General features: G+C 39.2%; 6 protein-coding genes and 1 long non-coding RNA gene across 18 annotated transcripts in view; 2 read left to right on the forward strand and 5 right to left on the reverse strand.

Moving 5' to 3' along the window:
- The first annotated feature begins 149211 nt into the window (after positions 1-149211).
- On the forward strand, positions 149212-184890 carry marchf7 (membrane-associated ring finger (C3HC4) 7). Of its 2 annotated transcripts, none has more exons than XM_039757474.1 (11): positions 149212-149345; positions 164692-164878; positions 168062-168211; positions 168700-168853; positions 172884-173048; positions 173165-174320; positions 174418-174587; positions 178505-178614; positions 179910-180023; positions 180746-180794; positions 183840-184890. In XM_039757474.1, exons 2-11 carry the CDS (start codon positions 164702-164704, stop codon positions 183920-183922), a joined length of 2328 nt encoding a protein of 775 aa, XP_039613408.1. In that variant the 5' UTR covers positions 149212-149345; positions 164692-164701; the 3' UTR covers positions 183923-184890. The 2 variants fall into 2 exon arrangements, with proteins under 2 accessions (XP_039613408.1, XP_039613407.1); XM_039757473.1 differs by lacking the exon at positions 149212-149345 and adding an exon at positions 149547-149638.
- Positions 184891-186406: 1516 nt separating this feature from the next.
- On the reverse strand, positions 186407-222242 carry cd302 (CD302 molecule). Its single transcript, XM_039757479.1, has 6 exons — positions 221988-222242; positions 195184-195303; positions 194681-194803; positions 192354-192536; positions 188452-188478; positions 186407-188182 (listed from the first exon to the last, which is right to left on the reverse strand). The coding sequence occupies exons 1-6, from the start codon at positions 222076-222078 to the stop codon at positions 187980-187982; spliced, it is 747 nt and encodes a 248-aa protein (XP_039613413.1). The 5' UTR covers positions 222079-222242; the 3' UTR covers positions 186407-187979.
- Positions 222243-230744: 8502 nt separating this feature from the next.
- Positions 230745-440694, reverse strand: ly75 (lymphocyte antigen 75). Its single transcript, XM_039757470.1, has 35 exons — positions 440473-440694; positions 411434-411805; positions 380184-380357; positions 371553-371717; positions 352509-352619; positions 346111-346248; positions 342614-342802; positions 341826-341983; positions 338796-338906; positions 337846-337934; positions 337562-337728; positions 337277-337473; positions 334687-334829; positions 332360-332441; positions 324181-324252; positions 317301-317430; positions 314593-314628; positions 314143-314309; positions 312459-312520; positions 289282-289364; positions 289032-289168; positions 285575-285680; positions 279654-279814; positions 274050-274188; positions 270796-271016; positions 270487-270655; positions 256766-256930; positions 251613-251735; positions 249842-250024; positions 248133-248356; positions 247028-247205; positions 241080-241253; positions 240706-240828; positions 237743-237916; positions 230745-234517 (listed from the first exon to the last, which is right to left on the reverse strand). The coding sequence occupies exons 1-35, from the start codon at positions 440552-440554 to the stop codon at positions 234333-234335; spliced, it is 5190 nt and encodes a 1729-aa protein (XP_039613404.1). The 5' UTR covers positions 440555-440694; the 3' UTR covers positions 230745-234332.
- Positions 440695-462038: 21344 nt separating this feature from the next.
- On the reverse strand, positions 462039-591520 carry pla2r1 (phospholipase A2 receptor 1). Of its 2 annotated transcripts, XR_005634155.1 has the most exons (31): positions 590989-591520; positions 572497-572880; positions 570919-571092; positions 570394-570558; positions 567262-567375; positions 566885-567031; positions 566568-566756; positions 563567-563727; positions 561145-561255; positions 556155-556267; positions 555734-555903; positions 536222-536427; positions 534593-534738; positions 533584-533665; positions 522330-522462; positions 520308-520343; positions 505261-505421; positions 504898-504962; positions 504707-504810; positions 502057-502193; positions 499452-499569; positions 496837-496976; positions 496187-496337; positions 491115-491353; positions 488695-488869; positions 483631-483762; positions 470940-471062; positions 470118-470294; positions 468345-468380; positions 463275-464830; positions 462039-462768 (listed from the first exon to the last, which is right to left on the reverse strand). XR_005634155.1 is itself a non-coding variant. In XM_039757472.1 (30 exons), exons 1-30 carry the CDS (start codon positions 591143-591145, stop codon positions 464613-464615), a joined length of 4464 nt encoding a protein of 1487 aa, XP_039613406.1. In that variant the 5' UTR covers positions 591146-591520; the 3' UTR covers positions 462039-464612. The 2 variants fall into 2 exon arrangements, 1 of the variants encoding a protein (XP_039613406.1); XM_039757472.1 differs by having other exon boundaries at positions 462039-464830.
- LOC120531769 lies at positions 591078-603512 on the forward strand. The gene is made up of 3 exons (XR_005634156.1): positions 591078-591166; positions 599610-599684; positions 603479-603512. It is a non-coding gene; the product is annotated as an uncharacterized LOC120531769 (long non-coding RNA).
- itgb6 (integrin, beta 6) lies at positions 597699-710416 on the reverse strand. 4 transcript variants are annotated; one of them, XM_039757475.1, is made up of 17 exons: positions 710231-710416; positions 696562-696654; positions 669958-670039; positions 669015-669094; positions 666115-666313; positions 665626-665872; positions 658670-658835; positions 654030-654191; positions 645477-645572; positions 637269-637358; positions 631192-631326; positions 629466-629883; positions 623804-624026; positions 619121-619218; positions 617261-617380; positions 599765-599931; positions 597699-599670 (listed from the first exon to the last, which is right to left on the reverse strand). In XM_039757475.1, the coding sequence occupies exons 3-17, from the start codon at positions 670016-670018 to the stop codon at positions 599569-599571; spliced, it is 2364 nt and encodes a 787-aa protein (XP_039613409.1). In that variant the 5' UTR covers positions 670019-670039; positions 696562-696654; positions 710231-710416; the 3' UTR covers positions 597699-599568. The 4 variants fall into 4 exon arrangements, with proteins under 4 accessions (XP_039613409.1, XP_039613411.1, XP_039613410.1 ...); XM_039757477.1 differs by lacking the exon at positions 696562-696654; XM_039757476.1 differs by lacking the exons at positions 696562-696654; positions 710231-710416 and adding an exon at positions 670198-670593.
- A 58458-nt stretch (positions 710417-768874) lies between these two features.
- Positions 768875-933963, reverse strand: part of rbms1a (RNA binding motif, single stranded interacting protein 1a) — a 493792-nt gene continuing 328703 nt past the window's right edge. For 6 of the 7 annotated variants that reach the window (XM_039757481.1, XM_039757480.1, XM_039757482.1 and 3 more), the window contains exons 2-14: positions 933829-933963; positions 871693-871751; positions 867874-867965; positions 838036-838193; positions 834055-834134; positions 830002-830117; positions 828070-828119; positions 827333-827417; positions 802182-802232; positions 787789-787899; positions 784702-784782; positions 771216-771294; positions 768875-770999 (exon numbers count right to left, since the gene is read on the reverse strand). The exon at positions 933829-933963 is cut by the window's right edge. In XM_039757481.1, coding sequence (XP_039613415.1) covers positions 771223-771294; positions 784702-784782; positions 787789-787899; positions 802182-802232; positions 827333-827417; positions 828070-828119; positions 830002-830117; positions 834055-834134; positions 838036-838193; positions 867874-867965; positions 871693-871751; positions 933829-933963 — 1090 coding nt within the window. In that variant the 3' untranslated portion in view covers positions 768875-770999; positions 771216-771222. The remainder of the gene's footprint in view (positions 771000-771215; positions 771295-784701; positions 784783-787788; positions 787900-802181; positions 802233-827332; positions 827418-828069; positions 828120-830001; positions 830118-834054; positions 834135-838035; positions 838194-867873; positions 867966-871692; positions 871752-933828) is intronic. The other variant, XM_039757486.1, reaches the window with a different exon arrangement.

The following is a 933963-nucleotide window of genomic DNA, read 5'->3' on the forward strand; positions in this document are numbered from 1 at the left end:
GACATGCCTTGTTGCATATCATCTCATCATTAATGCTGGAGATTGAATAAGATAACTTTAGTGTTCACATTACAACCTATAGCAGCTGGACCACACTGCCTGTTGTGGTTCTAGTAGATGCAGTGCTGATGCTAGATTAGCCATAAAAATGCAAGGTAATAAAGCAGTGGGGCTTTAAAAGGTATTTAGTTGTGCCAGAAGAAGTAACATTTCTTCTGGCCATTTATATTCTACTGACATCAAGTTGCTTCAAAAGTGACTAAGATTAAAGATTAAAATACAAGCTAAAAACCAATTTGCTTGTGTAAAAGCCTATACAGTACAGTCCAGTGAATGATTAGTCAGCAGAACTTTACATTAAAGGGCAGAACAAACTGTCACAATTAGGTATCACCAATGCAGAAGGTCATAGTAGTCTACAAGGAGCAGAAACTGTCATAGCCATCTGATGGCTTTAGTATTTGCAGAACAGACTCTGCTATGGAGAGTTCACTTCCCGGGTCCTCCCTGCGTGGAGTTTGCATGTTCTCCCCGTGTCTGCGTGGGTTTCCTCCGGGCGCTCCGGTTTCCTCCCACAATCCAAAGACATGCAGGTTAGGTGGATTGGCGATTCTAAATTGGCCCTAGTGTGTGCTTGGTGTGTGGGTGTGTTTGTGTGTGTCCTGCGGTGGGTTGGCACCCTGCCCAGGATTGGTTCCTGCCTTGTGCCTTGTGTTGGCTGGGATTGGCTCCGGCAGACCCCCGTGACCCTGTGTTCGGATTCAGCGGGTTAGAAAATGGATGGATGGATGGATGGACTCTGCTATTTCTGCCATGTCTGTTCCTACATCTGAATGTGGCACAAACTCCGCTATCACTATACAGGCTCTGTGATTTAGCAGCTAGGACGTGGCCATTAAGGTACAACCTGGCTATTCACATAACCTTGCAATTTTAAAATATTATGTGTAAATAATTGTAATGTATAAATGTATAGTGATCTTTAAATCAACTTGGATAAAAGCATCTGCCAAATTAATAAATAATAATTTCAGAGATAGCACCAAAAATAGTTTTACTGTTGACAGCATTATCACCATTAACGCTTTTAGAGCACCTCTTCTGCATTTTATTGACAGTAATTTCTAAAATACTTTTAATTTAGCTGCAGCTCAACTGCCCTGTCCCGAGTGGCACCAGTGCTCCCCTTAAAAACTGAATTAAGCGTCTTTGAGAGTGTTATGATGATACGAAACTGTCTGTTATGTAACTGAGCTGGAGTGGCAGTCATAGTGCTAGCGAGATGCAGCAGTGGCCTGGCAATTGGGCTTTTAGTCAATCAGACTGTTTTTTTTTTTTGTTTTCATTTTTTAAAAAGAGATGCTATTGTTATGCATCTTGTAGGTGTATGTGAGTGTGTGTGTGTGTGTGTGTGTGTGTTCAAAGGGCATCCATCTTGTTAAAGACTGGGCTTGCCATATTAAAAGGATACAAATGTGAATACAGTTGAATAAATCTATGGCACTGTGTGTCTGGCAAACCCTTCAATGGAGAGCGCTGGGTGGGCTGAATGATGGGGACTGACTACAAATTAAGGAGTCTCTGTCATAATTTTACAGATGGTAGCAGCAGATACAGAAACAGCAGATAAAAGAAAAACCAAAATATGAACTCCCTTGGGACTTTTTTCCTAGAGAAATAAAAAATAATGTAGAATGAAGAACTACCAAGGATACACTTCAGTCTAGGCAAATGTTTCAAAATTATAAAACAAAAAAGATTTGTATGGGTGTACGGTGAATCACTTCTAAAAATAGCTCTTGATTACTAAAAGTGGTGCTCGAGGGCTACAGCTCAGGAAGTGGACATAATAATCTATTACTCCATTTTCTTAACCTGTTTATCTCAAGAGAGTGTCTTAGAACACCAGTGCCCTTATTAACAGCATTGGGGGTGTGGTGGGATCATTTACAGGTGTGTGAGCCAACTTAGCATCGTCATGTAAATGAAGAAACTGGGCCAGACTTTTAACATAGGAAGACAGCAAAGCTAAACAGACCAGGCATAATAATTAAAAAAACGCAGATACATACGATTAAAACACATAACTTTGTCTTTTCCTATTCTAGTGTGTGTGTGTGAGTGTGTGCACGAGACTGTGCAGTGTATCCTATTTGTGAGCTTAGGCAAAAACAAGACATAATATGTTATGTTATAATATCTCAAACCCACTTAGTCCATGCCAGTGCCATATGGTGACTAAAGTCTATCCAGGAAGCATTGGGAGCAAGGCAGGAAACAGCCTTGCTTAGGTAAGTGACTTTTTTAAAATTAAGATACAATGTGTACTACTGCATATATCTGTGCTTGCCTATATACAGCATATCATGGAAACAATAAACTAAACTAAAAGCATTTATGCAGCCACACTAGAAAATTAACCTTTGCAACATTGCTTTTATTGTTTTTATTAGTTTCAAGGTCTACACAGCATCAGCAAAGCTAAAGTTGAAAATTGACAGAGGGTAATTTATTGAAATTTTCACACAGTCCTACAGCAGAGAAGGTCGGGCGATCACTAAGCTTTAATTCATATTAAAAATGCCATTCTTTTAATGCAAAATATTTATATGCATGAAATCTATCTATGCCTCGTAGTAAGGAGACCTGGGTTCACTTCCCGGGTCCTCCCAGCGTAGAGTTAGCATGTTCTCCCCGTGTCCTCGTAAGTTTCCTCCAGGTGCTCTGGTTTCCTCCCACAGTCCAAAGACATGCAGGTTAGGTGGATTGGCAATCCTAAATTGTCCCTAGTTTGTGGGTGTGTGTGCCCTGCGGTGGCCTGGCACCCTGCCCGGGGTTTCTTTCCTGCCTTGCGCCCTGTGTTGGCTGGGATTGGCTCTAGCAGACCCCCGTGACCCTGTAGTTAGGATATAGCGTGTTGGATAATGGATGGTTGGATGGAAATCTATCTATCTATCTATCTATCTATCTATCTATCTATCTATCTATCTATCTATCTATCTATCTTCATATAGTGCTATTCATGTCTATCTATTTATCTCAGTACATTAACGTTATATTATTAATCATTATACTTAACGTTGCAGAGTGCATAAATCTTGACTAAATCAGTTTCTTTTACACTTGTCACTTCTTTCATGGCTTATGATTTATTAATTGAAACAAAGAGTTTAGATATTGTATGACAAAATATTTGTCTTGTTGTTTAAGTAATACAATTTATTTCAGTTCATCAATACTTTTGTCAACAATCTGTATGGCTGGCTGCAAATCAATTACAGACAAACTCAAGTCACCAAGCAGAGAAACGTAACAAGAATGACTGTGAACTGTTTTGGCATTTGCAGCACACGTTTATAGAACACTATTTTTTTTTAGTTTTGTCTTGTTTTGAAAAAGATTACCTGTCGCATTTAGGTTTCATAGCTACAATATAAGCAATAAAGTAATGCCAAGTTACTTTAGACCAAAAAAACCTTGGCAAAAAATTTTAAAAAATCATATAGTAGTACTGATTGCATTTTCAATATTTTTGCAAATGAATGTTAGTTTCAGTGACTGATTATTTTTAATATAATTTAATATAATCCAGGTCTACTTAGTATATTATTTTTAAGTGTTTTTTTTTATTTCTTTTAATTCTCTCCCATTAAATCAGTGTAATTTTTTTAACCAATACAAATAAGAACAGTCATTCCACCATTCCCATCTATCTATCTATCTATCTATCTATCTATCTATCTATCTATTATATACTGCCTTTCATTTCTATCTATCTATCTATCTATCTATCTATCTATCTATCTATCTATCTATCTATCTATCTATCTATCTATTTGTATTTTCCACTGAGAGCTGGTGTCAAGGGCACATTAGCGTCCTGTCGAGGTTTAATTTCTTATTATTTTCTTATTTCTGCTTAGACTGAGGTGTGGCCCCCCATGACACTAATTGGGACATTGTACACTTGAAAATGAATGAAACTATTAGCGCTAAAATGAAATCTGTCTAAGTTAGATTACCCGAATGACACCCTCCTTGCTGTCCAACGACTTGCTTCATACCCTTGTTTTCTGGCACTGACTTTTGGACACTCCTTTTTCCAGGTTTATTTATGAATAACCTTTGCTCGTTGTCATCATTCAGACCCAAGTAGAAGGACCCAGCACTTCTTTATTACATTAACTTGCATTCTTCTATTTAGTTTGTGATACAGTTCATAATTTTCTCATTTTATTTTTTAATTCCGTCATAGATGTGCCACCCTGTTTGCAATATACAGTAACTGGTAATGTGCCAATACAAAATTCTGCTATGTGCATAATGATTTTGTAAATTGATATGTGTTGGGGGTGGCACGGTGGCGCAGTGGTAGCGCTGCTGCCTCGCAGTTAGGAGACCCGGGTTCGCTTCCCGGGTCCTCCCTGCGTGGAGTTTGCATGTTCTCCCGTGTCTGCGTGGGTTTCCTCCGGCGCTCGGTTTCCTCCCACAATCCAAAGACATGCAGGTTAGGTGGATTGGCGATTCTAAATTGGCCCTAGTGTGTGCTTGGTGTGTGGGTGTGTTTGTGTGTGTCCTGCGGTGGGTTGGCACCCTGCCCAGGATTGGTTCCTGCCTTGTGCCCTGTGTTGGCTGGGATTGGCTCCAGCAGACCCCCGTGACCCTGTATTCGGATTCAGCGGGTTAGAAAATGGATGGATGGATGGATATGTGTTGGACTTTTTTTTATTATTATTAGTTTTCATTATTAAGGATGCTGTCCACAATAAAACTGACCGTTTGTATGTTGACCTTGAAAGTTGACCTTTTTGTCGCTTTTCCACTTTATGGTATGTTCCATCCATCAATCCATTTTGTGAATCTACTTAGCCCAGAGTCTTGTGAGGATACAAGTGGAGTCAGAAATATGTGCAGAAAACCTGTGGGGATGGAGAGAACATGTCAGCTCCACACAGTGAGTGAGTTAGTCAGGAGCTGAAAGTCAGCATTAAAATGAACTTCTACAACAACATACAACTTCATTATGAAACATTTAAAATTCTGTAGCACCTGTTTTTATAGAATGCTGAAAAACATGAATACACCTTTTCACTTTTTGAAAAAATAATGAATGCATGTTCATCTGAGCGTAACTACCTCTCAGTTTCAAATATTTTATAAATTGATTATTTGACATACTGTGTGCTATTCCAGATTCCAGTATTGAAATCTGCATGTTCATAGAGAGCCTAAGTAAGCTTGTTAAAATAATGTTGTTTTTCTTAGAACAAATGCAGTATTTTTTGTTACCAAATGTTTGGATCCATGAATACACAACTGCTTTTATGAGCAATAGATTGAATGCATTTGCTATCTCTGCTTTTTCAGGTCATCTCTGTGAGCAAATTTACTTTTTTGTATTACTCCTTGTCCCTCAAAAAACAGACTTAATAAACAAAAGTGTTTTAAGTTAAATATGGGTTTGTCCAGTATAAGAGTGTCACATGTGCTTCCAGGGTTTGTTTCTGCCTCATATCTAATGGTGCCAAGTTAAGCCAAATCCTCCAGCAACCTTGAATTGAAATAAGCAGGTTTGGAAAATGGACAGACATATGAATGGTTGAAGTGAGGTCTGTGACTGGCTCAGAAGCATCATATGACCATGGATTCATGGTAGCACGGCACATTGGTGCTACCCACATAATGGACACTTCAGGACTGGACTGTCATTACTTTGGAACCTGTAAGTTAAATTTCTAACTGTGTTTTCCCCTACAAAACATGCTGCCTACTTTACTTAAGGCTTTGAAATGGACGAGTGTTGTGATGTACTGGATTACTGCCTTTCACCAATTGCGTCTGGCACCTCCTCAACCTGACGTGGAAAAATGAGGGATGACTGTAACCACGTCATAAACATAGCTGGCTGAAACTGGAACCTTCTGCAATCACTCAGTTATTACTAAGAGAAACAGGAACAAATGCTAAGGTCTCTCAACAGGTGAGGAGCTCAGAGGCTGCTTTAATAGTGTCATTACAGGCTCATAGGGTATTTATTGTCACATGTACAGGGTCCAGTGAAATTCTCATGTGCGTGTTCTAGTCAATATGGAGCACATAATCACACTCTGGCACCACAGGTGTTTGCATATCATTACCTTACCTTATCTCAAAATGTTGCTCTTCCTTATCTCGAAAATCTCAGAAGATATTTGTCATTACCAATGCAAGTTCATTTTAGTAGCCATCAGTGAATTTGGACTGATTTCTGAAAACTGATGAGGATTGTTACAACTCTGTCATTTTGACCATCTCTAACTTCTCTATCTAACCATGTGTTTGAAGGTGACATGTTATTCAGTGACATGTAATGGTTGGATGAGAGCTTGTGTACAAAACTACTATCACTGATTAAGGCTGATAATGACCTACTAATAATTGTTCAGTTTCTGATTTTTTAATTTCATTATAATCTGGTAATATAGAATTAATTCATATGTTGCCATGCATTTTCCCAACCCACTGTTTCCATTATAGCATCACAGTGACCGAAAGCTTGTCTTGTCAGCACCAAACACAGTCACAGGGCAACAAATCCATCACTGGGCACACTCAAACAAACACATACACTCACACACTCACTTATACTTAACCAATTGAGATTACTTTCTTTACTTGACCAGCATGTGTCTTGGATGTCAGAAGTTACCAGAGACTCCTGAGAAAACCCATGTGGTTACATAAGGAACATGCTAATTCTATATTAACAGTGGTCCAGGTCGTGGAATTATAAGTCAGCAGTACTAAGTATCTATCTATCTATCTATCTATCTATCTATCTATCTATCTATCTATCTATCTATCTATCTATCTATCTATCTATCTATCTATCTATCTATCTACCTATCTATCTATCTATCTATCTATCTATCTATCTATCTATCTAAGTTCTTGGTCTCCTTAGTACTGTCTTAGTACGGGGGTGATCAAGTTTTTCCTGCTGAGTGCCACCTAGGTGTCTGTGTAATGAAATTAGTATAAATAAGAAGTCACAGTAATTTATCTGATATAAAAACTCAAAGGGGGATGATTACTGGGAAAACACAAAGGTGTCACCACGGGCCAGACTAAACAGTCTGTTGGCAGGTGCAGTTCCTCCTGCTTTCCACCAGAGCTGGCATGTAAAGTGAGGAGACAAGGCAATGGCCTTAGGTGGCACTTTGGCCAGGGTGCCGTTTTCTTGCAAGGATATCTTTTTTACATTGTGAAATAATAACTCAAAAAATGAGATTTAAGTATGAACTACAAATATACACAGTGGCATGCAAAGGTTTGGGCCCCCTTGCTTAAAAATGTCTGTTACTGTAAGTAGCTGAAGGAGTAGAAAATGATCTGATTACCAAAAGGCATAAAGTTAGAGGTGGCACATTTCTTTTAATATTTTAAGCAAGGTCACATTTTTATTTCCATTATTCACAGGTACAAATAGCAAAAAAAAAAATGAAAAGGGCTTGTAGCAAAACCTTGGGTCCCCGACATGGCAGGACTTATTAAGACCCCCTATGGCAAGTATCACAGCTTGTAAACGTTTTATGTAGCCAGCTGACAGTCTTTCAGTTCTTACTTGGGGTATTTTCACCCATTTGTCCTTACAAAAGGCTTCCAGTTCTGTAAGATTCTTGGGCTGTCTTCCATGCCCTGCTCTTTTAAATTCTATCCACAGATTTTCAATGATGTTTAGATCTGGGGACTTTGAGTGCCATGGCAAAAACCTTCCGCTTGTGCCCCTTGAGTTATTCCAATGTAGATTTTAAGGTGTGTAGATTTTATCTTGTTGTAGGACCCATCCTCTTTTTAACTTCAACTTTTTTTTACAGATGGTGTGTCCAGAATTTGTCGGTATTTATTTGAATCCATTCTTGCCTCTATCCATGACATGTTCCCTGTGCCAATGGCTGCAACACAAGCCCAAAGCATGATCAATCCATGCCCGTGCTTAACAGTTGGAGACATGTTCTTCTCCTAGAATTCAAAACCCATTTTTCTCCAAATATACATTTACACATTGAGTTCTATTTTGACTTCATCAGTCCACAGGACTTGTTTCCAAAATACATTAGGCTTGTGTAGATGTTCATTTGCAAACTTCAGGTGCTGAATTTTGTGGCTAGGACACAGGAAAGGTTTTCTTCTGCCGACTCCTTAAACCTGATGGTCATATTTCTTCAGGTGTTTCTGCACAGTAGAACAGTGCACTAGCACTCCAAAGTCTGTTAAATCTTCCTGAAAGTCTTTACCTTTCTAGCAATCCAATGAGCAGTTCTTTCAAAAGATTTTCTTGGTCTTCCAGACCTCAAACTGACCTCCACCATTCCTGTTAACTGCCAATTCTTAAAAACATTATGAAATGAGGAAACAGCTACCTGAAAACACTTTGCTATCTTCTAGTAGCCTTCTCCTGCTTTGTGAAGTGAACATCAATTCTTTTATTTTTCAGCATGCTAGGCAGCTGCTTAGAGGAGCCCATGGCTGCAGATTTTTGAGACAAGGTTTGAGAAGTCAGAAATGTATACAATTTATACAATTTTGCACTTTGCATCACCTGGGGTTTCCTAATGATGACTGCGAACAAGTCATAGCCCCAACGAGCTAATGAAAGTCTGAGATCTTGGGAAAAGTTATCTGAGACCTTTAAATATCTTGAGGTGCCCAAACTTTTGCATGGTGTTCCTTTCCTTTAACTTGATGCCTTTTGTTGATCAGTTCATCTTCTGCAAGAGGGCCCAATTTTTGCATGCCACTGTATAGTATATATTTATATATATGCCACTTTATATGTAGGGTGGCACGGTGGTGCAGTGGTAGCGCTGCTTCCTTGCAGTTAGGAGACCTGGGTTTGCTTCCCGGGTCCTCCCCACGTGGAGTTTGCATGTTCTCCCCGCGTCTGCGTGGGTTTCCTCTGGGTGCTCCGAAGACATGCAGGTTAGGTGCATTGGCGATTCTAAATTGTGCTTGGTGTGTGGGTGTGTGTGCCCTGCGGTGGGCTGGCTCCCTGCCTGGGGTTTGTTCCAGCTTTGCACCCTGTGCTGACTGGGATTGGCTCCAGCAGACCCCTGTGGCCCTGTGTTAGTATATAGCGGGTTGGAAATGACTTTATATGTATATTATATATACACTGCCTTTAAAAATTGTCAGAAAGGTTTTCATTTTGAAAAGAACTGAATATCATCTCACCACAGAGACAGCATCCAAGCTTCAAAACAGGCAATGCACATTTCAAGGCTACACGTCAGTAACTGACATTAGCATTCATTTTCTTGATTTTCACTTGTTGTATTATGTAACTATATTGATTATATAATTGTGTTAATTTCTGGAATGTTATTAAGATGTCAGTCACAGGTACAATGTCTGTTAAATGTCTCTTAAAGTTAGTTGTAAAGGGCAGACGCAGGGCCAAATCTACTATTGGGGGCATTCTAGATGTGTGCACATGGGCCTGTGAGAGCAAGGTGCCCTTTTACCAATACTCTAAAGTTGATGAAATAATGGGAGTTTACGGGGTCTGAAACGATCAACTCAATGAGACGCTGCAGTATCCATGTGTCAAAATAATTAAGGGGAACCCTCCTCCCAAGCTTGATGAAACAATCCCTTATGTCTCACGGCAAAATGCCAAAATACCATATTTCATTAAATAACCGGGTGTCCATGTGCTGCATTGCTGAAATTACGATCAACTGTCTGTGAAGGAGCCAAGTCATCCAGGGGGCTGTGGGGTTCTTTTAGCTTATAGGACAGAGTTTTGAACCTGCCAAGGAATTTAGAGAAGTACCCAGGATGAGTGAAACTGACGAGCTTCGCATTCAGTACATTCAAAACAGTATATACAGTACTTGGGTCACACAGAAGGGCTGAACAATTTATACATTTGTATTGTGTTGTTTTTATGCTTATTGTGTGTGTTTTATTTATTTTTAATTCTTTTCATTTTTTCACAAAATGATAATATTTATTTATTGTTTTGCTTTTTGTTAGTTTTGTTAATAGTGCGAGTATTGTATTATGAACTCTGTATTATAATACTTATTTTATGTGGACTAAGTGAACCGACACCTTGCCTAAGGGGTCATTATTTAATGCACCGGCCCTGCCTTCTACCCTTCCTCGCATTTCCTAAGCAGCCTCCTTCTCGCCCTGTTCCCCCTCTTTTAATCTCCTATGGCCTCTTTTCCATGATTCCTGGGATCATTGCCCCCCCACACCACCTTACTCCACTCTAATCATGTAGTGGTGTTCTTCCAGTACCAGCATGTTTCTTTTTTTTCCTGTGGCCCATGGTTTGCCATTCCCCAATAAGGTGCTACCCTAGTGGCAGCTTTGTACTGGTAATCCCTTACTTGTCCTAACTGTGATATTATTATAACAGACCACCTGTATGTGGTCTGAATTTTTATTACAGTATTTCTTACTGGAAATAGTTTCACAAGTAATGACTGGAAGGAGAATGTGCAGCATCATTAAATGTTTTAGTAAGGGAATTGTTAAGAATAGTACAATGGAAACAAAATCAATTCATCCAGTTTTAAAACAGCTCCTCCAGTCTGTCACCGGGCATACTCACAATAATGGCCACAATCACCAATGCCAATTTAGAATCTTCAGTTAACCTCAGACACATCAAGTAAATACAAGTCAATTGAAAATGGTGGAATGGTGAATTTTAAGAAAGCGCACTCATGTCTGGCATCAGCCTATTTGTTCATTTAAGGGCTTTTTTGAACATTTAGTGAATAAAGAAATCATTTATGCAGATACTTCCATTTTTTTTTTAACTGAAAATGAATGCCCTTTATCTACACTTTCAACATCAGTGAGGAAAATTTAAAAATAAGCACTGTTTGACATTTAAATGATTTTGTACGCATCAACATTCTTATCGAAGCTGCGTTTTTACACTTTTTAATGTAGATTTTCTATGCTTCAAAACCTCAGAGGAAATTGATGTATATTAAAAAAAAATCTAGGTGGAATATCTCTTTATAAATAAAAACATAAAATGCAAATATTCTACGGTTTAAGAACAAAGTCATTCATGAATTATAGAAAAACAGATCGTTGTTCAGCTGTTGGAATATAAAACAGGTTTACTATCTAAAGCGTTCATTGATTTTTTTTTTCTTTTCCTTTTGAGTTGAGATGGGGGTCAATTCGACGAATCCAAACCAGTTTTACTGAGGACAGAAAAAAGAATTGGAAGATAGTCTTAAAAAAAAAAAAAAACATCAATTCTGGCCCAAAAAATATTTTGCCGTTTAGTGTTTTGTTTCTCTTGCAGCCAGGCACTGTGAGTTTAATTGTGTTGGGGAATCTTCATTAGTATTAACACACGGCAAGATGACACAAAGCTGCTTCATTAGAAAAAGCTTTTCAGCCCGGGCCTTTTTGCATGCAATGAGAATGTCAGCCTTACCTCGGTCATTTGTAACATAATAAGTGCAAGTACAATGACTGCAATGCAAGCACTTTGGGGGAAGGGCAAACAGTCTCTTTAATAAGGATTTTTAAAGAGTCTTGATTTTAAAGTATAATGAGATACAAAAAAGAAAAAAAAAACTTGTAAAGATCATCTCTCCAGAGACTGATAGAAAATACATTAATGTGGTGATTTAGTTTTAATTATTATTATTATTTTTTTTTTTTTTGTATTGCTTCATGGCAACCTTTACGATACACATCAAGCAGCAAAGCTGTGCTAGCAGTTATTGATTTTTGCCTGCCACATTCTGGGAATACAGATTTTAATCATCTCAATACACCACACTCTGTAATTCCATTAAAAACTGGAACCTTCCAGCTCCAGAAAAAAAAAAAGCTTTTCATTTCAGTGACACAAATTTCTCTCCTAGTAGAAGACAGTGAGCCTTCTGAAAAAGAAAGGCGATCAGTTTTTAGTTTCATTCCTTTTTGTACATTTGTTTCTCAGATATTGTTAAATAACCCGCTAATTAGGGTACAACACAGACAATATTTTTGTAGTATTGTATTATTAAACTATGAGAAAAGAACAGTTGATTAGGCCAAGTGTCTTCTCAAACGTTTTAATAAGCTCTGATATTGGGGCTAATGTCCCTTGTATCATAAGGACATCCCCTCTGTTTAAAACTCTTCATTTGTCCTCAGTTGAGGAAAGGTTAGCTTGCTAAAGGAATGCATTGTTCACAAAGAAATTCACATGCAAGCATTGATGGTGCTGCTGCTACTGCTGTTCCTATAGGTGAAACTGTTTAATGGGTTTGCCTTTTTACCAACAGGCTGGTGTTGTGCTTCATCACTCTAAAAGGCTCACGGCCTACAACTGGTTATCTTTCTTCCAATTAGTGAAATCTGTTTGTATTCTTGTCATTTAAAAGAGCATCAAAGAGATTTCTTCAAGATTTCCATATTAATGTTATGTACGCCCACACTACTACGTTTTTATTTAAATACAGTGTTTTTAACTATAAATGATCTGTCCACATCGTTTACAAAAGTGTCTTCTTCTACACCTGGATTGCTAAAAATGTATAGCCCAAAGACAACTTAATTATAGTGAATTTTCCCCAAAAAATAGCAAAATACCTAATGTGGACAAAATGACACACTGGAAGAGCTGGGGACAGTGTCAGAGTGAGAGGGTTAAGTAGGTATATACTATCAAAGCCCAAGGCGTTCCCCTTAGACATATTTCAGAATGACTAGGGGGCTCTGCCCTCTGCTCGCTTCACTCGCCCACTCCTGTGCTGGCCCTGCGTGCTAATCATTTCCCGGATCTGCCGCTTGCGATGAATTGTGCTTTGCTTTTGGATAAACACAAATATCAACTCTGTCTTTAATATCTCCGTCTTTCAAAACTATTATCGCTGACAATTCATCACATGTTGGTTTATTATATATGCGAGCATTATCTTTCAGTTTCATATAGAAATCCAATAAAACTTCTGTTTTTCAGATAAATTTCATGTAAAGTGTGATACTTTTGGATGTATGGATTTGTATCCATTATTGGCTGTAGAATTTCTAATACGTCTGATCGTTTAACTCTTTTGATTCTATGTTGCATCACTTCTCCGTGATCATAAATATAAACCTGACCGAATTGTGGTTTCTTTGAAATTAAACTTGTAGTAGCTTTAATTGTTGCAGGACCACATATTCTCATAGCCTATGGTCCTGAATCGTGTAAATCTATATTTTGAGCATTGAATGATGCAAATGCGAACAGATTATTGTAGCTTTGGATATTTTGCCGGTAGTGTTTGTGGATTTCACTTTCACCAAATAACATGTTTTAATTCTCGCGGATACGCCTCTTCATTGGGAAGAAACACTACTTTTCCCTGATGTTAACATGATTTAGATGATCTACAAGTCTCCGATTTAAACTTTAAAGCCGAACAATATCTACATACTTCTGTCATATCACCAATGTCCATGCATTCGATCTCTTTTCGCTGTTCCGTTATTTCACAGAGTAATAATTTCCATTTGTAAGTGCTAATGCAATTTTTACTATCAGTTTTTGAGACTTTCGAATTTTAGTTCTTTCGTAATCTCTAACCTGCTCTATATGTGTATCTAATCAACTTTTTTAAACCTCTTTACAACATTCTACTTTGTCTTCTACTCTTTGTGTTTTATTCCCGCCCCCGCTTGGACCTGTTAGGTTATCAGTTCCACTTGGTCCAGGCTGATTATAACTTTCCTTATTTTCCGAATTTGCACTTAGATTATTATTGTTCTTTTTTGAATTCTTTTCTCTCCAAAGCTTTTGGGCCTCTTTTCGACGCACTGCCCTTTCTTCTTCACTTAGTCGTTACGTTTCATCTAGAACGTATAAAATTATTGTCCAGAAACGGACTACAACGATTGAAACGAATAGATTGTATGTCTTGTATTAAAATGAAGAAAACGTAAAAATTTATAAGAGCTGAGAGCACTGGAACTGTGTCTGACAAAAACATTCACACAAATGAGAGATGAGTGGACCGTGGTCATGGTTAAATCTCTTGGCACAAAGTCTCATCTCGCGGGACTTGAAATTATCTCTCTGCAAAAGTCTCATCTCCCCCGTGGATTTTTTTATATAATAGAGAGATATGGGTATATACCATTACACAATATGGAGGAGGAGTCCCCCTCAAAGATTTTACAACATTAAAGAACACATACAAGTGCGAATATCAGGGAATGAAAAATATGATAAAAATGTGGTGGGGGGATGAAAAATAGCCTAAAATCCTGCATTGTTTTTCAAAAAGTAGCCAAAAAAAAGCAACCCACAAAAGCCCATTTTTTTCCAAGAGACACCGATGAAAAAGAGAGACACCCAGTTGTGTGAGAACACCCAGCAACACTGATCCACACCCTAAAATGACCAAAAACACATGCCGTAGATGTTTACCTACACTGGGTGTGCGCGTATTGACAGAAACCTCCCAGAAGGGAGGGGAGCACTGCCAGCTACAGGATTTATCTCAAAACTGCAAAGACCAGTAAATTATTTGCCCTTTGAAAGTGTACAGTATGTTGTATTCAAACTGTACAAAACACAATTTACCTGTACATGCTGTCACACACGTGCGCATGGGAGACAGTTTACAGGTTCAAATAGTGTTATTTGTCAGCCAGAACAGGGGTTGGCCCTCTCACTTGATCCTCTCCTCTCTTCTTCCTCTGCAGCCTAGCCGAAGACCCTGCATCTCAATGACATCACCATCGGTCCACTCACTGTTGACATCACATGCCAACCCTGATGACATAATTTCTGGCACCCAGAATCCCCCTTCTTGCCCCATCAGTTCCTCTTCCTGCTGCCCTGACTGCACCTCTTTCTCCTACCCACCATATTTAGAGAACAGACTCAACTCGTTAGTCAGTTCAGTTGTGAACTCCCTTTCCGTAAAGACATGTTTCTTTTCTTTGCTGATTTTCAGTATATGCGGTGTCCATCCTGAAATCTTTTTCTGTCTGCTGCCTAATTTTTTATCGCAATGCATACAGCTAAGTAACATAAAAAGAAAGCAACTCTTCTATGTCTGCTATGTTTTAGTATGGTTTTCTTCCATAGAGGGTGACCAGTCATGGAATGAGATGATGTAATAAACAGGATACAATCAGGTTAAGAGTTATGTAGTGTTGGTGAGCCAAATGTATAGTGGGCTATAAGATGGCTTACTGAGTCTCACATTTCTAAATCAATCAATGGCTCATGAAGATGATAATTTTGATCTGTGAAGCATAGTGGTGCTCTTGTTAATTTGGTCTGACAGACAGCAAGCTTCTAATTATGATAAACTGTACAGCCAAAAAGTCTCCTAAACAGGCCCCTCTGCGTGTGTACAGAGGACATCATGCATGTTAAAAATAAACATCATCTGTTGCAAGGGAAAAGCCTTTCTGTACACTCAGATTATACATTAGCATTTGACAACATCAAACGTGAACAATATGTTGTCTTTGCTGCTGTGTGCACTCTCTTTCGCACAGAGTTACGATGATAGTGTAGGACTTGACGTAGAATTGGGAGCTATGTTTATGAAAATATGAATTGCAAAATATGCATTCAAAGTACACAATGTGTCACACTCCATCAAAAGAACTGCCAATAGGGGAGCTAATAACAAAGAGCCTCAGGAGATGAAGATTTCAGTGCTCAAAACACTGGAATCAACACATCTGCCTAATGACACAAGTAGAAGAACGACAAGGTTGCACAGCATCCACCTTCTGACTGCACATATATAAGAAATACTTAACGTGAGTTAACATTACTGTCTAATTAGAAATACAAACATGCCATGCTGGAATATTACCACGGTATTCCAACACATGTATATACAGTGGTGTGAAAAACTATTTGACCCCTTCCTGATTTCTTATTCTTTTGCATGTTTGTCACACAAAATGTTTCTGATCATCAAACACATTAAACTATTAGTCAAATATAACACAAGTAAACACAAAATGCAGTTTTTAAATGATGGTTTTTATTATTTAGGGAGAAAAAAATCCCAACCTACATGGCCCTGTGTGAAAAAGTAATTGCCCCCTGAACCTAATAACTGGTTGGGCCACCCTTAGCAGCAATAACTGCAATCAAGCGTTTGCGATAACTTGCAATGAGTCTTTTACAGCGCTCTGGAGGAATTTTGGCCCACTCATCTTTGCAGAATTGTTGTAATTCAGCTTTATTTGAGGGTTTTCTAGCATGAACCGCCTTTTTAAGGTCATGCCATAGCATCTCAATTGGATTCAGGTCAGGACTTTGATTAGGCCACTCCAAAGTCTTCATTTTGTTTTTCTTCAGCCATTCAGAGGTGGATTTGCTGGTGTGTTTTGGGTCATTGTCCTGTTGCAGCACCCAAGATCGCTTCAGCTTGAGTTGCCGAACAGATGGCCGGACATTCTCCTTCAGGATTTTTTGGTAGACAGTAGAATTCATGGTTCCATCTATCACAGCAAGCCTTCCAGGTCCTGAAGCAGCAAAACAACCCCAGACCATCACACTACCACCACCATATTTTACTGTTGGTATGATGTTTATTTTCTGAAATGCTGTGTTCCTTTTACGCCAGATGTAACGGGACATTTGCCTTCCAAAAAGTTCAACTTTTGTCTCATCTGTCCACAAGGTATTTTCCCAAAAGTCTTGGCAACCATTGAGATGTTTCTTAGCAAAATTGAGACGAGCCCTAATGTTCTTTTTGCTTAACAGTGGTTTGTGTCTTGGAAATCTGCCATGCAGGCCGTTTTTGCCCAGTCTCTTTCTTATGGTGGAGTCGTGAACACTGACCTTAATTGAGGCAAGTGAGGCCTGCAGTTCTTTAGACGTTGTCCTGGGGTCTTTTGTGACCTCTCGGATGAGTCGTCTCTGCGCTCTTGGGGTAATTTTTGTCGGCCGGCCACTCCTGGGAAGGTTCACCACTGTTCCATGTTTTTGCCATTTGTGGATAATGGCTCTCACTGTGGTTCGGTGGAGTCCCAAAGCTTTAGAAATGGCTTTATAACCTTTACCAGACTGATAGATCTCAATGACTTCTGTTCTCATTTGTTTCTGAATTTCTTTGGATCTTGGCATGATGTCTAGCTTTTGATGTGCTTTTGGTCTACTTCTCTGTGTCAGGCAGCTCCTATTTAAGTGATTTCTTGATTGAAACAGGTGTGGCAGTAATCAGGCCTGGGGGTGGCTACGCAAATCGAACTCAGGTGTGATACACCACAGTTAGGTTATTTTTTAACAAGGGGGCAATTACTTTTTCACACAGGGCCATGTAGGTTTGGATTTTTATCTCCCTAAATAATAAAACCATCATTTAAAAACTGCATTTTGTGTTTACTTGTGTTATATTTGACTAATGGTTAAATGTGTTTGATGATCAGAAACATTTTGTGTGACAAACATGCAAAAGAATAAGAAATCAGGAAGGGGGCAAATAGTTTTTCACACCACTGTATATATATATATATCAACACTGTTCACTCTTAATGACACACAGTGATGCAATATTTAAAATAACAAAAAGATATCATAGCAGACAGAAGCACATCTCCAGCATGTGCTGCCAGGTAGCACTCACCTCTGTTGCAGCGCTCATTACAATGTGAAGATTATTAACCATTAGCTTTCAGTTAGCTCTTAAATGGATTTTAACTTTTTTTTTTTTTAACAGTTTTTACTTTTTATTTTCTCTCAGTGTCAAGTCTTTTCTTCAGTTTCTGTTGCTATCTTCCTGATTCTCCAGGTGGTGATATAAAACACATGGACTAAAGAAACTGAGAGAGGGAATTTCAGGAAGAAGCACTGTGAGTGTAACCTTTCCAATTCAGGATTTTGGTGTGTTGTTGAGTGTGGGAATGACCGGTCTTCAAGACAGAAAAAGAAAGTTGGGGCGCCAACCTGGTCATTCCCATTATTGTCCACAGACAATGAAAAAGCAAAAGAAAATAAATGATGCTCTTTGGCATGCATCCTGTATGCTGGAATTCACTAAACAAGAGGAGTTGATTGTAGTTACTTCTAGCCTCCTTCTGGGATACCTGCGATTTTATGGCGGCTGGACGGAGGTGGTGGCGTCAAATGGCTTCACCAGGCAGCTTTGAGTTGCTGTGGAGAAAGAAGGCGAAAGAGAAGGTTATCAGCAGCATCAACTCATCTTGATTGGTTACTACATACCTCGACTGAGCCTGTGAGGAGATCCTCCAATGTGCATGTGTGACAGCCGCTATTCACTGAACAGTTTTTAATGGGGTTTTCCCCAGACATGTAATCTTGTTCAAGATCAAACAAATCAGAGTGCGATTAGTGTCTGCATTTTCAAAAGTCTATGTTTTCACCCATCCACATTGCAACGCCAAGCTAGGGTTGCCAGAATAGAAAATGAGAAATACGGGACACTTTTAAAATCTCTATCTATATTATTATATATATAAATTTATACATGCCCCCTACACACCCAGACCAATATATTATACTAGCCAACCTGTGGCGTAGCATACGCCACATATAATTATTTATTGATGAGTGAACACTTCCTGAAAGACACAGTTGTCCAAATGGGGAGGGTTTGAGGATACAACTGTCAGTGAATGAAAAGATGGAACTCTGGAGAGAGCAACATACAATTGTCCATGAGTGAAAACAGATTTTGGCAGATACAGGCATATTTTTTTGAAAGTTTGTCCTTGTGCCTTATTAATAGTCATTGCCAATGGCAATCTAACAGGAAATTGTCTGCGTGTAAAAGTAAAAGGCAAATTAGAATCTGATCGGGTCAGGGAAATCCAGAGAATAAGGACAGTTTGTGAGGTAGCAGATGTGATAGTCTTACACTCCAGTACATTGCGGTGAATGCTGGTAACAGAAAGTCTAGTGCCATTACAGAGACCTTTTGCTGGAATGAGGTTCCTGAGAAGCATGATGACTGAACCAATTTTAATTTTGAGTTTATGCGGAGGCATGCAAATGGGAGTAAGACTATTAAGAAATTCTTCGGGCAATGCAAGTTGATCTGCAGGATTGTCTGTGACAATGGAGTCAACGCTGGTGAAAGTTACTTCGTCGTTAGGGAGAAGTTTCAGCACCTGTTCATTAAGGTGTAGTGAGTCTTCGTTGGTGATGCTTAATATAGCTTGCGTACTGAGTTGTTCCAGAGTGACAGTTGGGAAGTCGATGTCGCCATATAATTACCTTGAGAGTGATGTTGGAAGCCTGCGGAGGTTGAGAGTTGGCGGGCGAGGCCTTGTATTGCATTTCCCCATGACGAGGGAGGAGGGTTAGAGTGGGCGTTCGTGGCTCTTTCGTGTGTAACCCATGGGCGGGGCTTTGTTAGAGTTGGCAGGCGGGGCTCTCTGTCTTGCGTGCGGTGAAAAGTCAACGTGGCTCAGAGGTGCATGTGGACTTTTGCACAGACGAAAGCGACTGAGGCTGTGTCTGGTGAGTTGTTGCGTGTGGGCACATGAGCAGGCAGTGCACATGCCTCGAGTGCAACGCTGGATGCAGGAGGACAGTTACAGTTGACGTGTGTGGCTCTGTCGAGCGTATCCCATGGACTAAGAGTTGGCAGGCAGTGCACATGCCTCGAGTGCGACACTGGACGCAGGAGGACAGTTACAGTTGGCGTGTGTGGCTCTGTCGAGCGTATCCCATGGACTTAGAGTTGGCAGGCGGGGCTCTGTGTCTTGCTTGCGCTCACTGTCTTGCATGCCGTTAGTGAATTATACTGTATATATAGATAAAAGTAGAGACATAAGTTAAAAACATAAAGCAAGGATTTTAATGGGTTATGAGGAAAACAAAAGTAAAATCATTTGAAAATTATTTAATACAAGCTAAAAAAAATCTGTAAAAGTGAAATCATTTGAAAATATGTATTTGATGCAGACAAAAGAGAAATATTATTATTATTTAATACAGGCAGTTAGAAAAAAACGGGCCGTGGCGAGTAATAACAACACACCACACTTTGTTGACGCTGTATGTTGCAATGCTGATAAAGAACTGCACAGCAGCATGGCTGGAGAGCAAAACAGTAAGAGTGTCACTGTCCTCAGCCAACCATAGTAACTGAACAAGTTGCAAACAGGCAGCAAACACGAGTTTCCTCAGAACATTTGGGTTATTTTTATCAAGAGAATCTGAGAAAAGAAAGTATAATGACTTATAAAGTTACAACTAAGTACCGTAAGAAAGTAGTAAAAATGTATTTTTATTTTGAAATTTGGGTGCCCCTGAAAGGTCAGTACGCGACAGGGGACAAAATTATCAAATATGGGACATGTCCCGTATATAAGGGACGTCTGGCAACCCTACGCCAAGCCGGTGTTTTCTGAAATAAATGGCTCTGGAGAGCACTTTGAAAAGTCTTTGTTTTCTGGGATTGAAAACACTAGGGTAGTGTGGACAAAAGGCAAAAAATGGAGACAAATGTACAGTAGTAATGTAGACATAGCTTTACATATATTACATATTATTGATTAACTTTAATTCGGCCCTGTCATGAAATTACATATATTGTATGAAAAGGTTAATAACAAATAAAGATTATATTAGATTATACTTTAGGTGTCCCCAAGGGGAAATTAAAATTTTACAGAGGCTCCAAAATAAATAAATAAATACCGACATGTATACATAATGATAAAACAAACAACCAAAAAAATAAAACACAGTAAAAACGTTTGGCTTGGATAACAAAGAGTTGCTACTGTCAGTCAGGCTTGTAAGTGGCAGTAAAATAAGGTTAGACCAGCTTGGGTTGTGCCATGGGTTTATATTTAATGGCATTGGTATTTGGATAGAGCAGTGTCCATGAACGGAACATTGGCCTTGATTTCTTCTTTGAAGTCATCAGAATTAAGAATGATTCATCAAAAGGATGTTGGCACAGTGAATCATTTCTGTTGCTGACTTGGCCAGGATGATTTATCTTTTTTTCCCAGGGCAGTGACATGGATAGATTCAGTCTGCAATTCAATGCCTACATCAAACATTTCATTTTAAATATACTATGCTCACTTATTCATCACTGCACATTCACAAAAATCTATAGTCCTCCTACTGCTTTTTTCACTCAGTCTGATGAAACCCATCCAGCACTAAAATAGAGTCTGAAATAAGAGGTGTAAGCTGGTTTTCCGCAGTGCCCAAATGTCACAGTATCTGAGCGTGCCATAACTCTCTTACTTAATCTTCGCTCTCGATCTTTGCCTTTTCCATCTCCAGATGAGCCTGTAAACAGCTATCCCTGGTCCAGACATTCACTCCTTTGCCCCATTCATTCAGGGATGAGCAGGTATTGTGATGGGGCGTAACAGTGGGGCTCTTTAGGCATCTGTGATTGCAGTGCTACCAGGCAAATATGGAAATGTTTAAAAATATCGCACCTTATATTTTTTAACTTTGAGAAAATGCAAAACATCAAATCACAAAAAGTCTAAAGAATTTGTGGAAGAGATCTATCTGTCCATCTAACATCCAATCCCATGTTGTCCATTACAGTGTTGTGGGCAGTCAGAGTTTGTGACCAGAAGTGATTGGGGCATCGATTCCTTGCAGGCCACTGTCATGACTCAGCTAACAAAAAAGTAAAACACTTCTGTTGAAGTAGTAACGTGGAGACTCAAGAAAGAAAGCAGCTCATGATGCTAGAGCTGTGCACTGCTACGACCACAGTTAGGTTTCAAAAAGACCGGTGGATGGAGCCAAAAAAATGGTTCAAAAGTTCAGTCTTTAGAAAAATCAGCTAACAAAAGAGAGAAAAACAAAACGTTACACTAAAGTAATAAGACATATGAAATTTGACAAATGAGAGGAGACTGTTCAGTCGATCAAGCCCATTTGTTTGGCAAAACAGGTAAAAAGGATAATCGTAAAAAAATTCAAAAATCCAAGAAGTGTAGCAAATGTAGAAAGTATTCAGTAGGTTTGCCCACAAAACTGGACAATGATGGATTTGTGCCATCCTGGTAAATAGGCATTTTCTGGTGAGCTGCACGTGGACACCACATAACCGCTGCACCACGCTATCGCCATGGAAACGTGCAAATTGAACCTTACACAAACTGGCAGCAGAACACTGAAGAAAACAAAGATATAGAATGACAGCGTGAACATTGGTTAAATCAACATTATTATTCTGGATTCAGAACGAAACAAGAAAAGTGCAGAATACGCATGAAACCCTTGATTAATAGTTTTACTGTTGTAAAAATCGTAACAGGCTGTAGCTCTGCTCCCCTAATCCTTTCTGGCCTCTTACACCCTTGTCTAGTATTTTGCAGTACTAACTGCATGCCTGTCACATGATGGGAGGGACAGGGATATTAAAAAAGGGGCGCTCAGAGAGTGACATTTTTTTATTGTTGTGCACTTTTTGCCTTTGTGACATCCACCATTTTGGACCCACCTTATATTTAGTGCTTTGACTATTATGCTTGTGCCATTTTTTTTTCCTCTTTTGGATTTTGCTTTTCTCCTTCTTGTTATGATCAGGTCCCAGGCACTAAAGACCTCCCAAAAAAATGCCCACTAGATAAAGTGACTGTCAAAGATGGCTAATAACAACGGCAAATAAAGGCTCAATGTATAGAAATATTTATTCTTCGCAAGACAAAATGCTCTGTAATGCTGTGAATCTCCAAAGAGCACAAAATGCATACAATGGATGGTAAAGGGAAATCCAAAAGCAAACAAAGTCCTAATGCAATGGTTACAAAGAGTGGTCAAAAGACAGAGAAATAAGGTTAAAAAAAATCCAGAATATCGAAAATAGCACAGGCACAGCAGAACTACAAGAAACTCACCAACTCCCTAGTGCATTCAAAATGAACTGTTGGGAACTCTGCGAGACCCTCCAGAATTATAGGGTGAATGGCAGTCCTTGGTGGCTATTGACAGATCTCCACGCCTCTTGGTGGACCACCAGCAAAGCACATGGAACGTAGCCTACATTCATAGTCAAAGTTATAAACAAAGAATAATGCAGGCAATCAACAAAACATCAATATAAATAAAGGAATAAAGCATAAATAAAGCAGACATGACATGAGAATTTGAACCCCAGCCAGCTTTGGGGGATCCTGGCTGAAACAGAACATTTCTCTTTTTGGAAACTTTGGCCCAATTTTCCTGTCTTGTCTCTGTACCACCATCTGCCTGTTTTTTCACTGAATTTTTTTGGATAACAGACTTGTAAATAAACAATAATTATGTTATATTTACAGTGTGTTTTGTTAAAGCCAGGATTTTTCCCTGGCTTGTGTTTATTTTTAGTTTTTTATATTCTTGTTATTATTTTCTGTTTACTTATTGTTTAATCTTTGTGCTCTGTAATATTCCATTCCTTGTGTTTTGTGGGTGCAACACCAGAAGGTAGGGGCACCCTGATGTCACAGGTGCAGGTCCTCCCTCTGACTTTCTGTTGTGGTCCTATCAAGGGTTCATTGAGATTGTTCAGATTTTATTGTGAGTATTGTTTCTCTTTGATTTTTCTGGTTCTGAATTTCACTTCTGTTTTTGGATTTGGCTAATTAGATTTTATCTCAGATTTGGTTGCCCTGGTTTGCCTTTTTAGGCACACACTTTTTTGATTTTCCCAATAAAATTCTTAACTTATTCTGGTTGAGACTTGTCTCATCAAGCCAGAGGTTATACAGCTCCTCTCCTTGGAGGAGAGGTTTTGTATAGTTTAGGAATATTTAAACCATTTTCAATATTTACAGCAAGGTCCCCTTTTTAGGCCTGTCCAGGCCGAAGTCTGCCTCTGGTGGTTGGGTCCCGGCCAGGTTGGTGAGGGTCCTAGCATGCTTTCTGGGACTTTTAGTAGGCCATATATTCTTTTCACCACTTTTGTGACTCCATTATGCAACACAAGGTTCTTTTGATGCTAGTTTTTGTCCTGATCTGTACATCCTCAAATGTTTGCACTACCGGCACTGCTTTTTTGGAGTGGTTTGCTATGCTGCAGTTCATGCACCTGTCACAGGAATCTGCAGTCTCTCCAAGGAGTGTTATGTGAAAGGGACTAAGTCTAGAGATTCGGGTCGAGGAGGAGGCCTTGGAATAATTCATTGTAACAAAATGCAAATCACTTCTAAAAATGTAGACAACTTTACATCCTTTGAGGCATTCATTTTAAATATTAAAACAGATTCCAACACAATTATAGTGCTAGTCTACAGACTACCAGGGCCATATTCATTGTTCATGACTGAATTTAGCAACCTTCTATCTGATTTGGCTATAAATTATGATCACGTAGAACTGATGGGGGATTTTAATGTACACATTAGCCAAGTTTCCATCCAGTTTTTTGCGACGTTTTGTTATCGACAAACAGAATATACGTAAAAAAAATGTGCGAAATTTGCTGTCTCCAGCCTGTTTCCATCCAACTGGCTTTTTATCGTTAAAATGGTGTGCGTGATGACGTCATCACCTCCAAAATGAACTGTCGCATAAGTTTTGTTGTATCGCGAAAAAAAATCTGCCCTTGAGCCGTTTCCATACATAATTTTGTGTATGTCGCAAATTATCTACCTTTTGTTTTCCACGTTACATCCCCTCCACTAAACAAAGAAACAAAGAAATGGAAAGATTATTCAGACAGTTTTTTTTAAATTTGCCAGCTTACTGTTATTTCAGTTTCACAAATAATTGGAATTGTACATAATATCCGAAGACGACAGCAGAATGAAGCAGTTGCTTGTCTGATAGCCCTAGAGCTCGAAGAAAGTACCCCAGTGCGACGAAACCCACGGGTATGGGAGAGATGACGGAATAAGACCTTCTGGGAAGAGGTGGTGGGGAGACACTTCACAGAAAATCTCTGGCTGCAACATTTTAGAATGACACGGCCGACGTTTGAGATGTTGTGTGGATTCATCAGTCCTGATGTTGCGCCCATCACAGGTTGTCACCGACCACCGGTTCCAACCCCAAAGCAGATTGCCATCGCCCTTTACAAGCCAGTAGTTGGAGAAACTAACCGTCCATCGATGTGTATATGCTGTGTGCACCGCTATTAAAGAAAAATTAATGCAGTGTTATATCAGACTTCCGACTGTAGCGGAGGCCAATGAAATTGCATACCGCAATTCCTTGGTGCATCTTGTGCCACAGATTTACGATGCGCTGGATGGCACGCATGTGCCTATTCTTCCCCCGACGGAAGGCTACCGCGATTACATTAATCGCAAGGGTGGCCATCTATTGTTCTCCAGGCCCTTGTTGATGACAGGTGCATGAAACGAGACATTTCCGTTGGCACTCCTGGAAGTGCCCATGATGCAGCTGTGTTTGCAGTATCGGATCTGTACAGGTGAGCCTACCTTTCAACATCCCTTCTCAGTGCGATAACAACGGAATTAGTACTGTAACCTGCTTCCCTTAAGGTTTTTAATTAAAACTGAAATTTGAATTAATACAAAATAACAACGTTTAATCAAAAAAAACTAAAGTTAATATTAATGAGAGAATTTCTCATATATGCTAAAACATCTGCCATTTAATAATAAGAAAAAAATGTTTAGATAATGAAGCACACGGTTTATTAAATATTTTGACTGGCACAGTAAATTACCTTAGCGGTTTTTGTATTATTTAGACATCCTGAGAGACACCCCCAGGCTACAGTTGATGTGGAGGGAGTTCAGGTACCCCTTTTAGTAGCAGGAGACCCAGCCTATCCGCTACTGCATTCGCTCATCACGAGAAATAACAAGTGTCTTCATCAGACCATGCGAACCGCTCCGCTATTCTCATTTTGATTGCACGTGATGAAAATGTATCATGTGACACATTTATTTGCGTTAAAACCCTTTTTTTCCGACAAAAAGTGATTCCAATATAGTTTTTGAGACATCTGAAGTATGGAATTTATGCGCTAAAGTTAAATGGAAAAATATTATGTCGACATGTACAACATTTTATCGATAATTAGCATTTCCATCAGTTAAAATTTGAAGCGCTAAATATTTTTTCGCAAAAACTCCTTGGATGGAAACCTGGTTAATGATATGGGACACTTTTAGCAAATGTTGTACTTATTTGTTAAATTCAGTAGGATTTTGTCAGATTGTCAAAGATCCAACTCATAATCATAACCACACATTAGATTTAATTATAACTTACAAAGTTGAAATTCTAAATTTAAATATTACTCCATTAAATGAAGTTATTTCTGATCACTACTTAATTACATTTGATTTAGTCCTGCCCTTGCCAACGCACTCACAGATTAAAACAAAGACAGTGCGACATCTAGATTGTAATTCTGTTTCAAAATTTATAGATACTTTGAGTAAGTCGAGTGTAATTGTGGAAAACCATTTAGATCAATTAACATCAAATGTAAACGTGGAAAACAATTTAGATCAGCTAACATCACATTATTAAGTGACCTTGAGGGATGCTCTGGACACAGTGGCTCCCCTTAAAACAAAAGTGATCAAAGCACATAGAAACTCTCCCTGGTTTAATGAAAACACTTGAGCTCTTAAATTAGAGTGTCGAAAACTGTAGTGCAGATGGAGGACAACAAAGCTACATGTCTTTCAAATTGCATGGACAGAAAGTGTTAATAAATATAAAAAAGCCCTCTTTAAAGCTTGCTCAGAATACTATTCTACATTAATAAATACCAATAATAAAAATCCTCTGGTACTGTCTAGAACAGTGGCTAAATTAACAAATGGCAATTCAGATCAACAGTGCAAAATACCAACAGATATTAGCAGTACATACTTTGTGAACTTCTTCAATGAGAAAATCTATACTAATAAAAGGCAAAGCCCTCACTGACTGACTGACTGACTGACTGACTGACTGACTCACTCACTCACTCACTCACTCACTGACTCATCACTAATTCTCCAACTTCCCATGTAGGTAGAAAGCTGAAATTCCTTAGTTTACTTACAAAAGGTAAGCAGGTTTCATTTCGAAATTCTACACATAACGGTCATAACGGTCGATAACGGTCGACAACGTCCGCCATGTTGAACTTTCTTATTTATGGCCCCATCTTCACGAAATTTGGTAGGCAGCTTCCCTGCGCTAACAGAAACCGATGTACTTACTTATTTCGATGGTATGACGCCACTGTCGGCCGCCATATTGAACTTTCCAATGTCACCAATTTTCAAACTTCCTGTGTAGGTAGAAGGCTGACCCCATCTTCACGAAATTTGGTAGGTGGCTTCCCTGCGCTAACCAAAACCGATGTACGTACTTATTTCGGTGGTATGACGCCACTGTCGGCCGCCATATTGAACTTTTAACGGAAACCGATGTAGTACTTATTTCATTGGTATGATACCACTGTCGGCCGCCATATTGAACTTTCCAGCGTCACTAATTCTCCAACTTCCCGTGTAGGTAGAAGGTTGAAATTTGGCAGGCCCATTCCTTACAGCTTACTTACAAAAGTTAAGCAGGTTTCATTTCGAAATTCTACCCGTAACGATCATAACGGTCAACAACGTCTGCCATATTGAACTTTCTTATTCATGGCCCCATCTTCACGAAATTTGGTAGGTGGCTTCCGTGCGCTAACCGAAACCAATGTACATACTTATTTCGGTAGGTATGACGCCACTGTCAACCGCCATATTGAACTTTACAACGTCACTAATTCTCCAACTTCCCGTGTAGGTAGAAGGCTGAAATTTGGTACTTATTTCGGTGGTATGATGCCACTGTCGGCCGCCATATTGAACTTTTCAACGGTCTTTGTTACTTATGGGCCCATCTTCAACAAATTTGGTACACGGGTTCCCCATCCCAACGCCTCCCACGTTGTTGGCTGCCTGCCTATATAAGACCGTCTGTCACTCCGGTCTCTACATTCCCTTCCTTGCTTCGCCACGGGATTCACGTCTCCCTACTGATAACTACAGCTTTTTTGTTTAATCCACGGCTTCTCTGCTGTTTTATTGTTTGTTTATTACAATTATAGTTATTGTGTAGGTATTTTACACTTACTTTACATTGCTCAGGTACCCATTTCCTTTATCATTCCAACCCCCATTAAGATGTCTATCGAGGTGATCACTATTGATCAAAGAACTCTCACTTACCGAGTGGTTTCCATGCCCGGAGATGGCACCTACCTTTTCCATTCTTTTTGTTACATATTGCACGGCCATATCAGGCTCACTTTTGATATCCGGAGGAACATTGTGTCTTATGTATTGAATGACTGGGACAGGATCAAGGTGTGGACTGATGACGGTACAGGAGATAATTATACTACACAGGAGCACTATAAGAGTGAAATGCTTAAACCCTTCACCTATGCATCTGCATGTGAGTTGATGGCTGCCGCTGAATTGTTCGGTTGTTGCTTTCAAGTGTACCGAAATGGCCAAATATTTTACACCTTTGGACAACCGCCAATGCCTCTTAAACATCTTAGATTCACAGATGACGATTTCAGTAGTGGACACTTTGATGTTTATGAATGTTGAATCTCTCAAAAGCTGGATGTGATTTTATCGATGAAACCGGTTGTGTGCTTACAACGCTTGACAGATGCCAAATGTCACTTCAACACAACAAATCCTGCAAATACTGTCGTAATTGAAACAAACCATGAAACTCAAACCGATTATGACAGCAGCAATCCAAGATGTGAGATTTGAGACAAGATTACTGTTCACATGGCCAACTGTAAGTTACATGCTCAAGAGTAAGCTCAGTGCACAGCTTGGTCATATTACAACCGGAGGGCTGAACTCACAATGTGGTATACAAAGAGATCCTTAACAAATAATTATTGGCATATTTTCCCTCAGTTTAAAAAGGTTTAATTTTATTCTTAATAAAAATTTTAATGCAGTACTTTGTCGCTGCGAAGCGCGGGTATTTTGCTAGTATAAATATATATATATATGACAGCAACACTCATAACAGTAACAGAACAATTACATTGACAATCATGTTACGTTATTTTTAAAATGTTTCCTTTTCTTTTTCATAACTTCTTTGACACACTACTTCTCCGCTGCGAAGCTTGGGTATTTTGCTAGTATATATATATATTGTGACGGACAGCCGGGTCCCATGCCCGGCCGGGACGCCTCTGATGCATACGTCCCGGGGGAGTACTTTGCAATACCTCCCCCGGGGCGCTTGGGGGCACTCTCCCTGGCAGTGGATTCCTCCTCAATCTCCCCCGTGGCTCCATGGGACATGGAGTCCACCACAGCAGCCCGGTTGGGAGATGGGGTGGCCGCTAGGGGGTGCTGCAGAGAGTCAGCCACCACACTGGACGGTTTATCAGCCCCACCCGGAGGTGCAATTAAGACCCGCTGGTCAGGCACCTGGATCACTTCCGGGTGGGGTATAAAGGGCCTGCCTCCCAGCAATCGAGGCCAGAATCGGGAGGAAGAGGACGAGGTTGCCTGGGAGGAGTGGTGGAGCAGGAAAGTGTGGGTTTGTGTTGGTTTGGTGCTTGGGACTGTGTTGGGCCGGTGGGACACGGGGAAGACGTGTGCCCACGGCTGAAGAGCAACAAAAATAAATACCTGTGAGTGTGAACACGTGCCTCTGCGTATTCTGTGCCGGGTCGGGCGCTATATAGCGCCTTTATCACTATATATATATATATATATATATATACTAGCAAAATACCCGCGCTTCGCAGCGACAAAGTACTGCATTAAAATTTTTATTATATATTACGCCCCGATCTACATACTGTCAAATAAACGAAACACACGCCATGGTGCAACATGAGAGGCTTCGCCTCTAGCACTGACGTCCGAGGTTCGATTCCCTAGACGGGGTGCAGTCAGTGTGTACGCCTGATGAGCCCAGAATTAGGGCGAAACACGTCCCGCATATTGTTTGCATTATTTGACAGTAAAACTATTTCAGTATATTCAATATATATAAATCAGCGCTTCCCGATTCATTTTACCCTTGCACCCCCTTGGTTTGAGAAGAAGTATGAAAAAATATGAGGTTAACGCAGAAAAAAAGATCACCAATTGAAGCTTTATGAATAATGGATACTTTATTTGCCATCAATAATTATTTTAGTAAAGCCATACTCAATGTGATCCTCCTTCCATGTTCTATTTTTTTCGCGACTAGCCATGATTACATGAATGGTAAAAAAGTAAGAGCGAAGCGAGGGTGACATATCCAGTCAGGCAGGCAACAGCTCAATAGCTCGAATTTGGATATAAGTAGGTTCTATTTAGTCGACAGAAATATCTTTGGTCGGAATGTTAGTTGAATTTACTCTTTAAATTTCTATGGTGAAGAAAAATTTATGCAATGCTGACTAAATTTACCTTTCATTCCTACCAAACATATTTCTATGGACTAAATAAAAATGACTTATATTTAAAATTTAAATAGAACTTGAACAGATACAATACTTCATAATACCCACGCAGCACTACAGTAAGTGCACGTAAGAGCAGGAGTCATCCGTTTTTTTTTTTCAGTTTTCTTCTTCGATGGATTCTAGCAACCCCAGCAACAGCTGCTTGCACCCCAAAGGAGATAGATAGATAGATAGATAGATAGATAGATATGTAGATATAGATATATATATATAGAGATATATATAGATGACAGTGACAAAACTATTACATTCATTACAAAACAAGACTGAGGAAACAAAGGAAAAGGGGCAGGTTTTGAAGGGGGAGACAGGAAGTGAGGTCATATGGATCCGGCACGTGGTCTTCCACCATTGGTTCATAGCCGGACGTGACATCAGAGGGACTGGAGTGGTGTGGCCGACTTCCATTGGCTCAGTCCCGGAAGTGATGTCAGGAGAGCCAGGTGAAATCCCCCGGGAATGGTCTACAGGCAAGGGAGAAAAGAGTCAGTGCATTCTGCCACACCCGCATGCCTCCGAACTGCCTTCACTCAAGCCCTTTAGCTGCCTCCCATGCGCGTGTGTGATATATATATATATATATATATATATATATATATATATATATATATATGTGTATATATATATTGTGGAGGCGACCCGGACACAGACAGGCGGACATGTTGTTAATCAAACCACCACAAGTTTATTTTACAATATTTACAATAAGTTCAATGGTCACACAGACCCAAATAATGGTCACTAAGACCCAGTTGTGCACAAACCCCAAACACACAGTCCTGGCCACAAATGCCTTTCTTCGGGCCGCCTCCACTCTCTTCTGCCTTGTCCTCCTTCCACCCGACTCTAACCCTGAATGAATGGAGATGGCCCCTTTTAAACAATCCCCGGATGAGCCCCAGGTGTTCCCGGCATTCCTCCTCTGGCCACGCCCAGCGTGGAGGAAGTGCCGGCTGTCCTCCCGGCAGCTCTCCGGGCGCCGTCCTAATTCTTCCCCCCAGCACTTCCTGGTGTGGCGGAAGTGCTGGGGTAACAGGTCCCCAAGGCATTTGGGGTGCCTCCTGGCGGTATATATATGTATATATAATGTATGTGTGTGTGTATATATATACAGTATATTTATCTGTATGTATGTATATATGTATATGTGTGTGTATATATATGTATATATATGTAGATGTGTATTTGTATATATGTATATATATATATGTAGATGTGTATATGTATACTGTATATCTATAGATATGTGTATGTGTGGATATGTGTATATGTAGATATGTTTATATGTATATATCTCTATGCATAAATGTTTATATGTGTGTGTGTGTGTGTGTGTGTGTGTATGTAAGTATATATATATATATGACAGCAACACTCATATCAATGACAAAACAATTACATTAACAATCATGTTACGTTATTTTTAAAATTTTTCCTTTTCTTTTTCATAACTTTTTTAACACACTACTTCTCTGCTGCAAAGCGCGGGTATTCTGCTAGTTAAAAATATAACATCCCAGATCTCTGCATCACAGTACAAACCAAATACTAGCTTAGTAGGCCCTGTCTCATATTGCATTCAGCACTTTAGTAATTTTAATCCTGTAACTGAGCAGGAAGTCTTAACTTTAATTTCTAAAATGAAGCCCACTACTTGTTCCTTAGATCCAGTGCCAACAAAACTAGTAAAAAGTGCAATGGATGTTCTTGCAGCGCCTATTCTAAACATTATCAATAGTTCATTATTGCTTGGCACAGTACCTGATGCACTAAAAGTGTCAGTCATTAAACCATTACTTAAAAAGTCAGACCTAGACCCACACATACTAAATAATTATAGGCCTATTTCAAATTTACCGTTTCTTTCTAAAATACTAGAAAAAGTAGTCGCCAATCAGCTTCAGTCACACCTTACCATTACAATTTGAGAAATTCCAGTCTGGTTTTCGCACTGGTCATAGTACAGAAACTGCACTAACACGGGTTGTAAATGACATTCTGATATCCTCTGATGAAGGAAACTCCACTGTATTTATGTTGTTAGACTTAAGTGCAGCATTTGACACCATTGACCATTCTATTTTACTGCACAGGCCAGAAAACGATGTTGGTCTTACAGGCCCCATTCTCGCTTGGTTTAGTTCTTATTTATCAAATTGATTCCAATATGTTTAGAAATGTGCTGACGTACTCCATCATTATACACAGAAGTTCAATATGGTGTCCTGCAGGGCTCAGTACTGGGACCTTTACTGTTTTCACTTTACATGCTTCCACTGGGATCTCTCATTAGGAAACATAATGTAAATTTTCACTCGTATGCAGATGACACCCAGTTATACCTTTCATTTAAATCAAATGAAGTTTCTCAGATGTTGTCTTTAATTAGTTGTATTAGCAAATTAAAGGAGTGGATGAATGAGAACTACTTGTCTTTAAATACAGATAAAACAGAGATGTTAATTGTTGGAAGGAATGATGCTGGGCGGCACGGTGGCGCAGTGGTAGCGCTGCTGCCTTGCAGTTAGGAGACCCGGGTTCGCTTCCCGGGTCCTCCCTGCGTGGAGTTTGCATGTTCTCCCCGTGTCTGTGTGGGTTTCTTCCGGGCGCTCCAGTTTCCTCCCACCATCCAAAGACATGCAGGTTAGATGGATTGGTGATTCTAAATTGGCGTGGGTGTGTTTGTGTGTGTCCTGCAGTGGGTTGGCACCCTGCCCAGGATTGGTTCCTGTGTTGGCTGGGATTGGCTCCAGCAGACCCCCGTGACCCTGTATTCAGATTCAGTGGGTTGGAAAATGGATGGAATGATGCTGATCACAACAATATTCTGTCATCATTTAACTCAGTTGGAATCCCAATTAATTTTATTGAATCAGCCTACAATCTAGGAGTTATCTTTGATTCTAACATGTCATTTAAAGCGCATATTACAAAGTTGTCCAAAACATGTTTCTTCCATCTTAAAAATGTTAGGAAATTAAGGCGCTTTCTAAATAAACAGGATTCTGAGAAATTCATTCATGTATTTATCTCTAGTAGGATTGACTACTGCAATGCGGTGTTCACTGGATGTTCAAACTGTTCTTTATACAGCCTCCAGTTATTCCAAAATGCGGCTGCAAGAATTATTACAAGAACAAGAAAATACGAACACATAACTCCAGTTCTTAAATCCTTACACTGGCTCCTGGTTAAGTTTAGGGCAGATTTCAAAATCCTCCTTTTAACATATAAAGCATTTGTGAACGATAGGGGGCGCCCTCGCTCCCTTGAACCCCTGTCCACGACTCCAGACACCAGGTAAAAGTCCTCAAGTTGACTTTATTTTCTTGCCACAGTGTACAAAGCACACTCTCCTCCACAAAACTCATATAAATCACTAATAAACCACAATAATACACAAATAACCAATCCTCCAGCTCCCAGACGCGTTGCCACCCTTCCACCCAGCTCAGCTCGTTGTCTGGGAGTTCCCATAGTCCTTTTATACCTCCTGACCCGGAAGTGTTTCTGCCCAATAGTGCACAAGTCCTTATTCCTTCCGGGTCAGGGTAAATAGTCCCTTTCTTCAACCCGGAAGTCCATCGCTCTTCCTGTGACGAACCTCCGGGTCACAGGGCACGAAGAAGCCCTCGGTCCTCCCTGCAGCTCCCTCCTGTGGCCCCCACGGCATCCAGCAGGGCTTTGCATAAAAACTCCAATGTCCATGATGCCCTGCTGGTCTTCTGGGGACCTCCACGCTGCAAGGAGGGCTCCACCTGGCGGCTTGGGGGTATTGGCCGGGATAAATGGCCGGCCATCCATTACACATTAAATGGCCAAGGTCCGACTTACTTGTCTGAAATTATCAGACCAGAGCGTACATTAAGATCTCAAGATGCCGGTCTGCTTATGATTCCAAGGATTTATAAAATAACCGTGGGAGGTCGAGCTTTTAGTTACAGGCCCCCTAAACTGTGGGATAGTCTGCCTGCTACTATAAGAGATGCCCCTTCGGGCTCAGCCTTTAAATCCCGGCTCACTACTTCAGTTTAGCATATCCTGACTAGAACTGTTGATTAACTGTACATACTGCATCTCTGTTGTTAGTCATTAGCATTAAAACATAAGTAACATGACAGTTATAATTGAATACTAACCTACACCTATTCTGTTTCTCTTCTCGGTACTCAAATGTGGCACTCAGTGCCATGGCCCACCTGCCAAGTTGTTTTGCCTGCCTATGGTAAAGTCATCCCTGATGGAGGATCGCAGGAATCATGGGAAAGAGGGGTCCTGTCATCAGATTGGCTGGCCCAGCACTGTTTCAGCCGTGGAATGGCCAAATGGGGGAAGCAACTTGATGGATGAGGTCTCCAGGACTAAAAATATCCAAATCTTATTATGTGATAAGATTAAATTAAATTCTGCTCCATACTTCTAAAATTTTTATTTTTATGCTGTATTGAGGATTTGTTCTGTTCTGTGTATTGTATTGTATTGACCCCCTTCTTTTGACACCCACTGCACTCCCAACCTATCTGGAAAGGGGTCTCTCTTTGAACTGCCTTTCTTCCATTTTTCCCTGCAAGGATTTTTTGGGAGTTTTTCCTTGTTTTCTTAGAGAGTCAAGGCTGGGGGGCTGTCAAGAGACAGGGCCTGTTAAAGCCCATTGTGGCACTTCCTGTGTGATTTTGGGCTATACAAAAATAAACTGTATTGTATTGTATTGTACTTGAAGATGGTGAAAGTTAGTGTACGGCACCACAAAAGGGCATAATGCAGGCCAGAGCCTTTTCCTAGCCAGCCCAGAAATCTACCTGCAGCCTTCAACTTGAAAAGTCTTAGGTGTAACTGTTCAATACAACTGTAAACAGTCCCAAAATGGCCTAAAGGAACTTCCAGCTTGTGGCCAAAAGGCAACAAGTATGAGTAGTTAATGGGAATATTTTATTAAAGAGCCAAAATGGATTCAAAAGATGCCCAAGACAGCAATAAGGAGTTGCCTATAAAGCAATCTTCAAGCAAAAAAGACCTAAACACTGTTCGGAAAACAGAATCCAATAAACAGTGCAAAATGATAAAAAAATCAGCAAAATCCAGATACAGAAAGCATAACACCTGTTTCTCTGGGCTTAAATAGCCAGAGAGAGGGTCAGGCTTGGTGATGTTAGGGTGGCCCCGCCTCTTGGGGAACCACCCACAAGGAACAAGGAACATAGGTGCTTTTCAAATGACAGTATGTAATAATATAGAAAATAATAACACAAAACAACAATAAGATACATATATTTAGACTGAAACATTACAACGGGCATCATATTTAACCAAGGCACCAACTATGAATGGGAAGCCATTCCTTTACAAACTCAAACTCACATTCACTCATACATATCCAATTTGGACTCAGATGGAAAGCAGAGAAACACGAGTAAAACCCCGCTAACATGTGGTAACCTAACAATTCCACAGACAAAGTTACATCACAAGGAATCAAGTCCATGTCCATGGAGGTGTAAAACAATAGCAGTAACCACTATGCCACCATCCTACTAACCTTCAGTCATGATGACCACATCTCCACTCACCTTCATCCTTCTGGAGCAACAAACTTAGCCCAAAGTAAAATAACAAATTAAAAAAGAAGCTAATGGGTGCATTTAGCAAAAAATCACAAAACTAAAACTTAAATTAGAGAAGAAGATGACAGTAAAAAAATGAACTGATCTGAAAGTAGATTCGTAGAGTTAAGTTGACTGAATGTTATCATCTAGCAGAATATTAAAGTTCTTTCCAAAGACACATTCAATTTCTTAGCCTGATCTGAACACTATCCCAGGATTACTGGCACAAGGCAGGAGCAAGGCCTGAACAGGACGTAAGTCCATCATGTTCTCATGTAAGTAATTATCTGATGATTTCACTTACATGCAGCGTACATTGGTATAAGAAAAGCTCCAATATTTGTCAGTGTGTCTATAATATTGCTTGGAACAACATGTTTTATACATGTACCAGTAACGGCGTACTGCACGATAATATGCAGTGAATACACTTGACTACTTGACCATACTCCACGCCCGTAAGCATCTGCCGCATGGCTGTCTTGCTGCCCACCGCCGAGAGTTGATTCTACAATAAAATAAAATAAAAAATTAAAAGATTAATAATTCCAAAACTCTTCATTTTTAATACAAAGTTGTAGTGCAGAGTTTCAGCTTAGTATATGTGTACCACATTTCAAGCTACAGGTTATTTGATTTTTGACCTTGACCTTCCTGAGTTGATCTTTGACCTTGGAAGTCAATCATCAACGCAAAAGCGGACAGTAGACATCATGTAGTGTATGTGTACCAAATGTCAGGTTAATAGGTCAAACGGTTTGTGAGCTACAAGTCATTTAAAATCCTGGACAGACAAACGGACAGCCACGGTAGCGTATTATATAAGAAGATTGTGGTTTGCTGTATGGTTTTTACCACATTGACTTTTTTTTAGATTGTCTGATTATTTCAGTATGATTTGAAGGTTTTATTTTATTCCTGTTGCATTCCTTTGTTTGCATGACATAGTGGGATGTGTCACATGACTAGGCCCATTGCCTCAATAATAACATTGGATGTGATGCTATACATATGGTGAAAATCACATCTCACATGAATCCTAGGTGTCTAAAACTTCTTGAATTTCAAGTCTAATGTAGTTAGCTGCTTTAATAAGTACGCGTAGCATGACATCTTGTATTTGGTTTTTCACCTCCTATTTGACTTTGACTTTTGATTCTCATTTTGCGTGTGTGTTTTGTTTGCTTTATCATTTGTCTTTTTTGGCTCTGACCCGGTTTTCCTTTCTGTGATTTTTGCTTCATGTTACCATCTCCTGTTTTTTGTCACTATAACACCTGTGAGTCACAACACTGTTGATCCATTGATACGTATCAGGGGGCAGTTTAGCTTTTGACAAGATCAAGAGCAAATGGGCACCATATTTTGCTTATGGCATTTCAATAGGCGGTGCTGATTATTTTCAAGCATTAGATTACAGATGTCTGTATGGCATTCCAACAAGAGACTTTGAATGGTCTAATACTACATAGGCACATCATAAAATATGCAGGGAAATCATAAACATGGTGTATAAGTGGGGTTTGCATACAGAAAGTCCAATCAAACATTTTTTGCCTGATGTGATAGGATTTTGCAAATTAGCATGTTCCACTCTGTAAATCTCTGTTTAGAATTCCTAGCCAATACGTATTCTGTTCCACTAGTTAAATTCTGACACCATCATAAACAGGAAACCAAGGACACCCCTACACAGAGCAATGCTTTTTCAGGCACTTGTTCTGCTTTTGCTCTTTAATTTTATACACCACACTTCTGTGGCTTTATTTAGAGTCAGTTCATACTGTTACAGTTTGCATGGACAGAACAGCCCCTTTCTATATGCACATCTCACACTGATCAAAGGACTGATGGGTGAGAAAGGTGGAGCCGAAGGCCTCCACAGCTCCTCAAGAGCCAATTGAATGGAGCCCTGGAGCATGCAGCTAGACTCTATTGGGGTTATTGCTACTTCATGAATTTATCAAACTAATGTTGTTGACAGTCACTGTTAGAATTATTTTCTGTTAATGAGCCGAGAGATCAGTTCAAGTCAACACCAAGCAGGATTGCAGAAAAGAAAAACAATGAAAGCATGAAGAAGTAGCACATGCTGAACTTGCAGGTATGATCAGAAAACTAAATTTGTCCAACTTCCAGTAAACTAGCTAACGTTACATCAGTTACCACTATGATAAAGACAGCGGTTTACTGGAGTAATGGAGCAGCAATAGCATTACAGTATGTGCAATAGTTTGGATATCAAGGGTTTCACAGATACAGTATTATCTGATGTTACCAGTACCTACTTGACATGTGGTTGAGGATTATTTAGATAGATAGATAGATAGATAGATAGATAGATAGATAGATAGATAGATAGATAGATAGATAGATAGATAGATAGATAGATAGATAGATAGTGTGGTCTATGGCCGGCTTGTCATCCTGGCCAATACCCCCAGGCCGCCAGATGGAGCCCTTCCTGCAGCATGGAAGTGCCCCGAAGACCAGCAGGGAATCATGGACAAAGGAGTTTTCATCCACAGCCCTGCTGGATACCACAGGGGCCGCTAGATGGAGCTGCAGGGAGGAGCAAAGAATATGATTTGCCCTACGCCCCGGAGGTATGTCCGAGTCACATGGACAAGGGGAATGACGTGCTTCCGGGGTGAAGAAAAAGAAGAGTTTTGATCTGACCCAAGAGTGCTAAGAAGTCACATGGACTGAGGGTTCAGATGCACTTCCGGGTCACGGACTATAAAAGGACTGTGGCAGCTCCCAGACGGTCAGCTGAGCTGGGTGAAAGGGTGGCAATGCGTCTGGGAGTGGAGGAATTGTTTATTGAGTATTTGTATTGTGGATTTATGAGTATTGTGGAGAGAAGGGTGCTTTGTGCACTGTTGATTAATAAAAAGTCAACTATTTGGACTTTTATCTGGTGTCTGGCCAAGCGTTCAAGGGAGCGATACTGCCCACTATCTGTCGCAATAGATATTACCACCGTATAGGCCACAGGACCCTACATACTGTTAAAGACTGCTAACATTAGTTGACATATGAAGCACTCTGAGTGCTGTTGCACTGAGGACACGTTTCTAAATTTCACCGACACACGCACAGGCTGCTCTCCTGCTTACTACTTAGTTACTGACTGAATTGTGAAGAGATACAAAAAGTGCATTTAGCTCAGATTAACTTACATTTTTAGTTGGTTTTATTGGTAGCTAACATTACTGGTTCAAATAATTCCTTATTGCTATTTGCTGTCATAACTTTAGATAAATTCAAAAGTGTAGGTGATATAGTCAAATGTTAATTGTTTAAATATCTAAATATTCAGTTTCATTTTGACCCTGAATGTCCTGATTTTAATTAAGTTTAATAAGCACATTCAGTAGCAGTATCAGTAGTTTTTATTTTATTATTAGTAGTTGTATTTTAAATATTACTGTTAGTAGTGGTAGTGATAGTACAAGTCATATTGTAGATATATTGTTACTACTATTATTATTAGTAGTAGTAGCAGTAGCATTAACATTGTTTTTGTTGTTATTTTATTACATATCACAAGTGATACTGATGGCTATATCAAGTAACAAAAAGTAACAGCACATTGATACCCTGGACCATTATTGTTATTATTATTAGCAGTAGTAGTAGTAGTATTAGTATTAATATTAGTATTAGGAAAGGAAACAAATCAATTAGTACATCATTACCATTAAATACCACTGAAGTCCAAATCTATGGCATGTCCTCCAGATTGTAGCAGCTCTCTCAGTTACAGCTGTATCTGCTCAGCGAGGTTTCTCAAAACTTCAGCTCATCACAACATACTTGAAGTCACCCATGACACAACAACGTATAAGCAAATTGGCTATCAGCTCAGACCCCACACAGAATTTGTCGTGTGATGCCTTTATAGAGGACTTTGCCTCCAGAAAATGTTGATGTGTGCAGGAGGAGACTGAAGAAGCCCCTAAACAATCACTTTCAAATTTTAATTATTTTTAAAAAGTATTTGTATTTGACATAAAATGCTACAGTTAACTTTGTGGTGTGTACTTCTTTATTTATTACTAGCTGTCCCCCGCGGCTCCGCCCGTGTATTATTGAAACAGGACAAACATTAAACATCAATAAACAAACAGGTATCGCTCACTAAGCGGAGGCAAGGTACTCTCCAAAACGTGGCCAGAAGTAGAGCGACTCAAACGAAGGCTGACACATGAGTGAGGAGGGCCCCACTTGGCTCCCCACTCCTGTCGTCACGCTTCCCCTTTTCCTCGGCCTGCAGCCTCTGTCTCAGATTAGCACAAATATCTCACTCCTGCAAGCAAACTATGATGCTTAGCATGATGAGAGAAGTCACAAAATCAACAGGAATATTCAAGCAAGTAATTGAAAAAAACAATCTAAATCCGTTAAGTAGTTCTCTTGTGAAAAGTGGACAGACAGACAGACATTGGATTTTATATATGTAGAGACATATTTATTATTCAAATTAAAACTGTTACAAGATATACTAATGTAGTGGATTCAGAGAGGGGTGGGTTGAGGAGTTTGGTGGGCCCAAGAAGAAGACTCCACTTAGGGATCCTAAAATATGTTTTGTGATCACTGAATACAGTTTTGGTTTAGATAGGTTTTGAGATGATTCTTTATCATTTTCACAACCAAATTGTTAAGATGGTTCATTAATGATATGAAAGGTCAATCCCAGTAGCATCGAGCAAAAGGCAGGAGTCTAACTCTGGACAGAACACCACTTCAGGAAACATTTACACACTTTCATTCTCACACACTTTGTCTTTTCCAGAAGAACTTGCCGAAATCTTCACCATGTAGGGGATGCCAGTGTAACTACTGAGACCATAAAACTCTCTACAGACAGATGGTGGGCTAAAATTCAAATGCATGTCCATGATGTTAGTCACTGCTAGGAGTAATGCCCTTGTGAAAGCGCAAGAAATTATACCTTACACTTTTGTGCCTGACTTTAATATGAGTACCTTCAAAGCTACTGATATAGAAGAATCTCTTAAATTGTCATATTTCATTTAATTTTATTTTTGAGTCCCTTAACTGTTTTAGAATTGTTATTATAAGTTATAATATAATGGACTTGTATCAGGGCATGAACAATGATCTATTCTGCATCAGATGTTTGTATTGATTTGTATTTACAGCACATCCATCTGTTTGTGCTCATCAGAAATCCCTAGAAAAGAACAAATGAGCACAATCTTCAGACTGTAAAAACTCACTAATTCTTTGTGAAATTGCTTAGAAGATGAAATGAACTTAGAAGGGAATTTCGCAGTTGAACTGCAATAGGAAGACAGGAAGTTAAAGTAATCAAAGGCAGAGTGTACAAGTAGCTCCCTATTATGAGACTGGTTAGAGTGAAATCCAGCAGACTCAGAGCTCCTTCTGGACCATTCCTGGGAAACACCATTATAGATCAAAGATGAATAGCATTCATACATTGTTGTTAATGTATTACATGTATCATTTTAAACATTACAGAAAAAACTGCAAGAATATTAATATTGATTATTGAATCTCCAAAAATCTCTCAGGACTGTCATTTGGCATACTCAGGGAACTGAAACAATCAATCAATCAATCCATATGTATTTAGTTTATGTGTAGGATCATACATAATCAACCCTGGTACTAAAACTGAGACAATTAAAGCAAAAATCAATGCACAGAGAAGTAAGGTGAAAAAAATGCAGCAGTACATTAATATGTAATTACTTGTCATTAGTAAAGACGTTTGTGGAAAAGTAAAAGATTACAAAAGACAATTAAATATGAATGCTTAAAGATCAATGCCAATTTTAGAAAACAAAAGAAAAGTAGATGGCTTCTAAATTCTATCATACATTAAGCAGACATTAAGAAAGCAGGCTATATATCTGTTTTGAGGTAATTAGTCTTCTGTGTGTGTGTGTGTGTGTGTGTCCAGTAGTCAGCTCACATCCCATCCAGTACTGGTGCTTACTACTGCTGTAATAGGCTCTGTCTCTCCCCAAGTGCTTCTTGACAGATAGATAGAACTTTATTTTTCCCCAGAGGGAAATTGGCTTTTTACAGAAGCTCTTTAAATAAATAAATAAATAGATAGATAGATAGATAGATAGATAGATAGATAGATAGATAGATAGATAGATAGATAGATAGATAGATAGATAGTGTCACAAGAACGACAAAGAGTCATTGGAAAGGTTTGGGGCAGCCACCCATATAATATTTCCCAGCTGCAAAAACGATCAAAAAGAACAGACATGTTCACATGACTGAGTCTAAAACAGAACTGACTACTGCCTTAAATTGGCGGCCTTTAGAAGCAAGTAGAGGAAATGATGTCTTCCGGGCTGGAACCGGAGCTGATGTCATTGTCCGCACTGGAACCGGAAGTGACGTCATTGGTTGCCCCAGAACCGGGCGGGACTTCCCGAGAATGGTCTGCACGGAATCGAGAGAGAGAATCAATGCACTTTGCCGCCCTCTGGTTAGGCGTGGAATTACGTTTATTCAAGCTCTTTAGTTATCCCCTAATTGTGCATGTGTGACAATAGATAGATAGATAGATGGATAGATAGATAGATAGATAGATAGATAGATAGATAGATAGATAGATAGATAGATAGATAGATAGACATATCTACTGACTTTAAACTGTGTTTTTGGTTTAAAAATGTAGTCTTGTTTTATCCTGAGGTGTGTCACAGGGAAGCTGGAGCCTATCCTAGCAAGAATTGGGGGCACAGAGCAAGTACTGTCCTTGGAAAGGGTTCCAGTCTGTCACAGGGAGATGACAAAAAATATAATACTTATAAAAATTAACCACTGAGTGAACAATAAGTCTTCAGTGACAACAATGGCCATCTTATTTTGAAACACCACTAATGGATAAAGATTAGGAGATGTAAATTTATTTGGTGTTTATGACCAAATAGCATTGTAGTTCTAAGAAAAGCCAGATCTTTCGAAAAATGTATTCTATACTGTTTGAGAAAGACTTGATTTCACCCAACTATTATATAAATTTGATCAAATGATCATCGCATATCTCGGCAACAAGGACACACGCACACACACACATAGTCCACCTTATCCTCACAGGGTCTAGGAAGAGCAAATTGCAAGGAGGGAGCATTTCTGGTGCAAACCAAATAACCTAAGGGACTGGTCAAGGTGGACCCGGTCAGTTATCATCAGCCACCTTTTATCTCTTGAACTCACACCAATCTGTTTTTTTTTCTATAAGGGAAGATTAAAATTAAAGATTAAAAACAAACAGAAAGGCAAATTTGAAGCAGATAAGCTGATCTTGTCTGTGTCTGTGCAATAAAACAGGCCGTGCTGCAACAGCAATACTACTGTGAGCCATTGTGTCAGATCCACATATGTTGCAGTGTGCATTACAGCATATGTGATGAGAAATAATTAACCTTTGAATTACACCAATGATCTCTGGGGAGAAAACAGTGGCATGCTTGTGGGGGAAAAGTTTGTAATTAACTAAAGACCACAAGGCTATCTGATGCTCAGGAAACAAAAAGGACATTTACTCCTCCATTTGTTCGCTAGGGGCTTAGACTTTGGCTGCTACAACAACCATTTTAGCTTTTGGACTATTCCACATAAATGAAAGTGTGAACAAGACAGACACACCAATAGAAAGAAAGTTTTTTGTTTTTTTTAATAAGTAAACAGTACGTTCCATGTTGTTAAAATCATCTCCTAGTAAGCAGAATTTCTATCCTGGTCATTCACAGTGTTGGGCATGGCCTTTCAAATTATAACACTGATAAAGACCACTAATCCAAAAAGAAACTACTGATAATTTGTGTCAGACTCAAAAAATAAATGAAAACATTCATACTTCCATCTACTTTCTGAACCATTTCATTCCAATTCTGGACTCTTTGGAGGGTTGGGGTTGGTGCCTATTCTACCAGCAATATGAAGAAATTAAAAACCAGTACTGAAAGGGACATTGGTCCACTGTTGGTCACACTTATACAAGCATACCTGGCTGACATCAATAAATGTAAGAGTTAATGATAATAATAATAATAATAAATTTTATTTATATAGTGTCTTTTCCATGCTCAACGCACTTCAGAGAGTTTAAGAAAGAACAGCAGGGTATACAGTATATAGCATTGTACTAAACCAGATTTGTCTTTGGTTTGCAGAATGAAACCAAATTAGAGCCCACATGGACACAAGCTTGTGGTTACAATGTCTCTCAAGCATTAACTATACTAAAAATCGAACCTAGGGATCCTGGATCTTCAAGGAATTTGCATCTGTCATTACACCACCTTCTTGCCCCTCAATTAATCATCAATTAAGAGCAAATGAAATTTAATGTAAGTAAAGTGTTACATGTAGGAAGTAAAAATGTTGGGGTTGAATACACAATGGAAGGTCATAGTGGACTCTACGCTATCAACTGCCAGAGAGTGGTCAGAAACCATTAAGAAGGTTAATAGAACGTCAGGTTATATAGCACACTGATGAGTGAAGTACAAGTCCAAGGAGGTTACGCTCAAGCTTTATAACACACTAGTGAGGCCTCATCTGGAGTCCTGTGTGCAGTGTTCATCTCCAGGGTACAAAAAGGACAGAGCAGCACTAAAAAAGGTCCAGAGAAGAGTGACTAGGCTCATTCCTGGGCTACAGGGGATGAATTATGAAGACAGATTACAAGAGCTGAGCCTTTACAGTTTAAGCAAAAGAAGATTAAGAGGAGACATGACTGCAGTGTTTAAAATTATGAAGGGAATTAGTACAGGGATCGAGAATGTGACTTTAAAATGAGTTCAACAAGAATAAGAGGACACAATTGGAAACTTCTTAAAGGTAAATTTCACACGAACATTAGAAAGCTTTTCTTCACACAGAGAATCACAGACACTTGGAATAAGCTACCAAGTAGTGTGGTAGATAGTAGGACTTGAGGGACTTCAAAATTAGACTTGATCTTTTAGAAGAGTTAAGTAGATAGGACTGGTTAGCTTTGTTCGGCTGAATGGCCTGTTCTCGTCTCGATTAGTTCTAATATTCTAATCATCAATTAAACAATCAAATAAATGATGATATTAAATTAGTGGAAGAACAATGGTGACCCATTAGTATTACTATTTCACAGCTTTCAGACCATGGTTCATTTCATGGGCGGGCTGCCTTCTGCATGAGGCCCTCATGTTCACTTCATGTTTGTGGGGGTTCCCCCACTGTATAATGATATGCTTAAATTTGTTTTTGTCAGTGCCCCCCGCCCTTGTGAGTATGCACAGCAAGGTGATGAACTTGCATGTCATCTGAGGTTAGTTGTTGTCTCACATCTGTTGCTGGAATATTCTCTAGCCCCTCTAGGTCTTCTACTGAAAAATTAGATCCTGGTGTCCTGGAAGCAAAAAAAAAATGGAAGGATAAATTAAAATTGCAATAAAGTAAATAAACCGATAGTGAAGAAAGAGGTTATTGAAGCAGACTGGTTAGAGCTGCTGCTTCACCACTCCAAAGTCCTAGGATTAAAAGCATGACAAATTCACCTTGTGTTTCTACTAGCACATACATACATGCACAAGGCTGTAAGGCAGCAAGTTACTAGTTACACAAATATGATGCTTTTAGATAGGATCAATACGTGCAAAGAGACTGCAAACTGCTGGATCTGCCATTTAGGTGAACTAGTTGCTACTGCAGCAAATATTATGGGGGGTGTGACAGTTCTGTAAACAATACAGACCCTGACATTTGAAACACAATGATTTAATACAACTTCCTGACTCCTATTAACTCCATTATATTGTTTTCTATTGCTTTTGCATACTAGTGATGTTTGGTTTTAACATGTAATGACCTACAAAAGCATTTTACTGGTTGTAATCCTTATGATGAAATCTTTATTTTCTTCAATTGCATTCCATAGGTTTACATTTGATTTAGCACTGCTTTTTTGTTTTAGTTTCTACAATTATTTTCGGAGTACTATCCATTGTTGTTACGGTCAGTTTTAAGGGAATCATTTATGTGCTTGTTACATATTTAACTGCACCAGATGAGGAACAAAAATACTAACAGGCTGGATTTTTGCCTAATTGCTGAACTGTTCATCGTATACTTTACAACCCTGGCATTTCCTAAATTACACATTTAATACTCTGCATATTATGCATGTATTCTTTGGTAGCTCTACCAATTTTGATATGGGGTCAATATTTTTTGTCTAGACTTCTCCAATAGAGATTTTGGTGTGATTTTAATACCTCTCCTGAGGGCAACCCACCCCATTCATCCGGGCTTGTGACTGGGTCCAAAATGGATCCTGGGTTATAGTTCTATAATCATTATTATTATTATTACTAGAGGGCTCTGCCCCCTGTTCGCTTCGCTCACCAACCCCCACTTTGCATTTCTGCCGCTCGCGTATGTGGATTTCATTTTCACCAAACAACACATCTTTTAATTCTCGCAGATACGCCTCTTCATTGGGAAGAAACACTACTTTTCCCTGATGGCAACACGAATTAGACGATCTACAAGTCTCCAACTTAAATGTTTAAAGCCAAACAATAGCTACATACTTCTGTCATATCACCACTGTCCATATATTCGATCTCTTTTCGCTGTTTAGTTATTTCACCAAATAATAATTTACATTTGTTAGCGCTAATGCGATCTTTACTATCAGTTTTTTGAGACTTTAGAATTTTAGTACTTTCATAATCTCTAACCTGCTTTGCATGTGTATTGTGCCAATGTCTTTGAACCTCTTTACAACGTTCTACTTAGTCTTCTACTCTTTGTCTTTTTTTTCTGACACCGCTTGGAGCTGAGAGCAAAGGAACTGTCTGACAATAGCATTCACACAAATGAGAAGTGAGTGGATCGTGAGGTGTAAATGTTTGAGAGGAGGGCGGGACTTGTCAAAATCTCTTGGCAAAAAGTCTCGTCTCGCAGGACCTGAAATTATCTCTCGCAGGAGTTGAAATTATCTCAGAGAAAGTCTTGTCTCAGGATATCCTTTTATAATAGAGAGATTATTATTATTATTATTATTATTATTATTATTTTTATTATTATTATTATCTTATGTTAGTGAATAACTTCTGAAATTTGTGAAACATATCGAAAAAACATATCATAGAATGTAGCAGTTATTTGTGTGGTTTATATATAGAAGGCTATAAGTGGAGAGTGAGCTAGACCAAACAAGGGATTTTAAAGAAATTGTTGCTGAGTTTTCAAGATGAAGTCAAGAAAAACACAATTTTCAATTACAGTAATTTATAGTATATTTTTGTAATTGTAAGGAACATTAATTGACATATTGCTCCTATTTTCTTTTTACATTGTAAAATGAAACTACCATCAAGCAATTCATTTATTAATTATTATGTTATATTGTTATATTTATATCATTATACAGTATTTGTATTTGCAAAGTTTTAATTAATAATGCTTAGTTCTGAAATAGTAAGTCAAATTATATTAAACTAGCTATCTCCCGCGGCTCTGCCTATGCAGAAGTGAAACAGGACAACCTTAAATTACCAATAATAAACAGGAATCACTAGCTAAGTGGAGGCAAGGTACGCTACAACATATGGCAAGAGTAGAGACCGACTCAAACAGAGGCAGGCGCATGAGTGAGGATGGCCCACCCCCTACTCCTGAAGTCCCGCCTCCCTTTCCCCTCAGCCCGCAGTGTCTCTCTCGGATTCATGCAAATAAATCGGTACTGCAAGCAAACTATGAAACTTAGGACGATGAGTCGCAAATTCAACTGGAATGTTTAAGAAAATTATAGGAAAAAAAATGATCTAAATCTGTTAAGTATTTCTTTAATGAAAAGCGGACAGACATACAGACAGACAGACATTGGGTTTTATATATAGAGAGAGATTTAACTATTATCTGTAGTAAACTCCTGGTTTTATTTGACATCATTTAAATAGAATTATGAAATTCATTAAAACAAATGTGTAGTTTTAATCCAAATAAAATGCACCTCCATGTGAATATATAAATCAGTTCTTAATCCATTCAGACTAACAGATGTTATACTGTATATAGTAGATAATAATGTATCAAGGGGTAATAATCCTATACTTATTAAATTCTTTTTCCAGGCGCTCTGTAGTTACTTATTTGTTTAACTAGGGACTAATAAGGTAAAATAACCTATCTATCTATCTATCTATCTATCTATCTATCTATCTATCTATCTATCTATCTATCTATCTATCTATCTATCTATCTATCTATCTATCTATCTATCTATCTATCTATCTACAGTATCTATCTATCTATCTATCTATTCAAAATTCTTCTGTTAACGTTTAAGGTTATCCACACCTCGTCCCTCCATATCTGTCTGACCTCCTCCATGTTGCCATTCCCTCACGCACCCTTAGATCCTCTTCCTCCATCCACTTAACTGTCCCTTTCATCCATCTTACCACTATGGGGAGCAGACCATTCAGTTGTTCTGCTCTCCAGCTCTGGAACTCACTACAATCTGAGCTTAGAAATATTGAATCATTCTCACTTTTCAAATCTAAACTTAAAACTCATTTGTTTAAGACTGGTTTTTCTCTTTGAGTACAATTGTTCTGTCTGATTTTAAATTTTGTACTTTTAGTTTTGTTTATAATGTGTGTTTTATCTATTGCTTGGTGTCCTTGAGTGTTTAGAAAGTCACCGATGAATAAATAAAACGTATTGTTATTATTATCTATCTATTTATCTCTTATGTGATAGGAAGCATCCTACTGTTAGTCTGGGGCAGAGCCATTTCCATCTTCACCTAAGGCAGCAAAAATGCTGGTGATGCTAGCGCGGAGACTACAGTACAATGCTTAGTAGGGTAACAGTTTGAATGTAAGTACCTGTCAGAGTCAAGTTTTCTGTAAGCAGATCACCAGGGGTGTTTTAATTTGTAATCAGATACACAAATGGTAATGAAGAAGCACTGGTAGAATGAGAAATAAAGTGGCACGGCATGCAAAATGAGAGTATGAAAGAAGAATTTACATTGATGACTAAAGCCTAGGGTGGTCAGATGTTCCAGACCTCCACGGACTGTGCAGTATTCTAGCTCCAAAGTTGGTGTCTCAGCCTATTCTCAAAAATTCTCTGTTACTAATGAGTTTTGTCCTCACAGCAATTTATGCAGACATTGCACACTGTTGCCCACACAGCATCTTCGTAACTGTACATATCCATTGTATTATTTGTATTAGTAGCATTATCATTGTTGGTTTGATGTGAAAAATGTCTTGTATATAATGCACTAAAAATGAAGCCTGTGTGATTTGAATGGCAGTGCAGGGCCCCTTCTATTTCTGTGGGGTTGTCATGTGTCTGACTAATGTTAACGTGGGTGAAGATATTGGTGTGAAATCGTTTGCTTCAAATATATTACATGTGCTAGATTACTTGAATAGAAGAGCTGAAAGGGCATCTGGCAGCAAAGAAAGCAGACTTAAAGCACATGGTAATGGTGCTTCATGGATTACCCAGAAAACAGGCCCAGTTGTGGAAATCAGATATCTTGGCTACTGAAGGAGGTACAAAGTAAATTCTACTGTACGGCGCCTGTGATAGATTTGCACTGAGCCAACCCTGTGACCTTGTAATGAACAGAGTGGGGTCAAGAGGTGAATGAATGGATTGCATTTTTCTTTTTCACCGAATGTTTCATTATTTGTCTGCACTATACATTTCAACAGTATGCAAAGTATTACTTTGTTTTGCCCTTTCTTATATATCGCTGGTATACCCACTTTAATGTTTTGCTGCCTTTTTTAACCTGGGGAGCAGGTGTAAACAGGAATTCTACTCTTCTTTCTACATAAGGCAACCCAAACCTGAAGCTGAAACGAGCAGGAGGTACTGTGGCCAACTGAATGTAGACGTACGAGCATTTACTTTTCACATTATGTATTTCAGTTTTAGTAAAAAGGTAAGAAACATGGCATTGTAGATATAATAAGATGAGAATAACACAAATATGTTTTACATTTACAGTATTTTAAGAATGTTGGCTCTTTCTATTCAATTCCCAGATGATGCAAATTCTGTCATCAATGGGTGGCTGAGGAGGTGATTTAAGTGAGCTGAGTGTTTGCAGGTTTTCAGTTACAGACTCCCAGATATTTTGCCAGATTATGATGTCATAAAACTGCACACTGTATTTGGACGGTTATGATGGCTTCAACACTCTTATATAATTACAGCTGCCACATCATAATATTCTTTAAGTAACACTATATAAAGCACAAAGCAAAGTTAACATACAAAAAGTATAGCAAGGGTGGTTTCCAGAAATTATTTTAGGATCACACTTAGTCACGCTTTTTAATGTCTTTGGGCCAGTTTGTTAAGTAAGATATTTGAAGCGTTTCCTTCACAAAGAATAAGATTTATAAACACATTTACTTTAATATAATGCTTTGTTTAGCATTATTGTTCTTAAGTTCTTTGTGTTACTGTTGTTAATTTTTGGGATGAAAGGTTACTAAGTGAATTTGCACCCAGAAATATATACGCTAGTGTAGAATGTTTAGTGATGTTTCAGTTCTCTGATAGATTCATACGTGTACAATACATGGAAGGAGAAACAGAAACAAAGCGTAGGATACTCTTCTAGGAAGACCACGACTAAAAGCTCAAGGCTTACAGGTCTAACTTTGCAGTATATAAGGTTCATCTACTAAATACTGACAGGAATAAAGATTATAATAACAAGACATTTTATTTATGTAGCACCTTTCCCATGCACATTGGATACAAATAATGTCTGCATAAAACACAAAATGAACATAAATACAAGATAAGTACTGAAATATAATAGGAAACAATAGCCAAAGTACTACAAGGAGACCCTGAACAAATAATAAAATCTGTGGTGCAAACACAAGTCATCCTGATCATCTGGACAAAGATGGTAGGTAGAAAGTTGAGTCTGAATGTCAAGTTAAATGCCTTCAAGAACAAATGAATTTTAAGTTGTTTTTTTGAAAGAATGATTTGAATCAGCTGATCCCATTCATTTATGGAGGTCATTCCAAAGTCTGGGCGCTATAGAGATGAAGAGTCTGTCACCCACAGGGCGCAGGTTAGTTTGGAGTACGACGAGATTCCCAGACTCAGTGGACCTTAGTAAGTGGACAGGTGTGTTGGCCATTTAAATCTTTAGAGGTTTTTAATACAATTTTATACTCTATCATGTATAGTCAGTGAAGGTGGAGCAGGATGTACGGTATGCCAACTGTGATAACAGATTAGAAAGAGCTTCCAGTAGGGAGTTACAGTAGTCAGGACGTAATAAAAGTATAAACACGTTTATCAGCATTGGAAAAGGAAAGGAATGAGTGAATACAAAATATATTATGGAGGTGGAAGTAAGAAAGATTCTTAATGTGATGAATGTGGTAAGAATAAGAAAGAGCGGAATCAAAAATGACGCCAGGATTCATAGCAGAAGGAGAAGGTCTGATGAGATCATCACATAAAGATGATTGTGAAGGAGCTTGTGTTCTTAAGCTGAGCTTTAGTGCCAATTAGCATGGCTTCGGCTTTGTTACAGCTTCATTTTAAATATTGAAGGGGTGAATACCAATGGAGAATTTATGGTTAAACTGGAGGAGTCTGCTCACCTGACAGAGCAAAGAAGAACAGGGAGAAATGGCAGAGTCCAGGTGGGCAACGCTGATACACACAGGCTCAAGGCTGTCCTGGCTGCCAAAGGTGCATCTGCTACAAACTGACTTGAAGGGGTGAAGACCTATGTGATCAATTATTTTGTGTTTTATATTTGTAATTAATTTAGTCCACTTTGCAGTGATCTGTTTTCACTTTGGCATTAAAGGGACTTTTTCTGTTGATCAGCATCAAAAAAGACCAAATTAAATCCACTGTTACTCAATGTTGTACAACAATAAACTGTGAAAACATCCAAAGGGGACATCATATTTCATATTTCATAGCCAGATTTCAGTTTGTATGTACCTAACCTAACACAAGCAGGTCCACATTGTTCTGGGAGCGTATTCTGTGTTCATCCCTATCAGCAGTTCCCAAAATGAAGGTGCTTTTACTATGCAATATGTTTCTTTACAGAACGTCACGGTATTTAAAGAGCTTATTTATTGTAGTAATTGTTCGTAGAATGCCAGATTAAGGTTATGCCCATGGGCCTTGACTTAGTGCTGGACTATGCACTATCAAAATGGTTCAGAGCTTATCTCTTACCTAATGTGGTCACATTTAATTAAAATGTGACAGGCTAATGTTGGGTCATGTTGTCATATCTGCTAATGTGACATCCATTTTCCTAAATATCCGGAACAAGCTGGGCAACAAAGCAATTTGGGAGTCTCCTGGAAAGTGTGTTTATTAAAATCCTCTAGGCTTCCATTGGGAATTACATGTCTTAGCCAGACATTTCTGACCCTAAACCCTGGAGGGCCCCTTATCGAAAACATCACATACTGTGCACAGACAATTAAAATTAAATATGTTGTGTCAGACTGTCTGTCTTCTACATGACTAAACAGTTTGGTTCAGATTTACACCTGTTTAGAGAAAAAGCTCTGCCTTGCTTCCATCTTAATTTCCGCTAATTTCCTTGAGTATGTTACTCGATTACAGAGGGATTAAGTTTAGTAATGTGGCAACTCAAAATTTCAGATTTCTTTTCATCGGTTATATTTTTATAATCATTTCCATTGTGAAAGTCCTTATTAATAAATTAAGTGTGGCTGGCATGACCCTCATTTTTTGCTTCTTCATTCATTTACAACTTTTTTTCAAAGAGATTCAAGGCCATTTAATGTCGGGTTGCTTAGTTCAATAAATGAATGAAATTATAACTTTCGTGTATTATTTGTTTTATTGTGTTCTTTTTATCAATTGTTATGACTTTGGTAGGGTTGTCAGACGTCCCCTATATGTCCCCATATTTGATAATTTTGTCCCTGTCTCTTTCAGGGACACCCAAATGTCCCGTATTTAGTTCATTTTCAAATTTCATAATAAGAATATATTTTTACTACCTTCTTACGGTACTTAGTTGAAAATCTTTATAAGTAATTATACAGTACTTTCTTTTCTCAGACTCTCTTGATGAAAATAAACCAAATGTAACAAGGAAACAAGTGTTTGCTGCCTGTTCAGTTGCTATGGTTGGCTGAGGACAGCGACACTCTTACTGTTTTGCTCTCCAGCCGCGCTGCTGTGCAGTTCTGTATCAGCATTGCAACATACAGGGTCAGCAAAGTGCGGTGTGTTGTTACTACTTGCCACAGCCCACTTTTTTTCTAAATGCCTGTATTAATAATAATAATAATAATAATAATATTTCTCTGTTGTCTGTATTAAATAAATATTTTGAAATGATTTCACTTTTACAGATTTTTTTTAGCTTGTATTAAATAATTTTCAAATGATTTTACTTTTGTTTTCCTCATAACCCAATAAAATCCTTGCATTAAGTTTTTAACTTATGTCTCTACTTTTATCTATATAATTTACTAAGGCAAGACAACCACGGAAAGCACGCCGGAAGGGGCGTGGATTCACTAAGCCGCCGACAAGTGAGATACCTATGGCGCACGCAGGAAGGAGCCACGCCCACCAACTCCAAGGCCATTGGATACGACGACAACTCACAGAGCCACGCCCACCAACTTGGACGCGACGACACAGAAAAACCGGCGTCATTTATATTCGTCTGTCGTAGAGGTCACATGCAGGTCCGACCCACGTTGACTGGTCATAGAGGCATGTTTCTCGCGGAGGTGAATCGCCATATGTGGCGTGTAAAACTGTTTGCGAGGGGTATCCCATGGGATCCTTAAAACGTTCCTTTACAACTGAGGTTAAAACACAATGAAGTGAGCAGTCTTTAAAAAACGAATTTTGATTCGACCTTGCGACCACGTGCACTATAGCAAACTGTTTTACACGCTACATACAGCAATTCGCATCTGCGACAAACATGCGTCTTCTTAGATACTCCTGCACTTTGTACACACCCCCCTCCCACCGTGGTCGGGTGTCTTGGTGGATTATATATAGAAAGGCAGCCAAAACCGCACAGAGCAATGAAAAGTCTACGTGAGTCACAGGTGCATCTGGACTGTACAAAGACGACGCATGAGCAGGCAGTGTATACTGAACGAGAAATCAGCAGACTAGCATGACGGAGGGAGCGGAGTGGATGTCCTTCTCCTCTCCTCCCGTTCCACCCTGAGCGCCGCACGGACGATTGTGTGTTGGTTCGTTCCGTGCATTGGTTAAAACCCAATAAAGGAAGCAGTCTTTAAAAACCAATAAGCCCTGTGCCTCTGTTTCATTACCAATGCAGGCCCGGCAACAGGCAGCCAACCGGGTAACCAAAGTCTTTGGGTTCAGGGGGGAGTATGGTTACAAAGCTGAAACTTAAAGGAATTGACGGAAGGGCACCACCAGGTGTGGAGCCTTTCGCTTCATTTGACTCAACACAGGAAACCTCACTCGGCCCGGACACGAACAGGATTGACAGATTGATAGCTCTTTCTCGATTCTGTGGGTGGTGGTGCATGGCAGTTCTTAGTTGGTGGAGCGATTTGGATGCTTATTTCCAAAAATGAACGAGACTCCCCCCTGCTAAATAGTTACACGACCCAACAGCGGTCGGCGTCCAAATTCTTAGAGGGACAAGTGGCTTTCAGCCACGTGAGATTGAGCATTAACAGGTCTGTGATGCACTTGTATGTCCGGTACTGCACGTGCGCTACACTGAATGGATCAACGTGTGTCTACTCGGCGTGGGTAAGCTGTTGAACCCCATTCGTGATGGAGACCGTGGCTTCCAATTGTTCCCCCACGAACGAGAAATTCCCAGTACGTGTGGGTCATACGCTCGCACTGATTACGTCCCTGCCCTTTGTAAAGCCCCCCATGGTCAGGTGACTTGGTGGATTATATATAAAAAAAAGCAGCCGGAACCGCAAAGAACAATGAAAAATCAACGTGGAAACCAACTGAGGCGGTGTTTGGAAAATTAACAGTCAACGTGACTCACAGGTGCGTGTGGACTGTATACAGATGAAAGCGACTCAGGTAGGGAGTGGGGGGCGGGCACATAAGCGGGCAGTGCGTACTGAATGAGCGCCGTTCAACCCCATCCTTCGCTTTGGAAGGAGAAAGCGCGACGGCGCTCCTCCGGTTTTCAGTCACGGACAATTGTATGTTGGTTCGTAGCGTGCATTGTTGCAATGTTACTTTTCTTGGTGGTTTATTAAATTACGGATTTTTCAAATGTTTATTTTTTCCTCTGTGCTTAAAAATCATTTAAAAAGCGGCCTGATTATGTGGCGTAGCAGTATAATATATTGGTCTGGGTCTGTAGGGGGCATGTATAAATTTATTTATATAGTAATATAGAGCAAGTTTTTAAGCGTGTCCCGTATTTCTAATTTTCTAATCTGACAACCTTAGACTTAGGTGAACATACGATCACATTTCAGATCGAAATTATGCAGTTATTCCAAAACGTCTAAAGGGTTCACCAAGTTTCCTTCATTACTGTCAGTACAGTACTACCCGCATGTCTACATAATAATTAGGGCCAACAATTCTTTGATAAGAAGAAGTGATACCAGATATGAGACACTGCAGGGGGTGCACAGCTTCCCAACACTCAACACAGACACACAAGACTTTTACTGAGCTACGGGAAACGCTTCCCAAACAAAATGAAATAAGACACAGAGCAATTCCCTTTCTTTTCTCTATGTCTTCCTCCTCTCGGTCTTTGTCTCTCCTTCTGTATCCACTCCTCCTGGCAAGCATCACCCTCTCCCTTACCGACTCTGGCTCCTAGAGCAGTGGCAGCGGGCTTCTTCTATCCTGTACCCGGGAGTACTTCTGGTGGCCTATTAGCATTGTCCGGAAGCACTTCTGGGTGAGGCGGAACCCCAATAAAGTATGGCTCCACAGTTCCTGCAGCGCCCCCTGGTGGAACCTACAGAACTCAACCTCCAACTTCTATGAAGCCCTGGGGGAATCCGAGGCACAGCTGCAATCCAGGGAAGATAATGCCCTGTATATGTTCTCTCCCCCAGTCCTTCCATTAAAAAGGTGTCCCGGGCGGGCAAGGGTGCCAGCTGTCTACAACAATAGATAGAGCAATATACACAGCACATAATGGATGCCAACACGTTGATCATATGACTATAACTACTGTTGATGTTGTTGCAGCATTAGGGCTAACTTTTTTAAAAAGTAGTGCCACCGATTGAGCAAAACATCTCAATGAATAGAATTTGCCTTTAATCAACATTTTTAGAATGCACCATAAAAGTAAATTTTATTTAAGACTTCACACTAGGAGAAATCTGCAGTATTATTTTAATAGATAGATAGATAGATAGATAGATAGATAGATAGATAGATAGATAGATAGATAGATAGATAGATAGATAGATAGATAGATAGATAGATAGTGTAAACGACGCTATATAGCGCCCGACCTGGCACAGACTTAAACAGAGGCATGTGTAAAATAAACAGGCTTTTTATTTTTCTCTTCAGCCGTGGGGCACATCTTCCCCGTGTCCCACAGGCCCAACACAGTCCCAAAAGCACAAAACACCATCTAAACAACCTTTCCTGGCACCACCACTCCTCCCAGGCAACCTCTTCCTCCCGATTCTGGCTTCGAATGAAGGGAGGCTAGCCCGTTTTATAGCCCACCGGGAAGTGTTCCAGGTGCTTGACCAGCTGGCCCTGATTGCACCTCCGGGTGGGGCTGATAACTCGTCCAACCGGGTTGTTGGCTCTCGGCAGCACCCCTAGCGGCCACCCCATCTCCCAACCAGGCTGTGGAGGACTCCATGTCCCATGGAGCCATGTGGTAGACGGAGAAACGAATAACGGCCGGGGAAGCTGCCACCAAGTGTCCCGGGGAGGTATTGAGCTGTCCATGGTGGCTCCCCCGGAACATATTCAGCAGGGGCGTCCCGGCCAGGCATGGGACCCGGCTGTCCGTCATAATAGATAGATAGATAGATAGATAGATAGATAGATAGATAGATAGATAGATAGATAGATAGATAGATAGATACTTTATTAATCCCAAGGGGAAATTCACAGCAGCAGCATACTGATAAAGAACGATCTCCTCAGTCTGTCAGTGGAGCAGGACGGTAACAGCAGTCTGTTGCTGAAGCTGCTCCTCTGTCTGGTGATGATCCTGTTCAGTGGATGCAGTGGATTCTCCATGACTGACAGGAGCCTGCTCAGTGCCCGTTGCTCTGCCACAGATGTCAAACTGTCCAGCTGCCTACAATAGAGCCTGCCTTCCTCTCAAGTTTGTCCAGGTGTGAGGCATCCTTCTTCTTTATACTGCATCCCCAGCACACCACTGCGTAGAAGAGGGCACTCACCACAACCGTCTGATAGAATATCTGCAGCATCTTATTGCAGATGTTGAAGGACACCAGTCTTCTAAGGAAGTATAGTCGGCTCTGTTCTGTCTTGCACAGAGCATCAGTATTGGCAGTCCAGTCCAATTTATCATCCAGCTGCACTCCCAGGTATTTATAGGTCTGTACCCTCTGCACACAGTCGCCTCTAATAATCATGGGGTCCAGAAGGGGCCTGGGCCTCCTAAAATCCACCACCAGCTCCTTCGTTTTGCTGGTGTTTAGGTGTAAGTGGTTTGAGTCGCACCATTTAACAAAGTCCTTGATTAGTTTCCTATAATCCTCCTCCTGCCCACTCCTGATACAGCCCACAATAGCAGTGTCATCTGCAAACTTTTGCACGTTGCAGGACTCCGAGTTGTATTGGAAGTCTGATGTACAGTATATAGGCTGAACCAGAGAAAGTACAGTCCCCTGCGGCGCTCCTGTGTTGCTGACCACAATGTCAGACCTGCAGTTCCAGAGACACACATACCGAGGTCTGTCTGTAAGATAGTCCACGATCCATGCTACCAGGTATGAATCTGCTCCGATCTCTGTCAGCTTGTCCCTAAGGAGCAGAGATTGGATGGTGCTGAAGGCGCTAGAGAAGTCTTACAACACCACTGCCTCTGTCCAAGTGGGAGAGGGATCGGTGTAGCATATAGATGATGGCATTCTCCACTCCCACCTTCTCCTGGTATGCGAACTGCAGAGGGTCGAGGGCGTGGTGGACCTGTGGCCTCAGGTGGTGAAGCAGCAGCTGCTCCATGGTGTTCATCACATGTGATGTCAGAGTGACAGGCCGGAAGTCATTCAGCTCACTAGGACGTGACACCTTTGGGACTGGGGTTATACAAGATGTTTTCCAAAGCCTCGGGACTCTCCCCTGTTCCAGGCTCAGGTTGAAGATGTGCTGTAGAGGACTCCCCAGCTCCAACGCACAGGCCTTTAGCAGTCGTGGCGATACTCCATCTGGACCCACTGCTTTGCTGGCACAGTCTCCTCAGCTCTCTGCTTACCTGGGCTGCTGCAATTGTGGGTGGAGATGTCTCTCCTATACTGGTATCAGCAGAAGGATGGGTGGAGGGTGCAGTACTCTGAGGTGAGTGTGGGTTAGGGTGGTCAAACCTGTTGAAGAAGTTGTTCATCTGGTTTGCTCCCTCCACATCTCTCTCAATGGTGGCACCCCGCTTCGAGCTGCAGCCAGTGATGGTCTTCATCCCATCCCACACTTCCTTCATGCTGTTATAATATTATTAGAGTGTCCTAAAATTGAATAGTTTGAGGCATATTTTAGTTCTAAGGCAGCATCCGCACCGCACCACTGTACAGGTTTACTTTGCATTATGGTGATATTATTGTTAAGCTCAGTAGTTACACAGCCATATTCTTTGTTAATGCTTACCAAATCAGGCGTCTACAGCTTCCCATAACTTAAGGGGGTCACTGTACAGTAAATGTGGCCTGGAAAGAAGCCAAGTAAAATGGTCTAGTGGGTACAGCAAAAGCTCTCTGTGTGACCCTCAGCAAGTAACTTCACTTGCCTATACTTGTTAAAAACAAATCTATACAATTTTACTACCACAACTTGTAAAGGGCATAGTTATGACTTTCATATATTTATTTTATATACAGTGCCTATAAAAGTATTCACCCTTTTAGAAGTTCTCACATTTTTATTGTTATACAATATTAAGCCTCAGTGGATTTAATTTGGCTTTTTTAACGGTGATTAACAGAAAAGGACTATTTAATGTCAAAGTGAAAACAAATCACTTCAATGTGGCCTAAACTAATTCCAAATATAAAACCCAAAATAATCGATCACATAAATCTTCGAGTCGTTTTTTTTGCACCACTGGCAGCCATGACAGCACTGAGTCTGTGTGCTGTGGTCACTGTGTGTCAGTGTTGCCCATCTGGACTCTGCCATTTCTCCCCGTTCTTCTTTGCTCTGTCAGGTTACATGGGGACTGTGAGTGAACAGCCTTTTTAAAGTTCTCCAATCGATTGAGATTATTTTTCAGGTGTCTCAGAACTACACACTTATTTAACAATGAATGGTCCATGGCCGAACTTTCATAAGAATAACCTTCCCACTGTCACAGTCAAAGGAAAGGCCTTGTAAAGTAACAGTTATACTGAAGCTAACCACAGCGCTGTTTCTGAAGATGTACTCACTCTTCCAGTCTTCTTGACCATTTCCAACTGTGCCATGTCATGCCATGCCTCTCTCTCTCTCTCTCTCATGCCATGCCCCTCTTTCTCTGACTGTGCCATGCCATGCCTCTCTCTCTGTCTCTATCATGCCATGCCCCTCTTTCTCTCTCACTCTGCCATGCCATGCCCCCCTCTCTCTCCCTTATCTTCTGCAAGGCTCTATTTATCCAATGCTCTGGGAGTCTCTGCCTGCCTTCTTGAACCTTCAGTTTGCATCCATGACCACCTGTGTGTTGACACTGTGATTTTGGTTGTGATGTGCCAAATCATCGCTTTTGCAAAGCTGTATTTTACACATAACATGGCCAGGGAAAAGTGCATCTCCACGTAGATGGAGCAATCATGTAATGTACTCCCAAATCAGTACCTTTTTTATGAATTCATTGTTGTTGTGCCAATTTCTGGCAGAACACCATGTTTTGGCAGCTCCTAGCAGGTTACAACAGCTCACAAGTTCTCCTAAATTAGGGGTGCCCAATACGTCGATCGCGATTGGCCGGTAGATCACAAAGGGAGTGCAGGTAGATCGTACTGCAATCAAAAACATTTTTTTTAAATGTTAGTCTATCATATATCCTCCCTATGGCATTTGCCACTTGATTGACATACAGGACGGCCAGTCTGAGATCTCTTTTCTTCCAACACACTGGTCATCCCACATGCACTATCAAACGCGCGAGCTACTGCAAAACTCCGGCTATCTAAGTGATCTAGTTAGCCTTCCAATTTATATCGACTAAAGAAGGGATTTAAAAAAAATTGTTGGTTATGGGCTGGATGTGGAATTGGAAGAGAATTTGTTTCTTTCACAATGTCACAATCGAAGTGCGTTTGTCTGATCTGTCAATCTATCATTGCTATTCCAAAGAAGGAAAATGGAAAGGCACTTTCGAGTTGTTCATAAAAACTACGAAACTGACTTCCTTCCGAAAAGTGATCTGAGAAAGAGAAAGGAGAGGGAACTAAAATCGCAGTTAATTGGACAGCCGTCATTTTTCACTTGGCTGAATTCAAAAGCAAAGGCAGACACACCGAAGCATCGTTCCGGGTGAGTCACTCAATCATTGAGCATAAGAAGTCCTTCCAAGATGGAGAGATGATAAAAGATGCCTTCGTTGAGGCAGATGGCTAGGGAGAAATTGCTGCAGAAATTCCAAGACCCCTGGCCGGAGAAAACGGAGTTTCTCTTTGTCATTAAACATGAAGAATAAAAGCAACTTAATAACGATCAATGGCCGCTAGACTTGGCATTTTTTTCCTGATCTGACCAACATGTTGAATGAGCTTAATTTACAGCTGCAAGGAAAAGAGAAAACCGTGGTCAATATGATTAGTTCAATTAATGCTTTCAAGCGAAAAATGCAACATCTGTCCTCAAAGCTGCAGCGCCTTGATTTGTGGAACATCCAAAACCTCACATTAGAGCTGGAGACGCAACGTAAGGCGTGTGCGCAACTTGACAGCATACGCTACACAGAGCAGATTGAAAATTGTCTGTCAGATTTTATCTAATGGAAAAAGAGTAACGATTCGAGTGTTGCCCAATGTAGCGGAGTAAGAGTAGTGTTTCTTCTTCACAAATGTACTCAAGTAAAAGTAAAAAGTATGGCGCAGTAAAACTACTCTTAGAAGTACAATTTTTTTAAAAGTTACTCAAGTAAATGTAACGGAGTAAATGTAACTCGGCAGTACTCAACTCTGATACTCAGTATATATATATATATATATATATACAGTATATATATATATATATATATATATATATATATATATATATATATATTGTCACGCATGCGCGATTAGGAGACCGCGGATGGATCTTAAAACTCGTCGAAGGACATTCGCTGGCGGGGAATGGCGGGTGACTAACCTTGTTTCTTTGTTTTACAGAACTAAAGACACTCCGCCATAAAGACCTTGCCCGCAGTACGAACACTTCCGCCCTTCCTCCGCCAACTTCAATGACGTCACCAGTCCCATCATCCATCACGACTCCTTCCCAGCATTCCTGCACTTCCGGCTCCTCCCATATAAAAATGGCATGAAACTTGTTTTGTTTATGTATGATCGGTATTTTTCTTTGGAAAAAAGTCTGGAGTGTCGACAATATAAGGGGCCGGAAAACCCCAAACCTTTTTGTTGCCTGCTTTTGCATCTTTTACAATATATATAGCTAGCATTTTTAATGTAGGTAGATCATTTTGACCTGGTCATTTTAAAAGTAGCTCACAAGCCGAAAAAGTGTGGGCACCCCTGTCCTAAATCAAGGTAAAATTAGGAATTGTTTCCTAAATTAGGAAAACTGATAAAATGCTTTTACTCCTATTCTCAAGAGCAGGACAAAATTTGTGTCACTTTGAGCCAGATAGGACCGTTTTCCTTCTCTGAGAGACTTCACAACTATGGGCACTGGACTCTGCCCCTCCAGGACATTCGCATTGTTGGTTTGAAGCCATTCCTCTGTAACTTTGGACTTATGCTGGAACTCCTTGTCTTGCTGGAACACACATTCTCTCCCAATTTGTACGTTCCTTGCTGACTACATCAGGTTTCCCTCTAGGATTTCTTTGTATTTGGCCTGTTTCGTTTTACACTCCCAACCCTACCAAGGCCTGCTGTGGAGAAACATCCCCACCGCCTGATACGCATTAGCAACATGGCCACTGCATTTTGTACAGCTTGAAGAAGCGAAAGGGATGATTTGCCCAGGCCAGTAAACAACACAATATAAAAATCTAAGCACAAGGAAATAAATGCATGAACACTTTTTTCCAGCTCCAACACTGAAACTATAAATTGTAATTTTAAATGAAAGTAATAGGAACGATGCATAGATTTAACATCTAAGGTTTCGAACACTGGACTTAGCAGTCATGTAGAAAGATGCAAGTGCCTAATTAATCTTAGGATGGGCGCAGAGGCGGCCTTAGGGGCCTGGGTTTGACCAACGGCAAGCGGAGCCGGTTATGTTAATGCTGTTACCGATATGTGTGGACTGTATAAACTTGCACGCAAATTTAATAAAAGCAATGTTAACATACACCGGATTTTCTCATTACAGTATTCAGCTAAATTTTTGCAAGATAATACGGAGACTTTCTCAAAATATAACTGGAGAATATAACTTGACAAATCCGCTCGAATGGGACACGCGGACCACAAAAGGGGGGGCCCCCTTAGGCGCAGGGCCTGGGGTGGTCGCCCCACTTGCCACACCCAAACGCCACTCTAGGATGAGTGTCAGAGGAAGCCATAATCCTGGTTTTGGTTTGACTGTAATTTAAATATAAGTAACTGTAAGAGAGCCACTCTTTAATCCGTGAAACACAGTAATCTAGGGTGGACAATTTATCAAGTCTAGGTGGTTTTAAAAAAATATACAGCTGAATATCATTGGCATAAAATTGATAAGAGATGTCTTTGAAAGACTGAATGATCTCTGATAAAGGAAGAATGTAAAATGAAAATAACAATGGACCAAGGATTGAACCTTGAGGAAGCCCACAGTTTAGAGAAGCAGTGGCAGAAGAAGGTTTACTCGTACTAACAGACAAGCTCCTATGTGATAAGTAGGAAGAAAACCAGTCCAAGGCAGAAATACCAGCCAACTAAGCCTATAAAGTAAAATGTTACAATCTACAGATTTTGTGGTTTCTGGGGCTTTTTGTGACTTATTGGATTTGGACTCTTTTTGCTCTGTCTTTTTACCACTTTTTGATATCTACTGTATATTGAGAACATTTATGTATGCTTTAGATTGCCTTGTTGCTTTAGCCAATTCCAATTTTGCCTTTGTGCTCTTTTTATTTTTGTATAGATTTTATGTTTGCCTGTTTATCTACCCGGTGTTTAGCAGTATAGTCTCCTCTGGTGTGCATTATTGGCATTGCTTTTGCATCTTTTTGGGACTTACAGGCCTCGGGGCTCCAAATCATCATAATACTCTTTCTTTCTGGGGGTATCTAATAAGGGAACACAAGCTTATGATGAACACAATCCCTGCACACTTTAGTAGCATTCAATCAATTGAGCTCATGGCTTCTACGCAGTTAGCATCATGCCAATGATGGGGGTGGATGAGGCTAGTCTTTAGCAACAGGTGATTTGGGTGACCGATAGGGTTTAATAGAAGGGTGCCCACCAAAAGCTGAAGAGAAGGTGCCATTCATATCCAAATTAAACACATTTGTTTCTGATTTGCTTATACATTCTCATGCTAAATTGTGAGGCTCGGTAGTTAGCCGAATCAGAGTATGTCTGCTCTTCTTGTTGCTCTCTGTTGCCAGGCACATTAGTAGCCTTTTGATCATAAAAATCCCCAGAGGATTAACAAGGAATTGAGAATGCGTTAACCTTTGAACTCAGGACAAGCTCATCCATTCGGGGATACTACATTGTCAGAACGTTCTGGCAAATGTGACACCATAGATGTCCGTGATATTACTGCTCTTTAAAAACATAAAACAGTTTCAAACATTAGCAAATTCAATTTATGAGCTGTGCCTTCACACCCTCCTCCCACCCCACACTTTCTTCCAGTTAGTCCATGAGATAGGTCATACACAGTGGCTTTCATTAGATCTCAAAGAAAAGCTTTCTGAAACACAATTTAAATTTAAAATATTTGATGTGCCTGCACAAGCCAATGACATCAACATGCTGACATATTAAAAAAAAAAAAGGTCTGCTGGGAAATCTTCTATAACGGAGTCTGAAAGAAAAGGAATGATGACTATCACTTGACTAATTTCTTCAAAAGAAAACCTATTACACAATTAGATTATGACACTTTATAGCACAGAATTAAATATGCAGGAAATTCTTCTTTCCCAGAGACATACATATTTTAGAATAAGATACTAATACAGTTAGTGTCAGCAGTTATAGTTAGTGAACACACTTATAATTTACTACTTACATCAAGGGAAATAAAACATTTCCAACAACACTTAATTGAATGCCTGGAGAGTGTTTCTTATCAGTCACCATTCTCCTGTTATTATGGCATTAGAAAATGACTTCAAATCAGTGATTTATTCTAGACAAAATTAAATGACTGGCTAGGCTGTCTTGCACTTTGTTGTCTGAAAGGCTGCTTTTCAGGAAGCCTTTCTCTAAAATCTAATTCTAGATAAAACATAAAAGAAATGCAAAATTCAATGAAAATAATCTTATTAATAGAGTACAATGTGTAATGTGCAGAATAAAATCAGATTGATTCAAATGTCCCTAAAATATATGTTTTATATAGAAATATCAGGGCAATTTTGTCAAGGACTGATAGATAGATAGATAGATAGATAGATAGATAGATAGATAGATAGATAGATAGATAGATAGATAGATAGATAGGTTAAAGGCACTATATAATAGATAGATAGATAGTGTGGAACAGATTGACATGCAAAAAAAATATTTGGGGTGCCATCTGGGTAACCCCATTTAATTGCGATGCAACACAAATAATACTAGAGCTTCAAAGAAATATTCAGGCACACCAGGGGCTGTAGAACACAAATCTGTTGCTCTATCAGAAGGTCTGAATGGGATTGCTGTCATACTGAAGGCTCAGGTTTCAAGTGAGATGTCTCCTTCTGAGGACCCCAATTCTCATATACTTCAGACCATTAGGGGTGGGAGTGATGGGGACGTGGTCAGTTGGCCTCCTGGGGCATCTTTTCTGAGCTTTGGAGGGAAGAGACAAGACAGCTAGCGACAGTGCAATATTGCACCTCATAGTGATACAATATACCTGATCAGAGCCTTTAAGATGGTCCACAGACACGCATGCAAGACAAAAGATAGATAGCTGGGGTGCCAGATGGGTCACCCTGTTTAAATGCGAGACAACACAAATAATAGTAGAGCTTTAAAGAAATAAACAGGTGCATGGGGGCTACAAGAAGATAAATCATTTGCTCTATGAATAGGTCTAACTGGGAGCACCATCCTGCTTAAGGCTTGGGTCACAAGTGAGACACCGTCTTCTGGGAATGGCAATTTTTATGCATGTTAGACCGGAAGGGGTAGGACTTTTGGAAATGATAGGGGTGAGTTCAGTCAGCCTCCTGGGGAGCTGCAGAGGGAAGAGACAAAACAATTAGCAACAGCACCACCTCTCATCAATGGGTGGTACCGCACACCTGACCAGAGCCAGTATTTATTTATGTAAAGTCCTCTGTGCTGAAAAGTTGTGTCAGTTAAGCCTAACGTGTTCCTATACCAGTTATACAAGTCTTTCTTTCTTTCTTTCTTTCTTTCTTTCTTTCTTTCTAGATAGATAGATAGATAGATAGATAGATAGATAGATAGATAGATAGATAGATAGATAGATAGTTTTAAGAAAATGTTAAACCTTTAACATTTTATACCTAAATTCACTCAGATATAAATTATATGAATAATATGAATTATGACTTTATAATGAAGTTTGTTGATGGATTTCTCTATATTCAAAAGGAATCTTCAAAATAAAGACAAAAGATCAGTGCATGCAAGTCAACATTCCAATTACAGAGAAGCAAAAGGCTGAAGAAGGGTTAAAAATCCATTTCAAAGGGACTGAACTTTCCTTAGCACACAGTGCAGTTTATTGTACAGAAACAGAAGATATATTCAACTACTTTATAGCACCATCTGTAAAAACTACAGGGTATTTATGTCTCATGGAAGCTGCTGCATGGGCAGATGTAATTTGCAATGAGTTGCAAAAGTTAGTGTCTACAAATAAGGTCAACTTCATGCTCAAATTTATTTTTATGTATATACAATGAGAATTGACAATGTAATTCTTAGCTGCATGTCTCCCACAGACTAGTGACAGTGATACAATGCTAGCCACGGACAAACAGGACACAACTAGAGCCATTTTACTAGAAGGGATGTGCAAGTGTTGCTCATCACAATCTGTAAAGTATATTGAGAGTCATCCAAAAACATCAGACCTGCCAACGTTTTTTAAACAAAGTATCAGCCTTTATGATGAATGCTTCAAAACTGATGACAATTCAATTTGTACATGTATTGTTTTATTGTTTACCATTAGGAACACTAAGAAGCTGTACATGGAATTGCTGGAAGTCATGTAACTGATTAGCAGGCAAGACCTTATTCATTACTTAACCAATCAAATCGCTCCACATACCAAGAACTGCCACCCCAAAATGGAGAGGCTATCATGTCTTTCAGTGTTTTTTCTGTCCATGCCTGGTAACATTTACAATTTTGAGTAAAATTATGGCACATGCTGTACCAGTCATTTTGCTGCCCCTTTCTCCATTCGACAGTAGTTGGGATGAACTCCAGCTGCTGTGTGACTCATGGCTGGATGCAGGGGTGTTTTTGGTTTTCTTTTTTGGTAAGGGCCTTGTGCAAAAATTAAAACATAATAGACACCCCTGGTGATCTACTTACAGAATACTTGACCTTGAAAGGTACTGCAGACTTACATCCAAACTGTAACCCTACCAAGCACTGTACTGTAGTCTTGGGGCCATCTCCAGCATTTTTGCTGCCATAGGTGAGGATATAAATGGCACCACCCCAGACTAACAGTAGGACGCTTCCTATGACATGATAGATAGATAGATAGATAGATAGATAGATAGATAGATAGATAGATAGATAGATAGATAGATAGATAGATAGATATGTGAAAGGCACTATATAATAGATAGATAGATAGATAGATAGATAGATAGATAGATAGATAGATAGATAGATAGATAGATAGATAGATAGATAGATAGATAGATAGATAGGATTGAATTTTGCTAAATACCATCTGCTATGGTACCTTGTAAAGCAGAGAACTTAGATTTCCTATGTGTCTCGTGCAATATGTTATTTAAATCCTCTGGTGCTGAGTGGAAAAATAGGGGTCACAAAATCTGCTTTGGCAGGAGACTAATCCAGCTCTGGATAAGACTCTAAAGACTGTCAAAGACTGTTTTTCCAGTCGATATTTTTAAAGGACAGTGTTGGCAACATGCCATAGTTTGAATATATAATATGGTGGTGGAAATACTCAGCAGTAAAACAGGCCCTTTTAAAAAAAGGTGTTAAGTTTAAAACTGAGACCTAAGTCAAACTTGATAAATCTAATTTAGCAGCCTAAGTCAATTCTAGCAGCCAGAGTTGCCCCAAGGCAGCCCTAAGTGAAATCTGCTTGGGGCACATCAGTCCCATCCTGTTTCTATCTGAATCCACTACATTAGTATTTCTTATATCAGCTTTAATTTGAACAATAAATATATAGATAAATAATAAATAAACAAAAAGGAAAACACATCACACACATAACTATACCATCCATCCATTATCCAACCTGCTATATCCTAACTACAGGGTCACGGGGGTCTGCTGGAGCCAATCCCAGCCAACACAGGGTGCAAGGCAGGAAACAAACCCCAGGCAGGGAGCACACACCCACACACTAAGCACACACTAGGGGGACAATTTAGAATCGCCAATTCACCTAACCTGCATGTCTTTGGACTGTGGGAGGAAACCCACGCAGAAACTGGGAGAACATGCAAACTCCACGCAGGGCGGACCCGGAAAGCGAACCCAGGTCTCCTTACTGCAAGGCAGCAGCGCTACCACTGCGTCACCGTGCCGCCACATAACTATACCATTTCATGTCAAATACAAATTACTTTTTTAAAATAATCAAAACTCGAAAGTGAATGTTTAGGAATTTCTGTACTCTTAGTCTTTAACGGACATTTGAGCCTCTATTACGTCATTACACAACAACTTCGGAGGTCTGAGTGGATGATGGTGATAGCCAAGCTGCTTACATGTTCATGTGCCATGGATGACCTCAAGTGTGTCTTGATGAGCTAAAGTTTTGAAAACCAAGTAACTGGGTGGGTTGCTGCAACCAAGAGGACAACTTATAGATTTGGACTTCAATGATATTTAATGGCAATGATATACCAATTGATTTGTTCCCTTTATAAATGGAAGGCCTAATTAATAATAACAATTTTGATACTTCTGTTACTAAAACTATTACTACTACTACTACTTATAATAGAAATATAAAATATAACTACTACAACTACTACTACTATTACTACTACCGCTACTACTACTAATATTAGTAATATTAATAATAATAAAACAAAAAATACTAATACTACTACTGAACGTGCTTAATAAAACTACTTACTGCAGTAAATGCAGGGTCAAAATGAGGCTGAATATCTGGATATTTACAAAATGAACATGTGTACAACGTGTCATATCTCAGCCCGAGTTACCCTCCTGCCTGGGGTTCAAGTGCTCAAATTTCAGTCGTTTTTCCTTTATTTGTATGTGTTACATTTTCTTTATGTTTTATATCTTGGTATCTAAGCCTGTGTGATGTTTCGTGTGTTTTATGGGTAGTCCCCCAAGAGACAGGGCCCCCTGTCAGTCACCACCAAGATAACAGCCCTTAGCTCCATAAATCTGGAGGGCCTTCCACAGTTCCTGACAGGTCATTTCAGATGCATTTAGGAGTGGTGAGTTCTTGTGCTATGTGCTTTGTGATTTTGTACATTCAGCCTTGTGCTCTATGTTTTGACCTTGTTGTTGGAATCCATATGGGGACTTGTTCGATTTGGATTGCCTTTTTGTTACAGGCCATTCTGTTTTGCCTTTTTGTTCCATGGAACTTCATTGTTACTTCTTGTGAGGAATAAATCTTTCATTTTATAATGATTCTACAAGGCCCTTTTTGTGGATAGTCAAGGTTTTTGACAGAATTTCCACCTCTAGTGGGCATTTTTTTAGAAATGCCTTTGGGAGTTACGTACCTTGGGACTCCTGGTTCAAGACTCTTGTAGGTGAAGTTGCTTCATAGGGAATCACTCACAAAATGCAAAGAACATGGTAGAACAATCATAGACACATACCGTTTAAACTAAATAATACACAAAACTAATAAAAACACATATTAATACAAATGATAAGCATAACTAACGATATTTACATAAAGAAAGGAATCAAAAATGAACAAAAAGACATAAAAAGAGAATCTGAACCAGGAAAGAAACCTTGGCTGAAACATGACACATGGGGAGAATTTGTAGACTTCATATACAGTACAGCAGAAAGTGACCTGGCTGAGATTTACACACAGCTGTGAGGGAGAAGCACTAATAACTGCGCCACCTTACCACCCACATATATATTAGTAGCTTACAAAAACATAAAATACAGTCACCTAAGGCAATTATGGTCTGTCTATCTTAATCTGGCAGAAAAAAAGAATAGAGCTACCTGTCACTAATGTGCAGGAATGAACACTCATTTGTGTTGAAAGCCCAGTTTTAAAATCAAGACCCTGGCTTTCGGACCATGCTTGGATTCCTGGCTGTGGAGCAATTTGCTGTACAATCTGTCCTGCTGAAAACAGATCCTTACTTTTTCTTTCCCTCTCATGATTAACTCCTATTTGAGAGTCAAGCTGTTCTTCAGCTTGAAGACCCTGTTCCTACAACCTTATTAAAAGCTTCATTTTATTAAGGAGACCAGCAGCCATAAGGATGAGGAGGCAAAAACAAAGCAGAAAAAGGCCAGGTCAGTAGTTGATTCGTAAGAATAACCAAAAAAAACAGGCAGTGACATTTCAAAAACGCAGATGGCAGTGTAAAAATCCAAACAAATGTAAGGAAAAATATTAGAAAAAATGTATCTAAAGAAAGTAGAAACATCTGAAAAATAATTGTTGATATAAGGGAGTCCCTGGAAACAATGAATATGAGGGACTAATCGACTGAGCAAAGAGTGAAGGTTAAAGTCTGTTTACATAACCAACAGATGGGACAGATGGCTTCAGGTGACACCCAGATAATTGTAGCTGCCATATAACTGAAATTGAGAGGTGTGGCCAGAAGCAATTTGCATGTGGGGGCGGGATGATGGGTGTGGCCCATAACACAGCTTGAAAGGTACTTCAGCATGGAAACCTCCAGGGTTTGTATTGATGGACTCTGAGGATTCTGTTTCTGTGGTGCAAAAACATGTTAATTGGTGAATAACTGTATACTATAATGGACTAACATCCCATCCAGGGCTGGTACATGCCTGGGGTCCACTTTCCGGATGGATAGGCTTCATCTGCTGGCAACCATGACAAAAAGAAAGAAGGCATTAAAGATGGGTGGATGATGCACTGTGAATAGCGACTAATGTAATCCATACAGCGCATTGAGAGGTTAGGAGCACGCACTGATACAGCGCATGGCCGACACCCACCACATGACACATCAAGTCAGAATCCCATGCCACGGGTCTGATCCCTCTCCTGGCAGGAATGCCTATCCAGCCTGTGTAGCATCTACACCACATGGACATGGGCAGAACATGCAAAGCCCCTGCAGGGAGGACTCAGCAAGTGAACCTTGTTGCAAGGCAGCAGCATTACTACTGCACCACAGTGCCATCATGGAATGAAACCCAAAGTCACATATTCACCCCCACCACACCCGGTTGCACTGCATTTGTTTTAAACTGTTTTGTAATAATAATAAAAAGGCATTGGTAGTTTTGATTGATGTCGTGCAATTGAATGGTATTCATTTTGAATTGTAAGGTAGTTTCACTTGCTTTCTCCCCAGAACACACCCTCTTATGTCAGACTATAACAAGTCAGGGTGGCGGTACAGCAAGGGTCGGAATATAGGAAGCAACCCTGGACAGAGGTTAGGAGCATGCGCCCACCACATGACAAACCATCTCAGGATCCCAGATTAGGACCTGAGTGCAGCCCATGCCACGGGTTACACCTCAGCACCACACTCGTTCAGGTGGAGTGGAACCAGTGTGAGTTTTTTTTTATGGTGGCTGAAGCTCCAATTCTGCCACCAACCTCCAGGTTTCTCCCTGCAGGTTGCAGGGCTGGATGCAGGTTAACGTCATACCCAGGACAGAGCAATTGCAAGTTAAGGGCCTTGCTCAAGGGCCCAACGGAGTTTTGAATCCATACAGTCTAAATTTTATTTCTGTTGTTTGCTTTAATTTGACTTTTTAGTAAAAATGGAAACCTGTTCTCTGTTAATATATATTAATTCTCCTTGGGCTCAAACCATCAAAAAAGAGTTTTCTTTTGTGACAGAAGACAAATTCAAGAATAAAACAAGCGACTGCAGTTCTTCTATTAATGTGCATAATAACAAAATAAGAGAAAGTACTGTAAATATGTTTATAAATTCAAGTAATAAACAAGTATCATGTATATCCTAAATGAAAAACTGAGAATAATGGCAGTTCAGGCAAACAAAGACAGGCTTGGGTCTCTTTGTGTTACAAGCAGACAGGGTCTAAAACTCGAGACAATATCTTCCACACTTCTCATGTAAAACTGCAATGCTTCCAGTAATCTTTAGATCTGAGGTTTAGCGCCGCTTTATTTTAAACTGCTCTCATTTGCAATCTTGTCTGTGGTAAACGGAGGAGCTTAAATAGTGCTGTCTGATACACCAAATGGTCCCGTGAGCAGCCCGGGGTCAAGCTGGGATCGCCATGCTTATAATCCCCACCTTTAACTGACTGCCCCTAGACAGCCTTTCTCTGAATCTGCAGGCAGCTTCCAGTAACATACTTTCCGTGCAGCATACTGATGGGTCTAAATATTTTTCTTCCTTCTTGCAATCCAACCCTTAGTGGAGGTAAATGTTGACATTATTATGATCCCACTGAACGACTGTAGAATTTCCCGTTTACATATTTGAGAAAATGTCACAAGTAAAAGCAGCAAGAATGTGCTTAGGCACCTCCACCTATGAATGCTGATTTTTTTGTTTTTTTGCAATGATTTTAGGACTTATCAATAAAAAAAGACTAGGGCTGCTGCAGGCTTCTCATGTTATTCCTTTCCAGTTCAAAAAAGCTGCACCTCAGCCTCTGAGGACCTGGACAGATGAAACTATGGCATGTCGGTTCCTAGAGCACAATCCAATTTAAACGGCTTGTTTTTCCTATCCCAAACGTCAGCCCCATTACAGAACTGTTTTACCAGATGGTCTCCATTTAAGTTACTGACGGCAATATAAAATATCTTACACATGTTAAAGGGTTTGAGGAGTTTTTTATGCTTTTCCTGTTTTAGCAATAAACGTCTAGCCTGTTTCCATATACCCACATTCCATAATCCTTGATTTAATGGAGGCTTACTTCCACTGCATCACAGAAACCATACACTAAGAGAAGAAGGAGGCCTTACAGTCAGCTCAGGAGCATGTAACTAGCAAATCTTTGGCGTTAGTGTTTAATAAGCTTAAAAACAAAATAAAAAAAAAATCACCTATGTGGGATGTGTTGTGCACTGCCTGCATCATCACTATGCACATGCGTTTTTAATTTCTTTTACCAAGTTGCACGTGTAACTCGATCAGAACTATAAGATGTATGCAAAACCAGTCTGACATGCCAGACGCGTATGCACCACTTCTAATGGGACTATCAGGCTAATTGTTTGGGGTCTCATTCCTGTCTGCACCTTTGAATATAATATGAGCTTTTAAGAACAACAATCAGGCTTTTATTTTGTATGTTGCCTTTCATAGAGATGCTTTAAAAAGCACAAGAGAAATGAATCATAGCAGGAAAGCAGGGTGTAGTACAAGAAAATATTACTGCATTTGCATCATGTTTACTTCATTGTAAAGTAATAACACCAATTTAAGATCTTTTCATGGATTGCTTCATTCAGTTATTCTCGAAACCAGCTTATTTTAATATACATTGATTTAATAAGTGCTTAGGTCCCTTCACTTTCTGCACACTTTACTGTCTTGTAGATTTCATTTTAAATGGAGAAATATGTCATTTTTGCCCATCAATCTACAGTCAATAATCCATAATGACAAAGTAAAAACATGCATTCTGGAAGGTTTGCTTCTTCTTCTTTCCGCTGCTCCTGTTATGGGTTGCCACAGCGGATCATCTGTCTGCATATGGATTTGGCAAAATTTTACACCGGATGCCCTTCCTGACGTAACCCTCCCCATTTGCTAATGTATTAAAAATAAAAACTGAACTCTCTCATTCACATACGTATTCGGACACTTGGCTGTGGCACTCCAGATTGTGCTCAAGTGCACCTTATTTGCTTTCATTCTCCTTGGGATGTGTCTACTACTTGATCGGAGTCCTCCTGTGGCACATTGAATTGACTGGACTTCGCTTAGAAAGGCCCACAATTCATACTGCATGTCAGGACACAAACCAAGCCATGAAATCCAAGGAGCTCCCTTGTACAGTAGACCTCTGCAATTAGATTGTGGTGAGGCATAAATCGTGGCAAGGCTATAAAACCATTTTGAAAGCTATGAATGTTCCATTGGCCTTAGTAATTGTAAAATGGAAGAAATTTTGAACCACCAGGACTCTTCCAAGAGTTGTCTGTTGTCAGGCAAGAATGGCCCAGGTCAGGGTGGTGACTAAGAACACAAATGTCGCTTCAGCAGAGCTTCACAAATCGTCTGTGGGAGAACCTGTAGGAAGGACAGGACTCTCTGCATCACTCCATCAATCAGGCATTTATAGTAGAGTGCCAAAATGGAAGCCATTCTTGAATAAAAGGCATATGACAGTTTAAATGATTCTGAGAGCATGAGAAAAAAGATTCTCTGGTCTGATGAGATAAAAAATTGAACTCTTTGGACAGAATTCCAAGCACTGTTTCTGGTGAAGACCTGGTTACTGCTCATCACATGCCTAATAACATTCCTATGGTAAGGCATGGTGGTCTCAGCATCTTGTTGTTGTAATGTTTCTCACCAGCCAGGACAGGGTTACTGATCAGAATTGAGGGAAGGATGAATGCAGCCACTCGCAGAATGGTCCTTGCAGAACACCTGCTGCAGATCACACACTGCCTTTCAGCATGACGATGACTCAACGCATACAGACAACACAATCCAGGAGTGGCTTTGGGACAGGTCTCTGGGTGTCTTCGAGTGGCCCAGGCAAAGCCCAGTCTTAAATAGTATAAAACCTCTGAGGAGAGACCTGAAGATGGCAGTTTACAGAAGCTTCCCTTCAAATCTAATGAAGCTGTGGAGGACCAGTCAGCAAGATTGGGATAAACTGCCTAAGTTCATGTGTGCCAAGCTTGTAGAGACTTACCCAGGAAGCTGGAATTGCTGCCAAAGACGATTTTGCAAAGTATTGAATTGAGGGTTTGAATACTAACATGAGCAAGAAATTTCAGTTTTTGATTTTTAATAAACTGGGGGGCTTTGCCCCCTGCTCGCTTTGCCCACCAATCCCCAGGCCTGTGCTATACGCTAGCCTCTTTGCGCATCAGCTGCTCGCATATGGGGATGCAGATGTACAATTTAAACAGATTTTTATTTTCATGGGAATTTTTACGTATGCATCCATGCAATGTATAACTGTCCATGATTTAAATTAATTTTTTTCTCCCTATTAAATAAAATAATTTTTTCGAATGTTTGTCTCTGAGATTTGTTAATTGTCTTTGCAAAAGCTATTCTAACGGGAAACTGTTAACGTTTAATACAAAATATATATCAACATCTCCTTTGTTGTCTAATGTTATCTGTGGAAGATGTACTATACAGTATTACCTTTCATGGATACATCCTTCTTTCTACAGTAATTTGTGCGTTGTAAGACTGGATGGTGTTAACGGCTGTAGATATTCTTCATGATATTGTAAGTTGTTTTAATTTTCCGCACCATAACCAACAACTGTTTCAGCACAGTCTATTGATATGTGTTTAATCAATTTGCCATGTAACCTCCATTTTTGGCGTAAATCTATTTCACTTCCTCGTTTCTCAGTGCTACGATTGCCTGTGCACTCATTTTTTCTGTTGATAACCCTTCGTGATGAAATTCTTCAATAACATTTGGACATTAATTTGGAACTTAAAGTGAGGAAAACGCTAAGATGTATAAGATCTGAGAGTGCAGGAAATGTGTCTGTCAAAAGCATTCACACGAATGAGAGGTTAGAGGACCGTGGTCTTGTTTGAAAAGGTTTGAGAGGCGGGTGGGACTTGAAAAAATCTCAAGGCAAAAGTATTGTCTTGCAAGGTTTGAAAAAAATCTCTCTTCCAAAAAGTCTCGTCTCCAAAAAGTCTCATCGTGTCAAATGATTTTTTTTAGAGATTTGCAAACCTTTATGAAAATATAATTTCACTTTGTCATCATGAGTTAATGAATAAAGATTGATGGGCAAAAATGTCAGGTTTATCCATTTAAAACTAAATCTAAAACACTATAAAATATGTAGAAAGAGAAGGGCTCTGAATACATTCTAAATTCACTATAGCCAAAAAAACTAAATCTGAGCACCTCTCCAGTTTTACCGTCATTACACTAGTTACCCGTGTCATTTACAACTCACTTTAAAATACTACTAGTGGTGCATAAAGCCTTCAATAATCCTACTCCTTCCTATATTTTGAAGTGCCTGCCCCCCTACACACCAAGCTGTAACCTTAGATCTTCTAATGGTGGTTTGCTTATTATTCCAAAAGCCAGACATAAAAGAAGTGGTGAGATGGCATTTTGCTGTTATGAACCAAAAATCTGGAATACTTTACCAACAGAGATATGCCACTGTGGATCATTTTTAAAAACTCAGTTTTTGATTAGTTTTTTCCGTAGATACATTTTAGTTCTGCCCTTAAACTAGACATGCATAAAATTACAATACTCTTCAATGAGCCTACAATCTCTATTAGTCTTTACTTTTTTCAGTTTTCTTTTCCATTTCTGAACCACCACCACCTGATCAAAGTCCTGTGCAGCCTGTGCTGTTTGAATGTTTGAATAACAGCAGGTAACCTAACCTGCCATGAGACCCTTCAGCATTTACTCCTCTATGACAAAGCCCTGAAAAAATAACTACTTGAGAACATTTATGTTAGCCAAAATGCCCAGTGGGAGCTGGGTGTTCTTCTGGCCTTCAATCACTAAAGATTGAGATTTTTTACTCCAGTTTAACTGGAATTATATTTTTTCCTGTCCACCCCCTGGCTAACTGACTTTATCACTGGACCATCATCTACAGACTTAAATATAACAAATTCTATATTTAAAGACTGTATTTCTCTTAATTATATATATCTTATATATAAATGTATATATGCATGGAAGTGTATGTGTTTGTCCGGCCCGTAAGTGAGAGGTGGAGTCAGGCAAAGGGTTCCACCTCCAAGGAAACGCTAATACACAAGCGAGGCGAGCACATCAGCAAAATGAAACCTCCGAAGAAAGAGTCGCTCGCTTAGCGGCTAATACTGAAGCGAGGCAAGCACATTGGCAAAACGAAACCTCCAAAGAAAGACAAAGTTGCTTAGCCACTAAAGCACAAGTAATGTGAGCATGTTGTCAAAATGAAAACTCCTAGGAGAGAGACACCCAGAGTAGTTCCTTTCAATTACCAATTACCTGACACCTCTATATTTCAATTTTTTTTTCAGACGATTTCAGTAATTTCTAGAACCCTGTGCTTTTTACAGCTTGGGCTTACACAGTTAGTATATTATATATATATATATATATATATATATATATATATATATATATATATATATATATATATATATATATATATATATATATATATATATATATATATATACATACATACAGTGGTACCTCGGTATACCAAACAAATTTTTCCCATAAGAAATAAAGGGAAAATGATGAATCCATTCCCATAAAAAAAAATCCTATTGTTATTGGCATATTATACATTGATGGGATTGTATAAAATAATTTAAACATTGCTTAATACTAAAATACATAAATGCAAAAGCAATTAGATGAAATAAATGAAAATTGAACCTCACTTTTCTTTTTTAATAACGTCTTTGTTTTTCACGATCGTAGATACCGTCGTTCTCGGCATACGGTATGCAGCAGCCATGTCCGGGATACGTATGTCACCTTCATACTTTTCAACAATCAATTCAAATTACGTGAAAAAACACAAAATCATGTGAAAATTCACAGAGTACTGACGCTCGTGGGCAGTCGTGGCTTCATCTCGAGACAGGTAAACAAGGGTAGTTCGCGGTGTTCTAGCTCGTGAGTTGTATTCCAAAGAAAGGTTGTATACCAAGCAAACTTTTTCGCATCCAAAGAGGACGTATACCAAGTTGAACTTATTCCAAAGCGGACGTATACCAAGGTACCACTATATATATATTCATAGCATTCGTAGTCTGAGTCCCGATCTGATTGTATGGGTGGTTACCTACCAGGTAATGCATGTGGTTGGTCTGCCAGTCGGCAAACATCCACCACGGGCCTTCTCAGTTGCGAGAATCAGATCATAGAATGTTACATAGTTAACTGTCAAATGATGCAAAGAGTGCGCGACATGTGTTTCACCCTAATTTGGGCTCATCAGGCATACACACTCCACTGCACCCCTCATGGGAATCTAACCTCGGACATCAGCGGCGAAGCCTCTTTACGTTGCACCACAGCATGTGGTTCATTTATTTGACAGCATGGAGTAATTACATTCATAGCATTCATAGTCTGAGTCCTGAACCACACGTATATTTTTTTTGATGTGTGTGCATTTTTTATTTTTTGTATATAATTTATTAATTACCTAACTTAAATTTTTTTGTAAGTAACTATCGATTCATCCATCCATTATCCAACCCGCTATATCCTAACTACAGGGTCACGGGGGTCTGCTGGAGCCAATCCCAGCCAACACAGGACGCAAAGCAGGAAACAAACCCCGGGCAGGATGGCAGCCCACCACAGGGCACACACACCCCCTTCTTTGAAATCTTGTAAAGCAGTTTGAGCTACACTGTTTGTATGAAAATGTGCTTTAGAAATGAATGCTGTTATTTTTTTAGGATTGCAGAGAATAGAAACCTGTCCCATTGGCAACAAGTGTAATGCAGGAAGCAGGAAGTAACCCTGGATGGGGCACAGGACCCCTTAAACATACCCGGGTCAATTTAAAAATCAAACGAAGCTGGCCTGCACACCTTTGGGTACCAGAAGGGAAATCAGAGGGTCCAGATAGACACTGAGAGAAAATACAAACTAAACTAACGCAGACTGGGCTGGGATTTGAGGGCAGCACTCTGGACCTGCATGTAGTGATTCCACCAAACTACATACAGGTCGTACATTTCATATCACAATGTACAAGTTTTGATTTTGTACAGGGTGTTTTGTGTGGAATATCCACACAAGTGGATTTCATACTGCAATCATTCTGGTTGATTACAGCTCACCAAGATCTTCAGAAACCTCCACTCGACCTAAATAAAGTTTATTTTTAAAGATTCATGTAGGAGCTGTGGGCAAAATTGTGTATAGTATCATAACTCTCTTTGGATTTATTGTGATGTCCATTACTGCTGTTGCACGTATTGTTGTGCTGATATTATATATTGTATATTGTTCCATCAAATGTATGGCACAATTGATATATACAGTATAAGGCCGAACTTCCTACCTGCTATGCTGCTTATAAATATAGTTTAAGCTATTCATTCATTCAAAAACAGCATAGCAAAAAGAAGGTGTAATGCATGAACATTTAGTGACATTCTGTCATTGACATTTAATTTGTAACACGACAGTCTCTCTCTTTGATTCATTATTACTACTTCTTTGTAAAGTGATAACAGCAGTAATTTATTTTATTCATTTAGTGCTTTTCATCTCAAAATCAATTAATTTTTATTTTACCTGGCAACCTTCTAAGAGCTCATCTTTATAATGTACACAGAATTTATACAGCATACAAGAATGCATTTAAAATTGCACATGGTCAACAAATTACTTTATAAAGAAATTCAATTAATGGGCAAATCATGCAAACTACTGAGACATAGGAAAAGAGTCAAAAATAACCTAGCATCAAATCAGAATATATAAAATAATAAAGACTAGGAAAGAAGAACTGACAGGCAGCTCAGAGGAGTCAGCATCAGTCCAATAAGTACAAAGGAGAAAAGGAAAAAAAGAATAATAATGGAAGAGTGTGCGATGGAGTGGATTGAAGCACCACAAGCCATTCATTTACTTTTTTAATGCATGATAAGTCACACTTGTTAAATTGTTAACAAATTTAGGAAAATGTGTGTGTAACAATCAATCCATAAATACACAGGGAGACCATGTAAAATTCATGCAGATCACTGTGCTGTGAGGCAGGAATGACAGCTCTGCGATAACCTGGAAAAACCGACATAAAAGAAAGTGGCAGTGGCAGCAGCGGTGGATTGGGGTGGGGGTTCGGCAGTGGCACATGCAAATACAGCACTAAGTGAGTATTTGTACTGGGTGCTACAGCCCGTTGGCCCTGAAGCATTCCCACTAGTTTGGAGTTGGGGGAAAAAATGGCATATGGGTAGCCTCTGACCCTGTGTGAAAGGAGTGAGCCAGAGCTGGGAGGCATGCATGAGTGGGCAAATGGACAAAGTAACTGGGATCACATTTGGTAGAAACAGCAGGGAATATCCTTGTGAAATAATGAAATAAGCTTCAGTATAGTAAAAGAATATAAGCAATCATGTGACTTTATTAGTTATTATTCTGTCCAGAGAAGACAGACAACAATTAACATGTGACCATCAACATTCAATGCCAATAATGGTGTTTAGCAATGACTTTCCGAGATGAATCATCACCCCTGGTCCTGAAAGATGGCGCAGAGGAAGTCAAGCAGCAGAGTAAAGTGCACAGCCGGTCTCCTTTTAAAATGGCAGAATTTCACAACAATGTTTTGCTTTATGCTTCTTTTCCTTTTTCAAACAATATGTATGTAATTCAAGATGCAAATGAATACTCACTAATATTATGCCTTGAACAATGAACCTATTCGGTAAGGTTTAAGGCTTTTCTTAATAAATGGGCTGTAGTATCCTTCATCTCCATCATGAAAGGTAACTAATTTTTTAAAAATGTATAAGATATACCTAATTTTAGAATAAAATTTCATGTGGGGGCAGCATGGTGTCGCAGTGGTAGCGCTGCTGCCTTGCAGTTAGGAGACCTGGGTTCGCTTCCCGGGTCCTTCCTGTGTGGAGTTTGCATGTTCTCCCTGCGTCTGTGTGGGTTTCCTCCCACGGTCCAAAGACATGCAGGTTAGGTGTATTGGCGGTTCTAAATTGTCGTGGGTGTGTGTGCCCTGCGGTGGGCTAGGATTGGCTCCATTGGACCCCCGTGACCCTGTAGTTAGGACCTAGCGGGTTGGATAATGGATGATGGATAGAATTTCATGTTGAAAATGAATAAACTACTCAGATCTCAATGGGAAAAAAAGTTCTTCTGGATATCTCTACTGATATGGACTGAGTAATGTGTTAGGAATGAAAGGATGCCACATCTTTTGATGGAAATGAAAACAATCAACCAACAGAGAGCTGAATTCAAAGACACCCCGAAAATTAAAGGAAAAAAATGATGTGGCAGGCAGGCTAGTCCATTCTGCCGAAATTTCACTGCAGCAACTCCCAATCGTACTCAGTAGTTTGTATGGCCCCCACGTGCTTGTATGCATGTCTGACAACATCATGCTCCTAATGAGACAACGGATGGTGTCCTGGGCGATCTCCTCCCAGATCTGGACCAGGGCATCACTGAGCTCCTGGACTGTCTGAGGTGCAACTTGGCGGCGTCAGATGGACCGAAACATAATGTCTCACACAGAGGTGTTCTATTGGATTGAGGTCAGGCGGGTGAGCATGAGGGCCAGTCAATGGTATCAATTCCTACATCCTCCAGGAAGTGCCTGCATACTCTCACCACATGAGGCCGGGTATTGCCATGCAGCCGGAGGAACCCAGGACCCACTGCACCAGCATAGGGTCTGACAATGGGTACAAGGATGTCATCTCGATACTTCATGGCAGTCAAGGTGCCTCTAGCCTGTAGAGGTCTGTGCGTCCCTACATGGAAATGCATCCCTAGGCCATCACTGACCCCCCCACCAAACTGGTCATGCTGAACCATGTTACAGGCAGCATAATGTTCTCCACAGCTTCTCCATACCCTTTCATGTCTGTCACATGTGCTCAGGGTGAACCTGCTCTCATCTGTGAAAAGCACAGGGTGCCAGTGGTGGACCTGCCAATTCTGGTATTCTATGGCAAACAGAATGGAGCTGGGCACTGATCACAGGGCCCACTAGAGGACGTCGGGCCCTTGGTCCACCCTCATGAAGTCTGTTTCTGATTGTTTGGTGTGAGACATTCACACCAGTGGCCTGCTGGAGGTAATTTTGTAGGGCTCTGGCAGTGCTCATCCTGTTCCTCCTTACCCAATGAAGCAGATAACGGTCCTGCTGATGGGTTATGGACCTTCTACAGCCCTGTCCAGCTCTCCTAGAGTAAGTGCCTGTCTCCTGGAATCTCCTCCATGCCCTTGAGACTGTGCAGGGAGACACAGCAAACCTTCTGGTGATGGCACGTATTGATGTGCCATCCTGGAGAAGTTGGACTACCTGTGCCAGCTCTGTAAGGTCCAGGTATGGCCTCATGCTACCAGTAGTGACACAGACCGTAGCCAAAGACAAAACTAGAGAAAAAACAGATGAGGATGGAAAAATGTCAGTGGCCTCCGCCTGTTAAACCATTCCTGTTTTGGGGGTCATCTCATTGTTGCCCTCCTAGTGCACCAAAGCAGCTGAAACTGATTAACAGCCCCTCTGCTACTTAACTGACCAGATCAATAGCACAGAAGTTTCATTGACTTGATGCTATACTCTCATTTAAAAGTGTTTGCTTTAATTTTTTGAGCAGTATACTGTATAAACCATGATTGTGAAGAAAAAATGTTGACTTGAAAAACACCAAACTTATCGTTGAAACATAGACAGAGGACAAAAAGGGACTGAGGGTTAATTAGAGAAATTACAAAAATGAAAAAGAATAAAAACAGAACATTGTCACTTCTTTGCAAAACAGCTACATTTGAGTACTTTCTTAAGTGGAATTCTGTCCATGGGAAATGACCTACATGTCTATGATTTGTGTTTATATGTGGTTTTAAACTTTTAATCTTGGACAAATATTGTGGTATTTAATAAATAAAAAGACTATCATGAAGTGGCTGGGAAAAACAAAGGCAAGATCCATTAGGTAAAAACTGAGAAGGATTGAGAAAGCAAATGTCAGCTGTCAGGATTCTTGAAAACCTCAATGGTTACAAACTCAGTATGTGGCAGGAAGAACCTGGCAATCATGCTCTCATTTGACTAGGACTTGGACATTTGTCTGCTTTTCTGAAAAAAGAATGGGATGGTACAGAACAGGGTAAAGGAACTCACAAGACCTTCAAAGTAGCAGGAAAGCACAAACTGACATTGGTGACACTTCTCATTATGTCATTGTGGAAGAAAAGACATGGAGGTAATAGAAGGTAATAGCCCCTGTAAGTGTATTTAGGTGTCATGGAGGGTACAGAAAAGAGAAAGCTGTAATCAGGAAGGTTAACGTGCAATGTTCCTTTAAAACACTACAAGGCAGACAAACCTATTTCCAAGGATGCCTGGATATCCCTTTTAGATGAAAAGTGTGACGAAAAAGGACTGGGAAGTACGGTAGATTAAAGGTATCCTGACTAACAGAGGTCATACAAGATGTGTTCTGCTACAGTGAAAAGCTGCAATGCAAATAAGGCAAAATAAGGAAATGAATAACAGAACTCGTGAACCAAGAAACAAAAGGGGTCAAAATCCTGGAAAGTTAGTCACATCATTTCACCTGTTCTATCACATAATGTAGCTTGGTAGCAGAGGAACACCATTGCCAACAACAATACAGCCACTGCTAGGAAAAAAATAAATCATCATCTGCAAAAAACAAAATGGCATTGGGAAAATAACTATAAATATTAATAAAAATTTTAAAAAAAATCATAACACTGAAAACAAAATTAAATAGGAAAGTATGAAAAATACTGTTCAAATCGTTTGAAAAAGTCAAAATCATAACAAATTAAAGAGTAGGTTTCCTTTTAAGAAGAGCTGCCTTGGGGACATGGCTATTTTAAGGCAGCAGACGTTTCAAGGGTGCAACAACAACAACAACAACAACAACATTTATTTATATAGCACATTTTCATACAAACAGTAGCTCAAAGTGCTTTACATATTAAAGAATAGAAAAAAGACATAATTATAAAACAAAATAAATCAACATTAACATCGAATAAGAGTAAGGTTCAATGGCCGGGGGGGACAGAAAAAACAAAAAAACTCCAGATGGCTGGAGAAAAAATAAAATCTGTAGGGATTCCAGACCATGATAACCCCCAGTCCAGTGCAGTGTTCTTAGGGGCCTCTAGAGGACACTGTGATTTGGTGGCCCAATGACAATATAGCCTCACCTCTGATGCTGGATGCAATTCTGAGCTAAACAGAGTTGATTTAATTCTGGCAGAAACAACGTTTATTTATATAGCACATTTCCATACAAACAAAATAGCTTAAAGTGCTTTACAAGATAAAATTACAAGTAAAGAAAAATAAATAAGATTAGGCAATAATATTAAAGAATAAGTAACCAAATAAGTATATACGATCTTAAAAAAACTGATAACTATCAAGTAGAAGAGTAGTGTCGTTATATTTAATATCATGATGTATGTTTCTAAAGATGAGTTCGGTGATGAGGTCAGATAAAAAAATGCTGGGAGGACAGAAAAAAAAAATATCTCCAGTTAAGCTGGAGAAAAAAAAACAAAATCTGCAGGGGTTCCAAGGCCAAAAGACTACCTAGCCCCCAGTGGGCATTCTACCTAACATAAATGTGCTTAATTCATTGCTCTTCCAGGCTTCACACTGTCTTAAATGGGATCATAAATGGTATTTATTTTTGTGGAAGCTGTTACAAATCAAATATCTCAACACTCTTTTGTCTGCCTTGTAAAAGATGTGCTTAGTCTCAAAGTGACCTGATAGGTGATGTCTCATTTTACTGGGATGTTTTATTGACTAAAGCTTCTCAGACATTTAAGCTGTCCATCATATTTTGAACAGTGTTTTCTTTGGCCTTTTATTGTATACTAGCCAACCCGCGGCGTAGCATATGCCGCATAATTATGTATTGATGGGTGAACACCTCCTGACAGACACAGTTGTCCAAATGGGGTTGGTTTTGAGGATACGACTGTAGGTGAATGAAAAGATGTAACTCTGGAGAGGGCAACATGCAATACAGCGTTTTACACGCTGCATACAGTGATTTACATTCGCGACAAACTCTTTTACACACCGCATACAGCGATTCACATCCGCGACAAATATGATTCTTCTTAGATGGTGCTGTCGTGTCCACCCACACTCTCATAGCATACACACTGCCTGGTAATGTGCCCGCTCGCAAGAGCAACCAACAGAGACCCGCCCACCAGCTATAAGACCATGGGACACCCCTCTCAAACTGTTCCACACGCCGCATACAGTGACTCACATCTGCGACAAACAAACTGTTTTACACACTGCATACAGCAATTCACATCTGCGACATGATTTTTCCTAGATGGTCCTGTCTCATCCACCCTCGCACTCGAAGCATACACACTGCCTGGTCATGTGCCCGGTCGCATGCCGCGTCCACCCTCATTCTCGAAGCATACACACGGCCTGGTCATGTGCCCACTCGCAAGAGAAACTTCAAGGAGAGCTGCCCACCAGCTGCCTGTCTGTGTGCCTCTGTCTGTCTCTGGCGCTGCCTGTGTGTGTGCGTGGCTTTCTCTTGTGCTGCCTCTGTGTGAACCGGTCAGGCACAGAGAAGGTCAGCTGCTGAGAGAGCGTCTCGACTGTTGCAGGGCCTGCATTGGTGAAGCAGGTGAGACGGTAGTGAAACAGAGGCACAGGGCTTATTGGTTTTTAAAGACTGCTTCCTTCATTGTGTTTTAACCTCAGTTTTAAAGGATTGTTTTAAAGATCCCATGGGATACCCGTCGCAAACCGTTTTACACGCTGCATATAGCGATTCACTTCCGCAAGAAACATGCCACTATGAACAGTCAACATGGCTCAGAGTTGCATGTGGACTATATGACAGACGAACATAAATGACGCAGGTTTTCCTGTGTCATCGCATCCGAGTTGGTGGGCGTGGTTCTGCGAGTTGTCGTCGTATTCAATGGTCTTAGAGTTGATGGGCGTGGCTCCTTCCTGCGTGCGCCATAGGCGTCTTACTTGTCAGTGGCTTAGTGAATCCACGTCCCTTCCGGAGTGCTTTCCATGGGTGTCTTGCCTTAGTGAATTATATATATAGATATAGTTCATAGATGCATCTTACTTGAACTATACTGATTTGCATTTCTTTTTTAGAAACTTTATGAACTTTGCATTGACTGGGTTTGCTGCCTCGGGGACAAGTCTTATGAACCTTTCTTTGCACTGTGGCGATCTAGGAGCCGGAGATGGTCTATCCTCTTGATTATAATAGATATACTGGATTGCTCTCGATTACTTCCATACATGTTTAATGACTGAGAAATGATCTGATTTTACATCCACCTCTCTCGTGGCTCTGGGGCCATCACGCCTCTAATACCCAGCGTTACTGTATATGTATGTGGCTGTATATTGGAACCTCTGAATTCTGGTATCTTCACGTCCATCTTGCAATATCTCCTTCTATGCTTCTTCTGCTGTTTGCCCATATCATTCGTAACTGTGGACTGGGTTATCATTTTTAGCAGATCATATTCAACTCTTTTACAGTGTTAAGAGTGAAACTTCATCAGGGCTTTCTCAGCTCACATCTTGTCTCAGTAAAATTAAAACCTGGATGGAGCAGAATTCTTTAAAATTAAATTGCAACAAAACTGAACTCCTGAAAATTGGCACTAAAGCACAACTTAAGAAAATGAGCTCATTCTCAGTCACTCTTGAAGGTGATCTCATCAGACCTTCTGATACAAGGAATCTTGGTGTCATTTTTGATTCCTCTTTTTCTTATTCCGCCCACGTAAACCACATTAAGAATTTTTCTTGCTTTCACCTCCATAGCATATCCTATGTTTGCTCTTTCCTCTCCTTTTCTAATGCTGAGAAACTTGTCCGTACTTCTATCACCTCCTGCATTGATTATTGTAACTCCCTACTGGCAGGTGTCACTTCTAATCTTATATCACAGCTCCAGTTGATTAAAAACTCTGCTGCAAGACTCCTAACATGGACCAGAAACAGCGAGCACCTCCACTGGCTCCATGTATCTTACGTGATTGAATATGAAATTCTCTTATTAACTTACAAAGTTGTAAATGGCCTCACACCGGGCTCCATCAGTGACCTTGTCCATCACTCTGCTCCTGTTCGGCCTCTGAGGTCCTCTGATTCTGGCCCACACTAACCAGCATTCTGTGGGTGACAAGGCATTTAGCTGTATAGCACCCAGACTTTGGAATGACCTCCCGGAATTAATGAGATCAACTGACTCCATTCATTCTTTTTAAAAAACAGTTTAAAACTCATCTGTTCAGAATGGCTTTTAACTTAATCTGACATTCTGTCCATTCTTTAAGTTTACCTCTCTGTCCAGATGCTCAATATAATTTGAATTTGTGTTATATGACAAAGAATGCTTTTTGCTATACTTTTCTTTTATTATTTAATTAAGTATTTTACTCTGGTTTATTGTCTTTTATTCTGTTTAATGCTTTTGCATATCCTGTATCTATGTGTTTTAGTGTTCTATTCAGGAAGCATCTGTATCCAATGTTACATATTCCTGCTGCTTCTTTCTGAGACTCTGTGAAGCACCTTGAGCATGGGAAAGGTGCTATATAAATAAATTGTATTATTATTATTATTATTATTATTATTATTATTATTATTATTATTATTATTATTATTATTATTATTATTATTATATGATAGGATTTGAAGAAGTTGATCTCGTGGACAGCTGAGGCACCTGCCTTCATTCTAGTGTCACAGGTAGCTGCATGGTGCCTTGATCACGTGGTGGTGGCAGCTGATATAAAGTCCTCTCAGTCCAGTGGTTCTTCAAGAGGGTTGAGTTGGGGCAAGGACTATTTTGTGAGAAGAACAGAGAATGGAGAAATGAGAAATGAGAAGATTAAAATTTATTGATGGTAGTATTTTGTCATAATCTCCCTTGGGAGGCCTTGAACTTTTTGTGTACAATTGTCATATTTGCTTTTATTGCATATCCCTCTATTGTAAAAAAAATCTTGGAAGGAGACAAGGCGTGATTTTCTCGGAGAAACACTTATACGTTCCGCGAGAATGTTGACGTGATACACATGCAGAGCAGGTTAGAGATAATGGAAGTACGAAAATTCAAAAATCTCAAAAAAAGGATAGTTAAGATTGCATCTACATAAACAAATGGAAATTAATACTCGGTGAAATAACGGAACAGTGAAAAGCGATCAAATATATTGTTCAGATTTAAACTTTAAGTCAGGGACTTGTAGATTGTCTAATTTGTGTTGCCATCAGGGGAAAAAAGTAGTGTTTCTTCCCAATAAAGAGGTGTATCCGCGAGAATTAAAAGATTTCCAAAAATGGCGCGGTTCACATGCAGAGCAGGTTAGAGATAATGGAAGTACGAAAATTCGAAAGTCTCAAAAAAAAAAGGATAGTAAAGATTGCTTTAGCGCAAACAAACAGAAATTATTACTTGGTGAAATAACAGAACAGAAAAAAGAGTTTGAATATATTGTTCGGATTTCAACTTTAAGTTGGAGACTTGTAGATCGTCTAATTCATGTTGCCAGCAAGAATTAAAAGATTCCAAAAACATCGGAGCGGCATGAAGTCCCATAAGATGGAGCCTTTTAACATGAGATTCTTTCAAGTCACACCCTACTTACAACTATTTTCAAACAAGACCACGGTCATCTAACCTCAGTTGTGTGAATGCTTTTGTCAGACACAGTTCCTGTACTCTCAGCTTTTAGTCGTGTAAATGCTTTTGGCAGACACACTTCCAGCACTCTCAGTTTTTGTTTTATACGTTCTAGATGACATATCAACGACTAGCGAAGAAGAAAGGGTATGGACAAACATTCAAAAACGTTTTAAGAGAGGTTCAGACACGTGGATACTGAGGCAAGGTACTGAAGGTACACGTAGGCCAAGAGATATCAAATATTTTTACATTTATTTGTTACCTGACAGGTAACATGGCTAGTTACCATTATAAAAACAATTTGGATTACTAATGTGATACAATTTCATTTAGCATGGCACTACTATTTTTTGTGGTTATGACGTTGACAGCATTGTTTATTGTGGCCATGTTCAGTTGCTGATCGCATGACACACATCACATGTTTGGTTTCACCATTTGCAATGATTACTGAATCTAAGCCACTATAATTATCATTTATATTTAAGATTTTTCTGCTGTTATTAATTTTAATAATCATTTTGTCTGTGGTGTGTTTGACATGAAATTCAGGCAGGGCCACATAGACCTAGGAGAAGGATACTGTCATAAAGGGTGGAGGTATCCTGAGAAGCTGTGTATGTGAGAGGGAGTGAGTAAGTGTCATGAGCTAGGAGTCCCAACCACTCAAAGTTCCAAAAATTTCTAAAAGCACCCCTAAAGATGTCCACTGGGGGGATGTACTGTCAGATCCCAGCTGGTAATGAGGGCAAACACAGGGTCTTCATAAAAATAAAAAGTTTATTTTTAAAAAAATCACTGAAGCAAAAGCAAGCTAAGTAGTGCACAAAAGGTGAAGAAATTACCTGAAGCAATAAAGGCAATCCAAAGCAAACAAGTCCCAGTAAAGATAAAAAGAAAAGTCAAAAAATAGAATGAAGGTCAAAATTTCAAAGAATTACAAATCCTAACCGCAAAAGCACAAGAACTGACCTCTCATCAGCACAGGGAACCGTACAAGACCCTCTGGATTTAAAGGCTAGATGGCAGTTCCTGACAGTGATTGTCAGGTGACCCCGTCCCTGTTTGGACCACCCACAAAACACACCGAACTTAACACAAGCAACTTACGTTCTTGGGCAAAATCCAAAAAAAAGAATAACGCACATAAACAGCATAACTGAAAGAATGAAAAATGAACAAAAGAAACATAAAAGATGAATCTGAACCCCAAACAGGTGAACAAACCTTGGCTGAGACATGACAGTGAGAAAGAGAGACAAAAGGGACAAAGAGAGTACAAGAGATGATCAAGCATTTAAATAGCAGGACTTAATAAACCAGCTCTACTGTTGAAATCGATTATCCTGGGTATGTGGCCGCCAGTGATCTCAAGGGGGATCCTGGCTTGGATCAGCTCATGGAGCCGGGGAAATTGAAACTAAATCAAGTTGCCTCTGACCCCAAGTTATTTGATGGCTAGAGTGCAGCTTGTGGAGAATACATTTTCCATCTGCTTTAACTCTTTGTGGAGTGAATATTTTTACCAAAAAATGATGCTTTCACACAGGAATCAACATGAAACATCTGTTGCTGCATGCTGTGGCTGCCAGCTTGCCAAGAATGAGTGGCTGGCTTGCTGCCAGGCTGTCTTCACGTGGCTGGGACAGCAGCAACGGCGGTCGTGGTCACAGTGCATTACAATCTGATTTTTTACCTCTTATCATTGTCAGTAACATTGTCAGTACCATGTTCTAGCTGGGGACCGATCAGATGAAGCTGGAACCTCGTTTTCAATCAGTTGTATCAAAATCTGTGTCCGACAAGTCATAGTCCAGTTCAGAGATAATAGGCAAGACGTCATCCACGGATTATTTTGCTTTTCGAATTCGCTTTGATCTCTTGCCAGATGTCAGTGCCATTTTTGCTGTTGTGTGCACCTCGCTACTCACGTGAGCGCAGGGAATCTCGGTCAAACCAGTGAATCTAACTTTCCTTCTAGCAACGAGAGTCCAATGTAACGGTTGGTTTTGTCACAGTTTACAGTTGATTACCATCATCAACTCCCCCTTTTGACAAAATTCAACATCAGCCCTGAAAGAGTTAAAGATGAGATAAAAGAAATCTGTCAAAAAGGAATTATTATACTGTATTACTCATCCTTAAAGGTATGTCTACACATTAACTCTCTCATGCTGAGATAAATCCGGTAGATGTAACACTGTTAGTCCATTATTTGGGGGCAGAATCTAGCAAACATTTGTCATTACATACAGTACTAGTCTTTACTGCTCCATCTTTGTTAGTCCTTGCACTAAGAAAGGCAGACTGAGAAATGGGGATGACTAGGGGAAGAAACATAAATTGAAGCTAAAGTCGAAACCACAGATCTGTCCTTTCATTCGCAACTATCAAATCACTAAACAAAGAATAGTAGTAAGGAGACAAAGCAAACCATCAGAAACTTGGGAATCTAAAGCATTCGAACTACATTCAAAGCACATTAGATTGTTTTTGGAGGACATCCGTAAACTCAGATGATGACACATCTGATTCTGCTATTTATATTGTTGTGCCAATTGTGTCAATTGGTCTATAGCAACAAACAGTCGTGTCGCAAAAATGACAACTCAACATGGCAGTACCTTTTAAAAAAATAAAACTGTGACAAAAAAAAGATGAAAACAAAGATGAAAGAACCCGAACAAGCACTCAAGAATTATTAAACTACACAGAATCATAATCACAAAGAAAACAAAAATATTTTTGACTATCCGATTAAATAAGGGCCCTGTGGTGGGCTGGCGCCCTGTCCGGGGTTTGTTTCCTGCCTTACGCCCTGTGTTGGCTGGGATTGGCTCCAGCAGACCCCAATGACCCTTTAATTAGGATATAGCAGGTTGGATAATGGATGGATGGATGGATTAAATAAGGTATTACACTATTGTATGTGGCGCTTTTTCACATTTTCCTTCAAAAATGTGTAACGTGTTTCCAGATATCTTTCTTATTTGCAGTAGCACATAAACACAGACCCCTAACTGAAAACATTTTTGAAGTTATACTCATTTTATGTGCTTTATCCTACTGAAATGATGTGTCGGGGCATCTTTATTTTGTATTTTTAGCAAATGGAGGGATCATTAAACATTCATAAGGATCTTAAAGTTTAGGACTATTAGGCTGATTGCACTAAATCTGTGCATTTTTTCTCCCCAAATCTGTATTGTTTTAGTCAAGCTTGCTGCTGTGTTTGACATTCTGTTTAGTAATACTGAAAATGTACAAAAATATGGAGGTATTTCTGGCAAACAGCACAGGGAAAGCATATTGTACATACAGCATCATCACAAGATATTTTATTAAGCCACAAGAATGGTTAAAGCCAAGGTGGAAAAGGGGAGCTTATTCCAATAGCCATGACTGAAAGGGGTCCGCTCTGAAGGGTCTTCTCACAAGAGGGAATTTAAGTGAGGCTATTCTTAATAACCTTGGTTCTTGACCTCGGGTGCAAAGCTAAAAGTGTACATAAGTGACCCACCTACTTCGTACTGAAGATAAGATGAGCTAAGACTAGAGGGGGAATGAAAATGAAGGTAATTATAGAAAAACACAATTTCTTTTCAAGAATATCTGTTCAGCTTGATGACTGAATTAAAGAATAAGCAAACATGCCTCTTTATTAAATATTTTGTAATGTGTGTTTTGCAATGAATAAAAAATTGAGCTTATTGCCTATGAATAAATAATTATATTGCATTTTTGCCAACCTGGTCTTTAGAGGGAACACAGCTGTTGACTGTTAACACTTTTTCACTAAATGGCTTTGAACCCTAATGGCTTTGCGGCTTAATGATCAAGATGGTTGTCAGAACAACATCTAAATCCACTGTACCTCCAGTGTGGCAACATCAACTGAAGAGGAAACCGAGAAGCAGAAGTCAAACACATTCTGAAATGGAAAAAATGGACGGATGATTTACAGTTATTAGCAGACTACAATGTGAACAGGTCCATCACACCCACACAGATTTGAACCATAAAGTCAGCACAAATGCACCATTTTGCAGATACCAGTGAAGATGGGTATGGCACTGTCACATACCTTCTCATGACTAATGAAGAAGGCAAAAACATTGCTCATTCTTGACGGCTACGTCAAGAGTCACACCATTGACGCAGATCATAATTCCAAGATTGGAGCTGACAGCAGCTGTTGTATCAGCCAAAATGGACAAAATGCTAAAGGGTGAACTCCAAATACCCCTACAAGAATGAACATTTTGGAATGATAGCGCCTCAGTGCTAAAACACATTTCAAATGAAAACACTCGATTCAAGACCTTGTGAAGTCAACATGACAAGAGAAGAAGAGGGAACTGAGCCCATCAACAAACTAATCAACCACTTTTCGGAATGGCTACAACAACAATAACAATATTTATTTATATAGCACATTTTCATACAAATGATGTAGCTAAAAGTGCTTTACAGGATAAAACAAGAGACACAAAAAAAGACAAAATATAAAAATAGGCAATACTCCAGATGGCTGGAGAAAAAAACAAAATCTGCAGGGGTTCTGAGGTCACGAGACCACCCAGCCCCCTCTAGGCATTCTACCTAACATAAATAATCTCAATTAGTCCTCATGGTTTACAGGCTTCACGTGATTTGATGGTCATGTGGACCTCTGGCCTTCAATCCATCAATGTAGGGACAGCACGGTGCTTTGATCAGGTGGTGCTGGCACAGATCGCTACCACAGAAAAACAGAAGAAGAACAGCAGAGAAAGATGGGGTTAGTACGGATTGTGGAGCCATGAAGAAAATGATAATTCAATGCATATACAGAATATCAGGGTTACACTAAAATGAAGCCATGAGAAAGCCATGTTAAAGTAATGAGTTTTTTAATGCTCCACCGTATTAGCCTTATGAATATCTATCAATAAGCTATTCCAGATTTTAGGTGAATAACAGCAGAAGGCCGCCTCACCACTTCTTTTAAGTTTAGTTCTTGGAATTATAAGCAGACACTCATTTGAAGATGTAAGGTTATGATTTGGAGTGTAAGGCATTCTGAAATATAGGATGGAGCAGATTATTTAAGGTTTTGTAAACTATAAGCAGTATATTAAAGTTGATTCTAAATGGCAGGGGTAATGAATGTAGTGACATCAAAACTGGAGAGATGTGCTCGGATTTTCTTTTCCTAGTTAAGATTCTAGCAGCTCCATTCTGCACTTGTTGCAATCGATTGATATCTTTTCTTGGGTCGTCCTGAGAGGAGTGCATTACAGTAATCTAGCCGACTGAAAACAAAAGCATGAACTAATTTCTCAGCATCTTGCAAAGTTATAAGAGAATATAAGATAATTTTTCCTATATTCCTTATGTGAAAAAATGCTACCCTAGTAATTTGATTAATATCTACGCTTGAAGAAAGCAGTGGCTTGGCTCCTCAAGGGTAAAGACACACTGCTGCACTTAAAAATGAAAGAAAAATATTTCAACTTAAAGTCAGAAGTAATCCAGAAGAACAGAAAAAGCTCATCACAGAGCACATGAAAAAGTATAAACCGACTTTAAAACCAAGCCCAATTTCTCCAGAAGACTTGGCTAAAGCTGAATCAGAGTTCCTGCCTAAAAGGAACATGTTTTTGAGCATAGACCCACAGCAAAGAACTAAGCATAAGAGTAGGACACCAATTGTAATGTGTAATGAATGAGATGTCAGTCTGGTTTGTGGAACTCGATTAAAAGGAAAGAAATCAGTGAATTTAAAAACACTTAAACTACTTTCATAAAAAAATCTACAAAGGGGCTGAGGATGGTGATGTGATAAAAAACACAAGCTACCAAAGAAGGCAAAATGATAGGTCACATTTGCCAATAAATTTTATCTTTGTCTCTGCAGAAAGTGCTGTCTGGTCACCTCAGTCAATCAAACACAAACAGAGAGAAAGTGTGCTGGTGCAGTTATATATCAAATCATGAATGACACAACCCCTTACCCCTAAAGTGAGTTATTCAGAAGTGCAAAAATTAACCCTGGCACAGACTGGATGTAGAAGGTCACAATCAGACCCATCGCCCAAACCAAATCTTAAGGCAGGCATTTGCATTTATGTGGGTGAGCACTTGTCAATATGAGTTTACAATATAAAATTAATTCATTTTTAACTAAGTCATGGTTATGAGAACTATTTTAATAATGTGTTAATGCCAAAAGAATTGAAATTAACAACACACTGTTGTAATGAGCATAGCAACAGAAGAGACAGGTACACTTAAACAGAGACAAAGGAAGACCACGCAGGACATACAGGTTTGAACTCTCCAACATCCGGGTATTTTAATTGCTTAACACAGAACAGGCGGATCGCTAAATCCTAGCACACATATTTAAATATCCCCCCTGTCAGGTACCACATGGAATGCCATCAGAAGCAACAAGTGTGCTGCTAAACATTGGGACAAGTCACACCTCATCTCATTGTGTCCTCACTTCATGGACCCTCAAGATGATTCTGGGTCATTCTTCAGTGTGGCCAGCTCTTTACAATCCTGTTTCCTGCATGTGACTACTGCCTCCTCGTCAGTTTCATTGCATACCATACATTAGCTCCTCCATCTCACTCCTATCATCCACACATAGGTTAGGCCTCATCATTGCTTCTTGCCACCTGACATCTTGACTGCTGTGCTTCTCCTTTTCAAATAGCCACACTGCGAGATGCCCATCTCTAGACAGCACCTCCTACAAAGATGTGAAACAGACAGGATTTTTTCAGAGACATTGCTGTTATTCAGGGGATTCCACAGCTTCTTATAAATGATGTCCTCTTGTAGTAAACCTGCTGGTACTTGGCTCCATGCGATTGATAAGTGCTTCAGTGTACAGGCTGCTGTGCTATAATCAATGAAGCTCTAGACTAGGGGTCTCCAACCTTTTTTCCCCTGAGAGCTACTTTTACTAAATGAAAATGGCCAAGAGCTACTCATGTTTTCTAATGTTTATTCTCATACTTATTTCCACCCAAACAAACTGAATAAGCTTGTTTTGCCCTGAACATTTACAAAATGTTGGTGTCCACAACTCACATTTTGCATTAAAACACAAAAAATATTTAGTTCACCTGCAAATGCATTTTGTATGTCTGTATGCATTTTCTAGTGATCTCAAACTATTGAATTAAAACATGAGTGCTGTCAAAATAGAACAATGCAATTCCAAATACACAGATATTCCTTATTCATTTGTCATTTTGTTACATGTCACTGTTTCACTTCACAAGAGTATTCACATGTCCAGTTGCATGTGTGATGTGTTGTTTAGTTAGTGAGATGACTGGCACTGCATGGAGTCAACAAGAGACGTTTATGGTGGAGTGGAGCCACTTGGTTCACTCTTATGGAGTAATTTAAATGTTCGTCTGTCAGTCTTGTTCTGAACTTTGATTTCATGACATTTATGTCAGACTCACAGAGTATGGAGACCCAAACAAAGCAGACATTTTCAGAGCTGCTTGGTGAAAATTCTTATAGTTATCTGGCTCTGCTAAGCTCCAGAAATTTTGAGAATGCTGTTGAGAATTTAACCGCACATTATTTTAAAGGTTTACTAATACATCTCTATATATAATCTTCATTTGGATCTTGATCTTTGTTTGTCCGCGAATGAATTAGAAGAAGAAGCACTAGATGGCAGTAGAGAGACAGCTAAAACATAGGCATTGCATTAAGAATCTCCACCAGGCTTATACTACTGAAGACTGTAGTACTTCAGTCACACCTCAAAACACAGACATTCAAACTAAACAAATTGTTGTGCTTTAAATTAACTAAAGAGATCTTCATTTAGATCTTGGTCTTTGTCGGCGAATTCCACGCATGTGTAGACCACCATCCAGTTTAGTATGTTGTTGCTACTCACGCATGTCAACAATGTGCTGGAATAACGAAAGGGGTGGTGGATAGTGTTACGCTGGTTAGCTCCTGAGGCCTGGTTAGAGAATGAGATTGCCGAAGATAAAAGGTACATGCCTACGTAACATATGAATGAAAAAAAGACAGTGGGTAAAATGAATGACATGTAACAGCACGTTCCGGAAATTATTATTGTTACGTTGTAGCTGGCGAGTGCTGTGTGTCTCACAGTTGTACCGTGGCTTGCTTTCATGTCAGTGAAGTGATCCCTATTTATGCTTTAAAGAGCCTGGATACCTATGTGTCCCCCTTTTATAATCATTGCTCCGTGTATATTGCCTTACTCTTTGGATTGCCACAAAGAAACCTGCGAGATTGGAGAAAGGTTGAGAAGAGATCGTGAGAGGAAACGACAGCGTCGTGAAAACAAGACAGACTGTGAACGGACAGAAGCAGAAATACTCCTACACCACCACATAATTACGATTCGGACAGTGAGCCCGAGTAGCCGTTCCTATCGAATCAATTTCCAAGGGTTTTCTTTTGTAATTTTGCTTCCTTTATAAAAAATCATAATGCTGTGCGACGAAGGGCCCAGTTCACGACTGGCAGCCGCGTTTAAACAGGGAGCCCTTCACAGACAACTTTAACACGCGCAACATAGTTGGGCGCACATGTCTCTCTCTCTGTCTGTCTGTCCGTTTTTCACGAGAGAACTACTTAATGGATTTAGATCAGGTTTTTTTCTATAATTTGCTTGAACATTCCAGTTGATTTTGTGACTTCTGTCATTTCGCTATGTATCACAGTTCGCTTGCAGTGGCGATTTATTTACGCGAATCCGAGAAACATGCAGCAGGCCAAAGGGAGGGGCCTTCCTCACTCACTCTCCAGCTTCGGGGCGTGTACCTTAACTGTGTTTAGCTAGCGAATGAAAAAACAATTGAATTCAACTTTGTTTGATATTTAAAATGAAGTGTTACTTATGTTTCGATGAGTTTGAGTCCCGATATTCTCTTAAGTGTATGCCAAACTGAAAAGTCAATTCAGATTGTGGATCGTGATTTTGTGTTAAAAGGATCGTGATATGATTTTTTGGACAGCTTGCCCACCCTTAATTTGATTAATCAACTTTTCAAATTTATGTAGGATTCATTAACCCTTTGGCGAGGTACTTGGAAAGGGGTTGTGAGCTACTGGTAGCTGGCGAGCAACGTGTTTGAGACCCCTGCTCTGGACGGAAAAGTCAGTTTGTAAGAAGATGTCAATGCCATAACAGGCAGACATCTTACACACCAGCAAACAAACTAGCATTAACAGAATAGGTATTTTACCCAAAAGCTACTGTGAAATAAAGAGATGTAAAAAGAAAAAGGACTGCAGTTCCATGGGATACTCCATTTAATATTTAAGTTGAATAAATGAGAAAATGCAATGAATTCCTGGACCAGATTCAGGCCATAGATTACAGCTCCTTAGTCTGACAGAGTGCTTTGATATGAAAAGTTTTGTTTTCTTTGTAAGCAGTTTCCAATGTGAATCTTGACTTCCTGTTTGACCAGAGGCTTTAAAGTTAAGACAAGGAAGGTGTCGGACCAAAGGAGCGGAAATGACATCTCTAGTCTTCCAGGGTGTTCTCCTCTATTCAAAAGAAAATGGAAATTGATTTAGTGGTGGCATCACACCCAAAACCTTCCCCATATTTTTAGACAAAGTAAAACTCGTGAGGCCCCCTCTACATTCACATGTGTGACACTACAGTAGAGCTTGCCAAAGAAAAGCTCAATAATTCAACCAAACAATACACACATTTAACATTTTGAACAGCACTGTGGATATTGTAGGCATCCATCCATTATCCAACCCGCTATATCTTAACTACAGGGTCACGGGGGTCCACTGGAGCCAATTCCAGCCAACACATTGCGCAAGGCAGGAAACAAACCCTGGGCAGGCCGCCAGCCCACACACACACACACCAAGCACACACTATAGACAATTTAGAACCGCCAATACACCTAACCTGCATTCTTTGGACTGTGGGAGGAAACCGGAGCACCCAGAGAAAACCCACACAGGCACGGGAAGAACATGCAAACTCCACGCAGGAAAGTCCTGGGAAGTGAACCAGGGTCTCCTAACTGCGAGGCAGCAGCGCTACCCATTGCGCCACCATATTGTAGGCATTATAGAACTATGTACTATGTACTACTGTACTATGTGCTCACCACTAAAATAGAGCATCACCAAGACATACAAAACAAATACGTACAGGATAAGCAGTACAAACGCTGCTATGGGTTCAACACACACACACACACACACACACACACGCACACACTCAGCAAAGCAGAGATGGAAGAGCAATGACAATGATAACAGGTGGGGAGCTCCCTCAGTACAGTGCTGTTTCCTCTCTTGTCTGTAATAAAAGCTGAGGAAGTGACCTTATGTAGTTTCTAATGTCTTTATTGTACTTTTTGAAAAATGATGGTCTCTACTGCATAATTATCAAAGATCCACATTAGCGACTTTACATGTACGCACAGACTCCCGTCTAATGTAATGCTAAGATACTACCAGCATCGAACAAAACAATCTGGGCATGAAACAAAGTTATAGCTGGTAGAAAGGCTTCTTTTATTCAAAACAAAAAAAACCGAATTCACAAGTAAGTATGTGTATACTGTAAATAGTTTTAAATGCTGTTATGTAGTGTTATGTATTAAGTTTGATTCATTAAAATGTCAAGAGGTATCGTGTTATTCTTTACATAGTGAAGGCCATGGTTATGGGCTCATGTGTAATAAAAAAGGGAGGTGGGGTTCAGAGCAAAAAATGGTATGGAATGAGCGATAAGAAGACAAGTGTGTTAGAAAGACATATAAGTGTTTGTGGTTATTTCAGATTTGTTAAATTAAGCTTCCCTGTTGCTCATCACCATGTTGAACTGGTTGTATCTGGAAATGTAACAAAAGATAAGATGTGAAAAATACAAGACAGTCATTTTTCTCATAAAAAAATCATTAACAGATGGTCCTAGAATTCTGATAGGTTGGGTATTGCCCCCTGAAGTCCATTAAGAATGGTGGGTCTCGTCTAGTCAAGGTGTAGGTAATTTAGGTGTTAGGAAGAAGGACTTCTTCCTAAAAGGTATATTTGAGTAAATGCATTTCAAAGCTCTAGACCTATTTTTGATTCACAATTCTGTATAAATAAAAAATCAAGCAATTGAGTTTTAAGCCCTCATGGTATTTGTGTGTGTTTTCTCCACAACCTCTGGTTTCACTATGCAGTTCTTTAAAAACTGAGCTACGACATAAAAGTAGCAAATGATAGGGAAGGTCGAAACTAGCAGAGAAAAACTGTATTGGAAGGAGAAAGGGAGGTAGAGACAAGGAAAGAGATGGAGAAAAGACGTTTTCAGATGGGTAGCACACGCATTCAGAAATTATATGAGGAATGGTTTAGGTGACCAAATAATTAAAGTTAAAGTTACAGGAGAGGAGGAGGTTAGGAGCAGACATGGATACGGCACATTGCCACACCCCTCACATGACAAACCATCTCAGGATCCCAGATTAGGACGTGAGTGCAGCCGTGCAATAGGTGACACCTCCACACCACACTCGTTCAGATGGAATGGAGCAGTGGGAGGTTTTTTACGGTGGCTGGAGCTCCAATTCTGCCACAAACCCCCATATTTTCCTGTATGTTGGAGGGCCTACTTGCAGGGCTGGATGCAGGTTTAATGTCATACCCAGAATGGAGCAATTGCAGCTTAAGGGCCTTGCTCAAGGGCAGGAATTTGCTTATTTTTTGTTACAAATATAAACTGGAGCTTTACTTAGAAAGCAACCCATTTTAACACAAAGCTAACTGGTATGATACATTATGAGGTACCACGACTGTTGGGAGTAAGACAAACTGATGAACTGTGTAAGCGCTGTGTCTTAGGATCTGCACAAAATGGGCCTTCGGTGAAAGTTGGAGTTGGGAGGTGCAACGGACTTACCTGCAGCTGACTGTCAACTGGAGTTGAGCGTATCTTTAACATGACAATGGCCATACAGATCATCTTGTCCCCACTGTGGATGGTGAAGTTTCCTGTATGCTCTGCAGGGGGAAAAGGAGTCGTCTTTTTTTGCCTGCACCATTCGCAAGTGTCAACCAGGCCTGCAGTCTTTTATTTGTGGTACCATTTTCATTTCTGCTTTCTGTTTGCTGGTATAATTGAAAAATTGGGATTGGTTTACTTATTTATTTGTGTTTTGAAAGAAGGAATTTTTTTCATGTAATATGTGTAAATAACATTTGGGTCACATTTAATCACCCTCAAGGATTTTAATTTAATATTTCAATCTTACATTTGTATGTGCCATTGATATATATATACCATAAATACTAGCGAATAAGTCGGGTCTTCAAACCCATAAAATCGATTATAAAATCAGACTCTGACTTATACGCTCATTCAAAAATATGACACTTCATTTTTTTTTACATCTTTTTGCTTCCTCAAATCACTTACCAGTTTCTCAGACACATCGAATTTTCTTTCGCCACTTCAACAACTTTTCATTTAAAACCAGCTTTATATTTTCTTCTGATCGAACACTCCATCGTAGATAAGGGATGCTCTTACAATTAAGGGTGTATGAGGATGTGAGATCCAAAAAACACAAAACAGTACAAACGTCACTTCGGAATAGTTTGGGTATTACCATGTGGTCATGTGGGCACAATACATAGAAAAAAAGGCAGTGTGCTCCATGGTTACTCTCTCAGGTGGGCATTGGCATATTATAATCTCTTGGACCAATAGCATGAGTTTTCTGCATTCGACTTATACAATCGACATTATAAAATACCAGAAATTATACAGTAAAATCAAGCCCCGACTTATACGTGGGAGAACTTAAACGCGAATATATACGGTAATTGTGAATGTAGGTGTTATTAATACATATTAAAATATTTGTGATTAACACTTCATAATGATCAACTGAGTAATTGTGTGTTTTTCATATTAACAGGGTATAGACAAAAGAGGTGAATAGGGCATTGGTGTTTTGCTAAGGTGTCAGTAAATGTGTTTAGATTTAAAGATCATTGTACTTTCAACTCAAGTAAAAATAGATTAAACTAAAGTACTGAGAACTAAGTATATTGTCATGGACAGCACACCTGGGCTGGCATCCCTGTCAGAATGGGTCCCAGTCCTTTACCTGGCTGGGATGCCAGGAGAAAGGAAAGGCAGGAGACTTCCTATCTTTCATATGAGATTGGCCGAAAGGAGTGGAACAATTAGGGAGGAATCCACACCATAGATGGCAGCATCCCAAAATGGACACCTACAGAGCATGCTGAGAATTGAAGTGCCATGGAGCAACCCTGTTGGGTTCCCTGAGTGCCACCAGGGGGTGCTGCAGGGGCTTATGCTCCCTCCTTTCAGGAAGTTCCACTTGACCTGGAAGTACCGCAGCATTTTGAAGAAAAGGAGCCTCTCTGCCTTCCCCCGGTATGTTGGAGTTGGGTGAAAGAAGGACAAAGCTTGCCTGGGAGGTGTGGAGGAGAAGAGAGAAATAAGAAGAGAAAAACAGTAGTGTTGTGTTTGCTACTATTAAAAAGAAGGTAATCTTTTATAATAAACCATTAATTTGAACCCAGGACTTCTGTCTGGGGTTTTGGGGCACTGCAATGTCCCTAGTGGTCAGCACCCTCAGTAAATACCAAGGGGGCACTAAATGACATGGTCCAGAATCAATCCAGCTTTTGGTTAAGTGACATCACTAAGTAGCTCAGAGTGAGTAACCGCACTTACAGACACCCTGCAAAAGAGCATTCATTCCTTACTCTTATTTCTGTTAGGAAAGACTTCAGATCCCTGTGAAACTGACTAAGATAACACGTGTTTAGAAAGGAACTGTGAAGTGTTGACTTAGAGTTTCAATAATAATAATTAAACTATATGATGAGAGGTTGTCAAGCCACATTGGGCTGAATGACCACAATGGGCAGTGGGTTTAAGATGTTGAAGGTGGCGAGTTCAGTCTGGCTGCTCTTTTGAGTCTGCACAAACTGACTGTGATAAAATTATAAACATAACAATATGCATGTAAGTTTTGGCCATGTTTTGTACTTGATTAATTGCCTTGGGATAGTGTTTATCATAGAAAAGTTCATCCGTACATCATAATCACTTTGTTCAGTTCATGGAGACAGAGAACAGAGCCCATCCCAGCAGCATTGGGCACAATCCAGGAATCAAACCTGCACACAGTACCAGTTCATCATGAGATACACACAAGGAAATAGTAATATTCATATATGTAAGACCACTTTAGAGTTACCCCAAGATTCATGTTTTTGGGATGTCAGGAGGAAAACCAGAGTCACCAAAAAAAAACTCACTAAGACATTGAGACAGTGTGCAAATTCATCAAAGACAGTGACAAGGCCATGATTCAGACCTAGGACTAATATGTGTTTTGGGGTCAAGACAACATTGAATGTACCGTATGTGGCAGATGGCTGGGGACACCTGGCCCAGCTGGGACACCCTTGTGATGGAAGGACCAGGGGAGAGGGTACATTCAGGGCAATACTCCCTATGGGAGAAGGCAACCCCCCTGGCTCACAGCAGGGCCAAGGGTTTGGAGCTTAGAAGTTCAACTCTGCTGGGGCCTGTAGCCACCACCAGGGGGAGCCTGGACAGTTTCAGAGCCCTGGGTTGCAGCACTTCCACTACAACCGGAAGTGCTGCTGGAAGAGGATCTGGGAGCACCTGGAGCACTTCCTGGTCCCCTATAAAAGGGGCTTCCTCACTCCATTCGAGGAGCCAGAGTCGGGAGGAGGTGGACGAAGCTTGCTGGGAGAGGAATGGAGGTGGCAGAAGTCTACGTGACCATCATCAAGACCTTCCATGAGAACCCTAAATCCAAAGAGGACTGTTTCATTTATGTTAGGTAGAATGCCCAGAGGGGACTGGGCGGTCCAATGGTCTGGAATCCCTACAGATTTTATCGTCTGGAGTTTTTTTTTTTGTTTTTTCTGTCCCCCCTGGCCATTGGACCTTACTCTTATTCTATGTTAATTAATGTTGACTTGTTTTCTTATTGTGTTTTTTATTTTTCTATTCTTTATTATGTAAAAAACTTTGACCCAATGTTTGTATGAAAATGTGCTATATAAATAAATGTTGTTGTTGTTGTTGTTGGCAGAGAAAGAGAAAGGAAGAAAGGACTGTGTTGTGCTGCTGGTGTACTGTGCTGTGCTGTGTAGTGGGGAGCAAAGGGAAAGGGCTTCCCCATAGGAATAAACATGTGTGCTGGACTTGAACTTGTGTCTGCCTGTCTGTGTCATGTAGGGTGGCTGGCACATCCCCTTGGTGGTCCACAAGTAATAGTAACAGTTCAGCAGACAGCATTGTGGAGGTATGCCAGCACAGCTAGTTAGGGTACCCAAATGCCTGTATAGTCAAGGATGCAAGTGGCACATGCAGGAGGTGTTCTTGTTCTTTCTTTTACATGTGCTTGGTAGTGCAGTTGTCAAGGTATGTTTACAAATCATTCATCCATCCATTACTGAACCCCCTTATCCAAGACAGCCTATGTGAACGCTGGAGTGTGCCATGGCAGCAACGGTCACAAGGCAGGAGCACTGAAGGGCATGTTACTGTTTCTTTGCTTAGCAGACTCGGGTTCAAGTTAGGAATACCAACTAACCTAATTTACATGGATGTGGAATGTACAGAAATTGAAAAAAAATAAGTTATATATTGAAGCATTGTGTTAAAATACATGCCTCACAGCTTTTGTACCCTGGTTCAGGTTCTTAGTGAGATGCCCACTGCATCTGGTTTGCATATTCTTCTGGTGTTTGTATTGGTTCAAGGACATGTTACTAGGCTGACTGGCTACATTGACTAGCCTAGGATAAGTGAGAGTGAGAGTGAGAGTGAGAGTGAGAGTGAGAGTGAGAGTGAACAAGTCCTGTAGAAGACAGAGCTGATTCCTGCCCTCCACCCAAATCTGCACCAGGTGAGGTGGGTTCAGGATATTAAAAGATATTGTTTTCTAGGTAATCTACTCTCTATATATAAAATCCTAAGCCTAAAAGTGCAACGATTTTGTACAACGATTTTACATCATGTTTTTATGTCACCTTTTTTGTCACGCTTTAAAACCTACATATATGTTTGATATCATTCTTTTCACAATTTATCAAACTTTAATGTGACGTTGTTTGATTTTCAGATTCTTATTCTATTTTTTAAATTAAAAACTAAAAAATATCAAGAACTCACATCCCACAGGACTAGACTTTGTGCCAAGAGATTTAACCATACCCGGGGCCAGAAATAAAAAACAAAGAGTAGGATAGCTGCTGTACAGGCTTATAAATGTTCGAAGTGCTGCACGAGATGCAGATCACACGGCACGGGAGCAGCAGCAGCAAGCCAGCAGCTGATCGAGCAAAGAGGAGATTAAAAAAAAAACTATTTGTTTCCCATTGTATCACCGTTTAAGAAGGAGTTTCGGAGGAGCGACTGCGTCTCCTTGGGGTACGTTCAGCCCTCCTCTTCAGAACACGAGCAGCAGAGACACGAAGCAGCTGGCACATAGCACAGGCCATGGGGGTTGGCGAGTGAAGCGAGCAGGGGGTATGCCCCCTCGTTTATGTATATGTATTTTCTTTGTTATGCCTCCAGGTACATTGCCTCTTTAGCACTATTCATATTTCAAATAAATAAAGTAAATCTGAGATCATGACTGTAACTGCAGCAGATTAGGAAACTATTCAGACCCCCTTCAGTTTCTGCACACTTTATTATATTGCAGATTTCATTTTAAGTGGATACATTAATCTACATTCAATAACCCATAGTCACAAAGTAAAAACATGTTTTCAAAAATGTTTGCAAATTTATTAAAAATTAAAAAATATAAGTAGTCAGACCCTTAATTCAGTATTTTCTAGAAGCCTCTTTGAAAGCAATTACAGCTTCTAGTCTTCTTGGGTAAGTCTCTACGAGCTTTGCATATCTAATCAGCTTATCCCATTCTTCCTGGCAGAACATCTCAAAATATGTTAGATTGGATGGGAAGCGTCTGTAGACTTCCATCTTTATGTCTCTCCACAGATAATCTATGGGTTTAGTATGGGCTTTGGCTGGGCCACTCAAGGACACCCAGAGACGTTCAGCCACTCCAGCATTCTCTTGGCTGTATGCTTCAGGTCATTGTCATGCTGAAAGGAGAACCTTCTTCTCAGTCTGATATTTGTGTATCCTAGTGTAGGCTTTCTTCATTGACCTTTCTGTATTTAGCCTCATACATCCTTCCCTCTATTCTGACCAGTCTCCCTGTCCCTGCTGCTGAGAAGCACCCCATAGTATGATGCTGGTACCACTAGGCTTCAATGTAGGTACAGTCATATGAAAAGGTTTGGGAACCCCTCTCAGCCTGCATAATAATTTACTCTACTTTCAACAAAAAAAAAGACAACAGTGGTATGTCTTTCATTTCCTAGGAACATCTGAGTACTGGGGTGTTTTTAGTGAAGCAGTATTTAGTTGTATGAAATTAAATCAAATGTGATAAAATGGCTGTGCAAAAATTTGGGTCCCCTTGTAATTTTGCTGATTTGAATGCATGTAACTGCTCAATACGGATTACTTGCACCAAATTGGTTGGATTAGCTCGTTAAGCCTTGAACTTCATAGACAGGTGTGTAAAATCATGAGAAAAGGTATTTAAGGTCTGAAGCTCTGAAGAGTGGCAGAATGGGATCCTTAAAGCAACTCTCAAAAGATCTGAAATCAAAGATTGTTCAGTATCCTGGTTTAGGGGAAGGCTACAAAAAGCTCTACCTCCAGATCACCTCCAAAGACTTGCAAGAGCATCTCTTGCATATGGTGTATCTGTACATTGTTCTACAATTCAGCACAATTTGCTGACAGAACATCTGTATGGCAGGGTGATGAGAAAGAAGCCCTTTCTGCACTCGCGTCACAAATAGACTTGCTTGTTGTATGCAAATGCTCATTTAGACAAGTCTGATTCATTTTGGAACAAAGTTCTTTGGACTGATGAGACAAAAATGGATTTATTTCGTCATAACAAAAATCGCTTTGCATGGTGGAAGAAGAACACCGCATTCCAAGAAAAACACCTGCTACCTACTGTCAAATTTGGTGGAGGTTCCATCATGCTGTGGGGCTGTGTGGCTAGTTCAGGGATTGGGGCCCTTGTTAAAGTCGAGGGTCAGATGAATTCAACCCAGTATCATCAAATTCTTCAGGATAATGTTCAAGCATCAGTCACAAAGTTAAAATTACGCAGGGTTTGGATATTCCAATAAAACAATGACCGAAAACACAGTTGGAAATCTACAAAGGCATTTGCAGAGGGAGAAGTACAATGTTCTGGAATGGCCGTCACAGTCCCCTGACTTGAATATCATCAAAAATCTATGGGATGATTTGAAGCAAGCTGTCCACGCTCAGCAGTCATCAAATTTAACTGAACTGGAGAGATTTTGTATGGAAGAATGGTCAAAAATACCTCCATCCAGAATCCAGACACTCAAAGGCTCTAGGAGGACAGCGTCTAGAGGCTGTTATATTTGCAAAAGGAGGCTCAACTAAGTATTGATGTCATATCTCTGTTGGGTGACCAAATTTATGCACCTGTCTAATTTTGTTATGATGCATGTTGCATATTTTCTGTTAATCCAATAAACGTAATGTCAGTGCTGAAATACTACTGTTTCCATAAGGCATGTCATATATTAAAAGGAAGTTGCTACTTTGAAAGCTCAGCCAATGATAAACAAAAATCCAAAGAATTAAGAGGGGTTCCCAAACTTTTTCATATGACAGTATGATATTAGGTTGGTGATGAGCAGTGCCTGGTCTTTGCCAGACATAATAGTTGGAGTTCTACCCAAAGATTCCAATTTTTGTCTCATTGGACCAAAGAATCTTTTTGTTTAAGCTCTCTGAGCCCTGTAACTCCAAGCAAGAGTTAAACATCAGCCATAATCGATTGATGAAGTGATGCTGAGATGGTCGTCCTTGCAACAGATTCCCTCATCTCAGCAGAGGAATTCTGAAGCTCTGCTAGAGTGACCATTGGGTTCTCGGTCACCTCTCTGTCCAAGGCTGTTCTTTGGCTGGACAGTCAACTCCAGGCAGAGTCCTGGTGGTTTCAGTGTTTTCCATTTCACTATTATTGAGGCCACTGTGCTTCTGGAAACAATGAAAAGCTCTATAAATGGTTAAATACTCTTGCCCTGATTCATGCCACACATCAGTTGCATTGCAGAGGTCCACAGATGACATAGTTTGGTGTCTGTCCTGACATGCAATGAGAATCATGGGACCTTCTATGAACATCTTCCAGATTTTCTTGTCCTTCCTTGAAATGTTTATGCCACTCAAAAACTTGTGTAAGAGACAAACTGTTATCACCGTACACTGTTTTTATCATTTCATGCTTCTGTGGCTGTTTTGTTCAATTTTGCAAGAAATTTGATGTTGATTCGCTGTTCGATTTTTTTCACCCAATGTTATAGCAGTAACTCGTGTTGCGATTTTTGTGCAAATACTGATTGAGTTATATATACCTAGCTGGTTGGTGGTTTGAGAGAGTGTGTAGGAGGGGATATAGTTCTATGATTCACGTTCGGACGACCTCCAGACGTTTTTTCAGGAAAGCCACAAGCCCAGTCTGGTTATTTTTGTGTCTCACCTCGTATTGAGAGTGCGTGGACAGAAAATATCAGTACTTGAAGCAGATATGGATATTAGTGACTATTTTGTGATCATTCATAGTAACTGAACTCAAAATGTTCAATCACTCTATCTTAACCCTTACAGAAATTACATTTTTCAAATTAACAAAGTCAATTTTCACGTGCCCAGAGTATACCGGGTTGATTGCCATGGTATCTATGGGGGACTGTAAAAAAGGGTTAAAATAGTAATACTGAGTTCAGTACGTGCATAAAAGAAAAGGAAAATGAAAAATCAGGGACTTTGTGTTTTTACACCATTGCAGTGTACATTTCTCTCTTAGCACAGCAAAAATAAGCCTTTATTAAGTATTTGGGAAAGATTAGTTAGTATACATATGGCATTACTGGCATTCCTCATGGCTGGGGCCCAGGTCCTTCACAATAAACAATGGCACATTATTTAAAACATCTGCATAATCCAGAAGAATAACAATCCCATCATTCATGTTATTAGCTGCCGCCATTCATTTTCTTGTTCTTTTTCATCAAGGAAAGGTGTTCCTGCCAAAGCCTCCTAGATGCTCCCCACGTCTGGCAGCACTGCAGGATGTTAAGGGTGCCCTTGTGGGTAAGTGATCCCAAATCGTTCAGCTATAAGCTGGGTGTTCTCTTTGACTTAGAATCAAAAAAATAAAAGAGTAATAACAGCAAAGAAAAAAATGAATATGGCAAACACTTTAGAATAAGCTTTTTCTTGTCATTAAATGTGTAATAAATGATCCTACATTTGCAGTGACATGTTAGTTCCCTTAGTACTGTCTTCCTCACAATTATCTTGGCTGGATTTCAGCTATGCTGCTCTGAAAATGTGTCAGAAACAACTGTGCAGCAATGTTTTAGTCAAGTAAGAGATAATTATTAAAGAAATATAAACAGTAAAGTAGTGGCCTTCCATTCAGTATAGGCTTCTACATTGTAACTGATGCAAACGTATTGGCCTGACTACTCTTGACCCTGATCAAGTGGACAGAAAAATGAGATGAGTAAAACAAATAAGGCTGATATTATTAGTCTGCCCGTTGTGATCTGTAGTATGTGTCTTAGAGACACAAACGAACAGACACCAGCCCTGGCTTCAAAAGACCTTTCATTCAAAGGAACACTTTTACTGGTTTTGTTCCGAAACACAATTGTTACTCTCTTTCCTTCCTCCACTCCTTCTGAGTTGCCAAGTCCTACAAAAATTTCCAGCCCAATGACAACTGATAACCCGGCAAATGGTGCCCAATGAATTGAATATGTTCTCTGCAGAATATAATATATTACATTTACTAGAGAGGGGGGTTTGCCCCTTCAAGTTTTGGCAGCAATGACAAGTGGGGAAGTTCCTCCCCTAGGTATTTTGGGGGTTTAAAAAAAGCTCAAAAAAACACACACAACAATTTCAAAAATAGCCCAATATGGAGGAAAAACAAGACATCTGGGAACCCTGCTCCTAATTCCAACACAAAGACTGAGGTGAGGTGGCTCGTTTTATGCTAGACTTGGGAGAACTCCTGGTGTCAGAACACTGTACCCAGGAATCACTTCAGGGTCAGACAGAACTACCATAAAACAAAGGAATCCTTTCCTGACAGTGTCCTCTGTCAGCACTCTTCATTACTACACTTCCCATGCTGCCCTGTGTGTCCAAACTGGAGCTATGTCAGAGGAGCACTGCCAACTGTCATATGGGTTGGGGGGGGGCAACTGTTCTTGGCACTCAGTCTTCTCCAGTCTGTCCATTATATCTTCATCCCAAATAGGAAAGGGAATAGGAACCATCCCAGCCAGAATGCTCATCGCTCTGCATTGTCCTTCTATAATAGCCTCCTGGCCAGGTAAGGGACCACACTCCAATCCCAGTTGGGATGCTAATCCATCCTTTGCATATTTTTTCTTTCATTTGTAATTATTATACTGTGAAGTTGCATATACTAACTCTTCTTGCAGCATAAGAACTTTTTAACATTACATTTCTTAGCTTAATGAAAACTTCCAAGTCTGAACCAGGGTTCTTAACCAACGTGGTGTAACATGATTTGTGTAGCATAGCCAGTGAATCCCTCCAGGATTCAAAATCAATTTGAGCTAACAGTTGGTCAGCAAAATAGTTCACTTGGATTTCTACAATCAGTCATTGGAGGGCTTGTTGTTTACCAGCCTCTCGTTTTAGTCACTAGGCTATTCAGAACAAATGCCCTAGCTGCCCCATTAACACTTTTTTTAATATCAACACTTTTTGCCCTGTCACATTACACAACTTTCCCAGTGATTTTTTTTCACATAATCTTAGGAAGTTGAATGTGGTCATGACGTGTTCCTGTGACCTTCAGTCGTGTCATCTGTCATACCCAGCAACCCAGTCTAACCAGTCTGCCACTTGCTCTGACAAACAAGTCATAGGGGTAGGCTTGCGTATGTGCATAAAATGCACTTATGAGGAAAAAGGAACCTGGCAAACACAAGAGAGCTTGTCTGTCAATGTCTTCATGTTTTATGTACCACAACAGAATGAAAAAAAGAAAAAGGAAGGGCTAAAATTGTGGTTGAACTTGCCGTACCTGGAAAACATTTGTACAGCACTGGTTCTGCCAGGAAGGTATGGTCAGAACAGTGTTTCCTTTCAGTACATCTTGTCACTGAGCCTCATTATCCTGTCCCATGGCTCTCTTATCTGTGCTATGCCGATGATACTCAAGCCTCCCTCCAAAGGACCACATGGTATCAGCTAGAATTTCTACATGTCTCATTGATATTTTATCCTGGATGAAGGAACACCAACTTTAGCTTAGCCTGACAAAGGCAGACCTTCTTGTTATCCCAACCTGCCCATCTATTCAGCACTGTAGCTCTGTTCGGCTCAACTCATTATGACTACCACCTGCCAATGCTTGGGGTGGTGATCGATGACCAGCTGTCTCTCACTGACCATGTTGCAACTGTCTCTTGGTTTTACAGATTCACTCTGTGCATTATCTGCAAGATCAGACTATATCTGACAGAGTATGCAGCACAACTCCATTTCCAGGCTTTGGTCTTATCACATATGGACTACTGTAACTCTCTGCTGGCAGAAGCTCCCATATCTGGTGTTTAACCAGCTGAGTCAGGCATATGTCACTCTTCTTTTCAGATCACTATATTGGCTCCATGCAGCAGCAAGTATTAAGTTCAGATCCTTGATGCTTGCCTACAGAGTAGTCAATGGGTCAGCATCTATATATACTGTATGGAGACACCTGTGACATTCTGTGCTTCTTCTCGACCACTCAGGTCTGCTGAAGAACAGCATCTGGTGATGTCACCTCAGATCTCAACTTAGACTGTTTTCATATGTAGCACCTGACTGGTGGAACAACCTGGCCACCTCCATTTGTAATTCTGACTCCATTCACTGTGTTTGAAGACCCTCTTGTTTGGTGAATGTCTAACTGATATTAGCTGTTAGGTTTTTGCAGCCTAGGAATTGTAACTAACTTATGTTTAGCTCTGAGCTCAATCAATTTTGTTTCCCTGCTGTGTAACACTTGTACCAAAACAGTCCCTCAGACTAATGTTTACTCCATTATATTGTAAATTGCTTTGGATAAAAACTTCTGAACAGTAAACAAATGTAAATATAAAGACTGAATAGGATTTTACATAAACTGTCCCTGCTACTCATCTGAAATGGGTTGAAATCCAAGGTACATAGACTTCAAGTTCTTTCTTTGATACGCAGGTTGTCCATTTGGTCTAGTAAAATAATAGGCATGTGAACCCTTTCTCCCACAACGGCCCTTTCCTTTTCGCTTGTTTTCATCACTTCCTTACAGCATTTCTTGTTGAACTAATTTTACATTCAAAGTCTTCTTATATAATACGATACAGTGGCTGTTTGTTTGTCTGTCCAGGATTTTAAATCACCTGTAGATCGCAGGTGACCAATTGACCTGATATTTGGTACTTATATACTATGTGGCATTCACTGTCCACTTTCAGGGTGATGATTGACCTCCAAGGTTATTCCTCTTTTTATTTTATTTTATTGTACAATCAACTTTTAGTAGCGGCCAGCAGGGTGGCTGTGCAGCGTATGTATACGGGCGCCGTTCTCATCCCTCCCATCTTCGCCGTCACTTCCCCTACCCTTCATATCTTAAATCTTTCTTGAGGCAGATTGAAGACTTAAGTGCCAGTGAAAAATTAAAGAGAAATGTATTAAGCAATTGCAACACAAACACTGACTTAATCAGTTTTAATGTGAAAAGATGCCAACAAAAGAAGAGAAGAAGCGGGCCGCTAGGGTGGAGAAAAGAAGAGCTGCTCAGGAATCAGCAAGTGCATCAACCTCTGAGCAAACGAATGCTAAACGTACAGAGAAAGAGGATGAAAACTAGGAATGCTCAAGTCAAGTGTATTCACTGCACGTTATTGTGTAGTGCACCATTTCTGGTATTTTATAATCTTCTTATATAATGCGCTACCGTGGCTGTCTGTTTGTCTGTCCAGGATTTTAAATCACCTGTAGCTCGCAAACTGTTTGAACTATTGACCTGAAATTTGGTACACATATACTACATGGCATCTTCTATCCGCTTTCAGGGTGATGATTGACCTCCAAGGTTATTCCTCTTTTTATTTATATTTTATTTTATTGTAGATTCAACTCTTGGAAGCGGCCACCCTGGCACATGTGTATGGGCGCCGTTCTCATTCCCTACCACCTTCGCCGTCACTTCCCCTACCTCTTCATATCTTAAATCATTCTTGAGGCAGATTGAAGACTTAAGTGAAAAATTAAAGTAAGTAATTGCAACACAAACATTAACTTAATCAGTTTTGAGACGAAAAGATGCCGACAAAAGAAGAGAAGAAGCGGGCCGCTAGGGTGGAGAAAAGAAGAGCTGCTCAGGAAGCAGCAAGTGCATCAACCTCTGAGCAAATGAATGCTAAACAGAGACAGAGAAAGAAAGAGGATGAAAACTATGAGAGCTCAAGTCAAGTGTATTCACAGCACTTTATTGTGCAGTGCACCATTATTGGTAATAAAGGTACTCAAAGTGCTTTACACAGTGAGTAGGGAGCCACTTCAACCACCAGTAATGTGCAGCATCTACCTGGATGATGCGACAGCAGCCATTTTGCTTCAGTACACTCTCCACACATTAGCTGTTAGGTGGTGAAAGGGTGAGAGAGAGATAGCCAATCAGAGACAGGGAATGATTAGGGGGCCAGAATGACCAGGCCCTGGAGGACAGTTTAGCCAGGATACCAGGATACACCCTGCTCTTTACAAAGGATGACCAGGGATCTTTAATGACCAAGGAGAGTCAGGACTTTGGTTTTACGTCTCATCTGAAGGACGAACCCATTTTGACAGCACATCATTGCACTGGGGTATTGGGTTTTCGCATTCAGACCACAGGGTAGGTGCCCCCTGCTGACCTCAATAACACTTCTTCCAGCAGCAACCCAAGCTTTTTCCTGATTTTTCTCCCATCCAATTACTGCTGGAGCCCAAACATGCTTAGCTTCAGGTGGATGAACTTTTCTAAAGTGCAATGTGGTATGGCTACTGGAAAAATGCAGGTTAGGCGTTGCCTGCTTTAGCGACTCTAGCCTAGTTGAGCCAGGGCTTTAGTTTCCCAACGTGCACTTCAATATACTGTTATTTTCACTCATCCACTGCCCACCATGCAAAGTTATCAGTCATTAGCATTAAAGCTATAAACCTCATTCATGCGGCCCAAGCAGTTGCAAGACAATGACTACCACACTGCTGTTGCCAGCGCATAATATTAGATAACAGAATAAACCAATAAGGACAATTTTCCTATTTTTAGACACTTATCTGGTATTTTTATTATCAGTTTTGATTTTTTTTTTACCCTTCTTCTATAAGTTTTGCTTATTTAAAATTTTTCCTTTCAAACCCTAGACACACAGATACAGAGACACACTGACAGACATTTGTCCTTTTATTATATTTTATTATATTAGCTTTAAATTGTTATATTTTTTTACAGTTTTTTTTTAAACATTCATGTTGTATTATATAAGCAAACATTTGCTCATTTCACTGTATTAGGTAAACAATTTTTACTTCACATTTCCTTCTAATTTTGACACTTTTATTTTAACCTAGTTACATACTTGCTTTTTGGATTCATCATCATAATGCAAAGCCAGTCCTAAATCCCACCATCCCCTAATAGGCCTGTTAAATTATTGCATTTGTATCATCTTGCTCAAAAACCAGACTGTGGCATTCCAAGGTAATTTTAAGCTAAGTATAATAGGTTTTATTTGTTAAGCACTATTATTGCCTGTTACATGCGATGGTAAGGTACTAATTTTTGAGTTTATTTATTAAATTCTTTAAACTGTTTGTGCACAGTGTATTTATTTTAAACCTTAGAGCATTAACCCTATAACATTTATAAATATCACACGTCAGTTTTTTGTTAATTTCCTCTATTAAAGAACAAAAGAAACAGATTAGGATCAGCCTAGCAAGTAAACAAAGCGTGCCATTGAAGTGTAACAGTAACAAAATGAGTTAAACCTTGGTTTATGGCCCACCTAGTGGCCACATGTCTTATTTCTCACATGTAAATTGCACCTTCCTAGAGATGCGGCAGAAGGAGCCTTCAGTGGTGTGACTGAGATGATGTCACTTGTGTGCACATATGATAAACACTGCGTTTCCTTTGGCGTGGAGAGGACATGCTGCAGCTGCACAAAGGCCTGATCTTCCTGCTCTTCTCTGTTGCTGCAGTTTTGGCTCAGACAGCTTTAACAGGAAGCTACCTCTGCCTTATGTGCCTGTGCATGCCTTTAACAAGCAGAGTCAAACAACAAAGCCAAATGATACCTGTTTGATTACGTGCTGAAAGACAAAACAAAAGCAACTGCTCAGATGAGCAACGCAGAGCCAGCTGCCTCCTTGTGGTAAGCTGGCAAATAAAGCCAGTATGTGACAATAGGCAGAGAGAATCTTATCTTGCTTAGTTATCTGTGAACTTAAATGACACTTACTAATATGTGTGACCACATTTCATTAATAATATCACAAATAGCTTCTGTTTGTCTTGTCAGGACTAGTCTAAAATTTCAGTAATAGCTAACTTTAAAAATTTGACAGAAACAAATTAATAAGAGGTTGATACATGGCGACTTCTTAATATTGACAAGAAGACAAAACTGGAGCTGGTTGTGTTTTGGCTGAGAAACTTACAACCAAAAAGGCACTAAAAAACAGTTTTAGGACTAATACATTTTTAGGGCAGAGCAACGTGCAAGACATTTGAGAGTCAGTGGGGAAACAAAAGCAGAATGCATTCATTTCATTCATTAGACAAACAATTCTACTGTATATTGGCTGGCCTCCCTCACAAGCTTCTGCATAGGCTTCCGCTGCTTCAGAATTCTGTGGTTCCGAGTTATTACTGGAGACACTTCCATAGAACACATTACTCCAGCTCTTTGTGAACTTCACTGGCTCCCTGTTAAATACCAAATTAATTTCAAGATTCTGCTATTAACATTAAAAGTTCTTCAAAGCCTGGCACCTTCATATCTTTTGGATCTGTTACATATTTATACACTAGCTTTACTCTTAGATGTTCTTATTTAAATCTTTTGGCTATGCCCTCTGCTCGTTTATCTACTGTGGGGTCCAGGGGCCTCATGTAAAACGCCGTGCGTAGAATTCGCACTATAACATGGCGTAAGCACAAAAGTCGAAATGTGTTTACGCACAGAAAAATCCAGATGCAGGAATCTGTGCGTACTCCAACTTCCACGTACTTCCACTACATAAATCCCGATCAGCGTGAAAAGTAACGCTCGTGCACGCGCTTTATGTAACGCCCCAACTCCTCCCAGAATTACGCCTCTTTGAATATGCAAATCAATATAAATCACCCTTAAGCTCAGCCTTCTGTGAAAAGACAAAGGGAAAAGCACGGGGGAAAATATAAGAATTTCAGCGAATACCAAGTGGAGGCAAAGGAAAAACATACTATTTGTTTATTTAAACCGTGGTATAAACAACAAAAGGAAGCTGATCGAGTGACATAGCGTGTTGGAGAAACTTGAAAGCTCACGTTCACAAAATCGCACAGTGCTGGAAATAAAAAACAAGTCACATATCAAAGGCGAGTTGTAGCCCACCGTCTGAGTGTCATATGAAAGCTTATTAGGGTACAGAGAAAAAAAAAGGCACACAGTGGGGAAAAAGCACGAAATGTCAACTTCAATCTCGAAATTTCCGCTTTAATCATGTAGTTTATTTTCTCATTAAAGTAGAACATCATAAACTTCATCTTAAAATCGTTTAATTAACCAGTTTCTCAAATCACATCGTAATTAAAGTAGCACGTTAACTGCTTTGTTTTGTATGTGATCTTCTATGTGCTCTATGTGTGTGAATCACTACTTGCTTCTTAAACCGGCTCTCTTCCTCTGACTGGACACAGAATCCACTACATTCATGATATTACAGCTCTCTTAATAACTAAAATACTGAGATGTATACGTGATATCATTTTCATGATGATAGGAGTTAAAGCACGTTATTAGACATGGGTTTCACGGCGCAGTGATTGTGTGCGACCTTCGAGCTCAAGGCTCATGGTGGCCCTGGGCAGAGAAAGAATCGGTGCCCCCTTCACCCACTGATGTCAATATGGTATCTTATGCACAGTGGATGGCCATGTCCGTTGCGGATACTGCATAGCCGCATCGTACTCATGACACAAGCATTTAACTTTTGCCGAAATTTGTCGCTGCGTTTTTAGCTTTGTTGTTATTTTGTCTTTCTGTTTTATATTCAATATATATTGGCGTAGCCGCCCCTGCAGTCCTTGTTTTTCTTTCTCCAAGTAACCGATCGCCACACAATCAGCTCTGTAATAGACGTTAAGCCATCTGTAAGCTTAGAGCGCCGATTCTTCAAAACGTTTAAGGAACATTGAAATATCTACATGTTTAATTGCTCTATCCTTCATGCCAGTCCCAGTGAAGAATATAGACTATTTAAATGAAGTTAAAGTTTTATCTGTATAATATAATAAATATATTTTGCTGCATTTCATCTTAAAAATGATATTGTCATCATACGTAAATACGCGCTTTATAAAGTGGCTCAGGTTGTTCAATATTATAACTATAGTGCAAGTTTACAGTGGGGTGATTGTACTTATAAGTACAAACAGTTCTACAAGGTGCAATTGATTGAGTGCGTTCAAAGTTCTTGGGATGAAACTGTTTCTGAACCGCAAGGTCCGTACAGGAAAGGCTTTGAAACATTTTGCCATGGTTGAGGTAGCATGTGCTTGAAGCTGTATACTGATAATTCTCTTTCCGATCAGCTGCTGTGATTCCCACTCAGATACAGTGATATAAATACTCCGAGTGGTGCAGTGAGAGTAATATAGAAAAAGATGATCCGCTGTGGCAACTCTTAATGGGAGCAGCTGAAAGAAGAAGAAGAAGGTGCAGTGAGAGTAACAATGCTAAAGCAGTTATGGTATTTGGAATACTATGGCTGTTCCCTGGACCATTATATTGTTACAAGTTAATTACAATCAGAGGCATTACACTAATAAACAATTTGCGGTTAGTTTCAGTGTATTTATAAAGCCGTGTCAGGAAAATAAGGAGTAACCACATAGGAAAGTAGCATTGCTTTGACGCTGGGTGCTGCCAGTCTGCAAAACCGAGTGGAGAACTTGCGTACACCAGGACATGAGTTACCGTGGAAAATTGCGTGGCTTTATGCCAAGTGTAGGTTTTATACATCGCGATTTGAATGTGGAAATGGGAGTACGCAACATTTCTGTGCGTACGCACCGTTTATACATGAGGCCCCAGATCCCAGATCAGAACTTTATTGCTCTTCATTTTTGGAATTCCCTTCCTCAGGATATCTGCAACATTGATTCCCTTCCTTAACTTAAAGACTTAAAACTTATCTTTTTAAACTTGCCTACTCCCCTTGGTTTTGTCCCTTGATAGTACAGTTTAGTACTTTCATGATCATATATACACATACACATGTGCGAGTAGCAGGCAGCTAAAGGGCTGGAGTAATTGTAATTCTACACCAGGCAACGGGAGTGCGCTGACTGTCTCTCTCAGTTCCTTGCAGACCATTCTCTGGAAATCCCGTCCGTTTCCAGAGCCTCTGAAGACACCATTTACAGTCCCCAGTGCTCGTGATGACGTTACTTATGCTCTCGAGGACATCACTTCTGGTTCCGGCATTAATGATGTCACTTCCTCCACCGGCCTTTAAAGCCGCCATCTTACCTCCACATGTTCAGTTCTGTTTTGGATTTGTGAACAACTCTGTTAAACTTCAACCTTTTGCAGCCAGGGCATATTATATGGGTGTCTGCCCAAACCTTTACGATGTCTGTTGGTCATTTTTCTGACAATACATAAAGTTATTCTAATTGCATATTGTTATTTTTCACTGTGATGTTTTCTTTTTATTTATTGTTTATTTCTTTTAGTATTTATTAATTTAATTACTGTATATACTCACGGATAAGTTCTCCCATGGATAAGTCAGGAGTTAATTTTAGCGTATAATTTCTGATATTTTATAATGTCGGTCAAACAGGTCGAATGCGGAAAACTCACCCTATTGGTACAAGAAATTATGATATGCTAATGCCCACCTGAGAGAGTAAACATGGAGCACACTGTCTTGTTTCTATGTGAGTGCGGCAGTGCACTGTATCAGCATGCGATCCTAACCTCCCCCCTCTGTTGTGCCTACGTGACCACACGGTAATACCCAAACTATTCCAATGCAACGTTTGCACTGATTTGTGTTTTTCGTATCTCACACCCTCATACACCTTTATCATAAGAGCATCCCTTATTTAAGATAGAGTGATTGATCAGAAGAAAATATGAAGCTGGTTTTAAATGAAAAGTCATTTAAGTGGTGAAAGAAATTGGTAACTGCACTGCTGCAACAAATTTCAGTGTGCCTGAGAAACTGATGTGAGATTGGAGGAGGCAAGAAGATGTAAAAAAAAAGTTTAAGTGACGCATTTTTGAACGGGCATATAAGTCGGGTCTGATTTTATAATCGATTTTTCGTGTTCCAAGACCTGACTCGTGAGCATATATAGTTCTTTGTTTTGGTATATTTCTTTTATTTTTTTGTAAGGTGTCCTTGAAAGATGTCATAAAAAATGAATTATTATTATTGTTATTATTAATAATAATAATAATAATAATAATAATAGTAATAATAATTCAAAATAGAAGGAACTTGAATTTGTATAAAGGGGCTGACATGAAACAAAAAAATGACAGGTGAAAGCAAGCAATTTAGAAGTATTTTAGCTAAAGGACTGGGAAAACATGAAAGCAACACTCAAGAAAAACATGGCAAGAATAGCAAACCTGGACTGGTTTGAATCAGAAAAAGGTGAAAGCAGCAGAATTCATGGAATGCGTCTGGAGATTCCAGAAGCTGTAATGAGGTTGAAATAAAAGAAGTGCCTGAGTGGAGCTGGCGTATTCTCTCAGTGTCTCTGTGGGTTTTTTACTCCAGGTCTGCCCTCCACAAAATGCACAGGTAAGGTTGATTTGTAACTTTTAATTGGTCCAGTATGAGTGTGGACGTGTGAGTAGGGGTCAATGCTGTCCAGAGATGGCTGCTGCCTAGAGCTTAATGCTAGCAATGTAAGTTTCATAATCCTGAATTAGGATAAGTCCATCACAGATGGGTGGCTGGAGGATAAGGTAGAATGAGCTGGAAAAATTCCCAGAAGCCACAGTTGTACTTAAAAAAGGCAGGAGGAGATGGTTAAGCTACGTGTTCAAACTGATATCAATGAACCAGACATTCAAGGAGCTAAGATGAAAACAAAATTCATTCATCCATCCATTTTTAAACCCGCTTATACTGAGTGGTGTTGAAAGGAAGCTGGAACTTACACCAGTAAGTGTTGGGTGCAAGGCAGGAACAATCCCTGGACAGGGCACTAGCCCATCTAAGGGTGAACGAACCATAAAAGAGTACCCATAAGAGGTAGATAAAAGCTTACTGTGTGAACAATGTAATAAATTTATAACACCAGGACAGAAATACATCAAGATGGGAACTACATAAAGAAACAGTAAGCAACAGAACTGATGCACATACAGTGAATTCAAGAAGTACTCTGAGCCCTTCACTTTCTGCACACACTTTTATTGTTTTGTAGATTCCATTTTAAATGGATAAGTTTGCCATTTTCTCCCATCAGTCTACACTCAATAACCCATAATGACAAAGTGAACACGTGTTTTCAGAAAGGTTTGCAAATGTACTAACAATCAAAAACTCAAATCTCTCATTTATGTAAGTGTTCAGACCCTTTGCTGTGGCACTCCAAATTGTGGCCATCTGTCTCCTGTTTGCTTTAATTTTCCTTGAGATGTATACAGAACTTGATTAGAGTCCGCTGTGGCAAACTGAGTGGATTGGACATCATTTTGAAAGGCACACACCTGTGCATAGAAGGTTCTCAATTCACACTACGTCTTCAAGTTCAAGGAGCTCTCTGTAGACCTCTGTGATAAAATTGTGCTGAGGCATAGATCAGGACAAAGGGTATACCTGTAAAACCACTTCTAAAGCTTTGAGTGTTCTGAAGTGCACAGTGGCCTTGTGAAACGGAAGAAGTTTGGAACCACCAGGACTCTTCCGAGAAGTTTGAAACAACAGGGACTCCTCCTAGAGTTAGCCGTACGGCCAAAGTGAGTAATCAGGCAAGAAGAGCCCTGGTCATGAAGATGACTAAGAACCCAATGGTCACACTAACAGAGCTTCAGAACTTCACTGCTGAAATGGGAGAACTTGTTGGAAGGACAGCCATTTCAGCAGCACTTCATCAACCAGGCGCTTTATGGTACAGCGGCTAACTCCCACTTGAAGTTTACCAGATGGTATTAAAAGACATCTGTGAGCATGAGGGGAAAGATTCTCTCATCTGATGAGACAAAAAATTGAATTTTTTGGCAGAACTCCAAGCACTAAGTCTGGCAAAGACTTGGCATTATTCAGCACCTGCCTAATACTATCCCAAGGGTGGTGGCATCATACTAAGGGGGTGCTTCTCAGCAGCAGGGACAGGGAAACTGATGAGATTTGAGTGAAGAATGAATGCACCCAAATACAGAGAAGTCATTCAAGAAAACCTGCTCCAGAGCACACATTACCTCAGACTGGCTCAACACTTCGCATTTCAGCACGACAATAACCTGAAGCATAACCAAGGCGACACAGGAGTGGCTTTGGGATAAGTCTCTGACAATCCTTGAGCGGCCAAGTCAAAGACTTGGCTTGATCCCCACAGAAGACCTGTGGAGAGATCTGAAAATGGCAGTATACATACACTTCACATCCAGTTTAATGAAGATTGCGAGGATCTGCCATTCATTTCTTGTTTTATAGTCATTATGGTGAGTTCTATCTATCTATCTATCTATCTATCTATCTATCTATCTATCTGTCTGTCGGTCGGTCGGTCTGTCTGTCGGTCTGTCTGTCTGTCTGTCTGTCTAATGAGCTTATGTAAAATGTCATATTTCCCCCAGGAACAATTCTATCTATTGACACACACGTGCACATGGGGGACAGTGTACAGGCTCAAATAGTATTATTTGTCAGCCAGACTGGGGTTTGGCGCTCTCACCTGATCCTCCCTCCTCTTGTTCTTCTGCAGTTCAGCCAAAGGCCCTGCTTCTTAATGACATCACCACCAGTCCACTGACTGTTGATATTACTTCCAGCAAACCCTGATGACATAATTTCCAGTACCCAGAAACTACCTTCCTTCCAGATCAGTTCCTGTTCCAGCCACCCTGACTCCACCTCTTCCTCCTATCCACCATATTTATAGTGCAGACTTAAGTTACTCAGTTCAGTTGTGAACTCCACTTCTGTAAGGATGTGTTTCTTTCCTTTTGCTGATTTTTTAGTATACAGGGTGACCATTCCCAAACGTTTGCTGCCTAATTTTTTACCGCACAATCTAAGAATGGAATAAACTGCCCAAATTCAGGCGTGCAAAGCTTACAGAGACTCACCCAAGAAGACTTGAAGATGGAAATGCTGCCAAACGGGCTTCTACAAAGAAGTGAATTAAGGGTCTGAATACTTACACTTCTGCGGTGGGCTGGTGCCCTGCCCGGGATTTGTTTCCTGCCTTGTGCCCTGTGTTGACTGGTATTGGCTCCAGCAGACCCCCGTGACCCTGTAGTTAGGATATAGCGGGTTGGATAATGGATGGATGGAATACTTACGCTTAGAGATTTAAGTTTTTTAATTTAAATAAATTTACAAACCTTGAAAACATCACTTCAGGTTGTCATTATGGGTTATTGACTGTAGATTGATGGGCAAAAATTGCATATTTATTCACTTAAAATTAAATCTACAACACAAAAAAAGTGAAAAAAAAAACTGAAAGTGTTGTGAATCCACTGTAACCATGTCCTCTTTTGCCTTTTGAAATATCCAGTGTCCAGGCTCGTGACATACTGTACAGGCCTAAAGAGAAATATTGAATAAAAAAAGTGGGGTGGACACAAGTACTCACATTTGCAAAAACTCACAATGTTTTGGAAAATATACCGAACAGATCATAAAACCTGCAGCTAGATTTTACGTCTATTGAAGATAGTGCTCAAGATTCTGCTGAAAAGTTGCCAGAGAAGACTTAGCTATGCTGCTGGTAAAGCATCATTTTGATTTTAAAAATGTGAAAATGAAAGGAGCAGTAGCTATAGTGAGCACTTTGTGTGACAGTCTGCTGTGCAGCAGTTAAGTGGCTGCTTCAGAATTTCAAAAGCACTTGCCAATCCTTGTTATGTGTGGCTTTACTTCATCTCGACAGTCTGTGTACCAATGCATTTCCCCTTTGTCTATAGCAGCTACTATCTATTATTGTACCTACGCTCATTTCACATGTATACAGAACCAAACCTGGTGTGTTAATCTCCTGCTTACGTGTCAGCTTTTGTTGTATGAAATGGTAGACACACCACCGTGCTGGGTTTCCAAGCTGTGTTGTAACTAAGCTGACTTCTGTTTTGGAATCATTCTGGAGCTTACATCATGCTTTGGAAGGTAATGTCTGAGGTGGCAAACATGTATGGTCATGCCTTTAATTATTTAATGCATTAAGCAATTTCCTTTTGTATTAAAATTTGATTAGACTAAAATTTTACACTACATTTCATCTGTTCTATTAGAACTTCCATTATCTAGGAACCAGTCTTTTTCATCATTCAGTCTTGATCGTATGTAGAGCTAGGGGCAATCACCAACTCCAAGTGCTTTATAGAACCAACGACATTGCAATACAATATCATGAAATATATAAATTCATCAATACAGTAAAAATGACAACAGAGATGAAGAAAATTAAAAGGCAGTGCTGATAAATGCTACAACAGGGTTGAAGCGCACCAGACAACTGTAAACAGCAAGCATCTAAAGGAGCTCCATAAATAAAAAAAATGTTACCTTTAAGTACAAAGGCAAAAACAACAGACAAAAATAACCTGCTCAGTTTTGGTAATGCCTTCATAGCCAACCCCAAAATTAGTCCACTGAATACAGAGTGGTGGTACTAAAAAGTAAATGCCCAGTGAGCCACCTATCATTTTCCACATTTGCTCCATTAAATTTAGGACTACAGAGTTGGACAAGCAGAATCTGGCACAAGGTAGATGCCAGGCTCAGTCCATTAAATGGCACTCACTCACTCACACCAGGCTAGTTCAGTATTACCAGTCATTTCTCCTGCTTGTCTTTTGGAATGTGGGAAGAAAACCACCCAATCTACTTGGAAAAAGAAATGAATTTTAACAAAATAACAACAATGAGATGTTAAAATGTTGGGGACCTACCAGAACCTGTTAAATGTGAAAGAAACTTTGATGTGAAGAAATGTCCCAAATGACATCATGGATGTCCTTCAGTGATTCACTCAGGCTGAACTGAACTTGCTCTCTGTTGCAGCACATTGTTCTCTTTACGCTCAGCTTCAAAATGAATGCTAACTTCAAGAGAGAGAGATTGGACCTCCAGGGCAATACAGAAAGTGATGTCAGCATTCATTTTGGGACTTGTCCTCTGATCTGTAGGAGAAAAGGTAGAGGATGTCAGTAACTGCACTTTCTCGGTCGCTGGAGTCATCATGCTTATGTTAGTAGTTCAATACAGAGGCTCCTGATTCATGCACATGCTACAACATATAGATGGAGTTATAATTTCCTTTTAAGCATGTAAGTTTTTATCGTTATTTTTATAAATTAAAACAACACCACTTTGCTTGTTTTATTTTGAGCTTGAACGCGGTCATTTTGGGTGTTTTGGACATCTGCCATACTTTTGTTGTTGGAGACGACACCCTGTTGACATCACAAAATAACCAGAAATTACAACACGTAATACTGTCAGGCTACTGCTTTTTAAGATGGTGTAACGCTATAGTCAGTACCCAGGTTCTCTGAATTACATTAAGAAACTTTGACCGTTAGCCATTAAAAAACTATTTACGAAGTTCCAAAGTTTGATTTAGGTTTGCAATTGTTTGACATTTGAATGTTTTCAGGTTCATGCTGTCTTTCATTTTTCATTTTCTGGTCCTTGTGGCAATTATTCCCTTAGCTATTTACTTGATCTTGTACTCCTTGACATAGTATCATATTTCTTCCAAAATTCTCTTTAATTTCTTTATTTTTCCCCAGGTGTTTGCCGGATGGGCTGTCATAAAAATATTTAAAGAACTCAGGAATGAGCATTTTGGAGACAACAATTTGGAATTTCTGTCCCCCAGGGCTAGATGATGCAAAATGATAGCACATGTGGCTGAGTAGCATCAGTAGTATCCATTCAATTCTAACAAACAGGATAGAAATCTGTGAGTTTCAGCAACATTATTTAAGTCAAGCAATAGATGTGTCCACTAAGCCCTGAGCAAGGCCACAGTGACCTTCTTGGTCTCTTCAGAGATCCAGTACAACAAATCCAGAGCTATACATCGCTGCTCCCTTTTGAAAAAACACCTGGAAGGCAAATTCCTATTCCTAAGAACCTCCTGGTGAGACTGCAGAATGTCTTTGAGCTTTAGGAAAACCAGATTAGAGCACTGTGGTCTGTGTTGATGTACACCCACTCCATTTCTACTCACTAATGGAGTATTTGAACTCAGAATCCCACATTTTTTCAATGCATATGCTATTACTTTTCCCACACATATTTTCCAGCTCCATTAGGACAGACCAGGGACCAACATTACTTGCATCAGTGTCCATTTTGAAGGGGAACTGTAGATTAGGTCAGTCCAAAATGGTTCCTAAAGTTTCAGGTTTAGAGTGTCTACCAAATTAAGGCACTGCCTTCTTGATTAGATCATTTAATGGCGCAGCAGTGTTTGCTAACTGAGAAATAATTTACCAAATCTCTCACTGTCCCCAGAAAGAAGGGAAGACTGCTGAGGTTTGTAAGAATAGGGTTGTCACGAATGGAGGTGGTCTTCTTGGCTCCACCTGCACAACTCTGGCAGACACAACATGTCTAAGGATGATTACTTATTGTATGAGCTGACGCTTTTGGATGTTGAGGGTCAGATTGCCGTAACATACTTTTCAGAAGACAGTTTTCAGCTCCTTGAGATTATTTTGTTGATTCTGGGAGAACAGAGTGATGTTGTCTGTAATTGTTTTGAGGATTTTAACTCTGTGGTTTTAATTTGTGTACCTTATTTTATTAAATTTGATGTTACAATTTTTAACTCCAATTTGGTTATTCCTGTTGCCACAATTAAATCCTTTACAGGTAATCTCTTCAGGGTCTTCTCCATTAAAAGTTGAAATGCAGCTCCAGTGCTGACGAGGCCAAAAGGCACGACAAGGAGTTGGAAAAGACTACTAGGGTAACCATTGTGGTTCTGTACATTGCCTTCTCACATATACAGCTATCAAAATCCCAAGCACATTTCAAGCATTGAAAGCACTCTCAAATCATGAAGACACTTAAGAATGTCATCAACCAGATGCATGGAGAAGATGCCCAGCAGCATCTTGGCATTCTAAACTTAAAAGTCCACACAAACCCTATCCAAACCAACAGGCTTGAAAATGAAGTTGACAAGAGAGTCTGAAGGAAAAGATGTAGGGTTGAATATGTCCAACTGGAGCAACTTAAAGATGTTAATCTTCACTGGTGAGAATTCCGTTGTATAGTGTTACATACGTGCACATGGGAGGCAGCTAAAGGGCTTGAATGAAGGTAATTCCAAGCCAGACCGGTATGTAGCAGAGTGCACTGACTCTTTTTCTCGCTTTTCTACAGACCATTCATGGGAAATCCCGCCTGTTCCTGATGACGTCAAGCCTGCTTCCGACCCCTTTGATGTCACTTCTGGGTCCGAGCGTATAGAGGAAGACTCTTCCCGTTCCAGCCTCCCCAATGTCATTTCCTATATTGGCCTTTAAATGCCACCACTTTTCCCCTATCTCTTCACTTCTATTTTGGATTCAGAATCGTGCACTTCAGTGCACATTTTGCTCAGTTTTGCAGCCAGGAAACAATATACGGTTGGCTGCCCAAACCTTGCTATGGCTCTTGGTTGAGTTTGTAACAATAGTTAGTTCATTAATGGCATACATACAGCATTAATAGTTCATTGGTGGCATACATACAGCATTATGCATAACCACTTGCAGGTTTATCAGTCCACACTAATGGCCACCAACACAACAAAAGCCACATCACTTCAAGCTGTTGGTTTTGACTTCCTGTATAGCTAAAAGGTACTGTTCCAATGCCCAGCACACATTAGCATTGATATCTTCATTGCATATGTGAAATTTAATTCATGCATTAAGGTCACGGCAAGGTGCACACCATTCAGAACGTAGCATCTTTCTTCCATTGAGTGTGGTAGAGCTGACATGAGGGAAGAAAATGAATCCTTAAACATAAAGCTATGTATGTATGCATAATGTTTGTCATCTTCCAGGTAAAATTTGACAGAACTGGATCTAACAATTCTTCATCTGAACAATTCCTGGACTGGTAATTCCAAGAGAGCCGTCATTTTCAATGCTGTTATCAAACTCTGGAAAGTTTTGAAGTTCTGTTTGTCACTTGTTGGCCTCATGGTATGGAATTCTTGGCTACATGAGGTGAATGCCTGGAGCAGCATGCATGAGACAAATCCCCCCAGGTGAAGAACAAGAGATAGATACAGGACCCAAAGTACAGCATGAAATGGAGCAGATGAAAAGACAGAAGTTGAGAGCTCTGAGGAGTCACATGCAAGAGAGAGGACTATTTTCTCTCTGTCTTCCTCCGCTTCCACTCCTCTCCCGATAAACTTCATCCACCTCACCCCGACTCTGGTGTTACCTGGAATCATTCCCAATTGTGATGGAACTTCAAGGTAAGGCTCTGCAGCCCCCCCGGTGGTCCCCCAGGGTTCCAACAGGGTTGCACCCAACTCCATCTCCCATCGTGCATGACTTTCTTAGCAAGTGCTGAATAAAATTTAAAACTGCATGCATGTGCCATCTAGTGGCTGTGGTTGAGCGTGAGCAGAGCGGATTGCTCCATACGCACACACACACAGACACACCTACACACACACGCACACATAGGTCTGCTGTTTATATATATTTAATTGGCATAGTCTGTTCCATCTTGGTGAGGCTTGCAATCACGAGAAATTGATATTAAAAAGCATTAACAAAAACAACAACATTTATTCCTATAGCACATTTTCATACAGCAGTGTAGCCCAAAGTGCTTTACAAGATGACACAAAGTAACAAACAATTAAAAATAAGCAATAATATTAAAGAATAAAATAACAACACAACATGGTGAGGTCAAATGACCAGGAGGACATAAAAAGCAAAAAAAAAACAAAACACGTTAAGCTGGAGAAAAACAAAATCTGCAGGGGTTCCAAGGCCAATAGTCCACTCATTCCACACTTGGCATTCTACCTAACATAATTATTCCTAAATCAAACCTCATAGATTTCATGATTCACATGATGGTATTTGATGGAGTTGGTCTTGTGGGCAGCTGAGACACCTGCATTCATTCCATCATCTCAGGGGGCTGCAAGGTGCCTTGATCTGGAGGTGGTGTCACAGATCTCCACCACAGACGAACCAGAGAATAGTGGGAATTAGTACAGACTGCAGATCGCTGAAGAATAAAATTCTATGGCCATATATTCTATTAGGAATACAACTAAAAGTTAGCTATGAAAAATCTGTATTAAAATAATGCATTTTTAGCAGTTTTTTAAAAATGTTCCACAGAGTTAGCTTGATGAATTTCTGTAGATAAAGTATTCCAGATTTTAGGTGCATAACAACGAAAGGCTGCCTCCCACCTCTTTTAAGCCTGGCTCTAGGAATAATAAGCAGACCACCATTCAAGGATCTGAGGTTATGACTTGGAGTGTAGGAAGAGACAGGCATTTCAAAATATTGGACAAAGCAAAGTCATTTAAGGTTTTATAAACCTTATAAACCTTATAAACCATAGTATTTCAAAGGCAACCAATGCAAAGATGCTGTAACTGGTGAGATGTGCTCAAATTTAAATTTTCTGATTAAGATTCTTGCTGCTGCATTCTGCATTAATTGCAACGAATTAATGTCTTTCTTAAGTAATCCTGTTAGGAGAGCATCACAGTAATCTAGTTGACTAAAAACAAAAGCATGAACTAATTTTTCAGCGTCTTGTGAAGTTATTAGAGGTCTAACTTTTGCTATATTCTTTAAATGAAAGAAAGCAGTCCATGCAATCTGGTAAATGTTTGATTTAAAGTTTAGGTCAGAGTCAATGATTAACCCTAAATTCTTTACTTCTGACTTAATTTATAAGTTTAAGGGATCAAGTGTATTCTAATATCCTGGCTGTATCCATGTTTGCCAATCACTAAGATTTTTTGTTTTATCATTATTTTTTTGAGAAATTTACTACTCATCCAATTGGAAATACTGCTAAGACATTGAATCAGAAAGCCAAGAGAGTCAAGGTCACCAGATGCTAGTGATAATTAAAGCTGTGTGTCTGTATTATCTTTAGATGCAGAAAAAGCATTTGATATGGTTGAATTGCTCTATACTGTATATTCACCAAATTGCACACATTTGGGTTCGGCCCAAACATATGTGCATGGATCAAACTACTGTATACTAGTCCAGAAACTTTAGGTTGGTATTAACAACATTATTTCAGATAACTTCCAACTAGAACTACTCGACAAGGATGCCCCTTTCACTTTTGCTCTTATATTTTTGAAACACATCAGAGATAAAGGGGATTTTCAGAGAAGGACTTGAACAGAGAATATATGCAGATGATATGGTACTGTATATATTGGATCCACAAAAGTCTCTGCCAGCAGTCCTAAACTCATCAGATTTTCAAAAGATATCTGGTCTTAAAATAAATTTGAATAAAAGCATGCTTTTTCCAGTGAATTACCTAGCACGTAATATCACCTTCCAATTTATCTTAGTAAATCAGTTTAAATATCTACATTATGTGCAAAGCATTCAGTCATTCAACCTAAAATCTTTTATCAAGCACATTTATCTTGTTTCGAATTGTCCAAAATGTTTCCAGGGTAAGATTCAACCTGTGAACGTTGCAATTGAGCTTCAGCCTCACTGGGCCAATTGTTCTGGGCCTGCACCAAATTAACATCATTTTGGACCAAAATCTTTACATGCCTTTCAGACAGCGTTGGTGTCGCAATCCCTCATAATCCACTAACAGCTGTGTGTGGTGGGCTCACAGATGGGCTTAAAGTGGAGAAGGACAAACAGACTGTGATTGCCTTTGCTACACTATTGGCACATAGACTTGTCTTGCTCAACTGGAAGAATCCTATCTCATCTCTTTTAAGTCAGTGGGTAACTGATGTTCTATACTACTTGAAATTGGAAAAAATCAAATTCTCACTTAGAGAATCTGTACAAAACTTTTTTTTTAAATATGGCAAGATCTAATCAATAACATTTTGGAATAATCTTCCATTTTGGGAAAAAGAATACCCTTCTTTTTTTGCTGCTTTTATAGAGTAGCTTTGGCTGTTGGCTCTTCTCTCTTTCTCATGGGTTGGGGGTTGAATTTTGCTTTGGTTTGTTAAACTTGTTTTGACTATATGGAATGTTATCTGTTTCTAATTAAAATCAATAAAAATATTTTAAAAAATAAATAAATCTGTGTGTCATTAGTATAGCTGTGGTAGCTCACCTTGTGCTTTGTGATGATCTGACCTAATGGAAGCATACAGTATAGAAAAAAACAGCAGACCCAGTGTAGATCCTTGTGGTACATCATGTACAATATCATGTACAGCATAATCACCACAACTAACAAGAAATTTTCTACATTTACATATTCTACATTGACTGAAATCAATTTAAGACATTTCCAGATAGGCCCACCTATTGTCTAAGGCAATTTATCAGACTGCTGTGGTCTATGGTGTCAAATTCTGCACTCAATGGCCTCTGTCCGCATTAATTCACAAATCATTCACTACTTTAACTAGTGCAGTTTCTGTACTATAATTTATTCTAAATCCTGACTGGAACTTATCAAGAATAGAATGTTTTTGAGGTAATCATTGAGTTGCTTAATAACTGCCTTTTCTAGAATTTTACTTAAGAAAGGAAGATTAGAAATTGGTCTAAAATTGTCAAAGACAGATGAGTTGGGATTACCTTTGTTGAGAAGAGGTTTAACAACTCCAGTCCTTAGAAAGTCAGGAAAGACCCCCGGATCTAATGATGAGTTCACTATGTCGAGTACACTATCAATTAGGACATTAGAGACTTCTTTAAACAAGCCTGTTGGTATTGGATCAAGGACACCGGTGGAGGGTTTCAACTGAGAAATTATTTTAGACGTTTGGGTAGATTTATTCTGTTAAAAGAATTTAACTCACTTTGTAAATGTAATATAAGTTCATTCTCCTTTGTAAAAAATAAATAAATAAGTTAAGCCAATGATTAAGTTGGGTGGGCTTATGCCAACCTGGATCTGATGTAAGTGCTGCCTCTGTTTCGAAGTGCGTAATACGAGGCTCTCAGTGGTTTCCTGTCCTTGCACCATGCAAGCCTTATCTACTGTATGCTCGTTTTGCCTGTCCCTGTTTTATTAATTGTGCAATTGAGTCCATTTTTGTGTCTTTGGGAATTGTCATTTTGCAATTTATTTTGTTTCCAACCTGGGAATTTTCACCTTTTGGATTTTTATCAGACTTAGTTATAATTTCCCTTTTTCTTTCTTACTGAAGATTTTGGTTGGCACCCTCCATTATTTTCCTACTTTTTGTTTCTTCTAGTTTTAGAGTTATTATTCTTTAGTTAATAAATTGAACTACTTTGTTTCTGTTTTGGAAAGTTATTTATTTTATTTTGTGTATTTAACTGTTTTAAGACTGTTAATGTCTTGTTCATTACTTTTTTAGGTTTTAGAATTTTGGCTTTCCTATTTAGGAATATATTATAACACCAAATTATGCACTACCAACAAACCGGAACCACGGAGTTGAACTTCAGTCTAAACTGTACATTATATAGAAAAAGATTGAAAGTATACCGTACATAGTGTCAACCCGTTCAGGGTGCTGCAAGGCAACTGCCATCTGGGAACAGTTGCCAGACATGGCCATAAGATCAACAAAATAGATTTATTAACAAAATGACATGTCAAAGAGAGGATATAGAGGAACACTCAAGGTCAATATGTGTATGAATAAACCAACAAATGCAATGCCCTGTCGAGCTTTACTAGGCATATACTCCACTAACTATAGGAGGTATAGTCAGCCTACTCAAAAATTCTCCTGGTGTCTCATCCAGGGAAAACCTATGTTTTGATCTTCCATTTGGCTCTAAGCTTATATTATTGTGGGAGTGAGGGTCTTTTTAAAAGGTAATCTGATGACCCTTCTTGGGTCATACCTAGTCATCCAGCAAGTGGTCCCAGGTCATCTGTGATCCACTGAGAAGCATGCAGCTGTCTCCTTAAAAGACCAACAGTCTATGTTTGTGGACAAAGAACAGCAAAGCACAGACAATCTACAGGCCTGCCAATTAACTATCCAGTTTTCTGCCAATCAAGTAAGAAATATATGTGCAGAAATTCTTCCTAAAGAATTGACAACAAGTCATTTTCCACCACCAATTCAATCTCCTTACAAACACACAAATGAGCGCACAAACTATCTAATTAACTAACTAACTTGAGTTGTCCCAAGGGGGATATTTGGCTTTTCACATAAATAAGTACATACTTAATATAACAAGCAAATAAAGAGAAGAATTACTAAAAAACAAGAAAACCTGGCTAAAGATAAAAAGAGCTATAACAACCACAGAGAGACATTATAAAGGCATTCTACCATTTATTTTAAGGAGCGCCACTTCACTCCTTCTTCCACACTCCAGTTGAGTAATTTGTTGGCTGAAAGTCTTCACTCTATTGTAGCAGAGAATGTACAACATTGTTTATAACAGCCATCAGCTATGTCTTCATTCTCTCCTTCACTACTACATCCAGTGTGTCGAGAGTGCGTCCCATAACTGAACCTGCCTTCTAAACCAGCTTGTTAGTTTGGTGGGCCTCTCTTGATGATACCAGTCTAGCAAACCATACTGGTTCATCAAAGAATATGTAGAATATGTGAAGGATATCACTACCCACATTGAAGGAACAGAGTCTCCTAAGGAAGAAGAGCCTGCTCTGTTCTTTCTTATATAGTTCCTCTGTGTTATGAGACCAGTCCAACATGTCGTTAATGTGGAACCCCAAGTACTTTTAGGAGTGGACCACCTGAACATCCATTCCTTGAATTCTGGCCAGATATAGGGGATCTTTGGTTAATAATCAGTTTCATGGTTTTGCTGATGTAAGGTTGCAGACAATTCTTTCTGAGCCAAGAAACAAAGTTCTCCACCTGATGCCTATACTTTGTCTCATCCCCCTTTTCAATACACATCATAAGTGCAGCATCATCTGAGAAATCCTGCAAGTGACATGTAGTGCAGAGTGAAGAGAAAAGGTGACAGGGATGTTCCTTATGGTGCTCTATTGTTGCTCACATTCACATCAGAAACACAGTCCTTGAGTCTCACAAACAGCAGTCTGCCTGACAGATAGTCCATTATCCAAGACACCATAGGCTCATCCACCTGCATATCTCTGCGGTTGCCTCTTAACAGGGATGGTTGAATGGTACTGAGAAATTAACAAACATAATCCTCACAGTGCTGTCTTCTTGGTTCAGGTGAGAATAAGCCTTGTGGAGCAAAGAGATTATTATAACTTCCACACCAGTCTTTATAGGCAAACTGCAGTGAGTCCTAGAGGTCTTTCAGAAGAGATCTCATATAGTCCAGGACCAGTCTTCATGATGCCAGACTTAAGGGCCACTGATCTGAACTTACAAAGTGAAGAGGTACCTTTCCTTCTTTGAAACTGGAATAGTTCAGGATGCTGCTGTTTTGGCAGACTAAGTGACAGACTTAACAGGTGACAGAAGACACCACAAAGTTGACTTCATCTGATCCCATGGGTTTACCTGTGTGTAGCTTCCTCACTTGTCTACTCTCTTGGTCATCAGTTATGGACAGCCCATACTAGTTGAAGTGGTAGGACATGTTGATATAGTAGGGGGTGGTTTGGGGAAACTGGTCATTGGAAGAAGGTGGTGGTGGAAGAAGGTAAAATTTATTAAAAACTACTTCAGGATGCCAGTGTTTTCCACATTTCTTCTAGCACCTTAGCCCTGGATTGCTTGAGACCATCAATGATGCCCAGTCCATTCCAAACATCCTTCATGTTATTCAAAATGAGACATCATTCATTGTATATTGTTGTATACAAGACAGGCTAAATCACAGAAACAGACATTAAAATTAACCACATTTATGTAGCTTGTCTAATCTTATATAAGAACCTTTGTTAGACTTGCATAACAGAAAAACACAAAATCTAACTTTTCAGCAGAGCTTGGAAGATTACTAGAATTATGAATTAATTCCAAACTACATTTTTGGCTGAAGTTATCATGTGTAAATAAAGTTTTAAACTTCCTCTAAAACTCTAGACGGAATATATTGTTTCTTTCAAATTAATGATTTTTACATCACACGTTTGTTTTGTAAGGATAAATTAAAAAGCTGCTTACAATCATCTAATTTCTCACTGCAGTTAATATTCTCATTCTATGTACTAATGCAGAAATAGAAGCCAAATATATTTTTCTTCTCAGATATTACTTTTATGATCACTGTATGGTTCGTAAAACATATCATAAAAAACTATGACTTATTTTACTTTGTGTTTCTTTTTATGAAGCTGTAAACAGGAATTATTAGCTTTATAGATCAGATATAAAACAGTCTGAATAGAACAAAAAAAAAAAAACAGAAGGAACCAGTCCACTGGTCAAAACTAATCTGCCTAAAAGCTGTTAAAAATTTTTAAGACTCTGAGTGACTGTGCTTCTAACAAATGTGCAGGCATTATATTTATCCTCCAGTTATTTTTTTGCTGTTTCACTTATCATTTTTCATATATTTGTTTGGCTTTGTTTGCAAGAAATGACATGATCTGTGCCCGATTTTGGGTTTATACAATACCGTAGTCTTCTACAACACAATATTCAATTACATATTGTATTTACAGTACTGATATGGTACACTGTGAAGAAAATATTGGGTCTAGAATGTCATTGTCGGCCTGAATTCTAAAATAATATTACCATCTGAAGTTGATATGCCTTCAGATGTGTGTATGGCCAGTCTACAACATGCAATGTCAATACCGCGCTAAATCCTGTAAAGGGTCTCAGGAAGCTGGAGCCTGTCCTGGCTGCACAATTCACTCTCATGCACACACTCACACTCACAAAGGGCCACTTATTAATATAACTTGCATATCTTTGAAATGTAGGAGGAAACATTTGAGTACCCAGAAAATAATACAGAGAAGAAAATGAAGTAAGAATCCAAATCATAACATACAGTGTATTATTCTGAACATGCATTGGAGAATTAATTGTTTTGGAGTTATGGTATTGAAAATAACTAGGAGAAAAGACAAAATGAAACAAATGTCTAAACCAGTTGACTGAATGAATTTTAGTGCACAAACCATATATTGAAACTCTTAATCAAAAAATAAGCAAGGGTCTGAGGCAAACATTGCTTGAAATGAAAATAAATCTAAGCAAATAAGAAGGTAAATGTTGGTGTGTATCTGAAAAATGTGGAAGTGTGTCAAATGCTAACCTTTTAACCCATCACACATTAAGTGAAAGGGTCGTGAACCTGAGAAATTGCAGTGGTGTCTCAGCAAAATGGCAGCAAAAATGGCCTCAATTAAATTAAAAAAGGACTCCATGTTCCTTGACTTTGCAAAACGTCAGGGGCTGCTGATTGCTGGATCCTGGTTCCAGCACCCTGAGCCATATCGGACTTGGTACTCCAATACTGGTAGTACAGTGAAGGAGATTGATCACATCCTTATGGGCACATGCTGGAGGGTCCTACAGAACTGCAGAGTCTACAGAAGTGCCCAGTTTTTGAATTATGATTACAGACTTGTTGTTCTACTCTGACAATCCTGCTTAGGTCCAGTAAGCTACCACCTACTAGGTGAATGAGGCTGGACCAAGGCTGGAATGAGGTTTGCACCAAGTTTGTGTGAGGAACATGCAGACTTGGGTGTGACTGCTGATCCTAATGTGATGTGAGAGACTGAAGGTTGCTGAAGGTTGTGTTTGTGTTGCCGGTGTTCCCAGAAGGATTTGTTGCATCTTGCAGGGCACCCTGGATAACATCAAGACTCTGATCTCTACTTGGAACTGACAAGAACATCTGCAAGGGCTCTGAGGGTGGATAAGGAGGTGATTGGCCTAGTGAACCAGGTCCTGCTTACAGAGGAATCGAAGGATTACACATATCTTAATGTGTTCCTTGGAAAGTCACAGTCAGGGCGGGTGACGGAATGGTCCTTATGGATGACACTGCAGTTGTGACCAACTGGGCTGGCTACTTTCAGCAACTGTTTAAAGCTGATCCTCTTGTTAAAACGCTGGACATCCCTGGGTCCACGGTTCTTGAGGCTGATTCTCCAATAAGCTGTGAATCACCCAGTTTCACTAAAATTGCACAGGTGGTGAACCAGCTGAGGACAGGGGAGCCTGCAGTGATTTGTGGTATCCAGGGTGAACTTCTCTAGGCTGGTGGTAAGCTTGTCCAATTTGCATTGCAAACAATCTTTGCTTCCATTTGGGAGATGGGTGTCATTCCAACTGACTGGAAAACAGGACTTGTCATTCCTATCTAGAAAAGGAAGGGTGATTGCCTGGATTGCGGCAACTACAGAAGGATAAAACTGCTCTCAGTGCCGGGTAAGGCCCTTGCTAGGGTCATCCTCCATAGGATCTGTGATCACCTGCTCACCTACCAGCGACTGGAGCAGTCTGGTTTTAAGCTTAAGAAGTCTACCATCGATTGCATCCTGGCACTGTGGGTTCTCATGGAGCGCAAACGCGAATATCAGCAGAGTTTCTTTGCAGCCTTTCTTGATTTTCTTAATATGTTTGACTCAGTTGATTGAGCGGCCCTGTGGGACATCCTGAGACTTTACGGGATTCATTTGAATTTGCTGGATATTCAGTATCATAGCTGGCCTGTACACTGGTACTGTAAGTACTGTGCAGAGTGAAGGCAGAGCCTCTAAATATTTCCCAGTTGATTCTGGGGTTCGTCAGGGGTGTGTTTGTTCTGATATTCTGCTCAATGCTTGTATGGACTGGGTGTTGGGCATTGTTGTGTGGTCCAGCAGCTATGGGGCATACGTTGGTAAAGAAAGATTCACTGATCTTGAATTTGCCGATGATGCTGTGATCTTCGGGTAGTTAATGGAGGCTCTGATTGGGGCTCTCAAGGGACTGAGCGAGGAGTCTGAGTGGGCTTGTGAGTGTCCTGGATAAATACCAAGAGCCAAGCCTTTAATGACCTCTTAGGCACAGCCATCAGCAGTGCGTCTGTCTGCGGAGAGAGTGTCGACCTTGTCAAGAGGTTTACTTACTTCGGCAGTGACATTCATGTCTCTGGTGACTTCTCCTTTAAAGTCAGTAGACGGATTGGGAGGGCATATGGGGACATGAGGTCACTGAAAATGGGTGTGTGCCGCTCCCGATATCTTTGTAAAAGGATGAAGGTCCAAGTCTTTAGAGTCCTGGTGCTTCCTGTCTTGCTATATGGTTGTGAGACATGGACATAATCCAGTGACCAGAGGTGAAGACTGGACTCCTTAGGTACTGTGTCTCTTTGGAGAATCCTTGGGTACTGCTGGTTTGACTTTGTGTTCCTCACAGAGTCCCAAATGAGGCTTATTATGTGTTTTGTGAGGGAGCATCAGTTACGGCACTATGGTTATGTGGTGTGATTCCCAGAGGGTGATCCGGGTTACAGGATTCGCATTGCCCCCAGACCAAGGAGACAGTCATGTAACACCTGGCTGTGGCAAATACATAGTCATTTCCGGAGGGTGGGACTGGACTGTGTGTCTGCCTGGGCGATTGCCAACCAGGATCCGAGCTGTTTCATTTTGTGGTGGGTGCAGAAATGCTCCCCAACCTGACCTGACCTGTTTCTTGTATTCTGTGTATCCCAAAGAGATACAGTAGGTCCACTCTGATGTCACTATAGGGACTATCCTAATGGTTTAAATTGAGGATGAAGAGAGTGACTCAACAGAGCATCACTGCAAGTTATGTTTTTTTTTTGGTAGATTTAAGAGCAGATTGTAAGTGCTGTTTGGATTTTCTGGTTCATCAATTATTGCCTTTGTCTTTGAATTAAGTCTCTGGATTACAGTCTTCCTTTGACATTTTCCCTATTTTCTTTTTACCCTTTCCATATTTGTGCTTCTTTTTGTTTAAATAAAAAAATCTATATTTCTTCTGAGGTCTGAGGTTTGTAGTCATCCTCCCCCTTAAAGGTTTTTTTTTGCACATTTGGGACATTTAAAAGTATTTTGAACTTTTTTAGCCTGAACCCCATTTTGGATTTGTCCAGGCCTTGAAACCTGCCTTTTCAGTTTGGGGTAAGACTGTTTCTAAGGTTGGCCAGTGACATCTTGGTGAGGATTTTCTTTATTTTGAGACCTTGTTCATTCAATTTCTAACCACTTTGTGTTGCTGTTTCACTATGCCATAACAGTTTTCATTACATTCTAATTGATACAGCTTGACAATTTATTAAACTCTTTGAAAGAATAGGGGACAGTTGATGACAAAAGGGTTGGCTGGTACGTCCAGCTCTGTAAGCTGCAAGTGCAATCTTCAATAGAAAAAGCAAACTGCAATTATGACAATATTATTATTTCATTAAATATTTTATAACAAAGCAAATAGACAACATTCAGGTGTGCACATCAACCCAAAAAAGAAGGTTTGTGTGGAAAAAATCCAACAAATAAAAGTCATAGCTTTCTGTTTTCATACAAACAAGCTTTATTAAATATGCTGAATAGTCAAGTAAAAATTTTTCATTATGTAGTTGACAGATTTTGTAAAGTGACCTATGAATAGACTTCATGAGACTAAAAATGCTGCTGGTTAATTTGCTGTTGCTGTACAATACCACATCCACCTGAAGCTAAGCAAGTTCAGACCTGGCCAGTACTTGGATGGGAAAACAACCAGGAAAAGCTTGGGTTGTTGCTGGAAGATGTGTTGGTGAGGTCAGCAGGGGGCACTTGGATTCCAATGCCCCAGTGCAGTGAAGGGGACTCTGTGCTGTAAAAGTGGTGCCATAAAAGATCCCTGGGCATCCTTTGTAAAGAGCAGAGTGTATCCCAATGTCCTAGCTAAACTGGCCACCCTGGTCTAGTCATTCTAGCCCCCAATCATTCGTTCACCACCTAACAGCAAATGTTTGGTGAGCGTACTGGCGCAAAATGGCTGCCGTCACATCAGCCGGGTGGATGCTGCACATTACTTGTAGTTGAAGCGGCTTTTCACTCATTACGTAAAACGCTTTGAGTAGTGAGAAAAGTGCTATATAAATGTAAAGAATGAATAAATGAATAAATATATGAATGTACTTACAAAAGTAACTCAGCTTTTTTAAATTAATATGAACTATATAATATTACATTATTAGTCACATCATTTTTGGCCACCATTTGGTATTTTAATGATCATTGGCATTTTGGAAACCCATCATCAGCACACCATCCCGCATTGTCAAGGGCATTTGCTCAAAGGTTGTGACTCTCTGGTAATCGATGCAATGGGTAAAAAGGCTGGCAGAAAGTTCACTTCCTCAAGCTGTGTTCTGCTTAACATTTTGTTTGATTAAAACTTTGATTGCTGGAGTCTTTTGGTTCTAACCGTTTTGCAAACATACTTTTGATTTCAGTTTTTGTCTCATGTTTTGGCTTGCCGATTGAGTCTTTTGATCTCTTGGATTTTCCCCTTTTTGTCTGTAGTCTGTTTCATAGTTCTCATTAAAACTTCTTTGTCATGTCACTGACAGAACAGAGTTCACCCTTCTTGTGGGCCTGTTGTGCTTTCCTTTCTTCTATTTAATTTTTCTGGTCTCTAAACTGGTCTTTTTCTTTTGCAGAAGCCAAACAGTCCATTTTAGATTCATTCAGCAAAGCATGTTTTCATAAAAGAGACACACAAATCCAGCATTTCTCAGCACTTAGAGGGCACAGATCTGCTGCTATAGTCAAACAAACATCATGCTTAATAATTAAACTGCTTTCTGGAAATATAACTGCAAAGAGCCAACAGCTATATAAAGATATGCTATTTTTACTATCATTATTACTATCTGTGCTGCCATAATGGACAAATTAAAGCCAAATTTTAAAGATGCTTCTATCGAAAGAAAAAATATATTAAATACAGGTCTAAGCTTTTTTCGTTGCCTTAACATTTTATTTCTACTTGACTGAAAAGATATAAAGATTTATCTGTACATCTGTATATTATGACAGGATGCAGGATGGGCCAGTCTGTGAAAGGGTTAAAAGGAGCAGAAGGTAGGAAAAAAAAAAAAGTGGTATATCTCTTATGGTGCATACTTTGTTAAGAGAATGTACAATGTTCCTTTAGAAGGCTTTGTGCCCTGGAAATAATTATTCTGTAGACACTAGACTGCCTTTAATGCTGTGTCAGACAAGCAGGAAGTCAGGAGAGTTCACCCAAACTAACAGCACTGGCCCCCCTCCTCACCCTGTATTGAATAAGTTGGCCCCGCCATAGGTGATTGCCATCAGATAGATAGATAAAGACACTATATAACAGACAGATAGATATTTTTCATCAGTCATTGTCAAACCCACTTAGTACTGAACAGGGCCGTAGGGGGTGCTGCAGCCTATCCCAGCTTGCAAAGGGCGCAAGGCAGAAGCAAACCTTGGAGAGGGCGCACACACACACGCATACACACACACACACACACACACACACACACATATATCCACCCCAAGCTCACACTACCGCCAATTTAGTACTGTCAGCCCTCCTAACCTGCATGTGTGGAGTGTCTGGAGCAAACACCTTTAGACAAGGGGAGTACATACAGTAGAAATTCCACACAGGGAGGACCTGGGACACAAACCCTGGTCCTCTTTACTGTAAAGCAGCAACGTAACCATGCTGCATGTTAGGTAAATAGTTTTTTTTATTTTTAATATATCTTTATTATATCAAATAGTATATAGCATTGTTTAAAAAATCATAACAATTGGAATACAATAATCATGTCATTTACCAAAAAAATCACCTTAATAAAATGCAAAATACATTTTTCTTAAGCAATTTAAATAAGTGTCTAAAAAACAATTTTTAAGCTCCTTCCCTACTTGTCTGGACACCCCTTTAAACACTCAGCCCTCCATGCTTCACAATTCTCACTCCAATTTAACAGGTTGATATGAATCCAATATTGTGAAAGCTTTCAACAGTACATTGGCTTTTCTACTTTTATACAAAACAGTCAACCATTTTACTTAATTACAAATTAATTTTCAGTTGTCCTTTATCAATGTAGCACATAATCTCCTGCACCCCCCAAACACTTTTTCAGACTCTTCTATATTACACATTGTTTTATAATATGTAAATTCTAAATTTATTCTTGAGGTAACATACATTTTGAGAATGAACTTCACATTATCTGGTCGTGTATCAGTCTCTTTAATATTCTGACTTTTTACAGTTGCTAACTTTGCTTTACAAAATAAATCATTTTAAAAACTGAAATTTCAATTTAGAATTTTTATTATATTTTTACCAAAAAGAAAGCTTTGATAGTTAAAGTTAAGGGTCGGCACAGTGGTAGCGCTGCTGCCTCGCAGTTATGAGACCCGGGTTCGCTTCCCGGGTCCTCCCTGCGTGGAGTTTGCATGTTCTCCAGGTGTCTGCGTGGGTTTCCTCCCACAGTCCAAAGACATGCAAGTTAGGTGGATTGGTGATTCTAAATTGGCCCTGGTGTGTGTTTGTGTGTGTCCTTCGGTGGGTTGGCACCCTGCCCGGGATTGGTTCCTGCCTTGTGCCCTGTGTTTTGCTGGGATTGGCTCCAGCAGACCCCTGTGTTTGGATTCAGCGGGTTGGAAAATGAATGGATAGTTGAAGTTAACATTGATTTTATGCATAATTCATTAAAATAAGAGATCCGATTATTTAATCTTTCACAATGTACAAATAAATGGTAAACCATCTCTTTTCCCTATAGAAGGCAAATTTGTCTTTCAGTTCCCTTTGAATTTTACTTAAAAACACATTTGCTGCAGTGACCCCGTGTACAATTCACCACTGCAAATTGCTCACCTATTGTTATTTGGTGGTTATTAAAATTCTCTCCTCGCTGGCCTGACGTCCCCTGCCACCTGTAACCTTTCTGTCCAGGGTGTTAAAATTGCAATTTTTAGATTTGTAAAATGGGAAATTTTGATAACATATAAATGTAAATCTTTGTTATAAATCTAAAAACTGTCCTTTCCTTCTTTCAAACCTTAAAATGGACTGTTTCCTCACTCTATTACTACCCTCTTTATGTTCCATCTCCAGGATCAGACAATGAGGCCTTATTCTCTGTTTTTTTATTGTGAAAGTATTACATTTAAGTGAGTTCTGGTTAGTCTTACAAAGTCCTTCGACATAAAGGACAGAAAATAATTTACTGTTTTACTGATCTAATACACAGCATTTAGGCTAATACAACATCATCATTAAACCTCTGGTACTCTTCTTTCAATAATTGTGAACAGAGTACAATAACACTCGGTTTTAATCAACAGTTTTACAAAACTCACCCTTGGACATGTAAATAAAGAATTATACCTGTACATTACTGGTTCCTTCAGTAGCAAAGGGGATATGAATGGCACTGTTTGAAGAAATGAGCTCCAAATCAGTAAAAATCTTATATAAAATGTTTGTAGCAGACAGAGATCTCACTGGTTAGATCCATTACCAATAACTGTACATCAGATCCCAAATTTTCTATCAGATAAAAAGAATCTAATCTTCTAAATTTAGCTCCCTGAAGAGGAAAACAGGTACTTTAAAGCTTGTAACCTAAAACTTGCCACTTTACTGTAGGCATTAATAAGCCCCTGTCCTCCTCTCCTCGACAGGCAAATAGACAGCCTCCTTCTTGAGACAGTGGAGGCCATTCCAAAAGAAATCAATTAAGATTTTCTATATGAGTGTAACAGCCCTTGAGGTGGATTTACACACATCAGTTTTTGCCTCAGCATAGAGGCTACTTGATTATTAATAACCAATGCTTTGAAAAGAAAGTTTAGTCACAATCTGCTGACATTTCTGTGGCCTCAACTCAGTTTATTTTAATGGGCCCTTTCCCAGTTGTCTTTTCCGGTGCCCTCACCATCCAGAAAAACCCCCAGGTACCAAAATGATTCTTTATTTCATCCCAGTCTTGATAGTAAGACTGGTGGTGGACAATGTGCCCAGTCTTAGAAAGCATTCCCATTCTCAATTAATCTTAGTAGAAGAGGGTTCCTCAAACAATGTTAATCATTCACATACTTAACAATCATTTGCATCATCTTCACTGGAAATAACAAATGCAATGATGTCACCCGCATAAGCCAGAAATTTAAAACTTTGATTTTTACACAAAGGAACTGTGAATCTTTGAAGGCTTTTCCCAATCTGACAAAGAAAAGACTCAATAAATATGGAGTACAACATTCCAGACAAAGGACACCCTTGTCAAATTCCTCTGTTCACTGCAAAAGGCCTGCTTATCCCACCGTTGATTTTTAAAACCCCAAAGATATTCAAATATAACATTCTCATAAGATCCAAAAGATCTTATAAAAGTAAGCAGATATTTATGGTCCACTCAACCAAATGTCTTTTCCTGATCCAAAGATATAATCCCAAATCTAGGTTCAATGATTTTGACACTGAAGTGATGTCTCACAACATAAAAATGTTATCATGAATCTGTCTGTCCGGCACAAAGTGTGATCGGCATGGGTTGATGATGCTGCCCATAACATTCTCAGTCTTATTGAAATAATTTTATAGTCAGTGCAGAGTAGGCTTGTTGGCCACCAGTTTTCCAGGAGACATAGATACCCTCTTTGAGTAGTTATGTGATGACTGCTCTTGGACAGCTGACTGTCCGTCCCCAATAACAACCAGAACCATGTAGAACTCTACTAGACTAGTAGGCCATCTGTTCCTGGAGTCTTTCTAGTACTGAGTCATTCAAGTACTATTCTTGAAAAGTGAGATTGTTGTCCAAATACTGTGCTAAAAATGTGAGGCAGTTCATTGAGAAAAGTGGATGAAGTACAAATGATAAATCTGTTTATTTGCTAATAAAGTCTCATAATAAGACACAGTGAAGTGATGTCTTCAGGCTCTCTCAGTTACCCTCCAGTATCACCTTGTACAACATAAATTGGTTTTCCTTGGCTTTCTTTTATGTCCAATGTGAAGAAAGTTTTTCTTGGAGCGTCCAGACAATTAAATTACCAGAAACGTATGTGTGCTAATGCCCTATGTGCTCAAATAAATCCCTCAATATTTGTTTCTTTGTGTTTAAATTGTGTAGTAGATCCTCAGAGAAGCCATGAAGAAATGTCTTGTGTATCTCAGTGATCTTCTCATCTTTAAAACACAGGCTTTGGTATTAGAAAAAGCAAAAAGAGAGAGATGCAAGTGTTAATTATGAAATTGAATTGATGTTTGGGACTACAGAAGCAATCTAAGTGGACCATAGAAAGGTGCCCTTTGCTCCCTTTTAACCAAGTGAACTGTTCAGGAAAAAGGAAATTGAGTGTGTCATACATTGACCAAGTCATACATCTCTACAATTTCCTTGAGCACAATGACTGACCCCAGGTGCAGCTCTGCCCCATTCTTATCTAGGACACTGTCCTTGGTGCAGCTAAAATCCTTACCCAGTACAATGATCTCATCATCTGTGAGAAACCTTCCCAAAACCCATCTTAATAATTCAAAGAAATTCACTCTGTCAGTGTCATTACTGGGTGCATAAATATTGATAAAAAAAACAGTGTGGGCCATCTTCTACTTGCACCACTAAACGTCTGTCAGTCAAAACCTCAGTGACCTTTGTGACTCTTAACGAAGAGTTTTTTATTATCCGCACCACCACCAATGCACTCACAGTGGTGCCATGGCTAAAAAAAGCTGTCCCTCCCCAGTCCTGCACCCAGCCAGCCTGACTCTCTAAATCTGTTAGTTACTTGTAGGAAACTCATTTCTAAGTGTTTCTGTTGTAAAGAGTCAAAGATTTAATTTTTTTGTATGTTACTCTGACACCCATTTACATTTGTTTTGCCAACATGTACGTTTGCCATGATTAGATAATGAAAAAACCTGAAAACAACAGCAAAGACTCTTCACTCTTTCTAAACTCAAAAATAGTTGAAGATCAGATAAATAATCTTGGACTTGAATGCCCCTTTTCTCTGCTCTATAGTCTAGAAACTTTCTGACACTGTTAATGCTGTGACCTCCTTTTGGCTGTGAAACTGATACAGATATAGAGTCCTGTCTGAAATGTCTGAGTCGCTTCCCTTTCACCCTCCTCGATGTCACCACTGTTAAAAATATCCTTCTTTCTATCTTGTTTATTTTGTTCATTGAAGGAGCTGTCTGACATTAAAATCTTCTTTACGCCTACGTTGGACTTGGCTTCTTCTGTCCTTTTTCTAGTAGCCCTTTGTGAAGCTTCCTTACAACTACTTGATTTCAAACTCATATCCATCATATCCACCTCACTCACTGCTGCTTTCTTTGCTGCTTTCACTTCTATTCTGCTGCTACTTATGTTTTAAGTTCTGAAACCAAGCCAGAAGTTCCCTCATTTATATCTTCATTGGACATATAGGAGCATTTTGCTATATTAGAGAGCCATGTTGCACCACTTGGAGATGTACTGTACTATCTTCTGCTATATTATTATTACTCCTTTCACTTTGAAACAGGCTAATAGTCTTATCAGCTTAATCACTACAGACATCTGAAGCCACAATAGGGTATGCCTCACCAGTCTTAGCTGTTTGCCCTTCTTTAAGGACAGAGGCTTTTTTACATGGGACACTGAGCACAGGTACAAGAATATCATTAGTCTCATCCAGCACACATTCATTATTTCTTACTTGATCTTTTTAAAATTCTATTGCAGCAGTTATTTCTTCAGCAGGCTTAAATCGCTCCTCAGTTTCCTTATTACCCAGCTCATCTTCAATCTCCTTATCCTCTTCATTCTTTGCCTCACTCTTGGAATAGTTAAATTACTGTAAACTTACTGTAAATTTCTCAATGTACAGTAATAGCAATTGCACCATTTCAGCGAGTTAAAAATAAATCCAATTTTTGGCTGAAACAGCACAGTTCACCCACATTATGTGCCAAGTGGGAAACTTGACCAGAAACAGAAATTGAATCAATTTTGATCTCTAACCTGAAGATGTTCTTAATCTGTCTCTAGCTCACACCTACACTCATTCACAATAGCACTGACTCACTGATCGAACTATTAGCATAACTGTTAAGTGTGGGAAGAAAGCTGGGCACCTGGAACAATGCCATACACGTGCAAGGAAAACATGCAAATCCCACATAACACGAATCCAGGCCTCAGGTGGTACGAGGAAGCCATTATTGCATTATTTTCTTAGTACTATAGTGTCTTAAAAAAAATGTTTCTTGGAAAAACATTACTCATACCCATACCATTTTCAAAGCCTGTTTAATCCTAGGGAGTCTGGCACACTGCATCTGGTGTACTGTGTGCAGTTCTGGTTCACAACACTACAAAGAAAGACATAGCAGCACATGAAGCTGTGCAAAGGAGAACAACCAAGTGCATCCCAGTACTTAAGGATATGCCCTACTGTGATAGACTCAGACAATTAAATTTGTTTAGTCTTGAGCAGAGGAGACTGCATGGGGACCTAATCCAGGTTTATAAAATTCTTAAAGGCATTTATAGATGTAGATGTAGATGCAGAAGAATTCTTTCATCTTAATAGTGAACCACATAATCAAGGACACAAGTGGAAATTAAGCAGAAGAGCATTTGGGACTGAAGCCAAAAAGCACTTCTTTATGCAAAGAGTTGTGGGAATCTGGAACAAAACATCTCAACCCTAACAAACTTGAGGAAGTTTCAGGATAAAATATTGGGATATCTTAAATACTGACTTAACAAACAAGTATTATAGACTGAATGGTGTCCACTTGTTTGTCATATTTCTTATGCTTGTCCTTATGTAGTTTTCTCCTGTATTTCAGCAAGACAAAGGAGCGGGTTGTGGACTTTGAGTAAAAACAGCGACGGTACTACCACCCAACAGAATTATTAACACTCAGGTGGTGAGCGTGGGCACTTTCATATACTTCGTGTACTTGAACTGGTCCAAGCACATTTACACCTTCGTGAAGAAGGCACAACATTTTTACCACCCAAACGCCTCAGAGATTTTAGGCTGCCCTCCTATACACTAAAGAAAATTCTATATATCCATCGTTGAAAGTAGACTAACAAAAAGTGTTACTGCCTGGTCTGGAAACAGCACACAGCAGGACTGCACGGCTCTGCAGTGGGTTCAGCTGAACAGATCTCTGGTGTGCACTCTATACTTTCCAGGGCATCTATATTAAGCAATGTCAGATCAAGGCAGTAAAAACTTCAGAGATACCAGCCATTCCAACAATCGCCTCTCCTCTGTGCTGGGGTCAGGGAAATGCAATTGCTGCCTGAAGACCAGTTCAGAGAGACTAAAGAGTTGAATCTGTCTATAGTTCAGCTGCATCCTGTTGAGGACTAGGGCTACATGATGTCCTATTGTTTATTTTTAAAATATTAATATAATGCAAATACTGCTGTCATTGTAAATATTGATTTTTATTGATATTTCTAGAGTTGGCAATTCTAAATTGTCCCTAGTGTGTGATTGGTGTGTGTGTGTGCGCCCTGCAGTGGACTGGTGCCCCGCTTGGGGTTTGTTTCCTGCCTTGCGCCCTATGTTGGCTAGTATTGGCTCCAGCAGACCCCCGTTACCCTGTAGTTAGGAAATTGGAGAGTGCACACCGAGTGTTGTGTTCAGCTGACCGCACCATTCTCTGCTGAGCCTTGTGGTCCTGCTGCATGTTGTCTCCAAACCAGATGGTAATACTTCCTGTAAGGATATATTTCAAAGGTGGATATGTAGAAGCTCTTTAGTGTCTGGGAGGTCAGCCTAAAACTACTAAGGCATCTGAAGTGGTAAAGACAATGTTGTGCCTTGTTCACTGAGGTGTTGATGTGCTTAGCTCAAGTCACAGTCCATTGTGATGTGGACGCTGTATCTGAAACTGCACACCCCTTCACCTGAGTGTTGTTAATTCTGAGGGGATGGTAGTGCCTATGCTGTTTTCTCCCAAAGTCCACAATCAACTCCTTTGTCTTGCTGACATTCAGGAGCAGACTGCTGTCTGGACACCAGTACGACAAACTGTCCACTTCATTCAGGTAAACCTGCTCATTGCTGTTAAAGATCAGGCCCACCACAGCTGTCACGTGTATACAGGGACTACAGCAGAGGACTCCGAACACAGAACTGTGGAAACCCTGTGCTGAGAGTGAGGTAGTGGTGAATTGTGACATCCCACTTGGGATCTGCCTGATATTAATTGATCTTATTACTTATCAAATGTTGTACTATTCAATCAATTAAAATATACTTCAATGTCTTTATTGATTTGTTTGCACCGTAATTTTATCAGTGGGTATTCATAACATTATGCTCAGGCCTACTTATCTTCAGTGAAAGCCCATTAATCACAACCATTAAAAAATACTTAAAAACGTAAACTAAGACATTTCTAAAGGTAGCTCTTAATTTTTGGTTTGAGTGATGTTGCTAGTTCCTGTTCTCCGTATGTACTCATGTTCTGGTTTCAGGATTTAACTTTATATTCACGTGTATTTGTTTTTACTGGCACGGTCACGTTTTCAAGAAGCTTACATAACCAGCAGATAAAATTATAGTTACCGGAGGATGTCACTATTGGGACGTTAAAGTGAAAAGAAGCTGAAAGAGTTAAACTTGGGACTCGTCTGCAATAAATCACACGGTGAGCTAAATCTAGCACCGAGTCGAAATGAGAATTTTAGCAGATGGCATTCACTTTCAAGTAACGGGTCTCGGCAAGGACTTCCTTTCCACAATCAAGAAATACTGGCAAAAATAAAAACACACCGTGATGTACTGATAGTTTCTTTTCAAATTACAAAAACAAAATAATCAACAGTAAACGATAACCCAGCCTCCACCATTAGCAGGCAGATAAATGGCAAAAAGTGACCCTGCAACCTACCTACGGTGCTCAAGCTACCACGCTGTTGGCTGTAATTAATATCAGTCAGCGCAGGGGCGGACTCTGTGCGCGCCTCCGAGTGTCCGGTTACGCGTGAGTTGTCACGTGACACGTCCTATCAACATACCGTCGCCATTGTTGGCGTCGAAAAAGAGACTGGATTTGTACAGAAACGGTAAGTCTTCTTTATTTGATAGGATGTCCAAGAGAGAAGACGAATTAATACAGCCAATCTCATGTGGGTAGTCTGTATTCTGAACATGTTATCGGGGGCGGATAATACTTTAATTTTGATTAAATATGTGCTAACTGCGGAAGAGCTGGCGAATAGAATACACGGCCAGTGAAGAAATGGCTGAAGTGTTAGTTTAATGATTTCTAAAAAGTAACGGTGTACGAATTGACTTCCCTCTCGCTAACTACTATGGATGTGATCGGGTTATATCAGTTTCGCCATATGTCTTGCAGGTAGATATGAGATATTTCATTTAAAATACCTGCGCTTGCGACAAACAGCCGTGTCTTGCGTAATCTTAATAGACGCGTTAGCAGGGAAATCAAACGGATGTCCTGGAGAAATGAATTTGTTAAGCCGACGGTTAAATTACGGAATAAACAACAAACTTTTGCAGGTGATGTTGTAAAACGAAAGATTTCCGAAAGCTTTTTTTTTTTTCTCTTAGATTTTTAGTAGAGTTTTTAAATTCAGCCACGCCTCATCTTTGCATGAGAAGTGTAATGGCTCTCAATTTGCTGCTGGTGGTGGTTAAGAGGCATAGAGAAGTTTGTGAATGTAGTTTAGGTTAACTTAGTTTTTAGGTATTTGATTTTTCAGACTCCCAATGCACTGCTTAATAAAAACACGATGTAGGATACAAGTGACACGTAACATGCAAGAAGTGAATAAACTGTCGGCATACTTGAACAATTTCGGTTTTTTTTCCTATTAGTTGCCACATAAGCATCTGAAAGACACTGTGCTTACAGTGTTGTGCACGATCATATTTTTTTCAGCGCAGCTTTACCATAGAAATCTTTTTGTCGAATGTCCTCAAAAGGTGCATTTTATGTAAAGTAGCTTGCTGTCTGATTCTAATGCGGCCTTATGTTGAAACCTTGTGGTCCTGGGACGGTTCACACCTCCCCGACAGACGAACCTAAACCAAACCTGTTTCTCGACTAAACCCTATGATGAAGGTAGCATAATTTAAAAATGTGACCATATTCTGAGAAAGTTCACTGACTCTTAATGACTGAACATTCTCCCACACGCTTAATCCAATTCAGGGTCGTTGGTGTAGCCGGAGCCTGTCATTCCAATACAGTACAGCTTGGTGTTCATTTATTGGCACTACTGTAATATAGATTTTCCAATAATGTTGAATTATCTCAAAGGCTTTATGCTTTTACAATTTGCGTTTTGGTGTAATATCACAAAACATTATTTAAGGTCTTCGTCAGTTTAAAAATTTGGGTAGGACTCTTGACCAAAACATTGTAGGTTCTTTAAACAAGAATACGTTATTTTTCGTGGTACTGAGTTTATTTTGCTGAATTGTTTTCATCCAAAATGTACATTGTAATTCCGTTTTTACACAATTTGACATCTACTGGAAAATGCATCGTTTTGATTATTTAAATGAGCAACCTTGCAGTTTTACAGTAACATCACGTTAGTCTTTAAAGGAATACTCCATCAAATTGTTTTTTTAAGGCGTTACATACCCCATGTAGTTTGTAGTGAAAAAATTTTGATCGAATGCTGTCGTTGAGAAAAGAAATAAAATCAAAGAATCTGTGACATACAAGTACTACTTAATAAAGTACACGCCAGTAAAAAGGGTCCAGAAACTGGCCAGCAAACGGGACTGGAGATGCAAGTTTTCTTCGTGCAGTTACTTCGCACTGACTTCCATCCCTCAGCTATACAGAAAATGCAAAGATGAATTTGAATCGGACATATGAAATGTACATTGCAATTTAAACAACCACAAAACTGTAGTCGAGCAGGACAACCGAGTCTTGCATCAGCCTAACGTTACAGTAGATACGTGACAAATCTGAACTGAAAAGTCGCAGGTTGCAAACATCGTATTTTCCAAGAGATCTTACTAGTGAAATCATTGCTCTAGTCTTCAGAGAAGCATTGGATATGTGTGTAGTATCTAGTTGCTGTAACCAAAGACAACAATCTAACGTAGTCTAAAGAGTGAAGTTTAATCGATGAACCAGATCATACTTCTTTGCCCGAGACTTTACGTTTCAATTGGAAAGTTCGAATGCAATATGAATTCCGATATTTATACTAAATAACATCTGTGAACATTACTCATCTATGCCTTAAATTACACTGCAGTGTGATATCTATATATAATTGGTCACTTTAGGATTAGCACTGGTGTAGATGTTTATTATGCAGTGGCAACACATTCATTTTTATTATACAAACAAGATTTAACTTTAAAATGTACTTATTCATGTGGAATAGTTTCTTTACTCTGTCTCCTATTTACATAATTCTTTAAAAGTTGCTTTGAGAGTGTGGTAGGAATGTGTAAGATAATATTGGTTCACTTTTATTTATTTAAATTTTTACCTAAAAATTTTATTTTGGGTACTTTAGTACCTTTCATGTATTTATTATAAGATTAATATAGAAAATACAGCATATAAAGTAATTGGTGCTTGTTTGGCCCAGTGTGTTCAATAATTTAAGCTGTTTATTTTAAAACATTTTAGTTTATAAATCAATACTGGGAAATATCTTGTTGTGATCCTTTATGACATTATTTGCATTTAGCCTTGAAATTGCAATGCAAAACGATAACTTTAAAACTTGCATATCACAATTTAAATTACAGTCGCAATATGTGTCAAAATAATCGTGATATAATTTTTTGATTGAATTGTGCAGCACTGCTTTATACTGGTGTACCTTATTGGTCTGTTTCTTTCCTCTTGCAGAAACAGTAAGGACATATTTTACTCAAGCATGCATGAGTGTAGTGAGGAAAAGGAATTGTTGCAGCTTTTTATTTACACAATGAGAAAAGAGACTGTCAAACAATAAACCCTGAAATGCTTCTTTTTGTCAAAAAGAACCTGACTGTAATGCAAGTTCAGTTGGCATCATTCAATTTCAGTCTGATGTTTGATTTTACTTCAAAGCGTGCAAAGGATCGTTAACATTTTTTTTAATATTTGCTATAAAGTATGTCAATATATGTATAATGAATTTTTTAAATTATAGTAGTATTTAAATTACTGTACTAACCATTTTTTTGCATCATTTTAAGTAATCCCAAGCTATAGCTGTTGTCATCTGGGGCCTTATGCCAAAAGTAGGAAAACTTCATTTTGTCAGGGATGAGGATAGTTTAATGAAGACAACTACGTTTAATTGAGACTTGTTTAAGCAGCTTATTTTCATTTGCACAGTATTACAAGAACTCAAGATTATAAAATAGATTACAGGATAGAATTTTATTTGGTGACTGTTTAAGTAAATGAAGGATTTATCCTATAGCAACTCGCCATAAGTCTTTTGAAAATATCCTTGAATTTTATATTTCAACTGCTAATTAGGTGCTTTTAACTGTGAAAACATTTTGAGCAGTTGCTCAGTAAACTGAATTATAATGTCTTTATTTTCATGGGCTAGGTTTGAACAAACCACGTGAAACAAAGAATGGGTGTGCACATAGCTGGAACTCTGACATGTTAACTAATGACACTTTAAGATTCATTAAAGTAGCAGGTAAAACAAGTTGACATAATTACACATCATCTTAATTACTGTAAATATAGGCTGTTAAAAATGGCAACCATGTTTTTAGTTTTGGCAACCAAAACTTAATGCCGTTTGATATTTTTAAAATTTAGCACTTTAAGCACTAGTTTAAATTTTAAATGAATGACTTAGAACCTCTGGTTCTATTTCTTTTTTCCTTAATCTGCAGACAATAGATGTCCAGTTAAGTCGAGGATCTCAGTTCTTGGAGGGTTACCAGGTCCCTAATTAGAAGCCAGTTCTTGTTAATAAACTCCATTTTTTAATTTTCTTGTCTCTGTGTGCTCTCATTCTGCCTCGCCACACATTTCTAGAACTACTGATTTTCTGTATTCTGAGAGCACCACTCAAATCTCTTCTGAAATATTTGTTAGGTCATTACTTTTTTCTCACATTTTATTGAAATTTGAATAATGGATACATTCAATAGGCACAAATACAGTCATTTTGATTATATTTTCGGTTAGCCCAGAGGTGGCAGTTTTTGACTTAATTGATGGGAAGCGGGTATTGGTCTACTGTAGTTTACTCCAGTATAAGAGTTGACTGCTATGCAATTTTAGTCTGACACTTACCATGGCCAGAAACCTTAATACCATATCTGTTTGAAATCTCCCATGACTGCAGATTTGAAAAGAATAGTTTTCCTTGACATTCACCTTGCCCTGGCATTAACATTTTATTTATTTAAGTAATGCATTTTTGTGTTTATGCATTAAAAAAGTGGTTCTTGCTTTTTTCAGGATGTCTTAAACTTAATATTCTAAGCAGGCTTAATGTAAAGGCTTTTCATGGTGAAAGAAATTAAAAATATTACTATGTAACATTGTTACCTGAAAGATCACAAGTTGTTCCCCAGTTTGACCCTAATCAGTATTCCCTTAATAAAAGTTTTATAATGATATCACAATACAAGAATTTGTATTTAGTACCAATACCACTGAAATTTAACTATACCTGATACCTTTCGATACCACTGCAAAAACAGAAATCCCATTTAATGGTTTTTTATTAATGTTCCTCTATTACTGAAGTGTACAATATTGTGCCTTTATGTAATATAATGTAAAATATATAAACACTAACAGTAACAGCAGCTTTAAAATATTGATATATCTATGAAATAGTCATTATTAAGGTAAACCAGTATTGCCATTCAGAAATATGAAAATGTAGTGCAGTGCTTGAACTTGAATGTGTGGCAGAGAAAGAGATCTTCCTATTGTAACAACAAATGGGGTATTTATAATCGGGGTTCTGCATAGGGTTTATACAGAATGGTATCGTCAAACTACCCGAGTTATCTTGGCATGTGCACATTATAAATTTATTCTGGAATTTTCTGTCCAGTAACTGAAACATACTTCTTAAAATCCATACTTCTTTAAAAAATGTTTTTAATTTTTAAATTATGTATTGTTGAATTAGGAAATTCCAAGAGAAACCACACTGTTCCTCCTCAATCCGAGGTTTGACTATTCGACGGACCCTCCTCTCCAGAACCCCCGAATAGACTTTTCCAGGGAGGCTGAGGAGTGTGATTCCTCTGTAGTTGGAACACACTCTCCGGTCCCCCTTTTTAACCCCACCCCAGTCTGCCAATCCAGAGGCACTGTCCCCTATGTTCATACAATGTTGCAGAGACGTATCAACCAAGACGTTCCTACAACATCCAGAGCCTTGAGGAACTCCGGGCATATCTTGTCCACCCCCGGGGCCCTGCCACCAAGGACCTTTTTGACCACCTTGGTGACCTCAGCCCCAGAGATGGGGAGGCCCACTTCGGAGTCCCCAGGCTCTGCTTCCTCATTGGAAGGCATGTTAGTGGGTTTGAGGAGGTCTTTGAAGTACTCCCCCCACCGACCCACAACTTCCGGAGTCGAGGTCAGCAGCGCACCATCCCCACCATATACGGTGTTGATACTGCACTGCTTCCCCCTCCTGAGACGCCGGATGGTGGACCAGATTCTCCTCAAAGCTGTCCGAAAGTTGTTCTCCATGGCCTCCCCAAACTCCTCCCATGCCCGAGTTTTTGCCTCATCAACCACCAAAGCCGCATTCCGCTTGGCCTGTCGGTACCTATTAGCTGCCTCCAGAGTCCTACAGGACAAAAGGGTCCGGTAGGGCTCCTCCTTCAGCTTGACGGCATCCCTCACCGCCGGTGTCCACCAACGGGTTCAGGGATTGCAACCACGACGGGCACCGACCACCTTACGGCCACAGCTCCTTATGTAGAAGTGCTTATTATAATCAGTGAATGAATGCAGAGCCTCCATTAATTTATTGGGACTGTAAGGGACACTATTAAAAGTGATGAATCTTATCTTTGTCTCTTACAATACAAGTTAAACAGTTCCCTAATGAGGTGGCAGTACAATCTTTTTTTTTTTTTTTTTAAAGTACGATTCCTTCACTTGTGGGATGGCATTTTCTTGACATGATGACTTTTAAACGTGTGTTAATGCGGTACTATAAAATCACCATTTTTATATGTAGGTTTTACTCACGTTATTCTCCATGTTTTAATGTGTTGTGTGCTTTACGTCAACATAGCAAATATGCTACTATTCAAAAGTTTGGGGTCTTCTGGAAGTTTTCATGTTTTTGCTATGTACTGAAAAGTCAAGCAAAATGACACCTTTTATTGGCTAACTAAAAAGATTACAATATGCAAGCTTTTGAGGCAACTCAAGCCCCTTCTTCAGGCAAGATGTAATTTGTGTATTAATCTAGATACCATGTTTCTTGACATATTTCTTGAGAATACTGTTTAATTGTGGCCATTTTAAACCAAGAAACAGAACTTTAGGAATGCCAATACAGTCAACCCTTGTTTATCGGGATGAATCCGTTCCAGACTCTGCTGCGATAAATGAATTTCTGTGAAGTAGGATTCTTTATTTCTAAATCGAATATTTTCGGAGTTAGAACATAGAAAACCTGTTTACGACCTTCTAAATACATTATGTAACATTATTAGAGCCTTCTAGACATGAAATAACACCTTTTTAGTCAAAAGTTTAAACTGTGCTTCATGACAAGACAGAAATGACTGTTCCGTCTCACAATTAAAAGAATGCAAACATATCTTTCTCTTCAAAGGAGTGCTTGTCAGGAGCAGAGAATGTCAGAGAGAGAGCCAGCGAGAAAAACAATCAAAAATCAATAGGGCTGTTTGGGCTTATGAGTATGTGAGGCACCGCCAGACAAAGCAGCTACAAGGAAGGCAGCAATGTGAAGGTAGTCTTTCAGCATTTTTTAGAGGAGCGTCCGTATACTCTAGGCCAGTGTGCTCACACCCCCTCCGTCAGGAGCAGAGAATGTCAGAGAGAGACGGAGACAAGCAAACAATCAGAAATCAATACATGCTGTTTGGGCTTTCAAGTATGCGAAGCATCGCACAGGAAGCATATCGTATATCATTGAGGAGTTTTATTTAATATGTAATACATGCTCTGATTGGGTAGCTTCTCGGCCATCTGCCAATTGCGTCCCTTGTATGAAATCAACTGGACAAAGCAATTGAGGAATCGTGTACCATAAATTAAAAGACCCATTGTCTGCAGAAATCCGCGAACCAGCAAAAAATCCGTGATATATATTTAGATATGCTTACATTTAAAATCCGCGATAGAGTGAAACCGCAAAAGTCGAAGCGCAATATAGTGAGGGATCACTGTACCTTGTAACACAAGTGAACAAGTAACCAATTTCAGTGGAGTTAATGCAGTTACAACGGTTTCTCTAATAACCAGTTACCATTAACACATAACTAAGGATTAAGCTAAAGGAGTTTACCATTAGAACACTGAAGGAATTGCTGCTGAAAGTGGAGTTTTGCAGCTATATCTCTCTATTATAATAAAATCTTGGGTCGAGACGTGATCTTCTCGGAAGACACTTTGACGTCATGTGAGACAAAAGTACAGCTGCTGTACACGCTTTTAAATGACTGATGCAGAGCACGACGAGCATAACATGCAGCTCTGCAGCAGCAAACCAGCAGCAGATCTGACCGCATCTTCTTGGCGTGTGTTCAGCCCCCCTTCACAACGCCAGCAGCAGAGACGCGATGGGGCTGGCGCTTTGTTCTCCTTTTCGGTATTATAATCTTTTATTCTGATTTTGTCCACTGGCTATGTGTGCATTCTCTCTCTCTCTCAAGGCAGGGCAGGAACAAAGTGGCTTATGAAGTAACTGATTCTGCCAGCCTCTGTTAGTTTTTTAGCTATTTCGTCAATGTAAACTAAAAAGAAATTTGAATCGTGGACCAGGGTAAACATTCAGCTAGATATAACCCAGAATAAAGACAGTTCTTAGTTTACATGTGTAGTGCTTACCTCCAACAAATGCTATTAAGTAATTGTCCATCTTGCAAATATCAATAACACCTTTACTGGGGGGAATTCAACATTCTCTGAAATAGTTACTAAAATAACTGAAAGTCATGTCACTTGTCCAGTAGGAAAATGCACAATTAGCACCTTTAAAACATGCTTCCAGTGCTTAAAATGGTTAAAGCAACATGTGCTCACTGACATAAAAAACTGTCAGTTGTACTACGTATTGTACTTGACATATTGTGAATTTCTGACACTTTTGTCTTAGTATGAACAAACCTACTACATTAGTCAGTAACTCAGTCTCACTAAGGTATGCTTTCTCTGTAATTTCTTTAGTCTGCTGCTTGACTGTAGCTTCTCTGCTACTTTCTTACCTGTGTTACAAAAGATGCAATTGCCAGTAAGGGAGCACTAATTGAATAATTAGGTTCTGATCATATGCATCATTGGAGCATGCAAAATGGGGTGGATGAGCACGAAAGGGTTACCAGGATCTGTCAGAGATGGGTTTTTTGTACTCGATTTGATTTATTTGTGCAAATTGGATTTATAGAATTGAGTTGTGACAAGGAGGCAATGTTGATCCTTTGTTTTCTATGTAAAGCACACAATGATTGTAGGAGCGAATGGGGCTTAGGTACAGACTTGTGTGTGTGTTTTAATTTTTCTTTCCTGTTTTCAATCTTAAATTGGTTTCAGTGTTTTCACACATCCATAACTAGAGTTACATCTAATAAGCTTTTCTAAAAATGCTTCTGTCTCTTCTGCTTTGCAGTGCTATCATTCACACAGTGGAACACTTTGCGGTATACCTGGCTATTGTAAAAGTTGCTCCAAATATGAACAATAATAACCTGTCCACAAGCAAATCATGCATTACTGTTAACCATGCTAATCTGCCAACCATTGAAATGTAAATTGCATTGACACAAACTAGAAAAATCTGCTGATAAAATATTTTTGGTAATTTGTTTTTTCATAAAACAAGGAAATATATACTCCTTAATTTGTAATTTTGTTTCTGCAATTAATGAGTCTAAATAGTCGCCTAAATAGGTTCACCATTCTGTTAAGGTAAAAAATATTATTTTGTCAAGGTAAAAATATTTTTGGACATTTGCAAAGTGCTCCCCTGGATTGTAGCCAATGGGGCAGAAGTTCCCCCTTGAATTTAGTGTTTTTTTAAATTTCCCATCCTGTCTTCATCATGGTTGTTATTCTGGAGGGCCAATCTCCTGGCATTACAGTCCTTTACTTCCATGTGGTTGGTGATGTGAGCCAAAGTTTGGGAACTAAAAGTTGCTTTGATTGTTATTAATTGCTGCTTATGATTTTTAGTGTTTGTTTCTTCTTCTCTTTTGAAGTATTTTTGTCTGTGTGTGCTATTTACGTCACAACATAAGTGACTCAGTACGAGAGTGCCTACAAATATAAACAGAAGAGATCTAAAGTGTGGCAGCATCTTAATAAAAATGACAAATACAGCAAGTGAAGGTTATATTAAATCTAATAACGCGCAAGGGCAGTAGCCATGTTGATGATTAAACACCACATGACACATGGTGCATTGTTCTAGATTAACACTATCTTCAGTTTCTTTAGGCAGACACAACAAAAAGAAGTGGCAGCCTTTTATGTAGCTCTCTGTGAGTGAAAGGAAGTCAAAAAAGGTGTTTTGCTACTAATTAAATAATGGGCAGAATGAATCGTATAGCATGTTGAATAGTTGTGAAAACATTTTTTTTTTTTTCTGACTAGTCCTTTATGTAAAGTTTTGATAATACCAGAGCAGCTGTGTGATTTTAGTTCTCTCCTGAATAGTCATGTTTGTGACTTACTTTTTATTAACTGCTAATGTTCATTTTTGTAAAGATTGAGATCTTTTACTTTAGATCACATAAAATTAATAACGGGTTAAGGCAATTTCATGTGATTTGAAATGCTGGTAAACATTGTCATTTACTGTGTGAAAAGAATTATTTACCCCTCAATTTCTAATCCCCTGCAAATTGGTTGTGAACATTATAGACAATATAGCCATCCTTTGGTAATGATTATAATGTAGATACTTGTGAACATTTGCTATCCAGACTGAGCTTTAAGTAAACTAGTCTGAGCTCTGTAATGCATAAGCACGTTTGTAATTGGTTGCACATTAGGCACTCAAATCTAAAAATTGCACTATCCAGTGTGTGAAGGTAGGTTATAATGTTTTTTTTTTTTTTATTATATAAAGATATTGGCCATTAAAAACAAAACAAATAAAAAAACTTGCAGCTGCTGTGAGATGACTCCGTTCTCTTTGGCTGCAAACAGTCATCTGTGGAGTAATGAACACTACTACTTCTTGCAGGTCCGCCTTTAGTACATTAGAATGTTCACATCCATCCTAAGCGCTACATGGCATTTAAGATATCGTGATTACCACATGAGAGTCAACTGAAATGGAAAATGCCCTGTTTTTTTTATTTTTCTTCTGGATTTGCACATTTTTGAATCATTTCTTGAATGGAAAAAAAATGCTCTAAACAAGATCAGACTAGTGTTTGGTTTTGTGTTGATCAACTTACTTTTTTAAGCATAAACTCCAAACCACGATGGTGGGTGTTAGAGAAATGCCTGGAAAATCTTCAAAACAGAATCTATGATGGGGAGGACTGTAATAAGCAAAAATGTCCACATAAAACTTGAATTATTACTTGAGCGACACGCCACAATAAACAAGAATTATAATATATTTAATTAGGTGGCACGCTGAGTGCAGTTGGAGGTTGCCATGGCAGTGGTAACAATTATTAAAATGGACTGGAAGAAATTCTGTGTGCTACCCCACCATTCTTTCTTTGGAGGACTTGCAGTATTGGAGTTTATGAAAACTGTATGTGGAGTAGTATGCTTTAGGGGAGTGAGGATACCAGTTAAGGGGACCGCCATCACCTCACCTGAGGCACTGTCCTTCATGGCTCCAGGATATGGAGATCGTGTAGGATGCACCGGCTTTAAATAATCCATCAGTGATGTTTGCTTCAAGTACTGCTTCAGATCCTTAAGGGTATTAGGCCTCAGCAAATGAGTGCGTAGCATAGGCAAGGTGGTTGTTTAACCTTGAGCCTGCCATCAATTATGGGATGTCTCTAGCCAGCTGGTCAGTTATGCAAAGCCACTCTTTAAGGGTGCTTGGCAATCTTGGGTGCTTGTTGTTCATCATTGTATTTGTTGTCCTGAAGACATTTCCTAAACCATTGCATCCATCTCCTCATTCATCAGCTCCTGGTGTTGCTTCTGCATAATGTCAGGAACATCTTCCTCTCCTATATCCTTGAATGGTTTGCCTCCAATGGTGTATACTAGATGCCCAATTGCTTCAGCATTCTGCCTCACTGCTTTGTCTTCAAAATCCCAGTAAAAAGTGGGCCATACCTTTTTTTTTTTGTTTTTTTTAGCAGTTGTTCAAGGTAACCTGTAAAACATACAGTCAATGACCTGAAGCATTGTGACAGATTTCCAGCATCCGTCATGGTCATTTGTGTTAATTTTCCCCGTAGTTGTAGGCTTGGCAATATATATCCATGATATACTCTAATGTGCTTAAAGGCTTGTATGATACTCTGATCCACAGGCTGGATCAAAGGTGGCATAAAAACAAATTCTAAGTTGAATGCAAGGTTCCTGTCCCCAAGATATTGTTTTACTGCTGCAATGAAGCAGTTGTTGAAACAGTCACAGAAGATTTCTACAATCATCTGAGCTTCTCAATTCCAGCGCCAATACACTAGCATTGAGGTCTTTTTTTGTGTGAAAGCCCTGGGATTTTGAGCTCTATAGATGATTAGTGGCTTTCGCTTAAACTCACTGCTGGTCTTAGTGCACAAGAGTTGGGTTAAACAATCCTTTAAAGCCTTGTACCCACTGGCATAGACAATGACTTTTGTAATGTAGGTGCAGTTTCCTACCTGTTTCATCAGCATACTGGCCTCATCTGCATTAAACACTTGTTCTGTTAGGTAATCTTTTTTCAGCTTGTTTTCAAAGTCTGCAACAGCTGCTGCATCAGCTGAACCAGCTTCACCTGTAAGTTAAAGCCAACCATGTCTAGTTGCAAAGGGAATCACATTTTTTAGGTCTCATTATTACATGCTTATAAATTTATTGTACCTTCGTGGGGATGGTTACTGTTGTGAATATACATTTTTTTGTTCTTCCCTCTTATTCAACCACAAATGTAACCACTTTTACATTTTTTTTACAATTCCGTCATCACGCACTGGTGGTTACGTTAACACTTTCTGGACTGGATTCACAAATGCTTTTACGAGTACTTTCTGACACAAAGTTGATCACTCTTTATTTTCTCACAAACCTGCATCACTTTGTATACTTGGGCTCAGAGCCTGAATGACTGGCAAGTACACTGTGGTGGGCATTATTGCGTCATAAAACTTTGATTCTGGTATGCGAAATGATGAAAATATTCAACAAAAACATATGGAGTTCTTTATTCTTCAATGGTCGGGTAAACAATACTGGTGAAGTGCCTAATAGGACTGGCAGCTCCCCAAACTTGTGCACATTGTGCCATTCATTTTTTTTTTTTTTCTCTTCTGTACATAGTCATGAAGCCATCACAAAAGTATAAGTGGGATTAGTAATAAATTCTCATGAATGCTTGAAGTCACAAAAGTTAAATGCATTAATGTTGAGGATCGTTTCTCATCTAAAATTTAGTTAATAGTGCTTTGGCATGTTCAGTTAATTGAGGACAATGTTGGTAATTCTTAAAGCAATTGTTCCGAACTCTTGGGATTTTTTTTTTAGGTGTAATTATAGGTCATCTCTCAGTGATGCTTCTCCCTTGCAGAAGTTGCGTTTTCTACAGATTTTGCAAAAACTTAAACTGTAATTTTGACAACATAATTTCCACCATCCAAAGAGGCATTTAGACTTAAAATATCCAGAGGTGCTTGTCAAAAGTTTTATTGCACTGAACATGTCTTAGAAAAGGAATAAATAGTAAATATTTTTGTAAACCAACTACACTTTTTGTTAATGTTAACAATCTCTGTCCACTGACACATTAAAGTGACTTTTTAAGCAACTTTGCCATAATTAAACTGCATAATATTTAAACTTATAATTAATAACAATAAAATAAATAATAATATTATTGCTAATAGTTGCACTATTACTTCAAGACTTCAAGCCCAGGTGCATTACAAAGTATTCACCAAATTAAAAAAAATAAAACAAGTGCAACTTGGTGATGACATCTTTACCAACTGAACCATCATTTAGGCAAACTGCTTTAATATGGACTTTGCTTCAAGCTAAGTGATATACATAAATAATAAAACTGCAGCTTGCATTTATAATGCTATTTGTTGTATAGCCCTACGGAATCGTATTAGGGCCACGGTGAAGAAAAAAAAATACGACACAGGGAAGAATAAAACAAACTATGTTGAGAATAAAGTCGACATGTTGACTTTATTCTCGATATTTCCACTTTAATTTTGACACTTATGTCGAGATTAAAGGTGACATTTCCACTTTATTCTCGCCGTTTATTTTATAATTAAAGTAGAATGTCGTAAACTAAACTTCATCTTAAAATCAATGTTTACTAAATTTTCTCAAACCCTGTCATACGTTAATGCAGCACATTAAATGCTTTGTGTTAAGTGTCTCCCGACCCTGTTGTTAATCACTACGCTTCTTAAACTGACTTCCTCCGCACTAAGAGGCATGGGCAGTGATCACTGCACAGAATCCATTCGCTTTTTTGATATTCCTGCTCTCTGAAAATTCTAAATGCTAAGCTAAATACTTGATATCATTTTCATGATGAAATACATTAAAGCAGTTATTAAATATGCATGGTAGTGAGGTGGTAGTGCTGCTCCCTCGCAGCAAGGAGTCCCCAGGTGTAGAGAACTTGTGTGACGAGGCTCCAAAAAACTGGATGTATGAATGGGTATCGCAAAGGTTTAACTTAAATATTGTGTAAATGTTGGGTTTGTGATCTGGTGGTTGGAGACACGAACACAGAATTCAATGGATGTTCTTCTGAGCGGGCATTCTTTATTGCATGCGTGCTGTCTGTCTGACGTACCAGAACCCCAGTTCCTATCCTTCCTTTTTCTTTCTCCACATAACCAATCACCACAAGTTAAGTGTCTTTGTGAATTTAAAACTAGTTGGTCTCTCTGATTAGCGGTGTAGCAGTGAAGAAAGGTCCCCACTTGAACAGTTTCCCACTGAGCCATGTTCCGAACGTTGTTTAGGCAATTTAAACCGGTGTTGCGGTATAAGAAAAATCCATATCATAACAAAAATAAAAAATGGTTTTCAGTATGAACCGGCATACCGCCCAGCACTAGTTCAGACGGCAAAATCTATAACCTTGAATGTCAATGTAGTATACGTATGCAGTATGATGATCCTTTCATTGTATAAATCCTGGACCATTTCCTTCTGAAAGTGTTAGATCATGACAGAGCATATTAGAAATATGTTAGAGTGATTGATTGGGAGTTTGTAAATCTCTCTTAGGGCCCATTCAGACCTGAGTGTGTTTTCTAGTGTTTTAGCACTAGAACCGAGAACACCTAGGCCACTTGTAAAGTTCTGTACCATTATTTTCAGTGATACTATTCACACCTAAACATTTTAGCAGCACGTTTTTAGAAAACTCCTGCATGCAGCAGTTTTAGAGTGTTTTCAGACAAATGTTTGATCCATTGAAATAAATGGTAATAACAGTAGAACACTGGTTAAAAAAGAAAATAACAAACTTTTTTTTTTTTACAGGAAGTCACAGCCTCTTCCTGAATAAGACAGCATGAAACAGTTCTTTGAAACAAAAAAATATATGCGGGTGTCCTTGTGTATGCACATACTTTGGTCACCTACAGACAGCTATTGAAGGAGAGCTTGCATGCGCACGTAACTTACAATCATGTGACAAGTAATGAACAAAAAATATAGGTATCAATTTAGTTTCAATCAGGTTAAAGTTAAGTAAATATAGTACAGATGTTTTAACATTGACAGAGTGTTTGCGTAAAGTACATGACAAACACTTAAAAAATGCCAAGTGAACACTGGAAATTTAAATTTGAATGGACCGTTTCTGAATGATGTACATCTTTGCAACCATATAATGTGAAATTCTGATTTTACTGTGGCTAAAACTTCATTTGCAAGTCTCCATTGCTAGATTGATTGGGGAGAAAGGACATGTCTGCCTAGTATTACTTTATTAGACACATAATTAGCAGTTACGTCTGTGCAACTGAGATTAATTTTTTTTGGTTATTTATAAAGCAACAATTTTTTTTTTGGATGCCTGTTATTGAAGTGTGCATAATGTTTGCACTATCTTTCTGTAGGGAAATAACCATGGATTCAAAATCAAGATCTCCATTTGGTCAGTCCAGGTCTTCATCTCCACCCTCCAGTTTATCTTCCAGTACGTCCCCACTGGTGGCCAGCCGATTATATTCTACCCGTGGGAGTGTCCTTAATAATGACTGCTATTCAAGGAGCACCTCTGTGAAACTAGATTCAGATTATCAGGTATTTAATACTTCTGTATACTCCGATATACTATAATTATTTTACAGGTTTCAGAGTATGTGGATATGTGTTTGTGCTCATGATTATTCAATTTAATGATTAATCTGAGTTAGAGAATTTTTCAAGGAGAACTGTTAACTGGTTGAGAAATATAGTTTGTTGAATCTTTCTTGTTGTGTCTGCCATCACTGCCACCTGTTTTAGTTTGCTTTATTAAAAAAGCTTTCAGAAAGCATGGTTTATATGGCAGTTTGAAATCACTCTTAATAAAGAGTTATGGGAAACTAGAATTAAATCATAATTTATTTTTGTGCATGTGTTGAATTCCGTTTTTTAAAAAAACGTTTTTGGGGGTTCTGTAAACCATTTCAAAGCCATGCAAAAGAAATGACGTTTCTGCAACTCCATGATAACCAATTGACTTTGAAGTTGCAGTAAAAATAAAATTAACATGTTAATATTGTGGCTAAAGTTAACTCTCATGTGAATACATTTGAAATTTACAATTTTTTAATTACTAAAATGCAACAAGAAGTTTTAACACAGAATTTCTAACACTCCAGTCTTATTTGAGTGTGTGTATGTTTGTGTGCTTTTATTTATTTATTTATTTATTTAATGTCTTGTGTTCATTGCTTTATAGTTAGTTCTGTGTTTCTTATGATATCTTTCCTGGTTGTTTGTTGAGAAAAACAGACGAGCCACATGTACTTTTCTTCGTGATGCCCAGTGCTGCTTGTCCCAGCGACTATAAAGGATAAGCTGGTGTCTGCTTCGGTCTGGAACAGGTATAACTTAGAAGCTCAACTTACAGACGTGCATAAACTGAATAGCGGGTAGTCAAATACCTTACATGACAAATGTAAAAAGTTTAACAAAAAGTACAAGTTAAAGGATAAGTTCAGTATTTTTCAAGTGGAATTTATTTTTTTATAATCATGTTATATGGTAATTTTCCATCGAGAATTATGTTCTTATGGGAATTTTTATAAATTAAAAAAAAAATGTTCTTGTGGTTTAAAATGGGCTTTACTGGGCATCTGGAAAAAAAAAAAATGGCTCAAACATACCAAATATGTCTTTGTTGATATTAGTTTTCCTTATTACAACAAAAGGAAATTGGAAGTAATTTTACCTTATCATCTCATAGCAGCCTCCCTGGTGTGCATGCACAATCATGTTCCTCCCTGCCTTTCCACACTCTGTGTTCGTACAACAAACAGTTCTGTTTCAGAATTTCTAGTGTGTTGAAGTGTATAGTCTCCAGCGTGTAGAAGAAGCTGAGGGTGGGGTCTGGGGGTTTTGGGTCGCCTTTGAGTCTTCTCTGTGTCAAAGAATGGGTTTGGAGAGCAAGTGTAATAGCTGAGCAGGAGGTGCTTGATAAACTACTATTTACTTAAGGTACCAAAATGCTGGTACTGCACCATTTAACTACCAACATCCCCCCTCCGCCCTCCCCCTGTATTTTCAGTACTGGTATTCTGCACATGCATAACCCAGAAGTGTGTGGGTAAACATATACTGGTGAAAAAAATACAATATTCAATACACTATTGAGAACAATGAACAAACACAAAGTAAAGCAAATATGACAAAAAATAAGCTTAGATATACACTTTTAAGAATGACTCTTTAATACCACTGCATGCAGCTAACAAGGATACTGAAATAACACAGTTGATGCAGCATCTGCTGAATAATTTGCTAGAAAAACACTACACCATAGATAAAGTAATAGTGCACAAAGGCTGCTACATGATTTTGGTAGGTTTAAAATCAAACACATACCAAGTTATTGTAGTTGTTAACTAAACCACCGAATTTGCCAGTAGAATTTACTTTGTCTCTGAACTAAATTTCTGCAGCACTTGTGATTAGATTACCATTCCAATGCTATACACTTATGTTTGATTTTTTTTATTTTTTTTCCATATTTCACCAAAGAATTTTTGGTAATTAAGGCACATGCAATAAATTGTAAGAAATTCCGCTGAGAAAACACATTTATGGATAGGATTGTTTGGTCCATGCTGTCCTCCCATGGATCCAGCATTCACAAAAGCACTTGAATTATTCTTGGCAGAAATGGCAATTGTCGAACTAATAAAGCAAGCTGCAGAAAACCACACCCCAGGAGTGATAGGTTGTCATAATGGGAGACAGGCAGTGCGGCAACGTCTTTAAAGTGATAGACTGTTCCAAAAACAACATGGATATGCTCATGTAGCCTGTGCATGCAATCTTAAGAAGCAAATCAGTACTGTAGAACGCTGCTTTTTTAAAAAAACTTTTAAGGCCTTTTTCAGTGATGTAGACCAGGTTTTAAACCACAAAAATAGGCAAGGAAAAAGTTTAGACATTCAACAAATTAATATACACCATGTTTATGAAAAAAAGAACTTGAAATACATAACTTCTCTTTTAAAGTAGAAGTTAAGTCTTCAAATAAGTGGCGTTCTTATCTCTTGTGCTGCTGCAAGTTGTGTTGGGAAAGTGATCACTTTTTGTAGATACAGAGGTTTAAAAAAAAAAAAAAGTTGGATATGGTTTGTATTGCTGATTTTGTGGTGATTTCTTTGATGCACATTTGATATGTTTTATGCTTTTAAGTTATGTTTAGCTGAGGTATAAACTGCTATTTGACTGTACAATATGCATGCATATCAAAGTTGTTTATGTCTGCTGGGATAGGTTGTTGCTGGACTAGATTAAGTGTCATTTTACCACAGTGTTGTCCTCTATGTGAGCTAGTGAGGTGACCTCGGCGTAATTGGCTGTATATGCTTTTAACGTCATGAAAATAAATATTGCTTACTTTTAACTTTTGTAATGTGTGACAGGTGAGACTTCAAGACTGTATGTTTTTACATTTTAACAAAAGCAGCATTATTTACCATGTTTAAAGGGCACACATTTAGTTTGCACTGTAAAAGAAGCCTATGCACCTATACTTGCCTTTTACTGGTTTGAGTTTATATTATTCTTTGACTTTAGTTTTCACTTCAGTCCCAGAGTTGATGGGATCTTGAAGAGGTCCATTTTATTATCAGGAAAATGTGTTTTTCTGTGCTTTTAACTGAAGATCTTTAATATAAATATTACCTTAATATGATTCAGCCTGAAAGTAAATTACTTATATATTTCAATTTTATAAAAGTTGAGGGTATTTGTGTATCATTATAGGGCTCTAGGCTCCATAGATCTTCCAGAGATTGCACATTTCCAGAAACCTGTCATTCTAGTTGGAAACTGTCGTCCTCATCTTCAGCACTTTCCTCTGGATCACGCAATCACTCTTGGTCAGAGACTTCACCAGGGAGCAGAAGCAAACTGGTAATTTGATACTTGAGTAGTAGAATTGGGCACCAGGTATGAAAATCCAGAATGATAAAGGAATAAGAAACGTAAATAATTTTAAACATGGGGATATTACTGTTCATTGGTATTCATTGACTGTGATGCTGTTGTTCAATAGAGGAGTTTAAAGTGCAATATTAAGTTTACAAATGCTAAAACTGTTATCCCCTATTTTAATGAAGCAGAGGCAGTAAAATCTGTAAAAATTACAACTTTTTTGTGTTTTTTAAAAATTGGTATAAATATTGAATTTTGTTTATGGGTTCCATTACTTGCATTTTTAAAGTCTTTAGAGACATTACATTTTACGTCAGTGTCCAAATTTTTTCAAAATGGGGAAAAAGAACATGAGGGATGCAAAATATAAAGACATGTATTACAGACTTGTCTAATGGTAAGTCCATAACATTGAAGTGATGAGATTTGCATCGTAAATTAATATAATCTTTGTCTCCTCTTTTAAGGTTGATACTGAGAGGTATCCAGGGTCATACCATGGATTGCTTAGCCCATCACAGGATTGTGACTCTAAAAGACCAAAGCTGTCTTATGCAAGTACTTCATCCTACTTAAGGAGCCCATCTACCTCTGGTGTTAGCCCATGTGCTGGTATAAATGGTTAGCCTTATATTTTAATTTGAAGGTATTGATTGGATCTGTAGCTGTTGAAGTTTTTTACAAAATTTATTTGGTGCTTTTTTTTTTTTTCAGCAATAAAATATTTAAGCAACAGCTAATTCTTGCATTCTCGGCAATCAACTGTATATAAAATATGAGCGAATGACAAATATTGAATATAAAAGTCTAATTTTATGAGGTAAAACCAAAAGATGTAGACGAGGTACTTCCCTTATTCTGATGGGAGTTATGAATCAGTAACAAGCTAAGCAAGAGAGACATTGCTATCTCTAGGAATATTATTCAGCACCTTATTTGAAATTTTCTGCTTTTCACAGGAATATAAGGATAAAAAAATCTGCCAAGTTTTCCTGTGGTTTATGGAACATGACCTGTTTTGAATGGTTGTCTCACACAATTCTATATCTGAATCAGCAAAGATTCTTATATCCTATGAAATGCATAATTGTAGTTCTTTCCAAGTATGGCTAGAGTTGGCAGCATGTGCAGAAGAACGCCTAAGGATTACTGTATATTAAAGATTGTCGTTTATTATGCATACATTTTGGCAACTCTAGAAAGGTTGTGCTAGTCAGTATAAATTTCTGATGCCTTACTTTCAATTGGTATTTTCATATTGTTAGATAAACAAAGTGTTAAGTGAATTTTGGAGTGGAGTTTATAGATTAGTTAAAGCTAGTCTGCTTACTTTTAAGTCCGATTTAGGGTTGTCATGATAACAGAATTTTTATAGAGGATTCCAATAACGGTTAAACGTCATGATACTTGACAGTCAAAAGCAACCTGAGTGAACTTAAAAGAAAGCTATTCAGTCAACCCCCGAAATTTATGAATGTCAAGTATTGGATCTGATGTTGTCAGTGCTTTAGACCTTTCCTCCTTGCGGAAATTTTGCAGATCCTGCATAAATGTAGGTTTTATATTGTATTCTTGCTGATCTATTTAAAGGTTATGAACAAAGTAAATGTGCCGAGTCCTGTGATTTTGATGTAGAGGGTTGCTCTGCTTTTTTAAAAATATTTTATCAGAAGCAGAATATATCACCACAAGGCAGTGATATGTCATAATAACTATATTGTGCCTATATAGAAAAACTTTGATCCTGAAACCTTGTAACTATTTAGTCACTTGACTATAACGATCACCTTAAAAAGTCTTTGTAAAATTGAGGTTCTGTGTTATATCAGTACTGAAAAAGAACAGAACAACCCAATTTTTAAAAGGATATTGTACCAGCAGTTGGGTACTTTTTGGTACCTAAAGTAAACTGTTTAAATTTAGAAAGACTTTGTTCTTAGTACTTCATTCTTCAATGCACTGGAACTTGTTTCTTGGAGCCCCCATCTCACTTTCTTGCTGTTCCCTTTAATACGTGGTAAAATTCAAAAAGGGAATATACTGCAAGGCAGGGTTATGCACATTTTTAAGCGGCATAATACTGAAGCTTACAACTGGGCAGCACATTAGGGAATCTGGAGTGAGAAACGTGGGGTGGTCTGGGAGTATTATCTGTTATTTTCTTCATAACCGTTTTGGTGCATATATTTAGGTCCAAAAGTTGGTGGTGTTAGTGAAGAATAGAGAAAATTTTATTGTTGACCCAACTTGAGTGTATAATACTGCAAATTCTGTTGACTTATTTGAGAAAATTGCTAAGAAATCTGAAGATAATTACCATCAGCATATCACAAAAATACATGTTTAGGAAGACGCTGTAGTTAAAAGGTAATCTGTCACCTTAACCCTTAGTAGCAGATGACTTATTAAAATAAACAAACATACTTTCTAGATTGTTGAGATGGGTAGAAAAATGGTGCAGTGGGACTGATCGCCAGTTAAAGTTAACACCTAATTTGGTGAAGTGTTAATTTCTCCAAATTTTGTGAAGGGATGTGCCAATATGGTGTTCATTTTCATTGACTAACTGAAAAATGCCTTTGGTACGTGTTTATACCAACATTATGGGGAGGAGATAAGATGCTTTTGCAGTCATATTTTTACAAACTGTAAACTTATTTTAAACAGTTCAAGGAGCTTCACTATCAACAGTTAAATTGAAACAAGTAGTGGACATTTATATACAGGGTCAGCCAAAATGAAGTACCACATTTCTCAAGGTCATTGTGCGAGAGGCAGCCGAGTGGGTTGAGGGGGTGCAGGGGGTGACGTCCTTTGATGGGCGATCCCTTGTAGTTTTCAGTCGGCAATATGCCTTGATCTGTTGAAGCATTCTTCAAAAACAAGTCCATCATCACTTCACAACATGCCTACTGAATGCACTTCAGCATTCCTCCTAACGGTGACGCCCCAAGTTGAAAAACAATTCTTCAGTGGGTGGCTAAATTTAGACAGACGGGTACAACATTGAACATAAAATCTCCAGGTCGTCCTCGGACTGTACGAACACCTGAAAACATCCAAGCTGTAAGGGCATCAATGTTGCAGTCTCCCAGTCGTTCAGAGCACAAACATGCTTCTGTCTTCGGTATTTCCATCACGTCTTTGAGAAGGATTTTGCATGAGAGCCTTAATTTCCATCCATACAAAATGATGGTAGTACAGGATCTCACTGAGAGAGACTGGGAGAGCCGTAGAGAAGAGTTGTGTGCAAACATTCTGCAAACCATACATCGAGATGCCATCTTCATGGGGAGAAACGAGGCACATTTCCATTTGAATGGTTGTGTAAATAAGTAAAACGTCCGCTATTAGGCTGAAACCAACCCTCGTGAGCTTCATCAGAGACCCCTGCACAGTAAGCATGTTACAGTTTGGTGCACCATTACAGAATTTGGCATTCGGTCTTGGCAATAGGTCTTTACTTTTTTTATGGAGGGGGTAGCAACGGTCATCTTCACTTCAGAACATTACATTAAAATGCTAGAGAACGTTTTGTGGCCCCAACTGGAAGAGTTTTGTGGAAGATGTTTCTAGGGAAGCTGATCTCTCTGTGTACCCATGTCAGGTGGCCTTTACGTTCGCCTGGTCTCGCTTTGTACAATTTCTTCTTGTGGGACTTTTCAAGTTGAAGGACCTAAAAATCTTGAAGATCTCAAGGATGCTATTCACTACGAAATTGCCGCTGTTCCCCTTGAGATTGCAGAATGAGTCATGTGAGCATTCAGCAATCGTCTCGAAGAGTGTATCACTATTGATGGCCACCACCTTGAAGACGTTTTTAAAACACCGTGAACCAAATCTAATTTGTATAACCTTTCTTGTGTTGTAATGAGATGTATTTTATCTTGTACCGTTTTTGTAGTATAAACCTTTGAATATTTTTAATTCTTTTTGGCTCACCCTGTATAAACAAACGTCCCTGAATTTTAATGTGGATCTGTCTGGAGTGGCAGTGTTTCTAGCCATCCTGAACATGTGTAAGATCTAGTGGTGCAGGGTTTTTTGACAGCTCATAAAGACTATTTTTTTATTTCCCTACCATCTAAGAATTGGGTCCTGTGTTGCATTCAACCTCATTCTGTAAGTATTTTACAGGTTTGGGGTGCTCTTCTTTTCAGAAGAAATTTGGGAGAAGCTTGAATAGTCAGAGAAAATGCTGCTGTTGTACCTTCATCCTCGTTGTTTGGTTTCTAATCAATCCATCTTCAGATACACATTTTTGTTTTTCTTAACTGAGGTTACTAGCTGCATAACTAACTGGTCATTGACACCTATGGATTGTTTAGAATAGTAGTGTTTGTGATGTGAATGTGTAATACTTTTTATTACCTTGGTGAGCCTGTTGACAGTCTGCTGGCACAGACCTAGGGTGTCTGTATCCTGGATTCCACACATTTACAGATTTGAATGCACAAGTAATCCCCATCAGGATTGTGGGTGAACTCAAAATTGCCATTATTTACAAAGCACTTCCACGGAATAAGTAAAAGACTGTCTTGAAATGAAAGGGTTGTATTGATTTCTCCTCAAGTAATAAGCACTAATAGTGATTTACATAAACTGTGAACACTAGTATAGTAGGAATTACATATATATATTTGTTTTTCAGATTCATCATGGAGATACAACACAGTCCCAAAAATTGAATCTCAAAATGCTGATTTAGGCCGATCAAGGAGGGAGTTTGGTAAAAAGCTAGATCAGAGTTTCTCAGGCACTGGAGATTATACTCGCAGAAATGGTGTCTTATTGTCATCTACATCCACTGCTTCTGGTTAGTATAATTCTATTAGGTGTAAGTATTTGTCCTGATTATTTAACAATTATATTGGCTCTTTGGAAGTTGAAGAATGTTTGGAGTAATAGTATTTTCCTGTAAACACTTGTCAGGTTTTCAGGATAGAACAGTGGCTTCTTATGCACAAGGAGCAAGACCTAAAGAGTCATCGCTCACATCTGTTAGGGCAAATGCTTCCACTGGAAACTCCAGTTTATCATCGGACATTCAGTCTTCATTATACTCCAGGGAAATGACCAGAAGTTCCACAAGAGCTGTTAATTCTGCCTCAGGAAGAAATACAGAATTATCACAAAGAACACCTGTTTCAGATAGTAGATATGGTAGAACTTGTTCTTGGTACACTCCAGGTGGTGAAAGAAGTGCTTCCTCATCCTCATCTTCCTCCTCCTCCTCCTCCACTTCCCCTTCCTCCCCATTACCCATGGGACATCAGAGGCAGTTTAGAGAGTCAGCTGATCCTGATGGAAGGCGCACAACAAGGCAATTACTTTCTCGCCTAGCTTCAAGCATGTCTTCTACCTTCTTCTCAAGAAGATCAAGTCAGGACTCTTCAGCATCCAGGAGCACTTCATCTGTATCTGAAGATGCATCTGTTTCAAGAGTTCATGTTACTTCACCCAGCACGGAGCGCAGGAATAGTAGTCCTGACATATCTGAAAGAAGAACTTCAGATACCTCTCCCGGTCTCTCGTTTTTTAGACGCAACAGGCAAGGTTTATCCCCTGTTCATGAAACACTCAATTCAGTTTCCGATCCTGAAATTTTAACGTCAGCTTCTTCAGAAAACAGAAATTCTAATTCCTGGATATCCTCTTCACTCAGAAATCGATACACTCCTCTTTTTTCTAGAAGGAGGAGAGAGGGAAGAGATGAGACTGCACAAATGACTGGTGAATCATCTGACAGTTATGAAAGTCCTTTATATCGAGTGGGTAGGAGAGAGAGTTCTGAATACAAAGTTCCTGATGGAGAGGAAGACCCTGAATCAAATGGAGAAGCATCTTCTACTGCTCCAGCCTCTAGCACTACTGCCTCAAGTGAAGATGTTCCTAGAGTTGGAAGAAGTCTCAGGATTCCTGACTCATTCTTTCGACTAGCTATGCCATCAAACCTTGACAGTACTTTACCTGAAAATGTAATGATAACAGTGGACATTCTGGCTGGAAACAGACCTGAGGGCCAGTCACAAAATGAAAGTTCTATGGCATCAAGAGATCCAGAAAAATTAAAGAAGATTCAGGAGAGGTAAGTTTCTCTTTTAACTAAGTACATATTTTGTAGTAACATCGTTGTGAAAGAACATTTAATATTGCTTATTTTTTTTCCTTTTGTATTTTTAAAGTCTTCTGTTAGAAGATTCAGATGAAGAAGAAGGAGATCTATGCCGAATCTGTCAGATGGGTGTTGCTTCCCCGTCAAATCCTTTGATTGAGCCTTGCCGTTGCACTGGTAGTTTGCAGTATGTACATCAAGAATGCATGAAGAAATGGCTACAAGCCAAAATAAACTCAGGTAATCCTGATGTGTATGTAGTTGCTTTAGGAAGCAAGTTATTATTTGTGAATGTCTCCCTCCCTCCTCTATTCCGGTTCACACTATTTTTAAAATGAATTTCACAAGAAAAGGTCTATGAGGGGCCATTGGCTATTTATTACAAATATTGGAACTTTGCTAGATCTTATGCAGTTAACTGTTACAAAGATGCATTTTAAAGCTAAAGTTAGTGTCTTGATGGCTTTTGTGTACAGTCCTTAAACGAATACTACACAGACATAGGGTGTCCATCTCCTGAGCTGATGCACAAAAGATTGGTAATTCGACAACATGCGGCTCCTGGAAGCCAGATTTACAGATAGGTCCGTAAATATTTGGACAGAGACAACTTTTTTTCTAATTTTGGTTCTGTACATTACCACAATGAATTTTAAATGACACAACTCAGATGCAGTTGAAATGCAGACTTTCAGCTTTAATTCAGTGGGTTGAACAAAACGATTGCATAAAAATGTGAGGCAACTAAAGCATTTTTTTTTACACAATCCCTTCATTTCAGGGGCACAAAAGTAATTGGACAATTGACTCGAAGGCTATTTCATGGGCAGGTGTGTTCAAGTCCATCGTAATGTCCTTATCATTTAAGCAGATTTAAGGCCTGGAGTTGATTTGAGGTGTGGTGCTTGCATGTGGAAGATTTTGCTGTGAACAGACAACATGCAGTCAAAGGAGCTCTCCATGCAGCTGAAAGAAGTCATCCTTAAGCTGCGAAAACAGAAAAAACCCATCCGAGAAATTGCTACAATATTACGAGTGGCAAAATCTACAGTTTGGTACATCCTGAGAAAGAAAGCAACGCAAAAAAACTTGGACGTCCACGGAAGACAACAGTGGTGGATGATCGCAGAATCATTTTCATGGTGAAGAGAAACCCCTTCACAACAGCCAACCAAATGAACAACACTCTCTAGGGGGTCGGCGTATCGATATCCAAGTCTACCATAAAGAGAAGACTGCATGAAAGTAAATACAGAGAGTGCACTGCAAGGTGCAAGCCACTCATAGGCCTCAAGAATAGAAAGGCTAGATTGGACTTTGCTAAAGAACATCTAAAAAAAGCAAGCACAGTTCTGGAAAAACATTCATTGGACAGATGAAACCAAGATGAACCTCTACCAGAATGATGGCAAGAAGAAAGTATGGAGAAGGCGTGGAACAGCACATTATCCAAAGCATACCACATCATCTGTAAAACACGTGGAGTCAGGCAGTGTGATGGCTTGGGCGTGCATGGCTGCCAGTGGCACTGGGACACTAGTGTTTATTGATGATGTGACACAGGACAGAAGCAGCCGAATGAATTCTAAGATGTTCAGAGACATACTGTCTGCTCAAATCCAGTTAAATGCAGTCAAATTGATTGAGCGACGTTTCATGATCCAGATGGACAATGACCCAAAACATACAGCCAAAGCAACCCAGGAGTTTATTAAAGCAAAGAAGTGGAAAATTCTTGAATGGCCAAGTCAGTCACCTGATCTTAACCCAACTGAGCGTGCATTTCACTTGTTGAAGACTAAACTTCAGACAGAAAGGCCCACAAACAAACAGCAACTGAAAGTCGCTGCAGTAAAGGCCTGGCAGAGCATTAAAAAGGAGGAAACCCAGCATGTGGTGATGTCCGTGAGTTCAAGACTTCAGGCAGTCATTCCCAGCAAAGGGTTTTTAACCAAGTATTAGAAATGAATATTTTATTTCCAGATATTTAATTTGCCCAATTACTTTTGAGTCCCTGAAATAAAGGGATTGTGTTAAAAAAATGCTTTAGTTGCCTCACATTTTTATGTAATCGTTTTGTTCAACCCACTGAATTAAAGCTGAAAGTCTGCACTTCATCTGCATCTGAGTTGTTTCATTTAAAATCCATTGTGGTAACGTACAGAACCAAAATTAGAAAAAAGTTGTCTCTGTCCAAATATTTACGGACCTAACTGTATTTCAGGTCCCTTTTATTACTTTTTGTTAATTCTGTTTTATGAAGATATGCAGAGAGTTTAGTATTAAAGACAATGTTCCCTAAGATGACTCTCCATGTCCTGTCTATGCTGATAAAAAAAAAAAAAATGACAAGCTCATTAGGCAATCTGGCCATTTAGTGAAATAGGAGGGATTGGCAGCAGGATTGTTGCCTTTTAAGGACTGTTGCCATGAGCAAAAAAAAATTCAGTTACTGCACAACAGTAAGGTGTACTTAGAATAATGTATCTTTATGTAGTCATCAGAAATTTCTACACATTAATGAATACATTTTCGAGTGTGTCCTATAAAGTGGCATGCTTATTTAAATTATTCAGGTACATTCCTTTCATTCTTTCATGCAAAAAGTTACTCCGATAAAGTGTAAATTGCTCATAACTGGATTTTTTTTTTTTTCCGATTGTGTAGGCATTTGCATGGTTGCATTATTGTCTAAAATTGGAGTCACATTTTGAAATTGTTAAAGTGATTACTGGTCATAAAAATGTTTAATTTGTTAACAAATAATGCTGTCCTTCCTTAAATTCATTGATGATTAAATGAGCCTCACTCCGAGGCACCGGGTGCAAAGCAGAAATCAAAACCAGGCATACAGTTAGTTGTCAGAAAGATGAAAATAACAGAAGAAATTAAAGAGAAAAATTAAAATGCTACACCGCTGTTTCAAGAGTATGTTACAACCTTCAAAAAGAGAATGTCAGCAAGAAGAAGAGAATACTTAGGCTTCCCACCACTTTATGAGTTAAGGAGTTTGATTTGAATTGGATTGTGTGACTTGCGATTGATACAATACTGTAAAACGTTATGAATCCAAAACTTAAAAGTTGTGTTCATGTGCAGTTCCATTAGATCTTTGGCCAACAGCAGGCTACCAGCAATGGGTTTCCTTAAAAAATAGAGCATCTTCATTTCCACGCCTTTCATCTTATTTCTGTTTCTTTGTCTATGCAGTTTTAATTTCAGCTTTGCTTTCTTTTAACAAAATACTCATTTCAGTTTTCCATTAACAGTAACTTTTGTCAACTCGCACCATCTATAAAGCTGAATTTTTGTTTATTGAACTTTTTTTTTTTTTTCCAGCTTACAAACTCCACTGTTAATATTCAGAGTATAAAGAGTCTTCTTCTTTATCACTCCTTATTCATAGCTGCTCTCTCCTTGTATCACAGATGATAGCATTAATTCAAACTGTTTGACAGATCTTCAATGCATCGTATCAAAACTCTGCCTTCACTCTCCTTGCTTGTACTACCCTTCTGCCAAAATGTTAAGCAGTCCCTTTGAATACTCTAAATTATTGCCAATATCTTCTTAATGCTTAAGCTGAATTACTTGTGTGTGAACTGAACTGCAGATTGTTATTCATAAGTCGTTCTTCCAGATGAGACTTGTTTTATTTGAACTTGCTCTGCAGCGGGTAATAATCGTCGTCTTTGTTATTCAACCGCTTTTTTCTTGGGCCACTTCAGTCTGGGGAACAACAACAACTTTTTGATGAAATGATTGGATTTGGATCTGAGTTTTCTGTTTGGAGTAGAACTCTTTATTCCTCTTTTTCTGGTCTCCAAAGTCTTATCTCCTTCTGCTTTGGACTGCACAAGGGTGCCAGACAAGGCTGCCCACTACCCCCTCTGTTATTTAGTCTTGCTCAAGCCTTGAACTGAATATATCTTAACCAGTCTCAGCATAGCATAACTTGGTAGGCTCTCCATTTTTAACTTACAGTATTAAAGAACTAAGAATTTATAATGGACGGTGGTAATACACAGACTTTCATTGCTTTAAATTGCCCAGAATATGAAATGAATAGAAGTGAGTTAACCGTGTTGGGACAGCTCAGTCACTACACTGAAGATTATTAACAGCTGAAGTGTTTGCTTATACTTTTGTTTTTGAAGGGTCAAGCTTGGAAGCCATAACAACCTGTGAACTCTGTAAAGAGAAGCTCCATTTAAATATCGAAAACTTTGATATTGATGAACTGTACAGAACACGTGCAAATGAAAGGGTAGGCTCTTTTCCCCTTCATATCTCTATTTTGTGTCATTTTCGATGTAATGGTTATTTTATGATATTTGGTTTTGATGTTGTTCTCACTGTGTGTGTTTTTTTAATGGATATAAAGTATATTTTATAGATTTTCTTTTTTTATTCAAGTTGCATTACAAGCAAAAATGGAAGTTGTTAGGAAAACATTCCAGTAATTGTAACTAGGGAAGGACGATGTGACCTCAAACGGAGAACACGATAGTTTCTATAATCCCGATGATACTGGATTGTAGTATCAGATAAATAAGCCCTTCAAAGTTAATAAAAAATTACAGAAATAAACATGCTGAGACATTGCTTGCAGATTAAAAAATGTTATTGTGTAAATGCCTTTTGATGAACCTGAGATGGAACAGTATAAACATGACTCACAACTTCACCATATTTAAATTAAAAAGTCATTGGGTTGTTCTAAAAATCTAAATAATTACAGCTATACTTCTTGATTAGAAAATGTACAAAAAAATCTCTTTGAAAATAGTTGCTAATTTTAATGATTGCAGAACACTTAATTATAAATTGCCTTAAACACTGGAACATCTTCATTTTTTTTTAGTGTACAGCTTCAACCTGTTGTTTGTATATTTTACATACATCTATTAGGTTATGAAAATATCCAGTTTTCTTTTTAACTCTGGATTATTTATAAAATAATCTCTTTTTAAAAGACAGAATGTGGTTTCTGTCTGTGTTCTATATTTAATTCATTAATCATAAATGAAGCAATTCAAAGCATGTCCTATTTGGATGTTCGGTTAGACAACACATTTTGTGTGCATTGATTGAATTCTCTGCCGTGTGGAATATTGAGTTCTGTTTCTAACGAGCGTTTTTTTTTGGCCATTTAAATTTACCAATATCAATGTGTAGTCTCTGTCCAAAATGACCCGTGCGCTCCCATTTCTGCTTTTTCCTTACCTTATGATCCCGATGGGCATAAAATCCATTACTGCGAACAGCAATATTAGGAAAATGTTTAGTAGAATAGGGCTGATACCACCAGAGGAAAGTCTTGGTGGAATTCTTAAGTTTTGCTAAAAAAAAAATCTGTTTTCAGCCCTCAGTGCCACATCACCTCAGCGCTGTAAACTATTTGAAAATGTTTTATCCTGCTTCAGACAAACCATACAAAAAATGTGCATCAGAAAGGAAGGAGAAGAAAGTGTCATTGGACCCTAATGCTGCTTGCCGTTCAATCACTTGGAAGAAGGCGCGCTGTTAATGTCCGTACTCTTTCTCTCTCATGTTTTTTAGGCCGAGTATGAATTCATCAGCTGTGGGCTCTACCTTGTTGTCCTGCTTCATTTATGTGAGCAGCGGTTTTCAGACATGTTGGGAGCAGCCAATGAGGCAAGTGCTCATGCTGGGGTAAGGATTTGATTCTTTTCATTCTGTAATGTGCTGCTGCTATTTTAATGAATTTAAAGTTTGAAAAGACTTCCTCATTTAAAATGGACTTGTATCCCAATTTGGTCAGCATGCAGTATAAATAGTCCATTCAGAGAAAAACAAAGCTTTCTAGAACAATGCACAGCAGACATTTGGGGGGCAAAAAGCAAAGCAGACTTTGCTGCAGCAGGTGGCTCTGTGGTCCTTAATGTTCAGAGCAGCTCATCCAGAGTGGCATTGCTTTGTCAGGTCGATTTTCTTTTGTGCATAACCTGCCTTACAAGAAGGAGCTGCAAACCAGGCAGAGCGTTTGGCCTCACGGTCACCTTCTGCGTCCTGTCTGTCTGTCTGTCTAATTTCTTATATAAACATTGGCTCCCCCATTTAGTTTGTTGGTATGAGGATGAACTGTGGTAGACATGTTGGACGGAAGTACTAACATAATGATAACATAATGATGGTTTCAAATTAAGTAGAACGGGCACAGATTCAAAGATCAGTGCTAATAAATTATTTTTAATTTTTATAAATGTGTTTTTTGTCTAAATGTGCGAATTCTGTGAAATAGTTTAGTAGCGTTAGAGAAATAATTTCCCATAATTTGACATTGTGTTGACTGAAAAATGTCCTTATTTCAGATGAATGCTGTTTAGGCAAAGCATTTTGATATTTTGCTAAATTGTGCATTTTTCTTTACTTAGTTTATCAACCTCGCAAGGACTCTTCATGAGCACATGGATGATCTTGAAAGTATGTGCTTTATGTTAAGTGCTTTAATGTGTGGGACTGCTGGGGTGGAGGAGTTGAGCAGAAATGTGCCTGGTACTCGAGGATTAAAGCCACAAATTGTGCAGAATGTTGTAAATGTGGACAGTAAATGCTGGTCTTTATTTTAATGTCCTCGCAGGTTGTTGAGTTTTCTGCTTTAGGTTTTTTTTTTTTTTTTTAATTGCTCTAAATATTAGGTCCTTAATTCAGAAATGTGCTTTTGTGTGGGCAAATGTTAACTATGTATGTAATACTTTGGAATTCATGCACTGTAGACAAGTAATGATACAGTAATAAATTAAAGACAGACCCTCTAGTGGAGCATAAATCAAGACAGTTCAAGCTGCACAGCGAGTGCAGGCCTAAAATCAAATAAAACACTACTTTGTGTAATTGTTACAAAACATGAATGCACACTCATTGAGCAAATTATTGGAATTGCCTACTTACCCATGCAGTCGTGTGATCGGCCAAAGCTGTGGCAGCAGTGCAGTGCATAAAGTCGTACAGACACGGATCAGGAGCTTCAGGTAATCTTCACATCAACCACCAAAATGGGAATTAAATGAGTTCTCCGTCAAAATCGACCGTGCCAGACAAGCAGGTTGGAGGGTTTCTGTAACTATTGATCTTCTGAGATTTTTCACACACAAGAGTGTCTAATGTTTACACAAAATGGTGCAGAAACGCCCAAGGGAGTGGCAGTTCTGTGAACACACTCGCTAACGGTAACTCTGATAACCACCGTGATGAGCAGAAAAGCATCTCTGAATGAACAACCCGTTGAACCTTGAGGTTGATGGACTGCAATAGCAGAAATCCATGTCGGGTTGCCCTCCTGTCGGCTACGAGCAGAAAGCTGAAATATCCGTGAAGACACAGGCTGACCATAAGGGACCGTGGAACACTGGGAAAGAGTGGCCTGGTCTGCTGAGTCTGTCTGTGCTGAGGCACACCGATGGCACCGTAGGTCAGAGTTTGGCACCAACACCTGCCTTCTGTCAACAGTTGTGCCTTGTGGTGGTGTGCAGTAATGGGGTAGGGAATGTGTTCTTAGCATTCAGGGGGTCCTTTACTACACCACGGCCCTTCAAGGCTGTAATTTATCTGTCTCCCACCCAATGGCTACTTGTCACAAAGCCACAGTGACTGCAGATGTGTTTCATGAACAGGATAAACGCGGGGTTTTCAAACTGTGGCTTCAGGTTTTTGTTTCAACAGGGTTCATAATCGGTGACCCCTAATAACGCTGATCTCATTTACTTGGCTGCTATTGTTGTAGATTCTGAGAAGCACAGCAGCCTGATTTTTACATTTAAGACATTTACAAATACTTCTCTATTTTGCCCTTTCTCTGTGCAGTTTGCTCCCTTCATTGTATCTTAATGACAAAAAGGAGCATTGCAGACACCCAGGAAATGCTGAATAACGAAAGGCTGCAACTACTTTAGCGTCAGACCCACTAATTAGTAAATCATCGATTGATTAAACTATTGGAACACCTACAAAAGCAGGATGAAAATTAAGATGAAAATATTCTTAAAAAGAAAAAATACATTATTCCCATAACTGCTTAGTACATTTTAAGATTTTTTTTATTAAAATCACAACATTTCATACAAATCAATTTTTTACAAAAATAGGATCGAAAACAAATCAACCCCCACCTCTGAGAGAGAGAGAGAGAGCCTGGCCAGCAGAGTATAACTTAAAGTTAGTAACAATAAGTAAATAATGAATTAATAAGTGAATAAAGATAAATGAAGAAGAAAAGGAAAAAAAGGGAGAGAATCTGCTTCCTCAGAGCTTTAAAAGCTTTTTGTAAAATGTTATTGATCAGATCCTGCCCGGTTTTGAAAAAGTTCTGCACAGATCCTCTAAGTGAGAATTAGATTTTTTCCAAAAAAAGAGATGAGATTGAATTCTTCTAGTTGAGCAAGATAAGTCTTTGTGCCAGTAGTGTAGTAAAGGCAATCCGTTTGTTTGTCCTTCTCTGTTTTAAGCCCCTCTGTGAGCCCACCAAACACAGCTCTTCGTGGATTAGGAGGGATTGTGACACCAAGGCTGTCTGAAAGGCATTTAAAGATTTTGGTCCAGAATGATGAAGATTTGGTGCAGGCCCAGAACTTGTGACCCAGTGAGGCTGGAGCTCAGTTGCAACATTCGCAGGTTGGATCCTGCCCTGGAAACATCTTGAACAGTGTTTAGCAACACAGATGTGCTTGATATATCATTTTGAGTTGAATATTTGTATACTTTGTGCATGTGAAGCTCGAGTGAATTCTCTGCATTGCTACTTTCCTGAGATGTTGAGTGAGAGATCCTTTTCCCATTGCCCTCTTGGATCTTTGAAAGGGAGGGACTGTAAAATGTTTTTAAAAATTACAAAAATGCTGCCCGAGTCCTCAAGACTGATCAATATTTTTTCCGACATAGAGGTAGAGGTTTTTAATCAAACTTAGTTTTCTAATTTCTATATTGTTCCCAAAACACAGAATCTGGAAAATAATTCAGTTAACTAGCCCAGGATTTCAATTAAAAACAGAAGCTGGTTGGAGTAAAAACCTGCAGCCACAGGGGTCCTCAGGACTGAGTCAGAGAGCCCCTGTTGTGTTCAGTGACCAAATCCAAAGTTGCAGAAATTCTGTGATACAATTATGTCTGCACAGCTAGAATCTCAAAGGAGTGTTTCCAGCATCTAGCAGACCTTGCGCCACTTGAGGCCATTTTAAGAGCTGAAGGAGGCCTCTACACAGGTGACTACGGATTTGCTCAGTGACTGTGTGTTCATACAAGTGAAGGTTTGAGCAATGTCTTATCATATCTGCTTCACAGCACACACAAAGGGCCTGAGAAAATGATGATTGAAATGGCGGAATGTAAACCTGCAACCCCGAATTACAAAAGTTCAAAAATGAAATGCCACCCCACACCAGGCCTTGCTGTTATCACTGTCATGGTATGTGGACACTCTTACTGTTACAGGATGTTATTTTTCTTACCTGCTCCCTTTCCTAATTTTTAAAGGCTCTTATGAAGAATCGGAAGAGGAGGCTGACAGCCGACCATCTTTTGATTTTGACGAAGAGGAGGAAGAGGGAGAATACTGAAAGAAGTGATAAGATTTTCAACTCACCGTTACCTGCCAGTTTTCAACTAATTATGACAAAGCTATGTATCAAGTGTTAAATTGGCAACAGTGCTTTTTGTTTATTCAGATATTTTGATTTAAAATATTAATTTAAGATATTCTAACTTTTCTTCTTTTGACTAACTGCAGGACTGGTTTTTAAGCTAATGCTCCAAGGTATTTATCTTGAAAGCTGTTAGCGGATGATCGCCAGCAGTACTCATTTGAAACTCAGTTGCTTGTTAACTTTTTCTTTCTTTTGCTTTGCGAGCTTCAACTTTGTTTCATGTCAATTATGACGACTGCATTTTTTGATTCATTTGATTCTGTAATTTTGGGTTTTGCTTTGGAGCCGTTTTGTGCAATGAATGCTTCTGACGACTTGCACACTCTGGGCGTGAAGAGGCCGCTGCCTACTGCCCTTCTCTTGCTGTGCCTGGAGGGCTCACGTAATCCTACTGGTGCAGAGCAATCAAGCCTAGGAACGAACGAACGAACACACACGCGTATCTTTTTCAATGATTTCTAAAGAAAATGCCTTATTTACTAAAGGTATTGTTAAAGATGTAATTTGGCACTAGTGTACAACTTTTTTCCTAAGCTGCAAACCTTTAAAAGCAGTTTTAAACAAATTTGTTTTTTTTTTTTAAATATTTTTAAAATTGTATCCTGCATGGCCACTGACTGTACAAAACACGATTTTTTTGGTTTTTGTGTAGCTGGTTTAGAAAGATGCATTGTTGATGTACGATTATACTCATGTGCTGAAATATCCAAGGAGATAATGACCCCCCCACACGCTGCAGATGGGGTGCAATGGTGGGCTAAAGTGCTGCACCGATCTGAATTTAATGAGTCCGAGATACTAAGATGTTTGTATTTGGATTGATATTAAGATTTGATTTAAAATGTACCAAAATAATAAAATGTTGTTGAATAATTCTTGCATATTTTGAAGACTTGTGATTTTATTTTGATCATATAGATAGTTTACTGTCTAATGTCTGAGCCAATAGGACACTTCATATCCTCCTCTAGAAAGTGAACAGTAACTGTGTGGATCAAAGCGCCTCACAAAATGCAAAAGATGGCCTGTTGGGTAATCGTAGGGTAACAGCTGCCATATTCCTTTAAATGTGCCATACAGTACAAAGAACACTGTGCCAAGGTCCTGTGCTATGCACACAATATTATCTTTAAATCCAACAGCCTGTAGGCACAGAGTGTGTGTGTGTGTATATATATATATATATATATATAAATATATATATATAAATATAGTTGTGCTATACATTTTCATGAAGAACTTATTCAAGATCAACTGTAAAAGGTCTGATTGCATTTTTTGTCTTTAGATGTAATTGACATTCTTGAGCAAAGCCAAGGAGAGCTTGTTCAGTGCAGTTGAACTTTGTGAAGGTTTCATTCACACAAACTGGTAATCTTGGGACAAGTTTGCTTACTGTGTGGTTAGGTGGGCTACTTTTACGTATGTACTTGAGATGGCGTCAGCACTTGTAGTAGAGATGGAACGGGGGATCACTAAAATGAACAAAGTGTTGCCAGTGGCTTCCAAAGCACATTCATTGTGTAGTCCATGCAAGATGCTCAACAACTAATACCGTGTGGAATCCACTTTCTGGACAACAGAGTAGTTTAACACATAAACAAGGTAATGGAGGAAAAACGGGTTAACCATCAAAATGAATAATTTGAGCAACAGGAAGTGGTTTAGGCATCAGTCCATTATTATAATGTGTAGTTTGACATCCCAGATTATAACCAGCAGATGACCAGCGTGCCGTCCTGTTAGGTCTTTGCTGTAGATCACGTTTGGAACAATGGCTTGAAAATCAGTTGGGGGTCCCAAATTCATTTTGTATCACGGTGTGATATTTGCACAACAGAATGCACATCTTATTAGTTTGTTTTTGTCAGTTATTAAAATAAATCGCCTCCAAGTGTTATGCATGTTGAAAGTTGTCATTTCTCTTGAACCCTTTTAAGTGAGCAGCTCAGCCTAACTTAAGAATGAACGATAGTGCCCGCTGAATGTGCGAGTTGTGTGATGGGGAGTGACGAGACTGTGACACAGCTTACCTGAAGACAACGGCAAAGCAACAATCGATTGGACCAAAAGTAAACTTGCTTGAGGTCTGCTAATATTGAGCTGTTGATATTAAGGCTCCTAAGATGCGACCCCCCATTTATTTTCCCCAGAGCCGTAACCCTCGTAGCCCATGCCCACAGTACAGCGGCTCTGCCTCACTAGTCAGCTTCACAACTTTGGGATATGGGAGGAATTGGCAGTCCACAGAAAACTCCACATCCTGTCTGTGATGTAAACGCGGGATGCTGGAGCTGGTTGCCCTGCCCATTGTGTGGTGCCCACCCTGACCACCGTTCCTCTGCACACTTTATTTGCCCGTAAATCACATTATACAACAAGGAGGTGTAAAACTGGTCACACACATAATATATGCTTTAATTTCTCTTAACAGGAGAGCTCCCTGGCGCTTATTCATTTGGTTAATGTCTAAATGACAGACGTTTCAACAAGATGGTAGGTTAATTTTGGCAAAATCAGCAGAGAAAATCATTCCACACACTCAGATGTTTTAGTAGAGTATTTTAAAAACTTCTGAATTAAAAGCTACCTAATGTTTAAACAATATATACTTTTATTTACAGTATTATTCTGTAGACAATTGTTGGTATACTAAAACTATAACAAGCCAACAGTCCAATAATAAAAATACATTTTGCATTTATTAATTGTAGAAGTGTTCCAGGCTAATGTATACAACATAAAAAAAAAAAAAAAAAATTATACTTTGACAAAATAGGCACTTAACACTTGCAGTAAAATTTAGATAAATGCAATGCTGGAATACACTGGACATTACATTCAGAGATTTTGTTTCCTGAAAGCGACCGAGCGACAGCTTCAGATTGTCAGTGTCATGTCGGAGATCCCTCAGCGATGCTGACGTGTTACATTACTGCAGTTAAACTTGTGTAGAGAATTGGCTGATTTCTGGTTGTACTCCACATTTGATATTTCAGTGTCCAACAATAGTTAGCCAACATCGGTTGATTCCACTTGTCTTAATACGACTTTTCGATCATGGCAGTGTTCTTGTGAACACCAAGTTGGTAATTCGACTGCACAAAGATTAGCAGGGACGTCTCAAGTGTGACTCTGTGTGTGTCTGTCTGTCTGTCTGTCTGGATGTAGTTTGGTGCTCTGTCCTTGTCGAGAAAATTCTCAACATCCTTGACTGCCTTCCATGCAATATATGCACTCAGAATCACGACATGTCTGACTTGTGGACTAACAAAAATGTCTTCCTTAATCTTGACATCAGTTTTTCATGGAAACCTCTGTCTCAATTACTGAAATACTTCACCTTCCTTGTTCAGCAAGAGAGGGCAAAAATGTTTGTCAGGTTGGTTTATGTGCCACACATCTCTGCCCTGGCACCAAACGTTCATGGACTGGCCAGTTCTCATTAATGTAATGAGACCCTTTAACACAGCTGTCCCACTCATGGCAGTAGCTGTTTGACCCATTATTGTACTGTATGCATATGTAATATGAGAAGAAATCACAATAAAACATTATATGGCAAAAAAAAAAAAATGCAAACGTGATTTTTGTGATTAGCAGGCCAAAATCCTTAAGATGCACCCTCAAGTGTTCAGGAAGCAAAATCATAGCTGTCCCATATTAAAAGCAAATGGATAACAAGATAAGAATATAAATCAACAATTGTTTTAATTTGGAACACCAATTAATTCTCTGTCCATTACCTCCACCCAGGGTCAGACTGGCACCTCCTAGGAAGCAGTCTTGTGAATGTCACAACAACTTGGTGTACAGTGGGCTACTCGGACTCCGGCCCCCAACAAAGAGCACTTTGTTTAAGAAAAAGAAAAAAAAAAAAAAAAGAAGGTCAGACATCCCATTATAAAAATGCACTGAGGCCACAGAATTTTTAAGCTGTGTGGAAAAAAAGACTCAGCCTTGAATATCATCATGCAGAATACTCCTTTTCCTCGGCATCCACCAACACAGTTTCATCAGAATACGAAGGCGCCAGAGGTGGATGATACTCTATGGACGTGAAGAGAGTCCCTCCGTTGTGTTTTTTCTGATACAGGAACCAAACAACAGTGGAAAGAACTAGAATAGTGACCACACTCAGGATGACCAGAGCCGAAAATAGAACCTTGTTTTCTGAAAATGAAAGAATAGCACAATTAGAAATGCGCAGTGACTTTTTTTGTTTTACTGTTTATTTAACATACTGGATGGGTCAAGTTATGAATTAAGCCAGCAAACAAAATACAATTCCAGGAAGAATCTGTGAAGTTTCACATTTGGCTGGAATTGAAACAGCAGCACTAGCTCTAAAGACGGCCATTGTTTCAGAACGACACTCTTGAAAAGTATCTTAAAAGATTAAAGGAAAATGCAGCCATTGATGAGGAAACAACGCTACTTACTGCTGCCGGGCTTTTCTTCTACAAGTTCTGCAAAAACAAAAATACCACATTTATTGTGAAATGCCTTTTTAAACCTCATTTGTGTAGCACAAAAACTTGCATATACTGTTTTAATAAGGCGTATTCTTTGAGGTTACTAAAAAAAAAAAAAAAAGCATGGAAGTAGTCCATTTTATTTTTCACATTTTTGTTCAGAGTGAACACTGAAAGTGGTGCCGTGAACTGTGCGTGTAATTTAACCAAACCAGGTTTAAGAGTCAAAAGCCAGTGAGCACTAGAAGCACCAGCTCTCCATTTAAAAGATGGACAAGTAATAGAAATGACTTCAAGTATTTGGAATGGCTGCATGTTAATGATTGCTGGGATAGGCTCCTGCTGCCCTGCCCTGCGCTGGATGGATGGATAGATGGAGAAAACGGCCAGTTGGAGATGTTGAAATGTTAAAACAATTTTATAGACCGTGTGTCTATACCATACACATTGAAAAATGATTTAAAGGAGTCCAAGCAGTACTTACTGATAAAAGGTAAACGTCTCCAAGTGCATTTTGGATTCTGCAATGGGTGGGTTATCAACTGGCATCAACTCAACTCTATCACTGTACTGTACTTAAAGATTTGCACGTTTCATATGGAACAGTCAGCTTTTTTTCTGTAATATTTTTGTTCAAAGCTTACATGATGAACAGGACGAAGAGGGTCCATATTTAGACTTTGAAATCCCATCAGTCCATCCATTCATCATCTTGACCTGCTTATCCAGGCCTGGAGTCTGGCCCAGCAATCATAGGACACAAGTCCACTGCAGGGTCTCACACACACACAGGTCAGATTAGCACCAGCAGTTCTCCTAATCTGCGTGGCTTTGGACTGCGAATGGAAAGCAGATCATCTGAAGGACGTCCATGTGGACACGGAGCACCTCGCTGTAAACCCCTGTCAGCTTTGCTATTTCTACAGCCTTCATATGCCATTCCAATTCGAGAAGAAAATCGGAATGAGACAAGAGTACTCCATCTTTCCTGGGTTTTGTTACATACACACAACGTGCTTTTATGTTTTACAATTATAGATTTTTTTTTCTAATTTGGCTACTGGAAAAGTAAGTGCCAGGTATTTCATTTACAGCTGATTTACATTCTGTGAAGTCCTAGAATAAGCCTTTACTCTCCAAAATGGTCTCTGCCTTTGGAGTTGATGGGCCCAAACTTCTCATAAACCAAGAGTGAGCTACTTTTGGTTAAAAATAACTAAAATAGATAAATAAATAAAATAATCCTCAGCCGAGGTTCTTACAGCAAATATGGAAAACACATCTGCTGATAAAGAGTTTCCCTACTTAACGGCCAGTGCTAAAGGGGGGGCAAAAGAGAAGAAAAGAATGGAAGGTGTCACAGCACGGCCCACATAGTTCAACATCCAAACAGCAACTGAAAGCAGCGACACAAAAGGCTCCGACGAGGGCAAACAAACGGAGGCATCTATGGTATTAAAAAGGGCATCCAAATAAACTTAACAGCCACTTTAAACAAAGCTCTCCTGAAATGGGATGACGGGTACATTCAATCTGGTATGATTTTTGGTGGCAAAATTGTGCGTTTTGTGGTTCCCTACCTTTGATATTTTGGGAGGCCTTTCTTCTAGACGGTACATCAACCGCCGAGTTTATTAAATCAACCAAGGGAGAGAGGGGTACATGGAGGCAGACTGTACAGGTCTTGTATTCTTCAAGCTATTAAGATTTTCTCATGGAATGGCTGATATAATAAACGGAGTCCAAACAGGGACCTTTATAGTTGTGAACCACAGTGACAAACTCACAGCTAGTAAAGTTCCATGCAGGAAAGACCAAGATGGAGACAGCGCAGACTTCTCAGGGGACACTGGGAATGTAATCAGTTTCATTTACGAAACTCAAAGGAGAACCAAACATGTCGTTATAGACAATACATTCACAAATAATGGATGAAGGTAAAAACAATGCTCTAACTATCGTACACTTTTGAACAATGACGTATGGTATTTTTTTTTTAATGTTGAGAACATTACTATAGTAACAAGCAATTTATTGAAATAATGTTGATATTTATTCTTCTGCATATATTAACAGTGGATTCAAAAAGTACTGTATTTAGGCCTGTTCCCTTTATTCATATTTTGGCATATTGCTGCCTTGTGCTAAAATCATTTAAATTAATAAGAAGAAACTGGACTTTAGAAATTTTTTGCAAATTTATTGAAAATAAAAAACCTGAAATATCCCCTTGACACAAGTATTCAGCCCCTTTGCTCCGTATTTTGTTGTGGCAGTCTTGTGGGGTTTGACGTGAGAAGCGTCGCTCACCTGCGTTTGGGCATTTTCTGTCATTCTTCTCTGCAGATCCTTTCACACTCTGTCAGGCTGGACGGAGATCATCAGTGGACAGCGACTTTCAGGACTACCCAGAGATGTTCAGGTGGGTCCAAGTCTGGGCTCCTGTGGAGTCCCTCAAGAATACTGGCAGTGTTGTCCCTAAGCCATGCCTGTGTTGTCTCTGCTTTGTGCTTAGTGTCCTTGTTCTGCTGGAAGGTGAACCTTCAACCCAGTCTGAGGGTCCAGAGTGCTCTGGAACAGATGTTTATTAAGGACATCTCTGTACTTTGCTATTTTCAGCTTTCCCTTCTCCCTGCCGAGTAACACCCTCACCGCAGGATGCTGCTGCTGCTGCCACCACCATGTTTCCCTGTTAGAACGTGATGAGTGGTGCTTGGTTGCCTGATGCTAATTTTGGTTTCTTCAGACCACAGCATCGTCTCACAGAGAGTTTCCATGTGTCTTTAACCGAGATGCTTCTGTCCAACCAGACCACTATCATAAAGCCCACAACAGTGGACTGTTTGGAGAAACTTCCAGAAGGACAGCTATCACCACATCTCCAGACCGATATTCAAGAGCCCAGCCAGAGAGACCATTGGGTTCTTGGCCACCTTTCTTGCCAAGGTCCTTCTCCCATAATTGCTCAGTTTGGTAGAGCGGCCAGTTCTAGGAGGAGTTGTGGTTGTTCCAAACTTGTTCTAATTAATGATGGAGGGCACTGTGCTCTTGGGAGCCTTTGATGCTGCAGAGATTTTTTTTTATGTCCTCCTCAGAACTTTGCCTAAACATAGTGAACATATCGCTAAGCTCTGCAGGAAGCTTCCATCAACCTTGGGGCTTGGCTTTTACTCAGCTGGAGGACCATCTACAGACAGGCGTGTTTCTTTGCTAAACATGTGCTGTCAACTGAATTGACCACAGGTGGACTCCCAACAAGGAACATCTCGGCGATAATCCACAGAATGACGTGCACCTGAGCCAGATGTCAAGTGTCATGGCAAAGGGTCCGACTGCTTGTGTTATCAATGTGAGATTTCAGTTATTTGTAAATAAATTTGCAAACAAGTCTAAATTCCTGTTTTGTTCCTTGTCATTTTGGAGAATGGAGCATTGAGAATTTCTGAAGGCACTGCATGTTTAAAAAATGAAGTAACTAATGAAGACACATTTTAAAATACCCACCTTAAATTCTTAGGAGGCTACTTGTTACTTGCCAAGCTCAAAAGCATCATCTAGTGGATGTTCATCAGCCATCTCACTGTCCTAAGAAATTCAGCTAAAATGCTTCTTCACGGCAGGTCCCTTGGCCTGAATGTAATGGACATGTTTTGCCTTTGAGGTTTTCACTAGGACTTGGCCATGACGAGATGCTAACTACCCAAACCAGGAGGCTGATAGCGTAGAGTGTAACTCTCGATTTTCAGACTTCCCATTGTGTATCCAATTATAAAACAGTCCAAACGATATGATAAATCTGAACACGGCCCAGAGCAGCCAGTGTGTTATCACAGCTACAACGAGCACAAAGGAACAGCAGAGCAACTTACTGAGAGACGTTTCACAGACGACTCCGTTTTCCATAGTTTCTTCACACGTCACTTTGCCCCACTTTCCTGTTCCAGTGTGGAGCACAGCACACGTGTTCACGTTATCAGGCTCCATGCTGTACTCGCTGTGTTCCCAGTTGGTATACAGGACTTCATTACCATCAAACCATTTCAGAGAATCCGCTGACACAAAAAAGGGAACAAATCATTTAGAACTGTATAATTACTTACAATCTCGGTTTGACAGTTGTGCGTTAAAAATGACACCCCGCTCCTTGGAATCTTCTCACATGTTAGCAAAGAAAAAAAATAAAAGGAAAGAATGAAATGTGTGTAAGGCCTCTAGCGTGGAGCTTTGCACAGCTGTACTCTACTGCACATACACCTACTTTTAAACGTCACCCAAAATCCCCACTAATCTCTCAGTTACTTCGTCACGTAGTCGGTTTACTTGCACACACATAAAGCGGTCAAGGCAGAAACCAGCTTTCTTAAACCTTTGTGTTCATATGCACAAGTGATCTTCTGGAGTCCTCTTTTGTCAAAACGCTGCAATGTCATTGAACTGCACAAAAATAAAAAAGTTATTCGTCATCATTGGTCACCGTGAATATGACAATAAGCATGATGCCTGCGATATATTTATAAAACACTAAATTGTTTCGTCAACCTGACGCTCTTTATGGGATTGTTGCCTGACAGCACACTGTTTGTCTGTCTGTGTTGATTGAGCCCTGCAAAGGACCAACCCTTTGACTTGTTCTTCCCGCCTTACGGCCAGCACTGCTGAAGAAGAACAGTAGCAGCAGCAGCACCGGCACCACAGGTCCTGTTACTTCAGTAAGAGAAGTACTGGGTTAGGCGAGTCGTGTCTCTTACAAGGTAATCAGACTGCGTAACGTGCGTTCCTTTTACCGTGTTAACCTGCTCTTGAGGTTGTGCACTGCATGTTCAGCTCATCAACATAAATGTAGCAATTTCTGAACTATTGAGACACATTTATTCAACCAGAAGAAGGAATAACGTGATCGCCTGAACATTTACCACTAGAAATGTATTTACTGGAAGCTTCTCCCTGCACCTGCTACAAAATCCTTCAAGTAACCTGGTTGAGGGTTTACATGGCCTTATGTAGGGTTATTCGTGGAGAAATCTACCTCTGTTAATCAGGCTTCTCAGAGGCCAATAACCTGATTTTTCTAACCAAAGTAAGGGTTTACATGGCATTTTAGAAATCGAGTCTTAGTATAATAATAATAATAATCGGGTTACTGAAGTGCATGTAAACGTGCCTACTGTCTTGTAAGACCACAAGGCTGTGCAATGGGTTGATAAAACAAGTGTTTCTCAAACTCGGTCCTGGGGACCCCCTGTGGCTGCAGATTTTTGCTCCAACCAGCTTCTGTTTTTAATTGGACTCCTGGGCTAATTAAGTGCTGTGTTATTTCCCAAGTTCTGTGTTTTGGGAACAATATAGAAATTAGTAAACAAGCTTGGTAAAAAAAAAAAAAAATATTTAAAATGTGCCAAGCAGTTATATGGGTATAATGTATTTTTTTTTTTTGTTTTAACAGTGTTTTCCTCTTGATATTCATTCTACTTTTCTAGGTGTTCTAATTGTTTAATTAATCCATTATTTACTAATTAGTGGGTCTGACACTGAAGGAGTTGCAGCCTTTGATTATTCAGTGTTGTTTGCCAGCGTGTCTGCTCTGCTTGTTTTTAATTGTCATTAATAAGATAAAACAAAGGGGAAAACTACACAGAGAAAAGGCACAATTTGAGCATTTAAATCTACAGAAAAAGCAGAAATATTTCTAAATGTCTTATAAATGTAAAAACCATGCTGCTGTGCTTTTCTGAATGTCAAATAAAAGAAAAAAAAATCCCAGCCAATTAAAGGAGCTCAGCGTTATCAGGTGTTGTCACTGATTAGGAATCTCAAAAACCTGCAGCCACAGTGGACCCCCAGGCCCGAGTTTGGGAAACACTGAATAAAACAACCAACTGATAACTGGAGGAATACAGCCATCTCAACAGCATGCAGTGCTATGAAAAAGTATCTGGCCCTTCCTAATATCCTCAATATGTATCTACTGTCTAGAATTCTGATGCCTGTCATAGTAGCAAACTGGAAAACTTGACATACAAATGAAAACTAAGCAAAGTGAGTTGTCCCCCTCTCACTTGTTATCCACCGTCAGGGTTAATTTGGGGACAGGCTACATACATACAGTAAAATCACAGTTTGTATTTTAATCTAGAAATGCAGGAACGACAATTGCCCCCCAGTCACGTATGCTCTGCTACTTAAGGAAGTTACTTACTATCTGTATTCAGAAACAATCCAAGCCACATCTCCACACTGGTCTTCCAAACTCTGTGGCTGTAATCCGTAATAAATTTGTTTTCTTCATCACTATTTATACTTACAAGGTCACTGCCAAGTCCTAAGTTAAAAAGAAAACAAAAAAAACATTGCTGTTAAAAATATAGATTTTCTTACTTCAAAAAAAAAAGACTTTATTAACTAGTAGTTAAGGGCAAAATGACATATTTAGTAAATGAAAACGTGAAATCTTTGAATGTTTTAGTTGAAAAACTAACATTGTAATGTAGCTGAATTAATTAGGAGGTTTGTAGCACTCGGGTGTTTCATCTGTTAAGTAATAACACAAACTGAGGGTCTCAGAGGTAAGAGTCTACCCTGATCAAGGATTCCAGAAAAAATTAAATGATTGTACATTTGTCTCTTTTTTGAAGTGGGAGCACAAAGTAAAAAACATTGACTGGCTATTCATAGATCTGTAAATAATAAAAGTATAATCACCCTGGCAGAGATCTTTAGCACTCTCAAATCTGTACTTTTTTGAAAGATTGTCTTCATTGAACAAAAAATAATAGCAGCTGTTCCCGTACGTACTCCATACATGGCCATTTGAAGGACATTCTGCAAAATGAAGAAGGGAGGAAGAAATGTGTAAAAATCAGGCTTAAGTGGAAGAATGTAACTGCAGATTAGTAACTGGCTACTGTAGAAGCAATTTCCAGTTACCGCTAACATACACACACACACAAATTAGAAGAACATAAGCCACAGGGTTACAAACCAACAAATCCACAAACCTACTAACGCCCTTTGATTGTAATTAGATGACCATGATTTATATTCGAAGTATGTCATTATAAAAGAAGTGAAATTAAACCAGAGATACAAAATAGGAAAGTTCTGCAGCTTTTAACAAGTTTCTACTTAAAGCAACATTGCATACAATGACATTTCATTTTCACACCAGTGTATTTTAAAGTTGTATCATAACACGGTGCAAGCAGCATTTGGTATTTCGTTCACAGGCAGGTGAGATGCATCCATATTTTCATATTCAAATGTGTTCTAGACACTCTGCTCCTTTTCAGCCTTTCCACTTGGTCCCCAACCTCATCTCTAACCGCACGCTGCTCTGTTAGAAGTCTAAGCCAGTAGTTCTTTTGATTGAGGCACTTGAACTGCACAGAATAATAATCTTTAAGTTAAAAAGCACTACACTTGTGTAATGGACCAGTACCAATAGGCTTATATAAACATTGCAAGATGCAGCTAAATTAATTCACGCTTCTGTTTTCACTCCGAATTACGACAGACAATCAGTTGGAATTAATGCAGAATGCAGCAGGAAAAATCCGAACTAGAAAAAGAAATCTGAGCACATCTCTCCAATTTTAGCGTGTTTACATTGATAACGCACGTCCTTTAGAATTGACACTAAAATATTACTAATGGTATATAAAGCCTTAAATAATTTAGCTCCTTGCTTTATCTTAAGAAAGGTGCTATATAAATAAAATGTATTATTATTAATTGAACACTCCTCTCTCCCTACATTCTAAGTCATAACCTTAGATCTTCTAATAGTGGTCTGCTTACTGTATTATCTCAAGAGTTAAGCATAAAAGTAGCTGTGAGGCGACATTTTGCTTTTATGCACTAAAAATCTGAAATAACTTCCCAATAGAGATATGCCAGGGTAAGTAATACTGTGGATCATTTGGAAGAAAGCAAAACTAACTGCTAAAAATCCACGGTTTTAATTTGTCCTTTTCTTAGCTGCATTCCAGCTGTACTCTTAATAGACTATATAATCATAAAATGACCGCATTCTTCAGGGGTTTTGTAATCTTTGCTAATCTCTACTTTTCTCTGCTTTCTTTTCCGTTTCTTCTGTGGTGGCATTTTGCTCCACTGCCACCTTAAAGTCCTGTGATGCTCGAATGAAGGCGAATGGCCCTGCCGTCCCCGAGATTGACTGCACTGAATTCTCTGGGACCAAGCCTGGAAACAATGAGCAATGGTTTAAGCACAGTGTGGTACGGCAGGTTTTTTGGTTTCTGTTTTTCCCAGTTGATTCTGGGGTTCGTCAGGGGTGTCTTCTGCTCCTACTCTGTTCAATGCTTGTATGGACTGGGTGTTGGGCAGGGTCGTGGGGTCCAGTGGCTGTAGGGCATCTGTTGGTGAAGAAAGATTCATGGATCTTGACTTTGCTGACAATGCTGTGATCTTCGCAGAGTCGAATGGAGCGCTCGAGAGACTGAGCGAGGAGTCGGAGGGTCTGGGCTTGCGAGTGTCCTGGATAAAAACCAAGATGAAAGCCTTTAATGACCTCTTGGGCACAGCCATCAGCAGTGTGTCTGTTTGCAGAGAGAGTGTTGACCTTTTTGAGAGGTTTACTTACCTTAGCAGTGACATTCATGTCTCTGGTGGCTCTTCCTATGAAGTCAGTAGACGGATTGCGAGAGCATGGGGGGTCATGAGGTCGCTGGGTGTGTGGCGCTGCCGATATCTATACAAATGGACGAAGGTCCAAGTCTTTAGAGTCCTAGTGCTTCCTGTTTTGCTATATGGTTTCGATACGTGGATGCTATCCAGTAACCCGAGACCAAGACTGGACTCCTTCAGTACTGTGTCTCCTTGGAAAATCCTTGGGTACCATTGGTTTGACTTTGTGTTGAATGAGCGGTTGCTTACGGAATCCCGAATGAGGCGCATTACCTGCACTGTGAGGGAGAGTCAGTTATGGCACTACAGCCATGTGGTGCGACTCTCTGAGGGTGATCTGGCTAGCAGGATCCTCATTACTGAGGACCCAAATGGCTAGACCAGGCCAAGGGGACACCTACGTAACACCTGGCTGCGGCAGACAGATGGTCATGTCTGAATGGTGGGACTAGACCACTTGTCTGCCTGGGGGTTACCAACTAGGATCCTGATGTATTTTGTTTTTGGGGTGGGTGCGGTAACGTGCTGTACCAATGCATGCTCTTCAATCAGAACCTGACCTTACACTTGCTTGGTCTACCATCAATTTACAAGAGTAAACCAAATGTAGACGAATGTGCAATGAAGAATGGCTAAGAATGTTAGCAGTTATCAAAAATAGGCACATCTATGATCAGAGAGCTATTGTTTTGGACAGACTGGAACACTGAAATAATTCAAAAAGACCCTTAATACCATGAAACAGGCTTAGCCTTAATACTGACCTGTAAGCATTTGGGAATTATTTTCCTGTTTTTATGAACTGAAATCGTAAGTAATTTGTCAGTTATTTCTCACCTTGTTTTGATCTGAATTCATATATAACTGTACAATTTCATGGTTTCTAATTTTCATTCCATTTCAAAACTAGATAGATACCCAAAGGGAATTTGGCTACACTGATTTACTTACATTGCATTGCAATTTTCAATTAAAACATTTAATGCACATAAGAAAAATTATAACAAACTCCCACACAAAAAAATGTAATCCCTTGTCAAAAATTGCAAATGTAGTATTTGGGGGTTGAGTGCAAAGACATATTACTTTTAGTTGTGCCTAGTCAGAGTTTCGTATTTAAAAATTTAAGACTGAAAAAAGGGAGCACTTCAAATCATTTCAATTCTAAAATGTTGAGAACCCGTCAAATGCAACTGAAATTCTGCCCACTTTTGGAAAAAAAATGTATGCAGTTTAACTACTGAAATGTGGGATTTATGTTGAGACTCGTACACCAGAGGGTGCAATTTTTCCAAATATGAAAGACTGGCTTTAAGTAACATTTAATTTAATGCTTGGATCCATTAGCAAATGAGGGCAAAGAACACTGAATTGTGACGAGACCCTGGATAGCCTCTCATGCTATACAGTTTTTGGTTACCAAAAAAAAAAAATCTCTTCTTCTAAATATGTTTTGATCCTAAACAAACATGCTCCCACATAGTTCAGGAATGCAGGCATAGCAGCAAATATCATCGGACCTGAAAAGAGGAAAAAAAAAAAAAAGCTTCACAAGTTACATATACAATTATAAAAATCGTACGTCACTCTGATATTATGGAAAGGATGCAGTTTATTAGTAAGCCTTCGTGTACTTTGTAATTTGGGATGTGAAAGAGTGTTGTCAGTATTCAGTGTAGAGAATCAAGGCAGCACATATGACAAAACGTCAGATATGAAGTACAGTATGCAGGTTCCAAAAGACAACAGCGAAGATTAGTCAATAAAACAAGACACAGTATGAGGGATAACATATTGAGCAGGTTTAATAACAGCAGTAGACTCAGAAACTAATAAATGGAAATAGTGATAGCAACCAACACCCAGTTCTCACGCCTAAAAATATGAAGTGAAAATATCTGAACCCTTCTTTTCTGCATGTTTTAGTTCTACATTACTAATACTTTAAATAGACTGCTGGCTCTCTAGGGTTGGCTTCTGTAATGCACTTGATATTGCAAAGATATATTCCACCTTCCCAGCAGCCTTAAAACTGAACTAAGCAGGTACAGTATTTGGTTGGACAGATGCCTGCTTTTCATCTCCATGTCGACCTTTCCCTTACTGCACCAATATTGAAAGATCCTCATAACCTTAAGCTGTTCAAATTGACATGAAGAAGTCAAAACGTAAATAAGTTGAAGTCCCTTAGCATAATAAATGTGCTTGAAATTTATAAGGTAACTACACTGCTCAAACCGATCCAGGCTTTTAAAACCGTGTATTAAATGTTGTTAATGTCTCAATATGGTGTAACTTTTTTTTCAGATTTTTTAAAAAGTGCAACAGACCACCCTCTAAACAACAATAACCATGATCTATTTTAAACAATTTTAGACCCCCCTCTGAAGTACCCTTTTAGGATAAATTCAAGCAATAACAGGTCTTTCAAAAGCACAATGATTCCAGAAATAAAACTGTATTCAATGAAAGTACCATGTTTAAGATCGAATCGTAGCACTAAAAACCGCTGTGGCCAAAGTAATTAATGACTTACAGATCAATTCTGAAGCAAATAACATACCAGTACTTGCTCCCTTAGAATTGAGCATTGCTTTTTACAAAATAGATTACATAAGTGTCTTTAATCCCCTGAGACACTGGGTTGACCATTTTTGGATAAGTGCTTTATACTAGCTTCAATCGTACACGAAAGGAAAAAAAAAATCCTTGCAAAATTTTCTGACTACATGTCAAAAATTCACAGAATTACAAATGGTGTGGCCCTTTATTACATTCACAGCAAATGCTCACTTTAGGCCACAAGATCATTTCTAAATGTCAGAAAAACTACCAGAGGTCTGTACTGCAGATGACATACAGTAGTTTTACATATCTAGAACACCAGATAATTCTGAAGTGTTTCTATCTCCCAGGTGTTTCACTATCATAAGCAGCAATTTCCTTACGCTACAACAAAAAACTGAAGATTTTTGAGAAAAATCAAATCGTGCGGGTTTTAATAGTTTGATCATCAGAGGTGACTGTGCAGAGGGTGCAGACCTATAAATACCTGGGAGTGCAGCTGGATGACAAACGGGACTGAACTGCCAATACTGATGCGCTGTGTAAGAGAGGACAGAGCCAACTATACTTTCTGAGAAGGTTGGCGTCCTTCAACATCTGCAGTAAGATGCTGCAGATGTTCTACCAGACGGTTGTGGCGAGTGCCTCCTTCTACGCGGTGGTGTGCTGGGGAAGCAGCATAAAGATGAAGGATGCCTCACGTCTGGACGAACTTGTTAAGAAGGCAGGCTCAATTGTAGGAGTAAAGCCGGACAGTTTAACATCTGTGGCAGAACGACGGGCACTAAGCAAACTCCTGTCAATCATGAAGAATCCACTGCATCCACTGAACAGTGTCATCTCCAGACAGAGGAGTAGCTTCAGTGACAGACTGAGGAGAACGTTCCTCCCCCACACTATGCGACTCTTCAATTCCACCCAGGGGAGTAAATGCTAACATTACTCAAAGTTATTGTCTGCTTTTAAATTAATTTTATTACTATTTAATTTACTATTGTTTCTTTGTATCAGTATACTGCTGCTGGATTATGTGAATTTCCCCTTGGGATTAATAAAGTATCTTATCTATCTATCTATCATTGATATTACTAATATTATTAATCTGGCCCCACAGTCCTAAGTGTCTGGGCTTTATATTTTATCGCAGTGTCTTCTCTCAGATAGGTAAGCATGTGCCACTAGTGGTCACTAAATGTCACACTGTAAGAATGAACCAATCAAACATCTCCCACCTAAATATAACCTAAGTGGTGTACAAAAAAACAAAAACAAAAAAAAAACTTTGAATGAGGCCAGGATGCACCCAGGTCACCAAAGCCATGGGCCAGCTACGACTGCGGCCCTCTTGGAGTGCCTGTCTGAAGAGCAGTCACTTCATCCAAGTGCACTCTGATAGCCTTCTAGTTCTTCTCCCCGAGAGTAGCCATTGAAGGGTAAGAAGGCATATTCTTCACACAGCCTCAGGCATGGCACACTCTGCTCCTAATCTAATCATGCCGTTTTAGGTGCTGAAATAAATTGGATTAAATTAATTCATAAGTGTCACTCATCACATTTTTTGCATTAATGTTTTGACTGTATACATGTGACCAATTGATCAAACCAAAGTATTTGCTTGACTGCTTAACTAATATTTGGCTAAAAAAAAAAACCAACGTTTTTCATGTTTGAACATTGTTTTAAAGCATTAATTTGAATTAAGTGAATTCAAATTAGTTCAAATCAGGCCCTTTTTGAAACTTGAAATGGTTTAATTCACAGCAAATGGCTTTTTGTGGAATTGTTAAAGGATAACAGCAGCTATGGCAGTACCACAAGCCTATACTGTAGTAGACCGACAACAAAAAAGTCTGTAATTCGTCAGCAATCACTTGCTGAGCAGCACTTTTATTACTGGATGCCCCTAATGTAAAAACCAGCCTCAAAAACAAAGTGTGCATGTGGCTCAATCTATGGCAGGTCTTTCAAAACAAATAAATGTCTGTGCATTTCAGTATGAAGACGTTCCCTTAAGAGAGGAGCTTTAGAGGATTTAGTTTTAAAAGGTTAAGCAGTTCACTTTTTCATTCTAATGAGGACTTGCGCAACAGGAGGATATGAGCAAGTTTGAAATGAGACATGAGCAAACCACAGATTATAAACTGCCAAGCTAGTAAGTGGATGAGAACTTTGAATAATTGTAAAACGTGTTCATAAAAAAAAAAAAAATTAAATACTAAAATGAAGAGACAATCAACCTTACTAAATCTATACTAATAAAAGGCAAAGCCCTCACTGACTGACTGACCCACTGACTCACTCATCACTAATTCTCCAGCTTCCCATGTAGGTAGAAGGCTGAAATTTGGCAGGCTCATTCCTTACAGCTTACTTACAAAAATTAAGCAGGTTTCATTTCGAAATTCTAGACGTAATGGTCGACAACGTCCGCCATGTTGAACTTTCTTATTTGGTAGGCGGCTTCCCTGCGCAACCGAAACCGATGTATGTACTTATTTCGATGGTATGACGCCATACTGAACTTTCCAACGTCACTAATTCTCCAACTTCCCGTGTAGGTGGAAGGCTGGCCCCATCTTCACGAAATTTGGTAGGCGGCTTCCCTGAGCTAACCGAAACCGATGTACGTACTTATTTCGGTGGTATGATGCCACTGTCGGCCGCCATATTGAACTTTTCAACGGTCTTTGATACTTATGGGCCCATCTTCAACAAATTTGGTATGCGGGTCCCCAACGCTAACTGAATCCTACTTACAATTAGAACAATTAGAACAATCTAGACGAGAACAGGCCATTCAGCCCAACAAAGCTCGCCAGTCCTATTCACTTGCTTCCTCCAAGAAAACATCAAGTCGAGTTTTGAAAGTCCCTAACGTCTTACTGTCTACCACACTACTTGGTAACTTATTCCAAGTGTCTATCGTTCTTTGTGTAAAGAAAAACTTCCTAATGTTTGTGCGAAATTTACCCTTAACAAGTTTCCAACTGTGTCCCCGTGTTCTTGATGAGCTCATTTTAAAATACAAGTCTCGATCCACTGTACTAATTCCCTTCATAATTTTAAACACTTCAATCATGTCACCTCTTAATCTTCTTTTGCTTAAACTGTAAAGGCCCAGCTCTTTTAATCTTTCCTCATAATTCAACCCCTGTAGACCTGGAATCAGCCTAGTCGCTCTTCTCTGGACCTTTTCTAGTGCTGCTATGTCCTTTTTGTAGCCTGGAGACCAAAACTGCACACAGTACTCAAGATGAGGCCTCACCAGTGCATTATAAAGGTTGAGCATAACCTCCTTGGACTTGTACTCCACAGATCGTGCTATATAACCTAACATTCTGTTAGCCTTCTTAATGGCTTCTGAACACTGTTTGGAAGTTGATAGCTTGGAGTCCACTATGACTCCTAAATCCTTCTCATAAGGTGTACTCTCGATTTTTCGACCGCCCATTGTGTATTCAAACCTAATATTTTTACTTCCTATGTGTAATACTTTACATTTACTGACATTAAATTTCATCTGCCACAAATCTGCCCAAGCCTGTATGCTATCCAAGTCCTTCTGTAATGATATAACGGATTCCAAATTATCTGCTAATCCACCTATCTTGGTATCATCTGCAAACTTAACCAGCTTGTTACTTATATTCCTATCTAAATCATTTATATATATTAAAAATAGCAGCGGCCCTAGCACTGACCCCTGTGGAACACCACTCTTAACATCAGCCAGTTCTGATGAGGTTCCTCGCACCATCACCCTCTGCTTCCTGTGTCTGAGCCAATTCTGCACCCATCTAAAAACATCACCCTGAATTCCCACTTCTTTTAACTTGATGCCCAACCTCTCATGTGGCACCTTATCAAATGCTTTCTGAAAGTCCAGATAAATAATATCATAAGCTCCACTTTGATCGTATCCTTTTGTTGCCTCCTCATAGAATTCCAACATGTTAGTAAAACACGACCTCCCCTTCTGAACCCATGCTGACTGTTCAGAATAACTCCTGTCCTTGTCATGTGTTGCTCAATCTTATCCTTAATAATTCCTTCCATTAATTTTCCTGTGATGCTTGTTAAGCTTACTGGCCTATAGTTGCTTGGATCTGCCCTGTCACCCTTTTTATATAATGGGATGATATTTGCCATTTTCCAGTCCTTTGGAATCTCTCCAGTGCACAGTGACTTCCTAAAAATATGTGTCAAGGGTTTATATATGTACTCACTAGCCTCCTTAAGAACACGAGGATAAATATTATCTGGGCCTGGTGATTTGTTTGATTTCATCTTATTTAATCTGAGCAGCACTTCTCCCTCTACAATTTCCAAATCCCTCAGTACCTCCTTAGTAGTTGTGTTTACCTCTGGCAGGTTATCCACTTGCTCACTTGTAAACACCTCAGAAAAATGTAAGTTTAGGGCATCTGCTATTTCATTGTCTGTATCTTTTAATTCCCTTTACTATTCCTGATGAACTTGACCTCCTCCTTAACTGTTCTTTTACTACTAAAATACTGAAAGAATCTCTTGGGGTCTTCTTTGCCTTATCTGCTATATTCCTCTCCAACTGTCTTTTAGCCTCTCTGATATCCTTCTTAATGGTTGCCCTCATGTTCTCATACGCTACGGTTCTCTTTGCAGTCATTAGTCTTATATGCCTTATACAGCAGTTTTTTCCTTTGCAACTTCTTTTTTAAATCTTTATTAATCCATCGTGGAGATTTTTTAGTTTCCTATTACTTCCAAATTTAGGTATGTATCTGTCCTGCATTACATGTAAAACATTTTAAACCTGTTCCACTGCTCCTCGACTGTCTCCACATTTAAAAGCTTATCCCAGTCTATCCTACTTAGACTTTGTCGCATCTGCTCAAAATTAGCCCTACTAAAGTTCAACTTAACAATTTTAGTCTTTGCATCTGTACTCTTACAAAATACTGAGAATTGTATTACATTATGGTCACTTGACCCTAGTGGTTCAATCACCTCTACACCCTCAATTCTATCCTGATTATTACAGAATACTAAATCCAGATAGGCTTCACCCCTTGTTGGTGCTTTAACATGCTGTGTTAAAAACAGTCGCTGATTACTTCTAAAACTCCTGCTCTTGTGCTCCTCCATCTGTAAGGTTATCCCAGTTAATATTTGGATAATTAAAGTCCCCATGACTATAATATCCCCTGTAAACTTGCCTTTTGATATTACTAAAAGATGTGTGTTGAAATTACTGTCTGAATTGGGTGGTCTATAACACACTCCTAAAATGAGACCTTTTCCCTAATATTTTCCAGGCGAAGCCACATGTCCTCACTAAGATGGGGCTCATCATCCAACTGAAGATGACTTACATTTAATTCCTGTTTGGCATAAACAGCAACCCCACCTCCTTTTCTGTTCTGTCTATCCTTCCTAAAAATGTGTATCCCTCTATGTTACACTCATCCCCATCTTTGTTATTTAGCCAGGTTTCCGTTATTGCTATAATATCATAATTGTGCTCTGCTACATACAACTCCAACTCACTTACCTTATTTTTGATACTTCTAGCATTAAGGCAAGCTATTTTTAATGTGTTAATCCTTCTATCTTTACGTGTTTGCTTAAAATTTACATTACTATGCATTTTTATTTCTACACCATTGTTTGTTCTTCCATGTATAGATCTAAATCTGGCCTGTCCTAAACTCCCTGCCCCCCATTCCCTAGTTTAAACAATCCTCGACTAGCCTACACATACGCCTCCCCAATACATTGGTGCCCCTCCGGTTCAGATGTAACCCGTCACGGCGAACAGGTCCCATCTGTTCCAAAAGGAGTTCCAATGCCCCATAAACCTATACCCTTCTACCCTGCACCAAGATTTGAGCCACGTTAAGCCTTCTAATCTCCTCAATCTTATCTGGACTGGCGCGTGGCACAGGCAGAACTGGAGAAGACTACCTTGTCAGTTCTGCTCCTCAGCTTGGTACCTAACTCTTTGAATTTGGATCGCAGAACTGACAGACTACCCTTATGTATGTCATTTGTTCCAACGTGGACAATGACAACTGGATCCACCCCCGCTCTGGCCAAGAGCCTATCCACCCTTCCAGGAGGTCTCCCACCTGTGCTCCCGGAAGGCAACACACCGTCACGAGACTCTCTCTCTCTGGAGCACACCTGCGCTTCAATCCCCCTAATGATTGAGTCCCCAACTATCACTACCTCTCTCTTTTTGGGAACTGGTTTTGAGGTGGCCCGTTGGGGCTCCTCAACCCTGCCTACCACCTCAGAATTATCAGAGTCACCGTCCAGCTCCGCCAGGACATGATAACGTTAGACACTTCTAATTCTGGGGTTGATGCCCCCGGACAGTGTGCACCCTTTACCTTACGCCTTGCGACCGTGACCCACCTATTCCTACCTGTCTGGTCTGGAATCTCCTCCGCGCCACCTTAGGGGTGCACACTATCTCTAAAGGACACCTGGGCCAAGTCCGCCAATTCTCTATTACAACGCAGGTCAGCCAACTCCTCCTCCAGTTCAGCGACCCTGAGCTCGAGGTGCTGGATCAGCTGGCATCTCTTGCAGATGTAGCCCTCATAGACAACTGGCTCTTCCAAACCATCATCTAAAAAGTCCAACATCCAACAGGACTTGCATTGCACTGGCCTCATTATTAAAATTTGATTTGGGATTACTAAGCTGCCTTAACTATATATTTTTTTTTTTTCTTAAAATTAAATTTCTTCTTCTTTCAGCTGCTCCTTAACTTAAATGGAGCAGCTATACGTCCATAGCCTGCACCTCGGTCACCGTGTGAGGTGGCGTTGGGTCCCCCATCCCAACGCCTCCCACGTTGTTGGCTGCCTGCCTATATAAAACCGTCCGTCACTCCAGTCTCTACATTCCCTTCCTTGCTTCGCCACGGGATTCACGTCTCCCTGCTGATAACTACAGCCTTTTTATTTAATCCACGGCTTCTCCGCTGTTTTATTGTTCATTTATTACGATTATAGTTATTGTGTAGTTATTTTACACTTACTTTACATTGTTCAGGTACCCATTTTCTTTATCATTCCAACCATACCCCCTTTAACATGTCTATCGAGGTGATCACCAATCGATCAAAGAACTGTCACTTACCGAGTAGTTTCCATGCCCGGAGATGGCACCTGCCTTTTCCATTCTCTGTGTTACATATTGCACGGCCATATCAGGCTCACTCTTGATATCCCGAGGAACATTGTGTCTTATGTATTGAATGACTGGGACAGGTTCAAGGTGTGGACTGATGACGGTACAGGAGATAATTATACTACACAGGAGCACTATAAGAGTGAAATGCTAAGCCCTTCACCTATGGATCTGCATGTGAGTTGATGGCTGCTGCTGAATTGTTCGGTTGTCGCTTTCAAGTGTACCGAAATGGCCAAATATTTTACACCTTTCGACAACCGCCAATGCCTCTTAAACATCTTAGATTGACAGGTGACGATTTGAGTAGTGGACTCTTTGACGTTTATGAATATTTAAACTCTCAAAAGCTGGATGTGAAGTTATCGATGAAACCGGTTGTATACTTACAACGCTTGAGAGATGCCGAATGTCACTTCAACACAAGTCCTACAAATACTGTCGTAATTGAAACAAACGATGAAACTCAAACCAATTATGACAGCAGCAATCCAAGCTGTGAGATTTGAAACAAGATTACTGTTCACATGGCCAACTGTACATTGCATGCTTAAGATTAAGCTCAGTGCACAGCTTGGTCATATTACAACCGGAGGGCCGAACTCACAATGTGGTTTACAAAGAGATCCTTAAATAATTATTGGTATATTTTCCCTCAGATTAAAAAGGTTTAACTTTCTTCTTAATAAAAATTTTAAGGCAGTACTTCGCCGCTGCGAGAGCGCGGGTATTTTGCTAGTTAATTATAAAATTGTTGGTTCACTTGTATTAACCATTGTTAACTTACATTTCACTATTATATAAAAAAATATTGGGACGAGACGTGATCTTTTGAAGAGAGACATGTTCACATCCCACGAGACAGGCACATCACACCATACTTACAATCTTTGTAAGCAAGTCCTGTGATACACATACAGAGCAGGTTGGAGATAATGGAAGTAGGGAAATTCGAAAAGTCTCAAAAGAATAAGAGTAAAGATCGCATTAGCACAAACAAATGGAAAATATTACTCGGTGAAATAATGGAAAAGCGATCACAGTGTTTGAGGACAAAAGGACAGGTGCTGTACAGGCTTTTAAAAGTTTGAAGTGCCTCCCGAAATGCTGATAATGTGAATGAGAGCAGCAGCAAGTCAGTAGCTGATCAAGCAAAGAGGAGGTAAAAAAAAAAACAAAAAACTGTTACTTGTTTTAAATGGATCACCGTTTAAGAGGGGTTTCAGAGGTGCGACGGCGTCACCTAGGTGTGCATTCAGTCACACTCTTCACAACGGCGCATGGGGGTATTGGTATGCGAGCGAAGTTCAGATCACACAGGAAAACAGCAGCAGCCAGCCTACAGCTGACTGAGCAAAGAGGAGTTTAAAATAAAATGTATTTGTATCCCATTGTATCAGAGTTTAAGTATGGTTTCGGGGGAGTGTCCTTGGGGTCCATTCAGCCCCCCTATTCTCAATGGCGTGACGAGCAGGCAGGGGGAGAAAGCGAGCAGAGGGCAAAAGCCCCTTAGTACATTCTAAACATAATTATAACATTGATGGAATAATAATACGGGCAGCACGGTGGCACAGTGGTAGCGCTGCTGCCTCGCAGTTAGGAGACCTGGGTTTGCTTCCTGTGTTCTCCCTGTGTGGAGTTTGCATGTTCTCCCCGTGTCTGAGTGGGTTTCCTCCGAGTACTCTGGTTTCCTCCCACAGTCCAAAGACACGCAGGTTAGGCTCATTGGCGATCCTAAATTGTCTCTAGTGTGTGCTTGGTATGTGCCCCCTGTGGTGGGCTGGCATCCCAGGATTTGTTCCTGCCTTGCGCCCTGTGTTGGCTGGAATTGGCTCCAGCAGACCCAACCCGTGACCCTGTGTTAGGATATAGCAGGTTGGACAATGGATGGAATAATAATTCTCTCTTTCACACCTGAGTGCACATTCTCTCATTTTAAACACTCCCAGCATAAAGCACTGCTGTGATAATTGTGAAGAAATCAAATACAAGGTGCAGAAGTCTGGATTATAGGAAACAGGTTCAATTTTTGGTCTAGTCTTTGGTTCAAAGACTACATCATAATTGAGATCAAACAGCAGGTTCTACTAAAGACAGAGAAAAGTTGACTTACGTTTTTTTTATCAGTTTGTCATGTGACAAACTAGTGACTCCTATGGAAGAATATTCTTGACAAAGTTTAATGAAATCCAACGTGTTAACTACACTGCAACAGAATGCAAATGCACGTGGCACCTTTAATTTTGGCATGGTTTTATCATGTTGTACTTAAAAACAGCAAAATGACCGACTGCTTATCACTAAGGCACACCATTTTTGACAGTTTAAAATGCAACACAAAAGCACGCTGTATTTTATCTTATGTTCAAGGACTGTCAAAACTAAAAGGAACTTTAGTTTGTATTTTGTCTAGCGGTTACCCCAACTGAAATGCATGTTGATTCAAGGTCACACATTAATAATCCTAAAGGTGAATGCAATCAAATGACCAATTAGTTTTAAAACATTGGGCAAGGGGCATGAGTTGGGGTAGGGGGCGGTCCAATAATGAATGTGTTCAACCAGCATTAAAGATGGAGAACAGGTATTTGATAAGGCAAGGGATCTGCCGTCTCATTGAGCAGGTGGAAGTTAGAAATGTAAACGACAATGTCATTCTCTTCTGTGTTGAAAGGTTTCTGGAAAGGACTGGTGGAACAGAAGCAGCAAAACAAGAAGAATTTACAACTGCTACAGTAACATCCTTAGAATGCATTCAAGTACTAATGTCCCAAAGAATATTAGCACTCGATTATGTAGCTCACCCATGGCGTTTATACAACAATATTGCCCTGAATATGGATTGTATAAACCTGTAGATGGGGATGACAAAACCTAATTGTACTAAATATGGCATTGTAATAATCTGTACATGGTCACTTATTATACATTTTTTTCAGCAGACTTTTTAAAGCAACTTAAATTCTGTTAAAAAAAATTTTAAATACTGTATATACTTGCGGATAAGTTCTCCCACGGATAAATCGGAACTTGATTTTACTGTATAATTTCTGGTATTTTGTAATGTCGGTCATATAAGTCGAATGCGGAAAGCTCGCTCTATTGGTCCAAGAGATTATAATATGCCAACGCCCACCTGGGTAAGTAACCATGGAGCACATAGCCTTTTTTTCCCTATGTATTGTGCCTACGTAACCACACGGTAATACCTGAACTATTCCAAAGCAACGTTTGCACTGATTTGTGTTTTTTGTATCTCACCATTTCATACACCTTTATTGTAAGAGCGTCCTTTATCTACAATGGAGAGTTTGATCAGAAGAAAATATGAAGCTGGTTTTAAATTAAACATCGTTGAAGTAGCGAAAAAAACTGGCAACTGCGCTGCTGCAACAAAATTCGATGCGTCTGAGAAACTGATGTGAGATTGGAGGAGGCAAGAAGATTAAAATATGTGTCGCATTTTTGAATGGTCGTATAAGTTGGGGTCTGATTTTATGATTTGAGTTTTTGGGTTTCAAGACCCGACTTATACATGAGTATATACGGTAATAAATATTTTTAGAACACTATACAAAACAATTTAAAATTTATCTAACAATACAAATAATACATAAAAAATATCAAAAGGAAACAAACAATAAAGACATCAATAATAACACTCTCAAAAAGGGTAAAAATCGTGCAGTTACACATTTTCAGGCTTTAACATTTCCCAATTTTCCTGCTCCACTGTAAGGGGGGTGTTTTTGGGAGACAGGTATTCTTATATCAAAGTTCTGGAAATTCACCCGTCCAGGTAGTGTATTCAATTTCACTACCTTTGAATTTCATGCTTTGAATTTCTCCTCTCCATTTAACATGATCATTGTTGTTGATCGCCCTCCAGGTTTGCTCGAGTTCTTCCTTTACGAGCTGGATTGAATGATCTTTTCCCTCCCAGATGATGGTAGCCCAGTTCTAATTCTTGGAGACCTTAACATCCCTCCTGCTTCTGATGTCCTTGTTCTTCTTTTCTCGTTCAGCATCACACAGCTTCACACCCCACCCACTCACAAGGCTGGCAATCTGCTTGACCTTGTTCTCTCACACAGTTGCACTCCCACAAATCCAACTGTCACTCCTCTACACACATCTAACCACCTTTCATTCAGTTCTCTCTGCAGCTTTCCTCTTTTTACTCTTCTCCCCCCACATATCATTCCACAGACACCCTATGCTCGACTCTGTCTTACTATCTTGCAAGAGTTTTTCCTCTCTCTTCCAGGCCTGCATGCGATTGACCCTCCTCCTGTCCTTGGATTTGCCAAAAACTCCACAATCAACTGACCAAGCTCAGGATAGCCGTAAGGAAATGGAGGAAGTCCAAAGCTCAGATAGACATGGCTTAAGTATCAGTCCCTTCTTGCATCCCTTTCTTCTGCCACCATCAATGCTAATGCAAGGCTCTACCAGACCAGAATTAACAGCACCACTGACACATGCTCTCTGTTCTATGCTTTCACTTCCCTTCTTAACCTTCCTCCACTTTCCGTCACAACCTTCTTATCTATTGATGACTTTGCCACTTTTTTCCAGAAAAGGTTGGCTGCCATCAGCAGAACTCTCACCATCGCTGTCAGTCAGTATGCCTCCTTCCAAGCAACACCCAACATTCTCCACATTCTCTCTACTAATATTTCCAACCTCTTCTCTGATCACCCCACTACCTATCCACACAATCCCATTCTCTCACATCTCCTTCAGGCCATCTCCCCTTTACTCATTCCTGAAATTACACACATCATTAACACCTCACTCACTTCATGAATATTTCCTAACATCTTCAAACACACTCCCCACTTCTCAAATATCCAACACTTGATCCATCCCAAGTTAATAACTTCAGGCGCCTCTCTCTCTCCTGTCCTTTCTTTCCAAAACACTTGAATGTGCCGTTTTTAACCAGACCTCTTCCTTTCTTGTACAGAATAAATTGCTTGAAATCAACCAGTCAGGCTTCAAGAGGAATCACTTGACTGAGACAGCTCTATTGACTGTGGTTGACCAGCTACACTGTGCTAGAGCTAAGAACATGTCATCAGTCCTGATCCTGCTAGATCTGTCTTCTGCCTTTGACACAGTCAACCACAACATTCTTCTTGCCAAACTCTCTTACCTTGATATCACTGGGACTGCTCTCAGATGGTCCGAGTCCTACATCTTGGGCAGATCCTTCCTACAGTGTGTCCTGGCAAGGGGAGATGTCAAAGGCACACCAGTCATGAGCACTGGTGTACCCCAAGGATCGGTGCTGGGTCCTCTACTCTTTACACCACCTCACTGGGCTCCATCATCCAATTGCATGGGTTCTCTTATCAGTGCGTCATGACAGTCGATGACACACAGCTATACCTATCGTTCTCCCCCAACGTACAATAAAGTATCAGCTAGAGTCTCTGCATGTCTTACTGATATCTCAACCTGGATGAAGGACCAGCACTTACAGCTCAACCTGGCAAAAATAGAGCTTATTGTGCTCCTGCCCAGCCGGTCTGTTCAACTCCCCATCACCAACACCCACCAAGTCAGTTTGCAACCTTGAGGTGGTGATTGATAAGCAACTATTTTCTTCTGACCACATTTCTACTGTTTCTCATTCATGCAGATTCATGCTGTGCAACATCCACAAGATCAGACCCTATCTTACAGAGTATGCCACAAAACTTCTGATCCATGCTTTGGTCCTGTCATGCCTGGACTACTGCAACTTGCTTCTGGCAAGTGTACCTGAAGATGATCCAGAATGCAGTGGCCCCGACTAGTATTTAAGCACATGTCTCTCCTCTCTTCAGGTTGCTACACTGGCTCCCTGTAGTAGCACGTATTAAGTTCATATCCCTGATGATTGCCTATAGAGTAGTCAATGGGTCAGTACCCGAGTATAAGGAGACACTGGTGAAGTGCTATGCTCCTTCACGCCCACTCAAGTATGCCAGGGAACAGCGCCTGGTGATGCAACCGCTACGTGGCATCAAGTCTCAATCTAGACTCTCTTTGTGTGTGGTTCCGAGTTGGTGGAATGGGCTGCCCAACTCCATCTGTGCTACTGACTCTCTTATTGTATTCACAAAGCAATCGAAGACCCATCTGTTCTGTGAATATCTCTCTAATTGAAAAGAAAAAAAGAAAAAATAAATAACTTTGTGCTGTGATACTTTATATTCTTTGCTACTTATGTGTAATTGCTTTATTGATTGTAAATGTATGAGTTATTACATCTTTTCACTTGTGACAATCGACTTTTGTGGCCTGTCTTATTACACTTGAACAATCAGGCCCTAGCCTAGTGTTATTTGATTGTTTACCTCTTTTGTAAGTCACTTTGGATAAAAGGATCTGCTAAGCAAATAAATGTAAAGGCTTTGCAGCTCTTAATTAGCTGAAGTACTTCACAAATCCCAAATATTCAGTAAGGAAAAGATTACATAAATAATTAAAATGAATTAAATATTTCTCATATATTATTAAAATACCGACTAGAAATGAAATGTTACAATTAATAGATTTGTTCTCAAAAAATATTCTTTATTTTAAAAGAAGTAAAATAAACTTAATTTCTGGATAATCCAAGTAGACAAGATGTTGAACTTCTAGTCATGAATGACAAAATGTGCAATTAACATCTGAATATGTAAACATATTATTTAATTAAAATTATGACGAATTTTAGGTTGGATTTAAGAAACCTATGGCAAAAGACGACTATTCTTAGTAACTAACCAAGCTTTCTGTAATTTAGTTTTATCTTTAATAATAAACTATATGCTCTTGGACTGATCTGATTTAATAGAGAGACATGAATCCTGGTAAATGTATGATAACATTTTTGTTCCAAAATATTTGAAGTGCCAATAAATAGATAAAGAAAGCCTGGGACAATTTTATGATAATGCTTGCACAAATATAACAAGTTCAATGAAACAGCATTCAAAACTAAAATAAGTCCTAGAAAAGATACAGAGAATCCATATTTTATATAGATCTGTGGTATCCTGAAATACTGCAATCAATTTCAAATAAATGCAAGTTAAAAACAACATTGTTATTAAGCCAAGCGTTTACACAACTTTACACCTACAGTGATACCCTGCCTATCACGGAAGTTACGTTCCAGACCCATCAGCGATCGGTGAAAATCCGCGATTTAGAAAGACCATATAAATAAACATTTTTTTTATAGTTTAAGCCTTAAAATACCCACCCCACACACTTTAAAAACATGTAAACTTATTAAAAACACTCTTTGCAAACACATATGATATGTGGATGTCGGGCTAAGGATATGAGTAACATCTCTCTATTATAAAACATTTTAATGTCACGCAAGACAAGGCAGTGAGATAGAAGGATAGCTGCTGTACAGGCTTTTAAATGATCGATGCGCAGAGCGACAAGCAGAACAGGCATCTTGGCAGAAGCAGCAAAAAGCCAATAGCTGATCCGTCCACTTCTGTTTAGCGTGCATTCAGCTCCCACCCTTCACAAAGCGAGCGGCAGAGACGCGAAGTGGCAGGAGCGTAGCGCGCCTCCGGGGGGTTGAGCGAAGCGATCGAGACCAGATCATCTCGGAGAGACACTCTGATGACACACAAGACTAGACATTACAACCTTGGGAAGCAAAACCCGTAAGATGGTGACCTTTGCACGTCACGCCCTACTAACAAACATTTTAAAACAAGTTCACCGACATCTAACCTAGCAGTTGTTGGAATGCTTCTGACAGACAAACTTCAGGTGCTCCCAGCTCTTAAAACAACGACAAGAAGAACACGCAGCTTGCCAGCAGCAGCTGCAGAAAGCCAGCAGATGATCCGAGCACTTCTCCTTGGCGTGCGTTCAGCCCTCAAACTCCTTCTCCAGAACGCGCAGAGCGACAAGCAGAACAGGCATCTTGGCAGAAGCAGCACAAAGCCTGTCCACTTCTGCTTAGTGTACGTTCAGCTCCCCCCCTTCACAAAGCGAGCAGCAGAGACGCAAAGTGGCAAAAGGACAGCTGCTGTACAGGCTTTTAAATGAAAAACTGCGACAAGCAGAACACACAGCTGGCCAGCAACAGCTAAACCGGTCGCATCTCTTTAGTGTGCGTTCAGACCCCCCCTTCACAATGTGAGCAGCGTTAGAAGTGCAGCTAGAAAGATTTAACCACGCCCGGGGCAGGAAATAAAGGACAAATATTGCTTTTACAAAAGTTTTAAAGTAAAAATGAAAATAATGCATATGTAACAATTCCCATGAAAATAACAATCTCTTTAAATTGTTTATTCGGTAAACCAAACCCGGGGGTGGGCGAGCGAAGCAAGCAGAGCCCCCTAGTATTAATACAGTAATAATAATAATATAAATAAATCCGCGATGTAGTGGAGGCACGATAGCTGAACCGCGATATAGCGGGGGATTACTGTATTACTGAAAACAGTCAATTTACACAGTTTCACTGCCCATACTGTTTCAGCATAAAAATCTGACAAAAGTGTTTCAGGGGACCTTCTTACATTCAGTGTCACACCAAAGTAAAAATTAAGGCCAGCATATCTCTTTAAGAAAAATCTTCTTGATCCACTAAACTACTAAAACATATAGTTTAAATTCTGTAAGATGCATCTGGGTGTTAACCAGGAAAGTACTTGTTTAAGAATGTAAATAACAGCTGTCTAGCATCAACATCATTAGCAACAGAAATAAATGTGTTGTTTTCTATTTACTGCAATTTCTTTGTGGATTACTGTTTGTCTTTTGGCTGTTGGGTTACACTGAAAGATCATTGAAAACTGGTTTGTTTGCACCATGTATAGCAAACAGACTAAGTGTTAGTAAACTAGCCCTTCTCCAAGAAAAACTGGACCAACTGTTGCCTTCTCTTCTCTTGTTCAAGCCTTTCTTGCCTTCATCTTCTGGACCCAGGAGTTTGGCTTCTGTATTTCAATTTAAACATAATTAAATGCAGCTAATATTAGCTAGCATGTCTGTGGATTACAGGTGCTGGTCATAAAATTAGAATATCATGACAAAGTTGATTTATTTCAATAATTTAATTCAAAAAGTGAAACTTGTATATTAGATTCATTCATTACACACAGAATGATGTAATTCAAATGTTTATTTCTTTTAATTTTGATGATTATAACTGACAACTAATGAAAGTCCCAAATTCAGTATCTCAGAAAATTAAAATATCAATTAAGATCAATGCAAAAAAAAAGGATTTTTAGAAATGTTGGCCAACTGAAAGGTATGAACATGAAAAGTATGAGCATGTACAGCACTCAATATTTAGTTGGGGCTCCTTTGGCCTGGATTACTGCAGCAATGCGGCGTGGCATGGAGTCGATCAGTCTGTGGCACTGCTCAGGTGTTATGAGAGCCCATGTTGCTCTGATAGTGGCCTTCAGCTCTTCTGAATTGTTGGGTCTGGCATATTGCATCTTCCTCTTCACAATACGTTAAGGTCAGGCGAGTTTGCTGGCCAATCAAGAACAGGGATACCATGGTCCTTAAACCAGGTACTGGTAGTTTTGGCACTTTGTGCAGGTCCTGTTGGAAAATGAAATCTGCATCTCCATAAAGTTCATCAGCAGCAGGATGCAGGAAGTGCTCTAAAACTTCCTGGTAGATGGCAGCGTTGACCTTGGACCTCAGAAAACACAATGGACCAACACCAGCAGATGACATGGCACCCCAAACCATCACCGACTGTGGAACCTTTACAATGGACCTCAAGCAACGTGGATTCTGTGCCTCTCCTCTCTTCCTCCAGACTCTAAATTTTGCATTTCCTTTGGAAAACAAGGTCCCACTTTCATCAGAGAACATAACTTTGGACCACGCAGCAGCAGCAGTCCAGTCGAGGCGCTTCTGACGCTGTCTCTTGTTGAAGAGTGGTTTGACACAAGGAATACGACAGCTGGAACCCATGTCTTGCATACGTCTGTGCGTGGTGGTTCTTGAAGCACTGACTTCAGCTGCAGTCCACTCTTTGTGAATCTCCCCCACAGTTTTGTTTCACAATCCTCTCCAGGTTGCGGTTATCCCTATTGCTTGTACACTTTTTTCTACCACATCTTGTCCTTCCCTTCGCCTCTCTATTAATGTGCTTGGACACAGAGCTCTGAACAGCCAGCCTCTTTAGCAATGACCTTTTGTGTCTTGCCCTCCTTGTGCAAGGTGTCAATGGTCGTCTTTTGGACAACTGTCAAGTCAGCAGTCTTCCCCATGATTGTGTAGCCTACAGAACTCGACTGAGAGACCATTTAAAGGCTTTTGCAGGTGTTTTGAGTTAATTAGCTGATTAGAGTGTGGCACCAGGTGTCTTCAATATTGAACCTTTTCACAATATTCTAATTTTCAGAGATACTGAATTTGGGACTTTCATTAGTTGTCAGTTATAATCATCAAAATTAAAAGAAATAAACATTTGAAATACATCAGTCTGAGTGTAATGAATGAATCTGATATACACGTTTCACTTTTTGAATGGAATTACTGAAATAAATCAACTTTGTCATGATATTCTAATTTTATGACCAGCACCTGTATACCAGTCTACAATTCAAGTATGTGTGTGTTAATGGCGGAACCATTCTGGCTAAAAGAGAGGGGGAATACAAAGTACAGACTACCTGGATTGTGTTTTTTTTTTTATTTTATTCAAAAGCTTATAGAAAACATTCCTAGACTGTAAGAAAAATATTTTAAAAGTCATTTCAACAACTGGCTAATGAAAACAAATTCTGTTTTGTTTTTGAGGGGCCCTGTCAGTCATAGGCCCTTGGAGTCATCCCAACTCCTACCACCCCCCATTACGGCACCCTTAGATACAAGAGGTGGAACATCTCAGGCCCAACTTTTTCATGCTGGCTGGTCATTTGATTACATTCACTTTTGGCATTCTCAACACGTAATCTTGAACCAAAATGCCTGACTTAGCCTCTAAGCGAAATGCAACGTTTGCTTTACTTCAAGTAATGACATGCAGCATGTGAATGTGAATAAAAATACAATATGCTTTTGCAGAGAGTTTTAAAATGACTTGTGTGCTGTACTGAAAAGCAATCACTCATTTGGCTGATGATAAAACAATGCCAAAAATCAAATGTACCAAACACATACAGTATGCGCTGCATGGCACCATGGTCAACACTTTGGAATGCATTTCATTTTTGGCACGAGTATTAGGATCGAGGTTTTTAGCACTTTTTGACAAACGTAAAACTACATTTTCAAATACTACAGGAAAACAACTTGGCACACGCTTATTTCAGCCAAAGTGACGCATTTCATATTTTAGACTTGTAGACACTTATGCAAGAGGTGTCCTGCCACTGGGACACAGAGTTACTTTAAAGTTGTTTGTGTACGGAGTCTGCTGCTCTTTTCCTCTCCATGCTTCCACTAGGTCAGATTAGTGCTGGGCGATATGGAAAAATCATATATCACGATATGGATTATTTTATATCACAATAACGATATATATCACGATATACCACCCACAATAAAGTACGTTTCCAGTTATTCTCTGAAAAGTTTGACAAAAATATCATTGCATACTTTTTTTTGCAACTTTATTTTGAAGTGACATTTAACTGAACTGTCACAAAACCACAAGATAGAGTTTCTTTGCGAAAAAGTTCATTTTTATTCTTGATTATCACTTATATAAAGGGTAGAGTATGCATTGCATAGCGACAAGACGTTATCATTCATTTGTCATAGCCTATTTAATGCAATATTTTCTTTAGTAATTGATAAAATTAGGTTAGAAACGATAGAAGAGAAATAGGACGATAGACACTTTTCTATCGTCCCCACGATATATATCGTCATATCGCCCAGCACCAGGTCAGATTATATCAAAGCACAAGGTGAGCTGCCACAGCTTTACAGGCGACACTCAGCTTTATTTATCGACAGCGCCTGATGACCCTGACACTCTTGGCTTTCTGATCCAATGTCTTAACAGTGTTTCCAAATGCATGAGTAGTTTCAACAAATTTAATAAGGACAAAGCAGAAATCTTAGTGACTGGCAAACACGGAAATAGTGAGGATATTAGAAATAATCTCGATCATTTGTTTTTAAAAGTCAAGGTGTGTGTAAAGAATTCAGGGTTATCACTGACTCTGAACTAAACTTTAAATCACATATTAACCAGATTACTAGGACTGCATTTATTCACTTAAGGAAAATAGCAAAAGTAGACCTCTTATAACTTTACAAGATGCTGAAGAATTAATCAACATTTTTGTTTTCAGTCGACTAGATCACTGTAATGCACTCCTAACACAACGACCAAAAACAGACGTCAATCAACTTCAAGTAATGCAGAATGCAGCAGCAAGAATCTTAACTAGAAAATGAAAAGCTGAGCACATTCATACGAATGCTTTTGTCAGACACGGTTCCTGGGCTCTCAGCTCTTTTAAATTATGTTTTCCTCACTTTAAGTTCCCAATAAAAGAAGACTTATGATGTCCAAATCTTATTGAAGAATTTCATCCCGAAGGGTTGTCAACAGAAGAAATGAGTACACGGGCAATCGTAGAACCGAGAAACGATGAAGTCAATCAAATTAATACAAAAATTGTCAATCGGTTACACGGCAAATTGGGTAAATGAGTATCAATAGACTCTGCTGAAACAGTTGGTGGTGATGGTGCGGAAGATGAAAACATCAACTTACAATATCCCAAAGAATATCTACAACCTTTAACACTTTATGGTCTTCCACCGGCGGAATTACTGTTGAAAGAAGGATGTATTGTAATGTTATTGTGTAATTTATGTCCGAGTGATGGGCTATGCAATAGGACAAGATCAGTTGTATTCAAAATTGGTTGAACAGTTCTAACATGTAAATTTTAATAGGCGACAAGAAAGGTAATGTAGTACATCTTCAGCAGAAAATATTAGACACCAAAGGAGATCTTGATATGCCATTCGTATTAAAACGTTTATGGCTTCCCATTAGAATAGCTTTTGCTATGACAATTAACAAATCATAGTGACAAACATTTGAAAAAGTCAGTTTATTTATTAGAGAGAAAGAAACGATATTCCCTCACGGGCAGTTATACGTTGTGTTGTCATGATGCAAGTCCAAACATGGAATCAAAATTCAATGCAGTATTGAAGAAAAGTTGATTGAAAAACACTTTTACTGTAAAAATTAAGTTTAAAAGGTATCTGCGTGTTAATTTCAAAGCCAAACAGAACTAAAACGTATAATGCAAAAAATACCTCTAACGCAACATGAAACAATTTTCTTTTAATTTATAATGATTTACTATTTTTTTTTTTTCTATGGTTAATTACTCACTGTAATGTAAAATAGTCTGTTCTATTATGTATATACAATTCCCATGAAAATAATCTGTTTAAATTGTACATCCACCTCCCCATACGCAAGTGGCAGAGCCGTGAAGTGGGTAGTGCCCACCCAGGGGTTGGCGAGCGAAGCGGGCAAAGCCCCCTAGTTTTCTAAAAACATACAACTGCATTGCTTGTTTTGAGAGGTCATTTTGGTGCAAGGGACTAAATGTTTCCAAAAAGACCCACTATGGGCCCTAACTGGGGGTCACCTTGTACCAAACATTCTAACCTTGCAATGCTATGGGATATGACATCTAAACTTGGTACAATGATAGCTGACAGACTGGGGCACACAAGGGTTGTGCATCATGAAATGTCCTGGTTATGTGCTGTAAAATCCAGTTTTTAGAGAGAATAGTGTTTTATTTAGTTGATATTGGTGTAAACAGGTTTTTAAATCATATAAATACTTTCTTTTAAATATCCGAAGTGTTGCACTTGCTACTCTTTGGCCCTCTGCCGCTCCTTCCTTGCACAAGCAGAGTAATAGCCGCTGATGTCTGGGTATGGGATTTGGGTGCAGTAATGCCATTTAAAACAATTAGTGCAGTAAGGTGTTACAAAATCTGCTGACAAAACACTTATTACTTCCTTAAATGTTTTCTTTTTGTAGATGCCAATGCTTGAAATAAAAAAAACACAGACGGTACAAGGCTATGTATGATCCAGTAACATTTATAAAATTTTTAAGGGTTTGCGTAAGCGGAGGGTGGCTGGTTAATCATTTTTTGTAAGCGTTTACTGTTTAAACAAACTGCTAACCTTGTACTCTGTCAGCTATACAAATGGCGTAATGCCACATTACTGTAAAACACGGTGTGTTGTGGCTAAATGGAAGTTAACTGAAAGTCTACTACCCTGTTTTACCGTCCTTGCGAAATGCCAGAATGCATTTACTTGGCTGCTAATGTCTGACAGGCTATCTCGTGTTTTTTATTTCCTGATGATTAAAAAGACCGCATTTCTATTGTAGGAAGTGTCGTGCACATAGGAGTGTGAAGCACACATCTCGAGGGATAAATTAATTAACGACATAGCGTTTTAAAATCCCCAGAGTATACAACCTAGAAATTTGAAAACGTTTAGCTCTGAAATGAGCTGCACGTCGTACTGAAATGTGTAACTAAAGCGTCCTAAATCACGAAAGCAGCCGAAAGGAACAACAACGATTGGAACTTATCGAAAAGCTCACAGCATTGTCAGCAGAACGCTGCAGCCAAGCCGAACTATCGGAGAACTGCGTACGCACAGCCGACGAGGCCGGGCTCGGAGTGAAGGAGTAGGCAATGGAACGGAAAAGAAAGCTGGCGTGGGTACGTTAGGATTACAACATGGAAGGAGAACTGGAGGGAGATGGGGTGGTAATAAGAATAATAATAAACATTACACAAGGTCAGCGGGGGAGAGCCAATACTGCGAGTGACGCGAGGGGTGTCCTGCGTGCTGATAAAAGTAAATTATGTATTTACCTCAATTATACGTAAAAGCGGCTGCATAATTCTGGGTCGACTGTAACATTAACATACATCTACCAAATCTCTAACGTCTCAAACAAAATCAAAGGAAGCCTCCGCTCTGCTGTCACCACTAAGTAGCCGAGAGTATTGAAATGTGCCCAGGGCCACGTCAAAGTTAAAGTGCGCTACAGCGTCTGACCAACCACACAGGAGCACAAACACAAGCAACACGAAAAAGGCCAGTGTACCCACCGTACGTGACAGCAAACCCAGTGAGAAAGAAGCAGGAGAAACCGAAGCAGAGAAGACAGAAATGCTTGCTCGCCGTCGCGATGGCCCTCATAGCGTCGTCTTCTCTCGGCGCGTCTCAGAAAGTGGATGCGCGCGGGACGTCCGGAGTGGACTGAGACGAGTGGAGTGGAGCGGAGGCCACGAACTCCCGCCTCAAGTAACTGCGCTGTAGTGGAGAGAAAAAACCAAACCAAAACAAAACTATGTTTGGAAACAACTTTTGTACAGAAATGTAGCGCCTCTGCTGCCCTCTAACTTTTAAGATCGCAACTACACTTTGGACGAGCAGCAGGAAAACGTCAAGTACTGTTACTTGTATTAATACGTGATCTCGCCAACGCTGCAGAATAGGATTAAGTGGAAAAGAGAATGCGGTTGAAGATCACTGGAACGTTGCATGTTCCGCTGGTGTCATTTATTTAGGTTTTTCTAGAAGGATAAGCGTTGTCGAGAAAGGTTCAAATAACATGAGACGTCCGAGTATGCCGTCCATGTGTTGCCTTTCTCAGTAAGGAGTGTTTTGTTTCCATTATTATTATTATTTTTACTCTAATGTTTCTTGAAATTTGAAAGCTTGAGGGCCATGCAGAATATTGATATGCGTCCAACTCTGATCCTGGACGGCTACGGTGGCTGCAGATTCTCCTTCCAGCAACTTTCTTAATCAGTGGCCACTTTCTGCTGTTAACTTCTTTTCCCATTATTTGAATTGTCTTGTTTTTTCAAGTCTTGGTCCTCTGAATGGTTTCTTTTTTTCCATCCATCCATTATCCAACTGGCTATATCCTAACTGCAGGGTTACGGTGGTCTGCTGGACCCAATCCCAGCCAACACAGTGCGCAAGGCAGGACGCAAACCCCAGACAGGGTGCCAGCCCACTGCAGGGCACACAAACGCACACGCGGTGTCTTTTTTCCTTCCTGAGACGTGGAGTGAGCTGCCCACATGCATTTGAAGCTCTTCCTCCCTCCCTAAAGGTGTTCAAGACGTTTTTGATTTTGTAAATCTGGGATTTGTACCTCTGATCAGTTTAGTAACTTTGTCCTGCCACACTGGTTCCTGAACCATCCAGCAGACTGATGTTCCTCGATTATGTTGACCTCTTTTGTAAGTTGCTTTTGGATAAAATTGCTAAGCTAATAAATGTAGCAGATTTAAGCCTATGGATGTTTAAATAAATTGAACTTATTTAGAAGACTAACAGCAGTTGGAATGAATAAGTATATGAACCAGTAGCTGTTTATCCTTGGAACCTGTGAACTGATGTCAACAAGTGGAATTGAGAATGCAGTGGGTGAGCCCCTCTGACAGGACACACAATGCTTTCCGTTTGTGTCTCATTGGACTGTTGAGATCTTGTTACTTTACTACTCCAATTTGATTTTGTCTGTTTTTGATTCTCTGATTAAGATTTTCAAACCTGGCTGGCAAAACACAAGTAAAGACAGACTCAATGTAAGATTTCTAAAAAAGTGACTCGCTTTAAAAATATTCAGCTTCTTTAAAAAGTAGAGGTCCTGCTGTCCCTTTTTGAGTCTATATTTGCCCTCAGGTATTTATAACTGCTAATAATCTCCACTGCCTGGACTTGGATGATTGGCTCTTTCTTCTGAAATCAATCATATGGTTTTGTAACATTTGGATGCAGAAAAGTCTCCCACCCCAGTTAACAAAATCATCTACCACTGGATTGTGGCTGCTTTCATTCTCATTTAGTATGCCAACAGTCAGGCTTTTAATGAAGTTAGGAACGTGATTTTGGGAAACTATGAGAGATCAACAAGTGTGTCAATGCCCTGAGTTTTTGGAAAGCCCTACCTGACCCCAGCAGTGTTTCTGACAGACTGCTTCTCAATTATCCCATTAGGATCATTTTCTGTTTTAGCCAAAGTGAGTCCAGCAACAGGGCACCGGTGATACGGAGCAAGAGTGTGGTCATACGTTTGGGAAAAGGACAAGAGTATTGCTGAAATAAGTATTTTGGAGTAAAAAATGCAAATTATTACATCTCAAACGATAGATAAAAAAGCTGTTGGGGACTGTTCACTCAGGCCCTGTAAGTGTTAATGCAGACTCCATATGTCACAACAGGGAAAAAATATTGCCTAAAAGCTTGGAGAGGTCACATTAGTTCTACACAAATGGCACAACTAAGAGATGTAACTGTAAAAAGGCGATAAGCCGAGTCTAAAGGGTTTTAATGCCTTTAGTTTTTGAATTGGCACAGTCGGTATTTTCACTTGTAGTTCATGTCAGCCATGCCCAATCCATCTATGTTTGTTTACACAGACGTCCGCCCCACACAGTTAAGCAGGGCATCTGCTTCTATCTGTGCAATCTATAGAAGTAGTCACATTTTATGTATTACTAACTAAAGTATCCAGCGTAGGCAGGGTATACCTGTAGATGGGTTAAAGAACAAAAGCAAAGGTTTCTGTGTTTTTTAAACGGTGACCTTGTTGTTATTGCTAGATGTCCCATCCATCATCCACACTGCCTTCCCTATCAATGTCTCTGCTCTTGTGAGTTCAACTTGACTTCAGAATTGTGGTAGCTTCTTGCTGGGTTGTAACCACGAACACTGTCATGTCAGACTCTCGCTCAAGGTGGACAATTCGTAGTGCTTAAATAATGAAGAAAAGACAAAGTTGGAGTTAAACAACAACCCTTTGATTCTCCTTTATGCTGCGCTGCACTTTCATTCTTGATCAAGCCTCACCCAACACCTTCTGCCAAAGCACAAGATACTCCTTTTTAAATTACACTAGACAGAAGCAACACATGCTGTTGCCTGGGTAAGTAAAGTTAAGCTCTGGTCATTTTGTCTGTTAGTCTGCCTTCAGCCTGTTCAGATGTTTCACTTGCTCTGAGCCAGCAGGTGGCACTGGTGTACAAACTGTAGCACACAGAGAATAGATAGATAGATAGATAGATAGATACTTTATTAATCCCAAGGGGAAATTCACATAATCCAGCAGCAGTATACTGATACAAAGAAACAATATTAAATTAAATAGTAATAAAATGAAAAAATTAAAATAAAATTAATGTTAGCATTTACTCCCCCGGGTGGAATTGAAGAGTCGCATAGTGTGGGGGAGGAACGATCTCCTCAGTCTGTCAGTGGAGCAGGACAGTGACAAAAGTCTGTCACTGAAGCTACTCCTCTGTCTGGAGATGACACTGTTAAGTGGATGCAATGGATTCTTCATGATTGACAGGAGTTTGCTTAATGCCCGTCGCTCTGCCACAGATGTTAAACTGTCCAACTTTACTCCTACAATAGAGCCTGCCTTCTTAACAAGTTTGTCCAGGCGTGAGGTGTCTTTCATCTTTATGCTGCCTCCCCAGCACACCACCGCGTAGAAGAGGGCACTCGCCACAACCGTCTGGTAGAACATCTGCAGCATCTTACTGCAGATGTTAAAGGATGCCAACCTTCTCAGAAAGTATAGTCTGCTCTGAGCTTTCTTACATAGAGCATCAGTATTGGCAGTCCAGTCCAATTTGTCATCCAGCTGCACTCCCAGGTATTTATAGGTCTGCACCCTCTGCACACAGTCACCTCTGATGATCACAGGGTCCATGAGGGGCCTGGGCCTCCTAAAATCCACCACCAGCTCCTTGGTCTTGCTGGTGTTGAGGTGTAAGTGGTTTGAGTCGCACCATTTAACAAAGTCCTTGATTAGTTTCCTGTACTCCTCCTCCTGCCCACTCCTGATGCAGCCCACAATAGCAGTGTCATCAGCGAACTTTTGCACGTGGCAGGACTCCGAGTCATATTGGAAGTCTGACGTATATAGATTGAACAGGACCGAGAAAGTACAGTCCCTCGGCGCCCTGTATTGCTGCACACAATGTCAGACCTGCAGTTCCCAAGACGAACATATTGAGGTCTGTCTGTAAGATAGTCCGAATGAGACAGAGGTTAGGAGCATGTACTGATACAGCGCATTACCACACCCACCACACAGCAAAAAAAAAACATGGTGACCCACTGGCTTAAAATGTTGTGTTCCAAAGCAGTCTGTCCTATCCGTATGGACCTGGGGAGCAACTATGCAAAATTTGGTCCAAATCAGTCAAAGAATTTAGGACTGTATAAGGAAAAGACAGGCAGACAAACAGACATTCTATTTTATACATAAAGATTGGTGTCTAACTCTAGTCAGCTCCAAAATCCTCTGGTAAAAGAACACACTGCCTTCCTTTGCTCAAGAAAAAAATACAGTGTGTGCCACAATTTTTTTAGGAATACAAAGGTGGAAAACAACGAGGAACTGGCAGAGGAGCTTCTCTGTTACCTAACACTTGGGTGCAACATGTCTTTAAAGGTTCATTTCCTACACACTTATTTGGAGTTTCTTCCCTGAGAACATGGCAGTGGTGTTTGATGAACAGGGGGAGATGCTTCACCAAGACATTGGCCAAATGGTGAGATGTTACAGTGGAAAGTGAAGTGAGTCTGTGTGAGCAGACACCTGTTGGTCATTCTACTGTGAAACGCCTTCAGAGGATTACAAGACAAAAAAAACAAACAACCAACAGACTACTTTTTGTAATTAATTATTATATTTAAAACACTTTTTTTCAATTTGAAAAACATAATACCCTTTTTCTCTAAAGTAGTGTTTTTTTTATTTTACTGTAAACCTTTATCTCTCAAAATCTGGATGTGAAAGAGCAATTCTTTTGCCGGATTTGGATTCAGCACTCTCACCTCTATTAGCTGTGGCTGACAAAAGTTTTCAAATGGTTAAAAATAAAATTAAAATTAAGCTATCATATAAGTCAGAAATGGTGGCGCAGTGGTAGCGCTGCTGCCTTGCAGTAAGGAGACCTAGGTTCGCTTCCCGGGTCCTCCCTGCTTGGAGTTTGCATGTTCTCCCCGTGTCTGCGTGGGTTTCCTTCGGGCACTTCGGTTTCCTCCCATGGTCCAGTGTCTAGGTGGACTGGCGATTCTAAATTGGCCCTAGTGTGTGCTTGGTGTATGGGTGGGTTTGTGTGTGTCCTGCGGTGGATTGGCACCCTGCCCGGGATTGGTTCCTGCCTTGTGCTCTGTGTTGGCTGGGATTGGCTCCCGTGACCCTGTGTTTGCATTCAGCGGGTTGGAAAATGGATGGATACAAGTCAGAAAACAACATACCTTTAATGTCTATCTGACCATTCCTGTTACTTTCTAGCTGTCTAACCAGTCTATGGGCTATTCTACTGTCATACAGAGTTTAGATTATGAACTTTCTATTTTCTATGACTTATAGGGGGTTAACTGAATCTTCTATTATCTATGTTAAGCTATATGTTATATTCAAGTTCAAGCCAAGCAGACTAAAGAAAATTTACCATTAACATTAACTTGAAGGATTGGTCTCTTACAAACACCTAGAGGAGCAAAAAAAAGAAAAACGTGTTCATAGAGCAGCGTAATCAGCAATCCCTTTTTGTCAGTAATTGGATGAAGTAAAAACACAGGCATGTAGAAAGCTCTAAATTCCATGCCCTACATACAGCCTGTTCTTAGCCTAATGGTTTGACATAAAAGGGCTTGTTTGGCTCTGTTTGTAAGTCTCATCTTGGCTTCAAATCACTTGCACGTTAATGGAATTAAACTGCTTACGGTTAACAAAGTCAGCTTCATTCTCCCTGGGTGCCCTTATTGCTATATGTTATATTACATTAGGAAAAGCAGACACTGGCGCATATTGCATTTTTATGTTGGCCTATACACCTACACCATATTGAAACTGAATGTAGAGCCTCATCAGTTGGTGTATGGCTTCTAGTGCAGCAGACACAATGGAGCTGTAACTCGGCCAAGATATTTCTGTCCTATCAACCAGTTCTCTCTCATAGGTGCCGGAAAGCCAACCATTGTTAAAACCTGAATATAAATTGGTGTAGCCCAAGGCAGTCTACTGTATATGTCTAATGCCATGGCCAATTTAGCATATAGCTTTAAGAGCTCATCAACACCCTGGGGCACTCAGGCGTACTACTGTGTGTACCTATGCCCTCCCAGAGCCTGTTTTCATTTAAAACCATGAGCTGCCTCAGAGTGATGAATGCATTTTACCACAGAAAGTAATACAGCATTTCTTAATGGCAGCAGTTAAGTCTGGGATCTTAGGTTTAAGAGTTCACTGGAATGGAGTCAGGAATAGGACAATTCTATTTGAGTGCTGTAGATGTATTTAAAATCTATTCTTAAGTCAACGTTAGGCACCAAGAGCAAAGAGTGGCGTAGGAAAATCAACTGAAAAATGCATCATGAAGGGGCGTGTTTAAGAAATGGAACTAATATGTTATGGTCTAACCATTAAAAAGAGGAACATTTATAGATCCGGGAAGTGAAGTGCAACATGGGATGTGTAAAACACCATAATACTCCTCCTTATGTGTTGAGTAATACCATGCCAGAATTAGTGTGAAGTAAAACAAACAACTTTTTTTGCTTTTGAAGATTTTTTAAATACATTCGAACAGTGACTACTGCAACTGCCTTACTTTGAAGTAACTTTGCTTTGTGAAAAAAGTCATGCAATGCTCTATGATAAAATACTTTAAAAGAAGAAAGCTCTAAAGTCTGATCTAGGCATAAGGAGAAGGATCAGACTGGAGCCCTGGAGACTTCAGTTTAGGATGAACCAGGTTCATTAACAAGTTGATCTATAAAAATATGAATATTCTAAGAAAATCAGTGTTTTTACATAACTGCTATGAAGACTTCATAACAGGAGACATATAGATGAGAGAGGCACTATATAATAGATAGATGTCCCCGGGGCCAATTTGGCTGCTTACTGTAAAATATGCAAAAAGAAGTCACACTGGTGTACAAATCATGTTGATTAAAGTGAACTGTGGCACTTACTGGGTCATGACACAGAGTTCAACTTGGGCTAAGTCCACAATGCTAAGTCTAGCTATTAGTCATCATTGTTGCCTTTTGTCCACACTACTCCAGTGCGGTTAACCCCTGAAAATAAAGACTTTTGAGAACACACTCCAAAGCTGTATACTTTTGAAAATGCTGACATGGCTTTTAAAAGTGAATGGGAGAAAACAAAGACTTTCAAAAACACAGACTCTAATCACACTAATTTTGTCTGTGCTTATTATGTAGCCCTTTCCTGACCGGATTCTTTTTTTTTTTGTTACTGAATTTATTAAAAACAAGTAAAATTCCATACAAACAAGTCAAACTTAACAAAAAGATTCTGCTCATTCTCATTCTGATCGGTCACCTAGTACAGAAGGAAAGCATTTTCCAACACAGCCTTCTCAAAGGACTTGATTTCCATGGCGCTTTTTGTGTTGCATACCTGTATGCATCTAAATTGTGTTTTGTACAGTTTGAAAGCCGAATACATGTGGAAAAGGCAAATAATTAACCAGTCGCTGCATTTTTGCAATAAATCTTGCAGCCAAGAGTGTTGCCATCCTTCATTTTTCTGCAGATGCATGCATGCCCAGTGTAGGTGAACGTCTACATCGTATGTGTTATCTGTCACTGTAGTGTAAATGAAGTAAAAACACAGGTGTGGATGGAGATCATTTTGTGTGTTTTTTTTTAATGAAAAATAGTACTGTGGACATAACTTTAGTGTTAAATACCAAATCCACCTTATCAGACTCAGTTTACAGTAAACCTAAAATTTTATTAATCCTTAATTTCTTTTTTTTTCTTCCAAGTTGGCTAATTCCTTTTGATCCCCCACCTTTTGATCAGAGGTCTGGCATTTTGATTTGAGAACTTTTTTTGTGTGAAGAATGGAATTCTGCCTAGTGCTAAGATACTGTTGGATTAGATGAATTTGATCATGATTGAGGGGCCTGAGAGAAAATATAAAAAAGATTTTTGACTAGTAGTTTTTACAAGTAAGGAATATGAAAAGCATGCAGTCAAGCTTTTAGATTCTAATGTGAACCAGAGTTGTGATTTGTCACATTTTAAAATGAACTTAGACCGATTTTTGCTATTGTAGTTTTATGTAACACACTGTTTAAATAAAGGTACACCAGACCAAAATACAGTACATTTGTTTAGCTATGTGAATGGGATTAATGATTAAACAGTTGTTTGCGCCCAAATATCTTAAATAACATTCCAGTTTTAAAAATACATTTTCAAGCATGTTGTATAATGCATAAATTATTACATATTAATCAGTCATTATACTGCACAATATTAAGCAGTGCTCAGAGGATACTGTAACTGAAAGTTTTGCTCATGAAGATTTTTTGAAAATGCCAGCTCAGTCCTTAGTGGAAACATTTTTCCCTGCATAATTTATTTAAAGAAACATCTGTAATATCATAGAAGTGATGATTTAGAAGTGAAGCTAAACTATTTTTAATTAGTCAGAAGAGGTTACAAACCTCTAATGAGAACAATCAATGTTAATGTGTGAAAGGCAGTACTGTCCATGTATTCATTACAAGCTATTAACTTTAAGATGAATAACAAGGCAGAGTCATCAAAATACAGCTGACTTGATACCAGAGTTTTGTACTTAATTGCCAAAATGGCGCATTTTAAATGAATTTACAAGAACACAGTAAGTTTTGGTTGTTATCATCATCCCTTACGTTTGGATGTTGCAGTATTGGCCACTCATGACAAGATCTAAAGGCTTAAAAGATTCGATTTTGCTCACACACTAATCGGCAAGTCACAAAAAATGACAGTCAACACAGACAAAATCAATACATTCGCTGTTTTTCCTGCATAACAGGAATACGGTCTCAACAAATCACTTTTTATTTTATTTTCCAAATTATTTTAAAGTAAAAACAAAATATTTACAAATAAGACCAATATAAAACTTTACTAAGGATCTGTACAGCTAAATGATGGCTTCTTGCATTAAAGTATTATTCACATATAAATGCATACAGTATTTTTTTTTTGGCTCTACAAAATAAAAACAGCAGCTGGTTTAGCATTCATTTTATACAAACACTACAATCGAAATGTCCACAGGGAAGCCAGAATCTTTAGAACTGTGACAGCAGAACTGGTGTACAAGATACTGGCAGGCAGGGAGGAGGGTAGCTCTGGAAAGGGTCTAGGAAAACTTTTAAGAGTGAGAGAGAGAGAAAACATCCATTAGCAGTGGATATGTGCATCAAGTACATTTATAGACGCTTTAATAACCTGGTTATTCAAAGAAACCCAGTTCTGAAAATGCCATGTAAACCCATATTCAGAACAAAGAAACTGGGTTATTGTTCTCTGAGAAACCAGGCTAACTCATGTAGATTTTTCCACAAGTAATTGTTATTTGGCTATGTCAACCCTTAACCAAGCTGCAGTTCAAAAATTTTGTAGTGTGCACATGTCCACTGCACTCTTTTAGCTATGCACATGCTTCCAGCAGCCACAGGTAGAAAAGGGTGGAAGCATCTACAAAAATAAATTTCCTGAGGCAAATGCTCAGGTGATCACGTTGTAACTTCTCCTGGCTGAAATAATCAGTCTCAGTATTTCAGAAATCATGCTGATGAGCTGAATGTACAATGCTAAGCTCAGCAGCATAATCTTGAGAGAAGTAGAGTGACATGTTAAAAGTAAGTTGCATTATGTAGCCTGATTACTTTTTAAAGTAACAAGTAAACTAATGGAGTATTTATTCTTCTGGTGTGAAAATACTTGCATTATTATTATCCCAACAGCATGCTGCTCCTTTGTAAGGTTCAATCGCACAGAAAAGCAGAACACTGTGCTGCATGCAATCTAGTAACAGAAACATATTAATAAAATGTCAAGTTTAGATTTTATCCAGCTATTTGCTTTAGATATGCTGGAGCAGCGTGATTGGGTGACTTTATAACATATTTGATTAGGCTTTTTGTAAGTAATGAGTAATGTTAGGTTGCTTTTAAAAAGCAATTCCTCACAAAGCTTGTGAGACCCAGGCTCTATGCTCGTTTTCAGATTTATGGTGGCCAGGAAATTCTAATACTTTATTTTGTGCAGTTTAATGAGATCGGAGCATTTTGCCAAGGGAGACCAGGTGGATTTGCACATGTAAATGGGGCTTTTTAAGAGACAAGGTTTCTGCCTGAAACAAATGACTCACCTTGTCCTGCTTCATGCATGGATGTAAAGTACATGTAAATGCACTCCTTACCATAATGTGGAAGAAAGTGCACCACTTGTTAGTGTTCTGGATGCCCCAGACATGTAGGATCCCAAAGGAAAACTAGAAGGCAGGTGACACATCAAGGGCCAGGTGTGATTAAACCTTTATTAAAAAACGAGAGAGGGACCAATAAAAGACTCGCAAGTCATCAAGCCACCTCTCGCCGAACAGTTGGCAGCACGTGATGTTGGAGGGTAAAGAGTGGAACTTTGTTGTCTTTTGAAGTAAGAAGGAATGCAGAAGGCTCAAGAAAGCAGTAGAAAGGGGTCTGTGCACGGTTGCTTGGTGGCCTCTGAGCCTTTATTCATCCACATGGAATTCCAGGGTAAGCCCAAGAAGGAACTCTGAGCCACTGTTGAATATAGATTAAGGGCCCATTTAAGATGAGCGACAGGGAAGTCTGAAGAGCACCAAGTGAAAAGAATGCTTTAGTGGCACTTTAAACTGGATAAGTGGGCTTACACTCCAACAGGTAGATTTGGGCTCAAGTGTAACTGAGGAAGGCCCTGATTGGGAGTAAGTTTTACTTCTGCTTTGTTTTCTCTATTTTGTGGATCCCTTACATTTTTATTTTTATTAATGTACCATTTCCATATATTCTGGTTTCCCTTGTGTTATGCTGGGTGTGGATGGTTGCTACAAGTACAACCCTTATATAATCCTTAGACAGCTTACATTAAGTTATTCAATCAAAGCAAAAAATAAAAGCAATAACATTATATCACCCTTGCTGTCTGAAGCAGAATTATATACAACATTAATTTGCATTACAGCAAATAAAGCAAAAAATAAAATAAAATGTTCTGGGAAATGGAGGGGAAATTCAATCTCAGAAATACAAGAATCAGCCAGCTACAATTAAAACCAGTGCAAGAGTCCCAATTCAAGTAAGCAACTATAATGTGTTAAAACCTGAGACATTCTTAAGGAATTAGAAACTTATTAAAGAATAAGTTTCATATTTTTTAGGTCAAAGTTATTTAATCACAATCACAGCATATGGTTATTTGCCATAAGAAGCCGTGTTCTAAAATGAAGTATTTTTAATACATTTAAAAAAATGTATGTTCGTGCAGCTTAAATTAGGTTTTAAGGGACAGTAGTCCAAAAATGAAAACGCTTTAAAACTTACTGAATACATTAAATTTTCAAGCCAAGAGTGTTATTGTGCACATCAGCCATAAAACAATGTGCCTGTATGCAATTCTGTATGTGTGCCAGCATTACATATTAAAAAATTATTTGAGTAAACATGGCATATGCGGAAAAATATGACTTAAGTATCTGTGTGCAGAGCTGCTTGCACAAGTTTTAGATCCTATAGTCACAATGGTTTGATGGGAAGGATTTCTTGGCAAACTAACAGCTTCTGCTGCTATCAGACACTTGGCACACTTTTGTCCAGAGCATCATCTGTTACAAGTCATAGCATAATATACTGTAACTGTAGATAAAACAGAATTGGAGTAAGAAGGGTGGAATATACGCAGTCTGAAGCTACGGTGAGCATAGATGCACCTCTGAAAACTCTACCACCGATGACAGCTGTGAGCAGACACACAATCTGAAAATGTATGCTTGCCTCAAGGAACCTGTGGTAAAATTTATTACTTCCAATTTAATCTTCTTGTCACAAGCAGGCATCAGAAACACTGAAGAGGCATGTTTTCTTATATTGAAACCTTTCTACCTTCAAGCATATTCATATGTGGACATATTCAGTAAGTTTTAAGGCTTTTGCTTTTACGTTTGGACCCCTGACCCTTAAGCCCCACTTTAAGATTTTAAAAAGCAAACTCAGGCAAGGGATTTTTTTTAAATGTATAATGAATACTTCACTTTAGAACACAGTTTCATGTGGCAAATCAATATATTCAACATTAATTAAAAAAATAACCAAGACTTGAATAATACCAAACTTATCCTTTATAAGAATTAAGGTGCATTTGTTAGGCTATTCTTATTGTTGATTCAACATTGTAGTCAACTATCGTATAAACAAAACAAAATCTTAATTAACATATTTTGTAAAATGTGTTTTTGTGTAGAAAAAAAAGTAAGTGTAACTGGGTACTTTGGTTGGAAGATGACAAAAGAAAGTGCATTTTCTCTTTCTCCTTGCTTGTTTATAAGCAGCAGTGCATCTTATAATTTTAATTCTTTATTCTGTCTCTGTTAATATACTCGTGGTATCCATATCGTCAAAGCTTCTTTTATAGCGTATTGTTGAAGACAAAGGGGAAAACCTTATCCTGTTTCTTCTATAGACATAAAAAAGTATTCCAGCAATAGCTGTTATGAAGAAAATCAGAAGAAAGGCAACAATGAGAGATGCATTTTCCATTCCTAAGAGAAAAAAAAGGAGACTTAAGTAAGGCACAGCATTTACAATTTACGTGTCTTTCTTACTATGTTTACTGGGAAGCTGGTAATGAAGGACTAATTTTAATAAAACATCAGCATTCCCATTTTTTGCATGCTCAACATAAGTGTGTTCACAACTATTACAAGCTGCAAAAAATGCATTAAATCTTACATGAGTAGACAATGTGTTGTCGTGTTTCCCATAATCCCTAATTGCTAGATTCAGGTTTTCAGTAATAGGGGTGTTTTGGTAGATCTTTTATCTCATTCTTATAATTAACAAAAAAAAAAGTGAACAGTAATCGGTTATAATGGCACTGCCCGCTGCAGGGAGATGGGATAAAGTACCATTTTAAAACATTTGTATTAAAAAAGTTTGATTAATATTTAAACAAACAGTGCAGTTTTAAAAAACTGCACTGTCACTTCACAACCAAACAATAGGCTGTAAAGTATGCATTAGTACAAGGTTTCCTATCGATTTAAAAAAACAGACTGATTTTTTAAAAATTTAAACAAACACCTCAGCAAACAGTTGGCTATAAATAGCAAATAAACAAAAGATTGGAAGTTATAACTACTTATGAAAAGTAATAACAACATAAATACCATCAAGCATTTAAAGTAACATTATTCCTGTGTCACATTACATGACTTCTAGTTGGAGGGGATGACTGCAGTTGCTTATCTTGTTGTTTGAGAATGTGGGGTTACACGACTAATTCTTGGAGAAGATGATGAATTAAGACTACTCTGGAAGACTTACTAGCATAGCCTCACATTTCCAAAGTATCACAAGCTTTCCCCTTTTTCCTGACAGCCAATTAACATACTGCTTGACAGAGCTGGTGCTGTGTGAATGTTTTGCAGGTATGGCTAGTTAAGGTGAAATCTCAATTTTTTTTTTTTTTTTTAATTCAACTCTGTTGCAATATATAAAACACAAAACATCAGACAAATGAGCCTCTCTTCTATTTGTGAGGGATGTCAGGCTACACAACTAGCTGTCACGGGTGTGTGCCATGACCACTCCTGACTTGCTAAGATTGTTAACAAAGTCTGCGATTGAAAATAATTTGAAAAGTCATATAACATAACAGGGCTTTACAGTGTGTGGATGTGAGTGGTGAGGATGGCAGTAAGCAGCAGAGGGGATTATAAGAGCAAAGCATGGTGATTGTGTTTTAGTTTGCATGACAATTACCTAATACCTGTTTGAAGCTATAACAGAAAATGGCATTATACATTTTTTGGATCTACCTTATCGTTTTGTTTTAAAACTGAAAAGAGCCCAAACTACAAAAGTTAAATTTGCCTTTAAAATAATACAGTATACATTATCCTTAACTATGGTCACAAATAGTGCAGCTTCTTTTCCAAAGCAGATGTGCCAGAATCACTATAACTGAAACTAAGGGCAGATACTGTCCAGTCATAATTCTGAACAACACTATTCAGTGAAAATCATTTTTGGAATTTGGAAAATGTCTGGAATGTGGGCACAATGTTGGTCCTGACTGGTGAAACATTATGGATTGTTTAATGTTGTAGTGTTTGTGTATGTTTTTTATACCCCCACTAATTTTTGATATTAAAAATTAAATTTAATACAGAGCGCTCTAATTTACTGCCCTATTTTACACGGATAAGGGGTGTGTCACTGAGGTGAGCTGGTTAACTGTCTATCAGCACAGGGCTTGTAAGAAGATACAGTGCTAAATCAGGTAAGCTACACTTGGAGTATGCTTTTATACCACACCTAGAGGTCCACCAAATCCTATATTCTCAAATTATAGCCAACTTTCCAAATAAACAAACATTACAATATTTACAAAGTTATTAATTACATAAGGCTGATAAATTAAGGTTTTATTCAATATCTATCTGCTCAACAATGTTTATTCCTCTCTGGACAAAGATCGAAGCACTGTGAAGATTATGTTTTTTGATTTCTACAGTGCCTTTAATACTATCCAGTCATCCCTGTTAAAGGGTAAGCTCAGGGATATGCAAGTGGATGAGCTTATGGCATGCAAGATAATGGATTATCTGGTGGGCAGACCACAGTTTATGAGCTATAATAACTGTGTCTCTGATATGGATGTGACAAACACTGGAGCACCACGAGGCACCTGCCTTGTTTTCTGTTCGCCCTGTAAACCTCAGGCTATAATTATAACACCAGGCCATGACAACCTATTGAAATCCCCAATGATTCTGCACTAATGGTGTGTAATAGCAATCCTTGGATAAGGCAGGGTGTAGGAGTTGGGTGGAGAACTTTGTCATGTCACTTGCAGAAATTCTCTGATTCGATTCTGCAGTAATGGGGCATATTGATATATATATATATATATATATATATATATATATATATATATATATATATATATATATATATATATATATATATATATATAGGAGTCAGGTGGAGAACTTTATTTCTTGGTGCAAAGAGATTTGTCTGCAAGTTCACACCAAAACAAGATCTGGTCATTGACAAACAGCCTCTCTGCCCATTCACTATTCAGGGAGTGGTTGCAGAGGTGGTGTACTCTTACACGTACTTGAGGATCCACATCAGTGACCTGCTGGACAGGACTACTAACACATTAGAACTATCTAAGAATGGGCAGAGCAGACTCTTTTTTTTCAGGACACTGTGTTCCTTTGATGTGGGTTGTGTCATCCTCTATATGTTCTGCAACTATGCGAGTGTGATTTTCTGTGCTCTGTTTTGCTGGGTCAGTAATATCACTTCAAGAGAGGTGCACTTAATCAACAAACTAAATAAGAATGCAGGCTCAGTTATGGGATGTATCAAAAACTTTTCAAAAATTAACAAGTATATCTTGGAGACTGTGTATTTTTATTGTGATTGAATGATGATGTACTACTGTGTGTGTTACACAGTAACGAGAGACTGATTGTGAACTTGCATAATCTAACCTACATACATACTCCAATGAGTTATGATTTGTTGAGTCTTGCTGCACTGAGAATAATGAAATCTTAAAGGCTATAGCGAGGACTAAAATTAAAAATTAATATTTTATCTTAAGAGATGTTCAGGCATATGTCTTGATGGCTTCAAGAAAAAGACAGTGATGAAAACTGTTGCTTGACATACTACGTTTACTAAATACTATTAATGCATATCAGAAAAGTTATATCACATAAATAACATTCTTGCAAGGCAATACTGACTTTTTGGAGCTTTGCAGACAACCCTGCTGCGACTTTCCTTGCAGTTTATGTTTATCCATACTCCATTCGTAGAAACTATAACAGTGCAGTTTGCTTCAGAGTTCACTTTTGTTGTGTTTGCCTCCCAATTAGAAAAGGAGAGGGCTGAGCCATCGATCCAGCTGTCTGGATTACCTACAAACATGACAATACATTATACTGTTAAAGTTAGAGCACACACTGAAAACTGGATAACATCAAAGGAGGTGCAAAAGAAACAGCTTTAACACTATAATTACATAAAATGTTTTAATGGAATGATTTTTTTACAAAACCCTATACTGAACAGTGGAGAAGGCACCTAGAAGGCAGGATACTTGTTGACTGTTTTAATAAATATTGCGTATGTAAAGCATGAAAGTAACTCTGTATATGTTACTATGTGTTCCTTATACAGTGCTTTACTTGCACAAGACAGTTACTTTAATAAGAACCTACTCATGTGGACATTGTATTGTATTGTATAGAGTTCACAAGTACCCAATAAAACAAACAGACAGTACAGTCATTATACTGCATGCTATATATTGTGCTTGTGTGTGTCTGGCACATTTTGAATGAACGGTTCCCTTTTATAAGCTCTACTCTTTTGTAGCAAGCATGTCAACATTTTCTCTGTGAAAGATGGAAGTTGATTATGTGCTTGGCACATCTCTGAGCAATACAAATTTCTGAAGTATTTGCAAAAATTAGAATTTTTCTCTTACTCTGTACGGAGTGGATATAGACTTTGATATAAATTCATTCACTTTATTCTAATTAACTCAATTAAACGACACATTTGTTGGCAGGGAGATGAATCTATGCATAGACAAGTTTGGCCTTACTGTTTTCTGCACAGTCCCCCTTCATGTGTGTCATTACATAGATCAAATGAAGATTGTGGTTTTGGATACTCGTGCAATGCACATCCCTTCCACTACTGAGAGAAACAGCTGCAGCAATAGGTATGTCCTACTGGCTGACCAAGTATGTCTTGTTAGCATTTCCTCATTCTTTTTGTGGCTACTGTACATTGTTGTATACATAAACACAAATATAAATCACTGTAAATCTGTAAATTACTTGAATTTCAGCAATGAAATAGTATCATAATTCTGGGTGTGTTCTGCACATAACATTGTCCTTAAAGAATAGAGTACATCAGGAGTCAATAAAAAGACTTTTACTTGGTGCCTAATTACCACAGAGAAAGGACTCTTTTGGGCCACTCCCTGTTGTAACTCAACCCATTTCCAAACACACACATAAACATACTTCATGCTCATTAACAGACATACTCCCTTGTTCGTTCCTGTACACTCTTATTCAAGCACTTACTCATTCACATCACACACTTATTAACTAAGTTGACATCTGCCAAATGTATGCATTTTAAAGGCAAGAAATTACCAAGAATATGTATCACTGGTATAAACATTTAAATTCATGCTTTTTATCTCATTGAAATCCACAGAGGTCTTACCCAACAAAGTAACTTTTATTGAATAGTCAGGAAATAACATTCATAATTCACAATGCAAGATAACTATCAGAACGGATGTCTCTGTCAAAATGTCTTAAGGGGAAAATTGATACCAAGAACTATCATTTTGATTTACCAATAGAGTATGTCTTTGTAATGCTATCATTGAAAAATGCTCTGTAAACCTGTGTCATCTGCAGTGACCCAAGTCACAGTCATAAAAGAACATCATGTGAGGTGCCACTATCATTTAGAACAATGACACCTTCAATTAATTAATCTTATCCATTATAATCTGAGGCCTGACACAGGAAAATAAAGGCCTTGAAAGTATGCTATGATCACATCAGAAAAATACTTTCACTAATGTGGGAGATATTTCAAAGGGCAATACAGGCATTTATTGGATGTTACTAGTTATAATGAAACGGGTTACTCTGTCAGGTGCAACAGCTGCACGTTGTGTTCTCATTTTGTCAGAAAATGTCCAATGTTAGATGACAGTGTCAGACTCATATATCCCTAGCCATTGAGGAATTAACAGAAAACACAGGCACAGCACAAAGATTGCTAAACACTATACTGACATGCTTAGCGTACAGAAGACAAAAACGTTAAAATGTAAGACTAGTTAGAACACACTGTATATCAGTTAATTAGCAACAAGACATTGATAATTTTGATTACACAAAAACAATATTTCAGGCATTTGGTGATTTAATGCAGCCTAGGATACTCAATATTTGATTTGAGTCAAAAAACACATGGACTTTTATGCACAGTGTATTTGCCCATCTAGTGTTTCTTTTGCAGTGTTGTCTTCTAAAAGTGAAATACAACCACGTCTATTCATTATTTTAAATCATGCTATGCTTTTTTCCTCAACGATTAACATAGGCAGTTTACACTAAGGCTCCTGAACATGATCTGTTAAGCAAAGAAAAATCAAGTATATTCTGATAAACTTCTTAGCATTTTGTTATATGCTGGCAATAATGAAGAAAAACAAATAAAGGAAGCATATATCAGATATGATAAAAACCTTCATGTTGCACAAAAAGTATATTCTAAATAAATGTAGCACTGTAGAAAGAACTATATTTTTTATTTATTCACTTTCTGACCTCACTTATTACAAAACAGGGTTGCAGGAAGCCAGAGTCCACCCTGGTCGTACAGGAGCAAGGCAGATATCAACTCTAAGTGGAATGCCAAAGCATTGTTGGGCACACTTTCTCTAAAACTTAGTTAATTTAGAGTCACTAATCATCCTAACTTGGATGTCTTTAGGCTGTATTAGTAAAACAAAACAAAACAAAAACACTCTCAAGACAACACACAGAGAAAGCACAGACTCATTGCAGATAATGCTATGGCTGATAGGTGGAGCCAACAGTTTCAACACTATCTGGTAAAATATGTAACACTCTCTTGTGCCAACGTATAAGCTCATACATACCTTTAGAATCATGGTTCATTCCAAGCCAGACATGTCTGGTGATATGGTAATGGGATTTGATCTGCTTTGTTACAAAGGTATTCTCATCAGCATCCTTTATGATTAAAAGAAGAGAAGAGGGCTCTAGAAATAAAGGTGAATTAACAGAATTTATTTTAAACCATCAGGTCAGTGTAGCTAGCAAACAATCTTATAAATTAAATTAGGTGCTAAAATGAAATTTAAAAGTTACAATATATACACTTGCTATTCAGTTTAAACATTAAGCAATGTGATTACTTCATGTTATAATAAATGCCTGTTTTATGTACTTGTTTTAAAAACTTAAAAAGAGTAATTTTTAACAAAGTTAGAAAAAAAAGAAAATTGTATACCAAGAGTCTGACACAACTGTGAGGCTTCATCCATGGAAAATACGGTGTAGTTGTAGAATGATGCATTGAATGCATAGCAGTGATCTTTATAAAGGATCCAGGTGGCAGAAGAACCACTCTTAGGGCATCCAAGTGATGTAGCAGATGGTGCTGTACGGGATTCTGCAAATGCAGCTAAAAACAAAAAAAAGAAAAAAAAAATACATTTAACTTTATAATGGAAAACTGCAAAGGAGTTGAGATGTAAGTTGTAGTATCATGGAACTGGTTATAAAAAGAATCAGGTCACACTTTAACTATCTGCCTAATCTGAGATGAAAATCTCCAAACATGAAGCCCACCAAATCAAATGACATAAAACATTTAATTCCAGTGAAATGTCAATTCCATCACATGCATAGTGAAGTAGTAAACGTTAAACAGTCGTATCCCAACTAGGAATTGGGTCTGAAATATTACTGCACATGCAAAAAGTACATGGTAGTGGGAACATACCTAGACATATTAAAACTCCTGTTCTACACGAAGCTATTTTAACACTGATGCTAAAGGTATACAGTCTGCATAGTTTGATTTACAATCAGTATAAAATGTATTTAATTTATCAGCACCATAGTATTGAAAAGTAAGCTATATTCGCTTTTTAAAGTAAGAATGTTGGAAAAGTAGCTTAGCTCCTTCATTTACACGAAAATTGGGGACTGTGATGTAATGATGACCCAATCATTATTAATAGAAAGGAAAAAATGCCATTTTCTCTGAATTTTTATTGGAAAAACAATTAGAACACACCAAGCAAACTGTATGAAAAACAAAAATAACACACCCAATGGCATTTTCTTGTACCTAAAAATAAACAACAAAATGCATCAGAAATAAAGGCTAAGCAAAAACCAGCAAATACAGATAAAATGCATACTAATAAAAGGCAAAGCCCTCACTGACTGACTGACTGACTGATCACTAATTCTCCAACTTCCTGTGTAGGCAGAAGGCTGAAATTTGGCAGGCTACTTACAAAAGTTAAGCAGGTTTAATTTCGAAATTCTACGCGTAACGGTCATAATTGAATCCAACTTCCGTACATATATATGTCCACAGCCTTTAGCCCGGTCGCCGTGTGAGGAGGTGTTGCATCCCCCATCACCATGCCTCCCACGTAGTTGGCTGCCTGCCTATATTGCATCCCCCATCCCCATGCCTCCCACATAATTGACTGCCTGCCCATATAAGGCTGTCCGTTGCTCTGGTCTCTTCATTCCCTTCTTTGCTTCACCACGGTATTCACGTCTACCTGCTGGTAACTGCAGTCTTTTTATTTAATCCACGGCTTCTCTGCTGTTTTATTGTTCGTTTATTACGATGCGAAGTTATCAATGAAGGCGGTTGTATGCTTACAATGCTTGACAGATGCCGAATGTCACTTCAACACAAGTCCTGCAAATACTAACGTAATTGAAACAGGCCATGAAACTCAAACCGATTATGACAGCAGCAATCCAAGCTGTGAGAAAACAGTAAAAAGCAGGCGTGTCCGATGTTGTGGTACATTTTCTGATGCAGCTAGACGGAAACAACTTTGTGACGCTGTCGCCAAATACTCGCAGAAACATCCACAAGTTAATAGACACGCTGTCGCTAAATACTTGCAGGCAAATCCACAAGTTCATAGAAATGCTGTTGCTAAATACTCGCAGGCAAATCCACAAGTTCATAGAGACGCTGTCGCTAAATACTCGCAGGCAATTCTGCATGTTCATAGACACGCTGCCGCTAAATATTCGCAGGCAAATCGACAAGTTAATACCGGGAATGCCTGTTAAACATCTTAGATTCACGAGTAGCGATTTGGGTAGTGAGATGTCTATCGAGGTGATCACCATCGATCAAAGAACTGTCACTTACCAAGTGCTTTCCATCCCCGGAGATGCTACCTGCCTTTTACATTCTCTGTGTTACATATTGCACGGCCATATCAGGCTCAATCTTGATATCCGGAGGAACATTTTGTCTTATGTATTGAATGACTGGGACAGGTTCAAAGTGTGGACTGATGACAGTACAGAAGATAATTATACTACACAGGTGCACTATAAGAGTGAAATGCTTAAGCCCTTCGCCTATGCTTCTGCATGTGAGTTGATGGCTGCCGCTGAATTGTTCGGTTGTCACTTTCAAGTCTACCAAAACGGCCAAATATTTTACACCTTTGGAGAACCGCCAATGGCTCTTAAACATCTTAGATTCACAGGTGACGATTTGAGTAGTGAACACTTTGATGAATGAAACCTGTTATCTTTACAACGGTTGACAAACACGGAATGTAACTTGAACAAAACACGTCCTCCAAATACGAACCTGATTGAAAGAAATAATGATAATCAAATCCTTGATGACAGCAACACTCATAACATTCCTAAGGGGGTAAACTGGGACACTCCAATAGGTTTGTGTGAAAAATCGTATTCTCTGCGAGCAACACGGCGTGCATTCGTGGAATGAGGAAGAGTATGTTTCTGTTTCTGCCTGATGGTAAAGTGAGCGACAACCGCCCATTCCTCTAATATCCAATGGCCTCCCCTTTGACTTTAAGAGACTGCAATTTCCCCTCAAAGTATGCTTCGCCATGATGATAAATAAGTCTCAGGGCCAAACTTTGAAATACGCTGGCGTAGATTCAAGGGAAGATTGTTTCTCTTTCACGGTCAGTTTTACGTAGCTTGCTCACGTGTAAGTTCGCCCACGAGCCTCGTAATATTAGTGCCGCCCAATAAAGAAACAAAAAATATTGTTTATAAGAAAATCCTTTAAAAAGCAATTAAATATTTACACTCCTACGGCGTCAGAAGTCACAGGCAATAACTATAACTTCGTATATGTATTTCCGAAAAAAAAAAAAAAGTATATTAAAACAGAGCCCTGCGTGGATGAAGTCGCGGGTAAAAGCTAGTCATTTAAGTAAAAAGCATTGATAATGTGCTTCAGTTCACTAAAATTATGTTTGCCGGTCAATAATAACGTCTAGATTGAGACCAAAAAAATCACAGTCCTCCTCAGAACAGCATGGGACAGGCACAGACAAATGTTTTTGCTCCTAGTCACTGAGAATCACATCTCTATTGCTTCTACTGCTGAAAAAATGTCTTTCAGCCTTGTTCTCTTAAAAAATGCAGGATGGCATAAAGTTAACCACAGGTTCGACATAACATATGGACCTCAATCTTAGGAAACAAAGGTTTATACGGCTCAGAACTTCCATGGAGGACTGATGTTCAGTGTCCCAATTGGCTGCCTTTGGAGAGATGATTATTTAGCCTTTGGGAAGCTGTACAGGATTGGCAAGCTAGTCTTCGATTGTCCAGAAACCTTGCAATATATCCTCCAAATTAATTAGAGTACCATCTGTTTTACTAGATTACCATCAATCTATATATAGGATTGTGATATAATACGTTGATCAAGAAGTAGGACAGATGATTTAATTATGCAGCTTTTGAGGTGAAGAAAACAACATATGGACAAGTGATATATACCTTTAGAAAGCCCCAGTTCACTGCTTTTCCGTGTAAGTTGAAATGTTTGGATCTCTTAAAACGAACTTCATTGAGTAACACTTAAAAAATGTTTTGGAAACATATTGTTGCAAATACTGTACAGTACATTCAGGCTCATATTGTTGATTCAGGTAAAGTTCCCTGGAATCCTTGCCTTTAAAAAATTGTAAAAGGATCCCTGGATCACCTCTGTGATGAAAAATGACTGTTTACTACCTTAGCTTTCCTCAGGTCATGAAGACAATCAGTGGTTCAACACTAAATTAATAAAAATATTACATTTTATTTTAGTGCTATTACGTATTTTTAAAAATGGAAGCTCTACACAGATTTTTCAGATTAAGTCTGACTGGACAAGATTTGCTAAACAACATGGATGAAGCACCTGCTCAACAGACATCAAAAATCTAAACAGGTTGTAAGATATGCTGGGAATAACAAGCAGATTTAAAAATGAGTTCAACTCCCACTTCTGTAAGAGTTTCGATTTTATATCTTGGAGGAGGTCAATGATGCACAGTCTAAAGTGACTATGTTCAAGAACTCAGAAGGAAAGACAGGTGCAAAAAGCTGTGGACAAAATCTTGTTTGTATCCATCTTGATGGAAACATTAGGGTACATTGGTAGATGCTAGCCATAAGCATTCATATGAAGCAAGTTGAATGGTCTAAAGATTTTACCAAGGGGTACTGGCAGGACAAAAAGTTGACAGCTTCATCAGTGGAGTTTGGTGAAAGGCTTTTGGAAAGTTTCAAAGAGATTCTTTCAAACCGTTTGACAACTCTGGAAGAGAAGGTGGGATGTCACAGACACTGTTCTCAGTAAGTGTGGGAAATGTTAACCTCAACTGGAGATAATATCAAAAGGTGTAAGTAAATCTGAGGAACTTCTAAACTTGAAATACCATAATAGAAAAAAGTAGGAAGCAATGCCAAAAGCATTAGTTGAGGCTGTGCCCATTATTGTGGTTTAGGTTGCTGTAGTGACTAAAATGCACTTTAGTGCATTGTAGGGTGGAAGAAACTGGACCAGAAATACTGAGAACTTTGATATTATGAAGTGTTATGGTTAATGTGCCTCTTCAGTGTTGCATTGTAATGGGGGACAGTGCCATGGCACTAGCAGACCAAGGTGGTGGTCTAAAGTCTTAAATGGAGCAGAGGGTGTGGTCCAATAACTGAGGTCTATGGAGGGTGTTGGAGCAGAGACTATAATAATTCAACCACAATCTGGATTCCATCCTGGATAATGAGCAGTGGATCAACTCTGTCTGTTCTAGCACTGATGCTTGAGGGGTCATGACAATACAGTCAATGTGTGCTTTGTGGACTTTAGAAATATTTATGACCATGCAACCCATGGTACAGTGCGAAATGTGCTTCATGAATAGGAGGTTTCAGGACTGCTGCTATGTGCCATTCACTCTCTTTATTTGTGGAGTGAAAATTGTGTTGGCATCGCTATCATTGTCCTGTTATGAAAAATTCCCTATAGGTAAGTTGGGAGCCAGGAGTCTACAGTGGAGAAGCTTAAATAACGTTGGGTCTTGTTCACAAGTGAGGGTAAAACAAATCCTGGAACCAGTTTTACAAATGTTTTACTGCATTGTTGATGCAGGAGCTACTGTAAGTCTGTAGAAGGTAGTGTTGATTTACTGTTCAAACTACATCTGCTTCTTCCCCTGTGATCACAAGCTCTGGATGGAGAATGAAAAAAAAAAAAAGAAAGATATAGATAGGCAGTACCAAGTGGCCAAAAACAATGTGCTACACAGAGTTGCTAGGCTTATTCTTTGTTATGATGAGGAGCTCAGAAATATGTTTGGAACTTGGCATAGAATGACTACTTTTCAAGACCAAGAGGTGCTGGTTAAAATGGATTGGACATATAGTTATGACACCACTAGCCACCTTCAATGGGAATATACTGTACAATTGTGAGACGACTAAAGAGAAAAACCAGAACACTCTGGAGGGAATATATCACTTGATTGGGACCCCCTAGATATAATTGAAGGAAGACAGGAGAAAGTTGCTGGAAGCGAAGGTGGCCTGGTCAGCCTACCTCAGCATGTTGCAATTGTGGTCCTGTCGAAGAACAGTGGAAAGAAGATGATGACGATTACAGTTTTTAGACAGTGCTCTTCTCAGTTTAAACGTTAACCTAAAATTTGTTTGTTTTGGTCACCCATGTTCAAAAGATACTAGCTCTTCTTAAACCAATAATGTTTTGATTATGTTAAGCTTTAGTGCAGTGAAACTAGCTACTAATTATGGACTAAAAATAAATGTTACTTGTCTGTGAACTGTTACACACTCACATGTTTACAAATGAAATTAAAACTGAGACAGCCCTTCCTATACATGCTGTATTACCCAACAGTTGTTACTCACCTTCTCTCGAGGGCCTATAGCATATAGCACCATCGAGTATGGAGTTGCAGTTCTGCCGCTTCCAGAATCCTTTTGTATCCAAGTAAACACAATTTCCTGTAGTATTGGAGTTTTCAAACTCCCATGGTTTATAGTTAAAGTCTGTTCCATCGGACCATTCAAATAATTTTTCTGATGCCTGAAATACAGAAATTTAATAAAAATAAAGTTTTCTCTGGCCCCAACTCCTGTAAGCAGTTTAATATGTCCTTCTCAGTTGGACATTACCCAGAATTCAAATATCTCCCTGTATCTTTAATTTCAGCACAGTACTAGGGGGCTTCGCTCACCAACCTCCCCCAGTATGCACTACACGCCAGCCACTCCGCATCTCTGCCGCTCACATATGTGGATTTCACTTTCACCAAACAACAAATCTTTTAATTCTCGCGGATATGCCTCTTCACTGCAAAGAAACACTACTTTTCCCTGATGGCAACACAAATTAGATGATCTTTAAGTCTCTAACTTAAAGTTTAAATCCGAACAATATATTTGATCTCTTTTTCACTATTCAATTATTTCATCGAGCAATAATTTCAATTTGTTTGCGCTAATGAGATCTTTACTTTCATTATTTTAGTACTTTCAATATCTCTAACCTGCTCTGCACGTATCGCGCCAATGTTTTTGAATCCTTTACAACATTCTACTTTGTCATCTACTCTTTGTGTTTTATTTCTGGCCCCGGGCATGGTTAAATCTCATGGCACAAAGTCGCATCTCGCAGGATGTAAAAGTATCTCTCTGAAAAAGTCACGTCCCGTTCCAGGCTAAAAAGTCTCGTCTCGTCCCAGGATTTTTTTATTGTAATAGAGAGATTTAAAACTATGTTATGTTTTGTTTGCTGTACTGTATAATATTGCTTGGTTGTTTTGTAAAGAACCCGAAAATTAAAATACTGATGCATTTTTGTGTTAGGAGTTTGCAACTCCTAAAGGTTACCCTGTTCCAATTAAAAAAAAAAAAAAACAAAAACACAACTTATTAGTTAAAGCAAAACAAGACAAATCAATGATTTTTCTGTTAACTTTACTCTTTTGACAAAAAAATTATCAGAACTTACTCCTTGATTGGAGAGACCAATCCACAGAGGAAAGCCATCCTTCTTAACAAGCTGTTTCAAAAACAAGTGTTCAGATTCTGTATGAATGCTGGCCAAATCATCACCATCTCTTTTGCATTCTCTGAAAACATCGTACCAAGATATTTTCTTTTTCACAAGTCTATATGTCATATTTCCATAGACTTCCGTTTCAGGCAAAGGAGCACTGTGTTCACTTTTTGATCCTGCAAACGAAAGCCAGTTTTAGTGTTCCTCTTAGTACTGAACTTGTTAAATTAAACAACTTTATAGTCAGAATATATTATATAATTAAAAATAAAAGTGGTGTTGAATTGGCACCCTGTCTAGGATTTATTCCAGCTAATTCTAATGGATAAACAGAATATAAAAAGTTAATTTAAAATCACTTCACATGTATGCCGCTTTTACATTAAATTTGTGTTTTTCGAATTTAAAATAAGTGTTCTGATAATGTTTCATTTAATTTACCAAAAGCTAATTGTAGTAATAATGAGAAAACACCTCTCACATTACTGTCCTCAGAAACAGGCTGTCAGAAGAATTTAACAAAAAAATACAGTAGGGCAAATTTCCTGGGACCTGGTGCTGGCCGGTGCATCGTCTCCAGCCGAGAACGAAAGTGGGAGCGAATGTGCATGTAATTCAGGTCATGATAGCTTGTCAATTCCAGAAGATTCATTGAAACTGAAAATGGCCTTGCCTTCCACATTGTCATCTACTCCTCGCAAGCTGGGAGCATTGACTTTAACTGGGCTTGCCACTTCACCTGTGCAGCATGAAGACTGAAACGATCTGTCTGAACTGACAGGGAGAGTGAAAAGGAGGGAACAACAAACATGTAACTTCTGGTTGCCTGAGAACACTGACTTGGAGATCTGGCCTGTTAAGGTCACCAGAAGTTATCGCATGAAGCTGCCGAGGGAGCTCTAATCTGATGTCCCTATACTAAAATAAAGGTTGCCCTGATGACAGGACGTGATTCCAGGGCTTGGCTTTAATTAATCCCAGGATTGGTTTTAAGACTGGCTCTCCAGGACGGGTCAACTGACTGCCATCATATGGAGAGAGGCTGGGCAAATATTTAACTGGACTAGAAAACAAGACATTAATAGATAGTTCTTTTGTTGTTTTTAGTGGTGGGCCTATTAATTAAGCAGGGATTCAAGATCTTGTACTTCAAGCTCTTCCTTTAATATATCCCTCAGCTGATGTTATTTATTTTTTGCCTCCAATGTGGAGGGCTGTCACAAAGACCCCCTTTAATCATAAGTAGTTGTTAAAATTGACATTTTTTGCCATACACTCCAATTATGATTCAAAATAAAAAGCTACTTTTCTGATGCTACACAGTAGAGTGTTTTATGGTCATCATTTTAAAATATGCCTATAGTAACTTTTATTAAATTACAAGCAAATTAGTTTCTGCTACTCGGCTTCTTTTAACTTGATACAATTTTGCTACTGACTGAAAATGGCTACAAAAATGTGTTTTCTTTCATTGTATTTTATACTAGAATCAGGTGACAGGCTGTGGAGAAAAAAAGTCAAATTGGATATTCCTGTATGTGTCCTGATGCTGGCATAAAGCACTGCTCTTGCCATTTAATACCTGTATCATTTTGTGCCCATTATCAATACTTTTTGTAATGGAAAACTAGCACAAGAGGTATGATAACTTTTACACTCACCCCTTTCAATCTTGCAGGCAACTATACTGTGACTCTGGAAATAACGACTGGTACTGTGGCCAATTATATCCCATAGGCCATCAGCATGAATACCAGCCAAAAAAATCTCTTTTTCTTCTGGTCTTCCATTTCTCCAATTAGAGAAATGGACATTTGTCCCATCATACCACTTCAAGCGATTGTCTGGAAATAGATGAAGCAAAAATAATTCCATTCAGCAACTAAAAAGAACATGATTTTCACTTGGAAGATGTAGACAACAGGAAGAACATACAAAAAAGAAAAGTGTACTCCTTTATCTTCTTCTAAAAGGAGACACCATTTCCAAGACACCCAATTTATTATCAGTGCAATTTATCTAGTTTGCTAACTTTAACTTACACAGTACAACAAAAGCATAGAAAAACTTCTTAAAACTTTTTTAATGCATGGCTGCTCTCAGGTCTTAATCTGGGATCCTGAGTTGGTTTGTCATGTGGTGGGAATGGCAATGCACTGTATCAGTACATGCTCCTAACCTCTCCTACTTAGGGAAGCACGTGAAACACCAAGAGATGCATTGTTTTTTCCAAGATGTCCAGTGAAGGTTCGAGACACACTTGAAGTGAACAGTATGCATACCCCTAATGTATTGTAGATCTGCACTTTATTTTTTCAACTTCTATGTCCTTTAGGGCGTACTACAATATGAGTTCATCTTCGCTACAGGAGTATATATTTATATATATGTAAACTAAATGCAAATTGACTGACACATCAATAAAAAACACTATTTCCCATTTAATTAAAAAGGTGGAATTTGTCAGGATGGTACATCTAATTTAGTAGCTATCTTTTAAGAGAGGACATTTCAATATATCAATCTTTAGGGACAAATCCCCACTACAATTGAAAAAATATCTCAAAATTTAAGAAATGCCTTGATGGACTTGATTAAAATTTGATGGAGTTATAGAAATCGGATATGATCTAAATGTGTTTTTTTGTTGATATTTATTAATATTATGCTAACTTTGATGCTCTCGGCTGTGCTTTATGCAAATAAAGGACATAGCAGAAGTGACTGATGAGCCACGTTAATAAGACAGGGCACTGTCCTAGACCGGAAAAAAGAGACGTGATCACGTTGTAAAGTGGAAAGAGAAAGTTCAGCAGAGGTCAAGGAAGAAGCAAAGCTTAACAGTTACAAAGTGCTGTTTTTTTATTTTTTGCTGTTGTTCATTACCTATAAATATTGAAAACAGTTACATAGTACTTCTTATGCACCCGATAATCTGACAGCACTATAACTGATGACCTCTGTCTTATGAAATTTCCCAGGTGAAGCCAGGTAACACATTTAGCCAAAAATAAACCACAATCAGCGGAAGCAATGTGATTTCCAAAGTTTTGTATGGTTGATTAAGGAGGGGAAAATTTCATAGACTCTCGCAAGGGTTGAGCAGTTCTCATATCTACTCCAGGTTAGGATAGACAGTGTTGGTTTTTTTTTGGTGGAGGTTCATGGGCAGACCAGGACTATATAATTTTTTTTAATCTTGTCAAAGCTTTAGTGTACATCTGTCTTCTTTCCTATAGAATGAAGATTTTCTTAATTTTTATAACTTTTCAGGAAAAAAAAATATCAGTTTAGACATAATATGATATTATTGCTATTTTACAGACTCACACTTAATGTCATTTATAAGATACAAAATGCTCTCTGGCAAATAGCGAACACACTTTTTTCTGGTTTGCTTTTAAATAATATGTAGTAGTAACATTTACTTACCTACTGAATCATAATAAACTCCCAACCATATCCAACTGGCCAGGCTTTCATAAGGCATTAACTGCTGTTTTACAAATTCATTTTCATTCTCGTCTCTTATGGATAGAACATCAGCATCGGGATCTGATATTGAATACAACAGCCTTATTATAAAGTAGTCACAACAAAAAATAATTTTAAACATTATAAGCAATGTTGCAATCTGCAATCTTTCTGCTTGTGTCCCACAAAGTTCTGTACTTCTTTATACATTATACTGTACTACATACAGCCACTGGGTTATTTGGTCACTACTATGTAATTACAAATTGCTTAATGGGTGATGCTTTATAAGAAATTTATTTCTGGAAGTATCACAAAATAAGCAATTAACTGCTTCCATGACCCCAGGGTCTGGATGTCTATAAGCGTTGTCTAACTCAACATACAGTACATCAGGAAAGTATTCACAGCGCATCACTTTTTCCACATTTTGTTATGTTACAGCCTTATTCCAACATGGATTAAATTCATTTTTTTCCTCAGAATTCTACACACAACACCCCAAAATGACAACGTGAAAAACGTGTACTTGAGGTTTTTGCAAATTTATTAAAAATAAAAAAGAAAGCACATGTACATAAGTATTCACAGCCTTTGCCATGAAGCTCAAAATTGAGCTCAGGTGCATCTTGTTTCCCCTGATCATCCTTGAGATGTTTCTGCAGCTTAATTGGAGTCCACCTGTGGTAAATTCAGTTGATTGGACATGATTTGGAAAGGCACACACCTGTCTATATAAGGTCCCACAGTTGACAGTTCATGTCAGAGCACAAACCAAGCATGAAGTCAAAGGAACTGTCTGAAAACCTCCGAGACAGGATTGTCTCGAGGCACAAATCTGGGGAAGGTTACAGAAAAATTTCTGCTGCTTTGAAGGTCCCAATGAGCACAGTGGCCTCTATCATCCGTAAGTGGAAGAAGTTTGAAACAACTAGGACTCTTCCTAGAGCTGGCCGGACATCTAAACTTAGTGATCGGGGGAGAAGGGCCTTAGTCAGAGAGGTGACCAAGAACCCGATGGTCACTCTGTCAGAGCTCCAGAGGTCCTCTGTGGAGAGAGGAGAACCTTCTAGAAGGACAACCATCTCTGCAGCAATCCACCAATCAGGCCTGTATGGTACAGTGGCCAGATGGAAGCCACTCCTTAGTAAAAGGCACATAGCAGCCCGCCTGGAGTTTGCCAAAAGGCACCTGAAGGACTCTCAGACCATGAGAAACAAAATTCTCTGGTCTGATGAGACAAAGATTGTACTCTTTAGTGTGAATGCCAGGCATCATGTTTGGAGGAAACCAGGCACCGCTCATCACCAGGCCAATACCATCCCTACAGTGAAGCAAGGTGGTGGCAGCATCATTCTGTGGGGATGTTTTTCAGTGGCAGGAACTGGGAGACTAGTCAGGATAAAGTGAAAGATGACTACAGCAATGTACAGAGACATCCTGGATGAAAACCTGCTCCAGAGCGCTCTTGACCTCAGACTGGGGCAACAGTTCATCTTTCAGCAGGACAACGACCCTAAGCACACAGCCAAGATATCAAAGGAGTGGCTTCAGGACAACTCTGTGAATGTCCTTGAGTGGCCCATCCAGAGCCCAAACTTGAATCCGATTGAACATCTGGAGAGATCTTAAAATGGCTGTGCACCGACGCTTACCATCAAACCTGATGGAGCTTGAGAGGTGCTGCAAAGAGGAATGGGCGAAACTGGCCAAGGATAGGTGTGCCAAGCTTGTGGCATCATATTGAGGCTGTAATTGCTGCCAAAGGTGCATCTACAAAGTATTGAGCAAAGGCTGTGAATACTTATGTACATGTGAGTTCTTAGTTTTTTTATTTTTAATAAATTTGCAAAAATCTCAAGTAAACTTTTTTTACCTTGTAATTATAGGGTGTTGTGTGTAGAATTCTGAGGAAAAAAATGAATTCAATCCATTTTGGAATAAGGCTGTAACATAACAAAATGTGGAAAAAGTGATGCGCTGTGAATACTTTCCGAATGCACTGTAAATAAAATAGAACTAGTTTTTCTATTATTTCAAAGATAATTCAAGATTTTTTTTGTCATTAAACCATCAACCTTATCCTTTATGATCAGATGTGGAATTGCATGTGGTAACAGGCTGACATTTGAATCCCACCTCCCACATAAAATAAAAATGTAATTTGGTCTTCTGCAATATATTTTCAGACCCAGATCCTACCTCTCTAGATCGAATGCCAAACTACTTTACCATTGGTATGATACAAATTTCTTATTAGCAAACATCCTGTACATAAATTTTAACAGTTTACAATATATTGGTTTGGAATGCTGCTGCAAGTGTATACTGTAGACTCAAACCACACCACCTAATTTGTCTGCGTTGGCTTCCTATCTGATATCAAATCACTTTCCAAACTCTTAATGCTATCCGTATGAATATTCCAGAATACCTCTCTATACAGCTTATACAATATACTGTAAATCTGTTAGGCAGCTGACATCTTTTCATATAGTAGATATATTTTGTAGGCGTAATATGCCTTGAGATTCAAACTAAGATCAAAGACTCACCTTTTCATTGTGTTTAACACTAGAATCTCTGAAGCCAACGAAAAAACTCATAATTCTGGGCCACCTTAAATTCCTTTGCACCTCTCCATTAGCGTCATTTGTTTTGCAAATATGGTGATCAGCATAATCAGCCTACTATCCCATCCCCCCACTGATACAGCTCAACTCGGACAAAATGTTCTCCCAGCCCAAGTCTGTTGATGTGAGTGTGCGGTGTGAGTTGTATAGGGTAAATAATATATTGTTATATATTATTATGGTACACACATTTCATGTGTGTTCCTACATTTACCCAGATAGTTGTAGAAATGGATGACAGGAAATGTTGAACACATACCTAAAATAAGCTTTTTTCATGTTAAAGTACTAATGAAAAAATTTTGACATGAAGTGTGACTCATAATCAAGTGGTTGCGGGTTCAATTCCAGGTGTTTCCTACATTTACCATTTTGAGCAGTGAGCTGCTCTTATTGTTATTATCATAGTATAAAATCATACATTTGATTCGAGGTTGTAACAGCCGGTGTAAATTTATGGTACTAGTAAAGGTTAGCTTTTTTTTTTTTTAATTCAGTTTTATTCTCTTAGTCACATTAATGTTCCACCCAATCTGACATTATTGCTTTCAAACAAAGACGTGCTATAACAGAGGTGAACTCTGATGAGGATGAAGGGTCTACATCGGAGAAAGAGAACAGAAGCCCTCCCAGCAAGAAACATCCACTCACACATAACAACGCAGCGGCACCAGGTGTAAAGGCAAAAGATGGCACCGTTTGGATGCAACAGGTTAACCATCATCCTGCCTGTGAATCTGCCACACGAAACAGCAGGGCTTACAGAGCTTGCCAAGATATTGTGCAAAGTTCTGTTTGGCGATTATGTTTCTTGATGGGCTTTATATGGAAAACATTTATATGTTACTTTTATAAATGTCACATTAAATGTTGTTTACCTGTATTTATTTACTTATCTTCCTACAGCTTAAAGTCACAAGTAGACTGCAGAGCTTCCTGTTTTTGATCGATATGGGCTTGCTGACAAAGTACATGTGCAATGCCACTTCTTATTCAGAAAAAGATCTGTTACAAAAAGTGCGACGACAGTGTCCACCATGCAGCTATAGACACTTCAGTACGTGAGCGACTCCCCATGCTAATGTTTAGATCTGGCAGTGCCATGCCGACACTTCAGTACATGAACAATGGTACCGAGAATGCAGTCAGACTTTTTTTTTGGGAACATACACTGTCAGATCTAAACACTAGCGTGGAGAGCCTTGTTTTTTCGTAGGCTTCAGATATTCTAGTGTTAAGGCTTATGATTAGGTCAGACAAGGACTTTTAAACAAGAGATGTAGGGGGCAGGGACATGACAAGGTTAAAACTCCACATAAAGGAACAAACAGCTTTAATTAAAATATACTAGTCAACTTTTAAATTTCTAGTGCACAGTTTATTTACTCAAAATAAGCATTAAAAATGGCTTGACCTAATGCGCAAAGTGTCAAGAATAAAACAAATGAGTTTAAGTTACATGCAGTTGCACATAATTACATCATTACAGCAATAACAACTTGGCTAAATTGAAGGCATGTGGAGAAGTATAACAGGAATGAGCACATATTATTTAGGAGAAACAGGCAAAAATCATAAAGGTGAGTTACTTTTCACGTAGAAGAGAATTTTAATGTTCCTGCAAACGTGCTTGTCATAACAGCAGAGTTCCAGAAAATATTAAAAATGCCCTGCAATGGATGGGACTACTACCCCTGGGTTGTGTAAGAAAGGGCAAGGAAAATAATATTTATATAAAAAAGAGCATAAAAAAGGATTCACTGGCAATATTGGGAAAAATAACAAATAAATATAGAAATATAACAAGGCAGAAGGATTTACCTAGAATGCAAACTACAGTCACCAAGCCCCAATACAAAAATCTAGTAACTTTTTCCAAACCATGTAAATCAAAAAAGGATACTACTCACAACACAAAAACTACCTCCTTGACTGTTTGTTTTGTACTACTAAAATATGGAAACAATCTCTTTGTGTCATTTTAATAATATTTTCAGTTTCTGATCATAATTTTAAATTAAATTTAGTGGTCAGGAATGTGTATGTTGAAAAGCAGAATTTTTTATTACAAAGTCATAGGCAAATCATTGCCATTAAAAGCACTAGAGAACACAATATGCTATGAAACAGAAAAGAACATCAGGTCTGTTTCAAGAAGCAAGACCTCATCCCAGTAAAACAGTTAAGAAGATCCATCTATCATATGTAATATATGAATCTGAACGAAAAAGGCACAACTCTACAAAAAGAATGTGTAAAATTACATAAAGTCAGCAAATTTGAAAAAAGTAAACTAAATAATGCTTGTTATGTTCTTTATTTTAACTAAAAAATTAGGAAGCATTATATACTAGAGTGCTATTTTGTGGAATTTTCAGGATCCAGTAATTAATGTTGTTCCTATCAATATATTACAATAAATATTGCATTGTTACAGTACTGTACAGACCAAGAAGCAAAACAATCATTAATTCATACCTAAAGCCTTGCATATCTGATGTTCCTCTCTCTGTTTATATAAGTTCCACCTCTTAGAAGAGGTTTGAAATGTGTAACAGTTGCCATTGTAAGGTATCCATGGAACTCCATGGAGCCTGTGTGGACACTTGGTAGCACTGTCAGTTGTTGGTTTTGGCGATTCAGCTACAAATGAAAAAAAAAGAAAAAAATGTAAAGAAAAACATTTAAATAAATATGACAATATATTTTACTTCACAAGCTGCTATGCATGTTTAAAAGGCTGATACAGTTTAACTAAGTTATGAAACATACAGAAAAAAAGCAGTAAGTTTTGAAGATATTTATAAAATTCAAGAGGAAAAACAAATGTTAATGGATAAGAAACATATACATTTTGCATGGCTGATCTTAAGGTGGTGACATTTAACACTAGAATTACCAGAGCCTACGAAAAAACTCGTAATTCCGTCCCACCTTAAATTGCTTCTTAAATCCCTTCACACCTCTCTGCCAGCGTCCTTTGTCCTTTAAATGTGCTGTGATAAAGAGAAGCTAGAAGCAGCCGGCTATTCCATCCCCCAACCAATTTAGAACGTGCACAAACTTCTCTCAGCTCATGCCTTGATTGAGTATCTGGATGTGAAGTGGAGTTTTAGAGTGGAAATAATAGATCGTTATTTGGAACACACGCATTTCATGTCTGTTCCGTTTCTACAGTAATCTGTGTAAACACATTGTTAAAATAGAAACGTTTTTTATATTCTAGTAGTAGATGACGAAATGTAGGCGTAAACTATATAATGCATGAAGCCTGAAGTCCACATATGTTATGGCTCCATATGCAGAGATGGGGGACTCTAGTCACAATTTTCAGGACTTGAGACTTGCTTGATTGAAGTAAGAAAATGACTTGACTTGACTTTGACTTGAGAGTAAGTGACTTGAGACTTGACTTAAAGTGGAAGACTCGACATCGACAATGACTTGAACTTTTAAATATAATTCGTTTAATAAAATAAAATAATTTAATAAAATAATTATGACTCAGCAGCACCATAATTGGCCCTGCGCCTTAACGCTGCACAACTCTTAACGTTACCAAGAAGAAGAAGAAGAAGAACGCTGCACAACTCAAACCGCGCCAAACATGGCAGACAATAGTCACGTTTGGCTATAAGGACTTTGAACTAGACCGTACTAACAAAAAAAGATTTGCCAGATGCAGAGAATGCAGCAGAGTATCGAACACGACAACCACAACATCAAATTTCATCCGGCACTTCAAAAACCACAAGGAAAGGTAAGAAAGTCGAATTCTTTATAGTCAATTTAATAAAACGATTACTAATTAATTAAATTAATCTTTTCTGTTTGTCATAATTTGGCCTTGGTTGCATGTTTTTATCAGAAATGTGATGATCATCTCATAAATAAAACGCTATAACGTTACCAGTGGCGTAGCCACATTTTAATGTTGAGTGCAACTTGAAATGAAAGAGCTTCTCGATATTACATGTAAACTATAATGTCTATATTAAATGTGCGCATTTTCAAGCGTTTGTATGGACTGACTGCGTGTGGTTAGTTGAATGGCAGCTCGTGTAACGTTATACTGCATGAAAATCTAAGATGAAAGCTTCGGTGCAATCACTTCTCCTTCAATAACTTCGTTCAAAACTTTTTCATACAGACAAGAATAATTTCATCGTTCGAATCGGTTACGTTAAGTGTCTATAATTTTTTTGTGTACACTCACAATAACAACAAAATGTTGTGTGCTGTATAACAATGAAACCAGTTCAAATAGAAAACAAATATATCAGATTATATATTATGTATGAAAGCGTGTATATTAGCGTCCACAGAGAGATGACGATTAAGCTTCATAACTTCATCACTGGGCTATATTAACATACATTATATTTATATTCTGCTGAAATGAAAAAGATCCGTTCATTTTAATTAACGAGATTCATCACTAACGTTAGATTAAAAAGAGTGGATAAATCCAATACAGTTTGAATTTCCAAAATGCAGTTTAAATGCAGCTTCAGAAGACTCTAAACGATTCCAGCCGAGGAGGAGGAGTCTTATCTAGCGAAACAATCGGTTATTTTCTAAACAAATGGACAATTTATATACTTCTTAACCTCAAATGCTGGTCTTGTGTTGTCTCTGCGCAGTCTGTGTGATTCGGGTAAATACAGTCTTAGATTGCAGCAAAAGTGCAGACACAGTGTTTACACAGTTAACATGTATAGAAGCTCAAATGCCCTTTATAAAAAAAGGTAAAAACAGCATTGCAGGATGTTTTTGACATTAAAGATATAAAAAAGATTGTTGTTTTTTTGACATCTATTAACTGTATTTACCCAAATCACACAGACTGCACAGAGAGGAGACAAGACCAGCATTTGAGGCTAAAAAGTATATAAATTGTCAATTTGTTTGGAAAATAACCAATCATTTCGGGCTTTCTGAAGCTGCATTTAAACTGCATTTTGGAAGTTCAAACTTCGGGGTGCCATACATATCCATTATATATAGACAGAAATCCTGAAATGTTTTCCTCAAAACAAAAAACAAACAATTTCTTTATGACTGAGGAAAGAAAGACATGAACATATTGAATGACAAGGGGGTGAGTACATTATCTGTACATTGTTGTTGTCAAAGTAAACTAATCCTTTCAGATTGAATTTCATTATACATTTTAGACTGGATTTCTTAGTTTTAAACATTTTGTGTAAGCAACACAATTTTATTTTCAGATATTAATGTAGCACAGATATGCATATAATTTAAATATAGCAATGCAAATAAGATACATAATATGTATATAAGTTCATCTTTTCTGTAAAAATTTTTCTGTGCAAAAATAAACGTATCGAAAATTTAACCTCTGTTTGTTTTAGTACTGCAATTTGACTTGACTTGGCTTGAAACTTATCAGGACACGACTTGACTTGCTTAGGGTGAACCCTTGACTTGACTTGACTTGCTTGATTTGTCTTAACTGTGACTTGAGACTTGACTCGAGACTTGATGGTTAACACTTGAAACTTGCTTGGACTTGATCATATGCGACTTGTCCCCATCTCTTTCCATCTGAGCAGAAGCAGTAAGAGGCTCAAAATAGGATTTTATACTTAAGAAAACACCAGTCATTACTGGTGACAAAAAAGGTGTAAAAAATATTCCATGTAAGCAGTAATGAAAAAGATAAATATTTTCCATGGTATATCCAAACTCCTTTCTCTTACAGAAAATAAATGTAATGTTTTAGATTTGGTGAGACTACCAGCAGACCAATACCAACAGCAATGGAAGTGTGTTTCTTGGAGTCAAAGAAAGGTACCACAATTGCATACTAACTTTGACCACTTTGTAAGTAGTTTCAAAAGACTTAATAAGGAGGATAATGTTGCAATATGAATTCTGCATGCATCAGAAAGACTATTAGGGAAATGAAAATGCACACATACGCCATTAAAAAATATAGAAAACATTTTATATTAATATTTGGACTGAAGTATAGCATGATACTGAATCAAATATATTTCATTCAATGCTACAGAAAAAAAGACAAGCAATGCATGGAAATATTTATACTGTGTAATAAAAAAGGAAAAATAAAGATCAATGTACATTTAACTATTAATCTTCAGTAGAGCAATGCAGTAACCTGTGTTTTTAATTAAGAAATTGCTCAGCTACTGGTACAGAAAGTGCATATTGAAAAATGTTGCCAGTTTCTTCCATGGTGTATTTCTGCTGTGTGTCGTAAACCTCCTGATCTGATATGAGACATCTCACAATATGCTGTTGCTCTGCTTTGAAGTTTGCATTGGAATGAGACATTTTTTACAAATATTGTCCAGACTGTAAATAGGTATTTTCTACGCTTTGGTGAATGTTGGATTTATTTGGTTATTAGGAAATGCTAGGAATATAATGAATGGCATGTATCAACTCTTCTGTTTTATTTAAGTAATTGGGAAATAAGGTACAGAGAGCCAGATATGCTTCAGATTTGATTCAACTAACGTGTCCCACTTGTTGCCATTACTTTCTATGTAGGTATTTCAAGGGCTTTTCATATGCTCAAAGTGAATAAGGTTTACAATGATGATAGCTGTTCTAATTTAGTTTAATTAATGCAATTATTTTTAACCTCCTTGGCGTTAATCCCGAGTGTGATTCTGTTACGTCCAAATAGTGCTGGGCGGTATACCGGTTCATACCGAAAACCGTTTTCTAGTTTTTTTATGATATGGATTTTTCTTATACCGCAACACCGGTTTAAATTGCCTAAATGACGTTCAGAACGTGGCGCAGCGGGAAACTGTTCAAGTGGGGACCTTTTTCACTGCTACACCGCTAAACACAGATTTGTTGCACTAGGGCTCTTTTTCACTGCTACACCACCAAATAGTGGGCGGTAGCGTAGGTATGCCGCGCGGTGAAAATGGACAGAGAGCATTCCGAAACTGAACTAAAAGTAAAGTTGAGCATGATGAACAGAAGAACTTTTGCCAAAAAAAAGGAGTCACGTCAGTCGCCTGGAGATAACTTTAGTTTTAAAAGGTCAGATGTGTAAATACTGTTTCTATACTACTGGATAATACTGCAAGCCACGTTGTAATTATTTTATTTATTTTCAATACAGTGTAAATGTACCTGGGTACTAGTGTGACGACATATTGACTTTATTCTCGGAATTTGTCATTAAAGTAGACCATCGTAAACTAAACGTCATCGTAAAATGAATATTTCATTTACTAGATTTTCTCAAACCCCGTCATAAGTTATATAGCACATTAAATGCTTTGTGTTAAGTGATTCTTAAACTGACTTCTTCTTGCACTAAGAGGAAGTGCCGGCAGCAATCGCCGCACAGAATACATTCACTTCATGATCTTCCTGCTCTCTGAACATTTAGATTGCTAAGATAAATACTTAATATAATTTTCTTGGTGAAATGCATTAAAGCATGCATTAATCATATGGGGGCACAGCGGCCTGCCTGCCTTGCATTTGCATGTTTTTCTGATGGGTTTACTCGGCGTGCTTCAGTTTCCTTTCAAAGTCATGTAGGATGTGGGATTTTGTTGTGCTATATTGACCCTGCTAGTGTATGTTTTGCTTCTATTCATCCTGCGATGTGCTGGCGACTCGTTCAGAGATGGGCGCAACTCTGAATGGATGGCATAATTAAACATGTATAACGAAGATATTTTTAAAGTTTTGAACACTCCGTGGGCTAAGTTTATAACTAGTTTTAATTTCACAAAGACGTTTATCGTGTGGTGATTGGTTATGTGGTGAAAGAAAAAGAAAGTAAAGAAAAAGGAACTGGTACGTACGTTTTGGTACGTCAGATAGAGACAGCATGCATGCAATAAAGATAGCCCGCTCAGAAGAACATGCATTGAATTCTGTGTTTGTGTGTCCGACCAGCAGATCAGAAACCCAAAATTTGCACAATATTTATGAAAAAACCTGTGCGTTAGCTATTCATACATCCAGTTTTTTGGAGCCTCATCACAACTGCCATAAAGTTCTCTACACTGAACATACACCTGGGGACCCCTTACTGCGAGGGCACAGCACTACCGCTTCACTACCGTGCATGTGTAATACCTGCTTTAATGCATTTCATCATGAAAATGATATCAAGTATTTATCTTAGCATTCTAAATTTTCAGAAAGCAGGAATATCATGAAGTGAATGGATTCTGTATGGTGATTGATGTCTTTTCTTAGTGCGGAGGAAGTCAGTTTAAGAAGCATAGTGATTAACCACTGGGTCGGGGAACGTAACACAAAGCATTTAATGTGCTGCATTAATTTATGACGGGGTAAATTAAGTAATTGATTAAACATTGATTTTAGGAAGAAGTTTACTTTACGACATTCTACAGTACTTTAATTATGAAGTAAACTATGAGAATAAAGTGGAAATGTCGACTTTAATCTCAACATAAACGCGAGAATAAAGTGGAAATGTTGACTTTGTTCTCGACATATAGTTTGTTTTTTTCTTCCCATTATAGCTTAGCTTGAAGCAAGGTCCATATTAATGCAGTTTGCCTAAATGATGGTTCAGTTGGTAAAGATGTCATCACCAAGTTGCACTTGTTTTATTTTATTTTAGTTTGGTGAATACAGTGTAGTGCACCTGGGCTTGAAGTCTTGAAGTAATAGTGCAACTATCAGTAATAATACTATTATTTATTTTATTGTTATTATTTATTAGTTTAAACATTATGCAGTTTAATGATGATAAAGTTGTTTAAAAAGTCACTTTAACGTGTCAGTGAACAGAGATTGTTAACATTAACAGAAAGTGTAGTTGGTTTACAAAAAATATTTACTATTTATTCCTTTTCTGAGACATATTCGGTGCAATACAATTTTTGACAAGCACTTCTGGATATTTTGCTAAGTCTAAATGCCTCTTTGTATGGTTGAAAATATGTTGTCAAAATTATAGTTTGTTTTTGCAAAATTTGTTCAATAAAAAGGTTCTATATTTTGACTGCATCTGTCATGCAATGTGATACCCTATCCATTAGTGCCACCCCCTTGAAAACTATCACTTTATGGAGCAATGCAAAACTGTATTAATACTTGTGTGCACATTAAATTTTTTTTTTTGTACAATGTACAATACTCTTGACAGTGGAATAGGTTATTCTTAGCCAGTAATTGCAGTGGAAAATGTGGTTAATTTCCACTCATGCATGGGGAAAAAATACAGTTGCATACCGTGAAACCGGGATAATTTAGAAAAATACCGTGATATAGAAAAATGCCAATACAGCCAAACCCCAGCTAGATAACCATGCAAGCACAGAAACTTAATAATAAAAAGGTTTTCTTGTTCATATAAATGCTTAGGCATACAGTGAAGCTCTGTAGAGCACAATGACAAAATGGAGTTGTCTGAAAAAACAAGGCAATTAAAGGCAAATACAGTCCTAACCCAGAAATCCCAAAGTAAAGTCAAAAAACAGAGAACAGAGGTAAAAAATTCAAAGATATCAAAAAGCACAATCGCAAAAAAAAGCAAACAAAACTCACCCAAATTCCCTAGTGAATTCAAAATGAACCACCAGGAACTATGGTAGACCCTCCATATTTATTGGGTGCTGGGTAGTTCCTGGCAGTGATTGGCAGATGGCCCCACCTCTTGGAGGATTACCCACAAAACACACAGAACATAACCCAGGCAGCTCACAAGTCACAATTGAAAACAAAGAATAATACAATCAACCAAACTAACCTTAACATAAATAAAGGAAATGAAAATTAGCAAAACACACCTAAAACATGAATTTGAACCCCAGCTGGGATGGGGAGAACCCTAGTTGCAACACAGCAGACTCAGACTTGGAATTATATGTAAATATGGTTAACTCAGACGTGGGACAACGTGTAATGATCCAATTTAGTGTTAGGCCCGTATATGTCTTGGTAAAATATTCTGCTGCCATCTAGTGTAGAAATAAAATCATGTAGCAGAAATTAATATTTCAATGGGTTCTGCCAATTTATGGTAACTCATCAATATTTAAGAGTGGGGTTGTGCCCTCAACCAAAAACACAATGGCAAATGAAAAGCCATATAGCCAGTTTTACAAACTCAAACTGAAGCATTGCTCAAACTGAGCGTTAAGACACCTATTTGGAAGATTCTGAACTGTCAAATTTCAGGGATATTTGTGTTTGGTGTCAGCTTCATAGTACTGCTGAAAATCCTGACCTCCTCATTGCCTATTTATGGGTAACTTCTGTCTAAAAATAATTGTTCATGATTATCTGGAATATTTACAATTTTATTTTGGTGGAGAAGATAGTCAAGAAACAAACTACTATGCTGAGCAGTCTTAGAAAAGTCAAGGTAAACTATTTTCCTGCTACAGTCACAGGCAACCTACTGCTGAAGATGACACGAGTGTTTCTTAGTCTCCTGATTCTGCATGGTATAATGGGTAGACCAGTCCAGCATAGTTACGAGTGAATGTCGTTTTCCACTCATTATGAAATACTTGCATTTCATTAATAATAATAACTATAATGAAGCCAATCACCCAGCTCTGTACGGTACACACTGTGGGATGTGCTTCAGTACAAGCATCAAAAATATACAGAATGTGTATGTTCCCAATTGTGACATAAGCATTAATGAAAGTGTCATGGGTTACAAGGGAAGGCTGCTATGGATACAGTACTTAGCATCTAAACGGGCACAATTTAGCATCAGGTTGTACGTACCATGCAAAGCAAGCTCTGGGTACACTTTACACCGGCTGAGGAACCAAGTGGGATGGCAATTACAATCAATATGGCCTTGCTATATCACCTGTTATGTCACTGATGGTACTGATGGCACTGATGGTAACCTTTGCTTGACCAAGGTTACTACGTAACAATCAGCAGTTTCCATATCTTATATGAACTGCTTGAGATTTTTTTTTATTTATTTATTTTTTATTTTTATTAATTTTTATTACAATCCATACAAAGCAATCAAGATTTTACAAAAAGAAAAACTGAGTTAAGAACAGATCGATCTCCACCCCTGATAGAGAGAGCAAGCCAAATAAGTTAAATTTAAGGCTTGTAAACATACCTAATTTAAAAATTCTCTGTGCTTTATGAACTTATTTTAAAATATTACTGATTAGATCCTGCCATGTTTTGAAAAAGGTCTGTACAGATCCTCTAACTGAGTATTTGATTTTTCCAATTTCAAATAATATAACACATCGGTTTCCCACTGACTTAAAGAGGAGAGTTTGGGTTCTTCCAGTTTATCAGAATGAGTCTGCGTGCCAACAGTGTAGTGAATGCAATCACGATTTGTTTGTCTTTCTCCACTTTAAACCCCTCTGGAAGAACCCCAAACACAGCTGTTAATGGGTTAGGAGGGATTGTGAGTCCAAGGCTGTCTGACAGGTAATTAAAAATTTTTGTCCAGAATAATGTTAATTTGGTGCAGGCCCAGAACATGTGACCTGTGAGGCTGGGACTTGGTTGCAACGTTCAGGTTGGATCATGCCCTGGAAACATTTTGAGAGTTTTAGTCGAGACAGATGTGCTCGATATATAATTTTGAGTTGTATAATTGTATGCTTTGCGCATATGGAGCTTGAGTGAATTCTCTGCATTGCTACTTTCCACTCCTTTTCTGATATATTAATTGAGAGATCTTTTCCCAGTGTCCTCTTGGATCTTTGAAAGGAGGGATTGTAAAAGGATTTTATATATTGTAGAGATGGAGTCTAACTCCTTGAAATTGAGCAATAATTTTTCCAGCATGGATGAGGGTGCAAGATGAGGAAAATCTGGAAGGTTCTGTTTAACAAAGTTCCTGATTTGAAGATAGTGAAAGAAATGTGTAGCTGGAATGTTAAATTTGGAATGTAATTGTTCATAGGATGCAAAGACGTTGTCTATATAAAGATCTCTAAGCAAGTTAATTCCAAATTTTTCCAGATATTAAAACTGCATATGTTTGTGAAGGTTGAAAGAGGTGGTTCTCTTGCAGAGGTGCCACAGATAGAAGCTTCTCCGTCTTAAAATGCTTTCTACATTGGTTCCAGATTCTAAGTGAGTGGAGCACAATTGGGTTATTAGTGTATTGCCGATAACGTGTGTTTATTGGAGCACAGAGCAAGGAATACAAAGAAGTACTGCAGGATTTTACTTCTATTGCGGTCCAAGCCTGTGTATGTTCTTCTATTTGTGTCCAGGTTCTTATCGCCTGTATATTTGCTGCCCAGTAATAAAACTGGAAGTTAGGTAGAGCCATGCCACCTTCTGCCTTTTGTCTTTGTAGGGTCGCTCTTTTGATGCGTGGATGTTTTGAATTCCAAATAAATGAGGTTATTGTTGAATCTAATTGCTTAAAGAATGATTTATTAATGTATATTGGGATGTTTTGAAATAAAAAAAGGAGCTTAGGAAGAATATTCATCTTAACAGTGTTAATTCTTCCAGCTAGTGTGAGATGAAGGGTTGACCATCTATGCAAGTCTTGTTTAATTTTTTCCATGCAGACTGCGAAATTTTGTTGATAAAGAGCTTTATGTTTACTTGTGATGTTTACCCCGAGGTATTTAAACTGTTCTGCAATGATAAAAGGTAGGGTGTCTAATCTAATATTATATGCTTGAGAATTCACTGGAAAGAGTACACTTTTATTCAGATTAATTCTGAGACCAGAGATCTTTTGAAATTCTGTGAGTGCTGCTAAGACTGCAGGCACAGAATTTTCTGGGTCCGATATATACAGTACCATGTCATCTGCATATAATGAGATTTTCTGTTCCAGTCCTTCTCTGCTAATCCCCTTTATCTGATCAGTATTTCGACAATGTATTGCCAGTGGTTCAATGGCAATGCAAACAGCAGTGGTGACAAGGGCATCCTTGTCTAGTGCCACGCTCTAGTTTAAAGTAGTCTGAGCAAATGTTGTTGATGCAAACTGAAGCTTCTGGGTTAGTATACAGTAATTTAATCCATGCACAAATGTTCGGGCCAAACCCAAACTTCTCCAATGTAGTAAAAAGGTATTTCCATTCAATCATGTCGAATGCTTTTTCTGCATCCAATGATAATAATATTTCTGGGGTGTTTGATTTAGTTGGTGAGTATATTACATTAAACAGGCGTCGAAGATTTGAAGATAAGTGTCGGCCCCTAATAAATCCAGTTTGGTCTTGTGATATTACAGAGGGGAGCACTTTCTCCATCCTTCTGGCTATGATTTTAGAGAGTATTTTAACGTCATTATTCAGAAGTGAAATTGGTCTGTATGATGCACATTGTAATAAGTCCTTATTTTGTTTTGGAAAGACAGTGATTAGTGCTTGGCGAAAGGTTTGCGGGAGAGATTGGTTATCTCTGGCTTCTGTAAATGTTGCTAATAGGAGGGGAGCTAGCTGAGCGGAGAATTTCTTGTAAAACTCTGCAGGGTAGCCATCAGGGCCTGCTGCTTTTGAGTGACTTTATAGCATCTAGTAATTCTGATAACGGCAGAGGTTTATCAAGTTCCTCCACACTAATAGCGTCTATTTGTGGTATCTGTAATGTATCCAGAAATGCATTAGATTGTGTATTGTCTTCTTTAAACTCAGTAGTATATAGGGATTTATAGTAGTCTCTGAAAGTGTGCATTATATTTTTGTGTTCGATGATTTTATCTCCATTCGTGTTAGTAATTACCGAGATTGCATTGCGCACTTCTGCTTGAGATTTTAACTCAAAGGAAAACCGATGCATATGGCACTGTACAACCAAACTGTTGTAATATGCCTGGTGACTCTGGTTATGTGAATCTGTCAAGCTATAGCAAGGGTGCAGTATTTCCATGGCAAAAGGACTGGGGTAAAATGGATGGACAAGAAAGATATCTGCCTCCAAAGGACTGTTCACAATGCAGCAACTATTAATGTTTATGTCAGGGAAAATTAAATAACATATTGGGTGGAGTTGATTGTGTGGGTCAGACACTAACATTCTACCATGTCATGTGCAAAGCACAGGAACACTATTACAAAAAAGCTTTCAACATTTACTTGAAAAGTGCCTATATGTGCTGGTGACTGTTTCAAAACCTATCACATGAAGCACGTATACTGAATCTGCATCAGTCTAGCAATGGACACTACTCTAGACATGCCTTTCCTGCTGTGATTATGTTGATATTTTGGTATTTTCTGTACATGTTTATGCTACTCATAGTAACATTTTTTGTTGTTGAAAACAATTCAACACTAGTGGCTGGCTTTTCCAGGAGTAACCATAATACTAAATAGGCAGCTATGTGAGGAGTTGTGGGGGCACGTCATTATTTGAGAGAGGGTGACAATTAGATGGCCAACTGAGTAAACAAAGGAAAAATACAAAGCCAAGATTGGACTAGCTGTGGATTAGTTAAACTTGGTACTGCTCTTTTTCACTGTTCACTAAAACATAACTTATACCCGAGTATTATCTCCTCTTAGTACCATGCTGCATTGTCTGGTCTTAATGGGCTGCTACTACGGTACTACCTCAGGTACAATGCAGGTGACCCATAATGTTCTGAGTTTTTATCTCTTTTTAATCTTCAATATTTGAACATTAATGTACTGTACTTATTTATTGTTTCTCTAAGCAAAAGAAAAATCACTAACTGTGGCATAAGTTAAACCTAATTCAATTGCTGATGGAGGAAGTCCTGGACATGTATTGGTTCAGCACATTATTACTGTACTAGAATCACCACTTAATTCATACAGATGACTTATATGACACATAAACAATTACTTACTTCTTTGGATTCTTACAATTTTAATAATAGCTGACATATGCAAAGCATGATGTTCTCACAAATGTGATGTTTATGATAAATATAAAAGCAAGCTTCATTTATCGAAACAAACATGCCAAGTAAAAAGAGAGCATAGTCTAACATTTCATTATGCTTTGAAATGTGTAGATGGCTTCAAAAGAAAGTAGGATTCAAGTTTGTACAACACTCAAAATGTTGCATGGAAGCAACAGATTTAAAAAAAATCTAACTACATTTATATACATCCTTAAGCAAACCATCTATTAATCTCTTATTCTCACCTGCAACAAATATCAAGATAACACAAGCAGTCCAGCCCAGCACCTACATAAAAACTCTAAGCTCCCATTGTATGCGCTGGCATAATGCTCAACACTGAGTTGCACAAACAGTGTTGTTTAACTGTATTGGCTATAATATAAAATTTACAATTACTGGAAGTTAATGAATTCAAGTATGTAAATTAAGAGATGGAGCACTCTACTGAAGTAACGCTATGCAGACATGCTGGGTTTTTAGGGATCTGGGAAATGGCAGGTAGATTAAAAAGTGCAGCCTCAAATGCATATTAACATAAAGAAACATTATTTACAATTCAAATATAAACACCCAAGTTTCTGTAGTATATAGAAACTTTGAATTCAGCTACCACTCAAGGCAAGGTTTTCTGATTCATCTAGACCAGGGGTTTTCACACTCGGTCCTGGGGACCCAATGTGGCTGCAGGATTTTTTTCTAACCAGTTTCTGCTTTTAATTGGAATCCTGGGCTAATTAAGTGAACTGTTATTTCCCAGATTCTGTGTTTTGGGAACAATATAGAAATTAGAAAACAAGTTTTGTGAATTCTGAAAACGTATTAAGCAGTTTATAAGGGGATATGTATTTTTTTCTTTTTAACAATATTGTCATCTTGATTTTCAATCTCTTTCCAGGTGTTCTAATTATTTAATTAATCTGTTATTTACTAATTAGTGGGTCTGACGCTGAAGTAGTTGCAGCCTTTCACGATTCAGTGTTGTGTGCCTGGGTGTCTGCTCTGCTCATTTTTAATTGTCATTATAAATATTCAATGAAGGGAGGAAACTGCACAGAGAAAAGGGAAAATATAATGAAATCGACAAACATTTAAAAAAATAAAAATGGAAATATTTCTAAATGTAAAAATCATGCTGCTATACTTTTTTGAATGTAGAATAAGAGAAGAGGAAAAAAAATACCAGCTAATTAATTGAGATCATGGTTATCCATTGTTGTCACCGATTATGAATCTGGCTGGAACAAAAACTTAGGAGGAGCCACAGTGGGTCCTCAGGACCGAGATTGAAAACCCCTGACCTAGGCTTTACAGTATTATAGCATTTAATGGTTATGTATTTTTTTTCTATACCTACATGTGATATTATGGCAAATGGCCCCAGGTACAGTGCTATCACAATCATCAGCTTTCCAGAAACCATCTGTATCCAGATACACGCAGTCTCCTGTGGATATTATGTCATAATCTGGCCAGCGACTAAATATAGAATGACTATTGTCTGACCAGCGGAAATGAAGCCCATCCTGGTAAGAAAAAAAAAAAAATACTTAGTAAGGAAAAAAAATAATTACTTAATGACTGTATTACAGAAAAATAAAACCAATTTAGATAACAGTGGTCTTAATTAATATAATTCAATTTGATTTAAAAAAGAGGTACATACATCTTCACTGTAGAATCCAATCCATGATGGCTGGGAGTAGTTTTTCACGTTTACACTTAAGAACGCTTGCTGATAGGTATTGGTCACTGAAGCAAGTTCCATCTTTTCAGCTCTGCATAACTCCCGAGCTTCAAACCAAGTCATGTTTTTAGCAATGAATTTGTACTGATGACTTTGAAATTCCAGAGTGGTATTCAGAGCTTCTATTTGGCGTGGTTTACCTAAAAACCCATAGAGAATAATCTTTAACTTATAATGCTGTGGATTTAATATCCATCCATCCATTATCCAACCCGCTATATCCCAACTACAGGTTCACGGGGGTCTGCTGGAGCCAATCCCAGCCAACACTGGGCACAAGGCAGGAAACAAACCCCAGGCAGGGCACCATTCCACCGCAGGGGCACGAATGCACACGCACACACACACCCACACACCAAGCACACACTAGGGACAATTTAGAAACACCAATGCACCTAAACTGCATGTCTTTGGACCGTGGGAGGAAACCCATGCAGACACGGGGAGAACATGCAAACTCCATGCAGGGAGGACCTGGGAAGTGAACCCAGGTCTCCTTATTGCGAGGCAGCAGCGCTACCCACCGCACCACCTGGATTTAATTTAATGAACTATTAAACATATGGGACATATTAATCTGAGCATTATTTACATTTACTTATTTGACATGTTTATCTAAGGTGACTGGGTTCCATTTACTGTAGACTGTGCTCTGAATATTTTCAGAAGCAGAAGGCTAGGTAATATATTATCAACAAAGTAATCCACACTTAGGCCTTGTTCACACGGGCGTTAAAATCAAGCGTTTTTTTGCGTTCGTAGCGTCCGGTGAGCGCGACCAAGCGGCGAGTGTTTTCTACACGTAGGAGTCAATGAGAGTGTTCACACGGGCTTTGGTGACGGCGCTTGTCCGCAGCAGCGTTTATACGGCATCAAAAAAACGTTGCATGCAGCTTTTTCTTGGTGTTCAAAACCCAACGAACGCAAGGAAACCGCTTCTAGTTCATTTTCTGCACGTTTATTTTACGCTTCGGAGGACCGGATATATATTTTCATATTGCTTATTTTATTTTATTGTCTCATGTAATTTGTAAACCATGAACCTATTAATTTATGTTCTAATATAATATTTGATAACGATTATGTAGGGGGGGCAATCCATGGCGGGGGTCATTTCAGTGCATAATACCGTTGTAAGTGCACACTCGACTACTGTTTCCTTACCTCAAAGTGACAAGTAGTCTCTCTTCGGGGCTAACACCAAGTTGCATATTGGTTGATCGGCGTGCAATGTGGCATTGCACCAGCTGCAGCAGACAATCAAAAGTGCAAACCGACATCCGACAGTAATTAAAAAACTTGCGCGGAAATTTTTGCATTTCTTCATAAAGCACAAAAAAACTTCCTTTAACCTGACGTTGTGCAGTCAGAGGATGAACCCAGTAGCGGCGGCGATTTTTTCTCTCCCTACGTCGCTGTATTACGAGTATTTTTAAAACAAGAAGATTAATATCTAACATAGCAAAATGGTCCATATTGAAAAGAGGCACCTCAAATAAAACGACAAGGGCTTTCATATCCAGTTCCCGACACTGCCTCCACTGGTTAACACACAAACTACAATTTGGGCTGCAGGCTGGCATTAGACAGAGACAGACGAACGCCGGTGTAGAAGTCTATCGATCGCCACCACAAAATGCAACATAACGCCCGTGTGAACAAGGCCTAAATGACTCTTGGAGAGTTTATGCTGATTAAAATACAATCTTTATAACAATATTCTCAAAAATGCACATAAAATCTCTCAAAAATACACATAAGGCATCTTATTTTTCTTCTTTCAGCTGCTCCTGTTAGGGGCTGCCACAGCAGATCATTTTCTTCCATATCTTTCTGTCCTCTACATCTTGCTCTGTTACACCCATCACCTGAATGTCCTCTCTCAACACATCCATAAACCTTCTCTTTGGCCTTCCTCTTTTCCTCTTGCCTGGCAGCTCTATTCTTAGCATCCTCTTCCCAATATACCCAGCATCTCTCCTCTGTACATGTCCAAACCAATGCAATCTCGTCTCTCTGACTTTGTCTCCCAACCTGAACTGACCCTTTAATGTACTCATTTCTAATCCTGTCCATCCTCGTCACACCCAATGGAAATCTTAGCATCTTTAACTCTGCCACCTCCAGCTCTGTCTCCTGCTATTTGGTCAGTACCACTGTCTCCAACCCATATAGCATAGCTGGTCTCACTACCGTCCTATAGACCTTCCCCCTTTCACTATTGCTGATAACCGTCTGTCACAAATTACACCTGACACTCTTCTCCACCCATTCCACCCTGCCTGCACTCTCCTTTTCACCTCTCTTCCACAATCCATGTTACTTTGTACTGTTGATCCCAAGTATTTAAACTTATCCACCTTCGCCAACTCTATTCCCTGCATCCTCACCATTCCACTGACCTTCCTCTCATTCACACACATGTATTCTGAAGGTCACAACAAGCAAAAGCAGATACAACTATCATGGTTATGTTTTTATTGAAGGATCTATTTTGAAGATTATAAATAGAATACAAAATTCAAGCTAATTTACAATACAAGCAGAAATTGAATTAAAACGATTAAAGAATGTATTTTACCTCTAGAATTAATATGAATAAGGGGTATTCCCAACGAAACAGGCCTAACACCTTCTGAGATAATAATAGGAGGAACAGTATAACAGCCAGCATCCATCCATCCATCCATTATCCAACCTGCTATATCCTAACAATGGGTCACGGGGGTCTGCTGGAGCCAATCCCAGTCAACACAAGGCGCAAGGCAAGAACAAACACCAGACAGGCGGCCAGCCCACCACAGACAGCTTGCATCTCTCCTTCTTTATGGAATCCATAAGAAACTACAAACTACTAATTAGCAGTTAATTGAGGCAGTGTTGAACTGCAAGCAACACTGCTATTTTAGCATCTCACTGTGTGGCCCTAATCTAAGGTTCTTCTCCTGCGAGTGCTTCAGGTGTAGGAAAGTGTAAGCAGCTGTGCAATATTTTAAGTGACTTTAGATACCATCATTATTTATTTAAATGCATATTATTCTTATGATGGTCTTAATAACCAATAGCTACAATGGTAAAACACATTTACCATTACTTAATTATTTTATGTTGCAAATGTTGCAAAATGTGAAATATCCCGAAGTAGTTTTATTTTATAAAGATAAAAAAAATACCTCCAAGACTCTGACACAGCAAAACAAAGTGACTGTCATCACAAGAAGAAAAATTCCAGGTACCAACAAAGGAAGACAGGGGATCATTAAGAACATAGGCACATTGCTTCAGGCTACTTTCTTCGAAAAATGAAAATTTCTGAAAAATAAAGGCAATTAAAAGATTCCTTTGTAAACATTCTGTCAATACATAAATCTCTTAAAGTGTTTACTTGCTAAAAACACTACATAACATTAGAATACAAAAATATTAATAGACCAAAAAGTACCATTAGTTTATAATTGCATTCTTGAAACTTTGTATTTTATCAGTGTTTATTTGTGGTTATTCCAATAGTATATACTGTTTTCATGAGCAAATGCAGAATTACTGTTCAGATAGTTGGCTTGTTTTTCTTGGGTGACCTGCATAGTACTGTATAGATACAGTGGGATGCAAAAGTTTGGGCAACCTTGTTAATAGTCATTATTTTCCAGTATAAATCGTTGGTTGTTACGATAAAAAATGTCAGTTAAATATATCATATAGGAGACACACACTGTGATATTTGAGAAGTGAAATGAAGTTTATTGGATTTACAGAAAGTGTGCAATAATTGTTCAAACAAAATCAGGCAGGTGCATATATTTGGGCACCGTTGTCATTTTATTGATTCCAAAACTTTTAGAACTAATTATTGGAACTCAAATTGGCTTGGTAAGCTTAGTGACCCCTGACCTACATACACAGGTGAATCATATAATGAGAAAGAGTATTTAAGGGGGTCAATGTAAGTTTCCCTCCTCCTTTAATTTTATCTGAAGAGTAGCAACATGGGGGTCACAAAACAACTCTCAAATGACCTGAAGACAAAGACTGTTCACCATCATGGTTTAGGGGAAGGATACAGAAAGCTGTCCCAGAGATTTAAGTGGTCTGTTTCCACAGTTAGGAACATAATGAGGAAATGGAAGACCACAGGCTCAGTTCAAGTTAAGGCTCGAAGTGGCAGACCAAGAAAGATTTCAGATAGACAGAAGCGACGAATGGTGAGAACAGTCAGAGTCAACCCACAGACCAGTTCCAAAGACCTACAACATCATCTTGCAGCAGATGGAGAGTCACTGTGCATCGTTCAACCATTCGGCGCACTTTACACAAGGAGATGCTGTATGCGAGAGTGATGCAGAGGAAGCCTTTTCTCCGCCCACAGCACAAACAGAGCCGCTTGAGGTATGCTCAAGCACATTTGGACAAGCCAGCTTCATTTTGGAATAAGGTGCTGTGGACTGATGAAACTAAAATTGAGTTATTTGGGCATAACAAGGGGCGTTATGCATGGAGGAAAAAGAACACAGCATTCCAAGAAAAACACCTGCTACCTACAGTAAAATATGGTGGTGGTTCCATCATACTGTGGGGCTGTGTGGCCAGTGCAGGGACTGGGAATCTTGTCAAAGTTGAGGGACGCATGGATTCCACTCAGTATCAGCAGATTCTGGAGACCAATGTCCAGGAATCAGTGACAAAGCTGAAGCTGCGCCGGGGCTGGATCTTTCAACAAGACAACAACCCGAAACACTGCTCAAAATCCACTAAAGCATTCATGCAGACGAACAAGTACAACGTTCTGGAATGGCCATCTCAGTCCCCAGACCTAAATATAATTGAAAATCTGTGGTGCGAGTTAAAGAGAGCTGTCCATGCTCGGAAGCCATCAAACCTGAATGAACTAGAGATGTTTTGTAAAGAGGAATGTTCCAAAATACCTTCAACCACAATCCAGACTCTCATTGGAATCTACAGGAAGCGTTTAGAGGCTGTAATTTCTGCAAAAGGCGGATCTACTAAATATTGATTTCATTTCTTTTTTGTGGTGCCTAAATTTATGCACCTGCCTGATTTTGTTTGAACAATTATTGCACACTTTCTGTAAATCCAATAAACTTCATTTCACTTCTCAAATATCACTGTGTGTGTCTCCTATATGATATATTTAACTGACATTTTTTATCATAACAACCAACGATTTATACAGGAAAATAATGACTATTAACAAGGTTGCCCAAACTTTTGCGTCCCACTGTATGATTCAACAAATAATCTGCTCTGTTTAGCCTAAAATCGTAAAGTGAATGTGTCATGGAATTCAGATGTAAGATTAATAAACAGTAAAACTATATGCAGAAGATAAATAAAATTCTATTTCTTCAAGATAAATCTTAACTTAATGTAAAATTATTTTTACAGACTAATAAACAACTTATGAAATTTACTCAAATCACTTAAATAGTTTAAGAAGTGTTATTTTGAAAATTTTACCAAGACTTTTTTAATGAAAACCAATTACATTATTAGATAGTCATTCACTAATGAACTGTATGCAAGGCAATTTTCCATTTTTATGATAAGCTAATTAGACTGTGCAGCACAGCACAGCAAACTGGGTGCTCTTGAATTCCATGGTCACTGTAATATCGGACCTGTGTGAATTCTTCTAGTTCTTTCTTTTTTGTATAAATTTACTATGCTCTCACCCATTTTCTCTATTTAAAGTATCAAACAGCATGACAATCTTAAATTGTACTTAACACTAGAATTACCAGAGCCTACGAAAAAACTCGTAATTCCGTCCCACCTTAAATTGCTTCTTAAATCCCTTCACACCTTTCCGCCATGTCCTTTGTCCTCTAAATGTGCTGATAAAAAGAAGCTAGGAGCAGCTGGCTATTCCATCCCCCCACCAATTTAGAACGTGCACGAACTTCTTCCAGCTCATGCCTTGATTGAGTATCTGGGAGTGGAGTTTTAGAGTGGAAATAATAGATCGTTATGCATTTCATGTCTGTTCCGTTTCTACAGTAATCTGTGTAAACACATTGTTAAAACAGAAATGTTTTTTATATTCTAGTAGTAGATGACAAAATGTAGGCATAAACTATATAATGTATGAAGCCTGAAGTCCAAATATCAAAGAAAAAGGTACAAATATAACACAACAATTGTGCCTTTATTCAAAAATATAACTGCAGAAACAAAAAGCTGCCTTAACATACGACATTGACAGCTGCTTATTGTAATTCCCTCCGTGGCTCAATAGAATCAGTTCCTGTTTGGGAATCAAAAGGTTGCGAGTTCGATCCTGCACCACTCCGTTTTGAGAAGTAAACTGCTCTTAGTCTTACTATTTTAGAATAAAAGCATACATTTGATTTCGGTCTGTAACAGCCGGTGCAGTTTATGATCCTTGTAAAGGTTAGCTTTGTTTTTTTTATTCACTTTTCATTCCCTCAGTCGCGTTCAGAATCAATCCATACAACCCCATCTGACACGACTGTTTTCACATAAAGACGCGCTATAGCTCTGCAGTGTACCACGATGCATACCCAAAAAGGGTTCTGACACACAAACGCTGGCGAAGCTGCCTTCTTCGTATCTCACCATCACTCGATTTTCTTTTTATTCAGTTTTATTGAGTGTTCCTGCCAGTCCCCGCATGTTGCTGTATGCTGTTTCTTTTGTACTCCAGGACATGCAGAGGAGAGAATGGTAAAGAACAGTAACTTCGGCGCTATATGCAATAATCAGACACTCCCCATCTGCCCGTTGTTTTGTTATACTTTTACACCAACATATGTTCCTGTGTTTGAGCATGCTCAAAAAATACACGTGTAATGCAAAGAAAAGTACATGCAGACACTTCATTTCGCAAACAAAACAAGTGCACTTTTATTCAAGACTACCTGTATAACCGAAGAAAAAAGAAAGCAAGTTACAGTAGGCGATTACGACAGCTTGCATGGTGCAATGCTAAGAAGTGCTGATTTCCATTCCGTGCTATATAAAATCATCACATTCAAATATAAACAGTTCCCAGACAACCAAGGACCGTCCTTCCTACATTTACGACACGTGTACTTGTTGCAGTGCACACACCTCTCTGTGCTATGGTTCCTATTACACTGAATGAGCACCTGACACTGTACTTTCTTCCCTGGGGGAAGGTCCCACATCAGAGAATTTCCAGTTCCTGCATAAATTCACACTCGATCTGACGCTGTTCGTTTTCAAATAATATTGCATTAGTTACTTTTCGTGGCATTACACGTGTATTTTTTGAGCATGCCCATTTGAGTATGCTCAAACACAGGAACATATGTTGGTGTAAAAGTATAACAAAACAACGGACAGATGGGGAGTGTCTGATTATTGCATATAGCGCCGAAGTTACTGCTCTTACCATTCTCCTCTGCATGTCCTGGAGTACAAAAGAAACAGCATACAGCAACAGGCGGGGACTGGCAGGAACACTCAATAAAACTGAATAAAAAGAAAATCAAGTTACGGTGAGATACGAAGAAGGCAGCTTCGCCAGCGTTTGTACGTCAGAACCCTTTTTTTGGTATGCATTGTGGTACACTGCAGAGCTATAGCGCGTCTTTATGTGAAAACAGCCGTGTCAGATGGGGTTGTATGGATTGATTCTGAACGCGACTGAGGGAATGAAAAGTGAATTAAAAAAAAAAAAAAAAAAGCTAACTTTTAGAAGGATCATAAACTGCACCGGCTGTTACAGACTGAAATCAAATGTATGCTTTTATTCTAAAATAGTAAGACTAAGAGCAGTTTACTTCTCAAAACGAAGTGGTGCAGGATCAAACTCGCGACCTTTTGATTCCCAAACGGGAACTGATTCTATTGAACCACGGAGGGAATTACAATAAGTAGCTGTCAATGTCGTATGTTAAGGCGGCATATTGTTTCTGCAGTTATATTTTTGAATAAAAGCGCAATTGTTGTGTTATATTTGTACCTTTTTCTTTGATATTTGGACTTCAGGCTTCATACATTATATAGTTTATGCCTACATTTTGTCATCTACTACTAGAATATAAAAAACATTTCTGTTTTAACAATGTGTTTACACAGATTACTGTAGAAACGGAACAGACATGAAATGCATAACGATCTATTATTTCCACTCTAAAACTCCACTTCACTCCCAGACACTCAATCAAGGCATGAGCTGGAAGAAGTTCGTGCACGTTCTAAATTGGTGGGGGGATGGAATAGCTGGCTGCTCCTAGCTTCTTTTTACCGGCACATTTAGAGGACAAAGGACATGGCGGAGAGGTGTGAAGGGATTTAAGAAGCGATTTAAGGTGGGACGGAATTACGAGTTTTTTCGTAGGCTCTGGTAATTCTAGTGTTAAGTGTATACATCTTTAATTTTAAAATAAGCAAGTTTGAGCTAGTGATTATTGGTTTGGATTCTAAACCATTTTACATTTGAGCATTGTGCCAGGGCTCTAAAGTTAAAACATGCAAACAAATATACTTTAAAAACCTACAAAAAAAATCTTGGGATGGTGTTTACTATAGAAAGATGCCATACCAAATAAACTTTGCTGTTATTGTGAACTGCAAATGTACTGAAGTGCCATGTGGAGTGAGTTCTTGCATTGTGTTATACTTCTGTTTTGATCTTGTCTACAATACTTAATAAAGAGGTAACACAAGCAATAATTAATTTAAAAAAACCTTTACAGCTTCAAACTGTATTATATAATAATAAATCCTGATACAAAGAAATATGAATAGAAATTAACATGACTCTGACTTACATCAATGCGTATTTTCCTTATTTTCCCATAAAGAAGTGGATGAAAGTTTGAATACATAACTGGACTTTTATCCACCCATTCTGATGCTGAGTTGTGAAATAGTATCTCCAATCCAATCCATATATTAGACTCTTCACCAGACATTAAATAAGTAACCAAATCTAGCAACAGAGGATAAACATATATTAAACAAGCAAACTTTGCACAAGCATATGAATCGGATACAGATGAAAAGAAGAAAACATTTGTTAGTGCTTTACTAAAAAAACAAAGATTATAAATACAGTAGAGTCTCGCTTATCCGACATAAACGGGATGGCAGAACGTCGGATAAGCGAAAATGTCGGATAATGGGAGGTGTTAAGAAAAAGCCCATTAAATGTCAAACTATGTTATAATTTTACACATTACGAACCTCGGTTCACGAATGTCTCTGGACATGTACAAACTGGGTTATGACCAAAACGTTCGCCAAACTTTTGCATCTGTTCACGACCACACACTAGGTATACGAACGAGCCAGTTTCCCTTTTGGTTTGTGCGCGCCGATGATTTCCGCACGTGTTCAGTCTCTCCCTGTGCAGCGAGAGAAAGCGCGAGAGAGACACAGACAGACACGCGCGCGCGAGAAAGAGACACATGCGCGCGCGCATGCACGCACGCACGCACACACACACACACACGAGCGTGAGAGAAAGACAGACGCACGCACACACATGCATGCGTGCGAGAGAGAGACACACACTGGCGTACGCACGAACACACACACACTCGCATGCGCAAGAGAGACACAGGAGCACGCACACACGAGCGAGAGAGACACACGCGTGCACACACACGCGAGTGAGAGAGACACACACACAAACACGCCAGAGAGGGCTGGCCACATAATTCACTGTAATCATGTTTTACAACAAAACAACAGAAAAATTTAACTGAAAAAAATGAACTTAGCAACTAAAAATAGACTACGCTCGTAACTTGCAGTTCTTGTTGCCGATTGATGCGTTGTTTTTGGTTTTTTTTGCCGTGGGACGTCAGATAATACAGAATGTTGGATAAGCGAGACTCTACTGTATTGTTTAACAAAAATATTTGTTTGTACTTCATAAAAAATGAAAAAACTATTATTGTTTCAGTAATTCTCACTATAGCAACATTTAAAAGAGCAATCAATTGGCACTTTATTAAAATTCCACCTCACGATTATTATAATTAATGAAAACCAAAACTGAAACTATTATTAAAAAAACATATTCATAAATTGAAATAAAATAATTCACAAAACTGAAATAAAAAACTAAAACTAAACAAAACTATTAAAGTAGCTGGAAAGACTAACAGAAATAAAATAATAATTTACTAAAATAATTTTAGTTTTCGTTTTTGAATGAATATTCTTGCTATTAGTTTTTAACCCTTATAACTTTTAACTCTAAAACTGAAAGTCATCCACCACCAGTTGCCTGCACAGGGCGGGTGTTCACACAGCATTTGATGTTTAAGACCTCCCAGAGTCCAAAAATACAGTTTTTGAATTATATAAGTAAGTGTGTGTGTAAACACGATAACTGAAAAACACAACTAAATAGATGGATGAAATTTGGCATGTGGTTGTTACACTAAAATTGCAGATCTGTATTAACTTTTGGGCCAAATTTATCAACCAGAAGTGGTACTTTACCTGAACACATACTCAATATTTTTTTTTATTCATGCAGCTGCAGAGTCCGATTTATTCAGCTTTACTTTTATAATAATTGTTCAATATATTATTAATTTGATTTGATTTGCTGTTGATGGTTCTTTAATGTACATAATATAATCATTGTCTTGCAGTTTATTCCTCAATTATCCATCTCCATATCTGAGTACATGAGAAAGTCTAGGGGAGACCACTCCCGATTTTTGAAAATAAAATAGCAGTGATCGAGAGACTGACAAGATCATCATACAAGATCAGCATATTGTTCCTGACCAACCACTCCTGCTTTAAAAACTTTGTAAAATTCCTGAGTTGGCAATGTCTCCACCGAACTACAGGTAGGTAGGCAAAGAGAGTCTGTCAAATGATGAAAAGCTAAACATTCTAGTGTGTTTTTGTATTTATGCTATATTTATTAATTTATCTGTTTTAGTTAATATTCATCATTCTTAATACAAGATATTGTGAAAATAGTCCAATAGCAGAATTATGTTTTAAAATATCTGTCCCCATTTTTTCAATGTCTCTCTCTCTCTCAAAATAGATAGTTGAAATCATCATATTCTTTTTGTTCTTAACATCAGACTTATCATACTTATTGCATACCAGGGATTTTTCCTGCCGTGCATCCAAACCTACTTGGGTAGGCTCCAGGTTTCCTGTGATACTGCTCTGAATAAACAGGTTTAGATAATGTATATATTGTTCTTAATCTCACATGCTGTCATTTTGTGCCTTTCCATACTCGTATTACCTGCTCTTGCTCTGCTCATTATGCGTTTACTGTTCTTATGCATTGGCTATTCAAGTCTCACTGCCCCTAACCTTGACACTACATGCTTGTTTTCCTCAATATTGCTAGGTGGGGTCTGTACACTGATTCAAGCCTAAAAGCCCTGCTCTTCTTAAGCCCCTGTGATTTTCATGATCACACTTATCAGAACACAGCAGATTCTGATTCCTGATCTTTTCAGGCATGCGGGTGACATAATTCTGTCTATAAATTGTTTGTGCCTGAGATGGAAACAGAGATCAATGTAGCTGGTAGAAAATAAAGCCCAGTATTTGAGATTTTTGAATGCAATATTGAAGGCATTCATTATAAGCACATTGTCGGAGCAGGATATGTTGTGTGCTGTAGACATTTAGAGTAAAAAACACTCACACTTTCAAATTGAAATAATTTTCATACAAATTTGCCCATTTTGGAAAGGAAAGGAAAAAAGTGCTAACAGTCAGCGCAAATTTGTTCAGCACAAATGACATAGAAAATATTTTAAAAATTATAAAATTGTTCATATTCAGTACCTGGTTTTGATCATCCTTGTTTTTATCAGACAAAAACAAAACCAAATAGTAAACTGTCGTGTAGTGTAGTAAGCCTCCACTAACATTAAACTCATATCCAAACACGTTAAGTGTACAGAGTTCTGTCTCATTGTGACACAAAAACTAAACTCCATAGTAGCTCTTTAACCATACCATAATTAATAAAACTAAAACTAATATATATATATATATATAATAGAAATGTCTTTGTAAAATAAAAACTAAATTAAAACTAAAAATACACGATGAGGAAAACTAAAACTAAACTGAATTTCCAATCAAGGTCAGAAAAAAATCTAGAAGTAAAAACTAATATAACAATACAAAACTATAATAACCTTGATCCATCTGAAGTTGAGCCATAATTTTCTAGCAATATCATAGTATTAATTTTAACAAATTGATTTTGTTAACTGATTAAACATGCAAATGTTAGCTCAGTATTCTCATGATATCTCTCAGTATACACTAGTGGTTATTTTGTGGTTAATTTTACATTTATATTTATCCAAAAAAATAAAGGCATAAGATTATTGCTTTATACCACACTGTGGCAATTCCATCTATATACAGTATACTGTATGTATAACACACAGTTGATCGACTGACTGACTGATCAACAAAAACACTACTTTCTGTTTAGTTAAAAAGCTGAAAATTGACAGGATGGTAGATCTAGGGCAGTAGGAAAGGGTATTTTGATATGTCAATATTAAGCGGTATAAACCCCCAGCCCAATAGAAAAACTAAATACCCAAAACTGCCCTGGCAGATTTGATTGAAATATGGTGACGTTTTAGAAAAAAGAAAATTAGCCGACACGTTTTTATATTTGTTATTAATATTATGTTAACATACATGCTCTGCTTTGACAGCAATGAAAGATGCAGCAGGAGTAATTGATGGGCCATGTGAATAACACCACTAACCAATAAGGTGGATGGGTGACTGAACACGAGATGGTATTCAGAACAATGAAATGTGATCATGTTGTAAAATAGAAAGAGAAAGAAAAAGTTTGGGGAAGCTCCAAGAAGAAGCAAAGCTCAATAGCTAGCAAGCGCTGCTTTTTTGCTGTTGACCAGTGGCACTCTTGGACGCGTACCAGCTCTCATTTTGGTTATCTGTTCTGCTCTATCAACAACCAGTCCCCACTTACGACACTGAAAACTGACTCCCTCCCTGTGTGTGGTGCATGAAACATTAAGGCAGAAACCCCCTTATACTCTGCTCTTCAATCGCAGTACTGCAAACTCCAAGGGAGAAATGTCAGTCTGAAATAGTGCTGCTTGAATTTCTAAAGGGGAAATCACAGAAACTGTGTTGCAATGCTCGTAGCTAATGCTCTGCACACCTCACTCTTCACGTTAATACACTACTATAACATGTAGGGTTTCCCACTTCAAACACTGCTTTGCATATACATTCACAACTGTGGACTTCAAAGACAGACTACATACACCTGACGAAGAAAACAAAAAGAAATACTGTACTTCAGTGAATGACACAAACAAGTGGAAATCATAAGATTTAATAATGATAATATATACTGAAATTTCACAATATTCCTACTGATTACCCCTTTCAATTCAAAATAATATAATTTCTTATAAAACTGTGTTTTGCAATTACCATCAACAAAGCCAAGTAACTAGGAAAAGCAGAGAAACAGTATAAATTATTTCACGCAGAAATGTTTTACTGATGGACCATTTGTATAGCAGGTTCAAGAGCAGCCCCAGTGACCTTATAATAATATTATTATTTAATTTATGTCTTTATCTAAGGCAATTTATAGCCAGTCAGTCAGTGTTCAACCCGCTATATCCTAGCACAAGGTCATGGGGGTCTGCTGGAGCCAATCTCAGCCAACACGGGGCGCAAGGCAGGAACAAACCCTGGGCAGGGCGCCAACCCACCGTAATGCACACACACCAAGCACACATTAGGGTCAATTTAGGATCACTAATGCACCTAACCTGCATGTCTTTGGACTGTGGGAGGAAAGCGGAGCACCCGGAGGAAACCCAAGCAGACACGGGGAGAACATGAAAACTGCATGCAGGGAGGACCCGAGCAGCTACCACTGCGCCACCCAGGCAATTTATAACATCTATATAATTGGTTACGTTTCTTTTCTATTTCCAGTCGGGGCACAGAGAAGTGGAGTGACTTGAACCTACAACCTCTGGGTTTGAAGTCCTAGGTTCAAAGCCTTAATCACTAAAACAAACTGTCTACCAATAATATTATCCTGTGGTAAAAAAAACATGATGGCTGTATTAAATCTTTATGGGAAACCTATTGATATTATTAAACGCATGATTTTGGATGTTACATATTTAAATGCAATCACTACCTTAAGAAATTATAATAAGTGAAACACCTGTGAATAAATGACATGCAAAAACAAAATATAATAATCTGTACTCTTTAACTACATTTGACAGACTCACACAGTGCCACTTTATATTCACTAATGAACACTCACATATTTGGAAAGTAGGATGAAAATGAAGGTACCCTCAGAAAAAAGACACAAGAGTGTGAAAAGGTGGACAAGAGAAAATGCTAGGTAGTATGGCATGACTTTCTCCTTCAACATACTATTTAAAGGGCCTGCATGTCTTTCGCCTCTCAAGACCCCTCTATGTCTCTATTAATATAAATATCTACCTTATTGTTATCTAATTTTCATTTGCTTTTGTTTATTTGTAACTATTTCTTTAACTTCTTATAAAGCAAAGTTTGAGCTTTGTGTATGAAAATGGGCTATAAAAATAAATGTCATTCTTGGTGTTGTGTTGGTTATGTAAAACATACTGTTGTCAAAGAAAATGATTCCACTTAATCTTCTTTTTTGCATTTCACCTGAATAAAAACATACCTTGTTCAACCTGATTTGCAATGGATGGAAGGTTCCCTCCATGTGACTTACAATATTCATTTGCTTTGGAAAATGGCAGATATTTCCCTGGCACTTTTGTATAACACTGAAAATAGGAAAATAACAAATTTTAAGCTTTGGAATTAGTACACTTTTGCATTTTGCTACATGCAGCATTATAAACTGATCACAAATTAGTAATAAATAAGCAAGCAATGTTACTATTTCAGAAATTGCTCTCACTATATTCTATATAATGATATAAAAATAACTTTAATGTAGCTTCATGAATGCTCTTGTATTGGGAAAACACTCATTATTACTGCAATTAACATTCATCCACTCAACAAGAAATACACTATTTCATACTATTCATAATATAAACAAGGGAGCTGATACAATAAAAAAAAAGACACATGATGTTTGTGACACACATTTCCGACTCACTAAATTATTTTAATTGTGAATTATGCAAGGCCTTTCGTTGGCATAAATAAAACAAAGCATAAATAAAAAATGCTAACAGATGTTGCAAATGTGATTACAAAAAGCCAAGGTACACATTTTTTTCCCCCTCATTGAGAAACATTCAACACTCCAGAATGACAAAGAGATAACAAGATTTCAGATGTTCTTACAAAAATATTAGAAATAGAAAACAGAAATATCACATTGACACAATTATTTGCACCTTTTACTCAGTACTTAGTTGCAGCATCTTAGGCAGCAAATATGTGGCCTGGATTCTTTTTAGGTATGACGGAACAAGATTCATGCACCTGGATTTTGGGATTGCCATTCCTCTCAGTAGATCATCTAAAGCTCTGTTAGATTGGATGGAGACCATTGGTGGACAAATATTTTCAGGCCCCTCCAGAGATTTTCGATTGGGTTCAAGTCTGAGCACTGGCTGGGCCACTCAGTGACATTCATAAAACTGTCCCGAAACTACTCCTGTGTTGTCACTGCTTTATGCTTAGGGTCCTTGTCCTGTTGGAAGGTGAACCTTCAGCCCAATCTGAGGTCCAGAGCACATTTTCATTAAAGATATCTCTGTACTTTGCTCTGTTCAGTATTCCCTCAACCCTGACTAGTCTCCCACTAGCTAATACTACCATCACCATTCTTCACTATTGGAATGGCATTTTACAGGTGATGAATAGTGTGTGGTTTCCTCCAAACATGACACTTGGGATTTGAGCCAAACAGCTCAATTGTGTTTTCATCATATCAGCGAATCTTGTTTCTGGTAGTCTGAGTCCTTAATGAGCCTTTTTGCTAACTCCAATTGGTTATGACATGTCTTTTACTGAGCTGAGGAGAGGCTCCCATTTGGCCACTCTGCCATATAGCCCAGGTCAGTAGAGTGCCCCAGTGATGGTTATCCTTCTGGAACTTTCTCACATCCCCACATAGGTTGTCTAGAGCTCACCCAGAGTGATCAAAGAGTTCTTGATCATGTCTTTTATGAAAGCCTTTCTCTCCTAATCACTCAGTTTGGTTGGGCAACCAACTCTAGGAATAGTCATGGTTGTTCAAAATGTCTTCCATTTAAATGGAGGCCACTGTGCAATAGGGAACCTTTAATGCTACAGAATTTTTGTAGTCTTCCCTCGATCTGTGCCACAACATAATCCTGTCTCTAAGATATGCATACAATTCCTCCAAATTCATTACTTTTTTTTTGCTCTGATACACACTGTCAAGACAGGTGTGTACATTTCCTAATCATGTTCATTCAATTTAATTTAATTTATTACAGGTGAACTCCAAAAAAGTGTTCAAATATGATCAATAGAATGGGATGTACCCGAGTCAAATTTCAAGTGTCACAGCAATCAATCTGAATGCTTGTATCACTGTTATATTCCCATATTTTGTTTTAATAAATTTGCTAAAATTTCTAATATCCCATTTTCATTTAGTTATTCTGGGGTATTAAGTGTAATCTGATGAGGGAAAATTAATTTAAATGATTTTACCACTAGAATGCAACTTAACAAAATGTGAAAAAGATGAAGGGGTCTGAATATGTTCTGGGTGCATTGGAATGTATTTTTGGAGCCTTCCATTTAATGACTGTGTCATGTATCACACTTGTGTTGCTAAAGCTTCTTCCTAAAGCATTTTGGAAGAAATAAAGCTACTGCTTTTTTTACTTGTTATTTGTGAACAAATTATTCCATCAACATCCTTTTTATACTAATTAAATGTGTTGTTAATGTTCAATATTGGATAAACAAAGTAAATAAAATTACAGACTATTTATTATACTAAATAAAATCTGAAATGTCACGTCACATTACCAAATACACTTTTTAAAAGTCAATATTATTTTATGGCATTTAGACCTTAATGCTAAGACAACTATTAAAGAAGCTTTAAAGAGCTTCACAAGATGAAGGACATGGTTTGAACAACTGAAAAGAAAGGGACAGTAAAAAACACCAACTTCCTTCAAATTAATAAGTTTTATACTTATCCTTTCCTTGTTTTCTTCTAAGAGAGCCTGCCAATAAGGTCAAAGCACATGAGTGACATGCAAATATTTTAAGTAGGGGTATAAATGGATTCTTATCAGTTGCTTTAAAAAATGGTAACAGGATTTGTTAAAGTTACAACTAATAGTGCACATGAAGTAACCATTAAGTAACTGTGTGTACTGAGACCATATGGAATGTGACTAAAGGCAAGATTAAAGAATAGCTGGGTGCTTTGTTGAAATTAATTAATAATCATGTCTGGGTATTTGTTGTATGCCTATTTGTTGTAAGGAAGGAATAATAGTTTAGTGTTTAGATATGAATAAGCAACCCAGACTAGGTAAACCATTAAAAATGCACTCACATAATGTGAAGCCATTTTTTCATTTTGATGACCTTCTTCATGCATGCATGTATGTTTATGACTCTGACGAAGTGTAATGAATGTTTCTGTATAGAATGGTCAGACTGCATTAGCCTATTTATTCTGTGTCCTGATTTTGCCAACATGTTACAATATATACTTAATTCACTATTATTATTTGGGAGTTCTGTAACCAGCAGCTTCTGCAAAAATCAAATTATGTATGACTCTGACGAAGTGTAATGAATGTTTCTGTATAGAATGGTCAGACTGCATTAGCCTATTTATTCTGTGTCCTGATTTTGTCTACATATTACAATACAGTATATACTTAATTCACTATTATTATTTGGGAGTTCTGTAACCAGCAGCTTCTGCAAAAATCAAATTACGTTTAGTTTTTCTGTAAACAGTAGTACTAATGACTGTGCTTATTACTTTAATTAAAGCAAAACTTATATTTCTTAAATCCGCTGCTTTAATTGCTGAAACTTTAAGGACTTACTTTCTAAAATCAGAAAGGTTTTTCCATTTTTGATTTTTTTTCAACTAAAAAAATAAATAAATAAAAAAGCACACCAATTACTGATTTGCAGCATTAAAAAATTACCTTATTTGCAAAAGGAAGTGAATCATTTTCACATTCATTAGATTGCTCAGGATCATTGTGTTCTTTTTCCAAAGAAGTTGCATTTCTTTTCTTACATACAAAAAAAAATTGCTGCTCACAATCAATAAGCCAGTTGTCTGATAAAAACAAGCACAAGACACAACATCACAGCATTTTCATTTCATCTTCTTATAATGAACAGAAACTTGAAAAAACCTTAAAAATAAAATGACAAGTGGTGTTGGTTTACCTGGATAAAAAGATTTTGACGTGATATAACTACACTTTGGATGCCAAACATGATATGGTCGTTGCAATCCCATTGGGTAAAATCTGGTTAGAAAAAAAAACCCAAAACATTTTATATATACTGTATTGTGGAAACCAGGGGTGCTATAGCCACCACAACCCTGACACAGACAGGAAGAAACACAAGTGCACACAACATACTTTATTTCTGTGGGGAAGCAATTGTCCTTGTTCCCCACAGCAGCACAATATAAATAAGCAAAGCACCAAAGCGTAGTCCTTTTCTTCTCTCCTCCTCCAGTCCCCTCCCAGAAAGCTTTGTCCACCTCCTCCAGACTCTGGGAGTGTTCCAGGTGCCTCATTAATCAGACCTAGAATCACCCCCAGGTGTTGTGAAAGCCCTATGAAGGGCTCTACAGCTCCCACAGCAAACCCCACAGAACCCAACAGGGCTGTGTCACACACCCAACTCCCAGCATGCCCTGCGGGAATCCATGATGCCACAGCCACCCATAGGCAGGTAAACACTAGGCTGCTCCAATAAAACAGCCTTTTCAAAAACAATATGTGCATATATGCTGTCCTCCATTAAGAACAATAGTAACAATTTGAATAGTTTTAATGTACTGGCATTATTAGAATTATTATTGGCTTATTGTTGCTAGGTGGTGATTGGTCTTTTTGCTTTCATCTCCTAGTTCTTCTACCTATCCTGTCCTTCATTCACAGTGTTAGTAAACAAAGTAAAGTTTTTTTACTTTAAAACAGTTGCTTTAAAACAGGCAATGTGATAGCACAATGGTCAGGGTTGCAGCTTCATAGATGCAGTGTCCTGGGTCCAACTCCTGTCTCTGTGAGTTCCCACTTTTTCAAAAATAAGCATTAGCTTAACTGGCAGTTTTTAAATGTGTGAAACTGAGAGGAAGTATGAGTGTAAGCGGGCCCTGTATTGGACCTAAACCTAGTCCAGGGTTTGATCCTTCTTTGTGTTTCAGTGAATTAGGTTTGAAAATATTATTATTGCATGCTTCTGTGGAAGTGTAGATAAACTGTGACAAATACACTGTTTTATAAACAGACTGCCCACAAATTCCCACAACATTGCAATGGTTTGAGGTGTATGAATTACAGTAAATGCCATTTGCATTGTGATTTGAAGTTGAGTATGAATATTTCCAGTGAGGTAGATGATGTAGTTTTTTGGTTATACTAAATTTCTGTTCACCTTAGAACCCCAATTGAAACGTAAGACAGCAGGAGAACAACTAAGATATAATAACAGAGAGAGAATATAGTTAATCTTAAATTAGAAGATAATGTTTCTCGAGCTACCAATTTAAAATACTTCTGTTTGTGAAAATTCTTAAAATTTATTTTAGAGAACCTTGTAGGTACTCATGAAATATGTAAATTGAATTTTGCTATTTTGTCTCTTGCTAGTATGTAGACAGAAATTGCAAACTGCCACTTATTTAACACTAACAAAATACCCGCGCTTTGCAGCGGCAAAGTACTGTCATAAAATTCTTATAAAGAAGAAAAGTAAACCTTTTTAAACTGAGGGAAAATATACCAATAACTATTTGTTAAAGATTTCTTTGTATGCCACGTTTTTCAGTTCGGCCCTCTGGTTGTAATATGACCAAGCTGTGCGCTGAGCTTACTCTTGAGCATGCAACGTACATTTGGCCATGTGAAAAGCAATCTTGTCTCAAATCTCACAGCTTGGATTGCTGCTGTCATAATCGGTTTGAGTTTCATGATTTGTTTCAATTACGTTAGTATTTGCAGGACTTGTTGTGTTGAAGTGACATTCGGCATCTGTCAAGCATTGTAAGTATACAACCGGTTTCATCGATAATTTTGCATCCAGCTTTTGAGAGTTTAAACATTCATAAACATCAAAGTGTCCACTACTCAAGTCGTCACCTGTTAATCTAAGATGTGTAAGAGGCATTGGCGGTTGTCCAACGGTGTAAAATATTTGTCCATTTCAGTACACTTGAAAGTGACAGCCGAACAATTCAGTGGCAGCCATCAACTCACATGCAGAACCATAGGTGAAGGGCTTAAGCATTTCACTCTTATAGTGCTCCTGTGTAGTATAATTATCTCCTGTACCGTCATTAGTCCGCACCTTGAACCTGTTCAAGTCATTCAATACATAAGACATAATGTTCCTCAGGATATCAAGAGTGAGCCTGATATGGCCGTGCAATATGTAACACAGAGAAAGGAAAAGGCAGGCGCCATCTCCGGGCATGGAAACCACTCGGTAAGTGACAGTTCTTTGATCGATAGTGATCACCTCGATAAGACATGTTAATGGGGGTACGGTTGTAACGATAAAGGAAATGGGTACCTGAACAATGTAAACTAAGTCTAAAATACCTATACAATAACTACAATCATAATAAACAAACAATAAAACAGCGGAGAAGCCATGGATTAAATAAAAAGGCTGCAGTTATCAGCAGGGAGACGTGAATACTGCGGCAAAGAAGTTGTAGAATTAGTGATGGATGAGTGAGTGAGTCAGTCAGTCAGTGAAGGCTTTGCCTTTTATTAGTATATACACACACACACATACATATGTATATATTATATACATTTTATATATATATACTAGCAAAATACCCGCGCTTCGCAGCAGAGAATTAGTGTGTTAAAGATGTAATGAAAAAGGAAACATTTTAATAATAACGTAACATGATTGACATTGTCATGAGTGTTGCTGTCATATATATATATATATATATAATATACATACATATACAGTGGGTACGTAAAGTATTCAGAGCCCCTTCAATTTTTCACTTTTTGTTATATTGCAGCCATTTGCTAAAATCATTTAAATTAATTTTTTCCCTCATTAATGTACACACAGCACCCCATATTGACAAAAAAAAGAATTTTTGTAATTGTTGCAGATTTATTAAAAAAGAAAAACTGAAATATCACATGGTCCTAAGTATTCAGACCCTTTGCTCAGTATTTAGTAGAAGCACCCTTTGAGCTAATATAGCCATGAGTCTTCTTCGGAAAGATGCAACAAGTTTTTCACACCTGGATTTGGGGATCCTCTGCCATTCCTCCTTGCAGATCCTCTCCAGTTCTGTCAGGCTGGATGGTAAACGTTAGTGGACAGCCATTTTTAGGTCTCTCCAGAGATGCTCAATTGGGTTTAAGTCAGGGCTCTGGCTGGGCCATTCAAGAACAGTCACAGAGTTGTTGTGAAGCCACTCCTTCGTTAATTTAGCTGTGTGCTTAGGGTCATTGTCTTGTTGGAAGGTAAACCTTCGGCCCAGTCTGAGGTCCTTAGCACTCTGGAGAAAGTTTTTGTCCAGGATATCCCTGTACTTGGCCGCATTCATCTTTCCCTTGATTGCAACCAGTCATCCTGTCTGTGCAGCTGAAAAACACCCCCACAGCATGACGCTGCCACCGCCATGCTTCACTGTGGAGACAGAATTGGACAAGTGATGAGCAGTGCCTGGTTGTCTCCACATACCGCTTAGAATTAAGGACAAAAAGTTCTATCTTGGTCTCATCAGACCAGAGAATCTTATTTCTTACCATCTCAGAGTCCTTCAGGTGTCTTTTAGCAAACTCCATGCGGGCTGTCATGTGTCTTGCACTGAGGAGAGGCTTCTGACAGGCCACTCTGCCATAAAGCCCTGACTGGTGGAGGGCTGCAATGATGGTTGACTTTCTACAACTTTCTCCCATCTCCTGACTGCATCTCTGGAGCTCAGCCAAAGTGATCTTTGGGTTCTTCTTTACCTCTCACCAAGGCTCTTCTCCCCCGGTAGCTCAGCTTGGCCGGACGGCCAGCTCTAGGAAGGGTTCTGGTCATCCCAAACGTCTTCCATTCAAGGATTATGGAGGCCAGTGTGCTCTTGGGAACCTTAAGTGCAGCAGAAATTTTTTTGTAACCTTGGCCAGATCTGTGCCTTGCCACAATTCTGTCTCTGAGCTCTTCAGATAGTTCCTTTGACCTCATGATTCTCATTTGCTCTGACATGCATTGTCAACTGTAAGGTCTTATATAGAAAGGTGTGTGGCTTTCCTAATCAAGTCCAATCAGTATAATCAAACACAGCTGGACTTAAATGAAGGTGATCTCAAGGATGATCAGAAGAAATGGAAAGCACCTGAGTTAAATATATGTGTCACAGCAAAGGGTCTGAATACTTAGGACCATGTGATATTTCAGTTTTTCTTTTTTAATAAATCTGCAACAATTACAAAAATTCTTTTTTTTTTGTCAATATGGGGTGCTGTGTGTACATTAATGAGGGAAAAAATTAATTTAAATGATTTTAGCAAATGGCTGCAATATAACAAAAAGTGAAAAATTGAAGGGGGTCTGAATACTTTCCGTACCCACTGTATATACATATATATATATATATATATATATATATACACACACACACACACAAATAAACATATATATACATATACACACATATATACATATACATCCACATATATATATATATATACATATACATGTGCACAAAACCACGCTTTTATCAAGGCTTCCGTCGGGTAGTCTTTTGAAATGAAATTTTCCTCCAATCAGTCCTAGCAACGCAATTTCTTCCGACTGTTGCATTTTTGTAGCTCTGATGTGTGCATCAATGTAATCGGTGTACCAGGAAATCATGCATTGACAGAAGTTCCCCTTTGCTTGGAATGCAAAGTGTATTTAAATGCGTTATTTTTTTAACGTGTTATAGAACACATGCATCGAAGCTTCACAGCTGTGCTTGTGCCAAGAAAAGGAAACATTTTAAAAATAACGTAACATGATTGTCAATGTAATCTTTTGTAAGTAGTGCCTGGAGGATTCAGAGTGTAGAGAAACTCTACAGACAGCGTGTGTATTAACTTGTGGATTTTTCTATGAGTATTTGGTGGCAGCGTCACAAAGTTGCTTCCGCAAGACTGCGTTAGCTGCGGAGCTCAGCTTAGAGCGAAATGAGGTGAATGGGACGGGAGATGATGACGTGACTCCCCCACCCACCTTAACCGTCAATCCCCCCACAAACACAGTCTCTCGGAATTTGCATAAGCACAGCCCTTCTCCAGCAATTTTAACTTAGTTACAAAGTGATCAAAACTCTCGTTTATACCCTGCGTCCTCTCATTAAACTTGTATCCCGTGATTAGCAGTGGTATGACAAACGCCAGCGTAGCCTGTCTATGAACTTAATTTAAACTTTAGGTTTACACCGTGCTTTGTTTCTGAAGTTGCTGCACTCATGAATATGCTTGTATGTGTCACTCGCTCGCTTCTTATTGTTTCGCTGCCTTCTCAATTGTATAATGCATGTTTTCTTCAGCGCTTTTGGAGCTCTTCCTTGTTATCTACGCACTGCGCTGACAGTCAGTTCACGTGATTAGGTGGGATGATGATGTCACGAAACTCCGCCCCGGCCATCGAGCTCAACTCCATTACAGTATATGGAGAAAATAGGTTCCAGTTATGACCATTACGTGTCGAATTTGAAATGAAACCTGCCCTTACTGACTCACTCACTCACTCATCACTAATTCTCCAACTTCCGTGTAGGTAGAAGGCTGAAATTTGGCAGGCTTATTCCTTACAGCTTACTTACAAAAGTTGGGCAGGTTTCATTTCGAAATTCTACGCATAAGGGTCATAACTGGAAGCTATTTTTCCCATATAATGTAATGGAGTCTTGAGTTGGAGATGGCCGCGGGGGGAGTTTCGTGTGACATCATCACGCCTCCACGTAAGTATGTAGAGAACAAGGAAGAACTCCAAACAGTGATGAGCACAAAACGCCATTTCACAATTGAGAAGGCAGAAAACATTATGAAGCAAATGATGCATACAAGCATATTCATAAGTACAGCTACTGCGGAAACAAAGCACGGCGTGAACCGTAAGTTTATATTAAATTAAGTTCATAGACAGGCTGTCACTAGCGCTTGTAATTTAGTGCCTGCCCATATAGGGCCGCCCATCAGCGGCAATCCAATACAAACACTGCCGGTAAATATTCACGTGTGAAGGACTGTGCTTATGCAGAGGAAGATGAGATGGTCAGGGTGGTGTTTGGCACAAACTCATTGAAACTGCGAGAGAAACTTTTAAGTGCCGGGTCTTAGCTGACATTACACGAGATGGCACCAGTACAGCTGGGAACCTTCGATGCAAGAACACCAAGCTGCTCACGTGAACTGACGCAGTGCACAGACAAAAGCAACAGTTCCAAAGAGTGCTGAACAAAACCGAATTACACAATTGAGAAGGCAGCAAAAAATATGAAGCGTCTTATACATACAATCATATTCATAAGTGCAGCTACTGCGGAAACAAAGCACACGGTGGAAAAAGTGAATGTCCTGCTAAAGGAAGACAGTGAAAAAAAAACCCGTGCATGCAGTTTGTCACATCACAGATAAAAAGGAAGACGAGCTGTTTATTGATGCAGTAAGGAACTAATCGATGAATGAAACCTCTTATCTTTACAACGATTGACAAACACGGAATGTAACTTGAACACATCCTACAAATACAGCCTGATTGAAAGAAATAATGATAATCAAATCCTTGATGACAGCAACATTCAATAACACTCACAAAACAATTACTGTATATTGACAATCATGTTACGTTATTTTTAAAATGTTCCCTTTTCTTTTCATAACTTCTACTTCTCCACGGTGATACACGGGTATATATATAAATGTATATATATACCCAGATCTACAATACATACTTTAGCATAGACAAGCCACACGCTGTGGCGAATTGTAGAGTCTTAAGCCTCTAACGCCGACATTCGAGGTTCGATTCCGAGAGGGATGTACTGACTATGTACGCGCTACCGATTCATTTTACCTTCGATCTCCTTGGTTTGGGACGTATGAAAAATATTAGGTTAACGAGAATCATGTTACGTTATTTTAAAATTTTCCCTTTCTTAGCACAAGCACAGCTGAGAAGCTTCGATGCATGTACTCCATAACGTTAAAAATAACGCATTTAATCACACTTTCAATTCCAAGCAAGCGGAACTTTTGTCAATGCATGATTTCCTGGTACATCCATTACACTGATGCACACATCACAGCTACAAAAATGTTAGAGTCGGAATAAAGCGCGTTCCTCGACTGATCATTTCGACTACCCGAAATAAGCCTTGATAAAAGCATGGTTTTGTGCACACTGAAAAGCAAGCAAAATTAGATGCATTACAGAAAGCGGACTTTGTGGCTCTTACTGGGGATCATTGGACTTCCGTGACCGTTAGTAATTCTAAATACATCTAATTACAAAATGTTCAATGATCACACTGTTTTAGCCTAATGTACAAAATAATTTTGGCTAATGTTACTCAGAGTTTAAAGAGTAAGCTGGTCAAATTACCTTTTATGTTTCTGACTTATTTTTTAAGAAGAAAACTGCACTTTATGGTGAAATTTTGGTTATTATTATTTAAAGACAATACTATTCTGAAAATGTACTTAAAGTACTTAAACTACCACTTAATTTTTAAGTCTGCCCAATTTTAACCAGGGATGATATTTTTGTTTCTGTTTTGAATTCAAATGCAGTTTAAAAGCTTTTTTTTCAGAAATTAAAACAGCTTCAGTTTACAATATTCATGTCCATGTCTATTATTTGATTCTGTAAGCCCACTAAAACCGTTTTAAATAAAAAAAAAAAAACATTTGCGATTTGGGGCAAATTTACGTGTGATTACATATGATTAATCAAGATTAATTCTTACACAGCCTCTAATTAATTGGATTAATTTTTTAATCGAGTCCCACCCTAATATATATATATATGTAGATTTGTATATATATGTGTATATACAGTATATATGTAGATATGTATATGTTGTATATACAGTATGTATATATGTGTGTGTATATACAGTATGTGTATATATGTATATGTATATATATGTATGTGTGTATATGTATATATATATAACTGTATATATATGTGTATAGATGTGTATATATATATATATATATATATATATATATATATATATATATATATATATATATATATGCCAGCAACACTCATGACAATTACAAAACAATTACATTGTCAATCATGTTACGTTATTATTAAAATGTTTCCTTTTCTTTTTACTTCTCCACTGCCAATCGCAGTATTTTGCTATATATATATATATATATATATATATATATATATATATAAATAGATAGATATGACAACAACACTCATATCAATGACAAAACAATTACATTAACAATCATCTTACGTTATTTTTAAAATGTTTGCTTTTCTTTTTCATAACTTCTTTAACACACTACACACTACGAAGCGGGGTATTCTGCTATATATATATATATATATATATATACATATATATATGACAACAACACTCATATCAATAACAAAACAATTACATTGACAATCATGTTACGTTATTTTCAAAATGTTTCCTTTTCTTTTTCATTGCTTCTTTAACACACTACTTCTCCGCTGCGAAGCGCGGGTATATTGCTAGTTCAATACATAAGACACAATGTTCCTCCGGATATCTAGAGTGAGCCTGATATGGCCGTGCAATATGTAACAAAGAGAATGGAAAAGGTAGGTGCCATCTCCGGGCATGGAAACCACTGTAAGTGACAGTTCTTTGATCGATAGTGATCACCTCGATAGACATGGTAATGGGGGTTGGAATGATAAAGGAAATGGGTACCTAAGCAATGTAAAGTAAGTCTAAAATACCTATACAATAACTATAATTGTAATAAACAAACAATAAAACAGCGGAGAAGCCATGGATTAAACAAAAAGGCTGTAGTTATCAGTAGGGAGACGTGAATCCCGTGGTGAAGCAAGGAAGGGAATGTACAGACCGGAGCGACGGACAGTCTTATATAGGCAGGCAGCCAACAACGTGGGAGTCTTTGCTGCAGGCTATGGACGGATATATGTACGTAAGTAGGATTCAGATAGCGTTGGGAACCCGTGTACCAAATTTCTTGAAGATGGGCCCATAAGTAACAAAGACTGTTGAAAAGTTCAATATGGCGTCTGACAGTGGCATCATACCACCGAAATAAGTACGTACATTGGTTTCGGTTAGCTCAGGGAAGCCACCTACCAAATTTCGTGAAGATGGGGCCATAAATAAGAAAGTTCAACATGGCGGACGTTGTTGACCGTTATGACTGTTACGCGTAGAATTTCGAAATGAAATCTGCTAAACTTTTGTAAGTAAGCTGTAAGAAATGAGCCTACCAATTTTCAGCCTTCTACCTACACGGGAAGTTGGAGAATTACTGACGTTGGAAAGTTCAATATGGCGGCTGACAGTGGCCATACCACCAAAATAAGTATGTACATTGATTTCGTTAGCGCAGGGAAGCCGCCTACCAAATTTCGTGAAGATGGGGCCATGAATAAGAAAGTTCAATATGGCCGTTACTAGTTGAATTTCGAAATGAAACCTGCTTAACTTTTGTAAGTAAGCTGTAAGAAATAAGCCTGCCAAATTTCAGCTTTCTTCCTACATGGGAAGTTGGAGAATTCGTGATGAGTCAGTGAGTGAGGGCTTTGCCTTTTATTAGTATAGATTATATATATTTTACATATATATATATATAAAAATATATATATATAATATATATATACTAGCAGAATACCCGCGCTATATATACACACAGACACACACATATATAAACATATATATATACATATACACATATATATATATATATACACATATACAAATATAGACATATATATACATATATACACACATATTATATATATATATATCTATATATATACTAGAGAATACCAGCTCAAAGGAGAAGTAGTGTGTTAAAGAAGGTACGAAAAAGAAAAGGAAAAATTTTAAAAATAATGTAACATGATTGTCAAAGTAATTGTTTTGTGTATTTGGTGGCAACATCACTAAGTTATTTTCGTCTAGCTGCATCAGAAAATGTACCACGACGTCTGACACGCCTCCTTTTTACTGTTTTCTCACAGCTTGGATTGCTGCTGTCATATATATACACACACACATACACACACACACACACACACACACACACACACACATACATACATATATATATATATATATACACATGCATATCTTCATATCTACATATCTATATACATATCTACATATACACATATATATATATATACTAGCAAAATACCCGCGCTTCGCAGCGGAGAAGTAGTGTGTTAAAGAAGCAATGAAAAGAAAAGGAAACATTTTGAAAATAACGTAACATGATTGTCAATGTAATTGTTTTGTCACTGTTGTGAGTGATGAGTGTTGTTGTCATATATATATATATATATATATATATATATATATATATATATATATATATTTACACACACACATAAACACATATATATATACATATCTATACATATACACATATATACATACATATATATCTACATATATACACACACATATATACACACATATACATACATACACACACATATATACACACAAATACATATATATATATACATACACACACACATATATAAACATATATATACATATACATACATATCTACATATATACACACAGCTATTTCGTATCAGTGCAATACGCTGTTTGTTAAAACGGTTGACTCCCGCTCTTACGTGCAATAACAAATCAAATCATTCAGTTGTCTTTGCTCATATGTCATTTTAGAGCTGGACGCCTGGCATCTTTTTGGCCACAAGTTCGTTTCTGTTTGGTGTGAGGTTCTGTGTTGTGGAGATTCTCAGGATGGATTGCAGGTGCTCATCAGTGAGGCTTACTCCTGTGTGCTGTTTTGTTAGTCTTTATCACTGAGAAGAGCTTCTCACGCAGATATGTGCTACCAAACATGCACAAGGTTCGAGCCGCATGTAGACGGACTTTTTTTGTTCTTCAAAGTCACCAAAGCGCCGTGCAAACTCAGTGCGCAATAACTCTAGCTTCGCGAAGCGCTGCATTATGGGATCTGTAGTTTATTGTGTTACCAGCGCTTCATATACCCGGGCTTTAATAACAATAATACAGTATATAAAATGATCTCGGGGCGGATATAATTACACGCCGGGCGGATGTGGCCCTGCCCTTGAGTTTGACACATATGGACTAAATAGAACTTGAAAAGATATATTTTTCAAATGTGATCACGCAATTCAGATAGAGTTGACGCAAGACTACAGCCTGCATGCCTCAATGAGTCATCCTCCCTCGCTCTTACTTTTTTACCGTTCATCTAATGAATACACTGAGTATGGCTTTACCAAAACAATCATTGATGGCGAATAAAGTATCCATTATTCGAGTATGTAGAGCGGGATATATATATATACATATATATATACCCGCGCGTATCGCAGCGGAGAAGTAGTGTGTTAAAAAAGGTAGAAAAAGAAAAGGGAACATTTTAAAAATAACGTAACATGACTGTCAATATACAGTATTTGTTTTGTGAGTGTTACTGAGTGTTGCTGCCATCAAGGATTTGATTATCATTATTTCTTTTAATCAGGTTCGTATTTGTAGGATGTGTTGTGTTCAAGTTACATTCCGTGTTTGTCAATCGTTGTAAAGATGACAGGTTTCATTCATCGATTCGTTTCTTACTGCATCAATAAACAGCTCGTCTTCTTCTTTATCTGAGACCTGACACACTGCATGCACGGGTTTTTTACACTGTCTTCCTTTAGCGGGACATTGACTTTTTCCACCGTGTGCTTTGTTTCCACAGTAGCTGCATTTATGAATATGCTTATCAGGCGCTTCATATTTTTGCTGCCTTTTCAATTGTGTAATTCGGTTTTGTTCAGCGCTCTTTGGAACTGTTGCTTTTATCTGTGCACTCGCCAGTTCACGTGAGCCACTCGGTGTACTTGCATCGAAGGTTCCCAGCTGTGCTGGTGCCATCTCGTGCTATGTCCATGGCTGTATTTAATGTTACCTTAGTCCTGGCACTTAAAACTTTCTCGCAGTTTCGCTGAGTTTGTGTCAAACACCACCCTGACCATCTCATCTTCCTCTCCATAAGCACAGTCCTTCACCCGTGAATATTTACCCGTGGCAGTTTGCTATTGGATTGCCGCTGACGGACGGCCTTATATGGGCAGGCACTAAATTACAAACGCCAGCGGCAGCCTGTCTATGAACTTAATTTAAAGTGTAGGTTTACATCGTGCTTTGTTTCAGTAGCAGAACTCATCAATATGGTTGTATATGTCACTGCCGCTTCTTATTGTTTCGCTGCCTTCTCAATTATATAATGCATGTTTTCTTGAGCGCTTTTTTGAGGTCTTCCTGGTTTTCTATGTACTGCGTGATTACGTGGGAGGCGTGATGATGTCACACGAAACTCCGCCCCGGCGTTGAAGCTCATCTCCATTACAGTAAATGGAGAAAACTGCTTCCAGTTATGACCATTACGCGTAGAATTTCGATATAAAACCTGCCCAACTTTTGTAAGGAAGCTGTAAGGAATGAACCTGCCAAATTTCAGCCTTCCACCCACACGGGAAGTTGGAGAATTAGTGATGAGTGAGTGAGTGAGTGAGTGAGTCAGTGAGGGCTTTGCCTTTTATTAGTATAGATATATATATATATATATATATATATATATATCTATATATATCTATACACACACATACATATACACATATATACATATCTACATATATACTGTATATACATATATATACAAATCTACATATATATATCTACATATATATTAGGGGTGGAACTCGATTAAAAAAATTAATCTAATTAATTAGAGGCTGTGTAATAATTAATCTTGATTAATCGTATGTAATCACACATTAAAATTTGACCCAAATCGCAATTATATTTTTTCATTTAAAAGGGTTTTAGTGGGTGACAGAATCAAATAATAGACATGGACATGAATATTGTAAACTCAAGCTCTCTTAATTTCTGAAAAAAGAAATGCTTTTAAACTGCATTTCAATTCAAAACAGAAACAAAAATATCATCCCTGGCTAAAATTGTGCAGACTTAAAAATAGTGGTATTTTAATTACTTTAAGTACATTTTCAGAATGGTATTGTCTTTAAATAATAATAACCAAAATTTCAACAAAAAAGTGCAGTTTTTCTTCTTTAAAAAAATAAGTCGTAAACATAAAAGATAATTTGACAAACTTAATCTTTAAACTCTGAGTAACCTTAGGCAAAATTATTTTGTACATTAGGCTAAAACAGTGTGATCATTGAACATTTTGTAATTGGATGTAATTAGAATTACTAACGGTCACGGAAGTCCAATGATCCCCAGTAAGAGCCACAAAGTCCACTTTCTGTAATGCATCTAATTTTGCTTGCTTTTCAGTGTGCACAAAACCATGCTTTGATCAAGGCTTCCCTCGGGTAGTGTTTTGAAATGAAATTTGCCTCCGATCAGTCTTAGGAACGTGCTTTATTCCGACTCTAACATTTTTGTAGCTCTGATTTGTGCATCAATGTAATCGATGTACCAGGAAATCATGCATTGACAAAAGTTCTCCTTTGCTTGGAACTGAAAGTGTGATTAAATGCGTTATTTTTTTTAACGCGTTATGAAGTACATGCATTGAAGCTTCTCAGCTGTGCTTGTGCTAAGAAAAGGAAACATTTTAAAAATAACGTAACATAATTCTGTGTTAACCGCATATTTTTTCATACGTCTCAAACCAAGGGGATGCAAGGGTAAAATGAATCGGGAAGCGCGTGTACATACTCAGTGCATCCCCTGTCGGGAATCGAACCTCGGATGTCGGCACTAGAGGCAAAGCCTCTACAATTGCGCCACAACGTGTGGCTTGTCTATTTAAGAGTATGTAGATCGGGGTTTAACCCGGGTATCGCAGCGGAGAAGTAGTGTGTTAAAGAAGTTATGAAAAAGAAAAGGGAACATTTTAAAAATAACGTAACATGATTGTCAATATACAGTAATTGTTTTGTGAGTGTTGCTGTCATCAAGGATTTGATTATCATTATTTCTTTCAATTAGGTTCGTATTTGTAGGATGTGTTGTGTTCAAGTTACATTCCGTGTTTGTCAATCGTTGTAAAGATAATAGGTTTCATTCACTGATTCATTTCTTACTGCATCAATAAACAGCTCGTCTTCTTTATCTGAGACCTGACACACTGCATTCACAGGTTTTTTTTTACACTGTCTTTCATTAGCGGGACATTGACTTTTTCCACCGTGTGCTTTGTTTCCACAGTAACTGCACTTATGAATATGCTTGTATGTATCAGACACTTTATATTTTTTTGCTGCCTTCTAAATTGTGTAATTCGTTTTTTGTTCAGCACTCTTTGGAACTGTTGCTTTTTGTCTGCGCACTGCGTCAGTTCACGTGTGCCGCTCGATGTACATGCATCGAAGTTTCCCAGTTGTGCTGGTGCCATCTCGTGCGATGTCCATGGCTGTATGTAATGTTAGCTAAGACCCGGCACTTAAAACTTTCTCTCGCAGTTTCGCTGAGTTTGTGCCAAACACCACCCTGACCATCTCATCTTTCTCTGCATAAGCACAGTCCTTCACCCATGAATATTTAGCGGCAGTTTTTCTATTGGATTGCCGCTGATGGATGGCCTTATATGGGCAGGCACTAAATTCCAAACGCCAGCGGCAGTCTGTCTATGAACTTAATTTAAACTTTAGGTTTAGACCGTGCTTTGTTTCCGAAGTAGCAGCACTCATGAATATGGTTGTATATGTCACTCGCTCGCTTCTTATTGTTTCGCTGCCTTCTCAATTATATAAATGCATGTTTTCTTCAGCGCTTTTTGGAGCTCTTCCTGGTTTTCTACGTACTGCATGATTACGTGGAAGGCATGATGATGTCACACGAAACTCCACCCCCCACGGCTTTCGAGCTCAACTCCATTACAGTAAATGGAGAAAAATAGCTTCGAGTTATGACCATTACGTGTAAAATTTCGAAATAAAACCTGCCCAACTTTTGTAAGGAAGCTGTAAGGAATGAACCTGCCAAATTTCAGCCTTCTACCTACACGGAAAGTTGGAGAATTAGTAGTGAGTGAGTGAGTGAGTGAGTGAGTGAGTGAGGGCTTTGCCTTTTATTAGTATAGATTGTCGAGGATACCAGGGGCCACGACTCGGCCGGGATGCTTTGGAGGACCGGAAGTGGGCGTGTGCCCATCTGGGATCATGTGGGGGCCGCCTTCCTGGTTGCTTTGGGGGCCACGGGTTCAGGGCATGGAAGCCCCACCCTGTAGGGGCCCGTGGTCACCCCAGGAGGCGCCCCAATGCCTTGGGGATTTGTGACCTCAGCACTTCCGCCACACCAGGAAGTGCTGGGGGGAAGAATTAGACAGACACCCGGAGAGCTGCCGAGAGAACAGCCTGCACTTCTGAGACGGAAATACTGGGAACCCCCTGGAGCTTGTCCGGGGAGTGTATAAAAGGGGCCGTCTCCCTTCATTCAAGGCTAGAGTCGGGTGGAAAAAGGACAAGGCACGAGAGAGGTGTGGAGGCGGCCCGAGAAAAAGGCATTGTGAGGCCAGGACTGACTGTTGGGGTTTGTGCACATTGAATTGGGTCTGAGTGACCAATATATTATTGTAAATATTGTAAATAAACACGTGTGGTGGTTGAAGAACAACATGTCTGCCTGTCTGTGTCCGGGTCAAGTCCAAACTATATATATATATATATATATATATATATATATATATACACTAACGAAATACCCGTGCTTCGCAGCGGTGAAATACTGTCTGAATATTTTTATTAATAAAAAGTAAACATTTTAGACTGAACGAAAATATGTGAAAAATTAATTGTTAAGGATCTCTCTGTATACCACGTTGTCAATTCGGCCCTCTGGTTGTAATATGACTAAGCTGTGTGCTGAGCTCACTCTTGAGCATGCAACATGCATGTGAAAAGCAATCCCGCCTCAAATCAATGCCAACCTTTTGTAGTGTTTGTCCCTGAGACTTATTAATTGCCATTGCGAAGCAGAGCCTTACTGGAAATTGAACGCGTTTGCATTGAAATGGGAGATTAGATGGTATAACAGGGATGCGAGGAATAAAAACTGTGTCACCTGAGGCACTGCCAGTAAATATAGTTGCTTCAATTAGGTTGTTTTGTAGAGATGTGACCTGAAGTCTTGTGCGTTACAAAGTTTCGTGGTTGTAAGTTTCTGCTTCCTTGGCGAAGGTCGTAAACGAAAGAAGACACCGCAGTGAACACAGAAGAGAACCCGTGGATTAAATAAAACCTACACAATAACTGTAACAATCGTAACAAATGAACAATAAAATAGAAGAGAACCCGTGAATTAAATAAAAGGTTGCTTCGTTGGTGAAGCAAGGAAAAAGGACTTTCTTATATGTCGTTCGTTTTTAAAACAGTGCAGAAGCTGTGAGAAAGCTGCTTCCTTGGCGAAGCTCGTAAACAAAAGAAGACACCGCAGTGAACACAGAAGAGAACCCGTGGATTAAATAAAACCTACACAATAACTGTAACAATCGTAAACAATGAACAATAAAATAGAAGAGAACCCGTGAATTAAATAAAAAGGCTGCTTCGTTGGCGAAGCAAGGAAAAAGGACTTTCTTATATATCGTTCGTTTATAAAACAGTGCAGAAGCTCTGAGAAAGCTGCTTCCTTCGCAAAGTAAGGAAACGACTGAAGAGATGGCGGGGACGCGGTAAGTGTTACAAGGCAGCTGAAGCGCTGCATTATGGGATCTGTAGTTTATTGTGTTACCAGTGCTTCATATCCCCGGGCCATTAATAACAATAATACAGTATATAAAATGATCTCGGGGCGGATATAATTACACGCCGGGCGGATGTTGCCTCGGGCCTTGAGTTTGACACATATGGAGTAAATAGAACTTGAAAAGATATATTTTTTCGTACATCGAGCCCCGTGCTATTGTGGTTTTGCTTGCATGCCTCAATAAGTTATCCTCCCTCGCTCTTACTTTTTTACCGTTCATCTAATGAATACACTGAGTATGGCTTTACCAAAACAATCATTGATGGCGAATAAAGTATCCATTATTCGAGTATGTAGATCGGGTATATATATACATATATATATACCAGCGTATCGCAGCGGAGACGTAGTGTGTTAAAGAAGCTATGAAAAAGTAAAGGGAACATTTTAAAAATAACGTAACATGATTGTCAATATACATAAATTGTTTTGTGAGTTTTACTGAGTGTTGCTGTCATCAAGGATTTGATTATCATTATTTCTTTCAATCAGGTTCGTATTTGTAGGATGTGTTGTGTTCAAGTTACATTCCGTGTTTGTCAATCGTTGTAAAGATGACAGGTTTCATTCATCGATTCGTTTCTTACTGCATCAATAAACAGCTCGTCTTCTTTATCTGAGACCCGACACACTGCATGCACGGGTTTTTTTACACTGTCTTCCTTTAGCGGGACATTGACTTTTTCCACCGTGTGCTTTGTTTCCACAGTAGCTGCATTTATGAATATGCTTGTATGTATCAGGCGCTTCATATTTTTTGCTGCCTTTTCAATTGTGTAATTCGTTTTTGATCAGCGCTCTTTGGAACTGTTGCTTTTTGTCTGTGCACTGCATCAGTTCACGTGAGCCGCTCGGTGTACATGCATTGAAGTTTCCCAGCTGTGCTGGTGCCATGTCGTGCTATGTCCATGGCTGTATCTAATGTTACCGAAGTCCCGGCACTTAAAACTTTCTCTCGCAGTTTCGCTGAGTTTGTGCCAAACACCACCCTGACCATCTCATTTTCCTCTGCATAAGGACAGTCCTTCACCCGTGAATATTTACCTGTGGCAGTTTGCTATTGGATTGCCGCTGTTGGATGGCCTTATATGGGTAGGCACTAAATTACAAACGCCAACGACAGCCTCTCTATGAACTTAATTTAAAGTTTAGGTTTACATCGTGCTTTGTTTCCGAAGTAGCAGAACTCATGAATATGGTTGTATATGTCACTTTCCGCTTCTTATTGTTTCGCTGCCTTCTCAATTATATAATGCATGTTTTCTTCAGCGCTTTTTGGGCCTCTTCCTGGTTTTCTACGTACTGCGTGATTACGTGGAAGGCGTGATGATGTCACACGAAACTCCCCACGGGTTTCAAGCTCATCTCCATTACAGTAAATGGAGAAAAACAGCTTCCAGTTATGACCATTACGCGTAGAATTTCGAAGTGAAAACTACCCAACTTTTGTAAGGAAGCTGTAAGGAATGACCCTACCAAATTTCAGCCTTCTACCTACACGGGAAGTTGGAGAATTAGTGATGAGCCAGTCAGTCAGTGAGTGAGTCAGTGAGGGCTTTGCCGTTTATTAGTATAGATATATATATACAGTGGTGTGAAAAACTATTTGCCCCGTTCCTGATTTCTTATTCTTTTGCATGTTTGTCACACAAAATGTTTCTGGTCATCAAACACATTTAACCATTAGTCAAATATAACAGAAGTAAACACAAAATGCAGTTTTTAAATGATGGTTTTTATTATTTAGGGAGAAAAAAATCCAAACCTACATGGCCCTGTGTGAAAAAGTAATTGCCCCCTGAACCTAATAACTGGTTGGGCCACCCTTAGCAGCAATAACTGCAATCAAGCGTTTATGATAACTTGCAATGAGTTTTTACAGCTCTGGAGGAATTTTGGCCCACTCATCTTTGCAGAATTGTTGTAATTCAGCTTTATTTGAGGGTTTTCTAGCATGAACCGCCTTTTTAAGGTCATGCCATAGCATCTCAATTGGATTCAGGTCAGGACTTTGACTAGGCCACTCCAAAGTCTTCATTTTGTTTTTCTTCAGCCATTCAGAGGTGGATTTGCTGGTGTTTTTTGGGTCATTGTCCTGTTGCAGCACCCAAGATCGCTTCAGCTTGAGTTGACGAACAGATGGCCAGACATTCTCCTTCGGGATTTTTTGGTAGACAGTAGAATTCATGGTTCCATCTATCACAGCAAGCCTTCCAGGTCCTGAAGCAGCAAAACAACCCCAGACCATCACACTACCACCACCATATTTTACTGTTGGTATGATATTCTTTTTCTGAAATGCTGTGTTCCTTTTACGCCAGATGTAACGGGACATTTGCCTTCCAAATAGTTCAACTTTTGTCTCATCAGTCCACAAGGTATTTTCACAAAAGTCTTGGCAATCATTGAGATGTTTCTTAGCAAAATTGAGACGAGCCCTAATGTTCTTTTTGCTTGACAGTGGTTTGCGTCTTGGAAATCTGCCATGCAGGCCGTTTTTGCCCAGTCTCTTTCTTATGGTGGAGTCGTGAACAGTGACCTTAATTGAGGCAAGTGAGGCCTACAGTTTTTAGACGTTGTCCTGGGGTCTTTGTGACCTCTCGGATGAGTCGTCTCTGCTCTTGGGGTAATTTTGGTCGGCCGGCCACTCCTGGGAAGGTTCACCACTGTTCCATGTTTTGCCATTTGTGGATAATGGTTCTCACTGTGGTTCGCTGGAGTCCCAAAGCTTTAGAAATGGCTTTATAACCTTTACCAGACTGATAGATCTCAATTACTTCTGTTCTCATTTGTTCCTGAATTTCTTTGGATCTTGGCATGATTTCTAGCTTTTTAAGTGATTTCTTGATTGAAACAGGTGTGGCAGTAATCAGGCCTGGGGGTGGCTACGGAAATTGAACTCAGGTGTGATACACCACAGTTAGGTTATTTTTAACAAGGGGCAATTACTTTTTCACACAGGGCCATGTAGGTTTGGATTTTTTTTTCTCCCTAAATAATAAAAACCATTATTTAAAAACTGCATTTTGTGTTTACTTCTGTTATATTTGACTAATGGTTAAATGTGTTTGATGATCAAAAACATTTTGTGTGACAAACATGCAAAAGAATAAGAAATCAGGAAGGGGGCAAATAGTTTTTCACACCACTGTATATACAGTAATCCCTTCTCGATCGCAGGGGCTGCGTTTCAGAACCCCCCGCGATAGATGAAAATCCGTGATGTAGAAAACATATGTTTGTATGGTTATTTTTATATATTTTAAGCCCTTATAAACTCTCCCACACTGTTATTATTAGAGCCCTCTAGACATGAAATAACACCGTTTAGTCAAAAGTTTAAACTGTGCTCCATGACAAGACAGAGATGACAGTTCTTTCTCACAATTAAAATAATGCAAACATATCTTTCTCTTCAAAGAATGCATGTCAGGAGCAGAGAATGTCAGAGAGAGAGAGAGAGAGAGCAAGACATAAGCAAACAATCAAAGAATCAATATGTGCTTTTGGGCCGAAGCACCGCGATAAAGCAGCATTTTTTAGAGGAGCGTCCGTATCCTCTAGGCTAACAGCCTCTGTGCAAACAGCCCCTCTGCTCACACCCCCTCCGTCTGGCACAGAGAATGTCAGAGAGAGTGAGAGAGACAGAGAAAAGCAAACAATCAAGCACCGCGCGGGAAGCATATCGTAATATCATTGAAGAGTTTTATTTCATACGTAATACATGCTCTGATTGGGTATCTTCTAAGCCATCCGCCAATAGCGTCCCTTGTATGAAATCAACTGGGCAAACAAACTGAGGAAGCATGTACCATAAATTAAAAGACCCATTTCCCGCAGAAATCTGCAAACCAGCAAAAAATCTGTGATATATATTTAGATATGCTTACATTTAAAATCCGCGATGGAGTGAAGCCGTGAAAGTCAAAGCGCGATATAGCGAGGGATCACTGTGTATATATCTATCAAAATATCCGCGCTTCGCAGCGGAGAAGTAGTGTGTTAAAGAAGTTATGAAAAAAAAGGTAACATTTTAAAAATAACGTAACGTTATTGACAATGTATTTGTCGTAGGCTTATTTTAGTATTGAGAATGAATCTGATGATTGTAGTGTTAAATTTATGATTGTAAATGTTGTGTATGAGAAATACACATTTTTAGGATGCAAGGATTTCTTTGTAAACAATGCTTGCAGTTCTGCCCTCAGGCTGTAAAATGTCTGCTGAGCTTACTCTTGAGCATGCAATGTACAGTTGGCCATGTGAGAAGCATCTTGTGTCAAGTCAATGCCGACCTTTTTTTAGAGTCTGGCCCTGTGACTCATTTATTGTCATAGCAAAGCAGACCCTTACTGGAAATTGGAGGCGTTTGAATTGGAATGGGAGGTCAGAGGGTATGAGAGGGGTGCAAGGAATAAATACAGTCTTCTCTGAGCCTGTTTCAGTGAAGACAGTTGCCTCAATGAGGTTCTTGTGCAGAGATCTGATATAAAGCCTGGTGCCATTACAAAGTTTTGGTGGTTGTAAGTTTCGTAGTAAAGCGCTGGAAGGCAGGAGTCACCAGCAGACAGACGTGAAGCAAGGTGAACAATAACAGGCTTGAAGCGGTGGAGTAAAGAAGAAAGGAGCAGTGAGCATGAACAGCTGAGGACAGTAAGGAAGTGAGTGAGGAGGCACATGAGCATGGGATGTCGTTAATGCATATAGGCAGGGAGCCAACCACGTGGTAGGTGTGTGGACAGCGGCCGTGTGGAAAAAGGAAGGGGGACCAGGGGCGGCCCCGTGTGAAATAAATCCTCTTTTAATGGAAATAAGGAATGAAACCGCCAAATGGAGAGGTCAGTTCCTAAACTTCCTTATGGCGTAACGGTGAGAACCGCCAAAAAGAAGACGTTATTTTCAAAAGTTCGGGGATCAACACGAAATGAAACATACTTAACTTTTGTAAGTACACTGTAAAGGATGAGCATGGGAAAACTGGAAGTAGCAGAAATAGTAAAGAGGGGTTTCCCCTATCTATACAGTGATCCCTCGCTATATCGCGCTTCGACTTTCGCGGCTTCACTCCATCGCGGATTTTAAATGTAAGCATATCAAATATATATCACAGATTTTTCGCTGGTTCGTGGATTTCTGCGGACAATGGGTCTTTTAATCTATGGTAGACGCTTCCTCAGTTTGTTTGCCCAGTTGATTTCATACAAGGGACGCGGATGGCTGAGAAACTACCCAATCAAAGCACTTATTACATATTAAATAAAACTCCTCAATGATATACGATATGCTTCCTGCGCGGTGCTTCGCACATTTCAAAGCTCTAACAGCCCGTATTGATTTTTGATTGTTTGCTTTTCTCTGCCTCTGTCTCTGACATTCTCTGCTCCTGACGAGGGGGTGTGAGCAGAGGCTGTTTGCTTAGAAGATATGGACGCTCCTCTAAAAAATGCTGAAAAGACTACCTTCACATTGATCCCTTCATTGCGGTGGCTTTATCTCGGTGCTTTGTTTACTTAAAAGCCCAACAGCCCTATTGATTTTTGTTTACTTTACTCTCTCTCTGATATTCTCTGCTCCTGACGAGTGCTCCTTTGAAGTGGAAGATATGTTTGCATTTTTTTAATTGTGAGAAAGAACTGTCATCTCTGTCTTGTCATGGAGCACAGTTTAAACTTTTGACTAAAGGGTGTTATTTCATGTCTAGAGGGCTCTAATAATGTTAAAAAACTTATTTAGAAAGTCGTAAACAGGTTTTCTAAGCTCTAACTGCGAAAATATTTATAAATAAAGATTTATAAATAAAGAATCCTACTTTGTGGAAATTAATTTCTCTGTCTGGAGCGGATTAATCGCGATAAACAAGGGTTTACTGTATAACTGTGTGGAGAATATTTATAAACAGTGTGGGAGAGTTTCTAAGGGCCTAAAATATATAAAAATAACCATACAAACATATGGTTTCTACTTCGCGGATTTTCACCTATAACGGGGGTTCTGGAATGCAACCCCCGCGATCGAGGAGGGATTACTGTATATACAGTTTAGGGTGTACACCCGTTTACCCCCCTTGGGTGTTGTAATAGGACATGAAACATACGTAACTTTTATAAGTACACTGCAAGGAATGAGCACGCAAAATTTCAGTTTCCCACATATATGGAAAGTGGGAGAATTAGTGATGAGTCAGTGAGGGCTTTGCCTTTTGTATGTGTAGATAGCAAAATACCCGCGCTTCGCAGAAGAGAAGTAGTGTGTTAAAGAAGTTATGAAAAAGAAAAGGAAACATTTTAAAAATAACATAACCAGCGGTAAAGCCAGGAAGACTCCGTAATAAGGACGGTTGGGTGCACGTAGAAGGGGTGCTCTGGAAATACTGATTATTTGTGCATTTACCTTCTGAAAGGGACATCCATATTCAAAACATTAAACCACCACCTCTCAGTAGGATTTGAGATCTAAAAAATAAAAAATAACAAATTAGTAAGAGTAGCACAGAGCCCCCAAAGGAATATGAACAAAAAAATCCTTTTCATTAAAATAATCCTTAAAATGTTATATATTTCAATATATTGCATTTATGGCAACATTTAGTTAAAAATCCTAGGTTTTGTCTGTGCCATGTGACAGTAACAGCTAAAATATGCAAGCAATGAAGGATGTCTGTCTCAAAAATGGACATTTCCACCGCTTTGAGTAAAATGGTGAAAACAAGAAAACCTTTTAATGATGCAATTCAGTGTTTAAGCACATAATTTTATAATGGAGAGTGTTCTGCTTGATGAAGTTCAGCGTTTACAGTACATTGAACGAATATTATTTAACAGTAAGTAAGTGAGAAAAACTCTAGCAAATACAGGGTTTAGAAAACTTTAGATGAATCAGCAGTGGCCACTAAATTCTCACAAGCTGGTCTAACTCAGCATATTGCCACCACGACCTTCATCGGAAAAGTGGATTGTGGCAATGGTAAGTAAGTAGAAATCTCTTCTAAACTCTACTCAGAATGATTTTTGTGCCCCAAAAAGTCTTCTGAGTATAGTTAAATTAGAAAAAAGATGTTCTTTAATCAAGAGTTGCCATTAAACCTAAAACACATTGTACCTGTTTATGACAATCTTGTTACCTCTTCCTGTCCTAAAAAAATAGCAACACACTGCAAACATGCTAACAGGGTGTTTGGGTCTACTTTTAAGGTGTTTATGTCACTTGGCTTAGCTGTAATAAAAAAAATATTTTTATTCTACAGGATTTATAATTAGAAGCATAACATGTGAATATATAAACTCTTCCACACTACTTTAAAAATAATGTATTTTACAGTAAATATGAAAGTCAATAAACTGTAAATGTTTTAAACTATAATGGAAATAAGCATGACAAAACACATGATAAAAATAAAATTTAACATCATACATTTTATTTACTGTAGTGGTATTCATAACTTGTTGTCTTTTAAAGTATTTTAACAAAATAAAAAATATAAAACATTGCTGTACAAATACCCTGTACAATTACAGTCTGAGTAACATGTAAAGAGTTAATGTTTAAAAATGTCAGCAGCTCATGAATAAGGAAGAAATTAATCACTAAAATTCATGTCCAAAAGAGGGTCTATAAGAGAACTCACTACAACTTTTTTTATTTTTTTTTTAACTCTTCAAGACAAAATAAATCAAATAGAGCAAGGTAATAAGCATTGGAGTTTACGCCACTGATAATCATCATGGTCCTGGAATCCCTGAACAACCGTTATTTCTTAAAATTTTGAATTTAAAATTATCAGGCACTGATTAGGTTTTTAAACACACTCATTCCTTGTCTCACAAAAACTCAACATGTTGTCTTTTGTCTTTGGTGGGCAGTGCTTGGACTAAAGGAAGAAGTTTTTCAACCAAGAAACACATAACATTTTAAATATCCATAATTTTCTTTCAGTAAAAAAAATGATCTAAGAGAAATACAATGAATTAGTCCTGGTCATTCCTTGTGTAAATTTGAATCTTTAATAATAAAGCCTGTCCTTGAGTCAAAACACCCATCACACATTTGTCACAGATCTTTTTTATCTTAAACTAACCTTGGACATATGATCTTGTATTTTCAACAATGCTGGCCTTGATGAGACTGATGCAAGCTCACTTTGATTGTTGGCACAAAACAAAGTAGCTTCCTCATATGTTAGCTTTATATTATTCACAAACCAAAATTCTGAGCCTTCAACAAAGGTGGTTTTGTCTGATAATTCTGAGAAAAGAATGCTTAATGATTATTACAAGACAAAGCATGTTCACTATAAAACAAGCTACAACATGTTCTTAAGAATTAATGAAGAAACCAAACTTTTACAAAGATATTTGAATAAAATACAATCATAATAACTAAATCAAAATATACATCATTTGTTAGATTTGAAATACAGTAATTAAAATACAACATTTGCTTTATTAAATTAAAATCTGAATAGCATTGTTATTATAATAGTCGACTATGCAATTATAAAAATTAAACATACAGTATATCACCTCACCTGCGTTGTACCATTCTGGGACCTTTGGAATCACACCTGTTAATAAGAAATAATGGTTAAAATTAAATAAAGTTATCCAAAAGCACAGCACAGAACAGTAGCACTGTACTTTACTTTGAATATTATGATATACATCATACACATCCATAATGCAATGAGAATAATGAAAATTATGGGACCTTGGTCCTAAAACATACAGTAGTGTTAAATGTGTTATTTTGTTAGCATCACCCCACACTGGAAAATGCAGTCATATTTCATATTTAGATTATTTTGAACAAATAAAAAGACGCATTTGAGCCCATAATAAAATACATATGTACCATTCAACAGTACATACTGTTTCTCTACCAACTGGCAATATTCCAGTTAAGCTGGGTGAGCAGAAGAACCGGTTTCACTCTGGCACTGTTTCCATGTACAGATCTACCATACTATTTCAATGCTGTTTTTTCAAAAGGTTTTCTGTGTTATAGGCAAACAAATGACTGTAGTACAAACTCTCAATTCTGAAAAAAGCAGGTACTGTATATCTTACATACAAGGCAGAGAGTGACTGAACCTGACATATGCATGCAGCAATACTTTTAAAATTCTATGCTTAGGAATGTCATTTTTCACATGGGCCATACTGTGTTGAGCACTTTAGAAAAAAAACCTGCTCCTGGTGACTGTATGTTTAAAGTCCGAAGTGAACATAGAGTTCTGTAAGTGAAAATAAGCAAATTGAACAATGTATTGAAATAAGCAAGTTCTGAGAATGGATACATAAAATAGATAAGGGGAACTGTTTTAAAATCAGTGCTTTATCACTTCTGCAGCTTTCAGAAATACATGCATAACCAGTAAGACATTAAAGTTTAATTGCATGTGCAAAAATAATAAATAATTATTAAAAATGTCCCAGTGTTTGGCGCACCAAGTATCACTGTTATTGTTTCTAAGGCACTTCACTCCTCCTTGACTGTACTTATACTACTAAAATACCAAAAGAATCTCTTTGGGTCATCATTTGCTTTCCAAAATTTAACTCTGTAATTGTCTTTTAGCATTCCTAATATTGTTTCTCATGACTGCTCTTATGTCTTGTTCATGTCTTGTGCTGAAGTTATTTGTCTTGTATACCTTATACAATTTTTTTTTTTAATTTTGCAGGTTCTCTTATAGCTCCTTATTCATCTACTGCAGTTTTTAAAACATTTCTAACCGCTCCTAAATTTTGGGGCAAACATGTGAATATATAAACTCTTCCACACTACTTTAAAAATAATGTATTTTACAGTAAATATGAAAGTCAATAAACTGTAAATTTTTTAAACTATAATGGAAATAAGCATGACAAAACACATGATAAAAATAAAATTTAACATCATACATTTTATTTACTGTAGTGGTATTCATAACTTGTCTTTTAAAGTATTTTAACAAAATAAAAAATATAAAACATTGCTGTACAAATACCCTGTACAATTACAGTCTGAGTAACATGTAAAGAGTTAATGTTTAAAAATGTCAGCAGCTCATGAATAAGGAAGAAATTAATCACTAAAATTCATGTCCAAAAAGAGGGTCTATAAGAGAACTCACTACAACTTTTTTTATTTTTTTTTTTAACTCTTCAAGACAAAATAAATCAAATAGAGCAAGGTAATAAGCATTGGAGTTTACGCCACTAATAATAATCATGGTCCTGGAATCCCTGAACAACTGTTATTTCTTAAAATTTTGAATTTAAAATTATCAGGCACTGATTAGGTTTTTAAACACACTCATTCCTTGTCTCACAAAAACTCAACATGTTGTCTTTTGTCTTTGGTGGGCAGTGCTTGGACTAAAGGAAGAAGTTTCTCAACCAAGAAACACATAACATTTTAAATATCCATAATTTTCTTTCAGTAAAAAAAAATGATCTAAGAGAAATACAATGGATTAGCCCTGGTCATTCCTTGTGTAAATTTGAATCTTTAATAATAAAGCCTGTCCTTGAGTCAAAACACTGAAAGCTGCAGAAGTGATAAAGCACTGATTTAAAAACAGTTCCCCTTATCTATTTGTCCTAAACTGTATGCAAAATACTTTAAAACTCACTACTCTACTGCTACTCCTTTTATGATTCCGCCATTGAAAAGCTTAAATGAATTAATCTTTTTTAGACTTTGACATATTTGTTCATAATATGAACTGCTAAAGTTAAGTTTCAGTTTGAGTATGTGCTGCTCCAAAATAATATATATATATATATATATAGTATATCTTTATATTTAGGAAGGGGTACTTTTGGGTACAGAAATCATTTTTGGATGGGCTTGCATGTTTATTAGCTATCTTTAAAATCTGCTTCAGAGTATTAGGGGAAATTTTCATCAGAACAACATGGAAATAGAAAGCAGATCTAATCTTCTTGCAATCATTTTTCAAAACTGTTTTATCAATTAAGCCATAAATATTTTATTTGCAAGCTGCAGTAATGAGAAGATCATTTTTGCTAGATCATGGATTTGAACTGAATTCAGTTTTTTTTTAAAATTATGCATTTATGCATGATGTCATTAGTTTATGTTACAGTGATTGAATATGAAAGGACTATATTATATTCAGAGGAAAAAAAAAAAACATCTGACTAAATGACTTAACTATTTTAGAGCAAAATATTTTATAAAGTTGCTACAGAAAATAAAAAAGCATTTAATAACAGTGGCCAAAATTACCTTTTGGTATCTGACAGATCCATTCAAGTTTGATGCCACAGCGAAAAGGTTTCATATAAAAGTTGCTTTCAAAAACACCAGGCATTATAAAGAAGGGAAGCAGGAAATGCCGCATCCTATATTTTGAGCTCTGTTTTGCAAAAAGAACATAAATATGATCAGTGTTGAAAACAGTTTATATATAAATACTTCATACACACTAAGAATCAGCAAAGTTACCAGAAACACCTCTTAAGAAAGCCCTGTGTGAATCAATTTTTATCATACACTACAAAAAAAAAAAATTACATCCTTTATTAGTTATATAGCAGTGGTGCTGTTGACTTTTAAAGCACATTTAGATGGTTCTTGCTTCTAAAATTTCTTTTGTCCCCTAATATTACATTGTGAAAAGTATTACAAGAATATTTAGTTGTGGGGCCACTGCTGTGTACCACATCCTCTCAATAATTATGGGCAAGAGTTACATTCACATATTCAATTCCCTTCAGTGTGGGCATGGGACTCTACAAGTAGCATTTATTGTCTTTTGTCCTTATTTTAATTTTCATAGGCAGGATATAAACTACAGCTGAGGCTTGAAATATTTCTAGTTTAGGATGCTGCATTTTGCTTTTCTTGCTGATGACATTGTCATAATGTGAACTCCAGTATGTACTAAAGTGTTTTGCAGCCAAGTGTGATATGTTTCAGATTAGAGCTGACACAGTCTCAAATAGAGAATTTCCAGTGCTATTGATGTCTTGCTTTGAGTAACTGTGAACTTGAGCAACAAATTGGTACAATGAAAGCAGTTTTGGAAATGTTGTACTCGATAGTTTTGGGAGAAGGAGCCAAGTCCTCAGATGAAGATTTCAATTTAATGATCAGTCTACATCCCCCAGCCTCATCCGTGTTTAAATGTTTTGAACAATAACCAACAGAATGAAGCTGTTGAATAGAAATTGTGAAAATGACGCTCCTGCACTGTGTTGCTGGGCTCACTCTCTATGAAAGAGTAATGACCACAGCACTATGGAAAGACCTTGTAGTAGAACATCTTCAGATTACAAGGAGCTAGAGCAAATGTGTTGAGTTCATGGTTAGGGTGCAATTTGGAGCATCAAGAAATTTCCCAGAAGGAATATAGGAGTATTGTGGAGGATAAGGTAGCCTGGTCAGTCCAACTGACCATGCTGTCACTACAACCCTCATCAGAGAAAGTTGACAAAAAGTGAAGTGAATATTGATACTATTCAAATGATCTTTTTATTCCTGTCATTAATTAGTTACCTACAGTATGCAAACATATTCACACATTTCACTTATTTTGCTAATACACTTACCTAAAGAAGTATTCTAATTTCAATTTCAAAATTTGGAGATATACCAGGTTAAGTGACTAGCTCAGCATTATACAAAGGAGTAATTTAACAGGATGTTCACCAATTTTCTCTTGTTAATTCTAACACAGAACAGGGTTTTTGATGGGGAAGAAGGGATTCATTTTAAAGGTGATGAGATTGGATTTTCTGGGCCAGAGAGACAGGATCAGGTGTAGAGAATAGTGTTTTAAATTTAGATGAAAAACGGTTTTGTTATATTTCCACAATATCTAATTTTAAAATTAACTTGCTGACTAAACAATTTTGAAAAGACAATGGTATATAGATGATAAAAGTTATATAATTAATTACTAAAGAGTTAAAGAATACATTAACATATATAATTTAGAAATCTATACTAATAAAAAGCAAAGCCCTCACTGACTCACTCACTCACTCACTGACTGACTCAGTCACTCACTCACTCATCACTAATTCTCCCTACTTCCCGTGTAGGTAGAAGGCTGAAATTTGGCAGGCTCATTCCTTACAGCTTACTTACAAAAGTTGGGCAGGTTTCATTTTGAAATTCTACGCGTAATGGTCATAACTGGAACCTATTTTTTCGTCCATATACTATAATAGACTTCTGCTCGATGCCCCCCGCCTCCCACGTAATTTAGTGTCTGCCCATATAAGGCCGTCCGATAGCAGCAATCCAATAGAAACACTGCCGCTAAATATTCACTGGTGAAGGACTGTGCTTATGCAGAGGAAGATGAGATGGTCAGGGTGGTGTTTGGCACAAACTCGGCGAAACTGCGAGAGAAACTTTTAAGTGCCGGGTCTTAGCTAACATTAAATACAGCCGTGGACATCGCACGAGATGACACCAGCACAGCTGGGAACCTTCGATTCATGTACACTGAGCGGCTCACGTGAACTGACGCAGTGCACAGACAAAAAGCAACAGTTCCAAAGAGTGCTGAACAAAAACCCAATTACACAATTGAGAAGGCAGCATGTATGCAGCAAATATGAAGCGTGTGATACATACAAGCATATTCATAAGTGCAGCTACTGCGGAAACAAAGCACACGGTGGAAAAAGTCAATGTCCCGCTAAAGGAAGACAGTGTAAAAAAAAACCCGTGCATGCAGTGTTTCACGTCTCAGATAAAGAGGAAGACGAGCTGTTTATTGATGCAGTAAGAAACGAAACGATGAATGAAACCTGTTATCTTTACAACGATTGACAAACACGGAATGTAACTTGAACACAACACATCCTACAAATACGAACCTGATTCAAAGAAATAATGATAATCAAATCCTTGATGACAGCAACACTCATAACACTCACAAAACAATTACTGTATATTGACAATCATGTTACGTTATTTTTAAAATGTTCCATTTTCATTTTCATAACTTCGTTAACACACTACTTCTCTGCTGCGAAGCATGGGTATATATATATATGTGTGTGTGTGTGTGTATATATACATATATACTGTATATATGACAGCAACACTCATCACTCACAACAGTGACAAAACAATTACATTGACAATCATGTTATGTTATTTTCAAAATGTTTCCTTTTCTTTTTCATTACTTCTTTAACACACTACTTCTCCGCTGCGAAGCACGGGTATTTAGCTAGTGTAGTATAAGTATAAAAGATTACCATTATGAACAAACTCATATTTTAATAGATAAAGATAAATATTGATTTAAATCAAACAAAAATATAAAAAAAGTACAAAATAATTAAACCGAACTGTGCCAGCTGAATACGTAAACACTAGTGCAGCATAAAATGGATTCAATCCTGGGGCTCCCCTGTATCTACAGGTTTTCATTCCAACCAATTTCTTCTTTTAATTGGACTCTGACCCTAACTAATCAAGGTGCCACTTCCCAGTTTTTATATTTTCTTGTGTTACTCCAGAAATTACAAACTTGTTATTCTAAATGACTACTGAATGACACAAACATTTACAGTACGTTAAGACCTGGATGCATGAATTCTTTTTATTTTGCTGTTTAAATCTTTTGCTATTTGTTAGTATTTGTCTAATTTAAGTAATTACAGTGACATGCAAACGTGTGGGCCCACTTGCTTAAAATGTCTGTTACTATGAATAGTTAAGTGAGCAGAAGATTAAACCAAAAGGCATAAAGTTAAAGATGACACATTCCCTTAATATTTTAAGCAATTTAAACATTTTATCTCCACTATTCACAGTTATAAAATACCAAAAAAATGAAAAGGGCCTGAAGCAAATGTTTGGGCACCCAATATTATCCATACTTAGTAAGAGTGCCTTGGGCAAGTATCACAGCTTGGAAACACTTGTAGCTAGATGGGGTATTTTTGCCCATTCGTTCTTGCAAAATGCTTCTAATCTTACAAGATTCTTGGTACATCTTGCATGCATTATATTCCATTGAAGATTTTGAGGTGTGTTTCGGATCATTATCCTGTTGTAGGGCCCATCCTCTTTTTAACTTCAACTTTTCTTACAATTGGTATGACGTTTACTTCCACAATTTGCTGGTATTTATTTAAATCCATTCTTTCCTCTACCAATGACATGTTCCCTGTGTCACTGGCTGCAACACAAGCCCAGAGCATGATCAATGCACCCCCAAACTTAATAGTTGGAGACGTGTTCTTTTCCTAGAATTCAGAACCCTTTTTTCTCCAAACACACCTTTGCACATTGTGGCCAAAAAGTTATGTTTTGACTTCACCAGTCTACAGGACTTGTTTCCAAAATACATCAGGCTGGTGCAGATGTTCATTTGCAAGCTTCAGGCACTGAATTTTGTGGCTAGGACACAGGAAAGGTTTTCTTCTGGCGACTCCTTAAACCTGAAGGTCATATTTTTTCAAGTGTCTCTGTACAATAGAACGTTGCACTACCACTCCAGAGTCTGCTAAATCTTCCTGAAAGTCTTTTGCAGTGAAATGGGGGTTTTTATTTGCTTTTCTAGCAATTCAACGAGCAGTTCTTTCAGAAAGTTTTTTTAATCTGCCAGACCTCATCTTGACCACCACCATTTTAGCAGCCATTTCTTAATAACATTACAAACTGAGGAAACAGCTACCTGAAAATGCTTTACTATCTTCTTGTAGCCTTCTCTTGCTTTGTGAGCATCAATTATTTTATTTTTCAGAGTGCTAGGCAGCTGCTTAGAATAGCCCAGGGTTGCTGATTGTTGGGACAAGGTTTGAGGAGTCAGAAATGTATATGGCTTTGCACTTTGTATTATCTGTGGTTTCCTAAAGATGACTGTGAACAAGCCATGGCCCTAACAAGCTAATTAAGCTCCGAGACCCAGGGAAACATTACCTAAGACATTATATATCTTAGGTAGTCCAAACTTTTGTATGGTTCTCCTTTCCTTTTTTCACTATACAACTGTACAAAACAAAACACTAATACTGTATAAAACGCTGAAACGAAATCTGTCATCTTTAACTTGATGTCTTTTGGTGATCAGTTTATCTTCTGCTCACTTAACTATTCACAGTAAGAGACATTTTAAGCAAGGGTGCCCACACTTTTGCATGCCACTGTATTTTCTAATAAGTAAACAAGTGAATGAAAGTGCAGTTGCTGCTGAACTTTAGCATTCACTGTCATTTGCACCAGTGTCCACTCCACTAATCATTAACTGTCTGCACTGAGAGCATGGGGGGTCATGAGGTCGCCGGAAAGAGGTGTGTGGCTCTCCCAATATCTGTGCAAAAGGATGAAGGTCAAAGTCTTTAGAGTCCTGGTGCTTCCTGTCCTGCTATATGGTTGTGAGACATGAACGCTATCTAGTGACCTAAGACGAAGACTGGACTCCTTTGGTACTGTGTCTCTCTGGAGAATCCTTGGGTACTGCTGGTTTGACTTTGTGTCGAATGAGCGGTTGCTCATGGAGTCCTGAATGAGGCACATTACCTGCATTGTAAGGGAGCATCAGTTACAGCACTACGTCCATGTGGCGTGATTCCCTGAGGTTGATCCAGTCATAGGATCCTCACTGTTGGGGTCCCGAGTGGCTGGACCAGGCCAAGGGGTCACCCATGTAACACCTGGCTGCGGCAGATAGAGGGTCATTTCCAGATGGTGGGACTGGACCACATACCTGCCTTTGCCAACCAGATCCCCGAGCCATTTCATCATGTGGTGGGTGCGGCAACACACTGTATCAGTGCATGCTCCCCAACTTGAATTGACTTGATTCCGACACAATTAAGGGAACATACTAAACAAACTCAGACAATATATGAATTAAAAAGAAAAAGATAAAAATATTAAAAAGCAATGAATGCAATGGCAAAGTAATTCTTAATGTCATATAAACTTTTCTAAATTCAAAATAACAAAAAAATAGCTTAATTAAACAATGAGATGAATTAAAGGTAAAAATTACCCATTCACTGCGAAACTATTTAATATAAAATCCTGTAGTCATAAGGGGGCCCTAGGTCTGAACTTTTTAAAAACCTTGGTCAAAATTACTTATGCATACTATAGTACTAGGGTGTTGTACCGTGTTAGCCATTATGAATATAATTAGAAGTCAAGCAAAATGACACCTTTTACAATATTCAAGCTTTCGAGGAAACTCATTTTGATTGACTTCTCATTATGCATACTATAATAACATAATAATATTCTCCAACAAGCTTAATTTATTTTTCAATTAGGGAGCCACCCAAGGGGTACAAGATAGGAAACACCACTGTACAGGGCACCAGTCCACCACAGGGCATACTCACCCACACATGTTAGCATTGGGCCAATTCAGAATCTGCAATCATTCTGACTAACAAGTCTTCATAGATGTGGGAGAAAATCTCACCATACAAAATTTACATGAACAACAAACTTTCACTTTCGGTCCCAATGAATGAAGCAACAACAAAAACACACTACTAACATTTGGCATTATATCAGTCACAATCCTCATTTAATTAATATTTCATTATCCTTAGTAATAAACTTGCTCGGGCAAAACATAATATGGTTATGCCTTTGACTTTCTCAAACATTTTATGTTCCTTAACATATTCATAGATGTTTAACTCAATGTATTTATGAATGTTAATTCCACCTAAACTAGCTGTGTGTAGAATATCCACAACTAGTGGTCTACATGACTCCTAGCAGGAATACACTTTTAAGTTCAGATAAAAATACATCTAAAAAATTAACAGTTAGAATTCTTTACACTATTAAGTTACTAGATAAGTTTGTAATACTTACTAATCATGGTATTGGGGAATGTTTACGTGATACGAGCTGATTAGCACATGAAAGTAAGAACTTTGCTGTACTTTGTACATGTAAAATTAATGACCCTATAAAGTTGGTACAAGATTTGAACACAAGTCCTGGTCATTGAAGTTGCAATGCTACCCCCTCTACCACCTTGCTGCCCAGTATACTGTGATGAATGGGATAAATAAAATATAATAAGCTAAGTGATGAGAACAACAATGAAGTAGAATATAAGAAAAAGAAACAAATTAAACTCCCATTCTATAGTTCGCAATTGCATTCAACCAACCTTAAATGCAGCACAATCTCGAACATCAAAATCATCTTCCTGAAATGAATCTAACAGAACAGCTGAAGACACCTGCAAAAACAAAAAAATATTTTATTTATTTCCACCTTACAATATCGATCACGCTTGAAATGACAGAAGGCAGGAGAAACCCTAACTGGGAAGCAATGAGACTGAAGTAAATGTTGTACAGATTCACACAGATTGTTCAATTTTTGTTTAAATTATACAAACATATCCTAACCTGTGAAGTCATCTCTCTCCACATTATGATTGTTATTTACATTCTTTCTAAGATAATTTATGTATATTATCTAATATAAATAGAATCAGGGTTTCTTCCCTAAGGTTTCAGATATTTCTAGCATAAAAAGGAGCAAGCAATAGAGCAGATAAGCTTATTTGTGTTTTGTATTAAATACAAGGAATTCTGATTTTAATACTTTTATTTTTCATAGTGCCAGAAAGTGCCAGCGTATTTTGTGTTGGTTAGACATGGAAGAAAGAATTGCATTCCTCTGTTTATATGATAATTTTCTTCTACTACAGTATATCATATTTACTACTATAACTTAAATCGTGTCAAGCAGGGAGAAACACTGGGAACTAGTAAAACAAGACAAAGCCTCAGTGTTGAAAAAAGAATGCTGGATAGGTCACTGCCTGTGGGCAGCAGCAGTGGAACCTTCAAGGTATATCAAGGTCACCAGCAATTTTAGAAGGTTCTCTGTCCAGCATAGGGCAGCTTAGATACAGTGGAACCTCAGTTTGCGAGCATAATTCATTCTGGAAACACAATCCAAAGCACTCGTATATCAAAGTGAATTTCCCCATAAGAAATAATGGAAGCTCAAGATGATTCGTTCCACAACCCAAAACTATTAAAAATGATTAATATAAAAAATAAATATTGGGATTAATAAAGTATCTACCTACCTATCTAAAATACATAAAACAAATTAACCTGCACTTTACTTTTGAAATGAATCATGGCTGGTATGAGTGAGCTTCTAAACTCTTTTGGGATTCCACCCAACGGAACGAAAGGCGGAAGAGCGTCCCGAAGCAACCGCAGGCTCCAAGCGCTGCAGCAGTTTGCCGTAAAAGGGAATCTGAAAAGATCGCGGACATGCTATAAGCCTGCCGTTGATGGATAATACAGGAACATTATAAATGCGCAGGGCACAGTATTACTTGGCCCCGACCCTGCCTGACTGCTGTGTCTATGTATAGTTAGTGGCAGATCCCACTACAATTAATAACCGTGCTGTTCCTGTTTTAAGCTGAATAAAGCTGGTGTCGCTAAAGTACTGAGACTCAGCTTTGTGTTTTGGGGTGCAAGACAGGGACTTGCAAGTTACAACACACACACGTGGTCACCATGCTATAGTAAACAGTATACGCTCGTACGGATGTTGACTACAGTGGTGGTTAAAAGTTTGTGAACCCTTTAGAATTTTCTATATTTCTGCATAAATATGACCTAAAACATCATCAGATTTTCAATCAAGTCCTAAAAACAAATAAAGAGAAACCAGTTAAACAAATGAGACAAAAATATTATACTTAAGTCATTTATTTATTGAGGAAAATGATCGAATATTACATATTTGTGAGTGGCAAAAGTATGTGAACCTCTAGGATTAGCAGTTAGTTTGAAGGTAAAATTAGAGTCAGGTGTTCTCAATCAATGGGATGATAATCAGGTGTGAGGGGGCACCCTGTGTTATTTAAAGAACAGGGATCTATCAAAGTCTGCTCTTCACAACACACGTTTTTGGAAGTGTATCAAGGCACGAACAAAGGAGATTTCTGAGGACCTCAGAAAAAGAGCTGTTGATGCTCATCAGGCTGGAAAAGGTTACAAAACCATCTCTAAAGAGTTTGGACTCCACCAATCCACAGTCGGACAGATTATGTAAACATGGTGGAAATTCAAGACCATTGTTACCCTCCCAAGGAATGGTCGACCAACAAAGATCACTCCAAGAACAAGGTGTGTAATAGTCGGCGAGGTCACAAAGGACCCCAGGGTAACTTCTAAGCAACTGAAGACCTCTCTCATATTGGCTAATGTTAATGTTCATGAGTCCACCATCAGGAGAACACTGAACAACAATGGTTGGCAGGGTTGCAAGGAGAAAGCGACTGCTCTCCAAAAAAAAACATTGCAGCTCATCTGCAGTTTGCTAAAAATCACTTGGACAATCCAGAAGGCTATTGGAAGAATGTTTTGTGGACAGATGAGACCGATATAGAACTTTTTGGTTTAAATGAAAGGCATTATGTTTGGAGAAAGAAAAACGATGCATTCCAGCATAAGAACCTTAACCCATCTGTGAAACATGGTGGTGGTAGTATCATGGTTTGGGCCTGTTTTGCTGCATCTTGGCCAGGACGGCTTGCCTTCATTGATGGAACAATGAATTCTGAATTATATCAGAGAATTCCAAAGGAAAATGACAGGACATCTGTCCATGAACTGAATCTCAAGAGAAAGTGGGTCATGCAGCAAGACAATGACCCTAAGCACACAAGTTGTTCTACCAAAGAATGGTTAAAGAAGAATAAAGTTAATGTTTTGGAATGGCCAAGTCAAAGTCCTGACCTTAATCCAATCGAAATGTTGTGGAGGGACCTGAAGCGAGCAGGTAATGTGAGGAAACCCACCAACATCCCAGAGTTGAAGCTGTTCTGTACAGAGGAATAGGCTAAAATTCCTCCAAGCCGGTGTGCAGGAATGACCAAAGGTTACTGGAAACATTTAGTTACAGTTATTGCTGCAAAGGGGGGCTCACACCAGATACTGAAAGCAAATATTCACATACTTTTCCCACTCACAAATATGATATATTCGATCATTTTCCTTAATAAATAAATGACCATGATGTTTTAGGTCATATTTATGCAGAAATATAGAAAACTAGCCAACCCGCGGCCAACCATACTCCGCATAATCAGGCCGGTTTTTTAATGATTTTTAAGCACAGGGAGAAAATAAACATTTGAAAAATCAGTAATGTAATAAATCAGCAAGAAAAGCAACATTGTAACAATGCACGGAACGAACCAACACATAATCGTCTGTGACTGAAAACTGTCGGAGCGCCATTGCGCCTTCTCCTCCCACCACTTGAGTCGTTGACGTCTTTGCACAGTCCAGATGCACCTGTGACTCACATAGACTTTTCATTGCTCTGTGCGGTGTTGGCTGCTTTTCTATATATAATCCACCAAGACACCTGACCACGATAGTAGCGAGGTGGGAGGGGGGTGTGTACAATGCGAAGGGACGTAATCAGTGGGAGCATATGAGTCGCACTTAGTGGGAATTCCACGGTTTGAAGCCCGAATGCGGTTCAACGGCCTACCCACTCCTCTCTGCGCTGGGTAAACACACGGTCAATCTGATGCATAATTATTTATTGAATGCTAAACACTTCTGGAAAGACACGGTTGTCTAAAATGGGTTGGTGTGAAAATACAACAGTAAGTGAATGAAAAGATGGAACTCTGGAGAGAGCAAAATACAACATAACAGTGAACCCGTGGCATAACAAACGCCGCATAATTATCTATTGATGGTTGAAAACTTCTGGAAAGACACAGTTCCGTAAGGGAATAGCAGTGGATAAACCATGGGGTCACAGTTAATATTGAGAACAGAGATACCCTTGCAAGCATCTCCCCTTGGATATATGCAAATGTTGCGTTGTGCAGTAGGAACCCCATCTTTACCTAAAAAGATAGCAGCAACATCAGTTTGACTGGACGGGGCGTTATACCTTCTCATATCCAGACCTGGATTTTCCATGAACACCATTCGTACAGCAGTAACAGGGTTACCGTGAGTGATAATGTCATGCATTTGCATGTAAGACTGTGTGAAGGGATTAACCTGTCGTATCATGTTGTCTAGTTGAATCAATAAAATGTCACTGCAAGCGCTATCACATTCCTTTTGCAAACATGGAGTGGTAGCCTCAGCAGAATCGAAGATATATAGCTGACCGTATTATGGTGACGTGTCAGGATTGTTATATAAAGAAGAGACCTGGTGATAAATTTGACCGTGGATTCTGAAAGCATACGGTCCTTGTCCAGATGGTTGAGTGATGTGTGCGCCCATTGACGCGAAAGCTAAAGCAGAGTTGTATTCCCTGATATGATCACAGTAATTTCGGGACAGCGGGTTCTTGCCAGTCAAGAGGTCTTCTAATAAAAGAGGGGGTTTGGATAGCGGTGGCAAAGACACCTTGCCGGCATGACAACACTTAGTGCATGTCCAGATTTGTTGACCTCTGCTGGCCAATGAAGAACATTGCAAGAAGCACATAGTGCGGTAGGTAGGCCAATGTTATGTTCTTGGAAGTGAATGGCGAAATCTTCTTGAAAAGCTGCAGAAAAGTGAATGCGATGTTTGTGCATGAACGATTTACAGTAGTGCTGTGTTGACACTGAAGGGAAGTGGAATGAGTTGTGTCGAAGCATTGCTGGCAATGTTCACATTGCATAATTCATTCAGTGGAGTGTGTTTTTAAATGCATGTTGAGAAATCTCTGCACTTGGAAAGTTTTTGAAAAAATCATGCATTCGAAGGTCTGTTTGGAATGTGTTTGTTCAGTGGAGTGGGTGTTTAAATGTGCTTTGAGATATTTCTGGCGTCTGAAGGTTTTGGAGCAGTGTTGACACTGAAAAGAATTCATCAGGGAATGTGTTTTGTGATGGTTAGAAAGGTATCTGCGTGCATGAAAGTGTTTGTCGCAAATTTTGCATACAAATCTTTGTGTTGAATGGATCTGCATATGGTTGTGGAGATCCATCTCACCTGTGAAGTCCTCGTTACAAAATGTGCAATTGAAGGTGACAGTGGAACGAGTTTGCAAGTGTTTCTTGAGAGTGCAAGCGGTTTTGAAGCATTGTTGGCTATGTTCACATTGCATCATTTGGTTAGTGTTGTGTTTTTTTTAAATTTGCGTTCAGATATCTGTGCACTCTGAAGCTTTTGGAACAAAAGGTGCATTGAAAGTCCTGTGTGGAATGCGTGTGTTCAGGGGAGTGTGTCTTTAAATGTTTTTCAGGAACAGGAGAGCGGGCAGGTGATGTCACATTAGTGTGGCGAGCAAGTGGGTGTGCACCCTGTGTGCACATACCGACAGAGTCAAAAGATGTTACCAGAAGGTTATCACATGGGTATTTGAGAGGCATGAGAACCTCGTAATGCCCATGATCCAAAGGGCAGCTAAAGAGCAGGGATATGAAGAGACGCTGGGCCGGATTGTAAACTCGAGGAGAGGCATGAGGACGTTCTTGGAAGTAAATGCTGATAGTAGCTGGAAGGATTTGGGACATTGGCACAATTTCTGCCTCGCTCCCATAGACTCAGGACATATTTATGTAGTCAGCGTATTGTTGAGCAGACTGTATAACAATGTCTCTGCGACTAACAACAATGGACACCACGTCACCGAAGTTATCCCAGTGTTGGCAAACAAAGGTAACAGCCATGTTACGAAGTTTGAGAGCAACAGTTTCGCCAATGACATTTTTCCAAAACAAACAGCTACCTGAAGCAGGAATTTCTATAACATTGAACTAAGTGTTATTTCCATGTAATACATTTGAAGCGGTAGCCATGGAGGGCAAAAGAATAGTCAACGTGGCTCACAGCTGGATTTGGACCGCAGCACAGACCAAAGCGAGTGAGTATGTGTTTGATGAGCTGTTTGAGTTGGCGGCCAGTGGTCTGAGGTGCGTTCCTGAGCATGTGGGAGGAGGGGTAGAGTCTCTGGGCGGGGCTTCGTTGTTCCTTTCGCATGGTTTTTCATAGTGGATGCGGTCGGGTTTCGAAACCGAAAGGTCCTTGCTAGGGTCATCTGGTTTTACGCCTAAGAAGTCTACTATCGACCGCATCCTGGCACTGAGGGTTCTCATGGAGCACAAACGCAGAGTTACTTTGCAGCCTTTGTCGATTTCCGCAAAGTGTTTGACTCAGTTGATCGAGCTGCCCTGTGGGACATCCTGAGGGTTCGCGGGATGGCGGGACCTCTGTGTTTTTCCCAGTTGATTCTGGGGTTCGTCAGGGGTGTGTTCTTGCTCCTACTCAATGCTTGTATGGACTGGGTGTTGGGTAAGGTCATGGGATCTAGCAGCTGTGAGACATCTGTTGGTGAAGTAAGATTCACGGATCTTGACTTTGCTGATGATGCTGTGATTTTCGCGGAGTCAATGGAGGCTCTGATCGTGGCGCTCGATAGACTGAGTGAGGTGCTTGCGAGTGTCCTGGATAAAAAACAAGATCCAGGCCTTTAATGACCACTTGGTCACAGCCATCAGCAGTGTGTCTGTTTGCGGAGAGAATGTCGACCTCGGTGAGAGGTTTACTTACCTTGGCAGTGACATTCATGTCTCTGGTGACTCCTCCTATGAAGTCAGTAGACAAATTGGGAGAGAATGGGGGCTCATGAGATCGCTGGAAAGGGGTGTGTGGCGCTCCCGATATCTCTGTAAAAGGACAAAGGTCCAAGTCTTTAGAGTCCTGGTGCTTCCTGTCTTGCTATATGGTTTCGAGACATGGACGTTATCCAGTGACCTGAGATGAGCACTGGACTCCTTTGGTACTGTGTCTCTCCGGAAAATCCTTGGGTACTATTGGTTTGACTTTGTGTCGAATGAGCAGTTGCTCATGGAGTCCTGAATGAGGCACATTACCTGCATTGTGAGGGAGTGTCAGTTACGGCACTATGGCCATGTAGCGTGTTTCAGCCCCCCTCCAGAGGGTGATCCGGCTCGTAAGATCCTCATTGTTGGGAACCAGAGTGTACCCACGTAACACCTGGCTGCGGCAGATAGAGGGTCATTTCCGGAGAGTGGGACTTGATCGTGTGTCTGCCTGGGGGGGTTGCAAACCGGGATCCTGAGTTGTTTCGTCGTGTTGTGGGTGCGGCAACGCCCTGTACCAGTGCATGCTCCCCAACTTGACTTGATTTTGTGCTATTTAACTCATCCACAAAAAAAAATCCTCAAGTTCTCACCAGACTCAGTGTATGATTGGAGGAACGTCCTGTGTTGTTAAATCATGACAGATAATCAGATGGATAAAGTTTTATTGGATTACATTGACTGTGGTGGGCTGGCACCCTCCTCTGGGTTTCTTTCCTGCCTTGCATCCTGTGTTGGCTGGGATTGGCTCCAGCAGAACCCAGTGACCCAGCTATTAGGATATAGCAAGTTGGATAATGGATGGATGGCTGGATTACATTGATCAGTGTAAAGGTATCCTTTATAATAAACAAGTCGCACAACATTCTAAAAATCACTTTATCCTTGGGGCTGGAGGCTATCCTAGATGCATCAGGGACAAGGCGGGAAGTCATTCTGGACATAATGTCAACTCATACACACACTCACAGCTGATCAACCTATGGACTCGCCAACTAACCTAATACAGACATCATTTATTGTGTGGGAGGATAACTGGAGCGCCTGGGGGAATCCCCCCACTGAAGTGGGATAAGCTTGCCCATTACACACTGACAACAACCATGCAGGAAACTTTAATTCCAGACATTGGAAGCAACAGAAGTAACCACTGCACACATTAGCTTCCTTTTATAGATTTATTATAGTGCTGCTTACCAATTAATAAAATATTAAAACAATAATAAGTTCTCCTTTGCGTACATGTGAATCTCACAGATGCATGAGTTTGACTTAATAGGGAAAGAAAGTATTGTGAAACATATTTTTGCCCAGAGGGGACTGGGCGGTCTCGTGGTCTGGAACCCCTACAGATTTTATTTTTTTTCTCCAGCCTTTGGAGTTTTTTTTTGTTTTTTCTGTCCACCCTGGCCATCGGACCTTACTTATTCTATGTTAATTAATGTTGACCTATGTTTATTTTTTATTGTGTCTTCTATTTTTCTATTCATTTTGTAAAGCACTTTGAGCTACATTTTTTTGTATGAATATGTTCTATATAAATAAATGTTGATTGATTTATGATTGATTGATATTGTGCCACAACTTCCTACTGTGAAACTTAAATAAATTTGTAAAGCATTCCATTTTCAAAATACAGTATATGGCAAGGGTGCATAGAACGTATCCTGTTAGAAACACTACACTTTGAACATTAAGCAACCTCTTTGACCAGCTTTAAAATACTGATGGTACATACCGGTCTGTTGTCACTCCATTCCCATGTGTTCTCAGACAAGGGGTTCCTCTTATTTAATCCAGTCCAAAAATACCGATCATCACTGTTCACAAAACAGAAAAAAAAGAACAATTCACTCACCAATTATATGAATTACAAGTTTTTTTTCCCTTTTACTGACTGCTATATATTCTTGATAACAAAAATAACACATTCTCTGTTCTGTTCATCCAGTCAAATGTTCATTTTAAGGATAGCTTTAAGATGAGTATGAAAAATTCAGAGGAACAAGGGGTAATCTGGCTTTTAGTATTTGTGTAGCTGCTTGTAAAGATTAAATCTGTAGCCTCAGGGTATAATCTATAAACATGAATTTTTCACTTTCCATCATGTGCTGTGACACAGACAGAATGATCAGTCAGGATTGTTCAAGCCAAGTTGGGAATGTATAGTTTTGGCTTACTATCCCTGATTTGGCACTGTACACTTGTCTTACACCAATTATGTATCCTGACCCAAATTATTCAGATGATGTCACTGCTGTGGAGCTGCAAGTCTACTTCTTGCCCCATTCAATGCAGTGCTGAAAACAGCTTTGCCATCCCAATTAGAACTGGTACTTTCAGCTCCAGTTTTCAAAAAATGCTAAAAGTTCACATTTTCAAACTTTACTATGTAATGCCTAACATTCTAATGTTTTGTGTACTAACTACAATGGTCATCTGTTTCCTTGACTTTAAATATTTGCAAAACATATTGATGAATGGATTTTTGTAATTTATATTTTTGATATATGAATGTTTCCAGAGCATTAAGCCAGGAGCCTAATAAAATAAGGGAAATACTATATATATTGTCATACTAGGCCACTGAGTCATCTATCATAAGCAACCACACTTTTTGACACAGATTATACTACTTAGTGTCTACAAGTGTAGATAGATAGATAGATAGATAGATAGATAGATAGATAGATAGATAGATAGATAGATAGATAGAGTACTAGATAGAGGTGGTACCGTTCTTAACAAGAAATCACGTGATTTGTGGTTTTGATGCTGTTGGCTCTTCTACAGAATTTCAAATAAACCCTGAACCATTTAACTGTGAATAATAAACATTCAGGCCTGTAAAACTTTTTTCTGTGCCCCACACATATGTAGGGTGACTCACCAGATGACTTTTAGTAAACGTTCATTTTAAGGTATGATACACACCAAAACACCTCTATAGTTGCTCAAGTTTCTCTCAGACTCCATTGCCCAACATTACCTTCCTCTTGAAATATCAAACATTCAGAAGTTTTTATCACTTGCACCATGCATACTCTAACAATGTGCCCTCTGTCAGTAGCATTTACAGTAGATCTGATCTTTGATACACAGTAGCAAATATAATGGGTTTGCCCAGTGATTTTTTAAAACACATTAAGAATGATCATATTAACACCTTAACTCTTTGAGGGCTGAATATTTTTTCCAAAAAACAGTTTTCCGAAAAGCAATGGTTTCACACAGAAATCAACATAAAAGGTCTGTTGCTGCATGCTGTGGCTGCCAGTTTGCCAAGAATATGCAGCAGGCTTGCTGCCAGGCCGTCTTTGCGTGGCTGGGTCAAAGTCACAGTGCATTGCAATCTGGTTTCTACCTCTTACCATTGTTAAGTGGCAGTCCTCCCTGGCGAACATTGTCAGTACAACGATTAGCTGGAGACCAGTGAGCTGAAGCTGGAACCTCACATTCGTTTTCAATCATTTGTATCAAAATCTGAGTCCAACAAATCATAGTCCAGTTCAGAGATAACAGGCAAAACGTCGTCCACGGAGTGTTTTGCTTTACTTTATGCATTCACTTTGATCTCTCGCCAGATGTTAGTGCCATTTTTGACATTGTTTGCGCCTTGCTACTCACACTAGCTCAGGAAATCTTGGTCAGACCAATAAATCTAACTTTCCTTCTAGCAACGAGTGTCCAACTAAAACAGAGCGGTTGGTTTTGTCAAAGTTTACAGTCGATTACCGTCGTCAACTCCTCCTTTTGACAAAAGTCGACATCATCCCTGAAAGAGTTAATAAGCTCTATGACTGTGTCTATGTAGAACAATCTGCATTTAATATGTTGTAGTTAGCATCTATATTTACTATTTTTTACTTTATTAAACAAGTCACCTGTATTTCAATGTATTCATGATTATACAGTACACCACTGAAATGCAGTATATGAAATGATTTACTATTAGTACTTTAATGTTCAGTGCCTCAATCATTTCCTCACATTATTATTTATGGACTTTGTTTTATCTAAAACATGTATGATAATTAAATGTACATACAATCACAATCTAAATACCTCACAGTCTCTCTGATCATGTTGTGTACAAGTTTCTTTTCTTCAAAATGGTTGAAGCTTAGAAGATGGGCTCCCAGTGCTTTACAAAATTTTTCGGCTTCCTCCCATGTTCTTTTTCTTGTTATCCTTTCATTGTGAAAAATCTGTAAAGCAAGTGAACATTAATGAATATTTCAATCAATGAAATACCTGCCTCTATATACCTTAAAAAGGGTAATTTGTGCATATTTCCAAAAAAACTGGCAGTACAGACAGGATCACCCTCTTTGATTTCCCTTGGACCTTTCACTATTTCCAGCCTCTCTGATTAGAGGATAAGCTCAAGGCGATGAAGGAGGATACTCCCACAGTGTCCTGGATCTTAGATCTAACCAACAGGTGATGGTTTGTGAGGTTTCAGTACTGTGTCCTGGAGATAATAGTTAGTAAACCAGAGGTATCCAGGAACTATCCCGTCTCCCATTGTCTTCATTCTCTGCACATCCATTTTAAAGTATAATTCCATTTTGAACAGTCACCATTATGAAAGAGGACTTAAAGGGGGGTACACACCTATAAACATCTAGGGGTTGAGCTCTCTATAGTCACTTCATAATAATCCTCTTGGTCTTGACCTGTGACTTTTAATTAGACATTTTTTTAGAGACCTTTAAACACTAAATTACTCTGTAACTAAATATATGACTATTTAAGGTACATTAAAATTATTGCACAACCTGGAGAGATAATTCTATGAATCAGACATGGCTCAGCTTTTACAAATGGGGATTATAAACAAATATTAAACTTCTGTTTACATATAATACTAGCTGTCCCCCGTGGCTCTGCCCACATAGTAGTGAAACAGGAAAACTTGAAAAAATCAATAAACAAACTGGGCCATAGGTAGACTGTTTCGAACGGAGGCTGGTGCGTGAGGGAGGAGGGCCCCACCTGGCACCTCACTCTTCTCCCTCCCCTTGGCCCCGAACCTCTGTCTCGGATTAGTGCGAATATATCGCTCCTGTAACAAACTATGATACTTAGCAAAATCAACCGGAATGTTTAAGCAAATTATATAAAAAAAAAAACCCGATCTAAATCCGTTAAGTAGTTCTGTCATGAAAAGCAGACAGACATTGAATTTTATATATATATATATATATATATATATATATATATATATTTTTTTTTTATTTTACTAATGCCTTGCTTATTTCACCCTTAAAGATATTCAATTTATCCTTTCACATGTGATGATTTTGTGGAAAATGTGTAAGCACACAGCACATTACCATTCAAAATAAGTCAAAACAGTTTTAAAAATTTAGGACAAGCTTAATTTTATTTTTCACTTGGTTAAAGTCGATGACATGCACCGTTGTATTATTCTTGCTTGAACTGAGCATTTATTTTATATATTTATTTATTAATTTATATAATTTTTATACTTTAATTTTTTTCCTGTCTATTTATGTTTGTGTTATCCTAAGGGGTAATCTTTATGAATATTACTGCATTTGTCTAATACTGTATAAGCACTGCTTGTTTCATTATTTTAAATGAGTCTGAGATATCATTTTTTTTATTTACAAACACCAATTTCAGAACAGGGTATGAAATTAGGGCTAAGGTTCTGGTGTGTGTCATGGTCATGTCATTTTAATTAGAAGGATATGCTACTCTACAATGGTGTTGCCAGGGACAAGCACATATTCAGTGTATTTTAACATCCACTAAGTGCTGGAGGACAAGGGATGCAACACGCATGCATTATTTGGTTTCATTAATAAGCCTTCTTTAACACTAATACCTCAAAGTTTTACTAGATGTGTGGCATGTAAATAGCTCGTTGTAACTGTCTTGTGGCATTGTGCAAAGTAATGCATTTTAAGAATCACCATATACATTAAATTCTTCAGCTTAGCAATTAGAAGCCCCTACCCTTGACTTACAGATAATATAATCTTATTGGTAAGAAAGGCTTTTGCAAAGCACTTCATGTGCTGCAAGATTATTTTTGTGTTTGTATATTAAACATATGGAGCGTTAACATAATTATTATTATTAAACTATTATTGCTTACAGATATAGTGTTAAATGTAATTTATCACAATATCTCAAAAATATAACAAATACAGTGCATAAAATACTGTACTAATTACCATTAGTCTGTATGTAGTACTAGGGTGTTGTACCGTGTTAGCCATTATTAAACATCTTGCCTGAATAAGGGGCCTGAGTTGCCTCGAAAGTTTGCATATTGTAATCTTTTTAGTTAGCCAATAAAAGGTGTCATTTTGCTTGACTTTTCACTACATTAGTCTGTATAAAATTTAGAGTTTAAAATCTAATCAGCATTCATATTTGTTATGATGTCAGATGCACATTTTACAATGCCAACTTAGCACTAGCCGGGACATAAGCCATTAAGTTGTGGATATACTAGCAGTTTTATTTTATTATATCTGACTATTAACTAATCAAGACATATATTGTGACATATTTTGAAATATCTAGTGTTTATGAAGTTGAAGTGTTATCATAATTTTCTTTAGTACAGGAAGGGTTTATACTTTATTTTGTTAAGTGATGAACTCTACTATCTCACCTTGTAACAATACAAAAGACCTGGCTGCGACTGCCATCCAAAAGGACAGGCAGCACTGGAGTTTATCTTTGATTCTGAATCTTTCTGAATAGAAATACTCTTCTTGCAGATTGACATAGCTTTGAAAGTACAGTCTTTGGTTTCCCATTTCCCACGAGAATCCACAGCGGACATTACAACACATCTCCCAGACGCATCTGAAAATAGAAAACAGTTTTACTGTAGTCTTGCAAGCCTGACTGCCACCAATCTTCTGCAAGACAGTTTTTAAAACATAATGCTCACCTGGTTGATACTCATCCCAATTGGTATATTTAACAGGTTCATTGGTTCCATTTTTGACTTCCCACTGGTATTCACCAGTATTATTCTTATCTATGAGACTTATCCAGAAGTACTTGGAATTATATTTGTACTTTTCCATTAAGTTTTTTAAAAATTCCTGCTCAAATCTGTTTATTCAAAACAACAGAAACAGAACAGATTCATAACTGCAAACTAGGAAAAATGGAGTTATTAAAGCACCTCCTACACGATCATAACTCTAAAAAAAGCAAAAGCACTTTTACCTGCTCATTATTGTGAGCTCACAACTTTCATTAAATGGTACTTCTTTGGGATCAATTTTGTAACAGTTTTTACCATGCAGCATCCATTCCTATAAAAACAACCATAAAGGTAAATAAAATAATATAATAAAATATAAGAACAATATTCTAAACTGAAAAGAAATCTGATTGGCTGTTTATTTTTTTTAAAGCATGTTTGATTGATCTAGTGTTGACTGACTTTGAATCAAATTTGTCATTGGCAAATTTGCAGAAGCAATGTTAGGTACATTTTATTTCAGTTTAGCAGCTGTCAGAGATGAACAAAAGAGGCTATTGTCTTTTAAAATCTCCCTCATTTTTAGCTAGTTCAGCCCACAACATTATGGACATACTTCATCCAAGGACAAACCAGAACAGTACTAGTTAAAGGTAACCAAAGACTAAGTGGATGAGCAGGAGGTAATACACTGAGTTAAAAAGAAAGACTGATAGCCTTTATAATGGTATCCCTAAAACGTAATTGTTGGAGACAATTTTGTAAAATTTATTGTTGGATGCATTATAACTACAGACCAATGGGGCAGATTTGTTTCACCCTTCTACCTAAGCAAGCATTCTATAATACAAATAAAATTAATAACAAGTAATAGGCAGAGTCACATTAACTATTAAAGATTTGTTTCCTGCATACTGACTTTCTGAGCATGGAGCTATGATCTTATTTGTTGATATCTTAGTCACTTACATAAAAAAAAACATTCATTAAATAAAAATTATTATCTTTTGCTTCATTGCCACCAATTCTAAAAAACCTGTGGTAAATCTGAAGTTATACTTTTTACTGCAAAAATTTAAATGAAATAAATGAATAAACAAGCTGTATGCATTATAATATAATTTTCTTATCTCCTTCCTGAGCAAAAGATAGAAAACTAATTACAGCATTTAATAATAAAAATACAAATTACCCCATCTGATGGACAGCCTACATCATGTTTAGTGTCGTTTTTTACTTCACCTTTCGTTTTGCAAACATACTGCAGTTTCTTGTCACAGGGTGTTACTTTCCAGTAGCCAAGCTATAAAAAGAAAAAAGAAAAAAAAAAAATCAGAATTTGCTTGCTTTGAAAAGCTTTCAAATGGCAGACACACAATGCAATTCTGGGATTGGCTCCAGCAGCATTCTCTGCTTGAAATGACATCATTAACTGTTTTATCTGTGGTTAATGGTATACAAATTCCATTAAATAGACGTTGTGTCCAAATAAGCAAAAAGGTTCTCCTAAAAATTTTTTTTAGCAGTAACACAGCAGTGACGTCTACAGTATTACTTAGTGGTTGTGAATTATACAGCGTAAATCAAGCAGGAAAGAAAATATGAAGAGAAGGAAATATACTTTCCCCTTCTTCTTACTTCTATGTTGTGTTGATGTGCCTGATCAACCTTCTCCATATAGCTCAGTCCTGCACCTCCTCCCTAGTCAAATGCTATTCTTTCAGATCTTCTTTTACTTTATCTGTCCACCTCTGGTTTGGCCTCCCTCACTTTCTCTTACACTGTATTGTCATTCCCATCACTCTTTTGCCCACATAATCATTATCTCCCCTATGTTCATAAAACTTCAACTTACTTTCCTGTACTTTTATATATCTCTCCCACTTTAATGTACCTCTGATTGTCTCATTTTTTCATTCTGTTCTTTATTGTAGCTCCACACACCCATCTCAAAATTCACATTTCTGCCACATCTAACTTCTCCTGTGCTCACGCTGTTTCTCCACTCCCTTGGTATTCTCTACTATTCATAGATCTTTTACATCAGATCCCACAACACATTTACTCCTAACACTTCTATACTTCTGCTGGTATTTCATCTGGTCCTGTTGCCTTTATATTTTTCATTCCTTACAGCAGCTCCTCTACTTTCTCCCTCCTTATTGTTGAACGTAGCCCTTCACTTGGGACTCCATTGCTAAATACCACCCTTGGGTTTTCTTCATCAACAGCTTTTCAATGTACCCCTTCCTTCTATTCTTGATGCTATCATGCTCACTCAAGAACACACCTTGCTCAACTTTAAGTTGCTTTATCTGACTAAAACCCTTTCCAGCCTTGTCCCTATGCTTCTATATTCCAAAAATCATTCTCTCTCCCACTTTTGTCTTCAATTTTTCATATACCTCAAAAGCTTGTGCCTTGGCTCTTGCCACTGCCCTATTTGCCTCTTTGTTTGTCTGCCTATACATTTTTCCATCTTTCTTCCTCCCTGACTGTTACCATTTCCCAAGGCAAGGAAATAGACTATAGAGTTTACATTTGTTCATGGCTCTAGGATACCCTTCTGGCCTGGTCACTGTTTGTGTGGAAATCTTGTGTTCTGTGTATGAGTACGTTTTTTCTCTTCTGATACTCCTTTTTAATTAAACATTTAAAGGTTTTCTCCAGAGTATAAAAATAGGAGTTTTGAGTATTGCTTTGTTAAAATATTTAAACATGTATAAATTTGTATTTTTATGAACGTCTAAAGGGGTACTGCAGTGTGTGTAGTCCTGGGGTGGTATAATTTGTCCAGTGTGGTGCAATAGATGGCTGCCCAATTAACCTTCCAACTTTGTTAGGCGGAACACAATAATGGGGTCTGTTATTTATGATAATGCAAACAGGTCCTCCAACTTGCAGAGAAAACAGGGGTTTGGGGCAAGACTGGTACTCTAGCCACTGTAGAAATCCTCACACTGTTCCATTCCATTCGAACTATTGTGGTGCTGCGGTGTCATCCATTGCACTGCTGTGCTTGGGTCCTAATTTGGGATCCTCTGGTGGCTTATCGTGTAGTAGGTGTGGCAACGGGCTGTATCAGTGCATTCTCCCAACTGCTCTCTCCTCTCTTATTAATGATGATGCTTCTATCTTAAAAAGTTTTAAAGTGTCAAGATTATTGTTAATATTATTAATTTTCACTGTTACTTCTAATCTCAGCAATTAGCGTAATTGTTAAAAAACAAAATGAATGGGTTCACATCCAGATATAACTGATCAGTTTAAGACCATTCTTCTTATGATGCTGCTGTGACAGCTGGTATTATTAGTACTTAGACCAAATTAGCTATCCAACGCTTAGAACAAGACAGAATAGAGGATGGCAGGCCCCCTTTAGACCATCGCACAATTCCAGCACAATTACAAACATCAGCCCTTACAACTCCATATTATTTGCCTGTTATAGTCAGATGTGAACTACAGGTTTTTCAGAGGACTGCAGGTTCAAAGAGGTTTATATTTTACAGGGTCTGTGCAAACTGAAATTACTGTTCAGTTTTCAATTGGCCTTCCTTACTCCACATGGTCTTTTCTTCAAGCACTAGAAAATTACCATATACATTTATATGTGTATACAGATTACACTTTCTACAATGTGATTTATATTGTTCAATTCTCAGTCATGTACTGTATTTGTAAATCTGTACCATGTATGTGTCATGTGACAAAATCAAACCATTATCTACAGAAAATGAATAAAGCAAGAGTGAATCTGAACTACTTTACAAGAATATTTGTTCCTTTCACAAAAACAATGTGTTATCAGAATGTGTAACCCTGAAGCTCTAACAGTAGAAAACACTGCTAATAATTGAAAAAGAAAACCGACGATGAAAAATACACTAGATTGCATTACTAATAATTTCAAAAGTTGTTTAAAAGTCACAAAGCGAAAGAATCATGGGTTTAATGTTTATCATCAATTCATTTTCATCTTAGCCTTCCCATGTTTAGCAAATATTAAAAAGTTAAAGGCTAAATTGATGGTACTTGTGAGAACTGGAAATACGGTATTACATGCCTCACATCTAGCAGGCTGGACTTAAAATATACATCCAAGCTACACAGAAAAAAGAAACAATGACTATTAAATACTTAAAATTAATCTTTTAAACTCTATATTATGAGTTAAAAGACTCCACATATGCAGTAGTAGATATTGCTATATTGTACTTACCTCTCCCGAATATGAAACACAGTTTGGAGTTTTGTTAAAAGGAACAGATGGCTCATTTGGTCCCCAGTATGTAAATGTTACAGGAGAATCATCACTCCATTCAAACTGTGCTAGAGACTTGTTGTTGGTCAATCCAGTCCACATGTCATTTTTTACATCTAAAGAAATCCATTAATAATTAATTAGAAGAGCATTAAAAAAACTCTAAAATGTATGGCTTTCATTTGAAAGAATTTGACCAAATTTGAATTCTCTGTGTTACTGGAACTTGACTCAAAGTAACATTGAGAGATCAGAGAAGGATGTCTAATTTTGACTTCACTCTGGCACACAAGTTTAATGTCTCTATAGTAGACATCATGAAGTGCTCTGGAGTCAATGAGCAATGATGACAAGAGCTCTCCTAACTGAAACATTTAATGTAACCACTACCAAATACCAAAAGTTAGCATTTGAAATCTGGTATAACTGTATATGTGACTCTTTACTATGACAAGAAAAATTTTGCAACTAATTGTGTCAGCTGTGTACCTTTTACACACCTGAAATAATTAGTACTGTCTCAAATATTTTTTCAATTATCTTTAATGAAACATGCACATAGGTTTTTCCCCCCAAGGATTACACATATATACTGTATACTGTTTGTCTTTAAAACTTTAAAATAAAGTGAATGAACTATAATCTGTAGTGGTACTGTTATCATCATTTTCTTTCAGCTAATTGAACATATTTGTATAGGTCAGTACATCTTTATATGCCCATATACGTAGGGAATTTATAAGCACCTTGATGAAGACTTGTGATAATTAATTCCACATCTGCTAAAGAGTGCACACTTAATAAATCTCCATTTCTATTCAAGCAGTCACTCATTGCTTCATCTCTGGTTCCCAGACTCTCTGTCACATTGTAGCAAAATCCATTGTATGCCATCCACCCATTGTCACAGGTGGTCTCTTTATACAGCCATTCATCTGAAACATACAAGGATAAGATTAAAAATATTAAACATTTTTTAACGATTTCTCATTATATACAGAGGGAAAGTAAATGTTCTAAAATCAAGAAATATGTACTGTATAAACCCATTTATTTTTTAGAACCAACTCAATCCAGTTTAGGGTCAATGTGCACTGGAACCTATTCCAGAAGCATCAAGAACAAAGCAAGAAACAGCCCTGAATGGAGCACCAGTCTATCACATTGAATGCAAACACATCACACATGTACATACACCAATCATTATGCGAATTGAACTAAAAAAGTCTTTAAACATCATAACAAATAGCTGTTGTGTAATACTTTTACTAAAGGCATTACAAATCAAAAGAAATCAAACAATTTGATATATTTCTTGTGAACACTGAATGCACCAGGATAAAACAAAGCAGAGGGTTCTCACAAAACTTCTTAGTGTGATAGACAGAACACATGCACTAGTTTCCCTATCGGAATGGGTTCCAATCTTTGACCTGGCTGGGAGGCCATGGCACTGAGTGAGCACAAAGAAGGGCAAGATATTTCCTGCCCTGGCCAAAAGGCTGATAAGCATGCCAATATACAGGTTGGCACGTTGGCTTCCTGGCAGGGAATGACCAAAAATCTTACCCAGCCGGGAGGCCAGCAGAATGGAAGGACAGGGGGAGACAATGTGGCAGGGCTACATACTCTCCCAACATTCTAGGTGGCAGCCTTCCTAGGCAATGCTACCTGGGCAGATAGCTGCAAGCCATGACAGGAACTGCAGTCCCATAGGGCAGCCATGCTGGGTTCCGTAGGTGCCACCAGGGGATGCTGCAGGGATATGTGATCCCTACTTTGTGGGATTTCCAATTGACCCTGAAGTGCTTCCAATGGGCTATGCCCTGGCACCGGAAGTACTCTTGAGTCTAAGATAAAAGGAACCGTTTGACCTTATGCATGCATGTTGAAGTCACATGTGGAAGATGGACAAAGCTCATCTGGGAATTGTGGAGAAGAAGAAAGAATGAGAAGAGTTATGTTGTGTTTTGACTAGAAAGAAACCTTTAAGGTATTTTGTTAAATAAAACCTTTCATTTGTACTCAGGTGATATGTCTGTGAGGTTGTGTCTGGAGTTTGGGGTGCAGCAATGCCCCCTAGAGGTCACAAAAGACTTGGACCCAGAAAATACAGTGGGGTTTTGCTTCTCTATTATTTCTTTTGCAACTCTTTGTTGTTCCTTAGTATGATCCTCCTGATGTGTTACAAAAGAAAGCAAACACACAAATTTTAACATTCTGAGTATTGGGAATGTACTAAGTGTGAAGAGACATCAGGAAGGTGTTCACATGTGAAAATGTAAATAATAAAGTAAATAGCACAATAAAAGCAGCAAGACAACCTTTCAAAAGTGCTAGGTCTCAGAATTAGCACTTTTGGCCGACTGCCATTTTACCTTTATTAAATAAATAAATAACTTTATTGTTAATTATGTATGCTGCTAACACTTGTCAGATGCCTCCCTTTGTCTGCTTATGTCATTGTCCTTTGTAGGGCTAATGGTAAAGAATACTCTTATGGTTCACTTTGTAGGGCTTGCGCTAACTTTTCCTTGATAGGCTTATAACCAGAGCTTGATTGAGAATCGCCATGTACTCTTTGGCTCCCTGTCACTGCAAAAAAAATGCAGTGCAGCAAAATACATTTTTTTGTGTCAGATGAAACCTGACAATGGCAGAATTAAAAAACTTCTGTATGCTTTTGTTTCAGTATTCATTATTTCAATATCAATATTCAATTTTTCAATTATTCAATATTTTCAATTACAATATTCAATATTTTAAAATTTGAAAGAATAGATGAGAAATAACTACTTATTTTTTTAATAATGGACAAATATTATTAATTGGTACAGAAGACAAAACAACACTGTCACTTAAATTAAATTAACGGACAAAATCTACGACTCCAGTCTTTTTACCAAACATATTACATTATTTAGGTAGTATTCCCCTGCTAATCTAAAAAATTATTTTTACATCTTAAAACTATATGAATATTAGGACACTTTCTAAATATGGAGTAGAACTGGCTACTGCAATGTTATCCACAGGCTGTTCAAATGATTCTATCTACAAGTTTTGGTTATTTCAAAATGCTGTTGCAGTCATTACTACAACTGTGAAGTATGACCACATAACACCTGTTCTTAAGTGTTTAAACTGGTTTCCAGTTAAGTTTTCTTTTTACATATAGACCTTTAAATGGTATGTACTACTTACCAATACATACATACACACCAGAGCACACATTAAGATCTCAAGACGTCAGTCAAAGTTCCTAAGGATTAATAACACAACAGTAGGAGGTTGGGTTTTTAGCCATAGGCCCTCAAAGCTGTAGAAATCTCATTGCTTGTGTAAGATATGCTCTATTAGTCTTTGCTATTACAGATGCAGCTAATCAAAATGGCCAAGGAATGCTTTATTATTTTGCAGTGCAGTGCCTACAGCAGACTGATCACACTGTATCAGAAAGTTTCACTTAATTGACAGCACCACTTCAATAAACCACCAGGTGGAGAAGTGACTGAATGAAACTGGTGTGTAGTCGTAACTTTATAACTCTGTCTTAGTTGTGCTGATTTGCCTTTTAAGCTTGTTTCTACATTTACTGTTGATTTTACCTTCACTCTCTCAAAGTCCAAATGATCCACAGATGAAACTATCCTTTCAAGACACATCCTAATCCTGTGTTCAGGGTTCAATGGTAATCCCACATCAACATTCTGCCTGTTGCAAGTACCTGGGTAAGTCAATAAAAGTGACAGGCACTCACATATTTAACAATTCAGATGAACCCCAAGTAATCCTTCCCTATATACCCAAGTGCCCTATTCTTCAAAGAGTATGCCAGTGCTCTTCTTTACACCGCTTTAATCTCCTAATCCCCAAAAGCCTCTCTTAGACACATGCTACTGCATATGGACAGTTTTCCCTAGTAATACTGAACTGTGGCCAAATACACTGGAAAATGTATAGTTCCATACCAGTTAAAGATCTTACTTCTAAACCTAGATACAGGACCTTATTGTGATTTTGTCTGGGTTTCACTTATACACAATGAATAGGCCACCCCATGACTGACTCAAAAAACTTGGCACAGTGACTAAATAAGAAAGATTCAGGATAGAAATGTGATCAGTTTACTGCTGCAAATGTGACTTCCTCTCCATAAACAGGAAATGTTGCATTTTGATGCAGAAAGAACAGGTTAATTAAAAGGAGAAAGTGGGAAAACACTGATGCAAACATAACTTACTTTGGTCAGAGTTTGAGCTATTCACTTGCTTCCTGCATATATAAGGCAGCTTGGATTCACAAGAAATACTATTCCAGTAACCTTCAAAATCCATTACACCACAGTCCTTTTCAAGTAGAACTGAGGTTTCAGGAGTTCCTAAGGAGAAAGGAATTATTTCTTCATTATTAGAGAATCAACGTAAGAAATACTTTATCAAAATTTGCTCTTCATTATAATATAATTTTCAAAAATCATTAAAATGTATACTGATCAGGACATTAGGCAAACAATGTCCACTCATAGCATACTCGGCAACAAAGAAAATGAATGTCTTTTAGATCAAAGAATCCTTTCAGATATCTAACTTAATATTCAGAGTCAGTTGCTGCCCGCATATATGGATACACAGCTCTGTATTGAAATTTTCTTTACAATAGCTTCACTGTCCCTAGCTTGCAACAAAATATTATATTGTATTAGTCAATATATTACATTGAATTATTTATCATGTAATTATTGTAAAGGGTAATGTATTACATTAGTTACAAATTATGTGTGTCTGAATAGATATTGGGGTTTTCTGCTACTGCATCATTTAAAACAAAACTTTTACTTGGAACTCATTAAGTATTGTAAATTTTTCATTTTACTTACATAGATGGGCTTTGGTTACTGCATTATATCTGGTACAATAGCGGTAAAAAAAGGTAATTCAAGACTTTTTACAGTTGAACACTGCCTGTCTGATGTGTATTGTTTAAATGATCTAGGTGTTCTTTGTTTTCCTAGACATGTGATGATTGTAAATTTCCCATCATCTAGACTCGATCTCCAACAGGAAGAGTTACATCAGTTTTCCTCTGTCTTAAAGTTAAAGTTTATTTATTTACAAAATCATGTTTACACCAAAAAACATGACATTTGCCTTCTCAGTGTCATCCAAAATAGACAATAATAAAACATATAAAGGCCAAAGAGGTTAAAAGATGCACAAAAATTTCTTATTTATTTCATTTAAAAACAATATTTTGCTAACTTCTTTTTTTTCAGTTACCTGACACAAATAAAAAACTGCACTTCTAAAATTTTATATTACCACTAATAATTTCATATTTAAAAGCTGGATGGCACTGGGAAGATATGAATTTCTCTGAAGTGGTTTGTGTGGGTCCTTAAAGTGACTATCCTACTTGTTTTAATGAAGTTAAGTTCTGCAAGTAATGGGTGTCCAACATTAGAAGATATCATTTCCATTTTCTTAAACATAGCTCTCTGACACTATACCAAATCATCCACATCAGTTCAAATAATTTTGGTAGCATGTTTGGTAACCTCCTCAAGCTTTTTAAATTTAGATTTTTTAGATTAGTAAACCAGGCAATGAGTCTAAAAGTGATGACAGATTGAAATCATACTGTGATACAATATAACGTCCCTATCTACTTAAAGAGTCTGTGCTTACATAGGAGAAATAAGTACTGATTCCATTTAGAATAAAAATAGTTTTGTATTATTATTCCAGTATAGATTATTATCTAGGCAAGTTACTACGTACAGGAAGTGCCCAGGTTACAGACATCCAACCTACGACTTACGAACGGGGCCGCAGCTGCGACGCATGCGCCTCAGTAACTGCCGCTCCATCATCTTTGGCCTGGGGACGCTGCAAGGGGTGGCTGGACAGAGGCTGGAGGGGGCGATTTGGCTGCTCGTGCAGTGTAGTGTCCCTCGGGTGGCTCCCAGTGACCCGTGGTCCATAGTCACCGGGGCCACAGCTATCGCTAGTGTGCAGGACGATGGCAGCTACTACTCCTGACAGGATGCAGGCTGGATGGAGCGGAGGGAGGCGTTTCACTGCCCGCCCACCACACACACCTGCCCCGTTCGTTCTCGGTGGGTGGCTAGTTATGCTGCAAGCGGTGACCCGGTTGTGGCTGAACGGATGCCATTGAGGGTGAACGGGGTGGTGGGGGGTAGCATTGTAGTGTGCTTTGGTAGGCTGCCTGTTGAATGGGGGCGGTGGTGGGTGATTCACTACCCGCCTTTGGCCGTACTGTGTTCGTTCTCGGTGGGCAGACACTGCAGACAACATACTGTAGTGAAGGTGACTGTGTGGTGGGCGAATGGTGAATTGCCCCTCGCTGCCCCCATTCATTCTCAATAGCAAGCCTTCTTGTACTTTTACGCACATAGCAGGAAGTTGTCTCTTGTTAGTACATCAGATGTGCTGGCGAGGGGCGCCTTCCTGCTGTGATAGCGTGTACAGTGCTGTGCAGAAGAGCTCATCTTAACCTTTTGGTTTCACACTTCAAGAATGTCTCTGAAACAAATCTGATGCAAGTGCTAGTGATACAGTAAAGAAGAGAAAAACCATCACCATGGAAAATAAAGAAGAAATAATAAAAAGGTCAGAGAGAGGTGAAACTCCATCCTTCATTGGCAGAGCACTTGGTTACAGTGGGTCAACAATAGCATTTATTAAAATAATGTACCTGTTCCGACTTACATACAAATTCAACTTAAGTACAAACCTACAGTCCCCATCTTGTACGTAACCCGGGGACTGCCTGTATTTATATATAGCCATTATTTCTACCTCATCCACCACAACAATAAGGTGTTAATTATACTGTATACCATTTCTAAGCTGCACAGGTGCATGGCCACACACTTTTTTCCAGGTGCTGGGCAGCTACTCACTGCCTTTCCTGCACAACAGTTTGCAAGTACCATGCAGCTGTGACTCTCAAAACTCCAATGGAGACTCCTTAGTGTTAACATACCTATTTCTATCTCTTAAAGTGAACTTTTTGACATTCAGAGAAAGATAGTATTTATTCACCAATTTACTAAGCTGTTCATTTGGCTTTCATCCTCCCCCAGATATGCTTCCAATTACAATACTGACATCAGCATACTTGATAATGGAACATTGGTAATTGTTCTGTCTCAGGGCATTAGTATTAGCATAACTGGAAGGTTGGTGTAAGGTTAACAACCTTGGCATCAATGTCAAAAAAGCTAAGGAAATGACTGTGGACTTTTGGCGAACTGGTATTCCCCCTTCTCTCCCCCTTTACATCAATGGAGAAGAGGCTGTAATTGTCACCTGCGTTAAGTACCTGTGGATATCTATTACATATGACTTCTCTTTGAGCTAAAATACGACCCGCCTGGTAAAGAAAGCCTGCCAACGCCTCTACTTCTTATAGGTCCCTCTATTCTGTCCTCCTTTTACAAGTGTGTGGTAGAGAGCATCCTCACCTCCTGCATTATGATGTGGTACAGCAGCTGCTCAGCCACAGACAGTACAGCATTGCAACTGGTGGTTTGAGTCTGCACAGCATATCCCTGGGAGCAGCCTACCTAGTATCGAGAACATTTACACCAGCAGGCACAAAAGTAAAGTAATCCCCATTATGGAAGATGCAACTCATCCTGTACATTGAGCTTAAGGGCCAGTACTACCAAGTTGAGGAACAGCTTCTTCTTGGATGCTATTAGACTAATGAATACAACATCACTAAATCTGACCGTACCCTCTGTGTGACTTAGACTACACTTCGCCTTTTTGTTTTTAGTTGTCTAAACTATACACTGCTACCTTTTTTACTTGCTGCTAATTACAGGGCATAAAGCAATAATATTTCTTTTAGCTATAGCTGTCTTACTTTACTTATATATAAATTTTAAATTGTTTTCTATCTTATTGTGTTTATCTGTGATACCTTAACCACAAAGCTTTAGGGGTTAATGGGTTACTTTTATAATTATATTTTTTTCTGGGGTTGTAGCTGTTTAATTACGGGAACCCGAGTACCGAATTTCATTTCTGCATATGCATGTAGGAATGGCAATAAAAGATCATTGATCCTTATAGAGCATAAACAGTAAAGAAGACAGTACACAACCTTGAGGAATCCTGATATTTAAGAAAATGTCATGCACTTTGACTGTCTGTGAATAGTTTAAAAGAAAGTCATGAATCCATAATGTAAAAAAATGGGCTAATGTTAATACCGTTCGATTTCTCTATCAGTATAAGAGAAAAGATGGCATTGAAGAAAAATACAAAAATAGTGCTGTGACATATGAATCAGGCTTATCACAAAAAGAGCAGATGATATTAGATAACCAGCAGAGCATTTTCTACACAACTGTTTGCACACTAATCAAACTGGTGGTTATCTTAAAGGAACTTTGTATGTGTCATTAAAATATTTTTCACCAAATGTTCACAGCATTGCACTGGAATGGAAGTGAGCAGCACTAGCCTTTCCGAAGATCTTGGGAACTGGGGTAATGATTGACTGGTACTCAGCACAGTACCACACTGTAGGGACTAGTTAGAAAGCAAATGAAAAACTGGAGAGGCATTAACTTGAAACATGACTTCTGAAGCCATCCGGATATGCTATCTGGCTCCACTGACCTGTTCATTTTGACCTGACACACAGATTATCCACTTCAGATATAATGACCTATATCCCACAACTACTTCTGGCATTTTTACAAAGCATTAAGGATACTGAAATCACCGCTTTCAGATCAGTTAAGAACTTGTACAGTTTGTGTTCCCCTAAAGTATTAATATTAATGTATGAATGTTAAGAGTTCCTGCGGTGGGTTGGCACCCTGCCCAGGATTGGTTCCTGCCTTGTTCCCTGTGTTGGCTGGGATTGGCTCCAGCAGACCTCCGTGACCCTGTGTTAGGATTCAGCGGGTTGGAAAATGGATGGATGGATGTTAAGAGTGGCACTACTAATTTCAATTTACATAAACTGAAATTATCAAGGGCGGCACGGTGGGTAGCGCTGCTGCCTCGCAGATAGGAGAGCCGGGTTTGCTTTCCGGGTCCTTCCTACATGGAGTTTGCATGTTCTCCCCGTGTCTGCATGGGTTTCCTCCGGGTACTCCGTTTTCCTCCCACAGTCCAAAGATATGTAGGTTAGGTGCACTGGCGATTCTAAATTGTCCCGTGTGTGTGTGTGTGTGTGTGTGTGCGCCCTGCCCGGGGTATGTTTCCTGCCTTGCGCCCTGTGTTGGCTGGGATTAGCTACAGCAGACCCCCGTGACCCTGCAGTTAGGACATAGCGGGTTGGATAATGGATGGATGGATGGATAATGGATGGATAAAGTTACCAATCATATGTTTGAATGAGCCAGATGATTTAGTTTCCAGTTTTTCAATAGTTTCAAAAATTGGTTCCAACTTCAGAATCAGCATGCAACAGTAGACAAACTACTGTAACAAAGACTTGATTAAAGACACTATAGGCAAAGTCCAACAGTGAGTAGTTCATTATTCAAAGTGCAGAATTATTATAACACCATCTTTTAATAAATGTATAAGGAGACTCTGCCACCCAAATGCTTGCCAGAAGCTGATTTCCCGTCTTGTGTTTCACAGACAACCCCATCTATTTCATTATCTGTGTCCAAGTTGGTATTCTTAATCAGAGTCTTAGCACAATACATTACACAGCTTTCACAGTAGCTGGAGATCTCATGTAGGGGTTCTCAACTCATCAAGTTTATTCTGTAAGGACTGTTCATTACACATAATGATCTTTGGCAATGGTGGTTTAAACTGCTCCATTTCATTCAACATTCACCTCTCTTACCTAACTTTCTGGGGTTTTGTCATTTTAATATATTCAGAATGGTAGCAGTGCATGGTACATTGCTGGTAGCTAGACTCATTGATAACAGCATGTCCTGCCTGTGGATGAACAGTGCTGGCCACCCACCTGAGATTTCCAGCTCAGATAGTGCATAAGTATCCAAGTGAATGAATAAGGCAATAACAGTCAAATTAGGAAGCTTTTACAAATATTAAGCATTTTATAAAAAGAATCATCTGACTAACTGACCGACTGGTAATAGCAACAAATAATAAAAACACGCACATAAACAGAGAGAAATGCCCTGTAAGGTTTAAATGGTGTCGGAATTTGTAGACTTAGGAAAACAGAAGAGTAGAACTGGTGCAACAGCTTACATTGACAATTTAAATCAATCTTATGAGTGTTTCCTCTTTACAAGTTAGACCGGGTACATGATACGGTATAACCCAATTTGCCTAATATCTATTAAATTCAAAATTCATCATTCAGCAGATTTAGAAAGAAGCACAATATCCACAGACTGTCCTTTTATTCTATGTGTTATTATCCTGACACACCAAATATAAAATGTATGTAGTTTCTTAATCAGACAGAGAAGAAAAAAGTCAGGAGACCAAAACACAATGTTTATTTTATAAATTTGCAGTTGGGGTCAATTTACGTAATGAGTAACTATGAAATGCTTCACCAAGATGCATATTAACTTTGTGAAATTGCTCCAGGTGAATATAAAGGCAAAAACCTAGCACTTTAATGTTGTAAAAAAGAGTAGCTAAATACTGATGTTACCTTCTTTCCAGTTTATAAAGGCAAGGGGAGTACTGTCTGACCACTGCCATCCACCAGAGCCATCCAGCTGATTCAAACCAATCCAAGTTATTTCACTAAAGCCATCCTGTCCTAAAGATGAAGGAAGAAGTACAGTTCATTAGTAGTCCAAATATATAATTAAACATGTTCCTGCAAAATTTTACATAAAATTTTGTTTGGTAATAATGAATGCTTTAATCATTTTACATGCTGAAAGGAATGTTTTTATAGTCATTGAGCTCAAGGCTCATATTCCAGCAGAAGTTCCTGGGGTCAGAATAATCTACAGTAATTGCCATCAAAGACACAACTCTGCTTTGAGAAAAGTGACTGCTCAGTAAATGGCCCAGTATGAACTGGAGGTGACAGGCAGTATGTGATGGCTTAACATTGCAGGTGAACTTCACTGAAGACTTGCTTATTCAAATCACATTTGTTATGCTACTATATACAATCTAATATACAATTCCAATCTGAAAAGGCAGGATCAAAGTTCAGTCCAGAAAAAAGATCTCCAATCCCATCCACCTAATTCTTCCAAAATAACATCAAGTTTAGTTTTGAAGTTCCCTAAAGCCCTACTGTCTGCCATACTACTTGTTAACTTATTTCATGTATCTATGGTTCGCTACGTGAAGATAAACATCCTCATGTTTGTGTAAAGTTTACACTGAAAAAGGTTTCCACCTGTGTTCCTGTGCTCTTCTTGAACTCATTTTTAAAATCACAGTCTTGATACACTATACTATTTACCTTCATAATTTTAAACACTTCAGCCATTTCACCTCTCAACCTCCTTTTGCTTAAACTAAAAAGACGCACCTCTTTTAATCTTTCCTCATAACTCATCCCCAGCAGCCTTGGAATCAGCCTAGTCCCTCTTCTCTGTATATTTTCTAGCACTTCTATGTCTTTTTTGTTTCCTGAAGATCAAAACTGTAAACAGTAATCCAGATGATGCCTCACTACTACATTACAAAGCTTGACCATAACCTCCTTTGACTTGTAGTCTATATGTTGTACTGAATAACCTAACATTCTGTTAGCCTTCTTAATGGCTTCGGAACACTGTACGGAAGATGATACTGACAACTGCACTACAACTCCTTAATCCTTTTCAAGTGTACTTTCAATTTTCAGACCTCCCATTGTGTATTTAAATCCAACATTTTTACTTCCTACATGTAGTACTTTACATTTACTTATACTAAATTTCAGCTGCCACAGATCTGTTCAAGTCTGTATGCCATCTACAATGCTTTCCAAATCATTATGCACATGATATTTTTCTCTGATTTCCTTAAATAGTCGATGCAAGTGGCAGTCAGCATAATTTCTGAGTCATCAACCATTAGAGTATAATTCGAATGTTACTGAACAAACCTCCTAATGATAAACTTAAAAAACACTATACAAAATTATTATGCACAACAGAGTTTCAAAACATTTTATAGGTTGTAAAGAACTGAAAATGGTCATTTGTTGAATTTGCAGCATTAGGGGGTCATATTTACTAAAATCAAAAGCTATTTCAATCAAAAACATCTTAACAGGTCAAGTTACATATTAACATAGCACCCCTTATTCGATAGCAGCTTCACAATTCTTGCATCCATTGAACCTTTGAGTTTTGGAGAGTTTCTGCTTGAATTTCTTTGCAGGATGTCAGAATAGCCTCCCAGAGCTGCTGTATGGATGTAAACTGCCTCCCACCCTCATAGATCTTTTGCTTGAAAGTGCTCCAAAGGTTCTCAATAGGATTGAGGTCAGGGGAGGATGGGGGCCACACCATGAGTTTCTCTCCTTTTATGCCGATAGCAAGCAATGATGCAGAGGTATTCATTGCAGCATGATATGGTGCATTGTCATGCATGAAGATGATTTTGTTACGGAAAGCACGGTTCTTCTTTTTGTACCATGGAAGAAAGTGGTTAGTCAGGAACTCCACATACTTTTCAGAGATCATTTACAGACCTTCGGGGACCCTAAAGGGGCCAACCAGCTCTCTCCCCATGATTCCGGCCCAAAACATGACTCCGCCACCTCCTTGCTGATGTCGCAGCCTTGTTGGGACATGGTGGCCGTCCATCAACCATCCACCACTCCATCCAGGGTTGCACGGCACTCATCTGTAAACAAGACTGTTTGAAAATTAGTCTTCATGTAGTTCTGGGCCCACTGCAGCCATTTCTGCTTGTGAGCATTAGTTAGGGGTGGCCAAATGGAAGGATTATGCATAACTGCAATCCTCTGGAGGATCCTGCTCCTTGATGTTCGTGGGACTCCAGAGGCACCAGCAGCTTCAAATACCTGTTTGCTGCTTTGTAATGGCATTTTAGCAGCTGCTCTCTTAATCCGATGTAAATGTCTGGCAGAATCCTTCCTCATTTTGCCTTTATCTGCACGAACCCGTGTGTGCTCTGGGTCAGCCACAAATCTTTTAACAGCACGATGATCACGCTTAAGTTTTCATGAAATATCTAAAGTTTTCATACCTTGTCCAAGGCATTCAACTATTTCACGCTTTTCGGCAGCAGAGAGATTTTTCTTTCCCATATTGCTTGAAAATGGTGGTCTGCTTAATAATATGGAACATCCTTCTTTAGTAGTTTCTCCTTTAATTGGGCTCACCTGGCAAACTAATTATCACAGGTGTTCGAGATTGATTTCAGTGATCAAAAGAGCCCTGAGACACAATACCATTCATGAGTTTAATTGAAAAATAAAATATTTCATCTTTATGACACTTAAACACAATCTGCATAATAATTTGGAATGTGGTGTAAGTCCCTCTCTAATGAGTCAATAGATTCTATATTATCTCGTATTGCAACTATCCTGGTATCCTCTGCATGCTTAGCCTGCTTGTTATTTATATTCCTATCCAAATCATTTACAGTACACCCCCCAAATTTGCGGGGGTTACGTTCCTAGAGCACCCGCGAATTGTGAAAAACCACAAATTTTGGATGTGGTTAAAAAAAAAATGCCTATTTTCATAGTTTAAACCCTAAATATGCCCCCAAAACACTTTAATTTCAAACTCAGCTTAATACATTACCTAAAAATAAAGAATGTAAAGGTAAACCTGTATACTGCACTGCTATGTCTCCCGCAGTGCTAGAATGTAAAATAACGATGTTATCGCTATATGTACTGTAATTCATGCAAGCGCGTTTTCATTGCCAGAAGCCTTAGATGGTGCAGCTCATTTCTGCGGCATCTTGGGGCTTTAACCCTTAAACTGCCACATACTTGGTGTTAATGCATCCCTGGACGGCAAATACTTTTTTGCTGCACTTTAAGTAAACATCACAATTAACAAAGAAAAAAGTGAAATTTTAATGGAACACTTTTTTTCATGCAAAGAGCATCACAATTACTGCAACACAATCATCTTACACACTACTAATGAACTGTAAAAACTATTCTAAAAACTACTGGAACAATATGTACAAAGTGCAACGCTTGGGTCACAGAATTGCACAGAAACACAGGAGATTGTAGAGACAGGAAATTTATTCTAACACTTCAAACAAACATGTCTCTTTCAGAAGTAAAAGGAGCTCAGTATGCAGTTAGTTATCGATTAAACAATAGACAAACATCATAGGGGAGCACAACCCCCAACAGGAGCAGAGAATGTCTGGGGAGGAGAGAGAAACAAAGCAATCAGCCAAAAAGGACAGGAACTTTTCAAGCTTTTAAGTAAGCGTAACGTCGCGCAAGAAGCCGCAATCGAGAAGACGGTGATTTATTTATTTTTATGGTGGAGATTCCAGGGAAAAATCCAGCCTTGACCTGACCCGCGTACACTCACAAACAGAGACAAAAACAAAGCAAACTGGCAATCAAACAGCAAATGAAGAATGTAGTGAAAACAAATGAAATAAGAAAACAACGATACCACCCTTGTTCCCCTTACGGTGATTACACATTAAATACAACAAAGCACAAACAGAACACACACACAGTAAATCATGAAAAAGTTCATGAAAAACGGCAACAGATGAAATGTAATGTTGAAAATAGATAGTCCAGAGATCTGCAGGTTGAATGGGAATGTACAGATAGTCCTACTGGTAGTTCCTGAAATGGTGAAGATGGGTGGACGGGTTCAGGAGCGCTTCTTTCTTTGCAAGATGGCCATGAATCCACTTACAGTCCTCATGTACACAGGCAGACGGCAGACAATCCAAACACATGAAATGATCCAGGACAAAACGAATAAGTACAGGTAACCCAACAGAAGGCAGACAGACAGGAATTTGAAACACAAATTACAAAAACTTTTTTTTTTGCTTTTGGTCACCGGCCCCCTTTTTAAAAGCCGCACTGACATCCTTTGACCTCAACGGCCCCAGCACCCTCAGCAGAAGACCAATCACAGCCACTGCAGGGACTGCTGGGAGTTGCAGTTTCAAATTCTTTTGGCTACTTTCACCATCCCAAGTTGCGGTTTTCTCTACAGCTGCTTCCTGTTCTCTCTACAGTACAGTATTGCCAAGAAATAAGGCGTAAAAATTGTGGAGGATATTTGCGGTTTCCGCTAACAACTATTAGTTAGGTTCTAAGGAAAAATCCACAATTGACTGAGTCCGTGAACTCTGAACTGTGACTTCGCTGGGGTCTACTGTATATATATTAAGAATAGCAGCAGTAACAGCACTGACCCTTGAGGGATACCACTCTTAACATCACCAATTTCAGATAAGGTTCCTTGCACGATAATCCCACTTCTTTTTAGTTTGATACCAAACCTCTGATGTGACACCTTATCAAAGTTAAGACAGATAATACATGCACCACTCTGATCATATCCTTTTGTTACTTTCTCAGAGAATTCCAGTATGTTAGTAAAACATGACCTCCTTTGTCTGAACCCTAGAGTAAACAAAATTACAAACAAAAAAATAAAATTTAACTAACATTTCAACAAAGGAGCATAAAAGGGAAGAGCCAAAAACGGCTACCCATATGGTAACATAAAAAGGCCCTGGTTAGATGACCTAAGTCGCGATTGGTAGTATAATGTTGTAAAAAATCTGAAATATATGTGATGTTTGACCATGTAGTGCTCTATAGACGATTACTAAAATTTCAAAACGGATTCTAAATTCCACTGGAAGCCAACAAAGCGAAGATAAAATCAAAATAATGCGAGGCCACTTACAGGAGCTGGTTAACAATCTAACAGGAGCATTCTAAATAGACTAAAAATGCTGCAGTGATGTCTTCTTTAAACATGTAAATAAAGAATTACAATAATCAAGATGTGAAAAAAATAAAGGCGTGCATTAACATATCCATCTGTGCCTTTGATACTATTGTTCTTAGCTTTGATATAATCTTCAGATGATAAACAGGAAAGCGTTGTAAGGACCTAACATGAGCATCAAGATTTAAAGACTGGTCAGACATAACACAAGATTTCAAGTTGGGTGAGACAGATGATAACCCAAGACTGATCTCTGAGTGCAGATTTAATGGGGCAATAATTAAAACCTTAGTATTTTTAGAATTGAGCTGTAAAAAATTAACAGCTAGCCATTTACTTCACTCAGGCTTTCAACCAGGGCAGATAACTGATGTAGGTGTTGTGGTTAAAAGAGTGTGAAAGCTGAATATCATCAGCATAAATGTGATATGAAATATTGTTAAAAGAACATAAAATTAGAGGTAAAAGAAATATGTGCAAGGAAAATAACACTGGCTCAAGAACAGATCCCTGCGGCACTCCACATGACAAGGATGCTAGGGTGACCCATGCTAACTGAGAAACTCCTTTCTGTCAAATAATAAGTAAACTAGTCTAAGGCAGCCCCAGAGATACCCACATAATGTATTAACCTATTAGTTAGAAGTGTATGGTCTACATTATCAAACGCTATCAAAGTCTGTACTAACCTCCTTAAGACCTCCAGGATAGATTTTATCTGGCCCTGGTGATTTGTTTGATTTCAGCCAATTTAATCTAAGCAGTACTTCTACCTCTACAATTTCCAAATCACTCAGTATCACCTTAGTAGTCCTTTATACTGCAGGAAGGTTATCAACTTTCTCATATGTGAAGACTTAAGAAAAAATGCAAGTTTAGAGCACTTGCTGTTTTACTGTCTAAAACAGGGATTGGCAAATTATGGCCCGCAGGCCAAATGTGGCCCCTAGCATGTTTTAGATTGGCCTGGAACAGTCTGTAGAAGTCATAATTAACATTTAGGATTTAAAAAAAAAAACACATTTATTTCCAATATTTACATTAAAATAAAACGTTTGTGTATAAATCCAAAGCATCTTTCTGGACCTCCCACTGTGGTGTTTTTTGATACTTTAATGATGCTTTTAAGTACATGCATTTCTACTTGTTGAATTAAACTTTTTTAAGTTTTAATGACGCTTTTAAGTACGTGCATTTCTGGTTTGAAATAAGCGTGCATTTCTTTGTTAACCAATCTGAGACAAAGTCTGTTACGGATTTAAAATAAGGTGTTTCATAATTGAAAGTGCAACAGATAGCAAGAAGCAGTAGTTATGTATAAGAAACAGAAAACTGACACAGAGTGTTGAAAGTTTAACGATAAATGGTCAGTGGATTACTAATGTTCACCATAGAAAGAAAAAGTTATTTGTTTTATACGTCAAGAAACGATCATTGAATATAATGTCAGCAGACATTATCAGAGGAAACATCAGGAAAAGTTTTCAGAAAACATAGGAGATCAAAGGAAAGTAATGTTACTGTAGTTAAAGAAGTCACTGATGGGACAGCAAAATCTTTTCCAAAGGAAATTTTAAGAAAACATATTAGCCGTGAGAGCAAGATACCGAATATCACAACTTATTGCAGCACTGGGGAAACTGTTCACAGAGGGCAAATTTCTCAAACATTGTGTGCAAGAGTTGGTGGATGAAATATGTCCAGAGAAATGCAATGTCTTTCAGAGTGTCAATTTATCGGTCCAAACTATAACAAAATGAGTGGAGGGTTTGGGTGAGAAGCTCTTCCAGCAATTAAAATGCATTCTCCAAAACTCTGTTTCTTATTCAGTGGTTCTGGACGAAAACACTAATATTTCCAATACGGCAGAGTTACTTGTGTTTATTCACAGTGTTGACGAATCCTTCACAATAACAGAGGAGCTCAAGCAAATGTATAGTTTGAAGGGCAGAACAACAGGAAAAGAACCATTTCTATGTTTGAGCAAAACTCTCAAACAGCTTAATTTAAAGTGGGAAAATCTCGAATGTGTTACGATGGATGGAGCAAAAAACATGACCAAAAAGACTTAAGGACTGCTGGGCTGAATCAACAGGCAGTTTGAATCACTGGGCAAAGAAAAGCCAGTTGGTTTGCACTACATCATTCATCAGCAGATACTCTTTGGAAAGGTGTTTGGCTTTGAAGAGGTAAAGAATGGTAATTTCATTTTTTGGATGAAACTAAGGCAAGTTATTCTGATATCACATACCACACTGAAGTCAGGTGGCTCAGTCAAGATAGAGTGTTTAAACTTTTTTTGACTTGCGTAATGAGATTGACACTTTCATGAAAGGAAAAGGGAGACCCTGAAAGAACTATCTGATGGTACATCACGGATCTCGCACATCACATAAATGACCTGAATAACAGACTGCAAGGCAAAAGGAAACTTGTTTATGATTTGTATAGTTATGTAAAGGGTTTTCAAATGAGTTTATAATTGTTAAGCACACAATTATCACATGGCATGCTTGACCTGTTTTGTGACAGATTTCTTTTTCAGAACTTGTCTGGTGGATTCAGCACCTTCATCCCTTCAACTGGAACTCATTGACCTCTGAAGCAACAGTGCTCTTCTGGATAAGCATAGGGAAGGTGATCTTGTTGGATTCAACAATCAAATATCAAGTGACAAATTTACAGCTTTGAAAACTATGGCTCTTGGTTTCATTACCATGTATTGCCAGCACATATACATGTGAACAGACATTTTCATGGATAAGAAATGTCAAATCAAGTTTCAGATCTAGACTTTTTGATTATCATTTACATGCTTCTGTATGGATTGCTGTTTCAAAATTAAGCCCAGACATTGACTACTTGGTTAGTGAAAAGCAAGCACATACATCTCATAAAGGATAGGAAAGATCCTTCAATGGTTGCCCTCCAAGGTAGGGGGTATATATTTTTTTTATTGGCCCAAAGTTTAAAAAGTTTGCTGAACCCTTGATCTAAAATGATGGAAGAATCTCTTTGGGTCACCTTTCATCTTATCTGCAATATTCCTCTCTAACAGCTTTTTAACTTGGGCTATTAGTACCAGTAGGGTTTTGGTTTTGTTATATTTACTTTGCCTTCTGTACATATTTTTGGCCTTCTAAACACTAATCAGGGTGTGCGTATACCATGAGAATACTTTTTCTAAAAAAAATGAGAGTGGTGCAGCAATACAGGTGGCTTATGGCTAACTGAGATAAACTATGAACTTGTGCTTTGCTGGCAGTGAGCCTTTTAACAAACTTGTATTTTGTCATTATGTAATAAATACTGCCAGTCACTTGTAGAAAGTATGCCATAACAGCACAGGTACAGTGTGAAAAGTACAGATTGAAAAAGGGGAAGGTAAATAATGGTTAGTTATTATTATTTTAATAATAGTAACACATTTTCTTATGTATGATCTTGTTTTCTACCATATCTCACACAACTGACATTTTAGTATGTAATCCTTAATTTAACCCCTTGAGCTGCATATGTAAAAAATGAAGGGGTATATTCAATTAAATGGGAATAATTCAGAAAAAATGTTTACTGTTAGTAAAAACAATAGGACTTTGTGCATCTATTTTGTTGTCATTACTTATAAGACTCCCTTATCAGTATCTGACAAAATACTTTCACTTAATGTCTTTACCTGGAAATTGAGGAACATTTCTAGTGCATCATGGTTTCAAGGCTATATTCCTTTTTCCACAAATTTGATGTGTGTAAACATACTGTATATACACCAGTCAGCCACAACATTTAAATTACCTGTCTAATACTGTGTAGGTTCCTCTCATGCTGCCAAAACAGCTCTGACACGTGGAGGCATGGAATCCATAAGAACTGTAAAAGTGTTCTATGGTAACTGGCACCAAGATGTTAGCAGCAGATCCTTTAACTACTGTAAAACTTGCAAGGTGTGGCCTCCATGGATCCATTTTTTCAGCACATCCCATAGATGCACAACTGGATTCAGATCTGAGGAATTTGGAAGCCAAGTCAACATCTTCAACTCTGTGTCAAGTTCATCAAATGACTCCTGAACATTTTTTCTTTAATGTGGCATCATGCATTATCCTGCTGAAAGAGGCCACTGCCATTAGGAAATACTTTTGCCATGAAGGGGTGTATGTGGTCCAAAAACAATCTTTAGGTAAGTGGTATGTGTCAAAGTTAACATCCACATGAATGTCAGGATAGGATTCAAGGCTTCTCAGAAGAACATCACCCAGAGTATCACACTGTCTCCGCTGGTTTGCCTTCTTCTAATACAGCATCCTACTCCCATCTCTTTGCCAGTAAAACAAGGCACATCCAACCTGGCTATCCATATGATTTAAAAGAAAAATGAATTAATAAGGCTGGCTCACCCTTTTCCACTTCTCAATGGTCCAGTATTGACACTCATATGCCAATAGTAGTTGCTTTTGAAGGTAGACAGGGGTCAGCAAGGGCACTCTGACTGGCCTGTGACCACGCAGCTCCATACACATCAAGATGTGATGCACAGCGTGTCCTGACACCTTTCTTTCATGGCCAGTATTAAGTTTCTCATCAATTTGTGCTATGGTAACTCTTCTGGGGATCAAATTAGACAGGGTAGCCTTTGCTTCCCATACGCAGTAGTGACCACTGGGCACCCATGACCCTGTCACTAATTCACCAGTAGTCCTTCGACCATTTTTGGTAGGTACTAACCACTGCATACCAGGAACACCCCTCAAGATCTGCCGTTTTGGATATCTGACTCAGTTGTCTAGCCACCACTATTTGGAGAAGGGTCTAACTGCAGCCCACAATACCTACAGTATGACGTCAGACATGGAACACCCTTCATATCACGGAATGCCCCGAACGTTAGTCACAGAACGCCCTTTGATGTCAGTTTCGATACGCCAATCATTGTTTTTGTCGGTGCTCGAAGGAATGGTGGACTTTGAATAAATCTTTATGCAAGCATTTTGAGGAAAGAAGACCAAGACAGAGTTTGAGTTGGAAATCAAAATGACAGTGAGTTTGTTGCAAGTTTTATTAATATTAGATAATATCATACTTTACTGGTAGGTTACAAATTATACTAGAGTGTATTAAAGATGTTAGCTGAATCGACATTAAGGTGCCTGCAATACTAAGCGCTCTTAGAAAGTATGAAATAACAAGCAGGTCCCTTTGTGTACCGTACTGCAACAGGGCTGTTCGGAATACTCAATTCGGAGTAGTAAATCAACAGATTCAGCTGTCGATTATTTTTTATAATAACTATTATTATTTGTAATTGTCCGTTGTTGAGTATAATTGACCATAGCTAAGTGTAACTGATCGTAATCAAATATCTGTAACCGCGATTAAGTATTTATAATTGCCCTGTATATCACATATATGCTAGTTAATCAGAAGCAAAACCTATCAGTAACCTGGGGCCTCATGTATAAATGGTGCGTACGCACAGAAATGTTGCGTAAGAACGTTTCCGCGTTCAAATCACGAAGTATAAAACCTAAACTTGGCGTAAAGCCACGCACATTTCCACGGTACCTCATACTCTGTCGTACGCAAGTTCTCCGCTCGGTTTTGCACACTGGCAGCACCAAGCGTCAAAGCAATGCTACTGTTCCTGTGTGGTTTATCTTTCTTTTTCAGATCTACATTCCAGACGTGACTTTATAAATACACTGAAATTAACCGCATATTGTTTACTAGTTTAATGCATCTGATTGTAATTAACCTGTAACAACATAATGGTCCACAGAATGGTCAAACTATTCTAAATACCATAGCTTCTTTAGCGTTGTTACTCTCACTACACCTTCATCTTCTTTCAGCTGCTTCCATTAGGGGTTGCCACAGCGGATCATCTTTTTCCATATTACTCTTACTGCACCACTCGGAGCAGCTGATCGGAAAGAGAATTATCGGTATACAGCATCAAGCACACACTGCCTCGGTCATGCTTCCTATTTGAACTGCTTCTCACACGGACAAAAGCTTCAAAACCTTTACTGTATGGACCTTGTGGTTCAGAAAGAGTTTCATCCCAAGAGCTCTAAACGTACTCCATCACCTGCTCCTTGTAGAACTGTTTCTACTTTTATGTACAATCATCTCATTGTAAACTTGCAATAGTTATAATACTACACAACCTGAGCCACTTTATAAACCACGTATTTATATATGATGACGGTATCATTTTTAAGATGAAATCCAGCAAAATGTTTATTATATTATACAGATAAAACTTTAACTTTATTTAAATAATCTATATTGTTAATAATTAAAGGACACGGTGTCGCTACGCTAGCAAGGATCTAATGCTCCGTTCCTGGATCGTTGCTGCATGCCTCGCACTGTATGCTTCACTGGGACTGGCGTGAAGGATAGAATAATTAAACATGTACTACGAAGATACCATGTTATAGTGTGAGTTCTACGCACGACGTTATACATGAGGCCCCTGGTATTTTAAATACCAAAATATATTTTTTCACGTTGTCAGATGTGGCCAGGGTGGCGACCCGGCTGGGACGCCCAGGAGGACCAGAGGAGGGCTTGCGCCTTCCCCAGACCATCTGGGGGCGACCACCCTGGTTCCTTTGGGGGTACAGAGCTTTGAAGCTCCACCCTGTAGGGGCCCGTGGTCACCGCCAGGGGGCGCCCCCATGCCTTTGGAGCCCTGGACCTCAGCACTTCCGCCACACCAGGAAGTGCATGGGGGGAAGAGGAGCTGGGACACCCGGAGTGCTTCCGGGGATACAGCTGGCACTTCCGCCACACTGGGGCGTGTTGGCGGGAGATTGCCGGGAAGCACCTGGAGCACATCCGGGTATGGATAAAAGGGGCCGCCTCCCTTCATTCGGGGCGAGAGTCGGGAGCGGAGTGGACTGAGCTTGCTGGAGGAGGCAAGGAGGCGTCCTGAAGAGAAGGCAAGGCATTATTGTGGCCAGGACTTTGGGGTCTTGCGAGGTTTTGTGGTGCACTGAACTGTATATAGTGTAAATAAACGTGTGGTGAGAAAAATTAATGTGTGCCTGTCTTTGTCCGGGCCAGCTTCCAGAACGTATAGTGATTTTACTAGTCAAAAAGATCACTGTACATAACTTTGCTCCCCTTCACCATCTCCATGATGCATACTGATACAGCAGTTAAGTCTCGTACTCCATATCATTTTGGCACATCTGAATAATGTAAAAACTGCTCTTACAGAGGTATAGACAATAGCTTAGCATTCAATACTGTTGTGGCAAAAGAACTAGATTTTGAACTTCACAGCAAACAGACCTCAGCTTTGCAGATTGCCAGCACCATATCTTCTATGCTCACTCTCAACCCAGGCACACTATGGGGTAGTGAGCTAATCCCCCGGTGTGAATGTGTGTCTGGACACCACACCAGCTCCATGATTAAAAATGCTACTGACATCACCGTCATAGGCCTGATCACCACCAATGATTAAAACGCTTGACTCAGTGGTCCCAGGACAATATGACCTTTCATGCCCAAAAATTAAGGAGCAGGTCATAGACTTCAGAGAACGGATTAAGCTGTGGTTTGTTTTTGTGGGGTGCTGTGCAAATGATGAGCTTGTTTACATTTTGTACAGTAATAATCATTAATTAATTAAGGAGGGAACAGCACATTTTGTTTATTGCCAAGTTCACCAACGCCTTCCTGAGATGTCTCACAGGTGCTGTCCAGAGTCTGTCTTCACTGGCGGCATCACATCCTGGTAGGGCACACATGCTTGGGTCACTGCAAAGGGTGGTGAAAGCCAGAAAACATTACTGGCACCCAGCTGCCTTCTATCCAGGCAGGGTATCTAAAAGACATTCTGCTAAGATTATTACATACTCAGCCATTCTGCACAGCTGTTTTACTTGCTCCTGTCTTCTGTTAAATAGTAAAGAACCAGTGGCCTTCAGTATGGCTTCAGAGAAAGTATTCAGAGAAAGTATTTTAGTTGTTGAGTTTCTGAACAGCCAATCATAATAACAAATATTGTAAGAAAAAAGACTATGTATAAATATTTCAAATAACTAAATATATATCTATACTGTATATTGTATTCTATGTATATTTTTGTGTTTTATTATATTATCACTGTTCTGGAGAGACATGTAAGTAACAATATAATGTTTAATGTTTAATGATGAGATCACCTCGGGATGATTCACTGCTGAATGCACACTGCAACCGACCAACTATTTATTATTATTAGTAGTAGTGTGGCAGCACGGTGGCGCAGTGGTAGCGCTGCTGCCTTGCAGTTAGGAGACCCAGGTTCGCTTCTCCGGTCCTCCCTGCGTGGAGTTTGCATGTTCTCCCCGTGTCTGCGTGGGTTTCCTCCGAGCGCTCCGGTTTCCTCCCACAGTCCCGCAGGTTAGGTGGATTGGCGATTCTAAATTGGCCCTAGTGTGTGCTTGGTGTGTTTGTGTGTGTCCTGCGGTGGGTTTGCACCCTGCCTGGGATTGGTTCCTGCCTTGTGCCCTGTGTTTGCTGGGATTGGCTTCAGCAGACCCCCGTGACCCTGTGTTTGGATTCAGCGAGTTGGAAGATGGATGGATAGTAGTAGTGTTAATAGTATTTGATATTTATCAAAGATAAAAAAGGCGACTCAAAGACAGTTTGATCTAAGTTGGGTCTTTGCGATCTACTTAAATGTTGCACGAAAAATTTCTTGGCTGTCACATACCGTTCAATTGATATGGAAATGTGACATACAGTATTTCACACAAACAGCTTTTAGTAATGAAAAAGTTGATGGATCAAATCAATCAATAAATAAATGACTTACTGTTTCCCAAAATGTTTCCCTGACAATTTTAAAACCAATTTTATATGTAGCACTGTTTTGCAAACCTTTTAAACATTAATTAAGCTTAATATTGTTTCACATGTTTATAATTTGCTAGTGGAAATATGAAATACATTTATTGATTGAAAATCTCTAGGTATGAGTTTCATGAGGTACATTCTGTTTGAAACACTAAAAGATTTACTTTTACTATAATGTAACGGTTCAAGACAAAACATAATGAACCATTCAAAATAGAAAAAAAAAAGATTTTATATCGGCAAAGTGCTTAGAATGGTTGGATACCTTAAGTGTGAGACTGGAAGTCATTTATGTTTGTCCAAATAGAAACTGTTGTAATTTGTACAAGTGCAGCATACTGTGCAACGAGCGTGTCAATACTGTCTTGCAGAAGGCAAGATGCGAGTGAGGTTGGATAGGGTGTTACCATAATTGCGTCATTACATGGAGTGCGCTGTCAAGGGCATTCCGTGACTAACGCTATGGGCATTCTGTGATACGGAGGGCGTTCCGTGTCCAACTTTAGAGGTATTGTAGTCTGCGGCTTCACTCTGTTGACTGTTTGGCCCTTGTCAAAGAGGCTCATATCCTTAAGCTTGCCTATTTTCCTGACTCCAACACATCACCTTCAAGAACTGATTGTTCACTTGCTACCTAATATATTCCAACCCTTCACAGGTATCACTGTGAAAAGATAATCAATGTTATTCACTTCACCTATTAGTGGTTTTCAAATTTTGGGTGATCAGTGTATAAGTAATGTATCTATTATATACTGTATGATTAGTGTGTGTGCGTGTGTACAATAAATCAGATATTTTTTTCTTTTAATGATGCCTGAAGGCATGTCCTGTACATTTATTGTGCAATTGGGCCTTACTTTTTTATGCTGTACATTAATTATACAAAACCTGCTCCCAAGTGTTCTTATTATACTAATGGATGTCCATAGGTTGATTTCATAATTTCATAAGTGATTTAGGAAATTAACCTATCACACACATTGTTTGGCTTTAGGAGAAAACTCATCCAGACGTGGGGTGGGCAAGTGGAGACTCCACACAGACAACACCTTGGGACAGGTTTCATACATGCAGGAGGTGAAAAAATAGTAAACCCCTACCTTGCTTAGCCATTAAACCAGTTACAATGCACTTCATACATGGCAAAATAATTAACAAATCCTTAATAAATAGATTAAAGAGGCGATCTTTACACAAACATATGAAACTTGGTTTAGTTCTCAGGTAATAAGTAGCACATGATGTGAAGATTAACAGAATTTCAAGAGACATTGAAAAGAAAGACTAGATGCCATTGTATCTGGGAGTTTGCCACTGTTAGATCAAGTGAGGAAACAAACATTATAGGAGTGTTAGTGATTTTTCTTTTCTAATAGCAAAACTGGGGACAAGAAACAGGCAACAATCCTGTTTGGGAAGTCAAAAAAAGTTAAATAATAACAACAGTTGTTTGTTTTGAGACATGATTACTTGCTACATTAACATTTTACAAAAATATATATCCTTATTAATCTAGGTCACATTTCTGCTTTCGTGCAAACTACAATGCATACTGAGATGGAATTTTTGTAAATCCTTATCAGCAACAAAAAGATTAAACTGAAATAAACAGAAATGTAGAAGACAAACCAAACCAGAATCCTAAACCCCAATATATAATACTATGTCATGGATAGTGATAAAGCATGGAAAAACACATTTACTGTAGTATTTAAAGACAAACTGCAGTCTGCAAATGGTGTGGGGAACCTTTTCAGTTGTAAGATATGGCCGGCCATGTACCCCGCCAATACCCCAAGCCGCCAGGTGGAGCCCTCCTTGCAGCATGGAGGTCCCCAGAAGACCAGCAGGGCATTATGGACCATGTAGTTTTTGTGCACCGCCCTGCTGGATGCCATGGGGGCCACGAGAGGGCGCTGCAGGGAGGACCAAGAATTCTTCATGCCCTATGACCCGGAAGTTCGTCATAGGAAGAGCGACGGCTTCCGGGTGAGAAACATTATTTACCCTGACCCGGAAGGAATAAGGACTTGTGGACTGTTGGGAAGGAACACCTCCGGGTCAGGGAATATAAAAGGACTGTGGGGCTCCCAGACGATGAGCTGAGTTGGGAGGCAGGGTGGCTAAGCGTCTGGGAGTGGAGGATTTGTTATTGTTCATTGTTTATTGGAGTATTTGGGAGTAGAGGGTGCTTTGTGCACTTTATTATAAAATAAATATAATTATTGGACTTTTACCTAGTGTCTGACGTGGTGTCTGAGGGTGCAAGGGTGCGAGAAGCATCATATTCTGTTACAGTTGGCGTAGCTCGGCAGGATTCTCTGGCCGTCAGTTTGGCAGAGGACCTGGAAAAATTTTACTGTGGACAGAATACCCGGAAGACAGCGTCACAACACACACAGGAAAATCGCCAGAAACCTCACCTTTTTCAAGTCTATAATGGGAAAAAGAAGACAAAACAGGGCAACAGTACCAGCGGAAGTTCCATGTTCGCCATGGCCGACACTGGGATGAGCGACAGGGCGACTACACGGATCGGGAGAGGACTCCGGACGAAGAAACCTACAACGAGGTATGTGCTGCAAACGTAGATAATTTATTTAAAATTACGCATTTTGTACCATGCACATACCTCGAAAAGATCATCCGGAAGTTCTGCGGGATGCAGGAGAATCTCCAAGACAGTGTGGCGCTTTGTGCGGGCAGACGGACAACGAAAAGACTTCCGCGTTACGGGTGCCGGCAAAGGACACGTGACCCACCCGGAAGATTATGGGAAGGAGAAGGTCCGTGTCCAGCTGTTTATGACTTCGCCCAAGAAAAGACGGACTTGATTTTTCCGAAGGAGAAAGGGGTGATGAGCGGCACTGCTCAACCCAAAAGAAGGTAAGGAGGGCCGGGAAATGGCTGGTCGATCTGCCGACAAATTAATAAAGGCAGGTCGCAGTCGACCAAAGATGGCGGCCCGGTCCTCGCCTGTAGAGAACTCCAATTCCCAGAAACCCGCGGAACCCGCCAGAACACGCGCCGACAGCGGCGAAGTTCATTGGCTCCCGGCGGACGGTATGGCAAACCAGGAAGTAAGCCAAACCCGGCCGAATTAACTAATTATTTTGACGCGGGGAACTCAAAATTAATCGAGCCCGTGCGGAGTATTTTGCAGACTTTAGAGGCGATTAAGAAGATCGTTGGAGATCTGGGAGCGGCGGCCGAAGCGCCTTTAAGAAGAGTACGTGAGTACCTGCGGCGATTGGACCGAGAGCCTCCCGTGTTATGTGATTTGGCGGTACAGACAGGTAATGTCGGTACCGTATATAATGTAATAGGGACGCAGTGTGATCCGGGCCCGCTTTTAATCCATAGCGGGTGCCAAATGGATGTGCCCTACAAGAGAGGTCGAACGCTTACGGAGCGGCGGGGAAGGACCGATCGAGCCAGAGCAGCTGGTTGGTGCTGTCTCTTGGAGCGATTCGATCCTAAAGACCCGACCCATGTTGTTTATAAATCAAAGGCGCGCAGACAGTAAAAGGGCTCTCTTTCATTAATAGAGAGACCCAAACTGTGGACAAGCCCCAGAGTAAACTGGAGATCCTTAGAATAAAGAAGGGGTCTCCTGACAAGGTGGGAAAAAGGGCGGAGATCAGCGAGGCGGCCAGAAAACCCTCCTTGGCGGGGGAAAGGGTGGAGCTGACCGAGTTCCCGAGATGTTTCAGGTATCGGGAAAAGAGCCAACCAGGAGGACTGCGTCGGTGCTACAATTGCCAGCGACGGGTCACGAGTGGCGCAATGTCCCCGGGAGACAGGAGGTACACCGTCCCCCCAAGGTTTGCTCGAGGACAGGGGCAACGCAGTCAGATCCCGGATGACGCGTCCTCTTGGAGGAAGACTTCCTCTGGGGCAGGCCGCTCCGAATCTTTATAATTGCCGCTGGGGAGTACTGTAAGATATGGCCGGCCATGTACCCCGCCAATACCCCAAGCCGCCAGGTGGAGCCCTCCTTGCAGCATGGAGGTCCCCAGAAGACCAGCAGGGCATTATGGACCATGTAGTTTTTGTGCACCGCCCTGCTGGATGCCATGGGGCCACGAGAGGGAGCTGCAGGGAGGACCAAGAATTCTTCATGCCCTATGACCCGGAAGTTCGTCATAGGAAGAGCGACGGGCTTCCGGGGTGAGAAACATTATTTACCCTGACCCGGAAGGAATAAGGACTTGTGGACTGTTGGGAAGGAACACCTCCGGGTCAGGGAATATAAAAGGACTGTGGGGGCTCCCAGACGATGAGCTGAGTTGGGAGGCAGGGTGGCTAAGCGTCTGGGAGTGGAGGATTTGTTATTGTTCATTGTTTATTGGAGTATTTGGGAGTAGAGGGTGCTTTGTGCACTTTATTATAAAATAAATATAATTATTGGACTTTTACCTAGTGTCTGACGTGGTGTCTGAGGGTGCAAGGGTGCGAGAAGCATCTTATTCTGTTACACAGTTTAACCTTAGAAAAGTAAAAACTTAATGTAATTAAATCAATGGGAATGTGTTGATGGTGAACACTGTGATTGTGCCTGTGTCAAATTGGCTCTTAGGTGTCTACCAAATTGCAGCTTCAGGATAAGGCTGACAATTACAACAATTACTTTATCCGCTACTGCATAGTATTCTACTGTACATCAGACTGAACTCCATATATGTGTATACACTACAGTATGCATACACTATTATGTCTAAAGAGGCTCAGACAAAGTATTTAGGTTCACTTAGTCCAATTTTGTCAGCATACAAAAAATGCCAGCAAGAAAAAAAAAGAAAAAACAATACCATACAATCTTCCTTGTATGAAAATCATATGGAGTACAGGGCTCAGAAGCTAGATGCTCCAGTTGTGCCAAATAAATTGTTCTCTACCAGAATGACAAAATAAACTGTGTGTGTGAGTTAAACAATAAGACTTACCTAGTAAATATGTGAGCTCAGACGGGTCTGAAATGCTCAGTAAATCTGCTCCCTGGCTCTGGCATGACACACGGGCTTCCTTCCAAGTGAGTGCTGACTGAAAGTTGAACTGGTAACAGTACTCATCATTGAAACCTTTATCCCACAGGATGCTACAACCTTTTTCTGCATTAACAAAATAAAAAAATAATAATATAAAATTATTCATTTGGTTTTAAGGAATGTATTGGATTTAGAATATAAATAATGTGAATTCTAATGTTTTATATTCTTTTATTTTAGTGCACATCATTGACAGACAACAGTCTTTTTAGTCTTGTGGTCCCCCGTAGCTCTAACACCCCAAAATACAAGGACTAACTTTACAATGCAGGTAGCAGCACTTTGTGGTTAATCTTCAAGACGTGAAAACGCAAGTGAGAATTACATTAGATAAGCACAAGAATGACCCTAAAAATAAAAATGTAGTTTCCTTTCTAAAAAAGGAGCAAAAAGGCCTATGAAACCTATTAGCCACCAAAATGACACTTTCATTTTCACTTCATGCTACAATTAAACAGAGTAAAAACTAATTTGTGGGTGGATTGTTGATGCAGTGTTTAATGAAGATACATCACTGCTTCAGTGACCATACATCACTTTCTGATCTGGGCACTACCTGTATGAAGTTTGCATACTTCACCCATACCAACACCCCCCCCACCCATGGTCTATGGTTTTCACTGGTTCTTTAGGTCTGGTTCCGTTAGGTCAGATTATCTCAGGGCACAACGTGAGCTACCACAGCTATGCTGATGACACACAGCTGTACTTATCAATAGCACCTGATGACCCCGATTCTATTGATTCACTAACACAATGTCTGACTAGTATCTCAGAATGGATGAATAGTAATTTTCTCAAGTTAAATAAAGAGAAAACTGAAATTTTAGTGATCAGCAATAATGGATACAATGAGGCTATTAGAAATAAACTGGATACATTAGGATTAAAAGTCAAGACGGAGGTAAAAAGCTTAGGGGTGATTGTTGACTGTAATCTGAATTTTAAATCACATATTAATCAGATCATTAGGACAGCATTTTTTCACTTAAGAAACATAAGTAAAGTTAGACCTCTTATATCACTGAAAGATGCTGAGAAATTAGTTCACGCGTTTGTTTTCAGTCGACTAGATTACTGTAACGCACTCCTCTCAGGACTACCCAAAAAAGATATAAATCGTTTGCAACTAGTGCAGAATGCAGCTGCTAGAATCCTAACTAGGAAAAGAAAATCAGAACACATCACACCAGTCATAGCGTCACTACACTGGTTACCTGTGTCATTCAGAATTGACTTTAAAATTCTGCTTATGGTTTATAAAGCCTTAAATAATCTCGCCCCATCTTATATATCGGAATGTCTGACACCTTATATTCCAAATCGTAACCTCAGATCCTCAAATGAGTGTCTCCTTAGAATTCCAAGAACAAAACTTAAAAGAAGTGGTGAGGCGCCTTCTGCTGTTATGCACCTAAAATCTGGAATAGCCTGCCAATAGGAATTCGCCAGGCTGATACAGTAGAGCACTTTAAAACACTGCTGAAAACACATTACTTTAACATGGCCTTTTTATAACTTCATTTTAATCGTAATTTAACTTAATCCTGATACTCTGTATGTTCAATTCATCATAACAACTATTCATGGTGGCTCTAAAATCGGTACTGACCCCTACTCTCTTTTCTGTTTCTTTTTCCGGTTTCTTTGTGGTGGTGGCCTGCCCACCTCCACCTACTCAAAGCTTCATGATGCTCCAACAATGATGGACGGATTAAAAGGAAGAAGTCTACGTGACCATCATCATCATCAAGCCCTTCCGTGAGAATCCTAAATCCAAAGAGGACTGTTTCATTTATGTTAGGTAGAATGCCCAGAGGGGACTGGGCGGTATCATGGTCTGGAATCCCTACAGATTTTATTTTTTCTCCAGCCGTCTGGAGTTTTTTGTTTTTTCTGTCCCCCCTGGCCATTGAACCTTACTCTTATTCGATGTTAATGTTGATTTATTTTTTATAATTATGTCTTTCATTTTTCTATTCTTTAATATGTAAAGCACTTTGAGCTACTGTTTGTATGAAAATGTGCTATATAAATAAATGTTGTTGTTGTTGTTTAGTTTTTATCCACCACCTACAACCATTCACATTAGCTTAAGTAGTGATGCTAAATCTGCCTGGGGTGGCTGGGTATGTGGCCATAAATAGGTGTAATACTGTCATGTGTTCAGAGTACAGTGAAGTTCTTATGTGGATCTCCAGCCAACAGGCAATAAGTTGCCACTCTCCAGCTATATAATAAACAAGAACATATTAGTAATGTTAAATGGACCTTGTGTGCATGTATATGTGATCACTATGCAATGGACATAGAGGGTTATGATATGGCTTTGTGGTGGACTGGTGCCCCATTAACAGTTGGCATCTACCTTGTACCACTTGTTGCCAGAATAGTCTCTAACATAGTTACATAAGGAAAAAAGGCCATCCTGTCTTTCTTATTGGCTCTATGTAAATTCCAAAGAGAATGGTAAGTTAAATTGGTTTTGGAATTTCTTGTACAATTTCAGCTTTTTCAGAGCCACCACAGTCTCTGTCAGGTTTCTTTGCTGACATACTATGCATGTACAACCTGGCTGGCAGTTTGTACTGAGAGTTTGGGTCTTAGTGTTGTTTGTGAGTGAAACATTATTCTGATACAGGGTTTACTCCTACAACTTTGATTTTGGTTGCCACTAAGGTGTTGGCTAATTTAAGTTTGATTCTCTTTACAAGGCTTTTTGGCTGTTTAAACTGCCTAGGAGCAGGAAAATATTGGGAGTGAAGGGTGGGTGTGCATATTGGCACACTGTGCAAGCAAAGTGGCAGTGGCAGAAGATGAAGTGCAGCTCAGCAGAACAATAAACAAATAATTAACAGGCTTTGATTCTGTCAATAGTTAATACGTTAGTAGGTTTCCCAGTATGGAAGGAAAACTAGTTAGCTCAACCATACCAGGCTTAAGTTGACATGCATTGGTGCTAAGTGGAAGACAAGAGTAAATAGCATGTTTAAAAAGGATGGGATTTACAGTATTCAGTATTAATACTAATTACAGTATTGATAGTTGTGTTGGGCTAAAAAGAAAGGAAATGGTAAAGAGGCAGTTTGTAGGGAAACTGATAAGGTGTAAGGGAGGCATCTACAGTAGAAAGGGATAAAAACACATTTAGAATATAAATTAAACTCAGCCATTAGCAGAAAGAAAGAAGTGTGTAGTTATTAGATCATCTTTAGAAGTTAAATACAGGGATTAGAATGTCACAATGTATTAAACAGGTGAGGTAGAACATTAAACTCATAGGTCATTTATATTTAATTTTAAAAGGGCTTAACTGTCAGGAAAAGAAATTTTAATCATTAAAACAATGCACGTTCTTCGTTAGGTTGGACATTTCAGAAGCTGGCTTCAGTGAGATTGGTTCCCAGGATGCAAACATCTGCAGGAGATGCCAGCTGATCCACAACCTCAAGATTATGGTCACTGAACTTGAGGAGGAAATGTCTAGTCTGTGCTGTTGTAAAGAACTAGCTGATCTTACCTACTTTTATGAAGATAGTATGCAACCCCAAACTAACATGTAAGCAGACTGCAGACCAGAGAGGTAACAACAGGTAGGGCACAGTCAGAGGCAAGTGCAAGGCAAGAGGTGTACACTATCCATGGGCATGAACACCAGTGTTTGAGGTTTTCAATGATTTTCAGGGCCTTGCAGAGCTGGACAGTGACACTGATAACTCAGGAGTATTAAACAGGGGCGAGGAGAAACAACTGGGTAACATCAAAACCAGTCCCCAGGAAGAAAGTAGTATTAATAGTGGGGGCTAAATCATTAAGGAGAGATCCAGGTTTGCTCCAGAGACATAGAGTCTCATACAGTATGTTGCCTTCCAAATGCAGAGGGAGGAGACTTCCCTGGGAGGGTGGAAAAGGGTAGACTATCAGTCCTGCAATTCTGATTTTAAGTGTTAGAAGCCAGGCTGAATCATAAAAGTATGAGATAGTTTTCTCTGAAATTCTGCCTGTACCATTCCAAGAAAACTGAGAAGACTGGAAGGCTTAATGTGTGGCTCAAATCTTGGCGTATGATGGGGGGCACAGGTATATGGGACAATGGAACTACTTTTGGAAAAGATGGGACCTGTTCCACTGAAACAGACTACATTTAAATAGAAGGGGCACTGACATATTACAGAGGCATATGAATCGGTTAGTTGAGGAGTGTTTAAACTAGGAAATAGTGGAGTGCAGAGTTTAGGACAGGGCAAGCTTCCAACTTCACATTAAGATAAAGGTAGTTTCCCAGTATGAGGGTGGGGAACAAATATTCCCAGTATCAGACAACAGAATGTGAGTTGTGTGTAGTTACTGAATATGCTGTTGGGTATCATGTGCAACAGTCTGGCTAATCAGACCACTGAGGTTGAATGGTCCCGAGTTATCGAATTTGTGTATTTCTGGCATTTATTCTGCAATCGTGCATGCAATTTGTTTTTTCTAATACAAGAGACAATAATCATCATGTTTTTCGACACTGATGGACTTGTTCAAAAAACGTTTGTTAATCAGTGACATTGAGCTGCAGAGGCATCTACGGAAAACTCAGGAAAAAATGTCCAGAGAAAAGGCACAATCAAAACTGGATCTGTATCATTAAAATGTATATGCACACACTGTGTCACTAGTTAAAAGAGTTTTTAATCAAAACAATGTGGCTGTTGTTTCATATACCTCCAACCAGCATATTTGCCAGATATAGATAGTTTGATTCTCGTAATATTTCACTTGTACCCACATTACGTAATTTGCCATTTAGTCAAAACAATTTGACTGCACCTACTTTATTAATGCCTTTTGAGAGCTTCAACTGTTGCCGACTCAACATTTACCCTAGAGTGCTAAAGTTAGTAAGTACATATACTGCATAAACTCCTGACACATTTTTTCAAAAACCTCTACTAAATAAGGAAATTCCTTTTGACTAGAAGCCTAGAAATATTACAACATTAGAAAGATATAAATGAAAATAGACCCTTCAGAACACTATAACACAGTTGGAAACTTGTTAAGAGCAAACTTCACACAAATGTTAGAAAGATGTTCTTCACACAAAGAACCATAGGCATGTGGAATACATTACAAAGTAGTGTTGCATTAGGTAGTTCTTTGAGACCTTCAAATTTCAACTTAATATTAATGTATTTTGGAGAATCAAGGCGAATAGTACTGGCACATTCATTTAGCTCAGTGGTCTGTTCTCATCACAACAGTTCCAATGTTCTTGTGTTCTCTCTCAGCTAACCTTGTGGGCATTGATAATCAAATGATTTGTTGTCACTGTTAGGGATTTTACTGCAGAAGGCCATTAACCTAATCTTTGCTCTTTAAACCACTTAGCTATAGCACACAGCCATTCTACATCTTAAAGAAATGTGCATATAAACCAGGAATGAAGCCACAGCAGATGTGACTAATGCTGGTGGTGAATACTTTATTACATAAGTAAGTGAGTACCAAAAGGGATAAACGGTCAACTCCAAATGGCAATACACTTTTTGCTTTTAGACATCAAATATACAGTATGTGTTTTAAGAACATCACAGTGAATTGGAAGGTGATCTAAAATTGTTACAATGTTATTTATTTGAATGTAATTTATTTAATTGTTAGATAAACATGGTGTATTACTCTACAAATTGTGCCTAAGTATTAGAGGTGCCAAATGTCCATTAAAGGATTCATACTCTTCAGCTGAGATCATATATTTTCCATGGATTGCAATGCATGGTGCCAACAGTACTGCACTGTTCTATTTATGTTTGATTTCAGATGCAATATGAGAATGGTACTTGTAGATTTTGGCCTGTTTTCAGCACTTGCTGATTAAAGATGACACTTTGATATTTACTGAACAGTATAATCATATAAATACTTTCATTATTAAACTCGTCTAACTCAGTGTCCAAAAGGGGGGCAAATCCTACCCTGGGCACTCTGAGAACAAAGCAAGAACCAGCCTTGGACAGTTTATAACAGGGACCACTCGTGCACACACACACAGCACTCACACCACAACAATTTGGAATTGCAAATCGACCTAACAAGCAAATGTTTGGGATGCCAGAAAAAAATAACAGTACCCAAAGGAAAAACCAGGCCACCAAAGGGAGAATGTGCAAACGACAAAGAACCTAGGATGCTTGACTGACCCTAGCACACTGGATCCCTGAGACAGTGACACTAACCACTACATGACACTGTTTACCAAAGCAGATCTATCAAAGGCAAAACAAATGAAAATAAAAAGGATAAACAGAAGTTATAGCTAAGGACAGGTTTCTGGATCTCTTTTGGGCACAATCTTTGTCTGGAACACTCTCTTTCTTGAACTTGCACACACATTCTGTCTTTTCCACTTACATTGCTTCCTGTTGTCCAATGTTGTGCTAGCTTGTGTGATAAAAATGTGTATGTGAAAGCACTGTATGTTTCTCTTACAGCAAAACAAGCATGAAGTACACTGCACTGTCACTTAACTAACTTTAAAGCCAAATGCAAGCTTGCAAACTAATAGGAAAAATACCTCTATAAAAAATGCTTAGGATGCCCACTAAATTATTACCATATCATCTCCACTATTACCTCCTCAAAAAACTAATTTTAATCTTCTCATAAAAAACATCAATCAATCAATCAATCAACATTTATTTATATAGCACATATTCATACAAAAAAATGTAGCTCAAAGTGCTTTACAAAATGAATAGAAAAACAGAAGACACAATAAAAGATAAACATAAGTCAACATTAATTAACATAGAATAAGAGTAAGGTCCGATGGCCAGGGTGGACAGAAAAACAAAAAACTCCAAAGGCTGGAGAAAAAAATAAAATCTGTAGGGGTTCCAGACCAAGAGACCGCCCAGTCCCCTCTGGGCAATCTACCTAACATAAGTCAAACAGTCCTCTTTGTATTTAGGGTTTTCATGGAAGGACCTGATGATGATGGTCACGTAGACTTCTGACTTTCAGTCCATCAATGTTGGTGCATGGCCGATACTGTCATGCAAGCAGCATTTCAAGATTTAACTTGGGTGAAACAACAAAGTAATAAATTTTAACTCCTACATTTAACTTGTCTTTGTTTTAAAAGATTTTAAAAAAATTACATTGATCATCTACTGTATGTAAATTGCTTATTCATCTTAAGGCTAAGTGACATTGCACAACTTTTTCAGCAATTTCCAGTCCCTTATTTACATGATCATAGTGAGTCATGGATTGTCGGTGGTGGGCTCTTGTGAAGGTAGTCGCCTAATATGACATACCCAGTGACTCAGTAAAGCTAAATTGCAACTCACTATGATAACATCAGGCAAGTTTGATTTTGTCTTTAGTTGGACAGGTGGGCTTATGTGCATGAGAACTGACAACTAATGATTTTTTTTTTAAAACTGCAATGCATAGAATGGTGTGATGGGGAATAAGACTAGACCTCTCAAATAGAAAATAGGCTTGTCTATCCAATGTCCTATGTTTTACACTATGTACTATAACAGAACGAAAAAAGGGCAGAGATTACTGCTGAACTCACTGCAGCTGTTAACCCTTCATACAGTGCCAGCTCTATCAGGCAGCATGCTACTGGCTGTCAGTAAAAAGGGAGGAGCATGACTATACTGGAAAGTCGGCAATCAGTTGGTAAATGTAACACAGGCAGATTTTCAGCAGTTCAAATTGGCATGGTTCTGTGGCAAGATCAGTGACTGCAGTCAGCAGGTCTGATATACCCTACTACAAGAAGTCACTTAATGTAACATCAGCTTTAGTGACAAAGCACAAGTGCCTAAAGAAATGGCTGTAGTTTGAGACACATACCTCCCAGGCAACAAATATACAAACCACTGTTTTGTTTATTAATTGATGCATGTTTTGTCAATGTACCATGTAATGTGCTGTTGACGCACTTTGTATTGTTTCTGTAAAAGTGGGACTAGAAAGAAAAAAAAAATCAGTAAATTATAAAATACAGTGACAATACATTAAATTGAACACACAGGCAGCTTGGTGTTAATAATCAAACAAAGACTACCTAAGAAACATACACATTTTAAATATCACAGATTCTAACAGTCAAATACATGGGCATCACGTGGTAAAATCTAACTTGGTATCAGGATTCTGACATCAATTAAAGTGTTGTAAATGAAAAAAGAAAATATGTTTTTTATTAAGCTAAAAGAAAAATATGATTTTTCTGCATGACCATGACTTTTTAAAGTAAAAGAAGAAACTAAAAGGTAAATAAAATCTTGTTGGTTTCTTTTCAGAATCTAGTCTTAAATCTAGGTCAGCAATGATAGTGTCTCTATTTTGCCAGAAAAAAATGATACAATAGTGCATCACTTAAAGACCTCAGGACAATGCAGTCCTGTTTTCAGACAGAAGGTTTAGACTTGTTTTTAATTCAGTCTTTTCTTATCAAGTTTAAATTATCAGTGCAATATCTTTCTTAGCTGTGCTATAACATCACAAGATAGAATTACTTGCCGGGCTTTAGGCATAGTCCCCATTGCTGGTCAATATCATAGTCTTCAGACGTTGAACACCACGGCAGTCCTCCTTCCCTTTCATCAGAGACACAGTCATCATGCCAAGTTCCATTGTATTTAAATGGGAATTCACAAGGAAGCCCAAATGAATTTCCCTTAGATGTATATATCTCTACAAACAGAAGGAAGACACAAAAACATGATTAAACTCAAACATACTTCCCAGTTATATTAAAAGCGTTACAAACAAGAAAAGATGTTCTTAACAAGAAAACTAATGCAATGCACATACTATACTCTCAGACACTAGAGGCACAAACTTGACCTGAAAAATTGTAATTATATATTGACTATGTTTTTTCCATTTGAGTATGTAAATTATAATTTGATTGTGGCTATATCTTGAGCAGATTCTGTGTAGCGTGTGTGTGTGTGTGTGTATGTATGTATCACCTGCTGTAGTGTGGCAGTTTTTACTTGGGATGAATAAAGTAAGAAAGTAAGTGAATATCTGTCTATTACAGATAAGTCATAATAGATAGATAATCTATATTATAATAGACATCTTTCTATTATCTATTAGTAATAGCATTTCCTTTCTGTTTCTATGTATAACACAGTGACAATCAAATCTAGATACCTGTCTGTCTAATCCATTCATCCCCACCTGACTGTTGTCCAAGCATCCTATTCAGCAGTTCCAATACAAGTAGTGTTTTCTGGTTGGTTCTACATTTTAAATTTAAACAGTAGCAAGCGTGTATGTGCAATACCCATGTTTCATAAATCTATGACTTTTAAATGTCATTCCAACAGACATAACTAGCTAAATTTAATTTAAGCAGAGTATGGCTAAATGGCATGAGAATATTAATCACGGCACAATATTAAATTTTTAGCACTTATTTACTTGTTAAGAACATGTGCATGCTAAAAGGAGCAGAATGCTCCTGGAAACAAGCTTGCTTTTTTTAATAATGCTTTTGGCTGAGGTGCATTTTGCTTTATTTACTTGTAGTGCATATGAATTTATTTAGAGAAATGCATTAGTGGCACAGTAACATTTCATCACTAAAACATCCTGGAAACCAAATCAAATGTGACTTCCTAAGGTGAAAAATAACAACTATGCTACAGGGCAATGCTTGATATTTGTCTGCTTAAATTTACTAGAACAGCAAAGCAGAAGGGAGTTTTAATTAGGTAATTTCTATTTGTGGTAAATTGTAATGTTCAATACACTGTGCCTACTGTATGAACAACTAAACCCAAATGTGTTTTTTTTTTTTTGGTCTTTTATGTTGGGCACCATTCTTTAAGGATTTTCCTCTCCGTGTGCATGGTTGCTTGACTTTCATGAAGATACATTTCCTACTTTTTCTTTATACATCCCTTAAGGTGCTTGAGCAAGCCGATTAATAACGATAAATTGGCCCACTATAAATAAGTAGGTGTGAATATGTGAGATAATGCAGGAATGAATGGTTATCCTGTACAGGTTTGGTTGCTACTGAGAGAGGCTCCAGGATTCCTATGAGATTGTAGTAGAATAAGCAGGTTCAAAAAATAAACAGATGGATATTTTTAAATGCACACTCAAAGTCATCACTACAATATGCAGTCTTTTTTAATTCTGGAAGAGATTTGCAAATATAGTATGTTACATAAAGCACAAGTTTCTAGCTGCTGTATAGCAATACATTTGTACAGTATATCATATAACATATTTTAAAGATATACCTATCCTAAGATGTGTTACAAAGCACACAACAATGCAATTCCAAGCAAATGAACATAACAATATGGTTTGCAAAATAAATGTCAATAAAATATTAGGGTAAAAGGAAGCACAAAAGAAGTATGCTTTTTATGTATAATTCTTTATTCATGTTGTCAGACACGTGAGCTTAGGGACCTTCTTCAGAGCTGTTAGATTGATGGCAATACTTCCCCAGAGACGGTGGAGACACTGTCACTTACCTTGTATTTCCTTTCAACCACAGACCAGATCGTACAAGGCATTAAAAACTCTTGATGTCATTTTCAGTTCCAACCTGAAAGATTTGCCTCTTCTGCCCTGAGGCAGATAAGCATCTTTGAACCCGGAAGGCGGCATTCATTAAAGAATGCCTCCAGAAGCCACTATAGTTTAATTCTAAAATCAGCTCAGAAGAATGCCGAGTGTTGTTTATGCCATAGTTGTTTTTTATAATCTTCAAAATCTATTAGGCTTGCCTATTAAACAGGGTTACCAGATTGGTATTTAGTACTGTTGCCTTATCTCTTTCAATGTGTAAGTTCTGCTACTTTCCTTGAAACATATCCCATATGAAAATAACATTGTAATTATCTATATTGAATTATGTAGCATTTTAAATGCAATGTAGGGTTGTTCTTGATATGGCTAACAAAAATGATCAAACAAGACACAAAAGATGACATTGTAATAACATTTCTCAAATCAGCTGACTGACAAATGAAGAGTAATCAAAAGTCTAGGAAACATTTATTTCTTCTCAGTCTGCAGAAGAAAATGGAAACATAAATCTTTGATTGTCTGAATTGAATATGCCTGCTTAAAAAAGATGGCTACGAGAAAAGCTCTTTGTTTCTACAATATAATATAATACAATTAACTGATACTGTTTAGGCTTTTCTAAAGTTTGGAAAAATATCTGGTATTGCTGATGAGACATGAGGTAACACTGTACAATTCAGATGAAATCCACAGATTGTGGTTAATGCAATAAATAAAACACTAAGCAACTGTACTTTTTGATAAAGGATGCTACTGAGTCATATCACATCACACTACTTAGAGTAAGCGTCCCAAGAACCATAAAAAATGAATATGCTTCAAGAAGGTTTCAGTATGATTCAACATATTCTACACACCTCCATAATTTAACATTTCAGACATAAAAGTACCAAAAATGCTTTTACTAAACAGAATGTTATATTTTGGGACTTTCCAGGCTACAAAATCCAGAAAAACCACGTGCATCTTTGCTTTTGAACCTCTTACATTTCACAGTATAAAAGCTAAAAAAAAAAAAAGAAAGTATTTTTAATTTTTTCCATTTTTCAAAAATATACTGTGATTGCTGTACAAAGAAATACCGGTACAATTATTAACCCATTTTCCTGTGCTAATATGCTACTGGGAATTGCTTTGTAGATATCAAATTGTTCATGTAGTGGAGATTGCCTGATGAGATCACCATCAGTGATGATGTAGGGTACAACACATATGCTCTCATCAAGCAAAGGCTCATTAATACCTTTAATTCACTAAATGTCTGAAAAAGTCTGGATATCCCCATTTGTACTCAGCAACATCCATAACTGCACAGTCAAGTCCACCGTCACTAACTTGATAACAACTTGGTACTGCACCTGTTAATTTCAAAAGAGCAAATCACTAAAGGATAGAAACAGATATTTTTTCTTAGAAAACTCAATTGTTTAAAAGTGGACAAAACAATGACACTTTATATACGTCTTATTGAATCTGTTGTTAAACTATTTTGGTATGTGAACCTCTAAATTACAGTGTATCTTAACAACACTGTCAAAATCAACAATGATTTTTTTAGTTTGCAGCAGACTGTTGTCACTGAGCTGTATCACAAACAGTTTAGAAAGAAGGTTAATTCTGTTTTGTTAGACAGTAACTTTTTCTTAAATTTCATCTGTTGTAATCAGGCTGCAGGTTTAAGTTTCTGAGAGTAAAGAGCAACAGGTTTAAGAACTCTTTTATTCCCAGAGCTATACACATTTTCAGTGCTGTTATTTGTACAGATGTACCTGAACTTGGAATTATTATTTTGTGTACTGTGTGACGGGCAGATCAGATGGAAGGACCAGGGAAGACAGCTTTAACAAGGCACTACCTTCCCCGAGATGCTAGAAGTCAGCCCCCCGGGGAGGCTGTGGCACCACGGATTTCCACAGGGCACATTGGGAGTTGGAGTTTGGCACAGCCCTTTTGGGTTCCATGGGGGCCACCAGGGGGTGCTATAGAACCCTATTCTGGGTTTCCATCACACCTGGGAATAGTTCCAGTTAATCCTGATGAGCCACCTGGAGCACTCCCAGGTGTAACCTAAAAGGAGCCGCCTCTCTCCATTTGAAGAGCCAGTGTCAGGAGAAAGAGGGATGAAGCTTACCGGTGGAAAGGAAGACAGTAGGGACTATGTATTTGGTGCTCTATTGTGCTGTGCTGCTGTGGGGTGCGAGAGAAAAGCACTTCACTGTGCTGGAACACATGTCTCAGCTTGTCAGTGTTGGGGCAGCTGGAGCACCTCTGGTTTCCACAACTTATAAAGGTACATATTCTGCTTTAAACTAATCTTGAGTGGGTGTGCTTATCGTAAAAACAGTTGCCCGCTGTTATGTCTTGGTTGTTTATTTTTTTTGTAACAGTGATTTATGTTTGCATTTTCTTGTTGCAAAGACATTTCTCTCTGGAATAATAAAGTTTACCGAGTCTAATTATAAAGAGGAATAGTGATTTTTCCACAGAATATTATTGGCATACAACTCCCTTCAATTGAGGGTATATATGACACATTGTATTAGAAAGGCAAAGAATATTGTTTAAGACATCTGCCATCTTGGAGAGTCTCTTTTCTTCGTCCTCCATTCAGGATAATCCACGCTCAAGCTAACAACTGTTCATACCGAGTACTGCGGGAGTTTACCTGATATGTGTTTTTATACTTCTTGTCTGATGTTGTGTTCATTGTCAATTGTATTAAACTACTGTTACTAGTCTGTGGGAAAATGTAAGTAAGAATCTGTTTATACTGTACGTACATACACAGCATAAAACCTGAACTTGAGATAGTCTTTGGTTGCAGTTTGAGCATTTGCTTTTCTTTTGTGTGACTGTGTACATACTTTGACCTAAAGGTCACAATCAGAGGCGTTTGTAGCTTTTTTTTTTGTGGCTCTAAGTTGTATACTTATTTTGGTGCCTTCACTCCGTGCGCATGTGTGTGTGTGTGTGTGTGTGAGAGAGAGAGAGAGAGAGAGAGAGCCCTTCTTTGTTGTAATTATATTCTACTTTTATTAAATGCCGCATGAATTTCATTTGCAACAGTCCTAGTTGTGGCTGCCATACTAAAAATATTTGGGGGGCGTATGGAGACAGGAGGATGACACAACTGGACAACCAGAACGTAAAAACCTTTTGACCAGTAAAAAGGTAAGTTTAAATGTAATATTGGTTCAATTTTGGCTTTGATCTCAATTTCTGGGCATTAAACCATATTTTTCATATTGATAGAATTATTCAAGTAAAGTTTACTCTCAGTGTCATTGCTAATATTCATTATGTGCTTTCACAATGCACCCATTGTATTTTTCAGTCTGCACTCTGACCCAGTTGTACCTAGCACATACGGATACCGTGTCAGCAGTGCACAGAAAAATCATGCTGTTTCACAATTCTTAAAAACAATCTGACTCAGCAGAATGTTTTTTTTTTTTTTTAATTGATTGCACTTTCATAGAAAGAGTTTTATTTCATGCTGAAAGCATTTTTGTGTAAAATGGATAAAGTCTTCACTAACATAAACAAGACTATTCAGGCAGTTCAGCTCATATGAGTAAAACTCAAGTTGTCTTAGTATCTTATACCAGTAATACTTTAACATCTAGACTGGTTAACTAACTGAGCTACTATTGCCAATATTCTTTAATGATGATTTTATAATTATATACAATGTACGAGGGGGAGCCCAAAAATAACCGGAAATATTTTTAAAATATGTTTAATTTAATTTTCTGTACAAACTACAATTAGTCTCCTTCAAAGTACTCTCCATTGGCGGGAATACAGTTATCTAACCGTTTGTTCCATTGTTCGAAACATTTTTTAAATTCGTCTGAAGTAATGCCCAATAATGCTCTGGTTGTTTCTTGTTTTACCTCTTCGACGTCAGCAAAATGCCTTCCTTTCAAGTCTTTTTTCATCCGAGGGAACAAAAAGAAACCACACAGAGCTAAATCTGGTGAGTAGGGTGGGTGGTTCAGGGTTGTCATACCGTTTCAATAACAATAGTTTCTGCAACACTTTTTTCAAGAAGAAAACAAAATTTCACTGCCGCGCGTTGCTCACGATAATCGGCCATCGTAAAAAAACGACGCTTGCACAAAACTACTTTTACAAAATTCACTGAACACAAGCACAACCTTCCAGACTGATGGCACTTGGCAGACTGACTTGTGAGGAGCGTAACTAGATCGCCCTAGCGGCCGAACCACATACTACAAGTACCAACCTAACAACAACAAAATTCTGGTTATTTTTGGGTCCCCCTCGTATATCCAGCCACAAATGTACAATCTCTTAAACTGATGTCCTAAGCTATTCCAATCCATTCAAATAAGTGGTCTAAACTCATCAACTATCTAGATTAAAGAAACAGTGTCCTAAATTCTCTGATATGATTTCCTAGATAGAGTACATTGGATATACATCTTAGACATTTATCAAAGTCCTATGGTTCTAAAGGTTGTTTATTCAGTTAGGATTTTGTAAAGTCTCAGTGGTTACTTTAGGCCAGGGGTCTCAAAGTTGATCCTAGGGGCCCACTGTGGCTTCAGGATTTTGTTCCAACCAGTTTCTGTTTTTAATTGAACTCCTGGACTAATTAAGTGAACTGTTATTTCCCAGATTCTGTGTTTTGGGAACAGTATTGAAATTAGAAAACTAAGTTTGGTTTAAAAAAAACAATGCTGTGGATACCTGCCTTTCATTGCTTAATGTGACATAAGCTTAAGGAAACTAAACACAAAAGCAGGCTACTTCAGTAAAATTAGCAAGGTCTTCTTATTGCGTATTAAATATTTTGACTAGTACCCTAAAGCCAAGACCATAAAATACAATACTTTTATTAAAACAATCTTAAAAATCAAAATTAGTGGCCTAATATGCTCACTATTTCTTTGGAGTATGCATGTTCTTCTTTGTCTTTGCAGGTTTTTCAGCCACCTCTGCAGAAAAATACTGATTTTAAATTGACTACCCAGGGACGCCAAGAGAATATAGGAAAAAGGGATTAATCACTAAGTTCATTATCAGTTTTGTGTTCCGCAATGCACAAAGGGGACCCCTAAATTAATGCAGGCTGAATGATAGATCTTTGATTCATTTCCCATTTTGGGTTGCCAGAAATTCGAGGAGATCTGTACAATTTATGAACAAGGTTCATAAATTGGTGAAAGCCTATTAAAACACTTTCTCTTTCTCTGTTGTGATCTGAACTTGGCAATACTTTACTTCACAAACAGCCCAAACACATTTGTTGAAATAAAAAAAATATTTATTTATGTAAGGATAATAGAAGATGGATATATGCAAGTATATATCCAGAAATGCATATAGATATATACAGTAGATGAGACAATAACAAACACAGAATGTAAAGTTGTATCTCTGCTAAACTTTTTCTCTTCCATAGAAAATGGCAAATTACTTATGGTATAAAATTTATACTATAAATTCTGACCTTTCAATTCAAGTGATCAAGCTGGAAAACTTCTTTAGCTAGTTAGTAAGCTTCTATTGCCTGACCCATGGTGTTCATTTGCTCAGAGCTGGTCGACAATGACTTACCTTTCCCCCACAAAGTTTCTGTGGGTACGTGTATGAGTTGTTGCTCTGCACTTTCTTACTAGATTTAGGAAGAAACTTGCTAGAACTTATCCTTCATAAGGTTACCACCCTTTAGTTACAGTTACACCAATATTTTGTCCTAACTAAGTAACAATTAGCTCTTGAAATCACAGGTCTACTAATGACCTGACATAAGCAATGTAATGCTCCTTTCCTGGTCGGATTTCTTCAGACAAAGTGGAAGAATCTTCAGCATGCTTTCTCTCTTTGTTTTAGGATCTTCTCTTTATTTGCCTTGTTTGTACTTTCCAGTTGTGGGCAGAACTGCAGTTTCTTGTTGAAGTTCAAACACATAATGTCTGTCCTCTTGAAGCTAGCAAACTTAGGCCTTCTGGTTTGGATGGTGATCAGTCAGCCAGGCAAAGATGTGGCTTTATGTATGGTCTTCCTCTGCGTAAGCACTTTCTATCTTAACAAGGCTTGGACTAATGGAATCCCTTTTTCAACTCATTTTAAGCAGGGTTTTCTATTTTTTCCCCTGTGCAGCCCGGGTTACCCTTTGGAATTGAAGGAATTGCTCTAGCCTTTGTTATGGTCACAACTTATAAGCACTGCATAAGTTATCAAGAATAAGGTATGGCTAGGTTGAGCAGCGAGTTTGATGGAGTAAGCAATAAGTGTTTTGTCATGGGTTTCCTGTGTGCAAATTAAGATCATAATTATGGTTGATAATTGCACAATTTTGTCCATCAGTATTACTCAACCTTGAGGTATGGTCTTTTGTTTGAACTTTGGTGTCCAGCCGGTGTCTGTAAGAGCTGCCTCTGTTACTTTGTGTTCTGTGATTGATCATCCTATACATTCCAAAGACAGGGGCCCAGCCATGGAAACTGTCATTAAGAATGTCAGACAGCAGCTTGTTAAGCTAGGACTTGTTCTAGATGTGGCAAAATGGATAATTATCCATGTGTTCTACACCTCGCAATCACATCCATGTTAGGTTAACTGACAATTCTAAATTGATGAAGAGTGTGCCAATTCACAGGCTACAGCTCCATTTCATTGCTACCTTGAGCCCAAACAAGGGCTCAAGAACACTGTTTGCTCCAAGTGTTCAATCCAATTCCCCAACATCGCTCCTGACAAAAAATATTAATCACACCTCGTTTCATGATCAGAGCTTGCACAGAAATCCATACTAGACCATGCCCATTTCTACATATTATTGCAAATGTCAAATTTTATTGTCAAATTTTTTTTTATTTGCCTTTACGAATGCTCCGCCCACAGAAAGAAACCTGCAAGAGCAAAAGTGTTTCTGCAGTTATTTATGACGGTTGAATTATCTGTGGTGGTTGTGGTGTGTTTTTTTTTTTTTTTGTAAGACTTAAAACATAAGTGGAGCCAATTATTGGACAGGGCACCAGCCTATCTCGCGGTGAACACACACACACACACACACACACAGTAGGGTTAGCTGACAATCCACCAAGCCTGCATGTCTTAATTTCTTTAATCACATCCTATTTACTGATCTTGCTACTTTTGCTGTAGATTTGGTCTGGACACGCTGCAAATATACTTCTAACTCTTATTCATCACCACAATCACGTACTTTCATCTTTCGACTTCTTTCGCTCACTAAAGGGGAAAAAATATTCAAGACATCCAGGAATTTATAAGTCTTAAAGAGGATATCCTGAGTTGATTTCACATAAATCATCTTCCATCTTGCTCGCTATATTTTTACGCTATTGTACATTCAACCCAATTTACTGCAAATTAACATTTACTGTACATACTGTAGAATGTGATGGACATAAATAAACTTAATTCAATTATGTCTGCTCTTGTCTCATTCCATATTGCCTCAGGTTTGTGCCATCAAGTCTTCCCACTCTTGTTTACATACTCTTTCTATAGCTCACTGGCCACAGTAGCCTGCATATTTTCTCAAACCATATACTTATACATAATAAATGCCCTGCTATTTTTACATTATACTCAGTAGTTTTCTCACATGCTATAAATTATGACAAAATAAACTGAAATAAATTGCAAATTGACACATTAGTTGACTGCCCTGCTAGTGATGAAAGGTGTCATTTAAATTTGTGAGAATTTATATTCTTCCTTTACGAAATACTTATTTCCTTCTCTAATTAAACCCATATTTCTCCTTTTAATCAAAAATTATAATCTTCCGGAGCAAAACTTTTCCTATCATCAACCTCTCCCTACCGGCATTTCTATAATAAAAGTGATTACAGTCACTTACCTAAACTTTAACAGTGGAATATCATAGGCTCTCTATCACAATCCCTCATAATCACACTGGAACAATTAGAGCTTTCAGAAGTGTTAACAGTAATATTTCTTGCTTAACTGATGTCATAGAAGAAATAACAGATTCCAGTATTATAACACAATATTAAGGCCAAGATTCTCCAGTAACAATCACAATTACGGTAGGTCAGGCTTGCAAGCTTTGTCTATGGCCTCATTCTTAGAAAGCAATCACTATATTGATTTAGACTGATTGTCCATTGATCTAGGACTGCTTCTTGATAAAGGAGATGGATCACATGCTCGATGCTCATCCAGTGGCTGGCTAATGATCATATTATTTAGAACTTTTCAAGTTGTCGTCATCATTATCACTGGGGTAAAACAGCCATCTGGGTTTACCCAGGACATGCAGTTTTCCACCAAATCCTTTTCATCAACTCTCTCAGTGATCCTTTGGGATAACTATTCTTTTCATATCATCCAGCAACACTTCCAAACACTTCTTTGGGCTTCCTTCTTTCCTCCACATCTCTCTTATTGCACTTATACATCCAATAAATACTCTGCCTTTTGTTCCAAATGCCCAAACCACATTAGTCTGTTCCTCTTCAGCACTTCTGCACTATTGTAAGTCGTTCCTTGCATTTTTGTTATTCATATTCCATGACATTACAGAAATCTAGCTAATAAATTATTATCTCTGTTCTATTCAACTGGACTTCATGTTCTACCCTCACTGATCACGTCTCCCTCCAACAGAGCTAAATGAAAGGTTACTAAAGCAATACATCCAACTATCCACTTTTTCAACCTATTTTATTTTACTTCTATTGTTGATAATGCTAAAAATGCAAAATATATGCTGAATAGACGTAATGGGTAGTATTGTTAAGCCATAAAAAAAATGAACGTCAGACTTTTTTTAATGAAATAACGAACAGAAATATTTTCTCTATTTAAGTTTAAAAATGCCAACTAAAAACTCCAAGATGACAAAAAAGAAAAACATTGTTAACAATAAAATTTTAAGTCAAAAAATACTTTTGATTAATAATGGACTTCAATATCAGAAGTCCAACTTCAAACAAGGCCAAAAAAATAGGATTTTTGGTCCTTTTAGACCTCAATAGTGTTACATGTTCAGGGCCTATATTTCTATATTTCTATATTTGGACTATATTTCCAGTGGCTGAAAACAGGCATTCAGAAGCTGTAGATGTGGCAGGTACACACAAATGATTTTGCCACAATATTTAATGTGGGAAATCTTGCCTAATTATCACTCTACTTCTGCAGTGGGTTTTCAATTTTGGGAAGAGGATGTTCTCCAAAATAGGATAGAATCTCCTTTCTCACCATCTGGCTGACTACTTTCTTGTGCATCTTCTGCATTATCATTCTCATTGTCATATGTGGTTCTGATTCAGACCCTAGTAGTGAGTCCAGTAAAGGTGCTTGCCTCTTCTTACCCTTAGCATGAGCTGAGTTTCTGATCTCATTGGTGGACTGTTGCTGCTTATCCTCTTTCCTCATTCCCCTTTTTGCTTCCAGTGCAAGGGCTTGCACTTTCAACTACACTTTTAATCCTTCTTCAGGAAAGAGAAATGAGAGCTTATGAAATCTGGGGGGCAAGGGCCAGCGTAATTACATTTGTTTGCAGTATCACCTAGCTCCTCTTCAGCTCCTATATTTTGATAATGTCTTGTGAAACAGTCATCTGGAATGCCTGCACAGCAGTGGTGTCAAACGCTGCATTCTGTGTGGACTAGAAGGGTCCTTTGAGTGCAGGTAGAGCAGAGATGGTCACATATGATTCCCCACTTGAATATACAGCGGCACACATAATAATTCTTTGCATTTATATAGCGACACAGCATGCTGAAGCACAACAGGGGTGTGTGTGGTTGGGTTCAGGAGCGACAATTAGTCAATTAAGAAAATACAATTAGATTTTTTTTTTTGTCAATTACATTGATTAATCGTGGCAGTCCTACTCTAAATTGTTTGCCTTAAAAGTGGAGGAGGACTATTTGAGCAAATCCTGATGCCACTTCCACCCAGCAGAGTTTGGCCATGCCCCTGGCGTTCATTCTGGACCCTTATCCAAAGGAGGATAGATACTTTATGAATTTTCCTGATACTTTATGTTTTTTCTGTTACGTGGTCTTATCAAAAAATGCAAATGAAGCAATATTCATTTAATTGTGTTTTTTTCTGTCTCTAGAACATACTGCAGAAGCGTAGTGATGTGACAACAGATTGGCGTCAACATATTTTGGAAATATAAATTTCCTATCAGTCACCCCACCTCATGATTGATTTTGTTATATGTGTGAACTACTGCTATTGCTGCGACTAAAAACTATGCTACATTACTTAAAAGACTCAGTACAACATTCCAATTTAATTAATTAGTCTCATAGTATACAGAGAATGAACTTATGGAATATAAGAGGTTTAACAAGTCTATGAAGTTTATTAGCTGAGCTAATTGCTAATTTGACTTAGTAACAAGCTAGTTTGAGAGATGGGTAAAAAGGCTGGCCCAGTAACATTTTCTGATTTATGCTGCATCTTTTCATCTCCTTCAAGTGACTACTATAAATGTTTCTTTCACCTACAAAGAAGCAAGCATGTGCACTTGAAAAAACACAAAGTTTAACAGTAGAAACTGTCAACACGATTCCTTTCCAGCATCTGCATAATTACAAAGTGAGTGACTTTAAGAATGCAATGGAATGTTAATGTGTTCATATCAGAAGTAATTCTGTAGTTCATAATAGATACCCACTATGTTCAAGATGCAGCTTCCACATTGTTTTTCAATGAAAAAGGTTAAGTTTGGAATAGTACAGTACAGGAATACTTATTTGGCTACTTATGCACTTTGTTAATATTACTAGACTAGCAAAATACTCGTGCTTCGCAGTGGCGAAGTACTGTCTTAAAATTTTCATTAAGAAACGTTTGCCCAACGATGACAACACCAACTTGACATACTGTAGGTTTATTAAACCTGCCTTTGTGTGCATGTAATGTTTTTTTGTTGGCGTGAATGACAACTTTGAAGTCTTTGTCTTCATCTGAAATACTGTCGATTGTGGAGTGGAAGTCCTGGATGTAAGTGTTACAATTATGCAGCATTTTTTGTAATTGCTGCATCAGGGCGTGTTAACTCCAGAAACATTAGCGCACCGTATTTGTGCTTCCTTTTCATCGTCCCCGATGAAATAAATTTGCAAAAATTTGTGTTCCTCAGTCGGCATATGTAAAAGACTGCCAATCAAGTGATAGACTTGTCCCTGAACTTTAAATGAAGGCATAAATTTCCCTCAACGATTTGGTTAGCAAATGACGTCATTTGAAATGTGCTGTTGTACTTTCGAATGTTGTTCAAGAAATGCTCACTTTGAGGATGTTCGCCATTTAACAGGCCCTCAAGAAGGTCAGGAAGCTTACGTAAAGTTGTGAGAGAGACTTTACCACCATTACAGCACAAACCAGGAGACTCGCATTTCCACCTATGAGCTTGACAATAGTCACAGTGAACATCCATGGATCCAATGTGTACTGTTTTGTCAGATTCATATGTTTAGCTCGTACGTAAATCCACAATCGTCTTTTTTGAGCCAAACCTGTTGTTTTCGTATGAGACGCTTTTCATTATTGGGATCGTACCTAGAAACAAAAGCTTTATTAACTTGTGGATTTGCCTGCGAGTATTTAGCGGCAGCGTCTCTATGAACTTGTGGATTTCTCTGCGAGTATTTGGCAGCAGTAGCACAAAGTTGTTTCCATCTAGCTGCATCAGAAAATGTACCACGACGTCTGACACGCATCCTTTTTACTGTTTTCTCACAGCTTGGATTGCTGCTGTCACAATCAGTTTGAGTTTCATGGTTTGTTTCAATTATGTTAGTATTTGCAGGACTTGTGTTGAAGTGACATTCGGCATCTGTCAAGCGATGTAAGCATACAACCAGTTTCATCAATAACTTTGCATCCAACTTTTGAGAGTTGAAACATTCATAAACATCAAAGTGTCCACTACTCAAATCATCACCTGTGAATCTAAGATGTTTAAGAGGCATTGGCAGTTCTCCAAAGGTGTAAAATATTTGGCCATTTCAGTACACTTGAAAGCGATAACCGAACAATTGAGTGGCAGCACATCAACTCACATGCAGAACCATAGGTGAAGGGCTTAAGCATTTCACTCTTATAGTGCTCCTGTGTAGTATAATTATCTCCTGTACCGTCATCAGTCCACACCTTGAACCTTGTCCCAGTCATTCAATACATAAGACACAATGTTCCTCCGGATATAAAGAGTGAGCCTGATATGTCCGTGCAATATGTAACAAAGAGAATGGAAAAGGCAGGCGCCATCTCCAGGCATGGAAACCACTCGGTAAGTGATAGTTCTTTGATCGATGGTGATCACCTCGATAGACATATTAATGGGGGTACGGTTGGAACGATAAAGGAAATGGGTGCCTGAACAGTAAACCGAGTCTAAAATACCTACACAATAACTATAATCATAATAAACACACAATAAAACAGCGGAGAAGCCGTGGATTAAGTAAAAAGGCTGCAGTTATCAGCAGGGAGACGTGAATACCGTGGCGAACCAAGGAAGGGAATGAAGAGACTGCAGTGAAGGAGGGCCTTATATGGGCAGGCAGTCAATTACGTGGGAGGCGTGGGGATGGGACATGCAATATAGGCAGGCAGCCAACTACGTGGGAGGCCTGGTGATGGGGTACGTAACGCAGTTTCACACGGTGACCGAGCTGCAGGATATGGATGTATATATGTACGTAAGTAGGATTCAGTTATGACCGTTATGTGTAGAATTTTGAAATTAAACCTGCCTCACTTTTGTAAGTAACCTTTAAGGAATGAGCCTGCCAAATTTCAGCCTTCTACCTACACGGGAAATTGGAGAATTAGTGATGAGTGAGTCAGTCAGTCAGTGAGGGCTTTGCCTTTTAATAGTATAGATAGTACTGCATGTAACTCCTATGTTTTCAGAGGATACTCACATATGTTGTTCATAATATGGGACCAGGGGCCACAGTATAATCTTAATTAATTTGCTCCCCCCACAAAGATGTAATGTAGCATTATTAGTCTGTTTTGTAGTGTGTATGTGTACATATGTAGTAAGATAACCATGTTATTTCAAGTATTTATTCTATTGTTATCTATGTTTATTTACTTTTTTCCTTCAGAAAACCAGACAATACACTTGTATATAAAAAAAAAACTTGAATGGAATAGTTAATTTCTTATCAATTTAACTAAAATGAGAGAGGACAGTCCCCATGTGCTACTACCAAGACTTTTCACTGACACTTTCTCTCTCTAACCAGACACCTGCAGTAGGTTTAATTTCCCCCAAATACCTATTAGGTAACTGTGAAGTCTGCCCATGGTCCAATACTTATGTACAGAGGTCAAAAGTAGAGTTTCTGGGAGCATGGCCATTCAAAATACAAGAACTTTACAAACTAAACAGAAAGCTCTACAAAATGCATCATTCTATTGTTTCTATTATGGTTCACTAAAGTAGAATCTTCACTAAAGATGTCAAGGAGATCCCCATAAATTTAAAGTGAAATATACATTGCTTATCTGCTTTACTTTCTAGAGGTCTCTAATGATGCCTGTTTTACAGAATGCAGTTAGTACTTAACATTAACCACAACCTTGTTTCTACTAGACCTATTTATGAAATTCTACAGTGTAAAAACTGGTTTTGACATAGCAGTGAAGAATCACACCCAGAAGCAAGTTGCAGCAATATATGTGGTTGCTGTTGTCTACTTTACCGTTTATTCATTACGTATAGTTCTACATTACTAAGTGGCCTGGAGGTAATCAAAAATGCATGGAGAATTGTTTGCTACCGATAACAAAAAGGAGCTGCCACCTACAGTGACCAAATACAGGAATACTACCGAGTAGGAAAAATACAGCCAAACATTAATTTATGATTTTTCACATACAATTTGCATGTATGCACAAAAATTTGTTTTCATCCCTTCATGTACATTTTTCCTGGTAAGTAGCAAAAAAAAATGCTGAGTCACAGGCATGTCAAAAAGGTAAAAGTAAAACCCTTTTTATTATTTTCAATGTGTATAGGTGACTTGAGACAAACAGCCCATAAAAAGCACAACAAACAGCCAAAAGTCCCTGTAATGTGATAACTGAAACTGAAGAAAAGAAAAAACTTATGCCCACAAGTGGGGTTTTGCTTTAATTATCCACTTTGAAAATAATCGCACAAATGATATGGGCCACTATAGGAGGGATTTAATAGAAAGGCTTATGAGAAAAAATGTGTTGGGAATTTAATCCGTTTAAAAATGTAATATTTTGTGGCTTGTTTAGTGTTTTACTTTGTACTGGAACCCCAAAACTATTACCAGTACAGGTAGTCCCCAGGTTACAGACATCCTACCTAAGACTTACGAACGAGGCCACAGCTGTGACGCATGCGTCTCATTAACCGCCGCTCCATCATCTTTGGCCGGAGGATGCTGCAAGTAGTGGCTGGAGGGGTGCGATTTCGCTGCTCAAGCAGTGTAGTGTCCCTGAGGTGGCTCCCAGCGGCAAGCATGCGGTGACCCGTGGTCCATAGTCACCGGGGCCACAGCTATCACTAGTGTGCAGGGCGGAGGGCTTAATGGGGCAGTTTGCTGTCCGCCCACTACGCTGCTGTCGCAGCTACTGCTCCTAACTGGACGCAGGCTGGATGGTGCGGTGGTGGGTGTTTCACTGCCCGCCCACTACACACGGCTCCCCCCCGAATCATTTTTGGTGGGCGGCTGGTAATGCTGCAATCGATGACTCAGTTGTGGCTGAACGGAGGCCACTGAGGGTGAACGGGGCAGTGGGGGGTAGCATTGTAATGTGCATTGGGTGGCTGCCTCTTGAATAGGGGCGGTGGTGGGCGATTCACTAAACGCCTTTGGCCGCACCGTTTTCGTTCTCGGTGAACGGACGCATGCTGCAGGCTGCATACTGTAGTGGAAGTGACTGTGTGGTGTGTGGTGGTGAACTGCCCCTCGCTACTCCCATTCATTCTCAATAGCAAGCCTGCTTGTACTGTTACGTACATAGCAGGAAGTTGTCTCTTGTCAGTACACCAGACATGCTGACGAAGGATGCCTGCCTGCTGTGATAGCATGTACACTGCTGTGCAGAAGAGCTCATCTTAACCTTTTGTCTTCACCCTTCAAGAATGTCTCTAAAACACAAATCTGATGCAAGTGCTGGTGATACAGTAAAGAAGGGAAAAACCATCACCATGGAAAATAAAGTAGAAATAATAAAAAGGTCAGAGAGAGGTGAAACTTCATCATTCATTGGCAGAGCACTTGGTTACAGTGGGTCAACAATAGTATTTATTAAAATAATTAAAACAATGTACCTGTTCCGACTTACATACAAATTCAACTTAAGTACAAACCTACAGTCCCTATTTTGTACGTAACCCGGGGACTGCCTGTAATCCATTGACTGCTATGACAAATGTGTGCTTCACATATTCTGTATGTTTGTAAAGTTAGCAATTAGTTAATAACTAGGCAGCTGCAGGTCACCTGAGTTAATTGGATAAACACCAAAAATCATCTGAAAATACAGAAATGAGTCTCAACAACAAGTCATAAGGTAAAGTTTGAGAAGGTACTCAGTATTTCAGCAGTTCATTAAACTCCAAAAAACAAATTAAATGGACAGTGGCATGCAGTACCACACAGAAATGGAATGCAGAAGATAAGCTTCCTAACCAAAATGATAATTATCAATGAAACAATATAAACTAGTAAAGTAGGAAAATGACTTTAAGATCTTATTTCACTTAATATAAATGAATATAAGAATTAGTATTGCAAGTAAAAATTATATTGTACAATTATTAGATTCTGAAAGAGTAACACTTTTCAAATTTCACAACCAAATTATGAACTATCCACAAGGGTCCACATACGGTATATTCTTTCTGTGTATTTGGGGAAAGCCAAGAAACTATGAAATAAAGAAATTAATGCTATTGGTGAATACATTCAGGTAATAAATATTGGTATGATCAACTAATTAATTACAGTGATCCCTCGCTATATTGCACTTTGACTTTCACGGCTTCACTCCATCGCGGATTTTAAATGTAAGCATATCTAAATATATATCACGGATTTTTCGCTGGTTCGCGGATTTCTGTGGACAATGGGTCTTTTAATTTATGGTACATGCTTCCTCAGTTTGTTTGCCCAGTTGATTTCATACAAGGGACACTATTGGCGGATGGCTGAGAAGCTACCCAATCAGAACATGTATTACATATTAAATAAAACTCCTCAATGATATACGATATGCTTCCCTCGCGGTGCTTCGCACACTTAAAAGCTCTAACAGCACTTATTGATTTTTGATTGTTTGCTTTTCTCTGCCTCTGGAGGGGGTGTGAGCAAAGGGGCTGTTTGCACAGAGGTTGTTTGCTTAGAAGATACGGACGCTCCTCTAAAAAATGCTGAAAGACTACCTTCATATTGATCCCTTCCTTGCGGACGCTTTATCGCGGTGCTTCCACTTAAAAGTCCAACAGCCCTATTGATTTTTGATTGTTTACTTTTCTCTCTCTCTCTCTCTCTCTGACATTCTCTGCTCCTGATGCACACTTCTTTGAAGAGGAAGATATGTTTGCATTCTTTTAATTGTGAGAAAGAACTGCCATCTCTGTCTTGTCATGGAGCACAGTTTAAACTTTTGACTAAAGGGTGTTATTTGATGTCTAGAGGGCTCTAATAATGTTTAAAAACGTATTTAGAAGGTTGTAAACAGGTTTTCTATGCTCTAACTGCAAAAATATTAGATTTATGAATAAAGAATCCTACTTCACAGAAATTCATTTATCGGGGTAGAGTCTGGAACGGATTAACCACGATAAACGAGGGTTTACAGTACATTTCTTTTAGAAATGGAACAAGTATATTTATATGCTTCTTTTCATTTTTAAATTGCTCAAGAATCTTGAAATCCATGAGAAGAAAAATACAAAACAATACTGGATTTGGTTCAAAATGGCAATCCAGTAATGGTTAGGAGATGGAACCAAGTATCAAGAGGACTTCTCACTTGATAAATATTCAGTGGCTTGGCCATGGTTTATAGCAGGAGTCCCCAAGCTTTTTTCGGCCACAGACCCCTTTGCCAAAAACTTTTAAAACCATCAACCCCCTAGTCACGTGCAACGGTTTTCATGCCTGCACTTGCTTTGATACGCTCAATAAGACAATCCACAAACATGTTTGTGCTAAATGTATTTTGATGCCTTCTTACGTGTGACTCTTTTAATAACATACTAGCCAACCTGTGGCGTACCATACGCCGCATAATCAGGTCGGTTTTTAATGATTTTTAAGCACAGGGAGAAAATTAACATTTGAAAAATCGGTAATGTAATAAATCAAGAAAAGCAGCATTATAACAATGCACGGAACAAACAAACACAGTAAAACAGTTTGCTATGGTGCACGTGGTCGTGCATCATAACTGTAAACTCGGTTTTTAAAGACTGCTTACTTCATTGTGTTTTAACCTCGGTTCTGAAGGATTGTTTTGAGGATCCCATGGGATACCCCTCGCAAACCGTTTAACATGCTGCATATGGCGATTCACCTCCGCGAGAAACATGCCTCTATGAACAGTCAACGTGGCTCGGAGGTGCCAGGAGTTGGTGGGCATGGCTCCTTCTGCATGTGCCATAGGTGTCTTACTTGTCGGCGGCTCAGTGAGTCCACGCCCCTTCCGGCGTGCTTTCCATGGTTGTCTTGCCTTAGTGAATTATATATATAGATTTTACCTTTTCGTTTTGGTTTGTAATGTGTTTTTTTTTATCAAAAAAGTTTTTTTTTTTTTAATTATTTTACTTCTTAATTAGGTACCTATTGGAACCCTAGATATTTTGAAGTAACAAACAAATAGCAGTAGTAAGGGGGTCTATTTTTGCTGTATTCGACCCCCACATTTTTTTATTGAAACTATAGATCCCTAGAAAGGTCAAATCAACCCCAGGGAGTCAATATCGACCACTTTGGGAACTCTTGGTTTATATCCAACCTAGAGGCTGTGGGCTGACTGTAATTTTCACTGGTTGAAGAACAGAGGACAGTACTCCATCAGTGAATAACCATTTCCTCAGGTCACTTGTTTCTGGATTCCCATTCTCAATTATTTATTTAATTACCAAAGCTTATAAGAGAAATGTTGATGCAAAGTGTTGTGTTTTAAGATTTAAAACAATTTCATGACTGAAAGCAACAACAAATCATGGTGCTTAACATGCAGAGAAACCAAACACTGTTTTTAAGGAGTAGAATTTTCGATGGCATTAAAAAATGAACTCAAGCCTGACTGGTAACATGTGTTTAGACAATGTGGAAAAAAACATAGAAAATGTAATTTAATTTGCAAGGCAGGAAAAAACATTTACTGAGGGGCAGTATATAAAATCAATATTACTGATAACTGATACCAATATTCAGATAAAACTGCACTTTGAGAAAACAAGTCAGTGAGCCAATACAATTACTCAAAGAACAGAAAAATATTACATATCTTGGCAGAAGAAAAACAGCTTGACGTTTTGAATTCTTCTCTAGAGCTATGGATGAATCAAGGGACATTTTGAATACTAGTGTCCATGTGTTTTTGTTCCATCTTGAGTTGTATACTGACTTTTATTGTATTTAACCCATGTTTGACACCCACTGTATGTCCAACTTACCTTGAAGAGAGTCTTTCTCTGAATTCCCCTTCCAATGATTTCTTCCATTTTTCCTACAAAGTTTTTTTTGGGATTTTTTAATTTTTTTGCCATCTTAGAGAGTGTCATTGCTGGGGGGCTGTCAAAAAAACACGCGTGAGGTAAAGCCCATTGGGGGCTTTCTTGTCTGATTTGGTGCTATACAAGAAATAAATTGTTGTCGAGGCATCAACATGTGTTGAACAAAATCGACTGCCAAGAAAAATGTGAAATGCTGTTGAACAAAGTGCAACTGAAGAACTGATACTTTTATTCTATACTGGCTTTCAGCTGTAAAGCTTGAACTGAATTTTTAATTTCAGGACAAAAAAAATATTTCTGATTTTTTTTTTTTTAGAAAACATGTTTCAATTTGTTTGACAAAACTTAATTCTTTTTTAAAAGCTGACAGCATTTAACAATTCTCTCAATTTTTCAGTATATAAAAAGTACAGAAATGGAGTTGGTAAAATGGCAACACCAACAACGTCTGCAAAGGAATTACATAGACCTCATAAGACTAAGTCTTTTATTGTCACTTGTGATGCACGGAAAATAAAACTGAATTTAACTTGTCCAAAATTTAGTTGCATTAAATTTATGCTCATTATGCACACCTTCCTAAAGAACCCAGCATATTTCTATAATAACTAAGGTACCATGTACTACTATGTGACTTGTTTCTTACACTATAGTATAATCTTGTGTGCAATTGGTTTTATAACCAGGTTCAGTTGGGGCTTTGTGTTCTTTGTAAAAGCATTATCTGAATATGCTTGATAAATATGTCACCACGTCTCTTCTTAATCTTTGTTTAGACTAAAAAAGGTGAATTCCTTTAATATATCGGCATTACTCCGCAAATAAAAATTTTTGGGAAGCCATTTTTGCCCTCACTGACTGAAATATTGGAGCAATTTATAGAGGATTTTACAATATATATTAAAAAATACTATTACTTTAGAACAGCTAATAACTTTTAGTCTCATCAACAGCAATTTTAGAAGTCTACAGTTTCAATTTCCTTTGCTTTTCTATTACAAAAGATATTGTCAAACCACAATTATTTTTTGATTGAACAAAAAGACCTATTGCATTCAAACTCCTATGAAACACGTACACATTTCAATATAGGGAAGTGTGGTGGAATTCTGCACAGGAAAAAGGAAAATATAATAAAGGGGTGACTTCATTAGATCATCCACATAATGGACATCTTAAGGACATTAGAAAATAAACTCTATCTTCATCATTAAGAGCCATGCTAATGTAATGTTTTAGCGAACATTAACCACTGGTTTAGGTAGTTAAATTAATCAATTCATAAACTATCATCAAAAGAAATAATCATCCCACACTGTAATCAGAATATGTGATATCATGTTAGATAGTGCTTGAAAGCCAGAATTTTCTTAGGTTTTAGGTACTCTTAAGGAAATCAGAAGTAGCACTGGCACTTACAGGTCCTGCTCTGGTGCTACCATAAGAAAATTCTGCAACCTACACAATATATTTAACATATGTTATCAGCAAGCATTTCTTGTTCAAGCTGATCTAACTTCCAACAGTTAAGGGCTGTTGTGTTGGTGGTGGAGTATTAATAACATTATTAATAGGGCTCAAGTGAAGTTGGGGAGCATGCACTGGTACAGTGCGTTGCCGCACACACCACACGACAAAACAGCTTGGGATCCCAGTTGGCAACCCCCCCACTCAGACATGTGGTTCAGTCCCACCCCCTGGAAATTACCGTCTATCTACCTCAGCCAGGTGTTACGTGGGCGACCCCTTGGCTTGGTCCAAACACTTGGGTCCCCAAAAATTAGGATCCTATGAGCGGGATCATCCTCAGGGAATCGCGCCACATGGCCATAGTCCCATAACTGACACTCCCTTACAATGCAGGTAATGTGCCTCATTCGGGACTCCATGAGCAACTGCTCATTTGGCACAAAGTCAAACCAACAGTACCCAAGGATTTTCCGGAGAGACACATTACCAAAGGATTCCAGTCTTCATCTCAGGTCACTGGATATCGTCCATGTCTCGCAACCATATAGCAAGACAGGAAGCAACAGGACTCTAAAGGCTTGGACCTTCATCCTTTTGCATAGATATTGGGAGCGCCACACACCCCTTTCCAGTTACCTCATGACCCCCAATGCTTTCCCAATCCGTGTAATGACTTCATTGGAAGAATCCCCAGAGAAAGAAATGTCACTGCCAAGGTAAGTAAACCTCTCGACACCAAATATGGCATTAAATGTACCTAATTTCATCAGAAAAGCACATGCAATAAAAATAATACATTTATAACAGAAACTTCTTTCTAAATGATCTAACATTATAAATGGCAAGTCTAACAGTTCCTTGAAAACGAATGTCAAGAATTTGAGGTACTACAGTAACTGGCTGTATTAACAATACAGTCCATTTTATGAATTACAGTGCTAATGTTGTCAGTCAAGACAGAGAGAAGTTTTAAAAAGCCTACTGTAAAATGGAAGTGTCATCACTAAGTTTCAGTGAAACACTGGCAGTATTAAATTAAATTAGTAGTAACATTAGGTATAATTTTGAGGGCAGATGTTGTGCCTGCTCTTATGTTATAAGAGTGTAAATATTTTAATTTGGGGGTATCATTGCCCCCAGTTTCACAACTGGCTCATACTTTTTTTTTCTGACATTACTACATAGCTCCTCTTCAGGTTTTTTGTACTACTTCTGTGTTTTTCTTACAGACTAAAACTGTAAATAATTGAATTTCATTATATTAGATGTCTAAAGAATAGCCTCTCTTTACTCGTCCTCCACACATAGCATTTATTTATTAAAAATCAGTCTCACATAAGATGCTTCACCTCGCATGTAAAGCGGGAGTTTTCTAAAGATATATATCATTTCTAAATGTGTTGTTGTTTCCTCTTAAAATCTGCATACCTGCATTAATATTGGCCATCCTACTTCCTGGTCCACATACTGCATTACATCCATGTATGTAGACTTGAATCTTTGCCAGTCAGATGACACACCAAAGACTTCTGGACAATCATAAACTAGGCTGCCAATCCTTGATATTACTTAATCCTTAATGAATCTTCACAGTTAACCATAGCATCATTTCTAATCCAGCAGAGTTCATCTTGGCACTGAACATCAATGAGGAATTTTCAAGCTGTTTATTGTTTAATAAGAGCAAGTTCTTCATGGTGGTATATGCATAATGTGTTATAATCTTGCGAGTTATAAAAATATGCGGTTGCAATACATTTTTCAGCATCAGAAGCACTAGAGATGATACACATGATAAGAAGTATGACATAGTGACTAAGGACTTCAAATTGTGATACTGACAATGTGTGACAATCATAAAGTCACTTCACCTGCCTGTGCTCCAACTGGGAAACCAAACGAAATGTAACCAATTACATCTCAAATAATCCAAATGCTTGGATAAAGATGTTATCCAAACAAGTAAAAATTAATGAGCAGCAAGGGGATTCCTCTGTGCCTGAGTCACACTGATGTGAGGAGAGGCGTGATTTTGCGCATAGGCCTAGATTCAGATATTTTAACTAACTGGCTACATAAACTTGTCTTTCAGAGCTGAAGCACATCAGTATGATTTTTATGATGAAATGACATTTGAATATTTTTATATTCTACTTTTTGTTCGGTTTTAAAAGCTGATAAACAGCTGTGTTTTTATACATAGGGAAATGCTGTTCCACTTTAGTTTAATTTTGCTGTTACTCAACAGTATTTTTTATTTATAAGGAAATTAAGTATCATCTTTACTCGCTTTTAGTTTATCCTTTACAGCTGACATACATAATTTGTGATTTTTAGGTACAGGGTAATGGTATCTATTTAATATATTTTATTTAAAAGTGAATGCCTTTGCAATCTTTTAATTACACTGTTCCAAAAAGTAGGTACAGGAATGTGCAGAGACACCGAAAATCATTTTTACATTGTTTGTTTTCTCCATTATATTGTCTTCCTAAAAATTTACAATTGTATGTTTGTATTTTTTTTTCTCGCTATTTTCAAGTTTTGTAGTTATTATCTTGATGTTATATGTTGCATTGTTGTTTGTAATTGTTAAGTTATTATGTCTCATTTTTATGTTTTTTGTTATGTATGGAATTGTGTAGTGTCTTTTTAAATGTGCCTCCATTTTGAGGGTGTACCCCACCTTGATGTCACTACTGCTGGATCTCCTCCCTGTTCTGTTCTCTGCAGGATTGTCATTGGAGTTCACTGAAGTTTGTGAATATTACTGTTTTTTTCTTGGATATTTTTGCTTATTTCGATTATTTGCTTTGCTTTCTTGATTTCAAATATTGGCTTGTGTACTATTTCTTTCGATTGTCTTTTAGACAACCCTTTTGCTCTTTTGAGAATTCTTCTTTTTTAATATTTATTTGTAAAGGATCAATATTATTTTTGGTCATAAGCCAGAGTTTTTCTTGGTTTCTCCCCCTTGTAAATTATTTAGATACAGTAACTTTCAGGAATATTTTTATTTTGTATTTCTGTTTGGGTTTGGGGGCAAGGTGTTCAAGGCTAAATCTCTTTTGCGTGGGCCAGAGAAGTTCCTGGTCTGCTTTGTGTGGCAATTTTATAGGCCTCACACCTTTTTCGTAATGTTCCTGACTCCTAGCCACAACAGTAGTACTGTTCAAAGTCTATTGCTGGGAAGGAGAATCTGTACTGAATCAGAATATGGAATGTAGTTAATGTTAGGATGACATATCAGTATTTTAAAAACAAAAATGATACACATAGGGTGGCACGGTGGCACAGTGGTAGCGCTGCTGCCTCGCAGTTAGGAGACCCGGGTTCGCTTCCCGGGTCCTCCCTACGTAGAGTTTGCATGTTCTCCTCGTGTCTGCGTGGGTTTCCTCCGGGCGTTCCGGTTTCTTCCCACAGTCCAAAGACATGCAGGTTAGGTGAATTGGCGATTCTAAATTGGTCCTAGTGTGTGCTTGGTGTGTGGGTGTGTTTGTCTGTGTCCTGCAGTGGGTTGGCACCCTGCCCAGGATTGGTTCCTGCCTCGTGCCGGCTAGGATTGGCTCCAGCAGACCCCTGTGACCCTGTGTTCGGATTCAGCGGGTTGGAAAATGGATGGATGGATGGATGGATGATACACATATACACGGGAGGCTTTTGGGGTCTTAGGTCTCAAAAAGTTAATCACTTTATATTACATGGTACAAGGAAGAGATGACTTCAGTAGGTCTCCAAGTCATTTTAATAAGGCACAATTTCCAGTTTAATGTCACTCTATGGTGTAATTGTATTTACTAGGAATGAGCTTTGATTATTGATAATCTAATAACCCTAACAACACAGTCCACTTTGAATTCTAAAATAAAGAAACTGGAAAATGAAAGGAAAAATACAAAACACACCTCTGAATCAACCGAAATTATACACTTTTACTGTTTTGTAGGCTGGTAGAACAGTAACTAGCCCTATAAATAGCAGCAGCTACAGAATCTGCTTTAACATAACCTGTGACTTACAGTAGTACAAAAGAAATTAGAGAAATTATCCCAAGTTGTAACATCACTATGTGATGAGCAGCATTATGCATGCCTTATCTTACTCTCTGAGCAAATTCTCAACCACAGGAAAATCACTTAACACACTGACACCCACCAATGTGGACACACTATTATTTATTAAAAAAGTTCTAAAAATTATTGGTTGGTTAGCAACTGTTATCAAGTTTTCCCTATAAGCTTGTAGCTTTGTTTTTGCTTCAATGCCTTCTTCAATGTGTAAGCTTGAATTTGGGGTGATATTTTCTGGACAAATGCAAACATTGGAAAATACATTTGAAATTTACTAGTCCTAAATTGTAGTGTTTTTCCATATAATATCCAAAATACAAATACAGTAATCCCTCCTCGATTGCGGCGGTTGCGTTCCAGAACCCCCCGCGATAGGTGAAAATCTGCAAAGTAGAAACCATATGTTTGTATGGTTATTTTTATATATACTGCTCAAAAGAATTAAAGGAACACTTTTTAATCAGAATATAGCATAAAGTCAATGAAACTTATGGGATATTAATCTGGTCAGTTAAGTAGCAGAGGGGGTTGTTAATCAGTTTCAGCTGCTGTGGTGTTAATGAAATTAACAACAGATGCACTAGAGGGGCAACAATGAGATGACCCCCAAAACAGGAATGGTTTAACAGGTGGAGGCCACTGGCATTTTTCCCTCCTCATCTTTTCTGACTGTTTCTTCACTAGTTTTGCATTTGGCTACAGTCAGTGTCACTACTGGTAGCATGAGGCGATACCTGGACCCTACAGAGGTTGCACAGGTAGTCCAACTTCTCCAGGATGGCACATCAATACGTGTCATTGCCAGAAGGTTTGCTGTGTCTCCCTGCACAGTCTCAAGGGCATGGAGGAGATTCTAGGAGACAAGCAGTTACTCTAGGAGAGCTGGAGAGGGCCATAGAAGGTCCATAACCCATCAGCAGGACCAGTATCTGCTCCTTTGGGCAAGGAGAAACAGGATGAGCACTGCCAGAGCCCTACAAAATTACCTCCAGCAGGCCACTGGTGTGAATGTCTCTGACCAAACAACCAGAAAGACTTCATGAGGGTGACCCAAGGGCCTCATGTCCTGAGCCCTGAGCTCACTGCCCAGCAGCATGCAGCTCGATTGGCATTCGCCATAGAATACCAGAACTGGCAGATGCACCACTGGTGCCCTGTGCTTTTTACAGATGAGAGCAGGTTCACCCTGAGCACGTGACAGAAGTGAAAGGGTCTGGAGAAGCCATGGAGAACATTATGCTGCCTGTAACATCATTCAGCATGAGCAGTTTGGTGGTGGGTTAATGATTGTCTGGGGAGGCATATCCATGGAGGGTCACACAGACAGCTACAGGCTTGACAAAGGCACCTTGGCTGCCATTAGGTATCAGGATGAAATCCTTGGACCCATTGTCAGACCCTATGCTGGTACAGTGGCTCCTGGTGCACGACAATTCCTGGCCTCATGTGGTGAGAGTATGCAGGCAGTTCCTGGAGGATGAAGGAATTGATACCATTGACTGGCCACCACACTTTCCTGACCTAAATCCAATAGAACACCTCTGGGACATTATGTTTTGGTCCATCCAATGCCACCAGGTTGCACCTCAGACTGTCCAGGAGCTCAGTGATGCCCTGGCTTAGATCTGGGAGGAGATCCCCCACAACACCATCTGTCATCTCATTAGAAGCATGCACCGATGTTGTCAGTCATGTATACAAGAACACAGGGGCCATACAAAGTGCTGCATACAATTTTGAGTTGCTGCAATTAAATTTTGGCAAAATGGACTAGCCTGCCACATAATTTTTTCACTCTGATTTTTGGGCGTCTTTGAATTCAGGGCTCTGTAGGTTGATCATTTTCATTTCCATCAAACGATGTGGCATCCTTTCGTTCCTAACACATTACCCAGTCTATATCAGTATAGATATCCAGGAGGATTTCTTTTTCCCATTGAGATCTGATGTGTTTTCAAAGTGTTTCTTTAATTTTTTTGAGCAGTTTATTTTAAGCCCTTAGAAACTCTCCCACACCGTTTATAAATATTCTCCGCACAGTTATACAGTAAACCGTCGTTTATCGTGGTTAATCCGCTCCAGACAGATAAAAGAATTTCCACAAAGTAGGATTCTTTATTTAAAAAATCGAATATTTTCGCAGTTAGAGCACTGAAAACCTGTTTACGACCTTCTAAATACGTTTTTTAACATTATTAAGAGCCCTCTAGACATGAAATAACACCCTTTAGTCAAAAGTTTAAACTGTGCTCCATGACAAGACAGAGATGACAGTTCTTTCTCACAATTAAAAGAATGCAAACATATCTTCCTCTTCAAAGAAGTGCGCATCAGGAGCAGAGAATATCAGAGAGAGAGAGTAAAGTAAACAATCAAAAATCAATAGGGCTGTTGCGCTTTTAAGTATGCAAGCACCACGGTAAAGCGGCCGCAATGAAGGGATCAATGTGAAGGTAGCCTTTCAGCATTTTTTAGAGGAGCGTCCGTATCTTCTAAGTAAACAACCTCTGTGCAAACAGCCCCTCTGCTCACACCCCCTCCATCAAGAGCAGAGAATGTCAGAGAGAGTGAGAGAGACAGAGAAAAGCAAACAATGAAAAATCAATAAGTGCTTTTAAGTGTGCAAAGCACTGCGAGGGAAGCATATCGTATATCATTGAGGAGTTTTATTTAATACGTTATATATGCTCTGATTGGGTAGCTTCTCAGCCATCCGCGTCCCTTGTAAGAAATCAACTGGGCAAACAAACTGAGGAAGAAAAAATCCGCGAACCAGCGAAAAATTTGTGATATATATTTAGATATGCTTACATTTAAAATCCGCAATGGAGTGAAGCCGCGAAAGTTGAAGCGGGATATAGCAAGGGATCACTGTACTGTACCGTAATTCCTCGCTATATCGCGCTTTGACTTTCGCGGCTTCACTCTATCGCGGATTTTTTGCTGGTTCGTGGATTTCTGCGGACAATGGGTCTTTTAGTTTATGGTACATGCTTCCTCAGTTTGTTTGCCCAGTTGATTTCATACAAGGGACGCTATTGGCGGATGGCTTAGAAGCTACCCAATCAGAGCATGTATTATATATTAACTAAAACTCCTCAATGATATGCTTCCTGCTCGGTGCTTCATTGTTTGCTTTTCTCTGTTTCTTTCACCCTCTCTGACATTCTCTGCGCCTGACGGAGGGGGTGTTTGCACAGAGGCTATTTGCCTAGAAGATACGGAAGCTCCTCTACAAAATGCCGTTTTATCGCGGTGCTTCGGTATACTTAAAAGCACGTATTGATTTTTTGATTTTCTTAGCGAGCGCTCTCTCTGACATTCTCTGCTCCTGACGGCACTCCTTTGAAGAGAAGATATGTTTGCATTCTTTTAATTGTGAGAAAGAACTGCCATCTCTGTCTTGTCATGGAGCACAGTTTAAACTTTCGAGTAAAGGGTGTTATTTCATGTCTAGAGGGCTCTAATAATGTTAACAGTGTGGGAGAGTTTATAAGGGCTTAAAATATATAAAAATAACCATACAAACATATGGTTTCTACTTCGCGGATTTTCACCTATCACGGGTGGGTCTGGAACGCAACCCCCGCGATTGAAGAGGGATTACTGTATATGGTCTCTAAAATCGATTATCAATGTACTGTTTTGGAAGGTCTTGTTTACCTTGGAACTATTAGCTATACTACCTCTGGATGGGGTTCCAATCAATCAGTGGACACATTCGCTTATAGGGGGTTAATAAAGACTTGCTGTTCACACCAAACTGCACACATTTGTTTGGGGGGAAAAAAAAACGCACAAACACAAAGCACTGGTACTGTATGAGTAAATTCTGGTGCGTTACACCTGATGATCCTGAGATAGATACCAGTCACTTGTGACTCTGCATTGGAATATTTATTGTACTTGAATTGAACTGATACAGTTTCCAGTCAAAATGGATATTTTTTTAGAAGTTGCAAAAATTAGCAAATGTCTTGCTTATGTATGTAAACAAAAAAAGTTGCCTAAAGTGAAGTACAAGTAGTATTATACAGGTCACATTAGTCAAAACCAAACGAGAAGCGTAAACCAGAAAAGATGTTTCTAAAGAATTATTCTCATTTCCCTTGAGTACTAGTCCCTTCACAGTTCTTCACTAAGTTTTTACAAAAGTGAGATGCATGTCCAGTGTAAACAGTCATCTAATTCTTCATGTTACTGGGCACCCAAGAAAAAAACAAAAACATAAAATGGCAATGTGTGTGAAGACAACTCAGATATACAGATAGAGATGGGGGTTGATTTGTTTTCGATCCAATTTTTGTAAAAATTGATCTATTTGTATGGAATGTTGTGTGATTACAGTAAAAATCAATAAAATGTTAAAAAAAATTAAAAGCAACAATAATTAATATTGATCACAAATTAACAAAAAAGATTTAAATTAATTTAATACAGATATTTTTTTTAATGCTCAACTCTGTACATCACATTCTAATTTATACCATTTATAGTTTATTGATTTCACTTTCACAAAGTGTCCTATTTGACAGGCACATACATGATGCTTAAAATTACATCCTCTTACCGAGTTCTGCATATTTAATGAATGAAACCCATTTGAGTAAAGAGTACACTTAACTATGTACCAGAAAGTATTTAAAATCATCTCATTATTAATTAACACAACAAACAAAATATCTCAACCGGTATGTATATGCTAGCCAAGTTTAAAATTGGAGCATTTAACTGAAAACTTCATAAATTGTATTTTTTTTTTTTCAGAGCAAATTTAAAAATAATGAAATAATCTAAATTATTATCCTTTGCATTATTAATGAAAATACCTTCTTTAAATTGTAGAGCATGCATATTTATTTTACCCTTGAAGCCACAATTTTTCACACAGTTTCAAAGACCACAGCAAATTGCGTGAGAAAACAATTACTTACCATGATATGGTGGAACACAAACACTATCAGAAGAGCCACCTCTTCGCCATATAGACCTGTCCTCTGTATCTGTTTTAAGTGTGCTGTCATAGACACTCAGCTTTTTTCCAGATACTGTATAGAGCAAATGCCTACTGCAATGCCACCATAGCATAACCTGTTTGTTATCACAATCAAACAGCTTTGCTGTACTTGACTTTGGGTCCAGTCCCAGGCACTGCTTTGATCCCAAGTTGAAGAGACGGTGGCGTGTGACCCACTTCCACTGCATAGAAGCAGAGTTGTCTGAACATGCTGCCAAACTTACTTGTCCATTTTCAAAAGTTAGACATTTGCCTGAATTTTCTTGTTGGATTGTAAATATTGCATTGCCTATAAAACAAAAACAATATGAATATACAATTTGCTATAATCACATCAGATTTGAGTAATTTAAATAAAGAGAATAGTATAAAGACATGTTTTACAGTTAAACAACAATGAAAATGTGAATGTTGCACAATGATGTGGTACAGAAACACTAAAGGAATTTTAAATTATTATTATTATTTTTTTAAACCTAAAAATTCAGAAAGATAGGAAAAGGAAAAATCTTAAGGTAATTTAATAGATATTTATGAAAACTAGATAAGCTACAATTGTCTATAGTAATCCCATTAACATTTTTAATATAGAATGCCCTAGTTTAAAGGAGTGTGTGCTTAATTAAAGTTTCCCAAGAAAGTACAAATCAATGACTTCAAGTGGAAGGGAAGCTACAGTTATAAATGAATACATCATAATAAAATTATGTAATTTCTGAAATATGGACAAGCAAACAGTTAATCAACTTTTAGTGTTTCACTTTGACAATAACATTATTAAAAATGAAATAGGTGCAAAATAAATATCATTTGATGTTGCGTTGGCCATTACTCTGTGTTCTTCAGACAATATCAAGAGGAGACATCTGCTTGTCTGCACCAGGAGGTAATGAAGCAGGATAATTCTGGCACTTGCACAGGCACTGTAATGTACTACTGTTTGTTCATTTTAAGGGGTCTTAAAAGAAAAAAAAGACAATAGAACTATTTTAGGAAATGTGCCAGTGAAGGTTTGTGTACTCAATAGGCCTTTAAAATGTCTTGCAGTATTGACAGTCAAAATTAGATTATAACAGAACTTCATGCCTAAAGACTATTTTTTTTTCTCTCTTGGTCTGTGCCTTGATTGTTTTGCAGAAAGATGGGGACATCAGCCATCTCTCTGGACATTAATCACTGAACATAAGCACTGTTGTAAGTGGATTCAAAAAAATTGGCATGTAAAACTGGGACAGGAAATATTCTATATTTGACTTAAATGTTAACTGTTCAGCAAAATATATTTTAGGTTCTACACTGCCATAGACCAGAGTTGTTAAGTGTTGAAATCTAAATACCACAAAACAAAAAAGTTCCAATGATTAAAGTGCTATAATAGCTTAATTCTGCAAATTATTCAAAATGCATGCATTACTGAAAGGCTTATGTCCCTGAAAGCCTGACCAAAACTGGCCTAATTATAAAATAACAGTTATGTGCATTTATCTTTTGAAAAAAACTTTTGAAAATAAATAATACTAGGGAGCTTTGCTAGCCAACCACCGTTTTTGTTTTTACAGATACACAATTTTAAGATTTTTTTTTTCTTTGAATTGTTGCTATTTCATTAGTTTCACTTTTATTTCAGAATTTCTGTAAAAACAATATTTGGAATCTTTCGAGTCCCAATATGCTGAATCTTTTTGATGAGGTCAGTGAGACACGCGTTTAATGACTTTTTACATTAATTCAGGATAGCTTTCTCTGTTTGGAATTTCAGCACAGACAAAACGATCTACTGTACATCATCAGCAGTTAATATTATTTTTGCAAAGTAACCAATCAATGCATGCGAGTTAAACTTCGTTTTTGAAATTTTCTTGACTTAAAACTTCAAAGCCTTACAATATTTACATACTTCTGACATATCGCCTATGTCCATATATTCGATCTCTATTCGCCTTTTCATTATTTCTCTGAGTAATAATTTCTCTTTCTTTGCGCTAATGTGATGTTTGCTTTTTCTGTTTTGACAATGTTGTTTTTTTCCGCTTTCATATTCTGCATCTTGCTCTGTATGTGTGTCGTGCCTACGTTATTTTTTTGAGTCTTTTGAATTCCAGTTTTCATTATGTCTAACCTGCTCTGCATGTGTTTGGCCACCTTGTTTCTTAACCTCTTTATGACGTTTTACTTTGTTTTCTACTCTTTTATTTCAGACCTCGCTTTATCCTGCTTTTTTCCCCCCAATGACACCTGGTCCGTGGTGATTACTTTCCCTTTTTCGAGTAATAATTTCCGTTTGTTTGCGCTACTGTGATTTTTACTTTTTTTATACTTTCTAATTTTCCTACTTTAATATTCTTTAACTTTCTCCATATGTGTATCACATCAACTTTTTGAAATTTTTTTAAGCCTTTCGAATTTCACTGCTTTCATAATATCTAACCTGCTCTGCATGTGTCAATGTCCGGATTGGACATGCTTTTTATTCAATTCCACTTGTTCCAGGCTGATAATTACTTTCCTTATTTTCTGAATTTGCACCTAGATTATTCTTTTTTGTCTCTACAACACTTTTGAGTCTCTTTTCTGCACGCCGCGTTCTTCTTTGCTTAGTTCTCAAAGTTTCATTTATAGCTTATTGTCCTTATATGTGCTGAGAGCCCTGGATCTGTGTGTGCTCAAAGCCAAAACACGACCGAGTGTGTTGCTGCCCATGCTCTTATTTGGTTGTAAGTAGGGCGTGTCTTGCAAGAATCTCATGTGCTACGTCACTGCAAGACGGTCCGTGGCCAATCTCTTTAGTCTTGCGGGTCTTTAAAGTGTCTTCCATGATTTTAATGTGAAGATCAGGTCTTGTCGCCCTACTGTTTCTCTCCAAGATTTTTTTTTTTTTATAATAGAGAAAAATAAATAAATAAATACAATACATAATTACAAGCAATCACATCTCAAAAAAATATACAGTACAGTGCGTTTGGCCCATCAACAAAAAAGGAAAAAGCATACTGTACTTTGGTTTACTCATCTCTGCTTTATCATCATTTCACTTCCCTTTTACTCATGGTATGAACAACAACAAAAATGTCTGAATGAAACACTGCAGGCTGCACTGTATGTTGAGCTAGATAAGAGATTTTCATTTTATTAGAGACCTAATGATATTTTCAGATAGGAATCATATCTTAAATGAATGTTTAGTGCATTTTTGCAGTTTGCTGCACAGGTATTCACCACTTAATTAATTTCATTGTCATGGGGATAATGAAATAATTAAGCAAGGAGGATTCTCATAATAAAAACTGACCAACAAAAGAAATAAAAACTAATTTCTTAAACAGGAAGTCACATACAAATCAGAAATAGGAAAATGTATGTGAAAGTATTTAATGTGCATTTTAAAGCCTTTTCATTCAGCAGGCAACAGCTGCATATCAAGTTTAGTGCTGCTACCAAAGATGTATTTTAAGCTAATACTGGAATATTGCTTTCTCCTCTACACTTTTTTTTAGGTCTAAAACTAGTGGCTGCTTTCAGAGTGAAGACTGATTTGAAACCATGTCAAAATCTTACTGAAATAAAGTTATAATATTTAGTACATAAAAGATCTATAGAAGGGGCGGCATGGTGGCGCAGTGGTAGCGCTGCTGCTTCGTAGTTAAGAGACCTGCCTGCGTGGAGTTTGCATGTTCTCCCTGTGTCTGCATGGGTTTCCTCCCACAGTCCAAAGACATGCAGGTTAGGTGCATTGGTGATCCTAAATTGTCCCTAGTGTGTGCGTGTGTGTGCCATGCGGTGGGCTGGGCAGGAGCCCAGGATTTGTTCCTGCCTTGTGCCCTGTGCTGGCTGGGATTGGCTCCAACAGACCCCAGTGATATAGTGGGTTGGATAATGGATGGATGGAAGATCTAGAGAATGATTTTAACACCATGCTAGATGTTGTTCCACCACAGCTCTAAATTGCTCCATCACTCCCTCTCACATGTCTCTCCCAAAAGATGGGTTGCCAAACTTCATACAACAAACAGCATGTTAATTAAATAATATGGCTTCACGTCGAAGATGTGAAGTACCTTAAAGTGTGTTACCCTCATAGTCTTTTGACAATTGTTTTTCAACCCTGTTTGTTAATTAATCTGATAAACATACAGATGGGAGATGTTTGCAACTTGAAAGAACACAACATGTCATTTAAAATATCACTATTTAAAGTAATGACTAAGTATGAGTTTGAATCATTCATGTGAAAACTTTAGCTGGTACGTATCCTAGAATTGGTAAGTAAATCAGATCAGGCAATCTACTTATCAATAAGGTGCCAATTACAATCACCCTCAAAAAATCTCAAGTAGTGCTTTAGTAAATCAGAGCTACAATGCATTGCTTATGAAAACAATAAAACAGTCATAACTTTGCTTATCTGCTTTGTTGCACTACACATGTATGAAGGAACTAGCTTAAGTGTCCAAAAATTAAAATAATTCTTGATCTTGATCTCTATTAGTAACTTGCCTTATTTCACAATTAAAGAGTTTATTGCTCAATTATAAGTATGACAATAATGAATACCCCTTTTTCACTTCGCCACTAACCAAAGCTAGGATGATGCTCTATTTTCAGAGCTTTTACAGTTGTAAGCATATATTCTTATGAAGGTACAACTTGTACAATAACCACAACAAACCTGAGTGATATATATTCAATAAGAAGTAAATTACTATAACATCAATTGTTTTTTAATCTTCCCATGTCTTTGTTTTGCAGTTACTTTATGAAGTATACAAAATCCTTCCCAAACATCATTTTTTAAGCAAATATCATAACCTGAAGCTCTATTTTGCACAAAATGTAAGCACTGCACAAAACAAAACTAAACCAAATATTCAAAAAAGGGAATGCAGATCTTGGCGCAAAGGTGTGTCATCTGCATGAGAACAGAGACTGTGATCATTATGTCACAGCAACTACACCATGACCTCTGTCAAGGCAAAATCATGTCAGAACAGTTTCCACATACAGACCAGGAACCAAGTGTTTAAAAAAAAATACACAATTGGTTCAAAAACCTTTCAACAGAAAAAACCAAATCAAAACAGGAATCGGGACTTGGATTGAGTTTGCTAGCTAAAAAGAGGCAATGTATTTATTATTTGTAATTTGGGGTGCTGTAGTAAATTCTAAGAGTGGGTTAATTCTCTTGTGCTCCTCTCCGAAAAAGAAAATACACACACAATTATTGTTTAATTTTGATATCAACCATCTTAAGACTTTACACTCCCAGAGTGCTATCCCTATGAATCGATGCATTCTCATAACGTGCCAAAAAAAAAACAAAGCATAATGCTTTTAAAATCATTTATAGTGTAAGCCACCTTCCACCTTCCAGGAACTAACCCTCCAAGCATAAGTTTTAACAGGGTGAAAATAATTGTACCTTAAAGAAAACATTTCTGTTTAAGTTCAACAAACACTTTTATAAATATTGGCTTCTGTGATATACGAGCTTTTAATGTTAAGTTGGGGGTACCAATCTTAGTGCTGTATGGGTGCACTGTGCTGTCTATTTATTGAGGAAGGATCAATTCTCTCCTTGTTTTAACATTAAATATTACAATGTAGTAAAAGTACATCAAAGTGTCTTGCTTTTGTAAGAATTTTAAAAAAACATAAGTACCAGAGTTTACTTTTATCACTGCCAAAGTAAACAGCTTATCATAAAAGTATCTGCTAAAAGCCAAAACCACTAGTGTAAACAAAATTAAAAATGCAGCTCCCAGTTTAACTCAATGTTATTGTACAGGTACCATTTATTTGCTAAACTATCATGTTTAAAAAAAATGAAATTAACAGATAATGTGACAGAAAAAACAATGTGAGGCATTTAAGGATGCATGATATGTTCATGTGTACAATAACTGCAATACAATGAAGTGCTTTTTATTCGTAAACAGTAAAATTACTTTTGAAAATGAAAGCATCTAAAAGTATTGTGTCCTAAATATTAAGACTACAATACACTGATCCATCAATTTTATATACCTAGTAATCCTAATTTTTGTATTCTCCAAAACCAGGCTATTCTAGTTAGAGCAAAAATACAGCTCCATGTTCGGATTTATTACAAAAGTGAATTACACACTAAAATCTATCATAGGCAAGATCTAAAGACAAACATTAAAGGCAAAACTGGATAAAAATAACACCAGTAGCACTAAGGTTTATTCCGCTTTGCTGCAATTATTCAAAACAGACTACATAATAGAATCTTTAGAAAGAAAAAAAAAAGAAAAAAGATGCAAAGCTAAAAAAAATTACAAAGCATTCCTGTTTGCAGTGCTACTGAAAACAAATTATGAAATGACTACCTTGCCTTCACAGTAGGTGATTCCTGCTTTCTGTAATTTCCCCTACCATTAAAAAGATGACTAGCCTAGTAAAAACTGCAGGAAAGAAAACTAAAATAAAGAAAGGTGCATGCAAGTTGATTGTAGGTTGTCAAGTCTAAGATAATACCTATCAATATCAATAAATGTAACATACACAGATACTTAACAAAAATGTACCTTTTATATACTCGACAGAAACCAGAAGACATATGTTGAAACACTACAATTGCATTCAATTCTTCAAATCTTTCTAAATATTTGGTGTAATAGGGACAGAACAGAAATCAATTTAGCAAAAAAGCATAACACTGACAAATGACAAGTACAGTACAGAGTTACACAATAGATTAGAATAAGGAAAGAGAAGAAACAACAGATGGAAGAGGAGGGTCGTCTCAAACAGACAGTGAGGCCTAGAGCAGCACTGATGTCACATCTAGGTGTTGTCACAGGCAGATAGTTGCAGGATTCTTGTGTGAAGTGATGCTGGTAGTGTGTAGCATTGAGGTGATGTGCAGTGGATGCTAAAGCAATCAGTAACTTCAGATCTCTCACTAGCATCCTTACCTTTGAGATCACTATTGTGTCCTTTCCTTCTTACAATAAATTTTCCAAAAAGACTCTTTAAATGCCTTATTTGCATCCTCCCTCTTCTGTTTCCCTACACTATCTCCAGAAATTTCTCCCAATATCTGCTTGTGTTCACAGTTTTTCCATTGGTTAATTTTTCTTCCAAACTATTTTAGTTATGCTGCATTCTGTCGTAACTTTCAGCTTGCAACTGATGATAGAATAAATGTGGGACAGATATACTTTCAGTTTAAATAATGCAACTGTTCTCAAGTAAAAATAAGAGTTCATGTGTTATTTTAGCAAAATTGTAAAACATGTATGCAATTATATTTTGATATGTGTGAAGAGGGATTATGGAGTTGGTGTGGTGCAGTGGGGTGGGTTGTGAGGCACAGATAGGGCCCTGGGTGGCCATCTAGTTCACCCCTTGCTTTGAGGCAGATCTTTCGCTGCATGACCACACACTTTGAACACAGGTTTTGCTATGGGAAGCTCAAAGGATTCCATAAACTGTTAATCACATTAACTGTGTCTTAGCACTCATTTTAGCATTTTAATGTTAAGCACAGGTTGCACAGGTTCATCAAAACTGTTATAAAGTTTATTAAAATTTGTAGGCTTGCCTTGTATGAAAATCGTCTTGGTGTCATTTCTGGGGTTTTTATACTCAAATAATACAATGCTGTAGTTATTTTTTTATTGTAGCCTTAATTTAAAAGTTTAATTTTATGCCATGCCTTTTTGGACACTGCCATTTTGTTGTCATGATGTAGGTCTTGGTTGCTATTGGTGTGGCCTCTAAGGTCATGACATTGAGGGATCATTGGTGAAGGGTTAAAAGATCATCTCAACAGCCATTTCCAAGAAAATCCATTTCTAAAACTCCCTGAATGCACATAAAAATAAATTTCTTGACACATGGCTTCTTGTTTTTGTATATATTATACCTTACTCTTTCTCTTGTTACTATGTTTTCAAATAAAAACAAATGTCCAGGGTTGCACTGCTGGAAATAGTTTAAAATTCACAACCATGCTGACATTTTCCATAGGTATATTAACATTTCTTAATGTCAAGTGACATGTAGGCTTATTATAAAACAGTCTGCATCAGCACTTAGCACAGATTCTTTACATTTTTTGTAAGTATCTCTCACATGCAAAACAGACATATTTACAGCTTTATTATACTGTGTTTGCATCTTCCTACCTGGCACTGTGTTAATCTGAAGGGAACATGAGGGACCCAAACGAATGCTTGTATCACTACATTTTAAATATGAGGAACAAGTAGAATTAGGCCAATGTTTAGCCCTATGCTTTTCTTCCACCACACCACCCAAATATCAACACAATAACACCAGCAATATTTTTTAACTAAACTGCATATATTACAAGAATCAAAATATACACAGCTATTTACAAACAATGACAGGCAACAATAAACATAAGATATGTATCTCATTAAACAACTCCCCCAGACAATATACCTATAAATGGTCCTTACTGGTAACAGTGTCTGTAAATCTCAAAGTTTATCACACATAAAAGATGTGATGGATTGGTCCCCTTTTGTGAACTGCTTTATGATAAAGGATTTAACAACCCAGTTCTACCACCAGTATTCTGCAAAAATACAAAAATACGCCCAACGAGGGCAACTGACCCTGCCCATGGTACCCTGAGAAGGCCCACTCCTTCTGGCCAAAGCCCAATGAAAACCAGACCTTCCTGGAAATGGGCATCACTTCTAGGACCGTCCCTAACAGAAGACAGAGTTCCCTACCAGACCTGTTCTTCAGAGCCGATTCATTTGAAGCCAAAGTTAGGCTATTATGGCTACATAGTGTCTGTTTTTCTGTTATGCCATCAACCACTTATTTATTTTCTCTTTTTTTTCTGCTTTGCATTAAACAGTGTGGCACAGTTTGTACCTCAACTTTTCTTTTTGGACTCCTCAAGTAATTCAGCATTCACAAGGGATATACAAATACAGTAAAGTGCAAACTGGAGGAGAAAGACAGTGATTCACACCTCAGTACCAAAACATAGTAGCATGGTTTATGGCAGTGATAGGAGAAATTTTGTGTACATAAACAAAGAAAAATGACAATCAATCATGTTTTAAATATTAGATTGCAGCAACATTACAATTTGAAGTGCAAGTTGTCACACATGCACGTCATAAAGGCACCTTCCCGGCTCATCCAAGGTAAGCTACACCTCACGGGACACAGTCACCAACAGTATCATCTCTTTTTCTACCCACAGCTCCAAGACGACACCCTAAGAGGGTAACTGACTCATCGCTTTCTAGTCAGAGGACTATATATCCAAGGCACTCCTGGAAGGTTGTGTCTTATTTGGACGTAGATCTACCACAGGACGGAGGTCTACGACAGACTAGCATCTGTTTATTTAGCCTTATTATTCCTTTGTTTATTTGTGCCAATGAGTGCTAATTCTGTTGTTCCTTATACCATTATTAAAAGAGGTAACCCAGTTGGCACCCCATCATTTATTCTTTGGAATTCTGTCAAACCTTGCTCTACCACAAGGTATTAAGGAAAGGTCAAAGAAAAACAAGAATATGTAACGTGCACTGATGTAATAATTAAAAATTTACAAATACAAAGCCCACTTGCTGTGGTGGGCTGGTGCCCTACCCGGGGTTTGTTTCCTGCCTTGTGCCCTGTATTGGCTGGAATTGGCTCCAGCAGACCCCCGTGACCCTGTAGTTAGGATATAGCGGGTTGGATAATGGATGGATGGAAGCCCATTTGTACTTCTAAAATTTGGCAGTTTTTAATATTTTCATCTACAATTTGGCAGTTTTTTATATTTTTATCTAATACTCCACGGTTCTGGAAATTATGTGGCGAACACATACAAAAAATCAACATTATTGGAAATCCATCCATACATAGTAAATGTTAACATACCTTTTTGAATTTTCTGTAGCTGGGAGATTTACCTTTGATCAAACTGAGGTAAAAGACAAATATTTTACTGGCATTCCTCTAGCTGAATAGTAAAAAAAGCAATTATACAAGACTTGGTCTCAAAAGAGTCTCAAATGTATGAACAGCTGATTCTTGTGATGAAAGAGATTTACACAATGGGAAAGATTTTTCTCTCAGGTTGCAGTCAAAAGGGTTTAATAAATACTGGCAAATATGGATAAAACTTATTTCTTCAAGATAAATTTTAACTGATGAGAAACTATGTAATGCTATTTACTACTTAGACATACAGATGTTTTTTTGTTTTCTTTCTATTGTACTGTAAAAACAAAGTCTACCCATAACCTCTAACTCTAACTCAGTTTTAGTTACATACAGTACGATACAAACAACTTAGTTTTAGATGGCTACTTTTTGTCTTCTGCATTACTGTATGAGTAGAAATGCATAAATAGCAAATTTCCAAACCTCAATTTTCTAAAAATGACATGTTATAGAGAAACCACATTTCAATAAAAACTATTAGCTTGTAGGCATGTAGCCCAGTGCATTATTAAACAAAGAGAACACACAGGTGCAAATGATCAAAATGTCTTGCTTTGAACCAAACTGAGTAACTTCAACAAATGGGTATAAAAAAATTAAAGTGGGATATGGTCAACCAAATTAAAGGCGATGATGTGGCAGATATAACAGTTTAACATTCAAATCATCAAAAGTGAGCATAGCAACAAGTCACAAGATAGTTACCCTGCATCAGCAAAGTTCCTTCCAAGCAGAAATTTCACAGCAGACAGTAGTTTCAAGATACAGTATACTGTCAGCATTATCCAGAGGAAGCAAAAAGATGCATTATGGGGAAATAAATGACTCGTATAAGTTGTCTTATCCTGTCCTTCCATTATACTGGCCACCTGGACAGCTAAAGATTCTTGTTCATACTGGCCAGAATGACAGTCCCTGCATGCCATCATTACAACATCTAAAAATATCTTAAAATTCCTAGAGATAGAGTGCAGAAATGAGGAGGTTGTAGATAAAGTATTACTGAATCAAAAATGGATTTGTGCATGTAGCAGAGAGAATAAGATCTAGCATACAGGTTGATGATATATTTTTTTTATTATTATTACTGTCTACCAATATAAATGTTTAAACAATTGTTTGATAATCTAACAGTAAAGTACAAGGAATGAGGAAAAAACAGTTTCTTGCTAACCCCAGGGTTTCACTAATAAGAACTGACCAGAAAGCGGCAGTTTTATGACTTAATTGGATTCTTTCTTTCTTGTTTGTTTGAAACTAGAGAAAATCCTGGACTAGGGGTTGAGTCTGCCTGAGCTGTTTCATTGGTGAATGCTGCACCCCAACACTGCAAAGCAGCTAAATTAGAGAGGGGATTGTGTTGGAGCTGTTTTCTTGGGGAGTTTAGGGGCTACAGAGTCGCAGTAAGAGCAGGGCTGCAAATACATGCGGTCTCTTTCTACCATTTACCATAATGGATCAAGGGCATTGCTGCAAAACTAGACCAGAGACTAATCAAACAGCGAGCCACCTGGGAGTACAAGCAAGATATACAGATTATTACCCAGGTTATATGAACATTATTTTGCCAACACTCATTGTAGCTCTGCTTATTATTTTTGGTCATAATATCTATAATTTATAAATAAATGTGTAACTTAACTCCTGTCTGCTCTTTTACTATCGACTTTCCAGGTGTTATAGATATAACAGAGAAGTGGGGGAGAGAAGCTGAACTACAATATCTGACAGTGTGGAAAGAGTATGGAATTTAACACATTCTGATAAAATCTACATAATAGAGACTATAAAAGGAGAAAATTATTACAACAAAACAATGCACTTAATGTGTCTTTAAGGAGTACCCATTATAGTCACCTGAGACTACTGAAACTGGTAAGCAACATTATTTTTTTTTGCTTCTACAGCAGTAGCAGTATGTGTAGAAAGAAGCAAATACTAAAATGATCTACAAATTCTGTGCTCCTCTTTGTCTATTAAGAATATTGCACTCTAAGCCGATTCCTCTATATTTTATACTGATTAAATGGCAAGTCCTATTACCAGTATGAACTTGAATTTAGCTAAAAAAAACTGACATGAAAACCTGTAACTACAGAGGGTCCATAGGACTAGAGTTAAGATCCATTACAATTTGTCCATAATTTAAACACTGCCCATGGTGCACCAAGAAGGCACACTCCTTCTGCCCAAAGCAGAATTCTTAAGAGTTCAAAATGGAATATCTATCTACATATAAATAAAGGAAACTAACACTGATTTTTCTGATCTATTTATTATAACAAAATTGATGATCGTTAAACATTGCTATTAATCACATACAGTAACATTACAATAAGTGCCAGCACAATGTCATAAGAAAATCATTTTATAACTGAGGCACAGCAAACAACAATAATCTAAGGCAATTGTTTTAAGTAAAAGACCACAATTTCCTTTGCTTCACTCTTTGCCCTGTACACACCCACAAAAACAACAGTGGCATTTACACCATAAATGGGACCGTTGCAATGCAGAGTGTGCTGAAGTGAAGGTTTTCTGCTCTCCCATAAAAGTTTAATTAGAAATGTAGCTCTAGCATCAAAATAATTTATATATAAGCATCCACTCTCAGTGAGAGCAGGTCTACTGTTTTTAAAAGTCAGTCCATGAAAGAAAAAAATGGCTATCAAAAAATGCATTATGGAGAATATTGCAGGCAGCCAAAACATCACCAAGTCGTGTTTTGAAATGCTCAGATAGGCTAATGATTCAATATTCTACAACTGTACAATTTAAAGCACTGAAAAATGCTTTAAAACATTTGAGCAGATCTTGCCTCCTTAATTAGCATATTTCTGTGCTCCTGTGTTGTTTTTGAAGTACTCACGTTAAACTAGCATTCATTAAACACCTAAGTAACTACTTTGTTGCTTTAATGATTTGAACAGTTTTCATCAAATGTCTTATTCTATGGTTCTGGAATAATTCTAGTAGCTATTTACATCATTTCACTAATAGACTTCTGTTTTTCTTTCAATATGGACTAGAAACACTATGCACAGGTAGTATAGGCAAGGACTCCTTAATGTGCTAGTATAGTAGGACTGTAATGTAAAATAAAATTAAATTCTTGAGTCTGTTTAATTCGGGATCCAAGTACAGAGTCTAGCTTGCCTTGCAAAAGAGGCACAACTACTGCAGAGAATATTCATGCGCACACAACACCAATTTTGATTTTACGATTAAAACATGTACATTTTTGGAAAGTGGAAGTAAAATAGGAGAACGCACACATAAGTCTGGGCCAAACCAAAAAGAGCTTTGAATATTTTTATTTTAGAGGCCTGAAACTAGCCACTTTTAAAAATAAAGTGAAAAATATACTTACTGTTATTGAACTGAACTTCAGGGAAGTTCTAATATGTTTACCTACATCATAAATTCATTTAAAAAATCAGAAAAAAACTTTTCATTTTCCATTCCAGCAACATTTTGTACTGTATTTTTAAGTATGACATCTTTTCTTACATGCTTGTTTAAGCTTTAAAAATAATGTTTTTTTGCAAATGTAGTCCCACTCATTTCCTCAACTCAATGAGTAAAAACAAAAACAGCCTTTAAAAAGCCAATTGCTTTTTTTTTTTATAAACAAACCTATTTGAACTCCTCAGATCTCTACAGTTTAATACCAAAATACACCCTTGTTTGTCCAAGCAGAGTGGGCAGAAGTTTTTGTGTTAACGTTTTTTTTTTGTAATTCTAAAGTCTTAATCAATTACTGTATGTGTCAGCAGGTTAATGTATTATGTTAACAACTGACTGAAACAAAAGTGTACGGTGCTCATGACCCATCTTAAGACATTTTTATTTATATATATATATATATATATATATATATAGTAATCCTCGCTATATCGCACTTCGACTTTCGCGGCTTCACTCTATCGCAGATTTTAAATGTAAGCACATCTAAATATATATCACGGATTTTTCGCTGGTTCGTGAATTTCTGCGGACAATGCGTCTTTTAATTTATGCTACACACTTCCTCAGTTTGTTTGCCCTGTTGATTTCATACAAGGGACGCTATTGGCGGATGGCTTAGAAGCTACACAATCAGAGGATGTATTACATATTAACTAAAACTCCTCAGTGCTTTAAGATATGCATCCCGCGCAGAGCTTGATTGTTTGCTTGTCTCTGCCTCTATCTCAGCCTCTCTGACATTCTCTGCGCCTGACGGAGGGGCTGTGAGCAGAGGGGCTGTTTGCACAGAGGCTGTTTGCTTAGAAGATACTGACGCTCCTCTAAAAATGCCGCGGCAAACTTAAAAGCACACGTATTGATTTTTTGATTGTTTGCTTTTCTTTGCGCTCTCTCTCTCTGAAATTCTCTGCTCCTGAAGAAAAGATCTATTTGCATTCTTTTAATTGTGAGAAAGAACTGTCATCTCTGTCTTGTCATGGAGCACAGTTTAAACTTTTGACTAAAGGGTGTTATTTCATGTCTAGAGGGCTCTAATAATGTTAACAGTGTGGGAGAGTTTATAAGGGCTTAAAATATATAAAAATAACCATACAAACATATGGTTTCTACTTCACGGATTTTCATCTATCGCGGGGTTCTGGAACGCAACCTCAGATCGAGAGGATTACTGTGTATATATATATATATATATATATATATACAGTGATCCTCGCTATATCGCTTCGACTTTCGCGGCTTCACTCCATCGCGGATTTTAAATGTAAGCATATCTAAATATATATCATGGATTTTTCGCTGGTTCGCAGATTTCTGCGGACAATGGGTCTTAATTTATGGTACATGCTTCCTCAATTTGTTTGCCCAGTTGATTTCATACAAGGGACGCTATTGGCGGATGGCTTAGAAGCTACCCAATCAGAGTATGTATTACGTATTAAATAAAACTCCTCAATGATATACGATGTGCTTCCCGAGCGGTGCTTAATTGTTTTCATTTTCTCGTTCTCTCTCACTCTCTCTGACTTTCTCTGTGCCTGACGGAGGGGGTGTAAGCAGAGAGGCTGTTTGCACAGTGGCTGTTTGCCTAGAAGATACAATGCTGAAAGACTACCTTCACATTGCTTTCTTCTTTGCAGCTGCTTTATCGCGGTGCGCATACTTAAAAGCTAAACAGCACGTATTGATTTTTTGATTGTTTGCTTTTCTGTCATGCTCTCTCTCACTGATATTCTCTGCTCCTGACGGCGCTCCTTTGAAGAGAAGATATGTTTGCATTCTTTTAATTGTGAGAAAGAACTGCCATCTCTGTCTTGTCATGGAGCACAGTTTAAACTTTTGACTAAAGGGTGTTATTTCATGTCTAGAGGGCTCTAATAATGTTAACAGTGTGGGAGAGTTTATAAGGGCTTAAAATATATTTAATATATATGGTTTCTACTTTGCAGATTTTCACCTATCTTGGGGGGTTCTGGAACACAACCCCCACGATCGAGGAGGGATTACTGTATGTATATATATATATATATATATATATATATATATATATATATATTGTCAGTTATATATGATAAACATAACAGGTTTCCTGCTGAATGCAAGCCCATGGGCATCAAGTCCAGGAAATATACAGTATGTAGTGTTTGACACAAAATTTTAGTGTTCTTACTTTTTAGAAGATTACAGTGTCTTAATTCAAGCAATCTTTGGTTGATCTTGAACCTGACACATCTAGCAGGTAAAAAAGATACAGTGAAATTGTTTGACATTAAATTCTATAATGGCAGCATATGCAACCTGAGTGATATGTTCAGCAAGAGCATTATATTAGTGCCTGGAGTGCGTTTGAACCTGTAATATGGACAACTCCCTCTTCGCTGCTTACACATTGGAGCATGCTGTCTGGAACTTTCTGGAATGCCACATTTATGAAATGTTTTCTCAGAAATTATTGCTTCAAATTGTATTTTAGTAATAAATAATGTCTACACAGGATTTCAGCTTTCCTCCCTGGGTCCAAAAGCATGCTGGCAAGGCTGGTAACTCAAAATTACATAGTGCAGTAGCAATGGAATTTAACCTTGAGGTTGCAAGGCCAGACTCCTTAAGCAACAAATACACATGTACAGTAGAATAAATATGAGATTAAACACATGGAAACATTCCTACTAGTAAGAATGTTTAACAAATCTTTTACATTTTGCTTTTTACTTCAGATATATTGTATGTACGTAACAATCTTATAATCATGCTTTTTTTCCAGTTAAAAAAAAAAAATACTGAGGCAGATTTAACAATTCACTGAAAAATAAATTTATTCACATACATCCCCTTAACTTTCAAAGGGGGTGTGCATGTTCATTTTCAGTTTGAAGGTTTGGAAGGCTTTAGGTTGGCATTGTTGGCCTGAGTTTGACTCTAAATTACACTGATTGTTAGCTTATCAATTTCCAAAAGAAAAACACTGACAATAGTTTCAAACACTGTACAGTTTTGACCCTTTGTAGATACTTAAATGAAACAGTTACATGATACAGTAGGAATGCCACAGAGATAACTATCTTGATAGCACAGGTCACTCTGGACTCCTGAGTTTGAAGCCACTGATTCGTATATACCTTCTCATAAGAAAAACAAATGGAAATACTGAATCAATTTCAGAAAAAAAAGTATTATTTCAGGACCAAGAAACTTTTTGAAGTACACAATACTCTTTCAAAGTACTGTATTTAATAAAAAAGGTGGAAGACCGCCATTTGATTCCATGTTAACCAATTTATGGCAAGTGCCTATTGTAGAAAATTCATGAAGAAAATATAGGAAATACTAAAAAGAGAAGGTCACCATTAAGACTCCGGTCTTTGATTCTTACGTATGTTAACATCAGTAATCAAAAATAACAAAATGTTTAAAGAATTCAAGCATTCACAACAGAATAAACTGAGTGTGTGCTTATATATGTGTGTGTGTGTGTGTGTTGAGATATATAGATATAGATATATATAGATTAGGTGTACTCAAACGGCGGACCGCGGTCCACAATCCGGACCGTGACTGTCTTCTGCGTAAGTCAACAGTCGGTAAGTGTGATTAAAAGCGGCAATGTAAAACAAAATTTTGAGACGAAACACGTCGAGTACTACAATGTGAATTATCCACCTAAATCAGAGCTCCATTCGCATAAGTTCGACGCCCTTAAGTCGTCGTTGGTAGTGAATTCATCGCTGATGACGAAAGCGACCACCACACAATCAAATGTTACAGAAGCTTCGCTACGCATTGTTTGGGTTCTTGGCAGACATAAAGCATTTACTGATGCAGAGGTTGTTAAAGAATGCATGATGTCTGCTTCTTTGGTTCTGTTTAGCGACAAAAAGTGTGTTGAACTGATTCAGCAGATACCATTATCAGACAGTACTGCTAGTCGTTCTGCAGATGACCTTTCTGACAATGTCGGTGATCAGTTAATATCAGGTCTTAAACAGGCTGAATTGTTTGCTCTCGCGTGCGATGAATCCACTGATAAAACTGACATGTCTCAACTCTGTGTGTTCACAAGATTTTTTAAAGGCCATAATTTTGTTGAAGAGTTTCTGACATTACTACCGCTAGCAAAACAGACCCGCGGTGAGGACGTGTTTTCAGCATTATCGCAGTTTATGCACGCAGCTGGATTGGATGTAACAAAAATGGTTTTCCTTACAACAGACGGGGCACCAGCAATGACTGGTAAAGATAGAGGACTTGTCACTCGTATTTAGGCACTTCAGCCCAACCTTGTTGCTTATCACTGCATTATTCATCAGTCGGCCCTCTGTTCAAAACTTTGTGACGAACTGGTGGAAGTGATGTCTACTCTTGTGAAATTAGTGAATTCGTCTCTGCAGCATCGTCTGTTTCGTTCTTTTCTTGAAGAGATGTCTGCAGAATTTGGAGATTTGCTGATTCACAAGGACATCAGATGGTTAAGCAAGGGCCGGGTGTTGGAAAGGTTCTGGAATCTCCGTGAAGAGGTAGCTGATTTCCTGCAGTCCTTGAATACAAAGAAAGCTGCAGAATTTTTTACATTTATACAAGGCAGTGAATGCTGGCATTTCTTGTTTATAGTATGGAAAATATAAATACACTGAATTTGTCACTTTAGGGTGCCGACTAAACCATTGTCGAATTGCAAGAAAAATGTTGTGCCTTTGAAACAAAACTGAGCATTTTCATCAATTTTCCCAAACCTGAAGAGCTGCATGACAGCTGATCAACCGGCATGTTTTCAATTGATTTCCACATTTCTACATCATTTGAAGGTCAAGTTTGATGAACATTTTAAGGATTTCAGAAAACTGAAGCCTGTGTTTTTGTTTGTTGCTGATGCTTTCATTGTCCAGCCTGACAATGAATGGACATCTGTGGCTGCCTCAATTTTTCCAAACTCAAACCCACCACTGTTACAAATGGAAGCAGCTGATTTGCAAGCTTCTCATGTTTTGAAAGCAAAACTGAACGAAGTCGGCATAACAATTTTTTGGTCAAAGTTTGTTCCAGATTCTCAGTATCCTGCTGCAAAGAAACTGGCAATTTCTGTGCTCACTTATGTTTGGTTCAACATATTCTTGTGAGTGTGTGTTCTCCACTATGAACACTATCAAGACGAAACATCAAAGTGTAAGCTCCAGTCACATTGCACAACTGCTGTTACAGTTCTGCCAGAAATGGCTCCATAAGCTTTATGACCTTAGTCTCAGAACATCTTTCTCCTGTGTGACAACTGGGATCCTTTCCTGAATAAGGAGTAGCATTGCACATATACTTTGTCAGCATGCCCTGCTTCTATAATAGTAACAATGAGAGCAGCTCACTACTCAAAACGGTAAATCTCGGAGGAGACCAGAATCGAACTGGCAACCTCTTCATTATGAGTCAGCAGTTCTTACTGCTGCACCATCCAAGCGGTAGTGTCAGTGTTGTACCCAATTTTCTTTTCCTTTCTTTTAAACTTCTGACTAAAAGTGCATTTGTACCTTTTGTGAAAGTGTTTATTTGATATTTGGACTTCAGTCTTCACACATTATACAGTTCATGTAAAAATTTTGTCATTATTACTATAACATGAAAAAGGTTTCTTGTTTTAGGTATGTGTTCAACATTTCTTGCCATCCTACACTTACACAGATCGTTGTAGACACGGAACCCACATGAAATGCATGTGTTCCAAATAACGATATATTATTCACCCTATACAACTACAGGCACCTCACACCGAGATAAACAGACTTAAGCTGTGTCAGTCCAGTGATGGAAAAACAGGCTGCTTGCTGCTTGTGCTGATCGACACATTTGCAAAACAAAAGACGCTAATGGAGAGGTGCAAAGGAATTTAAGGTGGCCGAGAATTACGAGTTTTCCGTAGACTTCAGGGGTTGTAGTGTTAAATAAAATGAAGTTCACCTGTCATCAGACAATGGTGAAGTATTAAATGTTAGTCAGACAAGCAAGTAAGAATTTCACTATGCTCAGCAGATGTATCAATACTATTAACACTATACCTTTCATAAAAAATTACCTAAGTGCAAAAGCACTCCAAAAAATATTGAAAAGCCTACAGTAGATTTCTTTGTTAAGAATGTTCAGCAACAATGTTTACAATGCACATTAATCCACACCTGCTTTGCTAAAAAAGCAGCTGCTTCTTTAAAAAATAAAAATCCACAAACATTTCAAACATGTATACTTTTGCTCAGGAAGCTCAAGGGCATCCTTGCCCGCAGGGCCCTTTTGATCATATCATGAGACACATAGTGGTAAAGTAAAGAAAGAGCAAAGCAGAAGTCTTTTTGTGCAAGCAATAAAACAACATATCTATCTACCAATGTTCTACCCCGTGTATAAATTTCAGGGTTGACAAGGGCCAGAATGTGAATCAGAAGTATTGAGAACAAGGCAAATATCATCCCTGGGCAGGACAGCAATCCAACACAGGGCCCACACACATAAACACATACACTCACATTGTGCCAATTTGGAATCAATTGGCCAATTACATGTGCTTGTGATGCAAGTGAAAACCTGAAGTAGCTAGAGAAACTCATGTATTCATGTGGAGAATTTGCATGACACTACAGCTGTGAGCCAGCAGAAGAAACCACTGCACCTTCAAACCGTCCTCTGTGTCAACATTTTTATTTTTAAAGCTGTTAAAAAGATAACATTTAGGCCTTGTTCACACGGGCGTTAAGTTTTTGGATAAACGAACTTGCTCTGAACGTCCTAGACGTTTATGTTGCATTTTGTGGTGGCGATCGATTGACTTCTACACGGCGTTCGTTTGTCTCTGTCTAACACCAGCCTGCAGCCCAAATTGTAGTTTGTGTGTTAACCTGTGGAGGCAGTGTCGGGAACTGGATATGAAAGCCCTTGTCGTTTTATTTGAGGTGCCTCCTTTCAATATGGACCATTTTGCTATGTTAGATATTAATCTTCTTGTTTTAAAAATACTCGTAATACGGCGACGTAGGGAGAGAAAAAATCGCCGCAGCTACTGGGTTCATCCTCTGGGTTAAAGCAGTGCTTCTCAATTATTTTCTGTCATGCCCCCCCTAGGAAGAAGAAAACATCTCGCGGCCCCCGCGCGACTATAAATAGTATCACTTGTCTATAAAATTTTTATAAGTACACCTCTGCATAACACTGTATCCTTATTAACGTATAAGAGAATAAAAAAAGAAAGAAATATGGACCAATTTACAACAAAGAATAGCTTTATTAAATGTAACAGATAAGATTTAAAGTGCATTCTACATTCAAAAAAAATGTAAAAGAAAAATAAAAAAGCATGTTCCCCAAGGTCAAACGCAACCTCCTTGACGGAGCCACGGGCGCGCCCCACTATTTGAGAAACACTGGGTTAAAGGAAGTTTTTTTGTGCTTTATGAAGAAATGTGAAAATTTCCGCGCAAGTTTTTTAATTACTGTCGGATGTCGGTTTCCACTTTTGATTGTCTGCTGCAGCTGGTGCAATGCCACATTGCACGCCGATCAACCAATATGCGACTTGGTGTTAGCCCGAAGAGACTACTTGTCACTTTGAGGTAAGGAAACAGTAGTCGAGTGTGCGCTTACACCGGTGTTATGCACTGAAATGCCCCGACATGGATTGCCCCCCCTACATAATCGTTATCAAATATTATGTTAGAACATAAATTAATAGGTTCATGGTTTACAAATTACACGAGACAATAAAATAAAATAAGCAATATGAAAATATATATGTTGTATATGAAAACATAAAAATACTAATATTTTTTCCTATACAACATGTAAACTTATATATATCCGGTCCTCCGAAGCGTAAAATACACGCGCAGAAAACGAACTAGAAGCGGTTTCCTTGCGTTCGTTGGGTTTTGAACGCCAAGAAAAAGCTGCATGCAACGTTTTTGATGCCGTATAAAGCGTGCTGCGGACAAACGCGCGTCACCAAAGCCCGTGTGAACACTCTCATTGACTCCTACGTAGAAAACACTTGGCGCTTGATCCGCTCACGGACGCTTCTGACGCAAAAACGCTCGATTTTAACGCCCGTGTGAACAAGGCCTAAATGTTATTAATACCTGTCATGCATGTACAAGAAGAGACGACCCAGGAGGCTCAGGTAAGTCCATCAATACCACCCCAAGGCAGGAGAGGGCACTGTTGCTAGCAATGCCTTCCAATTTTCTGCAGCACAGAGCAGTTTGCAAGGGAAAGGGCTTAGCCCCACCCCTGGAGAGTGATCGAAACCCTGCCTCTTTTGGGTTTAGGAATGAATGAACAGACAATCCAACAAAGATGGCACCTTATATCGAGAAAAGGCAAAGGAGACGGAGTTCCCCAACTTCAGCTTACTTAAGGACAGTGTAAGCAGCACTTACTTATGTTTGCGACTATTTATGTTTGACAAGAAAAATCTTTATCAAAAACGTTTTTTGCCGGTTTGGCAAACCAACATTTTATACCCGTGTCTGGGAATTATTCCAAATAGTACATCTACAAATAACAGCACAATGTTCAAATGTTGATTTATTTCTAATGTTGTCAAATATAGTAAACTGTGATGAAATTAGTGACGGTAGCGAGTTCAAAACTCTTCTAGGTTGGAGCAATGCAGAATCAATGCTTTGTGAGAGCTACCGGGTAACACAAGGCACTAGTGCTGGGCGGTATACCGGTTCACACCAAAAACCATTTCATTTTTATGATGATATGGATTTTTCTTATACCGCAACACCGGTTTAAACAGCCTAAACAACGTCTGGAACGTGGTGCAGCAAGAAACTGTTTAAGGGGGGACTTTTTTCACTGCTCCACCACTAAACATACATGCAACTCGGTACATGTGTTAGTGGAGGTATTGAAAGGTGAAAATGGACAGAGAACATTCCGAAGCTCTAGCAGACGATAAAGTTGAACATGATGACACAGAAGAACTTTTGCCGAAAAAAGGAGCGGTGTCTGTTGTCTGGAGATACTTTGGTTTTAAAAGGTCTGATGTGGACCATTATGTTCAAATGTGTGAATACTGTTTCTATACTACTGGATAATACTGCAAGCCAAGTTGTACTTGTTTTATTTTTTTTTCCCAATACTGTGTAACATACCTGGGTACTGTGTAATAGTGTGAAGACAAGCTGACTTTTATTTTCGACATTTACACTTTATTCTCTCCGTTTACGTAGAGATTAAAAGTCGACATGTTGACTTTATTCTCGTAATTTGTCATTCAAGTAGAAAATCGTAAACTAAACTTCATATAAAAATGAATATTTAATTTACCAGATTTCCTCAAACCCCGTCATAAGTTATGTAGCACATTAAATTCTTCGTGTTAAGTGTTCCTGGAGCCATGTTAATCGCTATGTGCTTCTTAAACTGACTTCCTCTTGCACTGAGGAGGTGCAGGCAGCATACAGAATACATTAATTTCATGATATCCCTGCTCCCTGAACAATTAGAATGCTAAGATAAATACTTGATAACATTTTCATGATGAAATACATTAAAACCTGTATTAATCATGTGGGGGGATGGCGGCATGGAGGTTGCACTGCTGCTTCGAAGCAAGAGGGTTCCGGGTGTTCTCTGCCTTGAATTTGCATGTTTTTCTGATGGATTTACTCGGCGTGCTTCAGTTTCCTTTCAAAGTCATGTAGGATGTGGGGTTTTGTTATGTTATATTGACCCTGCTAGTGTATGTGTTGCTCATATTCATTATTGCTTGCTAGGATGGACGCAACCCTGAATGGATGGCGTAATTAAACATGTATAACAAAGATTTTTTTGAAGTTCTGAACACTCCGTGGTCTAAGTGTATAACTAGTTTTAATTTCACAAAGATGTTTATCATGTGGTGACTGGTTATGTGGAGAAAGAAAAAAGATATGAACTGGGGGTTTGGTACGTCAGATAGAGACAACATGTATGCAATAAAGAAAGCCCGCTCAGAAGAACATCCATTGAATTCTGTGTTCATGTCTCCGATCACCGGATCACAAACCCAACATTTACACAATATTTAAGTTAAACCTGTGCAATACCCATTCATACATCCAGTTTTTTGGAGCCTCGTCACACCTGCCATAAAGTTTTCTACACTGAACCTATACCTGGGGACCCCTTTCTGCGAGGGAGCAGCACTACCGTCACACTACCGTGTATGTTTAATACCTGCTTTAATGCATTTCATCATGAAAATGATATCAACTATTTTTCTTAGCATTCTAAGTTTTCAGAGAGCAGGAATATCATAAAGTGAATGTGTTCTGTGCGGCGATCGCTGCCTGCGCCTCCTCTTAGTGCAGAGGAAGTCAGTTTAAGAAGCGCATAGCGATTAACAACTGGGTTGGGAAACACTTAACAAAATGCATTTAATGTGCTACATTAACTTATGATGGGGTTTGAGAAAATCTAGTAAATTAAACATTGATTTTAGGATGAAGTTTAGTTTACGACATTCTACATTAATAATAACTTAAACTATGAGAATAAAGTAGAAATGTCAACTTTAAACTCGACATAAGTGTCGAGATTAAAGTGGAAATGTCAATAATAAAGTCAACATGTCGACTTTATTCTCGACATATAGTTAGTTTTTTTTTCTTCACTGTGTCCGTATTTTTTTTTCTTCACCATGGCCCTAATATGCTTCTGTATGAAGTTGCAGATTTATTATTTATGTATATATCTTAGTTTGAAGCAAGGTCAATATTAATACAATTTGCCTTAATGATGGTTCAGTTCGTAAAGATGTCATCACCAAGTTGCACTTGTTTTTATTTTTATTTGGTGAATACTGTGTAATGCACCTGGGCTTGAAGTAATAATATCATTACTGGAAGTTGCACTATGATTTATTTTATTGTTATTTATTAGTTTTAATATTATGCAGTTTAATGATGGTAAAGTTTGTTTAAAAGTCTCTAATGTGTCAGTTTACAGAGATTGTTAACATTAACAGAAAGTGTAGTTGGTTTACAAAAAATTTTACTATTCCTTTTCTAAGACATTGTTGAATGCAATACAACTTTTGACAAGCACCTCTGGATATTTTACTAAGTCTAAATACCTCTTTGGATGGTTGAAAATATGTTGTCAAAATTTTAGTTTTAAGTTGTTGGCAAATTTTGTTCAATAAAAAGGTTCTATATTTTGACTGCATCTGTCATGCAGTGTGATTCCTTCGCTTCATTAGTGCCACCCCCTTGAAAACTATCACTTTATGAGGCCATGCAAACCTGTATTAATACTTGTGTGCACATTAAAATTACAACACTCATGACAGTGGAATAGGTTATTCTTAGCCAGTCTACTGCAGTAATAGCAGTGGAAAATGTGGTTAACATCCACTCATACATGGGAAAAAAATACCATTGAATACCATAAAACCGGGATAATTTTGAAGAATACCGTGATATAGAATTTTGGTCATACCGCCCAGCACTACAAGACACAACTGGAAAGCTTCCCTTTAAGAAATATGCAGTTAAGTAAAGCAGCTGCCTTACAAGTATTTTCAATTATATCTCAACTTTTATGGGGTGATATTTGATGAACCACTGAAAAAACGTACTGTGGTAAACTATTACCAAATTACAACAAATACTGATAGAACTATTGCAGTATTTAATACTAGGGACCAATAAACGGTAATGCTCAACAGAAAACAGTACAAAATAACACATCAGGCCAGAGGACGTTCCAAATCCACAGATATGGTTGGAGTTTGAATGGAACTGCACCCCTAATGGAAAAAACATTGATTCATGGGTAGATGTGCAGATAAATACAGTAAAGCCCAAACAAATGGCAACTCAAAGGGAAAGTTATCCTCATTCACATGAAGTAGAACATTATATAGGATACTTTGATTTAAGGACAGTGTAGGTCTGAAAACTTGTCTAGAAACATCTTTGACGTCCATCCTTTTAATGTAGCAAGAGGAAGTCTCATGTGGGGGAAGTGAAAATATCTAAAGATAAGGATAGACAGTATTAATAGACAGAACTGCCTGGTGATCATGGATTTTTAAATATAAAGTATTACTGTGAAATTAAGCATAAGATGGGGTACATATATGGCCACATATTACCACTACATTTTAATTTTAAAAGGTGATGGTTCACTAGCTGTTAGGAAAAAATAAGGACCGGACAGGCAACTGAGCAAATATTCATAAACTGTGGTGGTTGTATAAGCATGAAGCCAAGTCTAATGTACAAGTGCATGGAATATACTTCATATGTATTCACACTGTCACCTACTCGTGTGTGTGTGTGTGTGCGTGTGTATACTTTGACTTCTGCATTTGAAATAAAACAGATATCCTTCAGTGTTTCTAATATGACACTCATTTTCACAGCTATGTAAAGCAGCCCATAGGTAACCTGTAAAAATAAAAACAATATAGATTTTATCCACCCCATTTTTAAGAGCTGCATAAAATAACTTACAGTATGAAGCAGGGGTGGATCTACTGTAAAACAAATGACGCTTAAGCTTCCAGGTTCCTAATCCTAGAGGCACCCCAAAAGCACTTTAGTCCACACTGCTTGATAAATTTGATTGTCTACTGCATAAGAAGAGTGTTTTAAAAAATAAAAATATTGTGTAATTCAATACGAAATAATAGTTAAAACAAAAATGAAAAGGATATTAAATAACAAAAAAAGTGTCTGTGACCTGTCATGGAACAATTCAATTGAAGAAGACAAGAGTAGTTACCTAGATGTCATTGCTGGTTGCGAAGAGGCCACCATTACAATTCAAGCTTCAGGGCCCCAAAAATGTTTGTCTGCCACTGGTATGAAGGCAACCAGAACCTAGTGCATCAGCAAATGGCTGAAGTCAGGAATTCACCCAGGAATTCAAACCACTGAAACAGACCCAAAACAAAGCTGACCTACCCACAAGCAGCAGCCATGCCACATGCACTTCAGAACAGTTAATCCAGCCAAGGCTAAGCATGTCTGGGCCAGACAAGTACTTGGATGGGAGATTAACCAGGAAAAGCTTGGACTGCTGCTGGAAAAGGTGTTGGTGAGGCCAACCGGGGTCACTGCTCTGCATAAATGGTGCTTTCTTTTGAATGAGATGTAAAACTGAGGTCCTGACCGGGCATCCTTCATAAGGAATACGGTGTATCCCGATGTCCTGGCTAAACTGCCCACCATGGTGTTGTCATTATGTTCCCCTAATCATTCCTGGTCTCCAATTAGCTAACTATCTCTCACCCCTTCACCACCTAACAGTGAGTGTACTGGTGCAAAAATGGCTGCCAGGTGGTTGTGATACTGCACATTAGTGATGGTTGATGGGTCTCCATACTCACTATGAAAAGGGCTCTGAGGAGTGAGAAAAGTGCTATATAAAATGTAACAAATCATTATTATTTACACCCTGAAAAGAGTCCTGAAGTATAAAAATGCTTTACAGCTTATAAAAATAATTGTAGTATATTGAAAAATAAAGTTAACTGTAACACAAGCAGAGACAGGAGGCAGTAGAGGACAGGCCGCCTAGTAAGTATATGAGGTAGATGGGGGTGGGTGGTTGGTCAAGGAGGAAGTGCTTGGAGAGCAGATGTTCAGTGCGGGTGTTTCTGTGATGTACTAATGGTTCCTGGAATTAAATGGTTTTGAGTGTTTCATTAAAAGAAATAACCTAAATTGCCACTGTGTGATTCCTATCACAAGTTACTGCAGAAACTATTCCAGCCTCCACCATCATTCACAATTCTAACAGGAGAATATTTTTCAGCACTTTCTGTATCAAGGCATGTTTGTAACCTCTCTCTCCTTTTATATTTGATTAAAGATTCCTCACTTTCTAGGTTCCTTTGATACAGCAACATTATTGCAGTTTCAGTTTTACTTTTGTCACCGTCCTGCTCCACTGACAGACTGAGGAGATCGTTCCTCCCCCACACTATGCGACTCTTCAATTCCACCCGGGGGAGTAAATGCTAACATTAATTTTATTTTAATTTTTTCATTTTTAATACTATTTAATTTAATATTGTTTCTTTGTATCAGTATACTGCTGCTGGATTATGTGAATTTCCCCTTAGGATTAATAAAGTATCTATCTATCTAAAATATTTAAATTTTTGGGGGGCTTTCCATTGTCTGCTTTCACAATAGTATTCCCACATATTGCTTGATGTGGCATAAAAACTTTGTTGGCAATTATTCATATTTAGCGAATGACAACTTAAAATTTGCAATTAAACCAGAAAATCAGGATAGGTGTGTGTATTATTGACATTGTATGTTACACCAAACTTCCTAGGGGAATCCCAGAAGAGTACAGGCAGATGAACACTCTACATATACATGGGATTACTACACAGACTCAAAGTAGCTGTTGTGGATGAGAGTGTAAACATCAGTCAATCATCCAGATCATTCTGAATGTGGGGTGACGGTAGAGCTATCAGTATTTCAAAAGTGAAGAGTTCAGTGTACATTAGTCGTTAGTTGACTGGGATGCTTACTATATTCTCTGTTAAGCTGAAAGAATCACCTTGGAAGATGACAATAAAAAGTTCAGTTTTTACAGCAATCACGCTTTTTGTGTCACTCCTTGCTGTAAACTAAAGACAAAGCGAAGTCAGGTAGAGGGATTTACCAAACAGCACGACGCTCTGGCCTGGGGCTTCACGCTACTGGCCAAGCTGAATGAGAAGCCCCCCTGCGTCATCCTCACCAAGGTCCGGGGACAGGCAGAAAAGGTATCACAATGCCACCAACATGCACTATTTAGTTTTCAAAACGCACCTTGTTTAACAGGTTAATCGTAGTTCCCTTAAGTTATGTGTCAGCTGTTCCACCTTTAATCCTCAACCAAGTTTCTGGCCTTTCACTGCACAATGAACTTTCACTCTTTCATTAGGTGGATGGAAGTTGACGTACTCCGCCTCCAGCTCCTTCACTCACGTATATAACGAAATGTGCAGAGAAACCATGCACTATACATACAAAGACAACCGAGCTATGACACAAATGTTATTAAACGCTACTTCAACGGATCCTTTGACGTTCTTTTGCCAAGTCCCCATCGAAGTGCCTGGCATTTCACAAGTTGCTAAACTGTGCCAAGCTCCCGTAAAAATAGCCTGGAGGGGATACGATAGTAGTGGGGAACCTGCTGCTCAGATATCTTTCCCATATTTTCAAGGTGGCACGGGTGATGTCAACTATGTTGAGCACTTCCTCTCGTATCGGTGTGATAACAACAGGTCGCCGATTAAAACCCAATTTTGTACTCGCAGTCCGACATTTAATAATAATACTACATTGTGTTTATATAGCGCCTTTCTCGTGCTCAGTGTCCGCTTAATCGAGCCCCACGTCATGGGTTGTTGCGCACTTATCGCTTTCACTTCGCCACACTTGCTGCGTCAGTTCTCGATCCCTACTCAGCGACCCTTAAATGTCTTGTTGTGTTAAACGTATAAACTAACTGTCGTAAATCGGCGGTTCAGCTCTAAACTGCTCCATTACCCGCACGGCTTACCCGTGTGTCCAGAGGCGGTGGCGACTGCCATAACAAGGAGCAGCGCGGCGACTCCCAGCACAAGGGGTCCTCTCCAGATCATGGTGTCGACGGACGGCGTTCCTCGGCAAGACTGAGCGCCTTTCCGAGAGAGACAGCACCAGAAGATTCAGTGCTCGCCTCCGCGTCACACCACTCTGCGAGGAGCGGCGCGTCTCACTGGGCGGACTCGCGCCTCGTCATTCGTCTCTGCCCTGAGGTTAGCGTTTCTCTTTCTCTTTCTCTTTCTGCCGTAAGGTCTGTCTCAAAACGTTACTGCAAGCACGAATACGGGAATAGCCGATGTTAACGAGGAGTGTGTGGGTCAACTGGTCCGCTTCAAAGGCCGATAGTTAGTTAATGGGGCTCTGCTTGGGTTATGAGGACATGGGCGCGCCTTTCATGGCGTTAGGGGGGAGGACAGGCTGCCGAATAGGTCAACCCCTCGGCGGCATGAGGAATGAGCGGATAAAGTTCTAAGGTGGGGTATAATAGGTGGTATAAAAGGTGAGACTTCTGGAGCACTAGTGGGCAGGGGCAGATAGGCGTGCTTTGCGGGGCGTGAGAGGGTGGGGTTAGGGCATAGGCAAGGTGTGCATGGGTGGGTTAAATTATGGGTTTCCAAGCGCTGTGAAGCCGAGGCCCCTTTCAAAAGGGCCCATCTGGTCAGGGCCTCCCACTAACATAAAGCCAAGACTGTGATCTTAGTAGTGACACACAGTGTGGTTTTGTATAATAGTAGACCTATAAATAAATGTACTTATTATTTATAAACTTATAAATAAGTGCTTAACTACAGCAGACTATTGATACTTAAGCGGTCAAATGTTGTATGATATTGGGCCCAGGGGTTCTCAACCTTTTTTCTTGGCATACCCCCATCCCGGAGTTGAATGTTTTTAAAATGCCATAATTTGTTTAGTCTGTGCAGTCACCTCAATTGAAGGCAGGTGCCAAATCTGTCCAAAAGACCCACTGCATGGAATCCTCATGGATGAAGCCTGCAAACAATGAATAACGACTAAACGCTGTGCCACATCAGATAGCCTTTCTAGTGATTTTAAGTCCTAGCCTTCATTACATAATCACAGCCAGTTGGAGGCAGTTGGCGACACGCTGACCGTAAAGACAATTGCTGAGTGTGACATACCTAACGACTGAGACCAACCAGTCTGAGACTAGCTAAGACAAAATTAAATCGGTTTGATTTCCTCTTTAGTCGGAAAGGTAGGCTGTATGAGAATGCAAGAGAGCTGACAAAAAATGAATCTCATACAGGATTTCAGTGTAGTGAAAAGGAATAAGGAACATGCATGTTTTGAACTTTGCAGACAGAAGAGATGTATGTACTTCTGTTGTCTCGTGTTTTACATAATAAATCAAAATGGAAGACTGTGGCTCAGATCACTACTGTTATTAATTCTTTGCACAATGCAGATATAGCAGGCAGCATGGAGGCTTGTTTGGATCTCACATACAGCATTTCCAGGAAATTTCAGGATTTAAGTACCGTTACAACTTCGAAAAAAGAGTAAAAGAGCAGAAATTGCTGCAGAACTTGCCATAACTGTTAATCCTTTGCACAGCGCTAGTACGGGGCTTGCTGTGTCAGGCAGACACAATTGGCTGTCAGAAAAAGGGGCAAGCAGGTCAGTAAAGCAGATATGGCTAGTGGTTTTCAGACATGTAATCTGACAAGTAAAAATGATCTAGATCAGTGACTATAGTCAGCAAATCTGATATACCCTACAACAAAAAGTTGCATAATGAGTATAATTAAGAATATTTATTTTAAGTGCAATAATCAGTGGGAACCGTAAAGTCTTTTAGCCTTGGAAACCTTGCAGATTTTTTTATCCACCTTATCTGGAGTTTTTGTTATTTTTTTTCTTTCCTCCTTGCCGTCTGATTTTATCATTGTACTCATTTTTAAAGACTTCGAATACAATACTACAGTATATACCTGTATAAGGACTCTGCCTTTCAGCTAATTCTTTAATTTATGTAATCTCATATTGATTTATTTTTTGTTATTTATTCATCATTATTCTTACCTAATTTAATTTTTTTTATTGGCAACTATTTCTTTGATGTCTTGTAAAGCACTTTGTGTATGAAAATGTGCTAAATACATTTTGTTATTGTTGTTGCTAATATTTTTAAATACTGAACTCTTAGTAGGCAGAAATAACTAAAAATGATGTTTCTTCAATCCCCCATCTCTAATATTGTATTTAGGGATTTTAACAAATAATTACTAATAGTTTCTTGTGTTGGTGTGTGTCTTTTAATTTTTCATATGTAACAACTGCTTTTTTAATGAATTATTTTTTTATTGTAAGAACAGTACAGTGGTTTGATGTGGAATACAAAATAGCTAAAAGTCCATGCTTTTAATTGAAAAATGAAGTATCCATATGTTGCATACTACTTCACGTCAGAAAAAGCCAAATAACTCAAAGTTAATGTGAAAGTTGCATCATTCTGCTTCTGGTTCTCCATGTTCCTGTATTTGTTTTTTAAGGAAGGTTGAAGGTTCCTGAACATTGACAGCTCTCTGAAACAAAAGCTTTCCACTGTTGATTAATGTTAGTAAACATTTATATGTAATCAAGGTCAAATCTAGTGGGGCGTTTCGTGGGATTATGCTCTCCCAACCATGGTGCATATGTGTGATTGTAATGGTGTGCTTTTAATGCCAATGGTCCCCCCAACCCCCCCGCTCTTTGATCGCGGCACTTGAAACTCCAAGGAGGACCCCTCCTCAGCTCTTATTTCATGGCACTCGAAACTCTTAAGATAATCGCAAAACCAGCTCCTCCAAAGTTCTGTCTGCACTGCCAGTCAAGGCATCCAAAACATTGCTCTGAAGGAAACATTAGATGGGTTTATTTATTAATAATTGTTCATTAGTCTGACAATTTCTTCAACTGTTTTAAAAATGATGGCACACTAAAAGGTTTTCTGTACCAAAACTATTGTAATGTTGGCAGATTGGACCTGAGAGACCAAGAGACTGTGCAAAGTTCATGTTGGGGAGTGGAGGGGGTGAGAAAGACAGCACTCTCCTGTGCAGATATACATTTTTGTTAAAATCGCTGAATTTGGTGCATGGTTTTAGGGCATGAGTCGACTAAAAGAGGTGGAGAGTGAGAGGGCCGAGGGAGACTTAGAATTGGCGCAGGAGAACTTTGGGAGTGAAGTCTTGCGGTAGAGGACATGGGTTCAGCCGCTATATTTTTAAGGGCCACAATTCATAGCTGTTAGGGCCTCATTCCTACAGTAGCTACTCCCTTTTCTCCTTTCTTGCTGAGTACTCGTTCCTTTTCCTAGATTTTAATTATTTACAATTCTACCTTCAGAGTAATAGAATGGAGCATCTAGTTAATTTATTTCCTGCATCATGTCATAAATAGTTGTGTAGTCACCTGGGGAGATGTAAGGACTGGTTTGGCCACTTTTGTTAGGTGTGGCATTGCCACTGAAGCTCTCCTGTCTCTCACAGTGAGTTCTGTAGATAAAAGCCTCCTTGTTTTGGTAGAATTTGCAGATTTCCCTACTTTTTGCTTGCTTTTGAGGGTTTGTAACAGTTTCCCATTTGGGGTTTTGGTGATTTGGAGTTGGACATGAAATATTGGATTACATAGCTTTCTATAGCTGACTGTTCCTTCAAATTTCTGGTTTAAGATCCTGTTTGTGCCGTATTCATTAAGTGCTTCTTGTCTGAGCTTATTTTTCTTAAGTTCCTTTGCTATTTGTCGGTTTTCGTTTTAAGATAATTATTGTTACTTATGTTTATTTTGTTCCTATTAATCTTATTATTATGAATTTGTGCTCTTTGTTATTGTTTTATTGATCTTTTACTTGTAGTAAATTAAATAATTGATCAATTAATATAATATAATTACTTAATCTGTGATTTTGTTTTCAGCATGAGAAGGTTTTTATTGTTTTGTTCTTCCGTATAGCAGAATACTCCCAATACTTTCACATTTAAGAGATCTTCTAAAGAATCAACCAGGGAGAGAAAATGTTTGCTAAGAGGGTCCGTTTGTGTATTTATTTAGTTAGTAAACTCATCTAACAAAATTTCTTTATTATTCTGAATCACTCCCTCAGAAGAGAAGGTGTCTAAACACAACAAAGAGTGACATATAAGAACCAGGTGGTACATACATTTACAAAATTTTTAGAGGACAAATGCTGTTTTAGTCCCTAGTGATTTAATCTGTTTAATGCTTCAGATGCACATCTCTGTCATCAGATATATAATCCATTTGTGCAGTTCAGGATCACTGGGGACTTGTAGCCTACCCTTACAGCACTCGGAGTAAGAAAGCAAAACATCTTAATACAGTGTATACCCTATGTTACTAGTGTGATATCAGCCTCTTTATATATAAAAACATAAAAAGTACATTTTCTATTTGCTCATGTGTTTTTAATAAAGTATTTCTCCTGTGAAGTTCTAAAACACTTTACTTTCACTTTTATGGTTCCCTTGCTACGGCTATTCCTGAATCTTTACATTACTAGCAAAAATGTGCTATTTTTTTTTACATTTTCTTGCTCCACTGCTGAGCATATCTTTTAATTACTCTGTTGCTTATTATTACTGGAGTAGAATTGTCCTGATTTATATGAAGTATTTGTACAATTTTATTCCAATATTCCTGTAAAAAAACTGCAATTAGAATTTATTCCCCGTCTATTTCCGACATCCTTTGAAATTTCAACTTGGTGTGGATGAGTGTCTTGTGGTGCACTGGCACTCCAACTAAGGCTTGGTATGATATGTAGTCAATGCTGCTGTTATGATGCAGTCTGTTCAAAATTACAAAAGAGGTGATGAGCCTTAAAAACAATATCCAGACCTATACATCACCACAAGTTTGCACCAATAAAGTAGCCACCACCTCAGGCAGCCTGACCCTTAAATCAGTATCCAAACGTATGTCCTGCAAAGGACCAAATGTGGGCTTAAAACAGAAACATTAACTTTTAAAGGAAGAGAGGAAAAATAAAAAAGCCTAACTCAAGAAAACAGAAAAATACTCATTTAATTTATAAAAGTTTCTTAAAAAATGAAACAAAAATCAAGAAAATAAAGGCATAAGCAAAAAAAAAAGGAAATAAAATAAGCTTGTCAAAAAAGATAGACCTAACAGTGAACAAATCCAGTTCCGGAAAAAGTACCTTAATATGTAGCAGGAGTGTGTAAACCGTAGATCCAGAAGACAAAATGAAAGTGCACCCTAAGAGCAGGAAGACAACGCTGCAGCTGAAGCAGCCATTGTAAATGCTGCTGCTTCTTAAACAGTGCTGGGGCAGTTTACCGGCTACAGAAATAGATGCCCCACCCCTTGAGGTTCAGTATGAAGGAAACAGAGCAGAAAACATGGAACACAACTACATACATTAATAATACAATACAGAGCTGCAAAAATGAATAAACAACACAATATTCACTAAATAAAAGAGGTATGAAAACAAAAACATAATCAATAACACTATATACTGCATATAGAATAATTCAAAAAGATTAAAATAAGATAAAATGCAAAAACAAAATACTTGTGCCAGGCATGAGACCATGACTGAACCACAACAACTGCTTAGAAATACCAGTGGCTCCCTGCAACCCTGAAATAAATAAGTAGTTTAGAAAATTAACAGAAGTTTATTTGGATGAAATTCGGTTAAAATGTAGATTTTACTCTGCCAAAACATTGTGCAATTAGTTATATGGTCAGCCCTCTCAGTAATGTCCAGAATAGGACTACAAGGGTAAACCCAGGACATTTGTTGAAGAGCTCTGGACACTTCTGAATGTGTTTTTTTTTTTCTCGGGGAAGGCCTAAAACCCATGATGGAGTGGTCATTCCTAGAAGGATCATGCAGAAGTCACTAATATTGACATGTTCAGTGGGGTCCAGTACTAGAATGCCTCATTCTCTCTCTTCTAAACACATTGCCTAGAGAAATGTTTTTCAACTACTGAGTTGTGACCTGGCAGTGAATTGCGAGTTGCTATTGTTTAGAGTAGTAGTGGGACTCTGATGATTGCACCGCTCCGAAGATTACCCATAGAGAAATATCCTCGACTTGTGAAGACACTTGCATAGAAACATTGGATCACAACACCAGAAAGGTTTAGAAGTGCTGGCCTATAGAATGTGAGTAAAAAGGTTGACCGGAAGAGGGAGGCAGTTAACTTCTTGTGCCCAAACAAGGAGTATCTTTTCCCTACATAGGCTGCTTATTATGTATAAGATATACGTTTTGGAAAATCTACAGACATTTGGGAAAGGCATTGTTGAAGCTCCACTAGTGAAAATACTGTCATATAAAGAGCCTGATATATTTCAAACAGCTATACCATATATTTGTGTTATTTTAAATGGCTCGGGTGTGATCTAAACCCTCATCCCAGTGGTTACAGCTCCCTCGAGAGGACACATTTATTATCACCAAATCTTAACAATTCAATAAACTTTGTTCTCCAAATTCTTTCTTAATTATTGCAGAAATTCAGGCTTCTGCATTTGTTAGTAATTTGATATACTGAGTTAAAAGAATCATTGACTTCATTCATAAATTCATGTGTTCGCCAGGACAGGTTGTGCTCTACCACTTCCTCCTGACCTTTGTGACAATAACAACACTTAGACATCATAAAGGTTTGTGTACAATGTATAATGTGCCCTGGCTGCAAAAAAGGTATTTCAAAGTTTGTGAGTTGTTCATTCAGAACTGCAATATTGATTCAAAATGGCAGCTTTAAAGGCCAATGTAGGAAGTGATGTCATCGGCGCCAGAAATGGAAGTGACGTAATCAGAGGCAGGGACCGCAAGTGACATCATTAGAGGCGGGGCAGGAATTGACATCATCAATGATGCCTGGTCGGACGTGGAATTGCCATTATTCAGGCCCTTTACTTGACTCCTAATCGCACGTGTGTGACACCTTATACTGGAAACCATGAGTTCTGAAAATGGATGGATGATTAGATGGTTGCTTCTTCAGTATTGTTTTGCAATTTCTACATCATTATATCTCTCTATTATATAAAAAATCTTGGGACCAGACTGTTTTCCCAGATGTGATCTTTTGAAGAGAGACACTTTCACATCCTGCGAGACAGGCACATTACATCATACTTACCACCTTTGTAAGCAAGTCCCGTGATACACATGCAGAGCAGGTTACTGGTGATGGAAGTAGGAAAATTCAAAAGTCTCAAAAAATGAGTAAAAAGATCACATTAGCACAAACAAATGGAAAATGTTACTCGGTGAAATAACGGAAAAGCGAAAAGAGATCGGATAGTGTTTGAGGAAAAAAGGACGGATGCTCTACAGGCTTTTAAATGTTTGAAGTGCTGCCCGAAATCCCAATCACGCGGAACGGAAGCAGCAGCAACCTGGCAGCAAGCCAGTAGCTGATCAAACAAAGAGGAGGTAAAAAAAAAAAAACAGCTGTTACTTGTTTCCCAATGTATCACCATTTTAGAGGGGTTTCAGAGGAGTGACCGCATCACCTTGATGTGCATGCAGCCCCCCTCTTCACAATGGGGAGTAATGCTGCCGGGGGGACGGAAGGGGTAATGTGCAGATCACGTGGCAAAACAGCAGCAGCAAACCAACAGCTGAACAAGCAAAAAGGAGTTAAAAAAAATGTATTTGTATCCCATTGTGTCACCGTTTTAGCCTGGTTTCGGAGGAGCGGATGCGTCTCCTTGGGGTTCGTTCAGCCTACCTATTCACAATGGCTCAAAGCACAGCCGGGAGGGGGTGGGGATTTGGGTTGGTGAGCAAAGCGAGCAGGGGGCAAAGCCCCCTAGTATTATTGTAAAATGAAATTAATTTATTTTGTAGATTTACTTTATTATTATTGTCTGGTAGTTTATTTAAAGTGTTAAAGGTTTTAAGGATACTATTTGAGAGAGTTTGGACTGTAGTATGTTAGACATGGACCAGAAGATAAAAATGCTTAAGGGCTAAAATGGAATTAGAGTCAGAAGGCCATTTTTAGTTCAGTCCACTGAGAAGCAGATTGAGGAAGTGATTACCAAAAGCCAAAACACAAAGCACAAAGTAAGAAAAGTAAAACAAAATGTTAATACTTGCTCCTTTTAGCTTCCATGATCTTTGTAACATTCTTATTATCATGGTGCTGGAGAGTGGCAGCTTGTTTGTCTGACAAGAAAGTAAGAGCTCATTTTACTCTGTACTCTGTCTGGGATTGTTGCTAGAAGAGGCATTGGTGAGGCCATCAGGGGAGCTTATCCTGTGATCCTGTGTTTGCAGTGCAGTGATGAGGACACTGACTCTTTGTATTAATAAAAGATCCCTAGCCATCTTTCGAAAAGAGTAGGTTGTTTCCGGGTGTCTGGCCCAAATTGTCCTCTTCTGCCTGTTCATTCAGGTCCCTAATCATACCCTGACCCTTACTGGCTAACTATGTCTCACCCCTTCACCACCTAATAGCGAATGTGTGACAAACATACTGGGACAGGAATGGCTGCAGTCACACTGCTGTTCTCTGGTGGTGCTTGAAGTGGTCCCCCACTGTCAATATAAAGTGCTTTGATTAGGTTAGTAAAGAGGGAGCATGTACTGATAGCGCATTGCCGCACCCAGCACACACTGAAGCACCTAGACTGGAACCGCATTTTCTGACACCTCCGCACCACACTGGAACAGTGTGAGGTTTTTTTTACAGCGGCTGAAGTGCCACCAACCTCCAAGTTTTCCCAGTAAGTTGGTTTGTAAAGTGCCATATAAATGTCATTAATTAATTGTTATTATTATTACATGTGACAAGACTACTACTGTTACTACTAAAGCAAACAATTTGATCCAAAGAAAGGATGCTAAGACATGCACAGTGTCATCTTATACTGGTGGGCAGTGATGACATGGCTTGTGTATCTTATGACAGTGGGCATAATGGCAGTAAACAATATGGGCTTGGCCAATTAAAAATGAAAAGGACATGAAGTTGGCAACAAGGAACAAAAAAACTAGAGATGAAAATATCTACATTTGAAATAATGATTAAAATGAGCAAAAATCAATGTGGCGAGCAAATAAGAGTGTAGACAGCAGATGACGACACTGGGGCAGTCATCAAGAAGCCTGTACATACTTCTTCCCAAATACTTTAGCACTTTTGTGACATGCTGTGGTTTTCTTTTTCTTATCATTTTTAACTTTGCATGTCTGCAGCTCCCACAACTTTGCTGGCCAAAAGCTGACTCTGCATGAATCACTTTTACCCCACTCTGGTATCTTTTTGACTCCTCTTGGCCTGCATGTTTGCCTTTTAATTAGCTCTTATCACTCTGAGTTAAACAAACAACAATTCTCAATGCCTTCCTGTGCGCACTGCACTACACTTATTCATATCAGATACACAACCTTTACTAATGTGGTAATTAAAAAAAGCAAACAGTATCTTTTTAATTAAAGGAAACCCTAAAAAGGAGGCCTTTTAGAGAGGACCAAATTCATATTTTAGAGGTTATTATTGCTGCACATTTGACTGACTCATTTATTCAGAAGTATTTTGTCATGAATATCTGATTCATTATTCATCATACTGCACAAAGGCTGAATAAAAATGAAAATGTATTTCTTGTAAAAATTCAAAACACCAAAGCACATCAGGCATAGGACTATATGAATTACAGCAGAAACTGGATCATTATCACTGCTTACTTTGGAACTGTTTAGTGGGTATAGAAACAGGAGTAAGAAATGCTAACTGTTTGGCAGCCAGGGTTTCTTCCCTGGCCCGGGGTTCAAGGTCTTGTTTCATGTCTTTTATTTTTGTGCCATTTATTTTACTTAATTTTGCTCTTGTTGATTATGTGCATTATTATGTGTTTTTGATCTCGCTGCCTATGTTATGTCCCAATCACTGCCAGGAGCTGTCCCCCATCCTGTAAATTGGAAGGGTCTTACACAGTTACAGGCAGTTCATTTCGAATGTGCCAGGGAGTTGGTGAGTGCATTTGTGCTTATTATTTGTGATTAATTGGATTTCAAGTTTCTGCTCTGTTGTTTTTTTTTTTTTTCGTTTTGACAGTCCTTTGATTTTCTGCATTGGGACTTGTTTGCCTTGGATTGCCATGTTTCGCACGCAATTCCATGTTATCTTTGTGCTCCATGGAGCTTCATATTGATTGGAATACTTATTGTGAAAATAAATCTATTTTATAAAGGCTAAGGGGTTGCCCTTAGTACTAGCTGGGTTTTGACAGTTATATTGCCCTCGTGTGGGCTGTTCTGGAAGTGCTTTTGGCGCTTATAGGGATTTATGTGCTTTGGAACTCCAAAGTCCCAACACTCTAATGGAGTTTTTCTAAAGGGTGTCTTCCATACGATTTCAAAAAATAGAAGCATGGTGGAATAAAAATGGGGTGACGAGTACATCATGTAAGTTGATATATGTTTTCTTTTAAATAAAACAAAGTTGCGTGTTTATATAAGTTACTTATCATGAGGCCAGAGAGTTGCGACATATTGATTCTTCTTCTTTCGGCTGCACCCGTTACGGTTTGCCACAGCGGATCATCTTCCATATCTTTCTGTCCTCTGCATCTTGTTCTGTTACACCCATCACCTGCATGTCCTCTCTCACCACATCCATAAACCTCCTATTAGGTCTTCCTCTTTTTCTCTTGCCTGGCAGCTCTATCCTTAGCATATTGACTGTTGGTTAGAATTTCACCTAACTCTGTACACCTGATAATGCTACTTATTACCTCTAATACTGCACAGAACCAGCACAGGGGATAAACAAAGTAAAATGGCTGCATTGGGTCCCGCAGCCATCTGGGGGCTCCCATCTGCTCAGCCTGTCTTGGAAAATTGGAAAGATGGGGAAGGGAAAGTTGGCAGCCTGTGGACTGTAGGCATCCCCAAGTTGCCCATCCCTTCGATCATCTTTGATCACTTTCAACACTTCAAAGAGACAAAGTAGGAACCCCTGCTGCTCTTAAATCACAGTTATTCCTTTAAAGTGGATCCCCCCCAATATTTGGATGCATTGGTTACTTTGGGGTGGACAAAAGTGATCTTCGATCGTACTCAACACTCCAAAGGGGGGATACCCCCATCTCCCTCTTTCCTAGTGACACCCCTGTATTTGTTGGACCTTTTAGTGTCGCTTTTAAACAAGGGGCTAAGCTCCTACACTCACACTGTTACTACAAACTACTACTACTACTATCCACTGAAACTTACATGATTAAGATTCATCCAGGGCGCTACACAATGGCTGACCATGCGCTCTGACCCCTAATGGTCATTCGAAAAGACAATTTCCCCTCAGGGGTAAATAAAGTATGTCAAATCAAAATTAAAAAACGTTTTAATAAATTATAACAAGAGCACAGGTGGAGACTTGTTCAGGGTCACACAGCAATTAAGAGACAGGACTGTACCCCAAAACATAGTGACTTAGACGCTCCACACACTGCCTGCATCTGAGCAAAGGAAAAGATTGACATCAAGCATCAGTCCTCATTCAAAGCAAAGAACCATGGCTAGGGAATAGGTGTGTGTTTGATGGTGTAAAGAGAACACTTAGGGAGCAGGTGTGCCTGTCAGAAACTGAGGAAGTGGAGAGTGAAAGGCATGGCCAGATTGTAAGCTGCAAATTAAGGACTGGTGCAGCTTTAGGACATTCTATTTATATCAGTATAAGTGAAACATTTTGTAATTTAGCTCAGAATTGTACACATTTTCTTCAACTTAGACATTAAGAAATGTGCCAAAGATTAAGACTGTACTTGTAAGAGACATTATCAGGCTCCTGCTTCCTTGGGTCATGCGTTTTGGGACCGTCTAGTGCTGAACCATTTTAAAATAAAATCATTCCGTATCTACCTGAGATTAATAAATTCTGACCCTATAACAGCTTTATTAGGAATTACACCTCAAATGAGGCTACATTGCTGGCCTACTCTCTCATTGTGCTCAGAGGGAACATTCCTAACCTGTCCACCACATTGCAATAGAAACATAATGAATTATTTTATTTAAAATTAGAAAGAACAGCTCAAACACTGCTCTGAAATCTGGCAGGCCCCTTTCAGTTTTATATTTAAATAATCAAGCATGTTCTACTGCTACAAACTCTTCATGCCATTATTTGTGAACAATTGCATCACATTAAGATCTTTCCCACTTTCCACTTTCTCTCTTGTTGTGTAACTGTTTGGCAGAGTTTTATTATTATAGTGCAATATGAATCTGTAATATATGCCTCGTGAGGATACTGAAAAGTCAATAATGATAGTGGAAAACATAAGGGCATAAATCTTCCAATAGTCATATATAATTCATCGTTTAAATCCTAGTTCTGACAATTAAGCAAGATCAAGTGAATGGCCCCCATTTGTTTTCTTTATTATGTATGTTTACTTGATACGGACACACTTGGAAGTTCTCACATTTTCTTGTTAAGCAACAGTGGACTTAATTTGGCTTTTTTGACACTGATCAAGAGAAAAGACTCTTAACGTCAGAGTGGTCTAAATTAGTTAAAAATATAAAACACATAATAATTGATTTACTTCTACATCCCCATATCATCAGTGGTGCTGCCAATTGGTTTGAGAACTCGGATCATTAGTTCAATGAACAACATCTATCTGTAGTCGGGGAGTTCTGCTCCTTATCTGAAAGGTCCAACTTGTGCTGAGTCAATATGGTGGCCTATCCTACACAATGAAGACAAAAGAACACTCAAAGCAACTCAATGAAAAGGAGACTGAAAACACAAAGCACAAGTCAGGATGGAGGCAAGAAAATATCCACATGAAATATTTGTGCATGAATGCAGCATTTAAACTGCACAAAGCGCAATTTAGATGCATACACCTAAATACAGACACATTTCCCTATGGGATTAATAAAGTTTATCTAATCTAATCTAACACAGCAAGCACCATGGAAAGTGCCTCCTCTATGTCCACTATGTTGGAATATGTTTTTTTTTCCATGAAGGGTGACCAATCAGAGAATTAGACCTCATGACAGCAGGATTCAATCAGGAAAGGGACATTTAAGGGATATCAAATTAAGATTAGTTTTATAGTCGATCCTCCCTGATTGAATGTCAATAAAACGTTTAAAACTTCCAAGGAGGTGAGTACTTTGTATATTCAGTGTAAGTATTATATTCTAATGCTTATCATGAAAGGCACCATACCAAATGGTGAGCACTTGACTACTGATTTAATTCACTGAGAAGAATAAATCATGCTTACTATGATATTTAGGAAAATTTTTGTTTAGATCAGATCCCAGATTGCTCTTCCAGTCCAATACCATGTTACCAAGTTAATTATTTTTTGGTCAAGAGACTGGGTGTATGTAGGAGTGAAGGTGCAACTCAGCTGGCTGTTGATATGTCAGTCTTCGGTAAAGCTTAAGAAACACAAAATATTGCAGTTAGTCCTGGAATCAACAATATAACAAAAGCTGACAAGAGCTCAATTTAGAAGAAGCCAGACATTCTCAGATGAGAGTGGGGTGTTGAAAAGTGTAAACAATCTAAACGTTAGAAGATAACAATATGTCATCTAGTGGCTTTAAGCACTTAAGATGTTTAATGGAGGCTTCCCCTGTTGTGAGCACTGGCATTCTGAGACGCAGTGTGGGAGTTAGTAGGAAAGTCAAGCAGGGCAGGGACATGTATTCAGAGACAATGACGAATGGAGCATCAGAGGTGTTCAGGCTCTAGTATTATTATTGTTTATTTGTTTATTTCACAGAACCCTTTATCCAGTAGGACTTATACAGCAAATTATAATGCATACAGGAATGAAGGTGCAAGCATCAAGGCAACAGAGAAAAAGATAAGAAAGCAAGCACAAGGGAGTAGAACTATTACACAGTTATACCGACAACTAGTCTAAGATGAACATCAGTATCCTAAACTCTTTGTCAGTACAACAGCAGCTATCCTGCAGGACAAAAGCTAAGCAGATCCAAAATATTTAACGAAAAGGTGTGTTTTCAAAAGACTCTTCAATAAGCCCATTTAAATTTGTTGGGGTGATTTGGTGGGTCTCATTAGGTGACTGGCCATCATGGAAGCGTACCGCTGACTGACTCCGTCTTGCTAAGATTATTTAAATGAAGGCTACAACTGAAAATTACTGGGAAAGTCGTCTAATGCCAGTACTGTGAAATACACAATTATCTACTCTATATAGAATGCTTTTATTTAGGATATTTAAAACTCATTAGGGGCGGCACAGTGGCACAATGGTAGCGCTGCTACCTCTCTGTAAGGACACCTGGGTTCACTTCTCCTGTCCTCCCTGCGTGGAGTTTGCATGTTCTCCCCGGGTACTCCGGTTTCCTCCCACAGTCCAAAGACATGCAGGTTAGGTGCACTGGCAATCCTAAATTGCCCCTAATGTGCGTGTGTGGATGTGTTTGCCCTGCGGTGGGCCGGAACCCTACCTGGGATTTGTTCCTGCCTTGCGGCCTGTGCTGGCTGGGATTGGCTCGAGCGGACCCCCGTGACCCTGTGTTATGATATAGTGGGTTAGATAATGAATGGATGGATGGAAAACTGCATTATACACGTTTATAAAATCTGTCAATGAAAGCCATGCCTCCTCATATGTCTGACTGGCACTTTTCGTAACACACATGCTCTTCTGTGTTGGAGAGCAGAAGCTAACAATTCAGTTGTGTAGTGGTCCTGATGCTTGTTTCAACAACAGCTAAACTTTAAATGCTAATTTCTTTAATTTGGACATTTTTTTTATTGTTCCGTTCAAAGCCTGCAGGATGTTACAAGGAAAGTCGAGAGTCACGTGGCATATATTGATTATTTTTAATCAGGAAATTGATAAAGTCGGTATTCACATTAACTGAGGTTTTTTACAAGAGGCACACAGTCATGTTCAGTGAACCAGCCTACTTTAAGGCCCTGTCCTCAAGTCTTCTCTGTTTCCTATGTAATGCACTCCTTGCAAAATCAGTTTCAGAAGAAATTCACATGCTACTCTAAAATTGAATGCAGGGTATAAAATGTAGAACTGCACAACATGCAGAATTGTGTAATTTGATTAAGCACAGGAATTGGCCTCAGATTATGAAATTATCCTATCATCCGCCAGCTTTCTTTAGGCCCTCTTTCTAAGTCACCATTGCAGCCTTGAGCCTGAGTTGGGCACACAGCCTGAAAAGTCAGGAGTCAAGCTGGCACCAGACAGTCAGACAGGTGCGGCCCGAGCAGTAAGTTAAGAACACTTCACTTGACATAATTAACTGTTTATGGCAGGAATAAATTAGGCAGTAGTTTGTGTTTTTTTTTCACTAATACATTTGTAATCCCTCTGTAGCAGATTTGCTAACAGCTTTTTGTTAAATTTAAAAGCCAAATGATTATTCTAATAGTATGCAACATGAATGCATAGCTCTAAAGTGATGTTTATTTTGTGTTTACGTTTAAATTAGATTTCTGACTTTATTTTTGCTTTTTCTGTATTCAGGTTATTTCAGGCTGCACTTTTGATTTTTTAATAAGTAAACAGTTCCATTATTCTGTTCATGGTAAAAGTTCTAACATTGGTGACATGGTGGTGGGCACTGCTGCCAGTTCCACACTGGTCACTGTCTGAACTTTGCATTTTCTCCCATTTCCTTGAACCTGCCTTCCCCCCCAAAAAAAATGGGCAAATTTGGTCAGTTTGTGACTTTGCATAGGACAGGAGCACAAAACTGAAGACTGCTGGTGCCGTTCCGTCCTGTGACCATGTGACCCTGAGCAGGTCACTCAACCCATGTGTGGCCAACTGTAGTTGTAGCTGTGAATGCAAACATGGATAAGGACATCATTCAGATATATACAGTAATAATAATAAAGTAGTTCAGTGTACAGTAATTATAAACAGTATTCACCTTCTTGGAAGTTTTCACATATTATTGTTACACAACATTGAAGCACAATGGATTTAATTTGGCTTGTTGGACACTGATCATCAGAATAAAAACTCAATAATATTAAAGTGAGAACAGATTTCTGCAAAGTGTTCTAAGTCAATTTTAAATATAAAACACAAAATAATTGATCACGTAAGTCTTCACGTCAGTATTTCGTTGCTGCTCCTTTGCTAGCCATGCCAGCCTTGAGTCTGTGTGCTCAGGTCTCTCTTTCTCTGTCTGCTTTCCACACCTCCACACTGCCATTTTCCCTTCCTTCTTTGTAAAGCTGTTCGGACTCTGTCAGGCTGCACGTTGATCCTGAGTGAAGACCCTTTGCCAAGTCCAGCCACACATTAGATTGAAATCAGGCCTCTGACTCTGCCACTTCAGGACATTAATGTTGTTGTTGTTTCTGAGCCATTCCTGTGACCCTTTGGCTTTATTCTTGGGCTTATTGTCTTTCTGGAAAACAAATCTTCTCCAAGGTGCAGGCTTCTTGCAGACTGTCTTAAGTTTTCCCCCACCATTTCCTTATATATTTCTGCATTCATTTTACCCTGATAAGCTTTCCAGGGTCTGCTGCAGAAAAGCATCCCCACAGCCTGATGCTGCCACTACCTTGCTTAATGAAAGGGGTTTTAATAAAGGGCAGTGGTCAAACAAGGCATTTAATCCGAAAGCCAAAGAGCCTCATTTTTTTTTCTCATCAGACCAGAACCAGTTCAGAACTTTCTTCCAGCTGTGTCCTATACGCCTTCTGCTGAGAGGCTCTTTTTATTACTTCTCTATGCCACTCTCCTATAAAGCTGAGAGTGGTAAAGCACCTGGGCAACAGTTGTCCATCTAACCTCAGCCACTGAAACTTGTAACTCCTTCAGAGTTCCCATAGTCTCTTACTGGTCTCTCTCACTTGTCTTCTTCTTGCACGTTACTCAATTTTTGTGGACAGCCAGCTCTAGCAGATTTCCAGCTGTGCCACACTCTTTCCATTTCTTCACAACCTATTTAATTTGGACCCCAGATGACATTTAGTGACTTGGATATTTTCTTGTTTCCATCGCCTAATTTGTGTTTTTCAGTTCTCTTTCCACAGAGTTGCTTGGAATGTTCTTGTGTCTTCATTGCACACATTAGGCCACCATGTTGATACACCACAAGGTGGACCTTCAGAACACAGGGACATTTAGGCCCCATCTACCCGACTACATTTTTCGTTTGAAAAACCACATATTTTTGTCTCTGTTTTTCACCTTTTGTTCACATTACTCCAGTGTTTCAAACCCCTGAAAATGCAGATTTTTGAAAATGCTTTCAGGAGCTGCATACTTCTTAAAATGGAGACTCATCGTCCTGGTCTGGATGGGTGAAAATACAGATTTTTGAAAAAGCAGACTCAAATTGCAGTCCGATTATTTCTGCTTATTATGTAGCCCTTTCTACTACACATTATGATGTCTCATTCCCTGATTGGTCACCCTTTAAGAAAGAAAAACAAATTTCAACATAGCGGACACAAAGGAGTTACTTCCCATGGTGCTTGCTGTGTTGTTTACCTGTATGCATATAAATTGTGGTTTGTACAGTTTCAATGCTGCACGCATGCACCAAAGGCAAATCATTTTCTGGTTGCTACACTTTTGCGATAAACTTCATGATAGGCGGCATTATAGTCCCTTTCAAAGACTTTTCTGCCGATGTGCACGTGCCCAGTGTTGGCAAACTTCTATGTCATATGTAATTTTTTGCTTCCAAGCACTTCCGGGCTGTAAGGGAAGCATGACTCCCCAGGTCCTTTAATAGCTCCCCCTGGTGGCACTCACGTCACCCAACAGGCCTGATAAACCGGACTCCAAGTCCCAGGATACCCTTCGGGAATCCGGGGCACAGCTACACTCCAGGGGAGCTGCCATCTAGCATTTTGGGGGAGGCATTGTCCTGAAAAAGCTGCCTTCCCCCATCCTTCCACTTGAGGGGCGTCTTGGCTGGGTTAAGCTGTCGGTCATCCATCATATGGTATAAAGGAGCCCTCATAGCCTTTTTGACACACTTCTGCTGAATGGTTTGTTGTCTGGAAGTTCTCAATGTTAGTGTGTCAGAGAGAGGATGGGCAGCATCGGTCATAATGGCACTCAGTTTTAATTCTGTCCTTTGCTCCAAGGGTCCAAGAGTGTGCCCCGAGTATGCCTTTTTAATTAGCTTGTTGATTCGGCGGAAGACTCTTGAAGTGGTAATGTGGGATGTGGGAAAAAGCCATAGCATGCTCTGATTGGTTCACGCTTATTATGTGTCCCTTCCCTGATTGGACTGTGCTTACTATAATGACTCATTCCCTAATTGGCCCAGCCTTCACAGAAGAAGAAAATATTCCAACATAGCGAACATAAAGAAGTTGCTTTCCATGATGCACATTGTGTTGCTTGCCTGTATGCATCTAAATTGTGTTTTATACAGTTTGAATGCTGAACACCCATGAAAAGGGCAAATAATTTACTGATTGCTACAGATTTTTGATAACCTTGAGCATGGGAAAGGTGCTATATAAATAAAATGTATTAGTATTATTATTAAATCTCACTGCCAGCAGCATTTTGGCTGTAGTGAAAAATTCAGAGTCTCTAGAAAGTCAGATTGTAAAAAGCTCAGTTGACGGCCTCATATCCGTGTTTATTACTTAAACTTGATCCATTTGGTAAGGAGGGGAGCTTTCCGCAGCAAATGTAATAAACAAATTGGATAGGTGTTGAATGCAGTGGAACCCACAAGAATACGAGACAGAGTGGGAAACAAAAGCACAGTGCAATAAAGCGAAGATCTAGACACAAGTGCGCACATGTATTTATTGATTTATTTTCAATATGAAAGCTAATTTTAAAAATACCATTTGGTACAAGATGCACTCTGATTACTGTGGACTGCCTTTATCAATCTTGTCACAAATGAACATAGAGCAAAACACTTTTTTTAAGTGTTTCTTTAACATTAGTTTTCATTTTATTTAATAAGACTACCGTTGTCAGTTCTGAAGTCTGCTACTTTCAGCTGTGCTCAGCATGTTAATTGTAGCGACATCACTACATCCTCTTCATCAATTTCCTTATTTTTTTTCATTTCTTTCTGTCTTTTTATCAATTTCTTACTTTTTCTCAGCTGTGATGTGTTATCAGAGTCTTGTGTCCAAGCCGATTGTTTTGGAAGCACAACGGAATCTGATCTTCACGGAGTCCTGAATTTTTCACTACAAGGAAATTTCTGCCAATGTGTGCATTCCCATGAAGGGGAAGGTCTATGTCATACTGTATGTGTTTCCGAGCATTTTAGAATGGACATGACAAAGATACTTTTGTAAATGAGTTGAAAAGTTTAATGTGGGTGGATATTTGTTTTGTTTTAAAACAGTGCAGGGGCCTAGTTGCACGCAGTAGTGTGGACAAGTGACTGCAATATTGATGGGGGAATTGGCAGAGCCTGCATTCATATACATGCATGGTTCAGCAGATTTCCTCATTAGTGCTTTAGGGTGCATGATTAGGCACCTGTGCCCACTTCAATATAAAAGAAGGCTGAGTAGGACAGTAGATACCCATGAAAGAAAGAACCAGAAGACTTTAGGGGTTAAAGGAAAGAAAGAAAAGCAGGATCGTGGCTGAGCTGGTGTGATGATGTGGAGGCAAGTGGCCCAGAGAGGAGCGAGCAGATGGTACTCACAGGGCAAGGTCGCTCCTGCTAATGCTCAAGGAGGAGCAACCAAGTGCTCAGAGTGGGCTCCCACTGAGGCTGAAGAATGGTGGTGGCAGAAAGGAGCAGGGCTGGCAGGGTTCTTACTAACTGGCACAGGTGGCAGAAACACAAGCTGGATATAAAGGCTTAACTGCATCTAGTCTTTCTGAGGAGACCGTAATAGGTAAACAGAGAAGACATCAGTTATAAAAAGAAGCACAGAGTCTTGAAACATTACGATGAAACGTGTGTATTTGTATACTGATCTGAATTTATTTTGCAGTTTTTTGAGTTATTCATGCCTCATAATAAGTAACACTAAACATAATTTCATACAATGGGAATATTCTATCTTGAAGCTTGAATCATGCCTACCTTTTCGATCTTTTTTTTTTGCCCCGTGTATTATCTGGGTCATACACTAGGAGCAATTTAGTTTGGCAGGCACTCATATGTCAATTAAAGCAAGTCCTTGTGGCCTCATCATAGGGCTGCCATTTTACTTTTCTTTTCATGATTGTGCTAGAGTAATATGGGCCACATTACGTGCTATGTTTTAGTCACCTTCTCAAAACGCATACCTCAGCGTCAGCAGCACCCCATTTCTTCCCTCTAATAAAATTTCTTTGTACTTGTGAACTGCCTTGGTACAGCATACACTATTGAAAGATGCGATATGTAATATCTCGTTTGGCAAACAGTGCAGACTGCTGGCCACATCTTTGGTCTGTAAACCCCAAGGCCGTCTGTTTAGTTCCCACCCATGACCCTGAATGAGTTGCTCTACAAGCCTGGTGCTTCAACTGTACAAGGGCATAAACGGTTGCACCCGCTAAGTAAATGAATGTCGTATAAATATTGCCATTTTGTTACAGAAGATAAAGCAATAATACTTTATTGCATTACAGAGGAGGAGTCAGCCATTGAACAGCTGTATAAAGGAGATTGATGGGGCAGCCCAGAAGGACATGCACAAACTAGAGCTGGAAAATGTTTTGTTGCCCCTGAGAAAGAGGCCAAATGTACCTCAAATATGTGATGAATGGTGACAGAAGACCGCAGTCTGGATAAAATGGTGTCCTTTTCAATATGAAATGCAGGAATGATGAAGAGTGACTCAGTGTAAAGTATGGCAGTGGCTGGTTTAAGTATCTTTTACTGGTAGTGATTATGGTCACCATTTAAGAAGAAATCATAACACTTTCATATTCTTGCATTTACTTTTATAATCTATTCTTTTTAAACATTTTAGTGTTATCATTACTGTTACTTCTTACATTTTTATATAGTGCCACGTGTCACTGGCAATGTGCCCTACATGTGTGCTTGTGCTCTCATTAGGTTTCCTATCTATATATTAGATAGAGCCTTTCATTTCAGAAAGAGAGTATAACGTGTGTACTCTGTGGAGAAGAGTATTGTCACCAAAGAATACCATCCTCTTAGGGATTGGTGGGGGCATTCATAAAATACTGCAGTAGGAGATAAAAGTGACCACTCAAGAGTCAACAAGATGCCATCATCACTGACTTTAGTGTCCTTCTAAGGAGATAAGTGACCTCACAGCAAAGCACCACAACTATTTACTGTTCAGTACTGGAACCATGTCATCATAAATTCAGGATTCATTTGGCGTGCACACCAATGTTTGTGCTTACTGTATGTGAACCATACAATTAAGCAGGAATCAAAAGGCTATATATACATATGACAAAAAAAATCAACATCTAATGTGTCCCTGAGAACTGGTATAACAGACAGCTGACAATCCTAATAATTTAGAACTGACATTAGTCTACAAATCCACTGTATAAAACCCATATTGACTGACTGTATAAAGGATTCTTAAAAGGATAACACCAACAACGAGGTCCCATTGAGACTTTATTAATATACTGAAAGGTTTTAACACAAACACCCCATCTTCTTGTAGTACATACTGTCAGATAGCATAAAGCGTCGCCATGTCAAGTGTTATTATTACTTCAAATAAAACAGATGTAGCTCAAAAGCAACTTACAAGTTTTATTAAAGTGGATACTGAAATTAATAAAAACATGCACAATGATACTGTATATGCTCCCTGTATACATACAATTACAGAGAATAACATTCATATAAAAAAATCTCAGTAACTAAGGAATGTAAACTTGCTAAAGTTTTTTTGTTTCTACAAAAGACATTTTTCTCAAAAATCTATAAGAGTCATATATACAAATCAAGTCCTTTACATTGTTTGGGCAAGAAAGTGTCCTGTGTTTTTGCTGTAACAACATGGAGGAATAATGTGAGAAAAACACCTGGATATACACTCTCAACTACTACAGTGTTATTTAACTGTATCATTAAAAAGTGGTAAAACTGATCAAATAAAAATAGGAACTCCTTGCAAAAGTGTTATATAACTCAAATACACAGTGAGTGATTTGACTGTTGAATTTTTGTCAGTTGAAATGCACAGTGCTGTCTCCATTCCAGTACCCCAGAACATGTCCACTTTCTCCCTAAACATTCCTGTACTGCACAACATGTCAGACATCTTCACCCAAAGCTTAATAAACCACAAGACTAAGTTCAAGCCCATTCTCCAACTCACACTGCCTATAATCAGAGAGGCAAATAAAAAAGTATGTTAGTGTGCGAAATGGGAGTACAGTCAGTCCAGTTCATCAAAATGACCACGGTTTTGACTAAGCAGGTAAATGTGGTGAAAACTGCAGATTGCATTGACACACGCTAAACACACAGCAAGGAGTGCATGGCTTGAGAAAATGCTGTGCTCTCACTGTGTGGGAATGAATTTGTGAAATCCTGTTGAAGATGATTTGTAAGCACTTGTATGATTTTCACAATGCGTTTTGTTACTACATTGAAGAAAAAGGGAGTTGATTGGAATTGTGGGATGTTACTGTGAAGAAAAAGACTAATGTGAAAGCAATCGGAGTGTAATTATCAGTGGGCCATTTGTTATTAGTGTGCGAGTGTATAAGGGTCTTGAAAGTGTCAAATAATTAAATGTGCAACATCTCACTTCCTAACTTTTAACAGTCATGCTTAACTACTGTAACATAACTGTAACTGCCTAAGCAAAGATTAGTTGTAGTTACCTTATGTGCTTCTTCTGATATCTAAATACCAGCCAAGGTTTGTGCTCCAGAACTGTACTGGCTACTTCAAATAGGCTGTAGTGTAGCTATAATCAAGAAAGAAGACATACAATGACTTGGGGTGGAGCACTTTAGTAGAAACAGTACATACAGTATTAAGATGACTGATAGTTTAGTTATAATTGGGCTATAAATATACTGTAAGCTACAGAAAAATGTTTAGAATATGTGTTTCATCAATCGGTGTCCTTGAATGTTTAGAAAGGCGTCTACGAATAAATAAAATGTATTATTATTATTATTATTATTATTAGAAAATAGGCTACAGTGTAGTTATGATTAAGAAAAAGATGATATGGGATGGAGCAGTGAAGTAAAAATAGTAAAGTATTAATCACATTAAATGCTGTATTGTCAGCAGTTTATTAGCTTAAAGATTAACTAAAATATTCAGTAAAAGAAACTGATATCCAAAAGTACACAGTATATAAAACAGCCATGTTTAAAACTGCCCATTAAGAGTCTCTAAGGAATATTAAAGGATTGAACTGGTCGCAAACAATACAAGACTTGTTTCTTGTGCTAAAAACCAAGTCCATCATTATAAAATAACTTTATTAAAACAGTAGATTCAATAAATATACAGACCTCAATGTTAAAACCACTGTAAACAAAGAAATAAAAACAACAATCACCCTCATTCCTTGATGTTTTGCTGACTTGTTTTCTGTATATACACATACTTCATATGGTGGTCCTTGAAATGGTTGAGTTCATATTAATGTTATTGCTACCAGATTCTTGACTAGGACGGACGGGCAATAACTGTAATTGCAGTATGGCATTTTCTTACTGAAAAAATTAGCATTTCTTTTAAAAATGGACCATTAAAAATGTTTTGTTATTAATCTGTTTTCTTATGTACAAAAGGCAAAAACACCTTAAATTCACAGAAATAATATAGAATCATAGATATTTAAACAATAGTGTTTGGTATATACAGTATTTATTTATTTATATATATAATTTTATATATATATATATATATATATATATATATATATATATATAGACACATCACATTTTTATGCATGTTTGTGTGTACCGAAAATTTCCATGGATAATCATATAAAAGGCTTTAACTGATTTGTTTGGCTCCGACAAGTGTAATAAATACAAACCATGATGTCAACTGCCAAAGTAGTTTCTGAATAGCACAAGCACAGATTATGTCATATACTCATTGCTGATGTACTGTACATCAGCAGCACTGTGTGTCCCTCTTCTCTGTCCAATGAGAAGCAGTTCTCTGGTGTGAATCCTGGCAGTCACAGACTGCTAATTTGTGCTACTAGCATCAATTTCTGTAATAAGCACATTTCCTTCACTGTCTGTTGCCTCTGTATTTGTTTGCCTGTAGTATGCATTTCGAAATGTTGGAAATCCTCTATACTGTCCTGAGTTCCTTCTATATACAAACCAGACAAACATTAGGACCAAAGCAAAAAACAAAATAGCCACAAAAATGGCAATAAGAATAACTCCTTTGCTGGAACCTGCAACAAAAATGATAAAAAAAAATTGTTAGGAGGTCCTCAGTAGAAAAAAGAAAAAAAACACACCATTTGGTACTTTAGGCCGTATGTACAAATACATTTTACTTGGGCAGCACAGTGCTCTAGTAGATTGAATCCTGGCCCAGACACTGCTTGTGTGGGTGTGTGGGATTTGCATGTTCACCCTGCCCTAGGGCTGAGCTGATGGTCAATGATATCATCCATGTAAATAAAAACTATCAATTGGCTCCAAACCTTTGCAAAAATTTCCTTAAAGCACAAAACTGAAGCTGTGACTTTCTTTTTTTAATCTCAGCCACTCGTATTGGCAGTGCATAATTCCTGTGCTAAGCTAGTTTAGTAGGAGTGGGTTATAGTAGAGAGAAGACATTCTGATCACTGCATCACGTGCAAAGTTTGAATGGGAAGAGTGCATCAAATTGCATCATTGTGGTGTTCACAGACTCTGAGTGCCCATGGTTTCTCACTTTTTATATTGCTCTGCTCTTTTCAGTAGCTCACTATCCTTCAAATGAATGCTCACTTTGGTTACACAAGTTAGAATTCTTTTGCGCCTTTGGCAGGTTTGCCCCTTTTTAAAGGATCCCCAGAAGCCATTAATTTGCATGATGGATTTCAGCTCATACTGTGGGTGACAAACCAAAAGGCTAATGTAATTTGTCAGCGACATTACAATATTTTTCATTCACCATCCGTTTCCATAAGTTGCTTATCCTTGGCAGAGTTGTGGGGCAAAAGCAGCCTATCTTTGTGCTGTTATATTTTACATAAGTTATGAAACGACATTCAAATGCCAGATAAGGAAAGTGGTGGTGGTGGTTATTTGGTCTTGTGGGCACTGCTTGAAGTGGACCCCCCAACCTTCAAGAAAATGTAAGTCTATCATAGCACTTGTTGGTTCAAAAGGAGCCCCGCTTTGATATCCTATACTAATATACATGTGCTCCAACCTCCAATGGGAAGACACCCATCCCGTTGTGTAAAAGCAATAATGAATTGGCAAGAGGAACAAGACGCTGACTAAACAGAGTGCTGCCAGTAATTTGGTTCCACTTCAAGCATTGCTTTCAGGTAAATAGGAGTGAAGTTATACTGCATGAATGAGATAATAAATCAGAAATAAACTGATTACACTACATATATATATATGTAAGCAGTGCCTTACTTAAAAAAAAAAAACCCAGTGTCATTGTCCTCCTGCATACACTTTGTACATCAGCATGTTGTTTGCATGCAAAATAAAAAAATGGCAAAATATATGCTAAAGCCAAGCTAAGATGAAATACAAGAAAATATTTTTTGTATAATGCATGCTGAGTCCTTTTCTTTTTTGTTTTGTTTAGAAGATGGTAGAAAGAAGAGAACAACTGAAGATGTTGTGTTTAAATGAGTAAAAGTAATTTGTAACTTCTAGTTTCCTGTTGGTAGACATTTTTTCAAATCTGTTTTATGATGAGGTTGCCTTAATTATATAGTTTTGTGCTAATATGGCATCATGATTTATAGAACTTTTAAATGAACTTGAAATGAATCACCTTTAAATCATAATACCATTATGTAGTACCGCTATGTGTGCTGTGTTTCTGAAATCTGTGAACTCCTGAACCCAAGCTGAAACGCCTGTGCACCATTCCCCCTCTGCTCAGTGTAGATGGTTTACACAATACATGGTTAGAGCAGCTGAGTATTCATAATTTGCAAGCATCTCTCCACCCATAACCTCTCCTGGGCAATCATACATTGTTTTGAAATGATGAAGTGACAAGGTGAACTTTTAAGGTGTCGCACAATACCACACTGCACCTGTTTTGAGCTATTCTAGGTACTTTGTTCTCCCCCCTACATGGTGGGTAAACTTGAGACACTAAACTGGCAGATAGTTGTAAAGTGTGAATGTGTGCATAAGCATATCCTGTAATGGACTGCCACCTTGTCTGGGATGGCATCCAACCTGTGCCACGGATGCCGAGGTATGCAATGGCATTCTGTACTCCTTAACAGTATAAATGAGTTAGAAAACTGATAAATTAATGTAGTTTTATTTTATGTATTGTGATATATGGCCGGGGTAAACAGCCAATACCCCCACACTGCTAGATGGAGTCCTCCCTGTAACACGGAGGTGCCCCGAATTCAAGCAGGGCATCATGGACATTGGAGTTTGGCTTCACAGCCCTGCTGGATACCGTAGGGGCCGCCAGGGGATGCTGCAGGGAGGCACGAGTGTTTTCATTATAGCCCGGAAGTACTCCCTAATCATGGGGACAGAAGGAATGAAGTACTTCCGGGCTGGAAAAGAAGACGTTTTCATCTGACCCGGAAGTGCTATAAAATCACATGGACTGAGGGACAGAAGCACTTCTGGGTCAAGAAATATAAAAGGACTGTGGGAAACCCCAGCAGACTGAGCCGGAGTTGGGAGGAAGTGCGACAGAGCTGCTGGGTGGAGAGGAGGATTGTTTATTGTATTGATTTATTGTGATTATTTGTATTATTATTGAGAATAGTGGAGGTGTTTTGTGCACAATATAATAATAATAACTTAATTATTGGGACTTTTACCTGGTGTTTGGACGTATTGTCTGCGGGGTTCAGGGGTCAACAGCGACCCATACTGTCACAGTATGTATCAATATTCATGGTGGGCACAGGCAAAGTGGACTTCAGATGTGTAAGTTTTTTTTTTTCTTTTGCTCTAATCTTTGCTCTAACTTTTGCTTTCCTGTACTAATCATCTACCATATAACGGTCAATTCCTAATTCAACTGAGACTGAGCTGCCCAAACATTTTTCCAGGCTGCAAATGATAAGGAAGTCACACAACAATGCATAATCTTTAGTGAACCAAGTTTTTTTTTTTTGGAAATAGAAACAGATGGCAAAGAAAAGGAAAATGGCCAACAAGATAATTAAAATGATTGCAAGCCTATAATAATGTAAGTGAAGCTATAACAGATGTTCACATTTTTATTTACAGTTATTAAACCAGTGGCATGCCATAATGCCACAAAATAAATTTTGTGTAGTAACATTATAGACACTTCCACTATTATGTGTCTACATATAAGCCATATTAAACACAAAGTATAGCAATTAGTCAAAGCTCACTTTTGGTAAAATATGCTGAACTCTGAATAATAGAAAACCTAAATTTTAAGATGGAATTATTAAATCATACATTTTGATTTCCAGCAGGACTTACTAAATTTACCTTTAATAAGCATTAAACATCCATACTTCAATTGCATTTTCAAACTTGTATACAAATTGATCACAGTGAGATGTGTTCTTATATTGAACTTCAACAAAATAACCACTTTAACAGTTAATGCCCCACACAGTCAGGATAGCTGGGCTGTTATTGTTTTGAGGCTTCATACAGAAAGAAAAGCGTCCTCCATAACCTGAATATTTTAAAATCTCATGAACTGGCATTTCATCATAGGTGGAGTAGTTTAGGCGGTTGTTTATTTGTCTAAGTATGTGTACTTACTGTGTAGTGGTTCAACTTCTACATCACTGCTTATATCTGGAATAAAGGAAACAATAAGGTAGAGAAAATAAGCATGACTTTAACCGTTGACAATCTTGTTAATAATAACAATAGACCACATGCTTTTAAGTAAATAAATGATATCACTTGACATTTCTTACAGTAGGCATTAATATGCCTGGTATTCTTTCTTTTTTGTTGTAATACAGATCTAGAATTTAGGCTTTTCCGGTTTCTGAGTACAACGCTATTACAAAATAATTATTGTTTTTTATCAATAGCTTGTTATCTTCTGTCCAAAGGGTTTCAGTAGACTGGGATGTTTTAGTCTCATCTGTTCTCTTGATTAACATCTATTTAGGAAAGGATAACATCTTAATTAAAGCAAAAGATGCACATTCTTGCAATCCATCATGGTCAGTATAACCCTGAAATGCGTAACATTAATCAATACTGAATATTAGTGTTTTTATAACATAATATACTGTAGGAAGTGAACACAAAAATTACTGTAACAAGGCTGATTAAGACTTTTCTTGTGAGATACATCAAAAAAGCATTAGCCATTACCATTGTCAGTACTCATCTGAAAGTAATAAAAAATAATGCATGGTAGCAATTTAAAGGAATTTTACTGTTCAATATTTTTCACTCCAAAGTGGATGGTTGCACATTTCTTAACAGGATCGTTTTTTATATCCAAAGTGAGCATGTGAGGTAAGTAAATGATCCTTCTGAGTGTAATCTATTTGCAAGTCTGTCTCTCATAACTAATTACCTGTACTCCAACAACATGCAATTACCTGCTTCTGTCTCAATGACTAACTCAGTTTAGTTTAATTTATAAAGCACATTTAAATATTGACCAAAGTGTTGTACATTACAATAAATAAGGTAAAAAAATCTACATTCTAAGACAGGATAAACTTAAACAAAAATATAAAATATAAAACACAACACTCCAGACAAAGAAAAGAACTGCCACACGTTGTAGCTCTTAGAGACTGAGGTGGTTATATTTCAAGGAAACAAGTAAGTTGTTTCAGTCTCCTGCACAAGTTTCTCATGTGCTATTTCGATATTTTACAGGAAAAAACACCTTCCTGTGTACATCACAGGGACATGTGCTATTTTTAAGCTTGATTAAAGCTTAAGATAAAAGAAAAAGATATTTGAGAATTTGACACTGAGAAGCCAAGTATCATGTTCTCCACATGGCTACAGGCATGTCCAGGGGTTACTTCAAATGGTGACATACTGTATCTGTATGCTGATTCTCTCTAGCTGGCACCCATTTTGCTGTAGTAGCGCTGTCTCCTTTAGTTAGGTAACAGTGACTGGTGTAATCACATTGAAACTCAGTACCATGGAACGGTAAATATAAATGTAAGTACTTTCTGATCACTTATTGCTTGTTCATTGAATATTCCTACAATTTCTTCCACTGGCATTTTATTAATTTTTAGTTATCTTATTCTGAGCTGTGGATTTTATTTCTAGATTCTGTGTTATGTCTTCCATTTTATCACTGGGTATGCTTGCTTATTTGCTGACCTTTTCCTGCTTGAACACATGCTTCTTTGATCCTGAACTACCATCCATGTATCAACTTCAAAACACCATTTTCACATGCCTCTAGTACAGTGTTAGCTCCAGACTTAAACAAAGTAACTGGAAGCTCAAATAATTAAACATAGTAAATCACAGTGAAGATCCCAAGTGTTTTGATCATAGTGTTTAGCTACATTTACAATAACATTTTCCAAAGCATACCTCTGTGTATTTTACACACAAATCCTAGCTTATCTTCACAATGTGTTAAATGCCAACTGCCATCAGAAGGCTGTAATGAAACACAGCTGTCAGTCTTAAGGAGATCCATGCTGGGAGGTCTAAAATACCAGTTTGAATACTTAATAGGTGAGCCATCAAACCACTCTAATGTGTCATCTAAAGAAAGAGCAGAAAATGAATTAGAGAAAATATGTTACAATTAAGGCAGTTTTTTACCGGTGCTAATTATTTTTATTGGTGCTTACAGTGTAAAATCTTATTTTACTTTCTGTATTTTTCTTACATATTATCATTGGAAATAAATAGTTAATAACCAAAAAATAAGTAATTTTCAATTTCTATGAGAAGCTAAGCTTCTGAAAAATTGTTAGTGCCACACTCATCTTAGCAATATCCGATATATCCTGAGATGATATTTGAGAAGTTATTGAAGTGTGAACTAGCACTAATACAGGCACATGCAACAAAAGCTGGTATCCTCATCAATTCATGGGTAACGAATTTGTGCAACAGATGGTCTAGGACTGGTCTAACATAAGAGTACAATAATAACTTTAAAGTAAGGTGCACTACCGATATGAAAAAACTAGTAAGGATGTACAAATATTTTATTTCACTGTATAGGTACGTAATGAATTCAAATAGAATAATAAAAATGGAGAGTTCTGTAGTCATCTATCCACTCTCTTAGCCCACTTTAAACCTTTTATTCCAGTTGTTTGTGAGGAGTAATCTACCTTCCTTGCATTCATGCATTTTTTTAAATGTGTAGCTGCATGTAGATTGAAGACAAGTACTTACTGTCAACATCAAATAATATGCCCAACCAGACAATCTGATGAGTGGCCTCAAATGTCCGTAGTTCTTCCAAAATAAACCTGTTTTCTTCTTCACTTTTTATTGTCAGTATGTCTGATCCATTTTCTGAAAAACAAACAAATGCAAAAATCAACAATTCAAGCACAACATAATTTCAAATGCACAAGATTACCGTAATATATTATTGTTTTAGTCTTTAACAATAGTTAATAGCGTTTCTGTTAGTGATATGGTGTTTCTGGGTGGCAACCTTATGTGAACATAGAATGTTTTAGAAAGTCTTATGCACACAAAGTAGCAGTTCCCCAAGTAAACTTTCCTTTACATTGACAGAATCCTATTCTTGTAGGTGACTTTAATATTCACATTGATAATCCTTCATGTAAGCTGACCAACTAATTCTTATCCTTACTGGACTGTTTTGACTTGGTGCAACATGCTGATATTCCAATACACACTGGTGGCCACATTTTGTATTTGGTCTGTACATCTGGATGTTCTGTTGTTCAAACTCACAGTACTGACTTGGGCCTCTCTGACCACAAAGCAGAGTTTTTCACTGTCTCAATGCCTCTTCCTGCTCCCAAATGTAAATGTTATGCTTCTTTCAAAAACTGAAAAAATATCTGTCCCTTTATCCCTGCTGGATCCATTTCAGATCTTTTTCTGTCTTTTTCCATTCAGTCTTGTTGATTATTGTAACTCAGCCTTCCATTCAGCACTGGATAAAACAGCTCTTTTAAAACACAAGATTTCTTTCAAGTGTTTAGCTCCATTATGGTCTATGAAAACAACAGAACGATGCTTTGAGAGAATGTCACATAAGACTGGCCTTACTGTGCATGGCTGGGCTTTCTCGGACCATCAAAGTGCTTACAGAGATGCATTAACTGTAGCAAATAATACACACTATGGCACAATAATAATAAAGAAAGGCCATGATGACCCAAGGGTTTTAATCTCAGTGGTTAATAAACTACTTCAAGTTGCATCTGGCCCAATCGCCTCTTCCAATGAAGACTATAAAAAATTCCTTTACTTTTTCCATGATATAAGTAAAAATAGTGCCTGAAATAAAAAAGAAGTGCTCAGATGTCAAAGTCAACCTGAAAAGGCGAGTGTCTGAGTGTCATACGGAAGCATATTCAGGCCACACAGAAGAAAAAAAAAACCAGGGCCACAGTGAAGAAATAAACATTTATGTCAAGATTAAAGTCGAAATGTCTACTTTGATCTCAAAATTTCCACTTTAATCTTGTAGTTTATTTTGTCATTAAGCTAAAATGTTGTAAACTTCATCTTAAAATCAATGTTTAATTACTAAAGTTTCTCAAACCCCATTGTAACTAAAGTAGCTCATCAAATGCTTCATATTCTAAGTGTTCCCCCGACCCAGTTGTTAATCGATATGTGGGCTTTCTCTTACATTAACAGGACCATGCAGGCAGTGATCGCCACACAGAAAACATTATATTCATGATATTATAGCTCTCTGAACATTTTAGAATACTAAGCTATACACTTGATAGTATTCTCATGATGAAATGCATTAAAGCATGCATTAAACATGTGGTGGCACACCAGTAGGTGTGAGTAATAAGGGATAATGGAATAATTTATTGCAGCAGCAGTACTGTCTCTGTCAAATGTACTAACCTCCAATTTCTTCTGTTTTCTTTCTCTGCGTAACCACCAATTGCTACACAATAACCGTCTGTAATAAATGTAAAACCTGCTGTAAGCTTACAATGCCAGATCTTCAAAACTTTTAAGGAACACAGAAAAATCTTTGTTATAAATGTTTAATTATTACATCCATCCAGGGTTGTGCCAGTCCCAGCAAGAATAGAGCATGAGGCAGGAACAATCCCTGGACGGGGTACCAGCTCATTGCTACCGCTGCATCAGGTTGTGCAATATTACAGTTGTATTGCAAGTTTACAGTGAGGTGATTGTAATTATAAATACAAACACTTCTACCGGGAGCACTTGATGGACTGATTGATAAAGTTTATAGCTCTTGGGATGAAATTCTTTCTGAGCCTCAAGGTCCATGCAGGAAAGGCTCTGAAGCGTTTGGCACATGAGCAAGGTTCAAACAGACTTGAGCCAGGTGTGAATGGAATCCATTCAGATGCTGGTGACCTTCATTGAGGCTGCAGCATGTGCTATAAATCTCCTCCAGGACTGGAAGCTGTATCCCGATAATCCTCTGCACTCTCAACACAACCCACAGTAAAGCTTTCTAATCGGATGTTGTGCAGCTGCGATACCAGTACCACACACAGACACAATGAGTAAAAATACTCTCAGTGGTGCACTGACAGTAACAATGATAAAGCAGCTATGTAATTTGGAAAAGGTTGTCCATTCTGTGCATCATTATATTGCTACAGAATGATTACAAGCAATTGCCTTAAATTTGTAAATGAAATTTTCTGTATTTGATAAAGTCTGTGTCATAGATGTGAATCTAAAAAAGAAAGGAAAACAACACAGAAACAATAGCGCTGCTTTGACACTGCATGCTGCAAGTTTGCAAAACCAAGCAGAAATGTGCGTACACCAGGGTTTGAGGCTGCTGTGAAAATGTGCGTGGCTTTATGGCAAGTTTAGTTTTTATACATCTTGAAGTGAGTGTGGAAACGGGCGTACGCAACATTATTGTGTGTACACATCATTTATACATGAGGCCCCTGGTCTGTAAGGTGAGGAATATCACATGTTTACTGCCTTCATGTCATAATTCCAACTGTTACAATACAGTAATAAATACTGTACTTCCCTTGACACTGGTTCTGTGCCACCTACTGTACTTGAAAATCGCTTCTGTGAATCCAAAATCTGGTTTTAATGTTGACAGTCTCAGCAATTTTTATCCCATTTCTCACTTACCTTTTCTGTCTAATGTTTTTGAACGTGTTGTGTCTTCACCAACTCACCAGTTACTTAACTTGTAAGAAGCTGATGGAACCCTTTCAGTCTGGTTTCAGAGCACAGCACAGCTGTCAAACTGCACTGCTTCGACAAACTAATGATTTGCTTATGGTAGCAGACTCTGGGTAAACCAGCATATTAATTTAATTAGACTAAAGTGCAGCATTTGATGTTAAAGGTTTTATTAAAACTAAGTCATAGTAAACTGTCAGTGCTATTTGTTCAATTCGAAAAGTTCTGCTTAAAGCTCTATTCTTCCATTACTGCGTGTACTGAATATACTTAATTCTGGGGAAATGAAAAGCATTAGCCTAATCTAAGTCAACATCATTGAATACAAGACAGAAACCAACACTGGGTGGGATGCCAATCCATCACAGTAACACTACAGGCTATGTGATTAAATATCAACATTTTATAAAGTGGAATAAATATTTTGAAAATGCTCCTTGTTATTAAAGAGATGGATCAGTTGTCTGTTAAAAGCAAATTGATGTTTTCTCTTTAAACAAACCTCAACAATTTAGGCAGTAAATTATTATAAGTACTGTTGCTATTTTAAAACCACAACATAAACTAGTTTAGGCTACATACATTAATGGCTATAATATCACTTATGTTTTTTTTTTTACAACTGTTGAGTCTTGAACTAATTAGCAAATCAGTAGGAGAATGAGAACAGCTTAGATGTCTATGTGTAGGCCATTTGAAGCAATCATAAAATTGCACAGCTATCAAGCAATGTTAAAATATTTTTCCTTCTAATGCTTGATCTATTATTTAATGGTAGGGCTGTTGCTTACCAATTAGTTAATAAATGAAGAGTATGTTATATGTTGAGTAATCATTAATTTTGATTATTACTGATGTCATGTTTCAAACAAAAAACCTTATAATAAATGCAGTAATATTTTTTTAACCAGTAGAGGGAGGAATTGTACCGATATATTCATCGAGACAAAAGAAAATTTCAGAATATTTTCAATACGTTCAATTGGCCTAATGCTTTAAATTATAATTAAGGAGCCTAAAAAATACCTATGTCAATCTTCATGGTATAGACTGGATGAAACAAACTTTCATTTATGAGTTTAAGTAATGAAGATCAATGCCTAAATAAACTGGAGATATATTCTTCCAAGCACTATGATAGAGTTTCACAACTATCTAAATTAATCAGAATATTTTTGTTTAAAACCTTGAGTAAGCAACAAATTTTAAATCTGATGAAATTTAGAACTTTTGATTGCATTGGCAAAAGCGTATGTAAACAAAAAAAGATAATAGTTCAGTGGGTCATAATCATGCCTCATAGAAATCAGCTGATTTGTCTAGTTATGCAATATTCTTACAGCCCTTTCCAGTACTCTCCTGCCAGTATGAAAGTGGTCAAAGATGGTATCTGCTATAGACAGACTGCTGTATAAGTTGGGTAGCCTGAAAGCAAAAGGCACATTAAAAGTGTAGTTGGAGATCAGCAGTGTAATAGCAGATAAGTCAACTAGAAAGGTAACAGCATGTGATAGTAACATCAATTGTGGCTTAAATAGAGACCATCTTCTTTGGGCATCTGAGGAGAGAAAAAATGCCTAAATACAATTTACTATAAATAATATTTCATGAAATGTTAATTGGTGTATTTTGAGAAAAAATAGTAAAGGCAAAAAGGTTACATTTTTATTTCAAATTCCTAGATTATTCTTTCTTCCATCCATCCATTATCCAACCTGCTATATCCTAACTAAAGGTTCATGGGGGTCTGCTGGAGCCAATCCCAGCCAACACAGGGCGCAAGGCAGGAAACAAACCCCGGGCAGGGTGCCAGCCCACCGCAGGGTATGTGCACACATGCGCACACACACCAAGCACACACTACGGACAATTTAGAATCGCCAATGCACCTAACTTGTATGTCTTGTACACTTAAAATTATTTCAATAAGTACAAATTTACAGTGGTGTGAAAAACTATTTGCCCCCTTCCTGATTTCTTATTCTTTTGCATGTTTGTCACACAAAATATTTCTGATCATCAAACACATTTAACCATTAGTCAAATATAACACAAGTAAACACAAAATGCAGTTTTTAAATGATGGTTTTTATTATTTAAGGAGAAAAAAAAATCCAAACCAACATGGCCCTGTGTGAAAAAGTAATTGCCCCCTGAACCTAATAACTGGTTGGGCCACCCTTAGCAGCAATAACTGCAATCAAGCGTTTGCGATAACTTGCAATGAGTCTTTTACAGCGCTCTGGAGGAATTTTGGCCCACTCATCTTTGCAGAATTGTTGTAATTCAGCTTTATTTGAGGGTTTTCTAGAATGAACCACCTTTTTAAGGTCATGCCATAGCATCTCAGTTGGATTCAGGTCAGGACTTTGACTAGGCCACTCCAAAGTCTTCATTTTGTTTTTCTTCAGCCATTCAGAGGTGGATTTGCTGATGTGTTTTGGGTCATTGTCCTGTTGCAGCACCCAAGATCGCTTCAGCTTGAGTTGACGAACAGATGGCAGGACATTCTCCTTCAGGATTTTTTGGTAGACAGTAGAATTCATGGTTCCATCTATCACAGCAAGCCTTCCAGGTCCTGAAGCAACAAAACAACCCCAAACCATCAAACTACCACCACCATATTTTACTGTTGGTATGATGTTCTTTTTCTAAAATGCTGTCTTCCTTTTACGCCAGTTGTAACGGGACATTTGCCTTCCAAAAAATTCAACTTTTGTCTCATCAGTCCACAAGGTATTTTCCCAAAAGTCTTGGCAATCATTGAGATGTTTCTTAGCAAAATTGAGACGAGCCCTAATGTTCTTTTGCTTAACAGTGGTTTGCGTCTTGGAAATCTGCCATGCAGGCCGTTTTTGCCCAGTCTCTTTCTTATGGTGGAGTCGTGAACACTGACCTTAATTGAGGCAAGTGAGGCCTGCAGTTCTTTAGACGTTGTCCTGGGGTCTTTTGTGACCTCTCGGATGAGTCGTCTCTGCGCTCTTGGGGTAATTTTGGTCGGCCGGCCACTCCTGGGAAGGTTCACCACTGTTCCATGTTTTTGCCATTTGTGGATAATGGCTCTCACTGTGGTTCGCTGGAGTCCCAAAGTTTTAGAAATGGCTTTATAACCTTTACCAGACTGATAGATCTCAATTACTTCTGTTCTCATTTGTTCCTGAATTTCTTTGGATCTTGGCATGATGTCTAGCTTTTGAGGTGCTTTTGGTCTACTTCTCTGTGTCAGGCAGCTCCTATTTAAGTGATTTCTTGATTGAAACAGGTGTGGCAGTAATCAGGCCTGGGAGTGGCTACGGAAATTGAACTCAAGTGTGATACACCACAGTTAGATTATTTTTTAACAAGGGGGCAATAACTTTTTCACACAGGGCCATATAGGTTTGGATTTTTTTTCTCCTTAAATAATAAAAACCATCATTTAAAAACTGCATTTTGTGTTTACTTGTGTTATATTTGACTAATGGTTAAATGTGTTTGATGATCAGAAACATTTTGTGTGACAAACATGCAAAAGAATAAGAAATCAGGAAGGGGGCAAATAGTTTTTCACACCACTGTATACCAAATTTACATTCCAGGCATGGTATATAAAATAATGATATCATCCAATTTATTGGTGAAAATAATTAAGGTGTCTGTTGATATAATTTCAGATTTCTTAGTATACATGCATTGGTACAGGTTATTGTTCATTTAAAAATCTTTTTAAGAACCAATAGTATTTATGAAGGATTTCTGAAATTGACAATAGAATACTGTTACTGCCACCTAGGGGAAAAATAATGTTTGCTGGGAAATGTGCATACTGACAACATATAAACAGAATAATAATACTGTATAAGAACTTGTGTATATTTATTACCTTTGGACTCAACAAACATACAATGCAATAATAAACACCTAAATAATTAAATTAATCAAAGAAGATGAGACAGTTTAGTTTTAGTTAAAAAAAAAAAGGTTGTTACTTTTTCATGAACAGAAAATAAAAGTAAATTGTTCTCATTCACCTAAATCAATTTAATTTGCAATTTGTAAGCCTCTCAAACCTATCCTAACTGCTTTTAATACAAAATAGGAAGTAACTCTGGATGGGACACCTGCCATTGACTGGTCACACTCCTGCACTCACCCACACTCCATTACTCACAACATGCCAGTTGCGACTTGCCAGTTAGCCTAAAGCAAATGTCTTGTCTTGTGTCTTGTGATGTGGGAAGAACACTGGAGTTACCGAAGAAAAATGACACACAAAGAATGTATAAATACCATAACAGAGAGTAGCTGCCTCAATGTAACAAGCTAAATTATGCCTAAAAATTGACTCCTTGCTGGTTTGTTTATTGTTCTTGAGTTGTTCTTTTTACAAATATTGGTGTAAGCAGCATTTTGTTTATATCTGTTTGGTCCATTACTGGTGTCTTCAACTGAATCAGATCACATTATTCCCTTATGAGGTTTCTGTAAGGCAGCACATTTCTGATAAGCTGACGCCACCTTAAATAATAAACTATTAAATATTCACACGTGAAAATGTATCATCATTTTTGCAAATAAAAGAAACTGAGTAAATAATTAAACATTATTTATCTCAAAATACACCACAGTCAATGATATTTTGAAGAAAGCAAAACTTCAGCTCACACTGACAATTTATTTCAAATGCAGAATAGAAAATGAATAAATCAGGCAACAGTTTCTTTCATAGACACACAGCTCATGACCACAGATGCAGAAAATGTAGTCTAACAGATAAAATAAAAAAAAATACAGCAAAGAACATAGCTCACAATTTACCATCACAGTATACTTAAAAGCTCACAAAACATCTGCCACTACAATGATGCATTGGTCAAACTAAAGATTACCTATACCCTCACCTGTGGACAAGGTCCATACATAATCAAGCTACATATTCATGGTAACCTTCTCCTTCCTAACCTGCAGAGAGCAGACAACTCTTTTAAAGGAAAGGATCCCAACTGTAGAACTACAAAGTTCATTCCAGCCGATCACAATAAGCTGTGAACTGCTTGGGTAAGCAGCAGGAACAGTGTGATATGGCCCAAATGATAGAATCTTTGGAAAAGGTGGAGATGAAGGCCTCCATTTCCTTTAGAACATTAAAGCTTTCCTCAAACTCATCTCCTGCAGTCCTGCAATCAGCATAGTTGCTTTTCTCTGTAATTTTCTAGCACTTCTTTGTCTGTTTTTAAGACCAAAACTGCACACAGTACTCCAGACGAGGCCTCATCAATGCATTATAAAGCTTGGGCATGACCTCCTTGGACGTGTGCTCTACACATCATGCTGTATAACCTAACATTCTGGCTTCTGAACACTGTTTGGAGAGTGATAGTGATGATTCCATTACAACTCCTAAATCCTTCTCATAAGGTGTACTTTTAGGGTTCAGACCTCCAATTGTAGATTCAAATAGATGTGTGATACTTTACAATTACTTACAATAAATTTCATCTGCCACAAATCTACCCAATCCTGTATGCTGTCCAGGTCCCTCTGAAATGACTTGATGGATTCTAGATTATCTGCCTGTCCACTTAGCTTGGTATCATTTGCAAACTTAACCATATTATTATATTCCTATCCAAATCATTTAAAAATATTTAAAATAGCAGCAGCCCTAGCACCTGCCGGGCACCAATCTTAATGTCAGCCAATTGTGATAAGGTTCTTTGCACCATAACCCTTTGCTTCCTGTGTTTTAGCTAATTCTGCACACAATCTCTTATGTGGTTTCTTATTAGATGCTTTATGAAAGTCAAGATAAATAATATCATATGCACCACTTTGAAGTATTCTTTTGTTGCTTCGTCACAGAATCCCAGCATATTAGTAAAGCACAACTTCCCTTGTCTGAACCTATGCGGACTGTTCAATAAAACTCCTGTCCTTGCCATGTGTTGCGCAGTCTTCTCCTTTTTGGCCAATTTTCACTACAGAAGACTTGGTGATGAGTCTGCATACAGATCGGCGGTTAACCAGCAGGCCTTTGGTGAATCAGAACAATCTGGAGCTAAATCTGTTTCTGGGATTCATAATCTCCTGGGACTTGAAATGGGAGACAAATGTAGGGTCCATCATAAAAAGGCAAAACAGCAAATGTACTTCTTGCGACAGCTGGGAAATTCAACCTTCCACAAGAACTGATTCTGTTCTACTCAGCTCATCCATAACAGTGTGGTTTAGATCACTAAACATGATAAAAACAGGCTACAACGAATTGTCACCAAAACAAACAGTTTTAAGAACATTTTTATCCTACTGGCCATCAAATTTACAAATGGTTAATTCAGCTCAATCCGGCTGGGCACTGCAAGCCCCAGGGTTTACATATTGTTAATACTTGTCTTTCATTGTTTATTTCAGCATTTTCTGCACTTTGTACCCATATATAAATTTACATTCTCTGTCTTGTTTTTATATCTCAGGTGTGTGATTAACAGTTGTGTGTATATTGATTATGCAACTTACACTTGGAGAGTCATCTAAACCGGAGTCAAATTCCTTGTATGTGTGCATACTTGGCCAATAAATGTGATTCTGATTTTACAGAAAAATTTAAACAACATGACAGCTTGTAATTATGAGAAGCATTCTCTCTTCCTTTATGCCATATGTATTATAGGTAAATATTTTTTTACATATTTTATTAAAGCATGGAAATTTTACAAGGAAATTTTATTTATTATAGTATTTTTATGGTCACTGAACAATAAGCCACACAGAATTTAATTTTGTTAATAAAAAAGCACAGTTAATACCTGTGGTGCTCATTTGCTTTATAAAAAATATGTGTCAAGGGTTTATAACTGTATTCACTATTTTTTTTTTTAGGTACTCGAGAATAAATATTCTGGTCCTGGTGATTTGTTTAATTTCAGCCTATTTACTCTAAGCAGTACTTCTCGCTTTACAATTTCCAAATTACTCAGTGCCTCCTTAGTAGACCCTGTTACCGCTGGGAAGTTATCCACTTCCTCACATATAAAGACCTCAGAAAAATGCAAGATCAGAGCATCAGCTATTTGACCGTCTATATATTTTAATTCCGCTCTACTACTCCTGATATATTTCACCTCCTGACTGTTCTTTAACTACTAAAATAGTGAAAGGACCCCTTTTGGTCATCTTTTGCCTTATCTGCAATATTCCTTTCTAACTGCCTTTTATCTCCCTAATATCCTTATTGTTTGATCTCAAACACCTTACAATTCGCATTGGAGTTATCAGTCTTACTGTATACAGATGTTTTTACCTTTGCAGCTATTCTTTTTTATCTCCTTACCCACTGAAGATTTTTTTTTTTAATTTCCTACTTATTCCCAGTTTTGGGATGTACCTGTCCTGTATTATGTGTAAAACTTTTAAAAATCTGTTTCACTGCTACTCGACTGTTTTTTCAACTTTGCCGCTTCCCTTAAAAATTTGCCTTATAAAAGCTAAACTTAACAGTTTTGGCCTTTGCATCTGCACTCTACCAAAACACTGAGAAATGTATTATATTATGCATTATATTATTATTATCAAACAATCCTTAACTAACAAAGTCTTTCACCTCCCAAAGCATTGGTACACCTCCGGTTCAAATGTAACCTATCTTGGCGGAGTACATCCAATTTGTAAACTACAGAGAAGACGACTACCTTGTCAGTTCAGATCCTCAGCCTGGCACCTAACTTTTTAAATTTGGATTGCAGGACCAACAGCCTGACCTTATGTATGATATTTGTTCCAATGTGGACAATGACAACTGAACCTGCCCATGGTCCAGCCAAAGAAACCACAATTAAGGAGAGCGACACATAAGAAACGCAAAGTCCCACCTATCATTCTCATAGTCATCTTAAAATAAAACATCCATCTATTCACTTTGTGAACCTGGCTTTATCTTTCAGGAGTCGTTTAGAAAATCTATAGGGTACATCACCTCTCCATTTCAAGTTAAAATTGCCCTAACAGTATACCCATGCAAAACTCACATGGCATAGGTTAATGTAGTTAAAGTTTAACAGATAATGCACCCACTTCCCTGGAGCTATAAAGCAGGAGTGCCAACCATTAGCTAACCCTGTGTGAAGAACAAGAGAGCTGTAAGGTGCACTGCAAGGGTTTTTTACCCTCTCTGAGAGATGGCATGGACCACTGCTTGGATGGCATGCCAACGAACAATTTACCTGGACCATTTAATGAACAGGATCACAAAAAGCTACCCAGTGTGCAGTCTGAGGGTTGCAGGAGGCCAAACCCTAGAGAGGACATTGATGGATGCTGGAGGAAGTTACAAATCTACAGGTTAGTTCTCTGGGCCTATCGTGAATATCAATGGTGCTCCAGCCACAGTTATGGATATCTTGTCCTTTGAGGGACAACCAAATATCCCAAAGAGCTTTTGAGTGTGTGGAACTGCTTCCTGGTGGAATGGCCAGTGGTCAAGAAGTTTTCCTGGATCACCTTTTAAAAGGACCTCCTAATCCTCAACTAGGTGAGTATGGTGTATTGACGAGAACTAAAGACCATGGCTCATCAGACAAGAGAAAGTGGGGGTGGGAGAAGGAATGGCTAGAGGCCTGGAGTGAGGCAAAGAGATAGGAAGGAAGCTGGCTGTTTGGTTTATTACCCCAGACCCCATCATTCTGTTATATCCTCTCAAAAAACCTAATTTCCTCCTCCTCTCAATAATTCACATTGTCAAGAAATATAAACCACCTGAAAATGTTATTCATGAGCATATTACATGAGTAGTCCTGTCTCTCAAAATAAGCTATGTTGTGCAACTTATTCATAAACAGAAAACAATATTACATCATTTATAAAATTTTCATTTAGTATGCAAAAATTTTAATCTATTTGATCTTTCACTTCAACACTTTATGAATGACAAACTATAACTGTCAGTAGTTGCCCAAGGAAAAACCATGCACATACCAAAGTTTGTGTCCTACTGACTAATCCTCTGCACTTTAAAAAAAATACACGTTAAAGTCAGTCTATAATAGTAGTGACGGTATTTTGAAAACGTTGTGGTCTATGGCCGGCCAGTCATCCCAGCCAATACCCCCAGACCGGCAGGTGGAGCCCTCCCTGCAGCATGGAGGTGCCCCGAATACCAGCAGGGAATTATGGACAATGGAGTTTTAATCCTCAGCCCTGCTGGATACCACAAGGGCCACTAGATGGAGCTGCAGGGAGGAGCAAAGAATATTTGCCCTACGCCCCGGAAGTACGTCCGAGTCACATGGACAGAAGGAATGAAACACTTCCGGGTCAAGAACTATAAAAGGACGATGGGAAATCCCAGACGTTGAGCTGAGCTAGGTGGAAGGGAAGGGTGGCAACGCGTCTGGGAGTAGGAGGAATTATTGTTATTGTGATTATTAATTGGTTTATGAGTATTGTGGAGAGGAGGGTGCTTTGTGCACTGTTATTAATAATAAAGTCAACTTATTGGACTTTTATCTGGTGTCTGGTGTATAGGTTCAAGAGGACAATAGCGCCCTCTATCTGTCACAACGTCTAATTCTGAACAAAAATATTCTTTGTTTTACTTCAAGTATTTTAGTCTAATAGTTAAAAATTGAAGAAATTAACACACATCACCTCATACAGTATATTCATTAGCCTCATATTTACTTTACAATGTAAAAATAAGGAATTGGCAAAGTAAAATCAACTCATTTAAAGACAGACTGATATTCTTTACCTTTATGCATACAGTACAAACGAGCATCTTCCAGAGACAGCCTTTTTATGACTGGCTCGAAACTGTAACAACTATTCAGGAATTTCAGCCATGTTCTGGGACATTCCTGCTTATAAGATATTGGTTTTCGTTCTGGGGAGAATAAGCACAAATAGGGTTAACAGTTTATGATGCATTAAGAAAACCCCTCGTCTACCCTGGATTCCAACCTAAATCATAATGGACAATCAAACAAGTTATAACATGAAAAACATTGACGGATTAGATGATTGTCAGTTGACTCTGGCAGGAAAGGGAGTATGATTTTCTCTAGGGCTCTATCCCTTGGATTAAAAATAATCACTTCCCACCTGTAGCTCTGTAAGCGTAGAAAAAATAAATCAGTGAATTAGCAATATCAATCCTTAAATGAACTTCCTGTGAAGTTGTAACATGGCAAAGAAAATTAGAACAAGCTGACAAGGATGTTTAAATGTGTTGTTGTAATTCAATTACCTTTTTCAGGACTGCCACTGCAGAAGACTTTTTGTTTGATTGATTAATTTTATCCATTGAGTACAAACACTAACAGAAGCAGTGTTCTCAATTTTATATGTAAGCTGATTTTTCTTTTATGAATGCTTTTACTTCATTTATACCTTCCTTTTCAAATTATGATGTATACTAGCAAGACAAGCCATTTTAACATTTCATTTTCTTTCATTAACTGGTCATAATTACATTTAGAACATAAAATTGCATTTTAGATACCTAAAATAACATTTTCATCAGTCACAGTTCACATTTGCAATACTTAAAATATATTTTTAAATAGATGTGAGCATTACAGATATTTACAATATAATTGTGACTAGTCAGAATGGAAATTAATGTTATTTATAATGTTAAATTCTTTGATAAACATAACTGAATGAATCTTTCCCACTGACTTCTGGGATTTTCAAGTAGAGATGTTTGTATTTATTTTTCAGTAACTTAAGTTGCAGCGTAGATACTAAAAATTACATTTTCGATATTTTAATTCAAATTCAGTAAAGATTGGTAATCATAATCGGACTTTATCAAAATGTATTTAAAAATATCTCTGTCTGAAAGCTCTGCAGAAGTCAATGGGGAAATTCCTTCAGGTTTCATTAGCCAATATCTATTTACCCATTGTAACTGTCAAACATAGTTGTAGATACTAAAAACAGAAATAATTCCTAGTTTATTCATGATGATTTACTTAGTTTCTGTAAATAGCCAAAATTTCCCCCTTGGGACAAATTGCTTTTTTGTTGCTTGTTCTATCTATCTAATTAAAATGAGACATTAAAACAGCCTTAAAAATGTTTGTCAATGCAGTTTCATCTTTGAAGACATTCATCCAATTCAAGAAACTGGTTTAAATTTTATTTTAAGTTGCTTGTTAATTCTAAGCTATGCAAAATTTGTGTAGCGTTAAAAAAAAAATTGATACATCCTGATATTGCTGTAATATATTTTACATAAATAAGTAGTACAGATTTGCCAGAACTAGTACATTTTTCATCCAACTAATAAAAAATGTGATTCATTTTAGCTCTGCATACCATAAATAGGCAGGAGTTTACCAAACGGTGTCTATTCTTATGAAAGTAATTTTCAGTTTTTCATATTGCCCTGATTTGATTGTTAAAGTTGTACAGAGGTGTACTATTAGAGTAATAAATTAATATTAGCCAGTAAATTTCATATACTGTATATTAATGAAATGTTAGCTCCCAACTAGTGCCAATAAGCTATTGTAAGGAATGCACAATCTGTGGCAACAGGTAATCAAAGGGCAGCACACCTACAGTATCATACATCTGAAAAGTTGTGAAAAACTAGGTGAATTTCTATCAAAAATGCTTTTCTGCATTTTTAAAATCTGGTACATTCACATAAAGAGAGCTAAAAGAAAATTCTTGCAGATGTATGCTTTTTACATACGTTACCATTAGCCATCTTTGCACAAGCAGTCTGTTCAATTGCCACTGCTAGCATATTCATTTTTAAACTATGTACAAAATTGTTTTTTTTTTGTAAAGAAAAGAATATTTTTGGGGTTTGGTTATATCATTGAATTATACATTTCAGTAATACTAAATGGGGTTTACCTTCCATTTTCTTGTAACTGACTGCTCATTCTGAAACGTAGGCCTTGAGCCTTGAATTTGATGTTTCCCTATTCATCAGTACCTGGTATAGGGATGCTTGATTAATGTGAAAAAACAATGCATGGTATACTGTATGTGGTAATATGCTTTGGAAAGAAAATACTGCATTTCACCAAATAAACTGTACCTGCTAAATGCTGATAATTCTCATTCTGGTTGAGAGATTATTTCATTATTTTATACAACAACTAGCTGTGTTATTGCTTTGCCCAGGCAATTTCCTAAGACAATGAGCCTCAGTTATACTGCCAAATGCTAATCAGATGTATCAGAAGCACTAAGTAATTAACTTTTCTGTAGATTTTATTTTCTCCTCTTTTGGGCTTATATTGTTAGTTCATTGGAGCAGCTTACTCTTGGACATACCACACAATGTTGTGGGGAGCTGGAGCTTAACCCAGGAAACATAGAGTGCAAGTCAGAAACAATCCCTGGATAGGCTGCCAGCTCTCTGCAGGATAAACACATACACACACCACGGCCAATATAGTGTCACCAATCCATCTAACCTGTATGTCTCTGGACTGTGGGAGGAAACCCATGTAGACATGGGGAGAAAATGCAGACTTCATGTTCTGAGGACCCGGAAGAAAAAACCCAACACTACCACTGCACCACTTTGCCGCCGCTCTTCAACATGCTACATACAATTGCACATGCGGAAGACATTCCAGCTGTAGATCTATTTTAACTTTTCCTAGTGACTTGGCTTTCATTGCAAAGTTTCGGGGGATTTACATCAAAACCAATATACACTGAATTGTAGGTTCCTTTAAGTTATTACATGGTGAGCTGACATTTACAAGCTGCACATCTTAAGTGGCAAGTGCAATGAACTGAATGTTATAAGCATTATACAGAAAATAATTGGTGAAAAGAAATAATACTGTGAATTATGTACAATGTTCATCTCCTCTACGTTCTGTCTGTGGGGTAGTAATTTTCTTTTTGTGTAACATTGCCAAGTTTCAATCAGATCCGTCAAGGCATTTTTGAGATTTTGGTGATATTTAATTTTTCTGTTGTGTTCAACTTTTTAACTAAATAGGAAATACAGTTTTTGTTGATGAGTGAGTAAGTGAGAGCAGTCAATCTGCATTTTATATATAAGATGGCAGGTCACATTACTTCTAAAATCTTCTACTTACACCTACCTTTTGGAAGGGCATTATTATGAAATTACTCACTCGGAAGCTTATATTTCCCATATATCATAGTGAATTTAGAATTGCTACATTATATTATTGATCCAATGTATTGTCAAATATAATCAAAAAATGAATGAAAGCACCTGTGTCTATTTGATATTTGAACTAATGTCTTCACACATTATACACTTCACATCATTATTAGTATAACATGGGAAAAGTTTCTGCTTTATGTATGTGTTCAGCATTTCCTTTCATCTTACACTTACCCAGATCTTTGTAGACACGGAACACACAAGAAATGCATTCCAAATAACGATATACTGTATTATTTGCCTGCGGTGGGCTGGCACCCTGCCCAGTGTTTGTTTCCTGCCTTGCGCCCTTTGTTGGATGGGACTGGCTCCAGCAGACCCCCATGACCCTGTAGTTAGGAAATAGCGGGTTGGATAATGGATCGATGTATTATTTACTCTATACAACTCCAGGAACCTCACACGCAGAAAAGAAACTTGGCTTGAGCTGGGAGCACTTTTTCCCCAAGCTGAGCTCCGTCAAGGCGGTGGATGGTACAGCAGGCTGCTTCTGCTGATTGACACATCTACAAAACAAAAGACGCTAACGGAGAGGTATGAAGGGATTCAAGGTGGGCCGGGATTACGAGCTTTTTCGTAGGCTTCAGGGATTCTAGTGTTAACAGGGTGTTACATTAGGAGAAATGATTGATCTAGTACTATTATAGTATATCAGTGATCTTATACGATATAAAATATAATGTAATTTTAATTATACATATGAAGCATCTGAATAAAGGGACAGTTCTAAGTTGGAATCTACTGATCTGAATCAATAGGAAGCATATTCATATTCTCTGTCTCTGATTTCAAATACGTGAAACAGACAAGGAACACACAATAAAAATAATAAATAATAATCAGATTCTAACTATTACATGTCACATTACTCTGTACTATTATCCATACTGTCACATCCATATCTGTGAGGGTTTTTCATGAAGTACTTAGGTGTTCCTTCAAATCCAAAAGATGCACATGTTAGGTTAATTGATAAATCTAAATTGTCCCCATAACAGTAAGCATAGGTGGGTCGCTGCAATATACTGGCATAGGCTTTGGTTACCTTGACAATAAAATGCTTATGGCAATGCTTTTCTTCCAAATGAGCTACTTATTGTTTGACTAATATTAGGCTATATATAAAGGAAGACAGTCTAATCATCCAAAATACCAGTACAGCATTACCTTAATATACTGTATATGTATATACTGTATAGTGAGCATCAAACTGGCCAACTATTTGGATAGATCTTTATTTATAAAGGGTTTTTAAAATACTACAATGTCTTTGAAGTGTGTTCTGACAAGTTCTGTGCAGTAATGCACATTCCATATCTTCATGTGTGCTTCTAGGTACAGTAAAATTTTGTGAGCTCCCAGATTCTCTCTGCTGGTATAGTATAAGGTTGCATTTTTATAACCTGTTTGTGGCACAATTCACGAGGTTTGGTACAATATATCAAGCTCTTGATAATGTAAATAACTACTTTTCTTTTATTCATCCATTGAAAAATGTTAATGGTGTATCCTGATTAAAGGTAAAAAAAAAAAAACCTAAATACTGTTATAACCTTAATATAGAGATTTTAAGCTTCTTTTACATTCTAGGACCACTTAATAGAGTGCTTCAAGTGTTAAAATTAAAAAGACTATGCTTACCAGGAAGAACTTGGCACAATGCACCATCAAGTTGTGTTTCACAATCTTCAGGTTTCCAGGTTCCATCAATGTCCATATAAACACAGTTAGTAAACACATCTTCTTCGATTTCATTTCCCCAGTGAGTAAATAAGCTATCACTTCCATCCGACCACTGATAGTTTATTCCGTTCTGCTGTTTAATTGAAATGAAAAAAATGATTATTTAATACAGTCTAATACAATACAGTGTACAGTATAAAAATATTTCTTTGCATCCAAATATTCTTTGTGTTTGCCTTTTCAATAAGTATGCATGCTTTTGGTTAACTTTGTAGATTTCATTAAAATTTCAGCTTAAATAATAAATTGTATATCATACATTTTGATAAAAATAACACAACAGCAGAACTGTATTTTACAGTTAGGGTAAAGCTGCGTTTGAAATTAAATAGTATTTGTTTACAGAAAAGGTATTGCACTGGTAATTGAGTGTATCCGTGGCAGGTACAAATACTGAATGCAAGAAGACAGAGTGATATTATTGTCATATTATTCCCACTGCCATTTTCTGTAATGGTAAAAGTTAATATTGGAAAAATAAGTAATTTTTAATAACACTGACAGACAACACTAAGTACTTTTGTCTCATGCCCCAAAGCACTGTTTATATTTGTGTAACAATCTCTGGATACTCATAAAGATATTATGCTTTCCTTAATTTCCTTTTATAAAAATTTTCAGCACCTTTTATTTGTTTGCCAGGGTGCATGATCTAAACTATTCTTATTGCTTTTGCATAGTTCAGTCAATTTAAATAAAAAAAAAACTTTTTTGTTTATTCTTTTTCTTTTTAAAAATTAACAAAGAAACAATGCATTAGGCTTTTGATTTTTAGTATCTTTAACCACTGGCCTCTTTACAATTTCCTGTCCTGCAAGCTACATGACACCCCTCATTAGAGACCTTGTAATTACACTGCTTGTCAGCACATGTTGATGTATTCATTGCATACACTTTGCTATATGTAGTAAGTGTTGCATTTCTTTGTTCTCTTATTGATGCCTTGGTTACGAAAAAGACAGTGCAGCTTTGTATGAAAGCCAAGAGAATACTGCATCCACCAGAGTAGAAAACTGTAACCTATACACATTTTTGGGAAAACAAAATGTTTAATTATACTGTATAGCATTGTTTCCAAACTCTCAGCTCATCACTCATGATTTCTTTTTACTGTAACTATTTTTTTCAACTAGTTTTGTATTTCATTGATTGAAGACAGTCATGAAGTAAGACAACACAGTCTGAATGTTATCAGCTGGCTTCATGGACAGATTTAACCACATTTTACAGTTTTTTTGTAATAATTTGTCTGACCTGCTTTTCATTACAAGCTAGCTGGAAATCTACAGCGTGCTTGCAGTGTTTTCCTAACCACTTGCTGGTGCCAATTGTTATTTAAAGTACATAATTATTACTAGCATACAGTATCACTGACAACAGAGTTCAGGAACAATTGATTTAAATGCTGGATATAAAAGGACTTGAAAGCACTATCATGGAACACCACCACCATTACTAAGAAGAGGAAGGAATATAGAAGATACTGCAAACATCCAATACTGCTGAAAAACAATGCAGAAATTTATGATACTGGCTGACCATACTCTGCATATCATAAGGAATAATGTTTATTCTCCACTAGTCTGCCCTGTGGAGTTAGAGTGGCAGACTTCTGCCTACCAGTGATCTCCTTACAGTGGGGAAAGTTTAGGTGTCAGAGACTGTGAAATGGGTGACAAAGTGTTGTAGTGCTCTTAGTGCCATGTTTGAGCAATAAGGGAGCCACTCCCCATAAAAGTAAGAGGCCGATATAATTCAGTTTCCTTAGGGTAGTTACATGTCTAATTCCTATACTATATGAGCTACTTTGTCTTCTCCCTTTAATTATCTATCCCTTGCATGTTTTTAGAAATTAAAACAACATTTTTCGATATAAAAAAAATACGTAGGTATTACTTCTTTTGGGTAATAGTGCCACGTAGAGGTACCCCACACACAAATATGTTGTATACATTTTGCCACCCCTCATCGAAATGACATTTTACTAAATGTTTAAGCTATATGAAACCCAGACAGCCTTTGCATAGTAAAAATTTAAAAATGAAATTCATGCATGTTTTAATGCAGAATTGCTATATATTTTCTAAGTCTATGGGCTTAAAAAAATAAAAGAGGCAGGTGTAAAACTCTGGGCCCTTTCTGTTTTTTTGAAGTTTTGATTCATTAGTCCCTTTTAAGACCTCAGCAGCAACAACAGATCTACATATTAATACTCTTTTAAGTCATCATATTTTGTTTCAAGAGTATATTGTTGTTTTATGTTATCTATACCAAGTATAACATGCATTGAAAAACTGATATAGGTCTTGTATACATACTTCTTGGTTTGAAAGTCCAATCCAGTGAGGGTAACCCAGTTTATTCACAACAACAGTAAGAAAAGACTGGTGGAAGGCATCAGATATGCTTACTAGCTCAGAGTCTTTTTCAAAGCATTTATTCAGTGCCTGGTACCAGGTCATATTCCCATGGAGAATTCTATAACTTCGATTTCCATATTCAATACTGTCAGGCAGAGGATGAAAAAATATTTGATGGGCTGGTGCCTTTGATGGGTCTGTTAAAAGAAATAAGCAAAACCCCACACAAAAAAACATAACAAATAGGCAGAGTAAGCAGAATTCAAACACAACGTAGATAATACTCATCGAGACAAAGTTTGATCCTTGCTGCATTAGTATTAGTAGTCATTGTTTGTGTGGAGTCTGTATGTTCTCCCCATGTCTCTGCAAGCTTTCTTTGGGTACTTCAGTTTTTCTGGCACATTCCCAAAGATCATGGGATCATGATCATGTGGGTCAGATTAATTAGTCTCTCTAAATGGGTCTTCTCTGAGTGTGAATGAATGAATGGATGGACTAGTACCTTATCCAGGGCTGTTTCCTGTCTTGTGCCCAATGCTGCCCAGATAAGACTCGGGCTGTTCCAGACCCTGAACTGGATTAAGCAGCAAATTGATGAAATTCACAGTTATGTCTTGTGTCAAACAGCTATGAAAGAATTGAAATAAAATGTTGTTGCTCAGTTGGCCATTGTGCTTTAGGATTTGTAGCAAACTTTTTGGTTAAAAAAAAAGTTTCCATTTATTTATTTTAAGTAGATTAAAAAAATACTTTTAAATCCCAAAGTTGAAATGGGAACTGGTTTTGGTTATTCTCCATATCCTGATGTTAGAAACTAATGGCATTTATTGTAAATTATGAAAACAAATTGTGAACTGATCAACAGGCGAGAGTGAGGATAATAAAACAACAGGAACAGGAACATAAGAAATGTGACAAATGAAATGACACCATTCAGTCCATCAGGCCCATTTGTTTAGCTGATAGTTAAGCTGTCCCATTATCCCATCCAGATTCTTTTTAAAGGTTGTCAAAGTGTCTGCTTCAACTACGTGTCTTGGTAGTTTGTTCCTAATTCCCACAAGTCATTACATAAAGAAGTGCTTTCTGGCTTCAGTTTTAAATGCATTTCCCCTTAATTTCCACTGAGGATTTTAAATACCTGGATTAGGTCCCCACACAGTCTCGTTTGCTTAAAACTAAACAGGTGTAACTCTCTGTCAAAATAGGCCAAGTCCTTAAGTCCTGATACTCACCTGGATGCTTTCTTCTGTACACCTTCAAGTCTTTCTTGTACCATGATGACCAGAAGAGCACAAAATACTCCAGATGCAGTCTTACTAGTGCATTATGTAGTTGGAGCATAATGTCCAATGACTTAAATATAACACGTTTTATAATATAACCTAACATTTTATTTGCCTTTTTATTCTTCTGGGCATTGCTTAGTCAATGAAAATGGTGTATCAACATATACCGTTAAATTATTTTCAGAGGTTACTTGCTGTATAACAGTGTTTGCCATCTTGTATTTGTAACTGATGTTCCTTTTCCCACGTGTAGCACTTTGCACTTTTCTACATTAAACTGTATTTTCCTGGTCTTTCTGAACTCTTTTTGTTGCCTCCATAGTGTCTGCCATCCCTACAAGTTTAGTGTCATCTGCAAATTTCACAATTTTACTAACTCCATGTAGAGCATTCTCCTCTTATCTGTACTCTTTGTCTCCTGTTGGTTAACCAACTAGATATCTAGTTTAGTAGGTTACCGCTGATGCCTATAGCTTCTAGTTTCAGAATTAATCTTTGGTGAAGGACTGTACGAACAGCTATTTGAAAGTCTAGCTAAACTATGTCATATGCTTTGTTTTTCTTAACAATTCCTTTTGCTTCTTCAAAAAAATCTGAAACACTGGCTTGGCAGGACTTCCTCTTATAAACCCATGGTGGCTGCTATTTAGAATATTATTTTTGTTTAGGTCATTTTCTAAGTGATTTCTTATTATAGTTTCTATTATTGTGCATGGTCTAATATTACTAGGATCCATTTTGTCTCATTTCTTGTAGATTGGAGTCACATTTGCAACTTTGCAGTCCCCAGGTACTTCTCCTTTCTGAAGTGACTGCTGCCTAATAAGGGTTTATAGATGATGTCTTTCATTTCTTTAAATAGAATGTAACACTAGATGGTGCTATACCAGAGCTTAACCCGACACACAGACACTGACAACACATTTTAAAAACACCAAGAAGCAGTTTAATTTCTTATTTTTAAGTAAATAGTGCCCAAAGCACCACCATCACAATAAACAGGTAAATAATTACAGTATTAATTACACAATTCTCTCCTCCACACCTCACAGCAAGCTCTGCCCTCTACCTCCCAACTCCGGCTTACTTGCTGGGTTTCCAACAGTCCTTTAAATTGTCCTTGACCCCGAAGTGCTTCTGTTCTTCCTCCCACGTGACTTGCCAGCACTTCCGGGTCAGTTGGAGAATTCAGGTTTTAATCAGCCCGGAAGTACTTTGGGGCTTCTGTAGTCATAGTCCATTAGTACATCCGGGCTAGGTGAGAATTTGTTCTCCTACCAACATCCCACGGCGTCCCCTGGCAGCACCCACAGTACCCAGCAGGGCTGTGCTGCCGAACTCCAAGTCCCATAGTGCTCTGCGGACATCCAGAGCACTTCTGCAGTCCAGGGAAGCTGCCATCTATCTTCTTGGGGGAGGCAGTTTCCTTGATAAGCTGCCTTCCCCATCCTTCCATTACTGGGGTGTCCCGGCTGGAATAAACTGCCAGCCGTCCCTTACAACAATAAGGTCCCATCAGATCCAGGGGTGTTATTGGTCTTCAACGTATTAAGGGCTTGAAACCACATCTGACTCTTCTATTAACTCAGTTTGTTTTTACTTCTGCATGAGCCATTACACCTGTTTCTCCCTTTTATGATACTTGGGTGAAATATTTGTTCAGTTCATTTGCTGCGTCCTTCTCATTTTCAATGATTTCTCCATAAGCCCCTAAGGTTTCTTAAATTCTCATCATCTTTTCACTGGAGCAATACTGAAAAAAATGCTTGCTGATTGTTTTGGCTTTGGCTAGCAATTTTTATTTCAGTTGCTCTTTTGAGATTTCACATTTTTTATCTCTTTATATAGGTTCTGGTATTCCTCTATGTCAGAATTATCTGGCTTTTTTTTTTATTTTCTTGTACAGTGATCTTTTCAGTTTTAGTTTTTTAATAATGCTCCTATTTATTAATTGTGGCCGATTCTTCAGTCTTTTGTTTTATTGCTTTTTGGATGAAACTTATTTTGAGCCTGGATTAGAAGATCTCTGAGATGACATCAACTGTCATTTATAGTTGCTAAGTTTTTACTATCCCATTTAATGTTTTGTACATTCTTCCGCGTCCCCATAAGTCTGCTTTCCACAAAGCTATAAATAATCGTTTTGGTGTACATTTGTGTGTTTTCAAAGATTATCTCAAATTTTAGCATGTTGTGATCACTGTTGCTTAAAGTATCAGTAACTTCTGTTCTTGTTACTCGTCTGTTGTTTGAAAAGATGAGAACTAGACAGGTGTTGGGCTTGAGAAAACAGTCATTTGCCATCTGCACCATTTCAGATTCCTCTTTTGTATTCCCAATTGGGGATTCCGAACCAATGTTTGGAAAGGTAACATCACCCATGACCCATCCTACGAAAATGTGCTACATGGGGTTAGGTCTTTAAAGGTTATGTACCAGGACCAGTCCTTTTCCAGCTTATAAATAATGACACCATTGTATATTCTGAGATGGACTGGTACCTTGTCTAGTTTGGGTTCTTGTCTTCCACTCAATGCTGAATGATAAAGGCTCTAGCTCTTACTAACACTGTACTTGAATAAAAGTAAGTCCTAAAAATGTATAGGTGGACATAAATAGTGACATAGCAAATATGCATGTGAAGTTTACAGATGATACCAAAACTTAAGTTATAATAAATACAAAGAAGGCATTAACAAATTCAGTAAGACCTGGGAACCATCAAAATTGGTTCAGCTTTTAAAATGAAGTTTAATGTAGACAACTGCAAAATGCCACATGTAAGCAATTAATAATAAATAAGACATATGTTGTATAGACCTGCTGTGCACAAAGCATATTCCAAGAAGAATTCAGATGCTCACATTAATACACCATTTTAATCATCCAACTGATGTGGTTAAATGGAAAAAATTTTAAAAATATGCTAAACTGTCACAAAAGCCATTCAGCGTATATACCACAGGGTATTTTGCTGAAAGTCATATGCAAGTAAGATAAAGTCTGGAATGCATATATAATTGTGACCACATTGCTCCAAAAAATATGGTAACACCAGTATCTGTGCAAAGAATGTAATTTCTAAGTATAATGTACATGTCATATAATGGCAATTTAAATTAAAATAGCTAACTACTTATGGTTAGAATTGGTTATGTGAAGGTCTAATTTATATTTTAAAATTTAAAAAAAAATCACTAAATTTTACCCAGGACTATTTTTTCAGTTTAACAGTAAAACATTTACCCCAGATTCCTTGTGGGAATTATGGGGAAGTACAATCAATGTGCAAATACAAAGCTCACCTTCATGCAAAAATCAAACAAATATATAATAAACAAATAGATCAAACAATTAAATTGTAGCAGAGACCCTAAAACCTACATAAGGATAGCTTAGCTATATTTTAACCAAAAAAACTTGATGAATCAAGATTATATTATTTTCTATAACATTTCTGAACATCTTAAATCCTAATTAAGAGCTCATCAGTACATCATACTAATTGTACATACTACTATTATATGTTACAGCTTAATAATGGCAAAGATGAGCATTTCAGTTAAAATATTTTGCAGTTTTCTTAATTTGGCATTTTGGTCACAACAGCTATGCAAAAATTATTAGTTACAAACAATTCATAATGTGATACTGCTCATTCTAAATGTATATAATACATAATCACAGTCATTTCATTTTAAAGTAATTTAAAAAATTTTCACAAAGATTGACACTAACCTTGATCTTTTTGACATATTAATCCATGCTTATACGCTTCACAATCTTCATGATACCACTTGCCAGTTAAATGGTAGATATGATTATTAGACATCAAAGTGCATTGCAGAACACCTTGGTAATTACTCGTGCCTTTTCTAACATCCACACCCTGTATTGATAATCAAATAATATCAAAAGTTAACATTAAAAAGCTGTAAAACCAAGGTGCTGAAAAATATAACAATACGTAAGAGAGAAACATAAGTAGTGTAACTCTTTGCAGAGGGCAGCACAGTGGCACAGTAGTTAATACTGTTGTGTCATTGCTCAAAGAAACAGAGCTCAAACCCCAGTCTGTTCACTGCTTTTTGTATCTCTTTGGATAATCTGGTTTTCCTTTTGCATTCAAAAATTTGAGTGTTGGCTTAACTTGAGACTCTTAACAGCTTTAGTGTAAGTCAGTGTGGTTATGTGAGCAAGAGTGTTCTGTAATAGATACTACATGAAGTAATAGTGCTTAAATGGAAATTCCGGAATTAAAAGACATTTTAAACTGGACTTCAAATCATTCGATTTTATAGAACATGAAAGAGAAAAAAACAAACTTTCATTTTGGTTTGGTTCTCAAATTTGAATATTACAGCATACTTTAATATAAAGATACTTACATAATCTAAATTCTCTGGTTCTACAGGGGACCAGTTTGTATAAATAACAGGCTTTCCATTCACCCATTTTGGAGGCTCATTATTTTGAAGACCAATCCAGACACTTGTATCTGTTTCAATCAGCAACATTGTCAAAAAAGCTGTATTTGAAAAAACAATACTAATGAATCAAAAGTAGTGTATAACACAAAATAAACAAAAATAAAGTGTTAAAGTTATTTAAAACTGCTTATGCTTATTATTATTGAATCCAAGGATTTAGGGGAGTTAGTTTTGAAATGTGGACACTTTTTTCAATATAGAGACAGACCTTAAAGTAAATACACGACTTTAAATTAAAAAATTGGTGCCTGAATCGTACTGTATTTGATTAGAAACCAACATGAGCGTTTAGAGAAATTCACTATCCTAGGATGATGACTTTAGGACTGATGCCCTAACTGCTTTCAGAATGCTGTATCTTGTCTTTAACTTCAGGCAACACCTACTTTTGACAATAGTACACAATTCTACGCATCCATTCACCCTTCTAATTTCTAACTCATTTATTCAGTTTAGGATCACAAGGATCCACTACCTATCTGGCTTTTTTGGACACAAATCAGGAAAAAGCTGTAAGTGATACACAACTCTATCGCAGGACATACTCCTGCATGCAAATACACACAGGATAAATTTACAGCTGTCAGACAACCTAAACTCTATGTCTTTAGGATTTGGAAGTATACTGTAACTGTGGCAATTGGAAAAATGTCCAGGCTCCACACAGACAGTTTCTGGGTCTGGAAATCAAACCTTGGAGTTTTGAGGAAGCAGCATTAACCACTGAGCCACCATGCTGCCTTATAATTATTTGAACATTCTTATTTCAAATACACAAACATAAAACCAGAAACCAGTTACAAATCAAATTTCTTTTACTAGATGAAAAAATCAATACTACTTTAAAGATGCAGTTGTTTCGTCATATTTTTTCACATAATCACTAAAAAACATTTATTTATTTTTGTTACAAAAGGAACACATGATATAGTTTGCAACTTTTCTCTTCCTAATGTTAGCAAAATAAATTAAAGTCTTAGGTTTATTTTGTAACAAAATCCAAACAAATCATTAGCTTAACAGTCACAGCATGAAACCAACTTTCATGTTTTTATTTTATCTTAGACATTTAATTATTGTTTAATTATTTTTACACTTTTCATATGTTTCTAGCCTTATATAAAACCTACTTTGAGACTTAATACAAATATTACAGTGCATAGCTGTAAGCAGCAAAGGTGTCCACATATGGGCATAACTTATCACCCCTAGGTCTTATTTCGACAAATAGATATACATGAAAGGCACTACATATTTGATTGATATATATAGATAGATACTTCTTAACACTCCTGGGAAAATATGTTTCCCCCAATACACTAGTGTGGACAAGGCTACATGAGATATGCAGCTGGAGTGAGCATCCTTGCTGAGGACCTCAGGGGCTGCTAAAAAGATCTCAGACAGCTTCTGAAATGGAGGTGATTCTGAGGTATGCGTGTTATGTACTGGAAGTACTCCCAAGTCTAACTTTACTAGAGGTCACTCCTCTTCACCCAGAGAATTCAGAGTTGGGAGAGTAGGAGGACAACACTCTCCTGGGGTGTGGGAGGAGGATAAAAAAAATGGACTATTGTCTGTATTTTACTAACAAGTATCTTCTGGAGATATATACAGTGTGGCAGACGGCGGGGTCCATGCCTGGCCGGGACATCCCTTCGCTATATGTTCAGGGGGAGCAGCCATGGACTGTGCAATACCTCCCCCTGGACACTAGATGGCAGCCCCCCGGGTTGGAGCGGTGTCTCAGTTTCCCACAATGCCCACCTGGAGCACTTCTGGGTGGTCTACAAAAGGAGCCAGCAGCCACCACTAAGGGGCCAGAGTCGGGAGGAGGAAGATGAAGCTTGGAGGAGGAGTGGTGGTGCAAAAGAGGCCTGTGTGTGTGTTGGTGTTTTTGTCTGCTTTGGGACTGTGTTGTGCATGTGGGACATGGGGAAGATGTGTCCCACAGGTGAAGAAAAATAAAAGTTTCTTGTTTTTTATACGTGCCTCCGGTGTGAGTCTGTGTCGGGTCAGGCGCCTATATAGCACCTTTTGTTACAACAGTAAGACGGCATGTGGTTAAATAAAAGAAGTCTTTTCAAGCCAGAAACTTGTGTTGTGTGGTTGTAGTCTTGATCCTGAAGCTGGAGATGCCCCCTGTTGTTCACATTATTTTATCATAAAGTTTAGGTTTTTTAATATTCTTCATATGCCACATTTATGTATGGGTTTGCTTTCATCCATACCATCATCTCTAAAATCACATAATATTTTATAACAGGATTTACACGGCTTGATTTCAACTCTTGTAAATGTAATTATATTCATTACAAATTTCTATAAGAGTAACTAGCATAGAAAGAAATACTTTCTAGACTACAATTCCTTATTATAGAGTCATACGTACACCAGTTAAATTAAACCCTTTAAATAAAGTATCTGTAAACAATGAGCTCAGGTTTAAATATGAAGATTTTTTTATTAGTTTTATAAAAAAAAATGAAACAAAATATATCTTTTAAAATTACCTTGTTCTATCTCATTATCTATAGAAACAAGTGATGCTTCATGTGATTTGCAGAAGAGTTGTGCTTCATTCCAGGTTTTTAGTTCTTCACGTCTTTTTGGGGAATGCAAGAAAATGCACTGTTATGAAATAATAAATACACAAAAGTTTTAAGTTTTATGTACAATATTTGAATATTTTTACAAAGTTTTGTAATAGCCCAATGCATTATAATAATTACTATAATTCCCAATGCCATTATAATAATTACTATATTGTAGTGTACTTTGATAAATATTTATATTGCTTTATAATATTTAGAGATTATCATACAAGAAAAAATCAAAACTATATTAATATATCCATTTTGAATAATTTTGTATTCATATATTATACACTAATATTTGAAGGATGTCTGAATACATTCTTTGTATGAAAATATGCTGTAGAAATAAATGTTGCTGAATACATCATACAGAAACTTATTTGTAGGAAGTTTAACCTTTGAAAATGGTAATCCTGATATTTATTTCATAAGCAATCAGTGTGTTCATTTTTTCCACAGTTACAAGAACAAGAGGAAAACTGATGACGTGTTCTTTCTCAAAGGAAAGTGCTGAGCTTCACACACTGGCCGCTTCTCACAAACTACACGATTGGCTGCTCCCTACTATCCCTCGTGCTTTTTTGTGACAAAAATGGGCATGGCTAACAAGTTTGCTGGCTGCTATTTTTAGATCTTTAGCCACATACTGATGGGAATTTAGCTTGTTTTTTGATGTGAGCTCCTGTCATTTGGCTGCATTTACTAAGATAAATACTTCAGCACCTCATTCTGTTGTACTTCCAGTTCAGTATATGCAGCTCAGGCCTGCCATGATACTATAATTTAGTTAACTATGTTTAAGAATTGAATCAATGAATACATTAAACAGATTTATTAATCACATGCACACATATAAAAACAACAGACAGAGAGAGAGAGAGAGATTAAGTCGTTTAAAATTAAATTTGGAAAGACATTTTTTATACACACAGATGTAAGCTGTTTTACAACTGTCAGGCTTACTGCCAACTACCACGTGCTTCACCTGCACAATAGGATGAATTCTTCATTTTGCTTTGTACAATATAGATTTGACTGAAATTTGAGTTTTGCAGACAAAGCGCTATTATGCCATCTTTGTGGTCTCTGACTGGAAATGAAAATCGAGGTAAAAATGCCTACCAGTACCCAGAGACTGATAAAATACTACACATTCTTCCCATCTCTGTATATTGTTTTTTCCTTCTTATGGTACTGGCTCTGTATGAGCCAGAGGCACTCTGTAACAACAAGTAAATTTAACATTGTGTGTTGCACAGAGCCATGAGTCACAGAGATCTGTATGTGGAATGGCTGTGAAGTTCACAATACACCTATGTACTAATAAAAAATAAAAGATTTGAGGATGCAAAGATTGTTTTTTAGTTCCACCACTGCTTTACAATCTGCAGTTCACATGCTCAAATGTATCATACTGACTCCTGTGCTATACAGTAAAAGTAAGTTATTTACACAAATGCATTTTAAAAAATATTTTTGCATCCAGGTTAGTAAAATCCAACAGCATTTAATGCAATACCTAAAAATATCATTATGTTTTCTTCAATTTTAGAGGGAAGTGCTCAGCCTCAAACACTAGCTACTTCCCTCAAGCCACACATGAAGTATCTCCATGTCATCCCTCAGGATTTCTTTATCAAAAATGGACATGGCTGAATAATGTGATGGCTAGCTGCTATTTTTAGAAATGCAGATTGCGATTTTTTTCTGAGTGAGCTGGGCAGCACAAAGGTAAAGGGAGTAACACTGCCACTTTACCAGTCTAGTGCCCTAGGTTCAAATTCTGGGTCTGGTTATTGTCCATGTGGTATTTGCAAGTTTTCCTTATGTCAGTGTGGAGACAATTCTTCGGCCCTAAAAGATGCTATGAAGGAAAATGAGCAGTGAAGTAAAGTGCACAGCCAATCTCATTTTTAAATAGCCGAATCTCACAATCTGAAATATGTTCTGAATTCTCAAGACAAAGATCAATACTCAGTAGCACTATTGGCTAGAAAAATGAACATATTCACTAAGTTTAAATGTCTTGAATCAAAACGGTTGCTTTTGTTTTCATGTTGGACCCTAGTGTCCTTTACCTTGATTATAAAGCACAATAGCAGGGTAGGTATGTTTCTAAATTAACAAAAAATGCTTTACTTTCAATCACAATTTCAAGTAGGAAATTAATATATACCATTACTGTGAAGAAATAACTTTGAATTGAAAAATAACAAAATTATCCATTAAGAAGATTGGAACATTTTATGTTGTTTTTGGCTATATTCACAGAAATAATCATTTATGTTAGGACCTCATTCTATGATATTTAAAGTACCAAGAATGAGGTGAAACAGTATAAAGCCCTGCTGCAAGGTCAGTGTCAATGTTCAGCTCTGTCATGTTATTACCCCTAAGGAAAGACAAGTATCTCTTAATCCGCATAGAATGCTATGAGTACAGATGTTAAATATGAAAACATTTTTTTAAATACTCGAAATCAACCAAAGTGGAATGGAGGAAGCCAAATTTTAAAACTAACCTTGTGGCCAAAATATAGCCATCTTTCAGGACAGCCTCCTATTAAGTGTGGTTCTCTGGGTATTTCCACAACAGATATTGTTTGGCGCTTACAGGCATAAAATTGAATTCTACTGCATTTATCTTCAGCCCACTGACCTTTTGGGTAGAAACAAAAACAGTAATGTCTAAACTTTCTAGATAAAGGAAAGGAAAACATTTGACTACACTTTGAAGAAAACTATAACTTTAAAGACTACAGTACTGTCAATATTTTAGAGTCTTAAATTTAAAACTAATGTTTCTCAATAAAATAAACATGCTGTTGTCATTCCTAGTACCTTCAGATATAGCTGGTTACAGGGTTGGTTAGAGGTACAGTACATACAGGTAAGAATGGAATAAGTAGTAATGAAACAGGTCAGTGAGAGGTCCCTGCCCGGCTCCCCACTCCTGATGTCACGCTTCTCCCTCCCCTCGGCCCGCAGCCTCTGTCTCGGATTAGCAGGAATATATCACTCCTGCAAGCAAATTATGATTCTTAGCACAATGAGAGAAATTGCAAAATCAACTGGAATGTTTAAGTAAATTCTTAAAAAAAACCTGATCTAAATCCACTATATAGTTTTCTCGTTCGCTAGCTAAGCAGAGGTTTGGTTACGCCCTGAGGCTGCCCTGCCCCCCTCCTCTCGGCCCACTGCATCTCTCTTGGATTCGCACAAATAAATCGGTACCGCAAGCGTATTATGATACTTAGCACAATGAGAGAAGTCACATAATCAACCTGAATGTTCAAGCTAATTATATCTGTTAAGTAGTTTTCTCGTGAAAAGCGGACAGATATACAGACAGACAGACAGATAGACATTTGATTTTATATATAGAGAGATGAGGAAAGAGGCCTATATATTGTGTATCCATCATGAGTTTGCAAGACAAGTTGATCAAAGCTGTCTGATGTCAAACTAAGATTTTCACTTTATACAAGTAGTTTATTTATTATCTATTCTTTATATTTTAATAAAATTCTATGTTATTACTTATGCATCACACAGCTATAATACATGGAATCTTCAAAGAAGATGTAAGACTTTCTAGTAAGCTCATAATTGTTTGAAAGCATTTTTTTAAATGCCCCATACAAAAATAATCACCCACAATTATTGGTACTGTAAATACAGACCTACTACATCATTTATTGTTCCTTAGTAAGGAATGAGTATTAGTCAAGCTCCCTGAATTTGGTCATTTAATGATTGTAGGTACCTGTGAATTTCATTTAATTCAGTTTATTACTATAAAGCTACATTTGTTTAAAAGAAAAGAATGTAGGAGCACTGAGGCTTCTTTACAAAACATGCTACAATATACTTTTAAAGAGCTACTAAATTTGGGGAAGTGTGCAACAACCTCTACAAGTAACTGCATTAAATAAAATTATGTACTTAATAATTCAATACACTATGGCCAAACATTTGGGAGACCTGACTATCACATGTACAGTATATGTGCTTGTTGTACATTCCATTGAAAAATGATGGGCACTAATATGGAGTTGCCTCCTCTTTTGTGGCTGTAACAGCATCTACTCATCTGAGAAGGTTTCCACAAGAATATGGAGTGTATCTGTGGGAATTTGTGTCCATTCAGCCAAAAGAGCATTTGTAAGGTGAGGTACTGATGAAGAATAAGAAGACCTGACCCGCACAGGTGTTCAATAGGGTTGAGATCAGAGCTTTGTGCAGGACACTCAGGTTCCTCCACACAAAACTTGTTAAACCATGTCTTTATGGATATGGCTTTGTGCATTGAGGCAATCTTGCTGGAGCCGAAAAGGCCTTCCCCAAACTGTTGCCACCAAGTTGGAAGTGCACAATTGTCTAAAACGGCTTTTTTGCTGTAGTAATAACAGTACCTTTCACTGATGATAATAATAATAATAATAATAAATTTTATTTATACAAAGGAGCCTAGCCCCAAAACCTAAAAAACAGCCCCAGACTGTTATCCCTACTTCACCTAACTTTTTACAGTAGGCAATCTGCAGTCTGGAAGATAGCCTTCCCCTGCATCTGCCAAACCCAACTTCTCCTTCAGCCTGCCAGTTAGTGAAGTGTAATTCATTACTCTACAGAACACATTTCAACTTGTCCAGAATCCAATTTAAACCAATCAAGCTGAATGCTTGGCATTGCACATAGTGATCTTAAGCATGTGTGGAGTTGCTTAGCCACGGAAACCCATTTAAGGAAGCTCCCAATGCACAGTGCTTGATTTTGTGCACCTCCTTACAATGGGTGCAGCTAAAACACTGGAGCTCAATAAATGGAGAGGTGTCCACATACTTTTGGCCACATAGTGCATATACTTACTTAAAATGTATATTCACTTATTATATTCTGTGTGACTCATTTAGATAAAATAAGTACAGTGCTTTCTTTTTTATCACATCTAATTGCAATTCAAGTAACATTAGTGATTCTTAAACTATTTACCAGTGCGACCCTCTTGAACATGTTTGAAGAAAACAAAGTTCCAAAAGCGGGGGACATTTTAAGAAAACATTTTTGTAAACTTTGATTCAAAGCAGTCAAGTCTTTGATTAAACAGTGTATGCTAATGAAGATAAACATGGATATCAGAACAGATAAACTCAAACACCACTTTCTTACCTGTCTGTGTTGACATTGAGACACAAATATCATTCTTCAGTGGCAACTGTAGAAAATTCATAGCTCCCCAGTTTTCATACTCAACAGGAGAGCCGTCCATCCAGCTGTTTTCAACATATAAAATTAGTAAATACATGGAGAAATTCCTTCAAATTCCCTTGTATCATTTTGACACCCATGGCTATACTTACCGAAACTGAGAGCTGCTTAAATCTTTGGACAATCCAATCCATATCCTTTCTTTATTTGGAAATGACTACAAAGGCAAACAGTAATTGCATCGTTTTAAAAGCAAATGCCATTAAATATCAAATATTAATGCACACTATCTTTTAGCAATGTTGCTTCATTAATACAGTAAGCAGGTATCAGGGCATGTTCACACTAATTGTAATTTCTATGGAATGCATCTTCAAACTGGTTATTACAATTTAAATACATTGACAAATAATGAATATTTGAAGTACTTGATAATATTATAACCACTTGTTTGATTATTTTTCATTTTTGTTTGATTAATGTACTGTAAAATGTTTTTCTCTGCTTTAACTTACCTTTTTAATTCTACCAAGAAGGAAAGCGAGTTCTTCAGGCGTATGTATGGATACCAAATCAGAACCTAAAAGCTTACAAACCAAAGCAGCATCATCCCAAGGGAGATCTAACATCGAAAACAGATATTCTGCTCCTCTGAAAAAAACCCAGGGTTCTAATTCTGGAAAATAATAAAAATACATACATAAGGCATAGTAGAAAATAATACATTTTATACCCCCTTATGATTGCATGGTTTAACATATTTAGATATATTTGACCTACACTTACTCCTAACAGTAAATAAATGTAACTTTACAACTGAAATGTTTCACTTTTCCATTAGTATTTAAAGGTAAACATCAGCCAACAGTCAATCAAGTCCAGAAAGTGCTTAAGAAGTGCTTGATTCACCAATTTGCTTTATCTGCTTTGCAGTAATAGCTTCTCATTCACGCACTGTTTAGTTGCTTTGGCCAATTTGTTCTTACAGGACTGCTTAAACTGAGACATGTATGAGAGGTTTCTTATAGTTTTTCAGTATGGACTTTGATGTGGTCAGTCAAAAATCCTGACGTTCATAATTTTCAGTCATTCTACCTTAATAAGTCTGAATGTGCATTTGCATCATTATTCTGTTGCAAGATCTACTTCTGTATTAGCTTTATTTTCTTTTTGAATACTTCAACACAAAGTAGAATTCATGGTATATCTGGTAACAAAGAAGTCATAAGACAGAAAAGTAAACCATGTCAATTACCCAAGCACACACTACTTGGTATTAGCAGTAATTTTTAGAAACCTATTCATAAATGGAATCCATATACAGTAAATGAATGAATAAATCAAACATCAGCCCTTCAAATACTTTCAGAAAAAAAAAAACAATACACTAAGTGGAAAATGCACAACCAATGCCATTCAGAATACATTAACTGCCTGGTGGAGTCTGCAAAAGCAAAACATTTGAAAATGCACTATGTGCTGCCACATTTTTCAATTCTGATGCTGAAATATAATATACTAGCAACTTGGTGCGCGCTACACTGCGCGTTGGATGACCACAGTTGAAGGACTCAATCGTAAGGACCTCTCATCGGGAGTCTCATTGACACTTTCGCCTCTTTCTTTCGCGATCACTGCGTAATCTGTCTTGTCTCTCTGTAGGGGTTTCAGTTGCCTTTCGTTGTGCGGCAGAGACGTGCCGTTGAGCTAATCTGTGTGAATGCTGAGTGTCCTTGTTTCTTGCGAGCGACTGTCGCGCCTTTGCCACTTTGCTTCGTGATCACGCCGTAATGTGTCCTCTCTCGCAGTAGCAGGTTTAGTTGCATTTCGTTTTCGGCATTGTTCCGTAAGGTCTCCCCCGTACAAGTGCACATGGGTAGCTGAAGACGGAAAGGCATAGTGAAATACATGAATTGGTGATTAGGGGAACCACCCGACTCAGATGCGGGGCTCGAAATACTCAAGTGCACATGTTATTTATAATATAATTATTTTTTTTGTTATGAACTTCCCCAAAAGAGTTGATCCCTGTAAATAGTTAATAGTATATGAACAATATAATATGTTGTAGTACGGGCACACCTCATAACCTGCATACACCACGTGTTTGGCTGTAACACCAGAAGCGCGGTGGACGTTGTAAGGGTAGGTTGTGGTTTCTTTTTCTTTCGTGATTTTTTTATTTCATTTTATTGATTATTTATTAGGCAGAGGGGAGAAGACGTTAATGTGACGCTCTGTCTATTTCTTTACTTTTGTTTTGAGAAGATTTTCGGGAACAGGAAAAATAAAAGGAAAGGGGAAAGACCGGAGGGGGGTAAGCAGGAATTCTGAGAGGGGACGGACTGAGGCTTTTCTACGGGGCGGCTATACAGCCAAAAGGAACACGGATCTGGACACGGACACCGCGCTGGGCTTTTATTATATAGATTAAACAAATACTTGATTGATATGAGGGCCATCTGATCAAAGTAAATGTTTGACCACATTTCACAAAACCAAATAAATCCACTTGTGACTTGTTTCTTAGAAGCACTTTACTATAGAACTTTTTGTTTCACTGATATTTGCCATAGCAAGAGAGGACTATACACCTTGAATGTTTCTTTTAATCCTGTCTGGGTGGCAACATTTTTTCAAAAGGTGTTTTTTTGCAATCTGCATGGCATATATTACCAATTAGACTTCATGAGTAAAAGTGTGAAGAATTTTCCTTTACCTGATCTATAAAAGATTAAAAAAAACCTGCATGGTATCTGGTCTAAAGATTTTGGCAATTCTCAAAGAAGCACGATGATAAAAAAATTAGTGCTGCTATCCCACCACTTTGGACTCCTGGATTTAAACCTTTTGTGAGTTTTGCACATCCTCTCTTTGTTCACAATGCATATCCTTAATACATACTGTACATGTTACACTATGCTAGCAACTCTAATCTGACTTTGTGGAATCAGAGTAACAGAATAGTGGCAGTTTATAAAGCAGTTTATAAATTGGACTGATAATTAGATACAATTCTAATGTTATTTCAATTCACTGGAACATGGCTATCATTCATTATAAGCAAAACAACAGTAGGATATGAATTGATACTACATTTGCACGTAGCTAATGCTATGCTTATTGAAACTCAGACATTTTCTACTATTGTAAAAAAGTATATAAGTACTTTATGCTTTCTGTTAAGTAAATATAAAATGGACCACTTTTTGATGGTTTCTTCTATTTTTTAACATGCCAACATTGCAGTACTGGCTTTTAGTTCCACATAAACTTGAACCTCTGACTTAAATGTGAAGCATGTCATATATTTCATCTCAGTACTGGATGAAAGGGATTTTAACAATTTTTGTATATTTTCAATTTGTCAGTTTGCATTTTGTTTTGGTATATTTTATATTTTAAAAAATAAAAGAAAAAAATACATTTGATTAAATATTCACTCTTTTTGTGCTATTGGTACAGTGAGAAGGTCATATCACTGTTAGTATGTTGTACAGATAACAGCATTATACTTATTTATAGCTCATTACAGTTCATAATTTGTTACTTTAAACATGAATAAAATTAAAAACACACACCCTTGGCTTCACATATAAACATAAACTGCATGGTGTCATATACTAATGGGAAAAAAAGAAAGTGTGCAATCTGAAATGAAAATGCCAGTCACAAGAATATATACCCAAAGTTTGCCGTACCACTAGAAGTCTAAACCAATTAAATCAACATACAATATACACTCACCTAAAGGATTATTAGGAACACCTGTTCAATTTCTCATTAATGCAATTATCTAATCAACCAATCACATGGCAGTTGCTTCAATGCATTTAGGGGTGTGGTCCTGGTCAAGACAATCTCCTGAACTCCAAACTGAATGTCAGAATGGGAAAGAAAGATGATTTAAGCAATTTTGAGCGTGGCATGGTTGTTGGTGCCAGCCGGGCCGGTCTGAGTATTTCACAATCTGCTCAGTTACTGGGATTTTCACGCACAACCATTTCTAGGGTTTACAAAGAATGGTGTGAAAAGGGAAAAACATCCAGTATGCAGCAGTCCTGTGGGCGAAAATGCCTTGTTGATGCTAGAGGTCAGAGGAGAATGGGCCGACTGATTCAAGCTGATAGAAGAGCAACTTTGACTGAAATAACCACTCGTTACAACCGAGGTATGCAGCAAAGCATTTGTGAAGCCACAACCCGCACAACCTTGAGGCGGATGGGCTACAACAGCAGAAGACCCCACCGGGTACCACTCATCTCCACTACAAATAGGAAAAAGAGGCTACAATTTGCACGAGCTCACCAAAATTGGACAGTTGAAGACTTGGAAAAATGTTGCCTGGTCTGATGAGTCTCGATTTCTGTTGAGACATTCAAATGGTAGAGTCAGAATTTGGCGTAAACAGAATGAGAACATGGATCCATCATGCCTTGTTACCACTGTGCAGGCTGGTGGTGGTGGTGTAATGGTGTGGGGGATGTTTTCTTGGCACACTTTAGGCCCCTTAGTGCCAATTGGGCATCGTTTAAATGCCACGGGCTACCTGAGCATTGTTTCTGACCATGTCCATCCCTTCATGACCACCATGTATCCATCCTCTGATGGCTACTTCCAGCAGGATAATGCACCATGTCACAAAGCTCGAATCATTTCAAATTGGTTTCTTGAACATGACAATGAGTTCATTGTACTAAAATGGCCCCCACAGTCACCAGATCTCAACCCAATAGAGCATCTTTGGGATGTAGTGGAACGGGAGCTTTGTGTCCTGGATGTGCATCCCACAAATCTCCATCAACTGCAGAGTTTTTTGAATCAATGCCACGTAGAATCAAGGCAGTTCTGAAGGCGAAAGGGGGTCAAACACCGTATTAGTATGGTGTTCCTAATAATCCTTTAGGTGAGTGTATATACATGATATTATATACCAATACTAGCACTTTTTAATACCACTATTTTAACATTTGATGTAAATATAGAATAACTTTTATTTTATTACCAAAAACAGACATTCAGTAAACACAGTTGAATTTCATTCATTTCTCATTTGCTTTACACATCACACTTTGAAAGGATTCACTCTGGCTAACTGGCTGCAACACAAAAAAAACAGACAACTTCAAAAGGTAGGTCTGTTTCGTCTATCACAAACACATTCACATAAATGCATTTTCTAGGTCAAATTATGCTCTATAAAGAAAGAAAGAAAGAAAGAGAAAGAAAGAACGAACTTTGTCACTGAGTGGAAATGCATGGCAAAAATTAAATTACACTAGCAGGCATAAGACTGTGATGAAATTACCACTTGGATGCAGTGTCAGTGAATCATGTAGTGTGAATTCTTTCCTTGAGTCAACCTGAGTCCATGTCATTATACTGTAATAGAAAGCAGGTATCCCTTCAGGAAATTCACATGATTTTTGAAAATTCTGGAATTGAAAAACACCATCACAGTGCCGTTGATGTAATTTGTTATGTGTATTATCAGACATTTTACTTCTAAATACTTCCTGTGTACCATAATGAGTTCATTACATTGCTATACATAACTTGTGTGTCTGTTAGTTTTGTTAGTATGTTCTGTTGACTAGTCCCATGAATGAGGACTTCTTTTACATCCAGTGTTGTTGGCTGTATTATTGAATGATTTGTAAATGTTATGACGTTCATGATATAACACTACTCTTGCTATTCTCCATTACTAGGCCTTTTACAAAGGAATACAGTTCAAAGTAATAAAATTACAAAGTTAGTGGTATTGCTTATTGTTGTCAAGTACTTAAGAGAAAATATGCATATGCTACCAGTATGCAAATAAGACTCCAAAAATATTTACTAATATAAATTTAGAGGCACATATTGGTCACAAAAGGTTTTCACCTGGCTAGTTACACTGATTATATGAATTCTATATAAAAAATAAAAGCATATTTTTGGATATGCTACCATTTCAAAAGACGTTAGGAAAAATGATAAACTTGTAATGTTTAATTTTGTATAATTCTGATACGTAAAGCAGTAATAATAAATTGAGAATGATAAACAACGTTGCACAATTTGTTAGGACTTTGCTTGAGCTTATTATCCTCTTTAGCATTATGTTTACCCCTAGAAAACGAGTCAAAAATGTTACACTTTTTTTTCAACATGAAAGGTATTTCTAGCGTCCACTGCTGTACTGATGCAGATTTAGTACATCTCCTTTGTGTGATATGTTTTGAGACAATCACTAACTCACAACTCAATGTTGCAATTAGGACAATAGAAGCATATTTCTTTGTACACTTTTCTTAGGATATATTATTCTGTTGTTTGTGTACGATAGGGTAAAATGTCAGTCCCTGATATGCATGATCAATGCCACCCAGGGCTTTGTGACTTCCATATTTCCCCTAAAACAAATATTGACAGTTACTGCACTTTAAACAGTGCTTACGAGGCTAACATCTTTCTTGTTCTCGCACTTTATCACAATCATTTTGCCTCTTTGTCACACAGCTACTGTTGCACCACAATGAAGCTTCACACAATCAAATTCATGAACCATATCATGACGCTTCGTCTAAGAGTGAAGTATTTATCAGTTTCACTGTCTAATCAATGTCAATGTCTAATTCACATTGCCTTTATGACTTTTCATTTGCCATCGTGTTTTTTGTTGGAGTTTTCACCCTATTCATGAGTTGCCTTACAGTTTACCTTACAGTAAAGTAATAAATATTCATTTTTTTTGCAGCATGTTGTTATTTCATCCACTAGAGGCAGCAGAATATTGCCTGGAGAGTTCTTCTGGCTTAACACAATAAATTATATTATTACATGTCTGCCAAAGTCTAACTCAGGTTTACCCGCAATTACCTTGAATTTCAAGCTTGAGTCACATTCAGTGTTAGCACCAAGAAGGTTGTTCTTTCATAACTGTAACATGACCATTACAGTACACGGAATTCTTTTGATTTAATTTATTAAAATCATTTTGCCACTGTTTAATTTCTTACATCAATTATATTATTGCCTAAGCATCATCTGACATTCAAAAAATGTACAAATACTTGCTATATACTTTATTCTTAAACTAAATGTTGCCAAAAGGTGTTTTTACATACCTAAGGCAGTTTTCCCAAATAAGTCTTTAGTTTCCTTGTTGTCTTCACTCTTTCATTATTAAAATATGCAACAAGTATGCGCTAAAGGAAGCACCACTATGCACAAAGCAGGAATCAGATTCTGATCACAGTTTTGACTCTGTTAAAAATTAAGCATTTCATTTTAAGTACTGTTTAATGTCATATAGTTAAAAATGTAGCCTATAAATAGGCTTGTGGTGGCAGAATGGCTTTCATTCACAGCTGATTTCAATTCAAGTAATGTAAAAATAGCTTTGATTGATCTGTGTTCGTGCTTGTTTTCTTAAACATACACTTTTCCAAAGTATACCCAATAGAGTAATACCCAATAATTACCAAATGAAAAATAACCATGAATATAAAATGAACAATTCTAGCATAGAATAACTATCAATATTACCCTATTACCTTACAAAAGAAGAAAAGTAACTGGACTAAGTTCCCATTCTAGCTATTCATATGACGTAAAACCCAGTAATTCGTTAAAATTATCTAAAGTAAAAATTCAATCTAAGTCAAGACAGAGGTAAAGAATTTAGGGGTAACTATTGACTCTTACCTGAATTTTAAATCGTGTATTAATCAGATTACTAGGGCAGCATTTTTTCACTTAAGAAATATAGCAAAAGATAGATCTCTTATAAGTTTGCAAGATGCTGAGAAATGAGTTCAGGCTTTTGTTTTCAGTTGGCTAGATTACTGTAACGAACTCCTCTCAGGACTACCAAAAAAAAGACATCAACCAATTGCAACAAGTGCGGAATGCAGCTGCTAGAATCTTCACTCGGAAAAGAAAATCCAAGCACATCTCTCCAGTTCTGATGTCACTACACTGGTTACCTGTGTCTTTTAGAATTGACTTTAAAATACTGTTTATGGTTTACAAAGCCTTAAATAATCTACTCCATCCTATATTTCAGAATGCCTCTCAGCTTACACTCCAAATTGTAACCTTAGATCTTCAAATGACTGTCTGCTTATAATTCCAAGAGCTAAACTTAAAAGAAGTGGTGAGGCGGCCTTCTGCTATTATGAACCTAAAATCTGGAATAGTTTGCCAATAGGAATTCACCAGGCTAAAACGGTGGCGCACTTTAACAACTGCTAAAAACACATTAATTTAACATGGCTTTCTCATTGCTTCATTTTAGTTTAACCCTGATATTCTGTATACACATTTAATTATTATTATTATTATTCCTGGTGGCTCCGTAAGCCTCCGTATTAACCCCTACTTTCTCTTTTGTTCTTTTTCCGGTTTTCTGTGGTGGCCAACCCCACCACCTGATCAAAGCACCATGATGTCCCTAAATTGATGGATTAAAGGCCAGAAGTCCACACACTATCATCATCAAGTTCTTCCATGAGAACCCTGAATACAATATGGACTGATTGAGATCATTTACGTTAGGTAGAATGCCTAGAGGGGGCTGAGCAGTCCTGTGGCCTCGAAACCCCTGCAGAGTTTTTTTTTGGCTCTCTGGAGTTTTTTTTTTTGGTTTTTCTGTCCTCCATGGCCATCAGACCTTACTTTTATTCTATGTTAATTAGTGTTCCCTAATTCTATTTTCTTATTTATTTTGTCTTTTATCTCTTTCTTCATCATGTAAAGCACTTTGAGCTACATCTTTTGGATGAAAATGTGCCATATAAATAAATGTTGTTGTTGTAAACAACTAACAGCTTGGAAAGGTACTGATTTATTGCATAACAGGAATACCAAAGGTGACAAAGGGCAGGAATATATCATCGACGGGTACACATTACTTAGGAAACACAGGAAAAATCAAAAAGGTGGGGGAGTCACCATTTATATAAAATAGAATTTAAGTGCAAGTCTTCTTCAATAGGATGGTGATCACAGCTTAGCGAGGATGTTTGGATTTAAGCATCATCAGGAGTCGAGGTCTCATATTAGGAGTGTTACAGACTCCATAATGCAGAAAATAGTGTCAAAAGTTTAGAGTGGGATATTATAGTCAAAGGGGACTTTAATTACCCAAATATTAAATATGCTAGCCTTTCATAGCACAATACAAAAACAGGAACTTTGGAAGCAATGTGATTAAACCACTGAGATCTAGTGACCACATTACAGTATATTTAATTTTGTTTTGATAGGTTATACGTTCAAAAACGAGAAAAGCTTTATTTTAGCAGTGCAGGTTTTGAGCAGATGTGACAAAGCCAAATAAGATAAATTAGGGTAAACTTTTGAATGTGCAGAAAGCTGCAGGCCAAGTTTATCTCAGCATTCTGAAGTTTCCTGAAATTAAAGAGAACTCAGTGGTAGATAAATAAGGAGCTAAAAAGTAAGTTACAAAAGAAAAAAACAGCTGCATGAGGCATATAATAACTTCATTTCTAACTGTAGGGCAAATGAGAGCAATGATTAAAAGGGAAATATTGCAGAAAATGCAAAAGATATCCAAAAGAGATTCATTCAGTATTTAAGTAGTAAAAAACAGTCAAGGAAGAGGTAAAGAGTATTAGGAATGGAAAGGTATGCTAGAATAAATAGCAAAAAAGCAAAGGCTTTGAAGTTGCCTGTTATTCAACTTTATACAGTACATGGGAAGAAGTGGATAACCTCTCAGCAGTAGCAAGTACTAAGGAGGTACTGAGTGATCTAGAAATTGTTTGAGGTAGAAGTGCTGCTTAGATTATATACGCTGAAATCTATCACATTACCAGGAGCAGATAACACTTAACTTCAAGTGACTGAGTAGTCAGTGAGAGTTTATTTTATTTATATAAATATATAATATACATCAATATACGTGGGGGAGGGATTCCTGGAATTGTTAATAAAAAAGAAAAACCTTTATCATAAAACATACAGCAATTCCCTTTTAGTCACTTTGAAAATATTCTCTTTGAAATGTAATATTTGTACAATAAAGTGCTGAGGCACCTATGATAAAGTAACTGGAAAAAACATCTGGAGAAGTGGTACACCCAAAACTAGACTTTTCGAAATGACAACACGCACTGCATTGTCGGTAAATGAGTTTTTTTTACCTAAAACAATGTAGTCGTTGCTTTATACCTCCTGTATTTTCCAGATCTTGTTCTCTATAGCCTTGTTTGGTTTCTAAAATTGAGACTGAAGGAAAGAATATTTGCTACCATGAAATAATTCCATGAAAAAAAACTGGGAGGCTATAGACATGGCAAGAAAAGAAAAATACAGGAAATGTTTCCAGGTATGAGAAAAGCAGTGAGACAAGTGTATGGCATTTCAAGAATATTTTGAAGGTCATTAAAAGGGAACAGAGGTAAGCTTTAAAACAAAGGTTTTGTGGTTTGTTTTTTTCTGTTTTAACAATTCTAGGAATTTTTGCGCCACCCCCACCCCCCATATAAATAAACCTTGCCACACAATTTTAGAAAATCACTGCAAAATTCCTAAATACTGTAGGCTACCAAATACTATACTGTTGTATAAAAAAGGCAATTGAGCTGATATGTGTATAAAAGGTAAATTAATGCAAACAAGTTTTAACAAAAAGATCAAGCAGCACATAGAACAAGAGTATTACCAAAGAGCTAAAATGTGTTCAGTCAGGGAAGGTTGTGTTTCATTAATATGCAGGAATTCTATAAGAAGTCAACAAAAACATTTAATAAGAGAGGTGCATGTGATATTATTTATGCTGAATTTCAGAAGGCGTTTGATAAAGTCTCACATGAAAGGTTAGTAATCAAACTAAAAGAGGTGGTAATTCGAGGTGTATTGTGCAGGTGGGGTCAATATTGGCTCAGACACAGGTAGCAAAGGGTCATGGGGAGAGTACCTTTTTCTAAATTAGATGATGTTAAAAGTGCTGTTCCTCAGGGATTAGTGCAGGAGCAACTGCTCCTTTTAAGATACAGTACATAAACAGTCTAGAAAAGTATATAATCAATAAGCTTGGATATGATACCACACTAGGTAGAAAGGCAGATAATGTTGAAGCAACGACATTGTTACAGAGGGACTCAAACATCATACAGGCTTGGGCAGATTTATGGCAGATGAAATTTAATGTAAGTAAATGTAATGTGTTACACATATGAAGTAAAAATGTTAGATTTTAATACACAGTGGGAGGTCTGAAACTTGAAAGTACACCCTATGTGAAGGACCTAGTGATGAGTCTACTGTGACTCCTATCTACATCAAAACAGTATACAGAAGCCATCAAGAAGGCTAATAGGAGATTAAGTTATATATCATGATGTGTGGAGTATAAATCAAGGGAGATTATGCTTATATAATACACTAGCAAGTCCTCTCCTTGAGTGATGTGTTCAATTATGGTCTTCTTGTTATAAAAAGACACAGTAATGCTAGAGAAAGTCCAAAGTTAGAGTGACTCGGCTGATTCTGGGACTGATATGTACTGTATGTAGTTAAAGGTAAGACTGAAGGATTTGAAACATTTCCAGTTGAAATAAACGGAAATTTAGAGGAGACATGATCAAAGTGTTTAGAATTATGAAATGAATTAGTACTGTGGATCCAAGCTGTTACTTTAAAATACACTCTTCAAAAAGGACACAAGGACAATGTTAGAAACTTGTTAAGAGCAGATTTTGTACAAATGTTAGAAAGTTCTTCTTTCCACAGAGAACCACAGACATATGAAATATAGTTGCATGGTGGAAAGTAGGACTTTGGAGACCCAGAAATCTCAGCTTGATGTTTTTTGGAGAACCTAGGCGAATAGGATAGACAACTTTCATGGGCTATAAGGTATGTTCTCATCACAATTGTTCTACGGTTCTAAAATGAACATCAAATCATTTTCAGCTTCACTTTAATTTCATTTCCAACAGTGTAATTTTGAATAACTGTAAATTTTTGCAGGAAAAGGATTTGCACACATCTATTTTGTAAAAATAAATTAAACAAAAGCATGTTTTATTATTATTTTCTGTTCCTGAATAGAAACACAAACTGACTTTCTATTGCTTACTGACTGGAGTTCAGTAAGTATACTAATAGCCTGATGCATAACATTAAATATTTGCATGTAAAATACTGTGAGGACATAATTTTTTCCATAAGTTTAAAAGTTGCAACTGAAATGTTTTTCTTTGTAGAACAATGTATCGGCTTTTTGTTATTGAATATAAGCCTAGCTTAGAAGTAATAGCATGTAACTATAAACAGACAGGCCTAACACTCATGTCAAGAAAGGGATGCATTATGGTATTTTTAATTTGCAGAGTTCTTTAGAGTGCATCATGTTGTCCATCTGCAAGGTTAGCCTGAACCTGTTCACCAGAGAAGACTGGTTTTCACTAGTATTGAAAGTAGGATAGACTTTTTATTATGTACAGTATATAGCCTTGCATTTATCTTGTGCTGTTTTTGCTGCTTTTATTTAATCCTTTGTGAGAAATGCTTTCATAAGAGTATACATTATTGGTGACCTGTGGCGTCTGCATGTGCATACCAATAAACAGAGTATGAATTTGCTGTGTTTATTTCACAACAGCTTAAACAGTAAGCTGTAACAAAATAGTGATGCCTTGATTGATCAGCTACTGATCTAAATCGGACAATTTTCACTATAAAAGACTCAGTTGGTGTTCGGTAAATTGTACGATCACCAAAAAATGATCTTTTCAGCCACTGCTTTTCTAAGCTTTATGGTAAATTAGTTGCAGTGAAGCATTTTATTTCCTTTAATGCCATATGTATCATTGATAAACACTGTATTTTGTATATATTAGTAGTATTTTAAGGAAATTATATTTATTTTAGTATTTTATGGTCACTGAACAATAAGCCTATAGAATTTCATTTTGTTAATAAAAAATGAACAGCTAGCACCGGTGGCCTGCAGTTTAATTATAAAAATACAAAGTTAACACTTTAATATAGAACTTAAGTTTATTGTAAAGTTTTTTGAAGGGATAAAGAGAAAAAACAAATCGGTATCAGAATTGGACCATCCAGTAAACATGAAATCAATGATCCGATTGGATCATTCCAACATAACATGTATTTCTGCAGTATTTAAAACATTTGAAGAGATTACTATTTATTAATTTGTTTTAATTGTACAAGGTTCTCACAAATGTTCAAACTCACAATAATGTACTATGAATTGGACAATATATTAAATAGGAACTCGGACTGTGGATATTTAATACAAACACAAATCTGAAATTCAATCTTACTTCATTGATTAAATGTCATAAGATTAACACTGATTAAACAGCCAGCATTCAGGGTCTGGACCATAATTTCTTTTTAATTTTTATTTATTACTTTTTAGTCTTTCAAGAAAATAATACTGCATACAATCAAGTTGAACTTATACAACAAATGACTTCATAGTAAAACCAGAAGGAAAAAAATCAGAAAATTAAAAAAAAGAAAGCAGGAACAAAGAAAAAGACAAAACCTTACAAAACAGAATTCAACCTCAACCCAAGAGAAAGAGATTAGAGGCAAGAGCATGGACAAAATAAGAAAAAGAAAAAAAAATGATAGGAGTACTTATTCTAAAGTTTTATTAATTGAATCTTGCCATATTTTAAAAGCAGATTCTATAAGTGAGAATTAGATTTTTTCTAAATTCAAATAATACAGAACATCAGTTATCCACCGACTTATAACAGGTGGGCTGGGATTCTTCCAATTGAGCAAGAAAAGCTTTGGTGCTTGTAGTGTGGCCTAGGCTATTACAGTCAAGTTCTTCACTTTAAGTCCAGTACATCAAGTACACACGCTGGGAGTACGCCAAATACAGCTGTTGATGGCTTAGGAGTGATTGTGACACAAAGGCTGTTTGATATAACCCTGTTTCAGACAAAGCCTATAGGAACTTTTCTCAAATAAACCATAACCTCAACACCTCTAGGCATTCATTTAAACTCTACATCTTTATCTCAAACATAGGTAAATGCTGAAATAAGCCATAATTTAACATTTTGAAGTCTTTATTTGATATTTTGCATCTTTTACTTAATATTAGTGCAGACTGACAGATGTTGACTTAATCTTGGAACCATGATTTATCTTTTGCTTAATTTCTTTGGCATCTGCAAAAATAACTATTTATCAGCTTAGGGTAATTAGACTGGTAAACACTTATATAATGCAAACATGACAGTGATTTTAAGATTATTAATTATTCATCTACATGTTGAAAGATCTTTTTAAGTGGAATGAATGCCGCATATACATCACACATTTCCGGCGCCGCATCCGAGTGGCAGCCTTTCCAGCAGCTCCGTATATGACTTTATCTTTTTACCTTTTTATCTTTATTTTTCTCTATTTCACTGATCACTTCTACCACTTTCTTTTATGTGGAATTGCTCCCTGGACACTTTTTACTATTTTACTATTTTTGTGAATTTCCCCTTGGGATTAATAAAGTATCTATCTATCTATCTATCTATCTATCTATCTATCTATCTATCTATCTATCTATCTATCTATCTATCTATCTATCTATCTATCTATCTATCTATCTATAAGCAAGTGGACAAATATATTAGAAGAACAGGAGAGTGTAGATCATCATGTAGACAAGGCATCTGAAGATTCTTATCAAATACATTTTCTAACCTTTTAAGTCTCTTTTCGAATACACTTCCTGCTTTGATAGCATTTGTTTCACTGTGTTTTATTAATTTTGCCTTATAGTAATATTGACTTTATATAATTTGATTGAGTCAAGGTTTAGTGTTTAAGAGCACCTAGTGTGAATGACTTCGATATTCCTAAAGGGGTTACCAGCTGATGAGGGATGCCTCCATTAGAAAGTAGCCCAGCGAGCATGAACCTGCTGTGGTGATTGGCACACGGGAAGCTTACATCTACGGACAACTGTTTTTTGTGCTGAGATAGTAAGTCTTTTTGCTCGAAGCAGCTGTCCACAAACAGATAAGGCTGGGGTGCTATAAAGCAGACTTACCTAACCCTTATACAAACAACACAGGTAACAGTAACTATAGTGTAGGTGAACCAAAATAATAAACATAGGATTTTCATGATCATATACTCAAGGTATATTGATAAGAACAGATAAGGCTATAAACATGGGTTGCTATAAAGTAGTTAAATTAAAGTATATATATAATTCTACAGTAGGACATCTTTGTAAGGTTTCAAGTAATATTTTTATCTTTACTGTGCACTTTTTAGTGAACATTATGTTTCAATAAATAGTAATAAGACAGTTTCAGCTCAACCATTGATAAATAAATATAGTAACTAATCATTATTGCACCTACACTAATTGATATCAGAGCTGCCAAATAAAACATGTCTTTAAATGCTTTACTAGAAACTTCCTAATGTTTAAAAAAATAAACAATTAATTTTCCATACTGTTGTTTTTTGTTTCTTTGAACATAAACTGGTGCTATTGTTCAATTACAAATATTCACAGGACCAGTTTGGCATAAAGTTGTCTACTTACGTTTAATAAACCAGTAAGGATTCTTCACATCCAGACCTGTTGGTAGACCAAAAAGTATGCGCATATATAATTTTTTTTAGATCACAAAAGCATAATTAGAAGGTGATGTATTTATACAACATGTCTGAAGAACAGCTAATTATGTCAGTATTTGCAATGCCCTCCAAAGGTTAACAAGGAAATTAAATTTAAAGAACTATTTTCTGGGTACATTTAAGATTAGCAGTATGACACACTTTGAAAACTTTTTTAAGCTTCCATACTTTCTCTGATCCCACACTCTTATACACTCCATAATTCCTCCATACTCCCTCTTGGAAAATAAAAAAGCATCACTCTGAAATGTGCTGACTGTTTGATTTACCAAGTTGCACTGGTGAATGTATGGGTATTCGAGTGGTGGCACTGATTCCTTCCACGCTATCTTCTGTGAAAAACGTAACTTACCCATTCCACCAGTGTGTTTGAATATATAATTATAACTGTATTTTATTATTTTTCATCTGTATTTTTTTTAAAGGTGTATAATTCATTTACTGAGATATTTTTTACAGACTGCACTCAGGGCATAACTACTGCAGTAATTGACACCACATTGGGTGTGCAACTTCCAAGTTACTTTTGAGCTATGAAGTGTTACTCTATTACTGTTTTACACCTTCATTATTGGGGTGACTTGTGGCAGGTGCAGACAGATTCTATTCCAGGTGGTCCTAATTTTGAGCAGTAACGTGACTTACTGGGCAGCTCACCTTCACCACAAGAGACTATCGTAAATAAGATTTAATGCAAATACAGTAATCAAATTATGCTAACAGAAGCACATTAATTACTGCATTTCCGAGGAAAAAAACACAGTCAATAATTTATTACTTTTCATTTTGGACGATTGCCCATTTTAAACATAAATTGTTTTAAGTCTATAACAACAGACCCACATTATTTTCACATTGCATACATTAATATTATACATTTTAGTGAACCTAAGCTAATTCAGATGGTAAAATGCAGCAATATCATATTTTAATAGGTAGACTGATCTAGTACTTTTCACTTTGTTTTTAATTAACAATTTCTTTCCACAGGAAGTAAAATGTAACAAATAAAATGACGACTCACAGCAAATTGTAATTAATTCATTCTCACTCTAATTTGATGAGGGTCACAGAGGCAACATGCTGAGCAGGACAGACTAGGTCAGGTCCAATCCTAAACAGCTTCCTCCAGCTACTCCCCAGGAATTTCCAGGTGCTTCTAGGCTAGTTGAGAGATATAAACCCCCAGTGTGTAGTAGGTATACAAATGGGACTTTGCCCAGTGAGCCATGCTTTGTTCACATCCAGATGCAGGCACTTTGAGGTACGGCTGTATGATTTTTTGAATTAAATCATTTAATTCAAAACAATGATGTAAAGCAATGTTCAAACAAAAAAAATTCTTAAAACAAATGTACAGTTTAGCAGTCAAGCAAACATTTTAGTTTAACTAGCTGGTCACATGCATATAGTCACATCATTACTTCATAAAATATGACGAGCAGCACTGCTCTTACAAATAAGCTTGTTTCAAAGTCGACAGTCTAGAATTGGTTTGGACATGAAAGACAGGGATGTCAAACAAACTAATCTAAAATGTAAAGTTTGCAGAAAGGTGATATCAGTTAAATGTGGCAGCACATCCAATTTTATTTCTCCATTTACAAAAGAAACAGCAGAATGGAACCAATGCTGAACAAGCACAGCATGAAGATAAAGCCTGTCCCCAGCCAACAGCTTTGGCATACTCTTTCACCCTGCTTCAGAATGAACCGCTCTTCCTGCTATATATCCCATTAGACTGCATGATTGTTGTTTTATTATATAGTTTATTGAATAACAAAAGGTTCACATATGCCTATTTGGGTTAACACTTTCTGTACTAATTAGCCTATTGTGATTGTTATGGCTGCCCAAGTAAAAACTGACCTGTGGTGCATTAAAGACATTACACACAAATAAGGTACAAGCAATATTTTATAAATACCTTTTGGAATTTTGCAAATCCATTCATGTTTTGAGTCACATCTTTGAGGAATTAGTGTGTTATTAGTTTTATAAACTGCACAGTTCACCTTATCGTTCTCATCATTTCTGTCTTCTATAAATGATGACACTACCTATTTAAAAAATGATATTTAACATAGTTTACAAAAATGCAATAATATTAGAGAAATGTACATCAGCTAATTTTTTGACAGGTACCTAAAGCATTAAACAATCTGCCACAGAAAACTTACAGTTAACTCTTCTTCTTTGTTCAGTTAATAAAAACCTTGAGTAATGTGCTTGTGATTAGTATTTCTCTTTGGTTAAAACCATCATTAAAAAATGTAAATATAGCAGGACTTAGAATAATTATAAACAGGTTTCAGTGTCTCCAATTTTCATACCCAAATACTGTTCCATTTCAGATATCTTAACATGTATTTCAAGATATCTTAAATACATTTTAGGGTGTTTTTAAAAAGAACATTAACATATTTTAATGTAGAGAAATATCATCTTCAGATATCTACAAGAAGAAATCTAAAATATCTCAAAATGATTTCCTGCTCATTTCAAGATACCTGAAATATATTTTAAGATATCTTAAAATAGACAGGATTTCCCATTGAAAGAACATGAAATGTTATGGCAAATGATTTCAAGATATCTTAAAATGAATTTCAGATATTTCAAAATGCATGTGCTGCGGTGGGTTGGCACCCTGCCCAGGATTGGTTCCTGCCTTGTGCCCTGTGTTGGCTGGGATTGGCTCCAGCAGACCCCCGTGACCCTGTGTTCGGATTCAGCGGGTTAGAAAATGGATGGATGAAAATGCATGTGAGGTCCATTTAAGATATCTCAAAGTGTACTGGAACATATCCAGAGATAGGTGAATTGCATTTTGAGATATCTGAAATTCAATTTGTGATAACCCAAAATGTTAACTTTGATTGCCATAGACAACAAAGGCCGTCTTTGAAAATGCATTATAGGTAAAACAGAATATTTGGATTCACTCTCGTAACTGTAATGTTTGTGAACATGCTGAAGAACATTTTTGAGTTGACTCTTTCCTGGTCATGTCTACAGAGTACAATGAAATACAGTATATTACACAGATTTGCATGGTCGTGAAATCTTATGTTTGTTTGCATTGCCATCAAAAAATAAGGAAGATCTTAAGTCATTAACAAAAAAAATCACCACTCAAATTAATAAAATGTAAGTAAATTAATTTGATGGGGAATTGTTAAAGAGTATTATTTAAATGTAATAATTTAAACAATACTGTAAGATGTGCACCAGTTTTTTTTTATATGTTCATGCAATCTGAGAAGTGTGTGTCTCAGAAGAATAATACAATAGTTGCTGTATGTATGTTTGTAAGTACAGAATAAATTGGCAAAAAGACATTTCCCATATCTGCAACAGAGGTACTTCTGCTGCTGGAGTATGTCAATTTCCCCTTGGGATTAATAAAGTATCTATCTATTGTCACAGATGTCCGGGGACAGTGCCTAGCCGGGACGCCTGGTTAGCCCCCGACTTGGGCAATACTTCTCCTCGGCCACGAGAGGGCAGCCGCCCGGGTCTATTTAGGGGCCACAAGGACGGAGCTGGGACGCTCATGAGAGGACGTGGCCACTGCCAGGGGGCGCCCAGACAGTTAGGGAATCCTGGATGGCAGCACTTCCGCCACACCAGGAAGTGCTGCCGGAAGTAATTCCAAGAAGACCTGGAGTGCTTCCAGGTGCTTTCCTGACACTTCTGCCACACCAGGTGGTGACGTCAGGGGGAGCACCTGGGGCTCATCCGGGTCATAATAAAAGGGGCCGCCTCCTTCCAGTAGACGAGCCAGAGTTGGGAGGAAGGAGATGAAGCTTGTGAGGAGGGGACAGGAGGTCTATAGAGAAAGAAGAAGAGCGGAAGTCGGGTGGAAGAAGGACGGAGCTGGAGAGAGGACTAGGGGCGGCCAGAAGAGGCACAAAGGACTGTGAGGCCTGGACTATTGGGGGATCTGGAACGTGCACTAATTTGTAAATATTGTATATAGTTGCGGTGAATAAATGGGTGTGTTGGGTGAGAAACTGTTGTCCGCCTGTCTGTGTCTGGGGCCCGTTCCACACTATCTATCTTCTTATGCATGAATATGTATAGATATGTGTGAAAGTGATACAGAAGGTATGTGGAAAATGTATTTTGAAATGCTTAATTTCAAGCCTAGAGGTCTTTCCGAATGCTCAATAACAGTATTTCATACAAGAAACAGACAACACACAGCACACACCCAGAATCTGCAGAAACATATTTGTACCCTTTATTGTTATGTAACAGGCCCTCTTATAAAATGTCACTTTATATAGCTTGCTGTTTGACTTTCCGTTTAATAACCCTGTTTTAACTGTAGACATAAGCATTACCATATATCTTTGAACAAAAGCATCTTTTGAAAAATTAACAGGAATTTACAAAAAGATTAGTCAGTTTAAAAAGACATATACTATAGCTTTTAGTTACAAACACTTCCAAGTATAGAGTCTGTCTTTTATATTACGGGACTTGAATTATGCAAAATGCCAATTTTTTTTTATAACTGAATTTTATTAAAGGGTAGACAATCCGATGTACAGAGGAAAACAGCACAGTAACATTATATATTACATAATCACACAACAATGAGATTATCTCTATCTATCAATGTTACGCAAAACATTAATTAAAGGGCAAGTTAATACATGGAAATTACACAGAACAGTGAACCGTGAACTAAAAGAGAAAACTCTTCATTACCATTAACATATACAGTAGCAGTAGTGAAGGAACAAAGAAAGGGAGGGGTAGCCTCACCTCTTCAAACCCATTGAATACTTGTTAATGTGTGCAATCATAAAGTTTAGTTTATAGTACCTAATTAAAGTAACATCTTTATTTAATATATAGGCTTTTATTCCAGTATAGCCAAGCCTTTTCATATTTAGGGGAGGTATCATTTTTAATTACAATCATTTTTTAAAAGAAGCACAGAGATCTATTTCTTCCAAGATGTCAGGTATTTTTAAGGTAATAGATAATTTCCACTGTCAAGCTCTAATCAGTCTTGCTGCAAATAACGTTTGTAAAATAAAAGTGTGACAATTTGGTTTATAGTTGATTATCCCCAATCCAAGCAAAGCCAACAGAGGAGTTAATTTAACATTCAGTTTTAAAGAGGATGAAAGAAATTTGTGAACTGCCAGCCAGTAATGATAAATTGATTTACAAGGCCACCACAAATGCATAAGATTATCACTTTTGCCACACTGCCTCCAGCAAAATGGGGAACAGTTTCAGTAGGCTTTAGCTAATTTCACAGGTGTAAGATGCCATCTATAGATTATCTTCAAGCTAAGTTCTATATGTTTAATACTATGTGTAGATTTGTGTAATTTAGTCAAGGCCAACAGCCACTGCTCATCAGAAAAATCATGGTTCAGATGTCTTTCCCATTTTAAGATAGATTTATATTTTGAAAATTGATTTCTGTTATCCAGTAATGGATAAAGTGTTTTAATTCCTTTAGTTTAGAAGAAGAATCTGCAAACCATTGTGCAAAGGAGGTAGCGCTTTTAATAGGTTCAAGACAGCAGGAGTTAATACAGCTGCATACCTGAAGATATTTATCAAATTCTTTATTTGAGATATTACAGTGTTCATGGAGATACTGAAAGGAATGAAGACTGTTGCCGGAAAAAAGACAGGCCAATGTCTTAAATCCATTTTGCTTCCCTGTGCATAGATTTAAATCTGGGATTAAATGGTGAAATATCACCCAAGTTGAAGCAAATTAAAAATTCTCAGACCTGCACTAATCAGTTCAGGACTGAAAGCACCAAGGCATATTTCTTCAGCACTAAGTGCAAGGAAGCCCTGGGCTGTACATGAATTGATTGTGACGTCCACTATTACTCATAATGGGGCTAATTTAGAGTTACCAAATAACCTCCCCTGCAGGACCTTGGTGGTGAGAAAGTAAAACTTGAGTACCCAGAGGGGCAATATTCAAGCTCTGTGAACAATGGCCACTGTCGTATTGTATCACCCAGTCTGATAAAAATAATATTTATAAAAAAATAAATGTGAATATCCAAGATTGGAGAAAAGTGCTGGCCTAACTCTCACTGTTTCTCCTTCTTGGGTCTTATGATATGGTATTTTATGGTCTAGAAAAAAAAAGTATATAAAATGTTATTTATATTATTTTAGGATAAATAGCAGCAAGAATAAAAAAAAAAGTTAATGTAGTATACTGTATGTGGCCAGACTAAAATGGTCATGGCCATTTGATTACAGAATTGTGCTTTTGTTCACAATGGCATTTATTAAATGTTTCGTGATATTTCAGTTTTTAAAGCCAGTGATTCACTACAATGGAATATGTTTTATCTTTAGAAAAACAAACACATTAAAACAGATACAAATTTTGTAAGACTTTTTTTCATTAGAACATTTAAGGTCCTCTTCAAAATTCAATTATTTTGTTATGTTTTTATTTATTTATTATTTACATAGTGTAAGCCAATTTCTTTCCATCTGACAACCACAAACCAAGGAAATAGGCTTATGAGTAAAAGCAGTTTAGGTGAAATTCTTGAAAAAGAGCTTCACAATTAGCACTTCAACTGAATCATTGAGCATATTTAAGCAATCATTGATATAAAACATTAATAAAAATATGTGAAAATGCACTGAATCATCTCTATAGCAAAAGGCATGATTTAAAAAAGAAGGTGCAAGAAAACATACAAGGAAAACCAAAAAATGTAACCGATGAAGAAGCGTGCAGTACATGAGAAAATAAAAGAGCAGTTAATACATTATGAGGTGCAAATGATGATTATAACCAAATACCCAGAATTGATTTGTCATCTTCTTACAGATTTACCTCACAGATTTAGACCATTTTCTATAAAACCTGCATTTTTAGATAAGATGGACTTCTTTTTTTTAACGAGCTTCTGTGATTGGACCCAGGCAACTATATGTAGCTCTCTCATGAGTCATAAGGCCATCATGTGAAAATCTAAATTATTAATTTTTCCTCAGCAGGGAATATTAGTTTCAAACTATGAGTAGGTGTTTATTCAAAATGTTGTCAATCAGTAGATATATGAAATCTGACAATAACAAATTTCAAAGATTTGGCACAGGCTGTTATTTTTTATTTCTTTTAAAAAAAGCCAGTGATGGTTGAATACTAGCTGTTTTATGTAAGTTTACAGAAATGTCTACTTTTCACTGAATATGTTGTTTTAAACAGATTCTGTCAATGATGTGTGATACTCTGTTTCTTGTTACACATAATATACTGTAAACTGCATATATTTTAATGTTGTTGTGAAATACTGTTTTCCTATAATGAGGACAATTTAGCAATTCCATAAAAAAGGTACAAGTACAAAAAAAGTACAAGTAAAAACTTTAAAACTTGGCTATACTCACTAAAATTGATACATTTATGATTTCCATGCCCAGAACATAATGTGTTTGGAATTCAGTCTATGACAGGTAGAGGCTTACCAGACTGAAACGATATTTACTGATAAAATGCCACACAAGAGACTCTTTCAAATTAAACATTAACAGCCTTAAATGTCTAAATGTAATCATTAGAAAACACATTACTTTGTGAAGTAAATGTTTTGAAGCTTAACATAACATCATACATAATATTGCTAAGCTTGGAAAACTAAACTTGATTACTGATTTTGCTTTTTGCAAATAACATATAAAACATATTGAGAAAATTCAGTCATGAAAATTTGTGAAATTTGCCAGTTGATACTGGTAGTCACTAAATTTTATATGTAGCAACTTATGTTAAAGAGCAGCTTCTAAATAACAGTATATTAAAGCAGAGTGCTGGCTGTGTTCCAGAAGTAAATGAGACTGTGTTTTATGTAGAACAAGTACAACAGTTATGACAATGAAAGAATTAAAAATTACATACTATTTTGTTAATCATTCCATATTCCAGAGTGAGTGAAGTTAATATTGCCAAAAAATGTGCAGATAGATTTTATCAAGTAACAACCTATAAATGCATGCGTACTTTCTTCATTTTATCAGGAATTAGAAAGCTACATAAGTAGTTTTTTTCTTTATCAGAAGCAAAGACAGTTAAAATCTTTTTAATTCATTTCAAATATTAGGTTGCTAAATGCTTCGATGGTCCTTTCTGGATAGGACAACTTTCTTAGCTAGTATACATTTCTGTCTGAATTAACACACGTTAATAGGAAGTGAGGAAGAATGCTTTTGCCAAAAAAAAAAAGTTTTGTGGAATGAATAATTAAGGAATTCAACATTCCCATAGAAGTGAGACTTCATACAAAAGATATTCTATCAGAACAGCTCAGGACTGAAATGGCAGTACAGCAAATATTTCACATAAAAATCACAATGTTATGTGTAAAAGAAGGGGCTACTTGTTATGCTAAAAATTACAGCAGGCTAAAAACATTTTGATAGATATACTGTATATATTTACAATATAGAAGCAATTTACAGCAAAACATAGGGCCTTGTGCATATCATAACACTATGAAATTTGGACATTGTGGACCACTGGGGCGCGTACAGCTGCCCTAACATGACACAGACAGGCAAACACAAGTTCCAGTCCAACACACACAACTTCTTTACAGCTGGGGAGTGTTGTCTCTCTCCCCACGGCACAGTACCTAAGCACAATTTACAGTTCTTTACTTCTCCTTCTCATCTCTCAGTCCTTCCACTCCCTCTCAAGCAAGCTTCATCCACCTCCTCACGACTCTGGCTCTCCGAATGGAGCGAGGTGGCTCCTTTTATTCAGGTCCTGGGAGTGTTCCAGGTGGTACATCAGTATTACCTGGAATCACTCCCAGGTGTAGTAGAAGTCCAGTATAAGGCTCTGCAGTGCCCCCTGGCGGCCCCCACAAAACCCAACAGGGCTATACCAAACTGCAGCTCCCAGCGTGCCCTGCAGGAATCCATGGTGTCACAGCCAGCCAGGAGGCTGTCCTATAGCGCCCCAAGGGAGGTATTGCCTCAGCTATGCTCTCTCCTCCGGTCCTTCCATTCCACTGACGTCCCGGCCAGGTAATAGCTGTGGTCACCCATCTCAACATATATGAACATATACAATTATTACAGCCTGAATCAGGAGAAACAAATAAGGGGATATGGCTCCTTAACATATTGCAAAGAATCTGCAAAGGTCTCGCATGGATAAGCAAACATAGCAGTACCACATGTAAAATGTTCAGGGTTTCTATATATTTCCAGGGGTATGGTCAGTCTCCCTTACTGAAACTGCATTTGCAATGGTACTCAGTAGGCAGTGTCTTACAATGTTAGATTGGCAGATCAGAGATAGGCCAGTGGAACCTAATTCTTTAACTCAAAAAGGCAAAGACTTGGGATGCAGTGTATCTTTGGGTGTTCAGGTGGTGCTGTTCTCTGAATGCAAAGCTCAGGCAAGTGACTATTTTTTTTTTTGGATTTTCTTATCAAGCAACTGGTAGCTGGATGGAAGATAAAGAAAAATGACTCTGGGTTGGAAGAATCTAGCAAAATAGTTATGGCTAGAATTAAGTGGTAGATTAATAGACAGGTTTAAGAGTAACTAATTTTTATCGAAGAAGTAAGATCCTTTTAAAAGGATGTTTGTAACTTTCTCCAATACAGCGCAATATTTGAGTGCATGCCTGTTTATCTATATTTATGAAACATTTTTCAGATTTTCAGGTGCAAAGAAACATTCCGAATCAAAGACAAACTAATCTTTCAATTCTTTGACTGGAAGCTGATTGTCCATATGCTCACATGACCACAAGATAAAAGTGATTACTGATTTTTTTTAAATGGACACTGAAATGAAGAGAGAAGATTATGTGTTTCTTCCTGGAGATGTTGTTTTGTTTCAAAGATACTGTGACTCAAGTTTCTGATTTCAACAGTTGAAATTACACTTCTTTGCAAAAGGCTGCATAACTCTGCCCATTCAGTTAGAACATAATTAAGTATTGAGATAGCAACATGATGTTCTAATTTTGTAATTCATCCAAGCAGCATTTCTGAATAGAATCATCATTTTCCTCCACAGTTTTTCACCACCAATAGATAGATAGATAGATACATCATAGTTCCTAATCATAGAATTTACTGTAAAATATTTGGAGAGCCACCTAACGTCATTTATATGTTTAAACACAACCACATCTACCTTCCCAGTTTGGACAAGTTCTTCATATTTTGTCTTCTTAACAGATTGACCTGCAGAAAATTGTGCAAATTGCCCTTTGCAAAGTCTCAGTAGCACTCATCAAGTGAACGTCTCTCCAAGATTCACCTATACCCATGTCCTAACAATGTGCCACACAATGTAACTCTGGTACAGTAAGTGTGGAATGGATTGGCACAAAAGAGAAGCTAAACATTTTTGTTTGCCCAGCATGTCTAATTGTGCCATCCAAGGTAAACATTACAATCTGTTTCAAATTTAACTTTTTTCATATAAAACTGTTGAATAGCTCCAAGAATAGATAAACTGTCACATGATGTTTTTTTAAGCCAGCAAATACATTTTTTTATATTTTAAAAAATGTATGATTCATTGACTGTCAATGTGTGGTTGGCTGATTTTTTAATTTCTTTTAATACATATATTTTGATTGTTGAATTTATGCACTCAATGGTGTAATTCTTACTTTCTTATCTAGCATTTTCATATATTTAGCAATACGATCATGAATATCCTGAACTGCCAACATAGAAAAATTTATTTTCAAAATCCAGCAAATGTTATCTGTTAAAACATTTACCTCATCAGATGCCACTTATTTTCACTGTGTAAGTTCTTGGCTGTCTTCATGTTCTTTTTTAGATTCTATTAATATTTTTTTCAACAAACCTTTTGATTGATTTTTAAGTTTTGTGAATGAATTGATACAAGATTTCAGGTTCATATGTTGTTTGAGATGTTCCTCTTCCCAGTTGCTTTATGCCTTTCCTGAGACGCATTCATTAAAAGATACTGCTTTCAAGCATATTTTGCAAATGCTACAATCCATCTCTAAGTGGTTCAAAATTTCTCCCAGAAAGCATGTGCTGTCTGGCGATATGCAGTAATTCTTTTTTAGCAAAACATTCCATCAGCCATTTGTCTTTAACACAAAATAGCATTTCTTAGATCTACTTCTTGAACTCTCTTAAGCTTTTCACTTAGACGTGTTAAAGTGTCCAAAAAACACCACAGCAGAAGAGAAAAAAAAACAACAGCACAGACTGTTTCATATACCGCAATTTAGTTTAAAACTCATTCAGATATGGTTGCTTACTGATTTAGTTTAATCCATTTTATAGTTTAATTTTGTTTGAAAATTGTGTCTTTTTGTGAACGAATAACGCTCCCAAAAATGTATGAGCAATCGCTTGCATGCTCAGCTTAAGAGGGAGCATGGTTGGCATTTTTTATATAAAATATATATATTAGATACCGCCGAGGACAGTTGGGCGTCCCACCCATGACAGCGCTGAAATGGAATGGATGCTATAATGGAAGGATGGACTAAATGGAGGCAATATCAGGCCAGGATGACTGATGATTTCAGTCGTAGATGGGATGCCCGAAAAATACAGGGATTTGCAGTATATGACGGCATGGAGCAGTTCATCCCACACTTTGATAGGTGGCAGTGTTCCGCATATAGAGTCCCAGTTGGGACACCTGCAGTGCTGCATGAGAGTTGGAGTCCAGAGGAGCAGCCCTGTAGGGGTCCCTGGCAGACAACTGAGGGTGCTGACAGTGGGGGGCATCCCTGCCTCTCTTATAACCTGGAAGTGCTTCCAAAAGGCCATGTTGTGACACCAGAAGTGCCCCCTTGTCCACATTAAAAGAGACTGCACTTTGTCCAGGAGAGTCAGAGCTGGAAGAAAGGAAGATAACACTCAACTGAAGGAGAACAGTGCGGTTGTTTGAAAGAATGAGGTGATTTAGAGGAGAGAAAGCAATTTGTGATTTGTGATTGTGTAAACAAGGTATCTTGTAATAAAACAACATTTGTTTGAACCCAGGACTGTCTAGTGTGTTCATGTTCAGGGCTATATATATATATATATATATATATATATATATATATATAGTTGTGACCTCACCGTAACAGATTCAAAAAGGAAGTCATGCAAGACAAAGAAGTGATTACAGAACACTTTACTTGTAACCGTCTAAGAAAAATACATGACTATAAAACAAACAAAAAAAAACAAGAACTATTTACAATTATCCACTGAACCATCCAGAAATCCCCACGTCCATTCCTCTGTCCCTCTGCTCAGGGAACCACCCCTTCTCTTCCTTATATTGTCAATCACATCCCCAACGGCAGGCCTCCACGTCACTCCCTGCCCTCCCCACTAGACTCAACAGTCCTTTTTCCTCTAGGCTTCACCCTCACCGGGATGATACTAATATATACACATACATACATACATACATACATACAAGCCAGGATTAAGAACCTCACAGACCCCTGTGCGACTAAGCTCATTAAAAGAGAGTCGATTATACTTTTCACAATGAAATGTGCATGGACAACCAGTAGTAAAATGTCTTGCAGTATTTCCCACTCTTTTGCTTGGCACGTGTAGACTCATACATTTTGACAATTGGTCATTTTGGCATGCAGAGACTCAATCATTTCATCAAAATAAACACATAAACATGCACACAAACAAACACACACACACACAAAACCACAGCATACCACAGGTTTTGTGATCATGTCCACTCTGATCCTCTTCAACATAATTAACCACTAGTAGGATGTAGCAGACAGCTATGTGCACCCACTCACAGTACTACTTACGTATTTTCTACAATTGACACACACAGATATTTTATAGACTACTCTGTGTTAAAAAATTCCAAATTTACCTCAGGGACATATGTTCATTTGTTCTCTTTCATTAAAGCCTTACTATTACAGTGGATTGCACACTAATAGTTACATAATAATTTTACAAAAATGTATTTTTCATAATATAAAGCATAATTATCAGATAAATATTGCAGTAATGATGTTCAGAAATATTTCTTAAGTTAAATATCTTGTTAGTGTTTCAAACATAAGACAAATCTGATCTAATGTACTAGCTTCAGAAAACTGTAAAATACAGATTAACACAGATTTACTTGAGAAAAAATAGCAGTTTTACTCATTTATTTTTGTACTTACTGCAGTGCCATCAGACCATTCCCATGCACCCCCTGCATCAGGTCTTCTTTTATTAAATCCTACCCAGAACCATCGTTCTTCACTGAAGAAGAAGGAGAAAAAGGACAATTTAGCTTTGTTGTAATTAAACAGCATTAGCAGGAAAGTGTAAATGAGACGGAAAGCACAATTAGAAAAGCGCTGCAGTAGTAGTGATTTAAGCAGAATTTGGAATTTTTTAAAGCTCTTTGTAACGGACTAGCAAGCTGACAGAAGAAAATGCAATTTTTAAATCTAAAGTTACTTGATTTTAACTTATTTTGAAAGAGAGTAGGAACACAAAAAAGACCCCTGTACATTGAGACTATCTACTGTAATATGGCGAAAGAAGAATGATGACATCCAGAATACCAATACCTAAAAGATACTCTTGGAAACATCTATTAACACTGCAAGAGGAGTTGTGAATCCTGGACTGGACTACTCAGACATCTACGTGAACCTAAAGATGAAGCCCCAAAAGACAATCTGATCAAAATTATTTAAATAAACAAACATTCCTATGTGTCAGAGCCAAACCATTAGATAAAGAGTTTAAGGAGTAGAACAAATCTCAGGGAAATTCCAATTGTTTCCTGTACAAACACAGTACATACTGCAAACACAGAGGACACTCTTAAATGAAGAATCCAAATTTCATTTTTCAAGCTGAAAAAAAAACATAAAAACTCACAAATGTACAAACTTGATTTAAAAAGACACACCTACACAAGTCACAGCCTTTGACAAAATGACAAGAGTAAAGAGCACTTAAAGTAATTTTTAAAAACCTGCACACTTTGTTAGCTGAACAAGCGTTTAAATTATTGCCTATTTTGTTTTAAAGGATGCCCCCCTAAATTAAGGTTATAATCCAAAAATAAATCACTTTTGTTTCATTCTTCATACAGATGTCTTTATTATGCTATTTGAAAATTTCATCAGTTCCTGAAGATGCAACATTAGTCCTAAAGTGTGTGGCTGTAATTACCTTTCAAAAGTATTCTTCAAAAGCTCTGCCACAAATCTTTCCTCATCATGATGACTGAAACTTACAAGGTTGGCTCCAAGAGCCTGACAAAAAAAACTGGCTTCATCCCATGATCTCTTCAAAAGTACTTTCTCACTGTGAAACACCTGGAAATGTTTGAAATAAATGAATGTATAAAAATTACACCTAACTTTTAAAGTGATTCTTAATATCTGAAGAACAATGATTAAATTTAAAATAGAACAAGAAAAAAAAAATTTTAAATCAAATTTAATGAATATCTTAAATTTGAATTGCACCAATTTGAAAATTCAGCAAAGCAAGCCACCATTATAGAAATGCGCAATTAAATACAAATCATTTGAGAATGTGGATGTGTAAAATCTCATAACCAAAAAAATACAAGCTCAATCCAGGACAATGCTTAGAATTATACTTAATCAACATAAACTGTTTAAAAACACAATAATTTATAAATTGCATTCCTCATTTTGTAAGGAACAAGTGTGTGGGCACAGTGGCTCAGCAGAATAATATCACCGAACACTTTAACTTCAATACAATTTTTATTGACAGTCCTTACCATAACCCAAAGACAAATTTTACATAGACTAGCAATTATAAATTAGGATTGTGAAAGTGAATCAATGTGGCCTGCAAAATAATGGTTTACATTTCTAGGCTAGGTTTTAATCAGACATTATTCTTATTTGTGGTGAGGATGAAAAAATACTTTGGTGAGTTATTTTTTTTGGAAAATATACTATCTTCTTTTATTAAACAGAAATAATATTATTTCTAACTGAAATTGCCTGGGATAATTACCGTATATACTCGCGTTTAAATTCTCCCACAGATAAGATTTTACCATATAATTTCCGGTATTTTATAATGTTGGTCATATAAATCGAATTCGGAAAACTCACGCTATTGGTCCAAGAGATTATGATGTGCTAACGCCCACCTGAGAAAGTAACCATGAAGCACACTGTCTTTTTTTTCTATGCATTATGCCTACATGACCACATGGTAATACCAGAACTATTCTGAAGCGACGTTTGCACTGTTTTGTGTATCTCACACCCTCATACACCTTTATCGTAAGAGCATCTCTTATTTTCGATGGAGCGTTCGATCAGAAGGGAATATGAAGCTGGTTTTAAATTAAAAGTTATTGAAGTGAAGAAAGAAGTTGGTAACTGTGATGCTGCAACAAAATTCGATGTGTCTGAGAAACTGGAGGAACCAACAAGATATTAAAAAAAAAAAAGTGTCATATTTTTGAATGGGCTTATAAGTCAGGGTGTGATTTTATGATTGATTTTTCGGATTTCAAGACCCGACTTATACTCGAGTATATACAGTAGATTTTAACATGGTTGCTCACAGTTCACATTAAAAATATAATTAACAGATTATGAGACAAATTGCAATGAAAACTAAAAAATACAGTTTTAATATTTCCCCCACCTCCTAAGGGAATTCCAAATAAAATAAATATCAAATGGATTAGCATTCCATCTTAATTTAGATTAACAAATTACAATTCTAATAAACTTAGCATTAAGTGACGTAATTTTGAGGATACCCTGGTAATATTAATAACAAAATAAATTATATTTGCATTACCTTATAACAATAAAGCAATTCAGACGTCGACTCCCAAGTAATTGGGCAAGATCCATATACATTAATGTTATCTGATAATTTAGATTCTTTCAGAGGGCCAATTGGTTTCCTACATATTGAAAAAGCTCTGAAAGATTTGCAGTCTTTAACTTCCCAGCGTCCAAGAAAGTTGCCACCAGCTATAGCCACACATCCACCAGCACTGGCTGTAATAAAAAATAAATGCATTCCATAATTACATATGATAGAGAAAAATAATTGTCATATGAATAACTGTTATTCTCATATTTGTGGGTCTCCCACCTTAAGTTCATATCTAGGTAAAAAAGGTTAACTGAAAACAGTTCTTTTCTTATTTTTAAATAGTTACGTTTGTATGAACAGGATGCCTACATTTGCTAAATCATAAATAATTAATATTATATAAAATAATATGCTGTAACTGCCCACAAAAAGAAGTCAAAGAAAGGGAGTGTGGATCAAATGGTTGAACACTCCTAAACACACACAAATCTCATGCTGAAAACCTTAACTTGCAGTCTCATTTATCTGATTCAAAAGAACTTTGTGGAGATTAACATAATTTTATTGTCAAAAATAAAACTGAGAAGCGAATTCAGATGCAGGAGCTAAGTGTCATGCCTCTACTCAGCATACATACACAGTAGGCATCTATACTAATAAAAGGCAAAGCCCTCACTGACTGACTCACTCATCACTAATTCTCCAACTTCCCGTGTAGGTAGAAGGCTGAAATTTGGCAGGCTCATTCCTTACAGCTTACTTACAAAAGTTGGGTAGGTTTCATTTCGAAATTCTATGCGTAATGGTCATAACTGGAACGTATTTTCGCCCAAATACTGTAATAGACTGCAGCTCGATAGCCATGGGAGGCAGAGTTTCGTATTAAAGAATTTAACCAATCACATTTCAGCCATCATTTGTTGCCAGGCAGAGAGGCTTTCACAATCTGTTGTGGAGGCACTCTAACACAGAATAAATGTCGATTAACCTGTTGCTTCAACCAATCAGATTTTGAGTTGGTGTCAGTAGGGCCCTCTAGCAGGCGTACGGCAACGTCACCGTATTCAGACCCATTGATTGGATAGAAGCCGATATGAGGAACTCTACGAGACCATTGAACGCACCGCAAACGCTCCGAGCGAAAGATCGTCGCGTGCACTACGGCCACCTCCATGGCAGTATTCTGGACAATATTATTTGCCAGACACAGACCAAATTTCAAGACCATGAAAACCTGATGTTTGTCACGCTCCTCCAGCCCCAGAAGTTTCGGGAATACAAGAAAAATTTCACGCATGCAGCCTTCTCCAGTTAACACAAGAGCCACAGAGCGCTTTTTGATCTGTCTCGACTAAAAACAGAACTGACTGTAATGTATGCCATGGGTGATTTTGCAGGAGAATCTCCCACTGATCTCCTTGACTTCCTTCATCAGAAAAATCTGAAGGAGAGCATGGGGCAGCTGTTCACATTGGTATATTTGGCGGTGAGCATTCCTGTTTACACTGCTTCTGTCGGGCGGACATTTTCAGCCCTAAAGCGAAATCAAACTTATGCCAGAAATACCATAGGGCGGGTTCGCCTTTCAGCATTAGCTTCGATGGCAATAGAAAGTGAGGTTTTGATGGAACTGAAGCGCACTGTTAATCCATACGACAGAATAATTGAACTGTTTTTAAGGAAAGAGAGGACGATGGATTTTGTTTACAAATAATCCGAATTTTTAGTGAGTAAAATGTTGCAATTTTCCTAAATAATATTGCAAGTTTATGAGTTATTATTGATGTTTTTTATGTCTGTCGCGGCTGTGGTTGCAGTAGAAAGGAACTTGTTCATCCCTGGTTTGTCTATAAAATAAAGGCATTTATTGTGGCTATATATATATATATATATATATGATTCCCGAGAGGGGGTGCAGTGAGTGTTTACGCCTGATGAGCCCAGAATTAGGGCAAAACACATGCCGCGTACTGTTTGCATTATTTGACAGTAAAACTATTTCAATATATTCAATATATATATCAGCGCTTCCCGATTCATTTTACCCTCGCACCCCCTTGGTTTGAGAAGAACTATGAAAAAATATGAGGTTAACGCAGAAAAACAGATCACCAATTGAAGCTTTATGAATAATGGATACTTTATTCGCCATCAATAATTATTTTGATAAAGCCATACTCAGTGTAATCCTCCTTTCATGTTCTAATTTTTTCGCGACTAGCCATGATTAAATGAACAGTAAAAAAGTAAGAGCGAAGCGAGGGTGACTTATCCAGGCAGGCAGGCGACAGCTCAATAGCTCGAATTTGGATATAAGTAGGTTCTATTTAGTCGACAGAAATATCTTTGGTAGGAATGTAAGTTGAATTTAGTCTTTAAATTTCTATGGTGATGAAAAATGTATGCAATGATGACTAAATTTAACTTACATTCCTACCAAACATATTTCTGTCGACTAAATAAAAGTTAGTTATTTTTAAAATTTAAATAGAACTTGAACAGATACGATAGTTCATAATACCCACGCAGCACTAAGAGCAGGAGTCATCCGTTTTAACAAGCAGCATATTGCACTGATATGAAATAGCCTGCCCATTTAATTATTTAGGAATGGATAGATAAATTAAGATTTTGTACAAATAATGTTTTTCATTTTTCTTCCTCGATAGATTTTGGCACCCCCAGCAACAGCTACTCGCACCCCAAAGGAGATATATATATATATATATATATATATATATATACAGTATATATAGATATAGATATAGGTAACAGTGACAAAACAATTACATTGATTACATTGACAATCATGTTACGTTATTTTCAAAATGTTTCCTTTTCTTTTTCATTACTTCTTTAACACACTACTTCTCCGCTGCAAAGCGCGGGTATTTTGCTAGTTGCTTAATATTTTCATTAATTCTGACTTGAAGCACGATAGTAAGGCTTTTATCAAATTTATGGCCATATATCTGTAGTGTTTTTTATAGCCATTAATTTGCACGCATGAACAGACTGATTGTTTAGAATCAGTAGCAGAGGAGATAACTTGATAATGTACTGGGAACACAAAACTAATACAAGCCAAGTCATTAAAAAATAAATAAATACAGTTATATTAAAAAGCTGATGTTCAACTAGGCAAGAAATCGGAAAAATGAAACTGGTCGCCCAGCCTGAGGTGAAAGCCTGAACATGAGCATCTCACAGTCAAACTCTCCAGTAATAGCCCCATGTATGAAGTTAAAAGTCTCACAAATGCACATTAGAAATCAATGAAAATAAACAGGAATGGAGAATGAACAAAATAAATGGTTTACTGAAGTATTTTACAAAAGAAGAACTAAAAGGAATGCCTCAGTCAAAAAAAACCTTATGGAAAGTACAGCCAGAAAAACAATAGGAGACTAGACGTATAAAAAATAATATTACAAGCAATGGCAGCCAATTTTAAAAAAACAAAAAACATTTCAGTTTATTAAGGCATTTGATCAGGCACCACACCATATACATTCTAAAACTTTAAGCCACTAGCATCAGCACTAATTTAGAACACATGATTTCAGGCTACAGATAACAAGAGAATGTTCTCAGCTGGGTGAGGTAATCAATGCAGTCATTCAGGAATCTGCACTATAAACATTAGTGCTTGAAATACACAGTAGATTGAAAAGACTCATTCTGGTACAACATGTAAAGTGGCAGAATATACAGATAGCACCAAACTCTACCAAAGAGGGAGTGCAAATAATACTGCAGCAACAGCAAAAACAATTCAAAGTAGCCCAGATGATATTTGAAACTGGGCAAATATATGTGAAATGCAGCTTATTGAAAGCAAGTGCAAACAGGTTAAAGGAATGTTACTTGTAAATACAAGATAGGTGACACTGACCTTTGAATTAGCCTTTCAAAAGTGTTTGGGGGTGTTCACCGATACAACATGCTCATTATTGAAAAAATTTGAAAATCAATTAAAAGGCAAATAAAATTCTAGGATATATTCTAAAAAGTGATTCATAAAAATCAAGAAACTCGATCCACCGAGGTGATGGTACTTATCTGCTGCTATTATCTACAAAGGGGCTTGTCTTCAAAGTTCTTTGATTAGTGATTAATTTCCTGGGTGTAAAACAAGTTTAGAACTCTTACGGTTTGTTTTTGAAAAAAGGATCCTAATGCAGGCATCTTTGTAGTTTGGCTTTACAGGTGCTTATATTGTATGTAACCTGTTCTGGTGAACAGAAGCAATATAAACTCTGCATTCAAAGTTTTAAATGCTTATTTACTTTCTCTCAAAACATCAGCTGTGGAAGAAACACATTTGCTCAGGTAGTAGAAAATATTTGTAGCTGATGAATGGGGACTTAATCCAGTTATTGATAAGAGACAACAATCACTCTTCAGCTGTTGTTCACTCCTGAACATATTATCATTCCTCAAGGCCAGGGTTTAAGACTCGGAAAAAAGCAGTTAAACTCAGATACCACATAACCGCTTTGGATGTTCTTGTACAGACATACTCCAAAACAACACATATGCAGAAACAGACATACCAAAAGTAATTGCTAAATAAACCAACCAAAAAATTAAAGTGTGTGTTATTCAAACGGTGACTGCATAAAAAATATTTGTCTGGTAATTAACTCTCTTCTACCCTGCCATTATCCCTGTCCTCTCTAAATTCTGTCTTTTTTACAAGGACTCTGTCCCAACTAGCATCGTCCAGACTGACAGAGTCAAACAATTCTTTGCTGAGAGGAATTAGGATGATTGTTTAACTTAATATGATCTGTTAACTTCCCATTCTCAGCCCTATTCCTGTCTAGTGCCGGGCGATGTGACCTCAAATAAATATTGCTATAAATTTTACACATTTAAATCAATAAGAATAAATTAACAATACTTTAATAATGCTGGTTCAGAAATACTACTTTTTAAACAGTGTTTAGTTATCATGGCACCTAGATAACTCAACTTGTGTATTAAATAATACGGTTAAAGGTTATGTTTTAATTAAGCATAACTATTACAGACACACACACCTCAATGTCAACATTTGTGGAAAAACAATATTTATTTAACATGTAGAGAATATTAACATACTGCACACTGCACATAAAAATTTTGAATAATTAACAGACTGAATATTCATTATTGTCAAATGTACAGCGTACAGTGAAATTCTTACTTGCATGTGTACATGGTAGGAAGTTTCCTTTTTTTAAATAAAGTTGAGATTTTTTCATTCCGCTAAACTCTCCCAAGGGGTCTCTACAAAATACAGTATATCTTTCATCCTAACTTCCGCGACAGGCGGGGGATCACTGTATACATTTTCATTTTCAACAATAATATCCTAGAAATAATCTACATTTTGTGAAAAAAGATCAGAGTAAAGTTTAACAGTAAAAGTAAAATTAAATTTGCCCTGATTTACGATTAAAAAACAGAAAGTTAATGTGTTACATTCCTTGTGAACTTTTGAAATGAAGTATGCAATGACATTATTATGTTGTTCCTTCTGCGTGAATCATTTGCGTAAAGTGGTACTAGCGAATGCTTGTGTTAAAGAATGATGATTTGGAAATTCATGTTGACCATGAGTGCATTTGTTAATTTCTTTTCTTAGGGCTGTACATGTATCCTATGATTTGATTGTGTTTTCAAGTGATGAAACATACTGCTAGTGTTTAGTCACAGCAAGTTTCTTCTTCTGAGTTTACATTTAAGTTTCAGTATCCTGTTTGCTGAATATCACCATCTTATTCAGATACCAGCTGGTCCTCATTTGCATTCAACTAACCCCTGCCTTTTTACTTTCTCGTATACAAAGTATAGGGAAAGTATTGAATTCGTCCAAAGATTTGATGTCAAAATTTTGATGAATCTAGACGTTTTAGACCTCCCTGACTTTCTCGTTTACAAATACAGGGAAAGTATTGGAATCCTCCAAAAATTCCCTTTCAAGATTTTGATGAATCTTGACATTTTAGACCTCCCTTATTCCGAAAATACCATTTTTGGAATTATGTCTGTCTGTGTGTGTGTGCGCACGCATGTTTGTTTATGTAAACACAATAACTTGACTACGCTTTCAGTTAGGTCAACCAAATTTTGCATACAAGTATTAGGTACAAAATGTAGATTTCTGTAAACTTTTGGGCTATTTCCGTTACCTGGAAGTGGAAGTGGTACTTCTACCTTTTATTTATGCAGCTGTAGAGTCTGATTTATTCAACTTTACTTTTAGATAGATAGATAAGATACTTTATTAATCCCCTCAGCGCCCGTCGCTCTGCCACGGATGTCAAACTGTCCAGCTCCGTGCCTACAATAGAGCCTGCCTTCCTCACCAGTTTATCCAGGCATGAGGCATCTCTCTTCTTTATGCTGCCTCCCCAGCACACCACTGCGTAGAAGAGGGCGCTCGCCACAACTGTCTGATAAAACATCTGCAGCATCTTATTGCAGATGTTGAAGGACGCCAGTCTTCTAAGGAAGTATAGTCGGCTCTGTCCTCTCTTGTACAGAGCATCAGTATTGGCAGTCCAGTCCAATTTATCATCCAGCTGCACTCCCAGGTATATATAGGTCTGTACCCTCTGCACACAGTCGCCTCTGATAATCATTGGGTCCAAGAGGGGCCTGGGCCTCCTAAAATCCACCACCAGCTCCTTGGTTTTGCTGATGTTCAGGTGTAAGTGGTTTGAGTCGCACCATTTAACAGAGTCCTTGATTAGGTTCCTATTCTCCCCTCCTGCCCACTCCTGTTCAGGCCACGATAGCAGTATCATCAACAAACTTTTGTACGTGTTCAATTTATTATTAATTTGACTTGTTGTTGATGGCTCTTTAATGTACATAATATAAAAATAAAATCATTGTCTTGCAGTTTACTCCTCAAATATCCATCCCCACATCTGAGTATATGAGAAAATCTAAGGGAGACAACTCTCGATTTTTTTAAATGAAGAGTGACAGATAGACGAGGCAGAAGCATGTGAATGGAAATTGTGAGTGGGACTGGATGCTGTAGTTTTTTGTTTTTTTTTTTAAGTGAGAGCTGCTGAAAGCACACAGTAAGAAGGAGCTTTTACCAAGCATACCAACATAAGAAAAATTAGACGGACGTGAGCTTTTTACTGTTGGTATCAGTGCATTTTCAGTATGTCATCCAGGCCTACTCCTACCTTCTCTTTTCAGTCACTCAACTACTTCCACTTTTCTAATTAAAAAGGATCTCACAAATCATGGTTTAGAAGTAAATGGCAGCCATAGGTTGTAAATTTCCTTATTCACTCCCTTCCTTATATTGGATCTACCTTACCATCCAACCACCTAATAACTACCTCAGTCCCCATTTCCACTCGTCCATGTAATCTCCCTTGACCTATTTGTGCTCTTCATAAATATGTTAAGCTCTCTTCTGTCTTTTGGTTTCTTTCTCTCTTCCTTCAAGAAAATCTCATGTCACTCAACTTCTATGCCTACCTCTCAGGCAGTATGTAGAAGGGCTATCATTGAAAGGAGCTGTTACAACTGTATATAACTACAGTGCATGCGTAAAGTATTCACAGCGCATCACTTTTTCCACATTTTGTTATGTTACAGCCTTATTCCAAAATGGATTAAATTCATTTTTTTCCTCAGAATTCTACACACAACACCCCATAATGACAATGTGAAAAAAGTTTACTTGAAGTTTTTGCAAATTTATTAAAAATAAAAGAACTGAGAAATCACATGTACTTAAGTATTGACAGCCTTTGCCATGAAGCTCCAAATTGAGCTCAGGTGCATCCTGTTTCCCCTGATCATCCTTGAGATGTTTCTGCAGCTTAATTGGAGTCCACCTGTGGTAAATTCAGTTGATTGGACATGATTTGGAAAGGCACACACCTGTCTATATAAGGTCCCACAGTTGACAGTTCATGTCAGAGCACAAACCAAGCATGAAGTCAAAGGAATTGTCTGTAGACCTCTGAGACAGGATTGTCTCGAGGCACAAATCTGGGGAAGGTTACAGAAAAATTTCTGCTGCTTTGAAGGTCCCAATGAGCACAGTGGCCTCCATCATCCGTAAGTGGAAGAAGTTTAAAACCACCAGGACTCTTCCTAGAGCTGGTCTGTCATCTAAACTGAGTGATCAGGGGAGAAGGGTCTTAGTCAGAGAGGTAACCAAGAACCCGATGGTCACTCTGTCAGATCCTCTGTGGAGAGAGGAGAACCTTCCAGAAGGATAACCATCTCTGCAGCAATCCACCAATCAGGCCTGTATGGTAGAGTGGCCAGACACTCCTTAGTAAAAGGCACATGGTAGCCCGCCTGGAGTTTGCCAAAAGGCACCTGAAGGACTCTCAGACCATGAGAAACAATATTCTCTGGTCTGATGAGACAAAGATTGAACTCTTTGGTGTGAATGCCAGGCGCCACGCTTTGGAGGAAACCAGGCACCGCTCATCACCAGGCCAATACCATCCCTACAGTGAAGCATGGCAGTGGCAGCATCATGCTGTGGGGATGTTTTTCAGCGGCAGGAACTGGGAGACTAGTCAGGATAAAGGGAAAGATGACTGCAGCAATGTACAGAGACATCCTGGATGAAAACCTGCTCCAGAGCGCTCTTGACCTCAGACTGGGGTGACGGTTCATCTTTCAGCAGGACAAAGACCCTAAGCACACAGCCAAGATATCAAAGGAATGGCTTTGCGACAACTCTGTGAATGTCCTTGAGTGGCCCAGCCAGAGCCCAGACTTGAATCTGATTGAACATCTCTGGAAAAATCTTAAAATGGCTGTGCACCAACGCTTCCCATCCAACCTGATGGAGCTTTAGAGGTGCTGCAAAGAGGAATGGGCGAAACTGACCAAGGATAGGTGTGCCAAGCTTGTGGCATCATAGTCAAAAAGACTTGAGGCTGTAATTGCTGCCAAAAGTGCATCGACAAAGTATTGAGCAAAGGCTGGGAATACTTATGTACATGTGATTTCTCAGTTTTTTTATTTTTAATAAATTTGCAAAAACCTCAAGTAAACTTTTTCACGTTGTCATTATGGGGTGTTGTGTGTAGAATTCTGAGGAAAAAAATGAATTTAATCCATTTAGGAATAAGGCTGTAACATAACAAAATGTGGAAAAAGTGATGAGCTGTGAATACTTACCGGATGCACTGTATCTACTACAATGCCACAAGTCTGTTAGATATTGTTTTATCTACTACATCCATTATTAATTTTGAAATCTGTTTCTGACTTGCACATTTCTTTCAAAAACTCTTTGTTGCTAATTGCTGCCCATCTACAGGTAGCTGAAAGTCATGTCTAGTTCAGACTTTCTGTGCATCAGTTTCTCCACATGAATGCAAATCTTTTTCTGGACTACCGCTTCTTTTAGCATTCTGCAATGATCAGTTGCTTCAATAAAAATGAGTAGCTCACATTATCAGAACAAGCTAAATTATGCAGGGCTGCCCTGCTAAAGCTACACCTGAATTTATCACCTGTCTCTAATCTCGTGACTAGTTCAGCAACGCCTGCTCTGTGGATTAACTGAAATGAATGTATTGGAACAATTTATACCAAAGAAATTTGAATTTAATGACTTTTATTAAGAGTAGAGGCCACAATTTCTCCACAACTCTCAAAAGCACAAAACTTACACTTACAAAAAAGCCCCCCTACAGGAAATGCCTGGCAGTAGCTAAGGTAACTTAACACTAGAATTACCAGAGCCTACGAAAAAACTCGTAATTCCGTCCCACCTTAAACTGCTTCTTAAATCCCTTCACACCTCTCCGCCAGCGTCCTTTGTCTTCTTCTAAATGTGCTGATAAAGAGAAGCTAGAAGCAGCCGGATATTCCATCCCCCCACCAATTTAGAACGTGCCAAACTTCTCTCAGCTCATGCCTTGATTGAGTATCTGGGAGTGAAGTGGAGTTTTAGAGTGGAAATAATAGATCGTTATTTGGAACACACACATTTCATGTCTGTTCAGTTTCTACAGTAATCTGTGTCAACACATTGTTAAAACAGAAACGTTTTTTTATATTCTAGTAGTAGATGACAAAATGTAGGCATAAACTATATAATGTATGAAGCCTGAAGTCCAAATAGCAAAGAAACATTTTCACAAGAATAACACAATTGCGCTTTTATTCAAAATATAACTGCAGAAACAAAAGGCCGCCTTTAACATGCGACATTGACACCAGTTTATTGTAACTGCCTCCGTGGTTCAATAGACTCAGCCCCCGCTTGGGAGTCAAGAGGTCACGAGTTTGATCCTGCCCCTCCGTTTTGAGAAGTAAACTGCTCTTAGTCTTACTGTTTTAGAATAAAAGCATACATTTGATTTCAGTCTGTAACAGCCGGTGCAATTTATGATCCTTGTAAAGGTTAGCTTTTTTTTTTTTTATTCACTTTTCATTCTCTCAGTCGCGTTCAGAATCAATCCATACAACCCCATCTGACACGGCTGTTTTCACTAAAGACGCTATAGCTCTGCAGTGTACCACGATGCATACTAACGCCAAACAACCCCGGGTTCTGACACACAAACGCTGGCTAAGCTGCCTTCTTCATATCTCACCGTCACTTGATTTTCTTTTTATTCAGTTTTATTGAGTGTTCCTGCCAGTCCCCGCATGTTGCTGTATGCTGTTTCTTTTGTACTCCAGGACATGCAGAGGAAAGAATGGTAAAGACCAGTAACTTCGGCGCTATATGCAATCATCAGACACTCCCCATCTGCCCGTGTCGTTCAAACACAGGAACATATATTGGTGTAAAAGTATAACAAAAGTGCACTTTTATTCAAGTGCACTTTTTCCATCGCCTTTTCCTGTAAGAAGCAATGTCTCTCTCTATGCTGTGGTTTCTATTACACACCTGAAAGAAAGAGACAATATATGTGAAAATATAATCGCACTAATGCAATATTATTTGAAAACGAACAGCGTCAGATCGGTGTGAATTTATGCAGGAACTGGAAATTCTCTGATGCAGGAAGAAAGTACAGTGTCAGGTGCTCATTCAGTGTAATAGAAACCATAGCACAGAGAGGTGTGTACACGGCAACAAGTACACGTGTCGTAAATGTAGGAAGGACGGTCCTTGGGTGTGTGGGAACTGTTAATATTTGAATGTGATGATTTTATATAGCACGGAATGAAAATCAGCACTTCTTAGCATTGCACCATGCAAGCTGTCGTATCAATCGCCTACTGTAACTTGCTTTCTTTTTCTTCGGTTATACAGGTAGTTTTGAATAAAAGTGCACTTGTTTTGTTTGAAATGAAGTGTCTGCGTGCACTTTTCGTGGCATTACACGTGTATTTTTTGAGCATGCCCGTTTCAGCAGTATAAAAAGTATTGAAAAGTATAACAAAACAACGGTGTGCCCTGGAGTACAAAAGAAACAGAATACAGACGCGCTATAGCTCTGCATTGTACCACGATGCATACTAACGCCCCCCCCCGGTTCTGACACACAAATGCTGGCGAAGCTGCCTTCTTCGTATCTCACCGTCACTTGAGTTTCTTTTTATTCAGTTTTATTGAGTGTTCCTGCCAGTCCCGCATGTTGCTGTATGCTGGATATTTTCACATGTATTGTCTCTTTCTTTCAGGTGTGTAATAGAAACCACAGCATAGAGAGACATTGCTTCTTACAGGAAAAGGCGATGGAAAAAGTGCATTTTTGTTATACTTTTACACCAATATACAGTATGTTCCTGTGTTTGAACGACACGGGCAGATGGGGAGTGTCTGATGATTGCATATAGCGCCGAAGTTACTGTTCTTTACCATTCTTTCCTCTGCATGTCCTGGAGTACAAAAGAAACAGAATTCAGCAACATGCGGGGACTGGCAGGAACACTCAATAAAACTGAATAAAAAGAAAATCAAGTGACGGTGAGATACGAAGAAGGCAGCTTCGCTAGCGTTTGTGTGTCAGAACCCGGGGGGGTTGTTTGGCGTTAGTATGCATCGTGGTACACTGCAGAGCTATAGCGCGTCTTTAGTGAAAACAGCCGTGTCAGATGGGGTTGTATGGATTGATTCTGAACGTGACTGAGAGAATGAAAAGTGAATAAAAAAAAAAAAAAGCTAACCTTTACAAGGATCATAAATTGCACCGGCTGTTACAGACTGAAATCAAATGTATGCTTTTATACTAAAACAGTAAGACTAAGAGCAGTTTACTTCTCAAAATGGAGGGGCGCAGGATCGAACTCGTGACCTCTTGATTCCCAAGCGGGGGCTGAGTCTATTGAACCACGGAGGCAGTTACAATAAACTGGTGTCAATGTCGCATGTTAAGGCGGCTTTTTGTTTCTGCTGTTATATTTTTGAATAAAAGCGCAATTGTGTTATTCTTGTGAAAATGTTTCTTTGCTATTTGGACTTCAGGCTTCATACACTATATAGTTTATGCCTACATTTTGTCATCTACTACTAGAATATAAAAAAGTTTCTGTTTTAACAATGTGTTGACACAGATTACTGTAGAAACGGAACAGACATGAAATGCGTGTGTTCCAAAAAACGATCTATTACTTCCACTCTAAAACTCCACTTCACTCCCAGATACTCAATCAAGGCATGAGCTGAGAGAAGTTTGGCACGTTCTAAATTGGTGGGGGGATGGAATATCCTGCTGCTTCTAGCTTCTCTTTATCAGCACATTTAGAAGAAGACAAAGGGTGCTGGCGGAGAGGTGTGAAGGGATTTAAGAAGCGATTTAAGGTGGGACGGAATTACGAGTTTTTTCGTAGGCTCTGGTAATTCTAGTGTTAACACTTATTAATTATGATCAGGCATTTCCATTGATTTTTAGGTACTGCAAATTACATAAACATTTTAATAACTATGTAGCAGGGCTACATAATTGTAAATATTTTTTATTTTGTGCTGAGTCGTTTTTTTTTGTTTTTTTTTTACATCGTCCTGTTTACTACTGTATGTGTGTATATATAAATGTTCTTCCCAGAAAACAAACTGGGAAGGTTGATGCAGGGAGGCAGTGACAGACTAGTATATCCTATTCGTTATTTAAATGAAAGGAGCAAGGAGAGAAAAGGAGAAAGGAGATCAAGAGGAAAAAGAAGTCATTTTTCGCATTCATTTTCCAAATTATCACTTACATTCATAGCGCAACTTTATTGTTTGCTTTTTCACTATCCGGAACATCATGACGTCATCCAGTGCAGAGAAACCCCGGGGTTTGGATTTCATTGAACCATTGCTGAGGACTCACACTGTGAGATCGTTTTGAATTATTTTCAGGTAGGAGCAAAATACCATATCAGCTAGTATTTCATTTAATTCAGGACTTTCATAACCTTGGACTCAGTCTACTACATCCACTTCAATTGCAGTTTGTTTTTGATCTGTGTTCTGTGCTTCGTGTTCTATTCATTTATTGTTTAGGGGCAAGGGAGGGCTTTGTATTTTTTTTTATTTTTATTACTGTATATTTGTGTGTTCATGATAAATTATATACATATATATATATATATAATATACTGTCAGGGATGCCAGGGGCAACAACTCGGCCGGGACGCCATGAAGGACCGGAAGAGGGTCAAAGCCCACCCTGGATCACGTGGGGGCCGCCTTCCTGGTTGCTCTGGGGGCCATGGGTTGAGGGCATGGAAGCCCTACCCTGGTGTGGCGGAAGTGCTGGGGGGAAGACTTTGGACAACACCCGGAGAGCTGCCGGGAGAACAGCCGGCACTTCTGCCACGCTGGGGCGTGGCCAATGGGGGAGTGTCAGAAGCACCTGGAGCTCATCCGGGTCATATATAAAAGGGGCAATCTCCCTTCATTCGAGGCTAGAGTTGGGTGGAGGCAGGACAAGGCAAGAGAAGAGAGAGTGGAGGCGGCCCGAAGAATGGCATATTGTGACCAGGACTGTGTGTGTTTGGGGTTTGTGCACTATTTGGACTATTCTGGGTCTGAGTGACCATTTATTGTATATATTTTGTAAAAAATAAATGTGTGGTGGTGAAGAACAACATGTCCGCCTGTCTGTGTCCAGGTCGGCTCCACAATATATCTATACTAATAAAAGGCAAAGCCCTCACTGACTGACTGACTGACTCACTACTAATTCTCCAAGTTCCCGTGTGGGTAGAAGGCTGAAATTTGGCAGGCTCATTCCTTACAGTTTACTTACAAAAGTTGGGCAGGTTTCATTTCGAAATTCTACGTGTAATGGTCATAACTGGAAGGTATTTTTCTCCATTTACTGTAATGGAGTTGAGCTTGAAAGCCGTGGGGGGCGGAGTTTGTGTGACATCGTCACGCCTCCCACGTAATCACGTGAACTGACTGTCAACGCAGTGCGTAGAAAGCCAGGAAGACCTCCAAAAAGCACTGAAGAAAACATGCATTATATAATTGAGAAGGCAGCGAAACAATAAGAAGCGAGCGAGTGACATATACTACCATATTCATGAGTGCTGCTACTTCGGAAAGAAAGCAAGGTGTAAACCTAAACTTTAAATTAAGTTCATTGACAGGCTGCCGCTGGCGTTTCTCATGCCCACGGGTAATGCAGGATACAAGTTTAATGAGAGGATGCAGGATATAAACGACAGTTTTGATCACTTTGTAACTAAGTTAAAATTGCAGGTGAAGGGGTGTGCTTATGCAACTTCCGAGAGACTGTGTTTGTGGGGGATTGACAGTTAAGGCGGATGGGGAAGTCACGTCATCATCTCCCCTCCCATTTTCCTAATTTCGCTCTGAGCTGAGCTACGCGGCTAACGCCGTTTCGAAGCAACTTCGTCACACTGCCACCAAATACTCACAAAAAAATCCACAAGTTAATACACACGCTGTCTCTAGAGTTTCTCCACACTAAATCCTCCAGGCACTACTTACAAAAGGTTACATTGACAATCGTGTTACGTTTTTTTTTAAATCTTTCCTTTTCTTAGCACAAGCACAGCTGAGAAGCTTCGATGCATGTGCTCCATAACACGTTAAAAAATAATGCATTTAATCACACTTTGCATTACAACCAAGGGGAACTTTTGTCAATGCATGATTTCCTGGTACACCGATTACTTTGATCAGCGCATCCCGATTCATTTTACCCTCGCACCACCTTGGTTTGAGAAGAAGTATGAAAAAATATAAGGTTAACACAGAAAAACAGATCACCAATTCAAGTTTTATGAATAATCGATTCGCCATCAATAATTGTTTTGGTAAAGCCATACTCAGTGTAATCCTCCTTCCATTTTATAATTTTTGCGCCACTAGCCATGATTAAATGAACGGTAAAAAAGTAAGAGCGAAGCGAGGGTGACTTATTTGGGCAGGCATATATATGACAGCAACACTCATGACAATGTCAATCATGTTACATTATTATTAAAATGTTTCCTTTACTTTTTCATTACTTCTTTAACACACTACTTCTCCGCTGCGAGGCGCGGGTATTTTGCTAGTATACTAATAAAAGGCAAAGCCCTCACTGACTGACTCACTCACTCACTGACTCATCACTAATTCTCCAACTTCCCGTGTAGGTAGAAGGCTGAAATTTGGCAGGCTCATTCCTTACAGCTTCATTACAAAAGTTAAGCAGGTTTCATTTCGAAATTCTACACGTAACGGTCATAACGGTCAACAACGTCCGCCATGTTGAACTTTCTTATTCATGGCCCCATCTTCACAAAATTTGGTAGGCGGCTTCCCTGCGCTAACCGAAACCAATGTACGTACTTATTTCGGTGGTATGACGCCACTGTCAGCTGCCATATTGAACTTTCCAATGTCACTAATTCTCCAACTTCCCGGTAGGTAGAAGGCTGAAATTTGGCAGGCTCATTCCTTACAGCTTACTTACAAAAGTTGGGCAGGTTTCATTTCGAAATTCTACGCGTAACGGTCATAACTGGAACCTATTTTTTCGTCCATATACTATAATAGACTTCTGCTCGATGGCCGTGGGAGGTGGAGTTACGCCTCCCACGTAATTTAGAGCCTGCCCATATAAGGCCGTCCGTCAGCGGCAATCCAATAGAAACACTGCTGCTAAATATTCATGGGTGAAGGACTGTGCTTATGCAGACGAAGATGAGATGGTCAGGGTGGTGTTTGGCACAAACTCAGCGAAACTGCGTGAGAAACTTTTAAGTGCCAGGTCTTAGCTAACATTAAATACAGCCGTGGACATCGCACGAGATGGCACTAGCACAGCTGGGAACCTTCGATGCATGTACACCGAGCAGGCTCACGTGAACTGACGCAGTGCACAGACAAAAAGCAACAGTTCCAAAAAAGTGCTGAACAAAAACTGAATTACACAACTGCGGAAACAAAGCACGGTGTGAACCGTAAGTTTAAATTAAGTTTATAGACACACTCCCGCTGCCGTTTGTCATGCCTACGACGAGTATGGTATTCGCGAGATACAAGTTTAATGAGAAGACACGAGGTATAAACGAGACTTTGGATCACTTTGTTGCGGAGTTAAATTTGCTGTAGCAAGAAACTTTGAAGTGCCGGGTCTTAGCTAACATTAAATTAAAGTCGTGGACATTGTGAGATCGTACGATCACAGCTGAAAAGCTTCGATGCATGTACTCCGAGCGGCTCGCGTCAACTGACTTTGCAGGACTGCAAAAGATTAAATTAAGTTCATACACACGCTACCGCTAAATATTCACAGGCAATTTCCACAACTTACTACCGGGAATGCCTGTTGAACATCTTACATTCACGAGTTCCGATTTGGGTGGTGAACACTTCGATGAATGAAAACTGTTATCTTTACAATGGTTGACAAACACGGAATAAACATGAACACAACACGTCCTCCAAATACGAACCTGATTGAAAGAAATAATGCTAATCAAATCCTTGATGACAGCAACACTCATAACGGTCACAAGACTATTACACTGACAATCATGTTATGTTATTTTTAAAATGTTTCCTTTTCTTAGCACAAACACAGCTGAGAAGCTTCGATGCATGTACTCCATTATGCGTTAAAAAATAACGCATTTAATCACACTTTGCATTCCAAGCAAAGGGTAACTTTTGTCAATGCATGATTTCCTGATTTCCATCAGAGCTACAAAAATGTAAGAGTCGGAAGAAAGCGCGTTGCTAGCACTGAAATTTCATTTCAAAAGACTACCTGACGAAAGCCTTGATAAAAGTGTGGTTTGGTGCAAACTGTGCAAAAATGAGTTTGCATACCACCGAGGCACTTCAAACTTACGGTTCCATCTAAATGCAAAACATGTTACAGCGAGCACAGAAACTGTGTATGCTGTTAGCACTAGCAGTACGGGTTCGAGTACCAACAAAAGGTGTCGGCAGCCCAAACCTGATGAAATGACTGGCTTCAGGACCAAAATTAGTAAGTCAACATCGGTCAAACTTACAAATTCTCTCGCAAAATACATTGCTTTGGACTGTAGACCACTAACAGTGGTGGAAGATAGGGGGTTAGAAAATGTGCTACAGTTAGTAGTATTTCAAGTAAAATTCAACAGCTTTATGACATTGAAAAGCAAGCAAAATTAGATGCATTACAGAAATCAATCATGTTACGTTATTATTAAAATGTTTCCTTTTCTTTTTTATTACTTCTTTAACACAATACTTCTCTGTTGCGAAGCGCGGTTATTTTGCTAGTATATACTGTATATATAGCGTCTTTCACTGGTGTCTGTGGTATAGTGGGGAATTGTGTGTATATATATATATATATATATATATATATATATATATATATATATATATATATTATTGAGTCTCTGTCTGTCCTTTTATATATGTATATATTAGTTGCACATTTCAAAACATCTGCACCTAATTTACACACTGATTTGCATTGCCTGTTACTTCATCAGTAGGGGAAAAAGACTGTTTGTAAGGGGTATGGCTTGTTATTATCTAGAGAGTCCTCAATTTAGCCAAGTCACTGGTCTAGGTTGTATAGTTGCCAGTGATATTTGGTTTGGAATACAAATTTGATTATGGAAGGATGGATGGTTTTGACTCCAAACTGAAAACTGTGTTAAATGTGACAAATATGCAGTAACACTGTGAATCTCACAAAGACTACTTTTTCCCAACACTATGCAAAAGCAAAACACAAGTTACTACCAAACTTCACACTTGTCAAGAAAACTGTCTGAATTTTTGTAAAACAGAAATTGTTATAAACTAAACACATATATCAAATGTAAACAAAGGAATCATTTTAAGATACATGTAGTGTTAACAGTCATTGACTGCAAAAAATATAGAAAAAAATCAACTGGAGTGCACTGGGACATTAAGTGCAATTGGCAATCATGATTTTAAGCAAGTACACACACATACTTCAAAGAAGAGTGAAAACACAAAGGTGACTACATTATCTTTTTTCTTTGCCCTCACATAACAAGTCAAAGACATTAACAGCTGCACAGTGGTCTAACCTGGGGCTATTTAGTGCAGCCCATTAATGCCCTTGTTTTGTATTTTACCATGATTCACAAACTACTGAAAAGGCCCAGTAAACTGTTGGATTTTTGCCAAAGCTGTAGAACTACTCCTTTTCCACTTGCTATTAAAAAGGTTGTCTCTGTAGCAGTTCTAAATATTTCAAAAGCCACCATTATTTTGTTTTGAAATATTAATCCCATTTAAAATTTAATACACTTAACAGTACAATAGCCATACCAGTCATACTGAGAAAATACTCAATTTAAATTTATATTCTTTATAGCCCAAAAGTCTAGCACAGTCAGATGCAAAAGACAAGGCAACTGAAAAATCTTTTAAAATGTATCTGAATATCCACTCATTTTGCAACCTTTCTATTTAGTTTAGAGATGGAGAAGATAGCTTTTATTCAGGCAGAAAATAACCCTGCATGCTAATTTACACATCTACGCTCACTCAAAGCAGACCAGTTCTGTGCCACCAATTATCCTTTGCTTTATTGGGTACAAGACAAGAACTAAATTCAGCCCATTGCAGGACACATTCACATGTTCCAAAATCCTCACACAGACAATTTAAATTAAACACTTTACCTAAACAAAGTCTTTGTAATGTGTAAGGAAAACCCATGCTGACATACACTGTGGAAAAAAAAATAGTTGTTCCAACAATTATATTTTAATACATGACAAACGCTGCAGATCTGCTGAATGACAATTCAATGTCCAGTTTTGTACTGCTTGGAGAAGAATGAAAAATTACCTCCTCTATTTAACCCACCTTTTTCAAAACCTAAGATCTATAAGTTCTACTAGAATTACTTGATTTCTATGTATTATGTAAAATGAGACAGATGCCAGGCACATTTTATAATTGTACACACGCGTTTCCATTTGTTTGTTATTAAATTACAGTAAAAATGTATTTTTGTGTTATTCAGTACATAAATTGAAATATTTCTTAAAACATGTATGAAGCATGCAGTAGCAATTAGATGCATTAAGAAAATACACACTCCAGACCTGGCTGATTCTTATTCCAATTTGTATACAAAACAGGTTGAGAAGCTCCTTCTGAAGACAACCAGCTGTACTCTCCTGTCCTGTTTTGGTCCTGTAGAGCTATCCAGAAGTAAAGATTTTCACTTTTTTTCAGGTTATTTATGAGACTGTTAATGAAAGCTTGTTCATACCTGAAATAAAAAACGGTTAACTTTTTAATCTGTAATCTTTAATGTACTGTATATTCAACCTTGTTCCAAATATTTAAACAAAGTTTTTTTGTTTGTTTTTTTTTTTTACTTTATAGAATTTTAGCTGTGGGAAAAAAGCTTTCACAATACAGAAACATTGACCTGTTATTGCATATCATTAGTTTGCAAACGGTGAAACTTGTCAAAACAGCATGAAAATAACATAGCCCAGTCAAACACAACATTATTACCTATTTTCCACAGTCACAAGGGGTGAGTTACAGTAATAGCCCTTAGAAGCTTCTTCATAGCTTTGAAGGTAGTTTGTAATCCTGTAACAATAGTTACCTTTCCGTTTCCAACCCTGAAAACCAATAAAAACAGACTTAATAAACTACCATAAAGATGTTACATTACTGTTCAACCTCTGCACCTGAGTGATTGCATCACAAGTTCAAAAATTGCTCAAACACTGTTCAAGCTTACTTTTAATTATACATAAGGCCAAGAGGACTATAGAATAATCACATCAGACTTCAATTAAATGTTAATAAAAAAAAAACACAAATCACAAAAAATACTGAATTCATTAATTATCACACAATAAGAGCAAAGAAGTAGATCAGGTCAAGTTAGGTCAGGTTGGGAAGCATGCATTGATACAGTGTGTTGCCGCACCCCATCACACGACGAAACAGGTTGGGAACCCAGTTGGCCTCCCCCCAGGCAGACACATGGCCCAGTCCCACCCTCAGAAAATGACTAACTATCTGTCACAGCCAGGTGTTACGTTGGCATCCCCTTGGCCTGGTCCAGCCGCTCAAGTCCTCAACAATGAGGATCCTGCAAGTCGGATCACCCTCGGGGAATCGCACCACATGTCCGTAGTGCCATAACTGACACTCCCTGATAATGCAGGTAATGTGCCTCATTTGGGACTCCATGAGCAATAGCTCATTCGACACAAAGTCAAACCAGCTGTACCCAAGGATTCTCCAAAGAGACACAGTACCAAAGGAGTCCAGTCTTCATCTCAAGTCACTGGATAGCATCCATGTCTCGCAATCATATAGCAAAACAGGAAGCATCAGGACTCTCAAGACGGAAGCACCACACACCCTTTCTAGTGACCTCATGACCCCCATGCTCTCCCAATCCGTCAACTGACTTCATAGAAATAATCATAGACATGAATGTCACTGCCAAGGTAAGTAAACCTCTCAACAAGGTCGACACTCTTTCTGCAGACAGACACACTGCTGATGGCTGTGTCCAAGAGTTCATTAAAGGCCTGGATCTTGCTTTTTATCTAGGACACTCACCAGCTAAGACACTCAGACTCCTTGCTCAGTCTCTCGAGAGCCCTGATTAGTGCCTCCAGTGACTCCGTGGACATCACATCATCATCAGAAAAGTCAAGATGAGCGAATATCTCTTCACTAACAGATGCCCCACAGCAGCTGTTCCCCACGACCTTGCCCAACACCCAGTCCATGCAAGCACTGAACAGAATAGAAGTAAGAAAACACCACTGGTGAATCCCAGAATCAACTGGGAAAAACACAGAGGTTCCGCCTCCACTCTTCACAGCACTCACAGAACCAGAGTACAGGCCAGCCTTGACATCCAGCAACTTTGAGGGGATCCCACTAAATCTCAGGATGTCCCACAGGGCAACTCGATCAACTGAGTCAAACACTTTACAAAAATTGACAAAGGCTTGTGATATAGCGGATCCGCGGCTCTGAAAGAATGGCCATTTTAATAAATACTTAATTGACTGGCTTATTCTCTGTGGGTGTGCTCACACAGCTGCTGGGAGTTGGTGGAATAATTGGGGTGAGATGCACCTGCACGTGAAAGGTTCGGTCTTTCTCAATTGCTTCATCGGCTTCTTGCAGTGCGTGATTGAGACGCTGCGCCCACACAGCATTATAAGAAGGAGCCAGCACAAGAGAGGGAAAAAGAAAAAAATGAAGAAAAGAGAGTGGAGGTTAAAGGAGGGGAGAGGAAGCAGGCAGGAGAGAGAGAAAACAAGCCGGTGTAATAAACGGAAGATGATGGATGGGAGTGAAGCCTTAAGAGGAACATATGGCCATTGGGTCACTCCTATTCAACATTTTGGGAGCAGGGGCGACCATTTTGTTCTGGTGGTGCTTTTGCCATGTGAAGCCAATGGCATTGGTGGAAGTATTGAGTGCCTGTGCTAGGTGAAGCCAGGATTGGCACCAGTTCGGGCAGAGCAGGGCTCGGGTTGCCTGCAGACACCATGGGATAGGCTGCAGGGACATGGGCCGGATGAGATGGGTGTCTGAACTTGTTGGTCGATGTCTGTCCGTGCTACAAGGTCTGAATAGGATAAGCAGGGGAGGCATCAGTTTTAAAGGAAGGCACTAGGGCTTGTAGATTTGCAATGAGCTTTCTGCACCGCATTGTTTTAACCTCGTTTTATTGGATTTATTTATTGGATTTTAACCTCCACTGGGCTCCTTCATTTTATGGATTATTTACTTAGTTGACGTTTATATTACTGCACTTTTGAACACTGTTGATTTTAATAAAAGCACTTGATCACTTTCACCATCCCCTTGCTTCATGTATGTTTTGTCCTCATCTGCCACGCTCATCCAGTTACGTTATCGATGGTGTTGGGTTCAAGAGGCTCCCAAAAATGAAGAAGGAGCATGAAGCCAACCCGCACCATCATAAGGCTACAAATAAACACTGTCGATATTCACATTTGTGCTCCATGAGAACCCTCAGTGCCAGGATGCGGTCGATGGTAGACCTCTTAGGCATAAAACCAGACTGCTCCAGTCGCTGGTAGGTGAGCAAGTGATCAAGGATCCTATTGAGGATGACCCTAGCACGGACCTTACCAAGCACCAAGAGCAGTGTTATCCCCAAGTAGATGCCGCAATCCAGGCAATCAACCTTCCCTTTCCAGATAGGGATGATACGTCCTGTTTTCCTGTCAGTTGGGAAGTAGATCTACTAGTTTTTATTTTATATTAATATGTTTATTAAAGCGGACATCTAGTTTTATAATGTTCTCTGTTTCCTAATAGCCATTAGAAAAAGAACTGGTAAAACTGCAGTCAGTAAGGCTGAATTTTAAATAGATTAGCAGTGGACAGATGCTGTGTAATTAATTTGTACTCTATAAGTGGTTGCTTGTTAAAGTGAGACACTAAACAAATTACAAGCACTAGCTGCAATCACAAAATATAACTACTTTGACTTTAATCTGGTGCATTTACTGTTTTCAAAAGGTCAGGTCTCTTTTATCCATACAATGTTAAAATTGAATCTCCGTTTTCCAATTGTTAGAATATACATTTTACAGAAAGGGTTGATGTTCTGTTTATTCATTAACTGCACCTAAACAATATGACTAAATTAGCTATTAAATGTACTGCTGAACTCTTCCCAAGTATATACATTTTTAATCCAGCAAATTTGAATTTAGACACATGCTTAAACTTCCTGGAAAAGTAGAGTTTTTGAAAGAAGTTATAAAATCACTAATGCATATTTTCTTACTGTAATCCAAAAAATATAGCATAACCTTTTTAATCCAATCAAAGTTTGCTGGGGATCAGAAAACAGCTCTGGATGAAGTGTGACTCCATTGCAGGGTCCACTCACACACTTAAGACTCCCAATGTCTCACTATTGCCAATTTAGAATTGTCAGTTAATATAGCACACACAGTTCTTTGGACATGTGGAAGAAAAACTGGGGCAACAGGAAATATTCATACAAATATGTGTAGAACATGCAAACTCCACCCAGTCTATGTGAGGGCACAAGATCTGAACCCAGGATGCCAGATTCATGGATTCCAGATGGTAGAGGTGTCAGCACTCTGGACTGTGTCACCCTTACAGCCGAAACAGACAACAGCTTTCAAAACTATGAATTCATAATAGTCTATACACTGTGTTGGAAAATAAAGATTAGTAAGGCTGATTTTACAGTAGGACATTTAAGAGTACTAAACCGTGTGGTGTAACATTTATCTAAACAGACTAAGGATATTAAACATTTAGTTGAAACAAGTCCCTAAGTTTTCACAAGGACAACTACCATGAATGCAGAAATAGGGATGCTGAAGATCTGTAGCTAATAAGTGGCATTTACAGTAGAGAGTCAAAAATGTGAACAGCTGAAGAACTATGATAGATAAGAATGTCTGAACAGAAACACTACTTAGATGGGATTAAAGGTGTCTTCAGGTATGATTGAGAATAAGACACTGTGACCAATTAAATATTGTATTCATGTGGAGCTATTTTGTTAAAGATTAAGAAACTACTAAGAACTTACAGAAAGTTTTATTTTTTAACTTGTTTAGAATAGAAATCAAAAGTTCTCAAAGCATGAAGGAAATAACTATTCTTAAAATACTCTGGGGAATATTCTTATACATGTTGTTTATAGTTTGTTTATTTCGCCTTACTCTTCATAGGACCACTTGTTGTCAGTATATGATGAAGATTAAGTTCTATTCAAAATATACAATCTCACTGTAGATATTTACTGTTGCCTGTCCCCCTAAACAGGAATGTGAAAAATTATAAGGCAAATGGTTGGATATTTGCTCCATGAAAGGATGTTTGACTGCAAGACCTCCTGGCAACTAGAAGGAAGTTAGGGGTTCCTTCTTTTAATGGAAAGTATCAAGGTGCTTCCTTGTAAGAGTAGTACATCCAACGGAAGTCTGAGAGGGGGTAAAAAAAAAAAAACCCAGATTGATAGAGGGTCCTAAGCAGAAAGGCACATCATTGTTCTGTATGTATAAATTTAATAGATGAGATCCCTGACACTTTAAATGTCACTAAACACACAAGATGCAGTGATACCAGGAATTGTTACATTGTTAAAAAAAATTGTCTGGGATCTCTTTACCTAAAAGGTTACCCGACCCAGGAAGCAATCCCAAAATGGGGTTTAAAGCTATCTAATGAGAGACAGAATACTGAATCTAGAGTCAACAGGAGAATTTGCTCAAAGACTCACCGTAGAGTTTTGTATTATTTTTGGTTGATTTTTTACTTTGTATTCTGCAAATGTTTACCCCTCCTTGTTTAAATAATGCACCTATTTTTTATATAATTTTGGCTGCCATTTCATCATTCTAGGTGTTCAGTGACACTATCAGATTAACCTCCCCTGTTAAAACTAAATTAAAGAAAGGCGTAAACCATTATTTTAGTGTAAAAATGAGCATTTCTTCACCTCAGCACAGCCTTTATCCAAAACATCTACATTTTGCTCTTCAACCTGTCCTTTCTTTTTACAAATTGACAGAAGACTCTCCTCACACATTGCTGTTTGCCAGTATCCACCCTGTAATACAAAGCATTTGTATAAACAACTACATTCTATAAATTATTTAACAAAACTTTACACTACAGTACTAACTAGTTGATAATTCAACACTTTTCTATACCATCTTACAACTTTGTACGCATCAAATTTAAAATATAGTATAAAACTTCAATGAATGCAATAACAATAAAAACAAATTAAACTGGTTAATCAGAGTTGTTATATGATAAGCTAAAATGACTAATAGAATTTTAAAATATCTATTTTAATATAGAAACTTTATTCAGTGATCTTGTTTAGAAAATGAGAAAATATCAAAAATAGGGATAATTTTGAGCATTACTTTTTAACTCTCAACAGTAGTAAAGTTGTTAAACTTGCACATCACAAATTTCTGAAATGCAATGCATATAATATCTATTTGCGGGTCTAGAGGTGAAATTAGTCCCCATTGTCTTTTGTATAAATATCTGAAATACTTTGTGGAAATTGTAATTGTGATGTTTCTTTACAGTGTTTCGATATGACTTTGCACTGACTGGGGACAAACAATTACCACTTTAAAATTATAATCAACTAGCTATGCAAATCTAAGTAATCAATGTAGACCTCGGCATTTTCAGCTTAGACAATTGCAGTGGAATATCTGTAGAAATGTATTTTGTAAAACATGTAGTAATAAAATACACTTCACTTATTGTTCCAACACATGGCACATCACAAACATTAGCACTGCTTTTACGAATCCCATATGAAATGGCATATAAAAGAGACATAGCAACTAGACAGACACATAGATTCTTGACACTTGTCCTTTTATTAAGATGAACAATGAATAAAGCATTAACGTTTCTTAATAAAGTCAAGGATACATGTTGTCGCTGTAGACAAAATTAATTGTTAATGCATATAAATTAAATATGATGTGGATAAATGGTATGTGAGAACAAATGATACACTTGATGGAAGGTTTTGTTCACATCTTTGAATAGACAGGAGATGCAATATATTAATAATTTGCTTGTATAAACACCTTAAAACATTGTACTAAAAACTGTGACTGGCAGTGCCAAAGCTTGCTAAGGATTTTCTATCTTTAAAATGTTTTTTGCCAGTAGTTTTTGACAGAAATTATATTAACTTTGTATTCTGCCTGTGGGTGACTTCACACATTCAGCTGTCAAGAGGTATAATAACCAGTTTAAAACATTGTAGGAGATGACGGATGACTTGAAAATGATGTGCAAATAAAGGAATGTCTCTCTTTATACTATGTATAACAGCTATAACTCTGAAAAAAACACAAAAAACATCCCAAAACACTCAGCTTACCAAGTGTTACACAACACATTCTCCCACTGAACAATTTCAAATCAATCTTAAAACCATATTTAATCAGTTTTACAATGCACAATCCTTTGAAATTTAACATCTTTCAAATTGTAATTTGTATTAAAAACTAAAAAGTGGATATTTTGCAGGCAAATCAGTAAGTTATGACATTCATACTGCATACACATTCTTTTGCTGTACATGTTCATCCTTTTGTCACTTCAGTTAGTAACAGTATGTGGACTGGAATAGCATTAAAGAATAAGTAAAGCCTCAAATGCTACTTAAAAGTTTTTGAATAAGGTTATAATATGATTTAGTACAAGATATTCTGAATGCAAAGGTGCTTGGAAAAAACACTACAGGACTGAACTTCTAAACAGAGAGCTGAAGAGATGTTAGATGTTCTATGATTAGGAAGCTCACATCAATGTCAATGCACTCATTACTTGTTTTAGGCATGTGTGCACCACAAGGGGATTACCCACTAATAATAAGCTAATCAGGCATTTAGAAACTTGGTGTCACTGAAGAACTGGGTGAAATAATTAATCTTAAACAACATTTCAGTAGACTGATAAAATTGTTAATGCAGATAAACAGCTACATGTATTTACTTAAAAAAACATGTAAGTTACTGGAATGAATAATATCTAAATTTTAACCATTTGTTTTCACAGAATATACAAAGTAATAGTGAGGAAAAGCAATGATTTTGATGATCTTTGTGTGCTAATTCTTCCAAGTCTGTTAGCCCTATTCTTATTCCTGCAGTTTTGCAACCCGCTCCATTCTTTTTGAATTTCAGTTATGTGCATATATGGAGTGGAACAACAGTGAAACAATAATGCATTGAATCCTATATTGTTGTTCATTTGGTTATATAAATACATAAAGTATTCAACTTAAATGGATTCTAACATATTAGTGAGCTGGTCTATTGATTATATTTCATGTTTACATGTAAAAAAAAAAGTACTCAATAAAGTTTACTTACATTTTTTGAAGCTTTTACACAGATTTCAGAATCAGAAAAGCTGGTATTAGGTTGATATTTATGCCAGTAAGTGAAAGTTACAGAAGATCCATCAGACCACTCAAACGCCTCCGGCTTTTTACTGCTAAGGCCAATCCAGATTTCCAAAACTGAATCGGATACTATAGAAGGAAAGAATAAAGATGTTACATTTTCAAGTATTTGATTTAACAATAGACATATAAAGGATTTCACAAAATCGAGAACAGGTGAGAAAGAAAATTATTATTGTCACATAGACACCCATTTAACAGAATGGTGCAGCATTCCAGAAGGAGGACAGAGGGTAAATATTTCTCTCAGTTGTTGAAATAATGGCTTTTCTGTTTAATCTGACATTAGTGTAAGAATACTCTTAAGAAAAAAAGAATTATTATACCTTAAAACTCAAGTAGAACATACCACAGTGGAAACTTCTGCCAATCAAAACGGAGCTATACACAGACACTATAGGATAGGACATTAATACTACATGGCAGATTTATAGTAATTTGCATGCATGTTTCTAACATTATACTTTACACAATATTGATCATTTTCTGATTTATATCAATCTTCCAAAATTAAGTAAAGAAAAGTAGGCATATTGCATAAGAAATTAAAATAAACAAATGTAACAATGAATTAAATAAGATGCCAAATAATAAAACACCAGACCCAGAGTTCAAAATGCACAAATGATTAAAGCGATACTGTGATCTGTGAGCCTGATATACTTATGTTTAGCATGCATCCATACATCTTTCCAATATACTGAATAAGACTTACTGGAAACAAAAGATTTTTTTTCCCCAGCAGATGTGACAATGTGAGAATTGTAAAAAAAAGGACCTTAACGAAGGTTATTGATTGGAACAAATACACTGTTTCAGTTTCATAGATGATTAAAGCATTTAAAGCAGAATGTGTTAAATCAGTGTAATAGAGCCTAATCCATATATAGCATTGGTCTGTAGAAACTGTGTATGGATAGTTTTAGGACTAAGCAGTATCATGAGCATATACAGTATAAGGCATGTCAGAGCCTTACTGAGCCGAGAGCCACTTTGCACAGATGGAAGTTTTTAAATAAATTCTGAACCTAAGAAAAATGCCTCTGATTCCTCTGAAGAGGGACATACAACTGCCAAAGACTCAACTGAAGAACTGTAACACAACTGTATTGTTCTATGGCTTCTCTTTGGCTGTGTGTATGTAAGCATCTATTATATTATATACTGTAATGTATGTTATGAGTGAAGACTATATTTTAAAGCAAGTTAAATATCTCTTTTCTTTTTACCATATTTCTCGTTTTAATATCTCAGCCATGGTTACTGGAAAGCAATAAGATTAGGTTCAAAGTATGAGCCACAATCCTAAAAGAACAAATTCTCCGGAGGCATGTGCCCCTATTGAATACAGATGCAATTTTGCATAGAATTGCATAGAAACTGATCACATGACAGTAACTCAATGTAGAAAAAGAAAAAAAAAAAACACACACAAAATGCCCACTGTTTGGCCAGGACAGCAATCAGGCAGACTTCATTGAAAAGTGATTAGAAGATGAAACATAGTCAAATTAGGTCAAATTTTGTTAATGAGAAATCACACTAATCAGATGTCTTAACAAAAACATGAAACAAGAACACTGTCCACAATTCAAAGCAAGAAGTTTTTCACTAACAATTCGTAATCTCAAAATAACACACTGCAATCTTAAATAACCAGAAGTACATGGCACTAACATTTCAAGCACTGTGTCAAGCATTGTGTTTTTTCCCTGGTGACTTACTTTGTTAAATGACCTCAATCACGTTCTGCATTTGCAGCAGTGGGCCTCATACTAAATTAAGAATTTCAGACGTTATGATCCACAGGAGCACATTGACATGGGTTCTCTTTTACAGGACTATTCTCTAGAGACTCTTAGGTTTGGATTTTTGTGCTTATATTGAAGAAGACTTTTTGAACTTATTTCTTGGAGCTTTCCTGAGTCTGCCTCCAAACTTTTAGGATTCTTGTGTGATATTAAGTATGTTTTTTTTTCGTGATTGAGACATTTCATACGCAGATTTTTACTTTTGAATTTTGTGGTTTGGTTTATGTTAAGTAACGTCTTCTAGTTTTTCTCTTGTCTTTTCTAGTACTTGTTATAATTGATAATATGTTGATTGCTACATTTTTTCCTTTTGGAAGTATCATTTTAATTAGTCTTTATTTTACTTATTATAGTTATAGTTAGTTTCTTTTCTGATTATCAATTCTCATTTTTCTTTAATGAAATATAAACAATCATTAGGTGGTTTTCTATGTTTTTTTTTTTTTATGGGTTTGGACTTTTCATTTGAAAGAAATCATAACAATGTTGTAAATATAACAGACTCATATATGCGTGAGATGAGTTCCCCTATAATTACTTTCACTGTGTGTTTGAAAGCCTTGGTACCACTGACTGTTTTTATCAAACCTTTTGATAAGTTTGCCTAATTACTGTTTCTAATGTGAGTTAATAATAAGACAACTTTGTTCTTGAGTCACACTGTTCTACTATATATAATTATTGCATGTGTCTTCTTGATGACGTTTTAGTAATTTAAACACGGAAAACAAACAGTTTTATTAATCTAAATCTAAGAACATACTTAATGTATAATGACTGAATTTATTTTAAAATATATTATGATGGACATAATAGCCAACTACCCTAAAAATAAAATAATATAATTTGAAAGAAGAATTTATTTAATCAAGTGTTTTGCAATTTATTTTTTTCTTTTTTCATTAACTTAACTATCTTATTTAGTGAGAAATATGCATTTGAAGTGAAATAAGAATATATAAAAATGAAAGAAAAAAATCAGTAAGAGACAAATATATAAAAAAATATGAAAAATAAAAATGTCCACCAACACACCAAAAATATTAACCTGTTTTTAGATTAAATTATTGTTGTTAAAAATACAAAGCAATACCTTACCATTCTGTAGAAGTGTCACAAATAGCTCAATATCAGCTATAGTTGGAATGCTTATCAGGTTGCCTCCATCTGACTGGCACTCCTTAAGTGCTTCTTTCCAAGATTTTTCCTCTTTTTTCAATTTGTAACAGAACTTATTGTATGGAATCCATTCTGGATCACAGGAAGTGGGATAATACTGCCACACATCTGTCAACATACATTAATACATCATACATTTAACAAGAAAAATAAAACCTTGAGCAAGTATCAAAGCAAAATATGACACACAAAACATTATTTGGAAAATGTTACTTTATACATGACTTAAAACTTACCAAAGGGTTCTGCTTTCCTTGAAATATTTGGGTATTTTTTACATACATATGGTAGTCCAGAAGAACAATCAAAACTCTGCCACTGATTTCCATGGGCTGAGTTAAACACTCCACAGAGTTCGCTATGAAATGCAGACTGGGTCAAACCTGGAAAAGTATATGTTTTAATATACATTAAATGAATTTATCACACAGATAAGGTGATAATTCCAGAAGTTAATTTAGTGGTGTTTAATAGTTGCAATACATAATAATCACTACAACAAAAGAATATATAATAATAATAAGAATAAAATAATATTTGTCATAGTTATTTCTTTAAAAGAATACTGAGGCCATTATTATAATAAAATAGGAAAAAGCAAAAACTGGCATACTTCTGGTAAAGTTCACCAGTGCCAAAGGTGAGCCATCTGTCCACTGCCAACCTTTTTGTTCCTCAAGGTGATTCAAGCCAATCCAGACAGGAACTCCCAAATCATTCAGGCGTTCTGATTAACAAAAATAGAATACAGTAATGTTAAATGAGAAGAAGTTTTTTTATTTACGTTTGTATTAAAATTAAAAAGCTTGGAACACTGTCCCATCCATTGTTAAAATATATAGTAAAATAGTTATGTATAAACTAACATCAACTGTATTGTTTCAAATAATGTGACAATTACACTTACTTTTCTTATGAAATCAAACTATACAGTAGTCACAAATAATTACATATTTATGTGTAAACTTTGCACACTGAAATTGTCTCAAATTCAGCAATGTTTGAGTATGCATGTGTGTCCTCTGACTTGAATATGAGATGGCTTGCATATCTGTATGTCATTTCACCATCTCTTTATTCTCCTGTACAATTATAAGTTGCACATGAATACAGTTATTTGAGTTACAAGAGCCCAAATGCTCTGACAGGACACATGTAGGTCATGCCACATATGCTTTCTAGAAATTATATAGCAAATTAATGTTCCTAGACCTTTTTTTATTTTCGCAAACAGGTGGAAATATATGTATTTTGAACTCTGCAGGTAAAGTGACAACAAAGAAATTTGCTGTCTTGGAGGATAAGGCTCTACTGTAATGAGTCACCAAATAAAAGAAGGTCTGAATTAGCATAGGTTGTGCTACACCCTTCTTCATAAGAAATTAACAATTTGTTTCATTAGGTAGAAGTACATAATAAACAAGAATCATGTGTCAAATATTTGAAATATTAAAATGTGTGCTTCAATGTAAATTTTTAAAGTCAAACTATGCTCTATTGTAATAGAATAGAGACCCACAGAAGGCTAGATCCCCACTAAAAGATCAAAAATCAAAACTAACATCACATTCATTATTAATGACCTTCAAACTGTCTAAAATGATAACCCACATGCTTATGTTTAAAATCTGTCATTTGTAACCTTCTGGGAGTGACTAGGACCACCAGTAAAGAAATCAAATATCAAAAATCATATTTATGACCAGCAACATCAAAATAACAAAACATGACACTGCATGTGCCTATATTACCAATTCCCATTTTTTAAAAGTTTTGTGATAAAGAGTAACTTTGACCCCTTGAATTCTATTACGTGATGAACCCCTGGGATTGATTGATGTGGCATGCACAACTTCAAGTCCTTCTGATCATTTCTGCTAAAGACACTTATTGGTTTACACTTTATCAGGGTGTAATTTCCTGCACAAAAGTGTCTTAAAAATAAGGTTTTATTTTTCCTCTGGTCTATAGGGCCAAAAATAGGGGAGAACCCCAAAAAGCATGACATCTTACATAACTAGACATCAAGATGGATCAAATAGTATATAAATATGTGCAAGCTTTCTAGTACAGTTGATTCAGAAGGCACCAAAAAAAAAAAAACCTGTAGTGATTTCGAAGCATTCCTAAGTAATTCTTACAAGCACAAAATGTAAGATACATGAAGCGTCCATTTTTGCACAAGGAATACACTAATCTCAAGATTTTGAGAAATCAGATTCTTTAATAACACTAAATTGCCTTCCTCAATAATATGAAGGCAAAATGATTTGCTGACCTTGTAGTAGTAGATGTAAATAAATATAAACATTTTACAACTCATAATTAAAGCAGGCACAAACCATACACTTTTTGGTTTCATTTAAAAACATAAATTATTAATCACAAGGCACGTATGAAGGAAAAATCTGAATAAAGTGATCATCTGTAACTGCACTCAGGAATGAAAAGTGATTTGCCTCTGTAAGTATTTTCCATTAAGAATGCTACATAAACAGTAAACATGCCCTCCAGTAAGTAGAAAACATGAGGAGTGGGAAGGTGAGTATGTGAACCAATGTTTTACAGTTACTGCTAAATCTGTAAATTAATCCACATAGCTTTATTTAGAGATTCAGAACTGGAAGTTAAAGTACAAGGGCACATTACCTTCTGTTAAAAAGGTATTCTTATTTTTTTTTTATTTGCAGACTATGCTATTTGTCAATGCCATACATAATAATAAGGAGAAATATGAAATTGTGAATTCCACCAACCACTTCAAGTTATTTATGGCAAGGTTTTATATTTTATATTTTTTAGGGTTTTTAATTTCTTAATTGCTTTAATTTCTTTAATCTTTTTCTGTTCAACAACTTGATATTCCCCTTGGCTTTATTATTACTTCCTTAGTGAAACTAACCCTTCCTATCTGACTTCTTTTCTAAATTTCCCAACTCAAACAAAAAAGAAATAGTAAGTTGTTCTGATGTTTTTCAGTCCATTTATCTGACATACAAAAGTTTCTAACCCACAAGCAAAGCAGGCATGGAGAGTACTATACAAGTCAGCACTTTCATTTAAAAACATAGATTAAAGGAGTTTTCTAGCTCTTGACTCATATATGCTGAGCTGGTTTGTGTGGCTAGAATGGTCAGTAGCAAGGACTGCAAGAAAAAGTAGTCATCCAGCACAATGAATGAGATGTATGTATGCTGAAGTTCAGAAGATGTTTTGCTATCAATTCTTCATGCTATCTTAAACAGCATGAACAAAGTTAAACTTGTCTTGAAAGCATCTAGTTGTATTGAATGATTCTGTTTTGTGGAAGATACTAAACACTAAATCAGAACCATGATAAAGAAAAGTGAGAGGATTCATGTTCATGGTAGATTTTACTGTTCTTTAAATTATTTACGGCAGTTGTCAATTATATGATTTTTGAGCAGAGATGTAATGAAAGGAATACACAAGTAAGAAAATAGTGCTATAATTAGAACACAAGAACTTTGACAAACAAATTGTTTAGCTAATTACTAAGCAGTTCCAATATCTCATCGAGATACTTCTTAAAGATTATCAAGGTTTTCGCTTCAACTAAATGTCGTAGTATGTTGTTTTAGATTCCCATACTCTGCGTAAAGAAGTGCTTCCTGCCTTTAGTCCTAAATGCACTTCCCTTCACTTTAATTTAAATATTAAAAATACTTGCCAAAACCATTTACATTACATCAATGAAAACATTAATAGTAGCATTAATTTATACCTCCAATGTATATCTGTTCTGTAACATCAGTGATGCTTAATAGATTTCCGCCTTGTGCCTGACACGATATATGTGCCTCATTCCAAGAAAGGATGGACTGAAGATTGAACTGGTAACATACTTTTGTGTCTGGATTCTTTTCCCATGAGTCATCACAATCTGGACCTATTAAAGAGAGCAGTTTCAAAGCATTTTGTATTATTTTATACCTAATAAATAAAGAAAAATAAATTCATAATTGAACCAATCAAGAACAGTTAAAAAAACTAAACATAAATCACCAAAAAAAATAAATTTATAAGCTCTGATAAACTTTGAAATAAAATTGTTTTCTTCCCTTTTCAAATTCTCTTAGAAAATTGGAAAAAAAATAAGCAATTATGAGCTTACTAAATACATTTGTTTAAAGTACTCTATATAAAAAATATGATTATATTCCTAGGCATTAAAAGAAATTGTCTGTTAAGTATAACATCCTGATTCAAAAGTAAAAAAAAAAACAACTCTGAAAAGAAAAAAAAATACCTGGATTTGGACAAAATCCCCATTTTTCATCCCGATCATACTGACTAGTTGTAGCACACCAGAGGCGACCATCTTCTCGACCTTCAGCTGTGCACTCATAATACCACTTGTTGTTATATTTAAAAGGTAAAACGCAGGAACTTCCATGTGCATTTCCTTGTACTACATGGATTTCTGTCAAAAAGACAATGCACAACTGAGCACAAAAAGTATAACTGCCCTTCAGGTTAGTAGTTATATACAAAAGTAAGTAGAATAACACATTTAAAAATCCTGTCAGATTAGTTTGGATCTTAGCATTCCAAAAACAACTCTGCAGTGGTAGAATCTTTGTCTTAATTCTACATACATTTTCATTTATTTGAATTATTCTAAATTCTCTTACACAAACAGATCTTCTGGATATTGTAAACAAGCTTAAAATAATCAAAAAGTTACCGTAACTTAAATCAAATATATAACTCTGAAATTAACCTCTGCATTGGTTGTAACATTAATCAATGAAAAGTGATATTGTGGGCACAACACTATACTTTAAATGCATAAACATTAGATAAACAGTAAATAACAGCACACCAAACATCATCCATCAATAAGTATCAGGTAATTTAAAATAAAATGCACTGAAAGTATTGAAGAAGTTGCCAAAAAGTTTAAAAATTACAGTATGTAAATTAACCTTAATTTTACATGAATTAAAGAATATTTCTTTCTACCTGTAATCACTAACTGAGATTAAGCTCATGTGTCAAATGAATGACTGCTGATTTAAATGATATTAAAGTCAAGTATTTAGGAACATATTTTGTATGATGGATACTAAGACAGGTTAAAATATCCCCCTCAATGTAGTAAAATGAAAATTATTATATTGTGTTAAATTACCTGCTTCGCATCACTTATATTTTTTATTCCTTATTTATTTATTTGACTGACAACTTTATCTAAGGTGATTTACAACATTACATTTTTTTGTTTTTCCATTTGGAGCACAGGCAGATGAAATGACTTGCTCATGATCACACAGTGTCTTTACCAAGATTTGAACCCACAACCTTTCAAGTCCAAAATCCTAACCTTTAACCACTACACCACAATGCCTTCCTTTTATCTATCAAATATTCAATATTGGATTTATTTCTGCCAAAATTAATTTTTTTTATTAAAAAATATTTTAAAAGGATAGCTATAAATGAAAAATTGGTTCACTTTATGCAGCAATTTTCTTTATATCAAAATTAAACATACAGTACATAAACTGGTGAATAATAACTGAGAAAACCTATCACCACTATAATCACTGAAATGTAGAAGTAACAACTGACAAATATTACAATATTTTGATTTATGTATTTAAAAAAAAATCTAAATTATGTTCAGATGCAGCTGGTTTGTAGTCAGTAATAAATGGGATCTTTCATAGATTTGAATGAATGCAAATCTATAAAACAATTAAAAATAAAAAGTTATATGCAAACTATCAGTGAGATAAAGATGGTTACTCCAAACACATATTCAAATTGGTACTGTATATAGCCTGCAAGTGTACATGATCAGGTTTCTAAATGCATTACATACCTTCATAAGGATGGGCACATGGTCCTTCACCAGAAGTCAGGTATCTTTTCCAGGAGTGATAAGGTAATCGTGTAGCTACAATAAACTTTTCTTTTCGACCCACTAAAAATCTGGAGGATCCAAATAACATGTTGCCAGAGCATCGCCACCATAGTGACTGTAAAGCGGAATCACATTCAAACAAACCCAAAGGCTGCTCAGTGTCAGTAATATTAAGTCCCAGGCACAAACTGGTGCCAATATTAAATAGGCGATGTCTGGATACCCACTTCCATAGCATGTTCTTAGAAGGCTCTTCACAGTTTTCAAGTGTGAGGAGTGTTCTGTTGGCTTTAATACATCTATTCAGCTGTTGTTCACTTTCCAGAATAAACAAACCTTGAACTACAAAAAAGAAAAACAAATTATCTGTTAAATTCATTTTATCAAAAAATTAGACATATTATGTTCCTGTATGGTCAAAAACATTTTGGAAGCCTTGTATTCTGCTAGCCCCAGAGTAATTAGCTTCTTTCTTAAATGTAAACCACAAAGTAATCAGACTTGTCTTCACCAATGTCTCTAATCATGACCTATTTTAGGTGCTATGCTGAGATACTGGACCCTGGCAACCCCAATTGCCTTTTTACCAGATCAGTGAAATACACAGCCTGTCCAAGGGCAGCCTCCTGGTCTCTTGTACACAATTTCTTTCCAAAACAACAGTAAAACATAAATGAAATGAGAACTGACTATGAGATGCCACCCTGATGAATGCAAGACAAACTTAATTTAATAGCATACTATAATCAGTTTACACACGTTACATGTTGTTGTGTAGATTCCTGCTGGAGTGGTAATATTCTTTTCATTAACAATGACAGCCAAGGCATGCTGCTAACCCACTAGATTTACGGCAATACATTTTGCATAAGGTATTTTTTTTTTTTTTCCTTTAGTTAGGTGTTGCTGGGGAGTATTATTATTTATCATTTAACTATGTAATTTGTCTTTGGTTTATGTTACTGTATATTGAACTGCACTCAATGCACTGGAAAGCAACTTGACATAATATTCACTATGAAAAATTTCTATATTTTTTTTCTATAATTGATATGTTTATCTCACTTATGTTCTATGCACGCTTTTGCTTTCCAAGCCACAGACTCAAAATTTGGCACACAGGTTTTTTTTCACCATAAGTAAGATTTCTGACATACTTTCGGCCTTGTCCCTACTGCAGGATGTGTCATAAGGAGTCAATATGATGTATTAACAGAGGCACAGTGCCACACAGGTTGCAATGGTAATGTAATGGTTCACACACTTGCATTTCAAGTTGAGAATCCAATTTTAATTCCTAACAATTACATTTGCTTTTTTTTCTATTTTAAAACAAGTATTTCCCTCACTACTTTTGTCATATCCAAGCTACTCTAGGGCCATATTGTTTCAAGAGTTATTTATTGAAATTTGGGGTTGCCAGCATAATGTTTCATTATTACATTATCATCACAACTTGTTCCACACTATTTTTGGGGAGTTTATGGGTAGCATCATTGCTTTATGCAGCTCATGTTGTCCTCTAGGTTTCATCTAATGGTGACCTTCAGTACACGTTACAGTGATTCACTGCTGAGTGTAAAATGGCTGGATTTAGAATCAGCACATCCAAGTCTGAGGCCATGGTTATCTCTCAGAAACGAGTGGATTGATGTCTACAGGTGAGTGGTGGGACAAATGCCCTTAGTGGAGGAGTTCAAGTAACTTGGGATCATGTTCATGAGTGACAGAAAAAGGAAACGTGAGTTAAACGATTGGATTGGAGCTACAGCAGCTGTTCTGCAGGTACTGTACCAGTTTGTGGTAGTGAAGTAAGGGCCGAGTCTAAAAACAAAGCTCTTGGTTTACCAGTCAGTCTACATTCCTGTTCTCACCTATGGCCATGAGCAGTGGGAAATGACCAAAATTAGATTGTGAGTACAAGTGGCAGAAACAAAGTTTCTTTGCAGGGTGGTTGGGCTGACATTCTGTGATAAGGTAAGAAACACAGCAGAGTAGTTGTGCAGACTGAGAAGAGCCAGTTGAGCTGCTCTGGGCACATCGCACTGGGCAGGGACCCAGTGGCAGACCCTGGAAATTGTACAGGGATTATATCTCTCAGCTGCTTTAGGAAAGCCTGTCAATTCCCCAGGAAGAGCTGGAATCTTCAGCTGGGGACAGAGAAGTTTGGGCTGACTTGCTTGGCCTGCTGCCAGTGTAAAAAGCAAATGGGAAAATGAGATGAAATAATGTGGTTGTTCATCTGTTTGTTTGTCTATTTACCAATCATGCTAAAACAGCTGAATGACTTTCATGAAATTATGAATGTACGTTGCCATTGGTCACTTTTAAAATATAGGTTTTTTTTTTTTTTTTCAGGAAAAGAGTTTATAATGGAGTGAGAGCAAATTAAAAACTAGTGCTGACACGGGGACTACAATTCCCATCAGGCAGCATGAATGCACTAAGGCTGATGGGAGGAAGGCTTTAGCAAGCACTTCTCAACTAATTGTATCATAATTTCTTGCCTCACTGGATTAAATATTTTGTCTAAAAGAATGTCTTTTTGCCTCATTGTGGGTTTAATTTAGCCATGTTGAATTTTCATTCCCTGTTTATTTTCATCTAGACCCTTTTCACAGAAATATATAGGTCCAAAACGGGTTTATGGTTTTGGTAAACCGTTAAGAAGCAATGATCCTTTTTTTTCCCCAACATCGCCAAAAAACTTTAAAATTCCTTTGTAGTGAGTTTTGTGTTAGCGAAATATATCACTCTAAATCATTTTCTGAAGCTGCTTTTTCCAAAATAGTATTAAAAGATTTACATCCAACCATCCATCCATTTTCTAACCCGCTGAATCCGAATACAGGGTCATGGGGGTCTGCTGGAGCCAATTCCAGCCAACACAGGGCACAAGGCAGGAACCAATCCCGGGCAGGGTGCCAACCCACCGCAGGACACACACAAACACACCAAGCACACACTAGGGCCAATTTAGAATCGCCAATCCACCTAACCTGCATGTCTTTGGATTGTGGGAGGAAACCGAGCGCCCGGAGGAAACCCAACCAGACACGGGGAGAACATGCAAACTCCACGCAGGGAGGACCCGGGAAGCGAACCAGGGTCTCCTAACTGCGAGGCAGCAGCGCTACCACTGCGCCACCGTGCCGCCCTAAAAGATTTACAACATCAATTAACTCTGGGATGGTGCAAGAAACACCAACCAGAAAACACATACAACCATGGCTGAACAAGTAAACTCCAGGCAGACTGTGTCACCACCACAAATCAAAAATTACAAGTGTCACGGAGGTGTGAAACAGAAGCACTAACCACTACCATTCACCATAAGTATACTGATGACTGATTACTATTTAAGCATTCAGGTACCCTGATCATAGAATATTCTATTGCTAATATCATTCAAATTACACACCCCTACTAATGATAAAATTCTGCAAATCTCTTCACATGAAATGACATAGATAATCTGTAAGACATTCATTTATCCCTTGATTGTAAAATGCACACAAAGCAGGCAAGAAAGGTCACAGTCTAATCAGCAAAAGTACGTCCAGCTTCTTTTTTCAATATGAAGATGTTTAAATCCTCATCATATACTGTTTCAGTGGCTCCAACGCTTACATTTAGAAACAGCTATTTTGTAATCTGAAATTTAACTGTGTCTGCTTTCTGTAGCATACTTTACTACAATTTGGGTTCCTAGTTGAGGTGAGATGCACATTTGTTAAACGTCAAAATGATATAATTAGCATTGCATATCTTACATGTGATGCCAACTCTAAACCTCTGGCAAGAAACAAAAACCCTTTAATGTCTTGATCAACCTCTTCAGAACTAGCTAGCTGAAGAAACTATCCACACAAAGCATCCACACAATACTGTACTATACTGTATATGCACTATTTCAATATACCTTACAATTATAGCAAAGTTTTAATGTCTTATCTAGTAACAAATTTGATCAGGTTTTAAAAGAAGTTCTAATGATAGTAAACATTAGACACCAACAGCTCAACATACTGAATATATCAGAAAAAATATGCAAGTTTCTCTCTTTTAGACGCCTCCATTTAATTTCTTGTTACTGACAAAAACAAGCCAGCTAAGCTTTAGCATGGTTCTCTTATCACAACGAGTTAATTAGGAGTGAGTTAACAGGATAATTACAAGCAAAGTCTATTCCCATGAAATTCAATATGGACTGTATAAATCAATATAAGTATGCATGCTGGCTAGCTAATCTAATAAGCTAAATTTAGAAAGCAAAAAGAATTACAATCAAGAAAAATGAACAATGTACAAGAAAAGGGACAAATAACTATTGTAACAACTTGTTTTATATTCCTGAACTAACAAAAACAGAAACTAGCTAAGGAAAAAATCTGGAGACAGAGAGAATTGATAATTGACAGAACTAATCCAAAAAAGAAACTCTTAATTAAAAGTCAGAAACCATAGCAAATTTATAAAATTTTATTATTATATTATATTATTATTTACCATCGCAAGAGAGAAGTGGGCTAGAGACAAACTGATGACAGAGTGAACAACTGTGGCATCAAAGAGTCATTTTATTTCTTTCCGGTGATGCTGCTATTAGGCTATACATTAATTGAAAGCCCTCTCTAAATGGCCCCAAACTAAATTAACAAAAATAGGCAAAGGTAACGGGAACGTATGAAAAAAGGAGGGTGCAAGGGAGATCAAAACACTTTGGGAGTGTTTTAAATAATGATCTGCACTTCTGTTTTCTAATTCATATTTAGCAATAGATGAACACAATGGTTATAAAAAAAAGCAAAACACATTTTCCTCATTTGTATGCACCTTGAAAAACAAGTCAATTTCTATGAATATTATCAGTTCATACATATTTATATATTATGTACTATAACTGCAGTCAGCAGGTTTCAAAGTAACAAGGGCACAGAAATCCTTACATCTTATAAAATAAATCTAACAGAAAGCATATATCATTGTTTATATTAATGAAGTGCCTTCTAAAATGGAGGAGCCCACTGTCTAAAGGTCACAAGGCATTTAAGATAAACATTCAGTTATGTGGTACATGAAAGAAGAAACAACTGCAGCAAAACTATTTAATGAAGGAGGAAGCTAAAGCATTTTAAAATTTAATGAAGAAGAGGGAGGTTAAGGCATAAGTGAAATTCTTTCGGGATATTATTTTAACGTTGCTTAACTTTGTGTATTTCCACACATTTCTGTCAAAATTGATTAAAACTGTTATCCGATTTAGGCATTCAGGCTCAGTTAATTTGATCAAAAAACTGTAGGAAGTTGCAGATTCCTAATGTAATGATCACGACATTACACAATATTATATACTTTACCTTTTTGAACAAAGTCATGTAACTATTTGTTGGCACTGCAGACAGCACACTCAATACTACATCTACAACATGACATGAACAATGCCTTTTGTTCATGGATGAAAATAAATGGATGAAAATTCTGTTGTACAGCAATTTTGAACAACATATGCTTTGCTTTGAGCTAAACTGGTCTGTACAGGTTTTTATTAACCATTACTTTGCCTTTATGTTCTAATTTTAGGTGATGCATGAAAAAGTACAACACACAGCTATAACATTTAACTGTTACATTCTGAAAAAAAATATTGAATTTCAAATATATAAATATCATTTTAGCTTTTTGCACAATTTGTTAAAAATTAGGATGTTTTAGGAATGTTTATATCCAAATAAACCCAACAGCCTTTAAGCAATGCCTTTGCTGTGAATGTGAAGTGCTCATGATAATTATGTGTATTTATTATGAGGTGTCTTTGTAAAGCGCATTATAGCGTTTGTGGAAAAAGGGTACAGAAAGTGTCTTACAAAAATTGCCATGGGTTACCGTCTTTTTAAATGAACTCAAGGCACTGTTTTTCAAATGAATTTTTATAGTAATAGCTAGAGACAGTCAGCGTTTCAGTTTACCCATTGACAAAAATGCAGATTTAGATTTCTGGAAGGGTGGGGAAATGATTCTGCAAGACTAGCATTATCTGCATTTGAATGGGTCACATTTTCATCACCTAATAATGAAATTTCAGTATCATGAAAACTAAACTCATATTGAGGGCTTAAAAGTTTTTTTTTTTTATAAATCACACAAGACATGCAAAACATAATTTTATATAAGCACACACACACAAAGAATTTATTATATATTGTGAGTGGGTCCCAAGGCCAAGGCCAAGGCCAAGGAAAACACCAGGATGGTATTAGACAGCTGTAGAGATCCTCTAATTGCTAGAGGATAGTGCAACCTCTACCCTGAAACAGAGAGCACCAGTACAAAGAAGTACGAGTTGCAGCTATGGGTTATGTGTGTTTTTGTGAAGTATGGCAGAGGGAAATTGTAAATCAATATTTGATGCTTTGCTATTTTATTATACAGCACATACATGCAAACATACATATAAACATGTAGAAATTAAAATACATAAATGCACATACAGGCACTGCTAGATGTATGCATTGAATTCTAAAATGATGGGATGTGTTAAGACACTTCCAGAAATTTCCATGGAGCTCTAAAGCTTGGGAGAGGCTTTTAACTTTAAGCGAATACATGCCAGTTTGAGAATGTGTTTTTACCAGCTTGGTTGATTTGCGGGGGAAAAAAAGATTAAAAGACAATAAAACAGCATCCACCTTGACCTCCAATCTCTCCCAGAAATGACTGTATTATTCTTTTTAGAATTTCCTATCTGAGACAACAGATGATGAAGTCAGTATAGGAGCACAGTTCCAGTTATTTATTTAAATCTGACATAATAATGGTGATAAATCCATGCTGTCAGACATGCTGGGAGGATGACTTACACAAATGGTTGCAAGTAATGAACTGGGTTGTTTTTAATTACCTTAGTTTGTACTTGGAAGGATTGATAATCAAAAAATGAATGAGCACTAAAGCACACCAATACCTTTTTGTATGAAAAGTAGGTCAAGGTCTCTTTCATTGAGTGTAAACTGAGGGTCTTGAGGTCTCTTAAGGCAATGGTGCATCCTTTTCAGACAAAGAAAACTAAGTACCACTCTGCTTGGGTGCTGCTATTCCATTTGTTGGTTGTTGTTGTAGTGACTGTAAAATGCTCTTGTAATGCTGACCAAGAGAATTTGTGTAGCCATTCCACTATAATATTGTGAAAGTAAAACCAATTCTGACATTTAGGCTTTCTTAACACTTGCTTTCATTATGTATTGCAAGTTGCTTTCATTGGTTTGTGAGCGGGATGCAGATTTAACTGAATCAAAAAGCCAATTCAGATGCGCATGTGACAGATGAAATATAAATTTGCATGCCAAAATAAAACAAAGTCACCTTTGCCCTCTGTGAACTCTATTGCTATAGCAGTGCTCAAGTTCATGTAAGATTATAATTAAGTAAGTAAAATCATTAAAATAATGCATAGCATGTACTTAGGGATAAATGTAACAAAAATGCTAAAAAAAATGAATATTTAAAATAATATATTATGATGAGAAAGATGACAATAGGCAGCTGAATGTATACAGTAAACAATATTTTAACAATCACTTCCATGACATATTGTCATATTTTCCAGACCTCGAACCTAACATTAAAATAAGTACGTACATTATGTTGGCTAGTTGAGCTCAAGAACATTCTTGTTACTTATTCAGCTACAGTCACTCGGCTTTAGGGGAGAGCAATGACATCAATGCACTACTTAATGCAACAGGTTTACTTTTTAACTCTCTTATTTACAATCTACATTCATAGCGAAGGTCTTTATCACTACTGACATTTCTGTAACAGGTGTGCCCACAGCAAGAGGTTTCCCTAATCAGCCCAACTATGCATTAAACTAGAAAACAAACTTCACCCACTGAACAAAAGAAATATTTTCACAGATTAGGAAGCTCACTCTTTTAAAAAAAATTGGCAGTGATGTTACTACACCACACAATGCAACAGATTTGTTTCTTAACTCTTATATGATAAAAATTGAGTTGACAATTTATTAGGTACACATAGCCTCCGGATTTGATTTTCTCTTAAGTTGGAGGAGTAGTCTGGTGTGTGTCGGTGTACATACCAGCTGACGACCAATGAACGCTCACCTGTAAGTCCAATGCATGGAATGCAGTCCCACAGGAAGAGGGAACATGGGTGTTTTGGACTGCACAAACAGAAGAGAGGCTTGTCTGTCTGACCATGACAGAGCAGAGTTGAACAGAAATTAAAGCAAACCAAACACAACCTGTAACCGGGCTAGAAAGCGAACATGGAGTTATAGGACATCAGTCCTAATCAATATGCCATAAAAGGAAAAAATAAATAAACTCTGCTACAAGGATACTTATTTTTAGGCCATGTGTACATCCATAGTGGCTACATGATTATGTTTGAAATGATTCTAAATTAGAATTTCTTAATCTGACTGGTACTGTTAAACTGCTTGCCGTTCAGAGTCTACATACTGTACAATGAACTGGTCAAATTAGCAATGTATATGTGCATTGCTGGCCTTGATCCTCTTGCATTTGGTACATAGAGATGTGTCTTCCTTACTTGATCTGTTACTTTCATCTTATTAAAAGCCAGGTTATCTGCAATGAATAAGCAAAACTTTAACTTATATGTACTTTTCCTCCAGAAGTACTATATTCATTATACTTTACTGCTATAATGATTTCTCAAAACTAATCGATTTTTTTACACACCATGTAAAAGAGTTGAGATGAGGGTGCTCTTCTATTGCCAGTTTTTCTCGACTGATTACTCTGAATCCTTTTAATTGACAGTTCTGGTCCTGGATGGTCACAGTAGTTTCAAACGTTTTCTTTTAACCAGTTTTTTCCATTAATGTCTAGCTTGTTGTTAGCTATACTCGTCACTTAAGGAGATGGCTTACTCTAGCCCTCTGCCTATTATCTTTGAAATGAACACTAAACTGACTTTGAATTTTCTTTGAACTTCAGGAAAATGGTCAGTGCTACAATGACTACATGCAAAGAAGTCTGTTTATTTTCTACTTTTTGCTTCATTTTAATTATTTTATTTCATGGATTTGAAGTGCTTTATGTTTCTTTAATTAAAAATAACAAGGGAGATTGATGCTAGTCAGTTAAATTATAACCATTTTCACATGTTGTACTGTATGTGTTTATATTAAATAGCTAATTTTAATATCCAAAATAAGTGGGTGGGGGTCCTAGCCTCTAAATTTTACTTTGTTGATATTCAGGTATAAGTAAATTATAGGCCAGAAGGAATTTCTAGAATTGTACACTGAAAACTGGTACAAATTACAAATTATCTAAATACACGTGATGTTTTAAAAACAAAAAAAAACCAAAACAAGCTGGTGTCTAATTAAGTAATAGGTTGGAGCCACACATTGAAGTGACTGCTAAGTGTCCAGGATAGCCTGTCTATGAAATAACAAATCACTGCACAGTGAAGTCGGGAGGGTACATGCTGAAACCACTATCCTATCCATTTTCTAACCGCTTATATAGTTCTTTGTTGAACAGAGCTTGTGCCTATAGGCGAGGAATTAAGAAAAATAAAAAAAAATGGACTTAGATGACTAGCCAAAATGCTTGTACACAATTTTCAACAAACAGAACATTCTTAACAAGGTTTGTTTCAGGACATAGTTAACATGAGTCATTTTTCTCACAAATTTCAACACCTGCATTGTTGCCCCGATCAGTGCATTTTCATGTTTATATCTCCTACATTCTGAAACTCTCTGAAACTCTACCTATATCTGTTTAGGAATATCCATCGGCGGACTCTTTCAAATCTTACTTAAAGACTCAAAGACTCTCTTCATTTCTCATTTCTCATAAAAGTATGTAATACATCTTGCCTGAAGAAGTGGCCTGAGTTGCCTCGAAAGCTTGCATATTGTAATCTTTTTAGTTAGTCAATAAAAGGTGTTGTTTTCCCTTACTTCACACTGCTCTCTGTGTAAAGAAAACTTCCTAATGTTTGTGTGAAATTTACCCTTAAAAGGTTTCCAACTGTGCCCCTGTATTCTTACTGAACACTTTTTGAAGTAAAAGCCAAGATCCACTGTACTAATTCCTTTCAGAATTTTAAAAACTTCAATCATGTCACCTCTTAATCGCAGTTTGCTTAATCTGGAAAAGGTTCAACTCTTTTAATCTTTTCTCATAACTCATACCTTGCAGTTCTGGATCAGCCTAGCTGCTCTTCTCTGGACTTTTTATAGAGCTGTTATGTGTTTTTAATAGCCCAGATGCCAAATCTGAACAGTACTCCAGATGTGGGCTCACTATAGCATTATAAAGCTTAAGCATAACCTCCTTTGACTTGTACTATATATACATTGCTCTATATAACCAAACATTTGGTAATCCATCTTTATGGCTTTTGTACACTGTCTGGAAGTTTATAGTGATAAGTCCATTATGAGAATTAGATCCTTCTCATAAGGTGTACTTTCAATTTTCAGACTTCCCATTGTGTATTCAAATTTAACATGTTTACTTCCATTCCATTTACTTCCAAATTTACATGTTTACATGCAATACCCTACATTTACTTACATTAAATTTCTTCTGCCACAAATCTGCCCAAGCCTGTATTCTGCCCAAGTAATGACTTAATGGATTCTAGATTATCTGCCAATCCACCTAGTTTGGTATCATCTGCAAACTTAACCAGCTTGTTGTTTATATAGTTATCTAAATCATTTATGTATATTAAAAATAGCACAGCCCCAGCTCTGAACCCTGAGGGACACCACTCTAAAGTGCACCCAATTCTATTAAGCTTCTGCACACTATAACTTTTTATGTTTTAGCCAGATTTCCACCCATCTATGCACTACACCTTGAACTGCCCTTTCTTTTAGTTTAAACTCTCCAAACTCTCATGTTGGACCTTATCAAATGCTTTCTGAAAATCAAGATAAATAACACCATATGTACTTCTCTCTGATTGTACCTATTTGTTGCTTCCTAAAAGAATTCCAGCATATTTGTAAAACACCTCTCCCATTATGACCTAAGCTGACTGTTCCCTAAAACTCCTGCTCTTGCCATGTGCTACTCCATCTCCTCCTTAATAAATCCTTCTATTAACTTACCTGTGGCATGTGTTATTTTACTGGCCTATAGTTACTTCAATCTGCCTGATCTTCCTTTTTATATAACTAAATAATATTTGCTATTTTCTAGTCCTCAGTAATTTCCTTAGTACGCAGTGACTTTTGAAAATTATGCGGCAAGAGTTTATATATGCACTCACAAACCCCCTTAACCACTCAAGGACAAATGTTATGTTGTCCTGGTGATTTGTTAGATTTCAATCTGTTTAATCAAAACAGTACATCCTCCTCTACAATGTCCAAATCATTAAGTAACTCTTTAGTAGTCCCTGTTACTGTTGGGAGGTTATCCACTTCCTTGCATATGAAAATGTCAGAAAAATGCAAAGAGCTCAAAGCAAATAAATTGCACTGGACAGGGTGCCAGTCCATCACAGATCCCGCAATGCACCAATTGGAAAAACCAATTAACCCAAACTGCATGTCTTTAAAGCAGGGGTGTCAATCTCAGTTCCTGGATGGACGTAGAGGCTGCAAGTGTTTGTTCCAGACATTTTCATAATTAACAACTAATTCCTAATACAAATGGAACATTGTTGATTAAATTCTTATTAATTCTTTCATTTTTCTTTAGCCAGTAGTCAAAAGAGTTAACAGATGACCAGACTAACATAATCCCATTTATGCTTTTATAGCCACTGTACAACGTCTGTACAGAAAAAAAGTGAGTCTCAGAAGTATTGATGTGCTCTGGTTCACAAATTTGTGTTTGGTTATATCAGAAAAAAATGCTGGAAATCACCATTGTGACAGAATTAAAGCATTAACAAACTAAATATATATATATATATATATATATATATATATATATATATATATATATATATATAAAATGCTAAGGTGTGTCCATCTGCCACATGATTTACTTGTGAGCAACTGGGGTATCAAACTTGATCTTGGTCTTGATTGAATGCTTATGACCTGATCCATTTTGGAAATTTACAAGACTGAAGTAGTGGCAATATCAGCAAAATGACCTGAACTTGTGGGTTTCTTACTACAAACTGATCTGCAAACAAATTGACATGGAGGAAAGAAAAAAAGACCAGCAACATCTACTGAATATCAAGCAAATCGCACAGGCCGATGATGTGATGAAGATCACCATAATAAGAAGAAAAGCAGCAACACCTGATGTGCGTCAACTACAGGATACAGAATGCAAGAATGAAAAGACAGAGAAATGCATGCGACTGGATGTCTGCATGTTTCATTAGTAGAACTAATGAGGTTTCTTTAAAGACCTGCCTAATGGGTTTTATAGTAAACAGAAGAATGCTTGAGGTGAAAACAGTTGCCCTGCTGGAGTGTTTGAGACCTTGGAATTTACTGGACATCTATAGGCTTGCCATGTATACCTTTATTGTTTGGCTGCCAGTTGAGAAAAAAACAATTAAGCAAATCAATTATAAATAAGGCAAAAGAAGTATGTTTCATTAGCAGCAGTAATTTGTTACTACTGTAATTAAGAAAGTATATCCTCTGTGGACTTAAGGATTTTCATTGACTGCCCTGTGGGCCCCCGGTTGCTTCAGGTTTTTGTTCTGAACAACGTTCTTAATCAGTCCATCATTTTCACCTTTAATTAATTTAAATGTTTAAACAGCTGACCTGTTTTTTTCCATTTATTTTGCATTTAGAAATGTACAGTAGTGTCTGCTTTACATATATAGGAAATTTAGACATAGCTGTAGTTTTTCTGTATATTTAAATGCTTACTTTGTTTTCTTATTTATTAGTTTTTTTCTTAATTGTATCTGAATACCTACAATTAATGATGAGCAGAGCAGACACCAGCACAAATGAATCTGAAAGGAGGAACTACATCAGTTTTTCCCACTTGTGTACTTATGTGTAAACAATTGAAAAAACAATAAGAACATTGAAAATAAATAAAAAGTATGTAAAAGGAAAAAGAATTAATTCTTACCCACCCAACACATATACAATTTCTGCTTCATTCAGTAAAACTAGCATAACCAGGTTGTAATTTCTGAATGGATTAAAAAAACATAGAGGAGTCCAATTAAAACTTGTAATAAGTTGGAACAAAAAGCTGCAGTCACAGAGTGTCCGCAGGACTGAACTTAAGAACCCCTAATGACCAATGCTGGTCCTGGAGGACAGCAATGGCTGCAGGTTTTTGTTCCAGCTCAGTTGCTTAATTAGAAGCCAATCTTTGCCAATAACAAATGCTACTTGATTTCATGGCTTATTGCTGTTTTAACTCTGCAATATCAGGTCATTCTTACATCAAAGATTTTTTTTTACTTCTAAGGATATCATCCAAGTGATCTGAAGCCTGATTGAATTGATTGAATTTTGCTGCATTCATCATACAGTTGAGTAATTTCGTCATTTGCAAACTCTGCTATCTGAGAGAGAAACAGAGTGACTGGAACAGTTTGAGGTTTTTTAAAGTGGCTAGAGAGTCAATCCTGCCACCAACCCCCATGTTTTCCATGCAAGTTGGAGGACCTGCTTGCAGGGCTGGATGCAGGTTAACATCAAACCCAGGAAGAAACAATTGCAGGTTAAGGGCCCAAAAGACTAGAGTCACTTCTGGCATTTACTGGATTGTAACCAGTAACCTTCCACTTGCCGGCACTCTGCCATGCTACCTAATTGGGAAAGTAAACAAGAATGCTTCCATGAAAGGCAGTGTTTTGGCAATAAACATCAACTAATAGTTCTATAGTCTGGATCGAAGAAGAAACAAATGAGCAAGAAAGGTGCAAAAAGTATGTTGTCATGTCAAAAAATGATTTTTATGCTTTTGCCCACAATAAACAGTACTATTTCTAGTGCTGGGCGGTATACCGGTTCGTACCAAAAAACGTTTTTATTTTGTTATGATATGGATTTTTCTTATACCGGAACACAGGTTTAAACAGCCTAAACAACATTCGGAATGAGGCGCAGCGGGACACTGTTTAAGGGGGGACCTTTTTCACTGCTGCACTGCTAAACAGGCAAGCAACAGAGTACATGCGTTAGCGGGGGAATTGAGTTGTGAAAATGGACAGAGAACATTCCGAAGCTTTAGCAGACGATAAAATTGAACATGATGACACAGAAGAACTTTTGACGAAAAAAGATGTGTCTGTCGTCTGAAGATACTTTGGTTTTAAAAGTTAGGATATGGACCATTATGTTCAAATGTGTGAATACTGTTTCTATACTACTGGATAATACTGCAAGCCAAGTTGTACTTGTTTTATTTTTTTTTTCAATACTGTGTAATGTACCTGGTTACTGTGTAATAGTGTGACGATGCCGGTCCCCTACAGACTCCCTCTTCCCACATAGGTGTCTGTTGAACCAACAACGTCGATAGTTATGAGCTGAGAAATCTCATTGAAAACAGGGGATGGTGGAAAGTGCTCAAGTGCTTTTGTTAAAAACAGTCAAAAGTAAAACCAAAAGTGTCCATTGTGCAGTGTTCAGAAAAATATAGTACCCAAATAAATAGCAAATCCATAAAACCAGTGAAATGTGGGGATAAAATCCATGATAAATAAATCCGTTAAAATAGAGGTTAAAATGCAGTCTCTCTCCTCATCCGATCGCAGCACACCACCTTCTGTCTCCACGGCTCACCCTTTATGGGCGTTGCTGGCGAAGCCTTTGCAGCACAAACTGCTTTCTGCCATCTCCTGTCTTGGCTAGCCACACTGCGCAGCCAGACCATCCGAGGTCGGCACACCTCCCACCTTCCTTCGCACTCACTCAGTCGCTCCTCAGATCCATTGGGAGGTCTTACATTTTGCTTCTCCTTCCTGGTGTCTGAATCGTCTCCCATGATTGCCTTTTCCCTTCTTTAACCTCCTTGTGTCCTATCTTTTCTTTTTTGCTTCCCTCTATCCTGCCAGCCCATAAAAATACATCTCTGTGGGCACAGCGCCTTATTCACATGCTGCAGTAAGCCGATGAAGCAATAGAAAACAATCGAGTGCGACTCGCCCCAATCACCTCAACTCCCCGCGGTCGTGCAATCGTGTTTTGAAGTAATAGTATTATTACTGGAAGTTGCACTATTATTTATTTTATTGTTATTATTTATTAGATTAAATATTATGCAGTTTAATGATGGCAAAGTTGTTTAAAAAGTCACTTTAACGTGTCAGTGGACAGAGATTGTTAACATTAACAGAAATTGTAGTTGGTTTACAAAAAATATTTACTACCAGCAACGGCGTACTGCAAGATAACGTGCAGTGAATACACTTGACTTGAGCATTCCTAGTTTTCATCCTCTTTCTCTGTACGGTTAGCATTTGTTTGCTCAGAGGTTGACACGCTTGCTGCTTCCTGAGCAGCTCTTCTTTTCTCCACCCTAGCGGCCCGCTACTTCTCTTCATTTGTCGGCAACTTTTTGCGGTAAAACTGATTAAATTAGTTTTTGTGTTGCAATTACTTAGTTCATTTTCTTTAATTTTTCACTTAAGCTAGTCTTCAATCTGCCTCAAGAGTGATTAGCGAAAGTGGTAGGGAATGAGAACGGCGCCCATACGCATGCGCCGCACGGCTACCCTGTTGCGCACTGCCGAGAGTTAATTCTATAATAAAATAAAAACAAAAAGAGTAATAAAAATCATCACCCCGAAAGCGGACAGTAGACGTCACGTAGTATATGTGTACCAAATTTCAACTCAATAGATGAAACGGGTTGCGAGCTACAGGTGATTTAAAATCCTGGACAGACAAACAGCCACAGTAGCGTATTATATAAGAAGATTTATTTCTTTTCTAAGACATGTTCAGTGCAATTCAACTTTTGACAAGCACCTCTGGATATTTTAGTAAGTCTAAATGCCTCTTTGGATGGTTGACAATATGTTGTCAAAGTTTTAGTTTAAGTCCTTGCAAAATTTGTTCAATAAAAAGGTTCTTTATTTTGACTGCAACTGTCATGCAATGTGATTCCTTCTCTTCATTAGTGCCTCTTTAGTGCCCCACTTCTTGAAAACTATCACCTTATGAGGCCATGCAAACCTGTATTAATACTTGTGTGCACATTAAAATGTTTTTTTTGTACAATGTACAATGCTCATGACAGTGGAATAGGTTATTCTTAGCCAGTCTACTGCAGTAATAGCAGTGGAAAATGTTGTTAACTCATGCATGGAAAAATAATACCGTTGAATACCGTGAAACCAGTACAATTTTAAAAAATACCATGATATAGAATTTTGGTCATACCGCCCAGCTCTAATTCTACTTGGAAGATGTAATTGAAGAACAACTGAGTGCAACATATGAAGGGTAATGCATATACTGTACGCTAACATTGGTTAGCCTAGCCAGTTACTGATTGTGCCAGTAATGCTAATGTTCACCTTCTCAATATTCAGTATTATGAATGGAGGGGGGTTGATTTAAAGTAAATTCTTGTAATAAACAAATTAAACCTATAAAGTGTAACTACACTTACTGTTTGCAGTTTCTGCTGCCATTTTGGATTGCGGTCATAATCTGAAGTTGGACAAACTTTGACTTGACAGACCAGGCCCAGGCTTGGGTGGGGTGTATTTTTTGCATTTTCTGAGCCCGAGGTAGGAAATTGAGAGTTCCAAGTTAAAGTTGAACTTTTTTTCTCTCCAGTTACTTCCAAGCATTTGAATAAATCAGATAGTGAGTGTACACTGGTGTAAACAGAAACAAGTTATATGGATACCTGCTTTGTCATTTTCGATTAAAAAAAGTGAATGCAGCTGTTCTAAGAGTAAAATGCACAATTAAGGGTGAGGAATCTTAACAAGCGAGACAACTAAAATGAAGCATCTTCTTCTTTCATCTGCTCCCGTTAAGGGTCGCCACAGCGGATCATCTTCTTCCATATCTTTCTGTCCTCTACATCTTGCTCTGTTACTCCCATCACCTGCATGTCCTCTCTCAACACATCCATAAAACTTCTCTTAGGCCTTCCTCTTTATCTCTCACCTGGCAGCTCTATCCTTAACATCCTTTCTTCCATTATACTCAGCATCTCTCATCTACACATGTCCAAACCAACAGCATCTCGCCTCTCTGACTTTGTCTCCCAACCATCCAACTTGAGCTGACCCTCTAATGTCCTCATTTCTAATCCTGTCCATCCTTGTCACAACCCAATGCAAATCTTAGCATCTTTAACTCTGCAACCTCCGACTCTGTCTCCTGCTTTCTGGTCAGTGCCACCGTCTCTAACCCATATAACATAGCTGGTCTAACTACTGTCCTGTAAACCTTCCCTTTCACTCTTGCCGATATCTGTCTGTCACAAATTACTCCTGACACTCTTCTCCACCCATTCCACCCTGCCTGCACTCTCCTTTTCACCTCTCTTCCACAATCCCCATTACTCTGTACTGTTAATCCCAAGTATTTAAACTCATCCACCTTCACCAACTCTACTCCTTGCATCCTCACCATTCCACTGACCTATAAATGTTTTTGTGAGCAATACAAGCTTAGTAATAACTGACTTCTTATTAAGCTGAGTTGGACCACAAAACATGCAGCCCTAATCGCCACCCCCACACTTTAAAGAATGTGGTTGTAAAATGATGGGGAGAACATGCAGAAAAGACCCCGACTTGGAATCAGAACACTGGATGCCAGACTCTTGATGCCATGTGTCCCAAAATTGACAAACTTAATGGCACTATATAAACCAATGATTGATCGACTGCTTCTCACCGATGGGTCATTTTGAAACTGCCCAAGTGATGCTGAAACGCAAGGCTGATTAAACCAAGTAATAGAAAGAAGGCTCTGGTTGCTTTTAAAAAGAGTGTTGCTTGAAAGCTCCCGAATCATGTACAGTACTCCTGCTCTGCTGCTCACTTGGAGGCCTGTCACCGTTTTGCGGGCCCCAAATTGCTAATGTTGATATGCTTTGACACACTGCGGAGCCTGGGAGGACTGTTCATTTTGTTGTCTTACTAAATCACGTTTTCTTTTGGTTTTCCATTGGATTTGAAATGCTGAGGCTTACCCTCGTTTTTATTAGATACAGTAAATCCATTGGGGTTCAGACCTTGGTTTGCCTGCGTGCGGACGATGGCTCTTATGCACGTAACGCCGGCGGCGTGCGTAGCGTACCGACTCCGACTGTCTGAAAAGCAGGCAAGCTGCAACTTGTACTTGTGTGCTGAAGCTGCTTAAGAAAGAAATAAAAAAAAAAGTCTGCCAAGCCCAGCCGGCTCAGCTGAAGGCGATGACTCTCGGGCATGGCGCACGTTATTGCGTCCCTAACACCCACCCCTCCTGCACTTCTTGATCAAAAGCGCGCATTCGCCCAGGCCGCCTCGACTTACGGTAAAACCGGGACAGCTGATCGGCGTCCAGAACGGCGTCTTCGGCGGTCACGGGGTCACCGCTCCTCACGTGCAGCAGCAGGGATAGGAGCAACAGCTGCGTGCAGAGTGTGGCCCGCACGAGTAGATTTGGACACATTCTCGAGGAGTCCTTCATTTCGCAACCCCAAAAAAATCGGTAATTGTAATCACAGTTCAAAGTTGGGTATCCGTCTTGTTTTTTTTAAAAAAAGGGGGTTGGGTTTTATTTGTTTGCCATTTTGAGCTTGCAGCGTCACAACTCCCCCCCAACCCGACTGGGGAGTGTAAATCCAAACACTTTACCAAAAAATCTTTGGTTTCTTGGCGCCCTTCTCCAGCTGCTGCTGGGGCGGAGTTTGGTGGGGAGTAAAAACAGTGGACTCTGCAAGCAGCTTGAAGACATTAAAACTCCGCCGTGGCAATGGTATGCGGCAGTGCGCTCAAAACTGCCACCTGAGAGCATCTGGTAGGCAGGAAAGACTGAGCATTTGAGGCCCATTCATACAGTGACACCCGAATATTTAACCATGTGGTTTTTTTTTTTCTTCCAAATTTTAAGGACGTCCTTCTTTTCTTGAAAATGGACTGGCATCCTATGCAGGGCTTATTCCCACCATCTTTGCACCTGATGCTGCTAGGATAGGCTCTGGCCCAGTAAAGTTCAGCCCTGAATTGAACTTGAACTTTATTTACTGCCAGGCATCATAGTTGTTAGGAGTTTCTCTTGGTGTTACATCCATAACAAAACAAAGGCAAATATAATTAACACACTATAAAGTGCATGACACTATCACAACATTATATACAGTGCAAGCATGTAACGACACTCAAAACCACAACCTGAGACAATGTGGTAAGTAGGAAAGATTGGCATTTGTGATTAATTCATACTGATCTAACATTGGTTACAAGAAAATAAAAATTACACCTTTTTGTAAAGTGACCATTTTAAGTCCAATGGTCACCCTGTCCAGCACTGTAACATTGTAATATTTAAACTTTTTTTTTTCTTTCAAATTTTAGAGATGTTCTTGTTTTCTTGAGGATGGGCTGGCATCTTATGCAGGGCTTATTCCCACCATCTTTGCACCTGATGCTGCTAGGATTGACTCTCACCCAGAAAAGTTCAGCCCTGAATTGAACTTGAACTTTATTTACTGCCAGGCATCATTGTTGCTAGGAGTTTCTGTTGGTGTTACATTGATAACAAAACAAGGCAAATATAATTAACACAGTATAAAGTCCAACATTATATACAGTACAAATATATAACAGCACTCAAAACCACAACCTGAGACAATGCGGCATATAGGAAAGATGAGCATTTGTGCCCACTGATCTAACAATTGCATAGTGACACTAATATTTAAACATATTTTTATTTTCTTCCATGTTTCAAGGAAGTTCTTTTTCATTTCTACACAATTTACCTTTGAAAATCGCAGTCATCTTGTAAAAATGTGTGTTCATGAACATTTCTCAATGCTAATCAATCTCATGCATATGCAATCAAGATGTTGCAGGCATTCATTGGTTGGTGGAGAAGCCTTCCTCCATATGTGTCGAGACCCTGCCACCTGGATACAAGAGCATCTGGCTGTACTCTGGGACTGAGCGTGCAAGATCATGAGCAACATTGTGACGCCTCTCCTCTGCAATCTGGGGGTCCCGGAAAGGCATAAGGTGCCAGCGTCTGAGTGGTTAGTCATTATCACCTGGCACATGTAACTGCATAATTGCTGATACAATGAATAGTACAGAACATATGAAAAACTGAGGGTTCATCCAGTTACCAAAAGGCCAGCCAACATGTACAGTGCCCCCATCATGTCTGCTAAAGCTAATTTGCCTCAAAGTAAATAAATCAAGGGTTGACTCAGACTATGGACACATGATGTTTGTCAGTCTCATCTTAGTATTACATATTACTCTTGATACTGTTGTACTGTTAATAGAACGTACCAGCTTGTGGTTAACAAACAAGTTTTATTCTTCGCTAGATGAGCTTATTATGATATGAAAGCAGTAATGTGATCCAATTACATTAGGAGAATCAGGCACTGCTGAAAATTCCTTTTTTATGTTAGCAAGATATGTTTTAGGTATGTACACCCACACCATACGAAAACTGGTTATAGCGTGTCTTCAGTCCACTAATGGCTTCCAGCACAGTAGGTACAATGGAGTGAAGCTTGGCTAAGATATTCCTGACCTGTCACCCAGTTTCCTGAAAAGTGAAAACAAGTAGCCAATATAAACTGATGAAAAACCAAAAAAGTTCATTAATACAAATACGCAGCATTGGCCCTCTTAAAAGAAAAGTAGAATAGACTCTGATATCAAATTGAGAATTTTGAGGTTTAATATGTTTTGTCACATCAACACACATTATAATATTGAATTGGTGATATGAATTATTATATGCATGAGTCGTCATTTAAATGATTTAGCTGCATTTCCATACTTTTTCAAGTGTGTCTTCATTTCGCAGTGTTCAGAGTTAACATAAATATACACTAGCTTTCACATCAAGTTTTCTTTGACAAATCCTGATGTTTGCTCAGAAGGTTCTGTGCACACATTTCAAGCCTCACTGTAGAGCAATTTAGCGTTTACCACCTCTGCTGTACTTCATGACACTCAAGATCCCTGCTGGGCCAACCAGCACCGAAACTCACAAGACTTCTGCTGATGTGCTTTTGTCACCAGCCACAACACCATGGCAGAAATAAAGACCACCCCACCATTGCAAAATGTTAGAAGCAGTCATTGGAGACAGCAATTTCAAAGAGGGGGCCATGTAACAGAGCTGACAGGTTGCATTACTCAAGAAATGAGACTCCTATACGAGTTGGCATTCTATCAGCAGTAGCAGGGATGCCTATTAAAACTGCAAGCCTGCAGAGTTGCACACAGAAGTCCATTTATTGTGGCCACGGTCCTTTTTAAGGATAACATTCTGAAATGACATTGCCATTCTATCACTTCATGCTGGTGCTACAATACACTAATAGTGAAAAACATATTGCACAAAACACAGATATATAAAACAATAAAGTAGGATTACACTCCTGCCCAGTAATATATCAAGTAAGTCCTTATAAAATAAACGCAAAATAAACATTTTATATACTTCCTTAGAAGGCTGCCGTCCTTCAACATCTGCAATAAGATGGTGGAGATGTTCTATCAGACGGTTGTGCTGAGCGCCCTCTTCTACGTGGTGGTGTGCTGGGGAGGCAGCATAAAGAAGGAGGATGCCTCACACCTTGACAAACTGGTGAGGAAGGCAGGCTCTATTGTAGGAATGAAGCTGGACAGTTTAACATCTGTGGCGGAGCGAAGGGAGCTTAGCAGGCTCCTGTCAGTCATGGAAAATCCACTGCATCCACTGAACAGGATCATCTCCAGACAGAGGAGCAGCTTCAGCGACAGACTGCTGTCACCGTCCTGCTCCACTGACAGACTGAGGAGATCGTTCCCCCTCCCCACACTATGCGACTCTTCAGTTCCGCTCTGGGGGTAAACGCTAACATTATTTAAAGTTATTGTCCGTTTTTACCTGCATTTTTATTACTCTTTAATTTAATATTGTTTTTTGTATCAGTATGCTACTGCTGGATTATGTGAATTTCCCCTTGGGATTAATTAAGTATCTATCTATCTATCTATCTATCTGTCTATCTGTCTGTCTGTCTGTCTGTCTGTCTGTCTGTCTGTCTGTCCTAGTGACCAGTAATGTTTCTTTGATGGTAATAACCAAAACACATGGTTGTCAGCTGAGTGTGGTCTTTGCTTATTTTTCCGATGTGTTTTCTGACACTTGATACATACAGGACCTCAATGGAGTCCAGTTTCATTCCTAGTCTTTTCTGTTGACCTAACAACACACTGCAGTTTATTTATCAAGTGAGCAGATGTATTGCCATACCAGACTGCTTTAAAGAGAGTGAAGACACTTTCAATAACATCTCTATAAAACTGTACCAGCACGGATTTGGGAGATGTTAAACATTTTAACTTGACAGAGAAAGAGAATATGCTGCTGAACTTTTTTGATAAGAGCAGTTATGTTTTCATCCCAGTTCACTCTATAGTCACAATTGTGCCACAAAATGTAAATGAAATGTGTGTGATGACATATGGAGGCTTGTTATTAGAATATGTTGATCAGGGATAAGCAGCTCTGGTGTTGGAGTGAAGCAGAATTCCAGACGTACTTTGAAGTCACTCTCAGACCTAACTCCTAGTTGAATGTCTTACTGTATTCGGTGCAGATACAGTACTACCATCCATACATCCATTTTTAAATCCCTCTTTTTTACTGTATCTATGTACAGCTCAACTGGGTGTGTGGTTCAACATTCATCCATTTGTGTTAAAGCAGCACTAACTACTGTGCTGCCTCCATCTGTGATTTTATGTCATAATGAAGGTATTTTAAAGAAAGAATGAAAGAAAATGGGTTGACGCAAATCTATTCTGCACTCCAGAAGGCTTCCATTATTTTCTTTTTAAAGTAAAATACATACTGGCATAACTATGTGATGTGACAATGTAACATTGACAGTTAAACTTGATGTTTAATAAATGGGTTGGTATAAAACCCTGCAGTCACTTTAGAACCACAACCTCTAAAAATGTAATCTTTCTTTTTGCCAATCAAGATCAAAACCAAAACAGTTTATTTGAACTGACTTGTAAAAGGGCTACTATAGATGCTAGTTTTCATAGTATAAAAAGTTCAGATCTATTTCATCCAAAGCAGGTTCATGTGAAGTTGGAGCCCATACTTTTAACACTGGATGTAAGACAGGAAAAAAATTGAAATAGTATGCCAATCTATTGTATGGCCCATTTGCACTCATTTATTCAGGGGCCAACGTCGAATTACCAGTCAACCTAACTTTCACATCTTTGGGGTATGAGAGATAAACCCATGCAGATATAGGAAGAACATGTATATTTCACACAGACAAAATTCAGGCATGCAATCTGGAAACAAGATGGGGCTGTGAGGAGGCATCTAGTTTTTACTCCAACTATTTTCTAAATTAAGAAACCAGTGCTTGATATTTAAGGAAACAAGTTATTTAATCCTTAGACTTGTTAGTACATTCATTTTTTTCTCATCTGTTATTTGTAATATTGTAGCATTTTATTCTCTAAAGACAATATCATTTTTAAAGCAGGGTAGATAGGTAAATGTCAGATGGTTTAAAATCAATTATATGCTTTGGTTTATGAGTAAAACAAGCAAAGAATGGAATTTATTAATAAGGTGCTCTTAAGAGTTGGATACACTTGACTCAGAATACTAATTTCTGTCCAAAGATGTATGTTTATTTAAAATCCATTCCTCTATTACCTGTACTTTTGATACTTTATTTTTCCTAAAATCTGCTATCCTCTCCAGGTTGAGGTTAACTGTTGGATGAATCATTCTTAGAACCTGCCAAAGAAAGACCCATCAAAGTAGGGCAATACTGGAATGCAAAAAGTCAAGTTTCTGGTGAAGAACAAGAAAGGATCCACCTCAAGATTTGGCAAAACAGCAATTGGCCTCAGTGAAGGTCACAAACATGACTTGATGCCTGTCTGTTTATGTTCTACTTAGATGAACAGTAATTAAATGATCTGTACATTTTTTCCTAACTACTCTTCAAAGGAGTTTAAAAATAACACATCTAAAGTATTTGCATTGATTTCAGTTGCAGATACCTAACAGGGTTGGCTCATTTCTGTTACTAGATATTTGCTGCTTTCAGCTGGAAATATATATTGCACAAAAAGTTCTTTATTCAAGTTAAATTTTATATTGAAACCCTCTGCATCAACATTCCACAAAAGTATTGGCATTATTAATTGATTTTCAACCTGATTTTTTTTATTTTCAATTTACTTCAGAACATACAGAATTAGCACTTATATGGATTGTTTCACCAACAGAATTTTTGCCAGTAAAAAGGGAAGGCAATGAAGACATTTATTAAGAGTAGATGATATGCAACACATTGAACAAAATAGTACACTTGCTTCGATCACTGTTTTCAGTTTATGTGAGCCTGAGCTATATACTGATAATTTCTTAATACGAACCATGATAAAAGTAAAGCAATACATTTTTTCTATACCAGTGAGCACCACGCTATGGTTTATTTTGAATTTCAGTTCTGTTTATTTTACATTATTATACATTAATACTCGCTCACAAGCCAAATTAGATTTACTGATAAACATGCAGATTCAACCAGCCCTGAATCAAACTAGTATTCAAAAGATGTTAGGCCGCACTGTTACATACTATACTACTTTGAAAACTAAATTTTATTAATAATTTCTGCTCTGACCTGGAACAGTAATGCATCCAGATAAAAAAAGAAAACTTTATTTTGTATACTCTTGCCGCACTGAGCAATATCCTATGGCGCTTCGCAAAGAAAGGTATAGCAAGACAGTTTGTATATTGTATTTATACAATATAGGCAGGGATTGGTTGTCCATCACTGGTGCAACTGCAAATTCACAGATTCCCTGCATAATGCTTCTGTCGTCAGATGGTAGATACAATGAACATTTAAAACTGGCCACTGACCTGGCCTTGCGTTCACTTGCATGCAGCATGTGCCTGAGTGACAGCTTCCATTTGAAGAAATGCTTTGATCCTCTCTTCATAACAATAAAGCTGATTTTTTTTTTTGGAAACCTGGACTCAAGTCCTTCTTTCTTGTGTAAGTCTGTGAGTCACACATCACAAGTAGTACCAGAAGGGGGGTCTTTTACAGCCGCAAAACATTTCTCTTCCACTGGATCCAGATTAGGCCCCTGCAAGCGCTTCTGCTGCCCTAATCCATCCCAGAGATGTGCTTGTAAAGATGGCTCCTTCAGATGACCCAGGGTATTTCCTATTCTGTTGTGAACACAAGCCACATTGATGCACTGGGACAGGACAGACTGGGCAACTATCTTGGCCCCTGTTTTGACCAGTGAGGTCCTACAGGTCATGCAAAATGTTCCTTCCAGGAGACTTAATGACTATGACTTCCTGAAGCAACAAATGGCTATGAGATCCTTGGCTAGGGGGCTGATATATAAACTGTATATTTATCTATATCAACTAACTTGCAGCCAATCAAAGTCAATGACTAATCAAGAATCCTGCTTTAGTTAGGTAGCCTAATACATCATAAACACCTAACTTGCTGTGAAGCAAATTGAGGAAAGCAAATCAATGAAGGGCTGTCCATGAATACCTGTTCAGGTTTGTTATTGAAACAAAGATGAACAAAGTTAATCCTTCTGTTTGAACAAGCAGTTTGGCTCCCTTTTTTATACAGCTTAAATTGTTGTGTCTGGAAGCAAAGTAGTAACATTAAGGGTTTTGGGAAATGGACAGTTATACAAAATTAATATATAAACAATTAAACAAAATACATATTAACAAAAAAGGCTCCAGACTCCTCCAAAAACTCCGTAGATGTATTTTCATATCATTTTATTTTTTGTAAATCTGAAACTACACAGAAAATGCCAATCCATTTATTTTGTAAATGGACAATACTATTTCTGTTTGCTTGAAGCAACAGTACACAAGGGGCTTACCCAAAGTGAAATTAACATTGTATGCAAAACACTGAAGAAACATAACTTAAACTTTGTCTTTCTATAAAACAAACAAGCAAAAACATATAAAAAGTTTATCACAAACTTTACACATCTAAACAATTATAAAAACAAATATATTTACATTACAAAACTTAGTTTTGAACAATGTAAGGCACAGCCTTAACAAAAAAACTGTTCTATTTACAATATATATATAATATATTTTTATTGCTATTTTATTTAAAAAGTGTCCCTGCTTTGCAGGAAACAAATGGTATTAAAAAGATAAACTAACTGTTTTGTAATTAAAATCCAGTGTTCACATATTACCATTTAGTCAGTAGTATCACAACAGCCATGTAGAAGAAAAATAGATCTTGACTTCGCTAAATAAAAATAAATACTTTATTCTAGATGTATTTATGGGTTAGCATGTTCTTAATGTAAATGGATAGTTACCATTTTTGTTTTAAACATGTCAAGGTAAAAATATATAGTGTTTTTGTATAATTTTAAAACTGAAAATAATTGTTCAGTAGCTTTTCAGTTTACTTTGTACTTTATAAAACAGAATTTCATAAAGTCCCTGAAGTGAAAGGTATTGATGTAAATTTAATTTTTGAAATATTTACATATGGTATAAGCACAGTACCACAGTTTCAAGTGTTAGTTACTTTTAACAGTAACCTTTATTAAACCCCTACATCCTTAGTATTATTTTAACTAAGGCTTGTAATTAATAATGCACCTTTACTTCCAGTACTCAGTCATTTACTGCATATTTTTCATGCAGAAAATTTTGAATGTTTTAAAATACATTGCACTCAAATACATAAACACACCCACACAAATAAAAAGTTAGTTAAACTAGTAACGGCCTGCAGAGAAATACAAAATGTATTTCCCTGTCCAGTGCAATCAGCTTTAGTTGTACAGAATATTTACTGTATTTCATCAATAAGGATCTGAACAAATGTCAACTTTCTGTTTTCCAGAATTTTTGTAGGTCACATTCTTGAAAGTAGTAGTGGAGCTTCTGAAAAGTGGATTTGTTCCCTGCAGCAAAAATGGTAAGTAAATATTTCTGAATGAGTGTAAATATCCATAAATGAAATAATGTACAAAATAATAATAATAAAACAGACCATACCGTTTGCCATTTAGCTTTTGCCTTCTCTGCTTCAAATTTAGCTACTTCTTTGCGATCATGAACAGATACAAGAAGTTTCCAAATAATTAGAAGAATAATTCCTATTGTAAGGATTGACATAGAGACTCCTAATATTATCATTGGGATATTTGGAGGTTCTGGACAATCTATAGGGAAACAGAAAACAACATATAAACATATTTTTCAGAATGTTTTTCTGTAATTGTATGTACTTGTAGTATGCAAATGTGTCTTAACAAGCTACTTAAGGATAATTTAAATACATTTCATTTGAATATTAAATATAAAGTTATTCAAAGACGTTCTCACTCTAAGACAATTTTTATGCAGTATATTTGCATATACATATATATACTATATATATACAGTATATATATATATATATATATATATATATATAGAGAGAGAGAGAGATGGCCAAAAGTAGGTTTACAGTTGTGAGTATGTGAAACACAGAGTTTATTCTTTTATTATTAATTATTTTATTATGTACTAGCAAAATACCCACGCTTCGCAGTGGAGAAGTAATGTGTTAAAGAAGTTATGAAAAAGAAAAGGAAACATTTTATAAATAATGTAACATGATTGTCAATGTAATTGTTTTGTCACTGTTATGAGTGTTGCTGTCATCAAGGATTTGATTATCATTATTTCTTTTAATCAGGTTCGTATTTGGAGGATGTGTTGTGTTCAAGTTACATTCCATGTTTGTCAACCGTTGTAAAGATAACAGGTTTCATTCATCGAAGTTTTCACTACCTAAATTGCTACTCCTGAATCTAAGATGTTTAACAGGCATTCCTGGTACTAACGTGTGTATTTGCCTGCGAGTATTTAGCAGCAGCGTCTTTATTAAGTTGTGGATTTGCCTGCGAGTATTTAGTGACAGCATGTCTATTAACTTGTGGATTTTTCTGCGAGTATTTGGCGGCAGCGTCATGAAGTTGTTTCTGTCTAGCTGCATCAGAAAATGTACCACGATGTCTGACACGCCTCCTTTTTACTGTTTTCTCACAGCTTGGATTGCTGCTGATGGACGGCCTTATATGGGCAGGCAGTCAATTACGTGGGTGCATGGGGATGGGGGATGCAATATAGGCAGGCAGCCAACTACGTGGGAGGCGTGGTGATGGGGGACGCAACTCCACCTCACACGGTGACTGAGCTGCAGGCTATGGACATATATATGTACGTAAGTAGGATTCAGTAACTTTTGTAAGTAACCTGTAAGGAATGAGCCTGCCAAATTTCAGCATTCTACCTACACGGGAAGTTGGAGAATTAGTGATGAGTGAGTGAGTCAGTGAGGGCTTTGCCTTTTATTAGTATAGATTTCTATTATTTGTCTTCTTATTATTTTTAAAATGTATTAAAGTGAGACACTCAATACCTGCATGTCCATACAGACAACTGTAAACCTAATTTTGCCCGCCCCTGTGTGGGTGTGTGTGTTTGTGTATATATATATGTATATGTATATATATATGGTCATAACTGGAACCTATTTTTCTCCATATCCTGTAATGGACGTTAGCTCGATGGCCGGGGGGGCGGAGCTGCGTGTCACATAATCACGCCTCCCACGTAATCACGTGAAATGACTGTGAACGCAGTACGTAGAAAAGAAGGAAGAGCTCCCAAAGAGCGCTGAAGAAAAACGCCAAATACTTTATTCGCGAGATACAAGTTTAATGAGAAGACACGAGGTATAAACGAGACTTTGGATCACTTTGTAACAGAGTTAAAATTGCTGTAGCGAGAAACTTTTAAGTGCCGGGTCTTAGCTAACATTAAATAAAGCCATGGACATCGCAACATCACACAAGAGAGCAGCTCACGTGAACTGACTGAACGCAGTACGAGTGATCACTTCCATGCATCAAACCTCTTCAAAAAACGCATTACACAATTGACAAGGTAGGAAAACAATATGCTCCGAGCTGAGCTCCACTGCTAACGCGGTCTTGCGGAAGCAACTTCGTCACGCTGCCACCAAATACTCACAGAAAAATCCACAAGTTAATACACATGCTGTCTCTAGAGTTTCTCCACACTCAATGTATTCCTCGCATCCCCGTTACACCCTCTGATCTCCCATTTCAATTCAGATGCCTCCAATTTCCAGTAAGGCTCTGCTTCGCGATGAGAAGTAATAAGTCTCAGGGACAGACCCTACAAAAGGTTGCCATTGATTTCAGGCAAGATTGCTTTTCTCCTGGACAACTATACGTTGCATTCTCAAGAGTGAGCTTGTGCAGCTTCGTCATATTACAACCGGAGTGCTGAACTGACAACGTGATATATAAAGAGAACTATAATAATCGTAATAAATTAACAATAAAACAGCAGAGAACCCGTGGATTAAATAAAAAGGCAGCTTCCTTGGCAAAGGAAGGAAAAAGGATGGCTTTATATGTCGTTCGTTTATAAAACAGCGTAGAAGCTGTGTAAAGGCTGCTTCACAAAAAAACAGCGTAACGCCTTATATGAGCAGGCAGTCAGCTAAAGAAGGGAATCAATAAATATCTATAATTGTAATAAACAAACAAAAAATAGCGTACAAGCCACGGATTAAATAAAGGAAATGGGTACCTGAACAGTCTCGAATAGCTACACAATAACTATAACAATCGTAATAAAAGGTTGCCATTGATTTGAGGCAACATTGCTTTTCTCCTGGACAAAACTATACATTGCATTCTCAAAAGTAATCTCAGTGCACAGCTTGGTCATATTACAACTGGAGTGCTGAACTGACAACGTGGTATACAAAGAGATCCTTAACAGATAGTTATTGGTATATTTTCCCTCAGTTTAAAAAGGTTTTCTTTTCTTCTTAATAAAAATTTAAAAGCAGTTCTTCATCGCATGTGCGTGGGATTTTGCTATATACAGTATATATATATAGATATATATATATATATATATGTAGATATATATATATATGTAGATATGTATATATATGTAGATGTGTATATGTATATATATATATATAGATGTGTATATGTAGATGTTTATATGTATATATGTATATGTATATATGTTTATATGTGTGTGTGTATATATATGACAGCAACAATCATAACAGTGACAAAACAATTACATTGACAATCATGTTACGTTATTTTTAAAATGGTTCCTTTTCTTTTTCATAACTTCTTTAACACACTACTTCTCTGCTGCGAAGTGCGGTATTTTGCTAGTATATACAGTATATATATATATATGGGCGGCACGGTGGCGCAGTGGTAGCGCTGCTGCCTCGCAGTTAGGAGACCCGGGTTCGCTTCCCGGGTCCTCCCTGCGTGGAGTTTGCATGTTCTCCCCGTGTCTGCGTGGGTTTCCTCCGGGCACTCCTGTTTCCTCCCACAATCCAAAGACATGCAGGTTAGGTGGATTGGCGATTCTAAATTGGCCCTAGTGTGTGCTTGGAGTGTGGGTGTGTTTGTGTGTGTCCTGCGGTGGGTTGGCACCCTACCCAGGATTGGTTCCTGCCTTGTGCCCTGTGTTGGCTGGGATTGGCTCCAGCAGACCCCCGTGACCCTATTCGGATTCAGCGGGTTAGAAAATGGATGGATGGATGGAGATATATATATATATATATATATTGTCACGCACGCGCGTTTCATCTGGGAAAACATTCGCCGGCAGGGAATGGCGGGGTATTAACTTTCTCCCTCTGCTTCCTTCTAGGAAAAAAGACCTCCCTCCTCCGTAGTCGGGTTTGACCGCAGTGCGGCACTTCCGCCCTTCCTCCGCCATCTTGCCCTGACGTCATCCTTCCCATCCTCCCTCACGGACCTTCCCAGCATCCCTCCACTTCCGGCTCCTCCCCAATAAAATGGCCGCGACGCCAGGACACGGCGTCGCGTTATAAACTGTTAACCTGTTTATGATTTTGACCTGCATTTTTTGCTTTATTATAGAATATACGGGGCCGGAAACCCCAACACTTTATACTGTCTCCAGTCATCTTTTCACATCTGGCGTAGTCGGCAGGATTTGGAGATCCCGGAAATATGACGGAGGGACAGGACCTAAACACCGTGCTGCAAAACATTGACGCCCGACTCCAGGCTCTGCAGCAGGCGCAAGCCGCCACCACCATGGAGCTGGAAGCCACGAAGGCCAGTGGGCGTCCATATTGGCGCCCTATCTGAAGGACCGCTGCGGCCTATTATGACCTCCCTGAGGAGGAGGCCGCCAATTACGACCTCCTCAAACCGGAAATACTGGCACGCTACGGCATCACCCCGGGCCAGCAGGCGGCTGAATGGCGGAACTGGGTCTTTGACCCCGAAAAGCCTGCCCGCGCCCAGGCGTTCGAGTTCTGGGGTAAGATGGGGCGCTGGCTACGCCAGAAGGACCCCAAGCTCGGAGAGTGGTGGAGCAGGTGGCCTGTGAAGGCCTGGTCAACTCGCTGCCCAGTTCCCGCCCAGCATGTCCGGGGACACGCTTACAAGGATATGCCAGGCCTCCTGGAGTTCCTGGAGCGTCAACTGGCGGTCCTCCACTCGGCGGGTCAGAAAGGCCTGCTCGCGGGAACCGACAGGGACGGGCGGCCACCCCCGAGCCCTCTCGGCGTGCTGCGGAAGCCCCACCGAAAACCAGAGAGAAGCCGGGTCCGCCGCGCTGTTACAAGTGTGGCGAGACCGGCCACCTGCTGCCAACCTGCCCCCACAACATCTCTCCAGAGCCCATGGATTGCACCTGGACGCGTCGGAGAGGTACTGTACCCCGCCGCATGCCTTGGCGAGTCCAACACGGAGTGGTGTTGTTAAATGGGCACGCCGTGGTAGCTTTGTTTGATTCCGGCAGCAACATTACCATTGTAGCTCGCCGTTTTGTCTTGCCGCGACAGTGGATAAGCCAACGCTTGTTGGTCACTTGTGTGCATGGGGGACTAGGTCATATCGTTCCGCTCGCTGTTATCTCACCTGGAGGGGGGAACCCACTCAAATGACGGTCGCAGTGCTACCGGAACCCCCCTTCCCAGTGATTTTGGGACAAGACTGGTCAAAAAGAATCAGCGGTAAGACCTCCACCGCTCCCGGGGCCTTGTTGGATCTTGTTATGAGGGGCAGTGGCACCCCTCCCGCGGTCTCCACGCCGTGCACAAGGGCAGGCCCTAATGGCGCTGGTGCCTCGGGGACCTTTCCGTGGCTACGGACCCGACCGGAAGATTCCGCCGGGAAGGGACTAGCCATGGAACTCTTCCCGGGCCCAGGCCACAAGACCCTCTCGGAGGGCTGGACCATCAATTCCGGTCCACGCCTGCCTCCTTTAAGAGGGAGCAGTGGAATGATGACTCCCGCGCCGCGGAATGCTGTCGTTCTGCCTAACAGCGCACAAGCGGATGGTTCCACACCGCGTGAGCCCTTCTTTGTCCTTGAGAACGATCTGTTGTACCGAGTGGCAACCCATGAGGGCGAGGTGCGGAAGTTGCTGCTAATTCCGCGTACCTTCCGGCGGGAGGTATGCGAAGTTGGCGACGCCACATCTTAGGCCCACCTCGGGCGAAAAACACTAGAGAGGATTAAGCTCGATTTTACTGGCCGGGATCAATGAGGAGGTCCGGCGTTTCTGTCAGTCATGTCCGGACTGCCAGATCCGCCAGATTCCTAGAAAGGACCGTGCTCCCCTCGTCCCTATACCCCTCATTGATGTTCCCTTTGAAAGAATAGGGGTCGACTTGGTAGGCCCCTTAGAGCCCTCTAACCGTGGTCACAAGTATATCCTAGTCATGGTGGATTATGCTACCCGGTACCCAGAGGCGGTTCCCCTGTGCTCCGCTAATTCTAAAAGCATCGCACGGGAATTAGTTAACGTGTTTTCCAGTAGGCATACCCAAAGAAGTCCTCACGGACCAGGGTACGCCTTCACTTCGGATACGCTTCAGGAGGTAGCCAAATTACTGCAGATAAAGCACCTGAAAGCGTCTGTCTATCACCCGCAAACGGACGGGTTGGTGGAACGATTTAATCAGACGCTTAAACAGATGCTCCGCAAGGTGGTCAGCGCGGACGGCAGGAACTGGGATCAGCTCCTCCGCCGTGCTTTTGCCTATCGGGAGGTACCTCAGGCCTCTACGGGCTTCTCCCCGTTTGAATTGTTGTATGGACGGCAACCCAGAGGAATCCTCGACATCCTAAAAGAGGGCTGGGAGGCTGAGGCCCTTCCCTCCTCCAACATTTTAGAGTACGTCGCGCAACTGCGCGATTGACTCACAAAAATCAGGCCCCTCCTAAAAGAACACGTGACTCGTGCGCAAGCAGCGCAGGCCCGGTGTTACAACCGCAACTCCGTCCTCAGGGAGTTCCGCCCAGGGGACCGGGTTATGGTTCTCATCCCTACCTCCCACTCTAAGCTGCTCGCTCACTGGCAAGGGCCTTACGAGGTTAAGGAGAGAAAAGGACTCGTCGACTATTTGGTGAAACAGCCCAATCGCCGACCGAGTGAGAGGATCTATCATATTAACCTGTTGAAACCTTGGAAGGATAGGGAGGAGCTGCCCGCCCATAGGTCACTCTCCCTTTCTCAAGCACGACTGCCCTCAACCTCGGCGTAAGAGCTGACACCCAAGCAGCGGCAGGAGTTAATCCAAACACTCCGAGCCATCCCCGAAGTGGTAAGCGAATCACCCGGCCGGACCTCACTGATTGCCCACGATATAGTTACGGACCCCGGGGTAATCGTCCGGGAGAGGCCCTATAGGCTCCCGGAGGCAAAACGCGCAGAGGTTGAACTGGAGGTGCAACGTATGTTGGACATGGACATAATTGAGGAGAGCCATAGTCCCTGGTCCAGCCCTGTTGTCCTCGTGATCCAAGCCGGACGGCTCCTGGAGGTTCTGTAACGACTTTAGACGTCTGAATCAGGTCTCCAAGTTCGATGCCTACCCGATGCCCCGCATTGACGACCTTCTAGAACGGCTGGGCACGGCTCGGTATTTGACCACCCTTGACATGACAAAGGGGTATTGGCAAATTCCCTTAACGGCATCCGCAAAAGAAAAACAGCCTTTAGCACCCTAGCGGGCACTGGCAATACAAGGTCCTCCCATTTGGGCTGCACGGGCACCGCCACCTTCCAACGCCTGGTGGACAGAGTGTTGAAGCCCCACCAGTCCTATAGTGCCGCCTACCTGGATGACGCCGTCATCTATTCCGCACCTGGGAGGAGCATCTATTGCAGGTTGCAGCTGTCCTCAGAACACTGGCTAAAGCCGGCCTCCGCATAAACCCCGAAAATGTTTCTTTGGCTTAAAGGAGGCCAAGTATTTAGGCTACCTGGTGGGACAAGGACGGTGCGCCACAGGGCTCCAAAGTTAAAGACATCTTAGAATGGCCCGTCCGAATACCAAGAAGCAGGTGCAGGCTTTCTTGGGGCTTGCTGGGTACTACCGCCGGTTTGTTCCCCGCTTCTCCGAAAGAGCAGCACCCTTGACCAACCTGACAAAAAAGGGCGCTCCCCTAAACGTAGTGTGGACCGACAAGGCAGAACACGCGTTCAGTGACTTGAAAAGGGCCCTAACGCCGGCACCGTATTGCGGACGCCTGATTTTGGGCTCCCGTTTATCCTCCAGACCGACGCTTCGGACACAGGCCTGGGTGCCGTGCTGAGCCAAAGCGTTGATGGTGTTGAACACCCTGTGATGTACCTTAGCCGGAAACTGATGGACCGGGAGACTCGGTATGCGGCGGTGGAGAGGGAGGCCTTGGCCATTAAGTGGGCAGTGACCCACCTCCGTATTACCTACTGGGTCGCGAATTCACTCTGGTGACAGATCACGCTGCGCTTCAGTGGATGTCCCTACACAAAGAGTCGAACCCGCGAGTCACTAGGTGGTTTCTGGACCTACAGCCGTATAAGTTCACTGTCACTTATCGGCGGGGTACCCTTCAGGCCAACGCCGATGCCCTCTCCCGTATTCACGACCTCTCGGTTAGGTCCGCCCGACCTGACGGTCCTGGGCTAAGGGGGGGATCGTGTCACGCACGCGCGAGTAGGAGACCGCGGACGGATTCGAAATCATCTGGGAAAACATTCGCCGGCAGGGAATGGCGGGGTATTAACTTTCTCCCTCTGCTTCCTTCTAGGAAAAAAGACCTCCCTCCTCCGTAGTCGGGTTTGACCGCAGTGCGGCACTTCCGCCCTTCCTCCGCCATCTTGCCCTGACGTCATCCTTCCCATCCTCCCTCACGGACCTTCCCAGCATCCCTCCACTTCCGCTCCTCCCCAATAAATGGCCGCGACGCCAGGACACGGCGTCGCGTTATAAACTGTTAACCTGTTTATGATTTTGACCTGCATTTTTTGCTTTATTATAGAATATACGGGGCCGGAAACCCCAACACTTTATACTGTCTCCAGTCATCTTTTCACAATATATATATATATTGTCACATACATGCGCATGGGAGGCAGCTAAAGGGCTTAAATGAAGGCAGTTCGGAGGCATGCCAGGATGTGGCAGAGTGCACTGACTCTTTTTCTCACTTCCCTGTAGACCATTCCTGGGAGACTCCACCTGGCTCTCTTGACATCACTTCCGGGACCGAACCAATGGAAACAGACCCTACCAGCTCCGGCCCCCCTGATGTCACGTCCGGGCCTGATCCAATGAGCGATGAACACATGCCCGATCCTTATGACCTCACTTCCTGTCTTCCCCTTTAAAAGCCTGCCCTTTTCCCCTTTTCCCTCAGTCTTGTTTTGGACTTGGTTGTATGCACTTCAGTGCTCTGTATTTCTACAAAACGATTTTGCAGCCAGAAAACTAGATTATACGGGTGGCTGCCCCAAACCTTTATCTGAGTATGTCTCATTCTTGTGACAATATATATATACACACACACACACACTAGGTGTTTCATCCCCCCCAAGCCCCCTGGCCTACACTACGTGGCAGCCGCTCCACGTCCCTGCTGCTCGCGTTGTGAAGAGGGGGGCTGAACGAACACCAAGGAGACGTGGTCGCTCCTCCAAAACCTCCTTTTAAACAGTGACACAATGGGAAACACATAGTTTTTTTAACCTTTTCTTTGCTTGATCAGCTGCTGGATTGCTGCTGCCATGCCACACTCTATGTCCATATATTCGATCTCTTCTCGCTTTTACCTTTTCATTAATATCACATTGAATTTTGATTCCATGTTTGGAATTACATCATGACAATGCAACGTATAACTGCCCATGAGTGAATATCGTTTCTTCCTCTCTACAAGAAATGTGTCTGACAATAGCATTTACACAAATGAGAAATGATTGAACTGTGTGCGTGCTTGAAATTTTCTCTCGCGGGATTTCACTTTCACCAAACAACAAATCTTTTAATTCTTGCGGATACGCCTCTTTATTGGGGAGAAACACTACCTTTTTTTTCCCTGATGGAAACACGAATTACACAATCTACAAGTCTCTGACTTAAAGTTTATATCCAAACAATATATTCAATCTCTTTTCGCTGTTCTGTTATTTCAACAAGTAATAATTTCCTTTTTATTGTGCTAATGCAATCTTTACTATCCTTTTTTTGAGACTTTCGAATTTTTGTACTTCTATTATCTCTTACCTGCTCTGCATGTGTACCGCGCAAATGTTTTTGAATCCTTTACAAGTTCTACTTTGTCATCTACTTTGGCTTTTATTTCCGGTCCCGGGTGTGGTTAAATATCTTGGCACAAAGACTCGTCTTGCGGGTGTTTTAAGCGTCTGTTTGAGAAAATCACTTCATCTCTAGTATAGTAAGTCTGGAAGCATATGGACTGGAATCCCAAATGGCTGGGAGGCCATAATTAAAGGACAACAGGAGGGGAGGCATCGCCAGTTTCTGTCCCAGTTGGGAGGAACTAATAATGGATGGCGAAGGGATTTTATGAAGAGTTTATTGCTCATTTCAAGAGGTGGCAGTGCTCCTCTGATAAGGGCCATGTTTGGACACCTGGAGGGTTGCTTGAGACATGGAGTGCAGAAGGGCAACCTTGTCAAGTCTCTGAGTGCTATGGTTTGCTATGAAAACTGAATATCGCTAGAATGGGAAACCGCCATATGCCTTGGAAGTGCTTTCTATAGGCAATGTCATTGCACTCGAAGAATTCCCAGGTCCGACATAAAAGAGGGGGCCTCAGCTACTTCAGGGTCACAAGTGTGTGTGTTTGTGTGTGTGTGTGTGTGTGTGTGTATATATATATATATATATATATATATATATATATATATATATATATATATATATATATATATATATATAAGTTTAGAATTTTTAATTTTTTATCAGGGTACCATTACATTTATTTAAGTATATAGTAAAGACATTGCTAATGTTGGAAATAGTTGTTACTGCTTGGATTTCTAATTTATTATTTATTATTCACATATGACTGCAAAGCCTAGCTTTCCACAACCATTACTCCTACGTCTTAATAATAAACTCTCTTAGTTCATACTTAGTTAATCATATTAAATGTTAATTGGTTATTAGAGGAGTTTTTGTAACTCTGTTAGAGCAACTAGGACCTTTTATTCTTCAAAGAAGCAAATAAGCTGTCTTTCTTTGGGTTACAAGGTACAAACCTACCATTATTTTAGTTCTATGTTCAAAAATGGACACAATGAAAAACCTTTCTCAAGAAACACAACAATCTATTGTTGTTTTTGTGAAGTGAAAGTTATTCCATGGAAGATACTGAAAGTTTCATACAAAAGTGACCACTGCTGTCTTAAAAGAAGAAGGCAAACTTGATCTAATCAAGAGAGCAAATAAAGTGGAATGCCTAGATGTACAGCTGCACAAGAGAATAAGCACATCAGTCTCTAGTTTGAGAAATGAAACACCTTACATTTGCCTTGAGTTGCCAGCTTCTTTAAACAGTACATGACAAATACCAGTGTTATCTACAGCAATAAAAAGATGTCTCCAAAATGCAGGCATTTGAGGCACAGTTTCAAGAAATATGCTATATCTGAAACTAGTACATAAAATAAAAAGGTTAAAATGGGCAAACATTTTGATCACACAGAAAATCTACCATTAAATGTCTGTGTTCGTTTGCCCATTTTACCTTTTCTTTTCACTGTTACAGAATTTGAGTGATCCAGAACCAGATATGGCTCTTTGAGGCTGCTTGTAGATTTAGTTGATGTAAACATGTAGTGCGAGGACTAATGCTATACCTGATGAAAATATCAGAGAGTGTATGTTTTACATATGTAAGTGTTAGAAGTTTTTAAATTAACATTGACTCATATATATATGATATATATGTGACGGGTGGCCAGGACGCCCCTTCAACACTGGATCTGGGGAAGCAACCATGGGATGCACTCTACGTCCCCCGGAACGCTTGGTGGCAGCCCTCCTGGGTTACATCGGGGCCACAGGTGTGGGACTTCAGGACTCAGACCTGTTGGACTCCATGGCCACCACCCGGAGGAGCTGCATAGCTTGAGCCTCTGTGGGCTGGAATGCAGCCACACCCGGAAATGCAGCCTAATTAGGCCAATTACCACCTGGAGCACTTCCGGGAGGGCTACAAAAAGAGCCTGCAGCCACTACTCAGGGGCCTGAATCGGGAGGAAGAGGACGAGGTTGCCTGGGAGGAGTGGTGGTGCCAGAGGATTGTGCTGTGTGGAGTTAAGTGCTTGTAGGACTGTGTATTGCCTGTGGGGTTCACGGGGAAGACGTGCCCCGCAGGTGAAGAAAAATAAAAGAGTCTTTGTGCATTTTACAAGTGCCTCTGGGTCAGTCTGTGCCGGGTCAGGCGCAATATAGCGCCTTCATTTTACAATATATACTTCGCTTGCCAACCCCCCTGCCTGCGCTACGGGACAACAGCTTCACATCTCTGCCACTTGCAAACAACAAAACTTTTGAGGCCTCTTCATTGGGAAGAAACACTCCTTTTCCCTGATGGCAACACGAATTAGACGATCTACAAGTCTCCGACTTAAAGTTTAAAGCCAAACAATATCTACATACCTTTGTCATATCACCTATGTCCATATATTCAATCTCTTTTTGCTTTTACCTTTTCATCAATATTGCATTGAATTTTGATTCCATGTTTGGAATTACAGTACTTTGTGACAATGTATCGTATAACTGCCTGTGAGTGAATATCATTTATTTCTCTCTACACAAACTGTGTCTGACAATAGTATTCACACAAATGAGAAATGATTGAACTGTGTGTGTGGCTGTAAATGTTTTAGATGTGGGCAGGACTTTTCCAAATCTCTTTGTATAAAGTCTTGTCTCGAGGGGCTTGAAATTATTTTCTCGCAGAGTTTCACTTTCAACAAAAAAGTAATTTTTTAATTCTCGTGGATACGCTTCTTCATTGGGAAGAAATACTACTTTTCCCTGATGGCAACATGAATTAGACGATCTACAGGTCTCAGACTTAAAGTTTAAATACAAACAATATATTCAATCTCTTTTCGCTGTTCCGCTATTTCCCCCGAGTAATAATTTCTGTTTGTTTGCGCTAATGCAATCTTTACTATAATTTTTTCGAGACTTTCAAATTTTCATACTTCCATTATCTCTAACCTGCTCTGCATATGTATCGCGCCAACGTTCTAGTTTGCCATGTACTTTTTGTCTTTTATTTCCAGCCCTGGGTGTGGTTAAATCTCTTGGCACAAAGTCTCATCTCGCAGGATGTGAAAGTGTCTCTCTTCAAAAAATCACATCTTGTCGCAGGATAAAAAAGTCTCCCAAGATTTTTTTTATTATAATACTAGCAAAATACCCGCGCTTCGCAGCGGAGAAGTAGTGTGTTAAAGAAGTTATGAAAAAGAAAAGGTAACATTTTAAAAATAACGTAACATGATTGTCAATGTAATTGTTTTGTCACTGTTATGAGTGTTTTTGTCATATATATATATATATATATATATATACACACACACACACACACAGACACACACACATATATACATATACATATAAACATATCCACATATACACATATCTACACATACATATATCTATCTATATATATATATATTGTGGTCCCCGGCCGGGGCTGGAGCCCGTCCGGGGCGCCCAGGAGGATGTGAGGAGGGCTTGTGCCTCCTCCAGACCGTGAGGGGCGTCCGTCCTGGTTCTGTTGGGGCCACGGGTCGAGGGCATGGAAGCCCTACCCTGTAGGGGCCCGTGGTCACCGCCAGGCGGAGCCCCAATGCCGGTTTATCCCGTACAGTCCTTGGCTGGGGCTGGAGCCTGGCCGGGCGCTTTGAGGACCGGAGGAGGGCGAGTGCCTCCTCCAGACCGAGTGGGGCGGCCGTCCTGGTTATGCAGGGGGCCTCGGGTACAGGGCTTGGAAGCCCAGCCCTGTAGGGACCCGTGGCCACCGCCAGGCGGCGCCCAGTGCCTGTTTATTCGGGAGCCCGCACTTCCGCCACACCAGGAAGTGCCGGGGAAGACGACAGGGGCGCCGGACGGCTTCCGGGTGCGCAGCCGGCATTTCCGCCACACGGGGGTGTGTCCGCGGGAGATTGCCGGGGAGCAGCTGGAGCCCATCCGGGTTCCTATAAAGGGGCCGCCTCCCTCCAGTCGTTGACAAGAGTCGGGTGGAAGAGTGGCAACGCCTGGAGGAGGAAGGAGGCGGTGGGAAGAAAAGAAAAGAAAGAAAGAAAGAGAGAGAGAGAAAAGGAAAAGAAGAAAAGAGAAGGCATTGGATTGGCCTGGACTAAGGAGTTGGGGTTGGTGAGCGAATTGTGAAAAGATAATGGAAAATAAACCTGTGTTTGTGGGTGACATCAACGTGTCTGCCTGTCTGTGTCCGGGGCGAGGTTCACAATATATATACATATACACATCTACATATATATACATATATATACACATATCAACATATATACACACATACATATACATACATACATACACACACACACATATTTATATATATATATATATATATACACAGACACATATATACATATATATACAGATCTACATATATATACATATCTACATATATACACACATATATATATATACATATCCACATATATATACACTGCTCACAAAAATTAAAGGAACACTTTAAAGAAACACATTAGATACATCAGATCTCAATATGAAGTTGGATATCTATACAAATAACGACAGGGCAATGTCTTAGGAACAAAAGGATGCCAAGTCTTTTAATGGAAATAAAAGTTTTCTGCCTACAGAGGGCTCAATTGTGTAGACACCCTAAAATCAGAGTGAAATGAAGATGTGGCAGGCTAGTCCATTTTTCAAAAACTTAATTTCTGCTACTCAAAATGCTTTTCAGTATCTTGTGTGGCCCCCACGAGCTTGTATGCATGCTTGACAACGTCGGGTCATGCTCCTAATGAGATGACTGATGGTGTCTTGTGGCATTTCCTCCCAGATCTGTATGAGGGCATCCCTGAGCTGTTGTACAGTCTGAGGAGCAACCTGGCGGCGCCTAATGGACCGAAACATAATGTCCCACAGATGTTCTATTGGGTTTAAGTCAGGGGATCGTGAAGGCCAAACAATTGTTTCAATTCCTTCATCCTCCAGGTACTGCCTGCATACTCTTGCCACATGAGGCCAGGCATTGTCGTGCATTAGGAGGAAACCAGGACCTACTGCACCAGCGTAGGGTCTGACAATGGGTCCAAGGATTTCATTCTGATACCAAATGGCGGTCAAGATGCCGTTGTCTAGCCTGTAGAGGTCTGTGAGTCGCTCCATGGATATGCCTCCAAGATCATCACTGACCCACCACCAAACCAGTCATGCTAAACGATGTTACAGGCAGCATAATATTCTCCACGGCTTCTCCTGACCCTTTCACGTCTTTCACATATACTCAGGGTGAACCTGCTCTCATCTGTGAAGAGCACAGGACTCCAGTGGTGGACCTGCCAATTCTGGTATACTATGGCAAATGCCAATTGAGCTCCCCGGTGCTGTGCAGTGAGCACAGGGCGCAGTAGACATTTGGGCCCTCAGGCAAACCTCATGAAGTCTGTTTCTGATTGTTTGGTCAGAGACATTCACACCAGTGGCCTGCTGGAGGTCATTTTGTAGGGCTCTGGCAGTGCTCATCCTGTTCCTCCTTGCCCAAAGGAGCAGATACTGGTCCTGCTGATGGGTTATGGACCTTCTATGGCCCTCTCCAGCTCTCCTAGAGTAACTGCTTGTTTCCTAGAATCTCCTCCATGCCCTTGAGACTGTGCAGAGAGACACAGCAAACCTTCTGGCAATGACACGTATTGATGTGCCATCCTGGAGAAGTTGGACTACCTGTGCAACCTTTGTAGGGTCCAGGTATCACCTCGTGCTACCAGTAGTGACACTGACTGTAGCCAAATGCAAAACTAGTGAAGAAACAGTCAGAAAAGATGAGGAGGGAAAAATGTCAGTGGCCTCCACCTGTTAAACCATTCCTGTTTTGGGGGTCATCTCATTGTTGCCCCTCTAGTGCATCTGTTGTTAATTTCATTAGCACCACAGTAGCTGAAACTGATTCACAACCCCCTCTGCTACTTAACTGACCAGATTAATATCCCATAAGTTTCATTGACTTTATGCTATACTCTGATTAAAAAGTGTTCCTTTAATTCTTTTGAGCAGTATATATCCACATATATATATATACATATCTACACATATATATATAAACATACATACATACATACATATATATATATATATATATATATATACTGTATATAGCAAAATCCTCGCGCTTTGCAGCGCCGAAGAACTGCTTTTAAATTTTTATTAAGAAGAAAAGAAAACCTTTTTAAACTGAGGGAAAATATACCAATAACTATCTGTTAAGGATCTCTTTGTATACCACGTTGTCAGTTCAGCAGTCCGGTTGTAATATGACCAAGCTGTGCACTGAGATTACTTTTGAGAATGCAACGTATAGTTTTGTCCAGGAGGAAAGCAATGTTGCCTCAAATCAATGGCAGCCTTTTGTAGGGTGTGTCCCTGAGACTTATTAATTGTCATCGTGAAGCAGAGCCTTACTGGAAATTTGAGGCATTTCAATTGAAAGTGATGCCAGGAATACATTCAGAGTGTGGCGCTCTGCTGTTTTTTTGTGTAGCTGCCTTCACACAGCTTCTCCGCTGCTTTATAAACGAACACCATATAAGGCCATCATTTTTCCTTGCTTCGCGGTTCTGTACTGTTTTATTGTTCATTTATTACGATACTTATAGTTATTGTGTAGCTATTCGAGACTTACTTTACTGCTCAGGTAACCATTTCCTTTACTTAATCCGCGGCTTGTACGTTATTTTTTGTTCGTTTATTACGATTATAGATATTTATTGATTCCCTTCTTTAGCTGACTGCCTGCTCATATAAGACGCTCCACTGTTTTTTTGTGAAACAGCCTTTACACAGCTTCTCCGCTGTTTTATAAACGAACGACATATAAAGCCATCACCTTGTCAATTGTGTAATGCGTTTTTTGAACAGGTTTGATGCATGGAAGTGATCACTCGTACTGCGTTCAGTCAGTTCACGTGAGCTGCTCTCTTGTGTAATGTTGTGATGTCCACTGCTTTACTTAATGTTAGCTAAGACCCGGCACTTAAAAGTTTCTGGCTGCACTCCGGTTGTAATATGACGAAGCTGCGCGAGCTGACTCTTGAGAATGCAACGTATAGTTGTCCAGGAGAAAAGCAATCTTGCCTGAAATCAATGGCATTGTTTTGTAGGGTCTGTCCCTGAGACTTATTACTTGTCATCACGCAGCAGAGCCTTACTGGAAATTGGAGGCTTCTGAATTGAAATGGGAGATTAGAGGGTATAAAGGGGATGAGAGGAATACATTGAGTGTGGAGAAACTCTAGAGACAGCGTGTGTATTAACTTGTGTATTTTTCTGTGAGTATTTGGTGGCAGCGTGACGAAGTTGCTTCCGCAAGATCGCATTAGCTGTGGAGCTCAGCTAGGAGCATATTCTTTTCCTACCTTGTCAATTGTGTAATGCATTTTTTGAACAGGTTTGATGCATGGAAGTGATCACTCCTTCTTTTCTACGTACTGCGGTCACAGTCAGTTCACATGATTACGTGGGAGGCGTGATGATGTCACACGCAGCTCCGCCCCCCACGGCCATCGAGCTAACGTCCATTACAGTATATGGAGAAAAATAGGTTCCAGTTATGACCATTACGCGTAGAATTTCGAAATGAAACCTGCCCAACTTTTGTAAGTAAGCTGTAAGGAATGAGCCTGCCAAATTTCAGCCTTCTACCTACACGGGAAGTTGGAGAATTAGTGATGAGTGAGTGAGTGAGTGAGTCAGTGTGGCAGTGAGGGCTTTGCCTTTTATTAGTATAGATATATATATATATATATATATATAAGCAAACAATGCTAAAATAAAATATCAACATTAGTGTTTTTGTCCCATCATACAGATTTTATTTCTCAATGTTTATAAAAATATGATTAATTAAAAACAAGCAGAAAGTTACTCACCAATTTTTTGTAAGTTATAAACAACATTTTTCCCATTGTCATCAGTAGTCATATCAAATGAAACAATACATTCATTTTCACTCTGTAATGTGCAAGATATTGATCTGTTGTCTTCAAAATCTGCAAAATATAGAAAGCTTTAGACATAATTTTTTTTCTAAACATACTAATTATTCTTTTAACATTATACCACAGTAAGCAGTAAGTTAGACTTTGTTCTCAGCAGTTTCAAAGTTAAGATATGTAAGAAGATACCTAACTTCTTGAAAAGTATCATTTTCTATTTTAATGGCTGGTGAGATCATTGTTCTCTGTAGTATCTCCTATGGTCCAGCAGGTTGGTCCATCAGATATACATATCAGTTTTCATTTGTGTGACTGTGCATGCAATTAGTATTTGGGGATTCGTGGTAAGTAGTCTCCATGCACAATAGGTCTGTTTGTAGAACAAGGTAAATAATATGTTCTCTATTGATAAAAGTAACAAGAAACATATAGATAAGGCCTAGTGAATTGTAGGTAAATAATTAAAATGTATTACTGATATATGATAATAGCTATAATTTACAAATTAATGATATAAAACTAAAGAGCTGTGCATTGTGAAAGCAAAATAAATTAGACAAATTTGAAACCTTATTGTGTTAAAACAAAAGAATGATATATATATATATATATATATATATATATATATATATATATATATATATATATATATATATATATATATATATATATATATATATATATAGAATGTTATATATAATATATAAATAATTATTACCAAGTAATGAATCCAAGATTCAAGCAGTGAACGTATGATGTTTGTCTAACAGCAAGTTTGTCCGGATATGTCATTGATATACTTTTTAAACATGGGGAGGTTTCTGTTTGGTCAAGTTCATGATTAGATCATTTGTCTCAGACTCCAATGACTGTTTGTATGGAGAAGTACTTATTTGCTTCAATTTCAAATGGACTTCTCCTTTATTTCCCTTTTTCATAGTTGGTATTAATTTTATAAAAATACATTTCAGAGAATGTGGCATGAATCAATCAAGGATGTAGTCAATCATACATCTTGTATATTTATTTTTTTTATCATCTACCCAAATCAGTAAGCTATATGATCAGAGAACCTAAAATGATCAAATTCCTCACATATACTGAGATGTCAAAAAGTTTAGCAGAGACACAACCCACTTTATTTTTAGAACAGTATTAAAACAGTTTATTATTGCAATATTCTAAAACAAAAAGCTGGATTTTTCTTTATAGAGAAAATTTCCATTGTATCTGCCACTTTTAAGTATTATAAGACATCCTGTTCCCACCAGGTAATGGTGGCTAAGTGAAATAAAACGAGACATCTAGTGAGCAATATGCTGTAAAATATTATAATAGTTTTCTTGACAACATTTTTCTCCCATCAGGTGTTAGCTTCTTAGATTATTTATTTTTTTATTTCATCATTAGAAATGTTAACAGATTTTGTATCATACTTTTTGAAAACACTATATTTGTGCATTTTAGAACAGATGTAAGTATTAAGCAGCTGACATCTTCTACACCTACTGTGTGTGATTTATAGGAACGAGGAAACTGTATTTCAGGCTTGTAAACTCTCTTAGCTCTTAGGGTTCTGATTTGATCAGTTTGATGTGATGCACTCACCACAAGAACACACGAAATGAAAACAGTAAGGCTGCTTGGTAAAAGTTTTAATACCTACTGAATTCAACTTGTGTATGAAGAGATCCACCCTTGGATAATTCTGAACAGCAATTCACACCCTTTTTTTAATCTTTGCCCCTGGCCAGTATCACACATCAGTAAAAATATGTGGAAAATTGTACTTACCTGCTGTTGTTATTACTGTAGTGTGAGCTGTTCTGCATATTTCATTACAGCTCTCACTTCCTTCATCTTTTGAAGACAAGTGACATTCAATACAGTTTCTAATGGAAAAGAACATTGAATGTTAAACAGAGAAATGATACAATCTATTTTAGTCTTATATTAAGCAAAAGCACAGAGTGCTGCTAATAATTCTCAGTAAAATTACAAGTATGGATTATTCTAATTATTAAATACAGAAATGTTAGACATATAAAAATGCAGATTTGTTAAAATACACAAAGAACAAGGTAGAAACTGATCAAGCATAAATCATAGATATATATAATCACATACATATACATAAATAGATAAATCACATAAATAGATAACAGGCTCCTATTTGCCTCCCTCCCTACACAGGGAGAGTGCAGTGAAATGATGTACAATGTGATCTGCATAACACTTAAGCAGCAATGATCAAGATCGGAGCTGTATGAGACAAGAAAATACTCACTGATTGACAGTGTGCTAGCATTACTGTCATAACAATAAAAATGTAATATATGTATAAAAATTCCAGAATGGTAAATATTAAAACAAAACAGATTCACGGATTCTTTTTCAATGCTTTCTGTAGACTGATGTGCCTGGAAAGTATCTTTGCTGAGAAAGGCCTAAGCTAATTTTAGGTTTACTTATAGTATATAATACTATAATATTATAATATTTTCCACAAAACATTTACTGGGTAACTGATTAAAATTATATTCCTTGTTAATACTGTTTTTTATAGTGCACATACATTCTGTTATTTTAAAATATCTATTATGTGTTTAATTTCTTAAATTTTATTAAAAATAATTCATTAGTTATTGAGAGTAGACAAAGTGTTTGAACTGTTTAAAGAAGTTGTAACTTCTTATTTTGTATATAATGTTACATCTAAAACACTTGCATCACGTATACAGGAACATCACAATGCTGTCAGAAGAAAGAACCCACAGTCTCTGATATATGCACATACCAACTTAACTGGGCACACGTTTAACTGGGACACAGTGTAAGTAAAAGTGCCAGAGAGCTGGCTAAATTGTAGTAATCAAATGAAAACGCCATTAACAGACACTTGGACATGAACCCAGCATATGCAGGCGTAAAAAGAAGAACATCCAAATAATAAAAAAGACTTTAAGATCAATACTGTCCGAACTCCCTTTGTGGATTTCACAGTCCTTTGCTTCTATTATGTATGCATATATATATATATATATATATATACACTCACCTAAAGGATTATTAGGAACACCTGTTCAATTTCTCATTAATGCAATTATCTAATCAACCAATCACATGGCAGTTGCTTCAATGCATTTAGGGGTGTCGTCCTGGTCAAGACAATCTCCTGAACTCCAAACTGAATGTCAGAATGGGAAAGAAAGGTGATTTAAGCAATTCTGAGCGTAGCATGGTTGTTGGAGCCAGACGGGCCGGTCTGAGTATTTCACAATCTGCTCAGCTACTGGGATTTTCACGCACAACCATTTCTAGGGTTTACAAAGAATGGTGTGAAAAGGGAAAAACATCCAGTATGCGGCAGTCCTGTGGGCGAAAATGCCTTGTTGATGCTAAAGGTCAGAGGAGAATGGGCCGACTGATTCAAGCTGATAGAAGAGCAACTTTGACTGAAATAACCACTCGTTACAACAGAGATATGCAGCAAAGCATTTGTGAAGCCACAACACGCACAACCCTGAGGCGGATGGGCTACAACAGCAAGAGACCCCACCGGCTACCACTCATCTCCGCTACAAATAGGAAAAAGAGGCTACAATTTGCACGAGCTCACCAAAATTGGACAGTTGAAGACTGGAAAAATGTTGCCTGGTCTGATGAGTCTCGATTTCTGTTGAGACATTCAAATGGTAGAGTCAGAATTTGGCGTAAACAGAATGAGAACATGGATCCATAATGTCTTGTTACCACTGTGCGGGCTGGTGGTGGTGGTGTAATGGTGTGGAGGATGTTTTCTTGGCACACTTTAGGCCCCTTAGTGCCAATTGGGCATCGTTTAAATGCTACGGGCTACCTGAGCATTGTTTCTGACCATGTCCATCCCTTCATGACCACCATGTACCCATCCTCTGATGGCTACTTCCAGCAGGATAATGCACCATGTCACAAAGCTCGAATCATTTTAAATTGGTTTCTTGAACATGACAATGAGTTCACTGTACTAAAATAGCATCTTTGGGATGTGGTGGAACGGGAGCTTCGTGCCCTGGATGTGCATCCCACAAATCTCCATCAACTGCAAGATGCTATCCTATCAATATGGGCCAACATTTCTAAAGAATGCTTTCAGCACCTTGTTGAATCAATGCCACGTAGAATTAAGGCAGTTCTGAAGGCGAAAGGGGGTCAAACACCATATTAGTATGGTGTTCCTAATAATCCTTTAGGTGAGTGTATAATCCTAAGCCTAAAAGTGCAACGATGATGCTTTTAATGGCATGTTTTTTGTTACGCTTTAAATCAGACTTATTTTAATACCTACATATATATGTTTGGCATCATTACTTTCAGAATTTATCGAATGTTAATGTGATGTTGTTAGATTTTCAGATTCTTATTCCGTTTTTAAATTATAAACTAAAAAATATCAAGAACTCACGTCTCGCGAGACGGAAATTTGTGCCAAAAGATTTATCTATACCTGGGGCCGGAAATAAAATACAAGCAATAGGACAGCTGCTGTACAGGCTTTTAAATGTTGAAAGCGCCGCATGAGATGCAGATCACGCAGCACAGCAGCAGCAGCAAGCCAGCAGCTGATCGAGGAAAGAGGAGGTAAAAAAACTGTATTTGTTTCCCACTGTATCACCATTTAAGAGGGGGTTTCGGAGGAGCATCTGTGTTTCTTTGGGTTGCGTTCAGCTACCCCTCTTTAAAACGCATGTAACAGAGACGTGTAGTGGCTGGCGAGCGAAGCAAGCTGCAGGGAACTCCCTAGTATGTATATTACTAGGGGGTTACACTACTGGTGTAAAGATTTAGAGCAACTCAGTTTTTCCAGTTTTCCTTTCCAATTTTAAACAGTTGAAATCCAATGAGCAACCTAAAATGGTGAAAAGTAAGAAGTAGACTGCCAGAGGTTAAAATTTAAAGTTTAGGTTAGCAAAAACTGAAAAAAGGAAATATCATAATATTACAAATGGGCCTTCTTCAAAGAACAATTAATAGGTTACAACCTACAGATGTTCTGCATTAATTAAAGTAAATTAAGCCTTGTAAGTTGAAGAAAACAATTTGCACAGGTGTCCCAACTTCTGATGATTACTTAACAGACTGTGTTACTACATCCTCTGAAGTACTACTTACACAATATTAACAGTGATAATGGCAAGAAAACTGCAATTAACCAATTAAATGAGACAGAGCATGATTACCCTTAGAGGTGTAAAAAAAATCAGAGTGTTAGTGAGTGCAGTAGTGTCCTATACAATCCAAAGGCAACTGGAAACTGGAAGAAAAGATCTAGCAGACTCAAAGTCAAGCCCAATCAGAAGACATAGCTACACTATGAATGTTAGCACCCTAGGTTTTCAGTTGCACATCTAATCATTGTATGGAGTTGGCACATTAGTGCTATCTTTGAGTGGATTTTCTTCTGGGCAATCTTGGGCTTGAGTTGCCTTGAAAGCTTGCATATTGTAACCCTTTTAGTTAGCCAATAAAAGGTGTCATTTTGCTTGGCTTTTCTCTACATTCATAATGGCTGACACGGTACAACACCCTAGTACTCCAAAAATCCATAAAGATTCTGGTTAAGTTAACTGTAAACTATAAATGGTTTTGACTGCAGGTTTGGTTTTGTGTGTGAGCCTTGTAATGGACTAGCACCCTGTCCAGGGTGGTTTGTTGCTTTGCAACCAGTGCTGCCAGGTTAGGCTATCATCATCTGAGAAATTGATTTGGACTAAACATTTTTAACAATGTTATGTTATAAAGTATATTATAAGTCCTTATTATCATATGCTAATCTCTTTATACACTTTAAAGATGCCATACATTAATTATGTTGTAGCTGCTTTACATATGCTTGTCATTACTGATATGTACAAAATGTCTAAATTAACACATCCTAATATTTGCAAATATAAGGGTGTAAAATATACTTAGTGCAAACCTTTAAATTTAAATTACACTAGAAGTTACATTTGTCTGGCATTAACTATGACTGTTTATTGACTGTTTATGGATATGGAAATTGTATTAGATTTTAAAGGATTGGAGATTGAAATTCATAAATATATATGGTAACTACTTTCTGTTTATTTTCTTCTAAAGATCTGGATTTATTTTGAATATGTGAAAAAATGTGTTTAACTTGCACTTTACATACTTATCTAACCAAATTTTCTTATATTTCTGGAACATGACAGCACTTTCCATTTGTAGTAGCAGTATTTGTATTAGCTGATAAAACACTTTTTTTTTTTCTTCCTAAGACTTTGCTACTTTCAATTTTACATTACTCATGTGGGTCAAGATAGTATTAATGAGAAAACTGTTTCCATAATTTAAGAAACATTATGTATGAAATGTTCAAAATGTTCAAAATTTCCAAAAGTTCAATTTTGATTTGTTAACTTCTACTTTTGACTCGAGTTTACCAAATATAAAAAGAAACGTGAAAACAGTTACCTCTTTGAGCCACAATTATCACCACATGTTGGGCATCGTTCACATTTATCACCTGACGCTCCTTGGTCAGAGCAAATGCATTTTCCGCAAATGCAATCTCCTCTTCCGTTACAGAGAACCCCATCTTCAGTAATGCAATTCTCCACACTTGTGGTGCAATTACAGTACTCTCCTGTCCAACCACTGTGACACCAACAATCTCCACAGTCACAGTCACCATGTCCTGAAAAATTGTAATAGGAGTATTCAGACTGCATGACAGAATGATTTATCCAATAACTGTTAATTAAAGTGAAATTATGAGCTATATATTTGTTTTTATAACATTGTGACTGCACACAGTACTCCAGACACATTCTCATTAGCACATTATAAAGCCTGAGAATAATGTCTCTTGACTATATATATATACTGTATATTCAACTATTTTTACACAATAACTTAACACTTAGTTTGCCCTTTCAGTTGCTTCATTACATTGCCTAGTTAATGAGAATGTTTTGTTAATGTAAATTCCCAAATCCTTTTCAGATACTGCTTCCCATAAGTCAAATTTCCTCTTCTTGTGTTTATAAGGAATGTTCTTTCAGCTAATATGTAGCAGTTGTCAATTTTTGGTATTAAACTACAAGTATGTACTTTCAGTAGTTTTAAAGATTTTGGAGGTCTTGCCTAGTTAACATGCTTCCCAATTTTAGGCATCTGCTGTATTTGTTAATTCTATTGTTCCTCAGCAGTTAAGGTCACATCATTAATTCCTCCTTCTAACAACATAGTTTGTTTCTGTGTTTCTGTGAGTTCTTTCACCACGCATTACTGCCCACAAAGAGCTGCTCAAACAAAGGTCAATTCACTGTGGGTATACAAAGGGACAAAGCTGTGTTGCTGGATGATGGCCTGAGTGTGTGGTAGCCCAGTATGTCTGATATCTGTATAATGATGTTTCAGCAGCTTCATTTTATATCTGGTAGATGACTTAGGCAGCCATTTTATAATTTATGCATATAATAGCAATATACTGTATGCTTTTCTATAGAAACAACACACTCTTTTATGTATGTTTTGCTAAATTGTTAATACTAAATGTAAAGTCTAAAAATAGATTAGAAAACTAGATTAAATATGTAGGTAAATTTGTGTAACAAACAATACACAAGCATGTTTTAAAATAACATGCCATATGCACATGTTAAAGTAATCATTTTAATAATGTTTAATGAGGATATACCCATCACCATTTAGGTGCAATGGTAATAATATTTGTGGCTTATATTCTATTCACACACTTGCATACAAAAACATCACCACATTATACAATTGTTCTATGGTTAATTTCCAAAACTTTTTTTCTGCTGAGTTCTAAAGTCCAGAAAAAGATGACAGTTAAATATCACTGCTTGAATAGGTTCATAAAAGCAATATTAATAATTAATACATGCCTGATCAATTATGTAGTTGGACACTCTCTTGGAAAATATTAATGAGAAGAAATCTACCATGGTGTCTTGGCACTAGAGTAATACAGTAAATGGCTAACCTTAAAAACCTATAATCATGGAATAAACCAAATCCTTTAACAATGCGCTTTTTTCATGCCCATCCCACATAGAAAATGGTACAACAAAAGGAGTCTTTGTCAACTGGAATAATAGCTATTCACAGCTGCCTTACAGTAATGTTCCATTCCAGGATGTGGAATGGCATGTCAATGACTTGCTACTTTAAAGCACTTTGCCCACTTTGTCTGGATTTCAATATTTTCTGCATGTGGCAAAATCTTTTATCAGTTAGTAATACTTAGTCTTAAGTTACTGTTTTGGAGAAAATTAGTAATAAGATTGGTAGCTTATTGCTACCATTTTCAATAAAGATTCATGTCCAATAGTTATTCAGTGTGAAAATGTATGGGTTAGTATCTGCAAATTAACATTTTCTTTATCTGTAATTCTGAGCTTAAAAAAATATTTTGTAATTGCATCTGGAGTTCTTTGGTTATTTGTCCAGAGAAAATAATGCATTTTCTGAGAAAAAAAAAGAGGATTGTAATATTTATATTTTTAAAGACTTAATCTTAAGAAAAGGAGCCCTTGGAATGACTGTAATATATAACTGTTTTTTGTTACAGAAAGACCCTTTTGTAAATTACAACAAAAAACAACAAAAAAAAAAAATACAGTAATCATAGAAACTAAAAATCAAAAGAAAAAGAATAACTACTTTGCTACATACATTACCCTAATTTATCCAGTGTACTTTAAGCAACTTCATGAAATTCATAATTTCATATCTCACCTAAAACATACTTGCTGCACAATTATTCACAATGAATTAATCAATTGTCACTGCTGCCTTTTGTGGAGTTTTCCCCAATTGTATATATTTATAAAGAAGTCATATAATAAGAGGTATTTCTAGTTCTCCCGAGGCCTGCTTAGTTTTCTTGTGTGCATGTGTCATCCTCTCACACATTCTGTGCCCCATTACTAAGGCATTCATTTTAAAGGGATGGGTTTAGAGAGGAGAAAAGGCCATAATAAAGCAGATGTTAGTTTAAAATAATAAAATAACAGATATTATTACATTAGCCCGTGAGCCTGAGGCAAGATCAAACATCAGGCCGATGGTTAAAAACAAAACAACAAGGAAATCAACAGGAAGGTAATAATAATGCTGATGAAGGTGTTATTCCAAATGTCAATGAGATTTCAAAACCTCATTAATATTGGAAAACTAAATGGCATTTAATAGTGTTGGTTTACATATTATAAGAAAGTAATAACAGAATTAGAGAAAATCTGAAAAATATTTAAAGGACTTCAGAACATGACCTAGGAAGAAAGAATTATTCTTAACTGATATTATGGGAAAACATGACAGGAGTATTTAAAGTTATGAACAAAATAAGTAAACATTGATCCTAGATGCTGCTTTGTTCTTTAACACGGACACAGGATCACAGGTTAAAGCAGATATACAGTAAATTTACAGAAACAGTAGAAATTATTTTTTCACACATATAACTGTAGATTAAAATTAGCACCTCTGTTATTCTACTGATGAGCTTTACTGATCTTAGACTTTTAACTAATTAAAACATTCCACTAGTATGCTGTTTGTTACATCTCCTGTGCTGCATTGTAATATTTAGTTAAGCTTTACAATTGTAAGTCTGCCTATAATATCTTAAAAATGGAAGAGCAATTACAAGGGCAAATACAAATCCAACAACAATAACAATTTCTAAAAAGCACACTGACAGGTACTGCCCAGAGCTCCACTTCTGGACTCTCTTATTTTTGACTTTACTTATCTGGTTATAGGACAATACTAACCAAGGAATGTAATGTGTGTGGAGGGGTGCAGATATTTGAAAAGAGAGCAGTTATAATTCAAACCATTTATTTTTACAATTGTGGAAGATTTTTTTTTAATTTCTTGCTTTTTTGTTTTCTTGGGTAATTTTGTGTGTTTTCCTTTTTACCTGCTTTCCTATATCTCTTTTTTTATGCTTTATTCTTTATTCTAACTGTGACTCAATTTATCTAATTTGGTTCTGCTACTGAAATCATCCACTGGAGTAATCTTTAGTCTATAAACTGCATCATTCTTGAACATTATAAATTATGCAGTGTCATCTTTTGGTGGCATATTCTGGATGTTGCCTCACAAGTACATTTTACAGATTAAGTATTAATTCTCTTGACTCCACACAATTATTTATTTACCTCAGCATTATATTAGCCTTTGTAATTCCTGTATTTCTTTATGCCATCTGGTTGTATAGAGTTTATTATAATTCCAGCATTTTTTTCTAAACCTGTACATTCTAGTAACTGGCTATCCAGTAAGTATCCAAGCACTTTCAGCTACATTTTTTTGTATGAAAATGTGCTATATAAATAAATGTTGTTGTTGTTGTAAGTTATTTTAATTCTCATATGTTAAACTTAACATTTATTTTTTAATAAATTTCAGCTTTCATAAATCTGAACATAATTTTCACAATGCTTTGTGAGCTGTGCATTTACCAATTGTTTAATACAAATGAGAAAGAGGAGCAGTCCCAACCCCATTTCCTGTGGGATGTCTCTTCTGATATTGAAATAAAACCATGTACCAAGGAGACTTACTGCTTTCTGTTTTGGGGTTTATTAACCACCCATATGCATACAGTATCATGGATCTGTCATTCGTACTCCGACAAGTAGTTTGATAATTGCTGTTGCTTTGTTTTTTTTCTTTTTACTATTGCTGTGTACCCTAGTTTTTTGTTTTTATTTTGTAGCTGTATTTATGTTGTTCCTTTTGCTAGTATTCATCCATACATCATCTTTATACACGTTCCACTTAAGAGTGTTGTGGAGATCCTAGGGATGAAGCTAATCTAACAACTCTGGACACAAGGAACAAACAATCCATCCACACCAGGCACCAGCCTGTTTTGTTGAACACTTATCCATACTCCTTCTCTCATTTGCAAAAAGCCAGTATTGAGTCACCAATGCATGTAAAAGTGTCTGTCTTTAGGATATATTAGGAGAACCAGATTACTCAAAAAAACAGAAAAACAGAATGTGCAGACTCTGTGCAAACCTGGCTGAGATTCAAACTGAGGACTCTTTAGCTGTGAGTCTGCAATACTATCCACTGCGCCACCTTGCCATTAATGGAAAAAACGATAAAACATAATCTACAAATAGTTTTGTCAGTCTCTGCAAATAGAATAGCTTGTTTTCTCTTGTTGTTTAGCTGTTTTATCACTGAGGGAACGATGCTGCAATTTTTGTTTTGATTAATATAGACATGCATCTCTCCCGACACGATAATATTTAAAAGCATTTGTTCCTGTTGAGTGCCTTCTGTGATCTTAGATACTTTCCTATTGGCCCATTATATCAGATATTTAGGGATGTTTTTTCTTGAATATACAGTAATTAAAAGACTATGATTTCTGATATTACTTCGTTTTCATCACTTTTATGATGGCCTATAATTATTAGCTAATAAGTTAAAAAATAAAATTATATTACAAGTAATAGCAAAAATGTAGTATTAATATAGACAATTGAAATAAAGAATAATACACTGGAAACAGAAAATTCACCTCATACTACAGACCCTGTAGCACATAATAAAACTGGTTTCTCAGAAGTAGTGAAGAAAGACCACTTCTAAATAAGAGGTGAGTTTTAAGTTTGGATTTCTAGGGATGGTGAAGCATTTATAAACAAATCCATAAATAGGTTTGAGATTAGCTTAATTTACATTGTAGGCTGTGTTATATTTAAACTGTAGCTAAAATAGACAAATTCTTCATCAAATCAACGTAAATCTAAAAAAGAAAAAAATGGCAGGATTAGAATGATTTAAGTTTCAACTGAGTTTGACTGCTACATGTAATTGTAACTGAAAATCAGACTGGAGTCAAAACCAAAATGCCTTGGTCCCTCTGCTGTTTAAATATAAAACTTGCATGTTTAAAAGAATAGCAAAAAATGCATCGATTCACACCATCTAAAAGCTTTGTTTGGCAGAAATTGACCTTGTAATCTGATTTCTGTATGATGTAATACAGTGTTAGTGAATTAAATGGCAGTCATGTATCATCACCTGTTCAATTTTCAACAGTACTTATAGGAAGGTTAGTGTTAGAATTACATACCTCCACAAAGAAGACCTCTGAACCTTACACAGGAAAAATCATTACATTCACAGTAAGCTCCATAGATACGTCCAAAACTAGATGGATGGCAAACACATTGCCCACAGTAGCATTCCCCCTGGCCACTGCATGAATCTCCTGCCTCATCTCGTTTGCAGTCACTTGTCTGTATACTTTCTTCAGTGCACTCACAGTGTGGGCCCATGTAGCCAAGGTTGCACCTGCACATACCACATTCAAAAGTGCCTTTGCCCTCACTACATCTGGAACTGTTCAGCTCAATTTCATTGTGACAGGCACAAGTGCATAGGGCTTCAATCTCTACTTCCAGTGCATCTTGAAATCCCACTGGCTTAATCATAAAGTGCTTGTGCTTCTTCAAGCAGTCAGTTAACTCCACTGTTACATTGAATGATACCTGTAGAAGAAAGGGTGTGCAATGTAAGCTTACAAAATGTTTTTATTATTATTATAAAGACTTCCTTAATAATAATTCCATAATAATGCCATGCTAATTAAATAACACTAAGAAAGCAGATTTCAAAAGTGATGAAATTTTACTTTAACATCTAATCTTATTTATGCAAATAATGATAATAAAGGACTGTGATCGACTGGTGTCCTGTCCTTTTTATATTGCATGATTTGTGCCATAGGCTGATGAAGTGTAAATATTTCTTAAGTGGTGGCACTACAGTGGAAGTTGACGTCCAGTTCAGCAATATGAAAAAAGCAAATGTTGCTTATCTACATATAATTTACTAGTTGTTATTTAAACATGAGTTTGCAAAGCATTACTACTATTATTAGGATTGAAGCCTATCAGCAAATGTTTTCACCACTGTGCATAAGCTGGAATTTTGTGGCATGCTTATGTTATCTCAAAAACAAAACGTAGATGGATTTGAACAGAAACTTGAGTATCTTGGGTATTTTTTTTTCTTGGGTATTTTTAGTTAAAACATATGCACACACACACATCTTTTTTAACCTACTTAATGTAATTCATGGTAATGGGGGCTGGAGTCTAACCTGGCAGCACTGGGCACAAGTTGTAAAGCAAACCTTTGTAATTTTATTATTAAATCTAATTATAATCGTAGATATTGTAGCTGAGCAAGTGATTTAAATTCTTGTTTTTTCCTTCTGTCATTGTTAACAGAAGAATCAAGGCAGTCTTTATGATGACAGGTGTGAAATGCAGTCTTAACATTTGTAAAATATGTGAATGTTTCATCTGACCTTAAATTGCAAGATTGCTTCTATGTTTTGCCCTACACTTATTTCACAAGCTACTAATGAACCTGGAAGAGTTGAACTACCTGTGCAACTTGAATCAGCAGCAGATACCGCAAGTGACAAAGACACCAGCAAATGGAGAAAGCTATTGTCTGTGGCCATCACCTGTAAAACAATTCCCTTTTTGGGGATTGTCTTGCTGTTGCCTCTGCAGTGCACTTTCATTTACACCAAAGCAGGTGAAACTGATTCACAATCACTTATGCTTCCTAACTGGACAGACTGATATCCCTGAAGCTTAAATGATTTGGTGTTAGACTATGATGGTTAAGTGTTCCCTTAGTTGTTTGAGCAGGTATATGTTCTAATAGCTACTTTAACACTACATGAATTAATTTAGGAGTGGTGTTTTTACTGTATGTACTGTATATTCTAATTTGATTTCTAGCTTATTTTTCTAGAATGGAAAATCAAAATCAGAACAAACCTTATCTCCCACTTTAAGATGTGAGCATTTCTTCTGTCCGGGAAGGATGTTTTCATCATTACAAATTGCAGTAAATGAAATCTGTAAATCCTCTGTGTCACCAATGACTTCCAGTTCAATTTCTGATCTTAATTCCTTAAAACACACACACACATAACTAATTAAAAAAGAAATGACTCATGAAAAAGACTCATCTGTGTATGTATATATATACATACATACTACAGTGGAGGAAATAATTATTTGACCCCTCACTGATTTTGTAAGTATGTCCAATGACAAAGAAATGAAAAGTCTCAGAACAGTATCATTTCAATGGTAGGTTTATTTCAACAGTGGCAGATTGCACATCAAAAGGAAAATCGAAAAAATAACTTTAAATAAAAGATAGAAATTGATTTGCATTTCATTGAGGGAAATAAGTTTTTGAACCCCTACCAACCATTAAGAGTTCTGGCTCCCACAGAGTGGTTAGACACTTCTACTCAATTAGTCACCCTCATTAAGGACACCTGTCTTAACTAGTCACCTGTATAAAAGACACCTGTCCACAGAATCAATCAATCAAGCAGACTCCATACTCTACAACATGGGAAAGACCAAAGAGCTGTCCAAGGATGTTAGAGACAAAATTGTAGACCTGCACAAGGCTGGAATGGGCTACAAAACCATTAGCAAGAAGCTGGGAGAGAAGGTGACAACTGTTGGTGCGATTGTTCGAAAATGGAAGGAGCACAAAATGACCATCAATCGACCTCGCTCTGGGGCTCCACGCAAGATCTCACCTCGTGGGGTGTCAATGGTTCTGAGAAAGGTGAAAAAGAATCCTAGAACTACATGGGAGGAGTTAGTTAATGACCTCAAATTAGCAGGGACCACAGTCACCAAGAAAACCATTGGAAACACATTACACCGCAATGGATTAAAATCCTGCAGGGCTCGCAAGGTCCCCTGCTCAAGAAGGCACATGTGCAGGCCCGTCTGAAGTTTGCCAATGAACACCTGAATGATTCAGAGAGTGACTGGGAGAAGGTGCTGTGGTCTGATGAGACCAAAATAGAGCTCTTTGGCATTAACTCAACTCGCTGTGTTTGGAGGAAGAAAAATGCTGCCTATGACCCCAAAACACCGTCCCCACCGTCAAGCATGGGGTGGAAACATTTTGCTTTGGGGGTGTTTTTCTGCTAAGGGCACAGGACAACTTAATCGCATTAACGGGAAAATGGACGGAGCCATGTATCGTGAAATCCTGAGCGATAATCTCCTTCCCTCTGCCAGGAAACTGAAAATGGGTCGTGGATGGGTGTTCCAGCACGACAATGACCCAAAACATACAGCAAAGGCAACAAAGGAGTGGCTCAAGAAGAAGCACATTAAGGTCATGGAGTGGCCTAGTCAGTCTCTGGACCTTAATCCAATAGAAAACATATGGAGGGAGCTCAAGCTCAGAGTAGCACAGAGACAGCCTCGAAACCTTAGGGATTTAGAGATGATCTGCAAAGAGGAGTGGACCAACATTCCTCCTAAAATGTGCAAACTTGGTCATCAATTACAAGAAACGTTTGACCTCTGTGCTGGCAAACAAGGGTTTTTCCACTAAGTAATAAGTCTTTTTTTGTTAGAGGGTTCAAAAACTTATTTCCCTCAATGAAATGCAAATCAATTTCTATCTTTTATTTAAAGTTATTTTTTCGATTTTCCTTTTGATGTGCAATCTGCCACTGTTGAAATAAACCTAACATTGAAATGATACTGTTCTGAGACTTTTCATTTCTTTGTCATTGGACAAACTTACAAAATCAGTGAGGGGTCAAATAATTATTTCCTCCACTATATATATATATATATATATATATATATATACACACCCATACAGTAAATGCATGTAAAAAGTATTTTAAGTAAAAAAAAAATGAAGTTACAGAGTTAAATTAGCATACCAAACCATTCTGCATATTGAAACTTGACAGGTATGACGTAAATATACTGTAGCTTGATTGTCATATTTTTTCATATTCAAGTTTAGCTCATTACAAAACATCTTATAAAGTTGAAAAGTTTGATATTATCACTTGACATTATCAGCAGTCAATTTTGCCTAAACCAGCAATTTGTTGCTTTTTTAACTTTTGTATATGCAACTCAATCTTTACTGAATAGATCACCTATCTTAATGAGCAGTTTGCCATAGCACTTGATAATACCACCAAGTACATTGGAAATATTATGATTATCATGTTAACTAGGAAGCATGAATGTGGAGTTTAAAATATAATTGTGTGGTCTCTGAGGCTATGGATCTGCGCTGGTATCCCGAAGGTTGCCGGTTTGAATCCCCGTCAATGCCAAAAGAGATCCTACACTGCTGGGCCCTTGAGCAAGACCCTTAACCTTCAATTGCTCCAGGGGTGATGTACAATGGCTGACCCTGCGCTCTGACACCAAGGGGTATGCGACAAACCAAGTCATTTTCTTCGGGATTAATAAAGTATAATAAAATAAAAAAGAAATAAATAATCACCCTCTGGCAGTTTGGCTGGGTTTGTAGACATTTTTTCCCCCGTCTCATTTTTAAGCACCGGTGAGAGGACAGTTAAGGGGAATGAATAAAACATTTTACTTTCAAGCAGTTCTGCAATAAAAGTGTATTATTTATTATTTATTTATTTATTTGCTTTCATTTTAAATGTCTTTAGATTTACAATAAGTACTCTGAATGCAGGACATTAAGTGCCTGTCATGATCTTTTATCATTTCATCAGTTCTGAAGGCTATATGGAAAAACCTGCTGTAAAGATGGGATTTACTGTGAAATCATGTTCCTACACATTTCTGTTAAAAAATAAAATGTTAAAAAGACACATTGTGACAAGTAGGGCATTTAGGTTATAATTATGCACAGGTATAATGCTTAATAACTAAAGGCTCCGTGTAAGATGCATGCACAGTAAGTGATGAAGGAACACCTTCCTCTGTTCTGTCAGCTTCACCTTTTGTAAACTCTTTTCCATCAAAAAATAGGAGCAAGAAAAAAAGAATCTCATGACTCTCGAAAACAACACCTTTTTGCACATCTGAATTATTGGCAGAATTGCCAAAAAAGCACCTGCCTCACATCTTAGGCATGTAGCAGCAAAATAAAATTATTTTGTGTCCTAACAAAGCCACTTATGGTATAAAACATATACTGTAATAATTAATGGACTGACTAATGCACATCTTTACACTGTTTATTTCTAACACTGCATGCCAAACATTTAGACCATTTTAAAAATAAGGCTACAAGTAACGTCTTCTTTACTTCCATATCTGTTCATACCTCTTCCTTCTTTTTCAGCATATCTTAAAACGTATTCTATAACAGAAATGAGCTTGTAAGTTTAGAGTAGGTGCCACTGCAAATAATCTAGGTACTTAAATATTCTTTTTACCCTAACACTTTGTTTCAGCCTAATGTTTCAGGCAGGATTTCCTGGGAATAAAAACAAGTAAGCCTTCAAATAGAGAGCATGCTTGGACCTGCTACCTTGAGAACATGATTCACACAAAAGAAGGGAGTTCAATCATGGCTCAGGCAATAAAAACACCCTAACCCAAAGAATCCTCTGCCTCACAGTACCTCCCCCTCCTAATATTCAGAAAAGAAAATGAGACAGCTAAAGTTTTCTTTAATTGAGCTCAAAAATACCAAGACAACACTTTCCTCAGCATTTTGTTTCATTTCCAACTTTTATGTACTTTCACTTTACATAATGTAACAGGAGCCAGAAATAGCCTGTTTAGACTTGAATTTCAAAAGAATGCAGCAACAAAATGTTGCCAATACAACATAAATCATTACAGCATCTGCCTGTTTAATTCCTTTATAAGTTGTTAGTTTTTTTTAGATTTGCTGGTATGTATTTTAGTTATAACAATAGTATGTGAGATACTCCTTTTTATAAAGATCTTGTAAATATGTTTAATTGTACAGTAAAAAGTAGGGCTTTCATTTCTGAAATGTAAAAATTCCTGGCAGGAACCTCTGAGTTCTTTATTATCTAATACACATCAGTCTTCTGGTGCTGCTTTTCCCAAAGAAGACTTGTGTGACATTTCCTAACGGCAATCAACCACAAGACACACCCTAATAATAAGACACTTGAGAGTCTCTAATCCACCTGGCATTGTGTCTTTTGAGATAAAAGCAAACCTAGAGAAAGAACACATGAATTTCAAAGAGTGAATAACCTAGCCTGTAACTGTGTTGGATTACAGAATTGATTCATTTTTTTTAATTCAGAATATGTTCTCCAACTTTCATCTTTATTGTTTTCAGAACCTAACTAACTGGATCAACAACAATAAGCTGGTTTAGAGTAATTTTGGAATACTGAATGCCCTAAAATGTAACAATGTTTATCTGCTGTTGTCTGTGTAAAGAACTGTTTTCAGACATCTATGAAAAATTATATTTAACTAGCTTCTACCTTCTCCTGTTTTCTTGTTGAGAAGCTTTTTTGAAGGTTACAGCTTGCAACAAAAGTGTTCATTGCCATCACAATTTTACTTTGTAACCAATAATTGTAAGTTATAATTTAACATTGTGATTTCTATGGAAAGGATATCAAGGTGTTTGCTGTGTGTCCAACTGAGGAATCTAAGAGGAACGTCTCTGCTGTTTTCAAATCTGGAATAGCCTGCCAATAGGAATTCGCCAGGCTAATACAGTGGAGCACTTTAAAATACTGCTGAAAACACATTACTTTAACATGGCCTTCTCCTAACTTCACTTTAATTTAATCCTGATACTCTGTATGTTCAATTCATTATAATAACTACTCATGGTGGCTCTAAAATCCGTACTGACCCCTACTCTCTCTTCTGTTTCTTTTTCCGGTTTCTTTGTGGTGGCGTCCTGCGCCACCACCACCTACTCAAAGCATCATGATGCTCCAACAATGATGGACTAAAAGCCAGAAGTCTACGTGACCATCATCATCAAGTCCTTCCGTGAGAACCCTAAATACAAAGAGGACTGTTTCATTTATGTGAGGTAGAATGCCCAGAGGGGACTGGGCGGTCTCATGGTCTGGAATCCCTGCAGATTTTATTTTTTCTCCAGCCGTCTGGAGTTTTTTTTGTTTTTTTTCTGTCCACCCTGGCCATTGGACCTTACTCTTATTCTATGTTAATTAATTTTGACTTATTTTATTTTCTTACTGTGTCTTTTATTTTTCTATTCTTCATTATGTAAAGCACTTTGAGCTACATTTTTGTATGAAAATGTGCTATATAAATAAATGTTGTTGTTGTTCAAATGACGATGTCCTGTTAGTCTCATTTAACAGTAATCTACATTATGCACTGGGATAATTCAGAGCAGATGGTTAGGATGAGAATTAGCATCTTCAAATCAGGGACATGGTGCTTTCCCAGCAAAACAGTGTCAGGTACAATAAGGGGTGGACTGAGCATGTGGTTAGGATGCCCCCAGTGCATCTCCCATTGCTGTACTAGACATGACCCACTAGAAGAGAAACCTAAGACCCGAAAATGCAGAAGGGATTATATCTCCTGGCCTAGATGCTTTGTGAATTACCCAGAAATTGCTAAAGATAAGGTGGCTGGTCAGTCCAGCTTGGCATATTGCTACTGCAACTCTAACGCAGGATAAGCAGAGTGAAAGTGAAATGATGTTATTACTATTAAAACTGACATTTTCAACTCATATAAAATTTGATCGAACATGTGGGTTATATCATTGACTCAGGCATTGACTTTGCTAATTCCAGTTTACCTGGTGCCATCCTGGGCTGTTTTCCACTTTGTACCTGCAGGGATAGGCACTGGCTCCCTACCCTCCAAACTTGATAAGGGAGTTAAGAAACTGATGGATGGACAGTTTCTAAGTAAAAGTAAGTCCACAAAAAAGGTTGACAATAAAAGGTTTGATGAAAATTATTACATTAAAAAGGGCAATGACCTCTGTTAGTAGGTTTACTAGTCGGTGGATGCAATTGTTTCTCAAAGCAGTTCTCCATGTTTAGAGTTAAACATGATGAAGAGAAGCTATCTAGGTCATACATATTTCTTACCTTATATGCAGTCATAATCAACTGAAGGATGTTTCTGGAATCACTCTGTAGTTTTCCAACTGTAGCCCCAGGAATCATTTTAGCATAATTCTAAAAAAAATCAGATTAGGAAAAAAACAACATTTTTTATCGTGAATGATTTGTAATTTTTTTTTTACCATTTTCAAATTATGTTTTGTTAGGTGGTGCTTTTGATCTGTGAATATTGTTAGCCACATCACAGTTCTAGTGACCTTGTTTGGTTCCTAGTCTTGTCATTGACAGTGTGTCATTGTCACTATTTGTGAAAATGTCATATGGACACTCCAGTTTCAGCCCAAAGATGTCAATTTTCTGTTAATTAACAATTTGAAATTAGCATAGCATGAGTGAACATAGACATGTTTAATCAGTCGATATACTTAATGATTATTTAGTCTGTGAATCTCCACTGCTTCCTGTAATATTAGAGCAGTCTTTATTTCATATAGTATCTAAGATGGAAACATTATATTAAAGCTCTATTATAACGCATGAACACACACAGGAATTCTCCTGTTATGGACTGGCATTTTCTCTGTGGCTGGGTTTTAACTTGCACCAAATGCTACAAAGATAGACTCTGGTTCCACACAACTCTCTGTTATATTTAATGGGTTTGAGAATTTTTCATTATTAACATAGGGTGCAAGGCAGGAACCAGAATTGGATGGGATGCACAAATCCAGAGAAAGCTCACTTAAAATGGCCAAGTAAACTGACATGCATACCTTGAACACATTGGATGAAACCCAGAGTAGCTGGAGAGCACACCATACAGACAACCAGAGAATGTTTAAACTCCATACAGAAAGTGAACGGACATGGGGTTTGAACCATTGTGTCACTGTATCAAAAATCAAATTACATAAGATATTTGCACATAAAGGAGCAACAGTATTCAATAAATTTCAATATGTCCCACTGATTTATACTTTAAATGGTCATACAGAAGTATTTCTCCAGTCTTAGTATCATTATACTGGCTGTCTGTATCCTTTAGAATTGATTTAAAAATACTTATAATCATACACTGTATAAATTTGGAGTGTCTTTCCCCCTACATTCTGAGTCATAATCTTGTATCCTTGATCATGGGTTTGTTATTGTTCTAACAGACAAACATAAAAGAACTGATGATGTAGTCTTTAGCTGTTATGCACCAAATGTTTGGAATGCTTTACAGATATACTTAGAATTACAACGAAATTAAAAACTTCTAAGAACTCACTGTTTAAATTTGCTATTTTCATAATTTCTTTGCAATAGTTATACTGTAAGTGCTGCAATATAATAATATATTTAAAGTTTGAACTGCTAACCAACCACTACTTTTCTCCATTTTCTGTAGTGGCATTCTGCACCATTGCCACTTGATCAAAGTACTCAACTGCAGTCTTGGGAAGATTTTGGGAAGAATGTGAACAGTCCAAACTGCTTCATCAAATATTTTTGAACTGTGCTGTTATGATTATTAGTTTTTATTCAATTTGTTGGATGTCTCAGAGTGAAAATTAAATATTTCTGCATCTATTTAGGGGTTTTGGAACCAATGATACAAAAAAAACCATTTGTTTTTTGTTTAATGGCAATTTAAAAAAAGTATTTAACATTATACCACATTAAGATCTTTGTGATACATTGAGTTTTTCCATACCAGTTGTACCCATAATTCCTCAGAATGCTTTTGTCATCAGAGCAACTATATAAATGTCAGTACATGCATTGTACATAAATTCAAGTATCATGTGCTCACAAAATCTTTTCATCATAGTCTTCCTTATTTAGAAATTAGTTTTGGTTATATGTAGGTTCTTTGAGTTTTGGTTAGCAATTTCCTGACTGCATTCATTTCCCGTCTCACCCCAGTTCAGTAAAAGTGAATCAGTAAAGTACTGAATATTTTTATCACATTAATGTATACTAGAAAACACAGTGGTGGAGTGATCTTTTGGCCTTGAAACCCTTAGTGCAGCATTCCTAAACTGTGGGCTGTGGCAGCAGTGCAGCTGGGCCACAGCCGACCCTTGACAAAACCCACCACTCTGACAATCATGTTCGATTACAGCTGCAGCATCGCAGGTGGCTCTCAGCCGATAATGGGAGGGCAGGCCCATGGTTGGGATGCGAATTCAGTGGCATGTGCAAATCTGGGTTGTGATACCGCAAAGACTGGGAAAAAGTACCCTAGTGGTTTATTTCCTGCAGCATCTTGCAGATGGCATTCTTGCTTTCCTCTCTTCCTTGGAGTGCTGACCATATCACTGAACTTTTACCATTCCAACTATTAGAGACATAAACTGCATTTAGGTAATAGTATTTTAAGCTATGGTTAATATCATTTGGTCCCTGTCCATTTTTAGTTTGCTTATTTATATAGTCTATTTTTTATTTTATTTTTTTCTTTGCAATTGTAGCTATTCTGTTTTTTGTATGAAAATATGCTATATAAATAAATATATTCCAATGTTATTGCATACAGTATGTGATTTCTTCGATATTTTGCACATAGATGTAGCTTGCATTTATGCACATATACTACATAGACGTTTTAGCTTGTACTATCCTAAATGAACTGTGAAAAAAGGCTTCTTTGAAATATAAGCATCTAGTAGCAAGCAAGGAAGCAAATTTATAACTGAAGAACAGGCAAGAAATCTTACTGGAGTAGTCTGATTACAAGAAAAAATGTGTCTTTTACAGGGAACTTTTGTAAATGATGTCTGAATAAGATGATAAAAAACGGGCAGCAAAGCAAACCCTGTTGCTGTTGTCTGTTTATCTTCATGTTATTCTTCTTGAAAGTCTTGAAGCTATGCAACCTTTAAACCAAGCCACCTAGAAACCGCAGAGGAACCAGGGACTTGGCAGCAGATAAGAGGTTTGCCCATGCTTCTCTTGTAGCCAGGAACATGAGTTTTGACAATAATGATAATGACATGCTCCTCATCCCTTCAGCTGCTTACATGTTCCAAGTTATACCAGCAAAAAAAGCCAAGTGTTTTTTTTCTCTAAGATTTCAATGATTTGCCTTCTGATTCTTGCTTTGAGGTGTGTGAGAGTGTTTTTGGGTTAGCATTAGAATGCAAGATAAAATAACTAATTTTTCTATAAGTGTGTGCCCCTGCAACATTGTATATAGGAGTGTGAGGACTCAAGATAAGTAGTTTACTTAACTGTAAGTGTACTGTAAGTTAAAAAGGTGATTAGGAAGAAATCGTTAGTGGAAAAAATGTGGAACAGAGTAGAGACAAAATACTCTTGCTTATGGAGACACTATTAGATTTTTAAACAAATAGAGTAGATGAATTTTCATTTTGGTTTTGAGTACTGTTTCCAATCATATCCATTATCAAACACCAGTTAATTATTACATTTTTAAACTGCTCAATGATATGTAAAGCTGTGTCTGCAATTAATTTGAAGAGAAAACCATATAAAATGTATTTGTATTTGCAATACAACATTTTTGTTTTGTGTACTATTAATCAATCATGCCTTAAAACAGGCAAAAATCAAAACTGTCTATCATACAAGTGTACATATTGTTCTGATAGCAATGAACTATTGTTAGTAAAAGAAAAAAATGAACACAAGGCAAGATGTTAGGCAAGAAATCAAAGCAAATTTCGAAACAAAGACGCCAGAGACTCAGACGTTAAAGCTAGAATGTAATCAACAATCACACTGAAAACATACTGCCCATAGTTCTAAACCAACAAAGCTTTTACACAAGATTCAAAGTAGGTTTTCTTTTAATGTTTATCTGCAGTCACAGATAGTCATGAGACATCAGAACTGACTTTTTATTCTGTTGCCCATTACGACGTCATAAGTTGCGGTAGTGACTTAGCTACACTACAACAAAACGTCCCAAAAAAGGAGGTGTCCATGAAAAGTAAGAAAACATCATTAAATACACATCAAAGACCTTCACAATTCTCCAATATTCAAAACCCAAACAAAACATTTGATATTAAGAAAAACATAACAAAAAGCTCAGAAAAAGGTACTTAATAAAAGGTATCCGTAATGATGGAAACCCATTTTCATTTTTAGCTGATGTTTGCAGTTTGTCATCATTTTTAGATGCTAATTCGAAACCTCTGTTTTACTGTAGACATCCTCTTGAAATAATTACTAAATATTACTTAAGGTTTTAAAAATTAACTGAAAATATTAAACTTTATACTACAGAGAGCAGGACATACAAATTAAGAATGTTACAGAAGAGCACTCTCTGCATTAAGCTTGTTTAGTTAGCTACAAGCTAACCTTTACTGAGTCTTTGCTGAGCTTTGTTTAAAGCCGTTATGGTGCATGTTTCCACATCCTTTTGTTTAGAGAAGTACTTCCTGCTTTCTGTTTTGAATGTTCTTCATTTTCACTGGCACCTAGTATGGTTTTCACTGTTTAACTCAAAAGTATTCTCCTTGATCCGTTTTACCATTTTTCTTTGTGATTTTAGAGAAAAGCCAAGCAAAATGACACCTTTTATTGGCTAACTAAAAAGATTACAATATGCAAGCTTTCGAGGCAACTCAGGCTCCTTCTTCAGGCAAGATGTAATCTTGCATATCGTAATCTTTTTAGTTAGCCAATAAAAGGTGTCATTTTGCTTGGCTTTTCTCTACATTCATAATTGCTAACACGGTACAACACCCTAGCACTATCTTTGTGATTTTGAAAACCTTCCTGATGCTACATTCACACTACTACATTTTCATTTAAAAAAGTGTTTTTAAACAAAATATGATCTCTGTTCAATCTAGCATTTTCACATTGTTTAGAAAAGTATCTCTGTAATCACTAAAATGACCGAAAATGCATTTGATATAGCTGTTTGCCTACACTTGGCATGCACGCATCGGCAGAAACAGGAAGAGGAAATGTCATCCATGGCAGACATTTCATTTGCAGCTTCTGTTCACACACTGAGAACAACAATGGCGAATAAAAACAAGTTATTTGGTTGTACTGAAGATGAGATGAAATTGTTAATTGAGCATTAGCATGCACTAGTATAAAGCAAGCAAAGAGGATAAGAAAATGTAATAAGCAGGATCCAGTCAGGGAAGGGCCTAAGCACAAACCATTCACAGTGCAATCCACACACTGGAGAGCATTTTATGGGATTAAAGTTATTATGCATGTCAAGAGCATAAGGACATTATAAATTTGACAAAAGAGAGCTAGCTATGCAGTTCAACAAGTTAATTTATTTAGCTAATAGCTAAGCTGTCCCAGTATCTCAACTGTATGCTTCTTGTCATGATGTCTGCTTCAATTACGTCTCAGTAGTTGTTCCAGATTCCCAAAACTCCTTGTGTAGAGAAGTGCTTCCTGGCTTCAGTCTTAAATGCACTTACATATCAAACTCTTAAGAGGGTGAGCAGCTTTATATTTCTTGGAGTGACCATCACTGATGAACTGAAGTGGACTCAACACATTTTGGCTACTGTCACAAGGTCTCACTAATGCTTTTATTTCCTCTGATTTTTAAGGATTGCTCAAATACAGTATGTCCATGTGTTCTTGCTTAAGAACACTTAGTTTTGAAGAGTACAGGCTATTCAGCCCAAATCTCACTGATCCTATTCATCTAATTTTTCCAAGTTGAATTTTGACAGTCGCTAAAGTATCACTCTTTACCACACTACTTTGTAATTTATTGCATGCATCTATGTGTGATGAACAACTATCTAACGCTTACAAGTTATTTACCCTTAACAAGTTCCTATCTGTGTCACCCTATTCTTGTGGAAGAGCTGGGATTGACCTTCTTCATTCCATATAGAATTTTAAACACTTCAAACAAGTCACCACTTAATCTATGTTTGCTTAAACTGAAAACGTTAATTTCCTTTAATATCTTCTCGTACCTCAAACCTTGCAGCCCTGGATGTCCTATCACAAAATGCAAAAAGAAACTGGAAATATGATTTTATTTTGGTACATTAGTGTCTTAAGAGTAGCGTCATTGTGTGTGGACTTATAGTCAAGTCAAGTGACTTTATTGTCATACTATCCTTACACAATAGTGCACAAAATAACATATGTGAACTGTGTAATAAGTGAGCCCACCTTTTAAAAATATTGCCCAGACCAATGTGTAGTTCAGCCTGGTGAGGTAATGGTGACTCTGGCCCCACCAAAATTGCATTGGATTAATTGGGGGTTGACAATGTATGTACTGTATAATTAAGACCTGTGATTTAAAATGAGGTAAAATGACAGAAAAGGTAATGTATCATCCTGTGTTTGCTCGGTGGCATAAGTGAGTGAGTATGTGCACAATTAAATTATCAATTTAATATGTTATTTATTAAAAACAATGTTTCAGTATTAAAGGTACATACAAAAAATACTCCAGTATCTACCAAAACTAGGCCCTCTTATGCCCTGGGCCCTAATGTCATGCCAACAGTTTAATTAACGTACAATTTTTCAAAGTGCTTTTAAAGAGGTTCAGTATCTTATAAAACTAAAATCAAAGCCAATAAGAGAAACAATATTCATGATATTATACTAATTAAATACTGTCCATGCCTTTGGATTGACTAAAAATACAACTTACAAAAAATTCCATGAAAATACTTCACCTAAATGGGGACAGTAGATACAAGGTGGTTTATTTTTCAGAGATATCGTATAACTGGTTTCATGCTAGTTAGTAGTGCTTGTGTGACAGTTTTAATTAAGAACTGCCGACAAAAGTGTACTTTTCTAAATCTAGTGAGCCCACTTCTTTGATGTGCTTGTTATAAATTATACCAATGGTAGTAGCCAAATAGTATGGCTATATGCATCTTAAATGTAAAAAGCAACTAGGATTTTCAGACCAAAAGTTAAATAAATAATGAATTTAGTTTTTAAAGTGTACACATTTGTGATTGTTGGCACAATTGATATGGGAGCATTTTCTAAATAAAATAAATGTGTGCCAGGCACTTCGATGGCTGTCTTTTTTGAAGTCTTCTTGACACAGTCACATCTGCTTTGAAAATAGCATTTTTTCCATCTATGCCGTATACAAGTGCTGCTTACTGTAACCAATTTAGAGACCTCAATCAGTCTAACAACATACTTTTAAACCCAAGTGCCCAGAACAGTCCAAACAAACACATCTCCTGTGTCTAAAAGGTGTCTGCTATGAGCTTAATTTTTTTATCAGTCCAATATAGCTAAACAGATATTATAACCCAAATGAGAGACATTCACTCAGCAGTTTAACCATAATGTAGGCCATTCTGGGCAATATAGAATAAGAAGAATTTGAAACCAGAAAGAGAGATTAGACTTAGAAATGATAGCACAGGACGGATCAAAACAGATGACACTTGTGGAAGTATATCAAATTCCATAACTGTGTGGTTCTTCTTCAGAATGTATAGAATGAAGGTGCTTTTGAAATCAGTGGTACCACCTGACCGTGACTTACACTGAAATAAACATCAGGTGTCATTCATTGGGCTCATTATGGAAAGACACGGGCAAACATAGATTTGAGCTAAAACCATACAGTATATGGAAAGACAAATAAACATTTAAGGTCTTACATATATTATTGTGTACAATTACTGTATGTATTTAAAATGGCATAGATATAACTTTCTTTATGTTTGTGTATTATAATACTTAAATAAGTTTTCTTTAAGATTGCATGTACACTATTTTATGTTTACCAATCAAGTAGGCCTTTGTGTGTAATGATATTTCAATTTAAGAGCAGCACATTTAGATGGTTTACCTAAATGGTACAATATAAGAACACACTGAATTTATTTATACAGTAAGAACAAACTGAATTTATTTATACAGTATATACATAGTGTCTGTCCAGGCCTTTCTAAAATGTACTCAAAAACATACCATTCTTTTACTGATCGTGCTTTTCCATTTTAAGCGAGACACATTATACAATCTTCATTTACAAATTTTATTTCTTTGGTGAACTTAATATTCCTGGTACAAAATTTTATTAGCTTTCTGCATTAACATTTTTCACAAAATGTATGCAACAGGAACATTATTTCAAACATCTGATTTGCCAGCAGCAAAAAAAAAACATAATTACATTTAGACCAATATATTTAAACCCGTAAAGAAAATTATTATCTCCCCGAACTTCTATAGAATATCCTTTATGTAATTAAGCACTAAGATTGTAAACCATAAGTATATTCTCACCTCATAGTTTTTTATCTGCGGCTCTGTCACAGCAAAAATAACAAGAATGTTATTTTCCACCAGTTTATCTATTAGCTGGCCAAGTGTAGGATACTCCTAAAATGTTCAAAAGATGCAAAGAGAATGTTAGGTGTGCATCACAGAATATGTTTGCTGCATTAAAAGACAACTCGCCAGTGAAGGACAGATTACTGCTCTACAACATTAAATGTCATGCTTTTCCTAATCAGCTTACCCCAATAATATCATGTTTTGTGAATTTTAATGCAACATAAATATTGCATATCATAATTATTTTGGTATTGTTTTACACCTGGAGCACAGACAGGGTTATATTTGCTTAGGACTAAAATATTTATAGCCCATAAGCCTTTTAGGTAAGCAGGAAAAGACACCTAGATATGTGTCATGAATAAAAAATGCAAACATCGTCTCCTTTAGCGTAGTGGACTAAAGTGCTAAAATAGATATAATGGCAGAAATGGTTATAGGGTTTTAGAATGCGAGTGTCTAATTTACATCATATACATGACACCTCTCATAATAAATAATGTATAAAGTAGGACAATTGACTGAATATATTACACTTCATATGTTTAACTCTATTACTGAAGGTCTGTGAAGGCATTCATTCTAGTGAATGTTTAACTAGAAGTCAGGGATTCAGTTTAGTTTGAATTTTTGCATAAATAAGCACTATTAATGTGTTTTTGCACTCAGGTTTATACAGAAATTCTTTCTTGCAATAATTTTATCTCATCTACTGTGCAACAAAGGAGGTCACACACTTCTTTCTTTCTAAATAATTATTTTAAGGATGTCACTTTTTGGTAAAAAGACACAGGTTTACATAACTATTTTGCTTGTATACTGTATAATGCAAAGATGACTGACTCAATCACTCACTCACTTGCAAAATCCTTACTTTACATTTAGTTAAAAAGCTGAAATTTCGCAGAAAGATACATTTTCTTCACCTGGTATCCGCTAAGAAAGGATATTTTGATATATCAATATTTAGGGGTAAAACCCCCACTTCAAGAAAAAAAAACTAAATACCCCAATGTCTGAAAAATGCCTGAATGAAATTTGGGGATGTTATAGAAAAAAATAAAGTTAGCTGTCAGATGTTTTTAATTTCTCAATATTTATTAATATGATATCAACTTAAGTGTTTAGTGCTGTGCAGAAAGTGTTCTTTAGGCAAATGAAGGACATAGCAGAAGTGATTGATGGGCCATGTGAAGAGCACCAGTAACCAATAGGACAACTCAAAGTGGGGCAGTGTTCTGGACTGTTCAAAAGAGACGTGATCATGCTGTGAATGGAAAGAAAATGTTCAGCAAAGTTCAATGGTTAGCAACTACTATATTTTGCTGTTGACTACCAGCACTCTTAGATGAGTTTTTAGTTTCTTATATGTTCTGCTCCATCGACCTTCATCCCCCAGTCGTGGCCCTAAAAATCGACACACCCTGCTCTTTGATCATAGTGCTGCATACTCTAAGACCACTGCTTTGCACATACATTCACATCTTTAGACTTTAAAGGGCAACCAAATACAACTGATGAAAACTTGAGTGAACGGCATAAACAAATTAAAATAATAGACATCTAATAATGATAATAATATATACTCAAAAATTACATTATTCCTACTGATTAACCATTTCAATTCAAATACACTTTCCTGTAAAATTGTGTTTTACAATGACTATCAACAAAAGCCAAGTCACTAGAAAAAGGCAGGAATTGATCTAATGCAGAAATATTTTTCCTCATCGACAATTGTGTATAGCATGTTCAGGAGTAAGCAGCTCCAGTGAACTAATAATGGTGTTACTTGGCTGATGCCTTTATCCAAGGCAACTTACAACATTTAAGATACAATCTGATACATTTCTTTAGCACTGTGCACTTTGTCTGGTGGACAAACATGCAGCCAGCCTCACACACTTGATTTACTTGCACAATGATCATCCAAAACATAGTGCTTCTATTAGTTCTAAAAGTGCCCCCAAGAGACAGAAGAAAGTGATGTTGTATATTTGGATATGTTTCATTCAGTAAAGTCAGCTGCTTGGGCAAAAGAGCAGGTAATTCATGAAGTCGCTGCAGCAGCTACTCCTGTGGGGAAAGTGGATATTAATTTACAGGTAGGCCTATGTATACAGTAGAAACTTGAGTTTTGTATTTTACTGATATCTAAATATAATCTATCTATATATATAATTCACTAAGGCAAGACACCAATGGAAAGCACGACGGAAGGAGTGTGGATTCACTAAGCCGCTGACAAGTAAGACGCCCATGGTGCACGCAGGAAGGAGCCACGCCCACCAACTCTAAGACCATTGGATACGACGACAACTCGCAGAACCATGCCCACCAACTCGGACGCGCGACACAGGAAAAACGGCATCATTTATGTTCATCTGTCATAGAGTCCACATGCACCTCTGAGCCACGTTGACTGTTCATAGAGGCATGTTTCTCGCGGAAGTGAGCAGCGTGTAAAACAGTTTGCAAGGGGTATCCCATGGGATCCTTAAAACAATCCTTTACAACTGAGGTTAAAGCACAATGAAGGAAGCAGTCTTTAAAAACCAATAAGCCCTGTGCCTCTGTTTCATTACCGTCTCACCTGCTTCACCAATGCAGGCCCTGCAACAGTCGAGACGCTCTCTCAGCAGCTGACCTTCTCTGTGCCTGACCGGTTCACACAGAGGCACCGCACGACGCGGCAGGACTATCTAAGAAGAAGCATGTTTGTCACGGATGTAAATCGCTGTATGCGGCGTGTAAAACAGTTTGTTTGTCGCGGATGTGAATTGTTGTATGCAGCGTGTAAAACAGTTTCCGAGGGGTTTCCCATGGTCTTAGACTTGGTGACCGGGTCTCTGTCAATTGCTCTTGCAACCGGGCACATGACCAGGCAGTGTATATGCTTCGAGTGCGAGGGTGGACGCGACAGGACCATCTAAGAAAAATCATGTTGGAGATGTAAATCGCTGTATGCAGTGTGTAAAACAGTTTGTTTGTCGCAGATGTGAATCGCTGTATGCGGCATGTAGAGCAGTTTGCGAGGGGTATCCCATAGTCTTACAGTTGGTGGGAGGGTCTCTGTTAGTTGCTCTTGCGAGCGGGCACATGACCAGGCAGTGTGTGTGCTTCGAGAGCGTGAGTGGACACGACAGCACTATCTAAGAAGATTCATATTTGTCGCGGATGTGAATCGCTGTATGCTGCGTGTAAAACAATTTGTCGCGAATGTGAATCGCTATATGCAGCGTGTAAAACGCTGTATTGTATGTTGCTCTCTCCAGAGTTACATCTTTTCATTCACCTACAGTCGTATAAACAATGAAGTAAGCAGTCTTTAAAAACCGAGTTTTCGGTTACGACGCACGATCACTTGCACCATAGCAAACTGCTTTACAGGCTACATACAGCAATTCACATCCGCGACAAACATGCGTTTTCTTAGATGCTCCTGCACTTTGTACACACCCCCCTCCCACCTCGCTACTACCGTGGTCAGGTGTCTTGGTTGATTATATATAGAAAGGCAGCCAAAACCGCACAGAGCAATTAAAAGTCTGAGTCACAGGTGCATCTGGACTGTGCAAAGACGACAACGACTCGAGTGACGAGTTGGAGGAGGGCACATGAGCAGGCAGTGCATACTGGACGAGAAATTAGCAGACTAGCATGACGGAGGGAGCGGAGTGGACGTCCTTCTCCTCTCCTCCCGTTCCACCCTCCGCGCCTGAGTGCCGCACGGACGATTGTGTGTTGGATCGTTCCATGCATCGTTACAATGTTGCTTTTCTTGCTGATTTATTACATTACCGATTTTTCAAAGTTGATTTTCTCCCTGTGCTTAAAAATCATTAAAAAACCGGCCTGATTATGCGGCTTATGGTACGCCGCGGGTTGGCTAGTACCTTATAATATCGTAGTAGTGCTGTATGTGTACTGCTGGTCTGTCTTTCTCTCTCTGTGTGTTAGTTTATGTTGTTGAAAGTATTCATGGATTTTTACTTCATGGTCCTGTGCCACTAAGCCCTGTAAATCACAAGAGCTATCTGTATATATATATATATATATGTTGTATACAAACACAGGAGAGCGTCCCCTGCGTGGGGAAAACAGCACATGGTCATGATATCTCTGCCAGTGAGCAGGTACCCTCTAAAACACACATAGCTGTGATCTCTCTCAAAACATCAAACGCTATTCTTTAACAATCTCTAGATGATAATGTCTACTTAACAAACAGGTATCGCTAGCTAAGCAGAGGCAAGTTAGAGTGACTCGAACGGAGGCCGGTACGTGAGTGAGGATGGCCACACCCAGCTCCCCACTCCTGAGGTACTGCCTTGCCCCCTCAGCCCACAGCCTGTCTCTCGGATTCGTGCGAATAAATCGGTGCCACAACCAAACTATGATACATAGCGTGATGAGAGAAGTCGCATAATTAACCGGAATGTTCAAGCAAATTTTTGAAAAAAACCCTGATCTAAATCCGTTAAGTAGGTTTTTTTGTGAAAAGCAGACATACAGACAGACAGACATTGGTATATATTGTTATTATATATACTAGGGGGCTTCGCCAAACCCCCGCCAGCGCTACACGCCGTTGTGAAAAGGGTGGCTGAACGCACCCCAAGTAGACACAGCCGCACCTCTGTAAACCCCTCTTAACTGGTGACACAATGGGAAACAAATACAGTTTTTGTTTTACCTCCTCTTTGCTCGATCAGCTGCTGGCTTGCTGCTGCTGCCGTGCTGCGTGATCTACATTTTCGTCCCCCAGACATCTTCAAACACTAATCTATCTCTTTTTGCTGTTCCATTATTTCACTGAGTAATATTTTCCGTTTGTTTGTGCTAAAGCGATCTTTACTCTCCTTTTTTTGAGACTTTTGAATTTCCTACATCCATTATCTCTAACCTGCTCTGCATGTGACTTGCTTCCAAAGGTTGTAAGTATGACGTGACTTGACCATCTAGCGTGACGTGAAAGTTTCTCTGTCAAAAGATCACGTCTCGTCGCAAGTTTTTTTTTTATAATAGAGATGTATATTTATATATATGACATATAATACAAAGAGTACATAACACGTTTCATCCTTATTGGGGCTTGGCAGATGTACATACTTTTGAATCAACTTATGGGCATCGAACCTTGAATGCCAATGCCTGAAGAGAAGCCTCTGACGTTGTGCCATGGCGCCTGGTTTGCTTATTTGACAGTGTCAAAATCGGAATACAGTATTACATTCTTAGTTCTGAATTGCAATCTGATTATTTAGGTGGTTACCTACCAGGTAAGACTTGTGGTTGGTCGGCCAGTCGGCAAACACCTGCCACATCCTCTAAGTTGATTCAGAACTAAGAATGTAATGCTGTACTCCAATCTTCACCCTGTCAAATGAGAAAACCAGCCACCTTACAGCAGCATCAGAGGCTTCGCCTCAGGTGCTGATGTCTGAGATTTGATCCCCATAAGGGGATACAAAAGTGTGCACACCTGACAAGCCCCAATAAGGGTGAAACATGCATTCTGTACTCTTTGTATTATTTGTCATATACTGTATTACATATCTATGAGCTGCTTCTAGCAGCTGAGAGGATGTGGTGGAATCTACACTGAAGCATACAAATGTTTAGTTATAACTTTTTATAGAATCAAAAGTTAATCACTGACTAAGAGTATTTTACCTCTGCTAAAATTCAAATCATCATAGCAGTCAGGTACACCACTGACTTGAGCGTGCAGTACTCTATATCTGATAAAGCACACAAGATATGGTATTTCCATTACAGCAAGAAACTATTTACAATTATGGGTGTTCACCGCTGAACAGGTAATGCTGACATGCTGATTGAAGGACCAAAATATTTTTCTGCTTCATTGTATATTTATTTAGAAGGGAGTGTTTTGAAAGCTAATACCAAATTGGGACACGGGAGACATCACATTAGTTTATGACTCCACTGATCAGCCACCCAGTCTCAAGGTACTTCCTACTTCCCGACACATGATATCCAATATGGTGTTCCACAAGGCTCTATCCTGGGTCCGCTGTTATTCTCAATCTACATGCTTCCGTTAGGTCAGATTATCTCAGGGCACAGCGTGAGCTACCACAGCTATGCTGATGACACACAGCTGTACTTATCAATAGCACCTGATGACCCCGACTCTCTCGATTCACTAACAGAATGTCTGACTTGTATCTCAGAATGGATGAATAGTAATTTTCTCAAGTTAAATAAAGAGAAAACTGAAATTTTAGTGCTCAGCAATAATGGATACAATGAGGCTATTAGAAATAAACTGGATACATTAGGATTAAAAGTCAAGACGGAGGTAAAAAGCTTAGGGGTGATTGTTGACTGTAATCTGAATTTTAAATCACATATTAATCAGATCATTAGGACAGCATTTTTTCACTTAAGAAACATAAGTAAAGTTGGACCGCTTATATCACTGAAAGATGCTGAGAAATTAGTTCACGCGTTTGTTTTCAGTCGACTAGATTACTGTAATGCACTTCTCTCTGGACTACCCAAAAAAGATATAAATCGTTTGCAACTAGTGCAGAATGCAGCTGCTAGAATCCTAACTAGGAAAAGAAAATCCGAACACATTTCTCCAGTTTTAATGTCACTACACTGGTTACCTGTGTCATTCAGAATTGACTTTAAAATTCTGCTTATGGTTTATAAAGCCTTAAATAATCTCGCCCCATCTTATATATCGGAATGTCTGACACCTTATATTCCAAATCGTAACCTCAGATCCTCAAATGAGTGTCTCCTTAGAATTCCAAGAACAAAACTTAAAAGAAGTGGTGAGGCGGCCTTCTGCTGTTATGCACCTAAAATCTGGAATAGCCTGCCAATAGGAATTCGCCAGGCTGATACAGTAGAGCACTTTAAAACACTGCTGAAAACACATTACTTTAACATGGCCTTTTTATAACTTCATTTTAATCGTAATTTAACTTAATCCTGATACTCTATATGTTCAATCTCCTCAAAATAACTATTCATGGTGGCTCTAAAATCAGTACTGACCCCTACTCTCTTTTCTGTTTCTTTTTCCGGCCTGCGCCACCACCACCTACTCAAAGCTTCATGATGCTCTAACAATGATGGACAGATTAAAAGGCAGAAGTCTACGTGACCATCATCATCATCAAGCCCTTCCGTGAGAATCCTAAATCCAAAGAGGACTGTTTCATTTATGTTAGGTAGAATGCCCAGAGGGGACTGGGCGGTCTCATGGTCTGGAATCCCTACAGATTTTATTTTTTCTCCAGCCTTCTGGAGTTTTTTTTGTTTTTTCTGTCCCCCCTGGCCATTGAACCTTACTCTTATTCGATGTTAATGTTGATTTATTTTGTTTTATAATTGTGTCTTTCATTTTTCTATTCTTTAATATGTAAAGCACTTTGAGCTATGTTTGTATGAAAATGTGCTATATAAATAAATGTTGTTGTTGTTGTTGTTACTAACGGAAGCAGCAGCAGACAAAGTGGTCCTATAACATAAGCATACAGAAACATGTGAATTAATAACCAAAACAGTCAGTAACAGTACACCATAAACAGTAATCTGGCCAGTTAACTAGTTCTTTGTAACACCACTGTTCAAAGCATTTAGGGATATGAAGACAAAGAATATTCAAGATGGAAGTAGTTAATTTGCTAAGACAGATTAGCTACTAACTCATTAAAAAGGGGTAATTTTTTGTTATATTCCAGGTTAGGGTACTTACTGTATTGCAAATGATTTTCACCACAGTGATTAATTAGCCTACAGTTATAATTGGATGGCCGCAAGTTTGTCTACTCCAACCTTTAGCTTAATAAATTAATGAACAATATTATTATATCCTATTGATTCATTATTGATGGCATAGAGAGATGCCACTTCATTATGACACAATAGTCTCTCAATCATTATTTGATTGTTAATTTTAAATGGTACGAAAATAGCAGAGGACGGAGGTTTTAAATTTTGCTAAAAACTGGTCAATCAGCCACTAAATACAGTAGTATTTTAAAATCTCATGTAGAGCATTCCAGCTTATTCTACAGCTCTGGACCTTGTCACCAGATTGCAGCTGCCATTGACATTATGTCACAATGACAGGAGGAGAGTAAAGGTGGAGTATTTTTAGTAAATGACTGATAAGGACAACACAGAGCCTTCCATTATAGTAAAAATACTATTTAAAATCCTGATAAAAAGAGTACAATCACCTATTCTTTATCTATAGATTCTAATGTGCTGAACAGCACAATGACTGCATTTGAAGAGTTGGTTTTAAATGCATTCAGATGGATACACACTATCTAGCAATGAAAATAGTAACATACTTAAGTCAATTGTCCTTTTAAGAATTCATTTCTACAAAAGAGCCAATTCACGTTTAGTTTTTTAGAAGAATCTTCCTGTAGAGAAAACAGTGTGCAAAAAGAGAACACTTGATAATGTGCTTAAATGCGGTCAAAGCATAAAGATAAAATACATTACCAAAAGGGTGGATTTGGCATATTCATTGTTGTGGTCCAAATGGCACTCTCCATCATTGGGGATGACAATTCCTGCCATTTTGCTGTCCATTCCAAAATGAGAGTCAGCGTCACTTACAAACACCAGGAGATGCATTGAATCATTTCTCCAGCCAATCTTATCCTGCAATTAGATTATAGTTTTTTAGGCTTACAGACTTATGAAAGAGCATTTAAAAACTAATGGTGTTATTATTTTAACTATTTGCATTCATCTTCTTAGCTGTAATTTGTATCTGAAGCACCTCACAAATCAAAAAGACATACTTCAAATATTTATGCTTTCGTTTTGTAGCATTTCTACAGTGGGAGAAATAGAAGCCTAAATGGTTTATGTAAGATTACACAGAGAATGAAAAGTAGGGAGTGAACCAACAGACTTGTACTTTTTAGTCCTGGTAGTCCTTTTTATGTCTTGGTATCTAGGCTGCACTACCTAGCCTCATTTTATAAAGAATTTCAATTGCATTACAACAAAATGTTAGCTTTACTCTTACTTTAAAAATGAAGAACAGTATGTTCTTAAAATCACAGGGCAATCACCAATGCATATAATTTATTGGTACATATTTTCCATGAACGTGGATCTGCTTTTTATGAACTACAAGTGGCATATGAAAATGTAGTTGGCTGACAGATCTGTGTAAAATGACAACATGCAAATTATTCATAATAATATAAATAGAATGTACTGTAGCTATCAATAATGATAAACATCTATTGATACATTAAAAATTATCTGACTTGTACATTTTGATACAGTATCTGTACAGCATTTATTTTCATAACTAAACCTAGAATTTGTTGAATGGGAAACATCTAGTCGAACTGGATAAAATACATTTTTTCAATATTTCATTTTTCCCTCATGTTTTTAATTATGTCAAAATACGTTACTATTGTGAATCCACATGTAAAATAAAAATAATAAATGATCTATCTATCTATCTATCAGTTACAAAGTGCCTTTCATCTCTATCCATCTTTTATATAGTGCCTTTCATTTCTAGCTATCTATTCCTTATATAGTGAGTTTCATTTCCATCTATCAATCTATCTAACACTTGCCAAGCTGATACTCCATGTTGGGGCGGTGATCGATGACCAACTATCCTTCACGGACCATGTTGTTATTATCTCTTGGCCTTTCCGATTCATCTACCATATCTATTTATTTTAGCAATGGAATTTTGGAACTGGAATTGGATAAGCTCTTTCAGTGCTGTTGCATATTTATATAGGGTGTTGCACTTATTTTTGAAGAATGGGCTCATTCAGCTAAGTTGCTTTTTTTTTGCTTTATGGGACATTCTTAAAAAGAAGAGTGAAACATAAACCCATTATATTGGTTTAATTGATCTGTAACCACACCACAGTGAATGTAAATATGGGATAGTGTAAGAGAGTTAAGTTGTGGAACTATTAGAAAAGAAATGCAGTGACATAAGTGCTCCCATACCAAACAAGACAGGTACAGTAACTCCATAGGCTAAAGGAACTTTTCTTTAGCTCAGTGCACTACTATAATTTGCTAGTTTATACCACATTAAGTTGGGAACTTGAGACACTGTGGGTTCAAAATTTCAAGTAACAGATGCACTGTAAACCCAGAACAATTTATTCATCCTTTCTCTAACAAGGCAGAAGCTAGACTTGGACAGGATACCACTACATCTCACCATTCATCAATTCAAATGGCTTGCCTCACTCTTTTCCGTGTGACTTCCCCTTTAAACCTTGTATTTTTTTTCTTTTTACTTGGTTTTCTTCTTTGTATTAATTTTGAAGTAAATGGTTATATTTACTGTTATACTTATTATTTGATTAAGTAGCATGTCATTGCAATTTTCTATTTTTTAAAGTAAAATAAAATTCAATAAATAAATAAATAATAAACCTGTTGATCCAAATCAAGAAATGCATCAAGTTTTTATTGAAGGACTACTTTGTGAAGTCTAAGCTCTGAAATTATATGTGATGCTATTTAATGCAATTTTTGTTGTTCTTGATGTTAGTATGATTTCTTTTACATAAAGAAAACAGAAAAGACAAATGCAGTTTTAACAGGACTTGTCCTTCAGACTACCAAGTGAACAAACATGATCTGTTAAATTTTAGCCCTAGTATGTATGTATATATATATATATATATATATATATATATATATATATATATATATATATGTGTGTGTGTGTGTGTATAAATGTATATACACACTAAAATATGAAAAATCTTTAGATCTGTAGTAAACGTACTCAATAATCATAGCACTGGTGAGGTTGCATATTGATTAGCACAATCAGGTAAGAACTTCACTGTACTCTGTACACGGGGCAATAATGACCCTAGAAACCTAAAGTATATACAGCATACATAAATGTACATATGTGCAAGGCTCATTGTCCTTAATTTTCATGAAATATCTCATTTGAAGTTACAGTGATAGGCGCCCTGATTTACCAGTTCTTTGTCATTAACACGCTAGCTGATTAAATGTGTATCTCTGTTATCATATTTACTATAATTAAATTGTATAATGGTAATAAATAAGTATATAAATAGCTGAAATGGGAAAATGTCATAGTAACATGACTTGTAATTTTGTTAACTTCAACAATATTGCAGCTGAATGTTAAGTCACAAAAATGTAAATATTGCAAAATCACTGAACTTCTTATGTTGCGCATATAAAGTATGAATCGTGAATCATTATATATTAAACACTAACCTTGTGAAATTTCCTAAGGCAATGGGTGTTAGTTATAGTGCTATTAATTGGATGAATCAGAAGTACTACGAAACTGAGTACTTTTCTACATATGATATTTGTTATTTTTTTTACCAGGGGTTAATATTTTTCATTCAATGGAGCTCCTTACTCTTGCACATGCTACATACAATTCTCCAGGAGTAAAACATTCGTGTCACAGATCAATTTTTACTTTTCTTAGTGAATGACCTTAGCTTTTGTTTTTGGTCATTGGAAATTTGGAGTATAAATACAATTATAGTACATCCTTTAAAAAAGGTAGCTTCAATCAGAATTTAATGTAATGCTTTGATCTGTAATCTTGTACCATCGCAAAGTTTTTGAGGGTTTAGAGCAAAAGAACTACCGTTCGATTGTGGTTTACTTTAACATATTACTTACATCCTTGACTTTTATATGCTGAACACGTATGTGGGATATACAATGAATTGAACGTTTTGAAGCATCTTACAGAAAAAATCTTACAGATTAATATTGTGAACTGGGTACAATGTCTAAGTACTAGAAGTGGAACTAAATTACTTAATATACTGTTTAGTTTAAGTCTTGCTCCTTCTTGCATTTTGTTATTACTTTTACATGACAAAAAATTTGTGAGACTTCAGGATGGTGATAGGAGCACCATGATAAATTAACATTAGATTGGGGTGTGGGAGGTAGGAGAAGATGGGGTAGGTCAGTAGTGGCCCACTAAACAGCACTATAGTGGTCACTTCTTGTATGTTCTGTTCATGTGGGACTCTTTTAGTGTTTAAACTTACCATTGTACCCCAGGCTTAAAGTATCCTGGTATGCAATACCAACCCTTACTGTTTCTGCATTGTGAATCAGAGCATAACGACACATTGCACTCTGACTTCCAAAGGGACACTCTCATTCTCTGCATTATTGCTTGTATTTTACCACCAGCAAGTGCCCATCATGCCCCACCCCACTCTTTGAAATATATGTTCTGTACAAAAGCATGGTGAACAATCTGCTGGTGACAACCCCACTTTGAATTTGTGTATACTTTATACCGTATAATAAGGAGTAAGAAGAAGCTGACAGAATATGGAGTACAGCAAGTACCCAAGGAGACAACTTCCACCTTGTTTCAGATAGCAGCTTTCACTTTTGCAAAAAGTGGCAGCCCCTTTTAATAAAAATAAAAATAATTCATTTTATGTATATAGCACATTCTGCATTTCTCTGTGTGATTCTTTCCCTTCCTTTGCAGTGTACAGCATAAAAAAAGGACATGGTCTCTAAGAACAGCCCAAAGTATTATTACTGAAAAATATGGACAAACAAAAAAACACTTGAAAGTTAATTTTCTTTTTCTGTAAGGTCACCAAATTCAAATCAGATTTGTCAAGATGTTTTTGAGATTTTGGGGTATTTAGTTTTTTTTCTTTTGTGGGGGGAAGGTGGTTTACCCTTAAATATTGATATATTGAAAAGTGCTTTCTTAGTGAATGCCTACTGCCCTAGATGTGCCGTCCAGCTTTTTATTTTTGTTGATGAATGAGTGAATCAGTCAGCTTTGCATTTTATGTATATTGATTCTACAATAAGCACATTTTGAAGGAGGCTTAGGAAACACCATAACACAATTTGTTCTGTTTTGGATCACTTTGTGAAAGATGCAGTGTGTTGGCAGACTCATATTATGAGGCTGTAATTTCCTGAATACACAATTTAATGTACTTGCAGTGATGGACTGAATTATGGCATGTCATTATCAAGATGGTATAAAATGTGGACACATTTTCATGAAAAGCTTATTTCTTGCTGTTTATATGATGTATTTATTATTTGGTAATGTATTTTAAAAAACAGAATACATTTACCCCACAAACTGCCGCTTGCATAATGGCATCAAATCCACATTCTGGGATGTCAAGATTAGCTGAGACTTGCTGATTTCTGATGATTTCATTGAATTTTTCAGCACTATCAGTTAGAGATAATACATGTTTATATCCAAATGCAGGCAGGCAATGCTTATTTACACTCCTGGATAGAAAAACAGAGACATGTTTTAAAGATGATACACAATATTATTTCCTATAAAACACTATAATTACCAAATGTATTTATTTTTTCATGGATTCAATACATTTGAACTGTACCATTTTTAATGTAGTAACTGCTATCCTAAATCAACACATTTCATATATCACCTGCAAGTTATATTGGAATACACGGTTTAACAATTACAGTACTGCACAGCTGAAAACAAAAAAAGTAGCTGCAAATTCTTAATCAGCTCAGTCACCACTTAAATTTGTTTATCTTTCACTTTTACTCAAAGCAACTTAAAAATAATGTAGCACAAATGGACTGCTGACAGCTTAAATGATTTGCTCAGGGTTGAGCAGTGAGTCAGTGATGGGAATTGATCCAGAAGCCATGTGACTAATTACAGGCCAGATGATTCAACACTAGCGCTAGGGCAGGGAAGAGCGACGTTAATCTTGACTGAATTCGACTAGTATCCACTGGACAAAAAAGAATTCCAGAAAGGAAAAATGATGGTTCTGGTAAAAGTAGCTCCTGAGATACTGATATGAGGGAGTTCCTTGAGCAGTTTTTACATATCAGGCTGTTGTAGAAAGTGTTCAGTATTATAAGTTTGGTCTTCAGAAGGTACATGGCACACAAAAAGAGGCTGCTTGCTGGATTGTAATGTGGCAACACTCAAAGAAATTTCTGTTGCTATTAAGCCCCATGCTCATATGATTCAGACAAGGAAAGTACGACAATGACAGTGAAACCTGTTTATGCCATATGTAGGTGGAAGGGACAGCTGTGACACAGTTGCTACCATTCAAAGAATTATGATGTTTGTTAGTGGGAAGATAAGTGATGAAAAGACCTATATATATATATATATATATATATATATATATATATATATATATATATATATATATATATATATATATATAATATATATATATATATCCATCTGTCCATTATCCAACCTGCTATATCCTAACTACAGGGTCACGGGGGTGTGCTGGAGGCAAGGCAGGCAACAAACCCACGGCAGGGCGCCAGCACACCACAGGGTGCACACATACTTAATAAAGTATCTATCTATTTATCTGACACACACACACACACACACACATCAAGCACAAACAATTTTGAATCGGCAGTGCACCTAACCTGTATGTCTTTGGATTGAAGAAGGAAACTGGAGTACACGGAGGAAACCCATGCAGAAACCCGGGTCTCCTAACTGCGAGGCAGCAGCGCTACCCACTGCACCACCGTGCCGCCCCATATATATATATATATATATATATATATATATATATATATATATATATATATATATATTGTGAACTTGAACCCGGACACAGACAGACGGACATTGTTAGTTCACACAACACACCCTTTATTTACAATATTTACACTTCAGTTTTCAGTGCACGTCCCAGTGCCTCCAGCACCGATCCCCCAAAGTCCAGGCCTCACAGTCCTTTGTGCCTTTCTCCTGGCCGCCTCCAGTCCTCTCTCCAGCTCCGTCCTCTTCCACCCGACTTCCTCTACTGACTGAAGGGAGGCGGCCCCTTAAATAGGAACCCGGATGGGCTCTAGCTGCTTCCCGGCACTCCTCCGCAGACACGCCCCAGTGTGGCGGAAGTGCCGGCTGTGCACCCGGAAGCCCTCCGGGTGTCCCCTGTCTTCTTCCCCCCAGCACTTCCGCCACACCAGGGTTGTTCAGGCACCGGGCGCCGCCTGGCGGTGGCCACGGGTCCCTACAGAGCTGGGTTTCCAAGCCCTCTACCCGTGGCCCCCAATGTAACCAGGGCGGTCGCCCCCTCACGGTCTGGAGGAGGTATAATATATATATATCTATCCCGCTATATCCTAACTACAGGTTCACGGGGGTCTGCTGGAGCCAATCCTAGCCAACACAGGGTGTAAGGCAGGAACAAATTCCGGGCAGGGCGCCAGTCCACCGCAGGGCGTGCACAAACACACACACACCCACACACCAAGCACACAATAGGGACAATTTTGAATCGCCAATGCACCTAACCTGCATGTCTTTGGACCGTGGGAGGAAACTGGAGTAACCAGAGGAAACCCACGCAGAAACCCGGCAGAAACCCGGGTCTCCTAACTGCGAGGCATCACCGTGCTGCCCCATATATATATATATATATATATATATATATATAGAGAGAGAGAGAGAGAGAGAGAGAGAGAGAGATAGATGAACAATACATTTTTTATAAAATGTAGTATTTTGCAAATTGGTATTAAAGAGCACCTGATTGATAGAAAAAGTATAACTGTCCTATACTTATGTGTTTGTCAAAAAAAACAAAAAGTTTTCATATAAAATTAAAAGGATTGAGTCAGTAGCAACACCAGAAAGAGCCCAGAGGCAGTGGTGGAATCTGTCCCTGTTTGCATTTAGTCAAATGTGATAAGTGCATTAAGAAGGTTTACTAAATTGCATGTTGTATATGAGGAAATGTATGTTAGAACTTGAAGCAATGCTAAGATTGTCCAATTTTCTAGAAGACTTATGGAGAGTTGTAAGCACCAGACTATAGTAAAGACAACAAAGTACTCGGCAGAGTTAAAAGAGTGACCCAGCTGATTCCTGAATTATTGGTGCTAAATTACAAGCAAAGTGTGGAGAAACTAGATCTGCCCAGCTTAGAAAGAAAAAGGACAAGAGGAGACATGATAGTGATATTTAAATTCCTGAAGGGTGGAAAGAAGTTCATAGACTATTTTTGTGAGGGCCATAACAGGATCAATGGGATAAACTTAAATAATGGTAAACCAGAGCGATGTTGCTGTGTTGGCCCTAATCTTCCAGATAAAACTTTTTCCATTTTCTCCTTTCTATAATTCTTTTGTTGGATCTATGACAAACAGCAGATTGATACTTTACAAGCCAATGGCAGGTGAGGTTATACAGTATGGAACAAAAGGTCACCTATCACCATTAAGTCTTCTGTAATTATTTCTGTTGTATCTGTATAGCTTTATGCATTTAAGCCGCAGGTCACATATTGAAAAATAAGCAAAGACCCCAGGTCAGGTCAGATTGGGGAGCATGCAAAGTGGTACAGTGCATTGCCACACCCACCAAATGACAAAACAGGTTGGGATCCTGTTTGGCAACCTCCCAGGCAAAGACACGGCCCACTCCCACGCCCTGGAAATGACCATCTATCTGTCACAGCCAGGTGTTACAAGGGCATCCCCTTGGCCTGGTCCAGCCACTAGGGCCCTCAACAATGAGGATCATGTGTGCTGGATCACCCTTGGGGAATTGCGCCACATGGCCATACTGCCATAACTGACGTTCCCTCACAGTGCAGGTAATGTGCCTCATTCAGGAATTGAAACAAAGTCAAACCAGCAGTACCCAAGGATTCACCGAAGAGAGACAGTACCAAAGGAGTCCAGTCCTCATCTCGGGTCACTGGATAGCATCCATGTCTCGCAACCATATAGCAAAACAGGAAGCACCAGGACTCTAACGACTTGGACCTTCATCCTTTTGCAAAGATATCGGGAATGCCACATACCCCTTTCTAGCGACCCTATGATCCCCCATTCTCTCCTAGACTCACCAGAGACATGAATGTCGCTGCCGAGTTAAGTAAACCTCTTGACAAGGTCAACATTCTCTCCACAGACAGACACACTGCTGATGGCTGTGCCCAAGAGGTCATTAAAGGCCTGGATCTTGATTTTTATCCAGAACACTTAGACTCCTTACTCAGTCTCTTGAGCCCCTGGATCATACCCTTCATTGAATCCACGAAGATCACAGCAACTTTGGCAAAGTCAAGATCAGTGAATCTTTCTGTACCAATAGATGCCCCACAGCCGCTGGACCCCACGACCCTGCCCAACGCAGAGGTTCTGCCTCCACTCTGCACAGCATTCACAGTATCAGTGTAGAGGCCAGCCATGCTATCCAGCAACTTTGGCGGGATCCCATGAAGTCTCAGGATGGCCCACAGGGCAGCTCAATCAACTGAATCAAACGCTTTATGAAAACTGACAAAAGCTGTAAAGAAACCCTGCCTATATTCTCGTTTGCACTCCATTAGAACCCACAGTGCCAGGATGCAGTTGATGGTGGACTTCTTAGGCCTAAAACCAAACTGCTCCAGTCATTGGTAGTGAGCAAGTAATCACAGATCCTATTGAGGATGACCCTAGCAAGGACTTTACCCAGCACCAACAGCAGTGTTATTCCACTATAGTTGCCACAATCCATGTGCAAGGATTCCTCTATCCGTTAATTTTTTGAGCCTGCTTTTCTTCATTATTCTTCATGTATTCCTGAAGCATCAGACTCAATGAAGAGCCCAACTCTGGATGGGATTGCAGCCTGTTATAAGACTAACTTGTAGTAGAATTGCTGATCAACCTAACATTCACATCTGTGAAATGCTGGTAGTCAACAAGTGTGTGTGGAAAACCCACAAAGACGTTGGGAGAAAGTACAAAGCGTATAAACTGTGACCATCTGGAACATGAACCCAGGAGTTGACAGGCAGCCACACTAACCACTGCACACCACCCCACACCACCCTAAACAAAATGTACATTTTAGAAATCTAAAATGGTATTATAAATTCTGTCATTGAATCTAAATCATTGCAGTAAATATGCCTGATGCATTGAATCTTTCAGTAACATACTGCAAGGGGATTTTCTTTTTTTTTGATTCACTGCACAACATACAGTAACATACGCTTCTAATACTACACTATATACTTCAGTATGATTCATTAATAAGAAAGCAAACTTAAGAAAAAAACTTGAAAATTAGGCAAAATAATCTTGTTTAAAAAAGACATAGTCACTAAAACATGACACAATCTATATTGTGGGTAATTACAATCAATAAGGTTTTACTGTAGTTACCACCACCACCACCTTTGACTCAATGTGTAATGCTTAGTAAAACACTCATCCCAACAGTATGACAGAATTTGTAGCTCAATAATACTGTAATATATCATATGTGACTCATTCCAGTTTGTCAGTTGTGTTACAAAAGGTTTGTCGTGCACAGTGCTGCAGTGATTACTGTTACTCCATTATTATATCAGGAGACCAGATCTTAAATCCTGGTCCAGTCACTGTCTGGGTGCAGTTTGTATATTCTCTAAATAGCTCCTGTGACCTTTTTGCCTAAGTGGTCTAGTTATCCTCTCACATCCCAAAAACATGCAAGTTAAGTTGACTGGCATGACTAATTTGGCCTATTTTGGGCAAGTGTGTGAATATACCCTACCCACAGCTGGTTACTGCCTTGAGCTTTTTGCTGCCAAGATAAACTTCATCACTCAGGGCAACTGAATTGCAATAAGCTGATTTAGAAAACATACATGTTGGTGGATTTCCTGATTTAACTGTACTGCTCAATTTTCTATATCTACTGTTTGATTGATAACATGTATCAGAAATAGGTTCATAAACTTTTGATCACACTAAAGTACTTCTTGTAACAGTGGACAACTAAGAGAAGAAAGAGCACAAAGCAATAATGAAGAATTATCTAAAAAAGCTACCCACACTAGTGACCTTATAGGTACCAGTGCACCTAAACAGAGGCTGTCAAGAAGTAAAGAATCTACGGAGTAAACATCGGTTCATTCAGCTATCCATGTATATATGACATACCGTATATCTATGAAAAAATGTAAATGGGCGCATCATGCATACGGCTTGTCTGATTAATTTAGCCGTACCAAAACCTAGAATACTGTGTTCAGTTTTAGTCTCCTTATTGCCTGAAATACATTGTAGCGCTGGAGAAAGTTCAGAGAAAAGCAACTTGACTGATTTTAGGACTTAACGGTATAAGCTATGAGGACAGCCTAAAAGTGCTGAACTTTTTCAGTTTAAGAAGACCGAGTTTAAGAGAGGACATCACTGAAATGTTTACAATTATGAAAGGAATTAATAGAGTAGAGGGCGGCACAGTGGCACAGTGGTAGAGCTGCTGCCTCACAGTAAGGAGACCTGGGTTCACTTCCCAGGTCCTCCCTGCGTGGAGTTTGCATGTTCTCCCCGTATCTGCGTGGGTTTCCTCCCACAGTCCAAAGACATGCAGGTTAGGTGTACTGGTGATCCTAAATTGTCCCTAGTGTGTGCTTGGTGTGAGTGTGTGCCCTGTGGTGGGGTGATGCCCAGCCCGGGGTTTGTTCCTGCCTTGTGCCCTGTGCTGGCTGGGATTGGCTCCAGCAGACCCCCGTGACTTTGTGTTAGGAAATAGCGGGTTGGAAAATGACTGACTGATTAATAGAATAGATCCCAGTTGTTATACTTTAAAATAAATTCTTCACTGAGAACATGAGGACACTGTTGGAAACATGTTAAAGGAAGATTTTGTGCAAATATTACAAAGTTTTTCTTTACACAAAGAACCATAGAAGCTAGGAATAAATTACCAAGTAGTGTAGTTTAAATCTTGGCCTGATATTATTTCAACAACCTAGGTGAATAGGATGGACAACCTTGCTGGGCTTACTGGCCTGTTCTTGTCACAATTGTTCTAATATTCTAGCAAATATGTATGTTAAATAGCCAGAAAAAATAAAGCAATTCAAATTGTCATTACATTGCCCTTTTTATCATTGCATAAAGTAAAATTGTTTTTAGTCAACTGAGACATAAACATAACAAATAATTAACAATATAAAAGTGACCATTTTTGGCGTAATCCACGATTTGCGCATTTTTTAACTTTTCATTGCTGAACACAAACACATGTAAGTAATATAGATGGCCTACCAATGCTTACCTGCAAGGGTTTTCTAATTCCTCAGGTGTTGTTCTAATATACGGCATCACTGGCTTCTCAACAAAAGAACCAAAGCCAAGCCTAAAGTTACTTGTAAGGGAAGCCATTTCTTTGGAAAGTGTGGAACCCAACTCCTTAATCATTTGTAGGTCATCGATCATGGAGGCTGATAAGTCCATTAAGTAATACACATCAACAGGGTAATCTTCAGCTTGCTGAACATCCACTTGGAATGTGATCCCACTACCTGCCAAGAAAGTAAGAAATCATTGTTCTAATCAAATATTCACATCTGTAACATGATCCATTTATTCAGTGCCACGAAACCTGTTTGTGAAAATCATGCTGCTGCCACATCAATCATAGACTTTTGTATGTCTACTTAAACTATGAAATGGTACTGTACAGACATGCCCTGTATTAAATAACGTATTCATTAAATTCAGAGATATAAAACATTTGTAAATAAATACAAGAAAATCAGTTTACCTGGTCTTAATTTCAGGCCCAGTTTCTGTGGTGCTATTTGAGTAATATTATTATGTTCCCCTCCTGCGCCTAAGGATTCATTTTTCTGAATCACAGCACTTGAAACTGGAAACTCTACGAAGCTCTCTGCACATCCTTTGAGCCAAAGATTTTCTGGAGTGTCACACCTTTCACTGACTGATAACATGTCGGTGAAATTCTATGCAAGTTAGAAAATAAAACATCCCAGAGTTACTCAGTATTGTCAAAAATCAGTTAAGGCATCATATGCTTTATTCTGTTATTATACACACGTATGTATAGATGTAGAAAATATGCTTAATGAACAGTCTGGATTTTAGTAGTTTGTAGTAATCTGTCTGTAGTTAAAGCTTACAGTGTTTTAAATAGCAATCAACAACAACAACAATGATATACAATAGAGTGGTTAACATTTGTAAATCTGGCTTTGGAACAATGGTGTAATCTTAATTTTGTATACGAAGCCATAATACATGATTTATTTTATTCATCCATCCATTATTCCAGCCAACAAACCCCGGGCAGGGAGCCAGCCCACCACAGGGCACGCACACACAACCCAAGCTAGGGACAATTTAGAATTGCCAATCCTCCTAACCTGCATGTCTTTGGACTGTGGGAGGAAACCCACGCATGCAATCTACACGCAGGGAGGACCCGGGAAGCGAACCCGGGTCTCCTAACTGCGAGGCAACGGCGCTACCCTCTGTGCCACCCTGATTTATTTTATATGACACACAGTGTTTTTGTGAATTTGCCTGAAATGTTGTTAAATGCATGCATCAATACATGCAAACTTTATTTTATATAAGGGCTTCCTAAACAGTAGTTATAGCTACCCTGCAACTTTGCTTAAGTACAGAACTATAGTACAATTGTCTCTTTGTTTTTTTTACCTGAAACAAATGCAAGTTAAATGACTTGTTGAAAGCTGCAATGAGCATTTGATTTGTTTGTGGTTTAAAGTGTAATGCCTTCGCCACTTGGCTACACTACCTAAGCATGATCTGTTGGACCAACTTCACCGGAAGATGCCATCAGATTAATCAATGCTTCATTAGCATGTCAATAACATTCTGCATTACCAGAGTACATTAACCAGTAATTACTATGGTACATTCTAGAACCATGCAGAAATGTCTGAATGGGACCTCATATGCTAAGCATGCACTGTTATCAAAAAGAACTCCTGTCAGTCTGAAGGGCCTGTGACCTTACAACCCAGACATAGAATGCGTTAATAGAATATAATGCAATATACTGTATACAGCTGTTAAAAAATGGTTTTACCAACTGCTTAGTTAAAAATGAAGTGCGGATCCTAACAAATTTTAAAAAAGATCTGTGGTGTAGCATTTGAAAAGGTCCTAATCTAATCAATATCTTAACGTATATTTGATTTTTGTGACAAATCATTTACCTGAATGTTCTTTTAATTTAGTTGAGTTAAATACAATGGAAAGTTAAACATTTTAGAGTGAATACTGCAAATATAATAGGGTCCCACACATCCAGTTAATAGTTTCTAATAACAGACTATATAAAACATCAAAAGAAAAATTAATTAAAACAAGCAAAACGGTCCCTTCTAGGTAATTGTTATTTCTTAAGACTCAACAGTATTTATTTTACAGCTAGCTATGATAGATAGATAGATAGATAGATAGATAGATAGATAGATAGATAGATAGATAGATAGATAGATAGATAGTGCTTTTAATTTTGAAAGCTGGTATTTGCACATGTTTAAAAAACAGGTAAATTTATTTCTTTTCAAATGTTTTTACAAGCTACTGTGTCAAATAATCAACATTTCCAGTAGTTACATGTATATCTAAAGGGTAAATAATTTAAATTCATTCAGTAGGCACAAGTGCTAAACACCTTCCACTTGCTTAAAAGTGGGCACTAAAGACCTGTTTAGCACTTTTTTGGCTCCAGCCTTGCTGCGACTTTACCCAGGATAAAGCGAGTTTAGGAAATGTTTGTTCCAGTAATTGGTTGGCCTATGTCCCGTTTGCTTCAGTTTATTAAATTTTATATTTTGATTAGCATATTATCAATTGTAGAAACTTTGATAATATTTATATAGTTGCAATATGTACGATAAATTCCCTTGGAACAATGAAGATTTAAATTATCTATTTCTGCTGTACAAAAATTTGTAAATGCATAATATGTATAGGAAAATTAAAATGTTTTATCAATAGTTTTAAACATCTGTTTCTTACTGTGTAGAATAAGGATATTTGTATAATATACACTGTATATATCTGAATACTCATCAAACAACACAGTAGTACTGCATGTATGAAATGGGTGATGCTTTATAACATTATAGATCATGATGCTTGATCATTTAATAATTATCTACTCACATATTTATGCAAATAGCTTTTAATTGTTATTGTCTGTAAAAGCTGCAGCATTACACATATGAAAATTAGACATTCCTTTAAACTTAGTTGCAGAAATTAATATTTACATTGATATGTTTCTTCCAGAAATACATACATTTATTTACTTTTGTATGTTTATTTTTTTGTTATCACATTTTAGGGCCACAGCATCAGTCTCAAAGAATGCACCAACCCATACCAGCCGGGATGGCGCACCAGTCCACCTTCACACATTCAAACGCTTTCATACCAAGCCGATAATAGTTTCCAATCGGCCTAACATGCGTATTTTCATATTTCCCGAAGGAAAATATTTGCTCACCTGGAAAGGAAATGGGGCTTGCTGGTAATAGCCCAGAACAAAATGCGTTTTATTCACAGGTGTGCACGTGTACTGAAAGTAAGTGTGAAAACGTTGTGCAGAGCGGCATCACTTTTGATAAATCTTAAATATAATTATGAAAAGCCTGATATCTTTACCTCCTGCGTGCACCACGCACAGTGTGGCCCAAGCTGCAAGCACTCGTAGCAGGTCATTGCGGTGCCAACTGAGCACGATCCTAGTAAACAGAAAGCGACAAGGATTAGAGCGGCTTGCCTCGCGGACCCGAGCCACAGTATACCGTATCGTAAAGTACTAACTGGAGCAAATAGTAACGGCTTACCATGTAAGGATTACAGTATTTACAAAGCAGGTTAACATGTTTCATTTTCAAAATAAACCATTACCAACTGAAATTCAGTGCCTGATTATTTGAACTTTCATTTTCCAATATCCAGCATACCGAAACCGCTAGACAAAAAGTAAAGTTTATCACATGGCCAAATCTAGTACAGTATAATGATCGGTGAATATTCTTTTAAAAGCCGTCCACAAGAAAAAAATGTCCCACCGTTTCATGGACATGCACTGTTTATGCAGCCTCATGCACAAAAAAAGACTCACAAGCACGTTTGGCTCTGATATCACCGCTGATGTTATTTTTCGTTTCAGATTAAGATTCCTACATAAAAAGGCAGCACCTGCTTTAGCAGCACGTCGCAGGATACCCAAAGGGTCTTAAAACAAGAGAAAACATTATGAAAGGAAAGAGCCAGGTAGAATATGGTCTGCTTTTAGATAATCGTGTAAATATTTTAATATAGATTGAAACAAGACATAGTACACGGTGCCTTTTTAGAAAATTGAAACCACAATGTTTCCGAAGAAATCTTTCTTTTTGTTTCAGAAAAAAAAGAAACGGACTTACAACGGCTGGAATTCTGCGCTTATACATTTACTGTATGTAGCTGAACAAAACTGCACCGATAAAGAGGCACACATTGAACAGAAACGAAAAACGACGTTCCTTAAACATAACCCACCCATCGTGATTCACTGGATAGTCAACCCCAATAAAAATATTAGCGGAACAAGTCTTACCTTCCGCGTGCTCGTTCGCGTAGAAGAAAAGGAGAATAAGGCTGTATCGTACTAAACCCATTAGTCTTCACTGTGGTTTCGGCTGTGGGGGACAAAAAAGAGCTCTTTAGATCGAGAAAAGAAAAATCTATTCTTGGTTCTTTCACAAAAAAACTACTTCTGTTTCTAACAGGACCGTTTTTGTAATCTAGAAAAGCAAAAAAATCTACGGTTAATTCAGCGCGATCCGCGCCTGCTTACCTGTTGAGGTGTACCTGACACGCTGCACTTCAGACATGCCACAGACTATCAATTTACTTCCTTGTTTGCGTACAGGTAAAAGAAGGTGTGGAAATATGCATAACCTGCGATGTTAAACATTACACGTATGGCAGGGTTGTAAGGGGGGCAGTAGCGGCGTAGTATGTAAATATGAGGGAGGGAGGTAGGCAAAAAAGCAGTTAACATTCAGCGGCAGTGCATTAACGCTAGAAGTAATACAAAATTAGAACACCTCTCTGTTTTTAAATGGTAAAATATACCAGTGTCAGCGAAGTCATATTCCCGATATGTTGCAACTTAAACCACCGTCTAGGATAAATTTTTATGACACAAACTTCCTATTTTGCTGACGACCTTCACATTTAAATGTATTTTAATCTACAAATTTTTCATGTGGCACAGTTTAAAACCGTTTATTATAATTCAGGTTTGTGGGGGGCAACATCAGACGCAGCAGGAACCAACCCTAGATGAGGCACCCACTCACACACAGTGCCGCATCAAGACATTTTGGAATCACAATTCAACTCTTTATCTTTATCTTATGGGAGTAAAACCGTGGGGTGAACGTGTAAACTGTACCCGGGCAGCAACCTGTGCGGGATTCGAACCGGCACACTTGATCTATGAGGCTGCAGCGTTAAAGGCTGCGCATGCTCTGAATAATTTTTATGAAGACGCAAAGTCGTCAAAGCTCAACAGATTTATTAAGTTTTGAATTTAATACATTAAAAAATATATATTTTTATAATTTGGCTTTTTGACTGTTTAAGCTACAGACATTTCGAATGTTTTTTTACTTGTTTGCTAACATAATCCTATAAGCACTTTTTTATAACTTGAATAATAATAGTAATATAATATAACATACATAACATAGTATAACATTTCCAAACTACTTAATTAAATTTAGGGCCATGAGGATGGGAATGAATATTTAAACTTGATTGTAAGTAAATAAATATGCCAATTTCTCTAAACATATTAACCCAATATCTTTTAATATATAAATTATAGATTGATAAATCCAACAGGTTGACACTACACTAATCACTAATTATTATTTTAGTTATTTGCTTGCAACATCTAAGATATAATTGGTTATTTTTTTATTTGTTTTGTTTTCCCAGCTGGAGCACAGACAGGTAAATTGGCTTGCTCATGGTCACACAGTGTCCGTAGCAGGGTTTGAGTTCACAGCCACAGGATTTGAAGTCCAAATGCTTAACCATTACTGCTACACTGCCTATTACGTGGGATTATATGTACTCCTAGTTTTTGTCTCACCACTGAAAGATCTGCTTAGGTTTATTGATAAATGTACATTGTGTACATCTATTTATCTATCTATCTATAGAATGGTCTGTATTTATATTTATATTTGTTGTCATGCTTATACATGTATTTCTGTATAAAAAGCACAAAGATGACTAACAAGGAAGATGCAGTAAGAATGGCTAAATCATGAATCTTCAGCCTGGAATTAAAAGCTGAGACTGAAAAAGCATCTGTTATACAAGCAGGCAGATCATTCCACAGCTTTGTGGTTCTGTACCTAAAAACCTGACCATCTACTGTTGTTTTATTAAATCTAATAGTCATTAGTGCACCAGCATCTTGACATTTTAATGCACGCTTACTATGTATAATACTGTACATTTAATGTGTAACAGAATTGTAGGGATACAGAGTCTATCCTGGCTTTCTCAACCCAAAAGTGTAACAAGGTCTGGGCCAGTCCACTTCAACACATACTCCTGCACATACCCACTTTCATTCATGCCTTGTCAAGTCAAAGAGGCCAATTAACCTAACATGCTCTTTTTTATTGTTGTCCATTATCCAGAAGAAATTCATATGGATATGGAGAAATATTGCTAACTGAATACCATACAATGAGCAGGCCAAGAAGAAAAACCTAGCCCTGTGAGCTATGATTCCATACTAATTTATATAGTAGCATTATTACAATTAATGCAACACTCCATCTGGTTACTGTGGACGCCTCGTTGCAATAGATTTGACTTTACTGTTTGCAAGTTCAGTCCATTCAATGATATGTTGTCAGATCTGTAAAAATATATATGCATTGCTGTAATATTTGTCTTGTAAAAGAACTTGGTATAATGCTGTCTATGAGATGCTTACTGTGTAATGAGGACTGATTGTTAGTGAGTCTTATAATACCAAATGGAATTTTGGCACATATTTGTGTTTGTGTCCATAGGCATGCTTATACTTGCATTGTGTATGGAAACCCATCACCATATGTAATGTTAATTACAGCTGTCTTAACAATAAAGCTAAGAAGGTGCTGAGGGTAAACTCCAAAATGTCTCTGAACAAAATTTTTTAAAAATATATCTGTAGCAGCAGTAATATAAAAAAGGAATTAGATGTCTACAATATCTTTTGCATTCAAAATAAAATAAAAATTATATAGAAGTCTGGAATATGTTTTGAAGCATTCTTTATTTAGGCAGTTTGGTGGTGCAGTTAAGTAACACGTCTACTGCACAGCACTCACCCCATGCTCTGTTGGGAGAGGCTATGTCTTATATATAGAGTTTAGTATGTTCTCAGATAACACATTGTTAGATGTGGACAGCAAACACATTCAGGCATATCTATCTATCTATCTATCTATCTATCTATCTATCTATCTATCTATCTATCTATCTATCTATCTATCTATCTATCTATCTATCTATCTATCTATCTATCTATCTATCTATCTATCTATCTATTATATAGTGCCTTCTATCTATCTATCTATCTATCTATCTATCTATCTATCTATCTATCTATCTATCTATCTATCTATCTATCTATCTATCATATAGTGCCGTCTATCTATCTATCTATCTATCTATCTATCTATCTATCTATCTATCTATCTATCTATCCTTCTTTTTTCTTTCTTTCATGCTAAGTATTGCTTTGCTGTGAGCATTTACTGTTTTAGTGCCTGCATTGTAATGGAGATGCATCTGGTCCAAGGCAGGTTTCCTCCAGCATATCTGTTTTCTGGGACTGTGGGCCTCTTTGGTCTGACAATGAATATGCAAAGTACAAATGAATGGTTGGAATTATTGATACATTTTTTAGAAGCTGTATTCATTTTTTATACATTGTATGATATTAGATGCTTTGCACAGGTATGCACTCTTCCAGCTCTGGTTTCTGTCTTATGGCCAATGCATTAAGCATAAAGTCTCTGTGTTCTTGTTAGCAATTTTTGGGCAGCATTTTTCCTTTTTGACTGAAGAATCTTATTCCTAAATACATTTCCAACAATGGGCGGCATGGTGGCACAGTGGGTAGCGCTGCTGCCTTGCAGTTAGGAGACCCGGGTTCACATCCCAGGTCCTCCCAGCGTGGAGTTTGCATTTTTCCCCGTGTCTGTGTGGGTTTCCTCCGGGTACTCCGGTTTCCTCCCACAGTCCAAAGACATGCAGGTTAGGTACATTGGTGATCCTAAATTGTCCCTGGTGTGTGGTGTGTGTGTATGTGTGTGTGTGTGCACACCCTGCGGTGGACTGATGCCTTGCCCAGGGTTTGTTTTCTGCATTGCACCCTGTGTTGGCTGGGATTGGCTCCAGCAGACCCCCGTGACCCTGTAGATAGGATATAGCTGGTTGGATAATGGATGAATGGATTTCCAACAATGGTACTACTGTCCAGGGTTCCTCTTATTGTTGATGTATGCACTCCAGAGGCAGCTAGGAAAGCCTGTAGATCTTTGGATATTATTTTACAGTTACCTCTTACTACTTTTATTATTCTCTTTGAGACATTGGGTGATATTTTAGGAGGGTGTCTACTTCTTGTCAGGACTGCCATTATTTTGAATGCTCTCTACTGGTATATTCTTTTCCTAACCATGATCTGTTTAAAATGGCTGTATATGTTTGCCCAGACTGGTGATCATCCAGTCATTTTTAACTCCACACTTCTGTTGGTGTTTCTTTAGTTTGACGATGCATGATGCTAGTGTGTAAAGAAGTGTAGCTGGTATGATTCTAGACTAGTAGAAGATAAGCTGACCTGCTTTCTTGTAATTATATATATTTACTCTTCCTAACACATCATTTCAGACCTTGGTGACACTAATCCACTTGATCATGTTTTAAAGTGGCTTAAGTCATAGAACCATGGGTTCACTTCTTTTTGCACCACCGCAATTACTGTATACTTTGTGTAGCATTTTGCTGTATAGACATTCCCTTTCAAAACATTCAGACACCCCAGATAGGCTTAAACTGGAGAAGGACAAATTGGTTGTAATTGCCTATCACATTATTAGCACCTAGACTTATCTTGTTGAACTGGAAGAATTCCATCCCACCTTTTATAAGTCAGTGGGTGACTGATTTTCTATTCTATATGAAATTTGAAAAAATCAAATTTTTGCTTAGAGGATTTAAAATATGGCAAGATTTGATTAAAGCAGATTTAGAATAAACATTTATATTGGGGCAAAGGAACAATTTCCGTTCTTTTCTTGGACTGTTTTTGCCCATGTTCTTAGCTCTCATCTCTTTTTCTCTGGTGAGTGTTGAACTCAGTTTTGTTAGATTTTGACTATCTATCTATCTATCTATCTATCTATCTATCTATCTATCTATCTATCTATCTATCTATCTATCTATCTATCTATCTATTATATAGTGCCTTTCCTATCTATCTATCTATCTATCTATCTATCTATCTATCTATCTATCTATCTATCTATCTATCTATTATATAGTGCCTTTCCTATCTATCTATCTATCTATCTATCTATCTATCTATCTATCTATCTATCTATCTATCTATCTATCTATCTATCTATCTATCTATCTATCTATCTATCTATCTATTATATAGTGCCTTTCCTATCTATCTATCTATCTATCTATCTATCTATCTATCTATCTATCTATCTATCTATCTATCTATTATATAGTGCCTTTCCTATCTATCTATCTATCTATCTATCTATCTATCTATCTATCTATCTATCTATCTATCTATCTATCTATCTATCTATCTATCTATCTATCTATCTATCTATCTATCTATCTATCTATCTATCTATCTATCTATCTGCACGCCCTGCTTGCCTGCCTGCCTGTTATGTGTTAGCACCAGTCTGGTGTTACTAGCATCATAAATATGCACTCTCTTTTCATCTTTTAATCAAATGCTCCAGCTTTGAAAGTCACAAATAATATCCTTTAGCTTTTAATTAATCGCTCACTCTGTTACTTAGCTGTAATTTTAATTTATTTTTTCTGATGGGGTGGTATGAAAATCTCATGAAAATGTGATCAATGCAGGTCTAAAAATAACATATACTTAAGTAATGTTCTAACTAAATACCCTCAGACTGCAGCAGAAATAGTAATTAGAAAGCACATTACAATCATTATTATACTTATAATGATTGCTCAATAGTAGTTGTTTAAAAGGTCTGTTAATGTTCTGAGTATCTAAGGCAAAATTAAGGTTAAGGTTAAGCTTTGTAATATTAAATTAACCACCTCACACTAATGATATTTACTATACTAAAGCTTTTGTTTCATTCATATAATCTAAATAGTGCAGTCACCGTGGAGCTGCTGTAGTGAGTTCAGGTCAGCTACTGACTAGGCACATATCCTGGCCCATGCACAATCTGTGCAGAGTTTCCATGTTCACTGTATTTATGTGTTGGCTTTCTTGGAATGTTCCAGTTTCTTTTCATATCCCAAACACATGCTGGTTGGATATATTGCAGACTCTAAATTTGCAAAGTACATATGACTTTAGTTGAGTTAGGCGAGAACATGTGCTGTGTGATGATCGATCTGGTGTCCCATCCAGGGTTTGTTACTTTGCTGTTTTCAGTTTTGCCTGAACAGGCTGTGGCTCCCCTTGATCCCACCATTGAAATAAATAGGCTCTGAAACCAAGTAATTATACTGATGCAACCTGATAATTTTGCTTATTTACAGTTGGAGATATAATAGTGATTAACAGTCATATCATTGAATCTACAAAAACCTAAATTCCTTCATAAAATGAAATATCCATACACACAACCAGTTATCCACCATAATCACCTTCTGCTTATTGTGTGAAGAAATAAGAATGTGTTATGTTTTGACAAATTTTGGTCGTTGTTAGTGGGGTAGTCTCTTAGTTTATCTAATTTTCACTGTGCAAGTAATTTATGTTAAAAGTGCGTACATTGTAGAATTTAGTTCAATTTATTCTTCTAAAACATGATTCTGCTTAAAAATTGCAGCATGTTATGCACTAAATACAACTGCAAAAACTGTACAGTTAAATTAAAATGGAAAATAAAAATTATTTATTTATATATACACATATATACGTAAATTTAAATAAATACAGTGTTTGTTATAGTTTGTAGTTGAGAAGTTTGGAATGGTTTTCGGTGAACTCATTTTTATATTTGGAAGTTTTGTTTCTAGAAAAAACAGGAATTCTACTTAGAAACTTTTGGTTAGTTCAAGCTAAGAACATTAATGAAGTGTCAGTGGTTTTTCCATTATTAGATAGATAGATAGATAGATAGATAGATAGATAGATAGATATTTTATTAATTCATATTTCTTATAAGAAATAATAATAATGGAAAAACCACTGGCACTTCATTAATGCTCTATGTAATTTCTGTCTACCTAGATGATATAGTGCCTTTCATGGCTATATATTCTATTGTGACTCTTTGGTGGTTCTTTGGTGAGTTGTCAATAGGAAAAACAGTAACATTTCATTAAAGTACTTAAGCACACTCTAGATTTTGAACAGAACACCATCTAATTATGGCACAGTCTGTAATCTTAAACTCTGCATTCTTTAGTCTGTTATGTATGTCCTTACTGTTCACTGGAGTTTTAATCCATTTAAATAGCAGCTTTTTAAGAGTGTCTTTACCACTTGGCCAGTTTACTATTTCTTAAATTCTGTAAATTTGACAATTCCTCAAACCTTATCAACAAAATAAAAATTCATTGTGATTAAAAAACACAAACATTATAATTGAATGTATTTATCACAAGAAGAGTGTAACGTTGCTGATGTAAGAGTGTGCAGATTAGATTCTGGAGAAGCATGACAGAATGGCTTAGAATTTTAAAAGAAACAAGATCATGTTAGTAGCCCCAATAGGCAATGCTGCCATCTCGCAATGTGTTATCTTTAACATGATTTCTAGTTGGATTCATAGGGTAAATTGTATCACAAGTACAGCATACAGTGACATTTTTACTTACTGTACGTGTGCTAATCAATTCGTCATAATTCTCCAGCACCAAGATCAGTAAGTATTAGTACGTTACCACCAAACGTCTGTTTTCCTTACCTCAAAACTGTTGGCTTTCTTACCTGAAATACCCGTCTTAGCTCAAAGTTAGAATTTCATATATTCTGCTGTGCCTAAAGGGGTAACTTCTGTGTGAACTTTGCATACTATCCCAATGTCTGGGTGTGGTTCCTCTGTTAAGCTAGTTTTCTAACTCACTCCAAGGGCATGATGGCCATTTAACTGGTCACTCTCGACATCCTGGGTTGAGTGACTGAGTGAGGGTGTTGTCATGAGGGAAACCTAATGTACTAGCATTCAATCCGAGGCTGGTTCACATATTGCAGCTGTTGTAGCTGCCATACGTGCTGAATCTGTGCATCCCTGACAAGGAGAAATTAGGTTAAGAAATGGATGGATTTAATTCAATTTGTAGTGAGCAATTTACAAAACAACAGTGTTTGAATTTTGAAGCGACAACTGAGCACCTTGTTAGTTTTCATCTTTTACAGGGAATATGTTTTAATGAACATAATTTATTGCCTTCTGAAAATGAAATAATGAGCTAACAGTGCTGTGTCTGAAAGATGAAACAATTAGAAAAATAGCTATAACAACTCAAGTGGAAAGGGTTGTCAGTTTTTTAGACTTTGTTTTATGACTCTGTTTTAAAATAGTTATTAAAAAAAACACAAACAATTACAACGTAAAATAAGTAACATTTGGATACTCTCCCAAATTTTGTCGAAATTACAAGTGAAGTACTCATATAAAACTAAATAAAGAGGCTCTGTTTAGTGCCAGGCTTACTAAGAGGGAGGGTTAATGGAAAAATGTGGATTAACATGGAGAGGCAAGTCCATGGGGAATTCCCATTGTGGTGTTTAACCATACTGTTTAGCACAAGGAATGGTGTGAGAAAGCCACCACCCATGGAAAGAGTGCTTAGACAAGAGAACCTGTGTAAACTCTGACACTTCTTCTAGAATACCTGACTTCATCTTTTCAGATACTGAGCAGGCTTCTGGAATGTTTCTGGTATCAGTTTGTACTCGTAGTTGGGCTCAAATGGAAATCTGCAAAGAAGAAACACCCGTGCAGCATGAAGGCCGATTAGTCGCTTCAGATGATGGAGCTCTCCGTTGGTTTGACTGGCTAAAATAGATACAATTTTAAAATGTGTATCTGAACCTGTGTTCCAGGAATTGATTGAGAATGTGCTATGAAGAGAGTGTGGTCTGAGCCAGTAGAAGCCTGTCACAAGTTCTTTGAGGACAATGCTACTCTCTTTCTGTCCATAGCCTTGAATCTAAACAGCACAGTGCACAAGCCTATGCTGCTTATTCAGTTTAAATACGAGTGGTCACTAAGATACAGTCAATCATTCACCCATCCTTGTTGGCCAATTACAGACATGTTTGGCTTGCAGAGTCTATGTATCACAGAAACACAACTTTTGTACTTGTGGATTGTCAGGCTGTGGAATTCACTACCAGGTCATTCCAGATCAAGATGTTCAACAGACCGTTGTATTCTTGACTGGTCAGACATGTATCGTCTCTTTCTATATTCTTGGAATGCATTGCCTCTTGGCCAGGACTGTGATGCTGCAGGTAGGGTTGTTAGCTCTGATTGTTCAATGCCCACATCTTATGTGGCACTGTATTACCCCTCCATGAAGTCTGCATGTTCTCCAGGTGTTCTGGTGCAGACATGGTTTTGGGTCAGCTCTTGCTACTGAACTTACTAAATATAGACAAGTGATGCAGTGTTGTTAATTGCTTTAAACAAAATGCTCTTCTCAACCAATCTTTCCATATTTTGGTTGCCTATAGTCAGTATTTACACCAGATATGTAATTTCCTGAATGCAGTTTTCATACTTTGCATGAGCAGGTGATTGATTCGAACAGAAAGTGCTTTCCAGTTGTGTAAATCCCTGGAAAATCTTCAAGAGGCAATCTCCCCTGGAACAAAGGATCATTTACTCAGCTTGAAAAGTGTAACATTTTGCTGGTGAAATGAAGAATGGGGAATCCACACGAGGGAGGACAAAAAGTAATTTTGCTGCATTAAAAACCTTTATGTAGTATCTTTCTATTATGAATACTACCCTGTACACATGCTACAGCTATTTATTTACGGTTAAAACACCTTAACTCAGTTCAGCATCACAAAGTAAGTCATTGACAGTAATTGCTCCAGCACCCTTATGGTTGAGCGTGCAGTTCCTTAAGTCGATGTCACATTACAAAGCGTGTATTCAGAGGGAATGTCAAACTTAACAACTAAAGTTGCTGATTTTGTCACCAGAGCATGTCAATTTACATGGATAGAAATCACAGATCACACAACTCTATAACGACTTTCCTGCACAATTTCACGTTTTTAAAGTATTGCAATGTCACCCCAATAATTTGCTGCCTGATAAGAGGTTGTACTGTATGAATGCTTTCCGGTTACAATAAACTCAGTGGCACTTTCGGCCTGTTCATTCTTTTTTCCATTTTATTGTGGTGTGTAAAACATGAGACATCAGACAGAGAAGCCTCTGTTCTGTTTGTAAGGTCCAGTGTTTCTTTTTCCCTGTAGCTGCATTATATGCTTGTACTTCTGTGCAAGATCTTATTGGTTGTCAACTTTTATGCACACAGCACTTGCCCCTATGACTCAGACAAAATCAAACCTTATCTTTAATATTATCGGGATAAGTCACAGACTAGTTGGACTAATAATCGGAGATCATGCTACAACTGTCCTTGACTCGCTAAAATTATGTAAATGAACTCTGCAACTGTAAATCGCTGGAAAAGTCAGGTAATGTTACAGGGCCTTTAGTCTCCAAATTGCCTGCAGTTCCCTTCCCCTACATCATCAGTTAAAGCTACAAGCATTGTAAATCCTCACTTATACATTTCTTAGAGCAGACAGTATCAGTAGGAGGTTAACAGAGTTATACTGAAAGCAATAAGGCCCTAAATAAAAAAGTACAATTCCAGGTCATTAAAATTCAGAATAAACCACAGCAAAGTATGAAGAGAAGCCTGTAAAATCCACCAGATCATCAAATTTTCAATCCTCTTGTCCAGTAGACACCAACAGTGGTTGGGAAGCAGGAACCGATCATAGCTAAGGAATCAGGGACACACACTCCCACACAGCCAGTATGAAGCTGCCAATTCATCCACCATGTAGGTCTTTGAAATGTGTTAGACAAGATAGAAAATTTGAGTGTAACCGATTTAAAATGCAAAGTAGAATAGTTGGCTTTTCAGGCATAAAAAAATGCTTAAGGGCACAATATAAAATACAAGTAACTGTCTGCTATCCTAACAACACACATTTTGGCGTGAATGAAGAATATGCAACTTTCCTAGCACAATCCATGGCAGACAAAATGCTTCAGGCTAACCTGCTGGAATGCTTTGGGTGTTTGCTAGATTATGAGTGGGATGACAGTTCTTTGGAGGAATTTAGAAGGAAATTCTTTTACTGAACAATTGGAGCTGTGGTTCCTGATGTGTTAAACAACAGAAATAATAAATATTAACATGATTTCCTTCCCAGCATTAGCCTGCGTATGTAACCATTTTAATAAGACGGCCATTAAAAGTTAAGCAACCCTTATTCTTAATGTTTATGATACATGTAGACATTATATTTGTGGCAAGCACTGGCCAGTTGCCATCATCCAAGCCAGTATTTTCTCATTGTTTTCAGAACAAGGATCACCTGCCCAAGTCAAGAAGATGGTGTACCACTTGGCAGGCCTAAGTTATGTTACCATATTTATTTTACTACAGGTAAACTTGTCATTGTCCGACCTACTTAATGCAGCTAGTGACTATGGTGAACTTAGAGCCTATCCAAGTATTTAATAGGCTAATGGCAATCTTAGACAGGCTGCCAGGCTGTTGCAGGGCACACAAATGATCATATTGACTGTGGACCAATTTAGAATTGTCTATTGACCTGACAAGTGCCTCTGTATGCTTTAGTCCAGGATTTCAGGCAGGGGTCCAAACCCTCCACCAGCATAACAGAAGGCAAACTGATCGCCAAGATCCATCAGGAGCGGGAACATCACCAGCATTTACCTTTGCCGGGGTGAGCTCCCCAGGCTGACCTCGAAGCCAGCGTAAAAGTGAGTCTCACGCAGTTTACTTGGATGAGAGTGAAGCTAGATGAAGCAGATTGGTAGATTTAGGCCCATTCTCCAATGACCTAACAGTTGGGTGTTTTTTTATGATGGGACAGGCTGATTGCTAATAAATAAATAATGTAATTAAGGTAGTTTTAAAATGTTATGAATAAGCTAAGCACTTTAATATGACACCCAAGTTCAGGCTATTCAACCCTGTGCCCAAGGTTGACATCATATGCAAAAAACAAGCAACAGGGCACCCACCGTGTTGTCTTGCACACTTCAGGGGTAAGGAGGAGAGCAGAATGACCTGATGTGTGGAGATCAAGAGAGAAAAAAATGCTGAGACAGCCATTAGGAGAACACATTGCAGGGATGCTGCATGTATGTTATTTGGGCAACATCTCCCGTGGCTGTTATCATTCAAAAAAAGAGGACTGTAGCAGGCGCTACAGAAGAAGATAAAAACAGTGCCAATGGGCTAAACAGAACAAAGCCAATGTGTCACACCATCCTTTCCTACGCTTGTCACATACTAACACATCTGACCTATTTAATGTCCTTTCACTCAAACACAAATTGTATCCCTTTTCCTTGCAAATTTAATAACAATATCACAGTTATTAGTCAGTTAATTCGCAATGGAGAGTGACTTATCCACAGTTCAGTTTTGACCTTTCATGAAGCCCAAAATCTTACCAGCACACCTGGTTTAAACTTCCAAAACTAAGCTGGTTTCATTTTTACAAGGACTCTCCCTGACAAACCTGGTCGGGGATCCATGTATGGGTATGATGACTGTCACAGGCCTGTTTGGGATCTGTGTATGGGTACGATGACAGTCATCCCACTTTGGTAATACGTCCACATTCTCAAAGAATGTGATGGACTGGCACAATATGGAGAGGCTACCAGGTTAATCTCAGACCCCCATGACTCTGAATTCGAATTAAGTGAGTTGGAGAATGTTATGATATTATTTGGGGCATATATTGCATCTGCTGATAATTAAAACGCAACAAACCCATTCATTTCTATAGCACACTTTCCTACCTGAAAGTAGTTTAAATTGCTTTATAACAGAAATAGCTAAACAAGTGACAGACAGACAGACAGACAGACAGACAGTTAGATAGATAGATAGATAGATAGATAGATAGATAGATAGATAGATAGATAGATAGATAGATAGATAGATAGATAGATAGATATGTGAAAGGCACTATATGATAGATAGATAGATAGATAGATAGATAGATAGATAGATAGATAGATAGATAGATAGATAGATAGATAGATAGATAGATCACTTTATACCTTGTTCTGTCTTCCAATCTTTGTTAAGACAGTTTTTTTTTTCAGTCCAAATATACCTTTTTATTATCTCTCTCTCTCTCTCTCTATTGTTGGTCAAAAATATGTGCTCTCAGGCACGGTTTTTAATGAAGCACATGCCTGCGCTGTAAAAAAACAAACCTATAGTCTTTCAACAAGTCCAGAACAGACATGTTTGTGCAGGCGGCGTGAAGGGCTCTTATTCATTGACTTCAAACTGCCACAGTCCAATCTGCACTTCCCTCTGTAGCCTAAGACAGCAGCTCCGTGCAAGTGTTGTTAGAATGAGGATTGTGTTACGTTACCCCTCATTTGGGGTCAGCTGAATGAAAAGCATTGATCTTACACGATATTGTTTGTCACTCAAGTTTATGTCCCTGGATCATACTGTAGGTGTCCCCACTACCCACAGAAATGGTATACTAGAATCATAAGTAAGGGGTGCTGCTAAGCTAAAATGGACATTATGAGTGAGTTAGAAAGTGAAAGCATCTAAAGGAATGAACACAATGAGCTCTCACCGTACTGTACTTGTTCTTCCTAGATCATGTTTCACAGCATATACACTTGTGCTGACAGTCTATTGCCAACTGCCAGAGCTGGTTAATTGTAGCATCAACAAGTCAGGGAAATTGAAGAGCTGCTGTTATTCTTAAACTGTAAAGTAAAACTTATCACTTAGCATTCTGGTAAAAAATACTGAACTGTGTTTACTTAAAGTGGTGGCATAGTAGTTAGTATTGCTGCCTTATTGTGCAAGGATAAGAGATTCGATTTTCACACTTGCAACTGTCTGTACAGTTTTAGTCTGCCTTTCTTGGGTTTTCGTTGGGTACTCAAAAATTTCCTCCTTTGTGTATTGAAATGCCAGCTTTCTTTTGGTATTAATGCTTGTGCCCTGTAGTGGGCTGGTATTCCCTTCAGGGTTCCTTTTTAGCTAGTATGTGATGTTTTCAGGAAAGGCTCCAGCACTGTCCCCCATACCTCTGATTAAGCATATTTAAAAAGTGGATGCATGCATTTACATTTTACAGGATCATACAAAGGGTGTGCAGTTCTTAAGATTTTGTCATGTGCTGAAATATTTGCTCATCACCTGTTATCACCTTTAACAGCAGATAAAAATGTTGACAAATAACACTCAGTAATTGTTTGTATTTGATATAATTTTCTAAAACCTGCTTAATTTGATTGTCAAAGGGTGCTGGAGCATACAGTACCCCAGCCACACTGGGAGTAGGGCAAGAACAAAATCTAGTCCAAATTATTGTAGGAAGGTCTTTTCCAGACTTTGCCTTTTTCCTGTTGTACTGAATTCTCAATAGACAGTTTTAAATTGGGCAATGTGAGTGTGCCCTTCAATGGGCTGGCATCTCATCTGCTGTTGAGTCCTGACTTTGCATCATTCACAACGTATAAAAGACTTTGGCTCCCTGTATTGTAAATAGCCGGTTCTGAAGGATGGAATACAAGAAGGAATAAAATGAAGGAATTAAACAGGAACATTTTTAAACCATAAGAATCTTATGCTGGTGTGCTGATTTTTATAGCAAACAGTATTTGTATATGCCTTCATGCAAAGTGATGCTAAATATCTTTTAATAGTAACCTTATTAAAGTATGTATTGTGTTATAATAATATAATATTATATAATACAGTATAATAAAACCTTACTTGTGAGTTAGAAGAATCCATAAGCATTCAGAACCTTGTCTCAACATAAGGTGAGAAGGATTTAGGAGCCATAGTGGACTCTAAACTATCGACTTCCCATCAGTTCAGAAGCCTTTAAGAAGGCAAACAATGTTCGGCTATATAGCGCAATGTGTGGAGTACAAGTCACAGGAGGGTCTGCTCAAGCTTTATAACACTCTGGTGAGGCCTCATCTTGAGTACTGTGTGCAGTTTTGGTCTCCAGGCTACAAAAAGGACATAGCAGCGCTAGAAAAGGTCCAGAGAAGAGCGACTAGGCTGATTCCAGGGCTACAGGGGATGAATTATGAAGATAGATTAAAAGAGCTGAGCCTTTACAGTTTAAGCAAAAGAAGATTAAGAGGTGACATGATTGAAGTGTTTAAAACTATGAAGTGAATTAATACAGTGGATCGAGACTTGTATTTTAAAATGAGTTCATCAAGAACACAGGGACACAGTTGGAAACTTGTTAAGAGTAAATTTCACACAGACATTAGGAAGTTTTTCTTTACACAAAGAACGATAGACACTTGGAATAAGAGACCAAGTAGTGTGGTAGACAATAAGAAATTGGGGACTGTCAAAACTCGACTTGATGTTTTCTTGGAAGAAATAAGTGGATAGGACTGGTGAGCTTTGTTGGGCTGAATGGCCTGTTCTCATCTAGAGTGTTCTAATGGTCTAATGTTCTAAAGGCTGGACCCAACCCCAGGTGGGGCTCTAGTCCATCACAGGGCATACACACTTATTTATATTGGTCCAGTTTGGAGTCACCCATTAAGGTAATATAGACATATTTGTAACAAATCAATTGCCAAAAATCCTGGGTTCCAACTCGATATCATTAACATAATCACAGTGCAACATTATTTGTACTGATGGAAAACAGCAGAAAGAGAAAAATTCAACTAACCTTAATTGTAGTTTACCCATTACACCCACCAATACATTGAAAAGACATTTAAATAAACACCTCCTGTGAAATTTCTTTGACGATCCATAGTGTATTAGTTCAATAGGTTTTTGAAGACTCTTATCAAGTGTAAAAAATGAGTCATCGTGGCTTTAACTCGCCAGTATAAATTAGCTTATAGCATCCTATTATACTCCAGTATGAGTTAGTAAGAGCAGTAATTTGTTTGTTGCATGTCATTTCTTATTGGAGACTTTTCACCTGTCAGCTCTTAACTGGACAGTAACATGGCCTTACAAACATTTTGGTTAACTATGTCACAGCATGTTCTACTGCACTTCAAGGACACTCCAGGAAGAAAATAAAGTTAAAAGTTGCTGATGTCAATGTAGATTGCAATTATGAGAGACACAAAAATCCAGAAGACAAATATAATGTCTTAAATATAGTCAACTAAACAACATTTGGCTTGTAGCAACAACCACAAAGTTATTGGGGTTTGCAACTTTCACATATTTACACAGACAGACTACTTGGATAAGTTAACATGGCAGAGACAAACTGCTGAACATGAAGCATATTGCAGAAACCACTTACTGTATATGTTAGGAAGATAAAGATGACCAGCCCCGGTATTGGCTGTGTACTGAGCACGAAGCAAATTGTGGAAGCTACTTACACTGACTGATACACACCATTATGACACAAAGAAAAGCAATGTCCACGGCCCTCGCTGACCATCAAGCCAAATGCGAGAGGTGCTTGTTATAAGGGTTCATGTCTTTCTTATGGCAAATTGCATAGGCAGACTGCTGGAGAAGGTCACAAGGCAGAGAGAAAAAGAAGAGCAGCCCCATCTGCTGGTTGGGAAGTATATTGCAGAAACCGCTTACATGACAGGAAGAAGATCATCCCCAGCCAAAACCAAATCGCAGAAGCCTCTTGCTCAACTAATACATACCATTACTGGCATGAAGAAGAACAAGGGCAGCGACCCTCACTGACCTTCAAGCCAAATAAAGGAGAAGATTTCACTGATAAATACTGTACATACAGTAATGACTTACGACCTAATGGGGCTAAAACCCTGATCTTGGTTTTAATTAAAAGCTTATGACATGATATGCACTGTTTCAGTTACACATTAAGGAAGTGCAGCATCATGCCAAAACACATTTCACCCGTGTGAAAACAGTGCTTTTACATCCTTAAATCAATGTTTGCTTGACGAGTAGAACTTAGGCGGATTACATTGCTTACTATGTGGTGGTCTTTTTTCACACTGGACAAAAAAGAAAGTGTGGCCAAAATATAAATGTTTAACGTCCTGTATATAAACCACCATTATTTGGGGTCTAGAGGCCCACATGCTTGCTAGTTCTGTTGAAAATCATAGTGGTAGCATGCTGAGCTGAAAAGATCAGGCCACTATCCTGCATTTTATTATTGGATTCATTTTTATTGTAATCTGTGATATTTAATAAATACCTTCTTATTTTTTCAATGTGTTTTCTTTCTAAAGGTGATGTGGTTAACACTGCTGTTTCACAGATCCAGGGTCTAGCGTTCAAATCCCACACCAAGTCCTTGTCTGTGCGGAGTTTGCACATTCTCCCGATGTCTGTGAAGGTTTTTCTACGGTCAGGGTTGCTTTCTGCTTTTTTTTCTGTAGCCCTTTGTGACCCTGACATGGATTAAGTGGGATTGAGAATATTGTTATGGTAAAACATGCTCACTTAAAATGATTAATGTATGGTAAATCTTTGGGATATGGCAGGGAAACAATATTGGGGAGCTGGGATGTGGCAGTGCCAAATACTTCCCAAGTCTCAATTCAAAGCCCCATAGAAGAATCAATGCACACACACACACACACACATCTAGAGCTTATCAAAGTAAATGAACCATACGTGTCTGTAAATAACTTTTTTTCATGCTATATCATTTTTCAGACTGATGACATTGCAACATTTCAGTCTGGTGATGTGAAGGTGTTTAAAGGTAGTTTGTCCACTCAGCATGGCGCTCATGTGTCGGCTTCCACAGAGCCAAAGCTGAGCCCCATTAGCAAAGAACGAGACGGCGCCCTGTCCCGCCCAGCTGGCTGTGTGAGTCATACCAAGGAGGTGGATGCAGATGAGCAAATGCAGGAGTAGAAGCGATGGCAGAGCTGGTGAAATTTGTGATAAGAATATTGGGAACACTGACATATTTGAGATGAAAGCTGGTGCAGTATTCCATGTACTTGTAAGCCAGGCTTTCAGCCTTTAATTATTTTTAGGTATTTGGTGTTATAAATTTGACATTTTGTACTGATATGAATGAATAAAGGAGATGTTTTTCTGAAATTATGTGAGAAAAAATGTACGTAATTATGGTTCAATGATGGGTGTTGTAAAGGCGTGTTCAGTATTAATCTTGGCATTCACTCTTGCTGCTCAATATTTTATACTGGGTGTAGTTTTATTCGAGGCAGAGATATGTCAAAATATTGCAGCTAAATGCCTGTGGTTTCATATTACTGTTATATTTGGCTAACACCTTTGTCAAATGTAACGTTAGGGATGGTTTGAACCATTATTATAATTTACAAAGCAGTGTTCTGGCCAACTTTAAAATGTAGTGGCAGCAAAGACAGTTTATTAAATAATTTATGATTTTTCAGATGGTATAACAGAAGATTTATCTATAGGGACTATAGATAAAAGTGCTTGACAGACAACAGCAGTGGCTCCCTCCTCGCTCATGGACTCCCAACACTTAATGTCATTCATCTATCTATCCATTTTCCAAACCCACTTTTTCTTGAGTAGGGTCACAGTGATGGTGGAGTCAACCCCAGCAACCATTGGGTGCAAAGCAGGAACAATCACTGGAGAAATTGCTGCTCCATTGCAGGGTGAACACACAGGCCCACTTAGCAATGCCAGCCCACCTAAGCTGCATGTCTTTAGACTGCTGGAGTAAACTAGAGCACCCAGGAAAAAAGCAAAAACATGAGGAGAGCAAACAAACTCCACAGAGAAACGTGAACCCCGGCTTTCTTGTAAAATTAAAATGCAGTGTTCTGGCGTGTGTGCGCCCTGTGGTGGGCTGGCGCCCTTCCCGGTGTTTGTTTCCTGCCTTGCGCCCTGTGTTGGCTGGGATTGGCTCCAGCAGATCCCCGTGACCCCGTAGTTAGGATATAGCAGGATGGATAATGGATGGATGGATGTTCTGGCCCATTTTTAAATATCCTGACAACTTAATAAATAACTAATGATACTCTTGGTGTAATTATTCCAAGGACGATGTTGTAACAGAAGAACGCATCGATAAAAGCACTTAGAATAGAGCAGCAGTGAGTCCTACCTCGCTTATGGACTCCCAACACACAGTGTCATTCAGACCTCTGCAGACTTTGGTCTTTTATGAGGTAGATTGTGGTTCAAGACCAGAGACATACCTGAGAGCTTTGGGAGGGTGGCTTCTGAAGTTCTACATGCCTGTCACCCATAGGTGGTTCCAAGGGGAAGCTTAAAACCTCTGTCCAGACTCTGCCATTTGAATTTGGAGATGGAAGCAAAGAAAGTGGCAAAGAGCTTGCCTGGCAGGAGGAAACAAGGCCAGTGGGATTCATGAGTGGGTATTAGGGAATGCTCTTATGGCTCTTGACTAGTCAGATACCCAGAATTATAGAAGAAAGGTCCAGAAAGGGTTAAGATTTTGCTTTGTTTAGTATTGCATAATTGTATTTCAGTGAGGGGCCAACACTAGATGGCACAATGTTTTCGGGGTCTGAGAACATTCTCTACCCCCCATTCCATTATGTAGGCTTGAAAATGTCATAGAAAGGTATTAATAAATGCCTTCATCAATCCACACATCCAGCTATTCTTTCCTTTACTGTCATCACAAAGTACTTTTCTAGAGTCAAGTCATTTTTATAATGGTTTTCATATTTTGTTTAATTGTTATAATCTTATAAATTAATAAATAAGCTCGTTGGGAAATTGTGGTAAGGTTTATGTAATAATTATATGAGAAAAACGTATATTTTGGTGGCAGTTATTTCAAGTATAAGTAATATGCAGGAACTGGAAAAATACTGATCCAAGAACCCAAAACTAAGGATAGCTCTAAATCCATATACTGCATTCCCACAGCAACCTGACACATTTTTTCCTCAGGTTGGCCTTTGAAAGTCCAACACAAAATTGTTTTATGTGTAAGTAGTGCAGTCGCTGAAAATGTATCCTTGTGTGTGTGTCAGCATTTCCAGAATATGAAAAAAAAGGCTAAAACTTTTATCAAAGTATACATTTACAAGTAAATTACTTGGCCTTAATAGAAGTGTGACATCATATTATTAGTGCTGGACATTGTAAACAACATTGATTTGGACAGTCTGTCTGGAAAATTCACTTTCACTGGCTGCAACATGAGTAACGGAGAACACAGGCCACAAATAATGGCATTCATGTGAAGTATGCTGCCTATGACAGATTGTGACCAGCAGAGGGTGTTGCTTAACTAGACGTGGAACTTCAGTAACTGTAAATACTTTAGAAAATCACTGGATAAACCAAATGGACACATTGGTCAAAGCTTTACATGTCATCGTATAAACTTACTGTTTTCAGTTTCAAAGATTCAGGCTGAAAACATTTTAATGTGACTTATGAAATGAATGTGTCCATTGCAGATTTGTTTAAATTTGAAGGAGTGTTCCCTGTGATTGTAAGGACTTAAATGATAGTGCCTCATCTTGTTTGGTATTTTTCTTTTAACATTTCATTTTCCAGTTTTCTTTGTTGGGGAGAGCAGATGCACCATTTTACTGTTTTGATGTTGCTAAGCAAAGGCGGCACGGTGGCGCAGTGGGTAGCGCTGCTGCCTCGCAGTAAGGAGGCCTGGGTTTGCTTTTTGGGTCCTACCCGTGTAGAGTTTGCATGTTCTCCCCATGTCTGCATGGGTTTCCTCCTGGTGCTTCGGTTTCCTCCCACAGTCTAAAGACATGCAGGTTAGGGGCATTGGCGATCCTAAATTGTCCCTGGTGTGTGCTTGGTGTGTGGGCTGGCGCCCTGCCCGGGTTTGTTTCCTGCCTTGCTCCCTGTGTTGGCTGGGATTGGCTCCAGCAGACCCCCATGACCCTGTAGTTCGGATATTGCAGGTTGGATAATGGATGGATGAATGTTGCTAAGCAAATACATTGTGCACTCTGTGTCTTTCATTGAGGTCAGATGCTCAGTTTCCAATTCAAGTTTATTTAAGCCCAGACCGTGTATCAAGTGGTGTTCAAACATTTTGCTAATAAAGGAACACCCTTGTGAAAAAAACTTGAATAATTAAAAACGAAAGAGGAATTTAACTTTGACCATTGCTAGTTTTGTGACCACAGGTTTTGTTTCAGCTTTGACTTAGTTTGCCACTCTCAGATCTTGTGTATCAGCCATTGCTTGTCTGAACACTGCCTGAAATGAAGACAGTTTAAAAGTACTCTTAACCACGTATAAAGAAAAAAAAAAAAACCAGAAAACAATCACTGTCATTATTTTGGATTGCATTACTCTTGACATCGGTTAGGAGTAAATGTGAAATATTATTGTAAAAAACTTTTTTTTATCATTTTAACTAATACAAGGCAATAAGGAGCAAGGTGAACATTTCCATTTTGGCCACACATTTGTTTGTTTTCAGTATGAATAAATACTACCAGACAGTAACCACATTGCTGATGTGACCTCTGAAGTAGTGCTCCTCAAGCAAACATTGAAGTAAGGATATAAAAGCAATGTTTGCATACAAAGTTGTGGGTATTTGACGTTCTTCTTGTTTCTTGGCATATATTTCTTTGTAATTGTCATTCTAGCATTCAGTATCGATGAGCCAGAGTTTTATCCGGCAGTTCACAGGTCAGTTTGCACTGGCACTTGGCTTTGATTGTCATGTGTACTTTCTGTTTCCCATTCTTGACGCTCAGCATAAGGTGCTGCTGTTCTTGTTCTTCTTGGTATGATTGGCCTCAGCAATGCGCTTGACAATCAGCAGATGTTGCTACTGTTCTTTTCCTTTCTACCATGTTACCCTCTTGAGCAGTTTGCCATAAGAAAGACGTGAACCCTGAAAACCTTGCAGAGGTTGCCATGACTACAATTTTTTACTTTTTTCACCAGTGTGTATCACATCATAAGCTTTCAATTAAGACCAAGATTGAGGTTATAGCCCCTGTGGTTAGTGAATAATCGTGTGACAGATCAACAAGACCCTTAGCATCCACCTTATTAAAAAGTCAAGTGTTTGTGTGTGTCTGTGTATCTGTGTGTCTGTCTGGTTGATATGGCTTTGTTATATGTCACTTGGTATAGGATTCGTAAAAGCAGTGGCTATGTTTGTGATGTGCCATCTGTTGAAATAAAAAATACAATGCATTTCAATACTACATGCATTACAAAATACATTCCAATAAATGGTGCACTAAAATTCACATTTCAACCTGTCTTAGATGGGTAGCACAGCTAGTCCACCTTAATAAAAGGATGATTGTACGTGTGTCTGTCTGGTTGGTATGTTTCTATCATTCCAGAAGATGACACATTACAAACATTAACATTGCTCTTATAAATCACCAAATCATGACACATACCAATCAGCGTGTTTACATGCACACATAATTGGATTAAGGCGAATACTCTGGTTTCTTAATAATCTGCGTTTACCTGTGTAAGTACACTTGGAGTTCTTCTTTGGCGAAACGCTCCAACATCATTAAACTATGCAAAAAAAGCTAAACATCTTCATTAGATACCGTGCGTTCAAAACTAAGCATGATGCCTTTGATAATTTTCTTGTGTTTTATAAATATATTTAGTCAAATCCATCATTTATTTATAGGTTTCTTTTACTGGATAGCATGCAGCAAACTATTTTATGCTTCAGTGCGTTTACATGCACAGAAATAATCGGGATAAAGTAAATAACCCGATGAAAGCAGAAATCTGCTTTCTTAATGATCCGTGCAAGTAATCTTCTAAAGTTCTCCTTTGGCAAAACACTCCAACCTTATTAAACTGCACAAAAAAGAGTTAAATGTCATCACCACTGTGATTCTAAAAATAAGCATGACACCTGTGATCATTTTCTTATGTTTTATAAATGTGTTAAATTAATACTTTATTTATAAGGTTCTGTTACCGGATGCAGCAAACACTTTTCTTCTTGGCTGTGCTATTGACCCTGCAAAGACTCGTAGGCACGGGTGCTTCCTACCTTACACGCAGTGCTGCTGAATAATAATAACCAAGGTGTTTTCACTTCAGTAAAACTTCAGTTACTTTTAAAAGCAATTGGATGACTTAATGCACGTTACTTTTTGCGTGGTATCCTACTGCTGTCAGGATTGTGTTTCTTAGTTTAACACTGCATGTTCAGCTCATCAGCATACATTTTTGCAATTTCTGAAATACTGAGACAGATTATTTCAGCCAGGAAAAGGAACAATGTGATCACCTGAACATTTGCTTCTACAAATGTATTTTGTGGACATGCCTGCTGAAAACGTGAGCAAAGTGAATCCATGTGCAGGCTGACAGAGTGCAATGGACATGCGCAGAGCAGAAAATCGTTAACTGTAACCCAGTTAAGGGTTTACATGGCCACATAATCTGATCATTCGCTGAGAAACTGACTTCTGTTGATCAGGTTTCTCAGAGGCTGATTTGTCTGACCAGGACAATGGTTTCCATGACATTTTAGAAGTCAGGTTTCTGTGAATAACTAGGTTTTTGAAGAACATGTAAATGTGCTGAATGTTAGAGTTCTAATCTGATAATATTATTTATTCTGTGTGGTTAGTGGCTAGTGTCAGTGGTAAAATGCCCTTGGGGAAGAGTGGAGGCAGCATTGACCCTTTGATACTGTATGCTAGTAATGCTGAGAGAAAATGCCAACGAGTGAATGCTTGTGCACCTACCTAATAAGAAAAAAAGAGAGAAATAAGATTAATCAACAGGTGTCAGTCATAAGAAGGCATTGGAAAGCAAGTTACTGGGAGGCTAACTGACATACTGTGCATTTTTAGATGGCTTGCCAGGTCTGGTGCTCACTGACAATGGAATGTGTTTAAGAGAGATAAAGAAACAGTACAATGTTGCATCGGCAAAACTATTTTACTATAGGGGTGAATTATGAAAATGTATTAGACTATATTCAATTTCTATTGCCTTCCTAGATTGTGTTTCTGTCACGTTTACATTTCTAAAACAAGTTGGAAAATGTACAAATGAAGTAGCAGGTGCATTCCAGGACGTCATTAAATGACTTAAACTTCGTCAATGATTCAGTTATCACATTTTCATTTATTAAACTAGTGGGCTTTGTCCCCTGCTCTCTTCGCTCGCCAACCCCCATGCCAGCTGTGGCAAGTGGCTGGGGGCGGCACCTAACTGGGATTCCTGTAAGGACTGAGAGAGGGACTACACCTCCTCCAGACCACGAGAGGGGAGCCGCCCTGGTTGGTATGGGGACCATGGGAACAGAGCATGGAAGCTCAACCCCTACTCTCTCTTCTGTTTCTTTTTCCGGTTTCTTTGTGGTGGCGGCCTGCGCCACCACCACCTACTCAAAGCATCCTGATGCACCAACATTGATGGACTGAAAGCCAGAAGTCTACGTGACCATCATCATCAGGTCCTTCCATGAAAACCCTAAATACAAAGAGGACTGTTTGACTTATGTTAGGTAGATTGCCCAGAGGGGACTGGGTGGTCTCGTGGTCTGGAACCCCTACAGATTTTATTTTTTTCTCCAGCCTTTGGAGTTTTTTTGTTTTTTCTGTCCACCCTGGCCATCGGGCCTTACTCTTATTCTATGTTAATTAATGTTGACTTATGTTTATCTTTTATTGTGTCTTCTATTTCTCTATTCATTTTGTAAAGCACTTTGAGCTACATTTTTTTTTTTTATAAATATGTGCTATATAAATAAATGTTGATTGATTGATTGATTGTAGGGGCCCGTGGTCACTGCCAGGTGGTGCCCAGATGCCTTTAAAAGCCCTGGACATCAGCACAAGGATTACCAGGGACACCCGGAGTGCTTCCCGCCACACCAAGAAGTGCCGCAGGAAGCTCATCTGGAGGCACTTGGAGCATGTCCGGGTGGACATAAAAGGGGTCGCCTCCCTCCATTCGTCAGCTGGAGGCGGGTGGAAGAAGACAGAGCTCGGAGGAGAGGAGTGGAGGTGGTCAGAGAGAGAGGCATTGTTAAAAGAGGCCTGGACTGAGGGTGCTTGGTGCAGGTGCAGGTGCAGGGGCACTGGGTTGTGTGCTTTGGTTCACTGTAAATATGTATAGTAAACGTGTGTGTGGTTTTGAACCATCGGTGTCTGCCTGTCTGTGTCCGGGCTGCTCTCCACACTGCGTTATGCACCAGCCTCTTTGTGGTTCTGTCACTCACGTATGGGGATGCGGTTGTACAATTTAAACAGATTGTTATTTTCATGGGAATTGTTACATATGCATAATAGAACTAACTATTTTACATTACAGCAAGTAATTAGCCATATTAAAAAAGAATAAAACGTAATAATTTGAAAGTAAATTATGTTTCGTGTTGTGTTAGAGTTATTCGTTGCGCAACACGATTTTGTTCCGTTTGGCTTTAAAATTTAAAAAACACGCAAATACTTTTTAAACTTACACTTTTACTGTAAAACTTCAATAAAACAATTTTTTGAATTGCATTTTTGTCAATATCACATTGAATTTTGATTCTGTATTTATGACAACGCAGCATATAACTGCCTGCGATTGAACTTCGTTTCTTTCCCTTTATTAAATAAATGACTTTATCGAATGTTTGACTCAGAGATTTGTTAATTGTCTTTGCAAAAGCTATTCTATCGGGAAACTGTTAACATTTCAATACAAATGGCATATCAAGATCTCCTTTGGTGTGTGATGTTATCCCCTGAAGATGTACTACATTACCTTTCTTGGATACTTCCCTCTTTTTACAGTAATTTGTGCGGTGGAAGACCGGCTGGTGTTAACAGTTGTAGGTATTCTTCGGGATATTGTAAGTTGATGTTTTCATCTTCCACACCATCAACACCAACTGTTTTAGCATAGTCTATTGATACATATTTAACCAATTTGCTGAGTAACCAATCGACATTTTTGGCATTAATTCATTTGATTTCATTTTTTCTCGGTGTTAGGATTACCCTGTACTCATTTTTTTCTGTTAATAACCCTTTGTGGTGAAATTCTTCAATAAGATTTGGACACAATACGTTGTCTTTAATTGGGAACTTAAAGTGAGGAAAACGTTAAAATTTATAAGAGCTGAGAGAGCATGAACTGTGTCTGTCAAAAGCATTCACACGAATGGGAGGTGAGATTACTGTGTGGCTGAAAATGGTTGAGAGGAGGATGTGACTTGAAAAATTCTCAAGGCCACGGTCTCAACTCGCAGGACTTGAAAAAATCTTCCAAAAAGTCTTGTCTCATTGCAGGATTTTTTTATATAATAGAGAGATATTTTTGTAACAATAAATCAAATTCAAAAAAGAACAGTGATAATAGAATGCAATTACATGTATTAGTAGACTACATTCACAGTACATTACAATATTACAAAATTAAAATGCAGTACAAATACACTTGTGGTGGCTCACTAACTTTCAGCAGATTCCAATTCAAGTGTTAATGGAAAATGGAATTGACTGATGTCTTGTTAGCAGAGCCCACATTTCTTAGTCTTAAGTTAGAATTGTTGGCTGCTTCACCCCATCATGGAGTGCAAGTCTGGAGCTTTGCTGATAAATTGTAGTGTTAGAGAAACATTGAGTTATTAGAATGTGCAGATAATGCAGCTGTGAGATTGTCTTTAGTTTAACTTACATACTGAGTACGTATTTGTTCTCTCTATACTTTTTCAAAATGTCTTTCCACTTATATTCATTCTTGACAGTTTACTTACCTCATACAGCAGGACAAGAGAGCTGGTGTAACAGAGGCTCGTGTGTGCTCACCTCTCCGGCTGTTCTACTAACTGTATTGAGGATCTGGTTTGCTGTCAGGAGAGGGATGTCAGATGAGTAAAACAGGAAAATTTACTAAATAAATATACAAGCAAAAGTGACCTTTCTCAAGGTAAGTTTGAAACAAAAAACACTAATCTGTAACTAATATCACACAGAACAGTCAAGATAGACAAGTTTGCAAATTTGCAGATGCTTTTCAATAGAAGGCTTTAACATTTCGAAATTTTGTACAGTGCACTCTATTCGAGATATCTCTCTATTATAAAAAAAATCTTGGAAGGCTTGGAAGGAGACGATTTTCTTGTGATTTTCTCGAAGACAATTTGACATCTGGCGAGAGACACTTTAACGTCACACAAGACAAGGCAGTGAGATAAATGGACAGCTGCTGTACAGGCTTTTAAATGATCGACGCGCAGCACGACAAGCAGAACACGTAGCTCGGCAACAGAAGCAAGCCAGCAGCTGATCAGACCGCATCTCCTCACCGTGCGTTCAGCTCCCAATTGACAACGAAGTGGCTAGAGTGTAGCGCACACTATATGGGGGAGTGTTAGGGGGCGGAAGAGCGAAGCGAACACGGGGCAAAGCCCCCTAGTCTTAATGAAAATTGAATTTTCCCACCACCTTTGAAGATTTATTGTGCCACATTTTAACAAAATCGGTTCACTGGCAGTCGTAGCAGTGTTTTTTGCAGACAGGCAGACATGGTGAATGCAGTAGGTACTTTTTACGTTGTATGCAAACACATCTAAAAAGAGACCCAGAGTAAAAATGTAAACTGGAAAAAGATACAGTGATTTCTAAACAAAGTCTAACCATTCATTGAGTCTTTGAACCACAACTAAGGCAGGTAACATCACAGATACAAGCAGAAAATCCTCTGACACGGTGAAGACAGCAAAACCAAGTGGAGCCATTACTTTGTGAGTCCTGAGAAGTGCAGAATCAGTGTGCACAACTAAAATAACCAGAATATTCCTAACACTGAATCAGAGTGTTGTTGGTTAGTGGCCTTAGCAGGATGTGCTAACAGTCACCCAGGCCTCATTTCACCATGTTAGATTCCAGCAGCATTACTTTAACCAGATCCATGGCACTGTTGTAACTCAGACATTTCTATGGCAGTTCAGTCTCTCTCTGTTTTAAACAGATAAAAACAACTCATTGCTGGAAGTAAACACAAAGCTAAAGGAGGATTACAATAGTGTTTGTCCAAAACTGCTTGACCAACAGTGCACTTCCCTTCAGTTCACATTATTGATGTCCCCTCAGTGCCACCTCATGCTGTGGGAGGTGAAGCATTAGAACAATTTCCATCAGTCCTTATAGCTTTCTAACGCAAGGACTCAATGCTTGCTTTCTCAATGGTCCCTGAGCCCACGTTATAATCAAGCCTGTTGTTTGACAGTCTATGAGCAAGTAAAAGCAACTGAAGTGGAAACAACAGTCTTGGCAAAAACATATTCTCTCAGTTTGTCACCGGTCCATAAAGGATTTATGCCAGTGCTGTCCTGGCTTTTTAAACAGCCAACAAAAAGAAAGGGAAACTGGCATCGTTCGTCCAATAACAGGCAGAGTTCAAAATACACTGGAATGGAAATTGGCCACGCAGTTGACACCAGAGACCAAGGACATGGAAGCAAGCAAATAACCAAAAGCATAATGACATTCATATTAGAGGAGTTTAAAGAACAGTAAGGTCAGTTTTCTGAGGTAGTCTAGTAAAAAAGCCCGATCTCTGTTTCTTCAAAATTTGCTGTTTGCCGTTAGTCCCATCTAACCTGACATCGTTTCAGCAATATTACAAAGATGGACAGGCAAGCTGCTTGGGTGTCGAAAGCTGAAAAACTATCTGGAAAAAGTTGCAGTGGAAGTTGTAGCAAATAGGAGTTAATGACCACAGGGGGTCTTGTTTATGTTGCTTGAGTCTGAAGAATTTGATTTTGACCTTGAAACTACAGTGTGTGACGAACATTAAATCCATGGAAAATTTACTAAAATAAAAAAAATAAAATCTAAATTATATCATCGACAGATGTGAAGGAGGTGTGGGGTGAACGCATTTTGTAGCCCCATTATTTGAAAATGATGTAAATTAGTCTCAAAAGCAGATGGCCTTGATAGTAGGTGAAATATAAGTGAATACCTGAATTTCAAACGGGAAGAACAAATGAATTGCCTTAGGCAGGAGAAAGAAGCTGTGCATTAAATCATTTAAAAAGAGGTGTGGCAGACATATGAGTCACTATGGTGCTTGGGAAAAAAGTAAAAGAAAAATCTCTCAGTGCTTTGTGCTACCACTACACTCCAACCAGAGGAGACAAGCAGAGAGCCATAATGACATTTGAATGAGGCGAACTTACCCTGTTCACTGCCAACTAATGCAGAAGAAGAACGGCAATCTAATGGACTGATGCAATGGATTTAGGAGGGACATACACTGCCTAACCAGCACCACTGTACTATGACCCTCTCATTGTTACTTGCTCAGATATTTGTTATTTATGTATTTACATTTTATTTGGAATGGCTGTAGCCGCCCCATTGAATATATGTGTTGTAGCAGGATGAATGATGAGGTAAGGGGAATTCAAATGATTGGAGTGTGAACCCGGAAAAACCCTGTTTAATTTTAACAAAAGAAATATAGGCTTTGAAACAAAACAATTTGGGAAAATTGTCCTTTTCGACAGGTCAGTCTTAGCGAGACACACTCTCTCCCTGTCTGTTTCTGTCTCTCTTGCAGTGTCAGGTCCACCTACTGGGAGCATCTCCCATTTAAAGTGAGAGGACCGGACAGACTGGGGCTGCCTTGGCTTCGTTGCCCTCAACGGGAGGTTTTCTCAAGGCTGTAAGAGGAAAAGGGAGACAAGACTGTTAGTGACAATGCCCCCAACTCGTCCAGGGGTGGTACCACATGCATAATGTGAGCCCGGAAGGCAAAACTCTGATGCACATGTATGACAATGTATATATGTGTATATGTATAATATATGTATATATACCATTCTTACTGTATCAGTTGCGTGAAGATGACTGCTCACAACCATAGCACCTGGAAAACAATTGAGCATTATAGCACACTTGCTAAATACATGTCTTCTTTGAGCTTCACTAAACTTTGTTCCATTCACTTTGCTTCTGCAGAAGGCCTTTGTTTGCTTTAACTGGCACGCTCCATTTCTCTGCGTGATTGCTGTCAGCGCTGTGGTGAAAAGGGGATGCAGTGCATCAGAGATTCCCACTCACTACAGCATTATTAATGTCAAATATGAACAAATAAATAAACAGCTGTCAGCTAATTTTCTTTTTTCTGTGCCACCAAATTTCAATCCAATCCATCTCAAGGCATTTTTGACATTTCCAGGTATCTCGTTTTTCTATTGTGGAGGAGTTACCCCTAAATATTGATACATCCAATATCTACTGCTCTAAATTTACCACCCCAGCAAATTTCAGATTTTTAGCTAAATGGAAAATATTGTTTTTGCTGATGTGTGAGTGAACCCAGCCTCCATTTGCAGTCAGTCCCGCTTGTGTCAGGAAAGACATCCAGCCATACAAATCTGTACAACATAGACCTTACTTAGAATTGGGAAAAGATGAAAAAGGAGAAGAAGAAGATATTGATGAGTGAGTTAGTGAACTTTGCATTACAGTAGACCCCCGCAAAGTTGCGGTTCAGGGTTCGCGGACTCAGTCGTTCACCGATTTTTCCTTAGAACCTAACTATTAATTGTTAGCGGAAAGCGCAAATATCCTCTGCAATTTTTTATGGCTTTTTTTTGTGGCAATACTGTGCTGAAGAGAGAACAGGAAGCAACCACTGAGGGAAATGTGGTTTGGGATGGTGAAAGTAGCCAATCCGAGAGCGTTATTCATTTCTCCTTGCTGCTGATTGATTGCTGTCCTGTGATGCAACTCCAGCTGAGTGTTCTTGTGTTTTCCATTTTGTTATTGTTTTCATTTTGTTATTCTTAAACGCACAAGATGTTGCTGAAATGCCGTGCACCTTCTAATCATTCTGGCACTGAGCCTAAGCACCAGAAGAAGTTTAAAACACTCCAGGAGAAGGTTAAACTACTGGATTTGCTCCGGGAAGTTAAAACTTATGCTGCAGTAATGCACCACTATGGAATTAATGAAAGCACCGTACGCTACATAAAGAAGAACGAAGCAGCGATCTGGAGTACCGTATCTGTACGTTTCTGTGATAGTGCCAAAAAGGTAATGACCGTAAGGAATAAAAATATCGTCAGGATGGAACCTGTCTTGGCATTGTGGATCACCAACTGCAGGAAGACGAATATCCCCTTGGACGGTAACATCATCCATGAGAAAGCACGGAAATTGTACCAGCAGTTCGCTACAGAAGACAATGTAGCAACTTCCCCTCACAATGTTCCTGAAACCTATAAAGAAAAGCCAGCACGAAACCCCACCAGAAGAAGACCCGTCCAAAGATACGACTCCTCCTGAAGCGCCTGAAGAAGAGGCGCCACCCGAGCAGTTTTAAATCCTAGGCATCGTACTCCACAGCTACTTCATCATCATCATCATCATCAATATCATTCATCATTGGTGAGTACCCGTATTTTAATTAAATAAAATTATTATGTATTTGCTCTACTTATAACAAAGAAAAAGACAACGCATACCAGAGAAAACGCGCTTGCATGAATTACAGTACATATAGCGGTAACATCGGTATTTTACATTCTAGCACCACAGGAGCCATAGCAGTACAGTACTGTACAGTATACGGGTTTACCTTTACATTCTGTTTTTAGGTAATGTATTAAGGTCATTTTTTAGGTAATCTTTTAACGTATTAAGCTGAGTTTGCAACAAAATTAAAGTGCTTTGGGGGCATACAGTATTTAGGGTTTAAACTATAAAAATAGGCATTTAAAAGGCATTTTTAACCACATCAAAAAGTCGCGGTTTTTCTTACAATTCGCGGGTTCTCTAGGGGTGTAACTCCCACGAATTTTGGGGGTGTACTGTAATGTATCTGCATGTTCATTAGATGAGAAATTGCTCATTTAAGACACTAGTTGTAGCCTTCTATATGCAATTCAGAAATCTAACATCAGGGAATGACAAAAAGTCTATCTATCTATCTATCTATCTATCTATCTATCTATCTATCTATCTATCTATCTATCTATCTATCTATCTATCTATTATATAGTGCCTTTCATATCTGTCTATTGCCAGTGCTTCCGTGTGTATGCTGTGTCATTATGTCATATACTATACTGTATAGTTACTGCAAAATTCTGCATCAGTGAGGCAAATCCATTTCATAATGACAGTATAATAGATCACTTTGTTACTTTTTTAAAAATGTGGAACAAATACATAAGACAAAAACATGTGACATTTTTTTCTGCTAGACTTCTAAAGTGGTGAATTAATTATTAAACAGCCTTTAAGATAATTCCATTCATGATGGCATCTGGCCAGTGAGTTAACTTCCAGACAGGAATCAGACAGTGCAGATAATGTAAGGTCTGGTGGGAGGCCTTTAGTGAAGTCCTTCAGAAGTCTGTTCTCAGACTATAAGGCTTTATTATGATTCTGTAATATTATTAACTCTGCAAAATGTGAAAATGATACTACACACTTTTAGTTCTCCAAAATTACTTTGAAAAAATTATCTGACACTTTGACATAACAAGTGTCCTGGCCACAATTCGAACATCAACCTCACTATGCTACTAAGAGTAACCTAACATTGAATGATGCACATTGAATTCAGTTTATTAAAAAGCAAAAGTCTTTGGCAATGTGAACATCCCAAGATGGAGCAGAAGTAAAAGGAGTAGTAGTATATATGTAGTATATTAGCTATACTACATAGAAATCTAGAAACTTCCTGGACTTTAATGTCTTGACATTACATAGCTGATCTCAGTCCCCACGTATGCACACACAGAGTTGCTAACTAACTAACACAGAAAAACAGGCAGACTCCATGTGTATGATAACCGGACACCAGATTCAAAAACCAAGACAATGGATACATAAAGGCCTATTTGTACTCAGGCACAGGCAGCTGCAGATGTTGTCGCCCAGAGGATGCACACTTTGGTCTGTCTATACTTAACGTGTTCAGTGGGCTACACTGCACTGTAGCAGAATCCTATGGCTTTTCCCTCAAACCTTTTTCTTGGCCTTTAAATATCGATCTCATAGATATTTCCATTTCTGTCTGCACAAACTTTCATCTTTGCTTAAGTGTCTAGGCGATGTCATAGTATGAATTTGTTCACATTTGGCTATCGCTGTGTGCTTTTGATGTTAGATTGTGTAGGTGTGGGTCGCTGCACTTGACACAACTGTTCCACATTGAGCCTGTGTTCTTGAATAGCACATTTACAGTCAACGTGTGCAGATGTGCACAGGACTGCGTGGTTACAAAATTCTGGACGTTTATGTCAACGCACACCACAGAATAAACATTCTGTGCAACTAGTTTACTGTTGCAATTCGACCTTCAGAGAGATCACACGCCAAATTTTATTTTTATCTCTTTTATTAATCTGGAGCCACTCCTAGTGCCAAAACTGATCCCAGACACAAAATAGTTAAACACCAGGACAGGTATACACAAGCTGCTTAGGCACCACTGCTCACTTCCCTGACTGCTTATGGTAAATTAACCATAAAAGTTTTTCTTAAAAAAAGCAAAGGGGAAAGGACATGTTAGCATCACTCCATAAGCACAGAGTCGACGAGTATGTACTTAGTATTTACATTACGTTGAAGTCCACATCCTCTGTCTGACACACTAACACTGAGTACTTCCAGCCAATGAATCATTCAGCAGACGTGTGTTAAGAAACAAAATGGGGCTTCTTTATGCCAACAGCAATACTCTCTATCTATCTATCTATCTATCTATCTATCTATCTATCTATCTATCTATCTATCTATCTATCTATCTATCGCTGTTATAGATACTGTATATACAGTAGAACAGATAGAACTGTATGTTTCCCCAGGGGAAATGTGGCTTTTTATAGCTCTTTAAATAAATAAATACATAAATAGGTAGATAAATAAATAAGTACTTTAATAAATATAAAAACACACTTTGTTCTGAACACACACAATAATGACTATAAGGCATGAAAATTAAAAAGAAAGAAAACTTTACACTTGGCAGTCCCAGTCCCAGTGAGGCACTATACTGACATATTACTGTTGGTATAAAGGAGCCCCATTGTGCTTCTTGACACACTTCTGCTGTTTAATTTGTTAGTTGAAAGTCCTCAGTGTCGGTTTGTCAGTGAGAGGATGTTCAGCATTGTTCATAATGGCACCCAGTTTTGATTTAATTCTGTCCTTTGCTACGACCTCCAGCGGGTCCACAGTGTGCTCTGTAACTGAGCCTGCCCTTTTGATTAGCTTGTTGATTCGGTGATTCTCTCTTGAAGTGTTGTTATTAGCCCAGCACACCACAGAGTAGAGAATTGCACTGGCTTATCTTTGAATATGTTACTCAAATATTTAGTCTTCAAAAACATGTTGACTGACTGAATCTTTGATGAAGTAACTAAAAAAATGAACAAAGCTCCAACCTTCAAGTCGGTTAACTGACTCCTGAAATGTACCTGAGTGTTATGCCATGCATACATTTTGTAACTTTTTTTATATTAAATTTAAATCTGTTATTCTGCCAACAATCTCGGTGCTAAATTAATTAAAAAGTATTAAACCAAGTCAGTTTCAATATGATCACGTTTCCTTGAATTGTAGTGTGTGCATACTGCTCTAAAGTACCCTGTGATGTTGTGCATTGTGAAACATGTTATAAAAACACAGCAGTAATTTTGTTTATAGATAGATAGATAGATAGATAGATAGATAGATAGATAGATAGATGTAAAAGGCACTATATAAGATAGATAGATAGATAGATAGATAGATAGATAGATAGATAGATAGATAGATAGATAGATAGATACTTTATATCCATTGTGCAGTCAGAATTCTTCCCTCCGTCCTTTTCCTCCTCCCAGATTGCTGCACTGAGTGCTTAGACATGTTTACAAGTGCAGTAAGGCCACAGTCACAAACTTCTACAGTACATGGATTTATGACTCTTTCCTTGTTGTCTGTCAATCCTGGTATTTTCCTTGCTCATGCTATGTTTTCTGTAGGTGCATATCGGTGAATATTGAATGATTCTATATATACATACACACACATCATTTTGATAATCTATAAACAAGCAGAGGTCGTCTCTCTAGCCTTCTGTTATTGTTGTATTCTGCACTTGGTAACAGTGATAGTCTTGGGAACGGTGTCAAAGCACACCTAATGTACATGGATTTGATGTCTGTGTATTCAAAGCATAGAAATGCCATCGACTGCCTTAGGATACAATAACTGGTTTATGTGAGGGCCTTCATAACAAAAGAGTCATTTCACTCCAATGGGAATTTTTGCATGCAGGTGTGTCAATTCCTGTGTACTATATGTGTATATCTAATGGAAGAACAAAAAAATATCAATTTAATTCCTACTAAAGTTGGTAGAACATTCAATAAAATATGTTCATATAACACCTTTAATGGTGGGAGGGATGGTGGCGCAGTGTTTAGTGTAGCTACATCACATATGCTGGGTTCAGCCCAAGTAGTTGTTGGTGTGCAGTTTGCATGTGCTCATGTCTGGGTGTTTCTGCTTTTTTCCCATATTCCAAAGACAAATGTGTTTCCAAACCTCCCCTTGTCAAAAAGGACACAAATTGAGTGACATTTTGCCCAGGATGGATGATTACTTACCCAGCCAGAAGGCCTTTATTGCCTTCCCTAGTGTAATACATGGTAGTATCCCCCTGCTGGATCTCCGGGGGGCACACTTGCAGACTGCATGGGAGTCGTAGCCACAGTTGGCAGCCCCTCTGAGTTTTGGGAGCTGCCTGAAAAAGCTGTGTCATCTGATTTGTTTTCACCTTCTTTGTATAGATTGTAATAAAGGTGGGATAAGTTCTGACAGGATTTCTCTTGGTTTCATTTTTATATCACACAAAGCATGTCATTTTTGCAGGGGTGTGTAGCTTTTTCGTTGTCCACTGTAAGAGGCGAGTTGGTGTCAGTTACAACATATTGGTGATCTGATAAGCACAATGTAACGCTCCTCATCATCATCCTGGGCCTTGACACCAGCGTTGCTAGTAAAGCCAATTGGATTAAGTGGGCTTGGGAATGGTAGGTTACTTTTTGTGGCATGGCGGGGCTGATGTTTGAATTGTGGCCAGGACACGTGTTATGTACACTTTACACATTTTCACTGTGTCCATATGTGTTTATTTCCGTGGATACTTCAGTTTCTCCCCAAATTCTAAAGACATGCTAAGCTAGCTGGCCGCTCTACCCGGGGGCCCTTGTAAGTGCGTGTGCTGTGTATGAATGAGCGATACCTTGGGTTGGTGTCTCCTCTTGGGCTGGGTACTGCCTGACTTCAGATGCAGATGGGTTATGCTGTTCCTAAATTAGATAAACTGGGTACAGATAATGGATGGATGGACCTTTTCACACTGATATATTTTGCTAAGCTCATTACAATGAAAACGAATTAATGCAGGAGGTATGTGTATCAGATACAGAAAATCAACCAAACAGCCCACCAGAAAGTCACCAAAGCTGAACTGACTACCAAAGATGCAAGTAAGTAAGAACATCACATTTAAGAACACAGGAGAGCAAGAACTGGTTTTTGAGCCCTGGTTCAAGATTTCTGGCTAGAAGAGCCTCACAAACAGACACGGCAACAAAGCTGCACAAAGATGGTCCTCTGAGACTTGGGGGGGCAACATGAATGTCGGCGCCAGAAGTCAGCTGTCTCTGGGTCAAGTGAAGTACTGAGCTATTTTGGGATGTTTGATTTTAGAGCAGGAGCTTGAAGATGATTGTGAAGTGAACGTGAAGTCAATTAAGTTAGAACAGCTGAGAAGCGTATTGAATTTTTTGGATTCATGTTGGATGGATTAAAGCGAAAAACTAATAGAAGGAACTTTATCTGAAATATGCCTTGTATGTCTAATAATACATTAAAAAGATATGATGTTTTGCAAACTGCTGATCAATTTACATGATTCCTAACATTAAAGCTAAATTTATGGCTTCCAGTAGTATATATAGCAGTAAACAACAGCGTGCATTTTATCACAAAGAGAAATAGCTTACAGGCATGAACTGAATACTTCCTCCATACTGCTCTCTTTTCAGAAAGGTGCTGATTCTAATGGTTTCCTAGTCCTTTAAAAAGAGACGGTGGTGCAAAAGTTAGTGCTGCTTCCTTAAAGCCAGGCACAGTCCAGAGTCTCCTCTTGTCTGTTTCTTCTCACATCCTAAAGAGATGTGCCTTAGTTTAGCTGGTGATACTAAAGTGTGATGCCAGTGGAGGTTAAAATCAAATGAAATCTAATCAAATTACAGTCCAAATCAAGGTTAACATACAGTTTGGATCTGTTCATAAAAACCATCATGAGCCTGGGGGACTCTCTGCTCACCCTCAGTGCTCAGCTCAGCAAGGGGAGATGTCCCCCGGCCATCACGGTCAACCTTCAGCTGGCTTGTGTCTGTCCCTGCCGCCATCCCACAACATCCACATGGACCCCACGGGCCCTGCTCCCTTCTCCCACCGCTCTTCCTCGGTGTCTGTGGGATATCCAAGAGTGGCTGGTCATTCCTCAGTAGGAGAGACCCTACGTCGTGAGAGACCCTACCTGCTCGCTCCACCTGGGGCATCGTCTCTGACTGCTGAATGTACAATCATTCAGTTTCCTCATTAGCACCCCCCATTGCCACTCAGCTCTGCCAGCACGCCCACCTACACACTGCCACAGATCCCTAACATGCATTACCACAGCCTGGTGTGACTGATGACATGCGTGTGAGGAATTGATGTGGTCTGCTGCTCCATCCAGGGTTGTTTCCTACCTTCTGCTCAGTACTACGAGGATAAGTGACGCTAAAATGGATGAACTGATTAGCAAATAAATGGGCAGATGGATGGCTCTTTGAAAAAGATGCTGAGTTCGGGTTTTGGTAGCAAATTGTTTGATTATATAAATGAAGTAGTCAATGGTTGGGCCCACAGAAAGTAATTTTCAGTTTGCAAATTTAAACTAATCAATAGCTAACAAAAGTAAAAAGAAAGAGTAAACTTTATTGAAAATGAAAACAAGCATAACATTTTTTAAGCTTGTACTTTACAAATTGTGCTATATAACCTAACAGAGTTGGCCTTTTTAATAACTTGTGCACACTGCCTGGAGGTTGATAGTGTTGAGTCCACTACGCCTCCTAAATTCTTCTCATAAGGTATGGTTTTCATTTTCAGACCTCCCCTTGTGTATTCAAACCTAACATTCCTGCACCCTTCATGTAATATTTTACACTTACTCACATTCAATTTCTGCCACAAATCTCCCCAAACCTGCATGCTGTCCAAGTCCAAATTCAAGATTGTTATCTATATTCCTATCAAAATAATTTTTATCCATTAAAAAGACCAGCGGCCCTAACACTGACCTTTGAAGATCACCACTCTTAAATATTCCACATACTATAGTCCTGTGCTTCCAGTGTCTGAGCCCATTCTGCACCCATCTACACCCTGAACTCCCACTTCATTTAGTTTGATGCTCAGCTGTTCATGTGGCACCTTATCAAATGCTTTCTGACAATAAACATAAATATGATCATTTGCGCCACTTTGATTGAATGCTTTTGTTGCTTCCTCATAGAATTCCAGCATATTAGAAAAACACGACCTCCACCATCTGAACCCATGATGCCATGTGCTGCTCGATCTTATTCTTAATAATTCCTTCCATTAATTTACCTGGTACTCATGTTAAGCCTACTGATCTATAGTTGCTGGGATCTGCCTGGTCACCCTTCTTATATAATGGGATGATATTTGCTAATTTTCCATTCCTAAAACACTTAAACACGAGTATTTATGGCTATCTATCTATCATATAGTGCCTTGTTCTATCTATCTATCTATTGTATATATGATATACTGTGCATATCAGTTTTGTACATAACCTTATCTATGTGCTTATCTGTTATATAGTGCCTTTCCTATTTTAATATATTGCCCCTCCTATTCTATCTATCTATCTATCTATCTATCTATCTATCTATCTATCTATCATGTAGTGCCTTGTTCTATCTATCTATCTATCTATCTATCTATCTATCTATCTATCTATCTATCATGTAGTGCCTTGTTCTATCTATCTATCTATCTATCTATCTATCTATCTATCTATCTATCTATCTATCTATCTATCTATCTATCTGTCATATAGTGCCTTGTTCTATCTATCTATCATGTCATTCATGTCTATCTATCTATCTATCTATTGTATATATGATATACTGTAGGTATCAGTTTTGTACAGTACCCTATCTATGTGCTTATCTGTTATATAGTGCCTTTCCTATTTTAATATATTGCCCCTCCTATTCTATCTATCTAGATGCTACTATTTACAATCACTCCAGGAATCTAATGCAATAGGAAGACAAGGAGTTTAATCAGTTAGAGGACATCATCCATTCCACCTCACCAGTAAGTGACTAATCCCAGCACCGTGTCCTTCCCATATCCCTCCATGTCTCTCTCGTTTACAGTTTGCTAGAAGCCGGGTGGTCTGCTCTCTACCCCTTGTTCAACCCTGTCTTTGTCTTCTGTGTTTCTTTAACGCACATATTTTAGAGAGTGTGAGTTTCTGCTGATAATCGTGTCATTGCAGGCCGGAGTACTAAACATATAAAGTTGATCATCTGCTCCGTAGTCCTCTGTTAAAATTGCAGGCAAATGGCATTTTTAGACATTTATTCTGTATGCCTCTAAAGATAATTATTGCCAAAAACATTAGCTTTCAATAGCACAGTTACTGATTGGATGAATATAATGAGTCTTCTGAAACAGATTTCAAAGATTATGTTATGACATATGATTTAAATTAATACTGAAATAAAGCTAACATATTAAATGTGTAAAATCAAGAATGTCATTAATGTGAAGCTGTATCAGATGTTATAAAACAGCATATAATATCTTCATAATACACCATATTTTTGATTGAATTGTGTAAAGTCTCAAGTGCTAATGAGTCATAATTCAGCACAGTATCATTACCTAATATTCTAAAGTGCTATTAGCACGATGTCTCATTTCCTTTGTCTCATTTGGGCGAATGATAAATATTTGCTATTACGGTAAACTAGATTAGAAAGGAATATTTCCAGAAGAAGAAAAAACAGCAAACATTGAACACAGAGTGGCTGAAGAACTCCTAAATGATTTATTGTAGGCGATGAATGAACGGTGCGGGGGATTTCCTGTGCTTCCCACCAGCCGCCCCACATTTACATTTATATTCTTGTAGCACCTTTTATAAAGACATAAGCAAAGTGATCACATCCACCAAAATTAAATCAGACCACTTGAAGTGATGTCACCCAAGTGTCCCCCCCATGGCAGTGATGTCATCTGTGCGTTTTCAGTCAAGACCGCTTGAGCCTCACAGCTAAATAAAATATCATTTGAAACTGAGAAACTTACCATTAGTTGTGTGCTCTGCTGGCATTCTTTAGAGACCCGGGAGCCATAAACTACACAGTCAAGCAACAGTGGCACTTTAATCGAGCGGCCCAACGCCATACACTTTCCAGTTCAACTTCATCTGGGAAACTTTAAACCAAACTAGCGACTGCTCATAGAAAAACCATGACTACCGAGTCTGTGCTTCATTCATGCGTAAGTGTGCAGGGTAACAATGAATGAAAGCACCAACTGGCCGGCTGATTGAACAAAAAAAAAAACAAGTGCACAGTGTTAGCAAGATAATGGGATAAATTTGGAGTGACAGGCAAATGTGCACAAGTCAGAGATGACACATGGAAAAGTTATGCCTGTGCTTCATTTCGTTACAGGATTACAGAAAGCAGAGCGGAGGCCTCAGTCGGCTGTGCCCGTTTCACATTATGGTAGGATGCAGAGCCTAAAAGGCGAGCATGAAAGAAGGCTTCCAGTCTGCCTGCCAGATACTGCGTGGGCGTGTTACGTGGCGCACAAAGCGTGGCACCTGGGCAGAGTAGGTAATAGAGATTTGAATGAGCTCATGTTCAGAAGCGACAGACAGACAGAGTCATGCAGAGTCTTAGAGGGCGCTCCTTATTACAAAATGTAAACTTGAGGCGTGTATGACACAATGTTTGACTTGTCCTGCTCTACAGTGTCTATGATTTAAGTGCCCAATTACTGTAAGAAATAAAAAATGACGCCTCTGTGCCTCCTCATTTTGTGATTCTCGTTATATTTCACAATCGATCCTCAGTCTGTTGTATTTGCAAGGAGGTGTGGCTTTACAAACACAATGAATCACGTGGGGAGGCGCATTATAGTGTCAGAACAGCTCATTTTGTCTAGCACGACTACAGGAGAGCGGTAAGCATCTTTTTTTAAAGTAGTTTTATGAATCTGTAAAGGACATAGCATTACATTTTATAATCTGCTCAGTCCAGCCGAGGGCCCCAGAGACCATAGCACAGACCCACACAAGGCCCACTAATGCACACACCTACACAAGGCCCACTAATGCACACACCTACACAAGGCCCCCTAATGCACAGACACACACAGGGCCCCTTAATGCAGAGACCCACACAAGGCCCACTAATGCAGAGACCCACACAAGGCCCACTAATGCACAGACCCACACAAGGCCCCCTAATGCACAGACTCACACAAGGCCCCCTAATGCACACACACGCACACTCACTCCTACAGAACCAATTAAGAGTTGCCTGACTTGAACGTCTGAGGTGATTTGGGAGGAAAACTGGGGTACAGCAGGAAAACCCACCCAGACATGGAGAGAACGTGCAAACACCACTTGAAAACGATTGGGTGTGAAATTTGAAACGAGGGTGTCAGATCTGAACGCCCAATCCTGTTGGAGTACTGATGCTGATGAAACACAGACATGATAGCACACTCATGTTAAACATGACAATAGCAGGCTTCACTGCTGACGGAATGAACACGTTGTACTCATTTACTAGAACGTCTTTAGTTTTAATTTAGTTTACCAAAGTGGAAATTTGCTTTGATCCAGTCACCAACATACAAGAATGCATTTCTATAGAAAAGGCATGCAATGAAATAGAAGTTAGTGATATGTGTTGTGAAATAAATGACTGGGCACACAACAAAGGTTTGGGGCGGCCACCCGTATAGTTTCACTGGCTGCCAAAGGCTTTCAGGTGAGTACAACGTTTACAGATGAGGGGTTTTAAAGTCAGTCCCCAGGAAGTGACGTCTTCTAGGCTGGACAGGCAGGATTTCTCCATGTGGTCTGTGGAGAGAAAAGAGAGAGATTTAGTGTAAGCTGCCACCCTTTGGTTGACTGCCAAGTGCACATTTGTGACAGTGTATGTATGTATATATATATATATATATATATATATATATATATATACTGCTCAAAAGAATTAAAGGAACACTTTTTAATCAGAGTATAGCATAAAGTCAATGAAACTTATGGGATATTAATCAGGTCAGTTAAGTAGCAGAGGGGGTTGTTAATCAGTTTCAGCTGCTGTGGTGTTAATGAAATTAACAACAGATGCACTAGAGGGGCAACAATGAGATGACCCCCAAAACAGGAATGGTTTAACAGGTGGAGGCCACTGACATTTTCCCTCCTCATCTTTTCTGACTGTTTCTTCACTAGTTTTGCATTTGGCTACAGTCAGTGTCACTACTGGTAGCATGAGGCGATACCTGGACCCTACAGAGGTTGCACAGGTAGTCCAACTTCTCCAGGATGGCACATCAATACGTGTCATTGCCAGAAGGTTTGCTGTGTCTCCCTGCACAGTCTCAAGGGCATGGAGGAGATTCTAGGAGACAAGCAGTTACTCTAGGAGAGCTGGAGAGGGCCATAGAAGGTCCATAACCCATCAGCAGGAACAGTATCTGCTCCTTTGGGCAAGGAGGAACAGGATGAGCACTGCCAGAGCCCTACAAAATGACCTCCAGCAGGCCACTGGTGTGAATGTCTCTGACCAAACAACCAGAAAGACTTCATGAGGGTGACCCAAGGGCCCCATGTCCTCTAATGGGCCCTGAGCTCACTGCCCAGCAGCATGCAGCTCGATTGGCATTCACCATAGAATACCAGAATTGGCAGATGCACCACTGGTGCCCTGTGCTTTTTACAGATGAGAGCAGGTTCACCCTGAGCACGTGACAGAAGTGAAAGGGTCTGGAGAAGCCATGGAGAACATGATGCTGCCTGTAACATCATTCAGCATGAGCAGTTTGGTGGTGGGTTAATGATTGTCTGGGGAGGCATATCCATGGAGGGTCACACAGACCGCTACAGGCTTGACAAAGGCACCTTGGCTGCCATTAGGTATCAGGATGAAATCCTTGGACCCATTGTCAGACCCTATGCTGGTACAGTGGCTCCTGGTGCACGACAATTCCTGGCCTCATGTGGTGAGAGTATGCAGGCAGTTCCTGGAGGATGAAGGAATTGATACCATTGACTGGCCACCACACTTTCCTGACCTAAATCCAATAGAACACCTCTGGGACAATATGTTTTGGTCCATCCAATACCACCAGGTTGCACCTCAGACTGTCCAGGAGCTCAGTGATGCCCTGGTCCAGATCTGGGAGGAGATCCCCCACAACACCATCTGTCATCTCATTAGAAGCATGCACTGATGTTGTCAGGCATGTGTACAAGAACACAGGGGCCATACAAAGTGCTGCGTACAATTTTGAGTTGCTGCAATAAAATTTTGGCAAAATGGACTAGCCTGCCACATAAATTTTTCACTTTGATTTTTGGGGCGTCTTTGAATTCAGGGCTCCGTAGGTTGATCATTTTCATTTCCATCAAACGATGTGGCATCCTTTTGTTCCTAACACATTACCCAGTCTATATCAGTATAGATATCCAGGAGGATTTCTTTTTCCCATTGAGATCTGATGTGTTTTCAAAGTGTTCCTTTAATTTTTTTGAGCAGTTTATATATATATATATATATTTATTGTGGTCCGACGCCCAGGAGAACCAGAGGAGGGCTTGTGCCTCCTCCAGACCGCAAGAGGGCGATCGCCCTGGTTGTATTGGGGGCCACGGGTAGAGGGCTTGGAAGCCCAACCCTGTAGGGGCCCGTGGCCACTGCCAGGCAGCGCCCAGGTGCCTGAGGAACCTTGGAGCCCAGCACTTCCGCCACACTAGGAAGTGCTGGAGGGAAGAGAACAGGGGACACCCGGACGGCTTCTGGGTGCGCAGCCGGCACTTCCGCCACACTGGGGTGTGGCCATGACTGATTGCTGGGAAGCAGCTGGAGCACATCCGGGTTCCCATTTAAGGGGCCGCCTCCCTCCAGTCAGCAGTGGATGTCGGGTGGAAGAGGACAGAGCTGGAGAGAGGACGGGAGGTGGCCAAGAAAAAGGCACTGAAAGAGTGAGGCCTGGACATTTGGGGAATCGGTGCTGGAGGCACTGGGGTGTGTGAGTGCACAAAAGATTTGTAAATATATTGTAAACTAGCAAAATATCCGCGCTTCGCAGAGGAGAAGTAGTGTGTTAAAGAAGCAATGAAAAAGAAAAGGAAACATTTTGAAAATAACGTAACATGATTGTTAATGTTATTGTTTTGTCACTGTTGTGAGTGATGAGTGTTGTTGTCATATATATATATATATATATATATATATATATATAAATATAAATATAAATATATATATATATTTACACACACACACAAACATATATATATACATATCTATACATATACACATACATATACATACACACATATACATACATACACATATATACACACAAATACATATATATACATACATACACACACACACATATACACACAAATACATATATATATACATATATACATACACACACACATATATAAACATATATATACATATACATACATATCTACATATATACACACACAGCTATTTCAGATCAGTGCAATACGCTGTTTGTTAAAACGGATGACACCCGCCTTACGCAAGTCTGCGTGGATATTATGAACTATCGATTTGTTCAAGTTCTATTTAAATTTTAAATAGAAGGAATTTTATTTAGTCGACAGAAATATCTTTGGTAGGAATGGTAAAAACAGACAGGAATATTATTCCTGAATAAATCAACTCAAACCTTAAACAACTTATAATATTTTGCTCTCCATAAAAATATATCCTGTCTAAATTATACAAGTTAGAAATAAAGTAAACATTAAAAGAACAAACATTCAAATTTCTTTACTCTTATGTAATTTTATATTTTATAAAAATAAACTTAGATTTTAAATATCCCAAAAGATTTTGCTCTCCATAAAAATATATCCTGTCAAAATTATACAAATTCAAATATGAACATGCTGCATAACAAAACCTGGAAATATAAATAAAATGTGTTCCTTTCAGCAATAACAAATCAAATCATTCAGTTGTCTTTGCTCATATGTCATTTTAGAGCTGGACGCCTGGCATCTTTTTTGGCACAGGTTCGTTTCTGTTTGGTGTGAGGTTCTGTGTTGTGGAGATTCTCAGGATGGATTGCAGGTGCTCATCAGTGAGGCGACTCCTGTGTGCTGTTTTGTTAGTCTTTATCACTGAGAAGAGCTTCTCACACAGATATGTGCTACCAAACATGCCCCAGGTTCGAGCCGCATGTTGACGGACTTTTTGTTCTTCAAAGTCACCAAAGCGCCGTGCAAACTCAGTGCGCGCCAGTTTATCAGCAAAGTGCGATTTGGGAACACCGTAGTGACGACTTGGTTTAACATTACTTGGCAACAGGGAAAGTGGGGCAAGTGGTTGTGTCTCCCATAAAAGCAGCTTCAATTGAAATCACTTTGTGATTGTGCACGGGTAAAACGTCCGCTGAAGTGTCAGATTCTTATTTAATTATTCTGCTTTCTGTATCTTCTGCATTGCATTTAGGTTACCCTGATGTTTTGTTTTATAGTGCCGCTTAGATTAAATTCTGTAATTACAGCCACATTAGCTCCACAAATGAGACACACGGGTTCAGTAAACATATACTCAGCCTCCCATCGGTTTTAAAGGCTCTATTTTCAGAATCAACTTTTCTCTTCAGCATCGTGTGAGCTAGCTTCGCAATAACTTGCAGCATCTAAGGTAGACTTGATTAACGCGTAACTGTTCGGCAAGGCAGCTGAAGCGCTGCATTATGGGATCTGTAGTTTATTGTGTTACCAGCGCTTCATATACCCGGCTTTAATAACAATAATACAGTATATAAAATGATCTCGGGCCGGATATAATTACACGCCGGGCGGATGTGGCCCGGCCCTTGAGTTTGACACATATGGACTAAATAGAACTTGAAAAGATATATTTTTTCAAATGTGATCGCAAATTCAGATAGAGTTGACGCAAGACTACAGCCTGCATGCCTCAATAAGTCATCCTCCCTTGCCCTTACTTTTTACCGCTCATCTAATGAATACACTGAGTATGGCTTTACCAAAACAATCATTGATGGCTAATAAAGTATCCATTATTCGAGTATGTAGATCGGGTATATATATATATATATATATATACCCGCATCGCAGCGAGAAGTAGTGTGTTAAAAAGCTAGAAAAGAAAAGGGAACATTTTAAAAATAACGTAACATGACTGTCAATATACAGTATTTGTTTTGTGAGTGTTACTGAGTGTTGCTGTCATCAAGGATTTGATTATCATTATTTCTTTCAATCAGGTTCGTATTTGTAGGATGTGTTGTGTTCAAGTTACATTCCGTGTTTGTCAATCGCTGTAAAGATGACAGGTTTCATTCATCGATTCGCTTCTTACTGCATCAATAAACAGCTCGCCTTCTTCTTTATCTGAGACCTGACACACTGCATGCACGGGTTTTTTACACTGTCTTCCTTTAGCGGACATTGACTTTTTCCAACGTGTGCTTTGTTTCCGCAGTAGTTGGATTTATGAATATGCTTGTATGTATGAGACGCTTCATATTTTTGCTGCCTTTTCAATTGTGTAATTCGGTTTTGTTCAGCCTTTTGGAACTGTTGCTTTTATCTGTGCACTGCGCCAGTTCACGGAGCCGCCGTGTACATGCATCAAGGTTCCCAGCTGTGCTGGTGCCATCTCGCTATGTCCATGGCTGTATTTAATGTTACCTTAGTCCTGGCACTTAAAACTTTCTCTCGCAGTTTCGCTGAGTTTGTGTCAAACACCACCCTGACCATCTCATCTTCCTCTCCATAAGCACAGTCCTTCACCCGTGAATATTTACCCGTGGCAGTTTGCTATTGGATTGCCGCTGACGGACGGCCTTATATGGGCAGGCACTAAATTACAAACGCCAGCGCAGCCTGTCTATGAACTTAATTTAAAGTGTAGGTTTACATCGTGCTTTGTTTCCGAAGTAGCAGAACTCATGAATATGGTAGTATATGTCACTCGCTCGCTTCTTATTGTTTCGCTGCCTTCTCAATTATATAATGCATGTTTTCTTCAGCGCTTTTGAGGTCTTCCTGGTTTTCTATGTACTGCGTGATTACGGGAGGCGTGATGATGTCACACTAAACTCCCCACGGCGTTGAAGCTCATCTCCATTACAGTAAATGGAGAAAAACTGCTTCCAGTTATGACCATTACGCGTAGAATTTCGATATAAAACCTGCCCAACTTTTGTAAGGAAGCTGTAAGGAATGAACCTGCCAAATTTCAGCCTTCCACCCACACGGGAAGTTGGAGAATTAGTGATGAGTCAGTGAGTGAGTGAGTGAGTGAGTGAGTGAGTGAGGGCTTTGCCTTTTATTAGTATAGATAAACATTGTGTGGTGGAACTATGTTGTCCGTCTGCCTGTGTCCGAGTCCCAGTCCACAGTGGCGTAGCCGGCAGGATGGTCCGTCTGGTTCAAGACGGGGACCTGTTTTCAATAAGTCTGTGGACGGCCTGGCGCAGCAGCGGACCCCACACACTGGCCGCTGGAGCAGCCTGTGCACAACCGCTGGAGCGTTTCCCCAGGGACCGCCGCCGGACCGCAGATTGGCCATCCCCGGGTGCGGAGTAGCAAGAACAGACATCGCCAGAGTGCAGCGTGCTCCGAGAGTCGCGCTGTCAGGAAGGACGGCCCGGCGGCCGTTGCGACACAGAAGGCCACACCGAGGCAGGGGCCGAGGCATGACGGGATCCGGAAGATACTGCCCTGCAGTAATCGGCCCTTCGGGGTTGCACCTACCTTGTTTTCCGCAGGCAGGGACGATCTGGGTCCGCGTCGGGGGCAGGAGCATGCCAGTCCGCAGGTTTTCGGCAGCGCGAGGGCAGCAGCCAAGGAGGCTGCGAAGTCGGAGCCGCTGCAGCTCGAGGAATCGCCGCAGCTGCGAGGCTGTGAGGAGGCACGTCACCGCACCCAGAGCAGGGGAGACAAGATGGCCGCGGGCCGGATGTCCCGCCTACTGACAGACACGAGATTGGCTGGTGTGTCTTGTGTGCATGCCAATGATTGGATGGAGGCGGGACCAAGGAACGCCAGTCTCAGGCCTAGGAGAGACCCGATTGGGCCAGAGGGAGTGACCCACAGGAGACAGGCGACGAGTGTTGCTGATGGACAGGTAAGCCCACCAGCATCTGTCTCTCTGTCTCCACCAGCGGCTCGGCACGAGCCGGAGGAGTCCCTTCGACCCGCCGAGTCACCTTTATTGCAGATGCTAAGTGCTCTCGCTGTCCAGTTGGAGAAGCTGCAGGGGAAGGTAGTCACGTCGGAAGAGACGCCGTATGGGATGGAGGATCGGCACGACGCTGGAGCCTGTGGCCAGCAGGGTACTGCGGGGAAGGTAGGTGACGCTGTCCCCGTACAGCAGGAGGGGGGATTCGCCGAACATGGCTGCGACTGTTTTAAAGGAAGACCGGCAACAAGTAGGCAATTCCTCAACAGCGGACGCGGCAGTGCAGACTGCCAGCGGAGTGAGGAGAGCGAACACGCATGGGCTGGTAGGACAGGGGCTGATGAGTGCCCTGGGTCTTAGCGCCCTGCGCTCCAAGCTCGCGGCAGTCTCCTGTCGCTCTGCAGGGACGTAGACAGGGCTGGATTTGAGCTGTTGCCATGCTCAGACCCAGACCGTCAAGGCGTTCAAGAGGAGAAGGAGGAACCGAGGGGTGAATGCCGGTTTCTCCGATAGGAAGGGGCGTCTCACTGGGTGCGAGCGTCCAGAGCAAGGCCGTCCTCTGCGGAGGCAGAGGGAATCCCCTGGGCGGCTGGGCGAGCCGCCTGCGAGAGCAGTCCTGCCGACAACAAGAGGACGGGCATGGAACCTGTGGCGGAGGACTCAAGCAGGCAAGTCGGGGGCTGTCGGAGGGGGGCAAGAGCACTGCCGGTACAGAGACCGACAGGACGCTCGGGGTGAGTGTCCTGGCAGTGCTTCTGGCCCTCCTTTTTCTCTTTTCACAGGTCCGAAGCCCCAACGAGCGCTGGAGCCGACGTCGTTTGGGACCTGCCCTCCTGTAACGGGTCGCTCCGCGGGAGGGCTCCCCACCGGGAGGCCGATGGTGACCCAGCTGGTGGAGACGGCGGGGGCGAGAGCGGTGCAGACCAGTGGGCGCGTTGGCGTCGGAGGGGGTGCCGAAGCAAGATGTCCCAGGGTGCCGTGTTGGACCCTGGGGACATAGTAGGACCCTCTCTGGGGACGTGCTGCCCTTTCGGGGAGTGTCGCCGACCCACGTGTCTTCGCTAGCGGTGGGGCACTGTGGTCCCCGGCCGGGCTCCAGGAGGACCAGAGGAGGGCTTGTGCCTCCTCCAGACCGCGAGGGGGCGTCCGTCCTGGTTATGTTGGGGGCCTCGGGTACAGGGCTTGGAAGCCCAGCCCTGTAGAGACCCATGGCCACAACCAGGCGGCGCCCCGATGCTGGAGTATCTCGTGTGGGACCCGGTCGGGGCTGGAGCCCGGCCGGGATGCCCAGGAGGACCAGAGGAGGGCTTGTGCCTCCTCCAGACCGCAAGAGGGCAAACGCCCTGGTTGTATTGGGGCGCCCAGGTGCCTGAGAAACCCTGGAGCCCAGCACTTCCGCCACACCAGGAAGTGCTGGGGGGAAGAGAACAGGGGACACCTGGACGGCTTCCGGGTGCGCAGCCGACACTTCCGCCACACTGGGGTGTGGCCATGACTGATTGCCGGAAGCAGCTGGAGCCCATCCGGTTCCCATATAAGGGGCCGTCTCCCTCCAGTCAGCAGTGGAATGTTGGGTGGAAGAGGACAGAGCTGGAGAGAGGACGGGAGGCGGCCAAGAAAAAGGCACTGAAAGAGTGAGGCCTGGACAATTGGGGGATCGGTGCTGAAGGCACTGGGGTGTGTGAGTGCACAAAAGATTTGTAAATATATTGTTATAAATAAACAGTGTGTGGAGGAACTATGTTGTCCGTCTGTCTGTGTCTGGGTCCCAGTCCACAATATATATATATATATATACTCACTAACTCACTCACTCACTGACTCATTCCTCACTAATTCTCCAACTTCCCGTGTAAGTAGAAGGCTGAAATTTGGCAGCTTACTTACAAAAGTTAAGCAGGTTTCATTTTCGAAATTCTACGCATAACGGTCATAACGGTTGGCAATGTCCGCCATGTTGAACTTTCTTATTTATTGCCCCATCTTCACGAAATTTGGTAGGTGGCTTCCCTGCGCTAACCGAAATCGATGTTCGTACTTATTTTGATGGTATGATGCCGCTGTCGGCCGCCATACTGAACTTTCCAACGTCACTAATTCTCCAACTTCCCGTGTAGGTAGAAGGCTGACCCCATCTTCACGAAATTTGGTAGTCGGCTTTCCTGCGCTAACCGAAACCGATGTACGTACTTATTTCGGTGGTATGATGCCACTGTCAGCCACCATATTGAACTTTTCAACAGTCTTTGTTACTTATGGGCTCATCTTCAAGAAATTTGATACACGGGCTCCCAACACTAACTGAATCCTACTTACGTACATATATACGTCCATAGCCTGCAGCTCAGTCACCGTGTGAGGCGGCGTTGGGTCCCCCATCCCAATGCCTCCCACATTGTTGGCTGCCTGCCTATATAAGGCTGTCCGTCACACCGGTCTCTACATTTCTTTCCTTGCTTCACCACGGGATTCACGTCTCCCTGCTGATAACTACAGCCTTTTTATTTAATCCACGGCTCCTCCGCTGTTTTATTGTTCGTTTATTACGATTATAGTTATTGTGTAGGTATTTTAGACTTAATTTACATTGTTGAGGTACCCATTTCCTTTATCGTTCCAACCGTACCCCCATTAACATGTCTATCGAGGTGGTCACCATTGATCAAAGAACTGTCACTTAATGAGTGGTTTCCATGCCCGGAGATGGCACCTGCCTTTTCCATGCTCTGTGTTACATATTGCAGAGCCATTTCAGGCTCACTCTTGATATCCGGAGGAACATTGTGTCTTATGTATTGAATGACTGGGACAGGTTCAAGGTGTGGACTGATGACGGTATAGGAGATAATTATAGTACACAGGAGCACTAGAAGAGTGAAATGCTTTAGCCCTTCACCTATGGATCTGCATGCAAGTTGATGGCTGCTGCTGAATTGTTCGGTTATCGCTTTCAAGTGTACCAAAATGGCCAAATATTTTACACGTTTCGCCAATGCCTCTTAAACATCTTAGATTGACAGGTGACGATTTCAGTAGTGGACACTTTTGATGTTTATGAATGTTTAAACTCTCAAAAGCTGGATGTGTAGTTATCGATGAAACCGGTTGTATACTTACAACGCTTGACAGATGCTGAATGTCACTTCAACACAACAAGTCCTACAAATACTGTCGTAATTGAAACAAACCATGAAACTCAAACCGATTATGACATCAGCAATCCAAGCTGTGAGATTTGAAACAAGATTACTGTTCACATGGCCAACTGTACATTGCATGCTCAAGAGTAAGCTCAGCGCACAGCTTGGTCATATTACAACCGGAGGGCCGAACTCACAATGTGGTATACAAAGAGATCCTTAACAAATAATTATTGGTATATTTTCCCTCAGTTTAAAAAGGTTTCATTTTCTTCTTAATAAAAATTTTAAGGTAGTACTTAGCCGCGGCTGGTATTTTGCTAGTATATATATATATATATATATATGTTTAAAAACAGAGTGGTAAACATCATCTCAAGACACTTGTAATGTATGTTGCAACACATGGCCAGTATAGTTCTGCTTTCCATTTGATTAAAAACACCAAACAGGACATATTTGTAAAGCATAGGAAGAACAGTAAAGGACGACCATCAACGCTGTGCCTAACAACACTAAAGTGGACTATCAGGATGACTACAGGCCAGCGACGCTTTATCACAATTGTGATAAAGTGCTTTGGGAGACGGGTACTGGGAGATGTTACGCAGAATATTCCAGACGGTCATGAATCATCACATCTGGTCCACAGAGGATGCCATTTTCCTTGCACATCTGGATAATAGAGGCCATTCATGAACTGAACTGGGAGTACATTGTCAACTGCAGGTCAGTTCTTGGAATATGAGTTGGAACTGGAACTGCACCCAGTTCAAGAGTAAAGAGTTGGTATGAAATTGAAATGAAAGGAAGCAGAATAACTGAATAAGCTAATCATATGGCAGCAGCATAATGCCCAAAATCCTGCAGATGCAGGTCAAAGGCTTCAGTTAATATTCAATTCAAACATCAGAATGGTGAAAAAAAGGGATTTTGACTGTGGCATGACTGTTGGTGCCAGACGTGCTGGTTTGAGTGTTTCTGGAATGGCTGTGCACCTGGTGATTAGTGTCTAGCGTTCACTCAGAATAAATGCAGTGAGGGCAGAAACACCTTGTTGACGAGAGAGATCAGAGCAGAATGGCCTGACTGGTTCTTCCTGTCAGAAAGGCAATGGTAACTCAGATATCCACCCTATAGCAGAAAAGTATCTCAGAATGCACAACATGTTGAACCTTGAGGCAGATGGCTACAGCAGCAGGACACCAAGTCCGTTCCAGTCTTGTCAGCCAAAAAGAAAAAGCTGAGGCTGCAGTGGGCACAGGCTCGCCAAAACTGGAGACTCACACACTGGAAAAATGTGGCCTGGTCTGGTGAATCTCAATTTTTACAGAGAAGCACAGATGGTAGGCTGAGAATTTGGTGCCAAGAGCATGAAACCAGGTTTAAACCCACCTTGTGTCGATGGTCCAGGCAGATGGTGGTGGTGTAAGGGTGAGGAGAACATTTACTTGGTACACTTTGGGCCCATTAAAACATCACTTGAAGGACATGCCCTTCTTCTCATGGCTGCTTCAGGTAGGACAATGCACCATGTCACAAAGCCGAAGTCAACATGACTGAGATGTCCGAGTTAGCTCCACACTCCTCGGCAGCTCGTACCCAGATCCGTCGATAACGTAACTGACGATGTACCGGACACAAACACGCCAGAGATAGAGATAGTAGCAAAGAGCATTTGTGCTTTTATTCTCAAACAGCCGGGTTCCAAACAAAAGTGCTGCACAGAATTTCGAATAAATAAAGTTATTAAAAACTCCAGGATAAAATCCAGTGCTCCTCAGTGGAGGGTAAAGGTCACAGACAGTAATCCAACACTGAAAGGTCAAATCTGCACATTTCTTTCCAGGTCCTTGCCAGGACCCAATAGCGTCCTGCTGGACCCTCTTGATCCACCGCCGACCAGAAGCTGCAACTCCTTCCTGGGCGCCATGCCCTTGTTTGCCACCAGGTCAGTACTCTTCCTTCCACTGGCTCCCTTGTCGGCCTTGTAGCTCCCATGAGTGCAGACACCACTCAGACCTCCTCCAGGCTCTGACACCGTTCCCAGCATGCAGTGCGCTGCTGTCAAACTCATCCTTACACTCTTCACCTCCCCAGACTCTACAGTCATCCTCAGCCATTTCTCTCCCTCTCCCCCTCTACCTTGGCTCCTCTTTTACTTTTCATGATGCAGGTCTGCTGTGCTGCCGCTGACTACGGACCCCCAGAGTGTTAATGAGGAAACCGACTGAACTGCATGCGCCTGCACGTGAATGTCTGCTCAGTCAATCACCCCAATTGACACCGCTGAGCCGCTCGGCCACCATACCAACACACACACACACACACGCACGCACCCCACAGAAGCCTGAATGCTCCTTTATTTAAAATGCCCTCTCATGACAATGACAGAGTTCAGTGTTCTTCAGTTGTCTTCACAGTCACCAATAGGACACCCTAAAACAGCAGATCCACAGCATGAGTGTGTAGCTGACAAATCTGCACAAATTATGTGATGCAGTCGCGTCAACATTGAGCAGAACAGGCCTTGAAGTGTGCCAGTATGCACCAGTACAGAGCACCAGTACTTTACAAGGTGTGTACCAGCACGGTGTGTTGCATTCCCACAGCATTTTTCAGCGTACTGCCGTGCATCACACGTATCCAGATCCCCCCTTCCGCTGTCCAGTCACATGAGTATGGCGGTACTCAGAACTCCAAATGAATGGCAGTGTACAGCCGCCCTCAAAGCTAACGGGGCCCCTCAATTCGATCCAAAACCCCCCAGCCTTTGTTAGAAACACAAAGAGGGCCCCAGTCCTCCATCTATACACAAATGTTACTGGATTGCTTAGCTGAAAGTTTGGTCTTACAGAAGGAGCGGCCACTTAGGTTTTCCACTGCAGGCACTGGACCAGAACCTCAAAGGAGTGTTTCCAACATCTTGTGGAATCCAAATTATGAAGCGCTGAGGCTGATTTGAGAGCAAAAGAAAGCACAACTCCAGATCCTACTATGTGATATCATCTACTGCTCTGTACAGTACTTGTAATATTTCTATTTTACGATCATATTGTGTTGAGGATTACTTGTGTTCTGTTCTTTGTATTTTATTATATTGACACCCCATGCACACCCAGCACACCTGGAAAGGGGTCTCTCTCTGAACTGCCTTTACTGAGGTGTCTTCCATTTTATTTTCCCTTCAAGGGTTTTTTTTGGGAGTGTTTTCTTGTCGCCTTAGAGACTCAAGGCTGGGGGGCTGTCAAGAGGCAGCCCATTGCGGCACTTCTTGTGTGATTTTGGGCTCTACAGAACAGAATACAAGTAATCCTCAAACATCACTTTAAGGGAGACCCACCGAAATAACAAGCTAATGTAAAGGGCAGGCTCCTTTTTAGTTATTCTGGTGTGTACTGAGACCATAGTGTGTGTGTGTATCTATCTATCTGTTATATAGTGCCTTTCACATCTATCTATCTATTTTATAGAGCCTTTCCTATTTATCTATCTATCTATTATACAGTGCATCCGGAAAGTATTCACAGCACATCACTTTTTCCACATTTTGTTATGTTACAGCCTTATTCCAAAATGGATTAAATTTGTTTTTTTCCTCAGAATTCTACACACAACACCTCATAATGACAATGTGAAAAAAGTTTACTTGTGGTTTTTGTAAATTTATTAAAAATAAAAGAACTGAGAAATCACATGTACATAAGTGTTCACAGCCTTTGCTCAATACTTTGTCGATGCACCTTTGGCAGCAATTACAGCCTCAAGTCTTTTTGACTATGATGCCACAAGCTTGGCACACCTATCCTTGGCCAGTTTCGCCCATTCCTCTTTGTAGCACCTCTAAAGCTCCATCAGGTTGGATGGGAAGTGTCGGTGCACAGCCATTTTAAGATCTCTCCAGAGATGTTCAATCGGATTCAAGTCTGAGCTCTGGCTGGGCCACTCAAGGACATTCACAGAGTTGTCGCAAAGCCACACCTTTGATATCTTGGCTGTGTGCTTTGGGTTGTTGTCCTGCTGAAAGATGAACCGTCGCCCCAGTCTGAGGTCAAGAGTGCTCTGGAGCAGGTTTTCATTCAGGATGTCTCTGTACATTGCTGCAGTCATCTTTCCCTTTATCCTGACTAGTCTCCCAGTTCCTGCCGCTGAAAAACATCCCCACAGAATGATGCTGCCTCCACCATGCTTCACTGTCGGTATGGTATTGGCCTGGTGATGAGCAGTGCCTGGTTTCCTCCAAACGTGACGCCTGGCATTCACACCAAAGAGTTCAATCTTTGTCTCCTCAGACCAGAGAATTTTGTTTCTCATGGTCTGAGAGTCTTTCAGATGCCTTTTGGCAAACTCCAGGCGGGCTGCCATGTGCCTTTTACTAAGGTGTGACTTCCATCTGGCTACTCTACCATGCAAGCCTGATTGGTGGATTGCTGCAGAGATGGTTGTCCTTCTAGAAGGTTCTCCTCTCTCCACAGAGGACCTCTGGAGTTCTGACAGAGTGACCTTCTTGGTCACCTCCTTGACTAAGGCCCTTCTCCCCCGATTGCTCAGTTTAGATGGCCAGCCAGCTCTAGGAAGAGTCCTGGTGGTTTCAAACTTCTTCCACTTACAGATGATGGAGGCCACTATGCTCAATGGGACCTTCCTGATGCCGGAATAATAAATGTGTTCATAAATTTCTCGGAATCGTCGACAGCACCAACTTTCCCCCTACAAGTCTGCAGTCGGTTGAGTTTTTCGCAGCGTCTTAGTTGCCCTTAATTTCTGTTCGGGTTCACTTGTGTATAAATTAGTGTTTCTCGTTGGCATGAAGTCGAGTCGCTCTCGATGCACGTTTATCGTGATTGGCTTCTCCTTCCCCTCATTTTTTGCACAAACCTCCCATCACGAGGCCTTCACAAAAGTCAGAACTCCCCTGAGAATTGGTCCTAAAAAACACATTTTTTTCCACAGTGAAACTGGTGGCACCGCTGGTACAACTTGCCGCTTCCTCCACTGACTCGATGTATTCGTGCGTGCACTGAAGGAAGGCTAGCGAGGAGCGCGCGATCTGTGCCTGGAGCCACCGTGGCGGCCTGCTGGGATTCTGCTCCTGACCTTTGGTGAGCGTAAATAGGAATTTGCACTAAAACGGCTTTTTGTAGAGGAGTGCGAGTGTTTGGACGATCGTAACTGTCAGCACGCTAGACGAGATGATTACTAAACGTCTTTGAAATCCTGAGACATCCCTGCTGCCTTAATTTACTCTCCTGTAACAAAATAGCAGAAAAGCCAGCGTCAGCCCATTGTAGAAACGAGAAGAAGTAAATAGTAATGGCCTTTGTATCATACTGTAGGTATACTATGATGGTGTACATTGTTATTTACAGGCTGTGACACGCGTGCCTTGATTAGTCGCCACAGAGGGTCACAACTAGTGAAGATGTACAGTATTTCTAATTTTAAATAAACGTTCTTTTCCAAAAAAAAAAAAAAAGAAACATATAAAAAAAAAAAAAAAAAAATGGGACCTTCAAAGCAGCAGATATTTTTCTGTAACCTTCCCCAGATTTGTGCCTCGAGACAATCCTGTCTCGGAGGTCTACAGAAAATTCCTTTGACTTCATGCTTGGTTTGTGCTCTGACATGAACTGTCAACTGTGGCACCTTATATAGACAGGTGTGTTCCTTTCCAAATCATGTCCAATCAACTGAATTTACCACAGGTGGACTCCAATTAAGCTGCAGAAACATCTCAAGGATGATCAGGAGAAACAGGATGCACCTGAGCTCAATTTGGAGCTTCATGGCAAAGGCTGTGAATACTTACGTACATGTGATTTCTCAATTTTTTTATTTTAATAAATTTGCAAAAATCTCAAGTAAACTTTTTTCACATTGTCATTATGGGGTGTTGTGTGTAGAATTCTGAGGAAAAAAATGAATTTAATCCATTTAGGAATAAGGCTGAAAAAAACAAAATGTGGAAAAGTGATGAGCCGTGAATACTTTCCAGATGCACTGTATAGTGCCTTTCCTATCTATCTATCTATCTATCTATCTATCTATCTATCTATCTATCTATCTATCTATCTATCTATCATACAGTGCCTTCTATCTATCTATCTATCTATCTATCTATCTATCTATCTATCTATCTATCTATCTATCTATCTATCTATCTATCTATCTATCTATCTATCTATCTATCATATAGTGCCTTTCCAATCTATCTAGCTTTTTCTAGTTCTAGTAATGATTCTTACATGATGGTTTAACTGAAGGCTGACTGGGATGTTGGGACGATGCTGTTGGTGGGGTGATCAGTGTCCAAGAGCCCAGTCACTGCCCGAGTGTCTTTTACATGGGGGTCTCTGGTTTTCCTCCCTATCCCTCAGGTGTGTGTGTGTGTGTGATGTCTCCTAGTGACTCTGATAACCCTGAGCACAGTAAATCAAGGCTCTGTGCCCGCAGTTATGGATGAGGCCCCACTTTGGGTTGGTTCCTGATGCTGCCATTAAAGGCTGAACTATCCATGTCTCAGAATTGCATTAAGTGGTTTAGAAAATGGATGAATGGATGGGAGCTAGAATAACTTCACTGACCAAAGCTGCTGCTGTTGTTTGCCTAAAGCCATCTAATGCACCGGGGAGAGGCCTTCTTTATAAAAGTGCTTTCATCATCTACTCATAGCGTCTAGAGACAGAAAATAAAGGAAAACACAGAGCCACAAGCTGTAGAGTTTACCGGGCAAAAGCTGTGACCTGACAGCCATAGGAAAATCACAGCCTACCCACCTGACCAAAATGACAAGGACAACAAATGCTGGCTTTGGAATATCTGAATTTATTTTTTATTCATTTGTATGAGGGAAACTCACATGACATCAGTAAAAATAGACTGTAGAGCAGGACTGATATCACCGTTGTAGTGACAGCAGCTGCTCTGAGCACAGCCTGTTGCCTGAACCCAGTGAACTCCTCAGATCTTACCGCTTTGAAGATAAAAACCTGAACCATGTAAGTCCGTTGATCATCATGGTCGGCAAGTGCTAACTTCACATCTTTTTCTCATTGAAGGCTCTTTTCCTTTTACTAACTGCATCGACTGAAGTGTAATCTTATTGTCCTGGGCCGTCTTACTCTTTACAAGGTGCCCATTTTCATGCACTGACACCTTAGCCAAGATCACACTTTACAAAAGGCAGACAGCAGTTAGAAAACGAAGACACAGCACAAAGTTCAGGCGACTTCATTAACTGCTTTGAAAGTTTGGGGCATTTTTAATCTTGGCTTGATTCATTAAAGAGTCAGCTATCATGGATTTAGTTTGTTAACAGTGAGTCATATTCAAAAATAACACGGAGAGCAGAAAGCAATAATATGTGTTAGTAGAACACGTTATCAGCTTGTGTCACTGAGATGGCTGTCACAGTCCAACATTGCACTGACCGATGGCTTGTTGTTAGCTGGTGGATGTGGAGGCTCTCTGGCCACGTTGTACTTCAAATTCCTGCCCAATGATGAGGTCAAATCTTCTAATGCTGAACCCGCTGGCTGCAGTGGCAGTGGCCATGATGGATAGCAGGCCACTGTGGTGCTCTGCTGAAATATCCTAGTGTTGACTCATTATCTCTCTTATTATATAAATAAATCGAGACAAGACTTTCTAGAAGATTTTTTCAAGTCCCTCGAGTTAAAACCTTGGCCATGAGAATTTTTCAAGTTGCGTCCTCTCAACCGTTTTCAGCCACGCACACAGTAATCTCACCTCTCATTCGTGCGAATGCTTTTGACAGACACAGTTTCTGATCGCTCAGCTCTTATATAAATTTTAACGTCTTCCTCACTTTAAGTTCCCAACAAAAGAAGACTTATGTCCAAATCTTATTGAAGAATTTCATCACGAAGGGTTATCAACAGAAAAAATGAGTACACGGGCAATCCTTGCACCGAGAAACGACGAAGTCAAATGAATTAACGCCAAAAATGTCGATCAGTTACACAGCAAATTGATTAAATATGTATCAATAGACTATGCTAAAACAGTTGGTGTTGATGGTGCAGAAGATGAAAACATCAACTTACCATATCCCGAAGAATACCTACAACTGTTAACACCGTCCGGTCTTCCACCGCACAAATATAGAAACGGATGTGTCCAAGAAAGGTAATGTGGTACACAGATAACATTACACAACAAAGGAGATCTTGATATGCCATTCGTATTAAAACGTTAACAGTTTCCAGTTAGAATAGTTTTTTCAAAGATAATTAACAAATCTCTGAGCAAAACATTCAATAAAGTTGTTTTATTTAACAGAGGGAAATTCAATCACAGGCAGTTATACATTGTGTTGTCACGATGAAAGTCCAAACACAGAATGCGATATTGATGAAAATTTAATTTAAAAAATTGTTTTTACTGAAGTTTTACAATAAAAGTGCACATTTAAAAAGCATTTGTGTGTTAATTTCAAAGCCAAACAGAAGAAAATCGTATTACACAACAAATAACTCTAACAGAACATGAAACATAATTTACTTTCAGATTATTACGTTTTACTCTTTTTATTAATATGATTAATTACTCGCTGTAATGTAAAATAGTTAGTTCTGTTATGCATATGTAACAAATAACAATCTGTTAAAATTGTACAACCGCATCCCCATACGAGCGGCAGATCTGTGACGTGGCTAGCATGTAGCGCAGACAGAGGGGGCGAAGCGGGAAGGGAGCAGAGCCCCCTAGTAATGTAAGATAATTCAGCTGCAAGGGTATTTTATCCATCCATCCATTTTCCTCAGCTTATCTGGATCAGGGAGGCAGCAGTCTAAGCAAGGATACCCGAACATCCCTTTTCCCTGCTGTCTTCTCCAGCTTCTCCGGGGGGATACCAAGGTGTTCCCAGGTCTGCCCCGAGGTCTCATCCCAGTTGACAGATGCCTGAACCACCTTCAGGGGCTCCTTTAAATGCAGGGGAGCGTCAGCTCTACCTTGAGCCCCCCCTGAGTTTCAGTGCATCCCACCCTATCTCTAAGGCTGAACCCAGACACGTTACGAAGGAAAGGCATTTCTGTCACTTGTATCTTCGGCACTTTCCTATTATCGTGTCGCGTCCAAAGGGGACATTAACATTAGGGGCCTATAGTATATGTAACTCTCCTCCTCTGCCACTAACTTTAAGGTTAGTCTTTGTGGTTGGGGTAGGCCCGTATCTTCTGTCAGTCACTACTCACAGCTTGTGACCACAGGTGAGGGTATGGACGTAGATCAACCTGTAAAGTGGATGTCGCTCTGAGCCGCTTGTCAATCTCCCACTCCCTCCTTTCCCCTCTCGTGAACAAGATCCTGAGGTAGTTAAACCCCTCTGTTTGAGGCAGCACCTCATATCCACCCAGAGCGGGCACCATGACCTCGGACTTGGAGGTGCTGATCCTCATCCCGGCCGCATCACAGCTGCCCCACTGCATGTCAAAGGTCACAGCCTGATGACGCCAGCAGGACCACATCATCCACAACAAGCAGAGATGCGAGCCTGAGACCACCCAGCCAGACACCCTCCACTTCATGTCTTAGAAATTCTGTCCATGTCAATTCTGAACAGATGTGGTGATAAAGGGCAACCCTGGTAGTCTCAAAGCCACTGGGAAAAATGTGGACTTAGTGCTGGCAATGCGAGCAAAGCTGACACTCCAGATAGGATATAGCGGGCTGGATAATGGATGGATGTTGTTAGACAAGTTTGAAACGTCAAATATTTGCACAGCACGCTCTATTCAGGATACCTCAATCATAACTGAACTTTCCTGACAAATTTTCTTAAAGGATGAGGTTGCCGTATTTCAACAAAATCAATCCACTGGTAGGTGAATTGTTTCTTGTGGCCAGGCTGATGTGACGATTTCGTGGTAGAGACTATTTTTTTGTCACCTGCCATACAGAAGCTAGAATTAAGAGCCGGTCTAGAATATCAAAAATTAAAAAAATAAAACAGTACGAAGTGAGCAGCACTCAAAGTGTTGCATGAAGGCCACGGCACACTAAGCCAGGGAGTGTTTTCTTTACACGTAGCTGTCTTGATTCTTAACTTGTCTTTCTTTTTTTCCTTGTGAAAAACTGTAGCAATTCTTCTGCAGTATTTATGTATTGTGGCGCATGAGTCGGTGTCTTACACCCAAAAACACGAGGCCAAGGCTCAGTACGAACAGCAAGAACAGCGCGGTTACTGATTGTAGTGGGATCTGCCAGTCTGCTATACACGGACACAGCAGGCAGGCAGGCAGGCAGGCAGGCAGGCAGGGTCAGGGCCCGCTTAGACTTCACTACATCACCCAGCGACGACGGGCACTCAGAACATGACCACGGTCGGCTCGGATTTGCTTTCGCTGTGAGCCGCTGCAATGGTGGGAGCCTGTGGTTGCCCTGGCAACCGATAAAGCTGATAAACCATCGCAGAGCCTCCGGGACTTTGTCTTTGAATTCCGTGCGTTGTGTCTGAAGTGGCGATCTGACATGCGTGAGGAAGAGATATTGCGACGTGTCCTTGATGCATGTGACCCTCGGGTGGCTGCTACTCTGAGGGGGGTCGTGAAATCGGTCGATGAGTTGGTAAAGGTGGGGTCCCGAGTGGAAAAGGATTGGGCGGCTATCGGGCTGAGTGGGTCTCGAAAGGGTCCCATGTCTCGAGATGTCCCCTGTCCGAAACCACGAGGGAAAGCCCCAGTGGATCCCTGGGCCGATCTCACCTTGGTGCAAGCCACCTTGCCCCTCTTAGTGGTGCCCATACAAGTGCGGGGTGTCACTGGAGAGGCAGTCGTAGATACAGGGAGCACTTATACCCTTATGAAGTATAGCTTGTGGGAAAAGCTTAAAGTGCCTCATGAGCAGTTAAGGGAAAGTGCAAAAGTAAAATTCTTTCTTGCAGATGGAAGGGCGCACGGGGCAAAGGGCAGGGTTCCCATGAGGTTCTGCTTACATGAGACACACTGGGAGACAGAAGTTTACATCCTGGAAGATGACCATCTGTCAATGCCCTTGTTACTGGGAATGGACTCTCTGGTGTCGGTAGGTCTTACCATCCATCTGTCGCGGCTGGAGTATGAGTTGCCGGGGGGTGGAGTCCATCGTTTTGGGACGAAGGCTCAAAGTAATCTGGTTTGGCCTAACTTGTGTTATTACCTCGCAGTTGGTGGACGAGCCCAGCCCAGTAGAGAAGGCTATTCTTGAACAGCCGGAGCTTGTTCAGCCGCTGCTTAGGAGGTGGCACTCTGTGTGGACGGACAAATTGGGTCGGACTGAGGTGGTGTGTCACCACATTCACACAGTCGACCCTGTCCCTGTTCGGCACAGAGCTTACAGAGTGTCGCCTCTGAAAAGAGGAATAATCAAGGAGTGGGTCGACCAGATGTATGGCGGATGGGGTCATTGAGCCTTCCACCTCGCCTTGGGCTAGCCCTGCGGTGCTCGTTCAGAAGGCCGACGGGACCTACCGATTCTGTGTTGACTATCGGGAGCTGAACAAGAAGACCTTAGATGACGCTTACCCCATGCCCCTCATTCATGACATCTTGGAGTCTTTGCATGGGGCAGTGGTTTTCAGCTCCCTTGATCTGAAGTCCGGGTATTGGCAGGTGAGGATGGGGAAGAGTAGTATGGAGAAGACTGCCGTCATCACCCCGGAGGGGTTGTTCCAGTTTCGGGTGATGCCCTTTGGACTTAAAAACGCTGGGGCGTCATTCCAACGGCTTATGGAGCAGGTCCTCCAGGGACTTATTGGAAAGACCTGTTTCGTGTATATTGATGACATCATCGTATTCTCCCCATCTGTCTCTCAACATCTGAAGGACCTTGATCACATCTTCCAGCGACTGCAGAAGGCTCATCTGACACTCAACACCAAAGTGTAGATTTCTACAGGACCATCTAAACTTCCTCTGCCATTTGGTGTCGGCAGACGGGGTCCGGGTAGACCCAAAGAAAATTAAGTCCATCTTGGACTACCCAGCGCCCCAGGAGGTAAAAGTCTCCAGCGCTTCCTGGGGATGGCTGGGTGGTTCCACAAATTTGTGCATGGGTTTGCCGACATCGCTGCCCCTTTGTTCCAGCTGCTGAGGAAGGGATCCCCCTGGGAGTGGTCACCAACGTGCCAGGACTCCTTTGAAAGACTTAAACAGGCATTGATATCACCTCCAGTCCTGGCACAGCCTGATCCCAAATTAACCTTTCAGGTCCACACAGACGCAAGTGACCTCGGACTCGGCGCCGTTCTTGCTCAAACTAATCAAGGAGAAGAGAGTGGTGGCCTATGCTTCACGGTCACTGAAGGGCGCCGAGTATAATTATTCCACCACCGAGAAGGAATGCCTCGCTGTCGTGTGGGCCATGGAAAAGTGGCGTCACTTCCTGGAGGGGACATCCTTTGAAGTCTACACCGACCATAGGGCTCTGACCTGGGCATTCAATTGCCGAAGACCACGCTAGGCTAACAAGGTGGGTTTTGCGCTCCAACAGTTCACGCTCAGGGTGTGCTATCGGAAGGGTTGTGCTAATGTGGTGCCCGATGCCTTATCCCGGATGCACGAGCCCGCACCGATGGTATGTGCGGTATCGGTCTCTAACCCTTGGCCTGATCTTCCCCTGAACATGCAGGAAATTGTTCACTCTCAAGCAGCCAGTCCTGTGTGTCAGGGGTTGAGAGAGGGCTCAGGGGGGAGGTCTGACCGCATACATTATAGGGAACTTCAAGGGGCACTCTATCGCTGTGTTCCAACAAAAGACCGGGTTACCATTATCAGTTGGTAGTGCCCGAGACATACGTGCCCAAGTTCCTACAGTATTACCATGACAGCCCGATCGGTGGTCACCTTGGACGCATACTAAGACACTGTTTAAAGTCTTGGAGGTGGCATGGTGGCCGACGATACGCAAAGACGTCTGGTCCCATGTCCAGACTTGTACCACCTGTCAGCAATACAAAACCCCACCTGGTCTCCCCTCAGGTCAACTCCAGCCAGTAACCATCACTACCCCGGGGGAGAGCCTAGGCGTGGACCTAATGGGACCATTACCCACTAGTAAGGACCGGAAGACCTACCTGATGGTGGTTGTGGACTATTTTACCCGATGGGTGGAGCTATTCCCATGGCTAATGCCACAGCCAAGAAGATATGTTCCACCCTGAAGGATGAGATCTTTACCCGATGGGGGTGCCAAGAACATCATCTCAGACGGGGCCCGCAGTTTACCAGCTCAGAGGCCGAAGAATTTTGGAAGCAATGGGGGGTGGTGCACCTGAAGACAACAGCGTACCATTCCCAATCTAATCGCACTGAGCGGGTGAACCGGACCCTGAAGACAATGATTGCATCCTTCGGGAGACCATCATCAGGATTGGACAAAGTGGCTGCCTGAGCTGCGGTTCGCATTGAACACGGCGGTGCACGAGGTTACGGGTGAGACCCCTGCATTGTTAGCTTTAGGCAGACAGCTAAACGGTCCACTAGAGAGGGTAATTAATCATAAACCACCCAATCCAGACACCTCAATACATGATCATTTGCAAACACTACAACTTATCACACAACAGGTAAAGGAGAGGATGGTGAGGTCCCAGTCCAGACAATCTCAGTCGTACAACCGGAGACATAAGCCTGTGCAATTCTCAGTTGGGGAGAAAGTCTGGATCAGGACTCATCCCCTCTCCAAAGCCTCCGATAAATTTACAGCTAAACTGGCTCGAAGTGGTTCGCCCGCAACTATAATCCAAAATAAAGGACCAGTGACCTATGCAGTAGAGTGGGATTGCCGGGACGAAGAAAGTAGACACTGTTAACATCGCTAACCTCAAGCCTTGGTTCGGCCATACACCACGGCCTGGGGAGGGGGATTGTAGCAGTGCTACCATTGGTTAGAACTGCATCTCCCAGCAGTCCTTGCAGGGCTGTTGGGGGCAAAGGTGGCCAGAGGGGTTCAAAAGGAGGGCAGGGGACGAAGAGAGAAAAAGTTTTGTTTTGGTCGTTTGCTGCTTGTATTTATCTGTGGAACTGCCTGTCGTTTGCCTGCTTTACATCTTCGTGTCCTGGATTGTGTTGTCTGTTGGGGTCTGGAATCATTCGTCTACCTGTTTACTGTTACTGAGGACGTTGTCTGGATTATTTGGCTTTCACGGAAGAAGGAGCGCTCCTGAACCATTCATCTGTCAACTTACTTCAGCAACTACCGGTAGGACTGTGTTTTTCCATTTCCCTCGCTTCATTCAAATCACTGGACATAACTTCACCGCTATTATTTCATACATGGACTTTACTGAGTGTTTGTCATGTTTCTCTGTTAATTGTAATATCGCCGAAGGGATCAGGGGTGGTATTATTGTTTTCATTTAGTAATTTAATTTCATTATCCTTTTTTGTCGTTTAAGTTCCCAGTGCGTTTTCTTTGTCTCTGTAGTGTGTGTGGGTGTGTGTCGTGCCAAGGCTGGGGTTGTCCCTGGTAATCCTCATATAAAATAAATAAATCACCGTCTTTCTCGACGGTGTGAATCTTAGCGCTTCTGACCGCTACACACAGACGCGGCCATCGCACTTTGGGATGCTCTTCAGCGTGTCACCCCGTTGGGGGAGTCCCGAAAGAGTTTAGAAACTAAATGGTTTTGTATCTGAACATTCTGTCTTGAAGTTTTTCTTTTCATTTCAGTTTATCTGGAAAATTTTGAGATGATTACTGGAGCTTAGAATCGTCTAAACAGAGCAACCAGGCCGTCTGTCAAACAAAATCTGATGCTGTCTGTGAAGTTCTCAGTGACACACTGCTGGCCCACTAGAATATAAAGGCAGGTTGTGGTCCCAGCAGTGACATCACGGTTGAGCATTTCAACATCTTAAGTATGCCACACATAAATAGTAAATACAATAAACAAAACAATATTTTTAAAAATTACATAGAAACAAAAACAATGTGGAAAATAAGAGTTAAACAACAACAGAAATAACAAGAAAATGTAAAATAAACACAAGCTGGGGGACAAACCGTCAGATCAGAGCCTCGTTTCAAACCAGAACATCCCAGACTTCATACCTGCCACCTGGGGCTCTGGAGCTGGTCAATGTGGTGGTGGTCAGTAGGTAACAACAACAACAACAACATTTATTTATATAGCACATTTTCATACAAACAGTAGCTCAAAGTGCTTTACATATTAAAGAATAGAAAAATGAAAGACACAATTATAAAACAAAATAAATCAACATTAATTAACATCGAATAAGAGTAAGGTTCAATGGCCAGGGGGGACAGAAAAACAAAAACTCCAGAAGGCTGGAGAAAAATAAAATCTGTAGGGATTCCAGACCATGAGACCGCCCAGTCCCCTCTGGGCATTCTACCTAACATAAATGAAACAGTCCTCTTTGGATTTAGGATTCTCACGGAAGGGCTTGATGATGATGATGATGGTCACGTAGACTTCTGCCTTTTAATCCGTCCATCATTGTTGGAGCATCATGAAGCTTTGAGTAGGTGGAGGTGGCGCAGGCCACCACCACAAAGAAACCGGAAAAAGAAACAGAAAAGAGAGTAGGGGTCAGTACGGATTTTACAGCCACCATGAATAGTTATTTTGAGGAGATTGAACATACAGAGTATCAGGATTAAGTTAAATTAAATTAAATTGAAGTTATGAGAAGGCCATGTTAAATTAATGTGTTTTCAGCAGTGTTTTAAAGTGCTCTACTGTATCAGCCTGGCAAATTCCTATCAGCAGGCTATTCCAGATTTTAGGTGTATAACAGCAGAAGGCCGCCTCACCACTTCTTTTAAGTTTTGTTCTTGGAATTCTAAGCAGACACTCATTTGAGGATCTGAGGTTATGATTTGGAATATAAGGTGTCAGACATTCCGATATATAAGATGGGGCGAGATTATTTAAGGCTTTATAATCCATAAGCAGAATTTTAAAGTCAATCCTGAATGACACAGGTAACCAGTGTAGTGACATCAAAACTGGAGTAATGTGTTCGGATTTTCTTTTCCTAGTTAGGATTCTAGCAGCTGCATTCTGCACTCGTTGCAAACGATTTATGTCTTTTTTGGGTAGTCCTGAGAGGAGTGCGTTACAGTAATCTAGTCGACTGAAAACAAACTCGTGAACTAATTTCTCAGCATCTTTCAATGATATAAGAGGTCTAACTTTTGCTATGTTTCTTAAGGGAAAAAATGCTGTCCTAGTGATCTGATTGATATGCGATTTAAAATTCAGATTACAGTCAACAATCACCCCTAAGCTTTTTACCTCCATCTTGACTTTTAATCCTAATGTATCCAGTTTATTTCTAATAGCCTCATTGTATCCATTATTGCTGATCACTAAAATTTCAGTTTTCTCTTTATTTAACTTGAGAAAGTTACTATTCATCCATTCTGAGATACAAGTCAGACATTCTGTTAGTGAATCGAGAGAGTCGGGGTCATCAGGTGCTATTGATAAGTACAGCTGTGTGTCATCAGCATAGCTGTGGTAACTCACGTTGTAAGATGAGATAATCTGACCTAACGGAAGCATGTAGATTGAGAAGAGCAGCGGACCCAGAATAGAGCCTTGTGGAACACCATATCGGATATCATGTGTCTTTGAGTTATAATTACCACAACTAACAAAGAATTTTCTCCCTGTCAGGTAGGATTCAAACCAATTTAAGACACTGCCAGAGAGGCTCACCCATTGACTAAGGCGAGTTCTAAGAATATTATGATCAATGGTGTCAAATGCAGCACTCAGATCTAAGAGGATGAGAACAGATAAATGGCCTCTGTCTGCATTCACTCGCAAATCATTTACTACTTTAACGAGTGCAGTTTCTGTGCTGTGATTTGTTCTAAAACCCGACTGAAATTTATCAAGAATAGCAGGTTTATTGAGGTGGTCATTTAACTGCATAATGGCTGCCTTCTCCAGAACTTTACTTAAGAAAGGCAGGTTAGAGATGGGTCTAAAATTTTCAAGAGCTGAGGGGTCGAGATTATTTTTCTTGAGTAGGGGTTAACTACAGCAGTCTTAAGACAGTCTGGGAAGACCCCAGTATCTAGTGACGAATTTACTATGTCAAGAACATTATCAATTAGCACGCCTGATACTTCTTTGAAAAACCTTGTTGGTATCGGGTCAAGGACGCAGGTGGAGGGTTTTAATTGAGAGATTATTTTCTTTAAATCAGGTAAATCTATCCTAGTGAAAGAGTTTAATTTGTTTATAACAGGATGCTGGGGTTTAGGGGGATCCTTAGTGTTGGAGGGATATACTATGTTATTTCTAATATCATTAATTTTTTGATTGAAAAATACAGCGACAGCCTCACAGGTTTTACTGGAAGCACTTAGGAGGCATTCCTTTGAGTTACCTGGTTTAGTAGGCGATCAATTGTAGAAAATAAGACTCTGGGATTACTAGCATTGTTATTTATAATCTTGGAGAAATAGCAGCGTCTCTCAAGACGGACAGTGTTATTGTATTCTGTTATTTTGACTTTTAATATTTCATGGTGGATAGTAACATCTTAAGTATGGTAGTGGTCAGTGTGTGGTGGTTAGTATGGTGGTGGTCAGTGTGTGGTGGTCAGTGTGCGGTGGTCAGTGTGGTGAAGGTCAGTGGGTGGTGGTCAGTGTGTGGTGGTCAGTGTGGTGGTGGTCAGTGTGGTGGTCAGTGAGTGGTGGTCAGTGAGCGGTGGTCAGTGTGGTGGTGGTCAGTGTGGTAAAGGTCAGTGTGTGGTGGTCAGTATGTGGTGGTCAGTGCGGTGGTCAGTGTGTGGTGGTCAGTGTGCGGTTGTCAGGTAACCCACAGACCTTTTGAGGCACATAAGAGTGGGGGATCTGGAGTGGTGCCATTCAGAAGACAGGCATGTCTGAAGGACTCACACCAATCTGTCCCCAGAATGTTCCACACAGTGTCACCCCTCATGATTGTTACCTTGAGTTGAGTCCTCCATGCCTCGGTTGCTGAAGATGTGGCTGTGTGCTGTTAAATACCCCAATGAGCGATTCTGAATTGCCATAAACTTGAGGTATGTAAATAAGAGGCATTTGCTAGTGTGGAAGATGCAAAGTTGGAGTTCTTTCTGCTTGCATGTTTGTCCTTTGCAAAGCTTGTCCTTTTACTCTCCCTCCCTCTCTTCCCATTGTGACAATCAGATTTTGGAATTAAATAATGAACGCACCCTAATAAATGCCTGACCAAATGCTTGAGATGCGACATTTCAAAGCTTCTATGAAAGGTAATATATATATATGTGTGTGTGTGTGTGTGTGTGTGTGTACATATTCAGACCTGCATCAACCAGTCGAGGCCCACACTGTGTCAAAGCCCATCTCAGCAGCTCTGAGTGAAAGGGAGGAGACGGCCCTGGACAGGACATCAGCCATCACAATGCTTACTGACAGAGACACAGCAATAAGGAGCGAATTCAGAGTCACCAGACAACCATCCTGTTAAATATACGGTGACATGAAGAGAACACACAACCCCCACACAGATTTGGGCCTGAGATTTAATGACAGATTACCGGATACGTGAGGAGCAGAGCTAACCAATGTGCCACCCCACACCACCACCTGTCATTCCAACAGATGGTGCATCACAAACAATACAATACAATACAATTTATTTTTTGTAGAGCCCAAAATCACACAAGAAGTGCCACAATGGGCTTTAACAGACTCTTGACAGCCCCCCAGCCTTGACTCTCTAAAGTGACAACGAAAAAACTCCCAAAAAAAACCCTTGAAAGGAAAAAATGGAAGACAACTCAGGAAAGGCAGTTCAAAGAGAGACCTCTTTCCAGGTATGTTGGGCGTGCAGTGGGTGTCAAAAAACAAAAAAAGGGTCAATACAATACAATACAATACACAGAACAGAACAAATCCTCAATACAGCATAAAAATAAACATTTTAGAAGTACAGAATAGAATTTAACAGTAGATGATATCACATAATATGATTTGGATTTGTTTTGAGTCCTGGAGACCTCAGCCATCAAGCTGCCTCCCCCATTTGGCCATTCCACAGCTGAAATTGTGCTAATCCGATGAAAGGACCTCTCTTTCCCACAATTCCTGTGATCCTTCATCAGGGATGACTTTACCTTAGGCAGGCAGAACAACTTGGCAGGTGGGCTGTGGCACCGAGTGCCACATTTGAGAATCGAGAAGAGAAACAGAATAGGTGAGGGTTAGTATCAAATTATAACTATCATGTTACTTATGTTAAAGACTAACACCAGAGATGCAGTCTGTACAGTTGATCAGCAGCTCTAGTCAGGGTGTACTAAACTGAAATTGTGAGTCTGCAGCCAGGAGTTAAAGGCTGAGACCGAAGGGGCATCTCTTATAGAAGCAGGAAGACCAGTCCACAGTTTAGGGGCCTTGTAACTAAAAGCTCGACCTCCCACTGTTATTTTATTAATTCTTGGAATCATAAGCAGGCCGGCATCTTGAGATCTTAATGTGCGCTCAGGTCTGTAAGTCATGATAAGTTCAGACAAGTAAGCCGGACCTCAGCCATTTAATGCTTTATATTGTAGCGACCCGGCAGTCAGCTGCCGGAGTGATGCATTGTGGGAAGGTTGTACGTTCACTGTTTTTTTATACTGTTTTCCTGTTGTATTTATTAATGTTTTAACTTGTAAATAATTGTTGTGTTTGTATTCAATTAGTTGGGTGGGTTTGGGTCATCGCCGTCCGGGGTTATTTATTTTGTAAAAAAGTACCGTTTATGTGTAATGTGTCTTCGTGCATGACCTTGACCATGGCAGTGCAGTAATGTAGAGCTTTGTTTACTGGCTATCTGTGAATAAAGGGAAACAACAGGACAGAGCTGTTATTCATTGCGAAGATTTTATCTGAGCAATTGATGCCGAGACACTCGGAGTCGTGCGGTGTATGGGACACGAGTGCTCGTTACTTAAGAAGCTGGGTACAGCTGCGTGCTGCCGAGACACTCGTGAGTGCGGTGTATGGGACACGAGTGCTCGTTACTTAGAGAGCGGGTGCAGCTGCGTGCTAACGCTGGCAACCTGCTAGCCGACAGCTTGGAAGAGGTGCACGGCAGAGATCGGCTCAAAACTTCAAGACTCGACCGCAGGTCGCTACATTGGTGTCAGAAGTGGGAGACCAGGCTGTTTAGAAGACGCCGTCATGGAACAGAGTCTTGAAGAATTGGAGCGTGCCATCTTGGAGAACAGCATTACGATAGAGCGCCTGATCAGCGGAGCTGTGCGGAGAAAAGCGGCAGACCGGCCTGATGGTACCAGTATTCCCCGGACAGTGTTGCAATCTTCTGAGCACGGCCAGAGGAGGCCGTCGGCTGCCGCAGCGATACCCCAGGTTACCAGTCGACGATCCGCTTGCTCACGGTCACCTGCTAAGCTACCGCGATACAGCGGATTGACTCCTTTAGAACCCTACCTGCACAAGTGGATCTGGCCGCGATACACAATGAGTGGAACTGCAAGGAAGCTGCGACACACTTGGCCCTTGCCTTGGAGGGTCCCGCACTTCAGGTACTCATTGATCTGTCATCGGAAGAGTGTCGTGATCTTCAGGCTCTCACCGCTGCTCTCACCAGTCGCTTTGGGCAAAGAACTTCAGCAGAATGCAGCAGAAACAAGCTGATTAGCCGACGTCGGCATGAAGATGAGAGTATAGGAGCCTTTGCCGCTGACGTCAGGGTATTGACACGAAAAGGTTACCCTACTTTCTCGAAAGCAGTGAGGGAAGAACTCGGACTTCATGCTTTCCTGCGAGGCCTCACACCAGAACGTCTTCACCAGCATGTCTGTCTATCGTCACCCGAGATTTGAGCGAGGCAATAAAAGAGGCTGAGCGGGTTGAAGAGGTACTACAGGCGGAGTCACCGACAAAACGAACACCACGACCGAGTCGACTAACAAGAGCCGTTGAACGAAGGGCGGAAGGGGACCTGTCTGAGGTAGTGGAGGTCAGCCGAGCCCAATCAACATCCACCCCCGACAGAGACAACGAGTGGACTGCTGTTTTCGATGCGGAGAGCCAGGGCACTTTGCCAGGGATTGCCCTGCCCCAAGTCCGTTACCTCATACAGCATCACCGCAGGGAAACGACATCGGGGTGAGGCCGTGAGGGGGCCCTCGCTCCGTTTTTCAGCACCCCTCAACAAAGACTGCTTCAAAGTTGGGTGCTGTGGATTTTCCACCGGACTATATCTGGACTGCACTATTGATGGATGGCCATGCAGTGCCTTAGTGGACACGGGTCCACTATTTGTTTGCTGAGAAAAGGAGTGTTGCCAGAAACAGCTAGTCTTCTTCCCGAGGGCTGGACCCCCACAAATAGCGAGCTACGCACGGTTACGGGTGAACGGACAGTGATGCCCGGCAGGAAACTGTTGTCTGTGATGGTGGGGACGAGCCAGACCAACCACGAATTCTGGCTTGCAGACATTAAAGATCCGTGCATCATCGGGTTGGACTTGTTGGCCCACTGGGGGGCATGTGTTGATGTCTCTAGGGCCGTCCTCTGCCTAGGTAATGAGACTGTGCCGCTGCAATCGGGCTGGAACCGTCCTAGAAGGGCTGCTGGCTTGGATGTGCCTGAATACCACGGTTCACCGGCTCCCGACCGTTGCTCAGGAGATGCAGAGACTCAAGGGGATCCTCAGGAGAATGCTGCAGCTCAGACCAGTGCTTCCCAACGGACTTCCTCAAGCGACCACCCATCAGCTGAGACAGTTGCCGCTGTGGAGGAATTGGGCCGCCGAAGTGGGGAACATCTGAACGCGACACAGCAGGAGCAACTTCAACAACTTTTGAGTGACTACGTGGACATTTTTGGCTCGGGAGGAGGACTGTACCAGGACAAATTTAGTAAAACACCACATAGACACTGGCCATGCCGCTCCCATTCGTTTGCGCCCCACCGATTGCCTCTTGCGAAGCGTCAAGCTGCCGAGGAAATGATTGTGAGATGGCAGCCAACGATGTTATTGAGCCCTCGGACAGCCCCTGGGCTGCACCAATGGTTATGGTGCGAAGAAAACGGGGGTTGGCGCCTGTGTGGACTTCGGAGGTTAAACGAAGTCACTAGAAAAGACTCATACCCACTGCCACGCATCGATGATGCCTTGGATTATGTGGCTGGATCCTGCTGGTTCAGCAGCTTGGACTTGCGCAGTGGGTATTGGCAAGTGGAACTGTCACCAGAGGACCGACATAAAACCGCATTCACCATAGGGCAAGGGTTGTGGCAATTCAAGGTGATGCCGTTTGGGCTGTGTAATGCACCAGCCACTTTTGAAAGACTGATGGAGCGGGTCCTGAAAGACATTCCCCGAACCCGTGTGTGGTCTATCTGGACGATTTGTTAATCCATGCCAGAGACTTTGATCAGGCTATCCACAACTTACGGGAAGTCTTGACAGCTATTCAGTAGCGCGGGTTGCGGTTGAACCCCGCGAAATGTAACCTCCTCTCCAGACAGACTCAGTTTCTGGGACATGTGGTTAGCGAGTGGAGTGGCTACCGACCCAACAAAGGTGACTGCCGTGAGCAACTGGCCCCACCAGCCAACATTACCGAGCTGCGGAGCTTTCTGGGCTTAGCCTCATACTACCGGAGATTCGTGAGAAACTTTGCCACTATTGCTAGCCCCTTGCACCGGCTGACGAGTAAGGGCCAACAGTTCGGGTGGACAGAGGACTGCGCCGCTGCCTTTCAACAATTAAAAGCTGCTCTTACCAGTGCACCGATCCTGGCTTACCCCGACCCCAACCAACCCTTTATTTTGGACACAGACGCCAGTAATGTGGGGGTTGGCGCAGTACTCTCCCAGAAGGGGGAGACCGGAGAAAGAGTGGTGGCCTACTATAGCTGCAGCCTCAGTCGGCGGAGAGAAACTACTGCGTTACCCGGCGGGAACTATTGGCAGTGATCTTGGCAGTGCGACACTTCAAGCCTTACCTTTTGGGCACGAAGTTTACGATTCGAACTGACCATGCTAGCCTTACATGGCTGTTAAACTTTCGGCAACCTGAGGGCCAGGTAGCAAGGTGGATAGAAATACTGCAGGAGTTTGATTTTGAGGTGCAACACCGACCAGGACGGCAGCATGCAAATGCTGATGCCCTCTCCAGGCGACCATCGTCCTCAATGACTGTCGATATTGCAGCCGGCAAGAAGAAAGGGGTATGGGACCCTCGTCAGCAGCAGCCGGGCTAGAGGACACTGATGGGGCAGGGGAACCATTCACCATCGACCAGATACGGCAACTACAAGCAGGCGATCAAGTGCTGGAGAAGGTCAGGGGTTGGCTGGAGACACAGGAATGCCCGATTGGCAAACCGTATCTTCCCAGGGGCCGGAACTTAAGTTGTTACATTCGCAGTGGGGCAGCCTGGAGTTACACGATGGTGTAATTTACAGAAGATGGCAGGCACCAAGGGGAGGGACTGACCGTCTGCAACTTCTGGTTCCCCAGGCTTTACATACAACGGTCCTCCATTGGGTCCATGGAGCCGCTGGATCTGGGCACTTTGGAAATGCAAAGACAGTGCGTCGGCTGCGGCAGCGATTCTATTGGCCGGGATGTCGACAAGATGCGGAAATGCACGTCCACTGCTGTGACGTTTATGCGCGCAGAAGGGACCAGGCCAACGCTCTCACGCGCCACTCCAACAATATCTCGTCGGGGCTCCCATGGAGAGGATTGGGGTAGATGTGCTGGGTCCTTTCCCTACCACAGAGGCGGAAATCGTTTCGTTTTAGTGGCGATGGACTACTTTACCAAATGGCGGAGGCATACGCCATTCAGATCAAAGTGCCTCCACCGCCGCTCAAAAGTTGCTGGACGAAATGTTCACTCGATTCGGGGTGCCGAATGAACTGCACAGCGACCAGGGGCGGAACTTTGAGAGCCGGTTGTTTAAAGAGGTGTGTCAGCGGCTGGGGTGAAGAAGACCCGACTACTCCCCTTCACCCTCAAAGCGATGGACTGGTTGAGCGGTTTAACCGCACCTGGCCGCCCAACTTGCGATCCTCACTAGTCAACACCAGAGAGACTGGGATCAACATTTGCCTCTGGTCTTGTGGGCGTATAGGACGGCTGTTCAGGAATCGAGTCAGTGCACACGGGGGGCTGATGTTCGGAAGGGAGATGCGCGCGCGGTGGACTTGGTGTTTGGCTCGCCCCCTGAGCCTGAGCTTGCTGGCGGTCACGAGACGGATTATTTTCGACGACTAAAAGAGCGGCTGAACACCGTGCATCAACTGGCCAGGGAGGCACTAGCGGGAGCTGGAGCCCGTCAGAAACGGGCATATGACAATCGGGCTCATGGCCCAACTTTCAAACAAGGGGACAAAGTGTGGGTCTTTTGCCCACAAAGGAAACGGGGGTTGTCCCCAAAACTGACACACCATTGGCAGGGACCGGGAGAAATTCTGGACATAATTTCAGAAGTTGTTTTTCGAGTCCGAATGCCTGGAGGGGCAGGCGGGTGGTGCTACATAAAGATCGCTTAGCACCATACCACCCATTGGCCCCAGCACCAGAAGGAATTGGAACTCAAAGTGGCTCTCCAACCTCCACACTCGGTGTCGAGACAGACATTGAAAATCTCCGGACTGCACCTGACACGAGTAGTGGCGAGTCAAACCGGCCAAAGCGTGTTCGTCGCCGACCGGGATATTTAACAGACTTTGAATGTAGCGATTAGGGTTGTGAGGACACTAAACCCTCTTGGGAGGGGGCTATGTAGCGACCCGGCAGTCAGCGCTGCGGAGTGATGCATTGTGGGAAGGTTGTACGTTCACTGTTTTTTTATACTGTTTTCCTGTTGTATTTATTAATGTTTTAACTTGTAAATAATTGTTGTGTTTGTATTCAATTAGTTGGGTGGGTTTGGGTCATCGCCGTCCGGGGTTATTTATTTTGTAAAAAAGTACCGTTTATGTGTAATGTGTCTTCGTGCATGACCTTGACCATGGCAGTGCAGTAATGTAGAGCTTTGTTTACTGGCTATCTGTGAATAAAGGGAAACAACAGGACAGAGCTGTTATTCATTGCGAAGATTTTATCTGAGCAATTGCTGCCGAGACACTCGTAGTCGTGCGGTGTATGGGACACGAGTGCTCGTTACTTAGAGAGCCGGGTGCAGCTGCGTGCCTAATGCTGGCAACCTGCTAGCCGACAGCTTGGAAGAGGTGCACGGCAGAGATCGGCTCGCAAAACTTCAAGACTCGACCGCAGGTCGCTACAATATGTTAAAAGGAGGATTTTGAAATCTGCCCTAAACTTAACCAGGAGCCACTGTAAGGATTTAAGAACTGGAGTTATGTGTTCATATTGTCTTGTTCTTGTAATAATTCTTGCAGCCGCATTTTGGATTAACTGGAGGCTGTATAAAGAACAGTTTGAACATCCAGTGAACACCGCATTGCAGTAGTCAATCCTACTAGAGATAAATGCATGAATGAATTTCTCAGAATCCTGTTTATTTAGAAATTGCCTTAATTTCCCAACATTTTTAAGATGGAAGAAACATGATTTGGACAACTTTGTAATATGTGCTTTAAAAGACAAGTTAGAGTCAAACACAACTCTTAAATTGATGGCTGACTCCGCTTGAGTTAAATGATGACAGAATATTGCTGTGATCAGCGTCATTCCCTCCAACAATTAACATCTCTGATTTCTCTGTATTTAAAGACAAGTAGTTCTCATTCATCCACTCCTTTAATTCGCTAACACAACTAATTAAAGACAACATCAGAGAAACTTCATTTGATTTAAATGAAAGGTATAACTGGGTGTCATCTGCATACGACTGAATATTATCATCATGTTTCTTAATGAGAGATTCCAGTGGAAGCATGTAAAGTGAAAACAGTAAAGGTCCCAGTACTGAGCCCTGCAGGACACCATATTGAACTTCTGTGTATAATGATGGAGTTCTGTCAGCATATTTCTGTACATACTGGAATCGATTTGATAAATAAGAACTAAACCAAGCGAGCACGGGGCCTGTAAGACCAACATCGTTTTCTGGCCTGTGCAGTAAAATAGAATGGTCAATGGTGTCAAACGCTGCACTTAAGTCTAACAACATAAATACAGTGGAGTTTCCTTCATCAGAGGATATCAGAATGTCATTTACAACCCGTGTTAGTGCCGTTTCTGTACTATGACCAGTGCGAAAACCAGACTGGAATTTCTCAAATAAATTGTAATGGTAAGGTGTGACTGAAGCTGATTGGCGACTACTTTTTCTAGTATTTTAGAGAGAAACGGTAAATTTGAAATAGGCTGATAAATATTTAGTATGGTGGGTCTAGGTCTGACTTTTACCAATCCCATAAAAAACAGCACATAACAGAGACATATGCATTTCATTTTTCATTCCAACAGATGGCTCGCTGCAAAGGTTTAATGCTGAGGTCCACGTTGAGTACTGCGATTCAGAGCTAAATGAACGATGGCTGATCACTCTTTTAATGAGTCATGAATTTCCACAGGATGACAGTTTGCTTCTGCTATGATGGACTCCTTTTAGTTTATTATTCATTGCTGTATGAAACAAATGGAGACGATTTAAGACACGGCCTGCATGCACAGTTTACAAAATATGCATAAATGGTTCCATGCCAAGAACGCTTTTGACTTCTCCTGCCTGGCAAACAGGAGCAGGCACATTTCGAGCTTCCCTGGGTGTGCGCTGCGCTGCATCTGTCAGAGGCGGTGACCTTGTGGTGCCAGCGTGTCTGTGAAACAGAAGAAGTCGGCCCAAATACTTCTGGTGGGTTTCATCTGTAACAGAATCTCAGAATGAAGATGCAGCTTTGTCGGCAGCAGGACAGCTGGCACCTTAGAGTGAGTGGGGCCTGGCGGGCACTGTGGCTGTGACTGGCAGCACAAGCTTACGGACTGATTGCTTAACTCTGAGCAAGTCACACATGGCAGAGGCAGACACATGGAAAGAACAAACCTGCCGTGTCCAGTTGGGGGTCTGTGGAGTTGGGCCTCTCGTCAGCAAGGCAGGAGCAGGGCGTCAGCCCACCACGGGGCACACTGGCACTCACGAGGGGCCAGTTTTGAATCACCTGGCCAGTTGTATTAAAGGCCTGAGTTTACTGTGGGGGGGGGGCATTATATCAAATGAATGGCATGTACAACAACTCTCAAATAAAACTCATATTTTAAAACCTGCATAATCCAGTTTAGGATTGTGGGGGCTCAATGCCTATCCCAGCAGAATCAGGGGCAAGGCAGGAGTCGTCGGCGCTCTTTTACTCACGCAGATTCAGTAAGAACATCCAAGAAAAAACAGCCTAGAAGTCTACAAGCAACATCTGAGGAGAAAATCATTTATATAAAAAATATAAGCCATAAATACGGGGGCCAATCAGAAAGTAAAGGCAATTTAAATGTTACACGGTAAGAGGACACGACGGCACACGTTTGCAATGGCTTATGGGTAGTCTGAATACACTCCGTTAGCCCAGTTGAAGCCAAGACGAAATGAACATGGACGCTCCTCTGTAAAACCTGAAACTGAAACCTGCAATTTGCAGCAAAACAAGAGGACTGCCGTCTGTCGAAGAGAGTCCTGCTGCTCCCTGGCACTCGCACCCACAGCCGTGGAGGTGGTGCAGCAGGTCTTCAGGGGCTTTGCACAGCTGCAGGTTTACCTCAGTTGATGAGGCCTATGCAGTTCCTAAAGTTGGCAGCAGCTTCGTCTCCCATGGCATGAAGAAGTTATTTAGATGATGCAAGGAGCGCGTGGACCTGCGGAGAAGTGATGGAACTGTGACGTTCATCTGCTCTCGGTTACCGGCGTTAAAGGCTGAGCCGACTTTACTCTTTTGATTCTCCCTCGGCCTGATCACCAACCATGATGAGACCTGCCAGTCCCACTCTTAAGGAGCTGGTCGCAGACATGAGGAAACAGAAGGCAGACCACATGCACGTCTCCATCTGAAATGGGTGAGCAGCTTTACGTTTCTTGGAGTGACCACCGCTGACTGGGCACAACACATCTCTTCTCTTGTCGAAATGACCCACCAGGCTGAGGGCAGCTTGCCTAAACCCTCTACAGGTGAACAGTGGAGTCCATCCTCACTGCTGACACCACACTGTAGTATGGCACCTGGACTGCAAAGCACTGCAGAGGGGGGTGAAGGTGGCACAGAATGTTACTGGCACCCTGATGCCCTCTCTTCAGTACAAACACATCCCAGAAAGGCAGACAGGATTATTGAAGATGTCGGCTGTCCTGCACTGCCGCTTTTCACTGCTTCTTCTGGGCTGGTGGCACAGCGCCTCTTGTGCCAGTCGATTCAGGGACAGTTTCTAAGGTGGTAAAGTTACTGAAGAGTCAATCAGAAGCACAAATACTTCAGCGTACGTAACTAGCAGTGTGCCCACATGTGGTCTGTGCAGCATGGCGTATAATAACATACATGTGTAGCATTCTAACGCTCCCTCACTCACGAGGGTCCCGGGTGTTTTGAGCTGATAGGTTTCACGCCCTGAGCATGGGAAAGGCTCTACTGTATATAAATCAAATGTATTACTATTATAATGAAGATCAAAATAAGTTTCCCATGGGGGCTTTGGCCCTGCAGCCAAGTGAGGATTTCATTTGACTGAGTTACACCTGACAATAAACTTCACTTGATGCTCTCATATGGTGACAGCGGATGAATCTGCACGTAGTGATCCACCAGGTACTGCTGAGAACCGTTCACTGAGGTGAGGGAGACCACAACTTGGGTTCATCCAGCAATATTGAGTGTGCCAGCCCGCTACCCCCTTCGCTTGTGCGGACACCGGGCGCAACCTAAGCACATATCTGGAGGAGGAACACTGGAGAAGTCGGCAGAAAAGCCATTGAGATAACAAGAAGACACAATGGCACTTTAGTCGAGGTGCCCTACAAATACATTACATCCATTAGTCACCTGGGCTCCTTCTGCTCTCAGTGACACTTGCAAAGCATCAGTCAAGCGCTTGTTCACCTCAGTGCAGTGGGGCATGTTACGAGTCCCTGACTCATGGGTACAATATGAAGAAGTAAGAGTGATATCAAGTAAAACCTGTCTCACGTAAGCCACCTCTGATCACTCCAAAGGGGCACTGTCTGTGTTAGTAAGCCACACAGCAGAGATGAATGGCCACCTCACTCAAGCTTTTTAAGTGTTACTGTATGCAAAGAAGGCCTTTGTTAATGTCTTGCTCCGTAACCGTACACCAGCTAAAGACAGACACCAAGTCGAGATGCCAGCCCAGTCCCGGGAGCTTTCAGGCACATTTAGAGATACATTGTCAAAGCCCACCTAATCCAACTCAGGGTCGAAGGGTCTCAGCAACAATCAGATTAACAGGGCGCACACATGAAAAAGTAAGGACACCCCATGGAAATTGAAACATGCAAAGAGTGCCTACAGATGAAGGGGACAGACCTGAACAAATGACACATAAACCTGACATGGTGTATTCATTCTCATAGTCTAAATTATTAATAATGCAGCTTTGTCACATGGAAAAAGTGAGCCCACCCTGACATTGACCACCACCTCAAATCCATCAAATTAGAATCAGGTGTTCCAGACGAGGTGCTGATGGTTTGAACCTCCGTAGGTAGTATGCAGGTCTTATTAAACCACAGATATTGAGGGTCTGCTGTTCTCTTTGCTATTAGTGTGTGTGGTGTCATCAAGACCCAAAGAGATCTCTAAGACCCTCACAAAGCAGGTTGTAGATGCCAATGTGTCTGGTAAAGGATTTATAAAGGCCGTCATATTATTTGAAATTTTTCATTCCTCTCAAAGGAAGATCATCTACAAGTGGTCCCCATTTCAATAGACTTCTAATCTGTCCAGGACTGGCCGGCCCAGCAAATTCAGCCCAAGGTCTCACCATTTGATACTAAATGAGGTCTCGAGAACTCCAGGATGCCTTTGGTGGATGTGCAGGTGACTCTGACAAGTTTTGGTGTTAAAAGTGTGTCCATCTGCAGTCAGTAAGAGATTTCACAGATTTCACCTGCGCAGGAGGTGGACCAAGAAGAAGCTTTAGCCATCCAACAAGATATTAGAGCAAGACTACAGTTTACCATTGAACATCTAGGTAAAGACCAGGCCTTCTGGAACAATAAGCTCTGGGCAGATGAATCAAAGACAGAGTTGTATGACCACAGTAACAGTAGACATGTTTGGTGCAAACTGAAGACAGCATTTAAGGAGGAGAACCTCACAGCAGTGGAGAGGAATGGTGGAGCAAATGCTATGGCTGCCTCGGGGCCTGCGTGGCTTGTAGTCATTGAGGCAGCTCTGAATTTTGGATCGTATCAAAGTGTGCTTGAGGAGAATGTGAGGCCATCTGAAGCATAAACCTTTCAACGTGATTTCAACTCCAGCTGGGACTGGCTCAGGGTTCTGGGGTGGTCAACTCAAAGCCCCGATTTGAATCGCATTGAAATATTTTAGGGGGGGATTTGAAACCTGCAAGAAAACTCCTAAGCACCGTGCAACTGGAGGAATCACACCATTCATCAAAATGGGTGGGCAGTTCTGTGAAAAGACCTTTCTGCTGGAGGAGGCGCGACCAGCCTCTGAGGCCAAAGGTGGACTTACATTTTCCCCAGCAGATCCATCACAACTATTGATATTTTTGTTGAGTAAATAACTGGAAAGACAAATGTTCTCTGTTGCCTTCATCTGTGGGCACCGTTTGTGTGAAGATCTGATGTTTGCCTTTTCTGTTGAAAAGGTTTTAGTTTCTATGGGGTGTACTTACCTTTGTTGGATCGCATTTAGCGTAATGTGGGTGGCGTTCACGATTTGGGGTACAGGGAGAGCTCACAGACTCCTCACAGACAGTGCGACGCTGGGTCCATGGTGGGCTGCAGTAACCGCCTTGCTGAGATCAAACAATAGGGGATGTGGTGCTTTCATGCACTTGATGACCACATATATGACTCGGTGGGCACTGCCACTGCCATATCGTGGGTCCAGATATTCAGGCTGTGGCATCTCTGCTTCCTGGTGTGCAGCGACCATTAGTCCACATTAGGCCACCTGAAATGGCCTGTAAGAACGGGAGCACCGCAGGCGGGTGTCAGTCAGATCTTTGGTGGTCTACACTTATGCTCTCTAAAGTGTATCTTGGGCCCGCCATAAAGCAAGGCTCAGCTTCTCCCTTCAGTGTCTGCTCGCTAGACGGCCCCCGGAGCAGGGACGTGCCTCCACTGCCTTGAGGTGTCTGCGGCCGCCCGCCAGTAAATCATATTTATGTTAAACCCACCCCAAGTTTTGTGCGTGACATGACAGGTGGGAATGTCACAGTGTTTGGGCGATTTTCACAGTAAATTCATCCATGTTGTGGAAAATTTCATTATAAATTTGTGTTCACTTCCTAGACTGGCGTAATCCTAATTGTGGGGCCCTGGAAGTCGGTCAGCACCTGTGCTGGGAGCCCCCCGTGTTTTCATTTGATTCTGTCTGTACAAAGCAAACGCAGCGCTCAGCACAAGAGTTCACATTTTATTGCTGTAGGATGTTAAGTGACGGGGGGTTTCATTGGGCTTTGTTGACCCTGATGAGCAGATAAAGACTCATGAATGTCAAAGTGAGAAGAGATCTCCACAAGGCGGTCTAATGAATATAAAACACAAAAGAACGGACAGGTCAGGATTTAGCTGTGGGTCGGTGTGCAGGTCTCTCATCAGGACTGCACAGCCTCACGTTCTCCACTGGACTCTGACTCGGCCACTACCCGATATCGACGCTGGGATTTGTCTTGCTGGAACCCAAACCTTCTTCCTGATTGCAAGTTTTGCACACTCCATCAGGGTTGTGTTCATTTTACCCTCGCCAGCTTTCCAGGGTCCACTGGGGAGGGGCATCCACACAGCCTGCTGCTGCCCCCTCCAGGCTTCGCGCTGGGGACGGTGTGTTTATGATCATGTGTGCTGTTGAAACGTGGCGCTCAGTCTCGGTCTCGTCACATCACGGGACCTTCTTCCAACTGACCGAGTGGAAACTCCAGCCGACATGTTGTCTCTCTTTGTGACTCTGCCATAAAGCTGTGACTGGTGAAGCACCAGCTGTCGTCTCTCCAGTCTTAGTCTCTGTAACTTGTCACTCCTTCAGAGGTCTCAGTGGTCTCCCTCACTCGCCATCTTCTGTCATGACCACCGCTCCGTGTTTGATACACAGCTCTTTACATTTCTTTCACTGGACTCCAACTGATGCTCAGTGGCGTGGAGGTTTTCTTGTCTCCATCCCCTGGCCAGGCCACCATACTGAGTCTCCACAATGTGGACCCTCGGGTGGTCTTAGACTACAATCAGACGGGTGACTGCCGTCCAACTAATTCTGTGACTTCGAAACCCAATTTGCTGTACCGGTGAGGATTTAGGAGTGAGTGTCATGATATTATTAGAAAGGGCAATCATTTTGGACTTAATACTTTTAATTAATTTAGTCTTATTTTACAGAGTCAAAAATCCACTGAGATTCAATGTTGTATAATAAAAATATGTGAAAATGTCCAAGGTGACTAATGCTTTTTATTAGCACTAAATGTATGGCGGGCAAAAATGGCTTTAAAGTCGTGAATGCATACAACCTATTGTTATGTAGTTATTAGTCAGTGTATTGTTTATTTGTATTATTGGTCTCCTTATTAGCAAGTAGACTACAAGAATGTACAAATAATGAAGGCCAGCAATTTGAGCAGTTATGAGATGGTACCCAAGTGCACTGTGCCACTGTGCCATCAAGCCATTGCAATAATCAGAACCTGCATTTCCTTTTCCATACGAACGACTGTAGACCTACTTTTGACATTACTGTATGTCTCTGTGTATATACTGTATATTATATTATATATATATATATTTCAGTCCTATGTACACTTTAACATTGTCAAAGCCATTAATCCATTTCAGAGTCACAGGGAGCAGCTGTAGGCACAAGGCAGGACAAAGGGTGCCAGTCTATCACAAGACTCACACCGGGCCAGTTTAGATCCACCAGTTTAAACCCTGGGCAGCGGATCTATGAAGCAGCGACGCTAACCATTACCTACCCATGTTGAAGCAAAAAAAAAAAAAATATGAATAAAGTATACTTACAAAAATAATTTAAAAAGTAGCAAATGTGAAAAACAAAACTAAACATGGCAGTATCTAAAACAAAAATGAAGAAAGTACGATTTGCCCTAAAGAAATAAGCCCATGGTGCCCTCTTGTGGCAAAGTCCCAGAAGTGAACAGTTGTAATGTGGTGCTGTCAGAATCCAGTGATTAGACTGAAAATGTGTTGTAGTCACTGTCCTTGTCTAATTTCTGGATTATATTATATATTTATATTTAGTAACTTCATTCACTAAGGAACCTGCACAGCGCTGAACATTTTCCTTCCTCTCCCACCTCGATGAACAGCTGCAGTCCTACCCTGGCTGTCTCTGGTGACAGACTTGTCACCACCGGTGCCCCCTCCATGCCACTCTAGATGGCTGTTGCACAAGGCATACTTACCCAGTTCAGGGGTGTGGATAGCCAGGGTTTATCACGGGGCACTGGAAGTGGGCTGGCATGTCTGTGTGGGCTTCTCTTGGGTTCTCCGGTTTTCTTCATTGCTCCTGAATTTGCTCAGTCGGCCACATCTACAGCATGGGCATCAGAGCCGAGGAAGACAAGCTTTTTGTGGTCAGCACAGTCCTGCTCTGTGTGACTGACTTGCTCAAACACGTCTGCTGCAACATTTGAGATGTGCAGCTACTCCTAAAAATACGCTTCCCCCCTTGTTTGACTTGAGTGGACTCCCCCCGCCACAAAGCTGTTATTTTTATCAGAGTGATCTGTAAAAATGTATAAAGTCTCAAGTTAAAATGCTGTTCTGCTTCAAATCTCTTTAGCAACAAAACAAAAAGAGCCAACTGCTCTTCATCTGAAGTGATAAAACTGTGCATATGTGAACAGACTGGTCGGACGCAGATTCAAGATTTTGGGTTTTCCCCCCAGTCATCCCAATAAAATGCCACAAAAAATAAAAAGACAACAAAAGATATAAAAGCAAAGAATTGGCGTCTGCTGGCAACAATAAGCACCAATGCTATCAATGGCGGAGGAGGTCTTAACACTTTAAGAGACAGCCACTTCCATCAGGACGGCTGATATATGTGGGGGAAGGGGCGTGGCCTTTAGGCTTTCCGGGGCGTGGCCAGGCATTGTCTCAGCTGCAGATGGAAAGCCAAGCTTGGTGAGCTGCAGCGCCCCCTCTTGTCCCAGGATGGTAGCGCTTCGAGCCTCACTGGTTCCGCTTTTCATTTCATTCACTGTCTTAGTAAGTTACTGTTGCTAACTTAATAGACTTCTTTAATTAATTTAATTATAACTGACTTGCTGTGGTGGGTTGGCACCCTGCCCGGGATTGGTTCCTGCCTTGTGCCCTGTGTTGGCTGGGATTGGCTCCAGCGGACCCCCGTGACCCTGTGGATGGATGGATGGATAACTGACTTGCTTTATTGCTTCTTTTTACCTTAACTGGCAGCCAAACAATACAAAGAAGTAAAGCAAGCCAGCAGATGACCAACTAACTCAGGGTTCTCCAACAGTCCTGGAAGGCCACCTTTTTACTTCAGCAAGTCTTGTCTTTAGTTTTTATTTCATTTCCATGGTGCTGAGGTGTCAGCCATGTATCAGCGTATGCCAGCCCCCCTCCCTTTCATTCGGCCACAACAGTCATTTCCAAAATGGAGTTCCTTTGTTTTTTTAAATTGTCACCCAAATGCTTTGCAGACCAGAGCAGATCCGTACTCCTCAGAAATTCCTTCACTTTTTTCTTTTCAGATATTTTATTGGGACAGATCACGTATGAAGGTGCAAATGTGATCTTACAAGGCCGGTGTGTTAAATAATGTCATCTGGGGAACACTAGGACCACTAAATCCACATGCAATGCAACACAGGCTTCATGATAAAATACAGTACGCCTTCGTAAAAATTGGCAAAATAATAAACATCACGATTTTTGAAAAAATGTGAAAAAATTTAAAGGATTACGTAAAGACGAGTTTTGTGTGACTCTGAAATGAGAACTGACATCTGGAGACAACGCATTACAAGGAGTGTAGTGACGAGCACAATCCACCCACGGGGCTTCTTCCTAAAGCGCCCGCTCACAATCCCTCCAGTCCGCGCTCTTTAAACTGCTGGGGTTTCAGTGAATGAGCAGAAAAAAAACTGAGCAGAAGACTTGATACTGCAGGAAAATGAAAAGCTAAAACTGCTGCTGTCCAATCAGGAGCTCAAGGTAACCGAAGCATAAAAACTAATGAGCAGCGGAGACAGACATAAACATGTAGAAGTCCTTCTGTCTGCCACGTTAACTAATGAGTCACTGATGGCACAGCAATGGCACCTAAAGAGTGGAGGTGAGCACTGCGGTCTGTGGATATCCGGCGTGTTAAGACGCACGGCCCGTTGGCATTTCCAGTTAGACAGTCGCGTTAACTCTCTTCACTCCATGACAAGGCCTGTGCTTTACTGCTGTTGTTGATTCGGGTGTTTTGAGTACTGAAATCCGCATCTCTTCATGGCAGACGGAGTGTGGTGCATCGCTAACTTCTTCAGTTCACATCTTCATGATTTTAACTGCCAGTTCTTTTGGCCTCCATCTACTCCAGCTGTACTGTGACCATGAATCATTCACATCTACTACTCGTCCACTGATGTCTTCAAGTGCCAATATATAATCTGATTTTACAGCAATGTCTTCTGCTTGCAACAGGTTGTTTATTTTTAACACATGCAATGCGCTCTTCACACACACACCACACATTTTTATGTTTAATAGGAGACATCGTAATCAGACGCTGGCTCTCTGCCTCATCACAGTCGCTAACAGTGCAGTTCACAGTCTCCGCCCCTACCTTCACGAGGCACTGGATTGGTTTACAAACACGTCACTCAGTGAGTCGTCTAACTGCTCCCACCCACTCCAAATGTATGAAGGAGACCAGCGTCAGACACACAAGGTGGGCATTACAAACAAATCTCCCCCACTTCTGTTTGAGCCATTGAGCTCTGTGACTGCTTATCCGTCTGTTACTGGTGACACTCGATACACGACACAATACGATTGGTCGTTACTGACGGGTCTACACAAGAGCTGATTTGACGATCGGACGCTCGCTGGGTCACAACGCAGTGGAACTGGCAGCTGGAGGGATGAACGAGGCACTTGATCTGCGTGTAAACTGCTACGCTTCATACTGAAAACGCTGCCCTGACCAAAGTACCACCTAAGGCCGTTGCCACGTCACTTCACCTCTCACGCCGCTCTGCTGCTCACTTAGCCTGGTCATCTGTGGGCTCGAGCGCCTGCCATTGCACTGCTTCATTATTTGGCTACTGGTAAAAAAAACTAAAACCATGAAAGGCTCTGTCAGCATTAGCAGAGGAAGTGGCAGTCACTGCCGCCCTCCGGGGTCTGAGTTTGACCCCCTTGGATGCAAGTTTGAGGGCACCCGTGCACAGAGAGCGTAGGCTCGACATTTATAATTATAGAAAGCTGTGTAAGGCCGTGCTGGTCCTAGAAAGTATCGCTCTCCTAGGAGGATGCGGTGGGAGGAAAAGTAAAAGGGATACCATTCTGCCGATGTTAGCGGCTAAGCGACTTTGTCTTTCTTCTGAGGTTTCGTTTTGCCGACGTGCTGGCCTCGCTTTTGTTAATAGCGGCTAAGCGAGTTTTCCGTTTCCATAGCCCGACTCCACCTCTCACTTCCGGGCCGGACAGACAGACAGACACACTTTCACGCGTAGACGTTTATATATAAGATAACGCTTTTCTCGCTACTCAAAGTGCTTTAGAGAGTGAGGAGTCACTTCAACCACCACTAATGTGTAGCCTCCGCCTGGATGATGTGACGGCTGCCATTTCTGCACCAGTCAGCACACCACACATTAGCTGAGAGAGAGAGATAACCATTTAGAACCAAGAGATGATTAGGGGGCCAGAATGACTAGGCCATGGTGGGCAATTTATCCAGGACATCGGGATTCACTCTGCAATTTATGAAGGATCGTTCATGACCACACAGAGCAGGGCCTCAGTTTTACGTCTCATCTGAAGGATGGCACCATTTTGACAGCACTGTGTCCCCATCACTGCACTCGGGCACTGCGATCCACACACAGACCTCCTGCTGGCCTCACCAACACCTCTTACAGCAGCAGCACAAGCTTTTCCTAGGTGGTCTCTCATCCAAGTACTGGTCAGGCCTGAACAGGCCAAGCTTGAGGTGGGTGACCTCATCTGAAGTGTGGGTGGTACGGCGGCTGGTTACTTACTCAGTGTTAACAAGACAAACTACTCTATAGCACATGTGCCATTAAAATAATTTCGTTTTTTGAAAAAAAAATCAAAACTCCACCCACACTTTAGATGTGCACAGGACGCCATGTTGGGTTCACCTTCACCTTCACAGTTTTGTGACAAGATGGATGCCTTTGTTAAAATGCAGTTGATGCAGGCACAGGAGTGAAACTGACTGGCAACGTTGGCACTTTATTTATATCTAATGAATGGAATTTGCTGTGATGTTTACCTAATGATGCTGTTTTACTCTTTACATTGTAATTTAGCAGATGCATCTGTCGTGCCACTAAAGTGTAAAGATTAAGATGGCCCAACGTGACGCAACTCTTCTCTAACATGCAGGCCCAAAACGTGAAATACGGTGGCTCAGTCTTAATACACAAAGGAGTATCGGCGTGTACAGGGAGTTTGATACAAGCCTATCAATAACTGAGGGGGATCAGGGAGCTGTGGGAGCCCACCAGGCTGCTGTATGCAGGTGTGTGTCTGTCAGCCCCCTGGGACCTCCTTGTGCCCCCCACTTTAAAAATATTACGATGCTCAGGACATAATAAACAAGGGTTTTAATTCATCTTGTGAGACGTGCGACTGCAGCTTTTCCGACACCGACTGTGAAATCCCTCTGGAGCTCACGGTGATTGCTGGTCTCTTCATTCTGTCAAAAAAAAGAAAAAAGAAAAGAGAAGTCATTGCGTTTGAAAACGGACAAACATACCAACACACCAAACGTCATTTCTGAAAAGAGGGAACCCACTAAACACAGAGATGGAACAGGTGACATCACCACTGGGCCGCACACATGAAAATACCGTATTAAAACATAAATGTGAGAAAGATCATTCTGAAAGAAATGGAAAAAAAACCAAACAAACAGTAGAAAAGTCCAAATAAAACAGAAACAGCTAGGAGTGAAGAACGCATCTGAAAGAGAAGGCAGAAACTGAAAGGAAAGAACTGCGAGAGAAACCATTCACGATTTACACGGAGTGCATTTAGGGCGCTTGAGAGACCCTCTTACTCACATCAGGGAGTGACCTGCTTCTCTGGTTAGCGATCTCGTAGCTGGCACATCACTTACGCTCCCTTAGCTTCACACACCCTGGCGGCAGCCAATGGTAAAAGGAGTGGAAGCGTCCACAAAGATCAATTTCCTGAAGCAAATACTCGAGTGCATCGCATTATTCCTCCTCCTGGTTGGAACAGTCGGTCTCAGTATTTTAAAAATCACTGCGTTTATTTTGATGAGCTGAACGGACAGTAGAGTGACGTGTTAGATGTCACTTTTTAGACCATTAGAACACTCTAGACGAGAACAGGCCATTCAGCCCAACAAAGCTCGCCAGTCCTATCCACTTGTTTCCTCCAAGAAAACATCAAGTCGAGTTTTGAAAGTCCCTAACGTCTTACTGTCTACCACACTACTTAGTCTCTTATTCCAAGTGTCAATCGTTCTTTGTGTAAAGAAAAACTTCCTAATGTTTGTGCGAAATTTACCCTTAACAAGTTGCCAACTGTGTCTCCTTGTTCCTCTGTGCCCAGCAGAGACTACACTTCCTGAGGCGGCTGAAGCGAGCAGGTCTTCCCCCTTCCATCCTCACCATGTTCTACAGAGGCACCATGGAGAGTGTCCTGACCAGCTGCATCACTGTCTGGTATGGCAACTGCAACATATCCGACCGCAAGCGCCTGCAAAGGATAGTGAGGACAGCAGAGAACATTATTGGGGTGCCTCTCCCTTCACTACAGGACATATTTTACAAACGCAGTGTCCGCAAGGCCTGCAGCATTGAGCAGGACCCCTGACACCCCTCACATGGACTTTTCACACTTCTGCCATCCAAGAGAAGATACTGCAGCATCAAAGCCAGATCTGCCAGGCTGCACAAGAGTTTTTCCCCGTAGCTGTTAGACTCCTTAACACCAGGCTGCCCCCTGGGAACTTCCACACGGCCTCAACCACCTCTAAAAACAGAACTTTTATACATAAAAACCACTGTCCTGCAAAGATGAGTGTGCATGTAGAAAAGAAGTGAAAATCTCATACTGACCTTTAAGGATTTTGACACTCTTGATATCCTTCTGCTGTGAACCATTCTGACCTGTCATTGTTTACACACGTCTTAAACAATTATTATCATCCTTCTATATAAAAGCGGTCGGGTGTCCTTCCGTCCCGTGAGTGCTACGCAGACGCCAAGTTTCACACACGCCCTGTCCATTTTGCAATGCACGATGGGATTTGTAGTTCTTCTTCTTCTTCTTTCTTACTATATAAAAGCGGTCGGGATTGTCCTTCCGTCCCGTGAGTGGAAAGCGTAGCGGTATTCCACTTATCACAGATTTACTACTTGCAGCTTGCGGTACGAAGCGACATGACGTGAGCAGAGTTCTGGTGCTCCAATTGTTCCTTTGCTTTTGTGCACGATGCACTGGAAAAATAGACAAAATTATGTCTCTGGAAATAATTCATGTTGATGGAGTACAAATGCCTCACCACGTAGTAAATATCAGGGGGGTTCAAAAGGGCGACCTCAATATAGAGAAAAAGTTTAAATTTCATCACAAAAATAACGGAAACTACGAGTATTAAAGTAATCCCGCTCAAATGCAATATAACCAAATGAATGAGTTTGTATAAAATATCAAATTGATCTACATATTGAATTGCCTTAAGAAGTGGTCAACTTAAAAGGCGGGTCAGCCTAGTACACTGATAATTTCTGTATTATCTATATCTATTATTTATTATTTATTATATTACATATCTTACACATCAATATTGCTGCTACTTCTTTGTCCTATCTTTGCACAACGTCTTGTTTGTGTTTTAATTTTTTAAATTTTAATTCTATTTTTAATGTATTATTTGCACATCATGTTGTTACACTGTGGACCCTGAGCTTCTCAATTTCGTCTATCTGTATACGTGTATATGGTTGAGATGACAATAAAGTTCACTTTGACTTTGTTCTTGATGAACTCATTTTAACTCTTTCAGGGCTGATGTCAACTATTGTCGGAATTCAGGGGTAGAGGACGGCAATGGGCTGTAAACTGCAACAAAACTCACCCTTACATTTTAGCTCGACTCTCTTTGCTAGAAGGAACGTTACATAGCTTTGTTTTAACCTCGATTCCGTACGCGTGCGCTAGTAGCGAAGAGCAAACAACTTCTAAAATGGCACTGACATCTGGCGAGAGACCAGAGCGAATGTGCAAATTAAAATACTCCATGAAAGTTGTATGTATTATCGCTGAATCAGACTCTGGAGATGGATATCTAAAATGAAAGTGAGGTACCAGCATCAGCCTATTGGTCCCCAGCTCATTGTGGTGCGCAACACGTTCGTGTAGCTGATACGCCTACAGCAGCGTTCGCCTGGGAGGACCACCACTTATGATGACAAGAGGTACAAACCATATTGCGTCACACTGCGTCTGCTACCACTGCCCACCTGCTGTGCTAAGACAGCCAGGCAGCCGGCCCATCGTGAAATCCTGCTGACCAACGAGGTGCCCCCACGCAGCCACTGCCTCCAGAGATGACTAACATGCGTCAACAGCAGCCACAGCATGAAGCAACAGACATTTTATGTTGATCTATGTGGGAAACCATTGCTTTGTGTGATTTTCAGAAAACTGAATTTTTCATGAAAACATTCAGCCCTCAAAGAGTTAAAATAACAGTCTCAATCCACTGCACTAATTCCCTTCATAATTTTAAACACTTCAATCATTTCTCCTCTTAATCTTCTTTTGTTTAAACTATAAAGACTCAGCTCTTTTAATCTTTCCTCATAACTCATCCCCTGTGGCCCTGGAATCAGCCTAGTCGCTCTTCTCTGGACCTTCTCTAGCACTGCTATGTCCTTTTTGTAGCCCTGAGACCCAAACTGCACACAGGACTCCAGATGAGGCCTCACTAGTGTGTTATAAAGCTGGAGCAGAACCTCCTGTGACTTGTACTCCACACGTCAAGGCGCTATATAACCTGACATTCTGTTAGCCTTCTTAAAGGCTTCTGAACACTGTTTGGAAGTTGATAGCTTGGAGTCCACTATGACTCCTAAATCCTTCTCATAAGGTGGACTCTCGATTTTTCGACCTATTGTGTATTCAAACCTAATATTTTTACTTCCTATGTGTAATACTTTATTACATTTACTGACATTAAATTTCATCTGCCACAAATCTGCCCAAGCCTGTATGCTATCCAAGTCCTTCTGTAATGATATAACGGATTCCAAATTATCTGCTAATCCACCTATCTTGGTATCATCTGCAAACTTAACCAGCTTGTTACTTATACTCCTATCTAAATCATTTATATATATTAAAAATAGCAGCGGCCCTAGCACTGACCCACTGCCCCCTGCTGGTCACCACTCTTAACATCGGCCAGTTCTGATGAGGTTCCTCGCACCATCACCCTCTGCTTCCTGTGTCTGAGCCAATTCTGCACCCATCTAAAAACATCACCCTGAACTCCCACTTCTTTTAACTTGATGCCCAACCTCGCATGTGGCACCTTATCAAATGCTTTCTGAAAGTCCAGATAAATAATATCATAAGCTCCACTTTGATCGTATCCTTTTGTTGCCTCCTCATAGAATTCCAACATGTTAGTAAAACACGATCTCCCTCTTCTGAACCCATGCTGACTGTGCAGAATAACTCCTGTCCTTGCCATGTGTTGCTCAATCTTATCCTTCATAATTCCTTCCATTATTTTTCCTGTGATGCATGTTAAGCTTACTGGCCTGTAGTTGCTTTTAAAGTAATGATTAAACTGACACGATACTTAACCACCTGTATTATTATTATTTTATTATTATTATCATCCCAGCAGTTCTGGATGTAAAACAAGAAGCGCGCATACTGGTAGGCTGCTACTTTGCACAGTCAAGCAGTAAAGACTGCGCTGCATGCGGTCCGGTAATAGAAACGTATTAATAAAATGTCGCTTTAGTGTCATCGTGTGTCCTTATGTTGAATCTTCAGGCCGAAGCTCTAAAAAGGGCATGGATGTTACTTACTTCACAGAACACAAAAGGACTAAACGTATTTATAAAACACGAGAAAATCCTCCCAGCTCGTCAACGCCAGTTTTTGGGTTCACGGCGGTCAATGAGGACGTCTGCCAGGTGGCGGCGCACTTTGTCAACGAAGAATTCCACAAGTGGACTTGCACATCTAGACACAGGTTTTTAAGAAGCCGATTTCTGTCTTCACCTCATTCTGGTTTTGCGTAACGTACTACTGGACACACTGGCTTACCTAACAGGCACTGTGTGGAATTAATTAAAAAGAAAAAAATGTAATATTTTTGTATTGTTAGAACTTCTAAATGTATCAAACTCAAAGGATACTAAACTATCGAGTACAGCAAGGTCTTGAGATCCATAAAAACGACATAACAGGGACCCCTGTGAACCCTGACTGTAAAAAACAAAATGGAGACCCCATGTGGTGAACAAACCCATTAATGGAAATAATAATACTCAATGTAAAAGAAATCGTATTAAAGTTAAACACGAACCCTGGAAAGTTCAGGAAGATGTGGTTTAAAATATGAATCCCCTCAGAATGTAGAGGAGCTCTATTGAGCTTCACCCTGAGGTCCACCGTATCCCAGTCCACTCTGCCCATCCCATCAATGGCCCTCCGGTGGTCATGGGGGACGCAGAAGGAGCGTTTCAGGCCTCGGTGCTTTGCTGTGGCGCCGCCTCTGAGGGGGTCTCATGGCTCTCTATTAGTGGATTCGGTTTCATTCGCCTGTTTCAGGGTTTGTTTCGGCTCATTTCTTTGGTTATTATCTTGTGGAGTTTTTGTACGGTTAATATTAGAGATAATTCAAGTTTGGCCAAAGGAGTTCTGGCTTTGGCTGGATGTCATTAGAATCCCAGTTTGGCTTAAGGCCGCGTCACGTGTGGCGACTCTTCCAGCAGTTTTCACTCGTAGCCATCATGTATATAATCGTAGCCAGTCAGAGGGAGAGGCTGGTGCGCTAAGGATGAAGCTGATCGATCGCCTAATGTGACAAGCTGAGTGACTCCGTCTGCAACTCTGCAACAAATCAACTCCACAACCGTCTGTCTGAACTAAGATCCTGGATGGCTAATAATTTTCTTGATCTGAACCAAAATAAAATGGAGGTGCTTATAGTGGGTCCACCAGCTAAAGCCCAAATTGGTCTTGGACTTCTCGGCTCTTTCTCTGTCTTTTCCAAACCTCAAGTCCGCAATCTTGGTGTTACCTTTGATAGTAACCTCTCTTTTGAGAAACAAGTAAGAGAAACGTTGCAACCAAGTCCCAGCCTCACTGGGTCACATGTTCTGGGCCTGCACCAAATTAACATTATTCTGGACAAACATTTTTAATTACCTTTCAGACAGCCTTGGACTCACAATCCCTCCTAACCCATTAACAGCGGTGTTTGGGGTTCTTCCAGAGGGGCTTAAAGTGGAGAAGGACAAACAAATTGTGATTGCATTCACTACACTGTTGGCACGCAGACTCATTCTGATAAACTGGAAGAACCCAAACTCTCCTCTTTTAAGTCAGTGGGAAACCGATGTGTTATATTATTTAAAATTAGAAAAAAATCAAATACTCAGTTAGAGGATCCGTACAGACTTTTTTCAAAACATGGCAGGATCTAATCAGTAATATTTTAAAATAAGTTCATAAAGCACAGAGAATTTACTAATTTAGGTATGTTTACAAGCCTTCAATTTAACGTTATTTGGCTTGCTCTCTCTCTCAGGGGTGGGGATCGATCTGTTCTTAACTCTATTTTTCTTTTTGTAAAAACTTGATTGTTTTGTATGGATTGTAATAAAATTAATAAAAACAAGTAAATTCTGTAGTCAAGAGTTGCTTTTTCCAACTTCGTCTATTAGGTAAGATCAAGCCTTTTTATCTTCTAAAGATCTTGAGAAAGCTACTCATTATTTTATTTTTTCTCGCCTCGATTATTGCAATTCGCTCTATTCTGAGATTAACAAATCTCTGATACTCAGGTAACAGCTGGTCCAAAATGCTGCCGCTCGCTTTCTGGTTGGGGCAAGGAGGTATGAATCTGTTTCTCCTATTTTAGCTTCTTTACACTGGCTGCCTGTCAGTTTTCAAATTGATTTTAAAATCTTGCTGCTAGTTTTTAAATCTTTACATGGGCTTGCTCCTGCCTATTTATCTGAATTGTGTGTTTTACACCAGCCATGCAGAGTGCTTAGATCTTCTGGTCAGTTGTCTCTTGTTGTCCCTCGCACCAAATGTAAAACCAAGGGGGACAGGGCCTTTGCAGCTGCTGCCCCTCGCCTGTGGAACTCTCTACCTCATCATATTAAGGAGTCGTCTACAATTGAACAGTTCAAAACGAGATTAAAAACTCACTTCTAGTCACTTGCATTCAGTGACCTTCAGTAATACTGATGGTTTCCTCTTTGTGATCATATAACATCATCTATCTTATTTTATGTTCATATATTTTATTACTATTTATGTTTTATTGTTTTTTCTTTTATTCTATTATTGTAAAGCACTTTGGCTGCAGCATTGCTATGTTGTTTTAAATGTGCTATACAAATAAATTGACATTGACTCCATCTGATAAAATCAAAAACAGGTTCGCTTTTGTCTTTGGTCGCAGTTGACGGGCTCTGTGTGTACAACTGGAAGTAGAGGGTCCAGACTGTGGTGACGAAGAACACGAAACCCTGCAATCACAAGAGAAGCTCCCCTCTCTGAGAAAAAAGAGACAAATGAGGTTGTGGCTGAACTCGCTGTACCCGTTACCCTTCATACAGCAGCCGCAGCTCCATCAGGCAGCGCACCATTGGCTGTCACAACAAGGGGCCAACACGCGTGGGCTGGGAGGTCCATACACTTGACATGAGCAGCGATTTTCAGCGTTTGTGTAAGCCGACAGGGCCTGGCAACGAGATCAACATCTGCAGTCAGCAAAGCGGACATATTGGAGGTGAAATCTCGTAACGAGACGTCACCTGTAGTTTAGCTCCTAGTTCCGAGTTTATGATTAGTTCAGTTTTGACCCCAGGACTTTAAAAAGCTATCAGTTCTGTTAATTCTTTACTTTTCTATTACTTGTTATTTAATAACTGTTTTATATTAGACACATTTAATTTAGTATGTAATGTTACGTTTTTGGGAAGGATTTTCAATGTTGGCTTTAGGATTACTAAACAGAGGGAGGGTTCAGAATACGGCGGGGGTGTCCAATTCTGGTCCTGGTGGGCCGCAGGTTTTCATTCTGAGCCCGCCTCTAATCAGTCGTCACTGCTAATGAACTCCTTTTCCCTGTTTTTAAGGATTCAGTTCTCTGAATTGATTTGCCTCTTCAGTCAAACAGAAATGAGATGTGAAACGAGCCAACGGATGAGCAGCTAAACTGGGATTTCAAACTTCAACCAGTTTCTTAATGAGAAGCCGATTCTTGATGTTAATTAAACCCGTTATTTAACTCTTTCAGGGCTGATGTCAACTTTTGTCAAAAGGAGGAGTTGACGATGGTAATCAACTGTAAACTTTGACAAAACCAACCGTTATGTTTTCGTTGGACTCGTTGCTAGAAGGAAAGTTAGCTTCATTGGTTTTGACCGAGATTTCCTGTGCTTCTGTGAGGAGCAAGGCACAAAGAACGGCAAAATGGCATTGACGTCTGGTGAGAGATCAAAGCAGATGCGTAGCAGAAGCAAAACACTACGTGGACGACGTTTTGCCTGTTCTCTTTGAATTGCACTATGACTTGTCAGACTCCAATTTTGATACAAGCAATCGAAAACGAACGTGAGGTTCCAGCTTCAGCTGACTGGTCCCCAGCTAATTGTGCTGCTGAACAGGTTCATGAAGCTGACACGCCTATGGCACTGTTTACCTTGGAGGACTTAAGAGGTAGAAACCAGATTGCAATGCACTGTGACCCGTGACCGCTGCTGCTGCCCCAGTCACGTGAAGACAGCCTGGCAGCAAGCCTGACGCACATTCCTGGCAAACTGGCAGCCACAGCATGCAGCAATAGACGTTTTATGTTGATTTCAGTCTGAAGCCATTGCTTTTCCTGAAAATTATTATTTTTGGAAAAAATGTTCAGCCCTCAAAGAGTTAATTAAAACGACTGCAAAAGGAAGAAACTGGTCACTAATGAAGAAGGGGGTTCGAATGAAAACCTGCAGCCACTGTGGCCCACCAGGACTAGAGCTGGAGACCCCCGGAATACAGTGCTGTGCATTAGGCAGAAAAAAGAAAATAAATGAAAATCAATATAAAGAAAGAACGAACCAAAAATAAAACACACATGGGCACATCTTCAATCGATGTTTTTATTCAAAAGTTTTCAAAGAAATAAAACAGAAAAAAAAAACTTAAGTAACAATCTAATTTAAATTTACAGTTCAAAATGTCTTTTTGGTTTTTAACAAGTACTAGAAACAAAACTACAGAAAAAGAGTTCTCTTTAACCGGACATACAAGTTACCACTGGCAAGTTTGTGGCACATGTAAAACAAAATAAAAAAATTAACTCTCTTGATCATATAGACATCTCTATGAAAATCTTTTTTTTTTTTTTTTTTCAAACAATCTGTACAAAAGGTCTCTCTTCATAAATTATTTTTTTTCTTTTTATAATTTAATGGCTGTTTAATATGCGGTGTTTAATTAAATGAGTATTTCTTTATGTACAGAGGTTTTTCCCAACTCTTTTCCAGACAGAGTATGGCACTTGGTTCAGACATCACTAGCAGCACACGCACACAGTTCAGTTGTTAAACAGTACTCACTGGTTCAGTCTTAGGCGATACGAACAACTCAAGTAGGATGACTTTATTCATTGATTTTTTTTGAATTTGGTAACAAACCAAAATGTACGGGAAGCTGCTGAGATTCTGTCCGGACTCTGACTACGCAACAACAACATTTTAGGGAGCACAGATCCAGTAATACCACAACGTGTGAGCTTTTCTTTTTTTTTTTTTTTTTCCTTTCTTTCTGTTTTTCCCTTGGAGAAATTCATCAACTACTGGACTCTATCTGTGAAAGCAGCACTTACTTTTGAAACTATGAAACCAAACGTCTGAACACAGCTAAAACAAGCCTACACACAATATTCCATCAAAAAAGTAAAATATCTACTGGAAGAAAGAGTAATCCTGTTTATCTTCAGCTCCTGAGCCGAGAGAGTTTGGTCTGTGGAGACGAGGAGGCCAGCAAACTCGTCCCAACACAATAGAGAAATAAAACTCTGAGGTAGATAACTGATCAATTTCTGCTGACCAGGTAAAAACACAGTCTTTTGGAAGACAACTTAACGCATTAAATTGTTTACGCTATTATGATTAAAATACAAAAGCTACTAAATAAAAAACAGAGGTTGTTCCATAATGTATAATGCAAATCCTCCTTGTTGTGTAATAATTTCATAGTTTCAAATTGTTTCTCTTCCTTTTTGTATTGCATTTTCTGTAGTGATGTAGTGATTGTGGCACTACTTGGATCCCAATCTTCCTTCATGCTTTTTTGTGTCCATACATCAATAACACTAGAAAACACTAACTGCAAATGTACAAAAAAAGGCACATTCTCCTAACAGCAAACTCGTCCGGCAAAAACAAAAAAACGACAAAACAAAAAAGTTCAAAGATTACCTAAAATGTAACGGCCGAGAGGAAACCCGCCTGCTTCTCACCTCCTTGCTAGCTCACAGGTCTTTGGTGAAGTGATCAATTTGAAAGTGCCATCTTTTTTTTTGTTAGGTTTTTTTTCCTTAAAAAGGAGCTAGTATCTACGTGTTCGTCTCTCCCTCAGCCTTTCGTTAACCAAAAAAAACAAAAACAAACACAAAAAAACCAATAAAAACTCTTGCCACTTTTAGCGTAGTCGGCATGATTTATGCTTGCTAGCTGTTTCACAATCATAAATCTATTTGAATTTTTTTTTAAAAAAAAAAAGAGAAATAAAAAATGAAAATAAAAACAAATGAAAAACACCCCCTTCCCCCTTCCTATTTCATTTTAGGCTAAACTACAACATCAAGATTTTAAAAAACGCATCTTTGTTAAATTGAATAATTCAGCATAATGTCTAACACATTCAAACACCCAGCCTTCTGATCTTACAAACATTGCATCCTATTAAAATTTCCTCTGGATCAGAAAACATTCAGAAAATGTATTTATTTATTTATTTTCAATTTTTTTTTTTCCACTCAAAAACTTTTGACCTACCTACTCTAAACGTACTACTTTTGATTAGTATTCAGCAGAGATCAGTGGGAAAAAAACATCAGTAAAAACACCTAATTGTTTTAGCAGATTTAATGAACTATTCCTAAAAAAGCCCTATGTTGCTCATTTACAAGGCATTTCAGTTTAAAGTATTCTTGCTTACTTAACCTCAATAGTCATCTATACAGCTGTGTGAAACAAATTTAAGGCAAATTGAATAAGACGGATCAAATCTACACCAAAAAACAACAACAAAAAGACGACCACCAAACGAGAAAGGACTTGCAACACTTCACCAGAGAAACACTCACACAGCAAGCACAGAACACCATTTAAAAAAGGTTTGGCTACTTAAATCGAGGAACCAAAAAACTCTATCTCAATACAATATAAAAAAATCAACACAAGAAATAAAAAATATTAACAAAAAAAAGAAAAACAAAATCTGTTTTGTCATGCACCTTGTTCTGTCACATGATCCTCTACACACAGAGAGAGAGGCCTTGTGTCAATGTGACAACGCTTGGTAAAAATAAACTTTCTTATTAAAATAAACCTATTTTTTTTTTTTTAAGAGAATTAGCATCCTTTTTGATGAAAGTAAGCACTTTTTATGCACCTCATAGAACTTATACCAAAAATAGTCTGTTTCAGTTGTTTTTTTTTTTTTTATTATAAACAAAATTAAATCTTTGTGGAATTTGTGCAAAATATAGAGAAATTCTTAAAGCACAATCTATCAAAAGAAGCCATGATTGTTTCAGTCTTTTCATTTGCTCTTTAATTTTTTCTTCTTCTTCTTCTTCTTCTTTTTCTTTGTCTTCTTCTACTACTTCCTCTCCTTGGTAATCACCCAGCTCACGCCTGGAAGACACAGGGAGAAGCGCACAATTAAAGAGTCGGCCGACTGACATGACCGTACGTGAACAGGCTAGCACGTCAAATGACAGGTCACAAAGCAAAGCCTGCTCAGCATGGAGCCCCCCGGGAGTCGGCCTCATAACTCGCGTCCCATCGACTACATACCTCTCCTCTTTAAGAGCCTACAGTTAAGTTATGTCCGCCACTGGCAGCACCTACCCGAATGTTACTTGGTTTGCTGATACGTGTAAGGAGAATGATCACTGGACGATTCGACTTGTTGCTGGCCGCTGTTTTCCTAAAAGAACAAAACAGAAATAAACAAAGTAAAATGAAATGAAGACATAACAACGTTTGCTTTACACCCTTCTATCCCATTCTCAAGTCCTACCCCCTCATCCCCTCCACTTCACGCTTGGAGTCTTGATTTTATAACTAGGCTGCTAGAAAACCCACCTCCATGTCCTTCTGCACAAGCCCTGCGGTCAGCCTCCGCGGTCACCTACGTTACTTTCAGGTTTATTTTTTGTACACCTTTTTAAATACTAGCAAACACGCAGACCTCTGGGCCTCTCAAGATCAAGGTTCACGCTCCACTGCTTTGCGAGTAGCAGCAGGTTGCATGCAGTGGATGCTGTGTTATCATTTTTCTTCTTCCTATCATGCAATCTGCTTCACAGGTCATTTTCTCTTTGCCAAGTCACCCTTGCGACGCAAACCCCGATACCTCTGCGGAGGCTGCCACTAGCCACATTTCACACGTATCAGCAGGTTGCGTGCTACAGATGCTGGGGCTCGTGTTCTTTCTGTTCATGCCATGTAATTGGCTTCTGCAATTAAGAATTATTGTACTAGGGTGTTGTACCGTGTTAGCCATTTATGGATGTAGTCAGAAGTCAGGCAAAATGACACCTCTCTTATTGGCTAACCAGAAAGGTAACAATATACAAGCTTTCGAGGCAACTCTGACCCCTTCTTGAGCCAAGACATAACACATCTTACCGGAAGAAGGGGCCCGAGTTGCCTCGAAAGCTTGTATATTGTTACCTTTCTGGTTAGCCAATAAGAGGTGTCATTGAATTATTTTACGAAGGACACAAACCCAGATAACTGTGTGGAGGTTACCTCTGGCCACATTTTGTTGGTTCAGCAGCACTTATCACGTCTTACACAAATGATCAGGTTCTGTTCCCAGAGGTTGGCGAGTCATCATGTGACAGATGGACACAACCGCTAGTATTTTATATTGATAATTTTGTGTAAGGTGTTAGGAGTTCCTGCCCGGGGTTTGTTTCCTGCCTTGCGCCCTGTGTTGGCTGGGATTGGCTCCAGCAGACCCCCCGTGAACCCTGTAGTTAGGATATAGCAGGTTGGATAATGGATGGATGGCTGTTAGGAGTTGCGGTTTTGTTTTGTCTTTATTTACTTTATGATTTTATTTGACATTGTATTAATGAATTATTTTGGATTTCTGAATTTTACATGTAGTTTCCTTAGTCATCTGCCCTGTCTCCTTGCTACAGAACCTAAGGAGGCAGGGCCACTTGATTATGCACCTAGGAAAGGAGCCCCAGCTAGTATTTAAGAGAAGCTTCTGCATTGTGCTCATATGTTTGATTATTGCTTATGAACATCTGATATTTTGTTGGATTGTTTGGTTTTGACTGCCATGAATTGGAGCCTCCATGAAAGCAAAAAGGTGCAAGGCCTAAAGGAAAAGGCCTCACCTCAGTAGGCTTAATTCTCAGCCTAATGGCAGGCCTAAATGGGATGTAGCCCCAATATATCCTTTACATTTCTATCAGTATCAGAGCCCCACTAAGGGTGGGTGCCAAGAAACCACAGTTAGTACAAAGGTGGGCTAACAAACAAATCTTTACAAAGGGAAGATTTACTTCAACAATATCAAAAGAATGCAGCAAAAGTGCCACAGAGCAAACAAATGCATTAAAGGAGTTGTCTAAAAGGCAATCCAGAGTGAACAAGTCCCAAAAAAAACAATTCAGTAATCGGACCGCTAAGACAGAGCAAAATAAAAAAAAGGAAAACAGACAATCCATCCATAAACAATATACTCACAATTCACAATAACCAATCACTCCCACCAATCGGCCGTCTCCACCGCCTTTATGGGGCTGTGGGCGGCTCCTAAATGTAGGTGGCCCCGCCCACAATGCACATTTAAAGACACAGTACACCAATACATAAAACAATAAAAATAACGTGAAGGCATGAAAAATGAGAATTCAAAATAAACACAAACAATAACAAAACATAAAACACACGTTGCCTCATCTCAGGACACTGACCCCCGTCTTGATCCCGTGTGAGCACATTTTCTATGCTCTATGCACTGCTGTGATTTTCAGGAATGCATTTATTTAATATTATTTTAGCAAAAAACGCATGTGTTCTGCCCAAAGTACGCAAACAACTGCATGAACGGACACGTGGCCTGTGTGACTCGAGTAACAGGCAGGCTTTTATATTGTTTGCTGTGGTCCTGTGTTAGTCACCACAGATCCCTGTTATATGTGAAACTTTGTTGTCTTCATTCTCCATTTTCTCAGCCATCACTACAAACTCCATGGGGCAAGTAACATAAAAAGGTCATTTGTGGGTGGAATATTCTGTCCCTTTAAGAATATGGACTTAAATGACCACACTGACAGAGCCACAGACACCATTAGGGAGAACACCTCAGGCGCCTTTCAGGCCGTGATGACCAAAACACAGACACCCGTCCTCACACGGGGAAAATGAACAATTGTCACTTCATTCAACATGCGTATTCCTTTAAAGCTTCTGACGTTTAAGCAAACCCTATTTTTGCTCTTTTTCCTGCCTTGCCTTCTTGTTATTTCCTTTCTCTTTAAATAAATTCTTTAAATGTTACGGAACTCAGCTTTTGTTGTCCTTTGGGATCAAAGGTTTCACAACTTCCCTCTTATACTTAACTGTGAAGTTCCAAAACTTTAAAACGCTTCAATCCCATTTTTAGGCCAGTGCAGGCAGCAAGCCTGCCACTACATTTTGGGGTCAGGCTGCTATGGGTGAGGCCGGTCCAGTGGGCCCAGGTTTGAAATATATCTGCTCCCCTTTTTGTGGCAGAAATTCTCCACAATCTAAAGACAGCGCTAGTCCAGCTCATGGTGACCATGATAGTAGGACAGCATTTCATTTCCAGTTTTCTTAACTGTGGACTGAAAATGAATCTCTTCAACTTTTTGCCAAATTTATGCTGGGATGTTTTGTACAGGGTGTGGCACTCGGATGTGATGACTTTTGGGGTGTTGTGAGAAGTCAGTGAATAGGCTCAGGGTACGGACAGTGCTGTGCAGTATCAGTGGCCATGGACAACTGGCTGGAGGCTCATCAGTGTTTGCTGTTATGGCATACGTGAAACCTAAATGTCTAACTAAGGTGGAAACACGATTTCGCATTAGGTTTAATGTGTCTCGGCTTGTAATGCTGCATTAAAGAGGCATGATTAATTCTAATCTACAGTTAGTGTGTTTGTTTTGTTGGACCACCAAGATCAAGAAGAACATCAACAAATATTGAAAGGCTGAGACTGGCTGTAAAGTGGAGCCCTCAGCATTCAGCACGATGTCAGTGGGCAGCATTAAACATTACAGACCTGTAAACAGATGTCATTGATTATTCATTTTTTGACATTACAGTGATCCCTCGCTATATCGCGCTTCGACTTTCGCGGCTTCACTCTATCGCGGATTTTAAATGTAAGCATATCTAAATATATATCACAGATTTTTCGCTGGTTCGCAGATTTAGCGGACAATGGGTCTTTTAATTTATGGTACATGCTTCCTCAGTTTGTTTGCCCAGTTGATTTCATACAAGGGCAGATTGGCAGATGGCTTAGAAGCTACCCAATCAGAGCATGTATTACGTATTAAATAAAACTCCTCAATTATATACGATGTGCTTCCCGAGCGGTGCTTGATTGTTTGCTTTTCTCCGTCTCTCTCACTCTCTGCTTGACGGAGGAGGTGTGAGCAGAGGGGCTGTTTGCCTAGAAGATACGGACGCTACTCTAAAAAATGCCGCTTTATCACATCGGTGCTTCGGCATACTTAAAAGCCCAAAAGCACGTATTGATTTTTTGATTGTTTGCTTTTCTCTCGCGCTCTCTCTCTCTGACAGTCTCTGCTCCTGACTCGCATTCTTTTAATTGTGAGAAAGAACTGTCATCTCTGTCTTGTCATGGAGCACAGTTTAAACTTTTGACTAAAGGGTGTTATTTCATGTCTAGAGGGCTCTAATAATGGTAACAGTGTGGGAGAGTTTCTAAGGGCTTAAAATATATAAAAATAACCATACAAACATATTGTTTCTATTTCGCGGATTTTCATCTATTGCGGGGGGTTCTGGAACACAACCCCCGCGATCGAGGAGGGATTACTGTATTCCTTTTCTAACTCAATCCAACTCTCCATACTATCCAATCAAAAACTGCCATATATTTGTGCACAACCGTCATATTAGGTGTAGTATGGCTCAGCACTTTCGCATTTAATGCGCTGTTTTTATTTATGGTTATTGGTTAGTTAAGATTATGGCTGCCACATGTCAGCTCTCTCTTGTTTCTGTTCATGCTAGTGCTGTCACTAGCTCGGTCAGTCGATACCTGTACATGCAAGTTAACTTTTCAAAATATGCGTGTACGGGAATTTGAATAAGATGGCAATGCCAGCAAACCTTTCCGTTCTTCTCCAGAGCGCTTGTACATGTCGAGAGACTTACGTCAGAATTTTTGAATCCATGTGGCCAAATTAAACATGATGTAAGCCTACTCAGTCTAGTCACTCTATTTGGATTATGTAATGGAAACACGAACACCACAAATACATCTGTATGTTTATTTTGTAAAACTTCCAATTCGTCACATGAATCGCTCATTTGATTCTGTTTGTTTTTAAAGCCAGTCGTAACTTGATTGTAGGTGTCAGGAGTGCAGGCCCTTTAAAAAGCGAGGATTTTTTGAGGGTTTGTTTGTCTACCCGCGGTTAACATTTAAGACGCTTGGCTTGTTCTATAAAAAGGCCTGCTTTTCTTTTAAGTTATGCAGTTCATCAGAACTCCGCTAAGAATTTACCTGTCCAGATGATGGATGGAGAAGATGGTGTGGCTACGTAAAGCCACGCTACAGTTACAGGGGCACATGAGGATATTTGCAGCAGATGAGTCCCAGGGATAGTTTTAGTTTAGTTTTATTTTATTTGTCATATATAGGCTAACACAGGGCCAACATTACAATGAAATGTGTATGACGAGAAAAACAAGTCACTCAGCCTACGTTTTAAAAGAAGTCATAGAGCAATATGAGTTGAATGAGCAGCAAGTACAAATGACAGTTATTGCACAGATAATCTTTTATAAAGTACAAATGCATATTCCATAAAGTGCAGATGCATGTTCCAGTCAGTATTCCGAGTGTGTGCAGGTACAGTTTGTGTGTGAGTAGTGCAATGTAGGTGTGATGTAAGTGTATGTGGGTGTTCAGGTGTTGCTGTTAAGGAGTCGAATGGCCGGGTGGTAAAAATTGTTCTTAAGTCTTGTAGTCCGAGCAGCCAGACTCCTGTATCATCTGCCAGATGGTAACAAGGAGAACAGCTGGCGTGCTGGATGGCTGTGGTCCTTTATGATGCTGCTTGTCTTACACAAGCACCGATGGAGGTAAATGTCTTCAATGGCAGGGAGACTCTTGCCCGTGATGTACTCTGCTACCTTCACCACTCTCTGTAGTGATTTCCGGCTGCTGGCAGAACAGCTCCCATACCAGACGGTAATGCAGCCTGTCAGCACACTCTCGACCACACTCCTGTAAAAGTTTGAGGTGATGTTGGCATTCATGCCAAACTTCCTCAGCCTCCTTAGGAAGTAGAGCTGCTGGCAAGCTTTTCTGACCACAGTGTCTATGTGAAGGGTCCACGAGAGATCCACGGTGATGTTTACTCCGAGGAACTTGAAGCTGTCAACCCTTTCAACTTCTACGCTGCTGATGTAAATGGCCTGGTGTTCTCCGCCTTGCTGTTTCTGATAGTCCACGATCATCTCCTTAGTTTTGCTGACGTTAAGAGACAAGTTGTTATCCAGGCACCAGTTACTCAGTTCCAGCACCTCCTCTCTGTAGGCCGTCTCATCGTTGTCAGTGGTAAGGCCTATGATGGTTGTGTCGTCCGCAAACTTGATTATGGTGTTTGTGCCGTGTTCTGCAACACAGTCGTGGGTGAACAAGGAATACAAGAGGGGGCTAAGCACACAGCCCTACGACGCTCCTGTGTTTAAAATGAGTGATGAGGACGTGTGTTTGCAGACTCTCACCACCTGAGACCTGTTTGTGAGGAAAGAGAAAATCCATCTGCAGATGGTCGTCCCCAACCAAAGGTTGTCAAGCTTGAAGAAGAGTTTTGAGGGGATGATGGTGGATGGTGGATGAAGGATACGGGACTTTGTGGCTCCAAAGTTAAATGATAGTGGAAGACATAAGCAGGATTCTACAGACTAATTCATGCTGGAGGGACAAAGCCAAGGTGGACATGCTGAATGAATAGACTGTTCAAGGCCTATTGTTATGCTGGGCTGAGGCAGGGCAAAAGGGAGAGTGATCAGGGTCAGGATACCCACTGCGACCCTGTTCAGGACTAAGTGGGTTAGAAAATGACTGACTGACTGATTAAGATCAGAAAACCGACGAGCCAAAATGTGTAGTCAGAAACATGCAAGGCCAAAACCAAACGAAACAAAGTAAAGCCAACGTCACATTATGTGGCTTCTAGTCGCAGGGAATATCAGACTTGCCGAGTGTAATTGTTCATCTCTCTGCCAGACCATGTCAGTTTACACGACTGAATATCATGGGGCACGTCAAGCTTAGTGACTGCGTTAGGACTTTCTAGAACGGTCAAACTCAGGACCTTTTGTGACAGCCAATACCGTAATGCCTGACGGAGATGGCGCTATATGAATGTGTGGCAAGTTCAGCCCTTTTGTTTCATTTTTAATCCCCATTCTTTTGTGTTACATAAAACATGAGACATCAGACAGACAGGCTTTATTCTGATTGTGAGGTCTAAAGCTCCCGTACTCCTTATTCCTCACAGCTTCATTATATGCATTGTACTTCCAGAGGTGTATTCACTAACTGTCAGCTGTCATGCACCCCAAGCCCACTCCTACGACTAAAGACAAGATGTCTGGGCACGTCAGACCAGACAACTGACCTTCATGGGAAATGAAGGCTACCACTGAAGATCTCTGGAAAAGTTGTCTAAGGTGACATGGCCTTAAACCGCCCGTCAAATCCAGAAATCAAATGAATGCCAGCTAAGTTCTTAAACCAACGAGAAGGGAGAAAACCATGCAAATTTATTTTCTTTCAACAAGTTTTCTGCAAACTTTGATGTTGACAAGAGAAATGAAGTGGCAGGTTAAGTAGCGTGGTAGGCAGGACGTCACGCCATGTAACCCTAATTTGAAGACGCACTCCCAATAACCTGCAGGGGCCACATGGCTTCATCTGCTCAATGTGGCAGTGTAACCAGCTTCAACTTTACTGTCATATGTACTTAGTACAATGAAAATCGTATTCTGCGAGTCCTCCAAGAACAATAAACAACATAAACAAAGCTATGCTGGAACTGACCGGCCCATAAAGCTTCTTCATAATAATTCATAAACAAATAAAACTTACTGAGGGAGAAAAACATTTTTAACAGACTCCAACCTTGGCCTCTTTGGCATATCCAGGATTTCATAATGGAGTTGTAATGTCTTATGTGTCCTAATTTATTTACGTCAGAATACAGTCTGTTTAAAATGATTACACTCTGCCGGAGTGACGTGTTTATGTGAACGTTCAACTTTAGAGCAGCTGAGCTCACTGAACAGCTAACAGATTATTCATGTGTCAAGAATTACATTCATATTTTGATGTAGTTTGAAGACATGTAGTCTTGTGTGACAAATATCATAACTTTTATTTTTACAAAGGAACAAAGGTCACCATTACTGAACACCCATCAGTCTGTTAACTTCAATGAATTCTAAACAAACAACTAAAATTAAAGTAAAAACCAGCGGCGTATTTTCATACAACGTTTGCCAAGTAAAAACCTGCAGCATTTTCCTTTCTGGTTTAGCGGACCCCAATATTAGCTCCACGGTAATTAAAGGACGTTTATACATGTTGACTGATATTTGAGCATAAATATTGACTACTGAAGGAATACCAATGAAAACTCAGTAACCACAGCTTTAGTTTATGCACCTATAATATAAAAGTTACTTTGGACAAAAGAAGCACCTAAAAATAACTAAACCAAAAACAAACTATAAAAAGCAAATAACTTTAAGGTGCCTGAAAATAAACAGATGAAAGAATCGCTTTAATAGCAAAACCTGCGCAGCGCGCCAGGAGCTCATTTGTGTGTAAATGAAACGTTACTCATCATGTGACAACAAAAAGAAAAAAACAAACATCTCCCCAAAAGACCACTGACGGCGTCCTACTCAGTGACCACCAGATGGCATCAGGAAGGCTGGAAAGCCTCACGTCAAGCCGAGCGAGCGACGGTCTCAGATTACTTGCGTTGCCGCATGTGTGGAGCATACTTCACTTGCACTGAGGCGCGACTTCTCCTCTATCACAATCTGATAACACCAAGGGGCAGACGGCAGCACACATCAATGAGAACTTTTTTTCTTTTTTCAGGGCAGCTAAAAAGAACCAAAGCCAGAGACGTCTGCTGCAGCCTGAAAATGTAGACATTCTGTTTCTGGTGTGCCCGTCACATGAAGTGCGGAGTGATCCAAACGGGGTGCTCCCTTTATGTGAAGGCACTTGACATCTCAAACTTGCGCTGTGCATACTGTATATTGGCCTTTGGTGGATCGGCACAACATTAGGACTGGAAAGGAAAGACTGACTGCCCAGCCAGCAGCCAGCAGCCATCGCATTGGCCTGCCTCTTCAACTCTAACGTGATAGTCTGATGGGAACATTCATTTCCAAAGTATACAATGAGATTAATGGAGCTTGAATGCACATTGGCGTGAAAAAGTGCAAACTTGAACAGATTTGATACATTTGAGAAACACCGGCCAGGGCCTTGTGGATTTCGTGCGACTAGCATTTCACTGGTTTAACACTAGCAATGGACCTGGGCCTGCTTTCTGACCATTTTCCATGAGGTCCCCTAAATGACTTGCGTTTTCTAATTTTAAATCGTTCTGAAAAAAATCAGGGGATGGCATAATAAACCATACAAAGCTCAGCAGAATATACGGTATCCTCCAACACAAACCCGCAGTTAAGCATTTTTAATATTTGTGCTTCAAATTCTATAAGGCCATGGAGAGCTGTTCACGCCAGTTTTAACCCTTGACTAATGTGGCCCCTCATTCTTTCCCCTTTTTAAAAGACAAAATGTCTGGGCTTTTAAAAGGGGAAAGGATGAGAGGCCACATTAGTCAAGGGTCAAAACTAGTGAAGAAGGAACCAAGGATGTGGAGACAGCGTAGCGATAGTTCTAACATTAGGCAGACTCTAGAGCAGGCCTAGTCACCTTAAGAAGTCCAAAATGCTAAGGTCAGCCTGTTTGTCACACAAACGAATGGGGCTAAAACCTTGATCTTAATTGAAAGCTTATGACCTGACAAGTTGTGGAAATTCAATAAACTTCAGGTAGCGACAACTTGGTGGTCATGTGTTTACAGCATAGTGATCCAAGAAACCCAAGTGATGACCACTGTAATGGCAGTAAGAAAAAGAAGAGCAGCGACATCTGTTGAGGGCTAGGCAAATGGCACAAGGAATTAAGTGACGTCGGACAAAAAGGAATAATAGGACATGACGCTGAACTGCATGGACAAGCAAGAAGTAATTCCAAACACTGAGTGATGGCTCGTTGTCATTCAAGACAAAGTCCAGGAAAGAGAATGCAAGAGCGAGAAAGAGACAATCAAGAACATCGCCAAAAACCTCCAACCCAGTGAAAGCATTGCTTTGACATCCTTATGTCGGTGCTTCTGTGAAGACCACCACTTAGCAAATTTACACCATCGCTTAGATCAATGTCAAGCTGTACCTTTTTAATGCTGCTGTAGAGGAGCCGCCAGAAGTAATACAATACATTACAACTTGTACAGGAACTCAGTCAGTCAGTCATTTACTAACCCACTTAGTCCTGAACAGGGTTGCTGTTCATCGCAAGGCAAACACACACACACACACAATAGGGCCAATTTAGAATTGCCAATTCACCCAACCTGCATGTCTTTGGACTAAGGGATGAAGCCGGAGGACTCCAAAGAAACCCAGCCAGACATGGGAAGAACATGCAAACTCCACACAGAGAAGACCTGGGACGTGAACCCTGGCCTTCTGAATGTGAGGCAGCAGCGGTACCACTAACTGCACCACCATGCTGCCCTCTACAGGAACTGAAACAAGTAACTATTTAGAAAAGAAGTATCAGCAGCTCCTTACCTTTAGCATTGCCATTTATTTTAGCACTGTAAGTCTAAGTGTTTCACTAGTAAATAATCACCATGGACTTTTTACAACTCATTTTTTGTGTCTTTCAAGATGGGTGTTACAGTGCACTGCTTTCACTTTAGTTTTCACTTCATACTGTTGGAGCGGTTAGGCTTGAAATTTACGGGGAAAATTGTGGGTAATTTATGGCTGGAGACGTCTTGCTTCCAACAACCACTTTAATGGCACGTGGCCATTTTAATGCTCTTTTACCTGGTGGCTTTGCAGGGTACAAATTGAAAAGCCCAGGCCAACAGAGAATATATGGGGGTCCCACTCAGATATACAGTTAGGTCCATAAGTACTGTATTTGCACATTGACACAACTTTCATACATTTGGCTTGGTACGCCAGCACAATGGATTTGAAACAAAGCAATCATTATGTGCGTGAAGTGTACACTTTCAGCTTTAATTGAAGGGGTTTAATTATTAATTGAAAAATATCATATGACCCGTTTAGAAAAGACATACATATTGATATATGGTCCCCCTATTTTCAGGGGCTAAAAAGTATTTGGACAAACAACATAGTCATAAATATAACGATCACTTTCAACGACTGCCTGAAGTCTGAACCCCTGGCCATCTCCAAGTGCTGCGTTTCCACCCTACTGATGCTTTACTGTGGTTGTCTTTGGTTGCTGTGTGTTTTTTGGACTTTCTGCCATCAGTTTTGTCTTCAACAACTGAAATGCATGTCCGATTGGGTTAAGGTCAGTTGATTGACTTGGCCATTGAAGAATATTCATTCCACTTCCTTGCTTTAGCAGTATGTTTTGGCTCTTTGTCCATCTGTACTATGAACCGTTAGCCTATCAGTTATTGCAGCATTTGGCTGAATCTCAGCAGAGAGTATAGCTCTGTACACTTCAGTGTTCATCCAGCTACTTCAGCCGGAAGTCGTATCATCAGTCACTGCCAGGCTTGCCCATGCCATAAAACTGCGTCCACCATTTTTCATAGATGAGGCGGTATGCATCAGATCATGAGCCATTCCTTTTCTTCTTCATATTCTTCTCTGTCCATCATTCTGGTATATATTGATCTTAGTTTCCTTTGCCCAAAGAAAATTGTTCTGGAATTGGACAGGCTTTTAAACAAATGTCTTCTGACAAAGTCTAATCTGTCCTTCCAATGCTTGAGGATTACCAGTAGTTTGTGGTAAACCCTCACTCTTTACTTTCATGAAGTCTTCTCTTGATTGTAGACTTTGGCAGTGATAGGTCTACCTACTGGAGAGTGTTCTTGGTTTGGCTAAATGTTGTGAAGCGGTTCTTCTTTACCATCCGGCACAGTTGTCTTCTCGATTGTCCAGGCCACCTGCAGTTGCTGGGCTCACCAGCGTGTTCCTTCTTTTTACGAACATACCAAATGGTTGTTTTTACCACTCCTGTTGTTTCTTCTCTCTCTCTGAAGGGTTCCTTTGTTTTAATGGCCTAATGATGGATTGTTTTGTACTTGCATGGGCAGCTCTTCAGGACCTCATATTGAGAGTTCAGCATCAGCTTCCTAATGCAGATTCCTCCCTTGGAGTCGGTTCCAGTCCTTACACAGCTAATGAAGTAAGAGGGACCTTTTCAACATGGCTATGGAACAGCTTGTCAGTCAAATGTCCATATAACGGCTCATACAATATTTTTGGTAAACCCCTTAAATTAAAGCTAAAAGTCTACCCTTCAATCACATAATGATTGCTTTATTTCAAATCCATTGTGGTGGCGTACAGAGCTAAAATAACGAAAATTGTGTCACTTTCCCAACGACTTTTGGGCCTGACTGAGTAAAGAGCGCCTGGTCCTTTAGATAGATAGATAGATAGATAGATAGATAGATAGATAGATAGATAGATAGATAGATAGATAGATAGATATGAAAGGCACTATATAATAGATAGATAGATAGATAGATAGATAGATAGATAGATAGATAGATAGATAGATAGATATGAAAGGCACTATATAATAGATAGATAGATAGATAGATACTTTATTAATCCCAAGGGGAAATTCACATAATCCAGCAGCAGTATACTGATACAAAGAAACAATATTAAATTAAATAGTAATAAAAATGAAAAAAAATTAAAATAAAATATTCCTTCCACCCGGTATTGTGCCCTGTTACTCTCATTATGCCCGTACAGGACTAGTGACAGTGATGCGCTATAAAATGGCTAACCCTGATATTACATTTTCATTCCATTCAATTGATTTCTTTGACTGAAACGTTTATTCAAATAACAAATCAACCTTACAATTGTTCCTATATTTCTATGAGTGTATGCTGGCAGTGTAGCGGTGTAGCCCACTATTCATTGTCTATTCACTAGACGTGCCAGCCCCCACCATGGTAAAGGGGTACACAAATACAGTAAACATTTGCCAGTTTTTAAACCTCTTAATTCTACTTCTCTGTCCAAACTCAACCGTCTATCAATCTTTTAAACTTCCCAGTGAATTTGAACAATCTTAAAATCTGGTAAACAGTTGTTCAGATCTAGTGCTGACAACGTGGCCATGTTTTTTCTTGATCAGTACATTCACATAACTTTTTTGATGTTTTTTGGGTTTGACTGTTTTGGTACTTTAGTTATTTCCTGCTGTGATTGACGTTCTTTTTGTGCTTTCCTGAGGGGTTTCTAGGACTTCATGGCTGAGGTTTTTGACTTTGGGGAATGGGATTCCAACATTTATTTTGTCCTATCTTGATCCGTTATGAAGCTGTAATTTTCTTTTGTATCTTTTTTGAATATTGTGGCTTTTGCGTCGGCCGTGGCAGAGACAGTCTATCCTGGGACAAACCCAGTCGCACCCCTGTCAACTCAACATCAGGGCCGTCTTAACAGCATTATAGGCCCCCGTGCAAAGCAGTGCACTGCGGCCCCTACCTACACAAGCACTCAGCAAGTCACAACATACATAGATTACCATCTGCCCAGCGTGCCCATGCGTTAAGATGGCTCTGCTCAACACACATGTTGCACTGAAGACAAGATGTACACAGAGAGAGTCACCTGGCCAGGACTTAAACGCAGTGTACTTTTGTACAATTTCTACAAGGATGCAGCATAGGAGTTACAGATTGGCACAGATGCTAAACGCCGTCCAGCTCCCCGCACCCGGTCACTTTGTCGTAAAGCTTACCTCGACTTGCACAGAAGTGGTCTGTATGTGTGTATACTGGGGAATGAAGGCTCCCTGCATAGCTGTAGTTGCAGGCATGAACTAGAAGAGAAGAAAAGAGAAGACAGAGTCCCGGTGAGTGACATGAGCTGCCCAATGTTGAGTCACACACAAACAGGCCTACTGTTCTTGGTCACACTTGGGAGAAAGTGAAGCATCACTACTAGAGTAGATGACATACAGCGGATACTCCGAGAGCTGCCCAGAAAATTCGGGAACACCTTTTATTTTAAAAACTTACTTTATAATTGCTTGAACATACTCATAGGATCACCAGATGGACTTCATACACTTCTCATTTTCTTACATAACCTCCATTGTCTACAAGAGCCTTAACCCAGCTGACAAGAGCATGTATCCTCTTCTCATACCAGTCTTAAACCTGCAATTTATGCCCCTTTGGCATCTTTAAACGGCTCCAAAGAAGTGAAAATCTGGGCATGTGTTGTGGAAGAGGATGAACGGTCCACCCAAGTTTTACGACTGCTTTTAAATTTGTGTGACACTACTGAAGAAAGGTTTGAGCAAAGTATTGTCAGCTTGAACCTAAACACTGAATGAACGCTCTGGGCCTAATATCTACCAAAGTCACCACTTCTGTATCCCAAAAAACAGTGGCCAAGAGCTCCCCTGCTTGAAGGGTAACCTTAAACTTCTTTTTCTGAGAAGAAGCTGAATGATGCCACTCACTTTGGTTTCTTGTTCAAAGTGATGATCTATTTTGTATCCTGGCAGTTTCAGTCTCAGCCTTGTGATGGGCGATTAAATCTGAACCCACCTTTTGGGACCAATGGCTGGCTTCATGGTACCCAAAATGTGTACCTCAATAAAACATTGATAATGTTATTCACGCTTCCAGTGGACCCTGGGAACTGTGCCGCAGGCTTTTTAGACATAATCTGCCAGCGCCTCTGATAACTGGAATGCTACATGACGTATGTTGTGCTAGAACACGAGCAATTTCAGAAGGAGTAGGCATCATAACAGAGCTACGGTCAAAGCCAGGAAAACATACATATTTTCTTTAGGTAAGAATTGTGCTCAGAATAACAGAGCAAGAGATCACAAACCACAAAAATGTTTAAAAGTATCTTCAGCAAAAAAAAATTATGATATCTGCAAATTTGGATGAGGAAAGGTCATCACTGGAGACCTCTTAAACTGGTGCGGCAACAAAATGACTTCATTTTGTTCTGGCACAGAGTGACACTGAAAATGTCACAAACTAATTTGAATAAATTCCAGTGTTCTTACAATTTAAAAACAGATGTCATATTTTAATTCCCTATACTTGAAACACCATATAGGAGCAAAATAGTCATGAAAAAATATTACAGAAAAACGTACAAAAAATGAACGGCAGCTGAGTCACGTTTCTGTGAACCCACAAAGCCCCAAACCTAACCGTGCAGTCTGTGGGAGCCATTGTCTCCGTAAAGACATTTTAGCTGCCTGTGAATGTTCATTTCTGATTCTTTCTCCAGCACAAGAAATGAAATAACAGCCTGTTGTTGAACTCTTTCAGGGCTGATGTTGACTTTTTGTCAAAAGGGAATCACCTGTAAGCTGTGACAAAACCAACCGCTATGTTTTAGTTGGACTCTTGTTGCTAGAAGGAAAGTTGGCTTCATTGGTTTGGCCGAAATTTCCTGCGCTCGTGTGAGTAGTAAGGTGCAAACAAGAGCAAAAATGGCACTGACATAATGGCGAGAGAGCAAAGAGAATGCGTAAAGCAAAATACTCTTGTGGATGAAGTTGTGCCTATTACCTCTGAACTGGACTATGACTTGTCGGACTATGATTTTGATACAAGTGATCGAAAACGAATGTGAGGTTCTAGCCACCTAATCGTGGTGCTGAACAGGTTCATGTAGCAATGCTCGCCAGGAGGACTGCCACTTAACAATGATAAGAGGTAGAAACCAGATTGCAATGCACAGCGACCAGTGAAGACAGCCTGGCACCAAGCCTGCCGCACATTCTTGGGAAACTGGCAGCCACAGCATGCAGCAGCAGACGTTTTATGTTGATTTCTGTGTGAAACCATTGCTTTGTTTTTTGGAAAAAATATTCAGCCCTCAAAGAGTTAAAACAAATATCAGTGCATGATGCCATTTAAATGACGAACTGCGCATGCCCTTCAAGCCGATTGCTCTGTAGAGGTGTTGTAACCATGGAATACGTCGTAGACATTTTACTGTTAATTCCTATTGAAGTACAGAAAGTGTTACAAAATGTTTTGGGCAACCCTCTTATATTTAAAACAGTTCGTATTTAAACCGTCCCAACACGTGTCTACAGCCTGATAATCTTGTGACATCGTTCACATTCATTCCTCCCCCCCCCCATCTTCCTCTATATACCCATCCTCATCTGTGATAGCGGGGCAAAATGAGAAAGCAGCTCCAGCAAAGGATTGCCAAGCCTAATCTCAGTGACAGGGTGAATACCACCAAGAGGAGCCCATCGAGGTGGACTGGGCATGTAGTCGTGGTGCCTCTGTGGCAAGGTGTACACACTGGCAGAGGACCCAGGGCATGATGGAGGGATTACATCTCTAGATCGGCCAGGGAGGATCTGGGAATTTCCCCAGAAAGAAGTTAGTGAGGCTAGGGTGGCCGCCTGCTCAGCTTGTTGTCACCATGAGCTTCAATAGGATAAGTGGGTGAAAGTGGTATGATAACCTAGACCTAGTCCAAAAAGGCTGCTGCTTTCCATATAATGGCTGCTAATCAAGATCATGAGATGATGCCTCAAGCGCAGCTGGTGGAGTCATGGCACCCACAAGGGGCAGTACAGCAGATGTCCTCAGAGTGAGTTAGGTCACATCCTTCGCAGATCTAGGGCTCCTCTGCCAAAAAGCTTGGCTGCTCCTAACCAGAAAGGTTAAGCCAAAGGACAAACTGTACAGAATGTAGGGGACACAGAAGTGATGTCATTAAGAAATCAAACAGACCCTGCCAGCAAACTTAATAAAATAAAGCTCAGGAGACATGACATCAACTTTAAGAAAAACAAAAAAAAAAAAATAAAACTTAAAGTGCTTACAGTTCCTGTGCTGCCCAGCGAGAGGTGACTCATTTGCTGCGTTAGCGGACTCAGCATCGAGGTGGGCTGTAAAGACATTGTATGGTCCATAGGAGGTGAAATGACAGCTCCCTGGCAGGAGAAGGAACAGAGAAAAAAAAAACCATTTAAATGAAATGCTGTCAATGTAAAATATATATCTTTTCATAAGTATTAAAACACATTCAGTATTTGATGGTGGCTTCACCCAGCGTGTTTATCAAGTGCTCCGCTCCCTGCAGCAGCTGCACTTCCTGTGGTTTGCACAGGGCACAAGCATTCACTGCCAGGCCCATGTGTTTCCAAGGTGTTTCCAGGTGTTCAGTGGCACCCCAGACCCACACTGGAGCAAGTCCAAGTGCCACCTCCAGCCTTATTTGTTTCTTTGGTTTGTCACACTTGGTCTGAACAGCCCATACGAGTGTTATTAGGACCACCTGTACACCCATGCAAATATCTAATCAGCCAATCATGTGGCACCAGCGCAACGCATACAGTCCTGCAGGTCCAGGTCAGAAGCTTCAGTTAATGTTCACATCAAACAACAAAATGGGGAAAAATGTGTCCTCACTGATTTCAACCATGGCGTGATTGTTGGTGCCAGTTGGGCTGGTTTGCGGATTTCTGTAACTGCTGATCCCCTGGGATTCACACACAACAGAATGATGCAAAAAAACATCTGGTGGGCAGCACTTCTGCAGATGGAAATGCCTTGTTGATGAGAGAGGTCAGAGAAGAATGGCAGACTAGTCGTGCAGGCAGAAAAGCTACCATAACTAAGATAACCACTCTGCATTACTGAGGTGAGGTGAACAGAAAAGCAGCTCAGTATGAACAGCTCGTCACACCTTGAGGCAGATGGGCTACAACAGCAGAAGGCCATGTCAGGCTCCAACTCCTGTCAGCCGTGAGCGCAAAACTGAGTGTCTACAAGTGGGCACAGGATCAAGACTGCAAAAACGATGAATCTCGATTTCTGCTGAGGCAAAATTTGCAGCCAACAATATGAATCCATACACCCAACCAACCTGCCTTGTGTCAACAGTCCAGCCTGCCGGTGGTGGTGATGCTGTAATGGCATGGGGAATCTTTTCTTGACACATTTTGGGCCTTTTAGTAGCAATCAATCATTGCTTGAATGCTGCAGTCTGTCTGAATATTGTTGCTGACCACGTGCATCCCTTCATGGTCACAAATTAGCCATTTCCTAATAGCATGGTAATGCTCCATATCACAAACCAAACTGGTTTCACGAACATGACAATGAGTTCAGTGTTCTTCAGTCACCAGATCTGAATCCTGCAGAACATCTTTGGGATGTGGTGGAATGGGAGATTTACAGCATGAAATCTACAGAAAGTGTGTGATGCAATCGTGTCGACATGGACCACAATCTCAAAGGAATGTTTCCAATGTCTTATGGAATCCATGCCATGGAGAGCAAAGGGAGGCCAACCCAGAATTAGTAGAGTGTGACTCAGAATTTGTTCAGCGAGCTTATGTACACAGGATAAACACACACTCCTATGTTACAATGACATAATTCTTATGATTGACTGTTCAGTCACCTTATGACTGTTCCCGAAGCTCCTGGTTCAAGTTGCCAGTGGTCCTGTGAGGAGGAGTGAGAAAAGTAGCTTTTCAGGATGGCAGAGGTTTTGAATAATCCTGTTTGCCTATCTAAGACAGTGAACATCCTGAACAGAAGGCAGCTGGATGCCAGTAATATTCTGTGCCACCTTCACCACCCACTGCAGTGCTTTACCCACTTGAGCTGTGCAGGTGCCCATAACCGCAGAATGGATTCTACTGTATAAAACGTTTGTGAGACCAGATGAGGACATGCGAGCAGCCCTCAGCCATGTGAAGAAGAGTAGAGGTGTTGCCGAGTCTTCTTGGCAAGAGCCAACATGTGTCATTTTAACTTCAGTTCATCAGAAATGATGAAATCCGCTATGATGTACATGGCAGTGTGGTCTGCTTCCTAAAATCTACGACCGGCTCCTTGCTCATCTGCAACCTCGATGGTGCACACAGCCAGTGGTCAGGGACATCCATTGTACAAGGAGGAAAACAAATGCTGAAAAGTGTACAAACACTTTCAACAGACCAATTACAAAGATGGGAGGTATTTTATTTTGCTGTTGTTGTGCTCACTTAATCAAACACCGCATCTCAAGTTCTAAGCACACTGCCAGTAAGAAGGCTCGCATAAAGAAATTAATGACGGAGGATGACACCGTGACAAGAGCACCTGTCATACCCTTAATGCACTGGTGACAAGGCTTTATCGAAGATTTTGTCAAGCCTGTGCTACGCCTCACGTTTCAACTTAATGGGCACAAAAGAATAAATACTGTTCTGGGTGTGCAGAGTTGTCAAAAGAGGATCCTCTCCCTTCATTTTATCAACGGCAACCTGTCTGTGCTGTCTGCGAGATAAGAGTCTTCTGAATGTCCCCATGAGTGAGCATGTGGTAACAGTCACCATGCCTGTTTGATAAGGCCCGATCCGATCAATGTAGCCTGCCGGGGCTGCTCTGAGACATCAATGAAATGCACATCAGTGGTGTGCGTGTTTTGGTTATCACACCCCCTTTTGAATGTTCCTTGTTTGGAGCGTTCATGTCGGCCTGGTGAAGCCGTCTGTGTTGGCTACTCATTTCTTCACGTGTCTGTGTGGCCTCCCACATCCCACAGGGGTTCATTTGATTTACTGGTTGTCTTTCTTTTGGTGTAGTTGGAGTGTGTCTGTGTAACCTGCTGCTGTGAATGCTCTTACTATGCGACATTCTTAACACATTATCACAAGCTGCTATGCTTATGCACCACAATGCCTGCAGATTCATTTCAAAACTTAATCGTAAATATCGGGAGTGCTCTCCCCTAGACTTTCTCATATACTCAGATATGGGGATGGATGTTTGAGGAGTATATATATACTAGGCTGACTTTTAAGTTGACCACTTCTGAAGGCAATTCAATATGTAGATCAATTTGATATTTTATACAAACTCATTCATTTGGTTATATTGCATTTGAGCGGGATTACTTTATTACTCGTAGTTTCTGTTATTTTTGTGATGAAATTTAAACTTTTTTTCTATATTGAGGTCGCCCTTTTGAACCCTGCTGATATTTACTACGCGGTGAGGCATTTGTACTAAATCAACATTAATTATTTCCAGAGACATAATTTTGTCTATTTTTCCAGCGCATCGCGCACAAAAGCAAGTGAACGATGGGAGCACCAGAACTCTGCTCACGTCATGTTGCTTCGTACCGCAAGCTGCAAGTAGAAAGTCTGTAATAAGTGGAATACCGCTACGCTTTCCACTCACAGTACAGAAGGACAATCCCGACCGCTTTTATATATTAAGAAAGAAAGAAGAAGAAGATATCGCACAGTCTGGAGTAGAAAATCATCTTTTACCTGGAAAACCGAAACTACAAATCCCATCGTGCATTGCAAAATGGACGGGGCGTGTGTGAAACTCCGCGCCTGAGTAGCACTCACGGGACGGAAGGACAATCCCGACCACTTTTATATAGAAGGATATATTGTGGCATGCGGCTGGGGGTGGAGCCCAGCCGGGGCGCCCAGGAGGACCGGAGGAGGGCTTGTGCCTCCTCAAGACCACGAGGGAGCAACCACCCTGGTTGTGTTGGGGGCCACAGGTACAGGGCTTGGAAGCCCAACCCTGTAGGGGCCCGTGGCCACCGCCAGGTGGCGCCCCGGTGCCTGAAGAACCCTGGACCTCAGCACTTCCGCCACACCAGGAAGTGCTGGGGGGGAAGAAGACTGGGGACACTCGGAGGGCTTCCGAATGCGCAGCCGGCACTTTCACCACATGGGGGTGTGTCCGCGGGGGATTGCCGGGAAGCAGCTGGAGTCCATCCGGGCTGGTATTTAAGGGGCTGCCTCCCTTCATTCAGCAGCAAGAGTCGGGTGGAAGAGGACGGAGCTAGAGAGAGGAGTGGAGGCGGCCAGAAGGAAGGCATCAGAGACTGTGAGGCCTGGACTTTGGGGGATCGGTGCTGGAGGCACTGGCTTGTGCACTAGTGACTTGTAAATATATTTGTAAATAAAATGAGTGTGTTAGGTGCAAAACTGTTGTCCGTCTGTTTGTGTCCGGAGCCCGTTCCACAATATATATATATATATATTTATATATGTACATTAATCAACCATCAACAAATCCAATCAAATCAATAATATATTGACCAATTATTATAAAAGTAAAGTTGAACAAATCGGACTCTGCAGCTGCATGACAAAAAGGTAAACTACCACTTCTGGTTAACAGAAATAGCCCAAAAGTTGATATAAATCTGCTTTTTGTGCCTAATACTTGTATGCAAAATTTGGTTGACCGAAGTGAAAGCGTACTCAGGTTATCATGTTTACACACACACACGCACACACAATTCCAAAAATGGTATTTTCGGACTCTGAGAGGTCTAAAACGTTGCGCTTCATCAAAATCTCGAAATTGAATTTTTGGAGGATTATAATACTTTCCCTCTACCTCTTTGTTCTTCTCCGACTGCATGTGCTTTTATAGTGAAACACAAATGAAGATGATAAATTGTTGATTTACTTTTCAAGGCACAATTTTATTAGAGGCTCAGCTACACTGTGACCACCCACACTCAACCATATGAATAAAAGTCTAACCACTCTTAAGTCTTAAAACCTTGAGTTGGGTGCCATGGGTATCACAGGAATACAAGCCTCTAACGTGAAGGTGCGCCTTTTGGTGCAGCGTTTGCTGCTGCCTTCCATCCATTAATGCCACAGGACAGGCCTCAGCCCACATCATCCTGGCATAGATGAAATAGGCTCAGGAAATGGATAAATTCAGTGTTAGCTGAAAACTAATCAGAAAACCACAAAATAATCTCAAGCAGCATGCTTCTGCCTGCAATCCAAGATTATTATCATAAATGAAAATTATAAAAGCATTTAATTAATCAAAATAATAACAAAACTAAAAAGCTGTGTGAACTAAGCTGCATACTCAAAAACTACTGAAAATAAAGAGGAAATAAATACGCGATGTGAACCAATATTTAGCAACAGGCTCTCACGTAGCTTTATGAGTATAATGGTTATCACTGGACTAGAAAAAAAAAAAGCATTTTTGAACATGAAGACACAGCAAAGAAATATTTTGTCAACGGGATAACTACTGTTTGAATGGCACCAATGGTAACAAGAGCCAGTGAATGAGGATGGACGAGCTGCTCGGGTTGACTGCCCTGTTTGCATCACATTCTAAAAGTGCATAATGGATGTAGGCAGTCAGTTTTGTGGAGCTCAATTGAAAGGACAGAATCTGAGAAAGTTGAAAATATCGTTAAATTGCTTTCAGATACAAAGATTGTGTGACACTGTAAAAACCCAAAGCTACAAAGGAAGGCAAATTGATAAGCAAAAGACTTTTACTTCATAAGAAATGTGACAAATGAGAGGAGACCATTCAGTCCATAAGGGTCGTCTGTTATTATCTAATACAGGGGTGCCCAATGCGTCGATCGACCGGTAGATCGCAAAGGTAGTGCAGGTAGATCGTGTTGCATTCAAAAAAATTTTTTTAAACGTTAGTCTATCATATATCCTCCCTATGGCATTTTTACATGACGGCCAGTCTGAGATCTCTTTTCTTCTAACACACTGGTCATCCCGCACACACGATCAAACACGCGAGCTACTGCAAAACTCCGGCTATCTCAGTGATTTAGTTAGCCTTCCAATTTATAGCGACTAAAGAAGGGATTTAAAAAAAAAATTGTTTGGGGAGAGTATGGGCTGGATGTGGAATTGGAAGAGGATTTTTTTTCTCACAATGTCACAATCGAAGTGTGTTTGTCTGATCTGTCAATCTATCATTACTATTCCAAAGAAGGAAAATGTGGAAAGGCACTTTCGAACTGTTCATAAAAACTACAAAACTGACGTCCTTCCAAAAAGCGATCTGAGAAAGAGAAAGGAGAGGGAACTCAAATCACAGTTAATCAGACAGCCGTCATTTTTCACTCGGCTGAATTCAAAAGCTCCTTGACTGCATTATTCGGCTCTACTTATTTATGCGAGTCAGCCTTTTGTCACATGAAGATTATTAAATCCAAATACTGTAGTGACCATAAATGTATTGAATTGTTATTGTGCCATAAAGGTTATTCAGTTATGCAAGGTATGACAACATACATTTTATGTATAAAGTATACTCAGTATATATACTATATATATATATTTATATTATACGAGGTGTGGCAGAAAAGTAATGAGACTGGCAACACTGTAAGCGATCTGGCAACGCTGCGCTGTTGTCCTTGATAGAGCACGTATCAGTACCCTCCCATAGCTCAGTGCGAGTTTCAACTCCTTCCGTTAACTACGTGATTTTTGTGACTGCTATTAGCGAAGTTGTGTTTTTGGTTGTGCGTCACGCAAAATGGAACAGCGGAATTTGGAGCAACGTTGTGCCATTAAACGGCAAGTGTGACGTTTGAAAAGTTAAAACAGGCCTATGGGGAACATTCTTTATCCTGAGCTCAAGTTTTTCAGGGAGGCCTTCAGCTTCGAAAACCAATGAAAACATCGAATGTGTAAACACTCTTGTGAGATCAGACCGTCGTTTAACATTAAGAATGTTGAGTGAACAATTAAATTTGAACACATTTACCATTCATCAAATTTTGACTGAACATTTGCACATGCGAAAGGTCTGTGCTAAAATGGTGCTGAAAAACCTCACAATTGAGCAGAAGGACAATCGAAAATACGCATTCCTGTGGTTCCCCAGCCCCCTTATTCACCTGACCTCAGTCCGTGTGACTTTTTCCTTTTTCCTAAACTGAAAAATGTCCTCAGAGGACGTCATTTCGGGACTTTAGAAAACATCCAAAAGAGTGTAACGGACATGCTGAAGACCATACCGGTTAAAGACTTCCAGCGCTGCTACCAACAGTGGGAACAACGTCTCCATCAGTGTGTCGCTGCCCAGGGATAACATTGATGTTTGAAAAAAATAAAAACTTTGGTAAATAAAAAAACCAGTCTCATTACTTTTCTGCCACACCTCGTGTATAGCATTTTTAATGTAGGTAGATCATTTTGTCATTTTAAAAGTAGCTTGCAAGCCTAAAAAGTGTGGGCACCCCTGATCTAATAGCTACCTCATCCTGATTCTTCTTCAAGGTTGTTAAGGTTTCTTCTTTGACAACATGTCCCTGTAGTTTGTTCCATATTCCCAAAACTCTTTTGAGTAAAGTGCTGCATCCTGGCTTTAGTCTAAAATGCACTTCCCCTTCATTTCCACGGCTGTCCTCAAGTAAGTGATTCACTATTAAGTTGAAAGAATTCTGCTAGATCTATTTTATCAATGCCTAGGAGAATTTCCCAAGACCTGGATTAGATCCCCACACGGTCTCCACTGCGCCTGACTGTCACAGTACGACACGTCTTTAAGTCCTGGGATGCTCTTTGTTGCTTTCCTCTGCACATCTTCAAGTGCTGCTCTGTCTTTCACGCCTGCAGAAACCCACTGAGTGGTAACTCAACAAGAGGGCAAGTGTGCAGGGCATTGCTATTTCCAGAATGTCTAGCAGGCCGTGTGAATTACCTGCCTTCATAAAGTGCAGTGAAGTAATGGATCTGAATTTTAATCGTTAACAGATGGTGAAGCCCATTTTACACAACATTCGGATGACAACTCCATAGATGGCTGGAGTAAAAACAGGCTCATCAACAGGTGTCTTTATGGGCATATTTGTGTGCCACAGAGGCACAGCATACATTTCTTAACCTTCATTAAAATGCCCCTTTTCAAGTTAAAAGGAAAACTAAAGTAAAATTTTTCTCTCAAAATAAAAGCTATTTCAAGTAAGCCTCGAATAGCGATGAATGAACCCTGCTGAATTTGCGTTAGCTTGAGTTTGCTGAAATCACGGAAATGTTCGAGAACTTCACTGAACTCAGCAAAATTCATTGAAGTCAATAGGAAAGGAGGAACAGAACTCGTTTTAACTAGTGTATAATGGTGCAGGAGTCTTTTAAGTTCCACTGATGGCTAGGGAAACATCTGTAAACTTTGCTGGAACAATTATTGTGGCCAAAAACGTGCCCTGAGCTGTGAGGCAGCAGTGCTAACCATTGTGCCACAATGCCTCCCTGAAATAAAATTGACAGGATTAGATATCAGAACAGTTGCAGACGGGAAGGATGAATTCACTACGGCAGATTTGATAGCAAGTACTCACCCCTCAAAACGCGAAGAGTGCAGCTTGTGTTTGTTTTCTCTGATGCTTTTGTGCTTTCACTGCCGCTGCGACCAAATAAGCGCAACACTAAAGCAAGTGGATTCTTTGGTCATTTATGATTGCATCAACTGCACAGTACTCTGGGTAATAACGTTAAAGGTTTAGGCTCGGTATTGAACACAGGCCACACACAAGTCCATACAAAGAGACACAAACACACAGACATGTTTGCAGTCTCCTCCTACAGGCTTGTTTTGTGTTTAAATGTATTCACAGATTTTTCACAAACTTCAGACCCTCTACTAAGATCAGCATTATAATCTTGGGGGGTTCCCATCCAACACTGATGGGATGTCACTGTGGCCTCACAAAGCAACTGGCTAAACTGGCCACAAAAGACACAGTGAACATGGTCACCGGAAAAACACAGCATATCTGCCGTGAATTTCACTGATCCACACTACTCACCAGTACTAACAAGCAAAAGGTTAAAACTTCATAAAACTAAAGTGAAAATGCTAGGTGAAGACAGTACTTTTATTACAATTAGGGGATGCAAACAAGAAAAAGAAAACTCCTACAAAAGTATAGCCTTTCTGCCTTTTCTCTTCATGTCCTTTAAAAGTTTCTGACAAAGTCAGCAAAAAGCCGTGCGTTCTGCTTGTTAATGAAACACACACACACACCCCAGATCTCATTTTGTAAAATGGCTTCCATGCCGACCGACAGGCCTGTTTTGGTTCCCACCCGGCTGGATTGCCGCAGCCGCACATCTGCTTTGAATTCCTGCAGCTTTCATAACAAACATATCAAGGTGCTTGAGAACGGACTTAATGAGCGCTCTCGACTATTTGAACTTCGCTCTGCCGTTCTGTGCACTGCAATGCACCGTGGCTCACACGCATATGTGATTTCAGAGCATAGCGATGGATGACAATTTACATATTTGAACACAATGAAGCAGAAAATTGTTGGGTTTGCTGCTAGGGAGGACTAATAGGAAAAAAAATGTTAAGAGAAATTTTTTGAATAGCTGAATAAACAACACAGGGGTTGTAGATAAAACTCGTCAGGATATTAAAAGCGAGCTCTGCCCTACATAAAGGCGACTGACTGTACAACATCCTTCAGTACCCTGGGCGGATGCCAAGATTTCTTCCGCGTGAACTTTTTAAACGCAAGTAACCTTTTGTTCCCAGCTAGATATGGACTAGAAGCCATGACCCAAGAATGCAGCACACACACACACACACACACTGCTGCTTCTTGCAGATCTCTCTGGTAATATGAGACGCCAGGCCGGATTGGCCAGAACGATGTTCACAAAAACAAGGCAGCATTCCAACGCTTGCATTTTAAATAGTGTCAAGTCCTCTTGGTATGGTGGGAAGAGTTTAAACCAGATAATCCTGGGGTTCTTGAAGTTAAGGTCTTGGAATCTGAAACGGACCACAAAGAACCAACTGTAAGCTGTCCAACTTTCCACCATTTTGCAGCCTATTTCTGAGATTTCACACGTGTTGAAGAATTACTATAGGCTGCGACACCGCTGGAATCCATTTTCAGCTGACAGTATGACTTGAGGCACATTTTGATGCACGTAGAAAATTTTCAAATCACAAAACTGGTCCACGATTGACACATTAAGTTAATAACCTAAAAGACTGGACACAAATTCTAGCCAAACTACCACGTTCATCCATTCTCCAGAAAGTAGAAAGTTGAGTGATCGCTCATGAATGCAACACTTCAAAAATGGGAACCTTAGGGAAAAACATATTTGTGGATCACTGGCCTTCATACATGGAGGGCAACTCAAATGCTCTAGCTGTAAAATTCCAATGGATATCAGAAGCTGACAACTGTAACCTCTTTCAATCATCCATCCACCAATCCAGGCATTCAAGGGTTCAAAACAAGAAGAAACATGGGAGGAGAAATCTGCTAGGACCCGAGCAGGGATGTGAAACTCGGAGGCGACTGGAAGCTGCACTGGCTACAGGTTTTCAGCCCTGAACACTTTCTTAATTAGTGCCGCTAATTCAACGCAAGTCTTTATTCTTCATTTTAAACTGACATGTAGCGATAAGCCAGTGATTCAAACAAAACTAAATTCTAGAAAAATCCTTCCCATTCATGCTGGAAGAAAGGTGCTCAGTTCCTTCCTGGAAGTGTCCTATATTGGAAAAAAAAAAACAAAAGTTCACCGGGCACAAGTGTACACATTTTACTGAAAAATGGGAAATGTGTGGTTGTTCTGGTAGCATGATGTCCACTTTGCCAATTGCAACCACAACCCTAAAGATGTGTCAGAGACAGCATGGAGTATGCATATCGACACCTGGAAAGAACAAAGGGTAGATGCTAAGTAACAGCAGAGGGAGGGTGTATACATACACACACACACACACATATATATATATATATATATTATACATTTATATATATATAATATAGCTCCTCCATGGTGATGTGAGTGAGTAGTCGGTTTTACTACTGTATTGCAGATTATCTGTGTGATGCAGCTGTGGAAAAATGCAAGTAAAGGCAGGTGTAAGATGCTTTAGGGAATACATTCCTAGTTTGACGCCCTAAAACAGTCTTAGAAACCCCTTTAGAAACATGTTTGCTCTTCCTTTAGCATCAATTTCACAAAACTGTATAATGTAATATAATATGTACATTTTGTATGTGGGTTTGTGTAAATGTTTCATTTCAAAACCGTTTTTGTTTTTTATTTATTTACGGGACACCCCTGACTTGCGTCATGCTTGTGACATCCTTACTCTATAAATACACACTGGTGCCAGTCTGCCTTACCCCTTCGATGAATAAACGACCTCTCGTTTCATGTAGCATAGTTAGCTTATTTTCCAAGTAGGCCACAGAAGCTTGTTTTTTGGATTTTTTGACTTTTATGCCCATGGGTTCTGATACGCCACCCAGAAATGATATTTTTTTTTACAGGTTACCTACCCTATGTAGTTTGTAGTGGTGGATAAGAGAAATGTTCAACTTCATGTTTCCGTGGAGAAATAAAACGTTTCTGATAGAACTGGATCCAATGGTGACCAATACTGGACAATGGCAAACAGTATCCAAAATGTACAGTACGTGAGTAAAAGAGGAAAAAAAATCTCACATTACGTGTGTCACATAAGCCACATGTCTGTTATCCTGTCATGTACCCAAAACAGCCAAAACGTTTTTTTCCTAAAATACTGTTAAATAGCTATTTCAGGAATAATCAGCGCACATCACAAATATAGTACTTGTGACCAACAAATGACAGGGTGAGGAAGGTTTTCAATTCAAGTACTTTTTTTTTTTCATGATGCTTTACTTTCCCATTTTTTGATTTGCACCCTTTAGTCTGGAAGTAACTAACAATATTTTATCAAAAACACACACATTTTACACGTTTTTTTCATCATACATCTAGATAATTAACAAATGGATTATGCAACATGAGTAACGTGAGATTTACTTTTCACTTTTCCATGGATGTTTCTGATTTTATTTGCTCTCCAGCTCTAGTCTATATTGGGTCCCGTCCTATCAGAAACTTTGTAAAATTTTCAGTCTCCTTGGCCACCACTGCAAACTACATAGGATAAGTAACATATAAAGAAATACCATTTTTGGGTGGAGGATACCACATAAACGTCTTAATGTTTGTGCAAAATTTACCCTTACAATGCGACATGTACCCTTATGTGTCTCTTAGGATCCTTTAAAAACAACCCGGCTGCTTCATTCATCGCTACTCACTGGCTTTTTAAAATTCAGAACCCTTACATTATTTTTTTTACTTACGAAGCAGTCACACAATAATGAGGTACAAAGTGATGACCACAAACAGCTAACTCAGGGGTCTCCCAATACTGAAAGGCCACCATTTTTGCTATAACCAATTTCTAATTAGAAGTCCTGTTTTTAATTCTGCGGCTTGTTGCTGCTCTTGTTTTGCTATATCAAATGTTATCAAAACAGACGATTTTCTTTTTTTGAGGGACCTGTCACAATGTTTTGTGGGCCTAAGCAGATCAATATTTGTCGAACTTTCACTTTTTCCCTTTTAGATATTTTATTGAAACAGCCATCTTATAATGGCCACAGGAACAAAAGGAATTAAGTTAACTTTTTGGTCCACTTTGTATCTCATTATTGAGGAATGAAAAGTAAAAGAATGGCTTGTCAATTAAAATGAAGGTAAGTTCCCATTGACTGCAGTGACTAGTTGGAATTAAAACCTGCAGCCAGTGTGGCGCTCCAGGAGTGGAGTTTGAAACCCCTGTCTGGTGCATCTTTGGCAGGTTTAAGGAAACCAAAAGCACCTGCAGAAGTCCCAAAAAGACAAAGGGAGCAGATGAAAACTCCAACCAGGCAGGAAGCCATGAGCCAGTCATGACAACCACTGCGCCCCCATGACACCTGCTCAGTCGCCCTGTCAAAGCTCCATTACAAGGCTTGTCTGCTGAAACCCTAACCCAAGCTGGGACTGCACCAAAAACATTTGTAGTCAAAGCAAAAACTTAACAACTCCTAAAACCGTGTCTGACTGTGTCAGACATCGGGACAACTACAAGCCAACCAGGATCAGTTTTGATGGACTCGATGGTCTCCTCTCGTCTCTTAAAAATGACATTTTTCCATCAAGCAGTGTTAAACTTTACACAAAAATATGGCAATATACTGGCCAAAATGTCCCTGTTTCATTACGCTCTAGGCCTGGCACTGCTTGGGAGCGTGAAATGATCAGTTACTAGAAAAACAGAAATGGCTGCACACCGCTTCATGCCTTCAGAGGAACAGCTGGCTTACCACAGGCAGTCGGGCTCTCACAAAAAGTCCTTTGTCTTTGATGCTCTTGGTACTGGACGCTGCAGCGAGTTCCCACCCTGAGATTAAAGCTTCAGACCTACAGAACGGATGCGTCATGGAGCTAATGCCGTCTCACACATATCTGCATGTTTTTACTGCTCTGCGGCCAAGCAGCACAGCCCAGGTCCTTTTACCGTTTAGGACTGTAACCCTTCCCAGCCTTACTTTTGCTATATTTTAATATGTCTATGACTCTCAAGACCAGGATACAGTTGAATTGTCACAACTAGAACCCAAGCAGATTACGTGACTTTGCTCCCTTGACTTGCACTGATGCTACTGTAGTTTCAGGCCCCATATAACACGACACATTTACATTTGAATTAGAAATGGCACATTTACATATCTACGGCTGAAACATGGACAGGTGAAATGACTCGCTCGGGGTCACGGTGTGGCTTGAACCTTGTGATTTATAGTCCAGTAGCTTAGCTCCTAAACCATCACACCACATTATCTGGAATCCAACTCACTGTCTGGCGTGCATGTTGGCAACACAGGCAGTGAGGAGCTAGCCCATTAGGGGGCTCCAAACACCAGCATGTGCACGCTGCTACAGACGGAAGGACCCCGGCCTACATTAAGTGTTTTCATATGTGGCGATCTTTTGATTTCAGTTTTTAGTTTTGAATGATTTGCAAAGTAAGCTCAACGTGTGCTTGGAGCTAAAGGAAGTCAGCTTAGATTAGTGGCTCTTCTATGCAGTCAGGGAGAGAAAATGCAAAGCGCTGCTCTCCAAGCGACGTTTAATGCACTTCAGTTAGCAGATGATGAATACCAGAGCCATTTACTTTGATCAAACAAATAGGTGCATGGGAAGACTCACTACACGCCTCCTGGAAAAAATCTTTTCCTGGCACATCAGGAACGAGCAAAAACTCTTTCTTCTCAGAGCCATCTGTGAAAGAATGCAGATGGTATGAATCATGGCCACACTATATGTAAAAAGCATTTCCTACCCTCGGCATCAGTTCCTGTGGTTCAAATGTGAATGAGTAAGCTCTGAGTTATCGTTTCGGCTTAAAATCATAAACCATCAACCCCCGCCTTCCCAGAAATTCCAGATAAGGGTGTTGCACAATGACGGAAATCTTCAACGTCTTCTTGTGCTTATCGCTGGAATGGCGAGACGGTCCTGCTCAAGCATAAAATGTGCAAGCCAGTTCTACTCTTATTACAAATTCTTGGCTTTTTAAAACAGAAAAAGAAGAACAAAGTGTCACTCACAGGATGTTGCATGATGTAAGGCTGATGAGGCATCCAGGAAGGGCTCTGCACCTAAAAAGATGAAACACAGTGAGGACAATTGGCAGTGGTGGACCGACTACAACAAACTCAGACATCACATTCCATTAATCAGAGGGAAGGCCTGTTACAGATTCATGGAGAAAGTGACTGTGTACCCAGACATGAGAGGAAACCGAGTGGACAGTCGGCTCCACACAAATGTAGCCTGGTGAGGTGGTAAAAACATTAATGCTATATACCTTTTTATTTTAAGCAGTGAAGTAAAAGCTTTGGGTGGTGAGTATTAGAACATATCCTGCCATGCTCCACATTTAGAAGAACATTAAACAGGACATAACAAATCTGACAAACAAGAGGACACCATTCAGTCCATCCAACTTGTTTGTTTAGCCAGTAGCCAAGCTGTCCCAGTACCTCATCCAGATTCTTCTTAAAGGCTGTCAAGATTTCGCCTTCAACTCCTTGTCTCGGTAGTTTGATCCCACAGCTCTCTGAGTAAAGATGTGCTTCCTGGCTTCATTCCTAAATGCACACCCTCTTAATTTCCACTGATGTCCTCGAGCAAGTGATTCACCCTTAAGCTAAAAGAATTCTCTTGGATCTGCTTTATCAAAGCCTTTGAAAGTTTTTAAAGACCTGGATCAAGCCCTTGACGCTAAACAGATTTAACTCTCTGAGTCTGTCACAGTAGGCCATGTCCTTAAGTCCTCTGCAGAGTTTCAAGTGCTGCTATGTCTTTCTTGTAGTGTGGTGTCCAGAAGTGCACACAGGGCTCCAGATGCTACCTCAGTAGTGTAATATATAGTCTGAGCATAACGTCCTTCGATTTATATGCAACCTAACATTCTATTTGCCTTTTTAATCGCTTCTGCACATTGCTTAGCTGATGGGAGTGTTGTGTTAACATAAACCCCTACATCCTTTTCAGAGGTTGCTTCCTGTAGGACTATGTCCATCCATCCATCCATCCATTCTCTAACCCGCTGAATCCGAATACAGGGTCACGGGGGTCCGCTGGAGCCAAACCCAGCCAACACAGGGCACAAGGCAGGAACCAATCCTGGGCAGGGTGCCAACCCACCGCAGGACACACACAAACACACCAAGCACACACTAGGGCCAATTTAGAATCGCCAAACCACCTAACCTGCATGTCTTTGGATTGTGGGAGGAAACCGGAGCGCCCGGAGGAAACCCACACAGACACGGGGAGAACATGCAAACTCCACGCAGGGAGGACCCGGGAAGCGAACCCGGATCTCCTAACTGCGAGGCAAGGACTATGTCTCCATCTTATATTTATTATTGACATTTCCTTTTGCCCATTGTGTGGCACTTTGCACTTTTCTACATTAAAATACATTTTCCAAGTGTTCACCCAGGTCTGTCAGTGTCTGTCTTTCCTCGAGTTTTTGAATCATCTGCGATTTTCACAAGTTTACTAACTAAACCAAAATCTGTGTCTGTATTGATATAAATTAGAGCATGTAATGAAGCAAAGACAGACCCCTGAGAGACTGCACTGATGATCTCATTCCATACTCCTCTTATCTGTGCTCTTTGTCTGCTGGTTAACCAACTTGAGATTCAGTTTTGCAGGTTACCTTTGTTGCCTACAGCTTTTGGTTTCAAAATGAATCTTCTGTGTGGGAATGTATTAAAAGCTTTTTGAAAGTCGAAGTTATGGAGAGCCACCACCATAAAAATAAATAGCTGTTTCAATGAAGATATTGCAGTTAGTTCCAGAAGGAAACACCAGAAACTACAGACACACTGATTGTTCTATCATTCCTTGAAATTGTTCTTCATGATACTCTGGCTTGTTTTACATTAAAGATTTGTTTTGTGAGCTTCACGGTGGAGTTTTTTTAACTTGAATACTTGACACAATTTTATCAAACTCCGTAACATGACAACTACGTCTATCCCTGTTGTTGCCTGTTGTCCTGTGTTGTGAGACACATCAGAAAAAAATTTAATCTGTTTTCTATACCAGTATTTTAGGTCAAACTTTACAGCTGCTTTCAATTTGCTAATCCAAGGATTGTTGAAAACGTAATGCTATGTAATGTTTTATTTTTAAGTAGTTGAGTAAAAGCTGTGATAATCAGAATCTTTGGATGATGAATATTAGAATGTATCTCCTGTTTATAATGGAAAACTTCAACAATAAAAACAACTGTCTGGACTTCAGACCCTGAGGTTGTGGGTTCAAATCCTGCTACTGACACTGTGTGACCCTGAGAAAGCCACCTGACCTGCCTCTGCAGCAACTGGAAAAGCCAAAGAAATGTCACCAGTTGGATCACAAATGTTGGAAGTCACTTTGGATAAATGCGTCAGCCAAGTAAGTAAATGTAAATGTTTGAGTGAAGGTATCCTGCTATCTGCAGTAGGAAACACTACAAACTTCAGCTACACTGATCGTGCTATCAGTCACTGAAATCGATTGTACTCATTCATGACACTCTGGCCTATTTTACATTAAAAATGTGAATTGTGATCCATGTGCAGCACTGTGGAGTCGTTTAACTTGAATGACGTAGTCAGGTTGTTACAGCTTAGGCTTTATGTTTATGCTTTATTTATCGATATACAGTATATAATTCACTAAGGGCACGCAAGACAGTGAGCACAAGCAAGACAGAGCCCCACCCGCCAACTCTAAGATCATGGGATACACTCTACAGAGCCCCGCCCGCTAACTCTAACCCTCCTACCGCGTCATGGGATACGCACGGCAGAGCCAAGCACGCCAACTGTACCCGTCCTCCCGTGTCCAGCGTCGCTCGCGAGGCACGCAACAACTCACCAAACACAGTCTCAGTCGCTATCGTCTGTGCAAAAGTCCACATGCACCTCTGAGCCACGTTGACTTTATACCGCACGCAAGACAGAGAGCCACGCCTGCCAACTCACAGAGCCCCGCCCACCAACTCTAAGACCATGGGATACGCACGCATTTAGTGAATAAATGGATATGAATAATTGTATGTAAACGATTCGCCAAAATCTGTTGTATGTAAACGATACTGTTTAAAACGTCATTGTTTTTTCATCAGAAAACCCGGTTTCCATGTTTACCTGTATTAGTTTAAATGGCACTTTTACCACTCACAATAGGGTGGACTTATCGTGTCGACTGGGTAACACAGTGAATGCGGCATCTATCTATATATGTCTATGTTTTCCGTAGCCTGCTAAAGTAAGGTACACCCTCGACCATTGGCATTGGTTTCGCTCCTTGCTATTTTCGTTATACTGCGACCGTGGTTTCCTAAGTCTTTGTTATACTGAATTGCTTTCTCACTGTTTTCCGTTCCTATTCTTACACCACCGTATGCTACGGGCTTCGGCTAGTTTATTTATATAGCACATTTAAAACAACTAAAGGCTTCTTGGTAAGAAAATAAAAGTTATTAAAAAACATTATACATACATAAACACACATACTGTATACCAACATACAAACATAAATAGCTTACGGTATGTAGCTAACTTTAACTCTGCAAAGTGAAGCTCCATCTATCCCTGTCGGTGCCCGCTGCCTCATGTTTCCAGTCAGTTCTCATTACCTACATTTTCGGGTAACAGAGAATCATAGACCATCCCAGAAGTAAAGAGCAAGGTGCAGGACCACACTTACGCACACACACACAATTTCTCAAATTGGGCCAAGTTAGAGATGGCAAAAAAAGGTAATGTGTCGGATGTTGAAAGAACCCAGACTACCTGGATAAAAGACTGCGTGGCCCCCAGGGCACAGTGCCATAAATGCAGTTCTTATTGTCCGTTAAGTCTGACAATAGGGGACATCGCCAGGCTCTAATCTAATTAACTATTTTGAATAACCCATCAAACAAAATGAGAATGATTGGTTGTTCATTATGCTCAAAGCCAGTTACATCAAGCACAATCAGATTGTCTTTCATCGGTATCACCTCATTCTTTTGTCAAGGAAGTCTAGCATGTTACATTTTTCTGGATTCATGGTGGAATGATCCAAAGTCACTACACTCTTCTGTAGGGTTGTGTGGTATACTAGCAGTGGAAAAGTACCAAAAGTTTAAAATGGTATCAGCATTTTGGGTTTTTCGGTACTGGATGTAAACGTCAGCTTTCCTCTCAATCCCCCCACCCCTCCGTCGACACTCACTATTGCTGTTGTGGAAAAACGTCCATTTTGTGAAGTCAAAACTGCATGCTTTGACGAGATTGGAACCTCACAATGTAACCTCCCTAAACCCTTTACTGCTTGGACAGACGTGATCACAGAGATCACAGATCGCAACTATATTGCAATTGGCTATCAAGAGGGAGGTGATGCATAGTTAAGGCGTGATCAGACAGCGGACCACCGAGGCTGGAGTAAGACAGGGCAATTTTGGAGTTACTTGTTATTTGCTTTAGAACCATTTTGGTATAGACACGGAGGTCTGAAAGCTAGTATCAATACCAAAGTCAAAATTTTAGTACCGGTCCAACACTAGCCTGCTGTGCTTGGGATGTCCTCCTTTCTTCACTTGTACTCTTGAAGTTCAGGATGCTTAGATGTGTCTTAAGATCTTTAAACTGTGGTGATCTACTTGAGCTCAATTTATGCACAGGTCAGTGTCAAGTGTAAAAAAACGTTCGCATGCAACATTCAGAGAACCGGTTATTACCAGTATATGCAAGTTATGCCTTGAACGATTGACCTACTTGTCTATCAAACCTAATGACAGTAGAGGCCTGCACTGATCAAAAAGCAGGAAGAGGCGATCCCACACAAACCCCACTGGGGCTGACTTAGACCCACCAGTTACCTCAACATGCAGCATTACTTGGGATGTGGGAGGACAATCACAGTGTTTGCCACGCACCAATAACATCAAATTGTATTAAAAGGAATGGCAAAGCTGGCAAATGCCAATTCTTTGAAAACATGTGCAGACTCAAAACAATGACCATCTTAAAATAAACGAATGCTCTGTCAAGAAGTAACATGTTGAGCAAAAGTAGTCAGACAAGCTTTCATGCAAGCTGTTGAGAAAACCTGGTGGACTTTTGAGAGTCTTCTGCTTTACAGTGACAGTAAGCGGCACAAACCCAAAAAAGAAGTTGGCCTTCTCTTTGAGACTAGTCTAGGAAGTTTAAAACCTCCAAGATCATCTTCATCTGAAGTGTCCAACAGCATGTATGTAGCATGAGTATGGTGCTCAGGAAGTTAGATGCACTGAGAACAGAGGGCCAGCTCACACAAATTTGATTAAAACACATACTGTATGAATACAGAATCAAATAAATACAGCTGAAAACACTAAGGTCAGTGTCTGTGTCCAGCAATCTGAATGGTCAGTTTGGGTTTGGTGTTGCAATCAAAAGAGGAAGTGTGATTGTAAAACATATGAGAAGGAGAAAAGATGTAGGAGGCATGCTGAGAGTCGCCTTCAAAAATGGGAAATATAATTGCATACAGGAGGCAAGAAAGGCACCTCGATGATAATAAAGTCTGAGAAGCAGGCATAACGGGAACACGCTTGAGAAAGGGAGTGCTAGTGAAGAGAGGTTCAGACGCGGACACAAAGAAAGGGCGTTGAAGGTAAACACAGGGCAATTATCAATATCAAGAGATAGCAAGTATTCTTTAATTACTCTTCGACAACTAGTATGGCTAGGATGTAGTAGATACAGTATATTCCATGTACAGAATAAAAAAGCCACACCCCAACACTTGCTGTATTCAGCATTTTACAATATTGTCCAGAAAAGACTATTAGGGGCATCCCATCCAGCTTATTGAAATTGTACATCACACTAGAGAATGTAGGGTACCTTCAAAAAATGACTGAAGGAAATTACGCAACTGGAGAAGAAGCATCTCGTCAATTTTGATATCGTCTGCACGACTTTTCAGCTGTTGATACCAAATTGATTTATTTGGTGTCCTGTTCACATGGCAGTTTTTGATATAAACTGAAAAATGGCAAGTTTTGTCTTCTCTACTAGGAGACATCCCGGCTTTTCTATTGTTCTCCCATTCACTTTTCTCAGTGGTCAAACGGCATACCCAAAAACCTCATTCACTGAGTTTCCTGTAGTAGGCGTTTTTCCATTGATGCTAATGAAACAGGAAGAAAACGAACTGACTGTTTTGGGGAGACATGATGAAGGAATCAGAACAAAGGACCCTTTTAACGTCCCCAGATCAAGACCACACTGACCTCCACAGTGTCTCTTTGTTGGGTTTTTCTGCACCGCCAGCAAGAGATCAACAGAAACAAAGCCCAGCTGGCCTGAAATAACCCTTCTTTGTTGAGTAAGAATTTTATGCTTTAGTCAATCGGTCCTTATTTTGTATAGAAACTTTAGCATACACACCATCACAACACAAATACAAAATACAGAAGAACACAAAAGCATCAAGACAGGCCAGAGCCCGAAAGAATAAATGAACTGAAGGGAAGCGGGGTAGAAGTACACAGGAGTAAGAGAACAGCAGAGTAATCCTCGGAATGGCAGGTGGACAGTGGTCAATCATGCAGACGCCACCTAACATTAACGCTTAAAGGAACACTCCACCAAAAATACTATTTGTATATGTTAGCTATCTCTTGCAGCTTGTAGTGATGGCTGAGAAAAATCCGATACTTTCATGCAGAACAGAGACCGCAAAGTTTCTGATAGAATAGACATCAATGGAGACAAAGGCTGGGCAACAGCAAAGGGTCTCAAAAAGATCTATGAAAGAATATCACATTCCTCGTGTCGCAATTTTGACAATTTGCCAGGTTGAATGCTTACAACACCCCATACATGCGTATTTTTACTAAATTATCGTGACATAGGCCACTAAATGAAAATGGAATGAGCTCAGATGTGCCCGAGCCTTTAAACCTCATTCAATGGTCAGGAGTCCAGCCCAGTAACAGCTTATTCATTTTCTAACATTGCACTTTGCATTAAATCAAGAAAAAGTGTGCACTGAGGGATATGTAAAACTAAAAATTAAAAGTTAAAGAAAGGCATGATGTGACATCTTTATCATGATGAGAATCTGCCTTGGACTTTTGCGTAATGGAGAACCTTCGACCAGCAGAAGGTCAACTCACCCCAGCAGATTCACAGCCTGCTGCTAAATAACCCCAGGTACTCCACTTGTGGTGCATCACTACGAATAAAAACCTAATGACGGGAGGTGGATTGACAATTCAAATGTGTGCTCATTCACAAAGGCATTTTCGGAAAGTGGTTTATTTAACAATATTTTAGTAAAAATAAATGTGTTCTGCACATTGTGAGCTTATGACTCAGAGATTTATCCATGTACAATTTTTGTATTGTTTTCTGTTGTTCTGCATTGGTCAACATAAACTTTTTAATCTCCATTCTGCATTAAAATATGTCACGTCATTTTCCTACGTTCTTAATCCTGACCATAATTTCATGCAGACTGGAGACTATGAACATGCAAACTCCAGGCAGGGAGGACCTGGGACGTGAACCCTGGTGTCCTTACTGTGAGGCAGCAGTGTCACCATGCCACCCTGCATCCAATGATGAGATTAACATTTTTTTCTTGGCCATATTAGAAACTACATTGGGTTAGTAAAGTAAAAAAAATACGTTTAATTGATGTGTGCAGTATTCCTTTATGAACATGGACTGAAATGGAATACTGACAGAGCTTCAGATAAAATGAGGAAGAACGATCTGGTGAGCAATAAGGCTCTGCAACAGTGAGAACACCTCAGGCTCATTTCAGGCTTATAGACGGTGGACAGTGATGACCAAGTGCCACCACAAAACACAGACACTCACATCTGCCTCAAGATGGTGTAAATCAAGAACTGTCAATTCATTTAACATGCATGTCTTCAGGATGTTGAAACAATGACTGGCTTTCTTCACAGACAGAAGCAGAGCTCAAAGTGAACACAATAGTAGGAATAGTGGGACCAATGGAAGTGCTGTCTTCATAAGGTCAGTGCTGTCACCTGTATTTTGTGCAGTGACATCCTTACTTTTGTGTGCTAATCAGCACATTCACTATACCTGGTCTACATCTGGACTCTGGTGCAGCATTTCATCATTTACGATGTGCTAATCTCTTTAAAAGAAGAATATTGAAATTTGAAAGAGAGCCACCTGAATCCAGGATACCTCTGGTGAGATACGTCTGCATCCTTGGCTTTTTGCACCACTTATCATAAATCATTTACTATTACTGTGAATATAAGTATGATATCTCAGTCTAAGATCACGTAATGTACTGAGATACACAACTATTGCTTACATTTATTTTTCACACTCCCTACATCTGCTATAGATGTATAAAAGAAACGCAATACTCCTTTTTTAGTGTGAAATTTCACCCTTCATTACTGAAATAACAAAGACAATTGAGAATAACAGGAAAACAAAAGAGAACAACAGGAAAACAAAACCAACTGTGAACACGAGCAACAGTCGCCTGTCAGTCCTTTAGCATCTGGTGTGACCGCCTCACCATTGACACCTCGGAGAAGATGAGCCTCTGAAATTATGGTTGTGTAATGACATCCAATTACCGCAGAAGGGCCTGATGAAGTTGCTGGTCACTGGCAATTAGAGGGTCACATCTCCATATGTTGTGATCCATGGGGGCTCTATGGGCACACCTGCACTTCTTCCATCTGACCACAGTGGTTGTGTGTAGCCCGGCTTTGTTTTGCTGTAGGGTCAGATTATCTAGGAGGTGTAAGCAGAGGGTCTGTGACAGACTGCCTTGTTCAGACACCACCAGTATTAAAAGCTTTGCCTAATTGCCCCGTTACCAAGATGGACATTATTTCTGCTGGCAATTTACAAAGCAGTATGAGTGGCAGATCTGAAATAATTTCTCAAGTGGACCAGTTTGATATCTCAGTCCTGCTAAGGTGTGTGGTCACTCAAAGATGACCAGATGTTGGATGTTGGTCTACAATTGGGGCGCAGTGGAGTGGCTAAATGCATGGTGCCATATGCCACATGCCATACCAGTCTGCAGAAGGCCGTTAGCATTCTCCCTTGCTTCTGGTGACTTGTCTGGTATTCAGAAATGCACAGAAAATGGACTGAGTGTCTCCTTTGTCAAATAAGACCATTTAAAGCTTCCACCCGTGTCTCACTGTATAAAAATACCTCACTGCAAGAACCATATTGCTAATCAGGGGGTCGTAAACAAATGGAGCACTTTAAGTGAAAGTACACAGGCTCAGTCCACAAAATGCAGTGCTTCTTTTTCATTCAGTATACAGTATTGTGAGATGTGACAAAGAAAGAGCAACAAAATGAGGAGTATAAATAATTAAACGTGTCATGAAAACGTTTCTGTTTCTTTTTGCATTCATTTCATTGACATGAAATAAGTAATGAAATGAAAGCTGTCATTTTCCCTCATCAAAGTGGAGAGGGTGGGCTCTAGCAAGTCTTGTGTTTTGACTGGCGAGTCATCAGCAGAGATGATTGTAAGCCACAGGACTCCAAAGGCAAGCAAAGCGCCTGCTCAAAGTTGTGACTGTGCGTGTGTCTGACACAAGTGCAAGAAAATGTAGCCTAGAATTACTGTGCCAGAAGTGACTCCTGTTACTCAAGAAGCTCTGAATTCATGATCAGGAGTCTGCAGCTGAGGCGTCGGCCACTCCATCAACAGTTCACCAATCAAAAGACTTTTAGAGACGATCCTTTCAATTTTGATAGGCAAAAGTGACTATTTTCATTTCACTGTGTAGTTCAATGTTGAATGCAGTGTAACTAAAATAAATAAATAAATTCCATTACAAAATAAACAACAAAAGCCATTTTGTGGCACATTTATTTAGGAATGCTCATATATCATTTTGTTATTATTTATTTACCAGTAACGGCGGACTGCACGATAACATGCAGTGAATACACGTGACTCACAGTTTTCCTCCTCTTTCTCTGTACGTTTAGCATTCGTTTGCTCAGAGGTTGATGCACTTGCCACTTCCTGAGCAGCTCTTCTTTTCTCCACACCAGTGGCCCGCGTCTTCTCTCCTTTCATTGGCATCTTTTCGCGTTAACACTGATTTAAGTCCGTGCTTGTGTTGCAATGACTTTTTTTACGTTTTTCTTAATTTTTCACTTAAGCTGGCACTTAAGTGTTCAATCTGCCTCAAGAGTGATTTAAGATGTGAAAAGGTAGAGGAAGTGACGGCAAAGGTGGTAAGGATGAGAACGGTGCCCGTATGCATGCGCCACACGGCTGCCCTGCTGGCCGAGAGTTGATTCTACAATAAAATAAAATCAAAATAAAAAGAGTAATAAGAATCATCACCCCGAAAGCAGACAGTAGAGGTCACGTAGTATATGTGTAGCAGATTTCAGGTCAATAAGTGAAACGGTTTGGGAGCTACAGGTGATTTAAACTCCTGGACAGACAAACGGACAGCCACGGAAGCGTATTGTATAAGAAGATTGTCACATTTCACAATACGTGAATTAATTTCTATATTGTGATGTCCTGTGTAATAAAACTCACTCAGGAGCCGCTTGTCCGGAGTAGTCTTCCACATGCCAACTGGTTTATTATTTGATATGCTGCAATATAAATGGTGTTCTACCGCCGCCCATTGTCTGGGTTACGGGGACACCTCCAAAATAATAAAAATAATTCGCCTTTGTCCTATCTACCTCTTGCCTGCCCTTCTAAACCTGATGCTGTCTTTCTCGCGCTCCAGCAATAACTACCACCTTCTAATACCGCGCCCCCCCCTTTTCTCCACGCACCCTTATTAACCCTGATCCCCATCACTCAGCTCTCTCTCTAGGGAGGTGCCCTGAGCCCCCACAAAGTGTGTTCTCCCAAGACTCCCTGCTTCCACTCCCTACAGCTCAAACAGTGGCAGGTCACGTCACACTATATTCCAATATATATTTCACAGGAACTCTTGACAGTTTGGAGGCCAGGCAAGTGACTAGCAGGTGCAATTAGCCAATATGAAGTGCTGCCTTAGCATTAATTAAGACCCCCATCAACCCCACAACAGTGCAAGCTTGTAAACCAGTCAAGCTCAGTTTTATTCATAGCAGAGAATGTCCTAGTCAGACTCAAGGGGAATCAGAGGAGACGCAAAAAAGAAAAAAAAAACAAAACAAACACACAATGTATGCCTATCGCTATTTCACTTCCTACTCCTCAGCACAGTTTGCATGCAGTTTTACAGAAGCAAAAGCCTTTGTGTCTTGATTGCAGGTTTTGCTTCAGGCGTAGCTCCGTCTAAGAGAAAGCAAGAAGCAGTGGGGTGGCATTGTCATATAATGTGCTCTGATTAACATTTAACTGCTGCACTGAGCCACACCGTAAATACACTAGATGGTGTCACAGTGGCTGGTACTGCTGCCTTACAGCTTTACAGATCAAGGTTTAATTCTTTACTCTGGCACTGGCTTTCTCGGTTTTGCACCTTTTCACAGGAAAGGCAAAACTGGGCCAGTGGCATCGAATGTGGCTTGTGATGGACTGCTATTGTTGCAGGTCAAGTCCTGGAATGGGCACTGGCTTCTCTTGACTGTGCACACTGGAACATGTGAGTTCAGAAAATGGATGGATTGGACTTGTAGGACGTTTCTGAACGTCTTCTATACTACAACATCATTTTATTATACATTTGCACATTTTCATTATACATTACCCAAATTGCCACATTTTATTAAAAAAAGTTTTAGAAGCAGAAATGGATACAAGGATGTATTCTGGTGACCTGGCGTCAGATTTATAAAATTTGTGTAAGTACAAAAACAGGCTCAAAATGTGCACACGCAACTTACCACGCAAATGTCAGGATTTCTTAAAGAAAACCTGACAAGAGAACATGTATATTTACTACAACTACAAGTATGCAACTGGGAAATGACAACACCCTTGATCCAGTAGCAAAATGCAGCCACACCAGCTAAATGATGACTCACGTGCATAATAATTCATATCATGAGCCATTATTATAACGTGACAAATGCATTAAAGTGATGTACAGACTGTATTTTACTTGCCTTTTAAGAGGGCCAGTGCTGCATATTTGTGCTGCAGAACTTTATATCGGCTACCTGTTGTCACTTCTCAGGATTAGAAATCAAAGCGCAGTAAAAACACAGTTGTGACTCACTTGCTGAATATAGAAAGCTCTAAATATCATACTCTATAATCTATCCGTAGTGTTTCACAGACTCATAAGGCGCTGCTAGAAAATGGAAGACATTGCCTTTTAGCAACCAGCAGGATTATTTTATTTGGCTTATGAGCCCATTTAAGCTCCCAAAAAGCCTATTGGTTTCCTAATGTAAGTGACAGCAGTTATACCCATAAGGGCACCTAGGAAGAATGATGCTACTTTTGTTAACCGTTAGCCGTTACATTCCATTAACACTCAAGTCATCTGCGATGTAAAGACGAGACTGACAAACCTCATGACTCAGTGGGCTGGGTCAGCCCGTGTTTCATTTAATTACAAGGCAAAGTAGTGTTGGCAGATAACTTGCTCATGGTGCTGTACATGATGGCTGGCTCACTGGTAATGTAACTGGCTGTACTATTTAATGGAGCGGCAATCATATCACCACATGTGACAGGTGATAGTGACTTCCCGCTCAGACATTGGCACCTTATGCCTTTCCGTGATCCCGTGCTTCAATGCCATGCAGAGTGCACCACAGGACTCAAATGCAAGTGGTATCATGATGCGTCATGTGGGAGGCTACTCTACCAGCCAATGACGTTCTGCAGTATTGTGATTACATATGCATGAGGTTAATTAGCATAGTTCAAATAAGGTTGTTACAGGGTGGCATCTAGGCAAGATTTGAGGTGCCTTCACATACACACATTTACAAGAACGATTGTGATTTATAGTAAAATTGTGTAAAAATGTGTGTATGCCAGCCTTCAAATCTGACTTTTTATCATGCTCATTTCCACATTTTTTGGTATTTTCAAGATCAAATCCATGCAAAGTGTTATGCATGAGACCCCTGGATTGACCTAATGAATGGTAGGATCTCTTTATAATATAAGGTAGGTGGCCAGGGAGGAAATAAGGAGCTTCTTCCCCTTTATATCTATCACAGTCATGTGAAAAAGTAAATGCACCCTCACTCAATTCTAGGCATTCCAGGTAATCTTGTCTTGAATCATTAATGACATAATGAAATTCATTGTGTTGTTTATTGGCCGGATCTTTATCTAATTTTAGGACCTCTTAGTCTTGTCATGATATGTAAAACCACCCTCTTTCATTTACATTGTAGGTTTTACATTTTCTTATGACTTGGCATTTATTGGGTAAATGTGCAGAGCACCCGGGGGCTGCCACAGGGCACTGTGACATGACTGCCAAGGCCATCACTGGACATTCTCAGCTCACAATGTGATTCTGCTTTTGTCGTAGAACTTGCAGCCAGGGTGGGATATAACTCATAATAATCTCATAATTTCCACTTCTTTCGCACATATGGTGCTGACATGCACTACTTATTTAAATCTTACCATCAAATGAAAATGGTGAAAGGCTACTATATTATTTATAACAAAGTGTTACCTTATATACACTATGGCAATCAGAAATCAATCCACCTTTTCCACAACTGGCATTAACACACAAAAGCTTCAGAAATCCCACAAAAATCAAAGTCTGACGGAAAGTGCTTAGCAGTGCTTCAACTGCGCTTAGCACAAAGCTCCATTTTTAACACGATAGCTTGTCAGTAAGTCCACCATGCGCTATGAGCCTGAACCCCTTCCTGCCTGTCACTGCAATCCCACTCGTTATTCATTACAATCCACTTTCAAGCTTACCTTACTGACACCTTATTAGCTTAGAGGTACGTGGATGTACACTGCATTGCGCCTCGCTCTACACGTGGTCTTGTGTGCACTTTATCAGCTATAGATGAACAGACATGCTATATTATGATCAGGCCATCCACTGGAGTGGCACAGTGGTTAGAGCTGCTGCCTCACAGCTCCTAGAGATGGCATTCAAATCAAGGCCACTTCGGTCTGCGTTCCTCCCCGTCTCACAAGATGCCCATCCCATGTTAGGGTTAAGTTCAACTCTACATTGGCCCAATTTGAATTGTGTGTGCTTGAGTGTGCAGAGCAATAGGCTGGCACCTAATCTAGGGTTAGTTCCCAGAATGACAGGATAGGCTGTAGACCCCCTGTGACCCCGTAACATAACAAGAAATTACTTTCTTAAACAGGTTCAATCCAATACAGAGGCGCTGGGGACTGAAGTCTATTACGGTTTCATCGAAACTAGCAATACAGGGGGAACCAGTCCACTGCAGGGCCATCTCACGCAGAAACACTCGCGCTTGCACTCTAAAGGGGCTAATTCAGAATTGTACTTCATCTAACAGGCATTTTTTGGAATGTGGGAAGTGACAAGAACCTTAAAATAAAGACAAGGAGAATGTGAAAATCCCACACAGATTAAAACTGAGTGCTGGTTTGAAATTAAGGATGCTGAATTCATGAGGCAGAAGCACCACAATAAGGAGCATCAGACCAGAATTTACAGTGGTGCTTAGAAAGTCTTCAGACCCCTTCATCTTCTGCACACTTTATTGTGTTATAGATTTACTTTTACTTTTAAATTGATAAATTTGTGATTTTTGCCCATCAATCCACACTCAAATATATAAAAAGGACAAAGTGAAAACATGTTTTCTGAAAGGTTTCCAAATTTATTAAAATTCAAAACCTGAAATCTCTTGTTCATATAAGTATCCAGATCCTTGACTTAGTACTTTGCAGAAGCCTCTTTAGCTGCATTTACACCTTTGAGTGTTCTTGGGTAAGCTTTGCACACCTGGATTTGGACAGTTTATTTCATTCTTCTTGGCTCCATTAGAAGTGGGAAGTGTCTGTAAACTGCCATCTTGAGGTCTCTCCCAACATGCCCCATGGAGTTTAAGTCTGTCCTTTGGCTGGGCCACTCAAAGACACTCACAGACTTGTCCCAAAGTCACTCCAGCGTTATCTTTACTTTAAGCTTTACGTTATTGTTGTCAACTGTTGCTCCAGTCTCAGTCTCCAAGCTGGTTTTCTTCAAGAACCTTGCTGTATTTGGCTGCATTCACTCTGTCTAGTCTCGCTGTTCCTACAACCCCTTAACATGATGCTGCCACCACTGCGCTTCAATGTAGGGAGGGCATTAGGCAGGGGATGAACACTGCCTGGTCTTCACTTCAATGCTGGTCTCTGATGCTCTCCGAGTCCTTTAAATGTTGCTTGGCAAACTCCAAGCTGTCTAGCCACCTTACTATAAACTTGATTAGTCGTATGCTGATAAGATGAGAATTGTTCCGGCAGAATCTCCAAAAACAAAAAGATTTCTGAAGCTCTGTTAGACTGATCATTGGGATCTTGGTCATCCTTCCTGACCAAAGCCCTTCTTGCTCCGTTTACTCAGTTTGGCCGAATGGCCAACTCTAGGAGGAGGCCTGGTGGTTCCAAACCTCTTCTTGAGGATATTCAAGACTTTAGAAATGGCTTTATAGCCTTTCCCTGAAATACAGAATTCATTCATGGCACTTTGTAGAGATCGGTTTTCTCTTTGACGTTAAAGCGCCTTTTTATGTTGGCCAGTGTCAAAAAAGCCAAATTAAATCCACTAGGATTCAAGGTTATATACCAAGAAAATGGGTTAGTACTGTTTATAGCTATTGTTCTAAAACTATGAAAAAGTATTCCTTAACACTTCATCATTACTTCAAATACTTCATAACACTCCAGATGCAAATTACTCTAAAATGCTAAAGTATTAAAAATAAAAAAACAAAATAAACAGCAGCACTTTTACAAAGCTTTGTGCATACAAAGCCATAATAGTGAGTAGCTGCAAATCTGTTATCAGATAATCCTTCTGTATACAGAATAAACATTCGGAGAGGTAATGGATTAAACTGAGACACTGCCAGTCGCCTGTATGCTGCACCAACAGCCTTTTATTCTTATTCTCTATTTATCCCTTGGATTTATTTTATTGAGCATTTAAAAATTGCAAAATATGCAACATATTGAAACACTCAAGAAATAAAAGACGTTTACTTGGGATGACGTGTATGTGGTAAGATAGTAAACTCTGTCCCTGAGCGAGTTACAGTATGCATCTTTACTGATGTACACATTTTATGGCCACAGAGACAGACAACATCAGAAAAACGTTTGACGAGGACTGGGCATTCAGCCCATCAAAAGCTTAGCATCCTATCCACCTAATTCTTTCCGTAGAAAACATTATAAAAAAAACAATATTGACAAGATGCATTGATTAGGTTACTGCTATCGAAAAACACCTTAACAAATTTACTGTTTGGCATTCATAAGACTTAAAATCACCAATGACGACACTTTAGGACAGGGGCTACCAAAAAAATGCACACTGATGAATCTGCTGCGTAACAAGAGCTTAACCAAGGCTCTGTTTGTTGGCCATTGGGAAAGACGTTTTGAGCTTGACTTACTAAGAGGAACACCAATAAAGCTAAAAGATTTATTTTCCAGCGCAGCCCCTGAAACCCCTTACAAATTTGTTATAATGTTCATCTGGCTCTCCTATGCCACTCAAATCAAAGGTTGTGCTGTGTTTGTGCACCACGCTTCTGTAGCCAACTTGACATCTTCATCGCTTCTGTAGCCAACTTGACATCTTCATCGCTTCTGTAGCCAACTTGACATCTCCATCGCTTCTGTAGCCAACTTGACATCTCCATCGCTTCTGTAGCCAACTTGACATCTCCATCATTCACAAAGACCACCTAATGGGGGTAAGTCCCTCAGACAGGCCTAGGGCTGGAGTCTGGCCCGAGTGTGGCATCTTTTTGAATCTGCAGCTTATTACAGCCCATGCGACATTAGTGGAGAAACTGCTGTGAAGCATATGGGCGACAGACGATATGCAGTCCTTCAGCGAATTTCAGCAGGTTTCACTGCCTCTGCCCAAAGAAATCTCAGTACGGTGTGTTGTTTTAACAACGGTGCAATCCTGCAGTGGAGAATCCATGTTCATTTAACTTTGGCATCAACCAGACAAATGGTAGAGTGATGTGCGTGTTCAAACTACCCATAAGCCATTGTGAATCTAATGTATTGCGTCAGCTTCTAATGCTGCTGTCATTTTTAAAGTTGTTTTACCCTTGTATGTCTCACTTGTGCCAACTCTGATCATTCCAAAGTGATGATATTTTAGTAGGCCACATTGCAGAGATGAATATTCACTTAACTCACACTTTTCAACTGTTATTAAGAACAAAAGAAGCCTTTGTTGAGGTTTTGCACCATAGCAGTGTATGAGTAACAGATGCATTTTTGCAGGACCTCAACTAAAGTGACACTACTAAGACTAATATTGGAAGGCTATGTGGGCCTTTGAGGCATGCAATTAAAATGGACTTCACCATCAGCATACTAACAGAGTGGGTGGGCACAGGCTCTTGCCAGCACTGGTTTGGCACTTGAATTCCTTTGGTGGTGTAGAGTCACCATTCTGAGTCATGGTGATGTGTTCAAATTTCATCCCCAGTTATGAACCGGTTTTTAAATTTCTCCAGAGTTCAAATTTACTATCTTGAGGTTGTCCTTGGAATATTAGACATAGCAACGCTTCATTTCAAGAGTCAACATTCTGGCCAGGGTGGCACAGTGGTCGCGGTGCTGCCTCACAGTATGTACATTGGGGTTCGTGTCCCAGGTCCTCCCTGCATGGAGTTTACATGTTCTCCACGTGTCTACATGGGTTTTCTCCCACAGTCCAAAGACATGTAAGTCTGCAGAAATTGTGTGATGCAATCATGTTAACATGGACCAAAATCTCAAAGGACTATTTCTAACATCTTGTGGAATTCATGCCATGAAGAACTGAGGCAGTTTGCAGAGCTAAAGGAGGCCCCATCTAGTATTATTATAGTGGTCCTAACTATCTGTGCGGCGAGTGTACATTTTAATCCATAAATGCTAGAATCTTGTAATTCACATCTTTTAGTGCTGAAGAGCTAATCTTTAGCTACTTACAATATTCGGTTCAGACTCAGAACCTTTGGACCATCCCTCGTATGTGGCCAAGATATACATGACATTACAACAAGCCCTATTCGAAATGGATGTAATTTTTCTTAAAGAACTACATAAAACAATGCTGCACATGTTGCCAACTACAAGCTAAAACGAGACAAATGTGAGGCCTCATCACACCGTTTCCTGTGATCGAATCCCAACATTCATCTGCTAAATTAGACAGCACCATTTCCTGCTGCGTAAAAAGAAAATATCGGTGGTATGTTGCAGTCTTGCATCAGACTGACTTCGGAGTCCCCCTTACCGCTGCACATAGTTGGCAGCCACAACAGTTTTCTTCCCTCCGTTAACTAAGGATTGACAAAAACATTTTGGCAATGCGGTTGGGTGTTTTGGTTTTGGGGGTTTTTGCTGAGAATGGCACCGAGAGAAGATGTCCTGCCATGAGGTTCTTGAAAGTAAAGCGCGGAAAATTCTCCCAAGACGACAGGAAGCTGTCAGGGTTTAAAGACTAAGGCCACCCTGCTCATGTGCTCATTGCAGTCGGCCCATTGTTTCCAGTGTCTGGGCTCGCTGAAATAACTTTTTTAACATCTCTGAGCACAAAGATCATCCAGTTCTAGGAACGCTTTTGGGAAGGCGGATAAAAGAGGATAACAGACGCTGACTGTTGGATTTATTGGCGCTCAAAGGCACTCATGTAAGAACCAGGGCATAAAGGGAGGGGAGCCTTCTTTGTAAGTGTTCCACTTTCTTTAGTGTAAAATTAAATTGACTATGATAATGGACTCTCAGTGTTTATTCTGCTTCTAAACCTGTCTGTGGTTAGAGAGGGAGTGCCTGCATTCCATTTCCTGCTTTCTCGTCTTTCCTAATCTAAAGAATTAAAGCAAAAGGCGAGGGGGGTGGACAGGCTCATTCCGCTGTGTGGGTTTTCGGCACCACATTTATTAGCTCTCTGACAGAAAGATTATTCTCAACTCCATGCTTAAAGTGTGCAGCATTTGCTGTGGATGATTCAGTTTGAATTCTGCCAAATATTCTTAACAGTTGAGGAAAGGTGCACACTTGCAGCCACGCAATAGCAAGAAATATTGTTTTTACTGAACCACTGGGTGTGTCCAGCACTAGACTGCAAATCATTCAAGCTTGTGAACAAAGAGGATTCGCAAATGAAAAACTTCAAGAGGCTTATTGAATGAGGGGACCACAGACACATCGGACACTGAAAACGCCCCAAACAGACTGACAAACCCACATTCATGTTTTAGCCGACTGAAACCAAACAAAACAAAAATGAACATGTGTCCAATTTTATTTCAGTGTAAGGACAAAAAGTGTGATTTTAAGGCGGTGGTGTCAGTGGAAGCCATGTTCTGATTTTGTCACGTTGTTCCTCAGGCCATGTTAAAGCTGGCATGTCAGGATAGTCATTCCTGTTCAGCTGCTCTAATTTAAATACAGTCCTGTGCCAACTTATGACTCCATTTGGTAAAGCATACACGTTACTGCAGTTGATGCTCTGTGGGTCTGCTGTGGGTCACTGCTGGCATGGAGTAGCACAAATTGATCTTTGAGTCTCAGTGTCCACACACCAGGTCCATGTAAGGCAGTTGTTCTCACCCAGTGGATCACAGTTTGCCATCATTGGTTCATGAGTGGGTCGTCTAAGTCTGGGGTTCTCATGACTTGCTACCCATGGGTTGCTTTTTGCCATTGTTGGCGTGCGAGTGGGTCATCTAAGTGATGGACAACAGTGTGTGCTATGTTTCCCCAATTTGCCAGATAAAATCCCATTACTGCCAGAAGGGATCCTACACCATTGGGCCCTTGACCTGAAAATTGCTCTACGAGCGATGCACAACAGCCAATTTTGTGTTCTGACCCCCAAAGGTCACACAAAAATAAAATTTCCCCTTGGGGATAACAAAGAACAGGTAGTCACTATTTTTTTTCCTAAGTGAGCTCGTTTCACCAAGGGGGACGTCTGATTGCACTTATTTTACCAAGGGGACGGTTTGCAGTTGCTACCGGTGGGTTGTGATTGAACTTGAATAGGGAAAAATTGGGTCATGGGAGTCGGAACCATTAAGTGGGCTGAATGTATTAGCTATGTGGAGCAGCACAGATCAAAACAAATCTTAAAGAGTCCTCCAAGAGTCAGAAAACATTTAAAACCATGTGAAATACTACTACTACTACTACTACTACTACTGTGGCTGGTTTTGTCAATTTCTAGAACATTATTACCCTATCGTATCCCTATGGCCCTCAACCATAAGTACGAAATGCCCTAACTCGGTCGGCCGTAAATTAGTGCATGACGGTACTCCATCCAAAAACTCACTCTTGCGATCTGTTTAAGACTTACCCTGTGTAATTTGTAGAATAATTTTTTAATCTCGTATGTTCATGCAGTTTGCAAGTTCTCCCCGTGTCTGCGTGGGTTTCCTCCCACAGTCCAAAGACATGCTGGTTAGGTGGATTGGTGATTCTAAATTGGCCCTAGTGTGTGCTTGGTGTGTAGGTGTGTTTGTGTGTGTCCTGCGGTGGGTTGGCACCCTGCCCGGGATTGGATTCCTGCCTTGTGCCCTGTGTTGGCTGTGATTGGCTCCAGCGGGTTGGAAAATGGATGGATGGATGGATGTTCATGCAGGATGGAGATAGGAAAGTTTCTGAAGTAATAGGAGTCTAGGGTGACCAATGCAGGACAATGTAAAGAAATATCAAAATGTCCTTTAAAATATCTTGCGTTAGTAATCCACATGTGAAATCATCCAGTCGTATGCTCATAATGTCCCAAACATGAAGTTTTGAAAACATTTTGTTAAATTAACTAACTATCTCCAGCTCAACGCTCAGGCACAAACAAGCATTTGAACTGCAGACCCATCTGCCATTGTTCCACTGATATTCGTGACAGTGAGCCACAACTGGAGTACCGAAGGATTATTACCGACAGGCTGTGAAAGTGCACAGGTGAGCCGACCTTCTCACATATCACGAGGCCACTGATTGAGGCGGGTTCATGTGTGTCTAATTGCAGTCCATTTTTCAGAAGTAGTTGATTTAACTCTTTGAGGGCTGAGTAGTTTTTGCAGGCAACTCAATTTTCTGAAAAGCACACAAAGCAAAGGTTTTGCTTGTAAATCAACATAAAATGTCTGTTGCTGTGGCTGCTGTCGGCTCCTGTAGTGCGTCTCTGGTGGTTGTGTTGGGGCAGCATGATGGCCGGCAGGAAAGCGTGGCGGGCCGGCTGCCTGGCCTGTCTTCGTGTGGCGGTCCAACTAGGCGAACGTTGCCATTGATGCATCGGCTACACAAGCATGTTCAGCACCACGATCAGCTGGGGACCGATCAGCTGAAGCCAGTACCTCACTTTCGTTTTCAATCTCCATCTTCAGATCACTTGCATCAAAACTGGAGTCTGGCAAGTCGGAGTCCAATTTGGCGATAATACGCAAAACGTCGTCCACGGACTATTTTGCTTTGTGCATTCGCTTTGGTTTCTCGTTAGAAGTCGCTGCCATTTTAGAGGGTGTTTGCTCTTTGCTACTCATGCTTGCACAAGGAATCGAGCTCAAATCGACACAGCTAACTTTCCTTCTAGCAAAGAGTGTTGAACAAAAACATAATGTCATCATTTCCATCCGATTACCATCTTCTGACCCTGAATTTCGACAAATGTCAACATCAGCCTTGAAAGAGTTAACAATATTTTACTAAAAAGACGTGTGTTTGGAACTTTGTGACCATATGACTGGATAGCTTGGCATTTGGATTTTGAGACACAGGTAATGCAGGATTTTGGAATTTTTACTATTGTTCACTGTTATCCAGCACTGGTAATAAATAAAAAAAATACATAAATAAATAAATACATTTTTATACACTTTTGGGTGAAGTATTACTTTAAAGTTAGCCTCTGACATCATACAGCAGGGATGCAAAAACCCCACCCTTCGTAAAGAATAAAAGAGAAAAGCAAGCCTTCCTTCATCATTCATGGAGTTGTAAGCATAATCCCCTGTGTATGGATAAAGAAACGTGTCATCATCACTTAAATGTTTAAGGTGAGCAGATTTTAATGAAGGAAGTGAGCTGATATGCCTTTGCTAGTGCAGCCCTCTTCTGTGGTGTCACCGATTAACTTTGAAGCTGATTGGCAGACAGTAAATGTCTTGGAAGGCCCACTCTGATGTCCCAGACACAACAGAAACCCGAGGAAATCGCATCAGCAGCTCTAAAAACCACATCTGAGTTTATTTCAAAAAACAACCCACCGACATCAACTAACCAAACATCTAGTCTGCCACATTGTTAAGAGGAGAGAAGAGCACGACTGCCATAATGATCAAAGGTGTCCTTTTGAAGAACCTGACCAAAAATGATCAAATATGTTATTTTTGTTTTTAGACGCGACAACAGCCATAAAGGTAAGGTTGCAGAGAGAGCAGTTATATAATTTTGAGGAAAAAGTTTGTGAAGCCTTTGGGATTTTCTGATCTTCATCTGACGTAACACTGTTGTGGATGGTTGAAGTCTGCTCTGGTAGTATCAGTAATAAAGCAGGAACTAACACATGATGGGGAGCCAGTCCATCGCTGGATCAAATTGTTCTTTTACTTGTTCTCAATGTACTGTCCAGGTAACCAGATGATGATTTTTCCTGTCCTCCAGTGTCCAACATGGTGTCCCTAATGATTATTTTGTAGAGAGTTGCCATACTGTGCTGAGAAGCCATGCTGTTAAATGGAGTCTATTGAGGGCTGACAGGCGGCTCAGCAGTCTCATCATTAGTAGGACTGTGTATATAACTCTGAGTATTTAATACTCTGAGCTGCAGTGGCAGATAAGAAGTTCAATGAGTGCAGCCAGGTGTCCCTGTGATGGTGAAGAGAAAGCAGCTTGGAAACCATGGCTGTGGAACACCATCAAAGGTGCAAACTGATGGAAGGTGCTAGTGGCACAACACATCCAATAGGATAGAAGGTCGGGTGTCATAATACATTTTCACTGCACAATCCCAGTATCATCAGATGCGTCACGATATGCCTAAATTTAGCAAGATGGTGACAATTATGCTGGGACTGAAGATACTGGCGCTGGACATACACAGTACAGAATATTTGAATGTGTTTGGTGCATTGTGAATGTTTTACTTCTGGTTAATTTCTTTTAAAGGATTTGATCTTCAGTGTTGGGGTAATGTGTTAAAAGTGCGCTACATAGTCAAATAGTAACGAGTAACACAACTTGTTTCCTTGAAGTTAACATACATGTGTTACTTAAAAACACAAGCATGTGTTGCTGCAGGACTACAGAAGATTATTTCTGCCACTCAAAAAAATTTCAAGTTACTTTGTAGAAATATTGCCTTTTTGCAAAGATTCTATTTCTGTTGGAGTAACATTGATAATGTGCTTGATCTGGCCATCTTGCGACAGTTAGTGAAGAGGTTAAGCATGTGTGTAGCATGAAACCAAAAGAAAAGAACTGAGCAAAAGTTATCAGCATATACATTGAGTCCTGCATGTGCTGAGGGGTAAATTTAATCTGGCCAGTGATCACCGCAGCAGCACTGGGCATAAAGCGAGAAACCGACACAATTCCAAGTGCCGTGTCTCCCTCTGTACCCACTGCTCTGGGGGCTACTTTTTAGAGCCGGATTGTCCAGCTATTCGAGCTGTGTGTTATATACAGGGCCCACCTAACTAATAAAGAAGGGCCAGAGAAAGCAAGCACAGTCATGGAGGGGTCCTAACCTGAATTCTGATTCTCAGTCCCAGACAGAGGCGGTGGCAACCAATTAATGTGACTTCAATCCAGGAAAGTCCCAAGGGTTCAGAAACCTTTCCTTCCCCACTGTAAACTGAGCCGTGACAGTGGGTGTCTAGTCATGACTTTAAATGACAAGATTTGGGGCCTGACAACTGGTCAGTTTAAAGACACCTGCAGGCTCCTGTTAATAAATATCAATAAGTGGAGACAAAACTTAAAAAACTTCTGTATGAAAGGATGTTTTAACATTATAACAGAGCTTGGCTTGTGTTATTGATTGGTTCTGGATGACAGTGTGCAAACCAAAGTACTGTTAATCTAGGCTGGACTTGCTTTCCAGTTATTTTCAGACTAAGTTCCATCTTTGGCTGGTCTGCATTAGTGGTGGGCTCTGCCAGCTCACAGCTCCAGGTCTGTGGTCTCCAACTGTGTGGGGTTTGAATGAAGTCCCTGTGCCTACATGACATTTATCCACAGCACCAAAAGACATGCCAGTTATGCAACTTTCGGCTGGCCCTGTATGGGTGATTGAGAAAGCCCACCATCTCATCTGTGACGAATTCCTAACTTGTGTCCCATGCTTTTGGAATCAATTCTGGCCCCTCATGACCCCATATTGTAGAGTGCAAAATGAATGGAATGAATGAAACAATTCATTAAAAAATAAATAAGCTTCTCTTATTTTTTTGAGAAATGATTAAATGAAACCTTTCAGTCTTGCTGGCAGACGATTCACAAAAGCATGTAACTAGTTCCACTTGTAGGGACCCCATGACAGTTCATCATTTTCATTTGCATCACAGGCAAAAAAAAAATGGAATGATGCCACTGGCCATAGGAAATCACAGTCACCTTTTCTTTCCAGAGTGTCCAAAGTGTCACATGCTACAAACCTCGTATGAATTCATCACTAGCTCTGGATGAAAAGAGGTGACTAACCCCTATTGTTAGCACTTTGTGGAAAAATGAGGCCTTTTGCTTTTGTATGCTTGGCAGAAGTGGCCAAATAAAGCAGAGGCCCTGCTTGCATACGCGTGCTGTTGGTGCGCTCACGACCACCTCCCGTAACCTAAAGCACCAGAAGTCTTTACACCGTAGTACTGACAGAATGCTTGAGTGATTTGTTTCTCATTCACTGTTAATATAACTTAAAATATCAAGTAAGGAACATGAACAAAAATAAACATGGTAACATTCACAAAACGTTTTCTTTCTTTAATTTGATCAGTTAAAGAACATTAATAACAACATCAGCAATGCACACAGTAGCTACAGTACCTTCCCTCTCGTAGAACTCAAACCGTTTACTAACCTGATACGTGGACACAGGCGATATATAAGGTGTGATAGATGTCTGAGCGATCATTCTGTTTGGAATAGTGTAGGGAGGATAAAAACTAGGAGAGGAGAAAAGAACACAACAACAACCACCATGTTACTTTGATTCTGCACAAAGCTTTAAAGCATTTCATTCTTATTCATCACATTGCTTCTCTGGTTTATTACAGAGCTGGGCAAACTAGGGTGGCCGTGGCACTGGCTGTGGCTTTAGCATCAGGCCATTCAACAGGCAGAAGCTAAATTAGGCTTGTAAAGAAAGGCTTTGCTTAATTGGATTGATTTGGAGTGCGATTTTTGTTTTGGTCTGCTTCACACAGACTTGTCATGCTGTTGAGACCATGGCTCTGGTTTTAATCATTTCCCTTTGAACCAAACCCCTTTTCTCTAAAACGTTTCTATAAAGCAGAGTGTTTCTCATGAGCAGCCACCAGCGTGAATGGTAAGGAATTAATTAGGACTTGTTGTTCACACCTCAAGCCGCTCATCAGAGGCAATGTGCTTTTAGCAAATGAGTGATTTACATGAACTCCATTAGAGTAAATACAGCCCTGTGATCTCGATAACAGCTTCGGAGAAGTCATTTTATCAATGCGCAGACTGACAAGTGAGGAAGAGAGCTGGCCTTGAAGCAAGTGCTGCGAGAGCCTGAAGCCACTCCAGCTCCGAGTCTGCCCACCTTCTAGTATGAATATTGAAAAAAATTCTTACCCATTTTGCATAGCAGCTGTAGTGGGATCATAGGTCAGAGTCATGCCAGCCTAAAAGAAACAAGGGAAGAACATGAGGAGACAAGACATGAGTGACAAACAACAATGGCAATACCATTGTAATGGCTATTGGATAAAAGACGCCCGTCTACTAAATAATAATAATAATACTCAACTTTCTAATCTACTTGTCCACTCAAGGCTATGGAAAATAATAATAGAAATAATAAAAGCAATAATAATGAGGTGCTCATCCATCCATTCATCAATTTTCTAAATTGCTTGTCCAGTTCAAGGTCACAGAAACAGAGATAACAATAATTCTTCAACAATCCATCCATTTTCGAACCCATTTGTCTAGTTTGGGCTCATGAATAATAGTGATAATAATAGCATAATGTATCCACCTATCATTTTCTAACCTGCGTATACAGGTTTCGGGGTCAGAGGAGTAGTAATTATAATAATAATAATAAAAAAGAAGACAATTAATTCATCCATATTCTAAGTCTAACCTGCGTATCCAATTCCGCATCCAATAATAATAAGAAGAAGAATAAGAATAACAATAAGGATAATAAGAATAATAATAAGAAGAATGTGTCTATTTTGCAACCTAATTAACCAGCTCACGATCAAGGAGAATAAAAATACTAATAAATGAATGCATACATTCATTAATTTACTAACTTGCATATTCAAGTTGAACGTGCTGGATTAATAATTCTAATAATAACAAGAAGTATAACAAGAACATGAATCCATCCTTATCTGAATTCTTACCTGCTTATCCAGTTCATGGTTTTAAAATAATAATAATAATCCTAAAAATCTACTCATCCTTCCATTAATCATTAATTTTATAACCTGCATAATCAGTTTGTGGTCACAAGAAATAATAATAGAGCAAAAATGTATTTCATTATTATTGTTAGTATTACTACTACTATTACTAATAATAATGATGATGATGATGCATCCATTCATCAATTTTCTAATTTTCAAATTCAGTTTATTATTATCATTCATGGACACTAATAATAATAATACTTTTATAATGTGCTGATTTACTTTAAATCATGTAATGTAAATAACATAACCTGTCATCCCAACAGCCACTTGGTCTGCTGACAGTCATGACCCCAATCTCTGCCACCTACTAAGTACGCGATACACACTGAAATACATTCAGCAGGAAATAGGAAGTTTTCCCCAGAAGCCATGAACATTGCACATCATCCATAATGATAATATCATTTATATTCTGACGAGCGGTAGGAGCTGGCTCTTTTTTCTCTTTCTTTTCTTTGCTGGTAGATTACTGATATATGTGTCTAACAGAATCAAGTCTCGCTATTATGAATGGATTGCCGCCGCCTGGCTTCAATAGCAGCCATTGTCCTAGCTGGCACAGTGCCTGGATCTCAATCCTACTGAGCACGTTTGCTATGGTCTGTACTGAAGAGACATTCAGCAGTAAACTGCACATCCTTCTAGCTGACACCATCTGTTTGACATTAAAAAGAAGCAGTGGAGCCAGGCCTTTTTGATGGTGGCTATGCCTAGAAATATAATGCTCTCCAGTTTTTGGTGGGCTGGTAACCCAAGGTAGAATTAGACCCAATCCTATTAACACGCTTTGTGCCCAACCAGTCAATTCATATTTACTGTACATAAAAAGGCAAACAACAGCTCTGTGCCTAGACAAGTACACAGACTATAAGACTTGTCGTGTTTGTTTGGTGCCTGTGGCCAGACAATGCCATTATACTATTCAAGGTTATAAATATATACCACATACACACAAACACACACAATCACAAAACGGAAAAGCTAAATAGCACACACTAATAACCAAATCAACATGATTTTACATCCATCATCACAGTCTTAATGGTCTCAGTCAAAAAAAAAATGTAAAGAAAAGACTTACAAGTCTCACCTCGCCTTCTCTCGGCCAAGCTCTGCCATTCTGAACATATTTGTTCTGATTTTGCCTCTTTTTTTGTCCTCCATCTGCAAACTTGCATAATAAAGGCTCTGTGGGTGCTGTGGGCAAGACGAAACATGACAGATCAGTAAATGGCAAGAGAAGGCACGCAGCTTCCTATTATTATGAAGGCCTGGATCAGGTTATTTATTGGTGCAAGTCTTTCAGAGAGTGGCAGCAGCACTGACAGTTCAATCACTTGGCCAATCTTTATTTTATATAGCACTATTAGGCCCCCGTACCATCAGAGAAAATTGCAATACGGAATCAGATACAGAAATAATCAGTTTGATAAAACGACACAGCATATGTAAAATGAAAATGCTGCTCTGACATATGCCACTTTAAAAAGTCCACAGCAAGCCTGTTTATATTCCTCCATTCATTTGTCTAGCCAGTTCCTAGGTTTGCTTAATGGCTTATTGTCAGGAGGGGTGGGGTGCAAATCAAGCAGCATCAACTGCAAGGCAGGAACCGACCCTAGACAGGACACCACACAAACTCCCAATCCCTCCTGAACTTAAAAGCCCCTCCATCTATCTGTTAGAATACCTACTCAGTCCAGTTTGGGGGTTCAGGGGATCCAAAGTCAGCCCTAGCAGCCAACCCTGAATAGAAAGCTAAAACACTGACTCCTACTGGCCAACTTTGAAGTCACTGCAGAAGATCACCTCATTTGTGTTTGGAATCAAACCAGCACTTGGTGAACTTGCATATTTAGTTCCGTGTCTAATGAGGCAGAAATAAAAGCCCTCGCCAACAATGTTTGTCAAAATACAAATCATTTTAAAGGAAACACTTAATACCAAAAAACAAAACATGTTGCTGTGAAAACCAGTTAACCCAATACAGAGTAACAGCAGCTGTGGACAAGGCGAGCCCATCGTAGGGCCCAATACTTACACACCTACACTCGCACTCGGGTCAATTTGGCTAACCTGCACATCTGGGCATGTGTGAAGAAAACCTTCATGAGACAAACTCCACGCAGACAGTGCCTGGGTGCGGAACCCTAACAAGGGCGCAAGACTAATAATGCAGCAGCCATTCTTTGGTAATAAATTAACAAGAATGAGGAGAGCGAAGGATACTATGGGTAGAACATTAGTCATTTCCTCCCAGGTTGCTTCTCATTCTGGGTGTCAACTGCCTGTAGCCCTTCCAGGGCAGCCAGGGCACACCCCACCCCACTGGTGGCACCCTTCCTTTTGGCACTAGGATAACCACACGTCATCCCTGGCAGTACAGTCTCCCCTCATGCTCCCCTAGGGCTTTACTGAGCCCTGCCATTGCTTTCTGAAGCTTCTGCCAGTCTTTCCTGACGGCAATCCCCCCTGTTTGCTGAACCACCCATACAAATACAGTCTGCCTTCATGTTTGCAAAGCTGATCCAAAATGCGGAAAGACAGAAGAAGCACAAGAGAGAGGAGGCTGGGGGGCACCTCAGCCTGTTAGTCTGTCTATAATATGGTGTAGAGAGGTGTGTGTGTGTGTGTGTGCGCACTACTATTTCTTAGATTAAATAATATATAGAAAAACAACACGCAGCGTTCATTTAGTTTTTTTTTTTAAGTAAATCAGATATCTATTGTTTTTAGGCTTATGCTGTTACTTTACAACTGTAGGAACTCCAGTCTGTTTCTCATGTAGGTGGGCCTGCATGTCCTTCCCATGTCAGCATGGGTGTTCACTCTGATTTTCCTTCCACCAGGCATTTCATAATCTTGGGGGTCATCGCAGTGCACATCTAGTCTGACATACCCAGCGACTCAGTCCAACTAGTCTGTGACTCTCTCCATCTGACCTCCAATGAATTCTCACCGAAGTCCCAACACATAGAAGGCAGTGATGAGGAATAAGCACCATGGGTGTTTTAGACCTCACAAACCGAGGAGAAGCTCCTCTGTTTGATGTCTCATATTTTACATGCTATGTCGGAATGGAAAAAGATTTAAAAAAATAAATAAAGGGCTGAAACTGCGTTTAGACCCACTGTACCTGTTAACCCTTCGTACACCACCGACTCCAACAATCAGCAAACTATTGGTTTTCAGAAAAAGGGGCATCAGTCGCTAAATTTGACATGCCCAGTGATTGTCAGTCATGTAAACTGACATGGTCCAGTGACAATATCAGCAGCTACAGTTGTTAAGTCTAATATAGCCTTGCATAATGTGACATTGGTTATAGGATGAATGTTTGTAGAGATAAGATACATAAGAACGGAATCATGAGACAGTTCATGGCTTATTAACAGACAAAGATCAATGCTGGGCAGAGATGGTAATATAATAAATAAGCCCAGGACGTGAAACCAAAAATATCCTTCAAAGAATGCTGCAAAGGAGTCATTGGTGCCAAAAATCTGATCCAAACACTAATAAGTAAGATGCTGCAGATGTTCTACCAGACGGTTGTGGCGAGTGCCCTCTTCTACGCGGTGGTGTGCTGGGGTGGCAGCATAAAGATGAAAGACGCCTCACGCCTGGACAAACTTGTTAAGAAGGCAGGCTCCATTGTAGGATTAAAGTTGGACAGTTTAACATCTGTGGCAGAGCGACGGGCACTAAGCAAACTCCTGTCAATCATGAAGAATCCACTGCATCCACTTAACAGGATCATCTCCAGACAGAGGAGTAGCTTCAATGACAGACTGAGGAGATCACCCCCACACAATACGACTCTTCAATTCCACACGGGGAGTAAATGCTAACATTAATTTTTTGTATATATTTAATATATAATATTTGTATATATTATATTTAATTGTACCCAAAACTTGGATAACTAAGAAGTGTACAAGTCTGACCTTAATACCTTTGACCCTACGATGTCATGCATCACATACTTAATTTTGGACCTCACCCAGCAATGGCATAGCAATTATAAACAGAAAAGTCCCAAATTGGTGGCACCCATTAAAAAAAAAACATGGCACTGCAAAGAAACACATTTCATTTTATACAAATGTTAAAAATGTGTTGAAACAAACAAAAAACAATACTGCAGTCCTTGGCCCACAAAATCCCCCAATATTTTTTAGAGGTCAAGGAATAGCTATTTAAAAAAAAAAGTCAGATGGTGATGTTATTCCACACCCGGCCCTGTCAGTTGTCTACTGTGTCAGGCATACGTCAGTATCAAAGAAAACGGCGTTCTTTTTAAATGCTGTGGATGCAGTCCTAAGGAATTAAAAAACACCAATATTTCCATAAAAATACATTAGAATAATAAAGTTGCAAATATGAAGGAGGTCGAATAATGAGTTTCCATGGAAATGTAATACCACTTCTATTAAGCCTAATGAAGATACACAGCCAGATAAATGCCATGTAATAACATTATTAACTTAAAACATGAGCACTCAAAGTGTTTTCTCATATAAAGTAATAACTAGCTGAGTTAAAACATTATAATGGATTCCTCACATCGCACTGTAATTTTACTGCGGACAACACTGTGACATTTGACAGTGTATTTCAAATGCGCCTTGTTTTGTTCTGGTTTGCCTTTTTAGGCAGATCACTATTTGTGTCTCTTTTGCCATACTTGGCCCATTTTGCTTCCTTGTGGGGTACTTCTGTATATGTTCGAACACTTAAAGATATATTTTGAACTTTTAAAGTCTGCCCCTCTTTTTGGGCCTGTGCAGGCAAAAGTCTGCCTGTGGAGTTTGGGGTCAGACTGCTTAGGGTAAGGTCTATGTTAAGCAGGCTAGTAAAGGAACGTCCTGTCAAGCTTCATGGGATTTTAGGGGGCCTCATACCCCTTTTTTTCTATTTTGTGTGCATTTATTCATAACAAAATTGTACTTTTGTGAACATTATAAACTGGCCATATTTATCACAATATGGAGCAACCCCCCCATCCCCGGGTCTGAGCAACTGTATTACTGCTATAGTTTACTAAAGACCTAATATACTGATCATATATTAATGCTTTAACACCTTAAACTTTCTAGCTTTACACAAAAAAGCTTTTGTATCACAAACTTACCAAGGACTCCAGATGGCATCTTGATGAATTTTCCATTGAAATGTGAAATGACAGCTTCGCACTTCTCTGTTGACTCCATTCTAAATAGGAACAATGAAGATTTCAAAATTACGTTTCTGAAATATTTATATTTTATATCCAAGCGTGACAAAATATTCCTGAAACTGGTACCTGCCAAACAGCACGCAACAAGAATAAAGTTGAACTTCTAGGTGGACACGTTTCGATTTTAGGATTAGATATTACCAAAACAATCCTTTTGATCTTCCATTTCCTTTACCCACTTATTCAAATACCGGGGCCAACATGAGATGTTAGGCAAAAACCAACCTCAAATGGGCCATTCCAAATCACCACTTACTCTAAAGGTCATGCCACATTATGTGACTTTTCCAGCAATCTTCATCTCATTTACATAATTATGGCGAGTTGGAGGCAGTTGGTGGCGCACTCCCGTGAAGCCAGTCATGCCCAGCAACTCACTCCAACTGGTCCACAGCTCACCCTGGCAAAATCAAACAGTGCTCATCTGGAAGTATAATCCATGCAAAACAGCAGCATGGAAAATGGCCTAACAAACACAAGAGAAGCACGTCTGTCTGATGTCTCCTGTTTTACTTACCACAGCAGAATGTAAAAAGAGGGGACTGGGCAGTCTCATGGTCTGGAATCCCTACAGATTTTATTTTTTCTCCAGCCGTCTGGAGTTTTTTTTTTGTTTTTTCTGTCCACCCTGGCCATTGGACTTTACTCTTATTCTATGTTAATTAATGTTAACTTATTTTATTTTCATATTGTGTCTTTTATTTTTCTATTCTCTATTATGTAAAGCACTTTGAGCTACTGTTTGTATGAAAATGTGCTATATAAATAAATGTTGTTGTTGTAAAAAGTGTTGAGACTGAACCCATCAGGCCTGATAACCCGTACAGCTCTATGATGGTCATACACCACAGTATGGGCCGTCATATAAGGGGGTGCAAGCACAACTATGCTGGAAAGTCTCCACTTGGTTGGTACATATGACAAGCCCAGCGATTTTCAGTCATGGTTCAAGATCAGATCACAACATTAAAACAATCCTGACAAGAACTGGCCATTTAGCCCAATAAAGCTCACCAGTCCTATCCGCCTCTTAATTCTTCCAGAAAAACATCAAGTCTAGTTTTGAAGGTACCTAAAGTCCTACTGTCTACCACACCACCTGGTAATGTACTCCATGTGTCTATGGCTCTCTGTGTGAATTCCTAACGTTTGTATGTTTCCCTTTAACAATTTCGCAACTGTCTCCCTGTGCTCTTGCTGAGCTCATTTTAAAGTCACAGTCTCGATTCCCTGGACTAATTCCCTTCATAATTTCAAACACTCTGGTCATGTCTCCCAACACACCTCTTGATTCGAAGTTGCACAATGTGACATTGGCCTAACCTGTATGTGTCTGGGAGGTGGGATTAAAACAGAATGCTGGAGAAATGGAGAAGGTGCTGACTCCACACGTTCAGGCAGTGGCATTCACATAATTCATATAACCACAACTTTTATTTTTAGCTATGCCAAGATTTGGTGAACTCGAGCATTTCCCAACTTTACAAATGACTAATACAAGAACAGTCAAAAAGCCAAAGTGTTGGGCAAAACTTCTACTGGCATTTCCCTGGTTTCCTTTGCTTTTCTTTAACCGTTAGATAACCCACATGGACTTAAAACAACAGTAAGAGTAGCGCTGTATATCACCACAATTCACTGAGTATTATGGGATAGGCAAAAACTCCACTTAAGGCGAAAAAAAGCATATCTGCATCAGCAAGAATGGGAAATCGGAGCTGAAGCCCCATTTGGCTTGCGATCATTTCACTTGATGCAATGCTTCACCGTCTAATGCCCTAACTGAAAAGGCATGCAGGAACTTGAAAGATAACATATACCCTGGGGACCTAATAAACCAGTTTGTTTTAAGCATGAACATCAGAAAAATAAAGAGCATCCAATCCAAAGCAATTTGCTATTCAAAAACATTTAAAGCATTATGATAAAAACAAAACCACTTTCTGTAAATAATTAAACCTCACCGTAACACAGACAATTGTCCTGATTGTTTCAGACATGCCAGGTCTAAAATGAGTGGGTGCTTTCAGAGCCTTTGACAGTAATGTATGAAGAATTTGTAGCAGGAATTAATAATGAAAAGCAAAAGTGAATTCATGGAAAAAAAGGGTAATCTGATCTCGTCTGCAAGACACTTGCCGAAGTTTGCACCCAGGGCTAGATTTCCAGGAATTCTTGCATGATTTGCCAGTGGTTAGAAATTATTCAGTGGATTTGAGAATGTCATTTTGTTATTTAAGCCTGATGTACATGAACTGTTTTAACTTTTATCCCAAAACTTGTTTTTACTGTAATGAAAAAGAGAAATGTGCTCCACTTTGTCATCAGCAAGAGCCAGTCAGTGTCCCGGCCTTTTCCATTTCATATTCTCAAATGGAGAAGCTGGCCGTGAACCTGGGGGCCCCAAGCTAGTAAATGACAGTTTATTCACTTCTGCTGCAAGGCAGGAGAGCTCAGCCCAGTGGCTCATCCTGTAGTATTCAAGGGCATTTTATATGTATTATTTTATTTGGTTCATGTCTCTTTATGTTAAGGACTTTGTTTTTGTGGTTGAAATTGGCAAAGTTTATTTTTATTATTTTATTATTCTGAGTAGCATAGCGTGAACAATTCAGCCACGCTGTTGGTTTCATGGGATATAAGATGTGTCACACATGTGCGCCAGAGCTTGTGCGAGCTCACCTAAGATAAGTGGTACCACCCCAGAACAACAGGGACTTCTGTTGCTAACAGACTTGTCTCCTTTTTTCCTCACTGTTTCAAGAAATTGCCCCTTGAGGGCAACGGAGCCAAAGAAGCCCTGCCTATTCCAGACCACGCAGTATAAAAGGTTGGCACCCTAATTATTTTTGGATTTCCCTTTCCTCATCATTCATCCTGCTACAACTACTCAGTATCCCTCGGCAGACATATTTAACAATTCTTGCAAAGACCTTAGCGATAGTTTAACAATTGTTAGCTAGCAATTCTAGCAGGCAGTAGTGTTAGGCTTCTGAAATCCTTTTAATTCCTCGACTTTAAGACTTTTGCTTTGCTGTCCCGATCTATTGGTCCATATGGTCCTGACCTATCCCTGTTTTTTTTTTTACCATGTGTCAGGTGTCCTAATCAGCATTTCTTCTCACAATATACTGAGATGGTTGTCTCTTAACGTATCCGGCTTCTGTCTGTGAGGATGCCTCAACTGCAGGCTCCCTTGGCGTTGCTCTCCTTGACATTCTCGTTACACTTGTCCCACCGTCATGGCACCATTTGTTTCTGCGCGTGAATTCAGTTGGGCCAGTGGATTACAGAGTAGCATTTTCAGCTACCTGTGTTAAAGGTGAACTCAGTAAGGACAGCAGCACAGAAGGCTGCTCTATAATCCAAAATCACAAGTGTGAGTCCTGCCACTGCTGCCTTCTTAAGGAGGAGAAGTAGTTCAGAGGGGGCATCACCTCAAATGATGTATCAAGTAAACACAAATGGATCTTTGACCCAAATTTGATCAATGGAGAGGGTGAATGTAACAAGAGAGTCAAGGGCAGCAGAAGCTGATATAAGAAGCACCTTCACAGTTAGAAACCCTTTTGGCTGATGGGGTCCCCCTTTAGTGCGCCTAGATAAGCTGCGACTTACTGACTCAGCGGCCCAGGGTTCGCAGTACTGTCTCCGTGTAAAGATATGAAATGGAGAGGAACAGAATCCTAAGCAGTTTTTCTATTGTGACAGTATTGCTAACAACTGTGAGAAACCACACATTTGCTAAGGTCATAAACTGAGGAAGGGACAATAATAGGAATGCCAATAACAGCAAAAATCACATTGAATAACAAACTGGCTATCATTAAAAATGCACATATCACTCAACTGAAAATTATCGTGCATCCCACCTACCTTGCAAAGCCAACTCCTCGGCTTGAACCATTGCAGTCACGTAGTATTCTTGTGGAGATGACCTGCCCGAAAGGTTTTAGCATGTTTTCTAATTCTTGTTCATCCATTGACAGAGGCAAGTTGGAAATATACAGATTTGTTGGGTCTTGCTCTTGTTGCTGGTAATGAACAAAAAAAATTATTAGTCATTAAAACATTAGAAACATTTTGATGAGAACAAGCCATTCAGTCCAACAATATTGGCTAATCTTATTCACCTGATCTGTCTAAAGCAGCGTTTCCCAAACTTTTTCATTTGGTGGCACACAAAAATAATCCCAAGGCACACCACTCTCTTACTAACCACGAACACATACTGTATATATCTCATACATGTATGTGCTCAACTGTCCAAAGGGGCGGGACTACCAGAGAAGCGGAGATTTGGCCCGCCCCTCTCTGCCTCACTCCCCACCAGTGTTGTGAGGCTCGCTAGTGACCATAAATCCAGAGCAGATGGACTTGAGCTGCCTGGAGATGCGTCTGAAGTGCTCTAAGAGCGGTGTCTGCAACATAGCAATCAAAGAAGTGCTTCTATGCTAGCTTCTCCAGGTAGTCCTGCCCTACTCAGACAGGTCTTGACCACCCAATGAGTTTATCCCTCTCTGGTTTAGACCCAAGTGATCTACACTATTATTTCCATGGCACACCAGGGTAGCTCTCATAGTGCACACTGGTTGAAAAACACTGGTCTAAAACATGAAGTTGAGATCTGAATGTTCATCTGAACAGCCAAGTTAGCACCCCACAAGGAGGTCAAGCAAAGAGGTCCACACAGTTGTGGCTACCTTGAGAGTTTTCACAAACAAGCCTCCACATTTGTGTTTCAAGGCTGGCTGTTTGGAGATTAGGGAAAGCAAGTGGACTCATCCATGTTGGGGACAAAACTACTGTGCGGCAATCAGGAGCAATAATGGATGTGGCAGTGTAGAATATGAGCAAATTACAAGGTGTGACAAAGGGTTCAGGTGTGCCAGTGTGGTGAACACTGGGGCTGCAGCTTCAATTTCCTCCAAGTCTGGGCAAAACACTTCAACTAAAAAAAAAAAGAACATTTCAATAATTTTACAATATCTGCACAATTGTAAATTGCCTTATGGCGGTGTTCACATTTTGTGGGTTGTCATATAAAATAAAGTTTGTAATGTACTTACTGTACTCTCAGAACACTGGTGGTTGTTAATTTTTCAGCAACTTCCCCACCTCTCTCTGGATATTTGGCCCAAACTGGGAGTGAACACAACTGGCTTGACAAACTAATAGGTGTGGGAGCCCACAATATGAGGTTCTCCTAATATGCAGGCCATGATATGATAATACTGAGACTTTCTCAATTATGTAATATGTTGCAAAAATTGTATCAGTCTATGATACCCAATATGGAATTGGCTAAATTAATCCATTCTTTTTTAAATTCTGGACATACATTTCAGATATCTCAGCAGAACTGTGAGGCGAGGGATCAGCCCCGGCAATTGGAAGGTTTCGGGTTTGAATACCATAAATGCCAGAAGTGACTCTACTCCGTTGGGCCCTTGTGTAAGGCCCTCAACCTGAAATTGCTTAGTCCCGGGTATGACTTTAATCTGCATCCTGCCGTGCAAGCAGATACTCCAACTTACAGAGAAAACTTGCGGGTTGGTGGCAGGATTGGCACTCCAGCCACCGTAGTGTGGTGCTGAGGTGTCACCCGTTTCACTTGGGTACAGAAGGCAAAAACGAGTCAAAATAGAGAGACTGTTAAATCGAGCATCAGAATAGAAAGGAAAGGCAAAGATCGATGTCAAAAAATAGCAAACAAAGGGTCAGAATAAATAGTTAAAAAAAAATGGATTAGTATTCATAAAAAAGACCCTTTAACCCATTGTATTGTAATAAAGAAGTTACTACCTCTGAGAAAATACACCTAGCAACAAGGGTACAGCCAAATACTGGTGTACGAAAAAAAACAAAATGGTGGCAAGGATGGTATAAAATAATTTGCATTTGCCATGAGAAATTGTGTTCTACCATTAAGCATTTTCTATTAATTTTTACAAATGTCTTACACACACTAGTGCTTTATAATGGAGACTATAGGGCATAGAGCACCAACTGAAAATAAAACCCTTAAATTTCCTGAATATGTCCACTTTTAAGCACAAAAAGTTTTGAAATAAAAAAACATGTCTTCTGTATTTCCAACATGTTTGTGTCTCGAAATTATTTTATCACATAATAATGGCACTATTTTTCTTGAGGTAAGGATATGTTTTATATTTGCTGGTGTGATAGTCGTGGGAGGAGTTCTCACACACGGAAGTAAATTGCATGATACCAAGCATGTGGCAGGAAAATGTTTACTGTGATTTGGTCTTTCGAGAGGAAACCAAACGTCTGGGTGGGGTGAAAGGTTGTTGCACAGGAAGACAAGAGTGCACAGCTGGTCTCCGTTTGAAATGAGTGAATCTCATAATATTGGTGTTTATTTGTTTACATCCACTTTTCAAGCCAAAAATGTTACCAAGTATTGACTTGTGTTTTTTAAGCAGTGTGGTAAAGAGTAGGACTTTAGGGACTTTCAAAACTTGACTTGTTGTCCCATAGGATAGGCTTGGCAAGTTTTTCTAGACTCAGTGGCTTGTTCTCATTAAAATTTTAATAATGTTCTAACTTTGCTAAATGAGTGAAATATCTTATTCCAATAGCTGTATAGTTTTATACGTGTCAAAGTGGCTTTGACCTGTATACTTTTAATATATTTCTTTTGATTTACACCTTACAGTGTGGCAATGTGATGGAGTGGCTAGAAATGCTGGCACAGAGATTTAGAGACCCGGAGCCTCATGTATAATGCTTTGCATAGAATTCACACTAAACCATAGCGTAAAGACAGAACTATAAATGTGTGTACGCACAAAAAAATTCAGATGCATAAAACTGTGCATAAGCAAAATTCTACACACTTTCCCTTTATAACTCCCAATCAATGTGAATTTTAATGCACATGCACGTGCCTACAGCCCCACCCCGACTCCTCCCAGAATTTCACCTATTTGAATATGCAAATCAATATAAATAGCCCCTTCCATTCAGTGTTTTGATAAAAGACAATGACAAAAGCACATGTAATAGAGAATTTCAGTGAATGTGAAATGTAGGTCCTGCTCAGTGGAGTGAAGGCAAGGAAAAAAAAGTACTAATTGGTGGCTTGAGCAGTGGTATAAGCAATAAAAGGAAACTGATTATAGAGAAGGGCGGAGACACTCGAAAGTTCAAGTTCAGAAAGTCGCACAGTGCTTGAAATAAAAAAGAAGTAGTCAGATATCAAACTTGCTGTGAAAAGGCGAGTTGCAGCCTCCCGTCTGAGTGGAGGTGGTGGAATTTTGGGTCTCACACCATTTGAGCAGTGAGCTGCTGCAATTAATTGGCAAGACACTTATATACCTCACCACAATATTAATGAGACACATTTTCACATCACAGATAATTTTCACATTAATAGAGTTGGGAAATGCTTTCTATTACATAAGCAAGTTCATCCTATGAATGTGCCTTTATAGTAATGTGTGTGCAGGTGATCACTCAGATTACATTTGAAAAACGTAGCTGTGAATTGAGCATTGATTTTTGCCAGTTCAATCACAGTGTAAGGAAATTTTATATATCTGGATGACAAGCAGATAATACCATCCCATACACCTGGCATGGCACGACACAGTGATGACTGAGAAATACCCGATCAGTCAGTAAGTTCATGTTGAAAAGCTCCTGTGGCTAAAAACCTGAAGGTGGACAAAACTTGTAAAGGACCAGGTAGAGCACGATTCATCAAAGTCCGCCTTTAAAAGCTGGTGCCATTTCAGCACACAACTCCAAGAGGATAAAGCTTGGAAGTCTAAATTGACTTAGAAGCCAATCATCATCATTGCACAAGACGTCAGTATGATCAGTAAATATGCACTCTCTTCTAATTCTTCCATTTGCAATGTATTCCAAAAACAATAATAAAAGCTGCCATGGTAGTTGGAATAGTTTGGCCATTCCATGCATCATTATATTGTTACAGAATGATTACAATCAAGCGCTTCAAATTTGTAAATGACATGCAATTATTTCAGGGTATTTGATAAAGCCTGCATCATGGAGGCAAATATGAAAAAGAAAGGGAAAACACACAGAAATAGTAGCACTGCTTTGATGCTGGGTGCTGCTGGTTTACAAAACCAAGCAGAAACGTTCATACGTTTGGTCAGAGGTGGCCGTGAAAATGTGCGTAGCTTTACGCCAAGGTTAGTTTTTATACGTCTCGATGTGAGTGTTAAACGGCCATACGCAACATTTTTGTGTGTACACACTATTTATACATGAGGCCCCTGGGCAGGGCCTTGGGCTTTATTAATATCTGATCCAGGCAGAAAGTCTGCATCTTCTCTGGGCACTCCAGTTTGTCTTCTCAGAGATGTTAATTGGTCCAGCATGAGCGAGTGCAGGCGTTTTCATCTGTGTGCCATGAGACAGATTGTGGAGTTTGACGATTCTTGGATACATGCAATGAAACAGTGCTGTCAAGGGCATTATGGGTCACACATGTTTAACAGGTCAAGGATCTCATAGAAGTTAGCAGTAGGAGACACTGGGGAACTCGGGTATCCGTCAGCTTCTTCCGCAACCCAAAAGATGTTGATCTTGAGGAACACTCTGCCAACTGGCAACTCTAGCTGGGACCCTAACACTTTATCAGCCTTATTTATGCGTATTTTACAGTAGATTTAGAAATGAATGGATGGATGAATGTTATATTCTCCATTGCTACGAGGGGCAAAATGAAACCTAAAACACCTGGAGATTTCAGAGTTACATTATTTAAGAGCTTTGACTGACTGACTGACTTCCAGCAGTGCATGGGAGACACCCTGCAAGGTGCCATTAGCATCGCTTGCTCAAGGTCAGAGCTCTGGCTCATAACAAGCAAGTGCTACAAGAGGGTCTTACAGTTTTAGTCTCACCTTAAGAAGCTTGCCCCTCTTTTTGTTCCAAGTAATGCAAAACCTAACACAGTATCTTCATGCTGTATAAAAACACTGTAGTTGTGCTCTAGGGCATGGTTTTAATTGGAATTTGAGAAGAAGCACTTGCAGTCTTTTAAAAATGGTTAAAACTTTCCCCTCCAGTTCCTATTACTGGCTTAATGAAGGGTCACAATGAGTGACGATTAACTCCATTTTTGTCCATGCCCTGCTGTCCGATATCTCAGCCAACTTCCCTGCTGTATGTTTTAATTGAGTCAGCAGAAAATACGAGACACGAGATGAGCCCATTGAGAACACTCCAATCACATTAATATTCAGTACAGCCTCACTTTTACAGTAACAAAAAAATATAATCTGGGAGAGAAACCTTCCCCATGAAAAGAAAGTGTAAATAAATAATACTGGAAAAAGAACCTAATCTAAGAAACAAAATAAAAAGACTGCCAAACGAGTTACAAAGCCACACAAATGATGGTGTTCAGCGGGGAAGTGGGGGCCTCTGAAATAAAGGCACGGCCAGGGGTGAACAAGTGTGAAGCTGCCTTCTTCTCAGCTAACCAACCGAACAAGGGCGATTACTGGAGCTGACAAAGTAGAGATTGGAGCACCGGTGCCAAGTATTTGCAGGGAGCCGATGCAGGAGAGTGAAGAAATCAGCCTTGTGTGCCAATAAACAATGAAAGGAGGTTAGCAAATGACAGAGAGCAGTCCACATTGGGGGGCACAGCTCAAAATTGTTCAAAGATGTTGTTTTAGCACAATGTCAAGAAAAAAAAAAACCCAGCAGATTTGCTACATCAGCTACAATGGCACACTGCTCCTTTTAAACAGAAGGGAATTGACTCATGTGATTCACCCAAGGAAACCTTTGTGAGAAAAGACCTTAGCAAATGACACGCCGTCTTATTCTAATTAAAGCAGAAACCATAAGGAACAACGACAACACATATTCCCTTCCTGCCTGGTGGCATCTAGTGAGGTGTAATTTAGGGGCTGGAAGTTCAAATGCATAATCAATGACATAAGATGGCACCCTCAAATCTGTTTAATCTACATCAGGGTTGCAGGGACACCACGTCCTAACCGGTCAGCATTTGGCACAAGGCAACAAACAGCCCTGGACCGGGTGTCACAGCACAGAGCCCACTGGCGCACACATCCACCCTCACATAGGGCCAGCGTGGAACTGCCAGTCAATCTGACCTGCATGTCATTGTGTGGAAATCCACACCGTCACGGGGAGAATGTGCCATGCACTGCAACCGGGAGTGGTAGCAAACACCAATGACTGAACCGGTGCCCACCAAGACTCAGTCACTTTTTCCATTTAGCACATGACATATGATTCACAAGGCTTTGTTCCCTCCAAATACACCGAAGCCACATCCACACAGCATTTTCCTTTCATTACTCCACACACACGCAAACTTCACACAGACAACTAAGTGTTGGATTTGAATCCAGGATGCGGAGCTGCATGAGGAACCACTGCTAGCAGTACCGGCCTAAAAACTGAACATAAAATAACGTCACATTCTCAGATACAGGGGAGCTAATGCTGGGTGCAAGTTTGCATGTGGCAGCAGTGCATTACATGGCTCATACACATTCCAGGGTCTTGATGAGGTGGGAGTAAAATCTGTGTCGGGGACAAGGCTAAAGTGGGTGTTAATCTGTCACAAGGCCCACCCCATGGACACGTCTTCTACACACGATATCTTTGAAATATAGACGTAAAATGCAGGCAGCAGCAGGATTCAAAATTGTGACACTGGAACGTGCCACCTTGCTTACGTAGGGATCTATTAGTCATTCAATTAAAATCGTAATACTTATAAATAGCATAACAACAATGTATTCTTTAACAGCCTTTCAAAACAGAAGCCATTGAAAAGTTTGAAAACAGTGTCAGTAAAAATGGCCATGACTCAACTTGAATGTGTGTGACAGCAGGGTGCTGGTAATGCCATGACATGGACACAAAATGATTTGTCACCTGTTTTGTTCAAGAGTGTTCGACAAATGGAATTTCTTTCTGTTTTACCACAGAAGGGTATGCATGGCGTGTGAATGGGGGCTGGGGGGCAGAAAAAAAAAAACAGCAATGAATGCGGAGAGAACAAGAAGCCGAGAGCCAGCAAAGGCAGCGTGAAATGAATTACAGCTGGAGTGGCCCGTAACCACTGAATTGAGCCTCTCAGTTTAGCACTCAATTAAAGGAAAGAAAAATGTGACGCCAAAGAAAGGGAGAAGAGCACACAGAGGCTCCTCCGGTAGAGCGATGTTTCCATCTCACACGGAAGGCTAGTAATACCAGGCATCATCTTATAGGTCCCCTGTATGGCATCATCTTATAGGTCCCCTGTATGGCATCATCTTATAGGTCCTCTGTAAGAACACTTGAGTCCGAACTCATGACAAGGACCCAAGTCAACCTAAAATTCATAGTCCACCTGTCACCAAATCCAAACTGGTTCAAGTGAGGCATTATATATATATATATATATATATATATATATATATATATATATATATATATATATATATATATATATATATATATATATATATACAGTGGCACGGTGCCTCGCAGTTAGGAGACCCAGGTTCGCTTCCCGGGTCCTCCCTGCGTGGAGTTTGCATGTTCTCCCCGTGTCTGCGTGGGTTTCCTCCGGGTGCTCCAGGTTTCCTCCCACAATCCAAAGACATGCAGGTTAGGTGGATTGGCGATTCTAAATTGGCCCTAGTGTGTGTTTGTGTGTGTCCTGCAGTGGGTTGGCACCCTGCCCAGGATTGGTTCCTGCCTTGTGCCCGGTGTTGGCTGGGATTGGCTCCAGCGGACCCCCGTGACCCTGTATTCAGATTCAGTGGGTTACAAACTGGATGGATGGATGGATATATATACACACACATACACACACACATACACACACATACACACACACACACACACATACACATACCAAAAAACTAAAGCACAGGTTTGTGCTCTGGTGGCCAGTCTGCATAATACCACACAAACCAGAAACCACCTGGGCACCACGCTAATCATCAGCTGTGCTCAAAATAAATCTCCTTGCACAGAGAAGCTCCAAGGTGTCATTCTTCATTCATCACTTTCTCTTTAGATTCTCCATGTCCTGCTCCACTGGTTTCCAACCAAAGTCCCGTTGATGAAGCTATATATAAAAAATAAAAAAACAACTTTACCTGTATGGCGCGCCTTCTGATGAAACTGAAAGCTCTATTTATTCCGCCTGTGAAAACAGGATTTACCTTTCCTCTCCAGCCGTCTAGGGGCCCTGCTCCCAGTGACAAACTGCGCTTTCTGGTTTTGATTTCAGCTCTCCTCGTAATGGCTGAAGAATTGCCTTCATTAAAATAATAATTGCTTGGTTTGAACTTTTAAATTGTCTGATTATCTTTCATGCCGCCGTGCCTCAATTGGACAGCTGGTGATGTCTCACTCTGAAGAGTGCGGCTCACAACGGTTAGATGGAACGGAATAATGAGTTAAAAAAAAAAAAAAGTCGTGGAGATCACAGGGTTGCTGAGGGCATTTAAATCAATTAAACTTCATCCTTTAACAGTCAGGCTTTGTGCAAACCTATAATTCTGCGCCAGTTCCTCTACAAGAACTAATTTCCTGTTCATTTCTCACCTGTCATAAAGTGCGGTCAATCAAATGAAGACCAGTGCTGATGATTCAGATACAACTCAGTGAACACAATCAAACAACTTACAAGATCAATTCAAGCCAATTAAAAATGTAACCCCGCTTCCCGTTATCAATATTCAGTCGAAAGGCATCAATCACCAGCAAATGCTTTTGATGGCAGTCCTTTATGTACAATAAAATGGAGAGCAATTTCCCTAAGTACAGTTTAGCCTGAAATACTGCGACACTGCAAAAAAGTACTCAGCTCAGTGAGTGGGCACGCGACGGACTGGTGTCCTTATCCAGGTCCGGCTTGCACCCAGCGCTGCTGGGATAGGCCCCCTGTTACCGTGAACTGGGTTAAGCCGGTTTCAGAATGCTTATATTAGGTCAATGGTTGGTCTTTTCAACTACATGTCCCAAAAAGGACTGGTGCCCTGGCCAGGCCTGTTTCAAGCTGTGTGCCCAGGGCTGCTGGGATAGACTCTGGACCCCCATGTCCCCCAGGTTTGAGACTGCCATGTTATGTCACTGTATGCTCTTCTCAACTACATGTCCCTAAATGGACTGGTGCCATGGACTGGTATGCTTCCTGCTTCATACCCAGTGTTGCCAGGATAGGCTGTGGACCTCCTAAACCTTTTTTTTTTTAAATCAAATAACATTCCATACAAATAAGTCAAATGGATTATGCAGGTTTGAGACTGTCACGTCATGTCACTGGTTGTTCTTTTCAACTACATGCCCCTAAAGAGACTGGTGCCCTGAGCAGGTTGGTTTCCTGTTCTGTGCCAGTGCTGGAGGAATAAGCACTTGACCGCTGTGACCCTGTATTGGTTTGACTATGAATAGAAGTTATTTACATTCTTTTTATATCTTTTATCTAAAATAAGTCAACTTCCTCATCCTGCAGCATAAAATGTGCAACACAGTAATCTATAAAAATAAAATTGCAAGCTATTTGTTTGCCTGTATGTTCCCAAATCATGCAAAAATGGCTGAACTGACTAACACAAAATTTGGCATGTGCATTGCTGTTGGCCCAACTTCAAATAAAGAGGTTATTATAAGGGTTGGGGACACAACATTAGCACTGACATGGGGACTACAATCCAGATCAGGCAGCAGGAGTGTGCTGGGGCTGAGTCAAGGATGTCGTCATTGGCACCCACAAAGTTTTGTTCCAACCAAAGTGGAATCTCATTGAGCACAGGGTACCGCAGTGTCTTCTTCTCAATTTCATTATCTCGCAGGACCACACCTTGAGTATGCTGTTTTGTCTCATTGTGGGTTGTGTTCAGCCATGCTGAACTCCCAAAAGACAAACATTTCTCCTTTTATATATACCAAGGCATTTCTGCTAGTATAATATAACATCACATTCTGAAACCGCTTAATCCAATTCGGGGTTTCAGGCACATAGCCACGTGTGAAGGCCAATTCCGAGTCATTCACAGGACCAGACACAATTCAAGAAACAACTCTTTAAAAAGTCTGCATTTAAAAATGACGGAAACATTGCCTCTGAAAAGGCTCCGCCCACAGCCTTTCTTCCTAAAAATGTGCCGCAATTTTCTTCAGCTCAAGCACTTTAAACGCTTGGGGTTGCCATGTGCCATTTTTCTCCTCACTTGTTAGACTGATATGTAAAATAACTCAATAAAAACAGGGAGAGAGAAAAAGAAACTGACAAAAGACTTAATGCTGAGAGAGGATAAAAGCCATCAATTCAAAAGCTCAGTTATAACAAGCTAACTGATGTTTGACTAATTTATATATAGTATCTTGCTAGCATTTTGACTACTGTGGCACTACATGGCATAACAGCAGCAAACAGTGCTTAGAGAATATTGCCGTCTGTAAATATTTATACATAAATGTATCAAACTATCTAATTAATTATATATATATATATATATATATATATATATATATATATATATATATATATATATATATATATATATATATATATATATATATATATATATATATAGAGTGACCAGTAGGGGGTGCAAACCCCAGACATAACCACCACAACACAAGTCCTGCATTCAAATAAAAGGTTTATTATAATAAAGTACTTTTGCAGTAGGCTTATTTATAATAATACACACAAGCACACCTCTCTTCTTCTCTCTTTTCCTTCTCCTTTCAATCCACCAGGCAAGCTTGTCCATCTTCCACTCAAATCCAATTCACTTAGGTAAGGTTGAGCTGCTTTTATCTCAGAGCTGTGAGAACTTTTGGTGCCATTGCATAGCCCATTGGAAGCAGTTCTGAGTCAAATAGAACATCCACAAAGTAGGAATCACAGCTCCCCTGGAATCTGATAAGATGTCCCATGGGACTACAATTCCCAGCATGCCTTTTGGGTGTTTGTACATTTGGTGTCGCCCCAGGGATGGTGCCACCTAGCGTGTCAGAGAAGCATGTAGCCCTGACAGGCTGTCTCCCTTTGCAACTGGTTATATTTAGTTTTAATGCATGTGATGCATTCTTCACTCATGCAACACACAGGGGTCTTTTAGGAGACCGCTCAGCCATAGAAGGATTTATCCATTGTAACTACAGGCTTGGCGATGGTTGGACGACGTTAACAAGCGTATCACTGCTCTCTGCCGTTTAAAGTCCCCGCCCACAGTTTGAGCAATGTCACTGGAACCATCTTGTTTCCACCAAAGTCACTAATGGTTGTCTCCAGACGTGTATACTACAGACTACCCTTTAACCTAACCTGTATGGCTTTGGGATACGACAGGAAAGTCCCTGGAGAAAAGCCTACAGAGACACAAGGAGAACATGTACACTCTTCAGTGGTAATGTACATGTTTAACCAAGTCTTTCTGAACCCGCACTTTCCACTGAAGGGCTGTCCAGAATCACAGTCTACCCTAGTGGCACTGGGCAGAGAGTGGGTGTCATTGAACCATTCCTGGATGGGCTGAGTCAGTGTATTATGGGTCTCATCAAAACGTCCTAACAGAGGTGATCAGTTTAGGGTGGCCATTCGGCAAAAAGTGTAAACAGGTTTGGTTGTATGTACTGCCAGTTCGTCTTCATGCACACAGGATAAATCTGTTTAAGGGCAGCTGCCTTCCCTCTGCACACAGTGCTGCTACATCCATCCATCCATCTCCTTAGTTTATGTACTGATTAGAATTATGAGGCCATGAACCATCATTAAGGACATAAGTGTCCAGTACTGAGTAGTTTGCAGTACTGTCAAGTGTACAGAGGACAGAGAACCTCTTACTTGCCATGACAAAGGACCTTGGTGGCAAACATTGGTTGCAGAATGGATGCTGCAGTTTGTACAGAGTACTTCATTACACTTGGCTGGCATCTTAGCGTCTGAGAGGTCCTGTGCATCTTGTGCTTATCTAATGATGTCAGATTTATTCTAGGGGGCTGTATTTATTGTCTGTCAGAAATCTGCAAGTAAAAATGTTGTTGTACTGAGGACACATGGCCCAGAATCCAAAATTATCATTAAAGGCATATTCATGCAAAATAGTTGCTCATCATTATATGATTTTTCTTTCCGTTGGCAGAAATTCTTTAGCATCACTATTAAATGCTGAAATCCTGTTTTTCAAATATTTGAATAGAGTACACACACACGCTCTCCATCATTCCAGGCTAATTTAGAGTCTCTAATCACCCTAAGCAAAGAAGCTCAGAGAAAGACCATCACAGGCATGGGCACACCTTGAAAGTGGCCGTCTTCATTCATTTTGATAAATAAAGTATATAGTATCTGGCCGGAATATAGTTTAGTTTCTTTTTTTTTTTAACATTACATATATTGGGTCACAGGCCATAGCCTAACCTGGCAGCATCAGGGTGTCAGTCCATCCCAGGGCATGATGCCATACTCACACACAATGGTCCAATTTAGAGTTCTTTATCAACTTAACATGCCAGGAAACCACGAAAGCTATGTGGACACACGAAGAGCGTGTAGATGGGATGGGAAAATGTTTTAACCCTGGACATCTAGCTGGGCGGCTGCAGCAATAACTGATATTCCACTCATCTGGCATGCAGTAGCACTAAAATATAACATCATCTCGTTTTCTCTCTCTCTTTGCTCTCTCCCTCATCCATTATTAAACCTGCTTAATCCATTACAGGTTGCAAAGCTTGAAGCTGAAAACATCTGGATAGTCCGGCAAATAAAAAATGAGGAGGAGAAAGAAGGACCTACTTGTCAGTGAATGCTGAAATGTAACAGAAGGCGTTGTATCACACCAAAAAACACAAAAAACGTAACATTAGTGTTACCAGAAACCTGCCAACCCAAAGGAGGACACCGAAGGTCAGCAAGGAGGACAAAGCCATGATAAAGGAGGACAAAGGAGAACGTGTCCCATTCTATTCACGAAACACATTGTGTAATGTGTGTTACAATAAAAACTTGTTTTTGAGTGGTCACAAAACGAGTCATCAAAATGAAAATTTACCGTAGAACTATGCCGTTTCATATTTTTCAGACAAGGCAACTTTTCCCAGCAGTTCATTGTTCCAGGCAGCATAGGCGTGGAACTCCACGAACTGTACTTTACTGTGTTTCTCACTGGTAACGTGTCATTCTAAATGAGTGGTAACCTTGTTTGCAACGGACACGTAAGAATCACAAACCATACACTTTGCTCTGTTTTCGGTGCATCCTTCACTAAAGCACGGATACTTCGTTTTCATGTGGTCTGAGAATTTGCATTTCCTCTTGTTAGTGTTACTGCTGGATGACATCTTTAGATAAAAGACTACAGCATATTTGTATAATAAGAACAGACAACACAAAAAGTGGGCATAGGCGTGTAGCCGTTTTGTTTTTAATAATACATATATGATATAATGTAAAACACAGAGATGATAGCATGCGAGTTCAGCCAATGACACGGTCAAGTCAGTGATTGATGAAAGCCAGACATTTTCACCTTTTTAGGCATTGCCTGCCGGACGCAGGACGAAACGCTGAAAAGTAGGACATGTCCTCCTTTTGCCGGACGTCGGGTAACCCTACTAAATGTTCTCAAACCTAATTAATCCAATTCTGGTTCAAGGGGGTTAGCAGCACAAGGGTGAAAGCATGGCACCATTCCATCCTAGGGTCATCTCATTAGAACGTCTGTGATGAGAGCAGGATATTCAGCCCGACAAGCTCGTCCATCCTGTTCACCTAAATTGTTTAAAATAACATGAAGCCGAGATCTGATGGTCCCCAAAGTCGTACTCTCCAACACACCATTTTATTCCACGTGTGTCTGAATCTTTTTGTGCAAAATCGGCTGTGTCCCACTGTTGTTGTTGTAGATTATATTTTAAAGTACCGGCCTGGATCCACTGTGCTGATTCCTTTCAGAATTATAAATCCCTTGATCTCCATTTGCTCAAACTGAACAGTTCAGCTCCTTCAATCTCTCCTCATAACTGATACCTCTCAATTCTAGTCATGTAACTTGATAAACTTGGCCGTCAAGGTCAGTAACTGGTCATCAACTCTGACATCCCCTCCATCTTGAAGCTGTCTAATAGGATATCAGATTTAACAGAATTGTCTGACAGACTACCAAATAAAATATAAGGGCTATCATGAAACAAATAACACTGATACGAGGTCTCCATCACTGCTGCTGGATACAAGTAGAATCAAGAAAATCAAGCTGTGCAATACTAACAAATATTATGTGAAACTTCACATCACAAACATACGAAAAGCTGAACAGGGAACATACAAACAAGATATTATCTTAGGTTCATCGGTTTACTTTCTGGGAGCATGAACTGTCCCACCTTGGCCAATCACCTTTGGCAATGCCTCCATCCACTGAGTTTCTAGCCTCCCAAGTACAGTCCAGCTCTCCTGCAGCCACCTACTTATGGAGATTGGTCATCAAGTGACTTGTCCCTCTTCCATAAATTGGAAAATTGCCTAAAAGACTTGGTTTTCATAAGACAGATCATGTCCAGACTGATGTACTGAAAGACCTTGCCAAAGAAAATTTCCAAGAATGCTTCCATTGTGGAGAAACCAGTAGAAGCCACTTGTTGCTTTAGAAGGAAGCCAGTGTATTTTGAAGGAGACAGGGTTAACGCCTAACCATTTTTTACAATACAATTCTCAATTATAACAGTCACACTCATTTCATGACATATAATGTGAGTGACAAACGTCAATAGAGAAGATTAAGGAACGAGGTTTACAAAAAAGGACCAGAAGTTGGGGAGAATGGTGCCAAGCCTTGTGGAGGACAATGGCTAGTACACATAAAGTAGGGGGTCAGTTCTTTGGCAAAATGTTGTATGGGACAAAGAATTCATTATTTAATTTCATTATATGTTCAGGCAGGGCAGACTCTCAGACTTTGTGGACACGTTGTCTCCACGACTAGTGGTCCCTAAGAGCTTCCTTCAGTTGTTTCATGCACATATCAGTGTCATGCTCGACAATGTCCAGCCATCATGTTTTCTGACGTCCTCTTTTCCTGGTCCCAGTGACCATTCTCAGCCTCAGTGATTTTTCCAGTCTCTCATAACATGACTGAAGTATGTCAGATGTTGCATGGCTCTCTTACCTCCCAGTGATGCCCCATTTTTAAATCTTTCTAGGACTTCCCTATTCGTGATTTTCACCGTTCATTGTACTCACAACAGGTTCCTCCAACACTACTGTCTGAACGTGTCGATGTGTTTTTGATCTGCTGTTTCCAATGATCATGCTTCGCTTATGTACTGTAAGTCGCTATGGGGAGCATAATTACGTTGAACATTCTGGTCTTGGCAGTGATGCTGAGGTCTTTGCTCCTCCATTTTAGTTACACTTAGCAATGCATGGCAGCCAAGTGTCAGCCTTTTGTTGATCTCAGCACCCGCCTCCCCATTTTGATCAATTTTTAAACCAATGAAAATGAAATCTTTGACCAATTAAATTTTCTTGCTTTAATATCAGCATTCTCAGCTCTAGTCATTACTCTCATCTTCTTGACTAGGGGCCAACCACTTTGCGTCTCTGCCTCTTGCATTGTGAAGAGGGGCAGCTGAACGTACGCTAAGGAGATGCGGTCGCTCCTCCGAAACCCCCTCTTAAACGGTGATACAATGAGAAACAAATACATTTTTTTACCTCCTCTGTGCTCGATTTGCTGTTGGCTTGTGCTGCTGCTGCTTGTGCCGAAATAGCGTGATCTGCATGTCGCACTGCGCTTCGAACATTTAAAAGCCTGTACAGCAGCTGTCCTTTTGTCTCACTGCCTTGCCTCGCGGGACATTAAGGTGTCTCAGAGAAAATCACGTCTTGACCCAAGATATTTTTTTATAATACAGAGATATTCAGCAAAGGATGGACGCACCTAAAAGACACTGGTACTATAACTTTAGCACAGGTGAACTCAAGCTGTGATTTATCTAACTTGTGACTATTTCTGAATGCTGACTCTATAGTGAAGCATTTGGAAAGAAAATGGGAGTGCTGACAGGAGCTTGGAATGACTGATCTTGACTGGATATATTGTGAGACAAGGCCAGAGGCCTTATTTATGACTAAATGAGATAGCCATTTCGAAGCAATTTTGAAAAAGTGATGCTGAAAGGTCTGATACAAAATATGAACAAGCACAGAGTAGGAACATCTGTCCTGCTCTAGACATGGCCACCAGTTCATCTTCTAGGTTCATGGCAACGTCCTTACTGGCTCTGCGTTTTTTTTTTAAAACAATGCCCATGAACTCCTAAAACTGATGTGAAGCATTCAAAGGATGAACAAAAATGTATCATTAGGGGAATTCTTAGAGTAGGAGGTCAAGGCTGGCCGACTGAACACAGACCAGTGTAATTCCAAATTAATTTCCAAAATTGCATTTTAAAATTTTTTTTTATAATTTGAGGTGGGGGCATACTTAAACTGTTCATTTCTCACACAGCTAAGCTGGAGCAATGCAGGACAAGCTGTGTTGTGTCTGTTCTAGCACCACATATTGCAGACGCACCCTTCTGGAAGGTCGATTTTCTAGGCCATCCTGTTGGTTAATGAGGCGATGGATTCTGTCCTACAGGGTACAGCATGCTAAACTGGGCCACTGCCAATGCTCAACTAAGCAGAGGATGAGCAACTTCATCGGGATGGCACAGTGGTTGGCACTGCTGGGGTTTCAAACCCATACTTGGTCACAGACTCTCTCCCTGCTTTTGTGTGGGTTTTTATTCTCCAGATATTTCAGTTTCCTTTGTATGCCTTAAAGCTGTGTGTGTGTGTGTGTTGGGATATTTCTAAAATGTGACTCATCGCTGTCTCTTATATGTGTGTGTGTGTCACAGAGGACTGAGATGGCACACTGACCTCAGCTGGTTCCATCCTTGTATCCACCACTGCTGAGGAAGGCTCCAGTCTTCCCATGACTACCACAAGCACACACGTATGGACATGCGTGTGGCCGAAAAACACAAAACAGTTGTTAAGAGGTCAAATGTCAAGCGAGTGATTGCTGCAAGAAGCAAAATGTGGGTAATTAACAATGTTTTAAGTAATAAAAGTGTGGACCAGAGGTCCTATGAGGGTTAAAGCTCTTAGCTGTCATCTGAAAGAAATTAACAAAAACCTCCCTGTGCGTGTGGAACAGCTCCTAAAAAGCAGGAAAGAAATTTGGCAGAAAGATAAGACATCTGTTTTTGTAGTGAATGGGGTCACCAGCTAAACAGTCACTCATTAAACATCATGTGACATGGGGGGGGAGTTGGGGGCACTGTTCACAGAATGAAAGATCCTCTGATACTGAACAGATTTAATGCTTGTCTTCTCTCATAAAGCACTCTGAGCAAAGACTGCGCATTCTCTTTTTTCCTGCTCCCCAGAAGAAATTTTCTTGAGTAAATTTAAAATGCACGGTACCTTAAACAGCAAGATAACCTTAAGCCGATTAATCTGAAGTCATGCGATGCTTTTAACGTTTTAGTTTTAGCACTCACTTCACAAGTGCATTTAGGTAAATTGGCGCCTCTAAAACTGCCCTCGGCGTCCCATCTTGTGTCAGTTCCTGCCTTGCACTCAATGCTGCTGGGATAGGCTCTGGAACCCTGTGACATTTACATCTATTGACTTAGGTGATGCTTTTATCCAAGGTGACTAACAAAAGAGGTTAACATAATGGAGTAAACATCAGTTTGGGGACGGGACAAGGGTACAAAATTGATCACCACAAGTGAAGAGCGCAGAGCAAAATGCAAGCGAGTTACAATTCCAAAGTTACAAAAACCTAAAAGCCGAGTTGGACAGAAATTCACCAAACAAGAGGGTCTTCAAGCGCATCTTAAACACACTGAGGGACTCTGAATTTCAGATGGAAGTGGGCAAGTCATTCCACCTGCCAGGAACTATACATGAAAAAGAGTCGACTGAGGTTTGATGCTACGCAGAGGTGGCATCATCAGACACCATTCATCAGCAAACCTGAGTGAGCGACCTGAATTGGAGTAAATGGGCTATAAATATGGGAGCACTTTTGGTACAGTAACACTTGAACCTCATTCTCCACCCACATTATCAGGATATACACGATATTCATCTGTAAAGCCTCTCTAAAGGTCAGCTCACTGGTTGGCACTGTTGCTTCATGGTGCCAAGGATAGGGGTTTAACTGCTGGCATTGTCACAGTCTCTGTGGAGACTGCAGGTTTTCTTCCGTCTTTGGATTACACCATCATCTCAAAGATGTGTGTGGACATTTGTATAACTGTCTCTTTAGTGGGCTGGAGTTAGTGCTGCAGATTTGGTTCATCTCTTTGGTGCAGTCATTATATAGCGTTGGCATGTCATTCCCATAACTCCATATGTTTCTCTTAGCATTCTCCACCACCATTACCATGATATACTATCTATAATGATCTGGTTCATCTCCTGCTGCAGTCACAATATGGTGTTAGTATATCATAACCCATCGCTCCAAGGTTTTCTAACATTCTCCAAACATTACCATGATACACAATTTGTAAAGTCTCTCTAATGGAAGGCACACTGGTTAGTATTATTGCATTACGGTGCCAAGGATGTGGGCTGGATACCTGGTAATGTCATATCATCGTCTGTGTGGAGTTGGAAGGTTCTCTTTGGCCTTTGGATTACACCCACACCCTAAGACAAGCACAGACTAGCCACTAAAATTTGAATATTTATATAACTGCCTCTCTAAAAGGGCTGCTGGTCCCGGCACAGGGGTTAGCTCTACACTCTACCAGCCCTAGAGATCTGGTTCATGTTCTGGTCTGGTCACTATATGGTGTTGGACTGTCACTCCTATCACTCTATGGGTTTCTTGGAACTTCCCCTGTCACATTATTACCATGACATACTATCTGTAAAGATCTGACTCATCTTCTGGTCCGGTCACTATATGATGTTGGCAAGTCTTTCCCATCACTCCATGGTTTTTTTTGACAGGTAGTTTAGTTTTCAAATGTGTGCGTATTAGGTTAGCACCTCAGAACTAACCCTGCATAAGTGAGACTACAGAATAGCACGGCAGATCAGCGGCTCCTTCACTCTAATTCAATTCCTGGTCCATTCACCATCTGTATGACATTTATTATTATTTACTTATTATGGCTGACATCTTTATCCTAGGCAACTTGTAACATTTGAGATATGACTGATTACACTTCTTTAATTTTTCCAGTTGGAGGTGAGGGGACTTGGTCATGGTCACACAGTGTCAGCAGTGGGATATGAGCGCACGACCTCAGGGTTTGAAGTCCAAAGCCTTAACCGTTAAGCTACACTGCCTGTGTAGATTTGCCCATGTCTGTGTTGGTCTTTCTCTGAGCTTCTTTGCTTAGGGTGATTAGAGACTCTAAATTAGCCTGGAATGATGGAGAGCATCCGTATGTGCCCATCTCCTGCCTTGGCCCTGATGCTGCAAGGAGATAGTGATAAGTGATAGTGTTGGCCTAATCAAATACAACAATACCTTATGGATTTATAGCATTTGGCTATTAGATGTTAATAAACAATGGAAATTGTAACAGTCTCTATCTCTCTTTCTAGGAGAAAGAACTTTTTTGGTGTTTACAAATATGTGAAATAAAGTTCCTGTTCTATTTCAATGACTCAGAATACTTGCATTCATCTTCTCCAAAATCGAGATCAGGGCCATGAAAAGAAATAAAGGAAAAAAAATGAGAGCAGTTACGTTAAACTACTCAAGATTTGCTGGGAATTCAATTTGGATATTCCTGTTTGGCTGGACTGCCCCAATTCCTGAGGTTTACTGGCCTTGTTGCCATAACAACCTCCAATTATTTACTTCCTTTCAGAACATAAACCTGACTATTCTCGGGCCGTGTGTGCTTTTAGGCTCCACAGTGTGAAAACTTAGTTTGATTTACTCTTGTTATAATGTACTTATCATATAAAACAGAATTAAGAGAACATTCTCAATCTTAGTAACAAAAAATAGATCTAAAAAAGGTTGTAAAATACAAATCTAGCTATCCTAAGGTCCGCCCTGTCTATCTGTGCATTACATCATGCTTTCTACGCAAGTCTGCCTCATTCACATCAATTTCTATATTCAAATCCACCTATCTTTGCTCTTATTCTATAGTGTGTTCCTATTGTGATAGACATGGATCAACAGGCCCCTCCACTGGGATGAATGGGCATCCCTGTCTCAGGAGCAAGGCAGGAAATAATGGACAGCTACAGGGAGACTGACTGCCTGTCAGGACCCAACATACCCGCAGTATGCTAGGCGGCAGTGCTCCTCTGGCATGCCTTCAGCGTGGACTCCACAGGGCTAGAAAGACAGAAAGACAAAAAGAAAGAAGCAGGCCTGTGTGGAGATAATTGTAATAATAAATACTAATTTGAATCCAGGACTGTTATTTGGATAGTTGTGTCTGGGGTTTTAGGGTATGAGGACCCACAAGCCAAAATATCCTCTTTAATAAAACCCTTGTGTGCGTCCAGGTGTCCGTGTGTGTGTGTCTTCTGGTGAAGTGTGCATGCGCGGGGCCACACAGCACGTGTTCAGTCTCTTCCTGTGCATTCCCTGTGTGTGCAGAGAGAGAGAGAGACAGACACACACACGCGAGAGACAGACGCGCACGCGTCACACACACACACACACACACACACACAGGCGCGCGCGAGAAAGACAGACACACACACACACACGCGAGAGACAGACACACACAGGCCCGCGAAAGAGACACACACACACACAGGCGTGTGTGCATTGTTGCAATGTTACTTTTCTTGGTTGTTTATTAAATTACAGATTTTTAAAATGTTCATTTTTTCCCTTGTGCTTAAAACTCATTAAAAAAAGAGTTTTTAGCGAGCGGGTCATAAGGCTATAGTGCAAATTCTTGCAGTGTTAGTTTTCTCTGTTGTTCAAGGTTTTCTTAGTGTTATTCAATGTTTTTACATTTAGTTTACTATTACGCTGTGCTTTCTATGGTATAGTTAACTATATTTGTGCTTAAAAACTTAAAAAATATATATATTTACATACAGTTCATACGATCTGGAACGGATTAATTGTATTTACATACAATCCAATGGGGGAAATTACTTTGGTTCACGACCAAATCGGGTTACAACCAGAGTTTTGGAACAATTTATGGTCGTGAATCGAGGTTCCATTGTATTACTGTCAGACAAAATTACAGGCATTTTAAGGAAATACAAACCAGTATTACTGCGAGAGAAAATTAAAGGCACACAATACAGTGACGCATATTACAGCCATATACAAGGTCCCATGCCATTTAATATAGACTGTTCATACAAACGTTTATGCACTACTGTTCTAACGCCCGTTATTTTAACGGGCTTAATGTCTAGTCTACTATATAATAAGTTAGCTTTATCTCTCGCTATCAGTTACATGGTGCCTTTCTTATCTATGCCTTATATGGTGCTCTTCCTATCTATTTATTCTGTGTCTTTAAAATATACTGTATCTGTTTATTACACAGCATATCTATCACATTATTCTGTCTTTCCCCATCTGTTTATTACAAACTGTCTTTTATAGCTCTCCATCTATCTTACAGCACCTTTCCTATTGATCCAATATGATGCCTTTCTATATATATTTATTTTTATTAATTAACAGATGCCTTTTTATCCAAGGTGACTTACAACATTTGAGATAAAACTGATTCCAGTTTTTTTTTTTTCTTTCTCCAGAACAGGCAGGTCAAGAGACTTGCTCAGGGTCACATGGTGTCAGTCGCAGGATTTGAACCCACCACCTCAGGGTTTGAAGCCCAAAGCCCCTCTACGGAACACTGCCTGCTCATTTACTTCATAGTGTCTTACACATCTGTCTATTTATCTATCATCCATCCATCTTCTTAACCTGCTCACCCACAGCAGGGTAGCTGAAGCACTGGGTAAGCAGTTCCTGGACGGGTGCCATCCCGGCACTGGCTAAACATGCAGACACAGACCCACACACACACATAAGCACACACTAGAGCCAAATTAGAAATGCCAGTCCACCTAACTTGCACGTTTTTGGACTGTGGTATTAAACTAGAGAACCTGGAGGAAACTGATGCTGATATGGGGAGAACATGCAAACATCATGCATGATGTTACCTCTGATCTCCTTATTTTGAGGCAGCAGCACTATCACCATGCTGCCACTTTGAGTGTTCTTATTCCCAGTCTTACTGTTGTGAGGCAACAGCGCTACCACCATGCCATTGTACCACCTTATTTTCACATCTGTGTACACTATATATTTATCATATAGTGTCCCTATCATACACTCATATCTATGTAGCCATTACACAATGCCCATCCCAAGTATTGATTATTAGCTTTTACATCATTTCAATTGTTGTAATCAACTTTCGTTATCTGTCCTATTATGCTTGCTGAACAAACAGGCCCTAGCCAAGCACTTCCCGATTCATTTTACCCTCACACCCCCTGTGATGGTCGAGGCCGATTTCGCACCCCCATGGTTTGAGAAGAAGTATGAAAAAATATCAGTTCATATGATAGTTCATAATACCCACGTAGCACTACGTGTGCGTAAGAGAGGAAGTCATCCGTTTTAACAAGCAGCGTATTGCACTGATACGAAATAGCCTGACCATTTAATCATTCAGGAATGGATAGATAAATTAAGATTTTGTACAAATAATGTTTTTCATTTTTCTTCTTCGATGGATTGTGGCACCCCCAGCAACAGTTCCCCCAATTGAGAAGCGCTGCCCTAGCCTAATGTTACTTGATTATATTTAGCTCTTTTGTAGGTAACTTTGGATAAAAAATCCTGCCAAGCAAAAAATTTCTAAATGTTATAAAGTGACTTTCATATCTGTCTGCCTATTACATGATGCCTTTCAGAGTCATTCTATCTATAATTTAAAAATTAGATTTTCGTCTGATTGTAGTATGCTTAGTCTATTCTTCAGAGACGGAGGAGCCCATCTTTACACAAATCAGAGCTTAATTAGTACACAATTAAATACTGTAAGGCACACGTCGCGGTTGACACACTCGCCTTTACAGCATCGCCGAACAGCAGTGAGATCAGTGGGCCACTCAGCAAAAGAAAACGTGAGCCCATCGGTTTCACAGAAACACGATGAGGGCTGAGACCTTCAAGGCGCGCAGCTTTGACAAATTCCGCAGTAACACCAAACGATAATTTGTATGCACTGTCTAAGTGAACACAAGCATTGGCTTTCCAGAAACATTTTCTTGGCATCTTCCAGGTGCATACCGGAGACTAAATCGGCTCAGTGGCCGTCCTCCCACTTGTCTAATTGCTTGCAGAGCTAAGCTTTTTTTTTCTTCTCTTTTTTAAGTCTGACTTCTTTGGTGGGATTAATTGAGTTTTCTACATGAGAATGCACTGCTGGATATATGCACTCTATAGGGGAAAAGGTTCTCAGAGATTTTCCACCACCTAATTAAAGAAAAAAAAAATCGAAAAGAATAAAGCTTCTAATTTAGGAGTCTGATTTGAAATCTGATCATTTGTAAAGGATATCTAAAGCGCCCCCGGGACTGTGGACTGGATTGAAGCTTTGATGACGGAAGGATGGCTGGCTGGTCTTTAATAAGGAACTATTTTCTATGAATCAAAAAAAGTTAATTGATTTCACTTATTCACAGAACATATACTGCAGATATTTCGTTAAAACCTTTTAACAAGAAGCACACTTATTTTTTTAATAGCAACTTTCCACAGTGAACAGCATCTGAGGATACTTTACAAGTACAGATGCACAGTACAATGGTTTAATTAATCTTATATTGTTGGAACCAAAGCAGTTTACGTGGCACACTGAGGGGCACACAACACATCTGAGATCGGAGTGAAACACGCAGCCTTCAAAATGAAAGTCTGATTGCTCGCCCACTATGCCACATGGTTCACCGACAAAAGCGCGATAGACATATGAGCCCTGACGGACAAGCGAGCGCCGACAAACCCGCTAACTGGATTTTGACAAATGCGCGCCGACAAAATCGCGAGAGAGGCCAAGAGAGTGGTACGTGTACGTGCGCATTATGTGCTAGGTTATAACTGTTATAACTGCTGATGGCATGCCGTGAACAAATAACTCAGTCGAGGGTTGGCATAACGCGTTTTATACAAAGCGGAATTACCAGCAGTCAGGCAGCCAGCAAGTCCAAATACGCTCAACTATCAAGACGTCTCGCTGCAATTCTTCCTACATATGCAGGGCGTGATCTTAAGGACTATCTGCGTGCCGTGCTGATGGTGTGCCGCGCCTCATAATATTGACTTCTAAAATAAACATTATTATATATGTTTTAAACTAGTAATTTATATTTAATGAAACCTTTGCGATTTTGTCGGCGCGATTTTGACGTCGCGTTTTAATCTGTGTTATTTTGTCGGCACTCATATGTCTATCACGCAAATGTCGGGTCACAATGCCACGCTACCCTGGCAAGAGTCTACATGTTTTTCAATTAACATTCATGCTTGTGCCAGAAGCTTTACGGCTCATTTTAAAGTAATCTAGAAGTGGTACCTGATGTTGACTGGGATGGGGCCACCAAATAAATTTTGGAATGAAACATAGTCTACAATGTCCCCCCTACATCAGTGTTTTAAAACCAGTGTGCCACAGCATGGTGGTGCACCGTGAAAGCTACTCAGGTGTGCCATGGAAATAATAGCATAGCACACCTGGGTGTGAACCCTTGAGGAACAATATCATCCCCAGGACAAGCTGGCGTAAAAGCAGCTCTGTAACAGCTATGGTAGAGCACTTCAGACGTGTCTACTGGCTGGGCGTGTGGTCACCAGCAAGTCTCAGTGGACACTGAGCATGCGAGTTGTTTCTGAGGCAGAGAGGGGTGGACAAACGGATGAAGCAGCTTGGAGATGTGTCCAAAGTGTTCACTAAGTGCCATGTCTGTAAATGCTGATCTCGGAGTGGCTTTTTTACTGACTTCTCTGGTAGTCGCGCCCCTTCGGATGCCCTGCCCTATATAATTGGGGACTCTGTGCACAATTTGGTGGAGATCAGTTCAGCGTTGTGAACACACACTCAGCCTTACGTACATTATATGGCCAATAGTACACGGACGACAGCCCTCCAAAAGACTCCATTCAGGTATTTCTCTCTTAGTAGGTGCATCAAATCGGCACACAGCCATGCAATTTCCATTGAAGGACACTGGCAGCAACATGGGGCGTACTGAGTAGCTTAGGGACTTTAAATGTGGCGCTGTCATAGGATGCCACCTTTGCCACAAGTCAGTAGATCTGCCCTGGTCAACTTTAAGTGCTAAAATTGTGAAGTGGAAGCATTAGGAAGCAGCAACAGCACAGCCATGTAGTGGTGGACCACACAAAGTCACAGAGCGGGGTTGCCAATTGCTGAAGCACACAGTACATAAAAATCGCCTGTCCTCAAAACAGAGTTCCAAACTGCACAAGAAATGTGTGTCAAGACCTGCAAGAAGTGGGTTTACACAGCCCAGCAGCTGCCCAAAAGCCTAAAAACACTATGTGTAATGCCAAGCTTTGGCTGGAGTGGTGTAAAAGCGCACTGCCTGACATTGGACTCTGGAGCAGTGGAAATGTGTTCTTTGGAATGATGAATCACTTTGGTATCTGGCAGGCTGATGGAAGAATGTGGGCTTGATGGATGCCAGGAGAACGCTACCTTTTGGCCAACATGCTGATAAGTGGAAGGTTCAAGTCCTGGCAATGCCAGAAGGAATGCTACTCCATTGGGCACTTGAGCAGGGCCATTAATAAGTAGTTGCTGCAGGGGCGCCGCACAAATAGTTGACCCTGAGCTCTGACCCCCAAGGTTCTCTCTCTTTCTCCGAGTGTAAATCAAGGTATGCGGAAATTGACCTATTCCTAATGCAAATAAAGTGAGACGTCATTCATACTATCATTACATAGCGCCTACTGTAAAGTCTGGTGGAGGAGAGATAATGGCAGGGCTTGGGCTAGACCCCCTTGGTTCAGTGAATGGTACTGTTGACGCTACAGCATACAAAAACATTTTTAGACAACTGTGTGCTTCCATCTTTGTGATGGCAGCTTGTTGAATGCATATTTCTGTTCCAGCAAGACTGTGCCTGTGAGCACAAAGCGAGGTCAGGTCAGGAGGGATGCACTGGTATAGCACGCTGCCACATCCACCACATGATAAAACAGCTTGGGATACCTGTTAGCAACCCACAGGCAGACAGTACAGTCTCACCCCCTGAAAATAACCATCTATTTGCAGCAGCCAGGTGTTACATGGGTGTCCCCTTGGCCTGGCCCAGCCTCTCGGGTCCTCATCAATGATCACCATCGGGGAATCGCACCACATGGCTGCAGTACCGTAACTGACACAAAGTCAAACCAGCAGTCCCCCAGGTTTTTCCAAAGAGACACAGTACCGAAGGAGTCCAAGTCTTCATCTAGGTCACTAGACAGCGTCCATGTCTAGCAGCCATATAGGAAAACAGGAAGCACCAGGACCTTCGTCCTTTTGCAGAGATACTGGGAGTGCCACACACCCCTTTCTTTCAACGACCACATGAACCCCAATGCTCTCCCAATCCTTCTACTGACATCATTGGAAGAGTCACTAGAGACATGAATGCCGTTGCCGAGGTAAGTAAACTTCTCAACGTGAGGTCTGTAAAGAAATTTAGGAACTCAAGTGGCCTGCATAGATCCCTGTCCTCCGCTCTACTGAACACCTCTGTGATCAACTGGAATGATGTGAGAGCATACTTTAGTGGTAACAGAGGTTATGTGTTGAAATATATATGCATTTGTTTTAAAATGTTATGAAGGGAGCTACTGAAAGGGTTAAAAGGTAATACTGTACACAAAATGTACCAAGGGATGATTATGGGATCAGTAAATGTCCTGAAAACAACAAAACCGGACAGTTGTTACACACACCGAAATCTCAAGGGTGATAGCTAAACTCCAAAGATATGAGAAGAACAAGAATACTTTATAGAAGTCATTTGGGTGTAGACCAATGAGCCAAACAGAGCAAATGTAAGCACCGACTGACCCTGTTCTGTAAATTCAACTGTTTATAAAACGGACCTCTGTCCTTTCACTTTTGATCATGCTTGTATAATGGACTGCTGTGATGGATGCTCCCTCTTCAGCATGGCACTGCTAGAGTAAATAATGATGCAGATGGTCAAGCTTTCTCCTGCCTGATTACCGAATTAAAAAGGTTTTATCAAACTTGTCCCAGTAGAAGATAAGTTTCTTTTCTGTAATTATGATGTTGATTTCGACCACAATAGTGATTATACACAAGGTTTTCTCAAAAGGCACAGATTCCAACCGACACACTGCCATAATCTTGTGGAAAAGAGAAGAGCAGAGGCTTTAACAGCAGCAAAAAAGAGCGTCAACTCCATGTTAATGCTCACGATACTGGAATGGGATGTCGAACAAGCTCATACAGGTGTGATGGTTGGGTGTCAACAAAAACCGCAGTGGCTCTAGTTTTTCCTTCAAGTCGCTTATTTATGACTGATTTCTGTTGCCAATTGACTTCTTTTGCCTTCCTTTTAATTGCCTTGTATTTCAAGACTCAGTCCTTTGAATTGTTTCTTTCTTTCTTAAATGGCAGACAAACAAAAATGAGATGTGAAATGAGCCAGCAGATGACCAGTGGTGTCAAGCTCCAATTTCACTCCAACAAGTTTCTTAATCAGAAGCCAATTCTCGTTGTTAATTAAACCTGCTATTAAACTCCATGGCTGCTCTCATTTTGGACAGCAGACATTTTCAAAACTGCTGATTACAGGAGCTACACATGAAAAGAGCCTTTACTGATACTGCAGAGGTGACATCGCCAGACGCCAAACATCAGCAGACCAGACTGATCCAGAAGGAGCAGAGGACCTCAAAGTGTCTCCATACAGACGGGTGCTGACTCACTGACTACTCAGTAGGCAAGTATCAAGGATCTGAACTTAATGTGTGCTGCTACATGGAGTCAGTATTGTGATATGAAACGAGGAGCGACAATGTACCCACCTCGGCTGGTTGAACACTAAACGCGCCACTGCATTTTGAATTATCTACAGCAGCTTGGTGACATATTGTGGTGCTCCTGCTAGCAGAGAGTTACAGTAATCCAGAAGGGACAGGACCAGTGCCTGGTCCAGGAGTTTGCTGTATACTCCGTGAGATATGGTCTGATCTTGTGGATATTGTACAGAGTGAATCTCAAAGACCACGAGACCGTAGAAATTCATCTGTATTCTTATTTTATAAAGCTTCCCTCTCTATTTATATGTCTAGCTCAGTGACCTTCCTATCTATCAAAATATTATATAGTGCCTTTCCTGTCTATTTATTTACTTCATTTTTAAAGTGCTCCTATACACACTGTACTGGACAGAGTAGAAATAGAATACTGGGCGGCATGGTGGTGCAGTAGTTAACATTGCTACCTGACAGCTTCAGGAGACCAGACCACTGCCAAGGTCGAGTGTGTATCTTGTGTATCCATGTTTGTGTGAGTTTTCCTCCAACTCTCCACGCTCCAAAGACATGCACATTAAGTCAAATGGCCCGAATGTGGATGTGTGGCAGGTGATGGACCAGGACTGCTTCCTACCCCATGCTTAGTTCTGCCTGGATTTGCTCCATCTGTCCACCTGGATCAGTTCATGCGTCGATAAATATAACAATAATCTCCTCGCCTGGTCACTTGTTATTGCATGTTCTCCCCAAGTTCATTTGAGACATTCTTTAGGCACGCCGGCACCGTGACAGAACCTAAAGATGTGCACAGTGTGTCTTAATAGGCCTGCTGAGACAAAGTGTCCTATATTGCTTACCACTGTGTGCCCAATGCCGGTAGGACTGGCACCAGCTTTATATGACCCTTACGCTGGATTAAAAGGGTTCAGTAGGTGGGTGGATAAATGACATATCAGTATGTTCTACTTGTGTTCGTGTGGGCAGATTATGCTCAAATGACTCCATCCTTGCCCGAAGTCGGATTAATGCATTAGACGCCACAAAGGGTCACAGCCTCTTATGGTCAGTGCTCAGGCTTTTGAAGGGTCAAATTCTTTTTTCTTCTCTCTGAACTCAAAACAGTTCTCTGTCCCATATTGTGCCCTCCATACACTGATTATCGAGCATCTAGCATTTCTGCTAAGCAGACATCATGAGGAGATTTTGAAGTGCAAAGAAAATGAAGCCAAACTCCCAGGATGTCAACAAGGTGCCCACCACTGAGTCAGCACTGCCCCTCAACATTCTCATGGTTAATCCTATCTTTGTATGGACTTGTGTGTGACCTGCGCTGACATTTTTTCCACAGCTTGTATGGGATTGACTGGCTGACTTGATGTTGTGCAACGCACTGGATCAGCAACTCAAATGTCTGCTTAAGAGTTTTTGCACTTTGAAGTTCTGATGAACATGGCTGCCAAAGAGGATAAGAGAGCAAGCTGTGGGCAGACTCTGAGAACTGTCTCACTTGTGTTGGTGCTCACGTGTCACAGGCCAGCACTTGTTTTGTAACATTTGGTTAGTTAATGAAACTGTGGTGATGCAATGAAGGAGAGACGACCAACATGTTCATTAGATGTTATGTGCAAAACTGCCTTGGACAAGTGTTACTTACTTTTGCCATCTGAGCTTGAACTCCATTAGCTTTTAAAGCTGAAACAGCCTTCTGAGCAGCAGTTGGGTTGTCAAAGTCCACAAAACCATAACCTGGAACAAAAAAACAACATAATTAATAAGTAATAATATTACATCATCTGACATGTCAAAGAAATGGCAGGTTCAAAATTCACCCTAAAATTCTAACACTCTCACTGCTGCTTAAATCAAACGGAGTCTTCAGGGGCTAGAACCTGAGGCAGGAAGTAACACTGGGTGGAGTGCCAGTCCACTGCAGGGCCCACTTAGAGTCATTAGTTGACCTAATGTGCATTTGGATCTGGGAGGAAATCCTACACAGCATGGAGAGAACATGGAAACAAGGTGGGTGCAGGAATTGAACCCGGGATGCTGCGTCTGCCAGGCAGCCCCACACTAAACACAATGTCACCCTTTTTACAATCATACACATCCACAGTGATGCGTTCTTTCGGTGGTGACCCTTGGACTAGATGTCCTCTGAGGTATTCAAAGTTAACCTTGAACACATAACCTTCACTCGGCAGGGTCGACTTTAATTACACAACACTCTTACTGGCAAACAAAGCTCTTTGTGCTGTACCACTAAGTGAACAAAAGAAAAATCAGGGCTTGATCTGAGTGTTGATGGTGTCATGAGACTAGTAAGCAGCACATCAGCACAGACAAAAGACAAGAGCAGGTTATGAACTGCGGAGGAAACAAGGTGAAAGGCGCACCAGGGCAAACGGGCAAACCAAGTAGGTAAAGGGTTTAAAGTGGACACAATGAGTGACCCTGTTCATCTGCCAAGACGTCTAAGGCTGGGTCTCAGCCCACTTCTCGGTTTGAAATCTGTGCAGACTTACGTGGGTACAGCGCAAGAACCAGCCCTGGATGGGACGCCAGTCCACCACTGGGCACACTCACTCACAATGGCCCTGTTCAGTGGTGACAGTAACATGGTGACATGGGAAATAGAGGGGAGGATGCTGGGAGCATTAAAGAAATACTGTCATTTTTATAGATTTACCAGTTGTGTGTTTAATTGTAATATTTTTAACAAACACACTATACAACAGTTAAGTGGGACTCACCACAGATCTACCAGACAATTGGCACTGAAAATGAACGGCATCTTACTGCTGTCCTATTTAGTTTTTATTCTATTATAAGGCACACTTTACATTCATTATTTAATATCAGCAACTGATGCTCTTTAGCACAGAAAATATGCACTTTTTTTTACAAAATTTCAACTTGACTGTATGAAAATGTTCTATATAAATAAATGTTGTTGTTACTTAAGCCTATTACATTTGTTTTTGCACAAACTATGCCTATGTATCTTTCAAGACTAAGATTTCCAAGAAATTACTAGGATGGAAACAGACAACTATAAAATGTACAATAGACAGACATGAAACACACTACATAACAGCGAGATGTGAAATGTACTATATAATGGTCAGACAGATATAAAGTGAAATATATAGTATTTATAAAATTAGTGTAACAGATTGATAGGTATATGGATAGTGACGGGCACTGATAATACACAGATAGATATGAAAGGTGCTATAAGAAATAAAGGTAGCCAGATATAAATGAATAAAAATATAACAGATATGAAAGGCACTATATAACAGATAGATAGATAGATAGATAGATAGATAGATAGATAGATAGATAGATAGATAGATAGATATTAATGGCACTGTGGAACGATACAAAAGGCGATATACAACACTTATGAAAGGCAGTGTAAAAAGTAAATGGTTAAACAGACTGATGTGACAGGCACTATCAATATATTGATGGATATGGAAGGACCTATAAAACAAATATGTAAAATACTATATAAGCCAGATATAAAAGGCAAAATATTATGATTTGAAAGGCAAAAGACAAAAAACAATTATGACATACATTAAGGTCAGTATGTGTAATTCAGTTTAACTCAAGACTCCACATTTACCCTGTGTAATGGTGAGCGTACATGTGAGTGGGACCTGTGCTAAACTGGCACCCTGACCAGGGTTGGCTCCTAACCCTGTGCTTTGTACTCCAACCTTCTCTGGCCCTGAATTACGTATAATAAACAGACATGAAAAACAATACATAAATGTATGAAAGGCACTATATAATAGATAGGCATTGAAGATTTAAAAGGAATATATCACAAATGTGCAGAACAGCATATGATAGATATGAAAGGCACTATAAAACTGGCAGATAGATGTAAAAGGAACTTCATAATAAACAGTCGTTGGTAACTGCAGACAAAACTTAAAGATGTGGGGTTGGTGAAGTGACGCTCCTCTTCAGTAATTTGCATAACAAATGGGCGTGGTTTACAGTTTTTTTTTTAATTAATTCAAGCGGAGTATCCAAGTAGCGTAAACATTCAAGTTGGGCGCGACTTTACTTTTGTGACATCAACTTACACGATGACCTGCGACAGTCGCACTGCGTTTTCCAATCACACTCCTCAGCTGTCCTGGCAATGTGTACAGGACGTCCGCCAGCCCGAACGGCGCTATTATGTCACAATGGAGGCGCGTTTATGGCATGAGACAACCAACCTGTTAGGGCTAATGAGATGAAGTGCTTATCCAAATAAACAGACGTTTTAAGAGAAAACAGTGAAATTCAAGAATGCGTAATTAATTTTGATTTTCACCATAAAGTAATAATCTGGGCCCTGTTCTCATGTCATTCCTGCTGCAATTTCTGTCAGCTACGCCGGCCAACTTTGCTCCAGTTAAAGTGGCAGACTTGGCACCGAAGCCCGCATCGGCCATCTGCCAGTCAGGCAGAGCCGTCCATAATAGAGACGGTACACGCCCAGGGTGCCCCTATGTTTATTACACTCAAAGAAAAAAAAAAAAAAAGTCATAAAACGAAACGCTCTTAAAACACATCAAATAAAACAGAAAACCTGCAGCCCGCCGAAGCCTACCGCTGTCCACTTTTCACTTTGTGGTCATCCACTTTGGACAGATCTCCCAGAACAGCACAGTCTGTTCAAGGGCGTACTTCGGTTTACATTTGCAGCAGTTGCGGCCAATAATAAAAATTACAGGAAACTTTTCTCATCGGTTTGTGGATGCCTCTGTGGGCGGACGATTTGGGAATAAAGAGAGGATTAAATGTGCGCAGACAGTGCATAACCTTCTGGTGAGTCTCCTTTAAGGCAAGGGGCCAAAGGAAAGGAACGGAGAGGAAGGGGGAGGGGAGGGGAGCACAAGTCAGACGCGTCCGGCTCTCTTCTCAATGGATAAGTAAAGAGCACGGGACAAAATAAAAAAGAGGAGAGAATGAGAGGTTAATAGATAGCTTCATATTCAAGGCTTCTACAAATAGACGAAAAACACATAGCATTTAGGGAGAAACCTGCCATACATTCAACGCACAGAAAGCCACCAGACTTGGAGCAGGAAAAGCAGAAAACAAAAAAAGCGGCAGCCCCAGCCAAGTCTGAGCGAGAGCGGCCAGATTGTGCAAGCGTGACTTTGAATGGGACCGAGCGAAGGACGCTCAACTGTCAGAGGAATCACATGGCGGCTTGACAAGAGCTGCTTCTCGGCTCCAATGAGTGAGAAACGACATCTGCCAAGAGGCATGGTGGGCAGCAGCTGTCAGCAGAGTGGGTGAGGCGGCCCAAGTTCAGCCAGCCTCCCCTCAGCACTGAGCACCTTCACCAAGCTCTGCTGATCTGAGGATGTGTGAACGAATGGCGAGCACAAGAACCTCAGCCTGGGGAAGCAAGCAGGATTTGTAAAGATCACACGGAGCATATCCTTCAAGAAGCCAGTACCTTTGCATTTGTTTGTCGTCTTGTCCAGGATGGCCTTCGTGGACACAATTTTGCCGTACCTTTGGGAGAAGAAAGAAGACATTAGAATTCAGGAAGAGCTGCCGATACCCGTGTTCGCAATCAAGACAGGCGCCTGGTGTTCTGCAGCACAAGCACATCACACCAAGTCTGCCTTGTGTGCCTTTTTTCTTTAAACCGTTAGATGCATTTTCGTTATAAGAGTAAATGACATGTTTCTTTTTTTTCTTTTTTGGGGGCAGAAACTCTCCACCATCAATATAGTCCATCCATTAATGAACCTCTTAAACATAGTATGGCGTGTGAAGGTGGAGTCAACCCTGAGAGAGTTCCACTGGATGGGACAGCACACCCCATATCACTAAGACTAAGTCTGGGTCACACTGGGTCCACTTTCAAAATCCCTACATATAGGATAGTGGGCAGGCAGGCACCCCAGAATTGTAACCAGCACTAATATATGTTAATATTTTAAAAAATAATTAAATAAAGAAATACACAAAAAATAAATATTCTGTAATGTGACAATAAGCAAAAACAGTAACTGAATATACTGTAAAATAAGTCATTATTATGTCATTTTGCAATCTGCTCAATCCAGACCAGGGTCACAAGCTGGTTTTTAGCGGGGTAGAGTCCATCGCAGGGTAAACACACACACACACACACACTCAACAATTTAGCATCGCCAATTCACCTAAAATGCACGTCTTTAGACAGTGGAAGCAAACCCACACATGTCTCTTGCTTTGTTCACATGCATCAGGCAGGCGGTAAATGCGTGTTTCTAAGGTGAAAATTCCACAGGAACGTCCTACAAACTTGGAGCTCATGTTTAGTCTGGCTGCTGTTGGACGTATTTAGGAGAAGGGTCTAGCTGCAGACCTCTGGAGCCCTGCGATTTTGGAGTTCTACTAAACAGCCATTCAAATTGCGTCCTTATGTCACAGGATTTCTAGTAAAAACTGTCGTCAAGTGCATTGGACTGCACACAGAAGTGTGAAAAGATGAAGAGGAAGAAGAAAAGATTTCCACACTGAAAACTCTAAGATGGGTCTGTCTGCAGCCTGGTAACACAGCAAGACACTCCATTCAATAGCCACCATTGCTCCTACATAAGGTAACCCACCCAGAAGCCTAATCTTAAGAGTTAGGATGTTTTATGAGAACAAAACATGAGGGTCGCCTTGAAATGGGCATTGAGAAAGGTGTAAATGACTGGGCATACTGCGTAATGCCACTGACGTGTAAGGCAAAGCGACCTATTCTGCATTCGTCATACGGTGGAGCTGGGAAGTCGTAACTCACAGTTGCATCATTTATGACCTCTGCACGTCTGTGCTCCTCACGTAGGAAAGTAAATATGGATGCTCCATGAAGGCAGGGGTTTGGCTGCTGTTCCTGCAACACACACTAACTAATAGTTCTACTGTATAGTCCTGATCGATGAAGAGCAAGAAAGGCACAAAAAGTTCATTGTCACATCTAAAAAAAGATTATTACGCTTTTGGTCAAGATAAACAATGGTTTCTGCTGAGAAGCTGCAATTAATACAACCGCACAATGCAATCAACCATTGAGTGCCATATAACAACAGCAGCACATACAGTATCAAGCCGACAGCAGTTATTCTGTTACTGTTCATCCTGTCAAGTTAATGTTTACCTCCACAATATTCAGCATTACAGATTGAAGTTTAAAGGAAATTCTTCTAATAAACAAATCAAACCAAATCAACTGTTACTGCACTTCTCCTGCCTGCGGTGTACGCCGCCATTTTGGATTTGACATCATACTCTGAAGTCGGACAAGCTTGCACGTTTGCGAGTAGGAATTCCGTCTCCCGTCTTAGTTGAATGCAGCTTAACCCTCACCGAATGTGTGCAGCTGGACTCTTATCAGTATTCAAAGCACCGCATTGTGACGCTTCACCTTCCCACCGCAGCACATTCACGTGAATTTCCGGTTAGACTATTTGGAGAAGCATGATGTTGCTGTCGATGTGTTACATGGTCTGTACAAAAAACAATGAAAGATAAACTGTACGTTTTCATGAAACTGTATGTATTATATGTGTATCACTTTGCTCCAAATGTAATTCTACCACAAAAATGGCATTTCTGGCTGATCAGGTTATATTATTTATTTTATACACTTGACTAAGGTGAAAGGTCAGTGTTATGGCACAAGTCGGAGAATTAGGGTAGCTCTGTTTTCTCCAAATTGTCCGACTTGGGGGCTTCTGTAGAATTTCATTTTTACCAGCTCTGCCTGATGGCATGTAAATGCAGCATCAGAAACATAGGGCTTGTAGAAGACATTTATGTGCTACTGGACAGTGGAAATTTCATTCAATCGCCGTACGAACTCAGAGCTACGAGAGCCAGGAATGGCACTGTTGTGGGTGAACTACATTTGTAGTGAAGTGATACACATATAATACGGAATGGTAGGTCTGGCCGCAGTCACATGCTTTGTTTCCTCTGAGTTGTCCGGCTTGTAGCTCACGAGTTCGTAGGGTGTTCATGTGGAATTTCTGATTTGGAAACTCAAATTTACTGTATATGCGATAAATGTGCAAATACAGCATCAGACAGCAGGTGAGTGCAGCAAAAGCTACCAGAAGTGATGTAATGCTGACCTTTCACCTTAGTCAATTGCATAAAATTAGAAATACAGCATAACCTGCTCAGTAAGAAATGCAATTTTTGTGACTGAAGGACATTTGGAGCAAAGTGATACACATGCGATAAGTTTAGTTACTCTCTATCCCCACCAAAAAATGACAGTTTATCTTTGATTGCTTTCTCTATAAACCAAGTAACACATTAACAGCGGCCATGTGTTCCTCAGAATATTCTGACAGGAAAGTCACGTGAACAATGCACTGAAGTGGGAAGGAGAAAGGTCACAAGCTGGAGCTCAGAAACCTCTGACAGCGCGTGAATGCAGCACACGAGCCACAGGATTCCCATGTCAGATTTGTGACTTCTTGTGTATGTGTGTGCATATGTCCAATATAAGTGCATAGAGCAGCTGCTTTAATTCAAGAAGCCCTAAACGGAGTCTGCATATGAAGTGTGGTTTCCGTCTATTAATGTAGCACTTGATGGTCAAACGTTTGTGTGCGCTCACCCATCAAAACACAGTTCTTCTCTACCTTGATGGGCTTTCATTTCAAATTGTGTGCAGTACCAGTGGAATGAATTAAATATGAACTTATTAAATATAAGAACATACATAAATAAGCAATACAAAATGTATTTCACGATGCATTTGTTATTAATGCTCACATACAGTGGGTACAGAAAACAATCGCGCCCCCCCCTTCCAAAATATTCACATATTGTTGCTATGCGATTTATAACATCCAAGTGAAAGAAATAACATCAACAGTTCAAAAAAAATATAAACCCAGAATCACTAAGATGGTTAAAGGATCACCTCCTCCTAAGAATCCTTGTAAACTCAATCAGGTGTAACTAATCCCCGTCTCCACTGCACCCCAAACTAATTGGCTTCCACCTGTGATCAACTGTATCCATTCTGATTTGTTCAGCTATTCCTGGACCATTCCAGTGCTTGGAAGTGCAACTGAAAGCAAACAATCAACTATGAGCAGCAAGGCACTGATAGATAGATAGATAGATAGATAGATAGATAGATAGATAGATAGATAGATAGATAGATAGATAGATAGATAGATAGATAGATAGATAGATAGATAGATAGATAGATAGATAGATAGATAGATAGATAGATAGATAGATAGATAGATAGATAGAATAAGGAAAAGCACTATATGATAGATAGATAGATGTATCAATCCCTAGGCGCACACGATAAAGTCCATAATCAAAAAGTGGAAAGTGTTTGATACTACTAGGACCCTTCCTGGATCAGGCCATCCCTCCAAACTGGACTGAAGAACGAGATGGAAACTTGTCAGACAGGCTATCAAGAGACCTATGGCAACTCTGAAGCAGTTACAGGAATTTTTGGCAAAGAGTAGTCATTGTGCACAGGCGACAACAATATCACAAATGCTCCACAAATGTGGCATGTATGGAGAGGTTGCAAGAAAAAAGCCACTCCTCACTCCTCAAGCCGCATTAAGTCTCAACTGAGCTTTGCCAAAACAAACCTTGAAGATACTGAGGTCAAATATAAAAAGGTATTATGGTCAGATAAGACCAAAATTAAACTATGTGGCTACGATGCCAAACAGTATATTTGGTGGAAAGCCAATACAGTTTACTAACCAAAACAACACAAACCTACAATGAAGCATGGAGGTGAAAGCATCCTGTTGTTGGGGGTGATTTTCTGCAGCAGAGACTGGGGTACTTGTCAAGATAGAAGGAAAAATGGATGGGGCAAAATAGCGTCAAATTCTTGAGGAAAACCTGCTGCCCTCTGCCAGAAAGTTGTCAATGGGAAGAAGGTTCACCTTCCAACATGACAATGACCCGAAGCACACAGCAAAATTGAGAGAAAGGAGAAAAAGGTGAACATCCTTGTGTGTCCTAGTCAGAGCCCAGACTTAAACCAGACTGGAAATCTGTGGAATGACATGAAGACTGCAATTCACAACGGTCATTGTCCAATTTGACTGAGCTTGAGCAGTTCTGTAAAGATGAGTTGGCAAATATTACAAGTCTAGATGTGCAAAGTTGGTAGAGAAGAATCCCAAAAGACTCATGGCTGTCATCAAAGCAAAAGGGGCTTCCACAAAGTACTGACACAGGGGGTGATCCTTTAACCATCTCAGTGATTCTGGGTTCAAATCTTGCTATTTTTTTACTGAACAGTTGCTATTATATCTTTCACTTGGCTGTTATAACTTGCATTGAGTAAAGACAGCTGGAGAAATATTTGTTGTGTGTGACTTCATTTCATTCCACAAAGCAATAAATAATGTGTGAATATTTGGATTGATTCTTTCCTATACCCACTGTATCAGTGTTTTTTTAATGTATTGTCTGATTTCACAATGCATGTATTTATTTAATCTTCTCTGAAATATTACTAAATAATCTGTCAATTCACTCACTAGGCAAGCCAACATAACATTTAGCTAAACATCATACAAGGCAGATCTCCAATTGGAAAACAATGCCATAAACATGCAACAATTGACAGGAAGACGCTTACTGAGATAATTGAGCTATTATACGTATTGATAAGTGTAATAAGTGGCTCAAGGGTCCTGCAAAAATAATCATTACACAATTACTTTCATATAGGAAATAAAATGTTCAGCTGATGGCTCACAATGATAATATTTACTAAATGAGCAGAAATAGTCAAATTCTTAACAGCAGCACCATATAATCCACTGGAAGTGCAAGTTGGATCTACATAGCTCACGTTTTGAAGCAACGTTTATTTCTTCTCAGCAAGTCCACCTTTACATTATAGACGGGGACAATAAGAACATCACGAATATGACAAACGAGAGGAGACCATTCAGTCCATCCAGCCCGCTGCTTAAGCTGATAGCTAAGCTGTTCCAATATTTCATCCACATACTTATTGAAGGTTGTCAAGGCTTCAGCTTCAATTACATGTCTAGTTAGTTTGTTCAGCAGTCTCTCAACTCTTTGCATAAAGAAGTGCTTCCTGGCTTTAGTCCTAAATGTACTTCCCCTTAATTTCCACTGGTATCCACAAGTATGTCATTCACCGTTAACCTGAAAGAATTCTGCTGGATTGACTTATCAAAGCCTTTGAGAATTCTGAAGACCAGGATTAGATCCCCACACAGTCTCCTCTGCTCGAGACTAAACAGGTCTAACTCTCTGAGTCTGTCAGAATAGGCCAAATCCTTAAGTCCCATGATGCACCTGGTTGCTCCCCTCTGTACAGCTTTAAGTGCTGCTATGTCTTTCTTGTACCAGAGCTGCACACTGTACTCCAGATGTAGTCTTATGAGTGCATTCTATAGTCTGAGCATAGTACCCCTTGACTTACAGTTTTTATCATATAACCTAACATTTTAATGCCCTTTGAAGATCAGGGGTTGCCAACCTTTGCAGTGTCACAACCCAATGTGTCACATGGCAGTGTGTTCCTGACCCACGTGAATTTAGCATGATTATATGAGCGAGGAGAGTGGGGTGGTCCTCCTCTGTGAATCGAGTGTGATCATCAAAGCGGGGAAGGTGTCCCACATAATCACCAGAGTGTTAGATGAATTAAGGGTGACTGTCATTGTTTTTCATCCTTGGTGAATCAAGCACAATTGTTAAGAGTGGGAATTTAGGAGGTCATCTTGAATCGGCCTCGATCCATCTGCAATGCTGCCATGGTGACTTGAGTGTGATCATCATACTGTTGAAGGGGTAGGATCTGATCCGGGATTGGCCATTGCCCACCTGCAATGCTACCACGACCCACAGGTTGGGAAACACTGCCTTACATGGTGAACATAATCCTTTAAATCCTTTTCCAAGGTTGCTGCCTGTAGGGCTATGTCTCCCATCTTGCATTTACAATTGACCATGTGAAGTACTTTTTACTTTTCTATATTAAACTGCATTTTCCAAATGTTTGGCCAGTTCATACACATGAAAAGATAAATGTTACCTGGTGGTGTTGCTTTTACTATTGGTGAACTGTGTTTGTGACGGCTAGCTAAGGTATGTGGTGGTTCAGCTTGCCTCTTAATGACATCAGTCATATTGATAAGTTGGCATGCCATGACATTCTTGAGCCTGTCAAATCAACATCAGAACTGCAGCCACAGCTTATCCTGGAAGCACCAGATGAACTAATCCCCTACCCCAAAAGGGTTAATGAGTAAAAATGAACAATTCAACGGTTGGTGTGTCCCTGCAGCACTGGGTTCAAGGAAGAATCTTCTTCTGTTTGGGATTTCAGTTCATTAGAATTAATGAAGTTGTATCAGCAATTCAGCAGTGTCGAACCTGGACTAGTCCAATTTAGTGACAAGGGCACCCGAGTGTGTTCCTGCAGCACTGGGCTCAAAGCAGGAGCTACCTTAGGATGGGATGCCAGTCTGTCAGAGTTCATTAGAATTCTTGAAATAGAATTAGTGACAATGACGCCAAACTCTCAAACCTGCTTAGTGGAATTCAGGGTTGAGGTTTAGAAGAGCTAATTAACACACATGCCTTTGGGAAGACCAGGACGAAAACCCACACAAGCATGGGCAGAACATGCAGCCACGACTGGGTGTTAGATCTGAACACAGTCCATTAGTTACGTACATTTAAATTAGGAGCAAACAAGTCGACCAAGTTTTGTATTTTCATATCCTAATGCACAATTTGATTTGATACTCAAAAATCACAGAACTGAACTGTCGAGTAAACAGCCGTGGCTTCTGGTTTTATGTGCCGTTTATGTCGACCGGCTGCAGCCTTTTAACGGGATATGACTTTTAGGTGTACAGATGATATCTTCATGCTCACAATGCCATTCATTCTCAAACCTGCTTAATCCAGTTTGGGTTCACACTGGCTGCAGCCTATCCCAGCACTGGGTTCAAGGCAGGAGACAGCCCAGGACAGGGAGCCAGTCCGTCACACAGCCCACTGGCACACCCATAACTCAGAGATGGGCCATTTTGGAGCTGCCAATCAACCTAAACTACACATCTTGGGAATGTTAGACGGAAAACTGGGAAGAACATGCAAACTCCATACAGATAACCTCCTGGACCCCAACATTCATGGTTGCTGCAGGTTGTTTAAGCAATCAAAATATCCCAGATGTCAAGACAACAGGCTTTCCGTGGTGCTTATCTGCATGCATCTAAATCATAGATTCTTAAACTGTGGTGCTTGTTGGGTCATACAGGGTCATGATGCACCATTGTATTCAATGGGACGGGATCACGTGAACGGTTTGCAAAGTGTCTTTCGATGGTTCACTGTTTAAGCAATTGACACTGCTCTGCTATGATGTTAGCTGCGATTCTCCAAGGGGGACCCCGACCCCATCTGAAGGTTACCATGGACTTGGTCTTAGAGACACTAAGAACAGCAAGATTGGGTTAAGCGGAAAAAAAAGTTTAAGAAACCCTGCATTAGAGTTTTGCTTCTAGTTTGGGCAACATGGTGGTGCAGTAGTTAGCACTGCTGCATAATAGCTCCAGGGTCATGGTTATGCTACTTGAGTTTACACCTTCATCTTGTAATCTCAAATATGTCCACATCTGGCTGACTAGTGAACTTGCCCCAAATAATGGAATGAATTTAAAAGGCTGTAAAAGAGCACTTGGGTGTAAGAGGAGGTGGTGGAGGAGGAGGAGCAATAATGTAGCCTCAAGCCCCGCCTCTGACTCCTCCTCTGCCAGCACAAGAGGTGCTTGTCATTGGGAAGATCGACACAGAGGAAGGTGTGCCAGTGTGTTCTTTGTAACTGTGAAATTGACTCAATGGTGGCTGATAAATGAGGTTACCTAGTAGTAGCACCACCTTTTTGATGTGTTTTCTCCAGCTTTCTTTTACAAAGGGCTTTGGCAACACTGTAGTGAAATAAGCAAGTATATATTATAAATGGTGGGGCAAATCAGCCAGATGAGGTGGATGCTTAGGATAAAGAGGTTTGGGTTGTCTTACACTGAGGCAGCCAGGGCTAATCCTCTCCTCTTAAATAATCAAGTAGCAGCTTTAAACAGCCTTTAATGGGTTTTGGTCAAAAGAGGGTTTGTAACACCAAAACTTCTCTGTCTGCTCTAGCTGTGTAGGCTGAGCTCCTACTAAATTCAGGCTCTTGGGACCTCTGCTGATGGGGGACCTCCCAGTCAGTGGCCAAGTATCGTGCAAAGCGGCTAACACCATTTGGTGACTATTCACAGAAACGTTTAATGCATGTAGGTGAAAATGATCAGATTAATTTGACTGGGTGAGCCCCATTTTGTGCAGTATGGCTGGAATTCGTCGCTGATCGCTGTCATCAGTGCGCAAAGCAAAGAAAAACGACGCCTGAATGGCACGCAGGAGCGCTGCCGCTCTCGGCCTCTCCCAATCCTGGAGGCTTGTTGTTTGACCACCTGTCCGCTGTGAACATTTTAGCTATTCAATCAAGGTCGTACAGAATAAAAAGGCAGGTGCTGGCCTGATGACGTGAGAGCACAGTGGGACGCAGCTGCAGGCTACACACGTCACCATCAATGGAGCAAAAGCATTTTAAAATAGAGATTAATAATCTCCATTCAGTTCCCAATCCATTTTTAATGATTTTACACACACACATGCATACATTTATTTAGTGTGGCTAATTTACCAACAATAGTTATTTTGTACCTCTAACTGGCTGAGTAATGCAACTTTCCACCCGGTGCTGCCACCTCCACCTCTTGACAGGCAGCAGCACACAGACGTGAATGGCCCACTGCCATTTGATTATGTTGTTTGAGGTGTCCATTTGCGTGGTTTAACTCTCACGTCCATGAGACATGTGGGTTTGAGTCACTGGTGACTCTAAGCTGACGACATGTAAGTGAGAGTAGAAGGGTGCATGATGACCCAGTAGTTCCCGCACAGCCCAGCTGGTGTCTCTGCAATTTTTCATGTTCTCTCCATGTTTGTGTAAGATTTTTTTCCACATGCTTTAATTCCCCCCCACATTCCAAAAAGGAACTCTTTTAGACTCTAAAATAACCCAGTATAGATGATACTGGAGAGGTGCCCCAGTGGTTATCACACAGCTTCTGGGACACTGGTTCAATTTTGTTTGTTTGGGGAATTATTATTATTAATACTACTGCTAATAATAATACATTGTATTGATATAGTACCTTTCCTATGCTCAAAGTGCTTTCATCTTCATGCACCATCTGTTGGAATGTACTGTATGTTGTAATGCATGTAGTAATAAAATGCATTGCACTTGTTATTCCAACAGACGGCGCATCACAAGCAACTCTAGTAATAAAATGCATTACTGCTAATGTTTGTGATTTGCCTTCTGTTGGAATGACAAACGCAATGCATAAGTCTCAGTTATGGTCCACGTCATTTTCTAACTCACTTAATCCAGACTAGGGTCACGGTTGGGGGTTAGGTATGAGGAGTGCTGGAGCCGATCCCAGTATGAAATTTGTAAAAGCAGTGCTAATGTTTGTTATGTGCCATCTGTTGAAATTACAAAAAACAATGCATTTTATTACTACACAAGTTTATGATGCACCACCTGTTAGAACGACAGAGACACGGCAACCAGATGGACACCCAGATACACAGACACTTATCCTTTTATTGAGGTGGATTTTGTTTATTTTTTAAAATCTATTTTTGAGTTTGTTTGGTGATCTTGAAGTATTTTATTTTATTCCTGTCCTGTTTCTTTGTTTACATGACACAGTGAGATGTGATGCTATAAATAACATTGCTGCTCTGTGAATAAAACGTCTTGAACTGCAAGTCTAGCATAGTCAGCTTCTTCATTAAGTAGCCTTTTTCGTTTTTGATCTCCTGTTTGACTTTGAGTTCTAGTCATGTTTTGGTTCACCAGTCGTTTGTTTTTATGTCTCTGACTTGGTTTTCTCTTCTGCCTCCAATTCTTACATCTTATTTTTACGTACTAGAATCCGTCGACACATAACAGCCACTTTGTTAGTTACTCACCCGCCACCACCCTTTGAGTGTCAATTTTAACACTGTCAGTTTCAGCGCCACCTCGTCGGCCAGCCATAAATTCTTTGCCTTCCTGAGTTTTGCCGAAAGACTCTGAGGCATTGCCCGGGGTCAGAAGGTCATAACATAATTAAGCATGTACAAACTGTGTTCTTATTGTGCACTCAGCTGACATCTAATTTATCTAATGGTAGTACAGAGTCACCCTGCGCCTTGTGGATCCAGCAACTTGGGTTCCAATTCCATGCCTCGATTTATTCCCTGAAATAATTCAATTGCTCCCTAACTCAATGATTTCGAACCCTACAACCTCAGAGATCTGCTGCTGCCTTATGGATCCAGTATCCTGTGTTCCCAATAACACTTCCTTGTTGTCATCTGTGTGGAGTTCACCTATTCTACTCTGGGTAGTCTGGTTATTGCCTCACATTCCAAAGATGTCAATGTTATCTTGACAGGACATATCCGTGTGTGTGTGTGTGTGTGTGTGAGTCGGCCCTCTAAGGGACTCGTGTCCTCTCAGAACTTGTTTGCTGACTTGTGCCCACTTCTACCAGGATAGGCTCCAGGCTCCTATGACGCTGAATTCAGCAGCCTTTAGAATGCTACACATTAGGTCCTTGCTACCCATGAATTCCATTCCCACAGATTTGCTTACCTGCCATTATAAGCTTGTAGCTCATTTCAAGACTCTTGTGTCTGTCTACTTGCTCCTATTAATGGTCGTGCACATAACAACAAAAACACTCTGAGAGGCCTATTGTGCAGCAGTGAAGCACGAAATTGAGGAAAAACAGGGCTGTGATGCCCTTAGATGTCTGGGGCTAAACGTGTGGTACACTGAATGGATCAACGTGTGTCTACCTGGAGCTGAGAGGCAATTCAGGATGGGGACGGGGGCTCACAGTTGCTCCTGACAAATGAGGAATTACCAGCCAAGTGCGGGTCATTAAGTTCCTGCCCTTTGTTGTCACTGCCTAGTGCTACTACCAATTGGATAATTTAGGAAGGTTCTGCAATCGGCTCTTGGACCCTGATGCAGCACCAAGAAGACAAAGAAAACTTGACTATCTAGAGGAAGTAAAAGTCGCAAAGAGGTTTTCAAAGGAAACCCGTGGAGGCATCATTACCAAGCCACGAGGTGCAAAATCGGAGTGCTGGTGCATCCAATCCCACCCTTTTGCTCTCTGTGCCTGACCCCATGAGTACTGTCCATTCGTCCCACGCGAGTTGGAATGATCACAATGCGTTCCATCCCTCCCTTAGTTTAATTCATGGGGTATCTACCTGTCTACTTCAGAAACGCGGATTAACAACTTTGTTCTGTTCTGTTAACAAGTCTACACATTTGGGGAATATTCCATGTGTTCTCAGTATTTTAGGCAGTTTGTTTAGATAAATGGATTCTATTTCTGCAAAGGCATTGAAGCGCAGTGATAGTGAAAGTGCTTTACCAAGTATTCCTTAGCGCAAATGCATTGTGATGAGTTTAGCTGATTTTCAGTACATGAAATTACGCACTTATGATAACAGGCAGTAAAAAAGGTATGGTGAATAGGGTCCACTGGTACCTAACCCCATTGTTCCCTTATGATCAATACTTCTGTAGCTGCTGTTCTTGTTTCCGCTGGGTTTATCAATCAGCCGTAACACATGCATTTCAGAAGAGGTCATCTACCTGAAGCTAAGCATTTCTGGCCCAGCCAGTATTGGATGGAAGACCATCTGGGAAAAGCTTGGATTGCTGCTAGAAGAGGTGTTGGTGAGGCCAGCAGGGGGTACTTGTGGTCTGTGTGGGGATCTCAGTACCCCAGTGCTGGAGTGGGGACACTGTGTTGTAAATATGGAGCCTTTCTTTGGATAAGACATAAAACTGAGGTCCTGACTCTCTGTGGTCATTAAAGATATGTCTATGTATCTTTAAAAAGAAAAAAAAAAAAGTAGGGTATATCCCGATGTCCTGGCTAAATTGGCTATTGTGGCCTTGTCCATTCTGGCTCCCTAATCATCCCCTGTTTCTAACTGGCTATCTCTCTCAGCCCCTAAGAGCTCATGTGTGGTGAATGTAATGGCGCAATAATGGCTGCTGTCGTATCATCTATAAGGGTGCTACACATTGGTAATGGCTGAAGTAGTTAGCCTCGGTCTATGTAAAGTGCTTTGAGTAGAGAGAAATGCTCTACATAAATGCAAAGAATTATTATTATCATTAATAAATAGCCTCCGTTCCCGTTTCTGCTGGATTTTTCAGAAACCTAACCCCATGGATAACAAGAATTCACTGTATTATGTTTATCCAGCACAGGAGGGTAAGTGAGCGGTCTGGGGTCACACAGTAGCTCAAATTTGGGAACTGGACCAGCAGCCTTACGATTTAAAGTGCAATGATGCTGCCCCTATAGCACCACCTACAGGCCCCAAGATGCAATGCAACCAATTTGTCATAACCTTCAGGGCTCGCTCGTTGTGTTAAACTGCTTAAGGGTCCTCTGCCGATTATTGTGTGGGTTGAGGTGCTGCTGATCCCCTCTCACTCATTAGACAAAAGCACACCATGAACCAGGAGGGTCAACATGAGGGCTCCCAGCCTGCACTTCTCACCTTCAATTAGAGCAAATGTGCCACTCTCACTACTAAATGTGGCTCCATAGGCAGAACTGCATTGGGCTGCAGAACTGTAATCAAGTGACTGGAATGAACTCCAGCCATGCAATTAAAGTGCAGAGTCCTGCTTTCTGACCAGGCCTCATTTGCAAGTTAAATCTCTAAAAACTAGTTAAGTTTTCTAATTTAATGAACCGAATAGGCTAATAGGCGGCATAGTCAATTTAGCAATTTCATGTGTCTGATGGATTTAAATATCATGCAAAAAGCAGCCAGGGGCTGCCTGTCTAAAGCACAGTTAATAGGGCATGCAATTTAATTTATGACACTACTCAAGAAATTAAGCTGCATGAGATATGCGGGTCTCCTCTGTGTCATCTAGATTTAATACATGTTATTAAAGCCCCCTCGCGCTGGAATAATCCAACTGCACTTTGCATACCTCATTTGTAGGTAGTTTAACACAAAAGAAGAACCTGCTAATTAAGAACAATCCGGGACGCCAATTTTACCCACAGGTGTAAATACTGAACGGCGTCCTTCGAGCCGCAAGCTCCCTCCAAACGAGTTTTCACTGCCGCCGCCTTTTTCTTCTCTTTATTTTACAACTTCCCCATAGCTTTAATCATAAATAGCAGAGAAAAGTGAAGCGGCATTCAATCACAGAAGGGGGGCCTGGTTAAGACTCCTGTGTGCTTAATGTCTTCAGACAGTCTTTTCGACAAGTGCTGTAATAGGTTTTACAGGAACGCGAGCAGCTGGGTGGCTCCTACCGCTGTTTTATTGGGTTATACCGGAGAAGTGACAGGGCTGCAAAGAAATCAAAGGCCTGATGGCATTTCACAGCCGTATCCCACTATTCAGCCTCCGTCTAGTGTCGACTCGGGCTGACAAATCCTGTTAGCATTGACTCCAAAGGCATTAGAGACAATTCACTGTCCTCATGTGTCTATCTGGGGTAGGGAATGCAAGAAATATCCACATGTTCATCCATCCATCTGTTCCCTTAATGCAGGACTGTAGGGGAGGTGGAGGTGGAGCTGGAGCCAATCATGACAGCACTGGGCACAAGACAGGAAGCAGCTTGGTCTATTGTTGAGATGAGGGAGGATACCAAACTACTCGTATAAAACTCCATGCAGACAGCTGAAGAGCATGCAAAGCCTTCAAAGGCAGTGACATGACTCGGAATGGAACCTATGTCCTCACAGCACTGGGGAAGCAAGGCTTTATGCTCTGGCCTCCATTTACTAAACTTTTTCCAATACAGTGTCACAGGATGGGTGAACCCTATACTAGGAGCAAACTCTAAACACAATGGCAGTATAGTGTTACAGCAGGCTTACTGCAAATCACATGGGACCAATTTACAGTCATGTCTTTGGGAGGCGCGAGGCAATCAGGGAAAGTCTATCTATCTGTTCATCTGTCATATATGGTGTCTTTCCATATCCATCCATCTAAACCCCTACTTTATAAAATCTATCCAATTTATATTTAAGTCTCCATTTTGCATAACATAATATAAAATTCATAAATCAATTAATCCAGCCGAGGGTGCAGGGTCCAGAACCTATCCTGGCATCACTAGACACAAGGCAGGGAAGAACCCTGGAGAAGGGGATGCCAGTCCATTTCAAGGCCCCTCATTCACACAAGGCTAATTTAGAGCTGTCAAGTAATTCACCTAATTGGCATGTCTTTAGGGATGTGGGAGGAAAGGCGCAATACAAGCAAGGAAACCCACTGAGGCAATGGGAGAATGTGCAGACTTGGCAAGGACTATGGAATCTTTATAATTTATAAATTATTACATTATACTGTATACTTAAATGATGTTGTTAACAAAGAATGATTAAATCAAAAGGAAAAGGACTGAAGGTAACTAATTGGTTAATTAAACATGGCTTAAAGCTGGAGCACGTGAGGTCTGCCTCACCTTAAAGAAACCAGCAGCTTGATTTTCCAAGGTTAAAATGAGGTACATGAGTAATGAACAGCCACCTTGAAAGCGAGGATAAACTAATATGAAAGCCCAAAGACCCCCCCGCCATGAAGCGGTGCTAAGATCAATAGTACAATCCTCAAATCACCCCTATTAGTGAAGCAACATTTAGGTAAATGGGAGAGTTGAAAGGAGTCAGAAAATGCTGGTTACACTAGTTGATTGGATGAAATAATAAAGTTATGCATATTAAGAATCAGATGATGTGATGTATTAGATTAGGTAATGGTAGTAGAAAAGGATAAAAGCAAAATGACTTGTATTATTGATTGCTCACTCCAAGGACCAAGATATTTGTGCTTATCTGTGGTTCAAATAAAGAATTCTTCTGCATTCTCTTCTGGATTCTAAGAATGACTTCTTTAAAAATGGAGGGAAGTTTATCCACAACAGGACCACAACCTGGCATGTGTTTTGAACCCAGGACACAAAGCATGACTGCTAACCACTGTACTATTTATTATGGTTGAACAAGGTACTGCAGGCTCCCACAGGAAGAAGTTGGGGCACCAAGCCCAGTCATCCCTGTTTAATTCAGTCACAAAAACAAAACAAAAGGGCCTGCTATGCGCGCCACTATATTCAACAAAAAAAAAAAAAAGAATCTAGGCAAAGAAAGCTGTCTGGCTCTAGCATCATCTTTAACTAGGTTTGTGGGAGGTCCGCTTTATGGTGCAGTCAGTACAGAACTGATTGCCGGCCTTTAAAGATGGGAGACTGGGAGGGTCGGCGTCAATTGCCCTCACTGGATGTCTTCTCAGTGCAGCAGAGGGAAGAATGAGCAGGTTAGCATAAGCGCACCCTGCCGACCTGGGGTGGTAGTACCTGCTTCAGATGAGCTCGGAGGGTGATCCACAGATGTGCACGCATGACATGATTTATGTAACGTATCTCTCCACCACATAGTGTTCTCACTATCCATCTAGCCGTCTCTTATATGGTGTCAAAACATTTTTATCAATCTATACAGCAGATAGAAACACAAAATGCTATCCATCTCTCCCAGATGAGCTACTCAACAGTCAAAATTACTGTGTTCATCTTTTAAAGATTCTTCTACATGGCATTAACTTTCAGTTTTATATTTTATTAATGGACAACTATGGGTTAAGATGCCAAACAGATGGCTTGTTTAGTATCTCCTACTGAATCACTTAAGATGCCACCATAAAAATATGCCAACAGCCGTGTTACGCACTCGAGAATTTAAACTCCCTTTGGATAAAAGCTGAACAAATCACACAAATGGAGACTTGAATGGTGTACAGCCAGCATCTGCAGGTCCTGAAAATAACTTTTACTCAATATCACTGCAAACCTGGTCTTGGCTATTTTAGGCCCTTTCTTTCTTAAACTTGGTGTCTGGCTCCCCTCCATCACTGAATGACGCCCAGTCTTTTAACCTCACCCAATACTTTTTCCAGATAGCCACCTCCTGCCTTTTTCATCTCCTCTTCTCTGCTTACTTCATCTTCCACACCTTTGTAACCTCTCTGTATCTCCACTCCCGATCAATACCCTGGATTTTCATATTTTCCCGTTTTTTTAGCACACAATTATCTTGCACTTTTATGCTTTTCCTACATACACTGATCAACTTTGTCAAATGAAAAGTCAATGCACATATGTTTCATTTTATTTCACCTAGTCATTTCTGACGGTTATCTGATAGGGTGTGTTGCAGGGGTGGGCAGACATCCCGGTCAGGATAAACCCCCGTATCCTCACCTCTCTGGAAGGCCAGTGCAGTGGATGGACAGGTGGAGACTGCCTCTCAAGAGTCTGCCACTATGTCCATTCATGTTCCTGTGAGGCAGACCTGCTGGGCTCCATGGATGACAACAGGGGGAGCTGCAATGGAGGGCTATCCCTACTTTTAGGGTCTACTGCCTATACCAGGAGTGCTTTCTTCTTGATGCTGGAATTACTCCCAGGTCTAGAATTAAAGGGGCCACCTCTGTGCACTCAGTGGTCAGAGTCGGGAGAGGAGTCAGACTAAGCTCACCTGGGAAGAAAAGATGGAAAGAAACTTGTGTTTCAGTAGTGGACTGTGAAAAAAAGAGGCCTGTGCAAGGAATTTGTAAAATAAAACTAATACAATAAATACAACCGGACACAGTATATAAATTATACAATACATGTGCGTTTATATATATATTTATGCTATGGAGTTACAAAAAAAGATTGGGAGAGATATCTGAGAAAGTAAAGGAAAGTAGGTTGAAGTGGTGTATGGGCACGTGATGAGGACAGACAATGAATATGTGGGCAAAAGAGTGATTGGAATTGAAGTACAGGGGAAGAAAAAATGAGGGAGGCCAAAGTGGAGGAGGATGGATAAAGGAAAAGAAGATCTGAAGGAAAATGGCTTGAGTGAGAAGGAGGTGCAGGACCGAACTGTTTGGAGAAAACTGATCAGGCACATCAACTGCTCATAGAAGTGGGAAAAGTTATATATATATATATATATATATATATATATATATATATATATATATATATATATATATATATATATATATATATATATATATATATATATATATATATATATATATATATATATATATATATATATATATATATATATATATATATATATATATATATATATATATATATATATATATATATATATATATATATATATATATATATATATATATATATATATATATATATATATATATATATATATATATATATATATATATATATATATATATATATATATATATATATATAATATATATATATATATATATATATAAAAATACCACTCACTCACTCATCACGGAAATCTAACGAACCCCGAGGAAATTTGGAATGTAGTTTACCCTTGGCCCATAGGTGCTCGCTGAGAAACGGGTATATAAATTTCGTAGTCCAAGTGCAAAATTTCTTACAGTTTTTTAGACCTGTTTGCATGTTTGTCAGCTTTTCACGAGAGAACTACTTAACGAATTTAGATCTGTTTTTTTTTTCTATAATTTGCTTGAACATTCCATTGATTTTGTGACTTGCAGTACTGATTTATTAGCACAAATCCAAAAGAGACTCATAAAGGCTGCTGGGAGGGGGGCAGGTCTCTCCTCACTCAGACGTCTGCCTCGGGGCATAACCTTAACTCCGCTTAGTTAGCGAACGAGAGAAATACTTAACGGATTGAAATCTTTTTTTTTTCTCTATAATTTGCTTGAACATTCCAGTTGATTTTGCGACTTCTCTCACTGCACTAAGAATCATAGTTCGCTTGCAGTAACGATATATTCGCATTAATCGAAGACAGAGGCTGCGGGCCAAAGGGAGGGGGAAGAGTGATGTCAGGAGTAGAGAGCTGGGTGGGGCTCGCCTCACTGTCCTGTTTCACTAATATTGGGCGAAGATGTGGTGGATGGCTAGTATATATATATATATACATATACATACACACACACTTTACATGTGTTGTAGATTTAATCTACACTCAATAATCCATAATGACAAAGTGAGAACACATTTTGAGAAATGTTTACATATTTATTAAAAACAAAAATTAAAATCTCTCATTCACATAAACATTCAGTACCTTAATTTAGTACTTTGTAGAATCCCTTTTGGAAACAATTACAGCTTTCGGTCTTCTTGGGTAAGTCTTTTTAAGCTTTCACACCTGGATTTAGGCAGTTTATCTCACTCTTCTTGGCAAATCCTATCAAACTACATTAGATTGGAAGAGAACAGTCTGTTAACTGCCATCTTCTTGTCCCTCCACAGATGTCCAATGGGGTTAGTCTGGGCTTTGGCTGAGTCACTCAATGACAGTCAAGAGACTTGCTACAAAGCCACATCAGCATTCTCTTGGCTTATATGCCTTAAGTTATTGTCTTGCTGAAAGGTGAACTATTGCTCCAGTCTGAGGTTGTTGGCACTCTGGAGATGGAAATTTTCTTCAAAGTCCTCTCCGTATTTGGTTGTATATATCCTTCCTTATATTCTGACCAGTATCCCAGTGCTGGCCGCTGAGAAACATCCTCAATGAATGATGCTTCCATCACCATGCTTCACTGTAGGGACGGTATTAGGCAGGTGATGAGCAGTGCCTGGTCTTCACCAGACATAGTGCTTGGAGTTCTGCCCAAGTAGTTTAGTTTTTATCTCATCAGACCACAGAATCTTTTCTTCATGCTCTCAGAGTCCTTTAAATGCTGTTTGACAAACTCAAAGTGGAAGTAGGCCACTCTTATCATAAACACCTGATAGATGGAGTGCTATCTCAGCAGAAGACTTCTGAAGCTTTGTTAAAGTGACCTTTGGGTTCTTGGACACCTCTCTGACCAAGGTCTTTCTTGCCCAGTTCTCAGTTTGGCTGGACAGTCAACTAAAGGAAGATTCCTGGTGGTTCCAAATCTGTCATAATTATTGAGGCCACTGTGCTCCTGGAAACACTCAAAGCTTCAGAAATGTTTTTATCCCCTTGGGCTGATCTATGCCTCATCAGAAGTTGATCAGAGAGGTCTACAGAAAGTTCCTTAAAAGTCACAGCTTAGTTTTTGTTTTGATATGCAGCATGAATTGTGGGACCTTCTACACAAGGGTACATGTGTGCCTTTCTAAACGATGTTCAACCAATTCAGTTGGTCAAAGGTAGACTCCAGTTAGGTTCTAGACACATCTCAAGGATAGCAAACAGGAGGCATCTGACCACAGTTTGGATTACCACAGCAAAGGGTCTGAATACATATATCAATGAAAGAGTTCAGTTACTGCTAACTTTTATAAAATCATGTTTTCACTTTCCCATTATGGGATATAAGTGTTGACTGAAATGTATCCATTACAAATTAAATGTATACAGAAAATGAAGGGGTCAAAATACTTATTGAATCCACCGAGTGTGTGTATGTATATACTTCTTATATATAAACGTCTACACATGACAGTGAGTCTGTCTGTCTGTCCGGCCCGGAATTGAGAGATGGAGTCAGGGTAAGGGCTCCACCTGCGAGGAAACAGAAACTCGCTTAGCCACTAAAAACACAAGTGAGACCAGCATATTGGCAAAACGAAACCTCAGAAGAAAGACAAACCCTAACCCTAACCCTAAACCCTAACCCTGTTGCTAATACACAAGTGAGGTGAACACATTTACAAAATGCAACGTCCTAGGAGAGAGACACCCAAAGTAGTTCCTTTTAATCACCTGACATCTCTACATTTCAATTTTTTTTTCTGACAATTTCAATAGTTTATAGGCTTTTTACAGCTCGGGCTTACACAGCTAGTATATATATATATATATATATATATATATATATATATATATATATATATATATATATATATAAACTGCTGAACAGCCTGAAAAGAAACTGCTGATTGAAAGAAATGATTATGCAGCTTGCATTGACTGTACTTTAGCAGGTCACCAGATGTCCATCTTGTTTGAGATTTGTATGATGGGTGGGTCTGCATCTCTATGGCTGATAATAGCTGCAGCCCACAGTGACGTGTTGTGCTAGATACAATGAAGTCATGAGAAAGCATATCTCTGGAAACTGAAACACAGAGGCATATCTCAAAGCCGTGAGAAATCATGTTCCAGGAGCCTGTATTTCCTTTGGTTGGCGGCCAATTCACCTCAGAAGGAGCAACGCCTCCTTCCTTCCATTCTGTGGAAAAGGCACTGCTGCAAGTACACCGCCTGGATCCAAAGCCAATCAAGATTTCGTAGGCCATCTGCAGAGATACAGCTGCTGCCACATTTCTAATTACGAGTTCCCAGGGCGCGTTGAGCGAGTGAGGGAGAGACAGAAGACAAAGGAGACGTCCTCCAGACTCCGCATTCCCCAGACCCACTAATTCAGATTGAGCAATTCATTTCTGAGGAAGCATGTCCATGGACTCGCATCTTGACACACAGATACACACAAGCACATCTGTCTAGAAGTGGTCAGACTGTGTTCAGGGGACGCCAAAAATGTGTAAATCTTTTGAAATTATGCCCTGTCAGTAAGCCTACCCTGTGTGCATAGCAAGAACATATGCAGGGGAATTAAAAATGAGGGAACGCTTCATCTGCAAAGCGCTCAACCCACCCTCATCATTGACTTTCATTTCCGCCTTTCTTTAGAAGCATCTGAACAGACCAGGCCTTCCTTCTTCTTTTTCCCAAGCTCCATCTTCAGCAATTCAGTGAAACTCCCAGGTCACTCAATAGATGTAAACCCTCCAGTCCGTCCAGAGTCTTCTCCCAGTGAGCTGTGCCACGTGCACAAGGACATCCAAACCACCTCAGATTGTTTCCAGAGAAGAAACAGCTCACTCTAATGGCTAAGCTCCTCTTCCTGATAAATCCTATTCAGGGTCACTGAGAGTGACAGTTAATCCTGATAGCACTGGGTGCAAGACATGAAACAGGCTCGAACAAGACTCCACTGATTCCACTCACCCAGACATCCAGATTCAGACATGGTCAGTTTGGAATAAAGACAGGTTTATTAAGTACATTTACGACATGTGCAGCACACAATGGGTGGTGATTTTAAAATAAAGGGAACATTTTGTACAAGAGTGCAATAAAGAGCAGACATCACTAATTGGGAAGATGAAAACCAGCAGAACGGCCTACGGTTTCCCTATGTTTGAGGAGTCAAAGAAGTGTCCACAGTTTCAATCTCAGCTGCCAAAATGGTGACCACCCATTCAGAGGTAAAGGCACTGGAGCTGAATATACAGGATCCAACACCATCCGAGACGCTACGTTGAGAGGTGACGAGACCACTGTGCTCTACAGTGACGAAACATTAATCGGAGCATTCATCTGAACGGGTATATCAGATGAAAAAGACCACATGTGTGTCTGAGGCTACTGGCCTTGCAAAAAAAAGTCAATTATCTAAAGGCCACTTGTGGAAACCAGAAGAGAAAATAGTTAGTGGTGGGCACATAAAGGTCCTCAGAACCTGTCTGATGCCTGTAGCATCTCAAAGTCAGGAACAATGAGCAATTTTTAACGTGGCATAACTCGCTTAAACCAATGCAGGGCAATAGGGAGGGGATGGCAGTGACAGTCTATCCTAGCTGCACTAGGACCAAGGCAGAACAACAGCCATGGTTAGGAAGAACGAGGTGCCCACTCACACAAACATCCACACTCATGCAAGGTCAGTTTGGAATTGTCATGCACGTCTTTGGGGAGCACCAAGAGAAAAAAAAAAAAAACAATGCACACATTATATTTGTAATTGATTTAATTCACTTTGCAGAAATGTGATATCACTTTGATATTATAAAGTCTTTTTCTCTTGATTGGTGGTAAAAAAGCCAAATTAAGTTGTAGAATAATAAAATGGGAAAATGCCCAAGGGGGTGAACACTTTTTATAGGCCCTGTATCCATACTATTCCATTTTGAGTGTGACGTGGTTTTCTCGAGTCCTGTGCCTTCCTCTAGATTCACTCCCATCTCAGAGTTCTGCAACTCTAAATCGATCTGCAGTGAGTCAGCACTTCAGTAATAGACCAGGGACCCTCGGTGCCATCCTTACACCTGGTGGTGCCTGATGTGCTTCTGAGACTGGATTAAGTGGACCTGACAGACGGCTATTCTATTTAATTCATTTTTAGGTCTAATTTACTAACTGCAGCTCAATTCCCAAACATGCACTGCATGTTTATGTTTGCCATTGTTTCTTTAGTGTGGCACTCAGGCGGGAGTGCGCTACATAATAATATGCCGGAATGCATAAATGGTATTGGTAGCTCAAATTGCTTTAGCACTCCACTTATACCCAGTTAACATTCCCAACACCAAGGTGCTAGAGATGCTTTTAAGTAAAATCTAGCACCGTTGACCATTTCCCAGATATTCTTTGGGAAACCAGGCCATTAAGCTCAGAATTGGGGGTGTCCCACAATACTGGATCATTTGGTCTATAGATGCTTTCCCACCAAAGGAACCTTTGTCAGGAACGATGGACTTTTAGAAACTCTTGTAGCATTCCCACCACAGAAACTCCGATCAGTTGTAGAATCTGGTACTTTTTTTAAGCTCCTACACCAGGGTGTGTACTTTTCTTCAACTAGGAACTATCATGGGTGGGGCTCAGGCAATGAATCATGCTGATTGGATGGGCACAAGCATTGGCACCATCTTAGAAATCTGTTAAGAGTTTGAACTTTAGAGAGTAATTGGTGAAAATGTCATGCCACACTTCGCACAGTATCGCTATTCACCATTCTCGTATCCTTAACCGTAACCCTGGTGTGCGCGCCATGCACCATGTTGAAGCAATACCCCTACACCCCATTGAGATGCGATCACTACAGAGCAATAAGGGAGAGGGATGCCCCATGAATTCCCGAATGTGCCTCACTTTACATCGCAGCACTCTTCATAGCCGCCTCTTTGGTATGCCGCACTATATATTGCATTGAAGCAATAAGGTTGGGGGAGTCCCCCATGATTTATCCCAAGCGCACCACACTTTTTGCCGCATCACTCTTCTTTGCATGTCACATACTTCGTATAAAGATTATAGTTCTTGTTACGGTCAGGGATCACAAGTGGCCCAGGACCTACATTGTATGGGTTCCTGAAAACAAAGCTCCTGTGGTGGGAAAACAAATTATAATGACTCATGGGCCCCCTTTACACCTGGCATTATCATCATGTGTTTTGTATTTGGATTAAATCCCAATATAATTTAGCCAGATTTGATTTACACCTGGAATCACCACAGTCCACATTGTGTTGGCATGAAGATGTAATGTCACCTTTGAAGTGAAACCAGCTTCTGCTATATGCAGATGAAAAACAAACTTGGATTTACAATACTGTTATAAGCGGTCACTCTCTATGTTTGGTCAGCTCGGAATGTGGTATGAAGCATCCCATCACAATTTGATAGCAACATCCGGTGCTACACGATCACTGAAAACACCGTTTTGGTGTAAATCCAGATGTGCAAACCATCCTTCCACATATTCTGACAGCACTCAGTGCCAACTCTGGACGGGGCATCAGTCCAACACAGGGCACAGTCACTCACGTATGGTCAGTTTAAAGTCACCAGTTCAAGTGGCCTGTATGAGGAAGCCTAACCACGCAAACTTCCTACAGAGGCTGATCCAACACTGTGTTTGCAGTTTTGGAATTCAAAAATTTGACAGGCAACATTATTTAAAAAAATGCTTGCACCAGGCATCAATGAGAAGAGATAATGGCTCAGTGCTTACATTTTCCTTATTTGGCAGACGCCTTTATCCAAGGGAACCTACAACATTTATAATACAATCGGTCACATTTCTTTTGGTTTTCCAACTGGAGCACAGGCAGGTCAAGTGACTTGCTTACGGTCACAAAGAGTCATTAGTGGGATTTGAACCCACAACCTCAAGGTATGAAGTCCAAAGCCTTAACCACTACGCAGTGCTGCCCATGTTGCCGTCTCTCAGTTATAGAGACCAGGGTTCAACTCCTCACCTAAAAAGTCTATGAGGGTTAAACATATTGTCAAGCCATTCTTGATACAGTATTTGGCAAGGTGGTAATTTGCATTTGATTTTGTATGCGTGTTGATCATACGGTTTTGTAATTGTGTTGGCTCTGTTGAGCACCTTGCAACAGTTCAAGCTGGCAATGGTGCTATATATATATATATATATATATATATATATATATATATATATAGAAGATTGACTGGCCAGCCTTTCAATAAGTGATACTTTCAGCCAGGCTACAAAAGAGAAAAGCATTTTCTACGGAAACCCACCAAGTCCAGAGAAATACTGACTTTTAGCTATTTTTATCATACATTACTGAAAATTGGTACTTCCCGTCACGGTTCGGCGTTCCTTTGAAATGGACGGTTTTGCTGCTCACAGCTGCCAGGTCTACACTGAGTGAGTGGCTATGAAGAACTTGGCTAAATATCTGCCATTTGCTTTGTAGCCTTCACACACAGCGACCAGTCCTTATGTGATGTTCACCGTGAAAGCTCCTATATAAAATATTGATTGGCAGTCTTTTTATGTTGTCTGGCAACCTCTGTGCCGAGGGCTGTCGGGAAGTCAAGGCACTCGCCCGGAGGATACTGATCAGCTGTCAGACAACTGATTCCACTTTTGTCTCTTTAATAATTTACATTGTTAAAAGGTAACTAATTAGAATCTGGCTCTTTTAAACCTGGCCAGGAAATTACGCGCTTCAATTATCAATCTAGATAGCTCAGTTCTGCCGTTTTAAAATTTCCAATTGAAAGTTACCTCGGGAGCGGCATGGTGGCGCAGTGGTAGCGCTGCGGCTTCGCAGTTATGAGATTCGGGTTCGCTTCCCGGGTCCTCCCTGAGTGGAGTTTGCATGTTCTCCCCGTGTCTGCGTGGGTTTCCTCCCACAGTCCAAAGACATGCCGGTTAGGTGGATTGGCGATTCTAAATTGGCCCTAGGGTGTGTTTGTGTGTGTCCTGCGGTGGGTTGGCACCCTGCCCGGGATTGGTTCCTGCCTTGTGCCCTGTGTTGGCTGGGATTGGCTCCAGCAGAACCCTGTGACCCTGTGTTCGGATTCAGCGGGTTGGAAAATGGATGGAAGTTACCTCGGATAGTAAAACTGAAAAACGTTTTTTACTGTAAAGCTGAAAATCAATTTAGCAGAAAGGGGAAATACAAGACACAGATTGATCAGATGGTGACACTGTGCTGTAAAAACTGGCACTGTCCTTCAGGTCTTGACTGTGTACTTATAAACGATCCCTGGGTAGGAGGAGTAGGGTGCTCTCTGATGTCCTGGCTAACCTGACCACCACAACCCTGTCATTCTGGCCCCCGATTCATCCTCCGGTTCTCTCTCAGCCCTTCAACACCTAACAGCTAATGTGTGGTGAGCATACTGGCACAAGAATGGCTGCCATCCAATCATCCAGGTGGATTCTACACACTGGTGGTGGTTGAAGTGGTCCCCATTGTCTATATAAAGCAAATTAGAAAAGTATTACATAAATGTAATCAATTATTATTATTATTATTATCACGACCAGGCATGAGGTTTGAATTCAGGAGGCAGTGAAGGTAACCACTGCACCACCCTGTCAAATTCATCAGAATGCAGACGTTTTTCTGCAGGACCCCCAAACCTCCTAATCTCTCTTAAGGATGGCCCATCAGCCTCAGTTTTTAAATCAAGGCTGCAGGTTCATTATTTTAACATGGTGTCCCCTGTTAGAAATGTTGTACTGTGTGTCCTTACTGCATTTTGACAACTGCAGTGATGATTTTCCTTTTCGGCATCCCAAAAAGATGCTTTGCATCACTGCCATTTTGGTCAAGCTGTCCATCCATAACTAAGCACAAGTAGCCATTGCTGTATTTTGTCATCGCTTTTTGCCTGTGTCGTCAGAAATATGAACAGAGGAGCTGGATGATCTGGAAATGGCATCTGTACAGACTAATAATTTATTTTTCTCTTTTCTGGTGGTAAAACAGTCTACACTTAATGTCCGTCCTTCTATTCCTGAATCTGCCTACTCAAAGTCAGTGCCACTGCTGGCCCAGTTGCTCTTTGTGTGAAGTCTGCACATTTCTGCTGGGGCCACATCCCCAGAAAACAGACGCAGGTTGGGTTAATTCCATCTATTCCTTGTCAAACCTGCAAAATTCAGCTTAGGATCATGGGAGGGCTGGAGACTTTCATATGCACGCTTGGAAAAAAAGTAGCAGCCCTTGATGGGATGCCAGCCCATACAGGGGCACGTACACTTACTTATTCACTTAAACAGGGCCAGTGTAGGCTCCCGCCATCTAATCCAATGGTTCTTAGGATTTACTCTAGGCAGACACACACTGCCAAGGGCAGAGCTGGTCAAACCATTAGGTGACACAGGGGGCTACTTAGGGCACCGTCACCCAAGGTGTACCATTTATGAAATATGAGAAGCGCATACTCCAGACACCATCAGTCCCACAGTCCTCAAAATCTAATGATTATGAATGAATACACACTATAGACACCAAAGGGCGCCATTTATGTAACTCAAGTGGTGTGCACTCCGGGTTTTTACACGTCCCCTACCACAGCACTCACGCAATGGATTCCGATGGTTGCTGTTTATGTAACATGAGCAGTGCATACTCTGGACTCTCACTCTCCATGTAGGGCACCATATGGGCATCAACCAGCACTGGCCAAGGGTTGTGATAAGCGGGACATCCTGGAGTGAGACAGTTAACGTCCCGAGTTCCAGCTGTATTATACATGTACAACCAACTCCAGAAATATTGGCACCCTTAATGAAAAATTGAAAAAATGAATATATAAAAGGAACCATACATGCAATGACTACTATTTAGTGCTTTAGCAGCACAAATCTTCATAATAAGGTAGATTATACAAATATTAGCCCCCCAAATGTCAGCATTTGGTGGAGCCTCCGCAGTGAGAATGACAGCACTCAGCCTCTTTCTGTAGTGTTTAACAAGGCTGGAGAACACTTGTGTGGGGGATCTTGGACCACTCTTCCAAGCAGAACATTTCCAACTAATGGAGATTCTTTTGTGAACTGCTCTCTTCAATTGAGATCGCAGCTTTTCAATTGGGTTCAAAGCTGGAGACAGACAAAATAATTGCAAAACCTTCATTCTGTGTTTGTGCAACCAGTTCTATGTTGATTTTGATGTGCTTTGGGTCATTGAACTGCTGGAAGACCCAGTTTCAGCCTTCTCGTGAAGGCAACCAGATTTTCGGCTAAGTGTTCTGGTATTTAATGGAATTCATTATGCCACTGACCTTAACGAGAGGCCCTGGACCCCCTGGCAGCAAAAGAGGCACCACCATATTTTACCGAGGGTATGAGGTGTCCTACTTTGTATCCTTTTTTCACCAAACATGGTGATGGTGTGCAAGGCCAAACCTCATCTAACTACAACACACGATTCCAGTTGTATCTCCAATGTGGCTTGGCAAAGCTGAGATACTGGGACTTGTGTCTTGGACTCAGGAGAGGCTTCTTTTGTGCCACTCAACCATAAAGCTTCAGGTCATGTAGGCATCTTCTTAAAAGTTGACTTTGAAACAGTGAATCTCCAAGATTCAACTAAACTTTGCAGTTGTGAAACTGATTGTTGGATTCTCTTTGCCTCTCTTAGCATCCTTGGCACTGTGCGTGGAGGAAATATGCAGATGTGTCTCCTTCCTGGCAAACTGTCAACAGTTCCATGCTTTTCAAGCTTCTTTATTATGGCCCTGAGTGTGCTTACTGGTAATTTTTTTTGTAGTAATTCTCCAATCTATGGAGCTCAACAACTGTTTTTCCTCATCTGAGTTGAGAACTCTTTGGTTTTACCCATGTTGATTTATGATTAAAAGATTCTGTGTGTTACCTCATATTCAAACCCAAGTGAAACAGGAAATGGCCACAGACAAAAGTTCTTAGACACTAAATCCAATATTAAGAAACATTTTTTCCCCAAAAATGCAAATTTATTTGGTCTTATTTAGACTATTCCTCAAGGGTGCCAATAATTTTGCCACACATGGCTTTAACAAGATATACTATTCTGAAGACATAACACTTTTGCAGGAATTTACTTAATATAAATAACGGTCAACAACGTCTCCAAATATTTGAGGAATTTTAGAATCATTGTATGTATTATCTATATTATATTAATGTTTTTGTTCATTTGTTTGAGGAGTGCCAATAGTTCTGGAGTTGGCTGTATATACTATACACACACATGTATTTGCCTCACCTTGATTTGCTATTATTGCAAATTTTCGACTAGTCTACAGCCTAAATGATTTGATAGAGCTTATCTGAGTGAGGGCGGCACGGTGGCACAGTGGTAGCGCTGCTGCCTCGCAGTTAGGAGACCCGGGTTCGCTTCCCGGGTCCTCCCTGCGTGGAGTTTGCATGTTCTCCCCGTGTCTGCGTGGGTTTCCTCCCACAATCCAAAGACATGCAGGTTAGGTGGATTGGCGATTCTAAATTGGCCCTAGTGTGTGGGTGTGTTTGTGTGTGTCCTGCGGTGGGTTGGCACCCTGCCCGGGATTGGTTCCTGCCTTGTGCCCTGTGTTGGCTGGGTTTGGCTCCAGCAGACCCCCGTGACCCTGTATTCGGATTCAGCGGGTTAGAAAATGGATGGATGGATTATCTGAGTGAACAAACAACATTCATCGATTCATTTTTTAAAGCTGCTTATCCAGGGCTGGGGTGCGGAGAACATGGAGCCTATCCCAGCAAGCATAGGGTGCAAGGCAGGAACACATACTGTACATACACACACACTAGGGCCACAATGGCAATTCATTGAACTTGCATGTCTCTGGAATGTGGAGACCCCAGCGGAAAGCCATGCAGATATGGGAGAACCTGGAGAGTGAACCTCGATCTCCATGTTGCATGGCAGCAGTGCTACCACTGTGCTGCGCACCGAGCAAATGACATTTTAAATGATTTCATTCATTCATCTAATGAACAAAGCTATCCCACTCTAACTGGCACAATGTGAAAAGGTTCATTCCCCATCTTACACTTAATAAGTGGTGGCGCTGCCTTTAGCTATGTTCAGACCCTTCCTGTGATCCATGATCAGTCTCTCACATGTCTCATGGAATTTTAGTCTCCTCTTTCTTGCAGAATTGCTTTAATTCAGAATATCTGACAGGTTTTCAAGAACTTATTTCAGGTGATACCAAGCATCTCAGTTGGAATTAGGACTGGCGCTTGATTAGGCCACTCCACAACTTTCAATTTGCTTTTTTTAGTCATTTAGGTGAAGACATTTTGTGTTTTGGACCACTAAATAAGTAAAAAAAAATACATTTGTTCACTTGTGTCATTTCTAATTTTGGTTAAAGATCTAAATAATAAGCTGCCAAAATAAGTGTAAATAATAAATATATAAATATAAACATACCCATATATTTGCATCTATTATAGAGCAGTGTATACACATAAATGTATATGGAATGAGTGTGCCCTTCACCAGACTGGCACACCCTACAATGTCTTTTCCCATCTTAAGGCTTGATGCTCTTATAATGGGGTCTGCCTCACTGGGACTTTGTAAACAGGATAAAATAAAAGAATAAATGTATGGTCACGCTTGTCTCTTTCACCAAATTAATTGTAAATATACAGTTCATTTAATTTTGTTTTTTAGAAACACCAAGTAATTCAATCCATCTGTCAGTCTACTTATTAGGTGTCACATAGAGATGAAGCTTCTTTTAATATCACTTGGGGTGAGGGAAGAACCAACTCTGGGGAGGATGCCAGTTCACCCAGTGTGCACACACACACGCATTCCACAATTTTTCTCTTACCAGCCAAACTCTTGTTTCTAGAATGAAAGCAGGGAGAACAAGCAGACTCCACTCCAAGAGTCTGACACAGCAGCAGCACTAATCACAGTGCCTCCTTCGCACAGACATAGCTATAGTAAATAACATTTATGAATTTTCTCTAACCTTACGGCAGAAAAAGTGTGTTCAGAAAGTGAACAAACAAATAACACTAGCTAAAAATCCTTCTCAGACAGTGTTTTCCAATCAGCAATGTAAAAAATACAAAAAAGAAATATGTTTACCCTAAACGTAACAGACAGAAATCTGAACAATCATCTAAACATAAAAAAATCAGTAAGCATGTGTGCAGATTTATGTCAATGAGACTGAAATGGCTGGGCACACTGCTGTCCCTTTCAGATCTTTCTTTCACTTTCTCTGCGCTGTTTAGTTGGCCAAGGGTCCCTGCCTTGTCCTCATACGCATACCGCACTGTTAACTGGTCACTTTGTGATGGTGGTTATTACTGAAGAAATGCAAATTCATGATGGAAAAAAAAAAAAAATGCCTGCAAATAAACACAACAGGACTGCTGAGAGGATGTGACACTGAAATAAGAAGCTCGCAGTTTGTTTTAAGAGAAAAAAGGGAAAACTATCACAGTATGGTGGGCAAGGTGGTTGTGTTATAGTGACTATGGCCATGATAAGACGGCATCAGGAATGCTCTGCTCATCACTGTAGAGATTTATGAAGGGTTCGTAAAGTTCTGAGCCTGAGATGGTGATTATTTTGTAGGCGACCAAAGATTAGCTCCTGTGTACTAAAATGTGACTTGCACGTTTCTACATTGGTGTTTCACAGTGAATGTTCCTTGTTTCAGAAACAAATTAATATAGATGGGAAAAATCAACCAGTTTACCTCCAACAATAGCATTTTTCAGATCCATCTATTATCACACATGTTTGAGTAGGGTTACATCTTCAGGGCTTTTATTCTAGTTATAATTCCTCCTTGTGTCACTGGTTGGTGCTGCCGTTTACCCGAGACTGGTGGCTCGATGACCTATGATGTCACTTTTGATTTTGCAAGAAGCTGGTATTGGGGTATTCAACACCCACCTTGCCAGAAGTCATTAGTCAGATCAAGACTCACATCTGAATAAAATACTATAGCACTCAGCACACAGGCTGAAACCTTATTGCATTTGTTAGTTCATTTATTGGCTTTTTCATCTCGGCCAATTATAATAGGGATGAACAAATATATTTGTCCTTTTATTACCTTGGTGTAGTTGGGAGGATTTCAACCGGAACATGAGTGGCAGCCATGATGTTGCTTCCTACTCGCACACGTATGATATTACTCATCTAGGTTGGTGTTTACTGCTGACTTCTTATGCGTTCCTCCAGATCTCTTTGTCTAGCAGTCTGTCTGTATACATTACAGTCAACTTCAGCAATCTCCATATTATGTCTTTCATTTCTATCTAATATAGTGCCTTTCAAATCTGTTTAATATACTGCCTTTTAAATCTATCTGCCTAACCAACTAATACAGTGCTTCTCAAACCTATCTATACATCTTACTATTTATTGCTGCCTTTCTATCTATCTCTCTGTATGTATCTATTTGTCTACATGTCTATCCGCATCTCTATATAGTGCCTTTCATATCTATGCATCAAATACAGTGCTTTTCAAAAATATTTAATAGAGTGCCTGTCAAATACAGTGTATTTAATATTGTACCTTGCTAATAGCACACCCTTCACATCAATCTGCATAGCTACCTAGTAAAGTGCCTTTCAAAAATGTCTGTTTATTTTACTGTTTACTGCTGCCTTCCTAGCTGTCTCTCTGTATCTCTTTGCCTACTGGTCTAACTGGTCTTTGCCTAACTGGTCTACAGTATATATACGTTTAGTCTTATATAGTGCCATTCATGTTTGTATGTCTGTCCATTTTACTGTTTACTGCTGCCTACCTAGCTGTCTCTCTGTATCTCTTTGCCTACTGGTCTATCTGTATCATTATATAGTGCCTATATATATATATATATATATATATATATATATATATATATATATATATATATATATATATATATATATATATATATATATATATATACACACATACACACACAATGTATGTCTGTCTATTTTACTGTTAACTGCTGCCTTCCTAGCTGTCTCTCTGTATCTCTTTGCCTACTGGTCTATCTGTATCATTATATAGTGCCTATTTATATATAGTGCCATTAATGTCTGTCTATCTATCTAACAGAGTGTATTTCAAATCTATTCAATATCGTGCCTTTTACCTAACTAGCATTTTTTTCTCGTCTATCTGTCTAGCTATCGTATATACTGTAATGCCTTTCAAACTGATCTGTCAATTTTACTGTTTTTTGTGTCTCTTTGACCGTTGGTCCATCTGTTTGTACGTGTTACAGTAAGCCCTCACAGTGATCTCTCTGTCTACCCCACCTGCCTGTCTGTGCTTCACGGGTCCTCCTTCATCCCTGTAAGTTACTATCCTTTACTCACTTGCTCTCCCTCCATCTTAGTATCTGTACTGTATGTTTGTCTGTCTCTCTCTCTCTCCTTCTCTGCCTTTTTAGGTCAACCTGTGCTCTTCTCTCTCTCCAGCTCCCTGATCTTTTATATATACTGATCTATCTGTATGGATGTCTACATCTCTTTGTCTTTCTCACTCTCTGTCTGTCTACCAGTTCTCATTGATCCTTTCTCTCTCTGTTTATGTCTCTGTCTTTGTATGTCCCTCTGTTAGTCTCATTCATTGCCTGTCTTTCCAACTCTATCTGTTTATATCGGTAGGACAAACACGCATTTACATCTTACTGCTGACAGCCTATAAAAACCAAGAACCTGCACACTCTGTCTAAAGTGCTTCATCTAAAAAGCAGGTTGCCTTTTTGGGGCAGTCCCGCAATGTGGCGCAGTCTAAATAAGATACAATGTCATTCCTTCGTGAGCTGTATCCTGTCCTCAGAGCGGCAAGAGAAGAACAATGCATTCCACTTTCAACTCGCTTTTCTTTTAAAGCCTTATCAGATTACTGTTGCTAATCAAGGATCCTGTTACTATTTGCTGCATGGTTATTGATTTCTGTGGGTACCATTAAAGGATATCCTGACCTGTATCACAAATAACCTAGAGCGGAATTAAATTATGCTGCAGAAAAGGAAAAAAAAAATGACAATGCATTTCTTAAATGGCTGTGCCGTTAACCACTAGAGAACAATAATGCAGCGTCGTGCATCTAAATCCCTGACTTGGGTCTTCATTTTGGAAGCCTGTAAAGTCATTTTCATGGCTAGGCAATTTAATTCATGAGCTAATTTCACTAAATTACCATGCTTGTGATTTTAATGTTTATTAAAGTCAAATTGTAAATACCTACTAAAGCAAACTTACATGAAAAATTTATGATTGAGCCTGGAATATCCAGATGTCTTTTTGGAGGGGGGTAACAAATCATTTCCTGGAGGAATTTTAGTCTTCCACAACAGTAACATGTTTTTCCTTATTATTTTTTGTTTGTGTGAAGAATCATAGTAGTTATGTTATTACCTACTTTCCTATACCATAGACCACTTAAACAGACGTTATTTCATAATAGCTATGTCATGTCAACTACTTGCTCAATATGCAGAGCCGGATATAGCATACCTGTAACTTGGGGTGAGACTAAACACATATACGCAGTATATAAGAATCAAGATAATTTATATTTTTTTATATATGCGTATTGTGTCCTGTACTGGGCATAACGCAGCCCCAAACCTCAGACAGAAATATACGACAGTCCCGTGGTAATGCAACCATTTTTGATCTGATAAAATATCTTCAGCCAGGCTTTCTCCACAAAACACAACACAATCTCTTTTCTTGTTTTGTTTTTCTCCTCCACTTGTCCTCAAAGAGCTTTAAAAACCCAGAGTCCCTGAGTGAAGTGAGGTGACTCCCTCTTTGCTAGACATGGGAGTTCTTCCAGTGCCGTAACACTGCACAGAGGAAGAACTTTCAGATCAAGTGAAAGCTCCATGAACAGCCCCTGCTCTTTGCAGCACCCACTGGTGGCACCCATGGCACCCTCTAGAGTGGCCCTAGATTGTGGATGGGTGATCAAATAAAGGGATGCTGCTACCTAGCTCATTGGGGGCGTACACAGCCGTGTTAGGTGGTCTCCTCCTGTCCTCCCATTGCTGCCTCACTGTTCTATGATCTGGCACTCACAGCCTGCGTGGAGTCCCCTATTGATTTTCCTTAGTCCTACCAGCGCGTACGTGGTAAGAGGGTGGAGTGGTGGCTCTCAGGTAGGGATCTGCACTGGTAATCAGAAGGCTGCTGGTTCAAATCCTGTAAATGCCCGAAGTGACTCTACTCCTTTGGGCCCCTGAGCAAGGCCCTTAACCTGGCTATGACGTTAATCTGCATCCAGCCATGCAAGTAGGCCCTCCAACCTGCACGAAAAAACCTGGATTAGCAATCCAACCAATATAAAAAACCTCACACTGTTCTTTCTATTCCATCTGACCTAGTGTGGTGCTGAGGTGTCACCCGTTGCATGGCTGGACTTGGGTGCTAATCTGCATCCTGAGTTGGTTTGCTCTGTGGTGGGTGCAGCAATGCGCTGTATCAGCACGTGCTCCTAACCTCTCTCTCTACCAGCGCCATCTTACATGGTAAGGTTATTATGTATGTATGTATGTAGGGTCATCCAGATCTAATTATGCAATTTTCATTACACTATAGCTTATTAAGTTTATTACATAGAAAATCACCCGAAAAATCCCGGACCATCGAGAAGTGTGCGAACTGACGACATGAAGAATTGTCTTTGCGCCGAACTGGAATTCTCCCCGCATAAATCAAAGTCATCCAGACGATCTGAATCTGCATAATTAGATCTGGACCACCCTGTATGTATGCAGCAGATGTCTTTATCTGAAATCAGTAATAAAGCAAATCAATGCTTCCATAAATCGGCAGAATATAAGTGTGCCATGTGATGGACTACCATGTTGTCCAAGGTGCCATGGACCTGATGCTTTATGACTTTGGTTCCCCATAATGCTGGAACTAAAAATACATCCAACAGAATAAAGTCACTGTATGCAGCATGTAGGTGAAAATGAAGGTCAGGATATACTTTAGATCAAAACAAAGCTCATGAATAATGATATTTGTTGAGAAACAGTCAATCATTTATAATTCAGGTATGACACACCGTTGCAACTTCAGTATTCATGTAGGGAATACAATAACACCACTTGTTCTGTAATCCCGGGGCTCACTAATGTGGTTAATTATTAAACAACGACAAAAATCATTCTCCATGCCAGTCAGCTCCTATTTTCTGCACTTGACGTTCAGTTCATTGCTTTATACACAGACATTTTCTTGATTGCCTGGCTGCTTCTCTGGCATTTGTCTTTTAATCCACCTTTTCTTATTGGGTGACCTCAAGCTATTATTCTAGACTGCTTGGTTTGAGATGGGGCAGCCTTTGAAAGGCACTCTATAAAGTAAAAAATGACAATTGTGTGAGGAGAACGACAACAGACTCTCTAATGAGTAGGTCTACAAATATTTTAGAATAAGACACAAATATCAGGAGACATGGTCAAAGAAAACAAATGAAGTAAAACAAGAAAATGCACAGTTTATGTTTTTATTGCAGATATGGAAAGCTAAAAACGGCAACTTTTGAAAATAAAAGCAACAATCGGTACAAATGGAATGTAATTTCACAATATATAAAATGACGAGAAGTAATGAAGCATTATGTTTTTTTAAACAACGCAATTCTGTATTTCTTTTCAGACAAGACACTAATATACGCCCACAGACACAATTTTATATAGTAAATATACAATTTGCTTGCATGTGTGTATAGTATATACTCTACATACTGTATATATTCAAACATGAATACATATATACAGTCATATGAAAAGTCTGGAAACCCCTCTTAATTCTTTGGATTTTTGTTTATCATTGGCTGAACTTTCAAAGTAGCAACTTCCTTTTAATATAAGACATGCCTTATGGAAACGGTAGTATTTCAGCAGTGACATTACGTTTATTGGATTAACAGAAAATATGCAACATGCATCATAACAAAATTAGACAGGTGCATAAATTTGGGCACCCCAACAGAGATATGACATCAATACTTAGTTGAGGCTCCTTTTGCAAATAGACGCCTCCTATAGCCTCTGATGAGTGTCTGGATTCTGCATGGAGGTATTCTTGACCATTCTTCCATACAAAATCTCTCCAGTTCAGTTAAATTTGATGGCTGCCGAGCATGGACAGCCTGCTTCAAATCATCCCATAGATTTTCGATGATATTCAAGTCAGGGGACTGTGACAGCCATTCCAGAACATTGTACTTCTCCCTCTGCATGAATGCCTTTGTAGATTTTGAACTGTGTTTTCGGTCATTGTTTTATTGGAATATCCAACTCCTGTGTAACTTCAATTTTGTGACTGATGCTTGAACATTACCCTGAATGAATTTGTTGATATTGGGTTGAATTCATCTGACCCTCGACTTTAACAAGGGCCCCAGTCCTTGAACTAGCCACACCGCCCACAGCATGATGGAACCTCCACCAAATTTGACAGTAGGTAGCAGGTGTTTTTCTTGGAATGCGGTGTTCTTCTTCCGCCATGCAAAGCACTTTTTTATGACCAAATAACTCAATTTTTGTCTCATCAGTCCAAAGCACTTTGTTCCAAAATGAATCTGGCTTGTCTAAATGAGTATTTGCATACAAGCGACTCTATTTTGTGATTCGAGCGCAGAAAGGGCCTCAACCTGACATATAAATTTTCTTTGTGCAAGTTGAGCTGAATTGTAGAACGATGTACAGACACACCATCTGCAGTGAGATGTTCTTGCAGGTCTTTGGAGGTGATCTGTGGGTTGTCTGTAACCAATCTCACAATCCTGCGCATATACCACTCCTGTATTTTTCTTGGCCTGCCAGACCTGCTGGGTTTAACAGCAACTGTGCCTGTGGCCTTCCATTTCCTGATTTCATTCCTTACAGTTGAAACTGACAATTTAAACCTCTGAGATAGCCTTTTGTAGCCTTCCCCTAAACCATGAGACTGAACAATCTTTAGAGAGTTTCTTTGAGGATCCCATGCTGTCTGTCACTCTTCAGAGGAGAGTCAAAGGGAAGCACAACTTACAATTGACCACCTTAAATACCTTTTTATGATTGGACACACCTGTCTATGAAGTTCAAGGCTTAACGAGCTAATCCAACCAATTTGGTGTTGCAAGTAATCAGTATTGAGCAGTTACATGCATTCAAATCAGCAAAATTACAAGGGGACCCACATTTTTGCACAGCCAGTTTTTCACATTTGATTTAATTTCATACATAAAAATACTGTTTCACTAAAAATCTTTGTTCAGAAAACACCCCAGTACTCAGATGTTCCTAGGAAATGAAAGACATACCACTACTATCTTTTTTTGTTGAAAGTAAATTACTATGCAGGCTCAGAGGGGTTCCTAAACTTTTTCATATGACTGTATATATATATACACACACACACACACACACACACACACAAATATACATATATATATATCTATTATAAAAAAAATCATGGAAAGGAAAAGCAGGACAACAAGATGTGATCTTCTCGGAAGTTCTCAGAAGACACTTAAAAGACCTGCAAGACGCAAATGATATCATATAACACTCAGTCGTGTAAAGGCACAGAGCACACACAGATCCTGTGCTCTCAGCACATATAAAGCATATAAGGACAATACGTTGTAGATGAAACGTCAACGACTAAGCAAAGAAGAAAAAGCAGCACAGTCAAAAGAGACCCAAAAGCATTGGAGAGAAAAAAAGGCAGATAAGAGATTATGAAAGCAGTGGAATTCGAAAGGCTCAAACAAACGATGGTGCGATACACATGCAGAGAAAGGTACAGAATATGAAAGCAGTAAAATTGTATTGTAGCATCCCAGCCAGTTTGAAGCCTTTTTTGTTTTAAGTGACTGTTAGGTCCGATTGAGGGAGGGTGGAGTACAGCACGGGAGAATGATAGTGGGGTATTGATTGATGCGGTGTTTAAGACACGGGGGATGAGGGGTTGGAGAGGATGCTAGAAAGTTGCGTTTGGGGTTATCAAGTCGGCGATTGTTCAAGTAAAACTTTTGCGACACTTTATTACGTCAGTCGCTACAGTATCAAAAAAAAAAGATAGTAAAGATCGCATTAGCGCAAACAAAAGGAAATGAATCATCAGGACCAGGTGTAATTGAAAAAATTGCAGGACAAAGCGAGGTCAGAAATAAAAGGCAAAAAGCACAAAAAAAATCTTTTCAACTTCGCATCATTTAATACACAAAACGTAGATTTACACAATAATGGAGCATATGCTATGAGAATCTGTGGTCCCGCACCAGTTAAAGCAACGACAAGTTGAATTTCAAAGAATACACAATTCGGTCAGGTGTATATTTATGATCACAGAGAAGCGATTCAAATTTTAACAGGCGACAAGAAAGGTAATGTATAAATTCCGTGAATAACATTAGACACCAAAGGAGATCTTGATATGCCATTCGTATTAAAATGTTTACAGTTTCCTGTGAGAATAGCTTTTGCTATGACAATCAATAAATCACAGGGACAGAAATTAGAAAAAGTCGGATTATTTATTAGAGAAACAGAAACAATGTTCACTCACGGGCAGTTATACATTGTGTTGTCACAATGTGTCTCCAAAAACGGAATCAAAATTCAATGCGATCTTAAAGAAAAGGGAATTCCAAATATTGTTTTTAGTGAAGCTTTAAAGTAAAAGTGCAAATAATGAAATTGAAACAATTCCAAAGAAAAAACAAAGCTTTTAAAATTGTATATCCGATTAACCAAACACAGGGGTTGGCGAAGCGAGCAGGGGGCAGAGCCCCCTAGTAAGTATGTGTGTATGAATATGAATATATATATATATATATATATATATATATATATATATATATATATATATATATATATATATATATATATATGTATATGTGTATATATATACACACACACATATATATTGTGAGGGGTGGCAGGATTCCATGCCCGGCTGGGACACCCCCGCTGCATATGTTTCGCGGTAGCACTGCCTGTAACTTTACCCCGGATTCCCACAGGGCATCATGGGACATGGAGTCCATTTTCTCAGCCCTGTTGGGTGCCACCAGGGGGAGCTCATAAAGTACCTACGGGCTACCTGAAGACGGATGATGGGGCATTTGACCCGGAAAAAGAGAAGGAACACTTCCAGGTCAAGGACTATTTAAAGGACTGATGTCTCCTCCTTGAACCGTCACCTTATCGTGGTGGAGGGGTTTGCGTGTCCCAGTGATCCTAGGAGCTATGTTGTCTGGGGCTTTATGCCCCTGGTAGGGCCACCCAAGGCAAAACTGGTCCGATGTGAGGGATGAGACAAAGAACGGTTCAATAAACCTCCAATGAAGATAATTCCCTTAAAGATAGGGTGAGAAGCTCAGTCATCCGGGAGGGGCTCAGAGTAGAGCCGCTACTTCTCCGCATCGAGAGGAGTCAGATGAGGTGGCTCGGGCATCTGATCAGGATGCCTCCTGGACGCCTCCCTGGTGAGGTGTTCGGGCACGTCCAACCGGGAGGAGGCCCCGGGGAAGACCCAGGACACGCTGGAGGGACTATGTCTCCCGGGTGGCCTGGGAACGCCTTGGGATTCTCCCGGAAGAGCTGGAAGGCCGGGGAGAGGGAAGTCTAGGCCTCTCTGCTTAAGCTGCTGCCCCCGCGACCCGACCTCGGATAAGCAGAAGAGGATGGATGGATGGATGGATGGTGTCTTGGATGTCTGTCTGGTGGGTTTCACGGAGCAAGAACGCCTCTAGCATCCACAATATACACAGGACATAATGGAAATTGGAGTTCTTTTGCTCAGCCCTGCTGAGTTTCGTGGGTGCCACCATAGGGTGCTGCGGGGTCAGGTGAACCCTAGTTTGTTGGGCTTTCACCACACTGAGAAGTGCTTCCAAACCATGGCTTTGGAACACCGGAAGTGTCTCCGTGTGTGACATAAAATGAGCTGACTGTTACAACTCTGGGAGCCAGAAACGGAAGAAGAAAGATGAAGCTTGCTGGGAGGAGCAGAGAAGTTAGTGACAGAGAAAGAGAGAGAAGACAATTACAGAGCATTATTATGTGCTTGATATTTACTTGTAATTATGGCTGGAGTGTGGGAAAAGCTTACTGGGAAGTGTCTAACACCAAAAAAAATCCTCTTTTGTACTGCACTTGTGTCCAAGCCTGTGTTGTGTTGGGTGTTTGGGGAGCTGAAGCACCCTTGGTGGTCACAATATATTATAGTGTACTGTATGTGTGAGAAAGAATATCGTGAAAAAGGCTATTTGTTTTCATAATTTATTTTAAAAAAGTAAACTTTCCTATATGCTAGATTCATACATGTAAAGTGAAATATTTCAAGTTTTTGTTTTAATGTTAGTTCATGAAAATCAAAAATCCAGTATTTCAAACTATTAGAATATCTCATTTCAAGTTTGAGTAAATTAGTATTCAAATTGTTTAAATACCAAGTATCTCTTGGTCTATGTCAATTCATGCAACCACAATCATGAAGAAGACGAATGACTTGACAGCTGTCCAGAAGACGAACATTGACACCCTCCACAAGGAGGATAAGCCACAGAAGGTCACTGCTGAAAAGGCTGGCTGTTCGCGTAGTACTGCATCACAGCATATCAATGGAAAGTCGACTGGAAGTGTGGTTGGAAAAGGTGCATAAGCAACAGGGATGAGTGCAGCCTTGAGAGGACTGTCAAGAAAAGTCAATTCAAGAGCTTCACAAGGAGTGGGCAGAGGCTGTTGTCAGTGCATCATGATCCATCACGCACAGACACCTTCAGGAAAGGGGCTACAACTGTCGCATTCCTAACATCAAGCCACTCCTGAACCAGAGACAACATCAGAGGCACTTTACCCGGGCCAAGGTTAAAAAAAAAAACAAACTATTGCTCAGTGGTCCACAGTCCTCTTTTCAGTACATTTCACTTGGAAATCCAAGTCCCAGAGTCTGGAGGAGGAGTGGAAAGGCACAGAATCCAAGGTGTTTGAAGTCCTGTGTGAAGTTTCCACAGTCTGTGAGGATTTGGGGCACAATGCCATCTGCAGGTGTTGGTCCACTGTGTTCTATCAAGTCCAAAGTCAACTTAGCTGTCTACCAGGAGATTTTAGAGCACTTCATGCTTCTACTGTATCTGCTGACACACTTTATGGAGATGCTGACTTCCTTTTCCAGTAGGACTACCAAATGGTTTGCTGACCATGGTATTTCTGCGCTTGACTGGCCAGCCAACTCACCTGACCTGAATACCACAGAGTATCTATTAGATATTATCAAGAGGAAAATGAGAAACACCCAACCTAAAAAACAGACAAGATGAAGGCCACTATCAGAGCTACCTGGGCTTCAATAACACCTCAGAAGTGCCACAAGCTGATCGCCCCCATGTTATACTGCATTAATGCAGTAATTCATGGTAAAGAAGACACAAAGTATTGATTGTATAAATGAATATACTTTTCAAAAGTTTGACATTTCTAAATCCTTTTTTGATTGATAATAGGTAATATTCTAATAATCTGAGATACTGGATTTCTGATTTACACGAGCCACCAGACATAATTACAACATTTATTTATATAGCACATTTTCATACAAATAATGTAGCTCAAAGTGCTTTACATGATGAAGAAAGAGAAAAAAGACAAAGTAAGAATTAAAATAAGAGATCACTAATTAACATAGAATAAAAGTAATGTCTGATGGCCAGGGAGGACAGAAAAAAAAAAAAAAAACTTCAGACGGCTGGAGAAAAAATAAAATCTGCAGGGGTTTCAGGCCATGAGACTGACCAGCCCCCTCTAGGCATTCTACCTAACATAAATGATCAGCATTTATCAATTATCAACATTAAAACAAAAAGGCCTGAAATATTTCACTTTACGTGTACTGAATAGAGCATATATGAAGGTTTACCCTTTTGAAATAATTTCTGAAAACCAATGACCTTTTTCACGATATGCTAATGCACCAGTATATACAATACATATACACATAGTCATGGCACATGTGTGTATAGGGGACATTTCCAGGGCTCCTCTAGTTCCAACAATATAACCCCCCAAAGAGAGAGAGAGAGGGTCCATTGTCATTTACTGCCTGTTCTTTTTTACCCGCAGTTGGAAGGCTTTCTCCCGAGGGGACCAGTGACCCAATTCCACTTCCTCCCAGTAGCCCTGCCTCTTCCAGGCTGGAGAAATATAAGAATAAACTAAACCAGAAGTCATTGTTCAAACTGGAAACAGCCCTGAAGGAAGTCGGAGAGCTTTTGGTAACCTGAAAGACACTTTATGTACTTTGAACACTCATGTGCATCCACCCATCCATTTTCTAACCCGCTGAATCCGAATACAGGGTCACGGGGGTCTGCCGGAGCCAATCCCAGCCAACACAGGGCACAAGGCAGGAACCAATCCCGGGCAGGGTGCCAACCCACCGCAGACACTCATGTGCATGTTTTATGAATTTTACTAGCATCCTTTTTTAACTCTTTACTATATACATACAAAAACACAGAATGCACACTCAAAATTGCATCACTCATAAATTAAGTTTATTATAAATAGTGCAATATCTGTAGACTTTGTGAGTGCCATTGAAGGACAGATGGGCATCCCAGCTGGATGATAGCATGAACTTGGGACAAAATGGAAGGTGGCAGGGAAAGGACAAGCAGAAGCCAGAAGCCGGGAGCAGTTCAATCCCATACATGTTTGGTGGCAGTGGTCTACTGGAAGCATCCCAGCTTGGACACCTTAAGGGGTTCATGGCAACTGGAGTCCAGAAGTGTGACCCAGTTGAGATCCCTGGATGCAACAAGAGAGTGCTGTTGGGGAGGACTGCCCTGGTTCTCAAACAACGCAGAAGTACTCCCCACATGCCATGTTGGGTCAGCAGCAGCTGTCCCGGGTCCAGGAGCCACTCAACTTGAGTGGAAGGAAGAAAAAAGAGTCATTGTTTTGTATGGTTATTGGCTGTTACTTTATTGTATTTGGTGCTTGGTGGACTAAAAATCCATTAGCTGAACCCATGACTGTGTTGGGTATGACTGGGTCTGGGGTTTGGGGCTCGGCTGCGTCCCCCTACTGGTTATGCAGTCGAAAGTGTTCAACTAATTCAGAATGGACACTCATCCATCTCTCCGCTTTTTCCACTATAGAATCACATGAGCTAGAGCCCCAAGTGCGAGCAAGAATTCAGCCTGGAAGAGAGACACACACATGCACTCAGATCCAGGTGCTAAACACTGTGCTAGCATGCTGCTGCAGAATGATTATTGTGAAGATTTACAATATTAGTAACTCATTAACCCTCTCTATGAAAAGGCACCAACCAGCCAATTAGAACAAAGTGATCGTGAAAGTAAATGAGACTGAAAAACTAAAAAGCAATCTGATCAAGCGCTGATGAAATTAATGTCAACGTTACATAAATGCTTACCTAGCAAATCTTTGCGGTGAAACAAAAAAACAAATTGTTCAACATTACTGGAAAGAGGTAATGATCTAGCAGAGGCATGGTTAAATATTTTAGCGTTAAATTTGGCATATGGCTTACTTCTGTGGCTAAATTTAGCTGCAGGCTCATGTCAGCTACGCCTAATGCAGCATTTTTATCACAGGAGGATGTGGAGTTTGAGGGAAGGTTGGTTTGACCTTGAACAAATGAGTGCAACTGGGGTGGCACACTGAGGCAGCACACACACACACACACACACACACACACACATATCAAAGAATGGACCGGGGTGTCGAATAAACTTGGCAGGTGGTCAGAAGAACAGGGTGACATGGTGTATTGTGGCAAAGGCTTGAAATGGGACTGGTATTGTGTGAAACTGCAGTCTGGCTGGCTCGGTCATGGAAGCTTTGCCTGTTAAAAGGGATCAGTGAGATTTTTGGGGAAGTGCAGGCCATCCCACAAGTCCATCACTCATTGAGTGCATTCAGCTGGCATTTGTGTGAGTGAGTTGGCAGCAGTCTGCCTTAAAGAACACTGTAAAGCAAGTTCCGCAAACTAAAATATAATCTGAAGCACACTATTTACAGTAGTTTCTCTTGCATTACCATAGCACATGTTTGTACATTATTTATTGTACTGTGAAATTTTGATATAACACTGAAACCAAAAAACCTGTGCAGCGAGGATCATTAATGACGGTTAAGAGAATTTCAGCCACCTTTTAACCCCCTTTCTTAAGTCTCTGCACTTGCTTCCCATTAGGTTTAGAGCTAAACCTGCTTCTGATGTATTAGCCATAAATGGCTGTGCCACCCTATTACATAAATTATTAAGGCCGCCTCACATAACTCAGATTTGTTAATATTTGAAGACCTGTCTTTCTGCTTGAATGATTTGTGATTAAAAGTGCCTTAAAGTTGGTTGAGTGCCCCCTTGTAGTCAAACTATATATACATAACATACACCAGTGCTTCTCAAATAGTGGGGCGCGCCCCCCGTTTGACCTCGGGGAACATGCTTTTTTATTTTTCTTTTAAATTTTTTGAATTTAGAATGCACTTTAAATCTTTTCTGTTACATTTAATAAAGCTATTCTTTGCTGTAAATTGGTCCATATTTCTTTCTTTTTTTATTCTCTTATACGTTAATAAGGATACAGTGTTATGCAGAGGTGTACTTATAACAATTTTATAGACAAATGACACTATTTATAGTCGCGCGGGGGGCGAGATGTTTTCTTCTTCCTAGGGGGGGCATGACAGAAAATAATTGAGAAGCACTGACATACACATACATACGTTTTGATTCTTTTTTTGATATACTGTACTTTATTAATTCCCACAGGGAGATTGTTTTTTTGCATGACCTTTGGGGTCGGAACAGAGGGTCAGTCATTGCACACCACCACTGGAGTAATTTTCTAGGTCAAAGGCCTTGGCTCAAGAGCCCAATGGTGTAAGATCTGTTCTGCTAGTAACCGGCAACCTTCTTGATACCAGCACAGATCCTTAGCCACAGTCTACTTACAAAATATCACAGTTTGCTCTGCTTCACTGAGACATCAGGACTGAGATCAAGGGAAAGTCGAGGACGTCTGCATACCTCTTAACGTGTTCTTTCTTTTTAATCAGGTGATGGCCAGATATAGGCACAAACCTGTCATAACCAGGTGGGTCACAGATGCAGTACGTCCAAACTAAATACATGCCAAATGCTTGACCAATGAGGGCCCTACGACCAGCCATTTCAGCCACATGTTCAGGGTCAGAATAATAAAAGGTGCAACTAGAAGCAGGACTGGCAGTTCACTTTCTGGTCTTGAACAAGGAAGAACTCCACCCTGCGAAAGAGGCTTGCTTTATTGTGTTGACCAGGGGTGCCCACACTTTTTCGGCTCGCGAGCTACTTTTAAAATGACCAGGTCGAAATGATCTACCTACATTAAAAATGATATATATAGTATATATACTGAGTATACTTTATACATAAAATATATGTTATCATACCTTGCATAACTAAATAACCTTTATGGCACAATAACAATTCAATACATTTATGGTCACTACAGTATTTGGATTTAATAATCTTCATGTGACAAAAGGCTGACTCGCATAATAAGTACAGCCAAATAATACAGTCAAGGAGCTTTTGAATTCAGCCGAGTGAAAAATGACGGCGGTCCGATTAACTGCGATTTGAGTTCCCTCTCCTTTCTCTTTCTCAGATCGCTTTTTGGAAGGACGTCAGTTTCGTAGTTTTTATGAACAGTTCGAAAGTGCCTTTCCACATTTTCCTTCTTTGGAATAGTAATGATAGATTGACAGATCAGACAAACGCACTTCGATTGTGACATTGTGAGAGAAATAAATCCTCTTCCAATTCCACATCCAGCCCATAACCAACAATTTTTTTTTTTAAAATAACCTCTTTAGTCGATATAAATGGGAAGGCTAACTAAATCACAGCCGGAGTTTTGCAGTAGCTCGCGCGTTTGATCGTGTGTGCGGGATGACCAGTGTGTTAGAAGAAAAGAGATCTCAGACTGGCCGCCCTGTATGCCAATCAATTGGCAAATGCCATAGGGAGGATATATGATAGACTAACGTTTAAAAAATTTTTTTTTGAATGCAACATGATCTACCTGCACGATCGATGCATTGGGCACCCCTGGTGTAGACAGTGGGCTTTAGCAGACAGACTGCAGAGGAGGCATGAGTGTAGCTCTAGTAAAGCGTACCTTGTTGTTAAAAGAGCATACAGCCCATTGTATTTTCTTCATTTTAGTGGTTTGCATGCGGCCCGAGTTCCTTTTCAGTAGTTGTAGCAAAATGACACTTTTGAAACCTTCTTTCTTAGGATGGGGTGGTGGTCCTACGGGCTTCAGTAGTCACCCTTGTGGGGTGCGTCTTTAGTTTGGATGATTTGTGAAGGTTCTAACGTTTGAGGTATTTAGAGCTCCTCTGCTTTCCCTGTGATCACAGACCAGACATCACACAAAGGCAGACAATATATACTCTGTGTGTGTGTGTGTGTGTGTGTGTGTGTGTGTTATCAGCCCTCCAATAGACTGACACCCTGCTCTGGGTTATCTCCTGCCTTGCGCCCAGTGCAGCCTTGATATGCTCTGGCCTCATACAACTCTGAATGGGATAAAGCTGGTTTAAAAATGTATGCATTTAAATTTCTACATTTTTATGCTTTAGTGTTTACTGTTTGCGGATCTGTGCAAGCAGATTAAATGTAAATTCCATTGAAATTTTCCTTCACTGATTGATCAACTTCTATTTGTAAGCATTAAATTGTATTGCCCAATGACAAATGTGTCACCCGCTGTAGTCCTCATAATACAGCCTTCACAATTTTGGTTTCTTTTATTATTTCTGCCAGGTGTAAATTCAAAGTTTATAGAAACGAGATCCTAGCATTTCAAAGTATCAGAGTACATGAAGATGGATGTGAACGAAATACAGGAAAAGCCTTAACCGGACTGATGAAAAGGGTGTCTGATGATACACACTATCTGTTCTAGTGCTCCATTCTTTGTTGGAATGCTTGTAATGCAACCACGGAACATGATGTCATAGGATGGATGGACAGAAAGACAGACAGACAGGCAGGCAGAACACTGTTATAGGCTGATGGCACTTTTTTGTTCTGAGAGAAAAACTTACTAGTAATCTAAATTTAACACGGATAATGGGGCAAAAGACCTCAGTGTGTGATCAACCTGTGTGAGGTACAGTGAGTCGATGGTAGGATCTCTTAAATTAACAGAATTGCTTCTGTGTGCGTCATGGGATTGGATAAGTAAAATCTGAGAACAGAGGAGGTTGTGATGGGGATTGGCATGAGCAGTTGGCTAGAATTAATGGTTATGTCACAAGGCTTCACAGTCCAAATTGAACAGATGGTCAGCCATTCTTCACAGCATCGGGCATGGAGGTGATTACACAAAATTCTCAACACTGATCCAGTGGTCACTCACAGAATATAACAACACACAAGTCCTTTAAGTATATTCTGGCACTGTGTAGAGGCAATTTTCAAATCAGAAGGAAGTAACACAATATTACAGCATACCAAATTTCACGGTTAAAAATAATATTATTGACGATTTCAGTGCGGCTGCAGCTGGAACCTATCCTGACAGCACTGGAAAGAAGGTAGGATCCAGTCCTAGATGGCGTGCCACTAGAGTGAAGGCTCTCTAGTCAAATGTCATACAAACCCTAAAAGATAAACTCCATTCATCTACTTTCTAAATCCACTTTGTCCATTACAGAATTGTGGACGTCTGTGCCCATTTCAGCAACGCTGAGTTCACAGCACCTACCATGGAGAGGACTGTAGAGATTAGACTTTCCCACATCCACAGTTTACTCCAAAGTTTTTGCAGTGGTTTACACAATGGACATGCATTTCACAAGTATGTTTCGTATCAGTGCCAGTAGATTACGGAAGTGTTGGAATTTCTCGCATCACAGTTCATGAAAACGGACACCTCAGGCTTCACCGTAAGGAGGCCTTACAGCCTGTAAGGTCGGCCGCCTCTCAAATTCTCAATAACATGATTGATATCTCAGTGATTCAGAAGGAAGCCATCGCCACTGAGTATGTTTTTTCTCTTGAAGGTAGACTACAGATGGATTACCCTTCTTCATTCAGCAAGGTTCTTTCTGGCAGCCACAACTCCTATAATTAATGTGGCAGGATTTACCGGTTTTGACAGCGTCTTATATCTTGGTATAGATTGCAGATCCATCACAAACATAATTGCTTCGTGATTAATGTAACAGATATCTGGCTTATACAGTAAACAATTTGTTCCAACTATGTATCAAAAATGCATTAGCCGATCATCTCTATAATAACCAAAGCATAATGGCGTTTCATTCTAATACTCCACCCTTTTTATTCCAATTACAGGGGTGTGTTACTTGATGTTAGCTAGCTTAGCGTTCCTACATGAATTAGTTGACACATCTTCCTTGTGTTACTTTTCTCCCATGATTTTTTTTATGGCTGCATCACTGTACACACTAGAGAGCTAATAAAAGAAAGCAGCAAAGTCTGCAGAATCTTTCCGTTCAGCCTCACTGTATTCAAATGGACAAGCACCCTCCATTTTATAGTGTGAGCGTCAGGGGACAGTGTTAGTGCTGTTGTCTGCTGCTGCAGATCCCATGCCAGTGTGGGGTCTCCATGTTGTCCCTGTGTCTGTATACTAATGTGCTCCTCCCGCCTTCCCAAAGATGTGCAGGTTGGGCTACTAGGTGTCTTCAGATTGTCCCCGTACAAGTAGAAGTATATATGAGTGTGAGAACAGGACAGACATTTGAGCTTTAGTTAAACTGGTGAGGTAAATAAATAAATAAATAAACTACCAGAGCATACCATTCTCAAACCTGATTAACCCAGTTCAGGGGAGCCAAAGCAGGTTCATCAGAGGGTCGGCTCACCAACACACACACACACACACACACACACACACACACACTTACACTCAAATAGGGCCCAATTAACATACACTGCACATCTTTAGGGATGTAGGAGGAAAAACCTGTCAATGCACATCACACCACATCCCATAATAACAACAACAATAATAATAATTCTTTACGTTTATCTCAGACTTTCCTTTCTACTCAAAGCACTTTTCATAGACACCACCACCAATGTGTAGCACCCACCTGGATGATGCGAAGGCAGTCATTTTTGCACCAGTATATTCACCACACATTAGCTATTAGGTGGTGAAGGCCTGAGAGAGATAGCCAATTAGATGGACATAGGGGATGATTAAGGGGGGGTTCGCGAGACCCTGATGGGCAATTTAGCTAGAACATTGGGATACACCCTACTCTTTTCCAAAGATGCCCAGGGATCTTTAATAACCGCTGGAGAGTCAAGACTTCAGATTTATGTTTTATGTGAAGCACTGACTTCAGATTTATGTTTTATGTGAAGCACTTGGATTGGGGCATTGGGTTTCTACGTTTAGACCACAGGGGAAGTGCCCCCCTGCTGGCCTAACCAACATCTGTTTCAGTAGCAACACAAGCTTCTCCTACTAGATGGTCTCCCACCCAAGTAATAGCTAGGCCTAACACGCTTAGCTTCAGGTGGACGACAAGTTCTCAAGTGCAGGTGGTATGGTTGCTGGCATAATTGCTTATCCCTCCGGTTTTCTATTAAACTAAACCAGCTTATTCCAGTACAAGGTCACAGAGAGCCAGGTCCTACGATGGCAGCATCTCATACAAGGCAAGTGCCAACCCTGGACAGGATGCCAGTCTATCACTGGGCACACACAGCCAAACCACTGCACTGATTCACACAAGGTAAATAAATATTAGATTGAACCCAATTTGATGTGGGAGGAAACGGTATGACCACCATCATGAGGACACCATGCACACAAGTCTGATGATAACTGTGCCACCCATAATGGATGATTACACTGTAAATGTGCATGTTTGATCTAAATACTTAAAAGCTCTTTCAGTTTTCCAAAATCATATCTAAGAAAGTACAGGATAGTAGGCCAAAGTGGTATGGATATGTGATGAGGAGACACAGTGAAAAGGTGAGCAAAAGAAAGATGGGAATGGAAGTAGAGGGAAGAGAAAGTGAGGGAGGCCAAAGTGGAGGTGGATGGATAAAGTAAAAGAAAAACTGAAGGGAAAGGGCTTGACTGGGGAGGAGGTGGAGGACTGAGGTGTATGGAGAAGGTTGATCAGGTACATCAACCCCACAAAGAAGTGGAAAAAGATGAAGAGAAATAAGAATACGAAGACTTAAAGCTGCTTCAGTTATAAAGGTACAGTATTGGGAGAGTTTTGAATGATAATTAGTCGTCAAGCTAATGACGCAAACCACTTTATATACTGTAAACAGCGGCAGAGTGGCGTTGTTAATTCACGGATCCAGCTCTTGGGTTTCAATCCTGTGACCTGTCACTGTCTGTGTGGAGTGTGCGTGACTTTCCTCTGGGTACTCAAGTTGTATTCCATCTTTCCCAGCCACCAGCAGCTTTGGTTAACTGGCCCACGTGAGTGTGTGAATGGGCCCTGTGAGGACAGGTCCCCGCAGCCTTCTTGCCAGGAAAGGCCCTGGCTTAGGCTTATTCAACCCTGGGTGGTCACAAGAAGGTGATGCCCATCCAGTCAGGAACCAGCCAAGCACAGGGCATCATTCCATCACAAACAGACACAGACTGACAGACTCAACTACTTCAATTTGGAGTCAACAGTTAATCTAAACTGCACATATTTGGGAGGAAAACTGGAATACCACGGGACCATGCAAACTACTCACAGTCGTGCAAAGCAGGCCGAGACCTGAACCCAGGACTCTGGAGGGGTGTTGCAAGACCATGATGAACTAAATCAACCTTCACAAAAAGCTCATGGGTTTATGCCAGCTACTTTTCAGGAAGACAGCAGCTAAAATGTGCTACAAGACAAGCACAAGCATTTGAGGTCGGCACACAGACAGAGAGGGCCGAAAGTGAAAGTCTGGTTTGTCTGGCTCCATTTAATCTAATATGCAATATGAGTAATGCCACAAGACAGCCAACTAAAAGCCAGCATGGTGAGTGCCGAGATAAATCACCCACCGCACAGGAGACCACAGACTGCAGACGAGCGCGTGGCCACCCGTCAGAGAGTCCTTCACTGCACCTTTTTTGTGTGGCCTATTCATTTATTCACAATCAATGATGAAAACGCTTCAATCGGTTCAGAGCATGGAAAAATACAAAAGCTTGAGGAAGGCAATCAACGGAGTCAAATCTGAAGCATTTTGTTAAGAAAGAGAGGCACGGCTTTAAAAAGGAAGCAAAGGCAGCGCTTCATTACACCCAGTGTGTCAGAAAAGGTGCTTGGCGTTAGCTCTGTGCTGTCTCGTTTACTCCATCCATCCAATTTCTTCACCCTGGATAGGCTGCCAACAACTTATGACTCAAATGCCCATTCGCACTCCTGCCAAGGTATTTTTGAGAAGCCACTCAGCCATACATACACACACACACATGAACGTATCTTGGAGATGTGGGAGGAAACCCAAGCACATGTAAGAACAAAACCAAGCACAGACACGGGAAGAACATACAAACTGCACACAGTCAGTCACCTGGAGGTCTAAGACAGAAGTGCTAACCACTTGACTGCCATGCCTCCCACTAAAGTGGCATCAAGCAGAGAAAGGTCAGTGTCATTTGCACCTCTCTATTCTGTGTTTAAAACAACACTGTAGGAAAATGAGGCCTGACATTCTAGGCAGATAGTTCACTTATGGTAGACCGGTTTGTTTTACCAACATTGTGCAAGTCCAAGGATTCCCTAGTTTACTTGATGTTAAAACTGAAGTTAAAAACTGAAAGCATTAGAGAGGTTCTTTGACTCCAAAGCTCGTTGTATCACATATACTGTATATCAACATGCAGTCCACCATCATTTTATGTGATCAACCAATATAAGTTAGAAAAGAACAGGGCCCCCATGTGGCTTTAGATATCCCACGTTATGAGCCAACTTCTCTGCCAGATTGAAAAACTGCCTAAGCTGACAAATTGACATTAATTTCAGCAGCTGATCATATTCCACCATCAGAGCATTTGCTTTTGTCATATTTTAGCTAATTAAATACTCATTTTTGTATCTGAAAACGCTTACTCTAATATAGGATCATGCAGAGTCTATTCTGGCAGAAACAAGAACACAGCAGGAACCCAGCGTGGAAGGTGCAGTCCATTCCCAGCTGCTCGCTCACACCAAGAGTCGCTATAGAGAGAAAGTGGAAAATCCACACTGACAGCACAAGGGCTGGTCGTTACGGCTTATATTCATTGTCTGTTTTTGGTGGGCTTATTTTTGAATTATTGTTTTTCGTGCCATTATGTAATTTCTGTTAGGACTGCTCATTATTTCTTATTTGTGTACTGTGCCTTTAACTGCTCGACCATTCCTTGTGTTTTGTGAGTGATACCCCAGGAGGCGGGGCCACCCTGACATCACTGAGGTGATGTCCTTTTGCCTTCACATTCAGGTCACAGAGAGGGTCTCAGCAGCACATCATTGAGAGTTTTCAGAATTTATGGCAAGTACTGTTCACCCTTTGATTTTTATTGTTTTGTTTTGTATTATTTGCCTCTTTTAAGTAAGTCATTTTTGACTTTATTTTTGCCCTTTTCCTTTTTTTTTGTTATTTTTGTCTAAAACAGAAAATAAATGCTTTTTATAAAGATTCATTGTTTGGACTGGAGGTTTTACAGATCCTCTCCCAAGAGGAGCAGTCTTCTTTAGTTGGGAACACATTTTGTTAATTTTAATAGCCAGTTCTCATTTTGGGCCTTTGAAGGCTGAAGGCCTGCTAGTGGTTGTTGAGTGCCAGCTGCCTGGGTTAAGGCCATACATATCTGGGCAGGCCAGTGAAGGTCCTGACCTGCTTTGTTGGACATTAAAGATGCCTTGCACCCCTTTTGTCACAAATGTAACTCCATTACACAACACTGGTTAGATGAACAGGCTTCAGTCATCGTCACCATTTATGAACACTTTTGTCATGTTATCAACTTCATAATAACCTAAAAAAATGCAATGAAACATTTTCATTACAATTTTAGTTGATAAAAACTTTGCTGTGCATCACTTTTACTGGAGGCTTGAACTGTCAACTACCTTTTTATTATATTATAGAATAATTAATGATAAAATCATATAGTGCAGGGGTCCTCAATCACGGTCCTGGAGGTCCGCAGTGGCTGCAGGTTTTTGCTCCAACCCAATTGCTTAATAAGTAGCACTTATTGCTCAAGTAACACTTCTGCTTCACTTTAGTTGTCTCACTCGTTAAGGTTTTGAACCCTTATTGCTTATTTTCGTCTTAAACAGCTGTATTCTTGGTTTTTAATTGCTCCTAATTAGCAATAACATGCAAATGACAAACAAAAGAGACCAGCATTTCTCCATGTAGCTCATTTCCATTTACTTCTTTGTGTATTTATTGTGCACTATTGATTTCATTAAATACTTAGAAGGAAATTGAAGAGAAAAAAGTGAAGGACTGAGAATTACTCATCCATTTTAGCCTTCAAATCATTTGGATGAAGGGAAAGAATATCTAGGATATGAAAATTACCTGATAGCAGAGTTAAAGGACTAACAAGCCATGAAATTACATTATTGGCAAGTATTACTTTCTAATTAAGCAACTGGGTTAGAACAAAAACCTGCAACCACTGCGGCCCTCCAGGACTATGATTGAGGACCCCTGATATAGTGCCAAGGTGTGTGTGTGTGTGTGTGTCCAGTTCCTCCGAGCAATCTGATTGGTCAGTTTGGCTTCGGTAATGCGATCAAAAGAGGACGTGTTGGCTAAGAAAGGTGGAGACACACAGAGGAGGGGTAAAGGAGTAGAAGACATCCTGAAAGTCGCCTTCAAAGACAGTAAGTATAAAAGCAGCATGGTGTCTCAGAATAACAAAAGTATGGGAAATAGGCTTTACAAGAAAGCAACTGGGGGGTGATGGTCATGAAGGGTTCAGACACACAGGGGTACCAAGAAAAGGGGCTGGAGGTACATATAGGGTAAGAAATACCAAATATTAAATATTTTATAACTTATTCTATTACCTGGGGTGGCACGGTGGCGCAGTGGTAGCGCTGCTACCTTGCAGTAAGGTGACCTGGGTTCGCTTCCCGGGTCCTCCCTGCGTGGAGTTTGCATGTTCTCCCCGTGTCTGCGTGGGTTTCCTCCGGGAGCTCCGGTTTCCTCCCACAGTCCAAAGACATGCAGGTTAGGTGGATTGGCAATTCAAAATTGGCCCTAGTGTGTGCTTGTGTGTGTCCTGCGGTGGGTTGGCACCCTGCCCGGGATTGGTTCCTGCCTTGTGCCCTGTGTTGGCTGGGATTGGCTCCAGCATACCCCCGTGACCCTGTGTTCGGATTCAGCAGGTTGGAAAACAGATGGATGGATGGATGGATGGATGGGGATTCTATTACCTGTCTTTGATGGGTAGCATGGCTAGTTATTATTTATTTGGTGGATGTCTTTATCTAAGGCAGCTTACAACAGTTGAGACAGAACTGGTTAAATTTCTTTTGTTTTTCCAAGTGCATGTAAAGTGACTTGCTCATACTCACAAGTGGAATTTGAACCCACGGCCACATGGTTTAACGTCCAAAGCTCTAACCACTATGCCTCCCTTTATCACATTATATATTTTACATATCACATGGCATTAAGATTGCACCATTCCGGTCACAGCCGTGCTCCTTGTTCATCATCACATTATTTAAAGAATGTTGCAGGCCATCAGAGACTGGGTAATAGTGCAATGTCTGCTGGCAGGAACAAGAATCCTTTAGTAATGGCAGCAGCATGAAGTATACACAAAGTTTAGCAGACCAATCAGACATGTAAACACCTCTGTTATGGAGTGGCTCCACCTGCTTCTTTAACCACTAAACTCCAAACCAGCCTCCATGCTTCCAATTCTAACATCTCATTTGGGTAGCCCGTTAGACTTGCTATCCTTAATTTGTTCTCCTCTACCCAACCTAGTGCTCCATTCGACAGTCAGCTAACCCTAATTAAATCTGACTGGCCACATGCTTACAGCACATGTCAAGTTATCAGGCCAGCTGAGGTCACTCTAAGCATGGCAAATTCAAGAGGTCAAGCAGGCTCGGAGTTAGATAATGTGAAAGAGTCGAACACTCACGGTGGAGGAACAAGCTTATCTTTTATCATGTGGGCTTACTGTAGCTTGTCGAATGGCATCAGTGCCAAATGTGGTATGTTTAAAACATGAATATGCTGTGAAAGATAGGAGGCACTTTGAAGCCTTCATCAAACCCAGAACAACTTCAAGGAAAGCACAGTAAAAGTAAAAGAATGTCATGTCCCTAAATATCCATGGGATGGCCCGTTCACTTACCGAGATTGTGGTAATGTGTTTAACCTCAAAATGCCTGTTACCTCCATAATCAGCTTTACCCTCTCCTGGGTCTCCTTCTGGCCTATTCAGCAGGCCATGCAAGCCTTACAATGACTCCAGGGACACCGGGCTAGAGTTCCCTGAGCAACCTGAAAGCCCGAGAGCCCCAAATCCACTTTCCAATCAAAGTTCAGGCAACCTTATCCAAGGCTAAGTGCTCTGGAGAAGCCCAGAAGCACCAGGGGGGGAATGTGCTCTGATGATGTCCCTGATTGTTGCCTTTCTTTGGCACTACACACACTTTTGTCAAGTTTCAGCCGGGGTGTGTTCCTTAAATATTTAATTTTCCTTTTCTCTGTTTTCTTTATTTTTTTTAATGTACTTCATTTATTTTTCATGTGTTTATTTATATATTTTTTGTTAAAAATGTTCTGCTTATTTATTATTTAGGTTCTATGTGTTTTGTATTGTTCTCCTCTGCTCCTTAGGCTTTGTGGGTGGAATCCCAAGAGGTGGGACCAACCCTGATGTTACCACTGAAGGTCCGCCGTCAGCCTACGTATCTGAGGCTTTTTGGGGAGCAGGTCTTCTAGTGGTTCACTGATGTTCAAGCAGCGCCTTTCACTCCGAGTGCCGATTTCTGGTTCTGGATTCGCTGCTCCTGTTTTTGGGTTTCTGATTTCTGGATTGTGGACTTGGACTATTTTTCAATGGTTGCCCTTTTTACCTTTCTTGTTTTGCTTTGGTTTACAGTTTTCTTTCCCTGGAGAGACAATTTTTCAGTTCAGTAATCAAAATCATTAAGACAAGACCAAACCCAAAACAGCAAAACTTAGAATACTCCCGAGTTGTCTTAAATAGCCTAAGGGAACCATCAAAATATCATCAGGAGTGGTGCCATCAGGATGGCTCCATGTCCTAGGGCTCCACCCAAAGTGAACAAGGACCAGAACATTTAAAGCAACAGTAAATAATTACAACATCACATTTAAAATAAACAACAACAATAAAACATAAAATACACATTTTGGGCCAGGATAGGCCAAGGCCTGTCAGTAAAGTATGGGTGAAGCCTATTTCTAGGCAGGATAGGGAAGGCCCTGGTCTGGTTTATGGGTGTTTTTTGAGGGCATCCTTTTAATATTTTTGTGCTCTCATTCATAAAACCTTCCAAGCCAAACTACTGCCCTGGTAACAAGGTGTGCTGCCAATGCTTCTAGATGACTTGGAATTCGCCCTGAGCAAAACATCTGCTGGCCCTGATTAGGCTTCCCACTACACCACCTACACAAACTTTACATTATACCTCACAACTATAATATGTTAATAGCTGGTGGATCAAAAGTGAGGCGGGCTCTGATGAAAGTTAAACCAGCGGAATCTCAGCAGTTGAACCCACTGCAAATTATTGCCATGTTATTTGATGACGTGTGTGCCATCTACTCAGCTAGTATGATGAAGGTACCAGATTGTGTCTGATGTCCTATAAATGCAAATAGAGTACACCTCAGCATTTGACTGAGTAACACGGAGGTCCCAGTGTCTGACAGTGGCAAGTCTTAGTTGCAGATGTGACCCAGCGGAAGACGTCAGCACAGCAGTCTTTACACATTGGTTTTATATTCAGATGTCGACACTTGCTGACTTATTTCCTTCCAAACGCATGTCTGCAAGCAATGAAGGAAGAAATAAGCAAACTTGAGGGCCCATGTTCAAGCATTCATTGTTCCCAAGAAAGAAGATGCAGGGAAACTTTGAATTTTCAGACCACAAATTCAGTGGGCAAAAAGATAAAGAAAAGAACAGAGGAAGTGCAGTTTAACTACGGAAGTGGCATCTGATAAAGACACTGACCAGCTGTGGTTCTGCTGTACTGGAATTGCCCCCTCAAACTCTTGACGTTACTGTTGTGCAACACTGAAAAGACCAAAATGGTCCTAAAAACAGACCGCAAAAATGATATCCCGGCACATTCGCTTGAAAATGTCAGATTTTGTCTATTTTTATTATTATTTATGTCAACAGTTATTCAAATTCCTGGCAATCTTGGATCAAACCCGAGCGGGTTAGGCCAAATATACAGTAGATGGACGAATTAAATATTTTGATCTACAAATTACCTGCTAGCACTTTACAAAAACTGTTCTAAAATGATATCCTTAGAAAATCTTTGGAAACCCGTGACCCCACATGAAAGTGTGAAAAGCCTAAGAAGAAGAAGAAAATGGTTTGGAATGCTTGTGACCGTGGAGCTGCACTATATACCAGGTGTTCCTTCATTACTGCCAGACAACTGACGACCCTGACACTTTACACACCTTTCATAGTGATTTTCAGTTGCAGACTTCATTTACATGGTCTCAGCGAGTCGAGCTCCCATGACTTTCAGTTGTGAAGTCTGACATGCCCAGTGACTTGGTCCAAGTAGTTTGCCACTCACCCCAACAGGTCTTGTCTTGAGTTGTAGGGGTGGGCTCTGTGTGTGGGACTTGACAGCCAATGAGCACCCAGCTGGAAGTGCAATGCAAATCATTCAGCAATGAGGAACAAGAAATGTGGGTGTTTTGGACCCCACAAACAGAAGAGAAGCTTGTCTGTCTGATGTCTCATGTTTAATGTACCATGAAAGAAAATGGAAGAAAAAAAGAAGGGAGGTGAGTAGGGGCAGAGTCAATAAGCCGCACGTTACTGGGCGTCAGAAAAAGGGGTAAGTGTGCTGGAAGGCTATCACCAAGTTGTCTAATTTGTCATACCTTACAATTTCTGATGTTGTTATCTAACATCCTCTTTTGACAAGATCAGTTGTCAAGTTTGAAAATCCCTCCTGACTAGAAGTCATGTAACGTTACACTGGCTTAACATAGCAGAGCATTCTCAAACACGTAATTTAATTCTGGGGATGCACACATTGGCGGCACTGGGCCCATTGGCAGGTAGTGGCATGGTAGAATGTAACAGTCCAACACAGGGCCCACTCACACACACAATTCAATTAACACATCCGTCTTTGGAGATCCGGGAGACCATGCAGACTCCACATGGACAACCACCCAGCTTGGGATTTGGACAATTGAATGTACAGTAGATCTGAGAGGCTGCAGCTCTAACCTCTGTAACTATCGAAGAAAACTTGCTTTTTGTACACTTGGGATTTTCTTGTGATACAATTTTGTAGTAGTATCTTATTTGAGACTTTTGATGATTTTTTTCATTATGCTAATGTTCACAGATCAAACTTTGATATCTTTCTCTAAAAATGTTAGCTGCTTCTTTGATGACTACTGGTCCTCTGTTTCAATTTGGAGTGCACACACATGATGGTTACCACTCTGTAAAGTTCACGACTGAGCTGTGCCACCCTACTGGTAATGCAGTTTTCAATTACGGTGCCACATGAAATATGGACTGAATGCCTGGTCAAGCTCTGACACATAAAACTATTTCAAGTTTCACATGGTGGTCACTCTGAACTACAAATGAGAAATTCAACATTGCAAGCAAATAGTAAAGGGGCTCCTCATGCTTCCAACACCCCATAACGTAACTAACATCACCAGCTATAAGTTTTAGGGACACACAACCACTGCTTAGTTTCCCTCACCATTCCAACTTTCTTAATCTATTCCAGGAATACTTACAGTACTTCCTGTTTCCCTTACATTGCCTATCAACTTGACGCTCCTCTTAAGGTTAGTGTCCTATCCCCGATGCCACAAATCACATGAAAATTCTGGCCTTGGCCATCACTAACTTGAGGCCATTTAAAAACAACAGAATTAAATATAGAACTAAAACGTAATTAGGCAGCAGCCTTGTCTTCTTTGTGTCATCATATAATCACCCTTCTGACCATGACTTCTGTGTTATCATATGACTGCACCCTTCCAACCATCACTGTTACCTATGTTTCATAATACGCTCCCCCTTCAGGTCATGCTTTCAAATATTAAATTGTTGAAAAAACTTGTCAGGTGAACTGGCAATCCTAAAGTGACCCTGTGTGTCACTGTGCAGATGTGATTCTTCATGGGCCTGCAGTGGGGTTCTGGTCCCCTTGTGACCATACCTGGACAAAGCAAGTATGAAAATGTCATGTTACGCTCTGATCTTTTCACCTTGGATTACTATTACTTTGTCAAATGTATTTTAAATGTAAATTAAGCAAACTCCTGTCAATCATGAAGAATCCACTGCATCCACTGAACAGTGTCATCTCCAGGCAGAGGAGTAGCTTCAGTGACAGACTTTTGTCACCGTCCTGCTCCACTGACAGACTGAGGAGATCGTTCCTCGCCTACACTATGCGACTCTTCAATTCTACCCGGGGGAGTAAATGCTAACATTACTCAAAGTTATTGTCTGCTTTTACATGCATTTTATTACTATTTAATTTAATATTGTTTTTTGTATCAGTATGCTGCTGCTGGATTATGTGAATTTCCCCTTGGGATTAATAAAGTATCTATCTATCTATCTATCTACATCTGACATTGCGACTTGATAGGAAGCCCTAGGGGACAAAGTGCCTTTTCAACTCCACATTATGATAAGGCACGAGGAAAGGTGTGGTGGCAAGCACTCCAGGTGAGAGGTGGTGAGAGCAGCGATTGAGGAGAAGGAATCTAGCAAAGAAGTAGGGATGAGAGATGAGCAAGGGGCCTGGACCAGAAAGGAAGGTCCTCATGGACTGATCTGTGGAGCGCAGAAGCACACTTCTGGTCTAGGCAGTTGATGATGTCCTCCCAAGCTTATCTAAACAGCACTGCTAGGCCGCGGTGGAGAAACCAGGTTTTCCTCTCTGTCATGGAAAGGAGATACTGGAGCATATTTTGAGGGAAAGGCCTATATCACCAGTGGCACCATCAGGTATACAAGACCATCATGGAGACCATCAGCAATGTTACCGCTGTATGCTGGAAGTCTAAACCAGTGAGGCCATTCATCTACTACATTACACCTAGATAGAAGCCAGGGTCAAAAACACCATCAGGACTGCTAAACACAGCACAGGACTGGAAGCTGAGGGTGGACTTGGGCAGACAACTTAAATTTCCACAGCATACTACCAAGACCACTCTCCAAACAGACATAGTTTTAGTATCAGGAAGTACAAAAGGGCATGGTTATGCTGGAGATTAATGTGTCAAGGAAGAAGTGTTTGGACAAGGTTTTTGAGAGGAAGAAGAACAAGTATGAAGGTCTAGTCAACGAATGTCACAGTTAAGGCTGGATGGAGAGATGCATGGCTGCGGAGACAGGATGCAGAGGCTTTGCAGGGCCATCTCTCTACAGGACATATTCTACACTCGGCACCTCATGGGAAAGAAGCTGAAGAGTCACAGACACCAGTACAGAAGCAGCAGAGAAAGCATCCAGGTAGTTCTGGATCAAGGGAGCAGATCCTGCTAGAGCACAAGCTGAGGCTTTGTCACTCTCAGCTTGGTTGCCTGGATGAGACTGTCAGATGTTTGAAAGACCCAAAACACTCAATGACTCCAGGAAGTACCACTGATGATGTGTCACAGCTTAGCCTACGTAGACTGTATCATCACCACTGTTCTGATCTTTTCTCCTTGGATTATTATTACTTTGTAAATTGTGTGTGTGCGTGTTTTCACCCTGTGATGGATGGTGCCTTGTCCAGGAATAGTTCTTGCCTTGAGCATGATGCTTCCCCATCTGGATAAGCAGGTCTAAAAAAATGGACGGATGGATATAAATAGAAAGAAAGAAGGATCTTAAGGGACAAACTGGTGGAAGTGCTTTAAAAAGAGACATCACATTCTTTCAGCTGTTCACCATCCAGTTAGTGTTTGTAGCCATTAAACCAATCAATCAATCTTTCTCAATTGTTTCTTTTTTTCCTGCATATAAACTGGGCATGTCAAACAGTGTGTGACGTTGTAAGCCACGTATGTCCTTCTAGTTCTTCATTTTTCTTATTGCATACCTACACTCTTTCTCGTTTGTTTTAAGCTTGCCATTTCCTTAAGAGTGTTTGTCTAACATCTGTCCCCCCCAAAGTAATCTGAGGTCACTTACGGTTGGCAGAGTTTCACCAAGTCCTGGTCAGTGGTGGCGGGTGGCAGTCCACGGATGTAAAGGTTGGTTTTGCTGAGCTGTTCCCATCCTGCATTGCTGCTGCTACTACTGTTGTTCGTACTGCTGTTAGTACTC

This window comes from Polypterus senegalus, chromosome 6 (genome assembly GCF_016835505.1).
Source record: "Polypterus senegalus isolate Bchr_013 chromosome 6, ASM1683550v1, whole genome shotgun sequence".
NCBI lineage: Eukaryota > Metazoa > Chordata > Cladistia > Polypteriformes > Polypteridae > Polypterus > Polypterus senegalus.

Coding starts and splice junctions, on each gene's coding strand:
- marchf7 (XM_039757473.1), top strand. CDS start 149,595: ATGGATGTGATCGGGTTATATCAGTTTCGCCATATGTCTTGCAG. Junction 168,854..172,883: donor CCCATGTGCTGGTATAAATG/GTTAGCCTTATA, acceptor TTTGTTTTTCAG/ATTCATCATGGAGATACAAC. Junction 180,795..183,839: donor GCACATGGATGATCTTGAAA/GTATGTGCTTTA, acceptor TAATTTTTAAAG/GCTCTTATGAAGAATCGGAA.
- itgb6 (XM_039757477.1), bottom strand. CDS start 670,018: ATGGGTTTAGTACGATACAGCCTTATTCTCCTTTTCTTCTACGCGAAC. Junction 619,219..623,803: donor GATAATTGTGGCTCAAAGAG/GTAACTGTTTTC, acceptor CTTTTCCATTAG/AAACTGTATTGAATGTCACT. Junction 599,932..617,260: donor TTATAACTTACAAAAAATTG/GTGAGTAACTTT, acceptor GTTTCCCTATAG/ATTGTCCAGAACCTCCAAAT.
- pla2r1 (XM_039757472.1), bottom strand. CDS start 591,145: ATGAAGGACTCCTCGAGAATGTGTCCAAATCTACTCGTGCGGGCCACA. Junction 520,344..522,329: donor GATTTGCAAAATTCCAAAAG/GTATTTATAAAA, acceptor GTCTACCAACAG/GTCTGGATGTGAAGAATCCT. Junction 464,831..468,344: donor AGAAGTTGAACCACTACACA/GTAAGTACACAT, acceptor TTTTTGTTGCAG/GTTCCAGCAAAGGAGTTATT.
- cd302 (XM_039757479.1), bottom strand. CDS start 222,078: ATGAGGGCCATCGCGACGGCGAGCAAGCATTTCTGTCTTCTCTGCTTC. Junction 194,804..195,183: donor TGCTAAAGATCTCTGCCAGG/GTGATTATACTT, acceptor TTTTTAACTTAG/GACTTGGCAGTGACCTTGTA. Junction 188,479..192,353: donor CGTCTGTGAAACGTCTCTCA/GTAAGTTGCTCT, acceptor TTGTTTTTGCAG/AACTTGTAGAAGAAAAGCCC.
- ly75 (XM_039757470.1), bottom strand. CDS start 440,554: ATGATCTGGAGAGGACCCCTTGTGCTGGGAGTCGCCGCGCTGCTCCTT. Junction 337,729..337,845: donor GAGCTCACAATAATGAGCAG/GTAAAAGTGCTT, acceptor TTGAATAAACAG/ATTTGAGCAGGAATTTTTAA. Junction 279,815..285,574: donor TGCAAATCAGGTTGAACAAG/GTATGTTTTTAT, acceptor CTCTGTTGCTAG/ATTTGGTTACTTATTTAATG.